The sequence below is a fragment of the Malaclemys terrapin genome, chromosome 4 (assembly GCF_027887155.1).
Source record: "Malaclemys terrapin pileata isolate rMalTer1 chromosome 4, rMalTer1.hap1, whole genome shotgun sequence".
NCBI lineage: Eukaryota > Metazoa > Chordata > Testudines > Emydidae > Malaclemys > Malaclemys terrapin.
The window spans coordinates 95804620-96727430 of record NC_071508.1 but is presented as its reverse complement, the minus strand read 5'-3'; the positions used below and the strand labels follow the sequence as shown (position 1 = coordinate 96727430).

At 40.7% G+C, this 922811-nt stretch overlaps 6 protein-coding genes and 1 long non-coding RNA gene across 24 annotated transcripts in view; 2 read left to right on the top strand and 5 right to left on the bottom strand.

Moving 5' to 3' along the window:
- The first annotated feature begins 151480 nt into the window (after window positions 1-151480).
- RYR3 (ryanodine receptor 3) lies at window positions 151481-703031 on the top strand. 17 transcript variants are annotated; one of them, XM_054027199.1, is made up of 107 exons: window positions 151481-151518; window positions 154257-154551; window positions 245064-245183; window positions 265906-266013; window positions 276563-276583; window positions 287698-287772; window positions 289455-289533; window positions 290148-290260; window positions 290549-290648; window positions 300517-300610; window positions 308040-308114; window positions 308444-308600; window positions 316445-316609; window positions 318734-318855; window positions 325957-326125; window positions 334100-334235; window positions 337626-337721; window positions 339147-339265; window positions 342988-343121; window positions 344733-344974; window positions 346338-346530; window positions 363432-363648; window positions 363881-363985; window positions 369667-369770; window positions 370487-370570; window positions 373770-373929; window positions 374518-374665; window positions 381300-381505; window positions 382314-382488; window positions 391975-392183; window positions 394834-395018; window positions 395789-395825; window positions 396318-396478; window positions 397215-397380; window positions 405989-406075; window positions 407922-408148; window positions 409362-410163; window positions 410704-410904; window positions 413536-413638; window positions 415960-416097; window positions 458823-459096; window positions 461073-461187; window positions 466492-466624; window positions 467661-467764; window positions 478562-478697; window positions 486042-486222; window positions 491697-491805; window positions 493979-494099; window positions 494893-495062; window positions 499950-500170; window positions 501968-502058; window positions 503618-503758; window positions 506515-506696; window positions 509325-509403; window positions 513365-513454; window positions 515001-515147; window positions 517933-517995; window positions 523268-523343; window positions 523508-523631; window positions 535224-535339; window positions 535667-535734; window positions 538202-538323; window positions 545750-545799; window positions 552096-552156; window positions 561810-562048; window positions 563310-563391; window positions 571083-571213; window positions 573012-573332; window positions 574731-574971; window positions 593861-593948; window positions 594049-594141; window positions 598047-598064; window positions 600729-600743; window positions 603837-604007; window positions 604501-604560; window positions 609249-609380; window positions 610209-610321; window positions 613592-613691; window positions 622826-622932; window positions 624408-624459; window positions 625516-625572; window positions 633814-633913; window positions 634115-634194; window positions 634521-634597; window positions 636776-636849; window positions 637110-637127; window positions 637594-637674; window positions 638178-638266; window positions 638828-638956; window positions 639336-639440; window positions 646437-646518; window positions 646877-648201; window positions 658772-658830; window positions 661565-661736; window positions 662354-662440; window positions 665777-665974; window positions 667002-667132; window positions 678803-678845; window positions 679405-679532; window positions 682330-682390; window positions 683884-684030; window positions 687930-688064; window positions 693360-693516; window positions 696193-696257; window positions 696367-696467; window positions 701346-701397; window positions 702841-703031. In XM_054027199.1, exons 2-107 carry the CDS (start codon window positions 154405-154407, stop codon window positions 702934-702936), a joined length of 14766 nt encoding a protein of 4921 aa, XP_053883174.1. In that variant the 5' UTR covers window positions 151481-151518; window positions 154257-154404; the 3' UTR covers window positions 702937-703031. The 17 variants fall into 17 exon arrangements, with proteins under 17 accessions (XP_053883174.1, XP_053883181.1, XP_053883180.1 ...); XM_054027206.1 differs by lacking the exons at window positions 598047-598064; window positions 613592-613691 and adding an exon at window positions 616620-616716 and having other exon boundaries at window positions 466495-466624; window positions 491700-491805; window positions 506533-506696; XM_054027205.1 differs by lacking the exons at window positions 598047-598064; window positions 613592-613691 and adding an exon at window positions 616620-616716 and having other exon boundaries at window positions 466495-466624; window positions 506533-506696.
- Window positions 386801-387535, bottom strand: LOC128836697 (60S ribosomal protein L13-like). The gene has a single exon (XM_054027219.1). The coding sequence runs from the start codon at window positions 387483-387485 to the stop codon at window positions 386850-386852; it is 636 nt and encodes a 211-aa protein (XP_053883194.1). The 5' UTR covers window positions 387486-387535; the 3' UTR covers window positions 386801-386849.
- Window positions 473739-475385, bottom strand: LOC128836698 (uncharacterized). The gene is made up of 2 exons (XR_008444827.1): window positions 474899-475385; window positions 473739-474061 (listed from the first exon to the last, which is right to left on the bottom strand). It is a non-coding gene; the product is annotated as an uncharacterized LOC128836698 (long non-coding RNA).
- An 817-nt stretch (window positions 703032-703848) lies between the features above and the next one.
- Window positions 703849-872756, bottom strand: AVEN (apoptosis and caspase activation inhibitor). Its single transcript, XM_054027217.1, has 6 exons — window positions 872449-872756; window positions 839901-840087; window positions 720501-720571; window positions 711442-711537; window positions 708187-708532; window positions 703849-704380 (listed from the first exon to the last, which is right to left on the bottom strand). Exons 1-6 carry the CDS (start codon window positions 872686-872688, stop codon window positions 704262-704264), a joined length of 1059 nt encoding a protein of 352 aa, XP_053883192.1. The 5' UTR covers window positions 872689-872756; the 3' UTR covers window positions 703849-704261.
- Window positions 872757-880277: 7521 nt separating this feature from the next.
- Window positions 880278-884601, top strand: CHRM5 (cholinergic receptor muscarinic 5). Its single transcript, XM_054027198.1, has one exon. The coding sequence runs from the start codon at window positions 880278-880280 to the stop codon at window positions 881856-881858; it is 1581 nt and encodes a 526-aa protein (XP_053883173.1). The 3' UTR covers window positions 881859-884601.
- Window positions 884602-896369: 11768 nt separating this feature from the next.
- Window positions 896370-900067, bottom strand: LOC128836787 (fibrinogen-like protein 1). Of its 2 annotated transcripts, none has more exons than XM_054027378.1 (3): window positions 899988-900067; window positions 899241-899424; window positions 896370-897111 (listed from the first exon to the last, which is right to left on the bottom strand). In XM_054027378.1, the coding sequence occupies exons 2-3, from the start codon at window positions 899386-899388 to the stop codon at window positions 896414-896416; spliced, it is 846 nt and encodes a 281-aa protein (XP_053883353.1). In that variant the 5' UTR covers window positions 899389-899424; window positions 899988-900067; the 3' UTR covers window positions 896370-896413. The 2 variants fall into 2 exon arrangements, with proteins under 2 accessions (XP_053883353.1, XP_053883354.1); XM_054027379.1 differs by having other exon boundaries at window positions 899241-899409; window positions 899988-900056.
- Window positions 900068-916224: 16157 nt separating this feature from the next.
- Window positions 916225-922811, bottom strand: part of EMC7 (ER membrane protein complex subunit 7) — a 10683-nt gene continuing 4096 nt past the window's right edge. Inside the window, exons 3-5 of the mRNA XM_054027750.1 lie at window positions 921995-922133; window positions 919171-919251; window positions 916225-916679 (exon numbers count right to left, since the gene is read on the bottom strand). Of these exons, the coding sequence (XP_053883725.1) occupies window positions 916527-916679; window positions 919171-919251; window positions 921995-922133 (373 nt within the window). The 3' untranslated portion in view covers window positions 916225-916526. The remainder of the gene's footprint in view (window positions 916680-919170; window positions 919252-921994; window positions 922134-922811) is intronic.

Below are 922811 nucleotides of genomic sequence, written 5' to 3'. Positions count from 1 at the left end.
GATAAATTCTTCAGTGGAAAGAAGGGTAACACAAAAAGGATGGCAACACTAAAATTCATGCTCAGTGTCATAACATTTACCCCCAGGTGCTCTTGATCTGTGCCTTTTCACAGAGTTACATGGAGTTTTCCAGGGAACTTGCACCACCCTTCCAAAGCCAAGTTGCTTGTCAACTCTGCAGCTATCCCCCCACATCCCCACACACTGCTGAAAAAGTAACTTACTGTTGAACTCCCTGGCTGATACAAGTATCAGTAACCCCAGTCTTAATGAAAAGTGCAAGCTGCCATTTCCACTTCACTCAACATCACCAGAAATATAACCATTAAACTATCAAACACAATAGCTTTCACTGATATTTATTTCACATGAAAGAACCCCCAAACCACTCTCAAACAATTAAAAAAAGATTGTGGGTCAAATTCTGCCCTTTTTTGCATTCATGCAACTCTACTGAGGTCAATAAGGTTTCCATAGGAGGAAAAAAATTGGGGCCCATTTATTTTGACTAAAATATCTAAACCATAACAAGGGTCTGTTACAGTTTCTGTATTTCCCCCCTGTGGCCACTCAAGGGCACCCACTTTAGACTTCTGGCTCCCAACTATCACATCTCTTTGACAGAGACCCACATCTCACTCCCTCCTGATTTTAGGGGATTTTAAGGCTGAACAGTTCCCTGCCTACACTGCGATATTCCCTCCAAGCCCAAACTACCTTAAAAGGCCAGCACATGTACTTTGCTTTCTCTCCAAAGGTTCTGATCAGCAGTTACAAGTTACCCCACAGCTCCTTCTATGCAAGCACATTTATTCTTAAGGTAAAAGCATGGCAGAGAAAGCAGAAATAGGTTTTCTTATAATGGCACTTTGAGGCGAGTTTTTGATTATAGAATTTGGGTCATTAACAATAAAAATATCTTTTCATTCAAATCAAGTCATCAGACAAGTCAACTTACTTAATATTTATAAAGCCTCAACTCCTGTCTGAGGTGGGCAAAATTAAGTTTACTTAATAGATGGGAAACCAAGAACTGCAGGGAAAGTGCGAAACCAGAGACCCAAAGGAGAAAACACCCCTAACAGGATGAAGGGACATCCTGATCCTCTTCTCCTTGTAACGTCCTAGGTACTGGTCTCTTGCCAGTAAAATGGAAACTGAGTGGCTCTGAGTAATCTGCCACAAATTATAGTAAACTGCACCATTTTGCCTTTACACAGAGATTACACTTCCAAAGTGAATCAAATTAAATCAGATTAGTGCCTCTTTAATTCTGAATGAGAGTGTCCACACAGGGGTTTCATGCAGTTAAACTAATCCATTTTTAATTGGCACTTTTAGTTAATTTGGATCAATTTTCCTTAGTGTCCCTGTGTAGACAAGCACTGAAGTCAGGCTTCAGTCTCCCCAGGAAACTTAACAGGGAAAACCAGACTAAATTCAGTGACACTAATGGCTGCAATGTTTACAGTCTAAGGAGCCAATAAAATATGCAAGATGTCAAAAGGTGTGCAGTCCACACAAACCAGCTTTATTTAAACTAAATGGGGTGAAACAGGAAGCTGGAAAAAGGCTGAACAAACAACTGTATATTCCAAATAGAGAAATCATAAAATCTTCACATTGCAATCATCTACCCACCTGCCCTCCAAGGCACCCCTCCATAATGAGTAAAGACTAGCTCAACAGACATTATGTGTTAGCTTGGACTACTGTGTACTTGTTTATTTAAAAAAAAAAAAGTCTTAAATGCACAAAATGTTGGCTTGCTGTTATTTGCTGGGACCAATTTCTGTGAGTAAGGGCCTTGGATGATGAGGTAGAAACAAGGGTGTTCAAAGAAACAACAGGGTAGAGATTACTTAGGAGCTGCTGAATGTTCCCTTGAGAGAAGTGTTGCACTATAACACATTACTGGTCAGTGCATCATATTCAGAGAGAAAATAAAAGAAAAATAATTGAAAGCCAAGCAAATATTTACTTAAAACATGTACATTAGTGTAAGTCAGTCTGTGTCAGAGTGGATTTCATAGTCTTAACTAGGGATAAAAAGGTCCCATCATTAAGTGAGAAGCTTGACCAACATATTTGTTTGTTGTCTATTTTTCTTGACCAGTTAGACATTTTATTGACAAAGAATGATGTACTGATTGTGTGCTAACAGCACTACAGAAACAGTAACTACATTATGCATCTAATTTAATATCCCCAAATGACAACCATTATATGATCAATTCCAGTTCAGCCTCATTTTCAAGTACACTTTGCTTTTGTTTGTATTCGCTAAATGACTAGTCTCTATCTGGGTTAGTGAAATCCAGAAAACCAGTAACTGTAAGGGAGCACTAGCTACTACTGAACCAAGCAGATATTCTGCATCAAAGCTGTTGTTTACTGGATAGAATGATGTTTTGTTACTCTGCAATGGATGGATGGTTTTCCAACTTTTCCCCCCCTCGGTATTTCATAAATCCTTTGCTTAGAGAAGCTGTCCCCACTTCAGCACACTAGACAGTGAGAGGAACATTCCACAAACATGCCCTTAAAGTCTCGGGTTCCCTTGTTCTCCCCTCAGCCATAATTGGCTGACAAAATTACAGTTTAAAATTTGTTTGTATTTTCTTGATATGTGCAATAATGTGTATTCTGAATAATCTGCAGCTCCCATGGATGTATGGACAGTCTATTCAGACTTCTAATTGTCTAGCAAGTAAAAAAATCTGGGCTTTCTAAATATTTAAAGGCATATTTGTATAATAGGATTATAGTGATCACCTAACAGGTGAATGTGTTAAGAACGAATATTATATGTACATATTTAGGCAGGCCATACTAGTAATTACAGCCTACAAAATATTTTCAGAAGTTATGAGATATGTTTTAGAACTTAGATAATGACAGTTTTAGCCAGAGACCATCACAGTGGCTCCTAAACAGGATTTTAAAAATTCTCAGTTTGTGTGTGTGTATATATATATATATATATATATATATATATTTTTTTTTTTTTAATTAGTGTGTTCCATTTTTAAAATGGAAAGTCAAACACCTAAAGCCAAGTTAAAGTAATATTGGATTTGGGTGGAATATACACTCACATGGCTCAAAGTTATTAATAGATCTTAAGTATTTCAGCAGATATGATCCTTTACCAGATAAATGGATAATTTTCTATACTTCTATATGCGAAGAAAACTGAGGTACAACATTACATTAAGGACACTATCAGCATTAACCATGAATTGCTTTTCTTATGTTGGTTTAAGCCAGATATCACCCTCGAAAGTACTCATTTAGCCTGCTATTAGGACAGGACTACACTATGTTAAAATATTTTAACAGCATTGTGTGCATACAACTACTGTAATAAGGAAGCACAGGATAACACTTTTGAATTTTGTAAGCTTGAAACTTTGCAGAGAACAAAACATTCTGAGGTTTTGGGTTCAGTGGCAGTTGACAACTCCTACAGCCAACTAATCAGAATAGAAGGGGCAAACATCAAGGGGGAAGCAGGAGAACATGATGATGCAGTTAGATTAAAAAGATGCAGAAAGAACGCTCAACAATTCTGTTGCCAGTCTTGCTCTTAAGTTGCTATACTTCTGACCACCACTAGCAATTGTCACTTACACATTTTGCAAAGGTACATATTAAGAGCAGGTTGTAAGAAGCCTTAAGCTTCTAGCATTCTAACAGGAAAAATATTACCTGACACAAGATATTCATTAAAAATAGGGATCAGAAACCAAACTCACTGGAAAAACAGCTGAGAGAGAAGCTTGCTCCGTCATATACTCATTTGCCTAAACTGTCAAAGCGCAACAGGGTATCTTGGCTACGTAATATGGAAGGAAAGTGAAAGCTTTAGTGCTTATGAAAGTCAAGGACCAACCCTACTTACAGCTAAGAACTGTGTGAGCAGACACCGTGCAGGCTTCCGTATGCAACTCTGCTAAATAACATATAATGGTATAATATCTACTCCTTCCGCTCCATCACCAAAAACAATTTTCATAAGTCATTTGCTTTGTGTGGTTAGGAATGTATGTGCACTGTCCACTGTTACAACAGGGTGTTCAAGTAAAAGGGTGAAATGCACACTCAGGCATAATGACCTGGAAGTAGATGGAGACTGAAAGACGTGGAGCAAAGAGAAATGTTTGGCAGAGAAAGAACAACATCGCAGCAAGGAGCTAGGGGGAACTGGAGCACAGGAGAAAACAGGGTGACTAAATGATCCCAGTGTCCTGGAAGATTTTAACTCAAGTGATCTGTTGCATACAATTGAATGCAACATTGTGATATCAAACTTAGATCTTTCCTCAAGCACAGTCGCTTACTTTCCCATCTTCAAATAATATAGAGATGGAAAACATCTCTTAAATCTAGTCCTATCATCCCTCTGTACAGGATTGTTTTCTACATATTGTTTACTGGGTGCACACGCGGACTGTGACAAACGGTCAGGACATTTCTCCCTCTATACACTAAATTGTCCTCTGAATTTCATCCTCCAACTTTAATTATTGTGTTTTGTGGCAGCTTAAAGAATTATTCTGTATTGGTGATGTTACTTACAGACAGTTATGTTTCTCCAAACTGTCATTCAGTCAAGCTAGGTATTTTTAGCTCTTTTAAAACTGTCCTTGTAAGCAAATCCCTTCAGCCCACTAATCATATTTATAACTCTTCTCTGAAACTCCCTCCAATCCACATTCATCTTTCTGGATTATAAAATGTCCAGAACTGAATGCAATATCATAGTGGTGGTTTTACAAGAGCCAGAGAGAGCTGTTTACTGAACTCCATCCAACCTTAGCCTTCAGCCTGAAAAAAACCCACACAGAATTGTGTGCCTTTGGAACTGCTAATCTTGTCATTTTCGCAGACCAGTGGAACTGAGTTTTTACAGAAGCAGTGCAGATGAAACTATTAGATTCTATCTGTAGAAATTCTGTCACAACTTTGACAAAATATGCTTTTTCTGTTCTCCATCACTGTGACTAAAAATATCTTTCTTGATATTGAAATTCCATGCATATCTGTGAAAAGAAGGATCAAGATTTGTCTTTGTTCCTGGGAGGACAAAGGTGAGTGAAGGGTTGAGTAAGCTGTTTAAACAATAGAAGGTCAACGTTTGAAACAGACTAAAACTATGTAAGTGGTAAGGGGAAATTTACAGACTCTTGGTAGCTCCCCCTGCTTAAAAGAAGGAAGCTTCATCTCCATTATAACATCTTAGAGGAGGCCAAAGTTTTTCTCGAGGATGCATCAGGAGGGTAAAGAGTCAAGGAGCAGATGCCAGCCAATATTGGGAATCTGTTTGCATGATGGAAGCAGGATTATGAAGAAAAATTACCAGACACTGTTGAAGCTCCCCAAAGATGGACACTAACTGGGGAAAGAGGACTTGCCACCCCTTCCCCCCCCCCCCGAACCCTCCACCCCGGGGATCTGAGCAGGCAACAGGAGGGAACTGAGGGGTGGGGTAAATAGTACCAAGAGAACCAAATCAGGTGGAAAAGTAGAGAGTGATCTATTACTAAGAGAACCACACAATGGAAGAAGTACACTTAACACCACACAGCATTTTTTGTGAAAAATATTGATGACTGAGCAAATAATCTACGGAACATATAAACGGATCATCATCATCTTAGTAGCCATCATCATATTTGACATTTCTATAATGCCACTCATGCCCAAGGGATCCCGCAGTACTTTGCAGACTGCGCACGCGTACACACACACACACACACACACACACACACACACACCCCTTCACTCGCCAATGACATGCAGCAACATCTAGGGTGGAACATGGCCACTAGACCACTATATAAGAGCTATTAATTATTATTACAGTGTGACCAACTCTTGCCATTTTAGTGTTATTCCTAAAACCCAGCTTCTAGAATCATGATTCTGCATGAGAATCTCAGGTTTCATTGAAGGAAAAAAAGTTTATAGCCTTGCAAAGAAAAGTCTTGAAAAACATGAAGCAAGTGCACCACAAGGGCTCAAAAGCCAGAACCCAAATTAAAAAATAACATTTATTATTTTTTACAATCTCAAGATTTTGGGGGGCCAGACTAATGATTTTTGAACATTTGGAGTGGCAGTACTGCATACAGCAACAGTGTATCCAACTCAAACAGCAAAAGGTGCTACGGACTCTTATGACCTCAGGATTGGCTAGGATTTCTGCCTTTTGTCTCACCTGGATGACAGTGTCTCCACCAAACCATGCTGAAGAAATTAGACTCAGAAGAAAAAGGGAATGACTAACATCACTACCTAAAGCACCTTTGTTTTCACTGGGAATCTCACACCCACAGACTACCAAGCCTTAATATGCTTAGCACACTTAATTCAGAAAAAAAAATCACAGCCCACAATATGATCGATGTAGACTATTCCTTTTCAAGAAGAATGTCTGTCATCCTACAATTTTTAAATTATATTGCTAATTCTGACTCTAAAATTAATCAAGTGGGATAGAAATGAAATAGACAGAACAAAGATCCAATTCATGAGTCAAATGAAAGTGAAATAATATATGAAGATATGATAATCCTTTTATTTGTATTTACTCAACATACACTTCTTTGACAGAGATGTCAAACAGTATCTGACTCTCAATTTCCTTTTCATTGTTAAAATTATCTTGATTCATACACACTCCAGGAGGTTCTTGAAAACTACCATTTGACTTGCTCATAACTGCTATCCTTATAAAGGTAAAAGATCATTATCTTCTTGTGGAGACAAAGAGGTACAGGCTTCTATGAATCAGTTCAGGCAAAATTAAAGAAAACACAATTCCATAAAGAAAGTAACTGTCACTATAAACCTATATTCTATTTATTGGAAAACAAAGGGAGGAAGATTTAAACCATAGTGCTTTACAATTACCTTTGTAATAGTTTTAAATATATTGAATCATTTTGGCAAATCACGGTGTCTTACTTTAGCAAGTATTTGTTAAGGAATAAATACACGCAACCTGTATAAAAGATCAAAATAATGTTTTATTCAACTGCGACAGTGCATGACTCACCACGGTGGCATCTCCTACTGGCCATCTTGGGAATTAGCTCCACAGGTTGGTACGCCCTCTGCCAATGGTGGCTTGCCCACCATCACATCTGCTCTCAGACCCCATCACTCCAAGGACCGCACATCCTCTTCATGATACAGTCATGAGGCTGTGTCACCATCTGTGATCTCCCCTTCTGGGGCTTAGTACTGCAGTCCAACTGTCCAGCCACTTCCACAGTGGCGAGAGGAGGACCCGGGCCCACCCACTACTCCCGGTCCCAGCCCAGGGACCCTTTGAACCAAAGTCACCTAATGCATTCCTTTGCCTCGACTATGGCTGCATTCCCCTGGTCCACTTCCCTGTGGCCACAGAACCCTACTCAATCTCAGCAGCCCATCCAGAGCTCCTTCTCTGCTTCCCGGGTCACTGTCTACACTACTCTGGAGGGTAGGGATAGGGTTCAGAGTGACCTAGACAAAATGGAGGATTGAGCTAAAAGAAATCTGATGAGGTTCAACAGAATCCTGCACTTAGGAAAGAAAAATCCCATGCACTGCTACAGGCTGGGGACCGACTGGTTAAGCAGCAGTTCTGCAGAAAAGGACCTGGGGATTACAGTGGATGAGAAGCTGAATATGAGGCAACAGTGTGCCCTTGTTGCCAAGAAGGCTAAAAGCATATTGGGCTGCATTAGTGGGAGTGTTGCCAGCTGATCGAGGGAAATGATTATTCCCCTCTATTCGGCACTAGTGAGGCCACATCTGGAGTATTGCATCCAGTTTCGGGCCCCCACTACAGAAAGGATGCGGACAAATTGGAGAGAGTCCAGCAGAGGGCAACGAAAATTATTAGGGGGCTGGGACATATGACTTATGAGGAGAGGCTGAGAACCGGGCTTCTTTAGTCTGCAGAAAAGAAGAGTGAGGGGGGATTTGATAGCAGCCTTCAACGACCTGAAAGGGGGTTCCAAAGAAGATGAAGCTAGGCTGTTCTCAGTGGTGGCAGATGACAGAACAAGGAGCAATGGTCTCAAATTGTAGTGGGGGAGGTCTAGGTTGGATATTAGGAAAAACTATTTCACTAGGAGGTGGTGAAGCATTGGAATGGGTTATCTAGGGAGGTGGTGAAATCCCCATCCTTTGAGGTTTTTAAGGCCTGGCTTGACAAAGCCCTGGCTGGGATGATTTAGTTGGGGTTGGTCCTGCTTTGAGCAGGCGGTTGGACTAGATGACCTCCTGAGGTCTCTTCCAATCCCAATCTTCTATGATTAACCCCTTCTCTGCCAGTGTGGGGGTGAACACGCCATGACACCAGCAAAATGTTATACACTCCTAACACAAGGAAATCAGTCAAGCAGATTTATGAACCTTGCCAACAAATTCATTGGACACATAAAGAGATAACTCAGAATATAAGGTTGAAGTCACCAAGATAAGCCACAATGAATTTGTGCAGTGCTTTGTTTACCAAAAAGGGTGATTTTTATATATAAATGCAAATCAAGGGACAAGGTGTAGACTGAGTTGGCCAGGAAAGCATGTTAAAAATGCAGCTAGGATTTTGTTAAAACCTCAGCTGTATCACTCTGCACGAGCTAATCCACACCGAGCTGTTGGGGGAGGGCGGTCCATAAAACAAGAGGTTACAATATTCAAATATTTGAATCACTACTTTATGATCAAATTAAGGTAATAAGTGTTAACATTTATAACCATTACTTGGCAGGCACAATCTACATGTTATATGTACATCCATTAAAATTTTCTCACAAAACGTTAAGCCACCATTCCTAACAGCATAGGCAGGGAAGATATGATCATGGAGAACTTGTATATCAATAGAAGCAATGCCATGCTGGATCATAGTGCTTCTGTCTGCCTCTCCTTCCCTGATTTGAGCCGGCTGAAACTCAGCTAAAAACAAGAGTAATGATTGTATATCATCCTAAAGCTGCAAAGATATCAATGAAGAACAATTTCAATATTTAGAATGTAGCTCTCATCACCGACCCTTGACAGCCACAGCATATGGGGACAGGAAAGCTTCACAGGCAACCCGTAAGAGACATGCACCGTTTCAGTATTATTTTCACAGACAATGCTACGTAATTACAATTGTATACATTTTTGGTTTTGTTAATAGTTTATGATATTTTTGAAGTGATAAACAGCACAAACTTTTCAGGTTCAATGATGGCTGATTTGTGTGTGAATGAAGCTGAATCTTCAGTTTTAAAATCGGTGAAATGTTTGGTTTAAACTTTGGAATGTATCATTATAAGACTGTATCAAAAATGCATGTAAAATAATTTCTGGTACATTCTTTGTGAAGAAAAATCAGCTTATTCAGATTTATACACCTAACAATCAAGCATTCAATAATAGGAAGTTATCAGTGTGTTGTACAGGGCCAACATGCAATGGAGCTGAGAAAATTACATCTGAGATGCAACTGCTATTTTTTTTGCCACAGCCTTGTAAGGAATAAGAAAGGGAGTCTTCTACTTGTCCTTTACTCTGAAATAATGACGTCTCTGTTGAAAAGCCATTTGACGTTTCCTAGCAGCAGATTCACTGTGTTGGCTAGAAGAGAAAATCCCAGGTATTTTTTAAGCCATAGGAGCTGGGCATAATGATTATCCAAATGCAGTTGTGTCACAAAAAAATCTATTCTCAAGCATTTTCACTGCATCAAAAAGACATGACCTAGCGAGTGTTCAAAATACTGAAATGGGCAGTAATATCTGTCAAACAATGCAAAGCCAGAAATACACTTGATCATACTGGTCTTTAACAGGTAATATTTTGTCCTTCCATTCTGTGTTTGCTATTAAAAGGTCAATATTTGCCAACAATTACCACACCTCACTGTCTAAGACACTGCAGTTATTTCCTATTTTAACTGTAGGATAATGATGCCATTTTCCAGATACAACTATATGGAAACTCTTGGAAAATGTTGACTCAAAGCAAATCACCATACATTGCTTGATGTTCACCCTAAACTATGGAAGTATTGTATGCATGTTGTCAACACTTACTCATAAAACTCTAGTGTCGAACACAAAGTCTACATATTGTACAACCATTTCATAGAGAAGTGGTTAGAATTATTGGTTTAGTACACAAGAACAAGTGTACTTGTGTTAACATACAGTATATTTCTCATCCTAAGTACCGAACATACTTCTCTGCACAAAGAACGAGGAGTACTTGTGGCACCTTGGAGACTAACAAATTTATTTGGGCATAAGCTTTCGTGAGCTAAAATGCACTTCCTCAGATGCATGCTGTGGAAAATACAGTAGGAAGATATATATATACAGACACAGAGAGAACATGAAAAATGGGGGTTGCCATACCAAGTCTAACAAGACTAATCAATTAAGGTGGGCTATTATCAGAAGGAGAAAAAACTTTTGTAGTTTTGCTGATAGAGACTAACATGGCTACCACTCTGAAACTTCTCTGCACAATGCTTTTCAGTGATAAACTTAATGAAAAAAGGAATATTTTAAACAGATACTTCAACCTTGTCTTCAGTGCAATACACTCCATTTTCCCCCACCATAGCAAAAAATGTGATCAATCAGGACCCTAGCCAGTTTATCTCACTTCAAGACCAGCTCCTCAAAAGTTCTGACAAGATATTTGAAGATACCTACACCCTTTGTTGTGCCAGGTAGGTTATGTAAGCTTGCAAGTTCCTCAATCAGTTATACGATATCCATTATCAGCTCTACAAAACATCATTCTCAGTAGTTAGTCAGTGATATTCGAGCCTTCTTCCAGGGCTATCCTAAAACAAATAGATTTTGTTGTAATCTGAATAGTTAGCTTCGCTTGACTGCAGAGAGCTTCAATCCTTTGTTTGGTGCCATAATATATCATTCAATTTTTACTTTGTGTCTTTATCAGCACTTATATAGTCAGTTTTACTATTTCCCCTACAAGTTCCACATTTTGTTCATGTTAGTCTTTCACTGAGCAACAGGGAAACAAAAACACTTTCAGAAAAATATAAAACAGATGGTAAAATCATAAAAGTAATAGGGAAGATTCAAGTATTACAAAAATCTATATTTTAAAAAACTTTAACTATATTTGTGTCCTTTAAGCAGAACATTGCTGTTTCATGTATCTCATAATAAACATCATTTATACAGCACCTTAGGCAGGGGTGAAAGTAACTTAAAGGACTTACGGGTATGCCAGAGTCCTGAGCTGGGGCGTGGCCTCAACCAGAAGAGGTGGGGCCTTTAAATCAAGAGTTGAAGGCCCCAGGGCTCCGGCCCTTTAAAGCGCCGCCCGAGCCCCAATGCCTGAGCCCTGGGGCAGGAGCCCTGGGGCCTTTAAATTGCTGCCCGAGCCTTGGGGTAGCGGCAGCGGGGTTCCGGAGGCAATTTAAAGGGCACGGGGCTCTGGCTGCTGCAGGAAGCTCCGGGTCCTTTAAAGTGCTAGCCTGGGGAAGCCGGTCTAGTCCGGCATGGCGTACTGGCCTGTACCACCTTACTTTCACCTCTGACCTTAGGTCTCCATTATACTTCAGAGACAAAAAGACACTGACATGCCCTTGCTTTGAGGGCTTCCTGTGTAAATTAGACATAAGACAGCAAGGGATGATATAAACAAAGGAGCGCAAGGATTCCAACAGTAAAATATGCATGTGCTGTAAAAATGCCATCCTTGATATTTCTCTCTTTTTTTTTTTCAATTAATGTTGTTAATTTAAATTTGGATGGAAGTCAGTCCTCCATCACTAACTGCAAGAAGTGAACTTAGTCAAAAAAATTTTGTCAAAATACTTTTTGAAAATTTCCACATTGTTGAAGTTTTTAGTTCTCCCCCAATCTCTTTCTGTCCCCACCTTTTTTTCCCTTTCCCTCCACCTCTCTTTTTGCCATGAGGTGCAATAAAGTAAATAATGTCCAGAATTTTTCATCACTGTATTTTTTATTTTCTCCAACTTTGAAAAAAATTATGCAATAGAAGCATTATAGAATTTCATTTTTCTTTTTGCCACACTGTAACTATTCCAAAGTTGGAAGTTTTGAAAAGTTAGATTGGATAAAGGAAAAAAAAAAAATCCTGGCTATCATTCATTCTATCATCTTCAGTGGTGAAAAGGGGGAACAACATGGAAAAAAAAATCTAGATTTTAAAGATTTCAGTCTATGAAAACCAAAATTAAACAAATTTTGCTTTGTTTCTAAATGTGCCATCCAAAAATTTCATCTGCAGTGATATTTCCTCATGAAAAAATTAATTTTTTACTAATACTCATATAGAGGGAAAATTTGTGGTTGAAAATTTTAAAATCAGCTGTTGTGCTGAGGCAGATTACAAGGAGGAGAGTGAGAGGCTGCATGGATATAGGGTGAAGTAGGATGCCCCTGTGCAAGGGTGACATTAGAAAGTGTAGGGATCACTTCTAGGAGAAGACAACACAGGGAACATTAAAGCAAACTGAACTGGAAGTACACAGGAAACTGAGTACAGATGGTAACTGAAAGCTCTTATTGTAAATGAGGTCATCCAAAGACAGGGAGTAGAAAAAAATTGGAAGGGAGCAATGACAATTAAAATAAAAAGCAATGGGGTACAACCGTATTTTTCTGGCCTATAAGAAAGAATGAATATCCATCATTCTTGCTTGTATACAATCTTCTGCTGTAGTCTTGCCGTTGCATCTCACTTTCTCATTATTTCTCCTTTCCCCTACCCCTGTTGATTTATTCCTTCTTTAGTTTCTTTTTCAGCCTTCATCTTTTCCTGAACTCTTCCTTCCCTTACTGTCTCTCTTTTACCCTCAACTCCCTCCTTTGCTCCACCCCCTCACAATCAATCTTTTCAGCTTTCCAAGTCATCTAGTTACACAGGGAAGCAACTTGCAATCACATCAGAGGTCAAGTAGTAAAACACATTTTTATAGGGTTGCTAGCACTCCCTTCAACCCCAAGAGCCTTAATGCCACTAAGAATACGTCTACACTAGCACTAATGACTGTATCTATGTCCATGTGCATGGCTGTGCCATAACCTCCTGTTATCCACATCTAAACCCCAGAATCATAAGTCTGAAGGCAAGTAGATGGTGAACAAGCTAGCATGCTTGAGAAGTATAGGTAACTACTTGCCTCAGGCTATGGCAGAGCTCGGTACCTGTGTCAGTTTGTGGTGTGGATGAGAGTAAGGGGTGTGTACCAGGTCTCAAGTTTCAATAGGCCTCCACCCCCAGTTCCACAGTGCACTAAACCCTTTTCTTCCTGACCCTTATTCAATAATAAAGGTCCCCATCCCCCTGTTTTCACCAGAATTACCAAGCTGCACTGACTACATCAGTACAGTTTTGCGCCACACTCTTTTGATCAATATGAGTGAATGTGGATCCTGCTCTAAAACCAGCCGCCTGGCCCACTGACCACACCAGGGGGTTGATCCATGTGTGGTCGGAGTATATCATGCTCCATGATATATCCCAGAGCAGCAGGAACGTTCACCTCTCCTAGGCTATTTCAGAGGCAAGAGCAGATGGGCATTAAGCAGACTCTGCCTGGTGCCAGGAACACATCAAGCACTCGAGGCTCCTGTACAGAAGGGCAAAAGATTCCAACAGTCACTCTGGAGGGCTCATCATACATGTGCCTTCTGTTAGCACCCAGTCCAGCTGATATCAAGGGCTCCCAATACAGAGTCTGAAGTAACTAATGATGCTTTCCTCAATTCTGTTGGCCTCATTGTCAGGTGTGATGTTCACCAATGTTGCCTGTGTTAACAGTAGTATTGTGTTTACTGCAGCCCTGTAAAGTATTTTAGGCACTTTACAGACACACAAAACGCTTACAACTGAAGGGCTCAATTCTGCAAACTGATCTCCAGGGGCAGAAACTTACTCCCACATACAGCTCTGTTGACTTCACATGAGACTCTCTACAAGAGCAAGGTCCTGTTTGCATGATGAGCTTCTAGACAGATAACACACCCACAGGAACTGGAGAAGGGATACAGTAATAGGGGGAAAAGGAAAAACTGGGTAACTCTCAAATTCCAGTTTAGATTTGCAGTTCAGCCTTCATTCTTCCCCTCTCCTATGCCCCAAATGTTTCCTTCTGTGTTCTCTCACGTGACCCTTTATACTTCATCAGCACTTTATCCTTAGACTTCCCTTTGTACAGACTCCCTTTTCCCCTATTCTCAGAGGTTGGGTCCAGAGGGGTCAGAGGGATGCCAAGGCATGCCGCTGCTCCCAGATGAGGAGTCCTTTCTTCCTTTGGTTTGAGCCTTTATATGTTGCCCCTGAGAGGTATTTGGTGAGGCTCCAGTTCCAGGTGTTGCCAGGAATACCACTTGTGGCTTATTGCCTCAGAGCAGTTCCCCCACTTCTGGAGGGCCCATTCTGCCCTAATTCACTCCTGGTCATGGGGGAGTTTCTTTTTCTGGGAAGTTGGGTCTTTAATGCAGTATTAGGAAGTAGACTGCTGGGGACATACCCACAAAATACTTTGGAAGTACACAACAAGATTTCCACTAGTAGGCTTTGTTATTTAAGGCATTGTTTACTTTAGAGGGGCTTTGCCACTATAGTTATGCAAACTGGCAAAGCACCTTTAGTGTAGGCACAGTTATATTGTTATAGAAGTACTTATACTGGCACAGTTTATTCTGATAAAATCACACACTGACATAAGCACTTTTAGACCACTGTAACTGCATCTACCCTAGGGCTTTTACCAGCATAGCTATGTTGGCAAAATAAATAAATAAATTTCACACGCCTAATTGACATAGATATGCCCATAAAATGTTTAAGTGTAGACCAGGCCTTAGAGTTCACCACCATATGAATCTCAATTCACTGCAAGAGATTTGTTAATTTACCAGGTGCTCTAGCCTCCCAGTCACCCACCCTTCATCCCACTCCCTCCTTCACCCACCTCAACTTCACATCCCAGTTCATGTTCCCACAGCTTCTCCTCCCAATCCCAGACCTCCCCACCCAACCTTTTCTCAGGATCCCATCACATGCTCTGCCCTGCCCACATCCCATCAATCCCAATTATTCCAGTCCCTTCTCAGGCCTCCCGGACCAGCTGCTGCACCCTTCCCCCCGAACCATTTCAGTCAGATTTTCTCCTTCTCCATCTCCCAGCCTGGGCACTAGCAGGAGCAGCACCGAGAGCTCAGGTGAGGCAGTCTCTCTGCTCTCAGTTTCTGTGCCCAGCATCAGTTTGCAACTAAAGTTCTGCTTCACCCCTGTACTATGGGCTGCAATATACCCAGCATAGGTAAAATCTTCAGAGAATTTTGCTGCTAATTTTCACAGGCTCATAACTTGGCCAAATTTGTGTAGATTTTTGCAGGGAGAGCAAAAGGCACATCCCTGATACCATCAAGGGGTCAACAAAATAGTTTTAAGAATTTTCTAACACAGTCTAAACATTTTTCCCCCCCAAAAATTCAGCCTGCGACACACCTGGCATGGTTCTAAGCAACTGAAAACATTGTTATAATGGAAAGTATCAGCTCTGCCTATAATATTTAGACTGAATATCTGGAAATATTTTATTATTAAAGTTTCTTTTGCAGCACTGCAGATGAAGCAATGAGAGGCCTACTTCCAGTAAGACCCTCTCTATTTAAAGAAGTCATGTCCCCAGCGAATTGGTACTGCAGCACCTCCTGGAGTGAGGCTGCCCTTCTAGCCCTACTGTACAATTGTATTCTGGCCGCCAGGGGCAGGGTGCTCTCCACCTTTCTTTGACGGATTTAAAATCCTTGACGAACATTAAATTCATCCTCATGCCATCCCTAGCTGCATTTATCCCTGTTTTGCTTGTGGGATAACTGAGGTTGAGGAAAAAGCAACAGAGGGTCCTGTGGCACCTTTGAGACTAACAGAAGTACTGGGAGCATAAGCTTTCGTGGGTAAGAACCTCACTTCTTCAGATGTAAGGTTGAGGAACATGCCCAAGATCACAAAAGATTTAGTGTCAAAGACAATATTAGAACTTGGGGGTTCTTGGCAACCAGTCTGTGTGCTGACCATATGCTGAAACTGTTAAAAGTTTAAAAAGGCTTGAAATGCCTCTAGGCCAGAAGGGAGTATTTTTCAAAAATCTGGAAATTAAACTGATGTTATGATTTTAAAATGAATGTGGGATTTGTTCCTCAACAACAGTATTAAATGGATATTCTGTGCTTTGCTGTTTATGATCTAGGACAATAAATATGCTCTAATCAAAGCAAGTTTGAAAAAAACTATGAAGTATGAATTCCCCTTCAATACATAAGCCAAATGCTCACAATCGTACGAGGCTTTGAAATGCAAAACATATAGTCATCTCTGGGTTCATGCACAGGAGGAGCATGTGGACAATATTCAGCTGACCTCACAAATTGAGGCAAAAATTAATTAAAGGCAAGAGGAAACATTTTTGCCTCTGGGTATGGAGGTCTTATTTAGAAAAGATACATTAGTTACTATTCAGCTGATATTTCAAGTAACACAAACAAGATAAAAGCTGAATTAGACCTACTGCAACAGCTTGTACAGGTCTCTGTCCATGTCTCAAATATAATCCTTTGTCTCCTGACAGAAAGACTGTGTTACCAACAAAAGTAAAAAAAACAAAAACAAAAGTGAATAAAAATCGGACGCTTCTAGCAGAGAAAACAATGTAAAACTGTAGTATCCCATCTGGGGTTTTTTTAAGTCTTTTTGTAGGGAACTGTGTACTTCTGACTGGTTATTTTATTTGTCATTTCTGGTCAATTTTCAGAAATCTATAAGTATATTATACCAACACTATTACCTTAACCAAACTTGTAATCTCATAAAAAAAGATATCCAGTTCATTTGCCAGGATCCATTTTCCATAAACCCATGTTTATGGTATTATATTACCTTCCTTCAATTCTTTATTAATTGATCACCGTATCAGCCATTCCATTATTTTGCCCGGAATCAATGTCATGCTGACAGGTCTAAAATTACTAGGTCATCCTGTTTACCCTTTTAATATAGTACCACAATATTAGTTTTCTTCTAATCTTCTGAAACTTCCCATGTGTTCCTAGAGTTATTGAACTATAATACCCCAGCAAGCTACTTGGCCAGCTCTTTTAAAAATTCTTGAATGTAAATTATCCAGACCTACTGAATCTTAAATGTCTAACTTTAGTAGCTGCTGTGTGACATCCCTTTGTGTTACTATTGTAATGTAAACTATTTCATTATATGATTTGACCACATCTGTTTTTTTCCCCTAAATACAGAACAGGAATACTTATTGAACAAGGCAGCCTTTTCTACATTATTATTGATATTATTATATTCCATCTAGTAATTGACCAATACTATTGTTAGGATTCTTTTTGTTAGAACATAAGAACATCCATACTGGGTCAGACCAATGGTCCATCTAGCTCAGTATGCTGTCTTCCAACAGTGGCCAATGCCAGGTGCTTCAGAGGGGATGAACAGCACAGGTAATCCTCAAGTGATCCATCCCATCGCCCATTCCCAGCTTCTGGAAAACAGAGACCAGAGACAGCATCCCTGCCCATCCTGGCTAATAGCCATTGATGGACCTATCCTCCATGAACTTATCTAGTTCTTTTTTGAACCCTGTTAGTGTCTTGGCCTTCACAACATTCTCTGGCAAAGAGTTCCACCAGTTCACAGCCATCCATCTCTCTGTTTTATTTGACTCACTGGATCGTCAGAGATCTCTTCTCTAGTTTCCATGCTGAGGATCTAGTGTCAATTGGAAACTTCATATGGGACTATTCATGTGCTTAACATTAACCATGTATGTGTTTTCAGACTGGAGCACTAGTGTATTGAGTCTACTGCTCTTGAACCCTGGAGTTTCTTTACCAAGGGCCCAATTATTTCAATATATATGGCCTGCTGGTGCAGTAACGCCTTACAAGGCTGTATAAACTTGATGTAAACCAGGCTGAGTAGCCAACTGAATGGTGGGAAGTTCAGCCAGCTGTGGAAAGGGGCAGAGGAGAAAACTGACACATACTGTACAGCTCAGAGATATAGCTGCTTGCACAGAGACTTGGGCAACACTACTTCCTGTTCTTTGCTCTTTTCTCATCCCAATCAGCAAAGGTCCTGAAAGTTACTACACCCTAACATGCTTAATGACATTGACAGTGCCACATCAGTGTCACTGAGTGAGTAGCGACAGAGTGTCCTGTGGCACCTTATAGACTAACAGACATCACAGACACTAACCTGAGAATGGCTTGGTAGGCTTTACATGACCACCTCTCAAAGCGAGGGAAGAATGCAACTCTGAGGGGATCTAGCTACTTCTATGGCTACAGAGAGCTGTAAGATCTGCTCTTGTAGAAGAAAGTTGGGCAGGGTAGGGCCCTGAGTTGTGCACCTGATCAGGAATAATAATAATTGTAAGTATAGAGTTTCCTGGTTATGTTTGCTTGGTGTGGAGGGATACTAGTATTCCAAAGTGTGTCATTAAAATGACATACCAGCCCCTAGACTATGCTTATCCCTAAATGACTCAATGAAGAAACATGAAAAGTACAGTAAGCCTGTCAGCCACCACCAGCAAATGCCAGCTATTCAAAGCAATGATGAGTAGCAGAAAACAGAAAATGAAGTAGGAATAAAGGAATAAGTACATTGACGCAATCCTAATAAAATTTTACACATAGTTAGGGCTCATACTTCAGTCACTGAGTCCACAAAACATAAGCACATTATAGGCCTCTGACAGCTGCATGACACACAGGCAAAAGGACTCCCTATTTCCTATTAAAAAGATCTTTGGCCCTTTTATTTCACTGCTTATCAAAGTAACAAAAAAGTCAATAGAATGTAGTCTACAAACACAAGTTATGTAATTAATTAAGTATGGTCAAATACACACTTAAGTCATAAGATCAGAGCTTAGTTCATTCAACAGAAGAATGCTCTTCCATGTATCCCAGTTCCTGCCAAAATAGATGAAGCAGGATTAAAGCTAACAAACACATCTGTGGAAGTGCTAGAGAGTTCGGAGGGAGGGTGAGGGGAAAAAAGTAAGTCTTGGAAGAGGTAGTAGAAGTACATATAACAAAAGGAATTTTTTTCTACTCAGCCCATACATAAATACTACATACTAAATACATTTTCTTTAAGTCAGAAAGATGGCTCCTCTTAGAACCTTAAATTTAAAAAAATATTCAAAAATGATTGTCCATACTTTCCACCTTAATTCCTCCCCTCAAAAAAAAAAAAAAAGATTGGGATTTTTACAATGTTACTTTGCAGCCTGGGGTACTGATCCTATAAACACTTATGCATAGAAGTATCTTCAGAACTTAGAAAAGATTTCCTCATCAAAGACCTGAGATTATATGAACCCTTTACATTTACATGTATTCAGTAACGATATTTGAAAGGTTGAAGCATTCTTTGTCATTGAGGCTGCAGGAACTATCATTCTTTGCCTAGTTGATGACACAAAACAATGCATCAGCATTCTCATTCTGTGCGTGGATCTGATCCGTTTTCCCCTATCTTTGTAATATGAAATGGTTCAGTAATTTTTTAGTAAGAGTTTACATTTTAGGATATTGTTATTAATTTATTTCAATAAAACTAATATCTCTGAGCAAGTCATTACCTTTGGTATTTATCCACTCCCCCTTGCGGGCTCATCTAGTTGTGCAACTTCTAAAGAGTTGGGCTCCCTTCTGTGAACCCTACCAGTCTGAGTGCACAGGGACTGCCAGGGCTCCTGCACACCTTGTAAAGGGGAAGGGACTGAGATAAAGCTCTGCAGTGGGACAATAAGTCATTTAGACGCTGAGCTTCTTTTTGGAGTGTTCAGCTGAGAAGTGTTTCTAGGATATTCTCACTTTTCTTTCAAACGTTTGACTAAATGTGGGGCATAACATTCATAGAAACATTTTACTTTTATCCATGCTTCTATAGATATGAATGCCTCCATCCCAACATACTTTCCAAAGTGTTAAGAAACCCTATACCAACTGCTAACTTCTCACTATCCAGTTAACTTAGCCATGCACACATAGCTGTGCACTTTACAAACTTTGTGAAAAAATATAGGGAAATGTATTCCATGTGCATAGAACCTGATTTTCAAGGGGGCATGTCTCAGTCAAGTCAAAATTAATTTTCACTGGAACCTTAAAGGTACTTCTCAAAAAAAGGCCAATTTCATATCAAATATCAATTTCCTAGCCCCAGACATTTTGGTTGGAAAGCCGTTAAAAAGAAAGAAAGAAGTAGTCGTTTTTTATTTTCTAATAATGAAACATTGATACTTCTGCCTCCCTCCCATTTTCCCACTAATCAAAAATGGCTGAACAGTTTCTGCTGAAACTTGCCAAAACAAATGAATTCATCTCCAAGCAGAGGCCAAACTTGGATTATTTCTGCCTGAAAGATAAAGATTTCAGAAAGTTACACCCGTTTAACTTATTTTTTAATATTTGCTTGTGTTATTGATATAGTTCTACAAATAAGACTTGTTTATGTATTATTATACAATTACAATTAATACTTAGCACATGCATAGCACTTCTCCAAGTGTTCTAGACACAATCAGATAATGGATGCTTTATGATGCTCAGTAATATCATATGGGATTTGGATATTTTTTTCCCACTGTTTGTTGACTAAATTATTGTTTTTCCATTAGTTCATCTTTAAAGAGGTCCTAGACAGCATTGTTACTCCCCAACACACACACACAGGCTTCACAGATGAGTAGACAGGCTAAGTGAATTGCACAAAGCCATATAATGACACAGTAGCTGAGCTAGGATTTAGAACTTGGGTATTTCTGATCCCCAGACCAATGCTCTGGCCACTGGAACAACCTCTCAACTGATATAATAGCGTGCCTCGGAAAGGAGAATCTATTTTAATTACCTACATACACATAGCCTTTGACGTGTGTTAGGAGGACCCCAGAGTAGAGAAATGATAATGTTTTTCCAATAAACTGTTGATACACACAGTGTTGATCTAAGATTTCTTCTGGATTTTTTTTTTTTTGGCCTCTTAATTAAAAAAATATATAATAGAAAACAAAGTTATGGGTAAGTATATACACCACGACTTTACATATAACCTTACACAGGACAGAGTTGAGTAGTCTCCTCTTTTCTACGGTGGTTCCTCCCAAACCCTACACATTGAGGATAACAGATTGTTTGAATGCTGTAAACATTAATCATGTGCCTTCTAGTCACCCACCCTCCCCAGTGCATGAAGGGATTTGCATCCATCAAAGCCCGCTACAGGGGGAACTTGTAACCATCCCCCCAGTCCAAGCCTTGCTGCATCCGTCTTGCAGCAGGAGAAGAGGGAAGGGACCTCACACAATTCTGACAGTTTTCAGAAACAAACCAAAATAACCCAGCGACATCTTGCCTTAGTACAGCTGGTAGGAGGTGGGGAGAAGCTAACAGGGCAAGAGAGAGATCCCCGCTTCTGCCTCTGCCCAGGAGCTATTTATAAAGCAGCCGCAGGAGGAGAGACCTGGCAATAAAGATTTTCTCTGCACTCGGGGGGAGACTGAGAATAAACCCGAAGTTTCTTTCAGGCGAGTGGGCAGCACTGCGCTGTGGCAGGAGAAGACACTGCCGGGAAGCTGACGGACAGAGCGGAGCAGACAGACAGACATAGGAAGGGTTGTTACCTTGGAAGACGCGCAGCCCTCGGCTCGGCGGCTGCTGCTGCTGCTCCTGCAGGTGCAGAGAGGCGCTGCCCAGTCCCGCTGCTGCGGCGGCTGCCCCCGCGCTAATCCTGCTCCTCTCCTCCTACTCTAGGAGGGCAGAGAGGCGCTGCCCAGTCCCGCTGCTGCCGCCGCCTGCCATTTAAAGCCTGCCCCAGTCTCGCCTTCCGGGCTCATTCGCAGCACAGGAGCCCGCGCGAGGCAGCTCCACAGAGAGGAGAACAGCCAGTGCCAGGGCAGCTGCCTCAAGCCTCGAGCTCCTGGCTTGACGCAGGAGCCAAGCGGTGCAGCAGTGGATGGAGCCCGGGCAACGGCGGCCAAAACCCCCGAAACAAGGGAGTGGGGGAGTGATAAACCCCAGGGCAGAGCAGCTCCCTCTCCCCCTTCTAGCCTTCAGTGGCTCTCTACTCCCCAGGAACTATCCATCCATCGCCACCCGTTCCCTTCCCTGCCAACAAACGCGTGGGTATGTTTTGGGGTCTTTTCTGGTCTTGTGAAAGTCACTGCTCATGTGGTTTGCTGTTAGATCCCCATGGCAGAAAACAGATTCCCCTGCAAAGTCTGGGCTTCTCAGGATGGCTAGTTCTGTCTTGCTGCTCTCCCGGGAGCATCTGTTAAATTGTCCTCCCCCGAGTCCCGCAATAAGGCGAAGTAGAGCAGGATTATTTGTTATGATTGAAATAGGGCTTTTAGGGAGATGAGCTCCACTATGGAATTTGCATCATCGATAAAAAGATGATCATCTCCCACTCATCCGAGTTGCTTCCTCTATAAAAGTACAACGCAGGCACTTCCTAACACTCAAAGCTGTAAGAACCATCCTTACAGTTATTTTACTTCAACTCAAACATTAGCCATAGAGGAGCTGCGCGTGTGTAGACTAAATAATCTATTTTCTTACATAAAACTCTTTCTGAGATTGGGCATTGAAATATTCAGTTCTGAAGTAAAGCAGAGAAGAAGCAAAAGACCCTTATTATTTTATTACACACAGATGATTTATAAAGACAATATTTAAAAGCTGCAATTAAGATAGCCTTCTGGGAGACAGCAATAGTGACTGTACAATTTGGGAGGAAAAAATGGCATTTTGATTCCCACCATGCTTGAAGACCTTTGTAAATGTTAACACCTTACAATGACATCTCATGCTTAGGCAAAATGTAGCAGCTCCTCTAGCTACACATGTGGTTCTGCTTAGATTCATTAACAAGACTCCAACATTAGAGGCCCACAACCTAAGGAAGGATGGGGGTGCTTCCTGCAATGAACATGTGTTGATAAAAATCAGCTCTGAACATGTGAGGGACAGATCTTTCATAAACAAAATTAAATTTTAAAATAATGATTAATAATAATTAAAGTCATTCACTTGCTACTTCTACCTAAAATTCTGGAGATCTTTTCTGACCATTTTAAACTTTTTTCCATTGCTGCAGATAATCCTTAAAGTTGTAGAAACTTGATAGTTTGCTCATGATTTACTTGACATCTCCCATCTAGTAACCAAAAGTTTGCGCTACCTTACCTATAACATCACTATTTCACATCACAGTCAGAGACAAATCCTGCAAACAGAACAGAAAACAGATATACCAGTTCCAAGTACTTTGAAAAGTTACAGTTTTCTTTTTAAAGTATTCTCTCAAAGAGAGATGAATTATTAAGCTTTGCTGATAGAAATTTCACTTTTTGGGTGCATTTGTGCTCTGACAAGGAGATAGAGAAAAGACTGTATACGTAAAACAACCAATATTAAACAATTATGTCAACCTGCAATGTAGGGCACATGGAGAGCAAAACCTAATCTCTGAGAGGTTTCCGCTTCATCTGCACTCATCAGTGTAATCAGCTTTTCATCTTGACATAGGATAAATGCAACCTGCCTGCTGCTTCATTTACCATACAGAGACAGCTACTGTAGATTTGTATGAAACAAACAAGTACAGAGTTTAGGAGGAAGAGTCTTGACTTAAATTTCCTGCAACTATCCCATTCTTAGGACACATTGAAGGTTGAGGCCTTCTACCAGCAGAGTTCCTACCCAGGTTAGATATGAAAACCATTCATTGTATATTTAATATGGCAGTTGAGCTACTGTTTGAGGAACCAATTCTCACTTTTAGCTGAACTATAATTTTATTTTGTTACTTTGTAGATAGGAAACAGTGATACTTATTGCTCAAAGAAGAGCTCAGCAGCATTCATAAAGATGAATTTCCTAAACAACTTCAGGCTCCATTCAGTGAAAATAATCAGGGTGATGATACGGTTATATTGCTCAGTTCACCTGGCTATGCCAAAGTTCCTACAACTGGAGATTCATAGCAGGAGAATGAATAAGTGCCTCCTTTACACACTGCCCCTTTCCTTGCAGGAATATTACTAAATGTCTTGGAAGGGTGACAGAGCCACAGTTCACAATGCATAATAAAATAATTTCACATTAACACTAGTTCTCCAAAGCAAGAAGTAACGTCTAAATTGTGAAAGTGCTAGGAGACAGGAAAAGTAACTCGATGAAGAATTCTAAGCAAAACCTACTGAGGTATAGTACCATGTAGGGAGGACAAGAAAGAACTCTCTCTATTTATGGGAAATATAAAGACTAGTGACACATTTTTCTAAGAGTGGGAAAATACGTTTTGCTTACATACAATGGGATTTACTTTTGTCAGTATAACTTACCCTTAAAAAAGTTACTCTTTACTTCAGCAAGATGCTCATATGCACACTTTATACACACCAATCCAGCCATTGTGGGTGGTCCAACCATGGACTCTTTTCTCTTTCCCCGAGGGCCCTATCATGATGTTCCAGAAAGGGTGTGAGGAGGGACTCAAAGTCACAGTTATCGCAGAAAAGGGCATGCCTCTGTCACAGATTTGTTTCACAGCCACTATTCTTCCACTGAGTTTCTCTCCATCCTACTTGCAGGGTCCTGGGGCAGAGCTTGAGCAGCTCAAAGTCAGATTTCTGGGCCAAGGTCAGGATGATGTCAGGGTGGCAGATTCAGGGCAAGGGGCAGAATTCAAGTCAGAGCCAAAGTTGATGCCAGGAGCAGTCAGTCATGGCAGCCCACCTGAGAGAGAGACACATGCACATTTCCTCTTTAAGTATGAAGAGCGGGGTCAGAAGTAGACTGCCTTGTTAATTAGATCAGCAAGCTGAGACCGGACCGCAGCTGCTGCTGCCTGGAAGCTCCCTCTGTCGTATGTCCCCCGTGCTCTATGGAAGATGGGGTAAGCAGGGTGCAGGAGCAGGGGGACACCCTGACATTAGCCCCCCTCTTCCTCCCCCACACACAGCAAGCAGGAGTCTTGGGGAGCAGCTCCAAAGCAGAGGGCGGGAGCAGCACATGGCAGTGGGGGGAGGGACAGCTGCAATTGCTAGCCTGCTGGGCAGCTGCTGCACAGGGAACTTAGGGGAGCAAGAGCTGATAGGGGGGCTGTCAGTCCACCCTGGTTTCAATCACCCACCAGTTAGCTCCACTGGGCTGCTCTTCCTGCAAGCAGTGGACAAAGCAGGCGGCTGCCAAACGACATTAGAAGGGAGCATTGCGCAACTTTAAATGAGCATGTTCCCTAATTGATCAGCAATGTAACAAGGAAACAACATTAACCGAGATGACTTTAAGTGAGGAGTTACTGTACCTCATCTGACCTCCCAGCAGAGAGAGTTTTCTATCTCCCTTACAAGCCACTACAGCAGGGGATGTCAAACTTTCAGTGGAGAGGGCTGAGTCCCATTTTTAGTTATGGTCCATGAACTGAAACACAAAATTAGGATTCCATGCTCCCCTCAACCCATAGAAGAATGTCCATTGATGTCAATGGGAGGTTTACACAGATCATATGGCCCTTATCTACTATGTAAACGCTGGGTTTTTATTTTTTCAGAACTTTGATGAACACATTTTCCCATCAAGAAATGAAAATGTAGGATCGCTGCTATTTCCACCCCTTCCCTTCCCTCCCCATCTTCCTGTTTTCTTCATTCCCTGTTCTCTGTCCTTGTGGTTTTCCCCCTGCATTCCTTCTGCACTTTCTTTTCCTGCAGCAACTCCCAATCCCCTCCCCCCAGGCTCTTTTCCCATTCTAAAGTAATCAGCAGTTAAATAGCTAATGTTTATATGCAAGTCTCATCATGGGGTAGAGTTGACATGCCAATGTAATTAATAGGGAATAGAGGAGTTCAAACCTCCTTATGACATTGCTTCAAGAGGTCTCCAAACTCAGGAAGCCATCACTTCATCAGCTTACGCTTGATTCACATTTGGAAGGTTAGTTTTGCAACCAGAGAAGCTAGAATTCCTCCTCCGCCACCAAGGGTGGGGGGGGGGGAAGCTTAGATTCTGTACAATCTGCATCTGTCACATACGTATAGGGTACAATTAAGAAGGTCACACATTTTGGGTAGGTCTACACTGTGTTTTAAACCCCATGGCAGTGAGGCTCAGCGCAAAGTCTATAGACTCAGGTTTGTGGGGCCTGTTCTACAGCACTAAAAACAGCTCTGTTGACCTTTGGGCTCAAGCTCTGAAACCCATCCTCAACCCCAGGCTGCAGACCCCAAGCCTGAACATCTGGACAACTGATTTTAGTCCCAGAGCATAAGCCTGAGGCTGTAGAGCTGGGCTCTGAGACTTGCTACGGGAGGTTTTAACACCACACTTTAGACATACTCTTTGTTGCTTCTGCGGGCCAAGAACACTGCACACACCAGGAGCTCCTGTGTCTTCCTCCATTCTCCCACACAAGCTTTCTGTGTGTCACCCTCCCATCCCCTTCTGTTTCAGGGACTCCTTTCAAGGCTCCCATCTCCTTCCTCTTGCCACAGGCTCTGTACATTCCCCCACACCCTCCAGCAGGGGCTCTGTGATGCCCCCTTCTCCCATATCTCCCTTACTGCTTTCTACCATCTCAGGACCTCCATGACCTCCTTCCCCTACCATTGTCATCCATTCTTCCCTTTCCCACCATGGCAGGAAATTAGTTGGTTTCTCCATTCACCCCATGCCTGGGACTGAATTTTCTGCATCACCCTGCCCCCACCCAGGCCAGGAGCTCTGTGTGCCCTCCATTCCCACCTCCCTCACATTTTTATTTCTTGCCTTTCTGTCTGGGAGATAAGGCATTCGGGCAGTCAACATTTATAAAATCAAAACTTTTACTGTTTTGGAGGGTAACATGGTATACTCTTTCTTTAACATACAATAGCAAATACAAGCTAATAGCATTGTTTATCTGAAGAGCACATGCCTACTTAAGTATGTTATAAACAGGGGATTTTTGTCCAAATAGGCTTTCGGCTCTGCCAGAGCCCTTATGCTGCTCCTTTTAGCTCATAAGTTATTGACCAAATAATAAATTAATATCTCCCATGGAATTCTTACAGTTGATAGTGGTAACCCATCTGCCATGCACAGACACATAATGCCATTATCCCAGTTACAAGAACTATGGATCTGCTGATTTTAGATTCTAGTAATTGCAGTGAGAGGCTGAAGTTATGGCCTTACAATTCAGTCACACACTGAAAGCACCTTCACCAAAATAGTGTTGCATCTAATTCATGAAGATGGGGTAGCAAAAGAAGGCAGAAGAAAGAACAGATTTGTCATATTTATGCCTAACTAGGTAGTATTGTTCATAACTAAGGTACTATTGCCCAAATCAAGAATGGACTTAAAGCAGCCTGTGGCTCTCTGTTTTCCATCCTGGCCCCATCATTGTATGCAGCACTGACGCCTCACTCAAGAAATTACAGAGAATTTACAGAGTTGCCAGCACTCGCTACCAGTGACCTGGAGTTGGTGCCAGTTTTTCAATGAGAAACTCCACCTTGAATTTTCAACTTGCAGGGGTGGCAGGTGAACCACCCCACCTCCTGGGGACCAGCAGCCAGTCAGGACTGTTGCAGGGAGGTAGACAGAGCTCTTCTCTCTCCTTTCAGGAGCCAGAGAACTTTTTAGGTGCAGGGGGAGGAGGAAGAGCAGAAAACCAAGCTCAGAGCTCCCCCACTCCTGTCAACAATGGATTGATGTGCTCTCAGTTCCTCTCCCCTTTCCATCCTGGCAACACTCCGAGATAGAGGAAGCAGGATGAATCACCCCTACAGCTGTAGGAGAAGCAAAGTGAGGCTGGGGGAACAGGCAAATTAATTTGGGGGCTGGAGGTGCATAATTAATTGCTGAGCTGGAGAATGGACAGATGGGGGCAGGAGACACAGAATTCATTAGTTAGAAGTCGGAGGTTTGGGGGAGAAGCTGGAAGCTCTGCTCTACCTGGGAGCCTGCAAGTGCTCCTGCAGTGGGGGCCAGAATCACTCAGTACATTTAGGAAAGTTGACCACACTACTTGTCACATGTGCATGCACACAAACCAAAACCACCATATAATATTTTTAATAAGTCTCATGATTTCAAGGGGGTCGGGTCTCCCTCGTAGTTTTTGAATTCTTGGGGCTGGAAATACTGGAATTATAATAAATTGTTAAGAACCCTGTTAAGCTCAGAATGATGACTGTAAAATATATATAAAGCATGTTAGTCTGAATGCTACACCTGCCAGTGGAGTGGTAAATAAGATGTAGTTTATGAAAAATAGAATTACCTTCTAGTGATAAATTATTTAAACAGGAATTAATTGTCCAACAAACATTTTACTGGAATGGAATTGTCCTCAGCTAGCGTGCAAGGCTGTTGAGGTAACTGATCCCTAACTATACTCCCCCCTTCCAATTATGCAGCTCTGATTGGTTCTAAATGTCTATTTGTATAATCCCTATGTGTTTATTGCTGAATAACCATGATTCAACTGAAATATGATGGCTATGGACATTTCAGTGGGAACTGAACCATGGACCTCTGGATAGAACAGCATGAGTTGCTATTGCCTGAGCTACAGAACCCGAATCCGTAGCTCAAAACGTAGCAAACAAAGCTATGTATGGACTACAGTCTTATGTATAGTCCATACCCAGAGAGGGGGACAGAGCGCCACACAGTGAAAGCGTGAGCTACTCAATTACAGTTAGGGAAACTATGTTTACTTGTTATTCTAATCCCTCTGCTCTTAATAGCTCCTTTGCTCAGTATTCAAGCTATTTGCTAAAACAAAGATGGCCACCTCAGCTTCTCACACCTGTCTCACCACATATTACAGGGGAAAAAAGAAAAAAACTAAATATTTATAATTTAAATTTGATTTCACAAATTGATGGAAATACATTCAACATTAAAACTTCCACACAACACTAAGTTAGTTGCTAAATCCACCAATTACTTATTCTTCATTAAACAACTCTTTCCTTTGAGTTTTTTCACATTTCTGAACAATGGTCACTTCCTGCTATATCTTGACAAAACATAAGAGTTTACACATCTGGCTAAACTAAATACTGTGGATGTGTGTGTGTTTGGGAGATGTGGGGGTGAGGAGGGATAGAAGAGAATGGATAATGCTGCATGATTCAGTCACATGACCTACCCATATTTTCACCTAGTGAATTGATCATATGAGCTTGAGATCAACACATTGACATTTATAAGCTAAGTAGCACTTTTATACAACTCTGAACACAGGCAGTTATATTCACGGATACTTATTAAAAATAAACTAATGATTACAACACATCCATGTGATCCTGTTCTCTCTAAAATACCATAGCTTATCACAGGACCTAGCAAAACTAAGTGCAAATAAAAAAAAAATAAAACTATGTGACTTCAGCATAAACTTAAGAGAAAGAGCAAAATGAACAAAGACGCCAAGCAGAAGAAAAACTATGAAATGGAACTGACTGACTATTAAATGCAATATGCAAACATTTGGAGTAGTTTTTTAAAATTCAATTTAGCTTAGCATTATTATAGGCTGTGCCTAGTATTAAAGTTGTCCAACACTTCCTATTACAAGACTGCTTATAACTTTGCCAAACTTTAACCATTTGGGCTGAAATTTTCCACGTTAGGTGTCTGTCTCAGTCTGATTTCCCTCCTCCCGCCCTCCCCCCCCCCCCAAAAAATTTTTTTTCAGCCAAAATGGTTGAGTCAGTGCTAGGAACTAGGGTAGGTAATACATTATTTTGCCCAAGTTAAAACAATTATTGAAACCTTTTCCCCAGAGCCCCATGCTTTGGAGCATGGCCTTGAAATGTGGCAGGTGGTAGTCTTGTGTCAGGGATTTGCCAGCCCCCAGATCTGGCCAAGTTATAAGCCTTTGAAAAATTGCAGTTTACATAGACTCTTGCAATTCTCTACTTAGCATAACAGCTAAGTTTCTTGTGCTGACCAGACTCTGCATGTGTCATCTGTGTAGAGCAACTGGGAGTCAGAGAGTATGTCTACACTGCAATAAAAGAGCACAGCCGTGGCTGACTCAAGCTGAAGGTCTATAAGATTGCAGTGTAGACATTTGGACTTGGGCTGGAGTCTCGGCACAATGGGTTCCAGAGCCCAGGATTCCAATTCAAGCCCAAATGCCTGCATTGATATTTTCAGCCTTGCAGCCTGAGCCCCGTGAGTATGTCAGCTGACCCGAGCTCTGAGACTTGGTGCTGTGGGGTTTTTATTGCAGTGTAGCCATACCTAGAAAAGCCTTTCTCTGTAATGGCTGGGCCCAACTGCTCTGGCCCTGGTCCAGGTCCCAGTCCCAGAAATAAGAGGAAGGAGCCCGTCTCTTCTGTGTTGGCCATGACCTCCCTTCTGGCACCCAGGCAGCATGGAGGAAGAAGCCATCTGATTTGAATGCATACAGGACAAGAGTCAGACCAGGGAAGTAGGGAAAGGAGTAGATTGAGAAAAGGAGTCTGGCAAGACTGGGACCCGATGTGGGGAACTGTGACAAAGTTGGGGGTGGGAGGGAAGACTAGGAGTGGTAGCGGGAGGGAAGACTGGCAGCTTGGGGGCATGAGAGCTGGTACTGGTTGGGCAAGGAGGTTCAGACTGTGAACTGTGGGAAAGGAGAGCAAGATAGCAGTTTTGCCAACTCTCACCCAGCCGTGCAATAGCAGGAGCGACTCCAGCTGTCTTACATATTTCATCTCTGCTTAGGGGAGCACCCACTATGACTGGCTGCCTTCTCCACTGGCTAGTCTCTTGGGAAAGAGTGGCCATTCAGGCCTGCTGTAGGAAGCAGGCAGATCACTTCCCCTATCCCGCAGAAGCAGACATCATTCTCCCAGGAGGGAGCAAAAAGAGCCCAGCAGCTGGGGGGAGGAAGGAGCAGAGGCACTTCTATGAGCAATGGGAGGGCTACTCTCTGCTTCTCCCCTCTCTCCCCCTGCAACACCAGGCCTGGTATGGGGAAGAGGTAGGTAAGGAACCCTTCGGGCTGCCCCCTACCCCAGCCTGGAATGGTGAGAACGGTACCTCAGTGCAGCCACCTTTACCAGCCACACCCCCAGGCCGGGAGTGGGACGGGGGGGGGCAGTTAAGAGCCCCAGGAGGAGCAGAGGTGAAGTTGGGAGAAAGGGATCAGAATTGATAGGGGAGCTGAGTAGATGTAGGGGCAAAATCGACGGGGCAGGCAGATGTGGAAGTGAGAGTTCCTACTCTATCTGTCACACACGTTGGGGGTGGTCAAAGGGCATCCAAAAATCAAAGGACAGAGCAAAACCAAAACATCATTATTTAAAAAAACAAACAAACAGTCACGATTTTGGGGGTGTGACTCATGAAAATGGGTGGGGGAGGAGAGAGAGATCATACAAAGAACTGGGACTGGCTGGACAAAGTGAATGGGATAAGGAGCCAGAGAGAGAGCGGAGGTGGTGGGAAGACTCAGATTGGAGGAGGAGCCCAGGAAGGGAGACTGGGAGTCAATGGAGGGGTCAGGGGAAGGGGAGAAACAAATAGGATGAGGAGCTGGGGGTGGGGGGAAGATAAACACAGGGAGACAGTGGGAGATGCAACTCTGACAGCAAACCTGGATGGGAAGATTGGGATTGGCTAGACAAGGAGACTTGAACTGGGTTGAGGAGCCAAGGGGTAAGGAGAGACAGGACTGGAACAAAAACCGGTTGGAGGGGATGGGATAGGAAAGGGTCATAGCTTAGGAGAAAGAATCTGTAATCACTACAGCACACTCTCTTCCAGAGCCTGGAATGCAACCCAGGATTCTTGAGTCTCACTATTCCGTCATTAGCCTACAGCCCCCAACTAAAACCTCTCCAGTGCATCATCAAGGATCTGCAACCTATTCTGAAAGATGATCCCTCACTCTCACAGACCTTCGGAGACAGGCCAGTTCTCGCTCACAGACACCCTCCAACCTGAAGCAAATACTCACCAGCAACCACACAACGAAAACACCAACTCAGGAACCAAACCCTGCAACAAATCCTGGTGCCAACTCTGCCCACATATCTATTCAAGGGACACCATCATAGGACCTAATCACATCAGCCACACCATCAGGGGCTCGTTCACCTGCACATCTACCAATGTGATATATGCCATCATGTGCCAGCAATGCCCCTCTGCCATGTACATTGGCCAAACTGGACAGTCTCTACGCAAAAGAATAAATGGAAACAAAATCTGATATCAGGAATCATAACATTCAAAATCCAGTAGGAGAACACTTCAATCTCTCTGGTCACTCAACAACAGATTGAAAAGTGGCAATTCTTCAACAAAAAAACTTCAAAACCAGAATCCAACGAGAAACTGCAGAACTGGAATTAATTTGCAAACTGGACATCATCTGATTAGGCCTGAATAAAAGACTGGGAGTGGTTGGGTCATTACAAATCCTAAACCTAATTTCCCCAATACTAATTTCCCAATACTGTTACTCACATCTTCTTGTCAATTATCTGAAATGGGCCACTCTCATTACCACTTCAAAAGTTATTTTTCCTCTCTTGGTATCTTGCTGCTAATTGAATTGTCTAGTTAGACTGATCTCACACTTGGTAAGGCAACTCCCATCCTTTCATATATTTATACTTGCTCCTGTATTTTCCACTCCATGCATCTGATGAAATGGGTTCTAGCCCACGAAAGCTTATGCCCAAATAAATGTTGTTAGTCTCTAAGGTGCCACAAGGACTCTTCGTTGTTATTCCTCCACTGTCAGTGAAACGAACTGAAAAAAAGTCTCTTCCCCCTCTAGTGCTGTTCCACAAAGAGGATGACAACCTACTATTGTTAGTTCAAGTGGCAGAATTCTGTGCAGTGTACCTAAAGATTTCAACCCTGCTGACGAACGATATTAGTGTTACCACGACACCACATGATGGAATTTGTTTTTTCAGTTTGCTTAAAATACCACATAGGAAATTAAATAAAAACTATGTGAAAAGAACATTAAGGTTGCAAAATTAAGCACTCAAAAGTTAGGAAATGCTAGAATTAAGGTTATCTGTGTAACCTGAAGTTATCCCTCTTGTACATATGCATAATGGTATGGTCTTTAGTTACATGATCACATACTATTTTTTCCACAGGACCCTTCCCACATTCAGCGCCCAGGATGGAGAGTGCTCCGTTAATGAGTGGGTACTTAATGTTTTGTTCTATCCTCACTGTTCAACATGTGGTCTAAGGCCTTATTTACTGCACACTATTCTAACTCTGCTCTGAAGACAGAATTATTTATTTCCTCATGGACTTTTCCTGTAACAACCATCTCTTATTATCCAAGTGCTTCCTAAACATTAGTTTATCTTCACAACACCCCTGTGAGGTGAGGGGGCAGGTATTACCCCCGTTTTATAGATGGGGATCTGAGGCACAGAGAAATTAAGGTTAAAAAGTATCCACTAATTTTCACTTTTCAGAAGCACTCAACATTATATAGCAGTTCATATGTTCAAAGCACAGCTCCCATTGACTTTAGTTGCAGATACGAGGGCTCAGCATTTGTGCAAGTCAAACACCAGAGTCTCAAGTTGGGCACTCAGAAAATTAGTGACCACCTGTGAAAAGTTTAATTTAAGTGACTTGACTAGCATAACAGGAGAACTCTATGGCAGACACAGGGATAGAATCCAGTTCTCCAGGGCAGCATCTAACTGTCTTAACCATGAGACCACTTTCTCTTCCTGCAATCCCTTGCCCCAGTACTACAAATAGTACACATCTTCCTGCTTCTACAAGCGAGACCCTGGTTCTACAGACACCAGCCTCCATTACTACACAACTCTGATCCATTCCCAGAGCAGAGAAGAAAATATAATATGTAACTATGTAATTAAAGGCTGCATCATAATGCACACACACACACACACACGGGCAAATTAAGGTTGCTCAGGAAACTTTAATTCCCACATATAACTTTTGAGCGCTTTACTTTGCAATTTTAATAATGTTATTTTACTGTAGTTTGTGTATGTAATATTCACTACATTAAATAATTTGATCATTTGCTGATCCATGGGATTGTAACACCTTCAGAATCAATAGTGGATTGACTTTAATAAAGCACTTTAGGTTAATTTTACACCTTTGGGCATGCATCTAGGTTTTGCGCACTAAAAATGAGAAGATGAAACCTAAGAAAATTTCACTATAACTGTTTGATTTTCTTTTGCCTGTCATGTGTAGTGGTGATATATGCTGACAGACAAGACTTTAAGCTACACCTTCCCAAGGGTACTAATTTCCAATTATAAAAATCTTTGTTATATCTATATTATATAAAAGTTCCCCCTTGCATTTTTCCTTGGTAGGATTTCATGCTTGCGAAAATGTCTAGATTTACAGCCTAGAAGTCTTCCATTCAGCCACAGAACAAGTACAGCACCAGTAGTACAAGCTTCCTCGCTGTCCTTCAACTGTAACCTGAAGGAGCCACACTTCTGCAAGTGCAAGAACAGTTGATTTTCATGCCTATTCAATCTTCTGCCTCTCGACTGGACTACCAACAAAAATGCCAATTAATGCCAGTTATGGTGTGGGGGATTTCTATTTTTTTTTTTTTTAAATTAATGTAGGCACCTTCACTGGGTAAAAAAAATCTGAGGCCTAACTCATTTCATATAATCTTTTCAATAGCTATCTGGAACAGGACAGTAGACTATAGGACTGTGCACAGGGACTTAAGCCTCCGGTGTCATCTGGATTTCAGATGTTTTACTTTGACTGACGTTTTAGGGTAATTACTGCTCATACACAGTTGCAGGTGGGTTTTGTTGCCTCCACATAGGCTATACAGTAAAAGGGGTTCTATTGCCTCTCTGGGCAGAGGGAAATTGGGGCTGGGAGAGAAGAGGTCCTGCAAGGAAAATCTTGGTTCCAACCTAGCTTGGAGCAGCCAAAAGTAGAAATCCAAGTTAGAGGTTGTATGTATTGTTATAATCTAAGTTACTCCCTTCCTGACATTTTGCTTTTTTGTTAAATTTGGACTATATGCAGCACATATAAAGTCTGCCCAGAGCAGGGTAGAATTCTATCCATTTGCATCATTGGGGACTAACAACTCCAATCACTACCAGTTTGGGCTAGGTTCAAGAGGTGAAAAGCATTATAAACCCACTGATACTCCACTGAGCCAGTGGGTCTCAACCTTTCCAGACTACTACACCCCTTTCAGGAGTCCGATTGGTCAAGTTTCACCTCACTTGAAAGCGACTTGCTTACAAAATCAGACAGAAAATACAAGTGTCACAGGGTATTATTACTGAACATTTGCTTACTTTCTCATTTTTACCTTATAATTATAAAATAAATCAATTGGAATATAAATATTATACTTACCTTTCAGTGTATAGTATATAGAGCAATATAAACAAGTTATTGTCTGTAAGAAATTTTAGTTTGTACTGACTTCGCTAGTGCTTTTTATGTAGCCTGCTATAAAACTAGGCAAATATCTAGATGAGATGATGTACTTCCTGGAAGACCTCCGCATACTGCCAAGAGTACACGTACCCCTGGTTGAGAACCACTGCACTAAGCCAGCCATTCCTCCAAAACAACAAATAAAGGTGGGGTTTTTTTGGGGGAGGGGAAATCCCTCTATTTACAACTCGTTTTACATATGACACTGTAATAATGTGTACTTGTAGTCACCTTTGGCTTTGTTTACATACACAATAAGAACTGTTATATAAGCAAGTGATTCCAAATACAGACAGTGGAAGACCAGTGTTGCCCAGTACTGCTACATTCTTCAAATGTCTGCAGGTCAAATCTCAGAGTTATTAAATCTTTCCCACACATGCCCATTTAAAGTTTCAGACAATGATCAACTTATTGTTTAGGATAGCACAGCCATCAAGAGGCTCAGAATAAAAGACTATGAAAGGCAGCAACTGCCAGCTGGGTAGATATTTAGAAAGCTTTTAAAAACAATGAATATAAAAAGAAACAGCTTATACTGGCAGAAAACATACAGTGATAAGCTGTTTGAGAACGTCATTGACACATTTCTAGCCAAGAAGAAAGTGGAGCTCTTTTGTCAGAGAATTGACTTTTTAAAAAACCATTAGGAAAAGAAAGCTTAAAACAAACAAGGCTCAAAATACCTGCTTATAAATATAAAAATGACTGCTTTCCAACCTGCCAGAAAAGAAAACCCTCAGGTCAGGTGTTTTTTCTCATCCTAGATTACAAGAAAGTGAGACAAAAGTTGAACCAAGAATGTGTCTTATCAAAATTCAACACCCCTGCCAAGGGGAGAAGGAAAAGTAAAACAGTAAAAGAAGAAGACAGTGGATTAAAAACAGTGAACAGTAAAAAAGCTGTACTAAAAATTGCACGAGATGAATATCTTCTTCCAGTCAACCTCCAAGTTAAGAAACACTGTATGCAGCCAACACTTCAGATACATCAGATGTGTAACTTGTGCATAATCCTGGTTCTGTTTCAGACTTCCCAGCAAACTAGATTTTTCAAGGAAGCTCCTCTATACTTGCTCAGAGTCCACTGTCACTTTGCTTCTTCCCCATCATGGCTGATCTTACCTTTAGAAGTATACATCTGAGAGACAGATTTTGTTGTCTCAAAGTTTCCAGCTTCAGTTTTATTTTAAAGAAGAAATATAGTGAAATGTTGCTTGTGCTGAAGAGTTGTGTGCTTCTTCCAAATGGGATCACCACTGAACACAAATATCCAGGTTTTGAGGTGCCGTGTATTCAGAGCTCCCAATTAATTCAATGTGAGTGGTTTATTCAGCACCTCTGGAAAAAATCAAATTGATTTATCTAGACACCTACATGTCTTTTTAGATTCCTACAGAATTGGGAAGATAGACCCTGATTTGAATTTCTTCCTTCCATATGATCTTAGCCCTGAAGAATTCATTGGCTAGCTGTAAAATAAAGAGAAACATATAATTAAAAGAATCAAATTTAATCTTTCCTTGAGAAATCAAGAGAAATCTAATTTCTCAATAAGACCCAATGATTTTAAAATTTGCAGCATATGTGTCATGTTTTTCCACAATGTTAATTGTATTTCTTTCACTATTAGATTTAGGTATAAAATTCAACTACTATAAAATCAAGAACTGGAAAGAGTGATTTTATTCAAGGAAATGTTTTCACAAAGGAGGATTTAAATATCTTATATAAGATGTATGTTTTCTAGTTGCCACTTTCAAACATCTTGATATTTGACCACGGTAACAGACCACTGGATATCTACTGAGATTTATTATAATCTTGGGTTTCCAAATACTACTACTTTTAATCTCGTATTGCTTACCTGACATTTTTAAAATCATGTTACAGAGACTACAGTTACCATATGATAAGTGCCATAAATTGGCTTTGATAAAAATGTCAGGTCTACACATTTCACATTGGGCCAAATGATTAGCTTGATTTTCTCTTCTTCTAAAAGAGAATAAAGACAGGCTTTCACCACTTTAATACATGGGTGTATTTTACAGAATTATATTCAGTGAAATAAATGTACTAATATATAGCTATTTGTGGTTCCTATGTTTTTTCTGTAGTAAGTTTTGTGTGTGCGCACACTAATACTGTTCTCTAGGTTAATAACTTCTTTCAATTCCTTAGTCAAGCTGAGACATGTGAGTCAACAGTCCAAAGCTTTGTATGTCAAGAGGTTAGCAGCAGAGTATTCTTGATAAACAATTATCTGGAATTAGCTTCTCCATCATCTCCTGACAAAGCCTGAATTTGGTGACATTCAGGGCATAGTTCAGAGCCCTCTTATTAACTGCACAAGGGAGGGGTACATCTTTAGTGGGATTAATTGCAATTTTGCAAATTGGGGAGTTTTGGATTCACATTCAATCAGCTTAGATGGCATTTGTACATTATGTTTAATATTGAAAAGCACATGTGCCTAAGGCATCTTCAGTAGGTGCCTTACACAAATTGAAAAAATAAAAATACAAGTGGTCTGTCTGTGCTGCCTCATGGTTACTCTGGTTTTCTTCTTACCAGATCAAATAGATGGGGATCACCAAATTAACAACCTCATTACAGCAGGTGTGGTGAGGACAGTGAATTCTTTTCTGTCTTATTCTTGTTAGTGAAACGTAGCATATCTTATTGTTCTAGAAACCTCTAAATCATGTAACAAGAAGAACTGCTCCAGAGTGCCCCCTCATGCCAGGGGTAGTGCTGCAGTGGCTCTGCCTCAGTTTCCCCTCTCTGCAAGGCACCTTAAACACTCCACACCACAGCCCAAGATATTCAAAACAAGTTTCCCCTTCTGAGAGCCAACTGATTAAGTCCTGCAAACAAGGTGATATAAACAAACTAAACAGAAAACAAACTAAACGAAAAGGCTTCACCCCAGTCTCAGGTTGGGCCCAGCCCCTCCTCCCTTAGCATCTATCTTAATTTCACAGTTCATTGACTCTTCTGCTCCAATCCTAAATGAGGTACAGCCCCTCCTTTATGAGGATCTGTCTGTGACATTCTGTACCTTGGGGGAGCGTCCTGTAACCCCCATAGTCCTCATTTTCATATAACCATGATCTTACGTATAAAGCATGTCTTGTAAGGTATCAGGGGAAAGGTTATGATCTGCTGAAAGTAATTTCTCTGTCCATATATGAATATCATTAATGCATATGAAGTTATGAGAATTGTGTTGTAAGGTTGTCACTAAAACATGCTGTAAGTTGCGGAATCAGCCAGATATTAGCTCCCCAGAGGCAACAGCAAGGAAAGTAACCAACGCCTGGGCAGGATGTTAAACAACCCATCAACAGCCATTGTCCAGAAAGTGAGCTACAATGCAATGACTTACCTGCATGAGACAAATTCGAGGATTGGGCCAAAAGAAATCTGATGAGGTTAAACAAGGACAAGTGCAGAGTCCTGCACTTAGGAAGGAAGAATCCCAATGCACCGCTACAGGCGGGGAACTGACTGACTAAGCAGCAGTTCTGCAGAAAATGACCTGGGGATTACAGTAGATGAGAAGCTGGATACGAGTCAGCAGTGTGCCCTTGTAGCCAAGAAGGCCAACGGAATTTTGGGTTGTATTAGTAGAAGCACTGCCAGCAGATCGAGGGAAGTGATTATTCCCCTCTATTTGGCACTGGTGAGGGCACACCTGGAGTATTGTGTCCAGTTTTGGTCCCCCCCACTACAGAAGGGATGTGGACAAATTGGAGAGAGTCCTATGGAGGGGAACGAAAATGATTAGGGGGCTGGGACACATGACTTACGAAGAGAGGCTGAGGGAACTGGGCTTATTTAGTCTGCAGAAGAGAAGAAGGGGGGGGGATTTGATAGCAGCCTTCAACTACCTGAAAGGAAGTTCCAAAGAGGATGGAGCTAGGCTGTTCAGATGACAGAACAAGAAGCAATGGTCTCAAGTTGCAGTGTGGGAGGTCTAGGTTGGATATTAGGAAACTATTTCACTAGTATGGTGGTGAAGCACTGGAATGGGTTACCTAGGGAGGTGGTGGAATCTTCATTCTTAGAGGTTTTTAAGGCCCGGCTTGACAAAGCTCTGGCTGGGATGATTTAGTTGGTGTTGGTCCTGCTTTGAGCAGAGGATTGGACTAGATGACCTCCTGAGGACTCTTCCAACCCTAACCTGTGATTCTGTGAGGCCACACCAGGGGAATTGCTCAACCTTGTCTGGGGACTCAACAATGCCCACCCAGACATACTTGGAATTGTGCTCCCCAAGCACAGGTGACTGAGGTTATAAAACAGATACAGTGTCCACATGCAGGGACTTTCTCTTGCCCTGACCTATACTGCAAGCAACAAAGACACTGAGAGGAAACTGAAGGCTCCAACAGAGGAGATAGGCCCCGATTTAAGGAACAAGTCTGTATATTAAGGACTGCAGTATCCAGTGTGGTGAGAAACACTGCTTAATCTAGATGTTGCCTAGTCTAACAGAGTTGAAAGTTTAGACTGCGTGCTTATATTTTATTTCTTTTGGTAACTAACTCTGACTTTTTGCCTATCACTTAAAATCTATCTTTTGCAATCAGTAAACCTCTTTAATTGTTTATCTTTACCAGTGAGTTTGCCTGAATTGTTTGGTAAATCCGCTCAGGTTTTGCAAAGGCTGGTGTATATCCACTTTCCATTGATGAAGCGGTGAACCAATTAATAAATCTGCATTGCTCTTCTTGAGCAGTGCAAGATGCTATATTCCTGAAGTACAGTGCTGGGAACTGGGGGGATTGGGCTGGTGCCTTTCCTTGTGTGATTCATGAGTGGCTCTGGGAGCATTCATGCAATATAGCTGGGTGTGGGGCTCCAGTGATAACACCACCTGGAGAGGTTTGCTGCTGGTCACTAGCAAAGCATTGTGAGAGACAGCCCAGGCCGGAGAGAGTTAAGGGGACACAGCGGTCCGAGGGTCCCAGGCTGCACCCCAGGGATCCTACCACACTGTCTTCATGCTCTTTCATCAGTAACTCCCAGGACTTCTTGCCCTGGAGAGGACCCAAGGCCTTTTGCTGCCTTCTTCATAGGCCTCTCCTGCTCCTCATGGCTCTCCAATAGTCTCTGCTGTATCTACCTCAGCCTGATTGGGTCACAGGACCTACAGTCACATGATCTTAAATTTTCCCAGTCTGGGGAGGAGAGTGTTCTGTCACAGGTGGGGCTGTGACCCATCTTCCTTTAAAGGGCCAGCTATCTTGTGACAAATCACAACAACATCTTATATTTATAGAGCATCCCTTCATCATGACCACCAAAACATTGTACAATCTTATCTTTGTACATATCAAGAATCGATTCACCCCAACATTACAATGCAACAATTTCATGTAAGTAACATGTCAGCAGTAGAATTAGTGTACAGCAGAACTACAGGACATTAAGCATCTCATGTCCAAAGGAAACTGACAAAACTGGTTGAACAAAGTCAATTATATTTAAGCTTACCCAAAACAGTTTACTAAACAATATATTAGTGTTTGAGAGAATTTTGCTTTTAAATAAAAACTGATTTTTTTCAAAAAATTTCCACAATACCTGGGGAAAACATTTGGCAAAATGTTCACAGGATTTCCAAATTAGACCCAGTTCAACTTGAATTTTTAGTCTGCATAGGACTACGCATAGGACTATAAAGATGTTCATCTGCATACTCAGAAAGGGGCTTCTGCGGTGTTTGGAGGATTGTTTTCACAACTCTAAGTGCTAGATTATTATTAGTAGTATTTAAATAATGTAAGGTGAAATTCTACAGAAGATGATCGCTTAAGCCCCTTCATTCCCTAGGGAAAGTTTCCCATTTACCAGTGAAAACTACTGAAGTGGATTTTTCAAGCCCTCTCTTGTTTACCTTAATTTCCTCCCCTTCTACTCTCTCAATTATTCCTCTGAATCTCTCTGCAGTGGCGACCCATCCATATAGGTGAACTAGGCGGTTGCTTAGGGTGCCAAGTTAAATGGGGAGCCAAATTCGAGCAGAAAAAATCAAATTTAAAAAGAAAAAAAATGAAAAAGTTGAAAAAAATACAAATAAAATAACAAAGATGTCATTATTTCAATTCCCGTGTACGTACAGAGGGAATATGAATTATAATTTCTCTACATTTCTGAGAATGTAGTAATATATCAAATTTTATTTACTGCAAAAATAAATAATATTTTAGCGATTTCCCCCCCTCCAATTTGTGACATAGGGTTAAAATGACCCACTCAGCAATTTTGATCAACAATAACTCAGCTACAATGAAACACATCCACCAGCAGCAAAAGCTGCAATGCTAGTGACACCTAACTAGAATATACATCAAGGTCGCATAGCTGGAAACTCATGTGGAGCAGAGATATTGCGAGTTGATACATAACAAACGGTCATTTTAACACATCTCAGGTAGATGGTTAAGATAAAGAAAAACAGATCTGACATACACAGTCCATGGTATTGCATTCTGTGTTGGAGATGAAGGAGGAATGGCCAAAGAATAAAGAATAATGTCTTTCAGCATTATAAATCCAAAATATGAGTATCTTTAAGCGTTATTAAACCTTAGAAAAAAGAACAGGAGTACTTGTGGCACCTTAGAGACTAACAAATTTATTAGAGCATAAGCTTTCGTGGGCTACTGCCCACTTCTTCGGATGCATATAGAGTGGAACATATATTGAGGAGATATATATACACACACATACAGAGAGCATGAACAGGTGGGAGTTGTCTTACCAACTCTGAGAGGCCAATTAAGTAAGAGAAAAAATTTTTTTTCAAGTGATAATCAAGCTAGCCCAGTACAGACAGTTTGATAAGAAGTGTGAGAATACTTCCAAGGGGAGATAGATTCAATGTTTGTAATGGCTCAGCCATTCCCAGTCCTTATTCAATCCTGAGTTGATTGTATCTAGTTTGCATATCAATTCCAGCTCAGCAGTCGCTCGTTGAAGTCTGTTTTTGACTTCCTGAGGAAACTACAATCCATCGTTGGAGTCTGTTTTTGAAGTTTTTTTGTTGTAAGATAGCCACCCGCAGGTCTGTCATTGAATGGCCAGACAGGTTAAAGTGTTCTCCCACTGGTTTTTGAGGATTATGATTCCCGATGTCAGATTTGTGTCCATTAATTCTTTTGCGTAGAGACTGTCTGGTTTGGCCAATGTACATGGCAGAGGGGCATTGCTGGCACATGATGGCATATATCACATTGGTAGATGTGCAGGCGAACGAGCCCCTGATGGTATGGCTGATGTGATTAGGTCCTATGATGATGTCACTTGAATAGATATGTGGACAGAGTTGGCATAGGGCTTTGTTACAAGGATAGGTTCCTGGGTCAGTGTTTTTGTTCAGTAATGTGTGGTTGCTGGTGAGTATTTGCTTTAGGTTGGGAGGTTGTCTGTAAGCGAGGACAGGTCTGTCTCCCAAGATCTGTGAGAGTAAAGGATCATCTTTCAGGATAGGTTGTAGATCTCTGATGATGCGCTGGAGAGGTTTTAGTTGGGGGCTGAAGGTGACAGCTAATGGTGTTCTGTTATTTTCTTTGTTGGGCCTGTCTTGTAGGAGGTGACTTCTGGGTACTCGTCTGGCTCTGTCAATCTGTTTTTTCACTTCAGCAGGTGGGTACTGTAGTTTTAAGAATGCTTGATAGAGATCTTGTAGGTGCTTGTCTCTATCTGAGGGGTTGGAGCAAATGCGGTTATATCTTAGAGCTTGGCTGTAGACAATGGATCGTGTGGTGTGTCCTGGATGGAAGCTGGAGGCATGTAGGTAAGTGTAGCGGTCAGTAGGTTTCCGGTACAGGGTGGTATTTATGTGACCATCGCTTATTAGCACAGTAGTGTCCAGGAAATGGACCGCTTGTGTGGATTGATCTAGGCTGAGGTTGATGGTGGGATGGAAATTACTGAAATCATGGTGGAATTCCTCAAGGACTTCTTTTCCATGGGTCCAGATGATGAAGATGTCATCAATGTAGCGCAAATAGAGTAGGTGCGTTAGGGGACGGGAGCTAAGGAAGCGTTGTTCTAAGTCAGCCATAAAAATGTTGGCATACTGTGGGGCCATGCAGGTACCCATAGCAGTGCCGCTGACTTGAAGGTATATATATTGTCCCCAAATGTGAAATAGTTGTGGGTGAGGACAAAGTCACAAAGTTCAGCCACCAGGTTAGCTGTGACATTATCGGGGATACTGTTCCTGATAGCTTGTAGTCCATCTTTGTGTGGAATATTGGTGTAGAGGGCTTCTACGTCCATAGTGGCCAGGATGGTGTTTTCTGGAAGATCACCGATGGATTGTAGTTTCCTCAGGAAGTCAAAAACAGACTTCAACGAGCGACTGCTGAGCTGGAATTGATATGCAAACTAGCTACAATCAACTCAGGATTGAATAAGGACTGGGATGGCTGAGCCATTACAAACATTGAATCTATCTCCCCTTGGAAGTATTCTCACACTTCTTATCAAACTGTCTGTACTGGGCTAGCTTGATTATCACTTGAAAAAAAAATTTTCTCTTACTTAATTGGCCTCTCAGAGTTGGTAAGACAACTCCCACCTGTTCATGCTCTCTGTATGTGTGTATATATATCTCCCCTCAATATATGTTCCACTCTATATGCATCTGAAGAAGTGGGCAGTAACCCACGAAAGCTTATGCTCTAATAAATTTGTTAGTCTCTAAGGTGCCACAAGTCCTCCTGTTCTTTTTGCGGATACAGACTAACATGGCTGCTACTCTGAAACCTGTCATTAAACCTTAGCATTATCATTGGGCTAATTATGAACTTTTCTTTGTTATAACTGGTTCACACGTAATAAATAAGGTCCATAAAAGAAAAGTAACAGCATTAATGTTTAATAGATTATGAAAGTGATGATGTCACACTCCAAGCGGGTCAACTTGAGGAAGAGGATTATTTTCCAAACAACTGGTGTCAGGTTAGAACGTCGAAAAAGGTCATTTTGTTTCCTTGTAAACATTGTAACTATCTGTTTTAATAGTTAAGTGAGCGTATGTTACTAATCATTGAACCTTTAAGCAGTGACAAGATGTGTTGGGAGGGCTGCAATGTGGTTTAAATCGCCAACCATGTGGTGGGTGTGTCAGCCATCCTTAACGCTATAATGCTTGCAGTCGGGAGCATAATACATAACAGTCTGCCATGGGGCATTTGAACAAAGAGGAAAAAGAAAATCCTGAGGAGCTGAGTATCGTAAATGAAAGGCTGAGAAGGAAAAGGACCAAGCAAAACAGCAAAGTTTGTTTGTGTTTTTCTCTCAGGCTCAACACACCATTGGGAGATTCTGACTCACCATGTGAATTCTCTAATTGTGAAACCACTTAGACAAGATGGGAGAGTCACACTGATGCTTTGAAGCCCCTTCACTATTAACTTGGAAACATTTATGATGCCTTAATTGAAATTTCTGATGATATTACCTTTACTGGATCATCTGGCAATATGGCACATTCAGATGCAGAAACTCTTGCAAACGGCCTTTCCAAATTCAAATTTGTGACTTCACTCATTTTGTGGTAGAATATCCTTTTCGAGATTAACCTCACTAGTAAGCAGCTTCAGGAAAAGAACTTGAACATACATTCTGCTATTCAAAAACTGCAGCAAACTAAAAATATTCTGGACGAATTCAGAAGTGATGAAGGGTTCGAAGGAACCCTGGTAGATTCTCTCGAGCTTGCTGAAGAAATAGACTTTCTGACAGAATTTGAACTAGAGCCGGTTCGCATTCAGCAAAAGAAACAGCAGTTTTCGTATGAAGGATGAGACACACCCATTCAGAACCCAAAACAAAGGTTCAAAGTGAATTTCTACTTTGCAGTCCTTGATACTGCTATTCACTCAGTTGACGAAAGATTTCAAGAGATGCAGCAGCTAGAGTCAGTATTTGGCTTTCTGTATGATATCCACAGCTTGCAAAAGAAAACAGCAAAACAGAGAAGAGAATTTTGTATAAAACTGGAGTTGGCATTGACTCATGAAAATTCAAAAGATATTGATGCTACAGATAATTAAGCCTGTTTGAAAAAACAAAAACAAAACAAAAACACTTAAACATTAAAAGGAAAAAAGGGGCAAAATGTTTCCCAGTTTACCAAAAACCTCAGTCTAGATTTGCCCTTCCGGTTTGGGGTGCCGATTGCATGGTTCACCTAGGGCGCCAATTGCTGGCAGCTAGTCTAGGGTCACCTCTGTCTCTCTGATATTGTTTTAGGGAGCTTGCTTCTTTTTTCCTAGTCCACTTTACATCTCATTTAGCATCTGCATCAGTGTAGCTAAGATGAATGTTTCTAAGTATCTTGCTGTTCCCTTTTCCTAAATAAAGCTTATTTTGCAAGTTTCTTGTATGTAAAGAAATCCTCTCTCAAGTCTTCCCTCAGCTATTTTTTGCAAATAATATGGTTAGGGCCCTACCAAATTCACGGCCATGAAAAATATGTCATGGACAGTGAAATCTATCTAATCTACATGCATTTGCTTTCGACTAGGCCACATAACACCGATGGAAACTAAGGGTCTGATCTTAAAACTAAAGTCAAACTTCCAGCTGTTATACCGACTCTTTTCCTGGTGTTAAGCACATTACCTTAGCTCTCCACCTTACCTCCTCCTCCTCCCCCCCATCTAATATTTCCAATTTATAAACTTTCCTGACTGACAAGGGTAATGTGAGTGTGATCGGGTGACCTCACTCTACATTGGACAGGGAAGGTTAACTCCTCACTGTGGGTGGAAGAAATCACACCCCCACATCCCTACTGGGCATGCTCCAGGTGTAGCACAGTATAAGAAGGAGCAGCCCAGCTCAGTCTGAGCTCACTGACGCAGAGGGAGGATGTTCCTTACTGGCTCCCAGCTGAGAGTAGTTGGAACCTCAGATGGTGGAAGCCAGAGGTGCAGAGACCTAAGCAGATGTCCAGCTCCCTGTGGACTCCCCAGGGAGGTCTGAGCTACTGGCACTGGCTGAGGAACCTGGAGATCCCAAAGATGCTTAGACCACCATCATGAGTAGCACAGTAGGAACTAGCCCTGGGGGGGGGATAGGACTAACTATTGTCTCAATGACAGTGTGTTGCAGATGGATCCTCACTGACTTAGTGGCAGGCACCCTCGCCACTGACAGGGCCCTGGGCTGGGACCCGTTGGAGCAGGGAGGGCCTGGGTCCCCCTACACTGGTTGCCCCCTGCCCCTCCAGATGGCAGCCCACACACCCCAACTGGTCGCTAGGCCATACAGCCCCACCCCAGAGGACAACACTGCTCTGCTGTTATAAACAGACAGTTAAGGGTTAATTCCTCTTTTACCTGTAAAGGGTTAAGAAGTTCACATAGCCTAGCTGACACCTGACCAGAGGAACCAATAGGGGGACAAGATGTTTTCAAAGAGGGAGGAGGGAAATCAGTCTTTGGTCTGTTCAGAAAAGTTTGTGCCGGAGTGAAGAATCCAGGAATCAACCATCTAACATTTCTTAAAAGTAGTAAGTGTTTAGGGAAGGAATGTATTAGATTATGTTTATTTTCTTTTGTGATTTCTATTTGCATAGAGGGAGAATTAAATTGGGTTTCTTTGTGTAACTAAGGTTTTTGCCCAGAGGGACATCCTGTGTGTTTTGAATCTATTGTATGTGAGAGTAGCTTGCATGCTAATCTCACAGAGGTATTCCTTTCACCCTTTTTCTTTAATTAAAAGTCTTCTTTTAAGAACCTGATTGATTTTTCCTTGTTTTAAGGTCCAAGGGTTTTTTGGATCTGGGCTCACCAGGAATTGGTGCGAGGTGAATCAGTCTATCTCCCTTTTCCTGGCAGGATTGAAAGACTGGGGAAATATTCGGGGGGAAGAGAGACAGTTTCCAAATGACACTCCCATAAATGTTTGTTTAAACTATTTGGTGGTGGCAGCTACTAGATCTAAATTGGTAAATAATCTTAGGGGTTATATCATGCAGGTCCCCTCATCTGTACCTTAAAGTTCAGAGTGGGGGTGACACCTTGACACGTGGGGAGAAGGGTTACTCCATTGATGTGGGTCACGAGACCCTACCACCCAGAGGATCAAGGCGATTATATAAACTCTGGCCATTGGGCCTTACAGCCCTGTGGATCAGGGCAACTCTATTGATTTTAGCCCTTAGGTTTCACTGCCTAGAGACAGAGCACAGCTTGAAGGACAGGGCTCCCCAACCCCGTCACAATGAGAATTAATGTTTGTTAAAATGTTTTCCTCCTTCAAAACATTTAAGTGTATAATTCATACCAATTACAGAATTTTAAAGAAAAAGTCTGTCACGTTTATAGTATGTTAATTCAGAAGCAAAAGGTCTTCTGGAGAGACATCAGTTTATTCTAACTCTTCATTCACATACACTGGGAATCTGCTGTCGAAAGTTTAATCAAAAGAATCCCAGCTTTGGGGGCTTTGGTTGGAAGTATGTTTTCTTCTTTGCAACAGTAGACAATTCCTTAGGTTTACAGTGGGTTAAATTAAAGACAATAACTAAAGACTAACTATAGCAAGGGTATTGGGTAACAGCTCTTTTTATAGAGGCCACTTGTGAGCTATGGTCATTGTACTCAACCAGATGAAGCAGTGGTGTACTCTTCATCCCTGTATGCATGTGCACCCCCACCCCTGCCCAAAATAGAACAAGATCAGATGCCAAACAGCTCTGTGTAGAAAAGGCACTAAATAGAATCTGAAAACTTATGACAGCCACAATGCAGTGTGGTATATACAATAACCAAATTCCAACCCAAATGATGATAGGGTTCTCCAATACATAAAGCTATTTATGTTCACAGAACAAGGATGAATACAGTGTTATAAAAAGAATAAAGCATGAAGTGTTCTGAAAGAGACAGCCTCTGAGCCTGTGGAGGAGATGCATATCACACTGCTTTGGATTCTACAGAGGACATCTACTAGTTTAGTCTTTAAACACTCCTTGTGAACCATTACACAAAACAAAACTATAGTAATTTTAGTAAAGGCTCACTCTCCGTACTGACAGGGGAAAGTTTTGTATCAACAATTTTTTTTTTTTTTTTTTACAGGAAACACTATAATGAGTGTTTTATCTGGGGAGAAAAACAGCGTGACTATCTAGCAAACACTGTCATATTAGAAATTTCTTAATGATTATTGGGAGTCTGGGGATGTCCACTGATTACATATATTAGAGTGGGGAAGAAGGTGACAAACCCAGAATGAAAGAGTCATCTAGTAAGTTCATTCTAGGGATGGACTGGGAGTGATTGCCACATACAAATGGAAACCAAGGAGAGCAGAAAACAGAAAAACTGACTGCATTTAAATAGGTCAAACTGCATTAAAAGGCAGAGCTGGGATTTCTGTAATACTCTATGTTCTGGAATATTAAAGGAGAAACATATTAAAGGAATCTGAAAAAAGGAGAACATTTATATAAAAAGCAATTTACTTGGCAATTCAATTTTTCAGTAATCCCTGGGTTACAGTACCAATATTAGGATTCCTCAAACAAACAAACAAAAATATTCCACAAAGCTTTCTAGAAATGATGATTCCTCCTTCATCTCCAACACGGAATGGAACACCATGGACTGTGTGTGTCAGATCTGTTTTTCTTTATCTGAAGAAGAGAGAGTTAAAATGCCTTAGGTCACCATCTGGGTCTTATTTGTTTGTAAAGTGTCTCGCACACTGCTGAAGCTCTTCAAATATAAACCACATTAATTACATTCAATAATGTACAAATCTAAACTCATTAATAATTGTTTTGAACTCAACCTGCTTTATTTTTAGTTAGGGTTTTTAAAAAACAGTGACTGAAAGCATTACACAGAACCTGGAGGTTGTACAGAGTCTTGGAATGCCCAGAGTGATCAGTGCAGAAGAGATTCAAACTTCCTATAGAACCTTGGCTCGAACACTAGAAGAACATGTTTGCTTGTGAGATTAGTTGTAAAAGACATTATAAACAAGTAATTTCCACCCACTCTTACTATTTGTAAACTCCCTCCTAACCCTTCCTTCTTTGGGGTAGGGATATGAAACAGGCAGAGAAGGAATAATAATTAAAAAAAAAAATACAGACCAATGTGTTAAGAATTCCATGCTGAGCTAGTCCAGCTGTGATGACAGTACAAATTGCTGCCACATAGGGAGAATCAGAGTTTGTCCCCTAACCTTGTTTCAAGGTCAGCATGCTGCAGAGGAATATTTTAAGCAATATTTTCATATTGCTTTTGAGTACTTTCATTCCATTCTCAAAGCTGCACAGTTGAATTCCAAGGTAACATGGAGCCTGTGAGTGGGAGATCTGGGAATGTGGAGATCTGGGAAAGGAGAATTAGATCCCATAGGGACCCTCAAAACACCCAAATATTTGGACCATACTCTAGGGTTGAAGAGTATAATTAAAGTTATTACCATCCAGATTTTTCATTAGCTTGGTACAGTAGAACACCAGAGTTACAAACTGACCGGTCAACCATGCACCTCATTTGGAACTGAAAGTACGCAATCAGGCAGCAGCAGAGACAAAACAAATAAAAGTACCGTACTGTGTTAAAATATAAACTACTTAAAAAATAAAGTTAAAAAAAGATTTAACAAGGTAAGGAAACTGTTTCTGTTCTTGTTTTATTTAAATTAAGATGGTTAAAAGCAACATTTTTCTTCTGCATAGAAGCTGTATTAGGACAAAGTTGTATTAAATCAATGTTCAGTTGTAAACTTTTGAAAGAGCAACCATAACATTTTATTCAGAGTTATGAACATTTCAGTTACAAACAACCTTCATTCCCGAGGTGTTCATAACTGTGAGGTTCTACTGTAATTAAGAATTGAACATTATAGTGACAATGGAACTGGCAGGAGGAGAATTCAGGAGCACAACAGTCCAATTACATAAGAAGTCTGTCGGAGAAGAAGACTTCCACAAGTCCTATTTTTCAAAATACTTGTTGCTGTCTACAGTACAAAAGGACCTAATTATAAAGATGCATTGTATGGCCCATCTGAGCAGTACTGCAAGAAACCTTAAGAGGACAGGAGCCTATGGCAGGCTCAGAGTTATGGTTTTGTATTGTATTCAGCAGAATTTCTTTCAGTGAATACAGTTGTGTTCAAGGCATAAGAAAAAAAGAAAACACATGCCTGCCATCTACAACAAAAATATGACAGCTCTGCTTCATATTAAAACCTTTCATCACATCCAAAAAGTATACCTTAACCTTAGAGTCGTGTAAATATTAGCCTTTTTCTGGGCTGAAAGTAACAGCATTGTTTTCAAGGCAGCTAATCAATTTCAGAAGGGAAGGCTGCAGTCCAGCAGGATTTAGTACATGAAAGTCTTGACACAAGATTGATTTAACGAAGAGGTGGATATTACATTTGAATAAATTCCTCCCCGTGGAGGGATCAAGGGTATTGAAATCTAGCAAGTGATATTATGGCCAACAGAGCAACAGCACGTGTACTTCATTTTATTCCACTAATTCAGTTTGAATGTGATAGAGACATTACCAAATAACAATACTAACAAATGTTGTAGAAAAATATGTAATAAAGGACCATAGTTGACATCTAGGTGCTTAATTCATTTTGCCATCTAATCTGACCCACACAGTAGAATCTTTCTAAATTTTAGAAGTCATGTCTTCATCACCACTTCATACTTAGCCTACATCAACGGTGAAGGGAATAAAAATTGCCACCTTCTGATGGCTTATGAGCAATGAGTGTGTGGACTCTGTCAAAAGAGCATAATTTTGGGCAGGTGTTTTTTGTGATGTGAACACCTATCCACTAAAAAACTGACCATCTCAACCTGGAAGCCATGGTCTGAAAGGGTGCCAGAGATTTAGTTTCCGCTTTCATTCGTAGAGTTAGGGTGGGTCCTCCAGGTTAGGTTTAAGACACTTTGACAGAGCACTATGGGGAAGGCTGCAGTGAAGCTGCCTGTGTTGTTCTTGAGTCTGTTGATAAATGGAGAACCAGGACTATTGGTCCATCACTTTTTGTGAGCATTGAAATATCGGGAGAGAAAGTCTACAAGTGAAAGTAAAAGCTTATGCCTTCAGAGTTCACAGTGAAGTCATAATTTAAGTATGTACTGCTACTGATGGCAGAAAAAGGACTAAAGAACTCAGTTCATCTGGTCACCTTTCTATTTGATGCAGAACTGCAAGGGATTTGTCTACATGGAAAAATCTATGAACATTACCACACTGATATAATAATACCACAATAACTCCCCATCTGGACACTTATTGGGAATAAAAGTGATCTTTCTTCAATTCATCTTATGTCAGCCCTTAGTTCCTCAACCAGCATAGTATTTTAACTTAATTTTGGGTTATCAGTTCTCTAAACTCAACAGCCCCACTTCGTGCAACTGATAAAAGATAATCAATGACAATAGGATCCAAAACCTCACAGTTATAAGGGGACTTACTAGCTTTATTTCATTTTGGCCAGAAACACTCTCTTTCATCCAACTATGCCATATTCCACTGGAGGAAGGTCACTGAAAATTTCTCAAATTTCCATCTTAACTACCATGTATAGCATAATATACAGAACAAAGGCCTTTGGTTACAAAATACACGCTTCTTAATAGGTGAGGTAAAAGAAGTTCCCCATTATCTATCAAAAGTAGTAGGGCTTTTATCATTCTGTGGGCTGCTGCCAGCCACTAGAGCAGGGGTGGCCAACCTGTGGCTCCGGAGACACATGCAGCTCTTCAGAAGTCCTTCTATAGGCACTGACTCCGGGGCTGGAGCTACAGGCTCCAAATTTCCAATGTGCCGGGGGATGCTCACTGCTCAACCCCTGGCTCTGCCACAGGCCCTGCCCCCACTCCACCACTTTCCATGCCCTCCCCTGAGCCTGCCATGCCCTCGCTCCTCACCCTCCCCCCCCCCAGATCCTCCTGCACGCCATGAAATAGGTGATCAGGAGGTGTGGGGAGGGAGTGGGAGGTGCTGATCGGCCGGGCTGCTGGTGGGTGGGAGGAGCTGATTGTGGGCTGCTGACATATTACTGTGGCTCTTTGGCAATGTACATTGGTAAATTCTGGCTCCTTCTCAGGCTCAGATTGGCCACCCCTGCACTAGAGGATAAAATATTGTCCCACCTACCATTATATTAGAAGACCCCTTGTCCCATTTATGCAAGTTAAGGAGTATAGGAAAAAATATTTCCCACTCTTTGTGATATGTTCAACTTTCAGTAAAGACAAAAGCCTGAATTTAGGCTTTAATAAAAAAAAGGGAAGGAGGAACTCACAGCTGTTATTTTTTAAAGCATAGATGTTAAAAATTAGTAATTTAGAAGTTTAAACAATTTAAATATTTTTCATAAAGGGCTGTTTAATTCCTCTGCAAGTGAATAATCTGTTAAGGTGTAATTAGAAGAAGAGAAAGGAATGGATGCAGCAGGTGACATTCAATTTCAAAATGTATTGAGAATTTCTTGAGAATGTGATATAAATAAGAAACCAAAAATTCTTTCATTAGATTGAAGAGTAATCTGCTGAACAGAACTAGTCAGAGAAACGTTGACAGAACCATGTTCTGGTGGAATACGATAGGTCCAGCAATGGCTATTAGCCAGGATGGACTGGGATGGTGTCCCTAGCCTCTATTTGCCAGAAGCCGGGAATGGGCGACAGGGGATGGATCACCTGTTCTGTTCATTCCCTCTGAAGCACCTGGCATTGGCCGCAGTCTGAAGTCTAGACAGTCTGGGCTAGATGGACCTTTGGTCTGATCCAGTATGGCCATTCTTATGCTGAAATCTTCACGCTTCATGAAATTGAATCATTTCACCCAAATTTAATTTAGAAAAAAAAATGGGAAATGTTCCAGCAACGAATGAAATATATTCTATTATATACTTTTCTCCACCACATATTATATTGTAACCCTTCGGCCAGGTGGAGCCAGCAGCAACCAGGACTGAGTTCAATATCTACAGGTTCCTTTTCAACAATACAACACAAAAATGGCTCAAGCCTCTACCGAATAACCTGGGAAAATTACACGCCACACCTGGGTGTCTCAGAGGCAATACTTCCCCCTCACAAGCACAGAGTCTGGGTGTAGAAAAAAAAACTTTTAATGAAAGGAGGGAAGTCACCCAACATTAATTAGGGAAAATGCCACAAGCAGGATTCATAATCATAAAACTGTGAGCAGGACATCCACCCCAGAGTGCATGGGGCAGTCTTCTGCCTCATGATCTTGAATTCTACAACCAAAAGTTCCTTTTCTGTGCCCCTCTCTGCTCCTTCACCATACCTTACTCACAGTGGCTGTCCTTGGTCAGAGAGGACCCAGGGTTCAGAGGCACATCTGTGAGAGTTCACCTCCCACCCAGGGAAGAAGGCACCTTGTTTGCTCCGCCATCTGAGCACCTGCTTTTGCTCCCCGCCTTGCCAGCTGTCAATCACCTTCTGCTGCCACCTGCCTCTCTGCGGTGACTTCTCAACATCAATCTCTTAGTAATTTTCAGCTCTTTGCAGGCGGGGCAGAAACAGTCACATCTCAAGTGATTTCAGCTGTGATTGAGCATTTATAATAACAAAAGAGGCTTCTAATGAAGCCTATTTAGCTCTTTCTTTGAACAGTGGGGAGGAACAGGTTAAACCCGGAGACCCTTGGGGAGAGTCCACACCTTCTGGCTGGGACACCTGTCTCCACCCCTCTTACTTTCACAGGGGTCTGGCATTCGAGCCCCTGGCTTAATGAGGTCCTCTGAGCCGAGGATGACCTCCTCATTTGGGACAGGTTGAGCACAGTTCTGCTCCCCTTTATTCACACAATAATGACAACAATATTGGTAACAGCATTTCACTACCCCTGCATTCAGTACTAAAGTGATTTGTAACCCAACACCAGCCAAATTTGATTACTTTGAGCAACACAGCTCTATCTACTGGATATCTAAGCACTACCCCTGCGTTCAGGTAAATACAATTTGCTCCTGAAATCTCTCCCCTACCCAGCTAACTGTCAGGTGATAATTCATTCAGACCCTGCTTACAAATACTATAATCCAAAATAGGAAAAAGTTAAAATAAAAAAAATTGGGTTGAAACAAACAAAAAAATCTTTGAAAACCCACAAATAATTATTTTCTTCAGAATTTTCCTTTGTATAATTTTAATTTTATCAGTTGTTCTGATTTGTAATGAAGCCAAATTTCAAAACCCTTCACAATACTAAACTTCTGCATAGGCCTCTATTGACCATGATTAGTGAGATCCCCCTATAAAAAAGTATTTTAAGTCCCATCACTATTGTTTTAGAACACTAAAATATTTCCAAAGTGCAGTTAAGAGCTCAGTTTCCATTATTAGAAGTACAGATCAAAGGTGCAATTTCAAATTTCGGCAGAAAGTCCCCTTGGACTCATTCTCTGCACTACCTTACAGTTTCCTGGCAAACAGGAGTCCACTTCACATTAATCCTAACACTACCCAGATTTTATGTATATTTGAAAAAAAATCACTACACATAATACAATCCATAATTAACACTTGCAGGAATTTATATAGCTGGGATTAAGCTTCAGATCACTTTATCCTCCAGAATTGCAAAGTCACACAAACAATGCAGGAAGAGGAAAAATCTGTCTCTCCTGATAATTCTGACATGACAAAAATCCAAATTTGCATAGGTAAAGAAATCCATCTGAAAACAACAACTATTACTGTCTGCAGTGTGTGCATGCTGAAATGATTGCCAAGGCTAATGTTCACTGTTCCTAACCTCCTTCCTCATCATAATTGATGCTGTTACCTCTAGTTCATCATTCTATAGCCAACCATTAAGTCAGGGGTAAGTCCAAACCACAATTGGAGTTGCAGCTAGCAAGGGATCTGAAGGGTAACAAGAAGGGTTTCTACAGGTATATTAGCAACAAGAAAAAGGTGGAGGAAAATGTGGGACCCTTAATGACTGGAGGAGGCAATCTAGTGACAGATGATGTGGAAAAAGCTGAAGTACTCAATGCTTTTTTTTGCATCGGTCTTCACAGACAAGGTCAGCTCCCACAATGCTGTCCTGGGCAACACAGCATGGGGAAGAGGTGAGCAGCCCTCAGTTGTGAAAGAACAGGTTAAGAACTATTTAGAAAAGCTGGACATACACAAGTCCATGGGTCCAGATCTAATGCATCTGAGGGTGCTGAGGGAATTGGCTGATGTGATTGCAGAGCCATTGGCCATTATTTTTGAAAACTCGTGGCGATCGGGGGAGGTCCTGGACGAGTGGAAAAAGGCAAATATAATGCCCCTCTTTAAATAAGGGAAGAAGGAGAACCCGGGGAACTACAGACTGATCAGCCTCACCTCAGTCCCTGGAAAAATCATGGAGCAGGTTCTCAAGGAAAGCATTTTGAAGCACTTGGAGGAGAGGAAGATGACCAGGAACAGTCAACATGGATTCCCCAAGGGCAAGTCATGCCTGACAAACCTGATTGCCTTCTATGATGAGATAACTGGCTCTGTGGATATGGGGAAAAGCAGTGGACATGATATATTTTCACTTTAGCAAAGCTTTTGATACGGTCTCCCACAGGATTATTGCCAGCAAGTTAAAAAAGTATGGATTGGATGAATGAACTATAAGGTGGATAGAAATCTGGCTAGATTGTCAGGCTCAATGGGTAGTGATCAATTGGCAGCCGGTATCAAGTGGAGTGCCCCAGGTTTGGTCCTGGGGCCGGTTTTGTTCAACATCTTTATTAATGATTTGGACGATGGGATGGATGGCACCCTTAGCAAGTTTGCAAATGACACTAAGCTGGGGGGAGAGGTAGATACACTGGAGGGTAGGGATATGGTCCAGAGTGACCTAGACAAATTGGAGGATTGGGCCAAAAGAAATCTGATGAGGTTCAATAAGGACAAGCACAGAGTCCTGCATGTAGGATGGAAGAATCCCATGCACTACTACAGGCTGGGGACCAACTGGCTAAGCAGCAGTTCTGCGGAAAAGGACCTGGGGATTACAGTGGATGGGAAGCTATGAGTCAACAGTGTGCCCTTGTTGCCAAGAAGGCTAACAGCATATTGGGCTGCATTAGTAGAAGCATTGCTAGCGGATCAAGGGAAGTGATTAGTCCCCTCTATTCGGCACTGGTGAAGGCACATCTGGAGTATTGCGTACAGTTTTGGGCCCCCCACTACAGAAAGGATGTGGACAAATTGGGGACAGTCCAGTGGAGGGCAACGAAAATGATTAGGGGGCTGGGGCACATGACTTATGAAGAGAGGCTGAGGGAACTGGGCTTGTTTAGTCTGCAGAAGAGAAGAGTGAGGGGGGATTTGATAGCAGCCTTCAACTACCTGAAGGGAGTTCCAAAGAGGATGGAGCTAGGCTGTTCTCAGTGGTGGCAGATGACAGAACAAAAAGCAATGGTCTCAAGTTGCAGTGTGGGAGGTCTAGGTTGGATATTAGGAAACTATTTCACTAGTATGGTGGTGAAGTACCGGAATGGGTTACCTAGGGAGGTGGTGGAATCTTCATCCTTAGAGGTTTTTAAGGCCCGGCTTGACAAAGCCCTGGCTGGGATGATTTAGTTGATGTTGGTCCTGCTTTGAGCAGGGGGTTGGACTAGATGATCTACTGAGGTCTCTTCCAACCCTAATCTTCTATGATTCTATGTTGTCTGGCTTGCTAGAGAAATGTGTGTACCAGGGATAGAGAGGCAGGAGCGAGTTTGCAGCAACCACAGAGTAGGTCAGTGTGCGGAAGCTGACCCATTCCCCCAGGTGACTGGAAGAGAGAGGGAAGGTTACATAGGTATATGCTGGGTGAGAGAAGCCCTCTTTTCCCTGGACAGGTCACGGGGGTGGGAAGGTCGATAATTTTGCATCTGGACATAGCATACGGGGCACCAGAACTATTCAAGAAGAATGGAGTCTACCTGTAAGACTGATGTATTTTTGGCTGATATTGAAGGGGGAATTAGGAGATATGGGAACCCAGCTGCGAATGTGCAGGGGGTGTGGCGCAGGGGGCAGAGGAAAGGCAGCCAAGCTAATTGCTTGCACCTTATTGTGGCAGATGTCCAATGCAAGTACTCTATAGGGAGGGATACAGTGATCAGATTAAATCCTTTAATTAATCTATTTAAGGAGGTATTTGTTAAAGCAGAGAAAATGGGTGGGGAGGTTAGGTTCATGGCTCCTATGACTGTCCCAGCAGGGACACAACCCTCTCCTTCTTTATAGCCCATTTTAACCCTCATTCAAGGGGGGATGGATGGTAAGGTCCCAGCAGAGGGTGGGCTGATGGAAGTCCTCTAGTACATACTGAATGATCATGGAATTATGTACACTGTACACTTATCTGCCAGGCACTCCCGAATAGTTAATACAGTTGCAAGCTAATTAAACCAAATCCAGTGTCTTTTGTCCTTCTTCCGGCACAGCCAGACTAATAGAGAAGTGTAAGAATCTATAAAGAAGAAAACCACTTTGAAGAAGGTTTTTTGAAAGGACAGACTCACTTAAAATTTCCCTGACTATTACTAGGTTGGATAGCTCCATAGTAGCCATCAAAGTGCTCATAATTTCTCAGCTTATCCAGATTTCTCTACCTTTATTGACTATTTTGCTTCTAGTGGTAGGTTAGAACGCAAGAGTTACTGGATACATTAGTCAATTTTCTCTCTAAATCTCACTATAATGCCTTTTTTGCTTGTGAATAAGATCCATTTAATAGTCTAAGAGATGACCTTTGGCTATTTTACTTGGTTTCTAGAAGTTTGTTTTCCACTTTTTAAGTCTTTTCCTATACACTTGTCTGAAATGGGGTAGAAGGGGTGTGTGTGTGTGTGTGTGTGTGTTTTAAAGTTCCTTATTTCAACCATCCAGGAATTTACTTGGTCTTCAGGTCTTCTCCAGCAAGGTCTATCCTCCACTGCACACATGTTCTGTTTCTCACACACTCACTGCATTCCATTAACTCCTTTAGGAAATATTGTATTTCTATTATAAAGTTACATGATATTATGGTCTCCTTATTAGTGGATTAGTACAGCCAGCCAGAATCCCTGGAATAATCACACTGGCACAGGCTCAGTTTAACAAGGGAGCCACATCTATTACTGGAAGGGGATACAGAGCTATAGTCTACAGGAATATGGTAGTACCTCTTTACATTGTTTATGAACCTTGTAGTTGTGCTCATTGTGTTCTATGTTTTAGAAACCAGCCAGGGCAGTAGGGAACACAATTAGGCCTTGTATAGTTAGTAAAAAAATTTTTTCAACCCTACCATGCCCAGATGGCTTCTTCTTACTGCCGTATGGAGGGGAAAAAGACACAAGAGGCAGTTTCCCTCCTGTTGCTGGCACTAACATTTTCTATCCCCAAAAGGAAGAAAGAAAATACCTGAATTTTCCGTTACTTCCTGAAAAAAGGATACTTCCCATCTGGGAAAAGCCACCATCCTTTTTGGGATGTCTGTGGATGCGTATGAAACACCCACTCATCCAGCCAGCACAGTAACTCTATTGCAATATCCTATTATTTATATAGCACTTTTATCTGTCTATAAAGCATCATGCATTTCAAAGACAATGTATCTATCCCAAAGACCTTAATCACCATGCAGACACCACGAAGAAAGGTGAACACTAAATGGGGGACACAGAATAGGAGGACAAAGGTTAAAGTAAAAAGATTGATGACCAAGAGTCACGTAATCTCTTCTCTTGTATCATAAAAGGGAAAGAATTTCAGGATACAAACTCCTATGCTTCAACCTGCCCCAACAATCTTATCATGAAATTAGCCTTGAAGAGGTTTAAACACTTTCCTTAACTGCCTGCATTCTACACGCAATGAGAGTGACTTTTCCAAAGAGGGAAAGCTACATGTTAAGCATACTCACAGGGTGAGCTGTTGCCTTATTTCTGAATTGTGGCAAAAAAGGTTTCACATACAGAAAGATTAATGTGAATACATGTTTAAGAGTCACTTTTGTTAGAACTGAGACCAAACCCCAGGTTTCCTAATTCCTCATCCCATCTTCTATTACTAATATTAAACATCTAGCTATTATATTGTAATTTTCATCAGATCTCAAAGCCCTTTAAAATTATCATCTCCATTTTACAGATGGGAAACTGAAAAAGTGACTTGTCCAAGGAATAGAATCTAGGTCTCATGAATCCCAATCTAGTTCTCTAGCAACTGGGCAACACTGCTTCCACATAGGCATCACTCCCCACACCACTGAAATACAGCTAATTCTGGAGTGAGACACATGACTTTTAAATAGCACTCAGCGTAATTACACAGTCGTTTATGACAGATTGAAACACTACAGCTGCCCAGAAATCTTCCAGAGAACATTCTTCTGTCATAAAATGCACATTCCCATGGAATGTTTTTCCTGCAGTCAATGTGTAGATTTCTATGAATCTTTTGAAGAAAAGGGAGGTGGGTTTTTGATAGAAACCATGAGAACGCTACCAAGTTTCTTGCCAGCATGCTATCCATCCATCTCCCCAGCAGCTCATCTTGTGAGGAGCTTGGAAACAGAGCTCTCCACCAGCCTGGGCTTCCTGCCTCTGCGGCAGCTTGTCTGGTGGAGTTGGAGATCCCAGGCTCCCGTTCATCAGCAGCCTGCCTTGGAGGCTGCTGCAGAGCCAGGCTCCCAGCTCCTCTACAGCAAACCTGGCAGGCTGACATGGAACCAAGAGCCGGAAGCTCTGGGAGCCCCATGCGCCTCCATGCTCAGGCTCCCCAGTCCTCCACAGATCACCTAGTGGGCTGATGTGGAATTGGGGCTCCCAGGCTTCTCAGCAGCCTGCCAAGCAAGACTGCTCAACGTTCCTGGCTCCTCTGCAGCTCACCTGAAGGAATGTTTCAGTATTTCTGAAACTAAGTGTTGAAGAATTTCACTTCAATTTTTCCTGGTAGTTTTGGCTTTTAGTCCTGAATCAGGACATCTTTTTTTCCCCCTCAAAGCCTCAAAATTTTTCACAGACATGAAATTCTCTTTCCTGGCTAGCTCTAGTTAAAACTGAGGATGAAGTAGACAGGTAGAATTCAATTTGGAATATGGCCAAAACCTCACAACTAGTACTTGTATTCTTCTGCAAAGTACCATGGGCAAAAAATTCAATAAGGACAAATGCAAAGTACACTTAGGAAGGTACAATCAATTGCACACATGCAAAATGGGAAATAACTGAGTAGGAAGGAGTACGGTGGAAAGGGATCCGGGGATTTTAGTGGATCACAAGCTAAATACGAGTGAACAGTTTAACACTGTTGCAAAAAACATATTTTTATATATTAAATATATATGTATGTATGAATATAAAATATTAATTCTGGGATGTATTAGCAGAAGTGTTGTAAGGAAGACCCAAGAAGTAATTCTTCCACTCTACTCCAAGTGGTGTCCAGTTCTGGGTGCTACATTTCAGGAAAGATGTGGACAAACTGGAAAAAGGCCAGAGGAGAGCAACAAAAATAATTAAAGACCTAGACAACATGACCTATGAGGAAAGATTGGGAAAAAAAAAAAAAAAAAAAAAAAAAAGGGTTTGTTTAGTCTGGAGAAGACTGAAGGGGAACATAACAGTCTTCAAGTATGTAAAAGATTGTTACAAGAGGGTGAAAAATCATTCTTAACCTCTGAGGATTGGATAAGAAGCAATGGGCTTAAATTGCAGCAAGGGCAGTTTAGGATGGACATTAACTATTCTGACAGTTATGAAATTGTTCCTAAAGCACTGGAACAAATGGCCTAGGGAGGTTCTGGAATCATCATCATTAGAGGTTTTTAAGAGCAGGTTAGACAAAAACTGGCCAGGGATGGTCTAGTTATTATTAGTCCTGCAGGGGGCTAGACTACATGACCTCTCAAGGTCCCTTCCAGCCCTATACTTCTGTGAGTATGGGCTATTAAATGACAAGATAGCAATATTCAGATCTTGAATTTATCTCATCCAGAAAGTAGCATCTCCATCACCTTCCAAAAGGTGAAGCAGCCATTTACTAAATCCCCTGCAGCAATCCTTTCTGCTTTGAAAGTGTCCCAGCCAACAAACTGAAGAGGTTCGTTGACTTTAGTATATGATATTTGCAAAAAAAAGTTACAGCCAGAGATGCTACAGTATTGTAAAAAAAATTAAGTTTTAAAAATGAAATTGACACAAGTGACTGAAAAACTTCTTTATTTGTGAATAGAAATAATTACAGTTAAAGATAACATTTTTATTCATATGTGCCCAATTTAAATACTAGTTTGTTGGTAGAAGAAGAATCCTGGAGGAAAAAAAAAAAAGTCAAGCACATCTCATGGCTGTCATGTTTGCTCCAGCTATTTGTAAACCACATAAATTAACAGCATTCTTAAAGGTTGATATCAAATATGTTCCTACTAGTACTCTAGATGTTGCAAATCTTCAAATGCAAAACTAATTTTAAAACATCTCAAAGACTTGCAAATGTTGCATACATGAAAGAGAAAGCACAACATTACAAACAATGCTGATTGCTGTACATCAAATATAGAGCACAGCAGGAGACATCAATAGGGCATGTTGCACAAGAACATATGACTACAGCTGCAGAGAACAGGAACAAAGAAATTAATGGCATATTTTAAAATCCAGTTTTAACTTTACATATTTTTAAGTCTATGCATTTATTTTTATGAAAGCTTATCTGTGATATACAATCCTAAGTTTTACACTTTTTCCAAAAGAGAAGTAAACAGTTTTAGAACTACCTAAGGGACTATCTCCTGCCCTACCTTTCTATGGGCTTGGCTTGCTGATTGCCCCATTATATTCAGTGATTGGAAAGCAGAGCCTTCTCTGGTGGGGCCCTGTGCAATTATTAATTGCTCTCCTTTAAGACCAAGTTTGTGTGTGACATGACTGAAGACAGTTTCCTTTCTCATGTATTTTGTGGAGGTTATTTTTGGGGCAGTGGTGTGTTAAAGTAATTTTTTTTTAATTCAGTTGTGTATTTTACTTAATTGGGCCCTAGTTTCAGGGGCTTTTTTGTTTTGTTTTTGGTATCACAAGTGCGTACTTATAAGATGTTCAGTTGATTGATTTCCTACATTTGCACATCCTGCCTTCAGAAATTTTCAATATGCATTGCTGGTCAATATTCTTAAGTTTAACCATATTGGGCCAAGAAATAAAACTCTTCATGATGTGAGTTTATTCGTAGGGCCGAACAGCCTTCAGTATTTTTGTTATTGCTGTAATCCTTTCCACCAGTGTTGAAGAAAGTATTCCAGAATTAGATAAAGTGATGCAGTTTTTCATTAATACCTCCCCCACATGTAGCACAGTTCAAAGCTGGAATGAAAAGTTATTTTGTTGCACCTGAGAAGCACCATACTTAAAGGACTAGGAGTCTGGAAGTCCTGCATTTTAATCATGGCTCTCCCACAGACTTGCTTTGTGATCTGGGGGCAAATCACAAAAGTTTCCCCATCTGAAAAAAAGAGTAATATACTTTCTTTACCTCAAAAGAGTACTATAAAGGATTAGTTAATGTTCATGCATGGCTTCTAAAATGTAAGTTACTGTGAGAATTATTAAGCTGAAGTTTCATCATTTTCAAAATAAATACTTCCAAAAGTGATTGATTACTATATTGGAGAAAGCACTAGATTCCCAAGATGGATTAAAACGTTGGTTCCTGAGCAATGGAGTAACTACACTCGTAAAATCCTTTGGTTCAAGGCCAGACGATAGATAAAATCACATTATAACCCGTCCTTACATACTATCCGGAAGACCAGGTACAGTTTCTATTGTGAAGAAAATACAAGACTCAAACATGACACTGATCTTCTTAGTATATGATGGTCTGACAGAGGTAACAAAACAAAACAAAAAAGTAGGAAACTGAAGTTATATGTAGTTCTAACGTGCTTAAAATTTCCTACAGTCTCAATTTCAATAAGCAACAGAGATAATATTTGGTTTGAGTGTCAGTGAGGCACATTTAGACCCTAAATGAGTGATCACGCATAAGGTAGAATTGAGACACATAGTTAAGACAGTATCAAAAATTGACACAGATTAAGTTCAAAGTTTTCAGTCAGTTTATTAATAGTACCAGTGCTATACGTGTGCAGGTGGTAAATTTGCTTTCACATTATTAGGACTGAATCTCTTAGCATTACCAATATTTTTTGGAAAAAAATAATGAAAAATAATATGAAGTTCCTGCTGTGGACACAAGTTTGCCATCTTACTAAATGATTTATAATTAGCTATACTGTCAATTGAAACAGAGGTGCTAAATATAACAATAAGATGTGAAATGTTCAGTCCTACTTGGCTCTGCCAACTAATTCCAAAATGAGATATTTGTAAAGTTTACCATCAATATTCAAGCCAGAAGACCTCCTCTATCTTGAGTGTACAAATATTGACCTGTAAGACCTTAAAGCTGAATTGTGTTTTAGGGAGGAGTACAAACGTATACTGGAAATAAACAACTCCATGTCCAGTTTAGCAATTGAGACAAACTAAACAAGTAAAGATGAACTCAGTTGAAAACCATGAAGCTTAGGAGATAACAGTAGGAACTCAGAGAAAGTGCAAGCAGAAACATGAGATATTAAAGTGATAACCTGGTTTAGATTAATAGAGGAATTATGCAGAAGAAGATTCACACTTTGAAATGAAGTGTGACTTTCAGGAAGGGTTTTGATAGATTTCTATATATACACACACAATTAGCATGATTTAAATTAAGCAAATGTAGCAAGCCTGTGATCTCTTTAGCACTTGCATTAACACAATTCATGTGAATTTTAAAGCCATTATGCAAAACTAATGCAGGAACCAAGCGAGCAGGAAAATTGGAAAATTCAGGAAGGAAATTGATTACTGACTATTGATACTACATCAGATTTCTTGGTAACTCTTGAATATACAAGTCCCTGAATTATGGATAAATTAAATATATTACATATCAGTACTGAAAAGGTTTCCAATATTTTTCCAGATATTCATACTTTAACTGATAAATAATTTGTAGTGATTAAATTGTCAGACTGACAAAAATAATATGCAAGTGTCAATCACATTGGCAAGGAAAAACTAGTGAAACTGGAAGCATAATTACGTGGAAGAAAGTCTGCACTTTTCCCCTCCCGTTCTGGAACACACATACATGATAAAATTCCAAATTAAACATGTTGACAAAGTCCTGACATACATTCAGATGGGAATAGCGAATACTTAGGGCTTATCTTCACTACTGGGTAAGTCGACCTAAGCTACGTCGACTCCAGCTATGTTCATCAGGCTGCGTCAATGGGAGATGCTCCCCAGTCAACTTGCCTTACTCTTCTTGGGGAACTGGAGTAATGGAGTCCACCAGAGAATGCTCCTCTGTCAATTTAGAGGGCTCTTCACTAGACCCACTAAATCGACACCCACTGCATCAATTTCAGCAGTGTCGATCTCTCCGTATTGTCACAGGGTAACACTGGCGCTTTAAGAGGGAGCAAGGGCAGTGCACCTGTGACTCACCAGCTCACTCCAATTGAGTTTATAAGAGGGGATCTAGGCCCTAGAGGGAGGAGACTGGGTGAGCTGTACTTCAGCCAGGAAAAGCATAGGTGAGAATTACCTGATTCAGTAAAGAAAAAAAAAAAAAAGCATCATGTGAAAATTGTCTGGGAGTTGAGACTGGAGGAGGTCTCTGGGGAAAGCTGCAACAGTTCTAGGCAGGCCCTCCCTGGAAAGGAGGAGGAATGGTCAGGAAGCCAATGCAGGGCTAGCCTGCGGACCTTCCTGAGTCAGAGTCTGCAATAGGCAGAGAAGGCTGAGAGCAGCACAGGGAGACGCCAGCCAGCTCTCTGAGTTGGAGAGCTGAAGTCAGAGGGCCAGAGAGGGTTGAAGGCTGGGAGTGAGGTGTGAGGAGATGCTGGAGCTACAAGCATGGTGATAGTAGGGCTGTTCACTGATAAACTGTTGAAGGCATGGTTTGTATGCACAGGGCTTCTTTGGTAATAAGTAAACCCTGCAAGGGCTGTTTGTACTCAGAAAAAACTGTTTGGACTATTCCCGGAGATTCTTGAAGAAGACTGAGGAAGGTACAACTGCTGTGCAGTGGACTGCCACAGAAGGACACTTCAGGTGAAAGTTGTTTCATCACATGTATCTTATCTGAGTTTGACAGGCAAGTGTCTTCTATAAGCAACCTACAAGTTATAAAATACAGGAGAAAAAAGCTTCACCCCACTAAAGTTAGACTTTCATTAAGAGTATTTACATACAGCTGCTGTCAGCAAAAGAATATACACCACATTGCTTAGAGAACAGCCTAATAGCTATAAAAGTATCGAGGTTTCCAGCTGGATTCAGAACAGCAATCTAAGCTAATAATTTTCCTTATTGCCTGAAGCTTACAGTCAAGATGGAAAATAGAGAATCTTAAAATCTCTCTGGACTTAGACAGTTTGGTAACCTGCTATATGATAAAGCTCAGGAATTCCTCTTGAATTCAGAAATAAATTACTCCTGGGGGAATTCTGCGCCACTACATGTGCGCAAAGTTCATGTCCCCCGCAGATTTCTTTGCTTCCCAGCAGAAAACTGACTCTCTGACAGGGAAGCAAAGGGAAGCTGCAAGAGCAGTCACACACCACTCCCTAGCTGTGCAGGTACATTGTTTCAGGCATCCAGAGAAGCCGGCGGAGAGGTAAATCACCGCAAGGCTGGGGCCACTCCTAACCTAAGCTGGGATCAGCTGCTAGTCCCGTCTGGGCTGGAGGCAGGAGAGGACGGGACTTCCACTTCCCCTGCAAAGATTGGCTGGGGCTGTGTCAGACCCACCCCTAGTAACCTCCCCCAGCTGCAGGAAGCTCAACATCCTCCCCATCACTCCTCAGCTGTGGGGGTATGGGGTAACTGTAAGTGAAGCTACTCCCCCATCCACACAACCCCCGTGCATCTAGACACCCCTGCCAAGCCTCACCCAGTACATCCAGAACCCCTCTAGCCCTCCATACCTGAACCCCACCCCAATGAACCTCAACTCTTGCATCTGAAGCCCCCCTGCACCCAGACCCCCTGCCTCTGGAGGCCCATCCCTGCACCCAGATCACCCTGCACTCAAACCCCAACTCTGATGCCCCACCCCCGGCACCACCCTGAGCCCCCACATCCAGACCCCCACACCAGTGACCACCAACTAGCTGCACCCATATCCCCACCCCACCAGCATCCAGACCCCCACGCTGAGACCCCCACACCCAACTGCTCTGCTGAGCCCAACCAACTTCACTTGGAAGCCCCTGCAGAGTCCCATTGCCCCTGCACCTGGAACCCCACCAACGAGCCCCTGTGTATCCAGATCCCCCCACTTAACTGCCTGCACCCAGATTGTCCCACACAGAATCCTGTCACCCCACACCTGGATTCCCCTCCAAACTCCTCTGCACTTGGATCCTGTAAGGATAAGGCCTTTGTCTGCAGCCGGATTAAAAGAGCAACCGAGCAGCACCCATTAGCTGAAAAGCAGGAAGTCACATCCTCACATTCCATCTAAATTACATTAAAACAATGTAATATTGGGCTGTTAAGAAGGAGACCCCGTCCTAATAACACCCACTGTCACCAGATAAAGAAACAGAGCTTAAGATGGTTAAAGAAAACTTAGTTTGATAGCATCCTGTCTGGCAAGAAATCACTTATCAATAGTTGTGGTAGTGAAATCCTCATTTCATTTCTGTTTTGTCATTATGGTCCCCACTTCCCTATTGTTTATCTGTATGGTCTCTGTCTGGTTCTTTAATGGTTTCTGGCTTTACATAATTAATTTTGCTAGGTGTAAACTAATTAAGGTGGCGGGGTAGGATTGGTTAAAGAATTTTGTTACACTGTGTTAGGATTGGTTAGCAAAATTTTAGTAGAATGATACGTTAAGGTATAGCTAAAAAAAGGACTCAACATTTCACTATATAAAAAAGAAGTTCTTTGGGAACCAACTCCAGGACACAGCCCCAAAGATCAGAGCTGCCAGACCTCAACACTCTGCCAATGACACCGTGCAGAAACTGGAGTCCCCCAGATGGACCTTATCCTGACTGGTCATCAAAAAAAGTTCATCTGTCTTATTGGGAGTGGTGAGCACTATATGTGTAACATGTGCATTCTGTTTTTGGTAATTGTTAATAAATAGAGGATAAGGATATTACTGGTTTCAGAGTAGCAGACGTGTTAGTCTGTATCTGCAAAAAGAACAGGAGGACTTGTGGCACCTTAGAGACTAACAAATTTATTAGAGCATAAGCTTTCGTGGACTACAGCCCACTTCTTCAGATGCATATAGAGTGGAACATATATTGAGATATATATACACACACGTATGCAGAGAGCATGAACTGGTGGGAGTTGTCTTACCAACTCTGAGAGGCCAAAAGGATATTACTGTGCAAGGCTCTTTCACTAGTAAAAGGTCTTGCAAACCTGCTGGGTTATGCCTAAGCCCTAGGAACAAGGTAAGGGTGGCTGCCCTACAGTGTAAGATTACGCCTGAGCTCTAGGAATGGGGTAAGGGTGGGTGCCTAAATTAAGAGGGTTACACCTTGAGCCCGAGGAACTAGATAAAGGTGGGTGCCCCTAGAATGTGTGAGTAACAGAGAATTTTGTGCAGGTAACAGATCCTGCCTTCCGCACACCTGGTGCACCTGGCGCAGAGAGGCAGGGCCCCAGGATGTTTCTCGGGCAGACCCAAGCCTTGTGCTATATCAGGGTTATGTGCAGCCTCACCGCTGAGTCTGTGTCACGGGGATGGGGAGGCCGCAGGGTGATCTCCCACCTTCATGTAGTCAGGGGCCTGTGCTCCCCACTGCCATGCTGGAGCCTCTGGATTTTATTTATTGACAAATGAAATTCGCAGAATTTTAAAGTATTGTGCACAGAATTTAATTTTTTGGGCATAGAATGCCCTCAGAAGTAAATAAATCCTCTTATTTTCAGCAAGGAAACAGAATATTGTTCCTATTGAATATGTCAAGGGATAAAATGTGTTAATGATGGACTAGATGGTATAAGAAGCTCTCTCTCTGCTACTGAATTATTGTTCCTTACAGTCTAAAGCTTTGTCTAGTCTAGCTTAAAAAGCTTCATCACGACGTTGTTCCTGATATTCAACCTATATTTTCTAATTGTTAGTATTACTCTGGTAGTCCTAGTTATATCCCTGTGTATCACATACATTCCTCCCCATGAGTACAACAAACAATGACGATTACCAATCTTCCCCATGCTGGAATGCTTTGTATATACAGCCCTAAAAATCAGACAGACATTGTTGTAGCCATATGATATTACTAAATGATAAATAAAAGGTCATACAGGAAGAGAAGACTAGGTGAAATTACAAAGGATGAATATAAAAAAAAAGCACGTAGGGACAAAATTAGAAAGGCTGAGGCACGAAACAAGGTTAAAATAGCTAAGGTTATAAAGACTAATAAGGGTTGTCGATTGATCACAGTTAACTCACATGATTAATTCAAAAAAATTAACCGCAATTAAAAAAATTGTGATTAATTGCACTGTTAAACAATAAAATCGCAATTGAAATTTATTAAATATTTTGGATGTTTTTCTACATTTTCAAATATATTGATTTCTATTACAACACAATACGAAATGTACAGTGCTCACTTTATATTATTTTTTATTACAAATATTTGCACTGTGAAAAAGAAATATTTTTCAATTCATCTCATACAAGTACTGTAGTGCAATCTCTATAGTTAAAGTGTAATTTACAAATGTAGATTTTTTTTTGTTATATAACTGCACTCAAAAACAAAACAGTGTAAAACTTTAGAGCCTACAAGTCCATTCAGTCCTACTTTTTGTTCGTTCAGACAACCAAGTTTGGTTACATTTACAGGAGATACTGGCTGCCTGCCTGCTTCTTATTTACCATGTCACCTGAAAATGAGAACAGACGTTCACATGGCACTTCTGTAGCCAGCACTGCAGGGTATTTATGTGACAGATATGCTAAACATTCGTATGCCCCTTCATGCTTCAGCCACCATTCTGGAGGACATGCTTCCATGCTGATGATGCTCATTACAAAAATAATGTGTTAATTAAATTTGTGACTGAACTCCTTTGGCGAGAATTCTATGTCTCCTATTCTATTTTACCCACATTCTGCCATATATTTCATGTCATAGCAGTCTCGGCTGATGACCCAGCACGTGTTCTTATTAAGAACACTTTCACTGAAGATTTGACAAAACGTAAAGAAAGTACCAATGTGAGATTTCTAAAGATAGCTACAGCACTCGACCCAAGGTTTAAAATTCTGAAGTGCCTTCCAAAATCTGAAAGGGACGAGGTGTAGAACATGCTTTCAGAAGTCTTAATAGAGCAACACTCCAATGCAGAAACTACAGAACCCGAACCACCATAAAAGAAAAATCAACCTTCTGCTGGCATCTGACTCAGATGATACAAATGAACATGTGTCGGTCCACTCTGCTTTGGATGGTTATCGTGCAGAACCCGTCATCGGCATGGATGCATATCTCTGGAATGGTGGCTGAAGCATGAAGGGACATTTGAATTTTTAGCACATCTGGCACAAATATCTTGTGATGCCCGGTTACAACAGTGCCATGCAAACACCTGTTCTCACCTGCAGGTGACATTGTAAACAAGAAGTAGGCAGCATTATCTCCTGCAAATGTAACCAAGCTTGTTTGTCTGAGCGATTGTCTGAAGTAGGACTGAGTGGACTTGTAGGTGCTAAAGTTTTACAATGTTTTATTTTTGAACGCAGTATTTTTTGGTACATAATTCTACATTTGTAAGTTCAACTTTCATGATAAAGAGATTGCACTATAGTACTTCTATTAGGTTAATTGAAATATACTATTTCTTTTGGTTTTTTACAATGCAAATATTTGTAATAAAAATAAATGTAAAGTGAGCACTGTACACTTTGTTGTAAATGAAATCAATATATTTGAAAATATAGAAAACATCCACAAATATTTAAATAAATGGTATTCTATTATTATTTAACAGTGTGATTAATTGCACAATCACAATATTTTTTTAATTGCTTGACTCCCCTAGTAATAAGAAAGCATTTTACAAGTACATGAGAAGCAAGAGGAAGACTAGGGACAGGGTATGCCCATTACTACATGAGGAGGGAAAGACAATAGAAAACACAGTAATGGCCGAAGTGTTAAATGACTTTCATTTCAGTTTTCACCAAAAAAGTTAGCACCAATCGGTCAACTAGCATAGCTAACATCAGTGTTAATGGGGTAAGATCTGAGGCTAAAAATAGGGAAAGAAAAGTTAAGAATTACTTAGACAAATTAGAGATCTTCAAATCTGCTAGGCCTAATGAAATACATCCTAGAATACTTAAGGAACAGGTTCTCAAAGATAATCTCTAATGACTCAGGAAAGAGATCTGAGTCATTAGAGATTATCTTTGAGAACCTGTGTAGGATGAGAGAGATACCAGAGGACTGGAAAAGGGCAAATATATTCCCCCTTTTTATAGATAATGACTATGAGAACGATCCAGGGAATTGTAGACCAGTCAGCTTTACTTCAATACCCAGAAAGAGAAAGAGGCAAACAATCAATTTGTACACACCTAGAAGAACAAATCATGTCAAGCCAACCCAATATCCTTCTTTGATAGGGAACTAGCCTTGTGAATGCATAAGCAGTAGTTGTCATACCTTGACTTTAACAAGGCTTTGATATTGTCTCACATGATCTTCTCATAAACAAACTAGAGAACTGTAGCCTAGACAAACCTACTATAAAGTGGGTGCACAACTGGCTAGAAAACTGTACTCAGTTATCAATGGTACCAATTAAGCTGGAAGGGCATGTTGAGTAGGGTCCCACAGGATCTGTCCAGGGTCTGATTCTATTCAATATCTTCATAAATTATTTGGATAATGACAGAAAGCGTATGGGCGATAATGAACTGAGAGGGGTTGAAAGCACTCTGGAAGACGGGATTCAAATTCAAACAACCATCTTGACAAAATGGAGAATTGGGCTGAATTAAATAGGATGAATTCAATAAGGATAAACGCAAATCACTACATTTAGAAAGGAATAATCAGTTGCACAAATACAAAATTGTAAATGACTGACTAGGAAGGAGTACTGCAGGAAAGCATCTGTGGTTATAGAGGATCACAAACAAAATATAGGTCAACAATGTAATACTGTTGCAAAATAAAAAAAAAAATAAAAAAAAAAAGAGGGGGAACACCATTCTAGGATATATTAGGAGTTTCGTAAGGAAGAAACAAGAAATAATTCTTCCACTCTACTCAGCACTGATAAGGCCTCAGCAGGAGTATTGTGTCCAGTTTTGGGCACCACATTTCAGGACAGATGTGGACAACTTGGAGAAAGGCCAGAGGAGAACAACAAAAATAATTAAAAGGTATAGAAAACAGGACCTATGAGGAAAGACTAAACAAACCCAATTTTTTCAGTCTGGAGAAGAGAAGATTGAGGGGGCACATAAGTCTTAAAGTACATAATAAGTTTTTATAAATTGTTCTTAACCTCTGAGGACAGGACAAGAAGGAATGGCTTAAATTTCAGCAAGGGAAATTTAGCTTAGTCATTAGGAAATACTTCCTAACTGCGAAGGTACAAACTGAACAAACTGTCTAGGGAAGGTGTGAAATCTCAGTCATTGGAGGTTTCCAATAACAGGTTCAGGATGGTCTAGATAATACTTATTCTGCCACAGTGTTATACATATAAGAAGCACAAGGGAACTTTTCAGGAGAAGGCAAATATGCAGCATTTATTGAAAATACAACAGTTAGCATATGCTTTTCAGTCACACACACACACCCCTGCCAGTTGATGTTTATAGTTACCAGTGTGTTGTAGCTCGAGTCAATCTAATGGGCAGTTAGATTGAGCACAAGTGAGGAGATGGGCTCTTGTCGGTCACGATCCAACGTTCCCAGGCTTTGCAGGACTGAACCCAGAGTTCCATGGCAAAACACCCCAGCTTTATAGTTGTAAATTCCCATTTGAATCCATGCATTTTGCAATGTCATCCTGTAATCATTAGTCCTTAAGTGGTGTTATCATTTGATGGTTATTGTCCGGCTTCCCATAGTTATTTTCTATTTGTTGTCTTGCCTTCGGGGGTGCCTGCCTCGGAGGTCATCAATGCTGTTAACATGTTTAGCATTGGATACAATGGATGTTTCCTGGTCTTTCCAAGTCTCTTACTTTTTCTTGACCATCAGGACATTTGTGATTAGGGTGACCAGACAGCAAATGTGAAAAATCGGGACGGGGGTGGGGGGTAATAGGAGCCTATATAAGAAAAAGACCCAAAAATCAGGACTGTCCCTATAAAATCGGGACATCTGGTCACCCTATTTGTGATGGTTTTCACACCTTATCTTTTCCTGATGCATGCATTCCTCATTCACACAAACAATCTCTTACAGAAACCTTCAAAGGTATACAGACAGCAGTATTGTATATTCAGCAGAATACATTGTAAATCAAGCCTTGCTAAATCTTATAATGAAAACAATTCACATTGGGGCTTCAGACCCTCAACATTCCTCTAATCTCCTTAACATAGATACAATACAAGATCCTGTCTCTTACTTACTAAAACCTTAAAACAAAGAAATGTATATTTAACTAGAGTGCCGAATTTGTAATACATATAGGAAATCATAGTAGACATTATAACTTATCCTAAAACAAAAGGGTGACTATAATCAGTCATAAAGATTGTTCTGGTCTGTCATTCTTTTCTGCTATTCAAAAAGGGTGGCTGACAGGATAAAATCAAATCATACATTAATTCTCATAGTACAATTATAAAATCCTGCTCCTACATAGTGCAGGGGACTGGACTAGATGACCTACCAAAGTCCCTTCTAGTTCTACATTTCTAGGATTACAAATTCACATCTAGATTTCAGTCCACTGTCAGCCCTCTTTCAGTATTACTATTTCCAAGATTTCTCCCTCTCATTGAACATTTGGGTTTCAGATTATTTGTCCCTGACATTTATTTGTTTACACTTTTCAAAGTTGAATCTCATTGTTATTTTCTACCAAGGTTTCTAATTTCTAGGGACTTTGTTATTGTCCCTGTTTCATAGCTATTGTTCCTAAGGTTTCCCAACAAAGAATCATCTATTAATGTCATTAATATGCTGTTTGACTACTTCTTCCAGATTAATGACAATGTTAAACAAGATCAATCTTAACATGAAGATTCATGTTTTCCATGTGGAAATTGTCAGTATCACTCAATAGTGTACTATAATCCCTTGTTTATGGTCTTCTAGCCATCTGACAATCAACTTTATTTTGAAAATAAATGTTAAATGATATTGCCGCTAGTTCCCCTACCCCCCATGTAAAACACTGCCTGGATACCGACTATAAGAATAATTTAAATTTCATTAACTTTTTTCCATGTAGCAATGATTCAGAAGAAGGGCTAATAAGGTGATAAGATGAGAGAAATCAAAATAATGTGGCTATATTATTTTTCTGATGGAACAAAAATGCAGTCAAAAATTTTGAAGACTTGTATAATACACATACAGCTAAGAAGAAAAAAATAAAATGAAATCAAATTAGGGTGATTCAAGACATGCAGAAGTGTCAATTTCTTATACTTTTGCCTTATTAACTCTTATATTAAGCAATCTAAATTATACATAGGCTAGTTTAAGAATCGTTCATTTATTCACAAAACTAAGTAGAATTTCATTCTGTGTCAGTCTTAATACTAGTTGTTGTTTCATCTCTGATATTCAATGTAATACTTTTATCTATAAACTAAATATAGCAATTTCAAAGTTTCAAGCCATCTGATGATTTCAGCTCAGCACTCCCCTATGTTACAGAAAAATAAAAACCCTTAGCTGCTCTCCTGGGTTCCTGAGCTGCCCCAGGCCATCTGTTCACTCTTACAGTTCTGAAGGTGCATGCCTGCTGCTTTTCTTCTCTGCCTAACTATGCCTCTTTCCTTCCAAAAATTGGCTCTGAATCTGAATTTTCTCTCTTCTTGTCTTTTCTTTCTCTCACTTCTTCCAGTTTCCGTCTCTGTATGTGTCCAGGGTAAGATTTTCTTCCTATTTAACTTAAGTGCCCCAGTTAATTGTTGTGTACAACTTTCTGAATTTCAAACAATACTTCCAAGGATTTTGGTTGATGCTGATTAGTAGGTAACTATGGAGACTGTCAAATTCATCATTTGCAAAGCACTACTGAAAAAAAATCAAGACTATAATTCAAAAATAGTTGAACACGCATGTTATTTTAAGATAACGTGCTTCCAGCTGTTTCATCAGATAGCAATGTTTATAGTAAATGGGGTGTTTTTTTGTTAATTATTCACACATCATCTTCCTTAAAAGAGCTCTGCATTGCAGAAAACCTCCAGTTAAACATGGCTGGCTGCAGCTTTTTCCAGAGTTGGCCAGAGTCATTCCACATGTTGGTCAGAAGGGTAACCTAGGATAAATGTAAAAGGTGGAGCTTCTGCCACATCTGACTAACTCATGGAAAACATCCTTCCAGCAGCCCTCTCCCATTTGAGCTCGAGGTTGCCTAGCTTAAGTGATTATGTTGATAGTATTACCAGGCAAAACTGGAGCTCTACCCAGAAATACAGGAAACCAATGCAGATCATGTACTACTGCTGCTATAAACTTGTAGGGAGAGCCACGGAACATACTATAGCAACATCTGGCTCAATCAAGTAACATGTTGAAAGGCTTTGGAAAGAAAAACATTCATCTGCCGTTCAGGGGCAAGAAGGGCAGCCATTAAGTTACCAAGTTTTGAGTTGCAGGTAAAAACAAAAACAGGGGATCCCACTAATCTAGATGTTTCTAATGCATCTATGACTATGGAATGGCTAAGATTTCTTGGGAGTGAAAGAAAAAGGATGAATGGGAAATTTAATTTGTGAAATAGTTTGCTAGGGAGTTGCCATCAATTATCCTCTGAGCAGAATCGACACAAATCATCATCCTCTGCCTATATTACTTACATTGTCTGGGAGGCAGAGAAAGCAGTTCTGCTGTAAAATCTTGACTATTACCATGGCAAAATAGCATTCTGGGGTCAACAGCTGACACAGTCCAAGAAGGGAAGGGGAAATCAACAGACCTATTCCCATGACAAATATGGAAATGATAGTTAACGACTAATGAAATCCTCCAAGTGTGTTCTCATACTGATTAATTCCTCAAAAGAACCTCAGAATGGAGACTTATTGATTAAATTTCACAACCCCAAATTCCTATTTTAATACTCCCCCATTGTCCCGCAAAATCTGAACACTGTAGTATAACTAGCGAAAGAGGTTTTCAGAGGGGAAGACAGCAAAAGTCTTTAAAGATAGTGAGTTGGCCATCTAGACACACCAGAAAACCTAATAGCAATTCTTCAATTTCACAAACTGGAACAAGGGCACTGCAACCTTGCTCTTCCCTCACTCCTAGCCTTTGTCCTGCTTTTTACCCGTACACAGATAGCAATACATCCTTAAATATTTATGCAGATCTACTCAGACAATGGGAGGAGGAGGAAGAGATTCAGCTAAAATATAGAAAAGCTGGAATGCCACCAGTGACATTTGCATGCACGCATAGATGATAGACCCTGTAGTGTCAATCCCAAGTATTCATAAGTCATGAGACAGGCTTCCCCCACCCCAAAAAGCCCTTAAAAAACAAAAACAAAAAAACCCCACAGTATCAGAGGCTTATGTTTCATGTTTTCAGGCGTTTCTCCACTACCATGAGGGTTAGAATCTTTAAAAAAAGCAGAGATTCTTACATGACTCCCCAGCTTCTGGACTCCTTTTAAGAAAGTCACCAAATAATGTGATAACTTGAAAGTTGCAGGAGTTGGTAACACTGTGACCCTGGCAACCTAAAATGAAATTGGAAGAGTAAGTAATCTAGTCAACATACTAATAAAAGCAGAAATGAAAACTAGAATAGAGATAAAAAGAGGATAACTCATCTTGGAAAGATGAGATTTTTATCAGCATGTCAGCAAATGTCAATTTCACTGCACACACAAAGATGAAAAATATTTCCAGCAATAATAATTGAAATTTACAGATAAGCAAGGTAAGAAAAACACTGCTTGAGAACTTAGAGTTCTACCTTAATGTGTATAATGCACATTGTAATGATAGCGTTATTGGAGCTGAACACAGGGGCCATTTAAGAGTGTGTGTGTGTGGGAATTCCCCTCTTCTCTTCTTCCCCCTGCCTCCTCTCCCATCCCTGTTATTCATGCTACAAGTTAAATTTTAGGAATCTCTACTGTCATTGCATTTTTGGAGGAGTCAGGTAATTTCCCACAACTGTGAACATTTTAAATTGATTAAAATCTAAAGAAAGCTTTAAAATAAACACTGACGTCAATTATATCAAATTCTGCCAACCCTAAATATGACATAAATGTAAATAAAAGAAAAAATTTATGTTCATTGTTCTCAGAAGAATGTGTGCGTAATTTGTGTACATGCATGAGAACGTACTCAATTCCTCACTTGTTCACATACTTCATGAGTTATGCCTATTGAAGTCAGACAGTGTCAGACTTAGTGGTCAGAGCAGGAGTCAGGCCTAGTGGTCAGTGCCAGGTACCAGAGCCAAAAGTCAGAACCAAAGTCAGAGTCTAAATCCCAGAGCCAAGGAATGGAGACTGGTACCACAAATCTGAGCTGAGGATAAGAACCAGACTACCTGGAGTCAGGGAAGGCAGGAACACGGCTGGGACAGAACTGGAATAAGACTCCATACAGGGCAGTGTCTTGGCTGGAGCAGTGAAGGAGCATGGTATGGAGTGAGACAAACACAGGTAGACAGAATCCACAGGCATGTGTGTTGAGCAGCTGCTGATGTGCTGGGCTTAAGAGCAAGCCACCTGACTGCCTTAGCCAACCAGATGGGTTCTACTGTGGCCCAGCTGTGCTGATTGGCTGCCTGACAACTGGGCTGGTGCTGGTGCAGCTGCAGCCCCTCATTCCTGGCAGGCAGCAACAGAAGCATATGCATATTTTTGCAAATTTAGACTTGTTTCTTAGGCATATATTATATAAAAAGGATAACCAAAAACTATTTCCAATTGTATACTTTTTTAATGACTTCCTGATCTGAAATGTCAGTCACGTCTTCCTTCTCCTCTTGCTCCCAAAGAAATATTTTGAAATACAAACCTTTCAGCTAAATTGCGATTAAAAAAATTGAGCTACTTCCTTTCAGTATAACTGAAGGATTGGCACTGTACATAGACTTCTCCTCCACTACTAGAGACTGGGTTTTAGCAGATCAAATTTGCATCTTTAAGCTTATTTGCACAAAACCAATTGTTTTTGAAGGAAATAAATTTGTATTAGTCTATTTTTAAACAGAAGTACATCACCTTATAGTTCAGTACATATAAACCTCACTGTAGCCTTCCACCTTTGAGAAGCCTTGCTTCTTTCTTTATTCAGCCTTACCCCCGTGTTGTTCCAACAGGGAAGCCACATTTTCAATTTCTTATTTATCTCAGCTAGTGGCGTTTAATATCAAAACAATCTATAAGGACTCCATTAATCTTTTCATTAAACTCAGCTACATCCTGACATTCTAAATTTTGATTTATTAATTCAACAAAATCTCAATTTGCTGATTTAAGAATCCCACCCTGCTTCCTTTCCAGAACTAATTTATTTTCTTTCCTTTTAACTAAAAGAGATAGATGATCACATCTTATGTTTTGATGCACATCCATAATCTTCAGATTCACTACAGAGCTAAGTGCTTGTCTTCACTGCACTTTTGGCATGAGGTACAGCTACAGTTTCGCCCCTAACCAACTCCTGTCACAGAGAAGTCTCCTAGCCTGAGTTAAGCTGGGTTGATTCTTGAGTGCTGCTGAGTTCAAGTTAGTAATGCAGTGGGGATGTACACACAGCTACAGCTCAAATTAGCACAACTCATCAGGGCCACAGGCTAATCCAATCCCTGTGCAGTGTATGCCTTCACTGTACAGTTAACCTGGGCTTTTACCCAAGTTTTAACCTAACCCTGAACTTTCTACATAGAGAAAGCCTTTGATTAGGGTTTGGAGGCAATTTAAATCTGAGCCTGTTTATCCATCTGCGGGTATAGATTAGAACCCAGCTTCTGGTTTAACTCAGACTGGAACCCCAGCCATTTTGCAGTGAGGAGGCAAGCAAAATGCAATGCCCTTCCCAGTGTTCCCTCCTCCTTCCAGAAGGGGGACCTTCTCCCACAGTTGACAACTGATTGGGAAAGAATCCTGCTGCATTTAAGTACAAACCCAAATCCACACTGGTAAGTGCAGAAACAGTGGGAACACAATAGGTGGGTAAGGGTTGCTGTGGGGACAATCACATGCAGCTAGGCAGAATGGGTTGCCAAACACTTGGGTTAATTGTGCACAGAAGACATACCATGTGAAGCATCAGTGTTGTCACATACTATGTCCACTCTCACTCAAGCTAGGCTAACTGAAGTGGAGTAACTCAAGTTAAGTGTTGCAATGAAGACATGCCCTTAAACAATGTAACCCTTCCCCATATACATTTTGAATTATTTGATGCTGGTTATGTTCCTAAAATTCTCCAAGTTTCCCTTCCACTGGAACCAATTTAAACATAAGAGTTAATAGACACCGGAAATAATGAGACTGCAACGATTAGTTTTTGTGAGAAAAGAAAAACACTCAAATGTGAGTAGACCAGGGGATCCGGCCCCTCAGGTCTTTGGATCCGACCTGCAGCGCCGCCGGCATCACGTCCTCTCGGGCCTCAGGCTGGGTGGCAGAGAGCTCCCTGCCCTAAACCCCCTGCCTGCACCTTGCACCCCTCCTGCACCCCAACCCCCTGCCCTGAGCTCCCTGCTGCACCTAACCCCTGCCCTGAGTCCTCTGCCTGCACCTTGCACCCCTCCTGCACCCCAACCCCCTGCCCTGAGCTCCCTGCTGCACCTCTGTGCACCCCAACCCCCTGTCCTGAGCCCCCCCTGCAGTCCGCACCCCTCCTGCACTCCTGCCCAGAGCCCTCTCCTGCACTCCGCACCCCAACCCCCTACCCTGAGCCCCTGCCACACCCACACCCTTCCTGCACCCCAATCCCCTGCCCTGAGCCCCCTCCTGTACTCCTGCCCTGAGCCCCCTCCTGCATGCCACACCCCTCCTGCACCCCAACCCCCTTCCCTGAGCCCCCTCAGACATGTCACACCCCTCCTCTGCCCCAATCCCTTGCCCTGAGCCCCTTCCTGCACACTGCACCCCCTCCCACACTCCGCACTCTCTCCCGCACCCCAACCCTCTGCCCCTGAATACAATTTCCCCACCCAGATGTGGCCCTCGGCCCAAAAAGTTTACCCACCCCTGCAATAGACCAATATTGTTTCCTACAAATTCATCAACAAGACTACATTGCCATCCTAACAGACTGAGGATCTACAACTTTCATTTCCTCTGGTTGTCACTGAGTGTGCCTAGTTGCTTCAGAAAAAATTCAGGACGAAGGAATCTCAAGCAGGGCACCCAGAATATAAGGAACACACAGCTAGGGAACACCTAAACCAAAATGTTCTTAAATGACTTCTCCAATATTCTAGCCGGAGCTGGCAGCACCACCTATAATTAAGGTTGCCCAACACCTCCCATTATAAATCCCTGTTCAGTTGCTTATAAGGGAAGGGAAGACAGATCAGATGAGGAGCCAGGAAAGGGGAACTGAGACTGACTGGGAAAGAAGCCTGGGATTGGGATGAGAAGCCTGAGGGGTGTAGACTGGGCCTGGGTAAGTGAGGAGAATGGGATAAAGAACCACAGATCAGAAAGAGACAGGGACACGCTGGAGGGGATGGAGTAAAAGCAATCAAGCCTAGGGGGAACAGACAAGAGAGCCTTGCCCACTAGAGCATAGTACCCACCAGAGCCTGGAATGGAACCAAAATCTGAGTCTCATCATTCCTCTGCTGTCAGCAAAGCATACTCTGTGAGGGCAGAATCTTGAGAGATTTGTAACGATCGTAACAAAAATCAAATGCAAATGGTGATTTTTGACAATGTAGAACTCAGCCACATCACAATGGATTTTCATGGGGAAAATATAAGGCATCTCTCTCACTCCAGGAGTGCTTTCTGCCAAATTTTAGAGTACTGCTGAAAACCCTGGAGATGTTAAAGTTCTTTTTTAAAATAGCTTTAAAAGTCTTTAAAATGGAATTTTTTAGTAAACTTTAATATAGCAGGTGCTACTACTCCCCTGATAATACCAAGCCAAGTCTCTTTACTTTTTTCTATCCTAGGTTAGTGATCTATTGGCCTAACTGCTCATCTGGCTCTGCCAATTCTAGTCCTCTTTCTTAATATAAATTAGTAAAAGTTCTGTTGGCTTCTGCACTTGAAGTTGGAATTTCCTTCAAATTTACTAGCATGCTTGACAGTGATTTCTTGTAGACTCACTCTTCAGTGACAGTCTAACGGGCATATTAAGGCTTGTGATGGAGATTGAGACAACCAGGCAAACGATTATACATCTCTGAGCTTCAAGTAGCTGGTTCATGAGATTTTCAGACTCCGTGATCACAGTTCATTGCAGTTTTAGCAGGGAGAGCAGTTTCTTTGAATGAATATTAGGAATTAAAATTAATTTATAGTTTTTTTTAACTTCATAGAGTACTCCGAATATTTTCAAAGTGTGTGTGCCTGCACACACAATGTGGGTATACAAATCCCCCAATGTGCATGCGCATACCTGTGTGTGTAACACAACCCTGAATTAAGCATAGGGATTGGGGATTTGTGCACCTACATGGTGTCAATTCAAAAAATAAAGTTTAAAACTTTCAAAAGGTATCTTAAAGAAACAAGAGAAGGAGCAGTTAAATTCTTAGAAAACAAAGAATATGATCATACGTAATAATGGTCCTTTTATGCTAAAAGTTAAAGGAGCGTGTGAGGGGGTGAGACTCCCTAGATCCCCTTTAGGTCCAATTATCCTTAATTTACCCTCTATTCCCCCAGTGGCTACACTTGGGGGGAGAGGAGTTCTCTGGGGCACTCTCTCCCTGACAGAGGGCTGGTTCTTCTTCCTCCCTTCCCGTTGCAAGAGGAGAGTCTTGGTGGAACAGGGGTCAACCTCTCAGACAGCCCATGGATAGGGCTTCATGGGATCAGCCTCCGATAGTCTATTGCCCAGTGGTATATTATCGCCTAAGCCAACAAGGCCTAAGCCTAGGGCGGCAAATTTGCGGGGGTGGCACTTGCACTCTGAATTTCTGCCTCCCCCCTTCCCCCCCGGGTTCCATGTGAAAGACCTTCACAAATCCATTGAATGAAAGAATGAAACAGACTTGACAACATATTTCTTAATATGTACAAAGTAAACAAGTTGAAAAAATACAAAAAACATTTTCTATAATCTCTTTTCAGTTATGATAATCTTAGATGTTACATGTAACACTAAATAGCATTTTAAGTCAATGCTTGAAAGCTTTCCATCTCAGGATACGTTGATATTCCTGCCAGAGCAACCAGAATGCATACTTAATAATTGTAGGCCTGATCCAAAATCCACTGTAGTCAATGGGGAATCTTTCCACCGGCTTAAACAGATTTTGAATGAGGCTCTATAAAAGGTATTCTTCTCCACTTAAAAAAAAAAAAAAAAAAAAAAAAAGAAGCGCAATGGGGAAAATTCAAGTCTTTCTAAATGAAGAATAAATGAAGTTCTTAGCTCATGTCAAATACGTTTTAGCTAGCATAGGTGGATGATGTCTCTCTTATTCCTTATGGGACTAAATATCTTAAATTTGTGATTTGCTACACAAACTTTTCTCATTTAGTAAACACACTTTCTTTGAAGGATATACATTGAAAATGAAAGGTAGTTATTTGCATATCCACACAGGCAATTCATGTAGAGATTTAAGTAGCATATTCCATTAAAACTTTGTTTCCTGGGGGTAGAATGTTATTCCAACCAGCAGAATAATTTTACTCATCAGATCTGTTATCAGTGCATTAGCTCTAACTGCACCTGCTGCATTACTGATCATTTTGTACCTTGGTGGATTATAAGGGGAATGAAGGTACTGAGGGTAAGGGAAAACATGAAAACGGGATTTGTATCCCCATATTAGCTGAAACAAGTGTTCAACTCCAGAAGGAGATTTTAAAGCATCAAAAGGGGTTTATACCAAATAGATTATACAGCAGAAAAAAAGGATTTTGATGAGAATCTTAAAATAACAAAATAGGCAGTACTGAAAAGTGTTGCTTACTGGTTTCCAACACAGTTTTGCCCTTGGCTAAGTTCAGAAGCAACTTAGGTTTCCGCATAAATTTGTTCTTCTTGAGGTTCCAAACCCAAGTGATATTCTGGGTAATTTTGGGAGATCGTATGTATAAACTTTGATCCCAGAATGCCCCTTTTAAAAGAAACCGTGCTCCTTTTATGTTTTTACATGCAAAACAAGAAGCACCTCAAAGCCTCTTGCAACCCAAGGCTCAGGACAGTGTATGATCCACCCACCAGCCCAAATTAGGTCTGGTTTGCCACTTCCATTGGCTTTAAGCTATGGCATCCCTGAAAGTCCAGTCAGTTGTAGCTGCTCTTGACTTTATTTTTCCTCCTAGCCTCTGCTCTGAGTGGAATAAATACAGACAAGACACCTCACATCTTGAAACCAAAAATAAGAAAAAGAAACTAATTAAGAGTGAATTGGCCAATGCTTTTAAGTGGAAGTAAATTAAGATGAGACTTGGGTATGATGACAAAAGTGATCTAACCCTAGACATTACTAGCTTCCCAGGACAATAAAAGAGGGTGGGGCTGCCTTCAACACAAGCAACATGAGCAACCAGTTAGTGCTCTGTGTTTTTAGAAAACCTGGAAGCAGTTTGAAACTGCTTAACATCCCCATTGCACAGTGGGATTGGAAACAAAAGGCAACTTGAAGTGCACTCCTGTTCCTCCAGAAATTTAGACATTACAGGAACTATGGGTATGTCTATTCTGCAGCTGGGAACAAGCCTCCCAGTCCAGGTAAACAGGCTCACACTAGTAGGGTTGAACTAGCACGCTAAAAATAGCAGTGTGGAAGTTGCAGCTTGGGATCTCACACCTAATGTACACTGGGCTTGGTCCATCCCATCATAGACTGTCTCTAATCTTCTCTAGTAAATCCTGGCAGAAAAATGAAAAGGACACTTGAATGAAGTACATACAGAGTAATAAACTGGGGGGGGTGGGGGAGAGCATATCCCTGTGAACCACATGCAGAGAGGTTTCTTCACAGTCAGATCTACCCCTTCCCACCCATAAAGGGGGCTGGAGAGAAGTCTGTTGCCTTTGGGGCAAAAGCCTTAATCCCCACATCCATAGAGGGCCATCCATAGTTTCAGAAGTCCCCACAGATTGTAATGCCGGGGGGGGGGGGGGGACAACAAATGTGTTATATTATATTTCCCTTTTGCAAGCTTTGGCAGAGAGCTGCATTAAACTTGCACCCCATCTCTGCTGAAAATAATCCCCTTTAAAGTGTCTTCTAGAGTTAGCAATGGGATGGGGAGTCCCTTATAGAGTGGCTCCCATGGAGCTTGTTTTCAAATAATTTGAGTAGAAGAGAAGAGGCAAATAATTTCTGACAGAAGGTTTTAAAAATATTTCTCAGTAGGAAAACAACATTTTTGAAAATTTTAAAACTTTTCCCAATGCTTTTTATAACCACCTCCCACCAAACCAGCTTTACAGTTTATGGGGTTTGAAAACAATTTTCTTACTGGGAAATCATCACTAAAAGTCCTTTCTGATTTAATATAGTGAAAGCAAAGCTCATTTTCAATAGATTTATAACCAAAAAATTGTCTAACATATAATTAAAGTTTTCAAAAAATACCTGCACATTTCTATTAAATGCCACAGTGGGTATGAGAGAGAACTATTTATAGGAATTTTTACAGATGAAGTATTCCTATCAGATCCAGAGCATGGGGTTTCAGTAATGAAGGGCATACTTGAATAGTAAACTAGGCAAGGATGTCCAGTTCTGTGCCTGTGCCATTAAGATAAATCAATTTTGCACTTGCTCACAATAAATTACTTCTTGCTACTAAAGATCAATGAAAAAAACATTCTAGGTCAACTGTGAGAGAATGTATAGTACTTTGGCATTTCTTCATAATGTTATGCAAAATACTCAGACCAAATTTCAGCTAGAAGCTTATGTTAGCCTGCGTAATAGTGCACCATTTTCTTCATCTGATGAAAATAAAGAATATCTTAAATAATTGGAGAGTTTAAATTTACTTTTGCTACATTTTAGAAACATTTCTCTTAGCACTTTTCATCAGAGGATCTCAAAGTGCTTTGCAAATGTTAAGCCTCAAACCCATGAGGTATATTATAGGGTAAACAGATAGGTTAACTGAGATGCAGATATCTTAAATACACTAAGTCACATAAGTCAGCCTCAGATCTGGCCAAGAATCCAGGCTCCTAATCACCTTTTCTAACAAGCTAATGTTCCATTCCCCATATCTTGCCAAGATTTTTTTTTTTTTTAAGTATATCCCTAAGGAACAGAGCTACTCTAAAGAGATACTCAAGCTTGTGTAACAATTTTAGCACTGAAATAACTAGAAGAAAGGATAATGGAAAACAGTTAATTAAGCATTCAGATAGGCCTTCTGAGAACCTTTACAAAACATCAAATATTGTGTGACTTTATGGGCTTATAAAGTAGAGTGATTTTAGCTCTCTGGAGGACCCAACAGAGATGAAATTACAAAGATTTGTACTGTATAAACTGCTGCCTCATGGGGTGGAGCTTCTAAGCTTCTCCCAAAACATTCTAATTATGTAATTTTGTACTTTCCCCCAAACCTCACATCAATTGTGTCATCCCCATATCTCCCTCTTGCTTCTCTGGTCAGCTTGCAGCTCCAGGGGTTTTTCATCCTCATCTTCCAGGCCTAATAGAACAGCTACAGTGGAATCCTTTTCATAGGTCTGAGGTGATAACTTCAGGGATTACTCACCCCCGACTTTTCCTTCCCAGGACTGTAATCAGGGGGAGGAGGGCAAAGATAAAGAGATGAGCAGAGAATAGACTGAACCATTTTTCATGGTGAGGGTAGGAGGGAACAGAGTTACCCTTACCTATGGGGCTCTTTTTGCTTTTTCCTCTCCACCCCCTTGTGAATATGGAATTAGCTGCTCTCTCTCCTTTCCCAGAAAGGGCTGTAGACTCCCGGGACTGGGGGCAAATTGGTCAGCTGCTTCCTGCAGTGACCTTGATTGGCAGCTCTTCCTTGGAGTTGAGAAAGTGAGGAAGCCAATCAATGAGAGAGGGGTATGGTTTACCCTCAGCTGGGCTGAAATCTATGTGGGGGCTAAAACCTCATTACTCTGATCAGCCTGCAAGAGTTGGCCTTGGTGTGAGTACAACCCACGTGTTCTGTATTGCTGTCTTTCTGGAGAACTGGTGTTAAATAAGCCAGGGTTCTGAGTGATATTGGTTGGTATGTTTGCCTCTTCATTTTGATTTAAGGTGTGGGTTTTTTTGTTTTTTTTTTTTGCACATGCCTATGAATTTTCCAGAAAAAGCTTCTCGTGTGAGCATAGTGGGAATTAATAAGCCCTGCCTTGATAATTAAATTGTAAACTTACAATCTAAATAAGATTGTATATATGTATGTATTTTTTTTTGAGGGGGACAGGGACTGTCTTTTTGTTCTGTGTTTGTACAGCAACAAGCACAATAGGGTCCTGATCCATGACTGAGCCTCCTAGGTGCTAACAAAAAATAATAATTGCTCTTTGGGGCAAGAGAATCATTGGATTTTTTTTCATACTTTCTTCCCCTCTTGCTCTTCCTGATAGTTTAATAAGTTCTTATTGTTTTATAAAATGGACAAAGAAAGCTACTACATATAAATTCCAAGCAGAAACCAAAAGTTACAACCTGGGTTTAAAACACACACACACACACACAAACACACACACACACACAAGCAACCCCTATGCATACAAACAAATTCATGTACTTAGAGGCAATTTAAAAGAAAAGCCTCACCAAGTCTATTAACCAAGAATATTTAATCATCTATTAAAATATTAATTATGGCCCCAATTGCAATGGACTGCATGTACCGATACCTGTATGGATTCACAGGGCAGTTAGCCAGGCTCCATGTGAGGACAGGGCTGCATCCATCCACAGTCAATGGCAGGATCAGGACCTAGAACACTTTCTTGGCTGACCAGAGTACAATTTCTTATCACATGTATAAATCTTAGTATGTTTTAATCTGCCTCTATACCATGTTGAACTCATGATGTCCCACGATTCCAAGTAAATACGTTGCTCTAAGCTAGTAGTATGTGTGTATGGAAAGTTAGACCAGGAGATGACACCTCCTATAGCTGCTCAGGGGAGAAACAAGGCCAGCGCTTGAGTCAGTGCTAGTGTGGAATGTAGAACAGCAACTGGCTGTTTCCTTTGCTTATATTTAATGTCAGCCCTGTCCATATATTTAATTCTTATTTTATTTTTATTAATATCAGTATGTTCTCCATGTTTGTTTACCTACTGCATAATCTGAAGACTATGGCCCTCATCCTGCAAGTAGTTCTGTGCAGATAGACCCCTGTTCTTGTCAGGGGGACTCTATGGATGTGCAAGAGAGAATGCGTAGATCTGCTTGCAGCCTATGTTGGAGACTCTATAACTGTTGCGAGAGTGCTCAGTTGTCTGAATACACAGGTATCCGGTTACACAAGTTGAATCAAATACAACACTGAAAGACAATATAGCAAGCTGACATGGAAATGATGTAATACTTCTTGCTTGATAAATTTCAGGGGGAAATGAATTAATGAGCAGCTGTTTTCCTACGAGATAACCTCAAAACATAAAATACAGCTCTCTTTTTTTTTTTATATTAATTTTATTTCAGATTTTTAATTCCCTAGTTTTCTTTTGTGTTTAGTTGCTCTGTGTGAAATGTTAAATAAGGATCAAATAGCTCCTGTAATTCATGTTGACCTCTGTTTTAAGTTTTGAGAAACATTTTTGTTTCACAACTTTGCAGTGCTTAGCAGCTCTTGGAAGATTTGAGTAAGGGCTTTGACTTCAAATTACCGGAAGGTAAATTTAGCTATTTTACCTATTGTAAAGTACTTGCAGATCCTTTTGATTAGTCTTTACAAGGCTTGTCTCACACCTCATTGCAGGAATGAGGCCTAAGTTACTAATGTTACTGAACAGCAGGGTGTGGTAAAAATATAAAATGGCAGACTGATGCCCACGGAATGGAAGCTTTATTCAACTACCTTGTAAAAGAGTTACAGTAGATCTTGTCCACAAAGTGCTCCCTCTCTACTCATCCAAATCTCTCCTTGAAGCCCACTTATACTATTAATCCTTCCTACCCTTTTACTTTCTGTTGTTATCTGTGTGTGTGTGTGTCTCTTGTTTTAGGCCCAGATCTTGTATCCACATGGAGAAATGGGTAGAATTGGAGCTTTAGATTGTATATTGTTTAGGTCTAGGAATATAACTTACTCTGTGAGTAATAATCTGTCATCTGTCTCTTGATTTGAGGAACAACACAAGACTTAAATCTGGTCTGTTGTACAGACAAAGCTTAGTCATAACAATTTGATAAAATACTAAGCCATTTTTAAGTTGTTTTTCCATGAAGTTTATCTGTTAAAGCACTATTGCTGATTTTGGTGAATGAACTCTGATATTCTGATGGGATTTTGGTTGGAAGACTCACTTTAGAAGTGTTTAAGCATTGAGTGCTATTTATAAATTGTGTACACTTTCTAGAAGATGACATGAGATTCTTCAAATCCATGTGCCCATATGCATATATCCAAACTGTGGTGTGCATGTAAATATCTATTCTATTGCTTTCGGTGTATCAGATTATGTACCCCATGAGCATCTTGAGGATGAGAATGAACCATGATGACCCTGAGGACAGGACATGTTGAGAAGATGCCTGTGGGACTGATTTCAAAGTGACTCTGTCCAGTGGTGTATACCCTTTCTTGAGTATTCACTGCCACTGGCTGGAGACATGGAAACTTGCTGAGTTGCCTGATTGCATGGCTTGCTTCCATAATCAACAACTTAAAAGCTGGCTGCAGCCATGCTGCTACTCATTCTTCTCTCAAAAATGGAATAAATATTTATTTCAAATTAGCTTGAGTTTCTCAGTCTATGTCACAGAGCTTCCTATCTGTATGGTTCAGATTATGTTTTTAAACTGTACAGTTAGTATGGATTATCTGGTTTTCTAGTGCACTGCTAGGAAGTACTCTTGGCGTGTTTAAGTGTGGTTGCAAGTTCCTTTTAGTTTTTTTGTTTTTTTTTAATTGGTGTGTTGTCTTATCTTTTGTTCTTTTTCACAGGATTACAACTTTTAGGATACTTTGTTGAGGGTAGTCTGGGAATCAAAGGTCCTACCAGTCACTACAGAATGCAGAGGGATTGTGAGATGAAGGGAGGTGTTTTATTGCAGATATTTTTTATTTGTATATTGTCATAAAGTGTGCTAGCTGCTTCATACACTTACAAGTACAAGCTGACAAACTTCCTCCTCCCAAGAGGTGCTTTCAGTCCAAATAAAGATGAACGAAGGATGGAGGAAAGGCCATTTGTACATGGTGTATTGGTCCTTTGGGATTCAGGGCAGGATCTCTTCTGCATCATCAGCATTTTCTGAAACTAGTCCCTGGAACAGGGCTCTGTTTACTCCAGGAGAATGGGTGTGTGTGTGTGGGGGGGGGGAGCGGGGGGGGGGTAGTTGGGAACAATATTATCTGATGCCCATCTCTCGTTAGGACTCTGGGAAGCTCACAGCCTAGGGAGCACACAACCAAAGACTCAGTATTGCCAATCCCAAAAGTTAAAAAATCATGAATCAGATACCCCCCCCCACACACACACACAAGATTATAGTGTGGTTTTTGACTTGCTTAATTTTTAATTTCTCCTACTGCCCATGTGTGAGAGAGAGAGTAATGCCAGCTCTCCCAAACTTACTGAATTTTGGCCCCGCTGCCAGAGCTCTTTCTGGTTGCCAGGTGTTGCAGAACTTCTAGCTTCTCTCCAAACCCCAATATTGTAATTATTTAAATGTCACCTCACCCCACATATTTGTTCCCCTGCATAACAATTAATTCTGCCTCCAGCCTCCAAATCAACCCTGTCCTCCCAAACTCTATCAATTCTGTTCAACATCTGCCTCCCCCACATCAATTATTTTCTCCCCATCCCCCACATCTGCCCGCCCCCCTATTAGTTCTCTCTCCCCCTCAACTCCCCCGCTTCACCTCTGCTTCTCCTGTAGCTCCTTCTCCTGTAGCTTCTTTGTCCCCTCTCCCAGGGGGCAGCTGCAGTGGCGCCCAGGGATTCTGGAACAATTTGTATAGTGGGGGTTCTGAGAGCCATTGAACCAAACTATAAACCCTGTATTTAATGGAAACCACTTCAAGCCAGGGGGTGCAGGAGCACCCCTAGTTCCAGCACCTATGGTGGGGCTCTCTCCTGTTGCAGAGAGGTGGGAGGAATATCAAAGAAGACCCACCCTATTTTTTACAGGAGGGGAGTGGGAAGCGGAGATGCCCTGAGCTGCTCTTTCTGCTCCATTTTCTATCATCCCACCATGTGGGAACACTGCTTTATTAAAGTCAGACAGAAAGAAAAATCTGTGATAAACAGAAGAATCATGTTATCGATGACTTTTTTTACCACCATGAGAAATGTGCAGCCCTACTCATGAGTGATAGTTGGTAACACAGAGACTATAGCTCATAGCTGTGAAATGTGATTTTTTTTTTTTTGGCTGTATTTTGGGCAGCCAGATGTTGCTATTGTCAGTTATTAACAAAACCCTAGTGCGTCTGGGAGCTGAGATGGAGACCCATGGTTATTTTTTTGTTCTAGCTTGGGCGGTTCTTCGATCCGTTTAAAATAAACATAGCATCCTGAGAGGCTGGCGAAGACTGCTTTATCTACAGATTCTATTGCTCAAAATTGTTATTAAGGGATGCTTTTAGTGGCAACATAAAGCACTGGAGAGTAAACGTTTATGAATGACCAGTTTCTGTGGAAATGTAGGCCCTGAATGAGCTCTCCACTGGGTGCCCCCTATACTTAGTGATTTGTCAGCTGAATGCTATGATAAAACAACTAACTTTCAAACTAGTTCACAAGGAGTTACAGTTCTGTCAGAGGAGAGAATTGTCTAAGGCAGTGATACTCAGACCTCAGTGGTTCAGGAACCAAATTAGCAATCAACATTACCCAAAAGAGCCACAGTAGTGTGAACTCATTGTTTAATTTACTATAATACTAGTCACATTTAAACAGTATGACAGGAAATATTTAGTTTCATATATGAATATAATTTTCCCAGTAAGTAAGTTAATAACTTACTTAATTGGTTAATAACATGGTAAAACCATCCTGATCTGTTGATAACTTAGATTGGTTAATAATTAAATCACAGTGTTTTAATATTGTGTGCTGCAAAGAGCCACAGGAGACACATTAAAGAACCACTTGTAGCTTGAGAGCCTTAGGCTGAGTGTCGCTGGTCTAAGAGATAATAAATTTGAAACTGGTATGCTGAATTTGTCAAGAAACAAATCAAATGGTGGGTTCAGTCAATTTCAAGCAAAATTAAATTAGTCCATGTTAGCTGATTATCATACTGCATATTCTAGCCTTACTAAATGCCTACCCTAAAAACCAGATTTTAAAAAAATAGATCAGTTTGCATGTAAAAAGATGGGTGTATGAATGGGGATGGGGTGTTTCTAATATTAGCTCTGCAAACTCACCTGGGATCTGCCAGAAACTCTGCATACTTTCCCTCACATACATCATCAGTAATAGAGGTTCTGCCAACCAAATTATGCCTTCAACAATAACCGTGCAAACACACATGCGTTGATGCATATGCAAACCCAGGTGCATAGGAGGGCATCATCTGGCCTGTAGAACCATAATTACTAGTGGTGATCGCAAGATGATTTAGGATTTCAGTGTACAGAGGAGTACCCTCTTTTTATATTGGACAGACATTCATGCCATGGAGAAGCTTATCAGACTCAAGTTACAATTTCCACAAAATATAAAAATGGACAAAAATCTCAGAAGCGTACTCAAATGAAGATCTTTATAAATGCAAAATTATTCTATAAAGGCATCTCTACCACACTCAGCACTTCAGTATTTGAGTGCCTTGTAGAAGTATTTAGTAGTATGGCTAATTTGATTGTAATTCTACATGTGACATCATGAATGGGACAAGCTGAAAGGAGAGTGCTTGTGAGCATGAGTTGTGTTCAGAAGTTGACATTTTCTGCAGTATGCATGCCTTTTTAAAAACCTTATGTCAATGACTTGTGACTGCTGGCTTCCATTTCTATCCTGCCCCCTACCTTACTGCATGATCTGTCATACAAAAATTACATGATTTTATGTTAATTGTGTTAATATGGTTAAATAGCAGAGAGAGTAATTAAGTTATAGGCAACTGCGAAAAGGGATTTTCAGTTGAGATTTGAGAAAGAGAGTCAACGAGGAAAAGAAATTCAAGAAAATATTTCTAGATGGCAGTGACTGTGGGTAAAAATTCTTACTAACAGTGGCAAGAAAAACTAATGTGATGGAAAAATCCTGCTCATTGCCCAAGATAAGGCTGGGGAAAATATCTATCTACTGAGCTTTGCATTCCTAAACATTCTGTCACTGTTCCAGTAAACATTCTGCCAACAAACAGATTGCTGTGTAAAGAGTTCATTAACAACATCCATTACAGAATCACAACTGAAATATGTTTACTCATGTGTAGCAATGTCAGCTGAAGCCCTCACTGAAATAATCTGAGAAATGGAGAAAAATAATTTCAAATTAATAACCATAAATATAGACTGCTGGTAATGCCACCTATATTTACGATTGCCTGACACTTCCCGCTATAAAATCTTGTTTTCAGTTCCTTATAACCTTGGAAAACTTTCACCTTTTGGGCTGATATTTTCCTTGCTTGGTGTCTGCCTCAAGCTAAGTTATTTTAGAAAGTTTCAAGAAAAATGGCTCATCCATGTGCTAGAAAAATACATTGTTTTCTCCATGTTCAAAAAATTCTTACAACCATTTTATTTATAAACTCTAGCACCTCCGTGCTTTGGAGCAGAGCTCATTGGAGATTTGGCAGACAGGTTGTCTTTGTGTCACAGATGTAACCTTTGCTGTCCCTGTGGTAAAACTCTTTAAATTTGCCCAATTATGAGCCTTTGAAAAACTCAGTTCACACATGCTCAGTAGAGACTTGTTTGGGAGGTAAGAGTTCCAAAGATTCCATCTATATTGAGCATGCTTCATTCTGGGGTTGTGGGGACTGAGCAATACTTTTCCTGCAATTACTGTACTTGCCTTTGAACTGCTGTAGTGCTGAGAGCAGGGAAACTGTCTCTTGTGTTCTTGGTACTCTCCTTGCTGATCCCTAGGCAGCATGGAGAAGCATTTGACCTGACTTGAATGGAGAGGGGACAAAAGTGAGATCTGGTGGGGTTGGTGAGGGAGTAGATTGGGACAAGGAACCTGGGGAATAGGGGAGAGAGTGGACTGAGAGAGCTGCTAGGGAGTGGAAACTAGAAATGGTGAACTGTGTGGGAGAAGCTGCATGGGCAACCTTAATTCTGGCATCTCCTAACTTTTGGGTGCTTGACCTTGCAAGCATGATCACTACAATACTTTTTTGTTCAGCCTCCAGGACAATGAGACTCTGATCCTGACTGGGGCCTCTGGATTTTACTATACTGCTGCTACTACTACTCCTAGCTAAAAGATGTCTCCCTTCCTCCCGTCAATGAAATTGGACCCTTAATTTCAGCTTTATATGAACAGAAATGATATCATTTTTCAATATATTAAACCTCAAACAGCAGACATTTGTCACTGTAGATGAGCACTTTTGCTACATCAGGAAAAAAATCAGATTTTTTTTTGTTTGGTATCTTTTTTGTTTTTGATTGTGTATTATATAATGTTTGCATTGGATGTGCAGTTGCACATGCTCCATGACAGATTAAATGGTGGCACCAACATATTTCATACATATTCTTGAAACATTCATTTGTTTGTATTTGACTATAGTTAAATAAGTCCTTTGAAGCAGCTGCAAAAGAGAGAGAGAGGGGTAATAATAATATTTACCTCATATATAGTGCCTTTTATCAGTAGATCTCAAATCACTTTACAAAAGAGGTCAGTGTCTCATCCCCATTTTACAGATGGAGAAACTGAGGCACAAAGTGGTGAAGTGACTTGCCCACAGTCACTCAATACGCCAATGGTAGAACCCAGGAATGGAACCAGATTTTCTGAATCCTGCCCAGTGCTCTATCCACAAGGCATACATGTAAACATTTCATTTGTCACGATTAGACTGATACAATTTAACACTATTAGCTCTGGGGGTGAAGTCCTTGAAATGGGGAAGTGAATGGGAATCTTACCATCGGCTTCAATGTAAAAAGGAAATTCTGACATAGTAATCAATGGTGCTCCCCCTCGCCCATGTACTCATGCTACGCTGCTGTAAAGCAAGGGTTACATTGGTGCAGTTTATTTTGGTATGTTACTGGATTAAGCTGCATCAGTGTCAGCCCCACTTGTGGTGGTGCAGCTGTCTACATTTTCTTACTGTAGACATGATGTAGACATACTGTAGGGCCTGAGACAGGTAGAATATCATCTTGTTAGAGCCAAGATGACTCAATAACCACAATAAACTAAACTCCATTCTAAAAATTGAGACCATATGAAAAAGCAATTTTAACAAAAAGCATCAATCATCTGTAAAGAATAAAAGCAAAATAGGTAAAGGGGGGAGAATAAAGTAGAGCAAGATGAGCTAGATAATCAATGGGTGAAATCGATTAGATGAGATAATCATAATGGTCCCTCTGGCCTTAAAATCTCTGAAAGATAAATTCTTCCTTTTAAAATGTGCAATTCAAAGTCTTCAGGATCATAAGTAAACATACAGTCAGAGATGAAAGCAGGGAAAAATACTACCTTACATTTAAAGAGTGTTTTTTATCCTGAAAGATGACGAAGTATATCACAAACACATATGCAGCACTACTGAAATTCAGCTACCACTGATGTGGAGAGTGGCAGTCAGTTGGTATGCAGCACATTGGATACCCATGGAAGAGGGAAACTTTGGCAAAGGCAGAGAAACAAAAATGCCATGGAATATTTACTATCCACTCAAAAGATATGGGCTCTCTTTTTCTGGAATATCTGAAAACAGCAAGAAATTCAGAATTGATACTGTCACTGTTTTCAGTTCAACTCAGTCTGTTTGCCAGTATACAAAGAAAGTAAATCCATTTGTACATGTCTGAATATCAGTGTCGTCATAAAACAATTTTCTAAAGCCTTCATGGTCCATTGCTAACTTCGAGCACTCAGCAGCTGACCTTTCAATATGGTGCTGTACACCAGACATCCATCTCCTCAGTGGTCATCTGCTACTACAATGACCTGCCACCATTTCTTCCATAATAACTTTATCACAGTTATTTCCATCGCTATGCCTAATGTAACCAAACTACATGAGTTTGTGTCTGTTGATTTCTGACATCAGGGTCTGCTTCTTTCCAATAATATTTCTAACACAGACATTCCTCTTTTTTTTCCATCCCGGAAATATACTAGAGTTTTCTTCAGCAGCACATTTCAAAAACTTTTATTATTTTTTTTTCTTGTTGGCAGCATTAACTTCCCATGATTCACGTTCATATGTCACTATGGAAAAAAATAGGCTTTTCACCAGTTGCACCTTCATACATTTCAAGATGCCATAGTTTTTCCACACTTTCTTAAGGGTGGCCATAGCTGAGCCACCTATCCCTAGTCATCTTCTGATTTCTTTGGAACAGCGTCCTCTGTTGGATATATACGATCCCAGATAATCAAATTCATCTACTGCCTTTACATCTTGCCCATTAAACGGGATGTCCACTTGCATCCTGTTTGTTAGTCATGTCAACATATGTTCATTTTGTTTTCATCATGTTGAGAAATAGTCCATATTCCTCACTATTAATACAGACTCCAACATTTGTTGCATTGCATTGGTGGCTGTAGCAAAGAGCATTGTGTCATCAGCATATCTGAGGTCTGTTAAATGGTATCAGGAATTAATATCCAAACTCATTCCACTTTGTCAAAACCTTCCAACGCTTGTCTCGTGTATTGCTTGTGCCATTTTGCACATATGTTAAAGAGGCTTGGGGACAAAATATACTTGTGTCTTACACCCTACCCAGTGGAAAACCACTCACTGTTACCTATTGTTGTTCACACCGTCGTCTGTTGGTGGTGATAGAAACTTGAAATGAGTTCAGTGAGATGCTTTGGAATCCTCATGTTTGCCAGTATCTTCCAACAACAGTTGTGTTGGATGGTATCAAATGCTTCTGAGTAGTCATTGAAGCATGTGATTAATGGTGATAGTACTCTCTCTTCATTTTTCAGTGATGTGATGGATATTTGCTATTTGTTCAAGTGTGCCTTTCCTCTCTCTGAAACCAGTTTGTTGTTGTGGTAGTTTGTAGGAAGTCTTGGCCGGACATGAGTAATTAAACATATGGGCGGAGACCTCATTGTTTAGAAAATAGGATTAGGGAGGTAAATAAATCATCAGTCTGAAAACAGAACATTTGTGCTAACTAAGAGAAGTAAATGGGTTACTAAGCTAAAAGACAGTGTGTCTGATCTAGCTAAAATAAGGGGGAGAACACCCAGAGAAACATTTACTATGAATAAGGTAACAATGACCAAGTGAAGCTGGGAATGTAGAGATGAGGTAAAGAGTAGATCCAACATGGACTGTGTGGACACAGCATGCTGCACAGGGATTGATCCCTGCTAAGTAACCAAGTCAATCCAAAAATATGTGGTGCAATATATAGTAAATGTAATGAGATGTGTAAATGTTTTTTAAGGGAGAAGGTTTCTGTGTAACTTTGGAACTGTGATGTACCCTGCATCCTTCTCCTTCTTCTTTCCCCTCCTGATCTCTCTCTTCCCGCTGTGTTTGAGTCTGATCAACTCAGATCAGATTTGTTGACATTAGACATCAACTTGTTGCATGGCAAATAAAAATATCTGAGTGACAAAGTCTGGAGTCAAACTGAGTTCTTAGGAAGCCAACTGGAAAGAGATCTCAGAGGGAATTCCAACATAGTTCTTCTATCCTTTGTTTCATGAGATCATGGATTATGTTGTAAAGAACTTTGCTTGTGTGAGATATCAGGAAGATTGTACAATAGTTACTACTCTATTATTTCTTCCTTCTTGGGTAGGGCAAAAAAGTTCCCTTTGTCAGTCCTCTGGCTAATTTCTAGCTATTCATACATCATTACAAATTTTCGACATAAGATCAGTACTATGTTCGCCAATAATTTTTTTACAGTTCTGCAGGCACATTACATACCCCAGTGCTTTCCCAGTCTTCATTTTTATAACCGCATACATCACTTCCTCTCACAAGATTGATGGCTCTGGATCTGTACTCCCTTCTCTGTTGTCCTGTATTATGAATGATCTGGTGATGTATACAGATTGGCAGAGTAATCTCTCCACGTCTGTTTAATATTACCCTACCATCATATTTTATTATGTTTGATCTTGGGGAAAAGCTTTTGGTAAGAAGTCTGGCTACTGTGAACATACCTTTTTGTATTCTTACTCTTTCTATAATTCTCAAGTTCCATACATTTTGTACTTATACATTTTGCTCTTGTCTCATCTAGTCTGACTTTGAATGTATCTGCTCAGTTCCTTATATTCTCTCCTAGATTCTTTTGTCTCCAGCCATTCTCCTTCAGTCTGTGGTGCTTTTCCACTAGCTCAAACACCTTCTCAGTTAACCATGCTGCAGTCCAACACTGACTTTTTGGAATGTGTGCTTTGGCAGTTTCAAGCATGATAGCTTTCAATTTACTTCATAGTTTGTTGGTGTTGTTTTCCTCTTTCACCTGTGCCAATGCTGCAAACCCATTCTGGACAGAAGTTATATAATTTTTGTTGATTATGGACGAGTCCAATAGCAGTGAACTGGTCGAACATCTGATGCTTTTAATTTCATGTATGAGGCTGAGCCGATGGTCTGACCCATAGTCTGTGTTTGGGGAAAGTCTTTGTCTATTGGACACTCAGTCTCCAGCATTGCTGTATCATTACACAGTTGATTTGGCTCTTTGTCATACCATCAGGTGACCTCCATGTGTATAGCTATTTACAATGTTGGTTGAAGATGGCATTAGCAATGACCAGGTGATTAGAGTACCAGAATTCAACTATACACCCTCCTTTCTCATTTTGTGAACCCAGACCATTGTTTCCCACTCCTTCTTTGAGAGCTTCTGGCTCCAGTTTTCAGATTCAGGTCCTCAGTTACAAGGGTGATATCTTTACTCCGTGTTTTAGTGAGTGTCTCTTCAAATTGTTCAAAGACCTCATCAATCATCTCATCATCAGCTGCTGTTGTAGAGGCATTAACCCTATATGACTTATACATTGACTGGCTTTATTTGAAGGCGAATTGTAGTGATTTTTATTACTGACTGGTTTATATCAAAGTGTGCCCTGTGATGGCTCTTTGGATAAGATAAATTAAACCCAATTTTCTCAGATCCTGAAGAGTACACTGTGTATCCATCCATCACCACAAAATGATCCCTAGCTTTCCAACTCAGCTCTGAGATTGCACATAGAATCATACAAGATTAGCGTTGGAAGAGACCTCCGGAGGTCATTTAGTCCAACCTCCTGCTCAAAGCAGGCCCAACACCAACTAAATCATCCCAGACAGGGCTTTGTCAAGCCAGGCCTTAAAAACCTCTAAGGCTGGAGATTCCACCACCTCCCTAGGTAACCCATTCCAGTGCTTCACCACCATCCTAGTGAAATAGGGCGGGAGGTTCCCAGACTTCCCCCACTGAAACTTGAGACCACTGCTCCTTGTTCAATCATCTGCCACCACTGAGAACAGCCAAGTTCCATCCTCTTTGGAACCCCCTTCAGGTAGTTGAAGGCTGCTATCAAATCCCCTCTTCACTCTTCTCTTCTGCAGACTAAACAAGCCCAGTTCCCTCAGCCTCTCCTCGTAAGTCATGTGCCCCAGCCTCCTGATCATTTTCGTTGCCTTCCGCTAGACTCTCTCCAATTTGTCCACATCTTTTCTGTAGTGGAGGGCCCCAAACTGGATGCAATACTCCAGATGTGGCCTCCCCAGTGCCGAATAGAGGGGAATAATCACGTCCCTCAATCTGCTGGCAATGTTCCTACTAATGCAGCCCAATATGCCGTTAGCCTTCTTGGCAACAAGGGCACACTGCTGACTCGTATCCATCTTATCATCCAGTGTAATCCCCAGGTCTTCTTCTGCAGAACTGCTGCTTAGCCAGTCAGTCCCCAGCCTGTAGTGGTGCATGGGATTCTTCCATCCTAAGTGCAGGACTCTGTACTTGTCCTTACTGAATTGCCAGCTGGTAACAGGCTATGCATTAAGCACAAAGCCTTGGTCTAAGCTAGCATCCAAGTGTCTCTAGCACCCACAGAACACTCGCTGTGGTTCTCCAGCTGATACAATTATGGGATGAGTCATGTATGTTACACATACCTCATCAGATTTCTTTTGGCCCAGTCCTCCAATTTGACTAGGTCACTCTGGACCCTATCCTACCCTCCAGTTTATCTACCTCTTCCCCCATCTTAGTGTCATCAGAGAACTTGCTGAGGGTGTATAGTTGAATTCTGGTACTCTAATCACCTGGTCATTGCTAATGCCATCTTCAACCAACATTGTAAATAGCAATCTATCCCATCATCCAGATCATTAATAAAATATTGAACAAAACCAGCCCCAGGACCGACCCCTGGGGTACTCCGCTTGATACTGGCTGCCAACTAGACATCGAGCCGTTGATCATTACCTGTTGAGCCCGACAATCTAGCCAGCTTTCTATCCACCTTATAGTCCATTCATCCATTCCATACTTTTTTAACTTGCTGGCAAGAATACTGTGGGAGGCCGTATCAAAAGCTGTGCTAAAGTCAAGATATATTCCGTCCACCGCTTTCTCCATATCGACAGAGCCATTTATCTCATCATAGAAGGCAATCAGGTTTGTCTGGCATGACTTGTCCTTGGTGAATCCAGGTTGACTGTTCCTGATCACCTTCCTCTCCTCCAAGTGCTTCAAAATGCTTTCCTTGAGGACTTGCTCCATGACTTTTCCAGGGACTGAGGTGAGGCTGACCGGTCTGTACTTCCCCAGGTTCTCCTTCTTCCCTTTTTAAAACATGGGCACTATATTTACCTTTTTCATAGAATCATAGAATAGCAGGGTTGGAAGGGACCTCAAGAGGTCATCTAGTCCAAACCCCTGCTCAAAGCAGGACCAATTCCCAACTAAATCATCCCAGCCAGGGCTTTGTCAAGCCGGGCCTTAAAAATCTCCAAGGGAGGAGACTCCACCACCTCCCTAGGTAACGCATTCCAGTGTTTCACCACCCTCCTAGTGAAATAGTTTTTCCTAATATCCAACCTGGACCTCCCCCACTGCAACTTGAAACCATTGCTCCTTGTTCTGTCATCTGCCACCACTGAGAACAGCCGAGCTCCATCCTCTTTGGAACCCCCCTTCAGGTAGTTGAAGGCTGCTATCAAATCCCCCCTCGTTCTTCTCTTCTGGAGACTAAACAATCCCAGTTCCCTCAGCCTCTCCTCATAAGTCATGTGCTCCAGCCTCCTAATCATTTTTGTTGCCTTCTGTTGGACTCTTTCCAATTTTTCCACATCCTTCTTGTAGTGTGGGGCCCAAAACTGGACACAGTATTCCAGATGAGGCCTCACCAATGTCGAATAAAGGGGAACGATCACGTTCCTCGATCTGCTGGCAATGCCCCTACTTATACAGCCCAAAATGCCGTTAGCCTTCTTGGCAACAAGAGCACACTGTTGACTCATATCCAGCTTCTCGTCCACTGTGACCCCTAGGTCCTTTTCTGCAGAACTGCTACCTAGCCATTCGGTCCCTAGTCTGTAGCAGTGCATGGGATTCTTCTGTCCTAAGTGCAGGACTCTGCACTTGTCCTTGTTGAACCTAATCAGGTTTTTTTTGGCCCAATCCTCTAATTTGTCTAGGTCCCTCTGTATCCGATCCCTACCCTCTAGTGTATCTACCACGCCTCCTAGTTTAGTGTCATCTGTAAACTTTTCCAATAGCCTGATCACCATGAGTTTTCAAAGATAATGGCCAATGGCTCTGCAATCATATCAGCCAATTCCCTCAGCATCCTTGGATGCATTAGATCTGGACCCATGGACTTGTGCATGTCCAGCTTTTCTAAATATATTTTCTAAATAGTCCACATATATCTGTCTTTCCAGTTCTGTGGAATGCCACAATGCCAAGCTTCCCTTCAGGGCCGGCTCTGGCTTTTTGGCCGCCCCAAGCGCAAAAAAAAAAAAAAAAAAAAAAAAAAAACCAACCTGCGACGCGGCCTGAGCACGGGTGCAGGAGGACCGGCTGGGGGGGGGGGGTAGGAGGGGGAGGGAGCAGGTGGGAGGGAGAGAGAGAAGGGGGCGGCCAGGGTTACAGTAGGGGCGCTGCCACGTGGCCCCTCCCGCTGCGCCACTTCCTGCCGCCTGCTGCGAGGGCTCCGCTCCGGTCGGCGGGGAGGGAAGGAAGAGGACTGCCCTGCAGGGTGCTCCGGTCCTCCGCGCTGCCTACAGGGCAGCCGTAGCGGAACAAAAAAAAAAGTGCGGCCGTGCCGCCCTAGGATTGGGCAGAATGCCGCCTTGAACAATCTGCCGCCCCAAGCACCAGCTTGCTCAGCTGGTGCCTGGAGCTAGCCCTGTTTCTCTTCATACATTCTCCTCACATTCCATGTTCCTACTCTGATGATTCATTTATGAAGGTTCAGGTTATTCTTTTCCTTCATGCAAACATCAGGCACTGAACTTCCCAAAGAATTTGTTTTATATTGACAGCCTGTAATGCCTGGTGCCTCCTCCCCAGTATAATTTGTCATGCCTCCTGGCTGGGGTATCTCACCATCCAATACCTCATGCAGATTGCTTTGCCTTTGCTCTACCATAATAGTTCTCATGGGAGGAGGTACAGAGGGTGGTTTCCTGTTGCCTTCCCTTTCGTTTGTGGCTTCCATGGGTTACATTTATGGTTTTAACTTCTTTGCCTTTCTATGGAATTGCCTCTTGTGACATTATCTGCTTAAAATATGACCATATAGATCATTGCTTCAACCACTGTTCTATATTTGCAAACAATTCTTGTACAAAATGTGGCATGTAAGATGTTTGTGGGAAGGTTATGATTTGCTGAATATAATTGTTATTTGTATGCATGAATCATTTTTGTTTTTGAAGTTATGAATAGTGGCTCTATATCTGTTTTTCAAATATTTGCTCCTGGACTAACACCCACAAGGTAGTTAGCCAGCACATCTTGAAGGGACTATTCAAATTAAGTGGCTCATCAAGGGACACATAACTCACAATGAACCCTGGGAGATGACTATCTACACTTAGTGGATGTTCCATCTGAAGTATAGGTAATGGCTTCCTACAATGACTAAGCAAAATCGGGCATGCACAGGTCCTATCTTGTCATCTGTAATTTTCCACTAGCTGTACTGAGGGCTTTGTTTGAAACAATGGGTTTCCCTCCACATGGCAGAAGATATAAAAGGCCCTGGAAACCCCTCCATTTTGCCTCTCTTCTGCTCCAGCCTCTGGGCTATGAACTTATATCAATGGAAGCATTCTAACCAAGGAATCGAGGACCTTCCAATGATTTGGAAGCAGCCAGAGGCTTGATGTAAGCCAGCAGTTTATTCCATCACTGCTACAAGCCTGAACCAAGAACTTTGCAATTATTGTATGTATTTGATTCCTTTAACCAGTTTTAATTCTGACCTTTCTTTCTTTTTATAAATAAACCTTTAGATTTCAGATACTTAAGGATTGGCATCAGTGTGATTTTTGGGTGAGATCTAAGTTATATATTGACCTGGGTGTGTGGCTGGTCCTTTGGAACCAGAAGAACCTTTTATTTGAAGAGATTGGTTTTAAAGAACCACTAATTTCTAAATCTAGTGTTTTCGGTGGTAATACAAGGACTGGAATGCCTAAGGAAACTGATTTTATGACTTGTTAGCCAGTGTGGTGAAGCAGAAGTGTACTTTTGTTGCCGGTTTGGTATATCCTATGGGGGATTACACCCCAAGACTGGTGGCTATCTGCCCTATTTTTCAGCAGTTTGTCCTGAATTTGGCATTCTCAGTTGTGGCCCACTGAGGCATGGTTACACCTCCGTTGAGGGTTACTACTACCTTCTTCAGGTACTCATCTGTCTGAAGGTGTTGGCACTTTCCTAGAGTATGCCAAGTTACCTAGCTGCTGCTCAGCACCCAGAGTTGGCCAATCGCAGGTGATCCTGTCTTCTGCCATTACAGTACCAGGCTACAAAGCCTGACCTGACCCAATATATTACACTTTCAAAAAATCATATGTTCTATAGAGTATTTCAGCATAACCGAGTCAGTTAAGGACAGAGAGAGAGTCACAGCTCTAAGTTTTGGGTTTTTTTTCAGAGAGCAATAAAACTGTTTCTATTTATGTAGTATCTGGTTCTATAGATTTCAATTTAATATAAATTGAATGATTGTAAGTTCTTCATTTCACAATAGCCATGAGAATATGAGAAGTGCTTTCATTGTGAGGAAAATTCCAAGTCTTGGGGAAATTACTCTGATAATATATACGTAGACCTCTGTCTACCTTTTATTTTGCATGCTGAAGAGGAAGAGTTGGTTAAAGACACTCTCAAATTTAACAAAAAATTGCTTGGTTAGATTGCTTTAAATATAGCTGGTTGGCAGAATGTTGATTTAGAGAATGTTTGTCATTTTCATTTTTGGGTAATCGTTATTTATATATTGATAATGCAGATTTAAAATATAGCTATTTTTTCAAAAAGTAGTTTTTTAATCCTGTTATAGCTTGTGTAGGTCCTCTCCTGAAGATGTCAGGGAGAGGGTTAACTTCTTTCTATAGGGAAGACCACAGCTGCCTATCCTTGTTGCAGAAATGTGCAGGACAGCAGAGTGTATTCAGCTGTGAGGAACTGGTGAATTCCCCAGTATCCTACAAAAGGGAGGCAGGAGGCAGAGGGGATGCTAGGATGAGAGCCAAAATGTTTCGGCCTTTCTTTTTTTCATGGTGGGCTGAACTGATGTAAATCAAGTGGTACATAAGTAAAGTAAGTACACTTTGCTTGGGACTTTATTGTTTCCCGTCTTCATAATTTTAATAAATATTGAATCTGCATCATGTGTAAGAATCTTTATTGGACTATCCTGTCTGAAAGTGTCCTAAAGCTTAGCTCCTTTCGGGGTCTTCTTTGTGAATCTGGAATAATGAACTGGTGCTATCTTTGAAATGACACTTTCCCAATATTATATGGTGTACAAACAAGGAAGTGAACAAAACAGACCTATGTTCCTTTCAGTTTTGTTGTAAAGTTTCTAAAAACACTACAAACAGAGTTTAAAAGAAGATGTTTGAAAATGTTAAACTAAACCATAGCTTTTTGTATAAAAGTATAGTAGCAACCTGGTTTAATTATTTTATCAATTCACTGACCAGAAAAATTTATTTATCTGAATTAAAATAGTGTCTAGAAGCCCTAAAGAAATAGGCTATGTTGTGTTAGGCACTGTGTGTGCTCATAGTAAGAGACAGTCCTTGACCCCAAAGAACTTAGTCACAGACAAAGGTTGGAAGAAAGGAATCATCATTGCCATTTTACATATGGGGAATTGATGCACAGAGAAACTAACTTTCTTGCCCAAGGTCACAGAAGAAGTCTCCAGAGCTAGGAATTGAACTCTTAGTTCCTGGTCTATCCCGTGTCTTAACCACAGGGCTTGAGAGAGTATTGCTTCCTTTTATGCTGACAATTTAGCCACACACTATATAAAACAAAGAAGGCACACAGAAATTTTTGAACTGAAATTGACTGCCTAATTAATTCCTCTTCATCACATGTGAAAAAAGTCAATCTTTCATCCACAAAAGGCCACCTTTTAAGGTATGTTTTGTATCTTGAGATTAAAATGGTAACTGTCTATATTTGACCTTTTTGACAGGCTTTTACTGATTTTTGAGGATCTCTGACATAATGTGGTAGGACTGATAAAATAGTAGATATTTAAGTACTTCCACCATAATTTTGAAAGATGGGGTTTTTTTTTCTTCAAAGAAACTAGTGGATATCAGCAGCACCTTCCATATATATATATATATATATATATGTATTGACACTGAATATATTTTTTTTTTCTTAGTAGAAATGAGCCTGAACCAGAACCCCAATGCTGAACATTTCCAAAGTTTAGGGAAGTTACAGGGGCACAAAAAAGCTTTTGTAACAGGCAAGAAAATAGCATTCTTTTTCTCCAACTGCAGTGTATCCAGAACTACCTTGATACAACTTTTCATTAATTAAAATTGTATGCAAGATTAATCTTCACAGTATGTTTATGGAAATGCTAAATTGTAAATTCCTTAGAATTGCTGACAGGCTTTTAAAAGTAATGGCACTGTTGGGCCCCACTATGTTAAATGGAAAAAAAACCCTTTCAATTATTTGAGCATTCAATATCATCTTTCTCTCAGACTTCACACCTGCATTTTGGGAATATTTTGAAGATTTAATTGCAATTGACAATCTGTAATTGGTGGTTTATGCTTTCCCTAGAGTTCAAATCTAATAACAGCAGAATCTTATTAAAGAAATTAATTAAGGTATATCCATTGTGTTTTCATTTACAGCAAAATGACTAAAAAAAACTCTAATAGTCCTAAAATGCCTACCCTAGATTTGAGGAGAAAATGTGCAATTACCATTTGATTTTAAAAGCTTTACTATGGCTACTAGAGACATTTAATTATAGCACTTTTATTAAAGATGAGTCTGAACAAAAGATATAAATTGGAACATTCCTTAGCAGTGATGTGCAAGAGTGTTCCCCTAAAATGACCTATAGACATTATTTTAAATTGGGCTTTTTAAGTGAGAGAAAGGGGAGGGGGGGGGGGAGTTTGCTTGTATTTTACCTGAGAAATTTCAGGAATGTCATCTCAGATTTTCCCTGATTTTACTGGAAGACTTCTGAGAGATGCCCTTTATGGTAATCTCTAACATTTTAATTGAAAAGACACAAATGCTGATTCGCAAGTATGAAGTGTGTCATATTCTTTATTTGCCTATCAGGCGATATCCAAGTCCACTTCCTCTGCAGCTTTCTTTGTTCAAATAGTGTGTTTGTTATCAACACAGTGTAATTTAGGCATAAAATGAGTAGCCTTTCTCCTCTTTTATTTTCTCCACCTACTCCAAATCTGCCTATTGCTCCAATCCAGGAAAAACAGCCTGATCCTACTTTCACATTAAAATGTCACTTCACCAGTAACATGTCTTGTTTTGAAACATCTGGTATTGCTTTCTTTAAATCATTATAACATTAATCAATTTCTTCCTTGGGTGCTGCTGAAGTTGGCATACATATTTGTACTGTTGTAACTGTACCAAATTTGATTCTGAATCTAATCTTCAGCATATGAGGAGATTTAATAATTAGGTTAAATGCTGGCTTGCCTTTGGCTTTAGCACAAATGTGACTCCATCCTGGTGCCCACCATCTTTTCCTCCCAATGTCAATATCCTATGTTCATCATAATAGAATTCTCCTTGGCCTTTTTGTCTCATTTTGCATAAACAGATTTCCCACTCATATCTTTTCAGTTCGTGCATCATTACTGCAAGTGCTCCAGGCTGGTGTAATGTTCTTACACTCCATGTTCTAATAAATGTCTTATCTTATTCTTTGGGAAGCTGATCCATGGCTGGTGGGGTGCTGGGGGAGCTCGCCCAATGCTAGAGGTGGCTATGCCTGAGTGGGTCTCTGCTGAGCTGGGGTGGGGAGACAGGGAGCCTGTCTGTGCTGGTGCCTCTGGCTCAGGAGTGGGAGCTGTGACCGCTGCTGCACTGAATAAGCTTCAGGCTCCTGAGTGCTTGGCTTAAAGAAACAACACACTGACACACTCACTCAGGTGCACATAGTCTCCTACACACACTCTCCCAACACACATTCTCTCTGTCACACAAACACACAGTCTCCCTCCCACACTCCTCTCCCCTCTGCCCCCCCAACACAGACTGTCTCTCTCACACACACTTGTGGTGATGTTACTACTTGGTACGTCCTGTCAAAATGTGCAATGCACATATATTCTCTGAAGTTTTATTCTTTCAAAATTTGTTAAGGATTACAGTACTTGTTTTAATTTTTTGATTGGTCTGTGCATTTCATAATTTTATTTCTCTTATGCTTAAATTTAATTCTTAGAGTAGTGAGTTCTAAAATGCGAAACTTGTCCTGGTTGGAAGTAATCATTATTACTTTTATTACCATATTGTGCTTTGTCATTCATTATTTAAAGCGGCACAATAAATAATAGCATGCTTCTAGAATGTAAATTTAGCTCATGCTCACCTTAGCAGTGCAGGTTTAAAAAAAAAAAAATTAGATAAACACACAACTTTAGACACTGCAGATGAAAGTCGCTTATTTTCAAATTCTATTTTAATTATATCTGTAAAATACCTTAATTCATATAAAAATAAATGTGTTTCCAAGTCTGATATACTAATAGTAAAGATGGAGCCAAATATTAGTGAATCACGTACATGAGTGTGATCGGTAAACATAAATGCCAAATTAATTAGAAAAATAAATTTCCATTCTTATTAAGCAAAGAAAAACTTTAGCCCCGTATTTTAAAATTAAGTAAGTTTTTAGTGGCATGAAAAACAATACAGGGGAGTTGCATTTTACACGAGGGTTAGGTTCTGAAATCAGCGCATAAGGCAAAAATCGTGTATAGTCAAACGCTCATTGAGTGGAATGGCAGGTGGAATCGCCCGGACTACAGGTACAGTATTTAAATTGTTATTTTTCTCCTTTTTGTTTTGTTTTGCCAAGAGCGTATAGTTAAAATTGCGTAAGTTAAATGCGCCTATGATGCGACTCCACTGTAGACTAAAATAGAGTAGATAATGGCAGTATCATAGAGTGTTGGAGAAAATACGCAGATTTTAAGCAATTTTGTTTTATTTTTATTTCTCTACTAAAGATAGGGTACAAAGTATCAAACTTGTGTTTGTGATATCTGTCTTAAGACTCCAAAACTGATATCTCAAGGTTTGGGATTGGGAATATTTTGCTGTATTATCTCCTGATTGTTTTAAACTTTAAAATATGGCTGAAATTCTGTGTGTGTGTGTTTTTCTTTATTTATATAGGAATTAGATACAGTGCTCCTATCAATTTCCAAATTATATGTGCGTGTGTGCAAAAAAACCAACAACAACAAAAACAAAACAAAAAAAAACCACTACAGAAAACCCATAGAGTTTTCAGGTGCCCAAGTAGCCCCTGAAATCATGGTTAAAATTGCGCCTCTTACGAAAATCTGAAATGGTGCCCCTGTGACGAGGGTTACACGGGTTTGTGGGATTTAGGAAAAAAGGTGCAAAGATTATGAGATATGTATAACATTGTGGGATGGTGAATATTGCATTATGGGAAGTTGATCCCATGCTCCCATTCACCCCATGTGACCCGTTTGGGCCCCAGATTACCAAAACTTCCCAAAATACAGTGCAATGGCTGGTGTCAAGTAGTATAGTGAGATACATACCCATGGTGGACTGCACTCTGAATCAATACAAGTGCGACTGGTAAGTACGCTCACCACCAACACAAGGAGCCCAGTAGGCATGCGCACAAGTGACATAGTAACTGCAATGACAGTATGCTGATGTAACTTGCGTTAACATAAGTTTGTAATGTAGATATGGCTTTTGGTATATGAATTGTTTGGGAATAGTAACATCAGAAGTATGAGGCTAGGCCAAGATTCATTCAGGTGTTTAGGCTCCTCCTGTGGATCTGAGCCTCCTGAACCCTAAAGGCTCTGGAACAAAAAGGCACATAAAAAGAACCCAATATCATTTATTTCTTTTTTTAAATGTCATGACTTGGAAGTGTGGACACATAAGTTCTGAATTCTTTTGGTTGTCAACCAATCTTGGGGTTGTACATGTGTGGCCTTCATTATGTTGTGAAGGCCAAAATTATAACTGGGTTCAAAAAAGAATTAGAGAAGTTCTTGGAGGATAGGTCCATCAATGGTATTAGCCAAGACGGTCAGAGATGCAGCCCCATGCTCTGAGTGTCCCTAGCTTCTGACTGCCAGAAGTTGGGAGTGGATGACAGGAGATGGATCATTTGATGACTGCCTGTTCTGTTGATTCCCTCTGAAGCAACTGGCCACCATTGGATGACAGGATACTAGGCTAGATGGATCATTGGTCTGACCCAGGATGACTATTCTTATGTCCAGTAAAAATTACACAGTCGATTTTTGCCTTTACGGCGGATTTCATATGAAATAGTATACTCCCTTAGTGAATATTTAGGAACCAAGTTCTACACACTAGCAGTGACGTGCGAAAAAACACTAAGGGCTGGATTGAGAGGCAAAAAAACAGTTGAGAAAGGCGATCCACCAATGGGGATTAGCCAAATGAAAATGAAGAAGTTTTGACACCAAGCCAGGAAATCAATCAGACTGGAGGTCACATGATCCAACAGAATGAGCTTGTGCTATAAAAATAAAGAAAAATTTAGAATTAAAAATTCCAAATTAAAAATCACAGTAAAATATAGGTAGTGCTATACTAGAAACACAAAGGTCATTGCTAAAGCTACTAGCAACTATTTACTTATAAATATTTTCAATGATTATTTGCTATTAAAATATAAATTAAATAGCACATTGACATCAATCTGCACAATGTTGACAAGGTAAAGGATGAAGTGCTAAGAGTAACAAAAATAATATTTTTAAAAGTAAACAATTAGAAGGAGCAAAACTATATTTCAAATGCATTACAAGACCAGGAGTGCAATTCAGGAAATCACAGCAGCAGATAAGACAAATTTAGTGAATTGCTATGAGACTTTATGCAGACACATAAACTGATAAGGGATTATTTTAAATAGTCAAATTGTATGACACTGTGTGTGTGTGTGGGGGGGGGGGGGGAGGAATGTAAAATATGTCAAGTCTCCTGTGTTATATCAGATAGAGAAGAACTGATGTGTCTAGGGACCAGGATGCTTTCCAAGGCTGTGTCCTTAAAGGCACAGGGCATGTGCTGTGATGTCCTGTCAGAGGGGAAATAAAAAAGCGCCTCTGCTCCACACCCTATTTTTGCAAACACTACAGGTGGCTCATCCCAGTGGGGCAATTGTTACCCACTCTGCCCCTCCCTATGCCACTGTCTGGCAGTGCCTCAACCCTAGGCTTAATCCTGGCTCCTACTCTGAACTCTGATTTTTGCCCCTCGGCTCCTCTCCTTCCCCTGACTCCAGCTATTTAACCCCCCTAAGCGGTCAGTTTCTGCCCCCTGCTCAGACCCTGCCCAAACCCACCTCTGATTTGCCCCCCTTTGAACCTCGGCAGATTTTAATCCCAAGTGAGGACAGCAGCTTCAGCAGATGTTACTGAGCATGATCAGTCCATGTGTGCATGCTCAGTACAAGCCAAGCAGCAAATTCTGTCTGGTAGCAGTTTTTAACATTATACCCGCCAGTAGCCACTGCTCTCTGGCTGCCCAGCTCTGAAGGCAGAGCCCTGCCAGCAGCAGTACAGAAGTAAGCTCCCCCACTCCACCATTTTTTTCTTTCTAGCCACCTCACTGCCGCCACTGGGAAGAGGCTGGTGCTGCCCCTGTTCCTGGTGATCCACAAATATTTGAAACATTGAGAACTAAGTGGTGTTAGATTTTTGGGAATTTGGAAGGGAGTTGGCCCATGATGAGTTCTTTCTTATGAAGTGATTTACATAATCAAAAAGTTGGAAAACCAGTGCTTTGCAAATTTACCAAAATTATATACACACTGAACATAATATTCAAAGTATACACAGGAGTCATTTCATCCACCACTAAAATTTTGCCAACTCTTGGGTGTAACTTCTACTTTTTGATGGTGCATAGAAAAAGTACAGTTAGTACAGTATAGTTAAGAACACGATTTGAAGTGTGCTGTATCTAATCAAATCTGCAATGGGGATTTTCGTAGGTTGAGTGTATCTAATTTGGGATTTGATCAGGATACCTGGGTTAAACACTCTACAGTATACAAAAGCATCATGCAGTCTTTAATACCTATTGACCACATGGAGGTTCGGGGATGGTGCTTCCAAGAGACTGCTTGTCTAGGTGGAGATCTCTCAGTAATACAAATGGTAGTATGGTTCCAATTGGTCCTAAATTAATATATCTGAAGAGGGTAATTTGTGTGGGATACTAAGTGTCCAGTCACTGTAGATTCATTCCCTTTATTTGCAATCGAGAGGGAGACAATATTCCAAGTGTATGTGTTGTCCTTTTATATTAAACTACATGGAATACTTTCTTGGAGATGTTTCAGGGTAGCAGCTGTGTTAGCCTGTATCCTCAAAAAGAACAGGAGCACTTGTGGCACCTTAGAGACTAACAAATTTATTAGAGCATAAGCTTTTGTGGGCTACAACCCACTTCTTCGGATGCGGGTTGTAGCCCACGAAAGCTTATGCTCTACTAAATTTGTTAGTCTCTAAGGTGCCACAAGTACTCCTGTTCTTTTCTTGGAGATGTTTGAGTTATCTGATACTGAAAATGGTCAGTTCTGATTTCTACATAAGCCTTAGGCTGTGATTGGCAAGAAGCAGGCTAATTACTAAGAATGTGTGCTGAAATTCATCATTTTTTTTTTTTGCTTTGCTACCCAAGCATGACATAACTAAGGACTTGCTTCTTTACAAACAGTTCTAGAGATAGGGTATTAATCTCTTGTTAATGATGTTCCAATTAAGGGTGGGACCAAACATAAGGGTAAGTGTTTGTGAGATATGATTCTAGTTTGGGGTATATTATATACATTTCATGACTTATCAGGCAAAATATGTTTTGTCTGATTGTTCCTAAAAAATTCCTTGCATGTATTTAGATTTATACACCTACTAAAAAAGGAGGGCCTAGCTATATGTTCTAGGCAACCTTGACATAACTTTAAAATACTACGCAATATACAAACATAACTAACGTGCAGTACTACACTTTTGTGTAGTTTCCTTTTCCTTGATGTCCCAGTTCACTTCTAATGCTAGTTTTCATTTAGTGGTATTTTTTTCATGGTGGATCTTCTGTAGAGGTGGTGAATATTGCAGAGTTAATTATTGTCATTGATTTTAAGCAAAGTAATGGCTGCCTGCAGCTCCATTAGCCCAGTACAAGTTGACTTTACACCATCATTTCACACTTTGGAGAGCCTTCTCATAGTTTTCCCTGTTTAAGCTGAATGCTCTCTCCCCCTGTTGTTACACTTCAGGAAGTACAGCTCAGTTGAGAGCCTGACTTCTGTGGGTCAGTGATTCATTGCAAGAGTTTTCATGCTTTTCTTGCCTTCTTCCTCCAGCCTAGAAGTGGCTCTAGTAGGGAGAGGATCTAGAGAATACCCCAATCTTAATACTTTTATGAAGTTACTACTGGTAGAAGTAAGTTAAAGTGCTTAGATCAAAGCAGCCTCTACTACAGTTCAATGAGAATATAACCCCTCTCCCACAAAGCAGCAGCACAACTAATAGACATCTGAGGAGATCTGGGGCAATTTAAAATAAACTGACTTCTGTAAAGCCAAGTGCTGTCTCCTGCTGCTTCTGGATAAGGGAGACCACAGCCACATGACCTAAGGAACAAGTTGGTGAGAAGGTAATGCAGAATTGCCAAGCTCAGGCATTCAGACCTCATTGTTCAGATATCAAAAACCCATGAAATTCAGGGAAAGATTGGGTCTTTTTATTTGTCTTGGTGTTTTGAATCTTTAGAGTTCATGTTTTCCAGCTTTTCTTCCCAACAGGGAGGGCTTGAACCTTCCCTTTAAAAAAACAACTAAAAGTAAGTTGATATTCACTCAATTCTAGGAGCTGGAGCTATCAGAAAAATCATCAGATATTGCAAGACTTGTGATAAAATTCCAAGAGTGGACAACATTGGTAATGACATGTTCAAAATATGGAACTCTCCAGGCTGCTTTAGCTCCTAATGTGCTAAGGAAACAAAGGTAGGGCCCTGTTTGGGTCTGTCATTATATATTGAGCCACGGTCCTCATTAAGCAACGTCCACTTATTAGGGATGACCGCAATAAGCTCCAGCCAAAACAAGATGGCAGTCATCTTTTGTCTTTGACTAGATGTCTGCTTTCTTTCCAGGAACTCCCCGAATGGTGCAGCGACTTCTAGTGACAAACAGCACAACTGTAAGTGAATATCCTAAGGATTATTTTTTCTTTTCCTTCTGGTGGAAGCTGTTTTATTATTGCTTGCTGCTTCCCATCAGTTCTCTCCTTTCATGATGTCAGAATGATCATTATGCTTTAGACTTAGATAAGGTTTCATTTCTTTTCAGGGTGGCACAGATACAGCTAGCGAATTATCCTAGTCCATTACAGACAGAGGTTGCTGAACACTTATATGCTCCTCTTTTCAGTTAGTTGAATTTTGGCAAAATTATAAGTACTAGGATTGAAATTTTCTATTCATGCTGTCTGCTTCGTGTTGAATGTTTATGAAAGTTTCTGCAAAAACAACACAGTGGTTTTTCTGAGAATGAGGTTAGGGAAAAGTAAGTAGGTTCCTCCCCCCCCCCATGTTAAATTTCCCCCCCAACGATTTCTTTGAAGAGTTCCATTGCCTCATTGTTTTGGAGCAGGGACTTGAAATTGGACAGGAGGTAGTTGTAGGATCAGAGTGGTGTCTTTTGCTGTGTCTGTAAAAATACACCTAGATCTGAGTCATAAGGCTCTGAAAAATGCCAGATGTGCATGCTCAATAGAACCTTTTCGAGGTTTGCTGCAAAAATCTATGAACATTCCATCTGCATTGCGTCTCTCTCCTCTGGATCTTGAGCTCCTGGTGAGACACAGCAGTGACAGTTACTCCTTTGGCCTATGGGAAGGAGTGCAGTGCTGTTCTGTAAACCAGAAGGAGGCAATGAGTTCTAGTCTGAACTCATCTTACAGGTATTTATGATCATGCTTACTTCACAGCATATCATACTGACCAATATTGTATAATTGTTTCTTTGTACTTCCCCCAAACCCTCATCTGTATACATCTGTTGTCCCTTGTCTTATACTTAGGTTATAAGCTCTTTGGGCAGAAACTGTTTTTTTGTTTTTGTTTTTTTTAATTCGGTAACTGTACAGTGCTTAGCATGATGCTCCAATATTAGGGCTGGTAAGTGCTATGATAATACAAATATTAATATATTATTCACCAAGGCCTCATAACTTTAGTTTAGGCAGCATTTAAGTATCATTCCTCCCATTTTACAGATGGGTAACTGAGAGGTTGCACAAGACCATTACAGGCAGAGTTGGGAATAGCTCTGTCTCTAATAAAGACAAACCCAAGTGTCATCCACAGCTACGTTGCCTTTCAGAATGAATCTGCCATATCTATGTGCTTGGCTGTGCAGTGTGCATGTATCAAACCACACTCTTCACCAGAGCCCTGGAATTCTGACTCTTCATATTCTATTGTCTAGGAAATATTTGTGTAAGTCACTGACAAAGTATGTCCTACATCCCCACTAGTGGCTACCTCACATATGTGATAATAGCCTACTACTACTTTCTAATCTCTCTTTGGCCAGAAGTCTGAGTGAATTTCATGCACTTATATCTGACCCTCCCTTCACAATATTTCACAGGGACAAGGTGGCAGTGAAACAATATCCCACAGGTGGTCTCAGAGTTTCATCTGAATCAATCAGTTGACCTGTCTTTCTGAATTCCCACTCTATATCAGGAAACAAGAAGCTAAATGTGTTGGATGTTTCCAGAGACTTATTTTGGTTTCATTCTGACAACGTAGCATTTATATTCTCTTCCTATTTATTTCTGGCTTTAGCTGTCCATTTTAAATGTAAGGCCATTTCATCACAGAGAAATCCTAACTGGATAGTACAAAGTATCTTGATTACCAGTTGGCTGGTGTACTTCTACCACCTAATAGCAAGACTCACTCAACCAGAGCTCAAGCAGATTCTTCTGTCTGCTTTAGAAATGTGCCAATATCCAAAATCTGCACGGTGGCAACATGGAGTAACTCACACCGACCTTTTCTAGACATTATACATTGGACTTAGCCCTCAGGGAAGATTTGAGAGAGCAGTATTACACTTGCTGTTCGGCTAATGCTTCTGATACTCCTCATCCCATAATTCCGAGGAGGTACTGCTTGCTAGTCACCTACAGTGGATTCTGCACTGTCGCGTTCTAGAAGAGGAGGAAGCGCTTACTTATCTTACAGGCCAGGGCTTTATAAAGCAGCGCACAAGCGACCAGGGGCTGCTAACAGGGAGTTTCGCAAGGGAGTTCTCCAGGTGAAGGAGGAGCAATACAGCACCCTTTTGGGGTAAGTGACTGTCTTTAGTGTGTGTTTGTTTGTGTTTGAGGGTTACTTGCTGTGAGCTGAGCTTGTGTTTGTCAGTCTGTTTGTTTGTTTTGGTTGTTTGAAGGACCGTGTGCTGTGGCTGGCAGTTGGAAGGTTTGAAAGCTAGAAGTCTCTGGTAAGTGGCTGAGCCTTCATCAGTGGGCGGGGCATTCATACAGGCCAGGGCTTTATAAAGCAGCGCACAAGCGACCAGGGAGCTTTGCGACCAGGGGCTGCTAACAGGGAGTTTCGCAAGGGAGTTTGGAAGGGAGCAGGAAGGGGGCGAGGGTCCCTTGCCAGTTCCATCTGTTCTCTCTTGATTCCCCTTAATACCTATAAAGCAACTACATTCATAACTTTTCGCTTAAACAACCCTTTCAGCTGACAGGGGGCTGCAGACGGGAGTTTGACAGAGGGAGGCTTACGATGGTTAGGAAGACCCGCAACACCTGTGCCAGCACTGCTACTGTCTCCTCCACCTGTGCCTGTAGCCAGACAGAGTGCCTAAGCATGGATGCCTCTACCCAGATCCTGGTGTGGTTTTGCAAAGACTGTAACTTGCAATTTCCACTTACTGATATCCAGACTGGGGGGACCATCCAATGTGAGAGGTGCCTGCTGGTGGAATCTCTCAGGCAGCAGGTGGGAGAGCTACAGGAGGAGGTGGCTAGGTTGAGGAGCATCCGTATCCATGAGCAATTCCTTGACAGTGTCCATGTGGAGACAGCTGAGGTAGCTGTCCCAGTACACAGGACTGCTGATACACCACTGGTGGAGGAGGAGATGGCTCAGGGTGGACACTGGCAGCTGGTTACTTCTGGCAGCAGGCAGTGCTCCACCCTTGCTCCGAACCCTCCTGCCGTGGTTATAGGTAACCGTTATGCTCTTCTTGACACAGGAAAGAAGGAATCACTCCCTACAGTAAAGGAGGAGAAGCCTCATACCCCTAAGGCTGGAGAGTCTGCTGCCACCACTGCGAATAGGAAACGTAGGGTAGTGGTGGTCGGAGACTCTCTGCTGAGGGGGACGGAGGCGCCCATCTGTCGCCCTGACATTTCATCTCGGGAGGTATGCTGCCTGCCGGGGGCCCGTATCCGAGACGTTACGGAGGCATTGTCAAGAATTATCCAGCCCTCTGACTACTACCCCATGCTACTCATCCATGTGGGCACAAATGATACTGTGCGGTGTGACACTGAGCGGATCAAGAGTGACTACAGGGCTCTGGGAGTACGGGTGAAGGAGTTTGGAGCGCAAGTGGTATTCTCTTCAATTCTTCCTGTCAAGGGTAGGGGCCTGGGCAGAGACAGATGCATCATGGAGGTGAATGCCTGGCTGCGAAGATGGTGTCGCCAGGAGGGCTTTGGCTTCCTAGACCACGGGATGCTATTCGAGGAAGGACTGCTAGGCAGAGATGGCGTACACCTTTCGAGGAGAGGAAAGATCCTATTCGGACACAGACTGGCTAACCTAGTGAGGAGGGCTTTAAACTAGGTTCGACGGGGACAGGTGAGCAAAGCCCACAGGTAAGTGGGGAACATGGAGACCGGGGAGATGGGTCGGAAACGAGAGGGAGTGTGGGCTATATTGGCAGAGAGAAAGGAGAGTCAGGACAAAACTGGGAGGAAAGATCAAACCAGTATCTTAGATGCCTATATACAAATGCGAGAAGTATGGGGAATAAGCAGGAAGAACTGGAAGTGCTAATAAATAAATACAACTATGACATTGTTGGCATCACTGAAACTTGGTGGGATAATACACATGATTGGAATGTTGGTGTGGATGGGTACAGCTTGCTCAGGAAGGATAGACAGGGGAAAAAGGGAGGAGGTGTTGCCTTATATATTAAAAATGTACACACTTGGACTGAGGTAGAGATGGACATAGGAGACGGAAGTGTTGAGAGTCTCTGGGTTAGGCTTAAAGGGGCAAAAAACAAGGGAGATGTCATGCTAGGAGTCTACTACAGGCCACCTAACCAGGTGGAAGAGGTGGATGAGGCTTTTTTCAAGCAACTAACAAAATCATCCAAAGCTCAAGATTTGGTGGTGATGGGGGACTTCAACTATCCGGATATATGTTGGGAAAATAACACAGCGGGGCACAGACTATCCAACAAATTCTTGGACTGCATTGGAGACAACTTTTTATTTCAGAAGGTTGAAAAAGCTACTGGGGGGAAGCTGTTCTAGACTTGATTTTAACAAATAGGGAGGAACTCGTTGAGAATGTGAAAGTAGAAGGCAGCCTGGGTGAAAGTGATCATGAAATCATAGAGTTCGCAATTCTAAGGAAGGGTAGAAGGGAGAACAGCAAAATAGAGACAATGGATTTCAGGAAGGCAGATTTTGGGAAGCTCAGAGAGCTGATAGGTAAGGTCCCATAGGAATCAAGACTGAGGGGAAAAACAACTGAGGAGAGTTGGCAGTTTTTCAAAGGGACACTATTAAGGGCCCAAAAGCAAGCTATTCCGCTGGTTAGGAAAGATAGAAAATGTGGCAAAAGACCACCTTGGCTTAACCACGAGATCTTGCACGATCTAAAAAATAAAAAGGAGTCATATAAAAAATGGAAACTAGGACAGATTACAAAGGATGAATATAGGCAAACAACACAGGAATGCAGGGGCAAGATTAGAAAGGCAAAGGCACAAAATGAGCTCAAACTAGCTACGGGAATAAAAGGAAACAAGAAGACTTTTTATCAATACATTAGAAGCAAGAGGAAGACCAAAGACAGGGTAGGCCCACTGCTTAGTGAAGAGGGAGAAACAGTAACAGGAAACTTGGAAATGGCGGAGATGCTTAATGACTTCTTTGTTTCGGTCTTCACCGAGAAGTCTGAAGGAATGCCTAACATAGTGAATGCTAATGGGAAGGGGGTAGGTTTAGCGGATAAAATAAAAAAAGAACAAGTTAAAAATCACTTAGAAAAGTTAGATGCCTGCAAGTCACCTGGGCCTGATGAAATGCATCCTAGAATACTCAAGGAGCTAATAGAGGAGGTATCTGAGCCTCTAGCTATTATCTTTGGAAAGTCATGGGAGACGGGAGAGATTCCAGAAGACTGGAAAAGGGCAAATATAGTGCCCATCTATAAAAAGGGAAATAAAAACAACCCAGGTAACTACAGACCAGTTAGTTTAACTTCTGTGCCAGGGAAGATAATGGAGCAAGTAATTAAGGAAATCATCTGCAAACACTTGGAAGGTGGTAAGGTGATAGGGAACAGCCAGCATGGATTTGTGAAGAACAAATCATGTCAAACCAATCTGATAGCTTTCTTTGATAGGATAACGAGCCTTGTGGATAAGGGTGAAGCGGTGGATGTGGTATACCTAGACTTTAGTAAGGCATTTGATACGGTCTCGCATGATATTCTTATCGATAAACTAGGCAAATACAAATTAGATGGGGCTACTATAAGGTGGGTGCATAACTGGCTGGATAACCGTACTCAGAGAGTTGTTATTAATGGTTCCCAATCCTGCTGGAAAGGCGTAACGAGTGGGGTTCCGCAGGGGTCTGTATTGGGACCGGCTCTGTTCAATATCTTCATCAACGACTTAGATATTGGCATAGAAAGTACGCTTATTAAGTTTGCGGATGATACCAAACTGGGAGGGATTGCAACTACTTTGGAGGACAGGGTCATAATTCAAAATGATCTGGACAAATTGGAGAAATGGGCTGAGGTAAACAGGATGAAGTTTAACAAAGACAAATGCAAAGTGCTCCACTTAGGAAGGAAAAATCAATTTCACACATACAGAATGGGAAAAGACTGTCTAGGAAGGAGTACGGCAGAAAGGGATCTAGGGGTTATAGTGGACCACAAGCTAAATATGAGTCAACAGTGTGATGCTGTTGCAAAAAAAGCAAACATGATTGTGGGATGCATTAACAGGTGTGTTGTGAGCAAGACACGAGAAGTCATTCTTCCGCTCTACTCTGCTCTGGTTAGGCCTCAGCTGGAGTATTGTGTCCAGTTCTGGGCACCGCATTTTAAAAAAGATGTGGAGAAATTGGAAAGGGTCCAAAGAAGAGCAACAAGAATGATTAAAGGTCTTGAGAACATGACCTATGAAGGAAGGCTGAAAGAACTGGGTTTGTTTAGTTTGGAAAAGAGAAGACTGAGAGGGGACATGATAGCATCTTTCAGGTATCTAAAAGGGTGTCATAAGGAGGAGGGAGAGAACTTGTTCACCTTAGCCTCTAAGAATAGAACCAGAAACAATGGGTTTAAACTGCAGCAAGGGAGGTCTAGGTTGGACATTAGGAAAAAGTTCCTAACTGTCAGGGTGGTTAAACACTGGAACAAATTGCCTAGGGAGGTTGTGGAATCTCCGTCTCTGGAGATATTTAAGAGTAGGTTAGATAAATGTCTATCAGGGATGGTCTAGACAGTATTTGGTCCTGCCATGCGGGCAGGGGACTGGACTCGATGACCTCTCGAGGTCCCTTCCAGTCCTATAATCTATGAATCTTACAGTAACTGTTGCGCGATCTACACTGTTGTCCTCCACACTGTCTTCATCCTTGCTTTTGGGGCCCAGCTAACACAGGCTTTAAATTGTGAGAGAACTGAGGTAGAGTCGTGGCAACTCCATCCTTTGTGCCCTCTCATGGGAGCATTAGGATGCTCAGAGCCCATGAGCAGTCCTGACAAGTCCTGCTATTTAAAAGATTGCAAGCCCATGCATGTGAGCAGCTGCAGCGGGATCTGCATACAAACAAAAAACCTACAGTTACTGTAACCATTCTTTCCTCTTCATTCTCAATACTTTCGATTGATAGGTCATATTAAAAGTACAATTCATCTTAAACTACTATCCCTACATAGTTGCACCTTGGCCTATTGAGAAATATCTTAGCAAAAGATGGTAAGAAATTCTGTGGGCCTTTGATTTGTCGGTGTAAAGTTTTGCACAGAGTGCTTAGATGCAAACCTATTCATAATATTATGCTTGTGATATCAGTATTTCTATTTAACAATGCGATGTTTGTGTGTCATTTATTTAAATGATTTTTAGCTTCGTAAATCATACTGCCCATGTAATGAGACAAGGTGGGTGAGGTAGTATCGTTTTATGGGAACAACTTCTGTTGGCGAAAGAAACAACCTTTTGAACTACACAGAGCTCTTCTTCAGGTCTGGAAAAGGTATTCAGTGTGTCAGCTAAATACAGGGAACAGATTGTTTAGCATAAATTAACACACATTCTAAACGATCATACAAGGTGAAGTGGCCAGTTAACACCTCTGCAGTCATAGGACAAAAGGGTGGTGGGGGGGAAGAGTTTGTGCATTACAGATTGTTGTAATAAGCCATAAGTCCAGTGTTTTTATTAAGACCATGATTTTTAGTGTTGAGCAAAATTTGGGCTCCCAGGCTTGTCTTTTGTTGTGCAGGTTTCCTTTGAAGATGGGGACTGAAAGGTCAGATATGGAGTGATTGCCCTGTGAAAAGTGTTCATCCACAGGTGATATGGTGTTTTTTGGTTTTTAATCATTTTTCTGTGCAAGTTCATTTGAGAGCACAGTGATTAGTTTCACCCACATAGTTCTTGGAGCCTTTAGTGCACTGCATAAGGTGCACCACATGTTGCGATAGGCATGTATGTGTAGCCATGGATCTTGGAAGGTGTGTTGTGGGGGATATTGATTACTGTAGCAGCAGAGATGTGTATGCAGGTTTTGCATGTGTTGTTATGGCAGGGCCTTGTGCCACTTTCAGCTGGTGTATCCTGGTCTGCAGGGAGCTTGCTTCTGATGGTGAGTTTAATGAGATAGTGGGGGTTGTTTGAAGGCCAGAAGAGAAGGTTCAGGAAAGATTTATTTCAGGATGTTGTCCACATTGAGTGTGGGTTATACTTGTTTAATGATACCTCGTATGGGTTCCGGTGTGGATGGTAGGTGACAACTAGGGGATGGGTGGTTGGAGAGTTTTTGTTTTGTTTTTTCTGTATTGAAGCAGGCTCTCTCAGGATATTGGAATGGCCTGTTCTATTATGTGATCTTCTTCTCTGGTGGAGTGTCCTTGTTTGAAGGTGGTGTGAAGTACATTAAGGTATGGATCCCAGATTTTCTCCTCACAGCATATTCTGTGGTATCTGAGGGCCTGGCTGTAGGTAACCGATTTCTTGGTATAAATGGGGTCGTTTCTGGATCTGTGAAGATAAGTGTGGTGATCTGTGGATTTCTTGTATATAGCTGTCTATAGGAAGCTGATTGTTGAAGCTGATCGTAGTGTCCAGGAAGCTGATGCTGATGTGGGAGTGTTCTAGAGGGAGTTTTATGGATGTGTGGTGGTTGTTGACGTTGAAGTGGTTGTGGAAGTTTGAGGGAGTTTAGGTCATCTGTCTAGAGGATGAAAATATCATCCATGTATCTCAGGTGTATCATTGGTTTTGTGGTGCATATGTCCAGAAACTCTTCCTCAAGGTAGCCCATATTGGGAAGCCATTCTAGCACCCTTGTCTGTTCCCATGGGTTGGAAAAGTGTTTGACTGTGGGGTGGTTATGGATGAGGATGAAATGGATGAGTTTGGTGAAGTTTGGGGTGTATCTCTGAACATTGTACATTGTCTATTTGTGGCAGACACAGATGCTGTCTTTGTGAAGGAAGTTGGTGTATAGAGAGGTGACATCCATAGTGGCAAGGATGGTGTTCTGAGTGAGGTTGTTAATGTTGAGGAGTTTCTGAAGGAAGTTGGTTGTGTCCTGGAGGAAGCTGGCCCTTTTGTGTGGTGAGTGGTTTGAGGATGGTTTTTATGAGTCCTGATATTCCTTCAGTAAGAGTGCCATGGCCAGATATGAAAACAAGGGAACCCATCATATCTTGGGAAGCAACCAGAAGATCTCTGGGGTGGGTTTGTGGGGGACAAGATTGTAGAGTTTTCCTTGGAGATGTTTGGGGAAGTGTTTGTCTGTTACTAAAGGCTAAACAGAGCCAGGTGACTATCTAACATCATTGTGTTGACTTAAATATGACTTTGTTTTTAAATTTACAATGTCTCTATTTGTAAATAAAGACCTATCCTTTTTGATCTATAAAGATTATATTAAGAACAGTGAGATGCTTATAGCTTTAAAGTGTAGCAGAAAATTGATTAAATTTTTGTACTTGATTCATTCACTTATTTCCTGCCCTCTAATATTTCAAGTTTTCATGTGTTATGATTGTACTAATTAAAATATTTCTAAATGTACCTAATTAATAAATTGAGCCTTTATGAAAAATGAATCCGCAGCCTTGTATCAATATATATTGGTGATGCCTATAAAACCAGAAGGTCATCGAAATGCAGTAGAAAGAATCCTGCAGCTCCGTGCTGTTTTCTGTTCTCCCTCCCTCCCCCCCCTTACCACCACCACCACTCCTAGCATATCCGCAGGGGCCATTTTCAGGTCATTTTCATGGCCCTTTGTTCTGACATTCTAGAGATCTCCTAAGTTTTCAGATGGGCCTTGCACCTCTTCCATGGGGTTTGACCCCCTCATAACCCACCTTGTTTTAAGAAGAATGACTGTCTCCTTCTAAAGCTGCTTATGGCGTCAACAGAAGGAGGTAGCAAGAAAGCAACATTGGAGGTGCAAAAATGTGCTGCTAGTTTAGGGACCAGTGATGATTTTAAGATTTGATATTTTTTCAAAGCCACAGGGTCAGAAATAGATTTATGGAAAAGCAGAATTGCAGTTTTTTTGCTAGTAGGTAACGTTAAATACTTAAGGTCTGCATTATATCCATATGGTGTTCATACTTCATGTAGACCCAAAAGCTGATGCTTTGGTTCCTCAAGCAATGTTTCCAGGACAACTGCATCCCAAAAATGTGGTGCATGGCAAAGGTCATAGCCATTCTGAAACCAGTAAAATTGCTGGAAGATCCTCAGAGCTCTCTCCTTTGTCACATGCAAGCTTATGGAGAGACTGATTCTGATGTGTATAAATGATGTGATCTCCCCTTTTGTTCAGTCTGACTTTAGACATGTAACCAAGACCAACTCATTTACTTAACACAAGACATCGGTGATGTCTTTGAGAAGGACTAGAAAGTTGCTCCTGTTCTAGTGAATCTGTCAATGATATATGATACTGTCTGGCATGTGGGGTTGGCCTCCAAGTTGTTTCAGACTATTCCCTGTAAACCCATGGTGCAGTTAATAATGGAAATGATAACAAGTGAGAAATTTTTCTGCAAGCTGGAGACCACGTCAGCCAGCTTAGGCATCTTTGTAACAGACTCCCTCAAGGATCCATTCTAGCTCTTCACCTTTTCAATGTATATACTTATGACCTATCAACAATAAGTATGCGTAGGCAGATGACATCTGTCTTGCTGATATGGGTAATGATCTACACAGTATTGAAGGGTCACTCAGTCAGAACATGAATGCTCTGGCCACTTACCTTTGTCAGTGGAGACTTACATTAAGTAAGTCTAAGACTATGACCACAATCTTCCATCTGGACAATCGCTAGGCCAATCGACCCCTTATAATCTGTGTTGAGGATTGTCCCCTCCCTTTCTAGCCAATTGTCACGCAGGACTGCAGTCTAATACCAGTCCTATCTAGAACACTTACAGAAGATGACCTCCCACCCTGCATTGATCCAGAAGATAGCAGGAACCTCCTGGGGAGCGAAGTCAAATGTTTTATGAACCTCAGTCCTGGTGCTGGTAGCTGCTCCTGCAAAATATTGTGCAGAATTTTGGGGAAGAAGTGGGCATATGCATCTTGTTGATATGGAGCTGAACACAGCTTCCGATATCATTAGTGGTTGCCTTAGCCACACATTAATGTCTACTTTTATATGTGTTTGTTCATATGCTGATTTGCCACATCTGACTTCAACATTCTTTGCGTGAGTGGCCACTGCAACTCATTTCCAGTGCTGCCAGCCAAGTGCCAATCTCAGATGAAAAATGGCTGATCAAAGCTCACAGCTATGTGCTTGAAGAGTGGCAGCAACTCTGAAATAGCGACAGGCATGCTGAGGAATTTCAGAAGCCCTAATTTACATCCACCTGTTTGCAAGCTGGGATATATATCTTGGATTAGGTTTACCAGGTTTGCTGAGTGGAATGACCAGAGTGGCTGCCACAATGCAAAAATTTGCCTCTGCTCATAGTGTGACTGCAGGGCAGCAATGCAGATGGTCAAATGTGGTGGAAGAGTACGCAATTAGAAGATTGGAGGATGGACTGCAATACCGTGCTACCCTTGATGTAGTGGTTAGGTGGCTGAATGGTCTATTAACTTGTGATACATATGAAAGAAGAAATCTTAACCTTGGGAAGAGATGCCAGCTAGGTAGCTTTCTTCCCCCAACTACTGTCCCAGCCATGGTTATTCTAGTTCCTTGGAAGCTGTGTACATATGTTACCTTTCCTGCTAGGTTTTGTAACAGCCATTGTACAGCCTCCTTTGATTTAGCTAGGCATTCAGGCAGTTATTCACACAGGTATACAGAGACACATAGTTGTCACAGTTTCCATTCACACGTCCAATTTTATGCTGCTGCCTCACAAGTGTACACCCACACCAATAACAAACAGCTCTGTAGAAGAAAGTTTTATATTGATAGTGCTGAATGATCACTACAAGTAATGATCACAGACAGACATCCACTTTGTCTGTGACTAGACTTGAGGTAGTTGTTATGGGCCACTCATTATTCTGGTCAGGAAAAATAAGAGCCATAAGGGCATAATTTCTGTACTGAAAAAGATTCCCTGTCTTGCAAAAATAAGTAAGCTAGACTGCTGTGTATTAAAGGAATGTTTGTAAACAAATACAAAGTAAAGATATCTGGAGACCCCCATTTTATCTTTAAATTACTTTTTTTTTTTAAAGTCTCTTCCTGTAGCTCCAAGGATAGACCTTCCAAGAGCTACTATATGATCCATGAATATAAATTCCTGTATGGTTTAGACTCAAAGTAAGACTGTAATTGCAGTGCACTTTTTTAAAAATTTAGTACAGGTAAATCCTACTGCTTATAAAGCTGGAGGCTCGCTTCAGCTGGAGATGTGCCTGAATCACAAAGTTCAGGTCTAGAACTGAACTTGTAGTTCAGATGGCTTGGATCTATGGTCCCAGGAGGAGGCATGCTTTTCAACTTCCACAGGCCCAAATATAGAAGAGAGAGACCCAAAATGAATCATGAATGATTTTTTTGGGGTCAAATTTCATGCTGTGGGATTTAAATGACTTTTTATAGCCTCAGTTCATTGTCTCTAATGTAAATAGTTTTCAGCAACAGAAGTGAGGTGGTACTAAATTTCTGTAGGATGTAGGTGACTTTGAGAGTAAAATGAGGAATGTCCTTTGAATTTAGGTACATTTAAGAGATACATGGACAGGTGCTAGAGGGCTGCCACCTCCCTGACTCATTCTTACAACCTCCCTATGTAGGCTCTTGTACTTCCTGCTACCCATCAGCAGGGGATCTTAGCCACAGCTCTTCAGTGAGCCATCAGCAGTAGACTCCACTGTGTGTGTCTAGGTGCCTCCTCATCTGGTTCTGATTACTGCAGCTAGGCTAAGAAGAGGCACCAAGTAACATAATCGCTCTACAAGGTATGTGAGATAGGGGAGGAGCATGCATGCGCATGCATGTGATGTGGGAAGCTGGAGGAGTTAGAGGTGTGTGAATGATGCTTCTGGCTGGGGGTGCAGAGGAGGTGGGCATTCTTGATAGAGTAGAAGGGCCTGTGACCTTCTGGGGAGCCTGCAGAGCTATAGAGGTGCAGTTTGAAGAGCGCATGACCTAGCGGGGAAGGGGTGTGTGGAAGGAGAAGGATGTGGGAATGAAAACTCAAAAGGGGAGAGTCCCAAGGAGCAGAGCAAAAGCCAACCCTGGGCAAATAGGGTAGGAGGGTGGGGGAAGGAGGAGATCTAAAGGACTATAAACAGGGTGAGAGAGAGAGAAGACCCTGGACAGATGGGGTGGGGAAGAGAGTTAGTTATGGGGCGGGGAAAGAGAGATGGGGAAACCAGGAGGACAAGAACACCATAGGCTGAAGAGGCATGTAATGGGAAATGCAGAAAGTTTAGGAGACACTATGGATTTATTGAGTTTCGGTGAGCATTTACTGATATTCAAAGAGAAGCCCGGTTTTCTTGTGTGGTTTATCTTAATACAGATTTCAGATTAAAAAGCAGTGAGCCACTTAGTATTTTTGCCATACATATTTTATTAAAAAAAATTCTGATGTGCAGGGATGGCTGCTGATATTTCCAGATTTTCCAGGGAAGCTCCCTATTTTTATACTTCTATACAGCTCCCCATAGCAATCCCAAATTGGGCTTGCCCTGGATGTAGATATGGTTTTGCTTAAGGCCCATTTCTCTCTGCAAAAGATGTGTGCATAGTCAACTACTAGGTATCACACCCTTTGAATAGGGGAATATGTTACATTTTAATACATAATCCATCACAGGACTTTACACAAACAGAATAATAACTTTTCCCCCACTGTGTTTCATTGATAATTAGTATAGTAAATTTATTTCTCAAATTCCTATACTATTAAACTACTTTTAGTTATAATCCAAAGAAATCATAGTAAGACAAAAATTATTGCACAATACATTTAGAAGAAAGAAGTAGTTGGGCAAAAATACATTTCCTCAATGTTGAATTTTTACAATAATTGCTTTCATGGGCACAAAGGGATGATGTAATATTTGCTTTCAGATATTTAGTATATAGCCCCAAAGGTCTTATTCATTACTGTAAAGAGGTTAGGTGGGGCTTGTCCCTCTCCAGGGTGGCAGGGAGCCACACTGCCTCACTATACACTGTTGATGTCTTGGGGGAATTAGTCTGGCCGTGGGAGTCTCCCTCAGCGGCCCGTGCGGCAACTGAAATAAGCACAGTAAGCCCGGGCCCTAGGTCTGGGCGGGGCAACCATGAGTCAGGCACTCAGGCCCTCAGGCAGGGACTGAGCAGTAGTAATACAAACAGTAGCAATGAGCCCAGGCCTCCAAAGGACCTTGGAGAGGGGGAGGCTGCCGCGAGTTGGGTGGCAGGGGGAATGCAAACCCTCCCACTCCACTGCATCCCAGCCCGGGGCCCTAGCAGAGACAGAAGACCAGACTAGGGTCGGCTGCCCCCGGGCTACTTCCAGGCTCCCCCTCTGGTGGTATCTGGGTCACGGTGGTGTCCTCTGGGGGGTCCAGCACCCTGGGTTCCTCGGGGTAGTTAGTGAGAGGCAGATCTGGCAACTCCTCCGGGTAGCTGGTGATGAGTTTGCCTTGATGGCCTGTTCTGCTTAGCAACCAGCGAGGCCTACTGAAAAAATATACTAGCTGAAACAGTCAGGCGCTTGGTTGCTTGACCTTGCTAGATAAGAGAATGCTTGCAGAGGCTGGGAAAAATGCTTGCAGATGCTTTTTGAAGTAACTTGTATTTCTTTGTCTAACCTTGAAGCTTATCAAAACATAACAGTTGTTCTTTGTTCCTCTCTTGTATGCTGGGAAAATATAGTGATGACGTGACGTAAGTGATGACGCAGCGAAGTGGCTAATAAAGATAGCTTTGCATTTGCAGAGGGGAGGGGGCTGGTTCTATGGAGACGGGTAGTAGTTCTCTATTGTATTGCATGCCTACAATAAAGAGCTTGATAGTTAGATCTTTGCTGGTCGTTGCCTGTCTCTTTGCGGTCGGACAACGAAACCTGAGCCGTCCGGGATAAAAGAAATCCCCGACACTGGCTTGGGGCAGGCCCAGCAACTCCTTTGGGTAGCGGGCGAGGGGCAGGTCAGACCAGTCCTTGGGTGCACCTAGGGCCGCAGGGGCTTCCCAGGTGCGGGCCAGGCCGGAGGCATCTGGCATCCCCGGTGGCTGTACCTCCAGTGAGTTCTGAGGTGGAGCCTTTGTACTTCCTGGGCGCTGCCTGACCCTCTGAGGGGCAGGCTCAGAGCTCCCTAGCTCCGCCCACTCCGGTGTCCGGAAGGGTTTGTCCCTCTCTGGGGCGGCGGGGAGCCACACCGCCTCACTACAATTACCTACATGTAACAAGGTGAAAGCATCTTTGATTCATTTGATTATGAAGAATAGCCAGCAGCGGTCTTCAGTAAGGTCTTAGAAAAGAGTTAACGTGTTTTGTTTTGTTGTTTTTAACTACAGTTTTAGTTTATATGAATATTTTTTCTAGTATTCCACCAGCCTCTTCTAACTATCCACTTGTGTGTCACAGTTAAAATATTTAAATGTGTTCACATCTGTGTGTGATCAATCATACTGGCTGATATTTACAGTATATTGTAATTCTGGGTTTTATTTGAGTCTCTGCTCTGGATGTTATGTACATGGCTACATCTCCAAATTACAGGGATAGTCAGTGTGAGTTATGCCTAATTCAAGGCAAAGGTAAAGTCCATTATGGCCTTATTTACTCCTTATATTTAATGAATTCAGAAATAATTTCTGTTGTCAGTAGCTACCGGTGTGGTGCTCTGCTCTTGTTCGATGCTGATAACAGTCGGCTGCATGCGTGTTCCCTCTGTGTGCTGCCCCGGCTTTGCACAGATAGCTGACACAGCAAACTCTGAGAGAACCCCCATTGACCACAGACTCTAGTAAGGTACGAAGGAACCCGAGCCAGGTTTATTGTCAAACGAAGCACAGAAATAGTTTCCCGTAGACTCTACAAGACATACTACGAATTTGTGCCCCCTGGCAATGGACCGGCTCAGTCAGTGGCGGGACTTTCCACTGCCCCCTAGGCCAGACAAAGATGCGCACTCCGGGACCTACTTTTATACAGTTACAGGACAGATTACTCATCCCTACTGACGTATTGAAGTACTGCCCCTTGACTCATTGGGGGCTGTCTCCTCCTTTGATCATGTTGTTTCAGACAGATCTATTCATCATGCTGTCCTTTTGACCCTGTCTTTAAGATGCACCTGCTTCTAGCAACCCTCTTCTCGCCAACTTCTGTGAGAGAGGCCTGCCTCTGGCTCACAGCCCAGCTTTTGCTTAGCAATGCTTGAAAGTACTTTGGTTCAGGCTTCAGGCCTCAGACTGGGCCTCTGACACAAGAGTTTGTTTCAGGGCCTCATCTTACTACATTCCCCCACTTTTTGTCTTTTTAAAGGGAGATGTTTACCCACCATCCCAGAAAAGCATAATGTATGGACTGAGGACAACCCAGTGGGCTAAACACTGTCATGTGGTTATCCCATTTGACCATCCATACACTCATGCCCCATCCGTCATTCAGTCTGCACATTCTTTTGTACAACTGATAGGCAGATTTTATTATCCAATTAAATTTAGTCCCTTATGGTGGGCCTGGGAATATTAGGCCCGGGATCTCGACTGAGGAATGTAGTTTTATAATTGAGTCTTAGAGGCACTCCCAAATCATTAATATATATTAGTAATATGGATATGGTGTATATATTTGTAGTGTATATGGGCATATATGTATAGTATGTATGTATACATATAACAGGACTTTATAACCAAGCATACCAATTCTTTTCCAATTTGTGGTTGTAGTTTGGCCCTTGTGGTACTGCAGATAGCAGCCCACTTTTATTAGGGCAATTACAGTTACCATCTGTATTATCAGTAGTAGTAGGCTGAGTGTTTTGAAATACTGGGATAGGGATTGTGATAATGTGTCCCACAGTGCTATGTATGTGAGAAGTAAAACAGAAATTACTGAGGCCTTTTATATATAAATATATTGTGATTAGTTACTACTCAGTACTGCCCATCCATGTTATAAATTACCCCTACTGCTGGTTGTCACCCTCTGGTAAGCTTCACTGGGCAGGAAACAGAAGTGGCTAGCTTCTCTGTTCCATTGGTTGAACTGCTCTGTGATACACCAGTAGTTGATGTAGATCCAGTTGTTTCTTATGGATGCTATCTTCCAGATAACCTACTGAATGGAGAATAACCAACTTATCAAATATTGCTGTGTCAGGATTTAATATTGGTACCCAGACACCGAACAAGATTGTTTTGAATAACATGTGCCTCAGTTAGGATGCAGTGTCACTGACCCAAATTATGACTGATAATAATATTACAGGCAATTTGTAGTTACCATGTAACTTTTCGTTTGTTTACCACTTCGTTTTTACCTGTGTGTTGGTTAAACAGTTTACCAAGGTTATGCACATTGTAAATGTTGTACAGCAATAATACAATACAGCAATAATACAACAGTACAATGATAATACAATAGTACAGCAATAATACAATTGTTTTTACACAGTAACCAAGTTGAAATTAAATGACTGTTTATCCTGGTCCAGCTAGTGCTTTTTAGCTGATTGTTAACTTAATTGTCCATATATGGTAGATAGAAGTATATTTGACCAGTCTCTTATAAAGCACTTCACTTTTCTTTTCTTGATGCTTGTGGGGGTTCTTCACTGTATACAGATATTTTCTGTTGTCTTTGTGGTGTGATATCTTCTGGTGTCTTTGTTCTTAAGTTAGTTAATATAATAAAGTGTTTGTTTGTTTTTCCTTTCTTGTTGTTTTTGTTTTTCAGTAACCCAAACTTAGTACACAGTTTGACTTAGTTTGTTGACAGTGTAATAGGGACAATGTAATTGGGACCAAGTCTTTTATACTACAAGCTATATTTTTCCAATTGTTGCATAGACATTCATTTTCATTTGTGGTGCATTACTAATATTTCATAGTAAACGTAATCCTTAATGGCTAAAATAAATGCTCACTATCTTTCATGAGAAAGTGTATTGCTTTCCCTCGCTGAACACTTTGTTTCAGCAAAAAAAAGTTAGTAACATAATTTTAACAAGCTTTTTAGAGTTAATTTGCTTGATACCAACTTCACTCTTGTTAACTGTTTAGAAGCACAAACTTTAACAACCATTGCTTCCCATTAACATAACATAACATAAAAGAAAAACGTATAAAATTAAACCAACTATAAAATTAAACCAAAATAATTTTTAAATATATGTTCCTGCAAATACTTTGAGGGTATTAAACTTTGATGATGCTTTGTTGGGTTTGGGAGCCAAAAGTGGAAACCTGTTGATGTTTCTTTAGCTTTATGAATAATTTTTTTGCTATCATATTCGTATAGCTATATTTAAAAGTACAAACAAGTTTATAAGACGCCCAAACAAGAAATTGACATTTTGTTAATATTATCTTTACCTTAATGTTGAGGTTTCCCCTTACCTTTTTTCTTTGAATAACAATAAAAAATACTTAAAAAACAAAACTGTTTTCAAAAAGAGAATTCTTTTTGTTGGCAATTGCATTATTTGTTGAGGCATAAATATACGTACATATATTTGTAACTGAAACCTTTTTGAACTTTGCACATAAAATGGGTGTTAATAATACTATGATTATACCCCAACCATGATCTTAAAATAGTGTGGTACCACATATACATATATTTTTTTAAAAGGGGTATAAGATTGACTTTTGTTGCAACAAAATAAAAATAATAAAAAATAGTCACGTGACATACACAACATACAACACACATGACATACAGGACAAACTTACAATTAAAAACAAATGGCGCCAGAATTCTATTCATAACTATACAAAATAAGGCAAACACAAAATACAATAAAAAAATAAAATAAAAAGGGTTAAACATTTGAATAAACAAATTATTACCTTATTTAAAACTTGTAACATAAATTGATAAAAAATATATTAATATATGCCAAATTTATTGTATTAATTTGGTAGCAAAGAATTTTGCATTACTTTATATTTAACATTATTTTAAAACTCTGCTATATGAAATTAGAAAAGCCCATGTTTCAAATATTAGTGCGTGGTTAGGATTAGAAGCAGAGTCTGCACTTCTGTTGCTTGGCAACCATATCTTCAAGAAAGTTAGGAATAATTCCAGCTGTTGCATTCCTGAAGGGTTAAAATAATTAATTTACTGGATTTATTTAAAGTAAAATTCTTATCTTGTTTTCTTTTTGTTTCTTGTTTTGTTCTGTTTTCAATTGTTTTATCTTTTGGAGGTTTCTGTAAAAACTATAACTTTTAACTTTTAAAACAAAGAGAGAGAGTAGAAGTGAGGAGAGGCGGGGTGAAGGGGGTGGAGGTGAAGAGCAATCTAGGAAGGTAACCAGACCTGAGCCAAGAGAGATTAACTCTCTCAAGGTATTTGAAAGTACCAGCAGCAGCAGCGAGTTTAGCAAACTGAGGAAGCATATAAAGGACAAAACTTAACCGGTATGTAAAAATATTTGAGAAAGGTGGTTATATTTTCAGATATGGGCGTGGAGTATGGTTTCGTGGGTCAAAGCAGTTGAGAACCTGCACAGTTGGGAACCGACCCCTGTTTTTTATCCTGGCTCTGAGAGGAGAGTGGGGGTAGTTACCCGCTCTTGTAAAACCTGAATTTGTTCCCCCAATGTCTGTTCCTTGCCAAATGGATTGCAGGAGTGCACTTTTTTGCTGCAGTTAAATTTTTTTTGGGCAGCTTCATGTGTTAATGTATTAATTATAGGTGTTAACCCGCTTAATTTCGGTTTTTTACTTTGAAATTCTTTTTTATTCACTCCCCTGTGATCAAGTTGCAGCTCCTGTCTCCTAATGTGCTCTGTGAACTGTTCCATTTTTTCCTTCATTTAATTTACCAATTCAATGAAAGTATTGTTTGCTACTCTTTCCTTCTGTGCACTTACTTCTCCCGTTCTAACAGGCACCAGTCTAGGTCCCGGTTTAGGTTTTACCAGGACCTTGCTTTTATCATAAGGTGGTGGTTGCACTGCAGTGGACCCCGTTTCATCTTTTAATTTTACTAGGGCCACCTTTTTCCATTTCTGTCCCCATTCTTCAGGCACAGCGTAGCTACCTGAAGCCTGCTGTTTACCACCAATATTTATAACAGGGGACGGCACATGTATTTTTTGTAGGTTACTTGCAGTTGTTTCCTGTGCTGGTTGTCTCTGGGCTGCTCGCCACCCTGCAAGGGGGGTGGAAGCATTCCAGGGCTGTGTAACTTCTTTTGATTCTTTTAACTCTTTCTTTGTTACTGTTACTTGCCCCACCAATTTTGTGGGGTGCTGTTTTAACCATTCAACAGCCATGGTTATAGTTTGCAATATTTTACATTTTAAGGCTACAGTCTCTGCCCTAGCCTTTCAAATTACATTACATGTTTTTTCCACATTATATTTTTTAAACTCTGTGGGGATTTGTAGGGAGGGGTTAAGGGGGTTCCCTAGCTCGTGGTTTTCTGCCATGTCCGATTGTGATTCCTACAGCAGACAGCTCGCTTACTCACCAGATCAGCGGTCGGGGTCACCAGTGTTGTGAGTAGCTACCGGTGTGGTGCTCTGCTCTTGTTCGATGCTGATAACAGTCGGCTGCGTGCGTGTTCCCTCTGTGTGCTGCCCCGGCTCTGCGCAGATAGTTGACACAGCAAACCCCGAGAGAACCCCCATTGACCACAGACTCTAGTAAGGTATGAAGGAACCCGAGCCAGGTTTATTGTCAAATGAAGCACAGTAATAGTTTCCCGTAGACTCTACAAGACATACTACGAATTTGTGCCCCCTGGCAATGGACCGGCAGGACTTCCACTGCCCCCTAGGCCAGACAAAGATGCGCACTCCGGGACCTATTTTTATACAGTTACAGGACAGATTACTCATCCCTACTGACGTATTGAAGTACTGCCCCTTGACTCATTGGGGGCTGTCTCCTCCTTTGATCATGTTGTTTCAGACAGATCTATCCATCATGCTGTCCTTTTGACCCTGTCTTTAAGATGCACCTGCTTCTAGCAACCCTCTTCTCACCAACTTCTGTGAGAGAGCCCTACCTCTGGCTCACAGCCCAGCTTTTGCTTAGCAATGCCTGGAAGTACTTTGGTTTGGGCTTCAGGCCTCAGACTGGGCCTCTGACACAAGAGTTTGTTTCAGGGCCTCATCTTACTACAATTTCTATGTTAGTATGGCATACAGCCTAACCAATATATATTCCAAGAATGAAGTTAAAGGTCTGGATGCCAAGAAACACTAATGACTGTAGACTTAGTTGCAGGGGCTTAGCAGAATTAGACCCTAAATGAGATTTTAGATCATATGAGATATTTGATCTCACTTTATTTAATCCTAAATATATGAAACATATTCCATAACTTTTATTTTATTATACACCGCTACCCTGATATAACATGAATTCAGATATAATGCGGTAAAGCAGTGCTCCGGGGAGGGCGGGGCTGTGCACTCCAGCGGATCAAAGCAAGTTCGATATAACGCGGTTTCACCTATAATATGGTAAGATTTTTTGGCTCCCGAGGATAGCGTTATATCGGGGTAGATGTGTACTTGAGAACCAAATTTTCCAATTTTAGTTTTATAGTTGGTGTCAACCTTTGATCATAAATACAAATGTTTTAAAATAACTTCTTATTCCACGTAAACTTTACAGTTTTTGACTATATATCTTTTAATGTCTTTCCCAATGAATCATTAAATTAAGCCTATAAACGATGCCTAATGTCATTTGAAGACATACTGCATTTAAATACAGTTCATTTTGTCTGATAGGTTACTACAAGTATACCAGTGATTCCACTTGACTTGCATATACTCTGTTCAGGATTCAGAGTAGCAGCCGTGTTAGTCTGTATCCGCAAAAAGAAGAACAGGAGTACTTGTGGCACCTTAGAGACTAACAAATTTATTAGAGCATAAGCTTATGCTCTAATAAATTTGTTAGTCTCTAAGGTGCCACAAGTACTCCTGTTCTTCTTTCTGTTCAGGATCAGATTCTAGAAAAGATGAAGAATGTTATTGCCAATTAAAAAATAATTTGGATCTGCTGTGCTCAATGTGTCACTATGAACTTGCTGTTTACTCTCTCCATTCATACAACTTGTCGTGTTTAAATGATCTGTTTTACTGAATAAAATGCTGTAGCTGCGCCATTGTGACATTCAGTTGCTAATTAATAAGTATTTTTTACTACTGACATAACCTATTACTTATATGTTTTCATGATTATCCATCTATAACTTATGTGTCAACAGTCTTGGTTTAGCGTCACGGTTGTCAACACTTGTTCAGAATCCTATTACTCTAAGCAAGCGCATGTGCAACCATGCACAATAATCCACTCAATTTTAATTGACAGGATTTTTTCCCCTCATTCTCAGGCAGCATTTCAGATAGTTTTTACTAATGCGGTGGTGTACTAGCATCAAAATCCATTACCTCATGCAATGTTCTTCATAAAAGGGAACCTTCAGACTTACATATGTTGTATATTTTTTAAAGAGAGCCTCCCTGTTACAATCTCTCTTACCATTACTCTGGGGCATAGCTTTGTTCTTTTCCACAGCAGAGCAATAGCACAATGCCCAGAGGTGTGAACCACATTTGCCATATTCTGAACATATGATGCATCCCAGATCTTTAAGTATCCTTAACTCAGACCCTGGGAAACTAAGCAGTCTTGCCATTTTCTAGGTATTTGGTTCATTGCTACTCATCATCACTACCAAATAAGCTGATCACTCGCTTGCATCTCAGTACAAGAGGAAGAATTAAACAGAGCAAGTGTTGGTGAACATGATCACTGGACAGTTGCTTCCCAGCTGATGCAGACAGTTACTACACAAAGATACACATAAGAAATACCAGGACTTCACCTTATGTGGACCTATGCAAAAACAGTGGTCAGATGGCCTTGACAAATTATCTTATGCAGACAATTTACCTGACGTGATCTGTATCAAGAAACCTATCTGTTTGAACTTCCACAGCAATTCCATAAGAACGTCCATAGCAATTGTTTTTCAAAAACAATCTAGTTATTTCCTTTTGTAGCACAAACCTATGTGATAAACATAATTTATAAATGGCACCTATATTGTCCTCTGCACCAAAGTTTTTCAATATATTTTCTATTGTTTACTGTTAATTCAGTGTATTACAAAACATTTTCTTAATTCTAAGCAGTTTGATTTCTCTCTAGCAAAAAAGTGAAGGTGTTTCTTTTGTACAGTTGAACGTGCAGAGATTAATACATCTAATAATTCCAGAAAAATAAAATATTACTATAGTTTTAAAAGGGCATTAGAGAAGTCTATATATTTCATAATTTTACTAAAAGCTTTTGTTTCCTGTTCCACTACTTCCTGCTAGCTTTCTAGGTACTTCTACTGTAAAATTTAGACTTCATTGCTCTGTCTTTAAATATGGCTTCTAATAGTTTTCAAGTAGCTTTCTGGACCTAATCTTTTTTGCTTTGCATTAGCTTTTATTAAGAACCCTCTCTCTGTAGTGTATATCACTGTGTGAGCCGCTGAGTTGTCTGGCATATTCATGAAACCACCTAGTAGTGCTGTTCCGATGTTGAACTTTTGAAGCTGTAATAAGAGAGCTGGGGAGAGGGAAGGGGGTTGTATTCAGCTTGGCTAAATCTCTAGATATGTCTATACTAGAGCTAGAAGGTGTAAATTTCAGCTCGAGGAGCCATACCTACACTAGTTCTGATCAAGCTATCTTGCTAACAATAGAAGTGTAGCCATAGTGGCACAAGGGGCTAGCTGTCTTGAGTACAGTTACAAACAGCTCAGGAATGGAGGTTCGTAACTCTGAAATGTTTGTAACAGTGAACAAAACGTTATGGTTATTCTTTCAAGACTTTACAACTGAACATTGACTTAATACAGTTTTGAAATTTTACTACGCAGAAGAAAAAAGTTGCTTTTAACCATCTTAATTTAAATGAAACAAACACGGAACAGTTTCCTTACCTTGTCAAATCTTTTTTTAAGTTTTCCCTTTATTTTATTTAGTAGTTAATGTTTAATGCAGTACTTTATTATATTTGGTTTGTTTGCTTGTCTTTGCTGCTGCCTGATTGAGTAATTCTGGTTCCAAAGAAGGTGTGTGGTTGACTGGTCAGTTCGCAACTCTGGTGTTTGTAACTGTGAGGTTCTACTGTATGTTCTTTCCAAGGTCATTGGTATGTATTTGTTGCAGCTAGTCCCTCATGCCTCCCTGTTTACATTTCTGTTTTTAGTACACTAGCTCGATCAGAACTAGTGTGGGTATGTCTCCTCAAGCAGGAATTGATACCTTCCACCTATAGTATAGACATACCCTGTTACTCATCCATTCTGTAGTTTCACTAATACTGGATGAATTCTGAAAAGTCTTTCTCTACATGGTATCAAGTATCAGGGGGTAGCCATGTTAGTCTGTATCTACAAAAACAACAAGGAGTCTGGTGGTACCTTAAAGACTAACAGATTTATTTGGGCATAAGCTTTCGTGGGTAAAAACCTCACTTCAGATGCATAGAGTGAAAGTTACAGATGCAGGCATTATATACTGACACATGGAGAGAAGGGAGTTACTTCGCAAGTGGAGAACCAGTGTTGACAGGGCCAATTCAATCAGGGTGGATGTAGTCCACTCCCAATAATAGATGAGGAGGTGTCAATTCCAGGAGAGGAAAAGCTGCTTCTGTAATGAGCCAGCCAGTCCCTATTTAAGCCCAGATTAATGGTGTTAAATTTGTAAATGAATTTTAGTTCTGCTGTTTCTCTTTGAAGTCTATTTCTGAAGTTTTTTTGTTCAATGATAGTGACTTTTAAATCTGTAATAGAATGACCAGGGAGATTGAAATGTTCACTTACTGTCTTTTGTATGTTATCATTCCTGATGTTCGATTTGTGTCCATTTATTCTTTTGTGGAGGGACTGTCCGGTTTGGCCAATGTACATGGCAGAGGGGCATTGCTGGCTCATGATGGCATATATAACATTAGTAGATGTGCAGGTGAATGAGCCCTTGATGGTGTGGCTGATGTGGTTGGGTCCTCTGATGGTGTCGCCAGAGTAGATATGGGGACAGAGTAGGCAACGACATTTGCTACAGGGATTGGTTCCTGGGTTGGTGTTTCTGTGGTGTGGTGTGTAGTTGCTGGTGAGTATTTGCTTCAAGTTGGGGGGTTGTCTGTAAGCGAGTACTGGCCTGCCTCCCAAGGTCTGTGAGAGTGTGGGATCATTTTCCAGGATAGGTTGTAGATCGTGGATAATGCGCTGGAGAGGTTTTAGCTGGGGGCTGTATGTGATGGCCAGTGGGATTCTGTTGTTGTCCTTGTTGGGCCTGTCCTGTAGTAGGTGATTTCTGGGTACCCGTCTTGCTCTGTCAATCTGTTTCCTCACTTCCCCAGGTGAGTATTGTAGTTTTAAGAATGCTTGATAAAGATCTTGTAGGTGTTTGTCTCTGAGGGGTTGGAGCAAATTCGGTTGTATCTTAGGGCTTGGCTGTAGACAATGGATCGTGTGATGCGTCTTGGATGGAAGCTGGAGGCATGTAGGTACATATAGCGGTCAGTAGGTTTCTGGTATAGGGTGGTGTTTATGTGACCATCACTTATTTGCACTGTAGTGTCCAGGAAGTGGATCCATTGTGTGGACTGGTCCAGGCTTAGGTTGATGGTGGGGTGGAAATTGTTGAAGTCCAGGTGGAATTCTTCAAGGGCCTCCTTTCCGTGGGTCCATATGATGAAGATGTCATCAATGTAGCGCAAGTAGAGGAGGGGCACTAGGGGACGAGAGCTGAGGAAGCACTGTTCTAAGTCAGCCATAAAAATGTTGGCATGCTGTGGGGCCATGTGGGTACCCATAGCAGTGCCACTGACTTGAAGGTATAAGTTGTCCCCAAATCTGAAGTGGTTGTGGGTGAGGACAAAGTCACAAAGCTCAGCCACCAGGCGTGCTGTGGCCTCATCAGGGATACTATTCCTGACAGCTTGTAGTCCATCCTCATGTGGAATATTGGTGTAAAGTGCTTCTACATCCATGGTGGCCAGGATGGTGTTTTCAGGAAGAACACCAATGCATTGTAGATTCCTCAGGAAGTCGGTGGTGTCTTGAAGATAGCTGGGAGTGCTGGTAGCGTGGGGTCTGAGGAGAGAGTCTACATAGCCAGATAATCCTCCTGTAAGAGTGCCAATGCCTGAGATGATGGGGCGTCCAGGGTTTCCGGGTTTATGGATCTTGGGTAGCAAATAGAATACCCCCGGTTGGGGTTCTGGAGGTGTGTCCATGTAGATTTGTTCCCGTACTGTAGCTGGGAATTTCTTGAGCAGATGGTGTAGTTTCTTTTGGTATTCCTCAGTGGGTTCAGAGGATAGTGGCCTGTAGAATGTGGTCTTGGAGAGTTGCCTGGCAGCCTCCTGTTCATAATCTGACCTGTTTATTATGACTACAGCACCTCCTTTGTCAGCCCCTTTGATGATAATGTCAGAGTTGTTCTGAGGCAGTGGATGGCATTGCGTTCTGTACAGCTGAGGTTATGGGACAAGTGATGTTGTTTGTCCACAATTGCCCTTCATGTTCTTGTTAATCTCTAATCCCTCAATCCATATCAGCATATTCCTCCCTTCTGAGCTCTCTTGATACTAACATTACTCCACTAGGAATAATTAAACCTACAGAGGAAAAGAAAATTCTGTATCTGATATCAACACACAACTTCCTCTGCCCCTCTGCCAATATTTCTGAGTGCAGCAGAACTGCTTTTCTGATAGTGGGATGTTAGGGACGAACTACTGCTCTGTTAGTGGGATAAACAAATAGTGAATAAAGGTGCCTTGGGTTTTTAATGGTCAATCACAATGCAAGTCCTCTGTGAAGGCAGGGCCTAAGTTATGACCCCATGAGACTTTTATAAAGGTTAATGCTGAAGTATTCTGTGGATATTTGTTCACATTTGTAATGAATTTGCTTGCTATGTTTGCACCCTCCTTGTGTTTCCTTTATATTAATGACAAATCACAATTAAGCATCCCAGCTTGAATACAACGTATGAAATAAACATCATAAACAAAGTCAGTCTGTAAGGTAGAAAAAGTTGAATAAATGAATTTGAGTAGATTGATCCATCTTGCAGAAAGTCGCTAAATTTGTCAGATAAATTACACTGGTCTACAATTTTTGAGAAGTCGTCTGCTTCAGAGATAAAATGTGCTATTTATTATGTATTTTGATGTCTGAATTCAAATATGACAATTAAAACAACGGATTGGCTACTGTTTCTAAGATATTTAAGTTTTTACATTTTATGTCTATGTATATTGGGTAGATAGTAGAGTTTGAATCATAAATTGTAAACCTAGGTTTTTTCATGTGTTTATGGCTGCTTTACATGATAATATTTCATCTGTCCTGTTTATGTAACACTTTAAAAATCGGCAAAAGGGTTATATAAATAAAATGTATTATGAAAAAAAAAAGGAAAAAAACTATTATGTACATAGTTTAGTCCTATTCAGTGTCTACTCGGCGCTTCTTGGCTTGTCTCTTGTATTCATTAAATGGAGCATCTCTTGTCACTGTCCAGCAATAGTCTGCAAGCATTGATGGGCTCCATTTGCCCTGATAGCGTTTCTCCATTGTTGCAATGTCCTGGTGAAATCGCTCGCCGTGCTCGTCGCTCACTGCTCCGCAGTTCGGTGGGAAAAAAATCTAGATGAGAGTGCAAAAAATGGATCTTTAGTAACATGTTGCAACCAAGGCTTTTGTATGCCTTGAGGAGGTTTTCCACCAACAACCTGTAGTTGTCTGCCTTGTTGTTTCTGAGAAAATTTATTGCCACTAACTGGAAGGCTGTCCATGCCGTCTTATCCTTGCCACGCAGTGCATGGTCAAATGCATCATCTCGAAGAATTTCACGAATCTGAGGCCCAACAAAGACACCTTCCTTTATCTTAGCTTCACTTAACCTTGGAAATTTTCCACGGAGGTACTTGAAAGCTGCTTGTGTTTTGTCAATGGCCTTGACAAAGTTCTTCATCAGACCCAGCTTGATGTGTAAGGGTGGTAACAAAATCTTCCTTGATTCAACAAGTGGTGGATGCTGAACACTTTTCCTCCCAGGCTCCAATGACTGTCGGAGTGGCCAATCTTTCTTGATGTAGTGGGAATCTCTTGCACGACTATCCCCTTCGCAGAGAAAACAGCAGTACTTTGTGTATCCAGTCTGCAGACCAAGCAAGAGAGCAACAACCTTCAAATCGCCACAAAGCTGCCACTGATGTTGGTCATAGTTTATGCACCTCAAAAGTTGTTTCATGTTGTCATAGGTTTCCTTCATATGGACTGCATGACCAACTGGAATTGATGGCAAAACATTGCCATTATGGAGTAAAACAGCTTTAAGACTCGTCTTCGATGAATCAATGAACAGTCTCCACTCATCTGGATCGTGAACGATGTTGAGGGCTGCCATCACACCATCGATGTTGTTGCAGGCTACAAGATCACCTTCCATGAAGAAGAATGGGACAAGATCCTTTTGACGGTCATGGAACATGGAAACCCTAACATCACCTGCCAGGAGATTCCACTGCTGTAGTCTGGAGCCCAACAGCTCTGCTTTACTCTTGGGTAGTTCCAAATCCCTGACAAGGTCATTCAGTTCAGCTTGTGTTATGAGGTGTGGTTCAGAGGAGGAGGAAGGGAGAAAATGTAGGTCCTGTGACATTGATGGTTCAGGACCAGAAGTTTCATCCTCTTCCTCTTCTTCTTGTCTGACTCAAGTGAGAATGATTCTGGTGCATCAGGAACCGGCAGTCCTTCTCCGTGGGGTACTGGGTGTATAGCTGATGGAATGTTTGGATAAAGCACAGTCCACTTTTTCTTCTTTGACACACCTTTCCCAACTGGAGGCACCATGCAGAAGTAACAATTGCTGGTATGATCTGTTGGCTCTCTCCAAATCATTGGCACTGCAAAAGGCATAGATTTCCTTTTCTTGTTCATCCACTGGTGAAGATTTGTTGCACAAGTGTTGCAGCATATGTGTGGGGCCCACCTCTTGTCCTGATCTCCAATTTTGCAGCCAAAATAAAGGTGATAGGCTTTCTTAACCATAGTGCTTATACTGCGCTTTTGTGATGCAAAAGTCACTTCACCACAAACATAGCAGAAGTTATCTGCACTGTTTACACAAGTATGAGGCATCTCTGCTCACTTTGGCTAAACAGAAATGTGTCCCTTTGCAAAATCAAACACTGACAAATAAGAGAGCACGACACTGTATGATTTCTAGAGCTGATACAGGGCAATTTGTTCAGCAGAGTGATGTAAGCTTCGTTATGATTGCATCATCCGTGACTTCTAGGAATAACATGATGCAATTCATATCATGTATGACGCAATACCAGCTTCAGATTGCATCATTCATTGTTTTGCCTAAAAAGCAAGTACTGTCCAAACCCAGTCATAGATTTATTCATAGATCAGTCAAAGATGTATTTTAGTCATTTCTGGTTTAAATTGAGATCCCTTCCCTTTATAACTCACTTATCCTCCGCCATTCCCAAGTCAAGGGTCGTATATACTGACCCAATAGCATATCTTGAAAACTAGAGCCAATCAACAATTTTAAGCATCATTTTCATTCTCAGTGACCCAGAATTAGTAAAGTAATAAACTACATTTATTTCAGAAGCATTTTGGTTGTAGAGCAGTGTATTCATTGTGAATTATTCTCATGGCTACAGTTAATCTGGTTTTGGCATTCTGTCTTTAGCTATATGGCAATTCCAATAGAAATAACTGTAATTACATGTTAACTCTTATAATACTGTCATGCTATATTTTGATAATTGTACATTTAATTCATTTCAGTACTCTGTGTGCTTAACAACAGCCTACTGAATTTTACTGAAAATCAACCTACTTTGGATTTTGTTTCTGTCTCAGTCAGTTCTTAAAGTGATTATCTATGCTTTTATTACCACAAAAGTGAATTAGTGCAATTCCCTATTGGCTGGTTTGCTGCATAAGATTTTGCCTAAACTCTGGGTGGTTCGTAATGTGCAGCTGTAGGTACCACTCTAAAATGATGATTTAACTTGTTTTAATGAGCTCATTTCAATCCACTGCATGCCTGTTAAGGTTACTTATCACTTTACATTTTAAGTCTCTCTTTTCAGTTGCTTATAACTTTGTAAAACTCTTACCTTTACTGCTGAAATTTCCATACTTGATTTCTACCAGAGGTTGAGCTTTTTGGATTGCTTGGTCAAAATAGTTCAGACACTTAACAATAAAGCTAGTGAAAAAACAGGCAGTTTAGTCAACGTTCGTTTTACTAACATAAAAGAATTACTTTGAATAGCTCTAGTGCGCTAGGGGCTTGAATTTGGAACTTGAAATTTTGCAGAGGAATAGTTGCTGTCCTTGTGAATATCCATCAGTGTTTGGCTCAGTTATAAATCATGGAAATTCAGCGTTCCCACAGGTGAGCAGCAGAATTAATTAAATGTTTATTCTCTCTTATCCATAGTATCTCAAAGTTCTGACTCCTATCATGTTGCACTGTGTCTAACCCACCCCTGTAAGCTCCAGCATTACTCTGAAGCAACTGCTCTGTAGAGCCCTGCGCAGATACAAAATTTACATCCATGGATGCAGATATCCACGTAAATAAAGTGGATATCCTGGGAGCTGCAGGGCTCTACCAGGAATGACAGCGGCGAAAGCAGCAGTATGTCGGGCCGCCGCTCGCGGGAGCCAGCTTCCAGCCTGGGCAGCTCCTCTGGTGAGGCTGTACCACCCCCAGCCATGCCCACTGGGCCAGGCACCATGCTCACTGCACTAAGGGAGCAGTTTTTATTTCTCCATGGGCTTCTGCATGACAATTATCATTGTAGAATCTGAGTGCCTTACAAAGACTGATACAACTTCACAACACTTCTGTGAGATAGGGAAGTATTATTTTCTTCAGGTGGCGACCTAAAGTAGATATTATGCCCAAAACTTGCACAAGTACCTACTAATTTTGAGACCCTCTGTAATTGGGTGCTTAGCTTTGCATATCTAGGACCTGAGTTTTTAGAGGAGTTGAAAACTTTCTATTGAACATCGGAATGGCCATTCTGGGTCAAACCAAAGGTTCATCTAGCCCAGCATCCTGTCTACTGACAGTGCCCAATGCCAGGTGCCCCAGAGGGAATGAACAGGTAATCATCAAGTGATCCATTCCGTGTCGCTCATTCCCAGCTTCTGGCAGAGGCTTGGGACACCATCCCTGCCCATCCTGGCTAATAGCCATTGATGGACCTATCCTTCATGAACTTATCTAGTTCTTTTTTGAACCCTGTTATAGTCTTGGCCTTCACAACATCCTCTGGCAAAGAGTTCCACAGGTTGACACTGCGTTGTATGAAGAAATAATTCCTTTTGTTTGTTTTAAACCTGCTGCCTATTAATTTCATTTGGTGACCCCTAGTTCTTGTGTTATGAGAAGGAGTAAATAACACTTCCTTATTTACTTTCTCCACACCAGTTATGATGTTATAGACCTCAATCATATCCCCTTTTGTCGTCTCTTTTCCAAGCTGAAAAGTCCAAGTCTTATTACTCTCTCCTTATATGGAAGCTGTTCCATACCACTTATCATTTTTGTTGCCCTTTTCTGAACCTTTTCCAATTTCAATATATCTTTTTTTGAGATGGGGCAACCACATCTGCATGCAGATTTAGGCATACCATGGATTTATATAGACACAATATGATAGTTTCTGTCTTATCTATCCCTTTCTTAATGATTCCCAACATTCTGTTTGCTTTTTTGACTCCTAGTGCACATTGAGTGGAGGTTTTCAGAGAACTAGCCACAATAAATCTAAGAACTTTTTTGAGTGGTAACGGCTAATTTAGACCTCGTCATTTTATATGTATAGTTGGGATTATGTTTTCCAATGTGCATTACTTTGCATTTATCAAGATTGAATTTCATCTGCCATTTTGTTGCCTAGTCACCCAGTTTTGAGTGATCCTTTTGTAGCTCTTCACAATCTGCCTGGGATTTAACTATTTTGAATAGTTTTGTATCATCTGCAAATCTTGCCACCTCACTGTTTACCCCTTTTTTCAGATCATTTATCTATATGTTGAATAGGACTGGTCCCAGTACAGACCCCTGGAGAACACCACTATTTACTTCTCTCCATTCTGAAAACTGACCATTTATTCGTACCCTTTGTTTCCTATCTTTTAACCAGTTACCAATTCATGAGAGGACCTTCCCTCTTATCCCATGACAGCTTACTTTGCCGAAGAGCCTTTGGTGAGGGACCTTGTCAAAGGCTTTCTGAAAATCTAAGTACACTATATCCACTGGCTCCCCCTTGTCCACATGCTTGTTGACCCCCTCAAAGAATTCTAGCAGATTGGTGAGGCATGATTTCCCTTTACAAAAACCATGTTGACTCTTCTCTAACAAGCTATTTTTCTTTGTGTCTGACAATTTTGTTCTTGACTATAGTTTCAACCAGTTTGCCCGGTACTGAAGTCAGGCTTATTGGCCTGTAATTGCAAGGATCACTTCTGGAGCCCTTTTTAAAAATTGGCATCACATTAACTATCCTCCAGTCATTTGGTACAGAAGCTGATTTAAATGATAGGTTACAGACTACAGTTAGTAGTTCTGCAATTGCACATTTGAGTTTCTTCAGAACTCTTGGGTGAATACCATCTGGTCCTGGTGACTTATTACAGTTTAGTTTATCAATTTGTTCCAAAACCTCCTCTAATGACACCTCAATCTGGGACAATTCCTCAGATTTGTCACCTAAAAAGAATGGCTCAGGTTTGGGAATCTCCCTCACATCCTCATCCAGGAAGACCGATGCAAAGAATTTGTTTAGTTTCTCCACAATGGCCTTATCATCATTGAGTGCTCCTTTAGCATCTTGATCGTCCAGTGACCCCACTGGTTGTTTAGCAGGCTTCCTGCTTCTGATGTACCTCCAAAAAATTGCTATTACTTTTTGAGTCTTTGGCAAGCTAGTCTTCAAATTCTTTTTTGGCCTTCCTATTTATATTTTTACACTTCATATGCCAGAGTTTATGCTCTTTCCTCACTAGGATTTAACTTCCACTTTTTAAAGGATGCCTTTTTGCCTCTCACTGCTTCTTTTACTTTGTTTAGCCACAGTGGCACTTTTTTTGTTTCTCTTACTGCATTTTTTAATTTGGGGTATACATTTTAAGTTGAGCCTATATTATGGTGTCTTTAAAAAGTTTCCATGCAGCTTGCAGGGATTTCACTTTTGGCACTGTATCTTTTTAATGTCTGTTTAACTAACTTCCTCATTTTTTTGTGTAGTTCCCCTTTGCGAAATTAAATGCTACCATGTTCGGGTAGTAGCCTAAATTTTGCCTCCAGGACCTCTCTCCTGCCCTTCCCTACGTCATTGGTACCTACATGTACCACAACCACCCAGCTCCGGCTCCTCCCCAGCACTACACATAAGTCTATCTAGATGTCTCGAGAGATCCGCAACCTTCGCACCAAGCAGGCAAGTAACCATGCAGTTCTCCCGGTCGTTGCAAATCCAACTATCTATGTTTCTGATGATCAAATCGCCCATAACTATTACCTGTCTCTTCCTAATAACTGGAGTCCCCGCCCCTAGAGAGCTATCCTCAGTGCGAGAGGATATCACATCATCATCTGGAAGGAGGGTCCTAGCTATGGGATTGTTTCCTTCTGCTCAACACTTCTGGAAATCTGGCTCTTTGTTTCCCAGATTGGGCAACCAGAAAATAATTAATGGACACCTTCAAAAAATTTTGCTATACACAATTTTTCTATAGTGCTATACACTTGGGAAGTTTCAGCAGCATACCTGTTAATAAATACACTAAAATATGAATTATTCATACTCTGATTTAAATGGTTTGGGTTTAGAAAAGAACTAGTGAGCAGTCCAGGCTTGTTCTCAAGGAAAAAATGCAATGTACAAGTTCACAGCACCATGGACTATAGTTTTAAGTGTATTTTATGCTATTTTATTCTGAAATATAGTTGGAAAACAGATTACTGCTGTCCAACATAAAATATTTTTTGTCATATTTACCAGCTTGATACTTAACCAAAGGTTTTCTTTCACTTATACCACCAGATGGCAATCTAACATAAAGTTTGGAGATCAGTCAAAATAGAGGAAAAAAGAAGGGAAGCATAGCAAATAATTACTTATTATTTTCATTGTACAATCTTCAGTGTTTTTCTTTATTTGCAATGTTCTTTACTATGTTTCCGTCCACCATAGTAAGAGAAATGCACAGAGCTGGAGCAATTGCATTTCACTTGATCAACGGAACCTGGAGATCTTAGCTGTTTAGGCAGCCTGCATGCTCAACAGAGATCTTTTCCTGATCCTTCTTAGTGTTGGTAAGTGACAGCAGCATTTTTCTTTTAACTAACAGGGCAATCAGCTCTCCATGCAGGTCAGCATAAATAACATTTTATATTTTGCCAGCAGGGAGATACTACAGAAAAATAGCATTTGAGAGTTTTGTTTCAAGAGACAAAGCAGATCAGCTCCATTTTGCACAATAGCATCTTGTACTTGCAGCCTCTGTAATCAGGAAGTCATAGGAAAGCAAGTGGTTCTTGTAAAGAATCTGTATTGCAGAGTGCAGAAAAACTCCATAACCAAAAAGGAACTGGAAGAGGTCTGAGTTTCAAAACTCTGATAGAAAGAGTTTTCTAAGGTTTAAAAAAACAAACAAACAAAAAAGGCATCCATAATTTGTAAAACTTATCTCTAACTCATCTCTAATAATATCTCATGAAGACAATTTCTCCCATGAGATAATATTAGGATGCTATGTGACTGTATGACAGACTTCAAAAGCATGTGTCACGCTGTGAATATATGGGAGTTAAGAAGTATGTTTTCCTGGCAGAGAGCCTGAAAGACCTGAGTCTGTTCTTGAATACTGAACTGTGAGTCTCACAGACTTCAGCATTGAGGCTTCAGGCAAAGAAAATGGACCTGTAGCAATTTCTAATTTAGCAAAATAAATTCTTATTAATAAAACCTCATTTTATTTTAAATACCATATCATTTATTTTAGAACATATGATGATGCAAACATATTGAAGAACTTCATTTTGATATTAGAAGTACTTTTGGCTTTAGTTCCAATAATTACATTTCCAACTAGGTGAAAATAAAGCTAACTTCAAAACAAAACCGCAAATGTAAAATAGCTGAAAGTTTGAACAAGAAAGCTACTCTAGTTTGCCCTTCAGAGTTGATTCTGAATGGAATAACCATTTTAGGCTTAGCACAATTTTTTCATATCTTCTAAAGCTCAAAGTGATCTGTTTTCAAATCTTCTCCATCTTAAAACTGCCTCACTTTGGAAACATCATTGAAGGTCTCTACAGTGCCAATGGAACTGTCCAACCCTGCAGCTGCCTCTTGCAAAAGTGGCTAGGACCTTTTTAGGGTCTGAGCATCTCCTGTGAGTTATTACCTTATCTCCCATTGACTGCAGTAGGATTTGAGGGTACTCAGCAATTTGTTAGGTTAGGCTTAAAGCAGTACTGATGATGAGTATGTAGTGGGTTCCATAATATGTTAAAAATAATTGTATCAAACAAGATATCCTGAGTATTCAAAACAAAACCAGCCCTGATGAAAAATCAGGATAGTTTTAAAGACATAAGAAGAATAGAATCTTTGACAGCACAGGAGAGAACAGACATAGCTAAAATTCTAATATTTAGAAATGCCTATAGATAAATCATATCTCTATTTAAATTACTAGAAAACTAAGAATCTGTTGGCAAATGTGTCCTTCATCTTGTCCTTTAAACCCATAATTATTCTGGTATAAGTTGTAATAATTCTAATTACATAGCAGTCTATTCCCCCCCAAAAAGTAAGAAGTATAAACTTAGAAGAACATAGACTGCTGAAATTATAAATAAAATGGATTAATGCTCTTACTATTCCAAAAGCAACAGATATTATTATCGCAAAGCTTTTCACTTACTGATGTCCAAGGCATTCTTTTCTGCCATCTATGGGAGATCATAACTCTCAGTAGGAGTTGAACATGAATTCGTTGCTAGAAATGGGAAGAAAAATGGTAGATGGTTTTCATAATGCTACTGTACAGGTTGGAGATGGGAGCAGGATACAGACAGCGGCATATTATCGCCTAGGCTGACAAGGCCTAGGCCTAGGGTGGCAAATATGCAAGGGCAGCAAATTTGAGCACCCACGGAGAAGCTCCCCTGCTCCAGCTCAACTCCTCCGTGAGTGCGCTGCCACGTCCTGTTTCTCTCCCCTCCCTCCCAGTGCTTGCATTGCAAAACAGCTGTTTCATGGGGGAGGAGGGGGAACGCGGCGTGTTGGGGGAAGAGGCGGGGCCAGGGCGGGGATTTGGGGAAGGAATCCAATAGGGACAGGGAGGGGGCGGAGTTGGGGTGGGACTTTGTGGGAGGGGTTGGAATGGGGACAGGAAAAGGGTTGCGTCGGGGCGGGGCCAGGGGCGGGCCGGGCTGCAATTATTTCAGGGCCTAGGGGCAGCAAAATCATTAATCTGCCACTGGATACAGAGGAATATAGCCCAAAGAAAGATTAACTATTGCAGAGCAATTCTGGTTTATAGATTTGAATATCAGAAAGGACCATTGTGATCATCTGATCTCCTACATAATACAGGCCATAGGACGTCTCCAGTGCTTAATTTATTATGAAAGAGATGCCGGGGCTCAAGCAATTTTTTACTTTCATAACAGATGCGACAAGCCTGAAGTGCTGGGGTTCAGCCCTGGCACAAAGTAAGCACTGGACTTTCCCAATATAGAGCAGATCTTTTAGAAAAACATCCCATCTTGATTTAAAAATAGTCAGTAATGGGGAATCCACCACAACCCTAGGTAAATTGTACCAGTGTCCAGTTACCCTCATTGTTAAAAATGTGCACCTTATTTCAAGTTTGAATTTGTCTGGCTTCAACTTCCAGTCATTGGAACTTGTTAACCTTAGTCTGCCAGATTGAAGAACTCCTTGTCAATTTTTTGTTGCCCATGTAGATATGTACATGCTGTAATCAAGTCACTCCTTAACCTTCCCTTTCTTAAGCTAAACAGATTGAATTCCTTGAGTCTGGTGAACATGCCTCAGAGTGATAATCTTTTAATCATTACTGTGGCTCTTAAGTTTATCAACTTCCTATGAGTCCCATAAATGCATTTTGACTTAAAAATTGAAACAATTGACTCTTGGTGACCAGCAGAGTGAAATCCTATTGATGACATTCATCCCAGTGCAGACTGCCTTTAAACCCTACTTAGAACTCACCTTAAAGGCTTTAGGGAGGTCTTTAAGTGTTTGGTGTGGTTTTTTGGTGGCCTTCTGAACTGGTGTGTGTTTCATTCTTACAACTGTAAGAGCACAATTAAACAGAACACATGCACCCCAAGGCATTGCAGACAGCCTTTTCATTTGTATGAGAAAATCAGTTACGTATTTCCAGTCTCTTACTCACTGTTTTAGAAAGAAGGTCAAATGTTAAATCCTATATAGTACGCAAGAGCTTTCCTGGGAAGAGACTAATGGAACCAGCTATTATCCAAAGTGTGTTGTGACTCAGTTTTTGAGCTACGATTATTACAGAGACAAACAGTGTGGCACTACCCACCCGAAGCTGACACACTTCTGAAAGTGCCAACATATGCATGCATGTGCACACACTCATACCAATGAGCTTTGTGAATATATTTTAGAAATCTTCTGATCTCTTTGATTAGTCTAAACCAGCCTTGTAAAAAGCTAACACAAACAACTAAAAATTGTTTGGCTCCAGATATTTCCCAGTGGCCACAGCATGGACATTTAGTTTCTGTTGTCAAACTCTCCACACTACTGTTTCTCATTGCCAGGCTGGTGCCACTATAAAAATTCTGACTTATTGGTTGGCGGCAGCAGCAGTAAAGCCTGCCAAAAGCCAAGCTAGAAGCAAGAACTCATGTGAAGAGTCGTCATGAATCTCTTAGTAAAAGGCTAGAGCTAGATGTTGAACCATAAGCAGAGCTACGTGATAGCAGCATGTCTGTCCATCGTGATGACAGAAAGAAGGATTTATTTGGAAGATTTGTTTTTGCTTCTTATATTTTTTTGTGGAACCGAAGATTTTTATTTTGAATAATTTAAGATATCATAGTCTCTGCCAAGAACGGATTCAGCTGGAAGATGCACTAAGGGGAATGGCTCCAGTGAAGAAGCCCCCTAAGGTCAATTATTCAGAATCAGGATCATTGTGTATATTATGTTCACCCAGTTTGTGTCAACTGACTATAAATATGGCGCAATATGGTCAAAGTGTTTGCATTCCTAATGAAAGTAGTTATACTTCCTATACTTACTACTTTCCCTGAAATGCACACCTGGCCATTTCAGACTGAATTATTAAAACTGCACTGAACGGGAAGTAAATTGTTTTCAATTGCAGCTTCAATAAATCTGTAAAGCTGAACTGCAAGAAAAATTAGAATGCAGAAATTAAAAAATCAAAGGAATTGTGTTTTGTGTAAGTGAGACTTGTCTGATTAAGTGCAGCTCCATAAACTGCTAGATCTCAATCTCAGAGGAAAACCTGAAAAAATTGACAGCTTTGGCTTCTTAAGGAGACTATAAATTTCATTACACCATACCAACTGAATATATTTCTCATTAAACATGTAGACATAATACTAAGCAGAACAAAACTAAAGAATACAAGTACTGTACAGTGGTATTGCAGTTCATTTGTCAGTTTTAAAAACATGGATCTAACCAAAATATTTTGTTAATTGAGGCAGTAAATTGTTTCCCAAAATAATGTGTAGAGTACTTTGTAAAACTGAATGCCAGGCAAAGAAAAATTGACAGCCTTAACAAAAAATGAACAAACAAAACTGCTGATGGGAATTGATATTAGGCAGAATGTTAGTTCTTTGTGTGCTGGTTTAATGCTATGAGTTTCAGATCAAAGTAAGAGGATATTTAAAGTGAATGTATCTGTTGGTTTTAGAAGTAGAGCATGAAATTCTGGCCCATTGAAGTCAATGGCAAAACTCCCATTGATTTCAGTAGGGCTAGAATTGTACCCACTCTCTTTTTACAAAACAGAGATATATGCATGCTCGTGATGTCAATTAATTTCACGTGCCTAGTGGAATCTCTCAATGTAATTATCTGGAACCAAACTTTGGTACTGAACATCCCTGTATGCATAAAATGTTTGATATTTTGTTTTTGAAAATGCCCATAGTTTTCAAATGGGCCAGATTTAACTCAAGATTCCTGATGCTTTTGAAATGTGTGGGGTATTCCGAATCCAGATCAGATATTACTTCTGTAGCTGCAGTCCATTTTTATTTTAACAGATTTATCAACTGTCACTACTTTCAGGTGACCACTGAACTAGATGTTCTAAGCTAAACTAAAGTACAGTTTAAGAGCATGCATCATATAAATTTTGCAAAGTTTATTAGTCGGTTCTAGTTTAGGTACTTTTCATATGCAGTAGCATGTTGTATAGTATGTTTTACTATAAGACCCCACAGAAAACTTGCCCTAGCATAGCAAAAGTACACATGACTGTATGCCAATGTCAGTGTAAAAAGACGGATGAGAGAACACAGGACACAAGTCTCCCACCTGCTGCTGTCTTCTCAGAGGAACACAGAGTGGCCTGCTTTGATGTATTTGGGTATGGACGGTAGGCTCGCTCTTTTCATTGAATTTTCCCAAGGATATTTTGCTTCCCTAAGAAACCTTTTGGGAGTTCTGGAGAGGTCTCTCTTCTCATCTCCCCATTGTGCATTGAGATGGAACAATGGGAGGAGTGGGTCTCAACCCTCTTTCAAGTGTGGTTGAAACTGAATAACTGATTTCCAGAGCAACAAAAATATCAGCTATATTCGGCAACTGAATATTTTAAGAAGATATGACTGCAAGGGATCCAAGTCACCATTTTCATACTGTCAGAATTGGATAGGAACTAGGGCTGATTAGGGCTCCAGTTGTACCTGAGTACCTCCTCTTGCAGAGGCACTTGCCTGGCCAAGTCAGCACACGGCTTTTGAGTTACCTCTGCTCAGGCAAGTGCCTGCTCAATAGGAGCAGGAGACCAACTGTTTCTCCACAAAAACCCTGCTCTTCCTGGATACCCTTGAAGTTGTAAAGAGAGAGTGAGAGCAAACCCTTGAGGGACCTAGTCCTGAGGTTGGGGAAAGACAGATTGCTATCCAGGAACCCTCTTCCCTGGCTGGTTGCTACACTTCCTTGAATTAAGGACATAGAAGCCTTATGGTCAGTTTGGACCTGGTACACCTGAACACCCCAAACTTCGAGAAAGTGGTGTTCCAGTTTTATCCCACTCATTTCAGCATTTGCTATGGATGAAGTAACATATAATTGCTAAAGAGTTTTATTTGAGTTTCACTTTAACTTGGATTTAAAGTTATTTTAAGTTTTATTTTAACATAATTGTACCTTATTTTTTAACTGAAATATATATATGAGCCACTAATAACATGTTTCAAGTGCACTTTCACAGTGCTTCAGATGAAAACTTTGCAGTCCATAGCATGACTCCGACTGAAAGAGACAGCATTAACAATTACATGTAGTGGCGTTAGACCATTGAATCGTCTTGCCAATGAGACTCACAGCTGCTTATGCGGAGAAGCAATAAATAGAAGTTAATGTGAACAAGCTGAAAAATCCATTATTAAAATCAGCTCTCCTATGTGATCTGTATTCCCATCCTTTGATGTATAATCAGTAGGTCCAGAGTTGCTGAATTGGTTACGTTTACATGCAAAACTGTAGACCCTAATCTCTGAAAATGGAAGTGTGAGCTTTGCTTTTATTAACACTTCACCATTAACGCTGCTCTGGACAGACATTGATAAGGGATGGTGGGGGAGAACTACTGATGCATGGAATGTTTTCTGCAATACCTTAACAATAGGTTTTTCTCTAGGGGGCAAAGAGACAGAAAGAAAGAAAAGGAATTGCTTGCCGTGGAACTGGAGAAGCGGCGCAGTTGGTTCTGGCAGTGAGGGGGTTGACTGACAGTCTGCAGTGCAGTGGAGTTAGCTGGGCTCCCTATATGGCTGTGGATTAGCTATATGCTAATACTGATAGGAGAAGAGGAGCTGTACCGAGCACAGCAAGCTGCCAGTGGAGGCAATCAGAGTCTTAGCAGAGCTGACTCCTCAAGAGCCATGGCTGAAGGGGGTGAAGGAGGGGAAGATGAAATACAGTTCCTGCGAACTGTAAGTATCTGCTTTTCTGGGTCATGCAGTAAATTGTTTTACTGTGTCTTGTGTCTGTTCCTGCTATATTGCATTAAAAATGAAATGTTATTTCTGTGCTGGCTTTTCAAAGTGGGAGGCTTGATTTAGTCAGTAAAAATACAATGCTAGAATGTGAGCTGTAATAGCATTGGGCAACCTCAATGGGTTCTTCCTTAAATCTGCTCAATAGCTTGCCTAGTACCAGTTTGGTATAGGGAGATCTATTTCCGTTGTAATCCATCTGTGTTTGAAGCGTCCCCATCAACTTTGTACTTGGGTTTCTAAATTCTGCATGCCAAATATCTGACCTCTGAAACTTCTGTATAGGTTAGATTTCACTGACATTAACAGAAGCTTTGCAGATGGGAGAGCCCTGAAATGATGAATAAACCAGGCAAGAATGCCCCCTGGTAACCCTCTTCTAACACAAACACAGACAGCAACACACTTTTGTGAGGGGAGACACCAACAGATGTAGGGGTGGCAGCTCCAGAACTGTCCTGGGATATTTTCTCAGTTTAAAGGAGGTTTATTTTAAAAGGAAGGAGGATTTCTTTGGCTAGGAGGTGTTAATTAGTGAAATAGCCTGCACCCAATGTAATTTTCTATAAACAGCCCTCACACCATTCTTCCTTAAGGCTTTATACAAACCTACTGACAACCAATTTGGGCTTTTAAGCAAGCACTGTTCACACATTAAGTTTGCTAATGGTGGTGGGGGAGAGTCCTTTTTCTTAACTCCTTTTTTCACCCAATACTGATACTGTAGTATGTGTTAAAGTATAAATGGCAGGAGGAAAATCCTGTTGGTTCAAGTGTGTTCCCTCCTCCCACACCCTTATCACTCCTCATTCATTGCTGAAAATGTTTCAAGAACAGAGAATCCCCAGCATCGGTGATACAACTTTAAAAAGCTAAGATTCCAGACTAGACATGCTCACCACCCAAAATAGATGGTTGCCACACATCACTTCTGGGAGGGAGGTGGCGGCTGCCACTGCTTATGTAAACTGTTAGGTGTGATGAAGTGTCATTGGCACTTCATTGCCTGTGACAAGTTTATGAAAAAACAGATAATCTCACTGAAGATTAGTCTTTCCCCCTCCCCCGCACACTGCCCTCACACTCCACTGCCATTTGGAGAGGTGCCTCTTTCTCAAGATGTGCCTGATAGATACCTCAGCCTTGGGGAGAAGGTGCTCTCTTCCAACAATAAATCTTTGAGTGTCCTTCATCTTTCTAAGATGTTTCCTTCACAGAACACCCTTCCTCAATAACAACATGAAGAGCTTTGCCCCTGTGTAGTTGAGCTGCCTGCCATGTGAGATAGCAGTGACTGCTGCTGTGACCCTTTCTCGCTGTTCAGGGGGACTCTGTTGTGATCCTTTCCAGCTGAGACAGAATGAAGTGCTAAGCACATGGGGGTTGAGGGGAGGCTGTAGGAGGAGTGTTTCTTCTCCTTGCCACTAGAGAACATTATAGGGGAAGAAAGCTGCTCCTCTTCATTTGCCAGGACTGTGCTTACTCCTTTTGCAGTCCCAGGTTCTCCTTGCAGGGCACAAATGCAGCAGCTGCTGCTGTCTCCTCTCCACATAACTTGCTTCCCATTTGAGGAAGTGGGACTTGCTATTAGACCCTTTCCAGCCCTCGCCTACTGACAGGGAATGATATCATTTTATTAAGTACTCTGGTACTAGTGATGAGGGCCATAAAAACTTACGTTATTTACACCTTCTATTGCCTGAATATTATACTCATGCATGTACACAGTATAGCAATTCTTATTAACCTGTTCATTGCACTTTTTTTTTCTCTGTGGAATTGGATGGCCTATCGGAATCTTTCCCAGACCAAAACTCATTCACCTATTGAATGTTCCACAGACTTTCTTCAGAATAGAATCTTCTACTGAACACATCCATCTCAATCAGAAAATGGGCTATCATTTTTTGGACCTACAGTCTTTTTTTCTGAGTGCGTAGGAGCCCAGTGCGCTGGAGCCACTTTGCACTAGAAGTGTCTCCTTTAGGATGACATATAAAACAGAAGATCAAATCACGTGTGAGCCTTAAATATCGTATGGCATTTAAAGAGCAGCTGTTTTAACCCTGTTGGTCTAGCAAAATTCCGTTTTGCTTTCGTAAAGCAGAATCCCCCATGTTTTCATTTGATATGGTGTTCTTCACTTCCAGACAATCTATTCTGTAGTTTAGCTGTGTTATCATTTTTTAAGACTACAACCTTCGCACATAGAAGTGGCTTCATTTCAATAATGGGTGAAGTGATATCTGTATTCATTTCTAAAATTTGTCCACTTTTTTTCATATATATTATTCCTGCCCCAAAGAGCTTGCAGTCTTTTTGTTCTATGAGTGTGTATTCAGTGCCTAGCTGATTGGGGCCTTTAAGTGCTACTGTGATGTGAATAACAGAAATAAATAATTAGACTTACTAATTTAACAATAACTCTTCATTCCCACCCCCCACCCCATCCCCGCTATTATCGAAACATTTTGAAGATGGACTATACATTCAGGATGAAGATATATTTTCCTCTTGGTCTGTACAGTTACATAGTTGCTACAATCTTCATCTTTTGAGCTTTATTTAGTGTTGCCTTTGATAATATTTGGAATTGCTTCTTTAAATTAGTCTTCAGCTAATGACATCTGCCCTAACCTTTATTCAGGAGACACAGTAATTTTGTGTGTGTGTGACGTCTGAAGGAAGCAAGCAAAACAAACATCTGATACGTAACAAGTGTATCTCACAATCTACCACTGTCCTTCAAAGCCCTTCCCCCATACCCTTTTGTTTGTAACATACCACAGGAAGGGGTAACAGATTATAACCACACGTGTGTGTAAAGCAACATGCGCTTCTGTGAAACTGTGTATAAATAATGTGAAACAGCGTAATTTATCATTATTACGTGTTGAAAGGGTTGGAAAGATCTCACCGTTGGCCAGTGTGGATTGGTGAGTGAGAGACACTCTCAATCAAGTCTATCCTCAGCACTGATTTTACTGCTGTGATTGAGATTGCCAGTGACTCTTAGCCATTCTATTTTTTTTCTAAACTTATTTCTCACTTTTCCAAACCAACCAAATATGAGGTAATGTGTTGAATCAGACAGCATTTATGTTGCTCCATTGAAAATACTCGCATAATAATTTTGTAATGGGGGACTGATGAAGGAAACAAAATGAAAGTAGTTATACTCACATTTAGTGAGTGTAGGCCACACTAATTTTCCAGGTCACAGTCAATGGTGTTGGAGGGTAAGATTGATAAGTGAGTCTATGGTACATTAATATACAATACATTAGCATTTTGCTGGACCTCATCCCACTAGACATAATTTCCATTCCCCATCCAAATGAATCACAGGTGGATCGCAACACAAATTAGTGATTCTTCTTTCCCAAGTGTAGTGACTTTGACTTGCTTTCCATAGATCCTTACAGTGTGTGTATATGCATACACACCTTTTTCCCTTAAACTTATTATAAATTCTAGCTATGGACAGAGAACAATGACCCTAACAATATTTTTTTAATTGTGTATTCTGCTCCTGACTTCAGGTTGCTGTTGTCCTCCAACTCCCCTTATGGCTTCTCTCACTGATACAATTGCAGAAGTGTGCAGAAAAAATGCACCAGAATACAACCATTACATAAGAATGTATGGGTAGGAGAATTAAATTGCTCCATCTAATGTACTGTGAGTGCAGCAGTCTTCTATTTGTAAAAAGAAGGTATGGAGGATAATTTTTTTAAAGGGTTTCACTCAGCGACCTAGGCGGAACACTTAGGGCTGATTTTTTTTAGAAGTTTACTCAGGTATGTGTTGTACACATTTACATAGCCAGTTGCACATAGTTGAAGTAATTGTGCACAATAGTGATCTCTCATGTATCTCACTAATTATTTGGATGTACAATTACAGCTCACAGTCAAGATCATTGCACATTTACCCACCTAAACTCTTTAATATCAAGTGCTAGATTTCCATTGTGTGTGTGCGGAAAGGGAGATGGGCATGAGTATCCGAATTAGTTGTAAGAAATTGATATCTAGAATCAATGTACTGTACTTTAGACAGTCTCTAACTCTTGGTATTAGCCAGGGTTGTTTATTAGAAAAACTAACCATAGCTTTAAAGAGTATACTGTAGCATTACACTTTGCTCCTGATTAATGTTGTGTAAAGACAGTTCTTTCCGGATAAGCCTAGCAGATGTAGTCTTATCAGATCTGCATCCCTGGTGATACTGCAGTGTAAGTATGAAACATTAAAACAATCCATCTGCCACACAGCCGCTTAATATCTTATATTCCATACTAATTATTATGTTCACTCCTGCATGCTGGTCTCCATTTTCAAATATTTAACACCGATCTGAGAGGCTTGATTCACCATATGACAGAGTGGCTGCTCATACTTTGCTAACCAGTTTGATATCTCTAAGCAGGGATGTAACTAGGAATTTCAGAAGTGTTCGAGTACTAGGGAGAGGTCTTGGACAACAGTCAGTCTCATAACTGAAGATTTCAGCAAGCTCAGGGTGACCAGACAACAAGTGTGAAAAATCGGGACGGGGTTGGGGGGTCATAGTAGGCTATATAAGAAAAAGACCCAAAAATCGGGACTGTCCCTATAAAATCGGGACATCTGGTCACCCTAAAAAGCTGCACCCGGAAGTTACAGACAAAGGGCTACAAGAGTGCCCCCTCCAACTCTCAGCATCCACCCCAACAAAACTCCTATGCCAGGCCTATTGAGGGTGGGGAGGAGTGTAGGACCAAATTAAGTGGAATTCTCCCACAGCTCCTTTAGCTCCTGTATAGCCTTTTTATGCTGCTAGAGAAAGGGCTAGAATTGGCTCCCCCATATTCTCTCTGAATTAACATGGGCATTATGTCTCTTGCCACCTAACTGTATTGTTTTGCATCAAACTAACCAACCATAAGTGGATTGCTTAGTCTGAGAAGAAACATAGGGGAAAAATTAACTCAAAAATGTAAGACAAAATTGCCTTAAGAACTGGTATGGACAAAATTTTACATGTAGTATTTTTCCATCTCTCCTCCACTTTGCACTTCTAAATTTCCCCTTGCTTTTCTTGTTCCCACAGTTTTTAACAATTGTACAAATTACCCTTTTCCTCTGTAGAGTTTTTTTTATATATAAAATAACAGAATATAAAGTCCAACTCTTCTGTCTTCCATTGAGTGTTAGAAAACACCAGAAATAAAGTCTAACTTTAAAGATACTCCATCAGTATACACTACTGTACCTCCAACCCAGCCACTTTCTCGTCTTCTTTCCCCTCCCTTTGGTTTCTACTACACAAACAACACCCAGTTGTATCTGCTTCTTGGCACCAAGCTACTCAACCTCCCCCACATCCCTCCCTCCAAATAGTATTGCTCCAGCTGCTCCTATTTCTGCCCACCCATTGAGTTACCTCACCCAAAATCCTACTCCTAAAATCTTCTAATCTCGTCATCAAAAGGAGATTTCCAACTGCATCAGCTGTGCTGATCAGCAGCCAAGAAATTGATGACTCATACTGATTCATTGGTATGGAAAAATGTCCTTGCATCAGGACTACATCCTTTTATGGGCAGGAGGATGGTTATGACAAATGACTGACTTCACCAGGGCTGATATTGCACAGCATGTACCCTATTGCAATGTCAGTGATGCTTCTGATGGAATCTGAGGTGACAAGGTAGGAATTTTTTGTAATATTTTTATGAATCCTGTATGTGCCTCAGTTTCCCCTATGTGGTGCATTGTTACCTAGAGGGGTGGGAAAGGACTGGTTGTTCTCAGGGCAGGGTGAGAGAAATAGGTGTGGGTGTTGCCTAGGTGTCAGGGCCTTAGTCTCCATATCAGTGGAGCATCTGAGAAGACAATGGCAAATTCAATTGCCAGGAAATTGACACCTAGCAACCAATGACCCAGAGGGATATGGGCTTCTCCTTAGAAGCTGAACAACTATCCCCAGCTCAAGATTCAAGGACTGGAGAGGTATGAGGTGGGTGATAAGAGCTGGCTGCTGGAAGGAGTTGGGGAATCTCCCCTGGAATCTGACAAAAGAGGTCAGACCAAGACAACGCTTGAACCAAGGGGTTCACTACCTCTTGGCTGGGCTTGAGGCTAACCTGAATGCACTATGCTTTAGCCTTCAGCTCCCTATACTATCCTAAGGATTTCCTAAGCTGTATTCCAGTTAATGAATAAAACCTAGAGTTTTGTGACCGTGTCACTGGAAATGCTTGGTGAGGTGCATTAATCCCTGAAGAGCGTACAAATCTCTATCAGTTGGACTTGCTGAACGGAGCTCACTGTGTGAAGCAGGAGTTCTGAAGGCCCAGAGGTCCAGTCTAAGGAGGCAGTGAAGCCACATGACTTACCCTGCAGGAAGAGTGAGACCCCTGGGGGCTGGCACACTGTAGGGATTTCTCTTAGACACTGTTCCAAAGCTGGAGCAATAGCATCAATCCTGTGGAATTGAAACATCCAGTCAGCTCTTCTGCTACTAGTTAAAATTCTTCTCAAGGCATTGGATACCTGAGTATCATCCCTCTCAAACTGTGTAAAGCCCCCCATTTCTAGCCTGGGAGAACCCTGAAATATCAGCCTTCAGAGTTGTTAAATTCTTACATATAGAAAATTGTCACTGCTCCAGGGTTGAATTGTATCAATCCAGACAGCGGTAATATTGGGCTCCAGGCAGGTTTAATTCTTTGAGGAAATTTCACAATGGGGTTGGGGGGAAAAAGGAGGAAACCTTTCAGTTTGATGTGATTTAATAAGAGGGCAGCAGTTCGAAGCTGGTTAATGGTTTGGAAATAGAACTGGGCAGTGTTTTTTTTTTTTTTAAACGTTTGAAATGTTTGTTTGGCCCAAACAATTTTTCTCTCAGCAAGAAGTAAAAAAAACAGTTTCAGTTTAAAACTAATTGGATTTTTTAGTTTGGCCTATGAACCAAAAAAAATCAATTATTTGCTCAGCTGTATTTGAAATGTTATAATTCATCTTGAGGAAAGATAGATTAGTGGGCAGAAACCAAGTGAGGCAGTCTTACTTAGACTGTAAACTCTTTGGGTCTAGTCTGTCTTTCTGTTGTGTGTTTGTTTGTACAGCACCTAGCACAATGGGATGCTGGTCCACGACTGGGGCTCCCAGGCACAATGGTACTACCAACAACAACAAAAAACAACTGTAGTCATAGAATATAACATGGATCTCCCCTCTACATGTGTGGTGTATGTGTATGCAAATAGGGTTGCTGTTGTCCACTCCTAAACAAATGCTATAAATACAAGAAATCAGGACTATAGGTTCTTTCAGAGTTTAGAAGTCACTTTCTCTACATACATATTTCAATTAAGACTCACATGTAAGAATGAATAAGAAATGAAATTCACTATTCAACCTTAACTTGATCACTTAACATTACTGTTTCTCATCGTATTGAACTTTAGTTAATGATTGAGAACCATACACAAGAGCTTTATTTCCTCTCCCTCCTCCCCCAGGAAATTTATTCAGTTTTAAGACAGGTGCTCTACTGATTCTAGGGTCATAAAGGAAAATCCTCCCACTCACCCCACAGCAGTGTACAGTCAATGTATTATTTCAATGTTCCACTTTCTACTGAGGTATCAGGTATGGTTCATGGGCAGAGAATCTGATATTGTAGTTGATGTATTGATGATCTGAAATAGTAAATCTTGCACAGCACCTAATTGTAGAATAATTGGTTTCCAAGGACCCTAGGAATCATTGTATTAAAGAATAAACATAGATGCCATTTAACAGAACTTCAAGTAGGTAGTTAAAACATGTCCTGTTTCATAGACAAGTTGCTTAATATTTAGCAAAGTTGTAAGGAATCATCCTAAAAATAACTTAATTAAACAAAAACTCACTTAGATGTTATACTATATCAATAGCAGGGAAAAGTAAAAATAGAACTGTATGAACTTATTAATCAGTTTAATAATTTCAATTAAGAAAATGAAATTTCACCAATTTTCAAATTGTTGGGGGTTTTTTTGCATTTTGAAAAAAAATCAAACATTTCTATTTAATTTGGAAAAGAATTATTCTTCATTTTTACAGTAGAAATATTTGTAATAAAAATAATATAAAGTGAGCACTATAGACTTTGTATTCTGGGTTGTAACTCAAGTAAATATATTTGAAAATATAGAAAAACATCCAAAATATTTAATAAATTTCAATTGGGATTCTATTGTTTAACAGTGTGATTGATTAAAAGGCAATTATTTTTTTTCAGTTAATCGCGTGAGTTAACTGCACAACCCTACTAATTACATATGAGCATTTGTGACAACGCGGTTCTGGCGGAACCCAACTGAGAGTGCCAACTCAGGACAAATTGCTCAAACAGGGCAGTTACAGCCCAAGGCTGGGGTTTTTTCCACCTCTAAGGCAAACCAAACCAGCCAGACTAAGAGGACTTCGGTCTCACCCCACTGGCTAACCGCAAGTCTCACAAGCAATCTCCTTAGACACTCCAGTTTCCCAGTATTACCACCAGTGCCACTCGTTATGGGGACAAATGGTTATGAAAACCAATACCCAAGTAAAATAAAAAGGGTCTCCTGATCCCAAAGGACCAAGCCAGACCCAGGTCAATATACAAATCAGATCTTACCCACAAATCACGGTGTTGCCAATCCTTTAGAATCGAAAATCTAAAGGTTTATTCATAAAAGGAAAAAGATAGAGATGAGAGTTAGAATTGATTAAATGGATTCAATTACATACAGTAATGGCAAAGTTCTTGGTTCAGGCTTGCAGCAGCGATAGAATAAACTGCAGGTTCAAATCAAGTCTCTGGAATACATCCCCCGCTGGGATGGGTCCTCAGTCCTTTGTTCAAAGCTTCAGCTTGTAGCAAAGTTCCTCCAGAGGTATGAAGCAGGATTGAAGACAAGATGGAGATGAGGCATCAGCCTTATATAGTCTTTTCCAGGTGTAAGAACACCTCTTTGTCCTTACTGTGGAAAATTACAGCAAAATGGAGTCTGGAGTCACATGGGCAAGTTCCTGCATACTTTGCTGAGTCTCAAGGCATATTTGCCTTCTCTCAATGGGTCCATTGTATAGCTGATGGTCCTTAATGGGCCATCAAGCAGGCTAGGCAGAGCTAACACCAGTTTGTCTGGGATGTCACCCAGCAGCATAGCATAAGTTTGAAATACAGACAGTATAGAGCCAATATTCATAACTTCAACTACAAAATTGATACACACATATAGACAGCATAATCGTAACCAGTAAACCATAACCTTGTCTTAGACACCCCATTTGACCCCCTTTATACAAGATTTGCGTGCCACTACAGGACCTTGGTTGCAACAATGATCTATGTGGTCCCAGATTATATCAATAATGTCACAGCATTAGCCACAATTGGGATATTGTTCTAAATCCATATTCAGATTTTGAATGTTTCAAAATTCAGGGGGTGTTTGAATGTAGTTTTGGTTTTGACTCATCACTGAAGTGCTTTTCAAAAAATATTTTGTACTTCTTTTAAAGGTGCTTTAATATAGATTTACAATAGACCATGATTCCAGTTCTTCCTGTGAAGGAAATGGAGCAACATCACACAGAAGTTCATTGTGTTGAAATCTACATAATGATCACTAAAACCAAAATCCAAAGACTCTACACTTTCTCCCCTCCTTTACCCCACCCCTCCCCCTGATAGCCTGCCTGGTATCAGGAAGAATTTTTCTTTTTGCCAGTAAACAATTTTGTATTCAATGGCAACTTTTGCTTTCCTCCTAACCTTCCAGTATTGACCTCTGCAGGACACTGCACTTGATGAATCAGTGATGTGATGCATATTTGCAAGTCTACTCCAATTGGGTCAGTCTGTATCAGGTAAAACAAAAAACAAAAAAAAACCAAGGCTACCTAGCCTCAAGTGAAGCTTTAGTCCTCCTTTCCCCCCATTTTAGACTTTCAATAATCTAACATTTTAAATCTGTATATAAAATATTATGAATCTAATATATCCCTCAGGATGAAATAAGAGGATTGTCTATAGCCGTGCTTTAAGATTCGGTTCCCGATGGAGGAAGCAACTATTCACCATCCAGTGTGTACAGTTTCTAGCCTGATCAATGGGCAACAAGTTTGACAGGTAACTTGACAAACCCACTGTAGAAAAAGCGCAAGGACATGAGCAAAGTTTTAAATTTATAAATAAGATGATATTTACAGTAATTGTTTCAACCAGACCAAGCTCAGGTCATTCTCCCCTCTGTAGGGCCACCTTTAGCTACTAACTTAGTCACAAGTCCTATTGATTGAAATAGAAGTTTTGAGCAATAAATACTGACTTAGGACTCTTAGAATGAAATTTCCTCCCCTCCCCCTGTGCAGAGAGGTGTATGCATTACTTATGTCCCACCCTCTGCACAGGGGTGATTTTCACCCTGAGCAAACAATGAGAGCTTGTCTGTGACATTCCTACAATTTCATCGAAGGCATCAAGTGGATTGCGTGATCTCAGTGCTTCTCACTAATCCCCTGCCATGTTAACTGGGTATGATTCATATTGAAACCCAGCTGTGAATATTGCCTCCTGCTCAGTTCCCATGACAGTGCTATGGCCATATGTCCAAATGCTGCCAAGTGCATTGGGAACAGACTCAAAAAAAAAAAAAAAAAAAAAAAAAAAAGAGGGGGTGGTGAGGGAAGACTTACGGTGTGGGATAATAAAACCTGACATGGATTATAAATAAATGCATTAAAATCAAGGACAGGACACAATTTAAAGGTTATGGACCACCCTCCACTCTCATTTCTATACCCTGATATAAAACATGGATATTCCCAAATGGCACTGGATAATGATGGAAGTCTCTTGTCAAGACTTACCATAGATACTAAAAGGGTGGCCCAATTTAAAAAGAATTACAAAGCCAAATGCTCTTTGAAAGAGGCATAAGTACAAGAAACAATGATAGTAGGGCAACTGTAGCCTAACCACTATTTGGTCTTATCTGGCACAAAGAATGCTAAGCCCTATCATATTATCCCTCTCTAGCTCTGTTAGACTCTTATTTGCTTAGATAACTATGTAAAAAAGCCACCAGGCAAATGTCCATTTCCTTATGCTTTTATTAACTAGTTCTGTTGAAACATATTTGGAAGACACAGGTTTATTTAAACCCAACAGCAGCTTAACCTACTTAGAAAAACCTTAAAAATTAAGAAGTACAGCATAAGGGTTCAGCAAGAGTTTGAGCATTTTGTATAAGGTACTGCGCATCCTCAACTCACATTGATTTCATAGGCTACAGTGACATAGTTGCTTATTAGTATCTGGCTACACGTTTCTTTAACTCCTGTGTGCAAATAACTGTAGCAGAAGTTTGAGCAAGTATGCAACTGTAACATAAGTCTTGCTGAAAACACCAGCAATTTTCTTTTTAAATGCTCTTCTTCAAGCAATGAAAGGTCTTTTATTAAGTAAACCACTTTTGCATACTATAAATATCATAACTTGAATCCAACAAAATTGGCATCAAGATGTGTTGCAAAACTGTAAACACAATCTAAGTTTGTCTTCTCTTTTGTATGTTGGGGATGTAATTGAACTCTCCTTGGATGATATTACATTACATTTTGACACACCACACACAAGCAATTATTTTGTCTAATACATATAAACACACTTTGGTCAGAGGAAACTATTAAATACTAAATTGCAATGTTCAAATTAAAATGTAAACCAAGACTATTTAAAAAACAAAAGGAAACCATGACAGTTAAGGACATAGTGTAAATTGTCACTTTGAGTGTCATAGTGGCTTTTTCGCTCTCAAATTTAAGTAGCTTTAAAATTTGCTTCCCTTATTAGATTTAATTTTTGTTGAATTGAACATTGTCAGAAAATCCTGCAGTTGGAAAATGACCGACATTTTGCTTCTAGTTTTTTTTTTACTTACTTTTGTAGCAGTCCTGATTCCTTTTAAAAAAAAATAATTTTGATACAGCTGGCTTTTTACATTACTGGATGATGCTTGCATTCATGATGGGAAGAGATTGAATGGTCACAGAGAAATTTTTAAAAGTTGGAAGGAAAGGGAGGAAGCTTCTTGAAGTATTCATGGTTTTGCGAATAGAACACATTTACCCAATTTCTTGTAAAGTGAAATAAAGATCTTAAAGAACATCTTGAAAGTATTAGTTTTTGCCATAATTGTAGAGAGTGATGACTACTATTTAATGCATCACTATCAAAGAATAACTCCATGTAAAATGCACTTTTTCACAGAGTATTGAGTGCAGTCTCCTTCATGGAAAATGTATATTAAAATTTGCTGCTAGAGAGTCTGGTAATAGTTTAGTATATAGACCAAACAGGGATACTAGATTGTTGGTATAAAAAGGAATAATTTTTGAATGTGTGAAGTAGAGTTTATATATTAGGCATGTTAAAGAAGTTAGAGGAGTGTGACAGTTTTTATGCAGGTGGATAGTGAGTCTTTGGTACTTGCCAATGGAGTGGAATGATTCTCTCTGATGGAAAGGTCTGAAGTTTGACCAGCTGCTTAGTATTTGTGTTCATCCTCTCAGTATGAAGTGTGTGTTGTTTAAAATGACTACACAGATTAATCTGCAAACAGAGTTGCAAAACTCTTGCTGACCAGATGTTGGAACCCTGCAGGGAATTGCCCACCAATTATAGTTGACTCACTGAAACAGGTGTGGCTCATTAGACTTCATCCTTGGAATAAGGGATGAGTGAATAGCTCTCTGGTAGAGGGGCTGGTATGAAACAAATGCTCTCTGGAAGCAGCCAAACCAGTGGACAAGCCTTAGGCTGTGTTCATGTAGTGTTATTTTGGAATTATGTTTTGTTAGTAAAGTCAGATGTAAGAATGGGAGGTTTGTGTTTGTGGCCTTTTTTTAAAAAAAAAGCCCTTTTGGGAGGCAAGTGGGGACTGCTGAGCTACTCTACCTGGATACCCAACAAAAGATTCCGCAATGCTGTTCTATGTACCAACTGCAGTCTGATATACACTGTTTGCAATATTAGTGAAATGCAATAATCAGCAAATTGAATGGAGGACTAGCAGCAGGAAGTATTTTTCTGGTTCAAGTTGTAGCCTTTACATTGCAACAAGGGATTGGCCAGGCTTATTTAACTACATGGGGAAAAGGTAAGAGCATAGCCTTATGCCAGTATAAAAATGCCAGATTTGAAATATTAAAATGTGAAGTTTCTAAATTTCAAAATTGGGAAGATAAATTTACATTGATAGAATTCATGCTTGTACAAAAGTCTGCAACAAGGTTGAAAATGTGTGGGTTTTTTTAATCTCTTCTGTAAAACAACTTGGAATTTATTTACTCATTAAACTTAACCAGTTTTTTTTCACTTTATCTGCATGACTTTAACCTGTTCTTTCATGAAAACTCTAAAGTGAACAAAATGTTCTTTCTGTAATCCACAACACTCTAAATAAACTACTAAGGAGATTTAGCAAGACTAATAATTTAGGGAATAAGTAACAAGATTTTGTGGAGCAAAGTTTTAAAAGCCTAAGATCTACTCTCCCATTTTATGTGCAAAATTTCTGCTGCAAAATATGTACCTGCATTTTTATATCTACAAAATAAATCTGTGTGTGTGTGTTCCTTTGTGGATGCAAGTCAGGCAGCTAACTAGGTAGTCAGGAGTACGTACCCAGCTTTACACTTGAATCCATTTTGTGAGTGCAAAACTGCATGTGTAATTTAGGCCAGCAAAAAGACAGTCACCTTTGTGAAAATTTTCCCCCTATATCTTAATATCTATATCTATATCTATATCTATATATATATATGAATTGGTATAGATTTGTCTTGTCACAGGCTGTTCTTGAGTGAATTTGAATACGACTAAAAGACTGAATGCACAATCTTTTTAACATAGGATAATATGGAAAGAAATGCATGTGTTATCCCTGGACTCTTCCCCCGTTAAACACAATTTTATGGAATTGTCTTGAAGACTTTAATATAAACTTTTTGTAAACATTTAGTTTTAGGAAAGTTCTAAATGATCTGGAATGAGCTGTACTTTGTATAGTTGCCAGTTTGATGAAATATGTCCTTATTACTCTCAGCCAACTTCAAAACTTCAGAGTTTCAAAAGTTTGTCAAAATCCATTTTTCCAGGTAATCAAAAAATAGCAATAAAGCTCATTGTCTGTGATTGCTTGTTATGAAATTGCAAGCACCTGTCAAGTTTCCAGTGGCTTTTTTAACCATAACACCCTGCTGGTGACAAACAGTAACCCATAACCATTAACTTGAATGGACTTATCTTTACTTGAAATGTTTTGTATTATAAATTCAAAACATCATCTGTGCCACACAATGTGCAATAGATGAATTTTTCCCACAAAAGTAATGAGTGGCAAAATTTGGATTCAAATTCAGACTTGTGAAAGTCTAATGTATAGATACCCCTTTAAGATTCTGGTTTGGTAAGATCTAAAATTCTGTAACAAGTTTTGATTTGAAAAAAATAATAGCAACACTTTTAGTTGCAGAGCAAATAGTCCACCAGACTATTTGTCAGGGAAGCTCTGCTGTAGTTTTGAGAAACCATCAGTTTGCACCAACATTTCACAAGAGCAAGTCCAAGCACTGGATTGCAATAGTTTAATTTCCTATGGAAAATGCCAGTTCCCAAATCAAAGGTTTGGGTGTTATGGGAAACTATCCTGTCCCCCCTTAACTCTGATTGCAGTGCTGCCAAGTGTCACACTCCTCTCCTCTCATGATACACATTGCCACACACTTTTTGGCAGGTCCATCACACCTCCCTTCAGCTCAGCCTCAGTCTCTCACATTTAGCCAAGCTGCAAGCAGAGCTGCAGTTGTGGCTGCTAGAGGCCATTGTGGCACTTACCAGCCAAGGGGTTGAGATGTTTTTTCTTGCTTCTCCCCTGGCTGTTTGAAATTAGCCCCACTTGGGCAGAGGCAGCGGCAGCCAGAGGAAGGCCCGGCGGCAGCAGCAGTGGCACAAGGTAAACGACCCAATAACAGCACCGGTTTCTCTCCCCTGAGCCAGCTGCACTGAATGCCCCCAGACAACCTCTGCTCTCTCACCAGGAGCAACCACAGCAGCCACTCTGCAGGTGCCAGTGACAGCCCCAGGAACCCAGCACAGATTCACCCCACAGCAATTGCAAACATGCCATTGCTTTCACCTTCCACACAGACTTCCCTAGCACTCACCTAGCTTCCCTTTATTTCCCCCAACAGCCACAGCTGCCCGTTTTGAACAGCTCCATGTGCTATCAATGCATGAGGCAGGCTGTGCTGACGTGTCACACGGTGCTCTCTACTCATCACTAGGGCAGCTCCTTGTGGCTGCATCTGGGGATATGCTTCACTCAGGTCTGATGTCCCCTTCTGCTGCATCTGCTGCAGTGTTTCTCTCGTTCCCTGTGTGTCTGGATCCTCTGTCTTTTTGGCTTGACCTCTAGTCAGGTCATTCTAGTCTTCCCCTTCCAGGGTATCAAAGTTCTTCCACACCAACAGTCTCAGGCAGTATCCATATTCACTGCCCTGATGGTTCCACTTCCCCAGTGGGAGAACCCAGGCCCCTGCTCTACTCTAGGTTCCAGTCCAGGGACCCTATACCTGGCAACTGTGCCTTCAGACCCTATTGTCCCTTCCTGCAGCTTCTAGTCCACATCTAGAATATCAGGGTTGGAAGGGAACTCAGGAGGTCATCTAGTCCAACCCCCTGCTCAAAGCAGGACCAATCCCCAGACAGATTTTTTGCCCCAGATCCCTAAATGGCCCCCTCAAGGGTTGAACTCACAACCCTGGGTTTAGCAGGCCAATGCTCAAACCAAAATGCTCTTCTCCCAGGCAGTAATTTGAGGCTACTGAACCCTGTAGCCTCAAACACACTATCTTACTCCCAGGAAGGGGTTGCAGACTATTTCCCAGCAGCCCTTTTCTGTTGTCAGCTTCCTGCCTTTGTAAACCCAGCCCAGCTCCTCCCCTAGCCGGACTTTATCAGCAGATTAGGCCTTGGCACCCCCTGGCTTTCCTCCAAGTGCACCCATAGTGCAATCTATTGGACTAATTTGCCTCTTTAGGCCTTGTGTGGGGCGGGCATGACCCCATCGCATGACCGTATAGCGAATTTCATCATATCCAGATTAGCTCACTAAGGCTACATCTACAGTATGGTGCTACAGTGGTCCAGATATGGCACTGCAACTGTACACTGCCAACAGCAACAGAATGGCTTTTTCCATTGATGTAGTTAATCTCTCTGAGCGGCAATAGCTAGGCTGATGGAAGAATTCTTCTAGTGACCTAGCTATCTCTATGCTGAGTGTTAGGTCAATGTAGCTAGAGCTCTCGAGTGTGAAGTTTTCACATTGCTGAGTGCTGTAGCTATGCTGAACTACCTTTTAAGCATAGACCAGGCCTAAGTAATTTTGCCATGGAGATGCACAACACTCATCAGCTGTATGATTCAAACTGTTTCAAATCGTTAAAAGAATGAAGGACAGTATTGCCAACATTCACAATATTTGGTGTTTTTCTTAAAGTACCAGCTCTTGAAGTCTGGTAATTTACATGCGAATCTCAGCTTTCATTTTTTAAAATAAATATATATTTGTAGCCCTCATGGTTAAAAGTAAGGCTTGAGAATATGAACTCTAATGGCTGGAAGAGGTCACATAAAATGTACCCCACACTATTATTATTTTTTAATCTAATGGCTCTTAACCAATACATGCTTGGTTGGTTGATTATTTGTTTATTTATTTGAAGAGAGGAAGGTTGACTCTGGAATGGTTGCGGTTGTTAATAGTGCATGTATAGAGTCAAAAACTACAAATATGTTGTTCAAAAATTATTCCCCTCACTTGCCTGCCAGGACCTGAGTTCAAGATTTTTTCCCTGCTGCAAAGATTGAAAACATCACCAACACTTATCATGAAGCAATGCAGGGAGTGCAGCTACCTCTCATGAAAAATGCACTTGTGATTAACTTAAATAGCACTGTTTTCTTGGCAGTGACTCTTCAATTGACCTGCCCTCCTGTTAACTAATGCTTATAGGTTACCCCCCTTCTGCCAACACACATGTTAATAGGTATTAATATGGTATATATTAAGTAATTATGTTAAATTGTATGAAGTTTCTTCTTGCTCACTTATGCTAAGTATCCCACAATACCTTGTTAAAAGTACAACTGAGCATTTGGCATAGGCAGCTAGGAAAACTGCCAAAGGCAAGATACATAATTGTTCTATCCTGGTACAGGTAGGGAGTGCCTTCATGGCCCAGATAGCTTAAAATGCTGTTTGAAAACAAGGTGAAAGTTAACTGGTAAATTTTAGTCGTGGATAACATGTAAGGTACTTTTTACTTTTAAACCCATATACTATTAATATAAGTTTTGGGGGTGTATTTTGGGAGCACACCTTCAGTGTATGGTGAACAGAACAGAACACACTGCAAAACCTGTTCCCTCGGACAATTGATGTAACATATTAACTTTCTTTCCTGTACCATATTGCTTTGTCTATAGGCAGAATATTGGCTGAGCTTGGTTATTTGGTCTCTTAAACGTTTTTTATAACAAACCAGAAATGTTGTCAAAACCAATTGGTTATACATATTAATCAGAGTGCTCCGAAGGGATGCTATGCAATATTTATTGGTACCAGCAATTAGGCAGTGACCACACTGATTGATTGTTATCATTAACTAAACAAGAGGGCAAATTTCTCCACAGTGGACAACTAAGGAGGCAGAGTTCTCCATAGATATTTTTGATGGTACCATCCATTATTTGGTGGTGAAAGTTCTTCAGTGCTGAAATGTAGAAATGCATGGGTTTAGACATTTACTGTGATGGGTGTAGTCCTGTTATGAGGACACTATTCTATCATACATCATAAAAATGGAATTTTATTTCACAAGACTATTAGTTAAATATCAGCTGTGTGGCCTAGATGATGGAGCACTGGACTGGAATTCAGAAGATGTGGGTTGATTCCTGGTTCTGTCATAGGAGTTCTGACACAGGGTAACCTTGGGTAAGTCACTTCACCTCTCTGTGCCTAAGTTTTCCCATCTCTAAAATGGGGATGATATGGAGCTCTTTTTTGTAAAAGTGCTTTGAGATATATTGATGAAAAGTGCTATGTAAGAGCTAGTTGTTAGTATCGTGACTCATGTCATGTTAAAGCCACTGTTCTCTATCAATGATCATTAAAATATCACAAACTTTTACATATTTTACTTCATGATATACAAAAGACCTTCCCGTTTTAAAATTTTTTTTGACTAGCAATGTTGTGTGACTTTAATTTTCCTTTTTAACAAGAGGTTAAGGGGGTGACTTGACTGCAATCTATAAATATCTGATAATATTCTTTGATAGATTGAAGAGCCTGTCATAGTATGATCCAATGGTTGGAACTTGAAGGTAGACAAATCCAGACTGGAAATAAGGTGTAAATTCAAGATTGGATGTTTTTCTAAGAGATCTGCTCTTGGAATTAGGTTGGGGAAGTTCTATGGCCTGTGCTAAACAGGAGGTTAGACTAGATGATCACAGTGATCCCTCTGGCCTTGGAATCTGTGACTCTTTATAAATCTATGACTCTTATGTAACTCTAATAGAGATTCCTAAGGAAATGCAATTGAAGTGTCTTAAATAAATTCCTTTACAAATCACTGGCATGAGCATCAGAACTTTAGCACTGAGACTTAAATCAGCTTTTCAGCGGCAGAGCTAATATAAAACCTGAGATTTCAAGTAGACACTGTGCTTTGAAATAACTTCAGCAATAACTAGATGCAAAATGCAATGCAAATACCACATGCTTAGAATATATAGTAGCATGCCTTGGGTGGTGATATAAGATGCCTAAGGCCAAATGCCTTCAACTACCCAAGAAGTAAATAATCACTCTGAAATCCACTGCCTGGAGTGTCTCACCCTGTACTATGCAATGGAATGTATACAGAAACATAAGGAAAACTTAAGACACAGTGCATGTTTGAGACAGGCATATGTCATTAGTGACAGTCAGCCTCAATTACTTACAGAATTCAAAAGTCATTTAACAACTTTGATAGCAACTTTTTTAACATTTAGGCTTTCTATGTACACAGGCTGTTAATTTTGACAAAACAAACATAATGTGAAAAGCACAAAAGAAAAATGCAGTATCAGTCTTAATAGTGCTGACTCCAACAATGACAACCTTTAAAATATGAACCTTACACTGCAAGTATGCCCCTGATATCAGAACCAGTAGAGTTATATTGTGTGGTATCCAGGGCAGGGCCTGGAATTGAAGGGTGTGGTCAATATTACGTGAATATATATGTGTTCTGACCTGATCTCCCCACTTCTGACCCAGATCACTCCTGTACATGGCAGAAATAGTCAAAGGATGGTAGACCCTTTGCAGCATATAGGTTAGAATGTAATCTTCCATATTAATGCTGTTTTTGCAGTGTCAATGTACAGTAGACCTTTCTGTGCCAAAAAAAAAATCCAATAAAGTTTTTGGATTTGGCCCAAAGTGTTAAGGCCGTGTGACCTAGATACAATATAATGTAACTCTGATATTCTAATTGCTTGAAACATTTTCCTACTAGGAATCTTATTTTTATTTGGAAGATACATTTATAAATATAAGAATGACCTCTTTCAGTTCTGCCATCTTCCTAACTAAACAACTATACTTCCCCCAACGTGAAAATGTCATGCCTGTAATCCCCGCTACCTTTTCCCCACCTTTGACTCATTCCCCAAACCCATCCCTCCTCCTGCTTCCATTTATCTCTCTGCACAGGACTTTGTTGATTTCTTTCCAGGGCCCGCTCTAGCTTTTTGCCGCCCCAAGCAAAAAAAATTTTGGCTGCCCCCCGTCCCAGCCCTGGGCTCCTTGCCGCACCCCCCCTGCCGCCCCAGCTCTGGGCTCCCTCATTCCCCCCCACCATTGCCCCCACACACACACCTCCTGCCGCCCCAGCCCTGGGCTTTCTTCCCCCCATCCCCCACCTGCACCCTCCTTCCGCTGCAGCCCTGGGTCACTGGTAACTCGCTCCCACGGCAGGTCATTCAGCAGGAATTTTAGATGTGCACAGAACACAGATAGATAGGATTGGTTCCCATATGGTTACAGAACTGCAGTAAAGTGGAACAATTTTCAGCTTGTGTGATTGGAGGATATCTGGATGCATATTATAAGACTCTCCTATATAAATGAGAAAAAGTTGAGGTGCCTTTATTATTCTTTTCTTCCACTCTTTCTTTCTATGGGGAATTTGCCAATGCAATATCACTGTCTTACTTTTAAACAAACAAACAAACAAACAAAAAGGCAGTGGCTGTTGAAAATAGCAATTCCAATCCTAATAACCACTGGGAAGCATTTCTTGCTCAATTTTATCCTACTTTTTCTACATCAAGTTACAGTGGATCAGCATATTTGATTTGGGAGAAATGAAGTAACAGCAGCCCAAACTGAGCTTGAGCACTCCTGAATTTTGAGGTGTTCAAATCTGGAAGGCAGGTGCTGGGGGGAGGGAGGGGAAGCGGACTGTGGCTCCACGGGGGAGCACGGCAGCATGTATGCAGCCGTGTGTCTGGCGCTGCGTGGAGCCAGACATGCTGGTCTGAGTGGCACGGCAAGGGGGCTGGAGGATTGGATGGGGTGGAGGTTCGGGGGGGCAGTCAGGGGCAGGGAGGAGGGGGGGTTAGATGGGTCAGGGGTTGGGGGGGCAGTCAGGGGACAGGCAGCGGTTGGATAGGCATGGGAGTCCCGGGGCTTTGTCAGGGGACAGGTAGGGGGTGGGGTCCTAGAGGGGAAGTTGGGGCGGTCTCAGGAGGGGGCAGTTGGAGACAAGGAGAAGGGAAGTTTAGATAGGAGGTAGGGTCCTGGGGGGCAGTTAAGGGTAGGGGTCCCAGGAGGGGGTGATCAGGGGACAGGGTGCAGCGGGGGTTGGATGGGTTGGGGTTTCTGTGGGGGGCAGTCGGAGGGAGTGGATGGTGGCAAGGTGGGGCTACCCTCCCTCCCTGTGGAGTGTCCTGCTTTTTTAATGTTAAAATATGGTATCCCTACCCTTCAGAGTGCAGCTCTCCATTCATAGCAAACTGCAGCATGAGGTCTCAGCTACCTCACTCCCTCCCCCTCTTTCCTGTAGGTAGTGGCCAAGGGAATGCTGGGAAATGTAGTTCTTTCCCTGCTCCAGGGCTGGCTCTATAGGCAGGGAGCTAACCAAGGAACTACAGCTCTCAGGGCCCCCTGTTGGTTCTCAGCTCCCAGGTTGGATCCCTGCCGCCTCTGCAAATGGGCTGCCCCAAGCACGTGCTTGCTTTGCTGGTGCCTAGAGCCGCTCCTGTTTCTTTCAAGAGAAAATTGACAACATATGCTGGTGCTAGGGGCTGGAATCAATTGCTGACCTGCTTCCTGACTAACTTTCCTGCTAGGCAACCAATAAGACCAGTTGCACTGCTTAGGAACTGGCAGAGTAGGCACAGCACCTGATTGGCTGCTTGTTTTTAGCAGTCCTGTTTATAAGCCTGGCACCTACAGCAGATCAGCAGCTGCTAAACACATACCATGCCTGTATCTGCACTTGTCTTGCTCCAGTGTGCTTCCAATCCCTGCCCCGGCCTGGTTCCCATCCTGGTTTCCATACCTGCTTTACCTAGCACCTGCTCTGGCTCTAGACCCATTTCCCCTATGGCTTCTGACTTCAATCCTCAGCTCTGCCTTCAGCCTATGACTCTGGTTTACCCTCTGGCTCTGGAATTTGGTTTCAACCACTAGGCCCAGTAGTCTACAGTTTGAACAGCCAAAATACAAAGGCTAGGCACCCACTTTATTGGTAGGGACCCCACTCAGGCCTATTTTTCCATAGTAGAGCTGGTGGGAGCTACAGAGAGCTTGCATGCACAGGTATCCACTTTGCAGGTGTAGAATGCAACCCTACAGCCCTGGTGGCTTCTCCAGCAGCCCTAGCTCTGGCTTCCTGAGAGTCAAAGGTCCCACTCCCAAACAAGTTTAATGGTGATCATAGTCCGTTCCGAGGTTTCCTAAACTAATGCTGGCTCCTTTTCTTGCTACATCCCCAATCATTCCCCACAGACCAGACCTGTTTGTTCATTTTGTGAGTGCTTGGCTTGGGCCTTGCCCATCTTGGAAGAGTCTGGCCCCCTTATGGGCCAGTTGGAGCAGTTTGTTCAGGCCATGCCAGTTGTCTTCAGTGACTTCCACCGGACCACTGAAGACATGCTGCAAACTCTAGTCTACAGCAAGGATGTCAATCGTCTGCCTAGTATGCTATTCAATTCCATTCTCTCTCCGCTGACACTAAGTGGAATGAGGCCATGCAGCATTATCAGTTTCAAATTGGACTGAGTGATGATATAAAAGATAACTGGCATGGGTCACGCTCTTGCCCCACTCATATCTATTCATAATGCTGCTGCAAAGATTACTTTTCTAGCCTGTCACTTTAACCAGGTCACTCCCCTCTATGCATCCCTCCCTAGGCTCCATTCTCTATCTCATCAAACATAAGTTACTTGTCTTCATGGCCTATCCCCACTCTATCTACCATGACTTACTTGGTATCAAAAGAGCTACTCTTGACTTCTGTTTGACATGAGGCCTGCCTCCATTGCCCACTTTTTCAGCTTTCAAAAAAGCACCTTTGTGCTTTTTCCTGTGCTTGAGAGGTCATCTCCATAAACATCTGCAAAGCTACCTCATTATCTTCTTTCAAAACGCTCCTTAAATCTCTCTTGCTGTGATGTCTGCAAAAAACTTGACAACCGTGAGGCTGCCGGTGTGCTGAGACCATTGGTTATCATGCACACCAGTACTGACTGCCTGTTTCCTTGTACTCCCCCATCAGTCTGTCTGTCTCTTGGGGCTAGGGACTGACTTTTTGTTCTATATTTGTGCTGCAGCTAGCAAAATGGGTCCTGGTCCATGACTTGGGGCTCCTAGGTGTGTCCCAGGGACCTTTTGGTGCCATCAGGCAGAATGCACAGGGGGTGCATTGAGTTTTACAGGGCTCTCCTGGGTCAGGTATGTGTAATCAAGACAGAGGGAAAAGACGATGCAATCTCATAAGACTAGTAAGGCTTAGGAGGATGTGATAGCCCAGCATGATAAAAGTAGTGCAAGAAGAAACCAGAGGGGACTCCTTTTAGTGAAATCCAATACTGTATCTGTATCCTGAAACTTTTAGCTAGACAAAGGAGCTGTTGAAAGGGAGAGAGTGAAAGGATGTGCTCAAAACCAGTGATTGATATGACTTCATCAATGAAGGCAAAGTGGTCCTCCAAGCTTATTTAAGGATATGGCTGAGTTTTAAGTGGTGTAGACAAAAATCCAAATAAATGCTTTTGATTTCCTTCATGGTGTCTTATTATAAGGGTAAGTTCAAATACAATGAAGGTTTCAATAACCACAATGGTCAGTGTTGTAGATTAAGGCACTAAATACTTCATACCCCACCCATATATGTCAGGTTTTTTTTTAGGACTGTTAAATTTGCAAAGTCACCAAAGGTGAAAATTGCTTCACATGGCATGTAAATGATAGCTTTACAGGCACCAGTAGGGCTCACCTTTCCTGTCTATTTAATTTGTATTATTATTTTGTGGCAACAGAAGTGGCTTCCTGATATCGTCACCTTCAACAAAAAGGGTCATTTCATGCTTTTAAAGTATTATCAGAAGAGCAATCCACAAGTATAAAGTGCTGCTGCAAATAATATACTAGAGATATGACCAAGTTTTCACAGGTTTCATAACTTCTCAGTGCCATTTTTTCTGTCCAAAACTGTAATTCACTGGAAGAGAAATGGCACAATCAGAGCATTCATAGAAAGGAATAAGTATCTTTTCAGAAGTGGTGGAGTAAAAGGTCCAAGTTAAAAGTAGTGAGATGGGTAAGGTGCTGTCAGTCCTACAAATCACCAGTTGCGCCTGAATTATAGGGAAATAGTACCACCACTCAGTGTAATTATGGCGACTTCATGGACCAAGAGAGCCTGAAGGATTTTTGTCCAATTTTTTTCCTGATTAAAAAATAAAATAAGACACTGGTATTCTACCTTGCAAAAGTCTCTGATGACTGGAGAATTAGTGAAATGACATTACAAGACTGAGCAACTGAGAGGGTGAGATATTTTTAGTCAGACTGTACACCTTTGCTTTTTGTCAAAACCTCTCTAATGCCAGTGTCTAATGAAGTCTTAGTTGAAAGAATATCTGTTAGTTTCTCACCTTCACCCCTTCCATTAAGGAGTGAAAGGCCATCTTCAATATCATAAAGAAGGGGAAAAAAAGGGAACCAGTTCATCTTCAAAAATCTCCTCCTTTTCACATCACCGTTAAAGTGAATTTAATACATGTGAAAAGTGGTTGTCATAACTATAAAGGGAAGGGTAACAGCTGTCCTGTGTACAGTACTATAAAATCCCTCCTGGCCAGAGACTCCAAAATCCTTTTCCCTGTAAAGGGTTAAGAAGCTCAGGTAACCTGGCTGGCATCTGACCTAAAGGACCAATAAGGGGACAAGATACTTTCAAATCTTGGGGGGGGGGGGGGGGGGGAGGCTTTTGTTTGTGTTCTTTGTTTGGGAGTGTGTTCGTTCTCGGGACTGAGAGGGACCAGACATCAATCCAGGTTCTCCACATCTTTCTAAACAAGTCTCTCCTATTTCAAACTTGTAAGTAAATAGCCAGGCAAGGCGTGTTAGTTTTCCTTTGTTTTCTCAACTTGTAAATGTACCTTTTACTAGAGTGTTTATCTTTGTTTGCTGTACTTTGAACCTGAGACTAGAGGGGAGTCCTCTGAGCTCTTTAAGTTTGATTACCCTGTAAGGTTAATTTCCATACTGATTTTACAGAGATGATTTTTACCTTTTTCTTTAATTAAAAGCTTTCTTTTTAGAACCTGATTGATTTTTCCTTGTTTTAAGATCCAAGGGGTTTGGATCTTGATTCACCAGGAGTTGGTGGGAGGAAGGAGGGGGGATGGTTAATTTCTCCTTGTTTTAGATCCTAAGGGGATTAGATCTGTGTTCACCAGGAGTTGGTGGGAGGAAGGAGGGGGGATGGTTAATTTCTCCTTGTTTTAAGATCCAAGGGGTTTGGATCTGTACTCACCAGGGAGTTGGTGAAAGGTTTCTCAGGCTTCCCAGGGAGGGAAATGGTGGCAGCGGAACCAGAGCTAAGCTGGTAGTTAAGCTTAGAAGTTTTCATGCAGGCCCCTACATTTGTACCCTAAAGTTCAAAGTGGGGATCCAGCCTTGACAGTGGTAGATATACTGCGAGTTTGTCTCAAAGCCGGAGGTATGAATGGCAGCTTATGTAGATCTACCTGCCCTACCTGTTCTCTAACAAACTTGCTAAAAATAAAGGGAGGACAGCATGGGCTTCAGCGATGACTGCACAACCAGTAAATAGCCATCAGGGTCAAGTGAAGTGCATAGCAGGTTCCACAGCCACCACCTGGTGGCTAGGAGAGCAAGTACAGCTGCAATGTAGATCTACTAGAGACTGAAAAACCCTTTGTGTAGCCATGGAATGTATAGCACACACAGCATTGCAAGCTTCCTATCACTGTGTCTTGATCCTGATCTGAATGGTATTTGTCTCCATGCCCATTCAATCCTTAGTCTCACTGCGTAACCTGCCAACGAGGATGCTACTTATGGTTGTGGTTTTTTATGTAGTCATGTGGGCCAAAATTTTCAAACTGAGTGTGTCTAAATTTAGACATGTCATGCACCGAAATTTATGTCCTGATTTTCAGATGTGCTGAGCACCACAGTATCTGTCCCAAAGTTCCCAGCTAAGTGAACAGCTCAGCATCTCTGAAAATAGGTCTGTTTACTGAGATACCTAATGTGGACTTAGTTGTCTTAATATAGACATGGAGGTTTAGAACTTCTGGCCTTGTCTTCTAGGAACTACACTGAGGCCACCAAAGAGCTCTTGTATGCTAATAGTTTTGTCACTTCTAATCGGGGCAATGTAGGTTTGAACTGGTGTCCTGAAATACAGTGTATGCTATTACAAATCACAAAGCTATTGACAAACACCAAGAGCATTTTAAATTTGCTTTATTGTGACAAAAGTGATTTCCCATTTTTCTATAGGACAGTGTCCTTATATTAGTTCAATTGAGTAATGTCACTAATGTACTTTATGGGACTATTTGTGTTACCTGCAAAACTTCATACATATTTTTTTTAACCAATCAAGTAGTGAATAATTTTGTAGCTTAGTTGCCATTAAACTCAGATCCTTCAAAACAAGAATCTGAAGGCAATGTAAAATTTCCATTTTCTTCTTTCACTTCCTTCCTCTCCTCTCTCAAATGTTCCTTATTCTCATTTCTTCTCATACCACTCACACAAGCAGTGAGCTCAGCAGCTTAATCTGCTGAAGAAGCACTGAGTGGAACAGTGCCTTGCTATCGAGAAAAGCTGCAGCTTCTAGAAGTGCTGATTCAACACAGGAGGAATAGGCCTTCTAGGAGCCATTTGAAATTCATGGAGATTGGTGGTAAGGAGAACACTGAATTCAGTTTTAAGGGCATTTGAGTCTATTGTGGTATTGGGTTTATTTTTATTAGAATGTCTTCTGATCTTTATACAATGTAATCTTCTTTTGTATACCAGGGCTTTTCCCCAAAAAGAGTCAGTCATCTGTTCCCAGTACTGGCCTTAAGTTTATAAATCTTCTGCACTATATAAGGACCTGGTAACACACTCCCAACTTGCCATTTAGCGTCATCCCCACTTCTTATTTCTGGTTCCATCTGATGCTAGACCCAGTGGTAATCATGGACCACAAAGCTTCAAATAGTGAAGTGGAATCCCCACAGCTGTTGGTGAGGAAATCACAAAGGCAGAAGATGGCCAGGTAGATAATAGGGGTATTCTGTTGGCTGGCTTGTTATCTCAGTGGGACTTTTCATGTGTTATAAGGTGGGGCGGTGAAATGTAATGCTCCTGGCTGCCCTGTCATGCATTCTGGCAACATATCTGGATTTTTGTGCACCTACAGCTGGGCTGTGGGCAGGAGCTATAATTTGTTCCTCCAGCCACCAGCTGTCTACCGTGTAACCTCCTCAGCAGAAAGCCAGACATCATCTGTACCTCTGCTCTTCATGTTGGACCTGACCAAGGAAAGAGCAGACAGTGGCGGTAGTAGTAGCAACAAAAGCATGAGGTGGTAGTGGCAGTTGATGGGGACAGAAGGTGAAGGCATATTCTACAATAGCCCCAGGCTATTCCCAGAAAGCCCCAGCCAGCTACCCACCGTCACCTACCAGTACTCAAGAGACAACACTTAGCCACCGCAGCACCTCAATCCTGCCAATCTCAAAATTTCCAGATACCCTAGCTGTCCTAAGCACCTACTCACCCCAGACAGCCACCCCAATACCTGCCCATTTGACCCGGCATCCCAGGCTCCCATCTGTTGGAGAGCTCACATCTATCTCAGCCATAGCTGCCAAGCTTCATGCTGGTCTTTATTCTAGCTGCTCTTGCTTATGGCAGAGTGTGTTGACCATAAGCTGAAGTTTATAGTTTATTTGCAAATATGCAAATTAGTTTATTAAACATTTTGTATAAAATCAATACAGCTGAACAAAACTTAGCAGCTATTAGGATCAGCCCTGGCAATTTAGGTAATGAAAATGTATTGTTGCTTCTTAATTACTGGTTTGACGGCAAACACACTAAACAAAGTTTATAACTTTTGAAAAGGAAGAACACTCAAAATACTTGCTTACTAACTAAAACTATGATTATATCAAACCAGAAATTTAAATTTCTAAATGTCTGTGTATAAAGTTCAAAAGTAATGGGGGCCATCTAAGTACCTTAGATGGAATGTCTACAGCTGATATACTAGAACACAGAACTAATAGTCTGTCCAGACCAGTGATACTCAGACCTCAATGGTTCAGGAGCCAAATTAGCCATCAGCATTATCCAAAAGAGCCCCAGTACTTGTGAATTCATTGTTTCATTTACTATGGTACTACATATTCATATATAAACAGTATAATAGCGAAATATATATATATTATTCTCATAGCAAAATAACTGACCAAGAATTATTTTATCAATTACAATTGGTTAATAACATAAAAACACCCTGATTGGTTAATAATTAAATCACACAGTGTTTTAATATCATGTGCTGCAAAGAGCCACAGGAGACGCATTAAAGACCCACTTGCAGCTCGCAAGCCTCAGTGTCACTGGTCTAGTCCAACATTCTATGGCCAATGTTAAATGCTTCTGGGAAAGCTATACACCTCCCTAATACAGTAATGGTTCAATAATGCATCATAGGCAGAGAAATGTGCCTCGGAAGGCTAAGGCTTGGCACCTACTCTGGTTAGAACTCAGCCTTATGGGTGCAGAAGAAGCAGGTGGGTGACAACTTTTTTTATGCTGTAACTAGAGTTAAGGCAGAAGACAAGATAGCAACTGAATTTCTTGGTCAGAAATGCACTATAACTGGGTAGCCAAACTTACTGACCCTCCAAGCTGCATACAACAATCTTCACAAGTTCAAGAGCCAAGGCGCCCCTGCCGGGACTCAGGGCTTCAGCCCTCTGGGAGGTGTCTGCCAGGGCTCAGGGCTTCAGCCCCACTCCTGCTGAAGCCCCAAACCCTGGCAGGTGTGCCCCACAGAACTGAAGCCCTTAGACCCTCTCCCCACAGGACAGAAGCCCTTACCCTACCACCTCTCTGCAAGGCAGAGTCCTGAGCTTTCCCACCCCCCAGCATGGTAGGTGGAGATTGGGGTGAGTGCCTGAGCGCTCAATGAGTCGCACTTTAACTGCAAAAGAGCCACATGTGGCTTGTGAGCCACAATTTGGCCTAGGGTTGCCAACTTTCCAATTGCACAAAACCGAACACTCTTGCCCCGTTCCTTCTCTGAGACCCCACCCCACTCACTCCATCCCCCCCTCCTACTGTCGGTTGCTCTCCCCCACCCTCACTCACTCACTCATTTTCACTGGGCATGTGTGTGGGGGGTCCTTTTTCGACCAGGTGTTCCAGTTGAAAACTTTTTTGGCCACCCCTGCACTATAAGCTCTCAAGCTTCTTTAATACAAAGAAAATTACTTGCTGTTGACAATGGCTGCAGATGAACCAGTGAAGCATGTCATTTGTTCTTTTTGCACTTGCAGATAGCTGTGTTTATCATCAGTTCAGTTGCACCCATTGTCAGCAGTGGGTTATTTTCCTACAATAGTTGAGGTATGAATTACACAAGAAATCTGAATTGAAATTCTCAGGAGAGGATTTCCCAACCAGAGAGCTTATCATTCAAGTCAATGATAAAATAAGGATTTTTGTCTTTGGCCAAAGCACTTGCTAAAAAACCTCCCTTGAGCTACCACTTTGCAGGTAAAAATTAAGTGACCTAATAAAGCCTGCAAGTGGTGCAGTGTCATTTATTTGACTGTGCCTCCAAGTACTTTAAAACACTGTTAAGTTTTTCTGTGGTAGTCTTGGCTCCATTGTAGCTAAAATCAGCTTGATTTTAAGGAATTTCATTACTGTAGAAGGATGCTTTTTCTTAGCTGGTGTTAATGATTCAGCCTACCCTAAAGCATTTTTTACAGAAGCTCTTGTTTATGTAAACAAAACTGGTCTTACAGTCTAGAGTTTTCTTCCTTTTGAACATTTCTTAATTAACTGCTCTTCCTGAACAAGCACAGAAAAACATATTAAGAGCAAATCAATCTTAAGATGGTGAATGGGAGGGTATGCTCTTGGAATTTTGTTGCTTACAACCTACAGAAATAAATACAATAATATTACACTTAGTGGGAGTTCATAAATAGTCATTCTTTAATTGCCAAAGGGCATGGAAATAATCTCTTAGGAAGTGACACTGAAAAACTGGGGACTGTTTGCCTTAGAGAATAATTAAATAAAAAGGACCATAAGGAGTGATGTAGAGACAGGGCCGGTGCTACCATTAAGGCAAACTAGGTGGTTGCCTAGGGTGCCAAGATTTGGGGGTGCCAAAAAGCGGTGTCCCCAATTTTTTTTTACAGCGTTCCTACGCCCCCTCCCCAAGTGCGCAGTCGCCGCTCCACTTCTCCCGCCTCCTAGGGTTGCAGCACAAATCAGCTGTTTGGCGCCATAAGCCTGGGAGGGGAGGAGAATTAGAGCGGGGGGCGGCGTGCTGCACAGCTCCCCAGGCCGTGGGGGTGCCTCGGGGCAGGGGGGGGAGGGAGCTGCCGTGGGGGTGCCCCAGGGTGGGGGGGAGGAGGAAGCTGCTGCAGGGCTCCCCACCCCAGCTTATCTCTGCTACACCTCCTCCCCGAGCACGCAGTCGCTGCTCCACTTCTCCTGCCTTCCAGGCTTGCGGTGCCAATCAGCTGTTTGGTGCTGCAAGCCTGGGAGGGGAGGAGAATTAGAGCGGGGGTGGCGTGCTCGGGGAGGAGGCAGAGCAGAGGTGAGCTGGGGAGGGGAGCTGCTGCATGGCTCCCCAGGGGGGGAGGGAGCTGCCACCGGGGGGGGCCCTCAGGGCAGGGAGGGGAGCTGCCGTGGGGAGGGGGGCGGGGAGCTGCTGTGGGGGGGGGGGGCACAAGGAGGAAGTTTTGCCTAGGGCGTGAAACGTCCTTGCACTGGCCATGTGTAGAGAAGGTAGTCTGGGATCTTCTGTACACCCTGTGTTTCAGAATAGAGGAACAGGAGTCATCTTGTGAAACAGAAAGGTGGCAAATTCAGACCTGCTAAAAGGTAATTTTTTTCCACATAATGCAAAACTAACCTTTGAAATTCACCACTGCAGGATATTATTGAGGTAAAGATCTTAGGAGGATTCAGAAAAGGATTAGATGTTTATTTAATTAACAAGAATATCCAGAGTTGTTATAGTAAATAGAAAAGGGTTTTGGAAGGAATCTAAGCTAAACTCTCTAATTACTGGGCATTAGGAGGAAATTTCCTCAGTGATAGCTCTCTCATAACTGCCCACTGAAGGAGGGTGGGGGTGGGGGTGGGGGTGGAGGGTAGGGGGTGTTCCTGATGCATCTGGTGGTACTCTTCACCATCAGTAACAATGATGGACTAGATGGACAACTGATCTGATCCAGTATGAAAATGTTTATGTTCATTTGGCCCAAATTCTACCTTTAGACATGTGTGAAGTTCCATTGACTTCAGTGGGAGTTGTGTGAGCGTATCCAAGGGCAGAAATTTGTCTAATTTTTCTCCTTTTGAGTCTGGAGCCTGATAGATTCTTGGTAACTTTAAATAGCTGTTATTTCACAATCAGGTATATCCTGCCAGCAATCTGCAAAGGGCATCTGATTGAACTGATGTTGGAGTCTTTCTGCGTGTCCCTCTATATTATTCCTGTCTATTGCTCACCCATCATAATGAAGCCAGATTGAAACACTGACAACTTGTCCGAGACCTTGAAATCGTCTCTGTACATTGAAATGAGCCTATATGCTTCATTCAGGTATCACTGGCCTAGTCTTCACTTACCGGCTGGTCCGGTGGCACGCCATCGATGTTCTGGGATCGATTTATCGCGTCAGGTTAAGACGCGATAAATCGATCCCGGATCGATCCCGGAAGTGCTCACAGTCAGCGCCGGTACTCCAGCTCGCCGAGAGGAGTACGCGGCGTCGACGGGGGGAGACTTCCGGCTGCGTCTGGACCGCGGTAATTTCGGACTAAGGTACTTCGAATTCAGCTACGTTATTAACGTAGCTGAATTTGCGTACCTTAGTCCGAAGTCCGGACTAAGTGGGGATCAGGCCACTGACAATACACTTGTAATCTGCTTTTTTAAATGTTTGTTTACTTAGTTACCTGGTTTCTTTCAAACTACAGGGAAATGTGGATTGTAGACAAATGCATACTTTTCATACTCTATTGCAAGATAAATTGTTTCCATCATTTATACAGTACCATAGGTGTTAATGGCACTAAATACAAAATTCCAGTTTCAGTGTTCTACAAGCTGGTGCACCTCAATAGATTTCATCTGTTTAAATTTAAAAACAAAACAGCAAACCACTGAATTTTGGCTAAGGTCTGCGTCCAAAGTTGCTTGCAAACTATTATGAGAAGATTCCTTTCCTATCCAAATGAAAATCAGGAGAATAAACTGTAAGACAATGACACGTCTCATATATAGCCAACAGCAAAGTAATTAACTACTTACTGCCCATATACTACCATATACACACATATGACTACTGCTAAAACCTAGCTGCATTTGTCCCAATAGACATAAATGGTCTGATTCTCCTTTCATTTATATTGCCATAAATCAGGAGCATACACCAGGGCATAATCAGTTGGGCCCCACACACTGAGAAAAAAGTTCTGTCTACCTTACCCAACCCATATTATTTTAAGACCTATGTATCCAAACCCTCCACAACTCCTTTAGTCAATCAACTACATCCTGGTTAACTGCAAAAACCTGAGCAATGCTTTTTAGCTTGGAGATTCTTAGTTCTTCTTACATGTTTGAACAACATTTTAGCACAATCGGTACTGATCCTGACAGGACCTTCTGTTGGATACTATAATTAAATATTAATACTTCGGTACTAAATATTCATTGTGTAGTGATATATGAATTCTTAACTTACATGGTGGATATTAATTTTTATTTCATGTGGGAAGGGTTTTTTGGATTACTTTGGATGCCTAGGAATACCATTTTTATATTTAATGTATATGGTAAAATGTTATTTTTCCTAAGCTAGTAAAAAAAAGTGAAGTTATTATGGCCCAGATAAGCTATTATACGAAGGCAGCCAAGACAAAAAAAAACTTTCAGGGGGAGAAATGCTTTTCATTCGGGGGAAACTTTTTTGTTCACTTGTTCCATGAGCTGAGACTTTGGCTTGGCGTGCCATGACTTTGGCTTCACACTTCATCTCTATATTAACTATTTTACTACATCTCCGTATTCCTAACTCCCACTTCTGCCACACTAAGAATCCCAACTCAAACTAGTGCACAACTTAACTGTCCATTCTTTCAGTAAACTTCACACACAAAAGAGGAAAAAAATGTAATCTGGAGAATCTTCAAACTTAATTTGTCAAAGTCTCCTTAATCTTCTGAGTCAGAAATCTTGATCTCTCACTAAAAAATCCTGCTGTCATGGGACACCTTTCCTTTCCCTTTCTGGCACTAATCAAAAAGCCCAGCAAATGCTATAGTGTTTAGGCTGTTGCCATCATTGTATCCTAGTATAATTATCTTCTAGAGAAATATAATCATGTTGGGACTATCTTACTTCCTGGCTAGACAAAATTCCCACATCAGACTTCATCTATCTCATTATCCCGTTTTAAATCCGTCCTAAAAACCTCTCATTTGCCATGATACCTACAAACAACTTGACAGCAGTTAGGCGGTTGGTGTGCAGAGAACTGCCTGTTGGGCTGTCCAATATTGTCTTATTGTTTATTTGTACTCCCCCATCTCTCTCTCTCTTCTTCTGTTGTCTCTTTTCTTATTGTAGATTGTAATCTTCTGGGGGCAGGGAAACAGTCTGTTTTGTGTTTGTACAGTGCCTAGCACAATGGGGTCCTTGTCCACGAAAAAGGCTCCTAGGTGTTGTGGTAATACAAATAATCTTCCCGCAGTCTTCTTCTTTTTCAGTCACAGATGAAACTTTTGGTGGTTTGCCATCCTCTTCTTATACAGCAATTTATTTATTTGTATTATGGTAGTGCACAGGAGCCCCAATCATGGACCAGAATTTCATTTAACTAGGTGCTCTAGAAACATAGAACAAAAAGACAGTTCCTATACCAAAGAACTTATAATTTTCAGATCTCTGGGTGTGCTGTAAATGGCTTTGTTTACTTCTCAATTTTGTCAAATTTGACCTTAATCACTCAGATCGATTTTAGTTACCACTTCAATTTATTCTGTAATTAACTCTCTTGAATTTTTAATTTCACACAGCACCAGTTACTTCTGGTTTCCTTTTAGCTGCAGTTGTCCTTCAAAGTCCTGAGTGGTCTGAGGTCTCTGTGCAAAGACATGCTTTCTCAGTGGGTGCAGTCTGGAAGTGTAGAGTACTGACACTAACGATTTCCAAGTAAAAGAAAGGACATCTCTAGCAATAAAAAGTATTAACTAGAATGCAGAATTGCTATTGAAAGAACCAAGTTAGTCCATGTTGGAAGATGTGCAGTATTGTACTTTCTCTATGAAAATCAGGGAGGATTACTGATTTCAATGTTGGAGAAAGAAGAGCTACTCATACAATTGCCTGCTTTTAGAGAAACCAGGAAGTCAAACAGGAATAAAGGTGCAGTCAGTAGCAATGTGATAGGTTCAGACAGTGGATTTAAAGGAGGATGAAGAAAAGTGGCAGATTGTGGGAACAAGGAATGGGGGGGGGAACATAGTCCCCTGACCTAGAAATCAGCAGTGGCTATTTAGGTTATACTATTAAAACTCTCCTAATGGGAAAAACAGCCCCTTTGTCATTTATTTAAACTGAACAAGACTGAACAAAGTACTTGAGAATATATTGCAAGGATCCACTCCATGTTGGCAGGAGTGGGGCAGGTGTATTAACAGGGGGTTTCCAATCTCTAACTCCTGTGGTCATTTTGTGTGATAATGAAACAATAGTCACATTTATAATATGGCCAATTATCCAGTTTTCCAAACTCTTATCCATAAGGGTGCAATACATGAGTAGGTCTGCTGAACGTGTGCACCTTTACTCCTCTGAAGGAATCTTGCAAACTAAGCATGTCATTTATGCAACTCTACTCTCACTTACTGCAGGTGTAAATTACCTCCTGGCTTTACACACAGTACCACACTCCGGGGGTTATGGATCACAAATGCTGTGCTCCAAATTAATATACAACCCAGGTGCGGTGTTTGCAAATGATTGCAGTCAACAAACCTGGCTAAGTACATGTGTCACTCTAAATGATCACATAAATCTTCTCTACATATGCACACACAGTTCTTAAATATTGCATAGTATTTCTGTTAATTACAGGATAGAAGTGTGATCCTCCTGGAGCATATCTCATGACTCCACTATAAGGAAGATTTTCTGTTAAATTAAAAAATCATAGTATATGTCACAGAACCATAAACAGCCTTGGAGCTAGCACAGCTAAAGTATTGACCTTTCATTATTGTCTTGATGTGTTTAGTAATGGAAGAGATTACATGACATTATGCAAATACTTTTAAAGATGTTTTTGATATTTTGCAGTGTTGTGGTAACTAGGGTGACCAGACGTCCCGATTTTATCGGGACCGTCCCGATATTTCCTTGTTTGTCCCGCGTCCCGACCGACATGCGGTCAGGACACTGGACAAACAAGGAAATGCCCCGGAGCCTAGAGCCCGGAAGTACTCGCATCCCCCCGCCCCCGCCCCGACTCCGCCCCCTCCTCCCCCGATTGGCTCCCTCCCCGAATCCCCGCCTCTTCCCCGGGCTCACCATTCCCCCTCCCTCTGCAAGCGCTGGAGGGAGGCCCGGGAGACGCAGGGGAAGCGCGGGGCCGGGGTGAGTGAGAGTCCGGCCTGGTCCCGAGCAGGCAGGACTCAGTTGGGTGGTAGGGAGAGGAGGGGGGCGACCCACGGGGCCAGGCGGCGGCTGTTCTCCCCCCCCCCGGGCAGCGGGACACGGGAGCAGCCGCTGCTGCAGCTCCCACTGCCGCGGGGCAGGAAGCGGCCATGGCGCTCTGCGGCTCTGGCGCCTCCGAACTCCCCGAGCCGGGGCCTGCTGCGGGGACCCAGCAGCGCGTACGCTGGGCCCAGCCCCTGGCCAGTCGCGTCTGGGCTGCTGCCCAGCTGGTGCTATCCCGCGGCGGCCCCGGGGCGGAGGCATCGGCAGCCCAGCCCCGTTCGTTCCCCTGCGGGACCCGAGCGGGACGGGGGGGCTGGGGCCTGCTGCCCCCACTCCGGGGCCGCCGCGGGATTGCACCAGCTGGGCAGCAGCCCAGACGCGACCGGCCAGGGGCTGGGCTGGGCGCAGCGTGCGCGCTTCTGGGTCCCCGCAGCAGGCCCGGGCTCGGGGGGTTCTGGGGCGCCAGAGCCGCAGCCGCGGAGCACCATGGCCGCTTCCTGCCCCCGCGGCAGTGGGAGCTGCAGCAGCGGCTGCTCCCGAGTCCCGCTGGCCGGGGGTGAGAACAGCCACCGCCTGGCCCCGCGGGCCGGCCCCCTCCTCGCCCTACCACCCAACTGAGTCCTGCCTGCAAGGGACCAGGCCGGAAAGTTACTCACCCCGGCCCCGCGCTTCCCCTGAGTTTCCCGGGCCTCCCTCCAGTGCTTGCGGAGGAAGGTTTTTTTTTTTTTTTTTGGCCCCGCCCCCCGCCCCGCCCCCCCCCACGTCACCCCCCCCCCCCCGCGTCCCGATATTTGTCTTTGGTGATCTGGTCACCCTAGTGGTAACTGTCTTGGTCCCAGGATATTAGAGATACAAGATGGATGAGGTAGTATCTTTTACTGGACCAACTTCTGCTGGTGAAAGAAAGAAGCTTTTAAGCTACAAAGATCTCTTCTTCAGGTCTGGGAAAGGTACTGAGTGTCACACCTAAATGCAAGGTGGAATAGGTAGTTTAACATAAGTAGTTAACACATGTTGTAAGAGAGCATTCAAGGTGAAGTGGCCTGTTAACACCTCTGCAGTCACAAGAAAAAAAGGGTGGATTGCACATTGTTGTAGTAAACCATAAATCCAGTGTCTTTATTGTATCCATGATTTTCAGTGTCTAGCAAAGTTATGAATTTAAGCTCTCAGGCTCGTCTTCTGAAAGTGTTGTGTGGGTTTCCTTTGAGGATGAGGATTGAGAGGTCAGATATAGATCGACTGATTGTTTTGTGAACGGTGTTCACCCAGGGGTGATGTGATATGGTATGGTGGTTTTGCCTTTCATAATTTTTCTGTGTGAATTCATTCAAGATCGTAGTGATTCTCATTTCACGCACACAGTTGTTACTGGGGCATTTAGACTACTTGATGAGGTATATCATGTGTTTTGACAGACCTATAAATAGGTCTAACATTTTGGGGTTTTTTGTGGTGTTGATAGTTATTTCTCTCATTTAAAACTCCTGGATTTTATTTCTGCAAATGGACTTCAATCTAAAATTATTACACACACAAAACTTTAGGTGTTAAGTAGGATCATTCCAACACCTACTGAACTTCCTAATTCTATTTTGCGCTAAGGGCTCTTCCACTGAGGCTTGTTTTGCCCTTGAAAGAGATAATCTGAACTCCATACACAGCAACATTTGGTTTAGACAGATTTTGAATGTTTGTCTAAATTGAAGCTTAATTAAACTACACATCATCTCCATCTTCTTGTTGCCTAAGTGACCACATAGCCTTTCACATCTATCAAATTATACTGTGTACTAACTGGAGCTAGTTATACATTATACATACAATATATTCTGCATTATAGATACAGATATATTCTCCAGTATATATTTTGAGAGCGGTAGTTCATGCTGAACATTTTCAACAAATAGCAGTTTTATATCAGCACTTGTCTTTTTCTTTATGATAAAGAATGTTAATACCTTCTTACAGACTAATGTAATTTATCATTGTTTTGAAGGACCATGCACAGCACTAGTGTTTTCCATAGCTTTTACTTGATTTTGGAATTTTAAATATTTCAGCTTCTTTGTGCATCGCTGCTTCTGCACTTTCCCCCCATGCTCTGTTAATGTGTTTTTGATTGCTTATTATCTCTGTAATAGTCACTGCAATACTTACTTTTACATAGACAAATAATAATGAGACTGTTTCCTTCTCTAGATGGCTCATAAAAAATAATAGTTAATAAAGGACTATTGGAATTATTTGATAGTGAGAGACACTGTATCAGTGCATTGGCTAATGCGTATCCCAGCAACACTTGCAATCTGAATGAGAATCCATTAGCATTTTGCATTCATATAATGAGTGGGATCTCTAGCTGAGAACTGGAAAATTTGACAACTGTCCAGCAAAGGATAATGATCAAGCCTTCACCTATGATTTGTTTTTATGTTAAATTTGGCTATAACGCTAGGCTTCACTATCAAACCATGATATGCCACGATGCTCCATAAAGGCTTAATTTATGATAAGCTTAAGTGACAAGCTATAAAATGTATTGTTTCATTAAAGAATAGATTGTTTTTTCTAGTATAATGACCTTTTAAAAGTAATCCATGCTTCTTCTTATCCTAGATATCAAATATTTTTTAGAAGCTGACTGGGTTTATTAGCAATTTCAAAGATAGCTGTTTCCAAGTGCTCCAAAAGTATAGATGTATTATTATATACAGCAGTTTTCTTTAACATGCAATAACTTGGTCTTAAAACCCCCTAAACTTTTAAGAAGAACTTCATGCCATTTATAAATGGTGGAATTTTGTGTGAACTGGTGCAACAAAAGTAATATGCTTGCTTTTTTAAAAAAAAATGTGGATTTTTGAATGAGTTGACCTGCAGGTTACAGCACAATACTTTGATGTTGTTTCTAGCATTCTTTCTCTGTTTAGAGGTCTGTCCAATGTTCAATTACTGTTAATGGCCTTCTATAGAATGAGAGGGAACACTTTATAATGGCTAGACCGTACAACTGGGAATCAGACATTTTTTCCCTCCCATCTCTGCTACTAACTCGCTGTGTGACTTTATAGAAATAACTTTTCTGTCTATCAGACTTGCCTACATTGCAAGGGTTTTATGAGTGAGAATTAATGTTTGTAAAGCATTTCTTCATTTAAAATTAAAGTATGAAATCTGGGTTCCACATTTGATTGAATTATTCAGTAGCAAACTTTTCTGTGCTATGGAACCATGTTTGTCTAGTCCTGCGGTTGCTTATTGTGACAAGCCTCATGGAGGTTGAGAGCAGATCTTACTTTTGATTTAGTTGGGCCTAATATTAGGTCTGTGTTTAGACTAACCAAATATTTTAGAGTTGACAGTTAATCCAGTCAAATATGCAGCCAGCAACCTGCTGCTGCAGGGATTGTCAGTCTATTGCAATCTAGCAAAGTATATTCAGTTTTTAAAACCTTTTCCTTTTTGAGATCCATGTGCCCTCAATCACCATTTTTCTTTTTATCATTTTTATGTAACAATTTTATAGGCGACAGATACTAAAGAATCTTTGCTTGGTCAGCTAGCGCTTTGCTGCCACTCAGCCTCCATAACTTCATTTCCTTGTGAAAATCAAGTGTCTCTCATTTGTAGACAGAGGATTAGAAAACTCTTATTTTATTAAAAAAAGCAGCCTACTTGGTTTTCCTTATCCAGCAGAATCGCCTATCAAGTGTTGACTCAAATATATTTGTTATTAATGTCCAAATTCTGATACACTCTTGCGCAGTGTGGGGAGAAAGGTATAAGGGGCCTTCCCCTTGCCCAATCCATGTAAGGACTGGGAAGAATCTCAACTTCAGCGCTCCTCTAGCACTACTCCTTATAGGAGAGAAATAGGCGTCCACCCACAAAGGGGTATAGCCATGTATGCACAACCTGTGTGCACCTGGGAACTCTAGTAGGTAGCCTGCATCTTGGAACTCCTGTGGTGGTATGGCTCCACACCAGCTCTTCATAAATATTTACTTAGCACCAAATAAGAAAAAGGAATCTTTCACCTTCCTTAATAAACCAATATTGCCTATTCTATAGTAATGGCCCAAAATTCTGCAACTCATACAGTATTTTGGACAATTAGTACACAACAGAGTATAATGGCTAGCAGTAATAGACAAAACACTGATAGCTCAAATTATAACAGGTACACACAATCACACTTGGTGTTCTTACATTTTTTGGATAGATTTGAAATAACCTATACATAATAAGTTTCAGAGTAACAGCCGTGTTAGTCTGTATCCGCAAAAAGAAGAACAGGAGTACTTGTGGCACCTTAGAGACTAACAAATTTATTAGAGCATAAGCTTTCGTGGACTACAGCCCACTTCATCCGAAGAAGTGGGCTGTAGTCCACGAAAGCTTATGCTCTAATAAATTTGTTAGTCTCTAAGGTGCCACAAGTACTCCTGTTCTTCTTTATACATAATAAGTGTCCAGAGAGAGAAGTTTTCACCAAAGAAAAAGAAGAAAGACTCCGATATGACAGAATCTCCATTATACTCCAGGCTTAGAAGAGAAATGGTTTTGGACCATATATGGGGCTCAGTTTTGCAAAGTTCTATGAGCACTTGCCTGGGGTGCACTGAACACCCTAACCTCCCATTAAAGTTATTTGGCGTTGAGGATGCTCAGCACCTTCCTGGAACATGTCCTGTAAAAATATACAGCACAGTAGCTTGAATTATAACAGGTATACATAGTCATACTTAATACAGTCTGTCATGAGTTATAAATCAATAACTTGTAATTTCTTGAGTCCAGCCTCTGGGAGGAATAAAACGTAGTTTTAAAATTAATATGTAATCACGGTGTTTGGAGTTTTGTATTCTTCTGAATAGCACAATGCATAATAATACATGACATTTAGAATTCACTGTATACATTAGTTATTTGTTATTAATGGTAGAGGAATTCAAGCTTCGCTGAAGGTTGTTGATGTAGGGGCACCTACAGAGAACAAACTAGTATAATTTACCATTTCTGTGGTAATTTGTGTATTGTCTACTGTCTCACAACTGCTAGAATTAAAAGAATGGAGCATCAATCATGGTTTATTTCTGCATACGCTGCACTTACATACCACATAATTGCTTCATATTGAGTACTGGTTCCACTTTTATTATTTATCATGGCACCTAGGAGTTCTAGTCATGGACCAGGACCCCGTTGTGTTAGGCATTGCACAAATACAGAACAAAAAAGGAAGTCCCTGCCCCAAAGAGCTTATAATCAGACGTATAAGACGAGACAATAGATATGGAAGTACAAGGACATAATTAGACAGTATTGGTCAGAATGATATGCAGTGTTCTCAGCACAGCAGCAGCGAAACTGTTGTCAAGGTTTTTGTAGCATCATGGTAAAGGAGTGTTTGTGGGTTTTGAAGGACGATGAGATAGTTTTGTGGATGTTTACAAGGAGTGTCTTCCAAACATGAGGGGACAGAGTGTTGAATGGATATGAACTCTCTGAATGAGGGAGCAGCATATGAGCATGAATGCATCTGAGCAGGGTAAGGTTGCATTTATAAAGGCCAGAGAAAAAGATGTTGCAGTAGTTGAGACACCAGGTGAGAACTTGGATGAAAATTGTAGCTGTATGGATGGAAGGGAAAGGCTATATCTTAGGCATGTTATACAGAAAGAATATGCAAGATTTTGACATGGCCTGGATTTGCAGGCCTAGAGAGAGAATGAGGGTAAGTACTAGTTCTGGAACTTTGGTTAGGAAGAGGTCAGTCATGTTTCTGAGTGTGGTTTCAGTGGTATGGAAGCTGGGTTGGAAAGGATCTAGGATGGAATTGGAGGAGAGGAACTCTAGACAGCAATTATAAAGAATGTATTCAGTGAGCTTTGAGAGGAAAGGGAGATGGGGCAGTAGATGGAGAAGCATCTTCAGGGCTGATCTGGGACCCATATTTAGTCACTGGAACATGGAGTCTTAACTACAGCAGTTGTTAAATAGCTACAAGTTTTGCTCTCGCATTCTCACCAGAAACAACTTTTTACAGACGTGTGGACACACCCACCATCCCTTACTTTCATAGATTACATTCAACTATCAGGTCAAATTTTCGAAGGAGTATCAACTCGGACACTGAAATTATGCAGCTAGTCATAGATGTGTTTTAAAAGATGTGCATGCACACTTTTGCATGCCTTGAACTTAAATGCGCAAATCCCTGATGTGTTCCAGCCAAGGCTAAATGCATGCATACCTATATGCATATGTAACACTGACGGACCCCGGCTGTTGGTGGGCAGGATCGAACCTGGGCCTTCTGGAGCTAAATGCATGAGTCCCTACTGTATGAGCCTCAAGCTATGTGGCTCTTAGCTAAGGCTGTAGCAGACTCATTAATCTCTAAGTGGCCTCAATGCCCCTAGAGGGGATAGAATACCACACCCAGGAGGTGTGTGGATTACATTTAAAAAAAACATCTGAAGAAGTGAGGTTCTTACCCACGAAAGCTTATGCTCCCAATACTTCTGTTACTCTTAAAGGTGCCACAGGACCCTCTGTTGCTTTTTACAGATTCAGACTAACACGGCTACCCATCTGATATTTAAAAAAAAGTGATTTGTAACCCAATACCAGCCAAAGCTGATCACTTGGAGCTACACAGCTCCTGTCTGCTAGATCCCTATGCAGAATAGGTGTGTTCATATAAGTGCAGTTTGCTCCTGAAGTCTCTCCCCCTCCCCAACTAGCTGTCAGGGGAGAGTTCATTCAGACCCTGCTTACATCTCCTCCCCTCAGCCAAGAATTTGCTGTCCCAGCAAATCACGCTCCAGATTATACCAACTGCATGCGTTCTCCTCAGAGGGTCTGAGGAAACCGACTATGGCTGCCACAAGCCTGTGAGCTAAGTGTATCACTTCTTCACTAACCACCTGGTACATTGTAAGTTAGTCTGTTTACTGGCCTTATAACCCTGTCACGCCTATTGATAATGGGCATGACAGGGGCAGAGGGGACTTCTTCATGGGCTAGGAATGGTGAGGGTTTCCTTGAGGGTACCCCCGCCACTGGGAGAGGCCCCTGTATCTCTTGCTCAGGTACTGGCAGAGCCGTCCCTTGGGTAGGGCGAATCGGGGTGACCACTCTGGGCCCCACGCTTTGCGGGGCCCCACGGGCCGGTGAGATTGGCCAGCACAGTCAGTCCCGGAAAACATAGACATGGGATCTAAGGGCGCGGGGGTGCTGCAGAACCACCGGGCTCCTGGATGCCAGCTCTGCGTGCCCGGGGTACCGGCTTCCAGTTCCACACGCCCGGGGCTCTGCCCCGCTGCTGATTCAGAGCGGGGCCCCCAAGTCACTGGGGCTGATTTGTCCCTGGCCCTGCATGCCCCCTAGGGAGGGCCCTGTGTACTGGAATGTTCAGGGCACTAGGGACACCTTCCACTTGTATATCCCCTCTGTCCTAGATGTGTCATCACAGGCATGTTTTTCTTCTGGGGGTCTGGGAATGTTGGTGGGACAAGCGCATTATCCTAGGCTGGTCTCATCATAAGTTCGATCCCAACCGCTGACAACTGGGGTCTGTCGGTGTTACAAGAGGGGACAGAACACCACACCCAGGATGTGTGTGGGTTACATACTTCCCCTAGCTGAGGAAGCACGTCCTGAGCTTCGGAGACGTCCCAGTTGAAATCCTGGATGAGTACCCACTTGTAACACCGAATACATGCAACCTTGATTGGTGTGCATATATCAAGGAATGTATAAAAGTGTATATTTGGGCATAACATTCCATTTGATTTGCGCATGTAAAATTGCGGGTGCATATTTACAAGATGTTTTTGGAAATTTGGCCACTGTCTACGGCAGAATGGTACAATGTAAGATTGTTAGTTGTTCATGGTCAAAGTTTAGTGTAACACAGGTGCTAAAAAATGGTCAGTGTGTGGAAAAATGTCCGATTATTATAAAAAATGTATTTTAAACTAAAAAATGACATATTGGGATGTTCCTTCATCCTGTGAGTGCCAGAATTTTTTTGGCAAGACCATTATTTTTCAGTAATGTGTCAGGATATAAAAGTACAGACTTTTTCCTTGAAATGTACAAATGTTGCCTTATTAAATATATTTGGGGTGCCCAAATGGTTAAGAAAATCCTTTTGAAGGTCATTGTGGGAGGCATGCTATGTAATGTATATTAAGACAAATCCTGGTTAGAAAACTGAATAGCTGCATTTGTCAATCAAAGTACAAAATATCGCTGAATTATGGTTGCAGTGACTTATTTAATCATGTATTTTTTTCAAACAATCTTTATAATTTTTTCATGCGTATACCTATTTAACACACACATTTGATTTTCCTCATTCTAAAAATTTCCACTCCCCAAGAACATAGTAAATTACACACAAGCTATTCCAAACTTAGATGGAGGCAAACAAAGAAATCCTGGAAATTATTAAACTTGTGCCTTTATTCAAGAAATATATGCATAATTTAGGGGGCAATGAAATAGGTTTTGTATTAGGTTCTTTGAATCCACTTTCATATGGTTGGTACCTGTATGGTACCCTGTAAAACAAAGCCCATGTATGAGTTGAGTTTGGACCCCGTCTCCACATCTGTGAGCTTTGTGACAGGATAGGGCAACGGTTCATTCAGAAAGACAGAGATTGATGAAAATTGACTGCAGCATTACTAGTTTCTATTTGTTTGGTGTGGGGTGAGATTAGTTTGTGCCTTTTGTAGTCACATAGCCATGTTCACTCCAGTGAGAATGTTTAGAAAATATATAAATGTGTAACAAAGCAATATATTTGTTTGGAACTACAGAGATCATGCTTAGATGTGTCGTAACTTGTTCAGGATGTCTCATAATCAAGAAAGTCATTTTTGCTAGACAACTATTATAATAAACAGGCTGATGTATTTAGCCTACACTGATCTGTTCTCAACTTCTTATACTCAGATATGTAATTCTTATAGAAAGCATGTTTTTACATCAGTGATGAATGGATTTTATATCACTAGAGGAATTTACCTCATTGTTAGTAAATCTGCATTTTCCATTTCAGTTAGATTCTGGTTAATGAGGAAAGGGAGAAAAAAAAATGTAGAAAACAGATCTGCTTTTCAATGTGTGTTCTCAGGAAAAGAAATAATTAGGTACAGGATGTTAGGCTTGTCTGTTGTTTTGTTCTTACCCAATATTGCTAACCTGAGTCATTCAAAAATCATGAGTCAGGCCCAAAAGATTTGTGAGCTTAAAAAAATCATAAATAAGAATGTTGCCTTCTGGTTTCTGAGGCATTAATGTACACTCACTTCACATTTTAAGTTATTATCTCAACCAAGAGGCTAGAAACTTACTTAAATTAAAAATGAAAGCTAAGATTGTCATACAATTCATAGAATATCAGGGACCTCAGGAGGACATCTAGTCCAACCCCCTGCTCAAAGCAGGACCAATCCCCAGACAGATTTTTGCCCTAGATCCCTAAATGGCCCCCTCAAGGATTGAGCTCACAACCCTGCATTTAGCAGGCCAATATGCAAACCACCAAACTATCCTTCCCCCTTCCTTCAGAAGGTTTGTGATAATACTTAAGTAGTCACTGAGACAGGTAGACAGTATTCTTCTATAGCCCAGTGGTTAGGGCACTCAGCTGTGGGGTGGGGTTACCCAGATTCCAGTTCTTGAATATTTGTTTTTATACAAAGTGGAACTGCTTCGATTGGAGAGATTGAGAGACCCACCTCAGAGTACTCAGTAGCCTGGGGGTCAGGACACTCGCCTGCAAGAGGAGACAGCTGGTGTCCAGTCCCTGCTCTAGAGTGGGGATTTGAACCTTGGTCTTCTACATCTCAGAAATGGGTGCCTTAAACACTTGGCTAATGCTTATAAGGGTGGTAGCTGCTATTACTGTTTTGCTATGTGATTCTAGCCTGAATATTTGAAACTAGACATTTTTAAAACTTCTTAATGAACCCTTTCAACATTTCTGATGTTTTTTATTTTTTTGTTCCAACAGAAACAATTCACTGAAATTGACAAAAATGTGCAAAATGTTTTGCACTAGTCAAATGTGTATTTTCAACAAAAAATGTTTTGGCCAATTTTTTTTGCCTGTTTCTAATTATAGGTACACTGTAAATGAAATTCAGATGGCACTTTTTTCCAATCTGGCTGTTATTTTCAGTCATCTAACTTTCTATAATTTCCCTTTGCAGCTAAATTTTCATGTGTGGGGTCTCAAATCAGTAGTGAAAATATTTAAAAGTTGCATAGAGACTCTTTAGTGACTTTTGGCTGATCTGATCATAAAGTTAAGACCGTTTTAAATGCTTGCTTTGTTCTAGAATAACTCAAAAATGGCTATGTTCTAAAACTTCAGCTCTGGCTTTTATGTTTTGTTGCCTTTTTCCATGCCGAAAAGTAGTTGCTTTTGGAATTCAAGTCACAATCCCTTAAGAATAGCTTATTGAGTCTCAACGAGGTGTTTGTTTTCTTAATTTCAAAAAGGTAGAAAGTTTCAGTGCTTAGAATGTCTGCAGGTTCCATTTTTTTCCTTTTTTTTGAAAGGCCACAGAATCGTTCCCATAACCACAAATAATTATATGGGAGGGCAGGTAATAAAACCTGTATAAGCAACTAGAAGTAAATCTGTATTACCTAGAATACGTTGTACCTTTTCTATCTAAATATTTTTGGACGTCCCGATAGTGTTCCTTGCTGCAGTATGTAAATGCTTCACAGATAAATTGGATCTGTATAGCAATGTCCACAGTAGACTGCATGTTGTCTTAAGCTCTTTGCCTTTCCCAGGTTCTGGAGAACTCTGCTTGTGTATGTTTTTGTTTTCCTAAAAAACTTTCCTCCTTGACTCTCAACCTCCCAAAAAACCCATGCCAAACACCAACAAAAAATCAAACCTAAGAAAACCAGTTGTGGTGGGAAAACTTTATCATTAGTTTTTTATTCTTCTCGGTGTGTACTGCCTCGGCACACTTTTTTTTTTTTTTTTTTTTTTTGGCAACTCTACAAACCTTTCTTAATTTTTCAGCATGTCAACAAACTCAGTGATATTACAATTTACAGCAACTTTCACAGCATATGTATCTGTGACTTAGCAGTTGAATGCAGGAAAACTGATACGCTTGTTTGAATGAGAGGCTTAACTTGTCTGTACTAAAAGTAAAAACACATTGTGACATGCTTTTTTGACCATTTTCAACATAGTGAGCTGTGTCCACACAGCAGCTTTATTCATAAGACGTGTCAACTTTGTATCACTGTTCATTGTATTTTATATCGGAGAAGGTACTTAAATACTCTAATTGATAACATACTCTCAGACTCACCATTTTGATTGTGTATTGATGTGGAACTTTAGGAAACGCATGGTTGTTACTATACTGCATAGCGTGGTCATTTTGAAATTTCACAGCAACACTGGGATTGAACTCAGACATACTTCTCATCCTTACACCTACCAGTGTGTGTGACATGAGCAGTCAAAAAGTAGAACAAATGACTGAAATGTGAAGCAACTGTTTTGTTGTGTGCTGTGCCATAATTAAGGCTACGTTTTAGTCATGGGTATTTTTTAGTAAAAGTAATGGGCAGTAAACAAAAACTCATGGCCCGTGACCTGTCCATGTCTTGTACTATATACCCCTGATTAAATCTTGGGGAAGAGGGCGGCCTGGTGAGAACTGTGGGTGCTCGGGGGTGGGGGAAGCAGCCCGGGGCGCATGGCCCAACTCAGGACCCTCGCTGGTGATGGGGGTGGGGGAGTGTTGGCGGAGCTGGCAGGCTCCCTACCCGGCTTCTCGCGGCTCCCCGGAAGCAGTGATATGACCCTCCCTCAGCTCCTAGTTCCACGCGCTGCTTCCACCCCAAGTGCTGGCTCCACAGCTCCCATTAGCCGTGACCTCCATGACAGACTTGCAGCCTTAGCCATAATTGACATGTTATAATGGTTCTTCACTATAAAATCTGTTTTAATATTTTCCCACTATATGAATTAAATAAACCAAGTTAAATTTTAAAAAGTAAAGAAAACAGTGGTCCTATGTGCAGCCGCAGTGACCTCCCACATGAGTCATCAGTAGGATTTTAAAGTTGGAGCTTCAGTTCCTTGACCCAGACATCAACCACTTCAGCTAATGGGAGTAATTATTTGTGTGTGTGCGCACGCGTGCCAGTCACTGTGGCAGGACATGAGACACGTTTTGCCAGCCAAGTATTTGCTTATTGGTAACCAGTGGGTCTGATTCTTTCTTAGATAAGATGTTAGATAACCAGGTTCAATCAGTTTATTAACTATAGATAAATCAGCACAATACAGAAAGGGTTAATACTTTCCCCAATCTGGAGAACAGGCTTGCAGCTTACATCTTGGCTCTGTTCCAAAATCATGAGCTGAATTTGGGTTACATTTCTATTCCCCTTGTTACAATAGAGAAGCATGCCAAATCGTCACCTCCCCCTTGTGCTGAATACAGATATTGGTTGATGTCATAAGGTAGTGAACCTGCACCTATTCCTCTCCAGATCAGGCATTTGCCCCCTTTGATTGGCACTGGAAACTCCTGACACATAAAACCCAATTATTCACAGAGGGGTTTTGGTAACCATTTATATAAAATAATATTAGGCAAGGGAATGGGTATAGACCAAACAGGCCAAAGGGATGAGAAACTAAGGAAATTCAACAGCGAAACAATAGCACAATCTCTTTCCCCACCTTTAAAGGTGCCCAAACCCTTTACCCTCTTCTGCGGCCTCTAATCCCACTGTGCTGCACATAGAGTGGAGATGTGCTAGCCTGGTGTGGTTGCTGCTCCTCTGGTGGCTGCTCAGTGTGTGCCTCCAGCCTGGTGGGGTTGCTGCTTACTAGGCCTTCACCTGTCCTCAGGACACACATGAACCTCAGTACAAAGTGTTCACCACTGGCACCAGTCTAGCAGTGTCCATCACACGTCCTGTCCCCCCGACTCTCACACATCTGCACCTAGAGCAACACAGTCCTTCTTTCTTCTTCCAAGGCCCACACACACACTACAGCCAAGACAGCCCCCACTAGGGTGACCAGATAGCAAATGTGAAAAATCGGGACGGAGGTGGGGGGTAATAGGAGCCTATATAAGAAAAAGCCGCAAATATCAGGACTGTCCCTATAAAATCAGGACATCTGGTCACCCTAGCCCCCACCGTCCAGTTTCTCCCCACTGTCACGGAATCCTTCAGCTTCATGTTTCTTTAGGCCATTGATCCTCCAGGACATGGCTGCTTGCACTTAGGTGCCACCTACTGGGTTATTATAGAAGATTTATAGATTGTGCTACATTACCACAAACCTTTCATCCCTTTTCTTATCTAGTTTCCTTATGTATTTTGAAAGTCACAAACCCAGCTGTATCAATTGTCCTTAAAAGATAACCACTATACCTAGCACATTTTTCACATTTGGCATTGTTTCTGACAGGTTCTGCGTGCACAAAGAGAGATTCCATACAGTTTTCCTCCTAGTAATTTCCACTGTAAAGCTTAGCATGAGTACAACGCATTCTGGGAGTCCTGTTTATAGTTATACATTTTAGCATGAATACAAAACTTTCTACAAATAGATGATAGCGGCTAACATGCTAAACAGCAATAGACTGCTGAGGATTCAGGATTTCTAGGGTTCTGTTTTAGGCTTTAGGAAGGGACTGAAAGGCAGTGCTCAGGAGTGGATAAGCCTTGGGTCTGCCATATTAGAGACCAGGGTTCTATACCCAAGTGTGCATAGAATGACCTTGCAACTTTTCAGTTATCTCGTTAGCAAAATGGTGGGGAGCTGATATTTGCTTGCTACCTATGGTGAAAGTATCGGGCCTTGTTTATATTTCTGTATACTTCATAGTTATCATTGTGCAAGAGATTTCTACTCATGATATACTGCCTTCCAGTCCTGTGTACTTTCCCTTAAGGTAAGGGGCATTTTGATGGAACCCCTTTCTCCACTGTGCAACAGGAAGACTGATTTAGCTGACATGCAGAATGTCCCACTTGAGAAATCATATTCTTCTGCTCCAAAAGCAGAGGCCCCCATCGCTTGTGTTACAGGAGAATCTCCACTAGCTATTAGCAGCATAAGTCTGTGATACACAGATGAGTATTTCTGATTCCATACAGTAGAGGACAGTGGCACTCCATGTTTTTGTTTCTTCTAATTCTCTTAATAAACTATATCAAGTTAAATCCTGTTTTCCTACAGACAGATTTAATATATTTCCTCCCCATCCCTGTACAGCCCCAGAAATAATTTTAAAAGGCAGAGGGCAGTTCTGGCTACTGAGAAGGAAAAGCACGCAATAGGTTGTGCTGTTTCCCTGCCTTGTTTCAGGCCACTTGTACCTATTAATACCAGCATAATGGCTTTCATAAGTGCAGGCAGAACATGCTCCATTGTCAGCTGATTTTTTTTTTTAACATTTTAAAATCACCTGCCTCTGACAACTCATGGTTATAATTTTTGCTGACATCAATGAATGGTCAGTGGCTGTCCTTGCTTGCAGTGTCCTGCTCAGTGCTACGTCACAGTATACCTTTGCAGAGTACTCTGTACTGTCAGTATTCTACTATACAATATGAATAAGCAATTTGTTCCTGAATGTTCCACTGACACTTAGCAACATCACTCTCCTGTTTGCTGTTCATGATATCAGCAAAAATTTACCATTATTTAGCATTATACAATCTAGTCCTCTGCAGTGCTTAGATTAGACACAACAGATGTTTATAATTCTTTTCTCTGGGCTATGATGTAGAGCAGGTAAGCAACCCCTAGAGAGGATGTTTGCTGCAGGGACTGCCCACTCTCTCTCAGTGGCAGGTCAGACTCCTTGCTGTGAGCAAGTTGACTAGAAGTTTAAAAAAAAGTCTCCTAAAAATATTTTGCATTTCTGGAGGCAACTTGCACTAAAATTCCCTTCTCTGTCTTACATGCACAGTGGATTGAAATATCAACATTTGCCATGTAACATCAAATTCTAAATGGGCTCCAAGGTGAATTCAGCTTCCTGTGGAAGCCAGGCTAAAATTAGATTGAAATCAAACATTCCAATTAGTTTAGCTAGTGCAATTTTTAAAATTCTGTAATAGTACAAAAGAACATCCCACAAAAAAATCTAAGTGTTTTGCGTCTGGTAGAAACCTACATGAATTTAAAGGTGGAGAGTACATATCAGTAATCAAGGGTGGACTACATTACAGGAATGTTGCAATCATTCCCAGAATAATCATTATAAACCCAGGAAATTCAGGGTTAAGGAAATCCAATATTGTTAAGATATGGGAATGCAATAGAGTATACAAACAACTTTAACTCTGTCATGCAGTGATATCATGAAATAACCATCTGATTATGATCAATGCATTGTAGTGTTAGTGGTTCCAGATTGGATAGAGCTGATTTTTTTAAAGTAATGGCACAGTTTTTTCTTCCCTTTACCCTCACCCTAAATTCTAAAGCCCTAAGATCAGGAGGGACTTATCTTGGATGGCAGAACATCATGCCTACTCTCTCTGTTGAGTCCAATTGGCTCCCTTCCCTAGATCTTCAAGTGGCAATGAATGGTGCATGGATTCTCCCCAGCAAATGTTCTCTGGTGCATGATAAGGTCTATGGAAGCCTCTAACCTAAAATGATCTTTGGGATCTGTGACTACAGGGCAAAGTGAGATGGGAAACATACGCTAGCAGCTCACTAAATGATGTAGGACCAGGGAAATGAATACTTGTGGACCTGGGCTACTGTTTATGATTTCAAAAGAGGCACAACTTAATCCTGATTTTGTCTGGGTTCTTTGTGATCCATTCATACAGACTTAGTCAGGAGGTCTGGCTAAATTCCAAGGAGTCCCAGTTCTGGATATGTGTTTAAACAGCAGCCTCACCTGGGCAGCATACTCATTGCCATATTGCTAATAAGACGGTACATGTTTAGATCCTCATGCTTTTAAATAACAAAATCTGCGGCTACATATTACAGATCAGAATCCAGCCCCCAAAGCAGATATTTTTGTTTTTCCAGTCAAGGAATGGGAGCAAAAATGGAATTTTGGCCTGTTGTCACATTTGGGTTTTGTGATCTATAGAGTCTGGGTTTTTTTCTTTTCACTGGAGCATCTGAAGGTTGTACCACATAGAGGAAAATGAAATTACAGAGGGAGATGTTATTTTTTCCCTCATTTTAAAAGAGAAGCCAGCTGCTATTGCAAACTAATTTGTTTTTGAAATGATGATGTCAAGAAAAGCTCCTTCTTGATTCTCAGGGGTTTAACCTGCCAAATGTGAATAGATTCAGTTAATCACTAGACCAGCTAATTTTCAAATAATACAGAAACCTCTTGAACTGATAAGTCAGAGAGGAAAATTGATTCGGAACATCTAGCCTTTGAGATCTCTAAGAACATCATCTCATTCATAATAAGTCTGCTTCAAGGGCTAAATTTTTTTTCTAAGAAATAGAATATGAAGCCTTGCTTAACACTTATCTTTCATTATTGGGTGAATAGTCTGATAATTGTTTACATCCCTTAGTGCATTCACAAACTTGTATATGCCATAAAGCTTTAACACAGTGATGCAAGCTTGGAGAAGCTTTGAGAAAAACACTTATTGTATACCAAAAGTGATGCACTTGTCTGGTATTTTATCTGTATTCCTTATACTATTATTGAAATATGGGTATTTCAAATTAATCTTTCCTGCACAGACTCTTTTCTATCACAACTCCCTGATCCTTTTCTGCCCCCTTCCCTCTAATCCACTTCATCATACTGCTGTCTTTATTCTAACGATGGGTGCGAGGGCCTTCGCTCTGTTACCTCTCAGTCTGATGCTATGAAAATTACTTATTTCACATCTTCAGCATTATGACTTCATTCCAGGGTAAATTAGAAGGAGCAGATGATCTGTGGTGGAGTTAGATAAATAGGGATGTATAAATGTAATGGTTTCAATTTCAGTTTACCCTGGGCTTTAGTTTTACAGAAGTTCATAACACCCATATTCTGAAGTAAGTTCTTGTGGGTTCACACGTGAGATTGTGTGAAATAGTTGCAACAATTGGCAAAAGTACTCAAATGAGGGGTTTTCATACATCATTATAAACTCACAGATGTCCCTATTGTGCTGAAATTGTTGCCATTTTCTGAGTTTTGACTTAACACAAAAATGGGGGCTCTTTCCGTGGTGAAAGTAGTCTCATTTCTGAGGGTGTAAAAAAAGGCCTATTTACATATACTAGCAGCTCTGCTTTTTTCAGTCTATCTCTGCTCCACATTTGGAGTTACATACTTTTACTCTATAGAGTATAGGCAGAAGGGATCAATTATGAATGAGGAAGAAAAAAAGAGTTCCACTGATGTGGAAAATGATGAATGCTTGAGAAGTAAATTCCCTGGGTTTGGCACAAATTTGGTTAAATTATAATTAAAAGCAATTGCCTTAAATGTATTTATAGCACTGTTAAAACTGTTGATATGAGGGTCTGCATTTTTAAAAGTGGGTATGATGTGTTCTTTTGTGACTGGCCAGTAGTTGCCCAGTCCTGTGTTGTGAACAGAGAAATGCCTACAGACCTTGAATGTGACATGTCTTGAAGACTTACCCTGTAGTGTAATATTTTGTGCTCTCCATTTATTAGCTATATATTTTTTCTACGTATGTAGAATTTCCAAATTTTTAAAACACACGATTAGAAATATGACATTTTCAAATAATCAGTTAATCAATATTTCCTATTAATAGGCACTCTGACAGCACATAAAGCCCCTTTTCCCAACCATATCATGAAACTCTAATTTCAGTCATTTTTAGCCTCTAGCTCCAGATCTATAAATCCCTAACCTATCTAAATACTTGTGAGGAAAAGATGGACTTTGCAGTGTGCCCAAAAGGATAACTATTCCAGTCTTTGATAAACCAAAGAGGGAAGTATATTCCAGAGTTTAGGACCCCTCACAGACAATGTGATGCCAGGAGCTTCAGCCTGAGAACCTCTGCTGATTTCCATTATGATAGTATGGAAAAGAGTCTGTCAGGTAATTGGCCTTCAGAGTTTTGAATACCTTGAATTCCTCCTGGAAACACACTGAGGTAGCACATGCAGTTCAGAGTATTGAGGTTACATTCTCCCTGCATGATACCACTCAACAAATGGTTGGTTTTTATTTTTTGCACTAACTGGAGCTTCCATTGTGGTCCCAATGTGCAGCTCCCCATCAAATGCATTACAGCAGTCTAGTCTTAAAATGATGAAGGCAAGAATAAGGATAGTTAGGTCTGTATTAGAAATAAATTTTTGCTACAGCTGGTATTTGGTTTTCCAAAGCCAGTCCTAGATTTAATAAAATTCTAAGATTTCAAACATAAATGAAAAATGGGAGATAACTCCCTCAATCATGGATTCAGATATTCCTCTCGTCAACTCTTTGTTACTTCTTCCAACCTGTTAACTGCATTTTGGTCCTGTCTGAACTCAGCCATAGGCAGCTTGTTCTTATCATTATCTGATTTCAGAAATGTACTGGGCTCTTCATGTCACTGCACCAAGTCTGATTTGATCTGAGTAAAATCAGCATTCTGAATACACTACAAGTCCCTGTTTCCATACTACCTCTACTAACTGACTCCTATTTTGAATAGGAGAGGCGACAAAATTGACCCTCATGCTACCCTAATTTCTTTGGGGTGGAGGATCAGTTACCTAAAACCAACATTTGAGTTGATGTTGAGGTATAACTCCATCCACTCCTGCTAATGATCACAGGCTTTCTAATAAAACTGTAGCTAGCTGGTCTAATAAACTAGCAGGAGAACTCTATCTTCATCCATTGCTAGGAGAAAATAATCAGCCAGCACAATGCCGTTACAAGCCAAACATAGTTCTAAAACATAAATGATCAGAATCTAGAAAATCTGAAGATTCATGAAATGATTAGAGATGCCTTCTCAGTGACCTTCACCAAAAATGGGAGGTATGATACAGTCTGATAACTGGAAATAATTAATATCAAGCCATTTTTTCTGAAGCAGGGACCCCACAGTAGATTACTTAAGCATAGCTCCTCTGCAGGGAGATGATTACAACCTCCAACAATAATGAATCCAGTATTTCTCTTCTGGCTTGTACAAATCTAGAAGAAGGTGATTCCAACTCGCACATAATAGCATGGAGTTAGCTCACTCAGTGAGCAATAATGGCTGAAAAATAAGGCAGGAGAGCCTTTATTTGTCCCCTCAGGTTATCACTCAGTCTTTGTGAGTGCAGACAGTTCATTCCGAATCCTAGTGATTTTCTTTGTTTTTACCTTCACAGTAACTTGAAAACTTCACAGGGAGAAACTTGATCTACATTTGGAATGGGAGAGCTTCTACACCTGAAATAGGACGTGAAAATCACAGCTGTATATTCTGTCCAATCTGTTGGGTGAAAAAGGAGACAGACTCCAGTTTAGGCTTAAACAGTTTCTTGCAGCCTTCATTATGTACCTTTTAAGACAATGCTATTATCTCCTATGAATAGCATATATACTTGCAAAAACAGATAAGGCAATAAAAGTAAATGGTCAAATTACCTCTCCAGAGGACAGGGCGACTCTGTTCAGACCTTTGGTCTTTGCTATGTTCTTCCCCTGTGTCTTCTCAACTCTCCTGTTGTCAATCACCTATCTTTTATCCCTTGTTCCACAGCTTTATGCAGACTCCATTTACCCAGTTACCTTGTCTGTGTACCTATCTATTCTAAACACGCATAAATCACAATGATTTACCTAAGGTTACTTCAACTTCTCTGTTCCATATATTTGAAGCTCTGGTACTGGTCACTGCTGGAGTCAGGATACTAGGCTAGATGGATAATTGGTCTGACCAGGTATGGCAGTTATGTATTTGTATACATCTGCCATCCCTATTCTCTGTTGTCAACACCACTCTCCCCATCCAGTTCCTATCTTAGTTGTTATCCTTCTTACTGATCAGTTTTTTGTGGCCTTGGGTTTTGGCTTGTTAGTTTTTGTTGGGATATGGGAAGCACGCCTTCAGCTAATAATTCCCGCTTAGCGCACTGTTCACCCTGGTATTTACACAGATTGTTTTTACAAATAATACACACAAGCCAGGTTTCATGGTTAACACAACTGTGAAGCTGTTTCAGCTAACTTCTGAATGCTAACTTCTGTATCAGCTGATACACATCCAAAAGCAAAAAATACTTAAATTTTTTATACTATTTCTGTAACATTATTTATATTTATATAAAACTGTGTAATGTATTTTGTTAGTCATATATATAACTTGACTAACAAAATACATTACACAATTTTCTAACAAACCTGTTTTCATACCATGCTGCACTGTATGCTTGCTAGGAGTCAACTGTATGAGTAGTGTTCCGGTGGCATCACCTAGCAAGGTCTGTTTTACATCCAGTCAGGTGCCTCATCTTGATAAGATCTTATAAAATCCACAGTCTGTGGTAGTTTTCAAGGAACACAGCTTCTGTAGCTTGGTGCCTGAATAAGACCCTTCCAAAGTCCATTTCACCCCTTTCTATCCGTCAACGACACTCACAGTTTCTTATCTCCCAATCGCCCTAAATACTGAACACAAATCCTTCCTTTCTTATGAATTTCTCCCTTCCCCCACCTCCCATAAGGGCCTTCAAGCCTGCCTCACTCCCGGTTATTATTTGTGACGTCCCTCTGGAGCATTCACTTCCAGAAGAAAACATAACAAAAAGATGAAAGGGACTGGGGGGAGGGATAGCTCAGTGGTTTGAGCATTGGCCTGCTAAACCCAGGGTTGTGAGTTCAATCCTTGAGACGGCCACTTAGGGATCTGGGGCAAAATCAGTACTTGGTCCTGCTAGTGAAGGCAGGGGGCTGGACTCAATGACCTTTCAAGGTCCCTTCCAGTTGTAGGAGATAGGATATCTCCATTTAAAAAAAAAAAAAAAAAAAATTCTGCAGGCTGAAGTCTAAAGGAATAGATGCCTATTCACTGGAGCTATTGCCTTCCTAAGATGTATTAGGGATTTAGCTCCAGCCTGGAGGACACTCTTACACCTTCAGGCCAGGGATAAGTACCCAAATCCTCATTAGAAGGGATCTTGCCCAGTCAACAAGGAACCCTCATCTTTTCAAGACAGGCACAACTTTTAGGATCTCTGGGTAAGTAATCCAGCCCTACCATCAAATAGCTTCTACATCCCTTGGGCAGGAGGGGTAGTTTTTTGGATTTCAAATTAGAGTCATCCTCTGTTTATGTATTTACCATGCCAGTCTGGCCAGTGTAGCTTTGTGGCTATTTGTGGAAGAACCAAAGAAGCTTTTCCCCAAGTACAACATGAACTAATTGCATCTTATAACCATTACCTAAACATTATTTTTGAGATTACTCAAACACTGTAGAATCCATGCTGAAGGAATATCAAATTTATGTTTTGTCAGGTCTCAGTAGAATATGATGGTATTTGTTGACATGATACCATATGCCTCATAAGGCTAGATGTAATTAGGTAGCGCATTGTGTCATCTAAAGTGATGTGAAATGCTAGAGGGTTTGGACTCTCTTAGATGAGATCTAACCAGGAGGGAAAATGTCCTGTGATAAAATTACTAGAGTAAGACTGATTTAAATGGTTGCTTAATAACATTTCATTTAGTGTATTGTTTTCATTGACAACTTCATTAAGAATTGGCTCTATAATTTATTAGTGGAAGTGATGGTTGATTTCGAGATAACGGATAGTACAGACGTCAGAAATGAACAAGGACTCTATAAAGAGGTTTGCAACTAAGTGAATGATGAAAGATTTTTTTTAACCTTTGTATCAATGATAGAATTGGTGGCAAATACAATCAAGAGGCTATTACTCTATTTTTAATCAGAACAAAATAATTATTTATGATAACTAAACATGTATTTTTCCTTATTCTTTTAGTGTTGGGTTAAGATGTGATTTATGGAAATGAAAGACATGCAAATAAACTTTGTATCAGTATTATGCCTTAAACCGTCAATTTATATGCACAAAGAATTGGTAATTTTTGTCTTAATAATTTTGATGTCAGCTTTTGTTTTCATTTCACTTTAAATTTTGAATAAGAACATTTACATATTGATGGCAGATAGTACAAATGGGGGTTTTATGTGTGAATATACATAAATATTTTGTATAAATATACATAACAAAGAGAGTTTTGCAGAAGATAAGTTTTAGTCCTCCTAATGACTATGATCAATAAACGAGTAATTTGTCTCCTAGTGCTTATTGTGCATATCTTCAGTGAGACAGATGTTTTAAGATTCTAAATAATTCTGCATTTTTGTAAAGATGAGCATTGCTACCCAGTAATAAGCATGTGAAATATCAGGCCTCTTATTGTTTGATTAGCAGTCCATTAAAATCAGTCAGAAATTTGCCTTTTACTTCAGTGCTAGCAAGGTTAGTACCCAAAAATATTAATTACTTCATGCTGCCAAACTTGTGTGGTAGTTTTAATTGCAGTTGGGATTGGTTTATTTAGTCTTTGATATTTAAATAAATATTTCCTGGGATTAAAAAAAAAAAAATCTAGTTGAACATCATCTCAGTGGAGCTGGGGCTACTGCATTGCAAATAGGCATATTGAAAGTACTATGGGTTTTTAGGCTAATTATTATGTAGAGGTGTTCATGGCACATAGTAAAATTCATGGTTGCTATGGTCGTGCTATTTCAGATAAAGTGCATTTTCCATGTTACTTTTTCATGCATAATGTGACAACTAGAATGTTTGGCTGTTTTTGAGTTTGTTTCTGAAAGTCAGTATGCTTGTAAGTTTTAAAGCATTGCTAGTGTTAAAAACAAAACAAAAAAGCAAAAAGCACCTATGTACATCATGTATGCATTCTATAAAAACCCACAGCCACTCAACAACATCTTCTAAAGTATGGAGATACATAATGTAAGGTTTATATAAATATGCTCTGGCATTTTTTGTGTTTTCATTTTTTTTTAAATCTTGGTTGACTTGTGCAAAGACTCATACCAGTGCAACATATGGGGAAACACACAACAGTAATGAGCATTTATTTGATAAAATGTCCTAGTAAATATCATTTTTAAATTGCTATAGGGTCCCTAAAATTGATTTTATTTCAGAACTATTATTACTATTACAATTTCATTTTTAAAATGTAAAGGGAAAGGTCCACAGCTGTATAGGTTGCTTTGTACACATTCATTTACAGACAAAGCCTTAAAATTTCATCTGTCCTGGATGGGAGTGTGTGGAGTGAGTTTTTGTTTTTTTAACTTGCATGAGGAGATCTTCACTGGCATTCTTTCTGCAGGGTGCAAAATTCTCTTTTGGACATAAGGAATTTTAGAGTTCCAGTACACCTATTCATTCACTATTGTGAGTGCTGCTGGGATTCATATTTCTAGTGCTTATGTTCTTTTAAGGTATTTATTTCATGTATGCGGTAGATTTTTTTCAAAAAGTAAACTAGCCACTAATACACTCAGCAACAAATTATTGTACACGGTGTTTTTAGTATATTGAAAAAAACCCTCTAATCTCTTTTCTGAAATACACCTCCTGTTCTTGTAGCAGTCGTTCATAAGTGAGAGTTATAACAGATGGTGAAGGGTAAATGGCCATTACAGTAATTTATGCAGTTAATAAATCTTTACTATAATAGGAATGTAGTTCATCATAGCATGACTTGTGTCTGGAGAAAGTCTTGACTATAGGAAACCTCAAAGAATTCACAGTAATCTAGCAGGCCTATACACAGTGCAGTATATACATCAGCATGGAGGACTATTGCCCAAGAAAGATAAAACATAGATTGAATTGAAAGGCATAAAATAACTTCAGTGCTTATAAATAACTTCAGTGCATTTCTACAAGACTCAATTTGAATTTTCTTTAATACCATTTTTCAGACCTGCAATTAGAAGAATTTAAGTACATAAAATAGTATTACCTACAGTGCTCAGAAACTATGGTGATGTGTCGTGTAAAACAACTAAGAGAGCTTGTGCCACTGAAATTTAATAATTCACTAGAAATGAAGTGAAAGTAATTTCTTATTCTTAAACAAAGTTTTAATCATGAAAGCTCAGCTTTATTCCTATACTGAATCTTTTATGGATATCTGATCTTGTATTTAAAAGCATTCTCCATTAATAAATCCTTTCTTGCGGGAGATGCATACTATCATGTCTGAGTTACTGTATTTTATTTTCTTCTCACATCCATCTGTAAGGGATATTTACACTTCCGTCAGAACAATTTTAAAGTTTGGTAAAGTATTGCATGCTGCAAGGGAAGCTAATAGTCCTTGTGTAGACATAGGCATTGTGTGGGAAGGTGCTTTAAACTACCCCCACATTGTTAATTTACCTAAAATCCTAATCTTTGCTACTTAGTCTTTGGCCTTTCCTGAGCCAATGACGCAAATTTGAATGTTCTTGCAATGTGAACTCATTTCACTTACTATTTTAGCCATGTTACAACCCTGGTATCCAATGGCAAAAGGCTAATGTATTAAACTACTCTGGCCCTATAACATCTGTTTGATGTTGTTTAAAACTGATCATATCCAGAAAATCTTAGGTTTTTAACTTGCCCAAACATTTTCCAGAGTCCTAGTTTTCATAGTTGTTGTGAAAAGGGAACATGCACTATAAAACCTGAGCCCTTTTGTATTTATTATTAATAATAAATGCAATTGTGATCTCATGCTTCTGTTTTGGTACCCTACTTGTATTGGTCTTCTGTAATCCACTTTCCAAAACTTCAGTAGGATACAAATCATGTAGCTTGCCTGATTTTTTTCCCCCTTTGCTTTGCAGTTTACATGTCTTCTTTCTTTTCATCACTTGCTGATTTCTCATCCATCTGCATTAGCATGAACATCTATTAGTCAAACGAGTGCTTCCTACCCTTTTCTGCTAATATCCTGTTCACTCCATGAGTTCACTTTCTCACCATTCTTCTTACCACAATTCAGTTGTTCTATTTTCTCCAAATATGCCCCAGCTCTATGGAATACCTGCTATCGCTGTTTGTTTTTCTGACTCTCCATCATTTTAAATATAATGTCAAACTCTTTCTTTATCTTCTTAACATGAGTTCTGATGATTTGTTAAATATTTTGTATGCCCAGTACTTTGCTTTTATTAGGGCCATCAATTTTCTTTTCGTATTAATTGTTTGTTACATTTGTTGTTTTGTCCCTTTGTTACCATTATCCAGCACTTTGGCTACAAGGCACTATTAAAATAAGAAGCAACGATGTCAATTCACAGAGAGTATATTAAAAAGTCGGACAACAATCAGTATGTATACATCAATGACTAATCCTATGACCTGCAGTGGAGGTCCTCCCAAAGTAAGAAGCCTAGTAGTCAGGTCTTCAATGTTTAATTTTCTAAAGCTGCTGTACTGGAAAACTAGGAATATGTGCAATTAGTAACAGAGCTCTAGAGGCCAATTTTAGGGTCAAGTAAGTAGCAGGAAATTATTTGGCACAGAAACACATTAAGAAATCTCAGGTTACTGCAAATGTATGCATCAGATACATTTCTTGCACATCAGCTGCACCTGTTGCTGTCATTCACAAAGCTTGCATAGAAGGGACCTGTTTAATCAAATGTACAGAGATTATGATGAATGTATTCTGAAAAACATTCTTGTACTTTTTTTCCTGGTGATTATGGATATCATGTTCAATTGTGTAAAATAATTTTACATCAAGAAGTACTGTCATATATGCAAAATGTTTCACATTTTCCTGTCTGATGGTTTGCCTACTGCTTGACATGCTAGTGACCTGTTATAAGATACGGAAGTATGTTCCAGAGCTTGGATTAGGCTTTGGTCCAGCTACCACTAAGGGAGCGAACTGACAACGGAAACCCCAGCTCTATTTTTAGAATCTTTTGAGAGTCATCAGGTGGTGTTGTGTGGATTTCCATTAAATAACTCTGCTGTCATCGTCAGGATCAGTTTGCAGTGTTTATTGGCAGAAATTCATATGCTTATGGGAGAAAGGAAGGCTTTGACATTTTACTACTGAATCAAGAAAGTTCTTAATTTGCAGGAAGAATCTTGAAAATGCTTAATAAGTACTGAAAATAAGGCTAGCCCTAGTACCGATTTTTTTTTCAAATCGAATAGATATTTAAAATCTATTCATGTTCTCTTATGCTGTTTTCTGATATAGAATATTACAGTCTTAACTTATAAAAGCATGTTCAGATAACACGTATTGTTTGTCAAAAGATTTGTTTGTAATACATTTAAAGTAGAAGAAAGTCAAACATGAGGTATGTTTATATGACCTATTGTTAATTGGATTATGTGATTGTGTTAGTATATCTGGAACAAAATATTTGCATAATATAAAGAGGCTTAATTCAGTTCTATGTTGGGATCTTAAAATATGCTTACAGAAATTGTAGATAGCGGCTGGGCAGCGCGGCTGCGAGAGCCACTGGCCTGCCCCGGTGCTCTAGACTGCGTGGCAGCGTGGTTGGCTCTGGCTGGGCGGCGTGGCTGCCAGTCCTGGTGCTCTGAGCGGCATGGTAAGCGGGGGAGGGGGTGTTGGATAAGGGGCAGGGAGTCCTGGGGGGCAGTCAGGGGACAGGGAATGGGGGGGTTGGATAGGCATGGGAGTCCCCGGGGGGCCTATCAGGGGGTGGGGCTGTGGATAGGGGTCGGGGCAGTCAGGGGACAGGGAACAGGGGGGGTTGGATGGGGGTGGGGTTCAGGGAGGCGGTTAGAGGGTGGGGGTCCTGGGAGGGGGAGGTCAGGAGACAAGGAGCAGAGGGTGTTGGATGGGTCAGGGGTTCTGAGGGAGGCAGTCAGGGGGGGTGGGAGGTGGGAGGGATCGGATAAGGGGCAGGGGCCAGGATGTTTGGGGAGGCACAGCCTTCCCTACCCGGCCCTCCATACAGTTTTGGAACCCCCAATGTTTGGAACCCTCAGGCCAAAAAGTTTGCCCATCCCTGAGGTAGAGGGACCATCCTCAGTTTGTTTCTCTTTTTAGAGCCCAGGGTACTCAGCCTGGGGCTGTCTACATTGCAAAGCAATAGGGCATAAACTCTGGGTCCTAGCTTGACTCAGGCTCAGACCCTCCACCCTTGTGGTGTTCTGGGACCCAGGGTCCAAGCTCTGGGTTATTGCATGTGTGTGTGGATGGAAGGCGGGGGGGGGGAGGAGGGTTAAACTTGAGCCTGAGTTCAAATTCTGGGCTTACATTGCAGTGTAGGTATACCCTCATACACACAGGAGGTTAGGAACCCAGATTCCCTTCACATAAGTTATTTACCTTTTGCCTTGTGGGAAACAGAGGGGTGAACCAGGATTGTTTTGTGGGCTGCAGTATTACTTGTGTTTGCTTTTTACATTTGGACTGCTGTTACAGCCAGACAGAAGGGAGCTTCTTCCCTAAGATTTACTGGTGGAGGACCACACCCCACACCGGCTCTACAGTGACATCTATATCCAGGGAAGGACATTTGGGAGGAGAGAGGTGCCCTCCCTCACCCCCACAGGGTGCCTTAGAGGTACAGCCTATGACAGTGCTCATTAAAGAGTGATGGCACTTTTTGAAAGAGAGGTATTAACCCCATTTTGTTGGTCACATTTCAGACTGATTAAATACATTCTTCCTTACTAAAGAAACAATTTGAACAAACAATATGAAAAATAATTTTCTAAATCAAACTAAGGGGAGTCTAGAAATGAATCAATATCGTTGCTCTGATAAAATAAGTTGTGTATATATTGTAGATCCCAGATGCTGGGACTGAACAACGGGATGGATCACTTGGTTGCCTTAGTCTGTTCGTTCCTTTGGAAGCACCTGGCATTGGCCACTGTCAGAAAACAGAAGACTGGGCTAAATAAACCATTGGTCGGATCCATTGTGGCCATTCTTATGTTCTTATCTACAAGCATGCATTCGTTTGCTTGAAACATGTACTGTTAAGTCAATGTTGAATGTTTTCCACTTTGAGACCAAGACTGCCATATTCCTTCATGCAGAATTCTCATTGACTTTAGCGGAAGTTCAGTGCAGAGAATGACTGCAGAATTGGGTTAACATACCTAATAAAACAAGAAATATGGGTGTTTTAATGCGGCACCTGATGTAGATAGGATGTTTTTAATAAATTTTAGTGGAGCTGCAACCCAGCATGCAGTGCCTGATGTCAGACAGTGTTAAAGTTGACATGTTCATGCTTGTCCTCCAAAATCTCTATGATATATGGATTTTGAAATGAACTCTCCAAAATTGTCTCCTGAGGAAACCCATGGAGCTAGGTTTAGTAGAGATAGAGGCTGGTCAAATTATTCATTGTGAATAAATATCCTAGGAATTTAGCCTTTTCTGTTTGCAAATCATATATGAACCATTTCTGCAAATTTAATATTAATTAGTATTCAACAGATACTTTGGGTAAACAATTTACAATTATTTCATTTTTTCACATTGACTATTAGCTATTGTACTTGTTATTTTGTGGTGAGTAATTGTTCATATGGCATTGTTTCTGCCACCTACTACTATGAATTAAACTACTAAACAGACAAATAATGAAAAACTAATGACAAATAAGGAATAAGTTTGCATACAAGTATGATTATATGTATAAAGAACAGCCATTCTCCAAACATTTTTACAAACAAACTTATTTTTTGCAGGAATTTTTGAGAGTAGTGAATATTAAAGGGCCCGGAATATGATTTAAACTGAACAATGGTTTGGAATTTGAACAAATATTTGTGAACGTTGTTTTTACAGCTAGCTCTAACTGGGATAATAAACATGTACACACATGTTGCATTTTTCTTTCACTGTATATGTTGCTTTCATTTTTTGTGAACCAGCATGGGATTGAAAAATTCATGACGATCCTGCTTTGAGGAGCTCACAAAAACTGATTGATATGGAGAGAGAAGGGCCAGCCTTAGGTATTTTGGTTCCTTAGGCAAACTGCAGTCTGTATGCCTCTTCCCCTACTCTAAGTATTTTATCGCATTTCATGTTTTACTTTCCTATAGGATTATTTAATGAAACAATTTAATAATATTTTTTCTGAATGATGTTTTTTAAATATATCCTCCCTTCTTTGTGTTTGTCTTCCCTTCTCTTTCACTTTCATTTTTTTTCTTTCTGACAACTACATATCTTTAAAAAAAAAAATTCCCTCCTTTTTTTATGTTCCCCAAACTTATTGTTCTATAGTTTGTGTTGTCTTTCTCACCTTCCCTTCAATGGCCGTCCTTGTCTTGCATCTTCCCCATCAATTCTTTTTTTTTTTTTCTCACCATGTCAGACATCCCTACTATTCATGCTTCTTCCCCTAACAAAAGAAATGTCTTCACAGAAAAACTCACATCACTTCTCCTTTTTTCCTCAAAGGAGAGAGAGGCATCAAGCTAGCCCTCCAGGTTGAATAGACTGATTAGAACTCTGATTGCTTTGTCTTGTCTAATTTCAGACCAGTCAGTGCCTTCTGAGGCCTTGTCTTCACATAAGAACACTTAACTTTTTTTTTTTTTTTAATTAATTTGAAATGAAATCCTAGACAAGGAAGTCTATAGTTTTCACATGTTACCAGGTCGAATTAAAGTCTAGTTTTTAACTTGTCCTGCGAACACGTCAGGGTTACCATATTTCATGTTCCCAAAAAGAGGATACTGCTGGAGGAGATGCGGGGAGAGGTAGGTGGAGGGGAGGGTACAGCTGGGGGTGCTGGACAGGGTACCTCCGGCAGGGGTATTCACTGGAGGTGAGGGGCAGTGTCGCTCCCTGTCATGATGACAGGGCGGCTGGTGCAAGCCCAGGACACAGCAACAGCTATCAGTCAGCGCCTCCCTGCGGGACTCCGCTCCCCAGGGCTGGGAGCTGGGGCCTGGGAGGGCAGGGGAATGGACCAATCAGGAAGCGCACTAATCAGAGCTCTTTCTGAGCTGCAATGTCTGCTCGGCAAAAATCCTGGACATTTCCTGTTGTTTGAAAAATCCACCCAGACAGATGAAGCCTCAAAAAAAAAAAAAAGAGGCAAACCCGGACATAGGGTAACCCTAAACACATGTGTAAATGATAAACTGCCTTTCTTGTTTTCCCTAGGATTTTACCTGGAGGTTGTTAACTTGACTTAAAAACATACCTTTTTTGAAGGAAGACAAAGACTGAGTCTCAATCATCCCCTTATCAAGGGAAAATCTTTTGGAACTGAAACTGGATGGGGGTTTAGAGCTTCCATTTTAAAAAAAAGGCAAAAAACTTTTAAGTGCAGTGAGTCCAAATAAAATCATATCATATTTGATTAATATTTTTACAATTCCCTTAAATGTGCAAGGCACTCTTACAGAACAAGAAAAAGACACAGTTCCTCTCCAAAAGAGCTTTCAGATTGGAAGTAACAAATGAGGATAATAAGCAAAAGGGGAGAGTGGTTAGGCAGGACAAACAATAATAATAATATCACAAGGTTACTCAGGTTAGGTACAGGCATATCTTGAAAGTTCTTCTAAATTTGTGTGCACTTGCACAATAGAGAAGAATACTTTAAGAATTTAGATTTTTAAGAAATTTCAGTTTTGTTGTTTTTGTTTTTTTTCCTCTGTCTGTAAAGTCAAGAGCCTAGTTACTAACAGGAGAGATGTAATAGGAAGTCTTAAAAACCTCAAAAATGACATGAGAGAACTTCTCTAGATTTAAAAATATCACAACTGTAAAGTCTGTTCTCTGTGGCCCTTCTGTGGCTTGAATCAAAGTGAGTGTTGGATTCCATTTGAAAGAGTATAAAACTCCTATCCTTAGTCCTATAGCCTCATAGTTAGGGTGAGAATTATCTAAATGTTAAAAACTTTTGAGATTGTGAACATGTTCCCTAATAAAACAGCAGTTGGCAGAATAGTCAAACAACAAAGAAGAGTGGTCTGAACTCTTTGCAGTTATTCACAAAACTTATTGAACGATCAGCTCTTTGGCTTATTGCTGTCATTTGCGGTAAGCCACAGACTGTTCATCCTGCCATCTCCAGAATCTAATCTGATTGGTATTTACACCAGATGTGTAAACAGTAAACAGTGGCCACTCTAGATCCACAGAAATTTCCTGTCTTGAAAATGGGGAATTCCCTTAGAAGTATATCAAGTAAAGATTGGCATTCTGTGACAGAACTGTGGAGATACAGTATCATCTCTACTTAAGACACTGGTGAAATGATAATCATTCATGGCTTTCACTCTGGAATGCTTCATTTGAGCTGTTTATTCTTTATAGAGTTCTCCAATCCTGTTCAGGAACAGTACAGTTCCTAAAGTTGCTTTTTATTGTGTAAGGCATGCTTAGCTAATGGATTATGGGCATGCAAAGCTAGAATAGAAGTTAGGCTTTCTTCCAGTTGTTGATTAGATAGCTTTTTGTGTCAATTCAGTAACAACATAAATATGTCTTCTGTTAAGTAATGTAGGTATACCACTCATTTCTTACAATAGTAATAGTAGCAAATTGATCCAGGTAATGTAGTATGTTGCTGTATTGTAATTTCATTCCTTTGATTGCTGTATTGTCATCTCTCCAGCCCCCAAAAATCAAATGTACAAGCTAACAAACATGATTTTCATATAATTGGATACACTGAAGGTTACAGAATCCACTCTGTAGTGGAGTAGCCACTTCAAGTCTCTTTAACAAGATACAATAGGGTTTGTAGATTAGCACTAATTAGTAGTTTGTTAGGAACATGGTCTGATAAAGCAGCCTTGGATTTCCCTGAGTTGAGGAGATGGTGGTGAGCATAGAACATTTTGGCTGCATGTTTGGGAATTTCTTTGCTTCTTGGGGAGAAGTAGAGGATTAGTGTTAGGTTTCAACATGGAAGTTGTTCTGTACTGTGATTGTGCTGCTGTTTACCCTCAGGCTTCCCTGAGGTAGTCTAGAAGTAGACTCCATAGATGGGGGTTGCTTCATCTCTGGGCCACATACAGATCCACCTCAAATTAGGGAGAAGCTATAAAAGCCTCTCTCTCCATTTGCACAGTAGTTGTGACTTGAGCTTGTGTGTTTTGAGCTAGTGGTGCTTTAACTCCCATTAGAGACTAGACGGGTGAGTGAAATGCTAGAACAGAAGATCTTTATTACAGATCAGCAAGTAACCCAGGATCTAATCTGTCTGAGCAGTTACACCATGCTCATCCCTGTGGTGTCTTAGCACCTACCTCACAGGATCTGTACTTCTTTTGGAAGCAACGTTTGCTTCGTTTTGATTGTTGTTTTCTATATCCTAAGTATTGATTGTTGATTCTCTTTCATGTGTAGTCACCCCTGTGTGACAGACACTGCACCTTGCATATTTTCATGAAAACATATGGTACAAACAAGAAACTTGTATTTCTGTAACACTTTGCAGAGTCTCAGTGAAACAAGGGCAAAGTCATTTATTTGGCATGCAACTCTTGTTTTTCTGAAGCTGCAGTTCAGTTGACCTTACTCTATGTATGTGTGTGTGTGTGTGTGTGTGTGTGTGTGTGTGTGTCCTACCTTTGTGCATTTATCAGACAGTGGCTTCAGTCATATGTTTACACCTTAGATCTCTGATCCTATGATGGATTATTAAAACCAATAGAAAACCTTATGGTGCTTTCAGGACCACAATGAAAGCATAGTTATCTTCTGAAGGCAGAAGAATCCTCTACCATACATCTGTCATGGCTACTTGTGATGGGGTGGGACTCACCACTGAGGCACCTCCTGCTGGCTGTCCTGCGGATTAGCTCTGTTCACTAGTGCACCCTCTTCTGGTGATGTCTTACCTCCGTCACTACTTCTGCTGCTGGGCCCAGGTCACTCTCAAGACCATGGTGCTCTCTTCATGATACAGTCCTCTGGTGGTGCCTCACTCTGTGCTTCCCCTCTTCCAGGAGAATGTCGCAGTCCCTTAGTCCAGCCACTTACTCAGTGGCGAGTGGGAGTGGGAGGAGGGGTACCCAGGCCCGCCCACTACTCTGGGTCCCGGCCCAGGGACCCTGTAGATGGCTGCTGCTTGTGGCCCCCCCTCCAACTCCTCAGTAGATTTCCCTGGGCCACTTCCCAGTGGCTCCAGCACCCTCTTTGCCCTTTCCTCAGGGCCTCAACCTGCAAATCCCTGCGGCCTGCCAGGAGCTGCCTTTAGCTCCCAGGGTCTCTGCCTGCAGCACTGCTCTGTCCATAGTGCCTGCTGCCTTCAGCCTGCAAGACAGCCAGTCCACGTCCCTTCTCAAGCTCCAGGGAGTGAATAACAGTGCTCTGCTCTGCAGCCCTTCTTGTATGGGCCAACCCGGCCCTGATTGGCTGCTGCTTGCAGCCCCTCTCTAATTAGCTGCCTCCTGTGCAGCCTCCCTAGGACTCTATTAACCCCTTATGGGCCAATGTTTGGCAGACTCCCCATCACTCTACTCAATTCCTTTCCTGGCCACGAAATGTGAGGCTCTTCCCAGACTGCCATTCTGCATACGAGAATTGGGTGGTGGATCACTACACCTGGAGAAGCACAGGGGATGCATACTACCAGTATGGGACCATTTGCTCCTGGCTCGCTGATAGGGAGCAGGAGTCAGGCTTGAAGGGATGGTGGAGCTCATTCAGGGGTTAAACTTAGTGAGTTTCAAGCTAACTTCCCACTCCTCTACCTACTCAGGGGTGAAAGTAACTTACAGGATTTACCGGTACTGGCGGAGTCCTGGGGGGGGCTGGCCTCATCCGGAAAAGGCGTGGCCTGAACCAGAAGAGGCGGGGCCTTTAAATCAACCCAGGGCTCCCAGATGCAGAGGTGGCTGGGAGCCCCTGGGGCTCACGGGCAAATTAAAGGGCCCGGGGCTCCAGCCCCTGCGGAGCTCTGGGTCTTTTAAATACCCACTGCAGCTCCAGCTGGGATTTTAAGGGATCAGGGCTCCCGCGGCTGCAGGGAGCCCTGAGCCTTGCCAGGCTGGGGCCGGGATTTAAAGGGCCCGGAGCTCCTGTGCTGAGGGGAGCCCCGAGCCCTTTAAATCCCGGCCCCAGCCCTGCCGCCGGAGCTGCGGGCAGGATTTAAAGGACTCTGGGCTCCCCGCCGCTGTGGGGAGCCCAGAGCCCTTTTAATTCCGGCCACGGAAGCCTGTGTGGTCCGGCACGGCGTACTGGCTCTTGAGAAGACATTTTGGTTCCCCTCCCTCCTACCAGTGTAGGAATTCTTGTTCTATGAACCCAAACTGTGATTGGGCCCATAGACTTCCCCCCACCCCCCACTTTGTGCTTGGTAAAGAGGAACTATGGAAAGATGTCTCCCCTTTCAGGCTCTAACCCTCTTTTATTTGTCTATTGAAAACAAAATGGCTTTTTCAGCATTTTTTTAAAAGTGTACTAACCCTGAATATCTTACTATCAGTGATGAGTAATCAACATTTGGGTGAGTCTCAGAGGCCCCGGTAGCTAATCTTTGATCAATGGAGAATTATGGACAAGGTTTATGGTACATGCCCTAAACATTACATTTATTCTAACTACAGTTGAGAGAAATGTGGTGATTTTTGTTTTCCAAAGTTATGTGAAATCATTTTTTTCACATTTTGTTTGATGGATCCTGTTCCCTTTATTTTCACATTGTGCTTCTGATTTGGATAGACCTTGTCAAATAATCCTGGAAACTGCAACTTCACATAGTTTGAAGAAATAGGCCAGAATTGCTTAAAATTGGGCTAAAATTAATTAATAGTTGACACGTAGCTTGAGTTTTGAATATATAACAAAACTGTAAACCAAGTGGTATCAATAAATATGCTTTAGGTTAAGCTGTAATTAATCTTATTAATCTTAATTGTCATATAATACTTGAATGTGAATGTCATGCCTTTTTGATATATTGTATGTATACTGAAAGGTTACAAATCTCTCTGTGGAAAAAAGTATTATCCCTTCATGTTGGTTTCCACAAAAATATATATCATCAGTAACTTTAATAGACACACAGTAAAGAATGAGTTTGAGGGGAAAATCTACATCTCTAATGGATTGAGTGGTACGTGAGTTATACATCATTTATAAGTATGAAATATTGTTATGGCTCAGGGGTGAACTGTACCTGTGACCTCTGTCTTTCTGTGGGTACCCTTTCCAAGTTACCCATACTTCTGTGTGGAATCCAGAAATTGACCACACTTTAGACTAGATCATCAGTTTACAGCACCTCCAGTTTACGAAATAGATTTCTCTCTGGGAGCTTGATCAATCTGAAATTGCAGTGATTCAGGATGGCTTCTTCAAAGCAAAAGTATTATTTTTGGTTCAGAGGGATATAACAAACAGACAAGCCAAAGGGTTAAAATAACAAAAAGCCTATGTGCATATCATTTTACCTACACTTAGCCTTTCCTTGACAGTTTAAGTAGGTCCCACTTGACCCAACCATGTGCCAGCATTGGGGCTGGGTGAGACAGCCTCCCTCTCTGAAACTTCTGACTCTTTGATAGTCTGGCCCCTGGTCTGTATTTTTCCTTCCACTGTCAGGGCTTTTATCCATTTTAAGAATTCCCACTTGAAGATCTTATGAGGTTCTGAACAGGGATTCCTAATCTGGCCATACTGGTTTCTGTTTATCATAGGGACTGGAGATAGTCTTTCAACAGTGGATTCACTGTATTGTTCATTTAAGCACCTAGTAATTAAATTAGTCATTCCTGAGCTTCTGGATATCTGAGGAGAGCTATAGCTGGAATTAAACCTTTAGGTTCCATAGAATCAGCCATACCACAATAACCATCATGTCCACACATTTGTATATATAAATATATATGCCCGTTTTGAAGCACCCCCTACTGGTCTCAGGTGCCTCAGTGGCATCTATTCTCTTTCCCTTCTCCCTTGGGCTCTTCAATACTTGACGAAGACTGGAGGCATATCTTGAGGTCTAGTTTATTAACATGTAATAACTTAAACATATCTCTCTTTCCCATCCCTCAGTGAGTCATAATTCCCGCTTGCTGTGGTCTGAGTGCTTTGTTGATACATATTCAACCTATGTTGTTCTCTTCCTAACCTCCTGCTGGACAAACACATTTCCTGCTCCCTGGTTCTGTCTTCACTTGTCCATAGCCAAATATAAAACCTCAGCCTTTCTGGTTACTTCCCCAGCTCTTTTCCCTTTAGAGTTGTGTGGTTTCCCAGGAACCTTTTCTGCAGTCTCTCTCTAAACTTTCAGGCCACCCCTCGAAGGCTTACCAGGCTGCTTCTCTTGGGAGTCCAGCCCCACTACTCGTCCCAGCTATCGCCAGCAGCAGCACTCCCTGGCTGCTGTTCCTGACTCCTGCTCTCTGACTGATTGCTCTCTGAGTGCTCAACTCTGTTTATATGGTCCTCCTTAAATTCCTCCCCCAGCTGGTGTCAGTTATTGTAATTAAACCTCCCTAACATCTTTAGCTGGGGTCACTAATTATCACTGGGTTGCCAGGTCACAGGAAGGCTGAACCCAGCTAGTCTTAAAGGGCCAGCTGGCCTGTGACTGTATGTAAACAGTCATAACATTACTATAGATATCTCCATGTTCTTCATAAGTGTATATCACTAGAATCTACTAATATACAAAATTAAATTTATTAATTAGTCAAGAGTTAGCAAAGCACAAAATTAATTTCACACATTAATTTTGCTTCTACCATATCACATTAGAAACAGGATTAAGGCAGGCCTTATGAGAAATTGAGTAGAAATCTTATGTCTCCAAACATTGTCTGTGGTAAAACATGGAATTAATCTGTTTATCTAATACTGATTTGTAACTTTTATATCCCAAAACCTTATTTCAATCATAGATTTTGAAAACAATTTTTCTTAACTATTGTGCAGGCCATATTAAAGCCCACTGGAGGGGGATCCTGGGTGAAAATCTCCATGAGAAATCCCTCACAGAGATTCCCCTCAGTGTCATTAGAGTACTGATGGGAGAATAGTTCCCAGAAAAGAATTCATGACCAGGCACCAAACCTGACAGACCACAGGAAGCATTATGTCCCCTGCAGCAGTTCAGGCCCCAGCCTCCTGGTAGCTGGTAGGTCGGCTTCTCCCCAGCTATTCCCACTACTTGCAATGGCACCTTGGGGATCTTTGCAGGTAAGATCTGCAAATGCGAAGGGTGATGAAGTCTCAACCCTGGCTATACCCCAGCCCAGAGTTACTTTCTGTCCCTGCCTCCCTAAGCAGCCATTCCAGATATGTGGAGGGTACTGCCTTGTCAAGGTCAGGTAGTAGTGGAGGGACTATACCGTGGAGGCAGCTGAATCCCCCTTTCACGTGGAACAGGAATCTTCTACACTTGGATCATGAGGGAGTGTGATCTAGTCCAACATTAGTAATTAATACCACTGTATATATAAAAAAACCTGACAATTTTAAAAATCAAAGGTACTTTTTAGATGTTCTTTGCAAATTGCTCAGCTTGAGCAATTGGTCAGTTTAATTTCAGATTCTCAGGCCCTTGCACAGTATTGCAAAGGTTGCATGGGAATGCGTTTTTTGTTAATTTTTTAAACATGCTTTAATTTCAAGATTTACATCAATAAAATTATTGAAAAAATTGATGAACATGGCCTATGAATGTTCAAGGCAGTAGCATACAATAAAACAAATACAAGCTGGTTGTCAAGCTCTCAAAAATAAGAAGTATTGACTAAAAAGCTAATATTACTAAAGAATTTCATTTCTGCACATGAATTTTACATATGATAACTAATTCTAAACTCTATTTTTCTTATAGTGGTCAAAGTCCAATTAAATGATACCACGTTATTTAACAAGACAGCCTACAGAATTAAATCACTACAGATGTAGTAATAATAATAATAAAAAATCCCGGTAACATTTCTTCTGGTCTAAAGGTGTCTTAAAACTTTGCTTTTTCAAAACCTTATTTTTAGGGCAAATTGGACCCCACAGTTCTCCCCCCCCCCCCTTAAAAAAATTATTGTGAGGGGCTTACGTTTTTAGAATGACAAGAACAAATCAACCATATCTGTTGAGAGACAGCATGGTAATGGAAGTGAAGTAAATTACAGACTTTTTTTCTTGCAACAGTATTGCTAAGTTTTATAATTTTATATTATTTTTAAAGCAGAAATTAATAAACTATGACTACTCCCGTTCGCTGAACTGGAATACACATTGGCTGTCTTGAGTCATCCTTGTCCTATTTCCTCCTTTAGTGTTGCAAATCCAAGGATGTATGGGTCACAGAATTTTGTATATGATGTTAGCCTAATGCCAGAAGGTGTGAAATTGGTCTACAACTAAGTCATTTATCACCTGCAGAGAGAGAGAAATGGTATGTCACATTGAGTGAAAAAATACTCTGACTAGTTAGTTTGATTCTGTCCCTCTCTCTATTTTCTATATTATTTTAAGGCCATGCAGAGCTGCTGCCTACACAACATTGCACCTTTTGCATACAGGTTTTATTACAGCTGGTATATCAATTATTCACAATGAATGAAGGTGGAGGGATAGCTCAGTGGTTTGAGCATTGGCCTGCTAAACCCAGGGTTGTGAGTTCAGTCCTTGAGGGGGCCACTTAGGGATCTGGGGCAAAAATCAGTACTTGGTCCTGCTAGTGAAGGCAGGGGGCTGGACTCGATGACCTTTCAGAGTCCCTTCCAGTTCTATGAGATGGGAGTATATCTCCATATATTTATTTATGTGTAATTGTCTATATCTTCCTTATTCATAGACCAGTTAGCATTCTCATTCTTTGAGAAAACACTCTCCATATGCTTTTATGTGCTTCGTATGCTTATTCATTGTCATTTAACATTTACTTAATAGTCTTTAACATATCCACAAGAAATTTTCAAAAAGACATCAAATACCTGATTCTGACCATACACGGGATTTATGCCAGTTGTTCAAACATTGGCTTCAGTGGAACCACTCTTGTTTGCACCCATATATAAGAGATAAGAATCAGATCCCAAACCTTTATTGTCCAAGGCTCAGGGGTGTGAAAAATCCACATCCCAGGCAATGCAGTTATATTGACCTAACCCCCAGTGTAAATAGCGCTGTGTCGACAGGAGGGCTTCTCCTTTCGACATAGCTACCGTCTCTTAGGGAGGTGGAGTGCCCACACTGATGGGAGAAACTCTCCCATTGGCACAGTAGCATCTTCACTGAAGCACTGCAGCGGTGTAAGTATAGACCTGCCCAACATTTCAGTGCTAAGGATTAATAGCATTGGTTAGAGACAAACATATTTATTAACCATAATTATTGTATTGAATGTATATGCCCTTTATTGTAAGTCAAATGTGCCAGACAAAGAGCAAAAAGCATGCCCTGCAGATCTTGAAATCTAAAGTTATGATTGGAAACGATAAAGTCTGGGGAAGACTGCAGAAGGATTAGTTGCATCTAACTACATCAGAATTACATTCTCAACAAACTCCGCCTCCCCAAAATTCCTACAGAGGATTAGCACAGGTTAGTCCTACATGGGTGTATTTCACTTAGAATATTGGTCATGAACTTTTTCCTCGTTTGGAAATGTGTATCTCTTTTAGTGTATTCTCCCCATGGTTATCTTTATTTTCCTCCCCGTCCGTCTACAAAACCTAACCTACAATTAAAAGGTAGGCAAAGCGGAAAGTGCTGTCTTCTGAAGATGATAGATCCTATGGCATGGATGTGAATTTTACATATCCTCTCTAGAATGTTGGATGTTGTGCTGAGTGGGGAATTCCTGGCATTTGAGAGAATTCACTACACTGGTCACTTGGTGATATTGTATTTATAAAGAATTGCCAAGCACTTATACAAACACGAGGAAAGAAGTGCAGGGGTGAAAGTGACTTAGGGATAGTGGAAGAGATTCACAGGATGGCTTTCATGCTGGCAGAGTATATGCTCTTTCCCTTCCATCATTGGAGAAAAAATAGCCAGATAAATGAGAGAGAGAGAGCTGTAGATGTTTTTGAATGAGAGGTGCATGGGACCATAACTGAATATCAAATAATTAATTTTATCATTGCATCTGTAATATAACCTTATGCCCACTAATAGACCGATTCAGTAAATCACCACGGAGACTCAATTATCTTATTATGTTCATAGAAAGTCTTTCCTAGATCTGGGTTGAATCATATTGGGAGAACTGACCTTGAGAAGTTTCCCTGAAATAAGAGGACTTCATTCACTAAGGCTCTCAAGGTACATCTACACAGCCCACAGCAGCTAGCCTGCCAGTCTGGGTTGACAGACTGGGGCTTGCACTACCATGCTAAAAATAGCTGTGTAGCTATTGCAGTTCAGGTTGGAGTTTGGGCTCTGAAGCCTAGGAAGGAGAATGGGTTTCAGAGTTGAGCTCCAGCCTGAGCTGCTACTTCAAAGCAAAAAGAACAGGAGTACTTGTGGCACCTTAGAGACTAACAAATTTATTTGAGCATAAGCTTTCGTGGGCTACAGCCCATTTCTTCGGATGCATAGAATGGAACATATATCGAGGAGATATATATACACATACAGAGAGCATGAAAAGGTGGGAGTTGTCTTACCAACTCTGAGAGGCCAATTAAGTAAGAGAAAAAAAAACTTTTGAAATGATAATCAAGATAGCCCAGTACAGACAGTTTGATAAGAAGTGTGAGAATACTTACAAGGGGAGAGAGATTCAATGTTTGTAATGGCTCAGCCATTCCCAATCTCAAAGCAATGTCTTCACAGCTATTTTTAGAGTGCTAGCACAAACCTCACAAATCTGTCAGTCTGGGCTGGGAGGCACACAGTGGCGCTCTGTATGGATGTACTCTCAAGCTGATGCCTTTCCTCAGCATTAAATCTACACAGTATTTTTAAAGATGATGTTAATGTTTATATGCAAAATGTTGCAATATATAAATTGGTACAATTTGCATAATATGACATAAATTGGGCTGTGCAAAATCTATCATCTGTGTTCTTGATAACAGTTCTGCCCTGTATACTGAGCAGTTTATAAATTTGTCTGAGGAGTGGTTTTAGGACTTGCTTGCACATGAAAGTTAATCTGGAATAAAGTGAATTGTAAATTTAAAGTAGATTGACTATTCCTGATTAACTCCCTGTATGGATGCTCTGGTTCTAGAATAAGAGTACTTTATTCTGAATTATCTTAATCCACTTCCAAAATGGATTGAAATAATCCAGAATATGGCACTCTTATTCCAGAAGAAGAGCATTCACAGCTAGGTCTACACTACCCGCCTGAATCGGCGGGTAGAAATCGACCTCTCGGGGATCGATTTATCGCGTCCCGGGATGCGACAATCGATCCCCGAATCGGCGCTCTTACTCCAGCAGCGGAGGTGGGAGTAAGCGCCGCCGACAGAAAGCCGCAGAAGTCGATTTTGCCGCCGTCCTCACAGCGGGGTAAGTCGGCTGCGATACGTCGAATTCAGCTACGCTATTCACGTAGCTGAATTTGCGTATCTTAAATCGACTCCCCCCTGTAGTGTAGATGTACCCTGAGTTAATCAGAAATAGCTATTCCAGAATAACTCCCTTTGTAGATAAACTCTTACTAAACTCAGTGAAAGTTGTCTTTTGCAATGCTTCATAATGGGTGTTTTACTTGAATCTAAAGCAAACAGTACAAAAAGGTTTGTTTGTGTTGTGTTCTGGGGTTTTAGTTTTTTGATAAGTTTTCCATTTATTTTTAAATGAAAGTTGTATAAAGGAGAAATATTTGATTTTGTTACCTTTTACCGAGAATATTATGCTGAAGTGATAATCCCATGATGTTTGTTTTGTACAATTAATCAGTCTGAAGTGAATTTGATTGCAGTTTTGTAAGCATCTTGAGTTATTAAAATTTTTGGAGAAAAACTAATTGTGAAATTCAATAGTAGGTTTTTTTAAGGATGTTCACTGTAATTCACTGGTTTGTAATGTGGTCAGTCTCAAATGTGAGCACCCAGAGAATATCGTCCACAAAACATAAACTTCTAATGACAGTAATTATCATCTGATCTGAGTACAAGTGGTTCATTAGTCAAATCATTCACAAGAGGTGTATATCTTCTTCGCATATACACCGCTACCCCTATATAACACGACCCGATATAACGCGGTAAAGCAGTGCTCCGGGGGTGGGGTGGGGCTGCGCACTCCAGTGGATCAAAGCAAGTTCTATATAATGCGGTTTCACCTATAACGCGGTAAGATTTTTTGGCTCCCGAGGACAGCGTTATATCGAGGTAGAGGTGTACTAGATTTTTTTAAAATATATTTTATCTTTTTCAACACCATTCATGGCTGAGGCTCAAAAATACAGAGAGCACTTTATTACTATATATAATATTGCATTAAAAATATAATTAGAGATGACTGGAAAATGCTGATTTGTTAAACCTGAAATGTGTCAGGGAAACATCTTGGGTTTGAACATTTGTCAAATCACAGGCGGGTTTCTATTCAAAACCTGCGTGGTTTCCTGTTGGATTGCTGGGGACCCGAGGATTTCGAGGGTACATGGCACTGGGACAGTTCTCCCATACTGATGGCTCTGGGGCTAGGGACCCCAGGCTTACAGGTCTGCAGCTGTGGAGCAACTGCCATGCAGACTATTCGAGGGCCAGGTATTCCAGGGCCTCTAGACTCCGAGGCTAGTACTGGCAGCAGCTGACAGCAACTGACATGATTCTTGTCCGTTTCACTACTTGTTACTAGCCATGGTGAAATAGACAAGAATTATGTCAAATTTCAGTCACCAGTTGCTGGGGTCCTGGGGAGCATGTTCATTTTGGAAATACCACATGTCAGTGTTTCCTGAATGAAAGAAAATTTCACTGAATTTCTGATTAAGGGGAACAAAATCTTGAAAAATTTTGTTTCAGTCCAAATCAGAACAAAACCAACTTTGAAATGTCAAAATTTCCTGCAAACTTGGAATCCTGAGTTTCGGCCATCTCTATTATGTTAGTGCATGATGATGTAATTAAGAACTATTTTTTTCCACAGGACCCCATAGATATTTATTGTGACTGGGAACACTTTTTATGTATTTTGAGAATAAATCTGATTGTCCTTTGGAATGCTGTTCATTCTATAGAAATATAATGGTGCTCCAGATAATAGTTTCCAGATGTTGATCTTCACAAGCACATTTGAGCGAGTTGACTATGAAGACAAATCCAAAATACATAAAGGGAAATACTCTGTGAGGGGGAAGATGTGTAGAAACTGACAGTATACGGCTTGGATGGACTACAGCATAACAAGAGCGAGCACCCATGTCTTCATCTATAGTAACAGTAAAGCAAACCAAAGTGTGATATAAATCCTTTCGTCCTCGTACTACACTGGGAATATCTCTAACTTCTCTCGTACACCTTTCTTGTAAGGTGGCAGGATTGAACCCAAAGTGTTTGTTTAATCATATTTGAAAGTACTGAAAGGTAATTACAGCTTTGCATAAAAAGATTTGGCTTTCTAGGTTCTTTCTAAAATAAGCCAAAGTGAAGATTTAAAGATGGAATAATGCAAACAATATAAAAACAGAGGTTTACTACAGCAAATAGTGAAACCCAGATATTAAAAACTGGGAGATAGTTTGTTGCTCGGCAAAAATCCACAAAACTATGTTGTTTAATTTAGGTTAAGAATCCTATTTTTATTGTGTCAACATGTTGTATACTTTAAGACTAGATATGTGGCCTTTCTTTAAACTCTGTACTATAAATTTTAGTGTAACTAGTGAGGACTGCTGTTATGATCATTTATACTAAATGAAAAGACATTAAAATATATTTTGCCAATATGTATTTAGATACCAAAAATTAATACACAAAAACACTAGATGAGCATTGTTTTTTTTTAATTTATTTTGCATTTTGGAACTGTTGTCTTTTCCCCTGAAGTTAATATATATACGTATATGTTGTCTAACAGTATACTGCAAGTGACCTTGCACAAAGAGCTCAAAGTTTAAATTATGTTTCCTGTATTTTTATTAGTGACAGTTGAACCTCCAGGCATTTTTAACTCTCGTTTGGTCCTCTGTACAGCGGTTACTCTGCAGATGCAGGGGCAGGCAGGAAGTAAAAAGTGTTATACAAGTGCTAAATATTATCAGTGGCCTGTGCAAGATACCTGGGGAGTTGGGGTTTGGTGTATCTATTGGCTTAGTAAGCTTCTGAACCCCCTTGCTCTCTGGGATGCGAACTCAACCCCCACTCCCAAATGAATTACTAATGAGGAAATGGGCTGAAACGTTGATAGTTTTTTGCCTCTTCGGTGTTTAAAATTAAACAGAAAATATACACAATAAAATAATAATTAGAAATATAAAATGTGCCCTCTTTCTCAGCCCTAACTCTTCAGATCATGAAGTATTGCTGTCAAAGAGATTACGTTATTGTATTAGTACACTGTGACTCTCTATATATTCTATGTATATCTTGCACCAAGATCCACTCAACACAAGGAGGCTAGTTATTGCTGCTCCAACTTGTCTTTAAGGGGGCATTCTAACTTACAACAGCTGGCTATGGCTCCTAAAGGGATACTACTCCAGCTGTGACTTGGTGTAGCAGAGCAAAGGTCCATTTCACTACCAATGCTGGGTTGGAAATCGTGGTTGGCATAAAAGTTGGCTCCACCAGTATAACACCAGCTCAGAATTCCTTTCAACTGGCAAAATTATCAACTTGGCAGTTACTGAGAGACTCTGGCTCCTTTGTGCCACTCAGGCAACGAAGAGGCAGGAGCAAGGGCAGAGAATCTGGCCCACTGCTTCAGTTAGAGCTTCCTCAATATAAACAAGAGGGAACTGCTAACAAGGTGTTCTCTGCAAGGAATTTTGGAACTTGCTCCTTCCACGTTGGTCTGTCAGATCATCAATTTAACCTTCCAAGTAATTCACAATGTCCAGCTTTTTTCCTTCTTTGTGGAGGCTGTTGAGGTGGATGTGAATCGAGGTGGATATATATGTGGACAGTTCTTTATCAGTTTTATGTTGTAATTATAACTGGTGGAAGAGGTACCCAGGACCACTGGATGGACACCTATAGATAGCCTTAGAAAACTGAATTAATAAAAATAAATACATCTGAAACTGTGTTCTGCCTCTAATTTCTGAGACCTTTTCATAGAATATCAGGGCTGGAAGGGACCTCAGGAGGTCATCTAGTCCAACCCCCTGCTCAAAGCAGAACCAAATTCCCAACTAAATCATCCCAGCCAGGGCTTTGTCAAGCCGGGCCTTAAAAACCTCTAAGGAACGAGATTCCACCACCTCCCTAGGTAACCCATTCCAGTGTTTCACCACCCTCCTAGTGAAAAAGTTTTTCCTAATATCCAACCTAAACCTCTCCCACTGCAACTTGAAACCATTTCTCCTTGTTCTGTCATCTGGTACCACTGAGAACAGTCGATTTAAAGGGGCATTTTGATATCTTTGAATTTCATTGGGGGCATAAAAACAGTGAAATTAGTTGCTTGTTATGCAGTTATGTTACCTAAGTGTAACTATATATGTGGGAAATATATGACAATAATATCTTCTGAACTTTGCCCAAATAGATAATGCATTTTATTGCTAACATGACATTTTCCTTCTATGTTCCTATATCTGAGAGAAATGTCTGACATTCATGTAGAAAAATGACACAAGTCAACACTTATTTTCTTCTTTTTGTGAAAGAATTTAATGATGAGAAAGTAATGTAGAGTGAAGAAAGCAAAGCAGTATCAGGTGTTCCATTGTTAGGACCATCTGTTCTGATTTGTCTCCTGGTATATATTGTTACTTAGATTGCAGCATTATTTCTCTTTTAGTGAATAGATTGAAACAACAGTTACTTGCAGCTATATGAGAAAATAGGGACTTTCTAAATGCTGTGCTTTATATAGAAAGACTAAGTTGGTGCTTAATTCTGAGCTGACTCAATTATTTCAAGTGGAAAAGTATAAAAAAATAATGAAAGGTGTCTAAACTTTCTGTGGGCACAAGTATTTCATTACTAGATTTTTTTTTAATCTTTGGCTGAAATAACTAAATACATCCAGTAGGATTCCATTTATGTAAATTGAATGAGGGATGTGAAATTTCTTCAGACATGAGACAGCTTTTCTTGTAAGTGAAAAAGATGCCTGGAAAACCACAGCTATCTGAATGTAGATTAGAAGGTTTCTACTCTAATGAAATGAACATTCTTCATGGCTGGAGACAGATGAGGATGAGTAGGCTGTGACCACCAGAGAGAAGAGGATCAGGAGGAATTTCACACAGCTAGAAGATTCCATTCGATACCAGGTGCTCAACCTGGAAACAGTGGAAGATACCTTTCAAGATTTAGCTGATTCAAGGGAATGGAGAGATGTGCAGGACATACCTGTGGATGGCAGCTAGGCCCAACCTGTAAGAAAACCAAGCTTGCCCACAAAGAGTTCTCTAGTAATCCAAGGAAGACCAACTATCCTTGTTGGGGATTCAATACTCAGAAGAATCAAAAGAACATTCTACAAGGACAAGCAGACAACTTGGCAGGGTTCTGTCTTGCCAGATTGAAGATACGAGCTGTCACTCTAATATTGGATAGGCTTCTGAAGTCAATGGGCAGGGATTTATGATAGTTCTATTAATAATTAATAATACTGCATAGCGGGTTGTCTTGCAGAGAATAGATGATTTCAGGGAACTTGGAAGCATGAGAGCTTTCCTGTCCGCAAGTAAAGGAAGACAAGGCACAAGATTCTGGAAGTGGAGCATGAGCTAGGTAAGTGGTATAGGGTGGAAGGTTTTGGTTTTGTGGAACTTTGGTCCACCTTCTGTAAGGAGAAGAGGCTGTATAATTTGGATGGCTTCAACATCAGTAGAAGGGGAAACAGTCTCCTCAGGGACAGATTGATTGAGGTAGTTAAGAGTGAATTAAACTTGATAACAAAAGGGAGAATAAAAAAGAGGGATGATACGAGCACTTATTTAGCACAGGTTGGAACCTTTTGATCCACAGCAAAGATCACAGACTGTTTAGCTCACAGAGTGACTGATAGCAATACTAGGCTGTCATCCTCTACATGGACCAGCCATTAGAGGGGGATGAGGCAAACACTTTGCTAGTTGTTTTCACAGATATTTGCTGACAGCAGAGGAATGGTGAGACTTGGGAATCTTGGGTTGCATTCTGGGCTTCTAGAGGGAGTATTCTCTAGTGGATGCAGACCCTTCTGTCTCTGTTCCCCAGAAGTTCAACCTCTTTTGCCCTTGCCTCTTCTCATCAATCTCCTCATCCTAACCCCCTCCCCATCACCCATTGCCCAGCTCCTCATCCCAATTTTAACCTCCTTACCCAACCAGGTTCAGTCTACCCTTCTGAGCTCTTCATTCAAGTCCTAGTTTTCCCCCAGCTTCCAAGGCCCTCCACCCCCAATTCTGGTTCCCTCCTACCTCCCTTGCCCAGTCTCCTTGCTGTTGTAGGAAATATTTTCAAAGAGTTGCATAGCAGTTTTAGATATGACTCCCACAACAGTTAGTGTGAGTATGCTAACAAAATTCTACATAGTCCTTTGAAAAAACAGCTTATTTTTATTATAATTTTGTAGCTAAGATCCTTTTATTTCTCAACAAGCATCTACAATGGCAGTTCAATGATTTTTGGGTTTGTTCATCCTTATTTTTGAGAAAAAGTATTGAAGACATGGATTTGGGTTGGGGCACGTTGCATGTTGCAACCTGAAGTATCCAAGTAAATGTAGTGGTGTCTATCTTTTCCCACTAGTTCAAGCTAAACATGTACAACTGGTTGCGTTATTAAATACTGCCTCTGTACAGATTCAAATGTATTATATACCTTTAGACTGTGGTTCTCAATTCTGGGCTGTATGTACTGTACCACAAGAGAATGCCAAACCCTCAGATGGAGTATCCACAGCAACATAAATCAAGAGCATCATGTAGCAGTTTCATTTAGATCCTTAGTGTGCTGGAAAACTGGTGGATTGAGCAGAAGCAATGGTAGCTGCTGAACATGCATGTATTGATTCAGTATGATCACTGACTCACTGCTCAGCAACTCAGTCATCGTTCCATTAAAATTGATTTTTGTACATATTTTTGCCTGCGACTGCACACAGCAATCTCACTTCAAGGAAGGTGTGGTAGAAATATAACTATATATGAAAGAATAAATTGTTTTTGAAGGATATTAATGCAATATTTCCTGTATTTTTAGTGTTTATATTATTTAGGAATGGATAACAGCCACCGGTGCTGTAACTTGGAGGGGGAGAGACAGAGGGCCAGTGCCCTCCCACTCTTTAACAAAAGAAACATAAGCACAGAAATCATGTCTCCCGCAGATTTCCCCCCCACACCAGAATAATAGATTCTGCCAGGGAGGTGCTGCAATTACACTTTCGCCCACCAGGTGCTGCTGTGGTGCCAGACAAGAGGACAGCAGGCTCACTGCTAGAGCAGCCATCTACAAAGAGGGAGGGGACACTTTGGCATTGGACCCCTCCCCGACTTCTACAAATGTTCTGGCGCCCTTGCTGAAAGCAACCCTAACTCCATGTTGAAATGTTTTTGTGTCAGTGTTTCCTTTGTTGTTGTGTATGTTTTAGTGTAAGTAGAGAATTATTACTCCAGTGAGCACATGAACAGAACCTAAATGAGTTTGATTCTTTTTTATTAAGTAGATATTGTTAAATAGGAATGTTTAAATTGTTACTCAGGGAAGAGATTAGAGAATTCAGTATTTAAATACAAAAAATATATATATTCTTCCATCTAATGAGAAAATCAAGCTGAATTTTTGCTTCTTATAGTGACAGAAGAGAATAAGAGAATTTCCTGTAAGGAGACTTTTTAGATATAGTGCACCAATATTTTCTTTAAAAGCAGGGGATCTTAAACCGAAGAGTGCAACCACCATGCCCATCTCATGTTCCTAAAGTGGAAAGTAGTCATGACAGGGTCCCAGTATGGCTTTAAGGAAGTTGCATTATTAAAAAGGCTGAGAACCACTGCTCCAAATCATCTTTATTAGCATCACAAATAACCTGGACAGTATGGTGCACAGTTGGAGTTTACCCATCTATAAAGTGGACAGTACTGATGGGAAATGTACATTAGAATTTAGCTCTATGAGAATGATATCTTTTACTGAAGAAGAGAGAAATTGCAATGGCAATTTGTTTCCTGGTGCTATAACCAGTGTTCCTTCTAATTTCTCCCACACATCTGCGGAATGAATTTTGTTATGTACACCAGTATGGAGGCAATGTGTGACAGATCACCTCTATATTGGTGCACATATCAAAATTCATGTGGCAGGGATGAGAGGTTCAGAGTGTGAGAGGGGGTTCAGGGCTGGGGCAGAGGTTTGGGGTGTGTGTGGGGGGGTGAGGGCTTTGGCTGGGGGTGCGGGCTCTGGGGTGGGGCCAGGGATGAGGGGTTTGGGTGCAGGCTGCCCTGGGGCTATGACGGGACGAGAGGACTCCTCCCAGCTCTCTCTCTCTCTCCTTCCCCACGGCCGCAGCAGGTCCGGGCCGGGGCTGGGTTGTTGCTGGGGGAGGGTGTGCGTCTCTCCCGGCCATGGCACATCTGTGGCTGGGCTGGGTTGGGCCCAGGGATGTGGGGGAAAGGAATCTCTCCCAGATGCAGCCCTGAGCGCCTGCGTGGCGCTTAATAGGCTGCTGCGCAGTTGTGCAGCTTAGAGGCAACTTAGGCTATAACCCCATCCTGGGCAAATCATACTGACCCCAGATAGAGACCTGAGTAACAGTCTCTCTCTTACAATTTAGCAACATTTATATAGCTTGTCATGCCAGTCAAATATTGAAGCAAATTAAAGTGGAATGAAAAGTGTGTGCGCTGGGCTGGACAAGAAGATGCATTAAAAACTGAGGGGCAGAAGCAAAGAGGAGGTGAGCCCCTGCAAGTAAAAGATTGGACAGCCAGATGTGATGTGTGAGGAATAGACTTAGGGACGAAAGGGAGAGTCGTCATTGCTTGTGGCTGGGACCTACTTTGACATCTTGTCCTGGGCCCAATAAATCCTGGCTCAGGCCGTAGATAATGGTGTTTTATATTGACTTCTGTTGTCTCCAGGCCAAATAACCAATTCATGCCCTTATCTATGGCGACTTTAGTTGGATAACACTAACCACACACAAAAATAAAATAGGAGCAATCAAGTTGGCGCAGAGAGTCCTTGTTTACAAGCTACAGTGCAGCATGTTTCATTCTTTTGTTCAGTCTGTAATTTGAGCTGTACCTGACTGACATGTCTTTTAGAATTCTGTCAGTCCAGAATGTCCCAGACCATAAAGGTGTAGTAACCACACACACAGTTGCTTTACTTCTTAAAGCTCTATATACTTCAGCTTCATCAAAGAAAAAAGTATTCTCTCATCCATAGTAAAATCCATTCATTGTCAAGTTCAAGTGCTGTGCTATAAGTGAAAAAGGGTATGGTGAAAAATGTAAAAATAATTCATGGTGTCAATATTTAATGCAGCACGTAACCTATGCTGGTGACATTATCAATAGCTACACTTTAGAAGTTTGAGGTTGCTAAATTATATTGTTAACTACAGGAACCCAATGAAACAATATAAAACCTGTGAAAATTTCCTGAAATAAGTTAATATTACTTTCACTTTTCCACCGTGTTGAACGGAATTGCATAACTTTCACAAACTAAATTTTGCTGCCCCCCCCCCCTTTTTTTTTTTAAAAGGAAGGAGTGTGAGTTTGGGAAGGTAATAGTTCATTTTTTCTAATATCAGTGGGAATAAATCCATACTTTAACTGCATCACACAATCTTAACTATGGAGTTTTGTAATTAATGCCTCTGTTATGCATATGTATTGTATTCTACTAATATGGTATATGTAGTATATTGATATAATCCACATACAAGCTAAATATACACAGCAGGTTGAATGCTTAAAAACAATAAAATAAATACAATTCTGGCTCTGTTTTATCAATAAGTTAAAAATTGTCCAGCGATAAACAGTTTGTGTCAAACTTCAATTTTATTCTAACCCTGGGTATTGGACATTTTAGTCTCTGTTAGCTTGATTTTGAGTCTCTCAAGGGCACATATGTTCAGGAGTATACTGAAGAAAAATGTTGAAAATATCTTTGTATTTTCATTTTATATCTCACTCTTTTTCTTTCTCAAACTTTTGGTAGAAATGTGTCTGCCTCTGTTATTGACCTGACACTCTTTGACTATTGAATAGTAGACTATTACACTGGATTGCTTTTTTTTTTTTTTTTTTTTTTAAACTGAAGAAGGCAGCAACCGTCTCTGTACTGAAGAATTTGAAGGATATAGGGAAGAATACATTATGGAGGAAATTATAGGAGAGGGTTGTGGCAAAAAGAAAGATTAATATGGCCTTAAATATGCTCCTGTCTCCCAGTGGGCAATACAATATGTTCTATGGAAAAAAAAACTTGGAAATAAAAATTGCTGAACTTGCATTCTGTATCACTTAACAAGCTGTGTGGCTGGTGATCTACAAAACTAACTATAGGACTGTCATCAACTGCCAAATGGTCTGTCTTAAATATAGTAGCCAGCCATGTAGTTTAGTTAGAGATGTCCATAGAAACTATCTGAAAAGAATAGTAACAAGGCAGAGAGTAGCCATCTGGTAAAAAGATGAAAGCATGCTCTGCTTTTGTATTCCCAATGTAATGGTGACTTCCTTTTATTTCCAAGGTCAAAAACCTTTTGTCCCTCCCAGATTTAAAATCGCTTACTGTTTTGTAGTGTCATTATCTGTGTTACTACTTAGGTAATATAGCATTTTACCTGCATACAGTACTTGGAAAGAAGAAGCGATGTTGCCTTTGATCGTATCTGTGAAAGTGACCTGTTGCATAACATCTCCACATGCTGAAGTATCTGTCATGACCAGAATAACTTATACCAGTATAATACTGTAGCTAGGTGGGACACTGACTCATCTGATTTCTCTTATTTTATCCTTTTTTCTCCTGTAGGCATTTATTACATGGTATATTTTGATGGACTGTGAAATACCTGATAGCTAAAATATGTTACATTATTTGCCAGTAGGCGGGTGTATCCTAAAAGGGTTGAAAACCACAATTAAGCTATCTTAGCATGCTTATATCACCTTTCATCTAAGTTATGAAGTTCGTAAGGGTTTGCAGAACTTGGTCGTTATTTATAAAGTGTTCTTTTCTGAATGTGATGTACAATAATTCCTAAAATGTTTAAAAAAACTAAAACATAATAGGATAATTAGGTAATAAAATTGCCCACATAAAGCTAAATTTGAAGAAAATAAAACTGGTTTTCCTCCTTTTCTGGTATATTGTTTATCTTGGAGATTTGTACTGTGAGGAGTGAACCTTTGTGGGCCCTGTGTTTTGAAGGTTTAAAAGCTTCCTTTTAGATATAAAATGTCTCTTTGATCATTAGTAATGCTCAAAGATTTTTAAATTAAGTGAGGCATTAAAGTGTCTTCAAATTGTGCAGCTAGGGAATCCAAGATGGTAGCTGTAGTGTACTGGTAAATAGGGCAAAATAATTTTTTAGTTCTTTTCTAAATAACTACAAGTAATAATCACTCCAGAATGGGCGTGATACCATAACCAGGGAACTTCTAATGCAGTGGAAGAACTCAGGTATTGGCTAAGTACCTTGTTTGGTGTACACCATCCACATTTTAGATAACCGTTGCCCCTTTTCACTGCCTCACAAGTTGATTTATAGCTGTAGTTTGGTGGAGCAACAATGATATCACAAAAATAGTTTGAGTGTATAATGGTGAATATCTCCAATCCCTCCTCCTTAAAGCTACCACTTTATTTTCCTTTACAAAGATGTCATTTGTAATATAAATTATGTATCTTAGCTACTTCTATGGCCCTCATTACCATAATATCTCACAATCTTTAATGTATTTAAACTCAAAACACCCCTGCGAGGAAGGAAAGTGCTGTTATTCCCATTTTACATACAGGAAACTGAGGCACAGAGACATTGTAATTTGCCTAGGGTCACACAGGCAGTCTCTGACAGAGCAAGAATTGAGCCTAGGTGTCTCAGGTCCCAGGTTAGAATCATTCTAATTCTCTGTTGTACATAGCTGCCTGTGAGGTTTGCTGCTTGCCACCAGATAGAGGAATGATGTTTACTATATTTTTGGAGTTATGAAATATGCATTTGTTAGATTGAATGTGGGGGGGAAGGTGGTGGGGGTTTCTTCTTGTCACATGGCTTTGATTGAAGCATGTCAACAGTAATAGTCCAGGAAACCATAACATTTGATTAAAAGTGCCCATTGTGATTACATACCTTCATGTGGAAGGAAATACAGTTTTATTTTGCAACTGTGATTACTTTGGATCTGTCTTACAGTCACAGATGACATTTCTCTTACAGTCAATGGTTTAAGCAAGGACTGTAGATTGGGCCCCAAATGTAGCTAATGACTTGTGTGTGGCAGAGAACGCAACAGTGTACATTAGTAAAGGCAAACTCAGTTATATCCAGTATTTCCTGTTGACACCAAAGAAATGCTTTAGGAAGTTCTAACTTCATGTGCCTTTTATTTACCAAGTGATTTTCATGTTTTTCCCTTTCTACTCACTATGCATCTTGAGCTGCTAGAGAAGAAGTTTTTGAAGTCAACCTTAGTCAACCATTGCAATAGATATTGTCTATTCTAAGTATAGGGGAAAGTGTGTTATCTAAGCGATTGAAAACTGTTGGGGAAAGCTGGCTTTTTTAAAATTGTTGTCATAGAATATAATGTGGAAATATCCTAGAGAAAAAAATCTTGGCACGCTCTTGGCTGTTGCTTCAATACTGTTACCTTGCAATGTTGGTATTTCCGCGGGAGTATATGGAAAATTAATCTGGAAAAATCACCTGAACCTAGTATAAGGGGCTTCTTCCTCAACACACCCATGCAGTCGGAGCTGAAAAATTTAAGTATTATCTCAGACTTGCCTCCTTCTCTAGTGAACTTGGGACAAAGTTGTCTCTTAAATGCAAAGACATGTTGGCAAAGGACTCAGATTCTTTTCTTGTTAGCTCAGAGAAGTAAGCTTTAGCTTGGATGGAATTATCCCAGTCTACATAACTTATAATCAGGACAAATTCAAAGTTGTTCATTTTACCTACTGCTAGACAGAAACCTGCTTTTCTTGCTCTTCTGTTTTGCTCTGTTCACTTAAACTGTTAGCAAAGCACTCTTTATGTCCTATTCCAAATACAAATACTTATAGATGAGGAAATTAAAATTAAACAAAAATAAACTTCCAAAACAATTTGGCACCGTACAGTCATTATGTATTGCACTTTTGCCTAACCTGGTCCCTGATTAGGAAGTTGTTATATGATTAAAGCCCTCATGTTCTAATTGTGCATGTGAAAATATGGATGCATGACTGTCTTTAAATAGATGGACAAAGTGGGTGAGGTAATACTTAAAGAAGAACTCTGTAAAGCTTGAAAGCTTGTCTTTTTCACCAACAGAAGTTGGTCCAATCAAAGATATTATCTCACCCACCATGTCTCTCTCATATCCTGGGACTCTCACAGATACAATACCACTGCAAACTTTAAACAGTGCAAAATCCCAGACTTGTAATAATGTAGCTCATATATCATTGCTCCAAACCTTATAGGTATTTTATATTTTCTCACTAGTTCTTGTGTTTCTTAACAGGATGATGAAGTAGTACTTCAGTGTGTTGCCAACATTCAGAAAGAACAACGAAAGTTCTGCCTGGCAGCTGAGGGACTTGGGAATCGCCTGTGCTTTTTGGAACCAACTTCAGAAGCTAAAGTAAGAATTATTTCAATAAATGCTCTCAGCTGGGGTAATTGATGAATATTAATCTAGCAAATGGCTATAAATAAATTTAACTGTACACCCTTTAATATATAGTATATAAATATAAACTATAGAGGAAACATTTTTCTAGTTGACTGAGATTTGCTAAATTTGTATAGTGGCAAGTCAGACCTTTTGCTGCCAACTGCCTTTTTAATGGTAAAGGGATTTGCATGGCTGAAGCATCATCGTATAGTCAGGAGGCAAAATTTTGGGACGGTACAAGGCATGCTGTAGTTTTTTAGATGTTAGTCACCACTTTCAAATCTGTTACTGTAACTATACTGAAATTTATGATGTAGTTCGAAAATTCACCTTCCAGAATTGTTTACTAATCAAAGTTTAATAATGAACTTCTTCCTACTACGGCTTCTGTCTCTACTGTCCTAATATACTGGACTGGCACGGCCAGAAGCACCATCTCCTCTTATTTATTGCTGTTAAGTGCTGCTTCCTGTAAGGCTGGCTCAGCAGATCAGAAGCCCCGCGGACAATCACTGGCCCCTGGAAGAGAATTATACAGTAAGTGGGCTGTAGTCCACGAAAGCTTATGCTCTAATAAATTTGTTAGTCTCTAAGGTGCCACAAGTACTCCTGTTCTTCTTTATACAGTAACTGAAAGTGTTTTAAGTTGGTGGATGAAAAACAGACAACGGGGAAACAATATGAGGAAAGGCAAAAGAGACAGGCACATGGGAGAGCTAATGAGAAGAGTTTGGGGTGGGAGAAGAAGATATGGTGATAGAAAATAGGAAAGATGGATTAAACAGAAGGGAGTTAAAGGAAAGAAAAGATGATGTGGAGGAATACCTCTTATTGTCCTTTGCATCTTTTTGTCTTCCAATATGTTGCACGTTTCAACTCATTTCTCGTCTCTTCCTTCTTCCTATTTTCTTATCTTTTTGTTTTTAGAATTGTATCTGTCTGAATCTTCCCTAATGAAACTTTGTCAACCCAGAGATTATGAACATGTTAAGCACACAGTGGCTCAATATGAAAGGTCCTGGCCTCTAACCCCAAGGGGAAAAGTCACAATGTTGTTTCATTTGCATTTCTTTGCATCCCAACAGTTGAATCACAGTGTTTTTCCTCGTGTGTAGTATTACAGATCTGTAATAGTTTTCACAAATGCGTCAATTAAAACTGCTAGCCTGCTTTAATAATGGGCTTCTCTCAGAATTCCATGCTACTATGGAGTTTAAGTTGTGCCTGACTCTGCATAGGCTTTCTCTCCTATCATCATCATCATCATCTATTTTTGTATCTATTAATTGGCAATTCAAAATGCAGCATAATATGTCTAACAATAGTGACCCATTCAATCTTTGAGGACACCAATCAAGATTTGAGGACACCAATGTGTCAGTCACTCACCCTGGACTCAGGAAAAAGAATAGAATCTGTAACTGCACAGGACCCAGTGAAACTACAGCAGTTTTAGGGCCCTAGAAGACTGTAGTCTAAAATCTTTATGTGGTTGTTGGAGGAAAACCAAATAGAAAATAAGACCAACACCATTTGTGCAATGGCATCACCATTACACAGGATCAAAAATTCCTGTTGGTCTTGATGCTTTGCAGGGACACCATCTTTACAAAGAGATCCTAAAGATGATCCATTGATAGATGGAAATAAAAGAAGTTCCGTATATACTTTAACAGACCAGTGATAGCAATTACATTTTTAAACACATTCTTATTTTCTTTTTTTAAGAAAAGAAAATGGGTTGGTGTTTGTGAAACATGCTAGATCACTCTCAGTGGAAACTGAAATCCTCAGCCTTAGTCAACATTTTTTATACAGTATGTGCATTTTTAAAAAAGAAAGGGAAATTTTTATTTTATAGTCCTTATTTTCTAAATAATATATCAATGTCTAAAGTTTCTCATGCCATCCCCATATATCTGACCTGCTTTGAACAATTGCTGGTTACAAAGCAGTCCAGTTTTGTGGTGAACACTCAGGACTGGATGTCAGGAGTCTGAAATCAGGCCATTTACCTTTTTGTTTGTGTCATACAATCTGTAAAATGGGGATAATGGCCTCCCTACATAGGTTCCTCTCCAATTATATAGCTGAAAAAAATCCACTGACAGTTTCTTCTGTCATGAAGAGTGCTAGCAGATTTCAAGCACTATCTTCTATCTAAATGACCAAATAAACTTCTTTTAGTGTTGCACAATACAGCAGATGTAAGGGGTCTGCAGCCTTGGGACTTACCATACCTTCAACTGTCTGACTTTCAATACCGATTTATATCATACGCTTTTTATTACAACCTATAGACTCAAAGCCCACCCCACAGTGACTGCACAGAAGCTCATTTATTTTTTTCATTTCTTGTTTTGTGAAGCTTTTTTAAAAATAATACCTACTTGTTTCTTTTATATACCTGGTAGATTTAAGTCCATCTTTTGATTGTTAGTTGTGGATTTTATTTTAGGGGCAAAAATGTAATGAGAAATTGTTTACTGTTTAAAATCAGTTTAGCGCTATGGGCTGAAGAATTCTCAGATAGTTTCCATTGATTTCACTGGAGAGGATTTTTTTCCTAAAGCTTTACACTTTAAATAAATTTCTCGTAGAAGTGGAAACAAACCTCAGTCCATAAAAATAAATAACGATTACGCTGTATATTAGAAGCCTATCTAGCACCATCACTCAGACTGGCTTGAGCGTTCTAGGCTCTGCTCCTTTAAGGTGAGGAGGGAAAAGTTTCTCAGTCCCTGCTTTCCTTTACAAATTGCCTCCATTTTCTTTTTCCTTCCAACCTTCTTCTCTGCCTCATTCTTTAAGGACAAAATCCTGCCTCCCTCCCCCCCCCCCCCAACTCCCAAAATCAATATAAAAACTCCTATTGATTCCACGGGGCTGAAGTTTCACTCCATATCTTTGCTGTTTCCCAGACTTTTATGAAGGGGTGAGTTGAGGAGAAAGCAAAGTTGTTAGTGCTGGAGGCTTTTAGTTCAGTGTGTGTGTGTGTGTGTGTGTGTGTGTGTGTGTGTGTGTGTGTGTATGTATTAGAGTTGATTGGAAAACTGAATTTTCATGCTATAGAAAATTCCTACATTTCAAAATTTGATGAAAAGTCAATCTTGAAATGACCTTACCAGAACGTTTTCATAATGTAAAACTTTCATTCTGATAATGTGAAAACATAATCTAATACAAAATATTAAATACAATATTATGTAATAGTCAAAATGAAATGAAACACGGTGAGAAAGTCAGAATGAAATGAAACAAGAAAGTCAAAATAAAATACTGCATTTTGATTTTGAATAGTTTTTAAATGGTTCTGGCAAAAATGTCATTGAAATTGTCTTATTCCTGCTAAACATTTCAATTTTGATGAAACCATATTTTCTGATGGGAAAACTGTTCAATCAATTTTTGGACCAGTTTTAATATTTACACCAAAAATGCCTATTGAATTAAAATTCAATGATGTGTGTATCAATATATGTATAATGTTTTTAGATGCATGTAGAACATAGGATGAGAACATTTTAGAAATCCTAGAACCAGTGACACTGTGCTTAATGTGATAGTAACAGAATGAGTGAGGAAGCTTTCTGATCCACTGAAAAGTAATGGCCCATGGTCAAGGGTGGGGAACTAACTACAGTATGCCGTAAATTGCAGTTTTCCCTTCACCCGCAGGCCCCATCTTGACCATGGATTTTCATGGGTCCTCAAAGTCAGATTATTTTTTTCTTTTTAGTAATTCAGAAAGCTTCTCCCCCCCCCCCCCCCCCGTTTCTGCTGCAGAACTAAATAGTGTCCAGCCACAAGATCGGATGTCTTTCCATTCCTGTGCCACTGGAACAGAAAAATAAAATAAAATTGTACACTCATTCTTTATTCCCAGAATGAGGAGCATCAGCTTCATGGTTAAATTTACATCTACCTTGGATGCATCATGAGGAATACATATCTAAATAGCCTATAAGAGAAGGAGAGAGTGAGTCACAGCAAAACTTTCTTAGTAGCTTAATGACGAGAAAAGAAAATTCTCTAATCTCCTGGCCAGCAGCTGCTACAGTAATCCTTCTTATAAAATGCTGAGACAGAAAGACTGTACTATAGAATAGTCCTCCTGCTCAAGAGACATTAGAACTCAATAAGCACATCAGATGCTATATTCCTTTAGAAGTTATTCAAAACTCTTCCCGTTGCACTGTATTGATTCTCCAAGAGTGTATAATAATTGCAGTTAATTTTAACTTGTCACACTACTGTTAGTTTAGCAATACCTGGAGGTGTGCGCAGCCCCTGTTGTACTTCCTGAAGGTGTTTGTGAATAATTGTGAATGAACTGTATCTGGGCTTGCAGGTATTTCCTCTATTACCACTTCACCTCACTCAAAACATTTTTAGGACATCTGCATTTCAAACTGGTGGAAGTTCTGCATGTAAATATAATCCCTTACATGTTTTGACACTTAAAATTTAGAAAAAATAATTAACCAGAAGTGAAAATTTTCTGGAATGTTTATAGAAAACAACCAAAGCAGCAGAACTATTAGACAATATGAGCTAACTATATTATATCATTTCAGTGTAGCTGTTCTTTGCTTCTAAACTGATGTAAAGCTATAGTATTTCAGTGCAGAGAAGCCAACTGATTTAAGAAATAACACCTATTATAAAAAAACCTGCATTTGCAATGCATCAATGTCTCTTCTCCCTGTAGAAAAATGGATTGAATTCCTAGTAACAAATAAATTTAAACCTCAGCCTCAAGGGCAAAACACAATAATTTTCATATTTGTTAAAGGTAAACCCACTAAATCAATAATCTGCTGGGCACCAGCTTTGACTGTGGGTTAGCAGCTTGACTGGTAAACATAGCACACCTTCTACAAGATTCTCACTTTAGGCACAATGTCTGAAGTTTTATTATGCAGGGGACTGCTTGCATTGCATTCAAATCATAATCTAGAAGGAGTTGAGGAGGCTAGTTAACTATTTTTCTCTTCATGTGATCCACCACAGAATTTAGACGCAATACATTAGAAATAGTTGCATCTGCATAGGCCAAACTATATAGCTTCCAGCTTCCATTTATTCCTATTTCTGCCACAAGTTAAGACAGGAGGTCTGAGAAAGTAATTTTATGCAGGAGTCTCAGGAAGCCAGGTTCATGTGAAAAAGGAAGTTTAACATATGAACACAGACAGACAGGAAGAAATGAAAGAATAAAGGAGCATGAAGTGGTATAATGTGTCCGCTGAGGAGGAGAATAGTTACAGGACAGCTGTGACCCAAAGCTTCAATCTGTAATCATTGCATGCTTACCTGTTTAAAAAAAACAAAAAACAAAAACCAGTCCATTACTTTGGTGTGAATACACATAGCAAGATTCTGAGGGTTGGAGAATGTGATGTCTTAGAATGTAAGAATAATTTAAACCCTGTCCTTTCTGGACTGGTTTCTGTCTATTTCCAGCATAGTATTTTCTAGGCAGGTGAACTGAGATACAGTTGAATGTACTTTTCATTGAGCAAACCACCCTCACGCTCTCAGTCCCTAGCTGTTTTTCCAGCTGCACCTCCTGGTCTCATGACTTTGATTGTCCCAGGCCACATCCAGCTTCAGTCTGGCCTTGGTTCATACATTTGGAAGGAAAGCTGCAAATCAAATTAAACAATTATGATGATAAATGCAAAACTAAAACTTCAAAATTTTATAAATGAAACCGTTGTTCATAAATGTTTATAACATAGAAACGTGACCCTGAAATATTACAGCATCTTTGTAGTTATCCTCCCCTCAAGCTATTAATATTCCTTTTGCAACTCTGCTAGTATGCTGCTGCTACTCATATTAAGAATACCAATAACACATGATGATTTTTTATTTAGAGACAATTGTAGTCTTTCTGCTCATTATTTGTCTACGGCATATACTTTATATGCAAAACTGTACCATTTCCATGCTGTCCAATAGTTTGTTCCTAGCCTGAAAAATGTCCCATAGTGCACTTAGAAGTAGATACTACACATTTGTTGTACCTCAGCAATCCTCACAGTCCAGCTCCATGCTTGGACTAATAGATGCTATTTTTGTTAACCTTAGCAGTTTGTTTTCCCTGGGACAACTTTTTCATGAAACTATTACATGCATCACAAGTAACTGTTTATTTCTTTGTTGAAGATGTAGAGATGGGCACTGTGACAAAGTCAGGCTGGGCAGATGCAATAGAGTGGTCCTGTCCGGTTCTGGGAAGTGGGCAAGCGTGAGCCCATCCACAACTAATGGCTTCTCCCCGAGCCTATGGGGAGGAGCTACTGAGCCTGGGACTCAAACAGATGCGGGCAACAACAAAGCTAAAGAGAGAGAGAGGGAGGAGACACAAGCTGCTGTAAGGCTATTGGCAGCAGGGAGATAGGCTTCTCTAGGCTTAGAGGCTGCTCTCTTCTCTACAGGGGAAACAACCAAAGCTGAGCGTCTGTTTAGGGGAAGGACTGACACCCCAGGGCCTACAACAGGACAATGCTTCCCCCCCCAGCGAGGGGGCAGGGAAAGTTATTCCCCCTTTTTTGTGTTTATAAATTGGTTTCTTTTTGTTTGCTGGAGCAGCACTTCTTGGGCCTACCCTGCGTTCTACTTTGAAAATACTGATAAGAAAATACAGAGGGGGAAGACAAATACTGTCCAGAGAGGGGCTGATTTATCCCAGGACCTCCCCTCCGCCCCGCCAGAGGAGGAAGTGCTAAATCCAGCAGGACAGAGGAGGTGTCTTGCCACAACACTTATTACAAATGGAGATCCAAACACCACCTAAACTGGTGGAAGCTGAGATCCAGATCTGAACTTTATGATTGGCTCCAAAATCATAGTAGGCCAACCCTAAAACAAACAAGCCCTGGATATGAACATGTTTCAACTTTGTTAAACTCAGATCCAGATGTGAACTTTGTCTCAGTCCCATCTCTCCTTCTTTGCGATCAGTGCAGTCTTGACTGGCTGGCTGGGACACTTTCATTAAGGGAAAACTTTCCTAAAGCTTATTCAAATTAATCTCCCTTGTGAGGTTTTATTTCCATCAATGTCACTCTTGGTGCAGCATGCAAAACTTACCACAGTGTTGATGAGACTGAAGAAATGTGTCTTGCACCTCTGACTCAAGTATGGCTTCCTTTGAAAGTTTTTCTGGTGGTTTTGTCCTATGTCCTATTAAAGCTGTTGTGTGCTTGCCTGGCCCAGGCCTCATGGAATCTGTATTCTGCTTTAGAGGTGGCCATTACTTGGTGGTTACAAATGTGCTCAGCTGCATAATGTTTGTAAAGTATTTTGAGTTCTCAGAATAAAAAAAATATTAAGTACTGCTAAATGCAACAATATCTGGCCCCTTTCCTAATATTATTTATTTAATCTTCTTTCCTCCTCTAACTACTGCCACTCCCTTCCCGCCACACCCAATTACTCTAGCTAATGTATGGCTCATATCAAGTTAATCATACTACCTCTCATATTAGCTCTGACTCACTGGTACACTGCATCCTGCCGTGATGTGTTGCAGATTGGCTTCAAAACATTGATGACAGATTAAAATATAGTGATTTGATCTGGATTCAGTCAGTTCTTTTTGAGTAAGCAAATAAATAAAATTCTTCTAAGATTTCAGTCTCCAAAGCTCTTTTGAACAGTTACTGTTCAATGTTATCTTAACACCTCATTCAGAAAAACAAGGTGTATCCAGTGTGCAGAGTGTTGGAGATGATAACTATTTGCATTGCTTGGAAGGTGTGATTGAAAATACTGTTAAAACTTAATATTTAAGTCTCGGAGAAAATATAACTCCCTCTAGGTAGCTCTGTTCCCTGCGTATTTTAAATTACTTTGCACATCTATGACTATATAGGTTTCCTGCATCAAACCTGCCATACAGTCCATCTTGGTTTTGCATGGAAATTTTCTCTTGCTAGATTAGCCTCTAATTAGGACCCCATATATAAGGTATATTTCTGAATTTATATACGGAACCTCAAGCAATTCATATGGGCTTTGGGGAGAGATTCCTCTCCACTTTGTAATTTTCTTTGACATATTGAGACTCAGTCAGTGTAGTCTATCCTGTTTGTTACCACAGTATGCTTATTATAAATTGCTTTCCCACCACCTCTTTTAAATGTTCTTTAAAATAAAATGGCATGTATTTTAAAGTTCAAAGGTACCACTTGAAATTTCCCAACATTGCTGCTGCTTATAGGTGTTGTCTCTCCAGTCCTTTATTCCCATTTCAGGCCCCAATAGCCAAAAGAAGGGGACAGATAATTTGTCTTGTAGCTACATCACAAGTTCATAAAAGTACATAATTGTAATTACATCCATGATATGAATCTGTTTACTTAACACCTAATCCAAAACTCCCTCTATATTCTGATGAGATAAAAAAGCATACATAGCTAAGGTTTAAATCTTGGCCTCTGTTCTCCCTTCGATGTGTTATTCATCTTTTAATATTAATAGGAGTTGCATGTATGCTGTTATGGGTTTCACTCACCACATATGGCACCTCCTCCTGGCCATCCTGGCGATTAACTCAGCTAAGTGCCACACCTCTTTCTATTCTTTCCCCCATCGTCGTCTCATCCTGCAGAACCTTCTCACTTCAGGAACTGCAGCCTTCTCTTCATGACTCAGTCCTTTGGCCTGGTCACCATATATATTCTCCTTCCAGGATGGTGTAACAAAATCTTTCCAGGACAAACCGTTCCAGGCAGTCCGCTGTCCTCTGCCTAGCCTGTGCCATGTTCCCCAGTAGCTGGTAGGGGAACCTAGGCTCATCATCTACTCTGGGTCTCAGCTCAGAGGCCCTCTGATTAGCAGCCAAGGTCTGCACTGCTATTCCATACTGCTATTCCCCAGAGCCTTTTTCTACCTTCCTGGCTTCTCCCCTCTTTGGGTTTGCCAGGCTCCCAACTCCCTCCTCCCAGGGAGCAACTGTGGACTACCTGCTATAGTCCCAACACACCTGCCTCCTCCCAGGGAGTGACTGCAGCATGCCTTCCTTGGCCTCTGTTGTCAGCTTCCAGGCTTATATAGGCCCTGTCTATCCCTGCCCAGCTGAGCCTTGTGTCTAATTAATCAATGCCTGCTCCCTGGCTCCCCCTCCAGGTGCAGCCTGGAGAGTTAATTGGGCCTAATTTATTTCTCAGGGTCAGTGTGGGGAGTACACCCCATCACATGTGCTTTGAAGGGAGATTGGACCTTTTAATTGTTTATATTGAAAGTAGGGAAGTTCTTATGGTATGCTGTTGTAATCCTCTAAAAACAACTGTTGGCTATACGATACTAAGACCTGTATCTCTAGCTGTCATTACTCCCTCCAGTATTTATGTCCTTTATATAGTCTTCCAGAGAAAGAGGTGACCCTTACAGGTTGCACTGTTCAATGTGAGGCTGAGATCCTATGCCTTTCTTTGAGAGATGGACCCTATGAATTTTTACTGTGGGTGTGCTGGCACTCCATGTGCCTGAGACTGGAAGATTTTTCACTAGCAGCGTCTGTTGGTCTGCACCTGCACTTCTTCCTGTGCCAGACTGAAGGCATAAGGGTTGGCATGGTTCCTTTCTACTGCTTCTGATCGGAGATGGAACCCCTCAGTGTCCACAAGCTTTGCTAGCATTCCTGCTGTAATTTAAGTTTTTACTGTAACAATTTTTGTTGGGTAGGTAGTTTTAAAATAGTTGGTATAATATAGGGTTATTTCTCTTTCCCTTGTTACCTCCACCATTTGGGGCACCTACTATGCCCAAGATCCCAAACTTCAAATCCTGCCTGACCTAACGCTGGGTTTTCCCAGTTAGTGATTCCCATGAGAGTTGTCCGTATTGTCTCAGGAAATCACACATTCGCACTAAGTGTAAGGTCCATTGTTATTTCCCTCCTTGAATTCAACAATCTCCTGAGTTCTGGCTCTGTAGACACTTGATGGAGCTTTCCATGAGGCCTAGTCCAACCCTGGGCCTTCTGGCTTGCAACACATCAGCCACAGTGTGATGGGGTGTTCACCCTACACAAGCCCTGAAAAGGTTCAGGTTGCTCAGATACAGGCCAATTAAACTTTTAGGCCACACCTGGGGGAGAGTCACACTTAGTGGAAAAACTCTGCAGTCACTCCCTGGAGAAGAGACAAGGAGGAGGAGTTGTCTTAGGGGAAAGTAAGCCCTGGAACCCTTGGCAAGAACCCCAGAGGGAATGAAGTAGTCACCGGGTTCAGAGGAAGCTCCAGTGATAATCCAGGTGGGTCCCAGAAGATAGGGAAGAAAAGAAGGAAAGAGCTCAGGGAAACAGCAACAAGGTCGGAAGTTGAGCAGACCTTGGGTACTGGGCATATGATCCATATGCTGGAACCTGGAGTAGTGGGCAGGTCTGTGTTACCCCACCAGCCACTGGGGAAGTGGCATCGTCTGGTCAGTGAAATGGAAAACTGCCTGAGACAGTTTGTCTAGTGGGACTTTGATACTCCAGGACGGGAAGAGTATAGTGGAAGGCCAAGCCATGAAAAGTGAGTAACCTGAATTCAGAAAAAGATCACAGGGCGAGCCACTGAAGGGAGAGGCTGTCAGATCAATCAAGAGCTAATCCCCGGATGAGCCACAAGGAGGTGCCCTAGGGAGAGAAAACAATGATCACCTCCATCAATGTTACCACACCACAAGAAAGATGACTCAGTTGTACTAATACTCTCTGCCCAATCCAAGTCTGCATTGTCAGTTCCACCCAAAGACAGATGCCCTCCCCTCCATCCATTAGGCTGGGATATACCATTCACCGATTCTAATCGATAGTATCCATAGAGTTTCCTATACTGATGAAGTGTTACATGCTGGTTCTGTCTACAAGCTGTGGCATAGAAGCATCTACACCATCAAAGCATTATTCACTGGTCTTCCATTAGCCCTGGAATCAAAAGACAAACAGTACTGTTGGCCCAGCACATGGAATTAGAGGATTCATATTCCTCTGACTAGATGGAGACTGAGGGTATGTCTACACTGCAATTAGATGCCTGTTTAATTGTGATGTAGACATTCAGGGTCAGGCTGTAGACTGAGCTCTGTGACCCTCCCACCTCACAAGCTCCTAGAGCCCGGGCTACAGCCCAAGCCCAAAGGTCTACATTAAACAGCCCCTTAGCTCAAGCTCCATGAGTCTGAGTCAGCTGACACAGGCCAGTGTGGGTTTTTAATTGCTGTGTAAACATACCCTTAGACAGCAGTGCCTCTGATAGTTCTGAGGCATGAGATGAATCTTGATAGGAGCTCTACAGTCTCCTAGGCACTCTCTCAATCCTGCACAGCATATTACTGCACCTGGGGCCAGCGGTACCCTCCAAGGACACCCCATCCATGTCCATATCCTCCGACCCACTTACCATATTGGTGCTCCTAGATTCCTCACTTCAGGTCTCCAGTCTATCGGGAAACAGAGTGAGAGTTCACACAGCTATCACCTGTCAGGGATAAGGCTCAGTCCCTGAAGGAATGTTAGGAGGAAGCAGAACAGCTGGACCCACCCAGTCCACCAGCAGCACTTTCTACCACACCTTCTGATGAGGCACAGGACTCACCATCAGCACCTGACGGTTATAGATAGTTTCAAGACCTCCTAAAGAGCATTGCAGAGGCTCTCATGAATACCCTGGAAGAGATGCAGGACCCTACCCACAAACATCTAGACATCCTCCAGACTACAGGATCTAGCAAGATGGTACTCCCCATCAATGAGGCCATATTAGAACCTGCCAACGCAATTTGGCATACCCCAGCCATCTGCACTCCAGTTCCTAAACAGACAGAGAAAAAGTTCTTTGTATTATCAAAAGGGGCAGAATATTTATTCTCTCACCCCAGCTTCAACTGTCTACTGGTCCAGGCTTTCACCAAATGCAACAGGTTGCACCAGCCTAGGTTCATTCCTTCAGACAAGGATGCCAAGAGATTAGATCTCTTTGGCAGAAAGAATCTCTCATCCACCAGTTTACAATTGTGCATAGCAAATTGAGGCACTAGTGTTGAAGTATGGCTTTATTAACTATAACAAATGGTCTGAATATGCTAATAAGTTGCCACAAGAGCTCAGGCCTCAAGTCTAGGCCATCTAGGATGAAGGGAAGCTGATAGCCAGATCATCTCCCCAAGTTGTGTTGGACACAGCAGACATGGCTTCCTGTTCCATGACAACGTCAAGGGTCATGAGATGGGCTTTATGGCTGTACTCCTTGTGGGTTCCCTAGGAGGTCCAGGTAACAGTAGATATCTTCCCTTTGAGGGCAATAATCTGTTCAGTGAGAAAATGGATTAGTCACTGGAAACCCTTTAGGACTCCTGCACTCCTACTTCTTGAGGCAACACATCCCAGGTCCTGGGGGAAAGCACTCCAAATCAGCTCCTTATAGGCACCATCCTGCTCCCCAGCCCTTGCACTGAGAAAGGCCATAGGAGCCTAGGAAGTGCCAAAGAATTCAACACAACAGACATAATGCCCTGCTGCTGTTCCTTCCTCAATCCTAGCCTCCCTCCAAAAAATCATTTTGGTGGGACTCTCAAGAGCTGCCAACCAGTCTCTACACTGCCAGATATACCCCCCACACCCTTCAGTGGCTGCCTGGCCTGTTTCCAACCAATGCAAGAGAATTCTCAAACAAAAAGGGTCTCCCTGATCTAGTTGGAGCCTCTGCCTCCTCAAAACAGACGGAAGTGCTTCTATTCCAGATAATTCTTTGTCCCCTCAAAAGAAGGGAGTCTGGAGACCCATCCTGGACTTTAGACAGCTAAAGAACTTCATAGGTCATACAAGTTTCAGGATGACCACCCTGCTCTACATAATCCCCTGCCTAAACACAAAAGACTGGTTTGCAGCTTTCTGTTTGAAGGATCCCTATTTCCATATAGATATTTGTCCAGTGTCAACAAGGTTCCTGTGCTTTGCAGAGGATCTGGAAGACTTTCAATATGGAGTTCTCCCCTTCGGTCTCTGAATGGCCCAGAGTGTTCAGTGGTAGCAGCATACTGGCATCACCAGGGCAGACAAGTATTTCTTTACCCTGTTGAGGCCAGTCATATCAGGAAGTATAGTCCTTTCCCTGCTAAACCTAGTGATGTTCACTTTAATCTCTACATGGGTTATAGAATTTATCAGAGGGACCATGAATGCTTCAGACTATGAATGTTTTGGCCAAAGCTTACCTACCACAGGACAGATTCCTTGTGATGAGGGATCTCATCACCCGACTTCAACTGAGCCCCCCGATGACTGTCTGATCCTGTCTAGTCCTTTTAGGCCATATGACTTCCTACACCTACATGACATTCTATGTGAGGCTCCATCTCCAGTGCCCTCAGGCATGGTGGAGAATGGTCTATGATACAAGCCAACAAATGAGTCTCAATTCCTCAGCGTGTCCTAATATCACTCACCTGGTGGGAAACCAAAGAGACTGTGTGTTTTGGAGTTCCTTTTGTTCCCCACCACCACCACAAAGAAACTAGCTATGGATATTTCCCAACTGGACTGGGGAGTGCACCTGGATAAACATCTACCTCAAGGCTCTTGGACTTAGCAGGAATCCAAGCTGCACGTCAGTCTCCTCAAACTTAAAGCAGTTCATGAAGCTTGGAAGAAGTTTTGACCTCCCCCTCCCTCGTTATCAAGACCTACACCTGCTTAGGACCTGAACCTGGCACTGCCAGCCCTTATGAATCTATTTGAGGCTTTAGGGCCCCTATGGTGGATCTCCCTTACACAGCGGATTTTTCCTTACATAATGATAAGGTTTCCTTGATATTGCATCCCAGTTTCAGGATTTCAGTATTTACATTTATTGTGTTTAAAATCTAAGGTATAGTAATGAAAAATCTGTTGCCAAACTCTTGTGTGTGTTCTTTTTCATGGAGAACAAAGGAGGCAATGTCAGTGGAGAGAAAATCACTAATTTATCTTACTGGCTTCTGACAAGTCTTGTATTTTGTTTTTAAAGCAGCCTACAATAAGCCAGGTTTCTCCTTTATTTTTATGGCTATTTATGGTAATTTTGTAGGTGTTAAATGTTAATTTTTATCATTTTTTTGTGTGCTAAAATGTTTATTTTATAAAGAAAATGTTAAGCCTGAATATCAAAATATATAATGGTCTCTATGATAGTAATGGTCTACCATGTACTGTATATCTCAATTTTGTTGTTATGAGACCCGGTATGTATGAAGTTGCACATATAACTTGTGGTTCCTGATAATTTAGCTGGGTATAGAGGAATTGTCATAATGTTCAGATAACTATAAGGAGTCATTTAGCCAATAAAGTATGTTGACCGGAGATGAGTTGTTTAGTTTATTCTGGTTTACAAAGAGGCATTTTGAAGCGATGAATGGGCATGCGATTTTGTGGTCTTTGATAACTCAGTTGGGAGAAGGATTGATGTCTATTAGAGAAGTGCTAATCACTTATTGTTTACATTCAGAAGGGTTTTCTACACTGCGGAACTTAAAAACATCTGCCCTGCTTCTCTCTGCCAAGAGTTTTTGACAACAGTACCGCTAGCTGATTATTCAAATTGATCACAGCTATATGCGTTTTTCCTTTTTAAACCAAATTATGTTGCAACATAATATGCACTGTTTAAAACAACATGCACTGACTTAATATTGGCCTTAGTGAAAAATGAATAGGTTGACGTATTGGGTTTGTTTTTTTTTACTATTGATAAACGTTTAAGTTTTCACAGTGACTGACAACTTCTCTGCCCAAGGAGCTTAAAAACTAATTCAGTAATAATAAACAGAACAGTTTATATGCAGAAAGGAATAGAAAATACTGCATTTCACTACTAAAGCTTTTGAATCTATTATTTATTTTTTTTCAGTGTTTTTTCTGTTTTGATTTGAAATATGCTCTGGCACACTTACAGATATACAAATTCAAAAAAGGATAATTAGTTCAACTGAATTTAATCATGTGTATAATAAAAGAAGCATTTAGCTGGAGACTGTAGGGCAAGAGCTGGAGAGGCTGACTTAGAGGCATACTCCATAGCTGAAGCCACAATCCTGAATAGAGATAATTGGCACTGTTTGACTTCTGCTTTATGCACCTGATGGTGCAGGATAAATGATGATGACTTGTGTGCATAAAATTACTCATGTGCATGTTTGCAGGATTGAGGCTTCAAACTTTACGGTATGACCTGAAGGTCAACAACACTAGGCTCTGTTGCGTGAACTCTTCTGGTCTAGTGTATAAACTCTTTTGTTGTCAAGGATGCACTGTATATACTTTTTATTATACTTTTCTTGTCCAATAGAAAATGAAATAGGATTGCGGTTTCCCTCTATCATCATGCTGTACACGTGCATTAGTTTGGGTTTAAGATTTGTGTTCATCATCCCACTTTCGGTTGATTTTCTGTTACTTTATCAGGATACAAGTATCCATTTTGTGATGTTACTGTGAAAGAAATGCATCAGACTGCCTCTGCATATTTGCTGGTGTATTTGGTGGTAATCACATCTATATTTACAACTTTACCCCCAAAAATGTTAAAAGAACATTATTAAGGTTGCGAAGTCAAGCACTCAAAATTTAGAAAATGCCTGTGTAATCTTAATTCAGCCTCCTTTTGCATATGCACCATGAGACAGTCTTTAATTATATGACCACATGTTATTTTGCATCACCTTACACTAATGAAGGTAAATATTTATAAGACTGTATTTTGAGGGGTGAGATTGTCCCTGGACCCCATGTAAGTGTGAGGGAGCATAAGGGATTTAACACAAAGAACCAGTACAATAGCCCCAAACATTTTGGATTCCCCATGAAGATTTTGACTGCTTTGCAGTAGGTTTTAGAAGCTGAAAAAGGGCTGGATTAAGGTACTTGCTGCATAGATTAGAGACTCAGCATGCTGCGGCTGGAGTGAAGGCAAGACTGACTTTTCTTTCCTGTTTTTCTTGCTTTTAGTGGCCATGCTAACCATTCACAACTAACACCAGATCCCCCTTTCTAAAAGGGAAGTGTGATAAAATCTTTATCCTGTAACTGTACATGAAACATGTAACCTTTATCCTTTAACTGTACATGAAACAACAAACAGCCCTATGAAGAGCAGGTTAGACTGCCTGAACTTTGTGACTTATTTTGTACCTTTTAAGGCATTCGACTGCTAGTCCTCTGACTTCCTGGAATTCTCAAGATTTTATATAATCCTCCAGGAACGCAGGATCTTTCCTTGCTGGGAGAGTCTCAAGAGGGTACATGTGCTTCTATATGGGTAGGTGGGGTGGTGTTCGCAGGTTCCATTTCATGGTAGTGATCTGGGTAGATTGGAGGTCCCCCAGGTGACACAAGGTGACATTGGTTCCAATGGATGATTCCTGTTGCCATCCCCTTTTCTTGAAAGTCTTACATGCAAATGTGATCTCCTAGATTCAGTACTCCCAAGGATTTGACTCTGTGGCACTTGTCAAAGACCACCTTCTGATGAGGTTTCTATTGATCTTCCTTCTTCTGTAATCTTGGGAAGTCTGGCCAACAAGAGTCGAGTTGGGAAAGGAAGGTTGTGATAGTGTACTTCAACTGCCTTCCCATCAACAGTTTTGCAGGCTGCGTCCATTTGCTGGAGGTGTTGACTGGTATGGCAACAGGGCAAGATAAGGGGTATGAGGATTTAGAAATAAGTTGTTTCCTTTTCTTTACTATATGTTCTGCTTTACCATTACTCTGATGGAACTGGGCTGGATCTGACATAAATGAAACTGTTGGTATCTGCAAACCTCTTGAAAGTCTCAAAGGAAAACTGAGTACCATTGTTAGAGATGTCTTGCTCCAGAATCCTAAAACAGGCAAAACATGGATTTTATCCTCTGCACAACTGCACTCGATGTGATGCTGAGTGGCCTGACAACTTCAGTGAATCTTGAGACATAATCAGTCATCAAAAGACGTGGTATTATCCAGATAAAAAAGATCAGTCCTGACTTTCTGTCACAGCCTGTCTGGTACAGCAGATGATAGTAATGGTTCCAGTGGATTTGTTTCACGCAAGCACAAATTTCACATTTCTCAACTCTCTGCTGTAGTTGTTTGCTCAGCCCAGGCCACAAAGCTGTCTGTCTGTTTAGCTCCCTTCCTGCATTTTATAATGCCTTGGTGTCCCTCATGCAGTCTGTCTGGGATTTCCTGTTACATTAGGGATAACTAATCTGGACATCTTCAGCAATAAACCTTGCTTTATAACAAGATCCCTGGAAACCACTCAGTATGATTTCCTAGAAGTTTGTCTATTTTGTGCAGCCTTCTTTGTAGTGTTGGCAGTGATTCATGCCTTGACTCAGGAATTCATCTGCTTCTTGCAGGTGTTTTTCTGTGATGAGGAAATCAGTATGAACTGCATCTGTGAAATCTTCCAGAAACAGCTCCTCCTGTTCACACTCTTGCTGTGTATCAGAGGGGTAGCCGTGTTAGTCTGAATCTGTAAAAAGCAACAGAGGGTCCTGTGGCACCCTTAAGACTAACAGAAGTATTGGGAGCATAAGCTTGAAGAAGTGAGGTTCTTACCCACGAAAGCTTATGCTCCCAATACTTCTGTTAGTCTTAAGGGTGCCACAGGACCCTCTGTTACTCTTGCTGTGGTTTGTCTGAGATTGGGGCACTGGAGAGCATGTCAGTTGTGCAGGAATGCTTATATCTTGCTACATTTTTCTGAATGCCTGATTATGTTTAGATCCCGGAATTCTGTGGACTAATGAGCTCTCGTAATGGCTTTGACTACTATGCCAGGTAAGGTAGGAATTTTCCTAGGTATGTTACTATGTCCATGAATTGACATATTTCACTGATGCACTGAGGCTCCTTCATCTGGGTAATCACTTGTACTTTCTCTGAATCTGGTTTGACCCGTGCTCCATTAGTGATCTAGCTTAGACAGACACTTGATTCTGTTTTTGAGGATTTACATCTGTCATTACGTGTTAGGCCTGCTGTCTCGCGTCCATCAAGAGATGTTGGTTGTGTTGGGTTTGAGTTGATCTGTAGACAAGGATATCCTCCATTTGGCAGAGAGCCTCTTCCAGACCCTCCAGGAATGATGACATTTTTATCTGGAAGTGTTCCGGAGCAGAAGATATGCCACATAGTACTCTATTGAAACAAAACCTTCCAAAAAATGCGATGAAGATCATTGTAGTACAGCTTCTGCAGCAAGTTGTATCTGCCAAAATCCAGATGGGGCATCCAATTTTGAAACTTTTGCTTGTCTAATTGTCAAATGGTGTGCCCAATATATGGGAGTACGTTTTGCTCTCTACAGACATTCTCATTGAGCTTGGTAAGGTCTACACCCATCCAAATCTTGTCATTTAGTTTTGGGATCACAACCATGCCTGCATAACATTCAGTTGGAGTGTCTATTCTGGAAGTGATGCCCATCTGCTCAATGAGGTTGACCTCTTCTTTCATTCTGGGCAGTAAAGGAAGGGAAATTCTCCTAGGTGGTATTGGAGCAAATGGCTTTGCATTTGGTGTAAGTTTAATGTGGTATTCTTCCTCTGATTTCCCCAGTCCTTGGAACATTTTTGGGATCTCTTTGCGATCTTAAGTTCTAGGTTCATGATGACTGGTTCTATCCTTATAACCATGCTTATGGCTGTGATTGCTGGAAAATCAAGTGGAGCAGTGCATAGGCTATCTAAAGCATAGACATCTTGGGATGTATTCTTCTCAGAGCTTTAGAATGGCTAACATTTTCCTTTCACGTCTAATGAGGACTTTCCAGAGCCTTTCAATTAATTTTTGAGTCATGAAAGCGCCAACACTTCAACTTCCTATAAAATGATTCTGGAATGTCCTGTTACATCAATACCTGTTTGTTTTGAAGTATTTTTTATAATTTCCCAAGGGGATTGTGGTGATTCATGGTGGTTTCAAAGTCTTCAATCTCAGTGTCTTTTGGGTCTTCATTTGAAATACAGCTGCCCCTGTGCATTTAGACTGGAAGACTGCAGCATTATGTCACCTTCTTAGATACTTCCTGTATGTATTGTGTTGTCCTTTCCTGGATAAAGCTATTTACCGTGAAGTGGTTTGCCACACCATGGGATTCTTTCATCCTCTGTTGTATTCTTGTTCTTTACTCAATGTTAGCATAGCCATCTCTGGATCCCTTTATGCTTGTACTTATCTGGTTGGGTATTGTTTCTAAGCATTTTAGATATTTTCCTCCCCATGTGTATGGCTTCTACAGTGGGTGCCTACTCAAAATTTTTCCAGAGAAGAGTCTGTTGTGTCTTTATGTATTGATTTTTGGAATACTTTGTTCTTGGTTGTCACTAGTGTGAGATTAGGATCATTTTGGTGTTGCTGTGGGCCCCAGCCTAAGTTTCAGTGTCCCTTACTTTTCTAGCCACACTCCCAGTTGCAGCCTGGTCTCACCATAGCCGTTCTCTCTGGACAGTCTGTGTTTTCAGACCTCTGCCTGTTTTGTTACTAATCTGTGCAGGTTTTTAAGCTGTTCTGGATAGTGACTTGCTTGTGTGTTCTCCCCCCCCCTCCTCCCCCGTGTGTGTGTGTAGGTGGTGTGTTATCTGCTGAATCTTTATTCAGTCCCCCTCAGACATCATGCAGAGATTGCAGGGACCCAGAATGTAGTGGTTGGGGTGAATGGAAAACTGTGGCTTTTTTGAGAGGTGTGGCGGACTCTGCAACTTGTAGGGATGCTACTTGGGGATCAATACATCTTTTATAAGACACTATTCCCTGGTAGAGGCATGTAGGTCTTATACACATTTTGGCAGAACCATCTTACAATCACTGGGCAGACTCTGAGTACATGCTTCCAACACATCAGGTCACTGCTTGAGAGTCACCAAGAATGTAATACATCTGGGCAATTACTTGAAGAAAGAACGGTTACTTACCTTACAGTAATTGTGGTTCCTTGAAATGTGGTGTTGGTATGTATTCCATGACCTGCTCCACCTTCTATGCCCTTGGATGGGCAGGTGTGAAGATATTCAGAGCACAGGTGTGGCCCCTTATGGACACTGCTGACCAAAACATTCCTATAATGAGTTTATGGGACATATTTTCCACTGTTGGTGCACATGTGGAAAACACACATTGAAGACCTACTGTTACTGTAGAGTAAATAACTGCTCTTTCCTGTTATAGAATTAGTGGATTGAAAATATTTCCACTCTTTTGTATTGAATGTAAGAATTATAATTCAATAACTACAGACTTTTTGATGCTACAGTTAAGGTTTTTCTTATTATGTGAAGTACATTCCAGAGCTAGGATATCAAATTATGATTGCAGATCTTTCCTTTTAGTTTTCTATTTATTTGTCATGACTAAATGTTTTAATAACTGAGAAAAAAGTAGCCTGCAGATACACTCTTCTGCTTTTGGGCCCGATGACCCCTTATTTTAACAGTAGCACAGTGCTCTAAATAAAAAAGGACAATTAATTGCAGCGAGAAAATCTTCTGAAGGAGGGAATACAATTTTTTATACAAAAACTTGTGTTCTTAGAAAACAAATGTATTTTCACCTTAAAATGGATGGTTTTTATTTTGTGTGTATGTATGCACATATTTGCTTTACATTTGCTTGAACTCACCAGCTATGTCATTCTTGTCCTTTGTCTTGTTCTTGTTTTTGCAGTATGTGCCTCCAGATCTTTGCATCTGTAATTTTGTGCTGGAGCAGTCTCTCTCTGTCAGAGCCCTACAGGAAATGCTGGCCAACACAGGGGAAAATGCCAGTGAAGGGGTAAGTAAATTTTTATTTTGGCATCAAAAAGGATACCAGGCATCCAACTTTGAACTATTTCTCATTTTTTTATCCCGATTAAGGACCTTTAGAACAGAGGGTGCCTCAGAATGGGGTAGCAGGAACTTCAATACTCCTTTTATTTAGGGTTTCCATTGATCCATTACCCTTATGATGCAGACAATTTTTCATACTGAGAAGCTAGGTGCATTTAATGTACTTAGCAGATGAAAGAAAAAACAACCATGCTCTACAAAGGCCAGTTACTGTACTGCTAGTTCAGAATTGGCTGCTGAACAATACAAAAGTGCACCATTGGGATGAGCCTAGCTTCTGCCAACCAAAGGAGTATGAGTTTCATAAGGTTGCTTTGAAATTTAGGTCATCAGTATGGTAGCACTATAAACCTATCAGCAGTCACAAATCAGAATAAGAGAGTATAATCTTTAAAGTTAACTGTTAGCTTCTTAAATTCATCGATCAACCAACTAAAGTGACATAATTTATTCTGGACTTCAAACATTAATATATATTTTGTAGTTGTACGTCTATAACTAAAGAGTTGTTTCTCAGTGAGTTTGTTTTAGTCATGGTGAGGGAGCTTGAATTCTCCTGTGGAAATGTTTCATTACAGATTATTTTTGTGTGTTTCTGCATCTCTAAATGTATTAAAACACAAAATGATATTTAAGTAATGTTGATGGTCTGGTGTAAATGCACATATGAAAGAGATTTGAAAAATAAAAGCTGCAAGTTCTTTCTGTTGTTCTTACATGTTGCATCACTGGTGGAACGTTAGACAACTGTAATACCAAGACACAAGAATGAGCTAAAGAGGATTTTCATACTGAAGGAACTTCCAAATGTCAGACTAATAAATGTACTTTAGAAATGTATTCTCTTGCCCTATTTACTACTGAAAAAGCTATTTGAGTGTAAAAAACTGTGGTTTGCTCTTTCACAGTCTATCTTTTTCTCCTTTTGTGATATGGAAGTGAAGTGATAATACTGAATTTGTGGCATCGTAATAATTTCTTAGGCAATAGAAGTGATGGTGTGAGTAAAAACTGGCCTGAAACAGAAGCCCATATCCCAATTACTCTGAATTTTGGTAACGTGTATACTGATCTGAACTTTACTGCTGGCTACTTTCTTTATCATGGAACAAACCTAAGCTCTGCATCTGAACTGCCTGTTGGGAAAGTTCAGATCCAAATCCCACCTTCGCAACTCTGAACCATTCCTAATTCTAAACATGAATAATCATTGTGCAAGGTATTAAAAACCCTAAAGGGTCAAGTTCCATATAATATGGTATTAAGGTTACAGCTTAGGGTCCTTTTTAAAATAAACAAATGTTTGGCTCTAGTCTCCACCTAGAACTTTTAATCACACTTATGGGTTCTAGGAACGTAAATTCTGGTCACTCTTACTTTCATCAATCACATAGAATCGTGGCTACCTGGTGACATTCATTCTTCTTAATTTATTGGAAGAAAGGACAAATATTTCATTAATTAATACTGTGGAATTAAATAGAAACTCTAAAATGTGCACGTGTTGCAGCAGAGTCTGTATGATGGGCTGCCATATTGGAGGCCACAAAACTCTTACCTAAGCCTCATGGTCAACTCCAGTTCAGCCCTGGAAGTAGTCAAACAGGCAAATGGGCTCCTCTTGGATGTATTGAGCATTATTTGCTGTGGACTACTTTGGGCCACTGAGGTTGGCTATAGACTGCTTTGCTTTGCTGATGTAGACTATAGGCCCTGCTGCCCAGCCAGATCATCACCAGTTTGCCAATGTTTGCTGTGATGGGATGCTTGAATCAGTTTCCCAGTCTATATTTAAACCTCTCTCACTACACTGGGAGCCCAGAGCAAAGGAAGACTGAATCTCTACACTCAATTTAATTGCTTTGGGCTCAATGCCCCATCTGAGCCAACCAAGAAACTCAAAACGATACCGCTCTGTTGAGTAACTACATGGCAAGTACTTTATATGTATCAAATTAACCTGCGCGCAGTAGATGACAATTCAATTTTCCCCTTTTCTGTTGCTGGTGAACATGAAGACTCCTGTTTTCTGAAAGCCTCATAACACTGGTGCTTACAGACATAATTTTGATTTCACTGTCAAATCAGGCAGAAGGAAAAGTGGACCTGTGAAGGAGAAAACTATATGTTTTTCAGATTAACACAAGAAATGCACCATATGTATATGGGAATTAAAAAATTAATTCGGGGTAATATCTTTTTTGTACAAATGCTGAATTATTCCAAATTTACTTCAAAATGAAAACCTCCTTTGACTCAGTTTTCCATGCTTTTATAAACTACAGTTTTAAATGTACTTGTAGTGCTTTTTCTTTTTCTTAGGATAATCCTGGAAAATAAAGGAGGTTGATGCGGGATGGTAGACTGTAATGGCTCCTTTGGGTGATAGAGCAAATGGGTGTTTGTCGTAATAGAGGATAATTGTTCCTTTGAATGTTTTCACAGTTTATTTGGAAATTTGAATGTACACTTTTTCAAAAATGTCTATTTTTATACTAAAGATGGTAATAGCTAAGAATAAAAAATTACAAATGTAATTTTCTCTTTTGAATTATAAATTGGCTTTTATACTGTGGTCTGTTCATTGTCTGGGTATACCGCAAGAAGGACAGGAGACTTGTTATGGGTTTTAATCAGTCCGCAACTTTATTATTTAGATGTCTGGGACTACCCTGCAGATAAAGTGTACAGTGCAGGCAAATCCATGCTTATTCAAATCAATTCTCTGGGGCTTTCACCAGCCCCCTTTGTTTAATCCATGCTTATTCACATCAATTCTCCAGGGCTTCCACCAGCCCCCCTTTGTTTCCATCCAGGTCCCCCAGCTGACCCATGGCTTGGACCTTACCATCTACCAGCTTTGCAAGAGGCTTAAGGAGGGCTATGAGAACGGGGGGTGGGGGGGAGGGAGTTGGCTCCCTGCCATACCGGTCATGGAAGTCCCCGACCCCCTTCCCCCATTCTGTTTCTTTATCCAGTTTCTCCTTTTAAGTCTGGTAACTGGCTGCCCTCCCTATGGAGTACCTGCACTGAACATCCACCCAATATTACAAAATTGTGACATATGACCTACCACCTTTTCTATTCACCAGAAAAGGTCCATCCTCACACCCACTGTGAGGAAGGCGAAAAAACCACACTCCACTGAAGCCAATTCTGTTGGTGTGGGAAAAATTCCTTCTCAGCCCCCCTTTAAAAGGGGCAACGAGCGTAATGCCCACCGCAGGTACAAACCCAGCCTGCCATTCGCCTCCACTTGCTGGCTACTAGGGGAGGGAGGGTGGGTGCTGGCTTCCTCGCTGCTTTCACATAGAGACTTGCCCCACCCAGGTTTCCTGTCTTTATGCACATTCGGGAGGTATGGGGGGCGGGGGGAGTCATTGCTGCAAAGTTGACCACCAAGCACCTTTTGCAGCAGTTTCTGACCTTCTTCCTCTCCCCGCCCTCATCCCCCAACCACAAAGTAGAGCTGTCCTTCTTTGGGTAAGCCCACACAAATTCTGCCCCACCTTTAATTGTGGTGCAGTCATTGTCCCGCAACAACTGACCATTTGAAAACAGATTTAGATTTTATCCGCTTGTAAAGTGGATGCATCAAAGTACTACGTAAGTATTGATTATGTTACAATGATTCTTATTTCTCCCAATAAAATGAATGTGTAACTCTAGCTATGATTAGCTATAATGAAGTGTGTACTGAAGTTTCCAATCTATAGTCAAGAGGCTATATTCTCTTTTCAAATAGGATAAATGTTTCCAAGCACTGTGTGAGTAACAGAACCACTGTAGTCTGTTGCATAAGGACCCGTCCCAGTGCTCACTAACTCAATGGGAGTTTTTCTCTTTCTTTCAGTGTGTGTGTGTTGAACCAGACCTTAAATATATTTTTAGATCATTTTATTAAGTTTTCTATCTATGAAGTTACTGCAGTGTTTCAGCAGATTCGCATATATTAAAATGTTCACATTAAAGTGCCATAGCCATGGTTCAAAATTAATAATTGGGTTGGTTGGAAATTTTAAACAGCTGCCCCAAAATGCCATATTAACAACATTGCACATTAACAAAATAAACTTTTTCATTTTAGATAACAAGCAATTTTTCATTTGCAAGCAATGCAAAAGGGAAAAAAATGAACACCGACACCCAAAATAGATCAGAAGCATGAGAGATATAGAAGAAATAGCCAAAAATATTATTTCACTTATAAAGATTTATTTTTGAGTATAGATCTTGTGTGGGATTTTCATTCCAGAGCAAATAAGTACAGTTAAGATATACCCCAAACAATTAACATTTTATATGGTTTTAAAGAAAATATTAACATGTTTTAAAAAGTTATTCAGTTTCTGCAGATGCTTCTGAAACTTGCTCCTTTGCGGAGGATCAATACAAGGCCTGTGTTCCACCACTTTGGTGCAACTTAACAGGTACTTAGTGCTGGCCCTTAACTTAACTTAGTGCTGGCCCTTAGCATGATGGCGAGTTTCACTTTGTGAGATGACCTCCCATTGACTTCAGTTGAATTTTGATGTAATCTCCAGAGTGCTTTTAGCATCAAGTCCTTTTCAATAAGGTTTTATTTTGGAGGAATAAAGGGTATTTTGGGGTCACAAAGACACAAACAAAAATTTAAAACTGGTGAATTTTTGCATTCCTGTAATTTGAACAGACTGGCAAACTTCTAGACCCTCAAATTCACTTTCTTACCAATTGTTTCTCTTTGCAGGTGCTAAAGGTATTCCTGTTCTTTTATATAAAAAAAACAAAAACAAAAAACAAAAAAACTGTTTTTAAATATAATCCATAATTCCAATGTCTTGATCAACAGTCAGGTCATATTAATAATAATAATAAAAAAAAGGCAGTATCGAGTCTACAAGCCTATTCTTGCAGTCCTTTTATGTGTGGAACTCACAGTAACTTTCCTGGGACATGCATATACAGAGGGCTTGCAGAATCAGTAATATATGTAAGCACATTATTTTTCATACTGTTCTGTTAGCACAAAATACTGCAGTTCATGTGTATATTATGTGTGTGTGTGTAAAGACATAAATTATGTATATTTACACATACATATAGAATATATATGATGATGTGGTATGAAGTGTTGTGGCTCATCAGAATACGTTTGGGATGGCTGGATTCATTACTCATGAAGATGTGAATATGTTATTCAAGTCAACCAAAAGGAGTGCTAATAAAGTATTTGCACCATAATAAGCCAACATGTATTGTACCTGTGTCACATATTTGACAGAAATACTATTTTAGAAGGGTTTTAGATATCTTAACTTTTTATATTAGGACTATTTTGGATATCTCTCCACCTGTAAAAATAAGCTGCTTTAGTACCACAAATTCAACTGTGCACTGCTCAGAGGAAAAAAAAAAAAGTAACTTTAATTGTTTTCGGTTAGTTTAATCATTTACAGTAGTGTAGACTCAGAGCAGAGTTTTTCACCCCAGAATATTCCAAATCAGGTAGGGATCTGAACCTGGGTCTCCCAAGCCAGGATCCTAACTACCAAACTACAGACAGAGTCTCTCTCTCTCTCTCTCTGTCTCTCTCTAAAACTCTAACACATCTCATTTTCTTTTCGATCCAAAACAAAAACAATCTTGGAAATGTTTTTCAAAATGGAATTGTTTTCTGACTATCCTATTTTTTTTAACCTACAAAGACAAACATCTTTTAAATAAAATGAATGTTATAGCCTAAAAGTTTTACAAAGATTCTATGAAGGCAGCTGACCGGATTGATTTTGTAAAATTTGGGGAGGAAATATACTTAAGTGCTGAGATTTTGTAGGCTTCATTTCAATGTACTGGTGGAGTTATCAAGCTGTGGAAAGTGGACAGACCTCTTTATGTATCAAACCTATAATGGGAAGGATTTTATTATGTTAAAAAGGAGACCCAAGTGCATGTGTCTGGAGATACATTGCATAAAAATATCTGAATCAGGATTTGTGTGTATATGTACAAGACATTTTGTGTATATTCGTGTCTCTCCATCTAATCATTGGAGCCCTATACTTAAGTTGGAGTTCAGCTTTCTACTTAAAGCAGTGATTCATTCACTGTGTTTTGTATGAAGAATATGGTGTCTTCTTCCCTAAATGATATTATACAATCTATGGGGCAGATCCTTAGCTGGAACAAATTGTCATAGGTCCATTGAAATTAGTGGAGCTATGTTAGATCCCTTAGCTGGTGTAAACTATCCTTGAGAGTCCAGATTGATTTTTCAAGTAAATATGTAAAAGCAGTTTCATTTACAATTAACTAGAAATCAGCCCTTTACGAAAGTTTACTTTTTGAGCCTTATGATTTTTTGGGCTCCGTTAGAAAATTAATTACTGAGTTTTGAGATTGGAAAATTGAGTCACCTTGTAGAATTTTTTTTTCAGCATTTGCAGGGTAGTTCAACTTTTAAAAACTATTATTGTACTAAGTTTTCATTTGTTGATATTCATCATAACTGTTTCTTTTTCTGTCACATTGTTTACTGCCAATTTTTATAACATCAAATGGATACTCCAAAAGCTAAGTATTGCTTTAAAAAAATGTTTCTAGCCTTTATGGTTATAGAGAAAATCTGTAAAATATGAACCAAGTGTTTGTATTCACTGGCTAGCAATGCAACATGATGTATTCATTTGTTAGCTGTGGCTCTTGCCAAAGGGTTTTCATGAAAGTGACCAGCTGACTCAGGAGTATAGTCCCTATGCTTACTGGGCACATTTAAGGATATGCTGTTCTGTGCGCAAGAAACTCTTGGTTGGAAATCCTTTCTCAAGCTAAAGACCCTGGGTAATTCATACACATTTTATATTGGTTAAGGTTCCTGCACACATCACATTAGGACAGCAACCTCAAAGGCAAGAAAATTAAAAGTTAAGTCATCTAACAGTACATATCCTTTACTCTTTCAGCCATGGACTGACACCTTACCACTAGCCTACATCGGTGGAGGGATAGGGGCAGACTCATCTGTTTGTGATGATGAGTTTGGAGGAGTTGTAAGAAGGTTGACATCTCTCCTTAGGCAGATGTAAGGTTGTAGTACATTGTCTATGGTTTATGGTGGTTGAACTAGCTGTGAGGTGTCTCTCTCTGGATGGAGGAGTAGAAGGTGTGCACTGTTAGATGGTTTAACTTTTCCTTGCTTTTGAGGGTTGGGATCAGGAACATCGTGTGTACTCTAACTACAACTCTTATACAATGTAGTATTTATGTGTGTGCATGTGTGTGAAGAGGTATGTTTGCAACAACAAAAATAATGTAAATTTAAAGTACATTTTTTGATTAGTACTCAAAGGTTTATGTTTAAAACTAGAGTCAGAACAAGCAAGGTCTGGGCCTATTGATTACACTGCTCTACAGCCAAAATGCTTCTGAAATAAATGTAGTCAAACTTTACTAATTCTGGGTCACTGAGAACGAAAATGATGCTTAAAATTGTTGATTGGCTCTAGTTTTCAAGATATGCTATTGGATCAGTATATACGACCTTTGACTTGGGAATGGCAAAGGATAAGTGAGTTATAAAGGGAAGGGATCTCAATTTAAACCAGAAATGACTAAAATACATCTTTGACTGGATCTATGAATAAATCTATGACTGGGTTTGGACAGTACTTGCTTTTTAGGCAAAACAATGAATGATGTAATCTGAAGCTGGTATTGCGTCATACATGATATGAATTGCATCATGTTATTCCTAGAAGTCATGGATGATGCAATCATTATGAAGCTTATATCACTCTGCTGAACAAATTGCCCTATATCAGCTCTAGAAATCATACAGTGTCGTGCTCTCTTATTTGTCAGTGTTTGATTTTGCAAAGGGACACATTTCTGTTTAGCCAAAGTGAGCAGAGATGCCTCGTACTTGTGTAAACAGTGCAGATAACTTCTGCTATGTTTGTGGTGCGGTGACTTTTGCATCACAAAAGCGCAGTATAACCACTATGGTTAAGAAAGCCTATCACCTTTATTTTGGCTGCAAAATTGGAGATCAGGACAAGAGGTGGGCCCCACACACATGCTGCAACACTTGTACAACAAATCTACGCCAGTGGTTGAACAGGAAAAGGAAATCTATGCCTTTTGCGGTGCCAATGATTTGGAGAGAGCCAACAGATCATACCAGCAATTGTTACTTCTGCATGGTGCCTCCAATTGGGAAAGGTGTGTCAAAGAAGAAAAAGTGGACTGTGCATTATCCAAACATTCCATCAGCTATACGCCCAATACCCCACGGAGAAGAACTGCCAGTTCCTGATGCACCAGAATCATTCTCACTTGAGTCAGATGAGGAAGAGCATGAAACTTCTGTTCCTGAACCATCAATGTCACAGGGCCCACATTTTCTCCCATCCTCCTCCTCTGAACCACACCTCATAACACAAGGTGAACTGAATAACCTTGTCAGGGATTTGGAATTACCCAAGAGTAAGGCAGAGCTGTTGGGCTCCAGACTACAGCAGTAGAATCTCCTGGCAGGTGATGTTAGGGTTTCCATGTTCCGTGACCGTCAAAAGGATCTTGTCCCATTCTTCTTCATGGAAGGTGATCATGTAGCCTGCAACCACACTGATGGTGTGATGGCAGCCCTCAACATCGTTCACGATCCAGATGAGTGGAGACTGTTCATTGATTCATCGAAGACGAGTCTTAAAGCTGTTTTACTCCATAATGGCAATGTTTTGCCAACAATTCCAGTTGGTCATGCAGTCCATATGAAGGAAACCTATGACAACATGAAACAACTTTTGAGGTGCATAAACTATGACCAACATCAGTGGCAGCTTTGTGGCGATTTGAAGGTTGTTGCTCTCTTGCTTGGTCTGCAGACTGGATACACAAAGTACTGTTGTTTTCTCTGCGAATGGGATAGTCGTGCAAGAGATTCCCACTACATCAAGAAAGATTGGCCACTCCGACAGTCATTGGAGCCTGGGAGGAAAAGTGTTCAGCATTCACCACTTATTGAATCAAGGAAGATTTTGTTACCACCCTTACACATCAAGCTGGGTCTGATGAAGAACTTTGTCAAGGCCATTGACAAAACACAAGCAGCTTTCAAGTACCTCCTTGAAAAATTTAAGGTTAAGTGAAGCTAAGATAAAGGAAGGTGTCTTTGTTGGGCCTCAGATTCGTGAACTTCTTCGAGATGATGCATTTGACCATGCACTGCGTGGCAAGGAAAAGACAGCATGGAAAGCCTTCCAGTTAGTGACAATAAATTTTCTTGGAAACAACAAGGCAGACAACTACAGGTTGTTGGTGGAAAACCTCCTCAAGGCATACAAAAGCCTTGGTTGCAACATGACACTAAAGATACATTTTTTGCACTCTCATCTAGATTTTTTTCCACCGAATTGCGGAGCAGTGAGCGACAAGCACGGCGAGTGATTTCACCAGGACATTGCAACAATGGAGCCCATCAATGCTTGCAGACTATTGCAGGACAGTGACAAGAGATACTCCATTTAATGAATACAAGAGACAAGCCAAGGAGCGCTGAGTAGACACTGAATAGGACTAACCTATGTACATAATAGTTTTTTGCCTTTTGTTTCATAATACATTTTATTTATATAACCTTTTGCTGATTTTTAAAGTGTTACATAAACAGGACAGGTGAAATATTATCATGTAAAGCAACCATAAACACATGAAAAGACCTAGGTTTACAATTTATGATTAAAACTCTACTCTCTACACAATATACATAGACATAAAATGTAAAAACTTAAATATCTTAGAAACAGTAGCCAATCATTTGTTTTAATTGTCATATTTGAATTCAGCATATCAAAATACATAATAAATAGCACATTTTATCTCTGAAGCAAACGACTTCTCAAAAATTGTAGACCAGTGATCAGACCTGTTTTGCTATAGCATTCATGAACACAATCAAGTTAATTACTGTCTTCATGAGAAAGTATGTGTGACACAATAAGAAAGAGCATGAAAGAATCAGTTTTTGTTCAAGCTGATAAAACAAAAGTAGTAAAATATGTTTACTAATCTGTTCCATTGTCTGTCTCTGTGTCTCTCTCTCTCTCTTTTTTTTTTTTAATGGTAAAAGCAAGGGCAGCTAATTTTTTCCTGACCATTTTCCTTGGCTGAATTCATCCTTATAAATGTTATGATGCAACACTACTGCAATACCATCGCAGTGATTTACAGCTTCTTGCTGCTCATTTTATACTATAGCATGCAGCTTACTAGCCAGTTTGCTGATGGTATCAGTACTGTGTCAGTAGAGAATGAATGTTGAATGTTATATCACTGTTTATTTGGGTCAATTTAAAAATGCCTGACAATGGTAGATCCAACCTTTAGGTGAGCAATATATTTATATTGTTTATTGAACTATTTAAAAAATACAAACAAAACATTTGAACACATCCACAACAAAATCATATGCACAACTAAATTTTCATTTATTGTTTTGTTTTTCACTTTGCTAGCCTAGTGACCTCTCCGAATGGGTATGTTCTTCCTTTCTTCATTTAATATACATATAGTTTGCATGAATCTGACTTCAGTTGTACTTTTAATAAATTAGACCTTTCACTTGTAAGTGATCAGAACAGTTTCATTCTTTGTGCCTATTGTTTCTTGTGGTTTTAGATGGGGCCCACACACCTCCAAGCAAACGATAAATCAGTCAGTTAAAATATTGGTCTCAGCCAAGCTGAATTATTTGTCCCTTAAAATAATAATTTTAAAATTTTAAATAGAGGACCTCTGAAATCTTAGAAATGTCTGAAGATCTTTGATCTGAGCGTTCAGAAATTATTCATCAAACTTTAAAACTATTGTATTAAAATCTAAGGGAAGCATGCAGCCTCTCTTAACCCAAGTTACTTAGAAGCCCTAATACAGCTTCAAATGCTATTATGCAGTTACAGTTTTGCAGTTACATATAACTGTGGAGTGCATAAAAAGCTAGTGAAAAAATTACCTACTTTCTGTGGGCTCAATTTTGCACCTTATTTAAAATAAATAGTATACTACATTACCTATAGCCCCATGAAATCAATTGGATAATGTTCAGAGCAAGGTGGTCCTTTAATGAGCAAGAGTGGCACTATCAGGCCCCACATGCCAAATCTATGGCATTGTATCTTTGGCAATACAGTAGTGACGAATGCTAATTCATCACACTGTTTAAGAAAAATCCCCAAACTTTAAGGTCAAACTAGCTTTTTACATTTTGCGATCTCATGAGTAAAGGCATTTTCAAGTGAAAGAACATATAAGATTTAATCTACTTACTAATATTTCTCTCTCGTTCTCTATCACCTACTTTTCTGAAAACAGAACTTCTGTTTCCGTGGAATTGTCTTTCAAGGATGAATTATTTAGTCTTTTTTAAAAAATTCTAAATATGCTTGCTATGCAGTCTGGGTATTGTTTTGCAACAAGAATAACCACTGCTTTCTGCCCTAATATTCTATAAACACTTGCATTTTTCTTGTGTTTTAGTAGATATACAGAAGCAGTAGTTGAGCATTTGTAATGATAGCCTTTGCCTTCAACAAAAGTAACTTATTAACTGTAAGGTGATTGATTAAAATACACTTTGAAATACTGCATTAACATACATAACTCTATTCAAGAGCCTGCAGTAGCCTATGATCTTAAATGTCTGAATAGAAAAAGCATTTTGTTTTCAAGCATTTTGAGGTTGCAATTAGCTACCAAAATCCATATTCACCAAAAATATTGAAATAAAAAATCTATTTTATATAGATTTTTGCCTCCATTTGAGTTTTATTTTTTCATGATTTTAGTATTCATGAAAAGGGTTGTTTGAAGAGTTTAGCCAGTCTTTGAAAATTTAACCTGTTTGCTCTATCTGGTTATGAATTGAAGACCTGGATCATTTGTGCAATGCTTGTGAGTGATGGTCACTTCAGGTGAATGTGACCAAACGCACTGCATCTGTAACAGTAAGAAGGATTCAAACTGGTTTCACAGGGTGGATTAGAAAGCTGAATTTATTCTATCTGCAGTTTTTATCCAGATGAAGTGATGGAGTAAAGTAACACTAACATGTTTTAAGTCCCCCGTCCTCCCCCGATGATTCTATTGAATGTAACAAATCTATATTTTTATTTTTTCATAAGCTGTGCTTCTTCTCTGCTATATAAATAGTGAAATGTATAGGATTATGATGGCAGAGCTGGCTTAAAAACAAACCTGACTTGGTGTGCTCATAGCTATGCGTTATCCTTTTGAAATATGGTAGTACGTGCCTAAGCATTTAATCTCATAGATAAAATCTGTAGGTCTAGTATTTGATTTTAATATAACCCCATTACTTTTCTGCTCATAGTGTCTTAATTTTCAAAGAAAATTTGATGCACAATTGATGTTGTAAGGATGACTTCAACAGTTTTGTGTAGAATAGTAAAGATAATAGATCTCATGTAGAAATATGATTTGTGATTTAAGTTGGAATATATTCTGTATTATTAGTGGTGATTTATTAAAATATGGCAGATGCTAGGATTGTGGGCCTAATTCAGCAAATCACCACAGTGAATAGTCCCATTGAAGACAGTGGGACTGCTCATGTGAGTAAAGGTATTAAGGTCTGGGCCAATGTTTGGAGTGTTGAAGACAGGCTCACGTGAAACTTGTTTCTGTAATTATCAGCAGTGGCCTCAGAATTTTCAATGTGCTGTTTCTGAAGCAAGCGAACATTGCTGAAATGAACTTCCCCTAACGTACTGAAGTTCCCCTAAAAGCCATTATTTTTAAAAATGGTTTCAGTACTGCATTGCAGATGTAAGCTAGTTCTTTTGTGTAATAGCGTGGTGTCCAATTCATGACCTTCATGGGCTCTCTTAAGGAAAATGTGTATTTGATTACGAATGTGTTTCTTGAGTCATACCATGCCACTTTCAAATGAAAGTGTATGAACAAAGTTGGTCACTACCACTATCTCAACTGCCTGTCATTGCCTGCAGCTTCCGGAGAAGCTCTGATGTGATCCTGGAGCAGTCTGAGCACCTGCTCTCCCCATGTGTTGCTTCTTATGGAAAGGAGAAGAGTAGATCTGGTTGCTCTATTGCGTGATTATCTGCCATTCTGTGGGAGCCCCAGGGAGAGCAGAATAGGAGCTTAACTGCCTTTGCTTGACCCTAGGGGAGTGTCTAGCAAAAAGACGGCACTGCTCCCCCACAAAGCCACCCAGGACAGCCCAGGAGGCAGTGAGGAAAGAAGGGAAGATGAAAACCCTTAGCTAATTTTGGTTTCCTGATTTTGCCCCAGCTCAAGTTAGAACATTTTAGGGGTTGTTCTGACTTGCACCAGCTAGCAACAGTTCCCCAGGGAGCCATACATCCACTGAGAATAACTGGAACACTGAGCCCGCAGAGCTCATGCATAGGGATTCCTGTGTCCCAGCTGGGGGTACTTCCAGCAGGAGATTGGTAGATTATTTTTTCATTCTTTGCACCACTGGAGTGGCATAAAGTGAACAAAATAGGAGAGAGAATTTGCCCCTAAATATTGATTGTTTTCTCCTGACCTCCTTCAAATAATGTTTGGCCTTGGACTGAAAAGTTTGAATACCTATTGAACTATTATTACTTTGAACTATTGTGTTTTTTTTCCTTATTTCCAGTTATTTGGAATAACATTTGAAGTATATATTCCAACCATTCAAATGTTGTAACTCGGTTAAATATTTAATCTCTCCCTAGCTTTACTTTATTTAACTCCTCTTAGATACTTAGCAGTCAGGGAAATTTTTCAAACATGGCCTCTGAATTTGCATGGAAACATTTTCAGGCTTGGAGTTTTGGGCTTAGAAGCTTATTTTTATGACTATGAACAGTATTTATGTAAATCCAAGTCTGGAGGACTCACAATATTTCTTGTTTCAAACTGCATGCCCAGAAAGTTGGCCATGCAAATTTAGCAGCTCAATTTCGGCCACTTTTAAAACATAGTACTTTCAATAAACTATATATATTGGGTAGGTAATAATTTAAAAAATTGATTTTATACATTATATTTTAAATTATAAAAATAAATCCTGTTCATTTGTGTCTTTCTTTGGATTTAGTGTTAGAAATTGAAATGGTGGTGTCTCAACCATGTTTGTATAAAATAAGCTTTTCCCTAAAATACCAGTGTGGGCCTTCTGCATAATACTTTAATTATTATCATGCTGATTACCCAGTTGTGGAGGTACATTGATACAGATTGCGTTCAGGTAAATATTGTAAGGATGTTAGAGTCACAAGGAAGGACGTGTCTGGGTTAGTAAGCTCTTTAGGGTAAGCATCTTCTTATTCTCTGTCTCGTGAAACATCATGTACCTTTAAAGCATTATGTCTCCGTTTCATAATACTAACTCATTTAGATTATATATAGTATATGGCTATTGCCTTATTTAAAAAAATCAGCTTTGACTATTTTTGTGACCATTATTCACATGCACGTTTTGAAAAAATCTGCAGTTTTGCCCACAGGTCAATGGAGAGATCCAATGAAGGTTTCTGTGCTGCACTAACACATTACACTGTGTTAATTTTAGAGTCCTAGTCCATTGGGATATAACTGATTACTTTATTTATTGTGTTGTTGTCCCTCCAAGGAGGCAAATGTCAGCCCAAGTGGGATCTAAACACTTTTTAATAACGCTCATAAATTTGTTTATTCCACAATTTACTTTTTGTGTAGATTGCTGTTGACAATTTTAAATTTACAGTTTTAATTTATTGTTCCAGTTGTTTTACTTCATTGTTGCTTGCAAATAATAAAGTTTATTGCTGCCTTCTGGATTATCCTGATGGTACCAGAATGATTAATTTTCTGCAGTCACAATGGAAGAAAAATAGATTCTGATGCTGTTTTTGAGATTGATGCTGCTGAGGCCACTGTTCTGCAATAAGAAGCTATTTTTTATTTTTAACAAGTTTTTAGATTTTTAAAAACATCAAAAAATCCAACTGTAAGTTTAAGGCCTTACCTTTGGAGATGCTGAAAACCTACAATTTCCATTGAAGACAAATTAGGGGTGCTCAGCTCCGCAGAAGATTAGGCCATTAGTTGATTGAAAACCACAGACATCTGAAAAGTATTGGGAAGGGAAACAAAAGGAGAATTAGGGATGTTTTAGTCTAAAATTAAGCAGTTTATCATATGTTTGTTTACTTCAGTACATGGACCACCAACCATAGAGACTTGGAGGACAATCCATACCAGAATATTAGTTAGAAAGCCCATATTTAATAAAGGGACTGTGATTTATGGATTGGAAAAAATAGCTACAAAATATACACTATTATAGTTGGCTTTGCTAATAAACACAGCAGTGCAACTACTCTGAAAGTCTCTTTGTAAATTAATAGATTAAAATATATATTTCATCTGGTCAGTCACTGGTTAGACAAAGGAAATATTTGCACCTTTTGGCTTTACATGACGTACACCCTTTAGTAACAGAAGCCTAACAGACCTCAGATGTTCAAATTGATCCTTCATGTACACCAAACCAGTATTTTTATTGTATTGACTGGGTGTTTTAAATACCTTTCACAGGTATCTGAACAATTTCAAGATAAAAATAAAAGTATAACAGTAAAGAAAGCTTTGTCATTAATAGCTGGAGAGAGAAACTGTTTTGCACCTGACCTTGAAGTATTGAGAAGCACTTCAATGAATGTTAGTATTCTACCACCTTAAGCCATATCAGACTTGAAGACAGCACAGAGCCTAAATGATGCAACCAGCCAGCTATCTGACATAGATTATAGCCCATGCTGTGACACAGTTGTTACAGTGACATATGAATCACAGCATCTCAAAACTACATGAACAGCTTGAAAAAGGAAAGGGGAATACCAAGATGTCTGTATACAATAGTTCATCTCATCATCTCTTTCTGTTGTAAATTTATTCTTCCTATCATCCTCATACACTTTTATTTGTCATTTGTGCTGTCATGTGTTTTATTTAGACCACACGCTACTTAGGCAAGGGCCTGTGCATGTACGTGGTGGTATAAAAATAATAATAAAAGCTGAATTTGTCTTCATTTTAATGGTAATGAATATACTATAATTTCTATCAAAGTTGGAATTCTGACTTGTGAAACCTGTTGCTTCCTGAGCCAGGACTGGTGGATTCTTTCTCCTTGTTTTGGAGCCACTTTTCTTACTATTTGTTAATCCAACATTGGAATAGCAGTGCCTAGTGGCATATAAAAAGCACTGCAGCCATTCTCACTATGCCAGGCTCTGCTCAGGGAAGCCAGAGCTCCTACCTCTCTTCCCATCTTACAGTGCCAGCCTTTGCACATCTGGAATCCTGACCTAACTGGTGCTGGCTGTATACTCCCAATACTCTCTTCTCCAATTTACAATTAAACAAGTACAATAATTCTGATCCTAGTAATGATAATATCTTGTGGGAAGTGGAGGTGTTGGGAGTATGTTACCAGAGGAGGGAAAGGAAGTTAATACTGACAGCTGGTCTCAGCTGAGATTAAAAAAAAAAAAAAAAGAAAGGCTGCCTCTTTTCTCCCAACCAGACTGCACATGCTCTACATCCCAGCCACACTCTCAAAAGGAATATGTCAGGCTTGCCTTCAGCTGCTTGGGACAGAAAGACTGCTGCAGGACTCGGCTTTCTAAATTTCCTTACTTAGGCTCTCCAAACTGATTTTCTTTTTTCTGGCTAAGACTTCCACGGGCACCTCAAGGTTCAGGTTAGTTAGGTTAGTTAGTGGAGTAGAAATTGCCCTACTGTAAAACTCCTCTCAAACTGCTTCAGTAGTCAGCTTATGTTGCCCTAAATCAGTGGTTCTCAACCAGGGGTCCGGGCCCCCCTGCCCTAGAGGGCCGTGAGCAGGTTTCAGGGAGTCCGCAAAGCAGCACCAGGGTTAGACTCGCTGGGGCCCAGGGCAGAAAGCCTAAGCCCTGCCATGCAGGGCTGAAGCCCGGGGCCCTGAGCCCCACCACCCGGGTCTGAAGTAGAAGCCTGAACAACTTAGCTTTGCGGAGCACCAGGTGGCATGGGGCCCTGGGCAATTGCCCTACTTGCTACTCCTTAATGCCGGCCCTGGCTTTTATATGCAGAAAACCAGTTATTGTGGCACAGGTAGGCCACAGAGTTTTTATAGCATGTTGGGGTGGGGGGCTCAGAAAGAAAAAGGTTGAGAACCCCTAACCTAGATAACTAGTTTGCATTCCCTATCCCATTCTCTGGAGATTTCTCCAATTTTACCCTCAATGTGTTAAGTTCCCCCTTCACCTCATCTCATCATAGAATCATAGGACTGGAAGGGACCTTGAGAGTTCTTCTAGACCAGTTCCTTGCATTCAAGGCAGGACTAAGTATTGTCTAGACCAGTGGTCTCCAACCTTTTTATACCCAAGATCACTTTTTGAATCTAAGGAGAACCCAGGATCTACCCTGCCCCTTCCCTGATGCCCTACTTCTTCCCCAAAGCCCCCCCTCCCCTCACTCCATCCCCCCCCCCCCCCTTGGTCGCTCTCTCCCATCCTCACTTACTTTCACTGGGCAGGGGGTTGGGGTGCAGGATGGGGTATGGGGTGCTGGCTCTAGGAGGGGGCTTAGGGTGCTGCCTATCTCTGGAAGCTCCCGATTGGCAGCGGGCACAGCGAGGCTAATGCAGGCTCCCTGCCTACCTGGCCCCACACCACTCCCGGAAGGGGCCAATGTGCCTCTTCAGCCCCTGGCGGGGGCACCGCCCCTGCAGCTCCCCCGGCCAACAGGAGCTGCGGGGGCAGTGCTTGCAGGCAGAAGCACTGCGTGGAGGGATTCCCCTGCCCCCCTGTCCATGGGGCTGCACTAGCCGCTTCCAGGAGTGGCGTGGGGCTGGAATAGGCAGAGAGTCTACCTTAGCGGCAGCCACACTACACCGCTGGAGATCCTGGCCACTGATCTAGACCATCCCTGACAGATGTTTGTCTAACTTGCTCTTAAAAATCTCCAACGACAGAGATTCCACAACCATCCTAGGTAAGTTTTTCCCAGTGTCCGACCTAAACCGCCCTTGCTGCAATTTAAGTCCATTGCTTCTTGTCCTATCCTCAGAGGTTAAGGAGAACAATTTTTCTCCCTCTTCCTTGTAACAACCTTTTATGTACTTGAAAACTGTAATCATATCCCCTCTGATTCTTCTCTTTTCCAGTCTAAAGAAGCCAAATGTTTTCAATCTTCCCTCATAGGTCATGTTTTCTAGACCTTTAATCATTTTTGTTGTTGTTCTCTGGATTTTCATTTATAGTCAGAAGACTAATTAATTACCTAGACACCTCAAAAATTCTACTTTTAAAAATCTCATTGTTTTTAAACCAATATCATGATTTTGGAGGCCTGATTCTTGATATTTTAATGTTTGCGGTTGGCAATGCTGGGGGTTGCATACAGGTGCATGCTCTCAAATAGCTGTAGCCAGGAAGAGAACTATGAAGGTCAATTTGTGTCCCACCCATAAGCCGATGGACTTCACACTCTGCTGGTTGGACATATAGAAGTGACAATGTCATATGTTGTGCCTTGTGTTTTTTCACATTGTCTCCTTCCTGAGCATTGCACCCCACCCTCACCACATGTAATCCCCTTATCATACTGTCTGGAGTGGCTCATGACTGTGTGTGCCAACCTCAAGGCAGACTGCAGGGTGGACACCCCAAAAAACAGGGCAGACCTCCCCAAATTGGTGGCATGTCCTATCAGTAAATTTCACCAACCCAATAACAAATGTGAACTCCTAGATCACTGAAACAGTCTTACAATGGCATCAGACAGTCCCCTTAGGCTCTCCAGTCTATCTTGCCACCCAGAGAAGCTGGATTTAATGATAAATAGTCACTTGCACCAAAAATCACACAATATTCAAGTTGCTCTGAGTCCCAAGAGGCCAGTCATTTACCCCAGATCAATTTGTACCTTAGATCTCACAATGCCTGTAGCCAATCCTGTAATAAATTAACTAAAGGTTTATTAACTTGGAAAAATAAATGAGTTATTTACAGGTTGAAACAGTCAACATAAATGCACAAGTGAGTTCAGTCTCTGATTCTAAAAGGTGACAGATGTAGTCTGTCAGTATTGAATGTCTTTTCAGGGCTTAACCCAGGTCGTCCCTGGGGATCTCTCATGTCACATAGCTGGACTAATAAGTAGTAATAACAGCAAAATAATTGTGTGGGCTGCTGTATCATTTGTCTTTAGATCATCAAGCACCTTCTGTGAAAAGCTCATGCCAATGAGCTCTGGCAGTTACTCCAGCCTAAGATGGCCAGCTGGATTTGTGCTTTGGCAGACACAAAGCAATAACAATTTTTTGTGAGTGGGTTTTTTCCCCACAGTAGTATCTTGCTTCATCCAATCATTATTATTCATGTTTTTAAAACAAACTTTGGTAGATTTCTCCAAGACTCTAAGGTCGTTGGGCATCTCTTTTTTTTTTTTTTTTTTTTTTTTTTTTTAAAGCAGTTACCTTTCCATTATTTAAGAAAGATTCCTTGTTTTACACTGACATCAGCAGACTGCAGGTTGCGTTTATGATATGAATCTGCAGTGGTAAGTGATTGCCTAAGGTAACTGCCAACCTTTTTGAGAGTGACCACTATACTGTAACAGTTCCTGGAGCATGGCCCATTATAATTTAAACTGACTACAGAATGTTGACTCTTACATTTCAAAATTAAATTTTGAGGTACACAGGTGAAAAAGGAACTGCACTTTTTTTTTAAGTCAGATGTGATTTGGAGATGCTTTTTTTCATTGATAGTAAAAATAAACCCACAACATTTCCATGTCAATCAAAACATAAAAGAAAGGGTGTACATACAATAAAGAGAAAACTCCTTTAATTAGTGAGCAGAGAAGGGTTATCTTTTGTGCAGATTATTTTTGTTAGTTTTGTAGCAGAGTTCTACTTGAGACTTGTTAGTAGAGCAAGAAAATCAGAACTGTTCTCACCCTTATTTTATTGTTATTACAATAAAGGAATCATCCGCAACTTTATTGCTTTTGGCTTTTTAGTATGTGTCTGTTGGACAAACATGATTTCCCCTTTAGTCTTTTGAATCAACATTAGGTAACATGGGTGCCCAGCTACAAAGTCCCAAGGAGTTTCTTCAGTTTGGCATTTTTAGAGCTAGTGTTTTGTTACATATGAAATGTAAACTTAAAGGACTAATCGATGAACTTGCTAATTCATTTAGTGCCAAATTTTGCTTGTGGATGCTATTTTAGCCCATGGAAACACCCCACCCTTCTGGTCCCCCACTCTCCTCTACACATGTCCAATGGTAAAATTTGGCCTTAAGTGAATTAACTTTTGAAAAATATAAAGTAAACCAGATATGAGCCTTGTGCTACCATTATATTTTCAAGAGCCACCTTGTTTCTGTGTATTAAAGGCTATTTGAATGGTCCCTGAACAAAGTGAGCATCAGGCCTAAAAGTCTAAGTATTAAATGGAAAATAAGCCATGGTAAAATGTTCAAACTCACAGCATAAGCTTTTACCAAATATATGCATCTTCTTTAGACGTATGTAACAGTAAGACATATATAGGTCAAATTCTGCTTTTTATACTTCAGTTGAAAACACCAGAATGCATCAAGAATTAGCCCTGATCCTTTGGGCATAGTTTGATTAACTCAATAAAATATAAAAACTGTGTGGGTGTGTGTATATGAAAGAAAGTTGAGAGAGAAAAAATGATTGGAAGTCCTGTAGAGCTTGTTATTGTTGATTAGTTATATTTTATAGCCACTGTTGTCAACTTTATGATGATTGATGCCTTTCTTAAACCCCCCGATTCTGGAATCTTGGCTTTCATTTAAAAAAAAAAAAAGTGTTAAGCCATCCTGGTTGTGGAGAAAAGCTAGAAAATTGGAATTGTAAATGCTACAATTCCAAAAGGCAAATATAAAGAACCCAAAACCTATTATTTTTAAAATCTCATTATCTTTAAGCCAATCTCATAATTTGGGGGGGTCTGACTAATGATTTTTGAATGTTTTGGGTTGACAATTCTGTATGTCTTGACCACTCTCAAATTGTATTTAGTTATCACCTGTGATAAATATTTAACTTAGGCTAATTTTAGCAAATGCTTATCCTTATTAGCAACATGTGGTCTTGTTGAACATTGATTATTTAGTATGTGGGAACATAAGAAAATGTACATGTCTAAAATATTTGTATGGATAATCATTTTTAAGCCTTCAATTACATATTCTTTTTTATTCTGAATGCTTCTGAAAAGTTTATAAGAAAGGTAAGAAATGCCTTTTTTCATTTCATTTCAGAATGTATTAGGAGACAACTGTTTTTTTACTTTACTCACTAAAGTGATACTTAGGTCACAATTGTCTGGTCAAATATATTATTTTTTCACAATGAAAATAGTTATTGCTGTAACTATTTCATTATTGCGAGCGTACAAACTTTTGTAGCATATCTGCACTTTTGTAGATAATCCAATTTGAGTATCTGTATATAATACTTAAATTATTGGTAACTTCAGATGAATGGAAACAGTCAAAATTCCTGCATTGCTATTGAGTGTTAACACTTTCTGTCATTTCTATAGGCAGCTCAAGGAGGTGGTCACAGAACCCTGCTGTATGGCCATGCTATACTACTTCGGCATTCATTCAGTGGAATGGTAAGTAACTTATTAACTTCCATAACAGAGTGCATTTACAATTGGAAAAGCATGTTGCATCTACAGTAAAATAACGTGTTCTCCATAACTGATGATAATAAACTCAAGTTATAATAAACACTTTAGATCAAGTAACAAACAAATATATGAAGCAACATAATCATTTAGCGTTCCCTCTTTGCGCAAGAACATTGAGGCCAATATCTTCAAAAGCGACCACGAATTTTGGGTGACTCAAAGTATCAATTACCCACACTGTGAAAATCAGGGCCCTTTAAGGTGTCCCTTTAAGGCACCCAAAATTGCTAGTATATACTGAGTAAGATGTAACTAAAGTAAGGAGTGAAAAGAAATTGATTATTATTTATTCATTCCAGCATTATGGAAGTTCATATGGAAAGAGAAACTGTAAAATTAGTATCATCAATGTCTAGGAGCTACTAAAAGGGCATATTTTGCATATGTTTTAAAGTATTTTAGGAATGAAGGTGTTAACGCTCAGAAGAGAATGTGAGGGACATATGTTCACCCTTCGTGGTAAAAATGTGTGGAAAGGATGAAGATCTGCCCAAAAACACAAAACACACCACACTATAGAAATGCACAGTGCAAGTTGATGTGCAGCATGCCAGCCAGTCACAGCACAAAAATGTTTGTAGAACTCAGCTGTAGATACGGCTAGGAACAACCATTAGAGAGGCAAAAGGGATGGGTACCTTATTAAAGTTGTGCAGTAGTGCACTATACTACACGCATGATGAGAGCATTGAGGGTATGGAGGTGGTCCAAGGTAATAATGTATTATGTGAGAATATTGCAGTCTGAGATGTATTTGCAAGTCTCCATTTTTTGCCGATGGGTTCTCTATGCTTAGCAGTTAATTGAAATGTTGTATGCCAATGGGTGCCAGTAGCAACTTGCTGCTGCTAGGAATAGCAGTAAGTTTATGCCATGTCTGCACTGAGTTACATAGTTTCTCTTGGGTATTTTATATAGTAGGTTCCTCCCTCCCCAACTTCCCACAGTGCACACCCACAAATATGCTTTGACAATATTTTGAGGCACTCTTTTATGGATTTTGTTGGTTGTGTCGTTTGTTAAGGCATCTTACCAACTAGGAAGCTTCAGCTTTTTTTCCTCTCTGGATCACATTGTTTCATTGGAGAAGAAACAATCTCACACAAGCATTTATCAAATAGTGGACAATAATGTGCAGAAGGAAGGAGAGATGTGTTTGAAGCATCTTCCCTTCTTCCCCCTGTGGTGGAATTCCCAACAATAGCTTTTAAGCTCTGTCTGTTCTGACCTCCCACTCTAAGGTCCAATTCTGAATGGACTCGTAGTCTGAGCATGTGCCAGGGCCTAAAGTGAGAAGACATTGTTGCTTTCAGGTCTGCTTGATATGTCTTCTTCAGGAGTAGTGCTGTCATGGGAAGCCTGCTGGTCTCAAAATCCCTGTTCATGTGTGTACCTTTACACTTAGAAGGAGGAGCATTATCTTACATGTAGTAATTCCTGCAAGATGCTAATTCTGAACTCTCATTGCAGTCAATGGGATATTTAAATTCAGATTAATGGTAAGATTGAGCTTTGTGAATCTATGAGCATCTTCGATTAGAGATGTATGCCTCAAATGACTCTGCTGATTTTGGTGTTTTTAATCATTTCAACATGTTTTGTAGTATTTGACGTGTTTGTCAACATCAAGATCCCAGACAGATAAACTTGCATTTGATGTGGGGTTACGAGAAAATGCAGCAGGTATGCCAATATTCTGTGTTATTTTGTGAGAAAAAATTGCCAGTTGTATTAGTCTTAAGAATGCATTTAGGATAGTGATGGAAATTATTAGCATAACAAACTTGTGAACCTGCCATTATTTATTCATTAAGAAATAAGACTGACTTACAATAGGGTCAGCACCCTGTGGGGGATGGGGAGGTGGGGGACATGAAATAAACAACATTGTATGACCAGTGGTCAGTGTTATCTTAAGTTGGAAAACACTGGCAAATATGGACTAAGTACAAATTGATATATTTAATATATTTTAAAATGTAGAAAAACATCCAGAAATATTTAATAAATTTCAATTGGTATTCTATTGTTTAATAGAGGTTGGGGGCGAGGATGTTCAATTACAGTATCAAGTTCATCGAGCCTTGACTGACAATACTGGGGGAAATGGGAGGTTTGAATTGTCAGAAAAGAGAAAAACTAGTGTGTATATAAGGCAAATATTATCCTTATAAAAATGGTAAGTTTTTACTGTATGTTAGTGTACAGGTAGCTTTATGAGATATTTACATATCTTAGAATGATATATTATTTATTATATACTAAATAATTGGCATAAGCATCTCTGTATATTGTAGGTGAGGCATGCTGGTGGACGATACATCCTGCTTCTAAACAGAGGTCAGAAGGAGAAAAAGTTCGAATTGGCGATGATCTTATCCTGGTCAGTGTGTCCTCTGAAAGATATCTGGTAAGGGCGTTTATCTTAGAAATTCTCTTCTTTTGATTGTCCTGTTCTAAGCAGAAATAAAAGCTGTTGCTACTACTATTAACATTGAATAGATTTGGATAATAGTATGTTGTGAAACAAGTGTCTGATTTCAAGAAATTGTATGAAGAATTCTGAGATATTGAAAGTTTTCAATAAAATATTTATCTTTGAACACTGTTTGAGAAAAGAATAATTTATTTAAATAGATTTAATAGCAAATCCTTTTAATGGTTCTCCCTCCGGGGTATGGTTTTCTCTCTCTTACAGCATCTCTCCATGTCAAATGGAAATGTTCAGGTGGATGCCTCCTTTATGCAAACACTCTGGAACGTCCATCCTACATGCTCAGGAAGTAGCACTGAAGAAGGTTTGTCATGTTAAACATTGTTAAAAGTGAATATTTATTATATAACGTTTCATGGCATTTTACAGAGTCTAAACATAAAAAGGACAGTTCCTGACCCAATGAACTTAATAGTTTAAATTACACAAACATAGAAAATAAGTATAACAGAGAAAGGAAGGATGACTGAAGGGCAAGAGGGGAAGTATGGATAGCAACACAGTTAAACTCATTGGTGGTTGATGTAATTGTAGGTGTACAAAGCATGAAGGGTTGAGTGAGAGAAGACAAATGGAATAACAAGGTGTGATGAATATGCAGAGCAAAGGAGGTGTGATAGGGATCAATAAGAGAAAAGATTTATTATTATTAATGGATTGATTTAATTAATTTATTTGTGTTTTCATAGTGCCTAGGAGCCCTAGTTATGAACCAAGACCACATTGTGCTAGGTGCTGTGTAAACCTAGAACAAAAAGATGTTCCCCACCCTATCAAGCTTACTATCAAAGTATAAACCAACAAGAGACAACAGATGGATACAGACAGGCCAATGGGGGAGTACAAGGAATCAGTGAGATGTTGGTCAGCATGGTAGGCCATGGTCTCAGTACACCAGAGGTCTAACCATTGTCAAGGTTTTTTGTAGGTGTCATGGCAAAGGGGGGTTTTAAGGAGGGGTTTTTGAAGAAGGATAATGAGGTAGATTTGAGATGTTTATGGGGAGCTCCTCCCAAGCATGAACGGCAGCATGGAAGGAAGCATTAAGGTGATGACTTGTTTGGAAAATTTAACAGGTAAGTGATGAAGGGTGGCATCATGAGCTGATTGGAGGCAGGAGTCAACTTCTTGATACTGAATAACAGATGATAGGCCATGAAAGGTGTTGAAAAAGAAGACAAGAATCTTATGTTTGTGGCAACAGAGAAGGAGGGATGCAAAGAGAGGGCTGATGTGGTGAAAGCAATAGGCTAGGAAAATTATCTTTGTAGCAGCATTATGGATGGATCTGAATGGAGCATGATTGCATATATCAAGGCCAGAGAAAAGGGTGTTGCAAGATGATGAGCATCTGGAGTGAGAGGTTTAGTTTTGTGGATGGATAGGGAAGGCCATATTTTAGAGACGATATGCTGCAAGAATTGGCAAGATTTAGACATTATCTAGATGGGAGGTCTGAGAGAGAGATTCAAATTGCAGATGATGTCTGGGTTATGGACCTGAGTGACAGGCAGGATGGCAATGTTGTCCACAGTGATCAAGAAAGTAGAAGACAGAAGTGAAGGTTGGAGGAAGGGGAAGATTTGAGGAGTGAGTCAAAGGTAGCAAAAAGGTAGTTGGGATTGAGGACATTGGATTGAATTAAGTTTGAGAAATAGTTATTTAGCTAGGAAGATGGCAGAATTGAAGAAGGATTTAGGCAGGGGCAGAGTTGCGTAGAGCCTTAAAAGTAAGTGTGATACATGAAGTGGGGACGGGAGTAGCTCCCTTTGATGGACACCCAACCAGCCAGTTAGCTGTAAAATCCCTCTTCGTCCGTTCTCTGCTTGCTTTACCTATTAAGGATTAACAAACCTACAGGTAAAAGAAAAGGACTGGGAACCTGACCAAAAGAGCCTGTGGGAAGGTAGAACACTTTAAAATTGGGAAAGAAACTTTCCCTTTATCTGTTGTTCTCTGGGCTGCAGGGATGGAGCAGCAATGCTGTGTAAGGCTTGAACCAGGTATGAAAATTCATCTTCCATACCTAGAAGAAATTATTTGGATAGGGAATGTTTAGTTAGACACAGTCAGGTTTATTTTATATTTTGGCTTGTGGATCTCCTCTGTGCTAACCCGAGACGCTTTTGTTTGCTTGTAACCTTTAACTGAACCCCCAAGCTATTTTGGGTACTTGATTTTTGGAATTGCTCTTTTAAAATCTAGCAAAAGCCTAAGTTCAGGATGTAATTTTTTCCTTTTTGTTTTTAATAAAATTTGCCTTTTTTAAGAACAGAATTGGATTTTTGTTGTCCTAAGAGGTTTGTGCATGTTGTTTGATTAGCTGGTAGCCACAGCTAATTTCCTTTGTTTTCTTTCTCAGCTCTTCCCCAGAATGGGGGGGGGGAGGTGAAAGGGCTGGAATTCCAAGTGCTCCTTCCTGGGTTCAAAGGGTTTTTTGTTTGTTTGTTTTGTTTTTCGCATTTGGGTGGTGGCAGCCTTTACTAAGCCAAGGCCAGAGAAAAGCTGTAACCTTGGGAGAGTAATACAAGCCTGGAGTGGCAAGTATTAATTTTTAAAATCCTTGTGGGCTTCCACTTGTGCACTCGGAGTGACAGAGTGGGGATTCAGCCTTGACAGTAAGGCTGAAATTTAATTTTCTTCTTTGAGTGGCCTCTGTATATTCTTGTCTGTGGGATCAAGCTTGTTCACCCCAAACTTCTGGAACCTTCTGGAAAGCACTGTCTGTTGGGGCTTCTCACCCCTCCTTCTTTCTGCTGTCCTGGGGGGTTCCAAGGGTTTAAAAGGAGGAGTGGCCCCAACCTCTCCTCAGTTCCTTCTAGCCACCGAAGGTACAGTGAGCTGGTATCTCACACAGTGTACTCGAATTGTTCGTTGGCATTTCATTAAAGCATAGACTTCTAGAACCATAGGAATAGAAGGGACCACAAAGGTCATCTAGTCTAACCCCCTGCCAAGATACAGGATTTGTTGGATCTAAACCATCCAAGACAGATGATTATCCAGCCTCCTTTTGAAAGCCTCCAGTGAAGGTTCTTCTACAACTCCTTAAGCAGTCTGTTCCATTGTCCTACTGTTCTTACAGTTAGAAAGTTTTTCCTGAGATTCAATCTAAATCTGCTGTGCTATAGTTTGAATACATTGTCTCTCGTCCTGCCCTCTGGAGCAAGAGAGAATAACTTTTCTCCATCTTTTTATGTCTGACTTTCAAGTATTTGAAGACAGCTATCGTGTCCCCCCTTAATCTCTTTTCCAAACAAAACATACCCAGTTCCTTCAGCCTTTGCTCATATGGCTTGCATTCCATTCCTTTGATCATCTTTGTCACTCGCCTCTGGAGCCTTTCCAGTTTCTCCACATCCTTTCTATATGTTGGTGACCAAAGTTGGACACCGTACTCCAGCTGAGGCCTAACCAGCATCAAGTAGAGTGGTACTATCACCTCCCGTGACTTGCATGCTATGACTCCGTTAATGCAACTTAAAATTGCATTTTTTTTTTTTTTTTTGCAACAGCATCACATTGCTGACTCATGTTGAGGCTGTGATCCACCACAACTCCCAGATCCTTCTCAACAGTGCTGCTGCCAAGCCAGTTATCCCCCATTCTGTATTTGTGCATTTGGTTTTTCTTCCCTAAGTGTAGCACCTTATGTATGTCTTTGTTGAATTTCATTTTGTTGTCTATAAACCAGTTCTTCAATTTATCAAGATCCCTCTGAATTTTAGCTCTATCTTCCAAAGTGTTTGCAACCGCCTTAGCTTTGCGTCATCTGCAAATTTGATTAGTAAGCTCTCTATTCCTACATCCAGGTCTTGAATAAATATGTTAAACAACACTGGACCCAGAACAGATCCCTGTGTAATCCTACTTGTGTAACCCCACTCCTTCCAATCTGACATAGTTCCATTAATAGTTACTCTTTGTCTGCGGTTGTTTGACCAATTATGTATCCACGTAATGGTAGCTCTGCCAAGCCTGCATTTCTCCAGCTTACTTATCAGAATGTCATGTAGGACTGTGTCAAAAGCATTGCTGAAGTTCAGGTATATTATGTCCACAGCATTCTCCCTATCCACCAAACCAGTTACCCTGTCAAAGAAGAAAATCAAGCTGGTTTGGCATGATTTGTTTCTTGGTAAATCCATGCTGGCTGGTAGTGATTACCCCTTCCTCCTACTGTCTAGTAAAGGGCTGGATCATGCAGGACATACCAAGTCCCAGATCTTCCCCAGAAATGTATGTGTTGGGGTCACCCTGATATAACCAAAGCTGGTGAAAGCCAGTGTGTGGCTAGCAGGCTGCAGTTACACACAGACACTCAGGGTGCGGTTTACATGCTGGAAGACTGTTTGTTAGCATCCCAGCTGGGAGCTACTACAGCAAAGCATTGTAAGGCACCCACGGTTCCAGGGCAGGGGTGACACAGACTGCCTTGTGCCCCAGTATGTCACAATGAGTCCGTCCTTTGTGGTCCAAAGGTTGTCCATGTAAAATGCACCATGTTTCACAATTATCATGGCCTGACAGCTTCAGCCTCCTGGAAATGTCAGTCTTCATCCAGGACAAAGGCAGCATTGCAGGCAAGCCCTCACACTGTCTTCATCACACCATATTGCATGACTGAAACTGCAGCTGTACATGTATTTTCAGCAAAAAAAAAAAAAAATCCCCACATTAACACATGCTTTGGGAGAGCAAGAAGTTCATTCACTTCTATTCACTCTTGACCTGGCAGCCAGAGCTGATGCTTCCTTGGCATTCCTGCTCTTCTTGTTTATCTAGAAGAACTCCGCCTGCCTTCCTAGGCTTTGTACTGCTTGCAAAAATGGTGGAAATATACAGACACCATTTGATAAAGAAATGAAGTAACTGGCATTCTTTGAGATGAGACCCTGGTATTTGTGCTCCCCACTTTTTAGGAGTCCCAGGTTAGGAATTCCAGAATTAGTGGAAGAACTGAGGGTCAGTTGAGGCCAATCACTTTTTTTATACCTTTGGAACCCTCCAGGAGGGGCAAGTGCCCCCAATGGATGGTGCTCTCCAAAAGCTTGTGGTGCAGTTGCCTTGGTCCAACAAGTGGGACTGAGCAGATGCTCATCTCAAAGAATGCCGATTACAGGTAATTAACCTTAATTATGCAGAAAAACATATTGGAAAGAAAAGAATCCGGGAAACTGGATGGAAAGATGTTATGGTAGTGTAGGTAAGACAGAAGCACCAAATGAACTATGTTTTTGGCAGTAAGGGAAGAAGAAGAGGTAAGATAGAAACATTATAAGAAGCGGCAGCAAGTTTTGGAGAGCCTGGGTATGACAGGAAAAGGAATTGGGGGAATGAAAGATAAACCAAAGATTGCAAGTTTGAATGACACAGAGAAAAGTGAACTTTTCAACAAACTTAGACAAAAGTGTGAAATGGACAGCATAGAAATGTCAGGAAAGATTAATTCATTTTTATGTTCTTTAGTTTAAAGAAGTGACAGGATATGTAAGAAGATATTGGGCATGTCTATACTTAAAATGCTGTAACAATGCAACTGCACCACAGTAGCACTTCAGTGAAGATGCAACCTATGCTGATGGGAGGCGTTCTCCCATTGAGATAGGTATTCTACCTTCCTGAGAGATGGTAGCTAGGTTGACGGGAGAATTTTGAGCAGCGTGCCTATCTGTATTATGCTTTTGTTCAAGTCAGTGCTATTAGATCTTCACTTCCATGGGTACCAAATGTCCTCAAGGTTTTACATTCTGTATCACCTTTTGAGGCCAAATTTCTGAAGTAGAATAAAACCCTCAAACACAAGTGCTTTTTGGCAAGACTACCCTTATTTTCAGAATATTGCTATAATTATGTAGAAAAATTGTAACACCACATCTCCTATCAAAGTTCCATGTATGCAGAATATATTTAAAATATAAGATACTGTATCTAATTACTAGAGATGAGACTCACAATGGGACACAACTTTCTTTTGTCAGTGTTTCATCAAGATAACGAACACTGAATATACTAATTTTTAAAATAAATTAAGCAATTAATATTCCCAGAGGATGAACTGTGCATTACTCTTAAACATCAAAAATATTTTCATAGAGTTTTGTCTATTTGTAATAATGCAAGAAGAATTATGATTAACTTGTGAATGTTTCAACGCCTATTAGAGAGAGTCTGTTTTGCAGTCTGAGCATGTACTAAAAAAAAAAAGATGAATGGAAATAATCTCATAAAATCATGCTTTATGTGTAAGGATTGTGATAAACTCAAGACGGACAGCTGCAGGGGTAGAGTAGAAAACAGTCTCAGAGGCTTAAAAGGCCCTCCTCCTTATCAACTGAGGAGGGGTAACTACAGGTCAATCAGGTTCAGCTGAGAAGGGGCTACCAGAGAATCAATTAGGATCAGCTGGAAGGGAGTTACCTGAGGTCAATTAGGATCAGCTGATTCCAACTAAGGGCTGCTTGAGACCTTTTTAACCCCTCCCCTGTTGGGAGGAGGGAAAAGGCGAGAGAGAGGAGGAGTCCTGCTGCCAGTAGGTCAGGAGCAGCAAGACAGGGAGCCTCTCCAGGAGGGGAGGATGCATTCCCTCCAATAAGGGAGAAAAACAAGCTAAAAAGACTGGTGGAGAGAAGGAAGGGACTTCCCCTGTGCTACCAAGAGGGACTATTTTACCCAAGGCCGTCTCGCCAAGGCAAAAAGCAGATGAGGCTGGTGAGCCTGAGAAGGTGCCCTGTCACAGGATGTTGTGGACTAATTATAAAACATGGCATTAACTTTCAATGGCTCAGTTAATGCTTTATTAGTATTGTTAATTTTATAGCAAAAATTTTCTATCAAAAAGGTTATTTTCCAGTATTTTGGAAAAGATTATACTTGATATCAGAATAAGTGGGCCAGATTTTCAAACGTGGCTTCAATTATTTCTGTATGCATCTTTGCCCATTAGTTATTCAGGCATAATCACTTGCATCTCTAAGTGTGAGAAATTCTGGTCCTAGGTTTATCTTTTGTTCACAAAGGTGTGCATACATTTCAGGTTTGTTAATACCTCAGTGTAGTATGGATATCTGGATTACACATGCAAATATCTGTATGTTTGTGTAAACCTCCGATGTGTCCAGTTATTTAATTATGCACTTTTACATTCACCTGTTTGAAAATTTGCATTTCTATCATTTGCATATGAGGGTGCATATACACAGCAAGCCTATAGCACCTGTCTATCGGTAGTGTTAGAAAAATGTACATGCAGGCAGGTGCACCTATTTAAACGGAGGTCACATTTTTAAAACTTGGCCATTTACATATCGAAATCAATATATCACATGTAGCATCAATCTATCTTTGGGTCACTACTATCAAGTTATTCAAGGCTTTCTTTCTGGTGTTCCAGAGTTTTCTTATTGATTCTTCTTACAAAGATATCCTTTCAAATCCTGATGAAACAGGGATCTGCAAATGCCTACTCATCTTAAATGCAAAAATATGGGGTCTCTCTAGCTTCTTTATGTTAGGTAAAAAGGCTAGCGCTGCTTATAGGAGCCCTAAAAGTCTCTCATCTGTCCGGGAAGAACTCTCCTGGTGCAGACACTGTGGAGAGTGTCATAAGGAGTATGGGGATAAACTGGACGAACTGGAACTATTAGTATATACGCTAAATTGTGACTTAATTGGTGCTACACAGACTTGGTGGGATCAATATCATGACTGCTATAAGTATTATAGCTTGTCCAAGAAGGACAAGCAGGAAGAAGGGAGGAGGTGTTGCATGATACATCAAGAATATATATACTTTTGCAAAGTGGAGGAAGGAACCAGTGGGCGAGCCAGTTCAGACTTGTATCTGTCCAGCAGGGTGGAATTGGTTGCAAATCGAAAGGTTGAAGGCAATTTGGTAAACATGATCAAGCAATGATAGATTTCATGATTCCAAAAAAAAAAAAAAAAAAAAAAAAAAAAAGGAAGGAGTGAAAGCAGCAAAATAAGGAGAATGGATTTCACAAAAGCAGACTTTAACAAACTCAGAGAACTGGTAGGTAAGGTTCCATAGGAAGAAAATCTAAGGGATAAAAAAAGTTCAGGAATGCTGGCAGTTTCTCAAGGAGATAGTATTAAAGGCAAAACTGCAAACTATCCCGATGCAAAGAAAAGATAGGAAGAATAATAAGAGGGCCAGTGTGGCTCCATCAGGATCATTTTAATGACCTGAAAATCAAAAAAGAATCCTACAAAATGTGGAAACAAGGATGAATGGCTAAGGATGAGTAAAGAAGAATAGCACAATCATGTAAGGACAAAATCAGAAAGGAGGGATAGCTCAGTGGTTTGAGCATTGGCCTGCTAAACCCAGGGTTGTGAGTTCAATCCTTCAGGGGGCCACTTGAGGATCTGGGGCAAAATCAGTACTTGGTCCTGCTAGTGAAGACAGGGGGCTGGATTCAATGACCTTTCAAGGTCCCTTCCAGTTCTAGGAGATGGGATATCTCCATTAATTTCTAAATTTCTATAAGTTACACCTAGCAAAGGACATAAAAGGCAAGAAGTAGAGGTTCTTTAATATGTTAGGAGCAAGAGAAAGATGAAGGAAAGTGTAGATATTCTGCATTGCGGGGAAGGAGAGCTAATAATGACATCAAGAAGGCTCAGGTGTTTAATGCCTATTTTGCTTCAGGGTTCACTAAAAATGTGAATGTTGACGAGATACTCAACACAGTATTAACAAGGAGGAAGGAACACAGGCAAAATAGGGGAAAACAGGTTAAAGAATATTTAGATAAGTAAAATATATTCACATCAGCAGGGTCTGATGAAATTCACCCTAGGGTACTTAAGGAACTAGCTGAAACAATCTTGGAACCATTAGCAATTATCTGAAAACTCATGCGGCCTGAGAGGACTGGAGAAGGGCAAACTGTACCTGTGGTTAAAAAGGGGAACAAAAAGATGAGTCAACCTAACTTTGTTACCTGGAAAGATACAGGAACAAATTATTAAGCAATAGGTTTATAAGGAATAGCCAGTTTGGATTTGTCAAGAACATGCCAAACCAACCTAATTTCCTTCTCTGACCGGGTGAGTGGCCTAGTGGATGGGGGGGAAGCAGTAGATCTGATATAGCTTGATCTTAGTAAGGCTTTTGACACAGCCCCAAATGAAACTCTCATAAGCAAACAAGATGAAATTACTGGAAGGTGGGTGCAAAACTGGTTAAAAGATCATTCTCAGAGTAGATATCAATGATTCACTGTCAAACAGACCCAGGCGGGGGACCTGTAATCTGAGCCCCACCAGTGAGGGCTTCAGCCCTGGGTGGTGGAGCTCTGGCTTCAGCTTCGGTCCCGAGCCTGGGCCCTAGCAAGTCTTACGCAAGCCGTGACGACCCCATTAAAACAGGGTCGCAACCCACTTTGGGGTCCCGACCCACAGTTTGAGAACTGCTGCTCTAACCTTTCCCCCACTTTTTCTGGTGTGTTCTTTTTAAAAAACTAAAAAGCACAGATTTGACTGGTGACGTTAGAACAGTTCACAGTAAGATGTTGATTAATCATGTTTCTTCTTTTGTGCTGTGTGGCAAACTGCCTACATTTGACCTGCAGTCTTTGTGTTAAATGGGTTGGAAAGATAGCCTCCATTAAAATCTAAATCTACAGAATAGCTAAGTGTTTTTCTCTGCCCCAATCACCTTCTATTGCTATGCAGTTTTGATTTTGACACACATTATAAATGTCAAAACGGGCTGATAGCTTCACTTAACAAGACATTTTGTATGGTAGACATTTAAATTTCAATAATTTAGAACACTCACTTCTATCTCAAAACTATAGTAGTATGCATTTGACTATGCTTTTGCTTCAAAATGCCACTCAAAACAATAGTAATTATGGAAGCTTTAATTTCCACTTGCCTATCTCTGAATCCTAATTTAGCTCTTAAATGTCTGGGATACTTTATTTTCTTTTTCATCTTCAGTTTCAATGCAGACTTTTTTTGTTGAAAACAATATCATACTAACGTAATACATTTGATGTCATACAAATTATTGTATGTACTTATTTAATTTCACTGCTGATAAAATACTGACTAAATCCAGGTTTTACAACTGTGGATTCACAAATATTATTGCTTTTATCAATGTTTCCATAAGTTAATTAGGTAATATGATTCTTTTCCAGGATATCTACTTGGTGGGCATGTAGTACGTTTTTTTCATGGCCATGATGAGTGTTTGACAATCCCATCTACAGACCAGAGTGATTCACAGCAGAAGTGAGTGAGCATGGATTTTTAAACATTTTTTTCCCCTGAAAATCGAAGTGCAGCTTCACTTGTCAGTAAATTTTTTTTCTCAGTATTTTCTTTGTGTGAGTAAATATAAAACTGTAAAGTGTGTGTGTGCGCACAAACGCGCAGAACTTTTATACAATTTCTGAATGCCTGGTACTGATAGTGGGGCAAACTTTGACCTCCATAATACTCTTACAATCTCACTGAGGTTAGTGGGGTTGCACTGGTGTAAATAATGGCACAATTTTGTTCAGTATGTAGAGAAATCACAGGGACTAATTTACTTGCTATTATTTCACTAAAAACATGAAAATGAGTCGTGCAGTCATTAGGCTTCTTCTTATCTTATGTATGTGTCTCTCTCTCACTTTATTTTTAAATATATGTTTGGCAAGTGTCTAATACTCCCCAGTGTTCCTGCTTCAACAGGCAGCTTTATATGCATTCTGAAAACACTGTATAAATACAGTGGTACAATTGAAAAAGTTGTTGTTTATGTTAATGAAGCAAGACCAGCTCATTACAAATTGGTATTTCAAGAACAGGAGAAATTCCCATCTGACTAGGAATGCCATCTGGAATAGTTTTTGAAGTTTACCCACAGCAGTGATATAATGTACTGAGATTTGTTTGGAGTTGCATTGCCATCATCAGGATTTCAGAAAAAATAAACATTAGTATCCAGTTTGAACTGCTTTATGTTCAGAACAATCACACATAGATTCTACAAAACAAAATAAATTTGAAAAATAGGAACAGATGTAGGAAAAAAGAGAGTCAGCAAAATTAATTAGTAAGAACTACATAAGAGAGACTGAAAATCACTTTGGTCCACAGTACATTGCTTGTAGAAAAGGGTTTTGAGTATTACAGTCCACTTGCTCAACCTATTCCAGACAATCTGAAATTCCTGTGTTACTATTAATAGAACTGACCCTTTGTGACAGCCCAGTGCACATTCTTCCTGCCTGATCAAAACATAGGGGTCTGAGAGCTGCATCTCTGTGTGTTGCTGCAACAGTCTCAATGATGTTGATAATTCCTTGTTCAAACACACACAGCAAATCCCCACCCCACACACAACCCCAAACAAACAACAGTGAGGGTGTGGTGGGGAACAACCAAATGCCTGACTGAACATCAGGGATGAGAAAAAAATGCATCAGTGGAAAAATGACTGATCCTTGAGATTTTTTTACTACATTATACAATATTCTGCAAATTCTAAAATTTCAGTAAAAAGAAAATTGTATATTTTTTTCATTGTCAAGAATAATAGAAGGGCTACTTCTCTGATAATCCAATCTTGCAGAAAATGTCGGTAAGCAAGAAACAACAGCACAATGTGATCCTTGTTCTTCTCAGATCCCATTCACCTATATGTGTGAACTTCACAGCCTAATTAGAACTAGTTAAATGCTATCATTATTAAGCAAAGAAAATTTCATTTTTTTCCCCTAAGATGCAAGCAAATGAAGTGCATAAATAATATCTTCATGTTGCTGTTAAAATCACAAAACAGGTCAAGTAATATTTTGGGGATTTGGCTTTGTGTGGGTAGACAGAATACAGGTTTGTGCTTAGCAATATACTGTAAAAAGTATAATCTGTAAAAATCAACAAAGAGTCCTGTGGCACCTTATAGACTAACAGACGTATTGGAGCATAAGCTTTCATGGGTCAAACATGCGTCTGACGAAGTGGGTCTTCACCCACGAAAGCTTATGCTCCAATACGTCTGTTAGTCTATAAAGTGCCACAGGACTCTTTGTTGATTTTTGTTCTGATGCTGTAAGGGAAAGCTCTCGGGTCTCACATGTTTAGTGTAAGTTAAAGGAGAAATCACAAGTGTGAGGACAATATTCAAACTCAATGGAGTTGGGATCCTATGTTGTGGTGAGAATACTTTACTTAACTATTTATTCCACCTCCCATACCTCTTTGTCAATTTTTTTTTCATTTATTGTCATTTAGGAAATGATAGATATTCAAGTTGCTTACAGATCTTTAAAGACTGCTGATAAACAATGCTTAAATACAGCTCTCCAAGTGCATCTTGGGACAGATACTGTTGAAGCACACTATTCATCACACTGCTCACATTATTTTTAACATGGTAGCACATAGTTTTTGCCTCAGATTTATTAGGAATGCTTTGGGAAGACAGCATCAGGGAAATTATCATCTCATTTTTTTTGTTAATGGAATGGTTATGTTTAAAGAACAGTTATGTTCAGAAAAGTGATTATGTAAAAATGGCACGTTCTTATTCAGCAGGTCTAATTCATGTGTGTGTTCTCTATTCTTTCTGCTTTTACTAGTGGCCAAAAGTTTGCTACTCTTTTATCTTGTTTAGAACTACAGAGCCTACACTGTTGTAAGAAAACGAGCTTGACTGATTTCTAGCTTGTACCTAATCAGTGGTAGTATAAACCAGTTTCCAGTTGCATGGTCAAGTTCTGTCCTCAGTTGCACTTGTGGAAATTTCATCTGAGTTGGTTTGAATGCTGTGACTGTGGACAGAATTGGATCTGCAGAATCTTTATTGCAAGTGAAAATGCACACAAAGATCACAAGTTGAGTGTGCAGGCCTGACAGTTGGGCAAATAAAAACAATAGTAAACAGATTCAATGTGAAAATCATAGGATACAATAATTATATGGTTCCCACAATGCCAATTTAGTCACATTTCTGAATATAACTTCAGTTTAAAAGATATTATCTAGTCAATGGGATGTAACTTGTACACAGGTCTATAATATTTTAACAGGCTTGTCAGAGCAGGAATTCTGTAGACTTAGGGGTAGTTAAACTACTTTGCTGCATACTCTGTTGTAAAACAGAAAACTAAATGTAAATAAAGAAAAAGTCCATCCCCCCTTAAGGGCTGAGCAGGTCTTCCCTCTGCAAAAGTAAATGGAATAAGATTTGGTTTGCGTAAGCAATTTTCTGAGCATCACTCCTGTCATTTCATCCAAGCACCAGAAGTGTTGTAATATTTACCATTGCAGTGTAAAGGCCAGCTTGACCCTGGAAGTCAGTAATCTTAAAAGATAAATATTCCTAAAACAAACCAGTCTGAACTGCCCTGTTAAATAATACTTTGTAAAATGGAAACCAAATCATGTTACAAGGATCAAATTTGAATTTGACTGTCAAACTTTCAGATTTTTAATCTTCTAACCAAGTGGACCCGTCATGAGGTCTTTTTGTTCCACTATTCCAGGTCTGTCAATTTTAACCCCTCTGTGATTTTTTTGGAATAGTTTCAATCATTCATATTAATAAAGGAAACACTTCTGCTGTTTGGTGTGGTCCTTTGAACAAATACTAATTATTGACTACACTCTTGCATTTCTTATGCTTTCCTGTTGCCTTCTCCCACTTGAGAATGAAAGAAAAAACAAACCACACAGATTACCTTCCACAAGTGTGTGAAAGCTACAAAAGAATCAGTAACTGGAAATTTTAATTGACACACTTAGGACTTGATATGAATCAAGCATTAATGTTGAGTAGTCCCTTAATTCTCATACTCCCTCTTTCAGAACTCTCATAATTAACATACTTAATCAATTGTTAATTTGTTGATGTTTTAAAAACAATTAAATATACCTTAAAATAAAGATGATAAAGACTAGGGGTATGTCTACACTATGGGATTAATCCGAATTTATATAATTCGAATTTTGGAAACAGATTGTATAAAGTCAAATGTATGCGGCCACACTAAGCACATTAATTCGGCGGTGTGCGTCCATGTACCGGGGCTAACGTCGATTTCCGGAGCGTTGCACTGTGGGTAGTTATCCCATAGGTATCCCATAGTTCCCACAGTCTCCCCCGCCCATTGGAATTCTGGGTTGAGATCCCAGTGCCTGATGGGGCAAAAAACATTGTCGCAGGTGGTTCTGGGTACAGCCTCACCCCTCCCTCCATGAAAGCAACAGCAGACAACCATTTTGCGCCTTTTTTCCTGGCTGAACACTGCAGACTCCATACCACGGCAAGCATGGAGCTAGCTCGGCTCAAGACAGCAGTCATGAACATTGTAAACACCTCGCACGTTCTCGTGCAGTTTATGCTGAACCAGGACCAGAAAAACGAGGCAAGGAGGAGGCAGCGACAGCAGCGCAGCAACAAGAGTGATGGGGACATGGACATGGACACAGAATTCTCTCAAACCGCGGGCCCCGGTGCTTTGGAAATCATGTTGTTAATGGGGCAGGTTCTATCCGTGGAACGCCGATTCTGGGCCTGGGAAACAAGCACAGACTGGTGGGACCGCATAGTGTTGCAGGTGTGGGATGATTCCCAGTGGCTGCGAAACTTTCACGTGCGTAAGGGCACTTTCATGGAACTTTGTGACTTGCTTTCCCCTGCCCTGAAGTGCTAGAATACCAAGATGAGAGCAGCCCTCACAGTTGAGAAGCGAGTGGCGATAGCCCTATGGAAGCTTGCAATGCCAGACAGCTACCGGTCAGTCGGGAATCAATTTGGAGTGGGCAAATCTACAGTGGGGGCTGCTGTGATGCAAATAGCCAAAGCAAACACTGAGCTGCTGCTACGAAAGGTAGTGACTCTGGGAAATGTGCAGGTCATAGTGGATGGCTTTGCTGCAATGGGATTCCCTAACTGTGGTGGGGCGATAGATGGAACCCATATCCCTATCTTGGCACCGGAGCACCAGGGTACCCAGTACATAAACCGCAAGGGGTACTTTTCAATGGTGCTGCAAGCACTTGTGGATCACAAGGGACATTTCATCAACATCAACCTGGGCTGGCCGGGAAGGGTTCATGACGCTCGCGTCTTCAGGAACACTAATCTGTTTAAACGGCTGCAGCAAGGGACTTACTTCCCGGACCAGAAAATAACCGTTGGGGATGTTGAAATGCCAATAGTTATTCTTGGGGACCCAGCCTATTCCTTAATGCCATGGCTCATGAAGCCATACACAGGCAGCCTGGACAGGAGTCAGGAGCTGTTCAACTACAGGCTGAGCAAGTGCAGAATGGTGGTAGAATGTGCATTTGGCCATTTAAAAAGTCGCTGGCGATCGCTACTGACTCCATCTGACCTCAGCCAAACCAATATCCCCATTGTTATTGCTGCTTGCTGTACGCTCCACAATCTCTGTGAAAGTAAGGGGGAGACCTTTATGGTGGGGTGGGAGGCTGAGGCAAATCGCCTGGCTGCTGGTTACGCGCAGGGAGGGTGGGAGGGTACTTCAGTCAGGCTGAGAAAAAGATCCTGGCTGTTAGGGAGAACGGAGTGCTGTGTGCTCTCCACAAGCTCGTCCTCCTCCTCCTCCTCCTCCTCCTCCTCCTCTTCCCCATCTGCAGAATCCTCAGGTGTAGCTGATGAGATTACCCCCGCTTCAGAATCCACGGTCAGAGGTGGGGTAGTGGTGGCGGCCCCCCCTAGAACTGCATGCAGCTCGGTGTAGAAGCGGCATGTCCGCGGCTCTGACCCGGAGTGACCGTTTGCCTCCTTTGTTTTTTGATAGGCTTGTCTGAGCTCCTTGACTTTCACACGGCACTGATCTGAGTCCCTATTGTGGCCTCTCTCCATCATGCCCTTGGAGATTTTTTTCAAAAGTTTTGGCATTTCGTCTTTTCGAACGAAGTTCTGCTAGCACTGAATCCTCTCTCCATATAGCGATCAGATCCAGTACCTCTCCTATGGTCCATGCTGATGCTCTTTTTCGATTATCGGCCTGCATGGTTACCTATGCTGATGAGCTATCTGTGGTCACCTGTGCTCTCCACGCTGGGCAAACAGGAAATAAAATTCAAATGTTCGCGGGGCTTTTCCTGTCTACCTGGCCAGTGCATCCAAGTTCAGATTGCTGTCCAGAGCGGTCACAATGGTGCACTGTGGGATAGCTCCCGGAGGCCAATACCATCGAATTGCGGCCACACTAATCCTAATTCAAAATGACAATATCGATTTTGGCGCTACTCCGCTCGTCGGGGTGGAGTACAGAAATTGATTTTAAGAGCCCTTTATTTTGAAATAAATGGCTTTGTTGTGTGGACGGGTGCAGGGTTAAAGCGATTTAACACTGCTAAATCCAAATTAAAGTCATAGTGTAGACCAGGCCTAAGGCATAAGCCTTAAATAAGTCATCTTCCAGCACAGCAGAATGATATTTGAATACAGTGCTTTGTTACTCCATATACCATAAGTATACACACAGTAATAATTGCATAAATCTTTCCTGAGAGCCCAATCATTGACTGGAAAAAAGGAAATATAGCAATGACCACCATCAAATTCCAAAAATAATACCTTTAGTAAATCTGCAGGTGCAAATTGAAGTGCTGATACTTACCTTTTCAGTCTTATGTGGCTAGTTTTACCTACCTGAGGGACTGCCTCTTACCCCATGCACCAGCACAGCATTTGAGAACAGCTGATGCCTTTAAGATAACAGTCCTGATATTTGAGAGCTTAGAGGCTGGTGACAGGGAATGGAGGGACTTAACTCGGGAATTCATTAGCCCCTGTTGATTTGGCAGAACCTGAATCAGTTGACCTTCAAGGGATAGTATGAAGCCAAACTGTTTACTTCATACCTTTTCCTGAATGGTTGGACAGGGGCTATTGGTGTTATGTTTATCTTTCATTTGAGATAGTCTATCTTTTTAAAATTATTGTATTGTTCTTAACTCCTTAAATTAAGTGTTTTTGTGAGGGCTATTTATTCAACATTTTTCTTTCATATTTTTAGGCAGTGTTTCCCTTTAGTAAATGCAAGGGCTGAGTCTTTCTAGCAATAAAAATGCAATATTCATACAGATAGCATTGTAATAACTGTCTCACAACATATAATTGGAATTACAGTACATTAAAGTACTTTTATTTGTGAGTATGTACAGATTATATGTACCATCTCTGAAATGCAGATATTGGTCTAGAAATGAATTTCAAACCCTGAAATTGATATTCTGATTACCCAGGTTGCTGTAAGTTACAGCTCCTGAATGTGTTCAGTTATCTGTAATTATGTTTACTATTGTACTTCTATATACATACAGCCTTATTAATTTATACTTGTGACTGGGGAACTCTATGAATTAGAGATATTTGTGAACAATCAAGTGACATAAAATTGATCTGGTGTTTTTGAAGTTCGAACATTTTTTATCAGCACCTAAGAAGGAGGTAGCTGAGGAAAGAGAGATACTGTTCTATAGTCTCTACAAATTTAACAACAACAAAAATCAGATGGTTATGGATCAACTTAAACTCTTACATAGACAGTGCAGTTGATGAGTAGGAATCTGGTCTCCATTTGCTTCCACTTAACGTGGCTGGAAAAACAGTGTTCGGTAATGTAATAAGTTATAAAATCCTTGTATTATAAGTAACCACAAGGAGATGATCTTTTCAATCTGTCTGCAGGAGGGTATTGTATGAAACAGGAGGAGCTGGTGTTCGTGCAAGATCCTTGTGGAGAGTGGAACCCCTTCGTATAAGGTACTGTAATTTTGGGCCAGTGTTGTTTGTAGCTCCCACTAAATTATTAGGAGTTTGATCAGATCTTCTGCTATGGATTATCTAGAGGTATAGCTTGATTTAAATATTTTCCCCTGCTACTTGACTTATTTTAGTCCATCTATTAATATTAATAAAAAGAAATCTGTAATAATACAAAGGTGCAGAGAAATATTGAAAATATGATATCTAGGCAGAATTGTTTGTGAATATGATGTTTTTTTAGAATTTTCAGCAGGTCTTTTAAGCTCAAAGTGGAAATGTTCTTTTCATGTAATTTGGAGATTAATCTTTGCTATCTGTTTGTTTAGTTGGAGTGGCAGTTACATCAAGTGGGGACAACCTTTCCGCCTTCGACACATTACAACAGGACAGTACTTGGCACTTACTGAAGAACAAGGTCTTTCACTTTTAGACAGAGGGAAATCAGACACAAAATCTACTTCCTTTTGTTTTAGAGCATCAAAGGTAAATAATTATGAAGCTCTCAAATGCTAGATCAAAATAGGTTCCAGCATCTTAGAGAATTATTTAAAGGAAGAAGCAATTGACAGTGATTTTGAATACAAATACAGGAATAAGTAACTCTGGTTGAAGATGGTAGTGTGTTTTTTGCATCTTAAAAATTTGAAACTATGTTGAACAAACTGAGATTAAAAAATTATTGGAAAAAATTATTAACAGGCAAAAAAGATGACAGACTATCTTTAGATAGAATTATTCTAGAGATGATATGATCATAGAACCATTTAAATTGGAAGGAACCTCATTAAGAGAGTCATTCTTACTGTGTATCATGGTAGGATTAATTTCACTGGGACAAATTCTGCCCTGGTTCTCACTTTAGGTAGTCATATAGATAGTAGTGGCATCGCAAGTGAAGCATTTCAACCCAGGTACCTAGTTGGTCAGTCTCTAAACCACAGGTTCTCAAACTGTGACCTGTAGTGAGCTGCTAACTAATCATGTGGCGCTAGCATTTTTCCTCATTTCCAGTTGAGAAAAACAGTACAGATGGGAGAGGGAGAGGAGATGAAAAACAGAAGTAGGCAGTGTGATTAACTGATTTCCAGAAGGTCAAACATTTATTATTCCAAGGAGAGCTAAAAATACATAAATACTTTCCTGATACTACTTTTTAATATAAGCAATTGTTGTAGTTGCCACAATGATGATGTGATTGGAAATGGGAGGCTAAGTGGTCTATGTGATCATGAAGATGCATGAGGGAATTTCTCTGTTAGGTGTGATCTGAACTATGAAAAAAATAGTAGTTTGAGAACCTCTTCCCTAAACCATCCTTGATAGACAGAAAGCTGCTGTCATATTAAGGCAGATACTGCTTTTTTTAAAAAACATGAGAACAGTGTTTTTGACCAATGGAGTCAGACTAACAGGTTAGCAGGGAATTAGCCTGTCCTCCGATCACTGGATATTTGGCTAAGTAATTTTCCAGCCCCTTCTGGTATATAGAGGCTATGCAATGTGGATTGCATTTATGATATTGCCCACACTGCGTATCAAGTGGTGGGGGATTTTGTCCAGTGGACAGCAAAGGTGAGTTGCCCCCTTTAATTGCAGCAGGGCTTGTCTGGCAGGCTGGTAGTAAGGAGGTAAAGAGGCAGGAAGCAGTACAGCCAGACCAGGTTGGGGTTGGGGGAAGGGGAGGGACACTACACTCCACCACCTGACTGAAGGTGGGAGGTATTTGTATCTAGAGCAGTTCTGGGACCATGTTAGTGGTAAATGATTTAAAGGAGGAATCCTTTAAAAGAGCAAAGAAAGGGGGTTTGGGGCTTCTATGACTAGTACGGCAGGGAGTCAACCCTCCCCCTTCTTTATATCCCCCCTTACGCTTATATGAGAGGAGTGGGGGTTCCAGCATTGGGATGTGTGGGAACAGGACTGGAAAATGGAAGGTTTGACAGCAGCACCCCAAGTATATGGAATTACCTGCACTGTATCATTTTAGCTCCCAGGTACACCCAGATATTTAAATATAAAGTTGCAATAATTAAAACCACATACAAGGCCTCCTGTCCTCCTCCCGGCATAGTCGGACAGTGCAACAGGATATGTGGTCTAGCCTCAGGTATTTCCAGTACTGACAATGCTGCAATTTACTGTGGCAACTTCACCCACTGCATAACTCCTTGAAGTTTCTGCTATCTTTTAGCCTGTATTTTCCCAGATATATTCTTTAATACTATGATTGAGACATTTTGAACACTTGACAATCACCTTAGATAAGTAAATACTTGAAGTTAGCCTCCATATCCACAGTCTTTCCTATAGTAAGTATGGGGAAGCTCAAGGGAATGTTGCAGATACTGAGGTAACCTTACCTATTAGTTCTTATTCTATACTTTTTGACAAGTAAGAATAATAATTTCTGAGCTCCTTATAAATACCCCTTTGTGTTTTTTATAGACAGGTATCATGTCTCCCCTTCAGGTTTATTTTTTTCTGAATAAATAAGCCCTTTTCTCTTAACCTTACCTCACATTACCATCACTGTTATTATTTAGGCTTCTGTCCTCTGAACTGCATTCCTCCTGGTCTGGGAGCCTGTTTAGGACTTTTCTTCTCTCCCAGCTTTGCACATTCACAATGCACTTCATTTCCACTAACTCAATTGCTTTTACACAAGCATCTCTAATACTAGGAATAATTTTTTAAAATGTGAATTCATATTATATTCTTTCTGAATGTCTCCATATAGAAATAGAGCAGAGATGAAGAAGTCTGGGCCTTATAGAAAAATTAAATTAATATATAAATGTTGTGAGAGAATTTTTTAGGCAACTGTACTGCTTTAAGTGAAGATGACTGAAAAGATATTAATGACAGATACACTAACAAGTTTATCTGTTTTCTGTGGCCATTATGAATAACATTTTCAAACGTATCATTTCCTGCAGCCCTACTTTGTCCTGATTTTTTTCTGAGGTATTGAGCATCCATAACTCCCACAGAAATTAATGAGAACTTCAGGTGCCCAGCAGTTTTAAAATCAGACTATTATTTAAGTTCTGAATATGGATTTAGGGGCCCACTTTTGAGCACCTAAGTTTTAAAATGTCAGCCTATATGTTTTAAGGGAAATATTCTATTGTGACTGGAGAGGCAACAGTTTCCCTACAGCTGGTGGGTGGAATCCTGCTTTGAGATGGGATGTTCCCATTCTAGCACAGTACTTACTCTGCTAAGCTGAGCTCAGCTGCCATTTATAAGACTTTCTGAGCACAACTATAGAAGAACTAGGATTAATTTGAAAATAATATTTTTGTTTCTTTTTTATTTATTTTTTTAATATTTCAGAGTTCATATTTTATACTTCAGGTTTTATTTTCTTAACAGTATATAAAGATAAAAATAAATTATTAACATCAGAGTCAAAATAAATAACATTCTAATGCATTTAAAAGTAACAGATGACTCACACAGTAGAATTTGGCTTCGTTTCTACATATCTGCCAGGGTGTAGCTATCTTTGGGGATTAAAATGGCATTAGGATGCTGTAATAGTTTAACAGTTATCATAAAGCTTAATTCATTTTTGGTAGAAGATAATGAAATAGGTATTTTAGATTTCTTTTTATATGATAGTTTCCAAATGTTCAAATTAGAAAGTAGATTTCAAGCTTTGTATTTTCTGACTTCAGGGACATGGAGCTATAGGACTGAAGTATTCAGCAGCAGCAATAAATAGGCATTGACAAGGTGCACCCAGAGGCTCAGTGAGCTGGCTTGATCATGCTATTCTTTTTATAATCCTGGACTGCAGGCCTCTGCTTTTGTCAAGTCACTTTAACTTTTGCCAAGTACTGTTAATAAAGGGAGAAATGGAGCAGGTGAAGATACCATTTTAATTATTGTCTAATCTACCTAATCATTTTTACGGATGGGTGAACTTAACCCTAAGGACCTTTCCTTACTGCTCTTTACAGAAGGACTACAGATGAGTCAACATAGCTCCAATCACATTCCTGTCTCTCCCTTCATAACACAAGCCTCTCCTCTGTCACCACTCACGATACTGCTCCACTCTAGGAAGTGAGAATACCCAACTTTCCCTTAGTCTATTCCCCAGATTTTTGAAAGAATTTGCCCCTCCTTCCAATATACTGACTGCATCATACAGCTTACCCTCCTCCATTCTGTCAGCCTTCCCTCTCTACTCTTCCATTTGGTTAACTGCTGATTTTTTTCTTTGCCACCAGCCAGACCTCCTGGTGTGACTTGTTTTCCTCAGCCTGACTGGTTCCTGTCCTGAGGGAAGCAACCTGAGCACAGGTTATGAGGAGGGAAGAGAAGGGTGTTCCTTGCAGGGGGAAGTGCTTAGGCACTACCATGTGATGGGGTCTGTATAAATACTTAAAGAGAGACCAGGCTTTTGCCAAGAATCCTGACCTGTCTACCCTTTCAGCTTCTAGAAAACGTCCCTCTTCCCTTGAGAGTGAAACCAAGTGGCTTATCTGAAATCATAGGGAAACTGGCCAGCCTCCAAGGAACAAAACAGCTGGGGGCGTTACCTAGTGTCACAACTGTTAAAATAAGAACTGATCTAAAAAAGCCAAAATTCAAGTTGTGTATTTATGAGGTAGAAAAACTTTGTTTTGTGGCTTAATATCATTAACAAGGGCACAGTTAGAGGGTCAGTATAACGTAATTTAATATTTTATTTTGATAGCTGATGTTGTATTAACATTGCTTGATTTCAACATCATAACATGCTCCCTTTAAGCTTGTACTGAAGTAGTTTTGTTTCCTTTGGCATAAGCTTCACAGAGTTAGTACTATAGTCCTTACAATGTTTAAAGTGCTGTGCAAACATGAAGCAATTAATCAGCTAATATTAATAATTGGCACCAAAATTATTTTATTTCATTTGTGACATTGTATTATACTCTCTTCAGAAGTTCATAACGTCATAATGTCCTCACCGTAAATATGCACTGAGATGAGATGAAATTTCATCTCATTTGGACATCATAGTACAATCTCCATAAACTTGATCTGACATTTTCCCATAGTTTTGATATTGTAATGGCATCCCCAAGGAGTATATGGTAATTTCATTTAATCTTGGCATTGCAATGCTGTCTATTCAGGCTTAAATTGACATTGAAATGTGGCAGCTCCATGCAAGTGAAAAGAGAATTAACATAGTTATGGCAAACATCATTAAATACACTTCATGTTTAATAGCTATTTTTAATATCTCAATATCTTGACTTCAAAGAGGTAAGATAAAAAAAATTCAAGTGCTGTTGTTATACTCAAGGACATAGGCTGTTTGGGCACTGGGATCAGAATAAACCTTCCAACCACAGACATGTGGTTTATGTTACAAAGGGAAAGAGACAGGATTTAACTTCAGTAAACACAAAGGGATTTTTTTTAAATCCAGGGTGCTGGACAAACACAGTTACTATAGCTCTTCCTGACTTTCTAGCTCCCAGATTGAGAAAAATAGCCTATGCTGTACAGTGTTACCACAAAGGGTCAGCTGATGCCCTGGCCTGGACTAAGTAATCATGCAGTGGATACAACACATTGCAATATATTAAGCAATGTGTATTGCATGAATTTGGAGGCAGACAGAAGGCTAGGTCTTCCCCCAGAGTTTCCAACATTGACCATTATCAGCGAGGTGATACTAGACTATATGGTCTATTGATATTGTCTAGTGTGGCAGTCAGGACCGGCTCCAGGGTTTTTGCCACCCCAAGCGGTGGAAAAAAAAAAAAAGCCGCGATCGCAGTTGCGATCGGTGGCACTCCGGCGGCAGCTCCACCGTGCCGCTTTCTTCTTCAGCGGGAATTCGGCGGCAGGGCTTCCATCCGAGAGGGACCCACTTCTGAATTGCCACCGAACAGCACGACTTGCCGCCCCTTCCCCTTGGCCGCCCCAAGCACCTGCTTGCTGGGCTGGTGCCTGGAGCTGGCCCTGGTGGCAGTTCTTACTTTGTCTTTCTCATTGTGAGTTTGAGCAAATCTGGGACCCTTACAAAACCATTCAGTTGATTTACTCAGCTCTGAGACCTCTAATTCAGTGTGAAGTCCTCTTCCCAGCCCACCATCATCCTTAACTTCTCTGCTCTGACTTCTGGTGCACAGAGAAGAATGAGTCAGGCTTATCAATGTACCCAAAATATATAAATACCTATCTACATATTAGGTAGAACTCATGTTTGTTAAGGACCTGTTTTGTGGAAGGAATTAGGGAAGATAGTGAATGAAGGTTGCCTGTTGCCTAATCGTATGGGGAACACATGGAAACCCTGAGCCAGGCCTTGGTAAAGGACTCATCTTGATTTCCTGGGGCCTAAGTTGGTATTGTCACAGAATTTTAGAGAGGACAAATACCTTGTGCTTCATCCTTGCATCACTGGAACATTAATAGTAAACATAATCTTAGTAACATTGGTGGGTCTGTCTGTGCCTGAAGTATTGACTGGCCTAACCCTGGTAACATTAGAAAGACTGTAAATATCAGAAATGCTCAGTCCACGTATTATTTTTTTTAAAAAGTCATAAAATTAAATGTCCAAGTTGCTGATGTCATCTGCAAGATTGTGTCTCCCCCCCCCCACTGAGTTAGATCCATAGGATCCATTTTGCCTGACACCAGAAATCAGATCTATATTTTGTGATTGGGGTGGGGAGGGAGGTTGTCCTCATAAATAAATAAATATTGATGAAAAATTGTTTATAATTAACCTAGTGATTAATGTACCAATGAGTCTAAATGTGACTTTGGAAATACACACTCTCTGCCTCTAGATCTGAATATGCAGCATGATGGAATTGCTGGCTTAATCTATCTACAGCAACACTATCTGCTTTGCTACAATTGCATTCACAGAAGTATTAATACTTTTTTGATAAAGAGTGAAATGCTTTTAGTGAAATGCAGTAAGAGTGGGGGGCAATCTTGCAGATGACATTAGCAACTTGGACATTTAATCTTAAATCTGTTTAGTCCAAGTGTAAAAAAAAAAAATCTATTTTAAGAACTATACCGTAAATTAAGTTGACGAATGAGCTCAATCTATAATCACAACAGCAATTTTCTTAATTCATGCTATCAGTCTCTTTGTAACTCTCTTTCCTTAGTGTGTGTACCATATATATGGATTGGGTCAATGCAGCAACTGATTATTGAACTCCCTTGTACGTTTGGGCTGTTGAACTTTCAGAACCCCCTCTTTCCACGTTGGGCTTCCACGTGACATTGAATCAACCACTTAACTGAACTATAAATGTTATCTGTAACTAGAGGAAAGTTGTTAATCTTCCTCCATAACAAATGTTAAAACATTTACTGAATAATAATAAAATAAGCAAAATGCATATAAATGTAATACTGTTAAACAATATTATATAGAGAGTATAGATACTACTACTATAGTACTTATTTAGATACATAGTTCCTATACCTGTTTTTTACAATGCACTGAAATATGAGATCTGCAGTCATAGAATTTGCTTCAGAATCCACTTCTTGCTCCAGAATTGTACACTGGCATTCAAACTTTCATTTAAAAAACAAACACAAAAAAACCCTTGTTTCCCACCATGGAGGTTGGGAAGAAAACCTATCAGTTGTGAACTGAATATAAAGTGGTCTAGTGGTAGCCTGAGTTTCCAAAAAGCACTATACAATAGTTGGAAAGATGTGAATAACTCCCATTAATCTCACATGGGTGCTAATTCTAAATTTGTCATTATTAATTAATTAATTGCTGATCACTGTAGAGGAAATAATCAGCTAATTTGCTTATCCCACAATCCCAAGCAACTTTCTCTACATATACAGTTTTAAATTAAAAAATCACATTGAAAATTAAATGAATTTAATATTGGAGGAACACTTCAGAAATCAGTGTCTGCTGCAGAGTAGATGGGGCGTTGCTTTATTCACTCTGAATAAAAAATGAACTAGAATTGTTTTCTATTTTTTTGGGGGGGGGGCGTTTAACATACATGTAATGCTAGCTTTGAGTAAATCCTCACAAAAGTTTAACTTATGGGCTTATTTATTTAATTGTTTGGTTGTTGTGCTGAAGAATTGTTATAATGAAACGAGTTAAAATAAACGTTTTTTCTGAGGATAGAACGTAACCCATTGATTTGGTAACATCAAGGCATAAATTATGTAAAGGTGTACTTTTAGCTACATCTGTTAACAAAGTGACTAGTATAGGCTTTAATCAACATTAGTGAGTATAACGTTTGTCTTTGCACTATTGAGATTAAACTAAATACTTTTGCATTTTTTTTGTTTTATGTTTTTTTAAACTAAAGGAAAAACTGGAATCTGTTCATAAACGGGACATAGAAGGTATGGGAGTCGCCGAAATAAAGTATGGTGATTCCATTTGTTTTGTCCAGCATGTAAGCGGTGCATTGTGGCTGACTTATCAAGCACAGGATGCTAAAGCACCACGTTTAGGACCCTTGAAAAGAAAGGTAAGCATTTAAAAAAATAAAAGTATAAGCTAAAATCATAGAAATTAAAGATGTAAGAGATCGACTGGGTCATATTGCCTTTCATCCTGACAATGTTGAGGTGTTGAGTGCCTTAAACTCCCACTGAACATAGTAGGAGTGTAACGGGGTGCATGCCATGCCCCTCCAGTTCGGCCCTTCTCCCCCTCTTCTCAGAGACTCAGGGACACTTCAGGCTGGTGCAACACGATGCTCTTTATTTGTGATCAAGTCCCCTCCACCAGCTGTTGAGCTGTTTTTGCTCTTGTTGTTTGAAGCCTGATCCTGTTTCCTTTAATACAAAATGAAGAAAACACACATAAAGGGGAGAGAAAAGAATATGAAAGATAGAACATGCAGCATCTATCTATGGTGCTTTCTTTTTGTGTTGCATCCTATCTGCTGCTGGAGAAACACAGGCACAGATTAGGACAAGATTTAGTTAGTTCATAGATCAGGAAGTCTGTTGGCACTTTAATTTCAAGGAGCAGTTCTAGAAACTTCTTATAATGGATGTAGAAAGTATTCCCCTTTTATGATTCAGTTTACTAGAAAGTGCGTAGTGAAGAGGTAGGGATCCAGATAATATTGATATCATTTAAAATACAGACTGAGATACTTAAATCTGAGCTGATGAAAAGAAAGGGCAATCCTTGTACTGAGGCATTCTCTTTAATTCCCAAAAATCTTAGAAGATCTCACTCTTGACCTTCCATTATAAGGGAGAGATGCGTTTAAATGATTTCTTTAATCTGAGGCACATGACCCCCTCTTTTTTTCAAAGTCCATGTACATTTTGCTAAGAATAATGGAGTTAGAATTAACATAGTTTATCTATAGCATTTTCCCAAGTTATTGATAGAGTTGTTATGGTAGATTGTACAATTGGAACACATTGTGCGAATGAGAAAATGAATATGTTGTGTTAGGGACCAATGATATGGAACTGGTGCCAAAAGAATTAAGTAACCTCCATGTGTCATTCTTTTTGCAAGATATTCAATATCTGAAAGCAAAATTATTTCAGTAGATGCTAGCAAGTGTTGAGTAAAATTATGATTTACAGCTAGTAGTGACTGACGCATTGTGATCATCCATCGATGGTTATGTTTACAGGGGCATTAAATATATATTTAACACCCTCAAGGATCCTATATTGCTTTACAAACTCAGCAAACTGATATTAATCATTTCAGCCATCCTTAAGAGGAAAGGGGTATTCAGATAGTTTGAATGTAATTACTGGGGCTAAAATTGAGCTGGGACGGTAAATCATACTACTCTGGCAAAAAGTGCAATGGACTTTAATGACTCCAAATGAACCTGGGCTTTACATCTTCAAAAGTCAGCATGGTGTTCTCTCATCTTGTGCTATTACGGTGGGGGAATAGTTGAAGGACAGAGGTAAGACCCACTAAAACATCAGTACCACTTCTTGAAGCTCCTAAGTGTTTCTTTGAGGTCTTCCATCTAGAAAGGCCTGGACTGACCATGCTCAGTTTGGTGATCCATCAGGAACCCAGGTCAATGTAAGAATGGTTAGATGAATCAGGAGAAGTTTTTGGTACAGGTTGATGCTTTCAAAACATCATTTCCCTTGATGGGTAGTATGTCTTAAAGATGTTTATCACTGTAACTGGTTTTCCTGTCGTTCTTAAAATAGTAAATTCAGTCCTTCTTTTCCTGCAAGATAGAGCTTAGAAAGGAAAGCATCTTTGTTTTTACATTGAAATTTTTTTCTTATCTTTAAAAGGAAGCTTAAAGAATCTCAAAGGTTTACTAATAATCTCTCTAAGTGATCTTTTCCCTTTTCTAAGTGATCTTGCTAGAAAAGACTGAGAAATTCGTTATGCATTATTGTTATAGGCAAATTATCAGTATTAGAAGTTCCTGGACAAAGTGGATTTCAGCTATTATATAAGTACTATATGTAATTCAAAATTAGGTAACAGATTTTAGCACAATATTGAAGCAAGAGGTGCAAAGTATTAAAATTACATTTGAAATATTGTTTCTGCCAAATGGAATTTATTTGCCTAATTATAGGCTTTGTATTTTCAATTGCACATTTTCCTCCAAACATGATTTTATTTTTACATTCCATAGGTTATATTACACCAAGAAGGACATATGGATGATGGTCTAACATTACAAAGGTGCCAACACGAAGAATCCCAGGCTGCTCGAATCATTCGCAATACTTCCAGCTTATTTAGCCAGTTTATAAGGTATATAGCACAGCGTTATCTATAAAGGGTTTTATGTAGTTCTTTTCAAATATACTGAAATGTTTGAATTTAATTATTTTTAGATTTTATAATTAGATCTGGGACCTATCTTTGCCAGTAAGGCCTGTCTCTATAATCAGCCAAACTTGAACAATGAATCCAGACACCATAGAGTGCTGGAAGTTCATATTTGGGTCCAATTCCAAATTTCACTTGGCCCCATGTTTACTGATAGCATGTCCCCATGATATACTTTTTATTAATTTTGAAAATTTTCCTGAAAGGTATGTTTACCGTCATCTGCCCTAAATAGGCTGTTTCCAGATGCAGCAGACTGTTTCCCACCAAGAAACAGAGCCCTGAGAGAATGGATGAGCTTTGCACTATGTCTGGAAAGTTTCAGGCTCTGTTGGATCAATGAGAGAATTGAATTCCAGAGTCAAGGCTTTTCCACAAAAATGCCTTAACTCAGTCCCCAAAAAGCTCATATTTTAGAGTGTGTTAACAGAACCATCTTTACTGATCTGAGTTTGTCCCAGCTACGTGTGGGGAAGAAGCGATTCCCTTAAGTAGCTAGGACTCAGACCATTTATGATTTTGTAGCTTAAAATCAATCCTTTGATTTCTATTCAGAGTGAACTGCATCCCTTTACAAAGTTTGGAGAATAGGTGTTTTATGCTCCCAATGGTCAAACTCCGTTAAGTAGGTGGGGCCACTTTCTGCATCCTAAAACATCAGACTGTTGTTCTTTGAGTGCTTGCTCATGTAGATTCCATTCTAGGTGTGTGCACACCCACATGCACAGTCATCGGAGATTTTTGCTTTAGCGGTATCTGTAGAGTTGGCTGTGACACCCTCTTGAATGCCGTGCTCATGCGCTGGTATATTAGGCGCTGCCGACCCTACGCCCTCTGAGTTCCTTCTTACTGCCTGCGACAGTTAGTCAGAGTGCCTCATCTTGAACTGCAAGAGTGTTAGCCGTTTTTAACAGCTATTGTTACCTCCTTTGTATATAGTTCTTAGGTTCTGCCTCCTCCGTCCAGGTCCTAGGGGACTCCCCGGTTGAGCACCTATAGGAAAAAGGACAGAGACAAGGGATTTAAATGATGACACCCTTCGTCTTCCCAGTCATCTGCTCAGTCTGGCCCTTCCAGGAACGATGGAAGCCAGAAACATGCATTTTGAGGGCACACTCGAGGATGGTGCCCCAGTCACATCCCAGGATCCACCTTCCTGCTCTTTCCTCAACTGCCTGTGCCCCTTCCAGTCAGCCTGGTTGTGGCTGACCTCAGACCGTTGGGTGCTTAACATAATATCTTTGGGCTACACCCTGCAGTTCTTGGCTGACTCTCCCTCTACCCCACCTTCTCCGTCCCTCTTCAGGGACCCTTCTCATGAGCAACTCCTCCTCCAGGAGGTAGATAACCTCTTCAGAATGGGGGCAATCTGGAGATGAGGGGGGAAGGATTCTACTGCTGTTATTTTCTAATCCTGAAAGTGAAAGGGGGCCACAGACCCATCTTGGACCTGTGACGCCTCAACAAGCACCTCAGAAAGTTGAAGTTCCACATGCTTTCCCTGGCCACCCTCAACTTGAAGGACACATATTTCCATATTTCCATTTTTCCAGGACACAACAATTCCTCCTTTTGTATTGGGCCAGTGCCATTTCCAATTCACGGCACTGCTCTTTGGTCTTTTGTCAGCCCTGAGAGTGTTCACATAGTGCCAGTGGCCACTTACCTGTGATGTTAAGGTTTTCAAATTTACCCGTACCCCAATGACTAGCTAATAAAGGTCAGGTCCGGGGATCAAGTGTGGTGGCAGCCTGATCTCAGCACGCAAGGTTGTTGGTCAAGTCACGATCGCTCCCTACACAGAGTGGTACGCTGGGCCTGCCACGCCTTCCTGCCTCACATAAAGAGCAGGATGGTCCAGGTCCTGATGGACAATGCAGCGGCTGTGTTCTATATCAACAAGCAAGGCAAAGCCAGATTGTCAGCCCTTTGCAAAGACTTCTCTGTTCAACGGGCCATCCATCTCGTAGCCACACACCTCCCTGGGACTAGGAACATTTTGGCAGATCGCCTCTGCAGGACCTTCTCATCTCACCATGAGTGGTCACTCCACCCAGAAGTGGTCAGCATTATCCTCCAGAGGTGGGGGACTCCCCGGGTGGACCTATTTGTGTCCAGGCAGAATAGGAAATGCCATGTTTTCTGCTTGATTCTGGAGATTGACAAAGGCTCCCTTTCGGATGCTTTTCTGCTCCCGGGGTTGTGGGCCCTTCTGTATACCTTCCCTCCAGTGCCGTTAATTAACAGAGTCCTCATGACGATCAAGCAGGACAGGGCAAAGGTTATCCTCATAGCGCCGGCTTGGCCATGCCAGCACTGGTTTGACATGCTGCTGGAGGACCGCTCGGTGCCTGCTCTGTTACAGCTACTGCTCCGGCCGGACCTGCTGTCCCAAAATCACAGCAGTCTTCCACATCCAAGCCTGGCGGCTCTGCACCTCACAACTTGGCTGCCTCATGGTTAAATGCGGAGGAGCAGGAGTGCTTGGCCGGTGTCCAACAGGTCCTATTCAGCAGTAGAACGCCCTCCACCAGCGTGACCTACCTGGTCAAATGGAAGCAGTTCACATGTTGGACCTCAAATAAAGATATTCGGCCTGAGCAGGCCTCTCTGCAGTTAATCCTAGACTACCTTCTGCATCTCAAGCTCCAAGGCCTATCCCTTTCATTATTAAGGTCCACTTGGCTGCTATTTCAGCCTTCCAGCCTCTGCATCAGGGCAGGTCGGTTTTCACTCAGGACGTAATGGTCAGGTTCCTCAAAGGCCTGGAATGTCTCTACCCTCAAGTCTGGGACCCCATCCCTCTGTGGGATCTGAATCTAGTGCTGTCGCAACTCATGGGTCCCATCTTTGAGCCTCTAGCTTCCTGCTCCCTCCTCCTCCTTTCCTGGAAAGTCGTGTTCTTGGTTGAAATAACATCTGCCCGCAGGGTCTCTGAGATTATGGCACTTCCCTTTGAATTGTCCTATATGGTCTTCTACAAGGACAAAGTCCAGCTGCAGCCGCACCCGGTGTTCCTGCCCAAGGTGGTCACACAGTTTCATATGGGCCAGGACATATACTTACCTGTCTTTTTTCCAAAGCTGCATAAATTGGAGGAGGAGCATAGGTTGTATTCCTTAGATGTTAGGAGGGCACTAGCCTTCTACATTGAAAGGACCAAGCCATTCCACAATTGTTCATCACGTTGGCCAACAGAATGAAAGGTCATCCAGTGTCTGCTCAAAGAATTTCTTCTTGGATCACTGCCTGTATTTGCTACTGCTACAATCAGGCAAAGGTGCCCCCTCCAGCAATTGGAACCGCCCATTCAACCAGGGTGTAAGCCTCTTTGGCAGCTTTCCTAGCCCAAGTGCTGATCCAGCATATCTGCAGGACAGCCATCTGGTCGTCCAGCCACACATTCACAATCCATTATGCATGTACCCAGCAGGCCTGGGATGATGCGGTTTTGGTAGAGCAGTGTTGCAAGCCACAAGACCGTGAACTCTGAGCCCACTCCAAGGATACTGCTTGTGAATCACCTAGAATGGAATCAACATGAGCAAGCACTCTGAGAAAAAATAACTTGTTCTTCGAGATGTGTTGCTCATGTCCATTCCATTGTCTGCCCTCCTGCTCCTCTGTTGGAGTTGCTGGAAAGAAGGAACTAAGAGGGGATAGGGCCGGCAGCACCTAATATACCAGTACATGAGCATGGCACTCAAGAGGGCACCACAGCCGACCTTACAGATACCGCTAAGGCAAAAATCTCTGATGACTGTGCATGTGGGCATGCACACACCTAGAATGGAATGGACATGAGCAACACTTTTGAAGAACAACAGTTACAAAACGGTAGGTAACTATTTTTTCTTCAAGTGTCTCCTATGTACAAATCATTTCAACCTGGATATCTCAAATGTGTTGACAATTTTATTTGTTTGCTTCAGAGAGAAGCATGTGTAATAATTTAACCAACAGGAAATGGGGGGGGGGGTGAAGAAGCACATCAGGCTGATCCTGATATTAGCTGTGAATTGAGGAATGAACAGGGAGCCACATTCATCCCAAAACTGTGCAACTAACAAAACCTAAGGTATTGCTAACAAAGTAATAGTGTTAACATCATCTCTAACATGGTGTCAAGATGCTTCTCCTACCCAGCCAACATCCCTCCATTTTAGGACTGAGTCTCATCTGTGTTCTGATCTTGTCTAGACACCAGGACAAGACAACTGCCCTCTGGGTAGATGAGTCATCACTACCATTTGATTCTTTCTGAGAAAAAGAACGAAACCACTAAAGTGTTGCCCCATCTAACCTTGTCATGACCTTAGAAAAATCTACAAAAACTTGTGGCTTCAGTGGTTGATGACAGTTTTAAGAAAGTCTGCTTGGACATTTGACTTCTGTCCATTGATAGGAGGCGAGCACCAACTGAGGAGATTGTGTTGTCTGTGCACCGTAACTGTATTGAAAACCCATGTGAAAGCACTCAAGGAAATTGGAGATCTTCATATAACACCAGAATGTTCCTATCACAACCTTCTCCATAACTTTCTTCATGAAGGGTGGTTAAAAACAGGGCAGTAGTTGGCCTAACTGCTGTACCACACATGTGAGAGAAGGTAATATTTTCCTTTCCCAAAGAGATATTAATCTCAGCCAACATTAGAACAAAATTCCCTTCTGCTAGATTTTACCAGTCATGTAGACCAAGCATCTAAATTTGTAGGTTGCAGACAGGGTCTCCACCTTACCAAAACAAAACAAAACAAAACAAAAAACCCTTGGACCTCAGTGAACAAAACTGTCAAATTCAGCCAGAGTAGATGTCAGATTTGTCACATTCTCTAATTTTGCTATTTTAGAGGTAACTATTTAAGCCGGTATTTAATCAACTGTAGCTACAAAGTAGATACTTTTCTCAATGAAAAATGTTTAACTTACTTTTACATTATTCATGCAAATGAATACTTAGCCTAAGTTTTTCAGCTGTCTTGGATCAGGTTTTAAAAAAAAGTATAGATTGCCAGAAAAGATCTGATCAACTATGGTGTAGCCAGCTGGTTTATTATAGTCTACAGTATTGTTTAGAATCATTGCTGTCAGTGATCAAGTTAGATTAGTATTATAAGACTTTAGTTGCCCAATAAAGGTTGAGACTTTAAATGGAATAATTCTGAACTGTCTGTTCCAATCATAGTTTGGAGTTCAGCTACAGAAACAGAGTATGTGCATAGATGAATTTACCCTTTTGGAAGATAGAAATTACTATATTAATATTTAGATACATGTCATAGCTGAAAACATTTTTAAAATCAGGAGGCATATTTTTGGAGTGTTGCATAGTGAATTCAGTATGCTACTTCTGCTTTTTCTCTTGTTCTTTTTCCCTCTTTTGAGTAAATTTATTGTTGTATTCCAACCTTCCAGAATAACATTCTTCAATAACCAGCAACATGTGTATCTTAAAGGAAGTGAAAATACAATCTTCCTTGTGCTGATCTACTTTTGTCTCTCATGTGTTCTGTCGAGGTGATTTCTAGGGTGAAAGGGAAGTTCAGACTCTGTGTGCATTAATTTCTAATGACTATGGGGAAATGTGTAAGAATAGAGTGAAATTAAGAATCTTGGTATGCTATTTTGAAAAATCTGGAGGTAGCATAGAGAAGTAATGCAAAGATGGAAATCGACAACACAAACATTCCTAGAGATGGTCTCAAAGCTTTCGCATTTGGATCTATATCCGGATCTGAACTTTTCTCACCTTGGGGCATGTTAAGTTATTGGATTTTTATTCAGGCCCATCTCTGACAATAACCAAAGCACATTTGGAAGAACATATTTCATTTATTTGGAACAGCATATTTCCTTTGCTCCTGGTTCAGTATATTCAGTTTTACAAGGGAACTGTACAGCAAAAGGAGGGGGGAAATCATAGTAATAGAGCTGGAAAATATCAATCTCTCTGACCTAAACAACATTACTGAAAATACTGCTGTCTCTTTTTCCTGCTCCTCTTTTTCTAAGAGATGTTGTAAAAATAGCCACAGCTGCTTTACGATGTGTATAGTAGGTCTGGTCAACAATTTTCTATCAAAACTGTTTGATAGAAAATTGAGGATTTTTCCTTTTAACTGAATGTTGTCATGGAGAGTGTGTGTGTGTTTTTTTCATCAAAACTGGCAGAAAGAAATGGTTTGCATTTTCATTAAAATTTTCTGTGAAGGGGGATTTTCTTTCCAATCAGCTCTACTGTGGAAGTACTATGCTTTATCGTTGTATTTGCCTGATTATAATTGAAACAATCATCTGCTTGGAAAATGTGATGATGACTCAAATTTGAGTGAGGAGAGACTGAGTGGCAGTGTTTTTGACTTCTCTTTCCTTTTTCTCGCTCCCAGACCCCCCATATAACATTGCATATAACTTGATCCCTTCTCCACACTCTTTGAAAGATATGTCTCTCTAATTTTTTTGCAAAAATACGAAACTGTATGGCAATATGCAGCTGTCCTTGTACCACTATTGATCTATTTGTTACATCACAATTGACATTTAGTGGGAGCAATCTCTAGTAGAGAATCCATTACAAAATTAAGAAATAGCAGTTTTCTTTACTCGCTTTCTCTGTTCTCTTTTTCATTTTTTTTCTTCTCCTTCATGTTACACATATGTAGGAGCTAACATTCATAGATTTTGAGGCCAGAAAAGATCATTGTGATTATTTACTCTGACCTCCTGTATACCACAGGCCATAGGACTTCCCTGAATATCATGATCCAGCTTCAGGCAGGCTTGTTTGTTCACTGAATATCCAATAAACAGTTGGACGAGTTACTGGCAAGTCAGGTTAATTGCTGCCTAATGTTACACTTGGGGCACATGTAGCAAGTATTTTATTTTTAGCCATTCCTGGTCATATGTATAAAAGGAACTGCTTTAGATCTCAAAAGGCCAATAGGTTGCTATATTAATATTGTAACTTAAATTGTATAGAGAGGTTAATACTGTCAATCTTTCTTTCTCGATTCTTAGTGGAAACAACAGAACAGCAGCACCCATCGCCCTGCCTATTGAGGAGGTACTTGAGACCCTGCAAGACCTGATTACTTATTTCCAGCCTCCAGAAGAAGAACTAGAACATGAAGATAAGCAAAACAAACTTCGCTCACTCAAAAACAGACAAAATTTGTTCAAAGAAGAGGTGAGGGGGGGATTATTAGATTGTTTCAGCATATCATATAACTAGCATTAATAGGAAAGCAAAATGTTTGTCTTCCAGAGGCATGAATACTGGGATTTGTGTACGTATTTGCCGTGGGTATATGTAGTAAATTATAAAACCATATGTTACATTGCTGTTAGCATGCACCTTTGACTGCCTCACCTGGTCGCTGTCTACTAATCCATGTCCATTTGTATTTAGTCTAATATTTCACTCTTCTGAACATCTTCAAACAAGTGTCATTATTAACGAAATCATACTGACACAAAAAAGTTACTTATTCTCTCCCTCCTCTACCCCACAAATTACATTATAGGCCCAAGATGGCTTATGTTAAGTCTTGGACCAATGATGAGTTTAAGGTCTGATAGCTTGCCAACCCCCAAGGGTTAGAAACATGAGCTTTATACTGCAGAGAAATCCCAGTTTTATGAAAGGGGATACATTACTTAATTCTAGCTTTGTTAGGCCCATCTTTAAAAAAGGGAAGAAGGAGGATCCGGGGAACTACAGGCCAGTGAGCCTCGCCTCAGACCCTGGAAAAATCATGGAGCAAATCCTCAAGGAATCAATCAATTCGGAAGCATTTAGAGGAGAGGAAAGTGATCAAGAACAGTCAGAATGGATTCAGCAAGGGCGAGTCATGCCTGACTAACCTAATTGCATTCTATGATGAGATAACTGGCTCTGTGGATGAGGGGAAAGCAGTGGATATGTTATTCCTTGACTTTAGCAAAGCTGTTGATACAGTCTCCCACAGTATTCTTGCCAGCAAGTTAAAGAAATATGGGCTGGATGAATGGACGATAAGGTGGATAGAAAGCTGGCTAGATCGTCAGGCTCAGCGGGTAGTGATCAATGGTTCCATGTCTAGTTGGCAGCCGGTATCAAGCGGCGTGCCCCAAGAGTTGGTCCTGGGGCCTGTTTTGTTCAATATCTTCATTAATGATCTAGAGGATGGTGTGGACTGCATGGTCAGCATGACTTATGAGGAGAGGCTGAGGGAACTGGGATTGTTTAGTCTGCAGAAGAGAAGAATGAGAGGGGATTTAATAGCTGCTTTCAACTACCTGAAAAGGGGTTCCAAAGAGGATGGATCTAGACCAGGGATCGGCAACTTTGGCATGCGACTTGCCAGGGTAAGTACTCTGGCGGGCCGGGCCAATTTGTTTACCTGCCACGTCTGCAGGTTCAGCCGATTGCAGCTCCCACTTGCCGCGGTTTGCCGCTCCAGGCCAATGGTAGCAGCGGGGAGTGGCGGCCAGCACATCCCTCGGCCGTGCCGCTTCCCGCAGCCCCCATTGGCCTAGGATGACGAACCGCGGCCAGCGGGAGCCTGATCTAGACTGTTCTCAGTGGTACCAGATGACAGAACAAGGTAATGGTCTCAAGTTGCAGTGGAATCTCCTTCCTTAGAGGTTTTTAAGGTCAGGATTGACAAAACCCTGGCTGGGATGATTTAGTTGGGGATTGGTCCTGCTTTGAGCAGGGGGTTGGACAAGATGACCTCCTGAGGTCCCTTCCAACCCTGATATTCTATGATTCTATGATTATTATAAAGTAATGAAAATGAGTTACAACTACAAGGGACATAAAAGGCAATAAAAAGAGGTTCTAGAATACATTATAAGCAAGAGAAAGATGAAGGAAAGCATAGGTTCTGTACTTAATGGGGAAGGAGAGCAAAAAACAGATGAGACAGAGAAGGCTGACATATTTAATGCTTTTTATTGCTTCAGTCTTCATTAAAAAGATTAATTGTGACCAGATGCTTAACACAGTTAATATTAACAAGAGGGAAGGATCTCATGACAGAATAGGGAATGGACAGGTTAAACAGTATTTGGATAAGTTAGATATATTGATGTAGACGGGGCCTGATGAAATTCACCCAAGTTACTAGCTGAAGCAGTATCTTCACGTTCAGTGATTAATTTCAAGAACTCATGGAGGACAGGTGAGGTCCCTAATGACTGGGGAAGAGCAAACAGAGTACCAATCTTCAAAACAGGGGGAAAGGAGGAAGGAGGGTGTAGTGGTGCTGGAACTATTTTTATAGTGGGGGTGTTGAAGGCAGAAACCATGTATTTGGGTTGTTATTACTACTGTAAGTCAGGGGGTGCGGCAGCAACCCCAGCACCCCTGGTTCCAGCACCTGTGCTAGGGTGCTATAGACCAGTCAGCCTAACTTCCATATTCAGAAACATATTTGAATAAATGATTAAACAATCAATTTATTCAAAGCTAAAAGATAAAAAGCTGGTAAGTAATAGCCAACATGGATTTGTCAAGAACAAATCATGCCAAACAAACCTAATTTCCTCCTTTGACAAGGTAACCGGTCTAGTGGGAAAGGGGGAAGCAGTAGATGTGATGTATTTCGACTTCTGTAAAGCTTTTGACACATTCCCAAGTGATAGTCTCATAACTGAACTAGGAAAACATATCTAGATAAAATTACTCTAAGGTGAGTGCACAGCTGTTTGAAAGACTGTACTCAGAGTAGTTCCTAATGGTTTACTGTCCTACCGGAAGGGCATATCAAGGGCTCCACAAGGGGTCTGTCCTGGATCTGTAACTGTTCAATGTTTTCATTAATGACTTGGATAATGGAGTGGAGAATATGTTTATAAAATGTGCAACTGGGTTGCGAGCACTTTGGAGGACACGATTAGAATTCAAAATGATCTTTATATACTGGAGAGTTGGTATGAAATCAAAAAGTACAATTCAGTAAAGACAAGTGCAAAGTACTACAATTAGGAATGAAAAATCAAACTCACAACTACAAAATGGGAAATAACTGGCTAGGCAGTACTGCAGAAAAAAGATCTGAGGGATTTGGGAAACAAGTGGAATGAGAGTCAATGTGATGCTGCTGCAAATAAGGCAAATGTCATTTTGGGATGTATTAACAGGAGTGTCAGGCATAAACACAAAAGGTAATTGTTCTCTACTCAGTACTAATGAGGCTTCAGCTGGAGTACTGTTTTGGCACCACGCTTTAAAAAAGATGGGAACAAACTGGGAAGTGTCCACATTAGAGCGACAAGTAAGAGTTTTAGAAAAACCTAACTTATTAGGAAAGGTTGAAAAAAATGGACATTTAGTATAGGGAAGTGAAGGCAGAGATAGGGCCTGATCAGTCTTCAAGTATGTACAAGGTTGTTTTAAAAAAAAAAAAAAAAAAAAAAAGCAAGGTGCTCAATTGTTTCCCATGTCCATTGAGGGTAGTACAAGTAGTAATTGGCTTAGTTTGTAGGAAGGGAGATTTAGGTTAGATATTTTGAGAAACTTTTCTAACTATAAGGATAGTTAAGCACTTGAACAGATTACCTAGGGAAGTTGTGGGATCCCTGTCCTTGAAGGTTTATAAGAACAGATCAGACAAACTCCTGCCACAGATGATCTAGGTGTACTTATTCCTGCCTTAGCATGGGAGAATGGACTAGATCAGTGGTTCTCAAACTTTTTTTTCACGGACCACTTGAAAATTGCTGACGGTCTCGGCAGACCACTTAATGATCTTTCCAAATGTTGTTTGTACTATTCATAGATTCATAGATTCTAGGGCTGGAAGGGACCTCGAGAGGTCATCGAGTCCAGTCCCCTGCCTTCATGGCAGGACCAAATACTGTCTAGACCATCCCTGATAGACATTTCTCTAATCTACTCTTAAATATCTCCAGAGATGGAAATTCCACAACCTCCCTAGGCAGTTTATTCCAGTGTTTTTTCAGTGTTTAACCACCCTGACAGTTAGGAACTTTTTCCTAATGTCCAACCTAGACCTCCCTTCCTGCAGTTTAAGCCCATTGCTTATTGTTCTATCCTTAGAGACTAAGATGAACAAGTTTTCTCCATCCTCCTTATGACACCCTTTTAGATACCTGAAAACTGTTATCATGTCCCCTCTCAGTCTTCTCTTTTCCAAACTAAACAAACCCAATTCTTTCAGCCTTACTTCATAGGTCATGTTCTCTAGACCTTTACTCATTCTTGTTGCTCTTGTCTGGACCCTCTCCAATTTCTCTACATCTTCCTTGAAATGCGGTGCCCAGAACTGGACACAATACTCCAGTTGAGGCCTAACCAGCGGAGAGTAGAGCAGAAGAATGACTTCTCGTGTCTTGCTCACAGCATACCTGTTAATGCATCCCAGAATCATGTTTGCTTTTTTTGCAACAGCATCACACTGTTGACTCATATTTAGCTTGTGGTCCACTTAACCCCTAGATCCCTTTCTGCCGTAGTCCTTCCTAGACAGTCTCTTCCCATTCTGTATGTGTGAAACTGATTGTTCCTTCCTAAGTGGAGCACTTTGCATTTGTCTTTATTAAACGTCATCCTGTTTACCTCAGACCATTTCTCCAATTTGTCCAGATTATTTTGAATTTTGACCCTATCCTCCAAAGCAGTTGCAATCCCTCCCAGTTTGGTATTATCTGCAAACTTAATAAGCATACTTTCTATGCCAATATCTAAGTTGTTGATGAAGATATTGAACAGAGCCAGTCCCAAAACAGACCCCTGTGGAACCCCACTTGTTATACCTTTCCAGCAGGATTGGGAACCATTAATAACAACTCTCTCAGTACGGTTATCCAGCCAGTTATGCACCCACCTTATAGTAGCCCCATCTAAGTTGCATGATATTCTTATCGATAAACTAGGCAAATACGAGACCATATGAAGTGCCTTACTAAAGTCTAAGTATATCACATCCACCATTTCTCCCTTAGCCACAAGACTCGTTATCCTATCAAAGAAAGCTATCAGATTGCTTTGACATGATTTGTTCTTTACAAATCCATGCTGGCTATTCCCTATCACCTTACCACCTTCCAAGTATTTGCAGATGATTTCCTTAATTACTTGCTCCATTATCTTCCCTGGCACAGAAGTTAAACGAACTGGTCTGTAGTTTCCTGGGTTGTTTTTATTTCCCTTTTTATAGATGGGCACTATATTTGCCCTTTTCCAGTCTTCTGGAATCTCTCCTGTCTCCCATGGTTTTCCAAAGATAATAGCTAGAGGCTCAGATACCTCCTCTATTAGCTCCTTGACTATTCTAGGATGCATTTCATCAGGCCCTGGTGACTTGCAGGCATCTAACTTTTCTAAGTGATTTTTAACTTGTTCTTTTTTTTATTTTATCTTCCAAACCTACCCCCTACACATTAGCATTCACTATGTTAGGCATTCCTTCAGACTTCTCGGTGAAGACCGAAACAAAGAAGTCATTGAGTGTCTCTGCCATTTCCAAGTTTCCTGTTACTGTTTCTCCCTCCTCACTGAGCAGTGGGCCTACCCTGTCCTTGATCTTCCTCTTGTTTCTAACGTATTGATAAAAAGTCATCTTGTTTCCCTTGATTTCTGTAGCTAGTTTGAGCTCATTTTGTGCCTTTGCCTTTCTAATCTTGCCCCTGCATTCCTGTGTTGTTTGCCTATATCCATCCTTTGTAATTTGTCCTAGTTTCCATTTTTTATGACTCCTTTTTATTTTTTAGATCATGCAAGATCTCGTGGTTAAGCCAAGCTGGTCTTTTGCCACATTTTCTATCTTTCCTACCTGGCGGAATAGCTTGCTTTTGGGCCCTTAATAGTGTCCCTTTGAAATACTGCCAACTCTCCTCAGTTGTTTTTCCCCTCAGTCTTGGGACCTTACCTATCAGCTCTCTGAGCTTACCAAAATCCGCCTTCCTGAAATCCATTGTCTCTATTTTGCTGTACTCCCTTCTACCCTTCCTTAGAATTGTGAACTCTATGATTTCATGATCACTTTTCCCCAGCTGCCTTCCACTTTCAAATTCTCAATGAGTTCCTCCCTATTTGTTAAAATCAAATCTAGAACAGCTTCCCCCCAGTAGCTTTTTCAACCTTCTGAATTAAATAGTTGTCTGCAATGCAGTCCAAGAACTTATTGGATAGTCTGTGCCCTGCTGTGTTATTTTCCCAACATATATCAGGATAGTTGAAGTCCCCCATCACCACCAAATCTTAGGCTTTGGATGATTTTGTTAGTTGTTTAAAAAAAGCCTCATCCACCTGGTTAGGTGACCTGTAGTAGACTCCTATCATGACATCACCCTTGTTTTTTATCCCTTTTAGCCTAACTCAGAGACTCTCAACACTTCCGTCTCCTATGTCCATCTCCACCTCAGTACAAGTGTGTGCATTATTAATATATAAGGCAACACCTCCTCCCTTTTTCCTCGTCTACCCTACCTGAGCAAGCTGTACCCATCCACACCAACATTCCAATTATGTGTATTATCCCACCAAGTTTCGGTGATGCCAACAATGTCGTAGTTGTGTTTATTTATTAGCACTTCCAGTTCTTCCTGCTTATTACCCATACTTCTCGCATTTGTATATAGGCATCTAAGAGGCAAGTTGATCTTGCCTCCCAGTTTTGCCCTGACCCTCCTTTCTCTCTGCCATTATAGCCCACGCTCCCTCCTCTTTCTGACCCATCTCCCAGGTTTCCATGTTCTCCACTTCACTAGCAGGACCAAGTACTGATTTTGCCCCAGATCCCTAAGCGGCCCCCTCAAGGACTGAACTCACAACCCTGGGTTTAGCAGGCCAATGCTCAAACCACTGAGCTATCCCTCCCTAGCCAACTATTGTAAAGCTCTTTGGATAAAAGCGCTATATAAAAAAGACCTTAATAATTAACGTTTTATTGTTCTACAAATGAAAGCACACAACTCCTATTTTAATATCAGTAGTCTTTCCTTTCCAGTGCAATGGATGTGCACTCTCTCCCCTGCCACGGCAGCCCCCGAGCTGGGGCTGGGGAGGAGGGGGGGTCTCTCCCTCTCTCCCCCACCACAGCAGCCCCTGAGCTAGGGCAAGGAAGGAGGGGGTTCTCTCCCGTGCCACAGCAGCCACAGAGCTGAGGCTGGGAAGGAGGGCCATCTCTCCCTGGCAGCTGAAGCCCTGGAGCTGGGGAAAGTTCCCTCTTTCTCTGGCACCCGCAGCCCTGCACATCCCAAATTCCCCCCACCCCCTCTTCTCACCCCACTGCCCCCTCCCATCCCCTATTGCCTCCCCAAGGCCACCACCTCACCTTACATGTGCGTCTTCTCCACAGTCCAGGCACCTAATTAGTGGAGCCCCGCCTGCGCGACTCCACTATTTAGATGGGTGGCCCTTCATTCTCTTGTATGTGGCCATCCAGGCACGCATCTTAGAGGGAATTATTCGCGGACCACCTGGATGGAGCTCACAGATCACTGGTGGTCCGCGGACCACAGTTTGAGAACCCCTGGTCTAGATGAACTCTTGAGGTCCCTTCCACTCCTACATAGCTGTGGTTCTATAGTATTTTTATGGATAGAAAAATCTATTTTAAGTAATATTTAGAGACGTTTAAAATACATTAAAGAGATGTTTAAAATACATTAGTTTAAAATACTATATCATCAGTACTATAATAACATCATTTACAAATGACTTAGAATATTTATTCAGGTATTTGGACATGTTTTTCTTGAGACAATTTTGTTGGCTTATCACAATTCCAGCCTTTTTCAAATCACCAAGTGTTTAATAGAGTACAAATTCGTAAGTGGTATCAGTTTGTCTCATTGGAATTAGTTGTTTCCATTAATAAAAAAGGAAAGTTCTGCATCTAGAGCTGTTTCTATGAGTCGGATTCTATTCACAGAAAATATAAAGAAGGCCTTTGTAAGATTGTTGTGCTCTTTATACGCATTTAGATTAAACTCTCATGGGCAAACCAACAAAAAAAAGCTGAATTATCCTCAAAAGAGAGATTTACAGAAAAATGCATGTTCAAAAAACTCTAATTTCAAGCACAATAGTTCCCTATTTGTTTAAAACAATATTGGCTTTTAAGCATGTAGCTCAGAAAATGTGTTAAAATGTAAAAGAATTTTTTTTGGCATATGCAAATATTTTCCCCTATATTATGTCCTTTTTTAGGGAATGCTGGCACTAGTTTTGAACTGCATCGATCGCTTAAACGTCTACAACAGTGCAGCTCATTTTGCAGGAGTTGCAAGGGAGGAAAGTGGAACAGCATGGAAGGAAATTCTGAATCTCCTTTACAAATTGCTAGGTGAGTTCTCAAGCAGTCCATTGTATTATAAGAGCTTCTTTTTCCCATCCCTTGAAAAAAGACTTTTATATGGGACATAAAAAAATGAACATGCGTCAGTCTGAACTGCTTTGGATTGATATCAAGCAGAAACTATCATCAGCATGGAAGCATGTCCTCTTGAGTGGTGGTTGAAACATGAAGGGACATATGAATTGTTAGAGCATGTGGCATGTAAATTTCTTGCTACGCCGGCTAGCTTGAAGAGAAAAGAGTACATAGGAAGCAAGCAGCACCCAACCAAGATACATACGTTTGCACCAACTGCCAAAGATCATGCAAATCTTGGATCAGACTACTCAGTCACATGGGACATTGCAAATCATCTACATTATTGGCTGAAATTCATCTTGCACAGATGAAAGGATGCCAGCGCAATCCCTTTTATAAGAGTTTAACTAGCGGGCAAGCTAATATTCTGGAGAGAGATCTGACTTGTTGGCAGATAGGGAAGGTTTAGTTCTGGAAGCATGGACAGACTCATGTTGCTGTGGTCTGTTTGCTAAAGGTTGATTTAAGCCATAAGGTTTGGAACCAGAAACACACTTCCTCAAAATGCAATGGTCTTTAGATCCTGAATATTGGTATAGGCCCATCTTTATCTTACAGATGAGAATATTCTCTCTCATTTTCCTGAAGAAAAAAAAAATTCACTCCTACTTGGACACCATAAACACATTTTATAAATAAACCACTCAAGCACTGCATTTCAAGTTTTTCTACTTTTCTAGGTATGGTGTTTAGTTTTCTCTAGGGCTGTCAAGTGAATAAAAAAATTGTGATTAATTGCACGATTAATCACGTTGTTAAACAATATATTGATTTCTATTACAACACAGACTACAAAGTTTACAGTGTTCACTTTATATTTATTTTTATTACAAATATTTGCACTGTAAAAACAAAAGAAATAGTATTTTTCAATTCAACTAATACAGGTATTGTAGTGCAATCTCTATCATGAAAGTTGAACTTATGTAGAATTATGTACAAAAAATAACTGTGATCAAAAATAAAACAATGTAAAATTTTCGCACCTACAAGTTCACTCAGTCCTACTTCAGCCCATTGCTCAGACAAACAAGTTTGGTTACAATTTGCAGGAGATAATGCTGCCCACTTCTTGTTTACAATGTCTGCTCAAGCGAAGACGACTGCACTGGCTGGGCTATCTGAGTAGGTTGGAAGGACATACTATACAGGGAGCTATCAGAGGGAACAAGAATAACAGGATGTCCCAAACTTTGCTATAAAGACACATGCAAGCAAAATACAAAGGCATTTTAGAAGAAGGACTTGTCGTATAGTGTACTTTTAGGTACATTTTTATTTCATTTTTACAAAGAAAGCTAGCTCTGGTGCAGAATGATGAGTAAGCTTGTGCCAAAGATTTAGAGCACAGGGAAACAAAGGACAGATGGAGTTTGGGGGAAGAGAAAATTCATGCTGGAGTGGAAGTGTATGCATCCCAATGAAGTCAATGGCAAACTTCCTATTGACTTTAGTAGGGTAAGGATTTTCATACCTTTCATTCAGCCATAATATCACAAATTAGAAAAGAAAGTAGGAAGAAAGCAGAGAAGAAAAGAGCAACCCCAAATTCTTTATTCTTTGTAGTTCTGTAGGACTGCTGTACATCTGCCCCTACCCCCGATATCTAGTATGAAATTTTCTTTCTTAAAAACAGAATACTTGCAGTCTTCATCTGTTCTATTGTAATAAGTAACAAAAATATATATCAATTATCCACCTTATAATAAAAATCTTTGATAATTGGCTTCAGTGGGCCAATAATTAGTATGGCTATTTTTGTCTTTGCTTGATGGTGTGTTTGCAGATTAGTGAGCTGTTCTGTGAGGGGGAAAAATTAAGAGTTAGTTAATTTCAGTTGCATTCAGAAAACAATGCATGTTCTGTGCTGCTGAACAATAATTATCCATTCCATAGCACCTTTTGCTCAGGAGGTGGAGCTAAAGGCCACTTATTTCACCTGGACTTGATCCTGTCCTGCAGCTGCATGGTCTTTTCTCTCCAGGAGATATTTGGGGACAACTTTAGAAGTGTACAGGCCCCTTGATCATGTGCTGTATATAATAGCTGAATTTAAGAAGGGTGGTAGTTTGTATAACTAATAATGGAGTAGACCACGGTGGGCAGATTTCCACCTTCCCAAGTGGAAGGATAGGTGAAATGCCTCCATGATATTTTACATGCCCTCCCATCTGGACCCTACAGGGGCTTCTCCATAAGCAGGGCCGGCTCCAGGCACCAGCTGAGCAAGCAGGTGCTTGGGGCGGCATGTCGGGCTCTTCAGCGGCAATTCGGCGGAGGGTACCTGTCCCTCTCGGAGGGAGAAACCTGCCGCCAAATTGCCGCTGAAGAAGAAAGCGGCGCGGTGGAGCCGCCGCCGATCGCGTTTTTTTGTGTTTTTTTCCCCAACGCTTGGGGCGGCAAAAACCCTGGAGCCGGCCCTGTTCACAAGTATGGGGTCTGTACTGGGAGCAGAGGGAAACCAGGTGGGTTGTGGGGAGGATTGAGTAGGCTCGGTGTGGGCCTAAGGAGGGGTATACACAGTGTCTAATGTCTGGCCCCAGATAGATTCTCTGGAGAAGATTGTACAGCCCAGGCATAGTCTCTTTTCCATGGGTCCCATTATACAATGGGATTATGGAAGGGGGTTATAGAGGGGTTGAGATAAAGATACTTCAGTTAATGGACTAATGGTGTGTTCGGATATAGCAAATACTGTTTTCTAAGTACCACTATTACCAGAGTTCTGCTTTATCAAATGGACCACTAACAAACCTCAACTAATGCACAACATTAAGAGTCTGAGATAAATTGTTTTAAGAGTGTATTAATCATTTAAAAGATGTCATGTTTCAAACATTTCAGTTGGATATGTACATTCCCTAACAAAATGGGAGCAGGATGGGAGGAAAAGGTTCTTTATGAATAAAAAGTAGTACAGTCAATTAATATTTTCATGGCTGCCTGTTAGTGTCAGCTGTGATGGCTTAATCAACTAGACTGACACCATCAAATTAATTTCACATAGGCTACTAAGCAGCTATCAAATGGTAACAACGTTTCCTACTGACCTGGGTAGAATTTGGATTAGTAAACTAGATTTCATTACCAGTTTCCTGAGCCAAGTGGTTCAAACCAAATCTAGATGGTTATCTTACTAATAAAAAAATTAAAATATATTTGGTTCATAGGACAAAGGAAGGAGAATTGTGATTTTCGTTTAGTTTATCCTAGAGATTATATTAAAATATTTGTATTCAGCACTGGTTGTTAACACTAATGATAGTTGAACCCTTATATTATCAAACCTTTTTTTTCCAGCTGCCCTCATTCGTGGTAACAGAAATAACTGCACCCAGTTTTCCAATAACCTCGATTGGCTAATCAGTAAATTGGATAGACTAGAATCTTCCTCAGGTAAGACCCATTTTATAAAAATAAGGTGTTGCTATTAATAATTCTATTACATTCCGTAAAAAGGAAAAGTTTTGCTTGAAAAAAAAATAGTAAGCATCAGAAAACAGCCTTTCTTGCATGAAAATAAAATTAAAGCCCACCTCTCAAATTAACAAACTGTTCTTTTTTAAGGCTAAGTCCACACTACCCGCCTGATTCGGCAGGTAGAGATCAATCTTCTGGGATTGATTTATCGCGTCTCATCTGGACGCGATAAATCGATCCCAGAAGCGCTCCCCCGTCGACTGCGGAGCTTCTGCTCGCCGAGAGGAGGAAGCGCTGTCGATAGGGGAGCTTGCCTGCGCCACGTGGACTCGCAGTAAGTAAACTTAGTTCGATATAGGAAACGTCGACTTCAGCTACGCTATTCTGCGTTTCCTAGATCGATGCCCCGCCCCAGTGTGGACCAAACCTAAGTAAATCTCTCAGATTAACACTCTGTTTCTTTTTTAGCCTATCATTTTCATTCTCCTTGCCAGGGGATGTTGTGAAGGCCAAGACTATAACAGGGTTCAAAAAAGAACTGGATAAGTTCATGGAAGATAGGTCCATCAATGGTTATTAGCTAGGATGGACAGGGATGGTGTCCCTAGCTTCTGTTTGACAGAAGCTGGGAATGGGTGATGGGATGGATCACTGATGACTACCTGTTCTGATCATTCCCTCTGGGGCACCTAGGATTGGCCACTATTGGAAGACAGGATACTGGGCTAAATGGAGCTTTGGTCTGACCCAGTATGGCCGTGCTTATGTTCCAGCCCTCCTCCGCTTTTTCCTTCGAATTTTCTTTTTCTTAATTTTCCTAGTAGCATTACAGTCAAAGAACCCTGAAATTAATTAATTAGGCCTGGTACAATCGTATGATTCATAGTAGTGCACAGTGGTTCTATTCCACAGCTACCAAAATAATTGCAAATAGCCTAGGTGCTGTTTGTGGCTCAGTCCCAGCAAATAACACCAAGAAAATTGTGTACATAAAAATCAGTTTTAAAAAAGTTTACAATAAAATACAGTCTGTTAGGAAGACTATTTACTTCAGTGACTAGCTGAAGCGAATTTTGTTTTTTCTGTGTGTTTTTACCAAGATTTAATTATAAATTAAATCATAAATTATAGTTTCAAGGTGCATTTTAACTTCCTGTCATACACAGAATTTTGTTTTTAACCAGAGAATTAAATTCAAAAGTAAATCCTATCCAATCTTCAGCAGGCTTTAAGGGCCAGCTGAGTTCATTCTTTTTAGTCTGGAAATATTGAATAGACTGAGTAAGAGAAGATATGATTACTTTTCCCTTAGGATGTTCTTTTTTCTTTCCCACGTTCTTAAATTGTATTCAGTTTTGCAGATTGTTTAATGTCTAAATGATTTTTGTGGCATTCATATAGGTATTTTGGAAGTATTACATTGCATCTTGATTGAAAGTCCAGAGGCTTTAAATTTGATAGCAGAGGAACATATCAAGTCTATTATTTCATTGTTGGATAAGCACGGACGCAATCACAAGGTATGATTTGAGAAATATAAGACATATTCGTAATATCAAGAGTAAGTTACAGAAAAAAGTGAACGTGTCTCTATAATGCCACCTATGTGAAACATAGTGTCCTTAAATATATTTAAAAAACCCATAGTGAAGAATACCTATTAAATTGCTTTGCAAAGAACAAAATGAAATATGTGAACTCTATAATTGCTTTTCTGTGTAAAATAAATCAGTGTGTATAGGAGACTGGGTCTTCAAAACATCCTTTCTATGCACAACCAGCACATTTGTGTCTGTTATAAATATTGATAGGCAACCAAATAATGTGTCAGAATAAGTAAAAAGCTACATGTAAATGTAATCTAGGACCTTGAGACTGTAAATTACTCCATATGGGTTCATGAGTCCACCTGCATGGAGTAACTTGCAGCCTTGGGGTCCAAGTTCACGGCTGAAGGACTTGCTCTACTGTTTTCATACATCTAACAAGACAGAGCTCAATCCTACAAGCCCTTACTCAGATAAGAAGTTCCATTGTCTTTTTCATTTGACTATGCATGTGAGCAAGGATTGGGCTCTGAGACTTTTTTAATTTAATTTTTACCATGACCAGGGATCACATGATACAGAAGGCCATAATCTAATCTCATTTTCACTAGTGTAAATACATAGAATTCAATAAATTATTCTGGATTTACATGGGCAAAGTCCTCCCAGAATGAGGAATGATATATTATCATTTATACATTCAAATATACAAAAGCAGAAATAAGAATATTAAGATAATATATTTTAAGAAAAGTTTCTTCTAAGTACATAACTAATTTATCCTGAAAAAAGTAAATGAATATTTCATAAAAGCTCCTTTTAAAAAATATACACATCATTTAAAAGGTTCTTACTGTCACCTAAAATCTAACTTTTTAAAAATGTATTGAATTGGTCTTGCAGATTAATACTATACCATGGATTGTAAACAAAGTGTCTAGTCAGGTACCACAGAGATCTTCGGTAGATCAGGTTTTATTTAATATCTTAATTATCTACAACAGAGAGTGTACATCATGCTAATGAAATTCACAGATAATGCTAAATTGGGAAGAGTTTTGAGCACCAGTAAAGACAGAGAAATAACCTAGAGATATTAGAAATAGGAGCAGAACACAACAAAATTCAAGTTGGAAAATCTATATTTGAAAGGAAAATTTTGAAACACAGATATGAAGTAGGCGAGAGAAAGCTGGAAAGCAATAATACTCAAGAAATTATTGAAGAAATAGTGGGAAGCAAAGTAGATAAGGGTATGAAATGTACTGTGGCAGCAAAGAAGGCCAACACAATTTGTAGCTGTATCAAGAATGGCATCACATTGTACAACAGAGAATAATTCTCTGGTATGACTGCAGTTGGAATATTACATTCAGTTCTGGGAACTTTAATATCTGGATGATATTGTCAAGTTGGAGAATGATTAGAGAAGAGGAATCACAATGTTTAGTGGGCTAGAACTTTTTACCGAGAAAGATTGTAAGAATTAAATATGGCATAGCTTTCTACAATATGGTATATATTCTAAAAATATCAGGAGGTTATAAACTCCATTTAGGAAACGTTTAGACCAATACAAGGTGACGTAACTGGAAGTATGCAATTAAAATTAAGAAAAGGAAAAATTTAGCTGATTATCAGGAAATACTTCCTGTCAGCAAGATCTGTAATGTTGTGAAATGGTCTCTTAAGAGACCCCTTCAGTTAGAACATTTAAATGTAGACTGCATAATGAGTATTAAAAATACAAAACAGAACAATTCTGCATTGGCAGGAAAAGGGACTAGATGGTCTTTCCATCTATAATAACTAGATTCTGCATCATAGGCTGATTTAAACTTTTTTTTTTGTTATTCTGGGAACAATGTTTCATTTGCCTGCTCGATTTGAAACTCTGTTTTGTAGTAAGGAATATCAAACAAGGAATCTCATTAACCCAATTGTATCCAAACATGAGGTTTTTAAAATGTTCTTTGTGTTTGTCTGGAGTAATATTGATATTCAGGGATGAGTTCTGACAAGCAGTCAGAGAATTATGCAGCATGGATTGATTTAAATCGAAGTGAAATCAATGGGTGTTAGGTTCCTAATTTGCAGATGCACTTTTGAAAATCCCTCTAGCATCTCTCTGTATCTTTAGGTACCTAAACACTTACCAAAATCTGGCCCTATGTCCTTTGAGATTTTCAGATTGTAGATTTCTGTCTACACCTGGTTTTCCTCTTCACTGATTGGAAAAAGAAAACAAGCTTTCCTGTTTTTTCAACTCCCAATCCATTTCTCAACTTTCCCAAATTAAGAAAATGTTTTCTCTGTACCTGCAAGCTAAACTGAAACCAAAGTAATTAAGCCAAAAGCTTTACTACACAACAGAAACACAAAGTACTTACATTTGAAAAAATGTAAAATAAACAAATTCATCCATTGTAAAGACTGAAAATAAATAGAGATACTTATTTAATATAATTCATGACATCGAGACATATTTACAAACCTTGAGTTGACCTCAGAAGCTTCCCCCCTTCTGTATACAATTAAAAGAGAAGCACCCTTTAACTCATTAAAATTTGAGGAGGTCTTTTTGATGCACCATATTTTTGCTTTTATTTTGAATGATTTTAATAGATTATAATAAATGTAGAACTTAACATAGGTTATCATAATTTTAAATTGACTTTTAAACAGGTTTATTTTTTTTAAAGAAAAATGTATTAATTAAAAAATCTGATGTAAATTTTGTAAAAATTGTTTTTTCTTTTAAATCATTGGTTTTTTAATCCACCTGGAACTCTGGTCATCAATTACATGAACAGGGTGTAAGCAGTATACACATCCTGTAAATATTTAGTACCTCAGTCTCATTTAGAGTATGTGTACCCTGCAAAAAATGTGTGTTCGTAAATTGTGTTAGCTAACCCTCGTTATGTAACCTGAATTAAAATAGCAGTGAAGACACAACAGCTCAGCTTTTAACTTGGGTTAACAGCTCAAGTCAACCCTAGGCTGCCATGTAGCAGAGTTAAAAGGAGAGTTGGTGTGTCTTCACTACTATTTTAATCCAAGTTAAGAACATGCCTTTTTTGCAGTGTAGACATATTCATACATTAAGGGCCCTTTACACTTCTCTGGGAGCGTAAAGGGAACTTAAAGTGAATGTAAACATCAGTGGCCAGGTAGAATAAATGTAAAGATGGACTCCTTTGTCTTATGTTTTGAGACTATATTCTGAATTAGAGAAGTAAGCAGTGTCAGCCAATAGTCAGGAAGAAAAGCAATTCTGATAAAGAGAGACCCTTAACTATCCCCCCCCACTTACACCACACTATTCCATTCCCCTGCTCCCCTGAACCTCAAAATCTTTTGCTCAAAACTCTAACTGAACCTAAACTAAGTACCACAGATCTTACAGGAAGACCTATTCTTGTGAGATTCATGTCATATTCCATCTTTGCAGACCTAAAGTGTTTTATATAGGGATAAAATTGTATGGGTGCTTGTTTTAACTTATTTAATGTCAACTGCCACTATTACAAGCTATGTCCAGTTCATGTATAACCAAAAATGTTAGAAAAATCACCAACGTTTTCATGTTATATTTCTCCTGTCTCCTGCATATTTTGAAAGGAAATTAAATTGAGATCAGGATTGTATTGTAAACAGTTACATTTACTTGACTGTACCCTGATCTGTTTTAGGTTCTTGATGTGCTTTGCTCTCTGTGTCTCTGTAATGGAGTTGCAGTGCGTGCCAATCAGAACTATATATGCGACAATCTACTCCCCCGAAGAGATTTGCTCTTGCAAACCCGCTTGATTAATGATGTGACAAGGTATAGTGCAGTGTTTATTTTGTTGCTATATTTGCAAATGAACAGAGCATTAGTATTTAGTATTACTTTAAATTAAGAAAATACTCTGTTTTATTCTGGTGACGGAAAATTGTTTCAGTCTTTATTAGCAATCACTGAAAGACATACTCTTTAGGAAACTTTTAGATGTTAACTGTTTTTAAAAGTTTCATGTTACTAACAATATAGGAAATGTTCTGGAAACTGTCTTGGAAGAGAAACTACTTGTTGAATTCCCACTTGAAAGGAATGAAAAATGGATTATTTATATAATACCATTAGTACACAAAATACAATGCTGTATTGTAACAAGGTTGCTGCAGGGCCCTCTTGGCTCCTGGGTTCAGTAACCACTGGTGCAGTTTATTTACAGGTCATGCTCCCACCACCTTTTCACCATACAGGTAGCCCTTTACCGTCTGGGGAGAGCTACCGCCCTGCTTCCTCTCCCTTCCTTTTTCCTTTCTTTCTGCTCCCCAGTGGCTTCCTTCCCCTGAGGCTTTTATACAACCCCAGGCTAATTAGGCCGCAGCTGTCTCTGCTTCCCCAATTAGGGGCAGGTGGTCTAACTGGCTCCAATTCGCCTCCCTTAATTGGAGCTGGAGTGACAGAGGGCTGGCTCAGCAGTTTCTGCTCAGTACCCTGTCACCTGTATGCACACTGGTGAAGTTTGCAAACAAGTATCAGGTCCCTTAGGGAGAAAGGATCAAGGCAAAAAATAAGTCCAATACAATTATAGTATAATACAGTACAAAAATTGTGTATTACATAAAAGTAATCAATGTTCTTTTTCATTCTCCATGCACACTAGCTAATAATGTACTATTTTCAAATTAGGAAATTAGTATTAAAAAGTTGATAGTTAATGATTATATATATTATTGAATAAAATTTGTACCTCTAATCTGAGTATACTTATGATATTTGGTCTAAATTTCTGAGATTTTGGAGTCAGCACTTGAGGGTTTCATATCCAGGTCTCCCCACTGTTTTGGCACTTCTAGCCGACATCACCTCAGTAATGTTATTCAGAGGAGTCCCATTCCAGTTCTCTATGGAGTGGACACCAATGTGCATGATGAGTGAGAACATCACTCTTCCATGAGAGAGAGTGAAACTAACTTTTTAGGCTGGTCCAAAGCAGGGCACTCCTGGATCAGCCTAAGAATAAACAGTATGTAAACATATTGCAAAATAATTTCTGTTTTATCAAGTATTTTATTTCTTCATGTCTCAACCCCCATCTTTTGGTGTCAGGAAAATAGAAACAATATTTTTTTTCTTTTTATAGGATATGTTTTTCCTCCATGCATAGCACCCTGGATTTATTTGTTGTTCAGTTCAGCTAAGAATTTGGCACAACTTTTCTCTATCTTTTATTTATTAGTAGTAGTATTTATTATTTATTATGCAGACATAGAAAGTCATTAAGCAGATAGAATCAGTCTGGACAGAAGTTTACATGATGGGTCTCCACATCTGAACTCGGGTGTCATATTTGCACAATGTAGTGTAGTGTCATATTCCAGTATTGCAACAAGCCAGGAATACATAGTATAAAATGTACAATCTAATGTATCTCTTCTATTCTAGCATGAGGCCAAACATATTTTTGGGGGTTGCTGAGGGCTCTGCACAGTATAAGAAATGGTACTTTGAACTAATAATCGATCAGGTAGACGCATTTTTGACGGCAGAACCCACTCATCTACGGGTTGGCTGGGCCTCTACATCAGGTTATGCTCCTTATCCTGGAGGTGGAGAAGGATGGGGCGGCAATGGTGTTGGTGATGACCTCTACTCCTATGGTTTTGATGGCCTACATTTGTGGTCTGGTAAGTACTCTTTAGGCATATTTTTCAATTATTCTTACCAATAACCTTCAAAAAATTAGTATTCAGCAATAATATATCCCTAAATATTACTCCTAGGGCATCATTACTCCATTGCATGCTATTTTGCCATGAGCCAGATTCCACTCTCCAATGCTCAGGTTGGATTATTCTGGAATTCTACCTCTATAAATAGAATCAAATTCCTAGGCCATTGTTTTTATCAATTTGTCATCATCTAACCTAGTCTGTTTTCCATCTGCATGGGGACATGTAGTGCACTGGATCCATGCATGGAACTCCCATTGACATCAATGGAAGTTCTACATGCAGATCTACAGCAATATAGGGCCCTTAGTGTGCCTGAGGTAGCAGATTATTGAATTATATCGTGTGTGGGATAGCAAAGAACACAAATTAATAACATTCAAGATCAGTGAATGTTCCCTTACTGTGTAATACAGTATTTCATTATGATGCAACATGATGGAATTTCTGTTTTATTCAGTTAGGGTTTTTCAGCACAATTTTCTAGGTTATAAAAAAGCAATGTTAAAAGAACTATATTCAGTTTGCAAAGTCAAGCACTCAAAAGTTAGAAAATGCCAGAATATAGGCCTGTACAACCTTAATTAGCCCACTTGTATGTGCACATTGTGATAAAGTCTTTAATGGCATGATCACACATTTCATTTTCACAGGACTCCTGCCTCATCCAGTATACAGGATGGACCCTGCTCCCTTAATGAGCATCTATAAAATCTTTTGTGTTCTCCTTGTTCAATGTGTGGGTCATGCCTTATTTATTGCACACTATTCAGAAGTATGAGAGTTTATATCCCCTCTCATTTTATTTAGTCCTCTAACTGTGGATGCTCTCATTATCCCTATAAATATCGAATCCTGTCCATGAATGAAGTTAATTCTAATGCATTGGGCACTCTGATATTTCATGAATAACTGAAATAAGACATAAGTACTTGGGCAAATGATCTGCCAATCACTATTAGCTTTATATAGGCAAAGGCTCTTGCGTTAGGTCATAGCATGAGCACACATTGCCTGAGCTGAGCATATTCTTTTTGCTAACCGCTTCAGAGGTCTCAAGTGATTTGCTCAGTTCACGCACTGTTCTGCCACTTATCAGTCTGGAGAATGTAGCTTGTTGTCTGACTTTTAAAGCAAAAACCGTCACAAAGCAGATGAAGACAAGGTTATGTCTTCATGTTTGAAAGAAAATAAATGATTTGAAATAGCTTGTGAGGCTGTCAAAATTGTTGTGTCGGGATAGTTGCTATTCTGTTGCTAACATCTTAAATACAGGAAATCGTTCAAAGCCTTTCTCCCCTAACTCCTTTCTCATCAGGTCGAGTACCCCGAGCTGTAGCATCTGTCAATCAGCATTTGTTGGCATCCGATGACGTAGTTAGCTGCTGCTTGGATTTAGGGGTGCCCAGTATTTCATTCCGCATTAATGGACAACCTGTACAGGGAATGTTTGAGAACTTCAATGTCGATGGACTTTTCTTTCCTGTGGTGAGCTTCTCTGCAGGTGTCAAGTAAGTGCTTGATCTCTTCCGATTAATATTTTGGTCTTTTTGCCATCTGTCATGCTGAGTATTGTTTAACATACATGATTTCTTTTATTTTATTTCTTCGATACTCTACTACTATGTCAGGAAAAAAATACATCCATTTGTTTAGAGACTACTTGGTTTGGAGTTGGAACATGGAACTTTTGATCTCTTGGTGATTGATTTGAATCTGTCTCAGGGCTGACAATGACTGAAATCATTATCATTTGATGGCTTTTTGGTGACTTAGTGGAAGTTAGTATGGTCTCAGTCCAGGTATCCACTTCAGAAACACAGCACCACAACTGCATTAACTGAAACCTTTGTCGGCAATCTCAAAAAGAGGTAAAAAAATAAATTATCATGAAGACTAAACTCCCTTCTCACACTAGAGAACTTGAAGAACAATAGTGAGGCAGTATGGGAAACCTTATATACTCTACTGCCCAGTCTCCACGTGTTTTATAGAAAAATGAAGACTTTTGACTTCAGAACTGTCTGTCTGGCACCTTTCACCACACCTAAACTCAGTTCCAAAAATATTTTTCAAGTGTGATTCTATTCTCAAAAGTCACTGGGTAAAAATAGTACCCTCTTTCTTAAGAGAGCTGATTAAACTATTAAGTCTGTTTACTTCAGTGACTAAAATAAGTTATTAATATTAGCATTGTTAACATTACAAAGACAGCATAGTAGACTGTAAGGTGGATTCTATTCTGGCTTTTCAATGATCATCAGAATTATTACCTAAAATTTCCAATCAGTTACACCTGTGCTGAACTGTTAGGCACAGGAAGCTCTGGGGGCCTAATTTATGCTTTATTACTGTTTTGATTTGCAAGTAGGAAAGAATGAAACCTGACTTTCAGAAACCAGGATCATTCTGCAAGTAAGGAAATCATTGAGAGGATGTGATGGTGTGTAAAAGCTCTATGCTGAGCTAAAATGAGAAGGGATTAATGGCTTGGCCTGCAGTTCTGCAACACATGCAAGAAGTATCAAGCCTAGAGGGAATAATCAGGAAAGGAACCAGCAGCGAAGGAAAAGAACAAGGTGTAGAGGGCATGGCCACCTCCTGTTCTTTTTGCGGATACAGACTAACACGGCTGCTACTCTGAAATTTGCAGAGGGGGAATCTCTCTGTAGGTCTGGAATGAATTGAGTCCCACAGTTGTGACCTACATCCCACCCAGAATAGAAAGGAAGAGCATCGGGGTTTACATTAGGGAAGAAAAGCTCAGCTACAGATGATTCATCCATTTAGCAATTAGGAAAAGTGGCTAGGTTTTCCTGAGATAAAGGAAGTCTGAGGACTAGCTGTATGTGGGCTTTTCCCAAGGAGTTGATTTCACAAATGTTATGAAAATCTAGTCAATGGGAGAACTCCCAGGCCTCTCCAAACAGAATAGTCAGAGGGCCTGGAAAGAAACGAGGAGTAGGAGTGGGTTTTACTCTCCCTCTGGAACCGACATTACTCTCTACCCAACTTAGAGTGTAGATGGACAAGAGCTGGCTGAACATTTTCAGAAGGAACAGTTTTCCACTGGAAAATGCTGATTCAATAGAATTGACCCATTCTGTGGGAACAGTCAGGAGGAGCACACTCCATCAGCCCCTCTGATTGATTGGCTTTCCTCTGCAGCCACTTTAGGCTGTCTGGAGGACGTCTTTCTCCTTTACTCTGGGGAAGGGTGATGCAGGGCCATGAGACCTCCATCAGTGGGCCTCTGGACCTAGTCCACCCTGCCACATGCTTCCCCCTTCAGACAGGCTTGTAGCAGTGGTTCTTGCCCCCAACAGTCAAGGGGCACTCTGGGCTGCCTCTGGCTCTCTTCAGCCTCTGGCTCTTGGGCTACCTCTGCCTCTGGAGCTAGCCCTCTTTGGCCTTGGTGTCTGGCTCTAGTTCTGCCCAATAAATACTTAAAAACTTGCCTGTTTTCCGTGGCTGCCTCTGGCTCTAGCTCCCTTCAGCCTCTGCCTCTAGCTTCGTCTTACTGCTTTCTGTCTCAGCTTCTGGCTCCGGCTCTCTTTCAGCCTCTGGCCTCACACAATAAAACAGTTAAAAGCTTGCATCTGAAGAAGTGAGGTTCTTACCCACGAAAGCTTATGCTCCCAATACTTCTGTTAGTCTCAAAGGTGCCACAGGACCCTCTGTTGCTTTTTACAGATTCAGACTAACACGGCTACCCCTCTGATAGTTAAAAGCTTGCCACAGTAAAACAGTTAATTTCAACCTAGCCCCCTTTAGACAAGATCAGTGTGAAGATCCCACTTCTGGTACCATAATGTAATGGTACACCCACCTCTCATTGGTGCCCCCTTTTCTCTGGCCAATATGCCTGCAATCAGTCTCTTTCATGGGGTGGCTCCCCCTTTGGTTGGTTGATTGCATGTGAGCCTGCTTTTGGTTTTAGTTCTTATATTGCGTGCACTTCCCCTCCTCAGCTGATGGTTATCTTGGTGGGTCTTCAGCGACTCAGTCCTCTGGCCGAGCCACATACATTGTTCCCCCTTCTGGGGTATATGGTACAAGTTCTTATCTTGGCACTGGTATGGGGCCATAGCTGTAAGGCTGCTGCCAGAAGCACTGCCTTCTTCAAGCACCTAGCCGGGGCCCATCTCGGTACTGGTGGTGTTTCAGCAGGTCTCCCTGGGCTCAGTCTTCAACCAGACCAGCGGGGCCCATCTTGGTACCCTCGGTGGCCTGGCCAGGTTCTGTGTTCAGTCCCCCTGGGCTTCAGCCTGCCTGCACTGACCTTCCACTGGTCCTGCTGCTCTTCTTGCCAGCCAGGCACCCGGAATTCAGCAGTCTTCCCTGGGCTTCAGTTCTGTCTACAGTGAGATCTCTGTGGTACTGCTGCTCTTCCAGCCAACCAGTCACCCAGTCTTCATTCCTTGAACTCCACACAGCAATTGAAATTCTCTGCTCTGCTGCTTATCTTTTATATAAGGCCCTTCTGGCCCTGGATTGGCTGCTCCATGCTGCCAGGTTAAGACCCCAAAATCCCTGACAGCCTCCTAGATCTCTTCCTCTTCATCCCAACTTCCTGACTCAGCATCCCGGTGAGATTTTGCATCCAGTGCTCAGCTCCCTGTGTCTCATGGCATGGATGCTTCATGGTTAGATGAGGAGGAATGATGTTCGGAGACCATCCAGCAAATCTTGCTTAATAGTAGAAAGCCCTCCACCAGAGTGGCCTATTTAGCCAAGTGGAAGTGGTTCTCAGTGTGGTTGCTAGCCCAGGGAGTTCGGTCAAAGATGCTGTGATGAAGCAGAGCAACAGCTGGCCAGCACACCAGGGATTAAAGAGACTCTCTGGGCCAAGCTAGCCCCACCCTGTTATACCTCCAGCTAATGCCAGTTCTGGAGGGAGGAGAAAAAGAGAGCCTGGCTCAGTTTGGGGCTGACTGGCGAAGGGGCAGGAGCTATCCGCCTCTGTAACTGAGGGGAAGGATCACTAACCTGCCTGCCAAGACCGCCACCTGAGAGGAAGCACTGTCTCTCCAGCCACAGAAGACTCTGGAGGAGTTTAGCACCAAAGGAAACTGAGGGGCAAAACCTAGGGACTTTGTGGGGCTCGGCCTCCCCAGCGTGCAGCTGACTGCCTGAAGCAGCCTGGGATTGTGACGAGGTTAAAGGCCCACAAGAGGACCCTATGGGAAGCAGGCCACCCAATTAAGTGGACTAGAGGGGCCATGCTCCAAACAGATCTGATTGGTAGGAAGTAGCCCAGGGCTGGGACCTGGTGAAGAGGGAGGGCCCAGGTTCCCCTCTCTTCCCCCCTTACCTTAAAGACTGAGGGCCCACAACCAAGTAGGGGGCTGAGAACCATGCACTCTAACCAGTAGGCTGTACGGGCCTCCGGGCCATTCAGTAAAGATACCTTGAATTCAGGACATCTTGGAGTACCTGTTGCACCTTCAGTCTTCCAATATTGCACTTAGTTCATTGAGAGTCATCTGGCAGCGATTTCTGCATTTCATCCACCCACCCATGAGAAATCAGTAACCATCCACTGGTAAAAGACCTTAGTGCTGTGGGACCTAAGTTGCTGTCTTAGCGGCTCTTATGGCACCTTGTTCGAGCCTCTGGCAACTTCTTTTTTCTCCCTCTGTGTCAGAAAACTGCTTTCCTTATAGTGATCACATCTGCAAGGAGTGTGTGCGAGTTGCAAGCTTCGATGGCAGAGCCTCCTTACACACAATTTTCCAAAGATTGTAACCCTGCAGCGCACCCTAAGTTTTTTATCTGAAGTTGTTTCTCTTGAACCAAGTTATGTCTACCAGAGTTCTTCCCTAAGTCACATTCAACCCAAGACGAGCAACGTCTTCACACAGGATATCAGGCAATGTTTAGCTTTTTCCCTAAGAACTAAATCTTTCCATTCTTCATCCTGTTTGTTTGTTTCATATGCAGATCGAATGAAAAGGCAAGTAGTCTCACCACAGACAATCTCCAGGTGGATACCTTCCTATATCATGACAGCATACAAAGTACCTCAGACTGACCTCCTCCTAGGCTGCAAGCTCATTGCATAAGCGCCCAGGCAACATCAATGGCATTTCTAAAGTGAAGCTCCTATACTGGCATCTGCAGAGCTACCACTTGGTCCTCTACATACATTACAAATCACTACTGCATCCAGATGTGAACTTTGGGAAGGCAATCCTGCAGTCCTTGGTTAAATAGCCCACCTCCTGCAAGTACAGTTTGTGAGTCACCTACATGAAATACACGGCTGCATCTATTCAAAGAAGAAAGAATGGTTACTTACTTTTACTGTAACTTGTTCTTTGAGATGTGATGACAATGTTCATTCCACAACCCACTCCTATCCCGTATGCATCAGAGACTGTTCTCTGGATGTTGGATGCGAAGAAACTAAGGGTGGTTGGAGCAACACCACTTTTATATAGCCAGGGGTGGGCCTAGGGCCACAGAGTGCAAGTGCTACCCTTATGGGTACTGCTAGGCAAAGTTCTCCAGCTTTGGTGCACTGGGCACGTGCACACCTACATGAATACGTGTCTGCATCCCATCTCAAAGAACAACAGTTACATTACAGGTAATTATCACCACATCAAAAGATTCTTAGAGCAGTCTCACTCAATCCTCTTGTGATATACAGGTTCCCTTCTTGGAGCTTGAATTGGGTGCTAGGAGCCTTAACAAAACAACCATTTGAACACCTACATTTTTTTGGCCTAATTTCTCTCACTCAAAGTTTCTTTCTTAGTAACAGTCTCCTTGGCAAGGAGGGTATTGGAAGTTGGAGCATTTTCTATGGAGCCTCATCTATGTATTTTTCATAATGACAAATTCTTTGTCTGGACCTGTCATTTATTCCAAAAATAAATACATTTTTTCACAGTTCTTTTCCCCTAATCTAAGCATCCCAAGGAGATTGAATGTCATAAATTAGGTGTCAGAAAAGTACTTAAATCTATCTCAAGAACACAGCTCTTTTCATTTTATATCACTCTCCAGTTAAAGGGAAGAAAGCTTCTAAATCCTCTATTACAAGGTGGATTAAGGCAGAGGTTGCTGAAACCTATAGAGCATTTGGAGTGAATTCACCAGATAATGTTACAGCCCACTCCCAGAGGGGTTCAGCAACCTCTTGGGCAGAGAAGTCTTGCGCTTCATATGAATCTGTAAGGAAGCAACGTGGACATCAGTGGACACACTCACAAAGCACCTCAAAGTGGATTTCCTTTCTTCTTCAGATTCAGCTTTGGGGAGAATCATTGAACTGGAAGGGACCTCAAGAGGTCATCTAGTCCAGTCCCCTGCACTCATGGCAGGACTAAGAATTATTTAGACCATCCCTGACAAGTGTTTGTCTAACCTGCTCTTAAAAATCTCCAATGATGGAGATTCCACAACCTTCCTAGGCAATTTATTCCAGTGCTTAACCACCCTGACAGTCAGGAAGCTTTTCCTAATGTCCAACCTAAACCTCCCTTGCTGCAATTTAAGTCCAGTGCTTCTTGTCCTATCCTCAGAGGTTAAGAACATTTTTCTGCCTCCTCCTTGTAACAACCTTTTATGTACTTGACAACTGTTATCATGTCCCCTCTGTCTTCTCTTCTCCAGACTAAACAAACCCAATTTTTTTCAATCTTCCCTCATAGGTCATGTTTTCTAGACATTTAATCATTTTTGTTGCGCTTCTCTGGACTTTCTCTAATTTGTCCACATCTTTCCTGAAATGTGGCACCAAGATCTGGACACAGTACTCCAGATGAGGCCTAATTAGCGCAGAGTAGAGCGGGAGAATTACTTCTTGTGTCTTGCTTACAACACTCCTGCTAATACATCCCAGAATGATGTTCGTCTTTGTTTGTTTGTTTGTTTTTTGCAACAGAGTTACACTGTTGACTCATATTTATCTTGTGGGCCACTATGACCCCCAGATCTCTTTCCACAGTATTCCTTCCTACGCAGTCATTTCCCATTTTGTATGTCTGCAGCTGATTGTTCCTTCCTAAGTGGAGTACTTTGCATTTGTCCTTACTGAATTTCATCCTGTTTACTTCAGACCATTTCTCCAGTTTGTCCAGATCATTTTGAATTTTAATTCTATCCTCCCAACCACTTGCAACCCCTTCCAGCTTGGTATCATCCACAAACTAGAACCAGACCCAGCACTGATGCCAGCAGGACCCCACTAGTTATGCCCTTCCAGCATGACTGTGAACCACCGATAACTACTCTCTGAGAACGGTTTTCCAACAAGTTTTGCACCCACCTTATAGTAGCTCCATCTAGGTTGCATTTCCCTAGTTTGTTTATGAGAAGGTCATGCGAGACAGTATCAAAAGCTTTACTAAAGTCAAGATATACCACGTCTACTGCTTCCCCTCATCCACAAAGCTTGTTACCCTGTCAAAGAAAGCTTTCAGGTTGGTTTGACACCATTTGTTCTTGACAAATCCATGCTGACTGTTACTTATCACCTTATTATATTCTAGATGTTTGCAAATTATTTGCTTCAATATCTTTCCAGGTACAGATGTTAAGCTGACTGGTCTGTAATTCCCCGGGTTGTCCTTATTTCCCTTATTATAGATGGGCACTATATTTGCCCTTTTCTCTCCCGTCTTCCATGACTTTTAAAAGATAATCGCTAATGGCTTAGATATTTCCTCAGTCAGCTCCTTGAGTATTCTAGGATGAATTTCATCAGGCCCTGGTGACTTGAAGACCTCTAACTTGTCAAAGTAATTTTTAACTTGTTCATTTCCTATTTTAGCCTCTGATCCTACCTCATTTTCACTGACATTCACTATGTTAGACATTCAATCACCACCAACTTTCTTGGTGAAAACCGAAACAAAGTCATCATTAAGCACCTCTGCCATTTGCACATTTTCTGTTATTACTTATCCCCTGCCCCCCGCTGAGTAATAGACCTTCACTTTCCTTGGGTCTTCCTCTTGTTTCTAATGTATTTGTAGAATGTTTTCTTGTTACCCTTTATGTCTCTAGCTAATTAGATCTTGTTTTGTGCTGTGGCCTTTCTATTTTGTCCCTACAAACTTGTGTTATTTGTTTATATTCATACTTCAGAATATGCTGCCACAGCATTTATCTGGGGTCAGTCCCCATGTGCATTATTTGAATCCTCTCCCTGCAACCCCTTCCCTGGGGGTGAGTACTGCTTTGCACATCCTGCAGTACAGACTACTTATCTGTGAATTTTCTTTCCAATACCCTCAGATGGTCTGGCCCACCTGGAGAATTAATTTTTCTTAGAATTATAGGTTTTTTCCTCTGTTTTCACAGATTAGAATGGAAAATACATGCTTGTGTAAAGGAATATTTGTTTGTTCCCTAAGTCTCTGTTACAAGATTCACATGTTAAATTTAGGTGACTAAGGGTTTCTCTACATGATCATTTAGTTTGCAGCAAGCTGGCAGATGAATCTATCTCAAGCTAGCCTGTTAAGATCTAACTGTCCCTGTGGACCTGCTGATGTGCTGTAACAGTTCCTTAGTGTACTTTGATCTATTCCTGTTTCAAACAGGGTAATCAGAGCACGCTAAGGAACTGTGCACGTTATGAGGGTCTACAGACAGTTAGCTTCGGCAGACTAGTGCACAGTAGATTCACTCCCCAGCTAAACGTTGGTGCGGACAAGTCCTTATTGCAATATATTCAGTTAGTTTTTTTCGGCTTTGGAAGCTGTCATTTTTGGTTCTCCACAGAGGGGTGGTCCTGGCTCCAGGCTGGCTGTCAATCTGTTCTCTGCCTCCAACTAGCAGGGAGAGGGGGAATGCCCACAGTACAGACTGTTGGACATGGAGGGTATTAAAGAAAATTCCCAGGTAAAAAGGAAAATTTACTTTCGCCCTGATAACATTTGTGGAAACAGTTGAACCATTTTGGCTGAAACACACACAAAATTCAGCCTGAGGCCGATACCTGACATGGAAAATTTCAGCCCGAATGGTTATAGTGTGTCCAAGTTATACACAGTTGAAAATAAAGTCTTATATAATGGGAAGTGTGGAGCGACATGAACTTTGGCCAGCATTACTATCTCCTCCTATAATAACATACAACAGTTGGATTTCAGATAATCAAGGAAGGGATTTAACCAGCACCACTGACTTGAGAACTCAGTTTCTTTAAATTTATTCAGATTCATTTAATCTCTGTTTAAGATAGCATGAAGTGACCGAAATGAAGTCTGAGACTAAATTAAAATTAGCTTTCTAACTCATTTATATATATCACAGCTGTTCAGAGGATCTGAGAAACTAGAGAGTCCAGATGTTTTGACATAGAGAGTCAACATGTTTAGAGATAAGTGCCTTGTGCATTTAGTAGCTGAACAGGTGGTATGTTAAATACTGGTACTACAGGGCAATCTGTTTCTCAGACCTATTCTGTAACACAGAATAATATTAGCTATTTGACATATTCTTATCATTCATCCTAGAAAAATCATGTATAATGGATAGAGCTGTAATCGCAGCTGTCTGGGCTGTTGAGGAATATGTTTTAGAAAAATATGTCCAACTGAATTCTAAGATTTTTGTCAATGTTCCATGTTCTCTATTGGCTAAATCATTTACTTAACCTTTCAAATAAACTGAAAATCAAGAAGCTTATATGTTTCTAATATACTATTAGTAGGTAATATTATGCCAGAACCAGAAATCCTATTCACTGTTTATCTATGCTATCTCAATTAATTAAAAACAGAAATTGAGAAACTAAGAAATAAAAAAAACCCTTCATAAACTATTTTTTATTAACTTAAAGTGTGAATGGAGATAGGCAAATGTAATGGGAATATCTACACTAAGGAAAATATTTTGGAAGATCTTATGAAACATGCCATGTTGATGACAGTGGTCTCCCCTTTAGCAAGAGCAAAGTGCCAGTGAAATTTTCCCATAAAGATGTGCACTCCCTTCCCTACACAGAGATCAGCTCTGTAAGTGAGAAACAATTTCAGGTTTGAATCTCGGATTTACAACAGGGCTGCTAAATACAGGTAGGATGGTGATTTAATGCTAACAATGTAGTGCAGTAAATGAACCTGGAAGGAAGGAATACCAGCATCAGATATAACTAATTTTCTGATGCTTGCACTCATTCTTCATATGTTCAGTGAAAGCAGATAGGAAGGAGCAGAAGCAGAGTGAAAGTAAAAAACAAAGAAGAAAAGATCAGTAAAAAAGCTAGAGGAGAATAGCAATGCAGGAAAAGGAATAAAAAAAAAGAGAGAGAAGACGAGAAGTACAGGAAAATTAGAAGAAAGCTATATAGAAAAAAGGATGGAACCTGGTAGATGTGAATTCTTCAAGGATTTTTAGGTTTGTATGGGGGGGAAAGGTTTTGGATAGTCCCTGTTCTCATTCCACTGTTGTTGTTCTGTCTCCAGCTGCAGCTTATTACTTTTTTCATACATCTTTTTTGTTCTTTTTTTTTCTTTCTGAATCTGCTCACTCTCTGTCATTGGAATTGTATGGGCACAGGCACCTGTCATACTTTTGTTTCTAATTTGCCCAGATTGGCCTATCATGGAAAAGGGTTAGGAGTGTGGTGGGTATCATTCATAATATAATATAATTATAATTAATTCATAGTTCATTACAATGTCATTAGCACGTATGTATGGGATAAAAGTAAAAGAGATATAAAAGTTTGGTTGATAAAGATAACTTCGTAGGTATAATATACTTAGACTTTTCTAAGATGTTTGATTTACTACAACACAACATCATGATTTAAAAATTGGGACTATGCAATATCAGTAAAGCATATGTTAAATAGATTAAGAACTGGCTAAGCTCAAAATGTAGTTGTCAGTGGACAATCATCATCAAATGGAGGTATTTCTAGTGGGGTTCTGCAGGGGTTCAACATTTTTTTCAATGATCTTTCAATGAGAAAATCACTGCTGATGAAATTTGCAGAAGATATAAAGATTGGCAGAGTGGTAGATACTGATGATGACAGAGCAGTTATTCAGAGCAATCTAGATCACATGGTAATCTAGGTCCATTCAAACAAAATGTGTTTTAACACAGCTAAATGTAAATTTTTACATCTAGAACAAGGAATGTAGACCATACTTACAGAATGGGGGACTATATCCTGGAAAGCAATGACATTGAAAAGGATTTAGGGGGTCAGAATGGATAAGCAACTGAACACATGCTCCTAGTGCAAAGCTGTGAGAAAAAGGGCTGATGTGACCCTTGGATATATAAACAAGGGAATAATTAGGTGATTTTCCCTCTGTATATGGCACTGGTATGAGACTGATAATGAAATATGCCTAGCACAATAGGGTCTTGGTCCATGACCAGCAGTGGCGGGTTGGCCACTGGGGCCCGTGCCCAGGGGCCCTGGCCAACTGGGGGGCCCTGGAAAAATGGGTGCCCTGTGGCTTGACCCGCTCTGCTCACCCGGCACTCCTGTCAGGGAGCAGAGTCAGGGTGTGGGGGCTTCACCCACCCACCTGGCACTCCATCTGGGGAGTGGGGTTGGGGCAGGGGGGATTGCTCTGCTCCACCCACCCGGCGCTCTATCTGGGAGCAGGGTCAGGGTGCTAGGGCTTGCCCCACTCCCCAGCAGGAGCACTGGGTGGATGGGTGGAGTGGGGAAGGCCCCAGTGCCCTAACCCCACTCCCGGGATGGAGCACTGGTTGGGCAAAGCATAGAATCATAGAAGATTAGGGTTGGAAGAGACCTCAGGAGGTCATCTAGTCCAACCCCCTGCTCAAAGCAGGACCAACACCAACTAAATCATCCCAGCCAGGGCTTTGTCAAGCTGGGCCTTAAAAACCTCCAAGGATGGAGATTCCACCACCTCCCTAGGCAGGGCCGGCTCCAGGCACCAGCTTACCAAGCTTCGGGTGGCCACTTCGGAGAGGGGCGGCATTTCCAGCTGTTCGGCGGCAATTCAGCGGACGGTCCCTCGCTCCTGCTCAGAGCGAAGGACCTCCCGCCAAATTGCCACCACAAATCGCGATCACGGCTTTTTTGTTTGTTTGTTTGTTTGTTTGGCTGCTTGGGGCGGCCAAAACCCTTGGGCCGGCCCTGTCCCTAGGTAACCCATTCCAGTGCTTCACCACGCTCCTAGTGAAATAGTGTTTCCTAAATCCAACCTAGACCTCCCCCACTGCAATTTAAAACCATTGCTCCTTGTTCTGTCATCTGCCACCACTGAGAACAGCCGAGCTCCATCCTCTTTGGAACCCCCCTTCAGGTAGTTGAAGGCTGCTATCAAATCCCCCCTCACTCTTCTTCTCTTCTATAGACGAAACAAGCCCAGTTCCCTCAGCCTCTCCTCATAAGTCATGTGCCCCAGCCCCCTGATCATTTTTGTTGCCCTCCACTGGATGCTCTCCAATGTGTCCACATCCTTTCTGTAGTGGGGGGGCCCAAAACTGGATGCAATACTCCAGATGTGGCCTCACCAGTGCCGAATAGAGGGGAATAATCACTTCCCTCGATCTGGTGGCAATGCTTCTACTAATGCAGCCCAATATGCTGTTAGCCTTCTTGGCAACAAGGGCACACTGCTGACTCGTATCCAGCTTCTCATCTACTGGAATCCCCAGGTCCTTTTCTGCACAACTGCTGCTTAGCTAGTCAGTTCCCAGCCTGTAGTGGTGAATGGGATTCTTCTGTCCTAAGTGCAGGACTCTGCACTTGTCCTTGTTGAACCTCATCAGATTTTTTGTGTTGGTCACTCTGGACCCTATCCCTATCCTCCAGCATATCTACCTCTCCCCACAGCTTAGTGTCATCTGCGAACTTGCTGAGGGTGCAATCCATCCCATCATCCAGATCATTAATAATAAGAGCAGAGCAAGCCCCTGTGCCCCAATCCCGCTTCCCGGATTGAGCACCGGGTAAGCAAAGCGTGGGGGGAGATGACTTCAGGTGGAAGGGGTTGGGAGGGGGCCACACTTGCTCTGGCCCAGGGGCCCCACTAAACCCAAATCCGCCTCTGATGACTAGGACTCTTACTTGCAACAGTAGTACAAATAAATAATAATACCACATCCAGCTGTTTTGTCCTTAATTTTAAAAGGTTGTTAAATTGTAGAGGGTACAGAAAAGAGCCAGAAAAGTTATTCAAAGAATAGAGAAAATGACTTGCAGTGAGAGACTTAAAGAGCTCAGTCTGTTTTGAGTATTAAAAAGAAGATTGAGAGGTGACTTGATGAAAATATATAAGTACCTGAATAGGTCTGACTAGATAATCTAATGGTCCTGACTAGTTTTAAACTGTATGAATCTATGAAAAGTGAAAGTGCTAGTTTCAGCTAACACTGGAGGGCGTTAGTATGCCTGTGGTTCCACAGCTCCCAGCACTTTTTTTATTAGAGTTGGTTAATTTTTTTTCATCCAAAACTTCTATAACAAAAAATGTTCTTTTGTGAAACACAAGTTTTTTATAGACATTCTTTGCTTTTTCAAGTTTTCTGACTTTTTCTATAAAAAAACTGAAAATCTGAAATATTTTTGTTTTTCAGTAGGTTTTTTCTACCCTTTCACTTTCTTGACTTCCCTTTTTTCAGTGACAACATGGAGAGAAAAGAATAAATGGGGTAAAGAGGAAAAAAAGAGAAGGGGAAGAACCCCACAATTGAAAAACCTTAAGTTTTGAAAACCAGAAACTTTGCGGGGGGGAGGATATTTTTTCCCATCAGAAAATTTCAACATTTTCCACAAAATCTTTATTTGTGCATCTGTTGTCACATATCACCAGTGAGCTTCCTAGGTTATTAAATCTTCAGGGCAGGTATTGTATCCTTTTATGTGTCTGTAAAATCCCTGCCATTGTGCAAATAGTAGCAATAAACATAGTTTTGGAACTTTTAGTCAATCCATTTTGTTCCCTTTTGGAGTCATTCTGAATTGACAACATTTACTTCCTTAAAAATATTATTTCTTTCTCTCTTCTCCCCCCCCCCATTATAAAAGATGACCCAAATAAAACCTTTGAGAATCTTGACAGTGTGTATACTTAGATTAACCATTCAGCAGCACTGATAATATATAAATTACTCACTGCAGCAGCCTTTATTTGTTAGTCATTAGATTATTTGCCTAAAATAAAAGATAGTACTTTTCCTTCCTCTTTTCCAAATGACCAGTTATCTGTATAGATTAAAATAAACTTGACTCTCTGTCCATTTTTTCCTCTTGTGTGATCCTTCAGTGAAGTCTTAATACTGAATTTGCAAAATAATAGTTCTGTGACAAAAGATTGTGATGCTTTAAATGCAGAAGTAATAATTCTGAATGATAAAGCAAGAGAAGCTGAAGTACAAGCAGGGAAGCTCTTAGATAAATAGGTATGTCTACAATAAGGGTCTGCTCCAAATCCCACTGACTTCACTGGGAGTTGGTTTGAGCCTCATGAGCTGAGTACAGCAAATTGCCGTTTCTTATTTATTCTCTTTTGTCTTTCCACCAATTTGAAAATTCCTATACAAAAGTGTTAAACTTAGATTGATGAGTCTGCATTGTATTTTATATGGTAAAACTGTGAGTTAATAGCTTTGATTTATGAAAAATATTGACTAGTTCTTATATATTACTCTTGTAGTGCTTATGATTTGTATTATAACTAGCGCCTTTAATGCTATTACATCTTTCTAATTACAGTTACATTCTGTACCATCTTAGCGATATTACAAAACTTTTTTAAACTAACACTTAAATATCTATAACAGCCACAATATTCCCAAATTCACTGGTGGTAGTGTTGCAGTTTGTTTTCTTTTATTGTCAACTAACCTTGGTTCTGGTTACTTATTAACCTAATTATTTACAGCTGATACTGATCAATTTGTCCTGGATTGTTGCTGAGATAAATATACATCTGTGAAGAATGTAATTGCCTTGGACTAAATTTCATGAGTTTTGTAGAGAACTCCACCCATAAAGAAATACTAATGCCTTTGTATACATTGCTGCAATTACTATATCAGCAATGTTTTTGATTAGTGATAAAATAATTAATCACCTACATTTTAAATAGGGTGATGGTTTCATTGAATTTATGGGTTTATGGTATGAATAAAATTAAGAGGTAATTTTAACAGTAAGATTTGTTATCCAAGTTTTCGTTGTCCATAGACATAAGCATGAATGAAACAATTAGGAAGGCTTTATTATTAATCTAGTATGGGGTGGGCAAACTTTTTGGCCTGAGGGCCACATCTGGGTGGGGAAATTGCATGCAGGGCCATTAATGTAGGGCCGGGGCAGGGGGTTGGGATGCGGACGGGAGTGCAGGGTACAGGAAGGGGTGTGGAGTGCAGGAGGGGGCTCAGGGCAGGGGGTTGGGTGCGGGAGGTGGCTCAGCAGGGGGTTGGGGGTGCAGGAGGGGTGCAGCAGGGGGCTCAGGGCAGGGGGTACGGGTGCAGAGTGTGGGGGGGCTCAGGGCAGGAGGTTGGGGTGCGGCAGGGGACTCAGGGCAGGGGGTTGGGGTGCGGGGTCCAGGAGGGGATCTGGGTGCGGGCTCCGGCCTGGCGCCACTTACTTTGACTGGTGTGTAGCAAGGCTGAGGCAGGCTCCCTACCTGCCTACCCACCCTGGCCCCGTGCCACTCCCAGAAGTGGTCGGCACCACATCCCTGCGGCCCCTGTGGGTGGGGGTGAGCAGAGGGCTCTGTACGCTGTCCTCGCCTGCAGGCACTGCCCCCCACAGCTCCCATTGGCCGGGAACAGGGAACCGCAGCCATTGGGAGCTTCGGGGGCGGTATCCGCAGGCAAGGGCAGCACACAGAGCCCTCTGCCCCCCTCCCCTTCTGGGGTTGTAGGAACATGGTGCCAGTCGCTTCCAGGAGTGGCACGGGGCCAGGGCAGGCAGGGACCCTGCCTTAGCCCCGCTGTGCCATGGGGCTGGCAATCCCGCGGGCAGGATCCAAAGCCCTGACGGGCTGGATCTGGCCCGTGGGCCATAATTTGCTCTCTCCGAACTAGTAAATGGCTGGCTAATCTAAAGGATTTTGCCTCGATAGCATTACAATGTTCATGGAATTATTTTTGAACACTCAAGATTGAGGGTGAAATTAATAATGTTGTTACAAATGTTTTAACAACAAAAATGCTTTTGTGCTTTATAAATTGAGATTGAAAAGGGTGCAACTGACTAAAGAAGTCTGTCTCTCCCCCCACACACACACACACTCGCACATCTAATTTCAATGAATTATATGATTTCAGAAACAGAGCATGTATGTATTTGGCTGAAACGCATCTTCCAGCTAAGAAAACGTTTCTTAGATTTATTTTGATATTTCATCTTAGTTGGGAATCAGGTGTTTCGTTGTTTTGTTTTTCTAAAGGAATTTTAATACCCATGAAAGGTGCTGGGTTGATAGTCCTGTAGTTAGAACACTTATTTATCTCCAAAAGAGGTATAGACAAATCAGCAACATTATTATGATCTTGCTCACGTTGCCCTGGTACTAATCTTCAGTTGTTATACAGCATATGTAATTCATTCTCCATACCTATTGTTCAGCCCTGAGCCTCTTTCTTGCACTGTAAAACAAATGGGCCAATTAGTATCAGTTTTTATAATATTTTGATGGTGTGGACATCTGTTCACCATGAAATTAACGGAGGACACTAACTCATTCCATGCAGGCCACTCAATCAAGCAGCCAGTAGATGACTATTGCCTTTAGTCCTTATTGATGTGGGGTCAGTTCACACCATGTACATTGGTAGCTTTTCTTTTACTACCTTTATTTCATTTATTACCATACTCTTAAATTTACATTAAAAATATATGGCTGAGGAGAACTGGAGAACCCTTTATGTTAATAACGACTTCAATGAGGATCATGACTCAAACCTACAATGATGGTATTTGCGGTGAATTAATTTTGTTGGTTTAGTTGTTGCACAAGGTTATTGTGATTACTCAGTTCATCATAGATAAAAGGAAAGCTTAGGTTGATAATTTAGCATGGGATTTTCAAAAGTCCTTAAGTGACTTTGGAGCACAAGTCCTATTGAAACTTGGAATTGTGCTCCTAAATCACTTACCTGCTTTTAAAAATCCCACCCAAAACGTAGATATTTATTTAAAGAATAACATAGATATATTTGGGAATAGAGGTTTGAGTTAAATAGTCAAGTTTTGCATTTACCAAAGCATAAATATTTTAATTAGTTTGTAGACTTATAATTTTTCAATATATAGTATCAACTAGCATTAGTGATTAGTAAATTTTTAGGGATTTCTTAAACTTAAGTAGTGTATCAAAATCTTTCTAGATTTCTATTTTTAAAAGATATCAAAATTTAAGTTTGTCTCCAATTGACCCATTTGCTGCGTTAATATGGGCTCTTATTTAAATGTTGCACTTTTTCATTCAAAATTGCATAGGGTTCGTTTCCTACTGGGTGGACGTCATGGAGAGTTTAAGTTCCTGCCTCCCACTGGGTATGCTCCATGCTATGAAGCTTTGCTTCCAAAAGAGAAGATGAAATTGGAACCAGTAAAAGAGTATAAGAGAGATTCTGATGGAGTTAGGGATTTGCTGGGTACAACACAATTCCTTTCCCAAGCTTCCTTCATCCCTTGTCCAATAGACACCACTCAGGTATGCCTACTTTACAATAATGGAAGTGTAAAATTCATCTTACCCAGAATTTTAAAATGAGCAGTAAAAAATTTAGGCCAGCATGTATCCTCTCTTAGCCATATACTGTTTGTGCAATACAGTATTTAATGATAGGTTAAATAATCAGTTGTTATAGTTGAAGTATTTTAGGAAAGTTGGACATTACTGAGTCTCTTCTCTCTTGTTGAATCTTGAAATATTTTCTTCTTAGATTGTTTTGCCTCTTCACCTTGAAAAGATCAGGGACAAGTTGGCTGAAAATATCCATGAACTATGGGGAATGAATAAAATAGAACTTGGCTGGACCTATGGCAAGGTAAGAAGTGAGAATACTTCTTCTTATATGTGAAGTTGGTAGTATCACAGAATGATAGAAATGTAGGACTGGAATGTAGGACTTGAGAGGTCCAGCCCCCAGTGCTGAGGCAGGACCAAGTATACTTAGCTCATCCCTGACAGGTGTTTGTTAAGTTTGTTCTTGAAACCTTTCACTGACTGGGATTCTACAACCTCCCTTGGAAGCCTATTCCAGTACTTAACTATCCTTATAGTTAAAAAGTTTTTCCTAATATCTAACCTAAATCTCCCGTGTTACAGATTAAGCCCATTACTTCTTGTCTTAATTTCAGTGAACATGGAGAACAATTTATCACTGTCCTTTGTATAACAGCCCTTAATGTACTTGAAGACTCTTATCAGTTCTCTCTTCAGTTTTCTTTTCTTCAGATTAAACATGCTCAGTTTTTCCTCATAGGTTAGGCTTTCTAAAACGTTGATAATTTTTGTTGTTCTCCTCTGGACTCTCTCCACTTTGTCCACATCTTTCTTCAAGTGTTGCATCCAGAACTGAACACAGTGCCCCACCTGAGACCTCATCAGTGCTGAGGAGGGAGGGACAGTTACTTCCCAGGTCTTACATACAACATTCCTGTTAATACTCCCCAGAATGATATTGATCTTTTTTACAACTGCATCACATTGCTGATTAATTCATATTCAATTTGTGATCCTGTATAACCCCCAGATCCTTTTAATTAGTACTATTGCCTAGCCAGTTATTTCCCATTTTGTAGTTGTACATTTGATTTTGCCTTCCTAAGTGTTGTACTTTTCACTTATCTTTATTAAATTTCATCTTTTTGATATCAGACCTATTATCCAATTTGTCAAGGCCATTTTGAATTCCAATCCTGTTCTCCAAAGTACTAGCACCCTCTCCCAGTTTGGTGTCATCCACAAATGTCATAAGCATATTCTCCACTCCATTTTCCAAGTCATAAATGAAGATATTGAATAGTACCAGATCCAGGACAGACCCCTGTAAGGCCCCATTAGATATGTCATCCCAGTTTAACAGTGAATCATTGATAACTATTCTTTGAGTACAGTCTATCAATCAGTTGTGCATCCATTTTATGGTAATTTTCTTTTGAGAATGTCATGTGGAACTGTGTCAAAAGCGTTTCTAACATCAAGGTGTAATATATCTACAGATTTCCCCCCCAATCCACTAGGCCAGTAATCTTTTTTTTTTTTTTATTTAAAAAAAAAAGGAAATTAGGTTGGTTTGGTATGATTTGTTCTTGACACATCCATGTTAGGTATTACTTATAACCCTATTATCTTCAATGTGCTTACCACTTGATTGCTTAATAATTTGTTTCAGTATATTTCCAGCTATTGAAGTTAGGCTGACTTTCAGATGCTCTTCCCATTTTCAAAGATAGCTTTAAATACATGTTTTCTCAGGGAGATTAGAGAGGCTACAAAAGCAGAAAGCACAGTAATAATGGGGGATTTCAATTTTCCTCATACTGACTGGGTATATGTGACCACTGCATGGAAGAGATATAATTACTAGACATCGTAAATAACTGCTACTTTGATTAGAGTTTGGTTCAAGATGGGAATATAGGTTAACCTCTCAGTAATAGCAACCATAATTTAATAAAATTGAAAAATCTTTGTCGAGGGGAGAAGTGATCAAGAAACCCACCACAGTAGCATTTAACTTCAAAAAGGGGAGCTACTCAAAAATGAGGATCTAGTTAAATGGAAATTAAAAGGAACAGACCTGAGGGTGAAATGCTTGCAAATGACATGTAGACTATTTAAAAACACCGTACTAGATGCTCAAATTAAATGTATCCCCCCCCCCCCCAAAAAAATAGAGGACCAATAAAATGCCACCATGGCTAAACAGCAGAGTAAAACAGGCAGTTGGGGGAAAAGGGCATCTTTTAAAAGTTGGAAATAAAATTCTAGTGAGGAAAATAGGAAAGAAAATAAACTCTGGTGAGTCAAGTGTAATAAAGCAGGCCAAGAAAGAATTTGAAGAGGAACTAGCAAAAGACAAAAACTAATAGCAATTTTTTTAAGTACATCATAAGCAGGGAGCCTGCCAAATAGTCAGTGGGGCTACTAGACAATGGAGGTGTTACAGGTGACTCAAGGAAGACAAGGCTGTTGTGGAGAATCTAAATTCTTTTCATCAGTCTTCACTGCAGAAATGGGGGCGATTCCCACACCCGATCCATTCTTTTTAGGTGATGAATCTGAGAAACTGTCCCAAATTGAGGTGTCAGTAGAGGTGGTTTTGGAATGAATTGATAAATTAAGCTATAAGAAATCACCAATACCAGATGGTATTCATAGTTGAGTTCCATCAGAACTCTTGGATGAAATTGCAGAACTAATAACTGTGATATATAACCTATTGTTTAAATCAGCCTCTGTACCAGAAGACTGTAGAGTAGCTAACATAATGCTGACTTTTTAAAAAGGCTCCAGAGGGGATCCTGGCAATTACAAGCCAGTAAACCCAACTTCAGTACCTGGCAAATGAGTTGAAACTATAATAAAAAACACAATTATCAGACACATAGATAAACATGATATGTCAATGAAGAGTCAGCATGGCTTTTGTAAATGGAAATCATGTCTCACCTATCTTTTAGAATTCTTTGAGGATGCCAACAAGTTTATGGACTTTCAGAAAGCCTTTGGCAAGGTCCCTCACAAAAGGCTCTTAAGCAAACTAAGTAGTCATGGGATAAGAGGAAAAGTCCTCTTATGGATTAGTAATAATTAAAAGAAAGGAAACAAAAGGTAGGAATAAATGGTCAGTTTTCACAATTGAGAGAGGTAAATAGTGGAGTCCTCCAAGGATCTGTAACTGGAGCCTGTATTGTTCAACGTATTCATAAATGATCTGGAAAAAGGGGTACACAGTGAGGTGTCAAAGTTTGAAGATGATACAAAATTATTCAAGATAGTTAAGTCCAAAGCTGACTGCACAGAGTTACAAATGAATCTCACAAAACTGGATGACTGGGTGACAGAATGACGGAGGACAATCAATGTTAAGTGCAAAGTAATGCATGTTGGAAAAAATAATCCCAACTATATAAAATGATGGGTCTAAATTAGCTCTTACCACTCAAGAAAGAGATTGTGGAGTCGTTGTGGATAGTTCCCGGAAAACATGCTAGGAACCATTAGGAAAAGGATAGATAATAAAACAGAAAATATCATAATGCCACTATATAAATCCCTAGTACACCCGCACCTTGAATACTCTGTGCAGTTGTTTTTTCCATCTCAAAAAATATATATAAAATTGGAAAAAGTACAGAGAAAGGTAACAAAAATGATTGGGGGTATGGAACAGCACCCATACAAGCAGCGATTACAAGGGACTCTTCAGCTTGGAAAAGAGACCACTGAGGAGGGATATGATAGAGGTCTATAAAATCATGAATGGTATGGAGAAAGTGAATAGAGGAGTATAGTTTACCCCTTCACATAACACAAGAATTAGGGGTTATGCAATGAAATTAGTAGGCAGTTGTTTAAAACAAATAAAAGGACAATTTTCTTCTTCACGGAGTGCACAGTCACCCTGTGGAACTAATTACAAGGACATATTATGAATGCCACAAATATAACTGCATTAAAAAAAAGAAGTAGATAAAGTTGATGGAGGATGACCACACTGCACCTTAAACAGTGGGCTATTGTCTGGCTTGCTGCGGGGAAGGGGTATTCCTCTTTAAGGGCAGAGAGGCACAGACATCGCTGACTCATTCCCCCTAGGTGACTGGAAGAGAGGGGTGAGTGTAAACAGGTGCCAAACCAAGCAGAAGAAACCCCTTTTCACCCAGACCAAGCAGAGCAGCACCCATCCTTGGAAGAGGCGAAATACCAAGTTTGGTCAGGATCTGCTGTGGGCACTATACTGGTTGCTGCTTTCTCAGGGGGGTGGGGGAGTAAGGATTTTTCCCCTCACTATCAGATTGACCAAGGCTGGGGAGGGGAAGGCTCCAATGTGGGGGCATAGTTGAGTCTAGCATGGAACGGGAGTTAGCCTATGATGATGCAACTCATTATGTAAGCATGGGGTGGATGTCCAGTGCACATACTCTGTGGAGAATGAGGGTTAAGGTCAGCTATAAAGGAGGAGAGGAGTTGCCTACCTGCTGTGCCTGTCATAAGAGCCCCAAACTGTGCCATTCCCACTCCTTTAACAAACACCTCTTTTAAATCCTTTATCAAACCATTTATTGGATCACTGTATCCCTTCTGTGCTTGCTCGACCGTCTTGGTCGCATCCTAAACTCTGGGAAGTCAATCTTGGCTCCCACTCAGAAAAATGAGTTCTGTGGGGGGACCCTTTGGTGCTTAGGAAGCATAGGATACTGAATTAGATGTGTACCAAGCAGTTGGTGCAGGGTCATGCGGTACCATCTATGATAACAGATGGTACAGTATGATTTCGGTCTTCAATCATATCAGAGCGTAGTACAGACAGGAATGGAAGAGCATATGCCTCCCCTTCCTTTCTCTGGTATGGGTAGAATTTTATTACCCAGAGACCTTTCAGTATCAGAGGAGCATCATTCCCTTGTATTGGAATCTGTTGAAAAAACATCTTCCTCGGAGTCTCATCAAATATACAGTTCTCTCCCATATATCCCCTGGTGGCTCCCCTTTCAGAATTTTATTCAGATTGGTGATATTCTAAGCATGTTGATGGGAGAGAATCTCATCATTATCCTTATAAGACTTGGGGAAGGTTCCTTTGGCGTCCCCCTCCTGACACATATGGGGCCCCAATGGCATTATTGGAATCCCTGGGATCCATATAGGGGTAGTTTAGGAGAATGCATAAGTGTCTTAGCAAGGAGATTGAAAGTATGCAACCTGAATTGCCACAGCAGGAAGATATGATCAACACACAGGAGAGAAGATCTCATCTTCTTCCCCTGATGAGGTTGTCGTGCTCTCTTCCTTCTTATGCTGATTATTTGAAAGAGCTGATGCATTGCAGATCCATCTGGAAGTGATCCAGGAATCTCATCTTAAGTTACTAAACTCTCTTCAGATGTCAGGATATGTAGCGCTTCCATTAATGAAGCATTATTGGAATCTGCTAAAGCTGAATGGAACACTCAGCCACCATACCACCTACATGCAAAAGGCTGACAAGAAATATACACCTCTCAAGGACTCGGAGTTTTTTATCTTCACACCATGCTCCTAATTCTTTAGTGGTCAATACTGCTGAGAGAAAGAAGCAATATCTCTCTGACACCACAGGATAAATAACAGAAATGGTTAGATTAACTCAGGGGGAAGAGTTATTCTTCAGCTACTCTTCAATTTAGAATAGCAAATGAGCTTGGCTCAGACATGCAGTAGGAGTTTTCACAGAGTAAGGACTGCAGTATTTAGTCTATTGTTTACCTTTTCATTCACTAACTATGATTTTACATCTTTTACTGTGTTTCAGAGGTTAAGGGTGTTGTTCCATACTTCATAATTTATCATGGAAAGACTCATTTATATAATTCTGAATAGTTGTCATAAGGCATCGTAGGATGGATGGTAGAGTTTGTAAAAGCTTTATCTGTGCAAGGAACAAGTCTATTTTTGCTGTGCTGAAATTAGTCTGAGTGTGGTAACAGTACAGTATCTTTTTCTGGTATTCTATCATAGATACGGGATGATAATAAAAGACAACACCCTTGTCTCGTGGAGTTCTCAAAATTACCTGAAACAGAGAAGAATTATAACCTACAAATGTCAACGGAAACCCTAAAGTGAGTTTTAAATATAACATTAAAAAGAAATCAAGTTTTATATTTTGGCTGATTCTGCTATTTTAAAATGATAGAATCATAGAACTGGAGGGGATCTTGGGAGGTCATCTAGTCCAGTCCCCTGCACTTAGGGCAGGATTAAGTACTATTGAGACCATCCCTGACTGGTGTTTGTCTAAGTTGTCTAAGTGTGTTGTATGGTTCCAAAATGTGCAAGTCAGATGGACAATCAGGTCCAAATTCTGTTCAAAATAATTTATACAATTTCTGCTGACTTCACTGGGAGTTCTTTGTGTATATTTAAAGGGCAGAATTTAGTCATTTATTTGCAGAGATATAGAGGAGAAAAAAAGAGTTAAATTCTGCTGACTTTACTCATGATAAAAATCCCATGTGAGTCTAACTTGCAGGAGGACAAGCAAGATTTGACCCATATTTTTTAAAACATTCATTTGTACTCTTTTTTTTACTTTGATGCTAATATCCTTCATTTCATTTTGTAATCCTATTTCTGCTGACTTTTGCTAAATCAAAGTCTTCATTTTTCCAAAGCCTATAAATCTGGAATTAAATTAGAAGTACATTTGAAGTGTTTCAAATATGAAAAATTACTAATAACACAAAATAATTTAAGAGACTGCTATATTTTTCTTTAACACCTGATAGGAGCTGTAACTTCATTATATTTTACAACAACCAACTTTTTATCTTTATAGAACTCTTTTGGCCCTTGGATGTCATATTGTTCATGCTAATCTAGCAGCTGAGGAAGATCTTAAGAAAGTAAAACTTCCTAAAAAGTATGTATTTTAACAATAATTATCATGCATTGATTATAATTATTAATTATTTGTGTGTTACTTAAACATACAATAGTCTTTGCAATTGTTTTGGTAAACATTATTTTAAGAAATTTATTTTCAGCTGATAATGCTCACTCTAGGTGCTATGAAAGTTTCACATATACAGACTGCCTGGGCACATGAATGCTGACTTGCAACAGCAAATTTTTGTTTCCAGCAGCTGGCCACTGATGATTGCTGACTGCCATTCTTGCTGTATTATGTCACCTTGTGGAGTGGCTGTGAGAAAAATAGCCATGCATTGGTGACTATATTGAACTAGCATACTCTTTTTATCTTGTGATGTTAGCCTTGTTTAACCCCAGAATAGAAAGTTTCTTTTATCATGTAGCAAAATATAGTAGATGATACTGTTCTGTACTTAAAAGGGTATACTCCTCTTCCTTATAACTGTCTCCATTTTCCATTTGCTTTTTCATTTTGGGTAAAAGTATTGTACTGTATACAAAAATGTACAAAGACAAGACTAATCTACCTCTATTGATATTTAAATCAATGTATATAACCAGTAATAATTAAATTACGTAAGAAAGACATCTAGATAATACTCAAATTATTATGCAACACTGGGAAAACACAATTCAATATTATGCATTAATTAGGTATTCTCAGCATACTTACCTTTTGTATGGTACTTTGCATCAACAATAGTAATAAACACTTCTTCAGTATTAAAAAGAGTTGGAGATAACTTTTAGGAAGTTGGGACACAATCCTGCAAACATGTACACATATGGATTACTCATGGGGATAAATATGTTCAAGATCAGGCCTTTAGTGTTCTAGGCAAGGACAAGTTTCCTTTAAGGCATTTGCCTTTGAAAAGGTCTTTTCCAAATGATTGTATAGTAGAGTACAATTCATTGCTGGAGGCTTTCTCTGAACTTTAATGGAGTAGTTTTATTTTTATTTCCTTCTTGCTCTAAACCCTCAATGAGCTGAATTCACTACTGATTTGAGGATAGGGCCACTGATGGCTGAAAGTCTGAAAATGGAGAAGCTGAATTAGTGTAAGGCTGCCACAGTGTCTCTTCCACTCAAGGGCCTTCAAGCAACCTGCACAGCCCCAAAAGTGGCAAAGATGGTGCAGGGAACATGCTGCTTCAGCACATCTCTTTTTCAGCCTCTGCTGATGGTAATACCATAACATTCCTGACACAATTTAAAGTTGCCATCCATTTGCAAAATCCTGAAGACAAAGCTGCAGTCATTCTCCACAGGTCACTCTTTCTGGCATAGGAAAGTGACATGTGCAGTAAGCAAAAGGAATGAATTCTGCTCTACATGGGAAGAATAAGTTTATGATTCTGAAGAGAGCAGTAAATTCAGCAATTCTTTGTTGTGGGAGATGGCCTTGAACCATTTGATATTAGTGAAGGAAACCTTTTCCAAGATTTTAATTGCCAAAAGCATTTTTCAGCAATGGAAAAACTCTTTTGATGTTATTCCTTTCTACAATAAACTAAAAGCCAGTTTGTGTCTGTGTTAGTCATATGTATGATTCATATGAGAAACACTTTAGTAGATTGGTGGTTTGTGCAAGGTAAAGTACCTTGGCGCTATACCGTATCTCTAGGCTATGGTTTAATTTGTAGCACAAAAGACTTTAATCTTTTTCTAAACTGCTTGCTAGAATATGAGGCTTCACTGAGGTCAGTGGAAGTTTCTTATTGTGAGATTTTTTGAGTGACTGCTTGTATATTAATGGCCCAGTCCTGCAAAGACAAAATATTCATGCTATTCAGGGACTGTTTTGTTGTGTAAGTGTAACCTACACACCTTCTTGGTGTGGTGTCCTATACCATCTAATGGCACTGAGACCACTTAGAGAGAGAGATAAAATGAGTCTGCTCTACAGCCTTAGAGCTATAGAGCAAGGATCGGTTCGCAGTCCCAGGCCAATGGGGGCTGCGGGAAGCGGCGCGGGCCAAGGGATGTGCTGGCCGCCGCTTCCCGCCACCCCCATTGGCCTGGAGCGGTGAACCACGACCAGTGGGAGCCACAATTGGCCGAATGTGTGGATGCAGCAGATAAACAAACTGTCCCGGCCCGCCAGGGTGCTTACCCTGGCGAGCCGCATGCCAAAGGTTGCCGATCCCTGCTGTAGAGGCTCATGTACTAAGCTACAGAGGTCCCTGGTTTGAGCGTGCCTGCCGAGGACTGGGTCTGTCGGCGTTACGTAAGGTCTTCAAAGCCTTTGATATATTTAAACTATATTTTAAACATAATACTCTACAGAAAACTCAGAAGATGTCTTAAAATACTTGGTTTTATTTATTTTACTCAGTTATATATGAAGCCATTAAAATATATAATCATTAGATGCTAGTGTTTTTGAATAGAAAGCATATTAATTGAAATACAATCTATATTCTACAACAGGGGTTGGCGACCTTTCAGAAGTGGGGTGCCGAGTCTTCATTTATTTACTCTGATTTAAGGTTTCGCGTGCCACTAATACGTTTTAAGGTTTTTAGAAGGCCTCTTTCTATAAGTCGATAATATATAACTAAACTATTGTTGTACGAAAAGTAAATAAGGTTTCTAAAATGTTTAAGAAGCTTCATTTAAAATTAAATTAAAATGCAGAGCCTCCCAGACCGGTGGCCAGGACCCAGGCAGTGTGAGTGCCACCTTCGGCATGCGTGCTATAGGTTGCCTGCCCCGTTCTACAACTTACATGATTTTTTAAAAAAAATACCATTAATCTTCAAGTCAAACATTACAGAAATGTTCAAAATATAAATATATCTTCTAATGTTTAAAATATAAACATATAAATCTAAATTTCTGCTAAAAAGCACAGTATATAACATTTTGTTATTTGTTTTACAGCAGCTGTTTAAGGACCCAAGCAAGGATTTGGGTCCCATTGAAGTAGGTGCTGTACAAATTGGTGGCAAATTAGAGTGTCTGCCTCACAGAGCTTCCATGTCATGGGTCTTGTCATAACTTAGAATGGATTCCACAAATAAATGGGGAGTGAGGGATGGAGACAGAGGAGAAAATCACACTAAATGCCATATGGAAAATTTAAGAATTCCATCCTTGTGAAAAAAAAATGTATTTTTTAAAGTTTGTTTTTAAGTTTTCCAAAATAATTTTCACTCTTACTATTGTTTTTATTGGGTTATAGTTACATGATGTCAAATGGGTATAAACCTGCCCCTCTAGATCTTTCTGAAGTGAAATTGTTACCTTCTCAAGAAGTTTTAGTTGATAAACTTGCAGAGAACGCACATAATGTCTGGGCAAAAGACAGAATAAAACAAGGATGGACCTATGGCATTCAGCAGGTAAGAACCACTTTGTCAGTGACATTTGAAAGCTGTAGAACTGATGAGTTTGAGCATAGTTAAAGTACTATTTCTGAATCACTGTTGGATGTTAGATATGAGGAAAATATAAACATAGATTGTACCATGTACTGCATCTAATATATGAAAAACTTTAATAGGCTTTGATCATGCAGTTGGTCCATAGATTGCATGGACCACCTGCTTGGATCTGATTGTAGGATCAAGGCTTGAGAGAGATTAGTTTTTCTTTTAAACTAGTAACACTATAGTTACTCAGTTAATTATAAAATTTCTCAGGGACATATTTCCTTAATTCCCCTCATTCTTGTTTTATGTGTAGTAACAGTTGCTGGCTTTTGTGTTTAAATATTGTATTTACTAGCATTTATATTTATAAAAATGCCTTTTATTTATGATGTAACTATGACTTTTATGTTCGGGGGGGAGGGAGAAAGACCCCTAAGCCTATATTTTATGCAGAAAAGAAAGAGTATAAGTTAATATTGACTGTATCTCATTACATACATGTTGTGTGAAGTTTAAAACACAATTTCCTTTAAATACTTTCTTGTGACTTCTTTTTAGGACCTTAAGAACAAACGAAATCCCCGACTGGTGCCATATGCATTATTAGATGAACGTACTAAAAAATCAAATAGAGACAGTCTTCGTGAAGCTGTTCGGACTTTTGCTGGTTATGGATATAATATTGAGCCACCAGATCAAGAACTAGGTATGTCTAGTAAATACTAATTCTTCTTCATGTAGTGTCCTTATGGGTGCTCCGCTTCAGGTGTTGCATGCACTTATGATTGGAGATTTTCAGTAGCAGTGCCTGTTCAGCTTGTGCACACTCTCACGATATCTTTGTGCTCCACACCGAGAATATATAGAACTGTCTTATGGCCAGAGACTGAGCATCTAGCATGTTTGCTTTCAGATTATAATTTAGCCTTAGTGTTGGTGTAGTTACTTAATTTAGTTAATTTTATGATTTGATAATTTTTTTATTTGACTAAGAGATATTTTTGCTCCCCTCCCCACTTCCCTTGCTTATGCCAGAGGGACTCTCCTTGGGGGTGGTTATTGCTGTGGTATACCAAGACACCCAGACTTCAAGGACTGCCTCTCATACTGGGAGTCCATCCCAGTTAGCAATGGACATTCTCAGTGCCTCCACTGTTTGGGAGACACCCATGTCCCTAATAACTATAAGATTGCCACAACTTTTAAAAGCAGATCTAGAAAAAAAACAGGGAAATCAAATTTAGACTCTTGATGATGGGGAAAGCCCTCAGACCAGCCTAGATCCAGGCTCAGAGGATCCCCTTCATACCGCGGCCTTTGAGTGCACTTAGTGCCCTATCCACCTCTGTATCCAGCTCACTAGGATCTTCGTGAGAGAAGGGCATCAAAAAAGGCTCTGAGGAAGAGTTCCAGCTCTCCCACCAGAGAGCCTTCTTCAAAGAAATCTAAGTCACTTCAGAGACTGACCATTCTGAAGATGTCAGGTCACAGAGGGAGTATCATTGAGGCTCCAAGATTTCTGGTACCGGGTGCTCATCAAAGTCTTCCAGTTCCTCCAGGATCAATGGAACCAAGTATACTTCAGTACCAAAAGTGTCCTTGGTGTTGACCAAACATGATCTCTCCAGCACAGATTCTAAATGCTTTGCACTAAAGAAATCAGTATCATATATGGATTCCTTTGTGCTACCGTTGGTACCTAAACTGGTATCCCATACTGCTAAGCACTATAAGCCATCAACATTTTTGGACTGACATCAGACACCAGACATGTTCGACCAAAGCAATCAGTGTCTGTGAAACAGTCAGCACCCTCCATATCACTGCTGTTTGCAGTCTTTAACCTCAGCTCAGGTTCACTCAGTAGTGCTGGAGATCGGATACTCAAAAGACGTGCTTGTTTCAGATGAGCTGGAGTCTCCATTGTTAATGGGTACTGAATGTTTGGTGGTACCCAGATCTGCTGGGACACTGAGACCTCATCTTTCTCAAGTACCAGGGAGATACAAACCATGTCAGGCAGGCAACTATCTTCACTTTTGTTGTTCACCCACCTCTGGACAATGCTAAGGATGATTCCTCTGATTCTCAGAGCTCTGTCCAGGGATCTCTTATCTACCACAGAAGGGACATCTCCCCCATCACCTACCCAGAAAGGAAATTTCCAAGGAAGAATCAATCTCATGCCCCATCTCACTGGTTTGATCAGCAGTGGATGCCCCCTCTTCCACCCTATGGTCCCCCTCAGTGGGCATATTGGGACCTATGGCTGTTTATTGCCAGTAGTTCTTGAGAGCTCTGAGATACTCCCATGGGGAGCATAAAAAAAGATAATGACCTGTTCTATCCCTTCCTTCTCAGTAGCCTGAGCATCAGGAGGAAACTTTGAGGAGCAAAACGCCAGAGTGGACAAACAAATATCTCATCATCATGGCCAGATGAGGCTGTAATGATCGCACCACCTATTTTGGCAGACAACTTCAAGCATGTTCAGGAACAGAATAAGCTTATCACTGATTCACTCAAAATTCCTTTAGAGGAGGCCTAAGTTGCAGCATAAACTTTTGGACATGTTACATTTGACAGCTTCTGCAGAAGTAGTGTTACCATTAAACGAGGCAGACTCGTACCATGGCATCCCATACGTGTAAATGGGCAGACAAAAAGTACTATGTTCTATCTAATAATTCAGAGGGTTTTTTCTCCCACCCACAACCAAATTATTTAGTTGTGAAAGTGGTCAACGAGTGTGGCAGACAGCACCATGCAAAGTCTACACCATATGGTCAGGACAAAAGTGACTTGATTTCACAAGAGCTACTCTTCTGCAACCCTGCAGAATTCAGGATCACAAATTGCCAAGCTCTGATGGCAAAGTACAACCACACAAATTATGGTAAATTCAACACCTTTATTGAACACCTTCCTGACAGACATCAAGACCAGTTCAAGGCCATGATAGACGAAGGTCACCTCTTAGCGAGGACCTCATTGAAAGCCTCCCTAGGTGTACCCTGCAGCTCAATCAATCACCACTGTCGTCATACATCAAGCCTCTCAGCTGCCTCTGTACAGCTTTTCTATGAAGATCCAAAATACGATGGAAGACCTCCCTTTTGATTGACTTAAACTCTTTTCTGAATCCACAGGCAAGTGTCACCATAACTATGGATGCAACTCTTGTGGAGTGGGGAGTGCACCTAGACAAACACAGCATCCAGGTCAAATGATTTGTCCAAGAGGCTTATCTCTGCATCAACTTCTTGGAATTAAGAGCAGTCAGGAATGCCTATCTACACTTTCTTCTATTCGTCAGGGGCCAATCCATAAAAATCTTGGTGAACAACATAGCCTGCATGTTTTACACAAATCGCTAGGGACGGCGAGATTCCCCCCTCATTTGTGTCAAAGCAACATATGGAACTGGAGTACAGCCAATCGCATCCTCATCTCAGCCTTTACCTTCCAGGCATTCAGAACACCATGACTGACAATTTGTGCAGGCACTTCTCACAAGATTATGAATGGGAACTCTACCCTTGCACTCTTAGACACATATTTCTAACCTGAAAGTTCCCAGAGGTGGACCTCTCTGCAACTGCTGCTAACAAAGAAATGCAAGAAATTCTGCTTGAGGGGAGGACTGGATCATCAGTCTCAAGAGGATGCATTTCTTATCCTTGGGAGACACAGCCTTCTCTATGCTCATCTACCCACACCTCTCCTCTTGAAGCAGCTGAACAGAGCCAGACTGATTCTAATTGCACCAAATGGGCTGAAAAATATGATGCCCTTTCTTGATTTGTCAGGCTTCCTGCCCAGCATTACACCTCCCGACCACTCCTCATCTGCTATCCTGGAATTCTGGTTGACTCTTCATCCCAGCCTGAACATTCTTTGACTCAGGGCCTGGCTCCTCATGGCTCTCAGGGATAGAGACTTCCTGCACGTCAGAACAACAGGTATTATTAAACAGCAGGATATCTATGCAAAATAATTACCTAAAAAAGCTGCAAGATTTCATCACCAGTGTGTCCAGCAACAGTTTTCACCTGTTCCCTCTCTGTGGTTCTTGATTACTTGTTGGAAAGACCTGACCGTTTTTTAATTCTATGAGTTCTGTTGAGGTTCACTTGGTAGCTGCCATGGCCTTTCACTTTTCTCTAGAGGGATTCTCAGTGTTTGTCTACCCCATGATGGCAAGTTTCATCCAGAGGTTGATGAATCTTTCTGCAGATTAGAGAGCCAAGCCCTATATGGGATTTAAACCTTGACCTTAATTGCCTTATGAAACTTCCCTTTGAATAACCTGTCCCTACTTCATCTGCCTATGAAGATGCCTTTCTTGGTGATCATCACTTCCACTCAGAGTCAGTGAAATGGGGGCTTTAATGGCAGATCTTCCCTTTACAGTATTCTTCAGGGAAAAGTTTTGTTGTGACCACCTCCTAAATTTTTACTTACAGTATCTTCCAAATTGTATATTAATCAAAAACAACAAGGAGACCAGTGGCACCAGACTCCTTGTTGTTTTTGTGGATACAGACTAACACAGCTACCTCCTGATACTTGACACCATATATTAATCAAGTTATTCACCTTCCTTTTTTCCTCCCAAAGCCACACCAGCCCAGGGAGGAAGTGGTCCTCCATATTTTGGCTGTCAGAAGGGTGCTAGTCTTCTGTCTGGACAGAACCAAACCATTTAGAAAGTCTCACAGACTGTTTGTTCCATTTACAGAAAGACCAAAGGACCCACAGTTCTCACTCAAAGACTCTCAGGGTGTATCTCTTGTTATGGTACTGTCAGTATTCAACCTCCTCCTAGCATACAAGCCCATTCTACAGAATCCCAGGCTACTTCTATGGCACTATTGAAAGATATTCCAGTTGCACAGATTTGTAAAGCTACAACTTGGACCTCAGTGCATACCTTCTCCAAACACTATGCCATGGTTCATGCTTCCAGATCAGACAGTGTGGTTGGCAATGCAGTTCTGTCTTCAGTGTTAGATCCTACTTCAAAATTTCATCCTCCTTTCACGGACACGTCTCGGGAGTCACCTGAAGTGGAGCACCCAGAGGGTCACTACTCGAAGAAGGAGAGGTTATTCACCTTCTGCAGTAACTAGAGTTTTTTGAGATGTGTATCCCGCTCCACTACCCACCCTCCTTCCCCTCTACTTCAGAGTTTCATCTTGTGGGACTTTGCAGTAGAGAAGGAACTGAGGGAGGTTCACGTGCACAGTTCTATATAGCTTCAGTACAAGGCACAAAAATGTCTGGAATGTTTGTGTGGGATAAATGGGCACTGCTACTGAAAATCTTTGAACAAAGATGCGTGGGGCACATTTACACCTGAAGTGGAGCATCCATAGGGGGACATATCTTGAAGAAATCCAGTTACTACACCAGGTGAGTAATTTCTCCTTCACAGAATTATTTAACACGTTAGGGAAAATATGTAAATCACTGTTTGAGAAAGTAGCTTATATCTAAAATGTTTTGCATAATAACTTTCAGTATTGTGGCAAAGTAAATACATTGTTTCAAGTGAATTATTTTAACCTATAATTACAAGGAACAAATTTATTGAAAATATTTAATCCTTCTGATTGAATGATTATATAAAATCAGAACTTCCTAGACTTAATTGGCTTATACCATGTGCCTTTGTTTTGTAAAACCTGCAATACTATTGGAACTACTGATTTTTCATTTAGAAGTCATTGTTTTAAAATTAAATTCTTCCATGATCTGCTAAGGCAGTCAAAAACAGTGGAAGTGTGCTCTTTTGCTTCTTTGTAATGTAGAAGGAAATATATGTGTATATTTGTTTTTTAAAGACTTTTTTCTGTCCCCCTCCCCCCCTTTTTTTTTTTTTTTTTTTGCTTTAGACTTATAAGGAATGTCACATTTGGGCTCTATTTTCTCTATATGATATCTAGGACGTCTAAGGGATACTTATTACAAGCCATAAAACTTTAATTGAAGGGCAGGATGTTGAATTTTAAAGGCTTCCTTTAGCCAAAATGTTAGTTACATAAACTAAATAGATATTAACATCAACAAACAAAACCAGAATGTTAAACATTCTGTCTAAAACACCCTTACGCTCTTAAATGTTCAGCTTTCACTCTTTGCTCTGGTGATGCCACCGTTTTCTGGCTTGGCAGTAATCAATGAGTCTTCCAGCCTAGACTGGGCCTGAATTTTAATATGGGTGGGGGTAAAAACACAATGTGTTTAATGTGGGTGGAGTGGTGGGGTAAAAACACAAGCAGGAAAAAACATACTTTGAAAAAAATCAAAATCTCTCTGATACGTTTTATGCTACATAAAGAAGCCCAATTTTTATTTCCTTTCAAAGTCATCTCTGACTGCTTTTTAAAGGCTCAATCCTGCATCCTTGAAAGTCCAGAGGGAGTTTTACCATCCACTTCAATGGAAGCAGGATTTTACCTTTAATTGTGGAATGGATTAATTTATTTTAATCTACATTTACTTAATCGTGTTATTATTTCTTGATCTAAAATATTTTTATTTAAAAAAAAAACCCTCTAAATACACTAAATTACTACTTATGAGGATCAGTTTTATGTTTCCTAGATATATCATTGGGCCTGATACTGCTCCCACTGAAGTCAATGGAACTTTTGCAAAAATTCTATTGACTCAGTGGGAGAAGGAGCTGGCCCTATTATTCCTATAGCTGGAGCTATCAGCTAAGGTTTAGTAATGTGCTCCACAGAATTATGTGCAATTTACAGCAACAGTCTTGCTCAAATGTAGGAAGTCTCTATTCCCATGCAGCTTTGTGCTTGGGGCTGTTCCTTGGGAAATAGACTTATGTTACCCACCAAAGTTTCTTACACAATCATTCAGTTGTAGAACTAGAATTTGTAATCTGGTGTAGCTTTTATACTGTACTAAATTGTGGATCATTTAGCTTGATCATGGCTCGATGTCTCTCTGTTATTAATATTTACAGGAAGGATTTATAAAGCTTGTGTGTATACTTCTTTGTGTTTTAAAAACATATTTGTAAATAAATCTATAGGAATATTTTTTAACATAAAATGCAAACACCCAGACCTGAAGAAGAGCTCTGTGTAACTGTGAAAGCTCGTCTCTTTCACGAACAGAAGTTGGTCCAATAAAATATATTACCTTACCCACTATGTCTCTCTAATATCTTGGGACCAACACAACAGTAGTACCATTCTCAGCCATGTCCATAATAAATAATTATTTCTTTCAGCACTGAGACAGATGGAAAGTTAAACATTGGCATTTTCAGTTCTAATATTTCATTCTAACTTTTTTTCTCTTTTTCACAGCTGACCAAACTGTGGAAAAAGTCAGAATTGACAAGATACGTTTCTTCAGAGTAGAACAGTCTTATGCAGTGACGTCTGGAAAGTGGTACTTTGAGTTTGAAGCTGTGACGGGTGGAGATATGCGTGTTGGCTGGGCAAGGCCAGGCTGCCGGCCGGACATAGAATTGGGAGCTGATGACCAAGCATTTGTGTTTGAAGGCAGCAGAGTTAGTAAATTTCTTTACAAAATTTAATTTAAATGAGTTTGTTTGTAGTTGTGAATAGGCTACACAGTAACATTGTAATGATAGTGACTTGAGCAGACCCTTTGTAAATTCTGAAATTCATGTAAATGTTTTTACTGTCTGAGCTACATTACAATGTCACTGTGTAGCCTGTTCTATATGTTCTGATTCTACACACTGTGGCTACTTCTACAGAGACAGACTTCTGTTACGTTTATCTTCTTGGATTCCATGTAATTCATGGAAAGGACTCTGTTTCAAGTCAAAATGAACAAAATGCAGTTTATTCAGATAAGGCAGTTCTTTTCAGGCAAATGTCACTTCACAACAAACATAAAGGATGCTTAGCACATTAATATTCACAGGAGTTGTGTGTAACTATATGAAAATTATTTAATGTCTGTGTTCCTCAGTGTCCCCATATAAAAATAGGGAAGATACTAGCCTACAGTACCTCAAAGGAGTGTTGTGGGGCTTAATTCTTCCATGTTCATGAATGTTTTTGAGATCTCTGTATGAAAAGCAGTAGATAAAAACAAAGAACTAAGAGTAGGGTCCCACCACTGATGAAATTATTTCATTAAAATTATATCTTAGATTTATAAATTATTCATATATATTAAGATATATTTTCTTATTTAGAATTTTATTAACCTATTATCATATGCAATATAGGTCCACTGACTGGCAATGTGTCTTGGCTTCCCTTTTTTTCCCCCTTGCTTTGAATCTCTCTAGCAGCAAATCGGGTGTGCTGTACTTTTATTTCTGAGTCTCTGTTCTTTTTCAGGGCCAGCGTTGGCATCTAGGCAGTGGATTCTTTGGACGAAACTGGCAACCAGGAGATGTTGTTGGTTGTATGATAAACTTAGATGACAAGTCCATGATCTTTACTCTGAATGGGGAATTGCTTATAACCAATAAAGGTTCAGAACTTGCCTTTGCTGACTTTGAAATAGAAAAGGGTAAGTTGAATCCTATTGTTTTTAAAGTTACACTGCAAGCGTATAAGAAAAATTAGGAGAAAATTATGTTGTACTACAGATTTAAAATGAATTGAGAAGTCTGAAATTGTATTGTTACAGATGATTCTGCCTCTTCTCATTTCATGGTTGGGGATTCCTCATATACTTGGCCCTCAGCTCTGACAGAGCATCTCCAAGCTTTCACCTAAGTGAGAGACAATGAGGAAACTTACTTGCTGTTGAATCCAGTGCTGTTGCCCATCTAGTCTTTTGTTGGCCAAATGAATGTGTTGGCTCCTTGTGCTTGAATGGCCCAAGCCTAGTCCTTTTGGTGTTTCCTGAGGATCAAGGGCAGTTATCAGCTAGTAGTCTTGTTATGTTGCAAAGTAAAGCCTGAACTTTAAGTCAAAGATAATTAATTCTTTAGAGGACACTTTGGTGAAAGGGTTCTGCAAGCCCTAATCTGCAAATAGAAAAATGGATTTCAAACAACTTGCAGTACTGAACCATCCCTTTCACCAGGAATAATGGTAAGAACAAACAACCACAAATCAGCAATGATAAATAACTAAACTTAAGTAGATAAAATGTTAAAGAAAACAATGTACTCCCAGATCAGGGGCTAGTGGGCATATCACATGAAAAAATAAACTTGAACCACTTTGATATTTTATTGTATGACAGTGAGAACTAGACTTACAAATTTTAGTAGAAAGTGAGGGCTTGTACAATGAAAGCAATTTTGGGGACAACTGTATGTTCAATTTGTTCTTTTAAATTCTTTACAAAGATTTATTTTCGATAAACATTTTCCAAAATGGCTCTATAACTTTCATGTTAAGCAATGAAGATTATTGTCAATCAAATTACATTACAATGTTAACGTTTTCATTCTAGTTTTTCACTGAAAAGTGAAATAAGTTTGATCAATGTATAGTCCAGCTTGCTAGACTCTCAATGGACCTTGAGCACTTAAAAAATATCTGTAAAGTTCCTATAATGTGGTGGTTCTTAGGTCCATTATTCATGAATAAGGAACCCATAGTAGTAAGGATTTTCAGGATCAGCTTCCATATATACATGTATGGCAGGGGGAGGGGGTCAAGAAATGCATTACTGAAGGTCTGTGCATATTGATCAAATCGCATATGCATGATGTAGGAAAGTAAAATATCCGTAAGGAAACAGATTTTAGTTTCACCCTTCTGAGAGTTAATACAGATAATATTAAGCTAATTAAAATTGTGTCATACCAAGGTACAATCCATACCAATGACTAGCTGTGTCATTCCTGCCCTGTGACCTGGGGTGCACTTTACAATGCATTGCTGATGTAGCCTCCAACACGGACTGCTCATAAACAGCCTCCAGCATGCAAGTCACTCCCAGCTACATCCGTGTGTGGTGCAGCCAGGCCGCCATACCTTTGCTCTTACCAGCTTTAAAGATTACAACAGTGTGCCTCCAACACAATCCCAGCCCCGGTTTTTCCCCTGTACGATCAGGATATACCATCCTCTTTACCTCCCGACCACCTACCCTATCCCTCTGCCCATCCCTCTTCAGGTACCCTTCTCACGAGCACCTGTTACTGCAAGAAGTCGATCATTTTCTACAACGAGGTCCTGTGGAACGAGTACCTTTTCAATACATGGGGATGGGGTTCTACTTCCACTACTTCTTGGCCCATAAGAAGAATGGGGGATGGAGACCTATCTTGGATCTCAGGAAACTCAACATTCAAAAGTTCAAAATGGTGACACTGAGCACAATACTTTCAGTGCTGCAAAAGGGGGACTGGTTTTCAGCCCTCGACCTCCAGATGCTTATTTTCATATTACTATACATCCCAGTCACAGGAAATTCCTGCGTTTCAGAGTAGGACACGAACACTTCCAGTACAGAGTACTAGCTTTTGGCCTATCCACTGCACCAAGAGTTTTATCCAAAACCCTAGCGGTAGTAGCGGCACATCTACGCAAACAGGGAATAAGGATTTTCCCTTATCTGGACGATTGCCTTTTAAAAGGCCCAAGTCAACAAGAAGCACTGGACCTAGTCCAGACGATGATCACACTATTCAGGTATCTAGGATTACAGATGAATGAAAGAAAATCCACTCTAGTTCCTGACCAACAATTGGACTTAATCGGGGCACATCTAGATGCCATAGAAGCCAAGGCATCGCTGCCCTGAACAGATTCAACTCTGACAAACTTATCTCAGAGGTAAGAGTCAGCCTCCAAATACCGGCTCGTACTGTCCTGCAACTTCTAGGACATATGGTAGCCACAAGGTTTGTGGTACGACACGCAAGACTACAGCTGCCTTCAGGGCTGGCTGAGCTCGGTATACATACCCAGCAAGCACAGCCTGCACAAGTGACTTACAGTACCACCCTATGTCCTGGACTCTCTACACTGGTGGACAAGACCAGAAAATGTATGCCTGGGCATCCTGTTCCAACAGGAAACCCCTTCAATAATTATCAAGACAGACGTCTTGCTGATAGGCTGGGGTGCCCATATACACGTGCACACGGTTCAAGGCAAATGGTCTCCTGTGGAGACTCATTTACACATCAATCTACTAGAACTATGCGTGGTCTGCAATGCCTGCAGACACTTCCCATCGCACATAAAGAACGAATCAATTCACATCATGACTGAAAAAATTACCTGCATGTTTTACATCAATCGACAAGGGGGCGCTCGATCTCACTCGCTGTGCACCAAAGCCATGAAACTGCAACTGGTGTATACACCACAACATAAACATTTCGGCCTCTTACCTTCCCAGCTGCCAGAACGCAATGGCAGACACACTAAGCAGGTACTTCTCTTGAGACCACGAATGGGAAATGAATGGGACAGTTTTGCTCTCCATTTTCCACCAGTGGGGCACTCCCTTTGTCAACTTGTTCACATCCCAAATGAACAGCAAATGCGCAATGTTCTACTCGAGAGCAGGAATGGAACCCTGGTCATTGGGGGACGTCTTTTTCATCGTATGGGATGCACACCTCATGTACACTTTCCCACCGATTCCAGTGATATCACGCGTGATACACAAGAACAGATGAGGCCAAAATTATACTCATAGTCATTTACTCAGAAGTTCACCAAGCTACCCCGGCCTGGGACCTCAATCCACAATGACTCCAAGATGTCTTTCGTGAATGGTAATAGCTAATTTAGGCCTTTGCATTTATCAACATTGAATTTAATTTGCCATATCTTTTGCCCAGTCATCTAGTTTTGTGAGATCCATTCGTAACTCTTAGCAGACAGCTTTGGACTTAACTATCTTGGGTAATTTTGTATCATCTGTAAACTTTGCCACCTCACTGTTTACCCCTTTTTCCAGATAATTTATGAATGTGTTGAACAGAACTGATCCCAGTACAGATCCCTGAGGAACACGCTATTTACCTCTCTCCATTCTGAAAATTGGCCATTTATTCTTACCCTTTGTTTCCTGTTTAACTAGTTATTGACCAATGAGAGGATTTTCCCTCTTATCCTGCCTGAGCAATATGTTCTGAATGACTCAGTGAGAGTGAGGTAACTGTTATCTGAATTTCCTCACACCTACCTAATATTAGTCATAGATTGATGGGGGAGGAGGGGCAGCAACTTCCCAATGAGGATCAGTGCTGCCAGAGTTTGGAGTACAAGCCACCTGTCCCCTTTCTTCCCACCAGAAGAAACTCTAGTAGATGAGAGAACCACCAGCAGCCTTCCCCTTAGCTCTCACTCTGACTCCATGGCTGTAGTATTTCTGCTGCTGGAATGGGAGAGAGAGTTTTCAGTTGTGGTTCCCCAATGTTCTCTGTTCTTGGAGAGATGGAACAGTCAGCAGCCTATTTCTAAAGAAATAGCTATTAGAATGACAAATACAGACATGTTGAGACATCATGTTCGGCCATCAGAAATGACAATATTGGGAAAATGTCTGTGTATATTTTAATGGGACTACTCATTTGAGTAAAGTTTCTCAAGTGTCTGAGTGTTCGCAGGGTTAGGATCTCAATATGTGTCTATATATAACTTACCAAGAGCACATATTGTATATTTTAAAAATCAGACCTAAATATGGGTGTGAGTATCTACTCAATGTAGCATAAAGCCTTGTAGGCCTGAATTTGTAAGCCTTGTATGCCTGATATTTCAATAATAAACCATTTTTCTCAAGGATTTACAAAGCCAGCCAACAGTGTAACGCATGTGCCTAATAGGGAGATATCTCTTTAAGAGACCCATGGGCGGGGGAGGTAGGCGTGAGTTGTGTCTGGGTCATTGTTTTTTTTTTTTTTTTTTACATTTCTATACTCTTTTATTGACAGTTCGAGGGAGAGCGGTTCATTTCTTCTTCTCCACATCCTGCTCTGCAGCTTCCTTGGCACGTTTAGCACGGATTCCAAAGAGACGGGCATTTGCCCGGGCCATACGCAGGCTGGCAAAGGCTTTGAAGTTCTTCTCCTCCTCAGAGATAACACGGGCCTTTTCCTTTTTGTAAACGTTCCTGATTGGCATAACAGGTCCAGAGAGCTGAGTTGCCATCTTGAGTTCTTCTGGAGAGCTGTCTCCCTTCTTGGGTGCAGAGGGCTTCCTTGGGAAGAGGATAAGTTTGGAGCGATACTCCTTCAGTCTCTGCACATTGGCTTGCAGGGATTCTGTAGACTTGTTGCATCGTCTGGGATCCACAGAGATTCCAATAGTCCGGGCAACCCTTTTATTGATGCCAGCCATTCGCAGCTCTTCCAAGCTGAATCCTCTGCCAGCACGAACTTTTGTGTGGTACCTAACAGTGGGACACCTCACAATGGGTTGGATTGGCCCTGACACTGGGCGTGGAGCAATGCGCCGAGCCTTTGCCTGACGGGCCTTCCTCCTGCGGATCTTCCGAGCGGGCTGGTTAAACCAGGTGGCAACTCGTCTCTGCCAATCTTTGTGGAAGTGGGGTCTCAAGATCATGCCATTTCGACTGGGCGCCATGATTGCTTATATCCCTCCATGGGGGGAAATGGCCGACCGGAAAAGGAGGGGGTGACGAGGGCACGCTGGGATATTGTTGCTAGGCAGATTAAGCACTCCACATCCAGAAGCTTCTGGAATTGGGTGTGGTAGCTTGGGGTATGCTCCAGTAGGTTCTCTGTTGCTGGGGTCAGACTCCATGAGGGCAAGCGGTCAGGGCAGCTGCTTTACAAAGGGCCACCTGCTCAGTGTGAGTTGGGAGAGGCTGAGGCCAGGAGCAGAAAGCAGGCTGTTGTCCCTAACTCTGAAGCATTTTGCAGCAGGGTTTTTTTTTAATCTACATACTTAACTGAGTGGTTGGTTAATCAGTTAGCTGGCTGGTTAACAGTGATTTCAGCAGAGGAAGAGGAAGAGTCTGCATGGATTCCAACAGAAGATTCCTACAAGCAAGTGGAGGGAAGTTTTTGTTTTGTTTTTTAGACTGAGCAGATGGTGTAGATTTTGTGATCAAAGACTGTAACTGAGACTCAGGTGAACTCAACCTAAGCTTTTGGGAACTCAGTTTCTTCTCACTGTGTTTCTGTGGGGACTGAACTGTTCAGATTTTAATTTGTTTTCTTTATTTATGTTTTATGTATAAATGTGAAGATAATGTCTGTGGAGTATGAAATAGCCACGTTATGTTAAAAAGTTATTTTTTACATCATAAGATATTATAGTTATTTAATTAAATTCATTTTGTTAGCTCTTTTTGGGACTTGAATGTGGGGAGGTTGACCCTATGCAATCCTTGCTGAAAATCCTTAGAGATTGAATTCTGGGTCTCCAGATATTTTTCTATGGGAGTTGGGTTTTTTTAGGCACTAGAAAGAAGGGCAATGAAGTGAACTCTAGCCCACCCAAAAGTTACAAAACGCTCTTAGTCTTATACGGTCTCTTATCTTGTTTTTCTAAATTCCCTGATAATTTAAGCTTTTGTTTTATTCCATTCTACCAACAGTTATGAATACAACATTTTAAAAGGCAAACAAATTTAATTGGGGCTTTGATCTGTTAAGAATAATAAGGTTTATATGTAGCTCAGAATATTCGAGATTTAAAGCAAGCTTAGTTTTTAAAAGAATGTTTCTGGAGAGAAAATAAAACCACGTATATTCTCTTATATACATTCTAAATATACTGAAAATTAAATTGATACCTAAAATAGCCAGCTATTTTAGGTATTTACCTTACAGTGCAATTGCTAATAGTGAACTTGGATACAGTGGAACCTGCTTTGGTGAATGGACTTTCTGCCCTCTTGTACTCCACACCTGCAGGGATCCATCTCCTCCCCACAGAAAGCACCCTTGGGACTGAGTGGTCTCTCACCTCTGTGTTGGTCTAGGCACCTCGGAGAGAAGGGGCAGAGCTTATGTCAGGGGTGGGCAAACTTTTTGGGCGGAGGGCCACATCTGGTTGGGGAAATTGTATGCAGGGCCGGGGCAGGAGGTTGAGGTGCGGGAGGGAGTGCGGGGTGTAGGGGGGGTGTGGTGTGCAGGAAGGGGCTCAGGGCAAGGGATTGGGGCAGAGGAAGGGTGCGGGGTGTATGAGGGTGCTCAGGGAAGGGGGTTGGGGTGCAGAAGGGTTGCAGAGTGCAGGAGGGGGCTCAGGGCAGGGGTGTGGACTGCAGGAGGGGTGTGGGGTGCGGCAGGGGCTCAGGGCAAGGGGTTGGGGTGCACAGGGGTGTAGGGTGCAGCATAGAGCTCAGGGCAGGAGGCTGGGGTGCAGGAGGGGTGTGGGGTGTACCAGGGGGCTCAGGGCAGGGAGTTGGGGTGCAGGAGGGGTGCAAGGTGCAGGCAGGGACTTAGGGCAGGGAGTTGGGGGGTGGGGTGCAGGAGGGGTTTGAGCTCCAGCCCAGGGACGCTTATCTAAAGCGGCTCTGGGGTGGCAGCGGTGCGCACTGGGGCCAGGGCAGGCTTCCTGCATGCCTGCCCTGTCCCCGGCCCCGCGCCCCTCCAGGAAGTGCTGTGGCCCCTGGGGAAGGGGCCGCAGAGGGCTCTGCGTGTGCTGCCCTTGCCGTGCCTCCAGGTACCTCCCCCGAAGTTCCCATTGGCTGTAGTTCCCCATTCCCGGCCAATGGGAGCTGTGGAGGGGGGGGGTGTCTGGAGGCAAGGGCAACGCACGCAGAGCTCTCTGCCCACCCCGCCCGGGGGCCGCTTCTGAGAGCAGCGCCAGGCTCGCAGCACCACAGGGGGCAATCCTGCGGGCCGGATGCAAAGTCTGAGAGGCTGGATCCGGCCCATAGTTTGCCCATCCCTGGCTTATGTGGAGGGGAGGAGCTAATAAAATTTAGGAGTTGTGGGGATCATTTATATTTTTATAAAAAGAACTAATAATGCTGGGTAGAGGAGAGATTTTTAATGTCCACACTGAGCAGATATGCTCTTGAGTACTAATATTGCACCTTAAATATCTCCATTCAGTAAGCTGTATGAACATATGTTGTATTTGCCTCAGAATGATTAAGAATGGAGTTGATCCTTCCTGTATTTGAATGACTGGTTCAAGTAAACTTGGGTTTTTCAAACCTGATGATTAGACCCCAAAATATATGTTTATGCTTCAAAAAAAAAAAAAAAAAAAGAATCCTGTGGCAACTGAGTCTTAGAGCCCGGGTCAATTGACTTGAGCTCACAGGGCTTGGGCTGTGGGGCTAAAAATAGCAGTGTAGATGTTCCCACTCAGTCTGGAGTCTGGGCTCTGAGATCCAACCTCCATCCTGGGTTTCAGAGTCCAGGCTCCAACTTGAGCAAGAACATCTACACTGCTATTTTTAGCCCTGCAGCCCGAGCCCTGTGAGCCTGACTCTCAGATTTGGCACCATGGGTCTTCCTTTGCAGTAGACATATCCTATGCCACCATGGATCTTCCTTTGTAGACATATCCTAAGCCACCTCTTCAAGTTCACCAGTGGTGGATTTAGAGTTAGTGGGGCCCTGTGCTCAGCTTCATTTTTGGGGCCCCTCCTGGGACCCAGCCAAGTAAAAGAAGATTCTCTCTTATCTTTTCCCACCCCCATTTTTTATTCTTTTTTTCTTCCTCCTCCTCCTATAAGTAATAAGAAGTAAATGAAAATAAAGTGAGGTACCTTGTTTTTGTAGTCTAACTTATTTTTCCACAGACCAATTGAAAATCGCTGAGGGTCTTGGCGGACCACTTAATGATCTTTCCAAATATTGTTTGTAATGTTAGCTAACTATTGTAAAGTGCTTTGGATAAGAACACTTAAAAAAATGTTGGGGTGCGGGGTCTGGCCAGGACTTAGAGTGCAGGAGGGAACTCAGGGCTTGGGGTGCAGGGTCTGGGAGGAAGTTAGGGTGCAGGAGCAGGCTGGGGGTTGGGGTGAAGAGTCTGGCCAGGAGTTAGGGTGCGTGAGGGGGCTCAGGGCTGGGGCAAGGGTTGGGGTGTGGAGCACTTACCTGGGGCAGCTCCCGTTTGGTGCGAGGGGTGCAGGAGTCAGGGTGGGCAGGGGGCTGGGTGTGTGTGAGAGGGGTGCAGAGTCAGGGCTGGGGGTGCAGGATCTGGGAGGAAATTAGGGTGCAGGAGTGGGCTGGGGGTTGGGGTGGAGGGTCTGGCCAGGAATTAGGGTGCGGGAGGGGGCTCAGGGTTGGGGCAGGAGGTTGGGGTGTGGAGCGCTTACCTGGGGCAGCTCCCATTTGGTGCAAGGGGTGCAGGTGGGAATGGGAGGGTGCAGGAGCTCCCATTTGGTGTTCAGGGTGGGGATGGGGATGTGGGAAGGGTGCAGGAGTCAGGGTAGGGGGCTGGGATCGTGGGTGTGCTCCCAGCCCCCTGCCCTGAGCAGCTCACAGCAGGGGGCTGGAGGGCATATGTGTAGGAGGAGTGTGGGGGCCCCACCTTTGCTCCACCCTGCCCCGATTCCACTCCCTTCCCCAAGGCCCTGCCCCCGCCTCTTCTCCGCCTCCTCTGAGGGCGCTGCGGCCCCACTCAGGGGAGGAGGCGGGGAAGAGGGGAGCTTGGCTGCCAGTGAGTGCGGAGCCTGCAGCAGGAGCCCCAGGAGCTGGCAGGACCAAGTTTCTACCCCTGCAACTGCCCGGCCCTGGGGCCCCCCGTCATTGGGGGGGCCCATGCCAGGGCACCCTGTGTTTTACTGTAAATCCACCTCTGAAGTTCACATATTTTCATGTTTGTTTCAGATATAACGGTCTGCTTGTTTACATAAATGTGGTAGTAAGGATGAAACTCATCCTGGTGCAGAGATCCCACACAAAGCCCTATGCAGCAATTGTGCCCCACTTAAGTCCTTAAAAGGGAGGTTAAGTGAAGTGATGTGGCCTTGCATGGGCCCTCATGACAGAGATGAATTTCACCCATATTCATGTATCTGAATGTTAACCTTTCTTAATTCTTAGATGAACTGAGGTTAAACTTACATTGGCTAGAATCCAAAATGAATGCTTGTGTTCTCTAGATAAATTTTGTTTTGTTTTCTGTAATATCATTTATTTAGGTTTAGTCCCAATTTGCTCACTGGGTCTGTCTCAGATTGGCCGTATGAACCTTGGAATGAATGCCAGCACCTTCAAGTATTATACAATGTGTGGCCTTCAAGAGGGTTTTGAACCTTTTGCTGTCAACATGAACCGAGATGTTGCTATGTGGTTTAGCAAACGCTTACCAACTTTTGTCAACGTGCCAAAAAATCATGCTCATATTGAGGTAACATTGCATGTTAAGAAGACACCTGTTTCTAAACAGTTGATTTAGTGATGCCAAGACTGTAAATCTTCACTAATACTTACTGTCATCAGGTAATATATAAGGCTATTACTCATAGACTTTAAGGCCAGAAGGGACCATCATGGTGTAGTCTGATGTCCTACAGAGGCCTCAGAACCTCACCCACCCACTCCTATAATAGCCCTATAACCTCTGGCTGAGTTACTGAAGTCCTCAAATCTTGATGTAAATACTTCAAGAAAAGCCGCCATTTGTTCTAGTTCAAACCAGCAAGTGACTTGTGCCCCACACTGCAGAGGAAGGCAAAAACACCCCAGAGTCTCTGCCAATCTGATCTGGAGGAAACTTCCTTCCCAAACCAAAATATGGTGATCACACCCTGAGCATGTGGGCAAGACCCACCAGCCACACTTCTGGGAAAGAATTCTCTGTCATAACTCAGATCCCTCCCTATTTAGGGTCTCATCTCTGGCCATAGGATATATTTGCTAATAGCAGTCACAGATGAGTCATATGCTATTATCACAGAATATCAGGGTTGGAAGCGACCTCAGGAGGTCATCTAGTCCAATCCCCTGCTCAAAGCAGGATCAACACCAACTAAATCATCCCAGCCAAGGCTTTGTCAAGCCGGACTTTAAAAACCTCTAAGGATGGAGATTCCACCACCTCCTTAGATAACCCATTCCAGTGCTTCACCACCCTCCTAGTGAAATAGTGTTTCCTAATATCCAACCTACACCTCCCCCACTGCAACTTAAGACCATTGCTTCTTGTTCTGTCATCTGCCACCACTGAGAACAGTCTAGCTCCATCCTCTTTGGAAACCCCCTTCAGGTAGTCGAAGGCTGCTATCAAATCCCCCCTCACTCTTCTCCAGACTAAATAACCCCAGTTCCCTCAGTCTCTCCTCATAAGTCATGTGCTCCAGCCCCCTAATCATTTTCATTGTCTTCCGCTGGACTCTCTCTAATTTGTCCATATCCCTTCTGTAATGGGGGGACGAAAACTGGACGCAGTACTCCAGGTGTGGCCTCACCAGTGCCAAATAGAGGGGAATAATCACTTCCCTTGATCTGCTAGCAATGCTCCTTCTAATGCAGCCCAATATGCCGTTAGTCTTCTTGACAACAAGGGTACACCGATGACTCATATCCAGCTTCTCATCCACTCTAATCCCCAGGTCCTTTTCTGCAGAACTGCTGCTTAGCCAGTCGGTCCCCAACCTGTAGTGGTGCATGGGATTCTTCCTTCCTAAGTGTAGGACTCTGCACTTGTCCTTGTTGAAACTCATCAGATTCCTTTTGGCCCAATCCTCCAATTTGTCTGGGTCACTCTGGACCCTATCCCTACCGTCCAGCATATCTACCTCTCCCCCCAGCTTAGTGTCATCTGCAAACTTGCTGAGGGTGCAATTAATCCCATCATCCAGATCATTAATAAAGATGTTGAACAAAACCGGCCCCAGAATCAACCCCTGGGGCACTCCGCTTGATATCGGCTCCCAACTAGACATCGAGCCGTTGATCACTATTGTAGGCAATCTCATCATACCACCCCGTACATGAATTATCAAGCTCAAAACAAGTTAGGTTTTTTGCCCCCCACTACTCTCCTTGGAAGGCCGTTCCAGAATTTTGCTCTCCAATCGTTAGAAACCTTCATCTAATTTCAAGCCTAAACTTGATATTGATAGCTAATTTATGTCCATTTGTTCTTGTGCCAACATTGGCCCTTAACTTGAATTATACCCCTCCTCCCTGTGTTTATCCCTCTGATGTATTTGTAGAGAGCAATCATATCTCCCCTCATCCTTTGTTTTGTTAATTTGAGCAAACTAAGCTCCTTAAATCTCCTATCATAAGGTAGGATCTCCAGTCCTCTGATAATCCTACTAGCCTTTCTCTGCACCTGTTTCAGTTTGAACTCCTCTTTCTTAAACATGGGAGATGAGAATTGCACACAGTATTCCAGATGAGATCTCACCACTGCCTTGTATAATGGTGGTAACACTTCTCTATTGCTATTGGAAATATCTCACCTGATGCATCCTAGGATTGCATTAACCAAGTCCATGTTGGATAATTCCAGATGATCTCCTTGTCTGTCTCCCACTTCATTTATGGTAGTGTCACCCCATGTGGATGTTCATTATTGTTCTTCATGTATGCATTACTCATTCATACTGGTGCACTACAGTCATTTAGGTACTCAAAGCATGCCAGCTGTGGATTATTTTAAACTATTTTGGAATCCAAATTTATATTTTCTACCTTTTCGGTTTTTACCTTTTTTATCTGCCTTTTTATGTTGAGGGCCTGTTCCGTCACCTTGGCCATACACCAAGATAGAAGTCATTGGGACGCTCTATTAAAATTAAAGTGAGAATCTAAAAAAACCCTTTTGAATTATGAGATTAACAATACAAATAATAATTGTCTTTCTTGGATTTTTCTCTACTGGACATTTGGCTTGACTTTGTCATGTGATGATGAAACAGTTTAAACAGCTACCTGTTCATTATAAGTTAATTCTTTGTCAGTTGAATTCAGCATGAATTAATACAAAATTTCCATAATGTGCTTCTCAGTTTTATAAATGAATTTGATATTATTTTTATGATTTTTAGATAACAAGAATCGATGGAACCCTTGACAGCCCACCTTGCTTAAAAGTGACGCACAAGACATTTGGCACACAGAACAGCAATGCAGACATGATATATTGCCGTTTGAGCATGCCCATTGAGTTCCATTCATCCTTTAACTATGGCACTGGTGTGGCAAGTGCATCTGCTGATGCTTTCCAAAAAAGGTTAGATTTATATTTAATCATCTTGTGGTAGGTTTCTAGTCGAAATTTAAAAAACAATTCTCCATTATTCTTTTTTTTTACATATAGTACTTCCCATTCATTTTCCTCTCCCACACTGTAATTTTATAGGATTTATGTTACTGATCTTTATTTATTAACAAAGCACCACATTTTAAATGTGAAGGTTTAAATAACCTTAAAACAAAAATTTGCTGCAGAGCACTAGATATCTAAACAAGAATCTACCCAAGAAATGTAGCAAGAGGGCTCTAGTTATTTATTGGCTTGACTTTGAGACGTGCAGAGCACTCAAAAATCCCAGTGAGATCAGCAGGATTTGCAGGGATTCAGCACCTCTGAAAGCCAGGCCAGAATCTTTTACTTACCCTCTAATCTTGAATTTATATTATATAATCCCCACCCCATTTCATATTTCCATTCCTCCTGTTAGTTCATGTGTTCTGCAAATGCAGCAATAAATATGCTCAGGGAAGGAAAAAGACCATTTATCTTTGGTTGGCTGTTGTAAATCTCTCTCTCTACAGTTCTTCCTCATGTCAATGGAAATGAACATGTATGCATCACCTTCCTTCCTTGATCTTTTCTAGAAAGGCTTGTTGCATTCCATTGACATTGAAAGTACCATAGTCTGTGTCCAACAAACAGAAACTAATCCATATGAGCAATTTATTTCAAGTATTAAAAGAAAATACAGTGTCACTTAATGCTTTAAACTATCAAATTACTACAATGCTGCTTTTTTCCTCCAGAAAACAGAACCAAGAAACTGCTCTTCACACTACAACAGTAAGTAAATATGCTCAGTTATGCTTTTCATTACTTAATAATATTTGCTGCGTGGTAATATGCTCATTTTAAAAGGGTCTGTTGAAAATCCCTGGAAAATACTTACCTGTGATTTTATTTGTGTGTATCCCCATTGGCCAAATTTTTAAAATTTGGTGCCTATGTTTAGGTTTCTAAATATACATCTAAACCCTGTCTTTATTGTGGATTATTTCTTCTTTATTTTAGTACTACTACTACTTTACTAACTGTAGTATTTCTATATAAGGGCAGACCATTTTCTCATGTTTCAGAGCTTATTTTAGCTGCTTTACAGAAACATACTTTTTAAAACCATAGGCAATACGCAGTTAGCTGTGCTTTTTTTTTTTTTTAATTTCTCAATGTATATGTGATGGTCTCTTCCTGTATTTGTTAAGAATGTTTCTTATTTTTGTCTTCAAAATACAATTCAGTTTTCTGTCACTGAGACACCACTTTTTCTCTTTTCAGTACTATTACTCAGTGCGAATATTTGCTGGTCAAGACCCATCTTCCGTCTGGGTTGGCTGGGTAACACCTGACTACCACTTTTACCGTGAAAATTTCGACCTAAACAAAAATAGCACAGTGACAGTTACTTTAGGTGATGAAAGAGGCAGGGTTCATGAAAGGTAGGGGATTTGCATATCACTCATTAAAGAATGTTTTTAAATTACCTATTTACTTGTTGGAATGGAATTTTACTTCAGTTTCATTCATCTTTGTGAATAATAAAGTAATAATGGATTGTGTTCTAATGCTCATTTAAATTCTAAATATTAGGTGGAACTAGTCAGTAAATCATATATTTGTTAATTAACAAATTTTAGGTGGTGCTGTTAAAATCCGAGAGGGGACATTCTGTTTCAGCTAACAATTTGCCCAGCTCTCCTCCTTTCATTGTTATACCTGAATGATCACTACAGGTGAAATCAGGCTTTCCAAATCAGGCAAGTCACAGCTGAGTGGCATTCAGAAAAAGTAAAAAATTCATTCATGCTTTTGAAATCTGCAAAGAACACTAGAGAGGGCCTTTCCAATCTGAACCATGTCCAAGTGAATATTGATTCATTGGTATAAGTGTGAGTAAAGCCACCAGGACAAGTGAGAAATGGCTTTGCAGTGTATGTTTGTGTTCATTTGACAAATGGTCAGTACAAACACTGATAGGTAAAACAAAATTTCTTTATATTTTAAGATGTTCTTTCTTCATTATGACAACAAAACAGTAAAAAAATCTGACATCTCCCTCAGAATTTCTAGTTATTAGTGAAAAAAATTTTTTTATGTACATCTTAACCTGTATATTTAATCAGTCACAATCCAGCAAATTATTAGTTTTCATTGTTCTTGATATCTTTCTTTCAGTGTGAAGCGCAGTAACTGCTACATGGTTTGGGGTGGAGACACATTTGCTAATTCCCAGAGATCAAGTCGCAGTAATGTTGATTTAGAAATCGGATGCCTTGTTGACCTGGGTACTGGAATGTTGTCATTCACAGCCAATGGAAAAGACCTTGGCACTTGTTATCAGGTATTAGCAGCTTTTCAGAAAATTAGCTATCAAGTTGGCTGCTTTAACAAAGATTATAAAGATTGTTTCTTTCTTCGCCAACTGTCTAAATTTCCTGTGACAACGGTACATATTTCTGATATCATTATATTTCTAAATGTGTGTTGATAAAATGAAGAATCTGCTCATGTAATGCCACATTTCAGTCTCTAGTTAAGTATACTATTAAATTTCACTTCATAAACATTTTGCTCTTTTTTTCAGCTTAGATAGTAAAACTAGACTGGTCAGTTTTACTTTTTGCTTGTATTTATGCAGTAGCTAACACAATACTGTCACATCTAAGTTTGTAGAATGGCAAGGAAATGTTTAAATTAAAAAGAAACTTGTTATTAAACTTTAAAAATAATGACAATATTTATTTTCTTTTTAGTATTTTGAAGACTTACTATTTTCCAAACCTAAATATGGAGTGTAAATGCTGAAGTGAAAAGTATAATTTTGCTTACATTCAAATCACTTCTTCTAAATTTTTAGACAAGAAATTACTGGGTGATTAATCTGTCCCGCCTCTAAACCTGATTTTTCCACTCTGTATTTGGGACTACTTGGTTGACTTCAATAGAATTTCTATGCAAGGATCTTTTGCAGGATCACGCCCTCTTGTGCTGCTGTGACTTTTAGAAAGCACCGTGATCTCCAAACAAGCTATCCAACATTCAGTCTGTCACTGAAATGGCCATGTTTCAGATCTAGATGTTTATTTCAATAAAACAATGGTCAGTGAAATATTGCACCAGGAGTCCACTTCACTTTCTTCTGCAGAAGGAGCCTAACAAACCAAATGATTACAAATTATATTAGTTGCTTGAAAAAAAAAAAGTAATTCCTTATTTAGTAAGTCATTTTCATAATATACTAAAAAAGCTGTCACTAGCAATACAGATAATAGCATAAAGAACCTTCTGACAAAAAGGATATAAACTACTAATGTGAATCTATCTCTGGCTGGCAGTGAACAAAAATTGTTGCCAGTTGGTAGCTATTTGGAGGCCTGTATGAAAAGAGCTGGTGGATCTCACTTCCAACTTGGACAAGTGTCTATATATAGTAAAATCCACCATCAAAATTGGTTCTAACTCATATCTCTTTTTGACAGCCTTAGAAGAGAAGGCAGTGAATGAATCGGCTTGAATGTGTCTTTCTCAACCCCTAGGGGGGTAGGCGCGTTTGGAAGCTTGCAGTGCTGTTGCCCATTGTGTTTAGCTGCTCTCTGTATAATTTAGAAGACTGCTTTTTCCAGTGTTGCCAATTTGTCCATCATTTTTCTGGATTCCCTCCCAAATTCACTTAAAAAGCATTAAGATAATTTAAACAATAAAAACTAAACTATTAAAGGAATCAGAAGCACAAGTTGAGTAAGGCTTTTTGGGGGCACTAAAAGCAAGGTTAGCACAATAGACTGAGGAGTGTGGTTTGACTGAAGCATCATTTCTAACCGTTTTTCTACTTTGTGGGTATTTTGTTGCCCCCTTTTATTATTTTGGAGTGTTCACATTGATGCAATACCAACTTGTATTCCAGGTTTTAATAAGTTGTAAAACCTGCCAGTAGCAAAATAGTTAACGGGCAAGCTGAATAAATGGAGGTGGATGCTTTGTGGTTAGTCAAGGGACTAGGCATTGAACAGGTTCTTTCCAGCTGTTGGGAACTGTAACACAATATTTTGGTTGACTTAAGGAGCATAGTTCCACATTGTTTGTTTTCCATTATAGTAAATCATATGAAATGTACATAAACAACATTGATGATGTGTGAAATGGAGATGGTTCTAAACACGTAGGGTAAACTAGTCAGGAGAGTTTGCACACCCAGGTCTATACTAGATCCATATGAAACAATATCTACATTTCAAGAGATATAGGTGGATATCTTAGAAAATACTCACATAGAATTTTATGCTTTTTAGATAGGAATGAGATCAGTTGAAAAAATTTTATTTGTCCCTGTATTAGAACAGGCTACTTTGTATGTGTAACACTAATGCTTGCTGGATGGTGCTTGACAATGTTGCCCTCTAGTGAATATAGCCTACATAAGACAAATGTTGTATGCAGACAACTTTTTTATAAGGGGAGCTGGTATTGACCCTTATATGTTATTTTCTATTATAAACAATTCTTGCAATCTTTTTTTGAGAACCTTACACTTCCGTTGTTTGCAGCAGGCCTTTGAAATTTGCAGGAAAAACCCCTGCCATTTTATTGTCCCATTATTATTTTTTCAAATTTGGAGGCGTTATAAGGTGTTGAAAATCACCATAAATCATTTCTGGCTTGCACTGTTATTGCTTAATTTTGTCAGTGTGCCAAAATCTCTGAATATTCTAAGGCCTGGTTGCTGCTGTAGCAGCAGCATATACTGCACTGGGAATCTCCCAGAGCAGACACAGCCCATCTGCCTCTTTCCACACCCCCACCAAGCAATTCCCAAAAGCTTACACTTGGCCCCAAGGCCTATCCCTCCATCTAGGATGCTTCATGGGGGAGGAATAACTCAGTGGTTTGAGCATTGGCCTGCTAAACCCAGGGTTGTGAGTTCAATCCTTGAGGGGGCCACTTAGGGATCTGGGGCAAAATCAGTACTTGGTCCTGCTAGTGAAGGCAATGACTTTTCAAGGTCCCTTCCAGTTCTAGGAGATAGGATATCTCCATTAATTTAAAAATTTATTTAATTTAAAAAATGAACAACAATCATTAATTTATTACACCATAGCCTAGCCTATTTGTTTGCCAAAAAATTACCAATTTTTCAATGTAGCTCCACCAGATTTACCAAGTTTTTAAGCCATAGTATAGAGATGGTTTTCTACCTGTCACAGCTATTTTCAGCACTCTGTCAATAAGATTTGCTCGTAGTATGGTTAGGTACTGAGAGTGGTTGCCAGAGCCAAAGAGCCATGAGCACTAGAGTTTCTGTTGCAATGGAGCTCAAGCAGTTTTGGCAACCTGTTTTTTTTTTAAAAATAGAAAAACAAATAAAAAAAAAAACCCTTGAGTAGACAAAAAGTATGTTAACTAACATTATCTTGAACTCTTTAAACTATATTTAAATTAAATGCTGTGTTCTACTTTCTTTGAAAACTATTGCAGTGTGATCCCTGATTTTTATGGCCGGTTTTAGATCAATGTAACAGCTGCTGAATAAAGACGTGGCATTTATTGTTCTCATAAGAACAATTGGCTCTGTTATTTTTTGTAGCATTCCTTGTTTGTTAGATGCAAGGATAGTTCATTTAGGTGTTTTCTTAATTTTGCAAAGAACTCCCGGGGAAATGTGGTGATAATGTTAGGGTTATTATTCCTGATGTGGCAGCTTTCAAAACTATGCTTCTATTATATACAAGTCATTAAATCTCAGGGTCTTTGTACTAAATTTAAACCAGAATATCATGAAAGGACTTCTCTCTTTTTTCAAGTCTTCTTTTCCCAGAAAACACTTTTGAACACACTGAGTGGTTTTCAGATTTTTTTTTTTTTTAAATGAATGTGACAAAAACTGGTCTACTAAAAAACAGAGCATGGCCCTTCCTATAAAGGCGTATTTTCTGTGAAAGTACTTAGACAATAAAGAGTTAAAAATCTGCACATGAATCATGTCTCAATAACTTTTAAACTGTGTATTTCAAATTGTTTAATTCTTTACTCTAATTTTCAAAATAATAATGAAAATAACTGTGTTTGGCCTTTGTCTTTCTTTCTTAAACACTTCTGGATGAAAATCATAAAATATAAATGAGATTTTTTTCAGTCACCTCATTTGAACAAGTGACTGATATTTCAACCAGATGCCTGGACAAAGACTGTGAGATAATTGTTATTCTAATGTTGTAACCATTTCCGTTTTTCAATTTTCTAAAGTTGAACAGAGGAGCAATATTTGTATGCTGGATCTTCATTCACAAAGGCCCAGTGACCAAAATAATGAGTGGCTCTAGACCTAGTCATTATATACTGTTATAAAGTTCAGAAACCTTTTTCTATATTTAATATAATGAGGAAATGAAAATATATATATAGTTAATACGGGCATTTATAATTAATTGTCATACCAATATCAAATCATAGAGAAAGGAAAAGGGTTCTTTAATATAGATTTATGAAGGTAATTTATTTTATTTGAGGCTAGTAACAATGTCCTGACCTTCACACAAGATTAGAAAATAAAAAGTAAATTATTATAACAGAGAGAGAAAGAGAAAGTATCTATCTATGTAGTCAACCTATCTACTAGCAAGTAGAAAAGAATTTTACCATCTTTAGTCAATTTCCAAAAGAATGTCTAGGATACGTTCAGTATTTTTCCAATTTTGTTGTATTAAAATGTTGCTTTCCAATATATGATGCCTTGTTTTCCTGCTTCTTAGGGAAAGACTACATAAATCACAGGCTGCATAACTATTGCACATTTTGCTTTTTTTCAAGGGCTAAAAATGCATATATTTTGTATCTAACCCAATGCTGAGAGTGTATTTCCTTTAAAATACATCAGCTTAGGAAGTGTTGGATAGCTACAGTCTATGGTTTGCCGGATGTGATAGCATGATCATTTAAGGCATCTTGTGGTTTTTCTAGAGAATAACATTGATTGTCTGAGTGACCTACAGAACTTGCAATGCACAATTCTGCAGCTTTCAGTAGTTTGCCACACTTTTTAGCTTGTGACACTTTACACTGATACACAGCATATCTAGTACACTAACTGCACATACATGTTATGTGTAGTATACATGCATATTATATGAAATATTCAGTGATGTGGTATAAATGTTTATTTTACTCATTAGTGAATTAATTAGAAGGACATACCAAATTAAAGTCCATAAAACTATATACCATTCCACATGGTCCGGTGTTTTTCCACTTACTTTACAGAAAAATACTTGAGAAATTTTTTTAAAGAGGTCTTAAAAATAAGTTGGTACTTTTTCCTGTGTGTAAAGTATTAGGAATCTAAATATACAGATGTAAGAAGAGAAAAATTTTAAGTAATAAAAAAAGTCTACACAGGTTTCTCTGTAAATTACGATGTCACAGTTTTAAGGTGTGATATGTTGTGACCAGTCAGGGCTAGGCACAAATGCTATATCTAATTGGAAATAATTAATTCCAAGTTCTCCAAAAATTATAATAGCTTTTATGCCTTTGGTATGTGTATGAGAAATTGTTAATTCACTATAGATAATCCTGATATGGAAGAGAACTTTACATTACCCTGGCTAAATGATACATTTCCCCTCATTTCTTCCCCCTTACAAAATGATGGCATTGAAGTTTAGGTCATATCAAATTAGAGTTTACCTAGCATAAAGGGGCCAGAGTAGGCATAAGGGCGCTCTAAAATCCCCATCTTGCCAGGGGAAGATTCCTCTGGCACAAGAACTGAGGTAGACAGACCTAAAGCTGCTTTCAAAGGATTCCATCACAAGTCTTGGTATAGGGCAAGTGCTGGGCTGGGAGGGACATGTTGGGGTCAGGGCCTCAGCACACAGTGCTGCAAAGATACTGGATAATGCTGTTGCCCATAGAGTTGGTCTTCAGGGCAGTCTAAAATACATTGGGGTGACTCTGGCCCCCCAAGCTGCCTAGAATTGAGAGGTCAGAGAGGTGAGTTAAAGCCATTTTAGCCAGCCCTCCTGTACAGAATTTCACCTCTAATTCCTCTTTTTTCCTAACAAAAAAGCCTAAATTCAAATAATTTTACCCAATTTTGATTTCAAAGCTCTTTCCCAGATTGAGAAGCCATATACTAATAGATATTTCTTTTTTCTTCATCTTGGTTTGTAATAACCTCCTCTGCTCGAGCTGCAGTTTATCATAGAATAGCTGAGACATAGATTCATAGATTCTAGGACTGGAAGGGACCTCGAGAGGTCATCGAGTCCAGTCCCCTGCCCACATGGCAGGACCAAATACTGTCTAGACCATCCCTGATAGACATTTATCTAACCTACTCTTAAATATCTCCAGAGATGGAGATTCCACAACCTCCCTAGGCAATTTATTCCAGTGTTTAACCACCCTGACAGGAACTTTTCCCTAATGTCCAACCTAGACCTCCCTTGTTGCAGTTTAAGCCCATTGCTTCTTGTTCTATCCTTAGAGGCTAAGGTGAACAAGTTTTCTCCCTCCTCCTTATGACACCCTTTTAGATACCTGAAAACTGCTATCATGTCCCCTCTCAGTCTTCTCTTTTCCAAACTAAACAAACCCAATTCTTTCAGCCTTACTTCATAGGTCATGTTCTCAAGACCTTTAATCATTCTTGTTGCTCTTCTCTGGACCCTTTCCAATTTCTCCACATCTTTCTTGAAATGTGGTGCCCAGAACTGGACACAATACTCCAGCTGAGGCCTAACCAGAGCAGAGTAGAGCTCACAACACACCTGTTAATATATCCCAGAATTGTGTTTGCTTTTTTTGCAACAGCATCACACTGTTGACTCATATTTAGCTTGTGGTCCACTATAACCCCTAGATCCCTTTCTGCCGTACTCCTTCCTAGACAGTCTCTTCCCATTCTGTATGTGTAAAACTGATTTTTTCTTCCTAAGTGGAGCACTTTGCATTTGTCTTTGTTAAACTTCATCCTGTTTAACTCAGACCATTTCTCCAGTTTGTCCAGATCATTTTGAATTATGACCCTGTCCTCCACAGCAGTTGCAATCCCTCCCAGTTTGATATCATCCGCAAACTTAACAAGCGTACTTTCTATGCCAATATCTAAGTCGTTAATGAAGATATTGAACAGAGCCGGTACCAAAACAGACCCCTGCGAAACCCACTCGTTATGCCTTTCCAGCAGGATTGGGAACCATTAATAACAACTCTCTGAGTACGGTTATCCAGCCAGTTATGCACCCACCTTATAGTAGCCCCATCTAAATTGTATTTGCCTAGTTTATCGATAAGAATATCATGCGAGACCGTATCAAATGCCTTACTAAAGTCTAGGTATACCACATCCACAGCTTCTCCCTTATCCACAAGACTCATTATCCTATCAAAGAAAGCTATCAGATTGGTTTGACATGATTTGTTCTTTACAAATCCATGCTGGCTATTCCCTATCACCTTACCACCTTCCAAGTGTTTGCAGATGATTTCCTTAATTCCTTGCTCCATTATCTTCCCTGGCACAGAAGTCAAACAAACTGGTCTGTAGTTTCCTGGGTTGTTTTTATTTCCCTTTTTATAGACGGGCACTATATTTACCCTTTTCCAGTCTTCTGGAATCTCTCCCGTCTCCCATGATTTTCCAAAGATAATAGCTAGAGGCTCAGATACCTCCTCTATTAGCTCCTTGACTATTCTAGGATGCATTTCATCAGGCCCTGGTGACTTGCAGGCATCTATCTTTTCTAAGTGATTTTTAACTTGTTCTTTTTTTATTTTATCTGCTAAACCTACCCCCTTCCCATTAGCATTCACTATGTTAGGCATTCCTTCAGACTTCTCGGTGAAGACCAAAACAAAGAAGTCATTAAGCATCTCTGCCATTTCCAAGTTTCCTGTTACTGTTTCTCCCTCTTCACTGAGCAGTGGGCCTACCCTGTCTTTGGTCTTCCTCTTGCTTCTAATGTATTGATAAAAAGTCTTCTTGTTTCCCTTTATTCCTTGTAGCTAGTTTGAGCTCATTTTGTGCCTTTGCCTTTCTAATCTTGCCCCTGCATTCCTGTGTTGTTTGCCTATATTCATCCTTTGTAATCTGTCCTAGTTTCCATTTTTTATATGACTCCTTTTTATTTTTTAGATCATGCAAGATCTCGTGGTTAAGCCAAGGTGGTCTTTTGCCACATTTTCTATCTTTCCTAACCAGCGGAATAGCTTGCTTTTGGGCCCTTAATAGTGTCCCTTTGAAAAACTGCCAACTCTCCTCAGTTGTTTTTCCCCTCAGTCTTGATTCCCATGGGACCTTACCTGTCAGCTCTCTGAGCTTATCAAAATCTGCCTTCCTGAAATCCATTGTCTCTATTTTGTTCTCCCTTCTACCCTTCCTTAGAATTGCAAACTCTATGATTTCATGATCACTTTAATCCAAGCTGCCTTCTACTTTCAAATTCTCAACGAGTTCCACCCTATTTGTTAAAATCAAGTCTAGAACAGCTTCCCCCCTAGTAGCTTTTTCAACCTTCTGAAATAAAAAGTTGTCTGCAATGCAGTCCAAGAATTTGTTGGATAGTCTGTGCCCTGCTGTGTTATTTTCCCAACATATATCCGGATAGTTGAAGTCCATTACATATGACTTTATAGTACACACCATACATCTATACCCTGATCCTGCAAGCATTTACCTACATGCTTACCTTTAAAGTCATGAATGCTCCCCTTGACTTTGATGGGGACACTCACGTGCTTAACGTTAAATATGTGCATAAGTGTTTGAAGGATTGGGGTACATGTACAGTACAATATAGGGCAAACTGTAGTTTGGCCTCTGATGGGCAATTTAATGCCTTGTGCACAATTATTTAATAAACACGTAGAAGTTGCAGCATAGTGTATATATTGACGTAAACTGGTAAGTGACTCTTGATGCCTTTTTAATTGTGATAAATCTATCTTTTCAGGTTGAACCAACCACAAAATTATTTCCAGCAGTTTTTATACAACCTACGAGCACAAATTTGTTTCATTTTGAACTTGGTAAATTAAAGGTATTTTTAATTGTTTTCTATCAATAAATGTTGCTATTTTAAACCTGGTAACTCTCACAGAAAAGCCTGGTAGTGAGTTCCTTGTATTGTTAAAACTTAATTACTTTTACAAAACACGTAAATTTGCTATTATACAAGGGGAAATTATAATAATCAAAATAGTCCGGTGAGCCTAATTTCAGTATGGGACAAATTGGTAGAAACTATAGTAAAGAACAGAATTCTCAGACACACAGATAAACACGGTTGGTTGGGGAAGAGTCAACATGGCTTCTGTAAAGGGAATTCATGCCTCAACAATCTCTTAGAATTCTTTGAGGATGTGGATCCAGTGAGTATAGTGTACTTGGATTTTAGAAAGCCTTTGATGAGGTCCCTCACCAAAGGTTCTTAAGGAAACCAAAGAGCCATGGGTTAATGAGGGAAGGTCCTCTCATGGATCAGTAGAGTTGGAAACAAAGAGTTGGAATAATTGGTCAGTTTTCACAATGGAAAGAGGTGAACAGCAGGGTCCCCCAGGGATCTATTCTGGGATCTGTGCTGTTCAGTATATTCATTAATGATCTGGAAAATGGGGTGAATAGTGAAGTGGCAAAGTTTGTAGATGATACAAAATTATTCAAGCTAGTTAAGTCCAAACCAGGAGTTAGAGTGATTTTAAAAAAAACGGGGACTGGGCAACAAAATGGCAGATGAAATTCAACATTAATAAGTGCAAAGTAATGCATATTGGAAAAAAATAACCCCAACTATACAGATACAACAACGGATTCTAAATTAGCTGCAGCCACCCAAGAAAGAGGTCTCTGAGTCACTGCAGATTGTTTTCTGAAATCTTCTGCACAATGCACAGCAGTGGTCCAAAAGGCTAACAGTAACTTGAGAACAATTAGGAAAAGGATAGAAAAGAAGACAGAAAATAGTGTAATGCCACTTTATAAATCCATTGTGCACCTACATCTTGAATCCTGGGTCAAGTTCTGCTTGCCTCATCTGAACAAAGGATATAGTGGAACTGGAAAAGGTTCAGAGAAGGGCAACAAAGATTATCAAAATTATGGAACAGCTTCCGTGCGAGGAGAGATAAAAAGATTAGGGCTGTTCAGTTTAGAAAAGAAACAACTAAAGGGAAATACAATAGAGGTCTATAAAATCATGAATGGTATGGAAAAAATGTATAGAGAAATGCTAATTATCTTTTCCCACAATATAAAAAATCAGGGATCACCTAATGAAATTAATAGGCAGCAGGTTTAATACAAACAAAAGAAAATACTTTTTCACCCAACATATAGATAAACTGTGGATTGCTATGGGAAGGTGTGATGGCCAAAAATATAACTGGGTTCAAAAAAGAACTGGATAAGTTCATGGAAGATAGATCCATAAATGGCTTTTGGCCAAGATGATCAGGGATGCAACCCCAAGCTTGGGGCAACTCTAACCCTTTGACTACCAGAAGTCATGAGGGGAAGGTGCGTGGATCACTCCATAATTGCTCTGTTCCGTACGCTCTTCCTTATGTTCTGGAACACACTACTGTCATAGACAGGATATTGAGCAAGATGGACCATGTTCTGAAACAAAACTACATTTGTCAAAATAAATTAAGTACACTTGATATTTTTAAAGTTGAGTTTGTTTGCTTATTTGCAAATTTATACATTTCTGTAATACTCAGTGGGAGTCTCCCAGTGACTAGTGAAAAATAACTACTGTTATACATATTTAAGAGTGTGTGTTTGTGTGTGTTTTAAAACATTACACATGGTAATATTTGTGCCATAAGAGGTTGGTAAACAATTTAAAATATTTTCTTTTTAATTTTCCAATGTATTTATTGCAGAACACCATGCCTTTATCAGCAGCAGTCTTTAAAAGTGAAGAGAAAAATCCCATTCCTCAGTGCCCCCCACGCCTTGATGTGCAAACAATTACACCTGTGCTCTGGAGCAGAATGCCTAACAGTTTCCTGAAGGTAGAGACTGAACGTATCAGTGAACGCCATGGTTGGGTAGTGCAGTGTCTGGAGCCACTGCAAATGATGGCACTTCATATTCCAGAGGAGAACAGGTACATTTGGAGAGAATCACAGTGGTTTTCTTGTGAAGGAAATATGTAGGGGTAGCTGACTGAGGTCCCTCTTTCAGAGGAGTGTCCTCTATGTCTAGGAGTACAGTCAGGCTGTTATCTGAATTATTTTGACAGTCATTTAGAATTTCTGATCTCATTTACTGTAACTAACATCCATTATATATGTGATTCAAATAGATATTAAAAGCTGAATCATTTTGATGCCATTTGATGCCACTTTTACTGTAGGTAAGATAAAATCCTTCACAGCCATTAGGAGAATATCTGATTTTGTTTCATTAAAAGATAGACCTTTAAAAATACTTTGGATTGAATCTTCACCCAGTTCAAAACACAAATATAAATTACATGTAAGTACTGTAATTCTGCTTCTTTGTGTTGTTTTAAAAGTTTTTAATATTTTCCTATAATCTACTTTAGTTTTACAGTCATTAAACTACATATTCTTGATTGAAATAATATTTTAGAAAGCTAAACTCCCTCTAAATTGTACTGAATGTTCAATTTTATCTTCAGAGTTACAGTAATGTAGTTTTGGCTGTTTTATTTGATATTCTAATATGCATAACTTGATCCAATTATAAAGATATCAAACAAGAGAAGTGAAAAGATATGGAAGGAAGCCTGTGCAAAAATTTAGTTTTTTAACCATATTTCTTTTGAGACTGATTTAAAAATTCTGCTTTTGGTAGGTCAATTTTAGTGAAATTTGGTTCAAGAAAAAGAATAGTGTAGTTTATCAAAAAATACTACAGTATTCTTCAGGAAGGCTCCAAAAACACTGCATCTTATAATGATGTTACTGAAGTGTTTTGGACCTTTAAAGTAAAATATTGTCTTTTGAAAATTAATATTCTTGAATGGGTACTCAGGTGCTCTGGAAGCTTCTCCATATACTAGATAACTTCCCTGCCATATCCCTTTTATTTCAGTATTTGTCCTCTCCTTACTAGGGACTTCTAATCGTTATCATGACCAGTAAATTGTCACTTGCTGGTTAGGTGATGTGGACATAGTGATTATTAGGTACTAAAGTGAATATGTGTAGTCTAAAGCAGAAATGATCAAAACCTTATTCTTTAGCTCATTATACCATTATCCCTATTTCCCCCCAGTTTGTTTATGGATGTATTTAATAAAATAAAGCTCATTTATGATGTTCACTGTCATATTTCTTTGTATTCCATAACAGGTGTGTTGATATATTGGAGCTATGTGAACAAGAGGATTTGCTGCAATTCCACTACCACACTTTAAAACTCTATAGCTCAGTTTGTGCACTGGGTAATAATAGAGTTGCTTATGCACTTTGTAGCCATGTGGACCTATCTCAGTTATTTTACACAATAGATAATCAGTATTTACCTGGACTCTTACGCTCCGGATTCTATGATCTACTTATCAGTATTCATTTGGAACGCGCCAAAGAAGCCAAGCTTATGATGAACAATGAATTTATCATTCCAATTACAGATGAAACTAGAAAAATTGAATTATATCCTGATGAATTAAAGCGACATGGGTTACCAGGAGTTGGGCTTAGCACTTGTTTGAAACCAGGTTTTAATTTTTCTACTCCTTGTTTCATTGCGGCCAGTGAAGAACATCAGAAGCCCAGTCCAGAGATACCACTTGAGATACTCAAAACCAAGGCCATAAGCATGCTGACAGAGGCAGTACACTACAGTGGTGTTCATATCAGAGACCCTGTTGGAGGGAAAGTTGAATTCCAGTTTGTTCCTGTTCTTAAACTTATAGGAACTTTGCTTGTAATGGGGGTTTTTGATGATGATGATGTGAAGCAGATTTTACTCCTTATTGATCCCAATGTGTTTGGAGACCACACGGAAGAAACAGAAGAGAAAGCAGAGAAGGAGGAAGTTACACAGATTGAAGAAAAAGCTGTGGAAGCTGGGGAAGAGGCATTAAAGGAAACTAAACCTCTGATGAAAGGCTTACTGCAGACAAGATTACCTGAATCTGTTAAACTCCAGGTGACCATTTTAAAGTAAACATATATCTAATGTAATATTGATGAAACAAGGATAGGGTATGTTGTCTAGTGTTTGCAGCCAGTAACCTGGGATTCAGGACTCCCAGGTTCTAGTCCTGGCTCCATCATTGACTTGCTATGTGACCTTGAGCAAATCACTTAATCTATTTGTGTTTCTGCTTCTCTGTAGGCAAAATGGGTTTAATGTTCACATGCAAGATACTTAACATACACGTTATGGGAGAGAAGAAATACTTACAAAGCACTTTGACAGCATCCAATGAAAGGCAGTGTATAAATGCAAAATAATGTTATAGATCATAATAATACAACATCTTTATATATTTATTTATTATTACTTGTTAAAAATCAGAGTTAGTGGAAAAAATAAATTAATTTTATTATTCTCATTTTTATTCCTGGCAAATAGAAGAGCCATTCATATTAGTGTGCAGTGTCCATTGTTGTTCTTTCATTTTAGAGTTTATGGTTTAGATTCTCAACTAAGATATTTAACTCTCCTCTATTTTTTTCATGTTAGATGTGTGAGCTACTCAATTATTTCTGTGACTGTGAGCTGCGACACAGGGTGGAAGCTATTGTATCATTTGCAGACAATTATGTGTCAAAGCTGCAATATAATCAGAAATACAGGTACAATGAACTCATGCAAGCGTTAAACATGTCTGCTGCTTTGACTGCCAAGAAGACAAGGGAGTTTCGCTCTCCCCCTCAAGAACAGGTAAAATAAAGGACAGGAGGGTTTTTTAAAGTGTGATATGTGTGGAAAGGAAGAGGTAGAACTGTCTCATTCCTAAACTAGAATTTTGACCATAGGAGAGGTGGAACATCATATGAAATAGTTTATTAGGTTGCCGCAAGATGTTACAAGCCAAAATTTTCAAACCTGAATTCCCGAATTTAGGATCCTATATCCATACTTAAAGTCTGCCTAATTTTTTAAAGGTGCTGAAGTTAATAGGAACTACAGGCAGTCAACATTTTTGAAAATCAGGCCACTTTTATAGAAGTGACTAAATTTGTATCTAAGAACTTAATTTTCACATATAGATTTGAAAATATTGACCGTAGTCCCCTGAATGGACCTCTGTGAACCTACCAGTTTTTTGCTTTGCAAGTACAATTGGTATGCATGAAAATGGACTTATCTTGTAACCAACTGACTTTTCCATTTCTAAAAGTAGTTCTTCAGGTTTTTTTCGGGGAGGGGGGGAATTCAAGGAGAGAGAGAAAAATATTCTGATTTGTTGGAAACCTATGAAACACCAGAGTCAATTAATTTACCTATAACTTGCTTCATAATTTTGTGCGTACTGCATTAGAGATGCATGCAAAAAATAGCAGGCATCAGGTTTGTTGTTGAGATACTTTTTTGATAGTTTGTTTTTTTTGTTTTACTTATGTGGGGCTTTGGGAATGTTTATTTACTTTTTCAAGACAATTGGCTATTATCTCCTCTAAAAGTTTTCTTTACTGTTGGGAATCTTTTCATATGAATCATAATGTGGGCTGTTGATTAATCGCAGTTAAATCACATGATTAACTTAAAAAATTAATCACAATTAAAAAATTAATCGCAATTAATCATACTGTTAAACAATAGAATACCAGCTGAAATTTATTAAATATTTTTGGATTTTTTTTACATTTTAAAATATATTTATATAAATTACAACACAGAATACAAAGTGTATAGTGCTCACTTTATAATATTTTGATTACAAATATTTGCACTGTAAAAATGACAAAAGTCGTATTTTTCAGTCATCTCATACAAGTACTGTAGTGCAATCTCTTTATCGTGAAAGTGCAACTTACAAATGTAGATTTTTTTGTTACATAACTGCACTCCATAACAAAACAATATAAACTTTAGAGCCTACAAGTCCACTCAGTCCTACTTCTTGTGCAGCCAATTGCTCATGCAAACAATTTTTTTACATTTATAGGAGATAATGCAGCCCGCTTCTTATTTACAGTGTCACCTGAAAGTGAGATCAGGCGTTCGCATGGTACTTTTGTAGCCAGCAATGCAAGGTATTTATATGCCAGATATGCCAAATATTCATATGTCTCTTCATGCTTTGACCACCATTCCAGAGGATAAGCTTCCATGCTATTGATGCTAGTTTAAAAAAAAAAAAAGTGTTAATGAAATTTGTGACTGAACTCCTTGGAGAAGAATTGTATGTCTTCTGCTCCATGGTTTTACTTGCATTCTGCCATGTATTTTGTGTTATGGTAATCTCGGATGACGACCCAGCATATGTTGTTTGACTTAAGAATACTTTCACTGCAGATTTGACAAAACGCAAAGAAGGTTTCAATATCAGATTTCTAAAGATAGCTACAGCACTCGACTCAAGGTTTAAGAATCTGAAGTGCCTTCCAAAATCAGAGGAACGAGGTGTGGAGCATGCTTTCTGATGTCTTAAAAAAACAACATTCTGATGCAGAAACTACAGAACCAGAACCACCAAAAACGAACACTAACCTTCTGCTGCTGGCATCTGACTCAGATGATGAAAATTAACATGCGTCGGTTCGCACTGCTTTGCATCGTTATTGAGCAGAATCAGTCATCAGCATGGACGCATGTGCTCTGGAATGATGGTTGAAGCATGAAGGGACATGTGAATCTTTAGCTCATCTGGCATGTAAATATCTTGCGATGCTGGCTACAACAATGTCATGCAAACGCCTGTTCTCACTTTCAGGTGACATTGTAAACAAGAAGCGGGCAGCATTATCTCCTGCAAATGTAAAAAAACTGTTTGCATGAGCAATTGGCTGAACAAGAAGTAGGACTGAGTGGACTGTAGGCCTTAAAGTTTTACGTTGTTTTATTTTTGAATGCAGTTTTTTTTTTTTACATAATTCTACATTTGTAAGTTCAACTTTCATGATGGAGATTGCACTACAGTATTTGTATTAGGTGAATTGATAAATACAATTTCTTTTATTTTTACAGTGCAAATATTTGTAATAAAAATAAATATAAAGTGAACACTGTACACTTTGTATCTGTGTTGTAATTGAAATCAATATAATTGAAAATGTAGAAAACATCCACAAATATTTAAATAAATGGTATTCTATTATTGTTTAACAGCGCAATTAAGCACGATTAATTTTTTTAATCGCTTGACAACCCTAATCATAATTAAAATCCTTAAGCCCCTATTGCTTAAATATTGCCATAAGGACATATTTACTTTTGCCAAAAGCATGTTTTATGTTGGTTCTTTTGAGAAACAAGTGTAAATAAGAAACAGTAAAGTATGTCTGTGTTACTGTACTCTGTGGGCCCCTGTGCAGTCCTAAATATTTGGGTTTATTTTTGTCTTAAAAGATTAATATGTTGCTAAGTTTTCAACTGAGAGAGGATTGTCCCTGTCCAGAGGAGATTCGGGAAGAGCTATATGAGTTTCACGATGATCTTCTAATTCACTGTGGTGAGAGGCTAATTATTTTTTTCACTGATTGAACATCATACGTTTTAGTTCTGATTCTTTTCCATGGCAAGCAAGATCTTGATGAGATAAATTACTTATTTCAGTTGTGTTATGTATCGGATGACTGTTCCTGGAGTTTCTAAGTTCCAAAAGTATCTAAAGTGTGCGTCATGGTTTATTTCCATTGTAATGTTTTAGTTGAATTGAACATTTTTATTATGTATTATTTACATTTTCAGCCTTACCCCCCACCCCTTACCTTGTAGATGTTCAGGCTTGATGTTCTACATGGCAATTAAAGAGCCCGGCAAACCTGAGTCCCGTGAGCCTGAGTCAGCTGGCAAGGGCCAGCCACAGGTTTTTAAATGTAGTGCACACATACCCTACGGTGTGGATTGTGTAGCAAGGGTTCCGCTAGGAGATTGGAGGTGTGTAATGAATGAGGCAGGGGATTATAGGAAGCCAAAGGAACTGCCATTTGAGTTAATGGGGTAACTGATAGAAGTAGTAGGTTGTAATCTTCTTTGCGGATCAACATTAGATGGGGATAGGGCACTGGCAGTGTGTTTAAGAGAGATCTGGTGAGACTCAGGAATCTTGGGTTTCATTCCAGGCTCTGGAGGGGAGTAGATCTAATGAAGACAGACCCTGCTGTCTCTTTTCCCCCCAGATTTGACTCCTTCTGCACTACATATCATCCAATTTATCCTTGCCCCAGGCCTGTCTTTCCCCCACTCGCATCTCCTTGTTCCAGTCCCATTCTCTGTACCTACCCAGTTCCAGTCTTCAATGCTCAGGCTTTTTATACTAACCACAGTCTCCTTGCCAAGCAATCCTAGTCTCCACCTCCAGGTTCTCTTATTCTGTCTCTCCCCCTCCCCACATGAAATCCTAGTTACTTTCTCCCAGCTCCTCATCCAGTCTGTCTTCCCCTCCCCACACTGACTCCCAGTCCTAATCTCTCTCCTCAGGCTTCTCATCCAATCCAATATCACTCATCCCTTTCTTTACTCTTTGCTGCAGTCTACTCCCCTCTCTGGAGCCTTGTCTCTTTGCACAGCCAGTCCAAGTTCTCCCCCAACATCTCAGCTCCTCATATGATCTCAGAGTCCCCCACCTCTCCCCAGCCAACTGACCCCTAATTCCCCTTCTCTGTTTCCCTCATGATCTCTCAGTCCCATTCCCCTTCCCTGCACCCTGGATTCCAGTCTCAGCTTTCCCTTCCTCCAGATTGCAGCTTCCTTGCCCAGCCAGTCCCAGTTTCTGTCCTCACTTCCGGTCCCACTCTTACCTTTAACAAGAAAGGAACTCTTACCGGATTCCTTGTCCTAATCTACTCCTCCTCCCTCCCCCATCCCCGCCCTGTCTGGATTTTATCTCCTCTGCATTTGAATCAGACTGCTTTCTCCTCCACACTACCTGGCTGCCAGTTGGAGAGAGAGGCTCCCTGCTCTCTATTCAAGTGCCTGGCTCCACCGCAGCATGAAACAACTGGTAGCATCACTTATAGGGAAAGACCACTTTTACCCTGGTATCCCTGCTCTGGAGGGAACATATCAGTTGCTCAGTGGAGAATATGCACGCATAGGCCTGTCAGATATAGGAGCTATAAGGGGACGGAGCATCTCTGTAAGCATGGTTCACACACAGTCTGGTCAGCGCTAGGTGCTGTGAGGGTATGTCTACACAGCAACTAGACACCCGTGGCTGGTCTGTGCCAGCTGACTCGGGCTCGCGGGGCTCAGGCTGCAGGGCTGTTTCATTGCTGTGTAGACTTCCAGGATTGGGCTTGAGCCCAAGCTCTGGGATCCTCCCACCTCTCAGGGTCCTTTAACAAGAAACAAACTCAGCCAGCCAATAAATAAAAGCATCAAGCCAACCCCTTTAAATCATCTCATCCAGAGGAATATACTGTTAAACTCCCCTTAAAACCTAGCCAAACCTTACAGGATTTTTGTATCATCATTAATTGCGGTAGAAACTTCCTAAAACAATATCTGTGCTGTTATACTAGGGGAAACAACTACTGATGTTCCTAAGGAGTATTATATATCTGATTCTTTCTAATATTTACACTATAACTGAAGTAAATTTGCCGTGTTGAGGGGTACTACTATAGCTAAAATTCTAGAAATTTACTTATTTCCATATTTTTTTCTGTATGACATTTTCTGGTTAAAGGCTATTTTCAATATTCCTAATCTACAGATTTCTTAACCTTATGCAGTACAAGTTGTGGAATTTTTTTTTAAGTATGTGTGTTGAACAATTTTATCTTGAAGGCATATGGTTTGTTTCTAATTAGTTTTACTATGTGTTAGGTATTCCACTCGAAGAAGAAGAGGAGATGGATGAAGACACTTCCTGGATGGGCAAACTTCGTTCACTAATATACAAAATCAAAGGCCCACCAAAAGCAGAAAAAAAAGAGCCTACAGAGGTGGAGGAAAAGTCTCCCAGTAAGTTTTTTAAAGTGTACTCTAGTACTGCATATTTCTCTTACTCTGCAGAAGTTTCAGTGCTGTAACATTTTTTCTCATAAAAGTTTGTATGAATAAAAGACATTTTTTATACAGCAGAATGAAGAAGGGAGTTGTATGTTTAAGTAGTTTTCATACAGTTTAAAAAAAGCATCTGGGCTCCAGACCATGATTAAATGAGTTTTTATTAGAGATGGATCTGAATCTGTGGAAGAATTCAGATCCAGAGTTGAACTTTGTGGATTCATACTTGCGTAATGGATTAAAGCAAAATAAAAACTCAGATTGTAGGAAATCGAGATCTAGACTTGCAACTTTTTACCTTAGACCCATGTCTGCTTCAGATTTCTTCTGAAACTTACCGTTTTCCACTTTATACCTTACCTACATTTAACTTTTCCACAGTGCCTATTCCAAAGGCTGTATGTTTGCCACTGCCATGATTCCTGTGACAAAAAATGTATCTCTTTCTCCTGTCTTTCACAAAGCAAAACTTTTCCACGGATTTTTACATATTTGTGGTTTGATTCTATTCTGTGTTTCAGCCCAGAACTCGCAGGCCAGGAGGAAAGGGGGCTATGGTAACTTTGAGACTCCATTGTGCTGTTCTTACCCTAAGTTGTTCCAGCATCCACAGCATGATTAGACAGCACTCAGAACTGTCTAACTTACAGCCATCTCCCCAGGCTGCTCTATGGGCTATGGTGCTACATGGAATTTTCACATCATTGTGCATTGCAGTCCTGTCCCTGGCACCCATCCAATCCCCAGTCCCATCCCTGGCACACCCTGTATGCCAGAGCTTGCAGATGGGTCCTCAGAAGTAAGCCTTTGGCTGTCTTCCTCAATGCCTAGACCAGGAGAATCCTCCCATAATTTGAACCAGGGTTTTAAGGACCCCTTTACGCCATTCTAGCCCTTTAAAGCCATTGTATTAAAATTATTAAATGATAGGAATATAAAATTTTATAATGGAGAATAAACTCTCTTATAATTCAAATATTGTCCCATGGCTTTTCTTTTTCTTTTCCAATTTTACTGAGATTGTCACTTCTTTATTTTTGACCATAACTTTTTCATTTTTTTTATAAAAAGCAACCAGCACCACTTAAACTTAATCATCTTTCCATTGTTCTTACATTTCATTCCATCTACAATTATTAGTGCTAAAATATGTAGTAATTTTTTGAGTATAAAAGGAAAAACAGCTCTTTTGATCAAGTAAAGTAGGGGATAAGAAAAGAATCATGAAGAAATAAATATAAGGAGAGTTTTACTATTTGAATGGACTTAGCAGGGATGGAATATCCTGAAAAAGATAAGTGTTTCCACCACTCACAGCCCATTTCTGTGACAATTACTAATGAGTAATCCCAATGAAGTCAGTGAATTATTCATGTGAGTGCTATGCATGATTGTACGTTTTGCTGTCTTTTGAAAATTTTCTACTTTTTTGTCTGAAACACCAAATATTCATCCGATACAATTATAAGTGTCTCTATACATTTTTTTCCTCTACTGAAACCCAGGTAGTAATTTCTTGTAAGCCCTTTACATGGTGTTTGGGACTACTGAAATAGGAACACTATTATCTAGGCATTTTATATCAGTTTTGCACTTCAGTACAAATTCTGTGTACAGTAACAGCTGTGCTATCTGGCACTTTACCAACCAGAAAGCTCTATAAACTGGCATTTCTGATCTTCCTTGAAAGTCTGGTTTATAGTCCGGTTGGCATGGGGCCAGCAGGCTCCCTACTTGGCTCCACATGGCTCCCTGGAAGCGGCAACATGTCCCTGCTGCACCGAGGCGGAGGAATGGTCACAAGGGGTTCGGAGTGCGAGAGAGGCTCAGGGCTGGGGCAAGAGGGTGCGGGCTCTGGGAGGGAGTTGAGGGGGGGCTCGGGGCAGAGGGTTGGGGTTCTGGAGGGGATTTGGGGTGCTGAATCCGGGTGGCGCTCACTTCGGGTGGCTTCCCACAAGTGACATGTCCCTGCTGCTCGTAGGTGGAGGCACAGCTAGGCAGCTTTGCGCACTGCCCCCACCCCACCTCGCCCTGAGCGCTGGCTCTGCAGCTCCCATTGTCCAGGAACCATGTCCAATGGGAGCTGTGGGGATGGCACCTGAGGGCAGAGGCAGCACGCAGAGCCTCCTAGCTACGCCTCCGTCTAGGAGCAGCAGGGACATGTCGCTGCTTGTGGGGAGCCACCCGAGATAAGCGCCGCCCGGATCTGGCGCCCCAACCCCCAGTCCTGCATCCCCTCTTGCACCCAAACTCCCTCCCTCTTAGTTGACTGGAATTTTTCACTTACCGGCACCCCCCCATTCTCCCAACATGCCAGATAAAAAAGCTTTTACTGTATATATCTCTGGCCTTAGGTGAAACAATGTTCCAGTGTTTAATATAATAGTTCATCCTGCACCATGTTCCCATAAATCTTTAGCACATGCCTTCAGAAACAGAGACCAGAGTAAAATATTGTCTTGTTATGATTAGTCTGTCTGAAAACTTTACTCTTTAGTTCATCAATCTTGTTGCCCTTTTCATTGACCTTTCATCTTATTCAAAATATACATGGAGGAAAAAACTGATGTAATTTATCAGAAAAAATATTTAACTCTCATGTCATACAGCAGAGTATTGTAGGTACAACCACAAGGGAGAATAAGTGGAATGTATCCCCGTAACTTTGCAGTGTTGAGTTAAACTATGAAATATTCTTCTTATAAAGATGTATGCAAGTATTAACACAAGTGTTTGAAAGGTGTGCAGAGACTCTGAATTTAAAAGAACAAGAGACAAGGCAATATAATCCACTGAAAAAGCAGCAGTCCCAGAGGCTGGAGGAATACCTTGCACCTTAAAAATAACAATCCCTGGTGCTCAGCAGTATGCACAATGGAGCAAGGAGCTATGGAATTACAGGTGAAAGGTAGAGAATTTTTTGAGGAAGACCACTTCTATGATTTTGTTACTGTTTTTTTTAAATTAGTTGTTAGGAACTGAGAGAGGAATAGTGGAACATAAGAACGGCCATACTCGGTCAGACCAAACGTCCATCTAGCACAGTATCTTGTCTAACAGTGGCCAGTGCAAGGTGCCACAGAGGGAATGAACAGAACAGGTAATCATCAAGTGATCCATCCCCTGTCACCCATTCCCAGCTTCTGGCAAACAGAGGCTAGGGACACCATCACTGTCCATCCTGGCTAATAGCCATTGATGGACCTATCCTCCATGAACTTATCTAGTTCTTTGTGTTGTGTGGAAAAAAAGTATTTCCTTTTATTTGTTTTAAACCTGCTACCTATTAATTTTATTTGGTGACCCCTAGTTCTTGTGTTTTGAGAGGAAGTAAATAACACTTCCTTATTTACTCTCTCCACACCAGTCATGATTTTATAGACCAGTATCATATCCTCTCTTAGTCATCTGTTTTCAAAGCTGAAAAGTCCCAGTCTTATTAATCTTGCCCTTTTCTGAACCTTTTCCAATTCCAATATATCTTTTTTGAGAGGGGGCGACCACATCTGCATGCAGTATTCAAGATGTGGGTGTACCATTGATTTCTATAGAGGCAATATGATATTTTCTGTCTTATTATCTATACCTTTCTTAATGGTTCCCAGCATGCTGTTTGCTTTTTTGCAAACACTGCACATTGAGTGGATGTTTTCAGAGAACTATCCACAATGACTCCTTGAATGATAACAGCTAATTTAGACCCCATCATTGTATATGTATAGCTGGGATTGTTTTCCAATGTGCATTACTTTACATTTATCAACATGGAATTTCATCTGCCATTTTGTTGCCCGATCACCCAGTTTTGAGAGATCCTTTTTTGAGAGATCTACTATTTACCTCTCTCCATTCTGAAAACTGAGAATTTACTCCCATTTACTCCTAACCTTCCCTCTTATCCCATGTCAGCTTACTTTATTAAGAGCCTTTGGTGAGGGACCTTGTCAAAGGCTTTCTGAAAATCTAAGTATACTATATCCATTGGATCCCCTTTGTCCACATGCTTGTTTATTCCCTCAAAGAATTCTAGTAGATTATGTTCATCTATGTGTCTGACAATTTTGTTCTTTACTATGGTTTCAACCAGTTTGCCCAGTACTGAAGTCAGGCTTACTGGCCTGTAATTGCCGGGATCACCGCTGGAGCCCTTTTTAAAAATGGGCTTCATATTAGCTGTCCTCCAGTCATTTGGTACAGAAGCTGATTTAAATGATAGGTTACAGGCTACAGTTAGTGGTTCTGCAGTTTCACATTCAACTTCCTTCAGAATTCTTGGGTGAATACCATCTGGTCCTGGTGGCGTATTACTATTTAGTTTATCAGTTTGTTCCAAAACCTCCTTTAATGACACCTCAATCTGTGACAATTCCTCAGACTTGTCATCTAAAAAGAATGGTTCAGGTTTGGGAATCTCCCTCACATCCTCAGCCATGAAGACCAATGCAAAAAATTCATTTAGTTTCTTCGCAATGGCCTTATCGTCCTTGAGTGCTCCTTTAACATCTCAATCATCCAGTGACCCCACTGGTTGTTTAGCAGGTGTCCTGCTTCTGTTGTACTTAATTCTTTTTTGGCCTTCCTAATTATATTTTCATCTGCCAGAGTTTATGCTCCTTTCTATTTTCCTCACTTGGATTTAACTTCCACTTTTTAAAGGATGCCTTTTTATCTCTCACTGTTTCTTTTACCTTGTTGTTTAGCCATAATGGCACTTTTTTGGTTCTCTTACTATATTTTTTAATTCGGGGTATACATTTAAGTTGAGCATCTATTATGGTGTCTTTAAAATGTTTCCATGCAGCTTGCAGGGATTTCACTTTTGGCGCTGTACCTTTTAATTTCTGTTTAACTAACTTCTCATTTTTGTGAGTTCCCCTTCCTGAAATTGAATGCTACAGTGTTGGGCTGCTGCGGTGTTTTCTCTGCCACAGGGATGTTAAATTTAATTATATTATGGTCACTATTACCAAGCAGTCCAGCTATATTCACCTCTTGGACCAGATCCTGTGCTCCAGTTAGGACTAAATCAAGAAATGCCTCTCCTTTTGTGGGTTCCAGGACTAGCTGCTCCAAAAAGCAGTCATTTAAGATGTCAAGGATCTTTATCTCTGCATCCTGTCCTGAGATGACATGGAGTAAAAAGTACAATAGATTGTAAGATTGTACAAGATATCAAAATAATTTTACTATGTGCTATAGTTCTCATGAACATTTTTATAGTGATAGTGCCTAGAGGTCAAACAGGTTGGGATCCTGTTTTGCTAGGGGTCAGACATAACAGGTGGATGAAACAAAGAAATGGGTCAGGGTGGGGAGGAAGGGAGTTGAGATATCAAAAATAGTAAAATGTGCCCAATTCTTAGCCAGTCAGGAGCAGTAATCATAACTTTGCTCTTGCTTAGTCGATAGCATTTGACAGTTTGTATGCTTTATGAAGGAGGTCAATTTTGAGGAGGAACTTAAAGGAGCATAAGATGGTGGCTTTATGGATTTTTATTGGTAGTTTTCCCCACTCATAAGAGGCAACAAGGGAGAAAGAACAAAAGTGCTTGTCAGAGAAATGGAGAATCAGGCAATCAAGCTGGCATCATTGGTGAAGTGAACGTGGGAGCCATGCTTGTGATAAAATAATAGGTGAGATAGATAGGGCAGAGTTAAGTTGTGAAGGATTTTGAAAGTAAGAACAAGAAGTTGTTTGTTGTGGTAAAAGAGGGAGAGTCAATGGAGGAACATAAAGAGGGAGCTGTCCAAAACTAATGAACAAGATAGAGAATTTTTAACTTTCTTTACAATATGTCAAATCAATAGTTTCTTTCTTCTTTATGTATTGCAAAAATATGTCCTAATTTTTCCTCTCTCCAACTTTTTTTTTAACATTTCCCTGACCTCTTAATGTGAGAATGCTGTCCAGGTTTTCAGTTATTTATCAGTGCCTTAAGGTCATTCGTATATTTTTATTAAACAATGCTGTGTCCATCAATACTTATTCAAAATCAAAGTTACAAAACCTTAAAGTTTCCTAAGCCTTTAATATCCCAAACCAAAGTGGTAAAACTTCTTATCTACTGCATAAACTGCAGCCTAAGTCACATGGAGCCTGTGGCTAATAACCATATAGATCTTGCTAAGCAAATCCAACATTGTTCGATAAGTCAAATCCATAGCTCCCGACAGAAAGAAAGTGGGTCTGTTTCCTGGCAGCTAGAAACTTTGGAGGAAAATGCTGAATCTAACACTTCCAGGTATAGTTTATGGGTTTTTAAGTAAAAGTGACAAATACTAAAAAGTGCAGTTTTTGTAACAATGACACAATCGGAAACAGTTCCCAAATCCTGACCTTTCTGATATCTCCTCGAGGATGTCCAGCTATAAATGGAGGCCCAGATATCTTCCCCCAAATCCTCCTTCTACCCCTTCTTTTTCTATTGCAGAGAACAAGAACCACCATCATCTCTATCACTGACACCATAATTTTGACTATATTTTTGACTTGGCCATCTCTTTTGAGCCACACACCCAGGTCATGTTTAACTCTTGCCACTTGTTTCAGTGCTACGCTACCAAGAGCCAACTTCTCCTTTCTGTCCACACTGCCAAAATTCTTGTCCAAGCCCTACTCATCCCACACCTTATCAACTGTCATTTCTTCCTCTCTGCCCTCAGTGCTTGTATGATTTCAAAATGTTGTTGCTAAAATAATCTTACTGGTTCATTGCTCCATACTCTTACAGGCCCTAATTTTTCCACTTCTGAACCTATGCATTATGCATCTTTTAATCTTATTTCCCTTAAAACCCTTTTTCTTACTAGCCATAATCTCCATTAGAAGCTCAATAGAAATCGGAGCCGTCTCCTGCAAGAAATCTTGTTGAAGCTCTCAAAGATAAAATTGTTCTTTGGATCCCAGAAGTATTTCTTTACACAGGTCATCTCTCCTTTCTACATATCAGAGAATTTTCCCCTTTTTCTGCCTGACCCAAAGCTTGAGAGAGTAGTTCTAGCATAAATTGGATCTAAGCAGCGTGGTACAAATATTTCTCACATGTAGTGAGCGTTCTAAGCCATCAGCATTATTTTCTCATTTCCATCCACTGTGTCCTCTGACATATCCTTAAAATCCTCCCTAGCCAGATGGTTAATTTGTGACTCAGTCAGATTTATGTAGCGTACAGCAAGTTAGTTCCTAACAGTATAATCGCAAATTCCACCCATTCTGTGATAGCATCTGCATCAACCAAAAAGATCTTCAGAATGGCCATGTTCTCCACTATTAACACTTTTATTCTCTATTGCAAACTTGATATTTTATGTCTCAGTGGACAATGGCAATATTTAAGGAGAAGATCAAACTGGAGGAAGGGGTAGTGCCTGGGAAGTTGCCCCCTCAGAAAATAATGGTTACTTTCAACCAAACTGGAGCAGAGAAAGTAGGGAGGACTGATTTTTCAGCTGTAAAGGCAATTCATGGATTGGCATAGTAGGCAAGGTGCATGGAGGAGCTGAATTGAACTGTTTTGGAAGAAAGGGCTCACTTACACAAGTGAAACTCTGTAGCTTCTTGTATGGGGGAGTACCTATGTTCTTCAAGTGCTTGCTCGTGTCCATTCCATTGTAGGTGTGTGCTCGCCACATCCACTGGTGCTGGAAATTTTTACCCTCAGTGGTATCCGTAGGGGACCGGCTCTGGTGCCTTCTGTAGTGGCGTGCATATGCACCAGTATAAGGGCGCTGCGTGCTCCCCTCCTTCAGTTCCTTCTTACTGCCAGTGTTGGTGCTGGAATGCTCCCCTTGCTCTAGCAAGTGGTTCCCATTCAGTGGTTCTTTGAATTTTTTTCTTTGTAAATAGTTGTAGTTACTGTTCTTAACAGTTTAGTATATTTTAGTGATTGATAGTCCCCCAAAGAACTTAGCCCAGGGACGGGGCATGCCCTGCTACCCAGGCTTCAAGCCATGAGATTGCTGTAAAAAGCCCATGTCAATCAGCGATTTAAGCTGTTTAAAAAGTCTTGGTGAGTCCCACATTCGCAAGAAGTGTTGCATTTGCAAGGGATTCAAGCCCCAGACTAAGAAGGAAAGAGACATTAAACTGTGTATGCTCCTCATGGAGTCAGATACGGTACCAAGTACCTCAGCATTGACAAGAAGTGCCTCCCTTCCCCCGGCACCGAATTCTTCTCTGTGCCAATCCCTGTCGCCAGTACCAGCCAAAAGGTGTAAGAAACGCGTGGGAAGGGGTTGCTCCCCAGGCACCCATAAGGGCAAGGATAAAGGAGAATTGGATCCTAGATCAGCTTGGGCTATTTCACCGTCTCTGGAACCCAGTCAGGTGGCAGCCTCACCAGCTGAACATACTCGTCCCACGACCTGTCTCCTAGAGGCACGTGGTAACATCTACCCTGGAAGCCTTTCAAGCAGCATCCTCTCCCTCCCAATGCCATCCACGCCTCGGGAGGAGAGGCCCCAGGGCCTCTCCCTTCCACCCATTTCAAGGGTAAAGCCTTCAATGGCACCCCTACATAAGTCACCCCACGGCAACGTATCCCAACCCTATCTCATGCTCTAGAGCCATGCCAACAACCTCCGGAGCTGCACCCCAGATCACAGACCTGCAAATAGTCTGTGAGTTCCTGGCACAGAATGCTGGACTCCAGGCATTGATCCCAGGCATGCGAGACTACGGCTAAGGCCCCTTAAAATGTGGCTGTCAGTTTAGTCCCCAGTCAGACACCCCTTAGACACTCTTCACAATCCCACCCCGGGTACTTACCTCCCTACAGTTGTGGTCCAACCCACACCCGGTGATGGAAGGTGTTCCATTTGTGACTCCAAGACCCACAGCATCCCTAGTGTCGGATGCATCCAACCTCGGTTGGGGAGTGCACATTGGTGTCCTCAAGATTTAAGGGCTATGGTTGCTAGAGTTTTTACTTCACATAAATGTCCCAGAGCTCAGGGCCATCCACCTAGCTTGCGAGGTATTTCTTCCCCATCTGTCTGGTCACATGGTACAGGTGCTGACACACAACACAGCTGCCATATTCTTCTATGTCAATAGACTGGGGGGAGCCCAGTCATCGGCCCTGTGCCAGGAGGACCTTTTCCTGTGGGACTTATGTATCCAGCATGTGATCCACTTGGAAGCCTCCCATCTCCCTGGAGTTTGGAACTTGCTGGCGGATCGCCTAAGCAGGTCCTTCTTCGTGGTCCCTCCATTCGGAGGTCATCAGGATGCTGTTCCACAGGTGGGGAGCTCCCCAAGTGGACCTGTTCACTACCAAGAAGAACAGAAAATGCCCTCAGTTCTACTCTCTGCAAGGCCTCGACAGCAGCTTGTTGTCCAACGCCTTTTTACTATCATGGTCGGCTCAGAGGATTTCATCCTGGATTGCTATATGCATTCATACCTCTCGTGAATTGATGTGGGTGGTGCCTCCACCATTAATAACTGCTCACTCCACAAGGACTCAGGCACGTTTCTGTCCCATGTCCCCATCCAGGACATCTGTAGAGCTGCAACATGGTCATCGGTACACACCTGCATGAAGCATTATGCCATCACCCGCAGGCCAGAGGACGCTACATTTGGCAGAGCTGTGTTATAATCGACACATCTGTGAACTCCTACCCGCCTTTGAAGGTACTGCTTGGGAGTCACCTACATTGGAATGGACATGAGGAATCAGAGAAGAAAAAACGGTTACTCACCTTCTCGTAACTGTTGTTCTTCGAGTTGTGTTGCTCATGTCCATTCCATGACCCACCCTTCTTCCCCTCTGTCAGAGTTCCGGCAAGTAGGAACTGAGGGACGAGGGAGCTGACGGCACCCTTCTACGGCGCATATGCACGCCACTCCAGAGGGCACCAGAGTCGGTAAAAACTTCTGGCACTGGTGCATGTGGCAAGCAAACACCTACAATGAAATGGACATGAGCAACACATCTTGAAGAACAACAGTTACGAAAGCGAAGTAACCATTTTTTCTAGCCAAAAGTGGCAAGGGCTGAGAAACAGACAGAAAGCAGTGGTATAGCTGTAATTTTTAAAGAAAATTAGCTCTCTTCCCACCTGTTTATAATAAATAAGAGAGGTACCTTTTGTGTTTGTTTCAATATTTGTTTAGTCCTGTCTGGGCAGAGGGCGTTTACATTTTTCTCACCACAGGAAGTTGGCAGGGAAGGTGGCGGTCTCCACCTCATTTCTCCCCACAGGGCTTGTTGTGGTGATGTTATGATATAGATTGGAACATGTTTGTTTGTTGGCTTGCTTGCTTGCTTGTTTGTTTTTTTTTCTTTCTTGGATTAACATCTCTACCAATCCATCAAAATTTATGAGTTAAATAAGAATAGTTAATCTCAAGAGTTATGTCATTCAGAGTGCACATACTAACCAGCATTTTAATAGTGGTAACTTTCAGTTGAAGTTCTTGTGCTGAGTTTTCACACAATTTGTGGAGGTAATCTTCTTATAAGCAGTCGGAGCAGGTATGGTTTGCAGTCATTGACTACAGCCTCCAGGCTTTACAGGGGAAAAATGAATATGAGTGCATAACTCAGAATTTCTATTACCTGAACTTTTGTATTTGATTTAAAGATAGTTAGGCATAATAATTATGTAGTGTTCACAAACTGGGCCAAATTCTTCCCTTGTGTACTTCAGTGAAATCCTCTGAATTACCACAAAGATTAATTTGGTCCACTGTGCTAATGCTATCAACACGCAACAACTTTGTTTCTGTAGAAGTTATGCAACTACATTTTCATGTAACTCTTCTCAGCAATGTTATACTTTATGACCTTTCTATCAAACTAAGCATTAATGAGCATAGTCAGGATGCACACGTTCTTCTTCTTATTTTTACTTCTCTGAGTGACCTGCTCAAACAAGATAAAAGAAAGCTTTACTGCTAACAGCTACTGTCAATCTTCATCTGAGTAGCAAAATTGAATTACAGTCTCTCAAATACAAGCAGTTGCTCAATCAAGGCTCCTTTCATGCTGTGTCACTGTGCTGATGACATTTTATAGATTAAAATAAGGTTAACCAGCTCCTTGCTGCGTCACATATTTGGAATGTGCAGCAAAATCAGCAATGACATCTTTGAGGTGCCAGCATGGTGCAAAGTTGACATACCTGGGTTTTTGAGGGTGGTATTAAATAATGCTCTTCATCATTCAGTTGTTGCATACAGTATGTGTTGGAAACAATCAAGAAAGAGGTCAAGCAGAAACAAACTAAACATATCTTTTATCATCAACCCACTTAAACATCTTACCTGAATTTGTAAACCATTCACACACTTCATAAAAGAAGGTTATGATTGAGACCTAAATCCACAAAAACAAGATAAACCCGAGCCGAAGCTACTACATTACCGCTTGAGACCTTGGTGTTAAAATGAAGCTGAAAGGCAGTAGATAAGTATATTAAAAAAATTGACACCATTATTTTGGAGCAACTTTACTGTGAACCAGTGCTGCCTCTATTCCCTTCCCCTTTTTTGTTGTCTCTGCCCCTCTGCTACTCTCTGTTCTCTGTGTGTGTGGGGGGGGGGGGGGGACTGGCAGGAAAGAGAACTGTATTGAATTCTGATCCCTGGAGTGCTGTGTGCCTTTGCTTGAGACACCAGGAGACTAGCATGTTATACCACATAGCAGAGCAGAGGATTAGAGAGACAGGAAAAGAGATATCATAAAACAGGAGGCAATAAAAATGAGCATCAAAGGGAGGAACTGGAAAAGGGGGTATAGTGGAAAATTAATCCATCGAAATAAAGGAGAGCATAGAGAAGAAAGTCAGCACATGTGAGGGGGAAGATTACTTCATGGAAAGAAAAGACACAAAGTATACAACATTTTGTATAGCATTTACCATCTTTGTAGATTCATTTTACAATTCTAAATTTAGAATTAAACTAACTGCCATCAAAAATTGTTCAAGAAATAAAAATTGGAAATATAGGTCTTTGATGAAAACTACCTTAAAAGTGACCTGTAAAGGAACTTAAACTTTTAAAGAGAAGACATTCTGCTACTGACAATATAAAACTCAGTTTATTTTTGTTTCTTGTAGCTCTCATGACATCGATCTATTCTTTTTGTAGATGTCTGTCTCTTGCTTTGATGAGACAAGTCAGCATGCTGGTAGTATCACAGCTGCCTTAGAGACCTGTTGGACATTCAGCTGATCTACATAGGTCAAATCATTGAAAGGTTGGTTGTAAACCCAGCCAATATCTCCCTGTGGCATTAACCTTGGGGGGAGGGAATTCACGTCATAAACTTTCCTCTAGCAGGGAAACTCAAGGGGGAAAACAATTTATAGTCTGGTTCCTTGCAAATATTTGGGTACCCTGTGGGATTAAGTGTCTGATATGAAACTTCCAGCACCGTGCATTTCACCTGAGTTGGGAGCCAGTTGGCCATTACAAGCATGGATACCCAGGACCTAATTCAAAAAAAGGGTGAATTTTCATTTGTGAATTTTTTGAATGTCTCCATTTTATCCTTACAGTGAAATAAGTCCTTTTGTTCAAGGTAATAAAGTGTATTTAATTCTATATGCAGGTCAACTTTAAAAACAAGAGACTCACCATTACAGCATTTAACATTAATATTTCTTCAGGATTGTGACTCTTGGCTCAAGCAACATAAATTTTGTATCCATTTTGTATATTGTATCATTATGAACAAAGCTGTACGAAGCTTGACACCTTTAATCTACAGGAGTTTTAAATCTACAGGTGAATTTCATGAAGTTCTAATTCTTTATCAAAAAATGATCATAGAACTGTTTATGGTTATCTTCAGTGCATAGGAATGAATGGATAAGCTTGGCAATGGAATACGTTGTTTAAATTTTGGACCTAAAAAGAGATGGAAAATGTCTCTTTTCTATAGCAGAATAATTGAAATTATTACATCTGCTATTGTTATCCATGCCCAAGTCAACAAAAAGAATGCCTTTTCAAAATTAAAAAAAACATTACAGTAAATATTAGGAATTTAACTAATGTAACTGTTGCAGGGTGACTGGCCCCTGGAAGAGGAGGCAGTGCCCAGTGCACCTGTGATTATTTATCTGCTGCCCAATAGGGCTTAAGGGAAAGCACCTGGGCCTTACAAAGGGGGAGACAGTAGCGATACTCACTGACCTCTCTCAACCTAGGGAAGTAAAGGTGCTGCTAGAGGAAGAGATGTGAGAGGCTGCAGAGAGCTGGAGGCTCCTGTAACAGAACTTGAGTAACCAAGGGAGGGCCAGGAAAGCAGCAATGGGGCTTTCCTGCTGACCTCTTTGAGCTAGAGCGAATAAGGTGAGGAAGCCTGAGCCCTGGCTAGGAAGGGCTAGGGTGGCTGCTTGGTGAAGAGCAGACTGGGACAGAATAATTGCTCCACAACTGGCAGAAGATGCCAGAGATGAGTATGAGCTTTTGTATTATGGTGATACACTTTATTTTGGGGCTTTGAGGATTGTTTTGAACTGTTTGTTGTTCACCGAATCTTGGGCAGGGATAGAGTTAGCCACGAGAAAGACTGTGTGGAGTTTATTAAAGAGTCTTGAGATAAGGGGCAACTGAGACAGACCTTTGTAGAGTCACACATGGAAAGCAGGGGGGCACTAGAGGACAAGCCCACCCTTTCCAGGAATACATGTATAATATTTAGGCTCCGATTTTTAAAGGGATCCAAACTTGACCTATATTTTATGCGCAATATTTTGCGATAGATCACAGTTAATTCTGGGAGAAATAATACCATGTAGACCTAATTTGTTTTGTCACGTAATTAGACTGCTTCATGGTAGCATTTTTATCCACAATAACAGCAAGTGGAGTTATCTGCAGATACCCCAAAATCATACCCTTAAACCAGTTTGATACCCAGTTTGGCTCCTGCTAAAATGCTTTTTATATTCTGTGTGTCTGCCATTTCTTTCTTTTCTGTCAAAGTGGCATGTACCATGAAGTGAATGGAAGAGGCCCCTAAATAATGGTCTGATCTCACAAGTGCTCTGCTCAGCACTCCCACCTAATTTCAATGCAATTTCCACATCAGCAGTACTTGCAGTGTGTCAGGCCACATGTTTATTATATAGCTTTTCATAGATGAAAAAGTGGAAAAAATTAATCCTAATCCTGCATTGTAAATTAAGTAATAAAATAAACAGCTGTTCTTCTTCGAGTGATTGTTCACGTCCATTACACATTAGGTGTACGCGCGCCGCGTGCACGGACGTCAGAAACTTTTTCCCTTAGCGGCTCCCGTCGGGCCGGCAGGGCCCCCTCCTTCCCGCCAGAGCGGCGCCCCGCTCCAGGGTATATATATCCCTGCCGACCCGACCCCTCCAGTTCCTTCTTACCGTCCGTGGCAGCGTTGGAACAACTCTGTCTCTCCTCTGAGAGCGTCCCTTAGCAATAGTCATTAGTGTTATCTAGCAGTTATCAGTTAGTTTGTAGTAGTGTTGAGCCAGTAGTTAACAGCTCATTAGGGTACTTAAAGTTCCTGCCGTGGTTGTTTGTTCAGCCCCGGCACCGGCCCTGGGCGGCGGGGTATGCCACACGCCCAAGGCTTCAAGGCTTGTGCCACGTGCCGCAGGCCTATGCCATTGAGCGACCCCCACGCCTCGTGTCTTCGTTGCCTGGGGGAGGCTCACCAGAAAGAGCGCTGCAAGATCTGCAAGGCCTTTAAGCCCAGAACTAAAAAAGAGAGGGACTTTCGCCTTAAGCAGCTGCTCATGGAGACGGCGTTACAGCCCTCCACTTCGACGGCACCGTCTGCCTCCGTGCGGAGCGCCCCGGCATCGGTGCGGGAACCGGCGCCGGCGGGTCACCCGAAGCCCGCGGCACCGACCCAGCGGAGAAATACACGACGCCGATCGTCTTCGCCGGCGAAAGCGAAGGGCCAACCTAAGGCCCGAGGACGCTCCCTGCACAAGAGGGCGGCACCGGTAAAGACCTCGAGTGCCCCTAAGGCCGATACGGCCCCAACACGGACCCCGGTAGTGGCTCCGGCGCCGAAAGGCCCGTCGAGTCCCGGGATGGGCGCGTCGAGTGAGGATGAAGGGCTGGAGGAGCTCGTGGAACAGCCCTCCACTCCGGACACATTTGAGGCAGCTAAGGACCTCATTGCTTTGTCCGTCGAGGCCCCGGCATGCGCTGAGGGCGCTCCGCCGATGCTGCCGCGCAGAGGCAAGCCGGCGATGGTGCGCCCATCACGGTCGCCGTCTCGGCACCGCTCCAGGAACCGGTCCCGGTCGAGCTCCGCCTCGGCGGACTCCCGGTTGCCCTCGGCGCAGGAAGCACCGCAGCAGTCGGGCTTCAACAAGCGGTCGGCACCGACTCAGCAACCGAGCACGAGTCGGCACCGCGAAGCGTCGGCGGTTCGTTACCCGAGGCCGACCAGCCGTAGCCGTTCCCGGTCCCGCGATCACCGGTACCGTTCCAGGTCGGCGAGGCGCTATTCCAGGTCCTGGTCGCGGAGGCGCTACTCCCCAAAACTGGACCGGCACCATCCTACGGCTCCACCGTGGCCTTCCAGGTCACCGTCCGTGGTTTCGGGAACTGACTCAGACCGGTACGGCGGGTATGCCCATAGGTCACAGGCCAGCAGGGACTACGGTCAGTCCCAATGGGGCCAACCGAGCCAATGGCCATTCTGGACACCCTGGGCCTACCACCAGCAAGGGCCCCCATCGAGGGCCTCGAGATCCGGGCCATCCGGGTACCGCTCCCGCTCCCCGCGGCACCGGCCGCCATCGTATAGGGAGGCAACGGTCTCTAGACCACCGGAGCGGGAAGGAGTGGACTCGGCACCGAGTACGGTGCCGTCCCAATCCCACGCTGCGGGTCAGGCCACAGAGGAACAACTGGCTGATGCCGGATTGCAGGACAATGAGGATGGGCAGAAGGCCCCGACCTCTTCCTCCTCGCCAGACGAGGCGGTAGCGGGCACACTGGTGTCCGGCCCTCCCCCGATTGACCATCGGGCACACCAAGACCTGCTTCGCCGGGTAGCCCTCAATCTGGGCTTGCAAGCGGAGGAGACTGTAGAGCAGGACGACCCCATGGTCGATATCCTGAGCCCAGAGGGCCCCTCCAGAGTCGCTCTCCCGATTATACGGACAGTACAGTCCAACTATAAGACGGTGTGGCAAACACCGGCCTCCAGTGCGCCAACTGCAAAAGGCGTGGAGAGGAAATACTTCGCCCCATCTAGAGGGTTTGACTTCCTCTTTCTACAACCGTCCCCCTGTTCGCTGGTGGTCTCGGCGGTCAACGAAAAAGAGCGGCATGGCCAGCAAGCTCCTGCCCCGAAGGGCAAGGAAGCTAAGAGATTGGACTTATTCGGGAGGAAAGTCTATTCATCTGGGGGCCTTCAACTGAGGATCGCCAATCAGCAGGCGATTCTAAACAGGCACAATTTTAACTCTTGGGCATCAGTTGCCAAGTTTAAGGACTCCCTCCCACCTGACGCGCATCAGGAGTTTACGGCCCTGGTGGATGAGGGAATGGCAATGGCCAAGACCTCATTACAGGCCGCACTAGACTCAGCCGACGCTGCGGCTAGAACAATTGCGTCGGGAGTCGTGATGAGGCGTTCGTCGTGGTTGCAGGTTTCAGGTCTCCCGCCAGAGGTGCAAACCACATGCAGGACCTCCCGTTTGAAGGTTCGGGCTTGTTCTCCGACCAAACGGACGCCAGGCTGCATAGCCTTAAGGACTCGCGTGCGACCCTTAAGTCGTTGGGTATGCACACTCCGGTAACGCAGCGTAAACCCTTTAAGCCCCAGCCACCACAGAGGCAATACCACCCTCGCCCCCGGCACGAGCCTTACCGCCGTCGAGGCAGGGATAACAGGCGGAGACGTAACAATACGCCTAACCAAGGCCAGAGTCACGGCCAGGGCAAGCCGCAGCCGGGAAATAAACCAGGCTTTTGAAGCTACGCCCGAGGACAGCGTACCACTTCATATACCGGATCCTCCTCTGGGTTTCAAGGACCGTCTGTCCCATTTCTACCGGGCCTGGTTGCGCATAACATCGGACCGCTGGGTCCTGCGCACAGTGAAGGCGGGCTATACCCTCCAGTTTTCCTCGCCCCCTCCCTCCCATCCCCCTTCCCCGTCCCTCTTCAGGGACCCTTCTCACGAGCAACTTCTCATACAGGAGGTACAGACCCTTCTCGCTGCAGGAGCAGTAGAAGAGGTCCCTCTAGACCTAAGGGGAAAAGGATTCTATTCCAGATACTTCCTGATCCCCAAGACGAAAGGGGGCCTCCGTCCTATTTTGGCCCTGCGCGATCTAAACAAGTTTCTGATCAAAGCGCGCTTCCGTATGGTCTCCCTTGGAACTATTATCCCATCCCTGGATCCGGGGGATTGGTATGCTGCCCTCGATATGAAAGATGCCTATTTTCACATCGCAATCAATCCGGCCCACAGATGGTTTCTGCGCTTCGTTGTCGACCAGTGCCATTTCCAATTTACGGTCCTGCCCTTCGGCCTGGCGTCAGCACCACGGGTGTTTACGAAGTGCATGTCCGTGGTAGCAGCCTTCCTTCGAAAAAGAAGGATGTGTGTGTTCCCGTACCTGGACGATTGGCTACTCGCGGGCAGGTCGGAGGCCGAGGTCCGATCTCACGTGACGCTGGCCTTGCAGACGTTCGACAAGCTCGGCCTCCGGGTCAATGTGCCCAAATCCACGTTAGTCCCCACACAGAGGCTGGACTTCATAGGTGCAACCCTGGACTCGGTAACCGCGCAAGCGAGCCTACCAGAGGCACGGTTCATGTCAATTCACAGAGCCGTAAGCTCGGTCCAAAAATTCCCCATGACAACGGCAAGGTGTTGCATGCAGCTTCTGGGGTATATGGCAGCTTGCACACACGTGGTCAGACATGCCCGCCTGAGGCTCCGGCCTTTACAGTTGTGGTTCGCCCACACGCATCGCCCCAACAGAGACCCATTGGATCAAGTAGTCACGATCCCAAACCAGGTGCTCAGCTCGCTACGCTGGTGGCTCGATCGCCAACAGGTATGCGAAGGGATCCCCTTCGCTGCCTCAGAGCCCACGCTGACGTTGGTAACAGATGCATCGGACCTGGGTTGGGGGGCGCACCTGGGGGAACTGCGGACCCAAGGGCTGTGGTCCAGAGAAGACAAGCTGCTTCACATCAATCTGAAGGAGCTAAGAGCGGTTCGCCTCGCCTGTCAGACCTTCCGCTCCACCATAAAAGGTCACAGCGTGGCAGTCCTGACGGACAACACTACCGCCATGTTCTATATAAACAAGCAGGGCGGGTCCCGGTCTTCTCCCCTCTGTCACGAGGCACTCCAATTATGGAACTTCTGTATAGCCCATGCGATACACCTCATCGCGACGTATCTTCCGGGGATTCAAAACGGCTTAGCAGACCGCCTCAGCCGATCCTACCGAATGCACGTATGGACGTTGAGGCGAGACGTCCTGCATTCGATCTTCCGGAGGTGGGGCTTTCCCCGGGTGGATCTATTCGCCACCAGGGACAACAGCCAATGCCCTCAGTTCTGCTCGTTCCAGAACCTCAGCCGGGGATCATTAGCAGATGCTTTCATGATCCCATGGGGAGGGAGCCTAAGATATGCCTTCCCTCCGTTCCCACTCATACACAAGGTTCTCCTCAAGACCCGCAGGGACAGGGCGACGATCATACTTATCGCCCCGGCCTGGCCACGCCAGCATTGGTTCACGTCCCTGCTGGAACTGTCCATAGCCGATCCAATCACCCTCCCCCTCCATCGCAACCTAGTCACGCAAGACAAAGGTCGCCTACTCCACCCAAACCTGTCTTCGCTACATCTCACGGCATGGTATCTCTCTGGCTGAATGATGCAGAACACAGGTGCTCTCACCAAGTCCAGCAAATCCTCCTTAATAGTAGGAAGCCCTCTACAAGAGCGACCTACCTGGCAAAATGGAAAAGGTTCTCCCACTGGTGTGAGCCTCAACGCATACAGCCTTTACAAGCCTCAGTTCCATCGATCTTGGACTACCTACTGCACCTCAAGAATCAAGGGCTTGCGCCCGCCTCAATTAGAGTTCACTTAGCCGCTATTTCGGCTTTCCATCCGGGAGAGTTGGGAGTGTCAGTGTTCTCCAACCCCACAGTGGCCTGATTCCTCAAGGGGCTGGAAAGGGTGTTTCCCTACTCGCGCCCGCCTGTTCCGGCGTGGAGTCTGAACCTAGTCCTAACAAGACTCATGAGTCCTCCCTTTGAGCCCCTAGCCACTTGCTCCCTCACGCACCTCTCGTGGAAGGTGGCGTTTCTCGTGGCCATCACGTCGGCCAGAAGGGTATCGGAATTGAGGGCCCTCTCTTCGGAACCACCCTATACAGTGTTCTATAAGGATAAGGTGCAACTGAGGCCGCACCCCAAATTCCTCCCAAAGGTGGTATCACAGTTTCACATGGGGCAGGACATTTGCCTACCGGTGTTTTTTCCTAAACCCCATACGGACCCTCACCACCGCAGCCTACATACCCTGGATGTCCGAAGGGCATTGGCATTTTACCTGGAACGGACCAGGTCGTTCCGCAGAACACCCCAGCTGTTCATTGCTATTGCGGAACGTATGAAAGGCTTGCCTATCTCGACACAGCGCTTGTCGGCATGGATTGTGCATTGTATACGCACTTGTTATGAGCTCGCCAATGTTCCGGCCCCGGAGATCCGGGCCCACTTGACTAGAGCCCAAGCGTCCTCAACGGCCTTCTTGACGCAGGTCCCTATCCAGGAGATCTGTAAGGCAGCCACCTGGTCGTCCGTACATACGTTCACAGCCCACTACGCGATCCATCATCAGACCAGAGAGGACGCGATGGTCGGTCGGGCTGTGCTACAGTCAGTTGTACCTTGACTCCTACCCACCTCCAATGGTAAGCTTGGGAATCACCTAATGTGTAATGGACGTGAACAATCACTCGAAGAAGAAAGAACGGTTACTTACCTTCTGTAACTGTTGTTCTTCGAGATGTGTTGTTCATGTCCATTACACTTCCCACCCTCCTTCCCCTCTGTCGGAGTCTCCGGCAAGAAGGAACCGGAGGGGTCGGGTCGGCAGGGATATATATACCCTGAAGCGGGGCGCCGCTCTGGCGGGAAGGAGGGGGCCCTGCCGGCCCGACGGGAGCCGCTAAGGGAAAAAGTTTCCGACGTCCATGCACGCGGCGCGCGTACACCTAATGTGTAATGGACGTGAACAACACATCTCGAAGAACAACAGTTACAGAAGGTAAGTAACCGTTCTTTCTTGACTGCAATCAATCATTATAACTTGTAAATGCAGCCAGTGGTTATATCATAATAGATGCTTCAGTACATATGAATCACTCTAAGGTTCTCTAAAATATTGGTTTCTTAGATAAATGAAGCCTGTTCCTAACCACAAACAAAACCCTACTACATATTATAATTGGTCATTTCATTGCAAGGATATTTCTGAGGAACATTATTATTCAGTTGGTTAACCGATGTAAGGAATAATGCATGACATACTTGTTATCTCTAAGTGATTGGTGACTGCCTGGAGATATTTCAATAATGGCCCAAGAGAGACAGCCATTGAATACACACAGTACTGTATATATTACTGGTAACTTCAAGGATAACTGACATTTAATAAAAGAAAGCACTGAAAATGAAAATTTGATTGTCATTACAGTATTCTTTGTTCTAAGGTTCAGTGATCTGTTATATTAGGTATTTCAGATTAATTGCAGCTTGAGGGCAGAACCAGACCTGTCAGGGAAATGTCCCACTTTCTGAAGTTCTCTCTAGTTCTTTCTGCTCCACAGTGGCATGTGGCTCAACCAGATTTTCCTGATGCAGAGGTATTCTGAGGAAAGTTCCAAGAGCATAAGAACTTTCATCCTGGGTCAGACCAATGGTCTATCTAGCCCCGTATCCTGTCTCTGAAAGTGGACAGTATTGGATCTTAAGGGAAATGTACAGAAGAGGGGATGTGGGGTAATCTACCACTGTCTTCCCCTCCCAGCTTCTGGTAGTCAACAGTTTAGGGTCACTCTGAGCATAGCATTGCATCCCTGACTTTCTTGGCTAATAACCATTGATGGACCTATCATCCATGAACTTACCTTGTTTTTTTTTTAGCCCAGTTATACTTTTGACCATTACAACATCCCATGGCAATAAGTTCCACAGGTTAATTGTGCATTGTGTGCAAAAGTACTTCCTCATATTTGTATTAAACCTGCTGCCTATTAATGTCATTGGATGATCCCCTCACTTTTCTATTCACTTTTTCCACACCATTCATGAGTTTATAGACCTCTATCATATCCCCCCTTGTCATCTCTTTTCTAAGCTGAACAGCTGGTTAGAAAAAGACTTGGGGTTGTGTGCAAAGAAATTGTCTACTGATCTTTGATTCTTGCTTTGTTCAGGGAAATGGACTCTTTGTGAATAACAAAAATGCATCCAAGAGGCTCAGTCATCATTTTCTTCTCCTAACTCTCAGGACCCTGAATTTTGGCCAATTGCTTGGATCAGAAAGGGGTAGCAATACCATTGGATTCAAGGTTTCATCTAAGAAGAACACATAGATGAAGATTGCCATTATGGAAAACAAATGGAGCCCCAAAAACCAAAACCTGATTCTTACTGGAGCCTGTTGGGAATTCTGATCTCATACACAGGCATGCTTCAGTGGTCTAGAATTCATATGATACCTATGCATTAATTTTGTGTATCCCCTCCACAGCTCGCCCTATCACACATATTGGGAGAGATCTAACTTCAGTTATACAATCTCTGCTTCCACAACTGATGAATGCAGAGAATCAGACTTTTATTTTTTTGAAGGCATCTTCCTTCAAGGCATGGTGTCAAAAAGAGGGTGTAGCATTCACTAGCTGAAACACGATGATTTACTGAGGTCTGAGGAGTGCTTCTTCCATGTGTAACAGACTTGTTCCGATTATGACAGGTAGAGTTTATATAATAACTGGGAAGAACATAACCAGCCCTTTTCCAGAGAGAGATTGTCCTGCCCTGGGCAGATCAAAGTTTTCTAGCCCTGTGTACACCAAGGGGGAGATGAACATCAAGAGTTATATGGCATAAGTCGAATTAGCAAAGTGGCTCTTGCATCTAGAAATATTGCACTCAAAAGTCAATTTGGTGGGCTAGTGATCAACCTCTTTTCCTGTGGAAAGAATAAACTCTCCAGGACCATACAAAATATAGGAATGAGCGAGCTGTAATTATACCATTTATGCGTTTCTGGCAGAAGAAACTATAGCTCTCACACTTGATAATATTAGCATTGGATCTTCAGTTGTCTACCTCAGAGAGGAGGTCTGCTATTGCAAGACCAATCCTTTGTCTGGTTCCAGCCAAGTATAAAATGAATACTTGGATGAAGTGATTACTAAGACTGTCAAATTAGTAAAATATAATTGTAATTCATCACCAGAGTAAAAAATTAGTGATTAATCACAGTCTCAGTCGCACTGTTAAACAATAATAGAATACCAATTTAAATTTATTATCAATATTTTGGGATGTTTTTCTACATTTTCAAATATATTGATTTATTTTACAATACCGAATACAAAGTGTACAGTGTTCACTTTATATTATTATTTTTACAAATTATATAATTAATAAAATTTTATTGTTACAAATATTTCCACTGTAAAAAAGATAAAAGAAATATTTTTCAATTCGCCTCATACAAGTACTATAGTGCAATCTCTTTATCATGAAAGTGCAATTTAGATATATATATTTTTTTACATAACTGCTCAAAAACAAACAATGTAAAATTTTAGGGCCTACAAGTCAAAGCATGAAGGGATATACAAATGTTTAGCTTGTATTGTCCAGGAGGGTCGTTCAGGATGCACATTTCTGGGCACAAGTCTGGGACCTGGAATTTGCTGGTGTTGCTCTGTAATATGATTCATGGCTGGCTGGCTATGGCACTCATACAGTATAGCTGGGGGTGATTTACATGCTGGAGGCTGTGTGTGGTCAGACCAGGAGTGGTTGCTCTCACAGTAAAGCAGTGTAAAAGGCACCCCAGGTTGAAGAATTGAGGGGACACAGCTGTTTCACAGTCCAGATTGCACCCTGGCTAATGTCACAGTGATACAACATGAACATTTAAAATTCAAGTCACTACTGTTGAGCTTAAACTAATAGTAATGTGTAGTAGAGCACACTTTTAATTGTATTGTCTGTGGCTATGTTAGATCGTAAGCACCCCGGCTTCATGGGCGCCGGGGCCAGTGTTAGCGATCCAAATTTGGGGTTATTTGAGAGGATTCCTAAATTACAACCCCCCTCCCAAACTCCCTCCGCGCCCCCCGCCCCAAAGTTTCCTTCTACTGCCTTGTACTGTTAAACTGAGAGGTACTAATGACTGGATGAATCACAGACTCGCCCTTAGTCACTAGCTTCCACCTAAGACAAAAGCAGTTTTGAACTGAGCAGCTAGAGGTTGCTGCAGTTTGTGAGTCATGGGTGCAATTTTATTTGGGGAGGACTGTAATCAAAGTCTTTGGGGAGAGGAAATGTGAATGCTTCTCAGGAGGGAGAGATGTTAGGAGGCAGAGGAATGGGGATGGAGGGGGAGGGGCTTAGGGCTGCAATGAGGGGCAGGCAATAATTGGGGATGGATGGTGGGGCAAGGTTACTGAGGTTGGAGGCTCAGGTGCAGGCATGGCACACACACCCCCACCGCTTTGCTAGTGCACCCCAAACCCCTGGAGCTCCCCTGCCCCCAAAACCCCAGATCTGTCATTGGACTCCCAACACACCTGCACCTCAAGCTCGTCCAGTGGACTCCAACTATCCTGCACTCTGCAGCACACCCAAACCTTCCTGCACTCCACAGGTCCCTCTGCACTCCCAGTTTTGCCAGAGTACCCCCAGCCCTCTGCATCATGCAGCTCTGCCAGTGTACCTCAACCTACTTGCACCCCAACCCTGCCAGTGCACCACAACCCCCTTCACCCAGCAGCTCTCTCATGCACCTCACACTCAGCACCCCAGTTCTGCCAGTTCACCCCCTGAAGTGCATAGCTCTTCAAGTGCATCCCATCCAGTGCACACCAACCTTGCTGCACCCTAACTGCCAATGCACCCCAATGACCATGGAGCTCCAGCTCTGCCAGTGCATCCCAAATTCCTGCACCTCCTGCTCTGCCAGTGTACTCCAATCTTCCTGCATCCAGCACTGTGCAGCCCCACCCTATCAATGCACTCCAGCTCTGCTAATGCACCCCAACCTTCCTGAAGTCCAAGCTCTGACATTACACCCCAACTTGCCTGCATCCCACAGCTCTCAGTGTACCACAACCCCCTGCATCCCACAGCTCTGCCAGTGTACCCCAATCCCCTACGCCCCACAGCTCTGATAATGTATCCCAACCCCCTACCTCCCACAGCTCTGACAGTGCTCCCCCGCCACCTTGTTCCTCATCCTTTCTGCAATCCACCCTCAGACAGTGCATCTCAACACTGCATGAGAGATATGCATAAGTGTTGGAAGAACATTAATTGGGAAATCTGAGGGTTCATGGCTAGGGCTGCAGATTTGTCATGACTTTTTTTTTTTTTTGGTCAAAAATCACAGAGCAGTCATGATAAACTTAGCAAAAGTCATGATTTAGTTACTACTCTGTGATTTTTATAAATGGCCTGACAACCGGCATCAGTATCCTCCATCCCGGCAGCACAATCCTAATCTCAACCCCGGAGGGAAGGGAGCCAGAGCAGGGAGCTGGGCCCAGCCCCGCAGGACAGAAGCCGTAGGAGCCACCATTGCAGTCTGAGTCACAGATGCAGAAAAAAAGAAAATCATGCTATCTATGACTTTTTTCCTGCTGTGAGAAACATGCAGTCTTATTTATGGCAGACTGGAAAATGAACTGTATGGCATAGAAACATAAACAACTTTGACACCTCACTGTTTTTTGGAGATGGGGTTCATCTGTTCGATAGCGGTTACAGGGTCTTTTTCTCAAACGTAAAACTCTGTTTGTTTGTTTTTTAACAGAAATGCTGTCCGTAATTTCTCTTGCTGGCTCTGCCATATCGCCATCCTCCAACTATTGTGGAATGCAACCGGGAACACTTTTAGTTGTTCTTTCCTCCAGGCATTGCAGGAATTGGGTTATAGGAGGGAGGAAAGTAACAGCAATAGAAATGTTTGCTTACCATGGTGTGAAGACTTCAGGGAGATGCATTTCCTGCTTGCTGTGGTGATCCTGGGTACAGTAGTGGGGAGGGGCCAGGCTCGACTGGGGAACACAGTGAATGGGTCAGGACATGGTTGGAGAGGTTTGCTGAAGCATGGCTAGTAGGGCACAGTCTGTGTGTGTGTTAAAGGGGAGACAACCTTAATTCTGCATTTCATGGTTTTCAGAAGTTTTAGTTTTGCTCAGTTCAGTCCTCTGAAAGGGGATGACATACCACCAAGCAGCCTTCACTCTACAATTAACATAGCTTTTTGCCATTGAATATATAGATAGATATATGAGGAAAAATAAAAGCCTTCTAAGTCTCTTCCTAAAAATTCATAGTAGAAATGTCATCTGTGAAATTCCTCTCTCCTCCTCCATATTGGTTGCGGGGGAAATTCTTCTTGTTTGTGCATTTTTGTTTTGTTTAAGGGTATCCTTTTTTTAAACATTCTCTCTCTCCCTCCCTCCCCCCCAACCGTATGTGAGCTCCATCACTGTAGTGTCTTAGCTTCTTTTAACATATTTATCCTCACAGCACCCCTGTGAGGTAGGCAAGTGCTGTGATCCCCATTTTACAGAAGGGGAACCGAGACACAAAGAGACTGACTCACCCAGGTGCACCCAGAAATCTATGGCAGAGCAGGAAACTGAACCTGCATCTCCCAAGTCCCTGACCACAACCCCATTATCAGAACATTATATAGAGCTATTTATGTGGAGGTAGCTTGACTTGAAAACACTCTCTCAGGCTACTATGTAATGCCACGATGCATTATAGCACAAACATGACAAAATGCTGATTTGTTCTCTCTTTCCCCACCCTACTCCCCCCAAAAAGCGGTACTAGAGAAGTAGTGACCTGATTCTGTAGATGGCTAAGTCATAGGAAGTACATTCAGGAACAGCTGTTTTCAGGATAGGTTCCAGGTAGTTCCTATGTGGCCTAAGAAGGAGGTGGTTAGTCCTCTGCTATTTATGACTGTGTTACCAAAAATAACAATGGTGAAGCATCTCTCCATAATTAAAAAGATAAACATTTTTAGCTGCTACTAATACATATGCCTCTAGAGGGAATGTAGAACTTTACATCTTTGCATCTGTGCATGCCAAATTTATATTCAATAGTTTTTTTTTTCCTTTTCTCACTCCTGAAAGAAGCTTTTTGAGACTGTTTGGTTTTTGAAACAAACTTCCTTTCCTCCCTATTGTTTAAATATTTTAAAAAGAATTGAAGTAATAACAATAAAAGTAATACTATTATTAACATTTTTAAAAAATAAAAAAATATTATCTACAATAAACACACACAATTTTTTATTCCCACTGTTATTGTATGCCCATTTGAATTGGAGTATTTTAAACTACTAAAAGCCTGCATTAAAATGCAAAATACATTTCTCCTCAAAACCTTATCAGTTTTCTTAGGTAATGGTACATCGTTTCTAGTAGTATTCTGTGTCATGTTTAATTGTACTACGTCCTGATCCTGCAAAGGCTTGTGCATGTGTTGTTGAAGGCAGTGGAACTGCTCACAGTGGGGAAAAGTTAAGCACATGTACAAGTCTCTGTAAGAACTGGCTTTAAGCAACTGGAAATGTTAAAGGTGACCAATGTAATTTTGCATATTCATGCACACGGTAAGTGAGAATGAAAAATTCTTCTTTGAGTGCTTGCTCATATCGATTCCAATTAGGTGTGTGCACGCCGCGTGCACAGTCATCGGAAAGTTTTTTCCCTAGCAGCACCCGTCAGGTCGGCTGTTGGAGCCTCCTGGAGTGGCCCCTTCATGGTGCTCAATATATGACCCTGCCAATCCAGCACCTCCTCAGTTCCTTCTTACCACCAGTGACGGTCGTTGGAACTGTGGCGTCTTGCTTTGCAAGTTCTCCATGTTTCCTTAGCTTCTATTTGGATTGTTTGTACTTTGTACTTCTTAGTTAGTTCTTAGTTATTATAGTTAGTGGTTAGTTAGATGTTGGGCTGGGAGGTTTACCCTCCACCCCAGCTGCATTCTCTTTGAGGGACTTACATGCCTAAGTCCCAGGGGTTCAAGCCCTGCAAGTCCTTCAACAAGCCCATGCCAATGGGTGACCCCCACAACACTTGTTTAAAGTGTCTTGGGGAAGCACACCAAGCAGACAAGAGCAAGATTTGTAAAGGGTTTTACCCCAGAACAAAAAACGAGTGAGACTTTCACCTCAAGCACCTCCTTATGGAGGCGGCACTCAGATCGCAACCTACATTGGCGTGGCAAGACCCAGTACCGAGCTCATTGGTGCGCAGTGTCCCGGCGGCAGTGGTAGAAGGAGCACTGTGGAAAGACTCTGGCAAAGACCCACAGCACTGCCACTCCCCAGTGCTGAAACCGGCAGAATCGACCCAACACTGGTCCCATTCCCTGGCGCAGAGGCAGCACCTGAAGCAGGGGAGGAGTGGATTTCCGACTCAGAAATCCACCCCTTTGGAGCTGGCCAGTGGGGCATGTCCTAGAGAGGAGCACCCAGTGCTGAAGTCTTTGGAGCCAGCACCATCGACTTCAGTCCCACAAGGAAGACCGTAGAGACCAGTGCCGTTGGACTCCCTGGGCCAGGTCGTGGAGGAGGTGGAATTGCCATCCATCGCGGATACCTTTGAGGCCATGAGGAACCTCATGGCCATGATGGCACCGCGATCCCCGGCCCTTCGCACCAAACCTCCAGTTCTGCAATGTCTAGAGGCAAACTGGCAATGCTCCATCCCTCGGCACTGCTGATTGAATCACAGCACCAATTGGAGTCCTGTCACTGATCGGAGTCCTGGCGCCACTTGCAATTGTGGCACCAAGTCATACTCGCAGCACTGCTCCAGGTTGCGCCAGCACTCCTGCTTGTGATGCCGATCCTCGTGTCGATCCCCATCATGCAGCAGGTCCTACTCCCAGCACCAGTCATTCTGGCACCAATCAGCGACCCCATACAGATCCTGCTCATGGCACCACTCCAGATTGCGGCACCGCTCCCCAGCATCGCGACACCACTCCCCAGCATGGTGCCACCCACCAGTCCAGCTCCACTCGGCACCACCCTGGACATCATGATCCTGGTCTCCGTCTTCAGACTCAGAGACAGGGTCTAGATACTCGGAGCAGGGCCAGCACTGGTTGGGCCATGGAAGGCCTGAGGTGGGGGCAGGGCCATAGCCTGCACAGTGGCAGGGACTAGCACAGTGGCCATTTTGGACCCCGTGGGTGTACCACCAGGCCCAGGGCACCCAATCTAAAGGTTCCTGTTTGGCGACCTCTGAACTGCGAGTGCTGGAGGCTTCCGCCAGTTGCCTCACCTCTAGAGGTGCTGAGGTGGTACCGTTTGCTCGCCCTCCCCTGGAACCAACCCCAGTTCCTGAGCCTGATCCAGATGTGGTTAGGCCAGTCAGAGAGGCAGGACAGGAGGCCCCTGGAAATCAAGAAGGTAGGAGGACTCTGTTCCACCATTAGCCTCCTTGTCTTCCTCTCTGGATGAGGCGGTTGCAGGCACCTCTGTCTCTGGACCCCCCCCCCCAATAAACAGCTGCGCCCACCAGGACCTCCTTTGTAGGGTGGCACGAAATATGGGCATGGAGATGGTGGAGTTGGAGGACCCAGTGGTCAACATCCTGGCCCCAGAAGGTCCATTGAGGGTGACTCTACCCGTCATCAAGACCATACAGGTCAATGCTAAGACCATTTGGCAGACCCCAGCCTCCATCCTTCCCACCGCAAAGGGTGTGGAGAGGAAGTATTTCATCCCATCTAAGGGGTACGAATACCTCTTCACACATCCACCGCATTGCTTATTGGTGATGGCTGCAGTAAACGAGAAGAAGAGGCAGGGACAACAAGCCCCAGCACCTAAGTCCAAGGATACCAAGCGCCTGGATTTATTTGGGCGCAAAGTATATTCTACGGGGGGGTTACAATTCAGGTTTGCCAACCAGCAGGCAATTCTGAGTAGGTACAGATTCAACTCCTTGAACTCAATGCTCAAGTTTAAGGAGCTGGTGCCTACTGAGTCCAGGGAGGAGTTTGGAGCGATAGTGGAGGAGGGCAAGGCAGTGGCACTGACCTCTTTACAGGTCTCACTGGATGCTGTGGACTCAGCAGCGTGCACCTTGTCCTCCGGTATTGCCATGAGGCATAGCTCATGGCTGCAAGCCTCAGGACTCCCGCCCGAGGTTCAACAGACTATGCAGAACCTGCCTTTTGATGGGGCAGGTCTGATTGTGGAGCAGACTGACTCTAGGCTGCATAGCCTAAAGGACTCAAGGGCTATCACGAAATCCTTGGGTATGCACACCCCGGTAACCCAATGTAAACATTTCAAGCCTCAGCAACAGCAGCAACTCTTCTATCCTCCTCAGCCAAGGCAGGATTTTATAGGAGAAGGGGCAGGAATGGCAGATGAAAGCCTTCCAACCCCCCATCCAGGAAGGGCGAGGGCCCAAATAAACTATCATCGGGTTCCAACAGGCCTTTTGAAGGTGCACCCGAGGACAGCACACCATCCTCACTTCTGGATCCTTCCCCATCTTTTTTGAATCATCTGTCCCACTTCTACCGTGCTTGTTTCCAAATAACTTCGGATCGCCGGGTCTTCCGCACAGTGGAAGTGGAATACTCTCTCCATTTCTGCTCCTGCCCTCCCTCTCACCTCCTTCTCACAAGCAACTCCTTATCCAGGAGGTGCAAGTGCTCCTTGCCATGGGAGCGGTGGAGAAGGTCCTTCAGGAGCTCGGGGCAAGGGATTCTACTCCCAATATTTCTAATCCCCAAGGCCAAGGGGTGTCTCAGACCCTTTCTAGATCTGCGAGGACTCAAGTTCATGTTAAAGGTGAACTTTGCATGGTCTCCCTGGGCACCATTAGTCCCTCCCTGGAGACTGGTCTGCCACCCTCTACATGAAAGACACGTACTTCCATATACCTATTCGACCTGCACAAAGGCGATTCCTACGCTTTGACCACAAGCATTATCAATTCACGGTCCGTCCATTCGGCCTCTCAACAACCCCCCCCGAGTATTCACCAAGTGCATGTCAGTCGTGGCCACTTTCCTCCATCGGAGGCGTGTGCAAGTATACCCCTACCTCGAAGACTGGCTGCTCAGGGGCCGCACCAGGAGGCAGGTGGAGTCTCAAATCAGATTGGTAAGATTCACATTCGAGAGACTGGGTCTCTTCCTGAACTTGAGGAAGTCACCCTTGGAACCGAATAGAATAGAATTCATCGGGGCGGTGTTGAACTCAGTGCAGGTAAGAGCACTTTTGCCAGAGCCTCATTTCCAAGCCATCACAGATATCATTCAGGGCCTCAGGCAATACCCAACTACTACAGCAAGGGATGCCTGAGTCTCCTTGGCTACATGGCAGCCTACACTTACGTGACTTGGCTTGCCAGACTGAGGCTCAGGCCTCTACAGGCCTGGCTCGCTTCAGCCTACCGTCTGAGATGCGACAGCTTGAATTCAGTGGTCATGGTGCCGGGGCAGGTGCTCGAGTCCTTTCAATGGTGGCTCAATCCTTGGAGACGGTACGAAGGAGTCCCCTTCAGCAGCCCTCGGCCTTCCTTGTGCCTAGTAATGGACGCGTCATCTCTGGGATGGGGTGTGCATTTGTTAGACCCCCAAACACAGGGCCTTTAGTCGCAGGATGAGCTCTCCCTCCATGTCAACATCAAGGAGCTGAGGGCAGTGCGACTAGCATGCCAGATCTTTCAGGCCCAACTACAAGGTTGGTGTGTAGCAGTTCTGAAGGGCACCACTGCCATGTTTTACATCCAGAAGCAGGGTGAAGCCCGGTCCTCTCCCCTATGCCAGGAAGCCCTCAGCTCTGGGAGTTCTGCATAGCCCACTCCATTCACCTGGAAGCATCCTATCTGCCAGGAGTTCAGAACGCACTGGCGGACCATCTCAGCAGGTCCTTCCACAATCATGAGTGGTCCATCAGACTGGATGTCATACACCTTGTCTTCCAAAGAATGGGGTTTCCGCAGGTCAACCTGTTCGCCACCCAGAGCAACAGGAAGTGCCCAGTGTTCTGCTCCTTCCAGAGACACAGCCCGGGATCAATCACGGACTCATTCCTGCTACCCTGGGGAGGCCATCTGCTCTACACCTTTTCCCCCCATTCCCTCTCATGCACAAGGTCCTACTCAAGGTCCGCAGGGATGGGGCAGAGATCATTCTGGTAGCACCAGCGTGGCCTCAACAACATTGGTACACCACACTCCTAGTACTGTCAGTGGACGCCCTGGTCACGTTGCCTCACCTCCCTGATCTAATCACTCAGGACTATGGTCGCCTTCATCACCCCGACCTGCAGTCCCTCCACCTCACGGCTTGGAAGCTTCATGGCTGAACCCCATGGAGGTTCTGTGCTCAGAACAAGTAAGGGAGGTCCTACTTGGCAGCAGGAAGCCCACCACTAGAGCCACATATCTGGCAAAGTGGATGTGATTTACTTGTTGGTGTGACCAGCATCGTATACCCCCTCTCCAGGGACTTCTCATCTTAGATTACCTTCTGCACCTGAAACAGCAAGGCCTGGCAACGTCCTCCACAAAGGTACACCTCGCTGCTATCTCGACCTTCCACCGGGGAGCGTCTGGTCACTCCATTTTCGCCAACCCTATGGTTGGTCGGTTCCTCAAGGGTCTGGAACACATACATTCGCAGATCAGACAGCCTGTCCCCGCATGGGACCTTAACCCGGTCCTCTCCAGGCTAATGGGGCCCCCATTTGAACTGCAGGAAGGTAGCCTTTCTGGTCGCCATTACATCAGCAAGGAGGGTGTCTGAGTTAAAGGCCCTCCTCAAACCCCCCTAATACATTTTTCCACAGGGATAAGGTGCAACTCAGATCTCACCTGACCTTTCTTCCTAAGGTTGTGTCACACTTCCACACTAGTCAGGATATTTTCCTGCCTGTTTTTTACCCTATGCCTCATGACAGTAGCCATGAGCAGAGGCTGCATTCCCTCGATGTTCATATATATAATTAATGGAGATATCCCATCTCAAGAACTGGAAGGGACCTTGAAAGGTCATTGAGTCCAGCCCCCTGCCTTCACTAGCAGGACCAAGTACTGTTTTTGCCCCAGATCCCCAAGTGGCCCCTTCAAGGATTGAACTCACAACCCTGGGTTTAGCAGGCCAATGCTCAAACCACTGAGCTATCCCTCCCCCCAAGGGAGGGATATCACTAGCAATCACTTCGGCAATCACTAGCTTTCTACATTGAGCGCACTAAGCCATTCAGGAAGTCGAACCAGTTGTTCATAGTGGTCGCAGACCAGATGAAAGGACTCCCAGTCTCATCTCAAAGAATATCTTCCTGCATCACGTCATGCATCCACATGTGCTATGAGCTGGCCAAAATACCAGCCCCGGCTCTTACAGCACACTTCACGAGGGGCCAGGTCCTGATACAAGAAATCTGCAGGGCAGCAACTTTCACCTCTCATTACACCATCATCCGGCATGCCAGCAATGTTGCAGTTTTCGGCAGAGGGGTGCTCCAATCAGCGATTCCATAACGCTGCCCCCACTGCCTAGGTAAGGCTTGGGAGTCACCTAATTGGAATCAATATGAGCAAGCACTTGAAGAAGAAAAAATGGTTACTCACCTTCTTGTAGCCATTGTTCTTTGAGATGTGTTGCTCATATCCATTCCAAACACACCCGCCTTCCCCTCTGTCGGAGTAACCAGCAAGAAGGAACTGAGGAGGCGTATTGAGTGCCATGAAGGCGCTACTCCAGGGGGCTCCACAGTGGACCCGCCGGGTGCTGCTAGGGGAAAAACTTTCTGATGACTGTGCACGCGGTACGCACACACCTACTTGGAATGTATATGAGCAACACATCTCGAAGAACAACAGTTATGAGAAGGTGAGTAACCGTTTTTTATGTCCTTATACTAATACTCATAGTTTTAAAAAATAATTTAAAGGAATATGTTGCTTTAAATACTCTACATCCATTTAAATTCTTTCTAGAGTAATTAAAGGTCAGCTAGGGAATACTACAAGTATTGTCATAAATCATAATACACTAAAGCTATCAAAAGTTTTTCAGATAGGATGCTGTATATTTGTAAATTAGAAACATGTTATTACCAATTCCTAAGGCTGCTTCTACTTTTAATGGTTGACTATTAAAAACACTTCTCTGTACTTATCAGTGTTTGTTAATAATAATAAATTACTGGGGGGTCATGCTTCCAATATCTTATGTGTATCTTCAGGACTTCAGCCCTATAACGCCAAAGGTTAATCCTTCTGAATTTGTGCTAACAGCCTACAGTAAACTTAGAAAATGGTACTCCTAACAAAATGTCAGATAAGCTATCTGGGTTACTACTTCACACATATACTGACTTAGTTAGCAGCTGTGTTCACTCATACATGTCTATCTCTCATTTAAAGCTTTGTGTAAGGAGTCAAATTACAACAACCCAGGATACTTTGTAAGCAAGAAAAGATACTTGTTTACAGCACTGAAGCATAAGCTGCCACCTGTTAATGCCTCTGGAGTATTTACAGAGATAGTTAAGATGCCATGTAATGAATTTATAATTATTCTGGATTTATAAATTCAGTTTAATCATTTAGATACACATTATTATTTTTTCATATTCTCTTACAATTTGTGTTTAATGTAAGTTGTCTTCTAAAAGTAGCCTGATTATTTTTGTGGTCAGTAGATTGTATTTTTAATTGTCTTGTTACCGATGTAGTTCTTCAGTGTAGTCAAATGTTAAAATTATGTGACAATACTAGAATATAATAGAATAAAATACTGGAATAAAACTGTGTGATTAGTACTAGAATATTTTGGTCACTGAACTGCAGTTTATATTGTGTAGAGATCGTTAGAAAGTAGAAAAGCCCTTGTGTCACACTTGTAAATGATTACTATGTTGACATGGCAAAAATTACTTCAGATGAATTTTTATTTATGTCATCAATGACAACAGTGAAGAATTACATGAAATACAGGAAGAATTTCTCTGTTACATAAATGCAAACATGAAATCAATAAGGAGATGTTGTAGGGGAGCAGTGATATAGCAGTCTGGGACTTTGCAAATGTTTGGGAGTTTTGTAGCCTTTCTGATTTTACTTTTGTATCATTTTAAAATCCATAAATGCAAATAATTAAAATCAGTAAGAGCAGATTGTGGAGAAACCATGGAGGATAATGGGGATTATAGTGGATCACAAATTGAATAAGAGTTAGCAATGTGATGCAGTTGTGAAAAAGGCTAATATTCTGGGATGTATTAACAGGAGTGTTGTATGTAGGATAGGGAGATACGTATCCAGCTCTTCTCAGCACAGGTAAGGCCTCAACTGGAATACTGTGTCGTATTCTAGGCACCACACTTTAGGAACGATGTGGACAAATTGGAGAGAGTCGAGAGGAGAGCAACACAAATTATAAAAGGTTTAGAAAACCTGACCTATGAGGAAAGGTTAAAAAAACTGCTCATGTTTAGTCCCAAGAAAAGAAGACTATGGGGAGACCTGATAAGAATCTTCAGATGTGTTAAGAGCTGTTATAAATAGTACAGTGACAACCTATAGTTGTTCTCCATCTCCACAGAAGGTAGGGCAAGAACTAATGGGCATAATCTGCAGCAAGGGAGATTTAGGTTAAATATTAGTAAATACTTTGCAACTACACCTCTACCCCGATACAACGCGGCCCAATATAACATGAATTCGGATATAACGCGGTAAAGCAGCACTCCGGGGGGGTGGGGCTGCGCACTCCAGCGGATCAAAGCAAGTTCGATATAACGTGGTTTCATCTATAACATGGTAAGATTTTTTGGCTCCTGAGGACAGCGTTATATCGAGGTAGAGGTGTATAAAGTTCTGTAAAAGGTCTCCAAGGGAGGTTGTGGAATCCCCATCATTGGAAGTTTTTAAAAACAGGTTGGATAAACACCTGTCTAAGTTTACGTGGTCCTGCCTCAGTTCAAGTGGCTGGTCTAGATGACCTCTAGAAGTCCCTTCCAGCCCTACATTCCTATTACTGTATGACATTAGGGGTGCAGGGGCTGGGCTGGGCTACTCTCCTGAAATTCTGTTGCAGGGGGTTGCCTTTCTAAACTTTCATGTGGGAGCCCAAATGCTTTTGGGGGGGAGGGGGAGGGGGAGAGGGGAGCTCCACCTCCATGCAAATTGCTATGTAGTAGTGATATAATAAAATAACCTGCTTGTTTATTACAGTCACACCTCTAACACACAAACTGGAGCAGTTGCTCTCCTCAGATGCCATCTCATAGAATGAATAGATGAGAGTGCACTTTTAGAGCAGTGCGTGGGCAGGATGATGGCAGAATGCTGAGGGAAGGCAGCAGCAAGTGCCAAGATGTGTACATAACAAACTTTCTTGTTCTGCAAAAGAATTAGCATATCCGAATAAGTGATAAAACAGGAGAATTGCATACGCATTATGAAAATGATTTTTAAATGTCACTAGTAACTTAATTCAGGGGAAATGAGACTTTTAAAATATGTTTTTCAAGCTAACTCTGTCCTTTTAAACCACTTTAGTGTTGCATTTAAGAGATGTATGCTAAAAATGGGATGTACTTTGCAGACTGGAACATGGTCTTCTGTACTCACCTTTTTGTTCATGCTGTGTTGATGTAACCAAATCATTGGGTTACCAGCAAAAATTAAACTTACTCTCATCCCTTCTTAAAACATTTCTTAAGCAAGCCAATTGGGGTGCCTACTTGTATCTGATCCTTCAAAATGCTACTGGTTTACATAAACTGCAGCAAATTCTGCTTTGCACTAATTAAAGAGTTGGTATCATCATTTTCGACTTTCTGTAAACCGATAAATTCCATTCTCTCTCTCTCTCTCTCTCTCACACACACACTCTCTCTCACACACACACACACACACACACACACACAACACGGCAGTTAGTCTCCTTTTTTCTTGAAAGAAAACTTGCCGTTTGCTGGTCCTATAGAAAGTGAGCTGGTTTGCAGGAGAGAATGCTTCGTTAATTTCAGCAGCAGCAAATACATATTCTGTGCCTTTTCTTGCTTGGAGGTAAAGGGGAACCTGTGCATGAATATGACAGGTAGAGAAACAACAAACACCTCTTGTTGCTCTTCTGTTGACCCTCTTTGCTTCTGGCTTAGATTCACCAAATGCATGCAGAGGAGACTCAGCCTCAGCCCTCCAATCTCAGCTCTGTGGTATGGGCTCTGGTCTGTCAGCGGACTCCTAGATTCTTCCCCCAGCCAAGAGGAGGGAGGGAAGAATGTGTTCTATACATCCTTGTCCATGAGGACAAATAATTGCCTTGTGTTGGCAGTGACACACAGGGATGCATGCAACATACCACTTTTGTCAGACCAACCTGGTAGGGAGCACTGTCTGACCTTGCCAGTGACAGCTAACCAAACTACAGTTTATCCTGCTATTTGCCCACAAGAGAGAAATAATATCATTTCATTGCTTCATATCTGCTTTCTCTGTTCTTGATCAAGTACCATTTCACAGTCTCTCTTCAGGACACTGTGTTGAGTGGAGCATTGTACACAAATGTAGCCATGACTATCATGGTGTCCATCAAGTTTGCACATAACCTAACTTACACCTCCTACTTTAATGAAAGCCTCTCATAATTTAGGTCTAGCTTAGAGGCACTAAACTAGTTTAAAAGAACTAAATATGATTGATAAAGCCTTACTCATTGATATAATGATTTGATGTTTAAATGTTTTGTACATTAATTGAGTAAATGTAACAATTCATAATTATTACAACAATTACATAAATTGTTTAAATAAACATTTATACTTATGACAATCACATAAGCCTCATATTCAATCTGTAAAATGTTTTCATAGAATTATAGAAATGTAAGGCTGGAAGGGCTTTAACACGTCATTAGGTTCATCCTCCTATACTGAGGCAGGACCAAGTAAACCTAGACAATCTGTGACTGGTAATTGTCCAACCTGTTCTTAAAAACCTCCAGTCATAGGAATTCCACAGTTTCCCTTGGAAGCCTATTCCAGAACTTAATTAGATTTTTTTCCCTAATATCTAACCTACATCTCCCTTGCTGAGGATTAAGTCCATTACTACTTGTCCTACCTTCTGTGGATATGTAGAACAACTGATCACCATCCTTTTTATAACAGCCCTTAACATATCTGAAAACTTATCAGGGCCCTCCCTCAGTCTTCTTTTCTCAATACTAAAAAGTGCCCATTTTTCAACCTTTCCTCATAGTCATGTGGCTATGGGTGAAGAAAATACTTGGTTTTTCATTGTAAATTTAGGTCAAATTTTGGTCTCTTTTTCATTCCTTTTTATAAAGCTTTACTATTTTCAAATTCTGTGTATTTCACTGAATATCTTTGGGAACAGACTGCCAACATATAGTGGGTGGAAAACGAAAAGTCTATATAATAACAAGTTTCAGAGTAACAGCCGTGTTAGTCTGTATCCGCAAAAAGAAGAACAGGAAGTACTCCTGTTCTTCTATATAATAAGGCACTTTGAGATCTTTTTGCTGCTTTGTTGTAGCATCTCTGATTCTAGATCATTATCAAAATGTAGGCTTGTATGCTACGCTTACTGGAATAATGCTACTGTTAGTTGTATTTCCTTAACTACTGTTTTGCTTCAGTGCAGCTAAACCATTGCTAATGAAGCACACTACATTAAAACTGGGAAGCTTGATTAAAGGAATAGATAGATCAGTGATTAGCAAAGCTCTTTGCATACAAATCTCTGTGTACTGGTAATTGGACTAGAAATCTCACTGAAATAGACTTTGCAAAATCTCCAGAACATGTTAGTTCAACCAGATCAGAAATCCCATGAGTTTTTTCAGTTCTTCACAAATATTAATATTATACTTGTGTCATATTCTGGCTAGACTCCTGAAAAGAGTACCAGCAGAGACAGGTATTTTAATTGACATTAAAACCTTATTCAAGAACAATGAGGATAAAATCTAATCATAGTTTGATATTCATATATCTAGTATTCTCAGGTATTATGGATAACACCTGTATGTGTATATTCAGGAACTCCAGACCTTGTATGCCAGTCTGTCAGATATACTAGCTTGCAAGACTGCTATCTGTCTATGGTTGAACAGCTTTTCAGGTCTCTCTTTCATGCTCTAAGGCTAGGCCATACAAATTACTAGTGGTTCAAAGTTGTCGTTGGGTTTTTGTTTGGTTGGTTGGGGTTTTTTTGGGTAGAACTGCTTGTTTGCAGATTGTTCTATTTGGTGATAAAGAATTTGCTTATTACAGAATAATAGATTAATTGGTGAATTCAGAAATAAACCAATTTTAAATTCATGTAAAAAAATTACTTCTCCCTCCCACCTCAATTATTTATAATGTACATACAGGCCATTTAAGCCTCATAGCTGACTTTCTGGAGATTAGTCAACTTGAATACTAAAGATAATTTTCCAAGGATATACTTACTCTGTAAGTTTATTAGTTATTTTAAAAAAATCCATGTCTTTGGCATTTACTATACCATGTAATTTAATATATGGAGATATATGTCCCTCATAGAGCTGGAAGGGACCCTGCAGGGTCATTGAGTCCAGCCCCCTGTCTTCACTAGCAGTGACCAAGTACCGATTTTTGCCCCAAACTCCTAAGTGGCCCCCTTGAGGATTGAACTCCCAACCCTGGGTTTAGTAGGCCAATGCTCAAACCACTGAACTATCCCTCCCCCCGGATAGAGTAATGCTACTCTATCTTTTATTTCAAATGTCTTCCTCAGTAGAGCTGGGCAAGTTGCTTGGAGCAAAGATTTTTTGATAAACATAGTCCCCTTTTTCCCTTTGTGAATTATCTACAAACAGGTGTTTGTTTGTTTGTTTTTTACAGATTTGTTGTTTATTCCCTGAAATGTTTCAACAAAAAATTGTACACTGTAGATTGTGTGTGGGGAAAAAATCACAAGCAGATGCTTTACTGTTTGTTTTTTTTTTTTTAGCTACTCATTCTGTGTAATTGCTTACCTATGTCATATAGTAGTGTTTCTGTTTCCTTATTGGATGACCTAAGCTTTGTGGGAAAAAAAGGATGATTCCCTTATCTTTCAGTGAATTATCTTTGAGCTACTGTAATTCTAATCTGTTGTGTGAACAATAAAGAAGAGATTTTCAAAACGGCCAGGAGAGAGGACTTTTGGTGTAAATACTCTTGGGAATATTTATCCATGTTAGCACTTGCAATACTTTTGCTATCCATGAACATTCTTGCAAATAAATGCTTGCTTACTGGAATCTTTGCAAATAATAAAAGAAAAGCAGTCCCCAAATACCAACAAAGCCCTTGATTTTATTTGTATGAATGATCATGAACACATTTTTGCTGTATTTGCCCAGCTCTAGTCTTAATGCTTTTAATCTTCATACCTCTCAATACATTTACTGACTTACTAATAAATCAGCACAACAGTGCTGTGAGGTAGGTGATACTAATTTTATTGTACAGGTGGGTAACCTAATGAAGTGGTATTAATTGTGTTGCCTAAAACCACACAGAGAATCCGTATAATAATTGAGATTAGAACTCAGTAGTTCTTACATACCAATCCTACGCTCATAGTGTTAGACCAGCAGTGGGCCACATATTTAAAGGGAGTTGGGTGCCTAAATACCTTTAAAAATCTGGGGTATGGCTCTTGTTCTATAAAACATACTATATTTTAATAAAAGTTCATAATTACCCATAACTGTATGAGTTGAAAGTGCATGGTATCTCTGAAGCAGCACCGAAAACTCTAGCATTCATTCAAAGGATAAATTAAAAGGAGAGCCATAACTTATTTTTTTCCACACTGCTCAGCTAAAAACTTACTATAAACAAGCAGAGACCACTCTGAGTAGTCAGAGAGAATAGTTGCCTTATTGTTTATATAGAGTTGTTTTCACACCTCTAATTTTGCAAAACTAGCGTGTGGCAGTTTATAAGATGGAAGCTGGTCACATAAACAGACAATTTAAAAAAATGTGGGAGGTGGGGAATTAACTCCCTGCAGGAATAAAATAATGTCTGTTATATAAAAGGGATCTTAAATTAAACTGTTCTCATATGTGCAAGGATCAACCAATCTTTTTGTTGATTGCTTTTAAAAAATCTTTTTTCCTGGTTCATGAATTCCTTCTCCATCTTAGAACACGCCAGACAATAGAGCATCTCCTTGTGCTTCTGTTGTCATTTACACCAATGTAAACCAGGAGTTTATGCCACTACAATTATGGAATTACACTGTTGTGAGATCAGAATCTGATAATATTCCTCAAACGGAAATCATGTTGTGCTATCGAATAATGAAAGGGGTTATATCATCCCCTTATAACAGGTTCACAAACCATTTTGAGCAGGCAGAAATATATTGATCATACTTTTAGGTATAAAGAAAAAAATTGAATGATAACTACATGCATTAGAATTGCTAAGGCTGATATTGACCAACTATTGCTGCTATCTGCTTTCAGTGGCATGTGTAACATTACTTGACAGTTCTAACCTAGCCCCTAATGGCCAGGTGTTCACATTAGAAAAATCACCATTGCAATTAGTATTATTTTTAGGGCTGTCAATTAATTGCAGCTTACTCTTGTGATTAAGTCAAAAAAATTAATCGCACTGGTTAAACAATAGAAATGTATTAAATATTTTTGAATGTTTTTCTACATTTTCAAATAAATTGATTTCAATTACAACACAGAATACAAAGTGTACACTGCTCACTTTATATTATTATTTTGATTACAAATATTTGCACTGTAAAAATGATAAATGAAATATTATATTTAGTTCACCTCATACAAGTACTGTAGTGCAATCTCTTTCAGTCCTACTTCTTGTTCAGCCAATCGCTAAGACAAACAAGTTTGTTTACATTTACAGGAGATAATGCTGCCCAGTTCCTATTTACCAATGTCACCAGAAAGTGAGAACAGGCATTCGCATGGCACTTTTGTAGCCAGCATTGCAAAGTATTTACGTGCCAGATATGCTAAACATTCTTATGCCCCTTTATGCTTCAGCCACCATTCTAGAGGACATGCTTCTATGCCGACGATGCTCGTTAAAAAAATAATGCATTAATTAAATTTATGACCGAACTCCTTGGGGGAGAATTTTATGTCTCCTGCTCTGTTTTACCTGGGTTTAAGAATCTGAAGTGCCTTCCAAAATCTGAGATGGACAAGGTGTAGAGCATGCTTTCAGAAGTCTTAAAAGAGCAAAATTCTGATGCAGAAACTACAGAACCTGAACCACCAAAAAAAAAAAAAGAAAATCAACCTTCTGCTGGTGGCATCTGACTCAGATTATGAAAATGAAATGAACTGCTTTGGATCGTTATCGAGCAGAACCTGTCATAACCATGGATGCATATCCTCTGAAATTGTGGATGAAGCATGAAAAGACATGAATCTTTAGCACATCGGGCATGTAAATATCTTGCGATGCGGCTGCAACAGTGCCATGTGAACCACCTGTACTCACTTTCAGGTGACGTGAACAAGAAGCAGGCAGCATTATCTCCTGCAAATGTAAAAATACTTGTTTGTCTGAGCGGTTGGTTGAACAAGAAATTGGACTGAGTGGACTTGTAGGCTCTAAAGTTTTACATTGTTTTATTTTTGAATGCAGTTATTTTTTTGTACATAATTCTACATTTGTAAGTTCAACTTTCATGGTAGAGATTGCACTACAGTACTTATATTAGGTGAATTGAAAAATACTACCGGTATTTCTTTTGTTTTTTACAGTGCAAATATTTGTAATAAAAATAAATATAAAGTGAACACTGTACACTTTGTATTCTGTGTTGTAACTGAAATCAATATATTTGAAAATGTAGAAAACATCCAAAGTATTTAAATTAACTATTATTAACAGTGTGATTAATTGTGATTAATTTTTGTAATTGTTTGACAGTCCTAATTATTCTTTTAATCTCAGCGGGGAAATGAAGGATGAATTGGCATGGCACTTAAATGTACCTCGTTACCAGTAAGGATGTTGTTGTTATCCATGTTATTGTGATAAGGCAGCATGTGGAAATTGCACTGCTGCCCATATTGTATCAGTTTGGTGACTAAGTAGAGGGCTTCATTCTTAATTGATACCAACCTGCCACTTTTCACGAACACTAATTTTCTTAAAAGTACTAAAATTAAATTCTGAATAGGGAATTTGATTTAAAAAAAATCTTTATATGACATATTGATAAATTAGTCTGCCCGTACTCTCTTATTATGTTGTGAATGCTTCATCAGCCACTGTTAGTCATTTGAGGTTTCAAACTAATAAGTACTTTAATGCTTTGGCAGGGTTTCTTTACAATTGTTGCAGTAGTTATTAATGTTTTACATAATTTGTTTGTTATTTCAGCTACTTTGAAGGAACTCATATCCCAGACTATGGTGCGCTGGGCTCAGGAAGACCAGATCCAAGATCCAGAATTAGTCCGGATTATGTTCAACCTACTTCGTAGGCAATATGACAGCATCGGTGAGCTACTGCAGGCTCTGAGGAAGGCCTACACTATTAGTGCTGCTTCTGTGCAGGATACAATCAATTTACTAGCAGCACTAGGCCAGATTCGCTCCCTTCTCAGTGTCAGAATGGGAAAAGAAGAGGAATTGCTTATGATTAATGGATTAGGGTATGGAATTAACATCATTTTCTTTTTAAGTTACGAGTAAGGGTTTGGTTATGGGATGCAGAGCCTTTCATTTCTAGGTCACTGGCTCTAGTCTGACTCAGGTAGTATCTGAATGTCATTGCTGGTTTCAGTTGGCTCCTTGGCTGCCAATCTGAATGTATAGGCCAAAACTACCAAGAATATTATAAAGACTGAACTTGGTTTTCATATCAAAAACAGCCCCTCTGGATCAGGGTGGCAGTTAATAAAAGTATTAGTGAGATGCTGTGCTGAAGCTTTGGCTGCTGATCCCCCACATTTTACCAGCTTTGTGGATAAGTAAAGGATTTATATCTCCATTGGTGTCAATCCAGTACCTTTCATGAACTCTAAATTGACTTCACTTCGTTTTATTTTCATTTTTTTAAGTTTAAGTGAAAAGTCATTGCTCAAGAAAGACTGTCTGATATCTTTGTAATAGGCAAGCCTTCATTAGATATTATTAGGTTGAAACCCAAAAAGCCATCTCAGTAATAATGACTGACCATATTTGAATCGGAAGAGTAGGTAGTATTGTCAGTGAACCCTTTATAAGATTATGTTTTTGAGAGACTAACCTGAAGCATCCCCTAATGAAATGATTACATTTCTAATCCACCTCCATTGTAAAACCACCTCTCTTAAGCAGTTGATTTTTGTTGGTCCCTGCAGTGGCCACTTTAGACATATTTCATTGTAGCCTGGGCCTATTGTTTTAGTCGTACATGTGTGTGACTTAGTGTGTGTGCATACAGGTCACATACATTTTAAGTAAGAATGAAATAATATTTCAGATTTTAAAAATTAGGGAGTCAATTGAATGAAAATATTTTATTGAGAGAAAGAAAGCAAGATGATTGTCCTAAGGTTTCTGAATAGCTTCTTCCAAGACACTTCATTAGGCAAGAATTGATACAAGCTGAACATGGTGTTTCTTTCCCTGACAACAGATGTAAAGTTTTCCTTTATCTTCTGGTTATTTATTTTTATTATTTTATTCTGCAAATAAATTGTCCTTTCTGTTGTTGCATTTAGCAATTCAGTATATGGTACCTAGCAGATTATTGTAAGACAGTGGTTCCCAATTTGGCCCTGATCCTGCACCATTAAAGTCTATAGAAGCTTTGCCATTGATTTCAATGATCCTGGATTAAGCCTTTTGGAAATTGAGGTTGCCAGTAGCCCTTTTCGGAAGAGGTGGATCATTTCCTACTCCTTTTTCCAATCTTCTATGCTCCTCTAAAGCAGGTTTTTGTTACCATTTTTTTCTAAAATGCCAGCAATATCCAATGGACCATTGCATCTCCTATAGCACCAGGAAAACTATTGTGTCCTATAAAGGGTCGTGAGAGCTAGGATATGCCTGAAGAGGACTCAAAGTAAAAATGTTAAAATATCCCCGCTTAAGGTGACCGTACAAAATGCATTCCAAATGTACTGCACTCCTATAGCATCTTCCCTTAAAGTACCTCAGAGTGTTACAAACATTAATGATATAAACTTCAGAAACAGAGTTAGGTAAGAACTGTCACTTCCATTTTACAAATGGGGAAACTGAGGAATGGGGCAGAAGCAAGAATAGAACCACAATTCTTGACTCACGATCATGTGCTTTGACCATTATACAATGTGTCCTTTCTTCAAGGAGACCAGAAGTAAAAATTGTTTAAAGCAGTGTTTCAAGTTGGAATCAGCATATTAGATGCGTAATATTTCATATCAAATTAAAAGAAATGATGCCAAATAAATAAATGATTAACGTTTAAGAAGTGTCAAGCATTTCCACTATTGTGATAAAAACTCAGATTTGAAAATGATCATTTTGTAATGACCTTGAAATATGAATAATGCTTTCCATTAAAAAACACAGTCTGTATTTCTGAAATATCTGTTTTGATCATTTAAATGAAAATATGATTTTTTTAAAAAATGCATTATTGACTTTTCCCCCAATTTAGGGATATAATGAACAACAAGGTGTTTTATCAGCATCCTAACTTAATGAGAATCCTTGGTATGCATGAGACAGTTATGGAAGTGATGGTAAATGTGCTTGGAGGAGATAAATCTCAGGTAATTTCCCAAGTATTTTATCATTAGTTTTATCTCTTGAACGTCAACAAAAACCTATTAAGATGTGTAATAGGAAGCAATCTCAGGGAAAGAAGGATGCTGTTTATGGGCTATGCACACCTGTATTATTTATCTAAGTGGGATGACATCAGATATGAATTAATGTTAAGAATTGAAAGTAATTCCTTGTGATAATATAAGAAAGCTGACTAACATTATAGAAGATGATCTGTTAGGTTTGATATGAGAAACTGTACCATAATGTACAATCCTCTTTTCATTTAGTTCCATCTTTAGGAATAATGCATTCTGAGTGCTTTAAGGAGGTTTGTTACTATGTAAAGCTGATTTTTATACGTATGTATGTAACTGGATGTCCTTGTAGACTAAGTAGCCTCACACAGGATAAAGCATAAAATATGTACAACTGGTAAAGGGCTGCATTGCCAACACTGAAAGCAGCTGCATGATGGGATTAATTAAAACAGTCTTAATTTTGAATTTCCAAATTCCATCTATTTGTAGGATTGTGTCTCTGCCATAATATTATTGTAATGCAGTGTTGTCTTGTTTTGTTTGTTTGTTTGTTTAATTTTGTGGTTGCAAATATTTCACTCAAGTCTATGGTGTATATGTATAAACATATAAGCAATGTGGCCAAGGGAATAGAGCACTGGATGGGGACTCAGAAGATCTGTATTCTATTCCCAGCTCTGCAACTGGCCTACTAGGCGACCTTGAACAAGGCACTTCCCTCCCTGTGCATCAGTTTCCCCATCTATAAAATTAAAGACATAAGCTTTATAAGTTAGAGGGTCTCCTTTTCTGCTCCCAAATTATCTCCAAGTATTTATAACTATTTGACAAGTCTGTTCTGCAAACAGTGCACTTTTAATGTAAATACTCAAATTCTTACTAAGATTTTTAGGCATTTTTTTCTGTGAACGTTCTTGAAAATAAAAACTTTCTGCCTAAATATATGCAAAGAAAAGGGGTCTTGAGTACTAATTAAGTACATTTGCAGGTTTTGTTCTCAGGATATTTGCATTTTTAAATTTTTATTTTTGTTTGTTTGTTTGTTTGTTTTAGTAGTTGACTTAACACTAGTCAGGACTTCATCTTTGCTTCCTGTCAGAAAGACAGCACCTCCAATAGCACAAAGTCCTCTAGCACAGTATTGAGGCGTTGATTAATTTAATTGGGAACAAGGAAAAATAGAAAGAGAGAGAGAGTGGTATGGCCCACGTAGACCTTTGTTAGAGAGAACATCAATCCAGTGATTTATTGCTGTGGTTCTCAATCTTTCCAGACTACTGTACCCTTTTCAGGAGTCTGATTTGTCTTGAATACCCCACGTTTCATTTCACTTAAAAACTACTTGCTTACAAAATCAGACATAAAAAGACAAAAGTGTCACAGCCACACTATTACTGAAAAATTGCTTATTTTCTCATTTTATCATATAATTATAAAATAAATCAATTTGAATATAAATATTGTACTTACATTTCAGTGGGATACTTAAGCCTGTTTTTCACTAGTGAGCCTTGTCTGAAGCCCGAGCCCCAGGCAGCAGGCCTGAAACATGTAACTTAGCTTTGTGGGGCCCCCTGTGGCATGGGGCCAGGGGCAGTTGCCATGCTTGCCACCTCCTAATGCCGACTCTGCACTTGTGATCCCACTAAACCTCTCCCGTGATCCCATTGTGAGCTGCAAACCCCACGTTGAGAAACTCTGATCTAGATTGAGTACTCCCTGGAAGACCTCTGTGTACCCCTGGTTGAGAACCCCTGATTTATTGTAGCTCTGAATCAAATAAAAGGATAGTGGTAGCCCAAGTATATTTTCAATATTTTGCTTAGCAGGCAGGCTGTCATTGTAAGAAACCTAAAATGATGTATGTCACCGTATGGAATACATAATACAAATTATGAAAAGATATAAAGAAGATTGAGGGAAAACAAAATTATTGATGGCAGTTATTAGAAGGTGGTCTAGTCATATCAAAGACTTCACAGGAAAGCTGAAGGCTTGACTTACACTGATGTTCACCACAATTGTTAATCGAGGTAGTGAGAACTTTGAGCACACTAATTTTTTTATTTTACTTTTTATAAAAAGAGAAAAAAATCAAAATCTAAGGCCCAAGAGAGCAAGAACTGTGGTCTTTAACTGTGTTAAAAATAAAGATAGTGAGAAACATAATCCCTACATCTTTGAAACAAGCAAGGAGAATGCAGAAATCATTCATCGATTCAGGAGCCCTAGAGGGAGGGGATATGTCACAGATAAGGACCTCCATGTATTGTGGGAGACAAGGTGGGTGAGGTAATATCTTTTATTGGACCAACTTCTGTTGGTCTCTCTCATCAACAGAAGTTGGTCGAATAAAAGATATTACCTCACCCACCTTGTCTCACTAATATCCTAGGACCAACACAGTTACCACTACACTTCATTCAGGTATTGTGAGAGTAATGCTCTACTAGCTTGAGGCAATGAGTAAGATGTGCCATCTTAATAAACTAAAAGTCTCAGACTACTGTTCAAACATTGATTTTTGTCAGTGCTAACAAATTCAGTGGGAGGACTTTGGGAGGTAAGCCATGAAATTTATTAGATCGTGCAGTATGTTGGCTTCTATCTGATCTTTGCTCGACTCAGAGTTTGCCAAAATGCAGCTTGTTTTTGGATGCCATTGCTAGTGGCTGAGAGAGATACAATTTTGAATAACACACAGTCAGCTTTGACAGTAGTTGCCCAGCTAGCTACCCATTAATTATATAAATATGTTTACAACACCTCTGTTGGAAACCGTATTTGACATTTGGAAGCCCCCTTATGACATCTGAAACGAAGAAGTAGAAACGTGAGCATCCTTTATTTTTTGCTAGTGTATCTGTATGACAAAACTCATTCTACCCATTTTGGAAACCCAGCCTGTGGAGGGGCACATTTCCTGGCTTTATAGGTGTATGTCATACAAATATAAAATATAGGACCTGATTCTGATCTCATGCTGGTTTTACATAAGTGAGAGGAGAATCAAGGTCCAGAAATGCTCAAAATTACATGTTAATGGATTCCAATGTGCATGCATTGCAAAATATACAGTATTCAAGACAGTGGGGCAAATCCTCAGTTGGTGTAAATTGCCATAGCTCCATGAAGTCAATGGAACTATGACCATTTACAGCAGCGGCGAAACAGCCCCTGTGGAACTGCTGGTGTGTGAAAAGAATTTGTTTTAACTGCCAGTAGCGCAGAATATGTCGTAGACATAACTTTAGGAGACTAACTGATCAGTGTGGTATTTTTCTGCCTGCCCATTGAAAAATATAACTGTTTGCTTAGTATAACAGCTGTAGAAGATCAATGTATTAAGCTGACAGAGGGAAATAAGCTAATAGTTTCTGGTACTGACCAGACTTGCCCTGTAAGTTGGATGTAGCGGAGTCTTACTGTTCTCATGCTTTTACTACCAGATGTATTAGTACTTCAGAGATTTCACCTCAGTAATTACAGTATATGCATAATAAACCTGAGATTTTCATGTGGCTTTGATCCAGAATGATTTTTTTTTATTTATTCTTTAACACAGATTTGATGCCAAATCATTTCATTGGGGACAGAAAAGCAAGTTTTTCCAAGTTTGTTTCCCCCAGGAAAATATTTTGGACCATTTTTATAATGATGTTCTTTATTTTATTTTTCAGTAACAAAGTAACAATTCCTCACCTACAGAACTATTTTTCATTTTAACAGATGCAACCCCCCAAAATATTAAATGTCATCATGAACATTAAAAAAAACCCAAATTTGTATTTTATGTATTACTTCGTAAGTAGTGGGAATTTTTTCACAGTTCTGTCCTCCGATGAATAAGGGGATTGCTTGTTGAAAAGAATCACCACCATTTTTTAGGAATATGCACATTGGTTATTATACAAACCCCTGAATTTTCTAGTTCCAATGCTTACAATCAGTACCGTGTTCTCTGTTATGCTGTTATTACTTCTGATTATTATTGACTTAGTCCGAACCCATTCTTTACCTGAACTATGAATAATAGGTGGCATCGAAGAAGCACTGCTGCCTACGTAGATATTAGCAGCCATGTTGTCATTTTGTCGGGAGTAAATGCAACCACAACAAATAAAATAAAAGTTGAACTAATTAAATATATATATTATATTGCGCCCTGAAAAGGAATGAATTCCAGTGATGCCTCAGCCTCCAGATGGGAGTGTCTTGCTGCTGGTCCTTAAAAGTTCAGACAGGGGAGGGAAAGGTCTGCAAGAACCTCTGGTCTGACCTAGAGATGCACAATCTAGAAAGAACTCAGCTTGATTTTCAGATCTCAATTTGAGTTTGCAGCAATGGCAGTTAGAAAAACATCTTGTTACTTCTAAACTTAGTTAATTTGACCTGAAATCATCTCTACACAAAAATCTTGAAACTTCATAATGTCTTGGTTATCTTGGAGACTGCCTCACTGCAATAGTCTGAATGCATTTATTTGCCATTTTAAAGCCTAAATTCATATCCTGTTATAATTTAAGATCTTAAGTGGAATGTTTATTTAAAAGTATTGCAGTTAGGGTGACCATACAGTAAGTGTGAAAAATCGGGACAGGGGGCAGGGCGTAATAGGAGCCTATATAAGAAAAAGACCAAAAAATCGGAACATCTGGTCACCCTAATTGCAGTAAATCTTTAAAAGTTTCCATATTGTGGCTCTTAAAACTTGAAACTGTTCACTATGAAATATATTTAAGAAACCTTTTTTGTGCTGATTTGTAAATGGAAAGTTGTATTGTTTTATTAATAGCTCCACATAGTGGGAGTGCCTAATGACAGTTTTGCAAGGATAGAGGTATTGACCCCCATTTTCTAGACAAAGTCCAATTTGTTTAATTGTTTGTCTGCTTAATACCCTTGTTGACTGAATTGGAGAACTTATTCTTCATTTCTCCTCCATTTAAAAGCAAAAAATCTTGTGTAGTGCAGAATGGCTGCTGCTTTGCACCTAGGGTTACCAATTTTCTAATCACACAACCCCCCAACGCCCCACTCACTCTAGCCCCCCTCCCTCCGTCACTCACTCTCCCTTGAAGGTGCAAGGAAGTCTTTTTCTTTCTTTCCTTTTTTTTTTCCAGACTAACTGGGGTTAAGGCATGCATATAAGAGCCACTGACTACATTGGTCCTATCATAAAAATGTCTTGTTAGGAATACATGAAGAAGAATCTGTGCAGCATTGGTAATTAACATATTTAGTTGCTTTGTCAATTTTCTTCTTTAGCAGATCGCTTTTCCTAAGATGGTGGCAAGCTGTTGTCGGTTCCTGTGCTACTTCTGTCGAATCAGCCGCCAAAACCAAAAGGCCATGTTTGAGCATCTAAGTTACTTACTGGAAAACAGCAGTGTTGGGCTTGGTATGTCATGTAACTTTAACTGCTGAAAGCAACTCCCATGGATATTGCAATATCGCAAGACTGCCATCTGACTTGTTTATCAAGCTGAGGCATGGTATTGTGAGGACCTCTTTGAAGTTTAAATACAATTATTGGATTAATGTTAATGAAAAACATAGTTTTCTATCTTTCTATCATTAGACTTCTGTGAATTGGATTACAATCAGAAGAATCTAAAGCTGGGTTATTTAAACATAATGAAAGAGTTAGGAAGAAAACCATATTACTTGATGCCCCTTACCTTTGATACAGTCATTTCTGGAAATTAAAGATTTAATTTAACCCTTATAATAATGCTGGTGTCTTTAGTATGCCAACTAAATGAATGGTTAGGAAGGTGTGTATATATATTATTATATTATTATTTAAAAAGTTTGTAATGCAAAGATCCTTCCCTGAAGTGCAACCATATGACTTGAAGTTTCATATTCTACCCCCAAAGCCTGGAAGTGCATAGTTCTTTATTTTAGTATGCTTTAGAATTGTGTGGCCCAAGAAAAAATGACTTTCTTATTACCAACCTATGAGTAAAATAAAGAAATAGTAGGTGATAGTAAGACATGAAACACAGTGTTCCAACCAGGGATACACATTTTTAAACAGTTGAGATGATCTTCTGATAGCACTTCACACTCTCTAGAGTTATAGAATGAAAATTTTTCCAATGCTGAGGACCTATAACTTCTATTAAATTTCTCTAAAGTTCACTGTTTTTATGAGTTGTTATCCCAGGCTGCTTTGTCTGTATCTTTAAAACAGTAAAGCAGTGTATATAGGTCCTGAATCAGCACAGAACTTAAGCATGTACTTAAGTCCATCCCTACTCAGTAAAGCACTTAAGCTTTGCTTTGTTGAGTTGGGACTGTAAAACGTACTGTATATGAATATATTTGAGTATGACCTAGATTACAGTGTAACTGCTGCCCTCTGCTGCACAACTTTCATTAGTGCAAACTAAATAATTTTAATTACTATATATTACCATATTTTTCTCCAGCATCTCCTTCTATGAGGGGTTCCACTCCACTAGATGTTGCAGCTGCCTCTGTAATGGACAATAATGAGCTTGCACTAGCTTTGGAAGAGCCAGACCTGGAAAAGGTAAGTGCTTACTATTAGCTTATTTTATTTTATTTTGCTCTATGTCCTTTCTTTCTCCTTCTAGTCAGATCATGCCATAATAAAGTTGGGGTTTTGCAATAAAGGTTTATTAATTATTTGATTACGCTGCAACAATCCCTTTCTCATCTTGCAGTAATGTAGGGCAGAGGGGCAATCTTCCTGACTCCTCTTATTTATAGTTGTTAAAGAGCAGCATGATATTAAGAGCAGGCTAACTGCTCCAATTCTATGTTCTTTTTATAGCAAACCCATGTAATTAGTTATTAAGGGTAGGGTAAAATAAAAGATCTTTAAAATAGGTATTGTTTTAAATAGGCATGCGTGAACTGGATTTGCCTGATTTGAAATCTACTTGAACATTGGAATTCTAAAAATTTGAAACATTATTGGTTTTTGTGCTCCAAAAAGCTGTCTTGGAATTTGAAGTCTTCAAACATGCACCAGTAATCTGCCCCAAATTGGAGCAACTCACTTTTTGCCTTGTTGATGCCCGATCCTTACTTACCCTAAATGTCTTTTTTAAAGTAAAATTTAAGCATGCTAGGATTGCATTTCTAATTTCTTCAGTATCCCCTGATTAAATTCCCAAATATTATGTGATTACATTCCATTGTATATTCAGTATGAAACTCAATAGAATAAACAAATTATAGACAATGCAGGAAGTTATGTCTATAGCGAAGGCTGCCTGACAGTTCCCATTATAAGTCTCTACTTTCAAGTCTTATAACTTTGCAAAACTAACTATTTGGGTTAAAATTTTCCATGACAGGTATATGTCTCAAGCTATTATTTTTTTTTTTTTAATTTCAGCTGAAATGGTCAAGCTGCTTCCCAAATGAGATTTAGGGAAAGTACGTTGCTTTGTCCATGTTAAAAATAATAATAATTAATAATAAATCTTTCAGCTATTTAAGTGAGAAGCTCTAGTCACTAGTGCCTCCTTGCTTTGAAACAGGGACTTGAAAGTAGGCTGTGATGGGATCGCTTTGGTCTCAGGGATATATCATATTTTGTTCCTGTGAAAATTCATCTGAATTTGGCCAAGATATAAGCATCTGAAAAATCACAGTTCTCACCTGCTCAGTGAAGACTTTTTAAAGCTGACAACTAAATTTTTCAAAGATCCTGTCTATTCTGGGCATGCTCCCTCCTGAGGCTGCAGAGGTGCAAGGTCATGCTGGCAGGGTTGGAGTAGCATGCTCTTCAAAATGACATCCATGTCTGGTTTTATCTCAGTATTGGATGGGGGACAGACTACTCAAAAAGACGACTGTCCAGTTTAAAATCAGACAAATGGCCTGGGTAAGGCTGCAGTGTGTGTGGGAGGAGGGTGTTAGGTGCTAGGAGCAGAGGGGAAGGGGAGCCGGAACCGGGGAGGGGGGGTGGAAAAGCAGAAGGGGTGGGGCAGGAATCAGGTGGCAAGGTGGTGGATAGGAGCAGAGCGGCACAAGATAAGAGCTGCAGGGGTGTGGCAGCTGGTAACAGCAGAGAAGAAAGGAAGTAGTAGGGAGTTGGGGGTTGGATAGGAACAGTGGATAGAGGGTGTGGGAGAGAAGCTGGGGAGAAGAGGGTGCATGGGCACAGAAGGGAAGGATGCAGGGAGTGGGTAGTTGGTGAGGAATCAGGTGGAGAAGAGGTCAGGAGTCTGAGCCTTTGGGTACGAGCAGAAGGGGAAGCGAATGGGGACAGGAGACAGGGTGTAGGCATGGACGAGGAATAGAAGAGGATGGGGCAGATCTAGATGGCAATGAGGAAGAGCGAATAGGCCAGAGCGGGTGGATAAGAACAAAGGGGGAGTGGGGCAGGTGGTGGGGGTAGATAGGAGCAGAAAGGGATGGGGACAGGACCCCGGGTGATGTGAGGGTTTATAACCACTTGAACATATTCTGCTCTAGAAAATGGAATTGGACCCAGGTTTCCTAAGTCTTTACATTCCTTGCTGTCAGCAAATATCTGTGAAACCGACTGCCAAAATGTCTTATTTCCCTCTACTGGTTGGTCCACATAGATCAGTGTTTCTCAAACTTCTTTTTTCGCGGACCACTTGAAAATTGCTGAGGGTCTCGGTGGACCACTTAATGATCTTTCCAAATGTTGTTTGTACTGTTAGCTAAGTATTGTAAAGCGTTTTGGATAAAAGCGCTATATTAAAAAAACCTTAATAATAAAAGCACGCAACTCATATTTTAATATCAGTACTCTTACCTTTTTAATGTGATGGATGTGCCCTCTCTCCCCAACCGCGGCAGCCTCCGCACTGGGACTGGGAAAGAGGAGGGTCTCTCCCTGGCAGCCACAGCCCTGGAGCTGGGGAAAATCGCCTCTTTCTCTGGTCATCGCAGCCCTGCACGTCCCAAATTCCCCCCACCCCTGTTCTCACCCCACTGCCCCCTCCCACCTACCTCCTATTCCCCCAAGGCCACCACCTTACCTTACATGTGCGTCTTCTCAGGGGCCAGGCATCTAGATATTGAAGCCATGCCTGTGTGGCTCCACTAATTAGGTGGGTGGCCCTTCATTCTCTCGTGTGAGGCCACCATGGAAACCTTAGAGGGGACTATCCACGGACCACCTGAATGGAATTCGCAAACCACTGGTGGTCCACGGACCACAGTTTGAGAACCTCTGACATAGAGGATAGCCTACTGCTATTAAATTACTCTATTAGTTCAAGTGGCAGAGGTCTGTGCTGTGAATTGAAAGGTCCAACTCCTACTGATGACCCAGGTGGGGATCAGTGTGATTCCACATGCTGTAATTTCTGTTGCCTCATTTTGCTTTTAAAAAATTTTAGGAAATTACATGCAAAAATATGTGAAAAGAACATTAAGGTTGCAAAGTCAAGTACTCAAAAGTTAGGAAATGCTAAAGAGGATGGACCATCTTCTGGGAATCAATCAAGATTGTATAATAAATAACATTGTCTATGGGATCTCAGTCTCACTGGTTGCAAAGTTGGAAGGCATGAAGTGAAAATGCAGGAGATTGCAGGAAGAGAAAGGATGGTCTAGTGATAAAGGCAGTCAAAGGCTGCCCTACAGAATTGGATTCTATCCCTGCTTTTGCCATAGAGTTCCTATGTGATACTGAGCAAGTCATTTAAGACAAAATTTCTTGTGTTTGCTATGTGTGTCTTGTTTTCTGGTAGCCCAACTTGAGACATTTGGGTCCACATGCACAGAAGTGCTGAGTGCTCACAACAGTAACTGAAGTCGGTTGGAGCTGTGTTTTGAACATATAAAATGCTATAAAATTGCCAAGTACTCTGAAAAATTAGGGCTTATGTGTCTCAATTTGGGCACCCAAAATTAGGTGACATTTTTGATAATTTTGGTCTTAATCCCTCTGTGCTTCAGTTCCCCATGTGTAAAATGGGAATAACAACACTGCCTCCTGTTACAGCAGTGTTCTGGTGCTAAATTCATTAATGTTTGTGAAGTGTTTAGATATTAGAGTGATGAGCACCATATTAAAACCCATGAGGAAATTAATAATTGTGTATTCAATGCACGGTTTGGATGGTGTGCAGTAAATAAGGCCACACATGATTAAGATAAAATGAAATATTGATTATATATTTGGTGAGCACTGTCCATCCTGTATACTGAGGCAGAAGTCCTGTGGGGAAAAAAATGAGTTCATGTAATTAAAGATGGTATAAGGCGTACAGCTGGGGGTGGGACTGGGAGTGCAAATTAAGATTGAACAGGCAACCTTAATTTTGACCTTTTCCAAACTTTTGAGTGCGTGACTAACAACCTTAACATTCTTTTAATATTTTTGTATGTATATATAATATATATTAATTAGAATTAAGGAATATAGTGAAAAATTATTAGCCCACAGCTTGATGGTTGAGCCCTACACTAGGATAAAATACTCAAAGCAATGGTTTTCTATCATAAATATACTATTTGAAAAATCCTAGGAGAGAGAACTACTGGTTCTTCTTCAAGAGATGTCCCTGTGGGTGCTCCACTACAGGTGTTGGTGCGTCCCTGCGCCTTCGCCCGGAGATTTTTGCAGCAGTACTCATAGCGGCCACGCATGCTCAGAATCTGCCCCCCCCGCTGTGACTCTAGGGTAATAGAACGCATGCGTGGCCGGTCTCCTCAGTTCCTTCTCAACCGTCCCCGGCCTGAGACGGAGCTCAGCAGACTCATTAGAGAATCCTTCACTATTGCCTTAATTATCCTTTAGAAACCAGTTTTTTCTGTCAGTTTTCTCTGTTAAAATAGTTACTTACCCAGTTTATCTTAAAAAAAAAAAAAAAAAAAATTTTCCTGTCAGCCGCGGCTATGCCGGGCTCCACCGGTTTCAAGCGCTGTGCTATTTGTAAGGAAGCTATCCCGTCATCGGACGGGCACTCAAAGTGTATAAAATGTTTGGGGGAAGCTCACATTCCCCAAAAATGTGCCCACTGCTGTAAACTCAGCTCCAGGGCACGGAAAGACAGGGAGCTTAAACTCAAACTGCTCCTGCTTCAAAAATCTATCGGGTCAGTTTCAGACCCAGGCATTGAAGCCGGCTCCGCTACCCGACACAGCCCCCCCCCCTCAAAAAAGCTCAAGAAGTCTACGAAAAAGGGGCACCTTTCCTCACCGAGCAAGACTATGAGGCATAAAGTTTCTCCAGGCAGATCAACGATCTCTCTGCCTGTGATTCCTCGCCTCAGCAATTTTCACGAGCCAGGCTCCTCCGGAACAGCGCAAAAGCCGCCTGAGGCTTCAGCGCCGCCGAGAAGCTCCGGTGCCGAGGCATCAGGCTTCCAGTTGCCTGCCTCAGGGACGGCACCGTTCGGCACCGCGAATGAGACGGTGCCGACATTCTACAGCACGCCTCACCCGAGGCAGCCCGACATTTCTCGCCCGGCACCGACCGCGGCACCGACGCAGATCACAGCCAGAAGCCCCGATCGCAGGAATGCTCTTGTGCAGCAGCCTCTGTCGGCTCAGCTTTCATCTCCCGCAGGAGCTGCTTTCACTCATTTTACCCAGACAGCTGATCTGCTAGTATCACCTACCTTGCAGTCTCTGCTCATGAATGCATATTCTGTTTCGATGCCTGAGTCAGGATCTGAGCAGTTTTCCTCCAGTGAGGAGGAAGCAGATCCACAGGGAGTTTTTTCCCCATATCATGACTCCCAGCCCTGGACCCAGAGCAATAAGGGCTATGGAAATACTACCTCATCCCACTCTCAGGACCCTGCCCCTTGGGGGATGAACCCCTGGATGGCACCACCTATGCCCTACCCGCCACCATGGCAATACTGGACACCATGGACATCATACCCTCGGAAACACATGCCCCGTGGCCATTCGACCAGGCGCAACACTGATCCAGTGCCGTCTCCTAATGCATATGCTAGTGACACGAGACGCCTGGCAACACAGCCACGTTCCCAGGATAAACCTAGCCCTTCTCCTGGTCCAACAGATCCGGAGTTAGCACCGGAGGAAGCATTACTTCCCCTTCCTCCCACTCCCTCTGATGAATATACAAAATTCCAGGACCTCTTTAAGAGAGTTGCTAGTGACCTGAACATTAACTTGGAAGTGGTTCCCGAACAACAGCATGAGCTAACGAACATCCTACAGCCCCCTTCTTCCTCCAGAGTGGCACTTCCAATTAACGCAGCCCTTTTAGAACCCGCTAAGTCCATCTGGCAGACTCCAGCGACAAGCCTACCTACCTGCAAGCAAGCGGACAAGAAGTATTTTATTTCTCCAAAGGACTCTGAATTCCTTTTTACCCACCCAGCACCAAACTCATTGGTAGTGGACGCTGCGAACCAGAGGGCCAGACAACAGTATTCTCGTTCTGCCCCACCTAACAAGGATAGCAAACGACTGGACCTGTTTGGTCGCAAGGTCTATGCATCCTCCACCCTCCAATTTCGCATAGCTAATTATACTGCAGTCCTGGCAAAATACGACCATAAAAACTATAATAAGTTAATGGACTTTATTGATGACATTCCAGAACAAAGAAAACAACAGTTCAGAGCTATAGTTTCTGAGGGCCAAGCCATTTCACGCACCGCTCTCCAAGCAGCCCTCGATGTAGCCAACACAGCGGCAAGATCTACCGCTACAGCGATAGTCATGCGACGGGGCTCATGGCTCTCCTCTTCCTTTTTTCCTCGCGAAGTTCAGAACACAATTGAAGATCTTCCCTTCGACGGTGACAAACTCTTTGCTGCTAACACGAATGAAGTGCTTCATTCAATGAAAGACTCCAGAACAACCCTCCGGTCTTTAGGTCTCCAGACACCTACGGCAAGAAGACGACAATATCGATACCAACCATACCACTGGCCACGTTATCCCGCATTTACACAACCTTCCCATAGACCGCAGGAACAGCAACAGCCGCAACGTCCACGACCAAGATTCCAGCGACGTCGCCCAAACTCTACAGGGGCGCCTCAACCCCCACCAGCTAATAGGCAGATTTGAAAACTTGGTCGAGGGTTTAGAAAGCAATGCCCTCACTTCAGCCGGCACACCAATCTTTGGACACCGCCTACGACCTTTTTTCCAACAATGGAGGAAAATTACCTCCGACAAGTGGGTCTTAGAGGTAGTTACAATTGGATACGTCATCCCCTTCCTCTCCTTACCTCCCACCCACCCACCCTCCCCGTCCCTCTTCAGGGACCCTTCTCACGAGCAGCTACTCCTCCAAGAGGTGCAACATCTCCTTCATCTGGGAGCAGTAGAAATCGTGCCAGAGCGACACAGAGGGAAGGGTTTTTACTCCCATTATTTCTTAACGGAGAAGAAAAATGGGGGATGGCGACCAATCCTCGATCTCAGGCGGCTCAACAGATTCATCAAAAAGCAAAAGTTCAAGATGGTGACCCTCAATACCATAATCCCAGCGCTGGAGCAGGGCGACTGGTTTTCTGCCCTCGACCTACAAGATGCCTATTTCCACGTCACTATACATCCGGCCCACAGACGTTTCCTCCGATTTACCCTTGGTTCCACACATTTCCAATACAGGGTACTCCCCTTCGGACTATCTACAGCCCCCCGTGCTTTTTCCAAACTTCTAGCTGTAGTCACTGCTCACCTCAGGAGACAAGGGGTAATAATATTTCCGTACCTCGACGATTGCCTCCTCAAAGCTTCAACATTCGACGAGGCGCTCCGGTTCACACGACTCACAGTCGAGTGCTTTCTTTCTCTCGGCCTACAAATAAACAGAGACAAATCCACATTACGCCCCACCCAGCACCTTCAGTTCATAGGCGCAGACCTCGACTCTCGGACCGGGCTAGCATCGCTCCCACCCGATCGCTACAATTCCATAAAACAACTGACCACAACTATTCGCAACAGCCCTCAGGTAACTGCCCGAGACTGCCTGCAACTACTAGGTCACATGGCCTCGTGCACTTTTGTCGTCCAGAATGCACGCCTACACATGAGGTGCTTCCAAGCGTGGCTGGCAACGGTTTACAAACCGAATATGCATTCTTTAAACAAGACTCTCTCCCTGCCTACTCCAGTCAAAGACTCGCTACGTTGGTGGACCGTCCACTCCAACCTTTGTTCTGGAGTCCCGTTTCTTCAACAGGCTCCATCACGCATTCTGACAACTGATGCATCTATGACAGGGTGGGGTGCACATATGTCTCATCACACAGTACAGGGACTATGGTCACCAACCGAGACCTCCCTGCACATAAATGTACTAGAACTTCGAGCCATTCGCAACGCGTGCCGTCACTTCCTGCCACTAATCAAACATCATCACGTACGCATAATGACGGACAACATTGCTTGCATGTTTTACGTAAACAGGCAGGGCGGAGCTCGTTCCCATTCGCTGTGCACAGAGGCTATGAAGCTCTGGAATTGGTGCATTGTGAACAACATCCGGGTATCAGCTGCTTATCTTCCCGGAATCATGAACACCACAGCGGACGAACTGAGCAGACGCTTCCCATGGGACCACGAGTGGGAGATAGACGAGAAAACCATTCACAACGTATTCAGCATCTGGGGTTACCCAACAATAGACCTCTTTGCAACTGCAAAGAACAAGAAATGTCTCAATTTCTGCTCCAGAGCAGGACTGGGCAAACATTCCCTGGGGGACGCATTCATGATCTCATGGCACCGAAACCTATTCTATGCGTTTCCCCCGATACCAGTTCTCAACAGGGTTCTGATAAAAATACGAACGGATCGAGCCAAGGTGATCCTCATTGCCCCATCGTGGCCCAGACAACCATGGTTTCCCTTCCTCACCAGAATGTCAATCCAACCACCAATCTCCCTGCCGCTTATTCTGAACCTTCTATCTCAGCAGCAGCACGGTCGTTTTCTCCACCCCAACCTGTCCATGCTTCACCTCAAGGCCTGGTTCCTACGTGGTTCTCCCAACGCGAATTAGATTGCTCCGAACAAGTTCAGGAGGTGCTCCTACATAGCAGAACGCAAGCTACTCGCAAGACCTATCTTCAAAAGTGGAAACGATTCACACATTGGTGTTCTGCCAAACATCTTTCTCCTACCTCGGTACCTCTTCCGTTTATATTGGACTATCTCTTGGGCCTTAAGCGATCCGGCCTTTCTTTCAGCTCCATCAGGGTCCATTTAGCTGCTATTACGACTTTCCACGACAAAATTGATGATACGTCTGTCTTTGCTCACGCTACTACGAAGCGTTTCCTCAAGGGCCTACAAACCTTATATCCAGACATTAAACAACCGACCACCCCCTGGGACCTTCATGTGGTACTGTCTGCCCTAACTCAGCAACCCTTCGAACCCCTAGCCACGTGCTACCTTTTACACCTCTCCATGAAAACAGCGTTTCTAGTGGCAATTACTTCTGCCAGACGGGCAGGAGAAATAGCAGCTCTCATGGCTCATCCACCATATACGATATTTTTTAAAGACAAGGTTACCCTCAGATTGCATCCCAAATTTCTTCCAAAGGTTCACTCATCATTCCATATTAATGAACCCATACACCTCCCGACTTTTTTCCCGAAACCACATGCAAACTCCTTTGAAGCCTCAATGCATACACTAGATGTTCGCAGAGCCTTGTCATTCTATTTGGATAGAACCAAACCCTTTAGAACCTCCTCTAGACTTTTTGTCTCTGTTGCAGAGCGCTCCAAGGGCATGCCTATTTCTACCCAGAGACTCTCGAACTGGATCTCCCAGTGTATCCGACTGTGCTATCAGATGAAAGGGGTTGCACCTCCAGATGGCATTAGAACACACTCCACTAGATCTCTGGCTGCCTCCATCGCGTTCTTACGCAAAGTCCCCTTGGCTGACATTTGTAAAGCAGCCACCTGGTCATCTGACCATACTTTTGTTAAACACTATGCCCTTATTCAAGGCCCTTTATCTGACATACGCTTGGGCAGGGCGGTACTCTCGACGGCGTTCCTACCAGATCCGAAGTCCCTACCTCCTTAAGATACACTGCTTTTAAGTCACCTGTAGTGGAGCACCCACAGGGACATCTCTCGAAGAAGAAGAGGAGGTTACTCACCCTGTGCAGTAACTGACGTTCTTCGAGATGAGTGTCCCTGTGGGTGCTCCACTACCCACCCTCCTCCCCTCTACTTCGGAGTTGGGGGGCCTCCGTGGTAGAGAAGGAACTGAGGAGACCGGCCACGCATGCGTTCTATTACCCTAGAGTCACAGCGGGGGGGCAGATTCTGAGCATGCGTGGCCACTATGAGTACTGCTGCAAAAATCTCCGGGCGAAGGCGCAGGGACGCACCAACACCTGTAGTGGAGCTCCCACAGGGACACTCATCTCGAAGAACGTCAGTTACTGCACAGGGTGAGTAACCTCCTCTTCTCTTTCCTTCTTTTCCTCCCTTCCTTACCATCTCAAATTATCCTGCAGTATGGTACACATTAGAAGTTAATAATAAAATTCTATGGCCCATGTTTTGAAGGAGGTAAGACTATTCACTACATCTTACTATAAATTAACTTCCAACCTCTTCTTAAAGGTTCATCTAGTAGTTTTTGACATTTATCTTAGTAAGTAACATTACATTTGGTATCTATAGATTACAGAAATTCCAATTTGATTCTGGATGGATCTTTAGACTTTTTCAATTGTATATTGATCAATTTTTTGAAGAGTTTGAATATTTGTACTTCCATTTAGTTTGTTTTACCCTAATTATTATAATTCCCCAAAAAAGTCTGATTATGAAATCTCAGCTCTTTTGAATATCAACATTTCCATTGCATAGGCAGGATCAGGGTTTCACCCAGAAAGTTTAACAGCATTGTTTCACATTAGGTAACCTTGGATGTGGCAGGAATTTTGCTCTTGCTATGAGCTAGGAATCCAAAACAAGTTCTTAAGTTGTTAAATTTTTGTTTCCTAACTTTCTCTCTACAGTTTATTTAATATAGGGGGGAAAAATCAGACTTTCACAGTTCTTGATTCTTTGATTTTTCACCTCCAAAATTAAGACTCTGCCAATTGTTTTATGGATGTTCTGATCATGTAAATAGGCCGTCTTAAAAATAAAAAGGCTTTAGGTTTTTCATTATTTGATACAGAAAACTAAGAGCTAGAAAAATAAATTGATGCAATGTTAAGCATAACCACATTGTTTCTCAGAGGCAGGTCAAACCATTTGCTATATAAAAATATCTTGTAATTTATTTCTGATGCTCTATTTTGTTTCAAACATTGATAACATTATTAGAAATGTATTTCAAAACTAAAACATAACAAATGTTTAATACTACAAATGCTTATATTTAACAGGTTGTCACCTACTTGGCTGGTTGTGGACTTCAGAGCTGCCCTATGCTGGTAGCTAAAGGATATCCTGACATTGGATGGAATCCAATAGAGGGTGAACGTTACCTATCATTCTTAAGATTTGCTGTTTTTGTTAACAGTAAGTTTAAATCTTTGGTATCTTGATTATCTCCAGAGATGTTTTCTTAAATGTTTTAAGAAAACCTCATTTTTTACACATTTCTCTATCAGTAAAATCTAAATCTTTGAGTTATTTAAAGTATACTGTCTCTTTTCAAATGTAAGATTACTAGTGTGTTCCCTCCTTTATGTAATTATCATCATCTTCATAATTGTTATTTAACTGTATTTTTTCTTATATCACATCTTTTAATGCTCTTGCAAACTTTAGTTATTTAATAAAGTCTGGGAATACCTTCTTAAGGTAGGTAAATAAAATTATATGAATTTTAGTGGTGGGTAAACTGAGGTGCCAAGAGGTTAATGACAGTGTTTCAGGACGCACAGCGACTTCCAGCAACTGAACCGCATTAATGTTACCACTATGAGCGTTACACGCATGTCAAAGTGTAACTGTGCCACTTTGTGATACAAAATGCAGAATTATATTATAATATATCACAGTGAAGTATTTTTGTGTGAGTTTAGTGTTTGTGAAAGATGCTGGATAAACAATATTGAAGAATTTAGTCATCTCTTCTTTCTGTTGCCTGCCAATGTACCTTAATCCTGAAGCGAAGAAACAAACTCTAGAAGAGAAAAAGTAGTTCCTTCTCAATGTTCATTCATTTCTTGGACCCTTGGCTGAGACTGCTGATGAGGTTCACAGATAGCAGTTGGTGCTTGAGAATATGTCTACACTGCATGCTTCTTTAAGCAGCATGTAGTGTACATAAACATAGCTCCCCCAGCCCAGGTATGAATAGCAGCATTGACTGGGGGAGACCTGGCTTAGGAGAGTAAAGACATGCCCGAGTACACACCCTACCTGAGAGGGGGGCAAACTACGGCCTGCGGGCCACATCCGGCCTGCGGGCCCCTCCTGCCCAGCCCCTGAGCTCCTGCCCCAGGAGGCTAGCCCTTGGTTCCTCCCCTGCTGTCCCCCCACCCCTCAGCCTCAGTTTGCCCCACTTCAATGCTCTGGGTGGCAGGGCTGTGAGCTCCTGGGGCAGCGCAGCTGCGGAGCCCGGCCTGACCCGGTGCTCTGTGCTGTATGGTGTGTGGCTGGCTCCAACCAGGTGGTGCGGCTGCCTGTCCTGGCGCTCTGGGCAGTGCGGCTGTGGTAAGGGGGCAGGGAATAGGGGGGGTTGGACAGAGGGCAGGGGAGTTCAGGGGGATGGCCAGGGGGCAGGGGTGTGGATAGGGGTCAGGGCACTCAGAGGGCGGGTAATTGGGGCGGGGTGGGGGGGCAGTCAGGAAGGAGTGGGGGTTGGATGGGGTGGCGGGGGAAATCAGGGTCAGGGGTTCTGGGGGCGGTCAGGGGACAGGAAAAAGGGGTGGTTGGATGGGGGAGGGGTCCCCGGGAGGGCAGTCAGGAATGAGAGGAGGGGTTGGATGCGGTGGCGGGGGGCAGTCTGGGGCGAGGGTTCCGGGGGCTGTCAGGGGACAGGGAATGGGGGGTTGGATGGGGCTGGAGTTCTGGGGGGGGGCATCAGGGAACGGGGGGGTTGGATGGGGCAGGAGTCCTGGGGGAGCCATCAGGGGGCAAGAAGCAGGAGGAGTCAGATGGGGGCGGGGCCCAGGTCATGCCTAGCTGTTTGGGGAGGCACAGCCTCCGCTAACTGGCCCTCCATAGAATTTTGGAAACCGGATGCGGCACTCTGGCCAAAAAGTTTGCCCGCCCCTGCCCTACATGGCTCTCTACTTGCCCAAGCTGTGCTTCCCATCTACACTGCTATTTTTTAGCAGTGTAGTGTCCCACAACTTCCTCGCTGATGGAGCCCTTCCTCACCGTAGGGAAAGACTCAGGCAGTGGGAAAAGACGTTGTTAGCTCCCCATTGGTGGAGCCCTTCTCCTCAGCAGGGAAAGACTGCAGAAGTGGGGAAAGGCTCTGACAGGGGGGAGGCAGTGGGGAAAAGGTTGGCCTTTTAAATGTAATGCAAGTATTCCTAACGCATTTTAAATGTTAATTAACTATACAATGGGACTACAACTGTACAATATACCGATGAAAATCTGACAGGGTATAATTTTGTTGATCTTGTTTATTATAATATTAGATCACTAATCATACTAGTGAAAAGTTTGATGTAACACACAAGAGGTTAAAATGAACAAAAAGGACCAGTTCAGTTGTAAGCACAGTAATAGTTCAACATGCCAATTGTCCAAAATATGGTCTTAGTGGCCATACCAAGTTGGGGCTTGGAGCAGTACTAAAGCTTAAAAGGTCTGCTGATCACACTGATATCGGATTCAAACCTGGAGCCCACTCCTGAAGTTTTTGTTCTGTCCTTCCTCAGGCAAAATAACCATTGTTATAACTGGGAGCTTTGCCCAAATAAGGATTTCAAGGTTAACCCTCAGATATTAAAAACAATCGTGATTTTTTTATTTCATCACTTGATATGACAAACCATAAAGATAAAAAAGGAAACACTGAAGGCTAATTTCAATAAGTGTCTCAAAAGTACAAGGTTTCAGTGGTAGCCGTGTTAGTCTGTATCAGGAAAAAAAAAAAGGGCGTCCTTGTGGCACCTTAGAGCGTAACAAATTTATTTGGGCATAAGCTTTCATGAGCTAGAACCCACTTCATCAGATGTATGAACTAAAAAATACAGGAGCAGATATAAATACACGAAAGGATGGGGGTGCTTTACCAAGTGTTAGGTCAATCTAACGAGATAAATCAATTAACAGCAGGATACCTAGGGAGGAAAAATAACTTTTGAAGTGGTGAGAGAGGCGCATTACAGACAGTTGACAAGAAGGTGTGAGTAACTGTAGGGAGAAATTAGTATTGGGGAAATTAAGTTTAGGTTTTGTAATGACCCAACCACTCCCAGTCTTTATTCAGGCCTAATCTGATGGTATCTAGTTTGCAAATTAATTCCAATTCCGCAGCTTCACGCTGGAGTCTGTTTTTGAAGTTTTTTGGTTCAGACTCTCTGGTCACTCAATAACAGACCTCGAAGTGGCAATTCTTCAACAAAAAAAACTTCAAAAATTGAAATTGAGAAGGATTCTATTTAAAGACTTCATATAGCAAGCAAAACATATTTATCCCTACATAAACATATATTGAAAATAATCTGAGATACTTTTTTACTGCAGTTAAATTACCATGTCTAGAGGGCAGATGTATCAATCCTTGGTGGATTTGACATTCCGTAGTCACGCTGAGAAGATTTAGTTGCTAGATCGCAGGAGATATTCTTTGTGCCAGAACATAGACAATACAGTGTTTAGCAACAATCCCCATTTCTGTTGGACCACTGAAATAATATCACTTTATTTCATGAAAAACACTGGCTATTTAGAACAAATAATCTTTTAATTGGGGGGGAGGGGATTGCACTGAGTTTTATACGATCTGAATGTGGGGGAACCTGTTAAGTTAGTATTTATCCTTATATCAGTGCAGCATTGTCCCCTGTAGTATATTTTCTAAAGCTTTACCTGTCCCTGGAATCATTCATTTAATCAGGTATTTAAATTTTATGATTGATCTAGGTCACTAGTTGGAATATCGGCCCTAGTCGGCAATGAACAGAAAATTCTTCTTTGAGTGATTGCACATATGCATTTCATTCTTGATGTACGTGCACCCCATGCACAGTAGTCAGAAATTTTTATTTCAGTGGTACCCATCAGGGTGGCTTGAGCACCTCTGCTGTTGCACACCACTAAACTCCAATATAAAGGACCCAGCTGCCCCAGAGCATCTCAGTCCCTTCTTACCATCTGTGATAGTTGCCAGTACCGCAGCAACCTCCTTGGCCTCAGACTTTATGCCCCTGTTGGTACCATAAAAGGAGAAGCCTGCAATGTTAGCTGCTTTACGCTCTTTACTGACTTGGCACCATTCTCCAGTATAATTGGGAGCCCCCCCACCGCCCACCTTGGTCAGCAGAGAGTGATTAGTCCTCTGAATTGGAGATTCGTTCCTATGTTTCCCAGCCTTCGAGCCAGTCATGCTACTCCCCACCCAGGTGTTATTACCAGGGGTTGCCTTGAGCTCCTCAAGCTGCAATGGCTAGGAGTTACTGGGGCCCACCACCCATCCAATGGTTCTTTTGGAATCTGAAGATTCCCCCCAGTTTCCAAGTCATACATATGGCATTCCTGCTTTGTCTCCTCAGAGAGGCACAGGGAGTCTACTCACCAGACACTGCCTGTTCCTGAGTCCGGTTCTGGGCCCGGTAGTGAGCAGGAAGTGGTGGTTCAGGAGAAGTCTGCTGGACAGCTTATGGAGGAGGGACAGCCTCAACCTGTGCTGGCTTCATTGTCCTCCTCCCCGATGAGGCAGTTTCCTCGGGAGGCGTCTCATTCCCTTCTGATGATTATAGAGCTCACTTGCTCAATATGTGTGAAGGTGTTCACTGTGTCCACCCTCAGCCTTTGTTGACATTGGTGACAGATGCATCTGTGCTCATCTGGGTCCCCTCCAAACTCAGAGTTTATGGTCCTCACAAGACATGTCTCTACACATCAATGTCAGGGAACGAAGGGTTATCCGCTAGGATGCCAGCTTTTCCTATCTTATGTCCACGGAAAAAGCCTGTTTGTTCTCACAGACAACACAACGATGATGTTTTACCTCAACAGGCAGTGAGGAGCCTGCTCTTCCCCACTTTGTCAAGAGGCCATTCACCTCTGGAACTTTTGCTCTGCCAATTAAATCAATCTTGAACCCTCTCACCTTTCAGGGGTGCAGAGTGAGCATGCTGACCATCTAAGCAGATTGTTTACAAATCACCACGAGTGGTCTTTCTGCCTGGATGTAGCCAGGTGCATTTTCCATCAGGTCAGGTGCATTTTCTAGCAGTGAGGGAATCCCCAGATAGATCTATTCACAACCAAAACTGACAGGAAAAGCCATCAGTTTTGTTCCGTACAAGGTTGCAGTCCAGGTTCCATCACAGACACTCTCCGACTATCCTGGCTGAACAACTCTGCTATGCTTTTCCTCCAATTCCACTCCTACACAGAGAGTTGCTAAAGATCAAGTGGAACCATGCCTGGGTGATACTAATAGCCGCAGCATTGCCCTGGCAGCACTGGTTCTCCATTCTCATGGATCTATCGGAGAGGCTCTGATTTCACTTCCTATGGCCCCAGACATCATTTTGCAGTGTTATGGTTGGCTGTTCCATCCAAAACTGCAGGCACTTCATTTAGTAGCCTGGAAGCTCCATGGCTAAATCCTAGAGAGGAGTCTTGTTTGGAGCAAGTTTGGGATGTCTTGTTAAATAGCAGAAAGCCCTCCACCAGGGCTACTTATATTTCAAAACAGAAGCAATTTTCCTCCTGGTCTCATCAATTTGAAGTTTTGCCAATGCAGTACTCAATCCAGCATGTTCTGGACTATTTATTTTTCCAAAATATCAGGGTTTGGTGATTAGTTATATCAAGGTCCACTTGGCAGCAATATCAGCTTTCCAGCCTCACGTGGACAGCTGTTCTATATTTTCTAATGCTGTGTCAATCAGACTTTTGAAAGGCCTAGAAAGGTTGTACCCACAGATGAAGGAACCTGTTCCTCTCTGGGACTTGAACTTAGTTTTGTTTAAGCTTATGGGGCCTCATCTAAGCCTTTAGCAATGTGCTTCTTAGTTACACTTGTCAATGTAAGTGGCTTTTTTTGGTAGCCATCACTATGGCCTGTATGGTTGTTGAGCTGTATCTCTGACATCTGAACCTCCTTATACAGTTTTCTTGAAGGATAAAGTATATCTATGCCCTCATCCAAGATTTCTCTCTAAAGTGATATCTCACTTTCATATTAACCACTTGATTTATTTTCCTACAATAGAGATGAGCAATGCCTGTACACCCTCGATGTCAGAAGGGCTTTGGTGTTCTACTTAGAACTAAACAGTACCATTTGTCAGCCCAACTATTTGTGGTCATCGCAGATGGGATAAAAGATCTCCCAATCTCTTCACAAAGAATTTCAACATGGATATGTTCATATATGTTATGTCCTGATTGGCATTTCTCCATCAAGCAGAGTAACTGCTCATTCGACAAGATCTCATGTGGCTTCGATGGCATTTCTTATGCATGCCCCTATCCAGGAAATTTGTAGAGAGGCTACCTGATTTTCAGTCCACACCTCTGCATCCCATTATGCCATCACTCAGTACTCCAGAAACTATGCTAAATTTGAGCAAGTTGTACTCCAATCTGTGTGTACATCGACTCCGATCCCACCATCTGCTTTATAGCTTGTTAGTCGCCAAGTGTGGAATGCTAATGCACAATCACTCAAGAAAAAATAGTTACTAAACTTCCATAACTGTTGTTCTTTGAGAGGTGTTACACATGTTCAATCCACGACCCACCGGTCTACTTCTGTGCAGTGGGGTTGTCCAGCAAAAAAGAACTGAGGAGACTCTGGGATGGCTGGGCCCTTCATACTTGGATGCATTAGCACACAATGGCAGAGGGCGTTTCAACCATCCTGGCAGAACCACTGAAGGAAAAGTTTCCAGTGACTGCACAGGCCGCACACATGCCAAGAGTGGAATGGACATGTGCAACACATCTCAAAGAACAGCAATTACAGAAGGTTAGTAACCATTTTTGTTATCTTCTAGTGATGGTTTAATTATTTATGTGAAATGAGTTCTCAGTCCATTTCCTGCATGGATACTTCAGAAGCTACTACCACAATTGCTGCCTTTGTCAGCAGTCTCAGAAGAGAGGGCAAAGACAGAAGTAGTCCTGGAAATGAATTCCCCTGGCAACCCTAGAAGTCAATCTTCTAGGTTAGGGTTGTTGAACTTTGGCCAAGGCAGTTTGGGGACGTTTACATTGTCATTCCCTGTATAATAACTGCATTTTTAATTAAGTAGAAGATTTATCTCTGGTGCTATAAATTTAGCATTTTTCCCTTTTAAAAAAAGTTTGTTTCTCTCTCTCTCTCTCTATTATTTTATGTTCTGTAAAATTTAGGGAAAAATCCAAACTGTTCATAAATTAGTGTCAAGTATCAGAGGGGTAGCCGTGTTAGTCTGAATCTGTAAAAAGCAACAGAGGGTCCTGTTGCACTTTTAAGACTAACAAAAGTATTGGGAGCATAAGCTTTCGTGGGTAAGAACCTCACTTCTTCAGATGCAAGTAATGGAAATACATATATGGATTTCCATTACTTGCATCTGAAGAAGTGAGGTTCTTACCCACGAAAGCTTATGCTCCCAATACTTCTGTTAGTCTTAAAGGTGCCACAGGACCCTCTGTTGCATAAATTAGTGGTTGCCTTTCAGAAGAATGTATTGGCTTTTATATAAGAGGCTAACATGTCCTGTTGCTCTTTAGGTGAAAGTGTTGAGGAAAATGCCAGTGTTGTTGTCAAGCTCCTTATTCGACGCCCAGAATGCTTTGGGCCAGCTCTTAGAGGAGAAGGAGGAAATGGTTTGCTGGCAGCTATGCAAGGAGCTATTAAGATCTCAGAGAACCCAACTCTTGACCTTCCATCTCAGTGCTATATAAGAGAAGTGTAAGTAAATGTTATATGCTCTTTTGGCAAATGCTGATGTTTCATTAGCTGAATTATTAATCTTGTATACTACAGTAGTACCTAATGGCTAACCATGTTTGCCCCATTGTGCTAGGCACTGTATAGACACAGAGCAGCAGACAGTCCCTACCTCAAAGAGTTTACAGTGTAAATTGATAAGACAGACAGAGAGGGGACAGGGAAGGATAACACACAAGGAGAGTGAACAGTGTGATAACAGCAAGTTTCATGTTAGCTCTATGATTGCTTTTTATGATGGGTTTAGTTAGGAGGGGATCAGCAAATGGAAGGAAAAGTGAAGGGAGAGAGGGCATGGAAGGGAAAGGGGATATAGGGGACAGGGCAGGGAAGAATAGGGTAGAGGAGCAGATATGGTGTGAAATTGAGGTGAAGAGATTGTGAGGGTTGTGGGGAACAAGAGGGTTAGAGCACACACACAGAGCCAAGGAGCACTGAGCTCAGAAAGTCCCGTCAAAATTGTACGACATTCTCTGTCTGTCTGAAGCTTCCTGATTTGTCTGCTTCTGCTCTGACCTGGAGTTTCTGACTGGTTCCTGCCTGCAGTTTTTTCCCTGAGGCCACATGGCAGGAGGAAAGAAAGGTACCTGATAGGTCTTAGTGCCCAAGTGTGGTGCAGGTGATGTCTCCTCTGCACAATTCTTGGATGGGGGGGCAGAGGTGACCCCATCTGGCCCCTTTTTACCTCCCTGCCCCAGAGATTCAATAAAATCTATGCATTATTGAATACTTTACAAAGAATAAATGTTTTTGCTTCTGGAATTCTGAAAGAAAAGATTAAGGCTGAGGTTTTCAAAGCAGTTCAACAGATTGAAAGATACTTGTCTAAATCCCCTAATCTGTTTTGAAAATCTCAATGTAAGAAACATCTTGAAGTTTCTTTCCATTTGTCTACAACAATGGACATTTTTTTCTAAACCACACTGTAGAGTACATTTTTGAATTGGTCATTGTCACAGAATCCTCCTGTCAGCAAACTCCTGTCTATGACCACACTCATATTTACATGAAGTGCAGTAGTTTTTTGACTTTACAAATCAATTAGAAGTTGATAACTCCTCTTTGATTGATGATAGACAGCATCCTAATAACATAATTGAAGAGTAAACAATTATTATTCTTTGAGTGCTTGCTCATGTCCATTCCACATTAGGTATGCGTACTTGCCTCAGCAGTATCCATAGGGGACCAGCTCTGGCGCTTTCTGTAGTGGCGCCTGAATGGCGCAGTATAAGGGGTGCTGCTGGCTCTCCCCACCCTCAGTTCCTTCTTGCCGCCAGTGATGGTGCTGGAATGTCTGCTTCTTTGTTTAGCGTTGTCTTGTTCTCTGGTTCGTTCAAACTCTGTAGAACTTGTAGTATTGTAGTAGATAGTTGTTGTTACAGTTAGTTACCCTTAGTAGTAGTTCTTGAAATTCTCATAGTCCCGAACGGGACTCAGACAGGGGACAGGGCATGCTCCAGTCCCCAGGCTTTAAGCCCTGTGATCGCTGCAAATGGCCTATGCCCATCAGCGATCCACATACCAGCTGCCGAAGGTGCTTAGGTGAAGGGCACATAAGTGACAAGTGTCAGATCTGCAATTCCTTCAAACCTAGGATGAAGAAGAAGCACGATATCCATCTAAAGGTGTACCTAATGGAGTTGGCACTCATTTCAGCACCAGAGCAGCAGTCCAACTCTGCACCGAGCACCATGGCCTCCGTACACAGTGCTCCGCTGGCACCGTCCATGAGCCAGTACCGATCTCCCTCCAAGGCTCCAGTCAAGAAGCCAAAAAAGTCTGTGAAAGGAAAAATCTCCTACCTCCTGTAAGGGAAAGGAGAGGGCTGTGGGTGAGCCAAGACCCGTGCCAGGCAGCTCAACGCCCCTTCTGGAAGTCAGGCCCCAGCTCAAGTTGAGTGGTGCAGCCCATCCCATACTTCGCCTAAGACTCCAGATAGCGGTGCTGGCCCTGGCCAGCTTCAGGTGCCGTAAACGCCCAAAGCCCTTCAAGTAGCTCAGAAGATCCTGACGCTCCCAGTGCCACTCACACCGGCTCCTGCAGTACCCCAGTCTCGGGGAAAACCCACGTTGGGTTCGATGCATGTGTCCCCATCTCAGTGGCACTATTTCCCATCGAGAGGGACGTCCTGCCAGCGTTCGCCCGCCCGAAGCCATCACGCCTCAGGACTAGAGAGGCAGGCTCAGAGGAGCCTTCAGTCCCCACACCGGGGGCACCCATCGAGGGACTCGAGGTGTACCTTTCCGGTAGATTGGCGCAGATCCTCTGAGCACATGCCACCTGGCAAGAACTCCGGGACCAGCCCCGACCATCTCCAAAGGCCCAGTACCGATCACAGGACTGATCAGGGATCAGAGTCTGCCAATCGCCGGGCTGTCATTGCCCATCTCCAAGAAAGAGGTCGCTCTACTCAGGAAGATCCTCCCAGCAACTGACCCGTAGTTGCTTCCGGTCCCATTTGATATCCCGGTACCGGTCGAGTAGCATGAGGCATGGATCGCTGGGTGTCTGCCGCAGATCCACCGAACACCATCGGACCCAGAGATCCCAACCAAGATGCCCGTCTCGCTAGGACAGGTTGGCTTCAAGACGCAGCGACCAGCACCGGTCAGACAAGAGCCACCACTCCATCCAATCCTGGTTGCCTGCTACCGGCCACTCCGCTTATAGCTTCAGCATGGAGCGAGATTCCCTGACTGTGGCCCAAGCCCCGGTACCAACGGTGCTGCTCACATCATCAGCACCAAAACCTGTCCCATGGCCCCAAGCACAGTGGTTGGGGCCATGGTACACGTGGAACCCTTGGGGAACCCCAGGCTGCCCGGTTGCTGTTGGGAGCCTCAGAGAGGCCAGCAGCCTCAGTATCCTGTCCCGCTCCAGTGCTCGAGGCTTTGGGGGGTAAGACCCCACAGGTCCAGGAGGACCCAGACTGGACCACCAATGGACGTTGAGGTTCCCATGGCACCAGCATCGTCCTCATTGTCGCCAGACAAGGCTATCACGGGGCCCTCTCACCCAGTTCCTCAGGATGACACCACAGTGCACCAGGAACTTTTGAAGAGAGTCGCTTCCAATCTGGGACTTCAGGTAGAGGAACTGAAAGAGCCCTTGGACTCTGTGTTTGACATCCTCGGCTCCTGCCAGGGTGTCTCTACCCCTTCATGAAGGGGCTTCCAAAATCACTGATGCCCTGTGGCAGACTCCCTCTTCCCTGGCCCCTATCTCTAAGAGGACTGAAAGCAAGTACTTTGTGCCAACCAAAGGGCATGAGTACTTATACTCCCACCCAGCCCCCAATTCCTTTGTGGTTGAGGCATCTGTGTGCCAGCACTGGGTCGGCACACACATGAAAGTGACAGTGGCCCCTCCCTGGCCCCTGACTAACTGATCGGACCTGCTGTCACAGGACCATGGTCGTCTCTTACACCCCAACCTCACATCCCTCCAACTTTCGGCATGGATGCTGCGTGGCTGAACCTGGAGGAGTGGACCTGTTCGGAGGAAGTCCAACAGGTCCTCCTGGGATGTAGGAAGCCCTCAATCAGACTCACTTACCTGACCAAGTGGACAAGGTTTTCCTGTTGGGCATCCGAGCATGATATCTCTTTTTCCTGGGCGTCCGAGCATGGTATCTCTTCTTCCATATAATCTGTCTTAGATTATCTGCTTCATTTGAGGAACCAGGGCCTGGCACACTCTTCCATTAGAGTGCATCTCGCGGCCATCTCTGTTTTTCACCCACCAATCCAAAGACAGACAGCGTTCTCCCATGACATGATGGTCAGATTCTTGAGAGGTCTCGAGAGATTCTTCCTGCAGGTGTGGACTCCTGTCCCACAGTGGGATCTTACCTTGGTCTGCTCTAGGCTCACAGGCCTTCCCTTTGAGCCGCTGGACTCCTGCTCCCTTCCACATGTGTCATGGAAGGTCGCATTCCTGGTGGCAGTGACATCAGCAAGACGAGTCTCTGAGATTAGAGCCTTGACCTCAGCACTGCCCTACACAGTCTTCTACATGGACAAGGTTCAGCTGTGTCCCCAGATGGCCTTCCTGCTGAAGGTGGGGACCACCTTCCATATGAACCAGGACATCTTCCTCCTGATGTTCTGTCCCAAACCACACAAGACCAATGAAGAGAGATGTCTTCACACCCTGGACATCTGAAGGACCTTGGCTTTTTACTTAGAACGTACCAAGCCTTTCCGTAAATCAACTCAGCTCTTCATCACTACAGCGGATAGGATGAAGGGCCTTCTGGTGTCCTCGCAGAGCATTTCCAATTGGATCACCTTGTGCATAAGGGCGTGTTATGACCTAGCGGGGGTTCTGCAACCGCCGATTGTCAGAGCCCACTCAACGAAAGCCCAGGCATCTTCAGCTGCCTTCCTGGTGTACATCCCTATCCAGGACGTCTGTAGAGCCACGATGTGGTCCTCTATCCACACATTCATGGCTCATTATGCCATCACTCAGCAGGCCAGAGATGACGCTGGCTTCGGCAAAGCTGTGTTGCAATCTACATGTCCGTGAACCCCTACCCACTTCCAGGGGTACTGCTTGGGAATCACCTAATGTGGAATGGACATGAACAAGCACTCGAAGAAGAAAAGACAATTACCTTTTCCATAACTGTTGTTCTTCGAGATGTGTTGCTCATGTACATTCCATGACCCCTCCTCCTTCCCCACTGTCAGAGTTTCCGGCAAGAAGGAACTGAGAGTGGGGGGAGCCGACAGCGTCCTTTTTACTGCACCATGCGGGCGCCACCCCAGAGGGCGCCAGAGCCGGTCCCCTATAGATACTGCTCAGGCATTCTGAGATTCTGGCACCAGTGCATGTGGCGAGCACACACACCTAATATGGAATGGATATGAGCAACACATCTTGAAGAACACCAGTTACGGAAAAGGTAACTGTCTTTTGCAAAGAGACATTGGATCTATCACTTAACTTAATATGTATAGGACCTAAATTAGGGCAAATAATTCTCTGTATGATTGACCAGCAAACTTGAGAACCCGATACATGTTTTAGATACATAAGTATTAGTGTGAACTTTCAGATGTGGAACAGGGTACATAATTTATAATTTGACTTTTCAAATAAAATGTACACAGGGAACGTGCTACAGAGTTAATGAAAAATAATTTTTAAACAGAAAACACAAAAGACTTTTCCTACCTATTCTGGGCTAACTTATAAAATAAGACTACAATAAAACCTGAAGAAAAAGTGAATAATAAATGTATTTCTTAGTGTAGAAGAAATTGACATGTGACCAGACACAAGAAATAGGTCAATAAATACTGCTTTCAGTCAGCAGGAGCTTCAGTCTAAAGTTTTACATAGTCACCTTCTAACGAAAAATCCAACCTTATTTTAGGCTATCCTATGTCAGTCAACATATTCACATGTTTTTGGTTCCTTTTCAGCAGTGTTGAAGAAGAGGAGGAAGAAGAGATTGTGCACATGGGCAATGCAATTATGTCATTTTATTCAGCTCTGATAGACTTGCTTGGACGCTGTGCACCAGAAATGCATGTAAGTGGCTTTGCTCCCTTGCTCAGAAATAAAAGTAAAAGGAGTTGGGTAAAATATATGAGCTACAAATATCTGTATCCATTCAAGTGACGTTATACGGAGTACACATTATATAAAAAACTATACTTATTGCTAAAACTGTTAGTACTTGAGCCCAGATTTTGGATATTAGCATATGTGTTGGACTAATAAAGGAATCACAGTATTTCCCTTGACTTGTATTGTGAGTATAAGTGTAAAACTGCTCATCTAGGCAGCTTAACTCAGATGAAGTATAAGAGGTTTGTTTGCTTGAAGGACCTGGTTTTATACGGTGTTTTATAGCTGGATTAGTTATGATGCAATGAAATTACATGACTTGCCTAGGATCATGTATTGAATAAGTAGTCTGGAACCCAAGGACCTTTATTATTATATCTGTATGACAATAGTGTGTAGAGATCCGGACTGAGGCACAGAGCTGAAAGGTAATCTCTGCCCTGAAATATCTAATTAGGTAAGAGACAAATGGTGGAAGGGGACATAGAGAAACACAAAGGTGAAGTGATTCATCCGAGTTCAGCCAGCATGTCGGTATGAGAGTTGTGAAATAGAACCCAGGGCCAAAATCCAGGTTCCACTGAAGTCAATGGGAGTTTTGCCATTGACTTCAGGAAGATTAGGATTTCACTTTACAAGTCTTACAGTACAGTGCCCTATCCACTAGGCAGCACTGCCTCCCCAAATATGGTAAGTCAGTTGGTGATTCTGATGCCTTATAAATAGGATAGAAAAGAAATCATAGATGCTCTGAATGTTCTTCTTGATCTCTAAAGATTTGATTAAATGTAACTGTACAGAGTTGAAAATAAAATGTGAGTCTTCAGGATAGAAGTAGAATGTAGGAGAAATTAAAAAACCCATAATTTCTACACTTAAGGAATAGAGTTAATTATTCTTCGATTAAAAACAAACTTTGGAAGCTACTGACAACTGAACTGCCCACTTGCTAGTTGGTTTTACCACATTAGTTTTATTGTCCTGTAGCATACCTTGCAGGAGCTGCTAATGCAAGCCAATGATTATGTGGCAACTCACATAAAGATTAGCTTGTCTGCATTTAATTCATCAAACAGCAATGAATAATTTGCAAAACTGTACTGATATTGATGCTAGATAGGAAGCATCTCTATGGTGGGAAAAAGATGGTAATTTGTAAATGAATGTATATTACATTGTAAGTTTTGCCATAGCAAATGCCATAAATAAATTCAAATTTATTTTTTTTAATTTTAGCCTTCTTTTTCATTTGCTCATAACTTTCTCAACCATTTCTTAGAACATATAACTTCCCCTGTGTGATCTTAGGCCAACGATAACTGTTTTGAAAAGTTTGAGGAAAATCAGTTTGGGTGTTTTAAATAGTCCAAATATCTAACCTAAACACAAAATAAGTTCACATGAATAAACGTTCTGGGGAAGATTTTCACAGGCACATAGGGCAAGTGTGCACCCAATTCCCATTGGAAGTTTATAGTAATTATGCACCTAATCAGTTGCACACATACAAAATGGGAAATGACTACCTAGGAAAGAGTACTGTGGAAAGGGTTCTGGAGGGTCATAGTTGATCACAAGCAAAATATGAGTCGACCGTGTAACACAGTTGCAAAAAAAGCAAACATCATTCTGGGATATATAAGCAGGAGTGATGTAAGCAAGATATGAAAAGTAATTCTTCCACTCTACTCTGCACTGATTAGGCTTCAACTGGAGTATTGTGTCCAGTTCTGGGTGCCACATTTCATGAAGGATGTGGACAAATTGGAGAAAGTCCAGAGAAGAGCAACAAAAATGATTAAAGGTCTAGATTTGTTGCTCTGGTACCCAAGCTAGTGAGATAAAAGCTAGCTTTGGTGTGTCTACCTGAACCCTGTGATTTTAGTGTAGTCATTGCCTAAGTGTGTTTTCATAAATCTGTTACATCCCATTTAAATTGGGACAGGCAAGAAGAGTGGAGTGATTGAAAACTGGAACCTCCCTTTTATATACTGTGTGGGGGCGGGGGGAGAGTTAACAGTGATTTACAAAACAAACAAAACCCTCAGTATTAATATTTCAATCAATTAGATTTTGTCAATGTTTTTCAATTAACTAAATATCTTATTTTAAATGTATGATCATGTTTCAACAGCTTATCCAAACTGGGAAAGGAGAAGCTATTCGAATCAGGTCAATTCTTCGTTCTCTTGTGCCAACAGAAGACTTGGTTGGGATTATAAGTATACCACTAAAGCTATCAACAGTTAACAAAGGTAACTTCAGTTTACCATTGTGCAGACTTTTCAAAAATGTTTAAATAGATATACAGAAGATTTTTGTTGCTATAATTTCTATGGACTTTGGGCTAAATTAAATGCTAGTGTGAGTGCATCTCCACCTAAATCAATGGAGTTGTGACCACGTGCACTAGGGGAGCCCTTGGCTACATTGTCTGGCCATGCCAGAAGAAAGACAAGAAGCAATTATTTAGTTAATTCACAGAAAATATCTGGGAGTACCTATCAACAAATTGTACAGTGCAGGTCATCATCCTTTCCTTAATCAATGCCAAATAATCCCCAATCAGGTTCCATCTATACAGTGGCTAGGACCGCCGTGCCCTCCCATCACAGGAGGTAAAAGGGGGCTATAAAAAACTGAGCAAGAATGCCTTTATATGTTTTGCTCTGGGGCTGTGACTCTACAAATATATTCTGATTGCCTTTTACAATTTCTAACCAATCTTTCTGCAGTGTCTAACTGTCTCTCTTTCTCCATAATAGTTCTGTATTGTTATGTTAAGAAAATTACTTTATACTTGTTGATTGCTTAGAACAAGAGACAAGGCAATTTTATTGTGAACACAAGTATGCATGCTACGCCATTGAATTTACTGGAGTTGCAGCTGCCTAGTTCATTGATGAATTTGATCCTATAATTTTATTGTCTTCTATTCTACATTAGAATTTTTTAGAAGATTTGAAAATGGAAAGTTGTTAGGAGATTTTGAGCTGAGCTGCATTTTTTGTGTGAAATAGAAATTAAATCTTTATTTATTTTTTTAAGATGGTACAGTCACTGAGCCAGACATGTCTGCAACTTTCTGTCCTGACCATAAAGCACCCATGGTGCTGTTTTTGGACCGTGTCTATGGTATTAAGGACCAAAGCTTCCTCCTCCACCTACTGGAGGTTGGATTTTTACAAGACTTAAGAGCATCTGCCTCTCTGGATACAGTAAGTATTTTGTTAGTGAGAACAAGGAACATTGGTTGAGATACTGGCTACATCAGAGTTACAAAACATAACTTTTTAGTTAGTATTGCATAAAAAGGAAAAGGAATAAATAAGCCCTCTCACAATGCTCACTAATAGCAGCAAGCAATAATAATGCAATTACAGATATATAAACATACAGTATATATGTTTGATCAAAAATGTTGAGTACTAGCATTAGGGGAGGAAAAAGCACCAAAGAAATATAGTATAAAGTGCTTATAAGGTAACAAAAAAGCCAGAAATTTCAATGCAAGAATATGTTAAAAAATAAATTGCAGTTAGTATGAATATGCTTAATTGTTTCATTTAGAAAGCTCTCAGACAGCACCCACAATACTAAAAATTCATATAATAGAATCTGAAGGGATTAGGAATGTAAAGAATATGAAAAATGTGACAAACTGGGCCAGACCACCTTCAGATGCATGGGAACTTTGCTCACATATCTGAGAAAATAATTTATCCTTTTTCCTTTAAGGACACTGTTAGTTCGAGACAGGGGACGGGCAAGAAATCTGTTTTCTATGAATAGCTAGAGAAAGGCTTATATTTTTTCTCAGGTTCCCAGAATTACTTTAACTCCTTATGCAGGTGCTGGAGGTACTCTGTATAAGAGTCAAATTTGCTGTACAGAAAGTCAAATCTACACTGGTGAGGAAGAAGGAGCAGTGATAATTGCCTGAGGTTATGAAACAGAGAATTGGTCAGCCTTTCTTTACTCAGCTGCCAAATTCCCCTGTGCAAATCTTCTTCAACTTCACCAAAGCATCCTTTGTGTGTCAGTCATATTAGATGCCTCCGTTTTTCAGTTTCATAATCTGATTACCAACCACTATCACCATTAATCTCCTTATTCAAACTATCCAAATTTCTTAGGTTTCCAATTTTGGCCTGGAAATATGAGAAATATTTTCATGAGCTTTCTGGTACTTCCTGTTACCGTTCAGTCCAGGAATACTATGAATCCAATTCCTTTGATTCTCTCAAAAGATCAGTCTCTGAACCTTTACATTTATAAGAACTCTTTTTTCTGTAGAAACAGGCATCCATTTGTTTTCAGTTTGGACTATTATAGGAGAGACACTATATTTCCAATGGAGATGCTGCTTTTTTATTCTTTGGTTTTTGTTATTTTGTTTAATCTAAATACACATGATCTTTGCCAAAAGGCCAAAAAGTGATACTTAATCTAAAATAAAAGTAATTTAAACTATTGTATATAGTTCTTTGTACACAGAAGTCATAATACCCATATCTAATAGTCGTCTTTCTGACACATTATGTACTGCCACACATTAATAGCCTCATTTTCCACTGTCTTATACCTAACTTGGTCATTTATATCAATACAAAATGAGTGTAAAATAGATGTAAAAATTATGACTGGTGTGAGTGGAGAGTTATGATTTGGTAGCAAATTACACCTGTGGTACACAACTTCAAAGCAGTTGAGAATCAGGCCCAACATATGGAATAGAACATAGAGTGAGACTCTAAGATTAGAATGTAGTGATTTAACTCAGTATTTCTAAATATCTATGTTGAAATTGGACCCTTAACTTTGTTTTCAATTGTTTTTTAAGAACAATATGTTGTTGAGAATATGAAACACTGTCACTGACACAGTTAATTTCCAGTGGTGTCATTACTGTTCTCCCCCCAAGACTGTCTTTTAGGGTCGATACAATCTCAGAGGAACTGAATGAGATAATGCAGTATTCAATCTGTAGATCATGAATTTAACACGCATAATGACCATAATGTAAAGATTTATTTCTGTATCCCCATAAGCAACTATAACTGAGGAGGGAAGAGAATAGTAAGATGCACATAAAAGCCCAGAATTGCCATTATGTTCATGGATAATTTTTTCTTACGGTTCACCCAGTTAGACTAATAAAGGCTGAGTAAAAACTAATTAAGAATATCAGGACAAGGCCTACTCAGAGAGAGAGAGAGTCTAGATCTGTATTTATATATCTACTAGTTATAATGCATTAAATAGTTTTTGTTATGGCTGTACTGAGGGTTAAACTGATTATAAGAATTCTCCCACCCTTGAAACATAAATGTGTAAATTTTCTCTGCTTTCTCCTTACCATTATTAGTCTTTCCAGCACCAGCAAAAGTAAAAGCATAAGGCAGTATTTTTCTTGCAATACAAGTACATACATCTGGGGAGAAATCCTAGCCCTATTGAAGTCAATTGCAAAACTCCCAACTTCAGTAGTAGTTGGGGCCAAGATTTTACACTTGACAATTTTTTTAAATAATAATTCAAACCTCCAGAAATGTGAGTGTGGAATAAAAGAAAAATATTAGCTAATGATTTAAAACTTCTATAAACTAAAAGCTCTTCTTTAACGTGTTGGTATAATTGGATAAATGTATAATTGGATAAAGTAATGAGCTAACTGAAGCACAGAGGGAAAAGTATGGGTTCAAGGACTAGCTGAAAAACTTCAAAGTCTTGATAGTTTCTGTTAATACATATGTATAATTGAAACAGTGTGTAGAGTTTGATAGTAAATCCAAGTGTATAAACTACAAGTAATGATAGTATTACAATAATTAAAATAGAGCTCTTGACGTTAAATTTCTGATATAGGTCATAGTTCTGTCTCATGTTAATAACGATGCCTGGATAGCTGACTCTTGTTGGGTAATTAATGACAATTACAAGAATTACCTGACTGTATAATTAGGGGCCTGATTCTGCTAGCTCTTACTCATATAAATAATCCTTACATGAGTAGACCTCTTGACTTCAACAGGACTGGTCATTTGAGTAAGGATCAAGTAAGGGCTGAAGGATTGCCCTGTAAGGCTCCATATCAGTAAGTCAAAATGTAGCCAGTACCAAAAAGAGGTAAGAAAAACAAAGTAAAAATATTCAAGGCCCTTCATCTTAACGTTTTTAATATTTAGGTAATGGTAGCTACTGTGTTGGACTCAAATGCATATTTTTCCATTTGTGGATGGATTTATAAAGGTAAAATTCAGCTTACAGGAAAGCTTTGGTTCATACATGCACCTGTACCATATGTTGCGTTTAGCTTTTCAGAAAAATAATTATAGTCTTAAAAGTTAAAGCTTCTTGTAACTAGGGACACATTTCTTAATACCATATGGTTTTAGTTTTAAAAGTTTTCTTTCCAGCCTAAGAGTACAAAAGCCTTGAAGGCTGATAAGAATTTTCCAGCAATGCACTGACTCATATCAGTAGTGGAGTGGAAGTTATGCTGCAGCTGAAACCCAATAGCTTGCCACAGGGTGTGTGCTAACCAGCAGAAATGACTATTCATATTTTTCTCTGAATTGCATTCTTTTGGTGAGCACAGAGTAGGAAAATATTTTGCAATTGCATAAAAGATTCAAATACTTTTGGCCCCATTACAGTCCTTTGTGTAATTCCATATATACATACAATATATCCCAAATTAACAATTCACTTTCAGGGAATTTATTAAAATCTATATTTATAGACAAAAGTCTTTCCTTTCTAAAGAAGTTCAAAATAATCTATATACATGCTTATATAGAGTATAAGTGCATACATATTTCTTTGTAATAAACTACATTGATCTATAGTATGGTGTGTGTGTATATATGTATAATCAGAGTTATATACATGTAAACTACTTTTTAAGTCATGCTTAAAATTGCAGTATGAGCTAAAACATAAGGAGGAAAGAAACTGAATGCCAGTCCTAAATTTCTGTCTTGACTGATGTTCTCAGTTAAACCGAAGTAGTTGATCTAATCTAATCTAAAGGTGTCCATGGTGTGTAGGATAAATGTAGTATCTAAGGCCATATTTACAGTAGCAAGTGTACAGCAGCACAGCTGTACCAATGCAGCTGCACCGCTATAAGATCACTCGTGTAGCCACACTGTGCTGATGATAATTAAACCATCCCCAACCAGCGGCGGTAGGTATGTCAGTGGGAGAGCATCTCCCGCCGACATGGCTCTGTGCATACAAGTGCTTATGCCAGCAAAATTAATGTTTCTTGGGGATGTTTTTTCTCATCCCTGAGCGACATAAGTTTTGCCAACATAAGGGGTAGTGTAGACCTGGCCTTAGATCTGAGGCTACATGTATTATGTTACATACTTTGGACTGCCATTTATGACCTCAGTAGGTCAAGTATGGAGTGCCTTTATTTTGTTTTTGTTAGTGTCACAGTCTTAGCTTTACTTGAATGTAATATTAGGTAAGGTTAAAAGTTATACTTTTGGGTCTAAATTCGAGCACAGACAACCTTTAGAAAACGCTAAAACACCATGGGGAGTGAGAGGTAACATTTTAATGCCCCCAAATCAGGGCATTAAAAGCTACCCTGCAAACTCTCCACAACAAGAATTATGGAGGAATGTTCTTGGGTTCGGTCCAGGGCTTAGTGAACTGCACACAATTCTCCTGATCATGCAACGGCCTTTACTTTTACACACCCACAGATTATCTTTGCTTCTGACAGGTGTTACCTGTGCAGGGAGCCACCGCTGGTCAGAGTACAGGCAGACATTAACACTGCTCTCCAGCATAAATGTGTGACTGTTCAGAGGCTGTCTTAGTGATGAGCCTTATTTCTTTTCCCTGATTTTTAGTATTTCCTAAACACTCTAAAACAGAGTTTTCTCAAACTGACAGACAATAATATGATTGAAGAATATTTTAGGCATTAAAATTGCCCAACATACTAAACTGATAAATTCACAATTTAAATACTATTGATATCTAGACACTTTCGGAAATGTATCACGGTGTTTATTTTAGAGCATTCTTACTTAACAATATGTAATTCCAGATGGGATTGACAATTATATGCTACTTTTATACAGGTATCCCTGAGCACCACAGAGGCAGCTCTTGCACTAAATAGATATATTTGCTCATCTGTGCTTCCATTACTAACAAGATGTGCTCCCCTCTTTTCTGGAACGGAGCATTATGCCTCTCTGATTGATTCAACACTGCACACAATATATAGACTATCCAAGGGACGGTCCCTTACAAAAGCACAAAGAGATACTATTGAAGAATGCTTGCTTGCTATATGCCAGTGAGTATGATACACGTTTGTAAATTGCTTTCTTTTGTACTAGGTATTGAACTGAGCATGTACATTGTAATACAGTAATTTTTTTTCTTTGTATCATATAAAATGGGAGTGTAGTTTATTGTGAAATGCAGTAAATTATCTGAAAGTAAGATATAATATTTTTAAGAAAGAAAATGGTAAGCAGCTGGTTTTATACTATAAGATCATGCTGTACACATGATTTGCCTTTGCTACAAACCACAGGGTTGTACAGAATAGCTTAACCCTTTTTATTATTATTTTGTTTTAAACCAAACCATTATTTAGTAGAAATACCGTCATAATTCTAATCAGACGTGATTTTTTTTTTAATATTGGCTATGTAGCCCTGATTATTCCCATTTATTCCTAGAGCTTGCTAGGCTCAAATATCATGAAATCTAAGTTTGATTCAGAAGTAATATGTCTTTCTGCATTGTTCCTCCATGTCCCCAAACCTTGGTCTTTGGACACAGCTAGGGCTTCCTGCCCATTTGACTGTGGATGAAGCTTCTCAAATTAGCTTGAATTGTGTATATTCAGGCTCTGTCTAGTACAATATGAAAATCTCCTTGAATCAATGAAAGTACATTTGTCAATATTAAATCCGCTCACTTTTTCTCTTGTATTTTTAAGGTGGTTGTACGACATGACAGCAAACATACATCTCCCAATCTCAGAATCTGACCTTACTAGCAAAAATTAAAGTCAATGGTTCTAATATTTGGAAAATATAGTGCCAGTGGAGATCTCAAGAACAGTATATTTTCAGAACCACTGCCGCTTACGGCCTCAAATGCTGTGGAAATGTCACATTTCCATATTAAGAGACGAGAGCCAGAAAACTGGGATCCCGCATGAGGAACTTTGCTAACCCTGTACAACACACAGCCTAATCCTCACTCACCACTAGAACTAGTGGGAAAATTTGTGATATTTCAAAATATCACTAAAAATGAGGGGAGGGGAAATTATACCATCTTTTCCATTAACAGTTTTCCTATTCTTTTAACCAGCTCTGGTCTCCATATTGGAACATGAAAGGGGGAGTTCTATGCATAGTTTCGCATTAGCACGTGGTCTGTTCTGTACATGGATCCACAAAGCTAAAACTCTGAGGAGGAGTGAGAATCAGCGGGCCACACTTCTTTTCTCCAGGACCATCAATAGCAGCTTATCTGTGCACTATGTACTTAAATATAGGGACTATGAAGTTTGCTCCTCATCCCTGTGATTTTTAAGGTGCATTTTCCTGAGCTAACAGCCTGTTTCCTCAGGCTGTGCATTGATTTCTAGGATTTGGTTCATTGAAATTAAAGATGAAAAAGATATGTTAGATCATTTAGTCAATCTCACTTCCAGTTCAGGTTTGTTTCCGATAATTATAACACATTCCCCGGAGCAGTTTCAATCCATATGGTTTCCACCATTTTCACTGGAATACTATTTCATATCCTTGTAGTCTCATACCTCACTCTTCTATTCATTTAGTTTAGCAGCTTTTCCACTGTAGCCAGTTGCACCCCCCCTGGAAGTACTCTGAAAAATGCAGCTCTGTCCTTCGTGCAAGATTATGCCCAGACCCTACACAGTGCATAAGAGAAAGAGGGTGGAAGTAGTGTATCTTTCCACATTACATCCTCCCATGCATGGACAAGGCACAGTGAGATCCCTTGTTTTACTGACCACCTTCATTAGTAACTTGAATTCCAATTGGTATTGCAGTTTCATTGAAATATATGTATATTATTAAATGATTAATTTCTTTTTAAATTACAGCCATTTACGTCCTTCTATGCTACAGCAGCTATTGCGACGACTAGTTTTTGATGTGCCCTTACTTAATGAATACTGTAAAATGCCACTCAAGGTAAATATTGCTCTAATTATTGCATGTGCGTTCAACAGAAAATATACTCCAGGATAACCTGTCATCACCATGGTTTTTGGTTTTTTTGGGTGAGGTGGTAACAACATTAAAAGAATCCTAACTTCTGTGAAATTATTTGTATTGTGATAACATTTTATTAAATATAACAGACAAGTACATTGTCAAATGTTTCCCTTGTAAGAACAGTAAGTATATGTTGGTTGTGTGACTTTGCTCAATGAACAGTCACCTTTTCCATTGCTTACGTAAGTGTGATATTGAAAGTAGTAGTTTAAATCTAGGCATTACTTCCCCTACATAATTTTTAATAAGCCTGCATAGAATACATACACCAACAATGTGGTGTTGGTTAAAGTGTGTGCATGTGATATAGGGAATAGGACTCACAATATAGTGCTGTAGAAAAAATTATTTGACTTAAAGGAGCATTTTTGAGCTACCTATAATTGCAGACCTTAATAACCTCCTTTCTCTCCCTACCACTAGAGAGTGAAACAATCACAAAATTAGTAAGTAGAACTAGTTACAAATTTTCTAATGAAATTGACATGCATCAAGAGAACATATCAATTTTGTCAAACCTTCTGTTGGGAACCATGGAGCCTAGAAGCAAGGCTGTGGGGTTTCCAAGCAGCTCAGGGAGCTTCATCAGTTTGTTTAGAAAAATCAAAATGAAACATTTTTTTTTTTTTTGTAAATGAAATTTCAGAATTCCCACTCTGAGGAAACTTTTGAAATGTTTAAAGTTTTGTTCAGACATGTAATTTTTTTTTTTTTTAAATTTCAGAATTTCCCATGCAATGGAACTTCTGGGTTTTGATCAGCCCTACTAAGTGCTTGAGATCAGGTTCTGATATAGCCCTTCCCATAATGGGCAGTACTAATCATGCGTGCTAGCCTACCGGACAGTGTATTACATACTTTCAGTGCAATTGCTATTCCATGGACTCTTCCAAAGCTGATCAGAAATGCCTAGTCATGGACAATTATACATCGTGGCCAGTTTTGCAGTGTTTTCTGATGTCTACTTTGAATTAAATTGAGACCACCAAATGTGTTTTGCTTGTGGTTGATGAACTTATCTAAATAACCAGAAGTAAGACCCATGTGTATTTAGATGAAAAAAAGACCCCTGTGCCAAAATCCTCTCTTGTATAGTTCCTTTATTTTCCCTCTGAACTTTTATTTAATTAATCCCCTTTATATTTTATTATTTGGGCTAATTTGTATGCACTGTAACAAATCTAGGAACTATTTGTCACCATGCTGCTCATCATAGCTATTCAGAACATTACAGCAACTGCCAGAATAGACTTCAGATACTCCTGCTTCAAAAGAACAGGCCCCAAATGCTCTAGCAAAAAAGGTGAATTGCCATTAGATTCTAGCAGTAAAAGTGCCTGTACCACGCACTTAAGGAGTTCTCATTCTTTCTAGTAGATGGCAGTGGTTCAACGCCTCACTAACCAATTTGTTTTAGTATTCATAAGAAATATTGACAGATTTTACATAATTGTATTTTCTTTTGATCTATATAGCTTCTAACAAATCATTATGAGCAATGCTGGAAATATTACTGTCTACCTTCTGGATTGGGGAGTTATGGAATTGCAGCAGAAGAAGAGTTACATTTAACTGAGAAACTTTTCTGGGGAATTTTTGATTCCCTCTCTCATAAGGTAATGATGATCAATCACATTAAAGATTGTAATAGCTATGATAGCATAATTATAATGGTGGTGCAAACTACGAAAAGTGCTTGTTTTAACTCTGCTTTCACTTAATACAGTAGATATTGACAATGAATGCTTCTAACCAAATTAATATGTGATTGAATGCTTGATCACCCACCCTTTAAAATGAATGCTTAATCACCAAGGGCTCTATTCAGACAAACATAGGCCTAGGGGCATTTTAGCTCAGGATAGCAATATCCCTGTATTTAAGTACATTTCTCTCCATCACAAACTCTTCCTCCTCCTATTATTATTATTATTTATTATAAACATTTACAAATATTTTATTGAGATTTTACAATAAAGCTACCTCTGGAAGATGCATACATGATGATGTCATTTATATAGTATAGAAAGGCATATTATTGTGAAGGGGGGCAGAGTCCATTGCATATTTGAGGAATCACAAGTTTACATATCAGGATGCAGAAGTCATAATGTGTATATGATTTAACAGGAGGTAACAGAATCTGCATAAAGCACTGACATAAACAACTAAACTCATGGTAAACTTGTATTGTTATTCCTATCTTTCCAGACAAAAAAAAGTGTTTCTGTAGTTTTGCTGGACCTTGCATGACTCAGCTATCAAAAAGCCCCAATCTAGAAGGCAAACATTTTTCTGCATTGCATTTTCAAAGCATGGGCTCAAGGCTTTGGCACTCAACCTCTTCCATCTATGATTAGGCTAGAATAAGAAATGGTATCTCCCTGATATGAAGAGGACCACTCACAATGAGGGCATAATATTAGGGCTGTGTTGGACTCATGGTAATCCAGGTTTGCTGTTGACCACAAAGTTTGACAAATTGGAAGTCAAAGTAATCAGGCTACCTGTACTCTGCAGATGAGTTCCTGAAGTACGTCTTGTTCTGTGGTAGTGTTGAGATATCCTGATATGTCTCAGTGTTCCAGTGAAGACATCTAAAAGTTGGTAACCCAGAGGATTCTAGGATTAAAATGTCTGCCAGTTATTCACTCAGCTCTCCATTATGCTGTGTAAATGAGTGTGCTCAGATAACAATAGACTCAGTATATTAGGCTCCGAGGCGTTGTTACACTATTTATTTTAGTGATATTTCCCACCATTGCACTACCACCAGTGCAGCTCCACCAATGGTAGCAAGGGCAGGAAAGCCTAATGTAGACAGCTGCCAGCATCTTCATCATTATGTTATCTTAACCTTGTTCCAAATAAGTCTAGATGACATGGTGATACAAACATTGGTGCCCAATCTATGGTAGTGGCTCCCCACCAGTAGTGTCATTAGTAGTAGTGCAAATATGGGAAATTTCTCTAAAATTGCCAGCTTACAGTGTCTTCCTCCATTCTTCTCTGTAAACAGACATTTGTAGGTTTTAAATGTTGATGGTCTCCAACTACTTTGATGATGTTATTTACTGTGACCTAGCTCCCATCTATTTTCCAGTATACGACATAGAATTAGGCAAGTCTTTCAGGCAGAGCAAGCATGGGAAAATCTCTTTTTAGCTCCTCAACTCCTCGGTTTCTCAAGGTGCCATCTACAACCATGTCATGTTGACAGTCAGAATTCTCCATGAACCTCAGAAGAGCTTTTCCTCAACTTTTTTTTTTTTTGGCATCCAAATATCAACAGGGGTAATCATTCAAGTTTATAGCATTATATAGCACCACTGTTTTTCATTACTGACACCATGAAAGCCCTTCCACTGCAGAAAGTTTACCTATAAGTTCCTAAATTTTCCTAAATGTAAGATTTACCTAAATTCCATCCTCATTTGGTGCCTATGCCCTAATGGCAGGAAAGTGACCAATTTATAAGTAGGGGCCACGCCCAGGCTGTACTAACAAAAGATTACTATTAACAATACCTAGCTCTTACATAGTGCTTTTCATCAGTAGATCTCAGAGCACTTTAGAAAGGAGGTCAGTATCATAATCGCCCTTGTGTAGCTGATGAAACTGAGGCACAGAGATGTAAAGTGATTTGCTCAGGGTCACCTCGCAGGCCAGAGCTGGAAATAGAACCGAGGTTTCCTGGGTCCTAATCCAGTGCTCTATGTACTAGGCCACACTGCCTTAGAATAGGTAGCTGAAAGACGCTACATGTGTATCATATCAGGTTGCTGAGGGTAGATTTCTTATTTGGGAATTGTGAAGTGCTAGCTCTCTCTAATTTGGGTTAGAAGAGAGAATGTGCTAATTCAGCTTCCGCTGGTACAAGTTTGGAAATGTATGAAGTGCCTTTACTATGGCAAAAGTCAATTTCTTTTGACCTATGTGATTTAAGCAGAACAGTATTTAGGGAGAGTGAAGGAGAAGAGACGGCAAAATACTATGCATTTCCTATAGGTTTTGAAAGTTCTATAAATGTTAAAGCTATTTTTTGTGGATAGTCAAGTTTTACCTGAACAGGCTGACACATTCTGAAAATATAAGACCACGTCTGTTTGTAGGTCTTTCAGGTCCATGGACAATTTAAGACTTGTGCATGTGAAAGGATTGTGTAACATTCAACATTTAGTTTGAAGAGAACCTTAAACAATGCATCCGTTTCTGCATAGGAGTATACACCTTTATGCTGGCATGAGTTTCTGCTATGCGCTTGACTTTAAAATATTCCTCATGATTTGACTGCATCTTCTAGTTCTGCTCCATATGGCTGTCTTGCTTTCACTAACATTTTGCATGTTTTTCTATTGAACTTTCCAACCAGTTCCTATCTCTCCTGCAGAAGTATGATCCAGAGCTCTTCCGAATGGCCTTGCCTTGTCTAAGTGCTATAGCTGGGGCTTTGCCTCCAGATTATTTAGACACCAGAATTAGAGTAACTTTGAAAAAGCAGGCTTCAGTGGATCCAGAGGGAAACTTTGATCCCAAACCTATCAACACAGTCAAGTGAGTCATGGTAACCATACAGGTTTTTCAAATGTATCTTGTGCCACTTATTGCCAATACCTTTCTTTTCCTTTTGTTGAAGAGAATTGACTATCATCTTAAATGATACCCGTGCCCTCCATAACTAATGTGGGGAACCTTGCTCCCTCAGGCACCAAATATGCCTCCTCTGCAACTTATATTTAGAATGTATATAGCACTTTACATGCCCCAAAGCGCTCTGTAAACACTAAATAGGTCTCACAATAACCTGTGAAGTACGGGCTAGATCGGGGTGGGCAAACTTTTTGAGCCGAGGGCCACATCTGAGTGGGGAAATTGTATGCAGGGGCAAGGGGTTGGGGTGTGGGAGGGACTGTGGGGTGTGGGAGAGGGTGCAGTGTGCAGGAAGGGGCTCAGGGCAAGGGATTGGGGCAGAGGAGGGGTGCAGGGTGTATGAGGGGGCTCGGAAGGAGGTTGGGGTGTAGGAGGGGTGTAGAGTGCAGGAGGGGGCTCAGGGCAGGGGTGCAGGTGGGGTGTGGACTGCGGGAGGGGGCTCAGGGCAGGGGGGTGGGGTGCAGGGTGCGGCATGGGGCTCAGGGCAGGAAATTGGGGTGCACAGGGGTGGCGTGCAGGATGCAGCAGGGAGCTCAGGGGTGGGGTGCAGGAGGGGTGTGAGGTGTACGAGGGGACTCAGGGCAGGGAGTTGGGGTGCGAGGTGCAGGCAGGGGGCTTAGGGCAGGGAGTTGGGGGGCGGGATACAGGAGGGGTTCAGACTCCAGCCCCGCTTACCTCAAGTGGCTCCGGGGTAGCAGCGGCATGCATCAGGGCCAGGGCAGGCTCTCTGCATGCCTGCCCTGTCCCCGGCCCCGCGCCGCTCCAGGAAGCGCTACGTACCCTGGAGGATTGGAGGTGGAGGGCCCTTGCCGCAGGCCGTAGTTTGCCCACCCCTGGAGGGCCCTTGCCGCAGGCCGTAGTTTGCCCACCCCTGGGCTGGATTCACAAAGGGATGTAGCTGCCTAATTGCTTCTTTAGGTACCAAAGTCCAACATTTAAATGCCACTGACATTCATAAAACCATTGCTCAGCTGCTGCATAGTCCCAGAGGTGCCTAAATTCCCTAAGCACCTAGGTTTCTGCCACATCTCAGCTAAGGGTGCTAACCAGCAGGCTGTAGAGTCAATCTCTCACTTTTTTCATTCTCTCTTGCTCTCAGACCTAAGGACTGGTTAATTAACAAAGAGGAATAGCTTCAACAAGTGAGATTGTGAGAGCCCTACCTTAGGATGGGCATGGATGGTGTCCCTAGCCTCTGTTTGCCAGAAGCTGGGAATGGGCGACAGGGGATGGATCACTTGATGATTACCTGTTCTGTTCATTCCCTCTGAAGCACTTGGCATTGGCCACTGTCGGAAGACAGGAAACAGGGCAAGATGGACTTTTGGTCTGACCCAGTATGGCCATTCATATGTTCTTAGGATACCCAATAACTGGTGGTTAGGGCTCCGTCCTAGGAGTGGAGATTTGGGTTCAAGTCCCTGCTCCAAATCAGACAGAGTGGGGTTTTGAAAAACAGGTCGTCCAAATCTCAAGTGAGTGTCTTAACTGCTGGATTGTTGGCTATGATTGCAAGTGAGGAGGGGGAGTCTGTCTCTTGGTTATTTTTCAAAAGAAAGGGCTGCCCTACCTCAGATTAATGAGAGTTAAATGCCTAAATACCTTTATGCATCTAGGCCCTTCCCCTTTCCTCTGAATTTTACTCCTGGCTAGCTCAGGCAGCTCCCCACTTAGCTTGCTGGCTTCTGTAAATCTCCTTCCTAGTTTCCTAACTCTCCCCAGACAGTGATGGAGAGCCTGGGCACCTAACTCAGGGCTATGAATTCCACTGGGCAGCAGGACACCTTGGAGTGAGGCATTGCAATGCCTCTTTATGAATCTAGACATTGAGTACGAAAGCCAAAGCCAAATACTCTGGTTATACACTTAGATAATACTCTTTTGCTTCTCTCGTGATTTAGAGGGGTGAACTATGCTTGAGATGGCTCATGGTTACTAAAATCTCACAGATCAATGTTGCTATTAATCTATGCCAGGTTATGACAAAATCTTCACTCTGTGTGTGAATTTGTCCTGTGTAATTATAAGTCTCAGATGTCAAAGTAAATAAGCTGACTTATATATAATGATTTAATAGAGAAGTATGGTGTTCCTAGTAATACTGTTGCATTCTCAAAAATACATTTCTAGTAATTTTTATGCAACAACTGAACATTATTATTGGGTCATTAAAATTAACATTTTTTTCCTCCTCGTGGAACACATCAAAACATTCATCCTAGTAGTATATATACTAAGAACCACAAAGAATAAAAGAAAAATCTTTCAGACATGGTTTAGCAGATGTATTTTCTATTACTACAGTTCTTAAATGCTCCAGTGTTCATGCATTTGAAGAAACTCAGTAATATCACTATAACACTGGTTTTGTTTTGAATTATTCCTTGTAAATGGAAATGTAATTAAAAAGCATGATTACTTGTTTATCTCTTGAGATGAAACATTTTGACTATTGGTATCTCTTATGCCATTTATTCATATGTCTGGTTGGAGTAAAATATGGTTAAATGACCATGCTCTCTTTGTTTGTAGCCTTACTCTTCCTGAAAAATTGGAGTATATTGTTAGCAAGTATGCTGAACATTCTCATGACAAATGGGCCTGTGACAAGGTAGGGATTATTATAAAACTGACAATTGTCAGAAAAGGAAAATTAAAGAACATTGAGGGTTGAATACTGGAAATTTATCCAATTTATCAAAGTGATAGGCTTGCCATTCATTAAGTGTGCATTATACCAGAGCAGCACTTTCCTGGAGTGTCTACAGAGGTTGGTGGAAGAGACTTTTTACATTAATTTGAGAATTATACTTTTAAAACAGTGTCTTGAATTTTTTTATTTTTCTTTTGGGGGGTGGGTGGGAAAGAAGCATTCTTCTTTAAACAGAAATGCCAGTCTCACATAGTTGCAGTTAGCTTTAATGTTGAGATTTATTTTATGTTGGCTGGAAGATCTAAAGTCAAATAGGTTCTATTGCAATAGCTTTGAAGTCGAAGAGTGGACCTGCAAAGCCCAATCTCCTTTATAGTTTTAAAAAGCATAGTTAGGCCCCTTCTTCCTCTCTAAAGATATATGTAAAAAAAAAAAGGTCTCTTAGGTGTTTTCATTCGGTCACGGTTCTACATGTGTGCCCTATCTTTGTGTTGTCTATTTCAGTGCTTGGCAAGAGTGGAATTTACTGGGGGCTGCAATTGTGGCATGAAATGTATGCAAATACCTTTCAGGGTTTTCCTGAAGCTGTCATCTGGGATTTCAGATTCCACTGTCTTTTTTAATGTTCATTTGGGCAAAAATAAAGCTTAATCAGGTTTCTGGGTTTTCCATGAAATTATGTTAAATTTGTTAATATTATAGGAGATAAGTAACAAGTTCAGCCCTTTGTTTCCTAGTATGAATTTCAAGCCTCTTTCCTTGCCAGAATAAGAAATTCAAAAAACTGAGTCTTTTAAACAAGTCTGGCCATATGCATGTGCGTGTACACGCATACACTTCATTAAATACATTAAATAGCTCAAGATAGTTAAGACCAAAGCAGACTGTGAAGAACTTCAAAAAGATCTCACAAAACTAAGTGATTGGGCAACCAAATGGCAAATGAAATTTAATGTGGATAAATGTAAAGTAATGCACATTGGGAAAAATTACCCCAACTATACATACAATATGATGGGGGCTAATTTAGCTACAACTAATCAGGAAAAAGATCTTGGAGTCATTGTGGATAGTTCTCTGAAGACGTCCACACAGTGTGCAGCGGCAGTCAAAAAAGCAAACAAGATGTTAGGAATCATTAAAAAGGGATAGAGAATAAGATGGAGAATATCTTATTGCCTTTATATAAATCCATGGTACACCTACATCTTGAATACTGCATACAGATGTGGTCTCCTGATCTCAAAAAAGATATACTGGCATTAGAAAAGGTTCAGAGAAGGGCAACTAAAATGATTAGAGGTTTGGAACGCGTCCCATATGAGGAGAGATTAAAGAGGCTAGGACTTTTCAGCTTGGAAAAGAGACTAAGGGGGGATATGATAGAGGTATATAAAATCATGAGTGATGTGGAGAAAGTGAATAAGGAAAAGTTATTTACTTGTTCCCATAATATAAGAACTAGGGGCCACCAAATAAAATTAATGGGCAGCAGGTTTAAAACAAATAAAAGGAAGTTCTTGTTCACACAGCTCACAGTCAACTTGTGGAACTCCTTGCCTGAGGAGGTTGTGAAGGCTAGGACTATAACAGGGTTTAAAAGAGAACTGGACAAATTAATGGAGGTTAAGTCCATTAATGGCTATTAGCCAGGATGGGTAAGGAATGGTGTCCCTAGCCTCTGTTTGTCAGAGGATGGTGATGGACGGCAGGAGAGAGATCACTTGATCATTACCTATTAGGTTCACTCCCTCTGGGGCACCTGGCATTGGCCACTGTCAGTAGAGAGGATACTGGGCTGGATGGACCTTTGGTCTGACCCAGTATGGTCATTCTTATGTTCTTATTAAATACTGGTTAAGGGTGCATAAGGAAAAATCCCTTAAAAGCAAGAAAATGACAAGTTTTCCTTCTTTAACTTTCCTTAACAGCCACAATCACAATAACCGCTCTCGGTAACAGATTCTTTACCTCTCTTAGAAACTCACTTGCATATACAACAGATAAAGAAACACAATCATCTAACTTGAACTAAAATGCAAAAACTTTTCCTCTGCACTCTCTGCCCTGTCCTCTCCCTTTGTTGTCCTGCAGCATGGGGGAGATCAGATGGTCATGACTTCCCTTCACTAATTCACTCTTCTCCCAATCCTCCCAAGCTCAAGGAACTTGCTTTTCCAGCCTAAAAGTGGTGCTGGTCTGATATATCTTCTTTGGTTCATTAGATTGGGACTTTTGTATCAGCCAACCGCAGGTGTTGCACCCGTTGGTGCCTAAGGAGTGTGGTGGCAGCTTGTTTACTGAGACAACATCTCTCCCATCTCCTGATATGTTGGGTGAGGGCAAGGTGGGGTGCAGGAAGACTTCCCACTGAATCTATCTTAGGAGCTGAGCTAATATGTCTGCTTCTCAGACAGCTTTCTCTTGCACCGTTTGTTGTATGGAATGGAGTTGCCAGCCTTGTGTGGCATCATTCAGTTTAGCAAAGTGGATAGCATCTGTGTTCAGAGGCTTGCAACTGAATGTTTCTGGATAAAAGGGGGGGGGGGCTTGTAGTTCTGATGACAGGGATTTTTAGGTGTAGGGGTGCATTAGATTAGTTGTAAAAGTGTTATAAAAAGTGAGATAGCTCTGCTCATTTAGAAAGTAGGTGAGTAGTAGAAAGAACTGGTGTGGGTCCATGTCTGCTATAGTTTAGAGTGTTTTTTAAATAGGGAACTACAAACTATTTAAAGAGACTGTGAGAAATCTTATAAGTCTGAAGTGTAGGTCTATTAGCTTAGTCCTGATTCACATGCCTGCCACTCTTGAGAGGATTGATGCTTACAAAAGCCTGCAGTCATGTTGAGAGTTTGAGTGAATGATGCTTGCATGCAGAGGAAATGGAGTAAGTGGCCTGATGCCTACACTTACATAGTCAAGCATTCTATATTTGTTGGTCAATAGCCTAGCTGAGATTTTAATGTTCTTATGTTGTTAAATACTTTATTTTAGGACTGATTTTTTTTTTCTCTGTCACAGGAGAGTTGAAAAATAAAGCTCTATAATTTAAGGGAAGTAGGATGGGGTTATACTTTGGGCCTGCCAATCTTCATAGTATCTCTGTTAATGCTTTCTTCAGTTTCTGTTCATCGAACTCTGCCCACCTCTGACTTCCTTTGAACCATTAGAATTGCAACTAGTTCTCTGCCAATTATTCCCAAAAGTGCTGGTAGTAAATAGCCTTAGAATAATGAACACATATGAAATGAAATCACCCATTTAAAGACTAGTTAACTTTTGATTATGAAATACAAAGACACTAGATTGATCTTAGAAGAATATAGAATAAGTAGCAGGAATGAAACTACTGTTGTTTCGTTTGAACATTCCACTAAAAGAATACAGCTCTACCTTTTAAAATATATGAGAATAAGAGTCACACAAACTTTGATAATAGCTTTTTTCTGGGCCCATTTGTAAAAGAGGAAAAGAGGGCATCAAAATCCATTTTATATTTAGTCAGTAAAAAATCTGAAGAAATTATCTAAAAATTTCTTTCATTGTTTTCTGCTTATATATAAAAAAGTGGTAAGAGAGGGAAGCAGAATTTAAACAGCTATACATCATAAATCTCTTAGGGATAAATGGAGAACAATAACCAAGAATAAAAACCACTTTATGGTCAAAATAACCAGCCATGACACAAGGAAAATATCTGAAGTCTGTGTTTTAAGGAGTAAACCTGCAAAATATAGAAGGAACAGTGTATTGGAAATCCCTGGATAGAGACATTTTCCAGGTGTAATGCACAACTGCTGTTTAGGTAGATGTGCAGTACTGTATGCCACATATTAAAATGACTAGTTCGTTTACGATTGCTCATTTACATTATTCATATAAGAAAAAAGTTTAAATAAAATATATTTTATGTTTTCAGAGTAATAGTGGATGGAAATATGGTGTTTCACTGGATGAAAATACGAAGACACATCCGTTAATAAGGCCTTTCAAAACATTAACTGAAAAGGTAATGGAGGAAAGCTTAAAGTTCTTTCTAGCATAAAACAGCATGGTTCTAGCACAATTTTAGTTGATCCTTTTTAACAAGCACATGAAATAGAGAGAAGAGGTGGGGAGAGCCAAATCATATTGTATTTCAGTTAATGACAAGAATTGTAGGTTAGATCAACCCTTTGCTTTGTAATCTATGCAAGAAGTCTGGATTTGATTCCCAGTCTCTCTCTCTCTCTCACCCTGTAGAGCAACTGATGCTGGGAGTATTATGGATGTATTGCTCTCAGCCCTTTGTGGAGGAGAGAACTCTTTTTATCCCTCCTGAGGCTGAGATAAAGGTATGAGTGAAGATCTTTGAATAGAGATCTCTCCTCAGCCAAGGCAGATCACTACTCTGCTGAAGGTGTGGAGGGTATAAAGGGAAACTCCTCTGCGGTAAAACATTTCTAACATTGTTTGTAGGTGAATTGTTTCTGTGAGTTTCTTGACTAGGAATGAGAGTCTTCTAGTGGGTAGAGCAGCGAACTCTAAGTCAGGACTGTTGGTTTCTATTGCAAGTTCTTCTAGTGACTGCCTATGTGACTTTGGACAAGTCACTTAGCATTACCCCCTCTTTACCTCACCTTTCCCATTTGAGAAATGGGAACTGCTACACTCACATGGGTGCTGAAGATTTAATTAGCTGAGGTTTGTAAAGCATTTTGAGATCCTTGGACAAAATGCACCATAGAACTCTGAGGTATTATTATTATGTGCATTATTATTAAAGTATTTTCATATTTGTTAAGATAAAAGATCATTTATCTTTCTCATTTGAGGAGAGGATTTTTTAATCACTTCTTACACAATGTGTTTACTTTATAAACATGCCATATTGTGTAGTTATTGATATATGGTAACTACTTCTAAGAGATGGATAATAAAACATTCAAGTTTTCTTTATGCCATAATGTTTCAGGTACAAAAGACCTGTACTTCTCATAAAAACAGCAAGATACATTCCCTGCCAATAAAATTTAGTGGTGTTTGTATTTGTATCAAGGGGAGAATAGACCATTAAGTTTTACATTAATACTATCTGTGAATCAAAATTGGTTGAAGAAGAGACTTTCGTGTTGACAAACTCAAATGTCCACCATGTAGAGATTTCATTGAAATAATAGCACCCTGGATTGGTGGATATTTTGTGTTAGAAGTACAGTAGTATACGTTTTCCTGATTGGTCAGAAAGACCAGTAAATAGTTTGCAAGCAGCTGCAAAATATAAATACCATTGTCTGTTGATTCAAAATTCACTTGTCTGCTGTGCTTAGTTTCTAATGCATTGTGCCGTGTCCTAGTAATAAGGGCCCCAAGGGAAAGAAGTAAGTAATATGACTATTTCTAAAAATACTTGAAACAAAGAGCCAAATCCTATCCTCAGTTATACCTGTGCAACATATGTTGATTTTAATTGGGCTTGCCTAGGTGTAATTGAGGGCGGAATATTTCTCCATAGGCTTTTGCTAGTTGCTTGTGAAACACTATATAATTATCCACTCATTTGTTTTTCTTTAAAGGAAAAGGAAATTTATCGTTGGCCTGCCAGAGAATCGCTTAAAACCATGTTAGCCATGGGATGGAGTCTAGAAAGGACCAGGGAAGGAGAAGCAATGGTACAGCAGCGTGAAAATGAAAAGCTCCGCAGCATATCACAGTCTAGCCAAGTAAGGCAAAACTGCTTAAAACCACAGAAATCAATCAGTTCACTTGTTTACAGAGAATTGACCCTAACATTATATCATGTAAAAAGAAACTTGCCACACTTAGCTTATTAGTATTACTGTCATTGTTGGTATTGTAGCAGCTCCTACAAGCCTCAGCTGAGATCAGAGACCTGATGCTGTAAAAACACATAGTGTCTCATTAAACAGGGTCTTGATAAATTTTATATCATGTCTTTGTGGGGTGTTCTTGGAAATAAAGTTATTTTTAAAAGATTTGGGAAGCTGGGATAAAACTGTTATTACAAGGGAATGGAGCTTTCATATACGGGGGCTTGTAGTAGGTTATTAGAAGTGGCTAGTATGGTTCTGCTTGCTGAAGCCTAATTAGTTATCAACTGCCATAGATATTATCCGCAGTCACATACCATAGTGATGGATGTCTTATAATTGCAGATAACAATTATAACTAAAAAGTATTGAAAGGGCTGACCAAAATAAAAAAGATAATTGTGATAGGCATTACAAACCCTTTCAGACCCCAAAGGAGAGTCCTTATAGCTCTGACGCATACTATCCCAGCTTCCCTAATAAACTGAGGTGGCATCAACGTAATCACTGGGACAACAGAGCTCTAGGTGAAGGTAGGACTGAGGGAAGTTCCTTGCATGGCTCAGAAAACTTGAAAGACAGCACCTGAATCCCTTTGGAAGTTGATTCCCTATAACAAAGGCAGGTGGGCCGCACTGCTAAATAAAAGATGAGCCTAGAAAGAGAAGGCACTCTCTGAAGAAAGAATGCCCTCAGAAACAACCTCCCTCCATTTCCTTAGGAATCGGGCCTTTTTTATATTCAGCCTAGAGGCACTAGGTGGGGTATCGGAAAACTTTTGTTTAATGTTAATGAAACCTAATGAGTGTGATCTCTTGGAGAGGTTTTTTTCTCTTGTTTAAGCAAAAGGACCTCTAGTACTTTGTGGTAGGGAACTGGAAATGGGCCAGGACCATATTAAATACATGAATATTGCAGTCTAATCCCTTAATTGTGTAGATCTTTGTGTTACCTTGCTTTAGGGGTTGCATCTCACTTTTTCCATCTGTGGGAAAACCTTTTCCTTCCATCTGAGGAGTCCCAGTGGGCCAGTCTGTATTCCACCCTGGTCCCGCGACCTGCCAGGGATATCAGTTGGCAGCTCCTTCACGGAGCATCCCCTCTCCCCAACTCTTGCCCCTTTTTCAGTGTGAGGGACACCCTGGCACACATTTACATCGAGTGCGCCAGGTTCCAGCCCCTTTTCTGGCTCCTCCAGAACCTTCTCCTCACGTTCTGGCTGCATTTCTCCCAGCACCTCCTGATATTTGCACACCTCATCCATGGTCCCACAAAGTCATGAGACCTCCTCGTCGACCTCCTCCTAGTGGTGGTCATGGTGGCCCTCCACCATACCAGGAGGAGGATGCTGGATGGAGAGGTGCTCTGCGACTGTGGATCCTATTTGTACTCCTCCCTTCACTCACGTATCCGGGCAGAGTTCCTCTGAGCCACCCACTGTCTCTCTGGATGCTTTCAAGGAAAAGTGGGGGCTGTTTGGGGTTCTCTGCTCAGTGTCCCCCTCTGGCTCCCTGCTTTTGCCCCTGTGACCTTCACTCCCTTCCCTGTTTTACATTCGTTGTCCCCCAAAATTACTTGGTATCTCCTGCAAGTAATTGTAGCTCTTCCTGTTAGGCTGTGAGGAGGGGCCTTTGCTGTGGGTGGGCTTGTGCCCTCCCATTCACAGATTTCCAATAGGTGCATCTCACTTTTTCCTTAAATATGTTTTTTATTGTATTTTCTTATATACTTCTTTATAGGACTGATAGATGCCTGTCTGTATACAGTAGAATTGGCTGCCATCAAATTTTGTGTACATTTCTCAGATAAAGAACCTTAGAAATTAATCTCCAAAAGTTTATTTCACTTGCTGGTGTGAATCTCTAGCTCACTGATGACCTGGATTAGTGAGAAGCCTTGATTACATTTTCTTTGCCTCATACTGTGTGGTGTGTGTCACAGAGTGGCAGTGTCACACATACAATTGAACATGCTCATAAGCTTATGGAGGCAAATTCATAAGGAGCCTGCATCTGTATCATTGAAGCCAGTGGAAATTTTTTAATTGACTGGTCAGTGGGACAAGACGAGGCCCAAGGAGATAGGCAGGTTATCTGTTTGTTGCAGCTAATCACCCTCTGATAGCCTTATCATGTAATGTGCATATATTTTTAAACGTTGTGTTAGAACTATTACAAGACGAACAAGTTCTCTCTTGAAAAGTCTGTTTACATTTTACATAAATCCATATTATAACCTTTAATTGCATTTTTGAAAATACAAAATATACATTACCAGCACTAGATAACATCACATAAATAGAAAACTGTTTGACAGCCATGTAAATAAGGGTCTGATCATGTAAAGAAAAATGGAAACGATTCACATGCTTAACTTTAAGCATATGAGTAGTACCATTGATTTCAGTGTGACTGCTCATGCTTAACCGTAATCATGTTCTTAATTGGTTTGCTGCACTGGGGTCTGATGAACAAAATGAGAATAATATAAGTGTTTTATAGCCTCTGTTGTTGGTTAAACATCCATGGTATGTTCATTTCTGTACAAAATACAAAGGCAAACATGATTCCTACCCAAAGGGCTTCAGAAATCTAAATAGTTTAATTCTAATTTTGTTGACAGTAGAAATTAAGTAAATAGTTTAAAAACATCAATAACTCTTCCATTATATTTCCAGGGAAATGGATACAGCCCAACACCACTTGATCTTTCTAATGTTGTACTCTCTAGGGAGCTCCAGGTATGTATTAATATTCTCAGTGTATTCTGCAGAAAAAAATATGAAGCGACTTATCAACATGTAGGGTCACATCTTCAAAGGAATGTGTAATTGTTGTGCCTACAAAACCTGCACATGTGTGATTGCAAATGGGTAAGTATATACACAGATACACATTTTATGCACATATGTGGGGCTTTATGGGTACATGTACATGTCTGTGAGTGCACTTGTTGCACCCTCCTATACAAATAGGTAGATTTGTTCTCTGTTTTGCAGAGTCAGTTAACATGATTTCAAAATGAGATGTCTGTTGTTTATCCTGCTGACAGTGTTTCATGGGCTAACTGGTATCATCTGGCCTTCTAGAAAATGTAAAGCCCCTAAGGGGACTGCAGGCAAAGCATTTTCAGGAACTGCCCCACGTCTTAAGAACCTGTCTCTTGTCTTGGTTCTAAAGAGCCTGTATAAATTAATATTCCGGGCATGTTCCAAAGCCCATGTATTTTCCTAGGCATTTAATAAGAAAGTGAAATATGATTGAGGTATGCCTTATAAAGGTTGCATTATTATTCCAAACAAGTTTACTGGGGGGGAAAACAGCCTATAAATGACACTGCTTTTCTATATGTTATTTTTTTTTAAGTACATGCACCCAGATCATTGAAGGGGTCATTTTTACAAAACTAAATAAATAATGCAGTTCTGAATCAGAATGAAAATAAACAAATATTTAAAACAAATAAATATTTTATCTTCTATAGAGCCCGTGCCTTTTCTCACACTCCCCAACCTGGATCAGACCATGGTGGGATGTTGGCCTTCTCCTCTCCCAGTCCTGCTGCTTCTGACCCTCTTTCCTTCCCCTTTTCCACTCTTTCTCCTCTTTTAAACAGTATTGCTTCTCACTCTTCTCCTTTCCCCCTCCATGTTGCTGACATCTACCACCCAACTCTTCCCCATCTATCCTCCTCATTCTGATTTTGACTCCTGGGTTTCTCTCTTCCTCTTCTCACAATCTTTGGCACTCATCCTTGGTGACTTCATCTTCCATGTTGATGACCCATCCAACCCCTTAGTTGCACGTTCCCTTGCTCTCACCTCTTTGAACTGCAGCTCTGGTTCAAGTCTCCCACTCACCAAAAGACACTTAACTTGGTCTTCACCAATCACTAATCTCTCTCTGATCTCTCTGTTGATGAGTTCATCCTCTCTGACAATCACCTGATCTCTTTCAGCATCACCCATCAGTCCCCTCCCTGCTCCATGTCTCCAGTCCATCAGTACTGATGACTTCTCATCTGCTCTCACCTCTCTCATCCCTGTTTTCTTTTCCCTTTCTTCCGTTGATATGGTTGTTGATTCTCTCCATGATTTGCTCTCCTTCACCCTTGACTTTTTGGCCCAGCTGTCCCATTGCCAGGTCTGCCAGCCCTCATCCCTGACTCGTGCCCAACATCTGCTTCCTGTGCTCCTGTTCTCATGTTGTAGAGCTGTAACCATGCCTGCTTGGTGTCCCCCTCTAGTGGAACCTAATACAGCTGTCAGATAGAGTCAGATACAGTTTTAGCTCAGAGCTATGTGGCTTTTAACTCATGCAGTAGAGGCTGATGCATTTAGCTTCAGAGGTCCCAGGTTCGATCCTGGCCACCGCCAACCAGGGTCTGTTGGCATAACGGAGCATCTCTGGCAGAAATCTCATGGCCTGGCTGACGTCCTCCATTACAAATCTGTTCTTTCTTCTTTAGTTCTGTCATCTTCCTAGCTAAACAACTCTGCTCTTCCAACTTAATGGAATCCCATATCCTCAATCCCAGCCCCCGAACTCCCAGAACTCCACCTATGTGGGTGCTCTGGAGTCACGGGTTAACTCTCAAAGGACACATGATGGATGTAACACACAAGACACACAGAATTCTCTTTACTTAACAGCACAAGAGATGCATAGAACATTTAGAAAACAACAAACACTGTGAATACCATTCCCCTGATCCTGGCTCACCCTTCCCTTGGAAGTCCACGGGGGACCATCTGAGTTCAGGTAAGCAGAGTTAGCCCCAGCCTCTTCAGGCTCCTGTAGCAGCCTCCCTCTATTTGAGCTGGTGAAAATGGCCTTTTATAACGTTTTTAAAACCTTTGTCAGGTGACTTCTGGAATCAGATTCCTCAGGTGATCACAGATCCACACAGGACCTTATTGCTAGTTGCCTCTCCCCTGACAAACCAGTTCTCCTGAGTGGGAGCCAGTTTATTTTCTAGGGTGTTTATATTTGAATAGATCATCCCATTTAACAATCCTCTGTTGTCAGCCCTGTATTTCAGTCCCAACATGGAGGTAAAAAGACAACAGACAATTAGCTCCCATAATCAAAATGAAGTTTGCAGTCCGATGAAGATACATGCAGAGAGTTCATGATATCAAACATTCATAAGTTATGGAGACAAATTCCCAAAATCATTACAGCTTCCGTGACTCTCCTCTCCTGGTTCTCCTCCTAATTCCAGCCTCACTCCTTCAGCTTGTTCTTCTGGCAGTCCTCCTCCAACTTTTCGGTAGGTATTATAGGACTCTGGCCTTTGTCCCTTTCTCTTCTCTCTTTACCCCTTATCTCCGGGTAATCTTATTCACAAACACAAATTAACTACCATCTCTGTGCTGAATACTCACAGATCTACATCTTTACTCTAGGTGTGTCTCCATCTACCCAAGCTAAAAAGTGTGACTCTCTCTAACATCTTCTTGTGGCTGTTGAGCCATCAGCTCAAGCTCAACATGGCTAAGACAGATCTCATAATCTTTTCCCCCCACACCATCTTTCTCAATCACTGTGGACAGCACCGCCATCCTGCCTATCACTCAGGCTTTTAACTTGGGTATTATCTTTAAATTTGACATCTCTGGAGGTCCCCATATCCAGGCTGTGTCTACAGCTGGCTGATTCTTTTTTCATGACGTCTCTAAGATACTGCCTTTCCTATCCATTCATGCAGCTATAATTGTTGTCTCATCTTCTCATGTCTTGATTACTGGAACATAATTTTTTGTGGCCTTGACAAATGCAGTGTTGTGCCACTCTATCCACTCACCATGCTGCTACAAAGATCATTTTCTTAGCTCATTGCTTTGATCATGACATTCCTCTCTTTGCACCATCTGTAGGCTCCCCCTTCTCTTTTGCATCAAACATAAGCTTCTTCTTCAAGTGGTGTCCCTGTGGATGCTCCACTCTAGGTGTCTGTGTGTCCCTGCACCGTAGATCGGAGATTTTTCACAGCAGTACTCGGTCGGGGGAAGGGCGCGCACAGGAGCTGTCTCGTCCAGCCATTGGCGCCTCCAGTAGCACGCGCACCCTCGACTGTCCCCTCAGTTCCTTCTCAACCATCCTCAGCTGCAGACGGAGCTCCGCGGCAGTACTCTCCTTGATTCTTTCTGGGGAAAAAAGTTACATAGGAACTTCTTGTTAGTCTATACTTAGTTACATAATTTTGTTAGTTCCTCTTAGAGGTTTTTCTTCAACAAAAAAAAAATTCTTTACTTAGTTCTCAGTTTAGGAATAGCTCTATGGTTTACCACTTCAATTAACTCCCACCCTCATCTATCAAGAGTGGGGGAGAGGCTTAACTGAAGTCATGCTGGGCTCAACAGGGTTTAAAAAGTGTGACTCCTGCCGTGAACCAATGCTGGTCTCTGACAGCCAGGCATCCTGCATCCGTTGTGTGGGAGAAACTCATATCTCCCAGAAAAGCATACACTGCAGCAACTTGAAGTCAAAAGCAAGACGTGATAGGGATCTCTGTTTGAAAATGGTTCTGATGAAGAAATCCTTCCAACCTCCGCAAGAGACGTCCTCCGGGGAGTCTCATAAACTGAGATCCCTAAGCGATGATGAAAACTATCAGGAAGCGAGCCTCGACCTCTCCAACAAGGGACTCTCACAAAAAGAGAGCTTCCCCAGCAAGGTCTTTACCCTCAGTGCTCCACTCATCCAGAGAGAGCACTTATGAGGCACCAGGCTCCTCTGGCACCGTCCCTCAGCAGACCTCTGCCGAGCCTCATTGCGCGGCACCGGAGTCAAGACATCAAGTCTCCTCCACGGCACCTACTACCCTGGTGCGGAGCGCAACACAGGCAGCGGCACTACGATAAATGCTGCTGCCACTGACTCCAGACTTGATGCCAGCTAGCAAGCTGAATCCAGCACCGGTCAGCACTCCAACGGTTGACTGCAACCCCACGGCGGGACCAGCACAACTCCTACATCATACTGAAATAGCGGTTTCTTCCGCACCGCAGTCACCACTGCTCGGCACCGAATGCTCCCCAAGCTACATAGCACGGTACTATCCTTCATCTCCTGCAGCGATCTCCATGCATAGTGGTGAGGAAGTAGACTTGCAGGACACCCGCTTCTCCTCTCAACGTTCATCGCCATCACATATGAGACCTACATGGAACGCTATGAAGCCTTAGCCCCATCTGAGCATTCACAGCCTTGGTATGCACAGCACTCGCCTTACCCATTACCACCTTATCCCATGCAATGGCCACAATGGGGTCCTTGGGCCATATACCAGAACCCATTTTCTGGCTCCCTTTCCCCAGCCAGAAGAGAATTCAGAATACATCCATCCTTACCACTCAGAGAAACCTCTGACCCACCTGAGACAGAGATAGAAGAGGAAGAGATACTATCACAGGCAGACCTGGATGATTCACCACCTGCCCCACACTCATCTTCCGCACCAGGGGAAGCGGTGACACCGTATACCCCAACAGCACCAGATGACCTGGAACAGTTCCAAGAACTCATCAAAAGAATAAACAGCCAAGAAATTGCCTTATATGATGTGCAGGAGAAACAATGTAAGTTGTTAAAAATCTTACAGCCAGCATCATCGGCCAAGCTTGCCCTCCCCATGGATGAGACTATAAGGGAGCCTGCGGAGGCCATATGGCAAACACCAGCATGAACAATATTTATTTATTTGTTTGTTTGTTTGTAAACATAATAATTTTAAGCACTCATTGATTCATGCTGGAAAATATCTCCGGATCAGAACTTGCCCTTCAATTATTGTTGTTATTCTGGGTCAGATCCAAATAATGTCTCTATTGAGGCTAATGCTTTGTATATACATGAAATTAATTAATGAGATAAAATAGTTGATATCTTGTCTACAATGTTTCTGTATTTCAACTCAGTTTTTAAAGTGTATTATGTGGAATAGTGTTAGCAAAATTTTTATTCTATCACCTTTTAATTTTGGATTGCCTTTTCTTTGTGGCGTTGTAGGGAATGGTTGAGGTAGTGGCGGAAAACTATCATAACATTTGGGCCAAAAAGAAGAAAATGGAATTGGAGAGCAAAGGTAAGAATAAAGTCTGGTGAACCACAAATGAAATGAGGGGCGGGAGGTGGAAGAGTCTGAAAGAACAGGAGACAACATACGACAATGTAAATTATGTAGGTCCCTTTATATTTGAAAAATAACATTACAATAGAAAAATTTACAGTTCTTTCAACTTTCCAAAGGAGGAGGTAGTCATCCTTTACTGGTACCTTATGACACCTTGACAGCCAAGGAGAAATCTCGGGACCGGGAGAAGGCACAAGAGCTGTTTAAATTCCTTCAAATGAATGGCATTGTTGTATCTAGGTAAGCTGTGCATTTGTTTAAAATATTTCCTTACCAATACCTTCATTCTTGCTCATTACTTTCTCTAACTACTCTTTGTGTTAATTATGAACAACATAATTACCATTTTGTATTTTATCTGTAACTAAAAGAAAATTATAATTTCCAGTCCTTTCTTAACATAGAAAATTATTTTTATTTTTATTTGGGGGATAGCACAAATAGGTAAGATTTATAGTTCATGACAAATACAAAATATAATAATAAGATCTAAACCAAACAATGCAGACAGCTCAAAACTTCATAAATTAACACCTAGTAGTTGTCAGTAAGGATCATAGGCTTTGGGAAAATAGGCTTTTGGTCTAATGCTATAGAAATGTATATACATAAAATAATACTTTTAGTTGAATTATTATGATAACTGGTCTGTAGGGTTATGTTTAATCTGTAAGACAAATGGACTCTTCGGTGTGCATCCCTGCATAACTTGTTCATGCAAAGTGGCAGAACTTACAAAAGACACCATGACATGCGTCATTTTATCTGAGGGCAGGATGAATACTAGGGAATTACTTATTCTGCGGTTAAATAAATAATTCATTATTGCAATACTGCATGAGGCCAAACCATTGAAAAATGAATTATTATACCAGAAGGGAAGAACCTCATAAGTTAAATAATATTCTTTTTGTAAAAATGTAATAAGACATTACCCGACAAAGAGCCTTTAAGGCCTTGTATATTTCATAGCATTCAGTATTTCTTGTAAACTAAAATGGTCTGGTAAGTGGGGTTCTTCTTCAAGTAATTGCACATGTCTATTCCATTTCAGATGATTTTACATGTGTATTCCACTTCAGGTGTGGACTTGCCAAAAGAGTTTTCCTTAGCGGTACCCATCGTGGTGGCACATGCACTGTGCATTTCCTTGTACGTCCAGGCCAAGGAATAATGGGCGAAGCCATCCAAGCACCCCCTCAGTTCCTTATCACTGCACTGTTGGAGCTCTGGTTCCCCTTTTTTCCTCTGAAGAAACATTTTTTTTTCTTGCAAATAGTTGTTATAGTGCTAGTGTTTAGTTACCTGTTGTTTCCCACTTGGGAATATTTTATTTCTTATTTTCTCTGTGATTGTTTCACCTGGGACTAGGCAGTTTGGTTATGTCCAAGTCTCCTGGATTTAAGCACTGTCTAACTTGCAAGGGGGTCTGTCCTGAGCAGTGATCCTTATACCCGTTATTTAATGTGGCCCTCACCAAGGCAAAATAGAGTCAAGTGCTGTGGTTGCTGATCTTTTAAGAAGAGAACACAAAAATCCAGGGACATAAGAAACTACTTTATGGAATGATACCGGCTCCTACATGAAGAAGTGATTGGATTTCTTAAAGAAGAAGTGACACATGAGGGGGTCGCTGAAGAGGGATGTGGAAGGGGGAAAGGAATAGAAAAGAACTGGAACATGTAACCCAGTTCCATGGTGCTTACACACCATTTATCAGTAGTGATGACTTTCCAAGCACCTGGGAGGGGGACAGTCTCCTTCTGAATGGTGGAGAAGTAAGATCCCTGAAGATTGTTAGTTAATAGCAGAGGGTTCTATATCCAACGAAGTTACATGCTGAATTTCAGCGTCTTCTGTGGCCTCTGTTTTGATGACAGGATGTCTGTGCGAAAAGTAAGATGAGTGTTCAATGCAGTCGTGATGGCATGTCTGTTATATGGAGCAGAAAACCGGTTATTAAAAACAGCTGAGCAGAGGAAACCAAACATTTTTTTCAACAAAAGTTATGGCATATTCTTAACATCCATTGGTTGATTTTGTCACAAACAAATTAGCTGATCCTGCCAAGCTGCAGTCTTGCACCAGTTAAGAACAAGACAGCTGCAAAATGGGGTCATGTCCAATGTGCACAAGAAAGTACAGTTATACAAGGTTTATAGAGCTATCATTGAAGGAAGTAGGGCATGAGGCCAACCATGAAAGAGGTTGGAAGATTCAATTTTGTGGGATTTAAGAAGCCTAAAGCCTCCCATATTGACTCTTGCCAAAGGAAGAAGACTTGCAAGGACGATTCAAGATGGAAGTCCATTCTGTGCACTAGCACAGCTACCTCATAGCTGTGTGAGTCTGCTACTGCTATGGGGAAGAGTTACCACAGCTCTTACAGAACTAAAAACAATAAGGGGTGATTACCCCAGGATTGTAACCAGCTCTGGAGAAGCAGCACCACCACGGGTGGTTTGCACATACTGGTTCAGAATGGATTTTCCAAAGATGAAGAGACAAACAAAGAACTTGGGATATATAAAGGGCTCAGGGCCTTCATTTTGAGTGAGAAAATGGACAGGACATTCTGTCCAATGGGGCCCCAATCCTGCTAAAAGGATGGAATCACTTTGGCCTAGTAGGGCCCATAAGACTGAAAGGCAATTTCTGGTGTGCTTATTACTAAGTGTGTAAGATTTGGTGTCATTTTTATATGTTTTCTCTGTGATGCTTTGCCCTAAAAATAAATGTACTTTGCTTTGTGAAGGCTGGTTGGTAACTGGTGTACACTGTTGTAGCCCCTGGAGAAACAGCAACCCAGAGGTGCTTGCCCCCGGTCAAGCAGCAAGATGAGAGAGAGAGAGAGAGAGAGAAGGAGTGTCAACATCAATTCGAGATGGAGAGATTGTGCCAGCAAAACTGATCTGGTAGGTGGAGCCAGACCTCATATGCCTAGTCTGGGGGAGCCACATAGACTCCAAATTGTTTCCTTGCTTTAGGGAAGGGGATGACATGAATGTATTTCTAAATGCTTTTGAAATGGGATGTGAATTGAATAAGGTGGGGCAAGAAGACATGGTACGGTGTCTGGCTCCACTTCTGCCAGGGAAGGCCTTAGTCACTTTCATCTATATGAACAGAGAGAACTGCAAAGATTGAGAGCTATCTAAAAAGAATTACTTCAAAAATTTAAAGTGATCCCTGAAGAAAGTTTGAGGGAATTCAGAAAAAAAGGAGATATGAAGTATGCTGAAGTTGCAATTCAAATTAAGGGGTACATAAGAAAAATGGGAGTGGGTTGGGGAGTCACCACTGTCATGCTGTCTGGAGGGGTTCATGACCATGAGTGCCTATCTCAGGGCAGAGTGTCAAAAAGCAGGGCAGACACCCTAAACTGGTGATATGTTCTATAATTAGATTTTACCAGGCCAGTAACAAATGTGAACTTCTGGATCACTATAACAGTCTTACCATGGAGTCATACAGTCCCCTTAGGCTCTCAAGTCTATCTTGCCACCCAGGCAAGCTGGACTTAGTGATAAATGGTCACTTACACCAAAAATCACACAATATTCAGGTTGCTCCCAGTCCCAAGAGACCAGTCATTTGTCCCAGATCAATTTGCATCTTAGATCTCACACAAAAGATAATACCTGTAGCCAATCCTGTAATAAACTAACGAAAGATTTATTAACTAAGAAAAAGAAATAAGATTTATTTAAAGGTTAAAGAAGACAACATTATGCACAAATGAGTTCAGTCTATGGTTCTAAAAAGTGACAGAGATATAATAATCTGTCAGCATTGGATGGTCTTTTCGGGGCTTAACTCAGGTAGACCTTAGGGTTCTCTGCTTTCTTGTTTCTTAGCTCCAGCCCTTGCAAGAATCCAAACAGCAAAGAGATGAAAAATTTTCTTGTGACCCTGTTTTATCTTTTACATTTAGCCTTCCAGTCCAGCTCCCTTACACGTAGCATTTTCAAGCTATGAGAGGGTGTAGTGGTGTGACGGTTGTCCCTCCCACTCTGGGTTGGAGGGAGGCCACACTGCCTCACTAAGCCATAAGGACTGCTGCCGAATATCAGGGGAATTAGCGTTAGGCGTTTAGTGTCTCAATTGGTCTAACAGGGCTGATCCCCCAGATAGTCAGTTGGTTCTGGCCCTCAGGCAAAAGCAGGGTCTCCCAGGGCCAGTAGGCTCTGGACCTTAGACTGGGGCTGAGCAGCTAACCATCTATAGCCCCTGGCCCCTTTAAGCCAGGGCCGGGCAAACACCTTAGTCTGTGATCTCTGGGCCCTTTTGGCAGGGGCCAGAGCAGACACAGTAGTCTGCAGGCTCTGGGCCTGTTAGGCAGGGGCCAGAGTGAACCCAGCTGTCTATAAGCTCTGGGCCCTTTAAAGAGGGGCAGAGCAAACACAATAGTCAATTAAGCTCTGGGCCCTTGGGTAAGGGGCAGAGCAAATACATTAGTCAATTAAGCTCTGAGCCCTTCAGGCAGGGGCAAAGTGAAAACCCAGGAGTCAGTTAGCTCTGGGCCCTTGGTGCAGAGACAGAGCAAAAACCCAGGAGCCAAACGTCCTAGCTCTGGCGGACAACAAATAAATGCAGGCCTCTTGACCTGGCGAGGGGAGGCTGCCACCCCAGGTATGGAGTGCCAGGGAGGGGGCCGGCCCACCCTACTCCACTGTGCCCCGACCCAGGGCCCTAATAGTTGGTGGAGTGGTCCGCCACTGAGTCAGCAGAGAATCCAGCAGCAACACGCCGACTGTGCTTCAGGCAGTGCTACAGCCAGACTGAAGTAGGCTGTCCCTGGGCCACTTTCTATCCTCCCCTCAGGGTGTACCTGGCACCATGGGGCAACTTCCGTCTCCTCCAGGTAGATGGCCAGCAGTAGTCCTGGTAGGTCTGCGGTAGACACAGGTTCTGCAGCGGGCAGGGCATCACCGGGCTTGGTAAGCAGGACATGTCTGTCTCCCTCGGCGTCCTGGCTGCAACTGAGCTAGAAATAATGTTTCTGCCCATCATTATCAGGGAACTAGAGGCACTACAGAGCAGGGTGGTAGTGGTGCCTCTAGCTGAAAGCAGGGACACTGCGGCATCTGCAGTACACTGCCAAATCTATGATACCCATCCAAGGATGGGAAATGTCCATGTAAAGTGTGTGATAGTTGCTTGGGAGATGATAATAGGTAACTACAGCCAGGAAGGAAGAGGAACTTTTCCCCTGGTCTATGTGAAAATGAAAACGATACTGAGCCATCTGTGGGAGGAAAGGCTGCTCAGCTTGACTCAGTGTATTGGGAACAAAAGATCACCTCCATCTAGCATGCTGGTATCAGGCCATCACTACCAATTTACTATCCTCCCTTTTTGCCTCTCATGAGCTCCCAGATTATTTACCAAATGCATGGCCATCATAGCTGTCTATCTCCACAGAAGATATTCAGGTATTCCCCTACCTAAAAAATTGTTTAATTCAGGGGCATTCCAGACATCAGGAAAATCCAGACTCTGCTTGCCCAGCTGCACCTGATTATAAAAACAAAGAAGTCCGTCTTTTATCCTGTACAGAAAATTGAGTGATTCTGGGCGCTCCTAGATTCTGCATCAGCCATGGCATGCCTCCCTCAGACCAGGTTTCAAGCAATTCTGGAGTTATGCAACTTGCTCCAGGCTCACCTGCAAACAACAGTGAGAAAGTGTTTAAGGCTTCTGGGACACATGGCCTCTTGCACATATGTAACTCCGCATGCCAGATAACACCTGAGGTGTCCACAGGACTGGTTAAAAATCCATCAATTGTCCATATGACATCCTCTGGACAGGTTGATTCATGTACCTGCAAGAGTAATATCTTTCTTGGTATCCTTGATATCCTTTTTGAACAGGTGGAAAGTTCAATGATACATCTGCAAGGGAGTGCCCTTCTCCCTCCCCTTCCTCTTATGACTCTGATCTTCTTTAGTTTGGCATGCACGTCTGGGTCCCTGACAGAGGGACAAACACCAGAGATGGAGAGGAGTTATTTAAGTTAAGGGCCAATGTTGGCACAAGAACAAATGGATATACCTGGCGGTCAACAAGTTTAGGCTTGAAATTAGATGAAGGTTTCTAACCATCTGCAGAGTGAAGTTCTGGAAAAGCCTTCCAAAGGGAGTAGTGTGGGCAAAAACCATAACTTGTTTCAAGATTGAGCTTGATAAGTTAATGGTATGATGAGGTTAACTACAATGGTATATGGCCTATCTGTGACTGATATTAGCAAATATCTCCCCCGTCCAGAGATGGGACACTAGATGGAGAGGGCTCTGAGTTACTATAGAGAATTTGTTCCCAGTTGTCTGGATGGTGGGTCTCTTCCCCATGTGCTCACAGTCTAACTGATTACCATAATGGGGGTCAAGAAGGATTTTTTTCCCAGGTCAAATTGGCAGAGAGCCTGGAGGTTTTTCACCTTCCTCGGCAGTGTGGGGCATGGGTCACTTGCTGGCTTGAATTCGAGTAAATGGTGGATTCTCTGTAACTTGAAGTCTTTTTAAATCAAGATTTGAGGGCTTCAGTAACTCAGCCATTCTAGGTGGGTGTGGTTCTGTGGCCTGTGATGTGCAGGAAGTCAGACTAGAATAGATGATCATGATCTCCTCTGGCCTTAAAATCTTTGAGATAAGGGGAAATTCTGTTCAGGTCCTTACAGACAATATGACAGCATTATGACATGGAGAGCCAGATCAGATCTGTCAGGAAGCTTTTAGGCTCCGGAATTTTTGCATTCAGAATAAGATATCAGTCTGGGTGTCTCATCTACAAGGGATTCAAATTTCTCTGGAGGATCATCTCAGTGGGTCTTTCAGCAGGGATCATAAGTGGTCTCTAAAAATCAATATAGTACGAGTGATTTTTCAGACCTGGGAGAGACAGACTGTGGATCTTTTCACTACAAAGCAAAAGAAGTAGTGCCATCGATTCTGCTCCACAGTGGGTCAGAGCCTGGGTTCAATCATGGACATATTCCTGTGTTCGTGGAAGATGAATCTCTGCGCCTTCCCTCTCGTAACCTTGATATACCTTGGGTAATTCTCAAAACAAAGTAAGATCATGCTTCTCTAATATTAATTGCTCAAGCTCTAATATTAATTGGACACAACAGCACCAGTTTTTGGGCCTCCAGAAGTTGTCAGTACGACTGCCCTTGATTCTGCCTCAGGATATAGACTGCTTTCTGAGAATCACAGCCTTGTGTTAAATCCAATCCTCGGAGCCTCACAACATGGCTGCTGAGTGGCTAGACTGGGGTGGGGGGGAAGGGAATGGTCACTAGTTCTGCCGAACTTTACTGAACAATAGGAAATTGTCCACCAGAGAGAGTTACCTACACAAAGGGAATCTTTTCTTGCTGTGGACATGCAAGTGGAATGCTCTTCCTGGTGAGGCAAGGGTTCAGGATGTTCTAGAGTATTTGCTACATCTGAGAGAATCAGGTCTCTTTCTAAGCTTCCTCAAGGTGCTCCTGGTTGCACTTTCAGCTTTTTATGTTCTGGTTCAAGGTCATTTGATATTTTCCAACTCTCTGCTAATCAGACTTTTTGAAAGGAATAACCAGGCTTTTTCCTCAGGTTAAAGAACTACTTTCCCCTGGGATTTAAACTTAATATTGTCAGCTCTAATGGGTCTTCCTTTTCAGCCTTTAGCTTCTTGCCCTCTTCCATATTATCACCCAGCGTAGCCTTTCGGTGGCATTTATTTCTGATTATAGGGTTGGAAAACTGCAAGTATTACTGGCAGACCAACTTTATACTATTTTTATAAGGATAACGTTGCTTTAAGACCTATTCTGAAGTTTTTTTTCTAAGGTGGGTACTAATTTCCATTTCAACTAAATCATCTATTTACCTACTGGGTTTTTTCCAAACCACATTCACACAAGGGTGAGGAATAACTTCATTCGCTGGCTGTCATTCTTTGCCTCAAATATTTTTTCTGGAAGGGTGAGGATGAAATGGCAAGTGGTTACCTCACAACAGATTTCTGATTGGATCATCTGCATTTCTATGTGTTATGATGTTGCAAATTCTAAACCACCTTCCAAGCTGACGGCACATTCCACAAGTGCACAGACAGTTTAGTAGCATTCTAAAAGAACATTCCAATACAAATATGTGTAGAGCAGTGACTTGGTCTCCAGTTCACATCTTTATCAAGCACTGTGCCATTTCATTGGCTTCCAGAAGCAATGTAGATTCTAGGAAGGCAGTTCTGCAGTTGTTTTTCAATAGACTCCAAGCTCTGCACCATAGACAACTGCTTGGGAGTCATGGAAATGAAATAGGTATGTGCAATCAGATGACAAAAGAAAAAACAGTTCTATACCTGTAACTATTTTTCTTTTAGCTGTGTTGCACATGTCTATTCCATGACCTGCCCTCTTGAACTGTGCTTCAGAGTCCATTACATTACAATTCCAGTGCAAAGGAACTGAGGTGGTACTGGGGCACCTCTGTCTTTTATGCCCCCAGCTGAATGCATGAGGAGATGCACAGCACATGTGCCACCCCAACAGGTACCACTAGGGAAAACTCTCCAGCTACAGTGTGCTGGGTGCACACATACCTGAAGTGGAATAGCCACGTGCAACACATCTCAAAACACAACAGTTACAATACAGGTATGTAACCATTTTTCTTCTGAACTTGGAGGAGGTAGATAGATTTAGTTTGTTCTTCAAAAAATGAATGCCTATAGGGAAAGCATAGACTCAGCTTCAAATAAATTAATACTAATAAACACACAGGTGGTGCGACTTGACTCCCAAGAGTACTCCTATTGGCTGCAATGATACTATTTGTATGACTAAAGTAAATCATGTGCATAAGTGTTTACATCAAAGGGCCCTAAAAATTGTAGTCCTTTATTTTTACTGAATGAAATCCACTTAACTCAAATATTTAGGCTCTTTGTGAGTGGAGATCAGAGCAGCTGGAATTAAATTCATCCAAGTCCAAAGCCAAACTGCAGGTCTGTGGTGCAGCACCCCCATTCCTTTGAGTAGTCGCTTTGTAGCCTATGTATAGGAATAGCAATTGAAGCCCCTCTATACTAATTGCACAGGGTATTGGTGCCACCCCTGGATTTGTTAAAATATTCATCTCAGTCATCCTCCTGACCTGCCCCCTATGGGGCCAGCATGGAAACCTTTTTGATGGCACATAGAGGAGGATAGCTGCTGGTCCAGCACAACCCTATGTGAGGTTGAAGTGGTTTGAAGGCCTTGTGGCAGCATTTTGCATCTGGGTGAATTTCACCAATAGACAATAACCTTTTCTCAATATTTTCTTTAAAATATAATATATAAAGGTAACACCTTTTGAAATCCCTGCTTGCAGTTACCCCATTTCCAGAATTTCAGTCAGATAACTGTTGGGCTAAACTGTGAAAATAGGTACGTTCTTTGTAATTGGAATTGGTTAGGTTGCATAGTATGTGTACTCTATAAACATATCTGCCTTTGCTTTAACAATTGAGTCCTTTTTCTTCAACTTAACACATTTGAAGAAAACTGGACTTTTAGGTTTTTATGAAATAGGATGTATAGAAATAATTTCTTAGGCTTTATGAGGGTACATATTAGAAACAATTTATGTTCCTTTAAAGTTAAGTGGCTTTCATTCCATGTAAATGAATTTGGAAGACAGCTGCTCTCTTTTTTCTTATGATAAAGGATTCTTTGCCATTTAATGAAGCTATCAAGTCCTTGATTTTCCAGGAAATTACATGTAATCAGTTAGCAATCATGACATAATATAAAGTCAAGAAGAGTATATTCACTATGGCCTCAGGAAAAATAAGGAAACATATTTGTTTGCATTGTACACTGAGAGATCATGAAGCAGAAGAGGCCTATAAGGCATAAATAGCTGCCAGATACTCACTGTTACTGTAATCATACACCACATGATGGAACAAATATATAGAGAGTTATTTGGTTGTACAAAATCAAATAATTAAATAGCAGAACATGGAAATGTATAAACTGTCATGCATTTAACACTGGAGGGAGAATGAACAAGTATACAGTGATGATGAAAAAGTAGTAAGCAAAGTAAATGTAGAAAAAACAAAGATGTAAAGCAGAATAAAAGAAAGTAAATACAAGTCTGTTTTAAAAACAAATCAAAGGCATAAATCGATAGAGCTATCTGACTTCTATGAGGGAAATAAATTGGGCAAACAATGACAGGAAAATTTCAGGGAGGGAAAGTTTAGTCTGTAACTAGAATATTCTAAATTTTTTTTTGTCTTAAATCAATGCATGGCGTTTTGACAGTTATAGTTTCCTGTCTATTTTTTTAAAATACAAATTTGGGGGGCAGGATAGCTCAGTGGTTTGAGCATTGGCCTGCTAAAACCCGGGGGTTGTGGGTTCAATCCTTGAGGGGGGCATTTAGGGATCAGGGGCAAAAAAAAAAAAAAAAACCTGTCAGGGGACAGTACCTGGTCCTGCTAGTGAAGGCAGGGGACTGGATGACCTTCAAGGTCCCTTCCATAGGTATAACTCCATACATATTTTTTTGCCTCCTCCTCCCCACACTAATCTTTATTTAAATAGAGAACCTGAATGATGCCTCAAAGATATGGCTTAAACAATATGTACCACAAGAAAAAAAAACCCTAAGGTTCAAATCCACAAAGGGACTTAGGCCTTGCAACACCGAGTCTTCTGGCACCTACAATTTAGATCCCTAGGCACCCAGTGGAATCCAGAACTCTGAGTTTAGGTGCTTGGGCTGCCTATACAACGCATGGGGAGATAGGTGCCTAAAAATGGGATCCACAAAAGCCAGCTACGTAGTGGGAAATATGAGTCCCTTTAGCCTACTGGTTAGTACATTCACCTAGGATGTGGGAGACCTCAGTTCAGTTTCTCTCTTTGCCTGATGAGAAGAAGGGATTGAACAGGGGTTTCTTGCCAGTCAGCTGAGTGGCCTAATCACTGGGCTACAGAGCTTTTTTCACTCTCTAGACCCATGTATGTTTAATTTTTAATACACAGAAAGTACTTTCAACGGGCGAGATTGTGAGAGACCCGCAAAGAATATCCCATAGCCTAGTGCTATCCTATCCAATGGGCAAAAGGTTGCAAGGAGGAGTTCTTGTCTCCAGACATTTTGTGTAGAGTTAGGCCTGCTCTGAAGAAACCTACCAGCTTAGGCCCCACAGGTGAGAAAGATGGGAGAACACCTAGCTTCCCCTGGTTTGAGGGTCCCACTGGGGCATAGGCACCTGGGTGTCTAGAATGATGTATTGTGCACATGCCCAGAAGCAGGAACTTATGGTGCAAATTTAGGCACTAGAGGCATCTTCAGAGTTGAGCAGGGTTTTTGAGGATCTCAGTGCTACCTAAATTCCAGACTTAGGTGCTTAAAGTGGGAGTTAGGTGCCTATGTTCTTTTGTGGATCTGGATCTGTCTGCTTCCTATGCAATATTCAGCATTTTCACCATGCACTGAAATCAGTGGAAATTGAGTAGCCAGCATCTTGCTGGATCAGGCTCAGAATGAAGACACTTTGATTTGTATAATGTGATCATAGCTGTCTGAAGTCATGATACTGAAGTGCATGATTTTTAAACTCTTTTCATGGAAAAGGATAAAATCCCTCTGAGAAATTTAGGCTTATTTTAAACAGTTACTACTGTAGAAATAGCTATTTGGAAAGAGTGTTGCTATGAAAGCTGGATTTTAATTTATGAAAATTTACCTTGATTAGGTAATAAAATAAAAAGGTCATGGAAAGCTTCATAGTAATCTGATAATTTGTAACATTTTTGTAATATCCTTTCTGAACTAGATGTCTGAAAGATATGGATTTGGATGCATCATCAATGGAAAAGAGGTTTGCATTTAAGTTTTTGAAGAAGATTCTAAAATATGTTGACTCTGCTCAAGAGTTCATTGCACATTTGGGTAAGTTTCTCAAGTGTTTTTATTTTGAACATCATAAAAGTAGTTAATATTTAAACTTTACAATGATAAAATAAACCCATTATGCTGAGTTGCACATATAACAACTTCTGTTGCTTTTGAGAAAATATACCATAAGATTCTGATTATTATTTATTCTAAAAAAATACTTGTTGCATCTGCTGAACCTGCCTGCTGGAGTGTCTATACTGCTTTACTTGTACTGCTTCAAAATTAAGTTTGCAAGGCTATTTCAAAGGACTGCAGAGTTATTTACAATTAGATTTTTGCTCAATCTTATTGACATTTGTGTTGATTGTATCCTTGCAGAAGCCATTGTCACCAGTGGAAAAACAGAGAAGTCGCCACATGACCAAGAAATTAAATTCTTTGCCAAAGTGAGTGACTTAATATTTCAAGGAATGTGCCCAAACTCCTGCTATTATACAGAATGCAGTGTGTGTAACAATCAGGACAAGGACGGTTAGACCTAATGGTCAGAGCAGGAGTCAGTCTGAGTCAGGTACAGGGAGGTCAGAGTCCAAGACAATCCAGAGGGCAAATCAAGTCAGGCATCAGTGTGCAGGCAGGATTAGGTACCAGGTTGCAGACAGCAGTTGAAGAGCAAAGGACAAACAAGGGTTGGAAGCCAGAGTCTAGGGTCAATTGCAAGCAGTGTCTGAAGCAGAGACAGACAGGCAATCTGTGTTGTTGCTCAGACAGCTCCCCTTCATGGCTTCCTGATTTAAATACTGGTGCCAGCCAATCAGTGGGCTCATAGGCGCCGACTCCGTGGGTGCTCCAGGGCTAGAGCACCCATGGGGAAAAAATGGTGGGTGCAGAGCACCCATCAGCAGCCTCCCTACCAGCTCTCCCCACACCTCCTGCCCGCCAGCAGACCCCGCGGATCAGCACCTCCTGGCGTCTCCCGCCGCAAACTACTGTTTCTGGGCGTACAGGGAGGCTGGGAGGCAGGGGGGAGGAGCGGGGACGTGGCACACTTCAGGAGGGGGCAGAACTGGGCGGGAGGGGATGGGGGGGCGGGGCAGGTGTGGGCCTTGGGGGAAGGGGTGGAGTGGGGGTGAGGCCTGGGGTAGAGCCTGGGGTCGAGCACCCCCTGGCAGTTTGAAAAGTTGGTGCCTGTGAGTGGGCTATGAGGTCCTGCTGTGCAGTACTTCCTTCCAAGCCACCCTCACATGGTCCTCCTGTAGGAGCCTCACCTAAGCTTCCAGTGGCAATGCAGCAGCAGCAGCACAGAATCTCCAATGTTCCAGCTCTGCGGATTCTTTTTTTGATGTGTTAATGTCACAGAACTATAAGTGTAATGGAATATCTGTTTCCCATATATATAGGTGGGTAATGAGTCAGAGAGTGCAAGTGACATTTCCAGAGGTATTGCTTTAAGACACTATTTCTGGACATTATTTTGCTAAGTGATAAGGGACATAGTATGAAATTAAAAGACAATATATTTATAACAGATAAAATGTAATATTCTTTTGTGGAACAGATAAGTAATTTCTGGAACTTGCTGCCTCAGGATATTATTCAAGCAAATAGCTTAGTATGCTTTTTATAACAGGATTCAATTTTTATATGCGTAAAAATGGCATATCCACTTGAATTTGCAGTTACAAGGGCTATCAGTCCTCATGCTCTGCGACATAAACTTGTCACCATTTAGGATAAGGAAGAAATGTCTTGCTCTGGGATAATATTTTCATGTTTGTTATGAGCAAGCAGGGCCATGGGGCTCAAGACCATATATGAAGCCAGATAGTTGGTAGGTATTGTCAATATGCATGGTCTAGTTATTCGAAGGTTTCATAATCCAGGGTGCAGGCAAGTTCAGCTGCTGGGAAATCAGTCCATGGGAGAATGGCAATCAGTGAACAGGCAGAGCGCAGGGGCAGGCTGGTCAGTGTCGATATTGGGCAGATTCAGGAATAGGCTTAGCAGGATGGGATACAGGTAGATCAGAAGACTGACCTGGGTAGCAGGAGTTTGGTCTCAGGTTCTGGGGAGCAATATGACTAAAAGATGTGGTGCTCAGACAAAGGGTGGGGCAAGAACAGGAAGCTTTATATTAAGTGGTGGCCAATCAGCAGTCTGCTGCTTGTCATCTGATCCTGCTGAATTAGTGGGTGTGGCCTCTAGTTGTGGGGGACTAGCTGCAGTTCCCTTATCTGACCTTGTAGCATGGGGGTGCAGGATAACGCTTTCACTCTGCAACCCCATGGACCTGCCTTGGAGATCCATGGCCCTTGACAAGTACTGGACAGATAAGATGGGTGAGGTAATATCTTTTATTGGACCAACTTCCATTGATGTAAGAGATAAGCTTTCAAGCTACACAGAGCTCTTCTTCAGGTTTGAGCAGACCTGATATCCTGGGACCAACATGGCTACAGCCAACATTGCAAACACGTATTGGACAAGAAAGTATATTACAGAAAGGGATGGAGAGTACACTTTCCTCATTGATGCTGGCTATTGTTGGGAGCTAGTAAAGTAGATGGATCCAATATTGCAATTCTAATGGTTTTGCTCAGCAGATAACTGATGAGATAATATCCCAATATCTCTTGTATCGTTAATATTCTGCTGTCCCTATTTTCAGAGGTTCCCATATATTTACATTAAGACACCTCTGACATCTCAGAGTAGGCTATTTGTTGCTTCGCTTAACTTTTGTGTAAATTTGTCATATGTGAGATTTTCATTTATAATCTTAATGACTAAAACTAGAAAATGCAATTGTAATGAAAAGTCTGTGTGAAGGACTGTGCTGTACTGGAATGCTGTCTGGTACACTTAACAATGTATGTAGATGATAAAAGTATATTTTGTGTCTGTATTCCCTAGGTTCTCCTACCATTAGTTGACCAGTACTTTACCAATCACTTGCTGTACTTCCTGTCTTCTCCAATTAAGTCACTCAGTAGCAGTGGATATGCTTCCAATAAGGAAAAAGAAATGTTGGCAAGGTAAGTAACAGACCAGGGGAAGGCAACCTATAGCACACGTGCCAAAAGCGGCACACAAGCTGATTTTCAGTGGCACTCACACTGCCCAGGTCTTGGCCACTGGTCTAGGGGGCTCTGCATTTTAATTTAATTTTAAATGAAGCTTCTTAAACATTTTAAAAACCTTATTTACTTTACATACAACAATAGTTTAGTTATATATTATAGATTTATAGCAAGAGACCTTCTAAAAATGTTAAAATGTATTACTGGCACGTGAAACCTTAAATTAGATTGAATAAATGAAGACTCGGCACACCACTTCTGAAAGGTTGCCGACCCCTGTAATAGACTGAGGTAAACTCTGTGGGATTGTATCCAGATTATAAAAATTTAATTTAAAAAAAATGCAAAATAACAGTGCAAAAAGTTAGGTTCCTCAAACAGATCATAAATGGCTGATTCTTTCTTTACTAGCGTGGAAGTAAATAAATAACATTCCTCATCTTTATTTCTTTTCTTTTAATTTTAATCATTTACTTAACTTAATTTGCTTTTAATCATTTTTAAAATGTGAAACATTAATCAGGTAGAGATTATATATATTTACAATAACCGTGTTACAAAATTATCAAGTGTTTTGACAAGTTTGGTGGTGACCCAAAAATCAGTGCCACCGGATGACTGTTAAATGGTCGTATGCCTATTCCATTCTTTCATAAACAGGAAATAATAGCATGAAAACCACCACTACTAAATGGTTCCAGGTACCACTGTTAAATGTCAGCAGAAAGGCAAAGTGCTAAGTGCCTCCTGATTCCACTAAAGGCAGTCGGAATTAAGGGCCTCCGCACCACTCAGAATAGTCATGTATACTGACTCTCCTCTCACTCTTTGAGTTCTACCCTCTGGAAAAGGGCAGAGGCAAATAAGAAGTTTACACTGCTGCTGCTTTTACTGTATCAGTTTGGTTACTGAAAAGGGAACTTCAGGCTCTAAAGCCTTGTCTACACTGCCACTTTACAGCGCTGAAACTTTCTTGCTCAGGGGTGTGAAAAGCCACTTCCCTCACGGGGGTGGGTTTTTTACAGCATCATCGCTTTAACGTTGCTAGTGAAGACCTACCCTAAGATTGTAAATTTTAAAAAAAGTTTAAAATGTGTCTATTTTGGGAAGTGAAGAGGACAAATCTAAAATCTAGGAAACAGTCCAAAACCTCAGTTACAGCTAATAGCTGTGATTGAATATCCTTAGTAGTGAAAAAGGTTTGTGCTTTTTCCCCTGCTCTTCCGTTTGCCCTTTCAAAAGATCCTCTGGATGCCAACATCAGAAAGGAGATAAAAAACTTAAGATGATAAAAAATGGGAAGGTCTTGTGTAAAATTTTTCTATGTATAGATGACATTTAATTATGTATTTTGGACCTTTCAAAATTAATCCCACAATATTTTTTAAAAATAAAGTAACATGGCTTTATTCCTATCTATGAGAAACTTAAACAGTAGCAATAATTCTAAGTACGTAGTAAGAAGCTAGAAGATATTGATACTGGCTGAAACTTACTTCATCCACATGAACTCAAGGAAGTTGGCTCTAGTATGAGTAGGAAAATCCATCCATCTCAAACTAGGGCAGAGTTCAGGTCTTCAGCACACTGCTTCCTCCCCAGAGAATCATAGAGTCATAGAAGATTAGGGTTGGAAGAGACCTCAGGAGGTCATCTAGTCCAACCCCCTGCTCAGAGCAGGACCAACACCAACTAAATCATCCCAGCCAGGGTTTTGTCAAGCCGGGCCTTAAAAACCTCTAAGAATGGAGATTCCACCACCTCCCTAGGTAACCCATTCCTGTGCTTCACCACCCTCCTAGTGAAATAGTGTTTCCTCATATCCAATCTAGACCTCTCCCACTGCAATTTGAGACCAGTGCTCCTCGTTCTGTCATCGGCCACCACTGAGAACAGCCTAGCTCCATCCTCTTTGGAACCCCCCTTCAGGTAGTTGAAGGCTGCTATCAAATCCCCCCTCACTCTTCTCTTCTGCAGACTAAACAAGCCCAATTCCCTCAGTCCCAGTCACCTACTGACTCCATCCACTTGAGGGAAACATTGAAGCCACAGAATGCACATATAGATCTTATGTCCCCTATGCACATCTCTAGTGGGTTGGTTTGGAGATTCTTTCCGCCTCACACAGGGTGTCAGGAAACCACCCTTCCGTGGTCTAACTTCCTGCCCCTCTTCCAACAGCAACTCCAAGCCTCAGTATGGGGCTGAGATGAATTTCATCTATTGCAAATCAGTGTAATTGGAACCAAATGTGGTTGAAATACCTTTCAAAACACTAAAGTTAGGGGCTAGAGTCACTGTAGGATTTGTAGAAGTGAAAGGCAGCACAGACCCTTGCAAAGGGCTCCAGCTGTGGAGCAGGTAAATTGCTCAGATACAATGTGCCCATTAAGAAAAATGGGAAATAGACACTCTTCTCAAAATGGCTACCTAACTGTGGTCAAGCTATGATCACAGTCCCATTGAGAACAGTGACAGATGGCAGCTTTGAAAGAGCACAGTTCTACATGGAGTTCTCTGTAATAATTTGTTAGTCCCTGCTGAAGGAGAAACTTTTAATTGTGAAGAATAATGTGAAAAAGTTACCTTTAATACTAAAAAAGTCTTCAAAGGTAGCTTGCTCACAAGTTTTTTGGTGAGTTTAATTATAACAGCAGTTTCAAGTGTCTTTTATTCCATTGTTAAGATTATTCGGGATAAAGAAACTGTCAGACAATGGGTGCTTCATTTCTGAAAGGATCCATTTATTTTAACTCATAAACTAATTAACCAATTCACTTGTCATTTCTCAGAAAATTCATTCTGTGTTCAGAGTGAATACTGTAATTTTGGAGAGGAGCTGAATTTGTCATATGTACCAAAGTGGTTGAATTCCTGCTTTAAGCACAAAACTCAGCCTTAAGAATAGAACCAACAGTGAAACCTCCATGATTAGCAAAAATTGGAAAATATCAGTGAAAATGTTTTCAAATTAATCTCATAATTTCTATTCTTAATAGAGAAATTGCAAATGAGGATGAAAGTGATATGTGAAAATTCTATAAAACACTAAACATCAACCTGTTCACTTAACAGTATCCCTCTGATGATTTGGGCCTGAAGGCTCTACATATGGATATTAAATATTTCTATTGTTTGTATCCAAATCCTGAGGTACCATAATACCTAGATTTAAAGCCATTGGCAAGAAAGTAACTCTTTCTTTCGCTTTGTATGGGGCTTCAGTTGCAAAAGTAAAATATAGATTAAAATATCACACATTGAAAGGATACAGCCAGGCCTTGCAATGTGGAATACTTTTGTGAAAGAGGATGCAGCGTGGGGAATAGCAGCTGTCATAGCCAGAGTGAGGCAGAAGCGGAATATAAGAAGAAACTTAAAGTGAAATTGTTTAATATGAACATTTCCTCAGCCAGACCTTACATGAATCGGAATTTAGCGATAGAAAGTCCAACAAGCTCATCTAGTCCGCCTCTCTGCCAGGTGCAAGACTGTTATAGCAGTAATTCTCAAACATTTTACTAGTACGCTCCAATTTTATCACAGCAATTGAACTCACAGCCCCATTTTCACTGAAGCTACAGATGATATTCATATTTTTATCAGCCATGAATGAAATATAAAAATATGACAGTTTACGTGACATAAAAACTACACTAAAAGAACATTATTTAAGTTTCATTGATAAGCTAGACTGCCAAAATTTAGGTTGCAGGTACACAGGATGGACAGCGCTCAGGGAATGAGGAAGCTGTTCAATAATTTTTCAGAAAAAGGTCACAAGAATCTTTTTATAATGGGAAGTGTTAGACAACCTAAACACAGAGACAGCTCCCAGCTGTCCCTATCATTATAATAGACTTACCATGACACATTTCAATGGATTAATGAGCTTTGGGGCATCCTGGAGGGTCATTTGGGACAGGACTAGGGCATCCTAGTAGGATGTTTTTGGAAGGTAGTAGAAGTCTGGAGCATTGGGAACTGTTTGGAGAGAGTCCTGGAGCATCCTCCCCTATTCTACCCCTCCTTCCCATTATACCCCCTTAAGTCCTCTATTTCTTGTTCCATATTCTGTCCCTGGCCCACCTCCCTGCCAACAAGACTCTGAAGCAGCCATGTGCTGCCACCTCCCCTTCCTTCCTGCTCTCTCCTCCCCAGTGGTTCTACATTTGCTGGGTACCATTGAGAGAAGACATCATCTCACTGCCCTCCTGCTGATATCATTGTAGCTGAGAGGAGTCACTACAGAGAAACCTGTTTGACCCACGTAGCTCTGTTAGATGCGTGTGTGATTGTAGTTGCAGCTGGAACAAGAACAAAGGGAGTGTAAAGGAAAATCCCATATAAAGTTTCATTTGTTTATTTTCAAGAGCTAAAAATTAAAAACTAGAGTTTTGGGCCTCACCAAGACACTGCCAAAGCTCCAGCACTGGGCCATGGTTCAAGAGTTTGCATTTTTGTGCATTGTCCAGTCCAATTTTGAAAGTCCTAAGTGATGCACTTTTCACCATTTCTCTTCTGAGACTATTCTGCAGGATTGTAGATCTCATTGTGAGGAAGTTTTACCTCGTGCTCAGTTACATTTTCCTTTTCTTAATTTCATAATGAGTCAGTCCTTCCCCTCATTGAGCATATTTGTTGTTCTTTTCTGAACTTCCTCTAGTTTATCAATATCTTTCTGGCAAAGTGGTGCTCAAAGTTGAACAAGCTATTGTAAGTGTAATTACATGAGAAACTTAAAAAAGAGGAATAGTTATCTCCCTGTTTCTTAATATGTTGTCCTTACATACTCAGCACAAAACTACATCAGACTTGTTTGCAACCAGCTGACACTGCAAATTAATGTTTAATTCACTCTCCACTGTGAGCCTTGAATCTCTGTCCACATTACTGTGTCCCAGGTTTTTTCCTGTCATTGAGTACGTATTTCATATTATGTTTCTCTGGATGTATTAGATTGTCTTTTGCCAAGCTGTATTTCATTTTCCTGTTTTTTACCTAAGTTTCCAATCTTTCTCTATATTCATTTGTTTTATTCCACTTTCCTGCCTAGTGTTCACGACTGTTCCCAGTTTAGCGTCAGCTATAAATTTCATTAATGTGCTGTATACTCTCTCTTCCAGATGATTAATTCAGATATCTAATAAGCTTAGACCTAAACCACTAATCTCATTTCTCCAACTTGTCCACTGATTTATCTTTACCTCTAATCCTCTAATTTATCATTTATCATTAAATTTGTTTATGGTCTTCTAGCCAGTTTTCAGGCCACACAACAGCGTTCTTATCCGTTTGAATTAATTGCTCATATACAATTTCACAAGACACAATATAAAATGCTTTACTGAGCTCCAAATATATTACATAAGAATACATTCTAGGATGGTCCAGTAGTTAGGGAACTAGATTAGAACTCAGGAATTAAATTCCCTGCTCTGCCACAGACTTCCTGTGTGACCTTGGATGAGACATCTAGGGCCAGATTTACAAAGGTATTTAGGCAACTATGTATTTAGTTGCCTAAAGATGCATAGTAGGATTCACAAATTCACCTAAGTGAATTCAATGGGAGTTAGATGTCTAACCTGCTTGGGCACTTTTGTATGCCTCCATTCCCCATCTGTAAAATGGGGATAATACAACTTTCCTACCTTACCGGGGTATTGTGAGAATAAATACGTTAAAGATAATGAGATGCTTAAATACTATAGCAATGGGAGAGCAATAAAAGTACCTTAGATAGATTTTTTACATTTCTTATAGCTATCTCCAATTTTTAAGTCTATTACAAATAGAAAATATTTTGGTATGGCAAAATTTATGCTTTAGAAACCGATGCTAGTTATTGCTTATGGTTTCCATTACCGTTTAGATCAGTGGTTTTCAAACTTTTTTCTGGGGGCCCAGTTGAAGAAAATTGTTGATGTTCATGACCCAATGGAGCTGGGGATGAGGGGTTTGCGGTGTGGGAGGGGCTCTGGGCTGGGGCAGAGGGTTGGGGTGCGGGAGGGGGTCAGGGCTCTGGGCTGGAGGTGCAGGTTCTGAGCTGGGGCTGGGGATGAGGGGTTTGGGGTACAGGAGGGGCTCCGGATTTGGGGGGTGCTCAGGGCTGGGCAGGAGGTTGGAGGTCAGGGCTCTGGGCTAGGGGTGCAGGCTCTGAAGTGGGGCTGGGGATGATGGGTTTGGTGTGCAGGAGGAACTCTGGGTTTGGGGGGGCTCAGGGCTGGGCAGGAGGTTGGAGGTCAGGGCTCTGGGCTGGGGGGAAGGCTCTGGAGTGGGGCTGAGGATGAGCGATTTGGGGTGCAGGAAGGGGTTCCAGGTTTCGGGGGGCTCAGGGCCAGGGCAGAAGATTGGGGCACGGATTTACCTCCAGCAGCTCCTGGTCAGCGGCTCCCTGGAAGCAGCCAGCAGCAGGTCAGGCTCCTAGGCAGAGGCGCGCAAGCAGCTCCATGTGGCTCTCACCCGCAGGCACTGCCCCCTAGCTCCCAATGGCTGTTTCCCGGCCAATGGGAGTGCGGAGCCGGTGCTCGGGGCAGGGACAGTGCGCGGAGCCCCATGGCCTCCCTGCCTAGAAGCCAGATCCGCTACTAGCTGCTTCCAGGGTGCAGCGCGGTATCAGAACAAGTAGACGCTAGGCTGCCTTACCTGGGCAGCACTGTTGACAGGACTTTTAACGTCCCAGCCAGCAGTGCTGATCAGAGTGACCCAGTGCCTGACATGCCGCAACCCAGTACTGGGTCGCGACCCGAACTTTGAAAAACACTGCTTTAGATGTTAGGTGAATTTTCTCTCATTTATTACATTACTTTACTATAGATTTGAAACTAAACTTGTAAGACTGTGTTTGCTAGAACGACTCTTTTTTTCTGTTAATATTTCAGCATTAATTTTACCTATCATGACTATTATAAACACAAAAAGATAAACTGTTTATAAACAGTATCTTCTGAAAACATTTTAAATTATCTTAAGTTTGTTAACATGCATTTATTGTTCTCATATGTCAAATAAAACAATGCAATGTTATTGTTATTGTTATATGTTATTCACCATGAGGGAAAAAATTACAACCATTAGAGAGAGATTCAACCATATAAAATACAGTTGCTGCTAACTATTGTAATTAAAGGAAACACATTTAATCTTTGAGGTGCTTTTTAGACTAAAAGTTATTCTGGAAGATGATATTGCCAGAGGAAAGTATCTGGTTGTTTATTCTCATTATGTGATTGAAAATATACCTTCGGGGAACTACTGTGTACCTTTCTTTTACATCTTGTGGTCTCGCTATTCTCTCGTTATCGCTTTACCTCATGTTCTAAACAAAACATTAATCTCTGTGTCTTCTTCTACTATTTTGCATTCTTTTCTGCTTTAGCCTATTCTGCAAACTTGCTGCTCTTGTTAGACATAGGATTTCACTTTTCGGTAAGTTATTAAAGGATATTAATGAAGTTGTATTTATAACATTTTGTGCTTCCTATAATATATCTAAGGCTTATAACCGATGAGCAAAAATGATTTGTGGTGGGAAATAAGTGGTGTATGGCTGTTAACTTCATTATTTCTGTAACAACTCAAACTTTTCACATTCTCTGGATACATTTCTGCTTTCTGGTGCACATGATCCAATCCCAGTATAGTCAATGGGAGCAACAAATGTGTAACTGAAGATAGACTTTGATAGAATATATGAAGTATAGTAGTGTAATAGGTGTCAGTAGCCTCAGGTGAAGTGAGAGTTAATATCGAGACTCCATTTGAATCTCTGCCTTTTTCATTTGCTCATAACTTTCACAAAAAATTACTTTATGCTAATAATTACAATATTTAGTGTCAGCTGAATTTGATAAATTAAGAATAATTTGTTGTAGAGTTATGTGAATGTGAAATAAACCCACTTTTTCATATGGTCTTCTAGGAAATTAGATAAAGAAATTTAGATGATAAGATTCAAAAATAAAATCACGTATTCTGATGCTTAAATTGATATATAAACCCTCAATATTGTTGTTATTAATGTTAATATTTATGAAACACACATGTGTATAGCTGGCCAAAACTCCAGGGAAGGGGGAGGAGTGTTTTATTTAGGTATTTCCTTCCAATTTTGAGCCAAAGCAAATTTTATCAACATTTCTTCTGAATTAAAGACCACTACATCCACTATCACCCCTCAAAATTTTTGTTTTGGAAATGTGGCGTTCTCAGAAGGAAATGTGAAATTGACATTCTTGTCAGTTTCATGACTGCTATGCATTGAACTGCAGCAGTGAAACACAAGAATGTGTTTCACTAAACTTCTGCCTGGAGTCCAGGCTCCAGACAAAGCTACTGTGAAGTAGGGAGCCTAACTGCCCTGAGAGCCCTGGCTCCATCTGAGACTGCGGTCTGCCAGGCTCCCTGCTGCAGATGTCTACCAGACATGAGGGCCCCAGCTCCAGTCATGGCTTCCAGGGCTGCTGCGGCAGAGCAGGGAAACCTAGCAGCCCTGTGAGCCCAGGCTCCAGATGGAGCTCCAGGTCAGTCTGCTGCAGAGATGTGGCCTCTGGACCACCAGCAGGTTTCCAGTGTTTCCAATGTTCCAAAAGTTTTGTCCAATCTCTAATAGATTCAGTGAAACTATTCAGTTCCTTGAATAGGCGAAAACTTCCAAACAGCTCTAGTTTAGAGTTCTTTGCATATAAGATCCCAGTTCCATGCCGCTCACAATTTAAATATATTATTAATTATTTGCATTATCATAGAATTGAGGAGACCAGACTTAATGAAAGGACAAGGAATGTGGAGTAAAGTGATTAATACAGACACGTCTCTAAATATATGTAATAATGAGTATGATTCCATATCAGTAAAAGGAAATTGTGGCTCAAGCTCATCACTAGCTACAAAGTTCAGACCCATGAATTGAAATTGGCCCAAGACTCAAAGTGGATTTAGACCCAGTTATAATTGTATTCACATAAAGCAAAATTTCCTCTCTTTCTTTCTGCTGCAAAAAAATGCTTAATAAGGTCCTACTCCTGCAATGCAATACAGTAGGTTGAACACCTGTTCCTGTGTGGAATCTCATTGACTTTAGTAGGTCCCTTCATAGGTGGAGGAGTCTGTGCTAGCAGATCCCATTTCCAAATTGTGACCTAAATGTCTAATTTATCTTTCTAAATGTCTTTTCATTCGATATAATTTATAGTATCTTAAGTATCTGAATTTGTTGGGCTATTACCTCTGATAGAATTTCTGCATGTATATGTGTTGCAAAGAAAACCAGATAGCTATCCTGAAAAATATTTACTCTGTTCTGAAGATTATAAATTGCCATCTTGTAACTGATTCATGATCCTTTAAGAGAAGGTATCACAGTGCCTTGTGTCACGGAAAGTGGAAAATGGTTAATGAAAACCTTTATCCTCATTTTGGTGTGTCACAGTGCTTCTGTTTCATATTGCAAAAAGCATGGAAATGAGAATGGATAAAAATAACAAACCCAATTATATGATAATTACAGGATAGATAGAAAAGAAATTTAGAGGTATTAAAGAGACAAAGTAAAATGTCTTCAAACAGCATAAAGAAAGCAGGATTGACATCCTGGCCAGAAGTGTTTAATATATACATTTAGGCCCCAAACCTGCAAATATTTATGCACATACTTAACTGTACTCCGGTGAGTAGTTCCACTGAATTAAATCATAGAATCATAGAATATTGGGTCGGAAGAGACCTCAGGAGGTCATCTAGTCCAATCCCCTGCTCAAAGCAGGACCAACACCAACTAAATCAACCCAGCCAGGGCTTTGTCAAGCTGGACCTTAAAAACCTCTAAGGATGGAGATTCCACCACCTCCCTCGGTAACCCATTCCAGTGCTTCACCACCCTTCTAGTGAAATAGTGTTTCCTAATATCCAACCTAAACCTCCCCCACTGAAACCTGAGACCATTGCTTCTTGTTCTGTCATCTGCCACCTCTGAGAACAGTCTAGTTCCATCCTCTTTGGAAACCCCCTTCAGATAGTTGAAGGCCGCTATCAAATCCCCCCACACTCTTTTCTTCTGCAGGCTAAATAGCCCCAGTTTCCTCAGCCTCTCCTCATAAGTCATGTGCCCCATCCCCCTAATCATTTTTGTTGCCCTCTGCTGGACTCGCTCCAATTTGTCCACATCCCTTCTGTAGTGGGGGGACCAAAACTGGACGCAATACTCCAGGTGTGGCCTCACCAGTGCTGAATAGAGGGGAATAATCACTTCTTTCGATCTGCTGGCAATGCTACTACTAATACAGCCCAATATGCCATTGGCCTTCTTGGCAACAAGGGCACACTGCTGACTCATATCCAGCTTCTAATCCTTTTCTGCAGAACTGATGCTTACCCAGTCGGTCCCAATCCTGTAGCGGTGCATGGGATTCTTCCTTCCTAAGTGCAGGACTCTGCACTTGTCCTTGTTGAACCTCATCAGATTTCTTTTGATCCAATCCTCCAATTTTTCTAGGTCATTCTGGACCCTATCCCTACCCTCCAGCGTATCTATCTCTTCCCACAGCTTAGTGTCATCTGCAAACTTGCTAAGGGTGCAATCCATCCCATCATCCAAATCGTTAATAAAGATGTTGAACAAAATTGGCCCCAGGACCAACCCCTGGGGCACTCCACTTGATATTGGCTGCCAGCTAGACATTGAGCCGTTGATCACTACCTGTTGATCCCAACAATCTAGCCAGCTTTCTATCCACCTTATAGTCCATTCATCCAATCCATACTTCTTTAACTTCCTGGCAAGAATACTGTGGGAGACCGTATCAAAAGCTTTGCTAAAATCAAGATATATCACATCCACCGCTTTCCCCATATCCACGGAGCCAGTTATCTCATCATAGAAGGCAATCAGGTTGGTCAGGCATGACTTGCCCGTGGTAAATCCATGTTGACTCTTCGTGATCACCTTCCTCTCCTCCAAGTGCTTCAAAATGGATTCCTTGAGGACCTGCTCCATGATTTTGCTGGGGACTGAAGTGAGGCTGACCCGTCTGTAGTTCCCTGGGTTCTCTTTCTTCCCTTTTTTAAATATGGGCACTATATTTATCTTTTTCCAATTGTCCAGGACCTCCCAAGATCGCCACAAATTTTCAAAGATAATGGCCAATGGCTCTGCAATCACATCAGCCAACTCCCTCACCACCCTTGGATGCATTAGATTTGGACCCATGGACTTGTGCATGTCCACCTTTTCTAAATAGTCCTTAACCTGTTCTTTCACCACTGAGGGCTGCTCACCTCCTCCCCATACTGTGTTGCCCAGTGCAGCAGTCTGGGAGCTGACCTTGTCTGTGAAGGCCAAGGCAGAAAGAGCATTCAGTACTTCAGTTTTTTCCACATCATCTGTCACTATGTTGCATCCCCCATTCAGTAAGGGTCCCACACTTTCCCTGACCATCTTCTTGTTGCTAACGTAACTGTAGAAACCTTTCTTGTTACCCTTCACATCCTTTGCTAGCTGCAACTCCAATTGTGCCTTGGCCTTCCTGATTACACTCCTGCATGCTCTAGCAATATTTTTATACTCCTCCCTAGTCATCTGTCCAAATTTCCACTTCTTGTAAGCTTCCTTTTTGAGTTTAAGATCACTGAAGATTTCACTGTTAAGCCAAGCTGGTCACCTGCCATATTTGCTATTCTTTCTGCACATTGGGATGGTTTGTTCCTGTGCCCTCAATAAGGCTTCTTTAAAATACAGCCAGCTCTCCTTGCCCCCTCATATTAGCCTCTCAGGGGATCCTGCCCATCAGTTCCCTAAGAGAGTCAAAATCTGCTTTTCTGAAGTCCAGAGTCCGTATTTTGCTAGTCTCCTTTCTTCCTTTTGTCAGGATCCTGAACTCAACCATTTCATGGTCACTGCTGCCTAGGTTGCCACCACTTCTACTTCCCCTATCAATTCTTCCCTGTTTGTGAGCAGCAGGTCAAGAGAAGCATGGCCCTAGTCAGTTCCTCCAGCACTTGTACCAGGAAGTTGTCCCCAACACTCTCCAAAAACTTCCTGGATTGTCTGTGCATTGCTGTTTTGCTCTCCCAACTGATGTCAGGGTGATTGAAGTCCGCCATTAGAACCAGGGGGTGTGATCTGGAAACTTCAGTTAATTGTCCGAAGAAAGCATCTTCTACCTCATCCTTCTGATCCTGTGGTCTATAGCACATGCCCACCACGACATCACGCTTGTTGCTCTCGCCTCTAAACTTAACCCAAAGACACTCAATAGGCTTTTCTCCAGTTTCATACTAGAGCTCTGAGCAATCATACCGCTCTCTTACATACAATGCAACTCCTCCACCTTCCTCCCATACCTGTCCTTCCTGAACAGCTTATACTCATCCAATGACAGTGCTCCAGTCATGTGAACTGCCCCACCAAGTTTCTGTCATTCCAATCACATCATAGTTCCTTGATTGTGCCAGGACTTCCAATTCTTCCTGCATGTTTCCCAGGCTTCTTGCGTTCATGTACATGCACCTAAGATAACTAGCTGATTGCCCTACTTTCTCAGTATGAATCGGGAGGCTTCCCGTCTTGTACCCTTCGCCTTGTATTTCCTCCCAGTATCCCACTTCCCCACTTACCTCTGGGCTTAGGTCACCATCCCCTGGCAAACCTAGTTTAAAGCCCTCCTCACTAGTTTAGCAAGCCTGCCTGTGAAGATGCTTTTCCCTCTCTTCGTTAGGTGGATCCCATCTCTTCCTAGCAATCCTTCTTCCCAGAACAACATCCCATGGTCGAAGAATCCAGAGCCCTCTCTCCGACACCACCTGCGTAACCACGCATTCACCTCCACAATTTGACAGTCCCAACCTGGGCCTTTTTCTTCAACAGGGAGGATGGACGAGAACACGACTTGCACCTCAAACTTCTTTATCCTTCTTCTCAGAGCCACATAGTCTACAGTGATCTACTCAAGATCATTCTTGGCAGTATCATTGGTGCCCATGTGGAAAAGTAGGAAGGGGTAGTGGTCCGAGGTCTTGATCAGTCTCAGCAAACACTCCATCACATCCTGGATTCTAGCTCCAGGCAAGCAACACGCTTCTCGAGTCTTCCAGTCTGGTCAGCAGATGGATGACTCCCATCCCTCTTAGGAGGGAGTCCCTGACCACCACCACCCGTCTCCTCCTCTTGGGAGTGGTGGTCATGGAATGTGCTACTTGTGTGCATAAAGTTAAACACATGCATAAGAGTTTGCAGGATGGGGGCCATATAGCATATGTGTAAGACCCCCATACCACCTCTTGTTTAACATGACGCCTTCTATGGAGATATTTTTTCCAACAATTGGACTATCCTCCATATTTTATTTTTTCATTAACCATTCAGCACCTGCCTCTCAGTGGCTGCTCTTGGCATCCAAGAAGTTTTAAACAAAAAGGAAAAGAACAACAACAGGGAAAGACAAAACAAAAAGAAGGGGACAGAAATGGCACATTCTGAAATAAAGTATGCACCCTGTTCATTCTGCCCAATCTCAAGGGGGAAAATAAAGAGAGAAGGCGGAGGTGGGGGAATAAAACCATTAGTTCTAAAAGATCTTTTAAGCAGGAGGCATTGTAGGCCTTCCCATCACACGTGAATTTGATATATAATTAAGAGTCATGACATTTGTATGTTTGCACATACTGAAATATTTGTTAAAAGCAAAATATATTATTCAGAATAATATGTTCTTTATTTATTATAACAGGGAGTGATGCTACTACAATGGTGAGCTGCCTGCACATCTTGGCTCAGACACTGGATACACGGTAAATTAGCCAAGTTTTTACTTTATTTCAGTACCAGCTACAAATCATATGGTTGTCAAGAATCACTTCAAAGAACAGTTCTGCAGATTGATTGTTATTTCTTCACATATTTATTCTTTATTTCCTGCTGATATTAGCTCTCTAGAGTAAATATTATGGTACAGATTTTTCAAACACTGTCCTCCACTTTTTCAGATGATATGTTGCATCCACAGTTGTTTGTGCTTAGAAACTTAGAAGCTTCACTTAGAAATATAAGTGGCATCATCTATGAAATTGCACTTGCAGTTATTTGCTCTCACAAAAATGGAGGCAAGTTTACACCAGGCTGAAAAATTGGTGCTAGAAGTGCATTGAATAACATTTGAAGCTGGCAATTAGCATAGTAAAAGACATTAACGTGTAACTCAGTCTGACATCCTCTGATCATAAATCACTTTACTTCTAATGACATATATAATTTATAATAAAATACATACAGAAATCCACTCAAGAAGAGATTAATGAGCAGCTGAGTGATATATGCAAATAAATGTATTAGTGTAAATTAGGATGTCCCCACAATTATTGCTATTGTATTCTTTTTTAAAAAAACCCACTGCTCCTAATTATATGTCACCCCTAACCCCATCTTCATGCTATCTGTATCTGCAGGTGTTGCCATTCCAACTAAACAATCAACTGGTTAAAATGCTTGACTCTATTATTTCTTTTATGGATTTTAGTGAGTAGTGAATCAGTGTCCTATCGTAGTGTTAGAGGAACACTGAGATTCTGGAGATGTCACTTTTTGGATGAAGCATAAAACCAAGGAGTCTGCTTTTTCTTCTTTGAGTGATGGTCCCTATGTGTATTCCACTCAAGGTGCGCATGCTCACCATGCTCCCGAGCCTGGGATATTTCTGCTAGAAGTGTTCATTGATCTGCACCTACACACCTCCCCTCCTTGTGCACTGATTTGAGGACAAAAGGAGCAGTGCAGACCAACCACTTCTTCAGTTCTTTTCTACCGCCTGTAGTCTGAGATGGAACCTCTTCAGTGTCCTCAGTATTCACTAACATTCTTGTTCAAACATAGTTGTAGATAGTTGTAAAATCTGGTTTTAGATCGTTTCTAATTAGACTAGCAGATTTTAGGAGTTTGGGGTCTTTCCCCCCCTCCCCCACCTGGTCACTGCCCTGCACAGGGTGCTTAGTTTGTCCAGGATCCCTGGATTCAAGCTCTGCATAGCCTGCTGCCAGCTTTTTCCAGTCAGCGACTTCTGTGACACATGCCTCTGTTGATTCAGTGAGCTCATATCCCCTTCAAGTTCAATATCTGCTGATCCTTTCCTAGTTGAACCCATCATGCTCATAAATTCAGGCTTAGAATTCCTGATGGACTGCATAATGAGGCTTCGGTCTAATCCTGGCCCGATAGATTCCTTCCCCCTTCCCCCCCCCCCCACAGTACACTGGACGGAGGTCACGGTGGTCTCTGGCTCTGGGAATAATCAGGGCTAAAGACTCTTCCATCAGAGAGACAAGGAGGGTAAGGGCAAACACACTCACAAGAAACCTGAAAAATCCCCTTCCAAGTCCTCACAAAAAGAGGACCTCCTCTCTGTCACCCTCTAAGTCATATGAGATTGTATCCCAGCATAGAGATGTCAGGAGTTCACAAGGAGCACAGTACTGGTTCCTCAGCACCAAGTGGCAAAAGTGACCTGAAGGCGGCTGGACCATCCTGGGTTCCAGCAAGGGAAAGAAGGCAGCAGAACCCTTCTACAATGACGATACTGACACTGGGAGAGGAGGAGTCAGTACAGGAGACTGTTTCCTGTCTGAAGTTGACATCAGCTGCACTTCCAAAGGAAAGAAGCCCAGTCCACTCTCCAGCATCAGGGTCTAGATAAACTCTACCAGAGAACCTTATTATCTTTGCAGACCTAGAATCCTGATATTATTTGATCCAGCACTCACCATGGAGGTTACTATACCAGTGTTTCTCCACTCACCATTACCATTGACCAGCTGAAGTATAATAAAACCTTCAGTACCAACAGTCTTGCACATCAATTTAGAAGCTTCTTTTTCTCTAATGAGTCTAGAATCAGTGGGAGAATTTCAAGACATGGGATCTGCCCTGATAGAGGCTCTAAGATCTTTTGGGCACCTTCCCTCTCTCATAGGACAAACTACCCAACTCTGGACTATTGGTACCCTTCTCCATGGGGACTCCTTAATTTCCCCTATGACCATTTGTACTGGCTTTACTGGGGTCCCTGGGATTTGTATATGAGACATCCCAAATCAATAAGCTCACTTGGGGAACCTAGATAGACAGGAAAGAACCTCAATCCTCTGAGCAGGAGGAACAACCTGATCAGGCAGAATCACTCACCCCTGAGAGGTTATCATCCTCATGGTGAAGTAGTCATGCCACCCTCACCATCACCACCTGATGACTACAGGCAGTTCCAGGACCTCCTGAGGAAAATTGCAAACATGCTGCAGATTCCCCTGGAGGAAATACAGAACACCCTCATAAACTCCTAGATATCTTTCACAGTGCTGGTCCTAGTAAAATGGCACTGTGAATTAATGAGACCATCTTAGAATGTGATAAGATAGTCTGCTATTTGTGATCCCACTCCAAAGAAAATGGAGGAGAAACATTTCATTCCCTTGAAGGGGGCAGAATACTTACTCTCACATCTCACATCTCACTTCAAACTCTTTACTGCAGCAAGCTATCACCAAAAGAAAGAAGCAACACCACCCCAAATCTGCACCCCTTGATAAGGAGGCCAAATGTTTAGATCTCTTTGGGAGAACATTTGACTTTGGCAAGCTTACAGTTCCACATAGTAAACTACTAAGCTTTAATATCAAAACATGATTTTATTAATTACAATAAGTTCTCTAAATTCAACAACAAACTCTTTCAAGAAGATAGACTTTATTTCCTAATAATTATTGATGAAGAAAAATAGCTAGATTGGCCCTCCAGGCTTCAGTGGATGAAGAAGATATAGCCTTGTGCTTGATGGCAACTTCCATAGTCATAAGATGAGCTTCATAGCTCCAGTTTTCCAGATTTCCCAAAGAAGTCCTTTCCACTGTGGAGGATCTGACTTTTGAGGGAAATAACTTATTGAGTGAGAAGGCAGATGTATTCCCTCAAAGACTCAAGAGCAACTTTTTGCTCACTAGATATCTATACTCCAGCACCACAGAGGAAATACCGCAAGACTCAATCTTATGGACAATGACCAGCCCCTCAACCATTCTACCATCAAAGGACCTACAAGCTGCCTAGGAAACACCAGAGAATGTAGTGCAGTAAACACAACAACCCCCTGCATTCTTCTTCCAGTGCCAGCCTCCCACCAATAAATCCTTTTGATGGGACTTTCGACAGCTACAAATCAGTCCCCCGACACATTTATCTATTCAAGACTCCTACACACCATTTGCCTCACTCATTTTTTCCCAGGCATGGTACTATACAACATCAGACAGATGAGTTCTGGAGATAATCACCACCATTATACAATAGTTTCTCTCTGATTCCCCACACACAAAAATCCTTCCTCCTCCCTCTTTAGAGACCCCTCCCACAAGAAGATGCTCAGACAAGAAGTAGACTTTCTGTTCCATCTGGAAATCATAGAACCAGAACCTCTTCAACATAGGGGGGAAGGATTTTACTCAAGTTATTTTCTCATTTCCAGGAAGAAAGGGGGCTAGAGGCCCATGCTAAATTTCAGACAGCTGAACATCTTCATCCACCACCTGAGTTTCAGAATGATCACCCTGGCCTCTATAATCCCCTCGCTAAACAAGGGGTTGTTCACAGCTCTTGATGTAAAAGACACGTATTTCCACCTAGAGATCCACTCCATACACAGGAGACTCCTGAGATTCACCTTAGGCCTAGACCATTACCAATACAGAGTGCTCCCCTTCAGCCTCTTGATAGCACTGAAACTATTCATGAAGGTGTTGTCAATAGTGACAGCTCACCTGCATTATGAGGATTCATCAGTGTTCCCCTACCTCAACAGCTGGCTGCTCCAAGGGAGATCATATCAAGAAGTATGGATGACAACCCTGCCCTTGCAGAGACTACTACACTCCTTAGGGCTCCAAGTAAACATAACAAAATCAGTTTTAGTTCCCACTCAGACTATAGACTTTGTTTGGAGCACCCCTACATTCAATCAGAGCCAAAAGTTACCTATCTCAGGACAAATTCTAGTGTATGAAGCTTCTGCTGTACCCCCAGACAGCAATTCAGACTAGTCTCACCTTCCTAGGGTATATGGCCTTGTGTACTTATTGTGAAACTTTGATGTCTACAGACTTGGTTATGAACAGTCTACATGCCAAGTAAGCACAGTCTGGACAGAATGATCTCACTCCTTGTGACAGGGTGCTCCACTCACCACTAGGATGGTGCCTTCTCCTGGTCATTCTGGGGAATAGCTCATGAGGTTGATGCCCCTTCCCACAGCTGTCCACTGCCTCTGCCTCTCTCTTTGGGTCTGCAGCTCCTCTCTCACTCCATGAGCTGCTGTAGCCTCTTCGTGATTTAGCCCTCTGACCAAGTCACTAAGTGGGTTCACCTTCTGGGGTATCAAAGTCTTTCCTCACCAGCAGTCATAGGCAGTCTTCCCATTCCCTTATTCATAATGCCACTCTGTCAGTGGCTGGCGGAGGAACCCGGGCCCACACTTTACTCCAGATTCTTGCTCAGGGACCCTCCACTCAGTAGTCAAGGCCTGTTCCCTTCTAGACCTTATTGCCTTTCCCTGAGCCCTGTCCTCCCTCTCTGGCTTCCTTTCTCGCTGGGTTTGCCAGCCCAAATGCACCTCCCTTCTCCCAGGGAGTGACTGCAGATTTTCCCAGCAGTCCCTTTTTCTATTGCCAATTTACTGTCTTCATAACCTCAGCACAGCTCATCCCTCCCCAGCTGGGCTCCCTCACTCAGTCCCAGGATTATTTACCCACCTGATTTCCTCTCCGCTATAGTCTGCTGGGTTAATTAGCCCCCTTCTTTGTCTTCATTAACCCTTTCAGGGCAAGTATGGGGTGAACACCCCATCGCACTCCCCCACAGAGATCTGACTTATGGGAAAACAGGGAGACAGTGTGCGTGGGAGTGCCCTTTGTCTCTCTTTCACCCACAAAAATACTGATTACAGATAACTCCCTACCAAGATGGGAAACCTACCTCAACGAACACATTGAACAGGGTACCTGGACCACCAAGAATCCCAGTTGCACATAATCCTTCAGGAGCTGCATTCAGTATAGGAAGCCTGAAAATTATTCCATTTATTTGAACCTAGCACATTCAGGTCATGTCATACAACATGACAACAGTTTATTATATCAGCAGAACTGGGAGAGCAAGGGCTACGCTCCTTTGCATAGAAATAGTCAATCTCTGGAACTGGTGCATTTGTCACCAGATCACCTTCTCTGCAGTGCGCTTTCCATGGTTGCACCACACATTGGTAGACAGACTCAGCAGACGTCACCAGAGACCATAGAATCATAGAATCATAGAATATCAGAGTTGGAAGGGACCTCAAGAGGTCATCTAGTCCAACCCCCTGCTCAAAGCAGGACCAATTCCCAGCTAAATCATCCCAGCCAGGGCTTTGTCAAGCCGGGCCTTAAAAACCTCCAAGGAAGGAGACTCCACCACCTCCCTAGGTAACGCATTCCAGTGTTTCACCACCCTCCTAGTGAAATAGTTTTTCCTGATATCCAACCTGGACCTCCCCCACCGCAACTTGAGACCATTGCTCCTTGTTCTGTCATCTGCCACCACTGAGAACAGCCTAGCTCCATCCTCTTTGGAACCCCCCTTCAGGTAGTTGAAGGCTGCTATCAAATCCCCCCTCATTCTTCTCTTCTGGAGACTAAACAATCCCAGTTCTCTCAGCCTCTCCTCATAAGTCATGTGCTCCAGACCCCTAATCATTTTTGTTGCCCTCCGCTGGACTCTTTCCAATTTTTCCACATCCTTCTTGTAGTGTGGGGCCCAAAACTGGACACAGTATTCCAGATGAGGCCTCACCAATGTCGAATAAAGGGGAACGATCACGTTCCTCGATCTGCTGGCAATGCCCCTACTTATACAGACCATGACTAGGAACTACACAAATTGGTGCTTTCAGCAGTAGGGATTCCCATCATGGGATCTCTTTGCATCTCAAGAGAACAAGAAATGCCTGACTTAGGCAGCTTGGGGCGTGCATTTCTAGCTCAATGATCAGAACAGCTGAGGTACTCATTTCCACCCATCCTTCTTTTACCTCAAGTTCTAAGGAAAATTAGGCAAAATGGAACATCAGTGCTGTTGATTGCACCGTGGTTTCCCAGGCAATTCTGGCTCCTGAGCATTCTCCAGATGTCCTTGCATCTGTGCATCCATATTTGGCTATTAACAGAGCTATTGACTCAGGACAGAGGCAGGATCCAACAGTCCAACCCAGCATCGCTCCATTTAACAATATGGTATTTGGATGAATGACGGACCTAGAAAAGTCATGCTTGGCGATAGTAGGAAAGATCCATAAGGAAATGTTACACAGCAAAATGGAAAAGATTCTCTATCTGGTGTCAGCATTGTCAGATGCCCCTGAAATCTTCAGAGATCCCTACTATTCTGAACTATTTCCTCTCTCTAAAGAAGTTAAGGTTATCCATCAGCTTCTTGCAAGTATGCTTGGCAGCTGTTAGCACTTTCCACAATCCGTTAGGCAGACATTCTGCCTTATGAGAGCAAGACTTCTGAAGGGACTGTCCTGAACCTTTTCTCCAGTGCTGAAACTGAACCTGATATGGGATCTCAGTCTTGTCCTATCAGGACTGATGAATACCCCCGCCCCCCATTTGAACCTTTAACCTGATGTTCATTCATGCATCTTTCTATTAAAGTTGCATTTCTGGTTACAGTCACCTCAGCCAGAGAAGGTGAGCTGTGTTCTCTTATGACTGACCTTCCCTATGCAGTCTTCCATATGAACAAGGTTTTCTTGAGGTTACGCCTCAAATTCATCACAAAAGTAATCTTAGAATTCCATCTGAACCAGATGGTTCACTTGTCTGTCTTCTATTTGAAGCCTCATCCCATCAGAGAGGAAAAAAAGCTCCACTCTCTAGGTATTCATAAACTTTAGCCTTCTACCTATAAAGGATGACATTCTTCTGCAAATATCCCAGGCTGTTTCCTTCCTTTGCCATATACATGAGAGGGGAAGTTACTACCTCACAAAGACTATCCAAGTGGATTTTGGGCAGCATTCTGCTTTGTTATGAACTGTGGCAACCACTCCCCTCAGAAAGTGAGAGCCCACTTGACTGGAGCCCATGCTACATCTGTTTCCTCACTTTGAAACATCCGTCTTCTAGAGATCTGCAGAGCAACAATATGGGGCACCATCCATACCTTTGCGAGACATTATGCCCTGGTACAAATTTCTACAGCAGATGCATCTTTTAGCAGAGCAGTCCTCCAGTTTGTAGTAAAGCAAGGTTCCTCATACCCTCCTCCTCAATGAATACTGATTGTGGGTCATCACAAGTGGAACACATATAGGGACCATCAGTCAAAGAAGAAAGGGAGGATTACTTACCTTACAGTAAGTGGAGTTCTTTGTGTGATTCCTACCTACTCCACTACCCATTCTCCTTCCCCTCTGCTACAGAGCCTTATTCTGGACTATTGGCAATGGAAAGGTATGTGGAAAGGTGGTCAGTCCACAGTGCCCCTTATGCCCTCAGATTGGAGCACAAGGTGGAGAGAGGGTCGCAGGCCAATGGACTGCTAGAAAAATTCTCTTATCTGTGGTACGTAGAGTGCACGCACACCTCAAGTGAAATACAATTAGGGAGCACGCATCTTGAAGAACTCCAGTTTCTTTAAGATAAGTAACTCTTCTGTAGCCTCATTGTCCTTACCAAATCTAAACATGCGTGATTGCATTCTATCTGTCCACATTTACTCAATGGGTTTATTGGGTACAATACTCTTTTTTGTGTCTTACCCTACTTTGGTTGTAGTGTTCTTGTTCACTTTGAAACAGCTGTTGTATTGTATGGTAGAAGAGACTGCTCTTTATGGTGCATACATCTCTTCCTTACCTCACAAGCATATTGTGAAGCTTAATTAATTAAGTACTCTGGATCAAGAAATAAAAGCATTATAGAAATACAGGATATTATTAAAAACAACAAAAACTACCATTTATATAACTAGAATATTGAAAGTGGTTCTCAGAAACTTTATTAAAGCTTGATTTAAAGTAATATACAAAAATGTGTTTTAACATATTCTTTGCAAAACTTGTATGATTTTTCTAGTAGCAAGTGGTTATATTTAGGACTGATGAGAGTCAGCGTAGCTAGTGGAAGAGGTGGTGGACTGGGAGTCAGGATAACATTCCCAGCTTAGCTACTAACCTGCTGTGTTACTTCACCTGTTGACCAGAACAAGAGGCTTCTGTGATTGGCCCTCACTCTGGATATCAGCATGCAGGAGAGCAGGGCCGGCTTTAGGCCAATTCCACCAATTCCCCTGAATCGAGCCCCACACCTAAGAGGGCTCCGCGCCCAGTGGCAGGGCCGCCGGGGGGGGGGGGGGGAGGGGAGAAAGAAGTGGCCGAGAATCCCTTCCCTGGCTAGAGGATCCTTTTTAATCTTTACTCACACGGTGGCGCTCCGGGTCTTCGGCGGCACTTTGGCAGCTCGTCCTTCAGTGCCGCCGAAGACCCGGAGTGAGTGAAGGACCCACCGCTGAAGACTAGGAGCACCGCCCGGTGAGTACAAGCCCCACGAGTTTTTTTTATGTGTTTTTTTTTTTTAGTCATCCCTGCCAGGGCCCCGTCGAAACTGTTCGAATCGGGCCCTGCACTTCCTAAAGCCGGCCCTGCAGGAGAGTTGAGCAAGAAGTTGAAGATATGCCCAAAGGGATAGGAAGACGGGACTGTAATGTTTATGAGTGGCCTGCCCTTCTTAGTTTGAAATGTTGTGTTATAGGCATTCAGCTCACCCTGAGTGACTGCCAAATTACTGTGGCACCAATAAAAGTGGGAGCAGGATTAGGTGTCCTGCATCTTGTACCTGTTGTATACTTAAAGAGTTTTTCCAACACCAGCTGATTAAAGGCATGGTGAGGCATGCTCAGAAGGCCATTCTGTCACATTTGAAGTAGGGTCATGGATTGTGGGATTACAAAGTTTAGGAAGGGGTTGGTGAAAACATTTGCATGTGATGCTTTGTGCTTTATCGTTGTCTCTACCACTGTATATACATCATGTTCATTCCATTTCTTCACCTCCATGAACTGAATGTAAAATGCCATTTTGCTTCCACACATACACCTCCCCATCCCAGAGGAATTTTAGAGTCTGTGTTTTAAAGTTCAAGTTCTTTGGGGGGATATACACTTAGTTGTCTTTTATCTGTAAAAAGCACCTAGGACAACAATATCTCATTTAACTAGCTTTTTCAGTCACAATTCAAAACTCCACTACTTCAAAGTCTGATTTCAGATAGAAAGAAACTAAACCAGCAAGTAAATATATCACTGTTATAAAAATATGTTGTCAATAGGTGTGGAATTTAATTCAGATTTTTTCCAAATTATTTTGTAGAACCGTCATGAAATCAGGCTCAGAGTTGGTTAAAGCTGGATTACGTGCATTCTTTGAAAATGCGGCTGAAGATCTGGAAAAGACTTTAGAAAATCTTAAACTTGGGAAATTTACCCATTCACGAACACAAATTAAAGGTGTCTCACAAAACATCAACTATACTACAGTGGCATTATTACCTATATTGACATCAATTTTTGAACATATTGCGCAGCATCAGTTTGGGGTTGATTTACTTTGTAAGTCTTCTAATTTTTGTCATTTATTTTTAAAGGTTTACTCTGTTGTAATAACATAAAAGACTTTTAATAGTGAATGCATGAGTTCATTGGACCAAAGTCTGTGCTCAGTTACCTTGGCGTATTACCACTGTTAAGCCTGGAATTAACTCTTGAATTTTTGTTTTAAAAAATATGACTTCATTAGAATTACATTGCTGTAAATCAAGCATAACTGAGAGCAGGTCAGTTAATGCCAAAATTCTTTTATGCGACTGGAAATAGATGTTTTGTTTAAAGAGATTATTTGCTTTTTTTATTTTTATTCCCTAAGTAAAAATAAGAGATTTTAAGTGCTGAAAGCAAAATTGTTTATGCACAATACCTCTCCAGACATAGAGATTAATTTAAAATTCTCCTTAAACTTCCTCTTTTCTAATGTGTGTGGATAATATAGACATCATTTCCTAAACAAAAAAAAAAAGCAAATGAGGTATTGCAGAAACTTCTGTTGCATACTTTTATTTTGTTGGAGCAAAATGAGCAAGAAGTTGAAGATATGCTCAAAGCTCTGTAGTAAAAGAAGATGGTACTGTTTTCACCTTACACTGGAGAAAGTATCCTATTTAAATGAATGCTTGATTAGTTTGAAACATTAAAAAATAAAATATGAATAAGAAATAGGGATTTTCAGGTATATTTTTAAAAATGCTAGTGAGTGGTAAGGAAAAGTAAACAGTTCCATCACTCTAAGTGTTTCCCTGGAGGTTTTGCAATATGTCCATCAGCAAACCCCATTTTTTCTTTTATGCATTTGTGGAGATTGTGGCTTAGAGATAAAGGAGATAGAGAGTAAACATCTGAGTAAAGGGTAAAGGAGATAGAGAGTAAAGTGGAAAGATTCTCACTGAGTCCAGGATGCTTTGGATCCGGTCCCTGCAGATGACAAAGGTAGACTGCTTTGGTTTAAGTGGAAATTAATCCTTGGAAATTTGATTATTAGAGAATTTTAAGATATATTTGATACATTTAAGAGTGTATAATGGTCTGCAAAGTTTTGAGAGTTGCATAAATCATTGGATAGTTACCAGAGAAACTGAAAATAAATAATATATAAGCACAATAATGACAGGCCAAAACTACTTCATAAATAAGCATTCAGTCAGCATTTGGTTAGATTGTATAAAATAGCAAAAATATATTGTTTTCTATTTTTAAAGAGTAGTTTTTCCAATGAATTTGTAATGACAATATGCCAACTCTTTTTTTTTTTTCCTTTCAGTGGGTGATGTGCAAGTTTCATGTTATAGAATTCTTTGTAGCCTATATTCCCTTGGGACTGGAAAGAACATCTATGTTGAAAGGTATTGAATGAAAGTGATTAATACCTTTATGAAACTAGAGATAATATTGCTTGCTGTGCATCTAACAAAAGAGGGGTGTTTCAATGTGAAGATTTAGGCCCAGATTTTTAAAGATATTTAGGCATTGCTGCGCTCAGCATTGAATGCCTAACTGAATCTAACTACCATAGACCGTCAATTGGATTTTGGTTCCTAATTCCCTTTTGAAAATGATATTTAGACTCCTAAATCAGTTAGGAGTTGCAACACTCAGCAGAGCAATACCTAAATGCCTTTCAAAATCTGGACCTTAGTTCGCTGAAATAAGTACAAGTGATGAAATGTTTGGAATGATAAATAGAAATGGTAAGTTTACTTTTATTAAAATAATGGCACATTTGTTAGTATAATAGTTACATACAGAAATAATACAAAATGAACTATTTCTATGAGAACATAAGCATTGGTGTACCTGATCAGATCAGTAATCTATCTGGTCCAGCATCCTGTTTATGACTGTAGCCAGAACCAGATGCTTCAGAGATGCTGCAAGAAACCCTGTTGTAATTATATAATATGGCAAATTTCTTTTTAACAGAACTTCTAACTGAGGAGGGGTTATACCTTACTTTGATTCTTCCTAAACAGCCTCTGGTTCTGATGACTTGATAATTTTTATTTTGTAAGTTTGTTCCACCAACTCCAAATTTGACACTTCAGTCTTTGACAGTTAATCTTTATGCATCTTTATTTCCTGGCTCTAATATTTCTGGTTAGTTATCTCCCCATCCATAGGTGCCAACTTACTCAGCTCCTGGTGGGTGCTCGACCCCTGCTCTACCCCAGACCCCGCCACCAATCCACAACTTTCTCCAAGCCCCCACCCCACCTCTTCCCAGCCCCACTCTGCCATCCCCTCCCCCAGCCACTTCCTACCCCATTTCCCCTCTTCCCAAGTGCCTTCTGCACGCTGCTGAACAGCTGATCTATGGCGGGCGGGAGCCACTTGTGGGGTGGAGGAGGTGCTAATCCATGGGCTGCCGGTGGGTGCTGAGCACCCACTATTTTTTTCCCGTGGGTGTTCCAGCCCCAGAGCATCCATGGAGTTGATGCCTACGTCCCCATCATCCTTTGTTCAGAGCAATAATTTGCTCTGTACAATTGCTCCTTTTACTTCTTAATAGTCCAGTGGACCCATAGATTCTCTGGTTTAGTGGTTCTCAGATATAGAAATAATTAGTTTTTTATCCTTGGCTATTTGCTCTTAAAATTCCTTCTTAGTCCTTCTAATTTCTATTTTGTGTTTTACCAGCATAGTTTGTACTCCCTTCCATTGGCTTCATTTGAACTGGATTTCCATTTATGAGAGTGATGGCTGTTTGGCTTGAATAATCTTGTGATTAATGCATGCTTTCTGACAGTCATATTATATAATTAAAGTAGCTTCCATGCTAAGGATATTATTTTCCTTACTTTTGCCTTTAAAATATTTTTACTATTATTATATTTTACTATTATTATTACTCTCATTGTAAATGGACTCAGTTTTTCCTCCTTGGGCAAGGGGAAACAACGGTGTCATAAGAGTTTTCATCTGTTTAAGAATGTTAATTAAACATCCTAAATTTTCAGCATTCATATTTGGTTTTATTTCAATTTTCCTTTTTAAATTAAAAAAATATTTCTTCACAGAGAAATATGATTGGGATTCTAACTTTCAATCCTACATAAATCTTTTTATTATGAAATGTTCTGCGGTTGCTGTTTCTGATATTAATGCATTATGTTTTTTTATCACAAAGAAGCCGAATTTGAATGGAAAGGATATAAACAGAAATATATATCTTGAATATCTGGGTATTTTTTATTTATGTGTATTCTGTTTCTGCCTTTTCCATTTCTTTCCTAGCAACAAAATAAGCTTTTACTATGCGATAAAGTGACCTTATCTTAAAATTGTCCTGGATTTTTTTCTAACATTTTTTTTTCTGTTCTTATATTTCTATATATTTTTTGTACATCCATTCATAAGGAAAAAGCTTCCCCCTCTCTCCCCCCCCGTCCCTCCCCCACCCCCCGGAAATACTGATGAAAAGAACAGATGCAGAAATCTCAGAGAAATAGGTTATTATTATTGCAGTGAATTCACTTGGCAAACAGGAATGTTTGCATGTACTCTGTGATAAATCAATATAAAAATATCAAGCATTTTTTAAAAAGAAGAAAAGCAGGTTGATCTTATATAACCCCTTATATTAGCGTTACTAAAGTAATTCTGTGGAAAAGGTCAATCACCGTTAAGCTTCAAAGGAGAATAGTCTCACATACATAGTGTTCTATAAAATACTCAGCCCGTCATAAATATTTTTCATGTTTTCCAGTTACATGAGATTATTTTTATTGCCAATTGTTTACATAATAACCATTAAAAATGTCACCATCTTCTTTTTCACTGAGAAATAGAACAAATAAATCAGGGACATAGATGTGCATAACTTCATACATTCTTGGATGGAACTTGAATCAAAAAAGTACAATCTGTTAGTGGGCAGTAGAAGAGCAGATGATAAGTCAAAGTCCCTGATGTCAGGTCACAAATATAGCAAAGCTGTGGCTGTATTAGACTCGCCTGACTTAGTTTTAATGGTACTGCTATTGTTCAGTAATATTAAACAATGCATATATTGATTCTACCATTGTTGCATGTATTTTTGAAAAGGTAACCCACCTTCCACTATTTCTCCTCAGATTCCATTTAGCTAAAAGCTTCTACTGATAATTATCTTTCATTTAATAAGACGAGTAATGAAGATAAAGCAAATCTTCCCATTTACAAAAGCAATAAGAAACTATGTTGTAGGCCACAGGTTTTGTCTTTTCAGAATTCAGCATTTCTCTAGTTCAGGAAGGTAAATATGTTTGCAGTATATGAAACTGCTTGGCTACAATAGGCTTTGGTATTTTTGTAGAGACTCAGAATAAGGTTCCATTGATGAGCATTGTGTGTGAGGCTTGGTGTTGTGGTCTTGGGATTTTTTAAAAATCTTCTCTCTTTAATATTGCAAGGTGTGCAATAGGAGGTATGTCATTCTTGCACCTTGACCTACGTCAGCACAGCAGACAGTTTCTGCTGTGGTTTGGATACTGAAAAGAGAAGCTGCTTCCAGCTGCAGGGTCACATGAGATTCTATAGCAGTTCAAGGAGGACACAGAACAGTTGCAGATGGCACATCAGAATTTGATTACTATTATTTGTCATAATACCTTTCAGAAGTTCTTAGTTATGTGCCAAGAAAGAAAGATTCTGATGGATACACTCTTGGATTATTTTTTTCCCTCTCTTTCTGCTAGGAATGCAACCAAAAAACTTCAGTGCAAACTTAGTCTGCAAGTGTATATGGTAGGCTAGTAATGTGGGTAAGCAAAGGGCTTTAGGTGCCTTGACACACAATGGAATCCACAGCCATGAATTAAGCACCTGGATTCACTATATACTGCATGGGGAGAGTTAGGCTTCACAAATGGGATTCACAAATGCCAGCTCACTTAGTAGGAAATGCTAAGGAGAGATCTGTGGCCTAAACCCCCGCCTCCAATGGACTTAGGCGCCTGTTGAGGCTTGGGATTCACAGCTGTGGAGTTAAGCATTTAAACCTTTTCTTTCACAAGCTAGAGGAGGAGGATTGGTGGTGATAGGGGAGCCTCTCCCACTACGCTCACACACTTATAACTTTTAGCCCAGGGGTTAGATCACTCTCCCAGGATGTAGGAGACCTGGATTTAGTACCCTGCTCAGTTTAGTGTGGAGTAGGGGACAGTTTCCCTTCCTCCAGGAGAAGTTCCCTAACCTACTGAGCTATGAGGCTTCCTGGGGATCTTTCTCATGAAAATTTCTCCTGTTGAAGCTGTTTTAGTTTTTTAAATAAATAAATAAACTATTCATTGGAGTGAGGAACTGGAACCTGGGTCTTACAATAGTCATCTTCCACCTAACTCTGTAATAGACATAAGGGTGCAAATGGAACTGCATAAAGAGCCTTGTTCTGACCTTACCTTAGCCAGTCTTGTCGTGTCCTGAATTAAAGTGTCTATGTTGGGTGTCATCTTCAGTAAGAAGGGGTCAGATAACTGAAAGCTCATTCAGTAGATGAGCAATTCCCGAGACACCTTTTCTCATGTGGGTGCATTCAATGTAGCATTAGTTGATGGATTAAGGCAAATAATAGTGAATGTAGAAGAACCTTTCGTGGGGTTTTTAATATTATTTATTTGGTCTTTTGTGTGTAGTGAAATGTTTACAAATATTGTTGGGTGCCACTAATTCTTCAGAGGTTCCTCAGACCACTATGCCATTAAGTGTCATCTCTGTCCTTCTGACTACTGAGTTTGAGAGGGTAGTACCTGTATCTGCATGCATACTTGAAAAGGGTCTTAACCTGTAATTGACAAATCTTAAAAAGTTCACAGTCCAGGTTAAGTTCAAAGTTTGGAATGTTTATCAGAATATCACCTGAAATGTTTGAGGAGTCATCATTACAATACACCCCAGTCCTCATCATCACCCCCCTGCTTGGTTGTGGGGAATCTTGGGATGATGAGGGGGAAGCCCCACAACTTGGCTGTCACAACCTGTTTCTTCTAGGCCATGCCTTCCCAACCTGAGGTCACAAACAGGTTCAAGCAGTTTGTGACCACCCTCCTTTTCTTTTGCGGCTAAATGGGAGGTGCAGGGTACTAAAACTTTTTTATTCTTGTAATATGCAGTCAGAATATAGACCATTCAGAACATATACTTCCCACTTGGCCTTCATTAGCCTCTGAGAGGCATGATTCCTTGAAACACAATAGAAATCTGGGAAGTCGATGGCCTGCCCATGTGTTTCAGTAACAGAATGCATTAAAACATTGTTTCTCACTGCTTCTTGCCTACATTGGCCCTTTAAGTGTAAATTGATGAGAAATTAAATCTATGTATATTTGTATTTTATATGTAGCCATACGTGTATTAGTTATATATTTGAGAATCTCAGAAGAAGTTCATTTTAGGCTTTAAAATGAGTAAAGGTTCAGGGAAGGCTCTTAGGTGCTTTCTTGCAGTTTACACATTCCTGGTAGTGATAGTGATGGGCTTTGTGAAATGAACACTCATTTGCTAGTAAATGGACAAGGTAATCTCTTCATTTCACGTAGTCTACAAAATGCCAGTCAGACAGTATCTTTTAATATTTATAGCTATTGGATTTTATAAGGCAATTTATCCTAATGTCATGTGTTGAAATAGTGCTTCCCATTTGTAGTGTGTGTAATCTCTAAGTTTTTAAAATTTTATTTCAGCATTAATCTAAACATTCTGCACCCATAGATTATGATAAAAGATATCTTCAGATCTTTGCTGCTAGTAAAACTGACAGAGAACAAATGTCCGCAAGATAAACAGATACTGCAGAAGCAATAAATAAACAAATATATAGAATCTGTTGAAAACTGGAAATGACTGAGCCAGATATGACATCATATATAATGGAGAATTTTACAGACTTATTGTCAGGCTGATTTGGTTTCCTATGGTGTCATTGGTGTACAAGAGGGGGCAGATGCATTGTGCCACTTCTGCTCCCTTCCTTGCCTAAGGACCCTCCAGCAGAAGTTGTCACAAACCCTGAAGTGAACTTAGCTCTCGGTACTTAAATTGCAGCCACAAAATCTGTACAAAGGAATATTTGCACATGTGATTACCAGATTTGTGCACAGAGGTCCCTACTTGTGTACAGAAATATGGATTTTGTACATGGAGTAGGTACATGCTCATATTAGATAATCATGTTTTTATCTGAATTTGCTGATGATAGTTGCACATTAGGGATCAGATTTACAAAGGGGCCTCAACCTCACTTGTATTTGTGCACACAAAGGTGGTTTCCATTGCCTATGTAAGTGCTGCCATTTGTGTGCACAGTTCATGGTCCATCTGTAGTTGGAGGCTGAATCTTTAAAATGTGCTAACTAACTACATGGACTTCTGATGCTATGTAGGCATTTTCCCCATGCATCAGAAGAGCAAAGCCAGCATGAGAACACAAGAGAACACTAATCACTAATGCATACTGTATGTATATTTGAAAGAGATTTTTCATGCTTTGTAATAAGATCTATTACAGCTTCATTTTGACTATGGATGGCTTCCAGAAAAGATAATTTTTCAACCTTTAAGTTTGATTTCACATATCTGTCTCGGAAACCAGTTTCTTGGCCTCAATACAAGAAGGGCCATATGCCTGGTCATTTCAACAAACTGCCATGCTACTTTTAATTAATCTCATCCTTGCATCACCAGTACGCTTAACACCAGTTAATTAAATGTTGGTTATAAATTCTTTACTTAAACAGTATAATTTAAGTAAATGTATGTTTGATGTTGGGCTAATTTTCTTCATTCAGTATCTGTCATTGTAAAATGTTTCTTCAGCTTACTTATATTTGTTGATAGCATTTCACTTGCTTAATGTGACAGAGTCCCAGAATTATTTGTACTGGATGATCCTAGTTTTAGTTTAATACAAGGTGGAATTAATTTCTTTAGCCAGTCTGCTGAAGGCCTTGCTGCTAGCCCAGTGTGCTACCTTGTGGGTGGAAAACCTGAGGATTCCTCGTTTGTGGCCCTGTGAGGCTGAGTGGTTACACTCCTGGGTATAGAATACTCTTGAAAGTGTGATTCACATTAATGTTGGCTTATTCTTTAATGTTTCTTGAAGTTGGTCTCTTTCTCTTATATACCGAGAGAAAAATATGTATCTAAATACAGTATTTTCAGGAGAGTCATCTTATGGCATACCTATGAAGGTATGAAGTAGCTAATAATAAATCTTCTCAGCTGCAAGACTGTGCTGTGAGAACACTAGGGAGTTGAAGTCAAATTAATAAAGGAAATGGCAGCAAAAATCTATAGATACAGGTAAAATGTTTTATAGCTTTGGTCCTTTTTGCCATTTTTATGCGGCAAGCATGTAAGGCTTATTTTGTAATGAAATTCGAGCCTTTCATGGTCTATGGTGGATAACAAGGGCCCTTACTACTCAAGAGCCAAATAAATATCCTGTTCACAGGGACAGGGAAACTTATTATTTGCACATTTTGTTAACAGTGCGTCATTTTGCTGTCTCCACAAAACATCTTTACAAAACATCTTTCTCCAGTGCTGCTTTCGAGTGTAATTGCAGACTTTACTTCCAGACGGATGTACTCCTGCTTAGCTGACTTTTATGCATTAATGTACATCAAGATTGTTATAGAAACGTATCAGGAGGTGGTGCTATTCAACAAATCCCTATGTATCACAATACTATTCTGAAATATTTCAGAATCCTTGGTTTGCAATCTAACTTATTAAGAGAGAAAATTATAATAATCAAATATCCTTTTCTTCAGGACAACGAACCCTTGAAAAACAGTTTATTCTCACTTTTAATGTGAAGTGCCATTTATACTAGGTTTTCATACTGCTGTATTTGCCTGTTTCTTATAGTGCATTATCATATATGTAGGTATATGCATGTGAGAAACACAACCAATTTCCCAAGAGTGGCAAATAAATTCATAATTTGATAAAATGGTAAACAAAATAGGAATAAAAAATGGATAACTCTGTATAATGCAGGCTGAACTTTAAGAAAGGTTTTCCCCCTGAAATCACATTAATGATCTGTCACTTACAGGCAGCGTCCAGCACTTGGTGAGTGCTTAGCCTCCCTTGCAGCAGCCATTCCAGTAGCATTCCTTGAACCTTCTCTGAACAGTTACAACCCACTCTCTGTCTTCAACACAAAAACGGCCAGAGAGCGAGCCAGTAAGTACTGTACTTCAGAATATAATGTGCTGCACTTCAGGTAGTGGGAAGAAATCTAAACAATGAGAAAAATAAAAGTGTGGTTGAGTAAATAACTCTCCTGCTCTTCCATTGCTTGCTATTTTGGCCCTTGCTACATGATGGTTGAAGCTGGGCTGGCACAGCTTCCCTTACCCATTTTTCTGAACATTGTGTTTAGATTGTTTTTATAAAATTGTGCTCTATTATACTTAGGGGTTAGTCTAAGGGCACATCTGCACTACAAAATCTGAGTAGACACATATGCCTGACGCTGTTTGGTGCAGACAAGGCATAACAGATTTTGGGGGTGGGGAGGGCAAAGATTTGCCTGGATAAACAGAAAACAAAGTTTTTTATATCCAGGATTAAGGAATCATCTTGTGGCCGTCATCAGTATTTTTGTGCCATTGTAGTTGGGAACCTGTGATGGACCCTGACTCCAACCATGTGGATCCCTAGCCAGATTGACAGAACAGGATTAGTTCCACATGATTTGTAGGGCCCCATTATCCCTGGCAGCATGACTGGCTCTCATGGCACACTCTGACTGTCTTCACCTCAGTCGGTGATACATACGACATTTGCTGTCTGCCAAAATAAAATCAATCAATTCCAGACTGTTTCTCACAAAAATCCATCAATTCTAGGGTGACCAGATGTCCCGATTTTATAGGGATAGTCCTAATTTTTGGATCTTTTCCTTATATTACCCCCACCCCCCATCCCGATTTTTCACACTTGCTGTCTGGTCACACTAATCAGTTCCCTATTGCTCTTCCTCCTCTTCAGACCACCACCCTTCCAAAACAAACAAACAAACAAACAAACAAACCCTTCATGAAAGCAACTGCCTGTAGCTTCCCTACCTGGCAGCTATATCTAAAAAAAGTAGCAGTGGGGGCAGGCAAGTTGTTCTGACATGTCTGGCAGTGGAGTAGGCTGGATGATCAGTTGGGGAATTAGCTGTTAAAGTGGGCAGGTCTCTGATTAATGTATGGGGGTGGAACAGGGAATCCAAGTTCCCTCATCAAACCTCTCTTTAGAGTCCAGATCAGGGTTCGGTAGATAATAGTATCAGGAGAGGGGTAAGCTGCACTGTGACAAACACATACAGATCATGTTTCTAAGCTACAAACTAATTTTTTTCACTGGTTACATTCAGCTGTTATTATTTAATTCAAGTTTCTGTCTCTGAAATGTAACTGACTAATCTTGTCTTTTCATGGAGAGTGGCAGCATGATCTAGTGAAGGAGATTGAGTCTGGGAGCTAGGAACAAGTTAGTTCTGATCTCAGCTGTGACACTGAATCACTGGGCATATCACTTAACCTCTCTTTGCCTGTTTCCCCAACTGTAAAATGGGGATAATAGTATACTAACTCTCAGGAGAGTTGTGAGTAATTATTATTTGTCCAGCACTTTGAAAACATAACATGCTAGATCAGCAGTGTGGCTAAATCCTCAGTCCTGCACCTAGCCCATTTAGCTGGGCTGGACACCAGCTAGCTCTATGGGGGTAGGAATCATTCCATCTAGCTTGCAGAGAGCTCCACAGCCACTATATAATGACTAATGTACCACCTCGGTAAAATGTGGCATTTGGGAAGGTCACATTCCCAACCCCCAAATCCTGTCACAGCCATGCACAGCATTCAATCCTAATTACTTATTTTATTTAACTCCTAATTCTTTGTTTTTAAAACATTTAGACCTTGAAAAAACACACACAAATACCGTATTTAAATTAAACATTATTGTTTTCTATCCTAATATGCAGTTTTAGGTATGCCAGATACAGTTGAAGAGATGTGTCCAGATATCCCTCAGCTAGATGGATTAATGAAGGAAATTAATGATTTAGCAGAGTCTGGAGCCAGGTACACTGAAATGCCCCATGTGATTGAGGTTATATTACCCATGCTATGCAACTATTTATCCTACTGGTGGGAAAGAGGGTCTGAGAATATGCCTAAAAGTGCTGGACCCTGCTGTACAATGGTAACTTCTGAGCAACTCAGCATCATTCTGGGAAACATTCTGAAAATCATCAACAACAACCTGGGAATAGATGAAGCATCTTGGATGAAGAGAATTGCAGGTATCTATATTAAACATGATTTTTTAAAGATTAATTGCATCTAACTATTTGCTATCACCATAGGCATAGTAGTATTTAATTTGTTTACAACCATTTACTTTACTGTTACATAGTGGTATGTAATAGCTAATAACAAGAAGGAATTCAGAATATTATGTAATTATAAATAATATAAATATTAATAGGAGGAAGCAGTTTTGATTTTCAAAAGGTTTTATTTCCATATATGTGGTGCCATCAAAAATGTGCCTAGTGCCACACACACACAAATATAGGAAGACAAGGTACATGAATCAAATTGCTTATAGACTAGCAAGGCAAAAATACAGAAAGTGTGAGGAAAGGGGCCATAAAATAAATATGATCTGAAGAATCCAATTAGAAGTCTAAGTTCCAGATGACCATGCCACATCAAGGTGTCCTAGTTGGCATCTCTACTGAGATGGTCACGTGGTGAATAGCCAGAAAGACTGAACTTACAGAAAAGTCCCAAAGAATTTAGTATGTATTTATCTATAAAAATTACTCTAAAATCTATAGAATTTAAAAGAGAATGTTTTTCCTTCTTTAGGATTTTATAGAGTATAGGGGTATAATTTTCCATTAAATGATTCAGAAAACCTGCAAAAGGTATAATATTCTATTAAATTTTATAGAAAATTTTCTCAGAAGGGTTAAGTATCCTTTCAACTCTAGAGATGCTTCCTTTCAAGCACTTCTGGGGATAACCCACTCCCTTTCACAAACCATGGTAAACTCCATTGAAATCAATAAGAACTTGGCCAACTGATCACAAAGCCCAGTGCTCACAGGATCTGGCCCTATATTCACTTAAGGAGGGAGTATTGTGTCGCGTTTACAGCATGGTTTTTAGGAGCTCAAGAGACCTGCGTTATGTTACTAATTCTTCTATGAACTAGCTCAGTGACCTTGAGCAAGTTTATCCTCTCTGTCTCTTTGTTTCCATCTATGAAAGTGATGAAATAACAATACCGCTTAGCACTTCAATAGCTTTTTTTCATGTTCAGATTACTTTCCAGATGCTATCAAACTGAACTTCACAATATTTCTGACAGGAAAGTATTTGTATTATCACTCCAATTTTACAGAAATTGATATTTTGACTGATTCAGAGAGGTGTGATTTACCCAAGGCCATAATTGGATTAGGTAACAAATCTAGGATTATAATTAATGCATTCCAGATTCCCAGTTACATGCTATCATCACTAGTTTGCACGTCTCTATATAACAACTACCTCACTAGGTTGCTGTGATGCTTTATTAGTGGGTATAAGATGCTCCAAGATCATTGGATGAAAAAGTGCTATAGAAATAAAAAGCATTAGCATTAACAAGATTAAAACAATTGGGAATTTCTTTTTTTTTAAATGTGCAGTTTATGCTCAGCCTATCATCAGCAAAGCCAGGCCTGATCTGTTGAAAACCCACTTTATTCCAACCCTGGAGAAACTAAAGAAGAAAGCCATAAAGATAGTATTGGAGGAGGAACAACTAAGAGCAGACAGTAAAAGTGATACCCAAGAAGCAGAGCTACTCATTCTAGATGAGTTTGCAGTTCTTTGTCGAGACCTCTATGCCTTCTATCCAATGCTGATACGTTATGTAGACAACAACAGGTGAGAAAATATAGTATTAATAATTCAACAGAATAATTTACTTTGAATCTAGAGTTAAAAAAGATAGAGTGCTATGATCTTAATGGAATGCTGATTTGAAGCTCTGAATATCATATGGGTCTTTAATTGTTAGAATGACATATTTTAAAATTTCACCCATGTAAAAATCTATTCGCTTTATTTTTTTCTTTGCATTTTAAAATGTTTTCTAGGACTGTAACAGTAATAAGAGTGCTTCACAAGAATTCTTAACACTCCCGTGAGGAGAGGAAATAATTGGCATTAAATAGCAAATACCAGTTGCAGCTGTGAGTGCTCAGCACTTCTATAAATCAGATTCCAGAGTCTCAAGTCAAGCACCGAGAAAATGAGGAACATACACGTAATAGTTTGGTTTAAGTGGTTGCCTGGCATTACATAGGAAGTCTTTGGTAAAAGCAGGGACAGAATGCAATTCTCCAGGGCAGCATTCAACTACCTTTGCCATGAGACTGTTTTCTTCTCTTCCTGGATTCCCAAGCTTCGTTCTCACCACACTAGAGCTGGCTGGAAACTGGCATTCCTCTTCTGAGGAAAGTTCTGATATTTAAAAAAAAAAATCCAAAAAAGAATTAAAACGAAATTTTGAAATTTCTATGGAATGGGAATTCCAATTATTTTGTTTAGAAACATTCACAATGACATTTTTGTTTTGACATTTTTGATGTGTTCCCCGAGGATCCTTGAGCTGTCAGGAGTCCTAGGAGTCAGTAAGCTCCAGGACCCTGGAAGCCCTGGGAGCCCCAGCTCTCAGGCCACACCCCCTGGGCTGCCATAGATTCAGGAACATGCACTACTGAGGAGCTGGCAAGCAGGGAGAATTCCACTGGAATTTAGTCTAACTTGTCACATTCCTTCAAAACATTTTAATGTTGATGAATCAACATTTTCCGATGGAAAAAACATTCCATCAAAAAAATTCCAATCAACTGTCTTACACATCTTCCACTTCTGCAACAAATGACACTTTACTACACAACCCTGATTCAACCCCAGAGCAGATCCACCTTGTTCACTGAATGAGGCGGGGGCCTCACAAAAAAAATTGTATATGATCATGTAACTGAAGACTGTATCATAATGCATACAAACAAGGGGAATGACTTAAGGTTGCACAGGTCCTTGGGGATGCTAGAACTTCCCAAAGAAAAGGTCACCAGAATTTTTTTAACATTGCAAAACAATTTATTTTTCCTTGGCCTAATTCTTGGAACTGCCTGATACGTTTTTGCTGACATTTTTCAGAACAATGTAGCCTGATGCAGACATATGGTATGGAAAATTGCAGCCTGATTGGTTTAGGTTTGGTAAAGTTCTAAGCAACTGCAAACAGGGTGTTATAATGGGAAGTGTCAGACAACCTCAGTAATAAGTGGGGCTTACCAGCCCTGCCTATAATACTTTTGCTACGCGGTGCTGCCTCTGGTGGTGACAATTAGAATGATTTTTTGTTTGCTGTTTAAATGAAAGAACGCGTCTAAGTCTATGGATCTCATATCTCTCAGTACTGACCCTCTGGTACCAACCTTGATACCAGATGTGTCAGTGCCTAGAGCTCTGGCATCAAGTGTCTTGGTATCAGAAGCACCTCTATTCTGATCACCTTGGAACCACGTTTCTCAGTATCCAGTACCTTAGAACCAGCTATTTCGGTACCCAACCTATATTCGGTATCAAGTCACTTATCTGTGAGCATGGTACCAGACTCATCTCTTCTTAAGAGATTGAAGATAATGATATCCAAGACACCCAGCTTCTGAGTTATTGGAGGTCTGCCCAGTACTGACCTCTCCCTGTCAGAGACTAAGCACTTCTAATAAAATGCTCCTCCCTTAGAGGAAATGAAATCCTTCTCATCTTCATTTAGCCACAGGAGAGAGTCATCTCCCACCCATCCATCTTTCCCCCCTTGGGTAGCCCAAAGAAAGTCAGGAAGGGATTCTTGAGAGGATTCTGAGAGGTAGCAGAAAGAGACCTGGAACTCATAGGCAGCATCCCTCCTGATACCAACTCAGTGTTCATAACCTTACTAACCATGGCCCTATGGGATGACCTAGGGCAGGGGTTCCCAAACGTGGTTCACGGCTTGTTCAAGGTAAACCCCTGGCAGGCTGCGAGATGCTTTGTTTACCTGAGCATCCGCAGGTACGTCTGCTCGCAGCTCCCAGTGGCTGTGGTTCACCATTCCCGGCCAATGGGAGCTACGGGAAGCAGTGCAGGCCGGGCCACCACTTCCTGCAGCTCCCATTGGCCGGGAACAGTGAACCGCGGCCACTGGGAGCTGCAAGCGGCCGTACCTGCAGATGCTCAGGTAAACAAAGTGTCTCGCGGCCCGCCAGGGGCTTACCCTGAACAAGCCATGGACCACGTTTGGGAACCTCTGACCTAGGGTGTGCAGTCAAATTCTAGAATGCTTGCATCATCTGCTATTTCCACAGCTAGATCCCCCTCCTCAAAGAAGCAGAATAGATCATCCCAGCCAGGTCAGATAGTACAGCCTGGGGTCCTTGTGGTAGAGGTGTAATAAACCACATGTTATTTGGAGACTGACTGATATGGGCTCAACGGGTAGTGATCAACGGCTCGATCTCTAGATGGCAGCCGGTATCAAGCGGAGGGCTCCAGGGATCGGTCCTGGGGCTGGTTTTGTTCAACATCTTCATTAATGATCTGAATGATGGGATGGATTGCACCCTCAGCAAGTTCATGGATGGTACTAAGCTGGCGGGAGAGGTAGATATGATGGAGGGTAGGGATAGGGTCCAGAGTGACCTAGGCAAATTGGAGGATTGGGTCAAAAGAAATCTGATGAGGGTCAACAAGGACAAGTGCAGAGTCTTGCACTTAGGGCAGAAGAATCCCATACATTGCTAGAGGCTGGGGACCGACTGGATAAGCGGCTGTTCTGCAGAAAAGAACCTGCGGCTTACAGTGGATGAGAATCTGGATATGAGTCAACAGTGTGCCGTTGTGGCCAAGAAGGCTAATGGCATATTGGGCTGCATTAGTAGGAGCATTGCCAGCAGATTGAGGGAAGTGATTATTCCCCTATATTCGACACTGGGGAGGCCACATCTGGAGTATTGCATCCAGTTTTGGGCCCCCCACTATAGAAAGGATGTGGACAAATTGGAGAGAGTCCAATGGAGGGCAACGAGATTAGGGACTGTGGCACATGACGTATAATGAGCGGCTGAGGGAACTGGAGTTATTTAGTCTGCAGAATAGAAGAGTGAGGGGATTTGATAGCAGCCTTCAACTACCTGAAGGGGGGTTTCAAAGAGGATGGAGCTAGGCTGTTCTCAGTGGTGGCAGATGACAGAACAATGAGCAATGGTCTCAAGTTGCAGTGTGGGAGGTCTAGTTTGGATATTAGGAGAAACTATTTCACTAGGAGGGTGGTGAACCACTGGAATGGGTTACCTAGGGAGGTGGTGGAATCTCCATCCTTAGAGGTTTTTAAGACCCAGCTTGACAAAGCCTTGACTGGGATGATTTAGTTGGGGTTGGTCCTACTTTGAGCAGAGGGTTGGACTAATGACCTCCTGGGGTCTTTTCCAACTCTAATCTTCTATGATTCTATGATAAGTATAACTTATGCATAAAGAGGTTGGTGCATTCCGAATTACATCACACCAGTTGCTCGGTACCTTCCCAGTCTTCTGAATACTTTGGCAGATCAACTCAGCACACACTTCTCAACAATAACTCATGGTCTGTCAAATATTAAGTCCAGAACATCTTTCTTAAGTGGGAATTCCCGGAAATAGACCTGTTTGCCACACACCAGAGCAACAAGTGTCAAACATTTTGTTCCAATGGGGATTTCAGTCCAAGCTCCCTGACCAGATACCTGAACACTGGGACTGATGTATGCCTTTCTACTGATTCCCATGATACAATGGTTCTGAGGCAACACACAGGTCTGATGATTATGATAGCTTCAGCATGGGCCGGGTAGTACTGGTATTTGGACCTAATTAACATTTCTGTGCAGCCACTGAATGCCTTGCCAGCTCTTCCTGACGTAGTCTCACAGAATAATGGTTAGACCCTGCACCCAGATTCAACCTCCTTACATATAACAGCTTGGATGCTAGTTGGATGAGATCCACCAAAAGAGGCTGTTCAGCTGAAGTTCAGAATGTTCTGTTCCAAAGCAGGAAAGCCTCAACTAGATTGACTGTTTGCTTCTGTTTGGGGATCTCAGCACCATCTGTCTTGCTTCACAACAACCATTTCTGCAATATTGGACTATCTGCTAGCCATGGTACAATCTAGACTTTCTGTCAGCTCCATATGGGTCTATTTAACAGCAATATCTGCATATTACACTCTATCTAAGACCATACCGTATTTTCCCACCCTAAAGTGGTAAAGTTCATTAAGGGCCTCATTCATGTTTCTCCTTTTGTTTGCCATCCCCTTCTCTCCCTTGGCACCTCCGTATAGTACTAGCAGGATTGATGTGTCCCCATTAGAGCCTTTAGCAACCTATACCATCTGACAATGAAGGCTGCCTTTTTAGTGGCCATTATAGCAGGTCAAAGAATAGGGAAGATTCAGGCCCTCAGAGTGGGTTGCCTTACATACTGTTTCATAAGGACATGGTCACACTCAGGCCTTATCCCAAGGTTCTTTCAGAATTCCATGTAAACTAAGTTATATCCCAGTATTCTCCCCAGAGACTCACTCTTCCTCAGGGGAACCTAAACTTCACATATTTTAAGGGCACTGTCATTTTACATCGACAGGACAAAACTATTCAGGAGCACCCTGGACTATTTATGCCCTTTTCAGAGAGGGTTAAAGGGCAGGCATTATCTCTTCAGAGACATTATCTAAGTGGGTCTACGACTGCATAGGAACATGTTGAGTGCTAGCCAGGTTATATCTACCTAGCCCCTTTAGAGTTCATTCCACTAGAGCTCAGGCAGCCTCTGCTGCTGCCTGTTTTGAAGAATTTCCTTGTTTCTGAAATCTTACTCCTGGAGGAATTCTGTGCCACTGGGCACTGGCAACATTCATGTCCCCCACAGAAAATAGATTCTGCCGGAGAGAGGCTGCAAGTACACCTTTCACCCACCAGGGGCTGCTTTGGCCCCAGAACAGAGGGCAGCTGGCTCATGGGCCAGAGCAGCCAGCCATGGAGAGGGAGGGGGCAGTGGCTATGTTCCTCACAGCATCCTGCCTGCAGGGCCAAGTGAGGAAGCATGGGATATGGTGGGGACAGACAGAGCAGGGCACTCAGCGCTGCTGGGGTCACATAAACCATGAGTAAGAATGGCTAGTCGGGGCGGGGGGGGGGGGGTCACAGGACCTAATGGGGTGACAGCATTGAGCCAGGAGCTGAATAGGAGTGGGGGTGATGGGACACATGGGGATGGGGGAGGAGGTGGCTGAGTGGGGGTGCAGGGACACTTGGGGACAGGGGCAGATGTGCCTGACCGAATTGGAGAGACTAGGGGTCAGCCAGGGTCTGCATGGGGAGGCTTCCCAGCTCCCTAACAATCTCTCTTGCACCTCCCAACCCCCAAACCTGTTCCATACTTCTCCCACCCACACTCAACAACCCTCCAGGTTCACTCCCAGGCAATTACTTCCCTCTGCCTCAGCTCCTCCATTACCCCTCCCTTCCCAAGCCTTTGCACTGTTTCTGAGGGGTGCAGGAAATGAATTTCGGTATTGTAGTTTAAATGAATTATCACTCAAAGTTCTGTATTAATATACCTATTAAGGAAGCTATTTGTCAAAAAAAAAAAAAAAAACATTTCCTGAATCTTTTTTGTTACAGACATACTTGCTGACAGGTATTTTGAAATAAATTACCAAAAATAATTGAAACTGGTATGATGATATTATTTTGACAAATAAAATATGCAGAATTTTAAAATGTGCACAGAAATTTTAATTTTTGGCACAGAATTCCCTGAGGAGTAAAATCTGTAGGGTGGCTACATAGATCTCAGTCCACACCTTTACAAGACACATTGTTAGAGACTTCCAGATCAGAAGCTCACTTTGCTATGGCTGTTCTGGAATCAGTGCTTAAAAAGGATTCCTACTACCCACCTTCAAGCCAACAGACAACCACTTGTCAATCACCAAGCATAGAATTCCTGGGAACAATCACTTGAAGAAGAAAGAACAGTCACTTACTTACTGTACAGTAAGTGGGACTGTGAGATATGTTTTCCAGATGGATTCCACAAACTGCCCTTCTTTCCTGCTACTATGGAATCCTGCCCCTCCAGGGTTCTGTATTGGTGAGGGCACTGGGGAATGGTTAGGCCCATTCTGCCCTTTATGCTCTCGGGTGGAGGGGCATGATGTGGCCCAATGAACACTGTTGGCCAAAAGAATCTGGTCTCACACAAATGGGGTGAAGGTGTACCGAGAGTGGAATCTATTTGTGCAACATTATCTCAGAGAACCGCAGTACTATAAGGAAGTAACCAAGCTAAGTAGCCATTCTTTTCTGCAACCCAGCATCTCCACAGTTCTGGATGTCCGTGCTGCTCTCCTCTCTTTGCATCTCCCAGAGGCTGATCAGCGTTTGGCGCCGCACAGTCTGGTCATGTCCCCACTGCTTCTGCTTGCTGCCAGACTGCCTCTGCAGCAGCAGACAGTGGCAGTTTCTTCTGTTCCCTTCCTTACTCTTTCTATGTTAACTTTTCTGCCCCGTTTTTTGGGGGCAGTGGGGAGCAGTGTTTTCCTTCCTTGGCATCCCTCCTCCTCCCTGAGTCAGTTAACCCTTTGGTGGTTTAACCCTCCCTGAGGTTCCACTGCAGCATCTCCCTGCTGGCTACTCTGCCCCTTGCAGGCTTGGCAGAGCAGCCAAGCAAGCACCACGTGAAATCTAAGTAGTGTTCTATGTGTGAGGCAGCCTTCCCAGGCTTGGCAATGATGAGTTGTTCCCAGTGTACACCCAGTCTTCTGTCCCTAACTCCAATTATGAATCAGATGGGCAAGGGGGGGATGCCCTACCCCCTGACACAGCAATGAGGGAACAATGGACCAGGAACCCCAATGCAGAGCAAGAAGAGGTTCCAAAAGCGAGGAGAACTCTGACCACTCAACAGAGAGGCTAAATCCTCAGGATGACCCCCGCAGAGCAGAAAGAGGGGACAGTTGTGGGGCCACAAGTCCCCCTCCCTAAAGTGGGATCTTAGTGTTCTGGGAAAAGAAATAGGGTTTCTAATCAGCTCCCTTTTCTCCCAAGCTGACCAGAAGGGCTCTGACAGTGAGTGCCCCCCACTTCCCGGTGGAATGGGACCCAATGGGGGGATTCCAAGACAGACCTCACCAGGCCCTAAGGAGAGCAAGCCACAAAAAGGCCTCACCAAAGCTGAAGCAGAGATTCTACACTCCCAAAGTTCACAGAAAAGGTTAAAAATCCTAATAAGGGTACAAAGGAAAAAAAATGGAAAAATAAAAATCTAGGAGATGAGAGTCCTCTGACCCACCTCCTCCACTGAGGAAGGTGAGCTGTCTCGCTCTGAAATCTCTCTGGGCAGGCTCCTGCGAGTAAGTTTCAGAGTAAATTTCTCCCCTCAACATCCTTCCCTGAGGCTGAAATATCTCTTCAGTCCTTCTTTGAGGAGGTGATTAGTGTTGAATGGAACGAGCCTGATAAGGGCAAGCACATTAACAATAGTGACCTCAAGATCTAGCTGTAGCGTCCCTCGCCAAGGATATGGTTATTCCCTCAGAAAGGGAGTTCCTCATTAATGACCAGGGATAGAAAGATGGAGACCACTCTCAGAAAGGGCTTTGAAGCCTCCTCCGCCACCCTCCCAGCATCTCTGGCAGCCATATGCTTTGCAAGAGCATCTCTTTCATGGCTGGAAGATCTCAAATCCCTTAAAGACAGAGATCATGCTGACTTTGGCTCCACTTTAAATACAGTCTCCCTAGCAACAGTGTTTGTCGCTGATACTTTAGAGGATGCAATGAAATTCTCAGCCTATGCCAGGGCCTCCAGCTCAGTAGCCAGATGCCACTTATAGCTCCAGCCCTGGAAGGTGAGATGTTCACTCTACTCAAGTGCTATGCTTGGCCAAGTTTACAGGCTCCCTCCTTTTTGGAGAAAGGGGCTAGATACGGTGTGGCTGACATGCAGCAAATCTAAAGTGTCTTTCTCTTCCCCTCCAAGTGCCCTCAAAAGGGAATATAGATTAGCCTTCAGGGAGAGAGGCATTCCTTTCTCTCCTCGTCCTCACAGAGGTACCAGAAAAGGGACGGCAGATTCCCCAAGGGAAAACAATGGAATCAAGGTCCAGGGGTAAAGTCAGAGGGACTTCAGCCCTTGCAAAATCCACTTTGACAAAGATTGCGTAGGCTTCCCTCCAGAGCTGAAATGGCAGGATTTTCCATTTTCTAGAGGACTGGTTTTCAATGACGACAGACAAGTGGGTCAGGAAAATAGTGAGCCAGGGATACTCCATCAAGATGCGGGCTGCACCCCATCCATTCTTCATCCAGTTACCCATCTCCAACAACCCCATAAAACACAATCTGATCCAGAATGAAATATGTCATCTTCTGGATATGGGAGTCACAGAGAGTGTTTCAACAGAAAAAAACGTTTTCTTGGTTCCACTTCTGCTCCATCTTCATAAATTATTTATATAATGGCATAGAGAGTACACTTATAAAGTTTGCTAATGATATAAAGCTGGGAGGAGTAGGAAGTGCTTTGGAGGATAGGATTAAAATTCAAAATGATCTGGACAAACTGGAAAAATGGTCTAAAGTAAATAGGATGACATTCAAGAAGGACAAGTGCAAAGTACTCTATTTAGGAAGGAACAATCAATTGCACAAATACAAAATAGGAAATGATTGCCTAGGAAGGAGTACTGCAGAAAGGGATCTTGAGGTTATAGTGGATCACAAGCTAAGTATGAGTCAACAGTGTAAAACTGTTGCAAAAGAAGTGAACATCCTTCTGGGATGTATTAGCAGGAGTGTTGTAAGCAAGACATGAGAAGTAATTCTTCTGCTCTACTCCGTGCTGGTAAGGAATCAGCTGGAGTATTGAATCCAGTTCTGGGTACCACATCTCAGGAAAGATGTGGACAAATAGGAGAAAATCCAGAGAAGACCAACAAAAATGATTAAATGTCTAGAAAACATGACCTATGTGGAAAGATTGAAAACATTGGGCTTGTTTAGTCAGGAGAAGAGAAGACTGAGGGGGACATAACCTTTTATGTACTTGAAAACTGTTATTACAGAAGGAGGGTGAAAATTGTTCTTGATAACCTCTGAGGATAGGCCAAGAAGCAATGGGCTTAAATTGAAGCAAGTGTAGTTTAGGTTGGACATCAGGAAAAAACTTCCTGTCATGGTACTTAAGGACTGGAACAAATTGTCTGTGGAATCTCCGTTATTGGAAGTTTTAAGAACAGGTTAGACAAACATCTGTCAGGAATGGTCTAGTTATTACATAGTCCTGCCTTAACTGCAGGGGTCTGCACTAGATCACCTCTCAAAGTCCCTTCCAGTCCTACAGTTCTATGTTTTTTTTATTCTATGATTCTTCATTGTATAGAAGTATATGGGTGGTATCAGAACCTCAAAAGGATCAGCAAGTGGATGAAGAAAATGAAGTTTCAGATGGAGACCCTTGCCTCTATGGTGTCATCCCTGTTCTTGGGGGACTTCTTGACTTAAGTAGTTCTAGCAGCTGCATAGCTCCATATCCTCATGAGACCATGCCACCTCAGACTTCTGAGGTTAATCTCCAGCAGAAAACATTATCAGTAGTGAACACTTCCATTTGGCGAGGGTTCTTACAAATAGGTTACTGGTGATAATAGCCAGACTCAGGTTGCAGGAAACTTACCTGTCCCCTTTCCTAGATGACATCCTGATCAGAGCTCCATTGCAGTCAGCTACAGGGCCACCTCCCAGATGTTGAATCTCTTCCAGGTGGACATCATCTTCATCAGTACCAAGAAAAGTTCTCTGGTTCCATCCAGGAATTTATTTTCTTGGTCCAGAGCTGCAAGAGACCTACCATAGCCTTCAACTGATAGGACTCCTGGTGTCGTGCATAGGGATCACTCTATTGGCACCATCATGCATCAGAAATCTTCAAGTCTTCATACTAAAAGTCTGGGACCACTTCCCAGAAAACAAAAGATCAAGTATGGTTTCCAGCACAGGTGTTCAACTCCTTACAGTGGTCGTCAACCCTCGACAATGTCCGTAAAGGCATGCCCATCTGCCTTCCAGATCCTTTAATCCTCACAACCAACACCAGCCTGGAGGGCTGGGGAATTCATTTGCAGACCTAAACAGCCCAGGGCCTCTGCAGCCAGGATGAAAAAGCTCACAGCATAAACCTCTCAGAGCAGTTAAACTAGTTCTGAAAAGGTTCTAATCCACCCTAAGGCAGAACAATGTCTTGGTCAATCAGACAGTACAACTGTGATTGCATATTTAAACAACCAAGGGGGAAATGAAGAGTCTGACACTGCACATGTAAGCAATGGAAATAATGAGGTGGGCAGGACAGCTCCTCTTTTCCCTTAAAGCGATCCACATCAAAGGGGACCTGAACCAAAAGGTTCAGCAGGCATAGAGTCAACAACTCTGAGTTGTGCCTGAATCACAAGGTTTAGACGTTCCTTATCCAACCTGTTCACGAACTGTACTAATGCAAAGAGGCCAAAATACTTCACAAGGGACAGATGCTCTATTGCTGAGTTGGCCACAGGGCCTACTTTGTCTTTCCACTACAGGGGAAGGTGGTCCAGAAAATAAAACAGATGACGGTAATACTGATAACTCCTTATTGGCCGAGGAGACCTTGGTTCTCAGACCTGATAGAGCTGTCACTGGAGCCCACATACCAGTTTCTGTGGAGACAGGAGATGGCCTCACAAGGTCCTCTTCTTCATCCAGACCCAAAATGGCTTCAGCTAACAACCTAGCCATTGAGAGGGAATCACTAGAAAGTTTCGGTTTGTCCTCCAGAGTCATTAAGATATTGCTTTTTGCCTATGTGTGTGTATCAACACTAAAAGCACACTCCTCTATCTGGTCTATATTCCACAAGTTGTGACAGGAGCATAGTGCAAATGCCAGAAATCCAGGAATTCCAGCCATTCTGGAATTTCTCCAAGGCGGTATGCTTGTTCCACAAAGACAAAGTGGTGGTCAGGATACCAGAATTCTTTTTTTCCTAAGGTAAATTCCACCTTCTATGCTTCCCAAGAGGTTGTGCTTCTTTCTTTCTATACCAAACATCATCCAACTGAAAAGTCGTGGTGTACCCAAGATGTCAGAAGAGCACTGAAAATCTATCTCAAGCATACAGAATCCGCAAAAAGATCAGGCTCCCTATTTGTGTCTTTCCTCCTGAAATGCCAGGAACTCAAGGCTTCCAAGTCCTCCATTGCTAGGAGGATTAGACTATGTACTGTGGAAGCCTACAAAATCATCAGAGGAAGTGTCCCAGAAGAGATAAAGGTGCACTGCATGAGATTCTTAGCAACCTCCTGTGTCCACTTTGGAAATTTGCAAAATGGTCACTTTGTCTACAGCTAACACCTTCAGTAAGCACTACAAGGGGGACTTTCTATCTCCTGCAGAGGTGGCCTCCTTTGGCAGGAATACACTTCAGCCAGTGGGTCAGAAATAATACAGGTGAAAGCAAGCTCACAAAGAGGGAGGTAATTCTTTCCTGCTAAACTTCTGTTTCATAACTCTTCCTATGTCTCTTTAACTGCTCACTATTTCCCAGATGTCCAGAATTGTGGGAGATACTGGCCTGCAGAATGGAAATTGGAAAATTTCTTACCAATAATTTCCTTTTTGTTAGCAGCATCTCCCACAATACTGGACATCTCAGCAGATATCCTCTCTTTGCAGTTTACGGAGGCAGATCAGTGTTTTGGCTCAGCCCTGCTACTCTGCCAGCTGTCAGATGAGTATTCCGAAGCTGTAAATCTTGCATAACATTATAAACACTTATTCCTGAAATAACAAAATAACTACATTAGACCAAGAAAGATGGTGATATGGTAACGATTCCACTTGATATTTGATCCTTGATTCATGAGCCATCCAGGGTGTGTAGAATTGTGGGAGATGCTGCTAGCAGAAAGGAAATTATTGGTAAGAAATTTTCCATTTCCTTAATACACAGACTTCACAGTACAAACACATGATGTTTACCATAATGGAGTTCTAAAAGTGAAGGTTTAGGAAGTGTGTTAAAAGTAGATTTTTAATTCTGCCAGCAAGTAGTCATTCAGGCTAAGAGAAGCAAATTGTTTCAAGACCAAAAAGGTAGGATAAATAGGAACCTTCCAGCCCAGTCATGTCAAGGGCACTCCATGGATCTGTAAATTGTTTTAATTAATGTTCTGAAAAGTGTACAAATAGTAATTCTGATAGCTTTGACATTTGACACAAAGAAGAACGGAGAGAGCCCTCCTGAAAAATCAATAAGAAATAGAACAAAAGAACATTACTGACCTCAAGTCCTACTAAATTTAGTTAGGTCAGGAAAAGTGTGCAGTAGCTTTAACAGAAGTTTAAATTCAGAGGGTAATATAACTGAAGAATTCAGAATCTAAGGATAAATAAGGGCAGAGCAAAGACACAGCCAAGAGTAATTTAACTCAAAGGTACAGAATCTCAACCCTATAAATAAAACCTTACTGATAAGGATTTCCGCTAAGAAGATTAAATCTCAGGGACAGTATGATCAGTGCAATGTGAAACTCTTCATAGAGGCCCAGAAATGGATATGGTTACGTTAGTCCAGATATAGACAGGGGTACTTTATTTATAAAATATAAAAGGTCCCCTGTCCTAAGAAGCTTCATCTTGTAAGTCTCTGATCCAGAGGAACACGTAAGCTTTCGCTTAACTTTAAGCACATGAACAGTCCTGTTGATGTCAATTAGACTTCTCATATGCTTAAAGTAAAGCATATGCTTAAGTGCTTTGCTGGGTTGGGGCTGAAAGGCAGAATATAGTTTTCCCCTTTTACTACAGAGTAGCCTATTTTCTTTAACTTGCAAAATGCTTAAGAACACTAGCACAAAGACAGTTTGAAACGTTTTTAACTTGCACAAGACAAAATAAATCTTAAAGATGATGAAAAGATATAAATTGAAGTAGAGATCCTTTTGGAGAATCCTGTCCCTTTTTCAAATTACATAAAAAATTATGTTGAGCACTATTAAGGTTGCAAAGTCAAGAACTCAAAAGTCAGGGAATGCAAGAATTAAGGCTGTCTGTCCAACTTTAATTTTGGTCCCCTTGTGCTTGTTTAAATACATGGTCGGATACTGTTTTTCCCACAGAATCCCTGCCTTGCTCATTGTACAGGATGGATGGTGCTCTGTGAATGAGCAGCTATTCAGTATTTTGTTTTATCCTCATTGTTCAATGTGTAGCCCCAGGCCTTATTTAGTGCACAGTATTCAAACCTTGCTCTGAAGACAGAATTAATAATATCCTCATGACATTTTCTATGTCTTGTCACTATAGTATCTGATTTCTTCACTAACATTAAATAATTTATGTTCACAACACTCCTGGGAGATGAGGGTGTGATGGGTTTGGTCACAGAAACTCCCTCAAGACTGTCACTAGATGTGCTGGGATACCACTGAGAACAAACCCCACTTCCAGAAAAGACTTCCTTCCACTCCTGTCTTGCTGAGCTAGACAAACCAGTCGGCTCCACCACAGACCAAGAGGATGGGCCTCGCCCCCCTGCAGTTCACAGAAACTAAGATTCACTTAGCCCAGGGGCTTCTCAGTTAACAGTCTTTCTGGGAGCCTAAACCCCGAATAAATCCATTTTACTCTGTATAAAACTTATACACGGTAAACTCATAAGTTGTCCGCCCTCTAGAACAGTGATAGAGATATGCACAGCTGTTTGCTCCCCTAGGTATTAATTACTTACTCTGGGTTCAATAATAAACAAAAGTGATTTTATTAAGAATAAAAAGTAGGATTTAAATGGTTTCAAGTAATAACAGACAGAACAAAGTAAGTTACTAAATAAAATAAACCAAAATATGCAATGCTAACTTAATACACTAAGGATCTAGTTACAAATACTAACTTTTCACCCTAGATGTTATCTCAGGTACAATCCTTTTCAGACCAACAATGTAGTTTATGGCCTGGGTCCAGCAATCCCTCATACCCCTGTAGTTACAGTTCTTTGTTCCAGTCATCCAGGCCATCTCTTGAGCCAGCTGAAGACAAAATGGAGAGGCTTCCAGGGCCTTTTATATTCTCTCTCTTGTGGATGGAAACCCCTTTGTTCTTCTGTGCAAAATCACAGCAACAAGATGGAGTTTGTAGCCACTTGGGCAAGTCATGTCCATGAATGATTCAGCTTTTTGCAGGCCAACGCCATTGTTTACATGTTAGTTGGAACACTTCCAGGAAAGCTCAGATGTGGATTGGCATCTCCCAAAGTCCATTGTAGCTAAATACTCCCAAACACTTCAAATATAAGCATAGAGCCAATGCTTATAACTTCAGATATAAAAATTATACATGCATACAAATAGGATGAATATATTCAGTAGATTATAACTTTTGCAAAGAAATGTCACATGACATATCTAGCATAAAGTATATTCCAATTATGTTATATTTACACTTATAAGCATATTTCCATAAACATATAGAGGGCAACGTCAGAGGGATAGTCATATTCCCATTTTACAGATGAGGGGCAGAGGTACAAATTACTATAAATTTAAATTATTTTGGGTTCCAAACTTGAAACAACTGCTACCTGATTTTTCAGAATACTTAGCATTATATGCCACTTTCAAAGCACAATTCCCATTAATTTCCATTGCAGTTGTGAGTGCTCAGCACTTTTACAGATTAGACCCCAGCATCTCAACTTGGACACCCAGAAAACGAAGAACACACAGTTAGTGGCCACCTATGAAAAATCTAGTTTAAGTAGTTTGCCTAGCATGACATAGAAACTTTGTGTCAGAGGCAGGGATGCACTCCAGTTCTCCAGGGCAACAATCAACTATATTAACCATGAGATTGTCCTTTCTCTTCTTGCAATCCCTTGCCGAATTCACAACCCACCTTCCAACTTTTTTGACAAATGAGGCAAGGGTGTTACAGAGAAATGCCTTCTTTACTACACAACCCTAATTTATCCCCAGAGCAGGTCCACCCTGTGCCGTGAATGAGACATGGTTCCTGTGGAAAAAATAGTATGTCATCATGTAATCAAAGATTGTGTCATAATACATGACTTGACTTTTACTATGAGTGCTTCACTTTGCAACCTTAATAATGTTCTATTGGTGTAGTTGTGTGTGTATAGTTTCCTATTTTTAAAAAAACTAAACTGAAAAAAACTCAGAAATTTCATCCCATGATACTCCATGGGCTGGAACCTTAAGATCCACTGCACACATCTCTGCCACTTGACCTAATGGGGAACTGAAAGCAGCAGTAGGTTGTCATCCTCTGTGTCGACTAGCACTAGAGGGGGATGAAACAAACATTGTCAGTGGGTTTTACTGATATTGTCTCTCCTGACATCAGAGAAATGCTGAAACTCCAGAATCTTGGGTTACTTTCCAGACTCTGGAGGGAAGTGTGCACTACTGGGCACAGACTCTTCTACCTGTCCCCACCCTCAAGCTTTACCCTTTCTGCTTTGTCCCCTCTAACCTACCCCTGTTCCAATCCTCTCTCTTCGCCTGGCTCCTTATCCAGGTCCCATTCTTCTTTACCCAGTTCCAGTCTTTATTCCTCAGGCTTTTCGTCCCAGTCTGAGTTTTGTTGCCCAGCCAGTCACAGTTCTTCCCTCCCTGTCTCCACCTCTCACTGACTCCCAGTCACAGGCTCATTCTCTGGGCTTTTCATCCCATCTACACACACACCCTCGCACCTCCTCTCCTTTTTCCTAGTGTCTTTGCCAAGCTTCACTCAGTTTTCTCCCGCACCCCAGCTCCTTGTCAGATCTGCCTCTCCTCCATCTCTGCCCGCATCCCCGCACTGGTTTCGAGTCCAAGTGTCCTTGTCCAGCCAGTCTCATTCTCCCCCTCCACCGTGGTTCTTGTCTGATCTCAATGTTGTCCCCCACAGCCAACTGACTCCCAGTCATTTCTCCCTGTCCACCCCCATCCCCAGTTTCTTTCACTGGTGTTCAGTCCCAGTCTCTCCCTGACTCTGTCCTATTCTGCTTGTCCAACCAGTTCCAGCCTCCTTTGCCCCTTCACAGTTCCCTATTGCAGACTCCACTCCCAGTCCTAGCCACCCCTTCTCCACCAGTGAGTCCAAGTGTTCTTGCCAGCCATTTCCAACAGGGCCAGCTCCAGGCACCAGTTTCTCAAGCAGGTGCTTGGGGCGGCCGCTCCGGAGAGGGGCGGCAGGTTCAGGTATTCGGCGGCAATTCGGCGGACGGTCCCTCACTCCACCTGGGAGTGAAGGACCTCCTGTCAAATTGCCGTCGCAGATCGCGATCGCGGCTTTTTTTAGATCGCGATCGCGGCTTTTTTTGTTTTGTTTTGGCTGCTTGGGGCGGCCAAAACCCTGGAGCCGGCCCTGTTCCAATCACAATTTCTCTTGCCCCCATCTCCAGTCCCAGCCTCACTAGATTCCTAGTCCCATCCTAGTCTTTTTCCTCCCCACTTTGTCCATCTTTTGTCCCCTCTGCATTCAAATCACTCCCTGGATGCCAGCAGATGGGTCAAGAGCACAAGAGAGACAGGCTCCCTGCTCTCTGTTCCAGTGTGTGGCCCCAGCCCAGCCCAGGGCAGCTGGAAGCAGTCATTACAAGGAAAGTCTGGCTTTGCCCCTGTATCCCTGGGCTGGAGAATGCTCGGCTACTCTGAGGTGATGTGTGCACAGTCTGGTCAATACACGGGGCTGTGAGGAGATGGAGCATGCTGAGTTATTTTGTGGGGAGGGTGCATGCACAGTCTGGTCAGCACTAAGGGCAGTGAGAAGTTTGATCATACCCATTGCAGATGAATCTTCTGCGATTTTAACTGCTAATGTCAAAGAAGTATTTACTGAGCATGTGCAAACTGATTTTTCAGAGATTTATAACTTGGCCAAATTTGGTTGAATTTTCATCCCTGCCAATTTTCAAATCCCTGTTCCAAAATCTGGGATTAGATTTATTCAAAGCAAAGGTCACCAGAATTTTTTTACATGGGCAAAATAACATATTTTCCCTTAACCTCATTCTCAGAAATGGCTGGAACTGTTTTGTCTGAAATTTTTGTCTTCGCAAAAAAAAAAAAAAAAAAAAAAAAAAACCAGCCTGAGACAGACACCCAGCATAGAAAATTGCAGCCTGAACTATTCAAGTTTGGCAAAATTATAAGCAACTGAAAACAGGGTCTAATAATGGGAAGGGTTAGGCAACCCTATTAATAGGTAGTGCTGCCACCCCTGTCTATATTACTGTGGTCCCTAGAAAAGGGACCTACTGAAAAATTCATTCCTGGAAAGCAGTTGCACAGTCAGCACTTATGAAGACTAAAACCCCAAAACAAAATTGAGTTTGGAAGCCCAGAAGGTGAAATTCTGCCCTTGGAGGAGTTGCATATTTGAAATGGAGGGACAATTTGGCTGCCTAGGAGTTATCCTCTGAATGAAATATTCCGAAAGAGTACTTCCAAAATATTAGTCATAAACCTCAGGCATGAATTATTTTTGTGCTGATTTATTTCTAGTGCAGAGAATAAACTTTTATTTTGTTTATTATTGTCTCTGGTTTCTCCTAGAGCATTCCACAGTGGTATTAGAGACATATAGGCTCCCAACCATTCTCCATCTCTGGCAATTTTTAAACAAAGATTGATTGAACTGGAGCAGTTCTATGGCCTGTGTTGTATAGGCAGTGAGGCTAGATTATCAAAATGGTCCCTTCTGGCCTTGGTCCCTTCTGGCTACAGCACTGTAGCTGTGCCACTCTAGTGCTGTAGTGTAAATGCATCCCACATCGATGGAAGGGGTTTTCTGTCTATGTATGTAATCCACCTCACTGATGGGTGGAATTCTTCCGTCGATCTAGCTGCGTCTACAGTGGGGATTAGGACAACCTAACTATGTCAAACAGATTTTTTCAGTCCCAAGCAATGTAGCTAGGTTGACCCAAATTTTACGCGTAGACCCAACCCTATTACTCTATGAACCAAACAGTGTCTTGTTATGTAGACACTTTCAAAACCCTAGCGCTAAGGAAATTGCTATTCTTTATTGATTTTTTTCTACTAAAAATTTTATTTATAGCATTGAAAATGATCTCCTTCTGCAGTGCCAGTTTTGGCATGTGAAGATCCAGAATCTTGTTCTAGAACCTTTAGTGAAAAGTAGAGAATGGTCTAAATAAGAAAGTACACAGAAGAAAAAGATTTTGAAATATCTTTAACCCAGTGCATGATGTTTTGATGGTGAGCCAGTGTACCCACTCAGCTGCAAAGATGATCAGGGCAGATTACGTGAATGTAAAGTCGGTGTAGCTATTTTAAACAAAACACCTAAAGCTTACATCAGAAATACTCAACTTCTCTTTAGTTGTAATGAGTGATTTGCATGCAGTATATAAAGCACATGATCATTTAGGCCATGAACCAGCTTCCAGTACAGTCAGAGGTTCTTTCTAGAGTTGAATGAACCCTCTGCACTCTGAGGGAACAATGATTCATGGTAGACATAAAGAGAAGCTACATTAGCACTTAGAAAGTTTGAGTGCCACTTCACTTCATTCTAAAGTTAGCAACACAAACACAACCACTTAGTCACATACCGTAATAATATTTATGTAGAGTTAACTCTTATTGTAAACATCACTTGTTTTTATTTTCAGAGCAAATTGGCTCAAGAAACCAGATGCAGATTCTGATGAACTCTTCCAAATGGTAGCTGAGGTTTTTATCTTATGGTGTAAATCACATGTAAGATACTATTTCTCATTTCTTATCTTTCAGTGTTTTGTATATATAACTGTGGCACACACAATCTTCATGACTTCAACTTTAGTGATTTTTGTTTTAGAACTTTAAGAGAGAAGAACAAAATTTTGTGATTCAGAATGAAATCAACAATTTGGCATTTTTAACAGGAGACAGCAAGAGCAAGATGTCTAAAGTAAGTTAATAAAAATGTTAAGATCAATTAAACCGGAATCATATTTTTCACTTTGTTTTATATTTAGTCAGAATAGCTCTGAAAATATAACCAAATTACTGCTTCTCTGCTGATAGAGCACACAAAAATGCAGTTGCTTTTTTATGATAAATATGAAGAAACGTTTCTGCACTGAAATAGTTATACTTATCACATTTTATGATTAAATGTTTGCTGAATAAGCATGCAAGAAACCAATTAAATACATTTGCACAAAGCATTAGAAAGATTAAATGTACAAAAGAATGTTTATCTTAAAAGCAGCAATGTGGTCTTTAGTGTATTACAAATTCAATATTGTGTGAAAGTTATGCAAGGAAACATTTATAGCCTGGTTTCTCTCCCCTGAAATCAGTAGGTATTTTGCCATTTACTGTAAACCGAGCAGGATGGGCTCATCCTCTGCATATATCTGTTTTGTATATATTGCTTTATTGCTTATTACTGACCACATTCATCTCTATTTTATTAATTTTTGTAACATGCCCAGATACCAAGGTGATGCCTGCAAAATATATTTTGATATATATGTGATGGAGAAAATGTATGGCTTAAAGGTTTCATTGGCATGAGCTGAGGATGGTCACAGTATTCAACAGCAAGCCCATAAGTGAATTTCACAGGTTAATTCCAGACTAGTGTTGATGGAAACCTTCATATCACAAAACACCACACCGTATTTTATATATGTCACAGATTTACAGATAACCACTTTTAAAATGTTCTAGAGAGGTTTTAAAATATATATGTGGGCTTGTGATGCTTTTGCAGGGTGCTCAGAAGCATAAGCCATTGTGTTTACCCCTCTGTCTCAGCAAGAGACAGCTTTGGTGGAGATTAGATTGTGTGTCAGCGCCCTGCCACACCAGTCTAGCTGCCTCAACATCAAATTCCTTGAGACTATGCCAGTCTCAACCTTGCCTTGCAGGTAACATTCAGTGAATTCCAGTTCCCAAATCCCCTGAAAGAGCATTCCTTTGCAGTATCTAGCCGCTATCACTGGACACTCACAGAAATTACCAATGTCGCTGCCTCCATGCACACACCAGCGTGTTAGTTTAGCTGAGGACACACACTTTAATACACAGAATTAAGGTGATTGTATGGTCAACGCAAAAATACGTTTATTAAATACAGAAAAGATATTTAAGAGATGGCAAAAGCAAGGGTAATAGAAATAGAAAGTGGTTAGAAATAAAAACAAAAATAAAACACACTTTCTAGTGTCTAAAATTTAACAGATTACAATGCTGGTCTCAGGCAATTTCTCACATAGTCAGTTCTCATTGTCCTCAATCCACATGGCTAGGGAATCCACCTTTTATAGATTCAGAGAGTGCTTGTAGAGGCAAGGGGTAACACACGGTGACTTATAGTTCTGAGTGCTCTGAGAGTGTCTTGGGACTATTTTTAATATCTTTCCACATGGACTCATAGTAACTAAGGTAGTCTAACGTCAGAGGACACAGAGACAGAAAGTAAATTACCATGTAATTTCTTTCTTAAACATAAAAATGTCAAATTTAAAATGCAGCATTTTGGGACCTACTAGGACTAAAACTAAATTGAGTCCTCCAATGAAAAGTTTGGACTGTCAAGATATCAGACTTCATACTTGTTCCTGATTAAAAAGTGCCCATCCTTGGCCTCAGACCAGTATCATTTGGAGAGGAAATTCTACATTCGGAGGAAAGAATGAAACATTTTTGTAGGAAGCTGATTTCTGTTTGTCTGTTTATTAAAAAGCAGCTACTTGAAGCCACTTAAGGGATTTGAAATGTTAGTATAATCCTGTATGGGAAGATGAATTAGTGGACACAGTGTAGGTGAGGTAGGAAGAAGTGCATAGTAAATGCAGTTTATCACACTGTTCAGCAATTTATCACATGGCTATCACCATATATATGTGAGGGGAAAGTGTGTGGATGGATAGATCACACACACACTATATACATATTAGAAATAAGATGAGGAGTCAATAATAGGGGCTGAATTCACTCCAGATTAGGTTTAGAGTTGGATTTGGGGCTTTGTTTTAAAGCCAAATTAAGGCTCTAGTATAGTTTTGGGGTTGCCAAAGTGCTTTAAACTGTTCCTGTGATATTTTATCCCAAAAGACTGAAATTATATGAAATGTCTTCTATCTAGAATAGGGGAAATGTCATAAGAACTGTTGTTCTCAGGGAATTTCAGCCACATCTGAATTGCAAAACAGAAAATATATACTACCTGTTGCTGGCTCCAGTCCAGGATCAAAATCATAGGAATTCAAAACCAAATAAATAGCCACACAGAATGAGTAGAGTTTGGATTTGGGATTAAAGTTTTGCCCATCTCTCATTTGTTACTTTTATATAAAATATGTATAATTTATATGTAAATTTGTACATGTGCTCAGATGTATAAATGTGTGTATATATAGGTGTGACAGTGAATCTTTCTATCCAAAAGTATAAGTAGATATGCGAGTATAGTGTTTCAGTGGGTTGAGAATGGTTATTGCAAATGTCTGAATGTAAATAATGGTTTATACTGTTCATGGTTAAATATTTTATTTATATGGTGCCATATCTGCAGGAGTGATTGCAGAGCAATTCATTCGTGTAGGTAGGCATTTGTTTTGTGATGAGTAAAATATGATGTGATACAGGTGCAGCACCATTTTAAGTGTTTTTAACACATCATTCAGGAGAGGTGGAAATGAACAATGATTCTTAACACACTTTGTATGTATTCAGTACTATTACTAAAATAAGTGAACATTGTAATAGGAAACTGAAGTAAATGTTTTAAATGTGGAAAAATTATAAATTCCATCAGTTTTTAAATTGTGTTGGTTGGTTATAAGATTTGTCATTTTCTTGTTGTTGATAACTAAACAGTAGAGTAAATTGTGACAGGACTTCCTTTTCATAATGCTGCTCATTTTAACATTCACCGTAATGTAAACAGTATTTTGATATCAAGGAGCTCAAAACTTTCCACTTCCTTATTGTGTCATCATTCATCATATTGTGTTTAGTGCTGGAATTTAGATCTACTGTTTATTAATCGTAACGTATAAATAAGTGCATATGTACATAGAGTAAATATTATTAATATAAGTGTTAGATATATTGGCCCAAATTGTCTCCTGTGATGTGACTGGTTCATACCATGCTATTGGCAGATGCTGGACTTAATGTCAGTGCAGCTGGTAAATGAGTATCCTCTGTTGGTATGGAGCTAGTGTAGACGTTCCTACACCAGCTCACTTCCTGACTGTTGATGTACAGGACAGGGCTGGGGTAAGAATGGGTGTGGCTGGGGTTTCTCTGTGCCTCAGAGATCTTCCACCTGCTGCTTTGGCACCTTAAACTATTACTAACCAGTGCAAGATGGAGCAGCCCTCATGCTCCTCAATTATTCCAGGGCTTGGCCTGCTGCACAATCAATAAGCAGGGGAGCACAAAAGTGGCTTAATTCTCCTTCCTTCCATTTCTGAACTCTATTCTGTACTTCTTAAATGAAGCCAGAGTTCTGGGCAATTATCTATAATATATGTGATAATACTTATGTATAATGTATATTTATATAAAATAGAAAAAATTGGCAGGGGAGATTTATTTATATAAATATATATATTTATATATTATATATATATAAATAATAATCTTTTTACTGTCTGAAGGAAAAAAGACTATGTCATAGATAAAGTTTTAATATCTACAATTTCTACCAGATGGCTATACTATAACCCAAAAGTTGATAGAGTATCCACCGTATATTTAGACTATGCAGTACTTGTTTGTTAATCTTTATTAAGATAAATGTATTTAAACCTGAGCAAGTTTTTTAATTTTTCTTTTCTGAAAAAATGGCAGCAGATTGCTCGGAGGGGAATGGTAAGTTAGAGAATATTCAGTGAGAGAGAGACTGGTTACTTGGACTGCATTGAAATAACAGATTTGTGGCAGAGAAAGTGTTAAATATTAAACTTATTCCACTCCACTAATGTTTTATTTTTCCAATCCTTCTTAGACTTGTTGATAATGTAGCAGATTTTATAAAGATATAAGTTTTCCATATTATGTTTTACACATGATCTATATAAATTCCCACACATACACCTGTGCATGTATGTAATATATGCATATGTGTATAGTATGGATAGAAGCAAATTTGCAAGCTGTGGTGCCTAAAGTTATGTTTCTAAGTCCATATATAGATACCTTAGTAAGTAGCTTAATTTTCAAGGTTGCTAAGTACCTGCAGCTCCTACTGAGGTCATATCTGATGGGCCCACATTATAAAACTTGCATCTTGATTTTTAAAAAGTGTTTTGATAGGTCCTTTGTAGAGGTCTGAGGCAGGTTTGTATTATTATGCACCCCTAAATTTCAGGAGTGGCTGGATCCAAATTTTTTGTTCGGTTCTATTTCTATTTGTACACACTGTTTAGAAATCTTATATTTAGTCTTGAATTTCATGCTATTTAGTGCTTCATCTCCTTGAATCTACTCAGCTTCCAAGACTATGTTTCCATGAATTAGTACGTTGTTTGGCAGTGTGAAATAAATCATGAGTAGACTACTGTCATAGTCATCCTTATTGAATGAAATAGGATTAACCTCACTGGTTCACTTACCATTTATTATATGTCTACTATGCCAAGTCTGCAAAGCGCATAAAGGCCTTATTCGGGTAAAATTCCTGACCTGAAAGGGTTAAAGATTTAATATGCTGTAGTTGTTCAGAGTTGTAGAAATGATAATGTTTCCCACTATTACATATGTAAGGGGAAAAGACATGTAGAATCATAGCTAAACCTCAGTCCGGGCCCAAAATGAGAGACTCTGTGCTTCTTTAAAGTGTCACAAGAAAACATAGATAACCAAAAATAATTGAGGGAGGAAGCTTAAAATAATGTGAAGTACTTTTCTTAAACCTGGACAAAGTTTTCTATTACATTATTTTCACATGCTAAGGAACACTCCTCAGTTGACTGTTGATTAAATTAGTTTGTTGATGGGTGTTTAATACTAATTATGAATAGTTGATATTTGTTATGTTAATTTTGCATAGCATCCTGATATGACTTTGGGCAACAAATAATTTCCTCTATGAAAAAAATCCTGGTGTCAATTTTTATGCTTAAACAGAGATTTTAAAAGACTAAATGTATATGTAAGAGAGGGAAGTTTGAATCTAAAATGAATGCTATTTCTCATTATGAGGTACATGTAATCAGACGTGGATTCACCCCTGCAGCACCTCCTGCTGGTCCTCCAGGGAATTAGCTCACCAGCCTCTGGTGCCCCCTCTGCAGGCCGGTGATCCGCCTGTCATTGGCCCCTGTGTCCCTCCCAGACCCTGGTGCCCTTGGCTTAGGTGCTGCCCCCCTGGCAGTACCCCACTTTCTCTCTGGGTCTCCCCACCCAGGGGAACCTCCACTCCTTATCCCAATGTTGCCTCAGTCGGGGCTACTGCCAGTCACCACCTACCCCCCACGCCCTGGGGCAGACTGCAGCCAATCATCACCGGCAACAAGGGGTTTGGACTGTCTGCCTTCACCCACCCTCAGGCTGCCCTTCTGCAACCCCAATACCTATATGGCCTAGGACCAGGCCCTGCAGCCTGGGGAGTTGCTGGCCTAGGGCTTCCCAGCCCCCAAGGCCTTTCCCCAGCCCTGCCTCACTCTAGGTCCCCGGGTGAGCTCCCTGCAGCCTGGCCTGTCTCTCTCTCCTGTCAGAGAGAGACTGCTCTGCTCTAGCTACTCTGGCCTTCTTATAAGGCTAAGTGGCTCAGTTTGGGGCATGGCCCCAGCTGCAGCCAATTCCCCAATCAGCCAGGGTTTTGCTACTTTTTACCCAGCCCCAGCCCTCTGCAGGGCTTTTCCAACCCCTTCAGGGCTGAAGCGGGCATTCACCCTGCTACAGTACAATTCAGAGATATGAGGCATGACTTTTGCACTCTGTAACACTGTATAAGAAATTGGAATTTCTTGTTATAAAATAAGAATACTACTTTAATAAATAAAATGCTATATCTGGTTGCATATTTACTGTGAGGTTTGTTTTCCACTTTTATCATAAGAATAATTTTGTTACGACCAAGTTTTGATTTAATAATAATAATAATTAATAATAAAAGGGAAATTATACTGCTGATGATTGAAATATTCTTCACTGTTGGAGTGTCCAGAGTCCCAAGTCATTCCTCCTATATTAAATTAGGGAAACCAAGAATTTAGAATATGGATGGTGTGATTTATTGGATGTATCCACATCTGATACAGCAGTTACTGGAACTATTCAGTATGCCATGTGTTTGAGAAATAGCAACTGACAAATGTAAAAGATAGATTATGTGGTAGGAATTAAAATGAGTAATAAATCATTACTTCACTAAGACCACCTTAACTATACACTCATAGATTCGTGTTGTTCTAGCTACAAATTTGTTTTAGTTACTTTTCTGATGCTGTAGACTGTTTATTACTAACTTGTAAAACTTTCATCATTTCATCTGTTTTACTTACTTTTTCCTTGTATTTTTCTTTCACACAGGCCATGCAAGTAAAGGTACAGGTCAAAATGCATGATGTGTCTTTATGTTTTTGTTTTAGAGATGGCCAGGCTCTAAGCATTCTTTCGATTGATCATAGCAGTGGCGTCACAAAGTGAAGGCACAGTCTCCACTCCTGATAAATGTCCTTATTGCAAAACTGGCTATATTTGATTAGACCACCAGATTTTCTCCCCTTAACAGGACCAGATGCTCCTTTGATGTAAAAATTTAGTCCATTACACTACTTATTAATTTTTAAGGTCTACATTCTACTTCTGCTGCCTTCTGCCTTCTGTTACCTTGTTTAATATGTTGAATCACCCATCAGGAGAGCACTTCCTAAGTATACCCAAAGGAAACATATCATGTTTGGTTTGTGACTTTCTAAGTCGAATATAAGGGTAAAATATTGTACCAGAGTAATCTCCATTGCACTCCCTACCCATGATGCTTAGCAGGATTGCATGAAATGTAGTAAATTCAGTCCTCCCAAAAATTTTTTAAAAACACACCTTCTTGTTGTGTGGCTGGGTGGGTGCTTGGACCATACCCACTTTTTCCCTACCTATTCTATTCAGAGATTCCCTATTCCCCAGTTAGCTATGCTTAGTTCATTTTCCTTTCCATTTTTCAAATGACATTTCTGAAGTGAAATTGTAGTTTATACTATCTGACCTCAGGCTGGAGCTCCTAGGCACTAATAATACAGATAATAAATAAATATATAACAATAAACATAATAATAATACTGTCAGACCTTGCCAAGTAAATAGGTGTGTGCTTTATCAGCACTGGTATGAGAGGCCTCCAGGGAAAAAAAGTCCTGGCCAGTTTTGGCAGTTATATTCTGCCTACACTAATTCCCTTTGCATCATAATTATATTTGCAGTTCTTCCAATTCTGTTGGCCAGACCTTCTCCCATTGACATCTACGGACTTGTTTCCATTAGCATCATCAGGCTTAAGGCATTAAGTTTATTGTCCACGTGTGCTGCTAAACAACTGGTGTATTTCACCCCAGAAGTGACAGAAAAAATTTCCTTTTATCGTTGCAAACAATTTGGACATACTATACCCAGTTTGTCATGTCTCACACATATCTAGTGAAGACATTGTTTTATTTATGTAGATATCTATCACTATAGAGGGAGGCATTGTTTTGTTGTCACCAATATTTGAAATTTCTCTGCCTAGTTCTACTTGCATATTTACCAGCAGGAATTAGTGTTTCCTGCAGTACCACTTTAGGAAGGCAGAAGTCTGGTGGCAAAGGCAGAATGAGTCACCTCTTCACCATTTTCAAATGTATTGATTTTAAGTGCATTTGTTACTCTCACACACCTTCCAGCCTCAATTACAATTGAAAATAAAGAAACTTTGATGGGAAAAATATCCCTCCCAAGAATAGAGATGAGAAAAAAAGTATGGCTTCCTCTTTTTAAGCTGCCTCCCATATTTAAGAGGCATAGTGACGCCACTGGGTCCCAGTGATACATTGTGGCATTTGTTTGTCTGCTATCAAAGTAGAGTACAAATAATGTCATTGTAAATGTAGTGCCATTACATCAATGCTACTATAGAAAACTTTTTCTAAGGCACTTCCAAAAGCAAAGTTTTAAGGCAAAATAATCTCTTGCAGCTGCTAGTTCCTTAAGAAAGGCTACCACATCCACTTTGTGTACCCTCTGAATTGCTAAATACTTCGCCTAAGTAATGCTGCCTACATATACAGTGGTCTCCATTTGAAAGACAGCATTTGGCCAAAATTTACTACAGAGTGGAATATAGATTACAACCATTTTCCTCTATTCTTATAGTAGATGCTATCTATGGTAACTATGTGATAATGACTGGCAAATGATGTATTTTAATGGCCTCTACTGTATCCTTACATGTAACTGTACAGTATAATATGAACACAAAAGGCATTAGCATTTCATTTACGGAGGGAAGAGGATGTGGAGGGTTAAATGCAAGCATCTGCTCTTTGTAGTTTTTCATATGCTGAAGGTCCAATTTTGAGCTCTAATCTCCGGCAAAATTCCCCTTGAGTTCAATGTGAGTTTAGTCTAAATTTGGAACTCAGGATTGGGCCATTTATGTTGTGCTGGTGGTTGTCATTGTTTACCATAAGTTAATTAACTGTATGGGTCTGTTTTATGATAAACAATGCTATTGCTAAGAGCTTTGATTTGCTATCTTAAATCCAAAGAAGAAATGCTTTTTAAATATTTTATTTTAAATAAAGTTTCACATTGTTTAATATGGTTAGACAGATCAAATGTTATTCTATTGTGTTCACTTCTCTTTCCTAGGACAACCTTTCTCTAGTACCTTCGGTGACCAAAGCTGCTGATGGTTTAGTTTGATGTCATTACAGAATTGCTTACACTACAACCCAGCCAGCACAGTCCGGTTTTACAGCTACACCACTTCCTTATTGTTCGGTGGAATTGAATTCTATGCCTTTTAGATTTTAATCTTTATCAGGCAGCAGCAATGCAGATTAGCCCTTAATAAAAACTTAAGCAACGGGAATTGAACTGTCTCTTTAAAAATGCAAACAAGCAGTCTATTATAATTATGAATCAGTTTTTAATTACATGTGCCTGTCTGATTCAAGATGTGTATAAGACCCAGATGTTATAGTTAAATGTATGCACATACATACAAAACTAGGTTAGTATTATGAAAATAATGAGTATTACGATCACATTATTGCATAGCAAGAAGTTGTTTTTTTACATTTTCCACATAAACCATACAGTTCACTTTTATTTTACTGCTTCTAACTACACCGCTACCTCAATATAACGCCACCCGATATAACACGAATTTGGATATAACGCGGTAAAGCAGTGCTCCAGGGAGGCGGGGCTGCGCACTCCGGTGGATCAAAGCAAGTTCAATATAATGCGGTTTCACCTATAACGTGGTAAGACTTTTTGGCTCCCGAGGACAGCGTTATATCGAGGTAGAGGTGTATTCAAAATATAGCTACATCAATTACTATAGTCTGGTTGGACCATGAACAGTGAGGAATCATTTTGTGTGTAAGGAAAGAATACCTGTGTGTAATCAGTTATCTACGGATCTTTTACTTGTAGTCTGGAGGACAAGACCAAGAGCGAAAGAAATTGAAGCGTAGAGGGGATTTGTATTCAATACAGACATCCTTGATTGTAGCTGCACTTAAAAAGATGCTTCCTATTGGTTTGAATATGTGCACTCCTGGAGATCAAGAGCTGATTTCTTTGGCTAAGATTAGATACAGTCATGTAAGTCTAAATTTTACAATAATTTTCAAAATAGTAAAATTGAACTTTAGAAACCAAACTCTGAAACATAAATGCCTAAATATTTGTTGCAAATTAACTATGTCAGTGTGTGATAGAGTAATTATACCTGCAAAATACACATTTGCAGGGCATAAAATGTGTGAAGGCATACAAACAATTTCCAATTTTCCCACACAGTTTCTCCTAACCTTCTACATATGTGTACTTTTAGGACTAAATCCGGAGAGATCTTTAGCAGACTCTTAACTCTCCTCAGGATCTGGTCTATGGTTTATGGCCACGATTTAAATAGTTCTTTCTTTGGACATTGACCCCAAATATTCTTCCCAACAATTTGTGTAATTAAAAAAAAATGTGTTATGTTGCAGTATCTGAATTAATATCTGTTCTATATTCTGGATTTATCTCATACAAAAGTTTTGATAAGATAAATCTCAAACAGAAATAAAACACATTTATGTCTTTTCCACAGAGGGACACAGACGAAGAAGTCAAAGAACATTTACGTAACAATTTACATTTGCAGGAAAAGGTAATATGAAAAAAAAACTTTTTAAAATGAAATATAATTGGTGTAGGCTAACATCCTTAAATATGGGTTTTGGACTTGCATGTCATGTTTACTCCTATTTCCATAATGAAAATTTTAAAAATCATTTCTGTCCAATTTTTTTCCACCAAATCACTTTTTTTCCAGCTTTGCTTGGCTTTTAGGATTCAATAAGTTCTATAAAACACAACATGTTTGAAGAAAATCATTTTGTTAGATTTAAAGCTATAATTGTTTAAAATCATCTCATTTTTGGTGTTAATGAAAACAAAATTGTTTCAATTTTTAACCTGACTCTCCTCTGCCCCACCCCAAATTATCTTTCTTTGAATACGTTTCCACTTTATATTGAACTATTGTCCTTAATTTTAACCAGATTATTCATTTTTTTATCTAAAGCCTTAGATTAAGTTAAATAGTTTAGACTTTTTAAAAGCTTAGTAAAGTTTGCACTGCTTAAGTAACTTAATATTTACATTGGTTTAAACACTTTCCCTGAAAGAGGTCATGGGCAAGGATGGTACCAAAACAGGGTCTCAACTATTACACAAATCCTCATAATTAGGTTCTGGGCCAAAAGCTGTTGAAGTTAATGAGAATCTTTCAGTTGACTTCATTGGGCTCTGGATCAGGCCCTGGATACAAAACCCAGGTTGTGTCACAAAATTTTGCTCTAAAAACGAAATTTTCATTTTCTAAATCAGTGACAACCTACATTTTCAAAAGTGACTAGTGATTTCATGTACTACAAGTAAGAAACTTTAAAAGAACAAGTGCTTAGCACTTGGGAATTACCAGGCCCCTTTAAGGTATCTCAAATTGGGCACCCAAAATCACTTTTAAAAATGTAGGCCAGTATTTCTAGCTGTATTGTTTCAAAGAAAACATTCTACATGAAAGTGTAAACTGATGCAGTTATGTTTGCTTGTCTGTAAACAGCCTGAAAGAGTAGCTTTGAGAGTCATAAAGTTTAAGGCCAGAAGGGACCATCAGATTATCTTGTCTGACCTCCTGTGTATCACAGGCCACCAACACTATTTAGCATCAGCCCACTAACCCCAACAACCAAAATTAGACTGAAGTATTACAGCCCACCAGAGATTAGACTATGGTTTGTCACAGGCAGAGAATAGGAGGGACTAAGTGTGCATAAGAACATGAGAATGGTCATACTGGGTCAGACCAACGGTCCATCTAGCCGAGGGCCCTGTCTTCTGACAATGGCTGCTGCCTGATGCTTCCAAGGGAGTGAACAGGACAAGGCAGTTTAGCAAGTGATCCACGCCCTGTCATCCAGTCCCAGCTTCTGGCAGTCAGAGGTTTAGGGACACCCAGAGCATGGAGTTGCATCCCTGCCCATCTTGGCTAATAGCCATTGATAGACCTATTCTCCATGAATCTATCTAATTCTTTTTTTGAATCCAGTTATACCTTTGGCCTTCACAACATCCACTGGCAATGAGTTTCACAGATTGACTGTGTGTTGTGTGAAGTACTACCTTATGTTTTTAAACCACCTGCCTAGTGATTTCATTGGGTAACCCCTGGTTCTTGTGTTATGTGAAGGAGTAAATTCACATTCTCCACACCATTCATGATTTATAGACCTCTATCATATACCCCCTCAGTTGTCTCTTGTCCGAGTTGAACAGTCCCAAGACCCCTGGAATGGCAGGGAAATGATTAAATGAAATATATCCAGGATATCCTGCACCCACATGCAGAGGAAAGCGAAAAACACCCAGTTCACTGCCAATCTGACCTTGGAGAAAATACCTTACCAACCCCATCTATGGCAATCAGACACTGAGCATGTAAGCAAGAACCAGACCGTCAAGCACCTGAGAGAGATAATGCTTGGGGCCACGTCAGAGACTTGGCCCTCCCTGTCTAATGTCCTATCTCCAGCTGGCTGAAACTCTGAGGTATGAGTTTTTAGGGACATAAGCCGGAAGTGAGCACTAGGCATAGGCATTGACTCCGTGGGTGCTCCAGGGCTGGTGGACCCACGGAAAAAATTTAGCGGGTGCTTAGCACCCACCAGCACCCAAGCTCCCCACTCCTGCCCCCCTAGCATCTCCCACCCATTGGCAGCTCCACTGATCAGCCCCTCCTTCTCCCTTCCAGCACCTCACGCCTGCTGTGGATCAGCTGTTCCACAGTGGGGAGGGGGAGGAGCGGGGACAGGGCACGCTCAGGGGAGGGGGCAGAACTGGGTGGGAAGAGGCGGGGTGGGGGGCAAGAGGGTCTTGGGGGAACGGGTGGAGTGGGGGTGGGCCCTGGGGCGGAGCAGGGATGGGAAGAGCTGGGATCACTCCCCCAATTCTTAAGTATAGGCATGACATTAGCTATTCTCCAGTCATATTGCACTATCCCCAAATAAATAGATGTATTAAAAATCCTTGCTAACAGACTTGTAATCATACATGCCAATTCTTTCAGCATTCTGGATGGAAATTATCCAGTCCCCCTGATTTGAGCTCATTAAGTTTTTCTTCCACCTCAGATGTGGTAATTTCCATTTCCACACACGTTTCCATCATCCGTCCTGCCTTCATGCACATGTTCCTTGTTATCCTTTGTGAAAACTGAGATAAAGTATTCACTTAGTTTTTGGGCCATATCTAGATTATCTTTAATTTCCTTCCCATACACACTGCATAGCAGCCCAGTCTCATCCTTCCTTATTCTCTTTTTATTTATATAACTAAAAAAACCCTCTTATTATTTATTTTAATTTCCTTGGTAAGAACTAATTCAACTTGATTTTTATCAATTCTCACTTTATTCCTACATTTTTCAACTTCCAAGATTTAGGGTTGGGGTTTTTTTGTTGATCAACCCCTTTTTCCATTGCCTATAAGCTCTCTGCTTACTCCTAATAACTTTTTTGGGGTGGTCATTCGTCCAGCTGGGACTGGAGGCTTTCCCTACAATTTTTTTCCTTGCTTGGGATGCAAAATTCAGATAGTTTGTGTATAGCTGAAATGAAGAAATTCCAAGCATTTACATTTAAGTCTTTGAGCTTTTCAGTCCAATTGACTCCTTTAACTAATTCCCTTAATTTCCTAAAGTCTAGGCCTTTTGAAATCAAAAATCATAGTTGACTGTCTGGTTTTGATTATACTTCCATTTAATTTAAACTGAATCATCTCATAATCACTCAATCCAAGGTTATTTCCTACAACCAGCTTTGCCCTGATGTCCTCTCTACTCACTAAAACTAAGGGCAGGTCTACACTAACCCCCCAATTCGAACTAAGGTACGCAACTTCAGTTACATGAATAACGTAGCTGAAGTTCGAAGTACCTTAGTTCGAACCTACCTCGGTCCAGACGCGGCAGGCAGGCTCCCCCGTCGACTTTGCGGTACTCCTCTCTCCGAGCTGGAGTACCGCAGTCGACGGCGATCACTTCGGGGTTCGACTTATCTCGTCCAGACAAGACGCAATAAGTCGAACCCAGAAGTTCGATTTGCTTGCCGCCAAACTACCGGGTAGTGTAGACCTACCCTTAGTCTAAAATTGCATCACCTCTTCTTGGTTTGATGACAGTGTGATGAAAAAAGTTGTCATCTATCTATCCAAGAATATCTGGGCCATACCAGTATTAGTATTATTTATTCTCCAATCTATATCTGGGAAGCTAGAATCTCCCATTATGACATAATTCCTTATAATATTTATCTCTCTAATAATATTAAAGAGATCACTATCCATATCTTAGTCTGACCCTGGAGATCTATAGCAGACCCTTATGCAATCCCAATAGAACTTTTACTCCACAATCCCAAAATGCCTCCCACACCTCCCCAAGCACAAAAGCCCCAGTTGTGCCCTACTGACCTGCTGAAACCCCAGCTTCCCCATGGCAGCTTGTGCAGTGCAGTTCTGCATTGTCAAAACAAAAATCTGTGAAATACTGAAAAGTAAAAAATATAAGTGCAATGTAAAATACATTTATTTTAATATCAAAATAGACAGCACACAGTTCACACTACTATGGGTATTGTTCTTTTTCATACATAATTCTATAGCACCTTGCATATTTTTTATTTTCATGAAGACACCACAAAATTCCCAGAATGCTTTTCACCAGCAACCACCAGAAACCGTGGAGCCTTGTTACAGAATTTAAGTCCAGCTGTCCTAGTAGTTTGTGGACCTTTGTGCCATGTTTACAGATAATGGAGAAAAATGGGAAGTCTGAGTTGAATGACGAGAATGAAATGGGACTATCTATCTCTTATCCATGTGAATCAGTAGTAGTAGTCGTGTTCATTATATTAAGGTAGGGCTTGTCTACACAGTGCATTAATCCTCACCAGAAAGGTATAAATTCTGGTGCACACTAATATGCCATGTGCTAAATGGCCCATTTGGACCCTGCTGGTGCTCTATAAAAGATCCCTGGTGCGTGTTAATGTAGAACTGTTTGAAAGGTAACTGTTGTAACGTGCACTAGGGAACTTGTATTATGTGTCAGCAAGGTCCATACAGGCCGGTGAGGGTGTGACACACTATTGCACACTAGAATTTACTTTCTTTTTATGTGGACTAATGTACTGTGCTTAAAAGCCCTCGATTCACTTTTTTTAGATTAAAGAACATAAAAAGGCTCATTTATTATTTGAGAAATGTATACTACAGTATGAAATATCTTGACTTTAGTCTGATGATCCAGCTGTGAAATGGCAGTTGAACCTGTACAAGGACATTTTGAAAAGCGAGGAGCCAACTAATCCTGAGAAAACTGTGGAACGGGTGCAGAGAATCTCAGCAGCTGTCTATCATCTGGAGCAGGTGATAAGGACTACATCTATAAAGTACTTACTTTAAATTAGAACATGAGGTTCTTTCCTGAGAGCACATACTGTAAAATGATGTTTAGATTGCTTCATCAAATGTACCTATTGAACAATAGCTTCTGCTTAAAAATAAATTTTATATATTGTAAATTTAAAGTGTCATCTGCTAAAGTTTCAAAGTTCTACTTAGAAGAGCAATCATAACGTTTCTATTTGCCCTTGAAAAATTCTGTAAACAATCCCCAAGCAATAGTGCAGGAATTCAGCACACAACTTTTTAATTTTAAAAAGATGTGTGTGCATATGTGTAAGTTTTTAATATATACATATTGTCGAAGTGACTTCCACCTGTTCTCCATTTCTACACATGGGAATATCTTGTATTAGCAACTTCTGCACACTCTTGCATGTTCATTCAGATGATATAACTTAAATATAAAAATTCATTTGAACCTGATTTCCGTTCTGCCCATAAAAAAAAATCTGTCATTTTCATGCAAAAGGAATAGTGCAAAAAATTGTTTACATGAGTGACTGTGCCTGCAAATTTATTTATTCACAGAGGTCACATTTTGGAAATTTTACCCTTCAGCTACATGTAAGATTTGTTGACATCAAAGGGAATTTTATATGTAGATTGAGAACTGTATATGGCCCTAAGTAATTACAAAAAAGTGATTTTTATTAGAAAAGTAACATTTCTAAGAAGAAAGGAAGCTTTTGTAATATACACTGATCAGTTTACTTGCCAGTCATGCAAATGAATTTTAACTGAATCTGAAGTGTTTGTACTGCACATACTGATGGAAGTGTTTTCCCATAGGTCGAGCAACCATTAAGATCAAAAAAAGCTGTTTGGCACAAACTCTTGTCAAAACAACGCAAAAGGGCCGTTGTCGCTTGTTTCAGGATGGCACCATTGTACAATCTGCCAAGGTAGGTGCTTTAAAGGTTTATTTATTCGTGAATAATTACTGTTGAGCAAGCGCTTCGAGGAAGAGCAGGAATTTCTTAACACACACACTGCCTTTGAAATCATTAGCAAAGTTTGTTGCTTTGGCAGAGTTTCTATAGTTGGCAGATGCTATCGCTTTCTGATTTTTAATAAGAATAATAAAACCAAAAGAAATTTAAACTTATTTTTTAAAAGATCAGCCCTTAGTGCCTTGGCATGCTTAGAAGGATGTGTATGTGTGCCAGCAATCTATATATAGAGAGATTGTTGATAATATCCATTAAATAGCTATAAGAGGTTTTCCCACGTCATTCATTCCTCGTGGTGATCTAATAGGGGCTTTATGCTGAATAACCAACCTACTTGAAAAAACACCACAGGAAGTACACTACTTCATAAACACCATATTTCAACTTTTCCCAGTCCTTATCTGGTACAGCCCACTCTTATGTCCCTCACATCATGGCCTGTTACAGTTGCCACAATCTGTTAATCTATTTCTGTCCGTTTTCTATCTTCTGTCCTTTTCTGACTTTGTTTGGTCTCCTTTTTTATTAATTCCCATCTTCTTCTAATTTCTTCCATTTTTTTAGTCGTTTTTCATTTTTAGCTGTCTTGTTCTGTGGCTCTCCCTCCCTGTTTCCATCCTCATGAAGGCTTCATGCTGCTTGCGTTGGGTTATTTCAGCTATGTGAGGGTGGGTCGTGTATATTTTTAAAGCCTATATGAGAGCTGTGGTGACAGAGCAGAGAAATTTGGGCTTCGGGACTGCTGGTTGAGCCTGTGACCCTGCACATGTGAGCTATTCCTAGGGTGACCAGACAGCAAGTATGAAAAATCGGGACGGGGGTAATAGGCGCCTATAGAAGAAAAAGCCCCAAATATCAGGACTGTCCCTATAAAATAGGGACATCTGGTCACCCTAGCTATTCCTGTGTCCAGCTGCATTCAGAGCACTGTGGGGGCTGGGACAGAAGGTGCATGTCCTCCTAGGGCCTATCCACTGCTTTGCCCACAGCTGCAAGATCACATTTGTGTTGGGGTGAAAGGACAGATCCACCACCATGCAATTTTCTTCATTCCTACAGTGGTTTTCCTTCGCTCTGTGCCCTCCACCCATAGTTTAGGGCCTCCAAAGAGATCCTACCCTCAAAGTTGGGAAACATTGCAGTGCCAAAAAAATTCAGTTTCACCAGTGAGTGTGTGTGCTGGATGAAGTTTGTTTCTTCCCTAAGAGAATAAAGAAATCTTTAAAAGTCAATGTGCTTTGTTCACAAAGTGTTCACAGAATGGTTAATAAAATGCATTTCATTTACCTCTGAAAAATGCATTATTAAAATGTATCTCCATGTTTGGTGTTGGCAGCCTTGTAACTGCACTTATAATTTGGAAAGGAAGTTAGGTTTACCACATTAAGACCAATGAACAGTTTATTTGTACAGTGAAGAGGAAACATCCCAGCTCTAAAAATGACATGGAGTTCTGTATTCTTAGAGCTTACCTACACTTCCCAGACAACCATGGTAGCATCTTACTAGAGAATCTTCCTTGAATACAATTCTAGCTAGAAAAACGCTAACATGTTGTCCATGGAGGGAAGAGAAGGGGGGAGACTTAAATTTAATATAAAAACAAAGTAACTAGTTTGGGAGTGGTGGCTAATCCTTTCCCAAGTTCTGAGGATAGAGAAAAGGAGAGCACATTTCAGAAGATGTACTACTTGGGGGTACATCTTGACAACCGTATTCTGGTCTAATAAATTAGTTTATTTATCCCGGGATATGCTTATAACCTCTTAAAGAAGAAACATCTAAGTAAAAAAAGAATGGGATATATTATTTTTCCCTGAAAAAAATCACACCTGCATAGTTTTTGAGATATTGGTGAATGCCCATGCAGAAGATGGGGGATGAAGTGAACTTCAGCATTTCTGCATTTTCATTATCTATAGCTTACTGAATGTATTCACTGTACCAGAAATATTGGGCCTGATTCATTTCAGACTTGCATCATTTTTATGATTAAGTTACTCCTGATTTTCACTAGTTGTGAGTGGTGAATCTGGCCAAGTACTACTACTTGCAATCTCTAGGGAAGACCTTTGATAAAACCGTGCTTTGGTGAGTCAGAATTTTGACATCCACCCCAAAAAGGCAAGATCCTAGAAAAAATTTTGTGGGGCCTGTAGGTTTATTTCCCAATTGCTGTGTGCAGAAAAAAGCATATATGTTCTAGAAAATTCACAGCATTATGGCAGTGAGATAAAGCTGTCATGTCATGATAATAAATACATACATAACTATCTATCCATCATTTAAATTGAGCGTGGCTTTAAGACACCTCTGAACCGTAGGGAATTTGTCAAGTGGCATATGATTAGTAATAACAAGTGCTGTGCAATAAAGTCCTTTTGAACCACAATTTTGCATGCTGCTCTTCATATCTGAGTATGTTTTTTCCCAGTTTAGTTTCTGTATTATATTAGGATGAGAGTAAATTCCAAATTTGATAGTAAGACATTAGTTTTAGACACATAAAGCCAGCAAGTTGTTAAAAGCAGCAGCCTTCCCAGCATCGTAGAAAATACTAAAGATTCCAGTGTATTATGACCTTTCTTCTGATCAGCGTCTGGAAATCTAGGTAGGAGTCCATATTTTTTCATGTTAATCTCACATTTGAACCTGATTTTCTTCAATGGAACATTTGTCTTACTTTAAGATTATCGGTATGTTGTTTCAGAACTTAAAACATCTATTGATGTGCAGCTACTTGTTAAAATAGTACATCTAGAAATCATAAAAGAGATTATTTAATTTTCCCCATAAGATTTCTAGGTGCTTCCTGTTCCTGTTCTGAGAAGTGGCTTGAGATACAAAGTAAATAGTAATTGTATTTTTTTAAATATTTTTGTTTCTCAAAAAGTGAACATTTTCAAAACTCGGAAATACTAATTCTCTATGCTCCTTGTTTGGTAATTAGCTATAGTTGTACAGTGCGCCAAAGATGAAAAGTGCCTTCTAAGTAATAACTATATTTTCTGTGACATATGAATATATTTAAATATTTAGAGTTAATGGTTTAAGGAAATGCACTTTATTTACATTTTTTTATATACACGTGCATAGAGATACAGCAGAATAGAATGTACATGGCAGTTATTCAAACATAACTTGCGAATGCAGAATTCTTTACTGAATTTAATGTGTTTTTATTGTTAGTTCTTAAATGAAAACCTATATGCTTTTCTTCAGACACAAAATTAGCACTTTCTTCCTGAGCACCTTTCAACGTGTTTGGCTGGAAAAAGTACATGAAAAAACTCAGTATGACAGGCTTATACTCATGTTAACGGTAATGTAACCTGTGGAGAGCCTCTTCTTTATGCGTGCACTTATTCCTTTCCCAGCCATGATATGATGTCATAAAACATGAATTTGTACAATTTTTATAAGGGATTCTGATTGGTCAGTGTTTGAGGTCTAAATCGTACGATTAAATCGTACCAGTGCTGGCAATAAAGCACAGGAGGTTATCCAAATAATCATTTCATTATTGCAAAAAGAAATAGGAAGTGCATAATTTGTATACTACATTCCCCAACAATGAGCATTTTATCTGTGTATATAAATCAGATATGCCCTCTGGTCTTAACTTATGTACATGGTATTTACATGATTTTTAGCCTCAGTGCATTTAGTGCACTATACCTATGATAAAAAGAAAAACAAACAAAAAACTCCATAAATTAAACAACCCCTGCTTTACAGGATACATGGAGTGCCTCTAAAAACAAAAAACTCCATCTTAAATAGAACATGGAACATGCAATGTAAAGCCCATATCCAGCAGAAGCTTACTTCCAAGAACAGTATTTACTTCTGTGAGTTGTCCCAGAGAAATCAGTGGGACTATAGTATAGTAATCACTGTGCCCAGTGCTACGTGCTTCTAGGATCAGACACTAGGTTCTTGTGAAAGGCACTTTTCAATATTTTTCCGGTGGATTTTTAAACCAAATGTGTTAGACAACACATCATTTTTTATTTAATTTGGAGCTGAAAGAACACAAGCTGAGAAGAGATTTATGTTTGTGGAGAAAGGCACTGGTGAACGTCAAGGAGTTTTATGCTGCAGAGTTCCTGATGTGGTAGTCACTTAAATGTTGCTGGATGAATTTTGCTGTCTTAGTGGACCAACATGGCAATTGCTTCAATTTTAACAAGAATTATTCATCAATTTCTGACCATATATTGTGTTCCTTCAATGTATAAAAATGTATGCTTATTTCTATGGCTATATTAAGGCCCCAATCCTGCAACACTTTCACATTACTTACCATATACAAATACTTCAATGGGATTGCTCACAGCATTAAGTTAAACACATTTACAAGTGTTTGCAGAGCCTAAATCTTTACCTAGGTTAATTCCATACATACCTACCATTCAGATAAGTGATTTAATAGCTGCACTTAGTGTTGCTTTTCAATTAAAACTATATTTCCTTTGTCTAATCAACTGTGTGAGACACCAGTATTATATCAGTCATTCAGTTGTGAAAATTATAGTTAAGGTTATAGTACTATTTCATTTAGACTCTATTTCTACTTGTTCATATAGTAACTTTCGGGCGGGGGGACAACAAACAAAAAACCCTCCTCTTTTTGGACTAATATTTTCCATATTCTCAACTGAAAAGTCACTTTTTTGTAAAGTTTGACAGAAATCCTTTCAAGCATATTAAGTTATGCAAGGTTTAAAAATGCATCTTTCCCACTTTAAAAGAAAGTATTGTTACACTTTTTTTCATGCACATAATTCAGGAAGAGCTAAATTTGAAACTTGGTCTGTAAAAAGTGCTTTTTATGGTGTGTATCCACAATCTAATTTGAAAATATTTGGTTGAATAAAAAATGTACTAAAAATAACTGACTGAAAAATGACTTCTGAGCATGCTCAGTAGGCACTTAGTAAGTTTTTTTTACCCCATTCTTTTTTGTGACGTTACCATGTATGTTCTCCCCATGTAGACTTCCTCCTTGATTAGGCACAAGAATTACTTCCCTTAGGGTACATCTACACTACAGGGGGGAGTTGATTTAAGATACGCAAATTCAGCTACGTGAATAGCGTAGCTGAATTCGACGTATCGCAGCCGACTTACCCTGCTGTGAGGACGGCGGCAAAATCGACTTCTGCGGCTTTCTGTCGACGGCGCTTACTCCCACCTCCGCTGGTGGAGTAAGAGCGTCGATTCGGGGATCGATTGTCGCGTCCCAACGGGACGCGATAAATCGATCCCCGAGAGGTCGATTTCTACCCGCCAATTCAGGCGGGTAGTGTAGACCTAGCCCAAGGCTTCTAAAAGACAAATTGCATGAATACACACAGGAAAATTCACCATAAAACCCCACTGTCTTAACTTGAGGAATAAGAAAAAAAAAAAGTGGGTTTGAATAAAATACAGATTTTTCTGTATTGGGGTCTGACCACAGTTTATGCTGCATTTTGTATTAGTTTGAAATAAACAAACTAAACTTTGATTTGGAAATCACCTATTTCAGATGCCAAGATACAACAGTCACAGTGTAAAGTATGGTAAAGAGACTTCTTTAACCCAGCCTTACAAAAAAACTGTGTCTAGTCAGACAATAGCAGCAATCAGATGTAAAACTCATCCCTTCCTACCTCACTGAGATAAGAAATGCAGAGCCCAATACTGTACATCTAAATGCTAACATTTTTAAGCATGGATATTTTTTTTCTCCCTCCTTTTTTCAAAAACACCCAAGGAAATTAAAGAACTTAAAGCAACCATAAGTATTGCATACTTAAAGTTTCTCTTTTGCAAAGTGAAGGTTCCCACAGCAATGTTTGCTGGTCAGATTGTATATACTATGTATTTTCTGGTATACATTTGAAACCTCTTTGGGGTAGGGACTATGTCTTCTATGTGTTTGTATAGCTCCTAAAACAATGGCATCCCAGTCCTAGTATGGGTCTATCACAATAATACCAGTGAAAATGGACCCATATACAGGAAAATGTGGTGGCATTAAGAAGTATTTGGTATGCTCCCTCAATGTACCTCATGTATGCTCGAAAGTCTGAAGAAAAATGTTTTTTCACTGAATGTTTGATTTAATTTGCATATTATTTCACTGACCAATCAGAGGATCAAAATTGTACAAAATACATATCCTTACTAATCATTAACCACCTAAGCTATTATACTATGTTCTGTTTACCCCTCTTGATCTCACTTTCACCCCCCCTCCCAGGCACCGTTCTATTAACCTCTTCCTCCATGGTTATCAGAACTATTGGATAGAAACAGAGGAATATTCATTTGAGGAGAAACTAGTTCAAGATTTGGCTGTAAGTACTGAAATAACTGGGCTTAGTTATCAGTGCCCACTTCAATATATATATTATATATATATAACAACATGTATTTAACTTTTGTGTAGCATAGTTATATGTTTAAATTTATAAAATAGCAAATCCCATGCTTCAGGGCATAAACTGATCACCTGTTTTGGTCAGGAAGAAATTTGCATCAGGGTATAGTATTGCACATTTAGGTATATTAAAGGTGGTTTATGCCCTCAACTGAAGTATATGGCATTGATTACTTTCAGAAATAGAACTGAACTAGATGGACCATTGGTCTGTTTTTGTCAGTATGGCAATTCCTATGTTCCTATGTTTTTAATTATTATTTGTTTGAAGACTTAACGTGATTGATACTTTACCTTTTTGAATTTTTGTTGTTACATAATACTTTATTTTAACATTCTAAGCTTTAACGCAAATTAAAATTTGCCATTTTCTTGTTGGTATTCTGTAATGAAATGTAAATATGCGTAGCCATATTCAGCAGAAATTCAGCATTCATGTATTGTGGATGTGGAGGATTAGCAAACTTCTGCATCTTGGCACCTAATCCTGATTCAGAAAGATCTCCATTTCTGTCTTCCTCCTCTATGGAATTCCTAACTCCAGGTTTTATGCATTTGTCTAATATTTCTAAAATGCCTATCTCGTTGGTGTCTAACGACCATGGAAAAAGAAGATACCACTTCAGTATCTCACAAGGAGGATAAGTTTAAGTTTTAATTCAACATGAGCTAACACTGACATACACAGAAGAAGCCTCATTATACCTTTTAAAAGGCACTGGCATATGGGGAAGGATTTGAATTTTTGGAAAATCATAGGTAACTATCCTGCCTACTGTAGGCCTAGCTTGACATGAGTAATTAGACATGGACTCACCAGAGAAGTATTAGGGGGAGACTGGGACTGAGTAGAAAAGGAATTCCAGAGAGTAGTATTAAATGAAAAAGAAAAAAAATGCTTAGCAGAGAAAAGCAGAAGTCTGTTAAATGCAATAAATAAATAAAGGGCTGAGCATACCACAGGTATGCCATTCAATGCCATTGCAATTTTCAAAAAATAGGACCCATTGGCAGTCCTGGAAAAAATAGTATCTACTTTTGTTATCTGAAGGGGGCGGGGGACACAAACAAGGCAGCAGTTTCACAAGGATTATTTCTGGTGGCTAAAACTTTACTGATGAAATGTGCCACATTGAGGAAAGAATGCAAAAGTATAAAGAGCAAATCAAAGTTGTAGAGCAGAAAACAAACTAAATGGAAAAAATCCCTAAAAAGTCAGAGAGAAAACAATGTCTCTTACTTTGGATTTATGCAAAAAGGTTAAAAGCAGCTGTCCTTCAAGGACTGTATTTAGTGAGTGCAGCTTTGCAGGCCAAGTGTACTAAGGCCATGTCTATACTTACTAGCTTACAGCTCTCCCGTCAACGTAAGAAAACCAGCCCAACAAGCTGCGGTAGCTAGGTCAGCGGGAGAGCGTCTCCCGCTGACATAGCGCTGTTACACACGAGCATTTATGCCAGCAAAACTTATGTCACTTGGGGGTGTTTTTTCACAGCCCTGAGTGAAAAAAGTTTTGCCAACATAAGTGCTAGTGTAGACCTGGCCTAACTTAAGAAATAAGTGCAAAAAACATAAAAAGTACAGTAAGTTTAGAGAGACAGAAAGCATTCAGCTGAGATATGTGTCACTTTAAAAGATAAGTGATTTAAGGAAAAAGAGTGAGGCATTAAAAGGAGGTTTGCACAAATTAACGCTGAAGGGTCAGAGGAAACTAAATAATTGGGAGTTGTGGAAATGTTAGAGTAAAAATGTTAAAGAAAAGGGAGGTAATAAATTAGTGTTAAAGAAGAGAATTCCTGGTTTGATAAATAAACCTGATTGTGGCAATATAACTTGGTGCAGTCACATCTGGTGGAAACCCTTAGTAATAAAAAAAATGCAAAGAGGAAGTCAGGTGTTGATAACTACCCTCACTATATGCTTTCTCTCCCTCCCCCACTGCCCCTCTCCCGGAAGCGTTTACAGCCATTCTGAAGGAAATGGGCCCTTCCCAATGAATGTGTCTGTAAACAATTAATTGTGCAGTCTGCTTTTAAACAGTGTGGCATTAAGTCAATGTGTTCTAATAATATCCTATGTAGTATGTGGGGTATACATGCTGTACCAAGTAAAAGCGGCCTTAAATGATATGAAGCAAGAAAACTTGCCTTCTTTTGTCACCACAGAAAAGTACAAAAAAATGGTACAAGAGAGATAACATCAGCTGGGGCAGGCTACAAAAATTAACAAGGATCCAATAACACGAAGTTAAATGTGAAACCACTGAAACCCATATGGTGTGAAAGAAATTTGTTTTCCCTCCTCAAATACTGTTGCAATATAATGTACAGTCTGGAAAGCCCCAAACTTGTACTGCTGTTTGCCCCTGGGGGACATTTACAGGTCCAGGTATAATGTTTTACAGACAGAGTTGCCAGCATCTAGGTTCTCTCTGGGGGGACAATCTCCAAATTACACAGTACAGATTATATGCTGGAACACTGGTAAAGTAAAAACTGCCTATGCTGGTAATAGCAAATATTGTGTGGTGGCTGAAGAGGACCACTAGAGACCCAGGGAATGTTATTTTAATCGGCCTATGTTCTGTTTCACGTCTAAAATTCCTGAGGTAATAAATGGAAAGATTTTTAAATTTTGTACCAATTTTTATAATGTAATTAAAATAAAAGCAAAATTAACATTACTGAAGGATGTTTTAATGGCCAAGGAAGCTTATCATATAGAATTACACCATGTTGGACTATACCAGATAAGGTGAGCTTGCATCCCCTGGTTTGTACTTTGAGTATTAATGGTGGTTCAAATGATTACAAATGCTGTGGTCTTGGAAATGTGTTGCTCGGTAGTGAACTTAAAAAAGAAATCATAGAAACATAATGCAAATGAAATTAATGCTAATGTAAAAAAGCAAAACACAATCAGTGGAATGTAGGTCTAGCTTCACATGAGTAATTAGACATGGTTAAGACCACATTTCTTGGGAGACAGGATTAGGGAGGTAAATGGAACAGCAGGCTGGAAATAGAATGTCTGTGCCAGCTAAGATAGGTAAATGGGTCAGTAAGCTAAGAGACAGAATGTTTGTATTAGCTAAGATAACAGGGAAACACCCAGGGAACCATTTACAATGGACTAGATAAGCCTGAAATATAAGAGGAGGTAAAGAGTAAGTCATACATGGACAGAACATGCTGTACAGGGATTGGTTCCTACAAAGTAACCAAGCCAAACCCAAAGTGTCTGATGCAATGCATAGTAAATGCAATGTAATGTATAAATGTATATAAAGAAAGAGGTTTTCTGTGTAAGTTTGGATGTGTATTATGCTCTTTACCCACCTCCTATGCAGGCTGTAACCAGTGCGGTGTGAGCGGGGCAGCCACCCAGGGCACAAAACTGAGGAGGTGGAAAAAGGGGTTGGAGAAATGCCCAAAAACCCTGACAGGGGGCGCAAGTGTAACCCCCACGCCTTCTGGGTGTGGTGTTCTGTCCCTTCTAGTGGCACCAAAACCACTTAGAGAGAGTTAAATGAGTCTGCTCTACTGCCTTAGCTAACAGCCAGTTGGCTTTTAGTTCGTGGTAAAGGCTCATGCACTAAGCTCCAGAGATCCCCGGTTCAAACCTGCCTGCCGACGACCGAGGTCTGTTGGCATTGCACAAGTATGTTTACTCAATGTCTAGTTACTATTCTGCTCCTACTCTTAAGTCTAATCAGCATAGTGTACCTTTGCTGTGTGCCAAATAAAAATAAATGAGTGAAAAAATCTGGAGTCAAACTGAGTTTTTGAAAAGCCGAGTAAAAAGAGATCTCGGAGGTAATCCCAACACCTATGACAACCATAGTCAGATTCTTTGTTCACTTTTTAAAAATAGTGGCAGGAGCCCTCTTGACTAGACAAGGATTCCCATTCAAGATTAGACCCATGTCATGGCAGTACATTTCCCCTGTCTTTGGTCTTCATTGTGTTGTACTAGTTTCTTTCCTTCCCATTAACTCACTTGCTGCCATGGCTTTTCATTATCACAGATTTGCTTGAGAAAAGTAAGGCAAACTCAGTATTGTACCTTTTCTTTCATATGTTTTCTACTTCATAGCAAATTTTCAGTTGTAAGTAAACAAAAATTACTAATTCTCAGAGGGGTAGCCGTGTTAGTCTGGATCTGTAAAAAGCAACAGAGAGTCCTGTGGCACCTTTAAGACTAACAGATGTTTACATGCATCTGACGAAGTGGGTATTCACCCACGAAAGCTTATGCTCCAATACATCTGTTAGTCTTAAAGTTCCCACAGGACTCTCTGTTGCTTTTTAAAAATTACTAAAAAGTTCATACTATTTACAAACCTATCACCACGTAATTAATCATGTAATTAATTATGTGGGAACAAATTGGAACTGGTAAGAGGTGAATATTTCCATGTCATAGCCGTTGCAGGATCAAGAAGTCCACTCTGCAGAACTTGCAAACACTGCAAAACATTCCTCTCTGAAAAAGATTTTCCACCACAGGAACTTCATTCACAATACTGACATCTCCTTATACCCTAAACTGCTACCAACCCCAAGACACCCACTCAAAAAAACCCCAAAACCTACTCCACTGAGAGTTTTTACCTCAAAAATTGCCAGAAACTCCATGGAGTCTATTAGACTTTACATTTGCTATTGTTTTTACTTGGAGGATGCTCATATATTACAATGATGGAAACCCTGAAATGGGCAGACTCCCACCGTTAAGGATGCATATGTTTTCATTCTAATACTTCATTTTCAGTTGCTCATAACTTTCTAAAACTGTCACCTTTTGGGCTGATGTTTCATATGCTTGGTCTCTGCTTGAAGGTGAATTTTATTAAAACTTTGAGCTAAAGTGGTTCAGCCAGCTTTTGACTCAGAGGAAAGATAGAATGCAAATATCTTTATTTGGGGAAAAAACAACAAAAAACTCCTGAGATTTTTGACTAGCTATAATGTTAAAATGGCTTGGGATAGAAGGAAGGTATTTAAGATCGTTATAGCCTTCATTAAGGAGAGTGACTTTGATTCTTCCAGAGAAAAATAGTTTTGATTTGATCAAGTTCAGAGTGTTCACTGCTTATTTGCAGTAAATCTGGCACAACATTAACATTAAGTAGGTAATGTGTGCAGGTAAATAAAGATCCCTGTGTGGCACAAGTATGCATTGCTAACTTATATGTGGAGAAAAAATTTAGTGAAAGTAAGCAATAAAATTTGATGGGTCTCCTCAGGAACCTCTCTCTCATTTACTGCACACCTTGTTAAGTACATCTGCATACCTCCTAGTCTGTGTCTACATTTATGGTGGCAGGTAAAGTACAGACACTATGTATGTAGCTACATGCTGCGGTAAAAGGAAGGCTGCATCCACACTTGTCATTCCCACCCATCCTTCAGGGCTGTCTATCATACCACAGGCCTGATAAAGTTTCTCATCCAGTGAGACAGGGTGGATGACATTCTATAAGTCCTACTCAGGAATGTCAAAACAGCCTATATGATTTGTCCACATGTAAGGTTAAGGCGATATCCCATTGATCTTGTGACTCAAGATTAGTGATGTAGAAAAAATATCACAGTAAAGTCTTCACTCCCTTGACAGTTCTTTACAGGAGGCATCTGTGGATATTAGTAAAAATGGTTCCATTTCCTAGCTGATTTTCCTGCTGAATAACTCAGCTGGGCCTTTCGTTCATCTTTGGTGGCACAGAAGCCTACATATTAATTTCTGCTGAATAAGGTTTGTAGCTGTCTAAATCAATACATTGCAAATGAGAAACTTTAACTTTGCTATCAAATAAGAGTAACATAATCAGGTATTGTAAATGCTTAATAGTCATACAAAATAACATGTTTCTGATGTAAACTGCTGAATATCATGAATATTGGCAAAGAATTTAAATTAAACAAAATAAAATTATGATGCTTTTGACTGAGTTCAATTGTCTCTGTATTAATTTGTTTATGATGCTTTATTTATAAAATATTTAAATGTAAACCTTTGTACAGACACCTCCAAAAAAAGATGAGGAGGAGGTGGAAGAGACTGAAAAACACCCAGATCCACTTCATCAGATTATCCTCCATTTCAGTCGCAATGCGCTCACTGAGAGAAGGTAAGTAGAACCACATTCAAAATTACAAAGGACCAATCTACACAGTCCAATTTTCAATTCACTAATTATAGAATTACCCCATAAAAGTAAATTCATTGTCACAACAGAAGTAAAATCATACATTACTGAATCAGTAACAGACATTTTCATTACAAAACTGATTTAGTACCAATGCAATTCAGTACTGTAGAGTGTTCTACCTCTCCTTTTCCATTTTCTACTTGCCCATATGTATTTATTTTTTATGTTTAACCTCTATATAAACTTTATATTAGCACAAATTTTAACACTTTTTTTTGGTCAAAGGGGAAGAGGCATTAATAAAACTTAGTGAATATGTAATGCAGGCATTGCGAGGCTCAATTTCTCAGAGGCATATGAGCCCAAATTAATAATTTTTGCCTGCTGCCAGGATGATCCCACTGCTGTTTGGTACTTTATATATATATATATATTCATATTATTAGCAGGTTTTCATCACACTTCATGCAATATGTCGAAAATGGTTCAAAATACCACTGGTGGGAGAGTGTGATTTCCTGGTAATGCCAGTTGCTGCCTTATTTGCAATTAGACTACTAGTTAGGGTTACCATATGTCCTCTTTTTCCCGGACATGTCCGGCTTTTCGGCAGTCAAACCCCCGTCCAGGGGGAATTGCCAAAAAGCCGAACATGTCCGGGAAAATGGCGGCTCTGCTCCTCCCCTGACTCTTCGGCTCTGTTTAAGAGCCAAGCTGCCCGAGCGCTACCGGCTTCGGGCAGCCCCTATGCCTCCAGACCCTGCGCCCCTGGCTGGGCGCTTCTCCTCCCGGGCTCCAGCTGCGCTGGGGAAGCGCCAGCCGGGGGCGCAGGGGTCTGGGGGCTGCCCGGCAAACCCTGAAGCCGGTAGCGCTGGGGCAGCCCTTTCCCCGTGGCTGGGAGTGGGAGGGAGGAGGGGGCGGAGTTTGGGCGGGGAAGGGGCAGAGTTGGGGCGGGACTAGGGTGGGGAAATGGGCGGGGCCAGGGCCCATGGAGGGTCATCTTTTTTTATTTATTAGATATGGTAACCCTACTACTAGTAGAAGAACAAATTACAGACAAGCAAAGCAATCCTGCACTGTTTTGCAGATTCTTCCCTATGTTTTTTGAATACATAATCTACCTATAATCTTATCACAGATAATCATTGGACAACAGGAATAGCTATAACTGTTATCTCCAGCCTGCTTTTCCACACATCAGCACTGCCTGTTAATCAGCAGTAAAATACATAACTATCTTACTCACCTGCACATACATATGAATAAAATACGTTTTAACAAAGAATTTCACATGGACTGAGAGATTAGGAGATGTTTTCAATATGGCTTGCAGGTAATGAAGTGTATACCTTCCCCTTAATGAAAATGAAACCTGCGTTCTGGCAGCATTATAAGAACCTCTGATGTTAAACCCATATAATAAGCATTTTGAATTACATTTTTTCCCCCTACAGCAAACTAGATGATGATCCTTTATACACTGCCTATTCAGCCATGATGGCCAAGGTAAATATTTAATTTCAAGCCCCATTCCCCATCCCACACATGCACCTCCAATTTATTTGTGTATATTTTCTGCATGCTTTCTCCTTTTATCCTTTTGTCTCTTGATATTAGTGGTTCCTGGTTTGTACTCTAGCCATATTTTTATGGAAACATTGAATCAAGTTCTTCCCTGAGTTACGCACTCCCATGGGGTTGAATTTAATTCATTGGATTAGCACAGGTGTAATTGATGGCAGAATTTAACCCGTTGTTAGGGCCCAAACATGGGACTTTTCCTACTACAGAAAATTATTATTTTGCCACTTCTGCTACACTGTCTTAAACAGAAAATGATTTAATGCTTTAAAATAAAATTTTTTAGAGACCCTCTTCAGACAAAACGACTATTGACTTCAGTGTAAACTTACCTAGAGTATGGACGGAGACAGGACTTAATATTTGCTCCTTAACAATATATTTATTATGAAATAGGTCATAGAAAATCAGCATGCTTTAATCCCTGGATGGCATTTAATGTTTGGCAATCAGTACTTACAGACACAAATCAATAAAAATCAATATTCATAACAGGGTCAAATGGAATTACAACTTCATCTGAGAAAAAAACATGAGATCAAAGGCATATACTATAGATAAATGTACTGAAGTATGACCAAAAAACCACAACCTGGAATAGCAACTTCATTTTATTTGTTGAGTTTTTCTACGTGTGGGCTAATACTTTAAGGCACTCTCAGCCTTGAGGAATATTAATTTCTTAGCATTCAGGAGCATAAGTGTTAAACATTATAAATATATATATTTTAAATGCTTTAACTACTAATGGCTTTTCCCTCTCTAAATCTCTTTGCTAGCTGCATTGTCAGTAGTAAGTAAAGTTGCAGTATTTACATAGAGTAGGTTTTAATATGCTTAATTTTCTGCTTATGCTTGTAATTGTTTTAGAAAGTTTCTGTTAATTGCTTTTTGTTCACTCAGCACAAATTGTAATAAAAATAACCACAGTTTGTTTCGAACTGAGTATAAATTTGCAATTTCTTGTTCTAATGTAAAAAGAGCTGTCAAAGTGAAGAAGAGGAAGAAGAGGATGAAGAAAAAGAGAAGACATTTGAGGTGAGAGTTTAAACTGTCTTTCCACACTGAGTTAAAGCACAGAACATCATATTGACAGGAGCCTGATAGAAGAGATGCAATGACAATAGCCATGTGGAGGATATGGAGAAGTTTTGCTACATTATTTATATAATAGCAGATCAATATATTAACACAAATTTCTGGAACCAGAAAAGCTATAGAATAGGCTGGCAAGCTATCTGCATCACGCTCAAATTTCTAATCCGTTACCCTTAAGGCTTTGCCTGAATCTGCTCCTGCCTATTTTTAGGCTTGGAAAGATTAGATTTTTATCTGTAAATGTCAATAAACATCAAGTTACACGCACAAACTGATGAAAAAATATTTTCATCGATAATAACAGAAATTTACAGATAAGTTCTCAATCAGCATTTTTCATTCTTTACCTAATAGAGTTTGATTTTAAGATATTTACTTCCTGTTTTGACAATTTGTGTTTCAATGGTTATAAAGCTTTAATATTTTGAAACTCATTGTCTATTGTCTGATTTCTGTCTGTCTGATTTCCCCCAGAGTTTCCTGCAACTGTGAAAATGTAAATAGATAAAAATTGAAAAAATACTAAAAAATAAACATTATCAGTCAAAATTATTTAAAAAAATAATAAATTCTGCCAGCTGAGCTATATTTTGTTTTCATTTCTTCTTACTTTCCCTTCTGTTGACTCTGCTCTAGCTCACACCTCAACACTCCCTTAGTTTCCTTCTCCCACTGTCATCTTTTTGTCGTCTTCCATGCTGCCCCTAATACCTGGAGCAGTTTAATCTTTTGGAGCATCATGCAACCATCCTTATTTCATTAATCTCTCTATCAAATACATTTATTCTACATAGTTTATCAGTTAATCTAGCAATGGATCTAGAAAGGAGTATTCACAGCTATTATCATGCACATGGAGTCATGGCTCCATGCATCAGGGTTCCCAAGGGAGGTCCGGAATACCATTGAGGACCTCCCCTTTGATGAATCACACCTCTTCAACCTCTTTTCAATGGACAAGTCCCTCCATGAAGGATTCCAGGGCTACCCTCTGTTCACTGGGGATATACATGCCTGCTCCAAGAGGAAGTATCACCGCCCATTGCTCAAATCTAGATATGTGGCTCAGCAGTTTTTCCACCAGAGTCTCTATGAACTACCACATAAGAGACAGAAGGGTCAAAAGTCCCTTTTTCCTACACCATCTGTAACAGGTTGAACACCTCAATCTCAGCCCCTGGCTCAGTGTTATTATTGACAGGATCTTAAGAGCCGCAAAACACTAAGACCAACCCCTCAACCCCCTCACACCATTTGGGGGTCATTTAGCACTCCTTTTAAACACCTGGAGTGCAGTAACAATGGACGAGTGGGTGCTGAACATCATCCACTTTGGCTAAACAATAGAGTTTGCATCCCTACTTCCTCCAAAAAACCCATCCCCACTCACTTTTGGGGACCACTCTCATGAGAGTATTCTCAAACAAGAGGTGACAGTGCAGTGCCGAGCAATAAAATACATCCCTTCTCAATACCAAGAAAAGGTTTTACTTTATCTACTTCCTGATACCCAAAAAAGAAGAATGGTTGGAGACCAATCCTTGACCTCTGCCATCTCAACCACTTCATTCACAAACTCAGATTTCACATGCTCCCATTGACAGCTATAATTCCATCTTTAGAAAAGGGCATGTGGTTCATGGCTCTCGATATGCAGGACAAGTACTTTCATGTAGACATTCATCCTGCTCACAAATGCTTTCTTAGATTCATGGAAGGCTCCAACCATTTTCAGGTACACTCCTTCAGAATAGTGACCTTTACCAAGATACAGTGCTGGCCTTACCATGAGGCGAACTGAGGCGGCCGCCTCAGATGCCAGAGTGTGGGGACGCCACTAGGACCCAGAGTGTAGAAAATTGTGTCTGCTGCTGGTGCATATGTATTCTCTCTGATCTAGATGCATAGAGATGGTGGAGTGCTGTGCTGGAGGAAGGAGGACACAGGAGACATAACAGGCAGGCAGGAGAAAAGGTGAGGGAATAACGGAAAGCAGCAGGAGCTGCAGGGAGAGAAAGGAGGGAGGAATCTCTTATGTACCTGTCTAGCATCCCCAGAAGCCTGGACTGATTAACACCAGCTTCTCAGGGAGCTTCCTGTTTCCTGCTGCTTCCTTGAACCCACTTGAGGAGAACAGGCAGTCAACTGAAGTAGTAGGAGCCAGTTAGGTCCTTAAGATACTGATATCTTCCCTCACTCAGGCCCTGCTACCAACCTGCTTATTTGTCCCCTTCAATTGAGTGTTGAGAGCCACTCTAGGTGGCACAGAACAGCAGTCATGAGTGAAAGAAGAAAACGCCCCTCTGGGGCAGCATTCAGAAAAAGAAAGAAAGCAAAGGAAGCTTTTCTATCTAAGCAGGAAGGAGCTCTCCTGAGATACATAGACACAAATGTTCACGGTGAGCCTTCCGGCCCCAGTGAGGATGTGAGTGGTGAGGAGATGCCTGATCTTCCAGTTAGTCAGTGTTCAGGTGACCTGGCAGCTACTGAAGTATCCATATCTCCATCTCAAATGGATGTAACCATGCACATTCCTGCAGAAAAGTGTAGATCAGAGAAGAGTGTGGTGGAGACGCAAGAAACAGCTGCTGCTGAGTTTAGTTCCTTAAGTCTAGATGATCCAGGACTGTGGATCCACTTGAGCAATAGCCTGAGGGACTTCCTTGTAGTGTATGGGCTACAGTAAGTGGAAAAATTTCATGTTCCCCAAAGACAATGAAAATAGAAGTTTCCATCCAACACATTACTGGTGCAAAATCCCCAATGGTGACAAAGTGGAGAGGCCCTGACTTATGTACTCAAAAACCGAGAATGCTGTATACTGTTTTTGTTGCAAACTCTTCCAGTCTAATGGTCCAGCCACATTGGGTTCTACAGGAACAAAGGACTGGAAAAATCTGGCTAGAAATCTGGCATGCCATGAGAAGGCAACAAATCACCAGCGAGCATTCCATAGGCGGAAAAAGCTTGAGATGAGACTAAGGTTAAAGACCACCATAGATGATCAGCATCAAGAGAAGATTGTATAAGTCTCTTTACTGGCAAAATGTTCTGAAAAAGCTCATTGCCATTGTGAGAATGCTTGCTACCCAAAACCTAGCACTGTGTGGCACTTCAGATCAGCTGTATGTGCCAAACAATGGAAACTTCCTTAAAATTGTGGAGCTGATGGCTGAGTTTGATACTGTACTCCAGGAGCATCTAAGAAGAGTCACCACCCAAGAAATGTACACACATCACTACCCTGGAAAAACAATTCAAAATGAGATCATACAGTTACTGGCAAGAAAAGTCAAACAGAAGATTGTGGCAGATCTGAAGTCAGCAAGATATTACTCTGTTATTCTGGACTGCACACCTGACATCAGCCATACGGAGCAAATGACTTTAATGATGTGTTTTGTAACAACAACAGAACCTAGTGAAAATGTCCCTGCAATGGTGACTGTCAGAGAGCATTTTCTAGAATTTATTGACATTGATGATACTACAGGAGCTGGTATGACAAAGGTGCTTCTTAAAAAGCCGGAAGGTACGGGAATTGTGATAGCTGACATGAGAGGTCAGGGCTACGACAATGATGCCAACATGAGAGGAAAGAACAGAGGAGTGCAGACACAGATCCGAGAGTTAAACTTTCGAGCTTTTTTTGTCCCATGCCGTTCTTTATTCATTGAACTTGGTGGTCAGTGATGCAGCATCAGCTTCTAATGAGGCGGCTGAATTTTTTAATGTAATTCAAAGCATCTGTGTATTTTTCTCTGCATCAACTCATCAATGGCAAATTTTGAAGCAACATCTGGGAACATCCTCTCTGACACTGAAACCAGTGAGTGCCCCACGATGGGAAAGTCGAGTGGAGGCGATAAAGCCTATCAAACACCTAATTGGGAAGATAGATGATGCCATAGTTGCCATTATGGAGGATAATGCTATGACAGGAAATGGAGAACAGTGGCAGAGGGAAATGGAATCACCAGAAACATACATAACTTCAAATTTCTGTGTGGCTTAGTGTTGTGGCATGACATACTGTTTGAAATAAATGTTGTAAGCAAGAGACTCCAAGGTGTTGACCTTGATATATCTGGAGCAATGGAACAACTGGACAAAGCAAAGTCATACCTACAGTCTTACTGGTCAGATGAGGGATTTCAAAACGTTCTGAAGAGTGCGCAGAAGTTGGCAGAGGAACTTCACACTGAAGCTATTTTCCCACCCATTCAAGAATATAAGAAGAAGACATATTGCTTATGAGGCACGGGATAATCCCATAAGAGACCCCAAACAACAATTCAAAGTTGAATTCTTTAACCAGGTGCTAGATTGTGCAATACAGTCAGTCAGTTGAAGAATGTTTCATGCAGCTCAAAGAACACAGTAGTATATTTGGGATGTTGTATGATATTCCAAAACTCCTCACTGTACCTGAAGAAGACCTATACCAGCAATGCAGAGCACTAGAGATAGTGTTGATACATGATGACATGCGCAATATTGGTGCGAGTGATTTAGGTGATGAACTGAAAGCCCTTTCAAGATACATTTCAGGAGGATCAACTCCAAAGGTTGTTCTGGAATATATGTGCACAAATAAGATGCCCACCCTCTTTCCAAATGCTTTTGTTGCTCTGCGCATACTTCTAACACTTCCTGTAACAGTTGCTACTGGAGAATGCAGCTTCTCCAAGCTGAAGTTAATAAAAACACATCTCCGCTCCACAGTGACACAGGAGAGGCTGTCGGCCTTGCAACTTTCTCAATAGAGCATGAGCTGACCCAGACTGTGGACCTTCAGGAAGCAGTTCAAATCTTTGCAACCAAGAAGGCATGGAAAGCATCACTTTGATTATTCAAACAGATAAAAATGCCAGTGTTTACTATGCAGACAAGAAAAGTTACATTGGTTGTTCAGGCGTTTGAAAGTTAAGTGTTACTTAACATTTTTGAACAAGGCATCTTAAGTTGTTAGTTCTCCTTTATTGGGGTAGGTAGCAGAGCAGTACCATGAGAGGAGTAGAACAGGAAGAAGGCAGAATTGAGACCTTTCAAAGTTTTGGCCCAAGTGAGGGAGCATGGGGGCGTCATTTGAGCTCCCCACCTCAGGTGCCAAAATGTTGTGGGCCGGTCCTGCCAAGATATTCTCAGTAGTAGCAGCCCACATCAGACATCATGATCTCAATGACTGTCTCCTTGTTGCCAAGTCCTGCCAGGAAGCCTATGCATCCCCTTCCATGATGCTACACATCCTCTCTTCACTGGGAGTCAGAATGAATGTTAAAAAAATCTGTTCTCACCCCCACACAATCTCTGGACTTCATCGGGGCAACTTTATATTCCGTCACCGCAAAACTGTACCTGCCCAAGGACAGGTTCCAGACCATGAACAATATCATAACTCATGTCACAAGCAACCTTTGACTACCCATCAAGACATGTCTGTCCCTCTTAGGTTATATGGGTTTGTGCACCTACATCATCCCATTCGCAGGACTCCACCTTCATTGCCTTCAAACTTGGCTGTGGTCAGTATAGTCTCCAAGCCGTCATTCTATGAACCTCATAGTGACAGTTCCGGCCAAGTTATTGTCTTCGCTGCTATTGTGGACAAATCCTCATTGGGTATCTGGCCAGGACCATTATTACAGACGCATCCCTATTAGATTGGGGAGCCCACATGAACAGCCACACAGCACAATGTGCCGGGACATCTTGAGAATCCAGGATGCATGTCAATATCCTGAAGTTTTGAGCAGTCCAGAAGCCATGTGAGTCCTTTCTTCTGTTTATCTGCGCTCACCATGTCCTTATAATGTCAGACAACACTATGACTGTCTTCTACATTAACAAGCAGGGGAGAGCAAGATCCGCCTTCCTATGTACAGAAGCAGTCAGTCTCTGGATCTGGCATATCAGCAATCAAATCACCCTATTGGCAACCTATCTTCAAGGGAAGCAACATGTCTGCTGAGGGAATCTGCAAGCACATTTTCCAATTGACCATGAGAGGGAGCTCCATGACTCAATACTGCATAGTATTTTCACTCAATGGCAGCCCCCAACCAGGGATCTGTTCAGCTCTCAAGTGAACAGGAAATGCACCACATATTGCTTCAGAGGAGCACTAGGTCACCACTCCCAGGGTGACACTCTGCTTCTTCCTTGGTTGGACCAGTTCAATTGTGCCTTCCATCCATTACCTCTCCTGTCACAAGTTTAACACACAATCCAGCAGGACAGAGCATGGGGCATCCTCATTGCCCCCTTCTGGCCCCACCATTTCTGGTTTCCCAAGATCCTGTGGATGTCATCCTGACCACCAATCATCCTATCAACATTCCCTGAACTCCTGACCCAGTGAGAATGGCAAGATCAAGCACCCCGATCTGTGTACACTCCATCTCAGGGCTTGGTATTTGGATAGGCATCATCCTTAGAACATTCATGCTCCACAGCCATATGAGAACTCCTCTGTAACAGTAGAAAGAACTCTACTACCAAATGTTACCTAGCTAAATAGAAGCACTCCTCTTCTTGAGCACTCCAAAGAGGCATTCTCCCAGAAACTACAAATATTTCTCTCATCTTGGACTACATCTTATCTTTGAAAACATTGTTTGTCCATCAGCTCCTTGCAAGACCACTTGGCGACGATCAGTGCATACCATCCAACTTCTCAGGGCTACTCAGTCTTTGTACATCCACTGACCAATAGATTCTGGAAAGGCCTAATAAAAACCTTCCCACCTACTCAAAAGTCTACTCCCCAGTGGGACCTGAATCTTGTTCTTTCAGTACTCCCAAGTCATCCTCCCATGCTTTGAGCCTTTAGCTACTTGCTCCATGTCCCTCCTTTCCATAGCATCACTTTTCTTGTAGCCATTAACTCAGCAAGAGCATTCAAACATAACATTCAAAAACCAGTAGGAGAACACTTTAACTTATCTGGTCACTCAATGACAAACCTGCGGGTGGCAATTTTGCAACAGAAAAGCTTCAAAAACAGGCTCCAACGAGAAACTGCTGAGCTTGAATTGATATGCAAACTAGATACAATCAACTTAGGTTCCATGTAAGTATTCTCACACTTCTTATCAAACTGTCTGTACTGGGCTATCTTGACTGACTATCTTGATTATCACTTCAAAAGTTTTTTTTCTCTTACTTAATTGGCCTCTCAGAGTTGGTAAGACAGCTCCCACCTTTTCATGCTCTCTGTATGCGTATATATATCTCCTCAATATATGTTCCATTCTATGCATCCGAAGAAGTGGGCTGTAGCCCACGAAAGCTTATGCTCAAATAAATTTGTTAGTCTCTAAGGTGCCACAAGTACTCCCGTTCTTTTTGCAAAATGTAATAGTATACCAGTCAGTCAGGCTTTATTTCTTTAACCAACATTATAACTGATTTGAATATTAGTTATGTGCATAGTGGATATACCTAACAAATAAACAAGTAGATTGAAAGAGAAGTCCTCAGTACAAATAAATCCAAATTATTGTGTATTTTTGTGATCATAAAAACTGCTCCATTAAAGAGATTTGAACATGCAGACTACAGGCAGGAAGCAGCAGTATGAGGGGAAGAACTGGTTTAGGAAGTGGCATCCAGGAATGGTAAAGGTTCTGCAAGAAGAGGGAGGTGGTTTTAATCAGATATTTCCCAACCTTTAATAAAGTTCAGATTATTTTAGGGGCTGAGAAAACATAAAGTTCAGTTCTTATTTCACTTTAGAATCATGGAAGATTAGGGTTGGAAGAGACCTCAGGAGTCATCTAGTCCAACCTCCTGCTCAAAGCCCACTTCTAATTTTTATGTTCCACATTTGGCACAAGCACACAGATCTATAGTCAACAAAATCCATCCTTCAGATTCAGACAATGTTGCCTATTTTAAATTTTCTTGTTGCTGAATATTTCCCACCCTCTTGTAGAGGAGATGTACAGGTGAGGAATAGATGAATTAAGGAACAGAAGGTTTAAAAACAACACTCCTTTAAAAGATGGAGCAGTTTGAGAGAGAAGCCTATCTTCTGGCCACCAGGTGCATTATGGATCAGATTTTGTGGTCCAGCCAAGCTCTGCCTGAGTGCAGCTAATCTGACTCTATAGCCGTACTGGTCATGCTGTATGTACATGCAAATAGTGCATTCATTGTGGTGTTTGTTTCCAAACTCAGGAGAAAGAAATGGAAAAGCAGAAAACTCTTTATCAGCAAGCTCGTCTGCACGATCGTGGAGCTGCTGAGATGGTTCTTCAGATGATTAGTGCAAGCAAAGGTAAAGTTCTGTGAAGTATTTAAATTATGTTAAACCTATTTGCAATTATATAAATATATCAGCTTACTAAGTGCATAGTATATAATAAATCAGAATTAAATGCATATTATGAACTACATTAGGTATAGTCTCTGTTCTGTTTTTCCAATCTAATCAGTTACATTAGCACAGATTTTAATTATTATATGATTGTTTTGACAGGTGAACTGGGCCCCATGGTTATTGAAACATTAAAACTTGGCATTGCCATTCTAAATGCTGGTAATACCTTAGTTCAGCAGGTAACAATATTTAACTTTTACAAGCCTTCTCTTTGTAAAGGAAGCATATTATTTTGAGAATTTTAGTTTAATACTACTGCTCTTATGCTAAGAGGAGTTTGGTTAATTTTAGATTAGATGGCAAAAAATGTGGGGAGTAATATTCTGGCTGGTTGAACAATTAGATGCATAGTAACATGATTAAGGCTAGAGCAAACTACATTTTAGTCAAAGCAAAGATCAAATATATTACTGGCCAGTTTTGTCAATATGACAATGATAATTTGGCAAATTGTCAAATTATTATGATTTTTATATAGATTTTCCTAAATCTCTCTCTCCTCTAGAAAATGTTAGATTACCTTAAAGAGAAGAAGGATGCTGGATTTTTTCAGAGTCTCTCTGGCTTAATGCAGTCTTGCAGGTAAAAGCACAAACCATGTTGTGACAGCTTTAGTAGCATCTAGTTTGGTGGCTAATTGCTCAGAGTTGGTGCATTTTGAAGGTTTGGATTACAGCAGTCAACAACTGAGCTGGGAATTGATCTAGAGGGAATTGTATTTGTGGATCTTAGGCACTTAAAAAGAGTAAGTTCATCTGTGGAATATTCTTCCAAGAGAAGATAAAGCGTAGGCTGACCTTGTATTTCTTAGCAAGCACATATAAGAGTAATACAGCATTTAGTAGGTTTTATCTCAGTGGTAATCTGCAATGACAGTAGTACCTGTTGCCCATGTGTGTCTTTCTGGGCAATAGTAAAAACAAAGTTCATTTGAAGACAGACCATATAATGTAAAGGACACTGGAAACAATATGCTAGTGTTTCAGTTTTTGGTTTTAAATAATATCACTGTGAATAAAAACAAGTGCATGTGTCACTGTGAAACTAAATGAACTGCACTAGCTAAAAAGATTAAAATGTATTCAGATTAGAGAAATAAAATTATTTCACCAGTGTAGAGAGAGAGGTTACCATCTTCTGTTCTGGGAAATGAGCTTTGCTGTATTAGCAATAAAAATTATTCCTGGGGGAATTCTGCACCATTGCACATGCACAGAATTTATGTCCCCCGCAGATTTCTTTGCTTCCCCACAGAAAAATGACTTTTTGATGGGGAAGCAAAGGGAAGCCACAAGAACAGTCATGATCTCTAGCAGTATGTTTCGGGTGCCCAGGGCAGCTGCCAGAGAGGTAAATCACTGTGGGGCAGGGAGCAGGACTTGGGAAGACCTGGCTGGTGGCTCCTATCCTATGGCAGGCTCAGCTGCTAGTCCCGGCTGGGATGTGGAGGTCGGAGCCAGATCAGACCACCCTCAGATTTTTCCGCAGCTGCAGGAAGCTCTGAAAATCCCGGCCCCACTTGCTGCACCTATCACTCCTCCACTGGAGGGGGAGGTATCCCTGTACAGGGAGCTGCTCCCCCATCCGCCCAATCCCCATGCATCCAGACCCCCTCATACCCAGACTCTGCCGCCGAGTCTCACACACACACACACACCACACTTAGAACCCTGCTGATGAGCCCCACTCACCCTGCAACTGGACCATTGCGACAAGCCACCTGTACCCGGATCCCCTCCCCATCAAGCCCCAACCAGCTGCAGCTGGATCCACACCCCACTGAGCCCCACTCCCCCAGTATCTGGACCCCCCACTGAGCCCCCAACAATCAGACCCCCGCCACGCTCTATCCCCCTGCTGAGCTCCAACCACCTTCATCTGGACTCTCCTGCAGAGTCCAATACCGTTGTACCCAGAACCCCCCAACAAGCTCCCGCACCCAGATCCACCACTGAGCACACCAAGATTGCCCCACACAGAACTCTCTCAACCCACACCTGAATCCCCCCACACTAAGCCCCTGCACACTGGATCCTGCCTTGCTGAGGCCCTGGGGTGTTTCTGGAGCAGGCCCAGTCCTTGCGCTGTGTCAGGGTTGGGTGCAGCCTCATCATTGAGTCCCTGTCCCGGGGGCAGGGGGCAGGGAGCTACACAGTGATCTCCCACCTTTGTGCAGCCAGTGGCCTATGCTCCCCAATTCCATGCTGGAGCCTCCAGATTTATTTGACAAATAAAATTTGCAGAATTTTAAAATATTATGTGCAGAATTTTTAATTTTTTTTGGCGCAGAATGCCCTCAGGAGTAGAAAATCAATCTTTCAATACATTTTGACCTTGCAAGACAATTAGACTGTCAATGGAGTCCTTTTAAATGATAACAGTTTGGTAGAAACTATACGAATGAGAAATAAAGTGAACTCCAATTATGACCTTTTTGGGGGTGGGGCACAATTGAATAATATTTTGGGTTCCTTTTCTCTTCTACATATAGATGTGTAACTCCTCTTGATATTAATGGTAGTAATAGGTGTATATCAAGAGGAGATTTAAACCTGTATCTTTTCAGAAACAGACACTGGGCCCATATTCCCCTCCAAACCCTTTTATTTAAAACATGTTTCATTTTATATATACCAGTCTGTGTGTATCACAATGGGTAAAACGTGTGGGTCAAGGCTTCCAGAGAGTTCATGGAGGAAATTAATTTTGCCATTACATACAGCAGTAGAACTTTCTCAATTTTCTGTGCTTTGTTAAAAGTGTTCTTGACTTGAATGCATTTGAGAGACAGAATAAAGCAGAAGGCCTTGGAATGGTTACTGAAGAAGGAACTCGTAAGTACAATGAATAAAACCCATTTAATTCAAGTAGCAATTAAAGAGTTTATTATGCTTCCTTCTAAAACTGGAATTTTCAGGGCTGTTTTAGCACATTGCTCTGTTTATTGATAGCCTCATTAAAATTAGGATTAGATTAGCCTTTTTAACATGGTTAATGTTTATTAAAATTCTAGCAGTAAACATTTGAACGGAAATTATCATGTAACTTACAATTTGCTTATCCTGTATTCTTATTATTTTTCTCTGATCCACAGTCATCGTTCGTGAGCGTGGTACGTTTGGGTTTACAGCTTTTGATGCTATTGTGTGTTGCAAATACAGAAAGAAATCTTCTTTAATTGCATCTTCCCAGACATCCTTTAGGTTTAGTTTTATGGTCTGCAGCAGGTTGCGTGTTGAGCTTGGACAAAGAGTTTGATGCTTAATTAAAGAAGTGTCTTTCATATTTAAGGCATGGTTTTATTGACAACTAACCATTTACTTATTAGAACTTTAGTCCAGTAGTTTTTACCATGAATGCATTGGAGTGCTAAATATTTTGGCTTTTGCTTTTTCTGTTTCATAATTTGTTTTATTATCATTACTCTCAGTACATTTATTTAAAATTACTTTAAAGCAGCTTACAGTATTTGCTTTTTATTAGAATCACTTATTTTGAAGGACGCTGTTTGAAGAATATATGTTTTGCATGTTTCATAATGAACAATGATCACATTCATTGTACTATATATTTTCAAGGTGAGAAAGTGCTACAGAATGATGAGTTTACTCGAGATCTGTTTAGATTTTTACAGCTGCTTTGTGAAGGTCATAACAATGGTAAGTAGACTGGAATGAATTTTCAGGAAAGTGATTGTATTCAGACTCTTAAAAGGAAGGACAGTAGTCCTTAGTATTGATGCTATTCAAATTGACTTTCTGTTTTTTGCTAAAGGTAATCAAGTCAACACTCTAAGCTAAAGTGGTTCTTCAAAATGTGACAAACCATGCAATCTAATCAACGTTCAATCTTTAACTTTCACCCTTTAACTAACAGTCGTAATGACATTCCAGAATTTATGCCTCTCACCATTAATAGAAAGATGGATGGCAGGATATTCACAAAAAAGTTCTTGTTATATGTTTCAGTTATGATATATTTCAATAAAATTTCCAGACTCTTTGATAAGCATAAGTGCTTTTAAGTGTAGTGTATATGAGACGGTCTTTCACAATTAGTAGCTATAAGAGTAACTTTCCTCTTTAATATAGTGGAATAATCTCCTATTTTTTTGTTTCTTATACATATATATTTATCAAACACAAATTATTTGTGATTTCAGATTTTCAGAATTTCCTGCGTACTCAGATGGGCAACACTACAACAGTGAATATTATTATCAGCACTGTTGACTATCTCTTACGTCTTCAGGTAAAAAAAAAAAAAAAAGACAAAGACAAAACAAAGAATAAATTATTCCCCTCCCCTTGCACGTTTGTGAGGCTAAAACAAGGAGCAGCACTAGCTTTGTGTAGTCTTTGCACTGGGAGTATCACAAAGATCACTTTGTCCCCACCCCTGTGCAGGTGAATGAGGAAGCTGTCTGCACCCTCTGCTCTCTCACCTGGTGCACATGCTCATGACTGCACATATTTTGGATGGACTTAATTTCATTTGTGATTACTAGTGTGGTAATCCTGTAACTAACAGCTTTAATATTGAAATGTACGCACTTGTTATCTTCATTTTTAAACAGCCCTTAACTGTCAGATGTGTCTTTGTAAAACAACTGAGTGATAATGCATTTCAGTATTGATAACTGCAGAACACATAATTGGACAAAATTGTATAACATTATTGTGGTTAGAAATAAAAGCACATAAAAATGTGAAATCCTATCTACCATTTCAATTTCTGTTGATGTGATAATGTATGGTAATTGCTGAACATATAATATGATAGTGGAAAAATATAATTGTCATTTGTTCTTAGGAATCAATTAGTGACTTCTATTGGTACTATTCAGGAAAAAACGTGATTGATGAATCTGGACAGCGTAACTTCTCTAAAGCTTTGGCTGTTACCAAACAAATTTTCAACTCACTTACAGAATATATCCAGGTAAATGGAAACCTGACACAGAGATGTTCAAATTTCAATATTTACAGTAAATGTATTTACATATACACTGCCTGATCCTCAGCTGGTGTAAGTTGGCAATTGACATAGCTTCATCTTCATTGATTTGAACTGAGCTATGCTCAATTACATCAATTGTGGATCTGGTCCAGAATGTAAAAATCTATAGATATTTTTGTGATTGTCTAATGCATTACATTCACAACCTATGTGGTGATTATATTTTGGAAGACATTCTAGAATAACTTCATGGAAAATTGTACCTATTTCTTGGATTGCTCAACTAGAAGTCTTAAATAGGAAAAGTATTTCTTAACCCGATTGATACATATTTTTTCTTTACGCTTTTCTTTATTTTTAGGGTCCTTGCATAGGTAACCAGCAGAGTCTGGCTCACAGTAGGCTGTGGGATGCAGTTGTTGGCTTCCTTCATGTTTTTGCCAACATGCAAATGAAACTCTCTAAGGTATTTTCAGTTGTTCAACAATTATCTATAGTGCATCTATATTGTAAGCATAAAATGCAATAAAATGTGCAGTGAAAGCTATAAGTCAATTAGGAGTACGGTCTCTGTTCAGTTGTGTATAGCATTCTTATTTTCATTATGTAACAAATAGCTCTAAACTTAGATGATAGCCCTAGAAAAAAATGTTGGGCCTTCTGCTCTATGAATTATGATTCTCCTCCTATGCTCAAGTGAGTCAGCTAACCTCTTAAACATGTCCACATACAGTGTGCTTCAATTCTCTTCAGACACATCATTCATTACCTAATTGCCCTTATATGGCTAAGGGACTTTTTTTTTTTTTAAATGGCCAGCCTACATGTACCATGTTAATGAATCTGAAGCTCCTTATTCACAGCCACTTTAAATAATCTGGTGGTTTTTGCTTCTTTCAAAAGATTTCTCTTTGAAATTAGGTGCTTTCCATCAGTTGAGAACATACAAGTGGTGCATTTAAGTTCTACAGTTTTCAAAGATGTTTACCATTTTCAGCAATAGCTATGTAACAAGAAAGTTCAGGAAAATGGTAAAATCTCTCAGTATAATAGAAATTTTATATGGCATCCATCATATTTGCTTTAGATTTAAAAAAAATACAGTAAAATGTTTTAAAGAAAAAAATAGTAATATCCTCATTTCACTGATAGGGTATTTGCGTCTATGTCAAAAAAGAACAGAACCGATTAGCATATTTACAATTTGCATTGTGATAATAGATATAAGTTATTTTTAAAGGTTCTTACTCCCGCAGGAATTCTGTGCCACTGTGCATGCGCAGAATTTATGTCCCCCGCTGATTTCTTTGCTTCCCTGTGGAAAAAAGACTTTCTGACAGAGAAGCAAAGGGAAGCTGCAAGAGCAGTCATACACCACTCCCTAGCAGTGCAGGTACATAGTTTCAGGCAGCCTGCAGAGAGGTAAATCACCACGAGGCTCGGGACACCCCACCCAGTGACTCCTACCCTGAGCCTGGAACAGCTGCTAGTCCCGGCTGGGCTGGAGGCAGGAGAGGATGGGACTTCCTCTTCCCCTGCCAAGGTGTGATTGGGATTGTGTCAGACCAAGACCCAGAAACCTCTCCCAGCTGCAGGAAGCTCGTTATCCTCTCCTGGACCCATCACTCCTCAGCTGCAGGGGGAGGGATCACTGTATGGGGAGCTGCTCCCCCATCCACCCAATCCCTATGCATCCGGACCTCCCATACCCAGACACCCCCACCAAGTCTCACCCCATACACCCAGAATCCTCCATACTTGAACCCCACCGCACTGGACCTCAACCCCTGCATTTGGCGCTCCCCTGCATCCAGACCCTTGACTCAGAACCCCCCCACCCCTGCACTCAGACCACCCCCCACTGAGCTCCCTGCACTCAAACCCCCACACTGACAAGCCCCATCCCTCCTGCACCACCCTGAGCCCCCACATCCAGACCCCCATGCCACTGACCCCCAACTAGCTCTACACAGACCCTCACCCCACCAAGCCCCACTCCCCCAGCAAACTCCCTTGCTGAGATTTCCACATGCAGACCCCTCCACTGAGCCCCAACCACCTTCACCTGGAAGCCCCTGCAGAGTCCCATTACTCCTGTACCTGGAACCCCCCCAATGAGCCTGTGTGCATCCAGATCCCCCCACACCTAGACCACCCCCATTAAGCTGCCTGCACCCAGATTGTCCCACAAAGAATCCTCTCACCCCACACCTGGATCCCCCCACACTGATCCCCTTCACACTTGGATCCAGCCTGGTTGAGCCTGGCTGCCCCCACCTGGTGCACCTGGCAGAGAGAGGCAGGGCCCCAGGGTGTTTCTGGGGCTGGGGCAGGCTCAGGCCTTATGCTGTGTCAGAGTCGGGTGCAGCCTCACCGCTGAGTCCGTGTCATGGGGTGGGGATGGGGGGCTGCTGGGTGATCTCCCACCTTCGTGCAGCCAGTGGTCTGAGCTCCCCAATGCCATGCTGGAGCCTCTGCATTTATTTATTGACAAATAAAACTTGCAGAATTTTAAAATAGTGTGTGCAGAATTTTTAATTTTTTGGCACAGAATGGCCTCAGGAGTAAAAGATCTTTCTGCCAGCTTCCTCCCTCTCCAGTAGAGCTGTGTGGGAATAGGATTTTCCAATCCCCACACACGGAAACAAAAATTATTCCAAATTGGAACAAAAAACAAAATCGCAATTTTTTTCTCAGGTAGAAAAGACAAGAAAAATACCATTTGGGGGGAAATTAATTTTTTGGGGGGGCTTCTCAGCTTCTTGGTCTGCCCAGATGCTTGCCTGATGAGCTGCTGAGGAGTCAAGGATTCTGAGAAACCAGGCTGCCCAGAAACAAGGGAAGCGGGGGGAGGGGGAAGTATCTGGGACCCCAGGAAGGTGAGCCAGGCAGCTTGTTTGTCTGATTTTCATCAGAAGTTTCAATGGCATTGACTTGCTCCTGCAGAACATTTTGGTTTAATTAAATTGGTATTTTCAAACGGAAAATTTTCCATCAGACAGTTTTCAGCAAGCTTTACTCCGCAGTTTACTTCCTGCCTTCCTAAAAGTCCCATGTCATATTAGCCTTCCTTCCAGTTTAGGAAAGTGAGATGGATCTCTTTGAAACCCATCACTATTTTTCTTAGATTGGCCTGGAGTTGTTTCTGCAGAACATAACATAAGAATGGCCGAACCGGGTCAGACCAAAGGTCCATCTAGCCCAGTATCCTGTCTGCCGACAGTGGCCAATGCCAAGTGCCCCAGAGGGAGTGGACCAACAGGCAATGATCAAGTGATCTCTCTCCTGCCATCCATCTCCATCCTCTGAGAAACAGAGGCTAGGGACTCCATTCCTTACCCATCCTGGCTAATAGCCATTAATGGACTTAACCTCCATTAATTTATCCAGTTCTCTTTTAAACGCTGTTATAGTCCTAGCCTTCACAACCACCTTGGGTAAGGAGTTCCACAAGTTGACTGTGTGCTGCGTGAAGAAGAACTTCCTTGTATTTGTTTTAAACCTGATGCCTATTAATTTCATTTGGTGACCCCTAGTTCTTGTATTATGGGAATAAGTAAATAACTTTTCCTTATCCACTTTCTCCACATCACTCATGATTTTATATACCTCTATCATATCCCGCCTTAGTCTCCTCTTTTCCAAGCTGAAGAGTCCTAGCCTCTTTAATCTCTCCTCATATGGGACCCGTTCCAAACTCCTAATCATTTTAGTTGCCCTTTTCTGTACCTTTTCTAGTGCAAGTATATCTTTTTTGAGATGAGGAGACCACATCTGTACGCAGCATTTGAGATGTGGGCATACCATCGATTTATATAAGGGCAATAATATATTCTTAGTCTTATTCTCTATCCCCTTTTTAATGATCCCTAACATCCTGTTTGCTTTTTTGACTGCCTCTGCACACTGCGTGGACATCTTCAGATGACTATCCATGATGACTCCAAGATCTTTTTCCTGATTAGTTGTAGCTAAATTAGCCCCCATCATATTGTATGCATAGTTGGGGTTATTTTTTCCAATGTGCATTACTTTACATTTATCCACATTAAATTTCATTTGCCATTTTGTTGCCCAATCACTTAGTTTTGTGAAATCTTTTTGAAGTTCATCACAGTCTGCTTTGGTCTTAACTATCTTGAGCAGTTTAGTATCATCTGCAAACTTTGCCACCTCACTGTTTACCCCTTTCTCAGATCATTTATAAATAAGTTGAATAGGATTGGTCTGAGGACTGACCCTTGGGGAACACCACTAGTTACCCCTCTTCATTCTGAGAATTTACCATTAATTCCTACCCTTTGTTCCCGGTCTTTTAACCAGGTCTCAATCCATGAAAGGACCTTCCCTTTTATCCCATGACAACTTACTTTACTTAAGAGCCTTTGGTGAGGGACCTTGTCAAAGGCTTTCTGGAAATTTAAGTACACTATGTCCACTGGATCCCCCTTGTCCACATGTTTGTTCACCCCTTCAAAGAACTCTAATAGATTAGTAAGACACGATTTCCCTTTACAGAAACCATGTTGACTATTGCTCAACTGTTTTTCTATGTGTTTGACAATTTTATTCTTAACTATTGTTTCAACTAATTTGCCCGGCACTGACGTTAAACTTACTGGTCTGTAATTGCTGGGATCACCTCTAGAGCCCTTTTTAAATATTGGCGTTACATTAGTTAACTTCCAGTCATTGGGTACAGAAGCCGATTTAAAGGACAGGTTACAAACCTTAGTTAAAAGAACAGGAGTACTTGTGGCACCTTAGAGACTAACAAATTTATTAGAGCATAAGCTTTTGTGGACTACAGCCCACTTCTTCGGATGCATCCGAAGAAGTGGGCTGTAGTCCACGAAAGCTTATGCTCTAATAAATTTGTTAGTCTCTAAGGTGCCACAAGATGCATCCGAAGAAGTGGGCTGTAGTCCACGAAAGCTTATGCTCTAATAAATGTGTTAGTCTCTAAGGTGCCACAAGTACTCCTGTTCTTTTTGCGGATACAGACTAACACGGCTGCTACTCTGAAACCTTAGTTAATAGTTCCGCAACTTCACATTTGAGTTCTTTCAGAACTCTTGGGTGAATGCCATCTGGTCCCGGTGACTTGTTAATGTTAAATTTATCAATTAATTCCAAAACCTCCTCTAGTAACACTTCAATCTGTGACAGTTCCTCAGATTTGTCACCTACAAAAGCCGGCTCAGGTTTGGGAATCTCCCTAACATCCTCAGCCGTGAAGACTGAAGCAAAGAATCCATTTAGTTTCTCCGCAATGACTTTATCGTCTTTAAGCGCTCCTTTTGTATCTATCATCAAGGGGCCCCACTGGTTGTTTAGCAGGCTTCCTGCTTCTGATATACTTAAAAAACATTTTGTTATTACCTTTGGAGTTTTTGGCTAGCCGTTCTTCAAACTCCTCTTTGGCTTTTCTTATTACATTCTTGCACTTAATTTGGCATAAAGAGTTTGCCTTCTTTTAGGGAGTCAGAGACTCAGCATTTGAATGTGGATCTCTTGCATAGTGTTCAAAACAAATCACATAGCTAATGAACCAGCCCCTGTGTTACCAATGTGTAACCTTCAAGATGCACTATTGTATTTTGAATCTATATCTTCCTGGAGCTGAATTAAACTGACTGAACACTGACAAACACAAGCTACCCCAAAAGGTATAAAATACATAGTTTTACAGTTTTCTAAAGTCTGAATGCTTTTATATTTTTGAATAATGTCAATAACCATGTCATTTTTCTAGTAATAAAAATATGAACTTTGCAACTTCACCACTGCAGATTACCAAATTTTGTCACTTAGTGATTGAGCAAACGTAAAAAAAAAAATCAAGATTACTTAATCACAAAATGTTCATTTATTTTGATAACTGTGAGTTAGTTTTAGTTACTCATCTGTACTTATCTGTAACCTCTCGCACTCCACCACCACCCAGTTTAGATGCAAACATTGATAAAAATGCTTTGATTGTCTCATAAACTAAATTGATTTGCGTACAAGTATATACGGTATGGTGACAAGGAGTTACAGGATGGGGAGAACTGGGAGAAAAACGGAGCTAGTGCCTCAGGGAACAGCCTAGATCAGTGGTTCCCAAACTTTAACAACCTGTGAACCCCTTTCACTAAAATGTCAAGTCCTAAAAATGTCTATTTCCAGGGATTTTTCTCCTTTACCTGAGTATAAATTATAAAAGCAGTGATCTTGGAAATATAAAATTTGTTTTTATGATATGCTTATTACACACTATTTATTATTAATTATTTATCATTAAAGTATTTTTATTACATTTTATGAAAATGGCAACACTCTTCCAAGATCTCACTTTCGTAGCTTGTACCACCCTTAATAAGCCTGTTATAAGACAAGGTTCCTATGTTTCATCAAGGAGTATCAGATGTGAAACAGTATGAAGGGATTTAAGAAGCCAACTCAAAGAGTTCCTCCTACACAAGCATTCAGTTCTTGAGCAGTCCAGGCCAACACCACATGTTACAACAAAGCTTAAACTTGTTCTTCATAATAATTTTAAAAACAATACTAGCTGCCTGTTTCATTTTAAAAACAGCAAAAAATATCCACCTCCCTTTCCATTTCTTATAAGTAGTCTTGAAGTTTAAATCTCCTCAGTGTGATAAATAGGCTTGCTTTGATCTGCTTAGCTCTTGGAAGTCAAGAGGCTCCAGGCTGCTGGCCACGTGCTGCCCAGAGTTCCTAGGGACAGCTCTGTCCACCATTAGGGAATTTTTTCCCAAGACCCCCCTGTAACATTTCACGAACCCCCAGGGGTTCACGAACCCCTGTTTGGGAACCACTGGCCTAGATGTACATTCCTCACACAGGAGAAAAGAGAGCCACTGCTGACAGACAGCAGCCACTTCCTTCACTTTAGAGGAGCAGCAATGCTTCTCACACTTCCAATCAGCATTCCCCTCCCTTTCTTGTTTTCTCTTCCCCTTTGAGCTGCATATAAACATCCTTCTCACCACCATGAATCTTGAGCAAAGTATTCAAACTTGGGTGCCTAAAGTTAGGCACCTAAATCCACATTGGTCTTGTTATATTAATGTATATTCTGTCAACATATTAAAGTTTTAGTAATATGAATCCTAATATATTGTGCTATGTCGGGGGGATGGATTTTTTTATGTGTATTCTCTCATAAATGGATTAGCAAAATTAATAAGGTTCTCCCTCACTAATAGTCTCCACTTCAGTAGTCCTCGGTACTTTATTACAACATACCCCAATGCTCACACATCTGCTCTAGTTGGGCACATTGTATTGTATGAGATTATTATAATATATCATAATAGAAATGACTGTGAATGATCCTGATGTATCTGTGTTTACTAGGACTGTATCTGATAACCATGCCAAGTGCTATTTCTTCCTGTTAAATGTATCTTTTCTTAATAAGAAAAAAATGTGTACACCATTTATGTTGCAGGATTCCAGTCAGATTGAATTACTTAAGGAATTGTTGGATCTCTTGAAGGATATGGTTGTGATGCTGTTGTCACTACTTGAAGGTCAGATCTATTTTTTATAATTATGTGTTATTACTTTCAGTGTTATGAAGCTGAGCTGTCACAATGCAATAATTAATCTTTCAGAATTGTTCTTTAATTGCGTTTTTATTATGCCAGTGCAAAAAGCTATTTCACGTTTATTAAAAAATGTTTAAAAGAGAATTATATAAGGTGCACGTAATGTTGAAAGAGCAAGGACAATGCAGAAAAACATGTTTACAAGAAAATTATGGAGATTTAAGAATGAAATTGGAAAAGTGTTTTTTGTAGTGTTTCTGAACATAAATATGAAATTAACTTATTTTTACATGTATTTATAGATAAACCAAATAACTTACTGTTTTAACATACAATGTAGGTAATGTTGTAAATGGGACTATTGGAAAACAGATGGTGGACACACTGGTAGAATCATCTAGCAATGTAGAAATGATCTTGAAGTTCTTTGACATGTTCCTCAAATTGAAAGACCTAACCAGCTCAGATGCTTTCAAAGAATATGATCCAGATGGTAAAGGCATCATCTCAAAGAAAGAATTCCAGAAAGCAATGGAAGGTCAGAAACAATACACACAGTCAGAGCTTGAATTCCTGCTGTCCTGTGCAGAAGCTGATGAAAATGACATGTTTAATTATGTTGATTTTGTGGACAGATTCCATGAGCCAGCCAAAGACATTGGATTTAATGTGGCAGTCTTGTTAACTAACCTTTCAGAGCACATGCCAAATGATTCACGCCTTCGGTGCTTACTAGATCCAGCAGCAAGTGTACTTAATTACTTTGAACCTTACCTTGGCCGCATTGAAATAATGGGTGGAGCCAAGAAAATTGAACGAGTTTACTTTGAAATCAGTGAGTCCAGTAGAATGCAGTGGGAGAAGCCACAGGTGAAAGAATCCAAAAGGCAGTTCATATTTGATGTTGTAAATGAAGGAGGAGAACAAGAGAAAATGGAGCTGTTTGTGAATTTCTGTGAGGACACAATCTTTGAAATGCAGTTAGCATCTCAGATCTCCGAATCAGATTCAGCTGAACGACCTGAAGAGGAGGAAGAGGATGAGCCTTATTATGTAATGGAAGTTGGAGATGATGAGGAAGAAGAAAAATCTCTAGAATCAGCTTCAGCTTTTGCAATGGCCTGTGTTGCAGTGAAGAGGAATGCTGCCAACTTTTTTAAAATGGTCACTTTAAGGAACCTTAGGAAACAGTACAGAAAAGTTAGAAAGATGACTATAAAGGAATTGGTGAAAGTGTTTTTCTCCTTTTTCTGGATGCTATTTGTAGGGTTATTCCAGTTGTTCTTCACCATCGTATGGGGGATTTTCCAGATTCTCTGGAGTACTGTGTTTGGGGGTGGCCTGGTTGAAGGAGCCAAAAACATCAAAGTTACCAAAATATTAGGGGACATGCCTGACCCAACACAGTTTGGAATCCACGATGACGTCATAGAAGCAGAGAAGGTTGAAGGCATTGAGCATGGAATTAGAGTTGAATTTGTGCAGTTTGTGAAAGGTGAAAAAGGAGAAACAGACATAATGTCAGATATTTTTGGCATTCATGCAAAGAAAGAAGGTGGCTCAAAACATGGTCATGATGCTGGACTCGGTGATATTGCAGAAAGAGTTGGTACAGATACCCCTCCATCTTTGGAAAGCACTGTTCGTAGGAAAAGAAAAGCACAAGTAGGTGGAACAAATTTATTGTCCCTTACAGCAAAAATTTATTATATATTACTAAAAGTTCCAGTAATAACTAAACTTATTTGCTCACTAAATTGCTTTTCTCTATGAGATACATATTCTGGGAATGTCATTTTCTTATATTTTATTATCTAAATCTTATAACAAAGAATAATTTGCCGGAAAGGAAAACTTTAGCTTAGCCCAATATGTCTGCCTAGTTTTGACTTAATAATTAGTGGTGTTGTTCATTTAGATTACAGTATTATTACTATTTATTATTTGTATTACTTTAGCACGTAGGAACCTCAGTCTTGGACCAGAACCCGATTGTGCCATGCACTTTACAAACACAGAACAAAAAGACAGTCCCTGCCCCAAAGAGTAGTAGCACCCAAAGTGTCCTAGGTGCTTTCCAGACCTAGTTGCTAATTTCCTATTCTGTAACTGTCTTTCAGCCTCCTCCCTAATACTCTTCATCCATAATTATATCTGATTATCCCCTTAACTTATTTATTTTGTTTGCTTAATTGATTACACTTAATAAACTGTCCTTTGTTTCCTACTCTCTGAAATAGCTTTGCCTGAATTAATTGATTTACTGTTAAATTAATATTTACTTTATTTTAATTGTCCTTCCCCGATGTGAACAGTTTATCTTGTTCCATTTCACTAAATCCCTACATAAGTAAGTGTAATTCCATTTAAAGATGGGCCTGAACCAAAACTCTGGATCCAAATACCTTTTCAAATGTTGAGGATATCTAAACTCTGCAGTATAGATCCATCTCTACTTGTATTAGGCCATTTCAAAGAATTCTCTTCTATAATGGGTTTTAAGCCAACCCTTAAGGCATTGATATGATTTCCAAGAGTTTTCAATATAAACCTCCACTACATGACTATATAATGTACTATTTACTCTGTTGTCAAGCTTTTAGCCCCCATGAAATGTGTATTACCATTTTCTCCTGCATATCAAATTATATTTTCCATTTACTGGCCAGTTTATTTATTTATGTCTGTTTTATATACTGTGACAAAGTTCCTCCTCTATCTTGGTGGGTCCTGCGCTTATTGGCGGATTTTCTTGCCTCAGAGATTCACCATGTGGGTTGGGGAACAGCCCAGAGACCTTCCCCTCTGGAAGAGCCCACAGTCCAGGTCAATTGGGAGGTTTTGGGGGGAACCCTCTACTCGGGGTTCCAGCCCAGGGCCCTGAGGACTGCAGCTGTCTATAGTGCCTCCTGTAACAGCTGCATGACAGCTACAACTCCCTGGGCTACTTCCCCATGGCCTCCTCCAAACACCTTCCTTAGTCTCACCACAGGACCTTCCTCCTGGTGTCTGATAACGCTTGTGCTCCTCAGTCCTCTAGCAGCACATCCTCTCTGCTCCTTGTACCTCTTGCTCCCAGCTCCTCACACTCACACCACAAACTGAAGTGAGCTCCTTTTTAAAGTCCAGGCCCCCTGATTAGCCTGCCTTAATTGATTCTAGCAGCTTCTTCTTAATTGGCTCCAGGTGTCCTAATTAGCCTGTCTGCCTTAACTGGTTCTAGCAGGTTCCTGATTACTCTAGTGCAGACCCTGCTCTGGTCACTCAGGGAACAGAAAACTACTCATCCAGTGACCAGTATATTTGCCCTCTACCAGACGCCTGTACCCCACTGGTCTGGTCTGTCACTATACAGTTTCTTTAAAATCATAATTTACTTATGACTATTCCATTGTCAAATCTCATTTTGCACAAATTCCTTATAAAATAGTAGCAATTTCATTTTATATGGATAGTTTGTTGTATTTACATTAGTACTGAGGTATTTAAAGGACATGTTCATTGAACAGAGTGACTCTGCTTTGAAATTAAAGTCCCTAGTAAGCCTGAACAAGTAATTTATATTTTTTCCAACAAATTTTGCCTTTCTTCCTATTCCCAAAGTGATTGCAAAGTTCTTAAATGTATTTGTTGTTAATTATTATTCTCACGTTTCTTTTGGAATTAATGCAGATCGTTTGAATCATTAAATGTGATCAATCAAATATACAATTTTTGGTTTTTCAAGTAGATTGCAGCTGTATATTCCACTTAGGTGTGTGTGCGCACAGTACACAGGAGCCAGAGAATTTTGCCTAGCAGTACCCATGGGAGTGGGAAGGACAGGGGGTGCTAGTGCCTCATGGTTGTAGCCCCTCCCCTGCCTATATGATGCAGTGCCACCTCAATCTCTCTCAGTTCCTTCTTGGCACCCATGACTGGAGTTGGAGCTCTGTGAGGTTTTCAATTTCTCAATCCTCTGTTCAGTTACTTTTTTCTAGTTGTATGTAGTTCATTAATCCCCGTAGTATAGTGTTAGACTTACTAGTAATTGGTTGAAGTTCCCTGATGATGTCCTCACCAGGGTTTAAACATTGTCTGTCATATGGGGGAACGATCCCCAGTAATGATCCCCACCTGTAGTGCTTGTTGTGGCTAGGGTGAAGCAAATGGCAAAGAACTGAGGTTGATTTGAAGATTGTTCATGAAACAGACTCACGTGGCAAGGGATCTTCTTCTGAAGCAGCATCTGCTTGAACTGGCCACGTGGCCTCCTTTGGCACCAAGGCCTTCATCAGATTGCAGGTCGCCCTTGGGTTTTGCTGCTTCGTGTCCTGGAGCTGTCACCTCTCCGAAGATACAGAGGAGTGTGCCGAGGAAAAGGTTGCATAAGAATGACCGAGGCTACTCCAGGTCCCATCGGGACTCATCTCCTTCCTCCAGAAAGAGTGTGGATCAGCACAGGATTAATGCTGGTGCATGGGATGGAACATGTCCTGTCAACCACTCCTGAGCATCATACCGGGAGGGCAGAGACCCAGTACCATTGACTCTGGGCCCCAGGGTGCCCGTTAGGTCCAGTACCAACAAGGGTGATGCTGTTAATGATTGCTTCCATGCCAGTGGTGTATCAGGCAGCAGTGGACCTCCTTTGCCAGTCTGTCCTGACCTTTTCCTTGGTCCAGGACTGTGCCAGGGCTACATCCTTTATAGCCCCATTGGCTGGGCAGGCACTAAACCTATGGGTCTGTCAGCACTACACCCCGTTGTATCCCTTCCACCCTCAGTGGAAATGGGGCCAGTACCGGATTTGACTCCTCCTTGGTACCTGGAACTTCTTCAGTATCCCTGTCACCGGTGCTGCCAATGCTGCCATGGCAGCAGTCACCACCCTCCACTGCTGCATTATTAGTTACTTTGGTACTGATGCTAACTTCAGGGTTGACACCGCTCCCAGCAATAAAAGCAACAGAGGCATACTCGATACAAATGGTACTGTTTCCATTGTTGGCACCAGCCCCCTCATCATTCTGAGCTATGGACAAGTCAGATTGGTTGCCCTCAGAGCTAGTCCCGATGCTGTCCCCTGAAGCCCGGACTTCTCAGCATCCAAGTCAGGATCTTACTCCTCCTGCTCTCCATTGCCTGAGTGAGGGCCATTCATGGATCACTGTGGGTATCAGGATTGGCGCTCGTCTTGTGGTCAGGACCGGTGCCCCTGGCCGGGCACCTACTGGCCACTAATGTCCTCTTCATACCAGTGGCCTTCATGCTGCCCCTTGGTCACAGAAGTTCCACTCTTTGTCCCGCTCAAAGCCAGGATCTCTGGCCAGATCTGTGGCAGTGACCATCAATCCGCTACAGGTCCAGGTACTGGTGTGTCTTCCCCTTGAGGAGTCTCCAGAGTCATCCTGCCTGGGGTGCGTCAGCCCTGGAGCAGGATCTGGCTCTGACACAGTTAACTGCCTCATTCTCATTCATGGACGATTCCACAGTGCCGGGTTCTTCTTTCCCTTCAGTACTGGAGGATTTCAAGGCATACCAGGACCTATTGCGGTGCTTGGCTGCTTCCCTGGGTATTCAGGTGGTGTTCCTTCAGGAGAACGCCCACAACTTAATGGATATCCTGCAGCTGTTGGCCCCTGAGAGTTTCATCCTCTCTATTAACGATGTGCTCCTTGAGCCTGCTAAGGTCCTCTGGAGCACTCTAGTTTTGATACCACCAGCAGCTAAGCACTTGGAAAAAACGCTACTTTGTTCCCACACAGGGATCTGAGGGGTTTTATTCCCACCAGCCCCTAAATTCCTTGGTAGTAATTGTGGTGAATGATATAGCCTGACAGGACAGGTTTAAGTCCACTCCAAAGGAGAAGGACTCTAAGCAAATGTACCTGATGGGCAGGAAGCTTTACACCTCCTCCTCCTTGCAGATGTGAATTGCTAATCAGCAGGCACTTCTGTTTAAGTACCACTTTATCCGCTCGACAGCTGTGTCTAAATTCACAGACCAACTGCCCGGGGCCTCAATGGAGGAATTTCATGTATTTTGTACCAAAGGCTGCTTGGTGGCTAAGACTTCTTTGCAGTCTGCTCTGTATGTTGCAGATACTTCAGCAGGAGTGATGGCCTCTTTGGTGACCATGAGGAGATCTTCCTGGCTGCAGAATTCGGACACTGCTCCCAATGTCCAGCAGGCCATTGAGGATCTGCCTTTTGATGGCAAGGTTCCGTTCTCAGATAAAACAGATGAGACTCTGCACTCCTTCAAAGACTCTAGAGCTACCCTTCAGTCCTTAAGGGTGTATACACCGGTGGTGAGAAGGCACCACTAAGGGGTCAATAGCAAGAACTGTGGTATCATTCACAGCACACATTTGGGAAGACTTTCCCTCCCCCAAGACAGTGGAAATATCCCAGAAAGGTGCATAGATCCCACAAAAGGAAGCAGTCAGGTTCTGGGTTTAGACAGTCCACACATCTTCCCCTAGAGGCTCCCAAGCACCCATTTTGACTGCTTGGTCCAGAGCAGTGTTCCAGTCATTGCTCTCTTCCATTGCCACAATGCTTGGGGCTCAGTCACGACCAACAGCTGGGTCCTAAACACCGGGAAGTCAACTTTGGTTCCCACACAAAAAATAGAGTTAATTGGAGCCCTAGTAGACTCTGAGTTCGAGAGCATTTCTGCTGACTGACTGTTTTCAGGCAATTAGCCACCTCTGCCTCAGTCTGCAATCTCAGCGTTCCATGACAGTTTGAATCTGCCTGAGGCTCTTAAGGCACAAGTCCCTTGCATGTTGGTGGTCCAGTTCACAATGTTACACCCCTCCAAATGTGCCTCAGAACTCTTTACTGTCCGACTCTTCACTCCTTAGACAGATTAGTTAGTCTTCCTCCACTGATCCTGGACCTCTTACAGTGGTGGATGTTTCTCGAAAATGTTTGTCAGGGTGTTCCTTTCATCCAGCCCTTACCAACCAGGATTGTTGTCACTGATGCCTCCCTGATGGGGTCAGAAGTACATCTGAGGTCACTGAAAGTCCAATATGTGTGGTCAGAGCAGGAGTCTTCTCTGCATATCAGCGTGCTGGAGCTTCGGGCCAGTTACAATGCATGTCACACTTTTCTGATCCATACCGGGGCTCAGCGATTCACATATTTACCAACAATGTATTATTTGAACAAGCAAGGAGGAGCACACTCCAGGATGGTCTGCCAAGAGGCAATCATGTTGTGACAATTTTGCATCAAGGAGAGTATTGCTCAAATGGCTGATGACTTGTCTGAGGTTCATCATCTTATGGACTATCTTAGCAGGAATTTTTTGCTGAGTCCTGGGTGGTCTCTGAAGACAAGCATTCCCCAGAGTATCTTCACAATCCGGGGCATTCTGGTGCTTGGCCTCTTCGTTACAAGGGACAACAGGAAATGTCATCTGTTATGCTCTCAATGGGGGCCTCAGTCTGGGCTCCCTGTCTGACACCTTCCATCTCAGCTATCAGCTCTCTTCTGTGCCTTTCCACAGTCCTGATCATCCCACTGGTCATCCTTAAGCTGAAGGCGGATTGGGCCAAGATCATCCTTATTGCCCCAGTACGGCCGAGGCACTGCTGATTCCCTGACCTTCTGCACTGTCAGTTCAGCCTTCCATACTACTTCCTCTCCATCCCAACCTACTGACTCAGAATCATGGCTGCATCTCATGGTGTGGCTGCTGCATGGCTGATGGAGGAGGAAAAGCAGTGTTTGGCAGCTGTTCAGCAGGCTCTACGCAACAGTAGAAAGTTCTCTATCAGGATGGCCTATTTGCCAAAATGGAAAAAGTTTTCTATGTGATCATTGGCTCGTTGAATTCAAGCAATGCTGGCTTCCATCCAGGACATCTTGGAGTATCTACTGAACCTTCAGTCACCAAGACTTGCGCTTAGTTCATTGAAAGTGGCATTTTGTCCCCCTATTTAGGGAAGATCCAATCCCATGGTAGCAAGATTCCTGAAAATATTTCTAGAGCAGAGAAGACAGAGATGGGTAGGGAGGGGAGTACTGCTACTGCAGCGGATATAAATACTGTCTGACAACCCTACTCTTCCCTGTATCTGTCTTTCCTCCGTCCTGGCTAGTGCCTATTGCTGGAGGCCTGCCTGCCTCACCATCCTTCCTACCAACTTAAGGGATGGCATCCTTGAAGACTGTCTTGCTTGAGCCTATCACACTCAACTACGTTTTGCTTTGGTAATCAGGTCAAGCGACGGAGACAGGAGAGACAAGATTGCACAAATGTTGATGGATAGGCACCCCCAGCTAGAATCACCCAGCTACTAAAACCATCCCTCGACTTCATTGGTTTCTTGTTACTGTATCTATATACAAAATGGAGACACACTAGTCCCTAGGTAATTTTACATGATGCCAGTTCTCCATTATAAGTTTTATGGGCCAGATTTTCAGATGATATAAAATTACATCAGCAGTAGAGCTGCCCTGGATGCAATAATTGTGAGGCATGTTATGACCTATAACTTACAAATTGACATCAGGGTTGGGAAGATGTAAAATTAGTTGTGTGTGTGTAGCTTAAAGGCTTAATGGAACAAAGAAAATATAAGCACACATTTTTTAGGAACATATTGCCTTCCTGTATTACTGATATTAAAAATGAAATTATTTTTAAAATAATTTTTTGCTTGGCAGCATTGCTGGGTTCTTCACTCTTAAAAATCTATCATAGTTTGAGGAATGAAAACAGAAGTCAGTTTGATTTTGATTTATAGTCAGTTTCACTCTCTGTTCTTTAATCACTAATGCAATGCTGATGCCTTATGATTGGAAGGGCTACAGGGGGATGTTTAAATCCAAACAAGCAAAGGAACAACCAAATTAACTCTGTTTTTATATTTCAAAAGTATTTTGTTTTAGCTATAAAAACATTGTTAACATTATTATATTCTGTAAAATATTTGCAATATTGCAAAAAACATCACAAGATTTAAAAATAATAAATGTGGAGTTCTATTCATTTGATTTATCGGTTTTGGACCTTGAGGGGATCACATTTGCAAGCATTTCAACTTAATATCTCTTAAATAGAAGCCCAAATTTTCACATAATGACATGACTCCGGAGGTTTGGGCTTTGAGAAAAGTGAAAACAATCACAAGACTTGCAATGAAATCACACAAGTATTGAAAATATTATATTTACAAAATGGAAGAATGGATAGTAAAAAAACCAAACTTCTAGCTACAGCATCTGTAAACATAATTTAGATTTTAAGATGGCAGGATGGAGGAATGAGTTATGAGCCAGACTATTCCATATTTTCTGATGTTTAGCACTTTACTCGTTGTTTCATCATAGGTGTGACAGAATCTGGCTCTGCACATATCACTTAAACAACTCGTAGTCAACAGAGAGAAAATATAGACAAGTTGGCAATAAGAACTAGAAACTAGCCAAACTTATTGAATTATACTCTGCTCAAGCTGAGGCATTGTGATATTAACGTAATTTCATTATATTTTATTGCTGATTTCTGGGACACTGGTATGGAACACTGTGTGTTCAGATAAAGCTCATCTAAAGTGCCAATTTATTTTTTTCATCTACATCCTCTGGTCCAAGAACCAGTTCCTCAGTCCTAGTGGTAGTGATGGGACCTCTGTTCAAGCCCCTAGCATTTTGTCCCTTTCCACTCTTGTGTCAGAGAACTGCATTCCTGGTAGCGGTAACATCCGCAAGGAAAGTGTGTGTCTCTGATGCAGGCTCTGCTGGCTAGGCCTCCTTCTACACAAATCTTCAAAGAAAAGGTGACTTTACGACCACATCAAAAATTTTTGTCTAAAGTGGTTTCTCAGTTTCATTTGAACCAGGTGGTATACTTTCCTAAGCCACATTCATCTCTAGAAGAGCAGTGTTTCCATACATTAGACATCAGGTGTTGTCTAGCCTTCTATCTGGACAGAACTAAATCATTTCATGCTTCACCTCGCCTATTTGTATCATATGCATATTATATTAAGGGGCAAGCAGCCTCTTCACAGAGAATCTCTGGGTGGATAGCATATGCAATAGTGAGAGAGGGGGTGAGGAAAGGGCTGAAGAGTAATTGGTGGGCATCATCACACTGAGACCACATCTGAAGTAACCTCCTCCTTCCATATGCTCCAGTGTATTCACCTTCTGACCTTCTTCCCAAAGCCTCACTGCAACAACAGAGAGGCTGTGTTACATATGCTGGATGTCAGGAGAACCTTGGTGTTCTACTTGGACAGGACAAAAGAATTTAGGAAATCCCCTAAGCTGTTCCTAGCCATTGCAGACAGGTCCAAGGGCTCTGCAATATCATCTCAAAGACGTTCGAACTGGGTTTCCAACTTCACTAACCAGTGCTGCTATTTTCCTTCTGGCACATGAACATGCCACACAATGTCCATCTCCACTTCTATTGCATTCATCAAGAATGTCCCCATCACAGAGATATGCAGAGCAGCAACCTGGGCATCTGCTCATACCTTCGCAAAACATTGTGCCATTACACATGACAGCCTCCGATGCGATCTTCAGCTCCACGGTTCTGACATCAGTACTAAGTTCGATACAGAAGCACAACCTTCCCCAGGTAATTCTGCTAGGGAGTCACCTACAGTGGAGAACCCATAGGGACACACAAAAGAGAGAGTTACTCATCTAGTGCAGAAGGGATGGTTCTTTGAGATGTATCCCACTCTGGATGCTCCGTGACCTGCCCTCCTCCCCTCTACTTTGGAGTTCTTAAGAATGGGCTCTGTAGTAGAGAAGGAACTGAGGGTGGTTCATCTTGAGGCAGAGCACAAGGCAAGGAGGGCGCATATGCAGGCTGAAAAGACACTGCTATCAAAAATCTCCGATGAGAGGCAGCACCTGGGCGGGGGAGCACATCGAAGAACTATCAACACTGAGTAACTCGTCCTTAGTGTAACTGTGGTTCTTCAAGGTGTGATGCAGAGAGTATATTCCACAACCCATAGGGTGACCAGATAGCAAGGGTGAAAAATCAGGACAGGGGGTGGGGGGTAATAGGCACCTATATAAGAAAAAGCTTCAAATATCGGGACTATCCCTATAAAATCGGGACATCTGGTCACCCTAACAACCCACCCTCCATCCACTCTGCGTCAGCGAACTGTCTCTGTGCATTTGGTGTGCAGGAAATGAGGGGGATCAGGGTGGCGCTGCCTCATATAGTCAGGGGAGGGGCTACGGCCACAAAGCATGAACACCACCCCTCTAATTTTGTTAGGCAAAATTCTTCAGCTCCAGTGCGCTGGGTGTTCACACACTTAGGTGGAATACACGTTTGCATCACATGTCGAAGAACCACAGTTGCAGTAAGTAACCATTTTTTCTCTCCATAGCTCTAACTTGTTAATTAATCAGCCATTCAAAACTGTGACCTTCTAATTCTGTATTGGTTATGAAATTTACAATTCTCATGTATGTGAATTATGTAAGTTATTCAGTTAGGGAACAGAAATAATATTATGTGACATGTAACCACTCAATGGAGGATAAATACATGAATGATTGTGAAGCAGTTAGATACTGTGGTATGGGGGAATAGATAGATAGTTTAAGGGGGGAAGTATTGCAAAAATAAAATGAATACAAATATTCTGCTAATTTTGATTACATTTATAGAATATAATTACTTTAATCTCTGTTGACAAAATAGGAAGATGTTGTCACTATTATAAACTAAACAATTACGTGGAATTTGTGATGTTGACATACTGATATTTGTGATAATCCACATTATTCCACATTCTATGTATAGAAATTATACAAAACCATAGTTACATTAATTTTGCATGCCAATCATAACTGTTAAGTTCTTAATGGTGACCACTGTACTCCAGCTAATTTTAGGCTATGATCTGTACTCAATCACCTCCATTCCTTTTTGGTAACTTCACCAGTCTCATTACATTGACTGTTACTTTGAGTCATTCAGTCATCTGCACCAATTACTGTGTTAATAATATATCTTGAAAACATGTTAGAGGAAGAATCACGATAGAAGTTTTCACTATTGAAATGTTGTCTGCTACTTGTTTTAGAAGCAAAAAAAATTTAGCATTATGACAACGTGAAAGTGACCCAGTGTTAATGAGGCATGGTGGTAATTGATTGTTTTATTTGTTTTTTAGAAAGCATTAAGTAGAATTGAGAAGATTTATTTAAAAGTAAGTTTATGGCAATTTTAATATCTTTTTGTTTTTAGATGTCTGAAATAGCAAAAGAAGATGAAACAGAAACAAAAGCAGAATCCGAGAAGGCTGAGTAAGTTACTTTTACACTATTGTTTATTTTCTTGCTGTTCCTAGATGAGCCGGCCAGAAATAGCCCTGAACAGGCATTGATTGGACTCTCCATTTTACCAGTATCTTGGGCAGCTAGCACAACTCCTCAGAGGCAACAAGCACTTTCACTGAGCAGCAGAGCAGGGACCCTATCCCAGGTGCCACTCTCAGCAATCCATATAAGCCTATTCACAGTCTTATAAAACCCTCTGCAGCTGCTTCTCCTAAAATCCCGAGAAACATTTTTAACATGGCAGCTTTCATTAGTGTGGTATTTACTTCACTTGTTTCCAAGCAGCGGGTGGGGAAGTGTGTGATCAGCTTGTGCTGAAGTATTAAGGTTGATAGTCCTGCCAATTTCTTTGTCCTTTTTGATTGCCTCCTTTTATAACCAGGTGGTCTAGCAAATCTGATGACTCACTTACACAGCTTTCTTGTTCCTGGCATATTTAAACAATTTACTATTATTTTTCTTTATATTTTGGTCTATTATTCAAATTCTCACTTTAGCCCCATTAATTTCAGTCCTACAGATACCTCTTCTAACCTGCTAAGTTTTTGTCCTGTTGTATTTGAATCACTTGGGTTGGAGATTTATTTTTTTTAAAGGATAATTTTGAGGCCCAAATAAATTAGTATAGCTAGCCACTTAACTATGCTGTTTTCTTTCTCAGCCATATACATACCTTCAGTGACTTTAACAAGGTTGACTCTAAAGTTTCCATGATGGTTCAGTGATTTTTAATTTCTTAACTTGTTCCCTTTCAGGCTTTTCTAACTAATTTCCTCATTTTAAAAAAATCCCTTTCTTAGATTTCACTGTTAGAGAATTATTTTGGTATTCTTGTCTGCCCTTACTTCCAACCCTGTGCAAGGATTTTAAGCATAAACATTACTTGCAATGTTACAGTACTTCTCTGGTAATTGTCAACTGCACTTAAACTCTTTTGCATTTCTCTGTACTAAGAATCCAAAGAATCAATTCTGTATGTTTCTCGGTATTAAGACAAAAATAGTCTCTCCTCTTGTATGCTCCAAAACAAGCAGTTCTGGAATCTTTTGTTTATTACACCATTTGTGTTATGACATTAAAGTGCTTTATATTAAGTGGTTCAAATCTCCCATTATAATGGTTTTGTTAGATTTCCCCCCCTCCCCAATCTCTCTCAACTAACTGATTTCAGTCTCCTGACCCAGAGGCTAGTAATGTACCTTATCATATGCCATTGATAAAATATCTAGGTATTCCCCCAATACCAGATAGTCCACCTCACCTATTCTTGGTTTTAGGCTTTTCATATTGTTATGTAGGCATTTATAGCTTTTATTTTTAATACACCTAACTCTTTCTACTGACAGCTTATTTCCTTATTCCTCTCCTGCACTTCCTTCCGATTAAATCATAAGTGCTTCTCTCTCACCATTGGATACACAGATTCCCTTGTACTTCTGCTATTTACTACCATATTTCATTTTCAACTTAAGTACTTTGCAGTACCTGCAAGCCTGCAGCTTAAAAATTCTAGTTTTAAAAATTCACTCCCCTAAATCTTCATTGTCATTGCCAGCAGTCTAAATACTTTTGGTTGATTAAGGAGAAGACCCTGCCTTCTTTATAGAATCCTACTTTCCAAAAAGGTTCCCCAGTGGTTAATAAACATAAACCTCTCCCTTTCTATGGCTGGCCCTCTTGTGCACATCATCAGGGGCATTCCAAAGAAAGTTAATGCAGGAGCCCTGGAATGATGCTTTGTTAGTAATAATGTAAGTAGCTCATAAGACTTCTCTCATATGGGTCTTTATTTCACTGGTACTGCTATATACCAAACCACAAACTCCACTCCATTTCTTTATAATCGACCATCTACTTGCCTCAAAGTTTCAACCCCCTCACACCTTGGTGGTAATTTACCTTACCATTCTCACTGTTATCACACAGTCAGCTATTTATGTTCCTGAAAACTGAAGCCTCTAAAACAACAGTGACTCTTGATACTTGCTTCTCGTAAAGGGAATTACCTGTTCTGTTTATTCCCTCTGAAGCACCTGGCATTGGCCACTGTCGGAAGACAGGATACTGGGCTAGATGGACCATTGGTCTGACCCAGTATGGCCATTCTTATGTTCTTATGAATTCTTTTGTGCAGGAGGGATAATTGTCGTCTTCTACATGTTTTGTAAGGTGGGTCCTTCTGAAGGAAATTTTCCTTTCATTCCTCACTGATGCCTTACTTTTATTATGGTGATTTTTTTGGTTGAAATGAAACCACTCTGCTATGAATCTGTGTGGCACATCCATAAATGTTTCTATCTTCTGTTCAACTTTGAACTCAAGATTCTGCACATAACCTCTGATAATTTTGAATTACTTGCACTGGGATACATACTTCACTTGTTTAGGCAGCAAGTAATTGTACATTTTGCATTTGATGCTAATAACCCCACTTTGAGCTGCTTTTGCCTTTTCTCCATTGATCTCCCCTAAACTCACTAAGTGTATTATTACTATTCTTCCACCTCACTTAGTAGTAAGGTAACTTTTTTGACTCTTGGTTGTATTCTCTAACTGTCACTTCTTGTAGTCACTCACTTCCATTCATCTTCTCTGCAACTAACTCACACTCAAACCAGCCTCTCTTTATCGGGACTGTTTTAATCATAGCATAGACAATGCGGGAACTTACTCGGTTTTATTTCTGTAATCTTTCTTCTAGTATGGAAGATGGTGAGAAACAAGACAAAGCAAAGGAAGAAATACAATCTGAGCATTTGGGAAAGGAGGAAACCAAGAAAAAGAAACGAAGGCATGGACAAAAAATAGAGAAACCTGAGGCAGTTATGGCTAATTTTTTTAAAGTTGTGGAAATTTATCAAACGAAAATGCTCGTAAGTTTTGCTCCCATTCTTTTAGTCACTCACAAGTCAAATAACACAGAGAACAGCTGAGCGTGAGATACAAGGAAGGGATACTGTCAGTTTTTTACAAATTAATTTATTAAAATTGATCATGTTTTTACAGTAGTGCCTAAGGGCCAACCAGTAATGGAGCTCCATTGTGCTAGGCACCATACAAATGCAGAATAGTAGACAATCCCTGTCCTGAAGAACTTAATATCTAAATAGACAAGACAGACACAGGGTCGGGGAAGGGGTGCAACACACAAACAGTGTGAACAGTTGCTCCCTTTACCCCCAGCACCCTACCTTACAAATTGTTCCAGAGCCACTGGTTTCTACCAACTGGAGTCTGGCTAGCTCCTCTGTGTAGTCTTCCCCCAAGGCCACAAGTACACTGTCATGAATATATAGATAAAAAAGAAAGGATCACAAAAATTCTAGACAGCAAGGCTGGTGATTCTACCATGATAGCTGTAATTGTTTTGTTGAACATTGCAGAACATAGTTTAGATTTGACTCTCTTAAATAACTTCCTAACTGCTTCCCCAATTCTGATTCCATGACACTTCTAATTTTGTTTATTTAAATGTCCCTTGTATTTCCAGCATTACTTGGCTAGAAATTTCTACAACTTAAGATTTCTTGCTCTGTTTGTTGCATTTGCCATCAACTTTATACTACTGTTCTACAAGGTAAAGTATTATTTACTGCATTTCATTCTTTGTAGTGTTTTCTACTTATTTTCCAGAGCAGCTGGCTGAAGGCTGGTTTTAACATAGTTAATCTAAACTGGACACCCATTATTATAAACCCTACATGCACTGACTAAAATCAACACTGCCAGCCTAGAAATAATACATCTAAAATTATGTTCTTACCTGAGTTACTAATCATACCTTGAGTAACCTAACATAGATACTTCTGTATTTTATTCAGTTTAAGACAATGAAAACAGACTAATCAGTTGAACTTTTATTTACAGTCATTTTTTTCTTTTGGCTCTAGTGCACTGGCACAATGTGATTGGTTTTGGATTGCAAACCCTGACAAAGGAATGTGTAAATCCAAGCCAAAAAACAAAACAAAACAAAAACCCTCAATCTCTCAAAGCACTTTCAATTTTCTTAAATGTTGCTCTAAAATCTATCCTAAATTGGAACTTCAACTCACATAACTTTTTCTTTAACAGTACTACTTTTTGCATAATACTGGTCACCTTGATTTTCAGCGTGGAAATGGTAACTAAATCGTTTAGGAATCATATTAAGGTCTCTTGTACTCTAGCTGGGTTAGATAACATTTTTGCTTTTCTGTGTGATAGTTCTGTTTTGTCTATTTGTAAAATTTGGCTGCTTTTTCCTCAAAAGTGTTTGGTGCTTTTTTTATTAAAATAGTCACAATTCATTTTTAAAATCTCTTTAAAATAAAACAAAACCAAACAAAAGTAGAGGGTAGCAATGGGGGACTTCAGTGCATTGTTTCCCCCACATTGTCTTCATCTTTAACTATTTCTAGGTGTGAGACGATACTTCAGTCTTCATACCCTTCATCCAGTCTGTTTTCTCACTGAAACGAACAAGGTTGTTAGTGCCTATTGTGAAGATATTTTTTGTGTTGAAGACACCTGTCCACTAGGAACATGTTTTAAATTGATGAGGACGTATAGGCAAATGAATAACAGATGCAAAGGATGGATTTTAAACAGCAGGCTGCAACTTTATTAATTTAACATTGAGATACAGCATGATGTACCGGGCATTTAACAGTTCAGTGTAAGGGTTCCTCAGGGTAGATCCACCTAATTCTACCTCTAGGACTCAGCTCACTTCTGAATCCTCTTGCATTCCCCCAGTCAGGGAGCTAGGAATATCAAGGGGAGACATTAGTCCATGAAGGCGTCAGGTTTCCTCTAGCAGGGGCGGGCAAACTTTTTGGCCCGAGGGCCACATTGGGTTTTGTAAATTGTATGGCGGGCCGGTTAGGGGAGGGGGTCATGGCCTGGCCCCCACCTCCTGTCTGCCCCCCCCCCCCCCCCCGGACTCCTGCCCCATCCAACCTCCCCTGTTCCCTAACGACCCCAGCCACATCCACACATCCCTGCTACCTGACTACCCCTGGACCCCTGCCATCCCATCCAACCCCCCTCTCCTTCCTGACTGCCCCCTTGGGACTCCTGCCCCATCCAACCACCCCTTCTCCCTGTCCCCTGACTGCCCCGGAACCCCTGCCCCTAACTGCCCCCTGCCACCCCATGCAACCCCCCCTCCTTCCTGACTGCCCCCCCCCGGATCCCTGCCTCCATTCAACCCCATTTCCCCCCTGATCACCACCCCGAATGCCCCTGCCCTCTATCCAACCCCCCTGCTGCCTGCCCCCTTACCATGCTGCCTGGAGCACCAGTGGCTGGCGGCGCTACAGCCGTGCCGCCCGGCTGGAGCTCGGCCACGCTGCCACCACGCAGCACAGAGACCGGGGCAGGCCGGGCTCTGCAGCTGCGCTGCACCAGGAGCTGACAGCCCCACCACCCAGAGCATTGCGCCGGTGGCGGAGTGAGCGAGCTGAGGCTTGTGGCGAGGGGGAACAGCAGGGGAGGGGCCAACAACTAGCCTCCCGGGCCAGGAGCTCGGGGGCCAGGCAGGACGGTCCCGCGGGCCGGATGTGGCCCACGGGCCGTAGTTTGCCCACCCCTGTCCTATAGGCACACCAGCGAAATTCTGGTTCTCATTTATCCCTTGAAGCTGGCCCTTTTTAGCTTTTATCCGCATTGAACACCAGCCTCAAGTTGTGACTAACTAATCAGTCTTACCTTTTCTAATATTAAACCATTGAAGTCCTATTGCTTACAACTCAACTGTGCCTCCATGACACTGCACAGAAAGCAAAAAAACCCTATTGGGACTTAGCCATTTGGCTGAACGGGAAAAAATCCTTTTTAATATGAAAATAGGCAATTGGTCATACCAGCAGCACCCTGAAGAACTCAGGTCCTATACTAAAGTACCTAGAAATGTCTGGGCAGAATTTAAACAGGCTATGGGAGGAGTGCGAGAGCCAGTCAGCCCACCTAGTCCCCACAGCCCAGCCATTGGGAGGCAGAAGAACTCTGGAAGAGGGACCCAGCTCCCTGTATCACCAATTATGTTCTCTCTCCTGGGCCACTGGCTCATCCCTGTTGGTCTGACCAACCCTTGGTGGGGGCGTGTGGAAGACATTGCTCAGTTAATTTTGCATAGGTCATCAAACATGCTATCAAATGGTAACAGTTTGGCCACTACTGACCTCTACTGATAACCTAGAAATGAAGGGCCAGTTTCTCTGCTGCATCCAGCCTCCACTGGTCATAGGAGAGGAAAGAGAATTTTGGATTTCAGGGAGCCAGTTATGGTTCCCTGATTCTGAGGCCAGTTTTGCAATGGCCCGGGCAGAGTTTAGAGCAACAAGGAGCTTGTTGACCAGACATTAATGTGAAATGCTAATCAAGTGCTATAGCAAGACTTGTAAACTCTTTAAAGAAGATTGTGAAATAAAGATGTGTGCACAACAAGTGAATTGGTGACAACAACATAGCTTTTGCCCTCTTCCTCTGAGACTAGTAGTCATAAATAGTGTAAATTCCAAAACAAACCCTGAAGTTTGTTATACCAGTCTATCTCAGCATTACATTAATTGTTTATTTAATAAAACATTGGTGTTACCTTTGCATTGTTTTTGCTTTCATTTTTGCCATTGCACACTCTAACAGGGAGATTTGTAAATTGAGCTACCGCTGAATTGCTCCTTCGATGTCAAGTGTGAGGTACATTGACGAGGTAGTGTAGGAAGCCTGCACTCTTCTTGTATCTGTGCTTCTCTTGTTCTGAGGATGAAGAACTTCACTCTTTAGGACTCAGCGCTCATGTAAAGTGCAAAATGATCTTCATAAAAAACAACAACATAGAAATAGGGAGCAAAAAGAGATCTGTGACTAAGAGAATGGAAAAAAGCTTAAGTTATTCCTGTTGCTTTGTGTGTGTATTTCTCCATTCCAGGTGACAGAAGAACCATTAGATGAGTTAGAGGAAGACGCTGATCTGTGGAATTCATTTGAAGAAGAGGAAGATGAAGAGGGAGTGGTGTTTTTTGTTTTACAAGAGAGTACAGGTTACATGGCACCAACACTCAGGGCTCTGGCAATTATTCATACTATCATCTCCTTTGTCTGTGTGATTGGCTACTATTGTCTAAAGGTGAGTTGTGTGTATGTTTGAAACCCAGCTACTTATTCATGTTTGGTAGACATCTAACTCCATTTCACTGTTCTGAGACTTTGAACTCTTCAGTTTCAATTGAATGTAGACAAATACCAAAATCACTCCTCGTAACACACATGAATATCAGAGCTGAGATCAAGATGATTATTTTTGTCTAGATTCTTATAAGCATCCATCACCTTCATATCTGAATGGCTTCCACAGAACTGGTAGGCATCTTACTGCTGTGAGGAAAACATAATACAGTGTAATTTAGTTTAAAATATTCAGAGTTTAAAGCCTAATCAGTCACGTTAAAAGCAGTCAATTTCTCCCTTTATTCTAGCAGGGATTAATCTGAGGGAAGAGAAGTGTTAGTACCTCCCCCTCTTCTCTTGCTTAGAGTTTTGGGTGCGTGATGGCAAGTGTTGTCTGAACAGAGGCTGCCATGTGTTGAATCAATACATTCTTGACCACCATAACCACACACACACCCCAGTTAGCACCACCAACTTTGGAGATATGCTGGCTTGCTCTCAGGGGAGTTTGGAAGCACCCTGCACCAATGCAACCACGCCATAGTAGACTTTCTGGCACCAGGTGCTTTCCACCAAGATTTGTAGGCAGGACAGTGAAGTACAGCATCTAGACTTTGCTTTGATTTCTGTTTTCTGCCAGAAGTTTGGTTTCATTTAACTTTTAGTATAAATACATTTATCTTTTATATAAACAACTTTCAGTGGCTGAAGATGCTGCTGCAAGAGCCCTGACACACCTTTATGGTCACTCCTAAATACAATGTTCTCATCCAAAAGCAACATCAGAACTCATTCTTTATTCCCCTGAGCTGAGTAACCCTCCAAACCCCACCAATGTCCAGAATATCCTGTTCTTAGAATGTACCAGTTCCAAGGCTTGAAATTAGGTAGTGTTCTGAGGGTTAGTTTTACGCTGTAGAGAGACCTAATTGTTTCTAATAAATGTGTGAACCATTACAAGCATTTTAAATATCCCTTTTCCAAAGGTTCCTCTGGTTGTATTTAAGCGAGAAAAGGAAATTGCCAGGAAGTTGGAATTTGATGGTCTGTACATTACAGAACAGCCCTCAGAGGATGACATTAAAGGACAATGGGATCGTCTGGTCATAAACACTCCGTAAGTAAAACAAGATGTTAAAAATCATCTAAAAATAGTATAGCTCACCAAACTTTGCAGTGGAACTTCACTAACACTCATACCACCTAGTCCACACACAAAAATTGGTTATCTTTCCTCATATCTCAACAAAGATTTAATAGCAGATTCTGTTTTGGGGTCTGATATTACTAAAGATCTGTTTACCTAGCAGATACCATATCAGGGAATGTATTTTTCCTTTCCTCTTTGTATTTTTCTGTGGTTTGATTTGTTATGGCTAAATTTATAGCAATGCTTAATTTATAACTCCAAGGCTTTTGTAAGTCTCTCCTCTCAGCCTCTTCCCTAAGAAATTTTACAAATGAATCACTTGGGAAAACATTTTGGCTTTTGCGCCTCTCTTTTTGTTATATTCTTCTTCTTTCCTTTTTAATTCATATAATAAATTGGTACTTTTTCCCCTCTTCATCAGACAAAATTAGTATATAACAAGAGAAGTAAACCGGGAGTAAACAAGCATTATTAGAATATCTAAGTGGATCTGACTTTTCTGTCCAGTTCGTAAATAATAGAAAAGAGTGTAGGATTCACACAGTGATCCATAGAAGTCTCATTTGCTTTTCTGTGCATGTAAGCAAGAGCGAGGGGGAAAAAAACAAAGGATTGTAACAACGTTGAGCAGCACTCAGTTCAGAAGGTCACTTGGGTTTTCTTTCCCCGCCGTTGTTCAAGGTGTTGAATTGGTTAGAAGAGATAGATATGAGGCACTTTAAAAATATTGAGATTTCAAATTACCATTTGCATGTTAATGCAACCAAACTGATTATTCTTCAGTGTAGTAGACTGAACACAGAATAATGCTTAATCGGAAGAGAATGTTATAGAGCCCTTACTGATAATCACTTTTCATAGACAGTGCACCTAGGGTACATCACAAATCAAATAGATTTTTACATGTGTGTTCTCCAGTGGTCCATCTCATGCAGATGGACTTTTCTGTGGCAAACTGATACATCAGAGCTATATATAGGTACACCATTACAGTGTGTTTTAATTTTTCATCAAATAAAACATGTAGAAAATTGTACATTATAATTACATATTACTTATGCCCTGTTACGTCATTGCTGTACAATGAGTAAGCTGTGCCTAACATAGTCCCTGCTCTCAAAGCACTTAAAGGCACAAAAGGCTATAGAACTGTAAAATACAATAGACACTAAGCATTGAGTGGTTTGTAGTGTTTATAATTGAAATGATTCACTGAATAGGATGGTTCTCCTTTGAGTGATTATCCCATACTCATTCCCCTGTAGGTGTATGTGGGCCCAATGCACTCAAGTCGATGACTTTTGTCAGCAGCACATGCACCCTCACTTCCTCATGCATGGAGCTGACGGCATAAAGGGATGTGGCTGCCACATCCCTCTCAGTTCCTTCTTACCTCCCATGGCAATAGCTGGAACTCCCTATCACGCTTGAGATTTGCTTCTCTTCTCTTAGCCAGCATGTAAAAAAGAGAAATTCTCTTATCTGCATATAGTTATAGTTAGTTAGATAGTTAACTGATTCTTTGAGGCTGGAGGTCAGAATGCAAAAATTGCCAGAATTTAACAAGGTGCCACATGCAGGGCTGTGATCCCTGTAAGCGATAGGCACAAAATAGCCTAATCTGTTTAGGCAAGGGACATGTGAGGGATGAATGTCCCATTTGTACCTCCTTTCTGATGAAGATGAAGAAGCAAATGGACTTCTGCCTTAAGGTACAGTTACCTGAAAAGGCAATGTGTCTCTCTTCAGTGCCCGACCCTAACCACGGGAGGATGAAGAGCTCATTCATGAGTAGTACCCCTCCAGCTGCCTCAGCTCCTAAGCCCATACTGGGTGAGAAATGGTTGTTCATCTTTGTCTCCCATGGCCTCCATGAAATGTTTGAAACCATCTTTGTCCTCTGAGACTGACAGACCATCAAAATCTCATTATTCATCCCACAAAAAGGGGCAAAGATTTTAAAAAGTAAAATAAAGTCCTCTGGTGCTGAATTGAGGTCTCATCACAAACACCGAATGACACCAGCACCATCTGAGGTGACACCATTGACTCTAGCTCCAGTGGGGCCATCGAGACTAGTGCCTTCTTCTCCATTCTTCTTCCAACACTGCTCATAATAGTTTCAACCACATCAGCATCTTTTATCACCACAGCACTGAAAGGGTCATCTACATCATTGATGCAGCCTACAACATAGGCAGTGCCAGCACCATCAATGGTGACTCACTTTTCCCATCCTTTTTCAGGGAACCATCTCATCAGGCTGTTTTGCGTCAAGAAATACAGTCTGTTTTACAATTGGGAGCAATAAAAAAAGTTGTGACATACCCAAGGCACAATCCAGAATAATAAGTAGCTGTGTCATGCCTTCCCTCTAACCTGGGATGCCCTTTACAATGCTTTGCTGCTATAGCCTCCAGTCTTTCTCACAGTATTTCACAAAGACAAGCTCTCTTAGGCTACACCCTAAGTTTATGACTAAGGTTGTCTCCACATTCTTTCTCAGTCAGATTATATATCACCCAGAGTTCTTGCTAAAACCTCATTCTACCAAGGCCAAATAAAAACTTCATATCTTGGCTGTTTAGAGAGCTCTGGCATTGTAACCTGGAAATCTTTCAAATCATCTCCCAGGCTTTTTGTAGCCTATGCTGATAGGATTAAAGGGCAACAGCCCATCATATATCACATTGGATTTCTGACTGTATCAGGCTTTCCAAGCAAAGTCTCTCCTTCACCCATTCCACTAGAGCTAATTGCACTTCGTCAGTCTTCATGAGGAATGTACCTGTAGTTGATATTTGTGAGGCAGCAACATGTTCATCCGCACATACCTTTTCCACACACTACACTATTACTCAAGTGTCCAGAGACAATGCCAGCTTCAGCAAGTCAGTGTTGCAGACTCTCTTCAAGTAATCCAAAATCTCACCACCTGTAGGGTTATTGGACAACCTACAATGGAATGTGTATGTGCACAGTCAAATGAGAAGAAACAGTTACTTACGGTATAGTAACTGTTGTTCTGCAAGATGTGTTGTGCGCATATACATTCCACGGCTCTCATGCCTTCATCTCTACTTTGGGTATTAGTTTTGTGGTAGTGCGAAGGAACTGAGAGGGAGGTGGCAGACACACCTTTATACCTGGGCTCCTGGCACAAGGTAACCGGGCACAAATGCCTATTTCTGACAAAAGTCTCAGACCCAGGTGCAATGGGCACGCAAACACCTACAGTAGAATGTATAAGTGCACAACACATCTCAAAGAACAACAGTTGCCATACAGGTAAGTAATTGTTGTAGAGTGTTCTGACAGAAGAGATAGAGGGCATTCAATGAACATTGATTGGAATAACGAGGAGTCCTTGTGGCACCTTAGAGACTAACAAATTTATTTGGGCATAAGCTTTCGTGGGCTAGAACCCACTTCATCAGATACATGGAGTGAAAAATACAGGAGCAGGTATAAATATATGAAAGGATGGGGGCTGCTTTACCAAGTGTGAGGTCAGTCTAGTGAGATAAATCAATTAACAGCTGTTGTTCCATATATAAGGGGCAATGTGACAAGGAAATTTGATGGATTTTAGAACTTTCCAAACTGGGATCACGTCTACCTAATTAACACTTTTCTTGTAAAGCAAACTTTAGCTTGGAGGCTATTTTTCTGAGTTCCCTCTGTAAGGGGTTTTAGTAGCATGTTTTTGAGTGGCCCAGCAATAAAGTTAGATCTCCTTCCTTTCCCTGTTACTGCATTGTATATTAAAGACTGTTGCACAAGGCTAGAGAAGAACAACAATGTATCCAATTCTTTACAAGTTTAAAACAATGGTTGGCTGTATATTTACAGGCATAAATAAGTATTTTAAAAAATGGACTTTCAAAAGTAATTACCAATATGTATGAAAGAAACAATATTTTGTCAATGAGAAGAAGTCAAAAGAGCTACCTTATCCAGTCATAAACAAATATCTGTTGCTAACTAGACTCCCTTATACTTAGCAGTATAAGATACTTAGCAGAGCTCTCTTTAGGAACTGGTGGTCTGTTACCTCTATTGTTTACTCTGAACTTTCAGCCTTTGCTGCCTACCTATCTTTGGGCTGGGATAATGCTTTTCCACCTTTAGAGTATATCTACACTTGGAGCTAGAGGTTTACATCCCAGCTCGAGGAGATACACCTGCACTAACTCAATCAGAGCAAGCATGCTAAAAATAGAGTGTAGCCACGCCAGCATGAGCAGCAGTAGGGGCTAGGTCCCCCAGTCCGATCCCAGCCAAGCTACTAGATACATGCCCATGGTGACTAGCCCCTTCTGTTGCTCACATCAACACAGCTCTACTGTACACTTAGCACACTAAATCAATCAGAGCTAGAGCAGGTATGTGTGCTCAAGCTGGAATTTATGCTTCCAGATAGAAGTTGTAGGCCAACCAGATTCAGCTGTTCAATCCTTAACACACACACATTAGCAACCTCCTCTACCCAAAGTATTTTCCAGCCTTGGACTAACTTCATAAGTTACATATCCCATCCAAAAGATACATTCAGTGTCAGTGTGCCTTAGTAGTAGCTAAACAGACATGCCATGGCATCTGCTTGTGTTGACCTAATAAAGAATTTCCTTATTACAGTAGTTGAATTCTTCTATTTGTGCATAAGTTTGCCAGTGTATGGTGTCTTTTCATAGTATGTATTTTCTTCAACTATCTTTAAAATGCTGCTTTTCTTTTGCATTGAACAACATGACTAGCTTTTTCATTAAAAGTTAAGTACGCTAGTTTTGTTCTCTTGCATCAAGAAGCATGATTTCCTGAAGCTCATCTCTAATGCAAAATTATGTTAGTATTTTAGGAATAATGTCTGAATTATTAGCAGCCTTTTAATGCTTTATTTTCCTAAGGCCAAATCCTAGGAGTTTTCCACTAACTTCAGTTTGGTCATATATTGTGATGACACGGATAGGTAAAAAGTTAGAATTAAAAAATTACTTGAAAATATTCTTCTGGAATCCTGCCAATCTGTTTCTTACATCCAGAATGGTCTTTCATTTTGTCAGTAGATAATTGCACATTAGAAAATGTAATGAGAGTCAACAAGCTGAATAATACTCTGTGATGACAGCTTTGATTAATATACAGTTATTAAAACACAGAAGCAACATATTTTTGATGTATGATTCTAGGAAAATGTTAGCAACAATAGAATTCAGTTTGCAGGTTAAACTTTTACTTGTGAAATAATTAACTTTGTTTTTTCCAGTTACAAACCGGTTTTGTGTAGGAGTTGAATTCATCAGTTCCCTACAGCAAAGTGGTGGTGTTATTTTCTGATTATTTTCTGTAACGGGTATTATAGCCCAGAATTGGCAGTAGTGCTGCTGTTTTGATCTTCAAGGAAAAATACTACTATGTGAAATTTATTAATTCTTGCTATTAATATTTGTTTTAAAATGTTAAGCTTAATGATATTTGTTTCTCTGGATTAATAGATTTGCAGAGCTGTGAGAAACAACAACAAAAGTGCAGTTCTAGAAGAGTGCAAAGTATTTAAAAACATCACTTTTGAGGCTCAGTCCACAATAGCGCAAACACTGGGTTTCTTTTCATCCCTCAATTTGGCAGGCAGGGTGATGACCATCTAGTGTTCTCCTGCTCTTTAGGGCTCCCTCTTCTGCTTCTCCAGCTTGACTCCTGCCTCACTCAGAGCAACATGCAGGTAGGCAACCTCCACAGCTGTATGTGGCTGCCATTTAGGTCTTGAGCAGAAAAGCCTATAATAAAAGGGAAAGAGAGCAGATTGAAACACCTCAACTATGTTTCATGGATTAATGCTTTCCCATGGACGGCATAAATGTTTTTTCTGCTTTCACTGTGAAAAATGTTCACTACCTAGTAGAATGAGACAGCAACTGAAGGGATTTCTGGGCCTGTGTCAGACAAAACCAGCCTACCCAGCCTTCCTATAGGGAGGAAGGAAGATAGCCTGCAGGGGCTGAGACACTCTCTCTCAAGCAGCTGTGGAGTGAGGGACTGGCTGAGATGGTTGGTCTCTGGGGCTGTGACAGACAGAACCAGTTCACGCAGTTCATGCACAGGTAAAAGAGGCTCTCCTTGAGGCAGCCTCAAACTCTTGAGGAAAAGGAACTTTAAGACTTCCATGAAATACAGGATCTTATTGAGCAAGGTCTCCTTAACTGTATGGCATGCTAGTTATACTAATCCAAGATTCTCCCAGGAGAGTTATCCATAGCAGTGTTCCAGCAGCTACAAGAACTGGAGAATCTCCACTGTGGAACTGTTCATAAGGAAATTCAATGCTAAGTGCTTTCTTTTTTGGCAATGGTTGTCTGGACCCAGCAATGCTAGTGCAGGATGCATTTGTCATTTCATTGAACTTCTCATTGTTACATGTTTCCTCCCCTCCAACTCCTATGGAGAGTCCTAAAGAAAACTGCTCATCATGGGATTCCTTTAATCCTAATTGTCCTGGCCAAGGCTATCTTAGCATATGGAACTGATGATACTCTCGGAAGGGATGAGAATCTTTCTGTCCATATGCCATGACCTTTATCAGGAGTATTACCCTCAGGTCCAGGTGCCCTAATTTCCTGTACAATGAGACTTAGAACTGATTCCACTTCAGCTGTGCCACCTTCTAGGTCAGAGAAAGGAAGTGGTAGTGGACAAGCTTTGCAAAGGTGCTTTCTACATTCTCACTAGGCACTACGGGCCAATTGTCAGGTATCTACAGACCCATCCTTTGACTTCAGAGAGCTGAGAGCAGGGCTTAGATGAGCAACTGTCCTTTAGAAAGGAGTAGTTGAAAGGTTAGGCAATCCCCTCCTCCTTCTAGTTCAGTTCCAAGTCTTATTCTCATGTCCCATGGTGTGTTTCATATGGTGCTACTAAACAGAAATCATTGTCTGCACTGTCTCATGTCAAATCACAGAAAGGTAAATTATATTCCCATCTACAGGCTAATCCTATGAGGGCTTTCCAAGACCAGGCATCAATAAGTCTTTCCTCCTTAGGAAGGTAGATCAGGCTAACAGATTTGTCAGATCGAAAGGAGTCAAACTGAAGATTCAAGAGGAGGAAACCCAACAGAGAGAGAAATTCTGGATAGTGATTGGTCATCATGCCAGTAAGTGAGTGAGAAGGAGGAACCTAGAGTCTGAACTGGCTCTGACAAGCCACAGATAATTTGTCCTTGTCAAACAGACGCCACTGATGTTGGTTACTTACTATCTCATTTTACAAAGAAAACTCATTTCCAAGTTTAATGTTGTGCCTGAAACATGCCAGATTGACATCTCTATAAAATACATTAAGAGATTGAAGTATATTATGCATTCACAGAACCGGTACAGCAATGATAGTGTCAATGCAAGCTTGCCCACACTGTCTTACCAAATTACCTCAATGCTGTGCTGGAGGGAGCATCTTGGCTTCACTGAAACTGCCAACAAGAAGGCCAATCAGACTATGTCTATACTTTCAGTGATGTGTAGAGTACATACACTGCACAACTCCTAGCCCGGGTTTAAATAGCACTATGGACAGTGAAGCACTGCTTAGATGAGTAAAGACACACCAGAACCTTAGGGTATATACCCTGCACAGCTCTCTACAAGCCCAAGCAGTGCCTCACAAATCTACACTGCTACCTTTAGCAGTGTAGTATCCTGCTGCCTCCCTGCTGCCAGAGCCTTTCCCCACCACAGTGACAAACTGTGGCTGTGAGGGCAAGCTCTGGCAGGGGGAGGCAGCAGGGAAAAGCTTCAGCAGCTCCCAATCACCAGAACCTTTCCCTACTGTCTCCCGCCTGCCAGAGCCTTTCACTGCTGCATATAGCTACACACCACAGTGTGGACACACCCTGCTTTGCACTGTGGCGTGTAACATGTGCTGCACAACACACTACATGTGCAGACAAGACCTTAGTGTTAACTGTAATGGTGACTTGTGTGAGATGGAGACTTATCAAGTAGGATTTGGTATAAAACCTTTTACATAGTCAGTGAACAGCTTTCAGATTATTAATTTCAGACACTATCATACTAAGCCAATTTCAGATGAGTTATCTAGAGCTGTGTGAGCCATTGCCAGTTCTCTAAACCATCCAGTCTAGCTACTTCCCTGTCATATGTTGTTTAAGAACCAACCCATTTTCTTTGTTAAGTAGGACTGTCATCTTTCTTTGACGGAAAACCCACTGAAATTCTTTAAAGTGATGATTATTATACAAGTGTAACATTATTTCTTAAAAGACATCTACCACAACAGATCCCTCACTCTTGGGTCCATACTGCCAGACAGGAACTCCCATTATTCTAAAGTTCTTAGCCATTACTACTCCAACAGGGGAGCTACGCAGACATGCCCTCTGTAGAAATGTTCCTAGAGATCCTAACCAGAGTTCATTTTTGACTTCTATTGATGAAGAAACTCACTATACTATCTCAGCAGTCCTGCACAATCAGCTCTATTAGATGGATGGGTGCTGAGCAATATTTTTTCAGGCAAATCTCTTATTCTCCTAACATAAGTATTCTTCATGGTGCTTCTTTTGACTCAGTGGCTGTTTTAGAAAACACAAAATCATGATTTCTTCTGTCTCCTCCAGGTTTTTTTGTTCTGTGACAGCAAAGAAGCCTCAGGGCTCCTTTCCTCCCTATTCTCAGACTTTTCTCTCTCTCCAGTTTATGTGCATATTTTATTTTTGCCAGTAATTCATCCTAGAGATTTGAAATGTCTGAGAGGAAGCAACGTAAAAAAGTCCCAAATGTAGTTATCTCACTTTCTGATAAATGTGACCACAACACTGTCTACTTCTGAGCAGAGCATGACAGATTTGCCAATTATATCTACATACACATCACCGGGTCTAAGGGTAGCATTTGAGTGCTTTGACGCACTATACTATTGCCTCTGAAAACCAATGTTGAGAGGGTGGCCTCACCTCCTCCAAACTGCAGAGCGAGGAACCCACTGACTTCCAACATGTTTCTTTGACTCCTGAAAGCAAGCAGTAAAGGCATTCAGTGCCTCAATCTCAGCAGAATTAGAACTAAAAAGTTAGACATTGTCAGCTGGGCTCAAAGAACATATTGTACAGTCTGTACTCCTCCTGCTACATCATCACGCCAGTTGAATCAAAGATGAACGCCACTTTCAGCTGACCAAAATCTGGTCTTGATGTGAAGTGGATCTCAAGCATTAGTCACCTCAATGTACTTGAAGCTATGATTCTCTCAGTATACCCAACACCTCCTGTATGTTTTAATGACCTTTTTACATATCGTATGAAATAAAATAAGTAAATAGGCGCTCTGATAAATGCAGCTCAATTCAAAGTATCCCTAGACAGGATACAGGTCATATGGAACTAGCCCACTGCATCTGAAGCGACCTGTCCTTTAAGGTCTTAGAGTTTTCAAAACGAGGAGCAACACTTGAACCCACAACCAGGTAACAGACAACACAGGTGCACAAAGACACAAAACTCTCAGCCTCTGCTCTGTCATGAACCATACTACCAGATATAGGGATTCCAGGCTGGGAAGCAGAGAAAAATCCCTGATTCTATGTGATCATATGGAACAAGACTCTGATGATGACGGGCTGTTGGCCACTGCCATCCCTAAAAAGGTCAAGAACCAGAAATGGTTTGGTCAGTTAGGTGCTAGTAACAATCCATATTTCTGCCTCTCCTGACACTAGAGATAATGAAGGAAAGACATTGTTTTGAAAGGTATCTTTCTCTGCTACACATCAAGATTCACATATTTCCCACTGGCTATTGCAGTATCTTATTGTTTTAAAAAAATTATCTCATGAAGACCTCGGGGAGTTCAATAATGTCCAAAGAGTGGGGAATCTGTTGTAGAGGCAATTTTAGGAGAACTATTCATCCCTCACCCACCTTTTGGTGTCTGAAGATTCTGTAACCTTTCTAACTCCATATTTGTATACCCTTGTACATACAGTACTTTCAGTTTAACTTATTACTTGAAAGGAATTATCTTTTGGGGAAACTAGGGACATGGCTGTTCTGAAGGGCAAGCCATCTGCTGGAGTGAGGTTTCATAACATTAGAGCTGTCAGTGTTCTATCTGGCCTTTGTGCTGGGATTTTGGACCCAACAGTGGTATGTGCTATGATTAAGGCCCTAATTGAATTGCGGGATGATTGTCAAAAAATTGCAGTTGAGTTGTGGACAAGCCATAGAAAACTGCAGAAAAATAATAATGGACCTTGTTATTTGCAGTAATGAGGTCCATTATTACTTTCCCGTGATTTTCCTCGGTCAACCACCTTGAGCTGTCAGCAGCCCGGGGCTGAGACCAGGGCCTGGGGCTGCCAATGGGAACACGAGGCTGAGAGCAGGGGCTCCCACTGTCAGCTGCCGAGGGCTGAGAGTGGGGTGCTGGAACTGACAGCGGGAACATGGGGCTGAGAGCGGGCTTCTCCCCTCCCCCCATCAGCTGCCCAGGGCTGAGAGCAGGGGCCTGACGCAGACAGTGCCCACCTTGGGCTGACAACGCAGACTCCCACTCTCAGCCCTTGGGTGGCTGGGGCTCCCACTGTGAAAATTGTGGTGGAAGCCTAATATTGCAGAATCCTCAATACTGCAATATCACAAGTTAAGTAGGGCCTTAGTTATGATGATGTACCTTCAGAGAATACAATTACAACTAATCACCGCTTCATCTAAGGCTACAGCTACACTTGGAGCTGGGGGTGTGATTTCCAGCTGTGGCAAACATACTTGTGCTAGCTCTCATCAAGCCAGCACACTAAAAACAATAGTGTAGCAATGGTAATACGGGCATGGCACGAGCTAGCCACCCCAAGTACAAATCTGCATGGGTTTGTGCTCGGGACGGTTAGGCAGTACTGCCCCTCACCACTGCCTGTGGCTACACTACTGTTTAGTGTGCTAGCTCAATGAGAGCTAGCATGAGTATGTCTGCTTGGGCAGGGAATCACCCCCCCCCCCCAACTTTAAGTGTAAACATAACCTAAATCATCATCCTTATATTTATAGAGTCAATGCACTGTGACTTCTGGTGCTACGTGTCCCCGCGAAAATGTCTATTTCTGTGTTTTCAGCCTTGGATAGAAATGAAATCAAGGCTACTCTAGTAGTTAACATGCTGAAAAGAGTCATCTGCACTGAGAAACTTCTTTATCTTCTCCAAGAATGCAAAGCTGGGTTGTGCTCACGTATCTTGGGGTGCGGGTGGGGACTAGGAAGGATTTTTCAAACGGATTTGTTTAGTGTTGAAGGATGTTATGATGGCAGTCTTCACACTATTGGGTAGTAGTGAGCATTAAATGAAAGCAACCAGCAGTCTGTCCTTTATATTTCACTAATAAGTATTTACATGGATGGTATAAAGAGAAAAAGCTAGAAGAGACATTGGTGTTCCAGTGAATTACAATTCGTGTGGGCCAGTTACTGTCCTTGCACAAATCCCACTGACATGAAAAGTAGTTCTGCTCAGAGCTTGAGAGCAGTGGGTGCTTCAGGCAAATTGAAACAAAACACTACCATGAGCATGAATTGTATTTGTTTTTTGCCTCCATCGATGGGTTAAATAACTTGAGAACTTTTTATCTATGCAGATCCTTTCCTAACAATTACTGGGACAAGTTTGTAAAACGGAAGGTAGGTTCTTTAGATTATTATGTCTAACGTAAAACAATATACTGTGTATTTAATTCAAATATCTTTATTTTTGTGGTATAAGCATACAGACATTTGAGAATTACATTTTGTTTCATGGAACTCATAGTTATGGTAAATCTTACTGGGAATAGTCAGTTGTGATGTGGGTGGGGGAAGAGGAAGAAGAGAGAGTGCTTTGGCTTAATTCCTAGACTCATACATTCTAAATAACTTTGTGCTGTCAATCAGCCATGCAATTCTAATTTACAGCCATTGTCATCATTAGGATACAAAGCCCCCTCATCCCCCTAAAAAAAGAAAAACATGCCAGCTCAAATTACTTTAAATTATACCAAAGCTTTCAGATAATAGCCTTTTATGCTTCTATTTTTCATTTTTTTTAAATGCTTTTTCTCTCTTTCTCTGAGTTCTCTCTGTTCTTGCAGTGCCAATCCTGGAAAACTGAGGTTTTAAATTTTTTGACAAATGGGGGTAAAGTAAAGGGGATGTGACACCAGTGTCTTGTCCTGACCAGAAGCTCATCTTTTCCCCTTTTTAGGTTATTAACAAATATGGTGACTTGTATGGAGCAGAGCGCATAGCTGAACTCTTGGGGTTGGACAAAAATGCTCTTGACTTCAGTCCAGTGGAAGAGACTGAACCAGAGGAGGCATCTCTTGTATCATGGTATGATATTTGGAGATTTTTTTAAAAAAAAGCAGCTGACCTTAGCTGATTTCAAACAAATCAGCATTGGAAGGGATTTTTAATCTGTTGCTACCACTGCGTTTTTAAAGATAAGAACCGATTTGGTACGTTGAGTGTGTGTATTTTCAATACTTTGCTCAGTACTAAAAATCCACATGGTAAGGCTTCTTTGTAGTAATGAAGTAAAATAAACTAGGTTTTTAAAAAATCTACATATACCACTTACAATAATGGTCCAGCACAGCCTTCCCACTCCACTGCACATGTGGCTATTAAGAGTCCATGGGTCCCTGTTCCAGTCAGAAGGAAGGGAGCACTAATCACAGAGCAGACCTGGTCAGAGATTTTCCAGTAATGCAGGTTTCATCAGGAAATGCCAATTCCTCAAATATGAAATATTTCATGTTTCACTTCCAACAAACCACAGGCAACTTCCTATCAAAAACCTGCCTGGATTCCTGTCAGCTGGCCTGGTGGAATGTTGGGGACTCCCGCTTCCAGGGTCCACTGCTCCAGGGCAGCTCTGCCATGGAAACTGATCTGGGGATGGGCACTTCAGGGTGGCCAGGCTCCCTACCACAGAGTCGAGAGCCTGATAGCTCTGGGAACCCTGGCTCTATCTGGGGCTTGGCTTCTGGCTTCCATGCTTCCTGCCACAGAGCTGGGTACCTGGAAACCTGGGGGGCTCTCAGGGTGTCTAGGCTCCCTGCTATAGAACTGGAAGACCTGGCTCTCAAGTGTCACATGTTGGGATGTAGAATTGAAGTAGTCTGGTGCCTTTTCTACAACATTGAAGTCTAAAATTCTTCAGAATTGAGTACCTCTGTGTTATATAGGTGATGATCTAATAGCAAAGTAAAAAGAACGGTGGAAGAATCCTGGGTTCTCATTGCAGCTCCTGCACTAACTAGATTACACTTCAAAATGACCTTGATAAATTAGAGAATTGGTCTGAAATCAAAAAGTTGAGAGTCAATAAAGACAAGTGCAAAGTACTTCACTTAGGAAGGAAAAATCAAATGAACAGCTACAAAATGGAGAATAACAGGCTAGATCAGGGGAGGGCAAACTACGGCCCACGGGCTGGATCTGGCCAGTCAGGGCTTTCAATCTGGCCTGCGGGATTGCCAGCCCCATGGCGTAGTGGGGCTAAGGCAGGCACCACGTCCCTGTGACCCCTGGGGGCTCCCTGTGCCGCCCTTGCCTGCAAGCACTGCCCCCCACAGCTCCCATTGGCTGGGAACGAGGAACCACGACCAATGGGAGCTTCGGGGTTGATACCCACAGGTGAGGGCAGCCGCGTGCTGAAGCCGTCTGCCCCACCCCACCCCCAGGAGCCACTACTAGACATGTAGACATGCTGTCCAGTTCCAGGTACAGCGCGGGCCCAAAATAGGCAGAAAGCCTGCCTTAGCCCCACTGTGCACCACTGACACCCCGGAGCTGCTCAAAGTAAGCGGTGCCGGGCCGGAGCCTGTCCCCCGAACCGCTCCTGCCCCCAATCTCCTGAGCCCCCTGCCGCACCCCTCCTGCACCCCAACCCCCTGGCCTGAGTCCCCTGCCACACTCTGCACCCCAACCCCCTGCCCTGAGCCCCCTCCTGCACCCCGCACTTCTTCCCGCATCCCAACCCCCTGCCCCAGCCCTACATTCTTGGCCCTGCATACAATTTCCTCACCCAGATGTGGCCCTCGGGCCAAAACGTTTGCCCACCCCTAGGCTAGATAGTGGTACAGCTGAAAAGGATCTGGAGGTTACAGTGGATCATAAATTGAATATGGGTCAACAGTGTGATGCAGCTGTGAAAAAGATTAATATTCTGGAGTGTATTAACAAGAGTGCCATATTTATTATTGTTACTGCAGACAATTCCAAACCCTCAACATTTAAGCATCTTGACATGCACTTTAATCTCAATGGGTATGTCTTCACTACACATTTTAATGGGGCTTACTCTAACCCAGGTTTTAGCCTTAACTCCCACTACCATTTATACAGAAAAACTTCTGACCTGGGTTTGGAGGAGCTTTAAGCCTGCACTAGCTGACCTGGCTCAGGGGTGTGGGTTTGAACCTGGGCTCCACTTTAACACAGGCAGGAATCCATCCAATTTGCAGTGAGAATGCAAGCTAAATCATTCAAGTGTTGATAGTCCTCCAGTGCCCTTCCCACAATTCCTCCCAAAGAACAGACAAGTTATCTCACAAATGCCACAGTTGACTGGGAAAGAATCTGAGAGTGTCTCAGCACAAAGAACCATGGGATATGCCCCCAGACACACCTGGGTGAGTGCAGAAAGAGCAAGGACACAGTAATGTGGGTATGTCTTTGAAGTGGGGATATGGGACACTTATACCTGGGGTAGGGTTACCCTGGGGTAGGTGCCACTAGCTGGTTTAACTGTGCAGTGTAGCTATAGCCTATACGTTCAAAGTAGAGCTGTATTATTTTTACTGAAACTCTGGAACTCTTGAGACTATTGGAACTCTGTGGCTAACGCCCAACACAGTTTTGAAAATGTAGAGAATGCTCTCTAAAATAGAGAGACCTGCACATCAGTCTTAAAATAATTGTCCAGCATATACCAGTGCTTACAAAAAATAAATACAAATAAAGTGCCAGAAAGATCCTAGTTACATTTTCTGAAGAAAAATGTTTAAGTAGCCATTATGTGAAGATGTGTTTGTGTTGTTAAACATAAAGAAAGGAGTGTAACTGTAGTTATTAACTACTTAACATTGACATTTATGAGTTTCAAAATATTTATATTCCATAGGTTAAGCTCTATTGATACAAAGTACCAAATTTGGAAGCTTGGAGTTGTTTTCACTGACAATGTAAGTATGTTAGTTTAGAGAAGACTTTCATTTATTCTAAATGCAAATATGTATTTTGCACTCAAAGCTATAGTTGGGCACTTTTTTAATAAAGAGAAATAAAAAAGTAAATACAATTCGGTAAGATAAGAAGGCAGTCATCTTGAGTATGGTGAAATAAGCATATGTGGGTAACCAAAGGAACTGCAAAAAGTAACATATACATTGATAAATTAATAGCTACATACTTATGGAATCGGTATAAAATGTTTGTTCTTTTTCTATCTTTAACCTTAGCCCAACAACTTTAAGTTAAATTATCTGTGGGAATATTTGCTTTTGACATCATAGGGCAATAGTCAGGAGATATTATAATTGTAATACAAGATTTTGGAAATTAATAATAATGATTGGGTGGGGTTAAAAGGAATAATATTAAGAGGCTTTTTATTGTATTCTGGGGTTTAAATTAATTTTGACTTGGGGGGGTGGGGGGGTTGTAAGTTGCCAGACTGATAGTCTTAAGACCAAAGCCTTCTATCTTCAGAGTAGGTACAGCACAGTCAGTGTCTGCAAAATCTTGCTCTATATTAATCCTGACCTGCAGAGACCACCTGTAGGGGTCAGTGGTTAGTTCAGACTCATTTAGGATCCTTTCTTAACTCCCACAACCATCTCTAAACCTAGTCACCTTAAAATTCCCTCTTGCAAATGAGGGCTGTATATATCTCCTCCAGATCTGATCAATACTGCTCAAAGGATACGTCTACACAGAGCTAAAAGATCCTCAGCACGGCCATGGCTGGTCCAGATCAGCTGACTTGGAGCTGTGCGGCTAAAAATTGCTAGAGCCTGAATTCTGAGACCCTCCACCCACACCAGGTCCCAGAGCTTGGGCTCCAGCCTGAGCCTGAACATCTACATAGTGATTTTTCAGCCCTGCAACCCCAGCCCTATGAGCCTGAGTCAGCTGACCTGGGCCAGCTGTGGGTTTTTAATCCTTGTGTAGACATTCCCTAAGAGTCAGCCAGATGACGAGGCACTCCCTCTCCCCAAGGCCAGCATGCTGTGTTTGTAGCTACCTCAATCCCTGCAGAAGCATCAGATCTTCAGAAATTCAGACTGCATAGCGAGCTCTCCAGCTTTGTATAATATTCTCAACCAAAACAAGACAGTGCTAAGAGCCGGGGGAATTCTGATTTTAGTAATTAAGCTGTTCTGAGGAATATAATCAAGTGAAAGATTTAAAGTAAATGTCAAAGGCATCATTTCCCAGGTAAAACGGCAAGCCTTTTTATGAGAGAAGTGGGGTGTGTTGGAGAGAGAGAATAAGACACAGTTCTTCTGCATAAAAATATGGAGATGCTAAATCCATATTAATTTATGATTGGAAATCTCAAACCATTAGATCACTGCCTACAATTCAGAGTTCCATTCTGTGTGTGTGATGTACACTATCCAGTAAAACATATTAGAAACTGTAAATATTCTCTAACATTTCACATTTTCTGTAGTCCTTCTTGTACTTAGCTTGGTACACAACTATGTCTATCCTTGGCCATTACAACAACTTCTTCTTTGCTGCTCACTTGCTGGATATTGCTATGGGTTTCAAGACACTACGAACCATTCTGTCTTCTGTAACTCACAATGGCAAACAGGTGAGTGCTGTATATGTACTCTGAAAATGAACACCATTCATAACTATACTGAACAAAAACAATAGTCTTATAATATACCTTGGAAACCAATGCTTTGAACAAAAAGTGGAGCCAATGAGACTCTTTTCTATTAGATATTATATTACGTATCTTTAACAGATATTTTTCATAATATAAGTGTCACAGCGCCCTAGTTTCAAGAGATATGATTCAGCTGCTTCTTAAAATCTCATTCTCAAAAACATGGTGTACATGTTTGTCAGGCTGGACACACTATTTCTTTGTTTGATACAATTCATTTAACATTTTAAGGTTGCACAGCAGAATACGAATAAGAACATAAGAATGGCCATACTGCGTCAGACCAAAGGTCCATCGAGACCAGTATCTTGTCCTCTGACAGTGGACAATGGCAGGTTCCCCAAGGGGAATGAATAGACAGGGTATCATCAAGTGATTCATGCCCTGTCACCCAATCCCAGCTTCTAGCAAACAGAGGCTAGGGACACCATTCCTGCCCATCATCGCTAATAGGCATTGATGGACCTAACTTCCATGAATCTATCTAGCACCCATTATAGTATTGGCCTTCACAACACCCTCTGGCAAGGAGTTCCAGAGGTTGACAGTGCGTTGCTTGAAAAAATACTTTCTTTTGTTTGTTTTAAACCTGCTATAAATTAATTTCATTTGGTGGCCCCTTGTTCTTGTATTATGAGGAGTAAATAACACTTCCTCATTGACTTTCTCTATACCACTCATGATTTTATAGACCTCTATCATATCCCCCCTTAGTCACCTCTTTTCCAAGCTGAAAAGTCCCAGTCTTATTAATCTCTCCTCATACGGAAGCCATTCTATACCCCTAATAATTTTTGTTGCCCTTTTCTGAACCTTTTCCAATTCCAATATATCTTTTTTGAGATGGGGCGACCACATCTGCACATAGTATGCAAGGTGTGGGCGTACCATGGATTTATATAAAGACAATATGATATTTTCTGTCTTATTATCTATCCCTTTCTTGATGATTCCCAACATTCTGTTCGCTTTTTTGATTGCTGCTGCACACTGAGTGGTTGATTTCAGAGAACTATCCACAATGACTCCAAGATCTTTCTTGAGTGGTAACAGCTAATCTAGACCCCATCATTGTATATGTATAGTTAGGATTATTTTTTCCAATGTGCATTACTTTGCATTTATCAACATTAAATTTCCTCTGCCATTTTATTGCCCAGTCACCCAGTTTTGTGAGATCCTTTTGTAGCTCTTCGCAGTCTGCCTGGGACTTAACTATCTTGAGTAGTTTTGTATCATCTGCAAATTTTGCCACCTCACTGTTTACCACTTTTTCCAGATCATTTATGAATATGTTAAATAGGACTGGGCCCAGTGAAGATCCCTGGGGGACACCACTATTTACCTCTCTCCATTCTGAAAACTGACCATTTATTCCTATCCTTTGTTTCCTATCTTTTAACCAGTTACCAATCCGTGAGAGAAACTTCCCCCCTTATCCCATGACTGCTTATTTTGCTGAAGAGCCTTTGTTAGGGACCTTGTCAAAGGCTTTCTGGAAATTTAAATACACTATAGCCGCTGGATCCCCCTTGGCCATATGCTTGTTGACTCCCTCAAAGAATTCTAGTAGATTGGTGAGGCATAATATCCCTTTACAAAAACCATGTTGACTATTTCCTAACAAATTATGTTCATCTATGTGTCTGTCAATTTTATTCTTTACGATAGTTTCAAACAATTTGCCCGGTACTGAAGTCAGGCTTACTGATCTCTAGTTGCCAGAGTCACCTCTGGAGGCCTTTTTAAAAATTGGCATAACATTCGCTATCCTCCAGTCATTTGGTACAGAAACTGATTTAAATGATAGGTTACCGATGACAGTTAGTAGTCCTGCAATTTCACATTTGAGTTCCTTCAAAACTTTTGGGTGAATACCATCAGGTCCTGGAAACTTATTAATGTTGATATGGTTTTAGTTACCTTTTATTTACCAGCACTATCTTAAAAAAATTATCTTATTTTGTTGGGAATTGGTCCTTTTATGTGGACTTTAATGATCTATGCTATTTAGAAATGCCCAAAGTTTTAAGAAGGCAGTTGTAAGTTTTGAAAAAATAACTCCCGCACACTGTAGTTTCTATTCAGAATTTCTTTACATTGATGGTGTGGCTATTGGAATGTGCTTTCATTTAGATGGTAAATATTTGGGGCAAGGAATATGCCTTACTGTGTCTTCTGCAAAATACCTGCACACTTTTAGTACTATAAAATTATAATATAGAATTTATTATAATCCTATACCCACGGGACAGTAAATGCTAAAAATTTCCTGCATACAATACATAGCCCTCTGCTTCCTAGCCACCATTTCAACATACACACAAATAATTTATCAACTCACCATCTCCCTCCTTCCTGTCTTTTCCCAGACTAAGAGAGCTCTTCACATATTCCCACCCACTAAGGTGCCTCCCACTGCAACCACTGAAAAATTCCTTCCTGTATATACCCTTCCACTATCTGGCTTCAACCCTAGCTCCAGACATGCACACCCCAGTGCCTCCTGCCATCCCTTCTCAAATACAATAGAACGTATCCCAGGCAGTTCCCACCCCTGCATGTCTGGGATTTACTTTCAGTATCTAGTAGATACTAACACACATGACAAGGGATACTCCTCCAGTGGGGAGGGCAGTGTTGTCTCTGTCAAACAGAAAGTGATTCTCTAAGTAGGGAAGGAAAGCTTCGAAAGAGGTAACTTTCATACTGAATGTTTACCCTCTGTCTAATATACCCTAACAACAACCCCTTACCTATCAGCTTTCTTTTTTAGGGGAATAACAGTGCCCTGAGATTCCCAACTTCCTTTTAATCTTTCTATCTCCCATGAAGTCCATGCATTGGCCTGATCAGTTCTTTCAGCAGAGGACATCTAGATGCAGCCCCTTCCTTTATCAGACAAAGGAAATTGCTAGAGCATGACACCCGGTACTCTCCACAAGAAGCTTATCATTGCTGCTTCCGGCTAAAAAATGAGACCTTAACTCTGACCCCTCCCATTTCCCCATAGCTCTGACAGTCTGGCTACACCTAGTGTGTTACCTATTAATATTTTAATTCAGCGATTGATATATTTTCCCAGATTTCTATTGAGATGATATTTCTCAGTGTAGAAACGCCATTTGCTTAAGAGTAAGAATTTTAAACTTGAATGGTGTTGTTTTCGACAGTTCAATAATGAAAGAGAGACACTCACCTATTGTATCTCTTTGTCTCATTGGAATTTTAGAGCAGATGGCATCAATAACACAGCTTATTAGACAGAATATTGGCAACAATAATCAGTACTAAAATAGCAAGCAATTCAAATAAACCCATGTCAGTTAATTTAATAAAGTACATTTTACACTGTTTGATACGTTCACTGCATGTCCAGTTTCACAAATCAGCTGGCATTTCACCACTATCCAAAATACTGGATGTATCCCGTTACTGATATGAAGTTGCTGTTAAGCATATATTCCAGAAAAATAACCATATAATAATGTGTTTCCTAAAACCACTCTGCTGCTCTTTTATCCACCAAATAAGGCATTTAAATTTAAGATGTATTTCACCCCACTATAGAATCTGGATCCTCAGAAACTCTGGCAACAGAGAGAGATTCCATGGATAACAAAACCATCATCTTTCATTCTTTTTAAAAAAGAAAAGGCACAGCATTGTTGATTTTCAATACTTTTGGGAATACAAAAGATCTCCTGACTGACTAGTTCATCAGTAGTGCCCGAAAGAGATTGGAATCAATCCTCCCTTCCGTTTTGACTGAAACTCACTTTTCTTTCTTTCATTTCATTTATTTTGTTTGTGTGTAGCTTGTACTGACTGTAGGATTGTTGGCTGTAGTAGTCTACCTTTACACTGTTGTGGCGTTCAACTTCTTCCGCAAGTTTTACAACAAAAGCGAAGATGAAGATGAGCCAGACATGAAATGTGATGACATGATGACAGTAAGTAAAATATCACTAGCACCTTTAAAACAGAAATGTCACCCTAGTTTTTAAACCTGATACTCAACATATCCCCAAAGCACTAGATGAAATTGGGGGTGGGGGGGAAGGGTTTTTCTATCATTAAGAACTTGGCACTTTGGGTCTGTCAAGCTGCTTTGAGCCACTCTTAACAGTGCAAAGAATCTGGAAATTCACTCAGCATCCTCTGATGGTGTAATGTCAAAATAGTAGATATATGCATAGTATAGAGGGCATGAATGGGGCATCCTCACACCATGGAACTTGCTGCTGAAATTAACATCTGTGAACAGGTATATGTTAGAGTATCTGTGAAATTGATTTTATTTGTGCTGAAGTGAGAAGAGAGTCAATGAAGAAAAATCAACTCAATAAGTAGCAGTAAACTTAAAGTTCCAGTCCAATGAAATATAGTTCCAGTTTCCTTAGACCCTAGCCAGTCCAGAAGGGGAGAAAAAGAGAGCAACTGCATGAGGCTGAGAAGACTTTACTGTGAGTGATAAACAGCTAATACTCCAAGGCTCCTCCTCCTCTCTCCCCCCTCCCCAAATATAAAAATTATTCATAGGAAATGCAAACGTATCCCAGAAATATTTACTCTGAGGTGAAGTGGCTGTTGGCACTCTAATTTTCTTATTGTACAAAGAAACACCACAAAAGAACACAATAAAATTTTAATTTTATAATGTGAATGGCACAGGCTCAGAGGAGAAGCGCTGGTCACAAAAGACCCAAAACCTGAAGTGCAGTATATACTGCATGAATGTATTTTTTCTTCTTCCTGACCTCTGTATAAAATATTTAATGCAAGTCAGATAAGTGAATAATGGAAAGAATGAACTCCGTCCCATCCAATATTGTTTTAATTGGTCCCTTTGTGGACTGAATACAAAGGTCTGACCTGAAATAAAACTCATTTACAAGATTCAAAAATACATGAACAGTTGGAATAATTAAAATATTTAGCAACATACTTTACATATTAAACAGCTCTGCTAAATGAACTAAAATGATTCTAAGTTAATATTTTTATCTATGGTTATAGCAGTATCTTCCCTCAGTAATAAAAATGCATTAAAAATCCATGCATAGTTCTATATTGTGTTTTGTTCTGCAAGATCAGATTTATCACATTATTTACCTTCATTAATGCATGTTTCATTTAGAACTAATATTGCTGCCTGCTGGGACTAAAGAACATGGCTAGGGCTTTTCAAATATATTTTTGACATATATTGTGTGGCTGACGATAGTTAAAGGGTAATATAACTGTTTTATAGGAGAGAGTTCCCAGAAAGTCCCCTGGAATTAGACCATATACGTGCTTATTTTTATATGCCTAAATTATGGTTTGAGCATCTATTGTGTAATTTGATAATTGGGCCCACAGTGAACATTTTGGTAAAGTGGGAACTTCTGCATCTAGGACCAAATCCTGCAAGCTTTACTCAGACAAATCTCCCAATGGAAGTCAGAATTAGGGCCAGAGGTTATACAGATTGTTAAATATATATATATATATTAAAACTGGCTTCTGGATGTTGAAAATATCCAAGACTCAGAGATCATCTGAACACTGTGGGATTAACCAGTCTTTTGCAAACATTTCATACTCTGCTTTTTGCTCACAGTCCACCTCCTTTACTTTAATTGGGATTCTTGCTAAAATTTTCTAGATCCAATTAAAAGATAAAGCATACAGATAAAAACAGTGTACCCTAACTGCTCAGAAAACTTTGAAGGATTTTGAATTATAATTCATACAGTTGATAGAATACAATACGTTTCATCTTCTAACATGAGGGAAAGGGCTGTAGACAAAATGGATCTAAAGAAGAATGCACTGAAAATAGTCATGTTTGTGGAACACTGAGTTGGAAAAAAAATGAATGTGCCTAATTGACTCTGATTCCAATCCAATAATTTTATTTTAGTGTGAACTTCCCTAGATACTAAGTTTGAATGTGAATATCATGATGTAGTTCATTATATGCAGAGTATTTTTTTCTTTGTAACATCATTCTCCATGTTTTATTTTTTGTACAACTTGGTCTCAGACTTTCTTGAAATACAGAACATAAGTAATATGCAGAGAGCATTGTAACGAAGTGTTTATGCAGAAGACAAAATATATTCTTCAAGTGTGCATCAGTATGGATACCCACTATAGGTGCACATGCAACCAAGCTTGGAGTCTGCTGCATAGCCATGTCATGTGCCTCCTCATGGTACCATGTGAGGGCATAGAGAGCAGAGTGGCCTCTGCCCTCCCTCAGTTTCCTCTTACCACCCATGGCAGTGAGACAGAACCTGGACTGTGTCTCATCAGCTCAGCCTTTTGGCTAAGTTTCCAAACTTTGGTGAAGAAATATTCTTCATTCCTAGTTTTATTTCTATATTATCTTTTTAGCTGTATGATTAAAAAAAAACAAGAAGAGAAGAGAAACAGGAGAATGCCCTGTACAGCAAGGCAAAGTAGCATGGCTGTTAAAATGGCAGACTCTAAGCCTGGAGGATTTAAACCCTGCTCTTTGTGGGATGTCGCTGATGGTGCTGACACCAACTGTGGATGACTTTTGGACCCTCCAAGAACTCTTGTCTAGAATTGTGGATATCTTGGATACCAAAACAACCATAATCCAAGAGAATAGCCATGAATTATTTGACATCTTAAGTTCCATGGCACCCATAAGAATTGACTTACCTATCAACCTGGCACACCTCAACCTTGTTCACTCCGACCTCAAAGCAGGTAAAGAAGAGATACCAAGTACCACCCAAGGGTTCAATCAGTTCTACGCATACGCTACACCAGAGTCACTCACATCAGTCATACAAGACAAACAGGTTCCATCAAAGGAATGCCAGAGGAAAAGGATCTGAAAACACTCGACTCTCTTTTCAGCAGGAATGCATGCACTTCAGCCTCTGTGCAGTTCCATTATCATGCCTAATACATGACAACTGCATGCTTCTTCATGATGATGTGGACCTGCCTTACATTATTAGGCCATATGCCCTGTATCCATATATGACACCATTTGATAGACTTCACCCAAGGCCTCTACACTTTGGCTCAGGTCAGTCTATTCCCCAGTATAGCATCAAGGGAGCAAAACAGTTGTCATTCCCTCTTGCATCCTTGGGGAACTGTCATGGTGGCTACACCCCAACCTCAAGAAAGGAGTAGCATTCAAAACCCTGTTGCCATCTGGAATGCTAGTCATGGACCCTTCTGGAACAGGATGGGGTCCCACTTTGACCATCTACAGATATAAGGAACATGGTCCCCAGAAGCCATGAGGCTACATAAGTGTTTTAGACTTTCAGGACATCAGACTGGCATATATGACATTACTCCTGGTCCTATGGCACATGATAGTACAGTGCTTATGGACAACACAAAGAGGTGCTTGTTCTTCCCCCGTGTAGGGATGCAATCAAATTGTGGAACTGGTGCTGCACCTTGATAGCCCTGCACCTGCTGGGAATCAGAAACAGCTAGGCAGATTTCCTGAGCAGGCAATCTGTCATCAACCAGGAGTGACCACTGCTGGGGTCCATCACCAAATGGACATTTCTCCAGTAGGAGGAAATCCAATAATAGACCTGTGTGCCACTAGAGACAATGTGAAGTGCCTCAACTTTTGTGCCTGGGTTCCCTACTGCAGTGGAATGAAGAATTGCTATACCTTTTCCACCAATCCCACTACTCCCCAACATGATTACCAAAGCCAGAGAAACTAGTCCAGACATCCTCAGCACCCTACTGATCAAGACAGGTATGGCTGACAGACTTGCTACACATGTAGCACATGAACCCGTCAGGTTCCCTTCTTTTGACCCTTTGACTGCACTCCTGTCCCTGTTTTTACATTAGTTGTCCCCCGTACTTATTTGAGTGTCAGGCCCTGTGGATCCTCCCCTTAGGCTGGGGGGGACCCTTTAGCAGTGGGCATAAGCCCGCCCACTTCCTGAACCCCAATATGTACACATGTCAGCATAGCCCTTAATCAGGCTCCCAGACCTGTTGTCACAGAACCAGGGACAAATATTACATCCAGCCCCAACTTCTTTACAACGGACAGCCTGGATGTCACCATGGAAAAGGATTACTCTGTACTTATGCAGGACATCCTGGCACAAACCAGGAAGCAGTCGATAAGGCAGATTTACACCTCCTTGTGTGGCCTTGTGCCTGAGCAAGCCTCAGTACCTTGGATTCTAGATTACATGTTGCAATTGAAACAGTCATAACTCAGTCAAAGTGCATCTGGCAGTGCTGTCAGGGTTCTGCTTTTGATCTTCTCACATCCAGTGGTAATGAAGTTCCTTAAGGGATTGATGCATGCTTACTCACTGGTAATGGAGCACACTCCAACATGGAATCTTAATGTCTTCATCCTGAAGCTGATGGAGCTCCTCTTTGAGCCCCTCACAAGACTGCTTCATTCATAGGGTTACCAGATAGCAACTGTGAAAAAACCGGGAAGGGGGTGGGGGGTAATAGGTGCCTATATAAGAAAAAGTCCCTAAAACGGGCCTGTCCCTTTAAAAATGGAACATCTGGTTACCCTATTCATTCACCACCTGATCCTTAAAATGTGTTTTACTCATGGCCATCACCTCAGCCAGAAGAGTGAGCAAGCTCACACCCTCATGGTAGAACCCTTGTATATCTCATTTGCAAGGACAACGTTATTCTGAAACCTGTAGGAAGTTCATCCTCCAAGTCGTATTTTGAATTTAACTTAAACTAAATGATCAATTTACTTGTGTTCTTCCCTAGGCCACAGTCCATGCCTGGGGGAAAAGAAATTGCACACTCTGTACATACCCTGTGCTCTGCATTACTACATCAACAGGACTAAATCTTTCAAACTGTCCCCAGGCCTGTTCATGATGATAGCTGGCCACTCTACAGGCTACGCTATTTCATTTCAAAGGCTGTCTAAATGGATAATTCAGTGTATCACACTGTGCTGGCAAATATACCACTCCCGCTGACTATCAAGGCTCATTTGATGAAGCTGAAACAGCATCCACTTCTTGTTCCCAAAATGTGCCAACAGCCAGAATCTGTAAGGCTGCTATTTGATGCAATCTGCTCATGTTTCTGAAGCACTATGCAATGGACACACATGAGCACGTACGGCTGTCTACAACATTTCAAAGCACCACAGTCACCGTAGGGTAAATAACCATTCTTTATTCAATGCCAGCCATTTTAAATACTTCTGTTTTTTGACCAGTGTAACTTTCCCTTCTTTCTAGTGTTACCTGTTCCACATGTATGTGGGTGTGAGAGCTGGAGGTGGCATTGGGGATGAAATTGAAGACCCTGCTGGGGACCCTTATGAAATGTATCGAATTATCTTTGACATCACATTTTTCTTCTTCGTCATTGTCATCCTACTGGCTATCATTCAAGGTATTTCCACTTACAATAGTAAAAAGCCTTGGAGTCTAGTGAGCCTCTTTACTTCTGCAGTGCATGTCAACCACTCATTGACTAAGCTGGTTTAAGCAGTATTGCTACGTTCTCCATAGCAATTCATAAAACAATTCATTCTGGACGTAATAATTGTGTAATTTACCCATAAAATATATACATTGTCCCAAGCACCAGACAAGACACCAGAAATGTGGTTTAACTAGACTGCAACTTTAAGTAACACAACTGGGTACAGTATGGCAGTAACTTATCCAGTGCAGGTCATCCTTGCTTCCATAACCTGTGCTACCTTGGGGGGGCTGCTCTCAAGTCCCTCCCACTTTCACACTGTTAACCTGGTCCCAGAACCATTGCTGGGATCACACTGTCCTCCCTTTTGTACAAGGGTTAGGGGGGTGAGAAAGAAGGGGCTGTCTCCTCACTGTACCAAACATTAGGCTCCCAACCCCCTTCCCTGCCTTTTTAGGAGATGCCTTTTCCTAATTTGCTTCTAATTCTGGTTTATCCGGGAACCAGATCTCCTATTGAGCCATTACCTGCACTTGACACTTGCTACTCTGACCTCATGAATTTTAAAACCTAACCTACCCACCTGATCCCTGGGCTGCTGAAAGGAAGGTGAAAAGGCCCAAAGGCCAATCTGACAGGGGAAAATTCCTTCTGTGCCCAAAATTGGGCCTGGCATTATGTCCACAGTAAACACCCCCCACCACCAAAAAAACTGGTAGGGAAGAAGATTTACCTCAGGTAGGGGGAAGAGTTAATAAGCCGTCCATTGAACTAATAGGCTTACACTGAACCCAAGAAACCCTGCTCCTCAAGCTGACAAGGATGGCATAGAAAAAGGGGGCCGGGGGGGAAGGGGGGGGAGAAAAATCCTTAAAGAAACGAGGGCTTTTCTTTCACCTATTGGCCCAGCAAAGCCTTCCAACTGCACCCCAGGGGAGGTCGAGGGATGTGTGCATTATGTATATCACAGTTCTGGGCTAATGCACCCCCTCTCCCTCATGGGCTGCTCAAGAAATGCCCTCTCTGGTCTCAGGCCTCTAGTTGTCACTGCTCTCTGGGCAGAGACCCACCTCCCTCTCCCTTTCACAGAGTCAATCCCAGAAGGTTTGGCTAAGAATCTGGCTTCTGCCCTTGGCTTTCACGCCCAAGGGCTATCACTAGTGTATGCTGGATTGTTACGAGACTCTTTACTATACGAATAGCTGCAGTTTGAAATTATTAGGAGTAATAGCATACTCACCCTCCATGCACTATGGATGCTGGTCTGGTATCCTAGGTATACCGACTTTGCAATGGGGGAGATGTGACTGGTATGACACACACAGACCTACCTTGAGACTATTGTAGTTAATATTATGAATGTTGTATGTATGTTTGAGCCAGTCCTTGAAAGCATGAAACCTTCAAAATGCTGAGATGGGCGAGACACTATGGTCCCATAGAATACTCATAGACCTTTATGTTTTATATGCATTTGTGTGTTCCTGGCTCATTGAGTGGATTCCCTGTGGAATCTGGAATTACTAGGGGGTGAGGAATGCAAAATCCAAAGACCAGTTGTGCAGAAGCCCAGCCTTTGAAAGTTTACTCAAGGAAGAAAGAGGCAGCAACTGGTTTTACCTGTTTCAGGAGGACTAGGCTACATCTACACTACAGGGGGGGGGTCGATTTAAGATACGCAAATTCAGCTACATGAATAGAGTTGCTGAATTCGACGTATCGGAGCTGACTTACCCCGCTGTGAGGACGGCGGCAAAATCGACCTCTGCGGCTTCCCGTCGATGGCGCTTACTCCCACCTCCGCTGGTGGAGTAAGAGCGTCGATTCGGGGATTGATTGTCGCGTCCCAACGGGACGCGATAAATCGATCCCCGAGAGGTCGATTTCTACCCGCCGATTCAGGTGGGTAGTGTAGACCTAGCCCTAGAGATTTTTTTGAGTATAAAGGCTGAGTTTGAACTGACTGATGGAGGAGTCCTTGGGCTACAAATTGCCCCAAGCTGACACTCAAGAGAGGCAAAAGTAGGATTTGAAAGACTTTGGTACCTATCAATCAGGGACTCTCATGAGGACTGATTTGGGGGCCAGAGCGGGCATGCTGGTAAGCTTAAATATGTCTTTAGGTCCCTCTATTGTTTTCTCTGTGAGACTTTTATCCTAAAATAAATGTTCTCTGCTTTAAAAGAGCTGTTTGATTACTTGTAACCGCTGGCCTACACTGTTCATAGCTTTGAGAGACAGCAAAGCACAGGTGCTGGACTTTTATGTCAGCCCTACTGGTGCATTGCAGGGAGCTGGAAGCCCAAACCCCTGGTCAGGAGAGGAGACAAAGTCCCTGCCCAGAGATAAGTGAGGGCATTCCTTGAGCAGATTACCTCAAAACTGTGACAATATAAATATTTACATTTCAATTAAGAATTCTGACAGCAAGTGCAATGCAAATAATGTTAGATCCTGTGCTATCTGCACAACTTGGATTGTTCTACCTACAGACACCACCATGCCAAGCCAACTGGAGTCTATGCTATCTGGTGTGCTGTCCTTTTGATGAAGCCTAAAACAACTACTTCTCCCCAACTCCATAGCTTGTAAAATTAATACTGATAGGTTTGATACATTACATCTTTCCATTTAAAACAACAGGTCTGATTATTGATGCCTTTGGTGAATTAAGAGATCAGCAAGAACAAGTGCGAGAAGATATGGAGGTAGAGCAACCATATTACATTCTGTACTGCTTCATGTTATGTCTTAACTAATGATAAGAACCTAGATTAATGTGTTAAGAATGTGCTAATATCTTAATTTTCTTTCTAGACCAAATGTTTCATTTGTGGAATTGGTAATGACTATTTTGACACGACCCCACATGGTTTTGAAATGCATACTTTACAAGAGCACAACTTGGCAAACTATCTGTGAGTATATTTTTGTTACTGTTTATTCCCAATGTCATGTTGGTTGAATATCACTCTATGGAGGCTTTTAGTTCAAGAATAGTATGTATCTGAACAGCCCTGCTGTTGTGGCCCACACAATTTAAGAACATCTCAGAGAAGAAAGAACAAACATTTGATGCTGTCTGGCACTTCCCCTCCCCCCTTAAAACAAAACAAAACAGTGGGACCCACTTTAAAATTACTAATACTCAGTGAGAAGAGTTAAGGTAGAGGCACGAAAGCAAGAATGGAGCTACTGTTCAGCCAAGAGGAGTCCACACCACTATGATTTTTGGCCCGTTAAGTTAGGCAGTGCTGGTTCCATTCTGAAGCAGATGAATATGATACAGCACCAAAGGGAGATCTTTTAATTTAGTATTATAAAATGTCATATAGAAGCAACAGTAGCTATTTTTTGGAAAGGAATCTATAAGAAATAGATTAAGTATCGGTCCGATCCTGTAGTTATGCACTGAAATTGCCTTTGCTGATTCTTAAGTGGAGTAGCCTAAATAGCCTCACAAATAACTGCAATTTCCAAAATAATGTAGCCAATTCATGCAGTTTAAGCTACTAGGGCCCAAATGTCCAAAGAGAGTCTTATAAGTGACTACCCACATTAGCAAATGCTCACAGAGAAGAGAAGCTAGGAAGGAAAAAAATGTGCCAAGAGCAAGAGAGGAACTGAATGGCATGAGATGGCAGTCCTTGGTTCTGGCGTTGACATGTGGCACCTGATTGTAGAGAGTACGTGCCCTCAAGAGCCTAAAGTGCATTGGAATATTCTGGGTAGTCACATGGCAGCAGACTGTGTGTATTAGGAGAACTTGCCTTAAGAATAAATAACCTTATTTTCTTGGTTGGACAAACTCCCGCTGACTTCAGTAGTTTTACCAATGTACAAATTGCAGACGTGGACCCTCTTGCTTGCATAAATCACTGGATTTGACATAAACATTGCTTAATGTTTTCTGGTTTATAGTCAACTAAGTTTTTCAATTTCCTTAACAGTATAAAGAGGCTAATGAATCTCCCTTCATACAAATAAACAAGGACCTGTTTGTATTCTGGTTTTATGCAGATAGTAAGGCCTGGTCTGCATTAAAAATTAGGTCGAACCAGCTATGTCGCTCATGGGTGTGAAAAATCCACACCTCTCAGCAGTGTAGTTAAGCTGATCTAATCCATGGTGTAAACAGCACTAGGTTGATGTAAGAATTCTTCCATTTACCTAGCTACCACCTCTCAAGGAGGTCATGCTTACATTGCAGTGCTACAGCTATGCCACTGTAGCATTTCAAGTATAAACAAGACCTAAATCTCAATAAGACTATGGGCCATATACCACCTTCCCAACCACCCAAAAAACAACAGATTTTACAGGCCCAGAGAAAACAGAGCAAAGCAAATCTTGAAATCAACTCCTCTAATTAATGTTTTGGTGGTGGGGGTTGGTTTTTTTGTCACTTGTGGTCAGAGTAAAGAAACATCAGCAACTCTTAAGGTGGGAGAACATGGCTTTGACACAGTTCTCACACAGAACAGAATTGCTAAATTACTGGATAATTGTCTTCTATTTAATTTCCCTGCCATTGGAGGTGCTATGGTAGATCCCAGGGTATTTTTCTGCCCACTTGCAGAGGGAGCTGTATATCACCTCTTTTCTATGTCCATTAGCATAGAGATTAGATGCAACTTTTGCACTATTTCTTTGTATCATTATAAATATAAAATGTCAAGAAATCTGTTTGCCTCTAAAATATTTTCTCAAGGAGTACAACAATGATTATATTAATACACACATTGTAACTGATTCATGACCAAGTTTAAATCTTACTCTGGCCATATTTACAATATGTCTGGGAGTCTCATGTACATGGCCAATATATTTGTTCACAGTATAAAAGTAAAGCATGAAGTGCCTGCTTTGGAACAGCACAAGGCTACAGTAGAAAGATGAAGGGAAGTTATCTGCGAAGTACCTGATTTATAAACTTTGGGTGTTTATTTCAAAATCACTTGTGAAAATACATGTACAAGAAGAACAAAAACACCACTATGTGATTTGACACCGTCAAGCTGTGTTGGCTAGCTGTGATAAGGCATAGTCCCAGAGAACTGTTTGAGACCAATTCATAGTTAAAGCTTTCAGAATATAAAGCCAAATCATTTTGAAGAGTGAAAGGCTTATGATCAGCTTTCAGATATTCTTGATGTAGAGAGGGGCTAAACTGCAGGGTTAGGTATAGCTTGATAGGGATATGATAGCAAGTAAAATCTTGTCCAGGACTGCATCAGAAATACCAGACCTTTGAAATGGTATTTTCATTAACATTAAACTTGTTGGTGTTACCCAGGGTTCTTTCAATCCAAAGCTCTTGGTAACTTTACTCTGTGCGAGGAAGTGTCAGGAAATAAATCAGGGGAGACACGGCCGTCTGACCGATAGATGGCTGGCACAAACAGGACAACACAAGAGTGCTTTCACTTAAAGCTAAACTTTACTAGTCTCAGGCACTTACACACGTCCACAACAAGATTAATAAAACACCCCCAGCCCTTGATAATTACCAAAGCTGAGCGTGGCTCTCGAGTGATACAGCGGCAGGCTTCCGGTGGCCAAATCTTCCGTCTGCCGGTGGGGACCGCAAGATGTATCCAGAGGGAGAGTCCAAAAGAGTCCCCAGACGAGTCCAACTATCTCAAGCTTTTTCCCCTTATTTATACACTAGTAATAGAATGACATGTCCCTTAAAGAAACCTTGTTAAGTAACCAGTTTCAAGCAAGAGGTTCTGTCTAATTATTGATTAACCAGGTGTGGGTTTTTCTAGAGTCTGCAGCTCTGAGACCCCAATAGACATTCCTGCTCTTTTAAAATGCATGCATCAGCAACTTCAACACAATTCTTTATCAGGAAGGACGCGGGGTCAAGTTGCCCCTTCTGTGGCACCCCAAAACCCCCTCCCCTCCTGCCTTGGTCAAGCTGAGTTTGCTGAATGGCCAATTTACAGCTTGCTGACTAGGTTGCTTTTTAACAATAAGCCATAGTGGTTTTAGGCACTTTACTGGTTTGCCAAAGTCTCCCCGTACAGTTGGCAGTACTCCAAAGCCACCTATTTCTGAAAATGATTGGATTTCAAATCATAACACCAGAGTTAGAATAGACATTAACATAAGTCAGAGTGATAGTACAATATCTTTCTAATAATCCATAGAGTTTAAAATGCACAAGTGAGTCTTAATTGTTGTTCCAAGATGTTTGCAGCCATCAGTTCTCTGGTTGGTGCTATAATAAATAAGTTACTAGCCTAAAGCTAAGGTTCCTGTGAAGACACTGTTTATCTCTTGGTGAAGCAGATACTTTAGGGGAGGTACTGTCATGAGTTGAAAAAAGAAATGCTATTCCCATGCTGTTGTTATTAGTTATTAATTACGCTAGAGTCATTATGAGGATGCTTGTATTCTTTCTTACTATGGCTTGACTTTTTATTAAGTCTGATGATCTTGCTGTATCAGGAGGGTATTTCCATTCGTTTAAACAAGGTTAGAGAAAACAAGGCTGGGATTTTCAGTGGGAGTAGGGTGTCTAAGCCTAACTTCCCTAGGATGCTTTTAAACTCCCAGCCCAAAAGGGCCAGGATATCCCTGTGAGGCTATGCTGGGTGATGTCTAGGGAACAATTATGCAGATCTTGAGTTACTCCTCCCCCCACTCCCCATGTGTATGAGCCTTAGAGGCCACTCTAGCCCATACTCTGCATTAATTCCTTTCACGGTTACCCTCAGTACCTAGCAAGTTACTCAAGCTAGACACAGAATTTCCTCAATAGTGCTTGATTGTATGCTAAGATACAAATTATAAAACCAATGTTATTATAGGGCTTGTCTTCAGAGCAGTGTTAGTTCCAATCACCTACACTCAAGTTAACTCCTTTTGAGTTAGCTTAATTCAAGTGAGAGCAGTCACACTGCAAAACACTCAAACTGTATAGAGTGACTTGATTAGCAACACTAAGTAGCTGAGTCACTACTGAATTACTAGTTTGAGTGTAAGCAGCCCTCAATCTTCAACAGACAGCCCGCTCATGGGCCAGGTAGCTCAAGTTTAAAGTACCACTTAAATCAAGCTAGATATTTTTACGTGTGCACAGAAGTCCAGGTAGGTGCAAGTTATACAACTGCTGTGAAGAAAAGCCCAAAGTAATTTCAAGCCACACAAGGAAATTCATAAATTACAAGGCTAGAAGAAACCATTGTGATCTAGTCTGACCTCTAGTATAACACAGGCCACAGAAATTCCCAGAGCATAACATCCAATCTTGATTTAATTATCAGTGCTGGACAGTCCTCCATGACCTTTAATAAATTGTTCCAATGGTTAACTACTCTCACTGTGACACATTTACACCTCATTTCCAGTCTGATTTTGTCTAGCTTCAACTCCCACCCACTGGAGTATGTTGTACCTTTCTTTGCTAGACTGAAGAACCCATTATTAAATATATCTTTCCCATATAGATACTTATAACTGTAATCAAATCACCCCTTAACTTTCTCTTTGCTAATAATAAATTGGGATAAAGTAGGTTACTTTTGATACTGATCACTGGGATTTCACATCCAGTGTCTGTACTAACACTATCATAGGAACTAAAAACTGCAAAGGGGCGGGAACTCAGAGGACAGAATTTGACCCTGAAAGAACTTTATAACATGTTCACAACTAACTTCAACACTATTTTGTTACCTAGTGTGGAGTTTCCCTTACACCTCATCTCTGTCAGGAAATATAACTATAGAGATAAAATAGCATGTTAGATTTTGCACATTAACAAATATTTCTTGTGCTTGTTTCAGCTTCTTTCTAATGTATCTCATTAATAAGGATGAAACTGAGCACACTGGTCAGGTGAGTATGAAGGAGAATTTTCAGAGCAAGCTAAAATGAAGCATAAATTCATATTTTCATCTTCAAGGTCTGTGTATGAAACTTCAACCTTGACTTTACCACACTACTAAGCTATCCCTTCCCAAAACACCAAACTACTAGTATTGGGAGGCTGCCATCAGTAGGGAATGCGGAGTTAAGGTTGTGGTCTGTGGTAAGGTGGGGGGCTGGCAGAGTGGAGAGTACATACTATTAAATATACTTTTTGTATCTGTGCTTTTGTGTCATATGCAAGTAGCATCCCTGTTTCACAATGTGGTGTTTGTATATTAATTTAATTTGTAAAAATAAGCCATTACAAAATCTTAGACCCATAGAATTTTTTCCGTTTTTTAAAAAATGCATTGTTCCAAGAATCTGAAATTGGTTCTAGTTATTTTCAAATGGGCAACTGATTCATGTTTTATTGTCCAAGCTGGGAGAAAATACAAAGACCATCAGATTTTTAAAATTTGTATAATTGAAGATACTAATATGAGGGTATTTATTCAAAAAAAGTTTGACAGGTTCAAAATTAATGGGACACAGTTATTTTAACGTTCTCTTTAAGGATTTTTTTTAAGTTTAAACAAATATAAGTACAATTTAAAACAAAACTTTTAATTAGGAAGACTTAATCTTCAGTACAATAGCTGATTTTCAGTACTAAAAAGTAGTTGCAAAATGCATATTTTATATTGGATGTGTCCAAGATTTTCTAAAAGAATATTTATGTACATTTAAAATTATGAAGTTTCAGAACAAAGAAAAGTCCACTGGTATCTAAACTGATTTAAAATTGATATAGTTATACTACACATTTAAATTGGCTTAGCTTGATTTTGTAACTTACCCTATGAGCTAAAAACAGTTTGTTCATGTAGGGGGTTTGCACTGGAATGACGAAATTGATTTAATGACATTGGTGTAACTTTTCATAGACCATGACCGAGGGCTTGTCTACACTACCACTTAAGTTGATGTAACTTATGTTGCACAGGGGTAAGCCAAGTTACATTGCCTGAAAGCAGTGTCCATAGATTCTGCCTCCCGTTGAGGTGGAGAAATTCCCGGAGACATAGCGCATCTTCATCAGACATGTTACAGCTGCGCCAATGTAGCGCAGTAGTGTAGACTAGCCCTAAGAGACACCTCTCCTCCTATAACAATACAGTACCCAGTTTCTTTTATTATGCCCTGAAAATTTACTTCTGGGTATTTACGTACAGAAAGCTGCACAGTTAAACTTTATAAACTTATTGTTGAAACCTGCGCTAACGGTTGTATAATGTTCTCTTATGTGCCATCAGTGGTAATGTGTGTACATGGTAAGGACAGTACTAAGTATGGTTATTTTGTGTAAAGCAATAACGGAAAATAAACATATGTTAAAACTAAAACACCTTTTTTCTCTTACTGTTTCAGGAATCATTTGTATGGAAAATGTACCAAGAAAGATGCTGGGATTTCTTCCCAGCTGGAGATTGCTTCCGTAAACAATATGAAGATCAACTTGGATAAACATATCCTGAAAGAAGCTAATATGTTAATGAAATGTAAAACCCAGTAAAAATTAAAAACTTACCTTTTATAGTGTAATTCAAAGGTCACATTTGTTTACCATCTCTTTACTGTGAACTTGTTTAAAACCATCCACTTAGGATTTCTGTGCCTAGCAGATAAAACACAGGCCTTATAGTCTGGATTTCAATTTTCTTTTTGGAAAAAAAAAAAAAAAAAAGGGAAATCTATACCTTGAAGACTTAGTTACCTTAAACTTTCCAATTCAAACATAGACTGAAATTGTAACTGTTTTTGACCCAATGTTTGGTGGTATAGTTGAAAGGGCTAAAAGATACATCATTTCTTAAATGCACAATATCTGAATCTTAAGCACTTGAATGTCAGGTGACTATGACTCACATTGTGAAATTAAACATTGTAACTGCAATCTAATTTTTCCCATGGTATTTGCTAGTGAATGTATCAAGATACAGCTTGAAAAGCTTTAAGCAGTCAAAGAAAAATTTTCAAACACTTTATCGACCTTGAAATATCGATTAAGTGCCTTAAAACCTCTGTAGACATAGCTATGCAAGGTTTTTATTTATGTTAGTGTTTTAGATTGACAGTTCTATTAATTAGTTGTGTTGCTTTTCCGTCTTACTGTATGAAATTGCACTTGAAGAGTATTCATATACTTCTTTCAATAACAGCTGGTAAGATGCTGCTGTTAAAAGGCCAAAATAAAATAATGCTTTATGGTCATCTGTAAGTAGTGAAGCTGCTACCTTTATGCATTTTTCTTCAAATAAAATTAAATGCCCACTGCAATAACCAAATAAATAATAACTGAGTTGTCTTCACCTTATTTTTTGCTGATTACATAATAGAAAGCCGATACAACACAGGATGCACAGTTAAACACACGACTATATTTACTAACACTATTTTATTTTTTGGGACTATAGATAGCAAGTACAAGTCAAAACAAGGCTCTAGCAGCGTGTATTATTTTGCAGCTTACATCATAAGCACAGGTTTTTGAAAAAATCCAAATTTCATTACAAGATCCTTCTTAATGAACTCAACTGTAACTTTAGACCTTTTTGTTTAAAGAACTCTTCGATAATAACAGTCATTTAGAATTTATCCAAATGTATTATTTCAAATACTGGCTGAAATAAAAGTAGGCGTCATGCAGTATATTAAATCATTGAGCTAAAGCAGCTAGTTCAGTGAATTCTTGTAGACTGATATTTTGTACTTAACTTCTGCCATGTTCATTTATTTTTCAATTACTTGCATGACAATGAAATGTGGGCTTCAGGCAGGTTTCTTTTTCTTTAGGAGATCATACTGTCCAACCAATCTTCAAGCTCTTCCTCAGTAACGTTTTTAGCTGTAGTTTTCTGCTCTTCAGATGCTGAACTCGTTTCTTCAGTCACATCCAACTCTAGCGGAACTAAGAAAATAAATACAGGAAACAGTTCAAGGTAGAAGTTTATTTTTGCACTATGGAAACTTTTGAGATATTACAAAGTTAGCATTTTGCTTTTCAGTGCCTGATTGAATAAAAAGAGAGGATGACATTTAAATAGAGTGTATGTCAGCTAACTGGGAGAAATCACAAAAAAAGCAGGTGAGTAAAGCAACCAGTCATTAGGTGGCTGCCATCTGACTAATTTGCTGGATTGTTTTAGGGACACTGTAAAAGAAGAGCTTATAGTTTCTAACAGAGCTAGGTTTCCAGTCTACAAAATTCCTAACTGATCCTGATTCCATGCCCCTACTGAGACCTATCTTGTTTCCTGTCCAATGCAGACTTTCTCTTATGTGAGAGATCAGCAGGAGGTAATGGCAGCAGAGCTCTTTTTGTGATTATTAGAGGGGTATCTTAGTGACAACACATTTATGTCTGCATTGTGTTTCTCACTTAATGCAAATCTCCTAAGAAAACAAGAAATATCACAGAAATCATTCTCAGACGTGCTATTTCAAGGTCTTTTTTTACACTCTGTAATACCAGCTCAAGGTTTCTTGCTCTGTTCATGGTGGCAGCTTCTCAAATGTACAACTTTAACTTCAGCATTTTTAACAATATACAGTTTAACAAACAGTAAAATCACGAGTATGAGAGAAGCTGTAAAGTACAAGTTCAGTTTCGCATCTTTTGGGTTTTTTGGTGGAAAGTATGAAAATTAACATTTAAACATCTCTTTTATTGAACTCTTTCCTATTTGAGAAATGTTGCAGGCTCAGAAAAATGCTGCCAGCTACATCTTTTTCTCAAGCATTCAGGGACCATGCAGAGTTCAGTATGTACAGGAAAGCTGCAATTAATATATAACTAAATCAACACTTAACTTTTCAGTGTAGACCAAGTCTTAGACAAGCTTTATCTTAACTTATATATGTCGGTCAGCAGTGTGGAAAAAACCAAACCCACACCCCCGACAGACATAGCTATGATGACAAAACCCCAGCATCGATGCAGCTATGTCAATGGAGGAGTGTTTCTGTCATTCAGGGTGGTAATATTTCCACACAGAGCTATGCCAGCATAGACTCCATAGTGCAGATGTTGCCTCAGGCACCGCCATTCCTCACAGGGACCAACAGAATAAAATATACTGGAGTTTCCTAAACAGGAATTTGAATACATAAGCCCAATAGATATTAGGATAATTTTCAAAATATGAAAACCTTTCTACATCCATACTTTCCACGATCTATCCTGAGCCAAGATATGCAGGTACAGCACTTTTGGTGAAGATGGAGGAATGATGAAAATTGGGTTTATAAGAGGCATCTAGCTTCAGTCTTTACCTAGAGAGGATCATCTCCCTAATTATATTTCTTTGTAAATGATTTGTAAAAATAATGGAATCATAGTAATATGACACCTCACTACTGCTGAGAATTTGGAAGAGATGGCCAGTTGTTTTGGCGTGGATTAGCAAGTTTCTGCTGTACTTTGCCTTAGGGAAATTTACTGAGGATGCTTATACCCATTCTTGAGTCCTAATGCTTTGGAAATGTATTACTCTTAGGAATCAGACATAATAGCAGTCAAGAATATATTTTTCTAAAAAAAAAAATGTAGAAGAAAGAAAAGTTTAAAAAATATTTTAAAACCTGTAATCAGAAACAAATCCCTGTGTTTTTCCTCCAGACTTATTAAAAGGTTATATTTCTGTAGAGTAACTGAGTAATAGCCCTGCCCTCAAAAGCGTATTGAAATCTTTCATTGATAGAAAACTCTCTAGCAGTGAGCCGTCACGTGTTTAAACTTTGCCAACTAAGAAACCTAAGGTTCCGCTTTGCAGAAGAGCTCTATTGATCTCTTAAAATGTTCAAAATGAGCATGCTGACTACAGTACAGTTCTTCACTGATGTTACTCATTGTCTTTGAAAATGAAAATTCCATTAAACTCTTCAGTGTAACATCACTTTCTGTATTATAGGGTGGAAACGTTTCATCAATTATGTATACCAGTTTTCTGCCTAATGATTCTTCTATAAAACATAATGTGTTTTGGCAGGTACATCACTGTGTGGTCTGCTAGATCCAAGAGCAGCATAGTAACTACTGCTGAGTATCTTGCTGTTGACAGGACATTTTTTCAATTCTAGCTCAGAAAAGCGAAAGTATCCTGCAAGTAATAGGATCTTGTTCCGCCACGTTATTAGCTCTACCCTTGCAACTGATGTTGTTACTCCATTTCTAAGGTTATTAACCCATCAAGAATGGAGGTCCTTAGGGCCTAGGGAGGTTGCTGAGGGAGTACTACAGCACTGAGGAGGGAGGCATCTGTGTTCACTGTCAGGCACAATTAGGTCAGGATTTCTGCATGCAAGTCCTGACTGGCTCCTTTTCCTTCATGCTGGGAACTAAACCCCTCCCCATCTCACAGAGAGCTGCATCTTTTGGATGCTAGGTCCTGCCCTTTCATTCACTAAGGGGACATAACATCTACAACAGAGCTGGGGGGGGGGGGGGGGTAGAAGAAAGCTGGCACAAAGCCAAGAAGTAAGTCTATGCTCAGAGGCCACAATTCTGCTTGGGGAAGAGAGAGAGGTACACTTTGAAGAAAAGAAGGCTGAAAGCAGTCAAAGCGGTCCATTGCCTACAGTCCTAAAGGATTATCCACACTATGGGGTTTTTTTAAAGCAGTCTGAAAAAATTAAAGATGAACTGAATAAAAAGACAATTTAAGATTTAAAATTATTTATCTGCCCAGACCTTAGTTTAGCACTGTAGATTTGTTTTTCTGCTATAGTTGGTGCAATCACTGCTATGTAGCATACAGTAAGGAATACAAAAAGAAGAACAGGAGTACTTGTGGCACCTTAGAGACTAACTAATTTATTAGAGCATAAGCTTTCGTGGACTACAGCCCACTTCTTCGGATGCATATAGAATGGAACATATAATGAGGAGATATATATACACACATACAGAGAGCATAAACAGGTGGGAGTTGTCTTACCAACTCTGAGAGGCCAATTAATTAAGAGAGGAAAAAAAAAAAAAAAAAAACATTTGAAGTGATAATCAAGCTAGCCGAGTACAGACAGTGTGATAAGAAGTGTGAGAGTACTTACAAGGGGAGATAGTCAACGTTTGTAATGGCTCAGTTGTAAGGAATACAACTTCCTGCTCTATTATAGGTGGTTATGAGATCACCAGTTGCTACTGGCAAAACATACAATTCAGTCCATCACATTTCATCCTATTTAAAAATGGTGTCTATTCCATATAGACCTATTCTTGGAAATCAAAAAATATGCATATTGTAGTGAGTACATTTTCTAAATAATGTGTTTAGAATGAGCCAAATTATGAGCCAGAATATGATCTGGTACTGAAAGGCCTAATACTCGAAAGCACCATATTCCACTATGCTATAAGAAGTCAAAAAGTTGAAGCAGAGGAATGTACTTCTTATACTATATATGAAAGACTCATATAAAGTTCAGTTTTCATTTCTATCAGTAAGGTTTAGATCATGATTTTCAACCACAAGCAACTGCAGTAAGTTTTGGAATGTCAAAGTACTAAACAAGAGAGGTGCCTCTCTAAAGGTCACCTCACAGAGAGAATGAACAGATGTGTTAGTGCGCAACTCCAAATCAATGACATACACTGTCAGGGATATAGGGATGATTAGAGAAGCATTGCTGACTTACTAATCAGGAGTTTAACTAAAAGCATCACTACAAAAAGAACAATACAAACTAAAAAGGGGTTAAAAATAAAAATCTCACCATTTTTCATTTTCAAATCGCTCTCAGCTGTCGTGTTGTAGGTTTCTGACAGAAAGTTGTTTTCTACATGAACAGGAGCATCTAAATTTAGCAGTAAATCTAATTCTTCATCCAAATTATCTGCCTCTTGCTGTGACACAGAACAGCCTCTCTGAAAGGATTCTGAAGAATTTGTTTCAGGTCCATCTTTACTTAAAGGCATCAAATGGACAACGGAATCACTACCAGGATCACAGATTGATGCTATTCCACTTTGACCCAAAGGTTGTTGTAACTGAGTCACTCTCCTCTTGTTGTCTTCAATACTTTTAGATTTTATCTGAGGGAGTTCTGTGGGTGTTGATGCCTATGAGTACAAGAAAAAACTTGGGTCTTCATTATGGTGAACTCAATTGTTACAGTTGAAATTTTAAAAAGACAGCACAATAACTCATGACTGCCACATACAAATCACTTAATTAAATTCAATGGAACAGATTTTAAAACTGCAAGGAAAGTAAATCAGTACCAAAATAAATTTGAAAATATTTGTGCAATAATATCTATATATAAAGGTAACTGTGCAATATTTTTTTAATTAATTATGAGGCTAAACTCTGAATACACCAAACAGCAGCTAGTAACAGAGGCGTTCAGTACATACAGGGAGGGAAGTAATGCCTGTAGTTACACTCATTCAGTCCCACAGGAATCAACCTGAAATTAGTGGAATTGCTTGGGTGTCACTGAGGGGAGAATTTGGCCCAGTAATTAGCCAACTGTCTCTGATTTAAGTTTTCCCTCCAAAGTCCCACATGCTGAATCATTCTCTGATGTGACACTGTCTGGTGAATGAGGAATTTTTGGTAATATGTGCATGTCCAATATATGTGACTCAGTTTACCCACTGACTTTGTATTCCTACGTACTGTGTATATAGCGGTGAAACTGCTTGCCCAGAACAGGGGCTTAGAGAGAGGCTGTCCGGATGCACCAGTCAAGCACTGAATGGATATATGAATGAAAGACCCAAAGACTGGAACATTAACTTCTAATGATTGGTAGCCCAGGATGGGCTGAATGCAGTGGAAGCAGTATGGGAACAAAAACAAAGTCTGAGAGATTGTGTTTTAAGGGTGCTGCCTCAGACACAGGAAATGTCTACCCTGCAGCTGGGAGTGAGCATCCCAGCTCGCACAGACACACTAGTGTTACCGGGGCTCGAGCTAGTGCTCTAAAAATAGCAGTGTGGATGCTGCGGCTCCGGTGGCAGCTGAGGCTCTCTGAGCTGGGTATGGGCTCAGGTGGCTAGTGCAAGTCACTGCCAGAGCGTCAACATCTGGATACACTGCTATTTTTACTGTGCTAGCTCGAACCCTGCCAGCATTAGTCTGTCTACCCAGGCTGGGAAGCTTGCTCCCAGCTGCAGCGTAGACATGCCCACTCAGGGCTGAGGAAATCACAGATTCAGGCCTGGTCTACACGGGGGGGGGGGCGGTGGATCGATCTAAGATACGCAACTTCAGCTACGAGAATAGCGTAGCTGAAGTCGACGTATCTTAGATCAACTTAGAATCACTCACTTCGCGTCCTCACGGCGCAGGATCGACGGCCGCCGTTCCCCCGTCGACTCCACTTCCGCCTCTCGCCATGGAGGAGTTCCGGAGTCGACGGCAGAGCGATCAGGGATCGCTCCCCAATAGAGCAATACACTACCCGAACCGGTGGGTAATGTAGACGTACCCTCAGAGACTGACAGAGGGACGGAGAGACAAGAGGGCTCCCAGGAGAGCATTGCACGTTAGTGCTTCTGCCAATATGGACTCTGACTTAAGCTTGACTTTTCCAGGTTAACCTAAGAGTTCTCAGATGCTGTATATTCCAGTTAACTAAGAAATACTATCTCATTCTGAAAAGGCTATGCTGTGTCACTGCAAATGCGTACTGGGGTTCATTGCTTCTCAAATGGTGAGGAATCTTTAAACAGGAGTCTGAACTCAGTGAGACTGGCAGAGGAGAGCACACCGGGAAAAACAGGACTGCTGAAGCCAGAAAGTGCAGTCTCATTGGAGAGCTGTGGAGCTCACCTTTGGACAGGCCAATAACAGGGGTACTTAACGACAGACTGGGGTACAAAACACACCCTGTAAATCACCCCAGCATGTAGACATGGTTTTGACAAGTTTATATTTTATTTTTCAAAAGTTAACACAGCAATATTAAGTAGAAAATTTGCAAAACAGTGCAAAGAGTGAACCAAGAAATACCCACTCTTTACCTAATCACTTCTAGGCAGTTTCTTTGCTCCTTTGGAGCTTCTTGGAGATTGTGCTATCACAAGTTATATCACAGCATAGCCCAATGGCAAAAGAAAGATAAAGATTAATTTAAATATTACAATATGCACTCAATGACCTTATTTATCTGCACATACACATTGTAGAGGAATCGAATACATTTACAGCACAGATTGTCTCTTATTTTGTTTGAAAAAGAAAATAAATAAGTTTATTTAACTAATAAATTTATCCCCTTGGAATAATGAATACTGGGAAAAGAAATGAATTTTAGGCTTGGCATTTTGGTTGCAAGAACAGAACTTTACTTGATAAAGAACTATATATGAAGATTCCTTTATATACTCTACATCTGCAGATATACCTTTCAGCTCCAGTAAGAAAGAAGTTAGCTATATAATTGTCTGAACAATCCCACAGAAAAGAAAATCTTTCCTATTAGAGTCAGACATCTTTCCCTTTCTAGAGCAGATTGATTTTGTTGTTGTCATTTTTTCTTCAGCTGCTGATAAACTGCTCTCCAAATGTAACCTCATGACAGCCGTTTTTAACTCAAGACTCTCATTAGTTCTCTTCCCTCTATGTGAATGATATTTTGTTTTCCATAGCCTGAAGAAAGCATTTTGCTGAAATGCTGTTACCTAATTTTCTACACCCTGAATATAAGTAACCTTTTCTTCAGCTGTGTGATTGGCAGTTCGCATTCTGACAACTGACTCAAATTTGTTTCATAAAAATTGGATAACGCTTATATTATGCCATATCAGATCAGGAAGTTAATTTTTTAAAAAGATTACATATCAAATTAGTTTCGTTTAAAAAAAAAAAACATTAAGGATAGTGAAAACAGAAACAAGTACTACAACTGTGTAGTTACCCTGTACCAAACATCAAAGAACCTGGACCTTATTTTTCTTGAAGTGCTATTTACCGGACTATTTAAATCTTCCTGTAATTTTATGTGCAACCAGAGCATTACCTGCACCATTTCAGCAGCCACATTCAACCTGAGATGCAGAGGAAGCTCCTGAAGGGCCTGGACCAATGACTGGCAATCCACGTAAAGCGCAGATAGCTGAAATACAATTAAACAAACAGAAAACTTGCATAAAGAAAATTAAACTAACAATGTTTTCAATGTGTTATATTCCAAAACGCCACACACGAAAGGTAGCTATATAGCAATACAAACCTAAATCTATAATTCACCTGCAATAATTTCAAGAGTTGTAGGGATTAATTCATAGATTTAGAACTGTGTATATGCAGTGTAGCTGGGTAAAATGACAACTAGATTTATAAAATACCTGCAAAGCAAAGGAATCATTTAGGGTGGTTTAAAAGGCAGTAACTAACTAGGAGTAAGAAAACGAGATTTTAAAGATGGTAAGTTTAGGATGCCTACTTGGCAATGCAATGAAGATATACAAAAGGAAACAATCCTGTACTAGCAGTAGAATGCTCTAAGCGTGTGTGTCACTCACTGCATCTGGGAGCAAGCCTGCCAGATCGGGTCCACAGATTTGTGGTCATGGGACTCATGCTAGTGTGCTAAAAATAGTTCTGTACATGGCCCAGGGGAGTCATGGCCCCCTCCACTTTTAAAAGTGGGAGGACCATGCCGGCCCACTTTTTAACATGAGCATAGTTTGGGTGGGCTGGAAGGTTGCATTGCCCTCCCTCCCACAACTTCAAGCTTTGGGCAGGTGCGGAGTGGCAGCGGGGGAGCTAATAAGGTGATTAGTTCCCCTGCCACAAAGTGCAGCCCCTGCTGGTGGCGCCCTTCGGTGGGGGGAGGAGGGGGGGACTGAGGTGGGCCTTAGGCCTCCCCATGCCACAAGGCCCGGACCCTCAGGGGCCCTGCCCCTGCTCCTTTTCTTCATCCTGAGGCCCCGCCCCCTAGCCAGGCTGAAAGCCAAAGCCAGACCATGATAAGAGCTGCCCAGGCAGCCCAGGCCACTGTAGGGAGCCATGGATCCTGCACCTGCCCTGGATGGTGTGCCCCAGGGGGTGGGGACACAGGCTGGAGTCTGCTCTGGGCATCCGGGCACCCCACCCAGGGCAAGTGGGAAGAGGAGCAAGAAGAGGAGCCAGGGAGTGGGGCCTCAGAGAGGGCTGTGGCCTTGGGGCGAGTAAGGGGTGGGGCCATGGGAAGGGGCAGGATCTTAGGGAGACGAGGAGGGGCAGGGCCACAGAAAGGGATGGGGCCTCGTGCCCCCCCATTTCTACCAAGGTTCCGGCACTCCTGCTCTGAAGCCCACCTGTCCTCCAAGCTTCAGAGCCCAAGCCGCAACATCTACACTGCTATTTTTAGCATGATAGCACGAATCCCGCCAACCAAGGCCTGTGGAACCAGGCTGGGAGGTTTACTTCCTGATGCAATGTAGATATACCATTAAGAGTCTACTCAGCTATGTAACACAGTCCTCGTTTTACAGATGAAAAAATGGAGGCACAGGGTAAGTAACTTGCCTGAGGTTTCGTAGTAAGGCAATGGCAGATCCAGAATTAGAAATCGGGAGTTTCTGGCTCCTAGTACTGTGCTCACACTACATTTCTTTCTTCTTTGTATAGATAAAATTAAATAAACCAGACAAAAATATATAGAAGAGTACAGAGAAACTCGATACAACTATATAGACACACAAACACCTCCTTGTGCTTTGCTGTCATGGATACTATAAATGTAAAATCTCATCATGCTTAAGGTGGCCAACCCTCCAGGATTGTCCTGTAGTGTCCAGGAATTAAAGATTATGTCATGTGATGAAACCTCCAGGAATATATCCAACCAAAACTGGCAACCCTATCATGCATGTGTCCAGTCTTATAACTAAACAGAATTATTATCTACAATGTGTTTACAGCTTAAGTTATTTATTTTCAGGCAACTTACGAGCCACTTTTTCAGAGGAAAAATTGTTTGGGTTTTGTTTTTGTTTGTTAAATAGCTTTTCTTGAATTATATTAAAAAGATGTCTGCAATCCTTCCTGCAGATGTGCTCCCAGCAAACATAGAGGACCTTTAAGGTCTATTGACTCTTCCATACATTATTTTTAAAAATACAGATGTGGTCAATGTCAAAAAATTTCTGTGTACATTTCATTAAAAAAACGGGTCTCACAGGCTTCAGTGGGTTTTATGATCAGTTTTTACCTAAAACGTAAGCCCAAAATCTGTGGTCTGTGGCATGGCTATGCAACTTTCTACTGTGTATGAGCTCCAGAAGGTCATATGTATATGGCTGTTTGGTGAGCTGTCACATCCAAAGGAAAGGCAAAATTGCTGCTCCCCTTGTTCAATAAAGTTACCCCATCCCATGCATAACAACTCATTATTCTGATTGCTATTGTCTCTGAGGGATGCCCAAACAAAAGTGATAGAACTCCGAAATGAAGTTCAACCAAGGAGAAGGCCAGTACTGATTTGCAACAGAGGTAAAATATTACCCCAAAAACAAAGGATGTTGAGCTTGTGATAAATGAGATTGTGCATATTATTTTTGAATGGAGTTTTCGCTAATGAATCAATGGCCTTATCCAAAAAATATTTTAGATACATAAATGCTCCATGTAATGTTGAACATCTCACCTGAAACAATAGCTTAAACTCTGTGTAAACATCAAAATTTGAAAACCATTATCCTATCCCTAGAAATTTAAGCTAAGGTCACTGGCCATCACCACAATTATATTTAATGGGAAAATATGCTTGAGAATTGAATATTCAAAATACGTAATGTTCCAAAGTCTATGACAAAAGGTGTTTGATCCATATGCATGTGTAGAACAGGCAATCTCAAGTGATTAAAAGCATTGTCAGAATTTTACTGAAACCTGGATAAAGTTTATTCCTGAGTTGATTACTTGGGATTCCACATCTCTAGGACATATAGGACTTTAAAAACCAATGTTGCAAAAATGTTTCCGGAAGACTGGCATTCTTCTAACAGCTGCTACCATACAAAAACAAACTTCAAGATATTATGCAGAACAATTTTTGAAAACAAAAATATCTACATTTCAACCTAATGTGCAAACACATTAAAAGACACTACAAGACAAACAAATGCTTAGGTAGAAAGTTACTTGAAAACACACCACATTACCTTACTCTTACAAAATGCTTTGTTCTGTAATGCACTTGGTGGGTTTTATAGTCAATTGTAATGCTTTTGTGACCTTTAATTTTGTTTTATTTCAAGCCTTATTTCTCACTTCCTTTTATTTAAAACTAATGACAACAGAGGATCCTGATCTGTATCTCTGTTTATGGATTTTAACCAATCATAACTAAAGCAATAAAAGAGTGTCTGGATGCAATAGTATTAACAGCTCCTCGAATATCTAAATCCTGATGTCCGATTTCCAGTACTGGGAGTAAGAAAAGTCCTATTGTGCATCATACCTCATTGGTGCCAATCATTATTATTCTTCAACATTAAGTGATCATTCAAAATGCATTAGTGCTCATCACTAAGAAAATTCTTTAGCACACAAAGCCTCAAAAGATCTTTGATCTCAATAAAATATTAAGCAATCTGCTGGACAACATTGCTATTACACAGCAATGAACTAGCACTTCAAAAAACCTGGCACTCTTGTCAAATACTAAAGGGGAGACTGGAGTCTGCACACAGAGCATGGATGAGGAGAATAAAGGGGAAATTTGACATTTAAGTAACTCCAAGAGTTGATAAATTGTAAAGTAAAAATTAACTTTTTTTTAAAAAAAAACTGCTAAATGTAAACAATGCTTTTCAAAGAACTGGAGTGTGAGAGAGAAGAGAAAGTGAATGAAATGGAGAAGGATTAAGAGAGAATGGAGGAAGGGTAAAGGAAAAGATGATGATGGTGGTACAGAGAAGCAAAATAGCATAAAAGGAAGGATTTAAAATGTTCAAAGGAATATTTTACTATAGACGATGCTCTATCAAAAAGCTAAAAAGGGCTCAAAGGAGCAATTCACCATAGAATACAAAGGCCATGAAACAGCAAAAATATTTTTGTTCAAGAAAGGAAGAAACAGCAATGATATTTGCTGCTGAAATTACCATTATCACAGGCAAGAATGAAAAAGATGCAAATTATTTCATCACTAACCAATGATTTTAAAATGGCACATTAAAAGAGATGGCAACTATCAAATACATCCACATTTGGACAAAATCCACTGAGTTTTCTACAATTGATAATTACAATGAAATGAGAGGTCACACATGTTAATTTCACTGTTGCATTTCATTCTACCATTTTCAGACCTGATGTGTCCTTTCTACAACTACCAGGCAACAGCACCAACCATTTTATAGCAATTTTTGTGCCTTTTCTCACTTATTCTGTCCTCTTGTGACTGTTTCTTTCCAATTTATAATTCTATAGCTATTCCTTGTAAATACTGTACAGACAGACAGATCTGATGAGGAGCAGGGATTTGGGTTGCCAGGCGTCCAGTTTTTGACCGGAACACCTGGTCGAAAAGGGATCCTGGTGGCTCTGGTCAGCACCACTGACCGGGCCGTTAAAAGTCAGGTCGGCGGCTCAGCAGGGCTAAAGCAGGCTCCCTGCCTGCCCTTGCTCCCGGAAGTGGTGGCAGGTCCCATCTCCAGCTCCAAGGCACGGGGGGGGGGGGGGGGGGGGGGGCGGGCAGGGAGCGGGAGGGGCTAAGGCCTCTGCGAGCTGCCCCAGCCCCAAGTGACAGCTCCACAGCTCCCATTGGCTGGGAACCACAGCCAATGGGAGCTGCAAGGGCGGCGCCTGTGGATGGGGCAGTGTGCGGAGCCCCCCAGGGGCTGGACATGCCAGCCGTTTCCAGCAGCTGCCTGAGGTAAGCACTGTCTGGAACCTGCACCCCAACCCCCTCCCCCAGCCCAGAGCACCCTCCCGCACCCTGAAACTCTCATGTCTGGCCCCATCCCTGAGCCCGCTCCTGCACCCCAAACCCCTCATCCCCAGAGCCTGCACCCCCAGCTGGAGCCCTCACCCCTCCTGCACCCCAACCCCCTGTCCCAGCCTGGTGAAAATGAGCAAGTGAGTGAGGGTGAGAGAGAGCAAGCAATGGAGGGATGGGGGATGGAGTGAGCTGGGGCGGGGCCTTGAGGGAGGGGCAGGGTGTTTGGTTTTCTGCAGTCAGAAAGTTGGCAACCCTAGCTGGGATACATGTAGAGAACTAGTAAAAGCTGAGCAAACAGACCAGGACAAGAAACTAAGGGGGTGAAGTGTGTGAGGGCTGCTATTGGATGAGACGCCCAGGGAGGAAGACTGGAACCGAGAGCCTATCTGATAGAGATCAGTGGGCAGAAGACTGGAGAAAAGGGATGGGGGTGGGGGGGAATAAACAGATCTGATGAGGAAATGGGAGGGAAGGGACAGGGACTATGACTGGGGGAAGGGGGAGAAGACCGGAACTGGGACAAGAAGTCAGAGGAGTGGAGTCTGGGACTGGCTAGGTGAAGAGATAGGATTGAAATGAGGAGTCTGGAGTAGGGAACAACTGAGACAAGGACAGATTTGGGGGGGAACAGGGCAGAAGGGTTCTGGCTTGGTAGGAACAAGACAAAGAGTCGGTGCCCAATAGAACTCCTGGTCCAGAGCCTAGAATGGAACCCAATATTCCTGAGTCTCATCATTCTTCTATCAGCAAATATTTGTGAAACCCACTGGCAAAGTATGTGTCTCCCCCTCTTCTAGAACTGGTCTATATAGAGGATGACAACCCACTATTGCTATCAGTTACTCCATTAGCCCAAGAGATATAATGGTAGAGGCCTGTGTGGTGGATTTAACAACCCTGATGATGACCCATGTGGATGTCATTTTACTCACAAAAATACATTAAAAGAACGTTAAGGTTGCAAAGTTGAACACTCACAAAAGTTAGGAAAAGCCAGAATTAAGGTTGCCTGTGCAACCTTATTTTGGTCGTCTTGTCTGTTTTTAATAATTTTTTAACCATTTTTTCCCCACAGGTCCCCTGCCTCATTCAGTGCAGAGATGGATGGTGTTTGGGGATGAATCAGGATTGTGTAGTGAAGAAAGTTGTTGTCTGTAAAATCCCTACCTACTTTGTGGTAAAAGTTGGAAGGTGTATACTATTTGTACGACTGGGGCAGGTGAGTCTAGGCCTGCCCAAACTAAAAGCCCACCCCCTCAACTAAGGAAGAGGAAGCACTAAGCCCAGGCTACACTTGAATACTTGGGACAACCAAGGAGAAAAAAGGTCCAAGATGTGCCTGAACCCCCCTTTGGCCTTCGGGATAAGGAAATTACGGGAGTACTACTCCTTGCCTTTGAACTCCCCCGGTACTGCTTCCACCGCTCCTAGGCCCAGGAGCCACCCCACCTCCTGCTCAAGCAGAGCCTTGTGTGAGAGGTGTGACGTTATGAGTATAATATAATATCTCATTGAAAGGTGACAGAGCCAGACAGAGTTAATTAACTCACAGACTGACCTGATCCATGGCTGAACTGTAGAGACTGGTTAGGAAGATATGTAAATTAATAGAGCTTTGAAATGTAAGTCTGCATTGTTAGAGATAGAAGGGTAGATGTTTGCTCAGGTCTTGTGATATAAGCAAACAAGATCAAAAAAGGAATATTAACATTTATGATGATACTTGATTGCAATAGTATTATTGTCTATATGTCTCTTTGAAGGTTGTGGTAACCTGTATCTGAACTGTTTAATGGATAAATTATCCTCTGCTAATTGCCATGATGTTTAGAAGAAGGAAAGTTGAGCCTATTGTTTTCTCAGGCCAAAAGACTGCTGGAAATGTATAAAAACCTTGGGACACGATCCTTCTGCATCTCAGACCTGCTTTGGGTTTCAAGAGGGGAACCTTAAGCCACAAGGATTGAGATCCCCAGTCATTGACTGGAGCCACCCTGAATATGGACATTGGACTATAACCTATGGACTATATCTAAAAGGACTTTTGGCAACTACAAGCTCACCTCTGCTATGTATCTGAACCTCAGGAACTGAATTCAAGTCTGTATGTATATTGATCTTTTAACCAACACACTCTCTCTTTTCTTTTTTAATAAATTTTAGTTTAGTTAATAAGAATTGGCTATAAGCATGTATTTTGGGTAAGATCTAAGTTATAATTAGACCTGGGTGTGTGGCTGATCCTTTGGGATTGGAAGAACTTTTCTTTTATATGATGAGATAAGATTTTCAGTAATCTTCATCATATCTGATAGGTGTGTCTGGGCGGAGGCCTGAGGCTGGGTACTTTAAGGGAACTGCATTGTTTGGACTTCTGAGTAACCAGTGAGGTACTATAGTAGCTGTTTTGTGCTGCTTGGTAAATCTAAGTACTGGAATAACCACCAGCTTCTGGGGTTTGTCTGCCCAGTTTTGTTTGCCGTTCACCCTAATTGAGTGACCTCAGCTGGCTCCCACGGGCAGCACCATCACAAGGGGTCCCCTAGGAGGGATGGGGATGGGGGGTGGTTGGGCAGGGAGGAAGTAAACTGGAGGGTGTAGCCCCAGGAGATGGTGTTGAGGACCCATTGGTCTGAGGTCAGCCGCAACCACTCCGGGAGGAAAGCACACAACCGATTGGAGAAAGGAAGCTTTATTGAGGGATTATTGGATCCCTGATGAGAACCGGCAGGGTGCCCCCGGGTGTCCCATCAAAACCGCTTTTTCCCCGCTTGCTTGCCCTTGGAGGACCCAGGCCGGGGGGCAGGCTGAGACTGCCTCTGTGGGTGCCTCTTATAGTCCCGCAACTTCTTATAAGTGGTCTCATATTTTGAATCCTGTGCACTGAATGAGGGAGGGGTTCTTGTGGTCATGTAATTAAAGACTGTAGATATGCATTATGATACAAGAGGGCTAAATTAAGGTTGCACACACAAATTTAATTCTGGCATCTCCCTAATTTTTGAATGCTTGACTTTGCAAATTTAGTGTTCCTTTAACATCGTTTGTGTCTGTGCACATAATTATTATAAATATCCTAAGAAATAACAAGCAAATGTTTAAAATTCAACTCCATATTTGTGACTCCGAAAAGATTCAAGGACAGTTCCCCAACTATCTTAAGGAAAACACAAAATCTCCGAGTCTAAGAATCCCATCTTGCTGGTTGGGCAGGTCATGTGCAGAGCTGCAGAAATCAAGGGATATGTCGAGCTGCAGAAATCAAACTAACATTTAAGAATTCTCATTTCTGCACCCTCAGTACCTCACCTTAGAATGAACAGATTTTGAAATAAAATCCACCAGTTTCCCATCCTTGAGTACTCTAGATCCAGAACAGCTGTTCCCTAGTTATTTTCCACAACAGCACATGGACTCCATGTATCGATAACCGAGAAACTAACTTCTCTTATGTTCAATTTGGAGTTCGAAGTCACAATCAGATGATGTTTGTTGGTAGAATGAACAGGGGAAAACTACAACACAAATTGAACAACATAAGAAGTTGAAATCACCATGCTAAACCTCTCCTCTCTTGAGTAAGCCTGAAACATGGAAATGGAACGTTAATACTTGTCTGAAGAGACTGCAAAGACAGTATTAGAATGTGGCCAGAGTAATCTAAGTGGCCAGAGTAATCTAAGTGGACGGATTTTAATCTTGCAGTTCATTTTTTCTTTTTGCAACTTTTATCACCAAAATAACCCAAACAACCAAATCATGCTGCTGTTTTGACTGCCCCTCAGTAGAAGCAGAGAAAAACACAACAGGGTACAGCAAGAGAGAAAAACATACCAAAAGGCATACAGAATAATCGGTGTTGCTGCCAGAATAAAAATCCATCAACAACAACAATCCATCAACAATTGATGTTGCTCTAACAACAATACATGCTGTCTGCACTGGGGGACTAAATGTGCATTACCACTGTACTTGCAACAAAGTTTTTAACCATCCTACTCAAAATACATAATAAAAACGAAGCTGTATTTGTGGCGTTTATCTTAATGAGAAGATATGAAGTAAAAGCATTGGAATCCAGTTTGGAATTACAGAAACATTTTACATTTACAAAAATCCTCTGAATAATAATTCTTCTGTGTTACCTGTTGAGGGCCTACGCTTCCTGTGTCCCATTCTTTTTCTTCAGCAAATCGGAACTGTGTAAAAGAATCTCCTGTAGAAGGGAAGTAAAATGCAACTTTAATTTTAAACAAAGCAACAGGCATCCCCCCAAACTCCCACACAATAAAAGTAAACTCATTAAGTCCAGATGAATAAAAACCTGCAATGTCTACATATATACATTAATTTTTTTATATCACTTTCATTCAGGCCCCTTTAAGAAAGCACATCTAAGCTAAGACCCACAATGTGCTAAAATTTGCTCTGGTCTGCAAAAGAGTTACAAGACTGATATAAATATTTGAATCTGCACACAGATAAGTCAGTAGATGATATCCTTTAGCTTAACAATGAAATAGAGCTTTAGGAGAACCTTTTCAATGCCAGAGTATGGTAGGAAAGAGAAAACAAGTCTTCATGTTATATAATAGTAACTCCTAAATGCTCAAAATTTAGAAAGCAAATAAGAACCCCAAACTTAATTTTAAAAAATTGCACAATTTTAAAGCAAATCTCATGATTTTTTGAATGCTTGTGATTGGCAATGTTCAATTAAGCCGCTTGTGAAAGTTGATTTTCTGCTGAAAAAGGAAATAATTAAACCAAGAGGTTCTCTCTCTTTCATATTATGACAATTGTGATGATGACATCAATGAGACCAACCAACAACTCTGTGATACCAACTACTACAAAGAACTTGAAGAAGACCCCACATCACAATTCACCCACAAATTTAAGGCTATCATCAAATCCTTCCCCAAACAACACCAAGAGAAACTCCACAACCTCCTCCCCAAGGAACCTATCCCAAGAACCTCCCACATGCTTCCAGAGATACACAAACAAGGGAACCCTGGCAGACCGATCATATCTGATCACAGCACTCTTACTGAATGTCTGGACTCATAGAAACCATCCTCAAACTACTCACCACACAAAGAGCCAGTTTCCTCCATGACACAAGAGACTTCAGATACTATAGAATATGCTCTGAGGAGAAAGTCAGGGATACACACCTCAACATACTTAAAACCACCTTCACCAAACAAGGGCATTCCACCAGACAAGTAGATCGCATCATGGAACAAGCATCCCAAAAAACACGAGAAAACCTGCTTCAAATCGGAGTGTGTGGGGGGGCGGGGGGGAGGGGGAACAACCCTCTGACTGCACATTCCTAGTTGTCACCAACCACTCCACAATAGAACCCATGAAGGGTACTGTTAAACAATTACAACCCATATATGATAGGGACCACATCCTGAAAGAAATCTTTCCCAAACCCACTCTTCTGGCATTCAAACAATCCCCAAACCTCACCACGCTCATCATCAGAAGTAAGATTCCCACAGGCCAGCCACCAATGTGATGTCGCTGCCATAGCAACAGGTCTAAAACCTGCAGACATATTGCCACTACTACAATGATCAATGCTCCCCACAGCACACATTTCAAGATCCATATGTCCTACACATGCCTATCACAACATGTGGTGTACCTTACTTAGTGTACTAAGCGCCCCAATAACAACTATGTAGGTGAAAAGAGATGATCAGTATGCTTTTAAATAAACTCTCACAGAAAAATAATACAAGACAAAAATGCCATATCACTCATAGGCAAACACTTTTCACAAAAGCATCACTCCACATCAAACCTCTCAGTCCTCATTGTCAAAAGAAACTTGCACAACACCTTCAAAAGACGAGCCTGGGAGCTTAAATTCATAATTTTGTTAGACACTAAAAATCATGGACTCAATAAGGACACTGGATTTATGGTTAACGACAATTCATAACCCACTAACCCTCCTTTGTCCTACAACTGCAGCAGTATTAACTGCCCAGGTCATCTTGAATGGTCTCTTACAAAATATTAACTTCTGATGCAAAACAATCTGTTCCACCTTTTATTTAGCTGTGACATACTGAGGGCTGGTCTATACTGAAAAGTTTCATCAGGGTGGCCATATCTCTCAGGGGTGTGAAAAATCCACATCCCTGAGAGACACAATTAAGCCAACCTAACCCTCAGCGTAGACAATGCTAGGTTGACGGAAGAATTCTTCTGTCAACCTAGCCACCCCTTCTCAGGGAGGTGGATTATCTACAGTTCTGAGAGAACCTTTCTTGTCACTGTAGTAAGTGTCCAGACTGAAGCGCTACAGTGGCACAGCTGCAGCTGCGCTACTCTAGCATTTTAAGCATAGACGCAGCCTGAGTACCTTTCCCAGCCCTGAAGAGCTCTATGTAAGCTCAACAGCTTGTCTCGTTCATCAAAGGAAGTTAGTCCAATAAAAGCCACCTTGTATCTCTAGGACACCATAACCATTCATAACTGGTCCTCCTCAGAAACACCGAAGATCCTTTGCATCATTTCCCATGATTCATCACAAGGAAGCAAGAGCTTCCACAGCTCTTCAAAGAAGTTACAACAGTGGCACCAGGATATATATGGGGTGCCTTACACTTCTGAGAATGGTTGGTTGCAAAGCAGCTGAACAAATCCACTACAGCAGGAAACTCCTCTGGGATCAGGAGCTGACTGGTGAGTCCCCACTCTCAAACAACTGTTGCCAATTGTTTCTGGGGGTCACAGAGACCCACAGGTTGAGAATTGCTGAATTAAACTATAGATGAAACATACCCTTTAACTGGGCTTTTTAAATACAGTTACAAAGCATGCCTTTCAGATGGAAAAGCAATAACTAGAATTCACAGAAGCACATTTAATGCAAATTAGGTTAATGAGAATGTTGGTCTACCCAATTATCTTTTCAAAAATTCCTTTAGCCTGAAAATAACTTCCTTTTACACTATGAATACTAATAAAACATCATACAATGATTCTGAGCTCCTTTCAAATACAAAAGCGTATTTATGATAGATTACAATTCTTACAGAGTACTATTTATATTTCAAAACAACAGTTTACAAATATACTTAAACATATTTAATTGAATATGAAACATTAACTTTGTCATCTTTTACAATAAGTTTTAAAAGTAATTATTGCACAAACTGCAGTTTTAAAATGAAATGACAGAACCTCTAAAACACAGCAGATTTTTCTATCACTAAAAATGCCATTTATTCAATTAAATGAGATGATTTAAACAGAATGCATGTTTTATACCCAAATTAAACTGCACAGTATTAGCCTGCTGATTTTTTCATATGAATAACACACTAATTTGCAACGTCTAACAGAAAATTATTGTCAATATTCTTTTAAATGTTTTTAAAATGTCAAATAATAATACATAATGCCTAAAGTTCAAAAGGTGAATCTCTAAACTGGAGGAAAGAACTGACAAATGTTTTTAACAATGATTTGATGCTCAATATCGTATACCATTTGTCTTTTGTCTGAAATATTTCATATACTGCTTCATTAAAAACAAGAGAGATAAAAGGTTACAGATATTTGTATAAGTATATGTGCAAATTGAATAGTATCTTTAGCACTTCATGTATCTGAATACATTTATATTATAAAAAATATCCGCAGTACAATGTAATCCCGATAGAACTATGACATGACTGTGCCCAAAGGTACTATAAGGGTAACAAGCGAAAGGTAAAATGAACTTCCTTCCCCATAATTTTATCTTCTCCAAAGTGAGTACCCATTGCTCCATCAGTCCCCTACTGGGTTCTCCTTCTTTAATCACTCATATATTGGAAATGGAATTCAAGGTTCCCCCTTTGATTTTTTTTTTTTTTTAATCGAGTTGCTTGTCTGCTGGTACTCTAGAGGAAATACAATAACTTTCAGACCGCAGGCATACTGCCAAAGCTGATGAGAGAGAACTAAGCCATATTAGAAAAATTAATATTGAAATTTAAAGGATCTCCAGCAGGAACTGAAGACCCTCTTGATTGGTGGAACTAGAAAAATGCCCCCTATTTACTATACTGTTCAAAGCTGACTATGAGTAATTTGCTGTGTCAGGCTAGAGTATTGCTGAGGACAGACCTGTCCAAGAACCAGGTAATCTGAGCTTCCTCTTAGAAGCCCCCTCTGAATTCTTTGGACCTTTGGTAACTGAGGATGTAAGCAGAGATTACACTGGTCATAATTTCTCATAAGACAAAGGGGGAAGATTCAAAGCCCCTTTTTAGTGAGTTCTTACTCTTCTGGCTCACAAAATTTCTGAGTGCCTCTGCTCAATCCACTGGGATCAGAATTTTCCTTTGTTGTAGACTGAGGAGAATTTGACTGATTGGGCTAGCTTCTAAGCCAACCAACTGCTAGTGGACCTTTTCCTCTATAGACTGGACTATTCAGAGTCCACAACCTTTTCCTAAGATTCTGATAACAGAACAATCCATTTGCTCTTCTTATTCCACTTCACTTTAAGAAGGGCTTAAAGTTGGAGGGAACTGGATGAAAGGGTCTGTTATTTTTAAGGTGGAATAAATCAAGTCTAGCAGCCTCTTAACTTTTTCTTGTAGGCATTGGCAACCCGAATCACTGAACTTATCTGACGCTGATCAGGAGAGCTCATTTTCCATGAATGGCTTAAGTGACCACTTATGAAACTGACCAACTCTCCCAAAAATGAAGATCACTGAAGTCTCTTTTTCCTAGCAGTTTTTCCCTTTTGGAGGTCAGATTTTGGCTGGGAAGAGCCAGGAGAAAACAAGCTTTTAAGATTTCATTCAAGGGAATGCAAGACCACTGCTACCTATGAGATCTGAGCTAGTTTGTGTGGATCCAGACAGCAGGAGAGACAGCAGTGTCTGGGGTCTTCTATGAAGATTCAAGACCCAAGGATATTTTCCATGAGGAAATGGAGGAGAGAAGTCCTCCTCAAAATCTTTTAGTTTTAGGTAGAAAATCAAGGTTTGTGAGCTGGGTAGAATTAAGAACTGCCCATAAGGTATAAAGCAGTAAACCCATCAATATGTGATGGATGGAGCAGCAGTTACCCGTACCTGTAAGTTCCATGGCTAGTCACAAATATAAAGACATTCTGAAAACATCATGGTAACTGCAAAAACAAAAATCAAGCGCTTTGTGATGTCACCAAAACCCTGAGATGTGTGTTATTTCTTCTTATTATTTTTCCTACATCGTGCTTTATGAACCACTGTATCCACAGCTATCATTTACATACAAAAATCCCAATAGTTAAAATACTGTAAAAGGTGTCTTAGATTTTCCTTAATTTATATTTCATTCTTCTAAAAAGTTATTTGTACATCTAAATTGATAATAGACATGTGATGATGGCAAATCCATGAGATACTTCAACTAATAAAAAAGTTCTAAGATTTTTATTATATCTCTGATAATATAGAACACTAAATGTCCAAATGCAAAGCTTTACCCAAAATAAGGTGCTATGATGGAATGAACAAGTTTTGAAAGTCATGAAGCATATAGAGAAAGCAGCCAAAGAGAGTTAAAGACTGGAACAAATTTAAGAGAAATAATAACAGAACAAAAAAAGGGGGGAGGGGAAATAGTATGGTAATACTAGAAAGGAAAAAACAAGGAAGTCAGCTGGAGACTAGAAAGAATGAAATACTATGCATGAGAAGGCTGACTGGTGAAAAAATCATTATAGAATAAATGTTACAAAGCGATTCCTTCAGTTTCACAAAAGAAATCACTGTTATCTCACAGACATTCTTAACACCTCCTTAATGAAAGTGTGTGCACAATGGTGGCTTCAATTAACTCCAACAGCAGCCCTTCAGAAAATCCTCCATGAGGTCAGTGAATTTCTCAGGGTACAGAAATGTAATGTACAACAATTTATTAATGAAGTTGCGCAGCTTTAGTTCCCGTCCCACTAACTTGCTTACAAACAACTACCTCTGCTATCAGTAAGAAATGGAGCAGCCCACGGGGCCCACAGGATCCAAAAGATAAACACTAAAATTTATTTAAAAGCATTAGCAAGAAAACAAAAATTACAGAGCAGCCCGATGTGTGTGATTTATATATTTGTAAATTGACCAGTCAATGAAGAACATTTCCTTGTATTTTTCCACAATGAGCAAGTTAATCCTGCCATAATTTTGGACAATTTCTTAGTAGCTCTGTCAGCAAATATCACCAACTTCTACTTTTTAAATGTCTACTTTTAAATTTTTGTTTAAATTTTGATGTAGCCTACACTCTCACTAATGCAATCTTTCACTTTGACTAAGTCTTTCACTAAGACTGCAAATTTCTTCTACCAGTGTGGTTGTGTGACTTGCCCCCAGTATAGCAATACATTAAGTAAATACAGATATTTACCAAGTGGAACTACATGCAGCAAAATCAAGGAGTCTCTAGGGGTGTATCTACACAGCAATAAAAAAAGACCCATGGCAACAAGTGTCAGAGCCAGGGTCAACTAGCACGTTCTGCGGCGCTAAAAATAACAGTGTCGAAATTTGTGCTTGGGTTGAGCCCAAGCTCCAAAACCCAGTGAGGAGGGAGGGTCTCAGAGCCTGGGCTGTAGCTTAAGCCCAAATGTCTACACTGCTACTTTAAGCTCTACAGAGGAAGCCCCATGAGCCCAAGTCAGCTGACCCTGGCTCAGAGACTCACTGCCACAGGTTTTTGTTTTGTTTTTTGCTGTCTAGACATGCCCTAAGAGATCTGCATCTATTAATTTTAATCAGATAGTATTAAGATCAGTACATTGCAATTATCCTACAAAGTCAATACGTTATCAAGGACCCGACAGCTATTTCTAAATAACATGCCACCATAACTAATATGTTTTAAACAACCTATATTTTCCCTGGCTCTGTCATTCACTAGCAGGTTTGCAAATAATATAGTACAAATCTGTTTCAGAATATTTATGCAACGGCTTGACATAAGATTTCAAACTACCAGCAGCCAATGTGCCTCTCTGAACAACAGTTTTAGCTGATTAGTTTGAAAAATTAGTTTGATTAGTTATTTAGAGATTGAAACTAAAAGAAAATTTATTACAAAATTACATTATGGAATTAAATATTTAGAATACATTTAGTTCCATCTTAAACAAGACAAGATGAAGCTTGTTACTACTGTACATGGATATGAAGGCTATTATATCAGGTACTTTTCTGGAATTCATTAAATTAAATCCCTTGAGTGTTTATATGCACATAAAAGTGGAGGATGTATTTCCCTACAATCAGTAAAACTGGAATGTCTTAATGCATCACCGACTTTGATACTGGCAAACCTGAAAGTAGTAATAGTTCTTAGGTCCCATCTACACTACAAATGTAACTCTATCAATGATCCTTATAGTCTACACTACAAACTAGAAAGCACATTTGTATCCAAATTAGGAGACAACTGTGCTGGAAGCAGATTCCCGCATATTACTGCATGGTGCTAGCAAGAGCAGGAAGTATCACACACACACTTTAAATCTGATCAATTTTTAAGATCAGAAATAGAAACCTAGTTAATTTTAGAAGATTTTCTTCAGAGTCTAAAATATAAGTATAAAAGCCTTTAAAAATATATGATAATAATTCAAACAGACGTTTAAAAATCTTAAATTTTCATGTCAACAAGACAGTAAATCTAGCACCATTAATAGTGCTTCAAAATACTGGGCAATTAAATTTCCATGGCATATTTTCTAACTCATTTCTTCCAGTAGTAAGTGATCTTTCTAGGTTTTCCCCCTCAAAGCTGTACATCAGTTGCACGGGTTAACAGAATGAAAGCTAAAAACAACATGCATTTTAAAATTTCTGGCTGGCTATGTACAGTTGTATGTATAAAAGAGCCACTAAGGATGTTAAGAGGAAGAGTACAATATTTTTAACAATTTGCTTTGTCATCTACAGCTGGGCCCCCATTGTTTACTTGACCCATTGAGAGAGAAAAAGAGGAAAAAATTACTATACCATATACCTCCTCCCTCTGCCATTTTTAGGTACTGCATGCACCAGTTTTATTGTTAAACAAAAATTAATAAATAAGGAACCTTTTTGTATAAAATAAGCTCTATATTCTATTTTAATTAGTTTACCTGAGATGGGAGTGGGAGAGGGGAGGAAAGAAGGAAGGACATATGTTGCATAACTATAATTTCCTCTGTACCTAAACCCTCTTATAAGTCAATGCAAGTTTCACATTCATATAGTGCTTACAGCACCATATATCTATTCATGTGGAGCTACCCTTCCAAGGACAGGAAGTTGAATTCTTCTCTAATAGTCACTTCTTTCCTGAACAAATAATAAAATGGATTTCAGTGTCAAGTTATTGATTTCTCTGTAAGATACATTTAAACATTTGGTTAAGTTTAAGCTAGTCACCTTCAACATTAGCATTTTTCCTTAAGAAAAGCCTTATGGCACTGTTCAGCATTGTGGATTTTGTCAAGGTTACTAGTTTCTGACATTTTATTTATTTATTTTTAAATATAAATATCAACAGCTTGCTGGTCAAGTTAACCAAAATATAATAAAAAGACTTCACTGGACATCTGGTCCCTGGCTTTTGAACTATACTATCTCTGTGAAAACTGATGGACTGATGGGAAATTGGCAGAATCTACAGCGGAAATTCATAAATTAATTTCCTCAGACAAATATTATAATTATTTTTAGACCACCAGTGTGCTAAGTGCTCTAAGTAAGTCCCTAACCCTAAAGGTCTTAAAACATAAACCAGAACACACACAAACAAGGGATAGGGGCTGGTATGGAATGAAAAAGCAGTGATCTAGGCAGTAAGCTAGAGCACACGGCGTGTTTGCACCACAATTTTTGTGGAGCAAGGGGGGGCATATGGGAAGGAATACTATAGACACATAATAAGTTAATGATCCCATACCTATCTAGTTTAGAACTGACAAGAGCCAAGAAATTCTGAAGTAAAGCCAAAACTACATCCTTAACCCACACCTTACATAGGTATTGCAGCTCATAAATTAAGCAAGATCCTCCATTATTCTGAGCCACATTGTATCCAGGAGCTATGAAATATTCCATAACTGATATTATTTGCATTTGGTCTAGAAAGCTTCAATTTGTTTTGATTTGTAGACACAGATTTGGCTTTTACAGTGTTTCTAATTCCAGATCTTATAAATGTGGCAATGTGTAATACAATGTTTAATTTCAAACTTAGCAATCATTTCAAAGACTCTTTCCTCCTCTGCCAAAAAAGTGCCATACTCCTTTAAGAAGTATTACACACGCTCTCCACACTGTCATAATCTCCCCCCCCCCCCTAAAATGTGAAAGAACACACAGCATGTAGTTTTTCCTTCTCAGCTGCTTCCACAATTTGGTTTATGATTTTTCCTCCATGCTCCCCGCATAGTCAATATAATATTCTGATCAGATTTCTAATTGTTTTATTGGAGCTTCTGTTGATTCTCTCTTTCAATACATGAGAGGAGTTAATAGATGTAGGCCATGTCTATATTAGAAACTGGTCGATAAAGTTATGGTGGCATATAACCACCAAAGTTTATATATCACTTGCGCGCATGCATACTTGCCTGCTTGCATTGGTGCTGCGCATGCTCACCAAGAGTGCTTGTGTCGATACAAAGTGCAGTGCACCATTGCGTCTGCTGCAATGACTTTTGGGAACTTTTCACAATGTGTTGTGGGACAGAAATGATTTGTCCAGAAATCTCTGGGAACCAGGGGACAAGTTCCCAGCATGCAACTTTCTCTATCCCATAATGCAATCCATATCCTAGAAATCTGTGCCTTTTAAAAAAATATGGTGTCTGCCATCTCTGACAGAAGCATTGAACCCGAGCTCAGCACTATTCTCATGAATGTTGCTAATGCAGGATGCATGATTCTCCTATATTTGCAGACCCACAGGAAGTACCGGAACAATGGGGTACATAATGATTTCTTGAAAGACAGTTTGCTGAGGGAAACAGTGAGAAACAATTCAAGGTTGTTAGTGACGTTCATGGAGCAGATGCAGAGGATGCAGCGCTGTTTCTGGGCCCAAGAAATGAGCACTGGTGGGATCGCAACATAATGCAGGCTTGGCATGATGAGCAGTGGCTGCAGAACTTTCAAATGCAAATGTCCACATTTTGGATTTGGGGGTTGAGCTCGATTCAGCCCTCCAAACGCAGGGACACCAGAATGAGAGCTGCATTGACAGTGGAGAAGCAAGTGGTGATCACACTCAAGAAGTCTGCAATGTCGACTGATACCAATCAGTGCAAAATCATTTTGGAGTAGGAAAATCCAAGCCATTGTCATGCAAGTGAGTAGGTCCATTAGTCGTCTCCTGCTATGCAGAACTGTGACTCTGGGCAATGTGCAAGATGTAGTGGATGGAGTTGCAACTATCGGGGTCCTGGAACTGTGGTGGAGTGATAGACTGCATGCATAACCCTATTTTGGCACCAGTCAACCTTGCCACAGAGAACATCAATGGAAGAGGCTACTTTTCTATGGTTATGTAAGTGTTGGAGGATCAATGCAGACACTCGAAAGGTATCAGTGCAGGCTGGTTAAGGAAGATGCAGGACACTCCCACCTTTAAGAACAATGGACGGTTCAGAAAGCTGCAAGCAGGGACATTCTTTCCCAACCAGCAGATTACCACTGCCAACAACGATTCTGGGGGACCCAGTCTACCTATTGCTCCCCTGTCTATGAAGTGGTAGTCTTGACACTTTGACAAGGAAAGATTCAACTTCCAGCTCAGCAGGTGAAGAATGACAACTGAATGTACTTTTAGTAGGTTGAAGGGATGTTGGTGGTCTTAACTCACAAGATTGGATCTCACTCAGAAAAATATTCCAGTGTTAATAGCTGCCTGCTGTGTACTGTGCATAATATCTGTGAAGCAAAAAGGGAAAAGCTGCCACCAGTGTAGAGGGCAGAGGTAGAGTGGCTGTCAGCTCACTTTGAACAGTAGGGCACAAGGGCTCAACATAGTGCGAAGCTTTGAAAGAGCACTTTAATGGTCAGCCACAGCACTGTTCTGTGTTGGAGGTTCTCTGGGCCTGGAAATTCGGTGCTGCTAGGAATTGCGTAGGTCTTGCTGTACATTTGTAAATGTGACTATTTGGTGCTTGCTGTTCAAGTGCTGTATGCTTTGAGTGATGCTGTGCATTCTACAATCAGTGTTGTGAACTAATAAAGATAATTTTATTCTCCAAAAATTGAAATTAGAGTGGCAAAACCAGGCAAATAACAATGTGCAAAAAATAACAGGTAATGCAATACAAACTTTTACCATAAATTAACGGAATGGAACTTTAAAATTGGAAAGGCAGTGCATATTTCAGTGCACAAACGTAGTGAGTTGTGGCTGCACATACACCAATCATGGTTCTCACAGGTCGGCATATGTGAAATTGTGGTTTTCCTTGCTGTTCCCTAGCATAGAGTGGTAAAGGTAAGGATGCAGCCCATATTTGTGACAAACAAAATTTGACAAAAATCACTATTTCTAAATATTGTTACTAAACCTAATCACTATGGATTTGTGGCTAAAAGAAGGAACTTTGAAACGAAAAGCAAGTTCTTCTGGTACTCCCACTGTGGCTGAAATAAACGAGCAAAATATTGTGACAAAGTGAGGATGAACAATCGCAGTCTTTTGTTGCCGAAAAATCTGTTCGTACTAGTGAGTTATCCAAGGTGAAAGAATTTCCACCAAAGTATATCAAAAAACAACTAGAAGCAGCTGTTAAAAAGACTGAAACGAAAGTATGATGGAAGTTATTTGTCTTTCGGTTTTACATGTGTTGGAAATAAAGATGTTCCTGATGCGCAGTGTGTCATGTGCAACAAAATACTAGCAAATAGTTCATTGGCTCCTGCTAAACTTCGTAGGCATTTGGAAACCAAGCATGCTGAATACAAAGACAAAGATATAAGATTTTTCAAGAGGAAGCATGACTCACTTGGAAATTGTAAACTTTCGATGATTAAAATTGCTAAAACAGACAACGAAAGTGCAACAGAGGCATCTTATCGAGTAAGTTACCGTATAGTGCTTGCCGGAGAAGCTCACACTATTGGAGAAACACTTATCAAGCCTTGCACGAAAGATATTGTAACGTGCATGTTGAGCGAGCAGTCTGGTAAAAAAATTGATGCTGTACAGTTGTCAAATAATACTGTTGCATGCCGTATTAAAGATCTTGTTGATGACATAGAAAAAGAGCTAGTTTGTCAACTGAAAATTTTCCATGAGTATTCATTGCAGCTAGATGAGTCCACTGACATTTCAGGACTTGCTGTGCTACTAGTATTTGTACGATATAGATTTAATAATATTATTGAAGAGGACCTGCTCTAATGTGAATCTCTGCAAAGCAACACAACTGGAGAAGAAATATTCAACTGCATTAACAATTTTATCAGAAAGCATGAAATTAGTTGGGGAAAATGTATTGATGTATGTACTGACGGTGCTTGGGCAATGCTCGGGAAGATGAAGGGAGCTGTAACGCGAATCATAAGTGTGGCACCAGAAAACACTAAGAGCCATTGTGTTCTACACAAGCACTTGCAGTTAAAAAAATACCAGCATATCTGAAAATTATGCTCGATGAAGCAGTACAAATTATCAATTTTATCAAATCTCGACCACTTCAATCCAGGTTATTTAAAATTTTGTGTGAAGAAATGGGTAGTCAGCACAAAGCGCTTCTTTTACATACAGAAATGAGGTGGCTATCCAGAGGAAAAGTGGTTGTGAGGCTTTTTGAGCTTCACAGTGAACTACTGGTATTCTTCACTTCAGATAATTCAGGACGAAAATTTAATGACTGTCTGACAAATTCCTCATGGCTAATGAGACCTGCATATCTTGCAGATATTTTTGCAAAATTAAATGAAATTAATCCGTCACTGCAAGGAAAAAATGTGACCATTTTTACTACAATGGATAAAATTTCGTTGTTAAAAAAGAAACTGGAATTCTGGGCATCTTCTGTAGAACAGAATAACTTCGACTGCTTCCCTACAGTACATGAATTTCTGACTGAAATAAACTCTACAGTCCATGAAGAAGTTTCCAGCACCATTTTACAGCAATTACGTGACTTGCAGGCCTCTTTATTAGAATATTTTCCTACAACTACTGACGATGCTTGGGTTCGAAATCTGTTTGTAATTACAGCCAAACCAGTCGGCTTTACTGCGCATGATTATGAAAGCCTAACTGACTTAATTTCTGACTCTGATTTGAAACAAAAGTTTAAGGATCTTCCGCTGAATAATTTTTGGAGCAGCCTAATAGAAGTGTACCCTAATGTGGCTAAATGTGCAGTTTGAGTGCTCCTTCCTTTTGCTACAACTTATTTGTGAGAGATGGGATTTTTGTATTATACTGCAACAAAAAACAAATAAAGGAATAGACTCGATGCTGCGCCTGACATGAGGATTCAACTTTCCAGCATTATTCCTAGTATTAAGCAAATTTGTGATAGAAAAAAGCAGAAACACCAATCCCATTAAATCCAAATTTGTATTTCTGTTTCTAAAAATAGATTTTCCTAGTAAAAATCTAATTTGTTTGGTGTTTGTGTATATACAAAAACAGGTTTTTTTAAGTAGAATACTGTTTTTAATTTTGACTCTTGCACTTGATTTTTGTACTACTTTATACATGCTTTCCAGTTAGAAATTGTTAGTTCAAGTTATTTTAAATTTGTATTTTTGCTTTGTTTTATAAAATAAAATATATTTGCGCATAAATAACGCAATTTTTTATTTGAAACCCAAACCACTACAAAATAATATTATAAGTGTTCCGTAATAGGCTAAAAAATGTTCCATGGCCAAAAAAGTTTGGGAAATGCTGCTCTAGAGGGTAACAAAGGCACAGAGAGCACAGCTGCTACTGGAGTCCTGATGCTGGCTGGGCCTATATGCCACTAGCCTATTTACTGCAATGGTGCTAATTGACTCACCGCAGAGGGCAGGGGGAAAATGTCTTACCGCAGAGGAAGAAATGAGGCAGCCATCCCTAGACACCTTCGGGAGAGGATTGAAAAGTTTGTACCTGTGTCTTGTTAAAGTGGGGATGGACAATTTAAACACTGTAAGCAAAAATGCATTTGCACCCTTTTCTCAAGTGCCTTCCCCCTCATTGGGCTTATCTGTGCTCAACTGGCAAGACTGGCTAGACTGTCACCGAATCTCAAACAGGTCATAGATCACAACATGGCTGGAGCCTCCATCCATATCTCCCATCTCTTGCTTCTCCTCCTCACTGTTCATGATCAAGGTCTCTATCTTAGGCTCCTTCAAGTTGTCCATGGAGGTCTGCAGGGTGCTGGTGAGGTCTATGCTTAGTATGGCATGCAGCTCATTGTAAAAGCAGCAGTTCTGCAGCTCAGTACCAAATCTATTGATGGCCTCTCCTGGCCTTGTGGTATGCCTTTGCTTTCATGCAGCACTTGATATTGATCCCTGTTGTAAACCTTTGCCTGCATCCCCTGTGCAATCTGTTCACAGATATCCACATTTCTATGGCTGGTCCATACCTGTGCTTGCACAGCCTCTTCTCCCCACTGGCCCAGGACTTCCAATACCTCTTCTACTCCAGGCCGGAATGTATCTAGTGAGTGGAGCAGGCATTGTCAGTTTGGTAGTTGCACACAACAAGGGACAGCCACTAGGTGCGCTTGCCAAGGTGGGCAATCAGGAAAAGGCATTTCAAAACACCCGGCTGTTTTAAAAGGGGAGAAGAAATGAGTGGCCTCAAGTCTCTGTGACCCCCTTGGCAGTGAAGTTTAAAATAGTAATGAGAGTGGTCACTGTCGTAGAGAATGAGGCATTGTGGGACAGCTGCTGGAGGACTGTTAGGGTTGACATAGATCATGCAGGTTTCAGAGTGCTAGCCATGTTAGTCTGTATCAGCTTTCATGGGCTAAAACCCACTTCATCAGATGTACAGAGTGGAAAATACAGTAGGAAGATACATACACACACACACACACACACACACACACACACACACACAGAGTACATGAAAAGATGGGAGTTGCCTTACCAAGTGGGGGGTCAGTTCTAATGAGACAATTCAATTAAAGTGGGCTAATATCAACAGGAGGAAAAATCACTTTTGTAGTGGTAATCAGAGTGGCCCATTTCAAACAGTTGACAAGAAGGTGCGAGTAACAATATGGGGAAATTAGCATGGGGAAATTAGTTTTTAGTTTTTGTAGTGACCCACTCCCAGTCTTCATTCAGTCCTAATTTGATGGTGTCCAGTTTGCAAATTAATTCCAGTTCTGCAGTTTCTCATTGGAGTCTGTTTTTGAAGCTTTTTTGTTGAAGAATTGCCACTTTTAAGTCTGTTATTGAGTGGTCCAGGGAGGTTGAAGTGTTCTCCAACTGGTTTTTGACTGTTATAATTCTTGACGTCTGATTTGTGTCCATTTATTCTTTTGCGTAGAGACTGTCCGGTTTGGCCAATGTACATGGCAGAGGGGCACTGCTGACACATGATGGCATATGTCACATTGGTAGATGTGCAGGTGAACGAGCCCCTGATCCTGTGGCTGATGTGATTAGGTCCTATGATGGTGTCCCTTGAATAGATATGTGGACAGAGTTGACAACAGGGCTTGTTGCAGTGTCTACACTACCTAGTGTTGACCCTGGCTCCACACTGTTCGGGGAGCTGGTTTTACTGCAGCACTGGAACAGTACACGTAAGCCAGCTGGAGGCAAATTTGAGTGTAAACACATGTACAAATAGGTCAACAAGATTACTTTTGTTGATCTAACTTTGTAGTGTGGACCAGGCCATAATTACAATTGTTTTTCAAAATTGTTTAAACATGGTTCCTTCCTATCCACACTGGCTAGTGCAGTGCTGTTTAAACAATGTCAGGCAGAAGCAAATATAGTTTGAGACATAGTGTGCACAGAGATTAAACTGACTAATTTAAATCATTTTCAGAAACTGTTCTGATGCAAACTTACTGTGGAAAGGGCTTTAGAGGGTGTATTACAAATGTGTCAGCAATTAACATCTCTCTTGCCAATCTATACAAGAAAAATTACTCTACAACAGATGTCAGAAAGGGGTACAGGCAAACAAATGGTGACATGGTCTAAATTGCAAATGTGCCCAAAGACAAAACATACTGAGCACCATTTTAAACACCGTGCTTAACCCTCCTATCCCAGTAAGTCAAGCTTACATTCATTCCATCAGATTTCCCCTAAAACAAACACTTTTACCCTGCAGCCTATCAAATTTAATCCTCTACCTTCCCATCTGGCATAACTAATGCTTATTGGGAAATTAAAGAAAAAATTATGTCCACTTTGTTTTTCTTCTGTTTGCCCTCTAACAATGCTAAGTACTTCGGACAGGGATCTTACCTCTTCCATGTTCTTTGCAGCAAACACACACTTGATTTTTCCTCACAAAAAATAATCATTAATAAACCTACTAGCATTTAAATTGCTCATCTTGGCACTGAAATTAGTATCATGGACTTGTCTCCACTTTACTTTTTCCTGAAAGTTTCCCACCATTGCTACCATAGGTGCAGCTCCACCAATCACAGCAATAAGATATGTAGATAGGCCACCATTATTTTACCTCCATTATTGCCTAAACTTGCTCATGATAGTTTTTAGGGTGTATGTTGCTGGATTTTGAAAACATGAACTGGACTTGGAAGTGACTGCTTATTGGACTTTCAGAATTCTTCATACAACATAGCTGAACTAACTTTCTTGCCATCTTTTTGCAATACAATAATAGTAAAACCTAGTTTTTATACAGTGCTTATCAGTAGATCTCAATGACATCAGAACTTTCACATTAACCTTTTCCTTTACCATACAAATATAAAAATACAGTATATTCATCTAGGTCTAAAGAAATGTGCAGTTCAAGTCATTTAAAACTGAAGAATAATGCCAATGACTTTCATTCAATATATTTATATTGGCAGTGTGAGTGGGTAAGTGAATCCTTTATTATTTTAAGGGTTAGCTAATTCCTCTCCCTTCTTAAAAAAAATTGATGTTTTTATAGCTTTCAAACTAATGCTAAAAAAGTATTCCTAGAGCAAAACAGTTGTGCAAACTTAAAAGATCCTTTATTTTAAGTAGTTTGATACTTTTATTCTGACAACACTCATCGTTTTAATAAAAATAAAGGCAAAACCTTTATTTATTACGTTGCTTCCTGTGCCTCTGCAATGCTATCCTAACATAATAACCATTGGGACTTTTTTTTGTAAATTATGAACCTCTTTCCTCTCCCCTCTCAAATATTTATAGGTAAAGTCAAGAGAATGTAAAACAGTTTGACAGTCAGTATTCACGATTCAATTTTAGCTATTTTAAATATATCTTAATTTTTGCTAATAGCACACATTTTTGATGGTCATTGAATTAGTAGAATTTCATAGTCAACAAGAGTGTTCTGAATCTCTCTTGCTGGTGTGGTTTTCTTCATTACTCTGGCTTTGTACACAATCATACAGTCAAAAAACATCTTAAAGTTTGATACAATACTAATGCATTTCAGTTAGCTTTTTCTGCATTCCATTCAGTGTACATTCAATTGGAAACACAAAATAGCACCAAAAATGGCAAGAGCAAGACATATTCACTCTGGGACAATGTAAAACACAAGAAGGAAAAATGGTGGCCAACTAACACTGAACAGCTCTGGAAAGACAATCAGTACATTCTGAAATAAGTCAAGAGGAAAATAAAAAACTGAGTACATGCCAAGCCATATTCTGACTGTTCTGTCTGCAGGGACCTAGTAATAAGAGATATGTTTGTGTGCTTAATTTTCTTCAAACAACTGTTATTTTCATAATTTTCATTTATGTTCATAATTTTTTTCTGTTTTCCTTACAAGACCTACTGTATTTATTAATTATTTAGCAATACCATGCTAGTAATGCAGGATGTACGAGTAAAGATTGTGGCTTCTGGAGAGCATATTAAAACTGTAAGGAGCTGGATATTGGGGGCTCTGCAAAGTAAAATGTCCCTTTCAAAGGCAAACGTTAAAATCCCCTGAACTTGGTCCTCCATAGGTGGTAGGTTTATGCTGTTTTCCACATACACTTTAAACGTTCAATATCACATGTGTACTAATGCCTTTTGGAGTTTTCTTTTCTTTCTTACAATGCTGTTAACTATTTCATGCAGACAATACCATATGCAATGCCTACAGAATGACATCTCAAAGTGTTTATGAATAATAAATGAAGTTTTGGCCTAAAAATATCAGAGTAGTTTGATATTCTGGATATGGAGTTTTGCATTTCTGCTTCGTTGCACTGCATTTATGAGGTGCACTGCAGCATGCAGCACATTGTTCTAGTTAACATCAACCTTCTAGGAGTTTCAGTTTTAAAATGTAGTAAAATAATAGATGAGGTATAAAACAATAAATGTAAAAGACAAAATATACATAATTTTTTGTATAGCAGGCTGAGAGATTAAAATTAGTAAAAGGCAACTCTTGCAAGGTTCAGAGTTTCCATTTGGATAAGTATGGAAAAGTTTGGAAGCTTGTCTGCAAGGTCCATTTTGAAGTCCTGTTCAATATCAGTTCCATTCCGTCTTCCCTTGTGACTATTGTATGCAAATCAATATACATAACATCAACTTTATCAACATTAAATTTTATTTGCTATTTGCCATCAGATTTCAAAGCTCCCTCTTATTTTGTGTCATTAAGTACAAATAAATACTTAATTGACTATCATATTGATCCTTACATATAGGGCATTTATATGAGCTAAAAAGAGCAGTAGTCCATTGTTGGATTCTTTCACTTGCTATCACTAATAATTATATATCTATTAATTTTATGCTTTATGCTAAAATACACTACTGACTAGTACTTTCACTTGTATTTTGCAATTGTAGACACAGAATTTAAAGGTGCTTATTCTATGCATCCTAGTCTGCTGCCACAGGCCTTGCCTTGGTATATGAGACTCTTCTGCCTGCCCAGAGGGAGATTCCTAGCCTGGACCTACTTCAATCAGTCTTGAGGTAGAGAAAAAGAAGGAGGTGGATGGGTACACACAATAGTGTTGTCCTAATTGGTCAATGAGGAAACCGAGCAGAGCATATCCATAGCATTTTCTACCCATCCCACCAGCTGACTGCTCCATAAAGAACCAAGAGCAGAAATACAGAGCTGAAGCAGAAAATAAAACTGAAGAAAGTAGGGAAAGCAGACTGAAGAGAGTGTAGAGTAGGATGAGAAGAAAAACTAATGGAAGGTGGTAATAAGTTCCTCTGTCTATCAAGTTCAAACAGCAAAGGGAAACTTATTGGGTTGAGTAAGTAGGAGCAGAAGTTTTTATGACAAGTTTTAGCACAATTTGAATTAAAATAAGCCTCTAGAAAACTGAGCTTCAAATGAAAGCAACTTAGCCTTACCTGTATTATCATCATAACAAAATTTATGCTTAGAAGACAGATGTGCCCAATTCATCTCATGTGTTTTTCTGTTCTTTTTAGAACATATTATGAAATTCAAATTTCAATCTTTTTATGTAAGGCTAAGATATCTTTACAGTGTAGTCCTACTCTATAAAGTGATTTTATTTTGTAAAAGTTACAGTATAGAGTTCCATATTTATTGTGTCCCAATCATGTATCTCACAGATTTGCTCATTTTACAAGTAAACGCATCAGAAAGTCAAACTGTGCATTTTCTGACTTGTACGTCATCACCAGTAATAAAGATTCCACAGGCCAAATCTGCCCTCAGTTGCACCTAAGTAACCCCATAGCCCTCAAATTATGCCCTCAATTACAGCTGTACCAACCTAGTCTCCTCTTTGGGGTTGCACAGGTCTTAACGGGGGCAAAATCTGAAGACAATAGGGTTAATCAAGGGGCCTTGCAACTGGAACTTAGCTAACAATTTTCTTCATAATGCGCAAACCAGAACAGAATGGAATCTACTCTCTCACAGTTGTATTGGCTCTGAAGGGCTTACTAAAATCTTACTTTTTTCACTAAAGAAAAAATACATGCAATACGTTGAGTAAAAAGCTGGCATTTTTTCCCAGAGTAGAACCACACTTCAAGACTTCTATCAGGATGAGCTTCCAGAAGTGATGCTTTACTTAAACCAGAAGAGCTCTTATTCTGGGAGTAAGCCTGAAGGAAAGAATTCAAAGCCCCTCCATCAATCTCTCTATATAAATGTGTTATCAAGCACATGTTACTAAGGTATGGACAGGTCTCTACTGATGGGTGAATGCACTCAGAAAATTGTACATTGACTCCTAAGTGATGTCTCTGACTCATGACCCATGACCTTAGAACTATTTCAACAGAGAGATAAAAAAATACATGGAACTGTATAGGTCTAGGTTAAGAATAAAAAAAGAGACTGCCCCTTCCCAGACTCAGGGAGGCTGTGTAAGTTTCTGCTACTCTGCCCTTCCCCTCAGTCTCCATTTTAGGGTCTCTCTCCTCACTGATAGATTCCAGAGTCTACTACTTCTGCTACTCATAGCATTCCAAATATTTCTCTATGCATTCCCATTTCATGACTAATCACAAGATTCTAAATAGCAACAGCAAACACTAAGAAATACTGGCAAGTTTTCACTCTGATTTCATGATGTGCATGTTTGCTGGTGACATCTGAGGAGAAGCTTCTTTCAGGTGCTTTGAGAGTCCTCTGACACACATACCAAAAATAAAACCAACTATTTTTTTTTATTTAAGTGCCTAAAATATCTGTCTCTCTGGTGTTGACCATCAAACTTGTTCCATTCCAGTGAAGGCACTAGAAGGCTCCCAAATGCTATAACCTATAGAACTTCTTAGCACATATCATGTAGCTCTCTCAGGCCAACTCTATTTTACAAACTTACATCCGTAAAGCTACGTCGCTCAGGGGTGTGAAAAATCAACATCCACAGTTATACCGACCTAACCCCTGGCATAGACAGCGCTATGTCAACGCAAGGACTTCTCCTGTCGACATAGCTACTGCCTCTCACTGGGATGGATTAACTATGCCGACGGGAGAAGTTCCCCCATCGGCATAGTAGCATCTTCAATGAAGTGCTACAGTGGCACCACTTCATCATTTTAAATGTAGACCTGCCCTCACTTTATTCATGTTTATCTTGTTCCTTAGTAACAGAAAAAGAGAGGCTAAATACAATATGAAAAAAACAAGTAATGTATCTATGTGAGATGATGCAGAAGGGAGGAGGATTCTGATTTTGTGGAATACTGAAATACCATCTGCTCTGCATTATTTCTATAGTTGTATACCGATTCTCCTCAGATTTTGAAGAATACATTCCCAATAATTTTTCATATTCAGGTAATTTAGCATTAAAAATGCACATTCTAGCACTTCACTTTTGAATATGGATTAGCAAATTTGTTTTCTGCTGTTGTGTTGGTATATTATTAATACTAGTGGAAATATCAAAATTCACTTTTTAAAAGCCTAAAGAACAACGATATATTAGATGATAATGACATAAGGCTAAAGTTATAGTGCATCCATATCTTAGCCATATAACATACATACAAATGTTAACTTTATGCTATTTTTATATTATGATCTACTTGAAAAGATGGCACATTGCACTTTCAATATATTTAAGCATATATTAACTTAATATGTGGTTTTTCTTCCAGATTTTGGGAAAATAATTTATCAAGTTATTCAATCATAGAATAATAGAAATTAGAGTCAGAAAAGATTTATTAGGTCAACCAATCCATCTTCTTTCTAACAGAGGATTGTTTCCTGCAATACATTTTCTAGTGTTTTGTCTAATCAAGTTTTGGATGTCCCAAAAGATGGGGCTTGCTCCCTTTTCCTTAAGAGACTATTCCACAGCTTAGTTTCTCGTAGTGTCAATTTTTTTTTCTAATATTCAGCCTAAAATTTCCAATCCAGGATTTCATCCCTTTTGTCCTAATTATACCCCTTGTGCCATTCTCAACATTTTTTCTCTATACTTGGTGTTTATGACTATATTTATGTTTTATCTTCTACTCCCCTTTTGAGGTATATCTTTGCTAAGATAGATATATATGTTTAGCCTTTTTATTGTTTCCTTGTAAGTCAGTTCTTTCAGAGTTCTTATCACTACTGTTGTCATTGACCTCCCTCCAGATTACCTAAAGGATTATAGCTATGTGTTGCCTAGGACTGGACACACCATTCCAGGTGGGGATCACACCTGAACTGTGTAGAAAGTAACCTTTACCCTCCCTGCTCCATGACATAACGCCTTTGCATATGCAACCCAAAACTACACTGGCCTTTTACCTGCCATGCCAACTCAGGTCTAATTTGTTGACCATTATTTTTTCTCTCAGAGATATTACCTTGCAATTTTTCAAGTAGAAACTCATGTGATTTTCTGACCAAGTTTTCTCATCCCTTTGTATTATTATCTGGCCTCACTGCTAGCCTGCAACTCCTCTCAATTGTGTATCACACCTTGCAATGTATCCAGCCCATATAACTGACAGAAATCTGTAATTATAGTCAGGTGGACAACAAGTCACTCACACAGTAAGTTGACAGTAAAATGGGTGCACAATCCTAAAGTGCCTAGAAAAAGTTTAAAGTTGATCCTAGCTGGAATGAACAGTTATAGACCTTAGGAAAAAATTCTATAATGTATGTAGAGATAACACAAGCAAATAATGACATTGGCAGCATTACAGAAATAATATTTTCACAAGGATTAACTGTTATTGAACATTTTTCCTAACATATTAGGCATGAAGAAGCTTTCCCTCAAGCACATTCTGTTGCTTTTTACACTTTTTCTTGAACATGCATCTGTCACTCTATGAAAAAATGTACACTTTTCATTTCTTTTTCAGCTTCTCTGCCATTATGCCTCAGGTAATGAAAGGCGAACAGGACCTTAATAAGAATTCCATAGGTACTAATTCTTCCCAATTATTCAGCACAATCCCAAGGTTAAGTGAGCTGTCTAGCAAGACGATGGCGCTGCTCTCTAGACTTATATCCTGTGGGACTGGCTCCTGCAGTTTGACCTTGAGTTTCAGTCATAGAAGGGAATTCTGAGTGGGAAGTGGAGTGTAAATAGAGCAGAAGAAAATATAACACAGAGGAATATACTATAACGAAATGTCTTCTTAACAACATCTAAGGATATCTTTGGGGGGGGGAGGACAGGGAATCTTTTAAAACAAAGTTCCCAATCAATGTATTTCACCATTATCCCTTTGTAACATTTCCTCCCTTAATACTAAGTGAAAATGGATAAACCGGAATTTTCAGTAGACTAAATTGGTCACAAAACCTATATAGCTAAAATGGTACCCGTAGGCATTTCTGTAAAATGCCCTCTGACAAGTGAAGAAAGAAGTATCAGGATTCTCAGAAACAACATCCGTCACCCAACAATGTTGATAAAGCAAGATTTGCTTTACTACTGACTTTTAAGTCAAACTACTTAAGATTTCATAAAGTTTCTGATCCTCATGGTAGTACATTTGCTAATTATTACCTTAAGAATTCAAAATGATTTAAACTTCTGTTTGAACTGCCTTCATTTTTCATACCATTTTGACCCCTAGACAGGACGTTTTAAAAATTTTCATTTGTGAACAACTTCAAAATCTAGTAGCATTTCCCTCAAAGCAAGTGGTTTATAAGTTGAAATTCCTACATGGTAGGGAGTCCCATAAAGATCTCAATTTGCAGGCTGGGGTATGTTATAATATATTTAGCAAATGTTAATCAGAATGGCAGAAAAATACAGATAGAAGGGGCTGGGAAGTTATTGCTTATTTTGAACGAAGAAATGAATATTTTAGAGGGGGGAAATTCTCCTTCCTTCTTCCTGGGCCTCTTACAAATAAATCATTGCTAAATTCATCTTTTTGAAGGGACACCAGCAACTTAAAAACCATTCCCCATCTTTTTATCTACTATTTTTACACTTATCCAAGATTACTATAACTGAGAGATTAAAAGAAAAAAAACACTATTTTTATTTGTCTCTATTTGTTTACTGTATATATCTGGCAGTACTTTGGTTTTATTCCATTTCATTGTTTCTCTGGCTAGTCAGTGAGAAAGGTCTTGAGCCTATCCCTTGACTTCAGTGGACATTGGATTGGGTCCTTGGTTTCTCTCACTATTTCTGTGTGTCTTTTACAGAACAACAGAAGAATTTTTTTTTAAAATAAAATATGGTGATTATAAAAATCACAAAAATTAGCAAAGGTATTCAGAGAGAAGGGTAGCTCATTAAAATACTTTTAATTCCCATTTAAAGCTGACTAAATTTCAAGTTGATGGCTGTCACACTGTCTGTAGTGACTCACGACTGAGAGTGCCAATTTCAGGGCAGACTGTCAAAAAGCAGGGCAGACATTTCAAACTGTGATGGTATGTTCTGTAATTAGATTTCACCGATCCAGTAACAAATGTGAAATCCTGGATCACTGTAACAGTCTTGCCACGGAATCACAGACAGTCCTCTTGGAACGCCAGTCCATCTTGCCACGCAGGCAAACTGGACTTAGTGATAAATGGTCACTTACACACACAAAAAAAAAAAAAATCACAAAAATATTCAGGTTGCTCCCAGTCACAAGAGACCAGTCACTTAGCCCAAGTCAATTTGTACCTTAGATCTCACACCAAAGACGATGCTGGTAGCCAATCCTATAGTAACTTAATTAAGGATTTATTAACTCTAGGACAAAGAAATGCAAGAATTATTTACAGGTTAAAGCAGACAACATATACACACACATGGTATGTATGGTCTATGGTACAAAAGGTGACAGAGATGTAGTAATCTGTCACCACTGAACGTCCTTTAGGACTAATACAGGTTGATCTTGGGGATCTCTGCTTTTTGTTTCTTAGCTCCAGCCCTTGTAAGCATTGAAACAACAAAGAAATGAAAAATCTTCATATCAGCTATCTTTATTTCTCTCTTTCAAAATTCAAGCTGATGGGATGTGCTTTCTCACAGATAGCACCTTCATGGGTGTAAGAAGGCCATTAAACCAGGCTTAGTGTTGTGATGTTCCACAATGGCCCAATCAGTCTTGATAGTTCTTCGGATGGGTAGGAGAACCACTTTTCCTACCTAGGTTTACAAGCTCAGAGGAAGTGGGTGAGGTAATATCTTTTATTGCACCAGCTTGTCTCTCTCACCAGCAGAAGTTGGTCCAATAAAAGATATTACCTCATCAAGCTTCTCTTTGGGACCAACACAGCTACAACTACACTTCATAAGTTCAGAGCAGGCACATTTTTACAATTATAAAGCAAAATTTACATATTACCTTATAGCACAGGATACAGACATTACAAGTAAGATTAATGCTCGCAGCAACTTACAAGTATTTTAGAGAGTCTAAAACACATTCTTACTACTCCAACTCCTATCTTGAACAGTATTAATATACAAGAGAGCTGGTCTGGTTTCCAGCTATGAATTTGCCAGTGCTCAGGTGACACCTACAGCTTTGGCAAGAGCTGGCACCTGGTTTGCCAGCATCACAAAAGCATTCCTTTTAATTTTCCAGAACCATGAAATAATTCCCAACCTGAAAAAGTTGTCAAATATTATCCTTGCATTTTTTTTCTTTTGTTATTTTTAGATCTATGAATGCTATCTGTAACTATCTGTAAAAAATTTACTGAAAGCCTGAGATGTGCAGCACACATTGAATAACTTTTTTAAGCCATACAACAAGATATTTAAGCCATTTTGGACTTTCAATTGTAACTGGCCAAAACAAATAAAGTATAATGCAAGCCAATCTCTTCTTTTATTTTAGCGAAGTTTTTGTACATCAGGGGTTCTCAACCTTTTTCTTTCTGAGCCTCCCCCCCCTCAGCATCCCCCTCCCCTAACATTCTATAAAAACTCCATGGCCCACCTGTACCACAACAACTGTTTTTCTCCGTATAAAAGCTACAGCTGGCAGTAAGGGGTAGGAAGCAGCGCAACTGCCTGGGGGCCCATGCCACAAGGGGCACCGCAAAACCAGGGCTACGTCTACACTGGCAACTGAACGACAAAACTTTTGTTTTCAGAGATGTTAAAAAAAAAAACACACATCCCAAAAGACAAAAGCTTTGCCAACAACAAATGCCAGTGTGAACAGCGCTTTGTCAGCAGGAGCACTCTCCTGCCGACAATGCTAATGCTGCTTTTTGGGGGTGGAAGTTTTTTGTCGGCACAAAAGCCGACAAAGAGCAGCTACAGTGCGCGCCTTTTAGTGACACGGCTGTAGTGACACAGCCCTGTCGCTAAAAGCTGCTTAGTGTAGACATAGCTTAAGTGCTCAGGGTTCAGCTTCAGCCCCAGGTGCTGGACCTCAGGGCTCCAGGCTGCAGTCCTGCATGGTGGGACTTCAGCTTTCTGTCCTGGGCCCTAGCGAGTCTAACACCAGCCATGTTTGGCGAACCCCCTAAAATCAGTTCACGGCCGCCCAGGGTGCCCCGGACCCCTGATTGAGAACCATTGTTCTACACTAATAGTCATAATTCAAACTTAGCTCTTCTTCATATAAGTTAGAAATACAAAAGCCCTATTAGCACTATTACACTTAAATAGGAAATTTCATCTGACAGATTCTCTGGAAACGAATAAAGTTATAAGAACAGGTTTATTTTAACATTTTTTACTGTTCATTATATTCTAATATTTGCCAAATTCTCTGTTCCTTTAAACTAGTTTTAATGGCACAATACTACATGCACTACATGTTTGACACTTTGAATATATCAGATGAATATTTACCAAATTAATTATTAAAAACCGGGAGGGGAAAAAAAGGATGAGCTGCAATTTCATTGAACTCATTTACTCTTATAGTAAATGACAGTAATATTCCTGTTTACATTTGCAAGATTCTTTTAACCTGATCTTCATTTTCTACCATTTAACATTTTAAATATTTATTAAAATTTTAACACACCAAAATGAAATGCTAGAGGATCTGCCTCTAGGTATTTATAAAAACTTGGTTTTACAAAACACAAAATTTTCATTTTCTTGATGTAAACTGGCTAGCTTCTGGTGTCAGGATTTGCCACTGTTTTCCCTACCAGTGTTAACAAGCACTTTCTGGTCTGAGAATAATGTTAGAAAGAAACTTTGTGTAAGGTACAAAGTAATCTAAAGTACAGTTTAACTAGCATAGCTCTCAGGGACCAAAAAACCCCTCAGTCCACATTGGTTAGGAAAACTGAATAAATTTAAATTATTAACTGACCAGTTTTTAAAGCACTGAACTGGGTTCTACTCTCAGCTCTGTCACTCGCCTGCTGGGTGACCTTGGGCAAGTCACTCCTCCCTCTGTGCTTCAATTTCCCTATTTGTAAAATAGGGATAATAATACTGACTTCCATTGCCAAGCAGTTTGAGATCTACTGATAAAAAGTACTATATAGAACCTATGTATTATTATTACTACTACACTTTCCTCCTGAAGTCTGATACCTGAGAGAGAACTTTCAAATCACTTGAAAATGAAGGAATTTCTAAATTCTAAAGAAGTGTGGTGCTCAAGATGAGTACTAGTCTACTCATGATCTCTCCCCCAGAAAACGTACTTTTGAGCACACCAATTTATTGTAAAAAAAATCCCAAAATTCCTACAATTAATTGTTCCAAAAGAGAGGAAAGATAATGTTATGTTTTGTATGTGTTCTTCACTCTTACTTTTCTGTGTTAATAAAAGTAAGAGATTTTATGTTACTTGTCCAGAGGCTGGCCCTCTAGTTATTGATAGGCAAAACTCAAAAGTATTCAGAGGTTCACTTTGGATGCTTATCAAAATTAAGCAAATGTTTAAAGGAGATCTAGCCTCCTGATACTCATCTTTTCTTCCCTACTGCATTGCCTCAGTCAGGGCCGGCTCCAGGCACTAGCCTGGCAAGCAGGTGCTTGGGGCGGCCGCTCTAGAGAGGGGCGGCACGTCCAGGTATTCGGCGGCAATTCGGCGGACGGTCCCTCACTCCCGCTGGGAGCAAAGGACCTCCCGCCGAATTGCCGCCGGAGATCGCGATCGCGGCTTTTTTTTTTTTTTTTTGGGCTGCTTGGGGCGGCCAAAACCCTGGAGCCGGCCCTGGCCTCAGCTGTACGGAAGATTCCTCCTTCTCTCTGGTTATAGCAGAAGTTTTTTTTGGAGAAGCTCCGCAGCCTCTTGAACCCACAAAAACAGGAGCTTTAGGATGAGAGAGACTCTGCACTTTCCTCCCAAGAGGAGCAAGTTGCAGCAATACTGAAAATATTATTTCCTTTTTGAATCTCCATTCCGCAGATGTCTGTGTGCAGCATATAGTGTAAACCTTAGAGTGAGATATTTGAGGCTTCCTGGGAATGCTGAGCACTTGAAAGCATCCCTAACAGGAAATCCTCAGAATGCAACAGGAGGCCAGATTCGGCTATCGAAAGGTGAAGGGACGGAGGATAGGATGTAAAGATTCAGATAAAATTCAGTTAAAGAGATGGGTAAAAGTTTAGTTCATTTCTTATTTTAATCAAGCATGTTTTTGTCCATTCCTAATTTCTATACAATACTGGTGTATGCTCTAGACAGACAAAAATACACCTATTCAATTTTTGATATTTACAGGGGTGTAAAGGGTTTCTGAAAGACAAATTAAAAAAATATACCTAAACGATCTAAACTCACTTATAAATGCTTTATACATGTGCATTTTTTAAAGCTATGAACAGTTTCAAACCTGTCAGCTACACTTTCCTTACCTATATCTGATCCCTGATGACTCACTGCAGAAGCTAAATCTAGTCACTAGATTTCGAGTGCAAGGCCAACACTGATGTGTGACTCAGAACTGTCTGTTAAACATCCATAGAAGAGAAAAGTGAAAGCAATGGGAATTTAGAAGATCTGACCTTCCTGCTAAAACAAAAAAGTTTTAAACTAGTCCGTAACCACCCCATCACTCTTAAGGGAAAAAAAGTAGGATTACACCAAGAGCTAGTGGAAACTAGGTACAATAAACCGTTGTACTCAATAAACAAAAACATGCATTCTTGTACTTTTAGGATTTTTTTGGTCAGGGGAATATTGAGTCATCTACAGTAGGTACCACAGCATCTCAGGTAAATAATTCATCAACATCACAGGGAAAAAAGGACACACTTAAAATTAGCCATTACTAATTACCAAAAAGATATTACTAACATGATGACTCAATACAATCATTAAAGTACACTGTGTATTTATTAAAAATATGGTAGCTTTTAATTAAATCTACTGGGCACAGATTAGAAACCAAACAAATGAAGAATGTGATCCATTTTGATGTTTGAAGATATTTTTCATAGGGACTTTATGGTATACTTGTGGTTGTCTATGTTTGGAATCACGTACAATAGAATTTAAGAAAAATGGAGAGAAGATGTTAAAAGCAGAGCCAATACATTATTTCAAAATTGTGCCATAACTATTTATTGTACTCAAGGAAAGAAAAATAATTTATCAGGTTCGATTCACCAGTGCTAAACCTACTGTGAAATGTAAAGGTAACTTCACACAAAAGGCAATATTTTCTAAATTCAAGAAACTGTTTGGGAATAAACTGCTTCTATGATGTCTATTTTTATTTTGGTAATCAACATTTCTCTCTCACATAGTTGATTTAATGCCCTGAACAAACACATGCAGCATTTGGAAAAATCTCCTTAAAGCTTTAAGTTGCTACACTGATACTAAATATTAGAGGGGTAGCTGTGTTAGTCTGTATCCACAAAAACAACGAGGATTCCGGTGGCACCTTAAAGACTAACAGATTTAGTGGGTTTTTTACCCACAAAAGCTTATGCCCAGTCTTTAAGGTGCCATGGGACTCCTCGTTGTTTACCCTGATACTGTCACTTTTGTATAGGAAGCCAATTAGGCAAAATGGACAGACCCAACTATTCTAGTCAAATTATACCAAGGAAAAAAACAAGGAATGTGTGTCACACCATCTAGCAGAAAAGGACAGTAATGGAGGCTCGCTGCCAGTATGCTTCCATTACATAAATGGAAGCTCATCCAAAACAGCTCTTTTCCAATACTTTCAATAGAATTGCGAAAGTGGTTTTTCAGATTCCATTCATGCAAAACACTTAACTTGTGAAATGAAGATCAGTTTGTGACCTCTCTGAAAACGTAAGAAAAGAGGCATTTTGGGAATTTAGATAGAGTTCACTCTCAGACTCCAGTCTCTCAACTGAAAGGCAAGAACAAATATTCAGTTTTTGAGAAAGATCTGTCAAATTATCAAATAGTTATCAAATTGTAAGTATAATAACCTCTCCCCCTCCAAAATATTTTTTTATTTGTAATTATGTACGTGTTGCAACAATGTATAAGTGATGGATTCTAACTACCCTAATTTTATTGCATTTTGGCTTTGAAAGTATATTTTTATTGCATTGTATATATGGTGATTTACAGACTACATAAAACCACTGGATATCTCTACCTTAAGGTACTCAGAATATTAATGAAATTATCACACAAATAAAAAACAGCCCAAATAAGAAGGTATGCTTTCTTTTTTTCAAGAGCCAGGGCTAAGAGGTACAAAGTAGACTGATCTTTAAAGGATAGATACAGATGATCAAGTCAACAACATGTGCAGCTGAAATGTATCGGGAATTACCAACAGGGCTGATGGAAATTTTGACAGGACATAGGGTTTCTCCATAACTTTTGTTTTACAGTAAGAAAAATTAATAAATGAGATTTTAAAAAGGTCACTGTCATGCTGTCTGGAGTAGTTCATGCCAGGAGTGCTAACCTGAGGGCAGACTGTCAAGAAACAGGGCACGAACCCAAAACTGACTGCATGTTCTATACTTAAATTCTACCAACCAAGTAATAAGTGTGAATTCTTCAGGCACTTAGTAGGGAGACACACACACACATACACACACACATTCCCCTTGGGTACTCCGATCTATCTTGCCACTCAGGCAAGCCTGTCATTGTGATAGATGGTTTCTTACACCAAAACTCATAAAAATATACAATTTTTTCCCCCATGTTAAGTTCTCCTCACACCTTCTATGGGTCATCTCGATTATCACTTCAAAGTTTTTTCTTCTGCTGCTACTGATAGCTCATCTCAATTGATTGGCCTCTTACAATTGGTATGCGTACTTCCACCTTTTCATGTTCTCTGTATCTATAAATATCTTCTGTCTGTATGTTCCATTCTATGCATCTGAAGAAGTGAGCTGTAGCCCATGAAAGCTTATGCTGAAGTAAATTTGTTAGTCTCTAAAGTGCCAAAGTACTCCTGTTCTTTTTGCGGATACAGACTAACACGGCTGCTACTTTGAAACCAAAGAATATATAGGTTAGTCCCAGTACCAAAGGACCAGACACCCCAGGTCAACCAGGATAGGTATACCTGGGCATGCAAGCAGACTCAGGGTATGTCTACACTACGAGAGTAGTTCGATTTTACTTAAAGCGAATTTGTGGAACCGATATTACAAAGTCGAATGTGTGTATCCACACTAAGGACAGTAATTAGACTTTGTGAGTCCACACTAACGGGGCAAGCGTCAACATTGGAAGCGGTGCACTGTGGGTAGCTATCCCACAGTTCCCACAGTCCCCGCTGCCCATTGGAATTCTGGGTCGAGCCCCCAATGCCTGCTGGGGCAAAAAAGTGTGTTGAGGGTGGTTTTGGGTAACTGTTGTCATTCAACCCTCACTCCCGCCCTCCCTCCGTGAAAGCTCTGGCGGGCAATCAGTTCGCACACTTTTCTGGTGATTGACAGAGCGGACGCCACAGCACCGTGAGCATGGAGCCCGCTGCGATCATCGCTGCAGTTATGGCCGTTGTCAACACCTCGCGCCTTATCATGCACCTTTTTCAGAGGCAGATGCTGAGAAATCGGGCGAGGAGGCAACGACAGCGCGGTGAGGACATTAAGTCTGAGAAGGGCACAGACCTCTCACAAAGCACGGGACCCCGCGCTGTGGACATCATATAGATGGAACTCACATCCCTATCCTGGGACCAGACCACCAGGCCAGCCAGTACATTAACTGAAAGGGCTACTTTTCAATGGTGCTGCAAGCACTGGTGGACCATAAGGGACGTTTTACCAACATCAACGTCGGATGGCCGGGCAAGGTTCATGACGCTCGCGTTTTCAGGAACTCTGGTCCGTTTAGATGGCTGCAGGAAGGTATTTACTTCCCAGACCACAAAATAACTGTTGGGGATGTGGAGATGCCTATAGTGATCCTCGGGGATCCAGCCTACCCGCTAATGCCCTGGCTCATGAAGCCCTATACAGGAGCCCTGGACAGTGTAAAAGAACTCTTCAACTACTTGCTGAGCAAGTGCAGAATGGTGGAGGAGTGTGCTTTTGGACATCTGAAGGGGAGATGGAGAAGCTTACCGACTTGCTCTGATCTCAGCGAAACCAATATCCCCATTGTTATTGCAGCTTGCTGTGTGCTCCACAATCTCTGTGAGAGCAAGGGGGAGATGTTTATGGCGGGGTGGGAGGTTGAGGCAAATCGCCTGGCTGCTGATTACGCCCAACCAGACACCCGGGCGATTAGAAGAGCCCAGCGGGACGCACTGTGCATCCGGGAAGCTTTGAAAGCTAGGTTCCAGAGTGAGCAGGGTAACCTGTGACTATTACGTTTGTTTAAACAGAAGCTGAACCTGCCCCCGTTTCTTTACCCAGTTAATGTTGACTATCCTCTCCAGTTACCAACCACCTTCCCCCTCTTCCAACACACCTTTAAAAATAAAATAAACGAAACTTTGTTCATTAACACCGTTTTCTTTATTAAGGATTTCGCGGTAAAGGGTTGAAACTGGGACGCAGACTGCGGTGGGGAGCGGGTGTAGTGATGGAAAGGACGCTTCTACACTCGAGGAATGACAGGCTCCTGCTCCTAGAGCGGTCCGCAGTGGTGGACTGGTTGTTTCAACGGAGCCTGCCACCCCTCCTTTTCGGGACTCTGTGTGTGGGGGCTATGTGACTTTGTGGCGGGGGAGGGCAGTTACAGATCCCCTGCTGCGTGGCTCTGTCATCCAGTGGGGGGTAGTGGTGGCGGCCGCACCTAGAATGGAATGCAGTGCCTCGTAGAAACAGCATGTCTGGGGCTGGGATCCAAAACGCCCGTTTGACTCTTTGGTCTTCTGGTATGCTTGTCTCAGCTCCTTGATTTTCACGCGGCACTGCGTTGCATCCCGGCTGTATCCTCTCTCCGTCATGGCTTTTGAGATCTTCTCGCAGATCTTCGCGTTCCGTCTTTTCGATCGCAGCTCCGAAAGCATGGACTCATCGCCCCACACAGCGATCAGATCCAAGATTTCCCGATCAGTCCATGCTGGGGCCCTCTTTCTATTCAGCGATTGCATGGTCACCTCTGCTGGAGAGCTCTGCATCATTGCCAGTGCTGCTGATCTCACCACGATGTCCAAACAGGAAATGAGATTCAAACTGGCCAGACTGGAAAGGGAATTCATATTTTCCTGGGGCTTTTCCTGTGTGGCTGGTCAGAGCATCCGAGCTCGGAGTGCTGTCCAGAGTGTCAACAGAGTGGTGCACTGTGGGATAGCTCCCGGAGCTATTAGCGTCGAATTCCGTCCATACTAACCCTAATTCGACATGGCCATGTCGAATTTAGCGCTACTCCCCTCATCGGGGAGGAGTACAGAAATTGATTTAAAGAGACCTCTATGTCTAAATAAATAGCTGCGTTGTGTGGACGGGTGCAGGGTTAATTCGAATTAACGCTGCTAAATTCGACATAACCTCCTAGTGTAGACCAGGCCTCAGAAACTTAACAAGTTGACCAGAGGCATCAGAGAAAGGGATTGTTTTCAGAAGATAAGATATTTGTGTTTCTTTTTAAATCTGCAATTAAACTGAAAATGCCTTATCCAGTTTAGCTAATGAGAAACTTAAATCTAGATATCTTAAGCCAACTGTTTCGTCTGTTTCAATTCTATTTTCTCTGTTTTTAATAAAATTTATTTTGTTAAGATCACTGCTGTATGGGTAATTTCGTGCAGACTCCACAAAAGAAAAGAAATCCATAAACTCTCAGAAAGGTGCTGAAGTGTAAGGAATTTCTGGAACCTACACCAGCAGGGCATGGACAGAAGTGTCTTATCCCAGTATACTGTATTGCTATTAAGCTGCAGCAGGAGAACACGAGAGTAGTGTGGCTGAAGGATAAGGCAGGAAATGAGAGTTGGCAGTGGAGTTGGCCAAAGGAACCATAAATCCTAATGAGATATTGTTTACAAGAGTAACCAAAACCTATTTGGGCTCAAACAGATCGAATATCACCAGAAACAGCTGTCATTAACATGGTGAATACTATTAATCTGGAACAGAGATTAGAAATTTTAATCTCATTTGGGTAGAATGTCTGAAGCAATGAGGTGTTAAGTGGAATTGGCAATGTTGCATAATAGATGATTATATAATATAGAGCTGATTTAGTCCTCCCCAAACACTTCCCAGTGCTTTTGGCAGTGAATTATGTAAGTATAATTTGGGGGGGGGGGGTTAGGGGAGGAGGACAAGCTAGGAATGGGAAAAATAAGGACCTAGAATGAAGTAGGGTGAAAATCAAAAAGACACAATTTAGATAAATCTCATAGTCAGAGTCGAGAACTGTTAGCTTTTGGTGAGGATCATGGATGAGTGAATTAAACCAGATGGCCTAAGCCCTAGCAAGCAGCTGAATACCATTGCCATCAGGATAACAGTTACCATCTACTCTAATATAATAAAACTAAGTAAAGGGGAAAGAAGAGATGAGATTAGGTATCCTTATATTTAATAAAGTTACCTTATATAGACGTTATCTGATATAAATACTAAGAATTATTTTTAAGAGACTACAGTTAACAGATTATTTTTCACCAGAGAAGATAGTCATATTACTGATTATCATTAACTTTTAATCTAATATCTTAATTAAGAGTATTCTTTTTTATATATTAAGACATTGTGTGTGTGTGTGTGTGTGTGTGTGTGTATGTGCACGCGTGGCAATGGAAGTACGAGTTTCACAGGGCAAGGACCAGTACTGTAACCACTGCATTCATATATTTCATGCAATTACTTTTCCTGTTTTTTTTCACCTAATCAAGAAATTACTCTGATTTTAAAATTAAAGTAATTTTATGTCACTGTCGTCCTCCTTCGCCCCCTTTTTTAAAGGAACCAAATTCTCCACTAACAAAAGCTTTTTACCCAAAAAAGACTAAAACTAGCTTATCGTTGACAAACATTTCAATCATGCTATTTAAATTAACCAAAACATGCTCTGCATGAATAAAAATTCTTATTTGTATCTAAATTATATTTTAAGACTCCCACAAAAATATGGAATAGCATATACTTTTCAAAATGAAGTGGATCAAGTTAGTATCTAAATGGAGAACACAATATGAGAAAATGTGGAAATATTATTTTGAAATATTTTGTTGTCATTAAGCCATGACCCGCTATAGACAAAGTGCAGCATTGTACTTTACCATACCATAAATTTCATACAAATACTGTTGGGTCAAAGAAGATAACAGAATCCAGAAAATTGAAGGTAAGGACAATCACTTCATCCTCAATTCTGTTGCAAAAGCAACTTCTAACAATGTGTAAGCTAAAGTTATACTGTCAATCTTAACTTTCAAAATACAGCTAAAAGAATTGCAATGTTTTAAATTACAATTGATTTACGGTAAGATTAACCAATGTGTTTTATTGTACTGCAGGAATTTAGATATCAACTATAGGAAGTGAAGCTTGGAATACAAAAACTTCTGGAATAGGGGGAAAAGTTAGCACAAAATGCTATAGCTAATGCCACTGCTACCATCTGTACTGGTTCGCTTTGATCCTCCAACTTCATTAAGTGATAAAGACAACGGGCTGTTGGAAGATACAGTTGTTTGGAGAGATAAGAGACCCAGAAATTAGTGTTTCTGTTCTAAAAGCAATTTGGTCAATTCCTTTCCAAGACAAGACAAATAACTGAATGGTGACTGACAAATGGTTGTTTATATGTTCAACAAAATATAAACAGGACTTCTAGGGGAACATAGGTTACAAATTAATGTCATTCTTATAACAAAAACTGAGCAATAGTTGCGAAACTAACTGAAGTTTGTGGGAAATCTAGAACTTTCTAAAGCAAATAATATGAAGGTTTTTTTGTGTTTGACCTATTTATATAAAGGTTTTTCACCTCTATAAGAGAAGCTGAATAAAAACCAGGAACATGACTGTTTACAGTGTCGTTGTAGTTGTGTTGGTCCGAGGATATTACAGAGACAAGATGAGAGAGGTAATATCTTTTATTGGAACAACTTTTGTTGGTGAAAGACAAGCTTTCAAGCTGCACTGAGCTCTTCTTCAGGTCTGAGAAACGTACTCAGAGTGTCACAGATAAATAGAAGGTGCAACAGATTGCTTAACACAAGTAGTTAACACATATTCTAAGGGACCACCTTGTCTCACAGGAATATGAACTAGCAAAAGAGGATGAGGAACCAGCTGTTTCTCTCCTGGTGACACAGGAAGAAAAACAAGGTGCAACTGATTTGGTTTAATTAGGCAACAACCTCAATTGGGAAATACCAGGCAATAATTTGAACAGTACAGGACCACGCTTTCCTTAATTGTTTCCATCTCTTGGGGAGGACTGCCATCAGCTCTCCTCCCTTCTACCTAGTCCCAGCCTGTTGCTCACCTCTCATATGAGTTAAAGGGGAATCGCAGGGAAGGGGGCTGTCTACTCACTGTATCAGACATTAGGAACCCCAACCCCCCATTCCCCAGCTTCCTTCCCCCAAGTCCACTTACAATTCTGATTTTTCTGGGAACCAGAATTCTTCCTGCCCTCCCCTCCCCTCCCCCCACATCAAGTTAGTACAGTACTTGCACTGGACACCTGCAACAAGGAGGCACCAGCAGTTAGCATAGCTGCCTCCCCCCTCTCACTCCCACCTGGGTTCCCGGTAGTTAACAGTTCCCTTCCTAATAATGGCCAAAAATAGATCTGCTCACTGGTTAGACAGGGGTGTACCCCATCGTCCCTGAATAACTCAAGAGTCCAATGCAATATTTTCTGATGGGTAATTACTGATCATCCCCGCTCGCATACAAATTTAGCCACCTCCCTATGCAGGCACCTTCTGGTCTTATCAACCCAGAGGCTCGATAATTTCCCAATATATAATTCTCTACAGCATTTTAGATCAATTAATCACACCTGGAAAAAGGTCTTGAATCCATATCAATCCCTCTTTGCCCGGATGATCAAGTCAACCCCTTTACAAAATCCTACATCGTTTTGACCCGTGTGAACAATAATCACGTCCAGTGGCTATTCCCTGGCTGCCAAAGAGTGTAAGAGGGGCATCAACTGGTTCCAGAACATGCCCCTCTTCCATGCAAACTCAGGATAACCTCAAAGCAAGGAGGGCATATTGTGTGCACACTCCTCTGTTCATGTCAGCCCAATCCTCTGTTCATGTCATGTGGTACTCTAAAGTCTCTAATCCTACCAGATCCCCAGTGGCAGCGGTAGTTGCAAATCAATCGGATGATCTTTTCGGTGACTGACACCAGAACTGTAAACACCCTGGCCAAACCCTGTGTGGCGCACACCAATCAGGCACCAGGAAGCAAGGAGATGTAGATAAAAGTCCCTGAAATGTAATTTAAGATTCCAGAGTGTCACCATTCCTTGGCTGTCAGCAAATATACGTGAAACCCACTGGCAAAACGTGTGCCTCATCGCCCTCTAGTGCTGGTCCACACAGAGGATGACACCCTATTATTGCTAGCATTTACTCCATTAGCTCAAGTGGTAGAGGTCTGCGCAGTGGCTCTCAAGGTTCCAACACTGCTGATGACCCATGTTTCATGGATGGCATATAATGGAAATTTTCTTTTTCTTTTTAAATCTAGACTATGATACACCCCAAAATTATGTTAAGGAACATTATTAATGTCACAAAGTCAAGTACTCAAAAGTTAGAAAATGCCATAATTAAGACAGTAAGTTAGTTGAGATGGGCTGGAGCTGTTCTTGTTGAAGTCTGATCCTGTTTCCTAAAAAAAACAAAACAAGACAAACATACACAAAAGGGGAAAGAAAAGAATAGCAAAGATAGAAAATCTGCCTCTGTGTCTGGTGTTGATTTTCACTTTCAACCTCACCGCTATAAAAAACAGGCACAGCAAACGGTCTTATCAGCCACTCTACGACCTGTCAACTTGTACCAGCATTGGGCTGTTTAGGGTATTGCTTTTAGCTGCCTCTTTCTGGTCACAGGCTTACAGCAGTGTTGCAAAATACACAGTCTTGGTCATCTAAGCCAGACTTTTATTAGACACAAAGAAAAGGGAGAGAAATAAAAAAGCAAAGAAATAAGATGGAGAAGGAAATGGACACATGGAGCACAGGGGCAGACAAAGTCTCACATCCCAGGTTATGTTCAGGATTTAGCCAAAGCCTGTAAAACTGGTGAAGTTATCTGGGCCCCTTTCTCTGTCCTAGTCTGGCCAGGACATCTCTCGGGATTAGGATGAAGAAGGGTCGGGCTCTCAGGAGATGGTACAGGTGGCTCCCTTCTCGTGTCTTTCAGTCAGCTAGCATTGCAGTAGCCAACTTTTCCCAAAATAGTCTCTTTTTGAGGATCTCAAAAGGGCAAATAGTGGGTCTTATTATTTTGTTCACCTATTAGGCCTAGTTTCTGACACACCAATTTTGGTTCACTGATTTCTGCTTCAACGCTTTTCTTGTTTACCAAGCATGATCTTAACACAGTCTTTAAGTTATATCAGTAGGCGTTTTTCTTTGGACTAAATCAGTCTTCCTGTTTCACTTCTGCACCTTTTTCCATCAACGTTTGTTGTTATAGATTACTGTAACATCTTATGAATTTACACTCACTGTTTACAGTTGAGTTCACAATTAGAGTAAGTTTGTAGCACTAGTTTTCACAAGCAGGTCTCATCAGGACTTAATCATCAGGAAGACCTGAAGTTGAACCTCCTTGTCTTTCGTGACACAAGAACTGAAAGATTTACAAACTGCACATTTGCTGGGAATGTATGATTCTCCTGGACAACCGAGACACTCTGAGTGTCCAGCCGAGGCTGAGATAGTTCCCTCACATGACGGGTGGTGTTTAAATCCAAGAGAACTTGATGATGCCATCATGTCAGCAATTAATTTCTAAAGTACTAATGACTGCAACAGGCAAACAGCTATCTACTTACTAACTAAGCTCTAAACTAAACTATAAAACTATTGAGAAATAATTAGCAGACAAAGGTTGGCAGTCTCACAGACAGTCAGGGCTCCATCTCTAAGGCCTGAGGAGGCAAAAGGAACTGAATGGCAGCCAGTGTGATTCACCCTTCTATGCCCTTGCTGAAGACCATGAGGCCTGGGGGGGATCCGTGGTGCTGTACAGATACTTCTGGCCAAAAAGTCTCTGATCTCAAGCTCTTGAGGGGCATGCATAACATCAGTGGAACATGCATATGGCCATAGCATTTGAAGGAGAAAGTGAGGTTTTCTGATGATCAATCATTTATTTTAAAAAACACACACTTTAGTCCCCAAATTTGAGATGACTGTAAAAATAGCTCTTTTAGCAAGTTTTCTCCAGGTTATATCAATTTAGTTTCTTTGCCCTGGAAGATTCTATGGTCAGCAAAGTAAAAATCACTCCTGTGACATCATGAGTTGTGCTGCTGGAAAGTTTATCTCCATTATATTAGCACTAATTTTTAGTTTAAAGAAAAACTTAATTCTATAAAAGAAGAACTTTAGGGGAAAATACGCTGTGTTATTATGTAGCAATTAAAATTATGTCAAATGACTTAGCTTTCGTTTTCAATGCATGTGCATTTAGTGCCAGAATGGGATTGATGCATTGAATCCTTTTTAAACAGATAATATACATTTGTTGTCTAATTTTACATACTAAAAGTAACCTTTTTTTCCCCTTTTCAATTCTAGTTGCTAGATAACTGGGTTTATCACCTTCATACCTACCTCAAAACACACAGCAAATTCATGTTTGAGAGAGAATACACCTCTATAACAGCAGTGGTTTACTTAAATTAATGTACTTATTTTAAAATAATTTTCTTATCCTTGTTATGCTGGCAGGCCAGGAGCCAGCTCTTGCCAAGGCAGGCATTAGCTAAAAATTAACAAACTCATAGCTGGAGACCAGACCAGTTTACTTATGTATTAGTGTTGCTCAAAATATGCAATAGTCTTATAAGAATGTATTTAGTGTTTAGACTCTTTATAATATATGTAAGTTGCTGCAGAAAAATTATCAAAATTGGATGAGCTATCAAAGAACATCGCAATACAAAGGACTGGTTAATGGCCCTATCGCGCCTTGGAAAAGCTATGTGCAGGGAAGCTTGTCCTGTGGAACATGGGGGCTGAATGAAGAAATAAAATGAAGACACAGGAAAAATTTCAATCTCTTTGCTGTCTGAACTCTCACAGAGCCAGAGACATCAACCTGAAGCCAGAGATCCCAAGGGTTTACCTCTGCCCTGAAAGACATTTTGAATTAACAGACCACTACAACTCTGTTACTTCTAGGATTTAGATAGCAACTCATTTGTATATACGTTTGCTTGCTTTAACCTCTAAATAACTCTCATTTATTTTTCCTAGTTAATAAACCTTTCAATAGTTTATTACAGGATTGGCTATAGGCATTGTCTTTGGTATAACATTTAGGGCAGGGTTTCTCAACCCATTGGTGGAGACCCAAAATTGGGTTGCCAGAATGTTTCAAAGGGTTGCTTCAGTGGCTTCTGTCGCTGGACTCACTACCTGCTCCAGGCACAGCTACCTCTGGGATCCCAGCACCACTCAGGTTTAGCCCAGACATCATGACAATGGGAGTCCAGGTAGGCCAAAGTTAAGCAAGTGGCACTGCAACCTCGTGAGCCAGGTCACAACTCCACTCTCACAAATTTGGCCCAGTCAGGTGGGCGGGACCGAACCTGCAACCTGGAAAATGCAATGCCTGGAGCAGAGAGCCAAGCCCAGCCAGCCCCACAGCACAGGAACTGCCACTGTGCCATGAATGCTGGGCAGGACCCAATCCCCCCAGGAGACAGGATCCAACCAAAGCCATCCCAGGTCAGGGCCATAATCAGGGCAGGGCGAGCGTGGCAGCCACCCAGGGTGCAGAGCCATGGGGGCGACTTAGGCCGCAGCGGGGCTCGGGGAAGGAACGCCACCTCCACCCCGACTCACCTCGATAGGCCACCCAGCCTATCTGGGTTGGGGGGCATAACCAAAATATCAGGGCAAGGGGGCATGTCACACACACACACACCCCGCACGCATTGCCTCTGGTAGGAAGATGCAAATATTCTTGCTCACCCAGGACAGTAAAGTGGAGGGCCTCCACCCCCAGACTATTTACTGGGTTACGACAGGCCAAAAACATTTACAAGTGGGTACTGAACCCAAAAAAGTTGAGAACCTCTGATCTAGGGTAAGTGACCGGCCTTTTGGGACTGGGAACATCCTGAATATTGTGGGATTTTTGGTGTAAGTGACCATTTATCGCTTTATTTATTTATCCAGCTTGCTTGGATGGCAAGATATACTGGAAAGTCAAAGGCAACCATCTGTGATTCCGTGGTGTGACTGTTACAATGATCCAGGAGTTCACATTTGTCACTGGGTTGGTGAAATCTAATTATAGAACTTACCAACAGTTTGGAGTGTCTGCCCTAAGGTAGGCACTCAGTCATTAGCCACTCCAGACAGAGTAACAATACTATTAAAATTGATGTTGCTGCAGTACTTTATATCATCTGACTTCAAAGAACATTAAGAATGTGAGAACATTCATTAAAAGACTGATTTTAAAACAACAAATTGCACGATGCCCAGAGGAAGTCAGCAAGAGCAACAGTAAATACATCAGTGCTCAGAGAACATGAGGGGAAAAAGTCTTTGTTCATATGAATAATATTTAATAATTGAAGTCACATAAAAGTTCTGCTACACTGCAAGAAAGAATGGTCTTATATAATCAGTTAGTCAAAACTTGTTCTTTTATAAGTTACGTAAATATATTTGCATATATATAGTACAATACTACAGTATAGTATAGTAAAAAAGTCATCTCATATATGCAAACAAGATTTCCAGCTTAAACCTCTTCACTAACAAAATGTTAATCACACCAAGCTACACTACTCTGAAATTCAAAACCTCTGTATATGGGTGTTTCATTATATTCAAGGAAATCACTTGATTCTTAAAAGGGACATTATCAAGGCTATCAGGTGCCAACTATGACTCCCTTTTCCTAAGCTCCATCCCTGAAAAACAGTCCTTAAACATAATGTATTTGATGACAACAGTGCCATGTCTAGCACTGTTAAACAGCAGTGGCACTGCAACCAACAGGTTATCTGAAGACTTCAACTCTCATGAAATACAAAATTATTGTTTAAGGACTGTTTGGTTTAATTGCATATTAAAATAAACTAGATAACCTACTCTTAGGACACACACACACACACACACACACACACACACTACAAGTTAAACAAACAGTTTAATACTGTACACAGCAATGATGATTGTGAAGCTTGATTGAGGTGGTGAAGTCAGTAGTTTGTGGATGACCCAAAAGACTTTCCCATGTACAAAGTTAAACACATTAGAACTGGGCTAGATAAGAGTTTTCAAGCATCTCATCAAATTTGCCTTAAAAGCCCAGAGTGCAGGGTTCTTACCAACAGGGGATATTAAATCAAAAAAATAACCTGTATGACCTAAATGACCAAGGAAATTGCAAAACTGATCCATCTTCCACCTAATTCTGGATGGGCCAAAATAATTAGTGACCAAATAATTACTGACAGAAACACACTTACAGTAGAACCTCTGAAATTCAACGGTATGTATAAACATTAGATTTGTGGAGGCTAAAATCACCAAAACCCACTAATTAAAATATAGGATATGTCCAAGACCATCTGGTAGAAAACACGTGGGGGGGGAGGGATAGCTCAGTGGTTTGAGCATTGGCCTGCTAAACCCAGGGTTGTGAGTTCAATCCTTGAGGGGGCCACTTAGTACTTGGTCCTGCTAGTGAAGGCAGCGGGCTGGACTCAATGACCTTTCAAGGTCCCTTCCAGTTCTAGGAGACAGGAATTTTTTTTTTTTAAACCTCAGAATATGTCAGCCAGAAGATAGCACAGGGATCTCTCTTCAGATATTTGTAGTAGACACAATGCAACCTCATGAAACTGAAAGCTGCCTGAAAAATAAAACAGAAAATGTAGAAAACTGACAACGCAGAGAGGTAGTAGATGCACCACCAAACATCGACTCAAGTCAGTCCATTTAAATACTCTGATCAAAGAAAAACAAAAATATTGAAATAATTAACCTCAGGATTAATTATTAAACAGCTGAATCGCAGAGGCAGCCAGAGGGAGATCCTCAATCACCACCGGCAAAAAGGGAACTGACAGTTTAGGGCAAAACAGAATGCACCACTCAAACTACAAGGTCAACATTTTCCATCTTCTCATGTTGGGAGGGTACAACTCTTTAGATTTAAGAGTTTCTGCCACTGAAAGCTTGAAAGCCAAGCATGAGAATACTGTGATGACTGTACCATCAAAGAAAGCTGTTTATCACAATAAGATATTCCTTTTACTTAGAATGGGAAATAAAGCAAATAATTGTTACATTTAATTATTACAGGTATACCAGGAGAATGCTGACATTCAAATCTAAGCTTTGTCACATCCCTAGCACAAAACCACCTAGAGAATCAAGATAAAATATTATGGGATGGAAAAAAATCCTAATTTGTAAGATTTTGTTTATTAAATCAATTTTCACAGCTTACAGTATTTAAAGTTGAAGAGATGAACACAAGACATACAAGTTATTAGCATCAAGCCAAAGAACTTTGACACAAATGTGTAAATTATATAGCGACACAAATACTACTTAATAGCCCAAAGAATTATCTACTGTATTGTAGATACATCTCTTTAACTTTAAATACTGTAAGCTATGAAAATTGGTTTAATATTTAAATATTTTTGGTTTAATATTTCAATATTTTTGTTTTTAGGTCATGACAAATATAGCCTCAGAATTCTAAATAAACATTACTGTAATTTAAAATTAAGAATAGCCCCTATTTATCTTATACCAGAAATAAACCAAGCGTGGTAATTAAGTTCCCATTACAGGTTCTGCAGTAATAGTTAATTAACAAACCATATTTTGCAGAACTGATGAAGAAAATAAAAAAAAACTAATTTCAAACTCCATCTGAAACAGAGATAAAAATCAATGTTTGTAAAATGAAAGAAAATGAAACTGATAAAGGTACTGCAAATTTAAAATGGGCCTAATTTGGCAGTACAATTCAACAAGAACTTCACATGTGCAGGATCACAGGATCAATGCAAAACATCTTTTAAAAACTTCATCTGTCTCAAGTGCTCTTCAATCATAAAATGCTCTGATTTTCCCCATATGATCTGTATTTAATGTATGATCCCCCACCTCCCCACAAACAACCATCCTTATGCCACACTTACGACTAAATCAGCTCCCTCTTCTGCCCACTTGTACCCACACTGGGACACGGTTTGTCCCCCTTGTAATCCTATTGCCCGCAAATGACTGTGAATGTGGAACTCACTCTCTTCTCCCTCCTCTACCCTGGTGTACCTAAACAAAATGGTAGTTACAAGGCAGACTGTGATTGTAGTGGCAATGGTTCAGGCTCCATGATGCTTCAGTACCATACAATTGGCACACTAACAACAAACATGTTGGATGGACATATGTGCAGACCACAGGGTGAAGCAGTAAATTTTTTAGTAAAGATCAAAATTAAAAATGCATAGAGAAGAGGAACCCAATTTTTGGAGGTGCTGAGCACCCTCAACTCCAACTGTTGGCAGTGGGATTTATGGGAGTTCAGCACCTCTGGAAACAAGGCCTAATTTTTTTTTTCTTAAGTAGCATATACCCAGAGCTGTGAGTGGACATTACACTCTGAGATGGAGTGCCAGAAATCCAAAACACAAAGACTTGAGCTTATTAATTAGGAATGGTTAGTAAAAACAAAACCAACCATTTATACTTGTTTTGAAATTCATATTTTACGTTTTTGCAAAAGTTGCAGCTGTATCATGTTACTGTCTGTTACTCCGTTTGTACAGTGCCTAGCACAATGCAGCCCCATTTTTCATTTGCTACTAGGCACTACTATAATAATCATAGTATTAATAAATAATATTTAGAAGTGTTAGAACAATTTAGTGAAAATGATAAACATTGAAATTTGAAGTAATCAGAAATACTCTAAGGTATTTTTAATCAGCTGTTAATTCTTTGTGATGTACCATTTATATCCACTCACTATTGGATCCTGGAACAGGCTCAAACTCTCTCAGGAATCCTGCAATCTTGTGACTCACTCTAAATGAACCCACAAGATTCATTTCTTTTCCAAAGTAATCCCCAAGTACCGAAACAAAATAAAATCCAACAGCATACTCAAAAACAGACAGTAGCCAATGTCTTATTTGCAGAGTAGGCTGAAGAAGGGACTCCCTCTAAACAGATCTCACTATGACCTTTGTACAGCACCTAAATACTCTGGTGAGAGATGCTTTAGGAACACCAGTAAGTTAGACTAGAAAGCTGAGCTGGAGTCAGGAGTTGTGCATATTTCAACCTGTGAAAGTATTAGCAGTGGCCTCTGCTGTGTCCACTCCAACGATCCCGGAAGCAAAGTTAACACTATGTCTTTACTGCAGAGTTATGTATACTTAAGTCCTCTCAAGTTAGCCTAGCTTGAGTGAGAGCAGCCACACTGAGAAATAACTCTCAAACTACACAAAAGGATTCTATAAACAGGTGACGATTGAACCCCCAAAAGGGCCAGCCATTTTGAGTTAAATGCACCACCACACTCAAGTTAAGAGGTTCTGTGTGGGCACGACTCGAGTTATAACTCAAATTAACTCTACAGTGAAGAAAGGCTGTAAGGGTATGTTTTCACTGCAGAGTTAACCCAGGCTCTTACTCACATGTTGCATCCAATCCTCTCTCATAGCCCCACACAAAAACCTCTGACTCGAGTTTAGTGATCCTTTCACTCTGGGTTATCTGGGACTATAGACTAACACTTGGCTGCTGCTTTCACTCTGGCTAGTAATCTGCCCACTTTCCTGTGAGGAAGCAGACTACACTACTTGAGTACAGCTAACTCCAATACCTCCCACAATTCCCTCTGCAAGCCCAGGACAGACAAGTTCTCCCACAATTCACTGGGAAAGAATCAGAGCAGCTTAGCTTACTGCAACAAAAATAATCATGGGATATGACCACTGAAGTCCTAGTGATCTACACACGTGACAGGAGCACTAATGAGGACACAAGTAACTCAAATGTAGTTTTGCCATGCAACTGCTTACATCCAGGTTAGGCTAACTTGAGTGCCCATAACCAGGTGCCAATCACCTGAGTTAACTCTGCCGTGAAACATACCCTCAGACACAATGCTATCAGTGGGTATGCCTTCACACACCCCTACCGTGAGCAGTGTCTTAAAATGATTTTTTTTAATGTAACTTGTATCAGGGTGCCTAGAGATTAAGAGATGTGTATTTATTCTGCACAAATAAAACCACAATATTGTTTTTTTCTGAAAGGCTAAAAGGAATGCTTAACACAATTTTCAGAGTACTGGTGGTATTTTTAAAGATACAAAAGTGAAGCATTTTTATTCTCTATGTGACCTTTATGGATCAAATTTAAGATATAGATCTGCAGCTAGCAACAAGGCAAAAGCCTACATACTTTGAACAACATACGGTGACTATTGCTATAATTTGTGTGTCAAAGAAAAACAGAGCATGTTATGAAATTTAATGAAGTGTGATGAATCTTTCTAGTCTATTAAATTACAGCATCCTTTTTTTATAATTGAACAGTTTTATAAATAGCATGATACTGAATGATGAAAAAAAAATCTCATTTTAGTGGGAAATTAATCTGTGTTTTAATGGGGGTTAGCAGTGCTAACTTCCCATTTCAAAATGTACATGGCTCACTCAGGAAAGCAATTATCGCTAAATGGCTCTACATAGCTGTGCGCAGGCTGGCAGAGATACTCTGTCTAAAAAGAAGACATTCTAAAACAGGTTATCTGAAGATTTCCACTCTCATGAAATACAAAATTCCACACTTGAAAAAAAGAACAGAGTCCACAGCTTTGTAACAATGAAAATGTTCTTTAACTGGTACAGTAATTGCTATCTCATACAACAACTACGTAACACAAGAACGAACAATTATTTATTTCTAGCTCACGAGGCCACAGTGACTGTGATGCCAATCAGCTGACTGACCCTAATGTTTTTAAACCTCCCCCATGTCAAGGCTTTCCAATACCTCACAAAGTACCACTTGCCCTATACAGTACCCGTCTACAATGAAAGATGGTCCATCTATTTTTGGGGTACTCAGTCACCTATGTGGCTTAAGAATAAGCTGCCATCTCCAGCTTCTGATAGTGTGTGCTCTCTTGTCTCCCCTATAAATAGAATCTGCATCATTACTCCATAATTCCGTTGCTGAATAATGTGAGGTGCCAGCACATATAAACAACTACAGTCCTAATAAAGATAGCTGTGTGAGATCACTTCCTTTTTCAATTTGCATCCTGCCTGATGGTCTAAATGCTTCAGATTTTTGATAGTCAGGTCTTCTCAAACACTCTGCTGTTATCTGAATATAAATCCATGTGAATACGAAATAAGAAATTGTGTAATCCCTACATGCTGCATCTCCTATACGCCAGTAAAAAGAAGAGAATCAGCCATATGACACTCAATATGTCCATTATAACTTCTCGTCAGTGCAACAGAACAGTTCGGAATAGGGGGTTATTATTGGATAATTATAATAGTCTGCCAAATATTTGAAGATTATATATTGCTCATTTCCTCCAATGGTCAGGAAGTACACTTAACAGTTTATAAGAATTGATATTTATTGCTGCATAACCATGGTTCTTCTGTGTCTTTTAGGTTTACTTCTCTATCAAAATCTTATGCTACACCTCTCTCTCACTGCTCCTTGAACTGGAATAATAAGAGTTTGTTCTGTGATTTCCTTACATCTCTCTCCTCCTCTAATTACGATGCCTTCTGGAAGAGTGATACTATAATCTGTGCTTCCCACAGGAACGTTTTCCTATCATTTCTCCCTGTGGTGCTGTAGTTTTCTTTAAAAGGTGTCTTTACAGAAGTAAACCTTCAGTATTCATTTTCCCACTTAAAGTCTACACTTCTGTATCCTCAGTTTATGGCTAACAGAATGCTGGTAACCTTAAGAACTGAAATGCACACTGACTGCTAGCAGAGCCTTTTGAATTGTGAAATGCATGCCTTCCCATTCCTTAACCGCTGCAGTACTCCAAACTAAGTTTCTAGATATCTGAGGCTGATTATTCCATTATTATGAACCTTATTATGGATTTCCCTAAGATTTTATAGTAATATAGGATTATAGCCTGTACATTGTATTTATTCCTTTCAAATATAATTTAGGATGTAACCTCCTACAATAATGTTTTCCATTTTACTTCACCCTTCATACAGCATGTCAAGCTTATACTCTCCCACAAACCCAACACTTATCAGACAATTTATTTAATACCTGGTAAGTTTATACGGTTCTCTTAATATTGGCACCAGTTGAGAAAATAATTAAGACATATCTCATAGCTGTATTCCCATTCTCTTCCATACACAAAAAAGAACATAAAATCCTCCTGCACAGTATGAAAAAAATCCATTAAATCATTGAAGGTAGCACTTCAGACCCACATAGGAGACCCATTTAGAATATAGACTCCTTGGTGCAGGGGATTCCTTGCCTTTTTTTTCTGCCTGCCCCTCCCCCATACAGCATCTTTTTTAGTTTATTATCTCTAGAACCGGGAGTAGTCAAAAGAGATACAAGAAGCTGTCAGATTTTTTGTACCTTACAAAACTTACTATGAACAGATATTTTTCTGAAAATTTCTTGATGTCGCTGCTAACTCTGCAGATGGATCAAGAACAGAATATGACTGCAGAGTAAAATATGACATATAATGTCTTGTTTACATTACATATTAATGACCTAACATAAATCTTTGCAGAGAAAGATAGAGTTGTTAACTGAAACCTTTTCAGATCAGCAGTGTTTGCACTATGTGTAAGTGCAATGCCTAAGAATATGGGGCCACAATCTTGGCTGGGGTGTTTAGGGTGCAACTGTACTAGAACAAAACACTTATTTACCTGAACAGTAACTGGAGTTCTTCTAGCTGTTTTGTCCCTATGGATGCTCCACCTCAGGATATGTGCATCCCATGCACTCGTGATCGGAGATTTTTAATTAGCAGTGTCCTTGGGTCTGCACCTGTGCCATACACACCCTTGTGCTCCCGTGTGATGTTATATGGGGAGGGGCGGACCCACTGCCATTCCAGTTCCTTCTCAGCCACAAAGCTCAGAAGTCAGACACTGCAGCAGAGTGGAAGGAGGTTAGGTGGTGAAGCACCAACAGGGAAAAAATATCTCAAAGAGCTTCAGTTACTGTACAGGTAAGTATCTTTCCCTTTTTCTTTGGTCATAGTCCCAATGTGAGCTCCACCTTACTTTAACGTGGGTGCTAAGGAGGCAGATTCAGTACAGCTCATAGAACTGCATCACCAGAGGCCATATCTGCCCTGGAAGCAGGTATGATAATGTAATACTTGGAGAACATGCGAATAGACAGCCTGGTGGCATCTCTGCAAATGATCATGGTGGGTATGTCCTTAAGAAGGGGTATAGATGTAGACTGAGCCTGGGTGGATTGGCCAGTCACTCAAGGTGGGGGATGCATTTCAGGAGGTTCATTACAAGCTAAGGTGCTAAGAAACCCATTTCGACAGTCTCTGAGCAGAAATCAGTTCTCCCTTAATCCTTTCAGCAAAGAAGATAAAGAGTCTGGGAGAAGCCCTGAAAGGTTTTGTAGAGGGCAAGAACCCTTCTCACATCCAGTGTAAGAAGACGGTCTCCTCTGTTGAAGAGTGAGATTTAGGGTAAAATAATGGGAGTCGAATGCCCTGATTGATGTGGAGTTCTGATGAGACCTTAGGTAGGAACCGAAGATAGGGACATAAGGGAACCGAAGGAACCGAAGATAGGGACACTTTATCACAAGCACTTCTAATTTTCCCACTCTTCTGACCAAAGTTATGGCTATGAGGAATGAAGTCTTAAAAGACAAATGACTGACACAACAGCTGCCTATGGGTCCATACAAAGGATAACTTGGAGCACTGAGAACTAGGAGTAGGCACCTTGACTTACAGGGAAAGGTTAGACAAGCCCTTAAGGAACCTAGCTGAGGTAGAGTGAGCAAAAACAGAAAAACAGCCCTTGGACTGGCAGGTGAATGGCTGCAATGGCAGCTAGATGAACCGTAATAGAACTGAGTGACAAACCTTGTGTTTTTAATTTCAGCAGGTAATCAAGTATCTTCATGAGGAGAGACTCAGGATATGGATATGGATAAAAGGGCACATCACACCTGGAAATACTTCCACTTTTGCAAATAGGTCTTCCTCATGACAAGGTTCCTAGTGCTCAGGAGAACAGTCCAGTTCGATGGCCAAGAACCATCATGGAGGTGCAGTAAAGAGAAAAGGGGTGGGTCACAGTGTCCAAGCCCTGTGTCAGGAGATCCGCTGTGAGTAGATGGTGAAGAGGTACCTGCAGAGGGGGTGAAGCTGATCCGGCAACCACTCTTGCCTTGGCCATGATAATGCTACCAGGATAGTTACTGCTCCCTCTTGCTTCAGCTTGTTCAGGGCCTTGAGGATCAATAACGCTAGAGGGCAGACATACAAGAAGGCCTCCCCCATTGAGTTATGGCCATAACCTCCCCTCAAGCAGAAGTGCTGACACTTTGCATTGGATGGTGATGCAAAGAGATCTATCTCCAGAAGGCCCAAACACTAACAAATGCTCTGAAAGACTGAATTGCTGAGTTCCCACTCATGGTCTTGATGAAAGTGTCTGCTCAGGGAGTCTGCAGGCAGACCACTGAGAGGTCTATGTGATGGGTTATTCACTAGTTCCATTGCCTTAGTGACTCTGCAAGTAAGAACTAGGATTCTGCTCCACCTTGACTATTTATATAGTACATTCCAGCATCACGTTCACAAAGTGCTTTCTGATGTTGGCTCAGAGGTGATCACAAGTGTAGCAAACTGCCCTGGGTTTCATAATGTAGATGTGGCGGGATGCTTCCGGGGAGTCTGTTCACCCTGGCCTAACTCTTGGAGGTATGGTCACACCCTTGGAAAGACTGTTCCTGTTGGGAGTATTAGTTTTAGGCCAGGTCTGAAGGTACCAAAAATGTAGCCTTGCGTATGGCATCACAAACATGCAGGTTGATGTGTTGCCCAACAGCTGAAGACAAATCAATACTTTGGATTGTGGGCTCTGCGGCGGAGTACTATAGCGAACCTCTCTTCAGGTAGGTACACTCTTGAGGATAAGGAGTCTAGAGTGGCTTCAATGAATTTTATGCTCTAGACTGGTGTCGGAGCAGACTTCAACGTGTGAATGGTATCACTGGTCTTCTGACAAAACTGTTCAGCACCTTCAAATGGTAGATCTTTCATTGTATTTTGTAGCTCTTTTGGGATGCAGGAGGCTTGTAGCCAAGAAGAGCGTCTCATTGAGATGGCAGCGCCATTGAATGTGATGCGATATCTGATGCGTCAATAGCCACCTCGAGAGTCAGCTGAGTAGTGAGATGACCCTCAAGAACTGTATCTGAAAACTGATCCCTGTATTCTTCGGACAGTTTGCCATATAGACCTGACCTCTTATATTCCATATCTCTCAGGATAGTCTTTGGGTGGAACTGCCTCAAACATACATTTGCCAGTGTGGCCACTAAAGAGTCTGGAATGGGATGGATAAAGAAATATTTAGATTCTTGCTTGGGAACCTGATACTGTCTGACCGCTTATTTGGCAGTGTGTGGGATAGAGGCCAGTGCCTGCCAAAGGGTTTTCATGGGAACCAGAAAGCCTTAATTAATGGCAAGGGCAACCCATCCCAGAGCAGGAGTTTGTAAGATATCCAACAGTTTGTGCAAATAGTCTTGCACAGGTTCTGCCTGTATTCTCAGAGATGTGGCCGCTCTCCTAATAAGATATTGACAAATTTTAGAGTCTTTAGGAGGAGGTAACAAGAACTCTGGAGTTATGTGCTCATCCAGGAAAGAGAAAGAAATATGGATGGGGAGGAGCGGAAATATCCAAGGGCTCCTCTAGTTGCCTCGTCCTCTGTGGGCTTCAAAAAAGGAAGGAGGCTATAGATTAGGAGGAGGATCTTCTCTAGTTACTATAGTTACTGGAAAAGGCAACTTTCTCCTGAATTGAGTGACCAGCAGGGGCCTAGATGCTCTTGGAGCAGTCCAAGAGGCCCAATAAGGCCAAGGAAGACAGTCCAGTCTTTGTACTGCCCTTGAAAGTGGGCACCATATCAGGTCATCTTCATACTTCTGTTCTTGCTCTAGGGTTCAGGTATCTCTAGAGCATGATCTGCATGGTGACAGAGATATGAGTCTATCATGGTCAGAGTCTGAAAAGGAAGATATATAACTGTCCTCAGTGAATGACAGGGCCGTGACAGTAGGCATCGGTGGAAGTCTCAGTACCGGCAACACATGATGCTGTCCCAACAGTACCAATACTGATGATGTATCCAATAGTGCTGGTAGAAGCAGATGAGACAGAGTACAGATGGGTGCACCAACATCCACGGTGCCAACGAAGCTAAAGCAAGCTGCATCGATGGTGAGGATGGAACTACCGGTGCCATGTCAATAAGTAGTGTGGGCAGTGCCAGGTGCTGAGGTACTGGAGGCTATTGAGATTGGGACACACAAAAGATCTTTTGCCACAAAGAAAGCCTGCAGTATTCACCAACAGTGAAGGTGAAGTGCTTGGCTGCTAACAACAGAGATCTCCCCAGCAGAGGTAAAAGCACACATCTTGACAGTCTCACTGGAGCTTGAATTGACAGTGCCACCTCAGACGGTGCAGATGGGTGTCAGTGCTTGTGACCAGAGCTCGACTTTTTCAGAGCCTTTTCAGTGAGACGAAGGATGAGACCTTGAAGGTCTATTGTTATCTGACAACAAAAATGGGTTGAGCACTTCAATAAGGAATGATACCTTTCACCAGATTTCGGCTTAGAGGCTGAGGCAACCAGGATGGGACACTCCTCATGGACAAACTCTCCATCCTCTCATAGTCAAGATCAGGCTTTGAATAGGAATGCATCTCCTTCCCGTGAAGATATACTTTAATATGGAAATACATCTGTTCTTCATTCTTGTCAGAAAGGAAATTTAAAAAGGATATCTGTACCTCAAATGTCCCTTACCTAAGCAGGTCAGGCAACTTTTGTGCCTGTTTCTAACAAGGATCACTGTCCTGCACATATCATATTGTTTAAAACCTTGGGATTTCTGCATAGTAAACTCCAGGTTAAATTAACTAATTTACTAAACTTAATTAAAACTATATACAAGAATTTCTTTGTTTCAAAAGCTGGCTAATGAAAGCTCAACAGTGACGGGGAGCTCCAACCCTTGCCCTCCCACACAGGTGGTAAGAAGGACCTTGGAGGGCAATGTTGACCATACCCCTTCATAGCCTTTGCTCGGCACATAAGGGTAGCAGGAGTGCTTGTGCCGCCTGCTGGAATGGCTGGTAAAACTCTCATATCAGAGGGGTAGCCGTGTTAGTCTGAATCTGTAAAAAGCATCTGAAGAAGGGAGGTTCTTACCCACGAAAGCTTATGCTCCCAATACTTCTGTTAGTCTTAAAGGTGCCACAGGACATTCTGTTGCTTTTGGTAAAACTCTCTGACTCGATTACATTGGGCACACATACAGCTACAGTGAAATATATATGTGCACAATCACTCGAAGGAGAGCATGCTTAATGTTCAGATAACTTACACAAGTGTGCATAAAGCTGCAGACTGAATTCAGAAAGTTTGTGACTTGGCAGTTTTATATTTCAATCTGTAATTTAGGGACATCTTTATTGACACTGGTAGTACCCTACTCCAATACTAATTCCATTAAAACCAATGCAACTACTCACAAAGTAAGGAACCACTCAACATGAATAAGGGGGCAGAATCCGGCTCTTAATGTTTAATACTATTTAAAAGGCTATTCGTACTGGTGTGTCTGGCAGATTATTTCACAAAATGTATTATATAAACAAATTAGTGAACTATATTTTTCTTAAGCTTGTGAAGGGGACGGTAGGAAGCTGTGCTGATTATTTCCCCTATTAGGTTTATTAAAATGAAATGATGACAGGAAAAAAACAGCTTTTAAATTTAAACCCACTCTACCTCAATATTTAAAATATGCCTTTGATAGCTCCGTAAACCTGCAAATGGAAAACTAGATCTATTCCAGAGGAATTTTATTGATCTGACAGTTAGAGATGTCTCAAATGCTGACTGTAGATAACACCAACTCATATTCAGAATTACATCTTTCAAAAATAATAGGGAAGCAAGGAGAAGGTGCATTTTATGGGCTATCATTAAGGCATAGTCACCTATGATAAGCCTAACCAGCTATTGTTTCTATACAGATGAAATGGCCTTTATCTGACAGTGAAATCACATTTCAAAAATAAAGGTAATTCTTACACTGAAATTCACACTACTACTAAAATGAAAGCTGCCTGCTTCTAAAACTTCATTAAGAAGTTTACTGAACCATTGATGTTACCAGGCGCCAAGACTGAAATTAGACTTAAAAATTGGGAAGAAAAAAACAAACAAACATTCTCATGTTCACTTAAGCCCTACCTGTCTTCAGGCTGCCTGTTCTTCACTATGCTGAACCTGCATTTCCAGAAGCAGCACTTCCTGTCAGTCACTGGTGAAAACCACTAGAGGCAGCACTTTGAGACCTCAGTAAGCAGCTTTGAACAAAGCTTTAATTAATTTCAGCCATACTGAAGTGTTGAAGTTTCTAAACCTTCTTATTGTTCTTGCAAAATTAAGTTTAAGTCAATTCATTTTGAGTCTTTACAGACTCAATATCTACACACACACACACACACACACACAGTATAAGTTTTAAACAAACCAATACTGTACACAGCAATGATGATTGTGAAGCTTGGTTGAGGTGGTGAAGTCAGAGGGTGGAAGAGGGTGGGATATGTCCTGGGAAATGCCTTACTGCTAAATGATGAACTAGCATTCGGCTGACCCCTCAAGGGTTAACACATTGTTGTTAATGTAGCCTCAGACTCTACAAGGCAGCACAAATGGAAGGAGGGGAGACAGCATGGCAGACAGAGACAGAGTGTGTGTGTGTGAGAGAGAGAGAGAGAGAGAGATGTGCATTGCTTCTTTAAATATGCTGACCCCACTCTAAGTATATTGCCTTTAAAAAAATCAGGAAGTTGAGACAGCAGCAAGCTCTCTCCATCCTGAGCCCTGTCCTGTTCCCACCTTGCTCTATATGGAGAAGGGGAAAGCGGGGGGGCAGGAGTAGGAAGGAGGGGGACACCCTGACATTAACCCCCCTCCCCTGCACAACAAGCAGGAGACTCCCGGGAGCAACTCCAAGGCAGAGGGCAGGAGCAGCACATGGCAGTGACTGGAGGGACAGATGAACTGCCAGCAATTGATAGCCTGCTGGGTGGCTGCCGCACAGGGAACTTAAGGGAGCGGGGAGCTGATGGGAGGGCTGCCAGTCCACCCTGGTTCCAAGCCCCCACCAGCTAGCTGCAACGGGCTGCTCTTCCTGAAAGCAGTGAACAAAGCAGGCGGCTGCCAAACAATGTTATAAGGGAGCATTGCACAACTTTAAACAAGCATGTTCCCTAATTGATCAGCAACGTAACAATGAAACAACGTTAACTAGGACGACTTTAAGTGAGGAGTTACTGTATACTGATTCTAGCCCATCTGGAGGGGTCTGGGGTGCAGCCGGGGCTGGCTCCAGGGTTTTGGCCGCCCCAAGCAGCCAAACAAAAAAAAAAAAAAAAAGCCACGATCGCAATTGCGATCTGCGGCGGCAATTCGGCGGGAGGTCCTTCGCTCCGAGCAGGAGTGAGGGTCTGTCCGCCGAATTGCCACCGACAGCTGGACGTGCCGCCCCTCTCCGAAGTGGCCGCCCCATGCACCTGCTTGGTAAGCTGGTGCCTGGAGCCGGCCCTGGGTGCAGCCTTATGTCTTGAACCATGGAAGTGCAAGCTGCCATGTAATCCAGTAGCTTGAGGCACACTAAAGCTGTCATTGTTGGGTGGGCCATGACCTTAGCTATCAGGTTTGCCATGATCTGGAAGCAACCCTGGATTGGGTCAAGTTGAGCACTGCCCCAATAAATTCCATTATCTGAACTGGGACAAGAAGTTACTTCTGCTCATTTATCAGCAGGCACAGCGCCCTGAAGGTGGTTCGGACCATGCTGATGCTGTCTTGCACTTGACCCTGCAACTGACCTTTGATCAGCGAGTTGTCTAGTTATGGGTAGACCTGAATGCCTCACAGCCTGAAGAAGGCTGCTACAACTGCCATACTCTTCATAAAAACCTGTGGGGCTGCCTATAGGCTGAAGGGAAAGGCATTGAATTGGTAGTTGTGATGACCCACTATAAACCTGGGAAATCTTCTGTGGCCACGGAAGATAGAAATGTGAAAGTATGCATCTTTTCAGTCGAGGGTGGCATACCAGTCACCTGGGTCCAGGGATGGAATGATGGAGGTTGGGAGACCATGTGGAAACTCAGTTTCTTGAGATTGCCTTGAGGCAACACAGGTCTAAGATGGTCCAGAGCCCTCCTTTGACCTTTGGGATTAGGAAATATCAGGAGTAAAACCTTTTCCCTCTCAAATCTTGAGAAACTTCCTCCACAGCCCTCCTACATAAGATGGATTGCACCTCCTGGACAAGGAGTTGCTCGTGAGAGGGGTCCCTGAAGAGGGACGGGGATGGGAGGGATGGGGTGAATAAAAACTAACGGGTATATCTGACTGTCACTGTACTCAGGATCCATTGGCCCGATGTTACGGATGCCCAAGTCAGGCTGAAGAGCAACAGAAGGTCCAAAAATGAAAGGGGGAATGAATCTGAAAAGTGACTGGTACAGCGCTCTCTGTTTTCTGGAGGCAGACAGATCATATAGAATCCTAGGATGGCCCTTGAGTCCTTCAGTCCATAAAGTCTCATGTCTGTCTGCTCTGAGAAAAGGGAGGTGCCTTCAATGAGAGATCTTGGATTGACTGTTGACCCTCATGGGAAAGACCAGAGGACTGGGGCCAGCATCCGCACCTCATGGTGACCGTGAAGGCCACTGCCTGGGCTGCCAAGTCACTGGCACCCAGAGCTGCCTTCGGAATGGTCCTGGTCACGTTCTTACCCTCTTCTAAGAGGGCCGCGAACTCCTGTCTCGACTCTTGAGACAGGGAGTCTTTGAATTAATTCAGTGAGTCCCATAGATTGAAATCAAATCTCCCCAGCAAAGCTTGCTGATTGACTATACAAAGTTAGAGGCTACCCCTGGAATAAACCTTTCTTCTGAAAAGGTCCAGTTTCTTAGTGTCTCTGTTTCGGGATTGCACTCAACTGGCCCTGCCTGTCCCTTTTGTTAGCTGCAGACACCACCAGGGAACCCGGGGCGGGTGTGTGGTTGCGAGTACAGGTGATCAAACCTGCTTGCTGGCACATAATACTTTTTTCCTGCCATCTTTGAAGTGGGGGTTAGAGAAGAGGGAGTTTTCTATAGGGCCTTCATTGGTCCCATCACCACCTGATTGATGGGCAGGGCCACTTTGGATGGAAATACTGCAGCCACGATATCAATAGGCTGTGTGATGTCTCTTTGAGCTGCTCAATCTCCAAGCCCAGGTTTGAAGCGACCTACTTCAGAAGGTCTTGACGGGCCCTGAAATTGTCCTGGAGCAGTAGGCTGCTGGGACCCGCAACAGCTTCATTTGGGAAGGAGGAGGCCTGCACCAGAGGAGGGGCTCCTTCATCGACTAATGTCCACTGGAGGCATCTCCTGGACTTCGGTACCGGGGTCAGTACCAGTGTCTGGATCTAGCTGAGCAGGAAGGAGTGGTAGCCTGTTTCTTTGAGACCACTGAGTAGGAGCAGTGGAAGGAAGGCCCCAGTGCCAGAGAAAACCCCCAAGGGTTCCAGTAGAGCCACTGATTCAGCCAATGACCAACTGGCCAGGTGCCCACCATGGGACTGGCAGTGAAGCTCAGTGGGGTGTAGGCTGGGTACCAAGGTGGGCTTTTGGTGGTACATAGGGATGCCCTTCTGACTCCTCTTTCAGCAACCACAGTGGAGTGGTACCCACTTCTATATCCATACGGTGCACCGGGATTCCAGGGACCGGTGGCATGCTGGAGACCAGGATGCTGCGCTCAGGTGAGGCTTGCTCCAGATGGTGTCAGGGGAACCCAGTGCCAGGAAGGCACCCAACGCACCCTGTCCCCTCCTGCTTCCAGACACCAGAGCTTCCCCGTTGTGGTTGGAGGGAACCAGAAGAGAAAGAAGGTCACTAACCACCTGCAAAGTCTCCAAAGTCTAGTATTGCGGTAGATCCCTGATGTCAGTGGAAGGTCCCACACTCAACGCCCTTGGCAGTCAACGGTTCCAACGCGGGTCCAGGAGTAGAAGAGTGGCCCAGCGTGGGTCTCACTTGCTCTCCCCGCTTGTCTCTCTTCTGCATCAGTGAGTGCCCTCTCTCAGTGCACTGCTTTTTGTGCTTTTCCTTATCACTGTAGCTGGAGAATGGTGCCGGGAAGAGCTCGGTGCCAGGGAAGTGCTTTGCACCGATGCCAAAGCACTTGGCGCCGAATTGGAGCGGCTCGGCTCTGAGACAGGTCTGAGGGCAGCTTCCATGAGGATAGCCTTTAGCCTGAAGTCCCAATCCTTTCTAGTGCAGGGTCTGAACTCCCAACAGATTTTGCACTTCTCCTTTATGTGAGTTTCCTCCAAGCACTTTAAGCAACTTGAGTGCAGGTCACTCACAGGCATAGGTTTGCCAGAGGTGGCACAAGGCTTGAAGCCTGGGGACTGGCACATGCCCGGCCACTGGAGCGAAAAGTCCTTCGACAATAGGAACTATATACAGTACCATAACTCGCAAAAACTATATAGACTGAACTATTAACACTATGAATGAAGAAAGAGTCCAGAACCACTGTCCAGAGCAAGAAAGGGTCCTTCCAGCAACCATCACAGGATGCATGACAAGGTGCGGTGCTGGCGGCTCCCCTTATACTGGAAACATCTTCGGCAGCAGTGCATGTGGCGCACACACACCTAGCATGGAATGGACATGAGCAAGCACTCGAAGAAGAAAACAGACCGATCTACCTGATCACATGAAATAGAGGGGAGTGGCAGTACATAGTCTACACTAGCAAAATTACACAGTCCCTTGGTTTCTGAAGAAGCATGGGAAGGAAGCAAAGAAAAGAGAATAGAGAATATCTGCCTGAAGGAACTGGAGGCTTGTTAAATTCTTTTTTTCATTACAAGAGCTAAAAGACCTTTGAGGTCATCTATATAAGCACCTTGCCAGTGAAAAATTTCTCCCTGCAGTATATCTTAGAATGTCTTGCCAGATCTAGTTTTAGATGTCTCAAGTGATGGAAAGCAAGACAAGTAACTAGCAAACAGTACTGTGCAGATTCCATAGCTCTTAGGACACTGTGTAACTAAAGCAGACGTCTTTTCTGCTTGAACAAGGCCCAACAACATAACTATAAATAAAGAAAGCATTATCAACTGTAACTTCTATAATTCTATAGCATTTAGATAAGGTACTGTCATAAAATATGCTTAGTTAAGTTGAACAATTTACTGTATCTGGAAACAGAATTGGTTTTCCTCATGCTCTTTTCTATTACCATCAATTTGGTATGCCTCTTAACATTAAAAATATTACAAAAATAGAACTAGAACAGAAGAATAAGCATATCTATTACAAGGAAAGTCATAAAATCTCAATATAGTCTATACTAGAAAATCCTTATTTTGAAAACATCTGACCCATGTCACAATAACCACTTTTGTCTTAAAGAAAATGAAAAAGAAAGTAATAAATATTAAATCATAAAGCAGTTACAGTCTATCATTTAAAAATCCTGCTAATTCACAAATCTAAAAATTCTTGGCAGGAATAGTGTGGTTTGATAACTATGCATACCATGTATAGTAATCAAACCACAGTAGTCCCACCAGTAGTTTTTGTTTGTTTGTTTTTGTTTTTTAAAACTTGTAGACACACATATGCGCCCACACACACACAAACACAGATATAACAAATATTTGAATTCTTAAGCAACAATAAGGTAGGTCAAAATGTTTTATACCCAGTGCTGCCTTTTAAAAATTAATTCTAAACAGGTAAAAAAGGTGATTGAACATATAATCATAAATGAAAATGACTTTAGGAAAAAGCACAGTATAGCATCACTCCTTCATTATCTGACACATAAAAGGTATCCATCCACAAACCATAGTCACTAGATAAAACTGCTATAAAATGGCAAAGCTGATAGACTATTCAGTTAACAACTTCCAACAAGTTATAGTTCAACACATATACCAATATAAACAGAAAATGTTAAACTAACAAAAGAGGAAGACATGATCTGCTGTTCTGAAGAAGAGTGTGAAAGTCAGAAACTCCTGAGTTGTACTTATGATCCAACAATGTGACTGTTAAACAATTCATTTAATTTCCCCGTGCCTCAGCTTTCTCATATGTAAAATGGGGATAATACTACTTACCTGTGTTATGTAAGTATTAAGAATTAAATCATGTTTGGACAGTTCTTCGAATACAAAAGGCCATACAAATGTTAAATGTAACTAGCTTTATTTTGAGAGTCTACAGTTTCTGGGGCCTTTTTTTAAAACTGTATTTACTTATCCATTCCATTCCATCTATTAACTATCATACATTTTCCTAACTCCAAGACTGCCATGAAACATTTGGCCTTGCACAAAAAATATACATAAAATGCATCAATGATTCATATTTTTAATAGCATTTTTAATCCCTCACTCTATAAGGCAAATATAGTTTATTTGAAAGTACTCAGGTGCCATGGCAATGGGCAAGGTACAGATCCCTAATATAGTGTTATTATAGAATTACAATTTAATAACATTAAATTTAACAACAATATACTTTGCGTTTATGTAGCATTTTTCACATAATTCAAAGCCCTTTGAAGATGGGAAAGGGAAGGAGGACTCTTTAGAATCAATCAATTCTTTCATTATAACTCCTAAAAAATCTCAGTGAGTGCATTTTACACTTTTGTAAAATGAAGAATGGATGATAATAGTTACAAGCAGCGTACGTAACCCTTTATGCACCTTAGAGAGCCCTGAACCAGAGATTCTCAACATGTGGCTCTTACAGACTACCTCTAGCAATAAGACGATTGGCCCAATACAGATGGCCACCTTTCAGCCAGCATCTACCAGAAACTGATAAAAATAGCTACAGAGAAAAGTAGTGCAACATTCCTGCATACATGATTTTCACCTTCAATGCCTGATATGAATGTGATTTGACTAGGAATGCACTAATCTATTAAGTCCAGCAGTAGTAGTTACAGATATAGTGTTTATATTCTATAGCATGACACTATTTTTCTATAGCTATTGACCCATTCTAAGAAGACAGCGACACAAAGAACAAAACAATAAAGACACAGGTATTTTATTTGTCTGTTCTACAGCAATGTGTGTATCTGACCACTACAAAACGTAATTTCCCTTTGTTATTTTTGCCAAATGAATAAAGCATTTTAGTTAGCTCTTATCAGACAGATGTACTATTATTGCCAGTGAAAGGATGAGAAGAGTGGCAGCTTCATTAATGAATAGCAAAAACAGGACATATTTGTTGCCAGAGAGTCAGTAGAATCTCATTAAAGAAATGCATTTGCCACAGATATTTCCCTAAAAAGTTATCAGGAACCATATGCAGATATAATTCTGTCTGAGTTGAAAATCAGCAGGACCAGAGTTATTAACTTTCAGTGGAGAATTGTCCCAGAGATGGAAAAACCATTTTTATTCTTAATAGCGTCTTCTGACTTTAATTCTATCATCATTCCAATAAGAAGCTGACTCGCAAAGTAATGAAGTGGTAGAAGTCAAAGCATTAACATGGAAAAAAGTTCTCTACACTTTTTATATGTCGTTATAATCTAATCCAGACATTGGATTATGTGTTAGCAGAGAATCTTATTTTGGCCATACAAAATACACATAATTACAATTTCACAACTATCTGTGGAAACACTGTGTAAGCCATTTGACCCTTGTTAGATGAGTGTAGATATATAAAACATCTGAGTTTTGAATATGTTAATATTTATTATTATAAAAGCACAAAACATAAGGGTAGTAAAAGGAATTAATGTCTTACATGACTGTATGGCAAAATAATGGTTGCTAGGCAACCAATAGGAAACATGCCTGACAAAGAAAAGAGAAGTATATTTACAGTTCTAACAATCTTTCACTTATACACAAATTGTAGTTACTGGTTGGAAGGTGAGGAGAAGGGTCGAGGGTTCAAAAAGAGTTCATATGGACTATATCTTTTGCCACTTGTTTTTCCCTGATCAAAGGAAAAACACAGACTATCACTCGCCTCACAGCAGATCTGCAGTAATTCAGAATTTTATCCTGACAGCTATCTGAAAAGCATAAAGTTCTAAATTAGAAGCAGCATAGATGAAGAAGGCCTCCTGCACTTAATATTCCCAAAATGCACTTGTCTGGCTTGCACTTGTAATAAGATGCACTGTATGTGCACCTGGTGTGAATTATTCAATTTTCCATGGGTTTTCTATATCATAAAAGCAAAAGTGATGACACATATCAAAATGTTTAAACATAAATTCAACAGGACTACTCACATAAGCAAAGTTACTCAGATGCCTATATTGTAAGTCCTTTGGGAGAGGAACCTCATCCTTTGTTTGTTCAGGAAACCATGTATATGTTATGGTGCAATACAAATAATACAAGTGAATCAATAGATTGGATTCATCATATTAAACTAAAAAAAAGTGTATGTTTTTCTAATTTAAATATTAGTAGTTGGACTTTTTTCCTACTTTTTTTTAAAAGTACCATTGAGGCAATTACTTTAGATAGATTTTTGAAAATGTTCATCCCAAGGTATCTGTGTGCTTACAAACATGGCAAGAGCAGTGATGTGTACCGTACATAACAGTTGTTTTCATGACAAATTAATGTACTTTACAAATACTCCAAGCCTATCATTAAAAAAATGCTCAGTTTATTCCTAATAAAGATCCTTTACCACTTTATAATTGAAATAAAAAATATTCAGTAATAATACCATCATCTAGAAGGCTAGTAAATAATTTAATTTAATCACTGTCATACTTATACTCTTTATTATAATTATGTGTACAATTTAAATTATGCTCACTACATTATAGCTTATTAACAGAAAAAAGATTTAATAACAAGAAGACAATGCAGCAAAACAATCTAATCTTCAAATAAACCTTGAAAAGACAAATAATGAAGAGAAACAGCATAATAAAAAATATGAATGGTAAACTGTATGATGGCCATGACATCAGCTATTTCTTCGTTCAAGTTACCAGTAACATGGTATAATGTTAGGTAACAATAAAAATTACATAAGGGGAGAATACCAACTAATGACACACGCCAAGCAACATTCTAATTATGAATAAATGAAAAAGAACTGCTAATCAGGCCCAATAGTCATGACAAGTGAAATTCTGCATCCACTATTTTTTTTTTAATTTAAAGTTATAAAAATTAAACAAGCAATGTCTTATTTTTTCAGATTTACTTAAGTGTGTTTGTACACTGCCTAGCTCCCAGGCACTATATTATACAAATTATATATAATTATAATAATGTAGTTGCTATACAAAAATTAAATGCAATAAAAAACCTATTTACTAAGAGAAACATATATTGGTTAAAAAACCTTTCAATACCATGCAGCATGTCCTTACATGGGTGGGATGAGGGGGAGGTGGAATTGGAAAGAAACTGGTTAAGCAGCACTGTAGTTCAGTCAGATAGAACAAATGTGCCATCTTTACTCTATAAGGAATTCTACACAGAGTAGTAAGATAAATACTGTTTTCTCAAATTCTCTATGCATTTTCTACTTTATACATGCAAAATTAAGTGATACAATTATTTATATTTAAGAAAAATAAAAAACCCAAAATATTCATTTTCCTGGAAGTAAAAAATTATGAAGGTATCAGTAGTGACTGCATAAATTAAGATTGTGTTCAGATTTGCTTTGAAAAAGGATTAGAATGCCGTTGTTCCACACTTTAATGATTACATTTCATATACAAATTTTGCACTATCACAATTCAATGGACAAAATATTTTATCTATCTATATATGGATATAACAAATAGTAGTTACTAAGATTTTGAGTGGAAACATTTTCAAAGGCCCCCTGCTAAAGATTGTCACATTCACCAAGATTAGCCAGGGGAATAGCTCAAATCCCTCAGGCATCCTACTTCCCTCCACCCAATTTCTGAAGATACACAGCCCAAATACATCCTAGCACCCCGCCATGCCCCCTTACACTGATCTTCTACATTTATCCTTTTAACATTAACTAGACGCTGTTAGACATTTGAGTTTCAGATTCAAAACAACATTTTTCAACAAAGTTTTGGAGAAAAGGAAAAATGCCTTTTTAAAAATCATCTCCAGTTGATAACATATCACAATTGATACATATCAGCATACAAAAACTGAATATGATAAGGAAGCAAAGAGTATGGAGATATGGGGGAAGTATATGGAGTATGGCATAAACCAGTTTGTGCATGTTGGAGTGGAAACGAGGCACTGTATGAGGGACTTCAGGCAGAAGTGCAGCTCTGCAAGAGTTAGGAGTCGACACAAAGTTATTTAGGTATGGGAGACAATGGACTTCCACTACAGACGTACAGTAGTTAATACTGATAACTATCCATTTGACTATCAACTTTGATATATAGAATCCAAAACATGGAAAATAATTTTCAAAACCTCAAACTAGTTTTTCAAAAGGGATGAGCATCAACAGATCACACTGACTTCAGCTCCAGTTATGGATGCTCAGCATCTCTAAAATAATCAGGCCCTTAAAAGTTAAAGTGGCTAGACTGCACACAATTCACCAATGCAAAGTGCAAAAAGCAAGAAAATAAATGGTTAACTCAGTTAGCATTTTACATACACTCATCTCATCAGTTCCACTTTTCAGCCTCATCTACAGCTCAACGCCCACATTCCTCCACCCTCATCATGAACGATCAACTTGCATCTGATCTCTGACCATAAATACAATAAACCAATGCAGATTTCAAGGCTTTATTTTTTTACATAAAAACACTAATTTTAGAACAATCTCCAACTCAGATTACTCATGCATATAAATTTTCCTAATCTTTACAACAAAAAAACACTAGAATGCCGTTGTCACCCAATATAACACCAACTTCTATAAACAAAAAAAATCACACACAAAACTACATCTATTATAATTTACTATATCAATCCAATATTAATCATGCAAACAGATGTAGATTTTTCAGAAATGTTCAAAGAAAATGAATGCAAATTGGTCAAAGTAAATCATTTAAATAGTCAAGTAAATAGTTATATCATTTTTGCAAAATTCCCTCAGATCTACTAATTAAAGTTTTAATTTATAATCTTATAACACAAGTAATGGCAGTCAGCTAATTAACAGTTCTGGTTGCCTCATCTCAAAAAAGATATATTGGAATGGGAAAAAGTACAGAGAAGGGCAACCAAAATAATTAAGGCTATGGAACATATGAGAAAAGATTAAAAAAAAAAAAGACTAGGACTTTTCAGCTTGGAAAAGAGATGACTAAGGGGGGAGATGATAGAGGTCTATAAAATCATGAATGGTCATATCATAAAATGAATGAGAAGTATCACTTACTCCTTCACGTAACTAGGGCCCTACCAAATTCACAGTCCATTTTGGTCAATTTCACAGTTAAGGATTTTAAAAATCATAAATCTCATGATTTCAGCTATTTAAATCTGAAATTTCACAGTGTTGTAATTGTAGGGGGCCTGACCCAAAAAGGAATTGTGGGGAGGGGGTCGCAAAGTTATTGTAGGGGGGGTTGCAGTACTGCTACCCTTACTTATGCGCTGCTACTGGTGGCAGCACTGCCTTCAGCACTGGGCAGCTGAAGAGCAGCGGCTGTTGGCCAGAAGCCCAGCTCCGAAGGCAGAGCCACCGCCAGCAGCAGCACAATAGCAAGGATGGCATGGTATGGTATTTCCACCCTTACATCTGCGCTACTGCTGGCAGGGAGCTGCCTTCGGAGATGGATGCCCCGGCCAACAGCCGCTGCTCTCTGGCCACCCAGCTCTGAAAGCAGTGCAGAAGGGTGGCAATACCGCAACCCTCCTAAAATTACCTTGCGACCCCCCTGCAACTCCCTTTTGGGTCCAGGACCCGCAATTTGAGAAAAGCTAGTCTCCCCTGTGAAATCTATATAGTATAGGGTAAAAGCATACAAAACACCTGATTTCACAGCGGGAGATCAGATTTCACGGTCCGTGACTCATTTTTCATGGCCGAGAATTTGGTAGGGCCTTACACATAACACAAGAACCAGGGTCACCCAATGAAATCAACTGGCAGCAGGTTTAAAACAAACAAAAGGAAGTACTTCTTCACAAAATGTACAGTCAACCTGTGGAACTCATTGCCAGGGGATACTGTGAAGGTCAAAACTGTAAGTGGGTTCAAAAAATAATTAGATAAGTTCATGGAGGCTAGGTCCATCAATGGCTATTAGCCAAAATGGTCAGGGATGCAACCCCATGCTCCGGGTATCCCTAGCTTATGGCTGTCAGAAGCTGGAAGTGGACAACAGGGGAGGATAACTGCATCAGTGGTGTGCCAACCAGGGGGCGCTCCCTCCTGGGGGGTCGGGAGGGAGACACAAGAGGTTCTCTGGGGGGTGCGAAGAAGCCTATAGGTCCCACAGGACCCTCTGCCATAATAGCGGGTGCAGGATAAAAATGGAGTGGGTATTGTGGGATAAAAATAAAACTGATATTGCAGGGAGATACAGGAGCGGGATTAACAATATAGTCCTCCGGGGCTGCAAACAACACGAATGCCCTGGCCAGCAGCTGCTGCTTTCCAGCTGCCCAGCTCTGAAGGCAGCACGGCCACCAGCAGCAGCAAAGAAGTAAGGGATTATTTCAGAGTACAAGTAATTGGGAGGCTATGCAACAAAATCCGGGAATGGTAAGGGAGGGATGTGACTGGAAAAGTTTGCAGTGCACCACTGCATTAGATGATTGCCTGTTCTATTCATTCCCTCTAAAGCACCTGGCATTGGCCACTGTCAGAAGTCAGAATACTGGGCTAGATGGTCTGGCCCAGCATAGCCGTTCTTACGTAATTATAAATCCTACGTAAGAAACTATAAATTACCATCCTGTTTTCCACCCCCACAGCAATGTGCTATAAGAGCGCCTCTACATCCCTACTAGAAGGTCTCAGGATCTTTGTCATCTGCTGCTTTCTAGTCTCATCTCCAAGGGACCATATCACAACCACTATCCTTCTGGCCAAGGAGGCTAGGACTCCCTGAGGATAAAGTTAATACATCTCATTAACTTTTCTTGGCTACTAGGAGGCCTTGATGAATGACACAAAGCATTCTCAGCTCCAGTAATCCTGGGAGCTCTATTATATTTTAATAGCAATTAAGTAACCATTAAACAAACTGTTTCCAAACATTTTTCTTCTATTTATTAAACAGGTACAAGCAAACATGTGCATAGTTTCCAGAATCTTGTTGAATTAGTTCCAATCAATCCAAACCTGTTTCTTTTGTATGTGTGTGCATGTGTGCCAATTTCCTCACAGCCTCATTATTTTCTATCTTGATTACTATAATTTCTATGGCCTCCCCAACATACACATTCCTTCTTGCCGATTATCCTGATTACGTCCACCTAATGGATCTCCCTTGTTCATCAAGTTTAAGCTTCTTTTGGATCTCTTCATTCCACTCCACAAATAATGCCAACCTTGCCTTCTCATCCCCACAATAAACCATTTGCACCATGTTTCTGCACTTTGATCCTAGCTCAGCTCTATGTATAGAACATCCCCCCGAGCTGGTCTGCCAGGCTACTACTTTCTTGTCACTTAGATCCCTCCAGCTGTAATTGAAAATAACCACTAAAAAACTAGTAAAGGAAAAGCAGCCTGGCGGAAGGAAATGAGCAATTAAGGTGAAGATGGATATTGTGGAAAATCTGGATATGATCAAAGAGACTGCAAGTATTGATATGTTCTGTAGATAGGCAAAGCAGTGGCTCCATCTATAAGAAATATAAAATGTTTTACAGTTGAGGGGACATCGCTTCACATCCTTCCTGTAAAACATTATGATGTGCCCAGATAACTTTTTGGAGGGTAGGGTAAGGGAAGGAGTACATTGTCTGTGTATTTATGGTTTTACATCTTTGATCTCTAATTATTTGGGAAAGGCTGTTAGATTCACTGATTAGCTAGAATCAGAAGAAAAAGCTACACTGATATGCATTTTTGATTATTTTGTTTGCTTTTTAAAAAATAAACTAAATACTACAATCAGTGTCTTATAATGGACTCGTTAGTCTTCTTCATCTCCTACAGGATATCATGAAAAGGGGAAAAGAGGCAAAATGTTGTGGAAAGAACCATAACTGTGGTGTTTTCAGATGTTTAGAACAGAGCTGCTCATTTTGGAGTGGGAGGGGTTGAGAGAATAATAGGAAGATAAATGACTTTCATATGTTCCACCCATATGAACAGAAGTTATAATACTGCCATCTGTATTATATGTATGCAACTGGGATGTGGTACTGCTGAATCAAAAAAGGAAGATAGCGTTGTGTGTAAGCAACGTGTATAGCTGAACAACTCAACCCACAATATCACTATGAATTTCTTTTACAACTTTTGTCACAAAAACTTCCAGGAGATGTGACAGAAGAGAAAGGTACCTTAAGAATTATATCAATAATGCACAATTGGAAAGATGCGTAAAGAGAATTATCACACAAGCCTTTATGTCATCTCACTTTCATCCTAGACCTAATTCTAATTTAATCCTTCTCATTCTCTTAATCCTTCTGAAACAATAGCTTCAATAACCCATTTCAGAATAATCTTGTTTTAGAATTGCCAAAGTTTCCAGCACTAAATTTATTTAGTTATTACTGGTCTGAGACCTAGTCAATAGAGACTGTGGAAGTCTAACTAGAAATCTTAATGCCAAATTCACCAATCATATAAATGATGTAAACTACACATTACATGTGTGCCTCCAAATGTATTTAAGTGGGGCACAACAGTTTAACACTGATTTGGCATTCAATATGTGTTCAACAGAGTGCAACTTATACCCAATCTGGTATTCTGGGTGGGACCAAATTGGTGTATGTGGTAGGTATTATAGCCGTTGAAATAAAGTAAACAGGAATTGTGCACACTTGGACAAGGGATGAATTTGGCCAATGAAGCATATAGAGGGAATGCTGACTCTTCCACCTTCCTGTTTGCTTTTTCTCATACACACGCCTCACATAAAGTGCATTTACACTTTAAAAAATTACCTCTTTTTCTACAAAGGTACTTCTAATGACTTTAGGATTAATGTATTCTGGTCACCGGTGTTTTAACCTTACACAGTTGGATGACATGGTGGTAAAAACACCAACACCTTGCCTACAAGCAATTAGATAATTAGCAGTGCCAGAGCAACTAAAACCATGCATTCCTCAAGACTCCCATGAAATCAAACTAGATCTTCAAAAGATTTACGGAACTCCAAATGTAGTTGGTTAGAGTAAAAAAAACAAAATCTTTCAGAAATAGAATAATCTTTACTGGTACTTCGAAACAATACTAACATTTGGCTTTAGTACTAAGGAATATATAGCTCATGCTGATTATAAAGAAAGCCCTCCCTTCCTAATACAAAGTTACAGGTCAAGAAGTTTTCCAAGAACATGTCATCATGAATGTGTAATTTATAAGAAATCCATTTTTCAGTTAAGAAGCTGGAATACACATTGCCATTTAAAAGCTACTTATCAGTGCAAAAATAAAACTAAGAGCCAAACCCCTGTGTGATGCTAAAAGGTCCTTTTTTCTGGAACATCTTTCTCCCCCAAGATACCATCCTTACTCCATGAAGAATTTGGAAAGATCAACTTCAAACTGATGGATTTTTGCAATACTAAAAATGGTTACCTACCTGTAACTGTTGTTCTTCAAGATGTGATGCAGATGTGTATTCGATGGGGTGTACGCACCCCACACATCAAAGCCAGAGAACTTTGCCTAGCAGTACCCCCTGGGGCAGTGCTCACACACTGTATCTGCAGCCCCTCTCTTGGCTCTATAAGGGTGACATCACTTTGACCCCCTCAGTTCCTTCTCAACGAATGTCAAAAGGGCAGACTCCTATGCAGAGGGTACAAAGGGCAGGTCGTGGAATACACATCTGTATCACATCTAGAACAACTTCAATTACAGGTAGGTAACTGTTTTTTCTTCTTCGAATAGATGCAGCTGTGTACTCTACATGGGTGACTCACAAGCAGCAATTGCAGAAGATGGGGCTCAGAGTCTATTTAAAGGAGGACTGCAGGATTACCTTCCCAAAGTTTGCATCTGATCTGAATGCAGCCATAATGCCACAGTGGTTTGTAAAAGTATATATCGAGGACTAAGTGGCCACCCTGCAAATGTCCAATATGGGCATGTCATTTAGACATGCCATTAACATAACCTGAGCTCACATAGAATGAGCTTGTACTCCCTTGAGGAGGTGCAGCCTGGGCTACTTCATATGCTGTCATGATACAGGAAGTTATCCACCTGGAGACTGCCTGTGAAGAAACTGCTTGACCGTTCAGTTAGTTCGCATATGATACAAACAGACATAGTAAGGAATGGAAAGGTTTAATTCTGTCCAGATAAAACCCTAGACATCCAAAGTGTGGAGACGCTGGTGCTCTGGGGTTTGAATGCAGCTTCGGGAAGAATACCAGTAGCCATATAACTTGGCTCAATGAAACTGGGAAACCACCTTAGTTAAAAACTTAGGGTGCAGCTACAGGGTCACTTTGTCTGTGGAAAATTGCATGTAAGGAGGTTCTGCCATCAAAGCCTGTCACTCATTGCAGATGTTATTGCCACAAAGCAGGCAGTTTTCTGATGCAGAAGGGAAAAAGAAGAATTTGCCAAAGGCTCGAACATAAGAACTGCTAAAACAGTATTAAGGTCTCACAAAGGAAATCTCTCTTTAACCGGTGGGTGGAGACAAGTGACGCCTTTCTGGAACCTCACTGTCATGGAATTTGAAAACACCAACTTCCCATGAATAGGCAGATGAAACGCCAAAATCATTGCCATGTGGACTCTCAATGAACTAAGCAGAAGACTGAAGGTGTGACCGGGCTATCAACAACACCAAGAACCGCTTCCACGTGGCTGAATATGCCACCCTAGAATCATAGAATATCAGAGTTGGAAGGGACCTCAAGAGGTCATCTAGTCCAACCCCCTGCTCAAAGCAGGACCAATTCCCAGCTAAATCATCCCAGCCAGGGCTTTGTCAAGCCGGGCCTTAAAAACCTCCAAGGAAGGAGACTCCACCACCTCCCTAGGTAACGCATTCCAGTGTTTCACCACCCTCCTAGTGAAATAGTTTTTCCTGATATCCAACCTGGACCTCCCCCACTGCAGCTTGAGACCATTGCTCCTTGTTCTGTCATCTGCCACCACTGAGAACAGCCGAGCTCCATCCTCTTTGGAACCCCCCTTCAGGTAGTTGAAGGCTGCTATCAAATCCCCCCTCATTCTTCTCTTCTGGAGACTAAACAATCCCAGTTCTCTCAGCCTCTCCTCATAAGTCATGTGCTCCAGACCCCTAATCATTTTTGTTGCCCTCCGCTGGACTCTTTCCAATTTTTCCACATCCTTCTTGTAGTGTGGGGACCAAAACTGGACACAGTATTCCAGATGAGGCCTCACCAATGTCGAATAAAGGGGAACGATCACATTCCTCGATCTGCTGGCAATGCCCCTACTTATACAGCCCAAAATGCCGTTAGCCTTCTTGGCAACAAGAGCACACTGTTGACTCATATCCAGCTTCTCGTCCACTGTGACCCCTAGGTCCTTTTCAGCAGAACTGCTACCTAGCCATTCGGTCCCTAGTCTGTAGCAGTGCATGGGATTCTTCCGTCCTAAGTGCAGGACTCTGCACTTGTCCTTGTTGAACCTCATCAGGTTTTTTTCTGCCCAATCCTCTAATTTGTCTAGGTCCCTCTGTATCCGATCCCTACCCTCTAGTGTATCTACCACGCCTCCTAGTTTAGTGTCATCTGCAAACTTGCTGAGAGTGCAGTCCCCACCATCCTCCAGATCATTAATAAAGATATTAAACAAAACCGGCCCCTAGTGGAGGGCTTCCTTCCGTTAAGCAAGACCAGCTGGAATGCCTCTGAACAACATTTCTCTTCCTCATTTAACCATGCAGCATCCGTGCTGTGAGATGCAGGGAGCTGAGTGCTGGATGCAAAAGCTGACTGTCATGCTAAGTCAGGATGATGGGGTGAAGAGGAAGGGGTTTGGGAGGCCAGATTCTCCAGGGGTTGGAGAAACAACACTGTCTCCGCCACACTGGAACAATGAGAATGAGCCTGTCAGGGTTCAACTTCAGCTTGATAACGACCTGCGGGATGATCAAACTTAGAGGAAAGGCATACAACAGTACAAATTTCCAGCTCAGGTGAAAAGCATTGGCCACGGAACCCCTCATGGGCAAAACAGCTGGATTTTATTGCTTTCTCCCATGGCAACAGGTTGATTGCCAGGATGCCCCAAACTGCAAAGATGGACTGCAGGATGCTGGGCTTCTGAGACGACTTGCGACTCAAGGAGAAATTCCTGCTGAGGTGATTGTGAACATCAGGCAAATGACAGGCCATGGGGGTAATGTCTTCCCCGATGCAAAGCTGCCAGAACCTGCCTGCCTCCTGACAAAGCACATTAGAATGTACTTCCCTCTGCCTGTAAACATAATACATCATGACGGTATTGTCAGCGAATATGAGAACCGCTGAGCCCATACGTGATCTTGAAAGGTCCGACAAGCACTGTAGATGGCATGAAGCCCCAGGACATTGATCTGAAGAGAAGTTTCCCATTTTGACCACAGGCCTTGGACCTTCAGTGATTCCAGATATGCTCCCCAACCTATAAGGAGGCATCAGTGACAACAGTTCTGGTTGGCATTGGAGCAATGGAAATGCCTTGGCACACGTTTTCCTAAACTCTTCACTAAGGGAGAGGAAGATTCCAGCATAGTAGATGTGACGGGTTGGGTCACAGAAACCCTCTTGGGACTGCCACCTGATGTGCTGAGACTACCTCTAAGCCCGTTTTCTCTGCCAGCTTGGGACTTCAGTACCCTGTCTTGTTGAGCCAGACACGCTAGCCTCCTGCAAACACAGACCCAGGTCTGAACCACGTCCCCAAAAGCTGCAGAATTAACAGAAAACAGGTTAACAAGTGCTCCTGTCTCTAGCACCCAGAAACCCAGCTCCCAATGGGATCCAAACCCCAAATAAATCCATTTTACTCTGTATAAAGCTTATACAGGGTAAACTCATAAATTGTCCACCCTCTATAACACTGATAGATATGCACAGCTGTTTGCTCCCCCAGGTATTAGTCACTAACTCTGGGTTCAATAATAAGTAAAAGTGATTTTATTAAATATAAAAAGTAGGATTTAAGTGGTTCCAAGTAATAACAGACAGAACAAAGTAAGTTACCAAGCAAAAGAAAACAAAAACATGCAAGTCTAAGCCTAATACAGTAGGAAACTGAATGCAGGTAAATCTCACCTTCAGAGATGTTCCAATAAGCTTCTTTCATAGACTAGACTCCTTCCTAGTCTGGGTCCTGCAATCACTCACATCCCTGTAGCTACTATCCTTTGTTCCAGTTTCCCTCAGGCATCTCTTGGGGGTGGAGAGGCCATCTCTTGAGCCAGCTGAAGACAAAATGGAGAGGCTTCCAGGGCCTTTTATATTCTCTCTCTTGTGGGAGGAAACCCCTTTGTTCTTCTATACAAAGTCACAGCAACAAGATGGAATCTGTAGCCACCAAGCAAGTCACATATCCATGAATGATTCAGCTTTTTGCAGGACGACGCCATTGTTTACATGTTAGTTTGAACGTTCCCAGGAAAGCACAGATGTGGATTGGTGTCTCCCAAAGTCCATTGTCAGTTAAGTGTTTCTTGATTGGACACTTACTGAGACTAGTCCTTTCTCAAGAAGCTGACCAAATGCTTCACTGAGGCTACTGGCATCCACAGGAAGGAAGCCCTCTGGCAGATAATAGTAAATCTTTAAGTGAGGCTGGAGTGGAGGGGGAGGAGAGAGGAAAAATCTGAGGAAAGTAGCAGGCTTAAGGGGAAAGAGATCAGAGGAGCCAATTCTCCCTCTTCCATGGACCTCAGAGGTCTGGGAGAGGTGAAACCCTTCAGACCTTAGAATACTCATTTCCATCTCTGCATAAGCATCAGGAGGCTGACTGAGGGACTCTAACCCAATCTTTAGGCTCACTGTGCCCCTGTCAGACTTAGAAGTTCCATTTGAGACCATCCATGAATTCCGATAAGCCTTGTAGGCTTGTTTTGGCTTATTTGGGGCTCAGGTACCTACAAAGGATGTGGGGAAAGCCCCAAGGAGCCTGCTTAAGGTCAGTGCTTAGCCTTGGGGAGGACCACCATGAATCTCCTAAGATTCACAATGCAGGGCATCCTGGTAAACCTAAGATTTGCAGAAGGGGAAGACTGGAGAATCTTAGAAAACAGAAAAGTCTACTGAGGTTTGTTGGGGAACAACAGATGGAGCAGGGATGGGAATCTTCACCCCTTGAAGCCCCTACACAGGGGCTAGAAAGAAGCAGGAAAAGTGGGAAGGTAATTCAACTCTCCCTGCAGCATTCTAGATGAGGGCTAAAGAACATCAGGAAGCATAGGCCTGTAGGCCTTGGGAGGAGATTCACAGTCCATTCTTTAGGAAATTGGCAGCACCTCCCAATATCTCTGCAAAACACACAAATTCAGAACCTAAATTCAGAGATTCACAGAATAAGATTACCTGATTTTCAACATCACAATTCCTCTTCTACAAGACAGATGGGCACTGTAACAAGCATGAGACTATGTAGACAGATAAACAAGGGGGCACTCTCACTGGACCTGGTAGAATCTGTTGGATCAGGCCTAAACAAGTTTGAAGGAGCAGGACTCCTGTCCAGAAGACTTTAAAACCATAAATACACACACAAACACACAGGAAATCCCTACATTAAAAACTTTCAAGGAAGTTAAGTTTTCAAGGACATCTCAATGATTTGAGTGTCTATTACTATACAAGAATATTTGAGTTACAAAACAGAAATCTAGGAAATACAGTGTTAAGTTTGCATTTCTACAAAAAAGCAACAGTCATACTCAAATGACGATCACAAAGTCAACTCTGCAGCAGTACTGTTGCAACCATGTAGTATTCTCATAATGAGGCAACATGTTTTGCATAATTTTGGCAAAAAAATAATGAAAGGAGAAATGGCATCATAACTTATTGCCTTACAGATGTAGGACGAAGCTGTGCATTTATGAGTGCTAATAGTATGTTTTGTAAATAGATGTAAAAATAAAAGATATTTTGTGTAGTTTTAATAAAATCTCCCATTTAAGGGTATCAATTATGTTAATTACAAATACAAGATTATTCCATTTAACTTTTAACTCTTCTAAGAACAATAGAGCATATCTCTTCTTTAAAATGACTTTGCTTATATACACAAAGTTTGAATAGGAAATCTAGTCTTTTAGATTTGTAATTGGACACTGAATTTATAATGAAATGCATAAGAAAAAAAGTTTATGAATCTCCACTTGTACTGTAGCATTACAACCACTCTTCTTATACATGTTGATGGCAATTTTGTGAAATAGGATACTGATATTCATGCCTACAACTAATTTTTCTTCTGGGGCACATTAAAGGTTGCGGTTATTTCAGTGTGACTGGGTCGTTGTGGAAATGCAGTCTTAACTGTATATCCTGACTTTCTAAAACTTTTTAAAAATGTTATCTGACTCAAATGTTTTGACAAATAATATGTACTCACATAACTGATGTATGCATCTCCACCCTTAACTTCACCTTGAAATATTTCTATGTTGCAATAATTTCAGGATTTAGTCCAACTTCCTACAATGTGGTAATTTCTTACCTGCACATCTGCAAATTTGGACTTTTCAAAACAGACTAAGAATCCAGTTCTTCTTCTTAGTTCTATATTCTTGTTCCAACAAGAAAGTGACCTAACTTTTGTCCTGTACCCCACTTCTCATTTGACAGAGGAGAGAGCTCTTTTTATAGTCTAGTAAATTTACAACAATCTCATTTAACTAATGAAAGTCTAACAATATCAGTTATATAACAAAAGGTTCAGAGCAAGTGTAGATTTCTAAGTATAGTTCTCCCAATACCCTACAATTTAAAACTGTCCCTTCCTAAATCCAAACTAATCTATAAACGTATGCACTTAACTAAGTGACACTGAAATTTCAACTCATGAAGCTATTCTATAATCTACTCAAGATACTTCCACAGCCCCAATCCTATAGTTTCTGATAACTGTAGACAGCAAGAACGCAAAGATCCATCTAACTGGAATTCTTAACATAGTCATATATATTTCCAAGTTTAAAAAAAAACACAAATGTAATCTTGCAAGCATTTATTACAAAAGTTTGTATGGAACTCTGGGTGTAGTGGAAACCACTCAGATTGAGACGCCACACAAATCCATATATTACGGAGCTATAGCTAATTTAGCAGCACAAGTTTATACGACAGAGACAAAGTAGACACCGACAAAATATTAGATGACAGGGAAAACTAAACCAGGCTCTTTGTGAAAAGCCTGGACAGACAGATGCAGCTTGCGAATGTTTTCTGAATGTTGCTTTTTCAAAGAGTATGTTTTTGAAAGAGTACAGGAGGTTTTTGTATAGAATTTCAAAGATTCAGATAGAAAACTTGTAACTATTGGGAGTTAGTAAAATGTTATGAGCACAAAAATGTAATATTAGGTTAATAAATATTAAACAGATTTCAACAAGGAGAACTCCACAAAAAGAAGTCAGCAAAGAGAAGTAAGGGACTGGGAATGTCAATTAGTTGCTACTAGCTAATAGCATTTTTTAGTTTTGAACAGTACAATCTTAAAGAAAAACTAAACACATTTTCCTTAGCCAAGTGTATATAAAGTTTTAAATTAACATGATCATTTCTGAGTCTAGAGCTGGTGACAGTCACCTAAATAAAAAGTAATGGCATTTGTGGGACGAGACGTGTGGCTCTCTAATGCAAGAACCTATAAAACAATTTTTAAGCTGCTTTAATAATGGTTTATCAAAGAGATTCTAACATACAAACAAAATTTAAATTACTGAAACAGTTTTTTTCTTTTATTATACCAGGCTGGAAACTGGTTTACAGTTTCTTACATTAGGAAACACAATACTAGTGTAAACCCCATAATAAAATATCACTTAACATAGACAAACGCAAAGATACATATCTAGGACCAAGGAATGCAGCCTATGGCTACCAAATGGGGGACTGTAACCTGGAAAGCAGTGACTGAAAAGGACTTAGGGGTCATAGTAGACTATCAACTGAACATGGGCTCACAGTACAATGCCGAGGCAAAAAGAGCTAATGCGATCGTTACATGTATAAACAGGGGAGTAGTGAGCAGGAGCAGGGAGGTGATTTTACCTGTACATACAGGATATTATATCCATGCATACAGCTAAGCTACAAAATGAGGAATACCTCGCTAGGCAGGAGTGCGGCAGAAAAAGATCTGGAGATTACAGTGGATCACAAATGTAATATGTGCCAACATGATGCAGCTGTGAAAAAAGTTTAATATCATTCTGGGATGTATTAACAGGAGTGTCAAATGTAAGACAAGGGAATTAATTCTCCCTTCTACTTGGCACTGGTGACGACTCAGCTGGAGCACTGTGACCAGTTCTGGGTACCATATTTCAGGAAAGATATGGACAAATGGGAGAGAATCCAGAGGAGAGCAACTAAAACGAGAAAAGGTTTAGAAAAGTTTAGAAAAACTGACCTATGAGGAAAGGTTAAAAATCTGGGCATGTTTTGTCTTGAGAAAAGAAGACTGAGGTGGGACCTGAAAACAGGCTTCAATTGTGTGAACGGCTGTTATAAAAAGAACAATGATCAATTGTTCTCCATGTCCACTGATGGTAGGATGAGAAGTAATGGGCTTAATCTGCAGCAAGGAAGATTGAGGTTAGATATTATGAAACCCTTTCTAACTATACAGGTAGATAAATAGGAGAGGAAGGATGGTGGAGTATTCAAGGTTCTGGTCTGAGCTTGGGAGACCTGGGTTCAATTCCCTGCTCTGCCATAGTCTCTTTGTGCGACTTTTGACAAGTCACTTGGCCTCGCTGTGACTCAGTTCCCCATCTGTACAATAGGGATAATAGTACCTCACTTCTTCAGATGCAAGTATTATTGCTTCTTACCCACGAAAGCTTATGCTCCCAATACTTGCATCTGAAGAAGTGAGGTTCTTACCCACGAAAGATTATGCTCCCAATACTTCTGTTAGTCTCAAAGGTGCCACAGGACCCTCTGTTGCTTTTTACAGATTCAGACTAACACGGCTACCCCTCTGATATATAAAAAACAGGTATTGTAATTATTAAGCACTGAAACAGGTTGCCCAGGGAGGCTGTGGAATCATTATCACTGGAGGTTTTAAAGAAGAAGTTGGACAAATACCTGTGAGGGATGGTCTAGAGAATACTTAGTCCTGCCTCGGTGCAGGGGAATGGACTTGATGACCTCTCACAGTCCACTTTAGCCCAACATTTTGTGATTGGAGAGACCAGTACTGGAATACTATGTCCAATTCTGGTGTCCACGTTTTAAAAAGGGTGTTGAATAATGTGAGAAGGTGCAGAAGAGAGCCACACAAATTATTTGAGGGCTGGAGAAAATGCCTGACAGTGAGAGTTAATCAAAAAATATCAAGGGGTGACTTGGTTACAGTATATAGGTACCTTCACATGGAGAACAGACGAGTGCTAGAGGGCTTTCTAATGTAGAGGAGAAAATCAGAACAAGAACCAATGGCTGGAAGTTAAAACCAAACAAATTCAAATAGAAATGAGACACAAATTTATCAGTGAGCGTGATTAACCCGTGGAATGAATAATGTCCCAAGGGAAGTGGTGGAGTCTCTATTTTTGATGTCTCCAAATTCAGACTGGATGTCCTTCTGGAAGATGCTTTAGCCAAACATAAGTGATTTGGCTCATTACAGAGGTAATGGGTGAAATTCTCTCACCTGCTGCACACGAGATCAGACTATATGATCTAATGCAGTGTTTCTCAAATTAGGTCACCTTGGGGCTCCGGCTCTGGGCTTCAGCAGGGCGGGCCTTATTGGGCGCCATGGTCAAGAGGCAAGAAGCAGGATGAGCCTGAGCTGTGAGGCCATGGAAAGGAGCTCAGGGCAAGGGGGGGAAGCAACAGGGCCTGGGTGGGGGGGGAAGGGAGAGGACAATGGGGAACCCAGGAGGCAGTGGGGGACCAGGGGCACCAAAATATAACTGTACATAATTTTTATTAACGAGTCTTCAAAAAAATTGCAATGATTTGGACAGGTATATGTACATATTTTTTCCTAAAGTTAATTCAGTATTTTAGGAAAATTTGTCAGAGCGGCCACTAGCAAGAGTTGGTGGCCACAATCTGAAGCCACCAAAAAATCTGTCTTGAAAACCCCTGATCTAATGGTCCCTTATGGCCTTAAACTCATGTATCTATGTATGTATATAGGTTGTGAAAGAGCAATCGAACTTGCTCACTCTCAGGCCCCAGGCACACTGGAAATGGCCAATATTTTAACCCAAGTTTTTGTTGTTTTTCTAGCAACAAAGAAAAACACATTCAAAACAATAAGCCTATTATGTACTTCATACATTTACTCAATGTTTTTAAGAAGTAACAAAAAGGCTTTGCATAAAATAAAATTTGTTATACAGGCATGATGCTACCTGCCATTTTCTGAGGAGTGTGAATGAATTAAAAATTCCTGAAAACAGCAGCTTATAATGGAAGTGCTGACACAACCTTAACTACAGTAGCAAATGCTCTGCTATAATCAAGTTGTTATGGCAACTAGAATTGTCAGGCTTGGAATGGAAGATCCCTTACACACACACACACACACACACACACACACACACACACACACACAAAATCGTACAACATTTTTTAGCAGCAATATCACCACTATCATACCCCCATAATGAACTACTGAAGACCAATATTTTCCTAATAAAAAAGAAACAGATCAGATTTACTGGATGTTTTCCCATGTCTAAAATACAAGACAATAACAAGCACAAGGTTATCGTCTCCGCTAAAAGAGTATATAGAACAGAGTTGGTTAAACAAGATTTGTTAATACAAAATTCTATAAATTTTTACTTTTGTTTGGGTTTCATAAAACATTAGTGAAACTGCCTCTATCCAGTATCCGAAAATATTCAACAGATATCACAATTGAACAAATGACAGTTATGCATTATTTTAATGCATCTTGCATTGATATTCAAGCTTGGATTGATTACATTGCTGAGTAGAATATGTATATTCTACTATGTATTTAACCAAATCATGCAGACCAGTTTCACAGGTTCACAAATACTAAATTACTCAAAAATAGCCAAATGTACCTGAAATTCAAATATTGGTGAAACATTCATTATTTCCCCCCTATATATTCAATAAGCTCAACACTTACCTTTAACATCAGTCACTGAAAAGGAATGATCTCAGTTTTAACATATAAATGAAAATGCATAGTTAACGTACAATTAAACCGAATATAAAAATATTCAAAACTGGATTACTAAAACATCATTATATCACATTTCAATCAATTTATAGTTTAATCCAATAAAAATTCTCCAACTTTCTCTAAAAATGTTTTTAATCCTAACTGCACAAATCCCCACTTGACATCTCATTGGGTAAACTCTCAGCAAATATTTGTAGCATCAAAGGTCAGAATCCTTCAAATAACATAAAGCCATAATTAAAGTTAAGTAATTTTTAAAACATTTTCCCAAATTAGTAAAATTTTAACCAGGTATATACTTGTAAAAATCACAAACTATTTTGCCTCAGTTCTCAAAGGATTTGAAATGAAAGCCCCTTGTATTTTTAAACTGGACTGCCATATGCAAAGCCCGAGAAGAAACTCAAGAGGGTGACAATCCTCAGGATTTTGATGAAGTGAGAGATTCTCTCTTGGCACACCAACACTTTTTCTCTGCAAACAATAGCTTCCTTCCACCTAAAAATAATTATACATCTGCTTCTATTCAGAGGCTATTGGCTATTCTAATCCATGTTTCTCGGAGAACAGGGAAGACCCATTTTATGGGGTGCTTTCTTATTCTATTATATGGGAGAATGATGTTTTCACTTTCACTGAGAGTAAGGGCTTGTCTACACTACTGCTTAAGTCGATGTAACTTACGTCACTAAGGTATGTGTAAAAGCCACCCTTTGAGCGACATAAATCACATCGACTTATAGCGGTGTCACAGCTTCTGCCTCATATTCAGGTGGAGTAATTATGCTGACGGGAGAGTGCTTCGCCAGGCACACTACAGCAGCACAGCTGCACCAATGCAGATGCACCGATGTAGTGCAGTAGTATAGACTAGCCATATGTAGATTTTTCCTTTCAAATTTTCATTAGGAAGTCCTCTAAGAATAAAGTGTTCCTACTCTTTAATCCCACACAAAACAATTAAACTAAAATGATCTAATGTTAATCTAATATCTGGTTGATTACAAAGCTTTTAATCTTTGAAGACTTCCTTCATTTTTAAGACATTTATTGATTTTTCTTATAGACAAACAATATAATGTACAAAATTCTAAACCGGTCACTGAAAATTTTACAGCAGGATTCAATTTAGATAAACACATATTCCATTCACAGCGCAGAAGTATTTCAATTGCAAGAGTGAATAATTAATTACTGTATAGCAGCAACAAAACCAGAAACTACAAAAGGAAGGGCTAGAGAATTGAATGAGAGAAATAATTTTGTTCACACCAGCAGATACTACTCTTGGAAGACAAAGGAACTGAAACAATTACAACATTTGCTGCAGAAAGGACAGGGAGTTCTTTAGAGATTTAAATTGTGGTGGATGTATCCCTTCCCCCCCAAAAAAGTCACCACTGAAGTATTAAGCTGCACCAAACATGAAATCAGACAGAACTACAGAAACAGAATGACAACATTTAGTCACAGGTTAAGAGTGGGATTTATTTATTTGTTTGTTTGTTTGTTTTTAGTGGGATGAGGAAGTTAGTATAGGTTTAAGGATTTGGGAAAGGAAAAAAAGAACAAAGAAGGGATAGGCATACAGAGCACATCTAAATGTTTTTTTTTCTTCTTTGAGATTCTCACCCTTCCTGTTGACATTAACTAATGTTCATCCAACCTATTATAGCTCTAATTATCAGGAACATTTAATCTTAAAATTGTTTTACTGACAAGTTACTCCTGGAAAATCTGTTTTCCAGAGCATTAAACAAGTGGCCCTCACACACAAGCTAGTCATGGCCTCCAGCAACACATGGGAGGGAGTAATGACTGGATTTTTAAACTGAACAGGACCAAAGATGAGAGGCCTTATGCACACATTATTTACCATCAATAGCTATGAATTTTATATAAGGGTGATTTCAACTTCAGTGCTTCCCTACTTCTCACGCAAAATTTATTTTAAAGTTTGTCATCCCCTTAACATGAATAACTGTATTTCTCATACATTGTTTAATTTTCATGTAGACAGCCTCAAGATATTATTACCCGAGGAGAGTCTAGACCCCAATATACCCAATGAACATTCCCTGTCACTTTGGTCTATGACGGTTTTAGGTAGGGTAGAACATGAGGAGAAAACATTATGTGGGTTTTAATAAGTTTTTCTTTTTTTCTTTAAGGATGCCAATGCTAAACACTCAGCGGATGGCCAACAGCAAAGGACCAGATTAATGGTTTAAGTGTAATAACAGCTACATGGAGATTGGCATCTCCTACCATTACAGAGCACCTCACCAAGTTTTCCATCTGCTCAAAGTTGGCATGACAGCCAGGTCTGTCTAAGAATTAATCACCCACTGTATACTGGACGGTTCATAGTGAGATGACAGGCATTCAGTCACTACAGTTATTACAGTGATTTCAGACAAAATTTGTGCTTGAGAGTTTGAACTTTCTTGCCTCCATGAATTGCTTCCTTAGACTCCTATGGCACTTTGTGCATAGTGGTAGTTTTACCTTCACCCTACCATTGTGCAACAGTTTCATGTTAACCACAAGTTCTGAGATAGCTGCATTTCACTGATGCAGTACATATATAGTCTATCGATATAGACGGTTTAGATCTTTAAAGACAAAAAGTGCCATTGTGCGTGTACACACACACACACACACACACATAAAATAATCACAGGACAGTCACTAGCATGCTTTCTTTGTCCTTTGCAAAATTACCCAGCCATACATGTAAAATACGGAGGCATATTTATTTCTACACACAAACGGATAGCCTCTCATTAGGTTCCAATATTTTGCAGGAATTTGATCTTCTAAAAGTTTCCTAACCAATTTAGAGCCTCTTCATTTCAGAGTAGGATATAAACTCCAGGTAAACATTCAGTGCTTCCAGATAGGATGATAAAGGAACTATGAAATAGGCAGTCTCCATATTACTCCTGAAAACCTGCCCGGATGTCAAATTCCAGCACTGGATTTTACATCACATATGCACTGTACCATGGGCAGCTCAGACTCCTTCCTTTACAGGGCAACAGAATTGACTGTTTGGATTTGCAACTACAGCTATCATTCACTGGGCTGGATTTGGACAGCAGCTACGTAGCATAACTCTGGGCTTAGGGCCCATGGTGTTCCAGAGCCATTTGGAAATATGTACGAGTAGGGCCCTACCAAATTCATGGTGCATTTTGGTCAATTTCACAGTCAGAGGATTTTAAAGATCATAAATTTCATGATTTCAGATATTTAAATCTGAAATTTCACAGTGTTGTAACTGTAGAGGTCGTGACCCAAAAGGGGATAGTGGCAGGGATCGCAAGGTTTTTGTAGCTCGGAAGGCAGCGCGACCGCCAGCAGCAGCACAGAAGTAAGGATGGCATACTATGGTATTGCTACCCTTACTTCTGTGCTGCTGCCTTCAGAGCTGGGCCCTCGACCAACAGCCACCACTCTCTGACCACTGAAGGCAGTGCAGAAGTAAGGGTGGCAATAACACGACCCCCCTACAATAACCTTGCAACCCCTCTTTGAGTCGGGACCCCCAGTTTGAGACACACTGGTTTCTCTGTGAAATCGATATTGTATAGGGTAAAAGTACACACAAGACCACATTTCATGGTCCATGACATGTTTATCATTGACATGAACTTCATAGGGCCTTATATATGGGACATAGGGTTTGTACTAACTGCATTCATCATTAACTGACTGGATGAACCAAGGGACCCAGCCAGATGCATTTGTTAAGCTAATAATGAAGATGAGCTTGCTCGTACAACTGAAGTAGGATTGGAGCAAGTTCTGAAAGTTGTTCCCCATATATATGATGGACTGCCAATACACACAGGGTTATTTTTGCAGTCTCTCTTCCCCACTCCTCTTCCCTTCAAGCTTTAAATTAAGATTTTCCCCACAATACACGTACAGGTTTTCTATTAGCATTAACGGAAATACGTGGGTGCAAGGAATGAAGATTTTACCCTGTAATCTTTAAGGACAGATTTTTGATGGGAGGGTTTATGCTATGTTAAATATATTTTTAAAAATACATTATTTAATTTGTATGAAGAGGCATATTAATCTTAAGAGAGCAATTATTCAACTGACATTAAAAGGAGAACAATTTGCTTGAAATTAACACCTAATTAAAAAAAGGATTTGTGAGTCAGAAAACCATTGTCTCAACCAACAAAAATGGGTAACAAGTCTGAAACAGTGTCTTTTTCACATGCAAGTGACTTCTTCAGTAATGAATGAAAAAAAAATTAAGATAAGAAAAACAATGTTTTAAAATTATTTGTTCAATGGAGAAAACACAGAGCAAGTGTGTAGGCTGAATCTGCACAACAAAGTTGTAAATGAAACAAACTGCAAGACTATAGCCAGATCCACAAATATTAAGCAGACTACACAAAACCAGAATTTTCAATAATGTCTCTTTTTGGATTATTAATCTTTGATTCCAACTAGCAATAAAGAGGCCTTAATCTGAAGAGCTTTTACCCCCACATTAGGGTGACCAGATGTCCCGATTTTATAGGACAGTCCTGATATTTGGAGCTTTGTCTTACATAGACGCCTATTACCCCCCACACCCTTCCCGATTTTTCACACTTGCTGTCTGGTCACTCTACCCCACATACGTCACTTACTGTGTCAAAACAACCACAGTCCATTCTACCTGATCACACCCAAAAGCAGCAGTCTTTTCCTGGATTCATTTCTTGATGACAAGCTGTTCAAACAGAGAGCACCTATCAAACCTAATATTATAATCTGCTGCTTTTTTTCTTCTAGTATACACTGCTGTCCATCAGAAGAAATAATTAATAGGTTTATTATGTATGAAAGCGTCATCCTGTCAGTTCAGTGCCAGGTTTGCATAGCTCATATCAGCTACTCATTGATGCCATGCATGCTCACTGTCCCGAGATGTGACAAAACACTACACCCTTCGGGATTTTTTTTCTCCTGTTCAAAAACAGCGTTTCACATCTGTGTCTGACAGAAGCATTAGAAGCAGAGAGGAGCAGACCCTTCATCATCCCTTACAAATATGAGGCTGAAGCATGGGTGAAAAGTTAAGGCAAAACCTGAGGTCCACTGATCATGTATTATTGTTTTTCAAAGCAACATACAATGTGGAAGCTACTGAATTTATAGGAAAACAAGAACTTTTCACTGTTGGAATCATCTACAGAAAACAGATGGGATTTACTGGATGCTAAAGCTTTTAATCAATTTTTAATAAGTACTGAACACTTGAGTTATCTGGGGTATGTTCATCTGCCTCTATTGTTTGAAGAGATGTGAAGTTCAGAGCTCCCTTTCTGGAAACTTGAAAGAACAGAATAACCTAAAATGCTGCATATAGAATCCAATCAAGTATTCAGGATGTCTGAGAATAAATTAGAAACAACCACTACCACAAAACAAAGCAGCAGCAACGAATAAAGATGCTGTGGAAAAAGAAATCACAAGACACGGGAGAAGAATGCACTTAAATAGAAAAGCTTCCTACCTGGTGGGTGTCTTTCCATATATTCAGACAGAGCACAGACAAATGAGCTTCAATCAATGAGATTCAATCAAATATCTCCAGGTAAGTTTTTATTTCATATACTACTTTATACCTTTGCTAACAATAATATTACCATGATTTTACAGACAATAAATCAGTGATTTTCAGTTAAGTATAACCTTTAGACTGATAAGTTCAAACCTTCTCAGGTAAATATTTTGTCCTGTTAAATTTCCTGCACTGTACAAATACCTGATCTCTTTTGCATAATTATTTTTTCCAAATAATCTTATTAATGTCCTTCTCTGGGTTTGTCCTGGAATTGTTAACTAAGATTTAAATCCTTCACATTGCTTTTTATTTAATAGTTAGGAAAATATATGCAAAGAACACATTCATAAGCCATGCTTCTGTTACTATTTGCAAAACAGATTTTCTGTACTTCATTATCTAAGTCAATCCACTAAAGCAAAGAGCATTTTACACAATGGCGGTATCAAATTTTAAAAGATATTTTATTACATAGGAAAATAAATCCCCATTTACAAAAATAGGATCTCAACTAAATCTGGTAGTGTCAATTCCAGCCTTTGATAAAAGACAAACTATAGTACAATGAGGTAATAGCACAGTGTTAATATAGCAAAAAGGTATAATGTATATATTTGCAATACAATGGTTGAACACAAGGGGCTGAACAGAGCTACAAAAAAAGAACATCTTGTACCTAAATTGCTTTAACTCAGATCACAGCTGTACAAGCCAAAGGGTGTGGGTAGCCAGAGCACGCAGTCGAAATTGTCATTGGTCCGACATAAAAATATCCTGTGAATCACTTCACAGTGAGATTCTATTATCTGACAGGGTTTAAAAAATAAAATATACCCAAGATCTACTAGTCCAAAACACTAAGCTTACTAGCCATGCTGCCACACGCACAAAGTCACACCCCTGGAAATTAAAAAAAATAAAACAGTTGTGCACTGTTTTACATACCCTATATTTTACTGTAATAGTTAGTTATTTTTCTATTTACTATTTCTTTTAAAAAGTACCTTACTACAGATCTCTTATTGTTATTCTACCCTCTGTTCCTCACTGGTTTCAACATACTTTTCTTTCCTAGAAGAGAGAATGTCTCTTTTCTTGCTTTACTTTTAATATATGTTTCTTCCATTCCTTCTCTCCCCATTTGTATTTCTCTCTTCCTTTCCTCCACGGCCCCCTCAGTATGTTGGCTCTCCTTTCTTCTTCCTGCTCTCTTCTTTCCTTACTTCTTTTCTATCTTATTCAAATAATTTCTCCCCTTTTCTCACCTGTTCCTCACCTATCAAACATAAAACAACCATCCATCCACCCAATCACAGAAACTTCCACTCACATACATAAAAGGACTTCGAAATTCTACCAAGCACCTAATCGCCAGAAGACTAAACCTACTAGCCAAAGACTGATACAATGAAGAGCCAAAAATATGTGGGTTCCCACTATCCAGAGGCAACTGTCAAGTGAGAAGCCAACCCCGTTGGAATTCCTACCAGGGAGCTGAGCCTGAAGCCTGCTTGGGGGATTCATCTTTCATGTCACCCTCTAGCTAGCAGGTGTCTTATAAATTTGAAGCTCCTCCCACTCTGTCTATTTGTTCTTTCACCTCCGACACCCCAGAGTCTCCTAGCTGCTTACAGCAGGTGGAGATTTTTATTACTCTATCCCTCTTCTAGTGTCCTGGCTGCTGAGGCAGGTATGGAGGGGTTCAACAGAAGCATACTGCTACTGTACTCCTCCCTCAGCCTTCTTGCTGCTGCTGGGGATATTGGCACTACTTTACCCCTCTCCCAATTTCTGCCCTCTTCCCTAATGAATAGCTCCAGATGCTACCTCTGCTGCTTGGAAAAGCTTTGAGCAATAGAAGAAGTGAAATTGACCTAATTGCTGGTTTTCATAGCACATATTCAGAATCCTGAGGCAGCAGTAACACTAAAAGACTGCTGCAGCTTGGTAAAACTCTGAGCAACAGCAGATGCAATGCAGCTATTTGTCCACAGATTCTGGAAGACAGTGATGTATTGTTTACATTTGATTTACATTTGGAAGGTTATCTTTACAGTCACAAGGGCTAGAAACATTTTGTATTTTAGATGTTATTGTCCTTGTTGTTTTAAATGAAAGCTCTGATTCTGCAGAAGCTGATAGTTCCCGCCCTGGAAAGTTTACTACTAAATATGGGCAAGTGGGCATGTAATTATTTTTAAGCCCTGCATATATTACCCATGTTTAAAAAGAAAAAAAAAATGGTATCTGAGCAACCAAGCCCTCCTTGTAGGAAAAGAAGCCTACTTCTGAAAACACTTTAAAATAGTCCATTTTAGATTTCTATGTAGCTTGCAAAATTCTATGCAAAAATTCCCCCTTTAGAGACCTTTGAATGCAGTCTTACATATCTAAGCTTCTCATGTTCTTTGACTTAGAAAATATGGAAAGAGTAAAAGCAGACTATAAAGCCAGCTGTAATGTACCTGTATAAACCTATTTAAATAACAAACAGACATTTCAGAAATTATTTATCCACACAACCTAAAATAATTTTTATTTTAAATCACTAAACAGCAGTAATTTTTCATTTCATTGGATTATTCCTCTTTAAAATGTTAATTATGATACTGAATTGCTGAAGCCTTTCTCTCATCTCCAGAGACACCAGAAATAAACTTGCATGTCATTCAACTAATGCATTTGAATTCTTAATGATCCACTATCAAGTTCCAGTATAAAAAGAGTAAGGCTATGAGAAGCAAACACAACTTTCTCTTGAAAAAAATACTGTAATTTGTTTCGGAGTTACTATGGAAGAGTATCTAAACTGAAAGCAATGTGTTAACAATATAATAATACTTTGCACTTCTAGAATGCCCTTTATCCAATAATCACAACACACTTTACAAACCAGTAGATCTCAAAATTTCCTTTGTGTAGTAGTAAAGTATTATATCCATTTTAGACTGAGAGCAGCTAAGTGGCTGGCCCAAGCTCACTTAGTAAGCCAGTGGCAGAGGCAGGAACAGAACCCAGAAGCATTGCCATCCAATCCTGTGTTCTAATTACTAGCCACAAATGTGCATTTAACCTTGAATTATATAGTCCAATATAGAGAGATTTTCCATAACATATTATCCATTTCCCCCGGCCGCTTTAATACATTTATTTCTGTAGAGAGAGTTATTGTAATGAGGTAACTAGTGCTCAGGCACTATGATAACAATTTGCACTCTAGATGTAAATTGGCAGAAAAAGCACTAATAGAGTTGGTTGAAATCTGTAAAAAGATTTTTTGTTTTTTTTCCCCAAAAAATGTGCACATTTTTTGTAGGGAATCATGCAAAACCTGAGGGGAAAAAACCCTTGCATATAAAGTTGCAAGACGTGAGAGGAGACAGGGTCATCTTCCTAGAGACCTTATGGCACAGATGAATGAACAAAACATGGAAGCCTAAAATCCTGAATTCTATTCTCACCTCTGCTACTTCTTTTATTGACTGAAACTGCACTTACATTATTTTTACCAGGCCTCACACCTATAAGGTAGGGAAATATTTTGCCAATCTAACAGAGAGCCTCAGTTTCCCTATGAGAGGGTCAAACAGGAAATCACAGGCATAATAAGGATTAGAACCCCAGTTATTAAGAAGGTCACAATGACACCCTGAAAATCACTTAATCTCTCTTTCAATTTCCCCATATGCAAAACCTATCCACATACTTAGGGCCCTACCAAATTGACGGTGCATTTTCATCAATTTCACGGTCATAGGATTTTAAAAATCATAAATTTCATGATTTCAGATATTTAAATCTGAAATGTTATGGTGGTATAACTGTTGGGCTTGTGACCCAAAAGGGGGTAGTGGCAGGGGTCACAAGGTTTTTGTAGGGGGGTCATGGTATTGACACATTTACTTCTGCACTGCTGCTGGCGGTGACCCTACCTTCAGAGCTGGGTGGCCAGAGAGCAGCAGCTGCTGGCCAGGAGCCCAGCTCGGAAGGCAGCACAACTGGCAGCAGCAGCACAGAAGTAAGGATGGCATGGTATGGTATTGCTATCCTTACTTCTGTGCTGCTGCCTTCCGAGCTGGGCCCTTGGCCAGCAGCCACCACTCTCCGACCAGTGAAGGCAGTGCAGAAGTAAGGGTGGCAATAACACGACCCCCCTACAATAACCTTGCAACCCCTCTGCAACCTCTTTTTGAGTTGGGACCCCCAGTTTAAGAAATGCTGGTTTCCCCTGTGAAATATGTATAATATAAGGTAAAAGTACACACAAAACCAGATTTCACAGTGGAGACCAGATTTCACGGTCTGCGACGCATTTTTCTCAGCTGTGAATTTGATAGGGTGCTACACATACGTCTCAGTGTACTCTTAAAACATTTTTATTTCCCTTTTGCCTCTGGAAAATATCATTACCACCATTTTACAAAGTCACAAATGTTAAATCATTGCTCTAGGACACATTGTAGTCTAATTGACGGTGCATTTTCATCAATTTCATGGTCATAGGATTTTAAAAATCATAAATTTCATGATTTCAGATATTTAAATCTGAAATGTTATGGTGGTATAACTGTTGGGCTTGTGACCCAAAAGGGGGTAGTGGCAGGGGTCACAAGGTTTTTGTAGTGGATTAGGCATGAACTAGAAATCAGAAAACCTGGGTTATAATCTTGATTTCAAAACTGTCACTTTGAGCAAGTCACTTACCCACTCTGAGCTTCAAATTCCCAGTGTGTCAAATATGGAACAACAATACTTGCCTATTTCACAGGGAGGTCGTTAGGCATAATTATTCTCCTTCCACAAGAGTTTTACATCAATATAACGCTAACTGGAACAGAAAGTCAGGAGGATCTTTCCATTCCAACAGTAACTCTGAATGACATTCAACAGCAGTTACTAAAGTTAGACATTTTTAAATCAGCCGGTCCAGATGAAATAACTTGCACCCAAGATGTTTAAAAGAACTGGCTCAGGAGCAATCCACACCCTTAATGTTTATTTTCAATAAATCTTGGAACACTGGGGAACTTCCAGAGGACTGGAAGGAGCTAGTGTTGTTTCAGTATTTAAAAGGGGTAAATGAGATGACCCAGTTAGTTACGGGTCTTCCAGCCTGACATCAATCGCAGGCAAAAGAGTGGAATGGCTAACATGAAACTCAATTAATAAAGAATTAAATGAAGGTAATATAATGAATGCCCTTCAACATGGGTTTATGGAAAATAGATTTTGTCAAACTAACTTGATTTTTTTTCCATAAGATTATAAATTTGGTTGATAAAGGTAATAGAGCAGGTCATAAACAGACTTCTGTAAGACATCTGACGTGGTACCACATGACATTTTGATTAAAAAACTAGAATGATTACAAAATCAGCACAGCACATATTAAATGGATTAAAACCTGGATAATGGATAGATCTCAAAATATAATTGTAACTGGAGAATCATCATTGTGTTTCTAGAGGAGTCCCACAGGGATCCATTCGTAACTCTATGCGATATAATAGTTTTATCAATGACCTGCAAGAAAAGATAAGATCGTTACTGATCAAGTTTGCATATGTATAAACAAGTGAATATTGATTAGGAGTAGGGAGGTTATTTTACCTCTCTTTTGGGCATTAGTATGACCACTACTGGAGTAGTGAATCCAGTTCTGATGTCCACAATTCAAGAAGGATGTTAAAAAACTGGAGGGGGTTTAGAGAAGAGGACTGAAGGGTTGGAAATCATGCTTTATAGTGAAAAACTCAAGGAGCTCAATCTATTTCGATTATGATAGAGAAGGTTAAGATGTGACTTGATTTCAGTGTATAAAACACTTACAGGGAACAGAAATTTGATAATAGAGGGCTCTTCAATCTAGCAGAAAAAGGTATGACAATATCCAATGACTGGGAGTTTAAGCTAGACACATTTAGACTAGAAATAAGATACAGATTTGTAACAGTGAGAGTAATTAACCATTAGAACAACTTGCTATGGCTTGTGGTAGATGTTTTTCTAAAAGATATGCTCTAGTTCAAACAGGAATTAATTCAGGGAAGTCCCATGCCCTGTGTTGTCAGGAAGTCAAACTAGGTAGTCACAATGGTTCCCTTTGTCTTTATAATTTATGGACCATTTTAATTTTATTGACTTCATTACAGTTATTCTTGATGTATACCATGTAACTGAGAGGAGAATCTGGCCAACTGTTTGTAGAATACTATAATATGTCCAAAGTATTATTAAAACCTGTAAGGATTTGAGATAGGAATAGAAGCTAGGCTGTTCTGGGCTCTCAAGCTTGTGACACTGATACCTGCTCAAATTTGCCCTACTCCTCCTGATGGAAATACTATACCTTTTTTTTTTTCTTCACAAAATTGACACTATTTCACAGAAGTTTTGCCAATTTACAGTGCAGCCATTGCATCCAAAAAACCTGTTTGCTGATCTAACAAACACCATAAATGAATTTAATTTTTTTTTAATCTCTTGCAAGAGTACAACAAGGCTTATGGATTTAGTCATGCCACATTATCAGGGATTAAAATTAAAAATGGTAAGACTCTAGGGGGAAAATCAGTTTCTAAAAAGCCTATACTCAATCTAATTAGTAAGGGGTTCAACAACTGCTTTACCCACGGTCATGTAAATTATATAAATCATCCTTACTGTCATTCTGTGGACATCACCTTTTCCTGACTGACAGTGTGGAAGTATACTACCATTGCCACCAAAATATATCTTGTCTGTGTCAAATTCACCCTGTTTAACCTATTATGATTTTCTTTCATAATTAAATGAACCCATTTCACCATAAAAACAACATTTTCAACAGTAACTGTTCAATGCCACAGTAATGCAGTTTCCAAAAAACAGGTTACAGCAGCTTTCTATCATATATTATAGTTTGTTCAACCAGTTGCATTTGTGGTAGAGCAAATACTAATCTCATTAGTTATTGCTGGATGCATTAATTTTCAATTTAGAATTATAATCTTGGAAATTGACAGGAGCGTGGAATTAACAGGCTTCGGAAAACAGAATTTGGAATGATTTTAAGTATTTAGAAACAAATTATTTTCTGAAGCCTCCTTCACCATATTGAGGCATTCAACAATTATGAGGTGAAAGTCATTGTGCGTCTACACGGCTGTTAGTCACTGGCTATTTTTTAGACTAAAAATGCCCCTCGTGGATATTTGTATATTTTTAGTTTATGATAAATTACGGAACATAAATTCTCATGTTTGCCATTACTGAACAAGTTTGTCAACATTGCTAGGAGATTTATAGCTCTTATACACCCCTGTATACAGTTTTTACAATCATTGCAGCAGAAGGAAGAAGTAGTACAATAAAATACTTCCAAGTAGAAAGGTTTGGGAAACGGCAATCCCAACATTTGTTAAGGAACTCTCGATTATTAACAACATGAACAACAAAAAAGAAAACTATCAAAAATAAAATTAACAAATACACCTCTACCCCGATATAACGCGACCCGATATAACAAGAATTCGGATATAACGCGGTAAAGCAGTGCTCCAGGGGGGCGGGGCTGTGCACTCCAGCGGATCAAAGCAAGTTTGATATAATGCGGTTTCACCTACAACGCAGTAAGATTTTTTGGCTCCTGAGGACAGCGTTATATCGGGGTACAGGTGTACAAGCAAGTTATTGAATACTGCACACACTATACACAAACAGGCACACTTTCTTACAAAGAGAGATAAAATCCAATCAAGCCCTTTTGATATTGTTAAATGCTTTGCCTTTAGTCAAGTTTTATTCTAATGCTTTCAGGTTATATTTTCACAAGCTAATTTAGCTATCTCGTATTTGTGGATAATCTTCCTCTAAGTGACTAGCTTGTTCTTCCCCTCCAACGGTAGATTTTTGCTACTTCTCTTTCTCTCCCTTGCCTTCTTGTTCACATTCTCTCATACATACACAAATTCAGCAAAAGTAGGGATGGTGTGTATGGGATGGAGAAAATAGGAGGTGGGAAAGCAAAATGGAGTGAAGGAGAAAATTAATGTGGGACTATGGACTGAATGATAAGAGAAAGCAGACAGTGTGAATGAAGGGATAGAGGGAGTTTAGGGTGTTAACAGAAGAGAGGAAAGGAATAGAAGCTGGAGAGGGTGCATTCATAAATCTTGTTTACAATAGGAAAATTTGTTGTTGCTAATACCTATTGTCAGCAACCAGTTCTGCCTCAAGTAGTTTAGCTGAAAATAGAGATTAAGACAAATAGTGTTCAGCACCATTTCAGAAATAGGTTTTACCAACATTTCTGAAATAGTGCTGAACATGTTTTTTCGCAGTGTGTACAGGAAGTCAAACTATTCAGCAATGATTTCTGACACCCGCAGTGAGCAACGGGTCATTTTCCAAGCATAAAAAAAAGCTATAGCTATTAAACTGGGCTTTGACAGTCATTAGTTCCATACATAGGGGCTAAGACAAAAGAGAACACTGATCAGAGTACCATTGTGAGAGATACTGTACAAGCACACAGAAAATATGGTCCCTGCCCAAGAAGCTTACAAACTATCTTGAACAGCTAAAGAATAGTCCAGAAGTGAGATAAGTTTGTTTCTTACTGGATTTCACTTGTTGACCCTGTCTCAACAGTACTAGCCATTTCTACTATAGTTAATATGCTTAAAAAAATCAGCATAAAAATTATTTTTAACTTGATATATTCCACACAAACACTGCTTTGATATAATACCATGACTGTGACTTACACTCATAAACATCAGGAAATTTGATTTTAAGCTTAAGGGCTTCCTTTAACTCTTCTTCTGCATACTTTACAATAAACCCAGAGGTGAAATCCTGGCCCCACTGAAGTTAACAAGACTAGACCTCAGTGGGAACAAAAGATTTCACCAAGGGTGTTTCACTGCATGATCACAAATCGCAAAAAATGCCATATATGTAGGACATATCAGACAAACTGCAGGGTTTTATCATCGAACTTGCTCATTGGATTTTCTCTTCTGGGTGTAACTTTCATTGCACTAGAGAAGTTTACTTTAAATGGCTTACAATTCAGAAATGATTTTACTACTCATCAGAAAGAGAAATACAATATATTATCTGATATTTCTTAGCAATTGATGGAAAATGCTGTGGGGGCCAAAGTTGTCTTAATGCACAGATGCAACACAAGTGACTGCAAAGGTTCATTCTATCAAACATCCTTTGCATTTAACTTGGCGTACTGTTCTTATCAGAAAACAATGCTATTCCAAATCCTGTGACTATATCTGGTCAGGTCTTCTAAATGTTTCATATACAATTAAAACATATGTTAGTAGCTCAAACAACGGTCAGACTCTGCAAACCTCAGTGATATGAATAGTTCCAATGACTTCAATGGGATTACTGATGTAAATAAGCATTACTTGCATAAAAGAGGGTTGTAAGACCATTTTTATTATGTATTTTATAATATGCCTTTGGACACTGATCATCTAAAACTACAATCTGATTTGCTGACACTAACTTGTGGAGAATGAAAACCAAAACAACATAATCAGACATATATAATTGAAATTATTACTTTTTACATCCTTCAATGCCTTTGCATGCCTGCTTTATTTCGATCTATTTTTAACATTTAAGGAAAATCAAAGGATCCTTGTTACTTTACTATGCTGTTTACTTTTAATAAGATGTGTAAGTTTGATAAAAGTGCATGGCAAGGGCAGCAAAATATCTATAAAGAATGAATGTATTGTATGTTACTAAAAAATGTAGTATCACTGAAGAGTTCTTAAAGCCTTATTTTCAAAAGGAAAGGATCAAGATAGTTCATAATCCAAACCAGAAGTGTTATGCAAATGCAAATTCATTATTTTCAAAAACAATAACTCAAAAACATCTGCTACTTCTGCATATTAAAGACTTCCAGAGAAAGAGAAAAACAAACATCTAGTAAAAAATGTTCACTGAACTGAACAAAGAATCAAAGACATGCAAGGGTGTGAAATCACACAGTCAAATCTGTGAGGTTATTTTAAAGAAATAGAGCCATTGTGGATAGTTCTCTGAAAACATCCACTCAATGTGCAGCGGCAGTCAAAAAAATTAACAGAATGTTGGGAATCATTAAGAAAGGGATAGATAATAAAGAAAATATCATGTTGCCTCTATATAAATCCAGGGTATGCCCCCATCTTGAATATTACCTGCTATTGTGGTCGCCCCATCTCAAAAAAGATATATTGAAATTGGAAAAGGTTCAGAAAAGGGCAACAAAAATGATTAGGAGTATGGAACAGCTTCCATATGAAGAGAGATTAATAAAACTGGGACTTTTCAGCTTGGGAAAGAGATGACAAATGGGGGATATGATAGAGGTCTATAAAATCATGACTGGTGTCGAGAAAGTAAATAAGGAAGTGTTATTTATTTCTTCTCATAACACAAGATCGAGGGGTCACTGAATGAAATTAATAGGCAGCAGGTATAAAACAAACAAAAGGAATTATTTCTTCACACAGTGCACAGTCAATCTGTGGAACTCTTTGCCAGAGGATGTTGTGAAGGCCAACATAACAGGGTTCAAAAAAGAACTACGTACATTCCTGGGGGATAGGTCCATTGATGCCTATCCTGGCTAATAGTCAGGGATGGTGTCACTAGCTTCTGTTTGCCAGAAGCCTGGAATGGGTAACAGGGATGGATCACTTGATGATTACCTGTTCTGTTAATTCCCTCTGAAGTACTTGGCACTGGTCACTGTCAGAAGACAGGATATTGGGCTAGATGGACCTTTGGTCTGAACCGGTATGGCCATTCTTATGTTCTTAAAGCCTTGTACAAAAGAAAAAAGTCCTAAAGCAAACCACCATCACCTTCACCAGAATAATAATTAGTGGAGACTGACTCGATGATAATGGGATAAAGAGCTTTTCACCTCTAGATTAGTGCTTCAAATCAAGTCCAGCTCAGAAATGACTACAGTCATCATCTGGTACAGTCTGATTGTCTTGGTCCAGTTCACAGGGCTAAGTGTCCACACCTTAAAGCCAGGAAAAACTGCACTACATGACACCTTTTTGCAGACTAGAGACAGAGGACTTTTTTGGCATGGAAGCTGAACTGTTCTCTCCCCTCTCCCACATCAAGTTTGTTCCTCTAAGAAAGGACTGACAAACATTCTGTTCCTATTTTTATACCAAACCCATCACAATGGTACCTGAATACCTTCCAAACACAGATTAAACAAAATGACTAGCATCTTGCACATGTGGTTCTTCTCCAACTTTTGACCCAAGGGGACTACTGTGTGCATGGAGCATTTGGGGACGGGAGGAATTTTCTCCCAAAAAAGATGTGCTACGTGCTGCTATACCAGAAGACCAGTTCAGAGAAGCATGCTTAGCATTTGAATGGGAAAGTAATGAAGTTTGAGGTATTTCTCAGAGTAAATTCCCATGAAAGTCAGTTTCACAGCCTTGAGCCAACTCCCAAAAAGATTCTGTCTCTTGCACAGATGAAATTTACCGTTTAGCAGATTGTCTCACAAGAAAACTAGAATCATTGATAGAGGTTGAGGACCCAGAGGCTCTCTTAGTTATCCTGAACCCAGATCACATAGGAACTTGAAAATAAGGACCTACTCAAAATTTAAACACAATATTCTCTGGGAAGACAGTGCAGGGAATGTGCTTGTGCTAACCCATGCTTCTGCGCAAGCAAGTGGCTGCATTCTTTACCTGCTGTAGTTTTCTCAGCACTACATTATTATATTCATCTCAGAGACGACGTTATTGGTTTCACAATCCACATTATCTGCACTGAATTCAAGTCCATGCAGAGTGCATTGCTATAGACCAGACGTGAAGGCACACATTAGTGAGGCCACGCCATAATCTTCAAGGATGGGACAGAGAGCCCCAGCCACTTGGAAAGGGTAAATGCATTGCTCATATATACTGCTATGCGAGAAATCCAAAAGAACTCTACACTTCAGATTGACTTGTGAAGTTGTGGATAGCAGTCTTTGATCAAAGGAAGTGCAATATGGTTGCAAGCTCTTAGAGCTCTTTTCCTCTGACTACCAAGCATAACTTCCATCTTGCTAAGATTGAGCTTCAGTCATTATCTACCTTCAATCTGTGATGATTTCAGCCAGCAACTGGTTTAGTTCAGTGTCAGTGGTGTTATTCAATATTGTGGAGGTCAGATACATATGTAGCATCTGCACATTGCTGACATTTGAATCCATCAAATCTCCCTGTATCTTCTAGTGGATGCATATAAATGTGGCCACGACTGACGGGGGTGGGGGAAGGAAAGGGACAGAGTCTAATAGAACTCCATGAGAGAGGAGTGTGGTGGCAGAACTGCTGTTTCCCATCACCACCTCTCTTGGGGACCTCTCCTAGAAAGAGTCCATCCATTTCAATACACTTCCTTGAACCTTTGCCACTTTTCTCAGGTGGGAAATCAGGAACTTGTGAGACTATGTCTGGAAGGCTTCACACAATGCCTATGCTAAACCTTTCCTTAAGATAAACTAAGGACTTCTGTTTTCAGAACTCAGTCTGGCACATTTCCCTAGCATTAAATTTACTAATAAAAATCAAATCAATTTCTCTTCTATTACGGCTGGGCTATTAGCTTCCAATAATACTTAGCTTTTTGGCAGCTCAATTTTACCAGCATTTCCTCAGTGGAAAGCTAACCACGTGTCTCAGGTCCAAATGTCCTTACTATTGGTACCATCAATAATGACCTCTGGTTTCACAACATAAAAATCTCAGTTGTTACAATGATGTCTTTATGTCAAACAACTCCATCTTGAATTGGATTTCTTCTCCCTTAACTGCCTACACTTTATAACTGTTTTACCTTAGGGTAACCCTAACACAAATCTGCAGCACAGTTAAATACAAATACAAGAAGTCAGCAATAAAAGACAGCATGTCATGGTCAGCTTTCAACCAAGGCCTTCAAAAGAAGCGGCGGGAGGTGGAGGACAACATTATTGTTTTCACAATCCACATTAGCAGCAGTGAATTCAGAAACATCACACTTTCATGTGCCGAGATGGTGAGTGTACACTGCCAAAGCAAGGTCATCTGATTCACATGCCAGTCAAGGATGAAAATGAGTCAGAGTCAAACAAATCATATTTCCTTCCCACTTCTTTTTGTTATCGAACAAGCACTTCTATACAGAATCTCTTACTTTTAAAAAGTTTCTTTAGTCCAGTGTTGCCAACTCTCACAATTTAATTGCAAGTAATGCAATTGTGTCCTGTATTGAGGCCTTATTGAATTTTCGGGAGGCGGGCGGGCCCATCTACTTGCGCCCATTTGCATCTAAAAGCTCCTCCCCCAGCCTTGCGGGAGAAGCCACTGGACCCGGGACCCAACTGAATTCGGGGAACAACTAAGGAATGACAGGGATAGGAGTGGAGGTCACAGGTTCAGAACTAGGGATCCAGAGGAGGACACCAAGCAGAGAACACCGGACAGTGCCCACTGCTCCTCAAAGCTGTCTAGAGAGCCAGGAGACCACATTTGGAGTACTGTGTGCAGTTCTGGTCTCCCATGTTTAAAAAAGATTAACTCAAACTGGAACGGGTGCAGAGAAGGGCGACCAAGATGATCAGAGGAATGGAAAACCTGTCGTATGAAAAGAGATTAGAGGAGCTTGGCTTGTTTAGTCTGACAAAACGAAGGCTGAGGGGGGATATGATTGCATATATAAGAGGGATAAATACAAGGGAGGGAGAGGAATTATTCCAGCTTAGTACTAATGTGGACACGAGAACGAATGGATATAAACTGGCCGTGGGGAAGTTCAGGCTTGAAATTAGACGAAGGTTTCTGACCGTCAGAGGGGTGAAATATTGGAACGGCCTTCCGAGGGAAACGGTGGGGGCGACGGACCTGTCTGGTTTTAAGATTAAGTTAGATAAGTTTATGGAGGGAATGGTTTAATGGTAAAACACAGTAGCCAAGGAAAACCAAGCAATGGTACGTAAATAGCATAATGGCCAACAAGGATCAGGCTAGAGACTCTTGCCTACATGCTCGGGGTATTACTGATCGCCATATTTGGGGTCGGGAAGGAATTTTCCTCCAGGGTAGATTGGCTGAGCCTCTGGAGGTTTTTCGCCTTCCTCCGCAGCATGGGGCAGGGATCACCAGCAGGAGGGTCTCTGCCGATTGAAGTCACTAAAACACAGGATTGGGGACTTCAACGGCAGAGTCCAGGGAAGGGTCTTGTGGCCTGCAGCATGCAGGGGGTCAGACCAGATGATCATAATGGTCCCTTCTGACCTTAAAGTCTATGAGTCTATGAGGAGACGCTGCCCAGAGGAACTCTGCCCGGATGCGTGAGATCAGGGAGGAACGGAAATAGGCCCATAGTCACAGAGCATCCCCTTGTCCAGCATCCTCCTCCTGGTATTTTAGATGGCCATTTTGGCCAGGACCCGGAGGAGGTTGACAAGGAGATCTCACGACTTCGTGGGGCCATGGACAGGGTGTGCAAATATACGTAAGTGTGGGGAAAAGTACAGCCAGAACCTCAACAGGAGATTCTGGAGGAGCCAGAATAGGGGCTGCAACCTGGTGCATTCCAGATAGACGTGCACCAGGTTCTTCCTCATGCCGCTAAAGGGGCAGGTGTAGGGGATGGGGGTGAACCACTACAGGTACATGCCCATGCTCACGGCTCCGTGAAGGACCTGCCAACTGATATCCCCGGTGGCCCGTGGGACCAGGGTGGAATAGAGGCTGGCCCACCACGGTTCCTCACCCTCTACAGGTAATAGGTAGTCCCGCCACTTGGTATCGCGAAGAGACATGTGGGTGAGGAAGTGAAACATGTGGAGCACGAGCATATGAAGTTGTTCCCTTGGTGTGGTTTGTAAGCGAACCAGCTGCAGGGCGTGCAGCCAGCTCGGGTTATGGAGGGGAGGGAGGTTTACGGGACAAGGGCATTTGGGAAAAAGCTATTTATTTACAGTTTTACTCCTTTATATGCATGGAAGAAGTCAGGTTCAATCAACCCCCCCACTACTGATACTCGGCCTCCATTCATAAACACGCCTCTACCTCGATATAACGCTACCCGAAACATGAATTCGGATATAACGCGGTAAAGCAGTGCTCCGGGGGGCAGGGCTGCGCACTCCAGTGGCTCAAAGCAAGTTCAATATAACACGGTTTCACCTATAACGCGGTAAGATTTTTTGGCTCCCGAGGATAGCGTTATATCGAGGTAGAGGTATATTAGGAGTAGAATGGTGAGGTGTAGGTTGTTTTTTACTGGGGCCTGTAAGGGTATATCTACACTGCAATAAAAACCTGCAGGCGGCCCATGCCAGCTGACTCAGGCTAAGGGGATGTTTATGTGAGGTGTAGACATTCGGGCTCAGGCTGAAGCCTGGGCGCTTGGACCCTGCTACCTGAGCCCAAACGTCTACACTGCACTTAAACAGCCCCTTAGCCCAAGCCCAAGTCAGCTGAAATGGATCAGCTGCAGGTGCCTAATTGCAGTGTAGACATACCGTTAAAGATGGGACCACAGTGGGCTCAGCTTCTAACCTGACCAAAAAAAACAACGTGATAGAGGAAAAGCATGTATTATAAGATAGACATTACAAAGAAAAACATTAAAAACAGAGAGCCAAAACCAGAGATAACGTGTATTTATGTTATTACAGATAAAGTACCCTAATTGCATCAGCACATTAGCCATGTAAAAGACAAGGTCCCTGCCCTGAAAAGCTTGCATTCCAATTCAGATAATTACAAAAAAGATGAAAGTGGAAAAATGGCTCCGTATCAGAAGGCTAACTAAACAGAAGCAGTAGGTTTTAAGGAGAGATTTGAAAGAGAGGAAAATCAATTGAAACACAGAGGGTGTGTGATCCAAGGTCAACATGAAAAAATATGAAGTTCAGAATATAAAAGAGAAAGAAGGGGGAATTTAAGGACAGGAGCGAAGAAGAAAATAAGGAGGAAATGGGAATATAGGAGAAAATGACACCGAAGATATAGGTGGGACAGACATTTGAAGAGATTTGAAAATGAATACTAGAATTTTGAACCTGTTTCAGAAAAAGGATAAAAGACAAGCTGACAGATGAAACAGAGTCAGAGCAACAGAAGATGACGATGGGTGGGGTGGGGTAAACAGTCAGAGGCAGAAAGGACAGGAGGAGCAGGCAACACTAGTCAAGATGTGAGATGACCAAGGCCTGGACCACATTTTTAGTATCTGAGAAAAGGATTGATTTTTGAGATGATATAAAAGGAAGAAGAGACAGAACTTAATGAGAGAAGGGGAGAACAAAGTAGTCAAAGGTTGTATCAGTTTCAAGTCAGGGTGAATGAAGAAACTGGAGATGTCAAGAGTAAAAAGGGACTGAGGAGGAGAGATTTTGGGAGGAAAGATAAATAGCTCTACTTTTAATATCTTTGGATTGTGATTCCACACTAGTTTACACCAATGTAATTCTGCTGAATTCAGTGGAGTTACTCCCGATTTACCTCAGCGTGAGATCAGAATCAGGCCCACTGAGACCCTGAAACAATGGCACAACATTAAATGAAAAAACATATTGGTGACAGAATCTTCAAAAGAAAAAAAATTCAGAAAGTGTGACGTAGAAGTGCTTTCAGAGACGGATTAGGGGTTTGTGGGGCCCTGGGCCAGAGTAAGAGGGGGCCCCTCCACACCCATTCCACCTTTTCCTCCCCCACCCTCCACCCCAGCGCTCCTGCCAGCGAGCTGGGTCAGGGTGTGGGGGCTTATCCCGCCTGCCCTACCTGCAGGAGCGCCAAGTAGACAGGGCACAGGAGTGCCCATTTTTCCGGGGGTGCCCGGGCACAGGCCCCATTGACCCAATGACTAATCTGCCACTGAGTGCTTTAGAATAAAAGCCAGTATTATAAAGGTATGGAGATTAAAAGTGGAAAAAGCTTACCACAATTTACTTCAATGGGGCCAGGATTTCATCCTTTTACTCTATGAATCTCACGTTACTCAATTCTGATTGTTAGTGTATACAGAAAATAACTGTGCATTGCCCAAACCTTTCAATTGTTTCCTTTTATTATTATTAATTATTTATGTTACGGTAGCATCTAAGGACCAATCAGATCTGGGTCTAATTGTGCTAGATATTGTACAAACATAGGGTAAGTACTTTCATAACAACTGCTGGGGGAGAGGGAAACTGGCATTCAGAATTTAATTTTAAAAGCTACTTTACTGTCTGCCTTCTTACTCTAGATTTCCACACCCATCTCTAATTAAGGACATAAAAACAGGTATAAATTAATAGTGACTAACAAAAGATTATGTAAAATGATTGAACAAAAGAGAGCATACTATGTAAAAGACTGCCTTCTACAAAAAACAGTCCCAAATGTGCTTAGTTATTTGGTGAGTTTAGTAAATTCTGTAGCAACATTAATTTGTCCTTTACCCATAAAATACCCTTCATTCACATCCCTGACCCTGCTCTTACAAACACACAAAGCTAAACATCAATATTAGGCCGTGGGAACTGACGGGGTTTTGCACTCAGATGACAGCTTGTGCTGAGGGGTTCTGCCAGAACATCTGAAATTGGTAGGCAATCAAACTTTTGCTGCTATACCCCAATGCAGGGGTGGGCAAACTTTTTGGCCCGAGGGCCACATCGGGGTTGCGCAACTGTATGGAGGGCCAGGTAGGGAAGGCTGTGCCTCCCCAAACAGCCTGGCCCCCACCCCCTATCCGCCCTCTCCCACTTCCTGCCCCCTGACTGCCCCCCTCAGAACTCCCAAACCATCCAACACCCCCTGCTTCTTGTCCCCTGACCACCTCCATCCAACCCCCCTGATCCCTGTCCCCTGACTGCCCCAATCCCTATCCACACCCCCACCCCTTGACAGCCCCCCCCCCCCCCGGGACTCCCACCCCTAGCCAGCCGCTCTCTGCTCCTCCTTCCCTTACCATCCCCTGACCCCCTCCCAGGACCCCCCGCCCCTCCCCGCCCCCCAGGATCCCTCCCCCTTATCCAACCCCTGCTGCTCCCTGTCCCCTGACTGCCCTCCAGACCCCTATCCACATCTCCGTCCCCCAACAGGCCCCCCGGGACTCCCAACCCTCCCTGTTCTCCATCCCCTGACTGCCCCCCCAAAACCTCCATCCCCTCCAACCACTCCCTCCTCCCTGACCCAGAATCCCCCGCTCCCTTACCCAACTCTCCCCCCCCCCACCTCCTTACCAGCAGCAGGAGCTCGCAACAGTGACACCTGGCCAGAGCCAGCTGCATTCCCCCACACTGCCCAGCGGGTCAGAGCGCCTCCCCCGCAGCGGCGGTGTGGCTGTGGGGGAGGGGAGACAGCAGGGGAGGGGCCGGGGACTAGGCTCCCTGGCCGGGAGCTCAGGGGCCGGACAGGACGGTCCCGTGGGCCGTAGTTTGCCCACGTCTGCCCTAATCGTATGGAACTCACTCACTTCTAAAATATGGCTCATTTCACCTCTCCCCACCTAAAAGCTTATTTTTTCAGAGATGTTTTTAAATACTACCACTGTTGTTTTATTGTTTTGTACTTTTTGCTTTTGTTTACCCACGTCTATAATTTTGTTGAGGTGTAGAGTTATTTTATTAATGAATGAGAAATTGTTTTTATGATTGTTGTTGAGCAGCCTGAATGCTTTTGCAGCAGTTACTTAATAAATAAAAACACAATTTTTACTAATGATTTATGTTCCTTAAAGTTCAGACACCAATGTTGCTGTGAAATGAACAGCACAATGTACTGACCTGTAGATGATCTCACTTACTCTGGTTGTTGTAGTGGTAATGGATCTAGGAATCCTAAAGCAAAAAAAAGGAAGTATGGTGTGTCTATGGCACATGTCAATTCTTATAACTGTATTCCAATACAGTTATCTTATAGTGTGATGGTGGTTTTGATCTAATAAGGGTGTACGCATGGATACACAGTGTTCTTTTCTGTATGCAAGAAAAAAGAAAACATTTCTAAGGAAAATTGAAGTAGTAGTTTAAAAATCTGGCATTTCCTATTATTAGAGTGTGATAAAAAGGACAGTTTATTTGATAGGACAAAAAGGATACTTTTACGTGATATCAGGAAGTTAGAGAGACAATACTGAGGAGGCAGAGAACCAGCTTACAGTAATGCCAAGTCTTGTGATTTTTCAGGGTTTGTTTTAAAAAAATATTCTCATGAATTTCAGATTTCTGCTTTCATTTTGTGAAGTCCTGTCTTTATATAAAATGGGCACCACCTCCCATGACTGTCAGTGTAACTGAAGCCATAGGCTGCCCTTAGCAAGATAGCCACCATGACTATTTGACCTTTGTAGGCGAGAGTGCCCTTAGCAAAGATGGAAACCATCTCCCAGAGGCCAGGCTACCCTGAGAGAAGATGGTGGCTCCTTAGTCACCATGTGATGGCCAGAGAAAGGACAGCAACATTTAGAGGTGCGGGGAATTGAACAGAGGGAACAGCAGGAAGGGGAGACTGTGTTAGAGAACAGGACAGGAAACAATGAGGAGTCAGTAGACTATGTGGGAAAGGGGAGCAGTGACAGAGAAAGAAAATGTGAGGACGAAGATGAGACTGAGGGAAAGGAAGGGAAATATGGTGGGGAGTAAATGTGTCGGACAAGAGACTGTTGGGCAGCATTTAAATGAAGCAGCTGCCTATCCTGTCTAGCTAGGGAGGAGGATATAGGAAGGATAGAATGTCGGACTCCCATGCCCCAGGGAATGGAGGAAGGAAGTGGAGTTCAGACCAACTGGCAAACACGGAGGTCTTCAGTTTTGTACATATATTGAAGGCTGAATTTTGAACTCGAGACAATCTCAACAGGCTGGGTGTGAGTGGCTTCCCCAAAGGTGAAAAATATCAAAATATGGCCTCAAAAACGTGATTTTTTTTTAAATCTCATTATTTTTGTGGGTTTGGATTCATTATCTTTTAACATTTGTGGTTGGAAATATGGACTTTGGAGCTGATGAACAATAGTTCTTCAGTGGTCTAGAGCATTTCCTAACCATATTGGCACTTCAGGAGAAAAGAGATAAGAAGATCAAATATATGCAATTCAATATAGATTTAAGTTATGCCAGCATTTAAAAAAAGAAAGTAAAAAATCTGTTTAGATCACTAGGAGAGAAGCATATTCGCATTCTGAGTCAGGGCAATACTGTCCTTTTGCTAAAAATCTCTTTTTCATATATCCGAGTGCTCTGTGAGATTCTCTTTGGCTTGGTCCACACTGGGGCGGGGATCGATCTAGGAAATGCAACTTCAGCTATGAGAATAGCGTAGCTAAAGTCGACATTTCCTAGATCGAACTAAGTTTACTTACTGCGGGTCCACGTGGCGCAGGCAAGCTCTCCCGTCAACAGCGCTTCCTCCTCTCGGCAAGCAGGAGTTCCGCAGTCGACAGGGGAGCACTTCTGGGATCAATCTCTACCCGCCAAATCAGGCGGGTAGTGTGGACCTAGCCTTTGTTGCAATGTCTTATAGCTAACGCAGTCTGCTTTACTGACATGGAACAATTTAAGTTTTCTTGTGACTCATCTTAAAAGATATGTTGTCCAAGCATATTAAATGTATCACTAAAAGGAAGTCAAAGCAAATAGCCTTTTTCTGATGGCACCTGTGCACTTGCCTAAGCCTTATTTCTCAAGCAAGTTACCAGAAAATTAATAAAATAAATAAATAAATAAATAAATGGAGATATCCCATCTCCTAGAACTGGAAGGGACCTTGAAAGGTCATTGAGTCCAGCCCCCTGCCTTCACTAGCAGGACCAAGTACTGATTTTGCCCCACATTCCTAAGCGGCCCCCTCAAGGATTGAACTCACAACCCTGGGTTTAGCAGGCCAATGCTCAAACCACTGAGCTATCCCTCTCTTGTTAACCAAGACTTGCTTGTCTAATTTGTGTAAGAAATCATAATTCTCCAGTTTAATTCTTCCGTTGCTCTAGGACTTCTCTGATCTATAGGAAGAACTGCATGAGTAAAAACTAAAGCAGAAAATTAGAAAATGGGAAAATCTTGCACGAAAATAGCAAATCATATTGATTCTTCAGAGCATAAACAATTTTTAAGAGCAGGCATATAAAAAAATAAATATCTGTGACACTTAGTATATAGTACATTGCCAATAACCCAAGCCAACAATGAACAAGGCAGCACTGCAGAAATAATGTGTACATAAGGATGAACAGGTTTTGAATTACACTGCAGAGCAGGGGTCGGCAACCTACGGCACGCAAGCTGATTTTGAATGGCACGCTGCTGCCTGCCGCGGTCCCGGCCCCCAGCCCCCCCTGTGGGGGCAGGAGGCAGAAGCTTGGTCCTGTGGCAGCCAAGTTTCCCCCTCTCCTGCTTCTTCCCCCAGCGTGGTGCTTTCCTGCCCCTCCTCCTCTCCTTCCCTGCGCCAATCAGCTGATGGCCCTTGCAAGGGGGAGGGGAAGGAGTGGCAGCGTGCTTGCTGCTCCGTAGAGGAGGCAGAGAAGAGGTAGGGACAGGGCCTTGGGGAAGGGGGTGGAACAGGGCATATCCCTTCCAGCCCCCTGCCGTGAGCCGCTCAGGGCAGGGGGCTGGGAGCACCCCCACGAGCCAAGCACCCCAGCCCTCTGCCCTGACCCCTGAACCCCCCACACACACACCCAGCCTTCTGCCCTGCACCCCCACACACCCAGCCTTCTGCCCTACATCCCCACACCCCTATCCCTCCACCCTACCCCCTGAACCTCCCCACACACCCCCAGCCCTCTGCCCTACATACCCCCAGCCCTCTGCCCTGAACCCTGAACCCACATCCCCAGGTCTGGGGTCCTGGATGCCGGCCCTTTGCCAGCCGGGGTCCCGGCCGCAGGCCCCGCTCAGCCCACTGCCGGCCTAGGTGAACAGAACCCCAGGCTGGCAGCGGGCTGAGGCTGGTGGCGTAAGATCAGAATTTTAATTTAATTTTAAATGAAGCTTCTTAAACATTTTGAAAACCTTGTTTACTTTATATACAACAATAGTTTAGTTATATAATATAGACTTACAGAGAGAGACCTTATAAAAAACGTTAAAATGTATTACCGGCACGCGAAACCTTAAATTAAAGTGAATAAATGAAGTCTTGGCACACCACTTCTGAAAGGTTGCCTACCCCTGCTCCAGAGCAACAGGAGAACACAGGCTCTTTCTTTACCATTTCTATTCTTTTTTGCTTGAGCAAAAATTTTTATGAAAAATATAAAGAAAATCAATTCTCTGTTCATGTTATAAGTTTTCCTATCAGGGTGGCCAACTTTCTAATTTGTGAAAACCAGACAATGAGCAAAGGAACCTTCCTCCGCCCCCTACTGCACCTCTTCCCCTGAGGCCCCGGAAGAGTCAGTCACGCTCCGGAGGTAGGGGGGTGACTGGAGCAGGACGGGGAACAGAGAGCCGCGCCCGGAGCAGGACGGCGGAGTCACCGGTATCTCTCTCTGCTGGAGCCATTCCTGAGTGGTCCTCTAGGCTCCAGCAGCAGCTGCTGCTCTTCCTGCCCCCTGGTGGCAGAGGCAGGTTACTGTGGATGACCAAACACTGTCCGGTAGAAAACCGGACGCCTGGCAACCCTATTTCCTACATCTCTCTTATCATATCCACAGGATAGAAAAGTGATGTGATCTTATTTTAAAATCAAGGTCTGTTTTTTTCCCTTCAGTCCTCCAGAGGTACAAAACAGCTCTTGTATCAGAGGGATACCCGTGTTAGTCTGAATCTGTAAAAAGCAACAGAGGGTCCTGTGGCACCTTTAAGACAAACAGAAGTATTGGGAGCATAAGCTTTCGTGGGTAAGAACCTCACTTCTTCAGAGGTAAGCACAGGACCCTCTGTTGCTTACAACAGCTCTTGGCGTTTAGTAATTTTGTATACCACTAATTCTCATCCTGAGAGCAGAAATACATGTTAAATAACAGAAATTTAAGGATAAAACTACAACTTGATGGCCAAGATTGTACAGAGAGAGACCCAAAAGCAGATGGTGAGAAGGCAGCCAACAGTAATTTTAGACACTAGAAATGAGAGCATCATAATCCTATGGTGGTTCACACATCCACCATTAAATGATAAAACCAAACAATTTCTCTGTTCTACCTAGGCTCTTAGACAACATGGTATCTGAGTACCAACTATCTATGGAAATAATGTTTGCTACTAAATACCGTGTAAAGTATTCTAGCAAAAAAAATATTTATGATCTAACCTGACAGTTTCTTATTCTTAAAGTTCTTTTGGCTGGATTATGCACAGCCAACTCTCTTGCCCTGCCTTTAAGAAAATTCACCAGAAGCTGCCAGCCACCCCTAAAAAATGTGAAGTTAAAAAACAGAACAAAACACACAAACACTGCATTGTCACAATTCTATTTTCTATCTCAGCACCTACCATCCAGCAGTGGAGACATAATCTTACTGAAGCATGGCAAATAGGTGGAGCATTTTTTAGTTGTTGTGGTGGTAGTAGCTATTGTCTTGAAAGAAAAGGGCTCAGATCCCAAGAGACAAATAGTAACATTTTAATTGGCTCAGTAATAAGCAACTTGATCACTTATCTCTAGCCAAAACATTTATTCACCATCAAGAACCTAATGAAGGATCAAAATCTATATTTGCTTAAAATAGATTAATAAAAGAATGAAAGCAGTTACTGAGAACATGGCAAGATTCTTCTAGCAAAATAAGATTATTCTATCATTTCCACTTCTTTTGTTCCTTCTGCCTGAACACAGTTTTTACTAGATTGGTTCAAGACATATTCCCTGAAGGCTCCACAATGGATTTGTAGTTTATTTCAGCTAGGAGCCAGTACTAGGTAGAAAAAACTGTTGTCTTACTATTTTAAAGTTAGTTTTAAATAACCTGTAGAAAATAAAAATAGCTAAATGGAATCTTACATGGTAATCAGAAAATGCTAAAAAGGAAAAAAATCTGAATGTTTTACAACTCTGATTATTGATCCAGAGATGAAGAAAAAAAAAAAAATCGATGAACTGATGTACTGCCTTGACTTTAGAAATGTAGGCTCATTTAGTCCTAGCAATGCCAATATTATTAAATAGCTCCAAGGATTCCTAGAAACTGCTAACAGAAGAGTGATACAAGAATTACATCAATATATGTTGACATGTGCTGTCCAAAGGAATAAACAATGTAACTTATTTTACAATAAGTAACAAGATCCTTCTAGCCTTAACAGCATTAAAAAGTTCTGCTTCTCATCTCCCCAGCCCCTTCCAGTTCTGCTATAACATTTTATGGCATTTTGAATTTAATCCATTATGCTATATTGGAATGCTGAACAGCAATATTTTAATGAGATAAGCCAATTCAAAATGATCAACAATAGGAATGAAGATCAGTCTTTTCCATAGACTACTAAAATAACATCACCTTATTTTGAGTCTTCAGGTATTAAAAGCATTCACACAATAAATCATTAAAGAGAATGTGCACAGGAACACAACACACAAAATGTAACAAACAAGGAACACTCAAATTATCAGTGAAAGTGAATGTACAGCTTGACTATATTAGAAGGCTTTTATATGCTGTAATGCCAACTTGCCTTACAGCGATATAGTTTTACTCTCAGTTTGGATTTAATTAGCACAAGACAAGAGATTGTTGGAGACTAAAAGGATATTAGCAGCAACACCATAGAAACTAAAACCATTTCTAACTATCCAAGGAATATATTACAAAAGTACTGCTTTGACTCAAGGCTGCAACACTATTAAAAAATTTAAATCCAAGAGCTCCCCTTCACCTGTATGAAAAAACATGCTTTTCAGGGCAGCCCAATAATAATTAAATTAATACAGTATATTTTATAAAGATATAAATGTCTTTCTTAATATACATACTGTCCATCACAGAGAATTTAAATAGCATACCTTATAAAAATCATTTCATTGAGTTCTAAACAAATAAATAAGAGAAAGGCTCCTGTTTCAATTTCCTGAACAGAACTGCAATGTGTCATAAAAAGTAATCATTTAACCAGAGAATTTAATAAACATTAACACCTTTGCAAATCTACAGGGAATGTTCATCATAAATCCTCATTTAATTAACTAATAAATTTTGACATTTAACTTTTTCATTAAGTTATATCAGGTCTAGAATACCAAACTGCTCCAATTTAAGTTCTGACACCATCCTATTTTTGATGACAGCAACAAACTCAGGTTTGAAATATATCTCATCAACAATCTGTTTCACCAATTTGTCAAATTATTCCATGATGTGGGACCAGGTGTTTTGATTTAGCCAGAATGCTCTAATAACCCATCCTCTGATAACAGTCTTATTGGTATCTAAAAATAACAGGAAGTCAACCACAATAGATTGACTTGTTAAAATCAGAACCAAGATACACCAAAATAACATGTTTTTACATAGCAATATTTAGTATATATGAAAAGCACTAAACTGGAAAGTCCACTGAGAACATCACCGACTACTGGACCATTTCCTGCCATAGAGTGCGTATTGGCTGGCTACAGACGCAGCAAAATAAGAATAGAAAATGTATGCAGAAAGCTTCCACTTCTGTCATTTTAGAAAAGACAAGTTTGATGCTACAGAATTAATAAGAAAATAGCTGAATGAACATTGTTACTGATTTCAGAATTCTGATGCTGTGGGTATGTGCAGGTCAAAATATACTTTTATAGATATTCCTTTAACTTTTTTTGTTGTGTTTTCTACATATTAAATTCCTTTAAATGAAATTATTACATCTCTGAGTTTAACACAGAAAGCCAGATTAGCCAAGTTTTTCATCCTTAAACTGAATAATGCCTTCCTCTACCTAACTTCACTTTTTTACTTCCTATGAAATAAAAGAGAAAGGAAGTTGTCATTTCCTCTACCACTTTTGTTGTATAGTTACTGACAAGCAAATTTCACTTGTTCCTCAGTTGCTCTGTAGCACCTCAGGGCATTCAAAATACATATATTTTGTCTGGAAGCAGTGGTGCTGGAACTAGGAGTACTGGGGGTGCTGCCACACCCCTGTTTTGAAGTAGTAATAACAAACACCTAATACATGGTTTCCATCATCGGCACCCCCACTATAAAAATTGTTCCAGCACCCCTGACTGCAATGTCTTTTCCTCAGAGTCAGCTTTAAACCAACATCCGCAGCATAGCAACAACATTGTGTGCTGGAGATGCACTCTTTTGCAGGAGACATAATTCAACACCCCGCTCACCACTTGTGACCATTAAATAATCTGTAGTACTTTATGCAGGGTGTTAGCCCCTACATCCTAGTCAGATTTTGATTTGGCTACGCCCCCTGCAGTTTCATTTGGCTACGTTATTCTTCCCATCTTGTCCTTAACTATTATTTAGTGTTGCTTGATTGCTATTAAAACAGCTGCTGCCGTCCACCCTGAAATTGCTGTACTTATCCTGGTGTACAGTTTATAAAGCACTTTAGGATCATTTGGTATGAAAGGTGCTATATAAATATAAATGTAACATATTAATACACTGATTATAGAAAACAGATGTAGCCATCCAGGGACGTGCTAAGAATGACAGTAGAGTTAATCATAAAAAACCCTACCGATTTATATGAGTTCATGTTCTATTTCAGGAGTGTTCATTTCATAAAAAAAATACACATTTTTCTTCTATTCCAGCGATGGATAATTTTACTCATCCACCAATACCTACACAATATTATCTTCACTGCAAAGTCAAGAGCTCATATTAACAGCAAACGCAAATAGAATTTCACTGCTAATTCTAATTAAAGTAAAGTAAATGAATTTTCCAGTCACTGTACTGAGCATATTTAAATGATCCGCTCCTTTTCCAGATATTAGCTGCATGCTGGCATAATGATGTAGAAGACCACAGACTTTCACCTCCAAGACCATACACCAACCTCAGACCAGACCAAATTCATTCAGATTAGGTGCTTCAATAGTTTAAAAATTAATCTCTCTCATTCAGATATAAAAAAGTAGAAAAAAAGTCACTCTTTCAATTGTTTGTTTGTTCCATTTATAAATGTGTATAAGGAATATGCACAAACACATTTTTCCTTTATAGCTCAATTTCTGCTGCTTTTTCCTCACATACTTATTGCTCCATTTAAAGCTCAAGAGAGGAGAGTAAAGTGCTTTGTGAAGAAATAACAATGTGTGTTGATGATGAAAACACAAAATTAAAATCCACCTGTGAATTCACTTCTATATGTCCAAAAGGATAATTTTTTTCTCAAAGACTGCATGGTTAAACATAACATTCCTAACTTGAAAGTATTTCTTCACCAAGTCTCAAAGAAGAAAAGATGTTTTTCACTTTTGGAAATACAGTTCTAATTTAATCAAACAAATCACACAAAAAATACTGGGTGATTCAACTTATGAAGCATACCACAAAATTTGACACACAGTTTACTATACTCTGAGATTTTCGTACTACAGAGAATCTCAAAACTACGCTAACATGTACACTAACTCCCACTTGCCAAAGGCTCTCTGTAAAGCTGAGGGCAGTGAGAGAAAAAGAATGGTTAACTTACAGTAAACATGGGTATTTAAGATGTTTTGTCCACAGGGATCCCACTCTAGGCGCACATGTGCCCCATGCATTCCAGATCAAAGCCTTTGGCCAGCAGCATCCACTGAGGCCACATCTGCATATCCTCTCACCCCTACTCCTCTGCACCCTAGGGCATGAAGTGTAGAGTACGGTCCCGACCCACAGGTTGAGAACCGCTGCAGTATCCCAAAGCTAAAAGACTCTGCAGTAGCAAGGAAGTAGAGCAGGTCATGGGATCCATCTTAAAATACCACAGTTAATGTAAGGTAAGTTACCATTCTTTGTATATTTGTCCACATGGACCCCTCTCTAACGTACTGGCCAACAGTTCTCTCTCCAGGAGGTGGGTGCCAGGAGTCCTATATAAATACAAATTGCAGGACTTCCCAAACTGGGCACCAGATCTAGTGGCTGCAGCCCTCAAATAGAGCTGAATAAAAGTATTCACTAAGATCCAAGTGGCTGCCCTGCAAATTTCTGATATAGGAATGTTCCTCAAGCATGACAGAGGGTGGTTGGGCCCTAGTACTGTGTACTTTAATATGAGACTGTAAAGCTAATTTATTTAGTTCAGAGGAGATCTTAATGCAATCTGAAACTCATTTCAAGAGTCTCTGAGTTGGATTAGCCTGCCCTCTAGACCTGTCACCAAATGCTACTAATAGCCTAGGTGACTTATGGAAAAGCTTTGTTCTATGGAACAAATATTAGAGTAGAGGATTGCCATTAAGACACTGAGCATGTGAAGTTTTGTTTCTATAGAGATCAAATGGGGGTTGGAGAAAAACACTGGAAAACATGTATATTGATTCAAATGACACCACTTTGGGTAAGAATTTAGGATGGTGAGGTCTCAGAGAGACACCTTGTTTTTGTGAAAATAGCATAGGGTGGTCCTGCCCTTAACACCTGAATCACACTCACCCTTCGAGCAGAGGTAACAAAAATGCTTCCTTGATGAAGAGGTGGTAAAAGGAGCATGATGGTAAAGGCTCAAAAGGAGGAGACCTATTAGGGCCAGGAGTACAATATTTAGGTTCCCAGGAGGGGAAAAGTCCCTCAGTGGGGGGAAAATACATGGATCAGACCTTTCAAGAACTTAATATAATAGGATGTGGGAATATATAAACCTTGAAATGGAGGGCAACAGCCAGATATCCTGGCTACACAAACCCTACCCAAAATAAATTAAAGTCCTAAATGTTTCAAGGATAATAGATAATCCAGAACAACAGGAACAGATGTCTCTAAGGGTTAAAGGTCATGTTGTGCAGCCCAGAGCAGAAATAGCAGAAAAAGCATTTAGAATGCCCATCACTTGAAGACACTGCCAGCTCACCGGAAGGGCAGGACTTGAAGCATGGTGACTTTGCCTCAGCCATGAGATCAATGCCACAGTATCAATCATCCTAGTGGTTTTCTATTTTATTTTATTTTTATTTTTTGCCAGCAGGCTAAATAAAAAAATATGTTAAGTACTAACCTAGCTAACTCTGACAGAAGGAAGCAGGTGGGCACTGCTAAATTCTGTCTTGCTGCCATGACTGGGGTGCATGCACATCTAGAGTGGGATCCGTGTGGACACATATTTGAAGAACAATTACTTTGATTACCCCCAAAGTTTTCAAAGAAAATACAGGATTTGTTAATTAGAGGAGGCAGTGAAAAAGGTAAATCATCATGCAGAATGGAAAAGGCACTTTTCCCATGAAAAGTAATCTTCTTTGCCTTCTCTTCTACTTCCTCAGTACAAAGACGGGAGTCTCGATTCTCTGGTGTGTCTAACTCCCAGTGAGTGTATCCTGATTCTCTGCCTCAGCTCACCTCAGCCCCTCTCAGGATAAAGCATGCTCAGGACTGCTTTAATATGCAGCACCTGGCTTTGTGCATTGCTGTTCTGTACCCAAGAAAGTTCACAGACTCAGGGCTGGGGTAAGGTAATATAGGAGCCAGCTCTGCTAGCTTTACACTCACCGGGGACTCCACCGTGTTATGGAATCCTCCAGCTGAGTGTTTCCAATCAGTCTCCACTCAGTTTGTACCGTCAGGTGGTGAAAAGGGAGCACAGTGGAGCAAAGAAATTGCTCAAGAGCCCAAGCCAGTCAGAATAAATAAGGGGAGAATGTGGAGAGAATGTAAATTAGTACCTACCTGTAAATAATGGGAGAAACATATCTCTGTATAGTAGATATTGTTAAGCAAGTTAGAGGGACACGACAATGTAAATTTAGCTGCCTGTATATTACAACAAAACTATCACCCGCTTGGGTAATTTTTCCACATTCTGCCCATATACGTAGGTATTACCTCAGAGAAATAATTGAAATGCAGAAATGATAAGGTGGGTAAAATTCTATTGCCCAGAACAAACAAGATCTCATTGCAACCTGGAAGTTGAAGGGACTTCTCAATTACAATAATCTGGGTTTCCACTAACATTATTAAAATAGAAATAAGTAAATCTTACAACTTCAGCATTTAGCAAGCACCTCAAAACTTGGTTAGAACAACAAATAGTTTCAAAGACTTTAGGCAATTGTGTACAATTCCATTGCTTTTACAAAGATTCTAGCTCTGTTAAATTAAAATATAGAAACAGTACTGCAGATAGGTGCAGATTTACTTTTTAGTTCATCACATAACTCAGAAGCAACAAATGCTCACAAGGAGAAGAATACTTAAGGAACAAATAATTCTATTGTATAGAAAAACAATTTTTTTAAATAATAGAAATAATGACAGGACTTGATAAGCTTTTTTTCTGACTTTTCTAGTGCTGACAAGAGGGTCAGAGGAGTAATCATCCCAGACTACAAAGGAACAGTTTGTTTGTTTTTAAATTAGTATAACAGAAAAAATAGGGACTAAAAATGCTTCTGACATACTAAAAATATTACGTATAAATTGTATATAAAAATGTTTGCTGATACCACAGCAAATATAAAGAAATTCAGAATGAAAACCGGTTACAGGATATAAAACATGATAAACTCTAAATTAGATTTTTTAAAAAAAAGTAAGGTTTCCCCCAGGGGTACGTGAATCGTCAACAGTCAGAAACCAGAAGAAGAGTACTTGTGATACCTTAGAGACTAACAAATGTATTTGAGCATAAAATTTGTTAGTCTCTAAGGTGCTAAAAGTACTCCCGTTCTTTTTGCGGACACAGACTAACACACCTGCTACTCTGAAACCAGTCAGAAACTAGATTATCTTGTTTTAAACAGGTATAAAACAAGCAACTTCAGTTTCTAGTCATTGGTTTCTCAATCTTTATGAATACAAATATAACAGGCAACTTGTGAATCCCTACCATGCTGTAAAACCCAACGTTTTATAATGCATACAAGGAATACTGAAATTATAATTTTCAATAACATACAATTAATTTAATAATCAAAATGGCCTTATAAGATTGTGATCATATTAATTATGTCAATGCGTTACTTTAATTTAAAAACCAGTTTAAGCAAGCATTGAGTATTTTTCATAAGAAAGTCAGCGTACAGTTAATGATCATCAAAGTTTATGAGCCCAAAATATGATCTACTTTTTCCCTTGCATCTCTGTGAGAAATCCATATTATTCTTTTGTAAGCTTTTTTTCTCTTCCCAAAGCAAATATTTCATTTGCTTCATTGGTGTTTCATTTTACAAAAAAAACACAAAACAAAACAATGCCAGCAGCACAGCAGTTGTGACGTGCCCTATATAATAAACCGGTGTCTATGCAAAATGAAGGACAAGGAATTGGTAAGTATTAAAAAGAGTACTACACAGACTTTAAATTTCAGCCATTTAGAGAATTCACAAACCAAAAAATATGTTGACAATATAATTTTAAACAATACAAGTTGTTAGAAACTTAGTTCTTTGTAGTTTAGCTCTAAAAGTACACAGCACAAAAGAGAGATTTCTAACTGGAGTTTTAATACTATCACATAAGAAAAATGATGAAATAACATTACAATTTTTTACTTATACCCTAAACTCATAGGCATTCTATACCACAGACTAAATCACAATAGCAACATGTTACTAACATGATTCCCTGCTCAGTATAAAGAAAGATTATTTTTTTCCTGAAAGCCGTGTCATAATGATGTTATTTAACAGTACTACCTGTTCCAACAGCATTGAAATATGTTTTAGGTAAACCAGTGAAGGAAGCCAGGCTAGCAAAATTGGCCATTAGCATGGTTTACTATGAACAGAGCCTCAGAGGTAAGCTGCCTCTCCATCATGCCCAGGTATTCTAGAGTATAAGATTATTATTCTAAGATACCTGCTAACGGGTCAGTAGCCACAAGGTCTTGTCAAAAGGAAGAGTGAAGATTAGAAAAATTAAGCTCTGAAATAAGATGTACAGACCTCATTTTAACTGGACAGTACTTTGATCACTGAATATTGCAATAACTAAAGTAACTGGTTAAAAAAAATGAATAAAACTTGTAATTCAGGGCCTGATTCTGCAATCCTCAGTTAGGCAAAACTATTGATTTCTATGGGACTTCAGCGCAAGTAAGGACCACAAGGTTTGGTCCTTATGTATTTATTGTAGAACATTCCTAAGTTGTCCCTGCTGCCTACAGCTGGCAATTCTAGGCATAATGAATCTGCATGTTAGTTTTCACAGCTTTTTCAAACCATCCAGATAGTGCATAACCTTTTACAGACCCTTCTACACTAGCACAGTTGCTCATCAACAAATTCATAATGCTGACTACCCCATACGAAACAGGCATGGAAAACTCTTTCTGGAATAATTTTAAGTGGTCCTAAACCCAATATTGGATTTAGTCAAGTGCATACAAGTAGCGTTCCAAGCACTGTTCCAGAACCAAGGCTAAGAGCCAAAGCTAGAGTTATGATGAAAAATGTAACTCATGCATAACCAATACTTTATGTGATTTTTTCATCCTTACCTGCTGAGCTAAGCAGAACACTGAAGTCTGTTCCCCTCTGAGATTCTCCACTTTCATTTTGTGCCTCTTTCTCAGCACCTTCACCTTCGTAACGGTTCCAGTTGGAGACTATCTTTCTTTTTGAATAGCCTCTCAGTTCATCCTTTTTTTCTTCTTGTGATTCAGGATCATCATCATCATCATCAGCCTGTGACATTTAAATGATGAGATAAGTAAGATTCATCCAGCATTTAGTTTTTAATGCAAACATCTTCTGGATCCTCCACCCAAAATATTAAAGCCTGTACACACAAATAGGAAGTGGCAGCTCTAATTTTGGGTCATGGAATCATGACATGGAAGCGGTCAAGAGCCACTGTGATATACCATGTTGCCAATAACAGAAAATGTTTATATACACACGTTCCACTATTTTGGGTGAGCTTTCGGTAAATTATCTTTTCCCTCCTCTTAATCCCAGATCATCAAATAAAAACTCTAAAACAAGTTTAAGGAACTACCTCTTTTTTTGATGATGTGGTGCCAGATCTGCATTGCTAGGAGCTAGTGCACAGCTATGATTTCAATAAAATAAAGATCCAAAATCCACCTGCCGCACTAACTGAGGAGAAGCCACCTGATCAATTCCTCTAGATTGAATGGTTTGCTGTGGGCAAGCAAATGTTTTGGGCTGAAATACCCAATATATAATCCAATCTAATCCCCACTATTTAAAGATGAGGAGACACATTTCAATAGTAAACCATGCCTGGGCATGCTTTAATAAGGTATGATTGCATTTTTTGGTTGGCTGACGGCCCTTGGCCAAATACACCCAATACAAATTGCCTCTACTATTGTTGCTTATCACTTTATTAAAGAATCTTCCAAAATTCAGAGGAAGCAGACCCACCTCAGACAACTCTAGCACCATAATTAGCTACCATACACAGAGCTGTCTGTACCATTTATTCCCGTCAAGCCATAATCAAAAGACGAGCCTATGCTTCTTACTCCAGCCATGACAGTTTCCAGAAAACTAGCATGGATTTAATTTCAGCTGAAATAGGGAGATAACTCCAAATGAGATTCTATTTTTCAGGGTCTTTTTCCATCAGTTACATTAAATACCTAAGTAAGTGCTCAAGTAAGCAGCGCACTGAAGTTAAAATTTCATTTTGAGCTTTAAGAAATAAACCACAAAATTATCATAGTGTTAATGGGAATGGTGCAGCCTAATTCTCTAGGTACAAGGCTCAAATTTACCTTTGAATGGAGAAACTTTAAAAAAATATAAATTTAGACCATTTGCAATTCCAATATAGTGCTTCACAGAAGTAATAATACATACAATAATACATTAGCATGGTCTAAAAAAGGTTCTGCCACTAATTACATTTACAAATCCAACATTCAGATTACTTTAACGTGTATTTTTATCTTCAAAACTACTACTGATTTTATCAAATACATATATTTTTAATTATTCCTTTTTCTGCTCAGTGACGCTTCAGAGACTAGATTTACTTATTATTTCTACATGGTGGCTATTTTTCTCCATTAGTACAGTAATTGCCTAAGACATACATCCATAAATATAAACCTCTTTCTTTCTACCTCACACTTTGTTCTCACCTACCTATTCAGAGTGACTTTTTTGTTACTTACCTTGGTAGCAAGAAGACATCAGTATTAAATGTGTCCCCTAAATATACCAGAATGTCCAATAATCATACAAGTTAAAACAAAATCTAAGAACTACCTTAAAAGGTCAACTTTTAAATAATGTGACCTTAAGTAAGCAAACAAAGAATTTTATCTTTACACTTTTTTAAAGCAATATCTCCAAATAGCTGCAACTTTAAAGGATCACCATCAGCTTGACATCTAGTCAGTTTGAAAAATGAATTTAAAGTAGTTTCAATACCACATTTGCCCCAAAGTCCGCAGTCAATTTCATGGGATGTTTTTTAGTTATATTTCCTTTTTTTAAAAATATTTTCTCTCTCATTTACTGTGTTAAAGACACACACAAACAATAGGAAAAACTAAATGAATGTACACAAAGTTATCAAATGTACAATATAACAAAAAAAGAAAAAACAAAGAAAAATATTTTTCTCTCTAATCTCAGTAGAAACAAGTTTACATGTTAATTTAACAAAAATAGGAAGAAAAATTCAGACAGAAGAGTGATTTTTTAGTTTACTGTGTTCATTTAACTTGTTAAAAAATATTATCATGAATATGTAGCTCATCAATGATGTTGGTCTTCAACCCAGAATGTTACTATTTATCCCCAAGACAGATATAGGGGTTGTGTATGCAAACACTTTGTAGCAAGCTGGGATGTAAATCTACCTGACACTAGCCTGCAGGACACTAAATGCGCTTTAATCCACTCCTGTTTCAAAGCAGGAGTCTTTCTAGGGCTATGTCTATACTGGCAATTGAACTACAAAACTTTTGTCTTTCAGAGGTGTTAACCTTCCCCTCCCCCCGAAAGACAAACATTTTGCCGCAACAAGCACCAATGTGAACAGCACATTGTCAGCAAATGCCGCTTGTTGGGGGTGGAAGTTTTTTGTTGGCAGGAGAGACGACAAACAGCGGCTACACTGCACACCTTTTAGCGGCATGGCTGTGTCACTACAGCCATGCCACTAAAAGCTGTGTAGTGTAGACATAGCCTGAGGAAGCCTCTGCGACTTTTGCAGCTGGGATTGGGTGAGGAATGGTATGAAAAAAGACTAGTCACACAATCCCAGGAGATAAAGCAGAAAATTAAGCTATGCTCAACAGGCAGTGGTTATGGCAGATGAATAAAACAAAAAAACTACACCCTCCCCCTTTAAGGACTAAGCCAGGTCAACAAAGCTCTCCAAAGGTCCGTACACGGGGGATGAAAATGAGCCAGGTTTGCCTCAGGCTCATCAACTGCACAAGAGCTTGTGCTATTTCAAAGCCCCTTTGCCCAAGAGCATCTTTCACTTCCCCTTAGACTCCATCATCCTGCTCCTTTTGGAAGAGATTAGTGTCGCCGATTCCCCACCTTTGATCCCAGCCTAATCCTTTGCCAATCCCTGTGAAAGTGGCAGGCAGCTGTGGACAATTTGTAGCAAAGCTGGATAACTCTTCCCATATTCCCCAGGGTACAGACACCCCTTCACACACAGATTTTGCACACTGAGTTGGGAAAGGTATGGCGGTTGAGAAGAAAGCAAAAACAGTGCCAGCCATTTGGTTCAGCCACTTTCTTACAGACAAGTTCATGCTGATACCTGTGCTTCAAGAATGAGGGCCCTAAAATGAATTGAATAGGGTTTCCAGCTAGACAATTCCCTGGAACCAGCACTCTCCTCTTGACTGGAGCCTAAGTATTGAGTTTTGGCTCAAACCATGAGCAAAAAGGAATGGAGAAAATGTAACAGCAATCCATAACATCCTGCCTGTACTCAACCACTCACCAAGGGGCAGGCACATAGTCGTGGCACACTTGGCGTGCACACATACACTCACACTCAACAAACACTGTGAACTCAAGGCTTTTTAATACAACTTTGAAAATTAAAGAGAGATCTTCCAAATGGGAATACATTATTTTAAATAGTTGTATTTGATAACCTATAGAAGTTGTCATTGTCCCTCTTAGAATCCTCTTCATATTATACTACTGAGAGAAGACTGAAGCATTTTATCCGTCTTTCTAGGTACTTATATGTTCCCGGCTCTTCCACTGTAGCTTGAGTATATTTCCAGTTTCTCTTTCTCTGGGCATTTCTGTTCTTCCTCCCTATTATATTGCTGATATACTTTACTTTGTCCTTCTTTTGCTTCTTTTATACCCTATAGTACTTTTTCCTCATTTTCTTTTCCAACTTTTGCAATATATAAGTACTGTAACTGATTTTATGCTTTTCCTTTTCTGACTTCACTCTATCTGATCTCAGCACTATCCCTATATACTCATCTCCTGTATCGTCATCTTTCCCTATTTTGTGCAATAATTATCTCTTTAAAACGCCTTGCAACCACATTCATCATGTGCTATTTTTTTCCTTGGCACTGCAATTGCTCTGTACTCTACTTTAAATATTATACCCATCAGGAAGTTTCAGGTTTACATAACCCTTTTCCCTTTATTTCATCCAGTTATAAGGCATTGCTAGTATGTCTGGATTTTCCAGTGGTAACAATTCTATCCATCCACAAACATGCATAGATTGCATGATGTAGTTAGCCATATAGTTACCCAGGCAAAAGGTTTACAAACTGGATTCCTATTGAATATTATGTATATAGCACTGTGCTTATAAACTTTACATTTATTTATAGAAAGTGATTCAAAATAGGTGAAGTTTGCTACACGAAGAACGCGCTGCCCCATAGAACTTACAATATAAAAACATCTGTCTCAATAAATTCAGTACAATTGAATTGTTGTCTCACTGTTTCCTTGTACTTCCCTGTCTGTATGTATCCATCTGATGTCTCTTATCTTATACTTCAACTGTAATACCTTTTCAGCAGGGGCTGAATTTCTTTTCTGTATTTCTACAGTGCCTAGCACAATGGGATCCTGGGTCCATGACTAGGGCTCCTATGATAATACTAACAATATTAAAACACTAACAACACAGAAAGTGGCTTCTGATCTTAATACTTGTAATGGTTCATGAAATAAAATGGGCATTCAGAAACTTTTATGAAGGAAGGAAAGTAGGGAGGTTGGTTTGTATTAATTGAGTGGCTGTTCTAAGCATGAATAGAAACACAAGAGGTATATTAATAGCACAGCAACTTAAATTCCTCTTGGGAAGCCATATAAGCTTTTAATTTAGTGCGCCAAATTCATTCCTGGCAAACTGATACTGAGATTAATGGGGTTGCATCAGGATGATTTGCCCCAAAATGAATGACAACACAGCCTCAAAAAAAATCCATTTTTACGAGGGTGTTCATTAAAGGTATTTTTTCCCTTAAATCCAGAAATGTACAAGAGAGTCCTCAAATAACTTCATTTGTGATTGAGTTACAAATTGAGTCAGATAGATTGAAGATAATACTGTATATAACAAATCAGACAAAAGTCTTATCCTAGTCTTTTGCCCTACCCTACTTATATCTCCTGGACATACATTCTGCCTTTTTGTCCTGCAAGCAGATTAAGAATTCATGAACTTTTAACCTAACAACGGCAAGGGGTACTTGTGTAATATGGACAAATTCTGCACTGTACAATATGTGAAGCCAAAACAGAATGCACACTCAGAATGATGGCAGTTCAATCAGACTTGCATTAATTTTACACTGTATAGATCAGTGGTCACCAACCAGTAAAAGCGATTGACTGGTCGATCCAGGAGCCTCTACCAATCAATTACAATCTCCGGCCGCTAAAAGTCCTGCGGGGCTAAAAGACAGCAGGGCTAAGGCAGACTCCTTACCTGCCCTGACCCCGCGCTGCTCCTAGAAGTGGCCAGCACACCTCTGCAGCCCCTGGGGGAAAAGGGGTCTGGGGTCTCCGTGTGCTGCTCCTGCCTGCAAGCACCACCCCTGCAGTGCCCACTGACCGGGAATGGGGAACTGCGGCCAACGGGAGCTGAGGGGGCGGTGCTTGCAGGCAAAAGCACTATGCGGAGCCACGTGCCCTCCCTCCCCGGAGCCGCAGGGGCATGCCAGCAGATTAAACTCTGCTGCTGGCCAGAGCCCAGGACTCTGCTCCCACCCCGGGTGCAGCAGCCGGGAGGGACCACGGGCGCAGGGGCCAGCAGCGGAGTCCCCAGGCGCAGGGCCGGCAGCCGGGACCCCAGTCGCAGTGGGGGCCGGTGGCGGGCAGCGGAATCCCCGGCCACGGCAGCGGAGTCCCCGGCCAGGATACCCAGCCCCGGGCAGTGGCGCCCCACATAAAACGTGGTGGTGCTGCAGCACCCCCCGTACCCCAAGTTCCCCAGTTAAGTGTTTAACCGATAACATTTTAATCAGTTACACAGTCACTTTTTTTAACCGCTATTTACATCCCTAATTTAGACTCCACATAAATATAAGGCAAATATGGAGCATAAGCAAGGATAGATTATAGCCCTAAAACCCCAGCGATTAAGTGGTTATCTGCATTTCACACTTCTTGTACAGACTTTCAAAAAATAAATGTAAATGACTAAAATATTTCATAATATGGTTGTCATATTTTAGACATTTTTCACAGATGGAAAAAAGGTTTTATAATGGTACCCCGCAACACACCTCTGTGAAGATATAACAGGCTGGTAGCTTACCTATTTAGAACCATAGGAGCCGACTCCGTGGGTGCTCTGGGGCTGGAGCACCCACGGGGAAAAATTGGTGGGTTCTTAGCACCCACCAGCAGCTTCCTGCCCCGCCCCGCTACCCCAGCTCACCTCCGCCTCTGCTCTGCCTCCGCCTCCTCCCCTGGGCATACCGCGTGCCCGCTTTTTCCCCCTGGCTCCCAGCGCTTGCACCATGAAACAGCTGATTCACATGGCAAGCACTGGGAGGGAGGAAGAGAGGGAGGAGGGGGAACGCGGAGTGCTCGGGAAAGAGGCGGGGCCGGGGCAGGGATTTGGGGAAGGGGTCCAATAGGGGCAGGGAGGGGGCAGAGTTGGGGCGGGGACTTTGGGGAAGGGGTTGGAATGGGGGCAGGGCAGGGGCGGAGAAAGGGTTGGGGTGGGGCCAGAGGTGAGGGGCACGAGCACTCACCGGCACCAGGGAAAGTTGGTGCCTATGTTTAGAACCCCATTTTTACAAGAAGACATTGTCACACAAATATAGAGATTGATTTTATAAGTCACAAGTTAAAGTATACTTTGGACTAAAATGGAACATACAACTGAAAACCTAGAAATAGATCCAATTTACAACATGTGATTGAAAACAGTTTAGTAATTTAGTTACAAATGGACAAGTAAATTAAGTATTTTGACCTATTTCTAATCACCTCCACCATGATTCGTACAGGAAATTGCCAACTGATAATGGCTACGTAGGTGGGCAGCAGGGATTACGGATACCTATTTTAGAGTTGTTTTCATATATGCGTAATTAAGCAAAAAACAAAACACTGAGTCAAGGCCTAGATCCTACAATGAACATCATGTAGGCCAACCCCTGCAGGATTAGGGCAAAATTGTACACACAGCTAGTTTATTTAGCCACATTCCTATAACTGTCAACCTCATCTTCCATTCATTAAATCCACTAGATAAATCTTGTCTTAATATACACTCCATTATTGGAAACACTTATACACAAGTAATCTCACTGAGAGATACTTAGTAGGCCTGAAGTAATTTTCACATTGTTACATAAAATCTAAAATTGAACTTTTTGCTTTCAAGTTTACACTTTCCATGTATCCTGCATGGCACTCACACAACTGATGGCAGTGTCTCGCTTCTCAAGTAAAATTTCAACTCTTTGTTTAATGAGTGTAAGTGAGGAGATCCTACCCCATAAAGTACTTACTGGCCTTGGGGAAGTCGTACAGGTCTAGAAGCCTGTAGGTCATGAATCCTAGTTTCACTTTTTCCACAAACCACCATTAAAATTTTTGCAGTTCCCAACCCATATTACTGAGCAAGGTCTATACTCCTACCTGGGAACAGAACCTAAATCTCTAATGTAACAGATCCAGATCATTTCCAGTACCTTCACTGCCTTTCAGAAGAAATGAACCAAATCTGTATCTTTGGCTATGCTGGCTGTAACCACAGACCTACCCATTAAACCACACTCCCCGTCCACCGACTGGAAGAGAATCCACAAATTCTGGCACTCAGCATTCCATTGTTGTCTCACACACAGTTCAGAAATCCACTGGCAAAAGGTGAATCAAGGGGTTGGTCCACATAGAAGCTGATAGTCAACTTCTGCTACCAGTTATTTACTCCTGAAGTTCAAATGATCAGAGCCACAGCACAGGCTTCTTAAGGGCACTGGCTGAAACCCTGCTGATGACCCAGGTGAAGAATAAATAGTATGTGATCATGCAGTGAAAGATTATTACAATGCATAAATGCAAAAGGGCAGAATTAAGATTTCATATATTATCTTACATCTGGTATTTTCTAACTTGAGCACTTAACTTTGCAACTTTAATGTTCTTTTAACAGTTTTGTTGTGTACACACACACACACACACACTTCTTAAATAGGCACTTATTGGGGCACTAGATGCTTCATGGTATTGCTCACTGGATAGAGAGTTTTTCACCTGTAGGTGAGCAGTTTGAATCCAGCACAGCTCAGCAGGGTTTAAAAACTGTTTATCGAAGTTTGGTGGCCCCTCTATTAGGAGGGGAGTTTGCTGGATCTTAGTTCCAGCTCAACTATTAGAAATTCACCACCACACTTCAGGAAAACTCAGCAGAGAAGCCAAGAACTATATAGGCCATGGAGAATGAACTATCCCTGATCCCCCTAAAGAAAGTCATCTCTCTCCACAGTCAGGGTTGAGCACACTGCAGGGTATTGTGTGTGGGACGCTTGCCTGGATCTTGTCCTGTAGATAAAGAGGACTTCATTTTCCAGCCTTGTCAGTTCAATAGCTTTCAGCAACACTAAATCAAATATGATTTTATGTTAAGTCAAAGTTTGTGGTTATGTTAAAATCATTTGCAAATGTGTAAACTCACTCATTAAATAAAGTGTATAAATTGTCACATGGAACCGCACTGACTTGGCTGTTATGTTACTTCCAAACTGACAATGTAATTTGTGAAAGCAGAGTATGCTTTTCTTGCAAATATTCAGAAACAAATGTAAATATAAAAAAGAGCCCTAATCTTGTTGGAAATAACAGGTTTGAATAAATCCTTGCAAAATGAGTGCATTGAAACAAGGGTTTCATTTCACTCAGATTCGTGATTGTTGCTATGTACTGAACATATTCGTGCAAGATCAATTTTAAAATACTTGTTATAACCAAATGTTGTATTATATGTTCAAAAACAAATTATCAAAAGTATGCTGGAGAGATGTCCAGCTGCTGTCAAATGTCTGCTGTTGTCAAAGCTGCAATTCTTAAATGGGAATAAAAATATATTTTGAGGTGTGTTGGAAAATACACTATTAGACAGGATTTTGTGTCATCTTGTTTCATAGTCTATATTTTATTTTGTTCCTTTATTTTAATATTTTTTTAAAAACTACACAAAGTTTCAACAATAATCTAAAAGGTTTATATTTATAGAGACTGCCAAAATGTCAAGGAAGCAAAATAAATGTTGTTAGTGTGTATAGTTAAGATCAAAGGTAAAATAACCCAGACTGACCATTTTCTAAGGAGATTCCCTCTCTTTATTATTATTATTTTTGATTCTGCTCATCTCTGCAAGTTAGTGACCCCCAAATAATCTCCTTCACAATCATATTTAGAGGAAAATATGTGCAAGAATATGAGGTTAATCTTTGATGCAACCTGCAATTGTGATTATACTGTAAAAAGTAATAATGACGTTTTTGTTTTATAAACCAAATCATATATTAAACAGCACCACACCTTTTGCAACAATCTTATTGATGGAATGGAAGTAATAAAATTTAGAAATATTGTCAATCAAAAGTACCTCAGTACATAGAATCAAAGATACATTTATGTCTGACAGCATGCAAATCCTTACCCACACAAGTAAGTGTGTAAAGTGAGTAAAGTTTTGTATGCTTGTGTGTTGTAGGTCTAAACTTCAGACAGGTCTCTTCTTATTCTAGCCAAAAGATATGTGTGTCTAGATTTAAAACCACCAAAAACTCCCTACCTCACTAAGTTTACCTAGCCACAAAACTGAACTAACCCTTCACAAAACCCAATTAAGTCAAAGATCTGGAAGAGGATTCGAGGCTTTAATGTATATGAAAAATACTTCAGATATATTCAGCTATATAAGAAGATTAAAGAATTGTCACGCTGTGTGTCACTCTGAAGCCTAAAATATCTGTTGAGTCAGAGTGAAGCAACTGAAACAGCTACAAGCATGATTAAGAGTTTTTTGTGTTCAAGGTATCTATCACCAGTCACATCAGGCATCACTGGTATTTTCTGTCTGTTACCATCCAATGTTTAAGTGCTCAGACATTTGACTTTACATATTACACCCATATGATGTATAGCTACAGGAAGGCATGTATCTATGCCATTCCAAGAGTCCTAGACCATTGTGATATCAGAAGTAACAACTAACCAACACCCTTACAACAATTTCATTGGTTGTACAAGGATGACTTCGCAGATGGCAAGATTACTTGACCCAACAGCCACATTGCCTAAAAATAAGTCTAGAAATCTCCAGTTTTGTTATGGATTTAAAATGGGATCATAATTCTGAGACCTACATTCCATCTAACTATCAATATGGCAGCTTCCTATCAATAATTTTTAAATGGTATTTAACATTACTTTTTGAAACTACTGCTAAGTTTTCTTCTGAATTTAGAGAACATGTATATCTTTTAAACAATTTTTATTTTTATAAATACATGAAAATTAAGAAACTAGTTTTCTATATCAGTTTCAAAATGAAAAAAGATCAGAGACAGTTACTAACCTGGCTTTTCCTTTTACTATTATAAAGGTAAAAAAAAAAAAAAAAAAAAAAACAATATTTCAAATAGTACATTTTCCTTACATCCGTAGACACAGCCTATAAGCAAGTGCAGCAAAATCTGTCTCAATCTACCACCCATCATGGCACTACCCTGTTTCCCCGAAAATAAGACAGTGTCTTATATTAATTTTTGCTCCCAAAGATGCGCTAGGTCTTATTTTCAGGGGATGTCTTATTTTTCAGAAATGAAAAATGCCTTATTATCGGTGGATGCCTTATTATCGGGGAGGTCTTATTATCGGGGGGATGCCTTATATTACAACGAGAGGCAAAACTGTAAGTAGGCCTTATTTTCAGAGGATGTCTTATTTTCGGGGAAACAGGGTATAATGAAGTTACACTGTAAATCTTAGAGATCCATTAAGTGGTTGCTTATGACACAGACTCACCTTTCCCTCTGAAGCACCTGGCACTGACCACTGTCAGAAGACAGGATACAGGGCTAGATGAACCATTGGTCTGACCCAGTATGGCCATTCTTATGTTCTTAATAGGCAATCCTATGTGCCTATTTCACTCTGATTGAGCCAGGGTTCAAAACTTAATGAGAATGTTTGGTGACAACATCACTCATACTGTATTAGATATTTCAAGATATGAAGCTTTTATTTTTATTTGTACTTTAATGTGACAGTCTGAATTTATCCAGCTTGATAAGTTTTCTTCTTTTTCTAAAAAATAAGACTGACATATAATAAGGCCTTTGAATGTGACTGAAAATCTAAAATCTACTCACACCAGATCACATGATATGAAATAGCCTGTTGTCACTCTATACTTCAACCAGTCAACTATTTACAACAGATTCTGATTCCTGATGTTCCAAAAAATATTAATATTGTATTTACTCCACTTAACGAAGAGGAAAACACTGGACTTTCTTAATTCATTGTAGTGCTTATGAGCTTTGAAAGCCAGTTTTGTTTTCTGCCTTCCATTCACAAAGGATTGTAGGTTTCCTGGCTTAGTAATATTACTCCCATGCCACATTATACTTGCAGACAAGGTGGAGCCTCTGAATCTCTTTTAACATCAGTTGACAATCTAAGCCAGATAGATCGATAAATAGATTGATAGATAGATAGATATGAATGACTCCTGTATTGGCTAGCCCATACTTAATATCTTCTTTTAATAAAGCCTTCAATGCATTCTCAGTTTAAAACATTTGTTACTGTGCCTTTTTCAGTCCTTGTTTTCACTTACTTCTTAGTCACTGATAATTGTAAAATATATCATCTTATGTCAGTCACTTCCTTTTTGACAGCTGTTTTCAAAAGTTTTAATACTTGAGAATAGAAGTTTTAGTTCACAGAGGAAAATTCTTTTACGTAGAATTTAAACTAATATCCAACTGTCTCTTTTTCAGTCAAAAGAAATTATAAGTCTAAACTACAACATATAATAATATTCACACACAGTATATTATAAACACACAAAAACTTCAGTTACAATTAAAGTTACATCAGGACACACTCCATGAACTCAAACCCTTAAAAGCATGGGTATAAAAAGTTAAGGGAAATTGTCTTGCATTCTTTCCCACTTTCACATTGCCTACAACACAACACATTCCAATATAAGGCTTTCACTTCCATCACTATTAAACACCAAAAAGCAATATATACCCCCAACTTCATCAAAATCATACTCTAGTGCAAAACCTTAACAGTAACCTCTGATACTCTTGTTATCAGCAGACTGGCACATCTGACTATATTACACATTTGGGAAGTTATTTTGCATTAACATTGCTGATGTCGCCATTTGGCACTACAGTGTGAGATTGATGTAGTAGGGGTGCATACTGCTTTTCGGTATTTTCTGGAGTGAAAGCCTCATGGAGTGTTGGAATATGTTATCAAGCGCATTGTATGCAATGTGAAAGTGGCAAAAAAATTGCAGGAAATTTTTTATTTCCATGCTTTCCAGATTTTAAGTTGGTGAGGTGTGTCCTGACCTATACAGTCTGTCTTAGGTACTCCTATAGCCCTCTCCACTCTACTTATCACTTCATCACCCGCATAATTAATGTATTTCCCCTCACAACGTATCTGTGAGGTGGGGAAGTACTATTATTCCTATTCTGCCGATAGGGAACTGAGGAAAACAGCGACTCGGTGACTTGCCCAAAAACCAAAGGATGTCTACGGCAGAGCAGGAATTGAATACAGTCTCCAGATTTGCAGTTCACAACCTTAACCACAAGGCCACTGAACCTTAACTGTCATTAAATGAAGGCTGCGTTTGTTTATTTCCTAGCTTTTGTTATACAGGGATGGTGTACTTAGGGGGCAGGTCCCTGGAGTGAAGCAGAAGAGAGGAAGAAATAACAAATATGAAGCAAAAAGTGCAAGTATGTGTGTTATGAGTGTTTTGCAGCATTGCTCAAACAGGACAGAGTTATGGTTGCATGGATGTTTTCCTGTATTTTGGTTTTTCATGCCATAATTAACAGGTAATAACTCTTAAATTACAAATATCAAAGGGGATGTTTCTAGTGAAGTTACACACAGATCAGTTCTAGGCCAGACACTATGCAATATTTCTATCAGTGATCTAGAAGTGAAAATAAAACAATGGCTCATAAAATCTGCAGATGACACAAAGACTGATGGATTAATAAATAATGAGGACAGGGTAAGTCATACAGAGTGAACTGGATTGCTAGATAAACTTGACTCATTTAAACAAACTGCACTTTGATACAGCTAGATGCAAGCTCAGACATCTAGAGTTAAGGCTGCCCAATGACAGCTCGTGTCCTTCCAGAATGTTGGAGGTCTACTGAACTAGACCTCCAACTTCTGAAAACCAGGAAATACAGAGTTAATGTGAACACCCATGCAACCTTAATTCTGCACCTCTGGAGCTGGCAAGAGCTATGGGGATTTATCTGCATGCAGTCCAGTTGCATTCAGTGTGTTAGGTGGTGCAGCTGTACTGAGTAGTGGAGGCAGCATGTGAGGCAGTTTGATAGAGGTGTGTTTGTGATATGAAATTTGCATGTGAGTCACCCGTGTGTGATCAAAGGAAAGAGGTGCATGTGCACCCTGAAGTTCCAATCTGTATCATTTCAATACAGAATTGTGTAGGTTGTGTCAATAGCTGGGCACTGACAATATGTATAATCATGCAGATTTTAAGGCACTTAGAAGAGTCAAGCTCTAAACCTTAACTATACCCAACCTGGCAGCCTGATTTAATGTCATCATGTAACTAAAGACTATATTTTAATGCATACCCACAAAGAGGCAGAATTGTCATTAAACACAGTTTCTCACTTTCAAGAGCTTAACTTTGCAACCTAAATACATTTCTATCCATGCAATATTTTGTATGTAATTTCCTAAGGAGATGGTGGGGATTTTTTGTTTCTTTGTTTTTTATTAAAGAAAAAACAAACAACAAAAAAAGAAAATTCCATGATGTTCAACTGTAACAAACACTATCCCTTCCCTATCATGCAACACCACCAAAACTGTTGCCTGCCCAGAACTGGGCCCCGAGATGGCAAACAGGGTTCGTTGCCCGGTGTGCTTGGCACCAATAAAGACACCGAGGGGAGAAAGCAAGCCAAGTTTATTTCAGAGCTCTGAAATGGCACTAGGAGACCAGCATGTCTCAAATCAAGTGCAGCACATACAAATAAAATTTTCTCTTTTATATTCCAAGCTGTTTCTGTGTAAGCCTTTGTTCTGTTACTCCCTCTTACCCCTCCTACCCCTCCCTTCTGTAGCAGTTACAATTAGAAAAGTTCCCATTCGTCTGCTTATCTTTTGGCCTTGCAAGGCCTGTTTACAGCAGCTGCCTGCTAGAAAAGCTGACCCTTACATTTCTGCTTCAGCATGTCAGCAGTTAGCATAGAAGTAGGTGAGAGTTCACAAAATGGAGTTTTGTGGTTCACATAGGCCCAGAGCAGAAGAGCTTCATCGGCACTTTTGGCCTTCCTCTCTCCCGAGTTACCTGGTAGCTATGCCTAGTGACACCAACAAAACCTTCAACAATGCAACACAGCCTTCTACCACTTGAGCTACAGGACTATCTACATTATCTGGCAGCACAAAAAGACGCAGGCCTGATCTATGCTACAAGTTAGGTCAATGTAAGCCACCTTGAGCTGACCTACTTGTGCACGTCTACACTTAAATTTCTCTCCTACCGATGCACGTGCCCCATTATACCGACATAGTAACACCACCTTCCAAAGCTACATTGTGCTATGGTCAATGTACGTAGGTCAATGCAGCACAAGTGTAGACATTGCATTACCTATGTCAACCCTAACAGCCCTCCAGCTGATGTCCCTCAATACCCGACACTGACCACTCTAGTTACCACTGTTAACTCCACTGCCTGGGGGTCACACAGACTGGAACCCCTTCCCCCCCCCCCCCCCCCCCACACACACACCTTTAAAACCCCTGCAAAAATTTTAAATGCCTTTTCCTGATTGTCCAGCTGAGCAAGCACACCTAGCAGCTCTCCACTGTTGTGTGCAACTGCCCAGCAGACCATGCTGGCTACATGCTCTAGACACACTCTTGCCTGTAGTAGACAGGGGACATTGGATCTCTTGGGCCTGTGGGGAAAAGAGGCTGTGCAAGCATAGCTCTGAACCAGCCATAGAAATGTCAACATCTACAAGCAGATTGCTCGGCGGATGCAGGAGAAGGGCTACATCAAGGACTAGCAGCAGTGCAGTTTGAAAGGGAACTGCGGCAGGCATACCAGAAGGCCAGAGGCGAAAAACAAATCAGATGCCAAGCTGCAGACCTGTCACTTTTACAAAAAGCTGCATTCCACACTTGGCGGAGACTTCATCACAATTCTGCACACCCACCGCGGATACCTCCATGGAGCCTGAATCAGAGGCCCCTGCCATGAACAGCGAGGAGGAGGACGATCATGAGGAAGAGGAAGAATATGGGGGACAGGCAACCGGAATATGGGGGACAGGCAACTGTGCCACGAGCCAGGACCTGTTTTTGACTCCACCACAGTCCAGAGTCCCTGAAGTTGAACACAGTCAAGCGTGAAGCAGGGGAAGGAACCTCAGGTAAGCGTACAAATAAAATTCCCATGCAATAAATAAAATTCCCTGTGGAAAATGGTGCTAATATTCAGTGCCATTGCCCAATACTCTTAGTTTCATGCAACTGAGCAATTCCCTCCTCGTTTCCCTCACCCCGGCAAATCATACTCACCACGGCTGGTGCTGTTAGTGGTGTCATAAAATCCAAAACAGAAATAGCAATAAGCATGTTTTGTTTAACACTTTTGGGGAACAAGGGAAGGGAGGATTTCTGAATCTTAAGTTTCACTTTCTGTACATACTATACTGACAATGGTCAGGAACAGTATCCCCGATAATGTCACGGCAAACCTGGTGGCTGAACTTTGTGACTTTGTCCTCCCCCAAATCTGAAATAGTTGTGGGGACAATTTATACCTTCAAGTCAGCGGCACTGCTATGGGTACCCGCATGGCTCCACAGTATACCAACATTTTTATGGCTGAGTTAGAACAACGCTTCCTCAGCTCTCAACCCCTAATGCCCCTACTCTACTTGCACTACATTGATGACATCTTCATCATCTGGACCCATGGGAAAGAGGCCCTTGAGGAATTCCACCAGGATTTCAACAATTTCCACCCCACCATCAACGTCAGCCTAGACCAGTCCACACAAGAGATCCACTTCCTGGACACTACAGTGCTAATAAGCAATGGTCAGATAACCACCACCCTATACCGGAAACCTACTGACCGCTATAAGATGGTTTGCCATCTATTGCATCACCAGAATTTGGAAAACTCAGTAGCGTAGACGCACCCTTATCCTTTTTAAACAAGCCAGGAGAAGAGGATGAACACACTGAAACAATGGGCTATCCAGTCATGAGTAACCCCATTTTACAGACAGTGTAACCAAGGACACGGATCTAATTGATTCTTTCTGAGATAAATGGATTTGGATATGCCATTTTAGAGAGCTGTGTTTTATCCCCAGCTTGTATACCATGTCTGCAGGATGAGACACAGCTTAATAAGAGCTGTTAATGGCAAAGATTAAAACCAGCTTGTAGAAAAAGGGACTCTAGAACTCACACTCTCCTGGTTCTCAGTTATTATTGCTGTGCTGGAAGATGTTAATGGCAGCCATCAACCACAGACCTAGTAAAAGTTGAGGGGAGTACTAGTCACCTTTCATTCAGACTAAATGAGAGAGAGCAATTAAATGCCCTTTTATTTAGTGATAGCTGGAACAATAGAAGCACAGGCCAACATTGCAAGGTATGAGCAGAAGCTAAGCCATGTGGCACAAAGGGGTCCATGGAGATTGATGCAAACACTGGGGCTGGAGCACTTATTATTCAGCTGGAGGAGGGTATGAGCAAAACAGAGAACCATAAAGTAAGAAGAAAGCCACCAGACAGGGAAAGCAGCAGTGTCATGTGGTCCTCTGAGGAAGCTAAAAGACAGAGCTTCCTTTGGGCACAGCACTTGCTGAAATGACAGACTTTGATTTCTGAACAAGGCAAATGCCTCATATCGTCTGTTTCTACTGGGCCCAGGAAAACAGGACTTTACATACATTCTTTGTAAATAAACAGGCTTGCTCTGAAGTAATACCCAAATCATATCATCAATTTCTCCTACTGGAAACAACCTGGCAAGGCCCCGAATATTGGCTAACTGCTTGGACCAAAGGGCCACATTATTATTTATATTTGTCCTTGCTCTGGGGATTCTCATCCCAGTCCAGAGAGGTCAGAGGCTCCTACATCATACAGTTGCCCCAGAAGAGAAAGGGACTGGCTGTTGGGGTGACATGCTCAGTCTAAGGATTGGTTGGTTGGTGAGGGGAAGCCCAAACACTGCTGTCTCCCGACCCATTCCATAGTTGCCGCAAGAGTAGGTGAGCTCACTCTTCTCCCATGGGTTCCCAGTATAGTATAGTGTGTCCGGCTGCTGCAGTGGCATATTCAAGGATTCTGATATGCAGCCACAAAAGAAAGTGCTTGGCCGCGACATCTGTAGTTAGGTTGCCTACTCCCCTTATATATTGTGTCTCTCAGAGTTCGGTACTCAGTCCTTCTCCCTCTTAGCTCTCTAAACGCTCATTCTGCAACTTTATCTCCTATCTTCAACCTACCCAAAATGTATTGCAAACATACCCTTCCTGCTCTGAGCACTCCACTACCACTCCAAGAATCCCTGTACTACTTAAAATCAAGTGTTTTGTACTCTCCAACAAATTCCAACACAATCTTACCCAACTTATCTCTCTGCTCTCATTTTTCCCTACTCAACCCATCTTCCCTGTGCTATCAAGTCCTTTTGCCTTACTGCTCTCCATCTCCTATTCCCACTCAGCTGCATGTTGTTGTATCATGCTGTGCCTATGCCTGGAATAGCCTCCCTGTTCTCACCCACCAATGCTTTTCTTTTTACAAGCAATATCAATGGTAGCGATTCTGTAAGCCACATGTTGTTTCTAATGTAGGTTGGCAGACATAACAATAGTCCTACTATATATTCTGAGATATAGAAACCAGAAATGGTGCATCTTGTTTGATAAAATTTTTCAGCATCATAAATTATGTTGTCTGCATTTAGCGACAAAGGATACAATAGGGCGAGAAATCAAACAATCACTTCTGGAGAAACCATCAATCTAGTTTGCTGTCTCACTGACATTAACCCACCCTCCATTATATGTCCTCCTTTCAGGGTTTCACATTGTGTAGATAAGCTCATTTCCCTTCCAATTAATCATTAATTATTCATTAGAAACTAACCATTTGTAAAAGTCATTCAACTGCAATTTTTATCAGACACCTCAGACAAGTTAACGTGGGCGTTTGCACCTCCTCTTGCATTTGTGCTTTGTTCTTCTCAGTCTTTGCCTAAGTCTATTAGGTCTGTAGACAAAACATCCTGACTTTTCTCTATCTTTAAGCTGTTTCTCTGTGCCTTGCACTGCCTTTCATTTGCATTTGCATATAGGGTGGCCAGATGTCCCCATTTAATAGGGACAGTCCTGATTTTTTAGTCTTTTTCTTATATAGGTTTCTATTACCCCCCACCCCCATCCCAATTTTTCACACTTGCTGTCTGGTCACCCTATTTGCATAGTAGCACTAGCATGAGGATAAAATAATAACAAACAGTACTGTTGAGAACTAAATCTACAGAGATTTAATGCCACAATTATAAAACGGAAAAGTGGATAAGAAAATATTTTTGGAAGAGCAGTAATGCATTATTGGTGGTGAGGGTGTTCATAGTTATTTGACATTCGTTTCTTATTAGCATTTGTACAGTTTCAGATATTCATGGGTGAGGCTCCCTCAGTGACCTTTAAGTACTGCCTCTCATTAACAGGAATAATTTACTTCCCTTTTTATGGGCCACTGAGCCCCCATAACACCACATCTTTCTCTTCTAGCACAATCTCTCCTCTCATTACAGACTTTTATCAAGCTGAGTGAAATAAGAAAAAGCAAATGAGTTTTACAGAAAGTAAAAAATGCCTTGAGAGAGGTTCTTTCATGAAGGTATATAGATATAGATATAGATATCTCCCTGCAACAAAGAGTAATCCTCTCCACTTGCTTGCTCCATCTGTGACCTTTAGAGAGATTTACCAAAGCAAAAAAAGAAGTTTAATTAGAAAAAAGGGCAGCTGAAAGGACAGATACCAGGCAGAAAGCTTTTAATCTTTGTTATACAGTATGGGAATTTCTGAAAGTTGTATGAAGTCCAGGAAACTGCCTCATGAATTTTGGACATCAGGACTGATCACTTTAGGCTCACAAGAGCCAGAATGTGCTAAAGTGGAGAAAACGTAGCTTCTCTAAATAAGTATGTTCTAAGTGATGCACTATATAAAGATAGAGAAAGAGATACTATGAAGCAAGTCCCAACTTGACTGTTGGAAGAAAACAAAAAGTTCATCTTCCTGAAATCTTTTGCTCTATCAAAATATTAGTGGTCTTCAACATTTACACACACACACTCAGCCTGACCTAGAGTTTTTACTCGTTTGAGACATCCCACTGACTTCAAGGGGGAGAGATTATTTTCCCCCTCCCCTATTTTAAAAATGCCTGTAGCAGGTGAACTTAAATGGGACTAGTAATGTGAATACGAACTGAAGGATGGGGTCCACTATAACGAATAAGTTTTAGAGCGATGGAAGCTCAGAGTTATGAACACTAGAATTACAAACTGACTGATCAACCACACACCTTATTTGGAACCAGAAGTACGCAATCAGCCAGCAACAGAGACATTAAAAAAAAAAAAGACAAATACAATACACCAGTGGTCTCCAAACTTCAGTAAAAAAAATTTGAGCATGCACCCCCTGCCGCACCGGCTCTACCATTTTTGCCAAAGCAAAAAAAAAAAAAAAAAAAGCTGCTCAGACAAAGAAGAAAAAAAAAAGCACTCCTCCTGCTGTGCACCCCCAGGGATCCTCTTGCGCACCCCCCAGGGTGCACACACCCCACTTTGGAGACCACTGCAATACACTACTGTGTTAAAAGTAAAGTACTAAAAAAAAAGGGGGGGGAAGTTTAAAAAAAGATTTAATAAAGTAAGGAAACGATTTCTGTGCCTGTTTCATTTAAATTAAGTGAAAAGCAGCATTTTTTCTTCTGTATAGTAAAGTTTCAACGCTCTATTAAAACAATGTTCAGCTGTAAACTTTTGAAAGAACAACCATAACATTTTGTTCAGAGTTATGAACAACCTCCATTCCCGAGGTGTTCGTAACTATGAGGTTCTATTATACTTTCAACTTTTCACCCAAGAAGAATCACTGCAGCTACAGAAAATATGACCTGAAATGACTGAAAAATAAGTTACTGGCAAGCTAGGCCAGTTCCCAAATCTGTTTAAATCAGGGGTTCTCAAACTGGGGGTCAGGACCCCTTAGGGGGTTGCGAGGTTATTACATTGGGAGTTGCGAACTATCAGCCTCCACCCCAAACCCTGCTTTGCCTCCAGCATTTATAATGAGGCTAAATATATAAACAAGTGTTTTTAATTTATAAGGGGGGGGGGTCGCACTCAGAGGCTTGCTATGTGAAAGGGGTCACTAGTACAATAGTTGAGAACCACTGGATTAAATCTCTAGAGGATGATCTGGATGGTTCCCATCTACCTTGGGCATTTGTCAAAACTGGCTCAATGTATTCTAGAGGAATATTTGCAATACTATTGTGAAGTGGTGGTGTGAACAATTCCACTATACACCATAATATCTCCAGTGTTTATAAAACAGCTATACCATTATTCTTAAACTAAATATGGTATATCAGGAATCAGCATTTAGTTCAGTGGTTTTTCAGCTATTCAAGGACAAAAAAGTACAGAGATGTATTCAAATGCCTTTCTATGTGCGCAAACAAAAAGTACCTCTGCTTTTAAAAAGAAATTTGGTAACTTGATTTAGCTAAAAATAAAAATAAAAAAAAACAAATATTTATCTTTGAGGAGTGGCTACTTCACATATGCTTTTTAAGACCACAGTTCTATCTGGCTCCCCGTTCATTTCAGCATCGTGTTCAAAACTGCACTCTTTGCAAGATTGAGTTCATTACAAAGCTAAAGAGTGACTCAGCACCATTTCCCTGAAGTCAAAAAACTAAAAATATAATTAAAATACTTTTACAATCCACACACACTGAACTTGGGGTAAAATGGGGGAAAGGTAGAGAATACATTTTTTATGTAAGCTTATTGGTGCTGTGATACATTAGTGATGAATGTACTAGAAATGCCTTGACAAAACACCATTTTGCATTGCCATCTGTCCACAGAAAGTCTCACAATCCTATCCTATCAAAGTTGTTGCACAATTAGGCCCTGATCCTGCAACTGACTCTGTACGAACAGCCTCTTGTAATCATTCGAAGAAGTCAACAGGGCATCGCTCACGTGTAAGATGCTGCCCACATAGATCCATTTGAGGATCAGAGCCCCAAGCTAAAACTTTCTTTATGGACCACAGTTCTAACAATTGTACTTCTCTGTACTCATTTTTAATCCACCTCTTAGGGGCCATTTACTTTTTGCACTCTTGCTAAAGATTGCTGTTAAGGAGAAAGAAAAAGGGAGTATAATATCACTTCAGTTTCAGTTACTTCCACGAGTTCCCATTGTTGCTATGAATTAATAGGGACAGGAATAAGTTGAAGAACACAAAGCAGCAGTAACTGAGTGGTACATCCCCAAAAGAGAATATGGGTAAAGCTACAATGTTCAGGCAATAAGAATAAGCTTAAAGCAATGCAACATGTTGGCAACATAAGAGAAGTAGCCCAGGGACAGTTGTGACCTAGAATCTCAATCTCTCATCCCTGTGCAATTCTACAAGTCAAAAAAGTCTGGCCACCCCAGGGTTAAAGAGAATCTTTCTATAGCTATCCTCTGGGGAAAGGCAGGAATAGAAGCAGAACTGCAGTAACCTTGAGGCAAGGTTCTCACACACTCCACTGAATTTACCGATTTCACTGGCAAGGTTCTGTTATTGAGGTCTACCAACAGAAACATTGAAGCCTCATTCTTATACCAGGTGGCATTTTTAAAGCAATAAAGAAGAAGACAGATACAAATACAAATGCAAAGGAATACCATACATAAAAGTGGAGGGGAAAAACTGGGAGCCCCTCATTCCATAAGACAGATTTATACAGGTATGAATTACTTTGCTGTTTTTAAAACAGTCAGAAATATTCATTCCAGTATTTGTCATGGGGTCCTATTAAGGACTACTAAAGAACAACATGATTAGATTATGTAGGGCTGAAAAGCAATAATACTGTTCCCATCACTCACTTACTTTTGTGAGGAAATAGGAAATGGAAGCAATTTCACATTAGCAGTCCATTTACACAGAACTATGAACCCACTTAAAATTCCCATGATGAAAAATAAGACTGATTTTTAGACAAATTAGAATATTCTGGGATAAAGATTTCTGAACCACCAGAACGTATAACTTTTGCTAACCATTTTACAAAGTTAGTTTTCTGTTCCCTTAGCATGACTACTGACAGAATCCCATTTGGCTTACGTGAATAGTTCCATGGACTTCACTGGGGATGACTACACGTGAATAAGACAAGCAAGTTTTCCCTGGTCCTTGTACAGGTAATATTTCTACTGAGTTTTTCCTGTGGTAAGGATTGCAGCTACAATCCCTAAGAATCCAACTGAAGATGAACATTCAAATTTTGGTCTGTTGCACACTATGGAAAATACCACAAAGTGAGATGAGAAATATATTCCCACATTGTTTTTATGTTTTGAAGCACTTACCTTACACAATTTATTTTAAATGGTCAACTATCATCTATTTCTGAATAACTAAGGCAGTCATGCACACAAATACAGGATATGATCAGCACAAAACAGAAAGGTTAGACTACCTACCCCACCTGCTGTTCATGACTAATGCTGTTTCCTTGGCAGTCAGAATGCTGTATTTTAAGCTGAGTAGTACAGAAAAATGGTATAATGGCAAATTCTCTGACCTTTAATTCTATTCTTTCTCAACTTATACTTATTTTTTCTAACAAAATGTGTTGTTAAGTTCTTGTAAGAAGTCTTGGAATTAAGTTCTCTTAAATACTTAAAACAATTATCAATATACAGTTTCTTCCAAATAATGCCCCCCCTTTATAATATAAACTGAAGAGCGTTAATGGTTTATATAAAATCCTTTAAAATAATTTTCCCTCTTTTAGAGTTAAAAATATAGGCAACTTAAATGAGGACACCTTTAAAAGTTCCCAGAATTTCAGGATGACCTCTAAGCATATCTGCTTATAAATTAAAGAAACTACCAAAGACATCCTGGGAGAAATACAGAGACAAAACTGTTCAGAACAGCAGAAGCAAGATAGTAGAAGTGCAAAGACAGAACCAAAGATGTAAAAAGGGGGAGGGGGACAGAATAACTTTTCTTACTTGGATTAGAAAAAGACACTATATGATGGACTTACAGCAGTTCTGTAATAATTTATTAATATTGTATGTTGACATGGTTATTGGGATGTTCACTGTAAGACTATATTGGGTTAAGGGTTGTTGGGAAAATAAGCAGAATGGGAAAACAATGACTTAAGATAAGCCATCTATGGTAAATGCTTGAGGGCTATTACAGGACAATGGCGGAGCCATTCACTCTGAGGAGACTGGCTCAATTTCCTATGCAGCCTACCAAATTGGTGTGGACAAGCAGGGGAAAAAACAGGAACAGAAAAGGACAAGACATCTCTGGCTGAATAAAGAGAGATTCTCTTTCTGGAGGGAGGCTGTTTTGGGGGAGCCATTCAGACTGACAGAGGTAAGAATTTACACCTGTCTAGATTAGCGTCCCCTGAAGATAAGTCTATAGGTAAGATAGATGTGTGTTTTAAAATCCTTTATCTCTAAATGCTTTGTTCCAGCTGTTAACATTAAACAAGCCTTAAATCTTTTAAGAAGGCTGTTTGGTCACTATATGACTGGTCATAGGCTCCCAAAGGAAAGAACCATAGGTGCCAAAGCTAGTAGACTCGCTTACCAAGATCATCTGTAGCCAATGGCCCAATGTAAAGGCACAAGGCCTGATACCTGATGGAGTGCACTCAGAGACACCTAGCAAGGGGACAAAGGTGTAGTTAGCCCTGTAAGTGTGACAAAGTAGTAATCTGATTAGTTGCAATGCTGCAGACATAAATTAATATAAAAATCGATTTTATGATTTGTAAATTCTTTAATTAATATTGAAGGGAACTATTCAATATTTCTTACTCAGGCACAACTTCCACTGACTTCATGTATATATATTTTAGATTCCTGTTGAGAGTTTTTGCTGAATAGAAGCATCACTTAATATGGGCCCAATTCTGCAGTCCTATTTGTGTGAGCAGTCCTTTTGGCTACTACAAAGACTCCAAGAGCAAAATATATCATATGCCACCCTCCACCTCCTGTTCACAATGACTGCAAGATTAGTGAAGCAATAGTATTGATCAAGCTACAAAAGGTTCAAGTCAAGTTTTATTGACTAGACAGAATTTACCTTAGGCTGATAACATTAGATATTAATTTAGACCAGCGTTATATCTTTAAATAAAATACACAGAGATAATGAAGTTCCAGTTTGAGACTGAAGTGAATTTGATGCCATCAAGAGGCTAACCACAGGAAAGGGAGTAAGAAAGCAAGCAACAGATCTATCCATTCAATTTCCACCATTCAGAACATAAAAAATGCACTCTGACCTCCCTAGCTGCCAGAAAAGTCACAACAGACCAGATACTTCCAGCTACACTGAAGCAGCAGGCTTCACAAAACATATCTAATGTGTCACTCAGCAGTGAGAAAAATATATGGAAGTTAGAGAGCACACTACCTTATGTTACAAATGTAATGACAAAAAATACAGAATTAGAAGGCAAGCCCTAAAGCAATTTTGAGGCTGCCTGAGGAGCATCCAGTCAAGATAATTATCAAAAGAAAACTTTATATCATTTATTCAGAGTTTCAGAAAGGATTTGCTTTTTTCTGTATAGGCAGACTATGACAAAGATAAAAGTAGAAAAACTTCATGGTAGAACATGGAATAAAATACAAAACTGTCTAGAATATTAAGATAAAGAAATTATACAGGATAAAAATGGAGACAAATATTATGTTGGGTTCATAGAAAAATTAGTACTTGATATACTATAATGTCTAATCTACAAACAAAGAAAAAAGTAACTGCAAATGTGTTCCATTTTTTTTAACATAAATTAGATGGTTTAATAGAGCAAGCAACATAGAATTATCCAATATGACCCACACCCGCAATGAAATATGACATTTGGCAAACCAACTGCCCCAGAGCTTGGTTCTCCCATATACACTTCTACCCCGATATAATGCGACCCAATATAACACAAATTCAGATATAATGCTGTAAAGCAGTGTTCCGGGGGGAGCGGGGCTGCGCACTCCGGTGGATCAAAGCAAGTTTGATATAACGCGGTTTCACCTATAACGCGGTAAGATTTTTTGGCTCCCAAGGACAGCATTATATCGAGGTAGAGGTGTATCACATTGTGGTGGAGAACTGGGAACATTCAGTCTTTGGGCCAATTAAAATAAAGCGCATCCTGGTCAAAGGTAACACCATTTGGTTGTCAGTCTCCTTTTTTCCCCCTCCCCAAGGAAGAATGTCAGACATTAGTCACACTGTTTCTCATAGTGTTCTAACCTGAGTGATTCTAGGCTTATTTTCTAAAAGAATGACACAGCAATTGTGTCAATCCCTTAATAAAGTTCCAGATACTTCAGAGAGGTGCACTGATAATACATAAATCAGATTTTTAAAAAAGAAAGCAAAGAAAAGAAAAACAGATCAAAATACTTAAAAACACAAAAATGTTTGAGATGTAAATCAGTAACATAAAATATATTTAGACACAAAATTAACAAAATACATTTGTATTTTAAAACTAAATATTTTAAAGTTATTTTCTCCTTTACTATCCTAGAGTTCAAGTTGTAAGTTTCTCTTGCAAGCCTGGACAAAAAACACGCTTCTCTGATGCCTCTGATACCATCAAAGCTTCCAAGGGAAAAGCAGAATCCTGAACTCCAGAGCTCAAAAGTTAAAATGTTTCCATTCTAATACCATGTCTACACATAGGAGACTATACCAGCATGGCTCTGTCACTCTAACTGTGTTGGCATAACCCTCTAGTATGGCTGAAGCCTACACAAATGGAAGGGGTTTTTCCATCAGTGTCGGAACACCATCTCCCCCAACAACAGTAGCTAGAGTAATGGAAGCATTCTTCAACCAACTTAACTGCATCTACACTTGGGGTTAAGCTGGCACAGCTACATCGGTCAGGCTTGTGGATTTTTCACACCCCTGACCAATGTAGCTATGTCGATTTAAACTTTACGTCTAGACAAAGCCTCAGTTGCTTTTGGTACAGAGATTTACTAGTAACTAACACAAAACATCTGTTGTGGGTCAACCTACACTGAGACTTGATCTACATTTAAAAGTTATGTTGGCATAGCTGTGTTTGTCAGGGGTGTGGAAAAAACACCCCACTCACTGACATAGCTATGTCAACAAAAACCCCAGTATAGACACTGCTATTTATTACACAAATTAAAGTGCATTAAAATCCTGTGTGGATGCTCTCATTTAGAGGATTAAACCACAGCAAACTAAGGATTTGTCTTAAAAAAAACCAAAACCCTAATCCTTAATAACTCCATGTGTAGATACTTATTCCAGAATAAGGGTATGTGGCAGCACTTTAACGTGACTGTGTAGTCACGGTTCCAGCGCTGTAATAAAACCAAGGTCTCCCAGCGCTGTAATAAAACCACCTCTGCGGGGGGAATAGCTCCCAGCACTGTAACATTATCTACACTGCCACTTTACAGCACTGAAACTTGCATCACTAGGGGGGTGTTTTTTCACACTGCAACAGCACTTTAATGTTGCTGTGTAGTTGCAGCACCAGCACTGGGAGAGAGCATACTGCAAAAAAAACCCACCCCCACGAGGGGAGTAGCTACACTCGCTGGGAGCACGGCTACCAGCACCGGTGCACTATCTACACTGCCACTTTACAGCACTGAAACTTGCAGCGCTCAGGAGGGTGTTTTTTCACCCCCCCCACCCCCCAGAGCGAGAAAGTTGCAGTGCTGTAAAGTGGCAGTGTAGACAAGGCCTAAGGGTATGTCTACCCTGGAAACTTCAAAGTGCTGCCGCGGGAATGCTCCCACAGCAGCGCTTTGAAATGCGAGTGTGGTCACGCGTGAGCGCTGGGAGAGAGCTCTCTCAGCGCTCCTAGTAATCCACCTCCATGAGGGGATTAGCTCCGAGCACTGGGAGTGCAGCTCCCAGTGCTCGGAGCCTGCCTACACTAGTGCTTTAAAGCGCTCAGACTTGCTGTGCTCCGGGGGGGTGATTTTTCACAACCCTGAGCCAGCAAGTTACAGCGCTATAAAATGTAAGTGTAGACAAGCCCTCACTTTCAAGTGTAAACAAGCCCTTAGGCCACTTTACTTCTGAATTAGAGCATCCACAGAGAGGTTTAATGTGCTTTATGTGCATTAACTTCACACCATATGTTAATTGGTCTTAAGTTTCCTGAATGTCCCCATGTAGACAAGCCCTGAGACTAACCATGCCTAATCAATGACTGACACAGTGTGGGGCATCAGTGTTTTAAAATGGTTTTTGTTTGCATTTCAGACAGGAAAATATTATTACAAAACAGCATTAGAGATTTACATTACAGATTAAGGACTTGCTTACATGGGGAAATAGCCCAGAATCAGCTATTTCACAATAGTTCCCCTTGTAGACACTCATTCTGAGCAAAAAGAACCTTAAAGCCTGTCTACACAGGTTTCAGAGTAGCAGCCGTGTTACTCTGTATCCGCAAAAAGAAGAACAGGAGTACTTGTGGCACCTTAGAGACTAACAAATTTATTAGAGCATAAGCTTTCGTGGGCTACAGCCCACTTCTTCGGCACTAACAAATTTATTAGAGCATAAGCTTTCGTGGGCTACAGCCCACTTCTTCGGCACTAACAAATTTATTAGAGCATAAGCTTTCGTGGGCTACAGCCCACTTCTTCGGATGCCGAAGAAGTGGGCTGTAGCCCACGAAAGCTTATGCTCTAATAAATTTGTTAGTCTCTAAGGTGCCACAAGTACTCCTGTTCTTCTGTCTACACAGGGTCACTCATGAAACTTAAGATGAATCTACTAATAGTGTGACATCAGTGCTCGTAAGTTAAAGCCTCTTAAACCTCCATGTGGCTGCTCTCATTCAGGAGTGAAGTGCTTTAAATAGCTGCACTTTAACTTTATTGACGCCACTCCTTTACTTGATTCACCTTAAGTTTCCTGAGTGTCCCCACATAAATAAGCAGAACAAGACTGTCCACATGGGGGATTAGTATAGAATAGCTGTTGCATTGAAATTCACATCCTTCCTTATTTTGCAAGCACTTTCCCCTGTAGACAAACCCTATCGTGGGGCAGTTATCTTTGTTATATACTCTGCAGTAGATGTCAAAAAGCTTTAGGACTTTGCCTCCTATTTCATGTTTGTTGTCATTAGGCCTTCGCAGGTACAGCTTTCCAGCCATGCAGATCAGACTGTATGAATGGCTCCAATATTCATGACAATTAGCAGTCTGTGAATGTTTGTTATCCCCTTCAATGCTAATATCCACCACAGAATGGGAAACTGAATTTTGGACCTTGACAGAATTAGTGGGCCTTTGTAGAATTCAAAAGTGGCACAGCTGGTTATATACACATTAAGTGAGGGCAAGGACTCTAGCGGCTTAATGTTCTCCATCTTCTAATAATTAAGATGTTAAAAGCATATAACATTGTGACTAAATAACAGTTTTCAAGTCAATCCAGCTGACTAATGACATTACTGATAATATACAAGTGATTAAATGCTGCATGCTAATTGCTAGAAAAGCAGATTTTACATGTTCCCTCAGTATATGAAACAATTTTGTTCATAAAAGTGTACTTTATTATAGGTTTACTGAATTACTGGTCTCTGTTTTCCTGTAATTTTATTTGCATTTCATCTCTCATCTGCATGGAAGTAGGCTGAGCAGATCAAAAAATCGGACTTTAATTTAATTTGACATAATCTTAATAGATCTCACCTAGGTTTACCATAATTGCAGGCATAATACAACAGAGACTTCCATATTAGAGACTGAAATGCCAACAGCAAAAAGGGATTCAAATATCAAATAGCTTACCCTCAATAGTTTTCTAAGCAAGGGATTTATATTCTGACTTTGTGATGTATTTTTAAACTCTGTGTAAGAATACAGGTCTGAAATTATTTTTAAGGAACATCAAGTAGTTCAGGTTCAAGATCTACCACATTAAAATGGTTCTAATCCAAACAGGAAAGCTCTCCCAAAATGCCTGACCAGGACCAGGTTGGTTGGGATGGAGAGTATAGTCTTCTCTCCCCAGGGCTCCTCCATGGGCCCCAAGGAGCATTTAGAGTGACCTGGTAGGAGCAGAAGGGATTGGAGGAGGCAGATATTCCTAGTACTTCTGTGGATTCTAGCAAACTAAGAGCCAACAGGACAAGATCTTCCCTCCCCACAGGTCCCAGGGAGCTACAGGAGCTGGTTGAAGGATCGGGGATGGCCTGGTTCGAGGTCTTCAAAATACCCAAAGGGGAACTGCCAGTTCCAAGCACATGGGCAGGGAAATTATGGGATAGCTCTGGGAGCACTGTTTGCGCTGTTGGTGCTATCATACAATCCATCTCAGTCCGACTGGCACTGACGTAACAGAACAACATAGAGGATACTGACAGTGGTTAAGTATCAGGGGGTAGCCGTGTTAGTCTGTATCTACAAAAACAACAAGGAGTCTGGTGGCACCTTAAAGACTAACAGATTTATTTGGGCATAAGCTTTCGTGAGTAAAAACCTCACTTCTTCGGATGCAATGTCTGTCAACACTGGTTCTCCACTTGTGAAGTAACTCCCTGCTCTCCATGTGTCAGTATATAATGCCTGCATCTGTAACTTTCACTCTATGCATCCGAAGAAGTGAGGTTTTTACTCACGAAAGCTTATGCCCAAATAAATCTGTTAGTCTTTAAGGTGCCACCAGACTCCTTGTTGTTTTTGACAGTGGTTAGTCTTGCTGGAAGTAAGTCTAATCCAAACTACAGTTGTTGCACACATACACCATTGGGAGTACTTTTGTGAGCAAATATAAGGTCCCACCACGCTTAACATTGAATTTCTCTACTGAAGACAAAGCCTTAGGCCACAGCTACAGCGCTGTGCCACCACAGCACCGTAGTGGAGACGCTTCCTCCATTGATGGAAGGAGTTTTTCAATCCATGTAGTTAATTCACCTCTCCAAAAGGTGGTAGCTAGGTCGATGGAAGAGTCATTCCATCAACCTAGCTGTGTCTGCACCTGGGGTTCAGTCAACTTAACTATGGCACTCAAAGCGTGAAATTTTTCACAGCCCTGAGTGACATAGCAAAGTCGATCTAATTTTTAAGTGTAGACCATGCCTTATTGTTAAACACTCTCTTAAAGAGCCTGGGGAAGAAAATGAGGATTACTGGGCTCTTAAAGACACTGTTCACTATATTCTCGGCCATGGATAAGGGTGATGTCATCATGCTAGTGCACTTGATACAAAGTATAACTATCAATAAAATAGTGAAAGTATTGTCAAATGCACAAAGTAAACAAACTGAGAAAATAGAGAACTAAAAAACTCTCTCTGTTCTCTTAGTTATAGTAAACCTTTGGGGGCTACTTCCAAAAATATCAGGTTAAAAAATTCATACAAAAGAAATGTGATTTTAGGTTGACTGTTTCCCTTTAAAGTTAGAAAAACTGTCTGTAAATAATCAACAATACTGGAATATATACAAAAATATCCAGATACAAAAAGAAATAATACAAAAGTTGAAACTGTTATTTAAAGGCCACACACATGCATGCGCTCACACACCTCCCACACACAAATAGCTTCAACTAACTGAATTAAATAAATTTTGCAAGCGCTTTCCCCTGTAGACAAGCCCTATCATGGGGCAGTTATATTTGTTATATTCTCTGCAGTAGATGTCAAAACGCTTTAGGACTTTACTTCCTGTTTCATCTTGTCTGTACTCTTGCAGGATCCAGCACAAAATAAGCCAAAGCTATTGGTTTTCTCAATTATTGCAGGTGCTGCACAGTGCTTTTATTCCACCTGCATTTGTATGCCCCAGGGTTGAAAACAAAACTTAATATTCAAAATAGAGAGTCTAGTCATTTTTATGTCTGTATCACCATGGAAGTTTATATTGTATACAAATTAAATTATTAGTGAATACATTTTAAGTAATGGCACCAACCACGAATTTCATTTTATACTTTAAGGCCCTGAATCTGCACAAGGATCCATTTGTGCATTACATTGCAGGACTGGGGTTAAGGCCATATACCAGCATAAGCATATACTAGCATTAGCAATGGTGGGAGCCCTAACACAGCTGATACACCAGCTGACACCAACATTTTAAATCATCACATCATCTAGGGCTCAGAGTGTAATCTACACCTTTCTCCCCATGGTACCAGAATACTAGTGTAGTCAGGCATGCATCGGAGGAAGTGGGCATTCATCCACGAAAGCTTATGCTCCAATATATCTGTTAGTCTTAAAGGTGCCACAGGACTCTTTGTTGCTTAGTGTAGTCAGGGGCTCACTCACAATTTAATTGGGAGATTAACCAGACAGCATAATGAAGAACCACAGTATAAGAACCAGAAATACTGAACCATTGATCCCAACATTACAGCACAACGTCATAAGCAGAATTTACGTCAAAGGGGTGGGTGACGTGTGATATGCCGGGGAGGGCACAATGTCCTCTCAGCTTCTGCAGCTAATCACTGGTGCCGTAGTTGGTGCCTCCCTCCTCCCACTTTGCCAAACAAACGTGTTCTTGAAAAAGGCACTTTTCAGCGTCACGCTAGAGATGGATTCACGCCACGAAATCCAAATCTGCATTTCAAGCGGTGCACAGTGTGTCCCCTCCCCGGAGTCTCACAAAACACGCTCGGGGGAGTCCAACCCCGGGCTCGGCTCGCGACCACCTCCGGGGTAATTTTCAGACCCAGCACTGCAGGAGAGAGGGGGGTGCTACGCCTCCCCTCCTGCAGGGCGCCCCTCCAACCCAGCCTGCAGCTGGGGGCCCAGCGGCGTCCAGTCAGCGAGGAGGGCGCGTCCTGGGAAGGGAGCAGCAAGCAGGGACGAGCGGGGCCTTTGCCTGCTGTGGTAGCTGCAGCAGCCCGTTCCCGGGGCGGACTAAGGAGGGCGCGTGCCGCGGTATCTGCTCCCTCTTACCCGCCTGTGGTAGCGAGCAGGGAGAAGAGACGCTGCCCCCCTGCCCCGAGGGTCTCGCCTGCCTCGGCCCCCGCCTCCTCCGTGCCCATGAACACCGCCTCTTCCGCGGCCCCCGCCTCCCCGGCTGGGCCCGTCCCCGCCGCCTTCCGCTGCTCTGTCCCCGCCGCCGGGCCTCCTCCTGCCCTGCCTGCAGCCTCCCCGCCGGGGCCGGCCGCCGCCTCCACCGCGCTCCGCCTGCATGGCCTGGCAGCTCCTCGCCTTCCCGCCGCGTGTGCAGCCGAGAGCCGGCCTGGCCCGTGCAGCACCGGTCCCCGCCCCCGGAAACCGCCACCGGGCAGGCCCGAAAGAGAGGGCACCTGGTCCGCTCCCACCGGGATGGCACGACGCTCCGGCCCCTCAAATCCTTCCCAACCGCAGCAACCCCTGCCCAACACCGAATAGCACAAGAGTTCCTCACAACCACGGTGTCCCCCGCACAACACAATCACGCCAAGTCCACCACCACCCGAGCCCCTCGCAACCAGTGACATCCCCCCAAAAATAACCACCCTGAGCCCAGCACTGTACAACAAAACCACCCCACACCTCTCACAACCACAGTGACTCCTGCACAACACATCCATACCAAGCCCATTGCAACCACAGTGACCCCTACACAACATAATCACAGGGGACCCACACAGCACAACACAACCAGGGTGGCCACTAACTCAGCACCACACTGAGACCCTTACAACTAAGCATACCAAATCCCATAACAACTAAACCATGCAACAACACAACCACAACTCACCAAGTTCCCTGCACACACACTCCACAATGGCTACACAACACACCAAACCCCATCATTGGCCCATTCTTGCACACACACACAACCCATAACACTGAACCTCCCCACACAACGTAAACACAATGAGCCCCCTATGCACCTCCAACAGGCTAGTGAGCACTTTCACTACACACAATATCCTGACGTAACATATTGAGACCTGTATCAGCATCAATTTCCACACAACACAACCATGGCACACATATCACAACTACATTAATGCTTGCACACCACAAACAACCATAGTGAGCTGCCACAAGTATACTAAACCCACTGTGACAGAATGGACCTCTGTATTCACACCCTACACACTATTGTAATGTATAAAATATGCCTTGTAAGGTATCATTTGCTGGTCAGTAATATCATGGTGAAGTGTATGTAACAATATTATATGTAAAGTTATGAACATATGCTGAAATCATGACTGAAGTATGTTTACCGGACAAGTCTGTGGAGTGGATAAATCTGTTTTTCAAAGACAAAGGACAAGTTGACACCTCTAGCCAGGGAACATCAAAACTGATGGGCCGTCACCTATCAAGTAGCCATTCTTTGACAAGGAAGAGTGAAAGGAATAAACAGATCTGCATCTTAGCATGAAACTTCTCCCCCATTAGATGCCATGCCTCCTTGCTCTCAGCTGGAAAGAACTTTATCTAGGGGTCACTCTCCAGAAAATGCATTTCAAAGGGTGACTGAATTATAAAAAGAACAGGAGTACTTGTGGCACCTTAGAGACTAACAAATTTATTAGAGCATAAGCTTTCGTGGACTACAGCCCACTTCTTCGGATGCCACAAGTACTCCTGTTCTTTTTGCGGATACAGACTAACACGGCTGCTACTCTGAAACCTGAATTATAAAAGTGAGGGGCAAAACAGCCCATTGTATCTCGCCCTGTCCATCTCTCTCTTTTCACCTAAAAGACAAAAGAAACAGCTGTTGGATTTTGGGAGTCTATCCTGGCCTGAGATTTTGGTCAGGAATGTTACTGGAAACGTGTTAAGGAATTTCACCTTGAATCAAATCTAGTCTGTTAAGTTTAGAAAGGGTTTCATTTTTATTTTTCTTGTGGTGTTTCTAACCTTAATGCCTCATTACTTGTATTCAAAAACTATCTATAGTTAACTAAAGTTCTTTTATTCTTTAATTAAAATAATCTGGTATTGTGAATTGTTCGGTTAACTTCATTTAAAGCAGCAGACTGTTGTGTGTTGATCCCCTTACAGGGCAACAGACCTAATATATTTGGACTGTCCAGGAGATGGCTAGACAGTGCAGAACACACGTTTTTAGGGGAAAATCCAGGACTGAGAGTGTGTTGGAGGTCACCCTGCAAGTAATAACCAAGGCTGCCAAAGTGTGGCAGGTGTTTGCTGACATGCTGCTGGGGTCAGGGCAGGGCCGGCTCCAGCATTTCTGCCACCCCAAGCAAAAAAAAAAAAAAAGCAATCGCGACCGGCAGCGGCAATTAGGAAAAAAAAAAAAGCCGCGATCGGCGGCGGCAGTTCGGCGGCAGGTCCTTCGCTCCTAGAGGGAGTGAGGGACCTGCCGCCCCTGAATTGCCGCACATGCCGCCCGTCTCCCTTGGCCGCCCCAAGCCCCTGCTTGTTAAGCTGGTGCCTGGTGCCGGCCCTGGGTCAGGGTTGCTGGACCAGGGCCTTGGCTGTACACAGACACTCAGGGTGTGACCTGCATGCTGTTTGAATGTTTGTGAGAAGCCCAGGTTGGGAGTAACAGCAGCAAAGCCTTTTGAGGCACCCCAACTTACAGGGCAAGGGTGACACAGCCCCCTCACTGCATTCCAGAATCAGGGGTGCTGGAACTGGGGGTGTGGCAGCACCCCTTGGCTTAAAGTAGTAGTTACAACCAAATACATGGTTTCCACTTTCAGCACCCCTACTATAAAAATTGTTCCAGGATCTCTGCCCAGGTATTTGAAAGCAGCTATCAATTCCCCCCTCAATCTTCTCTTCTGCAGACTAAACAATCCCAGTTCCCTCAGCCTCTCCTCATAAGTCATGTGCTCCAGCCGCCTAATCATTTTTGTTGCCCTCCGCTGGACTCTTTCCAATTTTTCCACATCCTTCTTGTAGTGTGGGGCCCAAAACTGGACACAGTACTCCAGATGAGGCCTCACCAATGCAGAATAGAGGGGAATTATCACGTCCCTCTATCTGCTGGCAATGCCCCTACTTATACAGCCCAAAATGCAGCAAGGGCACACTGTTGACTCATATTCAGCTTCTCGACAACTGTAACCCCTAGGTCCTTTTCTGCAGAACTGCTGCCTAGCCATTTGGTTCCTAGTCTGTAGCAATGCATGGGATTCTTCCATCCTAAGTGCAGGACTTTGCACTTGTCCTTGTTGAACCTCATCAGGTTTCTTTTGGCCCAATCCTCTAATTTGTCTAGGTCCCTCTGTGTCCTATCCCTACCCTTCAGCGTATCTACCACTCCTCCCAGTTTAGTGTCATCTGCAAACTTGCTGAGGGTGCAGTCCACGCCATCGTCCAGATCATTAATGAAGATATTGAACAAAACTGGCCCCAGGACTGACCCTTGGGTCACTCCGCTTGATACCAGCTACCAACTAGATATAGAGCCATTGATCACTACCCACTGAGCCTGATGATCTAGCCAGCTTTCTATCCACCTTATAGTCAGGGGTGAAAGTAACTTAAAGGATTTACCAGTATGCCGTAGTCCTGAGCGGGCGTGGCCTCAATCGGAAGAGGCATGGCCTCAATCGGAAGAGGCGGGGCCTTTCAAGATTTAAAGGCCCTGGAGCTCTGGCTGTGGCTAGGAGTCCCAGGACCATTAAACCACCCCGGAGCTACCAGCTGCAGAGGCGGCTGGGAGCCCCGGGGCTCAGGGGTGAATTAAAGGGCCTAGGACTCCGGCCACTGCGGAGCTCCGGGCCCTTTAAATCACCGCGGGAGCTCTGCTGCCACTACCCTGGGGCGGCAGGGCTCGGGCTAGGGCCGGGGTAGCGGTGGCAAGGCTCTGGTGGTGATTTAAAGGGTCCGGGGCTCCCCGCAGCAGCTGGAGTCCTGGGCCCTTTAAATCACAGTCAGAGAAGCCGCTCCAGCCCGGCACGGCATACCTGCTCTTGCTGGTATGCTGGACCGTACCGGCTTACTTTCACTTCTGCTTATTGTCCATTCATCCAGCCCATACTTCTTTAACTTGCCAGCAAGAATACTGTGGGAGACCATATCAAAAGCTTTGCTAAAGTCAAGGAATAATACATCCACTGCTTTCCCCTAATCCATGGAGCCAGTTATCTCATCATAGAAGGCAATTAGGTTAGTCAGGCATGACTTGCCCTTGGTGAATCTATGCTGATTGTTCCTGATCACTTTCCTCTCCTCTAAGTGCTTCAAAATTGATTCCTTGAGGACCTGCTCCATGCCACATTAGACAAAACAACCACACTAAACTCCTACATATATCAGATATCCCAACTTGTAAAGTTTGATAAAGCTGGTGATCCAGGCACCCAAGAGTCCCCCTGGCTTAGTAGGAATATCTGTGTGATGCAGTGCCACCATAATAGCTTTCCACCTCAGACAGAGCTTAGCTATAGTGATTAAGCTATTCTTGGCTGCTGGTCACTTGGGGCCATGGCATAAGCAGCCAAGTGTAAGCACCAGTCTACACATAGAAATTGCACCAACTTCACTAAAATTATTTCTAAATCAATGGACATCCTTACACTGGCTTTTTACTGAATTAAAAACTCATTTAAAAGTTTACACAAGGAGGTTGCACTGACCTAACTAAATAAATCTAGAAACCAGTTTTGTTAAATAGATGCAATGTCTTTGTGTAAATGTGGCCTAAGTTAAAGCAGGACTGAAGCTGCTGTATTTTACTGTAGGGACCAGGTAGGCCCCCAGATGTTTCTTCCACCAAAACTGAGAAACAGGCCCCTGATATCTAACTTGTCTCAAGCCACCTGCCATATGCCCCAAATGTATCTTTTTCCCACTCTAATGTTTGTGCTGCCTTCTGTTAAACTTTATAATCATTCCTTAAAACACACTTCTTTTATGAAGCGTAATCTTATTGGGGAAACTTTGTTTAACACCTGACCTTGCTTTTTATTGTTTGCTTAGTTTGATGAGAACCCTGCAGGAGGGAGAGTGTTATCAATTGTACATGATACTAAACAGAGTATGTACCAAAAGAGTCTGATTCACCAATATAATTCTGCAGGTCCAATGACCAAACCACGTAATTCTGATGCTTGTTTACCTGGAGGAGAGAAGGAGTCAGGGGGCAAAATGGCTTGAGCCACTAATTTTGTTCCTGGAGGAGAGGAGGTGGCTGCTACAGAATATCTCCTTCAGTCTTCTCCTACCCAGACCAGAATCAGTGGTCCTCTATTCCGACGACCCTCCAACCTATAAACTCCCTTTCACCATCCCTTCCTCCCAGTAGATAGATAGATATAAGCATATTACCAATATGCTTGCTTTGGGAATTACACCTCTACCTCAATATAACGCTTTCCTCGGGAGCCAAAAAATCTTACCGTGTTATAGATGAAACCACATTATATCGAACTTGCTTTGATCCGCCAGAGTGCACAGCCCCCCCCTCCCACCCCCCCCACCCCCGGAGTGCAGCTTTACTGCGTTATATCCAAATTCGTGTTATATCGGGTCGCGTTATATTGGGGTAGAGGTATACTTCTATCTGGTATTTCTGTCTGAACTGTTTTTGCTGTCTTTTAAAACATAAACTTCTCAGAGGGGTTGTCTTCTATATTTTGTACCATGTTAAGCATACCATAGATCCTCAATCAGTAATAAATAATTAGTAATATTATCCTGTGTGTGTATACCCTAAAAGCTTAAGTACTGTTTATCTTATTCCAGAAATTATATGGTCATATTTCATCTAATAGGACAAATAAAATGTGATATCTTCATAAGTGATTGAATGATCTACCAAAGAGCAGAGATTTTTGAAAGCTCCAAATTATGGCATTTATCCACTGGTGCAAGTAAACAGCAGTGTGGAACTGCACAATTTGGGGAGATAGAATCCCTCTTGAGAGGTCCAGTGTACAGCAGTACTACACTGACAGTGACAGACTTAACCTTTTATGGAGTGAGTTGGGGCTATGGACACACCTTTTCCCTCTATACCACCCCACTTTGCAGCATTATGTGCCCTCAGGGATGCACAAAAGGAGCAGCTCTGGTGCTTGTTGAGCACAGACACTACAATTATGAATTGCCATTGTGTAGACTGTACAAGGTGAGAAGGTTCCTTGTAGTTCAAAACCAGAACAATTTTACTAGTGTCCTAAATACAAGCAACCAAATTCATCCCTGGAATAACACCATTAACTACAATGAGCATTATTTCATGAATGAATATTACCCAAGGAGTTTTATTTCAAAAGTATAAAATAGATTTTAAAAGATAGTGGGCACAACATTTTTATTTGCCCCCTCCTCAAAATACACTTTAACACCACCCCAGGATATAGATGGGCAGTATTGGTGCTAAATTGCTCAAAGTAATACAAATATTAAGGGCATTTCAATATTACAGCATACTGTTATTTCATGGAACCTATGTATGCAACACTTGTGTCCCACTTTGAAAGTGTGTATTTCAGCTGAGAATTATGCTGTTGAATATAAAACACATGGCGATGTGTAATAGTTTGCTAAATATTTCTGCAGTGTGCCCCAAACCTACTAGTACAAGTTATTTATTTATTATGATTAAATCCACCTGTATAAAGTCTGAGTATTTGAACTATATGCAGATGGAGTGCAGAGTGGCTGGGGACCCACAAGCCAGTGCCATGGTGCAAGGCTGCTGTGTAGCCCTTCCGTGCAGCCACTATTCCAGACCATAGTATTCTGTACTATTTCTCCCATATTTGGCTTGAGTTGCTAGTCTTTTAAATAGAGGGAAGGAGGAGGCAGGGAATGAAGTATTTTGAACCACTAATTGTTTACTTAGAGCAGAGAAGTTGCTATTACAGAGCAACTCCTCTTTCAGTCTTCCCTTACCCAGACCAGAACCAGTTGTCCTCCTGACTCCCCTCCAACCTAGCCATCTCCTTTCTATGTGCAGTCTAACCCTCTTCCCACCTCTACCAAAATCTAGTGACTGCTCTCCTCTCTCTCACCAAATCCCTCAACCACACAACCTCTCTTCTATCTAGCTCTTTAATCTAAGCCCTGGCACCCCCAAACCTCTTTAACACCAATACTCCCCTTGTGTCTCCCCAAGCATCTCTAACTGCATCTTCCCCTCCTGCCTCCTCCAGATGCTCTCAACTCACGAACCCCACTCTTACCCTCAGTTCTCCTGACGGTTCCCCAAACACTGGCTTCTTCACAGAATCTTCCTAATTTGTTTTTGAAATGTTGACAATTATGACGCATAGTGTACTACATTCAAAAAGGAACACTATGAATCCCAGTCTCATTGTATTGTGAATCTTTAAATGTCTGTGTATCGAAGAACGTGTCCTGTATCCTACTAAAATATTCAGCAGATAAGGGGTGACAAGACTGAATACTTTATGAAACAGTAGTTATTTTGGCTGCACTTAGCATTGTTTCAGAATGCTACAGAATGCTACCAAAGCAAAGTTCCCTAAAATGCATGTTTAATTTATGAGTAGAATGGTGGAAACAGCAATCAAAATGCAAAGAAAGCATGAAAATAATCTGATTGTAATGTTTTATTTGCAGCAAAAACAGTCATTTGAACCAATTTGTGTTAGTTAAAACATTAAAATAACATTTTTACTGTTTCTAACATTCTATATAAATATACAATGGCTTAAAATGTTGATATCTTGTGCTAAATAAGTCTATTGAAAGTCCAGTGCTGTTTAATGAGCTTCATTCTCTCTCTCCCCTTTATTCTTTACAGGTGTCTTCAAAAAATATTATCAAGTACAGAAAACATTCTGCAATGACATTAATATCCTGATAATAATACACTAAGAACAAGAATGGAAGTAAATTCAACCATTGTAAACAGTAGTTCTGTTAACCATAAACAGTTAGACGGGCATAGCCTTTGGGAAGTCATTGCAATTGCCAGTGTCACGGCGATTGTAAGCCTAATAACCATAGTGGGAAACATTCTTGTAATGATATCATTCAAAGTCAACAGTCAACTCAAAACTGTTAACAATTATTACTTGCTCAGCCTTGCTTGTGCAGACCTCATCATTGGAATATTTTCTATGAATCTTTACACATCTTATATACTAATAGGCCGTTGGTCTCTTGGAAGTCTGGCATGTGATCTGTGGCTAGCATTGGACTATGTAGCTAGCAATGCCTCAGTAATGAACTTGCTAGTTATCAGTTTTGATCGATACTTTTCCATCACAAGACCTCTAACCTATAGGGCTAAACGCACACCCAAAAGGGCTGGCATTATGATTGGTCTAGCTTGGTTAATTTCCTTTATTTTGTGGGCACCACCAATCTTATGCTGGCAGTATTTTGTGGGGGAACGAACTGTTCCATCTGAAGAATGCCAGATACAATTTTTGTATGAACCCATTATCACCTTCGGTACTGCAATTGCTGCTTTCTACATCCCAGTGTCAGTGATGACTATTTTATATTGCCGCATTTATAAAGAGACTGAGAAACGTACCAAGGACCTTGCTGAACTTCAAGGCTCTGAGTCTGTGGCAGAGCTTGAGATGATAAAACCCCAGAAAGCTCTTCTGAAGTCCTGTTTTAGTTGCAAGCAACAAAATTTAGCCAAAAGGGAGAGGTGTCAGGCTTCATGGTCTTCATCCAGTCGAAGCACTTCAGCCACTGCAAAAGTACCTCAAACACCAAATACTTGTAATGATTGGTCTAAGGCAGACCAGCTAACCACCTGCAGCAGCTACGCATCCTCAGAAGAAGAGGACAAACCTGCCACTGATTCAGTTTTTCAAGTAACTTACAAGAGTCCAGCCAAAGATAAGAAAGAAGAGTTTAATGAGGAGGAGAATAAGGAAGTTTTTATCAAAGACCAGCCTATGGAAAATGATTTTGAGACTCAGAAATACTTTCTATCTCCAGCCAAAAGCCAAGTGCAAAAAAGTCCAAAATGTGTGGCCTATAAATTCCACTTGGTGGTTAAGGCTGATGGCACCCAGGAAACCAACAATGGTTGCCGAAAAGTAAAAATAACTACTTGTTCTGCTGCTTTATCAAAGGACCCTTCCATCAAAGGCATGGATCCAAATTTAAGTAACCAAATCACTAAAAGGAAAAGAATGGTCCTTATAAAGGAGCGCAAAGCAGCCCAGACTTTAAGTGCCATTCTTCTAGCTTTTATCATCACTTGGACTCCCTACAATATAATGGTTTTGGTCTCCACATTTTGCGCAGACTGCATTCCTCTAACACTGTGGCATCTTGGATATTGGCTGTGCTATGTGAATAGCACTGTTAACCCTATCTGTTATGCTCTCTGTAACAAAACTTTCAGAAAAACTTTTAAGATGCTACTCTTCTGTCAATGGAAAAAGAAAAAAGTGGAAGAGAAGTTGTACTGGCAGGGTAATACCAAACTGCTATAATTGTAATAGACAATGAGAGGAAAACATAAAAAGTATGTAGTGACATTGTCCATGCATCGTAAATTGGCTGCAGTTCTTTCTTTTCAAAGTTGTTGCTTTACATGTCTGGGGACAAAAAATCCTGCACAGAAAAGCCAAATTTTGCATAATGACAGTCTTGTGCATGGGTTCAAGAGGAAAGCAGCAGCTGCTATGATTGCCTATGGGTGTCTGCAGTCACTCAATGGAGGTGCATTACTGTCAACATTCTAGGGGCCTGTGGTGTTCCCTTTCAGCCAGAGAATAAGTAGAGTGAATCACAGACCCCTGGAAATTAGAGATGGATAGACCTGTTAGGTCATCCAGTCCATCTCCCTGCAGTTGCAAGACTGTTTTCTAGTGTTTTGTCTATTCTAATTTTATATATCCCTAGCAATGGACCTTGCACTACTTCCCTTGTGACATTATTCCATAGCCTGATGAAATGGCACAAGGGCCTTTAAAGGTGAAAACAGCAGTGCCCAAAATAAAGCGTTGGGGGATCCTTTGGATCCCAAATGGGCAAATCTGTTGAGGGCAAGTGTAATGCTAAGAAAATGTTCTATTGTAGGATAACTTTTCTGAGTGAAGGGAGGGCTAATAGTTGGTGTAATACACAATGTTGTTTGTATATTAAGAACCCAATGCCCACACCAAGGCTGTCATACAAGTTAGTATCACCTGGAAACAAGTAGTTAGCAGAAATTTCAGAATTTGTATTTCTTCATATACCAGAAGGTTTGGTTTTTTTAAAGTCACTATACCAGTACAAAGTGATGGTGCAAAACAGAATCTCTTCTTTAACTCCACTACTCTCCACCAGAAAATCTACCTTTAGTTTAATGATATACAGAACACAGGAAAAATATAAACTGATATCATGCAGTCATCAATATATCATGAAGTTATTAAAAATACTGAGAAAATTGGTATTGCTGGGAGATGAAAACAGGATTTTTTGTGACTCACCTCTGATTGTTTCTATATTAATCTTAATATTATTTAGCACTTATGCAGCACTTTTGATCTTCAAAGAACTTTACAAATATTGCCTAACTAATTTGTTTGGAATTATATGTTCTCTTCGGCCAGATCTTCTGGACCGGTAGAACTGCTGGGCTGGGGGAAAGGTAACTGTTAACCATCTTTGTGGCTCCTGGATTCTGGGGCCAGCATGTGCAGGCCCTGAGCCCAGGTGCAAGTTAGTGCAGGCCCCCAGGGGCTGTTCCAGAAACTGAGGTTTGCTGGGGCCTAAGAATCCCCCAGTAATGCCTCTCCTGAAAGGAGGGATGGGGTGTTCGAGATGGTATTGTGGTTCTGGGCTGCATGGAGGATTCTGTTTGGCAGGAGTCCTCATATAGATGGATTCACTGTCATTACAGCCACTTGCAGCACAAAGCTGCTGAAGTGGGGTAATGATCTGGCTCACTACAGTGGTAATAAAATCAAGTATCAAAAAACTCAGGAGGAAACAAAGGAAATGGCAACAGAAATCAGAGGGTATAAGAAAAGACTGAGAATAAACAAGTGTTTATAAAAAGATGACAAAATAAAGGTCCTGTAAGGAATTACAAATACTGCACTAGAGATGAGCCCAAGTCCCAGGGTTCAGATCCAGATCTAGCTAGCCTTTATCAAACTTCAGGGGTACTTGGATCTAGAGTTTTGATTTGGGCCCATCTCCATATTTCATCTCACAATATACTTAATATGATAATACAGTGTGACATGAAATACTTGCACAGTGCAGAGATAATGCAGCAGATTTCATGTAAGTTATCCTGAATTTGTCATTGTTTTCAGTAAAGTTTGTTTTTAGTGGAGTTGGCATATAATTTAGTTAATGGTAATTATCATGAAAGACATGTTTTTTTCCATAACTATCCAATTAATTCATGTAAATGACCACTGTGTAAGTAATTTTTTAAATATTCCTAATTTTCAGAGGGAAAATATATGTCAATGAAAGGCTAGCAATATGTGAAAAAATGTATTTTGAATTCAACATGATTGATTTTGAAGTACATTGTATTGTCCCAGTTATTTCTGGTACTTTAGCATATGATTATTAAAGGGAAGTATGGGTTTTTATAAAGACCCTTTTGTTGATTTACCTCTGTCACCATCCAGAGCTTTTTCTGTGTATAGTGAGTGGCTATTATAGTGGGTTCATCTTATTTTGCATTGGATCAAACACATAAGTAGTGTGTTTGATTCAACACAATATTAATGTGCACATCTGTGACAAAAGCTATAGTAAAGGCAATATGTATAAGGCTGTACGAGTTCTTGCTAGCTGCAATGTTGTTGCTAAAGTAAAGCATTGGCTTCTACTTCTGAAGTTAAATGGGATTTTTTTGTTGTCCCTTTTTGGCTTCTGTTAAACAAGAATGTTTTGTAAATGTTTATGGACTCTGTGCTGAATAGATGTATAAGGTAGATTATACAGTGATGGATGCAACTATGTCAGTTCAATGTAATTGTGAAATATGTGCTCAAACTATGCTGCTAGCATCTGAGACATTACACTACCAAACCGCGAGGTACATTGTAAATACCTGGAATTATATAAAAGAAATATAGGATGTTTATGCTTTCCTGTTATGTAATATGGTAACATGAACCTCAACAAAACATAATTTAGTAGTTAAGTATACCTTGTTTTCAAGTTCTGTAAAGCTCCCTTTTAAACTTAATGTAGACTAAAAAACTTACATTATCTGGATTCCTGTTCTTTTAATGATTTTTTACACCAGGGGTTCTCAAACTGGGGGGGTCGTGACCCCTCAAGGGGTCGCGAGATTATTACATGGGGCATCGTGAGCTGTCAGCCTCCACGCCAAACCCCCGCTTCACCTCCATTATTTATAATATTGCTAAATATAAAAAAAGTGTTTTTAATTTATAAGTGGGGGTCGCATTCAGAGGCCTGCTGTGCGAAAGGGATCATCAGTACAAAAGTTTGAGAACCACTGCTTTACACAACCATTAATTTTAATAATTGGTTATGAACTAGGGACCTTGTGAAGAGGTCTTTTTTGGTTAAACTTCTATATCTCTAAGTAAGAGTTCCCCAGTCCAATGGCACATGAATATTTTTGAGGATCTAATTCTTACTCAAAATAAATGTCATAATTTCCTCTCTCTTTCCATATACTCTCAATCCCTTTCCCCTAAAAAGTATCAAATCAAGTAGTCATGACTCTTCTGTAAATTTCATTCCATTTGAAGATGCAGACTTGAAAGATGTTCAGAATTCTAGCATAGAATATCTAATTAAAATGGGCATATATTCACCTTTTAGTGAGAGGAACTCAGGACACAGCAGAGCCTAGATTGAGCTCAAAAATCCTTCTTTTGTGGAAAAGTCCTGTTGAATTTAAGAAGGATGAAACCAAAAGAGATCTACAGAAATTATTCTAACTAACCTATAGAATTTGATCGAGAATTATCTTTTCATTAGAATTTTTAAATCAACCTATAGGATTCAATAGAGAATCATACCCAGGTTATAGGAATTTCCACAGATTGGTTTAAACATTTTGTAGAAGAAAGATCAATCTCTCTTACATTTTTAAAGATTTTTCCACGGGGTCATTTTTGTTTCTCATTTCTTTTATTCAGAGGAGGTCCAAACTGAGACTGGATCAGAATGCTGTGAATTTAAGGGGCACATGGTTCTGAATCCAGATGTGAATATATACTTCAAAAAAGAATCCTGCTCCAAACACTTCCAACTCAATCCTCAACTTGGGGGGAAATTCAGATTCTGATCCTATAATAGAACTCAGCATCATGAAAAGGCCTCATCGCTACTTTTAATTACATCTAATCTCAGTATTACTTATTCTGGGCACTTTCCAGAAAATTGTGACATTCTTTTCTAGCCACATTTGGTACATAACAATTTAAAATTAATTGTACAGGTCAAACTTATTTAAATATGTCTAAGAACAAATGTTCCTAAGGATAGTCACACCTGAAGAAGCTTTCCACCTGATACAAGCAAAAAGTAAAAACATCAATGAGACACGGTAAGTGGTTTAAATTTGATAAATGAGAACCCATGATAACAATTAAAGAATACCATGTAATTCTGGAAAATGCTGTTATTGTCCCAGAGAAAAATCACTACAAAATTGGGTGCTTTTATTGTGGGGAAGTAGAGCTGAACCAAAAATCCATACCCCCAAACCCTCAAACTTAAGCAGAGTTTGACGTTTGAACCCAGATTCCGATTTGAACTTTGCAAAAGGCTCCTATCTATATTATGGGCCAGCCAAAACTCTAAATCCAAAATACCCTCCAAAACTTTGGGATTTCTAAAATCCAAATCTGGATCTGAATTTTCAAGAATTGCTTGCTTGAATGTGGATAAAAAACCATGTGTTCCAGGAGAGTATGGAGTTGATGTAACCTGTTTGATACCATTTCTTTGTGAAACAGCTGAAATTCTTCTGAGGTGAATTGAGTTCTGTTCATACTGATAATCTATTCAGAAACTTCTGTCCATGAAAACAATAATCCTAACACTTCCATTATGTGCAGTGAGTTAGTTGAATTCATACAGAATACTTCAGGGCATTTAGAATGAGCATCTACTGCAATTTAAAAAAGTGTATGTCCCATAAGTGGTCCAGTATAATCTATGTGGATTCATTACCACGGTGACTCCCAAGGATTCAAAGGAGCATGTTTAAGCATGTGTTACATTTGATGACAAACTTGACATTGTTTTGCCATTTCCTTCACATCTGTATCAATCTGTGGACACCACACAAAATTCCTGGTAAGGACTTTCATTTTTACAATTCCCAAATGGCCTTGATCAAATTCTTGGAATACATATGGCCTGGTTTTGTAGGAATAACCACTCTAGTACTACACATTAGGCAACCTTGATATATATGTATTTAACTGTTCTTTTCAAGCAAAGAAAGCTAGAAGTTGTTTGTGTTCATTGTATATCATACATTTTAGCCAGTACTGGATCACTTTCAGTTTTGTGTTTTACAGTGGCATTTGTCACTGGCAATGGTTCAATTTGTGCCAGTTAGTTTGTCTATTGATACCGCAATTTCTAGCGCACATTTTAGAGTTAAATCAGTCTCAGTAAATTACTGGTTTTGGATTGCTTCATTCTGCATACCACACTCTACTGATCCCTTAATTCATCACTTAAACTCCCTCCAAACTGGCAATGCTCTTTTAATTTCCAGACTTCAGCTACATATTCAGAAATTGTTACATTTTCTTTTTGATTCCATTTATAAAAGCAGAAACACTCTTCAATCACCAGTAGCTTTGGGGAGAGATGAGTTTGTAGAATTTCAACAATCTCAGCAAATATTTTGTCTGAGGATTTAATAGTTTAGGCTACATAGCGGGTTATACATTTTAATACTCATCACACTCAGTAAAACCACCATTTTTTTCATCAATTATACTATTAGCAATTATATACTGTTCCAGTCTCTTAATACTAGTAGGCTAGTTCTCTACTGAACGATCAAAGAAGTCTATTTTCCCCAAACAACCAGACATTTTTAACCTTTAAAATATTATGCAAATGTGCAGTTAAATCTGAATCCCAAGGGCTGTATGCTCCAGTTTCCTTTGTACTTTTACTAAGTTTCTGCAATCACTCTCTGCTTCACTGTATTACTGGATTAGAATCCCATCCTCATCGTCAAGTGTTGTGTCTTTTATTCTTTATACAATAAATGTAATATGAAGGAACCACATCAATACAATGGGATTCAGATAACTGGGTTTACTAACTATATACTTACTAGCATATAAATATTTGGGGTTGGGAGGGAATTTCCCCCCGGGTCAGATTGGCAAAGACTTTATGGGAGTTGGGGTTGCCTTCCTTTGCAGTATAGGGAACAGGTCACTTGCAGGTTTAAACTAGTATAAATGGTGGATTCTCTGTAACTTGAAGTCTTTATATCACGATTTGAGGAATTCAGTAACTCAGCCAGAGGCTACAGGTCAATTACTGGAGTGGGTGGGTGAGGTTCTGTGGCCTGCAATGTGCAGGAGATCAGACTAGATGATCATGATGGTCCCTTCTGGCCTTAAAGTCTACATAAGGCCTACTTACATATAAACACTGCTGCTCTGGCAGGATTCTGGTGGTTCATATTCCTCTATATAATGCCATGGTGTGAGATCTCACATTATTGTCACTTTCAGATTTTAATTGAAGTCTAGTGTCTCTTATTAGTACTTAAGTGACTTCATATTGCACATTTCCAACTACAAAGAGATGAGCAGGAAGTTATCTAAAACTCAGAAAGGCTGGATTCTCTAATCCACTAAATTCAATCTGTGGCCACTGCTAGATTGAACGTAGTGGAGAATTAGGGACAGAAGCTATCCCTGGCATAGGCTTCAACCTCAAACAAGTATTGTAAATATTAGATTACCCAGGAACTTTGAATGGAAGACAAATGGGCTCATACAAGGTAGCATCTTTGAGGTCATACCATTTGGCATCAATGAGATGTAGTGGGATAAATCTCATGATTGAAATATTGGTATAGAAAGGTATAGTTTGTTCGAGAAGGACAGGCAGGGAAAAAAGACAGGTATTGCATTAGATGTCAAGAATATATACACTTGTTCTGCTGTCCAGGAGGAGGTGAAAGGCAGACCAAATTAAACTCTCTGGGTGAAGATAAAAGCGCAAAATAACAGGGGTGATGTCATGGTAGGGGTCCACTGTTTACCACCAAATCAGGAGGAAGAGGTGGATGAGGCATTTCACATGACATTCTCATAAGTAAACAAGGGAAATGTGGTCTAGATGAAGTTACTATATGGTGGGTGCAAAAGTGGTTGAAAGACCACCCTTAAAGAGTAGTTATCAATGTTCACTGTGAAACTGGGCTGCTGTATCTAGTGTGGTCATGCAGGGGTCTGACCTGGGTCTGGTACTATTTGTTATTTTCATGAATCACTTGAATAAAATTTGTGCATGACACCACAGTCAGAGGGGCTGCAAGCACGTTGGAGGACAGGATTAGAATTCAAAATGAACTTGACAAATTGGAGAATTGGTATGAAATCAACAAGATGAAATTCAGTAGAGACAAGTGAAAAGTACTGCATATAGGAAGGAAAGAGCAAATGTACAACTGCAAAATGGGGGAACCGGCTAGGCAGTAATACCGCTGAAAAGGATCTGGGATTATAGTGGATCACTAAGTGAATATCAGCTAACATGATGCAGTTGCTAAAAAGGCTAATATCATTCTGGAGTGAATTAACAGGAGTATTATATGTAAGAGATGAGAAGTAATTGTCCCATTTTACTAAGAACTGGTGAGGCCTCAGCTGGAATACTGTGTCCACTTCTGGATACCATGCTTTTAAAAAAAAGATGTGGACAATGTGGAGAGAGTCCAGAGGAGAGCAACAAAAATGATAAAAGGTTTAGAAAAGCTGACCTATGAGAAAAGGTTAGAAAAACTGGGCATGTTTAGTTTTGTGAAAAGAAGTTATCAGGTTCCCCCTCAGTTTATCTTTAAATATGTTAAATGCTTTTGTAATGAGGACTGTGATCAATTATTTTCTATGTCCATTGAAGGAAGGACAAGCAATAATGGGCTTAATCTGCAGCAAGGGAGATTTAGGTTAGATATTAGAAAAAGCTTTCTAAATATCAGGGTAGTTAAACTCTAGAATAGGCTTCCAGGAGAGGTGTGGAATACCCATTAATGGAGGTTTGTAAGATGACATTAGACAAACACCTAGGCATACTTGATTAGGCACATGGGGCTGGACTTGATGACCTCCGGAGATCCCTTCCAGACCTACATTTCTACTTTCATGATTTCTATGAAAATTATTAGGCAGTAAATCTCTTGTTCCTTAAGCAGACAGCCCCACTTTGTTGCTGTTACATACACTTAATTGCATGATTCTGACAAAACATATTCACTTTTATACTTTGGTGCATAATACAGGCGCCCACTAATCTTCTCACAGAGATGATTTCTCAGTCTCTATAATGTGGCCTCAAAAACATGTGTGTGTGTGTCACTTGGATTCTCCAGAGCCAGAATGGCAACCTCACAGTTCCCCACCAAACGTTTCAGACTCTTTTCAGCAAAACAATAATACAAAGATCCTTACAGGCAGCAGGAATTCCAGTCCCTGAGCTAAAAAGTGACTGTTTCCTCAGTTTCTAGCAAGCTAGGGAATCTGTAGCCTATTCCAAAGCAGTACCAGGGCCGCCCAGAGGGGGGGCAAGTGGGGCAATTTGCCCCAGGTCCCGCAGGGGCCCCCATGAGAATGTCGGAGGCTCCCCCCGCCTCTGCCTTCCCCCATCCCCCGGCGCCTCAGCGCGCCGCGTCCAGGAGCGGCCCTGGACAGCGCTGCAGCAGCGAGGCTCGGGCGGGGCCTGAGGTCCTCCTGCTCAGAGCTGTGTGGTAAGTGGGGGGGACTGCGAGCTCCGGCGGGCCGAGCGGCAGGAGCTCCTAGACGCAGCTCGCTGAAGCTCTGGGAGAGGGAGGAGGCGGGGGTAAGCAACATGGTAAGCCCCTTTGAGCCGGGCTCTCCCCGACTCCATCCCCCCCAGCCCTGACTCCCACCTCCAAGCCCAGCTCCTCTGAGCTGGGCACCCTCCAACCCCATCCCCCCCCAGCCCTGACCCCCAGCTCCGATTCTAGCCCCTCTGAGCCGGGCACCCCCAGATCCCATCCCCCCCCAAGCCCTGACCCGCAGCTCCGAGCCCAGCCCCTCTGAGTCAGGCACCCCACAACCCCATCCCCCCCGACCCCCAGCTCCGAGCCCAGCCCCTCTGAGTCAGGCACCCCACAACCCCATCCCCCCCGACCCCCAGCTCCGAGCCCAGCCCCTCTGAGCCAGGCTCCCCCCAACTCCATCCCCCCCAGCCCTGACCCCAGCTCCGAGCCCAGCCCCTCTGAGCCGGGCAGCCTCCCAACCCCATCCCCCGCTGCCCTGACCCCCAGCTCCAAGCCCAGCCCCTCTGAACCAGACACCCGACCCCATCCCCCCACAGCCCTGACCCCCCAGCTCTGAGCCCAGCCTCTCTGAGCCAGGCATCCCCCAACCCAGAGCCCAGCTCCCCACCCAGCCCTGGGCAACAGTAGCGCCACCCCCAGGCAGCGACAGCCCATTGACACCAACCATCACCATCACCCAGCGACAGCCCATTATGTAATTGCAAATGTATACATACCATTAAAGCTTTTAATGTTTTTAAATAATGTATTTCGTGTATTTTCAAATTATTAAAAATTGATTTTTGAATGTATTTCACTGGTTATTTTTTACATTTCCAAATAACATGTTACTATAGTATTGCAACTTTTTTTTATGGAAAGGGCCCCCGAAATTGCTTTGCCCCGGGCCCCCTGAATCCTCTGGGCAGCCCTGAGCAGTACAGGTACTGAGAGCCAGCCCTCATAGCAGACACATCTCTTGGTCCTACATCAATCAGCCACTGAGTTCACAGTGCTGTCTCTAATGCCCATACTTGTAACCTTTTGTTCGTTTGAGCTCCAGTTCACAAATGGTGAATGTGTGGAACCTATGAGAATGCTTGCCATTAATTGAAACTGTATGTACAGCTTTGGAAACAGCCACTGAACATATCTAGTAGCTACCACACCACTCCTGTCCTTCCTAAATTGCCGTGGCCCACTCTCTGCATGTATATATGCACATAGGACTCAACTATAATCCATCTCTCCTCCCCATTACTTCTCTTCCTTTATTTGAACAACAGATACTGCAATATAAGCATGTGAATTACATTAACCTATCTCCTGCAGACCTCACCTGTGTTTTTAATTCCTGATCTCCTTTGCAGTACATGGTGAAAAATAATTCTTACTGCTTAGCTACTTCATTTCACAGTCTATTTCTCATCTCTCTAACTATCCCCTATGGACCCCACCCCTCCCCCGAAAGGTGCTGTAATTTCTTTGCTTTAAGTTAATATGCATGGAAATTATGATCACACTTCTAATATTTTAAAGAAATTCTATGAAAAGTTTCCATTTTAAATTGAAAAGTACAAGGTTGCCAACCTCTAATGAGTAAGCATCTTTAATGGAAAACTCCAAAATAATATAAAAGATCTTCTAATTATTACACTGCTGGTGTGCATAAAATAACAAAAGGAAGCTGTAGATGCCATATAGATATTTTGGTGACGCAGAGTAGGACTGAGTGAAGACAAATCTATTCATATGCACAAGAAAACAGGAACTTTCCAGATTGTTGTAAGATAAATCCTTTTCTTTATACTTTTTAAAGTGATTAATTTAAAAATAGTTTAATAACTGTTAAAGAGCAAATGTCTAGAGCAGGGGTCGGCAACGTTTGGCACGCGGCTCACCAGGGTAAGCACCCTGGCGGGCCGGGCCAGTTTATTTACCTGCTGACGCGGCAGGTTTGGCCGATTGCGGCCCCCACTCGCCGCGGTTCGCGGTCCCAGGCCAATGGGGGTGGCGAGAAGCAGCGCGGGCGAGGGATGTGCTGGCTGCGGCTTCCCGCCGCCCCCATTGGCCCGGGACGGCGAACCGTGGCCAGTGGAGGCCACAGTCGGCCGAACCTGCTGCGTCAGCAGGTAAATAAACTGGCCCAGCCCGCCAGAGTGCTTACCCTGGCGAGCCGCATGCCAAACGTTGCCGACCCCTGGTCTATAGATAAGAACATCGTATTTCATATTCATTCAGTAACATTATATTTCATATTCATAACAAGAGAAATGTCTGTGTTTAAATAATGTCAAAGTTGAGTAACAACATCCAAAGCTAGCAAATGTGAAATAAGGCTAATACTTAGAGCTCTGCGCAGATGCAAAATTTGTATTCACGTCCGATCTGCGATCTGCAAAAAGATCTGCAGATATAAAGCGGATATCTACAGATTTTCAGGATAAGTTATAAACAGTATAAGTTTTAAACAAACAATTTAATACTGTACTCAGCAATGATGATTGTGAAGCTTGGCTAAGGTGGTGAAGTCAGAGGATGGAAGAGGTTGGGATATTTCCCAGGGAATGCCTTACTGCTAAATGATGAACTAACACTTGGCTGAGCCCTCAATGATTAACACATTGTTGATAATGTAGCCTCACACTCTACAAGGCAGCATGAATGGAGGGAGCGGAGACAGCATGGCAGAGAGAGACAGAGACACACACCGTGTGTGTGAGAGAGAGATGCGCATTGCCCCTTTAAGTACGCTGACCCCACTCTAAGTACATTGCCTTTTTAAGTAGATCAGCAAGTTGAGACAGCAGCTGCTGTCAGGAAGCTCACTCTGTCCTGAGCCCTGTCATGTCCACCCCTGCTCTGTGGAGATGAGGTAAAGGAGCGGGGGGGGTGGTGGAAGGGGCAGGAGCAAGGGAGAAAGGGACACCTTGTCATTAGCACCCCTCTTTCCCCCACCTTTGCACAGCAAGCAGGAGGCTCCTGGGAGCAGCTCCAAGGCAGGGTGCAGGAATTACCATTTTGTTTTAAATTTTTTAAAACTGATCACTAAGTTTCATCCTGGAGAGAATTTTATAGGTGTTGTAAACCCAGAATATAGGACTTTCTAATGGAAAGGCTGATAAGATCATTAACTCGGGCTGGTCTAATAAAAATAAAAGAATACCCTTTGTTGGATATTTAGTCCTATTTGGGCTCATAAAAAAGGGAACGGTGAGGGAACTAATGGGTGAGAGAAGCCATGTGAGGTAAGATTTAGGAAGACACAATTTTAAGTATTGAAATATCTCTTTCTACAGATGAAAAGCAAAGGCTTGATTCTGCTCTCTGGTATGCAGTGATCACCGATATGCATCTTGTAAACACAGCAACTGCGCGCACACACACACACACACACACACACACACACACACACACACACAGTGACTTTGCAAGACACATGAAAATGAGCAATCATGTATATGTCAAATGCAAAATGAATACTCACATAAGAAGAAAATATTCTGACTCGCATATATGTACGTTGCCGCCCTCTACTGGATACAGTATGTCAGATCTGCACATTTCCATATCAGTCCTCTCTTATGGCCAAGGCAGTTGAGCTGTTTCTTTAAATAACTTGGTAGAGGCCTGTGTTTCTGCCTGGTTCTAGTCCCATTACTGGATGTACTATATGTGGTTGGTAGATGAGAGTCATGACTATAGTCCCAATCTTGCAAGCTCTTTGAGCACGAAACTTGTACAGTGGCAGGACTGAATTCTGAATATTTAGGAGGCTCTATAGTAGATTCATGTCATAATTAGGGCTGCCAAGCGATTAAAAAAATTAATCATGATTAATCATGCGATTAATTGTGCTGTTAAACAACAATAGAATACCATTTCTTTTAAATATTTTTGGATGTTTACTACATTTTCAAATATATTAATTTCAATTACAACACAGAATACAAAGTGTACAGTGCTCACTTTATATTTATTTTTGATTACAAATAATTGCACTGTAAAAAACAAAAAAAATGTATTTTTCAATTCACCTAATACACGTACTGTAGTACAATCTCTTTTTCATGAAAGTTGAATTTACTAATGTAAAATTATGTACAAAAAACTGTATTCAGAAATAAAACAATGTAAAACTTTAGAGTCTACAAGTCCACTCAGTCCTATTTCTTGGTCAGCCAATCATTCAGACCAATAAGGTTGGTTACAATTTGCAGGAGATAATGCTGCCTGCTTCTTGTTTACAATGTCATGTACAAGTGAGAACAGGCGTTTGCATGGCACTGTTGTAGCTGGGATTGCAAGATATTTATGTGCCAGATGCGCTAAAGATTCATATGTCCCTTCATACTTCAACCACCATTCCAGAGGACATGCTTCCATGCTGATGATGGCTTCTGCTTGATAATGATCCAAACCAGTGTGGACTGGCACATGTTCATTTTCATCATCTGAGTCAGATGCCACCAGCAGAAGGTTGATTTTCTTTTTTGGTGGCTTGGGTTCTGTAGTTTCTGCATCAGTGTGTTGCTCTTTTAAGACTTTTAAAAGCATGTTCCACACTTCGTTCCTCTCAGATTTTGGAAGGCACTTCAGATTCTTAAACCTTGTGTCGAGTGCTGTAGCTATCTTTAGAAATCTCACATTGGAATCGTCTTTGCGTTTTGTCAAATCAAATTTTTATCAAGCAGAACCCATCATCAGCATGGAAGCATGTCCTCTGGAATTGTGGCCAAAGCATGAAGGCACATACGAATGTTTAGCATATCTTGCACATAAATACTTTGCAATGCTGGCTACAAAAGTGCCATGGAAATGCCTGTTCTCACTTTCAGGTGACATTGTAACTAAAAAGCAGGGAGCATTATCTCCTGCAAATTGTAACCAACCTTGTTTGTCTGAGTGACTGGCAGAATAAGAAGACTTGTAGGCTATGCTTTCACAATAAAGAGATTGCACTTCAGTACTTCTATGAGGTGAATTGAAAGATACTATTTCTTTTATCATTTTTACAGTGCATATATTTGTAATAAAAAAATATAATATAAAGTGAGCACTGTGCACTTTGTATTCTGAGTGACTGGCAGAATAAAAAGTAGAACTGAGTGGACTTGTAGGCTATACTTTCACAATAAAGAGATTGCACTTCAATACTTGTATGAGGTGAACTGAAAAATACTATTTCTTTTGTTTATCATTTTTACAGTGCAAGTATTTGTAATAAAAAATAATATAAAGTGAGCACTGTGCACTTTGTATTCTGTGTTGTAATTGAAATCAATATTGAAAATGTAGAAAAACATCCAAAAATATTTAATAAAGTTCAGTTGGTATTCTATTAAGTGTGATTAATCACAATTAATTTTTTTAACCGTGATTAATTTTTTTGAGTTAATTGCGTGAGTTAACTACAATTAATTGACAGACCTAGTCATAATGTATCTCGGATTCACATAGGCTATCTGTTAATTAATGAATCTGCATGTTTACTTCTCTCCTCAAGATCATTAATAAAATCAACAAGACACTAAATAAACCTGAGTCTTTGTCTTCAGGCAGGATATCACACAGATCTATCATTTATTCTTCCCTCTCTATGCCCTGAATGGTGATAACTGAAATAGTTGTTCATACTTATTAGTGCATTTATTATTTGGTACCAGAAGAGTCCAAAATGAGTACATCTAATCAGCTGATGTCTGAATTAGAGAGAGGAATGTACCAACCCACCCAGCTCTAAATGTCCCTGAACTTTGGGAGAGATTCAGAATCTGAATCCAGATCCAGATCTGAAATTGTCACCTGACTTTAGCACTGCTATAAATGGAACCAAAACCATGGAAAAAACTTTAGAATGTTCAAAGTCTGTCCCTGAATTTTGTAGCGTGAGCTCATCTTTACTTTGAAATTAGAAGAAATAATCACAGAAAGTAATTATGCTATAGACTAGAAAAAAATTGAACTGATGGAATCCACTCAGGAGATCAAGAAAACACTTGAAGAGAGATTTTTTAGAAGTTGATTTTATTGTCTCACCTCATAATGTAGTAATGTTATCTACAATTCATCTTTTTCACAACCGCAAGCCTTGTTAGGACACTGGTCATGATCAGTGGGCTTGACCATCATCCAGGCAAACTTGCATAAATGTTCCTTATTGCAGTCTTTTTGCCAGTATATAACATTCCTGCGGTTTAGGTTTGCTCCGGCACAAGAATCATACCACCACCCTCCACCTGGAATGCCATTGTACTCTAGTTTGGCACAATTCTGAAAATAGTTATCATTATCTCTGTCTTTTGTAGTGAACTTCTGATTATCATGGAGATAAGCTTCTGTATCCTGGGTCAGGGCATCAGCAGCATTGCCTTTGTATAGGCCAAGCCTGATCCTGTATTGAGACTCTTCATCTTCAATTTTGAACGGTTCATACTCTCCCCATTTGATTTCGGCATTTAGGTCTACGAGTTTGACCCTAAGTATATATGGCCTTGAGGTGTTAGTTAACTGATACACATATTCATTCCCTAACCAGTAGTTGTCATGAACTGAGCCAAATCCATACTTGTAGTCATGCCATATCCTATCAAAGTCCACAGTGCTATTGGCTGTAATATGTTGAATTACCGTCCACCCACCATCTTGCATATTACAGTAAGCAACAATAGGATCTTTCATTGGCTGAATGACATAAAGACCATCCTTGGCGCTTCCTTCAGTATGCTGAAAAATCTCATAACAATCCCTTGCATATTCTATGGGGGGGAAAAGAAAAGTATGTTTAACATTTTACTCTGCTCAACTTGTAAACCTCTCAAAATTCTGTACTTTTAACTTCAGAATGAATAAATTATTGTCCTATCAGTATTTGACAAGGACATAGTATGGTTACATACTGACTTCAGTCCATACATGGGACACCCACTAAAATCAATGGAAGTCGCACAGCAGATGATCAGGGCAGAATGTGCCGGTAAAATGGTGGGGGAGATTTTCAAAGGCAAAAAAAGAAATTACTTGCTCAACTCCCATTGTCTTTCAATGACTGTATGGTACTTAGCTATCCTTTGTGTCTCTGAAAATCTCCCCCGTATAATATAATCAGTACCCAAACTCTATAGCAGGAATGCAATCCTATTTTACTGATAGGAATACAGGTAGAATTGGCAAAAAAGAGCATTTATATTAAATTCTAATGATTATGTCCAGTGTTGGTTTATGAAGGGAATATTTGCACAACTTTCACAAATGCAGAAATATAGAACAAAGTAGCAAACCTAGAAATTCACTTTGGAAACAGATTTTTTCATTTATAAATGGCTAGATCTTGACACTGATTTTGGTTAATTGATTTTAGTTGGTGTTGTATTCATGGAACTACATCAAGGTGTGGCCTTTTGTTCCCAGTATTTTATAGATACAGATCAGAGGGGAGCTAACAAAGTATTTAACACCAATAACAGGAAAACAGATGAAAAAATGTTTCTTTTCACTTCACTGTGAATATCAAAATCTATGGGCTGAAGCGGGACTTGTATGCTGCCAAGGGCTTAGGTGAGATAAAAGTGGCATATAGACCTTGAGCTGGACGGCTGTAGAGGAGTGAATTTCATCCTTTGTGAATAAGTCTTAAGTAAATCACTGATAAGGCTCTGTTAAGGCAACAAAGGAACCTTTGGTTACACTCAGGCTGATTTCAAGCAGTTCTGAGACTAAGCCATAATGTCTGTTTTTTTAGCTAAAAAGCATGCACATAAATCTCAGCAATTCCTTTTTTGTAGGAAAGGATATTATTTAATATCTATTCCATTAACCAGTGATTCAGACATGAACTAAAATAGACAGTACTTCACAGATATACTATTATTCTATGAATAAAGTTGAAAGGAACTGAGTTACATTATATACTATTTATATTATATTCAGTGAGATACGTTGACAATGTTTGTGAAAAATACCTACAGAGCACAGTAATGGACTACTATAGAACTAGGGTTTTCAGTCCTTAGTTGGTGCTTACTGTAGAGTTTTGACAGACTGATTTATAGGAATTAGGGTGTGGTGTATAGAACTTAATTGGTTATTATGAAAAGGAGAACTGTATTCCTGAGATGCTGAGATAATTCAGGTGAGCCATGTTTTCCAAAGACTTATCAAATACCAAACAAGAAAAATCTGCCCACAGCTAAATATTCGAAGTGAGAGTTCAGAAAAGACCCCCTTTTGCCCAACTCTCTAGAACAAAACAAAAGGATGGCTTTGTGCACCCAAAATATGAGTACTTCACAAAGATGGCTTTTCCCAGAAAGCATTTCCTTTTTCCCACAAAGAGAATCTGGCTTCCAGTAAACTCTAGCTCCAGATTATCAGAGTCCTCCACCTGCTGTTGCATAGTGTTCTGAGAGGATGACATAATTCACAGCATCTGGGCCCCATGTTTCTGACCACATAGAAGTCCCTAACAGTCCTTGCACTGACCATACATCTATGGTCTTTCCTTTCCTCGGGAAAAGATCAATTAATATACTGAAGCTTGTCAGGGTTGAGACCATCAACAGACCAGAGGGACACTAAAGAACTGAACACCAAGAAGGCGTCTGGAAGAAAACACATTCTGGAAAAAGATAGGGACTAAAACCCTTTGTAAATAAAGTGGTTTTAGACTTTTAATATATTTCGAGATCTGTGAATAAGAGGCATTACAGAAGTTCTAACTAGTATTATGAACATTTATTATTAAGTACAGTCTTTGACCTTCAGATGCCTATTAATGTTTGTGAAGTACTCAAAGACTATGGTAGTGAGTGTCATAGAAAAAAAGATAGTAAAGGCTATAAAGTAAAATACTGCATACATCCCCGCCACTCCCTCTCTTGCTGAGTACCTTTCTCATTGTTGTTACTCAATCTCTGGTAGCCTCCTGGAGGGAGAAGGTGGGCATTAGCAAGCACCACAGCTTCTTCAGCACTTGTCCACATCGCATATTTAAAGAGTAACAGCAGAATAAATCCCACTGAACTTTTCAAATTCATCTTTCTTCTGAGTCAATCCCTCTGCAGAGATACACACTAAAAACATAACACAGGCTGACATGTCTCACATTTATCAGATCTGACGCTCGGTATTCCCTGAACCTGATCTGTACTGGTACTAGGGGACAGAAGGAAGAGCTAGCACATGCAAAACACCAGCAACACTTGCTATCTATGCATGAAGCAGTATTAGATAGCATGGTGTACTAACTGCTGAGAATATTTTCAGGCACCGGAGCTCACTTAAACACATTTGGACTATAATTTGTATAAACTTCCACCTGTGGCTTCAAGGGACATGTCACGTAGGCTGATGTCAGGTGAAGAAAAGCAACCTGTGGATTTGGGGCTTGAATAAACAAAGCAAAAAGGGCTCCCCTTCAACCAGGCTTTCCCTAAATAAAACCACAAGGTGTTTCTTGCAGTCAGAATTCAATATGTTAAATAAAGACTTTTCCATAGTCACATTTTCCCCTCCTCCCTGGGTTATTTGACTCCTAAATTAGTAACTGTTACTGGCCCTAGTCAAATCTAAGAGAAAACTCTGCATTATAAATTATTAAGAAAACAACTAAAAGAGCACCAGGCAGACAGCTTACCTCTCGTTTCAAGTGAAGCCTGAGAAAGAAATAGCTGAGCACAAAGCAGTGAGCTAATTCTTTGGAACTGTACTTTGCCTGCTGCTGAAGTCCAGGTGAACAGCTCGGCCCTATCTCAAAATCAGAAGGCCAGCAAACGTGCATCTTCATGATTTCATTGTGTGTTCTTGGACTAGTGGACTTTACTCTGACACATTGCATTTGCAAGTAAGCACATCTGAACTAAAACCCTACAAAGTTCCATGAAGCTTAAAATGCCACCATTAAAACTGAAACCTCTGTGATTAGGGAGTATACAGAGTGCTGGAGAACAGTGGACATTTAGGACCCAATGCAACAAAGTGCTTAAGTTCATTCCTATTCAGCATAGCACTTAAACACCTGCTTCATTTTGAACAGATGCTTAAATCTCACTGACTTCCATAATGAGTAAAGTGTACACTGAAAGTTAAGCATACACTTTGCTGTATCAGTAGTGTTCCACATTTCTGTTTTCTTTTGTAAAAAAAAAAAATTCTGGGAATTTTTCAGTGGTTATTTTCCAAACATTAAAACTGGGATGAAATCAAGTTAAAAAAATTTTTTTTAAAGGGAAAATCGGGGGGGAAATTAATAATAAACATTTTACTACAGTAAAACTGACACTTTTTTTTTTAATGTACAAAGATATTTTTTTGTCTCTTGCAGAGCTGTTAGTTTTTCCAGAAATCCTGGTTTGCATACACCCAATAATTTTCTTCAAAGTATCCTCACTCATGTTGAGCCTCTTGCTGTCTTGGAGGTAGTCCAACTTTCAAATAGATCCAGGGGTGCACTCAAAGCTCGCTGTGCCACTTTGCTGAAGTTGGGAAATGTGTCTTGCTGACTATTCCAAAAAACTAGCTCATCCAGTTTCACATTGTCAGGATTAGGCATGTTCATGTAAATAGTAAATTCCCCTTTCTGATTTGAAATTTCAAAGAGTTGAAACACTGGCATAACACTAGTAATCTGCTGCAAAATTCACCTTGAGAAGGGGTGCAACACTTGGATGACATTCCAAAAAGAATCTTCGGCATCAAACACTTTGGGGTTCAGATTACTGGCCATGGTTGTCTCCCAGTTCTTGCTGAGCATTGTGTTGAAGGTTTTGAATATTTCTCATGTTCTGGGATCAGAAGAATTCCGGAAACAGCTGGGTTTTCTCCTGCAGCTTTTGTTAACTGGCAGTCAGCTCTGCACTAGTTTTGCCTTAAAAATGCAAATGCTTAAAAATGGCCCTGAATCCAGCGATGCAAGATTTCATGTCTTTAATTTCTTTTGTAGCAGTATTACTGACAGCACAACATTAATCAGATGAGAAGGACAGGTAATATATAGCAGCTCTGGTTTCTGATCTCCCATGCAAACTTAAGCTAGGTCTGTGGAAGGGTGTGGGGTTGACCTAAGATACGCAACTTCAGCTACGCAAATAGCATAGCTGAAGTCGGCGTATCTTAGGTCGACTTACCTGGCCATGAGGACGGCAGCGAGTCAACCGCTGCCGCTCCCCCGTCGACTCCGCTTCTGTCTCTCGCCACAGTGGGGTTCCAGAGTCAACAGCAGAGCGATCGGGGATCGATTTTATCGCATCTACACTAGACGTGATAAATCAATCCCCGATAGATTGATCACTACCTGCCGATCCGGCGGGTAGTGTAGACATGCCCTTAGTCATGCAGGAAGCAGAATCAATGTTAGTTGTGGCCACATTTTCCCAAGTTAGTAGGTATATCTCAAACATGTCAGTTATTGCTGCATTGACAAAACATGTGTCAGCTGAGGGGATGAATGTCACGTCAGCAGAAAACAATGCTGGTTTATTTGCATTGAAATAAAAACATGAAAACAAAAGGCCAATATTTGAATGGTCCAAAGCACCAGGAGACTTCTCAAAATCAGACTAGACACCACATTTCTGTAGTAGAAAGAGAGAACCTGAGACATGAGGCCTGGTATAAGAGGCCCAGTATGAGGCCTGAGGCCTGAACTAAAGTAGGGTTAGGCCCTGCTAATATAAAGCAAAGTTAGCAAAAGTCAGGCTGTGAGCAGAAGTCAGGCTCTGCCTGCATGCAAGCTCACAGAACCTGGCAGGAACAGGGCTGGTATTGCAAAAACACACACATTCTTGAGAAGTACTAGGCACAAGACACTCACTCAAACACAGTCCAGAAGTATGGTACCAGAACATCCTGATACCAAATATGGTAAAATACACTCCCCAAAGATAACAGGAACATGTTGACCCCTCCTAAAGATAGGGTCAGGATGACAGTGTGATGGACAAACATGTATTGATCGAACCAAAATGTACAAGGTAAAGGGGTAGTAACTAACTACATCAGAGGGATAATAAGTAACTTGTTTGTATCGGTGTATAAAGAGGGGTCTCAAAGGGAGTGTCTTTGGCCAACCGAGGGGGGACTGGAAAGTCCTGCCATTCACTGAGCTGAATGCATACATGTCTTAGTATCCCTGTAGAGTCTGCCAGATGCTATTACCATGCTTTGTCAACAATAAACCTATCTGGGTGCCTTCACTACTAAACCAAGTCTTGTGGTCTTATTGGGAAGTTCGACTGGATCCTGCTGTCTGCGCTATCTGGCCAGAGCCAGTGCAGCATGCAGCCAGAACACACATGCAGCCAACATCTGACAACAATTTCCATCAATTTAGATACTAAAGCATTATCATTTTCTGTCAGATACTTACGAGTCAGGTTGCCTGCATTAGGAAGGGTTTTTGATGCTGGACAGTATTGATGCACAAAGTCACCAATTGGCCACTTTGCAATGAACAGTGGTTATCTGGCAAAACAAAGAGCACGCACAAATTCATTGACACAATCGTGCGGTGTCCTCTCTTTCATTAAAGCCGTGGTGAAAGCTCCTGATATTGATGGTTTATCCCGAAGCTCACTTTCTTCTTTAAGCTTCTTGTGTCACTTGCTTTCAACATGCTCCTTTATTCTGTTAGTGCGAGCACTGACCTCAATGCTGCAGTACTAGCAGTGCAATGCATCCTCTTCACTCCCATCTTTTCTTTTCTTGAAAATTTCTAAGCACCGATTTTCTTGTTGGTATTCAGGCATAGATTTGCATTTTCACCCCATGTTTACCTTTTTACCTTATCTTTATCTGTGGAGGATTGATTGTTTAAATTCAGCACTGCACAAAATGGATGCAAAGAAATAGATGGACAGCATCTCCTTGTGAGTCAATCATAGCGCAATATTAATACTGTTTGATTTTCCAACCTCTACTGTGTGTGTTCTATGTTTTATGCTGAGGAACTGCTTTAATCTCAGAGCTGTAGGCCACAAGCATTAGTGTTTAACAAAAATAAGTACCAATTTTTTTTTGAGTGGATTAATAAATGAGTGTAAATCAGTAAAAACTAAACTCCTTTTAAAAAAAATTAAAAACTGAAAACACAGAACACTATGTATCAGGCATAGCCTTAAACAGGACATAAAAATAGAAAAATAAAGAAGAAAAAAGAATAAGGGGTTTGACCTTTAGCTTATATTCTATTTTATTTGAAGTATCAAGAAATATATTAATTAAGGGTAAAAAGCTATGCCGTAAGGTATGAAAGAGCTAACTTTTGGACTCTCTACACCTGGAAATAGTTCTGACCCTCCTGTATCTCTTCCACATTATCTTTAATAAAGCATTGTTGAAACCACACAAAATTTTGTGCACTCCTTGCTACTGCCTGTACTATAACTGACAAAATCCATCCTTGTGCAGAGGGCCAGTCTGCACAAGATCTATGCAGCATGTAAGTCCTACGTAAACCCTATTTTGAGTTCTTGTTGTGGTCTACTTGAGTTAGATTGTTAGATTGCAGCAGTCCCTCGACAATACAAACACAACCCAGGTATCATGTGAGTTGTTCTGTTTCAAACATATATTAAGCAAAAATATATAAAAGATTGGTTCAGGGAAGGTTTGCTTATTTTTACAGTTAAATTTAAAGACACCTTCATCGGTTTTTAATGTGATTTCAAGGGTGACCAAAGCTTTAATAAACACCCAGTTAACTTCTTATTAGTTTTAAGTTTTATAAGCTCCCTCTCTCTTGGTAAGAGCTATATCCTTATCTAGTAATAAATAAAGTCTTAATAACAGGGCCAGATCCAGCTGTAATGATGCCATAGGAGAGGATTGGACTTTTTTCTTTGTAACAAGGATTTCCAAAGTCAGAAACTGACTAATCCTCTGTATGCAATGACCCTTCCACAGTGGCAGTTAAACCATGGTAGCAGAAATAGATTTAAGCATAGTTTTAACAGTGCAGACCAGATATAACACTTAGCAAACTAAGGGTCTGAACGAATAAACCCTTGCTCATGTGAGGAGTCCCATAGGTGCACCATCTATGTGACTACTTTGAAAACTGGGCCATCAAAACCAGGTTTGTATAGGGGTCTGACTCACTGAGTTGACTCAGAATTTCTTCATAGTTTACTAAATGTATTTTTGTATATTGATGTTGTAAATGGAATAAATAAATTACATTTATTTCTACCATTTAAAATATGTTGTCTTTCTCTCACGCACTTATACTAATCTTTTGAGTTTCAGAGAAAATGTCTGTGCTGCCTTCTTTTCATTCCTTCTATATTTTAGGACTTGTATGGGGCATTGTGACAGCTTGCGTGAGACAGAAGAACAGTTCCACTCACAGCAACGATTACTCAGCCTTGAACTTCTGAGATGGCAGTGGTGTGTGAAGAACTTGCTTTGGTTGACACTATAAAGAAGTGGTTATTAAACTGCTGGAGCATGTTATACATATATCTAGATTCACTGAAAAAAGTCGTCTTTCACATGCATTAATGATTTGTAAGATGAACCTTAGTTACATATTTTACACTAAATTAAAAAACTCAAACTCTTCTCTCGGAAACATTTGAAATTTCAAATGTTAAGAAATCAACATTTTTCTATCTTAAATTCTGAAATGTTCCAGAACTTGCAATGGGAACTAAAAACATGTTCCAACCTAAAATATTACAATTCTTTTCTTCAGTTCTTCAGCAGTTCAGCCCAGGAGTAGTTCTAATGCAGTGGGAACTCTCAATATTAGGAAACACTATTTCACTAGGAGTGTGGTGAAGCACTGGAATCGGTTACATAGGGAGGTGGTGGAATCTCCATCCTTAGAGGTTTTCAAGGTCAGGCTTGACAAAGCCTTGGCTGGAATGATTTAGTTGGTGTTGGTCCTGCTTTGAACAGGGGGTTGGACTAGATGACCTCCTGGGGTCTCTTCCAACCCTGATATTCTATGATTCTATGACATAACCCTGTGTTCAATGGCTGAGATGATGATTACCATTGAAGCCAGAAGAAAAATATCTGCTTGGGAAGCAGCATTGTGTAGCATCACACTGATATCCTCAGATACAAGATACTATAAAAATATGAAATATTAATACAATTCTAGTAAAAAAATTAATATTGTTAGTTCTCTACCAAATCAGGGCAAAGAATTTTTTGACACAATCCAACACAGCTGTACTTTTGTTGCAGTGGCATTTGGGGCCACAGTGTATTACTGTAAAGAAGTTAAATGAAGTGTGGACACACACACACACACACACACACTTAAAAAATCTAGCATTAATTTAAGTTTCTGGTTAAAAACAAGTACGCATAAGAATAAAGAAAGCAGGTAGTTACTTTCACAGCTTACAGGAACATAGGTTATAGCAGAAACAGAGATCATTTCATATTCAAACTTCTGATGATAAACTGTTTTAATATTCTCAGTAAAATACCTATTATTGTAGCAATATACCTGTCTTTACATAGCTTATTTGAACTCCTGACTTGGAACATGAAAGAAATATTAGGCAGTAAAAGTATGCAGACACAAACTATAGGCAAGGTATTAAATATACATGAAGAAGCAGGTAGTATGAACTCTATTTAAAGAAAAAAACAGTGCTTAAATCATGCTAGCAATTAGTCTTTGAAACTATAATTGTTTCCTAACAAGAGTGCAACTGAGAAAAGACAAAGTTCAGCCGGGAAAAACGAGTGATGTATCTATTAACAATTTATTGCATGACAATAGTAATAGAGCAAATAATGAGTTCCAATGGGTATATTTGGCCTATCATAAAATACTCATAACAAACTAAGTAGGAAAGATAGTGTAGATTTTCTACACAATTAGCTTTTTTTCTAATAATATTGAGTTCAAAGGAGAAAGAGACAGAGTTCCTCGTTGTTTTTCTCTTTTGTTGTGTGTGCTACTAAAGAGGGTGTTTCATGTATCCGGGGCTGGAGGTGGGGTGAGAACAGAATAGGGCCTTCGATATCATGTACTGGTATGTAGGATAAAATTTTGCATAAAGAGCTTTAAAAGCTCTATAGACATTTTATTCCATTTTTTTAAAGCAGAAAATGTAAACACTGAATTTTTTTATACTGTGTATTTTCAGTGAAATTTGGCTGATTCTGTAAAATCCTGCTGTATTTTTCCTATTGTACCTAGATTAATAGGGCTTTGGAGAAAGTAACTTCTATCACAACATAAACTTCAAAGGCTAATAAGAAAGCACAGAAATCTGGCCAGTCCCATTCAGGCCAGATGACCTCTTATCAGTAGGGAGGTGCCTGGTGATAAAAATAATTGGTTGATGCAATGAAAGAGTTGAAAGTGCCAGTAATACATACACTTACTTTTTGCCAGCACTATCTCAACAATATGTTTGTCAGAGTGAGTCAAATGAGGCCCTTGTAATCTGTGTAGAGTGCAGGGCAAATCAAAGTGGAAAAGAAAGCCATGTACACATTATGAGTATGCAATCAGTAGGAAAAATTAAAAATATCAATTGAATAGTAGCTTCTGCAGTAGAATCTCAGTGCTAACATAGAACTACAATATGAAGTTTCCAAAGGGGCCTAAACGAATTACACATCTAATTCCCACTGACTTTCAATGGGATTTGGTTGCCTAACTCCACTGGGCCCCTTTAAAAATCTCAACCATGGATATTACATTTAGGAAAGGATCTTTTTGGATCATTTAGCCCAATATACTACATCTAGTAAGGAGCCTGGATTCCTCTGTGTGTGTGGCTAACCTTTCTCTGAGCATCTTTGGTAAATATGATAACCAATGCAGCTCAGTAGGCAGTATTCCTCTTTCCGTAATGTTTCACCTGATGGAGCACAGCTGTCAACCCTCTGCTCTCTTGTAGTCTTAAGGGGCTATGGAAAAGGGCTTGTCTACTCACTGTACCAGGCATTAGGAGTCCCAACCCTGTTTCCCAGCTTCTGTAAGGGATATCTGCCGCATTATTTCACCTCCAGTTCTGGTTGACCTGGGAACTAGCCTCACCACTGATTGAGTACCTGCACTGGACACCTCCCAGGTTGGCAACTGCTTGAACTTTTCTTCCTAATCTACCTCACCAACTTCCTGTGCTGCTGTGAAGGCAAAAAAACAAAAAACAAAACCCTACCTCATGCCAGCCAATCTAGCAGTGAGGGGGAAATTCCTTCCTAATAACTAAAAGGTGACTGTCACAATAGCCACAGCAGACCCCAAATCCAGTCCTACTCTAATCCTATGGGTGGGACCTGATCTGGGCATGTAACAGTGCCTGAACCAGGGGAAAGGACTTATTTGATCTCTCTTTGTGTGTGTAGAGTCAATGGGCTTGCACTGCACCCCTCAAACCAGCCACTCAACTAGGATGCCCAGCCTCTAATTACTGTCCCTCATCCCACACCCACAAGGAATCAGAGCTCCCAGAAGGTGTGTTTGTGGAGGGGAGACCTTGAAAGCTACAGAGCCCTCTTTCACCTTCTAGCTCAGACACCCCCTCAGGCTGCAGGAGATATATGTATTCTAATACAGATGTCCCCCAGGTTATGCAAATCCGACTTACGCAAATCTGCATTTACGGAAAAAGTTCCGTAAGCTAGCAATAGGGTTGCTGGTTTTTTTGGCGCGTAAGTCGGGGAGCGTCTGTATCTAGGTGAAGTGTGTGCCTTTAAATGTTCTCCCACTACTTGTTTTCATAGTAGCATTCAATATAAATGATTTCACCCACCTTTTATATTGTTGCTCTTCTGATACCAGTAATCACCTATCTTCTCTACACTCATCTTTAAAGTTTCAGTTCAAATTGCAGCTATGATAAAAAAAAATGACACTTGAAATCTATTCCTTTTGTGTCTCCTTCAGTGTTATCTGGGTCTACCTGCGTGGCAAAGTAAGTTTTTATTGATTTTTACTGTTAGCTGTGCACAATCAACACATTTAAGAGGGATGAGCTGGATTGGATTCTATTTTGTGCATCTATAACAGAATTAAGTATGTTCCAACTGCATGGAAAAATTCTGTCATTGCAGCTTCACAACTGTATTGAAAACAAAGGATTGTGCAAGTATCATTCAGGGCATAATTTGAAGAGAAAGGTGTTACAAGAGTTTAAAGGTGGGCAGAATTTGGCCTGCAGAATCAGTAACACTGATGACAAAATAGGACTTTGGATCCCAGATTGATTTTGCAGCATTGGAAGTTAACTGCCTCCTCCCTCTTTTTACCTGGAAACTCAGCATACCTGTGATGGAGTCACAAGGACAGAGTAAACATGAAATACTACAATGCCATTTCTACAATCACTTTTCTGAGTAGAAGTGCACTTTAAGTGTCATTTTTTAAACCTCAATAGATTTAAAATATGACAGGTTACAAAAATATTTATTAAAATCAAATATCCTTACCCAGATCCCTATAAACATCTTAGTTTATTAAAACAAAACATTTAAAAGTCTAATGAACTTTTCACCATTTATGCTGTTTACTTACATTCTGCATTTCTCTTGGCTTTGACAATGTAAAAAGACTTGTGAGTTTTTCATTGGTTAAGTACATTTCTAAACAGTCACATTCAGATTAGCATGAACTAGCATGACGATGCAGGGATGGTTGCAAACATTGGGCTAAATTGAGCCATGTAGGCAGAGCCTTGCATTTAGGCACAATCTTTTTCTGAGTGACAGGTGCAGAGACTGTTAGGCTGTCTCAACCTTTTAGGATGGTATAACAATACCTAGCTCATATGCAGTGCTTTGTAGCAGCAGATCTTAAAATGCTTTCCAAAAGGTGGTGAGTACTGTTATCCCCTTTTACAGATGGGGAAACTGAGGCACCAGGAGGGAAGCAATTTGCCCAAGATCACTCAATAGCCATGCTGGAAATTAAACCCAGATCTCCTGAGTCCTACCCACAGTCCACTTACCCTCACCCCATACAAAAGGGGAGGCATGGCCACTGCCTCCCCCTTGCCCCATCTGGGTGTTTTGCACCACCAGGCACACAGAGAGGTAACAGTGCATGTGCAGGAACTATGACTGTGACAAGGTCATGCATAGGACTTGCCCACACATACTTGCACAACGGCCAGACACAGTGTAACCAACTGTCAGTGAATATTGTTAAAACTAGTTCCTGCAGGAATTAATATTTCTTCAATCATGAGAATACTTTTATTGTTCTAAGGTTTTTTAAATCGCCAAATCTGACTTATCAGTGACCCTTTACATTCTTCCAGTCTTCCTTAAATCCTTATATCATCTTGGTGGCCTCAGACTGAATTTTCTTGCCTTTCAATATCCTATTAGAGTGAAGAGCAGCCTCAAGAATCAAATTTTCCCCTAAGTATATAATTTTTGAATAACTTAAAAAAAAATTAAACCTCCTCACATTAGTCTGCCTGACGCTCAAAAACACTTTGTTCTTTCTGTATTTACTATGCTCCCTACCCGTTAGTTATGAATTTAATCATTTCCAGATCCATGCTCTCCTTCAGTTCATTGACAAATATACTTAACAGTGCTAGTCACAGTACAAGTCCTTTTAGGACCACCTTGATACGTGAGAATGGAAGGAGAGAGGCAACATCATTGATGTTTTATTGCTATCTATCTTTCAGGCAGGGGTTTTTTACCTGTTAGAATCACAATACACTTGGGACATTGCTGAGGATGATAAATATCACACCACACGTTAAGGAATCTCATTTATCATTTCAAAATCCTTTGCACGTTAGGGCTTCAAAGTATCCACAGCAATAAGATCAAGGTCAGGCAAGACATTCACTTGCTTGCTGAAATCTCCTTTTTAGTACCTTAAAAATGCTGATACTGCCTTTAATTTCTAGTGAAAACACTGAGTTCCAGTTCTTTTCCATGAAGTCACAAGCAACTCTAGCACTACTGAAGCCTATATGCAATTTAGTTCATTTTAACTCAAGGCTCCTACCTGACAGTGCACCAGATTCAATAACAAACAAAAACAAACTGCAAAAAATACTTTCCTGACTTGCACACAGAGGCCCATCCAAGACTATGCATTAACCCAAAAATATATCAATTGATGGCTCATGTAGTATGGAATGGAAGCCAGACAGAGGGTTTTACTGAATCAAGTCCTGATGTAATTTTAGCCTCAAGGCATAGCAACTTTTGCAAATGTGTGTGTGTAGAGTGACATTATTTACTAACCTTCTGAAAAAAAACAGACCTCAGAGACTTATAAAATACACCAAAGTTATATATACATATTCTTAAAAGTGGTGGATACATATTTTATAAATGATTCATACATTATATATAATTAAGAGGACATAATCAACTTGAAATCCAGTCCATTAAGACAAAATGAATTAAAAGCAGTCTTGGGTATTATGTATGGGCCAGACGTCCTCAGTCTATTTTTGTGGTTTTACAATCACATTTGCTGGTTTTTTAAAACACTTTTCTCTGACCCCTTGCTGTTTAAAAAATCCCACAAAAACAGAAGAGGAAACTGACTGTACAAGGGAATCAGGACTTTTTATAGTTGGGTTTCACTGTCACATGCATAAACAGAAGAATTTTCTCAATATTTCAGTTATAGTAACTGAAGGTGTTACTTCTGATAACAATTGTTAAATATTTTCAGGCAAAATTGTAACTTGTTTTTTAAGCTGACAGTGTCCCAGTATGCAAGCACACATAAAAACACCACAGAAAGCGGCAGCTGCGAGTGATTCAATCTTTAAAAACTAGGGCTGTCAAGCAATTAAAAAAATTAATCGCGATTAATCGCACTGTTAAACAATAATAGAATACCATGTATTTAAATATTTGTGGATGTTTTCTACCTTTTCAAATATATTGATTTCAATTACAACACAGAATACAAAATGTACAGTGCACTTTATTTTTTATCACAAGTATTTGCACTGTAAAAAAACAAATGAAATAGTATTTTTCAATTCACCTAATACAAGTACTGTAAAATTTTAAAGCCTGCAAGTCCACTCAGTCCTACTTCTTGTTCAGCCAATTGCTCAGACAAGGGTTTCTCAAACTTCCTTGAACCATGACCCCCTTCTGACAAAAAAAAAAATAAATTACTGTGTGACCCTAGGCGGGGGTAGTAGGGGAGGGGGCCCAGCCCAAACCCTGCTGCCCCAGGCTAAAGCACTCAGGTTTTGGCTTCAGCCCCAAGTCCCAGTGAGTCTAATACTGTCCCTGGCAACCCCATTAAAATGGGGTCCCAACCCACAGTTTGAGTACCCCTGCCTCAGACAAACAAGTTTGTTTATTTGCAGGAGATAATGCTGCCTGCTTCTTGTTTATAATGTCACCTGAAAGTGAAAACAGGCATTCTCATGGCACTGTCCTAGCCGGCATTGCAAGATATTTACATGCCATATGCACTAAAGATTCATATGTCCCTTCATGCTTCAACCACCATTCCAGGGGGCTTGTGTCCATACTGACGACGGGTTGTGCTCAAGAACAATCCAAAGCAGTGTGAACTGACGCATGTTCATTTTCATTATCTGAATCAGATGCCACCAGCAGGTTGATTTTCTTTTTTGGTGGTTCGGGTTCTGTAGTTTCCACATCTGAGTGTTGCTCTTTTAAGACCTCTGAAAGCATGCTCCACACCTCGTCCCTCTCAGATTTTGGAAGGCACTTTAGATTCTTAGGTCGAGTGCTATAGCTATCTTTCAAAATTTCACATTGGAATCTTTTGTGTTTTGTCAAATCTGCAGTGAAAGTGTTCTTAAAATGAATAACGTGCTGGGTCATCATCCAAGATTGCTATAACACGAAATACATGGCAAAATGAAGATAAAACAGAGCAGGGGACATACAATTTTCCTCCAAGGAGTTCAGTCACAAATTTAATTAACGCTTTTTTTTTTTTTTAAAACGAGCATCATCAGCATGGAAGCATGTCCTCTGGAATGGTGGCCGAAGCATGAAGGAACATACGAATGTTTAGCATATCTGGCATGTAAATAATTTGCAAAATGCCATGCAAATATCTATTCTCACTTTCTAGTGACATTGTAAAGAAGAAGAGGGCAGCATTATATCCTGTAGATGTAAACAAATTTGTTTGGCTTAGGAATTGGCTGAACAAGAAGCAGGACTTCTAACTTCAATTACAACGCAGAATACAATATATGAGAATGTTGAAAAACATCCAAAATATTTAATAAATTTCAATTGGTATTCTATTGTTTAACAGTGCGATTAAAACTGCAATTAATCACAATTTTTAAAATTGTGATTAATTTATTTTAATCGTGTGAGTTAACTGCAATTAATTGGCAGTCCTATTAAAAACATATTTTGGCTTCTGCATATTCACTGCTTACTAATCTCTCTCTTCACTCTTGGAAAACCACTTCTAAATTAAGTGTACTCCAGCAACAATTTACGCATTAAATTTTTACACAAATTTAAGAAAAACCCTTTTCCTTCTTAAAAGGTTCTACTGAACATGAAATAATTGGATATTGAGTTCACTGTAGCTTTTATGAGCAGTCTGCTACATGTAATCCTTATGCAATCACAGACCCAGTAGCCATTGAGGTTGAGATTTTCAAAGCATCTTCCTTCAGTTAATGGAGGATGTGTGCTTAAATTGGCTAGACTGCTTTAGAAATCTCAACCTATGACTATGTAAAGGGCTGATTTAGTTAATGTTTGTACAGTACTTGGTATGTGTAAAATGCTACATAAACGTTTAATATAAATGTTGATTATATTTATTTTTTGGTTGAGAACTTCATATTCATTAATGAATTTATCCTCACAATACTCCTGATAAGGAAAAAAAAAATCTATATTTTACAGGTGTGGATCTGAAACACGGAAATATTAAGTGGCTGGCCCAAAGACATAGAAAGTCTGTAGCAATATCAAGACCCCTTATCTCCTGAATATCAGTCCTCTTCTCACCACTGTCGTAATCTCAGCCTGCCCTTCCTCTAATTAATTACTAATTTTATCTTCAGAACACCCTTGGGAGGTAGGTATGCATGATCATCCACATTTTACAGATTAGGTAGGAGACAATTACAAATTAACACACAACAAATGTAAAATTCAGTTTTGAAAATAAAATTTCTCCCCCACAGCTAGATAACAGAAAGATCGCTGGTGACATCTTTGGCAAAATTATTTTATAAGTGCCTAAAACACCCATCACAGTAATACCCAGATTTTCTTACATACATGTCCAGTAGATGGAATGAGCCCTAACAGCTCTCCCTTCTCTCCTTCCATCCAACTTCTCAAAAGGGTCATTGAGAAGATCCATAAATGAGATGGTGGAATTCTTCTGAAGAATGTCAGAATAATCTCCGGTAGAAATATGTACCATATCCACTGACTCTCCACCCCAACAGTCCTGCTGTTGCCAGGTGGTGATCCTGTTTTCTGTTAGTTCAAATATCCTCATTAAAGGCAGCTATTATTCTGGGGTATGGAGTGAGAAACAGTCCCTGAGATGGCAGGTTCACAGCCTCTTCAAGGATTTGTATACAACCCCAAACTGGACAATCAATAGACAACTACAGATCACCTATTATACTAGCAGTAACTGTGCAGGAGAAAGGCATTCTTGGTGGAGGTACTATGGCTATGAAATGAGCTTCTGTCAGATCACCTTTATGGCCAGTTCCAAGTAAAACATGAGGTAACAGACATTGTGGCTAGAACCCCATATGACAGTAAACAATGCCATCTCCAGATCAACTGGAGACAGAGGAAAAAAAAAAAAAGCATTATTTGCTATTTGTGTTTGGGACTAGCTCAGCAGCACCCCAAAGATGTCTCTGCATACCACCATCAGAAATGGGAATAGATGCCCTCACTTATGGGGAGGAGGAAACCATGCTAAATAGCAACAGAGGGTCCTGTGGCACCTTTAAGACTAACAGAAGTATTGGGAGCATAAGCTTTCGTGCGTAAGAACCTCACTTCTTGACTTGCATCTGAAGAAGTGAGGTTCTTACCCATGAAAGCTTATGCTCCCAATACTTCTGTTCGTCTTAAAGGTGCCACAGGACCCTCTTTTGCTTTTTACGAATTATGAATTAAGATTCAGACTAACACAGCTATCCCTCTGACACATGCCAAATAGCATTATTGTTTTTTCATATTGAGCCTGAAACAGACTTCAAATGCAACTAACAGGAGACTCACCAAATGGAGACAGGTGCCTCTGTCTCTGAGAAGGTGGAAGCGGCATGGCGCAAGGGATGTGCTGTCAGCCACTTCCTGCAGCCCCCATTGGCCTGGAACAGCAAACCACCACCAGTGGGAGCTGTGATCAGCCAAACCTGCGGCTGCTGCAGGTAAACAAACCAGGCCGACCCGCCAGTGGATTTCCCTGATGGGCCGTGTGCCAAAGGTTGCCGATCCCTGATGTAGGTCAAAATATACCTACTTGCAGCTGCTTAAGTTTCAAGTTTATTAAAATCTAACTTTAATGTGTGTGTGGACAGATGGAAAAAGAGTGAACCTAATGTTTAATCACCCCTCTTATTCCAAGTACAGTTGAAAAGAGTGATTTTCAGTTACATAGTACTTTAAACCTCAGTTTGGCTATGTTATAGCACCCGTCAAGGTATATAGTATGGTGCTGTATTGGTAAGTCTTGTTATAAAAACATTTATTGGCCGAGCAGTTTGGAAAATGGTTATTAAAGCTCAGAAAAGATACATTTTAGATACCAAACAACCATAACCATTGTGTATGGGTCCTACTGCTTATGACATTAGCAGACAATGAGAAACGAATTATAAAAGCAACTGAAATAAGCAACTGAAACTGATATTTTAAGAATAGCTACATTATTGAGCTCTTTCATTAAATTAAAATATTTGGGACATGATACAAGTCCCTGTAAATGTTTGCTTCACCCTGAAACAATTATTCCTTAAAAAGCTTAAAAATGAATTACAGCTAGAGCCACTAATGGAAATAAGCAAGTGTTCCAATAATTTTAATTCTACAAAATATTTGTAGAGTGGAGAATAGTCAACTGTTTACAGCATCTGAATTTAAATCACCTTTAAAATTTGCTTAAGCAGCTTGAGAAGATTTTCTTCATTCATATCAAATGAATGAGGGATTCTAGAACAGCCTAGCAAGTCAGGATGAAGAAGAGTAGAGTGTTGCCAATAAACGACCACATGCAGTTCCATTTACCTTGTAATGCAATCATGTTCTATTATGGAGTTCGATATAAACAGATTTAAAAGTTGATGTAAGTGGGAGTCAACCTAGCTACTTGTAAAATTATTTGCCCTGTGTTTGGCTTCAAGTCTGCCTCCTAGACAAACTAGTAGCAAATACAGTCAGAGAACTGGTAAGAATCAAGTGTGTTTCAGAGATGAGGCATTCGGTGTGGTCAGTGTAAGCGGAAGGACCTGAGCTGCATTCCTCTTACTGTATGGCTATTGGAGATCCATAAGTAACTGACGGAGGTCATGAGCAGTTTTGGAAAAGGATGCTTGCCTGCTCGTGTTGAAGTTTTGTAGCAGATGCTAGATAAGTAAAATGAAATGGAAAAACCCATGAACTACTATTCCCCTCAAACTAACCTTATTAAATAGGATTTTGGCAGCCAGCAAATGTACATACAAAATAAAGTAACTCAAATACACAGTATATTCAGTTCAAATACTTCTAGCTGGTAGAGCCAGTTCTTTCCTCGGTAAACTCAAACGACTCAATTTCATTAAAGGGAGAAACTTTATGCACTTGAGAACTGGATAGAGGAGAAGGATAGAAAAACGTTAAGCTCATTTTTAAAAATAGAACTCTTTCTTTGAAACCAAAAGTTGTTGTTACATATAGTGAGATTTTGTCTAGGGATTAAAACTTATTCATTAATGTATAGCACATCATATAATTTAATTACTTTAATGTCATTTTCTACAGAGCAATATAGTTAATTCAGTATCATCAATATTGACCTTATACACATACAAGATTGAAGCCATGTCCTCCTCTGCTTACTGCCAAGTACAAAACAGCTTAAATAGGCTAAAAAGCTACATCACATACAACAGTTGTAGCAGATCAATTTTCATGTTGGATCAAGTTTACAGTAGTGGTGTTTTGAACTTGCAAGACCCATACAGATGATACCACACAAAAACAGTTGTGCAAACTCAGGCGCAGGAGGAAGAAACAACTACCTCCTTTTTCCAGCACCACTTTTCCCTGTTTTACTGCTCCCACTGCCAGACTTGCTGGAAGATTTTGAAGAGAAAAGTCTTGTCATGAATTCAGAGACATCGGGCAGTTCATGGTTGGAATTTAGCATATTCATTGACTGCTCCATTTCCTGCACACAAAAATCAGACAATCTAAGTGTAAACTATTGACTATTTAAGGCTGTTTTTGTAACATCAGTTGAACAGGCACATTAAGTAGCTTTGCAATTTCCTCGATTGTGTTGCTATGCACTAGTTCTCTAGTGAGCACATCACTATAAAGATAATTTATTTGTGCAACCACAGCCAAACCCCAAACTACACAAAGAAACTTAAAAAAAAAAAAAATACTAAAAGCACTCAGTATAGCCAAGGCAACCATGTCTCAAGTAGCCTTACAGGGCAGATACTTATTATATAAAAACTATCAATTTTTCAAAGCTAACTGTAGCTAAGATACACTGATCCTCTGCACAATACTATTTTGACTTGTCTTAAGATTTAAGCTCTTTAGATTTTAAGATCAATGTCCTCTTCTAGACTTTACATATTTTTAAGTTTTGCAGATTTGGCCCAAAGGTTTAGAAAGGTTTAGTATTTACTGCACATCCAGCAGAAATGTTTAGAATTTCTTACATAGCTACCAGTTACTGAACAGCTAGTTTACAGCTCTGATCCACTGCCTTAATGTCTTCCTTTTCTATGTGCAGAAAAGGATCTTAATGTGAGGACATCTATCCATCTATGCTTACCATAGCTTTAGATAGGATATTTATGCTAAACTTTCATTTTGAAAGACAAACAAGTTATCTTCTTTTAGAAAAGGAAATTAAGTATTTTATTAATAAAAGTTAAATTACTTTTCCAAAGTTCTATAACTTTTTAGTTATATTTTTATTATACATGAGGGACAGGAAGGCAATGCTGCTAACATTCAGAATTGTCTTATAATTCCAAGTGTTTTTCAAGTAAGAACTAGCCAAAAGTTAGCTGGGTAGCCTATTGATATTATAACTATCTTTAATACTTATACAAGAGCACAACTATTACCTCAGCTTTATATATTAGGTATCAATATGCTGATCACCCAAGGAAAACAAAACAAGCTGTTGAAGAGTGTAGTAAAAGCTCCTTTTTCATAAGTGAATGAGTTTTAGGTTTATACTGCAGGGTTTAATACGTAGCTACCTAAGGCAATGTCATTTTCCATTTTATTCTAGCTCTTAGATTTTAACTTTTTCCCATTCCTCCAAGATCATCTCAATGCCAATCAAGATTCTTTCAATTTTGAATTTTTTTTTATTAACAAGCCAAGTCACCCAGTTAACTAAAAGATGAGAGTAGCTTGTCTGTCCAGAGCAGTGGATGAGTGCATGCATTTCATAAAGAACAACAGTTGTTGTTTTTTTTTGTTTTTTTGCTGTTTTGGCTTTTTTTCTAAAACAGCCTCTAGGATTTAACCCACTTCAACAGCATTTCATAGGTAGCTGGTCTACTTTCAAGTTTTAGCTTCTATCAAAGTTAAACCAGAGGCATTAAACACCTTCTGATTTTTGCTTTTAATAGATATCACTTTAAAGAGGGCTGGACACCTGCAAAGTACTACTAAAGACAGTGGTTTCTGAGAAAGAGGAGTTGGAACCAACTGAATCCCAAAAGAAGCAGCCACCCAAAGACAATGAACATTTCTAGATAGTAGAAAAGATTTAGTAAACACCTTGAATCTCCATTTTGTCCTAGCTTTCCGCTATTTGGCATTTTGCATGGTAAAAGGACAATAAATTAGGATCATTTAAAAATAAATGGCTACATTAAGCTCCATAACACCACTGTGATACCAGGAGTAGTTAATAGCCCAGTAAACCATACATTTTTGGTGGTGGCACAGGAGGGGAAGAGAACACTAAGTCTTATGCCTCACAACACACCTAGAGGAGTCCATAAATAGTATACAAAAGCAAGCCCTGTTGGGTCTTCAATGCTTCATCTTAACAGTAAAGAGTAAAAATTAGGAGATTTTCAAGAGAACTAAGTGGAGAGAGATTAGGGCATTAATTGCTTTTTGCAGATAGTCTGGAAAATATCAGACCATAATACAATTCATAGCAGTACATAAATTAAATTAAATTCTGTGTTCTGACCAAGTGCAGGCTTATAGAACTGATACCAGAACCCAATAATGATATTTGCAACTCAGGTCTCGTCTACACTACTGGGGTAAGTCGACCTACGTTATGCTACTCCAGCTACATGAATAACATAGCTGGAGTCGACATAGCTTGGGTTGACTTACTGCGGTGTCTACACCGTGCTGCGTCAATGGGAGATGCTCTCCCGTCTTATTTGACCGGAGAGTGCTCTGCGGTCGATTTTGCAAGTCTTCACTAGACCTGCTAAATCAATACTCGCTGCATTGATCGCAGCTGCACTGATCTTTGGTACCTGTAGACATGGCCTCAGTTTTCACTGAATGAAGACAGCTGTCTATTAGTGCGTCCCATAAGGCAACTTTCAGTTTGTACTGTGTTTCTTTTTTGTAACTTAATATCTCATCACCATTGTTTGCTACAAATTTGGAATCCACTAATGCTTTTGATATCCACTCGTAATGAGCATATTTACCCGTCTCATGTCAGGATCACTGGTGTTGACAACTTTAGGCAGCAATACAAATATCAGTAATGGAAGAACCATCATCATAACCTAAACAAAAGAGAGAAATTCAAAGAACATTTCCTTAGTTTGAGTTATTGCTCAAAATATTTTAAGTAAGACTTCAGTAAGCAGGAAGACACCTGACATTTAACACCTGAGAGTGAAGATTCAGTCTTAGTTGGAAATCCATATTCCAAAACTACTGAAGATTTGGCTCAATAATCTAGTAGTTCTATAAGGGGCCAAGTAGGAAAGTTCAGTTTAAATTCTGGAGTTGGTGATTCATTGGCAAAGAATGGAATGTTTCAAATAGAATATTGTTAAAGCTTTCAACCCTGATACAATAAAGCAATGTACTCTAGGAGTGCAGAGGGCAACAAAAACCATCATGAATTTTAAAGGCAACTGACCATGGGGAAGTTCCAGTGGATATAGCCCAGGTTTGGCAACCTTTGCCATGCGACTCGCCAGGGAAAGCACCCTGGTGGGCTGGGCCGGTTTGTTTACCTGCCGCATCCGCAGGTTTGGCCGATCGCAGCTCCCACCCTTCAGCCCGTGCCGCTTCCTGCAGTCCCCAGTGGGAGCCGCGATCGGCTGAACCTGCGGATGCAACAGGTAAACAAACCAGCCCGGCCCGCCAGGGTGCTTACCCTGGCGAGCCGCATGCCAAAGATTGCCAATCCCTGATATAGCCTGAAGGGATGGGTGTGTGGGGAAGAGGAGGCTACAAAAAAAACTGTCATTTATTGAAAGGGCAAAAACTGAAATGAAACTATAGTTTTTTCCCCAAAATTCTATCAGATTAATCTGTCAGATACACTTGAGCAGGAAGCCCAAGAGATGGATGTATGTCAACTCGGACCCTACCTACATCTTTTTTGGGGTGTGTGCACATTTGGCGTGAAGTTTTTAATATAAGTGAAAAGTTGGCTATTAAACAGACTGTAGTTGGGAGACTGTAAAAAGGTAAGAAATAAACAAGAGAGAAACATGTCAATTTTTAAAACTCATCACCCTCTAGAAAAGAGGCCATTAGGATCTGTGACCTGTTCCATGGTAGAGAAACCCAACAAAATGGAGTTTCAGGGAATCACAGCTCATTCCCATCAGCAGTTCTGTAGCAAATAAAAGACTTCATTTTTCTGAGAAGTTATTTCAGTGTTTTAGGATAGTCACAGAATTGGGTGTACTGATATGTAGACTGCCACATTATAGGTCACTAGGGAGGTACATAACTAAGGATTCTCAGCAGAACTACAAAGAATTTAAATAAACTTTAGACAGTAAGGTTAGAGTGCATGCCAAGTATATCAAAATGGTTGAGCTCTCCAATTCTTTAGAGACTGAAATTAAAAGAGAAGTGGATTCCTGAAACACTGGAAGCACACCTTTTGCCCAGTTCTGTTTGTCATAATTCAGAAAGAACTCTGCCTATGAAAAGATCTGCAAGCCTAAAAGTAATCCAGATAGTACTAATTAGCTTAAATTTAAATCTACAGTCAACATCCCTTGAGGAGCACAAAGCAGCAACATGTGTGTGATGGTGCGTGTGTCTTGTATTTCCCTTAGTACCCTCCTATTCTGCTGAAGCACGGGAACCCTCTGGGACATTAAAAATATCTAAGATGATTTTGGTTGGGATTTGTCCTTTTTCCTGCTAGACTAATGATGATTAACCCAGGATATAACACAATACCCTAAAGACTTATTTATTTATATAGACACACTATACATATATAGTGTCTTGTTTTGAAACTTGAAGACACTGTTTAGTCACCAAATTAGTTGTACAAAATTTAATATTGCAGTTACATGTGCTTTGCAATGGATGCAGATACTTAAGCTATGGGTTTTCCCATCTTAGACTATTCCAAGTCTTAATTCTTTTAAAACTCTATTAAGCATCCTGAGCATAGTGCACATACACAGCTTTGTTTATATTTGGGACTAACATTAAGAGGAGTAGTGTGCATTTTGGTTCTTCTGATTTGAAGACTGTTTAAAAAACAAGGCTATCAAATTAAAATAATCACATTTACAACTATAACATTGTCCAAGACAAGAAAAGATTAGTACCTAGAGAGCCATAGCATTCCTTTAACCTATTTTAATACAAAAATGAATGATTCAGTGTTTAGGATGCATCATATTTTCATATATTTGCCTATGATCTCCCCCTAGGTTGTGATTTTGTTCTTTGCATGTTAGATTTTAATATGTTCTCATATTCTAATTTAAAAAGTGTAAAGAAAAGAAATAATGCTTTCATGATTTGAACTGGGAAAACAGCAGATCGCTTGATACAACAGGAGATTAATATTTTACTGTGAAAACTCATCATCATCTGTATTGGTTATTTGCAATTACAGTTATGCTTAATGCTGCAATACCTGCTCTTATTAATGAAAAAAGCAGCAAAAGAATCTTGCTGCTGGCTGAGAAGGTGACACTTGAAGTCAGTGTTGCATCACCACCCCACTGGCTTCATCCAATTACCAGTAATAAGCATTTTTCAACAACCATAAGACTGCAATTGCTGTTCGGCTGGTGTAACCATTCATCTCTAGAGAAGCCTCTTTTCCTATCAACAATATATCTGAAAACAAGTTTGTTTTACTGAGATTTGCAAACTGATTATGTATTTTCTCTATTTCCACAAGTACCAAGAATTAATTTTTTTCTTTGCTTGGAGTTCCAACTGCAATGGATGGATGCTACCCTAAATCCACTCTTAAAAAGCTTTAAGGTAAAATCAGCAGCAAATAGATTTCTGTGCTGCATCTATACATACCATAGGGTTCATTAGAAAGTCTGTCCATCCCCAAGACTCTCTCTTTATGAAGTAAGAAGGGGGTCCAGAAGATTTCATCTGAAGCGGGTATGGCAGCCTGACTACTTCTGACGTTTTGATGTAATTCACATATCTTGCTCTAGTGAAAAAATAAGTATTTTTAAAGCATTTTTAAAACCCTCCCCTCTAACTTGACAAATCCTTATTTAATATTCCCTCTAGTCAAAGCTTGTTACAAGACCACAAACTTAACAAGCTGCTACATGAAAGTGTGAACCACAGAAGACATTTGTCCAGATGTTACTCTTTAAGCAATACCCATCATCCCATCCACTAATAATATCCCCTCTAATCAATTATGGTAGAATGTAAAATTTAAAGTAGGCAGGTAAGAGGGAAAAAAAAGATCGGAAACAGTAGAACCATTTGTTGGGAAGTGGTTGAAGAACTATTTGTGTTAACATATTAGTGCTGGTCAGAAAAAATTAGTCAGCTAACTTTACCATGAGACAATTTGATTAATGCTTCAGAAAAAATTCAGCTCTGATTCCAAGGTCTTCTTCAATACAGTTATGGAGATCTCAGTAACCAGCTAACTGGTAAACTTGGCTTGTTAAGTATAACTGGAAGAACACATTCTTCTGGGTACTCATCATAATCAGGTCAAATATGGATTATGTTAACAATTTCTGAAGCGTTTGCTTAACCCCATGCCGGGAAACAAGTACATTACATTCACCAAAGCTCATTTTCAAGTCTGGCATTCGACAGGAACAAACATTGGAACAATCTAATTCAGTGATACTCAGACCTCAGT

Excerpts from the sequence above, each read along its gene's own strand:
- CHRM5 (XM_054027198.1), top strand. The coding sequence starts at position 880,278 with ATGGAAGTAAATTCAACCATTGTAAACAGTAGTTCTGTTAACCATAAA.
- RYR3 (XM_054027199.1), top strand. The coding sequence starts at position 154,405 with ATGCTAATACTGATAGGAGAAGAGGAGCTGTACCGAGCACAGCAAGCT. Across the intron at positions 459,097-461,072 it reads CTTATGATTAATGGATTAGG|GGATATAATGAACAACAAGG; the intron begins GTATGGAATTAA and ends CCCCCAATTTAG. Across the intron at positions 662,441-665,776 it reads TTATACTACTGTTCTACAAG|GTGACAGAAGAACCATTAGA; the intron begins GTAAAGTATTAT and ends TCTCCATTCCAG.
- AVEN (XM_054027217.1), bottom strand. The coding sequence starts at position 872,688 with ATGCAGGCGGAGCGCGGTGGAGGCGGCGGCCGGCCCCGGCGGGGAGGC. Across the intron at positions 720,572-839,900 it reads TGTTCTGCTTAGCTCAGCAG|GAGATTCTTTTACACAGTTC; the intron begins GTAAGGATGAAA and ends TCCCTTCTACAG. Across the intron at positions 708,533-711,441 it reads TGGCTGCTGAAATGGTGCAG|GCATCAACACCCACAGAACT; the intron begins GTAATGCTCTGG and ends TTGTACTCATAG.
- LOC128836787 (XM_054027378.1), bottom strand. The coding sequence starts at position 899,388 with ATGAATTTGAAAAGTTCAGTGGGATTTATTCTGCTGTTACTCTTTAAA. Across the intron at positions 897,112-899,240 it reads GAGTAACAACAATGAGAAAG|AATATGCAAGGGATTGTTAT; the intron begins GTACTCAGCAAG and ends TCCCCCCCATAG.
- LOC128836697 (XM_054027219.1), bottom strand. The coding sequence starts at position 387,485 with ATGGCGCCCAGTCGAAATGGCATGATCTTGAGACCCCACTTCCACAAA.